At 35.0% G+C, this 1,123,029-nt stretch overlaps 8 protein-coding genes and 1 long non-coding RNA gene across 19 annotated transcripts; 6 read left to right on the top strand and 3 right to left on the bottom strand.

Moving 5' to 3' along the window:
• Positions 1 to 102,104: 102,104 nt before the first annotated feature.
• Positions 102,105 to 171,352, top strand: LOC149803236 (prolyl 4-hydroxylase subunit alpha-1-like). Its single transcript, XM_089952878.1, is given in 14 exon segments — positions 102,105 to 102,494; positions 102,496 to 102,612; positions 109,817 to 109,977; positions 114,377 to 114,538; positions 117,402 to 117,562; positions 125,001 to 125,052; positions 126,033 to 126,226; positions 127,685 to 127,858; positions 137,122 to 137,192; positions 141,647 to 141,746; positions 143,687 to 143,740; positions 158,626 to 158,691; positions 163,834 to 163,902; positions 164,711 to 171,352. Coding segments are annotated over 14 exon segments (1,578 nt in total). The 5' UTR covers positions 102,105 to 102,465; the 3' UTR covers positions 164,879 to 171,352.
• A 29,811-nt stretch (positions 171,353 to 201,163) lies between these two features.
• Positions 201,164 to 295,460, bottom strand: LOC149803235 (TBC1 domain family member 16-like). Its single transcript, XM_089952876.1, has 11 exons — positions 295,300 to 295,460; positions 244,501 to 244,804; positions 238,817 to 240,167; positions 238,313 to 238,485; positions 236,187 to 236,354; positions 234,785 to 234,933; positions 220,396 to 220,530; positions 218,544 to 218,730; positions 217,962 to 218,059; positions 215,891 to 216,119; positions 201,164 to 211,171 (listed from the first exon to the last, which is right to left on the bottom strand). Exons 2-11 carry the CDS (start codon positions 244,702 to 244,704, stop codon positions 210,974 to 210,976), a joined length of 2,892 nt encoding a protein of 963 aa, XP_089809002.1. The 5' UTR covers positions 244,705 to 244,804; positions 295,300 to 295,460; the 3' UTR covers positions 201,164 to 210,973.
• Positions 295,461 to 296,945: 1,485 nt separating this feature from the next.
• On the top strand, positions 296,946 to 368,722 carry LOC149803234 (coiled-coil domain-containing protein 40-like). 2 transcript variants are annotated; one of them, XM_089952875.1, is made up of 19 exons: positions 296,946 to 296,993; positions 298,842 to 298,921; positions 305,654 to 306,004; positions 312,944 to 313,251; positions 313,839 to 313,922; positions 318,581 to 318,800; positions 324,446 to 324,603; positions 325,557 to 325,697; positions 327,478 to 327,581; positions 336,322 to 336,565; positions 337,472 to 337,654; positions 338,743 to 338,988; positions 344,914 to 345,127; positions 347,617 to 347,786; positions 350,545 to 350,636; positions 356,346 to 356,534; positions 359,349 to 359,469; positions 365,642 to 365,800; positions 367,157 to 368,722. In XM_089952875.1, exons 1-19 carry the CDS (start codon positions 296,974 to 296,976, stop codon positions 367,409 to 367,411), a joined length of 3,339 nt encoding a protein of 1,112 aa, XP_089809001.1. In that variant the 5' UTR covers positions 296,946 to 296,973; the 3' UTR covers positions 367,412 to 368,722. The 2 variants fall into 2 exon arrangements, with proteins under 2 accessions (XP_089809001.1, XP_089809000.1); XM_089952874.1 differs by having other exon boundaries at positions 312,941 to 313,251.
• Positions 368,723 to 375,807: 7,085 nt separating this feature from the next.
• LOC149803233 (cyclin-F-like) lies at positions 375,808 to 404,530 on the top strand. Of its 2 annotated transcripts, none has more exons than XM_089952872.1 (15): positions 375,808 to 375,910; positions 379,215 to 379,390; positions 380,546 to 380,652; positions 381,237 to 381,304; positions 383,226 to 383,416; positions 384,047 to 384,205; positions 384,668 to 384,897; positions 385,452 to 385,616; positions 387,656 to 387,779; positions 388,199 to 388,379; positions 390,355 to 390,442; positions 395,143 to 395,242; positions 397,773 to 397,912; positions 398,323 to 398,465; positions 399,389 to 404,530. In XM_089952872.1, exons 1-15 carry the CDS (start codon positions 375,889 to 375,891, stop codon positions 399,880 to 399,882), a joined length of 2,388 nt encoding a protein of 795 aa, XP_089808998.1. In that variant the 5' UTR covers positions 375,808 to 375,888; the 3' UTR covers positions 399,883 to 404,530. The 2 variants fall into 2 exon arrangements, with proteins under 2 accessions (XP_089808998.1, XP_089808999.1); XM_089952873.1 differs by lacking the exon at positions 375,808 to 375,910 and adding an exon at positions 377,102 to 377,228.
• LOC149803232 (uncharacterized) lies at positions 398,572 to 435,773 on the bottom strand. The gene is made up of 3 exons (XR_016420162.1): positions 435,032 to 435,773; positions 399,454 to 399,799; positions 398,572 to 398,695 (listed from the first exon to the last, which is right to left on the bottom strand). It is a non-coding gene; the product is annotated as an uncharacterized LOC149803232 (long non-coding RNA).
• Positions 435,774 to 445,941: 10,168 nt separating this feature from the next.
• LOC149803231 (tubulin alpha-1A chain-like) lies at positions 445,942 to 456,388 on the top strand. The gene is made up of 3 exons (XM_089952871.1): positions 445,942 to 446,082; positions 453,104 to 453,326; positions 455,012 to 456,388. Exons 1-3 carry the CDS (start codon positions 446,080 to 446,082, stop codon positions 456,139 to 456,141), a joined length of 1,356 nt encoding a protein of 451 aa, XP_089808997.1. The 5' UTR covers positions 445,942 to 446,079; the 3' UTR covers positions 456,142 to 456,388.
• Positions 456,389 to 511,231: 54,843 nt separating this feature from the next.
• LOC149803230 (uncharacterized) lies at positions 511,232 to 936,341 on the top strand. Of its 8 annotated transcripts, XM_089952861.1 has the most exons (18): positions 511,232 to 511,249; positions 527,937 to 528,000; positions 614,471 to 614,514; positions 721,434 to 721,536; positions 832,917 to 834,971; positions 859,250 to 859,348; positions 859,980 to 860,084; positions 875,562 to 876,489; positions 878,220 to 878,353; positions 883,920 to 884,071; positions 887,364 to 887,466; positions 889,801 to 889,877; positions 892,689 to 892,901; positions 904,236 to 904,368; positions 913,168 to 915,310; positions 925,387 to 925,432; positions 933,086 to 933,125; positions 935,309 to 936,341. In XM_089952861.1, the coding sequence occupies exons 5-17, from the start codon at positions 832,946 to 832,948 to the stop codon at positions 933,098 to 933,100; spliced, it is 6,174 nt and encodes a 2,057-aa protein (XP_089808987.1). In that variant the 5' UTR covers positions 511,232 to 511,249; positions 527,937 to 528,000; positions 614,471 to 614,514; positions 721,434 to 721,536; positions 832,917 to 832,945; the 3' UTR covers positions 933,101 to 933,125; positions 935,309 to 936,341. The 8 variants fall into 8 exon arrangements, with proteins under 8 accessions (XP_089808987.1, XP_089808990.1, XP_089808986.1 ...); XM_089952864.1 differs by lacking the exons at positions 511,232 to 511,249; positions 527,937 to 528,000; positions 614,471 to 614,514 and adding an exon at positions 671,749 to 671,923 and having other exon boundaries at positions 913,171 to 915,310; XM_089952860.1 differs by lacking the exons at positions 511,232 to 511,249; positions 527,937 to 528,000; positions 614,471 to 614,514 and adding an exon at positions 671,749 to 671,923.
• Positions 936,342 to 937,933: 1,592 nt separating this feature from the next.
• Positions 937,934 to 951,109, bottom strand: LOC149803229 (ketimine reductase mu-crystallin-like). Of its 2 annotated transcripts, none has more exons than XM_089952868.1 (8): positions 950,908 to 951,109; positions 948,952 to 949,105; positions 946,369 to 946,431; positions 944,333 to 944,434; positions 943,566 to 943,743; positions 941,818 to 941,939; positions 940,504 to 940,588; positions 937,934 to 939,835 (listed from the first exon to the last, which is right to left on the bottom strand). In XM_089952868.1, the coding sequence occupies exons 1-8, from the start codon at positions 951,075 to 951,077 to the stop codon at positions 939,765 to 939,767; spliced, it is 945 nt and encodes a 314-aa protein (XP_089808994.1). In that variant the 5' UTR covers positions 951,078 to 951,109; the 3' UTR covers positions 937,934 to 939,764. The 2 variants fall into 2 exon arrangements, with proteins under 2 accessions (XP_089808994.1, XP_089808996.1); XM_089952870.1 differs by lacking the exon at positions 950,908 to 951,109 and adding an exon at positions 949,934 to 950,855.
• Positions 951,110 to 978,225: 27,116 nt separating this feature from the next.
• On the top strand, positions 978,226 to 1,079,432 carry LOC149803228 (nuclear pore complex protein Nup85-like). Its single transcript, XM_089952859.1, has 22 exons — positions 978,226 to 978,289; positions 984,557 to 984,656; positions 985,131 to 985,235; positions 990,120 to 990,180; positions 994,441 to 994,511; positions 998,419 to 998,532; positions 1,006,191 to 1,006,312; positions 1,014,429 to 1,014,554; positions 1,017,043 to 1,017,171; positions 1,023,750 to 1,023,881; positions 1,026,273 to 1,026,376; positions 1,029,645 to 1,029,728; positions 1,039,649 to 1,039,714; positions 1,041,478 to 1,041,528; positions 1,042,565 to 1,042,665; positions 1,046,985 to 1,047,070; positions 1,052,373 to 1,052,404; positions 1,052,916 to 1,053,016; positions 1,058,297 to 1,058,396; positions 1,068,999 to 1,069,050; positions 1,073,365 to 1,073,460; positions 1,078,784 to 1,079,432. The coding sequence occupies exons 1-22, from the start codon at positions 978,257 to 978,259 to the stop codon at positions 1,078,883 to 1,078,885; spliced, it is 1,968 nt and encodes a 655-aa protein (XP_089808985.1). The 5' UTR covers positions 978,226 to 978,256; the 3' UTR covers positions 1,078,886 to 1,079,432.
• The last annotated feature ends 43,597 nt before the right edge of the window (positions 1,079,433 to 1,123,029 follow it).

Below are 1,123,029 nucleotides of genomic sequence, written 5' to 3'. Positions count from 1 at the left end.
TTGAAACATGCACCGTGGGGAGAATGTTGGCACACCTCTATGCTACTTTGATGTAATGTGGCTGACATTTCTTTGGATATTGGACTTATGGAAAATTGCATATGATCTAAGCACACTGCTAACTAGCATTATTTTTCTTTAAATTATATGCAAAATACGAAACTGTAGAGCGTCACCTATGTCTACGATTGAATTCGCCACATGCTTACAGGTAGCAAACGAAGCAGGGAACCAGACTACACAATATTTCGATCATTCGTAATATCTCGGTTAATACTTGTTTCGTAAATAGCCGAAGTAGTCTGAACGGTAGGTATCGACGAAAACGTAATAAGGTCTCACTGGATAGTTTCGTATTTTGACACCTAGTTTTTAAGGTAGAAGGCATCAACCTAATTATTATAAGACTAATATTTATAAATATACAGAGAAGCTAAATCTGTAAAGTGGTTTAGATTTACTTTGAGTTAGGCTTAAAAATGGGTTGGCTTATTTGGTGACGTCTGTCACAGACTAGCATTGGATATCAAATGCGTAACTATACCTGCAAATGAACAGCCAACTTTGCTTACGTATTTACGTAAATCTGCTACAGAGGTAAGTATAAAAAATCGAGCTGGTTGAGGGGAGATGAAAAATATGCTAATTTTTTGTAGCACTAGTGAACTTTATTTATGCATAAGGCACATACTGATTCTTTTAGCTGCCTTGTCACAGGAAAATATTCAAAATAGCTCTTTGCTGTCAAAAATGAATGTAAAAAAGAGGGGTTGGTTCAGCATAAAAACCACCAGTTGTATAAGGAATTAACCCGATTGTCGCAGTCAAAATCTCACATGCTTGCTTTGTTAGTTTGTTTTTATTTGTAACTTCAGGTCATTGTCGGATAAAAATTCACCAGATAAGCTGTCCAGTGGACCTAAGTTCTGATATTTTTCAAAACCGATCACTTCTATTTCTATTTAGGTATTATGGGATTCAAAACGACCTAAAAGATTTACTTTACTTACCGGTTTGGTGGCGTGCTTAGGGATTCTACCATATACCTCAATATAATCGTCAGGTGGGCCATTGGTTGAGGCTAAAGGTAAAAGCTTCATCAGCAGCAGTCGCCATTCATTCATTCTATATTTTATATTCGGGATGTGCTATACTATTATAATGAGCTACTAAAGCAAATCAAAGCCTGTTGTTGAATTTAACCTGATAGAAATGTGAGTAAAATCATTGCCATCTTGGGGTGATGTTGCAAGATAAAATCGTATCTCGAGTACATCTGTCTCCGATAATTGCAGAGGAATAACACAATATACCTGCAGCAAAAAGTACAAAACAAACTGTATGTTTTCTGTGATAATGATTCCAGAAGAATGATCCATAGGCCTTTATCGAGGGATATCTAGAAGATCTTAAGAAACCTGACAAAATACATAAGGCTGTTGTTGGGAAGGAACCAGTACAGTACGCTATCATCAAGATTAACGATTAGTTGTTTTTATATGTTTCACCCAAGATTTATACCACGGTGTCCATAGGCAAGAGTATTAATACCATATCTGCAATACTTCCTATCATCAAAGTTACACAACCCAACTTTGTTAATAACATCAATTACTATCCAACGAAGATAGTCATCATTTCACTTTGGTTCACATGGCCTTTTAATGATGCTTCATAATCACCTATTGTCGTTCTCTTGCTATTATTTCGCCGATAAGATCCCTGGGCGATGGAGCAGTTTACCAAAACCGTGTTAACGTCCGGTATGTTTACAGATTTCTCACCGTCGTATGATATGGACGCCGATGCCAGTGATACATATTGCTGCTTATTAAAGCCCAGCAGGGATTCGATATTTGTGGCCATGCTGAAATTCAATAACATGTTTTTGTTTTTTAGCATTATCTTTGCTCGTAGCGTATTGTAGTTTGACTCAAGGAAGAAATTATCGGCAACACCACCCGCTGAGGTAATAAGAGATTTTATCGTGGTATTTAAGTTGGTAACGTTGTACGCACCATGATGAATACTTACGCTTATGACGTTTTATGTGGAAAAAATCATCAATTATGCCAAGCTTGACGTTAAACATGCTATGTCACATCGTGGCTGATATGAAACCAACCTAATACTGCTCTTTGGAGTCGAGTAATACCGGTGGAGTATTCGTCACAGTAAAGTTGGCGCTGTCATTTGTTGTCTGCGATGAGTCTAGCAGTAGCGTGATTTGCTTTATTGATACGTTTGGACAAATTTTAAATTAGGTCGCTGTGCAGTATCGAGTACTCATCGGAGGTTAACATGCCTTCGGATCGCAGTTTATCAAGTAGCTCCACTTTTTCGTTATCGATATCCAATCCGGTGTTTCAGCTTCTTTAAGTGATATTATCAGCAGTGGGCGAATCAACCATCCATTTGGTTGATATTAAGATCTTTAAACCACTGCCAGATGATCCTGTTGATCTTTTAGCGACATCATCATTAAATATTCTTAGTCCTTCTTCATAGCTCACGTGTTTTTCGTTCTTATCACGTAAAAATAACAACTTATCAAAATCAATTTTGTATTTACCTTTAGCTACTTGCATCCCCCTGATAAATGTTCGAGCTGTGTTATAAATAACTACGGTTATAAGCTCAATACGGATTTTTTCCTCAGTAACTTTTTATTTCAGCTTCAGTGCCTTCGATACCAGTTTTATCAAGTGCATCTAAAATGCTTTCTGCTGACTCTTTTGGTAACATACTGAAATCTAAACATGACATACCATTTTTTTAAAAATGTTCTGTATATTCTATAGATTTAATCGTACCCTTATACATTTTCAAATGCTTTTTTCAACTGCTTCTTTTCCAGTTAGTACCATAATCTCACCTGTATGTCGTTGTTGTTGTTTAAGTTGCTCAGCATTTCCTTCCTGTTTTGCTATTTGCTGGGTAATCTTTTCAGCTACCTGGCATTGTTTGTCCTCAATCGGACCTTTCAGGCCTTTTTCTTTTATTTTCCTAAATTCTTCCAGCGTCAGCTTATCGATAGGTTACTTTACAAGCACACTGCGGTAACAGATCTTGAGAATTTTGATGTAATTTCTTCAGTTTGTTGCAGCCCTAATCATCCCTCCTCAAATACATTTTTGTTTCTTTTTCTAGCTTCCATGAGCTATTTTTAGTATCTCACGCTGATATGACATTTTATTCATCATCATTACATAGTTTTTTATATCACACCTGAACATCTTGTCACGATCAGTAGCGAAGCGATGAAACATAACGAAATAATGATTCCCACCAGAAGTAGCTTGATGATAATAATCTGAAAACTTATATTTTGTGATATCGCCACCGTTCTCCTTGGCTATTTTCTTATATCAATATTATCAAGCTAGCAAATAGCATAAAACAACCTGTGTTGTGCCTAATAAAGAGATCGCTGTTATAATATCCTCGCGTTATAAAAATAGCGTTGCCGTGCTTGATTCTGGACAGTGAGAAATAGGATATTATTTTATCCATTTCCTTGTGTTCTAAAAGTATATCATCAAAAACGATAATCTTATGCTCGCTATCATCAAGCTTAGCAACTGGAATCACATCATCTGGCTGCCTTATGATAAAAATGTCATCATCTGCTCTAAGTTCATTCTTTAGTTTTTCATTATAATCTGAAATGAGCAAATTCTTATCCTGTTGTGGGTTAATCGTGTAAACTTAAATCGTGTCAAAGTTTAGCATATCGTACAGCAACATGTTCATTTGCAACTTTGTTTTGCCAGAGCCTGATCGCCCTACATTAAGGTAATGACAGTTTCGAAGTTTATTATACCGCTTTCATAAATTATTATTTTTGTTACGACATGCAATTTTATCAGTGCTACTATGACAATGAGCTTCCACACAAATTTGGAACACTAATCGGAGAGGGTAGAGTTTTAACATTACAAGCGTCAATTTATCAAATAACGTTAAGAAATCTGGCGACACAATGAATGGAAATCTTAATATGGACGGTAAGAAGACAATTAACCTGGAAACATCATATCCTCTAACAGACGGAAACTTATCACAGGCAACAAGCCCGCAGCAGCTAAATACTCTTAACACGATAAAAGTGAGTAAAATAGGTGATGATCTGTACGGTGACCTTAGACTTCATAATGGTAGTTGAATAACAGGGGTACCAACGAGCTTGCCACGGAATAATGTCTCAGATGCAGCTAGCTACAGCTAGGTTGAAACAAAACTAACAGAATAAGTCCCACAAGATGGTACAACGATGACAAGCTCTCAGTATGGGAGGTAAAGTAATTATAGTCAGGATTTACCCGGTGATCTTACATAGAATTGAGTACCTGCGTGATTACGCCATAAATAAGATTGGTGATACATTGCAAGGTGAGCTTAACATGAACAGCAACCGTGTATCAAACCTACCTCTTCCAGTTAACGACAATATATTTTCCAGGTTATAGTGCTGATCTAACGAAGAAGTCATATGTCGACTCCATTTCGGCTGGAACAAAACGTATCCGAAATAATGTTGGGGACATTCCTAACCTTGTTGATGCTACCAACAATCGTCTGGGTTTTGTTGCTACAGCATGGTCCATGTACCCAAATCAAGCCTTTTTGTGGAACAGCTGGGAAACCACCGCTGGAATGGAGCGGACAACTGCTGACAACAGCAATACAAATTTCTGGATTAAGATACAATGCCCATCTGCAATAGTGATTTGGAATTTCAGCTGCGAGGACGGTTAAATGGAATAGATAGATTGTACAACTGGAAATTGGAGGGATCAAACGATGGAACCGACTTTACAACGCTGTACACAGGAACAGTGGTCTACATCAGGTAAACCTTACAGATGTTTATCCTGTCAACAGCTAGCATATTAGTAAAGTATGATCAATTTAGGATCTACTGCATACAAGTACAAATTTGGTATGATTGACATCAACTCAACACTCACTGCCGTAGAGAGCATCGAATCAAAAAGATAGAAGAGTCACCAGAAGATGAGTGCAATGCGTTTTACAAGGAGATTGGTGATATCAGAGAGAATAACACGCGTATATATGTATATGAGTCAGATACAATTACTAAGGATAGGTAAAAAAAGATCAGGCTACAAAACAACAAAAGAAGCCGAAACCATACTGACTAATGTTAGATATGCAAATATCACGGATATCATAGATAAGAAACTATCCTTGCCCGTCAAGGACACAACCCTCTGCGCTGATGATGTGTTGTCATACTTTGGCACAGCGTATGCAGTCCTCGGGCATTATATGGCACTTAAGAAATTTCCGTTGAAAGAACTGCAAGAGTTATCGGATAAACCGGTGAAACAGAGAGTTACTACAGAAACCGCGTCAGTGATATTACAAATATACCGGCCCATTTTGATCCAGGTTGCGTTATGAGTACTCATTCGTGGAAACCGATTCAAGATGCAGCGATGTCTCACCGGAGGTCCTTGACAATTATTAAAAACTTTCTTGCAGATCCTAACAACAATGATCAGTGTTCTCGTTAACAATAATTGCTGCACAGTTCAATTTTAGTCTAAGCCCTAGCTTACAATGAGCAGATAAAAGAGTGTGATAGACTTCAACCACATCTCACTAAAAATACCAAGGAGGAAAAGAATGAGCTTATTGCCTGTTATATTTTCTATTTTATAAAGGCCTACTGCACTAAAAAAAAGCATGTCGTTACTAGGAGGAATCATAAAGTTTATAACATTCGGATAATCTTAACAACTGCTAGCGTTGCATCGGCACGCAGAGCAGCTTAATCAGTTGGGAACATATCTCCGAGTTGAAAATTACATATGGTTGACCGGATACATGAATTTCGGGTAAAGGATGGCATGCTTAGTGATTTACTACCAACCAGATTAATGAAGAATGAGAAATGAGAAAGAGTACATAAGAACACAAGAGGAAATAGCCTTTAATTTTGTGTGAAACGTGGTATGATTAATTGATAACAAGATAACGAATGAAAATAATGATCATAAGATAAGATCCTATATAATGGAAAACCTATGAGCTTTCTGATGTGGAATGAAAAGTACAGCACATACTTCAAGAACGGCAATAGGATAAAGCTGTCTGTGGAAACGATTGATCAGTCGGAGTATTTCAGCTTCCTGTCAGGATTGACAAATGTACTGTCAGAAAAGACCATGAATCTTTGCAATCTGATTGCTCAGGACAAGTACGCCAAGAATACTATTGACGGTGATCTTAAAAAGTGTTACATTAACAAAACAATTGTTTCTTATGGAAAATGTATCAGGGCTCTGGTGCCTGGCTGTTTAGTTGGTGGTAAGATCAAATTATACCTGTTTGAGATTCTTATGTTACGTATTTAGACTCCAATAAACAGTAACAAAAGAAAGAATGAAAAACAAAAAGCTTTGAAATAGTTAACAAATAATTTATTTACCTGGAAAAACACTGTACAAGTAAACAAATAAGAACTTAACGCTTTTGAGAGATCAAATCTAGAAATAATCCAAGATTAATCCACGAATAAAATTATAAAAGTCCCAGAAATGAAATGTTCTAATGAATTCAAGTTCGAGTTCCGACGAAAATTCCAAAATGGAAGGCGTTGACGTATACTGTAGTCAGTATAGTGCTGACGTGTTTACAGATATTTGTGAACAACAGAAAATAATATTCCAGTGTTTGAATTCCTAATAAAATTTAAAGAAATGTGTTTTTCCAATAATTCTGTATGAGCACTAAAATATTTCCGGAAAAAGAATTAAACTTTTAGAATCCAAATAATCTGAATACAAATTAAAATGTAACTCTAAAATGGTCACAATAAAACACTTTCCAGTGTCCAATGTAAAAGCCCAAAACTGACAAATATTTCTCTAAACATCACTATTAAATCTTACTGCTGCTCAATTTCGGAAAGCCTAGAATTGCGAAATAGAGGATGCTCACATCTTAAATCACATACGCCTAGTATGACCTTGATACAATCTAATCATTTTACTCCGAGAATAAAATAAAAAGATAAAGTTGTTTACTTGTCTCAGCGATTTCTAATCAAGGTCGGAAACTAAGTCAAAAAATAGAAAAAGTGTTTCTATTATTAGATGTTTATGAAAAGAGTCAGGTCATACGGAATTTTCTGAAAAATGCCAACTCAAGTAAACAAGATTACATTGCTTTGACATGTAATGAAATTAAAATAAAAAGATTTTAAAACTTACAAGCAATTAAATTAAATCAAATATGCATAACAAGATGATTGGAGGCATATCTCATAGCTAAAGCTGAAACAGCAATAATTGACTAACATGCTAGTACAATATAGTAGTAAATAAGGATGCGGTTTTTACCTCGCATTACAAAATTCGCTCACAACCGTATTAGCTGCGACAACCGTTTTCACATTAGGGCTGACTCCCCCTGGAAAACTATAATTAGCACAGAAATATTTTTAAAGAATGATGAAAGTCTTATTTGATCTAACGGGGGTTATAAAACGTTTAGTCGTTGCAGCAAATACGGTTGTGGTCGGATTTCATTATGTGGGGTAGAAACCCCCTACTTACTTACTACTAGCACACCCTTTTAATGAAAAGAGAAAATATTATTTTCATCAATTTGAAAATCAAAATTGTTGAACATGTAAAATGGACAGGAAAGAATTTGACTCTTATTACAAAGTGTACTTGTTGGCAAAGCTCGCGAAGTCTGCACCTTACTGATAGTACTGCAAAGTGTTAATTACGATGTGCTTATGGGATGTATCTTGAAGGGTTATTAGATGGCACCTGATGCATATAGTTAAAAGTTAAGGAACTGTAACACATAAAACTGGACAGACCCATGACTAACTTGCAAGCGAATTATTTGATAGGAAGTTTGCAGCCAAGAAGGTTGGTGAACACTACAATAAGCTCAGACAACCCATATTACTTGAAGAGTTCAATATTTGAGTTCACAGAGATGATAAAACCTACCTTGATGAGCAAAAAGTTCGAAACTTTAGAAAATGCTATTTTACAGCTGAGGAGTATTCCTTGACTCGCAAAGTTTCTTCTGTCAGTAACTCTTTCACTCAGCAGTTTTATGATTTAAAAAATCCCATCCCATTCTCACATGAGCACTTCCAAATCATCTTAATCTGGCACGTCATTTAGGAATCAAGATTTTAATAAGACTGGTCTGAAATTCTTATCACTTCTTACGTGCACCTGTTGCCAGAAGAAAAGATTTTTTTTTATTGTTACAGATTTTACAAAAAGCCACAGAATCAAAAAGGAGATATTCCAAACTATCTAATTTATAAGAGGTCAAGGTCGTGTATTGAAGGTAATACATTTGCTGGGTCAAACAATCAGCAGTCTGATTTTATTATGGATAATTATAAACCAATCATGTCGAAATGTTCTGTATCTCTTATAAGAGATTTTGTCGATCGAATACCTCTTAAAATTCTATGGGACACGGAAACTTCTCAGAATCTTTCATTATCGTATAATTTGCCCTTTTCTGAGAAGTCTTCTAATGAAAGTGTTTTTATTTTGGGAGTAGAGTGCGGTTTTGTTGATGTTCCTCTTCATGGTGTAAATTTGTCATCAGACTTAGTCTCAGGACATGTGTTAATTGTTGTTGTTGTAGGGTTTAACGCCATTTTTTCAGCACACGATAGGCTATACATGGCGGCCAGTATTGATGGTGGTGGAAGAACCCGGGAAAACCCCGGAAAGAACCACCGACCCATGAGAAGCTACTGGCAAGCTTTCTCACATGCCCACATTAGCCGAATCCGAGACTCGAACCGACATGTCTTAGTCGGAACACCGATGTCTTTATCCATTGAGGGTAACTAGTCAGTGACCTAGCTGGAGATGAAGCTGTAGTTATCCATTGTTAACTGACAAGCCCTGTTTAGCTCAGAAAGTCAATCCTATTGAAAATAAAAGTCCTCTTTTGTACCCAGCTATTGCAGTTACTAGAACTATGGCAAAAAGACCTCTTGAGAATAGTGTTGATCAATAAATTATTCCTTCAGTCTTATTAAAATCAAATCTCCACTGTCCTACGTGAAGGTCTGACATAGACCACTTAAGGGTCATGTTTACGTGATCAATGAATTAGCCAATGGAAATGCAGTTTAAAAAATCTAAGAGTGAATGAAATCGTTCTGCGGACACTGATGATGTTCAGCCACACTGCTCAGTCTCTCAAACGCGAAGACGTAAGATTTCATCTTATTGGCTGATAAAGTAAACGATTGTGGTGTATTAACATAGGTCATCAGAACATGATCCCTTTGCGGTTGCTATTACATCTTCACACAGTAGGGTGGAGATCTGATTTTAATCACATCGTTATTCCTTTATCTGACACGATTATTTATCTGACACGATTATTTATCCGACACGGCTATTTGTCATTCTTTAGTTGAGGTCACGTTTGCTCCTGGTGTTGATCAATCAAAAGGTGATCATCTTTTAACCATTCATTGTCTGAGTTCAAATCAGGGTGACAAACGACAATCACCCATTGTCGAACAGGAAGAAGATCCCAAAATAACCCATTTATTTCGTAGGACCATAAACGAAACGGAAGACACACAAGTACCTGTTTGTTGTTTCTTACAAAATAGAGTCCTCATGGGAAAAGAAGACCACCTGAAGTAGGTACCCGTATGTGAGGAGTGGTCATTGAATTATCAAATTGTTGTTCCCAAGTCGTATAGGCAGGAGTGTGTGTGATTATTATTTTAAACGTAGCTTTAACAATTTTTCAATCATATTGCTACGATGTCAGCATTGTGTCAGTTTATAGTGATGTCTAGCACTGGGACATCGTGCTGCAGACATGTAGCATGATGTCCCACCCAGTCACATTATTCTGACACCAGGCCGACCAGACCTAACACTAACATCTTAATGCTGAGCGTCTAGCGAGGCAGCTGTTAGTACCATTTTTGAAAGTCTTTGGTATGACTCGGCCGGGGTTCAAACCCACGACCTCCCGCTTCCGAGGCGGACGCTCTAACCACTATGCCACCGGAGCGGTCGTATAGGCAGGAAATTCCATGGTCATTTAGCGATCAGTAAGAATTATGACAATATCGTGAATCATTAATTGTCTAAATATTAAAAGTGATGTTTCTAAATAATGTAGATCTTGTCACACTTGTCACATGGTTGAAATAATGTTAGTGAAGCTGATGTTTTGATATGTTAATTAAGGTGAACATTAATAAATCCTCTGCATTGGACGGTATTGGTCCACGAATTCTTAAAATTGCTGCTCCAGTAATAACAAAGTCATTATAACATATATCATAAGCATAATGAGTGGTAATTTTTCAGAAACATTGAAATGTGCAAAGGTTACACCTATCTTTCAGAAAGGAGAAAAGGAGGATCCATGGAATATCAGACCAATATGAATTCTACCTGTATTGTCAAAATTGTTTGAAAAGTATGTAGCCATTCAGGTCTGTACATTGTTTTGAAACATGCTCTCTATTTCATAAAACACAATCAGGATTTAGAAAGTACCACTCGTGCCAAACAGAACTTACCAAATGAATTGATATTTGGCTGATGGAAATGAATAATGGACATATGACTGGGATTGTTTTCCTTGACTTCAAGAAAGCTTTAGATCTTATTCATCATGAAATTCTGCTGCAAGCGTTGAACTATTACAGGTTCGATAATCCCTCTTTAAACTGGTTTAGATCATACCTAAAGCAAAGGTCAATATTAGCTCTCAAACTCTTATTATTCATTCAGGGGTCCCGCAAGGCTCAGTTGTATGCCCTCTCCTCTTCCTTATATATATCAATGATTACCATTTAAAAAAGAACCCACAAATACAGATTTCTTTGCACACGATGCAACCTTGTTTAGATCTAGTTCTGATACTAAAGTTATGCAAATGAGAATAAAATCAGATCTTATTAGAGTCAAAAACGGGGCATAAAATCAGATCTTATTAGAGTCCAAAACGGGGCACAACAAATTAAACTTGTACTAGTTGAGGTAAAGGTAGAATTCCATGAGCCTTTCAGCAAAAAGCAATTTAAACAATTTTGGGGTATGGCTGGATATTATCGGAAATTTACTCCACTGTTTCCATAATTGCTGAATCCCTTACAGATTGAGCAAGAAAACAAAGTTTCATTGGTCTGAAAACGTCAGGACGCTTTTGGTAAGTTAGAGGCCATTCTTAAGGGTGCACCACTTCTTTCAGCTCCACATTTCAGTCATTCTTTTAAAATCTATTTTGGTGCAAGCGATGTTGTGTTGTGTGGAGTGTTAACTCATGAAGACAAAAATTGTGCAGATCATCCACAGTGCTATATTCATATATATAAAAAATTAAACAAGCACCAGAGAAATTATTACACAATCGAGAATGTATGTTCAGCTTTGATATTGGCTTGGTACGACTTTGAAATGTAGATTAGTTCAGCTCCTTCTGTGATTATTGTTTTTAGTGATCACAACCCTCTTACTTTCAAAAGCATGATGAAATACAAACATCAGAGATTAATATGGTTGATTTTGGTGTTGCAGGAATACAATATTGACATCAAGCACATCAAGGGAAAAGACAATTTAATAGCTGATGCACTCTGTAGCATTATTATATTGCTTCATGTATATTTTGTATCATTCATAGGACTTCATTACATGACATTTTTAATCATACGTATAGTACATTTGTCTAATATATAAAAGAAAGCTTTATTGTAAAAATCTTTTTTATCGGAGAGGTGTTACCAGTGACATTTATTCTGTAAGCAACATAATAAATGACTAATGTTTCCCAATGTATATTAATTAAATACTCAGATCAATATCAACTGTAAACATGTTTACTTCTGTTTGAGTTAAAGATGTAGTCTTGAATCTGGCATTAGAAGCTACCAGATAGTAAATTTCCCATTAAGCTGACTATTTCCAGAAAATGGTAATTGTGACCTAGGTCAAGTAGAGGGGTATATAAACTGGTTTACATTAGGATAATTTATGCATGTCTTAACATACAAAGCAGAACTAGTCTTATTTTTGTCTTCAGGTTTAATTTTTGGGTTGAATTATTTATTCAAATTATTATACACGGGAATTACAAAATGCTCAATAATATTCTTTAACTAAAACATTAATTTGGAATTATAGTGAGATCAGACAATAGCATTTCGGATAAAAAACTAATGTGATACTTCAAAAAACTTAACACATAACATTCCATGCCATTGGCACAATAGCACATTTGAGACTACATACATATCAACATATTAAGTATATCAGAATTTTGTTAAAATACCACTGGAATTCAATTGAAACTTTTTACATTTAGACTTGTGATGGATTTTTTTAAAAGACTATTTGGAATTTAATTCACAATAATGTAAGTTCTTTTTAAATTTTCACTTGGTATACTTGGGAAATCAATTATTTATCGAATTTTACAAAATTGTTTTTTGCTCTTTTCCTCTATTCAGTTTAAGACCATAGAGTCGTAACAAAGGGGATTCCGGTTCCGTCGTCACCTCCTTTGAGGTAATTACATGTTGGTCGGTTTTCTTTCCCCTTCCTCTCCTCTCTAGTTTCAAATATTTTTTAACCTTTTCCCTTATGTCTTAATTTTGGGGTTTTATTTAGAATTTTTGGAACCATCAATTTTAAAAAGATTTTTATATATTTTTGTATCTATTTGTAATTATGGTCAATCATGGAGTAATTCTGCTCCCTATAGAGCAATTTCCTACTTGCATAAGCATAGGGCAATTTCATCCCCTCTTGCTCTTGTAGCAAAACAGCACCAAGACCCGTATCGGACGCATCAGTCCGCTGCACAAAAGTGTTGTCCAATTCTGGCAACTTTAAGATTGGTGCACTTACCAGTTTCCGTTTTAAAGCGTTAAACCCTTTTTCCGGACACACCCCAGGAAACTTTATTCGGTTGCCCTTTCCTAGTCAAATGTGTTAATGGGCTGGCAATAGCCGCAAAATTGGGGGCAAATTCCTGTAAAACCCAATCAAACCTATGGAAAGATCTTACTTGTCTCTGCTTGCTCCTATTTTGTCTGGGTAAGGTTTCAACTGTCAAAGTCCACTTACAAGATGTCCCAAACATTCTAGGTTAAAATATCCTATACTACATTTGGTGGGCCTAGCTGTAAGATTTGCAGTGTGAAGTCTATCGAACAGATCCCTTTATACCATAACATGTTCATCCCAGGTATATGTATAAAGAAAGATATCATCTACAAAACTGTCGACGTTTTCAATACCGTTTAACAGTTTGCGCATGAGACGAACGCACGACGCACCGGCGTTGACTAAACCGAAAGGCATGACTTGAATTTGATAAAGACCTTTGGGAGTCGCGAATGCCGTTAACTCGCGGGCATTATCAGCGATTGGTATCTGCCAATAATCCTTGGTACGGTCTAACTTGGAAATGTATTTATGACCTGCCCACTTTGAAAATAAACTTCCCATGTGTGGCATTGGTTCTGCATCGAACATAGAGATTTTGTTCAGTTACCGGAAGTCAATGCAAAAACGGTTTGTCCCCTTCTTTCTTTCTGACCCACACAATGGGGGACGAGTACGGGGAACTGGAAGGTTCGACCACTTTCTGATCTAACATTTTCCCCACTTCTACATTAATTGTCTCCCGCGCATTAAAGGGCATTGGATATTCTTTAATCCTGATAGACTCTAATGTATTCCACTTGATCTCGTGTTGAATCGATCCAGTACGGCCTGATTTGTCCGTAAACACGTCTGGGTATTGGGACAAAACCTCCAAGATCTGTGTACGCTGACCCTCGGATAAATCCGGGCATACATTGATATGGTCTATACCTTCTTTCCCTACGTCAGTGGGGTATTCAAGTGACATTTCTGTTCTGGAGACTAATTCCGATTCGTCACACGACCAATCGTCTATCACCGCTATACATACTACGTTCAAGACCCCTTTATCACTTGTTCGACTAGGTCATTCTTCGTAATGTTTCTGCAAATTGGACCTACTTTCCATGTCAATGACAGAGTCAAATTCCTTCGAGACCTTCTGACAAACCTTGCACGAACGACAAAAATCGTGCTGCGTCACTGTTTACCTTGGGCCAATAACATTACCGTAATACTTTAGCCGTTGTTTTTTTCATACTCAAATGGCCTGCCGTACTCGACTCGTGCGCCACCTTGATTACATGCGACCTAAATTTTTGGGGACAACTAGCTTCACGAACTTCCTACCATCAGGCGTAGTATACTCTCTATACATGAAATCATTACGATGTAGAAATCTAGAGGACCCCCCGTTCTTATACTTACTTACGGTACCCGATAATGCTTTCTCCATGGTTGCCCGTGAAGACATGTCACGTTCTTGCACATTCAGAAATTCTTCGCGGGAGATATCAGTAATGGTTTCTGGTACTTTTAATTTGCGTAGCGGTTTGTTATCCTTCTTAACCCGAACTCTGGTTTGCACTGCTTGGATGATCTGGAATCGGAAGTCTGACATGTTTGGGAGTCTAGATCCCTGAACATTGCCAATCGTAAGTTGTAGATAGGATTGGCAATGCAAAACGCTTCCACGATTATGTCAAGAAAGGTGTTTCGATGTATATCCTTACGACAGGAACGGGGTCCATTTTTTGGTGCAGTAGCTACCAGTCACACTGGCCCATAAAGCCGTTAGTATTCCAGGTTGGTCAATCAAGCAATCAGCGCCCATCAGTCTCTGTCAGCAACACCCGATCACACGGTACTCGACCAGCAACACCGTTTATTTAGCTCTACGGCTGCTATGGTTCAGCTTCACAGCTGCTATGGTCGACTTCTATGGTTAGCTCTGCACCTGGCACCACGTCGACTCTGATCACTTCGATAACTCGGATCGCTCCGGTCACCACTCCGATCACTCTGGTAAGCTGAAAATACATCTGACACCGTGTACTATGCATCACACGGGCATATACGATAAAATTTAATGCAGCTTTATATTGCTCATATAAAGCCCTTGCTAAGTCACAAACCAGAATAGAAAATATTTGCATTACACTACGTAAACCGAAGCTACATAGCAAACATACAAAAATAAACGTAGTACAATAGTTATAACTTGTACACCTCTACAGCTGAAGACGTGCAAGGCCTTAAATTTTATCGGTTTGGTCCCTCTGAGACTTGCATAATAGGAGACCCCCTAGTGTCTAAAATTAAAGGTTTTTACGTGCTTATGTGTTATTGTATCAGTTTTAATAAATTTGGATTTTATTAAATTTTGTTCTAGCGTCTGTACACCTCCCTAACCAGTGATTAGATCATCTTGGTTCTTGGCTGGTCTTGTTTACAAAAGTGATCCGTGTCAGGGAAGAGTGTTGTCCGGTGTTTGCAATGTGTTTTGTGCTATATTGTATTGTATGTTAACCATTGTATTTTGTACGGACTGGCTGGTATAAATAAAATTTTATGAGTTATTTAATTATGCACGATTTGTTTTGTAGAAGCAATTTAATGTTAAGTAAAAGAAGGAAGTAAATGTAATTGTTGGTTGCAAAAGAGGAATAAGAAATATGTTGACGTACGAGTTCAAATTACGGTCGCTTAGTTACAAGTCATTCTAGTCTGGCAATTGGTAGCAAATCTGGTGAAATCATTTGGTAACTCTAAATGAGTAAGCCGAATATAAATTCAGAAATCTTTACAAATTACCAAGTTACTTTCTGCTGAAACCATTAGATCTGAAACAAGTATAATTATTAATGAGTGTAATAATACACAAGAAGCACTGGAATTGCTTAGCGCACGAGTTCAATCTAGGGTCGCTTAGTTAAAGCACGGGCCGCGGACACGCTATGTATCATCGAGCTAGTGGGCACTGGTCATGCCAATTCACTTGCTGCGGATTTATTGTCAATATAGCCGAAAAAGTATATGTAGGTATTAGTTCTGAAAATTCGAGTTATGGCAATTTATAGCAAATCTGGTGAAATCATGTAAATACATAAAAAGCATAATTGTGTGATATTTGTATGTTTGCAAATAGTTTAGAAGAGTTACAGTAGAATATAGAGAATAGTTTAGAGTTAAAGAATCGGTTAAACAGGTCTCTTCCTTCATTCCTTAGAAAGTATGAATTTCCCTTCCTGATGTAGACTATCTGTTCTTATGAAATATTCATTGTTCATTCATCAATATCCTTTTTCCTTCCAAGTTGTATACTTTGATATACATTCTATTGTATTGTTACCTTGGTCTCGAGTTCTATGCTCGACTTTTATACAGTCCTGTTACATAAACCTTTATTTGTATTTCACTGAGAATATATGAAACTTTATCCGTTGTCCTTATTCCGTTTCCGTTTCAGTATTGTAATATATAACATTCCATCCTCCTTCATTCCACGTCGACAGCATTACTCGTACTTGATTGAAATAGGGGCTATCCGTCTCGGCGAAAACCGGGGGATTTTCTCTTGTAGTTTTCCGTTTTGTGTTTTTATTTCCTCGTGTATCCATTGTCTGAATGATAGTCCATATTAATTCCGAGTCATGCAAAGCTTTAAATGGACCGCTCACTGACAAGACTTCCGTAATGTGAAGATTTAATCTTACAGTGAGACATTTATACACAGACGAAGTCGTCATACATTGTGCGCTGGAAGCATTCGGTTTATCTAACTGAAAGCACTTCGCACGTGCGGCATAGGATGAACCGAACTCACTATTTCGAAATATTGTACAATATACATAAATCAATCTCGGGTATCTTTGTACACAAAAAAAACGAAACCCGAGTACATGTATTTAATAAATTAAAGGATTTTTACAATTCCGTGACACCCCTGGCGATAAAAATAGGGGCTCGTATCGTTGCGTACAGGGCCGGCGCTACCATATAGGCAAACTAGGCAGCCGCCTAGGGCGCTGATTTCATGGGGCGCATTTTTAAATTTTTTTATTGTTTATAAATTTTGAAATTGATATTTTCCTGGGGGGGGGGGTACGCCAGAATCTAACTTTGCCTAGGGCGCCAGATAGTCTGGCCGGGTATGGCGACTGCCTTGGATGCTTACAATTTATATATCAGTCATACATACAGTGTAAAATAATATACTGAATGTATGACTGATAGTTAAATTGTAATCAACGATACGAGCCCCTGTTGCGACAATCAGGTTAGAACTTTTAAATCATTGAATGAAATGACTAAATTTTCTGCATTTTTTATTTCCTCGATGCCATTTGTTTTTAAAATCGATAGTGGGGTACAAACAAACGGGAGGATGTGCGATTACTGTAGCAATGACACGCCAACTAGTCATTGTGAAGTCACTTAATTTTGTTATCGCTTGCAATGTAAATACGCTGAGAAGTTTGTGATTGTCACGTAAACCAGTCAGACAACTAATACCACTTACCGTTTCTGCACATATCAGAGTTCCGTAACGCAGTGCAAAAGTCTGCGGATACCGAACCAGGTTGATGTTGTTCACAGTTCTGTTTCGCATCAATAATAATAATAATAGTAATAAATGTATATAAATTTAAGTGTTAGTACAATTAGTTGGGTGACATTCATTTTTATATTTGATAAAATACATTAGCTGGGGTGACCTATTTTCACCACAGCTCAGCTTCAAGCTACAACTTTTTAAATATTTGTAATGACTTTTCTACAACAAAAAAAAAAAGATACATATTTTTAACAGATTTTATGACTCTTTAAATTTATGCTAAGTGCCACAAGAATTAATTTGAAAATGAATGTAACCTTTGCATATCAACGAGGTGGTCTGGCTGTTGGTTGCATTTTTTATTAACCTATAAGATGTCATTCAGAATTGTGGGATTTGGTGAAACCCGGTTACATAGCAGTACTGTTTTAACGTTATCATAGGACATCATGCTCTGTTAATATAAACCCAACCCATATTTTTTGATGGACTTATTAGGCTAGACGCATGATCTTTACATAGAAGATATATTGTGCGTATGAATATAATCCTTAACAGCTTTGTCTTTGTTTAGACCAAATTAAATTGTGGTTATTAAAAGAGATTATCCAGATGAAGTTGTTAAACGCTCATCAAACAAAGCAAAATAAAATGTAGAAATAACGACATTTTTTAAAAAATCACATTTATATATTTACCTTCGCACTGTTGATGGCAAGTCATTAGTGACTTTACAAATATTGCAAATGGTTTCAGTGATTTTTTTTTTTGTATGGTGTTAAATAATAGTAAGTATTTTGATTCATCATTACCAGATTTCGAACTTATGTCAAATAAAACATTAATACAGATATCAAATATTACTTACAATTGTGTTAGAACGGAAATGATAAAGATGTCTGTTTAAAAAACAACTGATTTGGATTGTTTGTCGGTAAAACTCTTAAAAGATCACATTGCTAAAACACTGAGTTACATATATAAAATGTCCGTAGTTTTGTAGATGAAAGGAAACAATATATAGCTATCCCTATTTTAGGTCTAGAGACGAATCGTGTGTCAATAATTATAGACTTGTATCGGTTCTATTTCTAGAAGTATTCCAGAAAAGACATGTTCAATTTGATTGCCTCAGGTCAATCAGGCTTCCATCCAAATTATTCCTGCGAGACAGCACTCGTGGTTTGATTGATCACTGTTTAAAGAATATTGATGACGGAGAAATTAACTGGAATTTTATTCTTAGACCAGCGTAACGTGTTACAACACAAATTAGCTGTATATAGTGTTACAAAACTCGAATTGTGGTGGTTTTTATCTTATCTCAACAGTAGTTTACAAGCTCTGAGCTGAAGATGTAATGTTTATGGTTTAATGAAATTTTCACTAGAGTACCGCTGGGATCAATTCCTGAACATATCTTTGTGATATTATATACACTTGATTTTTTTAAACATTCATTAGTGTCTGTGTAAGCAGATGGTACATCTATTATGAGAATATTTTCTCATAGCCTTTAAGAAATGTCTTCACCCAGAGAGAGAGAGAGAGAGAGAGATGAGAGAGCGAGATCACGCTCCCTTAAACAAATGGGTATCACTCCTAACGGTGTAGATACCCCTACATCTTGGGGAAGGCTGAACGATAGGTATGGGTTCACAGTAAGAAAGACGAGTCTTTGGGTTCTGGCGAATCGAACAAACGTGCGCACAGCAGCATCTTGCTTTATACACGATTTAGGATGTATCCTCGAGACCAAAAATTGTCATACGTTTTACTGACTTTACATCGTAACTTCACCAGAACCCGAAAGCTCTATACCTTTTCCTACTGATTATTATATAGGTCTGTATGCGTCATTAAATAAAAATATACTGCAGCAGCTTCTTCCATGAACACGTGATACTTTTTTGATACACTCAACAGAAAAGAATTTGGTTTGCTCAATACAATTGCTATTGAGTTTAATTTTGTTCACTTACACTGTAAGAAATAATGCGTTACGCAATGGGAGGGATTTTACAATTCCCACAAAAAATGTACAATCTTTATTAAAATAATACAAATTTGTATTACAAGAATAAAAATAATGATTTTAATACAATGTACTGAAAAATTAAATAATCACACACCACTATATGCCAGTGATAAAGATGCAAGCATTGTTTAGAGCAAAGAAAATGGAGATTTACAATGTGGTATGAAATGGATGTTTGACAATAAACTTAGTCTACGTTTACAGAGGACATTATTACTGCTTATCTGCCCTGCACAAACGGCATCCAAATGCAGAAAATGTACTTTGAAGTAAATGGTGCAAAACTTTAAACTGTTAAACGTGCAAAACGTTGATGTATCCTTGTTGTTAATAGTTTATCCTGCTCTAACATTTTTAATTACGCCTTGTAAAATCATTTAACAACATAGGAATTTTAAAACTGATGAGAGGTTTCGTATCTGATCAGTTGATTATACGTTTACAGCACATTTGGGGGTTTTATCCCACAGTTTATCTAATGCTGTAATGTTGAGCCAAACCTGCAATTCTAATACTCGCAAAGACTAAACAGCTTTTAGAAAAGCTTGCAGTGTCAAATATAAAACATTTTAACATCTACATCGCCTATTTTTAACACTCTTAAGTGGATGCCAATTAGAATGTTATCATATCTTGAAAAACTAGTATTACTTTCAAGGTTTTAAACAATTAACTCTGGATGTTTCGAGTAAACCAAAAATTCAGACAGCGTATTTTTAGAAATCTTTTGTTTACGCCGATAATGGAACAGTTTGGAAGATGATTTTAATAAGCATCTATTGTTTCATCTTTTAAGAAAGTATTCTTTTGCAATTGTTGGATACTCTTGTCAAGCTTTTTGTTAGAAAGAATAATACCAAACTATATAGAATAAACACTTAATTATTTATTTTTGTACAAGGACAGACGAGTATGCAAATACTGAATTTCGACACAATTACATAGACCTACACAATTAAATTTTCATACCAGACTTATGTAAAACCAGATCATCACGGGATACAACGGTGGATACACTCCCGCGGGGAAAAGGTGTAAAGGAGCTTCATTGATAAGTGTACTGTCTCCAGCTCTGTATGGGTTAGATATATATTTTTAATGATTTGTGGCATTTAGAATTTAAAGCACTGAAGCATGGGACACGAGTTCCTTAAGGCGAGGCAGTGAATTTGGTGAAGGCAAGGTATTATTCCTCAGGTGCTGAATGTGGCGAATATCGTAAAGTGAAGGCGCAACACGAGTTCGTCTTCTAAGGCGAAGAGAGATCTTGAAATAGCGACTTAACGGTCCTGAAGAAATATGCTTATATATTGAAATAGAGTTTGCCCTGAATTTTCTAAACCGTTATGATCTCTCGCCTTCACTTAGATAGGGTAACCGAAGTGAAGTCATATCATCAAACAGGGTAGCATACCTAAAAAAAATCTGTATTGGAGGGGTGGGGTACAAACAAACAGGAGGGTAAGCGAATACAATAGCAGACGTCACCTCATGAATAATACGCCTGGAATTCTCCGTAATGACAAACAAACATCACATTTCAATAGAAACGAACAATTGCAACTTGACCAAGTAGATCTAACATTGAGACGTGGAATCCATGACCATATTCCCCTTATGAAGTCTTAAAGTGTGGGACTGCTGCAAGTGTGTGTGTGTGTGTGTGTGTGTGTGTGTATATATATATATATATATATATATATATATATATATATATATATATATATATATAGAGAGAGAGAGAGAGAGAGAGAGAGAGAGAGAGAATTATAAATATACACACCAGACAGAATGGAAAGTGCAAAGTGTTATGACTGGATTTTATAGGACAATACTTGATAATAGTAGACAGAATTAATGTTTAATACAATTAATACTATCATACAAGTTAGAAAGTGTGCACCCTCCGTTTTGTTTGTATCACCACACATACACACCCATTATATATGAAAACAAAAGCATTAATGATATAAAATGTGTACGAAACTTAGCTGTGTAATTCATCAATTTATAATTTCTAACCTGATTGTCTCCAGAAGGTCCCTAATATTCAACTTATTGGCGCTTCAATCCAAACGGAAACTCTCGAGGAAAACAAGCAGACAGAATGCTTATTGTCATTTTCTGGTTTCTAGAACAGTCCAATGTCTTGTTTTAATAATTCAAAACAAAACGAAAAAGGAGCAAGTCTTGTATACGTGTATACAAAGAGATGTAGCTCCAAAATGTTAGAAATTATTGAGATTATTAAAGACATCACATGTGTGCTTGAAAGCAGTCTCATCCATGCGAATATGGCAAACCTGTTTCTAAAGAAGCTTCCGTTTGATTCGAAACGCCAATAAGGTGAATGTTTGGGGTCCCCTAGTGACAACCAGATGGAAATAATAAACGGATAAACGAAATGACTATGTTTTGTGCATTTTATACATCCTTGATGCCTTTTGTTTTTCAAATCAGTAGGAGGTGCAAGCAAACTGAAGAGTCTGCGAATACTATAATTTTGTTGACTTTCGTCTGCTAAAAACGCGCGAGATGATAACAATGAAGCTCATTATTACGATTGGTTGAATTATAGTTGTTTATCAGCAGATATTATCATGTACGACTCCTTTAGTTGTGAGCTTTTGCGTCCTCAACAGCCGAGATTCCATCCCTGTTGCTATATTATACTTTGCCTGTTTTTCTTTTTTCTATATATACAGTGAAACTCCTCACACCGAACACACTTGAGACCCAATTCACCCCCCCCCCCGTTTTGAGAAGTTTCCGGTTTACTGAGGCTTTTGCAGATGTGAAAACAATCTCTCTTCACCCTTTTGTGACGAGAGAGAGAGAGAGAGAAAGAGAGAGAGAGAGAGAGAGTGCAGTTATGAAAGCAACAGTGTCTATGTGTACAAGTACACAAATTTAAGAAAGTTGTAAAAAAAATTAATACATGCATTTAATGAAGAATTAGCTGAACAATAAAAGATTCCTACAGAAAATTGTATCCTTTCACATGAATAAATTGTCATGTATATGTGATTTAACGTATATTTGATTTGATTTAATCGTTTGTTTGTTAGTGTTAAATTCTTTATTCGATTACATGCTATTGTAATGTAACTTTATTTACTGGATTTGACATTTTCCAGAAATTAAGTTTTCCGAAATTCAGTTTGACCTGACTGTTTTTCGTAAACACTAATAATATAAACTTTGTATCTAACGCTGACCTTGTTCCTGACCTTGATTCAGAATCAGTAAGATTTGAAGTAAACAATCTTAATATATATTTACTTATTTATTTATTTCCTAGAGTAAAAATAGTTAGTTTTAGTCAAGGCCGTACTGGAAGTAGGTTAGGTTAGGCATGTAATAAATGTTTCTATCTTGTTATAGAATCATGGCCATGTGACCCTTATACGGGAATCTGTTTTGCCTCTTAAATTAGTGTATAACTGATTTCTATAGACAAGTTTGGCAGTCGAGCTTTAAGCCATTGACACTTAAAGGTGTTTTGTTGTGACCAGTTTGAGTCGAATTTTTAATTTTTCTTCAAATTATTTGGATTTCAAGAGGCTGTTTTTCCCTGGAAATACTTGTGCTCTAAATTAAGTTTTGGACAAGGACAGTTATCGAAATTTACAAAGAATTAAAAAACTGGGATATTATTTTCTGTGATTCAAACAAGGAACTGTTGACACATCAGTACAATGCTGATCACAGCATACATCATCGCCTTCTTTTTTGGATTTCATCGGGATTCGAATTCAGTCTCATTTTTAGATTTGATTCGTAAAACAGTATGTTCATTTTCTCATTTTTACACTGTTTTATAGGGAAATAAATTATTTGTTAAATGTTACAAAGCTTGTTGTCTTAACTCTTTTCTCGTTGCGTTTTGTAGCAGCCTAAACGTAACAAAAAGCTGGGCGCTCGTCCTTGGGATATCTGAATTTTGGCGAAAATATTTCAGAACACTTTGTTTTTTAAATTGAAATTCCTCATGTATTTGAATTTTTTGTACATTCCAAGTATTATTTATACAATTTTGAAATATCTATTGAAATCAGCAAGTTTTTTTACAATGTCATAAAAAGTGAAAATCTTTTTTTCAAATTTTACACAGGAACAATTAGACCTTTTGAGATGAAAAGATGAATTGATTCAACTTGCCAGAAAAAAATGATCTTTCTGAGGCAAAAGTTTCCTTAACGAAGCGAGAAATAGAAAACATTTTTGTCCAGTATTTGGTGGAAAATAATGTTTTGGATAAAAGTGCTTTGGTTTCGATCAGTATGTCTGTATCATACTCAAAAGACAACAAAGGAATTAAAATTAAAATACAACTTGGAATTAGAGTTAGGGAAGTTGGAACTTCAGAAAAATAAAAAAGAAAGATAAATGCAGTTGCAATTGGAGAAAGAGAATGAATAAATGTTATTACAGAGAGAGGAGAAACAAATGCAGTTACATAAAGAACACATGCAAATGCAACTAGATAAGGAAGAGAGAAAGAAAGACAAATGCAGTTACAGAAAGAACAAATGAAGTTACGGGAGAGAGAGAAACAAATGCAGATTGAGAAAGATAAAGATGAAAAACAAATGCAATTAGATAAGGAAGAAAGAGAGACAGGCAGATGCAAATGCAAAGAGAGAAGGAAGAGAGGGAATATCAATTTAGAATAAAAGAAATAGAACTGGCAAGTGAAATGCACGTTCCCACTAGAGACAAATTCAAGTTTTGATGTCACTAAGAATATTAGGTTGGTACCCCCTTTTAGAGAAAAATATGTAGACAAATATTTTCCATATATTGAAAATGTAGCTGAAAATTTGAAATGGCCAAGGAAGCATTGGACTGTTATTACAGTGTGCATTTTTTGGCAAAGCCCGAGATATCTGTGCACCCCTGTCACAGAGTGCTGACTATGATTTGGTGAAGGAATGCATCTTAAAGTGTTATGAGTTAGTCCCTGAGGCTTTCAGCGAAAAATCAGAAACCATTAAAAAGAAGATGGACAAACTCATTTCGAATTTGCAAGAGAACAAAGAGCAATTATTTGATATATGGTGCTTAGCCAAAAATGTTGATCAATATTATGAAAGCCTTAGACAACTTGTATTAGTTGTAGAGTTCAAAAACTGAGTCCATACTGATATTAAAACGTATCTTGACGAGCATAAGGTCTAAACATTGGAAAATGCTGCTCGTGCTGCTGAGAGTATTCCTTAGCCCATAAATTTTCTTTTGTGAATAAGACTTCCACTTAGCAGTCTTCTGGCAGAAAAGTATTTTAGCCTAATACAAAATCTTCTAAATTTCAATCTGCCACAACCTTTAAAAATCAAGATGATGACAAGTTTGATCAAAGATCCTTGTCTCTTCCTACGTGTACATATTGCAAGAAGAATGACCACGTTATTTCTGATTGCTACAAATTGAAAAATAGGTATCAGAATCAAAACAGACCTATTCCAAATGATCTTACGACTAAGAGGTCATGGTCACGGTCATGTATCGGAAGCAATACATTTGTTAGGTCTATTAAACCCCAGTCTGATTTTATTATAGAGAATTATGAACCATTCATGTCGAAGGTTTCTATATCACTCTTGAGTGATTCGGCCGACCCCATTGCTATTAAAATTTTAAGGGACACGGGAGCTTCTCATAGTATTTTATTATCAGGTACTTTGCCTTTTTCTGAGAAGTCTTCTTTTAATGTGAATGTTCTTATTCGGGTAGTAGAGTGCGGCTTTGTTAATGTTCCTCTCCATTGTGTAAATTTGTCATCAGACTTAGTCTCAGTTTTTACCTGTTGATGGAATTCATTTATTAATAGGCAACAACCGCGCTGGAGATAAGGTTGTGGTTAATCCACTTGTAACTGACAAGCCTTGCTTGGATCAGAAAGTCGGTCCTATTGAGAAAAAGTCCCTGATTTATTCCCAGCTTGTGCAGTTACTAGAGCTATGGAAAAGACAGCTCTTGAAAATGATATTGATAAGGAAAGTATTCGTTTAGCTGGCCATGTATTGGACAGGCTTTTGACGAGGTCAAATTCACTCCTTGTTTGGACCAGTCAAAAGGTACTGATCACAGTTATCCTCTTTTAACTAATCAATCTTTTTATTCTAATCAGGGTGACAAAAGACAATCACTTGTCGTCGAACAGGAAAAAGATTCTGATATCTCCTGTTTGTTTCAAAGGGCCATTAGTGAAACTGAAGCCAATGATGTACCTGTCTGTTATTTCATTAAAAATGGAATTCTTATGAGAAAATGGAGACCTTCCGAGGTGCCCGCTGGTGACGAGTTGTCAGTGAACTATCAAAATGTAGTTCCAAAATCGTAGACAGGAAATTCTTAGTCTGGCCCATGAAACTCATTTGGCTGGTCATTTAAGGATTAATAAGACTATCACAAGATGTTGACTCACTTCTACTGGCCAAAAATCAAGTGATGTTTGTAAATATTGCAGATCTTGTCATATTTGTCAAATGGTAGGAAAACCCAATCAGAAGATACCTAAGGCTCATCTACAACCTATTCCTGTTTTTGACGAACCATTAGGAAAATGATGATATATTGTGCTGGTCATTTACCTTAGACCAAGTCAGGTAACCAGTACTTGTTGACTATGATGTGTGCGTCAACAAGGTTTCAGAGGCAATTCCTTTGAGGAATATTAAATCGAAAACAATGGTAAAAGCTTTAATATAGTATTTATTACTCAATTTGGCCTTCCCAAATCTGTCCAATCTGATCAAGGGTCAAAGTTTAGTTCTGGAGCTTTCCAGCTGATTATGCTTGAATTTGGCTTCAAGCAATTCAAGTCAAAAGTGAAATTATAGTTTGACAGATCTACAATGGAAAGAACTTTTGAGTCTGGTAATAGAGTTCTGTCTCCCTTGTTCATTCATCAAAATTTCCTTCAGATTAGTTATTACGGCCCTTACAGAGTTAAGAAGAAAATCAGTTACATTATAATAATAGTACTCCTCGGATGTAAATAAATTAAGGGAGGACCAGTAAGTTGAGAGAGATAGCCAGGTTCAACATGCAATTCATTTAGTTTTACCTGTCCCACTCAGTGAAGATTTAAGTGAAGGAATACCATCGGCCTCTTCTGATTTTGGAGTGACAAATCTTCGGAATTCAGAAATTATGAATGATCTGGACCAGAAACTTTCACATTTGCAACAACAAGATAGAAATGAACTTAAACAGTTATTATTTGAATATGAGCACTTATTTTATATGTTCCTACAAAAACAAACAAAATTTTCCATGACGTTAAAATTGTAAATTTCATACCTGCGAAGCAACACCCGTACAGGATGAACCCTCTCAAACAGGAATACTTGAAAAAAGAAAGTCAGTATTTGCTGGAGAATGATTACATAGATCCTGGTAAAAGTGACTGTTCACCAAGTATACTCGTTCTGAAACCAGATAAACTTTCCGTATGTGTACTGATACTAGGAAGGTGAACAGTGTGACTAAAACAGATTCATTTCATTACCGAGAATCGATGTCTGCATTAATAACATTGGAAATGCCAAGTATGTCACCAAATTTGACCTTCTGAAAGGATTCTGGCAAATCCCACTGACGGAATGAGCAACGTAAATTTCGGCATTCGTGACTCCAGATGGACTTATCAATATAAAGTAATGCCGTTTGGGATGAAAGATTCGCCAAGAACTTTTGAACATCTAATGAATACGATCACCTCTGGACTAGATAATTGTGATCATTATTACATCGATGATGTCATCATCTACAACAGCACCTGGAAAGAACCTTTAGCGACAATTCTGAAATCCTTTGACAGACTCACTGATGCAAATTTGACAATTAATTTATCCAAAAGTGAGTTCTGTCGTGTTAGTGTAACATTTCTAGGACATAGCGTGGGGCATGGACAAGCTAAACTTATAGATGCTAAGGTCAAGGCTATCTCTGAATTCCCTGTGCCTGTTGGTAAAAAGCAACTGATGCTATATTTTCAGGTATTTCTGGATACTATCGGACATTTTGTTCCAATTTCTCTATAATTGCTGAACCCCTCACAAATGTATTGAGCAATTACAACAAGTTTCTTTGGACTCAGAAATGTCAGGAGGCTTTTGATAAGTTAAAAGCCATACTTAAAAGCGCACCAGATCTTACCGATGGGATTTGAGCAGTATTGATTCAAAGAGACAAAAATGGTGATGATCATCCAGTGTTCTATTTTTCTAAGAAAATAAATAAGCTCCAAAGAAATTATTCAACAATTGAGAAGTAATGTTCGGCTTTGTTGTTGCCATTACAGCATTTTGAAGTTTACCATATATAGTTCAGCTCCTTCTTCGATTATTGTGTTTAATGATCACAACCCCATTACTTTCATCGGCAAGATGAAACCTAAAAATAAAAGACTACTAAGGTAGAATTTCTTGTTACAGGAATATGATATTAACATCAGGCACCTCAAGGGAAAAGATAATTTAATAGCAGATCATTTTCCCATGCGTAGAAATTTATTATTTCATATACACTTTGTATAATTCATAGGAGTTCTGCTTATGTTATTTTTTTTAAACCTCACATATAATTAATATATGGTAACAAGAAAGCTTTATTATATAAATCTTTCTTTTTCTTTACGGGGGAAGTGCTATGTATAAGTGATTTAAGTCTGATTTATTTGTTAGTATCAAAAACTTTTTTATTCCTTTACATGCTGTTGTAGTGTAATTTTATTTAATGGATTTGACATTTTCTATAAATTAATTTTCTAGAAATTCGGTTCAGTTTGACTTGTTTCTCGTAAACACTAATGATATAAACTTTGAAACTAATGCTGACCTAGTTTTTGACCTTGATTCAGAATCAGTAAGAGTTGAAGTAAGCAACTTTTAAAAAAAATTGTTTTATTCTTTCCGAGAGTAAATATTGGTTTTAGTTAAAGCCATACGTCATGTTAGGCATGTAAAAAGTTTATATCTTGTTCTATCAACATGATCATGTGACCCTCATACGAGAATCTGTTTTGCGTCTTAAATTAGTGTATAACTGATTTCTATAGAGAATTTGGGCAGTCGAGCTTTAAACCATTAACACTTAAAGGTGTTTTGTTGTGACCAGTTTGAATTTTATTTTTAATTTTTCTTCAAATTACTTGGATTCTAAGAGACTGTTTTTCCCTGGAAATACTTGTGCTCTAAATTAATTTTTGGACAAGGACAGTTATCGAAATTTACAAAGAATTCAAACACTGGGATATTATTTTCTGTGATTTAACAAAGAACTGTTGACACATCACTACGACGCTGACCGCATCATACGTCATCGCCTTCTATTTTGGTTTCATCGATATTCGAACTCAGTTTCATTAGGACATTTTATTACTAGGACTACTGTTTTTTAATTCTTGGATTATTCTTGGATTAATTTTGGATTTGATTCTTAAAACAGTAAGTTCTTTTCTCATTTTTACCTTGTTTTTCTAAGGAAATAAATTATTTGTCAAATGTTACAAAGTTTGTTGTCTTCACTATTTTCTTGTTGTGTTTTGTAACAGCCTAAACGCAACAAAATACAGTTGCTCCGCACAGTTGATGCAAATACTTCTCATTAGCCTGTTGTCAGCCTAGTCCGAGTTTCCTCTGACCCTTGCCACCCATCTTTTATGTTTTTTATATTTATGTTGGGGTGTAGGGTTAGAGTCCATTCCCTATCGAAAAGTTGGAATTCGCCGACACCATTTGGTGTCGGCATGGGGTAGCTGCTTACTAGCCGGACCCGCAAACTTGAAGGACCTTTCATCGAGATATATCTGAATGAAATCGATAGGAATATGAGTTTTTTTCTCCGAAATTGCGATCATAGTATTCGTTTTGTCTTTAATCCGCTGACAGACGAGATGAAAATACCTCGTTGCTGAAATTTGACCTGGATCTGGTTATTTGCATTCTTAGTCACGTGACTACACAACTGTCGCAACCTAGATATCAATGTCATCAGAGGCCTTACGGTCAAGTGATATCAACAATAAACCTTTTATAGTGTAGGAAAACAAATCGAACATATAAATGAAAGTCACGTAATATTATTTTTAAAAAAATGAAGACAATCAATAAACTTTTCAAAATATTTATTGTGAAAACAACGGCTGAAAATCTGTAAATGTTGCAGCAATTTGAAGAAAACCAGATTTACTACGCAGAGAGCACATGTCAATGTGGTAGTCACTTGACACCAACAAAAACATCGCTGACCACGTGTTAGGTACTTCTGGAAAATGGTTTTCTCCATCCTGCTGCGATACCGACAGGTTTCTGGTCGTTGTTCTCAGAATAAATATGTTGAGAATTAAGTGTGCATTATATTTATTTACAAACATTAAGTGACTTTATGTAATATGTATCAATTCTATGTACAACTTTGGAAATTTGTTTATTTCGATATCACGCGACTATATGACCTCTGATGTCACTGACATGTTGGTTGCGAGATTTGTATAGTCATATGACTTGGGATGCAAATGACCAGATCCAGGTCAAATTTCAGCAATGGCATACTATCGTCTCGTCTGTCAGCAGATTAAAGACATGATGAATGCTATGCTCACGATATTTGATAAAATAAATCATATTCCTATCGATTTCATGCTGGTATATCTCGATGAAAGGTCGTTTAAATTTGTTTGGCCGTCTAGTAAGCGGCTAGTCCCACAATGTAAGACATAGCACATATTGGTTTTGTTTTAGTGCTATGTCTTACTATCCAAATAACCGCCTTGTATAGCGTGTTCCGATGTCGTTGACTTTGGAACGAGTAGTCAAAGTTTCAGGAATATCTCATACATTTGGCAGCATATATCGACACTGTTCCACTGATTTGTGTGTAATTAATATTCTTACTGTGCTGTCTTTATCCTGGCGGAATGAAAATATGACACTTGCAAATGGATGCATTTTCATGTTCCCTTGACATATATTTGAATTTGTTGCAATGCGAAGGTAATTGAGGTATGCCGAAGTATGTTTAAGTAGGTTCATGTGGCAGATATCTTTATTGAACGAAACGAAACGTTGCTTTACAGTTCCAATAGGCATAATATCTTTTTATTCGTTTCGTTAAAGAATAATATTTCAACTTATCACGACTTCGGCGTTTCCGGCTTTTATCGCTTTCAGTCAACTGAAATGTAGGCCAACGAAACTTGAAAACAGGTCCATTTCTTTTGTGAGAATTTGAATTTATTAGAGAAAAGACACCAGTGTAAGTAAAGTCTGACTACAACATTATGACTTTATTTTGTAGAAAAGAGCGATTATTTTAGTTGCCAGTTGTGTGAAATATTCCTGAAAATTTGACTTTCGTTACGATGTTAGTCGGCATCAAAACACACTACACAGGGATGTTAGTTCGGCTGTAAGACCCTGACGCCCAAAACATAATATCAGTGTCCAGGTCTTACATGTATGACTAGTAAGCGGCTACCCCATGCTGACACCAAATGATGTCAGCGAATTCTAACTTTTCGATAGGGAATGGACTCTAAGTCTCTAACCCTTCACCCCAACATAAATATCAAAATATCAAAAATGGGGTGACAAGGGTCAGAAGAAACTCAGACTATTGTCAGCCCTAATCTGTGTCGTAGATCAGAAGACTACAGCAACTGTTAACTATAATTAATATATCTTTGTCTCGTAGATTAGACTACTGCATCACCTGTTAACCGTAATTAATATGTTCTAGCGTGTCAGTAATTTAGCTGCTAAAATATATTTCCAGGTTTCGATTTTACGGTGTAGTTTAAAGCAAAGTTTTAAATTAAGGAGAGAAAATCGTCCTGGTTTACAGGGAAAATTATATTAAAGAAAGAAAATTTAATTTCGGGACTATCTATCTATCTATCTATCTATATATATATATATATATATATATATATATATATATATATATATATATATATATATATATATAAATTATAAAATAAACAACACCAACACGTATATATATTGTTTAGAGACTATGGTGACATCTAGTTTGACCACTCGTATTTAGACAACAATATTCGTGAACCAGAACGATATTTCGGAGCCTGAGTCGAGTGATATTTCAGAGCTAGCCTATTGTTAAATGGTTACTTAACCAATCATAAATCAATGGATTGCAATCGATTAATTCGAAAATTTAAACAAATTTTACTAATACAAGGGAGATAAATATCTTGGTATGATGGGTCTACTTTTACGAGTTACTTCCTTTGTTAGTAATACTTCCTATATAACAATCTACTATAACTGGTCAAAGGTTATTTTTCTTCCAGGTATTTTCTTTGTTGTTGTTGTTGTTCTAGGGTTTAACGCCATTTTTCAGCACAAGATAGGCTATACATGGCGGCCAGTATAACTGGTGGAGGAAGAACCCTGGAAAACCCAGGGAAGAACCACCGACCCACGAGTAGCTACTGGCAGGCTTTCCCGTACCCACGCTAGCCGAGCCTTGGACTCGAACCCACGCAGACAGAGGTGAGATGGCAGTGATCCGGAACGGTGAGCGCTTTAGATCTCTTGGCCACTCAGGGCCCGGTATTTTCTTTCTTTAAAGATTTAACATGATTTCACTATGTTTGCATATTGAATTACTTTTAAAGGTCATAGACTATCTCCATAAGGGTTCCAGTGTTGATTAAATTCAATAGTGTAATTGAAGCGATGCGAAGACATCCAAGCCAAGAAAGCAAGACAACTGCAATTCAGTTTTGGTGAAGAAGGACGGTTAATCTTGTCCTGGGAGGAGGGGGGGGGGGGGAGGTCTATTAGGTACACTCAAAGTCTCGACACGGCAAACCACAGGGATTGGAAAATTTAACCTTCAAACGTTATATAGCCTTTTTACATCTCACAATATTGGTAGTTGAATATGTATTGAAATTGTATAACTTAAATCATAAAAGTTAAATATTCATTTTAAACTTCTTCCTAAAATAAATCAAAATAGTGAAAATATATATTGATTTTAGTTGATGATGGCATATCTACTCAAAAATATGGAAATGTATCTTGTAAAATTGATATTTAAATAAATCAACTATGAGAATCTGAATGCTTAATTAGCTTATTCCAAGAAATACAGAAAAGATTCAGGTTCCATTTAATATGATCAACAATAAATCTGGGTACCAAAATAAACTGTTTTGCGGTAAACCGCGGTATTTCCGAACGTACCACGATATACATAAATTATATTAGTTGCCAACAATTTAATTTTCCAGGATAGGGGCCTAGGAATTTAAAAAATGTCCTGCTCTCACATTAGTGAAAAGTTAGCTTGCTCTGATTCATAGCAAAATAACACTATGTTATACTCATTACAATATTTGTAGAAAACAAAGGAATTATCTTGAAATAACAGAGTATAAAATATCTCCGCTCGAAACAAAATCGCAGCCTCCGGGTGGGAGTACACAAATGTGTCTTGTGTATGTTCATTTCTGTATATGTTGTTTTCTAAATAATGTAACTAAAGTGGGAGGATTACGTTTACACTATAGCTGACCCCTGTAAAGCATACTGGCATTAGAGGGCTTGTTGATATAAATATAAGTATTGACATTGAAGCCTATTCTTTACCGGGTACGCCATTAATGCAATACAAAGGGAAACTTTGAATGGGATGTCAACATACGGTTAAAACGTTTATATGAGGAGGCCAGTAACACAGAAACAAGATCATATTTAGTGAACAAGAGAAGTTACGGAAAAGTCAAAAGGAAAACAACTACCTGACAATCTTTGGATGACTCTGTTTTACAACGTGTATGTACTTGACACATTCACATACACTAACAAAACACTTTAAAAAAAAACAAAACAAACCCATTTTTTATCCCTCTTTTAATCCGAAATTTATCCAAAAGTTGGATTTGGGCCACATATCTTGTACAACACCCCTTTCGGCCGTCGTGATGACGTATGTGACACGTGCCATACACGTGATTCAAGGTTAATAAATATAACTATTTGTAATAACCAATTTGCGAGAATACTACTATTTTGTAAAACAATTATCACTAAATTCGTAACAAGCGTACTCGGGAATTTACGTGCATTGCTGGCTGACGGGAAGTACAGGTGCAGTTTAGAGTACCGTGGTACGTATTCCACAGTTGTTGTGGGGTTTAACGCCATTTTTCAGCACACGATAGGCTATACATGGCGGACAGTGTTAATGGTGGAGGAAGAACCCGGGAAAACCTGGGAAAGAACCACCGACCCACGAGAAGCTACTGGCAAGCTTACTCACATACCCATATTGGCTGAATCTGAGACTCGAACCTGTGCAGACAGAGGTGAGATGGCAGTGATCCGTAACGGAGAGCGCTTTAGACCACTCGGCCACTCGCCCCCCCCCCCCCCCCGTATGCCACAGAAAAAAAATAACGCGATTAACCGACATACATCTAAAGAACAAGAAAATAATTCGGACATAATCAAGCGAAATTTAAACTGAATTGTCACTTCAGACTTTGTTTATTTAAAAGAAGTATAAATGATTATGAACTGCGGAGCGGTATTAATATAGACTGGCATCAATTATTCAGTGATACTGACCAGTATTTAAAGAATAGTATCATTCGAAAAGTTCCTCAGTTGGGTTCATTTAAGGAAGAGCTAGACTTGACGAACAGACTTAAGAAAAGACCAACTCAAAAAGAGAGAAAGGCGAGTGCAGCAACCCACTCAAAAACGAGAGAAAGCTGAATGCAGCAACCCACTTTAGAAAGGAAATAAAGCCGAGTGCAGCAACCTAATTTAAAGTGGTAAGGAAAGCCAAGAGCAGCAAGCCACTTTAAAAAAGAGAGGAATGCGCGCGCGTGAGACCACTCAAAAAGGAGAGGAAGTCGAATACAGAGACCTACTCAGAAAGGAGAGGAAGCTTCGCTCAGTGAGACGACAGCGCGGTGGATAGAAATTACATTAAACAAGTATGAGTAACCGAATCAAAGACAGAGAAAGTCAGAAACGTTGAGACGTTAGTCATATTTGCGCCAAGTGATGGTCTTAATAGCTATAAGGATGGAAGTTACTATACGTTGTAATCAAATACATTATCACAAACAAATAAACATAATAATAATAATAATAATAATAATAAGGACTTTGTATAGCGCCTAATCTTTAGAAGCTCTAAGCGCTTTACAACATTAGACAACACCTATAACTAAAAATAACATATAATGATATGACTAAAAAACATACACCATGAAATTAGAAAACATTTTAAAAAACATGCTGAGAATATTTAAGGTAGGAAACATTATTAGGTCTTTAAGTTTGTTCTTGCAGTCGAAATAAGTGAGTTTTGAGAGCCCTCTTGAATGTGATCAATGTGTTTTTGTGTCTAAGTTCAGTGGGCAATTCATTCCACGTTGCTGGGCCCTGGTATGCAAAAGAATGCTGTCCATATGACTTTGTTTTCATACTTGGAATAATGAGTATGCGATTGTCAGAAGAGGAGCGTAAGTATCTTGTTGGTGTGTACACATGGGTGAGGTCGGATAGGTATGTTGGACTAGAGTCCGACAGTGAAACGTAGCACAGAGAACAAATGTTGTGTTTGATTCTGGATCGAATGGATAGCCAGTATAGGGTACAGAGCAGCGGGGAGGTGTGCTCTGATCGTGGATCTCTAAGTATGATCCGAGCAGCTGTGTTTTGAACTTATTGAAGTTTCTGCAGCAGATATTGAGATGAACCAGACAGAATAGAGTTACAATAGTCCAGTCTTGAAAGTACTAATGAACACACAAGTGTTTTAGTGGCATCAGCTGAAAGATATTTGCGAATTGAGCTGATGCGTCTCAGCTCAAGATATGCAGCCTTGCATATGTTCATGACATGTTGGTGCAATGTGAGAGTACTGTCCAGAGTAACACCTAGGTTTCGTACTGATCGTGTGAATTTAATGTTGGTGTTGCTGATATTTATTGTTTGAGGTAAAGGATGTGAATGATTAAGTCTTTGTGTTGTGATCAGAATGGCCTCAGTTTTATCGTCATTCATCTGCAGCTTGTAACATGTCATCCATGATTTCACATCAGAAATGCACTTCTCTACACCTTGGATGGTAGCATCAACTTCAGTTGGGTGGCTAGATTTGTATATTTGGGTGTCATCAGCGTACAATTGGTAAGACACTGGATGATGATTTATGACACGTGAGGGCCAGTGAGTGTACAGAATGAAGACAACAGGTCCAAGAACAGACCCCTGTGGAACACCACAACATAGATCAACTGAGCTGGAGTGTATTCCATTTGCAGATACAATTTGTGTCCTGTTGACCAAGTAGGACTTGAACCACAGTAAGGCTGTATCATGAATGCCAAATACATGCTGGAGACGGTGAAGTAATATATCATGGTCTATTGTGTCAAATGCTGCAGACAAATCAAGGAGGGTGAGGACTGTAATCTTTCCGCTATCCAATGCAGAGAGAATGTCATTAATTACTTTTAGAAGAGTAGTTTCAGTACTGTGGCAAGGACGATATGCAGATTGTACATTGCTAAAAAGACTATTTGAATTTAGATGAGATACAAGCTGGGATAGAACAACCTTTTCTACGATTTTTGAAATTAATGGGAGATTAGGAACTGGGCGGTAGTTCTTTAAATCGTTATGGTCTAGTGTTGGTTTCTTCAGCAGAGGCTTTACAATGGCAGTTTTGAAAAATGATGGGAATTCATCTGATGAGAGAGAGGTATTAATAACACCTGTTAGTGAAGGCAATACTGGATCTAAGCACTCAAGGAGAAGTGATGTTGGAATTGAATCAAGTTCACATGACTTTGGTGCACTCTTCATCAGGATCGTACGTACGAATTCCATAGAAACAGGTTCAAATGCTGCTAATGGTTGCCACTCAAATTCTCATCCCAACTGTATGGTGACGATGAGTCAATTGAAATTGTGGTGTCAAGCTTATCTCTGATGGTTTGTACTTTGTCACGGAAGAAATCTGCAAACGTGTCCGGAAGGTCGACTGGAGAGAAGGTAGTTGGAAGTGGTGTAGATTTGTTCCTTGACATTAGTTTGTTAGTAATCTCGAAGAGCTCTTTGCAGCTGGAAATTTCCATGATCTCAATAGTACAGTGGGCTGATTTCGCTGCATGGACTATATTTGTGACATTCTTCTTAGCGGCTTCATAGAGTTGCTTATGAATAGTGAGTCTGTTGGAAAGCCAAAGCCTCTCAGCTTTACGGCGGTCTCTTTTAGCAGTGCGAAGCTGGTCCCTAACACTGCTATACCATAGAGAACACTTCTGAATTGATACTCTGCACTTGGTAGCTGGCGTATGTTTGTCAAGCATTGAACGCAGGCAGTTATCGAGTTGTTCTGCGGTAGGAGGTAAGCAACTTGTTAAGTTAGCTTGGATGTCGTGCATTAGTTTGGTTCTGTTTATCATACGGAGATTTCTCTTAGTAGCAGATAAAGGTGGAGGGTTAGGGACTGATACGTCGAGATGGCATATAATGCAGAGGTGATCTGATCCAAGGTCATGGGATACCAGGGAGGACCGTAGAATGTTATCATCAGGTCTATGAAGAATCCAATCTAAAATGTGACCATGTTTATGGGTGGGTTGGTTAACTGACTGTTTGAGGTTGAAAACATTAATGGAATCAATGAGTTTTGATGTATTTGGGTGTCCAGGACAGTCAAAGTGAAAGTTGAAATCTCCAAGAATAATCAGATTGCCACCTATCGAATTTCCATAGTCCAGGAGATTCGGAAACTGCTCCAAAACGAAAGAGTCAGCCAGCTTGTTTTTTTCTACTAGGAGGAGGGCGCTATAGGCAGAAAAAAAATGGACTGACCTTGCTCCAGTGTGAGTGTGGTTTGGACTAGTTCAAACGATGTGTGGTCGAAATTGAATGTTGTGGTGTGGTGTCGTTAAGACGTATTATCATGGAATTCTTTGTGATGACAGCAATTCCACCTCCGCGAGAATTACAGGGAATCGACTTGATGGAGTAACCAGTGGGTGTTAGATCCACACACTTGGGCTCATCGCCTGATGTTTTTAGCCATGTTTCTGTCAGGATAAAGACGTCAATATTCTGGTCGTTGATAAAATTAACTATTTCTGTGCGCTTTTCCGGTGGTCCTACTGAATGGGCATTGAATAATGCAATACGTAGATAGTTGACACAAAGGTTGACGAATTAATAGGGATTTAAATTAGGTTATCTAAATTAACTGTCGAACTTTTTTTTAAATTGTTGAGCCGAAATAAAGGAGATAACTAGAATTCTTCTTCCTGTTCTACGCCGGCCAGCTTTGAAACAACGTTTCTTTTTTCGCTTCTGTTTACATTTAGATAATGATGAATGTAGTCCCAGTTCGTTTAGTCTAGAGCACAATGTAGTGTGGAGAACCAAGGAGTGGTCATTTAAAGCAATTAATGAGGGTCCATCTGAGCATAAACGGGTTGACTGGCGAGTATCACGTGATGGCGGTTTGTTCAAAAACAGTGGAGCAAGACAGCTGAGAAAAAGTCTGATTGTTCTCATTTCCAAAACAACGAGATGAAGAAACATATACGAATTTAACAGCCAATACATAATGAACACAATAACGTAGATGAAAACAGGCAACAAGCAACAATATCATGAAAACGGTACTAAAAAACGGAACAGTTGCTTCAAGCCGGTTAAGCGATAGCGGCCATCTTGTTTCAGTCATGACTTGAAAACATATATGCATACTGTGATTGACTTTTTCTTTTGTCAAGTCCGGAAAACTTATCAGTATAGACAAGACTGTGATACAGTGCATACGATTATGCATATATAATGCTTGAAATAGAACAAAATACTCGGTTTAAAAATGTCAAAATGGTTAGCACTGTTGTGATTTAATAAAAGTAATATTGTGCCCTGTACGAAGCGCCTGTGCTGCAAATTGTAACAGTACTATGGATCAGTCAGATACATCCTGGACGTCAGAGATCCTTTGCCAAAGGCAAGGTGTTCTGAAGGAACAAATGCAAAGATCTAAGTACATCCCATTAGTGTTTTGAATGTATCTCCATTCAGTTAATAAATCTTACAGACCACACGTTCCCAAACGTAGTGATTACATTCAATTGATTATTGTCCGAGAGGATCGCCAAAAATAACCGAAAATTAACTGAGGTCACAGAATAGTAAGTCAGCTGCCTGTGCTGAAGAGGACAGAAGCCATCAATTTGACTAACATTTGTCACATTCGTGATAAAAATGATTTTTTAAAACTAGTTTCGAGATTTTGATCATTTAATTGAACTATAGTAAAACTTACATTTTAAATATCTAAATTTCATTCAGCTCTTCGTTGACAGTTTGTCAGACCATGGTTTACAACTGTTGACAGTTTGTCAGACCATGGTTCACAACTGTTTATCTTGAATCTGATACACGAAAGGAAGTAAAGATCACACTAAAAAACGATGAGGAAAATACCTATGTAACAGATCAAGGACTTTGTGGTTGAATGAGTACAAGGAAGATGATAAGGACATTCCTGATAAAAGAACTAGTGTGTAGATAACTTTCGATTCATGGGGATGTCTCTGGAGCAGAATCCGAAGAAATTAAAGGATGAAAATTCATCTAGACACCAAAACATTTTGGTGCGATGAAACCTACATTTCCTAAGAAAAAAAATGTATTTACGTGAATTATTCAATAGATTCAATGAAACATCTCTATCTTTTGTAGAAAAGTTTTACTCATCAGCAATAAATTAGATGTATATGGCGATTATTTACCAGTACATGATGTGACTGTTACCAATAAATTAGATGTATATGGCGATTATTTACCAGTACATGATGTGACTGTTACCAATAAATTAGATGTATATGGCGATTATTTACCAGTACATGATGTGACTGTTACCAATAAATTAGATGTATATGGCGATTATTTACCAGTACATGATGTGACTGTTACCAATAAATTAGATGTATATGGCGATTATTTACCAGTACATGATGTGACTGTTACCAATAAATTAGATGTATATGGCGATTATTTACCAGTACACGATGTGACTGTTACCAATAAATTAGATGTATATGGCGATTATTTACCAGCACATGATGTGACTGTTACCAATAAATTAGATGTATATGGCGATTATTTACCAGCACATGATGTGACTGTTACCAATAAATCAGATGTATATGGCGATTATTTACCAGTACATGATGTGACTGTTACACTTTAACTTGAACTCCCTCTGTGACATTCATGACAATTGTGAGGGAAAAGATACATGAATATTGTGTATCATCTTCAAAAAATGTAAGAATGTATGCGGACTTGGGTCACAGTTATTTTTCCTATATAATGTCTGCATTTGTTTCTCAGTACTGAACTTTCCACTGTTTCCAAATCACATTAAACCATTTCGTATCATAAAATACCTTCGAAGATGAATCTTGTCATACTTTGTCCGGTAATGAAATATAAATAAAATACCTTGCAATGGGTCACAGTTTTGAGCCAAGTACTCCTGAGAAACCAAAACTTAATTTGATATACCTTCGTTGACTATATAAAGTTTTAAAAGCAGTAAAAACTTAATTGTAATATGCCTGTTTAAAAATATATATAGATGTACACAGTAAAGAAACAATGATAAGTGCTAAATTGCACATGTATTGTGTCAAGTACCCTACCAGCTGTTAATATAAATAATTGTACCCTAAAATTTTCAATTTTCATTTTCATGAGACTACTACCATTATTTTAGAAAAAATGCAGTGTTGGATTATTCCTTAAGCACACTTTTAATGTACGTTGGGCCTCCACTCATGAACCGTATATGACCATTCCGATCTGCATGTACGAGTATTTAGATTTGAAATGATGACAGCAGTGGTATTTTCCCACCTTTTTAGCTTTCAGTATTGCTTTTTTTAGTTTCACATTTTGTAGGAGGGGAGTGGATCACCATAATATTTTCAGTACTTAAGACCCTGGAAGACCTTAACCCGGCACTGCAAACATTAATTGCGTTTCAGTGTTAATAACTACAAAATATGACAATTTCATAGGAAACTACAACTCTAGGGAAGCTCTACCTTACTGAAGAATTGTGCTGAAATCTCTTATGAAGACCTAAGCCAAGGCATTATATATTAGTGTGGTAATATGAATTAATATTAGTCATTTGTGGCAGGTACATTCTATATGTTACGTAACAATGTACTAAAAGTAAAAGATTACTACAAATAAATTAATTAATGATGGAAATAAAAATTTTGGATACTGCAAGTGACTACAATCAAATATTTCTATCACATTTCGACTATAAATAGATCCTATGTCATCAACTAAAGTTGAAATTCTGATCCCCAGAACTTGTAAACAAGGACGGACATTTGAATACATGCTGCATGTACCATGTGCAAACATAATTCAAATGATCTGTTTGAACATTTCTGGTGTCTTTTTAAGAGTGTCGGTTAGCAATTATTAAGTTGAAATTCTGATCCCCAAAACTTGTAAACAAGGACGGACATTTGAATACATGCAGCAGCAGAGAGGGTGAACAGACCATAGAATTCCGACAAAACAAATAAAACAAACAAATAAAAACATCTCGTAGAAAGGTCAAGATTTTACAAATGAACTTTTCCTTGAGATGTTTTATTTCTGTAATGGACGATTGTACTAATAAAACCTCAGTTCGAAATAGTAGCTGAAAAAATAAAGTACTCTACGTGTTTATTTATTCTTGTTTATTTTTTGACGACCAACGTTGGTAGGTACCCTCTCTGCTGCTATTAATTTACCACCATACCAAGTTTGATGAATATTTTTCAACTCGTTCTCGCTGTCCTTTCTCCTCATCTGTTTCATCTTCATCTGTTTCATCTTTATTTGTTCTATGTTTCAAGTAATATTCAAGTTCTGATGGTGGTTTTTCTATTTTTGGATTTATGTTCTTTCTTTTTCTGTAATAGTTCATCAAACTTCTGTATCGATCTCCACCGCAATTTTTGCAAATCTGATATAATCCTCTAACACCGTTGTTACAACCAACACAACTTCGTGGACCAGCATGAGGATTTTTCTTTATAAGATAACTATGTTTCTTGCAATATTCTCTACGGCACCTTTTGTTGCATTTATCTGTTGTTCCTTGACGCAGCCACGCACAGTTGTTCATTATTTTTTTAATTCAATTTAATTTTATCATCACCCCTGTTACCCAAATATTTTATCAAGACCCACACGATATCTTGTTCTTGGATCATGTAAATTTATTGTTATAAATCCATGCGGAGTAGCTTGCGCTCGTGAGAAGAAATTTTTGAATTTGATTATATCCATGTCACCACCACACCAAGTTTGATGAATATTTCGCAACGTGTGTGTGTCTACGCCATTAAACACAACTAAAATGTTGCAGTTGTCTCTGATCACCTTCGGAATTTGTGTATATCGTTGAGTAACATAGATCACATCTGTATTTTTGTGTCTACCTCGGGAAAATATTCTGGCTGGATTTGATTGTTTATCTAGCATCACATGGTCGTATACAACTAAATTATTAATAAATCCGTCTATGGAATCTACGGATGGTGCTTCATCAATATCGGTTATAAACTCTATAACATCATTATCCTCATCCAGTAATCGCGCGTTTTCATTGAAATCTTTAAGTACATCATAACATCGTTGATCATCAACGGATGGTGCTACTAAATACAACTTATCCCATTTCAACCATCTCATTATCAGATTAAGTAATAATTGCGTCTTACCCGATCCAGATGGTCCTATGATAATCATTCTGATGGAGTTCGGTAGCGCAGGATGATGCTTAACTGGCTCTCGTTGCCGAGTTGCTGAGAAATCAATTATATCCATATATATTATAATATGAATCTATATTGTTTACGCTGTAAAGTTAAAACTCCAACTACTGATTTAGCTACGGTTACAACAAAAAATAAAAAAATAGCGTACGGTGGAAAATGTTCTATATGCGGTAGAAAGAAATTTTCGTTTTTACCTAATAAACGCGGTGGTGATATTGCTAATTTGATGTCAAAGTTTCCAGGTGCTCCATGGGCTAAATACAGTGGGGAAAAACATCTACCAGGATATAATTATTGCGGTCCTGGTACTCGACTCGATATCAGGCTCGATAATCAAGATCAACCAAAACCAGGCGAGGAACCAATAAACGCTATTGATCGAGCTTGTCATGTTCATGATGTAGCTTATAAAAGTCAAAATCTACAAGATAGGCATATTGCAGATGTAAAATTAATTCATTCATTAAATTCTATAAAAAATAAAAATGTTAGAGAATCATTAGCTAATTGGTTAGTAAGATCCTCGATGAAAGGTAAATTAGCGCTTGGAGCTGGTAATTAATAATGAAATTAATTTATTATTCACCAAGAGGATACTGGAGAGGCAAAGCAGCAATTGGTAAACTCGCTGATGCAGCGGCGGTTAAACATTCTACTGCTAAAGCGTGGTTGTCCAGGCAGGCAATATGGCAAATTTATCTACCACGTCCTAAACAAATTCAGTACGCGTATTTCGATGTCAGTGTTCCTAATGAAGTTCATCAAGCTGATATTCTGTTTTTACCGCATGATACTGTACGTGGAAAAACGTACAAGTACGCGTTAACCGTAGTTGATGTTGCAAGTAGATACAAAGAAGCAGAGCCGCTATCAGCGAAAACATCATCTGAAGTAGCCGATGCGTTTGAACGAATTTATCAACGAGGACTCGGACCACAAGGTGGTCTGCGATGGCCGCAGCTACTACAGGTTGATCCTGGTAAGGAATTTCTTGGTCCAGTATCATCGCTGATGAAACAACATAATACCAAAATACGACGAGGTCATACTGCAATTCACCGTGATCAAGCAATTGCTGAGCGATTTAATCGAACACTTGCTGAGCGGTTATTTGGATATCAATACGCGAGGGAATTTATTCAGGATAAAAGATCTCGCGAATGGGTTGCAAGATTACCAGGCGTGATAGCTGCATTAAATAATGAGATCACACGAACAACCAACATGAAACCCATTAGCGCGGTCACAAAAAAAATATACCAACACAACGAAAAGATGTTGGAAAACAAAAAATATTAGGTGATGTCACAGTCAGATATTTATATGAGCCTGGTGAACTTGAAGGTGGTAAAGCGAGAGCAACTGATCCTATTTGGAGTGTTACCACACACAAAATATCTACCGTGACAAGATCCACTGGGAGAAACGTAGGCGTTTCCAGACCTGCAATCTACAGATTAGATTCGGCCGCTCCTCAACGTGGATTTACACGTGAACAACTACAAATAATTCCCGCGGATACACAACTACCACCGCGATCACTTAACTAGCACTCAAGGCGCTAGCGCCAAGGGTGCCTGCACTCAAGGCGCTAGCGCCTCTACGTCGATTACACTCAAGACAAGTCAACATGGTATTTTCTCGTGTATGACCGCGACTATTATCTTTTCTATCTACGGTAAATTGTCTTGAATCATTACTCGAATATCGCCATAACATTATACAATTACAACTGGCGCAATGATTATTCTGCTGCTGTTTTAATTCAATAATAAATTCAACATCAAGATCAAAGTCACGTTTATTTTTTTTATCAGATTGTTTGTATCCGATTAATTTTTTTCTTATTATATCATCATCGATGATGTTAAATTTATCAACGATTTCAGGAATTATGATTCTACGTAATTGAAATATATTTCTGACCCTCGATACCGCTAAATAAACTAAATTTGACCACTCGATGCGATCGTCTACAATCCAAACTCGTGTATCAGAAATAGTTAATCCCTGAGACGAGTGGATTGTCATAGCGTATCCCAACACCCATGGAGATTTGTCAGCGTGTATTGCACCTTCGACCACACTGATATCAACGGCGACAATATCATTTAATACGAGATTTTGATTCTCAGTCTGTCCTGGAATATCAACATTAATATTCTGTTTTCGTGTATCTGATGGTCTATAACACAGCGGTACGGGTAATTCTGAATATTTTTCTTTATGCAGCTGAAATAACTGTTGTTGTAAAGCGTCTCTGATTATTTTTCTACTTGCTACGATCAAATCGGTGGGTCTCCATAAATTCAAAAAATCACTCATTGAGGTCTCTGAGATCACTCCACGTATTATTTCACACTGAATTTTGTTTGATTGTAATCTGATTAATTTTTTAAACTCCCTCAAATTTGCATCAAGAGCTCTATGATCATCATCTATTTCTTCGTAATAATCAACGAAATTTTTTAACCAATCATGTGGAGATGGTCCAACAAAAGGCGGCGGTTGACCATGATCGCCACACATTATTATAGCGGTATTTTTCGTCAACAACCAATCAAGAAACGTTTTTAATGTATCCAATGACACCGTGCATATCTCATCCCAAATAATTATTTTAGGTACATATTTTTCTCCCATCCGTTCAGGAGTCCTTGTATCTCCGCGCCACCGAAAGAAACTATGATACGTACACGATTGTACTTGCCGCTGTTTCATCTCACGTGCAAGTCTATGTGTGGGTGTCAGCACGATTATATCTGAATTTCTAAAAACATTAATCGTTCGAGTTGTTTTGCCGCATCCACCAGGTCCATTGAGATATACTGTCTTATATCTGGTTATTGGATCACTCAACGATGGTGCTTTCGACATTTCTGATATTTTATTACCCCTACGATAAAAATCTCTCATTGGAACATCTGCTGATTCTGTATAATTGTGTAATAGTTCCTTTTTTATTCTCCACGAACCCCATCGTTCATCATTACTTGTAAATTTCATAACAGGTTCTAAATATTTACTTGAAATATAAAACGAATCTGTTGCGACTCTGACTGCGGTCTCAGGAAATCTATTAATCATCGATAATAAATTTATAGAAACATAAGCCAACATGGAAGATCTTAGATGAGTATATTGCGGGGATACGTCATTTATGTAACTAACGATCGTACCTAATTTTGTTCCCTCGGATAAATAAACATTTTCTCGATTTACAAATATATTTTTCGCCGTTGTGTCAGCGATTATAAAATCGTACTCGGCATCATCTAAAATTAATCGTGCGTGATGTCTTTTATAATCATATGCACCACCTTGAGTAAATTTACCTATAATTTTTCTACCGAGATCTTTTGCGGTTTTGAGTTTATTAGGAATATCATCTTCGGAAACATCAGGATATTTTTCCTTAAACTCGCTGATAACTTCAGAATCTGACATGGGCAACCAAACTTTGGTCTGTGCATGATATGATATAATTGCCTCACTGACCACCAACGATGTCAGTATCATACAATCTAGCATATATCGTAACAAAACTATAGGTGCCCAACGTTTTTCACAAAAATGTCTGCCAAACCAAACATAACAAATCTTGTGAAGATTTTCGTTAAACTCGAATGATTCAATACAGGCGAATCCAGTCAGATCAAAATCAGGTAATGGTCCATTAATTGCCACTCGCGTCATCTCGTTTGTTGGGTGACCAAATCTTTCAAAGTACGTAAAACAATCTCCGTATCCCAGAAAACTTCCTGGATAACATGCAACCATATCAACCGAAATAACATCATTGTAATTGTATTTGGTATTCCATAATCCGCCATGTCTATTCGACGCAACTTGCGCGTACGTCTTCGAGTAAATCAAATCGTGTTGGTTTCCATGAATTTCGTTCTCTGGCGAAATGAGCCGCAACAGATGGAACGGTAAAACAATTAGTTAGTAATTTGTCAGTATTTTCCGCGTGCTTGCACTGTAAAAACCTCGCGAGATTTTTCATCTCGTCATGGAGGGATTCTGTGCGATATATTTCACCGTTTGGTTTGACAAACTGATCAAATTCACCTTCTTCATTACTTTTAAATAACCATACCGATACAGGATCGGTTTTACTTATTTCGTTGATAAAATCAAACATATCTGCCCCAGAATTATCTGGGGAGTAAAATCTAACAGTTCGATCACGTGGAAATATTGTTACCGCGTTAGTCCATGCGTGCGCGTTATGATCGATAATATTTATTGGAGCTCCTTTCGATTTATATTTCGATTGGTACAGTACTTCTCCCGTTATTGTCGCCACAGTTATTGGAAATTTTAATATTTTTCCTAACTCAGCAACATCTTTTATTGTAGCACCGGTATCCTTAACTGAATCAGCCCACGAGTTTATTTTTGTACGTCTTAAATCAGTTAATCCATTTCCACGCATCGCGTTTGTAAAGTGTTCTATTACTCGTTCAGCTACACAATTTAACCTTGAAAATTTCATCGGCGCTAGTTTATCAACGTTGGGTTTTTTATTTATCTCATAGATTCCATAAATAACCGCTGTTACAGGATACGCTCGTTCATAATACGGTTTGTCAATACCCGTCAGTAGACCCGGTCTGGAATTTTTACTTAATATGATAGTTTTATTATTACCAAGGACAGGATCATATTTGTCACGGATAATCCAACTACCTGTTTCTGTTAATACAACAAATTTTACTCTGAAGAAATATTTTTGATTGCCCTCGTATTCAGCGATGTAGTTAATGATAGTTGCCGCTCGCTTGTCGTTCATTGTGGCGTCCGTGACTTTGTCGACACTGACTTTGTCAAGGCGTATAATCTTGAACGTTGACCATGTATGAGATGCACCATCCGTGTAAAATTATTTCTTGGCGTCGTGAATTTTCGAGATCAAACTTTTATTTTTCGGATCAACCAAATCTCGTACTGGCAAGTCAGAAGATAATCTGTCAAGGTTGAATTTATATTTAACAGGCCTAGTTTGGGATAATCTCTCAAACTCGTTCATATAATTAAAACAAATATTTAAATAAAGAAAATTATATATATATATATATATATATATATATATATATATATATATATATATATATATATATATATATATATATACAATGTCTCAATGCAGATGGTTGATGATCGGTTCGGTAAATCGATGCAACAAATCCTGTAGAAAGGAATTTTGTTGGATGCACTCACAAAACATACGACGAGGAAGTCTAGGACCAATACCATGTCTGCGGTGTGGTATTGCAGTGCGAGGAAAAACAGAATTATGTGGAAAGTGCGGCGGAAAACGGTTCAGAGAACTTAAAAGATATTATGACAAAAAAAATAATAGCGGTGAAAACGCTATAAAATCCGTGTGGGATTATATATCAAGATTTCAGACAAACAATGATTTAAACGAATAATATTATTATAATGGAGCAAAATATATTTGTCCCACATCCTGTCATAACAAACTATGAATCAAATATTAATGGTATCATCAGACACTGCAAGTTGAAGAGACAAGTTGGTTGTATTAATAATCATGGTTATCTAAGGTTTACTGCTGGGGGGGAGAAAAGATTATCTATGTCATAGATTTACGTATGAATGTCATAATGGGATGATCAATGACGGTCTTGTTATTGATCATATTGACGGGGATACTCAAAATAACTCCCTACACAACCTTCGTGTTGTCACTCGAAGCGTGAACTCTGCATGTGGTAATACAGGAAGATGTAAGACAATCGGAAAGAGGGCGGTAATTTCCACAAACATAGAAACTGGCGAAAAAATTATATTTCGTTCAATATCTTCTGCTGCGAAATATTTTGATATTCCCCACAATCAGTACAAAGAGTGGCAGAAAATATATATAAAACCACTTTCTCGAAAAAATATAAACAGAAAATTACCGTTCAGTATCAATAACTATCATCACCACATTGAATTATATCATTATTTGAGGGGGCCCAGTACTGTCTGATTGTATACTACTGAATTTTTGATTATAAAAAAGGGAGATTACTTCGTAATATATAGTTTTCTTCGTAGATTTTTGATTTTTTATGATCGTAATTAGTCAGTTTAACTAATTACATCGTAATTAATTACTCGTAAGTATTATTTATGGTTTTTAAATATTTCCCATCATACAACATTACGAGAGATCATGATAATGTTATTGATCCGCAAGGAAGCTGTGTAGGTACAGAACAGAAACCGTTGTCATGGTAATCGATCTGCAGGTGTGTTCATGCCACTGTTATTATTGATTCGCAGTCTGCTTAGGAAAACCGCTGTTTTATATTCAGAAACTGTTATTATTCAGAAACCGCTGTTTTATATTCAGAAACTGTTGTTATTCAGAAACTGTTGTTTTATATTCAGAAACTGTTATTATTCAGAAACTGTTATTATTCAGAAACTGTTGTTTTAGTGTAAATATTGGTTCCTTAGCTATATAGCTTAACTATATATTAACTTCCGAAACATATGTTCGTAACAAGGTTTGATAGCTCAATCAGTATGGTATTGGACTGTGACGCTCGCGGTCCAGGATCGAATCCCCATGGCTGACAATTTGTCGGTGGTGTGCGCATAATTGCGATTTTTATAATAGTGGGGGAACCGCAAAACCCCCCGCTCAGCAAAATTCAACCACAATATTGACTTGTGGTTGATACATATTTTCGTATCACCCACTGGATTAATTATTGTGGGTGGGATTTTTGCTGAGCGTACATGTTTGTACTGTCCTTAGTTAGGTTATATGTTTGTGCCGTCCAATGCATAATCTGAGCTCGCTAATACACTCGATAGGGGCTCTTCATTCATTGTATATAACCATTTCATTGTATATATGTTATGTGTATATCCTCTAAACTTGGTAGATTGCGGTGGCAAGCTACGAGTTTAATGAGGATTGTGCCGTCCTTAGTTAGTTATATGTTATGTGTATATCCTCTAAACTTGGTAGATTGCGGTGGCAAGCTACGAGTTTAATGAGGATTGTGCTGTCCTTAGTTAGTTATATGTTATGTGTATATCCTCTAAACTTGGTAGATTGCGGTGGCAAGCTACGAGTTTAATGAGGATTGTGCTGTCCTTGTGCCGTCCTTAGTTAGTTATATGTTATGTGTATATCCTCTAAACTTGGTAGATTGCGGTGGCAAGCTACGAGTTTAATGAGGATTGTGCCGTCCTCCCTCTTGGGCCTCTAGACCGTTGTTTGGCGGGTTAGGGGCTCTCGTAGAGGGAATATTTGCCTAATGAACTTGGTAGATTGCGGTGGCAAGCTACGAGTTCTTGGTTGTGCTGTCCTTGAAACATCCCGACGAACTCGCTAATACACTCGATAGGGGTTCTGGGATATTTTTTTTTATTTTAAAGATTTATATATTATATAATGAACCATGAAAATATCAATGATGTAATTGTTGCTATTAAAAAATTGAAAAAAGATGGAATTAATATATCTGATGAACTTAATCCTGAAAAAATAGTTTCTGACTTTGAGATTTTACAAGAACGTAAAACCCAGGGGACACACACACTATCATCTGAATACAGGCTCATGAAACGGATTCAGGCGGCAATGTTTCAGTCGCTAGCTACCGTAGAAGATGATCATGTGAAGGAGTTCGTTCCTCTCTCTGCCGCCGTAGAAAGAATTAAATCGTTATTATCCCACGAGTATGAGGCAAAGAAAACGATTAGTACTCGCATAAGACAATTAAGAAAAATTATGTCAGAGAGTAACTTCGTTACTGGTGAAACGATCCAGAGTAACTTCGTCCAAAGTAGTAATTCCGATGAAGATGACTGAGATCTTTGATCAGAAATATTATTCTGAATTTGATGGGTTAGTTGGTACTTAGAATCGAAGATTCTTATTTATGCAATTTATAACTCTGATTGGCTAGTTGGTACTTAGAATCGAAGATTCATATTTATTATTTATTTCTGAATTAATTTATTTATTTACTGAATTAATTTGTTTTTTTTTTACTGAAATTTAACAAAATTGTACAAATTTCTTAATTTTGACTACCATTTACCCCATCAAATTTACAAAATTGTACAAATTTCTTAATTTGAGTACCATTTACCCCATCAAAAACATAAAATTGTACAAATTTCTTAATTTTGACTACCATTTACCCCATCAAAAACATAAAATTGTACAAATTTCTTAATTTTACAAATTATTTATTTACTGAATTAATTTATTTATTTCTGAATTATTATTTATTTATTTCTGAATTAATTTATTTCTTTTTACTGAAATTTAACAAAATTGTACAAATTTCTTAATTTTGACTACCATTTACCCCATCAAAAACATAAAATTGTACAAATTTCTTAATTTGAGTACCATTTACCCCATCAAATTTACAAAATTGTACAAATTTCTTAATTTGAGTACCATTTACCCCATCAAAAACATAAAATTGTACAAATTTCTTAATTTTACAAATTATTTATTTCTGAATTATTATTTTATTTCTGAATTATTATTTATTTATAACTCTGATGGGTGAGTTGGTAAACCCTCCATTACATAAAGATCTACGATAAAGTCTTACGACTTTACATACAGATTTATTACAAGTTCTTCTTCACGTATGTCAATTAAGCGATTAAGGTGGTCTGTGAGTTTAAAATTGATTCGTGTTAACATATTATTGTGACACCGTAAATACACAGGATTAGTTGGTTCTTGCACGATTAAACTTCCAGGGGGAACTTGTGGTGTGAACGTGTACAGGATGTATCCTTGTTGAGCCTGATTTGATCTTCCGAGATCTATTTGATAGCTGCCATCGATTACGTCACAAACCAGATTGACCGCGACCGTCGGTGTTATATTAACGATCCCCGGAGATACGTGTCTTCCGCCGCCATGTGGATCATTATCATGTCTAAGAACAGCTGCTGGTGGAATTAATTTTCTCCATGCATCGAGTATTTTAAGAAAAAACTCATCAATGACATCATTGACAGATTTTCTTAACTCGGTTACACTATACCAAGGAAGTTTAAAATTCGGTAAATTCGCCTCTGGTATTCTAAAGAAGTCTAAAAATTGTTGCTTATATTTATTTGTATCACTGTCAACATGATCAATTATCGCCTGAATTAATCGCTGGTTAAAATATTCCATGTCATATGCGAGCTGATTTAATATCTCAATTTGTTTAATAATTTCGCCGCGTAAAGTTATATCAAAAAGATGTTCTTGGAAAAGTTGCTGTAGTCGATGTAGTTGTATTTTATGTTCTTGATCAATGAATTTGAAGTAATCATTGATATTATCTAGGTCATAGTCATGTATGTAACTGTTCCTCTTTGGAGATCTCGTTTACGGGTAAAAAACCAGATAATATTATCCTTACTGTGAAATTCAAATATACTACCCAATGTTGCGTTTTTTAGCTTAATTAAATTTTCCTCGTATAATGGTAAAACTTCGTGGTATGATTTATTGTCCGTGACATAATCAGACTTTTTCGGCTCTGGTGGTATCGGTGTTATCGGTGGTGATATTTCAGGCCATCCTAGCACGGATCTGATTGAAGATTGATAAATATCAACGGCATAATCAGGCGAGTTTATTTCAATCGTCGAGGACAGGGTGGGTTCATGAACATTAATTGATATTTTTGATTCTTTTCCTGTTATTGATTTTATTCTACGCGCAAATTCCTCACTGATCTCTTCAATCTCATAACTGCCAGTTGGTATTCCAACAACAACCCAGTCAGGTGTTCCATCGGGTTTGTTGTTGTTAGCAAATATAAGCGAATTATTTGCTGGTGTACCATTAAATGATTTTGATCTGATATTTGGCCAGCTGTAATATACTCGTAATTGTGCTAGTGCTATTTCTTTTACTGGAATTGCAGTGGGAAAATTAACACTAAATTCAGGATTAATTGAACTTACCGAGATCATCGTTATCTTTGGCGGAGTTGTGTTGGTCACGATCTGCTGGAGTAATTCTGTCATTATTGATACTTGTATCTTTAATACCGATACCTTCGTCGTATATTTCGGTTATCATTGAAAATTCGAAATCAGATATAATTCCATCACTGAGACTCGCTGATAACAACGAGGATAATTTCGGGTATGCTACCATCGCTGTATGTAATTTTATTTTGTAATCGGATAATTTTTCGTTCGTGCAAGTACATATTTTTTTTGTGATGATATTAAGCACACCTGCAATAGTTGTTGCTGCTGAAATACAAATAGTTACAGCTACTGGTGCCATCGTTGTCAACGCTGATAATATTACACCGGTTCCAGCAACAACAGCGGATACTGAATAAACAATCACATCAACGATAACCAATCGTCGTCGATATTTTTTTACTTTTACTGTATATTGATCAACTTGATCTTTTAGCGCCGCCTGCCATTCACGCGCTTGATTGTATCTGTATTGTGCACCATCCATATATATTTTTATGCAGTAACCAATTGAGGTGTTTCAGCTACAAATTCCAAACACCACCAGAAGGATGTTGCGGTTAATTTCTTATCAGCTGCTTCCAGAATAAATATTTCCTCGGTTCCGATATTTAATATAACAGATACAACCCCGGAAAACCTGTCGGTGGAATGACGCCATGGAAACGTTGTAAATATTTCAAATTTTGCAGCACTAAACACAGACAGCCTGTACACGCCAGTGACTGTTGCGGTATATTTGATGGTATTATTTTGTTTTGACCATGTTGCAAATCCCGATGATACCGTGCATACGATGTTTGTGATGTGCCCGGGAGTTATTCCATCTGGAATTTTAATCAAATTGGTTTTATTGATAATCTCAGGAATTCCCGCTACGATGTCTTGCTGTGTTTGTTTGATCGTGTCTAGGTCAGTTTTGATATCAGAAAGTTTCATGTTGATGACTGGAGGAGTGCCAAAGAACTTATCAATGGAATCATCGGTTTTTTGAAAATTTCTTCGAAGTCTTGTAAAACCGGTTACGTGAACATCATATTCGGCCCGCAGCGTGGATAGTTTTCCATCCACGTCGTCGACGTATAGTTTGTTTGCGACGTCGTTGTCAGATTTTGGAGCTGTTACAGCTACTATTTTGTTCCCGTTCATGCTAAGTTCACCTGTCATTGTGTCACCGGTGTTTCTCACGCGATTAGCAACACTTTTTGCAATTTCATCTCTGATGGTTTTAAGTGACATACTTGAATCTCTGATCCTACCACCGTCAGTAAACACGGGAATATTATCCGTAACTGCACCGAGTACTCGTCGAACTATATCATTCCATTTGATATTGCTGGTTTTTAGTTTACCATATCGATCTTGAAAAATAACAACTTCATCTGGGTCAACTCCAGCAAGGTTCATAATATCAGCAAGGTCATCTTTAGTCGCATACTTTGACAGATCAACGTCGGATTTTATTTTCTTACTAGTAGAAGATCTTCCGTAGATGTCAACCATTATAATAAGACCCGTTGTTTAAAACGCCTTACGCGCAACAGATCGGTTGCTTGTATAATCGTGCACGACTTTATGTGGCGGCCTGGATGATTTTGATATAGCGTCGAGTACATTAATTACTTCACGGCCGCATATTGGCGGATCTGTCATTGTTTGTGTGGGTAGCGTCGAATACCAAACTTTGGAACCTCTGGTTGTTGCATGAAGTGGTGCGACATACTTGATAAATTCAACAGGTGGAGCTAACCCGTACGAATCAAAATAAACAATTCCACGTGGATCAACCGCGTATGATACCCAATGAGTACCAGGTCCAGAACGTTCGTCAAGATTAATAATACCTGTTTCGAGTTTGCTTGGTTGTTTCGGTAATTGATCTCGCATAAAAACACCTCTAAAGGCAGATATTTTTAATTTTTTAGCAGCATCAAGTAAATCAAAATTTGATGTTGGAACGTCTAACGAAGTGACCCTGGAAGCCTTAGGCCTCTCCCCCAACGAGATCCTGGCAATCTTAGACCGCGTCCCTTTTTTTTGCTATATCGTCCACCAGTAACTTTTTCGAAAACTTTTTTACCCGCCGCTCCAGCAGCACCTAACGCAACTGCTTTTGCTACGGCTGGAGCAGCTGCAGCTATTAATGCCGGAATGGCCGCGAGAAATGGGAATATACCACCTGTTTTAACCATGTCTTTGATGGCGCTCGGGGAGAGATGGAATTGAACTCCAGTTTTTGATTCTAGGGCTTTATTGAAATGTTTAATCTGATTATTTGTCAACGATAATTTGTTTGGACCACCACTAATCTGATCTCGTTTTAGTGATATTTTAGTTCCGCATTTGTTGGCGGTTTTTGATTGAAGCTTTTTTACCTGACCGGGGGTCAGAGTAACATTAACATGACTATACGACATTTTTATATAAATAATATTTTTTTAAATAACACGATTAAATATTTTCCACCGGTGCATCAACAACTCTCATTCGACCACTACCACCTTCAAGTAACATGGCTTTGTCGCTAAGTATGACCGCGATCGCTCTGTAAAAGGCACCAGCACCTGGTGGGTTAGTAACATGAGCTCGAAAGTGTATATCAACAACAGATTGTTTGGATAAATCAAGATGTTCTAGTGAAAAATAATAAATCGGATATAGACCTGTAAAATCTAATTGTGATATTTGCAAACCGGTATCTATATTTTGATCACGTCCCATGAATGACATTAAACGATGATATGCGCGCGCTACATGATTTTGTGCATAATTTAGTTGTATATTTTCTGTTGGTTCTTGATGTCCATTTATCCGTAAGGAAACTTCATTAACTCCAAGGTTATCAAATATCATATGTGAACGTTCTTGATCATTTATCCGGTCAATATTTTGCAGTGCAATAAAAATATGTCGTGGTGCAGAAACACCCTGTTGTGATGCTATATGTCATGTAAATAAACCATTAATATTGCTTTGAGCAGCATCTGTGGTTACTGTTAACCATGATAGCAATGATTTACCGCCTTGATCCATAAAAGATAGTAATTTTTGTTCCTCAGTAATAGATGGAGTTATTACTGGCATCCACAATGAAAGTTTTGATATATTTACTTTACCATCAGCAACAACACCAACACCTCGCCAGATTGCATCATTATCATCACCTTTTCTTACGAGCACAATTGTGTGTTTAGCTCCAAAGATGACCTTTCTAACATTTCTGCAAAATCCAAAGATGTGAGATAATGGAATTGCACACGAAAAATTTCTATTATCTCCCGACAGCGTTGCTCTGCGTGTTGCAAATCCCAAGTTGTAATTCGTACTAACACTTTTTATAATATCAAAAGCAGCACCCGGTCTGTCTTCGTGTTCAAAATCAACCGGTTGTGGATTAGATGCAGTATTTTGTGGTGTCTGTAACTTAATATACTGAACATGATCAGCGTTGTCAGTAATATCCTTAGCAAACATCATTGTTGGACCAGCCGATCTTGTATCTCGCCAGACCAATTATTGTTGTGGCAACATCAACATCCTTCTGAACTGATTCAATATTTTTTCCATCAATCATGTATGTGGCGCTATCAAACAACGCCATAATCCCGTTGTTGACAAAACCAACACGTAAATTAGCAGCATATGGCGTATTAGCTACAACATTCGTTACAAGTCTACCTTCTACTTCAATAAACGCCTCAGCGGGCAAGAAATATCTACTTGTATCATGAACCTGTAATTCGATTCTCCCTCGCTGATTTGGTAGTCTTGCGTCATAAGAATAAAATTGATAATCACGTACCGACTCGTACTTAAGGACAGGTGCCTCCATATCAAATACTGGGTCTGATTCGCGCCTGAACATTTTTATTATAATTATCATTTTTCCAAATGATGATCATCGTCGACGAAGACCGCTTCCTGCTATTAAATTTGCTGTTATATTTTTTTCTGCTTCTTCAGATATCGCCGCTAATTTTTGATTTGCAGCTTGATTTATTATTTTACTTACGTCTGCGGGCATCACCTCAGTACTTGGTAATTTTACTAGTGGTTGTTGTTTTCGTCGCAATAATCGTGCTAGTCTTTCCTTGATCGCCGAGAACGCCTTACCAGCAACATTCACAATTGCACCAGGAGCTTTATCACGAACAATATCAATAGCCTTCATCGATAATTGTTTTGCAACAGGTGCTACTTTTGGAGCTATCCTCGTGAATAATCCCCGAATGACATCACCAAGTCCATTTCCGTAAATAACACTATAGATTGGTAATCGTGAGTTTACCGCTCTGACCTGTACAGGTTTGCGATGATTATCATGCACAATCATCTTATTTTATTTACCATTTATCTAATCGCGGTGACTAATCATCAACGAGCTCATCAATAAGTTCTCGGTAAACGCCGATATCCATGATACCACCTTGAAATAGTCGCCGACAAATATCAGCTGCTTCATTGGTTATTTCTGGTGAATTATTTCCGGCACGTTTTCCTCCTATGAGAACTTCTAACCGTGACACGTCATTGATGATATTATCAGGACATAAAGCAGATCCTGTTTTAGGTTCATCTTGAGGTGTTGGTTGCATTACCGGAGTAAGTACTTCAGTGGTGGCCGGGGGTGATCCAGGTGGTGAATCTGTCGGTGTAAATGTCATTTTCGGTGCAGAAATTTTACGTAAAGGTGAAGGAATTTTCTTCGAGGAGGGTGATTTAAGTGACTCTTTAGCCTTTTTAATTTCCGACTTCAACCTTTGCTGCGGCGAAGAAGATTGCTGTTGTTCTATTTGTTGCAGAGGTGGAGGAAGCTGATACTGGGAGGACTCTCCTTGTCCTAGTTGTTCCCGTCTCCCTCTAAGTCTATTTACTTCTTCATTAAGTCTTTCAAATTCTGAACCTCTAGCTTGTTTTTTATTGTAATATACGCGATATATCCATTTAATGAAATCATCATTATTTGTTTTTCCATAAAAGGGTTTTAAAAAATTAGATTTATCAGATATATTATCTAATATCATCTTAGGTAATTTCTCTCTTTCAGTTTTTCTAATTTCCTCAACAACTCCTTCGTTAAATCTTGCAATTAATTTTAAGCTCTCTCCTCCTGATTTGGATTTAGATGCAAGTTTTTTTCTCACATCGGCGACTTCAGTACGAAGTTCTCCAATACCTTCAAGTATTTCCTCACCAACAGGTGGAGGTTGAGCTGCAGCTATGTCAGTTGGAAGGTCTCGTAAAATCTTCTTTGCCTGTTTAGTTCTTCTTGCTATTTTTTCTGATACCGGAAGAAGATCCTCTTTGATGACTGTTGTAACTTTCTCAGTAGCTGCAGTGACGGGCTTAAACAGTTTTTTAGTGTCCTCTTCGTACTCAACTCGTGCTTCTTGCTGCGCTTGTAGATTTTTTCTAAATGAGTCTCTGACAGGAAGAAATTTTTTAATTGTTTCTAATCGTTCTCGAGCTGTTCTTGCAGTATGAGATTCTGGATGTATCATTTTATTATAACATAATAATTTAATTAATATCAGCAGAAGAGGAGCAGCAGAAGAGGTGTAAATTTAATTAAAAAGATATCATTAATATAATGAACAACTGTGCGTGGCTGCGTCAAGGAACAACAGATAAATGTAATAAAAAATGCCGTAGAGAATATTGCAAGAAACATAATTATCTTATAAAGAAAAACCCTCATGCTGGTCCACGAAGTTGTGTTGGTTGTAACAACGGTGTTAGAGGATTATATCAGATTTGCAAAAATTGCGGTGGAGATCGATACAGAAGTTTGATGAACTATTACAGAAAAAGAAAGAACATAAATCCAAAAATAGAAAAACCACCATCAGAACTTGAATATTACTTGAAACATAGAACAAATAAAGATGAAACAGATGAAGATGAAACAGATGAGGAGAAAGGACAACGAGAACGAGTTGAAACATATTCATCAAACTTGGTATGGTGGTAAATTAATAGCAGCAGAGAGGGTACCTACCAACGTTGGTCGTCAAAAAATAAACAAGAATAAATAAACACGTAGAGTACTTTATTTTTTCAGCTACTATTTCGAACTGAGGTTTTATTAGTACAATCGTCCATTACAGAAATAAAACATCTCAAGGAAAAGTTCATTTGTAAAATCTTGACCTTTCTACGAGATGTTTTTATTTGTTTGTTTTATTTGTTTTGTCGGAATTCTATGGTCTGTTCACCCTCTCTGCTGCTCATGCTGCATGTACCATGTGCAAACATAATTCAAATGATCTGTTTGAACATTTCTGGTGTCTTTTTAAGAGTGTCGGTTAGCAATTATTAAGTTAAATGGTTCATTGGAACTGATATCAGCTGATGCTACAATACCACACTATGTAAATGTAACAGATTAAAATACATTACCATACACGAGACTATTAAACAGATTAAAATACATTACCATACATGAGACTATTCCTGGTCTAAATACTATTTGGGGATTTTTTAAGTGCATACAGCCAGATATGTGCCTTACAATCAAATCTAGGTACAAATGAAATCATATACAATGTACTGAATATAAACCACTAATCTCAACCATTTTAAAATATCTGGACATTTGCTCATGTGAAATATGTAACCATATTAAGATCAGTTGTACCAAGTTTAATTTTAAAAAAAAAATCACTTTGAACAATTCAATCAATCAATTAAAGGATTTTAGTCGCCTACGCAACTAGTGCTTCGCGAAGGTCTAGATTTTTAGTTGATCGGAACTGTGGGAATGGAGCTACTACAGTCCCGGGACGCGAAACGCAACAGGAAAGCTGTACGCTCAGAAACGGCAAAGCGCGTAAGATCAAATCAAGTCCAGTTGTACTAGTGAACAGAAATCTGTTCTAATGGTGTGTAAGCCACTCGTATAATTTTTGTAATCTTTTGAGTTGTGTAATTTCATTACTATTTTTAATTAAAGTTGGAATTTGGTGTACATGGTATACTTTTGATTTTCCGAAATGTTGTCAGTCAGCTGGGTGATAGGCACCCTATACATGTTTGGGTCACACTGTGTTTACTTTCGGTTTTCACTTTTGATGGTGGTATACAAAGGATCGAGCTAGGGTTGTGGGGGTAGAGCTATTATCGAAAGAGGTCTTCAGTAGCCAAAGGAAGAACCTCATATAAATTGGCAATTTAAAAGTCGATGTCCGTTTTCTTCTTTACTCCTTCATTCTTTGTTACCCTCTTTTTTTCGTCTTCGTACTGTTGGTAGTGTTTGGCTGTTTTACTAAAGTTTGCTGTTCTGCTTCTACTCGACTTCCATTGCCTTAGATCTTGATGTTTGCGACTGGTCTTTTATCGCATGATTCTTTGTTTAACAGCTATATTGAATTTGGAAGGTATATTGTTCCCCTGAATCTGAGATGAGATGGCAGTGATCCGTAACGAAGAGCGCTTTAGACCACTCGGCTACTCGGGCCCCCAGAGAGAGAGAGAGAGAGATGTTACACATTAATTAAACAATGGTAAGTGCTATATTCCACATTTATTATATCAGGTACTAAGCCAGCTGTTAGTATAAATAACGGTGCCCTCAAATTTCCAATACAGAGGGGGACCAGCGCTGTTTTATAGCACAAATGCATTGGGATTCAATATTAATAATAAAAAAGTATGACAGTGTTATAGGAAAATAAAACTCCAGCGAGGCATCTTACTGAACAATGGTGCTAATCACCTAATCCGCGTGTTTGAGGCATTATATATTAGTGTTGTAATATGAACTAATCCTGGTGACTTATGACAGATGTACTTTATATGTCTGAATGAAACCTTGGTATCACCACGTGATCACTGGAGAGCTTCCAAATTAAGCCAACTCTTCCAACTTGTTCCAGATACTAGGCTAGAACTGAAAAGTTTTAACAGTTTTCATTTAGTCTTATATCTCAGTTATGTAAACGAAGCCAACATGAGCTTGATACGGAGATTTCCAAATGACATTAAAGTTGCAAGCACATAGGAAAAATATTCAACTTGACATAGTGACACTCAGAAATGTGAAATTAAAGCGAATATTCATCCCAAAAATATTAGGTTTCTAGAACTGTGTTTATCAGATTATGATCAGACAATTACAGTCTAAATAACTAATACGGTACACTAGATATCATCAAGTTTAGGGCAATGTTGAGATGGTGAGATTTGATCATTGGTGCAATAATTAGTACATACCTGTATACAAGTAAGTTACGTGACAATGTACTAAATTAAAAGATATTACCATAAATAAGCTTACTGACCTTACTCATAATGGGAATGACAGTTATGGATATTGCAAGTGAATATAATCAATTATTTGCGCCACACATCAGCTATTGGTGCCAGCATATTATAAATCAACTAAATGTGAAATTTTGAAACCCAATACTTGTCTGTGCAAATATAATTTAAATGATCTGTTTGAAGATTTCTAGTGCATTTTTAAGAGAGTCAGTAAGCAATTATTAAGCTAAATTGTTCATTGAATTGTAATATCAGCGGGTGCTACAATACCACACTCTGTCAAAGTAATCAGTTAAAATATATTACAATGCATACTAATATTCAAGATGGAAATACCATTTTGGGATATTTTAAGTGCATACAACCAGATATGTTTTCATTTTCATCCTCTCATAAGTACCATTTAACAATGTTTATCAACAATTACTGAAAGCCATACATGCATATATGTGTTACTCATGTAGTCATCCCGTCATAAACACAAATATTAACTGCTTCGACCCATAATAAATAATATAAATGACATAAAAGCACAAGATGTCTTGGTGTATTTTGAATAAAGGCCTCATTCTGATTTTGAAATATATTTTCTGACAGAATTTCACAAATATCCACCGATGAAAAATGCATATTGTACAGATATACATACATGTTTCTAATAATGAGTGTCATCTCCTACAGATACTATATATGTGCACTTTTGGAGAGAATTTTGTTTTAATTTGTCTAAAAATCTACTTAAATCTTTTTAAAAATTTAAGTTTTTGAATTGTTAATTTCGTCATTCTATTTGTATAGTCAATATATACAACATTTCAAACTATCACGTGTCTATAGTTAATACTAAACGTTTTATACCAATCTAAACTTCTGTCGTTATACCAATAACAGAACTCGGGTCACAATTATGTTTCCTATAGTCTCTACATTTGTTTCTCAGTACTGAACTTTCCAAAGTGTCCAAATCATAATAAATCATATCTCATTATCAGATATCTTCAATGATGAATTTACAGTGAAGTTCTGGTCATTGGTTATCTGGCAGTGTTTTGAAGAGGTTGAACTATAAATTATATTCACTACCAGATCAGCATCAATGCATCATTACTAAATGTGCACAATCACCGAAATACAGAGAGAACCACGCTATAATGCTCAGATTCTAAAGAATAAACAATTGCCTTTCAATGAATTCCTAAAATGCCTGACTCTGACTCCTGTATAAAAACCAAAATGAGAGAGAGAGAGAGAGAGAGAGAAATGCTCTAAAACAAATACACTGGGACTATATTGACACTGAACTGGAGTAATTATTGTGACCCAAAGTCCTGTCAGGCCAAATTATTTATGACCAATTTTAGTCACACTATTAAATTTGTGTGCCACACCTATTTCAACTTAACCAGCATATAGGGAAGTTAGGTGACAATGTACTTAATTCAAATATAGTACCATAAATAAGCTTATTCATGATGGCAATGGCACTTTTCGATATTACAAGTGAAGGCAATTAATTATGTGTCTCACACATCAACTATAAGTAGCAACATATCCTATCATGAACTAAATGTGAAATTGTGATGCCCAAAAACTTGTAAACAAGGATGGACATTTGCATATGTGGGACATGTACCATGTACGTTGATCGTCTGTGCAAACATAATTAAAATGATCTGTTTGAACATTTCTATTGCATATTTAAGAGTGTCGATTAGCAATTTTTACGTTGAATGGCTGGAATGTGATATCAGCTAATGCTATAATACTCTATCAAAACAATCAATTAAAATATATTACAATACATAAGAATATACATGATGGAAATAACATTTTGGGATAGTTTAAGTGCATACAGTTAGATATGTATCTACAGATCAACTATATCTAATAAAATCCTTTTATGATATACTGAATGAGAACTTCTGGTCCTATACATTCCAAAATATCTCGACATTTGCTAACGTGGGATATGTAACCATTTTAAGATCATTTGTACAAAGTTAAATTCAAATAATCCTTTTGAACATTTCAGATATGATTTCTAGAGTGTCTGTTAACAATTTTTATTAGTAATTAATAATTCATACGGTAAAATGGTTCAAAATGCAAGTTTGCTCTTCTCTCAAGTAAAATACCTTGGTTATATTTTCTCTAAAGAAGGCATAATTGTAGATCAGGAAAAGATTGAGGCAGTGTCAGAATTTCATCTGCCCATTTTAATTACTGTCACATGTCCGTCAATGCGTTTGCTAACTTTGCAGCTTCTACAAAAGCAGGCCAAATTTGTCTGAATTGAGAATGTAATAAATCTTTTAAAAAACTATTGAGTCTACTTTGACCACATACTCAATTTTATGTTACCCTGATTTCGAGAAAGAATGTATCCTGTACACAAACGCAAGTAGCATAGGTATTGGCTCAATTTTCGGACAGAAGGATGAAATAATAGAGAAAGGAATGTAGCTTATGTTGGAAGAGCCATAAGTAAAGCTGAAAAGAACTGGGGAATTACCGACCTGGAATGTCTAGCTTTGGTAGAGGATTAGTATTATGCTATTTCCATGTGTACCTTGTGTCGGAAGTTTGTGGTCTATAATGAGCATGCTGCAATTAAAACGATACAGTCAACCAAACCGAAGGCAGGTCTCTTGTTAATGTGGGCATTGTTTATACAGAGCTATGAAATACTCTACAGGCAAGTAAGACTCAATTCAAATGCAGATGGGTTATCACATAGGGAATATGCAAATCTATCCGGAAAAAATTAATTATGATCAGCTTCATGAATTGGTGGTCACAAACACTAGCATTAATGCCCAAGTTCAGGATGGTAATAATGTAAAATATGTATTTCCATGGCCTGCATCAGTACAAGTATGTGCGCGTCGGTTACTAAGACAAAATACACCTTTTCAACCATGGTCTAGACCAGAGGTGGGCAAAATTTCCAATGCAAGTGCCGCATGCACAAATTTACACCTTGTCACGGGCCGCATAGTTCATTAAGTAAAATAATTAATAATTTAAATAAAAAAGAAAAAAGGTTTTTCTAAATAACATCTAATTAATTTTCAGTTGTTAATATGTTGTTAATATTTGAAAACTTAAACTTCAAAAGAAGCACATTTATTTGATAAACAGAGTAACATAAACACAGTCAGTGCGAATGATGACTTGTTCCTAGGCCGCATGAAAACCCGTGGCGGGCCGCACGAAAGCCCTTGGCGGGCCGGCGGTGGGCCGTAATTTGCCCACCCCTGGTCTAGACCAATAAGGACTATATGACCATATATCTTATTGATCACGTTAGGGAAATGTTAGTCTTAAGTTAAAATAGTCTAAGGGATATGCAACTCTCTGATCATGAATTAAAAGGAATGATCGAGTACTTCGAAAATAAGGTATTGTGAGAATATAAGAAAAAGATTCACCTACTTTTAGTAGAGGCCAATGAGTACATAATTGGCTTCCTTTTCCATTTGTATTACCCAAGAGGAAAGGGACACAAAAGTGAAAGGATAGTGAAGCAATTAGCAGTAATGAAATCTTGTTATCATATCATGATTCTCCCACTGCAGGGTACCAGGGTATTGATAGAGCATAACATGCAATCCGGTTAAAATATTTTGGCCAAACACATGTAGGGATATTTTCAGTATTATGTTAAATCGTGCGAGACTTGTCAAAGACTAAAACGAGATATGTATCACAGAGATGCATCCTTAAAGCTTCTGTCGGTATAAGATGTATTTAGCCTCATTCATAAGGACATCTTTGGCACCCTACCAGAAAGTAACAATGGGGAAAGACTTATTTTACCAAATGTGGATGCATTCAGCAATTGGCCAGAGGTATTCCCTTTAAGAGAAAATGCGAAGCAGGAGAAATAGCAAGAAATGTTTATAACAAGTTTATTAGTCGGTGTGGAGCATATGACTCAATTCTTACCGACAGAGGTTAAAATTTCGTAACCCGCCTAATGAAGGAGTTGTGCAACCTTTCCAGATTTCAAAAATTCAAACAACTAGCTACCGGCCGGAGGGAAATGCATCTTGCGAGCGCATGAATGACAGCATAGCAACTATCATCGAGACTTTATTTAGTGAAAAACAGTCAATCTGGCCTTTTTTATGTTTGTGCGAGAATGTCGCATTCCCGTTGATAAAATATTAATATCCTCTTCGACCAAGGCAAATCAGCCTAATCACACTGGCTAAAATCTTTGAAAGTCATGAGTTCTATAGAGAAATGACATGGGAAAACATCCAGCAGGCTCAAGCTAAGTAGAAGCAATAACATGATAAAAAGTCCAAATCACCTCAGTTTCATTTGGGGCAGAGAGTTTGGTTACACTGTCTTAAAGTTACAGTAAACATGTCTTCCAAGTTGTGACATAAATTGGTTGGTCCAAATTATCTCACCCGGGTTCTGGATAATCATCAGTTTAAATTGAAGGATTGCAAGGCAAAACGTTTTTAATCCATGTCAACAGGCTTAAGGAATATATTTCTCCTGATATAATACCACTAATCCACCAAGCCAGTGGATAAACAGAGAAAGTGAATTTAATCCAGAGCTGATCTCTCCTAAAGATATGGAGACAGACTCTACTACCCATGCACAAGTTGCGGACAGCAGTCATGCTGAATCTCAAAGTGGGTCAGACAACCAGACAGTCTGGCAAACCGCTTACAAGGTTTCGTGTTGTAAACCTATAGATATTAAGTGTTACTGGCTTTAAATGGGAAGAAAAACGAATAACTTTTTGCGTACAGGAGAAGGATTTATCCCTTTATTGAATTAATGAGCTTTTGTTCAAATTCTTTAGAGAAAAGTAAAAAACAGAAGCATACATGATAATAAGTATAAAAAAAATGAAATAGCACCTAACTGCATGCAAGGGACGAGAAAATAAAACTAATAAAACAAATATTAATAACATAGAGTACCCACACTGTTCTCCAGTTGACTTTCTAAGCCAAGAGCCAAATATGTATCATAATTGTAAATCTTGGATACACCCATTAGGACCTTTGGTTTTTTAGTTTTATTCCATTACTAGATTGTTTTACATTTGAGTAGATCGGTTTTCACTCTTATATAATAATTTACAGTTATGCCTTCGAACATGCAGTGCTTGTCACAGACTGAATTAACTGAATTTGAAAACATTTCTGACCATCAAATAGGAAATGGATAAAGCAGTATTAAACCGCATAAAAGGACACGAGTACTAATTAAAAATGTTTATACACGTTCTGGGAAAGATTGTTCATTTTCATTAAATTCATGGTAGGATGGCCAAAGAAGATGTAATGGAAATGTAAAACAATCTCGTAATGGAATAAAACTAAATGGAACATAGTGATAATCTGAGAATTAAGAAAGTTTACAAAAATAAAGGTGTAATATGGAAGCAAATGTGACATATGAGTGTTCATGTGACTAGACAAGACAAGTTTGTTTTAAAAGGCCCATGTTATTTCTAATTGTCAAAATTTTAGGAATATTCATAACCATATTGTCTCTGTCATGTAAGGTCTACATTGCTTGCTTTATTGCGCACACTGGAATCTACAGTCATGTATTTGTATATGGTGTTAGTGCACACTGGAATCTAAAGTCATGTATTTGTATATGGTGTTAGTGCATACTGGAATCTACAGTCATGTATTTGTATATGGTGTTAGTGCACACTGGAATCTACAGTCATGTATTTGTATATGGTGTTAGTGCATACTGGAATCTACAGTCATGTATTTGTATATGGTGTTAGTGCACACTGGAATCTATAGTCATGTATTTGTATATGGTGTTAGTGCATACTGGCATCTACAGTCATGTATTTGTATATGGTGTTAGTGCACACTGGAATCTACAGTCATGTATTTGTATATGGTGTTAGTGCACACTGGAATCTACAGTCATGTATTTGTATATGGTGTTAGTGCACACTGGAATCTACAGTCATGTATTTGTATATGGTGTTAGTGCATACTGGCATCTACAGTCATGTATTTGTATATGGTGTTAGTGCACACTGGAATCTACAGTCAGGTATTTGTATATGGTGTTAGTGCACACTGGAATCTAAAGTCATGTATTTGTATATGGTGTTAGTGCACACTGGAATCTACAGTCATGTATTTGTATATGGTGTTAGTGCACACTGGAATCTACAGTCATGTATTTGTATATGGTGTTAGTGCATACTGGAATCTACAGTCATGTATTTGTATATGGTGTTAGTGCACACTGGAATCTACAGTCATGTATTTGTATATGGTGTTAGTGCACACTGGAATCTACAGTCATGTATTTGTATATGGTGTTAGTGCACACTGGAATCTACAGTCATGTATTTGTATATGGTGTTAGTGCACACTGGAATCTACAGTCATGTATTTGTATATGGTGTTAGTGCACACTGGAATCTACAGTCATGTATTTGTATATGATGCTAGTGCACACTGGAATCTACAGTCATGTATTTGTATATGGTGTTAGTGCACACTGGAATCTACAGCCATGCATGTGTATATGGTGCTAGTGCACACTGAAATATACAGTCATGCATGTGTATATGGTGTTATTCAACTAAACAGAGTAGAAAGAAAATATGGACACAATTTGTGATAGACAAAATTAAAGATGAACACAATTAACATAGTATTATTGCTGTATTGATGTTGTCTTGTCAACTTTCACCTTGTCGTTATTTTCATGGTGTTTGGCAAAGAAAATTAAATGTATAAGTTCAAATCGACAGGAAATAACATAACAACAGCAAGTTCTGTGATATTAGTGAATAGCCCAATGACAGCCAGTACGTGTGTTGTAATATAGTGTTTGTTAAAATCATACTGATAATGTCGGTACGGCATCAGAACAGGCCAATAAACACAATATAAGGTAAAATTAAAATAGATCATAGAAGTAATGTTCCAGCTAGCCACTACTGTAAATCGGGGAAGTCCCCATTTTGAAGGCGTGTTCCCAGTGTGTGGGTATTTATTCTTGCTCATGTTCTCTCTCTCTCTCTCTCTCTTTTTCTCTCTCTCTCTGAACTATTACTTATAACTTAGGACGCAAATAACTGAAACATGGACCGCTCCGGTGGTCTAAGTTGTTAGAGTGTCCGTATCGGGTGCGGGAGGTCGCATGTTCGAACCCCAGCCGAGTCATATCAAAGACATAAAATGGTACTAGCAACCGCCGAACTAAGGGACATAATGTCACGGACAAAGGGGACCCACATTAACCTGCAAAATGAAAAACATTGTCTGGTTTGAGAAGTTAGATATAACTGTTGTTCACTTTTGGTTCACTTTATTAAACTTGGACAATTCCGTAACCCTTACCAGCATCGAACGAAGACCGCATTGTGAGTATTCGTTCTCCAGCCAATTTATCAATTGTCAATTGTTACTTGAAACAGCAAGGTGACACCTTGTGGGTCCCATGTGTTTATATAGAACTACATGACTGAATGCATTAATAAGTTCATGTATCACAACATCTGTTGTGATTTTTCAGGTGTGCACGAATTTGCCCTATCAACAAAGTGTCTACACGGACAACAACCTATGTCATAAAGTCTGAACCGAGATATCATTCATGAAATCGCAAGCTTATTATTATTATTATTATTGCATCCTTCTGTCAAATATTTTATACAAACTTTGTCAAATTTGACATGAATATTAAATAGAGCTGAAATGAAATCCATATTTCCTATTCAAATATTTCTGGCATGTATTCGGATAAAACTCGAATATTCGTCATTTTATTTAAAAAAATATCAATCGTATCTTTCATATTTTCTTGTACTGGACCTGCACTAGTACTTTTCGAAAACATAAATTGAAGAGCTAGTTTTTATTTATTTATTTAGTTGTGTTGTATAATTTTGTATATTATTTATTATCATTGACACTTGTTGGTTAAAATCTCTCTCTCTCTCTCTCTCTCTCTCTCTCTCTCTCTCTCTCTCTCTATATATATATATATATATATATATATATATATATATATATATATATATATATATATAGTTTGGATAGTCGATGTGTTCTGAAATTTTTGTGACATATTCAGATTTAGGAAATGCTACAATGTATTGAAAACATTGTTGATTTTAAACATTTTTCCATTTTTTTTAAATATGAAAACCTTGTGGTATCTAAATGTTCTAATTTTATTGTTTTTAGTTGGGGGTTTTCCCAACCTATTAAAAACGATCATTTGTAATTGTTAAATATCTCCAGTAGATTAAAATGCCACTTTTTCTGACTAGGTTGCTAGAATGGTGCAAATATATCATGACACGAAACTTTACCAATAAACAGTATATACAACGGACAGGATATCGGCAAATAAAAGGACGGTATTGTTGAAGGTTAATAACATATTAATAAAGTCGCACTTGTGAAAGAAGAAAAAAATCTCAATGCCAACATTCTTGGTCTGGTTGGAATTAGGTTTTATCTATAAAACAAAAACAACAACAAACAAACAAAATAACACACCAAAAAAAAAAAAAAAATACAAACATAAGGATGACCGCATAAACAGGTGAGCGAATACTGACTAAGTGGTCATTACAAATAACAAAAATAAATACATTCCTTATGGTATGATAATATTCATAATTTTGTATTCAATAATTAATTTCAATCATTATATTTGTTATAAATTACAATAAACACGTTTATATTTATTTTGGACTGTGCAATTGCTTGCATTCACAGAAATAAAAATATGGACTAATACATTTCTTTCGTTTTGCTCCTTTATGTTATTGTTTTAAGGAAGTTTTTCGCTTTAGCATACCAAACTATATAATTTGTCCACTTTCCAATACCTGTATTTATTTGCTACTTCTTTCACGACTGCATATTTAGCACTGGCATTTCTCTTAACCGCCGCTCTGATTGTCCCTCCATTCATACGATTCATAAGATTTCTGAAAAGAAAGTTCCGTATTGTATTTGTAATGTTGTGTCTTGACGTTTCTTATAAACCCCAAACCTTGTTACCATCCATGATATAGTTGTCAGTTTTGTTAAGTGACTTCCTTATTAGTATTTATTTGCAAAACAAATTGACCAATTTCAGAGGGAACACAGAGGGCACATCAAAGTGTGTGTGTGTGTGTGTGTGTGTGTGTGTTGGGGTGGGTAGATAAAAGAAGCATATGAAATGTTGTTCCTCTTATGTTCATGAAACTCTTACTTTTGTTTTGGCAGACCTATTAAGCAACATTTGAGGTGACATATTTGTAACAGATACTTCACCACTGGTCCCAGCAACATTGTCTAAGGAGCCCAGTGGCAAGGAATCAAGGTAGTAAAAATTAGAACTTGCCAAAAAATAGGGGGTCATCACGTATCACGTCTTTATGGATCTCAAATCCAATGTCTTTGCCGGTACTGTGGGTATAAATGAGTTTATACTTCATAACACCGGGGTACAAAGGTCAACATAGAATGTCACACAGCCATATTAATAAAGGTATAAAATCTAAAAGGTTTCGATAAATCTTTTTGTTATAAAAGAAATCCCGTATGGGATGGATTTTAATGTCCTAAGATTGATGTTTGAACAGTAACTGAACATACATAAACCAAAAGTTCAGATCCAGTCTCGGAATAACATCATTCAATGTGTTTCCAATTTCTAAAGCAGGCATTTTCAAAATGGTTGTACTTCGTAGTGGCCTGATATTGGCTCTCCTCAAATTCAATACTTCAGTATAACTGTTCCCAATGGACTCTTACTTTTTTAGAGACAAGTGTACCGATGTATGTTTTAGTCAGCACTGTACCGATGTATGTCTAGCTATCACCACTGTACCGATGTATGTTCCGCAACGGAGCCAGCTTTGATGACACTGTTGCTAGAGGAACACTACAACTTCACTGACGGGCACCCACATTCATGGCAAACATTAGCTTTTGTCTTTTGTTTTGTTTTTCTTCTCCCCTAATTTCTTTTTGTGGTTTATCTATCGGGGATCAATCATATTGATGTGTACAAAGAACAATACAGGAAGGCCCTTTTTCTTAAACATTCTAAAGTATTTGTTTTTAAATTTGTAGGATACAAAAAAAAAAACAAAAAAAAAAAAACAAAAAAAAAACGTGCATCCATTTGAGAAAGAATTTTTCGTACATATTTTTAAAGTTTTATTAAATTTTTTTATAGCATATATCGCTGCTTGCATGCATAAAGAAAAGAAATGAATTCTATGTGGCAGGTGTTCGCGTCTCATCTCGAGTAGTTTTGGGCTATAATTTCTGTTTCACAGCTGTTGTGAGTGGATGGATGGATTGATGTTAGTGTCATTAGGAATGGGCGTCGTCTTTCGTCATATCTCAAATGAATGATTGTCAGAAACAGAAGTTGTTAGTGATGGAACGATTTGAACCCGCACCCTTTCGATCGCGAGTCCGGCAAGCTTACTATTGAGCCACTGGGACGTCTCCTAAGGTATTAGGGAAGAGTTTTTTATTATTAATAAAATCTGCGAATGGTGTATGTTTCGACGGTGGTAATAATATTATGTTACATGCAATCAGAAGTAGAAAAGTCCATGCATTGAGCTGCAACTACAATATCTTCTAGGTAAAAGGCTACCAGCAGGTGTAATCGACAAAGAAAACTCCAAGCTATTCACCCTATATGCAGCATACTTTGTTATACAGTGTGCAGCTATCTTTTGCAAATAAGTTACTGAAACTTGCAACTTATGCAGTTGGCGAACACTTTGTTGATTGATATACTGTAAGAATTTGTATTCTAATAATAAATTTTAAAAAAAATTAATACATTTTTTATTTATTGATTGTATTCGGATGAGTTATTGTTATATCATGCAATCTGCTATGGAAGGAAATAAAGATGACGATGATCCTGATAGGGAAGTAGATTTTGGAGTTTGTTGTATATATTAAGCTTGATTACTGTGATGCAAAATGAGTTAATCATTCTTACTGGCTTTATTCCTTCCAGGTATTGTTTGCAAAAGATCTGATACCAGCTGGGCACATTCAGTAATGCACACTAGCACAACCTCCTGTTGTCAAGCAGCAGTTTCAGACTTGGTAATGCCAGACGTATGGATGCAGTATAATGTAGTTTGAAGAATAAATAAATTCACAAACATTATGAAAATTGTTTTTAAATGTTAAACAGTTTAATTTACAGGAACCTTTGTGTGCATCGTATTTTTGATAGTATTAATTGTGGTGGTTACAAACTGGAACATAAAATGTCTGATATTTACCTTATGTGTAATTTTCATAAGATTATTTCTGTGATTCATTTGTAAAGCTGTCAGAAGCTGCTACAAGTGAAACTTCATTTGTCACAACACAGCTGTAACTACAAATGACTTTTTCTTTTAATTCTCCCCACCCTCGTAAAAGACCTATAACACGCATATACTTTTAATTCAAGCTCAAAAAGACACTAAGAATCATTAAAAACGTGGACGTGATATAATCCATGTTTTAAACTCTTTACAAAAAACCCCAACGTATTCACGGTTTTAACGTATACCAGTTAATTTTTAGTGTGGAAACTTTTACATTTCTCACCATTGATTAAACGCATCCATTTTCAACGAGTTTCCATTTCTCAACCGCCACGTGGATTTCGAAACATTAACGATGATAAGAGTGTAGGTTTTCTTTTCTGTCACTTGTATCTTACTTTTATTACATTGGTTTTTGTTCCCTCTCTCATGCCATTCGATCAGCTTTTACAAATAAACGCTACTTCTGTATCACTCGGAAAACAAATATTTCCAGAGAAGCTTAATATAATGTTTCATTACTAATGGCTGTTAAAGAAATACGTGGTTATTTTCTCACGAAAAATAATTTATTGTACAGAAATAGAAGAAAACGGATTTTGTCAATACAATCACATTTCATGTTCGGCGGTCTGCTACTGTTCCCCCCGCCCCCCCCCCCAAAAAAAAAAAATTGAAGAAACTTCGATTGTGTGTGTGTGTCTGAATTGTGTCCAATGCCATTTTTAGTAATAAAATGGTTTAAGTAAAGTACTTTCTGTTGTAACATGAAATCATTGAGAAATGAAGCTTAAAGTTGTCTGCTAAAATTAATATTACTCCTAACGATCGATGACAGCTGTTTTTAGATGTGGATGACAGCCTTGATGATGATACGAAAAGTATCCGAATTCGAACCAAATATAACATGACGTTTCCAGCTAAACAGCAGTGTGATTTTGCCTGCCTTTTACACTCAGAGGTGAAGTCATAAGAACAAACTTACGATGTTCACTTTAAATGTTGCCATTATGCATGCCAAGTCTTTGTCTTTTATTTCTATAGTATTGTCCAAATCAGGATGCAAGATTGAACGCAGTGACAATAGTAGTTCGCCATTGGATTAGCGTTATCATGATAATCTGCTACCTCGAGTAATGTTGTTTTTTTTGGTTAAATCAGGATAGTCCATACCTAGCTCGCGAAATATTCTGTGTTCAGCAAAACTGTCACTTATCCTGCGATTTTAAACAAAAATGTTCTGCTAGTTCATTAAGTTCATCATGAATTTTGTTTTATTCGATCTTGTTCTGGCTTTTTCCCGCCGTGAGATTTTGCTTTTATTGGGTCAGATCTGTTAATAGTTATTGAATTTTATTTGTTAATCCCATGCATTGTCTTTATCAACAGCGACTCAACTTCTAGACTCTGTTCCTCGCGATCGTTTGGATGTCAATATCTACTGATAATATGAAATTCTCGGGTAGCTGTTTTTAGATGTGGACCTCTCATACTTGCAACTGTAACAAAACTGTATTCGTTATCAGTTCAACCAAGTGATTCTAAAATTAAACTTTTAATTTTAGCAATTACACTTGCTCGTGCTTCATTTGCACTCTCTATGTCTAGTTGATCAATATTAACTACCACCAATATTTGTGTTTCAGGATTAAATACAACACTGTAAAACTCTTTTGAAACTCTGATCGACGGAGGATCAACAGACATTATAAACTGCATCTACACTAAATCGCAACGACCTCAGCTAATTCGTCGATCGCGTACAGCTGAAACATTGTCAAAATAGGGTAAGGACTTTCTGCGTTGACAACATATAACCGTGTTAGCATCAGCGTTAGTAAACTGTTGACTCATTGAGATATAAAGACCCGTTGCGCTGTACAGAGTTGTCCATGTGGTAATATCTGTCGATCTATCCAATTTCCATTTGTATATCCGGCTAACATTAGCATTTAATCGTCCTCATAAATTAAACCTCCAAATTGCAACAGCTGCAGGAGATTGTATTTTGATCCAAAAATGGTTGTTTCTCAATATGTGTCCACTCTGGACCTCCTGAAATAGCGCTGTTAAATGAACAACCAAAATTTGGATTATTTCCAGGATACTGTGTTAATGCTGTCTTTGCAAAACCTCAGCGATTATCTGTCTAATAAACAAGTTGTGGAAAATAACTGACTTTACTGCAAGCTCGTTTTGTGCTGCCAATAATACTATCAACATAAACTTTATTTACAAGATCAGATATAGCAACAGCAACGTATGTTGACGTTATTTTATTTGCTACCATTTCGATGGCTACTGTGATTGTATCTCCTGTTCGCTTAACGTATAGAGCATCAGCTGATATACCGGCAACAGCAACTGGATTATTTACATTATTTGCTGCCACGTCGACGTAAGATCTCTTTGTAAGATCAAATGGAGATACTGGAAAATATGTTGTTGTTATCTTGTTGGATCCCATATTTTGCTTATGTGTCGCCGGATTTCGCTACTCGTAGTGTGGTATAACCAGTGATCATATAATCAACGTAGTTCTTGTCTATCAGATCTGATGTTGTTGTTAGAAACGCAGTTGATGTTATCTTGTTGACGCCCATGTCAAGATTGCCTGTCATTGTGTCGTCTGATTTTATCACAAATTTTACGTTTGCTACCCAGCTATCGTTGGGCAGTGGAGTGTTATCGAGTTGTGTTTTCTATATCACTTTACCTCCCATATCTAACGAGCCTGGCATTGATCCTCCGACAAGATTTAAGTACGCTGTCAATGATCCTTTCAACTGATATTGCATCTGATTATCCGCTTGGAGGAATGTCTGTTGGCAGTCCTGTTATCTTACCACCGTTGATAAATGAAACAGTACCTAGTAAAAAAAAAATCAGTTTATTTATTTTTAAATTTGCTACCGTGTTAAGTCGGTTGATTCTCACCGCTTGAGAACGATTTTGATTAGATGGAGGCTAGGTTATTTCCAGGTCACATTGATGTCACCAGCCATTATCCCACCTGCGAGTGGAAGTTTATCAGATAATGTTGGTGTTAGCTGATTATAACTTACCGCCTGTGTGATATCAGCTTTGTTTGACGGATATGATGTGCTGATATTTGTTATCTTATTATTACTCATGTTGAAGCTGCCGGTCATTATGCCGCGGCAAGTGAAAGTTTTTCAGATACACCTGTGGTTAGTTGATTATTTGATTATAATTAACGGCTTTTGTGTTATTGACGTTGACAGGGGGATATGTTGTTTCTAGGTCTAACACTAGTTGTCCTGACATGATTAGGTTGCCGGTCATTATGTCACCGAATTTCTTTAGATAATTTGTTAGATCAACATATGTTGTAGTTACTGTTGTTCCACCAGATGAACTAAATTAGTGTAGTAACTCATATTTATTGTATGATGCTGATAACATTATCGGGATAAAACATTTGCATATATTATATGATGAGTATAATAAACTTTGACACATTACGAGTAATAAAAGATAAACACAACTACGAACTATCAGATTGTCATTACCTGATAGAAGGACGAAGTTGATCTGGCAAAACAAACTTGTTAGTAAATTTGTTAATCAACTAGAATCGGGTGTATATTTATACCATCAATCCTAAGCAGGACAATTATGAGTTGCTGAACAAGTACAACGAAAAATTATAAAATGAACTTGGTGCTGGCGAAGATAGATTTGTTATAAGAACACTTGAATATCTTGTTCCTGTTGCAGAACTGGACTCGGACGAACATAAGATTATCGTTTTTGATGATATTCCGTTGAGTAATGCTGAGATGGAAACGATCAAATCTTACTTTTCATTGTCGAGGAACAGAAAATGTAATGCGATTTATCTTGCCCAGGACTTTTATAACCTCGATCGTTTTATCACAAGGAATACCGGTTGTTTTATATTGTTGAACGGACTTGACAACATTGACGTGCAAAATATATCACGAGAACAATACGGTGACGTTTCCAGGGGCATATTTGTTTGTTTTTCTTATTCAATAAACTTGCCAGAGATACCAATCACATGTTTCGACCACGAATTGGCACGTTTTAGACTGTAAAGAAGTATAAAATTAATGTGTTATTCGCAATAACGGACAATTCGCAGATAAATCATTTAAAGAAATACGTGGCAACAAGAGCGTCGTTTAAGAAAAAAGTTGAACAAAAATGTGCTGGACAACAACAAAACCACAGAAGAAACTGCAAGACTCTTTAAGCCTATCACCGAATCTGTACTTGGAAAGCAACATGGCATCGACAAAATATCGACTGAAGATCTAGAAAAATTAAAAGAAAAAGGTCTGTGAGGTCTACTTGAAGAAGTACAAAAGAAAGTTGCTGCTGATGTTATTGCAAATCTGCTTCTGAAATGGAAAACGTAAGAAAGCAACAAAAATCATATGATGATAGTTCAAAAAAAGTAGGTTTATCCCAAACAAATTGAACTCGCAGAAAATGTATGAAAGCTCCAGAATGTAATGACTAGGGTATCGGAAAAAATTATTTTAAGGGTAAGACATACTGAAACAACTATCAGCAAGTTTATACCATAATTTCCAACAGACTACTCGGATTTTCTGAAGAAAAATAAAATTAATATGAACATGGCAAAAAAAGTTAATATTAAGCGAAGATAGATGATGCTATCTCAAAACTCAAATATTACATTGGTGAATTAGAAAAAATGTTATGATTTGACACGCGATGATGAAAAACTTAATTTTACCGAAAATGAAAAATTTGATGATAATGCTCTTTTTTAAAAAAAATCTTGCTGAAGTTCGCATAAAATGTATAATAGCAAATTATATCTATCGAACAATTGAAAAATATGAACCAGAAAGGGATAGACCGCAGAAAAATCTTTTGTTACAGTTTTAGCTTAAGTTTCAATTGAAAAATATTTTTTTAAAAAAGAAGAAAATAAAATATTTTCTACTCGTCTGATGCTTATCTAAAATATTTCTACCTCAATGTCAAACAACAAGGTGAACAAGATGAATTAGCTGATTCGGATGTTTCATTCAAATATTTGAAGGAGAAGGATAAAAGATCTTTAACTCTGCAGTTGATATTATTGATCGACTGAGGTTGCTAATCTCATCGAAGGAAGCTGGAAACACTCGCACAGAAACAGACAATGAAATAGTTGAAATACTTGATCATCTAAGATCGAATGGATCTTTAAAGACGAACGAGTATTATGTGTTGCACAGCGACTTCATTCGCTAATGCAAACCAGTTATTATGTTTTTATCTGCGACTGACAAATACAAATGTCGACGATGACGCTGCTAGTCGACTCACTTCAGACAACATAAAACAGCGCAAACTTTTCCGTTTTTATAATTCTGTTATTGAACTTGATCCTAGGTCCCCAAAGCAATGTGAGGTCGGATTAATATCGGTTACTTTCTGTCACTCTATGGAAAATGTTAAAATTATCGTCATTACGATTTTACGTTCGGGATAAAAACCAATGGCATCATCGACTGGAAATCTGATAAGATACCACAAGTCGCCAACAACGTCACATATATCAACAAAACAATAAAATATCTTATTACCGCAGCAGTATATCATCTGATAATTTCGAGATCATTCCGAATTACAACACGTTACGAGCAAGAATAACACTAAAAAACAAATCATTTATCGATCTTAGTAGCCAATACACAATTGGATCTTTACTCGGATTCAATAACTAACAAATTGTGACTTACTATCTTCATCAGGGTCGGCTAACTGACCGTGGTCAGTTAGCTAACCAAAAGCCAATTTTATCAGATAATTTGTATAACAAGATTAAACAAAGAAAACTTTATGACAGAAATATAGTATGTGTTGTTTTAAATTATAAATATCTTTTCAAAGATAACAGAAAATATACGTGGAATAGCTCACAATGTAGCACCAATAGCATTAGACGCCCCAAAACCTTTTGCAATAGAAGCCGCATCTGCAGCAGGAAGAGCTGTCGACAAACAATCGCTGATAAAATTAAAGGCCGACCGCAAAACGGTGTCACACCTATCGTTGGCAACAATGATGTAAAACATGTTATTTCTGAAATAGCACCATGATCAGAAACAGTACGTGCAATGATAACAACAACAAAATTGTTGTCTCCGGCCGGAGAAAATATTATTTGAAAGTTAATAACATGAGCTAGATCAAAATCTGATGTTGCTGCGTTTGAAGTGGTTGTAAAAAAATGATTTTGCCTGACGATTACAATAAAAATGTCTATAAATTATCTTGACCTTGCTGATAGATAACCGTACACGAATCTGCATCGGAGTTTGAGTACATTGAATATCTCGACGACAACTCTAATGAGCCATAAAGATGGGAATGAGAACATTTAATACTCGAGACGAAGATGTATTTTTGCTGCCGCAAAACGTCGTACTTGAAATTCAAGGTAGTATAAGAGCATCTGCTAATGTTGAAGTTGGCATCAATACACAAGTTCCACCGCAGAAGATATTTCAATGCACTTACCAGTTGCAAGTACTATTCTTAACGTGGTGTCGTTCAGCGATGATTACTCGAGGTCTGTTTCAACAAACATGATGTAGTTCAAAGATACTGGAAGTGGAAATGAGGTTTTATACTAATTTGTCTATTTTGGTTAACTTGCAGCTGGAGTTAATGATGGTGAAGGAGACTTTGAGTAAGAAATTTTCTTAGAGCAAACGCTGGTACATTTGAAATTACTGCACCAGCTGCAGGTGCAGACAGAGCTGCAATAAGAACTTCTCTTAGAAATTTTTGTAATATTCTTGAAATTACATCAGCTGCAGCTTATGCTGTTGGATCTACGATGTCAGTAGTGGCAAATCGTATTATAAATAACACCACCATCCAAATTCAACAAACAACGAAAGTTACGCTAAACGAAAAGCGTTTTCTAACAAAACAAGAAAATCACGATGATGCTACCGTTGAGCACAATATTTGGGTTTTGCGGTGACTATAACAAGGTGTTTCGTGGTATAAAATATACGCTTATACTTGACAGCGATGATCAAAGCGATTGTTTGATGAAAACTGCTGGTGGTGGTGGTGATCCAACTAATAATTTTCAGTTTGTGATTTCACGACTTGCGTTATGCATTCCACGAGTTATTGAATCCGTCTCAAAACTAATAGAACTTGAAACAATGTTAGCCGCTTACAACATAAGTCTTATCAGATAACTGTACCAAATTTTAAAATGATAACACTGAGTCATCAATATATAAGGTTTCAAAGACGGATCTGGAACGCGTTGGGTAGCTTAATATAACAACACCTACTTTGAATCGTTGGTCTTCCTCCGAGTGATGTTAGTAAACAATACATCTTAAAATATATTTAAAAAATAAACTATAACTCTAATCAGCTTCAGCCAGTTGGAACTTCAGCTTGTGGTTATTAATGCGTTGTGTTTATCTTGTAGATGTCTAGGTCTGATGGTGTACCAGGTAACCTTTTAAAGTTTAGTTTGTAATTTGACCAGTTTCCTAGTGCCAGCAATGATCCTCACGCTTCACAAGTATAAAAATTTCAACATATTGTCTCAAATGCGGAACTAAAATATATAACATCGATGAAACAACAGAAACAACCACTAATAACAGACAAATGCTGAAAAGAGTATGTGATATTTGTGGTAAGAGAAAGAATATGTTCCTTAAACAAGATAAATCCGGTGACACAATCACTGGTGGTTGTGCAGTGCAAACCCAGAGTGCTAGCACTCCGAGAATAACGTCCAATAATAAAGTTATCTTGGTAAGAGACTAAAATAATGTAATTGCGAATATGTGAACAAAGAAATGTGCCTTGACCAAATAAGATAGTTGCTTATTGCTAGCGTTGGAATCACAGAGCGGTGATCGGATCAGGATTGGATATACATAACATTCTTGGCAAATTACCAAACCCAAAGGGAGGTTAGACATAGCCAGGACATGACTAAGATTTGAATTCAGTACGACAGAGAATCTCTAAACAAATATGTCAACTGCTGTCTGACCAACAGTGATGTAGCAAATATCTTAACAATAAATGATTGATATTTAAACAAAATTCTAACGTTAAATCGGTTTAGAAAGCTGATTTATGAATGATATCAGCAACACATTCTATTGACTCTGAATGGATATTAAAATATTTTGAAGCTGATGAGATTGAAGGAAATAATATTTTTCCATATGTAACAGAGTTTGATGATGAATCAGGTCTGGCTGGATTTTTAAAATTAATACCACCCCCTCTGCCTCTACGAACGTTTTTCTGCTGTGATACAAGTTTCAAATTATGGAGTCGATTATCTATTTTTATGTTGTTGACATGATCTATAACTAAACCACTTGGGATTAATTCATGAAAACTTCAAACACGAACCTATGCGAATAATATAAAATTTGATTATTTTGTGTACCGCTAACCATGACCATCAAATAACCTGTATTACCAACACGACCAATAACTTTTTTGTTTTAATGTTCCTGGCAATACCTCCTCTGCCAGCCTCGTAAAGATCATACATCGGATGTGATTTAAACTCCTCTCTCAAAGACAAATTGGAAATATTGTTATCGGTTACCTGATCATTTTTATGATACACTTGCATTCTATCTGGAATGTTATCATTGAACAGTGTCCAGATAAATTCATGTAAAAACATGTCAGTGTACTTTGCATCATCGCTAGATTTTGCTTTAATCTTATAACCTTCTGGTGATATTGTACCGAACGAAGCTTTAGTGTCTAAGACTTATAATAACACCAAGTTCAATGCAAGCAAACAAGTTATATTTCGGATGACACCAGAATATTTCTTGACACCTTGCAAGAGAATCAACAGTAAGGGGGTCGCTGATATAAAGTTTCCATGATATATTGTACATTTTCAAATCTCTAATTGACAAATTTTCTATCGTACTATTAGAGAAATATAAAATACAATATTATATGATGTTGAAACTTTCAGATATAGCAACACGAAGTTTGTTCGTGACAAAATATAAGCCCAAAAAATTGCAACAGCATTTGCTGGATTTGACAACTACTTTATATTTGATAATCAACTTTTACTAACAAATTTCAGATCAACAAGTATATTTCATCTATTTCAACCAATAGTACACTCTTAAGTTGCCAAGGATAGCGGATTAAAAATTGTTGTGGAATTTCATCACCGTTTTTCAAAGATGATTATATCAGTGGATCGGCAATCTGATCAGATACAATCATCTCAACAGGAAACTCATATGTCGATCTACCAACTAAAATTGAAAACTTGAAATGTTGTATCAACGTCAAGAACAACGATAAGAAATGTTTCTAGTGGGCGTTATTATCAGCGCTGTTCCCGGTAGATAAGTACGCCGACAGAGTATCAAATTACATCTCTAATCCTAACAATTTAAACTTTTTTAGAATTTTATTTCCTGTTTCTGAGCATCAAATTCCAAAGTTTGAGAAACAAAACATTTTACTTTTACCATGTGGTACTAATGTCTTTGGAGTAGATAATGATACACAAAAGCTTTAGCTAAGATACATCAGCAATCGAGCCACATCAGATTCAACCAAACAACAATAAACTTGCTGTTCTATAAAAGTCACTAAGTGCGGATTAAAATTTTAACGGTTTAGTTGGTCGGCAGTATAACAAACACAAAGAAAAAAAATATTTTTGCGTCAGATGAAAGCATGGATGTAAGTCTCTGCTGGTATTATTAGATCGTCATCTAGAATGTTGTTCTAACGTACAACGAATATCTTTTCCAGGTAAAGATGAAAACATGTTGCAGTCCACGAATTTCAGACACAATATAATCGACTACGATTTCGAGTCAATTCTAGTTGCTGTGCAAGGAGCAGAAAGTAATCATGATAAACCCTCTATAAGAAAAGTAAAAGAACACGTTCCATGTGGGTCGCATATAAAGTTGTATGTGCTGTTGATAAACGTTTATCAAAACCCGTTAAACTTTATCGTGGTTCCAATCCTTGCTTTGTGGCTACTTAAAAATCTTATCGAAGTGGTTGGTGCGATCGTGATGTTGCTCGGCAGGATAACGAAAATGAAACCGCTTACAATTAAACAAGAAACAGAATTCGCTTCAGCAAAAATATGTCATATTTGCGAGCGCGCGTTTACGACTCAAGAAAGATTAAAATATCACTGTCACATTACAGGTAAGTATCGCGGTCCAGCTCATGACAAATGTAACCTTAAATATACCGGGCCAGATTTCGTTCCTGTTGTCGTAGACGCATTCTTCAACAAAGATATAATAAACCGCCTAAAAATCAATAACAAGGATAATATAAAATGCACCCCAAATAATACGGAAAGTATATGTCAGTGACACTTGGTAAGTTGAGATTTATTGATAGTTTACAGTGTATAGCGGCATCGTTAGACGAACTCGTGAAAGGATGTGGAAAGATTGATAGTTTGATCATTTCGGTGACAAAGCAAATTTACTTACAAGAAAAGGTATCTTTCTGTAGCAATATCTTGACGACTGGGATAGATTTAATGAAACAGGCTTGCCTGATTGGACAAGTTTTATTCCAGGTTAAATCTAGGAAGCTCAACAAATTCGGAATGAATTTGATTGTTAAACCTTCGGTGATTATCATGACTTATATCTTATCATAGATGTTTGTTATTCACGGATATATCTGAAAATTTCAGAGATGTCAGCCCTGATAACTACGGACTGGATCCGACATGGTACTATTCAGCACCGGGTTTAAGCTGGGACGCATTACCCAAGCACAGCAAAATAAAACTCGAGTTGCTGACAGTTCCTGACATGTTCAACTTTTTCGAACGTGGGATCAGAGGTGGTATTAGGTGTAATAAAAAATATGCAAAAGTTAATAATATTTACACGAGCGAATATGATACAACATTGCCATCGGTTTTCATAGTTTATCTTTCGCAAATAATATATATGATTATGCAATGTCTGAGCCGATGCCGTAGGGCGGATTTCATTGGATAAGTCCGGAGCAGTTTTTCAGAGAAACGGATAAAACTGAACCTGATGATAATAGTTACTTTGTTGAAATTGATCTTGAATATCCTGTTAAGCTAGATGACCGCTCATAACGATTATCCATTTAGTACCCCATCAATGTTGATCGATTATAATTTGCTATCAGAGCAACAACACAGCTATTCGTCTAGCGCTAGCACTAGTGGTAAATCTGTCGTTCGAAAACTAGTTCCTAATCGAAAATATCTTTTGCATTATAAAAATCTGACACAGGTACTTGATAATGGTTTGATACTAAGAAAAGTTCATCGCGTGATGAAGTTTAATCAGTCATGTTGGATAAAGATTATATAGACTCAAATACTGCTCGACGAACAGTTTGCAACAACAGAATATGAGAAAAAACTTCTTTTAGCTCATGAACAATTGTGTCTTCGGAAAGACCATGGAGAAAATTTAAAAGCGAATCAGTATAGAACTTGTTAATAACGCTGAACGTCGTAATAAACTTATAGCACCTAATAAGTTTGTTAGTGTAATTTTTTTAGTGAAGATCTTGTCGCGATACATTAGAGAGGAACAAACTTGAAGTTGAATAAACCAGTTTATGTTGGTATGGCAGTACTTGAAATATCAAAGATGTTAATGTACGACTTTCATTAAAATTTTGTTAAGGTTAAGTGGCCTGATGTGGAATTGTTGTTAACAGACACTGACTCGTTGATGTATGAAGTTGAGACGGGTGATATTTAAAGACATTTTTACGAACACCGGGATCTGTTTGATCTTTCAGATTACCCAGCAAAAGTTGATTTCACTGCGATGACAATAAAAAAGTAATATGAAAGTTCAAACATGAGGTTGCAATGAGAATAATAACGGAATTCATCGGTTTGCATAGTAAAATGTACTGTCTAAAATTATCAGTTAAACAGGTTAAGAAACGAGCTAAGGGAATAAAAAGAAATGTGGTAGGTAAAGTAATACGAAAGTTTAAAGATGAAGTTTAAATGAAAATTATAACGGAATTTATTGGATTAATAAGTAAAATGTATTGCTAAAAATTGTCTGATAATAGTTTCAAAACGAGACATGGGGATAAAAGAAATGTGATAGGTAAGGTAATAGAGTTTTAGTGGTCATGTTGAAATGATGGCAATAAAATCAAATTGTCACAAAAGTGAGACTGATATGATAATAAAATCTGGTTTTTGCAATTTCGATGACAAGAGATAATGTTCTGATGGCGTTAACACATTAGCGTTAGGATACAAAAAAATATGATGTTGATTTTACCAAGATAGATTTTATAGATTGGTTGCTACAGTAAATTTTATGTGCAATATCTTGTAAGAATCTCTAGCAATTTTGTTTGAAATATCATATAATATTCTCCAGCAATTTTGTGTGCAATATATAGTCTTATATAAGTGTTACTGGATCAAGCACAAATTTTTGACGACGGCGACGATTCAATAACTTGTCCTCGATGGGTAAACGATTATGAAATAAACTTTGTCTCAACAAAGTTTGTTTTCATACTTGTTTATACTAACTTGAGCTAACTTTGGGGGGGGGGGGGCATGGAGGGGGTATAAAAAAAAACATATGGTCGTCCAATACAAAATATGGTTTTTGGGCCAGACACCTCCTTTTACAAGACTACTCACGTCTGTAAGGAACTTAGAACATATAATACGCAGTCGAGTGAAAACGGTGATTTATGTATGCCAGCATGTTCAGACAGAGCATTTTAATGTCTTTTAAGTTGGTAAAGAACATCAGCACAAAGAGTGCTAGGTCGAGTAATTAACATGATTATGTATACCAACACGAGTGTTTTTTTTTTTATGTCCCCCTCGCCCCCCCCCCTTCTTTAGTTTGTAAGGAACTTTGGTACATAGAACACACGGCAGCGTGGAAGCTAATATTTATGTATACGAAACATTTTGACAGAGCATTTGAATGTTTTTAAGTTTATATGTAGCATTTGCACATATAGTACACGGTCGAGTGCAAATCCCTATTTATGTTTACCAAACGTTGTAACAGAGCATTTTAATGTTTTAGCAGCAGAGGGACTGGACAGACCAACTTATTTTGTAAAAATAACACTTATAAAAATAATAAAATAAAATAAACCCTTATTGTGATAAAATAACCCTTATTTTTAGTAAATAGACAATAGAGATGTCTATTTGCTGAATTACGGGGTTTATCTTATAAACTATAATTGTTTTTACTTGATTGAAAATTTATACGATGATGAAAAATCCGTGGTGGAGTCAACAGTCCCTCTGCTGCTCTACGAAATGAGTTTCCGAGCGCGTTAACGCGCCAAGAAAACATTTCCATGGGAATCTTCGATTCCTCAACCATACAGTGTATCAAGTCCGATACGGTATCTTGTTCTGGGATCGTGTAAATTTATTGTCACAAATCCATGCTGGTTTCTTTGAGCGCGACTAAAGAAATTCTTGAATTTATTTATGTCCATGTCGCCGCTGCACCAGGTTTGATGAATATTTCTCAGTGTGTGAACATCAACTCCATTAAACACCGCAAGAAGATTACAGTTATCCCTGATTACTTTTGGAATTTGTGTATAACGCTGCGTAACATAAATGACATCAGTGTTTTTATGACGACCCCGGGAAAATATTCTCGCAGGATTTTTTTGTTTATCCAACATGATATCATCGTACACTACTAGGTTATTTATTTCCCCGTCAAGGTCTTCCACAGACGGAGCTTCTTCAATATCAGTTATAAATTCAACAACATCCTCATCACGTAGCGCTTTTGCACTTTCATTAAAATCTTTTATAACATCATAGCATCGCTGATCATCTACAGATGGTGCTACCAAATACATCTTATCCCACTTCATCCATTTCATTATTAAGTTCAACAGCAGCTGTGTTTTACCCGATCCTGACGGTCCTATAATAATCATCCGGATCGAGTTTGGTAGCACTGAATTATGCTTGACTGGTTCTTTCTTTCGCGTCGCAGAAAAATCTGTAATTTCCATTTGTATATAAGGAATAATAATTATGGATCTATATTGTGTAAAGTGTAAGGCTCGAACCCCTACAAATGATCTAACAACTATTATAACAAAAAATAACAGGGAAGCGCTTTCTGGTACTTGCGCAAAATGTGGCACAAAAAAATTTAGATTTCAAAAAAAAAAAGCCTTGACAAACGCGGAGGTGACATCGCAGCCGCCCTCGGACGACTTCCAGGTACCCCTTGGAGTAAATATCCCGGAGAAAAACATCTCCCAGGATACAATTACTGTGGACCGGGTACTCGTTTAGATATCAGATTGGATGAACAATCTAAACCAAAACCTGGAGAGTATCCGATAAACGCTATCGACGCAGCGTGTCACATGCATGATATTGCTTATCGAAGTAAAGATCTGCAAGATAGACATATCGCGGATGTGAAATTAATTCATGCACTCGGCGCTATAAAAAATAAATCATTTAAGGAATCACTCGCTAATTGGTTAATAAGATCAGCGATGAAATCTAAATTAGTAATCGGGGCTGGATAATTAAATAAAAATGCAAGAGATTTATTATTCTCCAATCGGATACTGGAGAGGTAACTCAGCAATTAATAAACTCGCCAACGCGGCATCAGTAACACGCGAGGTTGCCAAAAATTGGTTGTCAAAACAAGCAGTGTGGCAAATTTACCTACCACCGCCGAAACAAATCAACTTTGCACATTTTGATGTTAGTGTGCCCAATGAAGTTCATCAGGCTGACATACTATTTCTACCTCATGATACTATCCGTGGCCGAACATACAAATACGCGCTAACAGTAGTTGATGTTGCTAGTAGATACAAGGAAGCAGAACCGTTAGCGACTAAAAAAGCGTCCGAAGTTGCCTCTGCGTTTTCGCGAATTTATCAACGAGGACTTGGACCACAAGGTGGTCTACGATGGCCACGATTATTACAAGTTGATCCTGGCAAGGAATTTCAGGGCGCGGTATCATCGTTGACAGCCCAGCATAACGTTACCGTGCGACGAGGACACACTGAAATTCATCGCGATCAGGCAATTGTTGAGCGATTTAATAGAACACTCGCTGAGAGATTATTTGGATACCAGTACGCGAGGGAATTCATTTACGATACGAGATCTCGTGAATGGGTTGCAAGACTGCCAAACGTGATCCGCGCACTAAATAATGAAATTACTAGATCAATCAATATGAAACCTGTAAATGCAATCACAAAAAAATATATACCGGGCGTCGCACGTGGACAACAGTTAGCGTCCCCGTTGCTGGGTAATGTCATCGTTAGGTATTTATATGAACCCGGTGAACTAGAAGGAGGAAAAAGAAGAGCAACTGATCCCACGTGGAGTATTACTACACATAAGATATCCAGCGTGACCAGATCAACTGGGAGAAACGCAATTTATAGATTAGATTCGACAGCTCCTCAGCGTGGATTCACACGCGAGCAACTTCAGGTAATCCCCGCGGATACGCAATTACCACCCCGATCACTAAAGTGATTCGCACTTAAATAACTGCAGCAGCACCTCTGCGTCGGTTACACTCAAGACAGGTCAACATTACATTTTTACGTGTGTGGCCACGATTACTGTCTATTCTATCTACGGTAAATTGTCTTGGGTCGTTTTTCGAATACTGCCATAATAATAAACAATTACAACTCGCGCAGTGATTATTCTGACGCTCACGTAGCGATAACACAAATTCAACATCCAGGTTAAACTCTCTATTATTTTTTTTGTCGCTTTGTCGGTAACTGTTTAATTTTTTTCCTATTTGATCTTTTTGTGTTAACGTGTTCGCGGCTGACTTCGTTGACGTATCTAATACAATCCTTCGCAACTGATCCATCCTTCTTACCCTGGACACGGCCAAGTAAACTAAATTTGACCATTCGATGCGGTCATCAACAATCCAAACAGTTGTATCAGAAATAGTTAATCCTTGTGCGGAATGAATCGTCATAGCATATCCTAATACCCACGGTGATTTACTCATCGCTAATGCATCTTCGACCGCATCGACGTTAACTGTTACTATATCATTCAATACTAAATTTTGTTTCTCTGCACGTCCTGGAATATTAACTTCGATATTTTGTAATCGTGTATCATCTGGTCTATAACATAACGGAACTTCCCACGTTGGAAATTTCTGCTGATGTAACTGAAATAGTCGCCGCTGAAGTGTATCCCTGACGGATTTTCTACTTGCGACAATTAAATCATCTGGTTTCCACGCTGTTAAGAAGTTACTGAATGAAGTCCTAGGAATTACCTTGCGCATTATTCCACATTGGATTTCATTGGTTTGCAGTCTAATCAACTTTTTAAATTTTTTTAATTTGTCATCAATTGCTCTGATGTCATCACACATTTCTTCGTAGTAGTTAACAAATCCTCGTAACCATTCATGAGGGGATTCGCCAACAAATGGTGGTGGTTGACCGTGATCGCCGCACATTACTATTGCGGTATTTTTCATTAACAGCCAATCAAGGAACGGTCGTAATATATCTAGTGACACAGTATCTATCTCATCCCAGATGATTTTCTCAGGAATATATTTCGTTCCCATTCGATCAGGTGTCCACGTACCACCACTGTATTTGAAAAAGCCGTGCCACGTAGATGCCTTTACACCGCGCTGTGTCATTTCTCTGGCAAGTCTGTGTGTTGGTGTTAGCACAATCATATCAACGCCGCGAAATAATTCGATTGCACGAGTTGTCTTACCACAGCCTCCTGGCCCATTCAGATAAACTGTTCTGTGTCTAGCAATTGGATCGCACATAGAAGGCAACAACGAAGGTAACAAAGATACGGGTAAAGATTTACGATATTCATCTTTGATTTCAACATCAGCTGATTCACAGTACTCGTGTAATTCTTCCTGCTTTACTCGCCAAGTTGCCCATGTATCCGATATTGGTAAATTTAACGCGATTAATTCTTCCTCGGTGATGTAAAACGAATCAGTCGCAACCCGTACCGCATTAGGAACTCTGTTAACCATCGACAATAAATTTATGGAAACATAAGCTAACATAGAAGATCTCAAATGGGTGTACTGGGATGAATCACCGTCGAGATAAGTAACAACCGTGCCTAATCGCGTTCCCGACATCTCTCCGCTCAGTATTATATCCTCGCGAGAACAGAACGTATCCTTCGCAGTAGTATCAGCGATAATGAATTTTAATTCTTCCTCGTCCATGATTAAGCGACTGTGATGTTGTTTATGATCAAACGCTCCTCCTTGAGTAAATTTACCTATTAATCTTCGGCCGAGATCTTTACAGTTGCGCTCATCGCGTTTCCACGCTATTGCTTGCACTTCTTCTTCGGATGCATCATCACATATTAATCGCGTTAAATCATCGGGAATCGGGCCGCGTTGTGGAGTTGGTAACCAAACCGAAGTTTGTTTCGCGTAGCAAATAATGGCTTCACTGACAATAACGGATATTAATATTTTTTTGTCAATCATAAACCGCAATAGCGGAAATGGTGCCCATTTCTTTTCAGAAAAATGTCTGCCAAACCAAACATAATTAATAGGATGTAACCGCGTTGCAAATTCGAATGATTCCACGCGAGCAAATCCCGTCAAGTCAAAATCAGGTAATGGTCCGTTAATAGCTACCCGTGTCATTAAATTTGTGGGGTGTCCAAACCGTGTAAAATATTCAGCGCATTCACCACCGCCAAGAAAACTTCCGGGATAACACGCAATCATATCCACTGATACCATCTCGTTGAAGTTAAACGGTTTATTCCACAAACCGCCGTGACCGTACTCAACGCAACTCAGCTGGATATCTTCACGAAACGAAGTCGGAGTTGGTTTCCAATTATTTTTTTGTCTTGCAGTGTGTGCGACAACACTTGGAACAGTAAAACAGCAAGTTAGCAATTTTTTGTCAGCGTCATCAGTTGGATATCTTTCCGCGAGCGCGCTCATCTCCGTGTGCAACTCCTCGGTTCTATATATTTCTCCGTTTGGTTTCACGAACTGGTCATAACTACCAATTTCAGAACTTTTAAATAACCACACAGACACGGGATCGGTTTTACTCATCTGATAAATACAATCGAACATATCTCCACAATAATACCTTACGACGCGATCTCGCGGAAATATTTTAACTGAGTCCGTCCATGCGTGGCTGTTATGGTCAATAATTGTTATCGAAACTCCACGGGAATTGTATTTACTTTTATATAATTGTTCACCGGTTAACGATAATACCGTTATAGGAAATTTTAATGATTTTTCCAACTCGGCAACGTCATTAATTGACGCACCTGTATCTTTGACTCGATTACCCCATTCGGTTATTTTTTTTTGTCTTATTGTTGTTAGACCATTTCCCCGAGCCGCGTTTTTAAAGTGTTCCGTTACTCGATCGGCCACACAATTTAATACTGTTGATGTTTTCATTGGGGGTAGTCTGTTTATATCTCCGGCCGTGACCGGATATATTCCGTAAACGACCCCTGACGCCGGGTAAGACCGAGCGTAATACAGTGTATCAATTCCTGTTAACATTCCCGGTCTAGAATTTCCGCTTAGTAAAACAGTTCTTCCTCGGGCGTCAAGTATAGGCTCCCTCTTGTCGCGAATAATCCATCTGGTTTCACCGTCATCAATAATTTTAGTGATAAATTTTATCTGTATGTGATACCGCGTTGCACCGAGACGTCCAATAATAATTCTCGCAATAACATCTGTCATAACGCCATCGTCAACAACACCATCAGAGATAGATCGGTGTGTTGACCAAACGTGAGATGCTCCTTCTTCACGAAACTCTCTCTTAGCTGTTCTAATTTTGTTATTTAACACTAGTTTTTTCGGTCGTCCGCGTACACGAATTAATTCGCGTAACCAATCGAAATCAAATACTCGTGTATTCATTTCTATATATTTAAGGCCAAATCAGCATCTAATTAAAAAATTATGGTAATTATATAATGCCTGAAAACTATTGTTCGTGGAGAGTACTGTCAACGAATCAAATCTGTAATCGAAAGTGTCGAGGAGAGTATTGTGCGAATCACAATCAGAGTATCAAAAGAGGATCCCCCGGGTGCGTATCTTGCATGATATGCGGGGTTGCAGTCAGAGGAAAAACCCAATTGTGTTTGAGTCACGGTGGCAGAAGTTTTCGAGAACTTGCAAGATACCACCTGCGGAAACACAATCGCGTACTCGGAGTACAAGAATACATAGCAAACAGACAAATCAATCATTTAGACAAGCAAATTACTTTTTTTATAGCATGGAATTCAGAAAACACCCCTTGTACGACAACTACGAATCCTCCGCTGATGGAACAATCAGACACTGCGCACGAGGCAAGCCAGTTGGACGAGCGGTGACTAACACCGGGTATTGTAGATTAACAGTCGGCAAAGACGGTAAATATAAATCTTATTGCTCCCACAGGTTTGTTGTTGAGTGTCATCACGGATTAATCCCCGCGGGAAAGGTTGTAGATCACATTAACGGAAATAAAACAGATAACCGTGTGACAAATTTGCGAATTGTTACTCCGCAGGAAAATAGTAAACCACCATTATCGCGAAACCCTCCTCGACCAGTAATCGCTGTTACCGACGACGACGAAATAGAATTTCCGTCAATGAGATCTGCGGCTAAATATTTTGATATACACCCCGCCTCCGTGCACAGAAATATTACCGGAGTAACAAAAACTGTTTACGTACCAAAATATCGCACACGAATAACTTTTCGTGAACCCGCTGAAGACTCCGATAATGACTTCGATGACAACTCCGAGTCGGAACACGAGTTCAACGAAGACTCAGAATAAGATTTTAACGATTATACCTCAGTGATATACACAATTTAAACAAAAAAAATACTAATATATAATGAATGATAAACTCGTTGATGAACTTTGCGTCGAACTTGATGCAGTTGCTAAACTTCACACAAATGAAATTTTCAACTCGGTTTGGCTGCGAGAACAGTACGATGATGTAGTAGATTCTCGCGTACAAGGATTTAAAACTCATAAAAACGAATACAGAATAATAAAAACACTTGATACTCAGTTGCGATCTGATATTATTATTGGTCGCGATTTAAAATTGTTTATCGCGGTCGCAAAAAAAATTAAATTTATTCTTGTGGAAATCGGAAAAGTATTCGAAAAGGAGAAGGCTGGAAAGGGTCTTTCCGTGCAACTTGATAAACTACTCGAAGAATTGTAAATTTATCCTGAGAAATTCTTTGACTGTCTTGAGAAACGCTAGCGTTTCCATAATTGTCGCCGTAATCGTTATCATAATTACCAAATAATTGTTATCGTAATCGCAATAACAATTTCTGAAATAAAAAAATCTGAGATAAAAATCGAAGATTTTCAAAAAATCTCAGATTTTCAACACTTTATTTTTTTTGCCTGTTTTTTTTTCTACTGGTTATTATTATTATGGTAAAAATTACTCTTACGGAAACACAAATACAAGAAATAAAACTCGCGCGGGAAATAACCCCGATTCGTGATATTGCACGGCAGTATCATATCGGATACGGTAGAATTTATGATATTTGGCGACAAGATGATCCTACCTCGGTACGAAATAAAATTTCATCAAAAGATCTTATAATTCGCCAACTACAACAGCGACTTGATGCGATTCCGAAAGACTTATCTGCGGACAATCAGAGATTGTCTCAGGACAATCAAAAACTTACCGTGGACAGTCAGAGACTGCATCAGGACAATCAAAAACTGACTGCGGAAATTCAAAAAATTTCTCAGGACAATCAAAGACTGTCTCAAGACAATCAAAAAATTTCTCAAGATATTCAAAAATTATTAAATCGATCAAAAGAAACCCTCGCGAAATGGGAAGCAGCAAAAAAAAAGATTACGGAAAAAAATCAGAAACTCGTTGCGAAAAATCAGAAATTACATCAAGACAATCAAAAAATTTCTCAGGACAATCAAAGACTGTCTCAAGACAATCAAAGATTATACCAAGAAATTCAAAGATTATCCAATAATCAAAAATTCGTAAGTAGTAAAACCGTTAACGAAATACTGTCTCGGGTGCGTTAACACGCTCGTCTTAAGACTTCCAAATCTATGATTCCCAGATCAAAGATTCTCGTGACAGTAAATCGTGTAATTGCGCCGACGTCAGACACGAGTGAGCGTAATTGAGAATCTGACACCGATCACACACAATACTAGTAATAAGCGATTTTGTTTTTAACTGCTGTAATTGACTTTCTGTCAGCAAAAAATCTTCATTACCGTGATTACCTATTCGAATATTAACGTAAGAACCAAAGGGAGATTCCCCCGGTTTAAAAGCCTGTCTGATTGCTTGTTCGAGAATCTCCTTATCGTAAATAAATACTCGCTTGTGATAATACATTATATATATTTTTTACTTGTTGATAATTGAAAATTATCAGTAATTGAAAATTATCAGTATTGAAAATTATCAGTATTGAAAATTATCATCGGAAACGTTTTCATTTACGATTTCACTAATAAGTGTACCGAGACTGTTTCACCGCGCAGGTCCAACAAATTTCCTCGTTGGTCAGCAAGTTTAAAATTTATCGTTGACAACCACTGATTATTACACCGCAGATAAACGGGATTAATTGGTTCTTGCACAATCAAAAAACCCGGTGGATCTTTTGGTGTAAACGTATACAAGATAAATCCTTGCGCGGCTGTGTTATCGTCGCTACTAGCGCTGTAGCTACCGTCAATGACGTCACATACAAGATTAACCGTGATCACATCTGTGATATTTACAATTCCCGGTGAGATGTGTCTGCCATCGGATGCTATACTGTTATCATCCTTGAGAATAACCGGCGGTGGTTTTATTTTCGCGTACGCGTCAAGAATATCTTTGAAAGATTTCTCGATGAGATCCTGGACTGATTTTCGTAGTTCGGGTGCGTTATATCCGGGAAACTTAAAATCTGAAATCTTATTAATGTCAATATTATACTTAAGTGCAAAATCTGCTTTGATGTTTTGTCTGAGACCACCATCGGAAACATCCTGGTAATCCAGTACAAGCTGAATTATTTTTTGATTTATAGTTTCTGTCGCGGATGCAAGTTTGTTTAGTTTTTCTACGGTTGCAATAATTTTATCACGAGAAATATTTTGCATTCCTCCAGATAGATCATAAATATAATCTCGAAAGTGTTCTCGTAGCAGTTCTATCTGTTGGTTATACACCTGCGTGATCGGAATAAATAATTCATTTTGTATATCATCCAACGGGTAATTGAATTTTTCATTAGCACGTAGAACTTCTATACTCCAAGTATTCTTTGGTATTAAGATACTTTTTCCAGCTAGTAATTGATCTGCAAGGAGTAAATAATAACTGTACTCGAGGTCGTGCAATTCTTGTTTATCAGTTTCGAAATCCTCCTTGGTAGGTGGTAGAACCGGTTTAATCTTGGGAGGTTTTTGTGGCCACCCTAGTACGGACCTAATAGAACTGTTATAAATATCAACAGAGTATCCCGGTGTTGAGATTTCGATTACCGTAGACAGTGTTGGTTCGTGAGCGGTCAGAGATATTTTGGATTCCTTACCGGTAATTCGTTTTATTTGGCGTTGTATCTCCGCGTTGATTTCCTCGATTTGATAACTTCCAGTTGGCAGTGTAATTTTATCCCATTCCGGAACATCATTAGGTTTGTTTTTCCACGAGAACACAAATGAATTATTCCGCGGCTGACCCGAAAATGATTCCGACCTGATATTGGGCCAGCTGTGATACACACTGAGTTTCGCCAACGCGATTTCATTTACGGCAATTGGAGTTCGAAAATTAATACTGAATTCTGGTTTCGTCGACGATACTGATATCATCGTTGTTTTTACCGGTGTTGTATTTGTAACTATTTGTTGAAGTAATTCCTGCGGTGTTGTCATTATTTATTTGTTTAGTTTTTAAATAATCATTGTATACATCTGACATTAGTTGGAATTCAGAATCTGATATTGACGCGGATTCGCACGATTGTGCGTTTAACGCTGATGATATCATCGATGATAATTTCTGATATGCGGTCGCGGCTGCATTTAATTTTATCACATACTCGTGTAATTTTGTGACCGCGCACGAGGATATTTTTTTTGCTATGATACTGAAAACTCCCCCCGCGGACGTTATTGTACAAATCGAAATTGTGACCGGGGCTGTCACCGGAGCAATCGTTGATAGTATTACTCCCGCGGATACAACAACAGCGGATACTGAATAAACCGCGATATCTAATACTGTTATGCGGCGTTTGTATTTTTTTACCTTGGAACTGGTATCATCGATGATAGTTTTTAACTCAGATTGCCACTCACGGACTTGATTATATCGATACAGCTGAGCATGAGAATCAAAGATTGGGCGCGTTAACGCACTAGCGGACATTATTATTTAAAATTGCTGGTAATTTTTAATTACCGATAATTTTTAATTACGAGGAGGCACTGCAGCGACGAATTCCAAACACCACCAGTAATTGACTGCGGCTAATCCTTGTGTGACAGGCTCTAGTGTAAAAATTTCTTCGGTTGTTTTGTTTATCACCACAGACGCAACTCGGGAAAAACTGTTAGTTAAATCATATTTGGTAGATATCTTAAATTCTACAGCAGAGATTATTGTCAGTCTGTATATTCCAGTAACTGTTGCAGTATGTGTAATAGTCTTGTTGGGTGGCCAAGTTGCGAATCCGGCCGCGACCGTGAATACAATGTTGGTGATATTCCCCGGAGTAACGTCCGCGGGGACCTTAATCAAATTGGTTTTGTCAACGATCTCAGGAATACCCGATATTATATTGTTTTGTTTTTGTTTAAGATCAACAATATCGGTTTTGATATCAGCGAGTTTTGCATCGACTGGAGGAACCCCAAAAAACTTATCCACGACCTCATCAGTTTTTTGAAAGTTTCTTTGGAGTCTTTTAAACGCGCCCACTTGAACATCATACTCTGCTCGTAACGTGGATAATTTAGTATCTATAGCGGTGTCGGCGCCATCCACGTATTGTTTGTTTGCTGCATCTTCGAGACCTTCCGGATCTCTTAGAACGGTTATTTTGTTGCCGCCGAGACTGAGTTCTCCGGTCATTACGTCACCGGCTTTTTTCACGCATTTATCAATACTGTCTTTGATGTCCATAATTGATATATTCGAGTCCTTGATGTGGCCGTTATCACTGAATACAACGAAGTTATCCTTGGACGCGCCAAGAACTTTGCGAATTATGTTACTGATTTTAATATTGCTTGTTCGCAGTTTTCCTTGCCGGTCCTGAAAAACAGCAACTTCATCTGGGTCAACTCCAGCTATATCCAAGAGATTATCAACTTCATCTCGGGTCGCATATTTTGAGAGATCAACATCTGTGCTTGATTTAATTCTTCGCGTGGAAGATCTTCCGTAAATATCAACCATTATTCTTGTTACCGTTTTTTAAATGCGTGAGAAATCTTTGATTTCCAGAGGTGTATTCGTGCACGACTCGATGAGGAGGTACTGCTGGGTTTCCCGAGATTGCATCAAGAACACTCAGAACCTCGTTTCCACAAATGGGTGGATCAATTAATGTTTGTGTTGGTAGCGTCGACTGCCATACTGGAATTGAAAATCCGGAAACATACCTGAGAAACTCAACTGGCGGTGCTAATCCGTACGAATCGAAATAGATAATTCCACGAGGATCGATCGCGTAAGCAACCCAGTGAGTTCCCGGACCGGTTTTGTTGTCGAGATTAATAATGCCAGTTTCTGGATTTCGCGGCCGCGTCGGTAATTGATCTCGCATAAATACACCTCTGAAATGTTTTATACGCAATTGCTTAACAGCATCAAGTAAATCAAAATTGCTCATTGGAAGTGTTTTTAAACCCGTTTTGGATACCATGATGCGGGAGTTCCCGGTAGTCTTAGTCCGCTTCCCTTTTTTTTCTTGTATCCGTTCCCCGTTGCCTTCTTTAGTGCCATTCCAGCTGCGGTTCCAACTGCACCTAATGCTGCAGCTTTTGCCGCTGCGCCAAGTAATCCTGGAATTGCAGCAGCGAGTATTGGAATGAGAGGAAATATTCCACCGGTTTTAGTCATATCTTTGATAGCTGCAACAGAAAAATCAAGTCTGACACCGGTTTTTGCTGCTAACGCCTTATTAAAACGTTTAAGCTGAGTGGCCGTCAGCGACAGTTTGTTTGGGCCGTTACCAAGTTGATCTCGTTTTAACGTTATTGATGTTCCACACTCACTTGCGTTCTTCGACTGCAATTTCTTCGTTTGACCGGAAGTCAAGGTGACATTAACATGACTGTATGACATTTATATTTCAGAGATTGATCTAATTGTTACATGTTTTGAGAAATGCTTGCATTTCCAAGGAATCATTACATGTTTTTGAAAAATATTACATATTTTCTACGGGAGCGTCGATGACTCTCATTCGTCCCCCAACACCTTCAAGCAGCATTGCCTTATCGGAGAGTATAACTGCGACAGCTCTAAAACCACCAATGGGAAACTCACCAACGTTAGCCCGGAAGTGTATATCAACGACAGATTGTTTGGTTAGATCGAGATGTTCCAGCGAAAAGTAGTAAATGGGATACAGTGCTGTAAAATCCAGTTGTGATATTTGCAGACCAGTGTCAACATTCTGATCGCGTCCCATAAATGACATCAGACGATGATACGCACGCGCTACCTGATTATTTGTGTAATCTATTAATATATCCTCGGATGGTTCTTGATGCCCGTTTATTCGCAGCGAAACCTCAGAGACATTAAGTTTATCAAATATCATGTGAGAACTCTCCTGACTATTTACTCGATTGCTAGCCTGAAGTGCTATAAAAATGTGTCGCGGCGCTGACACACCTTGCTGTGACGATATATGCCAAGTAAATTGTCCAACACCGGCACCTTGAATAGAATCTGTTGTTGTTGTCAACCAGGATATCAGTGATTTACCGCCTTGGTCCATGAAAGAGAGTAATCGTTGCTCTTCAGCGAGTGATGGAGACATTACTGGCATCCACAACGCGAGCTTTGATAATATTACTTTACCCTGGTTAGTAGCAGGAGCAACAGCGGCAGGAGCATCGACTCGCCAAACAGCGTCGTTATCATCACCCTTTCGCACAAATACAACTGTATGTTTGACTCCATAAATAACCTTTCTAACATTTCTGCAGAATCCAAAGATGTGAGACAGTGGAATTGCGCATGAGAATTGTCTATTTGCTCCCGATAACATTAATTTACGCGTAGCAAAACCAAGATTGTAATTAGGGTTGGGAAATGGTAAATCTTCAACGGTGTTAATAGCAACAGGAGGAACAGCACGGTTGGCTGGTTGTCTCAAAACGGTAGATCTATGGTCGGGATGATTAGAATTATCCTTAGCAAACATCATAGTCGGACCAGCCGATCTGGTGTAATCATCTGAGTATCGTGCTAATCCGACAATTGTTGTAGCAACGTCAACATTATCCTGAATCGTTTCAATTTCTTTCCCATCAATACTGTATGAGGCACTTCTGAATAGTGCCATGATGCCATTATTGACAAGACCAACTTGGAATTCATCTCCATATGGTGTATTAGTGTCAACATTTGTTACAATTTGCCCCGTGACTTCAAGAAATGCTTCAGCGGGCAAGAAATATCTACTTGTATCCTGAACTTGTAATTCAATTCGCCCTCGCTGATTGGGATTTCTTGCCTCGTAAGAATAATACTGATAATCACGCACGGATTCGTCTTTGAGTATTGGTGCTTCCATATCAAATGCTGGATCAGATACGCGTTTAAACATTTTATATAAAATTATTGTCTTCTAAAACGAAATCCACTTCCTGATATCAAACTTGTATTTATTTGTTCAGGCGCTTGGGCTACAAGCTCTGCAAGCTTTTGATTGGCGGCCTGATTTATTACCTTACTGATCCCCGCTGGCATAAGCGTAGTACTCGGTAGTTTCACCGGCGGTGATTTAACAGTTTTTGGTCTGCGAATTAATCGTATCAATCTGTCTTTGATTGATTGAAATGCCTTCGTGGCGAGATCACCAGCAGTGCCGAGAGCCTTATCTTTGACAACATCAATAGCTTTCATCGACAATTGTTTTGCAATTGGAATTGCTTTAGGGGCTATTCTTGAAAACAAACCAGTAATTGTATCACCGAGACCATCTCCGTAAGTTACTTTGTAGATAGGTAATCGCGAGTTCACTACGCGGATTGGTAACACGCTAGCGTGTCCGGGTTGAGAATTATGCACGATCATTTTATTTAATTATTGTTTCTCTAACTAAATTTACTAATCACTGTAGTAACCATCCGCGAGTTCATCAATAAGCCCCCGGTAAGTACTAATATCCATAATTTTGCTTTGAAATAATCTTTGACAGATATCTGCGGCTTCATTTATAATTTCCCGAGAGTTGTTTCCGGCACGTCTTCCTCCGATGAGAACTTCCAACCGTGACACATCATTGACGATATTGTCAGGACAGATGTGGTTGTTATATCCGCGACCGGTGTAACCTTTCCCCGTTTTCTTTCTCTCCTCCTCATCCTCCTTTTTTAATATTTGTCTTGTGTATGCATCGAATTCCTCAGAAAGAGCCTTTATCTTGGATTCTATCTCCCCAGTTTTTTCTTTTTTCCCCTGTCCCATATATTTGGCTTTCTTTATTACTAAACTGCTTATTCCTTTTCGTATTTTTCCTCGTTTTTCTTTAAGTGTTTCTATATCTAATTCATACGGAGAAGGAAGTGTCTCTCCTATCTCATACTCGACATCAACCGGATCAAACGACGGCAATATTACCGGGTCTGGTTTTGGATCTCGTTGGGGCCATTTTTTACCAGTCACATACTCAAGGTGCTTTTCATATTCTTCCCGTCTTTTTAGTTCTAGTTGTTGTTCCTCTTCCTCTTGTTCCCGTTTTCTTCTTTGGCTTTCTTTCTCGAGTACTTCCTTTATATCTTTGATACTTTGAGCTGTCAATTTTTGTTCATCAGTCACCTCTTTTATTTCTGATTTAACTTCCTTTCTTCTCTTATCCTTTTTTTCTAAATCTTTTAATCGTGCAGCCAATTTCTCCTTCCTGGCAACTAATTGGTCTAGTCTTTCTTCTACATTTTCCGATAATATCGGATCGGACAAATAAGCTGGAAGATAAATTGATTTATCCGCCTCCTCCTCCTCCTCTTCCTCTTCCAGTTTTGTTGGTGCTGCGGCGGCTTGTGGTTTAGCTATTTTTTTTGGCGCTATTTTTTTATGCCGTTTTGCCTGTCGCATTTGGATGGTAAATCGATCCGATCCTGACATATACTCTCGATAAAATACATCAGCAGTATTTATCCGTTCAAGGTTACGTTTTAGTTTATAAACCCCATCGAGAAATTGTTGTTTAGATATCTTTTGACTAGGATTTTTCATAACAGTTGCTCGATTATGATAAGCCCTAGCAGCTTCAGCGCCAAAATTAATTATTTCATCTCTGGTCGCGACTGAAAAATTTCTAATGTCATTCACAAACCATTCAACGAAATCCGTTTTATAATTAAATCCTTTGATCGGTTTCGGTTGATCCTGCTTAAGTCCTTCTATCGCCTGAAGAAGACTTTTCTGCGGCGCATCAGGATCAGGCTTTCCTATGATAGCTGTTGTAATCGCTTTGGTAGTTGCAGTGACCGGTTTAAATAATTCTTCCGCAGATTCTGCAAAAACTTCCCGAGATTCTTGTCGCTGCTGTAATTTTTGTCTGACGGAATCACGGACAGGAAGAAATTTTTTAATTGCTTCGAGACGTTCTCGAGCTAATCTAGTAGTGAATGCTTCTCCGATATTTGCCATTATTTATTTGTCCACGATTTAATTTCCTGGCGCGTTAACGTGCTCAACTTGAAAACTCTTTGAGTTTTCGAACTGAAAGTTCTTTTCCGCATTTGAATGCGAAGCATTCCCAGAGCAGCAGAGGGACTGTTGACTCCACCACGGATTTTTCATCATCGTATAAATTTTCAATCAAGTAAAAACAATTATAGTTTATAAGATAAACCCCGTAATTCAGCAAATAGACATCTCTATTGTCTATTTACTAAAAATAAGGGTTATTTTATCACAATAAGGGTTTATTTTATTTTATTATTTTTATAAGTGTTATTTTTACAAAATAAGTTGGTCTGTCCAGTCCCTCTGCTGCTGTTTTTATCAAGAACATTAGCACACGGTCGAGTGAAAACAATGATTTGCATATAAGAAGGGAGTATTTTGCCGATGCATTTTAATGGAATAGTTTGTGGTATGATATTAAGCAAGCACATAATGCTTCAGCTTTTACGAAATTATACCTCAACAGAGATTTGAATGAGCAATCCTAATTTTGTAACGAAATAACATTTACACGTGGTAGCCTTGTGTGTGTGGTGTTATTATTATTAATGTTCACACAAATTGTATAATATGTGCATACAAAAATCGTTTATTTCAATATCAAAAGTGTAACTTTGGAATAATATTTTTAAGAAATTGCCCTACCTTTTTGTTGGTGCTAATTTGTTAAATCTAACAAATACTGCCAAACGAATACATTATTGACTAAATGTATGTGGTTGTATCATTATTTTGTTTATTTAAAAATTAAGGCCATGATCTAAAAATGAAAGGATCTTCTTATCATATCTCTTTTATCTGTTAATTTCGTTGTGCTATCAATATCTCAAGAAAATATTCCGGTTTGTTAAACCATTACATTACCGCCCGAGTCCGAAGTTGGATTAGATCAAATTAACCAAAGTCTGGTACTCAGAACGACTTCACGAAACTTCTTTCCATTACCAATATAGATAAGCTTTGTGTAGATAGGCAGAGTACCAGACTAAATTAAGCACGGAACGAGGATAATTCAATGTGTTTGATTGGTTGAAATAATAACCAATGGAAACTATCGTTATATTAACTTTTACCTATTTATTTGTGAAGAGAATAAGCAAGCGTAGCAGAAGACTTCCAGTGTGCAAAGGAAACTTGATACTAGAATTTTCTCGGCTACAAGCAAAACATTAATGTGTGGGTAAAACGACATTTCCGGAGCAGAGCCCCCACGTATGCACTTTAAGCACGTAGCTTCAATTACCAAGTACTTTCTGAATGTACTGTGACACAGGCACAGCTCCTGCAGTGTTTAACTTCGGAAGATTTTAAAGTTCGATTTCTTTACCATCTTGCCCGTGCATTGGTTTTAATAATTACTAATATTTATCTTTCTCTCTCTCACTCACTTTAATAGTGAAAGAAAGAAAAATGTTTCTGACTTTCAGACATGTCATGTTATTATGTGCCTGCGTGGCATCGCAGGTTCTGGCCGAATTGTTCACATCCATGGCCCACATGCAGAAAGCTCTTGAGGCAGAGAGGGACATAGCATTGGAGATCCGACAACACATACGGGTACAAGAGGAGAAGTTAAAGAACTTAGAAAGGTACATTTTTCAACTCACTATTTCATTGATACGAAATATATGACGGCGTTGCAGTGATTAGTATAGAGATGGATCATCTGCTGTCTATCGTCATAATGGTCTTGTATGGTCATCTTTGGCAATTGTATTATGTATCGTCATTGCAGCTTCATTTGGTTCTTACATGTAGATTGTCTTATCTACTGTATTTTGGATTTCATAGTTTTATATATGAAACCACGTATTTTTAATACTGTTGTTGGCATTTGTAGAATTCATTTTTAACAAAGTCTATATGTACTGGCTTGTAAGTAGGGTCCAGCTGCAAAAAAAACAACCTCCATCATGATCTGCCATTGCATAATGTGTGCTAGCAGCTCACGGTTCACTTCTGTTTATTGTACTGACTACTTGTGACAAACTGCATAGGTCCTGATCAATGGTTCTGTGCTGTTTGCATAGTACAAGCTACATAGGTCATATATGCCCAACAATTTGATTAAAATCAGATCGCCGCTGTTATATATGAAGATCTGACAGTGACCGCTTAGGGGTCATCTTCTGGTAACCTATGTTATTACCATAATCGCTAATTGTATCAACCAGTCAGATGAAGTCTAATCTCTTTGTGTTTGGAGACAGAGCACTGTGGATGAAGAACATGAATTTGTACTGAACGGTTTTATTCATTTTCAGATTTTTAAAAGCTGCATTTTCATTGGCTAATTCAAAAGTCACCAGAACATCACCTATTCAATCCTGATTATTGATTCAATTTCTTAACTCTCACCAAGAAACTTCAGGACAAAATTTTTATATTGCTATGGAGTTTTACAGTGTAGGCTATGTATTAAAGCTGGGTCAAAATAAGAACACGTTGGGTGGAATCATTTCAATCAAGGGTAGTACAAATTTGTTCATCAGTGTGTCATCAGTGTGTGACATTCAGTCTGGATTGTACTGAATCACACCTTTAGATTCATTTCGTCCAAAAATATCTGGTTACTTTAACATTGATTTTGCCATGTGCATCTCTCAGGGCATCTAAATAATGACCTTCCATAGGAATATGGATTTATACAAATCCAAATGAAATGAATACTTGCAACTTACAGGTACATAGAATCAAATTCTAGAAAAGGACACCAATTACTGAAATAGTGTTGAATGCCTACATGACCCCAGTGACTTGTACTATAGTTGATCGAATGATGACAAGAATTTAGCTCTAATACTGCCTCTCCCTTTTGACTCGATTATTGTTTGTTTATGCATTATTGGATTGGACATTTTATATCAATGCACCGGTAATTACGTTTTTACTTTGCTTTGAAATTGTAAATACCAAACTCATTAAAATGTAATCCCAGTATGACAACACAGCAAAACAAACAATATAGTTCGATACTAATACCATAAAAGCCAAGTTGTAGTTTGTTTTGATGTAAGCGACCTTACACCATACTTGTCAACTTTCACAAAATTATGATGTTTATTCAGCTAAAACAAAAAACTAAAATTGATTGATGTTGATCTTAGTTGATCTATATGAGAATTTTATCCTTTATTATTACCATTCTTCATGAACATGTAAATTATGATGGTTATGTACCTTGTACAAATATCTTCCTTGGTTCCTTGTAGCTGAACACAAAACTAAAGAATGGCAAGGCAAAGTCATTAAGAACTATTGTTATAACATCACTGCCATTATTGTCACTGTTCTCAGTTGCAGAAGATTTTCATTCTTTTCTTTACAGTGCAAATTTTTTCACAGTAAATGAGCATAAGTATTCTTTTTATATTGGTGACACATCATTGTCAGTGTAATGTTCTCAGTTATTGCAATGAAAAAGGGTACTGTTATTGGGAGTCCATATTTCAATTTTTGCAATCCTTTAGGGTCAGTACTTGCCAGTTTATTAACTCCTGATTCATATCAAGAGGTATTTGCTTCCTAATTCTGCATCTACACAACACAGATAACATATATATTTTGGCATTTACAGGTGTTTGCCAGTATAATCTATAAAAAACTTGCCTTGGTATAATTCTTACATACACTTTATATGTTGAGAACATTTTTTTCTTGGTAGTGGTTGTTTTGATCCAAGTAATAAGCGGTATGAGCCTCACAAGCTGAAACACATGTATATTGTTAATGATTCATGAAATTAACCTCCAGTGTAACCAGATTATAATGGCTGCTTCATATGACATTCATAAAAGCCACATCCACCCACATAATTTAGGTTTAGGAAATTACTTGCCCAGACTTAATGGATTGCCTAAATAATATTTGTCCAGGAAGACAGTGTTGTTTAGATTTAAAAGAATAAACATACTAGTGTGTTAGTGATTAATCATCACTGATTCAGCATCATAAGCATCCAAGTATTTATTGTGTTACTTTAGTCTTGGGCTTAAATTTTTGATTGGGGGAAATGTCTTTCCCATAAAAGTCCAAAAGAATGAAATGTTCAGAACTGGTATTATACTGGTCAGCCAAGAATTGTAACATTGTCAAGATGGCAGTCCAGAACTCCTTTGAATAATTCTCACTAGTTCCAGAATAATATTATAGTCCAAGATATATGAGCACTTTCTGTTTTCACTAAACAGTCCAAACAAATGTTTTTCCTCTGCAGATGTCACTTTATTAGTGAACAGTACATGGGTGCATCACCTCATAGTACTTTTGTTTCACCTCCACACACTTCCTCAGTCTAATTATCTTGTTATTCTTGTTATTAAAAGTCATTTTGTATTCTTTTGTTGGTCATGCACTGAAAAATCACTCTTCCAACCTCATGTCAGCTATCAAATCATGTCACTCAGAAAATCTTTGATAATGGGATTCAACAAAAATCACTTGGAGCTCATTTGTAGGATGCGGCATGGTTTGGATGATGCACTCCTCTTGGAAGTCTGTCACGACAGCAGATTTATGTATGCATTAGTTGGGAGTATAGAGATAGTTTAATTACCCATATGCTGACAGGTGGTTTGGTAGTGTTCCACTGCTTTTTGATAACACCAGCCAAGTCAGACTCATGTATTTGGATGACTAGGCCATTTCCATAAAAACAATGTATTAACATAGTAACCCCAGGTGACGAGTTTACGTGGCAGGAGGTAGTAGCATACTGCTGAGCTCCATAGCGTCACGGTCATGTATGATACACTAAAATGGGTGGTATTATAGAAAGGTAGACAGATTTAGCTCTACAATAACACCAGATAATCTGGAAGTTCTAGTTGCACTACAAAATACAGGGGGAATAACCTCATTTTTGTGGAGCCGATTTTTTTCCACCCAAAATTTGCCTGTGGTTGGAATCTGATTTTGTGTCCAGATTTTAGAATTTTGGGTCTCAGATCTAAGATAGATGAACTTTTGCAAAAAGTAGGATAAGATGGGCAATTTAAATAAAGAGTGGTCTCAATACGAAAATTATGGGTCCTTTAAGCCCCCAAAAAATTCATCTTTTACCCTTCTGCTCATGCCCAAGCCAATAGGCAATGAAAAACGATGTTTCTAACACACCAAGGCATTATGTTATTGGAAAATCATCTGGAAGTTGATTTATTAGGATTATTTCAGAAAAGGCTTTCAAGATGTGTTTCCTACTCGAATATCAGGTGTTTGAAAACTTGCAACAAATGGAGGACATTGTCCCCTGAATGCCAAATTCTGGGTGCAGTGTTGTAATATTAATGTGCAAAATGTGGTTGCAGACCAGGGTCTGCATTTGTTCTACTGATTACTCCTTACAGATTGCATAAGACCTGGGCTTATATAGTTGGATCAATTTTTATTATGGGCATTTGTGGTATACAACATTTGCCCATTTCTGTACTTCAGATAAGATTAAAAACTTGAAAATCAGCTTTATTTGCCTCTTTTCATTCATCTGATTGGGATTTTCAGGTCAAATTTCATACAGCGCACAAGATTGAACACTGTCATAACCTGAACATATATATTGTAATGGCCTGTGTTACTAAAGATAGCTGTAAGAAGTTCTCTATCCTTGCATGATAAATGTCTGAGATGTAAGTCTTCACAGGACTGTCTGAGTCTAAACAAATAATCTTCTTAAGTTCATCAATTCTTAAGTTATAACACTGTGAGATGACTTTACCTCCATCTGGGCTTCATTTTATGGGAGCCAGCCATAAACTGGAGAAAATAGTAGTTAAGGAGGCCGTAAAAGGAGTGTTAAATTGATGTAAGCAATAACTTGGCTATTGATCCGCTCTCATCGACCAAACCTGCGTGAGGCAGAAGCAGAACTTGATGGAGTGTTCTATTATGGATGATGTCAATTATCTGTTTTAGGTTTTAGCATTCATTCCGTATAAAAGCTATGATTAACACTCAAAAGTAGACCTGATAAATAGTTGGTTAATAACAGTGACTGGTCTTTTTGGTTCAGACTTTAGCTGATAGTTATGCAAAAATGGATGAGAAATATGCATGGCCACTTTGCCTGATCTGATGATGAAGTGTTTTATGGTCTTCTCTAACTTGTATGCAATAACAGTACTTTTTTAAAATTTAGTTTCTTAATTATAAATCAATTGTCAAAATGTAACTTGATTGTCTGTCTTTACAATATCAATCTCTTACCCAGATATCTATAAAAAAAAAAAGCTATCCACCATCAAACAATATTTCATGAATGCTTGATATTTCAAGTTTCTATTCTTGGATAATTTATTAAAGCATTTTTTAAAAATTCTATTTTAAGCATGTTCTGATGGAGGCATTTCTAGATGATCTGCAGACTACACTTGTTTAATGTCAAAGTTCATGACAGAAATAATAAATAATTATAAATTGAGCTATTTTCTGCAAATGTCAACAAATAAAGAACAAAATGAAGACTTTTTCATAGAACACTGTAGCATAGGCCAATAGACCCATTTTGCGATATGCCATGTTGGAATAGTTGCCATTCCAAATTTTGCGAAATATTTAAGACCTGCCCTTCTCTAACTTTGTTTAGTTCATTGTCATGGCCATACTTAAATGCTTGAGAATTAAAGGTTGAATATAAATTGCTTTTCACAACACTCCCTGGATTGTTACTGTTTATTGCCTTCCCAACATTTAAAATGTTAGCTTTGTATGAGTTGTCTCAATATTTGAAATAATATTCAGCATATTTTATGCATACAGGTAATATATTTTTTTAAATGCACATATAAGGCAGGAATAAAATATTAATCTCCCAGCAGTGGTTGTCTCTTTTTGAAACTGAGAGATAATGTGAGATTATTTTCTAGTCTTGTTAAACTGGCCTAATAATAATAATAATAATGAGGACTTTATATAGTGCCTAATCTTTAGAAGCTCTAAGCACTTTAACATATAATGATATGATTACAAAAACAAACACCATGAAATTAGAAAACATTAAAAAACATGCTGAGAAAATTTAAGATAGGAAACATTATTAGGTCTTTAAGTTTGTTCTTGCAGTCGAAATAAGTGAGTTTTGAGAGCTGTCTTGAATGTGATCACTGTATCTTTGTGTCTAAGCTGGGCCCTGGTAATCAAAAGAACGCTGTCCATATGACTTTGTTTTCATAGTGGGAATAATGAGTATACGATTGTCAGAAGAGGAGTGTAAGTATCTTGCTGGTGTGTACACATGGGTGCGGTCAGATAGGTATGTTGGACTAGAGTCCGACAGTGAAATGTAGCACAGAGAACAAATTTTGTGTTTGATTCTGGATCGAATGGATAGCCAGTATAGGGTACAGAGCAGGGGGGAGGTGTGCTCTGAGCGTGGTACCTCAGTATGATCCAAGCAGCTGTTTTTTGAAGTTTCTGGAGCAGATATTGAGATGAACCAGGCAGAGTTGAATTACAAAAGTCCAGTCTTGAAAGTACTAATGAACACACAAGTGTTTTAGTGGCATCAGCTGAAAGATATTTGTGAATTGAGCTGATGCGTCTCAGCTCAAGATATGCAGCCTTGCACATGTTCATGACATGTTGGTGTAATGTGAGAGTACTGTCCAGAGTAACACCTAGGTTTCATACTGATTGTGTGAATTTAATGTTGGTGTTGCTGATATTTATTGTTTGAGGTAAAGGATGTGAATGATTAAGTCTTTGTGTTGTGATCAGAATGGCCTCAGTTTTATCATCATCATTCATCTGCAGCTTGTTACTTGTCATCCATGATTTCAGAAATGCACCTCTCTAGACCTTGTCCAGGCAATATAGGGATAACTGGCAACTGAACTATGTTTATCTATACTGAGTTTGTGTAAATTAGGCATACTTATTCTCTGATACTAAATAAGCACAATTTAAAAAAATTTGAAAGTATCATACCCATGAAAGGCATTTTCTACAGCCACATTCTTAGATAGTCATAGGCTTACATTGTATTTGTTTTCAAGTCCCACACATCTCGTTCATCGTCAAATAAGTGTTTTAATCGTCTAAAATCCCGACACAAAATCTGATTCCGACCACAGGTGAATTTTTGGGTGGGGAAAAATTGGGTCCAAAAAATGAGGTTTTTCCCTCTGTCTTTTGTAGTGCAACTAGAAATTCCAGATTATTTGGTATCATTGTAGAGCTACATCTGTCTACCTCCCTATAATACTACCCACTTTAGTGTATCATACATGACCTTGACTCTCCATAGCTCGGCAGTAGGTTACTACCTCCTGCCACATAAACTCGTTACCAGGGGTTAATGTTTTAATATATAAGGAATGCAGTTCTGTAACATATATATACGTAAGATAATTTTACTTGAACACTTAATAAACATTAAGTATATACTTGGCACATCAGAATGAACATTAATTGCTGTCCAGAATAACTTTGTGACTTGTTTTTAATTACAATAAGTTCCTTATGCTCCAAGAACATATAGAAAACTACCAAGAGCATATAGAAAACTAATGAAGCAGTATTTTTCTAAAAATTCTGGTGTTTATTAATTAATATATTTTTTTATCATTTGTTAACAAATAATTTGGTTTGTTGATGAGACATTTAACCAAATTTTATTTACCATTAACTGGTTTTCATTAGAATTTCATAAGAAAAGTTTTGATTGAGCAACCAACTACATTTAGTTGGGCAACCAGATTTTGCGTGTTTGAAAAGTGCTCCACTGCATGATGAAGTACAGTATGTTGTACTGATTTTTTTAGTTGTGAAGTCCAGAAGTCAATATTTTGTTCCTTACAGAATTGCCATTGAGATTGACCAACACAGTGCCAAGGTTTTAGAAAATCCAGAATATTACCTAGCCAACCCAGTGAATGCTTATCTGTTTGTCAAATATTTTACCTTGGACTGGGACAGAGATATAGATCCAATCCTCAAAAATAATACTGTTAACTCAGATGGTAAGTATATTACCTATATGATAATGAATAAGAATTCTTATTCCAAACTTGCATTGAGAACTGAAAATCATCATTGATGTAACATGCACAGTTTTATATTTGCAAAGAGAAACAAAAATTATAATTTTGAGATGGTTTTCCATATGAAGTAGATGAGAGCAATGTACAACCCTTGGTTTTGTCATTCATGCATATAAAAACATAATATGTAGAGCCTTGCTGTGTCTCGTTCTTTCTCTAGGTCTTAGACAGCAGTTTGGAGTGGATTTCATAGCACCTACCCCTGTTGGGATTTGGCTGAGTAGGATAACTTTGTACATGTACTTTATTTTAGTTTGGTTTATTGTTTTATGGTTGGTTTTTTACTGCTGAGGGAATTGTAGCAAAGTGCTTTGCCCATGGACACAAACAATAGCTAATCCAGGCAGATCTGATGGTGGGATTCAAACCTATACCTTATGGATTGCAAGATGTGCAAAACACTGATCATCAAATTTCCTGTACGTTATTTGTACATTCTTAGATAAGTTTTGCAGTTAGCTCATTTCTTTTACATGCTGTTAGATCTGGAATAATGAAATCTGGTGATGGGGATGTAGCTTGAGAAATATTATACCCTCATCACAATGTAGGTCACTCTGACCCATATTTTATGACTAATTGCTTTTGGTTAAAGTGTGTATCTTAATTATATTTCTCATACTATGACTGAAAGGAGAAAAATTAATTCTAAATCACAGGCCTGGCCCAGACTTTGTGGACGGCTTACATTTAAGGCATTTTTGAAGCCTATTGATTTTTGGATCAAAAGATAAAGGTCACTGACTAAAAAAATAAAAGAAGTTTCTGCAGAAGAATTTCAGTTATTGACAAGGTAACTTGAAGAAGATTTGTGGATTACTCTAATGTTGGGTTGAAAGATCAAGAGTCACTGTTTCAAAAAGTAGAAAAAACTATTTTGCAAAACAACTTTAGTTCAATATCATGTACATTGACCAGTTTGGAGGGCTTTACCTTAATGTATGGAACATGCCTGTTGAGTTTGGTGTCAAAAGTGCAAAGATCATGATTATTGCAAAAGAAAGAAAAAATGCAGAACCACCTTCTTCTATAACAAGTTTCTTAATGAAACTCAGTGGATTGCTTGTATTCAGGGTCATAAACAAAGACAGCTATATATTCTGAGATCTAAATGTCAGAGGTCATAACTGTTGTAATTGTAATAAGGAAACAATGGTTTATTCAGTTGTAGACTGCAAACTTTGACAAAAGGTCAAGGTCTTTTAGGCCCAGTGATCAGTAATTTCCGTCAACCATACCCTATTAGTTCATTGTTGATCAGATTCTTTTTTTTTCAGTTACTTTTGTCCTGGACAAGTGGTTTCTGAAAATTCACTTGTTCCACCTGCATTTTCACTTATCCCAAAATTTTGATCTCTTGCCTAAGTTCAGCAAGATGTATTTTAATCATTATATGTATTAAAAAAGAAAATAATGTACAACATATTAATTTTATATATACTATTTCTTGTTCCGATATGGTAGCATCAGTACTCCCATCTGCAAGAATGGAAATTTAAAAAAAAAAATTGGAATTCAGTTTCCTTAACTTTTTCTCTCATGACTGGATGAATTGACAGAACAAGGTCTTTTGCCCCAATTTTGTTATCATGAATAGCACCAGTTTTATAACCATTCTTCTACTGGAGTGCACACAGCATTCCCATATCTAAAAAACAAGCTTTTCTGTCTTGGAGTAGGATGTAGGCTGTGTTAAAGAGAGCTCCCAATTTATTTGTTTTTCATTACTTTCTCATTTTTTCTAAAATTGACTTTACTAGTGGAGTTGGGGCCCTGAGTGGCCGAGTGGTCTAAAGCGCTCTCCGTTACGGATCACTGCCATCTCATCTCTGTCTGTGTGGGTTCGAGTCTCGGATTCGACCAATGTGGGTATGTGAGAAAGCTTGCCAGTAGCTTCTCGAGGGTCGGTGGTTCTTTCCGGGGATTTCCCGGGTTCTTCCTCCACCATTAATACTGGCCGCCATGTATAGCCTATCATGTGCTGAGAAATGGCGTTAAACCCTACAACAACAGCAACTAGTGGAGTTATGCATCTTGCTTGATTAAATCCTGAATTTGTCAGTTCCCTGGATAAATACATTGGCTGTCAACCTGTGTCAATTTTGGATATTGTTTGAAAATAAATGTAAAACATCTTTCCTTCAGAGTTGATGAAATTCAAGCTTTGGATAAGTATTAAATCAGTATGGCTGAAAATTTTTGTTTTTTACTTTTGTCATATTTAACATTTTTTGTTGCCACAAAGTCTGGCTTATGTCTTTTTGGAGGAAACGTTAGTTTTATCTGTCCACTTTCATGTGCATTTAACTTCTGAATCTTCCTAATGATCTTTGTGAAGATACTTTTGTAAACTTGTTTTATCCAAATAGAATAGATCACCTCATTTGACAAATGCTTGTACCATTAAAGTGATTCTAATATACATTTTATTGTTTAATTGCAAACACAGACTGCTCTGTTAGCATTCTAGTTTGATTTCAAACGCAATATTTCATATACAAGTCGATCTTCTATTGTTGTGGGGTTTAAAGCCATTTTTCAGCACACGATAGGCTATACATGGCGGCCAGTATAATCAGTTAAAGATTCATGACGTTCATCTAATCAGTTCATAGAGGAAACCGACAAGTTGATGAAGTGCTTTTCATTAATTTCATTGCATTGACTCTCTGGATTGAAATCAAATGGTGATCCCTAATGAGTATCTGTTGAGTAAACACAATATAACAAGATCATTTTAAGCACTGCTAATTACTTATGCTGGATTTGTTGTTTGAAGTTTTTTCATTTGCTGATAGTTTGGTTATTTAGCCCAATATGCTGTCAAGCAGTAATAGTACTCACTCATGCAACAGTTATCATTGAACTTGCTGTAAAATCTCAGAGATTATGAATGAAAAAAATGGAGATACCTTCAAGCATTATGTAAACCCAGAGGCATTAATAGCCAAATAAAGGAATTGATAGTTTGCTCATGGCTATTGTTAAGCTTTCTTTATCGTGCCAAAAAATGCCATACCATCTGTTTGATATGCATGCATCCTCCCTTAGAGTGATTAAAAGTATGAAAATTATTTCTTGCCTTTCTTTAAAATAGGAAAAAAGCACTTGTCCCAGAATAGCACCTTGGAAAATTGTACTTGTCCAACTTAAAATGTATTTCCAGACATTGAGTGATGGGATTTGATCGGTCTTGTAGTGCCGAAATAAGACTGTAAAATCTTATCTTACTCCTCCTACATGGATGGTCATATCAGTATGGTGTTTTCACTAGAATTCTTATGATGTCAAGTTGAAATTGATGCAGATTTGATCCAATATGGCCACCATAGTGGCGATCTTGAAAATCCTACTGCTATTCCTCCTACATGGATGGTCACATCAACATAGTTTTCATTAAAATACTTCCCATGATATCTCAATCATTAGAAATCAAGCTGTGCTTTTCTGATGTTCAGTATGGTCACCGTGACAGCCATCTTGGAAATTTTGTTTTTGCGACTTCTCATGAACAGAAAGTCACATTGACAACAGGTTTGCACTAAAAGACTTATGATATCAAACTGGTTTAAAATAAATATGGTGCTGACCTGTCGTCCAATATGGTTGTCACACAACATCCAGCTTGAAATTCATTGTATTGCTACTCCTCCTGAATGGATGGCCATATCAGCTTGTGGTTTTCACTAAAAGACTTTTTATGATGTCTTTATAGTCCTCAGTTATAATGGTGACAACCTAATATCCAGTGTAGGGTGCCATCCATTTAGTACATGCGCAAAAATCTGTCAAAGCGTGGCCCCTCCCTGTACACATGCATCCTTTTTTACACCCCCACCTGCGTATGTATACTTGATACATTCCCTCTCCCAATTCTATAGAATGGCATATATCTAATCCATGCAGAAACGATCAAAGATTAATAATATTGATGTGTTTAATAAAACAGATAATCCACTGACGTTGAATGTCTGGCTGCATCAAAGAAATAGGCTGTGTAGCTTTCCTGTGGGAAGAATGAATACTTTCCGTATTTCCAGGTTCTTATTTTCTGTTTAAAAGCTGTGTACTCTGAGGTAACAGTGTTACACATTTGTTTTTTATGTGTCCTAAATTCTTAGATAGAGTTTCTTTTCTTATTTAGATTCAGTTTCCAATATCTTGCTTCATTGTTAAGTATGGATTTTGTTTTTACATGAATGTCGGAATAATAAAAACACAAGAGCACACCATATGAAATAAAATCTACTAAATTCTTCTATAACCCCTTGGCCATTTTTTAAGTTGATTACTAATAATTAAATTGCTATATTCACAGATTTAGCCAAAAAGATAGAACTGCATCGACAGGATTTACCTACATATGAAGATTTAACAGGAACAGTAAATGCGTTATTACGACTCCAAGATACATATAAATTAGACACCTCTTCTATTGCACGGGGAGATCTAGGTGGATCTTCATCCTCACAACTCTCAGGTAAGTTTAGCTGAGGATGCAATTGAACTCCACTTTGATTTTTTATTTCTTGTTTTCCAATACTCAAGAATCATCAAAATAAGATGCATTTACAAGAAGCTGTATAATTTTGTTTTCCTATAATTTCTTAGTCATTAGCTGAATGAGAAAAAATGATGAGTGAACTTTCTTGTTTTGTGAAAATATGAAAGCAGTGGATACTATGCAGATTAAAAGTTTGGCTAGTTTTTTGAAAAAGGTTGACTGGCTGGCTTATTTAATTGCTAAAAGGTAAGTAAATTAAAAAGATCAGTACATCTTTGTATCATGGAAATGCTAAGAGACAGTTAAAGAAAATAGCTGTGTAGTTCTGAATGGCATGGAATTGTAATATAATTCTGGAATGTCATGGACCTTAGCACTTTCAAGATGAATCAGAGTGATCTTGAGTTTTGTATCAGTAAATTAATTCTATCCTAGAAGGATCCATACATATATGGAGTGTGTGTATTCTAGGGTTACTATAAAATAGGTCACTGTGAACATTCCACTTTTTGTAGACTTAAAATTTATTGTACATAGCATAAAGATAATATAAACATTAGATTATCTGAAAAGGTTAAGAATTTCAAGATTTTCCATCCCATTTGATTTGTGACATTGTTTTACAACTCCAAAATACACGTTTATCAGTTCCACTTCATCTGTATCTTCACTTAGAAGCATGTATGCCGTTTTAATTTTGTCTGTTTTCCTTTGTACATATATTACAAATTAAAATTGGAAATTTGAATTACTTTACAGTAAGAACTTTATTGATACATTTTTTTCGCTGCTTATCAAGAGAGATGCAGTGATGTCCATTTTAAAAAAATGTATGTTTTAAGCATGAACAACATGCAAGTTGGGTTATGATAAAATTGTGTTGTATGCTAACTTCTTTACAACATGTTTTAATATTGTCATCTCAATTATTTTCTTTGCATTGTGTCAACACTGATAATTTTTTTTACAAGATTCATTTTTCAGTCTGTAAATTGTTATTCTCGAGTGTAACATTTGCATGGGAAAAAGTCAGAATTGTGGATACATTTTGTTTATGTGCTTGACATGTATATAGATTAGTATTCTGATAAATTAATTTGTCACATACAGTATAGAAATAGCTTGAATTTGCAAAACAATGAAACATTTTGCATGTTGCATTTTGATGTGTTTTGGTCAAGGAGTTTACCATTACAATTTAGACGGACTTATATGATAGATCATTTTTAATTGATAGTTCTTGTAACTGTATTTACTGACCATGACAATTGACTCTTGTGGAAATAAATTAGACCAATATCAGTTTGTCTGTATACTTCATTATACAGTTTGGAACCATTGTTCCAGCACAAAGAGCTTTTGCTGTTAATTTAACTCCAACATCTTGTAAACAAGTTAAGGAAAAAAAGACATACTTGATATGGTTTACTCTTTGGCAGATCTAGTAGCATCCTAACTAAACTAGATTATTGGAATTCCGGTTCACACTCAATAACTTTAGTTGCAGTCAGAAAGTGTGGTCTAGAGTCGAGGCAGGCTCTGGTAACTGATAATCCTATTTGTAAATTGTGTATCATGTGGTCATTTTTATTTATTGAAGACACAATTATTGGATCAGGTATTTCACATAGTGTTTACATCATAAATAAATTTTTAAGGCTGATTGACTTTGCAGACATATTTCACTGCTTCAATTTAACACAACACTAGTTATTCTGATATGCAATTGAAATAGGCATTTTTTGCTCTTCTGGTCAAGAGCTTGTGGGATGGTCTTTTGATTGTTACTGCTACTTTACATACACTACTTGGAGGATTGTCATGAAGCCATTCACAAACACATGATACACACAAACACACACATCAGACATGATGGTTTTATCAGCATGTTTTTTTTTTTTTTACTAAAATATTTTGGAAAAGGACCAGTTTGTCTTTAGTGAAAATTGTTCCTACCTGAATGGATGAGTATATCAGCATGAGGTTCTAACAGAAATAAAATGATCCAAATGAAAACAATGGTTAAAACCAGTCAAAACATTTTAGTGTGCAAATTCTTCAAAATTTAAATACAAGTCTGTTTTATCGTTCATTTTTAATAAATTTAAAATCATATTCGGTTGTTGGCATATGTTCATGAAAAGGAATTTAAAATCATTTTGCTATCAGAATGTACACTTCTTTAACAATTAAGTTCATTTTATTGCAGTAACAATAATGCCTCTGATTACAGTTACTTGTGACTATTGCGAAGATTAGTAATCAATTACAGATGATTACAATTACTTGTTACAGGTATATAATTAAGTGTAATATGAAAGTCTTTTTACTCTTGGGTACCGGTAATCACATCCCTACACAGTAGATATAAATTTATTGACATTCAAAGTAATTCTAAAAGACCAGTTTTCATTCCCTGAAGTTTATGTAAGTTTGAAATTGATTGGTTCTTCATCTTCAGATATACTTCTGAGGTTAATGGCATAAATTGAAGGTAATTTTCCCATAGGATACTTGTAAATTGAGGAAGTAAATGAGAAAATTATATCTTCAGGTTTTCAAGTAATGATTATTTATGAGTAATTTGTAAACAAAATAATGCATATAATACATAGTGAGCTGCACAAGAGTCACAGTACATAGTGTCATCATTAGTATAAAAACGAGCACAATTGGGGTGTTTGCAGTTTTCAGTTGGACTTGACTTGCAATCAAGTATGGACAGTTGCTTTATAATTTAGAAGCTGGCCTTGTGTTGGGTTTCATTACATGAATATTAATTATGTCATAATAACAAAGACCTATGTATGTGCATGTATGTGCATGTTGGATGTTTCAGCTGAGGACTGTTTTGAGTTGGGTAGAATGGCATACAATGAGGAGGATTATTATCACACACTTCTGTGGATGCAGGAAGCTCTGGTTAGAGTAAATGATACAGAGAGACAGCCAGTTAAAAGACAAGCAGTGCTGGACTATTTAGCCTTTTCTTCTTTTAAGGTACATGCCCCATGTTTGGTTGTAAGTGGTTAGCTGCAGCACAGCATAATGTATATATTGAAGAGCAACCATTCCTAGTAAATTGTATGCATATACAAATATCAGAAGTCAGTAGGTTTTCAAAAGCATAATGCAAAGATTAAAAAAGTTGGGCACTTTCCATGATTCAAAAGGAAAATGCAATCAATTGGATCATTCAAGAGTTTTATTGCATAGAAAAAACTGCTGGTGGCCTAGTGGTTAGAGCATCCACCTTGGGTGTGAGAGGTCAAGGGTTCGAACTCTGGCAGAGTCATACCAAAGACTTACAAAAATGGTACTAACAGTTGCCTCGCTCGATGCTTAGTACCATTTTTGTAAGTCTTTGGTATGACTCAGCCAGGGATCGAACCGATGACTTCCCGCATCCAAGGTGGATGTTTTAACCACTAGGCCACCAGAGCGGTAAGTATGGGGGAAAAAGGGGTAATTTGCTAAATGTTGGTGAATTGACAATAACTAAAGGTATGCAGATTAGATGCTTAAATCTTGAACAATATATTTCGAAGAAATTAGCACGAATTCTACAGTCATGCATTCCAGAAGCAGATAACAAAAACATTGCATGTCCTTCAGGATTAAAATATTTGCATACTCTCAAGTAGAAATTGTTGACAAAATTTGTTTTGTATAATGCAGGGAATCGGAAGTTGCATGATGGGTAGGACATTGTATCAGTTTTCATATTATCAGCTAGGTAATCTTCAGCTACATAGTTCCTTGTTTCTCTACAAACTAACTAGCTGCAGGCCTGGAGGGTAATGGAAATGATTTAGATATTTTGTTTGTTTTATAAGTAAGTTTCTGTTTGTGCTCTCATGCATATGCTGTTAAGTATTACTGTAAGTATCATAGACCTAGAGAGGCCATGACAGACATAAAAGAGACCATCAAATTGTGTTGCCTTGTTGGCTCTGGAATATTTCCATAAAGCTTAAGGATCTATTTTATCCATGCAGTAATTAATGAGATTTGAGCAGTAGCCACCTGCCAAGCAGAGTAATACAAGTGAGGTAGTGATTATGGACCCATTTTTTCCCCTTCATTTTAAAAAGATATTGCAAGTTTCAACATAAAATTATAACACCATTATAAATGAAAAGTAGGACCAACTCATTTGATCATTTCTTCGTACCCTTCCCATTCATAAGATAATGAGTATATGCAGATTGTTCTAGGACCACATTAATTTTTGATTGCCAAGCCCTGGTTTCACTAGCTCTTGACATTTTTTAACTCGGCTTTGAAATTTTGTATTGGCTAACATTACATGCTGTAACAGTGTTTATTGGGGCTTGTCTAATCTCATATTCAAGTGGAACTATTGTGCGGCTACTTCTGAAAAATGTGATTATGTTTTTTTGTTGAGTCCACCGTGGCAGAAGTGCATGATTTCAGTCACTTCACTGTCTGTGTGTGTACATCCATACCTCCATCTACACACAAAGGGCTGAAACAGGAGGGTGAAATCACTTTTCAGACTGGGAAGCAAACTTTTTTAATGCAAAATTGCTGTATGAGATTAACATTTTGATTTCTGATTTTGAGATGACCTTCAATGAATAATCTGATAATGTACTTCCTTCAATGTTTTGTTTTGATTTAGGTCCTTGAAGCACCTAGGTGTTGACTGAGTTTACTAGCATATAGCACATGTTGATCTAAGGCCCTCCTGTCACACAGAGACCTTCTGTTGACCATAACTGATCCTACAGCAGTGCTGATGGATGAACTCATCACACTGACTCCACCCAAATATATGTAATCATCATTCACTGTTTTGCATGGATGGATTAATGTACAAATGCAACCTGAAAACTGGAGATTTTTTTTTTTACCACTGACCTTAAATTTTTTTTCTTCAAAAGACTATGTGTTGTTAAAATGCAGGAATAGAGAGCTATGTGTATTGTGAGCTGAGGGTAACATAAAAGGCATACCATATATATATATATATATATATATATATATATATATATATATATATATATATATATATATATATATATATATAAAATCTTGATATCAACAATCAAAAAAGGTTCTGGAAGAAAATTCAAAAACATATTCACAAAAGAACACCAGGTGACCAAGGAAAGCAAAGCTGAGAACAATGAACCAAATTCATTAAAGGTCACTGGCCACATCTATTGTACAAACATGTGATATTGTTATAGTCTTTAAAAAAATGCATATGTTATGTATGCACACTATAAAATTGTTTAATTTGACTTAAGAATCCACGTTTTTTAATGAAATAATTATTTGGTAATCTCCGTAAACAATTGATAATTTCCACATGCCAAAAATGGATGTGGAGTACATTTATCCCTTCTACAGACCTGCCAGCTTTTATGAATTTGCCATAAGTCTTATGAAAATTACCTTTAAAATATGGACTTAATGGTGTACAAGCAAAAACTACTGAAAATTTGTTGCCGAAAAATCTGGATAATTGGTTCAGCCATGTTTGATTTGGATCCAGGCTTCTTAGAATTAGTGAAATTAGTCAGGGAACCAGACTAACTTTAAACTGCACCAGTTTGTTCATGCAAAGCATCTGCATGATCAAACTGTTGATTATTTAATTTTTAAAAATAGCATCCAGAAAGCGATGCACGTTTAAGATGAAAGGGAAAATAAGCTTATAGAAAAGTATTAAAAATTAAATCAACACAGAAGAGTAAAAAGGAGTATTCAGATTCTTGTGAATAGATGCTGGAAAAGACACAATTATGTTTATTGGACATCACATGCCAATTTGAGTATGTCTCATGTCAAATGGAAAAGAATTTCCAAGAAATGTCAAGTTGAGAGATATCAGCAAGCCATTGAGTTGCATAGAGTTTGGAACTAAAGTTTGTGCAACTGTACTAGTGGTAAATAAAGTCTTTGTGTATTTTACAAACTTTTCAGTTGAACATGATGTTTATTGTCAGTGCATTGAACTTTTAATTGTGTTTTCCAGCTTTACACCTTACTGAAAACTGGTCAATCTTATGGAAAAAAATCAACTGCCTTACTGAGATGGACTCATCAGGGTTGGCAGGTCTGCTTCTATTCAACCTTGCCATTTGCTTGTTTAATTTCCCCACGTAATTGTCTGTGTGATATGTCTTACGATCATGCTTTTGTTCAGCAAATATGATGCACTGTGTTTGTTGCATATGGATGTAACCAAAAGAGTGATGATGGGACAAAAGGTTTTTTTCTTTGTCCGAAAAACCTTGTTTACCAGGGGGAAAAAGTGTATTGAAGCTGTGGGATCGAATAGGGTGAGGGATGGGAAAATTATACCATTTGTGCCAACAGCAAATCCTGCTTTTGCATACAACATTTTGAGGTGATTAAATTGGTGTACAAATGAAATTGAATTTGTTAAAGATAACATTGCTACAATTTTCCCAGAGACTGTCAAATATAAGAAAAATAGTCCCTTCCATCAACTGAGGAGTTTGGACCTCCAAAATCCCATAGAATGCTCTATATGAGAAGAGGATAGAAAGATCATAAATAAAATATATCAAATAAAGATTACAGTCCAGTAATGTTACTACAGATGTGAAATATTAATGTTTAAAATAATCATAATACTTTTCAATGTGCATAGTGTAGACTTGGATCAAACTCTTTATTTAGTATTATTATAACCAATATGAACTCAAAAGGATTTTTTTAAAAAGAAATAAGGTATTACTCTGGGATGTTGCTCAATTATAGGTGTACAAGTCTGTGGAAATATATATATATATATATATATATATATATACACACACACACACCTTATTTACCATATATATCCAGATATGATAAAATAATTATTATTTACAATAAAGTCGATAAACAAAACATTTGAAAATAAAATGAAAGAAACTAACCTTGCATTGTTATCACAACTGGCAGCTAGCAGTAAACTCATTGCTTACACTTACCGACAGGATTTAAAATGCAAAGGTTGTTTTATTACAAAGCAAACCAACCCCATAAACTGGCTTTGGATTTTTTTAAGTGTGCAGATTTTTTTCAAATGAAGTAAGCCGACATAAGGAAGTCAACTTTGGTTCCTTTGGATTCTTTTAATTGTGCCAATTTCTTTTTTCTTTTTTCTTACACAGTTGGCCAACATAGGAGATCAGCATTGATTCCTTTTTACCTCTGTTAACAGGAATTTTGAAAATAAATTGAAACAATGGAACATTTTTGAAAGTGACACAATCTAGTGCATCATTCACACACATTGATATAAGGCTGAACAGTTAACTAGTTTTCAGTAGTTTCATCTAAAATGTTCCCTATCCATAGTTCATAGCGTTTTATTTTCCCAACAACAAGAAGCATGTACTTCGTCTTGTGGGGATAAATGTAATTCATTTCCAGTTGGCATCCTCTATACGTGGACAATTGTAGCTAAGGGGAAGTAACTGCATTGTATACTTCTATTTAGAGTAATTAAATTATTTCTTTAGTCTTGATAATTTTGTTTTTCTTTATTTGCGAGTATAACTACTTTTATCGTGTAATGCAAATCCGATGTAAACAAAATTTTTTAGAGTATGGCCAGTGACCTTTAACAAAAAATATAAGGAAAATCCTTAAACTTCTTTGCCAAAGTTCATATTGCTCTGTGTTGTTTCACCAGGTAGATACTGCTATAAATATCTGAATCTTTTTCAAAAGACAACGTTCGGTTCATTAAGTACTTGGATGAAAAAAAATGTCATTTACTTTCTTTTTTTTTCGAATTAGGGCAGATCATGAATGATAATTTTCACTTTTTGGACCATCTAGATAATTTCTATCTGTTGGCTACAGCAAATATTTGTCATGGTTTATACAGCCTTGAAAACTTAAGAGGTTGCCTTGAAAAGTTCTTGAATTAAAAAAAGTTTGGTAGTTTTGCTATTGATGTATTTTACAAAATAATAAGTAAAGTGGAATAAAATTTTCTAGTTTCTAGCTGGAGTAGTATAGTGCATATACATACACCTATTGTATATGCCTGCCATAAGGCAGAGTTAATATGTTGTAACATCTATCCATCTGTGTCACCATTTTGTTTCTGCAGAATAACTTTAGTTGTCCAGTCTATAGTTACCTGATCTACTGGATAGCTTGCAACTGATCTACTGGATAGCTTGCAACTGGGGTAAAGAAAGTCACTATCAGTTTTGGATTCCAATGCTCAGTTGTGATGGTCACTGTGACTATAAGAGTTTCCACACAGTAACTCAACCTTTCCACTGTCTTTAGTCACCAAACATTGTGGTTGTTTTGTACATAGGATAAGGAAGAAGCCTAGTGATTGTGTGGTCAAAAGTCAAGGTTACTGACTGGAAGAAGAAAATGTTTTCCAGACATTAACATTTGTTATACTTAACAGACCTGGACCAAACTATCTGAATGGTTTACACTTTTGGTAAAGAAGAAAACTAATCATTATGAGGTCGATGGTATAGGTCACTGACTGAAAGAAAAAATGTCATTTCTGTAGTTGAGGGCTATTAATGTGCTATGGTAGGTACTCTTTGTTGTCTATAATTTGAGTCATGAAGGTCAGTGTTGCATTCGTTGGGATTTTAAGCAGTGGTACAATACATTTGTAATATCATATACTTTCATACTAACCAGTTATAAAGGACATATATACTAACTTTTGGCCATAGCTTGCATGACATTTTGCAAATTGATGCATTTTTTATCACCCAGAACAGTATGGACAGTTGCCTTTGGTTACAGAGATATGCCACCAACCTCATGCGATCAAACCATAATTTTCATTTCTTATGGCAAGAAAGATCAAATGATTTCACATGGTTGGTGGTGGAAGTTGAAGTTGCTCTTGCTCTTAAAACTTTTCGATAAATTCTTGCAGGTGTTATTTGGGAAATAATTAACATCTTTACCATAAACCATAGGAAGGAAAAAGACCTTTTTGGAAGTCGGCCTTTTTTTTTGTTCTCAGTACTACCATGTTCTTTTATATGTAAGTGTATTAACATTTGGTATGCATCTACTAACATTTCCTTTGAATCATTTACCTTCCATAATATACTATAAGTCAAGTCAAACTGCAAACTGCACCAGTACATACGATGCTTGTTTGGTGGTTGCAGAAATTAGCTGGAGATAATTATGCCTTGATTCTGTGTTTAATTTTTGGAATTCTTAATCAAAGGCATAGTTATGCAATTTTGTTTTTGAAATCTAAACATGTTCCTTGTATGGAGAAAAAATAATTTGCTGGATCTAACCAATGCCTTTAGTGTACAGAATTTTGTAGTAATATATGTTTATGCATGAATGTGACTAACATTTGACACTATGTCATGTATATTTATGCATGGATGTGACAATCATTTGACACTGTGTCATATTTATAGACTGTATTTTTCATACACTGAGATATGACCAGACTAGGCTTTGTGTTTTTCCTGCAGCGGAGGAGTGTTTTGAGATTGGTCGTCAGTCATATAAAAATGAGGATTTCTACCATACTGTAATGTGGATGCAAGAAGCCCTTGACAGAAATTTTATAGAGACAAATGAAACTGTTTCCAGGTCACTCATACTGGATTATCTCACATTCTCCACTTACAAGGTATGTTGCATGAAATTTAACCCAAATCATACTGTTTTCATATTGGAATATCTAACAAATTCCACACACATGGCAGGCCATACAAAAACTGTGGGACATAGCACAATAGTCACAGGTTCCTTTTACTGGACTCTCATATTCACCATTGTTGGATAGTCTGTGAAAATTTATTTGAGATTATCCCATATTGAACTTTCATACTTCTATTCTACTTTCAGAGTATGCTGTTTAAAAAAAGAAGACTACTTCAGTGCTAGTATAGAGCATGAGTTAATATAGGGTATTGATACTGAATTTACTACTAGCCAGCAAGGCCACCCAATATTTAAAATATACTGGTCTAATGGAAAATTTATTAATCTGTGAACTACTGCTTTATTTGAGCCTAGCAACCAGAGCTTCACTGATGGAATGAAATTTCATAATACTTCATTTGTTTTACACACATCTAGGAAAGAACTATGTTTAAATGCTTTTAGTTCACAGGAGGTTTAAATTTATACTTTTGATCAGTATGATAAAAAATGGTTTGCTCTGGTCTGTCAGGGTCTATGACAAGACTAAGTTGAAAGTTACTACTAAGATAAAATCATGCTTTTCTAAGTTTAATTTTCATAAAAGTCATTAGTAAGGATATGTTAGGATCTCAAGTTTTAAACCGCATTTCTTTTCTACCATATTTTATTTCTTAATGATGACCTCATTTGTTTGGGATTTTTATAACTTGTATATGTTTGCTGAAGTCATAAGAATTTAAGTCAAATGAAACCATGGCAAGATCTAAGTGCCTCTCTGTTACAGCAAGGGAATATCCGCCATGCTCTGGTTCTCACTAAGGAGCTCCTGCTTCTGGGTAAGTTTCTTGTTTTGTTCTGTTCTCCAGTATACATGTTTTGTTCAGCTGTCCAGTATGCTTGTTTCATAGTTTTCCAGTACATGTTTTGTACAGTTCCCCAGTATACCTGTTTTGTTCAGCTGTCCAGTATGCTTGTTTTGTAGTTTTCCAGTACATGTTTTGTACAGTTATCCAGTATACCTGTTTTGTTCAGCTGTCCAGTATGCTTGTTTTGTAGTTTTCCAGTACATGTTTTGTACAGTTCTCCAGTATACATGTTTTGTTCAGCTGTCCAGTATGCTTGTTTCGTAGTTTTCCAGTACATGTTTTGTACAGTTCTCCAATATACATGTTTTGTTCAGCTGTCCAGTATGCTTGTTTCATAGTTTTCCAGTACATGTTTTGTACAGTTCTCCAGTATACATGTTTCAAACTCACTCCCTAAATTTGTATTGTCTCATCTACTAGTATTTATGGAGAGACATAGGTATCTTATTACTGGCAGCAACATCATTGTTATTTGCAATGGTAAGGTGCTGAGTTAAAGATTATTGAAAATTACATCTTTTGCATCAGATATTATATGTAATAGAAACTAGGGGGCAGTTTTACTAAATTTGTATCCTGGTATGCTTGCAGTTCCTGTTCTGCATGTGCAAGCAGAAAACTGTTGAAACAAGATCATTTACAGGCAAAATACTATACACTTTGGAGCGCTTATTCCCTCAAAAATAGTCATTTCATTTTCCAAGTCTGTAGCCTAGGAAATGTTTAGTGTTCAATTTGTAAAACAATTTCACTTGGCAGTTATTTATAGGGGCATGCATGAAATATTTTTAGTAAGAATATTTTGGAGCTTCAAACTAAAATAAATTTGCAGTCTTTAACAAAGACAAAATTACCCAATTTGTCTTGATTTGTATATTTTTTGGATTAGATATACAATAATACAAGTGGCATGGAGTGATACAGAGTTTCATTTATCTTTCTCTGTTCAGAGCCAGATCACAGCCGAGCACAGTCTAACAAACTTTACTATGAGAAAATACTGGCAGAAGAAGAGCAGAGCCCAGCTAACAGGCGTGGAGATGAGGGTGATATACCCATACAAAACAAGCGACATTTGGATGACTACAGGAATTCAGAGGAGTTTACTACATATGAGAAGCTCTGCAGGGGAGAGGAAACAAGTGTAAGTAAAAAAAAGCATCCAATTTTCCTAATGGAGGAAGGGGGTAGGTGGATGTGTGGAAGTATGATACATAACATTTGACTGATAGAGTAGTATCATACTTTGCAATTAGTCTTCTGTGGATCGCTCTGGTGGTCCAGTGTGTCCACCTCTGATATGGGAGGTCACTGGTTTGATGCCTGGCCGAGTCATACAAAAAACTTTAAAAAATTGTACTTACAGCTGCCTCGCTATGAGCTCAGTATTAAGAGGTCAGTGTTAGGACTGGTCAGCCTGGTGTCAGGATAATGTGACTAGGGGGGGACACCATGCTGCATGTCTGCAGCATGATACCCCAGTGCTAGACATCCTCATAAACTGCCACACCACAGACATCATGGCGATATGACTGAAAAATTGTTAAAGCTGCGTTAAAAAATCAAAATCACACAGACTTGTCTTCACTGAGCAAGAGTTGAATATTTAAGCTCAAAAACCAGTCCTTGATTTGATGAATCTTTAAAGAGCAGTAATTTGATAGGCAGCTTATAGTTAGTAACAGATAATTGAAAATTACACAGATCAGATTGTAATAACAAGAGTCCTGGACCCACATATAAAAAACCAACAGAAAGCAAACTTCTTTTTATATGCTTTCTGTAAAATGGAGCATATTATGTTCTGATGTTTTATTTACCTGCCAGTTACCAATTTCATTTATGCACAATAACTTGAGTTGTCCATCATCAGCAGTTACAAAACTTTGTGGATGGCTTGCACTTGGGGTAAGGAAGAAGCCTGTTGACTTTGAGATCAAGAGCTGTGGTGAAATTTGAATGAATTCTGCACAACATTATCAGTTTTGACTATGTACCTTCACCAAAGTTAGTGGATGACTTACTCATTGGGTAAGAAAGAAACCAATAGATACTGAAGTCAAATATCAAAGTCACTGTGAATTTAAGGGAAAATGGTCCTTGTTTAATAACTTTATCTCTGATAACGTACGTGACCACTGTTTATGTAGGGCATGCACTGAAGGTACGGAAGAGGCCTATTGACTTTGGTGTCAAAGTTCATGGTCATTGTGCCAGAAAGAAAAATGAGTTTTGCAGAATAACTTTTGTTCTAGAGTAATTTCCTTGACCAAATTTTGTGGATGGCTAGCTCTTGGAGTAATAAAGAAACATAAACTCTGTTTAATGGTCACAAGTCGTGGTCATGTTAAGTTTCTTAAGAATATAAATGTTTTATACACATTTAGTTCATGGTAAGTGCTTATTATTAAACACATGGCAGGTGTAATGCTGTGCATTCAGAGTATTCCTTTTTTCACAAAGAAAAGCTAATAGCTAACAGCTAAGAGAAAGATTAATGAAGTTTCTTAAATATCTGCTCAAAAATTGATGTAAATATTTATTGATAATGAGAAATAAAATACTTGGATGAAGACTGCATTGTCATTTTTCTTGTTGACAGAAATACATGTATCAACATAAGTTGTTATGTCGTTACCGTGACAACAAGAATCCCCTGTTAATTCTCCAGCCAGTTAAGGAAGAGGAAGTATATTTGGACCCATGGCTGGTCATCTACCATGATGTTATCAGTGACAGGGAATTAAATGTCATCAAACAACTTGCTGTGCCAAAGGTGGGTGTTAGATGATAAATGTGTGGATAGATTTTTTCTCAACACTAGATATCCTTTTTTTAAATAAAAAAAACTTTTAACCTGAATTTTCCTCTTTCTTTCATTTAGGTTCCATATATACAGTGTGATTCTGCTATTGCTTCGTTATAAAACAAATTAAGGTATAACACAATCATGGCATGGCTCCTGAAATTTCACATGTATTTGTCTTGTATACAAGAACATGTCTTTCATAAAAGTATAAAAATAATATGTGAAAAGTTTATTGCCTTTTTGGGGAAGTGATTGCTTATGAATTCTGATAGATGACTATTGTGGCATGGCTTCTGATAATTTTATGTGCATATACTGTTACATGTTTAGGCTGTTTCAAACAGTAACAAGAAAAGAGTGAAAACAACAAACTTTGTAAATTTTAACAAATAATTTTTTTCCCTCGAAAAACAAGTTAACAATGAGAAAAAGAACTTATGGTTTTACGAATAAAAATCCAAGAATAATCCAAGAATTAAAAGAATAGAGGTACTAGTAATAAAAAGTGCTAATGAAACTGAGTTCGAATTCTGATGAAATCCAAAATAGAAGCTTATGATGTATGCTGTGGTCAGTGTCATACTGATGTGTCAACAGTTCCTTGTTGAATCACAGAAAATAATATTCCAGTGTTTCAGTTCTGTGTAAATTTTGATAACTGTCCTTGTCCAGAAATTAATTTAGAGCACAAGTATTTCCAGGGAAAAATAATTTCTTGGAATCCAAATAATTAGAAAAATAAAATAATTAGCCCCAAAACTGGTCACAAGTTAAAACACTTTAACTTCTCAAGTGTTAAGGCACTAATGACTATTCTTTCTCAAAACATCAATAATAAATTGAGCTACAATGCAAAACAGATGCCAGGATGTGGGTCAATCCTCTGGCAAAATCTAATTGATACAGGTTTTATTTGCCATGTACTCCAAGTATGGTCTCAATTTCACTTTATGAATCTTGTTCTGAGAAAGAATATAATTTTAAAAAAAATAAAGTTGTTTATTTCAACTCTTACTGGTTCTGAATCCTGGTCAAGAACTAGGTCAGCGTTAGATACAATGTTTCTGTTATTAGTTATTTATAACTTAATTAAATTTCTGGACAATGTCAGATCCAGTAAATAAAATTACATTACAATAACATGGAATTTAAAAAAATTAAAATTAACAATCAATTCAGTTAAGTCAAATATACATAACAATATTTTTCTCGTACATGAAAATGGGTATTTTTCTCCTTAAAAGTAAGAAAAATAACGTAAAAAGTTTATTCAGGGATCACACTGGGCTTCATTTATGTAGCTAATTGCAATTTTTTCCAAATTGGCAACAAATATACCATCTGGCAAATTCTTTTTTGGTGATACTGTTGGCTGTTTATACTTGTATATACAGTCTTGGGCTTTGGCGTCAAGCAATTCGAAAGCACCATGAAAGGAAGCCCCAGACTTGATATAAAACACACTGGAAACTATTTATTGTTACATAAACAAGTTCTTTGGGGCCCCAAGTGGTCTAAAGCACTCACCGTTAGAGATCATTGCCATCTTACCTCTGTCTGCATGGGTTTGAATCACAGATTCAGCCAGTGTATGAATGTGAGAAAGCTTGTCTTTAGTTTCTCGTGGGTCATTGGTTCTTTCCAGGGTTTTCCTGGTTTCTTCCGCCAACATTGATACTGGCTGCCATGTATAGCCTATATTGTGCTGAAAAGGGGCATTAAATCCTACAACAACAGATTCTTTGTTGTTAACAGTGCAGGATTATGTCATAATTCGCTTATGTTGACAACTGTCCGGAATACTATGTGCTGTGAGATCTCCATATTTTTTTGTTGTCGACATTTCTGGTAACAGAGATAAACCAGACAAGGTACTATCTCATAATGGATCTTTTGGATGAAATAGTGTCCGACTGTCTGCTGCTTTTTAAGTAATTAATATGTTTATTTAGACTGACCTTTGAATTTGGATGGTCAGTAAAATTCCTCTTCCTTTCACTAGAGAATTAAATCTTCAGAACACCCATATTTCTGTAGTAATCCCTGTCAGAACACTTGTGTATCCATCGTCTGTTGATTATTGTTCTGATGCATGCTTGGATGGCAGCATCACTTATTACAAGAAATGTTCTTTTTAAAAAAATTTAAATCTACTTGTTGGTCTATCCAGTTGTCATACTACAATGGACCAATCATTGGAAGCAGGAAAAGTAACTGTTACAATCGATCAAAATGACTGTTAATTCCTTTTTTCTTCAAATGTACCCAGCATAAATAGTTTTGCTGAACTTCAAGGCAATTACCTTTGAAGCACTGATTGCTTTATATAAATACTAAGCAAATGTAAGGAAAAAAAACTTAGTTTGGTCTTCCAAAGCTGTCCTTTTAACAGTGACTTCAATAACATGCACTACTCATCAAAGAAAACCAAAAACAGTCTCAATAAAAATGAACCTTTCATCATAAAAGCAATATTATCTGATGGAGTGTGGCATTTTCCAAAGTGATTGGAACATGTTATTGTGCTATGAAAGTTTAATTTTTGCAGGGAAAAAGTTTATGCTTACAATTGTAACCAATGGCAAAATAAAATACAAATTAAATTTTCAGTCTTTTGAAACCATAGATATCTAGCCGTCAGGTTAATTTCTCTCTGAATAGCCTCTTTCCATGGGTAGCCTTGGCATGATGATAGCTGTCTCCAGCTGACCAAAGCCCAGGTCAATTTAAGCAAAACATATAGGCATGTGCTACTGGTGACAATATTATCCCCCTCCACCATTTTTTTTAGGCACATGCATCATTCTCTTCAATCTGACTTTGTTGGTAATAACACAGTTCAGTCTATAACACAGTTGGGTTCAGTGGATCCCAACCATATATATTATAGCAGGGTCACACTGTAATTGCTAATAAGTCAAGTTCAACTGCAAACAACATAGACCCTGACCTGCCTTTGCATAATGCACGTGGAAGTCAGGGTCTGTGTTGTTTGTTCAGATAATTACTTCATAGTTCCATTTATCTTGGTAAAATTATGTATCATCTGTTTAAAAAGGGGAAGATTTCAGAAATTGCAAAATATGTTAAGAGTCAGTTTTATTGAAGGAGTAAAGTGATGTAGCTTGAGGAAAGGAAAACTTTTAAAAATTCTGTAAAAGAAAAAGGGGAAAATGGATTTCTTATTTCAGAAGGTCTAATTATTGTTGTGAAGAAGAGGCACTGTTGGCATTAGGCAAAAAAATACACGTTTCTTATTGCTCTGTTTTTAAAATTAGAGTAGGTAGGTTTGTTTTTTTAATTTAAATATATATATATATATATATATATATATATATATATATATATATATATATATATGTATGTATGTATATGTATGTGTGTGTGTGTGCTTAAAAAAAACGCAAACCTACCTACACTAATTGTAAAACCAAAGCAATAGGAAACACATTTTTCGCTTAATACCAATAACGATTAGTATAAATAATGTACCAAGCAGGCAGCCAAAACCAGGGTTGGTCGGCTGACTGGAAACACAGTTTGTTTGCCTTACATAACCTTTGTTAATTTATTCAATGGATATTTCAGTTTTTTTAGCACCTAAGTACAAATTATCAAGTAATCCATCGAAACTTTACCCATAGCACATCCTGTTATGATGTACTCTTACCATTCTTATATAAGGCAGCTGTATAGAACATTACAAGTGAATTGATCTACAAAGTTTGTTTTCAAATATCACACAAGTGGCCTATTTTATTGATGGCATTTAAGTACCTATTATATTTCGAACTATTTTATTGAGAAGTACAGCTTTAGCAGTTAACAAAAATCCTTTCTGAAAAGGGTGGCATCTATATTAATACTGTTAGGCTAAAAAAGCGTTATTGATGTTCTACACCATTCTGCTTTTTACTTTCATCCCTACAATAGAATGCAATAGAAAAGCTTATAGGATGGCATGTCCTTCTTAATCAGAAGTCCATTCTTTAATTAGTACAAGTTTGTTATCAACAGTACTCTGAAACTAATATGATTGCCATGAAACAACACACTTCTTCATTCAAGGTCTAATTCATCCAAAATGAAAATGATGCTTATCAGAGATCTAACATGGCTGCCATGGCAGTCATCTTGTAAATCCTGTTATTTCTAACTTCTTCTGACTGGATGGTTATATCAACATTTGGTTTTTGCTAAATGACTGGTATCTAGTTTGTTAATGAATATGGTGACAATCTGATGTCTGTTATAGCCACCATGAATGCCACCTTGAAAATCTTGTTATTATTACATTTTCTGAAGAGAAAGATCTATTAATATGGAGTTTTTACCAGAAGTATTCTAATCATGTCTAACTTGTGATTGGTTAAAATGGCAGCCAGCTTAAAAATCTTGATATCACTACTCATTCTGAATTGACCTTATGCAAGATGATAGATCACTCAGCCTACCAAATCATGTGACATGATCACCTGTTAACCTCCGACAAACCTGCAGAATTTGGCAAAGAAATAGGCTTCAGTTTAAGTGATATGTTTTGTATTATTCCTAAAAATGTAAAATTACAAAGTTGCATTAATTATACTGCAGTAGACAATATTTACATTTGTAGTTCAAGTTTGTATATTAATAACCTAAGTGTTTTATTTCAGTAAATAATAAAAATCAGTTTTAAAGCTTTTTGAGAACTTTTTCTTGTAAAATGAAATTTGCTTCAAAAGATGCTAATGTATTTAGTATATAATCTTATCCGTATTAATTTTATCTCACTAATGTTTATGCTGCCTTGGAAGTAAATGAACTAAGAATTAATAACAAAGTCGGAAATAATTATTGTTTAGGACATAATAACTTTAAAGTTCTGCTGTGTTCATCAAGATATCAACAAATCATTGCAAAATGTGTAAATACTTTTCATAATCAATTCATTATTGCCACAAGCAGCTTGTCGGAGGAAAATGGCAGATGAAAGAAATGCCTGGAGGTGTGTCTAATTTATTCTTGCTGATTGATTAATTGATCAGCATGATTGACAAGTTGCGATAATTCATTTGGAGGTCATGTCACTGTTTCTCAGTTGATATCATATCAGCATGGGGTTTTCACTAATTATGTCCAGTTGAACCTAAATGAAATTGGGACTGTTCTGATGTCTGATATGATCACCCTGGAATCCATCTTGAAAATCTTACCACTAATCCTCCTAAGTGGAAAGTCTTGTTGAACTGTGGGTTTCACCAGAAGACTAATTACGGTATCTAGTTTGTCCTAAAGGAAAATGGTGCAGGTCTGATCATAAATACGGCCATCATGACAGTCATTTTGGAAATCTTGTCACTATTTCTCCTAAACGGAAGTCATATTCACATGTGGATTTTACCTGTAGACTTTTTATGGTGGTTAGTTGGTCTTGATTGAAAATGATGTCACACTGACATCAGTATGGCCACTATGGCAGCCATCTTGAAAATCTTGGTATCACTACTACTCTAGAATCGATGGTCAAATTTATATATGGTTTTCACCAAAAGGCATATGAGCATCAGTTGATGATTATTATAAGCCCATTCTTATTAATGATTTTAAATTTAATTGGATCAGCATCCCTTGTGTTCCATTTTCACTGTGTGCAATTACGTGAATGGGAAATTCCTGAATTCTCATTACTGAATAATGAAGCTTTATTTTAAAGAATGGTTTAATGAACAAATTTATGTTAAATAAAATATTAATAGTAAACACTAGCCAAAGCTGAAGCAGAATTGATTTTCTTTCCTCAGCTAAATAGGGCTACAGTACAGAATTCAAAGACAGGGGCTTTAGAATATGCTAATTATAGAATCAGCAAAAGGTAAGATTTGTGGGTATTTACACCGGAATTTGAATGCCTTGTTTTTACCATATGTATGTATGTTTTGTACCATTAGAAAGCCATGTTTTCACAAGGAAGAATGAACTACATTTTATTACATATGACCATGTCAACAGATTTCATAAATTTATCATCTCTCTCCCACGCCCCATCTCTATTTTGAAGGAAAGCAGTGTACATAGTTTCCTTAATTCTTCACAAATGTTACACATGTGGGCTTTTATTGCTAGCATTTAAGAACCTATTATATAATAAAATATTTTATGAGAAATGCGGCCCTAATGATTTAGAAGAAAAATCCTTCCTGAAAATTGTGCCATCAGATGTCCAATATAGCACTCATCATAAAAATCTTGATATCACTTCTGAATCTGAAGTTGTATTGCTACATTTCAGTGGATAATCATGTCAGCATGGGGTTTTACTAGAAGAATTATATAAGTCTAGTTGGACCTAAATAAAATGGGACCAATCTGATGTCCAATATGGCCACCATGGCATCCATTTTGAAAATCTTTTCACTCATCTGCCTAACTTGAAAGACATGTTGAAATGTGAGTTTCATTAGAAGACTAATTATGACGCCCTGGTTTGACCTGTATGAAATGGTGCTGATCTGACCACAGATATGGCCATCATGGCACTCATCTTGGAAGCCTTGTCACTACTGCTTCTAAATGGAAGTCATATTCACACGTGGATTTTATCAGTAGACTTCTTATGGTGTCATGTTGGTCCTGAATGAAAAGGATGCTTCTCTGACATCTGGTGTGGTCACCATGACAGCCATCTTGGTATTACTACTCCTCCACAATTGATGGTCAGTAAGATCGTGTTTTCACCTAAAGACATATGAGAATTATGATAAGCCTTTTGTTTTACTGATAATTTTAAATTTAATTGGATCAGTAACCCTTGTGTTCCATTTTGACTGGGTACAGTTACATGAATGGGGAATTCCTGAATTCACCATTATTGGATAAGGAGCCTTTATAATAAAGGATGGTTCAGTTGAACTCTTCTCAGAAACAAATTTATATTAAATAAAGTATGAACAGTAAACAATACCCAAAGCTGAACAAAATTGATTTTCTTTCCTCAGTTAAATAGGTCTAAAGCACAGAATTTAAAGACAGGGGCTTTTGAATACAGTAAATATAGAATCAGCAAAAGGTAAGATTTGTGGGTACAAGAGTGTGTAAATCAGAATTTGTAGAAAGCCATGTTTTCACAAGGAAGAATGAACTAAATTTTGTTTCATATGACTATGTCAGCAAGTTTTATACCTTTGTTATCTCTTCCCCACTCTCTTTGTGCCTTTTTGACTAAAAAAAAGTGAAAATAGTATCTGTCCTCTATCTATTGTACTTTAATTTTTGTTCTATAACTTTAAAGTCATTTGTCTTGAAGGAATGAAACTTGTATTGTTACACATCATCAATAAAAGTGTTCCATACTATATTGAGGCTCTATCATCAAGATCATGGTGCAGTATTTACGGTTTACTTCTCTTTTATGCCTCCCTCATGTATCAAAGTTTTATCTTCAGTGTCAATGTTATTGATATGTCCCCCCCATATCTGCATTTTTCCGCTATTGCCCTTTGAGACGGGAAGCTATGATGGCTCAGTGGTTAGCATGCAGGACTCATGACCAAAAGACTGAGTGCTTGAATCCTACCTGGGTCAGCAAATTAACTGGGCACTAAATAACCTACTTGTGTTGCTGTGCCATAAAGCAGCAAACCAAACCATAGCCCTTTTAGATAGGGCAATGAAACTTCGTTAATTTCTATATCTGACGAGCAACTATATAGAACTGTCTTAAAGGTGTCAGATTTCATTATTGTGAACATTTTGGACCTCACCATGGTAGGTGGGGACCTAAGCATAGCTGAATCTGCCTGTTGTGCCCAGTTTTTATTTATAGTGCATCAATAATCAGTGACCCTTTGTAGCATTGAAAATGTATCATCGGAATAAAAGCTGTTCTTTACACTATATGATCTTCACGATTCAAGTCAAACCACTTACATGACATTGTTTTGGGAATGTTTCTTCACTATTAATAGCAATCTTTTGTGATCTAGATCTGCATTTCAGTCTGGCACGTGAAATTGAAGAAGTTGAAGAGACATTGTTTGTTTGAACATATTCTATGACACACTGATGGAAAATGTACATGTATAGGTTTTGCCAACATACAAGTATTGAATATTTCAATCTTTGACCTTTACTGTCAGAGGGAGCTGTTAATTTGGAGCCATTTGGAATCAAACTAGAGACCATGCTAGGGTGAATCAAATAATTTCACAGAAAGTTGGCAAAATCTGACTCCAAAATCCACTGAAATTCACACTCTAAATGTTCTGAAACTTGGCTTCAAATGAAGTCCACTTTTTAAGAGTTGGAGTCCAACGCAATTTAATTTTCTCACTAAACATTACATGCAAGCTAGCATTATTTATTTGTTCTTTATTGTTATAGTCAACAGGCAACTTTATATGTAACCACAAAGTTCTGATATTTTTGTGCTAATTGCCAAAATACTGAAGAAGAAGTTATGCAAAGCATAAAGAAATTCAACAAATTTAAAACAGACTAGATAAATCCATAAAATTGCCCACCATATAGCAAATCTGTAAAGTGAAAAAATCAGCAAATTCTGGGGAATATAACATCAGGTTAATCCAAATACATTTTTTTGTGAAAAAGTTTTATGTGGTCTTGCCACCGAAAAAGCTTTCCTAAAATATAAAAATTGGAATGTAATGGATGGGATTATCATCAGGAGTTGTCTTGTTGGGATAAATGCTGTATAATAACCATACCAGACTTGATGAATCAGTGTGGATCTTCATTAAGACAGGTGTTAAGGAAAATCTTTATATTTATCTACCTGGGAAAACATGGCTTGAACATGTGAATATTCAGAAAACACTAATACATACAGTCAGATCTTTAATTTTGTATGTCACCTCTTATTTTCTTGTCATTTGGAAATGTAAAAGGTGACGTTTTAAAAATGACATTCAAAGTACAAATCTAACTTTCATGCGGATATAAGGAAAAAAGCAGTTGATTTAATAGTTATGATGGTTTTTGAGAATATTTGGAAACACTAATTCAAAAAGATAAAAAAATTTAAATTTAGACATGCAAGTGCTAGCTGCTTAGTATCACCAGTGCAAAGCCTTTGGAGTCAAGCCTTCCAGTTTGTTATTCTTTCGAGAGAGCTATTGATGCAAATTGTTTTCTTAATATTCACTATTACCTCAGTATTATTTATATATCCCCAGGTGTATTGTATAATGAGTATTTTTTTTTTCTATATGTCTTTTTCTCCTCCTGTACAGTTAGGGAGAGCTACAGTACATAATGTTGTGACTGGCAAGCTGGAAACAGCTAATTACAGGATTAGCAAAAGGTATTTTACCTTTACTTTCCATATACCAATCTTGGGTCTATTGTGGGATTTGTAGTAATTACTGGGAAAAAATTGCACTGAAATTAAATCTATCATTCTTCATTTAAATCCATCCTATATTCAGAAAATTCCTCCATTGTTCTCAAATAAAGGAGGGAGTGGAATTTCCACACCTAAATTTTCAGTTATAGAATAGACCTTGCACTGTGGGTCTAGAAAATGGAAAAATCACATCTCCCTGATGGTACTGGTAAAACAATGTGAAGTGAGCAACTTTCATGGAGATTGGATAGACATTTTCAACGTTTTATGAAAGATTAATATTAGTTGTAGTAGTAGTTGTATTAATAGCATCAGTAATAGTTTTGCTCTCACCCATTATAACACATTTCAGGGTATAGCATGGTTCTGCTGTGGACTCCATACCCAAAATTATACCTATATATAACATTATGGGATACGAGAAAACAAGGTGAAACTTAGTCTTAAATGTTCATTTTCCTTTCAAAACACCTTTAATTAATAAATGTTGATAGTACTAGGCTATACTATGGCTTAGTATCTTATACCTTTCGTTATACATACATGCCAACCAATATGCTTTTGGTGTAATCATTACACTTTTTTCACTAAAATATGCCTTTCATTTCATGTAAATGTATTCAGATTGTGCGCTTTCGGTATATCGCCCTCCAAAAAATTAATAATTTGTTTTCTCATTTTTATTAACATCCCATTAACTCCACAGACCGTATTTTAGAAACGACGGCTTCTGTGTAACTGCAACTTAAAAGGATGTTCATCTGTAGACTTGCATGCACTTTCCTAACAGTATTATGTTCTATTTATAGCAGCTGCCCTATTTCCAAGAAACATGCTGGTTCTACTTTCAAACTTTTGACCTTGGTTTCTATTTATAGCAGCTCTGTGGCTTAGTTAGGAGAGAACAGACTGGTTTTCTAACTTGTAATTTTTGCTAAGATTTTTGTTCAAATTCATATCTGGTACAGAACCAGTCTGTATGGATTTGGTGCTAAAGTCAAGTCAGATTTATTCAGTCAGTGTGTGTGTTCGAGCAAAAATGTTTTTCAAATAATTTCACAGATGGATTTGGAAAAGACGAAAAATCGATTAAAAAATGAATACATGAATTACACAATACAACATTCCATTCTAGGGCAGCTTCACGCCCCTTGAAGGCTGTGTGAAAAAGATTTTAATATTGGTCATGGTGGTAAACAAAGAAACCTTGAATTAGCAAGTTCTACTAACTACACTACTAAGGTAACTTCTTTTTTACAGCAGGACTAAAATTATGGACATGAATTTTATCAATGCAGAGGTGTTATGTACCGAGTTCTTAATAGAACACAGACTACCCCTAGCGGTAGAAGACTACATTGGTCTTTTGTTCAAACAGATGTTTTCTGATTCCAAAATTGCAGAAAATATGAATGTGCAAGAACAAAATAATCTAATATTGTTAGGTGTTTAGAAGAAGATACTTCACTTAAAATTGCAGAAGTCATGAAAATTGGGCCGTTTAGTATTGCAACAGACAGGAGTAGTGATTATGATGACAAAAAGTTGTACCCAGTCTGTGTAAGGGACTTTGGCAACGAAAAGGGCAAAGTCAGAGTGCTCTTCTTTCATTACCAGAATTAATGGCAGATTCCACTGGAGAAAACATTTTTTTATTTGCTTTGAAAAAATATAAGTTGGCAGAACTGAATGAGCTTTTCAGCTGATACTGCATCAGTGATGACTGGAATTCATAAAGGAGTTGCATTCTTTATTTTGAAAAATGTCTCCATCATTGTTCATATCAGGTTGTCTCTGTCATATGATGGACCATGCTGCAGGAAAGGCTGCTGAAAAATTAGAACTCCTGAAGTATCAAGTTGGCACTTTATCTGACAATGTACTTCATGCAGACAGAGTTGATTTTTTTCATCTTATTTCCCAGCTAAAAGACCCAATAACTGGAAGATACAGATTTCCTCTTCTTTGTCAGGTTATGAAAGGAATATTGGTTCTTGACTGTGAGAATGTTCAGTATTGTTAACAAAAATTAAACTGAATTCAGATCCATGCTCTGTAACCCAGCACTTAGTGCTCTACTGGTATGTAAAACATTCATAGTCTCAACTGGTACATAGTGTTTTGAAATGCAGTATGATAGTCTGTTGCTTTTTAAAGCGCAGTGTTATATACAAAAACTTCAAGCAGTAATTGATGTTACAAGTCCAGAGGGATAAATAAATCTTTTTGTACATATGCTCATGAAATTTTTATCATGTTATATGAGGATTACTCTTTTTCTGCTTGGATTACTCATTTTATCCACTTGGATTACACTTTTTCCTCACCAGAGGTTGGCATGTACGGTTACATACTGTGATTCTGGACATGTTGCAGTTCTTAATATAATTTGGGTCAGTATAAAACATAAATGGGGCAGGTGGTTATGGACCCTGATTACCATGTTATAATGTTGGAGACTGTAGTAGTTGTATACAGGTTTTGATCTTTCTATGATTAAGATATAAAAGAAACATTGATCTTTAGTTAAAGTTTCATCATAAATAAATAGGGAATATTCGCTTGAAATGAATGAATAACATATAATTTTCACTGAATGGGTGAAAGCTCAGTATTTTCGCTCATTTTTCACCCATGAGATGAAATGTATCTACTATTGACATAGGGCAAGCAAATTTTCTTATTTTGTGATCAGACCTATTGCCTAGCAATATTATAGATTCAAATAGCAGATTTCATACCATAACTCATGTAATAATATCAGTGGTTAACCGTTTATGTTCTGTTGTTTTACACCCAGAAAATATTAGTAGTAACATAATTTTCCTTCTTAATTTAAAGTAAAACAACACATCAGCAAAAAAGTGAAGAGAAAGGTATGTGTACATCATCAAGTTTGAATTTGGGTTGTCTGCATGCAAGGCAGCCATACTTACCACTAGATGACCCGAAACATCTAAAAATAGGTTAAAAATATACCAAATGATAAATTATTTATACACAACATTCACTTTAACTAGCCTGCAGCACATGTTTAACTTTTGCTGAAAGGTCATAAAGTCAAGCCCACAATTTAGAATGTAGAATTCTTCTTTCAAAATTTGTAAAGCGCTATTGATTTGACCTTTTCCTGATGCAACATGTTCTTCAGTTTAATCTCCTCTGACATTTTTTAGTCATATAACTTCCACGAGTCACATCGATAAAGCCCGTCTCAGTTTATATTTGGTTGTTTTTTATCAGTATAGACTGGTCTGCTACTTAAGTGTGTATCAAACTATAATGAATCTTGTTTCAAATTCAAGAAACCAGTATGTTTTCTTAGAAATGTGTCGTGTATAGTTACTATAAATAGAAAATAAGGAAACTGTTCACTGTTCATAGCCAGTGGTCGCACATGTAGAAGATATAAGATCAGTAGAGGCAGCTCTACAATGGATCAGTGTCACATGACACGAGCATCGGAACTATACTTGTTATTCTGTGTCTCGCTTGCTTCTGACTTCGCCAGATATAATCTTTGATCTGAACATGGAAACGTTTTTTATTTTACTTTTACATTAATTAAATGGGTGCACTATAGCCATTTTTTTACCCGGGTAATTATGAATGGGCGAGTACCATGGTACCCGTTGACATCTTTATTGGATATGGTTTTCTATTGGAAAGAAATTTAATTGACATCATGATGAAAGCAACTTATTTTTTTTGGGCAGTTCAAACTTTCAAGAGTTATTGACTGTTTTAAAACTTAAACTGTAATCCAAATTGTGCAGTAACAAAAATGAACAGTTGCATTATTAAATTGCTGTTAACATTTCCAGTATTATTATTTTCTTGTTGGTTTTCATTTTCCATTCAAAGAGCTTTTGTTAGATTATTGGCATTGTTGTAAACAAAAAAATTAAATTACCATTGCATTAGGAAAGGATTGATAATGGGATCACACATAAATTAATAAAAAGAGAACTTAAAGAATTATATCAACATTGGCTTGTCATGTTTTAAAATATTGTAGGATATATTTATGGAAATGAAGCTGAATATATTCTTATATGGATCTCTACAAGTTTCATTTAAATCTTGTTTTCTAAGCAACATTGGTGTGATCACATTGTTAGAATTGCAGTGGAACCTGTGAAGTCTTGGTAATGAAGTGGGACCAAAACTGTATGCCCAATTAACCAGTGACTCAGAATACCAGTAGTCATTGTGAAAACCTGATAGGCAGTCTAAGGTGGGCTGAATAATATGGTTTCCATTGTGGGAAAGGGATCCAGAAAACTTGGGGACGGTTTGAGACAGGTTCTAGTGTATTATATATTTTTAATTTAGTGACAATAGCCCTAGAATACAGAATGGCAATTCATAGATTTTATTGCTGTTTAATCTTGATGTTATATTATGTGCAGTGCCTGGCTGAGAAGTGAGGATCATCCTGTAATAGACAGATTCAACAAAAGAATACAGGCCATAACAGGTCTAGATGTGGAAACGGCTGAAGAGTTACAGGTATTACCATACACTCATTAGATGTGTCTGACTTTTATCATTCCCTCTTCTATAATACAGTGATTTCACCAGTCAGTAGAAAACACAAGAAAAGAAGAATTGGATGTCATGATTTGTCAGAACATAGTCACTATGGCACAGTATCCCTGCCTCATTGACAGAAATAGTTTGCATCATTTTGAAAGGACTAATCCACAGTATCATGTTCCTTGCAGCTCCGACTCTTGTAATATATCACAGCTGTAATACTGCTTTTATTACTGGGCCATCTAAACCGTAGTCCACAAGTCTCTGCAGATTACTTTATGACAACATTGACTGGATCCTTCTTTTGTTCCCCTGGCATGCATTAAACTCCAAATCAGGAATTATTGGTTTGGTTTTGTGTGGTTTACTGCCATTTTTCATCATCTGATAGGCTATACATGGTGGCTAATATATTTGGTGGAGGAAGACCACAGGAAGAATCATTGACACATGGAAAGTTACTGCTAAGCTTTCTCAAATAAACACATTGGTTGAGCTGAAACTTGAATTTGCACTGATAAAGAGATGTATGAGGAATCTGTGAAGGCAAGTGCCTTAGACCATTTGGCCAGGGACCCCAATCATCAGTGAAAAACAAAGAACCAAGCTTACATCATTGCGGCATTTGCTCGTGTTGCTTCCTTACATCGTTTAGCCTTGTGTTCCATATATGCCAGTAAAGAATCCTGGGAGACTTCAGCTACATTTTCCACAAAATATTCACAATCTGAAGAAAGTCCATAGTGGGATAAAGGTTGAAAAAATGCCTATTGGTTAATTTTTGGGAAATACCCACCCGACCCCCCAGTGCCTGGTTCAGGTTTCTCAAAGGTGGCTTAAACTTTAGTATGAGAAATATTATTTATGTTATGAGATTCTGCTTCATAATAGCTACTTTAAAAATAAATTGATTCATTTTATTGGGGGAAAAACTATGTTGAAGTTAATCTTCCAAGTGTATTTTCAGATGTGCTTGTGTAACTGTATGATCTGTAGGCCTTTTTACATTATTAGTAACAGAAGATTATGCATGAAATAGTTGCTTAAAACCTCCACATAGATTGGTGACTTTTGTTGAAACCTTTAGATGCAAAGTGAGTTTTTTGCCTTCAGTATGTTTTCAAGTAAAGTTCTGTGGCTTAAGGAACTATTTTGCCCTTTTTCCCTGGTATCATGACCCATGCCTGTCTAAAGATTTGTAATTTAAGATAGATTTCACTGTATTGAAATAAACATTGAAAATGAACAGTTTGCACAAATGTTACTATATTTGTCATATGATGGGGGGCATTTGTAATTGCCTTGTTTAAACTTTGTAGAGCACTATCTGTTAGTCATTCAATTTGAAAATCCAATGGACCAGCCTCAATCTATTATTATTACATGAATCATAATGTAATTACACCTAGGTTGCTGTGCTTGTCTGACTTGGATTCTGCATAATTCACTGAGGGTCTAGTTAGGGTTACTGTGTAATATATACAAATTGAAGTTGGTATAACTTCAGTATCATGCATCTAATAATTGTGAAATTTTCACTGGAAAAATTACATTCTAATAAAGCTATAAAATTTTCAACAGAAAATCTTTGTATAGAAACTGTTATAATAATAAGTAGGCATTGTCTGTCTCTGATCAAAATCTTTGTCAGGTTATTTTCCAGACCTGGTCTGAGGCTTGCCATGTTTAAGTATAGATTTAAAATGTGCTTTTCACAAATAATTAGTACTTTGAAGATTTTAAGTGAAATTTCTGGAAAAGCAAAATAATTTGATGTAATTGAAAAAAATGACCTATGAACAATGGCAAATTTTAAAAATTTATTTACTTAACACCTGACAACATTTTCTTCCATGAGATGCTTGCTCGAACTTTTGTCTGAATATTCATCTTTTATATTTACAATTTTGCAGATTGCAAATTATGGAATTGCAGGTCATTATGAACCACACTTTGATTTTGCAAGGGTCAGTATACCACTTTATTATTTAACAAGTTAGGATTATGTACATGTATTCTTAATTTGAGTAATATTTTGTTGTTGAGTTTAATTATAGTGGCGTGCACACAATTGTGCATGTGCCACTTTTTTCTGACTGCACTGCAGCCTGCTAGTTGTTCCTGGGGAAGGGAATGGTGCCACCTCCCCCAGGCTTTTATGGATTCAAGGAGTAATATTTGTGTTTGGAAGATATATAACTTTTACGGCTACTTAATCTTTCTTTTGTTTGAAAATAAAATTTTCCTTTAAATTCTTGATATTTGAAAAACTTAAGCATTCAGAATCATAGAAAACAATTTGTTACTTTTTTTAATCAAACTATAACTGAAACACAGACTGTTGCATTTTGAGTGTGGGCTCGCATTTTTTTGTCCATTGTTCCCTTAGTCCTGACTTTGTGTACCCTCCTGGGCACTCGTTTCTTGGCAGGAAAAAAACCCACAAAAATAAACAAAAACATGTCTGCAACTTTTCATTAGTGGATCTTCAATCATGTCTTTCTTGGTGCTAGCAATAGCCAACATTGTGAAAGGTGATAAAAACTGTAGCATGGCAATGACTATTTAGTTTAAGACAATGCATCTAGCAATTAAAACATTCAAGGTTTGTAATAGTTGGCTAAGTTGAAATCTAAAGTTTTGAATGTATTTTCAAGGCTAATGTCACACCAAAAGCAAAGAATTTATTTTGAAGATAAAAAATGACAAAGAGAATCACTTTTTGCCAACAGACAGTTTATCATTTAATTAACGATTTCTTACTTTGGAAAGAAAAGTTAATCAGAAAACATTGGTATTTAGTATAAAAAAACTGGTAAATAAGAAGTCTACATTCAGGTTAAATGGGAGTACGATCCAGAATAGAAAATTCCATGTTACAGCTCATTTCAGGTTCACCAGATATTTAAATATGTTAACGTTTTCATGAGTTAATTGAGCACCAGCTAAAATGTTTATTGCAATAGTCTTAAGTGTCCAAGTAAAATGTGACATTTCCTTGTAAACCACAAAAAGTTATGGTTGCAGAACTGTAAAAGCAAACTAGATTAACTCATTTTTGTTGCACCATTATTGTATTATATTCTATTCTTGTTCTAGTTAATCTAAAATGTCATGCCCCCTCCCCTCCAAACTTGGGAGGGGGGATCTGGAGTCACATCGTCCCATTCCTTTGGGATCCTATGTGCAACACTGGAATATGTATTTATGTGTGTGTGTGTGTGTGTGTATATATATATATATATATATATATATATATATATATATATATATATATATATATATATATATATATATATATATATATATAATTTACCCATTTTACAAACAATAATGATATGGCCTTTACCATATCCTACACACAAATCATGTATAGGAATTTTAAATTCATTCAAAACATCTACATGGTGGTCATTTTGGTTGTAGAAATACAAATATGCATTGATATTGTTGCAATTTAATTGTATCCACTGATTAATGGTAAATTTTGAGGTTTGTTACTTACTGGACCTAGATGTTCGGTACTAACTGCATGTCCTTCACATCACACCATTTTGATTCAGTGAGAATGACTAACTCTTGGTCACATTTTTGTCATTTTCATTAAGCCCTTGTTAGTGGAAGGTGAGATGTTGAAGTCACTTTTGCAGTATCATCGTCAGCTGATCAAGGTTTCGGTTAAGATCTTTGACTTACATGCATTTTCTAATCCCCTTGATAGATTCTGATCATACTTGACATTAATCATTACAAAGCTAAGACAGTTCATTCTATGACATGCTCGCTCACCTCTTTTATGTTGGGGTCATGGTCACAGTCTTAGAAAGTTTGTGTCAAGATTTTAGTTAAAGTATTTTCATTTGCTTATATTTACTAAACCTATTGATGGATTTAATTAATTGTTGTGATGAATCATTATGAGACCAAGACAATTCCTTCTGCACCATGTTCTCTCAGCCCTTAGTCCTTGTAATCAAAGGTCTTGTGTTTCATAGCAGTGCGGATACTTCCCTGAGCTTCTTGTTCTTTCGATAACATTTGTTGTTGTTGTTGTTTTAGGGTTTAACGCCATTTTTCAGCACAAGATAGGCTATACATGGCAGCCAGTATAACTGGTGGAGGAAGAACCTGGAAAACCCAGGGAAGAACCATCGACCCACAAGAAGCTACTGGCAGGCTTTCCCATGTACCCACGCTAGCTGAGCCCTGGACTCGAACCCACACTGACAGAGGTGAGGTGGCAGTGATCCGGAACGGTGAGCGCTTTAGACCACTCGGCCACTCGGGGCCCCCTGATAACATTTGTATTCATATAGAATTACATTTCAAATAATGTGTAGCAGCGTGTGAAACTCACCCATAGATCATACAAGCCCACTGGACATTGATTACAATACTTTTCATGTGTTAGTCAATACTGTTTTTCAATCTGGACATATACTTTACTGTGGCAGTCTACTCATTGCATAACTTCTAAAACTGCACCATAACTATTTTTGCCACATAGAAGAGTATTCACTGTTTAGTACATGGGTACCTTACAAGATTTACTCTAATGGCAGGTGATATACAATACAGTAGATGAGAGAAGCATCAATGTTGTTGTCAGTGGAGATGTTTTGTCTTGGAAGATATACGTTATTTACATAATTCTTCAGACTGCTCCAGTGGTCTAGTGGTTAGAGTGTCCACCTCGGAAGCGGGAGGTCATGGGTTAGAACCCCAGTCAAGTCATACCAAAGACTTACAAAAATGGTACATACAGCTGCCTTGCTTGATGCTCAGCATTATGAGGTTAGTGTTAGGACTGGTTGGCCTGGTGTCAGGATAATGGGACTGGGTGGGACATCATGCTACATGTCTGCAGCATGATGCCCCAGTGCTAGACATCACTATAAACTGCCACACTGCAGACATCACAGCAATATGACTGAAAAGTTGCTAAAGCTACGTTAAAAATCCTAATCACACAAACACACATATACACACATAATTCTTCATAATCTTTTCTGATTTAGTCATAATCAATTCCTTTGCTAATCTCTCCCCAAGCACTAGATTATTATATTAATAGCTATAAGAACAGTTTTGCAAGTGTTTGTCCTCATGTGTTACGGAATATTTGAAATAATAACAAGCAGAAGTCTCCTACAAAGCAACATTATCTCTTGTTTTTCTCAGTTATCGCTACCTATTCTTTACACAGTTACACACATGTATACATTTCCCAAAATCTCCCCCAAGCCTTACAGCTAGGGTATGGATTGAGATTACAAAACATGGTGAACATTTGTAGACCATCACCAATTGTATCGCAAAGTTGGAGGTCTCTCTTTTAAACATTGTAAAGGGGGTGGTGGTACATGACATCAATAATAAAATATCACCAGTGTTTGGATATTATTCCATTTATTCCCAATGACAGAATGATGAATCATTGGGGAGGGTTGGCATGAATATAATTAAGGTATATGTACCACTGACCTTCAAGACACGTCAAATGTTTTTACTGTTTTCAGTAATGCCAGCAATTTGGTCTTGTCCAGAAATGCATTATTTTCTGTTTGTTGTATTAATATTGGCCATGTAAATAGTCTTCTGAAGTCTCAGTTTTGATAAATGTGAATCTGTACTGTTTTCCAACCAATTGGTTTGTATTTTCATAGGGTTTTATTCATTACAAAACCTGCTCTGTACCAAATAATAACAATGTATTACTGATGTTCAGTTTCTTTTCAATTTTACATCAAAACATGTTGGCCAGTGGTAAATTGAATTGTGTTTATACAAAACCAGTCAAATGAGGAAAGCATTATTGAATAATTGTATCGCAAAGTTTTGATTGAAGACCTTTTCATTCAAATGGCATTTTCACACACAAAAGCAAACTATGAAAATTCTATAGGCTTTATTAAAGATAACAATTAACTCTGTTTAAATCATAATTGTATTGCAAGTACACCAAACAATAGTTATCAATACTTTATCAGACATAGCAAAGTTTCAAGGGTGGGATTTGATGATTCCACAGATGATGCTCTCTATTTAAGATTAAAAAATTGGTCTCTTTGACTTGCATATGAATGAAAAATTAACTCATTCAATTTGTACTTCTTCACATGGACCAAAACCTGAAAAATACAGTAGTCTGGCTTTACTCCAGTTGAGTTTCATTCAGTTATCATCTTCTCTTTAGCCTCAATCCAGCATTATTCATTCATGATTTTTCATATTTCTCTGCACACACAGAGACGAACTTTAAGTGACTATGAGAAGAAGTTTGGAAATAGGATTGCCACATTCCTTGTTTATGTAAGTGTCTATGCAGATTTTTTGCCACACTCAAAATGGTGAGAAATGACTTGCTGTGGAGCGGTGCATGATTTGTGATATCTAGTTTCAGGTTTACCCTCAAGATAATATGCAGTGACCATCTTTGTAGTCATACGTTATTTATTGTCATTTTTTATTTATGCGTATTGCTAGCTGAGCATATCATGTTGACACCCATCTGTCCATCAACCTGTCGATTGTTCTGACTTTTGGTTTCTATACAGTTATATTGCTGCTAGGTCACATACCTTTATCAGTTTCTACTTATAGCTTTGACATGGGTTACATAATAAACCTATTGATTTTGAGGTCAAAAGGTCAGAAGTCACAGTTGCTGTAACTAAGAGATAGAGTTGGTGTCTAGACATTAACTTTATTTCTAGCCCAAGGAACAATGCCAAACTTGTATACGAGTTGAATTTGAGTAAGAGGAAAGCAATATCAGTTTCTGGGTCAAAAGATGAAAGTTCAAGGTCACTGGTAACAAACCTCAGCCATGATTTGTTGATGGTTTGAAATTTTTTTGAGAAAGGAGTTAATTGATTTGAGGGTTAAAGTCAGAGAACAAAGTCACAATGACTCCTGGTAATGATGATTTATGCCCAATAACTTTGATCATAGATAGCTTGAGTTTGAGATTTAAATAATTTAAAATTTAAAAAAAAAACTGTTTTGGGTACAGAAGATTGGTGGTTCGTGCATAGTAAGTAGTGTTCCAAACTACATACCTTGGCAAAACTGGATTGCTTGCAGTTGAGGCAAAAACGAAGCAATCTGACTTTGAGTCAAAGGTCAATCATCAGTGCCACTGGTACAAATAAAGAGAAGATTGTATAAAATACATGTAACTTCATTTACACAGCACATAATGTACAACACTCTGAGATGTATTGCTTACATAGAAGAAAATAAACTACAGCTGTTGGGTTAGACCACTTAGAGGTGAAGGTCACAGTGATCCAAATAAAGACAAATGTCCAGAGTAGGATGTGCCCAACTATATAATATGACTATGTTGTGTACCACAATCATGCCCTGTGCCTCATGGTGAAGGTGACAGCAAGGGAGAATATAATTCTCTGAGTCACTTGACAAGGGAAAATGTAGATCAGACTGCAATATATATTTTGAACCAGTGTAGATATTTGAAGGAAGCTTTGCCCAATTATATCATGGCAAGTTGGTATGCTGTGTACCATAGCCACAGTCCCTGCCTCAAAGTGAGTCATGACAAGGGATTAAAAACTTTATAACCACTTAAGATATTTTACTTTTTTCCCCAGGTATATATCATGACTAGACAGTGTGTTGCATACTACAACCATTACCCACCCAGCCCCAATCAAGGTGAAGGTCAAGTATAGGGATATACGGTTAAATATCATGTACACCATCTACCTCAAGGTCAAGGTTATAGCAAGGGAAGCTATAATTGACATTTAAACTTATCTGGAGTATAACTTTTGATATATTGAAGATACTTTAATGCAACTTTTCCGAGATATATATGTGATAAATAGCTGATGTGTTGCCTACCACAACCATGCATCCTGCCTCAAGGTTTAAGGTCACAGCATGGGAAAATGCAATTTTGTGACTTGGATTCTTGTCTGCATTATAACTGTTTAACCACTGAAGGTATTTAATGGAACTCCACCCATTTATGTAACATGTGTAGCTGATGTGTTCCATATCCTAGCATGCTCTCTGCTTTAGGATCAAGGTTACAGAATATGTTACTCAGACTTGTATCCTTGACTGGAGTATAACCTTTGAACCAATGAAAATACTTTGATAAAATTTCAACCAGATATGTTTCATGACCAGACCATATTTATGCCTCTTGCTTCAAGGTCAAAATCTTGTCAGGAGAAATAGTTAATCTTTATTCATGTATGGGTTAAACATTAATGGAAATGGTCATGAGGTATGCATTTTATATGCTGTTTATGTGCTGCTGGTATCACACTAACAGTGTATTTAACACTAACTTTAAATAATGCAGTTTTGATAGCTTACCACAAATCCTTAATGATCCTTGGGTCAGAAACAGAAATTTGTTGTCTTCTTCTAAGACTGCATATTTATAACATTTAGTCAAATAATAGAGAAAAATGTCACTTTAACTTTAAAAAATGCATTTTTTAAAATATGACCCATGACCTCTTCTCATGAACCCTGGGGGCAGAGTAAAAAATAGTATTCATTTCCACTTATTATCATATGGGCAAGATAACTAGATAACTACCGAATTTGGTGAATCTATCATTTATTTCAGAGGAGACAGAATTATGGATGGACAGACAAACTGATAGATGTAGACAGAGAATATCATAATATCAATAGCACTAAAACAATGGGACAACAAGTCATATATTACCAAATAGATTACTTTGACATTATTATCATCTTATATGATGATTCTGCTTGGTTGTCTTTTAACATACCAAATAATTTGACTTCATTTAGAACATAATATTATCATAGGTCTTCATTTTGTATGTATGATTGTACTGGATGGTCACTGTTTTGTGGAAATGGAATCTTACTTTATAAACCCATACAACAATCTGAAATTTCAAAAAACATTTGTTATGGTCAAATAATGTTTCTGATACAATGGTCACATAATTAAGGGGTGGATTTTCTTGATTAACGAAATTGTTAGTAATGCTATTCAGTATTGACACCAATATCATAAAATATGAAGGAACATTTTGAAATTTCAGAAATGTTCATATTTAATGAAAATGGCAAAACTCATTGATCTTGTTTTCTGCTTTATTCACCTCTTATAATGAAGCATTCCAAGTCCAAATGAACATCATCCTGGGTAGATGTGAAAATCAGCTCAAGTAATTTATGTGCCAAAAAAAAAAATAAGCAGTAGGCTTTTATGAAAAAGAATTTTATATTTAGAGACAACTGTTGAATATGATCCTTTGATCAGATTTTCATATAAGAAGGAATTGCTTATTTGCATCGACATTCAAGTTAATACCAAGTCTTTTATTGCTGCTAATAATTATGAATGAAAATGAACCTCAAGAAGTCATGTTTTTTATATATAAAAATACAGGCCTTTAAAATACATTCCCATAAATATACTAAACTAATTATTCATGAGGTCCAATTTTGTTTTGGAAACACATTATACCTGATTACTGTTCAGATTGAAGAAGTGCATTGTGGTATGTAGTCATGTATAATTGACAGCTAACTATGAAAGCATAGAATGAGATATCAGATTAGATGAATTTATGTTATCAGACTGAGATGTAGTCTCAGATTAAGATTTTGCATAGACTTAGATGTTGCATCAGATACCTGCAGACCAGTCTATGCTGATCGCTTGCTTTCATTGGTAACATCTTCTGGTCCATAGTGAAATAATAAATAACATACCTGGATCAAAATTTTTCATATCAGATATTACATTTATCTACTGCATTGCATCTACTGAATTTCAGGGTTTCTAAATGTCAGATAATTTTAAAATAATTCCTATGGATCCTTCCCAGATGGTTCATCTGATTTATTCAAAATATATATGTTGCTTTTTGATTTTGGAAATGTGATATCTCTTCAAACTGAAAATAAATTGCATCCATTAACAGTAGGTTTACAGTCTGAAAGAACTTGTTGTTATTCATCCTCCTGAATCAGGTGTAAAGTTGATGTACACTTCCACAGTCAGATATTGAAGTCTTAGGAGAATGGATAAAACATAACCAATATGACCACTATGGTAGATATTTTTTATAAATTATTTGGTTTTATTAATTAGTATTATATTACCTGCTATTATTGCATTGCTGTCTCTTTTCCAGGAAGTAGTATATCTTGTCCAAGAACATTATTCCCTACTTGAATTAGTAAGTGAAAATCTAAAATGAAAAAAAAAACAAGACAAGCAGTCTAAGACCTTAGATAATTTAATCAGAGTATCTTGTTTTTCTTCAACTGCGTGCATTTGTACTGCTGTCTCTAGTATGTACACCACTCAGTTTAGGCTTTCTACAGTCAATTGTATCCTGTTTGCGTTGTTTGTTCATTTTCTTCCCAATCCTTGCTTAAATTTTGTGTACTTGTGCCATTTTTATTGATTTAGAGATTTTGAGTACATCATAAGCAAAGCAGCGCTTCTCTTGTTTCATCTGTCTAAAAGTATATGGTCTCAGGTTAAGAATTTAAGAATGTTTTTAAACCTTTTTATTTGGGGTGATTTCTGAGGGAGAGTTCTTGGGCATTTCATGACATAGGGAAGTCACCAGCCCCAAAATAGTGAGTTCCACCTTCACCAATGCAGGGGAAGTGCACTCATTGTCTAATGCATTAGATCAAATATCAGAGCAAGATCTTGTTTGTTGGAGTATTGTTTCCCAAGCAGAGACTATCCAGTAAAGTCTACATCATTGAACTGATCATTGTCTGGTAACTGGCTAGTGTGTCAGTTGACATTTAGTGATGATCCAGCACCAGGTACCAAAATATATTTCTAGTGACAGTTATAGATCGGTCTGTCACCAGGTACTGGGCACTTGACTTTGGACAGCAATCACTGCGTGATGTCTCAAGTGACATTTACCAAGTTTCTGTCACTTGGCATCAATTATCAGGCAACTGGTGGTGATCACTAGTCATTGGGTATGGTTCCTGGTGCAGATTTTCCATTTATGGTCTCGAGTCATGAAGCACAGAACACTGGTCTCTGAACATGGCCTGCTGGGCACTGAACACTAATCATCATATGATGGGCATGGGACATTGGTCTTTGAATCAAGTACTGAGTTCTAACCACCTTTCTAGAAGAAACGCTCAGATCTGCATCACCTTTTTATCTCTTTTATTTCAGTCCAAATGGGAACAGATTTATCGAGTCGTGAGAACCAGTCTGAGGGACTGCATTAAGTCAATACCCATCAAATATAAAATAATATTCTCTATTCAACCCCTTTGGAGCTTGTGGATTCTCACCACATGGTGGTAAGTCAACCATTTCTGTTATTTTTCCAGCCATGCCTCCATATTTGGCTTTGCCATGGCTTGGCAGCCTGTGTATGCCATAGATCTTCCCTGTCTTCTCTGGCCTTATTATTGAGGAATGGTGACTGCCACTCACCATCACCGGTACCAACAGGGAATTGCCAATCCCTTGCTCTAATGAGAGATGTTGTTCAAAGAGCTGGTCATGTCTCTCAGAAGCAGAGAAGGGAAGTCACCTTTTTTACTAGGAGAGAGATGAGGTGGAATAGTCCTACCTTGCCCTAGAAATGAAGACTGCATGTTGAACTAGCCATTTGTTGTGACAAGTTGCCAGAAGGCCCCATCAGTTGAGTTTGCCTTCTTCATTCCACCCACTGGGTTAGGCAGTGGAGGAGGAAGGTTTGCTGCCTACTTAACCAGATCTATGTCCCAAGCATGTAACCTCCTTTATACTCTCCATTTTGGAAAGGTTCTGTAGGCAAAACCCAGGTCAGACCAGCTTTTCCTTTCATTGATGGTAAGCGAGCTGACTCAGACATTGTGTACAGGCCTTGAAGGGGCCATACATCAGCAGTGGTGGTCTTGTCTGCTTTCCTACAGTTAGGCCCCTGGTGTCAGCCAATTGCTAGAGGGTCCATTCACACTCTTGGCCACTTAAGCCAACCACTTTGAATTTGGGTGTCCACCAGATGGGGATTTCGGCTGCAACCTGGACCCCTATCCATGTCAAGGCTTTCAAGATGTTGGAATTGAAGGCACAGATATAGTTGTCATAGTTTCACATGTCAAACTTATTTCAATGGCCTCCTTTGATCTGTTGAAGGAGGAATGATTATCTCTGATAGCCTTTCAGAGACTGTTAGACGATGTGGTTAAGACATTGCAGCATGCACTCTCGATGTCTTTGGTGACCCCTGCAGATCTACTTCACTGCATGGAGGATGCTTGTTGGAGAGATGTATGGTTCTGCAGGATTAATGCAAAAAATTACACCCCAGGAGGGCTGTGCCCTTGGAGACATCCAAGATTTTGCTGGATTACAGCAAATACCTATTATGGCATGCTCCAGTGGATGCAAAGACCTTATTTAGAGGGCTAATCCCTACAGTGACCTCCTGGAATTCAAGGGATTATCAACACTGGTCCCTGAGTGTGACACTGGGCCCAGCAAAACTGGTGAAGGAATGTCCTGATTTTGGAATGTCAATGGCTTCCACTTCTTAGCAGTTAAAATTTGGAAACAACCAAGCTTTAAATCAGTCCCAGTTTAAAACATGTTTATGCCTGTTATTCTCACAATGAGGTGGCAAGAGGGGACAGATCCCTGCCCTGGGTTTATACAAAGACTAGAAAAAATAAAGGGAATGGAGAGGTTTTTTCAGACCTAGAAAAGAAATAATGAAAGTAAAGATTTAGTCCTTGGGGTCTGAAAAAAGTATGGAATTTTTGGTTTCTGTGTTTTTGTTGTTGTTTTCGCTTGAACATGTTCATGTGTTGTGCTGATGTTTATTTTCATTGGGATGGATATTATGTCAGCTGCTGCATACCATATCAGAGTAGTTAATGAGACATGTGACTTGTAACCTACTCATGATAGATGGATAATATTTTAGATATTGCAGATATCATATGCATATTTAGTAATACAGAATTAAAATACACGTGCCAGATGGATCTGGACAAAATTGAAGACCATTCTGGAAAAGGTCTGGAATCTTTTTAACCATTAGCTGTATGAACCCTGCCTCAGGGAGAGCTAGTTGCTTCCAGGAGTTACACCCTTTCTTTTGAACTCCCCCTCTTCCCAATTTCCCAGTAGATGCAAGATTTAACCATTTTTTTTAGTCTTGGTTGGACCTCTTGGACATTGCTTATGTCCTCACGTAACAAGGGTTACTGGATTCACTTCTGTGAGCCCCCTTGTCTTTCTTTTTCACCAATGTAATCTGGTATTTCTGTGGCAAGAGGTGTACCCACTTGCAGTATTTTGCAGAAGAAAAAAAAACGGTTCCTTTTTTCTCACACAAATGCAGTAACCTTTTTATTATATGCTCATTTTGTTTAAGTTGTTGTTGTAGGGTTTAATGCCATTTTTCAGCACAAGATAGGCTATACATGGCGGCCAGTATAACTGGTGGAGGAAGAACTCTGGAAAACCCAGGGAAGAACCACCGACCCATGAGAAGCTACTGGCAGGCTTTCCCATGTACCCACACTAGCTGAGCCTGGGACTCGAACCCATGCAGACAGAGGTGAGATGGCAGTGATCCGGAACAGTGAGCGCTTTAGACCACTCTGTCACTCAGGGGCCCCTTGTTTAAATACCTAAGGCATAACAATAAAAGATGTTACAAGAAACAATGTAATTGAATTTATGCTTTAATCCAAAATAAATTCAAAACCATAGATTCATCAATACACAGTAACAGTATTCATGCACACATTGCTCCACCCAGTGACCTTTTAACTTCGTCACACTCTTCACCTGTTTAAAATTGAAATTTAGATACATGTTGTGATTGAATGCGCATGGATTTTGTTTCTGTGTTGATCCAACTCAATTCTGCTTTTCTTATTTTGAGGGGCTGGATTATTGGGTCAGTTCAGTGAAATAAGCTGAATAGATTTCAACTGGATATGTAGGCTTCTTGAAATTCTAGTACGGCTTCTGTGTATATTAGGTTTTGCAAGGTATGTATGTCAGATGTGAAGAAGTAGCCAGGAAAGCACAATTTGACCTGAGTATGCTTTTCTGTGTTATATGTTTTTAGACCGTAGAGAGCACTTCTCATAATCTTAACCATTTTGTTTGCAAAAGATATGAATATTCTCGTAAACAATTGTTTCAATGATCAGAGTGGTATTTTCAATTAGTGCATCTTGTTGACATTGCGAATATCATGTTTATTCATTTGTTTGAAAGTTTCATTTGTGACTCAGTGAACTCTTCCAATTGTTAACATTATTATCTATACTTTCAAATGGACGAAACAGCTGCTTTAGTTCATTCACAAACAAATCTAACCAACCAAAACCTAAAGCGTTGAGTAGACATGGTTTGTTTACAAAGTAGTTCCTAATACACTATACTATCTTTAGGCATATGTATTGTGCACGTGCTTGCAATTTGAAGGTGTTCAGTATCGTAAAATACTGCACAATTCAGGCAATGTAAAGTTAACAGAAACAAAATGAGCATGTAATAATGTCAGGTATTTCACTTGTACATATAGTCTAACTAATACTATATGCACAGTTTCCTTTTCCCTCCATCTTTTTTCTTCATTCTCAAAGTCAGTGAAGGAAGATATTCTGATTGTTGGAAGAAGACCATGATAGGGGAATGGAATCATGTTTTTTTTAATTCTAGACCTTGAATAATTAATTGGAGGAGGGAAAATGTCCTTGGACTCAGAATTAGTGCCAGGAAAAGATGTACCAGTGCAATAACAGCAGATAGGTATTGTGTTATTCAAATTAGTTTTACCCCTGCCTTCCACATACTCCCCACCACACAATAAACAAAACCCATCACATTTGATTTATTTTTGTATCAGGTAGCTTTACAGGATAGGACTTTGATTTTAAAAGAAAATTCTTTTATAAGAAAATTCTTTTATGAGGCATTACTAAAGACGGTTATGCCCTTGAAGGCATGGGAAAATTTACCAGGTTGCTTCTGTATGAGATGTTATATACAGATAGATTCTTTGTTTTCTGTCCATAATTTCTGAATTAACTTAAATTTTCACAAGGTTGTAGACCATATAGAAACAATTGCTTTTGTTCATTTTATTATTATCATATTAGCACTAATTTTATATTGATCAAAATGCATTGCACTTTACAGGTGAGTTTTGCCATACTTTTCATGCGAGGAAATGCACAACATGCAAAGTATATAATAATAAATATAAAATAGAAACTGATTACATGTAAAACATAACAATTGTATGGTTTTTATGGGATAATTTGTTGCCCATTATTTGTTGTGTCTCCTGCCACGGCCAAGTTGGTCCTAAGTAAAAATGGTGCTGCTCAGACATCCAGTATGGTCACATCAGTAGCCATTTTGAAGATCTTTTCACAGCTTTTCTCCTAAATAAATGGTCATTATCAGTATGGGCTTGCCCTAAAGGACTGCTTATAATGTCTGGTTGGCTGTAAATGAAACTAATGCTAATCTGACATCAAATATGGCCACCACAAGAGCTAGCTTGAAGAGTTTGTTATTGCTACTTCTAATGGCCTGGTCATGTTAATATTTTGATATCTCTAAAAGACTTTTGATATTTAATTGGTCCAAAAGGGAAATGCTGCTAATATGACATCAAATGTGGCCACCACAGGAGCCAGCTTGAAGAGCTTGTTATTGTTATTCTTTCATAATAGTGAGTCATATCAGCATGCAGCTTTTGCCAGAAACTCCTCAAGATGTCTTGTTGATTCTAAATTAAATTTTGCTGATCTGATATCCAGTATGGCAACCATGGTGGCCATCTTAAAAATCATGTATCACTACTCCTATTAAATGGAAAGATGTTTTGATAATGGGGTTTTCATCAGAAGAGTTTTGATGCCTTGTTAATTCTCAATTTTGTCTCTCACCTTTGAAGCATGGGCTATGTTGTCAGCATCACCTTTCTGATGGCATTGTTGTTGTTGTTGTAGGGTTTAACGCCATTTTTCTGCACATGATAGGCTATACATGGAGACCTGTATTAATGGTAGAGGAAGAACCCAGGGGAAACCCCCGGAAAGAATCACCGCCCCACAAGAAGCTACTGGCAAGCTTTCTCACATACCCACATTGGCTGAATCCGAGACTCGAACCCACACAGACAGAGGTGAGATGGCAGTGATCCATAACGGAGAGCGCTTTATACCACTCGGCCACTCGGGGCCCCGCATTATTATTGCTGTAGCCATCAACATTTAGCACCGTTTCTCTGACACTGTTGTATATAGTCATAAAATTTAATGAATTCATCTTGGAAGTGCTACACACCTGAGGCAAAATTAGATCATGAAGACTTTTTCATCCTTTTATAATTATATCATGGTTTTTTTGCATTTATTTCAGTTTCTCTGACACTGTTATATGTACGTGAAACTTCATGAGTGTGCACAGGCTAAAGTAGGTCACAGAGACCCACCTTTAATGCTCTATAAATAATGTTAACTTAAGATTTTGCATTTAGTTTAGTTCCTTAGATGCTCTTGTGAATATGTCATGAAATATGATAGATATGTTTTTATTTGAAATATTAATCACCCAAAAGAACTACAGTTACAGTCTGGGTGATTTTTTACCTTGCTCAAGTGACTATGCAAGGTATTTTGGATTATGTCATGGCAGTGCAGGAGATGCATAGAATTCTATGAAATTCTTGTTGGAAGCATGTACATGTTTCTGTAGAAAGTGATTAGCACTAAATATACACATATTTGAAGTGTTGTGAATTTCCATCACTGTTTGCATGCATAAATTGTTTTCTGATGCATATTATTTTGCCTCCTGTGATATATGTAGAAGGAAGAAAAAGATGCCTTTCGGGATCTGGGCACAGGGAACCGAATAGCAACCTGGCTAACCTATGTAAGTCTAGCAGTGCATGAACAGTAACCTTTTGCGTGTACCAGTCATCCTTATTTACTTCTCCACCTTTACATAACAGGAAATCTTTGAACCAAAGCTTGATGCTAGTCTCTGTTTAATTCCTTCATAATGTATGTCAGCTTGTGAAAAGTAGTGCTGCTTAGATTTAAACATTCAGCTTTACATAAAACTCTGATCAAGCTTTTCATACTGATTATTTGTAAATATAACATGATCACTGCATTAAATTTACCTTTTGAAATGTGCTGTCTATTTTGAAGCATAATGTTGAAATACTTAAATTTAAAAATATAAAAAATATAAAAATATTAAGTAAAGGCAGAAAATTTGAATTACATGTGTACTCAAGTAGAGAGGTTTCATGAAAGCAGGGCTTGGTTTTCTTAAGCTGGACTAGTCCTGCTACATATAGAAAAATATTTAACAATATTTAGGGTTCCATTGCTACCAAAAAATCAGGAAAAAGTTGTGAGAAAGAACAGGTTTGTACCCAGACGGGAGCAAACACTTTTATTTTGCAAACATTGATCAAAGTCCAAGGGAAAAGGGGAATTTTCAGTCGTAACTGAACTGATCATGAGTAAAAGTTGAGTTCTTACAAGAATTTGTAAAAGTTGCAGAACTCTGTCAGTTGAAATGTAGTTCTTGTAAGGATCATTCAGGTGCTTGTCTGAAGTATATTTATATAGTCAGTTGAAGTGGTTAGGTCAGATTGGTGAAGCGAACTGGTTATGCCTTGGTACGATCCATCTGAAGATCTTTTTTTGTAAATGGGAAGAAAACCACTCTGGTTTCATGCATAGCCAACACATGTACAATCTGTGGTCTCATTAACTGTGAAAAATGATTAAGCTTATGTTCCACAGTTTCCCATTTGATACAGTTCACAAAAATATATTGTAATAAATCCTTGCTTAGATGCAGATTCACACCTTGAAAACAAATCTCTGTATCTTATACCCATAATGACCTCAGTATCTAATGCATATCAATAATATATTTTGCCTACTTGTCAGCTCAGACGGAGGTCGCAGAGGAAACCAAATTTGCTTTTTACACAGGCACCCAATGCAAACTTGATACTAAATACTACATGAAAATATTAAGCTCAGAATGAAGATGGCAGGTTTACAATGCTTTTAGTGTCAAGCTTGTACCAGGTGCCAGTGTTATATTGTTATGGGTTTTTTTTTTGTTTTGTTTTTTATAAAGTAAAAATGCAAGCTATCAAGCTTGTGTCAGTGGCATTTTAGTAAGAATGTAAATAATGCAGTGATAAGTGTACTGCATTAAGTAAAGTGATTACAGGGATGAGTATCTGCCAATGTGTGAAGCTCGCCAAAATATCCTGCAAGCAATAAACCTGAAAATGATACTGGTCCTCCCCATAACCAACTGGTCCTACATTTTATGATACAGAACAAATTGTCATCAATGGCTCACTGGTAAATGCAGATAGACGTGAACATCAGCTCTTAGTAAGGTAGGTTTATCTGTGAAATGGAAAATAGAGAAAAACACACAATAAGATATTTATTTCATATATCAGTTTTATTAAATGTTATTAAATTCATCATAAAATGGTCAGTGTTTATTGACCAGGAGAATACTGCCAACTGCCCAGCTGTTCCAGAAGGTATAAATCTTCTCTAGTGGCTTGGTATTAGAATCTAATGTTGACATTAATGAATAGTCTGTATGCATCATAGTCAGAATGTGAATAAGGATCCTCATCCATTGGCATGTCATTAATGACAGCATCAGAACTTACTCAGCCTCAAAGATGATGCTATGGTATCCAGAGTGCAGTCATCTTTGAAATTAGGTCTGCAGAAAAATGAAAGCAGATAAAAGCATTATCATGGTCATAACATGCATCCTATTTCTATATTCTGTCTTTATTTGCTTTATTTGAGAGTAGCCTGTCTCACATGTCACTACTGGCTAGTAGAGACAGGATTAGATCTAACAAACTTGATGAATCCAAATATCTCCATGCTGATGTTAGATACCACATAGATGCAGAAGAGATTTTAACTGCAGTTGCAAGCATTTAATGTATGCAGATTATATGTGTTATTTCCCTTCTCAGCAGATATGATTGATATGCTCTGGGTTTGCAAGTGGTCATGAGAAACAATTTACTATTTATTTTCTATTATTTATTTTAATATGATACCAAATGTATATATTAAATTTACTTAATATACCAACTGATCAGACAGAATGGCTACTCATTTTTTGTGCCTGTCTGCTGTGAAATTAGCTGGCATCAGATTGGCAATATGGCAGCAATTTTTTTTGGGGGGGGGGGGGAATCTGCTGAACTCAACCAGGATGATTTTTTATTAAAAATCTCTCATGTGACCTACAGCAGTTGATCTTGCTTTAACAAATTCGTCCTTAATATACAAAGGTTTAATGATTTGAAAAGCTTACTGTCAAAATTTAAAAACAACCATTTCCTCAAAATAGAACTTTTCCAAATACCGACTTGAGCAGAGTGAAGATGACTTTTTTTCTAGAAATTGAAGTAAATTTATGTGAATTTTATTCATTATATTTATTGTGATATTACCAGTGGTTTAGTATAATCATATGTCTAAATCAGGTGTTATGAGAGAGTCTCAAAATAGAAACAGCTTTTGATTTTAAAAATGCATGTTTTCTAAGCATAAATGTTTTTAATTCTCTTCAGTAAGGGTCATAAGTGAACATTGACAAAATTAATTTCATCCAGGAAAAAATGGAGAAGACCTGGAAATCTGTGTTTCAGAAAGTGGGGGAACCCTGAAAATTTGAAAGGTCAATAATATCAGTTATGTTATTATTTCATCATCTGTAATGTTGAGCCAATTTGAATTCACCATTACTTTTGGAAGATGTGATTTCCTTGATGTTATTCAGGGCTGGAAAAATTCCAAAATCGTGTTCTTTCACAGAATCATTATTATCATGAAACTGCACACAAATCTGGATTTGTCTTGCATATTCAGTATAACATCCAGGACAAGTGATAAAATTACTTGCCCTGCAAAATTTCAAATTTGCCAGTCATTAGTTTTTTTGCTCTCTACTGGTCATAGACCCCCAAAAACTTGTGAGATGGTTTTTCATCAATCATTGTCCATCCTTTGGCACAAGTTTGTTATTGCTGCTCCTCCTAATTTACTTAGAGGGTTGCCATGAAACTTTCAACACACATTCATCCCATGGTCTAGTTGGTTCTAAATGAAAATGGTGTTGATTTAATCTCTAATATGGTCATCACTGTAGTCATCTTGAAATCTTGTTATTGACACTTCTCCTGAGTGGAAACTCATATTGACACAAGGTTTTTACCAAAGACTTTTTATGATGTGTAGTTGATCCTAAATGATAATGGTGACAATCTGATGTCTAACATGGCCACCACAGTGGTTGTCTTGAAATTCTTGTTATTGCTTCTCCTTCTGAATGAATGCTCATAATAACATGAGGTTTTGATTAAAAGACTTCTTATGATGTCTAGTTGGTGCTAAATAAAATTGGTGTTAATCTGATGTCCAATATGATGGCCTTTGCAGTCATCCTGAAAACTTAATCCTCCTTAATGGAAAGTCATATTGACCTAGGGTGTTCACCAGAAGACCTCTTATGATGTCTAGTTGGCCTTAAATGGAAATGGTTGTTGTTGGTAGTCATGATTTAGTGCCATTTTTCAGCACATGTTAGGCTGTACATGGCAGCCAGTATATACGGTAGAGTAAGAAGCCAGGAAAATCCCAACAAGAACCACTGACCCATGGGAAGCTACTTAGAAGCTTTCTGGGCTGAGCCCAAGACTCGAACCCACATGGATGGAAGTGAAATGGCAGTGAATGGTAAAGGCATGTGCTTTAGACCACTTGCCACCTGGGGCCCAAATGGATATGGTTCTAATTTTATATCTAATATGGCCACCATGGCAGTCATCATAAAATCTTCATGTTATTCCTTTAGAAGGGAAAGTCATGTCTACATGTGGTTGTCATCAGAAGACTTATAATTCCTTGTTTGTCATAAACTAAAAAGTGCAGATCTGACGTCCACTGAAGAGACTATTTTAAAAATCTTTCACTACTACTCTTAAATGGAAAGTCATTTTGACATGGGGTTTTCTTCTGAATAGTTCTTATGATGTTTAGTTTGACCTAAATGAAAATGATGCAAATTGACCCTTAATATGACTGCCCTGGAAGCCATCTTGAAAATATTATCAGTAATCTACCATGATGAATGGTTATGTCAACATAGGGTTTTCACAAGTAGATTTCCTATGATACCTAATTGGTCTGAAATGAAAATGGTACCAAATGTACATCTCCTAATGGTTGCCATGATGAAGATATTGTTGTTGCTACTCTCCCAGCTTGGTCCTAAATGAAAATTGACTGACACCCATTATGTCCAACACAGCATCAAATATGAAGAATGTCAGAGGTGGTTAAAAGACACAAAATAATTTTAACTTTAATTCTTAGAAATTCTTTTTTCTCTGTAGTCTTAGTCCCTTCTATGGGCACTTATTGATGGACTGCAATAAATCTTTGAAAATCCAATGAGAACAAAAAGTATCTATAGCAACAAGAAGATGAGTACTGCATATCAAAGAGGAACTGAACAAATTTTAAATAGGTTAAGAATGTAAACATTCTTGGAACATACTCTATTCTATAGGTAATAATGGTTGATAGTCATGTGATTATAACATTTCTTTCTTCCACTTCTTTTTTGCTAAAAGGGTTATTTACACAGGAATGTGGGTATGTTTAAATGGAGGTTCTTCTATCACAATTATTGCAGAAAGTTATTATGCTGCAGAATCAAGATGCATGCAAAATTGTCATGCCTGGACTAAATTTCAAGGCACTGTCTAATTACCATTAAAACAGTAGAAACTTTAACACTGAATATGTATTTGTCAACTGTGCCAAGCTTTGTCAATGATAACCTTTTTTATGATATTTATTAGAGTGAATGGCAATCATAACTCATACAGTATTCACATAGTAAGTGATGTTACTCAATACTGTTGTGTAATTTGTATTGTGTAGTATAAGACTAATCTTTCTTTTTGTGATCTCACCCATTTCCTTTCAGATGACCAATGTCGAGGCAGGAGGTGCAACAGTGTTTCCATATATAGGTGTAAAACTGTTTCCCATAAAGGTAACTGTTTTTCTTTTTATTTCCATGTTTCAGTCTTTATAATTATTTGGCACCATATATCCACTGTTGTGGTGAGGTGCTGTAAACGCTACAAAATATTCTTTCAAGCATGCCTTCCCATACATAGTCAACACAAATGTTTATGAACTGTGACCTTTGGCACAGTGTGCAAAATTTAAACTTTGCATCTTCTGTATCCAAAGGCAGTACAACATTATTCCCTGCATAATTTGTATGCTATACAGTATGTAAAATCTAAAATATGTTACAGAAATAAGTTGTGATGTTTGTGTCTTATTAAGCAGTTTTAATATTAACAAGATTATGAAGATTTGAAAATCACATTGGCAGTTCCTAATGATGAAAACAGCTACAGTCTTGAAGGACAAATGTGGTAACATTTTGCCTGCCACATCAAAAGCACTGTTATTGTGCAAACTGGAGGTTATGTTTGATCACCTTCATTTTCATTGTTAGAGGTATGCATTCCTGTGGTCACACATGACTTCATTTTTAGGCCAATTCTGACCCTGGTGGCTTAGAATAAAGTTAAATACATGTTATAAAAATATCAATCCATGACTTCATGGATAGTCACACATCAGACTTGTCTTGTTACATTTATAAATTTATTTTACATAAGTACAAACAATATTCTAAAGCTGCTGAGAATGTACTATCAGCTGTCAGTTTGTTGTGTTCAGCTGCATTCTGGTATCAAGGCCTTTTGTATTTGCTCAGTGAATGTTCATTTGATGTTCGTATATTGCATGGCATGCATGTAATTGTGACTTATTTATTCTTCAAGGGGGCAGCAGCCTTTTGGTACAACCTGTACCGCAGTGGGGAGGGTATATACAACACTCGCCATGCAGCTTGTCCAGTCCTTGTTGGGACAAAGTGGGTCTCAAACAAGTGGATACATGAGAGAGGACAGGAGTTTCGTCGACCTTGTGGATTAAATGCAGATGAATGATCTCATTCGTACACTCAGTTAATATTAAAGTGCCTCATTTTGTTTCAACTGGATGCATAAGAATTACAGACCTGGCAGAATGTTTCAGTCCGTACCAAAGTGTCATAATGTTTAATTATTCTAATCATGAAATTAAATTAATGATCATAAAAGTTTTATTACACGTTTTCTCCATTAGCACAAAGCCTTTAAATTCTTTCTACAAGCGTTGCAAAAGTTTTTGAAATAGAAGTACCCCCAAAATTTAGAATTATTGATAAAATCTCTTGCTTTACCACAATAGGGTCAAAGTATTATATTTTTTTCTCCACATTTAGCAACACAAGTTAAATGTTTATAAGTTAATAAGATTGAATAGACCTATAATCAAGCATTTAGGTTTTATTTGTGATTATCAAACTAGACCCTCTTTTTTGATGTGGTTTGGTCATCACTGGTAAAACAAGAAGAAAGGAAATGTATTGGCAAAAAGTCCATATTTATATGAGCTACACTAGAATCTAAACCATTTAAAGTTGTGTATGTCAGATGTAAGTGTTATTTTTAATCGGAAAAAAAAATATTTTTATGGTGATGGACAACTACTATGAATATGATGACAGTTGTAAATAGGTTACATAGATTCTTCCCTAGTTTGATACATGGTCACTCGCATCCATGTGCAGTAAACTTAAGATGAAAGGAAACGCAAGGGACCCCAAAATTTGTATTGTTACTTTTGAATTTTATTTTAAATTAAAAAAATGTATTATTAAAAAAACACTAGAATGGCCTTTGTGTTTTGTAATATCAATATTTTTTTAACATTCTCTTTTGTTACATAACAGTATTTCTTATATTTCTTGTGCATTCAGTTGTTTTATCTTATCACTGATATTAGTGTAGACTATGAATCTCCCACAGTTGTATGTCTTCTCAATTTTACACATTAAATTCCAAAAGATGGTATATTATTCCCTTTGCCATGATCTTGACCACTGTTGTATTCAGTCATACATCATTATGCCGGAATTGAAGATTTGTTAATCAAAATGTTGATTACACAATATTTTGACCAATTTTAGCAACATGTAAAATAAAGAAAAATAAATTTATTTTGAAGGTTTATATTTTTTTATTTTTACATAGATGCTATCTTAGCAAACATTTCCAGAAATACAATGCTAAAGTTCATACTCATTTGCAGATTTTCTTTGGTACTTCTGTGAAATGGCCAGTCAGATTCTTTTTTTCTTGTTAATTCAAAATTTTAATTTCTAGGTTAACTTGCTATCCCCTTGACCTCCATTTTTTTAAAGAACAAAAAAATACATCTTGTGAATAAAAGAAAATCATACTTTTCTTCTGAATTGACTCACTATTATTGTTACATTTAGGCAGCTTGACCTCTTTGGGAGTAATCCATCTCATCCAAAACCAGACTCAAAATAAAAATTATTGTGTATGAATGGCATCCATGTACTTTATTGCATTTCATAAAATAATTTTTATGACATCGTTTCAGATTATTTTCCTATTAATTGGCATTAACGTCAGTAGCGCTGGGATACTCCGTTTTAAACAAACATCCTTGTTTCTAAATCCTAAACTGTTACTTGAAAAGGACAGCTTAGATTTGGAGTTGTTTATATGTCAAATATTTAATTATGCATTGACCCCTGGTGTGAGGTGATTAGCTGTATTGTTACAATTAACTCCGGCCATGGAATAGCCAAGGACTATTTGTTATGAAAACTTGAGGAGATATTGTGAATGTATATATGTTTTAGAGAAAATGTTTAAACTAGTGTTACTTTTCATTATGTACTTGTAGGTTGTAGATTTTTTTTAATGCTTTTTTTTGTTGAGCCCACCTTTGTGGTAGTTCAGCATTGAGATTACTTTGGCATGTTTGTTTATATATGTCCATCCATATCCTAGATTAATCTTAGTGTTTAAATATTTTACTTTCCTTTTTTCTTTTCATTTCACCCTCGTCAGAGTTAAAATATAGCTTCAGTATTCAGTTATCTTAAGCTAAATAAATGCTATCATCATTGAAGCTCAACCTGCAAGTTAGGAGAAGCTTCATTTTGGAGGTCTTATATTAACTGTCTGCAAAATATATGCCTTCAATTTTTTCATAATGATTTTGATCATCTTCATTTTTGTGTAGCTATATAATAGTTTAATTGTATGTGTTCGTAAAGACCAAGATCTTTTAAATGAATGTTTATTCTCTGGACTGAATATTGTTACCTGCTACAGCCATTTACAATGAATGAAGTAAGAATAGATACCTTTGTGTTGATACAGAAAGGTATCCTTATTTCATTAGAGCTTACATGTTAACAAATAAAGTCATTCTGTTCTTCCAAGTCAGAATTACAAATGATTTATTGTTATAGAAAATCAAAAACCACATACAAGACAAACTGCAGCTAACTGTTTTGGCTAGAGTCACATTTAAAGAAAAATCTAGTCTACTGCTTAAAAAGGCAATGAATAGTTGTCAACCTATCATTTAAAATATTTTTATGAACTTTGTTCTGCAAAATCAGTTTGATTTTTGTATTTCATTTTGGGCACTGATCAGGTTATTTTTTATTGTGAAATGAATATTTTGCGGAAGTATGTTTTAGAAGCAAATTTGCATAAAGTCGTCATAAATTGTATCTGAAATGAACTTTGATTCTATGACCCACATATAAGTAAAAAAAATAGTTTGATATGTTTTGGCTCAAATTGGACACTCGAAACTCTTCATTTTTTCCCTCCAATATTTCTACTCCAGGACTAAGTGTATTATTTAGTTTATTGCTTGATTTCTTTGAAAGATATATGTGCAACAATCTTAAAATAGAAAATGGTCAGTATTCATTTTTTTATCATCTTCACCATGTTTTTAGTTAATTGCTTTACATATGCTTTGTGATAATTATTTTATTCAACTTAACACAATTCTTTGTTTTACAAAGATTAATTCAATTCAACTAAAATAATCTTTATCTTGGTAAAATGGTTATAAATAATGTAAAAATTGCTTCCATCAGTCCTTGTGGATCGGTATGAATTCAGTCCTTGTGGATCGGTATGAATTCAGTCCATGTGGATTGGTATGAATTCAGTCCATGTGGATCGGTATGAATTAAGTCCATGTGGATCGGTATGAATTAAGTCCTTCTGGATTGGTGTGAATTCAGTCCATGTGGATCAGTATGAATTCAGCCCTTGTGGATTGGTATGAATTCAGTCCCTGTGGATCTGTATGAATTCAGTCCTTGTGGATCGGTATGAATTCATTCCTTGTGGATTGGTATGAATTCAGTCCTTGTGGATCTGTATGAATTCAGTCAGATATTTACTAGTATTATTGTGTATGATAGGAAATTCCACCCTAGGGCCAGAATTTCATTTCTTACCTTGTGTCTGAGACAAAATTCTGATCCCAATGGTGAGATTTTCCTGTCCAATACTGATAAATAATGACGGATTATGTTTCTCACATTCCTGAATGAAACAAGAGAGTAAAAGTAAAAATGACATAGTGTGAATTCTGATGCAACTTTAAAACCCCATTGAACATTTCCTCACCATAAGGTAGAGTGTAAAATGTTAGGTTTACACGAAAAATTCCAGTGTAAACTTTAAATGATATTAAAAGCACTAGAGCAGCATATAATTTTTTTTATTTTTTATAAACTGTACGAGACTGGCACAGTAATGTATAGACAGCATCCAGATTTGTGTTCTGAGCATGCAAAATGTAACAAAAGGTGAACAGATAAAATATATGAAGTCCACTCATCCTTAGGAGTAAACACTTTTGAATAAAAACGATGGTTCAACTTTGATATAAAATTGATTATCCTTTCATAAATAATAAGATAAATTTAGAAAATAATTAATAAATCAACCACATTTTTAAAATTTAAACCAGATTGTAGAACATGTTCATTCAGCTAGGTCCACAAGTTCAAAATGTCCTGTTTGTGCATTACTTAGTTTTAGCCCACAGCAGGTTTTAGGATGTAAATGTATTGTAGTTGATGTTTATATTGATTATTGCAAATGAATGCTCAAACGATGATGGAAACCAAGAGTTTTTTTAACCAGTTTTTCTGCTTTATGGTTGATGTAAAGGATCACATGATGAAAGATATGAATATTCTACAGTGATCTTCTGTAGATAACCATATAAACATTGGAATGTGAGAAAATCTGACATCCTCCAATCTATGAAATCCAGCCTTTGAATGAGTCTGTTTTTATAAGTGTTTTATTAACATGCTTTAAATGTTATGTGCATTATTTTTGCACTGCTAGATTTTATGGTTTCATTAGCTTACCGAGTCATAAGACCAAGTGATCTTATGGTATGGTCCGTTTGTATATTGGCCATCATTCATCGTTGTCAATTCACAGTTGCAGTTTAAAACTTCTCATAAATTATTCTGCAAAATTTTAACCAAATTCAAAAGAAAGCATCCAGGCATGAAGTTCATATTGGTATTGTTACTGCAAAATAGGAAAATGTTTTCGTATCAACAACTGCCCAAGAAAATTTGACAGAAAGCATCTTGTCAAATAGTTCTTTCCGATTTGTTCAGATGATCCTGATCTGACATCGGATATGGCCACCAATACTAACAATTAATTACTACTTCAAAATTTTACCAGATTTGATTAAAAGCATCATGTCATGACTGAGATTACTTGAAGTAGGAATAAAAAAGACTTCTCTGTTACCACAGAACATAATTTGACAGCATAATGGGCTTTAAAATGTATACCAATGATGTTGATCAATATTAAATGTGGCTGCTGCTGTTTTAAAAATTGACAAAACTTTAAAGAACTGCTAAGCAGAAATTTACCAAATTTAAAAAGAAACGCTTTCAAATTTGGATGAATAATGACGGGTGGCTATCAGATAGAGCCACAGTTATGTATAACAAACTTGTCAAAACTATGCAACAAACTTTGACAGAATTTTACAGAAAGTATTCTGAATTGAATATGTTACTGGGAAATACAAAAAAAAAGACCATAAACACTAATTAGCAGGCTTTTATTACAAATGACAATTTTCTGCCATCTGTAATGGCAGCCATTTAAAATTTACACAACTTTATCTATAAAAAGAATTGGACCAACTTCAACATTGATTATGTAAATTAGTTGTTCTTTTTATATAGAGAAACTGATCCATTTTATAGTCTTGGAAACCAGTTAAAATCATGTCAAAAATAGTATTATCTTCTCCAGGCTCTTCTTGCCCTGCTACAGTCTTGATATGTGTATGAATTTAGATTTATAATCTAACATTATATCAACTGCTGAGGTGCCTATGATGCCTATCCAATATCAGACATGGCCAGTTACTATAAAGGGAAAAACCTTTAAATGACTCAACAGAATTTCACCAAATTTGATGGAATGTATCCTGGCTTATAGGGTTTTTTAAGTTTCATAAATAATACATCTGTAATCAAATATGGTTGCTGTTACTAACACAAGAAATACCTTTTACAACTTTTTCCCCCCAAAATCACCTAACACTTTGAAACAATTTGACAGAAAGTTTGTTTTGCTTGAACACATTTCTGATTAATACAGATAATGCTGTCCTGCCATCAAATATTGCTGCAATTACTAAAAGGAGTAAAACATTTTTTTAAATTCTCAAGAAAATACTGAGTAGAATTTGACCAACTTTGACATGAAGCATCCTGTCGTGGAACCTTTCAGTATTGGAAAAACTATACAGATATGCAGTCAGAATGAAGAGCACAAAACCAGAGAAACCATAAACAGTTTTGGTCATAATGCATGTAGTTAAAAGCATTGTATGAAATTTCAACTGAAAGCATCCTTTCCAGATTTTTAGGCCAGCTGCTTTTTTATTTGGCTTTTAAGCAGAGGTCAACTGGGTGAACCATCTCAGCTCCACCTGGGCTTCTTGTTCACAGATGTATCATTAGAAGTAGAAGTTTTACATGTAAGAAAAGTAGAGATTTTATACTGAATAATAGTTAGCTAGAAAAATATAAAAAATCAGATTTATGCTTCATCAAAAAAGTTACGCTAGTGGAAAGTGATTTTCATAATTTTAAATGATGGAGGTGATTGATTTAGGAAAATTTAAAGGTTTTCTGATCAAGTGAACAAGATATTAGGTCTAACTGTGATAACATTCAGTGATTTTTTTTATCCTTCATAATGAAATTGATTTATTGTCTTCCATCATATCACAATTTCTCCATTTTGTCAAGAGATGTAATCAAAATATAATAAAAAATACCACTCTTTATATGCTTTCTGGTAGCAAAATGCATATAGTGGCTTATTATAAGGAAATACAGTAACTGTATTGCTGTTCTATATTGTTCCTTAAGAACTAGATAAAATTTGCCTATGGTAAAATAAAAGATTGCAATTACCTAAATAAAATTTATGCCTACATATGTTTTTAATAATAAAACTGAAACTCTGGTATGGTGTTGTTTTTATAATTGGTTTAAGTAAACCTCCAGTCAATGATGTTTTTTGCCAACCCAGTTTCAGATGGGGTCTTGTGTTTAAATAGAATTAATCCACTATATAGGCATCTACTAATATGCATCATAATTGCATACCTCGTAAACACATATTTCTTCTGTTCAGGTTAAATAGGGCCCTAGATCAAGATGCAGTAGCCCTATTGTACTCATCTTTCACTCCAACTCTATGTGCATCTGTTCACAATTCTTTTAACCACCATAGTTTTGCATACCTCGCACATAATTGGATGTCAGTAAGTGAAATGTCTATTACTTGCATATATACCTTTTAAAGGTTTCATCTTTCAGCTCCAGTTAACAAAGTTATTGTCGTATTTCAATAAATATTGAATGTCACTGCAACAGCTCTTTACTACTGTTGTAGCTCAGGAATCATGCAGCATATTTTGATAAAATTTGGTTTGTTTAGTCAGCTTGACCTAGCTGTGCATTTTGTTGGTTATGTCTCCTTAGCTATATTTTGGATAGAATTATGGCCCTTGACAGTTAAATTCACATCTGATATTGTTTGTAATTTTATAGGGTTAGGATTTTAAAGAAAAACAATTTCCCTGGCTCTCCTCACTGGTTATACTGGCTATTTAAAAAAGACCTTGTATATCTTAGGTATAATGCAAAGAACCTTTAATTCCCTTTATTTTGGTGTATGATTGATGGGTGTACTATGGGTTATAGAGTATACAACTTGGCCTTACTTCAAATGTGCACCTTTCAAGAAAGTGCTAGCTCTACTTGGTCATTTTCACTTCCTGAACTTCAGAGGTCAATTGTATAAAAAAGAGACGATAACTTTTTTTACATTTTATATATTTGGTAATTCATTCATTGCACTTTCAGAAGCTGGTATTGTCTAGTCTGGCAAAATTCATTTTCCCTATTTTAATAGCTGCTATGTATAGTGTACTTTAGACTAATTCAAACTGATTTTTTAACACAAGGGAGCAGTCATTTTAGTTAGCAGTGTACTTAAATCATGTAAAATTTCCAAAAGTACAATATCCAAAAGAAATATCATCCACATTACATTAATGCAGCATTGAGATATGCCAACATTATCTCCACTGTGCATGTTTTAAATGCGAACTACTTCACCTTACATATGTCACTCTCTTAAAAGTACATATTATCTGGTGAGCGCCACCTTATGTTTTTCTCTTGACTTTTGTTTGTCACATTTTTATGCGTCCTCATTCTTGACCCGAGAAATCATTGTTGGTTGTCGCCCCCCCCCCCCCCCCACACACACACACAACCTGCTGCTGTGTGAAATGACAGTCATGGTTGTAAAACACCAGAGGGTTGGAGTAAAAAAAAGTAGCGGTCAGGTGACAGGTATCTCAACCAGAAATTTTATTGAAAACCCATGTGATATCGTGACCAAGGATTGTGTAAATTTATCTTGATGAATCCAAGAGGAATCACTTGCGCTTGTGAGAAGAAGTTTTTAAACTTGATCATATCCATGTCCCCTGAAAACCAAGTCTGGTGGAGGTTTCTTAGTGTGTGGATATCAACACCATCAAAGACAACCAGAAGATTGCAGTTATCTCTGATCACTTTAGGAATCTGAGTGTATCATTGTGTGACGTAAATCATGTTGGTGCTTATGTGCCTGCCTCAAGAAAATATTCGAGCTGGATTTGATTATTTGTCTAGCATAACATCATAGTATACTACAGGATTGTTGATTTTCCTGTTAAGATTATCTACCGTTGGCACAACGTTGATGTTGGTGATAAAATAAAAAATATCATTGCCGTCCTCATCCATCTGACCTTGCATATTTATTAAAATCTTTAAGCACTTCATACCATTGCTGATTCTTTAGAAAACCTTCAGGCTATTAAACCAAGTCAGAATTCTGCACGGGTAAATACTGGAAATAATAAGAATCATCCAAGACCAGTTAAATTGTTAAATCCACAGACAGGCGAAACAATATTTCCATCAATGAAGAGGCTGGAAACTATTTTCATATTTGCCATTGTTCGGTATGCTGTGTCACAGATACTATAACCAACTCAACATTCTCAAAGAAATATAAACAACAACAAAACTTTAAAATATTTCACTACCCTGGAAAACACTGAGTTTGACTTGTTAATCGAAGTGCCCAGAGGTGGGGGGTTTAAACTATTTTAGATTAAAGAGTACCAATCCAGTAATAACCTTGCTTTTATCTGTGTTACAAGAAATATTGATTGGCATTCAGATCTTTACACAGTCAGAATTCCTACCACTAAATTGCATGTTATAAGTGTCTAATGTATTTTCAAATGACATGTGTACCTTTACGTGGTCCTTGTCCTCTGACATAGTCAAGACTTTGACATAAAACACCCTTGTCTCCAGACAGGAGGGCAGGGTCTATGGATAATAATAGCCATGCTTATCATAATAGTTCATGCCCCTGGAATGTAATCCCAGGAATGATATTTTTGGATTTACAAGAAAATTCCAGGTTGTTTTTATTTTCAGTGGAAAATCAGTACCAGATTTCATAAAATGAACTCGAGTCCAGGGAATTGTGGGTTAGACCTGATGTTAACATCTGCCCTTAAAAAATGGCTTATTGTTAAAATCATAGAGCATTTCACCAACTAAATGCCACAGTGTGTGTGTTCATTTGCTCTTAACAATCAATGCCTGACAATACAGACCAAAACTGCAAATGGTGCTGAAGGTTTCTGATTCACATACTATTTTTGTATATTTAGATGACGTAGAATTTATAATTAAAAATGTACGTGGAATAATAGATATAAAAAAAGACATGAGCCATGTTAAAGGTTTAAGATTACATTTGATATAATGTGCCCTGTTAAACTTCATATTAATTTTGTGAACATATATCAATATAACTAATGGTGGTCGTATGGTTAGCGTGTTGGAATTTCACTATCGGCATGTGAAATATGAATTCGAAACCCGTGGCTGACAAATTTGTCGCTGGTTGGAAAAACTTTTTATTATAATGGGGGAGCTCACCTACGCGATCATTGGTAACTTGCTCTGGTACTACATGTTTTTACTACCTCGGGATTTGCCTTGGAGGTGGGTGAGTTAGAAATGTTTTCCTGTTGGTCATAGGTTAGGGGGTGGAAATTACTTGGACAGCCTTCTGAATTTCTAGAATTTTATTTCATATCTAGAAATTCACTAAGAGATGTGTCCATGAATGACCATTCGTACAGCCGCGTGGAAGAATTACTTTGAAAGCCTTCTGAATTTCTAGAATTTCGTTTCATATCTAGAAATTCACTAGGAGTTGTGTCCATGAATGACCATTCATAGAGCCACGCGGAAGAATTACTTGGAAAGCTTTCTGAATTTCTAGAATTTCATTTCGTATCTAGAAATTCACTAGGAGGTGTGTCCATAAATGAACATTCGACAGCCGCGTGGAAGAATTACTTGAAAAGGTTTCGGCATTGCTAGAATTTTGTTTCGTATCTAGAAATTTGCCGGGAGGTGTGTCCATGACCATGAAGGGAAAACACTATCCCGTCCCTTCATGGTAAAAATAGTAAGAGTAACGAGCACAACAATAGACAGTAATACATAGAATATCCTCATTGAAGGGTTCCCCATGGAATGGCAGAAATTGGCTAAAAGAAACTGGCTCAGCTCCTAGTGTATATTTTTGCGTCTCAAAACAACTATTATTAAATGTAGTGTGCTAACATATTAAAGAAATATTTTATTATATAACGATAATTTCTGTAATTGAAAACTTACATGGCTGGATTGCTAGCAATTCCGATGCTAGCATCTGACTTTCTGATCAACTTGATCCTGAAAAAATCCCAAATGATTTTGAAATGTTACAAGAACAAAAATCTGAAGGAAGATACACACTAGCAGCCGATTACAGGTTTATCAGTTTACTCCAGCAAGCAATCACTAGCTTGTGTATCATCAGATACACAAATTCAGCAATTTGTTCCACTCGGACAGGCTGGAGAAAATTAGATCAGAATTGTCTCAAGAATATAAAACTTGTGTCGGACCATGAAACAGTCTGACCACTAGCCATGGACTGTTGCAGCCTATGGAGAAAGAAAAAAAAACTATCTTCCTTGACATTAGTCATGGCTAAACACTTTTTTTTTATGAACACTTTTTTTAAACATTTTGATTGAGTCAAGAGGAGGTATATGGTGGACTAGCTCGGATCGTTTCAAGATCTCACATACAAACTTATTGTCAATTCCTCGTCCCTCAAATTAATAAGGTGTCCACGTTGGTCAGTAAGTCTGAAATATATCCGTGACAACAACGGATTATGACATCATAAATAAACATGATTAACAGGTACTGACACAATCAAATGTCCAGGTGGATTTCAGGAGTAAATGAGTAAACCTTGATCCCTGGGATGCAATCCCAGGCTGTGCCTGTTTGGATTTTTCAAGATCTTGATAGCTACTGTCGACTGCATCACAGACTAAATTTACAGATATTGCTGAAGTGATGTTGACAACACCTGGAGAGAAATGTCTGCCGCCATCACTTGGATCGTTGTTATGTTTGAGAATGCTTGGAGGAGGGGATATTTTTTTCCATGCCTCAACGATTTTGGGAAGATATTCATCAAAGATATCATTGAGGGTTTTGTGGATATCGTCAACGTTAAGCCATCGCATTTTAAAAGTTGGCAGATCTGCCTCTGTCATCATAAAATAAGCAAGAAAATTATCCTTGTATGTTTAATCTGGATAAAGTCGACTGGGGTCAGCTGTAAGGCCTATTCTTATTTCATGACCCTTATGAATTACAGTTTATATCACAGATTCATGAAATAATTCAATGTCAGATTTGACTTGGTTCAAATGTATCATTGTAATGATTTTATTTGTTTAAGATTATCATTTGAAATAATTGGTGTAATTCATGACGTACACGCTTATGTTCTTGTGTTATTTCTTTAGCTAGCCTATAATAGAACTTCCATCCTTAGTTTTTTGTTTTAGGATTTCTTCAGTGAAAATTACATCACAGAATTTCCATTCCATATAATTTTTACTATGAACATGGAAAGTTACGTCGTGTGGTACGTCCTTCTATGTCTTAAGATTTCTATATTCTGGATATTTTGTAAATGCGATTTTGTCTAATAAAATCAGATCGTTGAGGTTCTGGTGGTCCTTTATGAACCAGTGCTATCTGTGGCCAGCCCAAGACTGTTCTGATCGATGATACATATCAACGGCATAATCTGGCGTTGATATTTCTAACGTGGCTGATAACGTCTCGTGCACAGTTATTGCTATCTTGGATTCTTTTCCTGTCATAGAATTAATTATATGTTGAAATTCATCGTTATTTGTTCGATTTGATAACTGCCCATAGGTATGCTCACAGCATTCCAGTCTGGTGTTCCATCATACTGATTTTCATACATAAATACCAGTGAATTATTTGCTTGTAAACATTCCAAATAGCTTTATTCTCATATTTGGCCAGCTGTAAGATACTCACAATTGTGCCATTGCTATTTCTCTGGCTGGAATGGCAGTAGCAAAGCTAACGTCAAACCCAGGCTTGGTTGACGCTGCTGATACCATCGGGGTTGTTGATGGGGTCATATTAGCAACCATTTGTTCTAATAATTGCAGTGATCGATCAGTTTGCCACATTATTATTTACCCTCTGATTTAATTAAAGGAGCTTTAAATCCTTGACAGAGTCAAGGGGTTGGTTTCCAGTTGCTTCGTAGTAAATCTTAATCATTTCTACGAATTGCTGATCTGATATTATTCCATCGTTGAGCCCTGGTGATATCAGCGATGCTAATTTGGTGTGTGCTTGTGTTGCCGCTGATAGCCACGTTGTATATTCGTGTAATGTATCAGCTGCACATGTGGATAGCTTCTTTGTGATAATATTAAGAATACCAGCAACACCGGTTATAACGGCAACACCAATTCCTATTGCTGGTACTATTATATATGTGGATGACAATGTTCCGATTACACTGGACAACAAATTTTTACAAAAGTCATGTTACTGAAATAAAATTAGTCAATTCTTATCAATTTTTATGTGCTGAACACGAATATGACAGTCAAATTGCAAAATTGGCTCTAGTTTTTTTGTAATCTGCAAGAAATTAATGTTTACATAACGAAATGCATTCCAATAGTAAAAGGTCAACTGTAATAGCCTACCTATAAAAAATCAAGTCATTGACTACATCTTAGATTTCTTCGCCTGTCTCTTGTACAGCTGTTCGGGAGCATCTCTGAGGAGTGTCCAGCAGTAGTCAGCCAGCATTGTAGTGGACCATTTTCCCTGGTATCTTTGTTCCATTGTTGCGATATCTTGATGAAAACGTTCGCCGTGTTCATCACTAACAATACCACAGTTGCTAGGAAAGAAATCCAAATGGGAATGAAGGAAGTGAATCTTTAGAGACATATTGCAGCCAAGTTTCTTATACTTCATCAACATGTCTTCTACTAGTTCCTTATAGTTTTCTGCCCTAACATTTCCGAGGAAGTTTGTAGAAACTAGGCGAAAAGCATTCCATGCTTGTTTCGCGTCACCTTCCAGCAAGTTGTTGAACCGGTCATCTTTGAAAAGCTCTCGAATCTGAGGACCCACAAAAACTCCCTCTTTAATCTTTGCTTCGCTGAGTCGAGGGAATTTTTCATGCAGGTATCGGAATGCTGGCAAAGTCCGGTCAATGGCTTTCACGAAGTTCTTCATCAAACCTAGTTTGATGTGAAGGGGTGGTAGCAAGATTTTCTGAGCCTCAACCAGAGCTGGGTGTTGGATATTCTTCTCTCCAATGGCTACATTCTGCCTGTGAGTCCATTCCTTCCTCATGTAGTGCATTTCCCTTGCTCGGCTATCCCACTCGCATAAGAAACACATGTATTTTGTATATCCTTGCTGCAGTCCCATTAAAAGGGCAACTACCTTCAAATCACCACAGAGGTACCAGCTGTACTTGTTATACTCAATGGAATTCAGTAGCTGCCTTAAGTTATCGTATGTCTCTTTCATGTGGACAGCATACGCTACTGGAATAGATGGAAGAATGTTTCCATTGTGCAAAAGCACAGCCTTGAGACTCAGTTTCGAAGAGTCCACAAATAGTCTCCATTCTTGTGGGTCATGAGTGATTTTTAAAGCATTCATGAGGCCCTCAATATCGGAACAGAATATCAGATTACTTTCCTTTCTGAAGAAAGACTCCAATTGCTGGTGGAGCTTTCGATATGCAGTAATTGTGACATCTTCTTCTAGAAGATTCCATTGTTGGAGTCTTGATCCTAGCAATTCTGCCTTGTTCTTTGATAAGTCCAAATCACGAATCAGGTCATTTAGTTCTTCCTGTGTTATTCTGTGTGGGGTTGATGATGCACCACAGTGAAAATCTGGATCACTGCATGCTGATGGACCAGGAGAAGAACAGGTCGACTCACCTTTGTCTTCGTCAGATGAATCAAGAGAATATTCTGCTGGAGGTTCTGGAATAGGAAGTCCCTCACCATGTGGAACTGGTCTCAATGCAGACGGAATGTTTGGGTAGACTATTCTCGACTTCTTTCGCTTCGTTATTCCGCTGGAAAGAGGAGGAACCAAGCAGAAGTAACAGTCATTTAGGTGGTTGCTTGGCTCTCTCCACACCATTGGGACTGCAAACGGCATTGATGACCTTTTGCAATTCAACCACTGTGAAAGCTGTGTTGTACATGTAGCACAGCATATATGCGGAGCCCAAGGCTTGTCTTGGTCACCAACCTTGCATCCGAAGTAAAGATGATATGCCTTCTTCACTTGAGAATTGATACTTTTCTTCTGGTTGGCAAATGTCACTTCCCCACAAATATAGCAAAAATTGTCCGCAGTATTAACACACTTTCGAGGCATTACTGTTCTTTATTGTACGTAAATGGATAAAATAATAAGTTTTATGTAACAGTAGCTTGAACTGTCTCGCACAACGTCTAAAATATTTTAAATGCTGAACCTATCTGATTGGGCTTTATATAGTACACTGCTTACGTCAGCTTCAGCAGCCGCCTGGCATTAGTATAATAGGCCTACACATGTATAGTACACTGCTGACGTCAACTTACTTCAGCAGCCGCATGGCATTAGTATTGCATTGCATCAGAAAATGATGCAATCAACTGTGGATGATGTGAGCATGATGGTATTATGCAATGTTACATCATTATTCCGGATGTTGCTGCAGTCCTACTGGAGAAATTTACACAGTGAAACATAGAAAATGAGGTATATGAATATCTTCAAAACGAGAGCCAATACAAATTTTTCACGGTTATATTCGTGTTCGGCACACCAAAATACTACAGATTAGGGCCTTTTCAAGTCAGTAATGATTTCACTGTTGACCAGTGTTATAGCTACTGTTCAAACAACTACAGCGGATACAGCATATACAGTCATGTCAGTAATAACGATACGTCTATGGTATTTTTGTTGTTTTTGTGTGTGTTTTACTGTGTGCGCATCAATATTTTTCAGTTGGGTCTTCCACAAACATGCTTCCTTGTATCTTAAACGTTGAATGTCAATCGCAGGATCGGCGATCTTGCTCATTATGTAGAGTGCTAACACTCTAAGTAGGTGGTATTTTGGCGACTAATTTAAGACACCAAAAGTACAACACGACCAAGCTTTTTCTTCAGGTTCCATTATGAATGTTTCCTTGTCTTTTGGCTCCAATATCACTAACTTTGACCCAGAAGATCCGTTAACTGGACAACATCATGAAATTGTGGTAGATATTGTAAATGTTGTAATGCCAAGTACTGAGAACCTGTATATACCGTTAGCCTCAGCGGGATGTTTGATGGAGTTACTGAGTGATGTCCATAATGCTGATCCAGACGCTACTGTATATACAGTGTTTACTGGGGTTGTACGATGAACTATACCATTGATAATCTTTTTGATGTCAGAGAGCGTAATGCTGATGACTCTTGGCTTTCCAAAGAAATCATCAGAGATTCTATTTATATTTTTGCGAAAATCCAAAAACGTGTTTACATGACTAGCATGTTCAGATCTGAACGAGTTCAGTCCATCACTGATTGTAATTAACGAGTTCATCATTGGGAGGTTGCGGTCATCCACCTATTGCTTCATTATCTTCTATTTCCGGTTTTCTAAGACCAGTAATTGTATCGCTAGCCATACTGAGATCACCATTCGCTGTATCTCCAGTTCTCTTGACACGTCCGGCAGTCTCTCCCGTGATCTTTGACAATGATTCATCCAAGTTTTTTATTTTACCAGTTTTAGTAAACACCACTAAGTTATCTTCAGTCACACCTGGAACCCTCAAAATAATATCTGTCAGCAGGATATTGCTCGTCTTTAACTGCCCTTGCTGATCCTGAAAAACAACAATTTCATTTTGGTCCACAACAGCGAGACGCACAAGATTAGCGAGCTCATCCTTGATCTCATCAAGGGTTGCATATTTGGATGGATTGATGCTACCCTGGGCATTACCCCTAGGAGATCTACCGTAAATATCTACCATTATGTGTTACACTAAGACCTGTTTAAAACGACGGGCGATATACTCATGCATAACTTAATTTGGCGGATCCGCTGACAATGTCAGGGACCTTGACACAGCGTCTAGAATCGCTTGCAATTCTGGTCCACATATAGGTGGATCTGTTAATGTCTGTGTCGGTAATGTTGACTACCAGATTGGAGTGTTATGCATTCTGCTGCTGATATATTATAAAATTCTTTTGGTGGTGCCAGTCCATATGAATCAAAATAAACAAAGTTGCGTGGGTCAATTGTGTATGCAACCCGGTTTCATGGATATTTGGTTGATTTGGTAATTGATCACGCATAAAAACACCTCAACGTTTTTGTTGTTTAATTTCTTAGCAACATTAAATAGATCTAAATTGAACATTGGAAGCATTAATGAAGTGTTCCGGGTAGTGTCAGACCCTGATCATTCCATGTTGGAGTTCAGGGCAATCTTAGACCCGGCATCTTTTTTCGGAAGTCTTTAGTCCATGTCCTGTATCCTGTAGCTTTCTTTAATGCCATCCCAGTAGCAGTTCCAACAGCACCAAGTGCAGCTCCTTTTGCAACAGCCGGGGCTTCAGCGGCTATGAACGTAGGTATAGCTGCAAGAAGTGGAAATATACCACCAGTCTTTGCTGTGTCCTTAATGGCACCCGCAGAAAGATCAAGTCTAACACCGGTCTTTGATTTCTTGACGTATCGAAGTGCATGAGTTGACGTTCTGTCAGTGATAGTTTATTTGGGCCTTACAATGCTCAGATTGCTGTGGATTTCTGCGATATTTTTATTCCAGAAATCTTTTTCGATGCTGATTGTAGCTTTTTAATCTGACCAGGGCTCAGAGTAACATTGATGTGATATGACATTATAATATCATGGGCAATTGAATTACTGATCAGATTCAGTTACATGTTTTCTACTGGAGCATCAATGACTCATTCATCCACCAATGCCTTCTAGCAGTATTGCTTTATCTGAGAGTATAACTGTGATTGCTCTATAACCACCAGCTGGCAGTCGTTCCACACGAGCTCTGAAGTGTATGTCATCAACTGATTTTCTAAACAAATCTAGGTGTTCCAGCAAGACATAATATATCGGAGCGTTGTGAAATCCCGCTGAGATATCTGCCAACCAGAATCAACATTTTGATCATGCCTCATGAATGTTATCAACCGATGATTAGCACGTGCCACATGATTGTTATCAAAATTCAGTAACACTTCTTCAGACGGTTCTTCATGTCCATTTATCATCAAAGAAACTTCACTAACCCCAAGCTTGTCAAACATCGCTAGAGTTCACTCCTATGAATCTACTCAGATTTTTTGTTGCTGAGTTTAATTATAGTGGCGTGCGCACAATTGTGCATGTGACGCTTTTTTTTCTGACTGCACCGCAGCCTGTTAGTTGTTCCTGGGAAAGGGAATGGTGCCACCTCCCCCAGGCTTTTTTGGGTTCAAGGAACCCTGATAGTTTGGCCTCAATCTGTGGGTCCATAAAGGTCCCTTACAGTTGAATGGTTGGCTATCATTAATGGAAGGGAACGGTCCTGGTTGCTTTTCACATCGCTGGTTTCTTGTTGCATTTGCCTGGGTTTTTTTTTTTTTTTTCAAAATGTTCTAAAAAAAGGGGGGGGGGGGTTCTATGCTGTTTATAGAGGTTGTTAGTACAAATCATGTATGAAGAGAGATTTTCAAGGTTATTATGGTATTACTAGTCGAGATGTTTAGTGTGTGCTTCCTACGTTATGTTATTTACAAGTTTTTAGATATTGCCTATTTAAGTTATTTATTTATTAATGTTTTTAGAGACTGAATGTTATTTATAGTTTATTTAGCAAGAGACCGGAGTCCTAGCCGATTACACGGTTCGTTAAGGACATTTAGGACCGGAGTCCTAGCTGATTACTCGGTTCGTTAAGGACACCTAGGACATCCGATTTTGCGGTTTCCTTAGTTTTTTATATGTGCTTCGTAAGTGAATTATTTATTAATACTTGTATAAAATTGAATGATATGTTATGGGTTTTTATGTGGGGGCTTCTAAATTTATTTAGCTAGTTACTGGGTCTTTTGGTTTTGTGGGGATAGTAATTATATTTTGTTCCTAAGTCCTGCTGAATTTATTTATATTTTTATATGCTGATTGTTTATTTTTATTAGAGTCCATAAGTAACTCTGCATATGTGTGTGGTGATCCAATCTCTTTTTGGTTTTTGATAAATATTTTCCTAGCGGGTTGATATTTTGGGCATATATTTAATATGTGGTGTAGATCTTCGGTGGTGTGGCAGTTAAAGCAGTTAATGGTTGCTGGTTTGGGTCCTACAAACCTTCCAAAATTGCTTGCTAGTTTAGTTTTTCCAGTTATTATCCTGTTTATGGTTTTCTGTTCTAAATAGGTACCCTTAGGTAGCTGTATGTTCCTATCTATGTTCCTTTGGGTTTCATGGTGCTTTTTGCCTTTTGTGGAGGAGTTCCAAAAATCTTGCCATGTTTGGTCTATATATGTTTGTGCAAAGCTTATTGCTTCTGTAGAGCTATAGTTAAGCTTGATCGAGTTTTGATCTCCTAGTTTGGTTTTTGCAGCTTTGTCTGCTGTTTCGTTGCCAGAGATTCCAATGTGCGACGGTATCCACATGAGCTCGATTAATTGATGTGCTGTGGCGATATCGTCGATTAATTGGCATGCTCTGTCGAGGAATTGTTCCCTAGAGTGTGTATTGCGATTTTGGATCGATTTGATAACGCTTAGAGAATCGCTTATTATGACTGCTTTAGGTATTTGGTTATCTTTGATCCATTGTAGTGATTCAAGTATAGCCCAGAATTCAGTAGTGTAAATGGAGCAATAGTCAGGTAATCTGGATCCCATTTGTATATTGAATTCAGGGATGAATATTGCTGCTGCTGTTCTTGGTGGGTTGTTTGTTTTTGATCCATTGGTATATATTTTAACATAGTTCGGGTATTTTTGGTTGATTTCGTTTACCAATACAGGTTTTAGTAAGTTTTCTTGTCCTTCTTTATTGCCTAATTTGGTAGCTTCAATGTTAATCCTTGGTGGTTTTTATAACTATGGTGATTTGTTCTGGTCTGTATTGTTTGTTACCTGTTTTTTTAGTAGTGGTATCTTTTCTCTTAGTTCAAGGATTACTTTGCCACTTGGTGTGGTGGGTATGATTTTTGATTTGAAGACAACTTTACACTTGTTTATAGCTATTTTGGTGGGATGGTTGTCTGGGTGGGTATCTAATCGAATGGAGTATCGGAGGAGCAATTCTTGCCAACGTAATTGTAAGGGTAGTTCTCCTGTTAGTGTTTGTAGTTCTCCTAATGATGTTGAGGGGAGTGTTCCTGTGCATAATAGTAAGGCTTTTCTCTGGATAGTGTCAAGTTTTTGTGGTACAGGTTGCCTAGCCGAGTTATATGCTTGGCAATCTACTCAGATGTTATACTGAAGCGCTATGAATATGTCATGGTGCTGAAACTCTCTGCTGTGATGTTATCTGCCATGTAAATAACCCATCAGCATTATTTTGAATAATGTCTGTGGTAATCGTCAACCATGACAACGTAGACTTACCCGAGTCCACGAAAGAGATCAGCCATTGTTCTTCAGTCAGCAATGGAGTCACTGTTGGCATCCACAGTGAAAGTTTTGTTAGCATTACTTTACCTGCAGCTGCAGCATTATCTCGTGAGATTGCATCGTTTTCGGTGGCTTTTCGAGTAAGTACAACTTACTGTATGTTTAGCACCGAAGATAACTTTTCTCACGTTAGGACAGAATCCAAAGATATGTGATAGTGGAATTGCACATGCAAATTCTTCATCACCGCTTAGCTTCGATCGGTGTGCTGTGAATCCGTAGTTAAAATTTTCATTCATCAACGCGACCTCGGTTTCAGCAGCGTTCATTCTCACGTTACAACTATTGGGCTGATCATTGTTGTCCTTCGCAAACATCATAGATGGACCAGCAGACCGTGAATATCTTGCAAAGCTGAGTATCGTCATGGCAGCGTCAACGTTTTAAAGACATGATTCAATATTCTTTCCATCAACAATGTATGTGGCACAAAACCAACTCAATCACCAATTCCATAATATGTGTTGTCCGCTTTCAAGAGTCAACCTTCGATCTCAACAAATACCTCATCGGGCAAGAGTGTATCTTGAACTTGTAGTTCGATTCGTGAATGTGAGTCAGGTACACATGGATCATAAGAATAATATGTCAAATATGGGATCAAATACATGCTTGAACATTATTATATTTGCTATCATCTAACACGAAGACAACATCCTGCTATTAAGCTTGCAGTTATATATTTTTTCTCTCTCGGTAGCTTGTTGTTTTGTCCCTGACAATGTTAGGGGCACACCAGTTAATTCTTTAAACCGTTCATTTGCAGCTTGATTTATTATTTTGCTGACACTTGCTGGCATCGCTTCAGTGCTGGACAGCTTTACCGGCTGCGGATTTTGTCATATTAATTGTGCTAGTCTATCCTTGATTGCTGAGAATGCTCTATTAGCAACATCACCAATGGTAGTAATACCCTTATCATGAACAACATCAATAGCTTTCATTCCAAGTTGTTTTGCAATCGGGATCACCTTTGGAGCTACTGTCCTGAATAGACCTCGAACAACATCGCTAAACCCATCTCCGTAGATAACGTTATATGTTGGTAATCGTGAATCTATCACTCTGACCATTACAGGTCTACGTTGAACATTATGAATGATCATATTATTTACCTGTCACTGATCTAATTGCATACCCTCAATCACTCGATAATCATCAATGATTTCATCAATGAGTACAGATGAGCATCTATATATCCATGATACTGCCCTGTGAATAACTGCTGACAAATAGCAGTTGCCTCATTGATGATTTCTGGGGAATTATTACCAGCTCGTCTTCCACCGACTAGAATATCTAGTTTATCAAGATCAGCAAGGACATTATTGGGGCATGCTGTAATCAGACCACTTCATCGAGTGACAATACCACTTCCAGTGGCACCAGGGTCAGGATCTGTATCATACCATTTTTCTTTTTCTATTTCTATTAGACATTTCATTGCATCTCTTCTTGCTTCTGCTTCTTCATCTATGTGAGGTAATGGTTGTCTCCTTCATGGAGATCACTGCTTGCTTGGTGATATAACTGGCGTTCCAACACCTTTTTTCATTTCATAAACTTTATCAACAAAATCTTTTCAATCTTTTTCATATTTTCCACTTTTTAAAAAAATGTCCTTGTACTCACGAAATACCCTAGCAGCCCACTCACATTCTGGAGTGTTATGAAAATCTGGCTTTAGAAACTGATGCTACAGCTGATATCACAGTGCTGCAACTGCAACTGGATCACCCATAACCTGTATACTGCCTTGCTGAGTAAAATATCTAGTTTTTAATTCTGGTTTAGACAGATCCTCAACAATATTTTTTACATCCTGAGTTTCAACATGTGTTTTATCGGCAAAATCAATTGCCTCTTTAATTTGTTTTGGTAATGCTTCAATAACCTGCTGTTATGCAGTTGTAGGCTCAGCGATCTTTTTAGTTGGCCCAACAATTGGTTAAAAAAACTGTTCTGTACCTTCTGTAAATTCTACTTGAGACTCCTGATGACCTTGTAGTTATTGCTTGACATAATCACGGATGGGGAGATATTTCGTAATTACCTCTAGTTGCTGTTAAGTTAGTTAAGCTGTACGAAATTCCATCGTTAGTGCATGGTTTTTACCCCACCCCTGGTGTTTTACCCCTACCCTTGACTCTGTCAAGTCACACACAGCAGTAGGGAAAGGGCGGCGACGACCAACAATGATGTCTCATGTCATGAACGATGACGCATAAAAATTTGACACACAAAAGTCAAGAGGAAAATAACAAAATGCACTAACACAGTTAGAGGTCTCCGTTTATTGTTTCTGACCATGGTGCCATTTTCGTAAGAGTGGTTGATTTCAAAAATGGACTTCTAAAAGGACACCCACCCACCCGAAAATATGAACAATGTTATCAAGGGTAACTGTGTCATTGACTGAACTCGCAGACTGATGAATTAATGATGAGCTGCTTAATTTTACAAACCATATACATTATTAGAATTTTCCAATAACCTAAGATTTTAGAGGTATCAAAATAACTTGTCCAAAAGCATGGTTGGGTAAAGCTTACCAATCCTTGTCAACATTAGACAAGATCCTTGCCATTACCTGACACAGTATTAGCTCTGGCCAAGCAGGGTGACCTGAGGCATTTGCTGTTCAATACTTAATAAAACAAATCATAGCAACATCTTTTATTGGTAAGGTTAGAACATTAAGAAAAACATATTTTATGAGAATTGAGAATTTTATTTGATACCCTGCCATAAAATGTATATATATATATATATATATATATATATATATATATATATATATATATATATATATATATATATATATATATATATATATATATATATGACAGCAGTACAAATTAAATTAAAAAACAAAAAAAATTGGGCATAAAATAAATAACTATATCCTAGTAGGAAATGCTAGGTAAGAGACAATATGAAAATAAAAGCAACATGAAATATGCATAGGTTTAACATACTTGTGGTAAAAGATAAAAACACAGAGGCAAGAAGATAATAAGACATTATTACACAGAATTATCAAACAGAATTATACATTAAATAACTAAAAGGGACCAGAGCAACTAAAATGTGATAAAAACCTTTTATCACTTAAGGTATACATTAAAAATAAATCTCTTCAGATATTTTATACTCTGCAACATTTTTTAATTAGCAGTTTTAAATTGTGCTGGACCCCAAATATACATCCACTATTAACTTTATCTAGTATGGTGGGAAATGATACGAGACTTTAATGTAAATCAGTCCATTAAGTGTTAAGATCCAAGCAGTGCCTGACCCTCCACATTGAAGCAATATCTGTTGTACAAAATCTGTTATAAAATACTTAATGTAGCAAATTAACAGCATCGTAGCAGTAATGACAGTTTAAATGTATTCTATTGTGATTTTTTGTTTTTGAAAGTATATCAATGTAAGTATTTGGAAGACTAGATGAAAATATTGGAAAATTAATCTGGGGAAGACTATTGTACATTTTCCAAGTATAAATTGGAATGAAAAGAGAACATTTCAGAAACCCAATTGATATACATGTATTTAATTTGCAAACTGCTTTCAGTAGTTGTAGTTCAAAGTTCTTGTCTAAATACCTATTTGGTTACAGTTCTCAACTCTTGAAACTGTCTCTTTGTTGAATTAAGAGGCTGGTTAGCATCGATCTTTTTTTAATCATTTTTTGTTGAACACAGGAACATAGTGCAATGTGGATACTTTGTTTTCTATTCAACTACCGTACTCAGACACTGATAAGCTCTGACTACAGAACTATTTTTATTTAACATTTTTGTAAGCAAATTAAAAGTTTCTTCCACATACCTATTTGCTTCATCTTCTTTACGAGATATTGGTACATCATTTGCATAATAAGCAAAAATGGTTCTAGGACAGATCTTTGGGGAACACCTATTCAAAAAGTTGCCATTAATTGCAGCAAATTACTTTTTTTGAAAGATATTCACAAACCCACAGTAATTTGTTATCCATAATGCCAGGTTTTAGCTAAAGGCAAAATAGTGCAGAGTGTATGTAATTTTATGCATTGTAAAGATCATGAAATTTATTTAATGTGGCAAATTATAAGCTGAAATAATGCACAAAAACCTGGGTTTGTGGAAAATTTATCAGTTAATTGTTAAATAAATGAGAGAAAATGCTTTTTTGTGTGTGGGGGGGGGCCTGCTTTAATTGAAACTTACATGTCATGAAGTGATATGGAAATCTCACATGATCGCATAAAAGGCTACATCATCTTCATCTAGTGGTAGGGTTTAACACATAAAGGTTGCCTGCCTCGGTCATGTTCCAAAAAGAGATGTCGAAGAGTTGTCAGAGAAACCGAATGGAGCCTATCTTGGTGACCAGTTTTGTTTGATGGAGAGCATTGGTGGAGAACTCGGAAGTGTCATTTGACATTGGAATGCCAAAGGTGATGTTGGACAGGTAGGCCAATGTCTACTTAATAAAGTGTTTTCCATTTCTCACATCTTGTTGCTATGTTTGAAAGTACAGTTTTATTATTATTATCATTAGACAAGGATTTGATTAGGTTTGTAAGATTCCAAAATTCTACAATACATGATCAGCTAATCAACATTTCACTCTGTGATTGCATTGAGAAGAGCGGTATCTAACAGTGTGCTCAGTGCTCAGTTCATTGGCATCATTTGTATAACTGTAAATTACCTTCATGAGACCAATTCTTTAAATTATGTAAGAAAACCTGTATACATGCAGAGCTGTTCTCTCTATCTCTCTCTCTCTCTCTCTCACACACACACACACACACACACCTAGAGTAATAGGATAAGCACATTGCTTGCACAAAAGGTTCACAACCGGTTTATGCAAATGTGTAGAACAAACAATACGTTTGATGTTGAACTGTTCATTGGGTTTTCTAGATACTGTAAAATTGATTGTATAAATGTTTCATCTCTCATTTTTAGGATAGGCTAGATGCTAAGGTTTATTGTACATTTTTCAACTATTAGTAAATTCATTATAAAGCATTGAAATGGCAACAATTATGAAAGGATTTCCAGTCATGATAGGAATGAATGTTATAGTGTATAAAGGCTAGCAGGTTGCCATTGTTATGTTATTAGTTATCGTTTTGAGCTGCAATCAAGGTAGTTTTATTCATGTGAGAGAAATAAATCAGATTTGTTACCATAACGTACCCTTGCTAAAATTAAGTAAATTAAGTAAATCAGTTTTAAGTGTCAACTAATACAGAACAGAGAAATATATTTGATTTATAAATAATAAACAAATAAAAATTTATTACATTTTTTCGGTTACAAAGTTTAAAAAAAATGTAGCAACAGATGTACCCAAGTATACAGAATCAGTGGCCACTACATCAACATGTTTCACATGATCTCCTGCACCAGAGAGAAGACAAACTGAGTATCTAAAGTGTTGGCTATCGAGTGAGGAAGGTAATAATTATAATTTACTTGTAACTTTTTAATTTATTATTTTTGGTTAGTAGTAATTTAGATGACAGTGGGTAAGTATAATGATATAATGATATAAATTTTTAATAGCTTCTTACAATTCAGCAATCTATTGTAATCAACATAAATGAATGTCATTGTGAATCTTATGTTTTGATATCATGATATCATGAATGTTATGTCACTGTTCATATATGAATGTCATTGTGAATCTTGTTTTGATATCATGAATGTTGTCACTGTTCATATATGAATGTCATTGTGAATCTTATGTTTTGATATCATGAATGGTATATCACTGTTCATATATGAATGTCATTGTGAATCTTATGTTTTGATATCATAAATGGTACATCACTGTTCATATATGAATGTCATTGTGAATCTTATGTTTTGATATCATGAATGGTGTATCACTGTTCATATATGAATGTCATTGTGAATCTTATGTTTTGATATCATGAATGGTATATCACTGTTCATATATGAATGTCATTGTGAATCTTATGTTTTAATATCATGAATGGTAGGTATATCACTGTTCATATATGAATGTCATTGTGAATCTTATGTTTTGATATCATGAATGGTATATCACTGTTCATATATGAATGTCATTGTGAATCTTGTTTTGATATCATGAATGGTATATCACTGTTCATATATGAATGTCATTGTGAATCTTGTTTTGATATCATGAATGGTATATCACTGTTCATATATGAATGTCATTGTGAATCTTATGTTTTGATATCATGAATGGTGTATCACTTTTCATATATGAATGTCATTGTGAATCTTATGTTTTGATATCATGAATGGTATATCACTGTTCATATATGAATGTCATTGTGAATCTTATGTTTTGATATCATGAATGGTATATCACTGTTCATATATGAATGTCATTGTGAATCTTATGTTTTGATATCATGAATGGTGTATCACTGTTCATATATGAATGTCATTGTGAATCTTATGTTTTGATATCATGAATGGTATATCACTGTTCATATATGAATGTCATTGTGAATCTTATGTTTTGATATCATGAATGGTGTATCACTGTTCATATATGAATGTCATTGTGAATCTTGTTTTGATATCATGAATGGTATATCACTGTTCATATATGAATGTCATTGTGAATCTTATGTTTTGATATCATGAATGGTATATCACTGTTCATATATGAATGTCATTGTGAATCTTATGTTTTGATATCATAAATGGTATATCACTGTTCATATATGAATGTCATTGTGAATCTTATGTTTTGATATCATAAATGGTACATCACTGTTCAGATATGTTCTGTTCTCTGAATGAATAGGTGTTATTTTATGCACTTGTATTACTTAGGGTCCAGTATAAAATTGTACATTTTTAGCATTAACGACTAAGTCCTTAATTTTGTCACAGAAAGTAACATTAATAGGGCTGTAGGTTTGATATCCCACCCCATTCCTGGGTGAGCTGCCTTGAAGTCTCCTTGGGAAAGGCATTTGATGCCTTGAAGTCTCCTTGGGAAAGGAATTTAGCTTTTGATTTCCTCAGCATGATAGAGCCATTAGTGTTGAAAGCGTTGTTAAAATGCCAAGCAACTTATGGACAAGGAAATGAAAAAACAAACAAACCAGACTTGTCCTCAACAAATTTACTTGAAAATTTCTTAAGCCTGAGGTCATGGATTTGAGATTTTTATTTCAGTGGCCAGTTATTTCCATCTAAAAACGTTAACAGAATTAGTCTTGATCCTATTGAAAAATTTGGATGTTGATGTAGAGAGATAGCCAGAGATCAATAGTGAGAGATGAGTAAATAAACAGTGGAATTTAACTGTTAAAATGTATGTTTAAGTATGTTATATCATATATAATGCATTAAATGTTTGTTGAAACTTCATTTAATTATTGGGACCCACATCTAAGTTACATCATATATACTGCACTACATATTTGATGTTACTGTGTCACTGAAGAAGTTAATTATTGGGACCCACATCGCTATGTATCTGACCAGTTTAAATTGGACTAAAAAGTTTGGGAGCCTCTACAAGTGGGAAATTCTAATCTTGTGATGTATGCATTTGTTTTATGAACTGTAAAATTACCCAAATAGAACAAGGAGAGCTGTAGAAAAGAAGCAACTGACTCTTGTTGACCTATTTATGATCATATTTGGCAGCTATTACAGGCTACACTGTATTAATAAACTGAGCAAACAAATACTTTTATAGAGTGGCAATTATTCCTGTGATAAAGCCTTTGGAATTGGAAGATTATTTTTGTTTTTATGCTTGCTGTTCAAGCACTCATTACTTTATTTATCTGCCTTTTTTCAAAGCTACCAAAACAAAAGGAAAATGTGGTTTTGTTACAATAGTCCAAAGACATCACAAAACCATTTTTGGTTTTCATGCAAGACTACCAATAGCTATGAACAATTTTTGGTGAGATTTCTGTCCTTGTATTTTGAACAGAAAAATGTAAATGTTTGCAACTGTATAGTGACATAAATTTGTATATTAAAAACAAGTTACATTTCATAATCCTTATCTTCTGATTTCTATTAATATGTATCTTATCCATGTTTACACATCACCCAATCTTGTAGGTATGTAGTCTATGAGAAGTAATCTACTTGAAATGTCAGAGTAATGTGGAATATTGAAAGAACATTGCTCTAATATTGAATGAAAAGTCATTATGGGTTAGCATGTGGATATTTGTCACACAAGTTAACAAAATAACAATCTCTTTCAAACAAGTATCATCAAAACAAGAAAAGTGGCAGAAGGTCCCTCTTTCCTTGCAAGGACAATAACACATCACACATCAGGGAATTTATACAGAAAGGCCCTATCTCTCTACTTGGGGACCAGCTGGGTATGAGATGGATGAGAGAATGCAAGGAGGAGGATCCCAGGAGAATCAGTAGATATTTGGCACCTCAAAAACTGCCACCAACTTAAGTTTTTGTGAAAATCTTTTTGACATTAGCTACATACAATATGAAAATGTGTCTGCTACAAAAGGTTATACTTGACATAATATCCTGTAAATAACAGTAGCTGAAAACAATGTATAACAATGTATCTGCACTCACTGAAAACAACATTCTATATTGCGCATATCTGACCGTATTGCCTACATTATTTATAGGGCAGAAATAGACTAGTGTTTTAAAAATCTGAATGAAGTCATTATGGTATGATGCAATAAAGAGATAATATTAGGTAAAGTTACAATGAAGCAAAGAAATGTCACTTTTATTCATTGATATACAAATTCCTTAACACAAGGAAGTGTCAGTGCTCATGCAGACCTAGACAGGAAGAAGCCAGTGTACTGTCCAAGAGGAAGATGCCACTGTACTGTCCAAGAGGAAGAAGCCAGTGTATTGTCCAAGAGGAAGAAGCCAGTGTACTGTCCAAAAGCATCAGGACATTTGTCATGTATTTGCCAGGCACAACATGAGGGAATTACAGGTCTATGTTCAGACCCCAGCCTACTATGCTGCCACAGTATGACCTGCCTAAAGGAATCATGTCTATTAGCACTTATCAGATCAACCTCATCACCAAGGACTGGAATGTCCCATCTATACATACTGGCTATGGAAGGGCATCCCAATCCAGGATTAGAACTTGAAAATCCTGAATTATTATTCCAATTTTTGTATGATATTCCTAAAATGTAAAAGAATATAAATAAAAACAATAATAAAAATATGCACTTATTTATATTTTATTCATGTTATGTCACCAAATTCCACTTTAATTGTTATGTATATTTAATTTATATTTAAGTTGTGTTTGATTTGATTGGATTGTTTGTGGGTTTTGGAATCTTTTTATTTTCTTTACATGTAAACGTAATATAATTTTGTTTAGTAGAAATTCGATATTTTCCAGAAAATTCAGTTTGACCTGAATTTTTCCTTAGATACCCAATAATAGAAACACTTGTTTCTATTTTTGACTTAGTTCCTGTCCTTGATTGAGGGTCAAGTAAACAACTTTTTCTTGGAGTAAGATGATTGGTTCTTATCAAGAACATACAGGAGCTATGTGAATTTTACATGTAAACATGATCACATCATCCTCTATTTCATAATTAGGCATTTCCAAAATTGCAAAAATATTTAGTTTTAATAGTGATGTTTAGAGAGAGAGAGATCTTGGAGTCGGGGCTTTTAAACACTTGATATCAAGGTGTTTTTTTCTGTTGTGACCAGTATTGAAGATTTTTAGTTTTTGAGTTATATGTTAATTTTTCTTCAGATTATTTGGACTCTAGAAGATGAACTGATTTCTCTGGAAATATTATTTTATTCATACAGAATTCTTCAACAAGAACATTTCTTGAAAATTTTATTTGGATTTCCAAGACCGGAGGATTAATTATTATCTTTATACAAGGAACTGTAGATGTAAACACAGTACAGGCTACATCATACGTCATTGCCCTCCATCTTGGATTCTTCGTTGGGACTAGAACTTGGAATCATCAGAACATTTCAATATTAGGACTTCAAAAAATTTTATTCATGGATTATTCTTGTATTATTTTTGGATTTGATTCTGGAAACCATAAGTTTCCATATTTTTTCATTTTTACAGTATTTTTCCAGGGAAATAAATTATTTATTATAGTTTTCAAAGCTTGTTGTTTTCACTCTTTCTTGTGTTACTGTTTATTCGAACCTAAACACGTAACATAAGATCATATAAATATGGATCAATATGGGATTCAAATTGCACTAGGTTTTTATTTTGATATGAGCAACAAGAGAGAGCTCTATCACAACTGCAACGGATATTATGTATAGTTTATATTAGGATGGTTAACTCCAAGTACTGTTTTGTATTTTTATAATTTCAGATTGTAGGGGTCATTGAGTAGACAACATATTAAATAGCTAATTTTGCCCATGGGTATTTTTTTACTTTGGGATGAGGTAACTTAATTTGAGCAAACATGTTTTTGTGGTCTTTAGACCTTTCAAGGTGTCAAATTTAATTTTCTTGACGAGATTGATTAGATTTCAAATTATTTGAGTTGAGGTCATGTTTTTCCCCTTAGAAAATTTTGGCTCACCTAATATCTAATTAGTTGGGTGTTAAATGACCCGACCTTGTTGACAAGTGGAATGTTCTAGAAATGAATATTTGACCCTCATCCTCATTCTGAAATTGTGTCTTAGTCTTTTATATAAAGGTAGTGAATAACTGAAGTATTATTACTTCAGATACCTTAAATATCTGAAGTGGAGACAGTCATTTAGTTTTGTTGAATTATTGTGTCCAATTGAGAGAATTTATTTATTTCAATTATTCATTGGAATTGCAAGGTGCTCATAAACATTAGGACAAATTAAATATTTTGGAATTAATGTAAATTCATTTAAAGACATTTTGGATCAGATCATTATGATACATAAATTGTTAGCATATCAACATTATTCAAGGCTATTAGTACATCAGTACAATAGATTGGAATTCATTCAGAACACCAACGGAACGCATTTGGAATACTGTATACTTTGGAATTTTGATAGATCTTTTAGGACTATCTGGGATTTAATTCACAATACTGTAATTTATTTCTATATTTTCACTTTCCATTTAGACAAATAAATTATCTGCTGAATTTTACAAAACTTATTGGTTTTTGCTTAGTTTAAGACCATAGACTCAAACAATTGGATCAAATAGAAACCTCTGATTGCATATAAAGCTATTTCACAAGAATGAAGCTTATCATTCTATCACCATCAGCTAAGATTTGTTCAGCATAATACAGTACCTACATGGAAACCAGATAATGAAAATAACCTACTAGATTAGGATCAATTGTAAAAAAATAGTCCTTAACATCTGCATATGTATGTATGTATGTATGTATGTATGTATGTGTGTATGTATGTATGTATGTATGTCTGATTGGATGGCTGATAATTTCAAAATTTGTTTACAGTGGTTGTAAACAAAAAGCCAAATCATATGTCTCATTTGGTCTCTGTAAAAAGTCTTGAAAATTTTGATGTTAAATACTCTCTCTAGCATACTATAAATAACTCATTAAGAGACAGTACAAATTCCACACAAAAGCTAATATATTCATTACTGGCAGAAGTGATATACAACACAACTTTATAGGTCTGGGGGCCTTTCCCAACATTTTTCACACATAGTGTGCATGGTGCTAGTTGATGACCACAACACTGCCTTGGACCTGGCTCCAACATAAAAGACAAGGCTGTGGTGTAACTGCCAAATCTGTAGGAAAAAAGCATGCAGCCTGTCTTTCTCCACATTTTTTATGATCCGAAATTTGTTTTAGATATTAAACATACAAAATCCCTGTATTTATGTATGTGGTACAAGAAACCTTTAAAGTGAAAGTCACAATACCATGGAAACTTCAACATTTAAAAACATCATGTAATTACATCAGGTATCAATCTTTGCAACTCCACCTTGGAAATAGATGCCCCAGTGGTTGCAAATACTGTATTGTAAAATTAGCTAGAATAGTTGTGTTATTTGGTGTATAAATGTATGCAGTATTTGATTTTATCTTTACAAAAGGAAAGTTACACATTCATATGCAGCTGTTACATGTATGTAATATGCAGCTATGTAATGTAGCCCATATAAAGTTATTCAGTACCTTTGTGATACATGCTGTGTACATGAAAGCTATAAGCTTAGGCACTAACATGCTCAAGGAATACATACAAGTTCTTGAGAGAATCAAAGAAATTTCAAAATCTAACATTGCATGAAGTAACATTCTTAGCACAAAAATCATTTGCAGTAATCACCTGCTCAGAGGTGGAAAACTGAATGCCCATCAGCAAGGGAAATGAAAATTATTACCCAAACTGTTATATAAAATCTAAAGGAATTTTATTTTTCTTGTATGCATTCATGTTATTCTAAATTCTGGGTAAGTAAGACATTTTAGGATTCCTAAAGTCCTGATGTTTAGCAAGATATTACATATAGAGTATTATTTTTTTAAACATATTTTGGGGTTTTTAAATACTCAAGGCATGCATCAAGTTTAAAACAGAAAAGTGTAGTTATTTGCAAGACTTTGATAAATATATGAATTTTGCACAGGTGCAATTTTTGTTCCTGTTATTTTAATTGCAATCAGGCTCCTTAGCATGGTCTAATCGATAGACTTGAAAGTATGGTACGGCTTTATTTGTCATCATTTTGTCATCCAAAGTATGGTATGGCTTAATTTGTCATCATTTTGTCATCCAAAGTATGGTACGGCTTAATTTGTCATCATTTTGTCATCCAAAGTATGGTACGGCTTAATTTGTCATCATTTTGTCATCCAAAGTATGGTATGGCTTTATTTGTCATCATTTTGTCATCCAAAGTATGGTATGGCTTAATTTGTCATCATTTTGTCATCCAAAGTATGGTACGGCTTAATTTGTCATCATTTTGTCACAAAGTATGGTACGGCTTAATTTGTCATCATTTTGTCATCCAAAGTATGGTACAGCTTTATTTGTCATCATTTTGTCATCCAAAGTATGGTACAGATTAATTTGTCATCTTTTTGTCATCCAAACTATGGTATTTCTTTATTTGTCATCATTTTGTCATCCAAAGTATGGTATGGCTTAATTTGTCATCATTTTGTCATCCAAAGTATGGTATGGCTTAATTTGTCATCATTTTGTCATCCAAAGTATGGTACGGCTTTATTTGTCATCATTTTGTCATCCAAATTATGGTATGGCTTAATTTGTCATCATTTTGTCACCCAAAGTATGGTACGGCTTAATTTGTCATCATTTTGTCATCCAAAGTATGGTATGGCTTTATTTGTCACCATTTTGTCATCCAAAGTATGGTATAGCTTAATTTGTCATCATTTTGTCATCCAAAGTATGGTATGGCTTTATTTGTCACCATTTTGTCATCCAAAGTATGGTATGGCTTTATTTGTCATCATTTTGTCGTCCAAAGTATGTTGCGGCTTTATTTGTCATCATTTTGTCATCCAAAGTATGGTATGGCTTTATTTGTCATCATTTTGTCATCCAAAGTATGGTATGGCTTTATTTGTCACCATTTTGTCATCCAAAGTATGGTATGGCTTAATTTGTCATCATTTTGTCATCCAAAGTATGGTACGGCTTAATTTGTCATCATTTTGTCATCCAAAGTATGTTACGGCTTTATTTATCATCATTTTGTCATCCAAATTAAGGTATGGCTTAATTTGTCATCATTTTGTAACCCAAAGTATGGTACGGCTTAATTTGTCATCATTTTGTCATCCAAATTATGGTATGGCTTAATTTGTCATCATTTTGTCACCCAAAGTATGGTACGGCTTAATTTGTCATCATTTTGTCATCCAAAGTATGGTACGGCTTTATTTGTCATCATTTTGTCATCCAAAGTATGGTATGGCTTTAGTTGTCACCATTTTGTCATCCAAAGTATGGTATGGCTTTATTTGTCATCATTTTGTCATCCAAGGTATGGTATGGCTTTATTTGTCATTTTGTATTTTTTTTATACAAGTTATAAATTTTTAACTTAGATTGTAAAAAGATTAAGTTGACCTTAACTAAAATAAATATTTGTTTTTATGCCACTTGTGTAGAACACTTTTTACCTAAATGTGTCATATTTAGATGGTCACATGAATTAAAATTCCAGCACAAGCATTTATTTACATCATTGTATGTATTTTGATAAGTACAGTTGCCTGAATTGCTAAAGCAAAAGTTTTTTAAATACAGTGATCCCCAGCTGAAAATGAGACCATTTTTGCAGCTTATAAATGGGTAGCCTTTCATGATGAATACAAGAGATGATGGCATGTATTATATTTGGTGTCAGAAAAGCTTGCAATATAAATGAGGTGGCCTCTGTATTTTGTATGGTATAGGTGTGCATGGTCTTTATCAAATGATATGGGCAGGGAAGGTTTGAGTGTCCACCACAAGTAGATCAGTTTAAACATACACTTCCTAGTCAAATAGATAGTCCATTCAATGAATTATCCATTCACTACTGGTAATATGTGCAAAACACTACTGACATAAATATATTTGAATCTATGCACATTATCAAACACAAATATGGACAAATTCACTTACGTAGCTGAAGTGTCACTTTCTTTTAAAAAAAGGACTATCAGTGGATTTGCTGCAATACTTTACAAAGCACGTCAATAAATCATTCTATTACAACAAAAACTATTTAAATATAGCTATGAAAAGTAGTTCTAAATAAATTTCAATACTTCCTCTCAAGATAGAAAGTAAATAGGAAAGAGATCAGAAACAGAAGATTATTATACTCACCATTGTTGACATGTTGCATGGTTTGGTAACAGGGTTGTTTTCTACATCATCAGCTTTGGTGTACACAATATATGACATATAATTATGCAAATTTAGGTTACCTTCATTCTACCCAGAATCTACCAATCACTGCTGAGCGCGGTTTCAGGATGGAGACGGTAGAATCGTTACGTTACATACAAAGATATCCGAGTGCTAATATTTCATAATGAGAAACTCTGCATACTTCATATTAATCAAAAATTGCCTTTTAGACAGTATTTAATCAATTAATATACATAAATGTCACAAAACAAGCTATGCTATTGTGCCTTTAATGCAAAAGGATATAGTAATTAAAAGTGTACAAAGCTTTCTTTTGATCAAGGGCTACTATTCTCACGATCAAGCCATTCTTGAATTTGTTAAAAAAAACATTCATAACAAGTCCAGATTCAGCTGGATGTCCCTTCCTTTTAGGACTGAACTGGACTCCAGAGAATCAATTATTATCTGTGAAATATAGAGCTCTGAATGAACAATTCGCTCTAAACATTAATGTACTGTCAGAACAGATTTTGGGTGATTGTTATCTGCATATATTATCTTTCTTAAAAATAGCATGCATTTTTTTCCAGATGCCTGGAGTTTTACCAAATCTTATTGAGGTTAATTATCTATGAAATGTGCACAGAAATAACAGGTGGACATATTTTCAAGAGTTTAGATTGGTAGTTTTTCAATATGCTGCAAACATCATCTGAAGAGTCTTCTTGTTGTGAGATTTAACGCCATTTTTCAGCATATGATAGGCTATACATGGGGACCAGTATTAATGGTGGAGGAAGAACCTGGGAAAATCCCAGAAAGAGCCAAGGACCCACGAGAAGCTACTGGCAAGCTTTCTCACATACCCACATTGGCCGAATCTGAGAAGACTTGAACCCATGCAGACAGAGGTGAGATGGCAGTGATCCATAATGGAGAGCGCTTTAGACCACTTGGGGCCCCCCCTGAAGAGAGTCTGAAAGGTGAATTTATTATTGCAGTTGTTAAGAATTTCTACAACTAAATATGGAAATCTAATACATTTTGGAATATTCTTTAGCAAGATTTTCTCCAATTTTAATGTACTGAACAGACATCATGAATAGACATTGAATCCAAATATTATTTTATATAAAGAAAACCGATATGCTTTTTGGCAAAAGTTCTGTCATAAAAGACCACATTTGTTTGATATATCTTTACAATCAGTAATTGCTTAAGAATAGAGATGATTTTTGGTTTGATCAAGTTGCTGGTTTCATTTGGATTTTTTTATATTTCTGTTAACCTTTTTACAATACTGGTTTCTCTCTGAAACCCTAGACAATGTTGAATTAGGATATTATCTCCAGCTGCAAGGCAATATTAAATATCGTCATGTCATTTGAATCCTACAGATAATTTTATAAGGTCTGCGACAAGACTAACTTATAAAATTGTTAAGGTTCTTGTAGTAATAAAGGTATGGGAATATTCTGTGCATGTTACATAAAATAAAATTAATGAAATTATCTCAACACAAACAAGTGTCACACATTGTTTGCTTTTTTATAGTGTCAAAGTTACAAGGTGAGGTGAATGTGAAAGAATTCCTTTAAAGTACCAATAAACCTTTGCCAGCAACCACATCTTTAGCATATTATATATTCATTAGGAAGGGTATGAGTAAAACAAAATTAAGGCAAAAATGTAAGTATTGCACATTTAATCTCAGTGAAGGATATATGTATAGATATATATATAATAGTTAATTGAATCTTTGTAAGTAAAAGATGTTGTTATCAACTGCAAGAATGACTGATCAACAATGACCATCATAAGCATATAACATGAAGGACATTTTGTAAGCACTATCTGATTAATGAATAGACCATAAAGTGTAACATAAAATGAATGATGATTCACAACAGAAATCATCCAACAGACCATGAGGAATCTTTACAGATATTATACATCCTGAATACAAAGAAAACTAGTTACAATGTTTAGTTTTATAATAATTACAAATATTTGCCAAGCCTTTCTAACAAGCATTTTGACTGGTTAAACTTGCATTATATGATGCAGAAAACTAAAGGTTATTAGTTCAAAATATTAACAGAAACACACTCTGGCCTTTCTACCAAATGAGGGGGGAAAAACACCTTGGAAATACTACAGTAGCAGCCACTACATATATTTGTACCTTGTATACCAACTGAAATTATGTGCTATTACACATTATCATAGTGTTTATTATGGGTCACTCTAATAAGATGACTTAATCTTAACTTAAACATTTATAGTTTCATTTTATAAGCATGAATTCATCTGAAAACTTTCTCTAACTTGTGCAAATAACTTTTGACAGGTTTCTTTCTTGCCTAGCTTATCTCAGCATGTGACAGAGTTCTCATCTATTTAACAGAAATTTCCTTTCTTTTTGTGCTGTACCACTACAATATAGAATTTTGTAGAAAAGGTCCAAGGTGTTCCAGATGAGAATGGATCTACTTAGGTAGCGCTCTACAGTGTCATATTTTGCACTGGGTTAGACTTTTAAAGAGAAAGAATTTCTCTGGGTTTCCTCACTGGTTATACTGGCTACTTAAAAAAGATCTTCTATATCTTAGGTACTGTTCAAAGAACCTTTAATTCCCTTATTTTGGTGTATGACTGATGGGTGTAATATAGGTTATAGAGTATACAGCTTGGCCTTACTCCAGATATGCACCTCTCAAAAAAGTGCTAGCTCCACTTGGTCATTTTCACTTCCTGAACTTCAGAGGTAAATTGTACAAAAAAGAGCCAGCAACTTTTTTTTACATTTTATATATTTGGTAGTTCATTCATTGCACTTTCAGAAGCTGGTATTGTCTAGTCTGGCAAATTTCATTTTCCCTATTTTAATAGCTGCTAATGATAGTGTACTTGAGACTATTTCAAGCTGATTTTTTTAGCACAAGGGAGCAGTCATTTTAGTTAGCAGTGTGCTTAGATCATGTACAATTTCCAAAAGTACAATATCCAAAGAAATGTCAGCCACATTACATCAAAGCAGCAGAGAGGTATGCCAAAATTATCTCCACTGTGCATGTTTTAAATGCAAACAACTTCACCTTATATACATCACTCTCTCAAAAGTACATAATAACTAGTGAACGCCCCTTTATGTATTCATGTGCTGTTCTTGTGTGTCTTGACAATACTGTATTTGCAAACAATGGTTATAGCATAGTTATTTATTTCTTGAGATTCTTTTTATTTTTTATAACTAATTTAATCAATTTAATCCACATAAAATTTTCATAACTCAATGAATTATACAAAATATGAAGTTCAAATCTTAACTGTACCCAGACTAACAAAAAATACAGCTTTTATTTAAGATAGTCCACTTTGTAAAATTAATACTTATTGCAAAGTTTGAAATAACATGATCATTACAATATGATGTCACTGTTTACCATTCATTTTAGATTGCTTGGAGCCTTAGCTTTGACAAAATATGTGTTAGTTATATACTTCAACACAACCAGTCACAGTTAAACTAGAACGCATCCAAGAAGTGATGCACTGGTTTCACTACTGGAGTTACCTAAACACAGACAAATTTTGAAGTAGACATGATTATTGTCACTTAAACATGAAAACAAGGGCACCTGTAAAACTGGTACTCCCCATTATCAAACATGAGAGTTCTTGACCCAAAAATATGTTCTATACATATTCCAAGATCCATGTAACTTGTAAACTCCTTTCAATTTAGAAAATAAAATGGGAGAGGGAGGTATATCAATTTGCATGGTTGATTATAGTACATTTAAACATGATAACAAAATTCAACTAAATTATCAAAACATGGGTTGAATCAAAGAGCTGGACTATAGGTTGAATATCTGTCAAGACAACACTCCTTGAGTTTTAGTGTACAAAGTTAAAACTCAGAATAGCACATTAAGAACAGTATGATATTGGCATAATTGTATGATCTAAACATTTAGTTCTGGGCATTTAACTTGATTGTTCATACAGATTCTATGCTTTGCTAGTGTGGAAGCTGTACTTGACTTTCAAATGCAGCAATGTGTCCTGAATTCTTTCAGCAGCTTTTTACCTGTGCAGTCATTCATAAAAGCTGATACAAGTCAATACAAAGCCTAAGCTAAAACATATTAACCCTAGAAAATCCTTTATAACTTAATTTCCACCTTTTATGCTGCACAACCAAAGATATGTGTCTTGCATACAGATCAATATTATCACTGAGAATGAAACAAAAACAATTTTAACAGAGTAGTGTAAAACTGAATCAACATCTAGAAAATAATATCTTTAATTAGTATATCAAAATATCAGAGTATATAATTCAACAGCCATTTCAAAATCTCAGACAATGAAAAAAGCTGTACAACAATAATATGGAATGACTGGTAAATACATAAATTTAGACAAAAAAGGATGACAGCAACTGAAGCTGCAAAGATTATCATGAAATTAAAGTCTGAACACAAAAGTCTATGTGCAAACTACAGAGAGAATAAATCTGTATTATCTGTTTTACAACCACCTTAACAATATTAACAATTCATTACCATTATGTTTTTCTGTACCATATATATATATATATATATATATATATATATATATATATATATATATATAAAATATACATAGAACCTTGATCAGAGATTGCACTGGGCTTAGCCAATGTCGCAAATTGCCATTTTTTCTCTCCTTATTGGCGACAAAGTATACCATCTGGTGACAACATTTTTGGCTGTTAAAAAGTGTATATACAGTCTTGCACTTGGAGTTGAGAAATTCAAAGGCACCATGACAGGAAGCTGCAAACTTGGATATAAAATTGCACTGGACTCTGTTGTTACATAAACAAATCCTTTGTTCATATTGAAAAACTACCCTAATACGGCATTGTTATATCATAATCCGTTTATACTGATGTCTGGCCTTAGTACTCTGTACTGTAATATAACCCAAATAGTCATGCTACCTGACTAGCTACAATCGACCAAGTACAATTATTTGATTTGCTGCAGCAAAAACACACATTTGGTCCTTCGTGGCACCTTCAAAAACAGATGAACCTTCACCAAAGCAAGATGAAGAACTCAGATCAAGGAAAGTTGGCAACAAACTTAAATCCAAGCATTGTTTCATTTTCTTTTTAGTGATTGGAACATATTTATTGTACATGAAAGTTTCCTGTTTGCAACAAAAAAGTTCATGCTTAAATCATTATCAATGGCAGTTTAAAACCCCAATTAAAGTTCTAATATTTTCAAACAATAGATATCTGGTCATAGAGTTAAATGAAGGTGGGACATCTCGCAAGAATGTTTAACTTTTTAATTTGCTTTCATGTTTTCATTTCTCTATGAATAGCCTCATCCCATTGGTAGCCTCGGCATCAAGGTAGTTGTCTCTGGCTGATCAAAATCTTTGTTAATTTAAGTACATGTATGCGTAGCATATAGACAACTATACACCCACATGCTACTAGGATAATAAATATCAGAGTAAATTGTTTCGGGATATGTGTTTGTTGACAATGGGATACTGATTAAACGAGGACTACCATTTCTTATATATACATTTTAGTTCTGTTTTCTAATGGAATTTAACTGATGCATGAATTTTAAAATGTATGATCTAATACTTGAATACATGTATACTAGTTAATACATTGTGGAGTGTATTACAGAAATGTAAGTTGTCGATATACAAGTGAATTTCAATCTAGCTGTGTTTATTTTATCTAAATTTCCATTTTTTTCTCTGCGTAAATCCTAGTCACTGATGACCGCTCATCTCTTAAAAATTTCACTTGTATGCACAATTTCAATTTATTTATAGTCCCCCCTACTTATCTCAACATCTGCTTATGTTGACAACATTACCTTGCTCCAGAGGATGTTGAGATAAATAGATAGTGCTGTACTATGAAAATAGCACAAAAAAATTTAAAATTGGGAACAAAATATTAAGGTTGGCAATTTTTTTGGCGACAACTGTTTTAAAGCCAGTGCCATCCCTGCTTGATTCTGGTAAAATACTATAGCATGTTAATATCCTACCAACTAAATGCAATGTTACTTATCTAAACTAATATAAATACATTTTTTTTATAAAAAAAGCCTCCCCTTCCTTGCTTAAAAAAATGATTGCAGTATAGGATAAAACTTACAACATATGTAATTAGCTCATAAATTAACACTGTGATAAAATAACTACACAACACATAATAATTTAAAACTGTAAAATCTCTACACATAAGAAATTGATGCTGATACTGCATCACTGCATGGAGGTGATGGTCAAAGTGAGCAATTAATTCATTATCTTTTTAACATTGCCAATCATTTCCTCCATTCCCTTTTGGTAAATGGCATAAATGTTTTTTCTTTCAAGTAAACCACCTTGCTTGCATTATCTGCATTAACTATAATTATTATTTTCAACAATGAATGATAATTGCCAAAATTCAGACACAGTGCCTTCATTCTAAAATTAAATAAAATTAACAGATACACAAAACTGAACAAATAAGAGCAAACAGAATTAAAATTTACTTCAAAGAATATAGGAAAAAATTACTAGTATTACAAATTAACATACTTTCAACAGTTAAAAATTACTAACAGTTAATTGCCAAAAGTAATTTTTTACACAAGGAAGTTGAAGTACATCCTCTCATAATTTTCCTTTCCTTCTGCATCTGACTGCTTCAATAAATCATGAAATTATGATGATTAAGCAATATAAGTGTACCTAGCTGGACACAAGAGTGTACAACATGATCTACATGAGGTATTCAGGAGGCTGGTGATTTGGTATTTAAAATGATTTGCAAAATCACCATATCCCACTTCCCATGAAATTCATTCAGTTCCAACTAGATATCGTGCAAAGTCTACTTGGAAAAGCCCATGCTGATATGACTTATTTTTTAAAAGGGGTAGTGATAAAATTTCAGGATGGCTGCAATGGTGGTCAAAGCTAGACCTACAAGAAGTCTTCCTGTGAAAACTCTAGTTGATAGGACTTTCTATCCAGAAGGAATAGTCAAAACTAAGATTTTCAAGATGGCTGCCATGGCAGCCATACTGGATGTCAGTTAAGCACCATTTTCATGTAAGATTAGACATTATAGAAGTCTTTATTTAAAACACCGTGTTGGTATCACCATCCATTTTGTGGGAGCAGCATTAACAAGATATTCCACTTGGTCACCTTGGTGGCCATACTGGATGTCTGAGCAACACCATTTTTATTTAGGACCAACTGTACCTTGGGATGAATATGTGTGTGTAAAGTTTCATGTCAATCATACCAACAATATGTGATCGCAAATGCTAAATATGAGGCTTAAATGTAGGAAAATATATCTGAAATTTTAAAAATAATTATGATCATATTTGGTATGAATTATAGATTAATATTTCTGACTCATCATTCTCATTTATACATGCCAATTTGCCAATAATAAGAAAAAAATGACCGTTTCTCTAAATTAAAGGCATGATTTTACAATGAAGAATGATTACAATGATAAAATGACAAAGAATTGTTCTAACAAGAGTTGACTTTACAAAATTGTCAAATCCTCCAAACAGGGATGACAACTATCTGACAAATAAAAAAAAAAAAAAAAATCACGTGAAAATCAAATGCACACAGAAAACTGGAGATCCAAGAAATCTGATAGCTGATACCTATAAGTATTAAATTTAACTAGACAAAATGCATAATTAACGAGTACATCAACAGCATAATTACCAGATCCTGAATCCTTAAAACAGGAGGAATAAAAAGTGACTGAACACTTGGTTTGAACATTTTAATATCAAAGACATAGTTTTTGAAGTATAAACTATTATGATGAGCTAATAAGGAAACAAAACTCAACCTTGTTCTTCAACCTGAATTTTGCATTACTGCTAGCAGCAAGTAATGAGGCATGGCAGCCAGTATAACTGGTGGAGGAAGAATATGGGAAAACCCCAGTAACAACCACTGACCCACAGGAAGATACTGGCAAGCTTTATCACATACCCACATTGACTGCCCCCCATCCCCCCTCGACTTGAACACATGTGGACAGAGGTAAGATGGCAGTGATTGGCAAAGTCAAGCACTTTAAAAAATCCCAATTAAAAGCTTGTTCAAAAATATAAGTTACAGTTCACACAGTAGGTCTGTTTTAGTGAAGTTGCAATAATTATAGAAAATAAATTAATCACTGTATACCAGTAGCAAGCTAAGTTAACCAGGATTTACTTTAATTGCTATATATATTAGATGCCTCTCAAATAGGAATAATTAAACTAGATCTGAATTTAGACCATCCCTTACAACTTATTAAAATTAATTTATTACTGTTGACATATTATCATCAGTACAACATTTATATTATTTCCACATGGTAAGACTGATGCTGTAATGAACCATAAAGATGGTACATGTTCTAAAGGGGGAAAACAAAAACAATTATCTGAAAATGCTATACTGATGTTAAGCAATAATTTGAAAGGAAAGAAATGCAATTATTCTTTTTTTTAAATTCAGAGACAAGATATTTCATCTGAATAAAAACAACTGACTTTAATTAAGTGTTTATCTTTTGTTCTGATGGAGAGAACTAAGTGCAAGGTGCTGTTCACCAAAAACTTTTTGCACTCCTCAGCAACCTCTTTTCTTCAATTCTAGCTAGAACAATTAATAAGTTTAAAGTTTTCAGAGAGTTCTGTATTCTGAGATTCCACAAAAATTATACACAAAAAAAAAATACTGAAATGAATTTTTTTAAAAACTATTCTAAAAAATTAGGACTTGATGCTAACTTTTCAAAACTAACTGTCCAGCTGGGCAATTAGACAGTAAAATTCACTTATCCAAACGTAAAGGTTAACATACCTAAAGAAACTATCAATAAAATGTCCCTCTGAAGTGAAACCAAAGTTAAACTGCTTCATAAATGCTAATATTACTTCAGAAAGATTTTACCTTTTGACATTTAAAAATCTGAAAAACTGAATAAATAAACATAAAACATAGTTCTTCAGGCCACTTCCTCAATTAGACAAATGGGATACAAACATTACTTATCTATTCAAGGTTTAGTTGTTGCAGGAATTGGACAACTGTCAAAGTCCATGCCTGCTTAATTAGCATGGTATAGACCTGGAAGATACCATTCTTGATAACGACAAATACAAAATCCTTATCCAATTGCATGGTAACAAATGTTGACCAAAAATGTTGATGTAATAGCAGCTGAGAACCACAAAAAAAATCCCATAAATGTATTCACTGGGATTTACAAATCAACTTGCCAAACTTGTTTTGATGCATGTGGCAAAGTTTAACGTGTATGTGTGCAAATTGCTAAAAGTACAACTCAGATATTTCTTTGTCATGTGTGTTTGAAAATAAAAGACACTCATCTCAAATGACATCTACACAGAGCATATTGTTCAAAGTGTCATGTTACGAAAATGTAACACCCACAAGTGGCATTTACAATATGTTATTTACACGATTACAGGAGACTTGATACACACTGCTTGGCAAACAATTAAATGGACAAAAATAAGTGTTCTCAAATCATACTCAAAAGTCCGATTCTTAAATAGTTTGATGTTTGTCTCTGATTGAAGGTGTCATGATAATTGTTAAGTGTTCACAAATCCTTGAGATGCAAGTATAAATAAATAATCAGTCTTGATTTAATTTTCTCTTTCTCTTAAAAATGTAGATACTCCCAAAATCTTTTCTACCTATCCTTTTATCTGTCTGCTTTGCTCTTCCAACTATGTAGGCATTCTCTTTCTAATCAACATATCTATGCATATATTTATATATACATAATGGACAACTTTAAATATTAATATATGGTTTGAAGGTGCCGAGAGAGATGCAAGGAACAAAAGTTTCAATAAATACAATGTGCTTTCCCTACAAAATACCATATTTTATCTTATTATTTTACTGAGGTTGGGATATTATATTTAGGGGGGAAACTCAAATTTTCCAAGGGCAAGTTCTGTTTTTAAAGTCACCTAACCTTGGGCATGCTGACTTGAATAAAATATGTAAATCCCAGGTTCATGTAACAAGCTTGCCATACCACACTGCCTAGAATGACCTACACACAAAACTTAAAGGTGTGATGCACAGACAAACAAACATACATATGGATGGACAACATTACCGCTATGTGCCCTAATCACTATGTCATGACAGCATAAAAATATGATAAACTTTATTGCATAATAGAAAACTATCTGTATTACAATCTGCATGAAAGCATGTATTTTGTTTTCAAAACATATTTACAGTTATGAAGAGAACAAATTTTTTCCCCACTAGTTATGGTAACTGCATCTCTGGACTGCAACATAAATATGAAGCAACAATATTTTCATCAAAGATGAACAATTATCTATAAAATTTACATTATTCATTATAAATGCAGCATCATGTGTACACATCAGTCATCTTGGATGAAAGAGTAGTATTTGCACATACTGGTAATCTTGGCTGATAAAGTAACAGTTGTAAACATCAGTCAGCTTGGTTGATAGAGTGCGTGCGTGTGTGTGTGATATGGATTTTTAACATAGCTTTAACAATTTTTCAGTCATATTGCTACGATGTCTGCAGAGTGACAGTTTATAGTGATGTTTAGCACTGAGGCATCATGCCACAGACATGTAGCATGATGTCCCACCCAGTCACATTATCCTGACACCAGGCCAACCAGTCCTAGCACTAACCTCTTAATGCTGAACCCCAAGCAAGGCAGCTGTTAGTACCATTTTTATAAGTCTTTGGTATGACTCGGCTGGGGATCGAACCCATGACCTCCCGCATCTAAAGCAGACACTCTAACCACTAGGCCACCAGAGCAGTGGTTGATAGAATAACACTTGTACATATTAGTCATCTTGGCTGATAGAGTAACATTTGAACATATTAGTCATCTTGGATGCTAGAGTAACATTTGTACATATTAGTCATCTTGGTTGATATAGCAGCATTTGTTCATATTAGTCATTTTGGTTGATTAAAATTTGTAAATATTAGTAATCTCAGTTGATTAAAATTTGTACATATTAGTCATCTCAATAGATCAAGTAATTTTTTATATATATTAGTCACCTTGGTTGACTAACATTTGTATGTATCAGTTATCTTGGGTGACTGGGTAACAATTGTACATATTATTCATCTCAGTTGACTGAGTATACATTTGTAATATTATGGTGATTTCAATAATTTTAAAATGTCAAGATTTATCTATATAATACATGTATATAAAAACCATTCATTTATTTTACCATTTTCTACTCTACAGCCACCTTTGTAAGGAAATTCTCTTAAAACACTTGATGACGCATGTAATCTGCAAAATTTTGGCTTGATCATGAAACTTTTGTATGCTTTTAGTATTGTCCAGCAGATTTAAAATTCATATGGAACATGACATGAGTCACTTATCCTGCCACCCCACTGTTGATTGGTGAATCTGGGGTACTGTGATAGGGGCATACTCCATCAGGATGACCTCCAGTACACTCTACAGTTGGTACATGCCCTGAATCCCACATTCCCTGTCCACATAGTGAACATAGTCCATAAAGAGTGCATGGAATTCGAGATCTCCTTCGGTACTGATATAGTAGGCCTCGAGCCTGAAATAATACAGAATTAGATACATGCAAAGCAGCATATCTCCATTTGTTTTCTCAAATCTTAAAAACCACTAGAAAAGTTTTGAGTTATACCAATTTGCAATTTTTGCATTTTACTGAAATGGTATTCACTTTATAAAAGTCAACTCACACCAGATATGTACTAGTCATATTCAACAGAAATGACCAGCTTTCAAAAGTTAGTCATCAACTGTGAAAGAGTATCTCACTTGAACGCAGGACAGAAAATGCACATAGTAGGTTGAATGCGACACTATAAAACGTAAAGGTTAATCTCAACAATAACACTAAAGACTCCAAATGAAGGTAAAACTGTAGTCCAAAACTCTCAAGTTTTCTACTTCTCATGCAAATACCCTATGGTGCAGCACTCTCAATTTATATCCTCCTTGTACTATACTTTTTCTCCATATTAACATCCCAAATGCTGAAGCAGAAAAGTTTATCAAATATCAACTCTACACAACTTGCCTGACATGTATACAAAGTTTGGTTGAAACATCTTGAACATTTTGAGAGTTCTTGTCCAGAAATGAAAATATTTAAGGACATATAATTGAAACATCAAAGGTACATCCATTCAGATTCATAACCAAGAAAATATAAATAGCATTATAAGACAGTCTACATACTGTACCGTGCCAAAATGACTGACAGGAGAAAGAATAATTTGCTGATTTAATATACAGGAAATCTGTATGTACAAAATATTCATGGAACTAATGAATATGATAAGTTTTGCTGCAGAAGTGAAGGTATGAATGTGGATAGATACACAGACAAATGGATATAAACATAAAAAATACTAAAAATGAAAAATCGTAAATAGCAAAAGGCACATCTCTATCAGTTGTCTAATAAGTTTACCAAATTTCAAAGAGATATTATGAATGGCTCTGGAGTTATGCTCCAGAATAAATGTTTAAATAATGGATGAATGATGAACAAAGAACTGGTTGAAAATGTCAAAAATACTGAAATAAAATAATTATAAATAGCTATGGACTACTGATCTGTGTATCACATTTTGCAGATATATCTTAAATTGTTTTGGGGTTATACTCTAGAAAAAAGTGTGGATAATGATTGGATGGACAGTAACACGGACAAAAACAAAATATTGGAACTGAAAAATTCAAAATAACAGAAGTACACCTGGACCACTGGTCCAATATATGCCCCAGATTTCAAAATACACCCTGAAAGGTTTGTGTGAGTGTGATTTGGATTTTTAATGTAGCTTTAACAATTTTTCAGTCATATCACTAGTGTGGCAGTTTATAGTGATGTCTAGCACTGGGGCATCATGCCACAGACATGTAGCATGACGTCCCACCCAGTCACATTATACTGACACCAGGCCGACCAGTCCCAACACTAACCTCTTAATGCTGAGCGCCAAGAGAGGCAGCTGTTAGTACCATTTTTGTAAGTCTTTGGTATGACTCGGCCGGGGATCAAATCCACAACCTCCCGCATCCAAGGCAGACATTCTAACCACTAGGCCACCAGCGGTTCCCTGAAAGGTGTGAGTTATCCTACAAAAACCAATGTGATGATATTGACTGGCTGGCTGGACAGAAAAAGTTATAAAAACACACAAAATATTCATACTGAAGAATTGTAAATGCAAAAGGCACATCTGGACCAATAGTTTAATATGTGTGCAAACTTTTGTAGAAATACCTTCAACATTTTGACAGTTATGTTCCACAAATAAAAATGTTTACAGACAGACGGATACAGTGTGACCTATATCCCCCACCTGATAATGTATCATATAAAAGTGGTGAAGGGTGTGTGTCAAAAAATAAAGTATAAAAGTCAGGAAAACTTGTACAAGAATAATACAAATGTTTAAAGAGCATAAAAAGGCAATATCTTCATATAGATATAAGCAGTTAAATACAGATATAAACATACCTAACAAATTTAAGTTATTATTGAGTGCTGTTTTGCATAATTGTGATAATGCGGTTTGCACTCTAAAAGATTAATTCCCAAAAACATTTTTTAATATAACACAAAAGTCAAATAAATTATTTAACTAAATAAAATAACTAATAAACTAAAATTAACTAGTTAACTACTGTGAAAATCTAATCAATCATCAACATATGGATGGAAACAAGCCACTGAAAGTTGGTTGTTGCATAACTGTATTAAGAAAGTGCACAATGAAGTCCAAGTCCAAAAATATTTCAAACCTTACATAATTTTTTTTTTTACAAAAATCATTAAAAACTACGAAAATCTCATTTTGTTGTCCACATGTTTATAGTTAAATTTCACAGCTATGAATCATATGGTTGAGGCAAATATGTGTTTCCAGAGATATACAGGTATATTATTAGATGGATGGGCAAACAAGACCATCTCAAGCTGAACCCAATGCAATTAGTGGGTCATTACAACAACAGAAGAGGAGTCCCTCAAAAGGGCTTATGATTGCTGTCCAAAACGAATTTCCAGGATTTCAAGATCAGACCATTTCTTCCTTTTAAATGCCAAGTGCTGAAACCACCAGTGATATTCTTTAGTAATATGATTTTCAAATTATTTTCTGTGGCAGCAATATTGGATGTACAATCAGAACAATTTTCATCTGGAGCAAACCACACACAATTAGAAAACTTGAAAAACTCCATACCAATATGACCATCCATTCGAAAGAATTAGTGTCAAGATTTTCAATCTGTTCACTGTGGCAGTCATATTTGACATCAGATCAATTTTTATTAAAGACCAACTAAACACCTTAGCAAGATTTTCAAGTCTGCTATTTTAGTGGCCATAATGATATCATATTGGCACCATTTTAAAGTCTTTTATGAAGACCACATGTTGATATGACCATCCATTAAGACAGTTTCATGATATGATTTTCATTGGATGTCCAATCTGCAATGCTTTCATTTAGGACCAACTAGACATCCTAAGGAGTCTTCTGGTGAAAAAGCCATGCCGATATGATGACTTTCCACTGCGGTGGTCATATTGTAAGTCAGATCAGAACCATTTTCATTTCACAACAACCATCATAGGAAATTTTCTAATAATAAAACCCCAAATTAATAGGACTTTCTGAACAGGAACAGTAACAATATCAAGATTTTCAAGATGGCTGTCATGGTGTCCTTATTGTAAGTCAGATCAGAACCATTTTCATTTAGGACCAAAACAGACATCATGTCTTTTATCGCTTTGTGAAAACCATCCATTCAGGTGAAGTAACATTATGATCTTCAAGATGGTAGATGTGGTGGCTATATTGGATGTCCAGGTGGCACAATTTTCATTTAGGACCAATCAGACATTCGGAGTAGTGATAACAAGAATTTCAAGACAGATCCTGTGGAAACCATATACAAGTAGTACAGTAAATCCTGTTATGAGAGACCGCCTCTTCTGCCAACCAAAAGCGGTCTCTCAAGGCAGGTGGTCTCTCATAAGAGGTGTGTGAAAATGGACTGGTTTCCATTGTCAATAGTCAGCATTGTAGAAGACGAAAAAATACCCATACTCAGTGTACATGTATCATATCCTTTATTCATAAATCTTGTTAAATATTGCATGCATTCCTCTCAAAATAACTATATATAATAAAGATATACATTTTCAAACAATATGAATCAAATTTATATTTGAACATCACATGAATATGTTCTTTCTCCCAGTGTTAGAATTTTTCTTTTTAACATCTGGGGTTCTGCCAATGTTATTAGTGTTGACATTTGGGGAAATGTGGAATAAATATATATTATGTATCAATGAATGAAACCAAAAGACATAATTAACTCATCAAGAAACATTACATTTATTTTGAGATGAAGTAAAAATCATCAGCGTTTATAGCTTGATAAACAAAGGTTGCAACCATCTGCACCCAGGTAACAGATAGTGGCTTCGTGAAACACTGTAACAAAAGAAATTTAAAAAAAAAAAAAAAAAAGAGTCCAGAAATGATTCTCACTAGTATTTCAGACAAAAAGGTCATTCACCCACCCACCCCGGGCATTATGGATTAACTGGAAAGACAAATGATGTACTCAATCCTACAATGAAGCCCTTTCAAAAGATTTCTCACTCGGACATTAGGATTACTGGCGTTGTGTGGGTTTTCACAAAGAAAAAGAAAAAATACAAACCTCTAAATTGACTGTGCATGTCCATCATGATGAAAAAATGGTTAATCTTGCTGGCTATTCACATGACTTTGGCACTACAATGGCAGTTAGTGACATGTACTTTAGTCTGCTTTACTGCAGTTTACAAATGACACCATATGCTGGACTTGTAAATTTCACTAAACTGATAGCTAGCCAATTTTTTAAAATAAATACCTCATTAGAACAATATTTACTATTTATGCGGTTTTTGTTACAAAGGATTAAATGATGGTTAGTGGTGTTTATCTCGCTATATGGTTGTACAACTGCAGTGTAATTTAATGTGCACTTTGTCTGCATACTACATGTATCATGAACTCTCAGGTTTACAAAGGATTAAGTCAAGGTCAGTTGTGTTGATCTGGTTTTTTTTGGTGATGTGGTTGTTCACAGCAGTGTCAAAATGCAAATTTTGCCAAGACATTGCGGTTGCTGGTTGCATTCAGCAGGTGGTCGCTCATAACATAGCTTTTATATAATAAAAACGATTAGTGCATTACAACCATACTTCAACACTATGTGTATTTACCTTTCGTAGCACCTGCTTTCCATTCATGTGGCAGGCAAGACTGCTGAAATGCAAGAGAATCTCATCAGCTGCAAGTTTCTGATCCACCACATCATCACCATAAATGCTAACAATGGCCACACAGATGAAAAGGTGAAAATAGTCAGTCTGATAATGGGCCCAGCATGCTTCCCAGATCTGCAGAGCACCTGCCTCTGAAAACTCTCGCTTGAAGCAAAGTAAAATCCATCTGTAAAATAAACAACAATGATCAAATTAGGTTTGCTAACTTCATGAGGAAGCTTAATGCATAACAATTTTATCTACAAAATATATACAATGGAATAATGATCTATTATTTATAAATAATTTATACAGAGAGTCCTGAATTTTATTGCACTCATTAAATTCTTTATAACATTAACAAGTCAATAGTTACAGTACATAAACAGTGCAATACATAATATGCTGACCATAACATTTTGGTAAAACATTTCACTTATCATAGCTTTCTGACATAATAAAGTATACTACACAAATACAATTTAAATAAAATTTTCTTCACGTAATGATATAGCTGCCCTTGCCTGCTTTGAAAATAGTGACTTTATTTGTCAGTTTAGTACTGCTTATGGAAGGAGCATTATATGGCCTTGATTGAATGCATTGAAAATGGTGAATTTTTTTAGTCTGTTCTAGAAAAGGGGTACAGATAAATGTATCACTGGAAAACAAACATTCAATGTACAAGTGACAAAGAGACCTACAAAGACAGACATACTGAGTGGGAGGTTGACACACAAAAGAAAGAAAAGCTAACAAGTACAAAAGATATTTTGATGCCCATATGTGATGTTTGGATAAATTTACTTTCATCAATTTTGAACAAGAGTATCATCAATGGCATATTATATGTCTTTCCCATGTTTAATAGTTCTACATGCTGAAACCAGTACCAACCAATGCATCCCAGTGACTTGATTTGTTCATAATATTCAGTATTAACTAAATATAAAGTGCGGACAACCTCTATTTTCTTAACAGACCTACAACACATGTAACCTCTGCTCCTTAGACCCTAGAATCTAGGTTTCCTTCTCACCCTCAGTGCAAGTGTGGTTTAATCAAGGAACTTCTCTAAAACAAGTTATTCTGCAAAAAATCAATTTTTTTATAGATGCACAATGATCTTGACTTTTAACTTTTTGACGCCGAAATCAATAGGTCTCATCAATGCCTTATGTACAAGTGCTCCTCAAACTCTGGTCACGGTATGTGGCCTAGAACATAAGTTTTTATGTAAAAATACATTTTTCTCATTTAAGTTTAGTCTAGTGACCCTGACATTTCACCTTCTGACTCTGAAATTGACATGATTCTTTCTTATGCCAAGTGTAAGCCATCTACAAAGTCTGATCCAGGTCTATAATGTTATTGTTGGGAAACCATTTTCTTTCTTTCAATCAATGTGACTTTGACCTTTGACCTATTGACCCTCTAAATAATAGGTGTATTTCGTAGCTGAAGTGCAAGGCTGTAATGTAATGCAGAACTAATATTTTGTGGAAACTAATGTACTTTTCTCAGTCAGTGAGCTTGACAGTTGACCTTTTGACCCACCAAAATTAATCGTGTTCTCCCTTATCCCAGGTGAAAGCCATCCAAACCATGTGGTCCTGGTATGTGACAAAAAACTACGGCATTGTCACTGAAAATATTTTTCTTCTTTCAGTTACAGTGATCTTGACCTTGGACCATGTGACCCAAAAATCGATAGGATTCTTCCTTACCCCAAGTACAAGCCATCCACAACGTTTGGTAATTGTACATATGGTGAACTCATGTTATAGTGTGGAAACAAACTTGGTAACAGACATACAGATGAATGGACATCATAACATAATATGCTTTGCTTATGACAGGCATATGAAAACAAATGAGCTCAAGATTTTAATTTATAACATTATTGTCCTTTTAAGAAATCTATATATGTGTAATATTTGTTAATTCTTGATAAACTATATGCACAAAATCAAAATCAAGTTAATGTGAACCAAATGTTAAGGACTCCCATACAAATGAAATTTTTTACCTGTGAGCAAATAGAAGTTCCATTGCATCATCACCTAACTTCTTTAAATGGTCATAAAACTTTGGTTCCAACAGTCGCAACAGTTCTCTTAAATTGTTCTGAAAGAGGATCTGACTGTTAAAGCGATTTTTATACTGCAATTTTTCAAATGCTACACTAAGTAATATAACAGATCTGTAAATGTCTTTTGTAATTTAGCATCTAAAAAATCATCTGCTGTCAAAATTGACCATTCACCTTCAATTATACAGAAGGAGAGCATTATGAGTTTGCTAGACATCACAGAATCAAGTAACATGAATTAATCTGAAATAGAATACAGTTATGGATATAATTATTCTAGAGCTTTTTCCCTTTGGAGTTTTCTCCTTTCCTAAGACCCATACAAGTTCCAACTTCCTTATACCCAGAACATCCCACTCCACCTGCCCAAGATCCTACACATTTATAAACCTGTTCCAATTGTATCCTAGTTTCAAATCCTTGTCAGCAATATAGAAAGAATGTATACACTAAGGCAAGATCATATAGGTCCTCAAATGTTATGATACGGACAAGAGACTATGACTCCATTTAACCTACCAGCTGTTTATCCATATCAGTGTCTTTTGGTGAGCTGACAAAGATGGTTTTCTGCATTAGTCCTTCAAAACACCAGTAGGCGTCAACCTCATTCTGTATTTCTGCTAGAACAGGTGCTAGAAGATCTGACATGCCTTGTGTGTACCCAAACTTAGGATTGGCTACAGCATAATTCAGCAGTATGTTTCTGCAAAAAATCAATTACATGTTGTCTCTATTAGACAGTCAGCCATTAGAGTAAGGTTGTTTAAGAAAGGTGGCTGTTATTACAAAATTATATGAGCAGATAAATGGAAGGAGGGAATCATAAAGTGGTTTTGAATGGGAAGAATCAGTTAAAGAAATGTGACTGTTACAAGGACAATATTATGTCCAATCTGATTTCAGAAAGGATTTATCCCTGCATACATCTTGGGTCTTTAGGGCAAAATAAAAACTGAATTCAAAATGTTTATCCCCAATATCAAAATTAAGTTTTACTTTTGATTGATTGATTGATTGGATTTACGTCATGTGTGCCCAGAAGGGCATGTTTTACTGAAGTAAAATGCAGATAAACAAATATGATAATGCAAGAATGTGTCATTACTTACATAAACGCTAAAAGAAAATGACAAGAAAATATGCTAAAATCAGCTAATAACCCAAGGGTCATGCTACTAGGTGAAGTGGCCAACAAAGTTGCCTGAAAAATTTAAAACTTTGCCTCCTGTTAGAAGTGCAAAAACAACTTCACCATGTGATTTTTCAGCTGTACACTGAGCAACAAGTTTTAAATGCTGAATGTCTGCTGACCAAAGGAAAAGAAATGTAACTTGTATCTTTCTCAAAAATTTTTCTTCGGGATAGATTTAATTCACAGGCAAACATGTGAAGGTATCAAAGTATACCTGACACACTGCTACAAAAGGCTACTTTCATTTCTACTGTAATAACACTTTTCCAGTAAACAAAATGTCTCGAACATTACCTAATAATAAAAACTGCCTTGCTTTTGAATTTGACATATTGACACTTTCAATGTGACTGGAGTATGGTGTGTACAACTGAGGTAAGAAAAATCTAAACATCAATTCACGTGATATTTCTTCATCTAACCAATGCATTCCTCATAAAGCAAAAGACTGAGCAGTCACTGTGCCCAAGACCACATAATGCATGTAGAAACCATTGTTTAGTTAGGAAACACCTATCTTATGACCGCACAAGGCAGGTGACTGTTACATTGAGTAAAATTTCTCTGGAGGAAATTAGAATGGCCATTGTGAACAGGTAACTGCTGAGAAAATGTGACCATTGGAATCAGTTTGAGTGTACAACAAAAGTTTGGGATTTGACACAATTTTGACTACTTACTTAGAAAATAGTCAACTCAGTTTGTGCAGCTATTCCTAATTAAGCAAAGATATCTCTTGCCAAAAGATCTTGGTTAAACATCAGGCAAAAACATGTCTTGCTAAAGGAAAATTGTGAACCTATTTTTTATTAAACAAAGACATTTTGCTAAATAATTGTTTCAACACATTCTTTATTAAGCAAATGCATGTCTTGTTAAAGTTAAATTCTTAACCTATTGTTCATTAAGCAAAGACATGCACTGCAAAGGATTTTATGTGAACCTATGTGATCATCACATTTTTCGCTAGTTAGTTCACATATGTGCACAGATATTTCAATGTCTTAGCAATTCAGACAGCTGTTTGTCTTACTTTTTTTATTCAGATAATTGGGACGCTTACTGAGTTTATTTTGGTAATCAATTTTGCTGCAAGCTATTTGTAACAAGTATTAATATTCAGTGTTTCATAAATTGAGTATCTATGTAAAATTCTCATTTTCTAGCACTACCCACTTGAGGATCTCAATGTTGGGGTTGTTCTCTCCCTTGAAGTAGTGGTGACTTCGGTCTGTCCTGACAACATCTTTTTCGACGATACACTGGATGTTCCGCAAAAAAATGTCACGCTCTTCTTCAGTCATAGACTCTCTGAAATAAGTAATTATTTCATACTTCAAACTGACTTATGGCAAATTATTTGAAAAATACATATATGGTTTCATTTCAGAAAGTTTACAAATCTTAATGAGATGATCTCCTCAGAACATCCAGATGGAAGAGCTCAACAGTTGAGAGCATAAAGGTGCCATCTGCAGTTGTCATACTTCTGATTAAACTGCAAATGAATAATTGATTGTACAGGTGTTATGTATATTTAATTTAACTGTTTCTTTGTTTGCTTTCAAAACTGAGTTCATTTCTGCTTGACCTGATTGACTTTTTAAAACAATTTTTTTTTCATTTTATGTCAACAACAAATACATAGCTAAATTATTCTCTATGTTTATAAGCTTAATATCACAATTATTATTAACAGAAGAAGTAAATATGTTTATTTGGGGAGAAGTTTTGGACTTCTCTAAATGAACTTTACAGGTTATGGTTTTGATTTTGTAAACATCGGGATCATTCGAGAAGGTTTTTTTTTCTATTAGGTAATTTTTAAAAAACAGAAATTGCTAATTGTGACCTGAGGTCAAGTAGAGAACTACATAATCTTGTCATTGTGAGGACTTGGTCATTCATCCTTTAACCTCTATCACTTTTGAGAAGTATTAATGTTGTGACCAGTTGGGCTGAATTTTCTTTTCTTCAAATTATTGAATTCAAGTGATTATTTTCTCTGGAAATACAAAAGTCCTCTGATAAAATTCTTGGATAAAGACATTCACTGGAATTTATACTGAATTCAAACCTGGAATTATATTACTGTGATACAACAGAAGACCTGACACATCAACATTCTAATGGCTATAACAGACACGTCATCACCTTCAGTTCTGAGATTTCTACAGGACTTCTACTGAATTTTATTCAGGACTTTAAATTACTAGGAATTGTGTCTGTAATTCTTAGATTATTTTGGGATTTAATTTACAATACCGTAAGTTGTTTTTTCTCATTTTCACTTTGTATTCAAGGGAAATAAATTATTTGCTAATTTTAGAAAGCTTGTTGTCTTTCACTCTTTTTGGTTACTTCTTTCAAGAGCATAGACTCATAACAATATTAAGAGGGTAGCCTTGTTTTTCAGTTCTGCCCATGATATCAGCAGTAACTTGCTTTCATTTTGTACAACAAATCAAATTGCACCTTTATGAAGTAATATGAGATTTTTGCTTTAGAATTTCAAACATAAAAACAGCATGCTACTTATTTTAGTATCATTTAACTGTACATATGTGAACAGACAACTATCATATGAACATCATGTTTTAAAAGCAAAATACAGACATGGACATATTTATTTTCATCACCAAATGCTTACAAACCAAGTTATACAGACAATCATCCCTTTCATGATAATGGTGACTGTCTGATAACTTTAATGAAAAACGTTTGTTCACAAAGACACCCTTTAAATATTTAATATGTAAGTATCATATAGACTGTTAAATGTACATTCCTCTTTTTCAATGTCAGTGTCAATTTCGTTCACAATCTGGTAGAGATATTCTGCATACATTATTTGGTGCAGGATGACGTCTCAATGGGATCAAATCAGTAGTGCACACAGATAAAAGATCATTCTTCTTGGACTCCAATGCCATGTTTTCCACTGTATATATGAGGAAGACTTGGCTACAGGAAGGTCTTTCCCTCGATTCTGTTAACTACATTTGTATTACAATATGACCCTGCTATAATAAGGTGGTTGGGGTCCATCGAACCCAACCATGTTACACACCAAACCATTTCACAACCAACCAAGTCCATTTGCTGAAAATATTAGGCATTTATTTAAAATATAGTGGTGTGGGGTGTAATAAAAGTGGGTGCAAAAATGCATGCTTTTAAATAAATGAAGAAAAACTTGCCTGAAAAACAATGGCATATTGGTAACTTACATTTGTGTAGTACAATCCATAATGTATATAATAAATCCATGAATTCAACTACAGATCACATTATAAAATTCATGCATGACTCACATCCTGTTAGAACACACAAATAACACACACACACACACACACACACACACACATTGGTAGACCTTGTTTTGATCTCTATCCAACTGTCACTAAACAATCCACTACAACTATCGCAAATAGTAAATGGCTATAGTTGTTTAAATGCTACATATATATGTATTTAAACTGGCCTAGCTTTTGGTCAGCTGGAGATAGCTATCATCTTGCCGAGACTATTCAAGGGATGAGGCTGTACATGGGGAAATGAAAACATGTGAATAAATTAAAATGTTTAACAAACATCATTGCAAGTAACTTCAATTAACATGATGGCCAGATACCTTAGGTTTCAAAAGACAGGAAATTTCATTTGCGTTTTATGCTGCCATTGGTAGCAACTGAAAGCATATAACACTGGACAACAAATTTTTACAAAAGTCATGTTACTGAAATAAAATTAGTCAATTCTTATCAATTTTTATGTGCTGAACACGAATATGACAGTCAAATTGCAAAATTGGCTCTAGTTTTTTTGTAATCTGCAAGAAATTAATGTTTACATAACGAAATGCATTCCAATAGTAAAAGGTCAACTGTAATAGCCTACCTATAAAAAATCAAGTCATTGACTACATCTTAGATTTCTTCGCCTGTCTCTTGTACAGCTGTTCGGGAGCATCTCTGAGGAGTGTCCAGCAGTAGTCAGCCAGCATTGTAGTGGACCATTTTCCCTGGTATCTTTGTTCCATTGTTGCGATATCTTGATGAAAACGTTCGCCGTGTTCATCACTAACAATACCACAGTTGCTAGGAAAGAAATCCAAATGGGAATGAAGGAAGTGAATCTTTAGAGACATATTGCAGCCAAGTTTCTTATACTTCATCAACATGTCTTCTACTAGTTCCTTATAGTTTTCTGCCCTAACATTTCCGAGGAAGTTTGTAGAAACTAGGCGAAAAGCATTCCATGCTTGTTTCGCGTCACCTTCCAGCAAGTTGTTGAACCGGTCATCTTTGAAAAGCTCTCGAATCTGAGGACCCACAAAAACTCCCTCTTTAATCTTTGCTTCGCTGAGTCGAGGGAATTTTTCATGCAGGTATCGGAATGCTGGCAAAGTCCGGTCAATGGCTTTCACGAAGTTCTTCATCAAACCTAGTTTGATGTGAAGGGGTGGTAGCAAGATTTTCTGAGCCTCAACCAGAGCTGGGTGTTGGATATTCTTCTCTCCAATGGCTACATTCTGCCTGTGAGTCCATTCCTTCCTCATGTAGTGCATTTCCCTTGCTCGGCTATCCCACTCGCATAAGAAACACATGTATTTTGTATATCCTTGCTGCAGTCCCATTAAAAGGGCAACTACCTTCAAATCACCACAGAGGTGCCAGCTGTACTTGTTATACTCAATGGAATTCAGTAGCTGCCTTAAGTTATCGTATGTCTCTTTCATGTGGACAGCATACGCTACTGGAATAGATGGAAGAATGTTTCCATTGTGCAAAAGCACAGCCTTGAGACTCAGTTTCGAAGAGTCCACAAATAGTCTCCATTCTTGTGGGTCATGAGTGATTTTTAAAGCATTCATGAGGCCCTCAATATCGGAACAGAATATCAGATTACTTTCCTTTCTGAAGAAAGGCTCCAATTGCTGGTGGCGCTTTCGATATGCAGTAATTGTGACATCTTCTTCTAGAAGATTCCATTGTTGGAGTCTTGATCCTAGCAATTCTGCCTTGTTCTTTGATAAGTCCAAATCACGAATCAGGTCATTTAGTTCTTCCTGTGTTATTCTGTGTGGGGTTGATGATGCACCACAGTGAAAATCTGGATCACTGCATGCTGATGGACCAGGAGAAGAACAGGTCGACTCACCTTTGTCTTCGTCAGATGAATCAAGAGAATATTCTGCTGGAGGTTCTGGAATAGGAAGTCCCTCACCATGTGGAACTGGTCTCAATGCAGACGGAATGTTTGGGTAGACTATTCTCGACTTCTTTCGCTTCGTTATTCCGCCGGAAAGAGGAGGAACCAAGCAGAAGTAACAGTCATTTAGGTGGTTGCTTGGCTCTCTCCACACCATTGGGACTGCAAACGGCATTGATGACCTTTTGCAATTCAACCACTGTGAAAGCTGTGTTGTACATGTAGCACAGCATATATGCGGAGCCCAAGGCTTGTCTTGGTCACCAACCTTGCATCCGAAGTAAAGATGATATGCCTTCTTCACTTGAGAATTGATACTTTTCTTCTGGTTGGCAAATGTCACTTCCCCACAAATATAGCAAAAATTGTCCGCGGTATTAACACACTTTCGAGGCATTACTGTTCTTTATTGTACGTAAATGGATAAAATAATAAGTTTTATGTAACAGTAGCTTGAACTGTCTCGCACAACGTCTAAAATATTTTAAATGCTGAACCTATCTGATTGGGCTTTATATAGTACACTGCTTACGTCAGCTTCAGCAGCCGCCTGGCATTAGTATAATAGGCCTACACATGTATAGTACACTGCTGACGTCAACTTACTTCAGCAGCCGCATGGCATTAGTATTGCATTGCATCAGAAAATGATGCAATCAACTGTGGATGATGTGAGCATGATGGTATTATGCAATGTTACATCATTATTCCGGATGTTGCTGCAGTCCTACTGGAGAAATTTACACAGTGAAACATAGAAAATGAGGTATATGAATATCTTCAAAACGAGAGCCAATACAAATTTTTCACGGTTATATTCGTGTTCGGCACACCAAAATACTACAGATTAGGGCCTTTTCAAGTCAGTAATGATTTCACTGTTGACCAGTGTAATTTTTCCCTGCAAAAATGAAATTTTCATTACACAATAAATCTATTTCACTCACTTTAGAAAATGCAACAATCCACCAGAGCCCATTGCTTTTATTTAAATTTGGTGCTGATTTCCTTTGATGAAAGGTTTTTTGATGTTATTGAAGAATTTATTCATCTTTCTTTGATGAAGGGTGTATGTATTATTGAAGTTACCCCTAAAGGACAGCTTTGGAGGATCAAATGCAAATCAAATCTTACTGCAGCCGTAACATCAAATAATTGGAGAACATTGAGATTGAATTTTTTTCTCATTTGCTCAGTATTAATACAAACACTTGGTGCTTGAAAGGTAATCAGTTTTCTTTGAAGTTTCAACAAAACATTTAGAAAACAAATGGAATTAGCCATCATTTGGTCATTTGTAGCAGTTACTGTTCCTGACTTCAAAAGTCTGTCAATTGTAGCTAGTCCTGGTAGCATGACTATTGGAACAACAAACAAGTAGTTTTTTTGTTTTGGGGGGTGTGCATTTCTGGTAGCAGAGTGATGCTGCCTTCCATGCATGTGTCAGAAATTATTTTGAAAAAAGGACAACCGGTGTTCTATTCTGACAGAGATTCTACAGAAAATGTTAATGTTCTGAAGGATTTAATTCTATGAGTGTAAAAATTGAAATTTCACTTACCATTCACATACAAAAAAGTCAATCTAAATAAACATTAATTACTAGCAAGCACCTGATATTCCAACACTATCCAAAAGACCTATTATCAGATAGTGCCCCGTCTGGTTCATCTCTGCTACCAAAAATGTCAAAAATGTCAAAAATAAAAAGAAAACAACCAAGAAATCTCACAGCATAAAGTACTCGGGTCAGATGTCAGAATAAAGGATTATGATAAAATAATGCACTGTTAAGATGGTATGTCAACATGAACAAAGAATTTGTTTATCTAACAATAAATAAATTTCAATGCATTTTTTATCAAGTCTGCTGCTTCCTTTCATGGTGCCTCTAAATTTCAATACTCTGAACCCAAGTTTAAACGGCCAACAACGTCACCAAAACAAATCACCAGATGGTATATTTTGTTTCAGTAAGGAAAACAAATCGCAATTTGTGACATTCACAAAGCCAGTGTGATCCCTGAATAAACTTATTTATTTTTTGTACTCTGAGGAGGCAAAAATATTTTCTGTATGAGAAAATTACATGTACAGTGGTCTCCCTCTTATACAGCCACCTCTTCTGCATTAGGAAAGTGACTTTACAAGATGGGTGGTCTTTCCAGAGGGGGGACTAAAGTTTGTGTGAGAAGTATATGTAATGAATATAGTAAGAAAGCTAAATACCTCAAACATTTAATATCTTCATTTAAAAGCAACATTATTAAAAGGTTCTTCTTGTCTTAAGAATAGACTTATTTCAACCGATAATTATAGTTCCATATTCTTGATATGTGTGAAATTCAACAGGATATTGTTGTCATGCACACTGCAAAATCCTTCAAAAACATCATTTAAATCTTGGTATATACATAATAGTCTTTCCATATGCTTCATTTTCCTACTGCTGCTGAATATTCTTCTTATCTGTTATGACATTGTTTATTCAAGTCCTTTCAACATAAAATTGTTTGGCAAGTCCTCCACCCCACGTCATCATGTCAAACAACTTTTGCCTTTTTTTAAAAAGTAATAAATCTCCGTTCATGTGATGATATGTTAACAATATGTAATGATTTATTTCAATGTTGCTATGTACTGTGATTTAATTATGCAGCCAAAACATTTGAAGAGTGGACGAAATGTCTTCTTTATATATGAGGTGATACAGGTACTGTCACATAATTTTTTTTGGTCTTTGTCTGGTACCCTGTCTTGTTAAGATTATTTTCTCTGTGTGTTAATCCATAAAATCTATATTTAGCCTATGCTATCTAAGTTATGATCTTGACAATTAAGTCTGATTGTTGTCATCAAAGAGCAGAATTCGCCACTTGTGTGAAGCCCAAAACTCTGTCACAACATTGTTGAGCCCATTTCCTGTAAATGTTGGCTTTTATAGATAATGATATAATATTAATCTTAGTGTTACACGTACTTTAGCCATCACTTCTTTCAGTAATGGAAATTTGACATTGGAGACTGGTATCGGTAGAAATTATCTGATTACTCACCTTATCATGTGAATTAATTACAGGTGCTGGACATATTAAAAAATAAAATGTGGACACTTTTGAAGGAAAAAAATCTTCCATTTTTGTACTAATATGCTGGCCGCTGGTCACATTAGAGGGGTGGCCATTCTTAAGGGGTACTTTTGAACACAAACTCACCGGTACCAAGTGATTCTGGCCATAAAAAACAAATGGCTGCTGGTCAGAGGGATCATTTAAGAGGGGGACCACTGTATATGAAATTGCATGAGCCATGCCAAGATCATCTTGTATTAGAATTCACACATAATCTCTTCCCCAAAATGATAAAACTTTTTACATGTTACTTTTTTGTACTTTAAAAAAGAATTTTTTTTGTAGTTTATGAGAAAAATACAGGTATATGAAATTTTGGGAGCCATGCCCAAATCATGTTATAACAGCATGTGCATAGCAGAGTCACACTGTGCTTGGAAACACATCTCATCCATGACCTTATAAACTAAGATGCCACCGTAACTTTAAGCCAATTGGTTCTATTTCCATTTGTGCTGGTTTTCATATAATTAAGGCAATGCAAAATATGCACTCACTTAACCCTTAAGTCAAATGGTTCTGTTGTGACTCTGTGGTCAGTTCCTTTGTTGGTTGTTGTTGTTGAGTTTAATTATAGTGGTGTGCGCACAACTGTGCATGTGCCACTTTTTTCTGACTGCACCGCAGCCTGCTAGTTGTTCCTGGGGAAGGGGATGGTGCCACCTCCCCCAGGCTTTTATGGATTCAAGGAACCCTGATAGTTTGGCCTCAATCTGTGGGTCCATAAAGGTCCCTACAGTTGAATGGTTGGCTGTCATTAGTGGGAAGGAGAGCTCGGGAACAGTCCTGCTTGCTTTACATCGCTGGTTTCTTGTTGCATTTGCCTGGTGTTTCTTGCGATTTTTTTTTTTCTTCAATTTTTTATTTTTTTCATCTTCAAAATGTTCTAAAAAGGGGGGGGATGTTCTATGCTGTTTATAGAGGTTCTTAGTAGAAATCATGTATGAAGAGAGATTTTCAAGGTTATTATGGTATTACTAGTCAAAGTGTTTTGGGTGTGTTTCCTACGTTATGTTATTTATAAGTTTCTAGATATTACCTCTTTATGTTATTTATTAATTAATGTTTTTAGAGACTGAATGTTATTTTTACTTTATTTAGCAAGAGACCGGAGTCCTAGCCGATTACATGGTTCGTTAAGGACATCTAGGACTGGAATCCTAGCTGATTACTCGGTTCGTTAAGGACATCTAGGACATCCGATTTTGCGATTTCCTTAGTTTTTTATAGGTCCTTCGTAAGTGAATTATTTATTAATACTTTTATAAAATTGAATGATATGTTATGGGTTTTTATGTGGTGTCTTCTAAATTTATTTAGCTAGTTACTGGGTCTTTTGGTTTTGTGGGGATAGTAATTATATTTTGTTCCTAAGTCCTGCTGAGTCTATGAATTGATTTATATTTTTATATGCTGATTGTTTATTTTTATTAGAGTCCATAAGTAACTCTGGGTATGTGTGTGGTGATCCAATCTCTTTTTGGTTTTTGATAAATATTTTCCTAGCGGGTTGATATTTTGGGCATATGTTGAATACGTGTTGTAGATCTTCGGTGGTGTGGCAGTTAATGGTTGCTGGTTTGGGTCCTATAAACCTTCCAAAACCGCTTGCTAGTTTAGTTTTTCCAGTTATTATCCTGTTTATGGTTTTCTGTTCTAAATAGGTACCCTTAGGTAGCTGTATGTTCCTATCTATGTTCCTTTGGGTTTCATGGTGCTTTTTGCCTTTTGTGGAGGAGTTCCAAAAATCTTGCCATGTTTGGTCTATATATGTTTGTGCAAAGCTTATTGCTTCTGTAGAGCTATAGTTAAGCTTGATCGAGTTTTGATCTCCTAGTTTGGTTTTTGCAGCTTTGTCTGCTGTTTCGTTGCCAGAGATTCCAATGTGCGATGGTATCCACATGAGCTCGATTAATTGATGTGCTGTGGTGATATCGTCGATTAATTGGCAAGCTCTGTCGAGGAATTGTTCCCTAGAGTGTGTATTGCGATTATAATGACTGCTTTAGGTATTTGGCTGTCTTTGATCCATTGTAGTGATTCAAGTATAGCCCAGAATTCAGTGGTGTAAATGGAGCAATAGTCAGGTAATCTGGATCCTGTTTGTATATTGAATTCAGGGATGACTATTGCTGCTACTGTTCCTGGTGGGTTGTTTGTTTTTGATCCATCGGTATATATTTTAACATAGTCCGGGTATTTTTGGTTGATTTCGTTTACCAATACAGGTTTTAGTAAGTTTTCTTGTCCTTTTTTATTGCCTAATTTGGTAGCTTCAATGTTAATCCTTGGTGGTTTTTGTAACCATGGTGATTTGTTCTGGTCTGTATCGTTTGTTACCTGTTTTTTAGTAGAGCTATCTTTTCTCTTAGTTCAAGGATTACTTTGCCACTTGGTGTGATGAGTATGATTTTGGGTTTGAAGACAACTTTACACTTATTTATAGCTTTTTTGGTGGGATGGTTGTCTGGGTGGGTATCTAATCGAATGGAGGAGCAGTTCTTGCCTACGTAATTTTAAGGGTACTTCTCCTGTTAGTGTTTGTAGTTCTTCTAATGATGTTGAGGTGAGTGTTCCTGTGCATAATAGTAAGGCTTTTCTCTGGATAGTGTCAAGTTTTGTAGTACAGGTTGCTTAGCCGAGTTATATGCTTGGCAACCGTAATCGAGTTTTGATCTAATTAGGCTTTTATATATCGTGAGGAGGGTTTCCTGGTTGGATCCCCAGTCAGTCCCTGTGATGTTCCTGAGTAAATTGAGATCTTTGTTACAATTCTGGGTGAGTTGTTCAATGTGCTGTTTCCATGTGAGGTGGTTGTCGAAGAACATTCCTAGGAATTTTACTACTGTTACGTATTTGATTAATTGATTTTGTATATAGAAGTTTGGATAGACTAGGTTGTTATTTCGGGGGGTGAATATGATTGCCACAGTTTTTTCATGAGATATTTTGAAACCCCATTTGTCCACCCATCTCCCTATGTTGTCTAGGCTCTGCTGGATTTCTTTAACTACTGTGTTATTGGCAGGATTTCCATTCCTCCATATGCCACTATCATCTGCAAATTGTGACAAGTTTATTTTTACGGAGGCTGCATTGAGGTCAAGGTCGTTTACCATTAGGTTAAATAGTAAGGGACTTATTACACTGCCCTGTGGTGTTCCATTTTTAAGTGAAAATTCTTCCGAATGGGTGTTGCCTATTCTTGTGGTAATTTTCCGGCCTGTGAGGAAATCGCCGATCCAGTTGAACAAGCGTCCAGTTATTCCAAATTGGTTTCATTTGGCCATTAGTCCATTGGTCCATACTAGGTTGAATGCTTTTTCTAGGTCTAAAAAAACCGCTATGAGGTTGCGATCGGTTTTCCTATGTGCGTTAAAAGCGAGTTTGATGTCTGTTTCCAATCTGAGAAGTTGGTCAGTGGTGGACCGTTTGTTCCGAAAGCCACATTGATTTATGGAGAGTAGGTTATTGGTTTCTAGGTGGTGTTTTAACCTATATGCGATTATTGTCTCCATTATTTTGCAAATACTGTTTGTAAGGGAGATGGGTCGGTACAAATTTATGTTGTTGGGATCTTTACCTAACTTGGGGATTGGTATTACTATGGCCTGTTTCCATTTGGTGGGTAGTTGGCCTTTATCCCATATCCTTTGTTGGTTAAAATTTGGGACCCTTTCCAATTCAAAGTTGAATTAAACAAATTGTTTATCAATTCTAGCAATCACCATATATACTCAATTTATATGCTGGTTCCAACTGCAAACAACACAGACCCAGAATTGTCAATGCACAATGCAATGGCAGATTAGGTTCTATGTTGCTTGTTCTGCTAATTAGTCCTAACAAACTGCACAAACCAAGACCTTCTGGGATATTATGCAACAGCAGATCTGGGTCTGTGTAGTTTTCAACTGGATCTGACTTATACACAAGTAAATATGGTACATCATCTAAGTCTTATTCACAGGATAATTGAAAATTTTCTTTCTTCATAACTAATCACCAAAATCATTTCAGACTGTAACAATGTCAAAAGCACTGTGCTTTCATGGCTAAATATAGCATCCTGTTCCAGCAGAGTGAAGTTCTACATAATAGAACAAAGGAACCAATCTTATTTCATGTGGTGAAAACTTGCAGAAAACAAGTCACAAAAATGTTTACATTCTAATATCTGTAAATTCAAAATAATATAAAATGCACAAGTTAAAATATGAGCTACGTTAAACATAAATTTCCTGGCATAAACAGTGCAACCAACCTACCTAAAAAAATCAGTTTCTCTAAGTCAAAAGCTTATCTATATAATGCACATCACTGGTAAAGGGATGAATTCACAACCAGGAATGGGACAGGCACTGAGACATATTAAAATTGTACTTATTATTTTGAAACTGCAGTGTGTCTTTCATATCCGAGTGGGTCATCATCAATCTGTTGCATCACAACACAAGATTTAACCCTGTTTGAGTTTGTTTTTATTAATCCAAATAACTGAAGTTATCAACAAGATGACATTTTACTTTTCTTCATGAGTGTAGTTTCACATATATTACAGCAGGAAAGCTTTATACACCACTCCCTCGATAACTCGCACCCTGATAACTCGCAAACCCACTTATAATGCAGTGTCAGGCGTGGATCCCATTTTTTAAACCCAAAAATACCCCAAAAATGTATCACTATTTGTTGAACTTGAAGAAAATCGTGATCAAAACATGGCATGAAACTATGAAATATCAAATTTAAAAATAGTTCATAAATTTTTTTACTTTTTCTTTCCAAACGACATTCCTAGTACACCGCAATTAACGATATGTAAGGAAATATCTATCAATGAAAATGTCACTTATGCCGAGTGGAGGCAGTACTTCAATAAACAAATACAAATTAAATAATTTTATTATCAATTGAAATTTGTGTTCTAGTTCCATCTTTTAGTTCCTTTTAAATGTAATTGTCATAAATACAATGTGTCCTCTTGTAATTAAACATAAAATGCGTCAAGCTACTGTAACAGCTATGTCTGCAAGCATTTCACTGAGAATCTAATTACGTGCTGACTGTGTTTTGATAACTGAATTGCAGAAGTATTTGTTGTATTGTTGCACTGAATTAAAAGCTGGCCTCCTTTGTATTATCACGTTAATTATGTCTTTTGAGTATAAAAAAGTAGGTGGAATAAAAGAAAAGTTAAAGGTACAAAAATCTGGCTAACTTAAGATCTAGTGGCCTCAGTCGTATGTCGGGTGAACTCACTTCATTTGATCAATCAAACACTGTTATAAACATTATTGTGTATGTAACAGAAACTACCTTAAATTGACTGACTCTTTCATAATTGTGATCAAAGATAAAAGGCAGCCAAGCGAAATGAATACTTCGTAAAATATCGAGCTTGATTTCACAGATGCGGACCATAGTGGGCAGGCGAGGTTCAGAGAATTCTTGAACTGGCATTTAGAGATATCCTCAGGGATGATAAGAAATTTCATTATTACTTCCACTGAAATCATGACATTAACACTGTACTAATTGAACAATAAAAAATTGAGTTTCGACATAGACATGTCACAAAATAAATGTTGCGTGTTTTTGAAAAAAAAGGAATCTTGTTTGGTGGTGTATCAACAGTTAGTCTAGTTCCCAAATTATGGACTACCGATTTGGCAAAAGATACTATTAAACACCACTATGGGAACCAGACTCATCAAGAAAACAAAAAGGAGTGACTTAATACACAGATCTGTCGCGTACACGTGATGGTTGTTCAAACCAGTTGGAATGATCTTTCATATGTTGGATATTTTGAAAAAAAAATGTTATTTAAACAGAATAACAAACAACTTCATTAGAAAAAGCGCATTATTAAAAATTATTATCGACGTGATTGTAAAAAGAGGATTCAGTCATTAAACAGCCCAGTTCCCTAATGCCCCCCTCCCCCCAGTTTTCTCGACATCAAAGCAATTTTTTTCCTCAATTTTTGGAGATCCCTCGGTAATTCGTGCCTCACTTATAGTGCGATCTATGTTTGTGGAACCCGTTGTGCACGAGTTATCGAGTAAGAGGTGTATTTAATTCTTGGTACTGTCGCTGAACCAAAAATCTGGACACTAAGAAATAATTACTCTTATTTCTGTCTAGATAATTCATAAAATAATAAAAATCAAAACTTTTCCAAAAATATTTCCTCCAGAATATGAATATTTTTATTGTCATGATTGTGAATTTATAAACCAGTAAAAAATTAAAAAATTACCTTTGTATTTCATCTGTATGTTTATTTTCCAAATGAAAAGGTGACATTATGTCTAAAAATTACTATATTCTTTCATGATTCAACCATATGTCTGTTGCAACTTTATATCCAAGTTGTGAAAATCACAGGGGAAGAATAAGTAATAGTTAATGATCTCATGTCATGAAACAACACAAGTTAAAGTGATGTGATGTGATGTGATGTGATGTGATGTGATGTGATTTGGATTTTTAACGTAGCTTTAACAATTATCCAGTCATATCGCTATGATGTCTGCAATGTGGTAGTTTATAGTGATGTCTAGCACTGGGGCATCATGCCGCAGACATGTAGCATGATGTCCCACCCAGTCACATTATCCTGACACCGGGCCGACCAGTCCTAACACTAACCTCTTAATGGTGAACTCTGAATATAAACCATTATGGGAGTCAGTCATTTTTAGTTTTCTGGTGAATTCATTTTCAATGCCCAATGTATAGTACCAATAAAATTCAGTTTCACAACCATTCATGTCAAGACTGTATCAATGTGTGTGTGTGTGTGTGCGTGTGTGTGTGTATACACACACTGCCTATGTGCACATATGCCCCTACTGATACAGTGATTACTATGTGAATAAATCCTTCACTATACATATATTCACTACAGATCATACCTTTGATGCATGCATAACTGTACCTACATTCTTGAACTTCCAATTTAATATGTGGTAAGTAAAGACCTAGAAAACCAAAGGTGAATGTGACAAATAACCTTCTCACTGATATTCCTTCTACTGATTCAAAATAATGCATGGAGAAGCCTGTCCAATTACGAAATAATTCATTCCTAATGCTGAAAATAGACATGGAAAAAATCTCAACTTACCGGTAAGCTGAATTGTATACACTGCTTATTATATCTAAAGTGAAACATGAATACAAGTAGAAACTGTCAAAGAGTACAAAATTACCTTTTCTTTCTGATGTTTTGGTATTCTATGTACTTGTCATTTCTTATCTTTTCCCTCTCCTCAAAGGTAGAAGAGAAAGGATAGTAATGCAGAAGGAATGGCCAAGCCTCATGTCTTAGAGTTGGATCCAAACCACCAAAGAAAATGGCCTAAAACAAAAAAATTAATCAAACTAAGAGTTGCCTCCCTTGAACTGACTACAAGCCATCACACCCCTTCAACATCCCACTGTTACAGTACATTTATGGAATTTATGTCTTACACAAAACTAGGTGGTATGAAACACTATGCACCTCACTGCATCCAAATAAACTGCTTAAGTCTTATATGTCCCAAAAAATGGTGACACTGCCAAAATGTAAATGACTAAACAAATATAACTAAATAATCTACATATCCATACATAATGGGCTGCAAAAATAAAGTTTATTTGTGCAACTCAAGCATCTTATGAGTAATTCTACTGAGAAGGTTTTCATTAATACAAGCATTTTCTTGTTTCTGAAGAATATATATCGGGCACAGCAATTTACTGTCAAAATTAATGAAGAGGTTGAGGGCTATTCTAGTAGAACATACCTGAAACCCACAGAAATCATTTTTGATGTGGAGTACTCATCCAAAGATGTTATTTAGAATTTTCTTATTACCTGAATATGAACTCTGAAATTAATGTACCCTGGCATATGGTTTTAAAAAACTGCCTTCCCTGGGTACCATGTATGTTAAAATGGAACAGCCCTAACCATCAATTATGGAGAAATCTTCAGTAAGTAAACATGTCTTTCTTTTTGAAAAACAATAGGTGTAAGTTAAAATGCTGTAACTCTGGTAAAATTTATTCCCCATGAATTGCAGAAATGTACTGTAAAACTTAATGAAGAGTTAAGTGTCCAACTGTACTGAAGGAATTACCTCCCTTGACTCAGGCTCAATTTACTCTTATGTGTGATATAATTCCATTAGGAGCCAACCATCCATTACTATACAAGTGTATTGTTTTTGGCCAATTTAGTAGCAGTCTGATAAAAAAAATAAAAAAATCACCCCACCCCTTAATATTATGAACATTTTCTTGTTCTGCATATGAGATAGGTATGCAGTAAGTTCCAATACTGTTTAGGTATCACTGCATCCTGAATTTCCAAATTCACATCCTTAACCCTGCACTCCAAACCAAAATGAATGAAATTCCTACATTTACATTTATAAATATGCGTGTATACAAACCAACTGCAGTCATATTTCTAAATTTCAAGTCTCTATTTGCAGATGCAAAAATAAGACATCACAAACAGATGCATATAACTTAACACTTGTGCACATGATAGAATGCTCCCTGTTTCTCCCTCAAACAATGCTAAGTTAATAAGTGACAGGAATATTTCTTGTCAAGTCCCACCTTTCTGAGCTGAAAGTCATCCTCAACAACACCATCATCCATAAGGTGGTTTTTCCAAATATCCTCAGTCACCATTCTATAGACTCCCTCCTCTGGATGGCATTGGTCATCAGCCACTTCTGGCCTCACAATCATAAACTGCTTATAGCTCTTCTCTGAATCACTAAGCTGTTATAAGAAATATAACAGACTAATAAACAGGCCTACAAAGTTTATTTCTCACAATGAATGTTCATGAGGCAGAAATAAAAACTGACTCTTTGTTGAGCAAACAATGCAATTATAAATTCTTAGGTGCGTCAAGCATCACTCTGGAATCCAAATGACATTCAAAGAAATATAACTTCTCACTAACAATTAGTTATAATGAGCTAAAGAGAAATTAAAAGAGATGGACCACATGACTAGAGAAAAATAAAACAATCTGGACTATGTGAACTGAGCAAAATGAAGTGAGAAGAAAATGACTGCAAAAATCATCAAAAGTAGATAAGGATATGGTGGAAGCATGCCTCAACATGGGACATTTGTTTCAACAGTGTGCTGAATATATAGACAGCTTTTATGGGTATAAAACTGTATTCAGACATCCTGGTATGTAATTTGTAAGATGTATTGTTTTGCTATTTTTTTTTATATCAATTGTTCTTTTAAATGTATGAATCATCTATTTATAAATTTTCTGTTTAAATTCTGGTGTTGATAGTCTATTGCAATGGGAAGCACTCCATGTAGCTCCAACTTGTGATTCTCAATAATCAAATATCAGGGTAACTTCCCTTGAGTTCCTTAAAATATTTTGAAAGGAAAACGCTAATTACACTACACATGATTAAAGAATTATTTCTAACTGTATCAAATTAAATTAAGATGTACAGATATTGTTCATAATAGAGCCCCCAGTGGCTTAAAGAATGGTAACAAGATCAGCCAATCAAATGCAAGATCACCTCACCAATAAATATCTCCCTCATTACTGAACTCATTTATCTGTGACTATGGATATACAGTAGAACCTGTATTGAAAGACCACCTCTTCTGCCAAAAGTGTATTGTCTCTCAAGACAGGCGGTCCCTCATAACAGGTCATAATACTATAAAATCAATGAATCTATGCATTGAGAATAAGGTCTCTCAAGACAGGTGGTCTCACATAACAGTGATCTTTCAAGACAAGTTTCACCGTATAACCATATAATCCATGTTTGATCAAAATTGGATCAGAAATACTGACTCCACAGTAGCAACAAGCTCAATCAATCAGATGCAAGATTAACAGGTATGAATCTCACCCAATATTTTAATGGTAAAAGCATACATTATAAGTTTGATCAACATTGGTAAAAAAACATTGCCTCCAAGATTGGTGTGTGTGTGATTTAGATTTTTAATGCAGCTTTAACAATTTTTCTGTCATATCGCTATGATGTCTGCAGTGTGACAGTTTATAGTGATGTCTAGCACTGGGGCATCATGCCGCAGACATGTAGCATAATGTCCCACCCAGTCACATTATCCTGACACCAGGTCAACCAGTCCTAACACTGACCTCTTAATGCTGAGAGCCAAGAGAGGCAGCTGTTAGTGCCATTTTTGTAAGCCTTTAGTATGACTCGTCTGGGGTTCGAACCCATGACCTCCCGCATCCGAGGCAGATGCTGTAACCACTAGGCCACCGGAGCAGTCTCCTCCAGAATGGTAACAAGCAAATGAAGATGGACACATAATGGATTACTATTGACAAACAACAGATGATGGACAATGGATACAGATGCATAATCATAAACTCACTTTGCTTTATCATCAGCTAAAAATTAATATGTGACAGTAAAATCAGTATTACCATGTTCAAATCATCACATATCTCCTTTTTTATTTTTTCCTTTTTATGCCTTTTGAATTTTCCAATTTTATCTTATCTTTTTGCTCCAACAAATTTATGAAAATAAGAGAGGAAATAACCTTGCCTGTCCTTGGTATGTGTCTATCAGGCAGATAGCTGACTGATAAAGGATTATAAGGGGTTGTCATACAAATTAAACTCGCCAATGAAAACAAACGCTTTTGGCATGATGTGGAATAAATTCTAAATAAAACAAAGCTTTAAGCATTTGAAATGAGACTACCTTCTCTTGGGACTGTGCAAAGAGGCTCCAGTCCTCAAAGATCTCTGCCAATTTGTCCAACCCACCATGATGAAAGTGCAGAATTTTGTACTGGCTCTCACGGCTTGCTATAACAATCTGACCAGTGCATTTTTCTCTGTCACTGTAGAACAACCGCAATGATCTCATCTGACCTAAAATGACAATGAATTTCTCATTTCACTCTCCTGCTGTACATATATTTCATTACAATTATGGAAAATGATATCCAAAAATAATCACCAGGAAGAGCTGAAGTAATTAAGGTAAACAGTCAAAAATGTTAGTAAAAACAGTGAATTCATGATTCGACGATAATGGGTAAATTATATGAATGAATTATTAATAATACAAGTCCAACAACAAATAAGCTTAATGTTACAAAATTTGAAGAACGCTTTGGGACTAAATAGAAAGATCGAGATATAAAGATTACCTAACAATACCTCCTCTAACTTACCAACAAATTGTTAAAAGCTGACTTACCTAGATCAACAGAAAAGACACCACATACTTGCTCCTTGGCACTTTTTCGCTTACTCCCATTTTTCTTTGTCAAGGCATTTTCTGGAAATGTCAGGTCATGTGCAAGAGAGTCAGGGCTTGAGAGTGATTCAATTTCCGGTTCCCACAATGACAACTCTGGTGAGGATGAATATGGGCTTGGTGGCTCTGAGTCAGGACCAGATGTTGTTGTTGAAGATGAGGAATTCCTCTGCCTCATCACAGAAATGTCTGGAGTTGGCAGAGAGCCTGTGGTGTGAACCAAATCCAGATCAAGAGTCTGGGGAACCCGGGCCCCTACATGGGATCTGGATGTCCCCTCATTTTGTAAATGTTCTTCAGTAAGTCCATCACAGCTGCCATGAATAGTGCTACTGTCTCCCCTATCACTGCTATGTTCACTTTGAGAGCACACTTTCTCACGAATTTCATTCAGCATTTTGTTATAATGGTTTCTAGATGGACTAGGACAGGATGAATCTGAACTCAGACTGGCTGCTTCAGTATCTGTGGATTGTGAATTTGAACTGGAGCTACTACTGTCAAATTTATTTTCATTTTTGTTAATATTTCTTTCCTTGATATAATCTACCAAGTTCTGAGTATCCTCATGTTCCTCCGTGACAACACATAGATTATCACCCTCCATTTCTATACTAACAGAACAAGAACAGTCATTCCTCTCCTTGGTTTTAGAATGTAACTTATTCCTGCTTAACATTGCTGCCAATTTTTCCTCAGATGTTAAGCTATCACTTGCTGTTGATGAACTTGTATCATCTTCCAATGCAGCATCTGTGAGATTCTTTATTTCGGTATTAAGCTTGCTAAACTTCTCTGTGTAAAGGTAATTGACATGTAAACCCACAGACACATCTTTCTTACCCCCATGAACACACTTTTCATTATTTTGCACAAAATCCTCAGTGCTAATACCAGAATCCACCTGAGATTTTCCACCAGTACTCAATTTCCTCAGATTCTCCTCAAATGGTGCACCAACTTGACTTGCATCAAAAGAACCAGTTGAGATTTCAGAGTTAGTGCTGGTACTGTCAACACTGTGATTTTTCTTGCCAACTACTGCATTGTTTAAACAATACTGATCTGAGAATTCACTCCCTATGGAATAACTCGAATCAAGTGGTGACAATGTAGTGGAAGGAGTTGAGATATAACTATCAGACCTAGCATAGTCCTTCCTTGGAGTTCGATGTGGACTGCTGCGTGGAGTGACACCTCTGGATCTGTTGGGACTGTTTTCAATACTTTTTGGATTTTTCTTCAGAGTTGAGTTAGGAATCCATGTGAGAATTAGGGTTGGACCACTTGCCTGCAAAAATATATAAATTAGCATGTTTAGTATTTTACAGCATTTTGATACTCTGAAGGTTATATCACGCTGATGCAAAATAAAGTTGGTTGTCTTGACTAAGGACACAAAACTGTAGCCAATCTGGGCTTATTTGCCAGTGGGAACTGAACATGTATTCTTGTGGTCATAAGTCTAACACTTTTCACCACTGAGTCACAAAGAATATCTGTAAAAGAGTTATCCAGTCTCAGACAGAAAACCTTGTCATAAAACAAAATTAAATTCCAAACCAGAAAAAAACATCACAACCAGTCCACTTACATCATCTTCTTCCTTCTACTGCTTTAATATACACAGTATTCTGAACCTGTTAACTGGACATGTAGCCAGTATACAGCCAGTACGGATTGTAATTATAAGTATTTCCATTATAGCAAATGAGACAATCTGGCACCGCTGTATCAACAAAGTAACATTTTTTACATGCTGTTTAGACCATATTAAGCTGGACATCATCACACTAAGAACTGTGAAGAAAAAACCAACACAAATGCAGGACATAGTTTAATGAGCTGCACCACTCATCTTAATACATAGCGGCCAGTTTAAATGGTGGAGGAAGAACCAGGAAAATCCCAGAAAGAACCACTGACCCACAAAAAGCCACTGGCAACCTTTCTCACATACCAGCACTGGTCGAGACTCAAACCCATGCAGACAGAGGTGAGATGGCAGTGATCTATAATGGTGAGTGCTTAAGACCACTTGGCCACTCTGGGCGCCTTTTACATGTTCAAAATATCTATGTTGCTGAATAAGCTACACACCAAAATAATACAAACACATATACACCATGATACAGTATAATACAAACTGATACACACCATACAACATGCTGATACACACCATGATAATACACACTGGTACACACCATAATACACAATAATACACATTATGATAATACATACAAACACACACAATGATAATAACACACAAACACATATACACCATGATACAGTGTAATACAAACTGATACACACCATACAACATACTGATACACACCATGATAATACACACTAGTGCACACCATAATACACAATAATACACATTATGATAATATATACAAGCACACACAATGACAATATACACAAACACATATACACCATGATACAGTGTAAAACAAACTAATACACACCATACCACACACAGATACACACCATGATAATAGACACTGGTACACACCATAATACACATGATAATACATACAAACACACACAATGATAATACAAATACACACACACTAAATACATAAATGAATACACACTATCATAATACACAAACATACAAACAAAATGATAACATGTATATAAATGTATACACACAGAGATAATAAAGACACATTAAGATCATAATACATACAAACAAATACACATAATAATACACACAATCATATAAAGACCATGATAATATAGATGCTTGTACATCATAATAATGTACAAACACATACATGTCGTGATAACAAATACATGAAATAAATAACACCATGATAATACCGACTTATAATTATACATACAAATACATACATAAAATAAATAACACCATGATAATACAGACTTATAATTATACATACAAACACATACATGAAATAAATAACACCATGATAATATAGACTTATAATTATACATACAAACAACATACATGAAATAAATAACATCATGATAATACAGGCTTATAATTATACATTTAAACACATACATGAAATAAATAACACCATGATAATAAAGACTGATAATTATACATACAAACAAATACATGAAATAAATAACACCATGATAATACACTTACAATTATACATACAAATACATACATGAAATAAATAACATCATGATAATACAGGCTTATAATTATACATTTAAACACATACATGAAATAAATAACACCATGATAATACACTTATAATTATACATAAAAACTCATACATGAAATAAATAATACCATGATAATACACTTATAATTATACATACATACAACACATACCCACGCTAGCTGAGCCTTGGACTCGAACCCACACAGAGGTGAGATAACAGTGATCCAGAATGGTGAGCGCTTTAGACCACTCGGCCAATCAAGGCCCCAATACAGACTTATAATTATACATACAAATACATGAAATAAATAACACCATGATAATACAGACTTATAATTATATATACAAACACATACATGAAATAAATAACACCATGATAATACAGACTTATTGTTGTTGTTGTTGTAGGGTTTAATGCCATTTTTCAAAACACGTTAGGCTATACATGGCAGCCAGTATTAATGGTGGAGGAAGAACCCGGGAAAATCCCTGAAAGATCCACCGACCCACGAGAAGCTACTGGCATGCTTTCTCACATATCCACATTGGCTGAATCCGAGACTCGAACCCACGCAGACAGAGGTGAGATGGTAGTGATCCGTAACAGACAGCGCTTTAGACCACACGGCCACTGGAACCCCTATATACAGGCTTATAATTATACATACAAACACATACATGAAATAAATAACACCATGATAATACAGACTTATAATTATACATACAAATACATACATGAAATAAATAACACCATGATAATACAGACTTATAATTATACATAAAAACAATATACATGAAATAAATAACACCATGATAATACAGACTTATAATTATACATACAAATACATTAAATAAATAACATCATGATAAGACAGACTTATAATTATACATACAAACACATACATGAAATAAATAACACCATGATAATACACTTATAATTATACATACAAATACATACATGAAATAAATAACACCATGATAATACAGACTTATAATTATACATACAAACAACATACATGAAATAAATAACACCATGATAATACAGACTTATAATTATACATACAAATACATACATGAAATAAATAACACCATGATAAGACAGACTTATAATTATACATACAAACAACATACATGAAATAAATAACATCATGATAATACAGGCTTATAATTATATATTTAAACACATACATGAAATAAATAACACCATGATAATAAAGACTGATAATTATACATACAAACACATACATGTCGTGATAACAAATACATGAAATAAATAACACCATGATAATAAAGACTGATAATTATACATACAAACACATACATGAAATAAATAACACCATGATAATACACTTACAATTATACATACAAATACATACATGAAATAAATAACATCATGATAATACAGGCTTATAATTATACATTTAAACACATACATGAAATAAATAACACCATGATAATACACTTATAATTATACATACAAACTCATACATGAAATAAATAATACCATGATAATACACTTATAATTATACATACATACAACACATACCCACGCTAGCCGAGCCTTGGACTCGAACCCACACAGACAGAGGTGAGATAACAGTGATCCAGAATGGTGCGCGCTTTAGACCACTCGGCCAATCAATACAAATACATACATGAAATAAATAACAACATGATAATACACTTACAATTATACATACAAACACATACATGAAATAAATAACACCATAATACAGACTTAAAATTATATATACAAATACATACATGAAATAAATAACACCATGATAATACAGACTTATAATTATACATACAAATACATACATGAAATAAATAACACCATGATAATACAGACTTATAATTATACATACAAACACATACATGAAATAAATAACACCATAATAATACACTTATAATTATACATACAAACACATACATGAAATAAATAACACCATGATAATACAGGATTATAATTATACATACAAACACATACATGAAATAAATAACACCATGATAATACAGGCTTATAATTATACATAAAAACACATACATGAAATAAATAACACCATGATAATACAGACTTATAATTATACATACAAACAACATACATGAAATAAATAAGACAATGATAATACAGACTTATAATTATACATACAAACAAATACATGAAATAAATAACACCATGATAATACAGACTTATATATACAAACACATACACGAAATAAATAACAACATGATAATACAGGCTTATAATTATACATACAAACATACATAACATAATAATACACACAACTGCATACAAACCATGATAAGATACAAGTGCATACACACCATCAAAATAAAACACAAACATCATGATAATAAACATAAATACATACACACCATGAAAATACACACATACGTTGGCAGAATAATATATTTAGTTTGTTTTGAAAGAACAAGATGATGCGAAGTTAGAACTGCACAACTGCAAAGAGTTTAACTTACAGTGTCTGTATGTGATCGCAGCGTAAGGTAGCCTGGATGGTGCTCTGTGTCCAGTGACAGCGGGGCTGGGGGGTGAACACACACATTATTCTTGCAGTAGATAATTTCCCCCTCCAATGGTGGAGGCTTCAGGTTGTTCGTACCCAGGCCAAGTAGGCTTGTAGCCTTCTTAAATATATTACTGAATGCCATCAGGTTGTCCATCCCAGGTACACGGTTCAATAAAGCAGCCCTATGGGTCAAATCTTGTCTTTTCTACTTCTTCCTCATCTTCATTCAGGACACTCAAGTAATTCTGTTTCAGCTGTAGGTGGTATTTATGAAAAAGAAAAAAATATATTAAACCAGTGATAAACAATTTGTATAAGATGGGCATATTTATCTATAAAAGGTTTTTTTAAGGAATACAAAATGAATGTCCTTCAATAAATATTTTTATAATCCAATTCATAGTATAGTAGTATCAACTAAATGCAAGAACTAATGTAAATATTACAAGTGCTTTAAGAATAAAGGTCAACTCCAATCAGCATGACAGCATGTTATTAACATCAACACTAAGTTGTAATGTACTGCAGTGTGCAAATTATATTGTCAAGTTCAGACAACTGACCTGACTCCATATAAACACTTAATTAACAATTCTTGATGACTCCATACCTAAATCTCATCAAGAAGTTTATTTCCTGAAGTGTGACATAGTCCCATCAGTTATTGTTAATCTAATAAAGACAGAACACAAGGCTCCCCATTCTGAAACAAAACTCCCCCATCTTTCCCAGGTTATTTCCTGGGTGAAATTATTTTTTGCAAGGATCACTTATGGCCCTTACTGAACAGAATAAAAATACATTGTGGTTTAGGAAATTAGCATTGTTGAAATCAAAAGCTGTTTCTCTTTTGACTCTCCCATAACATCTAAATTCATATGACCATGTACCAAAATACAGGACATATCCACTAGAAACAAGTACATGTAGAACTACTGAAATTCATACAAATTTGCATGTAATATTACAGAATAAAAATGGTCACTTTACTTTTTACTGAAATTTGTTTGTCAAGATATGGTTGGAGTTGCACGGTCTAGCAGGAAATACTAAATAACTCTTTCCACTACTTAACTTCTAATAAAAAAGATTATGTTTATTTTGGTGGATTCTTTTACATGACATTCTATTTCATGTTTTGTGCAATGTGAAGGGAGTATAGTTTAACAGTGTTGGTGCTTGCTAAATATATTGCAAACACTTCTACTCTTTTAAAACAGAACAGAACTTTAATTTGATATGAAACTAATGGTGTCATGTAATCATAAGGTACCTTTATACTAGGAGCACCAGTAAGTAACAAACAAAATTATTACAATCCAGGATAAATTTATATTATATGAATAAACACACTATTTAAGAAAGCAATTCCTCTGGAAAACATGAAATATATAGAAGTTTGGTGAATACTTTAACAAACCATATAATATAAATTTTTTAATCTGCTTTAAAGGGGCATAGAAAAATAATAAAGTGCAATAAATTTACGAGTGATGAGGGATAGAAAATTAGAAGCCTTGAGACAATGTGCTAAAAATTCCCAAAACTACATGCTGATATTTTTGTCTTTCTGAATTAGAATTGATCAGACAATAATAATCTGTTTCAACCCTGGCTACTTACATGAATTTGTTTCATGATAAAAAAATTTCAAACTCTAGGAATAGTGGTTCCCAAAACTGTATGGTCAGAATGATCCCTAAGTATTTAGCAAGGTATGAAAGTAAAATTCACCACAAAGGTAAACTGAAGAAGATGAAGATTACTAATAAGAATAATGATTAACACAGTGTTCCCAGTGCAAACAACCAGGTAATATGCATAGATTTATCACAATACATTTTTGTTAACTCTCCCTATCAAAATGGAACTAGGAAAGAAAGCTTTATTATTCTTCTCTTACAACCACCACAATCACACATCACAGCCATATTAACACATTGCGAGGCCAGACTGGTCTACACAACTTCAAGATAAAAATAATCATTTAAAAAAATGTATACTAATATGGTGTGAACTAAGAGGTAAGGAGTCTATATGACCAATCTGATCAGCTAAGCACTTGGAATTGCTAAATAGATATGTTTAGGGCAAGCACTCAAATGATCTATAGAGCCAATGTATCTCAAGCGACTGAACAGTTCTGCAGCCTTCAAAATTTACAGTAAGAACTCAATAAATTCAGTACAATCAAGCCTATATGAAAAACTACCTCTTTTAAAAGACCACCTGCTGTAAGAGACCATCAAACTGAGTTCTATATTCAATACTTCAGATACTCAAAAACACTGTATTAAAGGACCACCTGTCATAAGAGACCACTATTTTTTCAAATAAATGATCTTTAAGGATAGGTTTCACTCTCTACCATCCCCATCCACCCACACCATCATGTACAAATATATATTCAAACTTAATATCCTGATGCATGCAAGTTCATCCTGCACTATTTGATGCCTGTTGATTGATAAACCTTAAAATTATAACTGTTATGGACTATGTAATAAATCTGTGGCAAATATTTTTCTGTCAAGTACTTAAGGGTTAAGTCCTGCTGAGAAACAGGAAATACAATTTTACTGAGATGGGGAGGGATTCCATCCCTTCTTCACTTGTTAAAAAAAGTTTTGTTTTCATTTTCTATTCCTCTCTGTACATTTCAAATTTTCTCAAAAAAGTTCTTTTTAAAAAAAAGTCCAGGTAATCCACATCCCTATAAATGGAGGGATCAAATGTAACAAGTTAAGATGACCTGACCTTTGATAGATTAAATGAAGCTGTTACAATGCTCAAAGTAATAAATAAACTGATGTCAGCTCGCATATCAATTAAGACTGTATGACTTGCAGCACAGCATGATCCTCCACTCAGAAAATATGGTACAAATACAGCAAGGGAAAAAAATATCGAAAATTAGAAACTACTTCAGAGCAACATGGTCAACAGTGATTAACTTCCCTCCTATTGATTTCATGTGAGTGATGATGATTTCCCAAATGTTCTTGAAATCAAATGTTGCTGACTGCCTCTTTTTATTATATTAGTGGGGCATAGTTACAATGGATGCAGGAGGCTATTTACTCGTAACAGATCTCATAACCAAGACATGGACTAACTTCCATCCAAACATCGACTTATCTATACCAACTATAACTGAGACTTCAACCACAACAAGGACTTTTCTTATTGTGGTATTGATTTTTCAAAATCCTATAGTGGTCTTTTATCTCTCAATCACTGCATATTGATATTTAAGTTACAGTACAAGACAGTTGTTGGGCTATTAGGTACAACAGATTTTATTGTCGTGTCTCAGTACCAGCCATTACAAGGAAGTAAAGTATGACGGGAAATTTCTGTTGTTCAAATTTCTAAAATTCATTAAGTTTAATTTGGCAATTTTGGGACCTGGTGGCACAAAATGTTTACTTTGTTAAATTTTCAGACAGTTAAATTTTCAATATGTTTAACTGACTTATAAAAGTCATTAAAACAAGAGTAACTCGAAAGGACTGATGCTCTACTGGGTAAAAAGAATTTCCCAGAATTGAAAAAAAGACCATTTCTTTTTCTTAATTGTCAAATGTTGAAACCATCTCTTGATATTCTTCAGCAATAACAAGATTTTAATTTGCTGCTGTGGCACACATACTGGATGTCAGCTTGTCACCATTTTCATATAGGACAAAGTGAAAATAATAAGTCTTCTGTGAAAACCCAATGCCATAATGATCATCTTTCATGCAGAGCAGTGACAACAAGAGTCCAAAGACAGTCATCATGGCAGCACAAATGGCACCATTTTCACTTAGGACCAACTAGATATCATAAGAAGTCCAATGGTGAAAACCCAATATTGATATACTATCCATTTTGGAAAGGAATAAACATGGCTATATAACGATAACAATGATTTTGATGATAACAATATCATCAAGATGGCTGCAGTGGTGGCCATACTAGACATGAGATCAGCACCATTTTTGACCAAGATGAGCTGGACATCGTAAGAAGTCTTCTGGAGAAAACTCCACATCAGATGGTGGCCATACTGACTGTCAGACTGGCATCATTTTTTTTTTTAGGACCACAAGAGATTATAAATGCTTTTTAGTGAAAACTCCATACTTAATATGATCATCCATTCAGAAAGAAGTGTTAAGATTTTCAAGATGATTGCAGTGGCAGCTATACTGGATATCAGATTAACACCATTTTCATAAAAGACTAACAAGACATCATCAGAAGTCTTGTAGTGAAAACCAAATGTTGATATGACCATCTATTTAGGAGTAGTGGTCATAATCATTTATAAGATGACCACTGTAGTGGCCATATTGGAAGTGAAATAACCACCATTTTTACTTAGGACCAACTAGATACCTTCGGAAGTCTTTTAGTGAAAACCCCATGCTGAAATGACCATCCATTTGGGAAGAATAGCAATAACAAGACTTTCAAGATGGCCATGTTGGTGGCCATAATATGCATCAGATCAGCACCATTTTCATTTAGGACCAACCTGATATCATAACAAGTTTTTCAGTGTAAACCCATGTTGATATCACCACCCATTCAGAAGTCACAATACCATGGTTTTCAAGGCAGCAATCTTGGTGGTCATTTTGGACATCAGATTGGCAATATTTTCATAAAAGGACCAACTAGCAAGATATTCATAATGGCCACTGTGGTGGCCATACTGGATGTGTCATCAACACCATTTTCATTCAGGATCAACTAAACTATCGAATGAATGTGTGTACGTGTCATGTAATATTTCAAGGCAACCCTCCAGTATTTTAGGAGTAGCAATAATAAACTTGAACTAATATACAGATGATGGACTGCTCATCAATTTAAGATGAACAGTCATGAGATTCATGCTGGCCATTAAGGCAGTCAGTTTGGATGTCCAAGCAACACCATTTTCAAAAAGGACCAACTTGACCATGGAATGAAAACGTGTAAAGTTTCACAGCAATCTACCAAGTAGTTTAAGAGGAGTAGAAATAACAAACTTGTGCTAACAGATGGACAGATGATGGACAACATACCATCCCATATTCACTTTTGGTCATTGACTAGAAGACCTAATAATAAAAACTCTCAGAAATTTCACAGTTTACAGCAATGGAAGTGTGCAATTTACACAGAAAATTATTCTGGACATCAAATACTGGCTCAACATGAAAGAATGGTTTTGATGGAAGTGGTCAATCACCTTTACAGAAAGTTAGACTAAACAATGTTAGACCAAAGCCAGTTAATGTGCACCTTTTCACTGACTTAAAGCAGAAAACTAATAAAAGTGAGCAAAGGACATACACAGTTGCACTACCAGTGCCTGAAAACTGATCTAAAGCAGAACTTACCCATGTGTGGCGGATGGACATGCATGAGTAACACTATAATTATGCCCTACCACTAACATAAATGCACCACAACATTCCCTGTTATATTTTATAGTCTAGTCATAAAGAAGCATTTACACAGCTTAAATTTCAATGTATATGCATATAATGTTGATATTACAGTATGCATTCTCAATGGAACATCTGCACTAATATTCTTCAGTTACTATATAATGCATATCATATATTACAGCATACAGACATAATGGAGCATTTACACTGCTAATCCTTCAGTATATCACCACATCTGAATGAACTGTGGTCATTACTACAAATGAATACAGTCAATTCTATTTCTATGCATTATGCTGTGATGCAGTGCACTTTCCAAATGTAAAATCTTAACCTAATTATATATATATATATATATATATATATATATATATATATATATATATATATATATATATATATATATCAGATAGATAGATAGATAGATAGATAGATGATTTTGCTGTCACTGTTTCACATGACACACATTCCAAGTTTTTCATACATTTTGGACCATACCAATTACATACTTATTCCATGCAGTGTAAGGTAGTGAGTATGTAAGTCAATGTTTTGTGGATATTTTTTGGCACTGTTGCACAATGTTAAACAACTAAACTTTTAGCATCATTCTCAGTCCACAAGAATCGTTCAAAAGTCAATTCATTTTGTAGCAATCTGGATTGGTTTGTAAAAAGACCAAGTTTTTAAAAAAGATGACCTTGTGTCAGAATTTTTTTCAACAAAACTAATTTTTACAGTTCTATGGAGCAGAATTACAATACATTTTTTCAACAAAACTAATTTTTACAGTTCTATGGAGCAGAATTACAATACATTTTTTTTCAACAAAACTAATTTTTACAGTTCTATGGAGCACAATTACAATACATTTTTTTCAACAAAACTAATTTTTACAGTTCTATGGAGCAGAATTACAATACATTTTTTCAACAAAACTAATTTTTACAGTTCTATGGAGCAGAATTACAATACATTTTTTCAACAAAACTAATTTTTACAGTTCTATGGAGCACAATTACAATACATTTTTTCAACAAAACTAATTTTTACAGTTCTATGGAGCACAATTACAATACATTTTTTTCAAATAAAACCTTAAAAAACTAAAATCATTTACTTAACCTCTACTTTAACATAATTTTGGTCCTGCCAAAATGCAGCTAGGTTGAATCTAAACTGTCTCCCAAATTCCTGTTATTTAGTTCTTATTAAATCAGCTCTACTGTTGGATGTATCCAGCACATCAGACATTAACACAACAACTGCAAAATAATTACCAGCATTTTAAAGGATGACAAACAACCTGATTCCTTTTTTATCAATGGTTCCATGGAATCCAGTGTTGATCCTGTTAACCATGTCATGATCTACTTCCACCGAATATGTATTGATGTCTGTAAGGAGTTTAACAGCACATCAGCACAATCCTGACTATACTGTGCCAAGTAAAAGCTACACAGTAAGAAGTATGCAAAAGTAGACAAGTGCTTACGTGGGCCTGATATCCATAGTAATTACTTCCGATGCTGTTGATTGCATAGATTATGAGCAGAACTGTTTCAATACTTCTGTATTTTGTCTACCTTCATTCATATTTGATGACATTTGCCCATATGAAAGGCCTTTATGCCAGTAAATTTTCTGTCAAAGTTGGTCAAATTTTGTCTTTTTTTTTTATCGATGAAGTGTTCAAGTAAATGCAACAATATTTGATCGCATATCAGCATTATAGTCAGGCTGTTCAGGTGAAAAAGCTGTTTCAAAGTTTTTTCTATTTTTAGTAATGGTTGCTATATTTTTGGTGGCAAATCAGTATCATTCGCATTGCCTTAAACATAAAATTCTGCAGTCATTATACTGATGCCATTTACAACTTTTTCTAATTTTGTTCATAATGGCATCTGTATTTGATGGCACATTGGAATCTTGTGTGTGCATGTGATTTGGATTTTTAACATAGCTTTAAAAAAATTCAGTCATATTGCTACAATGTCTGCAGTGTGACAGTTTATAGTTATGTCTAGCACTGGGGCATCATGCCACAGACATAAATAATAATGTCCCACCCAGTCACATTATCCTGAAACCAGACCTACCAGTCCTAACACTAACCTCTTAATGCTGAGCGCCAAGCGAGGCAGCTTTTAGTACCATTTTTGTAAGTCTTTGGCATGACTCGACTGGGGATCAAACCCACGATCTCCCGCATCCGAGGCAGATGCTCTAACCACTAGGCCACCAGAGCGGTCATTGGAATCTTTAATAAAACTGAAAACACGACATACCAGGATACTTCTATCAACTTTGCTTAAAATATGTTGAGCGGATTTTAGAATCTGTTGCAAGTTTTTTCAACTTCTAGCAGTGGCAACCATATTTACTTGCAAACTGGCTTCATTTTGCAGCATTTTGTACCAACAGTTCAAAGCCAATAATGCTAGGATGATTTCTATCAAATTTTTTCAAATTCTGTTTACCTGTTTTTGAGAAGTTGTTTGAAGGCTTTTCTATTTTTAGTACTGACAGCCATATTTTGATGGTGGATTGTCATCACTTTTTACAATGCCTAAAGCTCTTTATGCCAGATTTGGCTGAAATTTGTCCAGTGGTTTTTGACTTTAAAATAGCAATGTTGACAGACAATATATGATGAAGACCAACAACAGGCAATGCATTCTAGATACAGGGTCAAAATATAAGCTCACCTGACCTTAAAGCCAGATGAGGTGAAAGTTGCACAAATCTATAGGAAGATAAATTCTTAGAAATAAAAATAAATATATATTCATCTAAGATAAAAGATTAAAAGTTAAGATAATCTAGTCTTAAAATGTAAATTTTTTTAGTAAAATCCTTTAAAATGGGTCAAATTATATGCAAAAACTTAAACACAAATTTCAACTGAATCTTTACTATTTATGACACTATCACAATTTTTTAAATATAATAAATGTGCTTAAACTGAGTAAAATACATCTGCAAGCTTTATCTTTAGCATCTTCAATAAATCATGTCTTTATTCAGATATCTCCACCACCACTCTTTTAATTTAGGGGGAAATTTCTCATAATTTTGAGTTCTAGAACAGAAATTGGACTGTGACATCTATAGTAAAATAGTATAAAGGCCACAATGCATTCAAATCACATGAAAACTGAAATTTATTTGCCTTACTTTAACAGCACAACAATCATTTCTACAGACTTCTGAGAACCAAGGTGTTAATGTGTCAAAATTAATTTCTGGTAATCTGGCAGGCTACCAGGGAATGAACTTTGTAGCCAAGTTTACAGTCATTAGCCCAAAAGAACACTTCAATATGATTTTGTTGTTGTTGTTTTTGTTGGTTTTAATGGCCATTGGCTATATCATGCAAAGGAAATGGAAACTAAGCTGCAATGGCCCTGGAGGGTATCAAACCTGTGACCCTTGAATTACAAGTCCAATGCTCTACTAAGCTACTATGGCTCACTACCCTCCAATATGAAACTTTTAATTGAACAACTCCCTTTGTCCTTGTCATGAATCATCATTACATGGAATTTTTCTCCTCTATGAAATACTGTTGTGTCCTGATAAGACTAGGTCTGGACTTGGGATTCTTGAAGGTGCAAACCTAGTCATGCCATGCAACCATTTTGGAAAAAAAAATAACAACAATACTTTTAATTTAAAAAATGCCAGAAAACCCAAATGATTACCCAGTTTTAACTATAAAATCTGAAATGGATGTGCTGATAATGTCATATATTCAATTTTATTATGTGGATGAACATTTAGTGCAGAAGCACTTAGCCAAGTTTTAAGCAGATGGAACAGCATCAGTACATAAAAATGAACTCATGAGATCTAGTTGCATAGATATAAAACAAACCATTTACATAAACTACTGGCCCACTGGCTATCTGAAATCAATAGACTAGACCCAGCATTCTGGAAACTCCTGGACACCAGATCTGCCAGACCCCTGAAGCTCAGATTCTGGCATTATATGGTCTGTGGGTTGAAGAAATTAATTAGAAATCCTGCAAGCAATGAACCACCTAGCTAAATAACTGACTGAAGCCAAAGAAAAAGTGTCAAGCAAGAATGTTATTGCAATGCTTTTGAGACTACTTTATTAATTGGTATTGACTATAAGTTAAAAATATACCTCTTAACTTAAGTATACCTAACACGCATGCCACTCCAAAAAAGGCTGAACATAGAATCTTGTTGCATTCTGCTTGTCTCTATTCTACCAGGAAAATAATAAAAACAGAAATTCAATATTTATGTGCAAAAATGCTGAAGTAGGAAGAACAATGGCAAGCCCATGTCTGTCATCTTGCTTTAGTAAATGAATTATGGCTAAATATGGTGGCAACCCCCACCCTCCCCTGCCTCTCATCTTGTTACTGTTGAAGTTAGGGTAAACATTGCTTGGAACAATAATACCACATGACCATAAATAATATAAGTCACCAAAATGCCAGAGTAATTATCAAAAGTGATACATGTTCATGATTACCTCGTTATTAGCTCGTGTACAAGTATAGATTGAGATTTTGAAAGACATTTAATTATTTTGCTACCTTCTGACCATTTTAGTATGTACTTGTTAAAATACCTCAGCCTGTATTTGGTAATGTTTGAACTTGTGTTGTTTTTCAACACGAAATACGGTAATACATTTCCTGCAGTGGAAAACTTCTTTGGTGAAAATACTGAGCTGTCTAGCATAAATTATTGTTTCTTGTTCCACATTGCATGCTGTATTTTTTACTTGATACAGATTATTCAAGTTAATTTTGGAATTAATATTTTACTGGGCATCTGTAGCATAGTATCAAGAGAATTTTTTAAAAAAATCCTGAATATAACAGTTTTGAGGAAAAAGGCATCCATTTGTATACATCAGCACATGATTACATCCAGTTTATTTTCCAAATAACCCGTTTCCAGCATTAGGTATGTATTGTCCAGTTGAATCATGAAATGAATGGGAAGGATTGATAGCTATGACTAATTTGAAATATTCACTCTATGACGATCTAATTATCAGACTGTCGGTAATACAGAGCAAATAAATACTATTGATTTTGTTGTGGCAAATGAATACAGCAAGGCACTGCTTCCTTTGGGCTTAAGCTGAAGGTTGTTGAATAGTACACATACACACACACACACATCAGTCTCTTAGATAGATATAAATATTATGTTTATGATCAGATATACTGTAGGTATCAACCAGCCAGCAGTTATGTAGTCATCATAGTATGCTAAGATGCCATATTGAAGTTTTGAAAGTCATGTATGTACCTTGATCATACACCTAAGTAATTAGCATTCTGAACTTGGAAACATAATGGTGCAGGTTCAAATTCTGACACAACCAGGCTAGGTGGGATACCTTAGTGTCTCTGGGCATGAAAATTTACACTGATTGTGATGGCGTGATAAAACCTTTCATGTTTGATATGCCATTAAACACTAGACCAAATGTATGCTGTGTTCAGGCAAGATTGAGGTATCTTCTGAACCCTTGTTAACTTGTGGTAGTCCTGGAAAACAAAATTCTGAATGGACTTTATTTTGTCAGTGGCCACCATAGTGGCCATTCTGATAGTCAATTAGCATAATTTTAATTCTGGAACAAGTTGACACCATAAGAACTCTTCTGATGAAAATCCCATATCGAAATGATTGTAAACTTACAAGAAGCAATAAAGATGTTAAAAATGGCCACTCTGGTAACCATATTGCAAATTAGATCAGAAGCATTTTAATTCATGATCAACAGAACAGCTTATTAATTCTTCTGGTTAAACCCCAATGCTGATATTACCATCCATTCAGGAGAAGCAGCAATAACAAAATCAGAACTATACCAAGATTTTCAAGATGGCTGCTGTGGCAGCCATACTGGATATCAGATCAAAACTGTTTTTATTTACAACCAACTAGATGCCATAAAAAGACTTCTGGTGAACACCCATTGTCACTATTAATTTCTATTCAGGCGGATTAGTGATATGATTTAGATAATGATCGCTATTGCCAGCCATATTGAACTTCAAATTGGCACATGTTCATTTAGAACTAACTAGACATCATATGAAGTCTTTCAGTTAAAAGACTATGTTGATAAGACCATCCATTCAGGATCAGTAAGAATAACAAAATATTCAAGTTGGCCATATTGAATGTCTGAGCACTGCCATTTAGGACCAACTAGACCATAGGATGAATATGTGTAAAGTTTATGGCAATCCTCCATGTAGTTTAAAAGGAGTGATAACAAACTTTGGTAACAGATGGATTAATGGCAGACTTCAGACCATCCCATAAGCTCTCCTGGTTGATGACCAGAAGACCTAAAACTTCCAGTATTTGGTACCAAAGTTTGTACCTGATGATTTTAAGTTTGTATGATTTGCAAATAAAACAAGCACAGTAAGATACATGGCAAACAAAGTATACTTCACACAAAAATATCTAATCTTATTTATATAAATACATGCAATTTGACTTTCTTTCTGCGTCCTGGCTGCCGAACATGAGGTCATATGATCCAAACTCAAGGCAGCATCCCAAATTTTGTATTTTTAAGTTCAAACTTTTAAACTTGCTCGTCCCAATGTTTTTTAAATTCCAATCCTAGGATGATCAATCAATCTAGTTTCTTATATATTCTGGTCACATTCAATGAATGCGGCTATAAATGCAGGTCTACACTAAATTTGGTCACATTATATGGAGTACAAATCACAATGTAATGAAAGCTTTCTTTTAAATTTGACATTAGAGTCTAGACACCAAATTAAGCACAAACTTAGATTTTAAAGAATTCAGCAGGATGATTTGAACATGGTTAGGGCCTCATTAGTGGTCAGCGGCAATCAACTTCATCTTTATCAATGTTTATGGAGTTTCTCTGGTTAAATCCTGCCCACTGTAACCCAATTTACTTCAACAATTATTTGATCTTTTCATTAAAAAAACATGTTCCCCATCTACTTATTTTTTTAAAATTTTCTATAGAGCTTAAATTTTCAGCACTATTTTACCAGGTCTCCTAATTATTATTAGGACCTATGTGCATGCATGTTCAGGCCCGGCCCTAGGATGCGCAGAGCCCTAGGCAGCAAGTGATGAGTGGGGCCCCCAAGCAACAAAATTGCATTGCAGAGTCGATTTCCTGAAAGCGCAGGGCCCAAGGTGGTTGCCTTGTTCAACTTGCCCTAGGGCCAGGTCTGTGCATGTTACTAACACAAATGTCACATTTCTTATCTAAATGTTCACAGAAATTTATTCTGTGATGATCATATATTAGATGTTCTAAAAGCAGGCTATATACATTGTCACTTGACATTTTAGCAGCTATTTTTGTTGGTATTTCAATCTGATGCTGTTATACTGTACACATTTTATCTATAGCATACCTACAGCTATTGTTGATATGTTACTTAGACTACTGATGTTATATAAAGTTTCCTGTATCCTGTATTACTTGCCATGAACCCCCTGCATATATGTGACAACTGTTTAATCCTTTGTAATAGGGGTGAAACGATTCATCAATATATGTATGCATTGATACTTTTGCTGAAATGATACATATATTGATAAAAGATATGGAAAATCGATACAAAACGATACTTCTGTTAATTTATTTTAGTCTTCAGCAGTCATGAATAATTATTATTAGTTTTCCTTGTTATTCTTTAAATACAATTCATCTGAAACAACATTTGCAGCACTCATTTTAATCAGAAAAAACGAAAAAGACTTGAGAATACTCGCTTGCCATCTGCAAATTAAAAGTGACAGTTTGTAATGTCGCCTTCTTAGTAAGAGCAATGGTTAATTGGATTTGGCTGGCATCTAGGTGATGACCTCCCTCGACTTTATGGCCCAGAGTGAGTGGATAGATGGAACATCAACAGAGAACTGACGAAGACTAATGAGAAGAAATAATGCAATACGAGCCCCCTTAGAGAAGAAAAATAACAATTTAATCAATAACAATTAATAGCAGCAACTCCAATTCAACCTAAGTTATGTCAACAGAATTTAATAGCAGTGTTCAATTGGATTTATTTCATCATAATAATGAGTGGTGAAAAGAGCATAATGTCAATGCCTGATTGCATCACCTTCCTCTCTTGACCTGTGCACCACACGCCCATTTATTCTCTCTTGTCTTCCTATTCTGAATGCATCATCTCTTTCTGGACTTCATAGTCTTTTATTCTGAACACGTCATCTCTTTCCAGACTTCTTTCGTTAGACTGTCCCGTCTCTCGCAGAAAGCTGTTTCCTTAATGCTGTTCTCTTTCAGAAATTGAGCGTCCTAGCACTAAAACCTGTCTCTTCTTACAAGACAGCCATCTGATCCCCTTTTTTAATCAGGAAAGCACTATTCTTTTTTAGGCTTCGTTGGAGCCAAACTTCTCCTCTCTCAGGAATTTTCATACTAAAGAATTTTTGACCAAGGTCATCACTCTGAATTCACGTTACTTCCAAAGTGTATGCCTTAATTTACTCTGATCAATCATATGCAACGGTTCCTAAATTTTCCCCAAGATAATCATTTCTTTCATCAGATTTTGGACAGCCTAGAATTTCTGGGCTGCCTTGTATATCAACTTGCTTTTGAAAATGACTATTTGACATGGGTTCCTATCAAGCAGTTATGGTTGGTAACTCAAATGTTTACCGGTACTTTCTCAGGATAGCATTGCAATGCGCCAGCCAAATTTCAATAAGTCATAGATGCTGGCCTTTCAAGTTTAACACTGACATGGGGTGGGGGGGGAGAGAAGAAAGGGTGAAGTGACTCTTCACATAGATCACCTAAGATCAATATGAATCAATTTTAGTTTTGTGTTTTAGCTGAATAAACACCATAACTTTCCACACAATGGAAAGCTTGATGTTTTGGCGTCTCCTATGCTGATAGTCTGCAAATTTCTTTCATTCTGCGACAGCAGTACAGGCCAGTTAATCATTACAACCCTGAAACTGGCTTGTGATAAGAGGGAATTTTGAGACCAGTAACTACACCAGTACTTGTGTAATTGCCTTTCATTCCATAATATTAGCACGATTACCGTAGTTTTGTAAAATGGGGTGAAAGGCATGCCTATGAACTTTTCAAAAGGCAAGTAGGAAGACTGAATTTAAAAAAAAAACAGAGATTGGGAGGTTTTTTGTGCCATTTTTAAAGCCCAGTTTTCACTAAATACTGATCGATCTTCCTGGTCCAATATGCTTTAAATTTGCAAAAAGACTCACCGTTTCTACCTGTGACATGGGCTATTTTCCCACAGGACATGTGCTATTTTCATATTTTGGCCAGCTGTGGTCAAACTATGTAATAGCTAAATATTAGTCTGAAATAAAATAGCAAGAAAGCCAGCATGACTAATTAAAAGTTGATCCTTATCCCTGTAACTATTTTGTGAAAACGACTGACCCTCTGTCGTAATTCAAAGAAATCATGTTCTACACTATTGTGTTACGCCAGCACCAGCAGTTGATTGGCAAATAAAGGATTCCCAATTCTGTTGAACTAAAGGTACCAAAATAGCCAGCCTCATGGTACTGTCAGTGTGGCAACTATTTTCCCCTCTTTGTATATCCCCAAACCAAAATGCATCATTGCTGAAAGCTTGTGGCAAGCTTGCGATAAGCTAGTTTGATGTTTATAAGCTAACATGGATGCTTGCGCAAGCTTGTACAAGCAAGTGCAGGCTTAGGCAAGATAGCTGGATATAACCGCAAGCTTGCACAAGCTTGCGCAAGCTTGTACAAGCTTTCTTGTTTGCTTCAAAAATTAAAACTAGCTTGCACAAGCTTTCTTGTTTGTTTCATAAAGTAAAACTAGCTTGCGCAAGCCAGAAAGTAAAATTAGCTTGCGCAAGCTTGTTTTCTTCAGAAAGTAAAACTAGCTTGCGCAAGCTTTCTTGTATGTTTCAGAAAGTAAATTTAAGCTAGCTTGCAACAAGTTTCTTCATATATATATATATATATATATATATATATATATATATATATATATATATATATATATATATCCATTTCTTGTGAAAGTTTGAGACCATGTATCCAAGTAGCAGGCACCATCACTGTCACGCCCCTACGAAAACAAATTCATGACTTGATGAACAATCATGAAGTGTTCATGAAAGTTCCTCAACTAAGTTCATGAACTTCAAGAATTTTGATTAATCATGTACTTGAAGTTCATGAACACACTGATGAATTTTTATGAACTATTATAATATCTTTGAAGTTCCTGAAATGTCATGAACTAATGGCTCATGAACAATTCAAGTACTTTGATGCAATACCATGGTATTTCTTAAAAAAAATGTATATTAAATATCTTTATCATTATATTCATAAAATGTTCATGAAAATTTATCATACAAACTTCTCACAATATTAGTGAAATTTAAATAAAGGTGAATTTTTTCTTCTTTTTTTAAAATGATATACTGTATAAATGTTCATACAGATCTTTGATTCAATACTTGTGTACTTAACCTGAGTATTTCTGGATTAATATGGGAAAATTTTTCTGGCCAGCATCAACAAAATGTATTTGCTTTAAAAAGCTTTCAATGGCTTTGTCCTAATGTTTTTCTTTCTTCTCTCCATTAATGTTATAAACTGCATATTCTATTGACTTAGTCACTGGTTGCCAATTTGCAGTAAAAACCGAAATATATTAACAATGATTATCCTGATTGGATGACTATGAAAAAAGATGTGATATGATTGGTTAATATACACACGCGATTTCAACAGTTAAGCTTCCTCAGAAACCAAAGATCATGCAGATGGTTAGGCAAAAACCTCGAACAAAAACCGTGGACTCCATGGAATGGACAGATGAGAATATTTTCAATATCATTTTTTTTAAAGTACAAGTGCAGAGAAGCGATTTTGAAGAATATGAAGGAAATGATTTGGTGACAGCAAAATTAGGTGGAAAAGCGTACCAAGCCTGGATGACCAAAATTACGGTGAGTATCTTTTTCTTGATCATTCGTGATTATTTCAGTAGAAGTTATATGGATATTTTATTGGTTTATATATGTCATCATATTGTTTATAACCAAGCTAATGACACGATTCTGTTCAGACCTAATTTAAACTTGCTCATCGAAGTTTTGAAAATCACTAAACATTATCACCCCCACCCCCCAGTTCTCGATGCCAGACGTGGTACGATATCGATAGGAGTTGAGATGGTCGAGATCGTTTTCTTTTACATGACATCACTATTTCTATAATCTGATGTAATTTGGTAATTTTAAAAAAAAAACTAAAGAAAATAGTTAATGCAGGAAACTGTTCACAATAAAAGTGCAAATAACAACGTGATGAAACCGGAAGCAGCTATACGCAACATGCGGAGTCGGAGTGGATGCATTAGTGACATATTAAGGGCCTATACCACACAAGTCTGGCGTTTTATCAATAAAAAATGGCAAAAATATTTGAAAGCATGAAATAACCGTTATCTGTAATATATACGGTTATTTAGTGTAACGATGTTGTCAAAAAAAATTGTCATATTTTACTGAATAAAACATCCGTCTTCTGTGACTATACCTATGGCTAGACAGATTCAATTAATATAAAACAGTGACAAAATTCTGCAATAATATAAATGCTCAGTATTATGTGTAAGGGATTAAATCATTTTTGAGTTGGATCATATTATTCCAGTAAGTAAAGTGGGGTACAATGATAATGTGCTAAAAGCTAATAACAATGTTGATCAGAGATTATCTGTAATTAACTAACTTTACCTTTTTTTCAGACCAGACAGCAGAAAAGTAAAATTGTTAGAGGATGAAGTTTGTAGGTTAAGGAGGAAAATTTGAAAACTGGAGGATCCAAGATGGAAGAGACATTAAATTGTGACTGCTGCAACAATGTTAAAGATCCAAACAGTAATCGGATGGAACAGCTTAAGTTGCAGAAGGAGACATTCAGTAGTGACAATGGACAGGATTTGATTAAATTATAGACCCTGAACATCTTCACAAAAGAGTTATCAGACAGGTCAGTTTCTGGAAGAAGATTGGTCAGGAGAAACCCCAGCTGAAAGACAGCCCCATGACAATGAAATATGCTTCAACAGTTGATTGCAGGCAACTGCCCCAATATCTCTTGAACATTTTTCAAAGAAAAATTACAGAACATACAAAAAATGTTGCTAAGGGTAAAAAAAAAAGAATATCACTTGTCAGTTTAAATTTATCTGAAATCAAATACAGTTTTTAAGATAATATGTTGCATTTTATACTGTATTAACCCCATCCCCCATCTAAGGTTATTGTATGATTCAGGATGAAATAGGTATTTGTGACTTGTCAGGTAATTATATTTTGTTTTATAGGCACTGTTCATGAAGTCATGAATCATTGAGAAACTTTGTTCATCATAGTTCATGAATATGTTCATGCACTTGTTCATGAATGATGATGATCCAATTTGTGGACTGTTTTCAGTTCATGCACATTCTAGAATAATTCATCAACCTTCTGATGAACTTTCATGAATGGTTCTTGAACCAAATTCATGAACAGTTCATGCCAGTTCATTCATTATTCGTGATCATTTCATAGGGGCGTGACACTTGCAGCTAGGGGAACACATAAAGCTTCTGCAGCCTTGGGTAAGCTTGCAGTGAATGAATAAACTTGAACAATGGAATAAAACTTAATGTTTTGGCGGAACAGATTTGTTTTCCACTGCATTGCAACTATAAGATTACATTATTTAATCATTAAATATGCAGATTACTTCATTGGAATGAAGTAAAACTTTGCAATATATTATGATAATATGGTCCACCAGGAGCAGTTGAGTCTAAAATGCATTTTTGGACAGGGGCCTTCGGACTCCCAGACCCCCCCCTCACATTTTCAGGGTTTTTTTGGAAGGGGGGAAAACACAATCATGTCTGATTTTTGAAAGCCCAGATGCTTGTAGCAAGAAATCTCTGCAAGCTTGCAACAAGTTAGTAACAAGCTTGCACAAGCTTGTGTATACTTATTGTACTAGGTAAATAAATAACAAGCTTGCGCATGCTTGTACAAGCTTGCACATGCTTGTGCAAGCTTAAGCCTTCGCAAACTTGTGCATGCTTATGACACTTTTGTTAAATAAGCTTGCGCAAGCTTGCTGCAATGTTCCAAATACAAGCTTGCCGCAAGCTTTATAAATAAGCTTGTGGCAAGCTTGCTGCAAGCTTTAAAACAAGCTTGCAATTTTGGTTTGGGTCCAACCATATTCCTTTATTGTCAACTAGTAAAGCATTTAGTATTGTTTATTATAAAACATGTATTCTAAATTAGTTTTTTGAGGACACATTTGCTGCGTGGTATTTTCATTCATTCTTTTAACGATTGTAATTAACATTGGTATATATGGTATAAAAATGCCATGTGTTCACTCGTGTAAGTTTCTTTCATGGGAATGGCACTATAGCATATGGAGTTAAAGCATTTGTAGTGATCATTCTTGGGACTGAAATTAATTGTGGACGATTTTATTGTTGTGGTTTTTGATTTTTTGTTCTGGTTTATTTTTTATTTTTGTATTACTGTAGAAGTAAAAAAAAATCCATTAATTTACGTGAATAATGTTTAAACTTAACATTCTATTTAGTGAAGAAGCGAATTCTTTATAGTAAAGTAATTATTTCGTCACAACAAAAATTCACAGGTGATACAACAGAACATGTAGGACTTTTCTTGTTTAGAAGAAATGAAAATTGAAGACATAATGAAATAAATGGAAGTTCTCTGCAAAAATCGGAAGATATGAAATCGGGACGTAGGTGTGGAGCAACCCCAAAAATCGGGAGGTTTTTTCTCCCTCCCAACATGAAAGTTGACAAGTATGGTGTAAGGTCGCTTACATCAAAGCAAACTACAACTCAAGCCTTTACAGTATTAGCATCGAACCATATTGTTTGTTCATTGTATTGTCATACTGGGTTTACATTTAATGAGTTAGGTATTTACAATTTCAAAGCAAAGTAAAAACGTAATTACCGGTGCACTGATACAAAATGTCCAATGCAATAATGCATAAACAAACAATAATCGAGTCAAAAGGATAGGCAGTGTTACAGCAACTCACAATGGCTAAATTCTTGTCATCGTTTGATATTATACACAAATCTAAATTAGGCAGAAACAATATGAAAACAGAAAATTATAAATTACTTTTCAAACAAGTTCATACCATTTCTTTTTAATAACCATGCATGCAAACCTCGAGATAAGTATATATGTAATTTTTAAAAACTTTGCCTAAATAAATGCATTTAGAACTTACCTCATGCGTCTTGAGATGTCTCCGAGTTGTAGGTTAGCTTATATGCGAGTATATACAGTAAGTTTTGCTGGAATTTGCTTGCTTTGCAGGTGACTCACCCATTCCTGAATCACAGCTGCGTTACAATGTTTTGCCTAAAACAAATGTGTGTCATACTTTCCAACTAATTCTAACAACCAAAATAATCATATTTTGCATTTTATACATTGATCACAAACAAGCCATATATCTTACATAAAGATGACTTAACGATTCTCATTCACCCCAGCAAAAAGTAACAACTTTAGTTTTTGTCATCTCTTTTGATGTACACACTAACTTCAAACAAACTGAGGCTTGTTTCACTTGGGACATATAGTGTTATGTCAAGAAAGGTATCTCCCTATCTTTTAAAAATTATTTTTAATAAAGACTTACTGGAAATTGCATTTTTTTTTTATAGACACAACCATGCTAGTTAATGGGTGGTGGAGTCAGGACATTTTTTTGGCATGTATGGGTTCAAGTGGGTCTCATGGCTGACATGTTAATTGCACACATGTATGCTAAAGAAACAATTATTTCAATGTTACTCTAGTTTTCTATCTTCATCCATATTTGATAGTACATTATCATTTGTCCAATATAGAAAGACGTTTATGCCAGGACACTTTCTATCCATGTTGCTCAAATTTTATTGAGAAACTTTCTGAGAACAAATTAATGAAATGTCCTTCTATTCTTAGTAATGGCAGCTGCAAATAATGGGGAATTGGCATTGCATGCAAAAATGTTCAAGCCACTGCCACTGTGCTTTGTCAGATTTGGCCAAACTCTCAGTCCTTGTCAATTGGCATATGAGAAAAAGACATTTTCAAGTTGTTTTTTTCTTCCAGTAACATTGGCCATATTTAAAGTGGATTCACATCATTTGTAAAAATGTCAAAGTTCTTCCTGCCTGAATGCTTTTTATTACATTTGTCCAAGTTCCATCTGATGTTTCTTCCTCAAAGTGGCCAAATCTGATGAGGATTATGTTAAAATCATTTACACAGACTTGAAAACAATTTAAGCATGCATTTCAGTTATGGAACTTACTTCATGGGTATATACTGCACATTTAGCTTCATCACCACCTCTGCACAATCAAATTCAACCATGAATTAATCCTCCAAAAGGTGTGTTTACTATAGGTATTTTAGTTCCTTGATCAAAAGGCTCCACAAATGAGCCGAACCGCCTGCAGCAGATATGTGTGTGTGATTTGGATTCTTAATGTAACTTTAAAAAAATTTCAGTTGTATCACTATGACATCTTTCAGTTATATCACTATGTTGTCTGTAGTGTGATAGCTTATAGTGATGTCTAGCACTGGGGCATCATGATGCAGACATGTAACATGATGTCCCACTCAGTCACATTATCCATACAACAGGTCAACCAGTCCTAACACTAACTTTTTAATTCTGAGCACCTAGCGAGACAGCTGTTAGTACTATTTTTTATTATCTCTTTGGTATGAATCAGCCGGGGTTTGAACCCGCGACCTCCAGCATCTAACCACTAGGCCACCAGAGCGGTCCCTGCAGTGGGTAACCATCCTGGAAAACATATATTATAATCATATTATCTTCGACAATTAAAGACGCTTGGTTCAATTCCAGCATCAAGTGAGATTATTTTCGTATTCTTTTATCTCAGATGCTCTTCATCGTGTCATTACTGTACTAAATAACAAAGAAAACATATATAACAGAGACCACATATTCATTTGTTTATTAATTACCTGCTTAACCTGCAACAATCACATATCTGTATAACACATGTCTGTATAGTGACCATCATTAATAATTCAGAAGTGCAAATGGTGTGTGTGTGATTTAGATTTTTAATGAAGCTTTAACAATTTTTCAGTCATATCACTACGATGTCTGCAGTGTGACAGTTTCTAGTGATGTCTAGCACTGGGACATCATGCTGCAGACATGTAGCATGATGTCCCACCCAGTCACATTATCCAGGCACAAGGCCAACCAGTCCTAAAACTAACCTCTTAATGCTGAGCGCCAAGCGAGGCAGCTGTTAGTACTATTTTTTAAGTCTTTGGTATGATTCTGCTGGGGTTCAAACCTGCGACCTCCCACATCTGAGGTGGACGCTCTAACCACTAGGCCACCAGACCAGTTGAAGTGCAAATGGTAATGTATCAACCATGTGAAGGTCAGCAAATAAGTTCATTGATCTTAGGCACTATTGAACTTTTTAACTACCATTATGTCAAGTAGATTTCCTTATATGAATCATCCAGGTCACCATACAGGGGTTATACATGGTCCTAATCCATGCCTAGATCTTTGTTATTTGGTGCAAGAACTGTTGTGACAATATATATATACTGATGTTTCTGAACAATCATGGACATGACCTGGCTTTACTTCTAACTGATCAGCTGATTTAATTAGATTAAACAGATGATGTATTATAAGTAACTATTATTTCCTTTCTTGATGTACATGTATTATCAATGTCAATAGTCTATTGATGGTGTAGGTTTGCCCTAGCTACAGGTAAAGTAAGAGAAGAATACTATAAATATATTAGTAAAAGACATTGTGGAAGCATCTAAATGACCTGAACCACCCAAGAACAGTTGTTTCACCCCTAAACTTATGCAAAATGGTGACATAACAAAATCTCTTCAAGATATTGTTGAAATGTTCATAGTAACTGTCAAGGTAAATGCCTTACTTTAATTACTGGATCCACATCATTATAACCATTAATGAAAGTCTTAATTTCATATGTAAGTAAGTAACCATGTAAGTTAAAACCAACCTGTTAATGAACACAAAAATAGATTTAAAGCTATAAAAATTGGTTACTCTTGAGTCTGGACAATAATGAATTGACCAAGTCACACTGAACTCATCCATGACAGCATCAAATCCAAGGGTCATTTGTATGTCCAACAAAACAACCTGTCCTTTGCTTTGAATATTGAGCTACTACTCAGAACATATAAAAATTTTGATAAAATATTAAAAGACATTGCTGTTCAAAACCTTAGACTGCATACCATTGGTGGAATTACTTGTTTGGTGTTGATACAGCTATTATGTTGCTGATGGAGAACCTCCAGTTGTATAAACAGCTATCCAACAGAAGCCCTCAGTAAGAATTCATACTTTTATTAGGACTCTAAAACTGGTACAAAACATCTTTAAAAAAGGCAAAATAAAAATAAAAGAATTAATAAAACTATGGCTATTATTTGCTGTATGATTCGATAACTAATAGTTTATACCACAATAAACTAAAGAAAATAAACATTAAACTTAATTAGCATTAGTGAAGTTGAGAGTTTTTCATATGCTCTATCTGGCAGCTGTCCACAAATTCTTAAACTTGCTGCACCTGTATACCGGACTGCTATGGTATCACAGGTCTTAAAGTCTGCAAACTGCTAATAAGTAAATAAAAACAATTGACCTTCAAGATATTACATGTCTATTATTTGTTCTTTGTTGTATATTAAAATGCATTTAATTTACAGTTTATATCAGATGACTGCAGGAAATAATGGATAAACAGAAACCATGTAGATTACAGATTATGCAAAATGAGTTATTCTGATATCATCATAATACCAAAGAAAAACCATTTATAATGGCACATACTTGTCCTAATGTTGGGAACTTGATGTACATGTTACACAAAGTGTAAACCAATAAGAAAAATGGATGCTACTTCCATGGGATTTCACTCATTCTGCCACCTGTGCCATCCAAAAGAATCTTATAAGAGAAAAGTAAAGAAATTTATCTGTAACCACCTCCAATGGGGGGGGGGAGAGAGCATGAAAGTACATGTCGACCTCAGACTGTTTAAATAACTCCTGGTGTTCCAATGAAAAGTAATAAATCATGTGCAATAAAGTTTTAAAGTCAACACCAGTCGTTTGCCAAAACCACAAGAAAACAACACCTGTTGATACTTCACATTTTGAGTATTATTTGCTACCACAGATTCCATCTCTTGTCTTTTTGACAAATACAATAATCATGTGATATAACTTTTGCATAACATCTTAGTGTATATAAGTATATGCTGAAAAAATACAGAAAACTTCAAATACCACAAAAACATTGAACCTGTGATATTGTAGGAAGCTACCATGAACTTCAGCACAATGACTGGTATTAAACTTTCTGGATAGCTTGGAATATAACAAAAGAAAGAAGATGGATCAAGGGAACTAAAGACCACTATCCATTCTATCTATATTATCAAAATTATTTGAAAGGTAACTAAGAAGTTATAAGAATTTTTAAAAATTTACTATTTCATAAGGCACAATCAGGATTCAGAAAATGTCACTCGTTAAGACAGAACTCGCCAAATTAGCAAATCTTAGACCCCAAGAACTGGAGAATTGTTCTTATAAACTTTCAAGAAAGCCACTATCTAGTTAATCAAAGAATTCTGCTGCAAAAGTTGAATGGTTACAGGGTTTATAAGTTTTTGTAAAATGGTGCAGGTCATACAACTATTAATGGTCTCAAGATAACCATTTGCAATATTAGCTCACAAACTTTCACTATTCATTCTGGGGTCCCTCAAAGGCTCTATTTTAGGCCTAGTCTTCTCTCTTATTTAAACAAATAATCTTCACTTAAGTAATGAACACACAAATACAGGAACTCCTAATTTTATGAATGGTGTGTGCCTTGAAAGTCATTTGTTAAGCAAAAATTTATGAAATAAAACTGAATTTCCCATTCATTTACAGGCAATAATTAGAGATAATTATCCTGCGACAATTTAATATATATCTCTGGAAGGTAAATATAAAGCATACATTATTTATCATAATGAACAGGAAGGGGAGGCAAATTATGAACCATGACACTTTGTGTTAATTTATAGATGGCAAGAGAGTATTCTCAACAGACATTTTCATTTTTACTAATAAAAATGAGTGCCTGTTACTGCTGATGCTGTTTCAGAGGAATATTTTAATTTTAAAGAATAATAAGGAAAACTAATAATAGTTGTTCATGACTGGTGAAGACTAATATATCTTGCATATAGTTGGTATCATTTGTATCGATTTTCCATCTCTTGTATCAATATATGTATCGTTACAGCAAAAGTATTAGTTATATTGATGAATTGTTTCTCCCCTAGTAATAAATAAAGATAAAATGAGGGACATGAAAAAAATACATTTTGGAATCCAAAATTATTTCTAACAATAAATAATCATGAGAACATGTCAGAGACAAAAAGCTTTCATCTGTAGATGATAATCTGCAACAGGATGACCATTATCCATAATATTGGTATAGCAGTCTTCCAAACTGTCAGTAGAATCAAGAAATATTTACTGACAGAAACTTTAATTCTAGACTACAATAGGTATATTTTCAACAATGAATTAATGTTGAACTGTATGGGAAAACGGTGCCAAAGTCTCAACTTGAACTTCAGAAATGGGAAGCACATATTATTTTACATTGACTATTCAACAAAAGCACTATATGCTAAAACACCAAAATAATAAAAACAAAATAATAAATGAATGTTTTAAAAAACAAAGCAGTTCTTTTAGAAAAATGTATACATGGAGCTTTACCAGAATATCTTCTGGATTTCTTCAGATGTAAATCAACACTTTACTAGTTGCGATTAACATGGAAAAATTCAATGACCAAACGCAAGAACAGAGCAAAAAAGCTTCCAATACGCTGCTACAGACAGTTATGAACAATAAGCTTATGCTGTATGCAAAATCTTTTTGGAAAAATCGGTAATTAATATATGATGAAAATGTGTTAATAACATGTCATTTTGGGGCATGGGGAACTAATTATAATTATACAATACTTACCTATGGCTATTATTTAGCTTTCTTTTTCATGCCAAAAACAATGCACCATCCATTTGATGCGCATATATATACTCCCTTAGAGTAAAGAATTATCAGTGTAACAAAAGTCCTTGTGCAACTCGCTTTGTCCCTGCTAACTGTTATGTGCAAAACAAGCACAGCTGGCTAATCTTTTTCATAGACAGTTGCTCATCAGGACATCAGAGCAACGTGGGAGAAGGGCATTGGACAATAGCCACAGGTAAATACTGCATAATTAAAATTAGTTTTACTCCCAAAAAAATACATATTAATATCAGCAATACCTTACCCTGGCGATTGTTTAGCTGAATTTCTAAGTAAGGAGGGTTGGCTGATGCTCTGTTAAACTGATAAAAAAAAACTGATAATGAACAATACTCACCACTGGTATAGAGGTCCATGTCATGGAAAGTTGGTATCTTTTAGGGTCATATGTTGTACCGTAACAATGATACCCAGAGAAAATATCATGTGCTTTGTTGTGATAACAAGCAGAGGTAAAAGGAGGAAAAGGTAGCATGGGAATGCCAAAACACTGCCTTCATGATGTCCTCCAAGGAGGAGTGATTAACGTAGGCCCAGGAGGTAGCAATGGCTCAAACCTCATGGGCTTTAAATTCATACAGGGAACATCTCAATCAATAAAAGACTGGTATGCTCTTTTGATTGTGGTAACAATCCATCATGAAATAGTGGTGGCTGAAATGTCAGTGGAGCCCTTTAGAGGGAGGAAAATGTACTTCCTACCCTTTCCTTTGATGCCTTAAAAATAGAAACGGAGAGCCCTCATGGGACATGCAAATCCATTATCCCCTATGGAGGGGGATTACCACCATAATTCTATGCATACATTTTCTATTCTTCCTTGATGCATGCTTGCAAGTGCTACTTTCATAATTCTATCCTGTACATTGTATTCTTTATTGATGCAAGCTGTAAATGGCTACTTGCAAGTGCTTAGATCTTTCTGCGACATTGTATCTTGCAATTTGCCAACTACTGAACTGATTTCTGTAGTTTGTCGTATGGCAAATGCTATGTTAGTTATTAACTTGTAATGTTAGTTATTGCAAGTTTTAATATTCTATTCATAAACTTGCTATATCACAAGTTACATTGTTCCAACTGATGATTTTCTTCTGCATTGCACAGATTTTGCCTTTGCAACACCATAACTTCAAAATTTTCTGCTAGTCCACCATTTCAGAAGTTTGCATAAAATAATGCCTCATTATGACAACAGATGGTGCTATGACACATCAATTTCTTACAATACTACTCCCCTGACCCTAGCAACTAGAAGTTATACCGCTTAATGGCATTTTTGGGTGTCTTTTTAAAATATCATTCAAATTACATTGCTGCATTGCAGTCAAATGGTTTCCCAGAGTATTAACATTCAGAAGGGAAGTGGCCTGCAAGAAGCATACAACAAATGAAATGTATCAAATTGTATACAATTTGACGTATTTACACAATGTTATATTTCTGCTGACCCTTCCCACCCCATTTTTATTTGGACATTTTGTGAGTGTAATTTACAGCTACTGCATGGTGGCAGAATATGGCAGCTGCTTACAAGGTTTAAGATCCTAATTTTTTTATATATTCTCATTCACAATGTTATCAATTCTGTATATATATATATATATATATATATATATATATATATATATATATATATATATATATATATATATACACACACACACACACACACATACACACACACACACATAATTCTTATATATGTATGGAATGGGATGATTATGCAATAGCCAGCAAGTACTGTAACTAGTTGTTTGTAACAAGTATCTCGTATCTCCAATTTTGATTTAAATCCCCAAATTCCAATACAATAGCAAGAGGCAAATGACCTGAAACAAGGACATCACATGCATAGATATATGCAACAAAAATATGAACTTATTTATCATGTAAGAAAATAAATTCTAACAGTATGAAATATATTTTCTATATCTAAAAATAAAGAACATTTCCATACATTAATGAGATGCTTTTTTTCCACAAATATCAAACTGTAAACTAAATATTTGATTACTTAAAATCATACGCATCCATATATGTAGCAATAGTTATAGTACAGATAAGGTGATTGATTATAAGGTACTTCACTGATAAAACATCAGACTCCTTTGGTAGCAACGATAATTATTAAATATAAATACCGTTGCTACTGCTACCAGTAATTAACCAGCTAAATTTATTTTTATTATTACTACTACAATACAGTACATGTACCAAACTTGCTTAATATATTTGGATATGAAATTAATGTAGTAGTTAAAAAGATTAAAACAATTACGTGTCTTCTTCAGATGTGATTATTTTGTGTTAGAATAATACACAAACACACACCCTGCATAATTTTAATTTTAAAACAACTTTTAAAGTTTCTAACGCTACTCATTGCTCAGGCTGTTGTAGCATCCATCCCCCTGCATAATTAACATATTCATTTGTCTGATTTTATCATCATTTAATCATGTTTATAAGTTAATATTGTCATGACCAAAAATATCAGCACATTACAACTATGCAAAAAAGAAAAATAAATAAATAAATGAAAGGTTTATAGTCCTGTGTTTAACTTTTCATAGGAAATGTTAGAGAAAAATAAATATTGTATGTAAATTGGCAGTCATAAAAACAATATTGTTAGATGAATTAGTCTAAAAGAATAAAACATGAATAAAGACAATCTTTTCACACAATTTGGCTTTTGGATTGGACATACACTCATAACTGCAAATTCTGAGGAATTAAAACTGTAAATTCTGGATTGGCTAAAGCACATTTCCTTTTTTTTATACCATATACAATTGTAAATTATGCTTCAAAAATAGTCTGCTTATTTTCCTTAGTAACTGTTTCAAGAATTATAAACAGCCCAGCAACAAAAACAACAAAAAATACCATAATTGGATGTTACTCAGTATATACAATGTTCCAAAATGCTCACTTTTTGGAGAATTTTTTGTTTGTTGCTGGCAATAAAATAAGTTGTTTGAGCAAAAACCATATAAAGGATTATATTTTATTTGCTAATTTGTTATTTCTGAAGCTCTGACCTTCAACAAAACATATTTATGTACCTGAGATGAAAATGTTTAATTTGGCCAGTTATTCCAAATGCATGTGCCTTGGAACAATGGATAAGGTACATTTAATAATATCAATGACTTAATCACTCAGCAGATAGAGAGAAAGGGAGAGAGAGATAGATTCTTAAGTTTCTTCACCGAATAGTAGAAACCACTAGCCAATTTCTGACTGCAGATGTAAGACAGAAAGTAACAACTACTTTATAAGTAATACATTTAAATCTGTTAAAGGCCCCCAAGTACTATTCCGAGAAGCCACAAGTCTGGGTTTCAGAAACTGAAGCCACACAAATACTAGTTTGTTACTTTATGAAAAATGGGGTCATTATGAGAAAATGAGGACCACTTGAAGTACTTGCTTGTGATGAGTGGTCAGTGAGTAATCAAACTGTTGTTCCTAAGTCATACAATCAGGAAATTCATAATCTAGCCAATAAAATTCCGTAACCTGGTTACTTAGGTGTCATTAAGACTTCTCACAAGATCTTACTGGCCAAAAATTAAAAGTGATGTTTTTAAGTATCATATATTGCGTCACACTTGTAAAATGGTAGGAAATCACAATCAGAAGATACCCAAGGCACATCTGCAACCTATTCTTGCATTTGACTATTTGATGAACCATTTAGCAGAAAAATGGTAGACTGTCGGTTCCTTACCTAATACCAAATCAAGCAACCAATACTTGATGACCATAATGTGTGCATCTACAAGATTTCAATAGGCTACTCCTTTGAAGAATATTAAAACAAAAACTGTTCTAAAAGTTCTGGCAATGTTTTTTGACAAATGTTTGCCTCCCCAAATCTGTCCAATCTGATCAAAGGTTAAATTTTGTGACTGAATATTTCCAACAACTTGTGCATTAATTACACATCCAACAGTTTAACATTTATGTCTATCACCATGAAAGTCATGGGGCCACCACAAGGCTGTCCAAAACCACTCTCACCTACCCAAGATAAATGTATATTGAATCAAACCTAAAACAAAAGACGGTGATCAGTATAATTCTGTATTGTACAATTATCGAGTAAAATCAGGAGGTTTTTTTTACCCATGTTGGTAATTATCACCAAATGAAAGACCCCTTGACTATCCTAAAACAGCCAGAGACTGTCCCAAAACACCCTCAACTACCCACGATACATGTAGGCAATTAACACATTAACCCCTAGCGACGACTTTACGGGACAGGAGGTAGTAGCCTACTGCCGAGCTCTGTAGCGTCATGGTCATGCAAGATACACTAAAGTGGATGGTATTATAGAAAGGTAGACAGATGTAGCTCTATAATGATACCAAATAATCTGGAATATCTAGTTGCACTACAAAATACAGATAGAAAAACCTCATTTTTTGGACCTGACTTTTTTTTACCCAAAATTCGCCCGTAGTCGGAATCCGATTTTGTGTCCGGATTTTAGACTTTTTGGTCTCAGATCTAAGGCAAACCGGTATGAACTGCAAACAGACAGATGTGCCTTTGCAAAAAGTAGGATTAGATGGGCATTTGAAATAAAATACAAAAATAATGGCTCCGTTTAGCAAAAAAAAAGAAAAAGAAGTCCAACTATTACCCTTCTGCTATGTGCGAGTCAAATAGCCAACGAAAAATGATGTTTCTAACAAAACTAGGCAGTATGTTATTGAAAGATGACCGGGGATTTTGGTGTTTTCGAGTCTATTCAGAAATAGTTTTCAAAATGTGTTTCCTACTCGATTTTCAGGCAAAAATGACAAAAAGCTCCAGGGGTTAATGTGTTAAATAAAATCAAACCAAACAACAAAAAAAGTGATCAGTAAACTTCTACACTGTATAATTATCGAGTAAGATCAGTCAAGTTTTTACCCTTGTTGATACTTACTGAAGGAAAAACCCCAAGACTGTCCCAAAACACGTTCATCGACCCAGGATACATCTATGCTATTACAATAATGTAATAAAACATGCAGTTTTTGTTGCATTCTCTCTCTCTCTCTGTTTGATCATAGAAAGTTCTAACTAAACTACTTTTATATAACAAAGAGTGGCACACTTCATAACTCAGAATCATGCATCACTACATTAATATTTCAAAAATTCTTTTAAAGTTTAAAGAGCAGCTGAATAATTAGAACCTAAGGGTGCTATATTTACATTTTTAAAATTCTTGAACTAATTTATTATTTTTAGTTAGTTTGATAATGGTAAGAATTGCAATAAATAAAAGTAAAATCTCCTGTAACATTGTCTTTTGTCTCTAATTATTTCCACTTTTAGAAACACAAGTTTTAAAGGATGCAAAACAAACATAAAAAACCCACATTTAAAGGTTGAGATTCTGTACATTGACAATGCAAATTACATATTGCAAAACAATTTTACACTAAATCTAATACTTCTAATCATAAGTAAACATTTTTATCAAGAAACGAACATGATTTTCCACAATTTGATTATTTCAGCTTTTGCGACAAAAATATGTTCCAAAATGAAGATTATGACAAAAATAAGAAAACATCTAGAAATGCTTAATTTTTTAATATTATTTTAACTCTAAACTTTTTTAAGTGCTATTGATGTTGCTTTGAAATATATTATTTTCACCTGAGCTTATGTACAATAGTATCACAGGAAAAGATAGATGTCTGTGAGGTGCATCAAAATGGGTGACATACAGTATGTTCTTTACAGCCAGGGTTGTCTGATGAAAGCTCATAAAGAAGAATTGGAGTGACTATATCACTTTGATCCGTACTTTGCTAAAATAATTAATGTTTTTAAAGTAATGAGAGATATCACTAAGTAGATTTATTAAAAGGCTGAAGTAAATATTTAAGTGTGTCAAAACTGGGATTGAAGAAGATGGACCACCCTGCTGTAGTGTGTGCATTTTTGTTTTCATAATGTGCTATAAATCACTTACATCCTCGAGAAAGCACATAGTTTGGAGAACAATTAAAGCAGCATTGCTAACGTACACCTTAAAAAGGGACTGAAAGAGTTACAATGTTTATTCAACACGTAGATCTAGTAACTTCTTTAAATGCTGCTTGCCACACAAAATCAATGCTGTAAAGCAATCTAAATTCCCATGTGAAGCATTCATTACTTTTGGTAAAGGAAAAACATTAGAAATTCCGAGCGCAGTCTGTTATCATAATTCCATGCTAATACTCTATTATCCCATTATTACAACAGACACAAGTTAGGCAACTAAGATGATACTGAAAAAACTTATTTACACCGTTGCAAGGCGTAATCTGTATGAAAAAAGCAGTTGGAATGATGTGATTGTAACTAATTCAGTAACTGGCGAACTGTAAGATACAATGATGCAGAAGGAAAGTAGATCTAAGCACTTGCAAGCAGCCAATGACAGTCTGCATCAATGAAGAATAGAAAATTCACTGCTAGAATTATGAATGTAGCACTTGCAAACTCCCACATACATCAATGAAGAATACAACATGCATGGATTGAATTATGCAAGCAGTCATTTACAATAGTGCATTAAAAAAAACAGAAAATACATGCATAGAATTATGGCAGTATTACCCTCCATAATGCGCAGCACAGATTCAACTGAGACTGGGGATTTCTATTGGTAGTGGAACTAAGAAAGGTGATTGATTTTTGCCTAAAAATCCTGTTTGACAAAGGATAGAAACAGAATCATAATTCCCATTAAACTGGAGATAGCCAGTATCAACAGACAAGGCATGAATCTCACTTTGTCATCACGGTGAGGCGAGGGCAAGTAGAAACAGTCTTGAGAGTGAGGTCCTGAAAAGAAGCCTCACTCAATGGTTCATAGGGACTTTCGGTTAATAACCATAAAGTACAAGAAAGATTCCACTAGGCATAAGAGAGCACGAGACAGGTCACTGCAGCTCAAAATACTTCATAAGATCGACATGGTGTGAATTCAAACCAATTACCATACCTTGAGAGAATTTAAGTAAATAAGAAATGGCAGCTCTATATCCCTTGATAGTGGATACAGAGCATTTTTTCTTCTCAAAGCAAAACAAAAGGAAATCAGCTACAGAGGTTATAGAGGGGCAACTAGAATCAACACATTTCCTACTGCACAAATCACATAAGATTCTCCACCTGGCATCATAGAACTTGGATGTAGAAGTTCTCCTGGCCCGAATGATGCAACTGACAACTCAGCCCAAAAAGTTGTTCTGGTGGAGATTGCTTGAGATGAGCCAAGGAGAATTTGTGGGCTGTTGTGGAGAAGCTTCTCCAGTGTTGTGACACAAGATCCCTCCTGAGAGGAGGAGAGCTGGGTCGAGAGATCAACAGGTCTAGAAGATCACTGAACCACAAGCACTGCGCCACAGAGGGGCCATAAGAATGATCTGGGCAGTGGAAGTTTGGACTTTTTGCAGCACTTGATGAATTAGTCAGAAGGGTAGGAAGGAGTAAGCAAACAGCCAATGCGGTGGAGACTCAGAGCGCATCTAATGCCCAAGCTCCTTGATCCAGGACAAGAGAAATGTAAACTGGAGTCTGTTATTGAGCCTCTTTGCAAACAGATCCACTAGGGGCCTTCCCCACAGAAAGAATGGGGACTCTGTAACAGACTGGTGAAGAGATCATTCTGTGATGATGGCTCTGTTCCCTAGTTTCAATGTCTTTAACAGAAAGGCATGCCCATGCTCCACTTGAAAAACCCACCATGGCTGCACCAGCATCAAGTTGCGGAGGTTTTATGGGCCACTTTGGGGAATTGACCTGATACATGTAGCTGGCAGAAGAGACCAAGGGTCACAATGTTAAGTAGGAACACAGCCCACCCTTGATGTCAATTAATATTTTGGCCTGTCAAAAACCTCTCAGCAATTTCCTCAATTGTAGAAGAATGAGAAAGGGGGAGGTCTTGTCAAAAGACCATACCTGCTCTTCCACATCTAACAGAGACAAAAGATAGGGCATAAAACCAGGCATCACTGTTCTTCCTCCCTGTTGAACTCATCAGTCTACCACAATGGAGATAGCATCACCAATGACATTGAGCTGGTGAGTGTGAAGGAATCACCAAGTTCCTAACAGGTGAAGAGGGTATAGGAACACTCTGTGCAAAGTCCTGTACTGGAACACTGTGAGTAGGTCCTGAAGGAGTGGCAAGAGCTGGAGAGAAATGAGAATGTCTGTCAATCCTGGAAGAACTGATACCTCTAGTCTTCCAAATGGTTTCCACCCAGTGATGAGGTGATGGTGACACAAGAGCTGCAGCATCAGCTCTGTTAAGAGAGCAAGATCCAAAAGCAAAATGGGGCACACATAACCAAGGCCCTTGAGGTGGGGGGGCTCCACATCCCATAGCAATTCATAGGGATAACAGGAAAAGGAGGAATTCCAATCTGATCCCCTATCCTAATCTGATCCCGCTAGCTGGACTCAAAATGTTCAAAATGAGGTGGGAGAGGGTGGAGAGGGGCAAACTCGGTCCAAACCCTATACTCATGCCGTGAGGCCTTAGTGTGATGATCAAAGAATACAGGATCATCAACTGATGCATCACTAAGGAAGGTGGTGCTGATCCCTCCCAGTCGGAGGGTGCAGTACACTATCTTTAACAAGGTGGTGGTAGTGCATTTCCTCCTTGATGGGAGGCAGTGATGCACTATGAGAAGAACAGTGCATCTCCTCCAAGCAAGCACCAACACGCTATGGTATAGGCAGTGCATCTCCTCAATGGGAGACGGCAACATGCCCCAAGATGACAGGTGAATATCCTCCATAATGGGAGGCAGCAACACACTAAGAGGTGACTGGTGCATCTCCTCCACAATGGAAAACAACAACATGCCGTGGGATGAACAGTGCCATCTCCTCTGTGGAAGGCAGTGACATGCTGCTACATGGTCGCTGTAACTCCTTAACAATGGGAGGTAGCAACGTGCTGGGAGGGGAATACATGTCAGGAAACCCGTTATTTTCAGTAACAGAGAAGCCGGAAAAGTCTGATCAAGAAGGTTTTTCTTTTTTAGAATGAAGCTTCTTGTTTCACTGATGAGTGTAGCTGGAGTCTGCAAGATTCCAGCTTTCTGTAGACCACGATTTACAAAATGTACAACAATTTTTTCTTGTACATTTGGAACATATAATACTCTGGACGAGAGTCCCAGGAAGACTTCTTGTGGCCACACTTTCCCACAGACTGTGCTGACATTATTCCTTAATATAGTAAATAAATTAAAATATTTATAATGTCACATATAACTCACCTTGCTTGTATGTACTGTGTATCGAGTATACCCATGTGATCTCTATAGATGTAGTAAACAGTAGCATACATTTACTAGTCTTTTTCCGTGTAAGAAAGAGTTCTGAGAGGGATTTTTTAATACAATTTTACACATCCGATCACATGAACATCCTTGAGAAAGATGAACTAGCTGTGCTTGTTTTGCATTTAACATAACAAGGCCAAAGCGAGTTGCATGAGGAATTGTGTCATAACAACAGTTCTTTAATGTAGGATGTATGCACATCAAAACAGACTGCTTTTTTTTTCAGCGCAAAAAATAAAGCTAAACAACAGCCATGGGTAAACTACTGCTGATATTAAAAGCAATTATAACAGAATTTAGTATTTATTATACTAAATACATGTTACCTAAATAATAATAACAATGTACTCTTAACTTTTGTATAATAAACATTGTTACATTTTCTTTTTAAGAGGGCTTCCAGGAAGAACAGTTTGTGACTAAATGTAGTAGTAGTAATAATAGTAGTAATTTTTTAAATTATCGTAATGTTTCTTTAGTAACACCAAAGACTCAGAAACCATTCTGAACAATCACATCAAAAAAGTTTCCATGCTGAACACGACAAAATTTTAGTCATACAGACTCCTCCTCAGATGCAGTTGCAAGAAAGGTACCACTATGTGTTAGCTGCTACAACTGTACCATTAATGCAATAATAACAAAACAATACAAATCGTAATTGTCCAGTGATTCAACAAACATAGATTTTTGAAAAGTTTTTTAAATGTAATTTTTACGCAGCCCATATAATGCTAATCTACAATGTATATAAAGCAACCATATCTTCCCCATATCTAAAAAAAATTGACATATTCCTTTAACATAGGTTAAAAAAAGTTTTCCATGTTCAACATCACAAAATTTTAATCATACAGAGACTCCTATTCAGTGGAACAAGTGCTGAACTAGACATATTTTTAGAGACAAACCTGTAGTCTAGCTTAGACATAAATGTATCTGCAATAAAAAAGACTTCTCCTTTCACAGAAAATCATGTGTCATTTTAAAAGGCTTGAAAGTCAAACATGCCACGACTGTCAAAATAACAATAACTATGATACTTTGTAGATTCTGTAAGTAAAATGTGTATGAAAGAACATCAGATTATCTCAAACAGATCTTCGCATTTGTTTTTAAAAATACTTACTTATCAAGGCAGGGCAATGGAAGCAATTGGAAATAATAAGAAAACTATCACTTCTACCCTCATCTTAACTGAAAATTAAAATAATCTGCTAGCCTTAATAAATTCAGGTGGAACCTTTTTCTGAGGAGATGCCTGTAGTTGTCCAGAAAAACAAACATTACTAGAACTTTTATATAAAACAAAAAATAAAAATGTTATTGCTAACAGACAGGCAAAAACATTTGGACATAATTTAGTATTATCTAATTCCAGAAAAATTCCTGGCACCATGATTATAGCACATTAGTACATGTAAAAAAATTGGCAGCATGACAAATTACAACACTAATAAATAATAAAGTAGGGCAGACTAGTACTTAGCATGTACCTCATTAGAAGTCCATATTTGTTATAGGAGATTAACCTCCAGGCTAACTACCATCAATTTACACCATTACGTAATGATATCTGAATTCCAGATTAATAGTGCATCTACTACCTACCCCTTACAATGCTACACAATATTTTCTTGCCACATACTGCAAGATATGACAGAAACAAAGTTCCTTCCATTACAGTGAAACTGGAAAGTGTATCTTGGTATCAGAAGAACTAAAGTAACAAAAGTATAAAATGGAGTACACAAAATAATTTGCTTTTCACTGTTTGCCTTTCTAGATTTTACCATTTTTAAAAATTGTAGTGTTGAAATTTTTAATATACAGAAAATGACTTGACCATGATAGATAAAAATATATAACTAAAAACAGGAAAATAAAATGTGTTTTATCTTACCCAGTGATTCACAATAAATAGAAACATCTTCTTAACAGCTCGAGTAAATAATTAACTATTAATTAAATGTCATTATTTAACCATTATTTTCATGTTCTTAGGTCAATATCTCAAGCATACCTGTTTACATAACTTAGACAACATTTTATCCTAGCTTTATCTGAAGGCTTATTCAGATTCCAAGAAGTTTCAAATCAGCCATTTATATCAATGGAGGGTGTTTATTTTCTGTATATAACATTATTTGGCAGAAAGCATGTGTGTGCTGTTTTCTGATCAGTTTAAGTATCGCCTGATCTACAACGCATGTACACTGAAAAGCCAAATGGTACTTACACTTATAAGTGCCCATAATTAGGCTTGTCCTAGGTCAACCAAAGGTCAGCCCTTGGCTATTTCACAGATCTATGTGACATAACTGGTCTTAACTGCATGTTTTTAAAGGGCATAAATTGTCCTGCAAAACTATCAAAACATAAACATTTTTTCTCCCATGTTTTATTTAAAAAAATGTCAACAATTATACATATATCACTGATAAAATGGTCAAATACAAAACAAGATACAAAGGATATGGTGGAAAGTGTAAATTGTATAAAGTAAGTTAAGAGTATACATCAAAGGTCCATGAGTGAAAATGAGGGGACCCTGGTGGCTCAGTGATTGATCTAAGGTGCTCACCTTTAGAGCTCACTGATGTCTCAACTCTCAGTCCTGGCTCAGCTAACATGGGTTTATTAGAAAGTTTGCCAGCAGCTTCCCATGGGTCAGTGGTTCTTCCCATGGTTTTCCTAATTACTTCCTCCACCAAATATTCTAGCCACCATGTATAGCCTATCAAGAGCTGAAAATGGCGTTAAACCCATAAAAACCAAAAGCACTGAGTGAAAATGATTTCAATATTATTTTGCAAGATAACAGAAACCTAAAAGATGTTAAAAGCACAAAATTAAATACAATAAAAACACATGAGGTATATTCATAACATTGATAATACAGTACAGTATATACTGGTTTTTGTTTACAAGTTGGGTCTAACTACAAACAACACAGCCCCTGATCTACCATCCTTTGATACAGGGCCTTCCATTGCATTTAAATCTGAAGGGTGAGTTGCCAAAGGAGACAGAGGGTTTGGGCGACCTTTCACAATGGGGATACAGATATTTTTTAAAACGTAACCAGGTGTAAAGTAAAAGTAGCCAGGTAAATCACCCCATTCTCAGCTGATAAGGAAAGCCCTGTACAATGTGCCAGCAGATAATAGTCTGTTGTTGTTGTTGATGTTGTGGGGTTTAATGCCACTTCTCAGCATATGATAGGCTATATATGGCGGCCAGTATTAATGGTGGAGGAAGAACCCAGAAAAACACTGGGAAGAACCACCAACCCACGAGAAGCTACTGGCAAACCTTCTCACATAAGGTACCCACATTGGCCAAATCCTAGACTCGAACCCAAGCAGACAGAGGTGAGATGGCAGTGATCTGTAATGGAGAGCACTTAGACCACTCGGGGCCCCTGATAATGGTCTGTATTGTTTGCTCTACTGATTAATGCAAAAAAAAACTGCATGACTCACCAAGAATAACATAGAAAAAGGCCAAATTTTGAGATACTAATTTTTTAGGCCAAATTTTAAACAGTTTACACTTAGATCTAAGCTCACCAGTCCAAACTGAACACAGACCAATCAAACTTTGCAAATATATAAGTCTGAGATTTGGAGTGAAATACTTTCACTCCGGCCAGGCCCTGGCATGAAATTCATGGGTCCATTAGGCACATATGCTGGCAAAATAGCCAGCTGAAAATGTCTTTAATACACCTAATCATCTGGATAAACACATATCTCTCAGAAATAGATGCATTGTACATGGATGCAATTAGAAGTAACACCAAAAGTGAAAAATGCAGGAGGTCGTGGGTTCAAAACCCAGTTGAGTCATATCAAAGACTTACAAAAATGGTACTAACAGCTGCCTCGCTTGGTGCTCAGCATTAAGAGGTTAGTGTTAGGACTGGTCGGCCTGGTGTCAGGATAATGTGACTGGGTGGGACATCATGCTACATGTCTGCAGCATGATGCCCCAGTGCTATACATCACTATAAACTGCCACAATGCAGACATCATAGCAACATGACTGAAAAATTGTTAAAGCTACATTAAAAATCCTAAACACACACACACACACACACACACACACACACACACAAGAATCTCCAGGGGAAAACTCTCTTTCTGCTCATACAATACTCAGGATCAAACTCATTACATACTCTGAATAGCCTGACCTGCTATCCTAAATTTTGCAAGGAGTGTTTGTATGGCACATTATACACACTCAGTGTTAAACAGTCATCTAGGCAGATAACTGACGTTTATGTGCAGAACCACTTTCTTCTTTTGGTCAAAAAATTCAGTAGGCTTCTTCCTTATGCCAAATGTAAGCCATCTACAAACTTTGGCCCAGGTCTGTTATGTAAAACTAAATGTTATTTGTCAGATCTTGGCCTTTAAACTTTAAATTTTAAAAAAATCTATTACTTCTTTCATATCTCATGTGCAAGACATCAACAAAATTTAGTCCAGCTATGTGGAGTAGAACCAATGTAATTGTGCAGAAAGCATATTTATTCTTTCAGTCAGTGACCTTAATCTCGATTAGTGCTGAGGAATTTCAGCTGTTGTGCAGGAAACATTTTCCTTCTTTCAATTACAGTGACCTGGACCTTTTGAGCTTTTTGACCCCAAAATTTACCCCGTTTTACAAGCAGGCAAATCAAAATTTTTGGTAACTGCATATGGTGGATAGGTCAAGTTATTATATATAAAAATTGGTAACATACAGACAGATGTATAGATGTCACAACATGATATGCTCCAACTTGTGCCAGAAATAAAAACCTACATGGCTGAAGAATAAATATAGTACAGGCATGTCCAGCCATTGGGTCAGTCATTCACACTGTGCAACCCTTTTGAAAATATGCATTTTAATTAATGTGTATAATTAGTGATAAGGAACTGTTCTTGTTCATGTGGCCCATGACCCTAAGCATTTTTATATGTCTTGGCCCCCAGCCAAAAAAGGTTGGATGCCCCTGATCAAGCAGCTGTTACCCTAGAAATAAATTGATCTATCAGACTTACCTTGTGTTACTCCTTTCCAAATCCTATTTCACAGATCTTTGTGACATAGGGATAGTTTCAATATTATTATGATGTGGCAAGAATGATGATAAACAGAATTAACTATTACACAAATTTAAACCTGAACACAACAGAACCATTTGTTACCACATTTGTAGTTATCAAGAAGACAGCTGATCCTGAATCAATAGATGCCTCTGAAATCCACAATCCAAATAGACACATATTGGAGATTGATTACCAGTCCTAGATTTCATCTCAATTTGGACAATAGTTGCTTATTTTCACTGGACATTCATGTTAACGATAATGATCCCCTGCTACTGCTTGAAAGTTCCAGCTGTTGATTTTCTATATGGAATTTGAATACAGACAGAATGTATAGAGAAAATAAAACTGGAACCAAGACAGGTCATATGGTCAATGTATCCTATTGATCACATGCCCACACAGACACAACCAATGTGCCAAAAAAACAGTTGGATCTAGTGTAGAATAATACATCAGGGATGGGATAAATAGAGATGGTGAACTTGAGCCATCAGTAAAAACTCTTTCTATAATAATAATAATAATAATAATAATAATGCTTTATTTATAAAAGGTAATTCAATCAGTATAAAAGTATTCTCTCCTGAGGCCTTTTGCACAATCTATTTATGCATCATCTGACACAAGCTGAAAAATAATACTTATTAATTTTTAACATGTAGTCAAATCATTTTATTATTAAAAGCAATGTAAGACTTTGTTTGTTTTATATTTAAAAGCAAGCTCTTCTAGACAACTACTGAAAAACTAAGCTCTTCTCCAATTGCTGTATTTTAGGTTTTGGTAGCAAGAAAGTTTTAGATTCTGACTGTACATGACTAAACATATCTTAAAAATATGTGGTTTGCTTGTGGGGTGAAACTAATTTTTCAATTATGTAATATTTACCCATCACCACTGCAGTCTTTTCATGACAAAAAAAAACCTTCATATGCCTGACGTGAATGCATCCTCCAACAGAATGAGGGGGGGGGGGGGGCAACTGGGCACATTCCACATATGCATCTTGCATGTCCATTTGCAAAATGGCAATTTTTTTTCATAGATGCTGATTACACTGGACCATCAGAGCGAGGTGGGAAAAGGGCATTTTGCAATAATGACAGGTAAGTATTACAAAATTAAAATAAGTTCTACACCCCTAAACAAAAGGCATTTTAATTACAGTACATTTCTCATTGCTACTGTGTAGGTGAATTTGTCAGGTGGGTAAGCTGATGTGTTAAAACTGTTCAAAATGAGAAAAAAATGAATGCATTCACCATTTGGAAGAGATATCCACTTTACTGTACGCTGTTGATTCTCTGGGACACATAGGTGTGGCATAGCATACCTGCACTTTGATGTGCTAAATAATAAAGGTAGATAGAGAAGAAGGTAGTATGTGATCGCAAAATGCTGCCTTCATAGCATCCTCCAAGGAAGAATGATTTAAGCATGGATGATTAATGACTGGTACAATCTGACTGGTGATCTGTCGCCAAACATTAACCAGTGACCAGATGATAACCGGTCTGGTGACAGAACTGTCAGAACCCTGTCTCTGATTCATCACTTTGCATGGTACAATACAATGCTGCTTGTCTCTCTCATTGGAGGGTGTGACACATTCATTAGTATGCATGTGTGTGTATGTGATTTGGATTTTTAACGTAGCTTTAACAATTTTTCAGTCATATTGCTGCAATGTTTGCAGTGTGGCAGTTTATAGTGATGCCTAGCACTGGGGCATCATGCCGCAGACATGTAGCATGATGTCCTGCGCAGTCACATTATCCTGACACTAGGCCAACCAGTCTTAACACTAACCTCTTAATGCTGAGCGCCAAGTAAGGCAGCTGGTAGTACCATTTTTGTAAGTCTTTGGTATGACTTGGCCGTGGATCGAACCCACAACCTCCCACATCCAAGGCAGATGCTCTAACCACTAGGCCACCGGAGCGGTTCTTACTAGTATGTGATGGTTTCAGTGCTGCTACTCCCTCGCTGGAGGGCGCAACATGCTCTTCAGGATATAAGGGGTGCAGTGCCACTCCTCCATCACAATATGCAGGATATAGTACTGCTTCTCCAAACAACAGTAAGTAAATACACATCTCCCTCGATAACTTGCCCACAACGGGGTCCAAAAACATAGACCACACTATAAGCAGGGATGGAGACAGTCTCAAAAAACACCCTGAAAATTTTCCATGCATCTGCAAGTCATATGTAAACTCCAGAATTTCACAAGTAACTGAAAGCAGGCACAACACTTTCAAAATCATTAAAATATGTAAGAAAAGATTAACTAGTATTGCCATTTATTAACCTGAATACTCTTTCATTGTTCTGACAAGTCACTTATTAAGAATTGTTGATACCCTGTCTTTCAGCTTGTATCAAACTGTTTACTGAATGGCCTGGGGCAACTGCTGTGAGGTAAAAACAAGTGTTTCCTATTGCACTGGTTTTAAAATTAGGGTAGTGGGTTTTTTTTATATGTTATATATATTATAATGATTAGTATATATATATATATATATATATAATTTTTACCCCAGGTGAAATAGGTGCTAGGGTCGGCAACAAAAAACTGGGATGGTCATCTGACTGGAAACAATTTCTTTTGGCCTGAGGAGGTCACTGCCATTTTCAAAGATGCAAGGGACTGAAAAACAGCTGGAAGCAGTTTTTTAATCTGACCTGGTGTCAGAGTAACACAGACGTGATGATATGACATTATAATATCATGAATGATCTAATTACAGATTGGTTACGATCCAATTACACGTTTGTAAAACACATGTTCAGAAAACACATTTTCAACGGGCACATCAATCACTCTTATTCGTCCACTAACTCCTTCTAGCAACATTGTTGTGTCTTACAGTATAACAGCATTTGCTTTGTAACCAGGATCATCTGGGATATCATTTATAGTAGCTCGCAAATGTGTATCAATGACAGATTGCATGAACAAATCCTGATGTTCCAACAACAAAAAATAGTAGATTGGATTCAGCATTGAGAAATCATGCTGAGATATCTGCAAACCAGAATCAACTTTCGGATCAAGCCCTATAAATCTCATCAAACTATGATATGTCCATGCTACATTGTTTTGTTTGAAATTCAGTATTATGTCTTTGGATGGTTCCTGATGTCCATTTATCCTCAGCAAAATCGTAGACACAGCTAATCTATAAAACACCATCATATCTTTTTATTTTCTAATCTTGTGTTACCTTGAAACACAACAAATATATGAAATTCCCTGTTGAGATGCTATCTGCCATGCAAATGAATTTGCTATCCTTTTAACCAAGTTGGTGGTCATTGTCAGCCACAACAACACTGACTTGCCACCATTATCCATGAATGATATCAAGCTTCTTTGTGAGTGATAGAGTCATTGCTGGCATCCACAATGCAGGTTTTCTTAGCATTACATTGCCTGCAGCTGCAGCATTATCTCACCAATTTGCATCGTCGACACTGGACTTTCAGACTAACTCAACTGTATGTTTGGCTCAAAAGATAACTTTTCTAACATGTCTGCAGAATCCAAAGATATGCGACGTTATCATACAGATGAATCTACCTTGAGCATCAATTTTATATCATCAGTTAAATTCTGGATTGCCACCATGGACTACTGTGGCTATATTGGTGTTAGCAGCGCTGGCGAAGTTTCTTGGTCGTCTTATGTCATACTGTATATTGTTAGGGTGGTCATTAATATCTTTTGAAAACATCATTGATGGACCAACAGACCATGAATAAATATCAGAATATCGTGCAAGATCGAGTATCATCGTAGCAACATTGATGCCGTTGTAATATACTTCAATCTGTCTATTAATCATATACATAGCACTTTAAAATAACACCAAAATTAATGAACCCACGACCTCCAGCATCCAAGGCAGACACTCTAACCACTAGGCCACCAGAGTGGTAAGAATGTGCAGACAGAGATATTCAAAATAAATATCTTTACTTCTTAATTTCTTTTTCTTTCATCCTTATTTATTCAGTTTATCTTAACCTTGATATGGATACATGGGGTTACAGCATATGACTCGCAGGTCTAAAATGATTGATAAAAAAACTGAAAATTGCATTCTACTTTTATACTGTCTGTATTTAATTAGGCTCATTATTCTGCCCTTTCTGTATTTAATTTCGAAAAACCGCTGAAAGGGAGACTGACCATCATGCTCTCTAATTTTGTCCTTCCAACATGCACATCTGAGATGTATTAAACACTATTTTTGGGCTCAAAATCACTTACTGGTATCTCCATTTACAATTTCCCAGCTCCAATAATCCAATATACTTCTTAACTTTAAAAATTACTGTCATCATCACTATCACCAGCCAGTATTTGGCGAACCGTAAATGTCATGAACCATGCCAGGAATAAGACATTTCGGGTTTTCTAGGTGGCCCGTATTTTATACATGCATTTGTAAAACTTCCTTCATCGAGAGTTCAAACTATGCCATAACGCTTATCCAAGGGCACAATGTACCAATCAAATTTAGTTTAAGAACCATTTTTGTCATGCTTGAAGACTCCAGATGTGTAAACAGTTACCTACCCCAAAAACAGATGTCACGACAACAATGTTTAAATAAAAATGCTTTACTTCATCGAGTGCATCTTCATATGTGGGACTTTCAACTAATTTGCAAGAGTTCTCACACATCACAATTCTCCATGTGCGCAAATATTTGTTGTTGTTGTTGGGTTTAATGCCATTTTTCAGCACATGATAGGCTATATTTGGCAGCCGGTATTAATGGCAGAGGAAGAACCCGGGAAAACCCAGGAAAGAACCACTGAACCACAAGAAGCTACTGGCAAGCTTTCTCACATACCCATATTGGCTGAATCTGAGACTCGAACCGATGTGCAAATTTGTACATATTTTGTATGATTCATGCAATCACACACCCTGGCAGCATCTCTGTCTAAGTACTTTATATATCAATGACTTCAGAGCGAATTTTCTTTGTTGCTTTGCTAGTACTTCCTGTCCGTCACACAGGAATAAGCTACACTGATTGCTGATTGGTAGTTATTATTTAACCGTGACCAGAACAAGTAACCACCATTGAGATTTGAACATAATATATTTCACCATATGACACACCAGTAGTGTAGCTTTCAAATCAAACAAAGTAGACAAGATAAAATTCAATGTTGACACTTCGCGTAAAACTTGTTATTAAATGATGAGTAAAGTACTTCATTATGCATGTGAAACACGTCTGGAATGTATCCTTTATGCTGAACATGCTGCTGGGATAAGATAAATAGCATGGAATTGGGGATGGGGGCAGATTATGAACCATATCACTTTGACAGTGAACGAGTATTCTGAATAGTCTTTCTTGTTTTTGCAAATAAAAATGACAGCTTAGGACTTCAACTGTTGTTTCAGATGAATTATATATTTTAAAAAATAAGAAGACAAAAAATAATAATAGTAATAGTTATTCATAACTGCTGAAGCCTAAAATAACTTATTTACGATAAATAATGTTTGGTATTGACTCTCCTTCTCTTATATCAATATGTGTATCATTCCAACAAAAGAATCCATGCATCGATATATTGTTTCACTCCTTGTAAATTGCACATGAGCATCCTGGCCTTGTTGCAGCTGCTGTTTGACAGAATCATGGACCGGAAAATATTTCTTAATTGAATCAAGTTATTGTCGAGCTAATTTTGCTGAAGGAGATTCCATAGAAAGTGCAGAATCACTCATTATTATTATTATACAACAATGATTTAATTACAGATCACTAAGTCAGCAGAAATACAAAGGTTTACTATATTACAGTAACATATTTTTTGTTCACCACAACAAATTGCTGAAATTGCTGAAATTTCAATTATACTCAGTTTAGCCATGCCCATGTCACGTTTTTGACTGCGCTAAATATAAATGTGCACTATTAATAACACACAGGTTTTCCCACACCCGGTCACATATCTGACTGTGCTAAATATACCTATGCACTATTAATATCTCGCTGGGATTTACAAGTCAGATAAAAATCAATAATTGTATATACATGTATCACAATATACTCTATAGAAAAATCTGTGCCTGTAACATTAAAATAAATTACAAAATACCAGAATAATTGGTAAATAAATTATATGATCTAAATGCATGTATAGGTTTAATGTCTGTTTTTTTAATAGTATTGATATAGTTACATATTTAATTTCAGCTGTATATTTTTAAGAATCTGGTGGCCAAGTGGTTAAAATGAATCACCCAAAATGAGTCCAAAACACTGCAGACATATTGTCAGGATCAGCAAGAGATGCTTTATTATGGGGGGGGGGGGGGCATGCCCCAAGCACTCGAAAGTCCACTGGATAAAGGTATTGATTACCAATAACTTGTGCATATCCACTACCAGTTGTTGTTGTTGTAGGGTTTAATGCCATTTTTCAGCACACGATAGGCTATACATGGTGGCCAGTAATAATGGTGGAGGAAGAACCCAGGAAAGAACCACAGACCCACGAGAAGCTACTGGCAAGCTTTCTCACATACCCACATTGGTTGAATCCGAGACTCGAACCTACGCAGACAGAGGTGAGATAGTAGTGATCTGTAACGGAGAGCACTTTAGACCACTCGGTACCCCCTCCACCACCAGTAGAAACAGCTGGTGGTGCAGTTTCTGCACCCCACTGGTTTTGCGTGGGGGTGATGTGCAAAAATCAGTGCATATTCTGTTGACCATAGGGGCTCGCAAATTTATGGACAACCCTCTTGATTTCTAGTATTTCATTTCATATCTAGGAATTCACAGAGGAGTAAAACACCTCCCCCTCCCTTTATGATAAAAACAGTAGCGGTAAAGAGCCCAAAAATAGATAGAAATACATGAAAGATATAGCCAGAAGCACATGGAAAATCCAAAAGTTAACACAGACCTCATTGAAGGGTACCTGATGAAGGGACCCCATGAATGGATATAACTGGCACAAACATAAAGGCCACTGAGGGGTATCCCATAAATGGACCCCATGAACTGGTATAATTGGCAATAAATTGGCAAAGAACTAAACTGGCACAAACAAAAAGCTTAGCCAATTGTGTCTATTTTTGCTGCTTAAAATGATATAATAATTATTTTTTAAAACTTTTCGGCCAATATCCCCTGTATTTTGGATATATTTTTTAATATTATTTGCACATGTCTAGCCGCCTTTAGGTTGGTTGACCCCCCCCCTTCCATAAAACAGCATTTTTGTATCCTCTGATTCTGAAACAGAGCATTAACGGGGGTCTCCCTCCAAAAGTCAGCCGCATGGGGGGCTGACACCTGGACTTTGCATATTTTTTCACCCATGTCTGGCTGCCCTTAAGTTGGTTGACCCCCTGTGCTGCTTGAGAAATAGCGAGCATAATTTTTATTAAAAAAATGACATGAAAACACACACACATACATACACTACATGATATATTTTACTTGGCTTTCACTTCTCCCTGTTAAGCTCACTTCTTGATGTGTTGACCAAAAGGAGAAGTCACTTCTCCCTAAAATTCAAGTCTAGAATGACCCCTGAATTGTGCTAATTAAAGAGCAGTCTGTGTAAATTTAAATGATAAGGTGTACGTTATAATCATATTTTGCAGAAGTAGTTGTCAAATGAGGTGATCTTCTCCATAAAGAAGAAGCTGAGAAAGATAATTAACAATAACATGGAGAAATTAAGGCTGTCACAGAGTCTGAGGTAACTATTTCGCCAAACAGATATAAGCAAAACTCTGAGGCTATGTGTAAAGCATACTGACTATGTGATAATATCAAAATGATACAACCTGGAGTCAAAGAAATTTTCAGCCACACTGGCTTGATAATTATTCATGGCTTGAATTCACTGATTCTGAAGGACTCACAGTACTAATTCCACTCCAATGGTAAACATATGGAAACACTATCATATTCAAAATTCAATAACTTAAAATTTATGGGTGCTGATAAAGACACCTATAATTCTTCATGCACATCTAACCTTGGTGCAAGCTTATCTGTGGAGAACACCATATGACCCGCGGCAATTTGTTTACGTACATGTGCATGAAACACGTGTTATTGATTCTGCACCAAATGAATCAGGTGCTACTTTCAGCATTGAGTACTCCTGAGTCAAGCCTGTGAAAATGCTAAAATTGCATCAGTAGAAATTTGTCAATATTTTTTTTACATTACACATAGGATAAGCTCTCAAAAGATATTTTTCCTAAAATTTTAATTTTCATTATTAACCAATTATGGACCACCAAACCTGTAAATACTCTATTATTTCTTCACCCATTTCTAGACTGGTTCACAGTTCTTCTGTATAATTAGTACCGTGTGTCCTGAAAGGAAAGATGTTTTGCAGTTTCCTTTCAACCACGTTTGTGCATCAGAGACTCAATTGTTTTATAATCTGACCCGAATTTCCGACACCAAGGCATTTTTTTAATCAATCAGACCCCAGTTCTGAAACCAAGTCAAATTCTGTCTCAGTCTTGCACCCCATTGGGGAAACACTGAACTAAGTCTCAGGGCAGTTTTGGATGTCATAAAGTATATGTGCAACCAAGTACATGCAAAACACTAACCAGCATGTGCAGAAAACCCCTTAAGTTGGAGTTGCTGACACTCCAGTGAGAAATGCTATTTTAACACTAAATGAGAATGAAATGAAAATATAATTTTTTAAAAATGAGCAAAATAAATTGGACAATGCACTGGAGTTAAATATGATAAATATTTTCACTGCTGGGCCAATAACATTATAACCAAGAAATCTGAGCTATTTTGAGACACTTGTGTTGTTCAGTGGTGTGAATAGCCATTTCAAATATTAGCAAACTAAGTTCAGTGTGCGTTCTTCAATCTTTTATCAGTGTACTAATTTGCCTTGAATAAGGAAGGAAAATTATGTTACTGTACTGAATATACAGTACACCACTGGCTGACAGTATCGCAAAGGATACAGTTGGAAATCTGCTATCAATCTGTTATATATACTGCTAGCCAATTTGTATATAATACACCTATGATCTTGTATTTTTAAAATACTTTTATATTTCATATGCAGTCTTAAAATAAAGATATCTTATCTTATATTGCAGAAACAAAATACTCTTTATTTGGGTATTATATAACACTAACAAAATAAATTTTAAAACAATCAAAATTTGTATGCCACTATAAACAATGTTTTAAATAAAACATTAAGAAAAAATGTATCAATTTCTTTTATATCCATCAGTAGTAGACATGAGCATGTTAAAAAACGTACACCAAACTATGTTATGGGTGATATGTTTACATTGTAGGACCAATTCGGGTGTATACTATAGTCTACATAACCCTAGTCCTACAATGTAAGACAGCATGTGTTGGTTTTGTTTTAGTACTATGTCTTACTATCCAAATAACAGCCTTGCATAGCATCATTGACATCAGAATGAATAGTCAAAGTTTCAGGAACATCTCACACATTTGGCAGCATATACTGACACTCTTCCACACATTTATTGTAATTAATTTACTTACTGTGCTGTCTTTATCCCGGCGGAATGAAAATATGACACTAGCAAATGGATGCATTTTCATGTTCCGTTGACATACATTTGAATTTGTTGCAATGCGAAGGCATTCGAGGTATGCCGTAGTATGTTTAAGTAGGTCCATGTTAGGGATATGTTTCTTGAACAAAACGAAATGTTGCTTTACAGTTCCAATTGGCATAATATATTTTTATTCGTTTTGTTGCAGAATAATATTTCAACTTAACCTGATTTCTGCATTTTCCGCTTTCATCACTTTCCAGTCAATTGATATTTAGGCCAACGAAACTTGAAAACAGGTCCATATCTTTTGTGAGAATTTGAATTTATTAGAGAAAAGACATCAGAGTAAATAAAGTCTGACTGAAACATTATGACTTTACTTTGTAGAAAAGTGTCATTATTTGAGTTGCCAATTGTGTGAGATATTCCTGAATATTTGACTTTCGTTACTATGTTAGTCGACATGAAAATACACTCCACAGCGCTGTTAATTAGGCAGAAATACCCTTACCCCTAAAACATAAATATCAGCGTCAAGGTCTTACATGTAGGACTAACATAACCCCTGTAACTGCGTTAAGATTGATAAACAGTAACAGCAACATACCTTGCTCGTTTGATATTTATATTTTACGAAGACGAAGGCTTATGATTCATTATAAAAATTACAAAGAACATCTTTTTTATTTAAAAAAAAAGCAAAAATCATCAACCTATGGTTTGTATCGGCTCGTACATGATAGATTCAGCCTCGGAAATTGGTGATTGTGACTGTCAGCGGCGACGGACATCAGAATCAATAAAAGATCATAAAAGAGGTATTGCACAAAACATAATTTCACTGTCGTACACGGGCACATGTTTTTAGTACTCCACTTAAATTTAGAAAAATACTTTCAACAAATCTCTGAAAATTATCTATAAAAAGTAATAAAATCCATCAATAAAACATACACGTACTCACCAACCGTCAATGATGATTGCTATCTTGGATTGGTTCACTGTTGTTTCTTAGTAGATTGTGGTTCCTGACTAAGAAAGGCGCCAGCTGCCAAGTCATTTTATGCAGTTTTCGTCGTCCTTTATTTATTTCTATCTTTCTGGTATAACAATAAATTGTTTCATTGCGCCGTATAGATTATTGATGGAAAGTGCAAACATATAACTAAGAGTCAGATCAATTCTGGGTTGGTTGGTTGGTTGGTTGGTAGGAGGGTACCATGTTATATTGTAGGTTTTGAAACAATAACGTGGATAAAAGCAGGTTTGCAATCACCGCTTATTAGCACTTACAGATTATATTTAGATTCATTTTATACAAAAGTAACTTACTTTCATCAAGAAAAACTACATAAAATATTATTTCATCTCCATGTTATAAGGCATGGGTCTGGGGATGGAGGGGGTGTATGTGTAGTTAAACTTGATATGTAAAAACATTGAACCAGTCAATGAGTACCTTAACTTTTTAATGAATTATGGAATGATTCTAAATCATTTCCTTTCAATTCACTTTCCAAAATTACAAATAAATGTATTGTGTTATGTCTGTTCATGCCCCTGACTCCCCAGGCAGTGTTTATTAAATGAAGAAGGGTTACAAATTATTATATTTATAATTGTCATTATTTTTATTTCAAAAATGTTTTATAAGGAACACTTAGACAACTATTATATAAGAAATCTGCCATGTACATCGTTATGTTGATGAACATGTTTTTTGTTGTCGTTATATTAAATCTTGTATAGAAATAAGTAAATTCAATTTGATCCTAGACTTATCAGCAAAGCTTAATGTAGTAATTGTAGATGAAGAGTCAATCAAATTAATCAAAAATGGATTTGATATGAATTCAAAATACAATTGACAAAAAATGTCATTTCAAGTCATTCATATATATATATATATATATATATATATATATATATATATATATATATATATATATATATATATATATATATATATATATCACAAAATAAAAATAAAAGGCATGCTGATACAATGTTACAATGAGTATAATATAAATGAGAAAATATAAAATAGGTAAAACAAATAAAATATTTTTGCATTCTTGCTTTTATAACACTATGAAATATAATCCCATTTATAATGAGGATGACATATTTTCACTACTCAGCATGGTCTGTTTATTTTAGTCTCTTGCTATATGAATATATGAAAAGGAGGCAAGCATATTTTCATAGTTTAGTTTTTCTTTATTTTCAATCAATGAATTGACACTATTGTAAAGATTTTTATAGTATTTCATTTATTCAGGAGAGATAAGGGGAGACTGATTGAAAATACTAAAATATATTTAACATCCCACTGAAAACTTTTATTATTGAGAAAATTTATTGTTATCGATACTTACGTCTCCATCCCTCTTTCTAGCATTGTCTATCCTCATTTTAGAAACGTGACACTAGTTTTTGAAATGTATACTTTAACGAAAACGTAATGCAAAGTAGTTTATTTTTATCAAAATTTTCATCACAGACTCTCGTTCATTTGTTCCTGTTATGTATTATTGGGTCTTGCTTGGTTCGGGTTTCTGATAAAAATCTGCATCGGTATTTAGCAGGATACCCATCATTCCTTGCAATGTTATTTCCTGCCTAGCAACAACACATCATGGCGGATCAAGAGGACAGGTTGATTAAATTTTTGTTGCAAATGCGTTTTGAAACGTTAATATGCATTGCCAAAACGAGCAAACGTAGTTACATGCAAAAAATGGTTCCGATAAGATAATATATTTAATTTTAAAATTAATATAAGCACACTAGCTGTACACAACATGTAGATTCCCATTTGTTGATATCGAATACCGGTTTCTGCTGTGTTTTTTTTTTTTTGTCTTTTGTTGGGGATGGGTCTTTTTTGTTGTTTAAAGCGTTTATTACTTGTGTTTTTTATGTGTACTTGTGTATTGAATTTTTTTAATAAAAAATCATTAAATGATGAAGCTATATGGGTGTATGAGCCACGAAACAAGAATGTGATCTCATGATTAAATCAGATTTCAACAAGCATGATTGCTCACTGGTCAGCAGTAATATAGTACAAGTCACAAGGGTCATGTAGGCATTCAACACCGACAATTTAAGTAATGTGTGTCAATTTTTAGAATTTTATTCTACATACTTTTAAGTGGCAAGTATTTACTTGATTTGGATTCATATACATCCATATTCCGTTAGAAGGTCATTATTTAGACGCATCCGAGAGGTGCATACGGCGAAATTAATGTTAAAGTATGTAGATATTTATGGATGAAATGAATCTAAAGGAGTGATCCAGTACAGTCCAGATAGAATGTTATGTGCTGTGATATCATAATGAAAGCTAAGCATATTCATAAACAAATTTGTACAACCCTCAGTTGTGATGATTCCACTCGATGCGCTCTTATATTGACCCAAGTTTGGTACATGGTCACCATTGTAAAAGTAAATAGCAATAGATAATTTTGATCTGGAAGTTTCTTGGTGACAGTTAAGGTGCAGAGCATTCAATGATCAGGATTGAATAGACTTTGGTTAAAGAAAATTAGTGTTCAGCTTTAGCTGAACAATTTATATTTAATTTAAAATGAGTAAATATGCATACATAACCCATGTAACTTGTACCAGAAGAAATCTGGTTGCCCTGCAAAATATTTAGTTGTCCAACTAATAGCCTTCAAGGGAGTTCCAGTTTTATTACACAATAATCCAAAAGTTAGCATAGGAGTTATTGCAGATTATATGAAAATGAGTGCCAAAATATCAATTTTTCATTTGTTATTTTATGTGAAGTGCCAATCTTATTGATTTTACATAATGTCTTACTCATTGTAAACCACTAACATCTAAACCTGGCTGCCCAGCTAGGCTGTGACTTTGAGTAATTTGGTTGCCAAGCATTAATTTGAAGCTATCCTGAGCGAAGAAAGTTTGTTAACTCCTGAAATTAGTTTGGATTATTTTGCTTCTATTATATATCCATAATACAGTCAAGTTGTAATTACTGAAATCTTGGTAACTATACTGCATGGTAGAATAAATACAGAATATAAATAAATAGCAGGATCCAAAGGATTTTTATTCATTGAAATAAAGATTTTTTCAACACTGGTGTGTCTTCACTAGGAAATGGTGTAATTTGTCTTACTTATGATAATCCATGCACTTGAGTTGAAGTGAGTTGTTTTATTTTCTTCAAGTTTATGAAACTATATTTTCCATCCAAAAACTGGCAGTTTTACATTTTTTTGATATTCTTAAAATCTGTGGAAAGCTGCACAGATTTCATTGAAGTAAGACAGCTTTAGTGCAGAGATTCTGATATTTTTTGTATGTCCCATTATCTGTCATTATTTACTTGCACAATGCATTTTGCATGCCATTGAATATTGTTATCTATAGAACTAATTCCAACTTAGTATTATTAGTACTGTGTTATGCAAACAAAAAATGTATACTTTGATAGGAATGGACTTAACCTACTTTTTTATATAGACCATCATCTGTTCAGGAGGAGGAGGAGGAGGAGGAGACAGTCTCTAGACCCCCATCTAGGCCAATGTCATCAAGGTCAGGTATGTGAAATAACATTCATCAGTTGTGTATGAATAACATTCAGTGGTTGTATATGAAATAGCACTCATCATTTGTATCTGAAATAGCACATGATGTACGTAAAATAGCACTCGTCAGTTGTATATAAAATAGCACTCATCTGTTGTATATGAAATATCACTCATCATTTTTATCTGAAATAGCACTCAACAGTTGTATCTGAAATAGTACTCATCATGTGTATGCAAAATAGCTCTTATCAATTGTATGTGAAATAGCACTCAGCAGATTATGTGAAATAGCGCTCATCAGACGGATATGAAATAGCAATCATCATTTGTATCTGAAATAGCTTTTATCACTTGTATATGAAATAGTACTCTTCAGTTATACTTGAAATAGCACTCATCAACTGTATGTGAAATAGCACGTCTCTTCAGCTGTATGTGAAATAGCACTCCTCAGTTGTACATGAAATAGCACTCAGTGTTTTTTTTCAATGCTAATTTTTCCTCACCTGCATTAGAAGATAGTGAGACAGGTAACATTTCTCTGGCGTTTTATGTCAAGATATGATAATAACGTGATAAGATTTAGATATTTAGTGTTTATTACATTTTGTTCCTACTCTGTTTTTCTTATGATAATGATTGATAATCAGCCCTGTCCCACTTCTCCAGAATTTTGTCAAGTATTTACTAAATATATATTGGCCTATGTACTAAATATATATTTGCCTTATTATATTTGCCTGATGATGTCTATTCCACTGGTGTAGCCCTTATCAGCAGCAAAACTAGTACAAAAGCAATCCTAGAATGGGAACCAATCAGTGCCAGACATATGAGAGCAAAAGTTTACTCCCAGTACTGCAAACTCACTACTTTACAGTGTTGTGCCCCAACAAATGAGGCCGAGGAGGAAGATAAAGAGGACTGGTATAAACAGCTACAACTAGCATTTTCCAAAGTTCCACAGCTTGACCTGCTTTTGATAATGGGAGATATGAATGCCAAGGTAAGAACATACAATAAAAACAATGAGGAGGTGATGGGGCAACGTGACTATGGAGCTTCCAATGACAATGATGAAAGACTTGTGGACTTCTGCCTCAACAACAACTGCGTAATAGATGGCACTGTCCTCCCGCACTAAGACATCCACAGACTTGGAAATCATGCAACAGACACATTGTCAACAATAAAAAGTGGTGCAGATCTCTCCAAGATGTCAAGATACATTGCAGGGCAGATGTCAGCAGTGATCATTACCTTGCAATAACCAAGATAAAGCTGCAACTATGGGTGACACATACTGCACAGCAACAACATAAAGTGTTTCACATCAGCACACAGCTTTGCTCACCAGAGACAAAGAGAGATGTTACTGTTGAGCTTAGAAATCATTTTAATGCATTAGCCAGTGAAGATGGGGAAGACCATAGCACAGTTCAAAGTAAGATATGGTAATTATCAGAGACTTGGAAGAGAATAGATCAAAGTATAAAAGTCAAAGACAAACTGCTGAGTGCTAAATCATCAAGATTGATTAAACAAGCATAGAAAGATTATAAGCCAAAGGATAATGAAGTGAAAAGGAGCACTCTGAAGGATGAATAAACCTTTGTTGATGAATTGGAAAATGAGGCAGAACAAGCAGCAGCAAAGGGTGAACTGACCATGGTATACAAGATTACAAAACGGTTCTATGCACAAGGATCCAACCACTCCATATCAGTTATGGATAAACAGGGAAGGGTGATAATAACATAAAGGGAGCAGGCTGCGAGATGGGTCCATCACATTGAAGTACAAAACCAGCCAGAGCCTGATAAGCTAGCAGACCTACCAACATCAGATGACATTAGTGACATTGATATCAGCTCACCTACTCAAGCAGAGGTCAAAGCAGCCATCAAAGCTTAAAGCTAATATAACCACAGCTGCAAATGTGCTGACTGACCTCTCAGAAAGATATGGGAAAATGATCTCATCACACAGGACTGGTGTGAATGCCTCATTGTCAAGGTACAAAAAAAGGTGCTGAGGTAAGCTTCGAAAAAAGGTGACCTCAGCAATTGTGACAGCTGGCAAGGGATAACAATTCTTTTCATCCCCAGCAAAGTCTTTTGCAGAATTCTTCTCCAAAGAATTCCTTAGATGACAAACTCAGACAGGAACGAGCAGGTTCCGCAAAGGAAGAGGATGCATGGATCAGATATTGGCTCTTTGCAACATCATTGAACAGTGTCTAGAGTGCAAATTCCACCTTGTATCAACTTAATTGACTTTAGGAAGGCATTTGACAGTGTTCATCATGAGAGTCAATGGAAGATTCTTAGGGCCTGTGGAATACCGCCAAAGACAGTCAAACTCTTTCAGAAGTTTTATGAACACTTGAAATGCAATATTATCCTTAACAAGACTCATACCAAGTTGTTTAAATTGAAGTCTGGTGTTAGGCAAGGTTGCATCCTCTTTCCCATCTTTTCCTTGTCCTCATTGTCAAACAACATTTGACCATGCCAGAGGGATCAGGTGGACACTCTTCTCACACCTTGAAGATCTGGACTTTGCTGATGATCTGGCAGTCATTTCATCAAGGCACTCTCATCATCAAGAGAAATCTGATGGATTCAGCAAGTACACACTAAACAGACTGTACTGCATGTCAATACAAAGAAAACCCAAGGAATGTGCACAAACACCACAGCTACTCCTCCAATTACCATTGATGGAGAGATGCTTGAGTTTGCAGAGGACCTCACCTACCTGGGTAGCCTACTTTTCAATGACAATGGTGCCAAAAAGAGCCAGGTTAAAGAAAGCCATAGGTGTTATCAGAAGACCCGGCCCTTTAAGGTGATGAAAACAATTTAGTCTCAAGACAAAGATCATACTTTACAATGGCAGCATAAAATCAGGACAGTTGTTCGGCTCCATTGTGTTGGAGAATAGTGATGACAGAGATGAGCAAACTAAATTTATATCACAACAGCTGCTTTCTATAAAATCTGCAACATCTGTTTGCCAAACAAGATCTCCAGTGTGAACCTATACTAAAAAACGGGATGTAACAACATTTCCCAGGAGATCAAGACATGCAGGGTCAAATGGCTAGGGCACATAATGAGGATGCTCCAAGAACAGATACCCAAGGTAGCCCTAGGATGGACACCAGTTGTTGTTGTTCTAGGGTTTAAGGCCATTTTTCGGCACAAGATAGGCTATACATGGCGGCCAGTATAACTGGTGGAGGAAGAACCCTGGAAAACCCAGGGAAGAACCATCGACCCACAAGAAGCTACTGGCAGGCTTTCCCACGTACCCATGCTAGCTGAGTCTTGGACTCAAACCCACGCCGACAGAGGTGAGATGGCAGTGATCCGGAATGGTGAGAGCTTTAGACCACTCGGCCACTCAGGGCCCCTGGATGGACACCAGTTGGTAAGCATAAATGTGGACATCCAAAGATAACCTGGTGAAGGACAGTGATGACTGAGATGTGACTTTTTTGGGCTGATGCACAAGACATTGCTTAAAACTGACCTAGAGGTCATTAATAGTGAAAAAGTTACAAGATGGGTATATCATGTTTAACTTTGTTGTACCTATTTTTGGTAAAACTGAAACTGTTTTAACAGTTATTCTTGAAATATTTTCTCAAAGGGTTAAAAAGGCTCACCTTTTTCCATGTGGTTTCAGTTCATGATCTTGGCCATTGTGGGTATGTGAGAAAGTCTGCCAGTAGCTCCCCATGGGTTAATAGTTCTTGCTGAGTTTTCCCAGATTCTTTTTCCACCAGTTATACTGGCCGCCATGTACAGCCTATCATGTGCTGAAAAAATTGCATTCATCTCACAACAACAACAGAGTTATAGTTATCCACACATAATTAGTATGGTTTGGGTTTTTTTTCTTCTTCTCAAGTGCATCATTTTTTTCAAGGATACATGTGTCAGTCAAAGTATTAGGTTACATACTAACCTGGTCAGGATCTTTTAGTTTTTATAGTTTGTGTGTGTATGTGCATACCTGATTATGATTCAGAAGACTCGAGTTCAAGTCATGATTTTAGCAATAGATTTTAAATATTTGTATTACAATTTTGCATGTATATTTCATTGTCAATTTTTCACAAGTCCAAGAACATCTGTTGATGTACATATTTTGAAAGATTTTTGGGAATTGGCTTTAGCAATAGATAAGACACAGGCAATCAGACTGCATTACTTTGACCCATTTTACAATTTGTATGGTGCCTTTAATGATAATTATGCATTTAGAAATAAAGGATACATTTTCATTTTTCTCTGTTACTTTTTCTAGTCAGGTTATCCCCCTTTTCTATTTATTACACGAATAACTTAATTCATGATTTTAATGCATTTATAAGATTTATACTTGAAGGGAGAGATTTTAGACAGAGTTAAGTATTTTAAATTTAGAAATCAAAGCAAAATTGCACCTACTTCATATTGTATACAAATAGTGAGTTTATTTTACTTTTTACTTAACTGTGTCTTTTAATAGAATATGTTGTCATTCTGTCAACCCATTGATAATGTATTGGTTCTGTTTTAAGGTAAAGTTATGTTCTTATATAGATTTCAATACAACAATAACAAAATTTTGTTTAACCTTTGATCTGTTGAAAGAAATTAATAACACACTGGAAAAAAGATTGTTATATGTTTATTTTTATTTAGTGTGACTTTAATTACCGGTAGGCAGGTAATTGTACAGTTATTTGAAGAGAACATGGGTATCAGTCTAAAAGAAATTGTCACTATGCAATAAGAATGAGGCAGAGTGTAAAGTTGTTTACTAAGATGATTCATTTTAAAATAAAAATGATTTATTGTGTGACATGTACCTGTCAAAATTTCAAATATATTTGAATCTGTATCTTGGTGCCCATGTTACCTTTAATATATGTTTATTCCTGTAGTTGATTTGAAGCAGAAAAGCAATGAATTCTCTTTAATTTTTAAGAATTTGCACTTCAGCAAATTCAGTGTTATATTAAACAGCTCATAAAGACATGATCATTATATTATAATGCTATCGATAAGATGTCACATATTACTTAAGTATATCCAAATAATATTAACTTGTTGAGAGACAATAGAAATCAGATGACATGGTTCTGACTCCTTTTAAATAATGACAAAGAAAATTGGGGGCCTGAGTGGCCGAGTGGTCTAAAGCACCTACCATTATGGATCACTGTCATCTCACCTCTGTCTGCATGGGTTTGAGTCTCGGGCATGGCCATTGTGGGTACATGAGAAAGCTTGCCAGTAGTTTCTCATAGGTCAGTGGTTCTTTCTTGGGTTTTCCCTGGTTCTTCCTCCACCATTTATACTGGCTGCCATGTATAGCCTATCTTGTGCTGAAAGATTGTGTTAAACCCTACAACAACAACAACAACAACAACAACAACAAAGAACATTGCTAATACAATTTAAATAATCATAAGAAATGTCCCATGGAAACAAAATAATATGAGACCTCGTGAAATAATTTAAAATCGTTGACATGCCAAAAATTGGCCATGCAGGCTTTACATTGCAGAAAATGGAGGCAATTATATTATATTTAAATATTCACTCATAGTTTTCAGCTTATTTCAATAAAAACAACTTTTGGTTCTAAAATTGAGTAAATATCTACTTTCAAGAATATCAAAACTTTTGGATTCATAATTGACTTCAATTTTCAAATACTCATAGTCAGTACAGTGTATTCTGAAATTACAGTGAAACATTTTACAGGATCTATTATTCAAAAGATGTTACCAGGTAATGATAATAATAATAATAATAATAATAATAATAATACAGTAATAATAACAATAATAATAATAAAAATAAAAATACAGTAATAATAATAATAATTATTATTATTACAATAATATTACAGTATTAATAATAACAATAATAATAATAATAATGATCATAATAATACAGTAGTAATAATAATCATACAGTAATAATATATAAATAATAATAATAATAATAAACACTTTATAATAAACACTTTATTTTATGAGGTGACTCAATTAGCATAATATACTATGAGGTCCTCAGGATAAGTATAAAAAGCACAAAGTGTAAATGATATGCAACAACAGAGCATGTATTTCAACATTTATAGTGATAACTGCCCTTCACGATAAATGGTTATACAATTTTGTTTTAAATACTTGTAGATTTGTTATGGGTAGTTTATTCCATAAAATTGCACCAGAGGATTTGTTTTGGAAATGGTATTCTACACTGACCATTTGTAAGTGATCTCACTGTAGCTCCTTGGTGTTGTTTTTCTTACTTAAAATGAAACATACCATGCAGATCTTGGATGCAACATTCATTCTTTACTTTGAACATTAATAAGGACTTTTGGTAGCCTGCAGATAAAGACTGCAAGATTCATTCTTCACTTCAAACATTAATAAGGACTTGTGGTAGCCTATTCCTTATTTAAATTTCAGTCATTTCAGTTCCAAGAATAGAATTTTGGAAAGTACATCAAATGATAAATCTATGATGATTCTTCCTGCACATTGTGAAGTCTGTGGATTGTTTCAATATTGGTGTCAGTTGTTTTTCTCCAAATTTGTGTAGCAGTAGTCCAAAAGAGGAAAAGGAATCATGTTAACTTGCTCAAATAACCTTAACACTTAAAAAGTCTGCATTTAACTTTGCTAATATTGTTTGTAAAAATCTCTCATCACTTATCTTTGTACAGGATCAAAAGCTGGATCCAGACCAACATCAACCAGACCAGGATCCAAACAAGAGACTCAGGAGGACCTTGCTATTGATGGGAACCCTACATCACCAACTGGGAGTGCCAGAGGATCTGTGAAGGATGAAGGAAGTCATCCTGCATCAGCAAAGAGCTCTCGTCCAGGAACAGCTCAAGGTTCAAAACCAGGCTCTGCCATTGGCTCAAGACCAGGGTCAGTGACGGTGTCAAGGCCAGGATCTGGTGTCAAGTCCCCCAAGCAAGCAGTGTTTGAGGAACCTGGCTTCCCAGATGCTGAAAGACCAGAGTCTAGGAAGTCTTTGGGTTCAAGGCCACGGAGTGCAGCTAGAGGTAACTCTGACAATGATATTCAAATATAAATCTTTACCTCAACTTAGCTATGAAAGAATAAATATTGGACAAGACAGATATCCTGACCATAGCTTGAATTTTGTATAATTCATTTTTATGGCTAAGTGAGCTTATGTGATGGCTTGGCTCCATCCCTCAATGATTGCTTGTTACCACTCTGGAGGCTATATTTCTGATCTGATTTTGAAAATTGATTTTGCCTTTTTAAATTCAAGACCATGAAATGGATGAAAATCGATACCTTAGTTTTAAAGTCCTTAGAAAGGATTTTGGTTCCTTTACAATTATTTTTGACCATTTTGTTATCATACAGTTCCTAGGAATACTAGCATAATTGGTTAATTGAGGAAATTGCTATGTTGTGTTGCAAATCTCAGGTATAAGAATCTTCAAGAAATTTCCTGATTTCATGGATTTTTTATTCCAATTATTGACTGGAAAAATTCCAAGTTGAAATTTTTTGTTGTTTTCTCAGTTTATTGTGGTGTAAACTGTCAGTTGCCAGATTGCACAGCAAATAACACCTGAAGGACATTATGTAAGCTGTGTGAGTTGGCAACTGACAATTTATACCATGAAAAACTCAGAAAAAACAAAGTTAAGCTCTTATAATTCCATTTATTTATAATTTTATTTATTTTTATTGTTTTTTTAAAAAGATACTTCTTATCAGTTTTAGAGAATGTTTAAGTGTATGAATTCTTGTTGAGGTAGCTGCTATGTAGCTATTTAATACATTAACCCCTGGAGCTTTTTGTCATTTTTGCCTGAAAATCGAGTAGGAAACACATTTTGAAAGCTATTTCTGAATAGGCTTGAAAACACCAAATCCCCAGTCATCTTTCAATAGCATACTGCCTAGTTGTGTTAGAAACATCATTTTTCATTGACTATTTGACTCGCGCATGAGCAGAAGGGTAAAAGTTGGACTTCTTTTTTTTTTTTTTTTGCTAAATGGAGCCATTATATTTGTATGGAGACCACTCTTTATTCCAAATGCCCATCTTATCTTACTTTTTGCAAAGGCTCATCTGTCTGTTTGCAGTTCATACCAGTTTGCCTTAAATCTGAGACCAAAAAGTCTAAAATCCTGACACGAAATCGGATTCACGGGCGAATTTTGGGTTAAAAAAAGTCAGGTCCAAAAAATTAGGTTTTTCTCTCTGTATTTTGTAGTGCAACTAGATATTCCAGATTATTTGGTATCATTGTAGAGCTACATCTGTCTACCTTTCTATAATACCACCCACTTTAGTGTATCATGCATGACCATGATGCTACAGAGCTCGGTAGTAGGCTACTTCCTCCTGCCCCGTAAAGTTGTCACTAGGGGTTAATGTGTTAAAGAACAGGGGATGCTCCATCTGCAACATAATAGCTACGTCAGTATCAAACAAAAAATTCTACCAATGGCAGGTGATCTAAAATTTTGAACATTTCACATGATTTTAATCTTTTATCTAAATTGGCATATGTGGTCTGAGTAGAAGTTCAGTATTCAAAGCAAGGGATAAGCTATTTTGTTTGACATACGAATGACTCTTGGATTTGATGCTATCATGAGTTCATTGTGACTTGGTCGAATCGTTATTATCCAGCCACAAGAGTAACCAATTTCACGTCTTTAAATCTATTTTCCTGTTGATAAACAGTTTAAATCTATTTTCCTGTTGATAAACAGTTTGGGCTATCTACAGGGGCTACTTACAAATGAAATTAGGACTATCATTAAATGGTTATAGTGATGGGGGTCCAATGGTCAAATAGTGCAAGACATCTACACTCATAGGCACATTGGCGGATCTCCCACCTACCCCACATTATAACTATCAAGGTCGACATTGTAGGACTGTGAATCCAGTTGTTATAGTGTTAGTCTTTGAACCCCACTCCTCCCAATCTTATATCCATTTACCTATAGTTTTAAATTCATTTGTAACGAGCTGCAGTGAAAATGCTATAGCCCCAATGTTCTTGGCAAATGTTGAGTTTCCCAGCTTTTCTTTTTCAAATCTAGTCAAAGAATGAATTATTTATATTCAGAAAATCAGCTAAGATGAGTTATTTAATTCTGTCAAATCAGTTTATTCAATTTTCTAAATTAATTTTAAACCAACTATTTTTGTTTCCTTTTAAAGGCATGCAGTATGTATGCCTTCCAGTTTAGTGTTTACTTTTGTTGCTTTGCACATGACTCTATTTTTAGAAAGTTGTTCTCCATGCAGTTTATACAGAAATGAACGCAATTGGGTCTGATCACATCATTATATTCTGACAAATGGAAATCTTCTCTTCATTCATCAACTGATGCAACTGCAATTATTCAGACTTGGAGTATGGACTTGTGTCATCAAGATCTCAGATGAATTCAGTACTGAGAGTGAGATCCATGCATTTCAATGAGGCGATTTTGCATTTATTGCACATACTACCTACCACTGAAAATGTCATATTTCTTAATTGATTTTGAGTTAAATAATAAGAAAAATCCAACAACATATCTTGCATCTTTTTGGCTAATCTTGTTATCACTTTAAAATCCAGATTGGATCATATTGTCAACAAAAATGGGAATATCGGTTTATGTCATCATGATCTCAGATTGGTTTGATAATGAGTAAGATACATGCATTCTATTGTGGTGATCTTACATCTGATTGACTGAACTTATTCCCATTCAGATGGCTTTATTTCTGGACTGATTTTAAACTTAGAATACAAGTTCTTATCATCAAGATCTCAAACTAGTTTGATAATAGCTGATTCCCAAGCATATTAATGAGACATTGTTGCATCTGATTTACTAAGTTTGTTACCACTAAAGAGGCCATATTTCTAATCCAGTCTGAATCAAACTTGGAATATGGACTCATGTTATCATACAAACTTGAAAGTGAGTGAGATTTATACATATTAATGAGGCATCAGTTTGGTTGAGTGTTTTAGTGACTTTGTTTATGATCCAACTAACTGTAATTTGATCAAGTTGTTAAAGAGCCTTACATTATCCAACTGTTGGATAAGTTTGGTTATAAGCATAATCTACCCATATTTATGAAGTAATTTTGTATCTGATTGGCTGAACATATTACCCACCAAATAGACCAAATTTTGAATTATTTTTGCTAAGATTTTATGATTAAGCTTGTATCATCAAGGCCTTAGACAGATTCTATAAACTGTGAGATTGTCCCATATTAATTAGGAAATCTTGTATCTGATGATTTTAGCTTGTTACCTCATATAAAACTTTATCTCCCAAATGATTTCGATAAAACTTGATAAATAGGTTTATATCACCAAGATCTTGGATGAGTTTTATTTAATAAAACTCGAGCCATGCAAATTAATTGTACCATTGTCTTTTAAAATAAATATTTGTCAGATCTAGTAAAATAGGTAAAATCATTATTTTATAAAGGTTGGGATAATGTCTGCATAAGTCTATTTTCTTACAATACTACAGAAACTCACATAGCGAAATTCTGACGTTATGTTAGCAAGGTAAGCAATATGACTCACTTGGGCCACATGTTATGATAAGTCATTTAAAAATTATGTAATTTTTGTTTTTGCAGTGTGTTTATCAAATTTAGCAGTAAAAACCATCTTATAAAATCGATAATTCACTTTTAGGTCATATTGTGGAGTAAGCTGGAATACTTTCTGATAATTTGAACAAAAAATAGTAATTCTTTTTCTTGTTATTTGAGGGACTAATTGCAAGACAAAGTGAGTAGGGTTTTGTTTATCAGCAGCAGTGTCAGTTTAATGTTAATGTTATTTTGCAAGCCCATATCCCCGAAAATAACTCCAAAAATGCCCATGTCCCTAAAAATAACTCCAAAAATGCCCATATCCCTGAAAATAACTCCAAAAATGCCCATATCTCAGAAAATAACTCCAAAAATGCCCATATCCCTGAAAATAACTCCAAAAATGCCCACATCCCTGAAAATAACTCCAAAAATGGCCATATCTCAGAAAATAACTCCAAAAATGGCAAGACACTTCATTCTATGTAAACTTTGTTATTGATAAAAACTTTGAAATTTAGAATTTTCAAGATTCATTAAGGGATGTGTTACCATACATGCTGTGATAATCTAAAGCATACCTATCCATTTATTAAAACAAAGATCAAATGCTGAATAGGATAGATTCCAGATGACCTCGTACAACTTATTTGTGAGCATGCTTAGATCTTAAAACATAACTGATTTATGTTTCAAGTGCAAAGTATTAGCAATTTTGCCTGCAAATGCAAACAGTTGACATGCATACTTAGATGTAAATATGACATAAAATATGCATGATAAGTTTTTTGTACCCATGACATTATGTAATTTATAAGACCGCTCCGGTGGCCTAGTGGTTAGAGCGTCCACCTCAGATGTCTCGAGTCATACCAAAGACTTACAAAAATGGTACTAACAGCTGCCTTGCTTGGCGCTCAGCATTAAGTGGTTAGTGTTAGGACTGGTCGGCCTGGTGTCAGGATAATGTGACTGGGTGGGACATCATGCTACATGTCACTATAAACTGTCACACTGCAGACATCGTAGCTCAATGACTGAAAAATTGTTAAAGCTACATTAAAAATCCAAAACACACACACACATATAATTTATATACAATATAGCAATATAGTTTTGGGACCAGATAAAATAAATAAAATTTTTCCTGTGCTATGCCTTATGGCTAAATTTTTCACTGAGATATGTCCCAAAACCAACAGAAATCATTGACACACATGTTGCAATAATGTCAGTAAATAGCATACATATTTGGTAATAATTAAATGAAAGTGACCATGTACTGTTCTCACTTATTCCTGTGGGCTTTTTGTATTCTTCACAAGCAATTTATGTATAAAAGACAAATGTATCTACTATCCAAACTCCACATGAAACTGCTATGTAACTTATACATCCACCTGTATCACTTATTGCAGGCGAAAATATTAATGTTCTTTGTTAACGTGAATATAGATGAATAAATCATGTTTGTTGTCTTCAGAGGTTTGCATATGTTATCAAACTGAAAATTGGATCCAAAAACTCAAAATCAAAAGAAAGAGAAAAATATCAGTGGATTGCTTGGATGTGTCAGTAATTTGGGCATCATATGGTGTATGGTGCAAAATAACCAGATGTATATTATATCCAGGTTAACAATATTACAAATAAAAATCATCCTTATAGGCAAAACATTCACTGAGTGCAGATGACAATTTTGTTTGCAAGCATGGGTTACAAATGTATTTATGAAGACAGGTAATGCTGTGTATGTTTTTTAACCGGCATACATCAATGCCTTTTGTATCAATTATGATGACTAGTGGCAAACAACAGAAGTTTAGGTGGTGAATAAACACATCTGGCAAAGAGAGAGAGAGAGAGTAATAAACCCATTGTATTAAATGGAACTATCAAATACAAAGATTTTTGTATTACAAAAAAAAAAAACCCCACAGTAATCTGACTTTGGATTATTTTTAGGCTGCAGATTTTTTATATACAAAGTTGGCAAGGGACAGATATTCCAATATGCACAGCAATTTAAAAAATAAAATGAAATGGATAGAACAGTTAGAAATGAAAAATTATCACACATTGCTACAACAAAGCTTATGCTCACATTCATTGTTACTACATTTTCATTTTATTGTTTTTTTAAAGGTGATGTTTGTGTTCATTTTTCTACATGCAAATTCTGAATGATTTTATTTTCATAATCGATCCTCTTTATTAACAATTTTTACCAGTTAAGCATAGATATTATGATTTGGAAAAGGTGTCCAAACTTACAACTTGAAAAATGGGTTTGTCCCAAAACATACAGTGCATTATAAGAATACTTGAAAAGAAAGGGATAGTGTCCCAGTGTACATGTATATGGTAAATATAGTACATTCATTTTTATTATTATCCCCATACTTTATGGAGAAAAGGCAGAAATTATGTGATCTTATTCACTAATAAAGATACAGACTTCAAAATTTGGGATATAAATTGGAGCATGGTCTGTAAATGTGGAAATTGGTTTTAGAATTTTGATGCAGCCCCTGTGGGTAAATGACATTGAACATAAATTGAAAATAATTCCCAAATTGTGATACAAACTTGCATGAGAAATTGTATTGCATGCGATCACTGATGAAAGTATCAACAAGTACAAGATGATAGTTTAAATGAGATGCCAAAAGTATATGGGTCATAACTTATAAACTATTGAAATCCCCATGATATAGCTGCATGTACACTAAATAGGCATGAAAAGACAAAGTCAGAAATGCATTTAATATGGTGGACCATTGGTTCTATTCATATCCCCAGAATTTGATCCTATGGGCCCAGCTTTCAGGATTAGATTGAATAAAGACAGAGAGCATTTAGTTGTGTTTTGCAAACTCTGTAATTGTTATTATTATTATTATTATTGTTGTTGTTGTTGCTTTTGTCACAGTGTGCTATTATGATTATTTGTATTATAACTATTAGTCATATTACATTTCTTGTAAAGAGTTCATAGTATTCCCTTGCTTTAAAAACAAATGGATGGACAGCTTTAAAAATTATTTGCTGTAATGAGACATTTGTTTCAAGAGCATGCTGCATCTAGACATGTCTTTTATGGGAATATAACATGTACTTTGACACTCTGGATTGCACAATATCAGGGTGCTCAACAGAAAGTAACTGCTGTGGTACAGGCATGTCAAAACAACACTTTAAATTAGCTGCTTCAGGAAACAGAAATAGCTGGATAGGCATAATTCTTTCAATAAATAGTTTCCATGAAAAATAGGGCAACAATTATCATGTACCCTAATTGCCAAGATTCTAACATATTTATGTTGGTTTATTACCAACGAAATGTTTTCCGTTGCAAATGCAATCATTGTTATTTCAGCAGGATCAGCTGGGAATAGAGATGATGATGATGGTCTCCCAGAGCATGAAGAGGAGAAGGGGGAGGAGGAGGGAGAAGGGGCAGAGGAGCCCTTTGCAGCTCTTTCTGTTATGCCCAATATCAGTGACTTAATGGTGACTCAACAGCCTGGGATCCCTGCTGGTGGTGGTGGTGATGATGGGGATGGTGGTGAAGGAGGAGGAGACAGTGATGGAGGTAGTGGTGATGAGGAAGAGGAAGAGGGAGAAATGTCTGATGAGGAAGGTAGTGAGGCTGAGACAGGAGACATGGTTGTCTTGGATCCAGATCATGTATGTTTATATTCTGAAAAATGCATAGTTAGAGGTCCCCTGAATCGTTTTCTATTCACTTTACTGAAGTGATATCCTTAATATTTAGTGAATTCTTAGCCTTAATATTTGCTGAGACTTCAAGACATTAAATTTATGTCAGTTTAATGTCTTTTATGCATTCTAATAGATAAATTAGTTAGAATTATATTTTGAGAAACAGGACCGTCATGGTTAGAATTAAATTTTGAGAAATAGCACAAGCCTTGGTTAGAATTATATTTTGAAAAATATTGCAAGCCTTTTAAATCTGTCCAGAATAGTTGGGATATCATTATTTCTAAGTAATACTACATAAATAATAATAAAGCATTTAAAGTAAGCTTTGATTATTCATTTTTAAAATTAATATGCAGTATCAGATATTTGTTTACTTGGATTCAAGTCTGATTTTTGCCTCTTTGGAATAATATTCTAAAGTAATGTTATCATTATAGATGTGCTTTTGTTATTAATTGTTATTATACACCAAAACATCTTTAATTTAATTGTCACTATATTGTTTTTATATATAAAGGCACATTCATTCTGTCATTTCTCTATTTCAGCCATTGATGAAAAGATTCCAAACAGCACTCAAAGCTCATCTGACCAAGCAAGATGAGAAGTTTTCTCTGGAACTTCGGGAGATGGTATGTCATTCATAAAATAAATTAAACTTTACAGAAATCATGAATTAAAATGAATTTCTTCATTTAGCCTTTCATATCTTTAATTTTGAAATCTTATGTCAGTATTTAGTGTAATATTTGTTGAATATTGATAAAGCTACTATAAAATCTGGATATTTTATGTGTGTGCCATTTTTTTAAAATAACAAAGTTTATATATGCTGTTACTCATATCGACCTGACTTATACACAAGTATATTTGGTATTTAATCAATACTTATACCTGACTTATACACAATTATATATGGTATTAAATCAACACTTAGACCTGACTTATACACAAGTATATTTGGTATTTAATCAATACTTACACCTGACTTATACACAATTATATATGGTATTAAATCAATACTAATCACTAAATAAGGAATATAGTTAAATTATTTATTTTAAAATATGTCTTTCTCTTACACATATTTATGTACATTTTGGTATACAGTGCCAGATGGTTGGTGTGTGATTATTTTTCACATAAAGAGGATACTTTGTAACTTGGGAAACTTACATCAGTTTATCTGATTGCTCATTGTTTCAATCCTGTATTCATTCATACATAGGAATTTGTTTCTGTATTGTCTCTGAAAAAACAACCTTTTAATTTCTCATATATAATCAACAATAAAATTTATAATTAAATTTGTTCTCTAAAGTTTTTAGTTAAGTTATTTCTTACTAAAAGATGCAAATTGTGAGTACCTGATAATTAAGAAATAGCAATTTTTCCTTGACATGTTTATACATTAAACAGTGGTTAGGGCTGTTCCATTAAAACATAAATGGGATCAAGGAAAGGAACTTTTAAAGTAGGGTACTCACCCATAGATGCAATTTAGAATTTTCTTATTATTTTAATATGAATTCTGTGAACCAAATTACCCTAACATGTATTTTTTTAAAAAATGTATGTTTTTATGGAACAGAGAATAAATTCCAAATGTTATCTCTTTTTTGTGGGCTTTAAACAACATCAGTTTGTTGTTCTGATATAAAACTGGTCTTTGATCATTGAACTGTAGGTCACTAGTTGTCACTTTTAACTGAGATAGATTTTATCATGATATATAAGCTAGAGACCTGGTGAGCTGTTACCTTGAAGGTATTACTTATCTTAGTTATCTATCACATCTTAGACCTCAAGGCCATTTATTTGTACATCAGCTGACAACCATTGTCATCATCAGTGATCAAAAATATTTGAGAATAAAGTTTACATAAGTGATAATGAAGGATACATGTATATTCTTATACTTTATGATTACAATAAATATGAAGGAAGTTTAGTAATTCTTTCATGTATTACGACAATTTCATTGGTGGACAGGGTAATACCTTTAGTTACGAACAGGTAACTGAATATATATATATATATATATATATATATATATATATATATATATATATATATATATATATATATATATACCAAATTGATCTTTGCATACATGTGACAGAACCAGCACATCAGATCAGTGGATTAAAAAATTGTGATGATCAGTAGATTGGCTTCACATCACAGGAATTTCATATCACCATACAATATATGCATTTTAAGGGGGGGGGGCTGAAAATAAAACAAGTGCATTATTTGGCATAATATGTATTCTCTTCATTTTATAATACAACAACAAGTTTTTAACATGAATCAGATAATGGCGGAAACTTTTACAATAATAATTTATATGAGTCAGGGTATTTTCAGTAAATGAAAAAAGAAGTTTTTTATTTTTCATAAATTCACTGCAAAACATTTTGTATACAATTTGGTATTTTTTTTAGTTTTCTTCCAAAGTTCACTGCCTGGTTACCATTGGTGACATTCAGTTTCACACATAACAGGTTACCAGCAGTTTTCTGGTCCAGATTTCCCATTGAATCACTCTGTTATTTTTAAGACTGGAGAATGTCCTCTCTTTATCAGCATTGGAAAATGACAATGGCAGAACGAACTTTTAATCCAGTCTTGACTGAAGGTGCATGTTTTTAACAGAAAAAGCATTGCTCCCACTTATACCCTGATTTTCAAGCATTCTGGAACTTGTGGTTATATTTCATAGCTGGGTTTTTTTCAACATTGTGAGAAAGTGTACATTTTGGCATTTTCACATAAAATGACCATAAAAAAGATATGAGAAGCCTCAAAATATTCCACTCTAAATACTTTCATAAAGAAAGCAAAGACCAAAAGAATCAAAATACTTGTAAGTGTTTTTGCCAAAATCATATTTTGGTCAGTCTTTCCTTTTGCATCTCATCTCCACTAAAGGTCAGCCACTTTTTAATCACTAGATATAAGTATGATATATTAGATACTAGTATTATCTTTGATCACATTATTATATATGATACTTGAAGAAATATCCTACAGTACATTTGGCCTTGTACTTTCCCAGTTATAACAATAAGGTAATCAATTTACAGATTTTCAATGATAACATTTTGTGTTAGGGTTTTGTTTTAATTTTTTTCATTTGGTAATATTTTCAAAATGCTATGGTGGGTTTTCTTCTTGCTTGGGATGCTTTCTTAGAAGCTAAGTCAATTAATTTGGTGATATGCACACTTGCCCTGTTAACCTTTGGGTCAAGGTCACAGTATGAGAAAATTTGTATGAAGGTTTTGGTTACATTTTTCATTTGCAACAGTTTCCTAAACCCAGTGATTGATTACCTCATACCTGAAATGAATCATCATGAAGCTAGTTTATTATGTGACATGCACACTTACCACTTTCACTTTCATTCAAAGACATAGTCATAGAAAACCTTTGTTATGGTTTTCATTTCTTTAAATTTCCTCAACCCTTTGATGGATTAGTTTAATGCTTAGAATAAATCATTATTAAGCTATGACAATTCATTATGCAACACACACACACACACAGTTGCCTTTGTGATCTTGAGATAAATCATTATTAAGCTGTGACAATTCATTATGCAACACACACACACACACACAGTTGCCTCTGTGATCTTGGGATAAATCATTATTAAGCTATGACAATTCATTATTCAACACACACACAGTTGCCTCTGTCATCTTGGAATAAATCATTATTAAGCTATGACAATTCATTATTCAACACACACACAGTTGCCTCTGTCATCTTGGAATAAATCATTATTAAGCTATAACAATTCATTATGCAACACACACACACAGTTGCCTTTGTGATCTTGGGATAAATCATTATTAAGCTATGACAATTCATTATGCAACACACACACAGTTGCCTCTGTCATCTTGGAATAAATCATTATTAAGCTATAACAATTCATTATGCAACACACACACAGTTGCCTTTGTGATCTTGGGATAAATCATTATCAAGCTATGACAAATTCATTATTCAACACACACACAGTTGCCTCTGTGATCATGGGATAAATCATTATTAAGCTTTAACAATTCAGTATGCAACACACACACCCAGTTGCCTCTGTGATCTTGGGATAAATCATTATTAAGCTATGACAATTCATCATGCAACACACACACACAGTTGTTTTTGTGATCTTGGGATAAATCATTATTAAGCTATGACAATTTATTATGCAACACACACACACACACAGTTGCCTCTATGATCTTGGGATAAATCATTAGGCTCCTTTCTACAGTTTCTTGCTTTTCACAGGATTTGATTTTTACTGAAAAAGAATTTCCAAGGTTTTTGCTCACTGGTTTTCTTGGTGACTTAAACAAGACCCTGTATATCTTAGGTATTGTTAAAATAACTTTTAGTTCTTTTATATTTTTATGCATGATTGCTGGGAGTAATTTGGATTATAGAGTATACAGCTTGGACTTACTTCAGATGTGCACCCCTCAAAAGCCTGCTGGCAACACTTTGTCATTTTCACCTCATGGAATTCTGATATAAATTGGATAAAAACTAGCTTATAACCATTTTTTATTTTTTTGTTGTATTTGATAATTCATTTACTGCTCGTTCAAAAGTTAGTAGTGTCTACTCTGGCAAAATTTATTTTGCCTATTTTAATAACTAGTCAAGTTAGTTTACTTTGGTCTAGTTAGGTTCATTTCTCAAACACATGGGAGCAGCACATTGTTTCCCTAATACAACATATAATGAAATTTCAGTCACAGTACATGAAAATAGCATAGAGCTGTTGAAATATTCTCTGCATTATGCATGTTGCAAATGCATGTAGCTTCACCTATACTTTTCCTGCTTTCAAAATAAATTAATAACTATAGATTAGAACTTTACGGTTTTAATTAAAGGTTTTTTTGTTTTGCTCATATTTCTAAACCCCTTGATGGAAATTTCTTCATGTATTGGATGAATCATTATGAAGTAGAGACCATTCTGAGACATGCTTGCTTACCCTTTTGACCCTGGGTCAAGGGTGAACATTTTGTAGCAACACTTTGACCATGGGCTTAATATGCAAGTACTAGCCTTCTATTTATTGTCCATACTCACAGAAAATGTTCCTATTCAATAAGTGGTATTAATTTCTGCAAGATAAATTTTAAAGTGACACAATATGTAATCATCAATTGACCAAACCAAAAAATTCTATGATATAGAGCTTTTTAAGCTCAGATATATGAATTCAGTAGTTTTCTTTTATACATTACTCTTTTGATTCTAGGAGGAAGGGGTGAAGAACAGGAAGAAGGATCGTGAGGACCTAGGTGTAGAACTGTATGGAATTCAACAGGAGCTGGCACGGTACCAGATGAATCTAGAGAAACATCATGATGATTACGCCGAAGTCCAGCAGATTTATCAGCAAGAGGAACAGCAACTAGCTGATGTCAGGAGCATGTACAAAGAAACCCAATACACCATCAACCAGGAGAAGAAAAAAAGTATGGGACTATATTGAACACTTAAAGTATACGCATACATAGTGATTGCAGAAGAGAAACAAAATACAGGCAAAATATGGTTATCATTTTCTTTTCTTATTTGATATTTCATTTTCATATTTTTTGCTTATATCATCAACATTTTTGAGAAATTTACAAATGTTGCCATGGTTTTCCTCCACAGTTTACATGTATCTCATACACAGGTTTTCCCCACTCTATTGCAAGTTTACCTATAAATCTGCAACCTATTTCTTGGAAAATGCATGTGAGTAAAAATGTATCATAAATCAGAAACAGCTAAAATATTTTAGCTCTACCAGTTAAAGACCATTGTATGTCATCTGTCTGTTCAACAATTACTTGTTATCACTACATCTCCCAAACTAAGGAGAGGATTGTTTTGTCATCCTTATTCTTATTGAGGTCTAGTTGGGCCTAGTGAAAATTTCACCCAACCACTAGAGTAGCCATCTTGAAAATGTTGTATTGTTACTCCATGTGACCAGATGGACATATTGGCATGGGATTTTCACTTTAAATCTTCTTACAAATGAATATGTTGCTGGTCTGATATCCAGAATGGATGGTGGCCAGCTTGAAAGTTTTGTTATGGCTACTCCTCCTGAGTGGATGGCCATTTTGACATAGGGTTTTCACCAAAACACTTATTGCAGTCCATAGCAAGTTTTAACTGAAAATGGTGCCTATTTCTACATCCAACCAGTCTGTCAGGGAAGTCATCCTGAAAATCTTATTATCATCACTGTTCCTAAACTAATGTTGCTGTGGTGTTTTCACTAATTTGAATGAAAATGGTCAGATCTGACAATCAGCATGTTCTACTTGACCTTGGAATCATGTTAAAGGGCACTGTTTGCATTGGTCACTTCTTGTATCTTTGCATTTCTTTGGGCCTATAAGAACAATGACTTTGTACACGTGCAAATGAATTTGTTGACCAAACTTTTTATTTCAAGGCCAAAGGTCTGGACACTGATGGCTTGTGAGCATGTTAACACAAACAAGTATAAATGGATTTTTTACCAAAGTCAGTTTTTGTATATATCCAAAGAATGCCATGACTGGTGCCAGTACAATAACTTCATTTCTGTTCCAAACATATATTTATTATAGATTAAACAAATCTTAGCATCTGGGTATTTCTTGACAGTATCAGAGATGATTTTAATAATATCAGGTTCCAGATCAAAGACCATGATAAACATTTTTGTACTGCACTTGTTAGTTATCATGTAAACATGTTAGTTCAACATATAAGACAATAGTTTTGGTACCAAATTTGGTACATTGGAGTTTCTTTTTCAAAATATTACCATACCATATTATGTTTGGAGTACATCTACTACCTCCTAAACCCAGCCTTCCCAATCTAAAAAAGATGTTCTCTGTTTTTAGCAACAAAAGATTAAATAAGATGTTTTCTTACCCAGGTGGAAGTCAGAGAGTGGTCTTCCTATTGATATAGTGATTGGCACTAAATCGAATTAGTTGTAAGTTTCTAGCTTTTCTCTCGCCTGGTCTGAACTTAGTTATCAAGGTCTAGTACATATCTATCTATGTTGTCATCAGGTTAGTGATTAATAGAAGTTTCATCACCTCAGGGAAATATCAGAGTGCCAGTTAATCCTGATTACCTCCATTGATCATAGTTCAACAACCTCTTGAACCTAGAGATCAGAGATTCCAAGGAAGATCTTTCTTTCTTCTCACCAGCAGATACAGGTGTTCATCTTGAACCACAGATGTTGAACCTGCACATGTGGCTGATATCAAATAGTCCCTCAGAAAGAAACATTTGTCTGAACAACTGGTGGACAGATATGTTTGAGCAAGATGGTTCACAACTTTGAAAGCCTTTTGATGGAAATAGGAAGTTTACTCTGTTTTGTTAGCAGAAACACATTTGTCTCTTAAAATTCTCATAATACAAATAGATAACTTCCTCCTTTGATTCTTTGAGTGCAAGTTGTATGTTTCCAGCACTATCAAGTGCTGGCATTTTACAATCTTATATGTTTTGCCATAACAAAAGACAGGATATTGGCCAAAACAAAATCTCTCCATTTTGACTTCTCTCAACTGAAAGCTTTGACATTTCTTCTGAAATTACTCTATGCTACTTTCATGTACTGTGGAAGAAATTTCTTTTCATTTTGTACTTATGGAAACTGTACATGATCTAAGCACATAGCTAACTAAAATGATTGCTCCCTTGTGCTAAAGTATCAGCCTTAAATAGTCTAAAGTATACTATCTTTAGCAGTTATTAAAATAGACAGAATGAATTTTGCCATACCAGACTATACCAGCATCTGAAAGTACAGTGAATGAATTACCAGATATATAAAAATTATAAAAAAAGTTGTTGGCTTGTTTTTTTTCTACAATTTACCTCAGAAGACCAGGAAGTGAAAATGGCCAAGCAGAGCTAGCAGTTTTTTGAGAGGTGCACATCTGAATTAAGGCCAAGTTGTATATTCTATAACCCATATTACACACATCATTCATATACCAAAATAAAGAAAATTAAAGGTTCTTTGAATAATACCTAAGATATACAAAGTCCTTTTTAAATAGCAAGTATAACCAGTGAAGAATCCAGGGGAAGTTCTTTTTCTTTAAAAATTATAACCCTGTGCAAAATATAGAACTGTAGAGTGCCCCCTGATATGGTTGAATAAGGTGCTTTTTGAACTCTTGTCTGGTGCCCATATGGCTCACCTCTTATACACGACCTTCATCCCTATCACTTATGGTATAGCAGGAAGAATCAGGTACGTGCATGCCATATCAGTTTGTCTCATATTGTCCCCTGTTTTCATGGCAAATAAAAGGCTCCCACACATGGGGAATCAGACTTGTATTAAAATCACTGTTACCTTTTGGATTCTTGATCCAAAGGGTGTCTGCAGGACCCCATCATGGCTCAGAAGTGGTATTGAAGTGAACTCTGCCAATCAAAAAGGGAGATTGCATTTGATCTTACCACCTAAAAAAGGACAATATTTCTGCTCAAGCTGTCATCCTAGATATGATTTGTTATCAACTCTGCCAGCAAGGAACCATCCAAAGACCAGATGAATTTCTTATGCATATCAGTTTATGAAGTTAGGGCAGTTGCCACTAGCATAGCCTTGATATACCCAGCTGACTCATGCCATCCATGTCTTGAGAGATGCAACTTTCTCAAGCTTTTATACCTCAGATCTTAGACCCTGTGCAAACTCTAGCTTGTATCAGACATGACACTTGAAACTACTTCAGATACATTGGGAGACATGAAACAGGGACAACTCCAAGGTAAGAGGATGTAATATTCTTTGCCTCTTACCTATTTTCTTAATGTATTATGCTTGAACAACATATCTAAAGAATTTGGTTTGGTTTGATATTTATAGCACAGTGGCACAAGTAGCAATTTTAGTACTGAGGCAGATGAAATAAAATGCCTTGCCTGTACCATTTTAGTTGTGAGTCCAGCAGAAAATAATTTTTGGAGTAAATTGTGTACAGTAGTCCCCCTCAAGAATGGCTGACCAGCGGTCACCCGCTTTTTACAGCCAGAATCCCTTGGCACCAACCAGTTTGTATTCAAAAGTACCCCTCAAGAATGGCCATCCCTCTAATGTAACCAGTGGCCAGCATATTAGTACAAAAATGTAAAATGTTCCCCTCTCAAGCAGCCACGTTTTATTTCAAATCTGTCCAGAAGCAATAATTAATTCATATTGTGACGTAAGCCAAAGGTAAGTAATCAGATTATCTTTACCATCCATACATGTCTCCCAATGTCAGGTTTCCGTTACTGAAAGAAGTGTTGACTAAAGTACATACAACACTAAGATTAATATTATATCATTGGCTATAAAAGCCAACGTTTACAGGAAATGGGTTCAACAATGTTGTGATAGAGTTGTGGGCTTCACACATCTGTTGAGTTCTTCACTTTGATGATTACAACCAGACGTAATTGCCAAGATCATAACAGGGTCAGCATAAGCTAAAAATAGATTTTGTGCAATTGACACACACACTCAGAAATTAACCTTGAACAAAACAGGGTACCAGACAAAGACCAAAAATTCATGTGACAACACATTTATTGCTTCCCATACGAAGAAGGCATTTCATCCACTCTACAAAAGTTTTGTTTGCATAATTAAATCACATACAGTTTGCAACATTAGAATAAATCATTACCAGACATTAACATGTCATCACGTAAACAGAGGCATTATTTTAGAAGTAAGTCAGTTATTCTACTCGACGACATTGGGTGGGGTGGGGTGGAGACTTGCCAAACAATTTTATATAGAAAAGACTCAAATAAACAACGTCATAACCAATAAGGAGATTTTTCAGCAGCAGTGGGAAAATGGAGCAATGGAAAGAATTATATATGTAGCAAGATTTAAATGACATGTTTGAATAGTTTTGCAATGTGCATGACAACAATACCCGCTCGCATATCATGCTTACGCCAAGAATAAGAACTATTAATGTATATTCAGTTGAAATAAGTCTATTATGATAACAAGAAGAACCTTTTAATGAATATTTTACTTTTAAACAAAGATATTAATGAAGATATTAAATGCTTTGAAGTATGTAGCTTTCTTATTATGTACATTACATATGTTTCTCACAAAAAATGTAGTCCCCCTCTGGAAAGGCCACCATTCTTATAAGGCCACTTTCCCAGTGCAAAAGGGGTGGCCATATAAGAGGGGGACCACTGTACTTTGATAATTCTTACCAAAACATAATATGGGCACATATCCTAAAGCTCTCCCCACAGTTAGGTCCCAGAAAGAACATGTACATCTACTTCAATAGTAACTGTTTATTGATGGGATTTGACACCAGTCCCTTTTTCTAAAGGGAAACCACTCAGTTAACTTCTAGCAGTAGGCAAGAAGATGACCTTTGATGCTCTTGTTGCTGAAATAAGTTGAAAGATGTGATGAACATATTTTTTTTTGCCAGAGAGGGCTGCATTTACAAGGTACATGTAGTAGATGTTCTCCTAATGAGTTATGATTGGATAAGTATTATCACATAAACATACTTTACTCCCAAAAATCTGATTCTCAGTAATATCTGGGCTGATTTCATAACTCAGGAATGAAACAAAAAATAAAAGGAGAGTTGAAAGAAGCTTGTATTGGGAATTACTATAAGTTGTTTTCAGCTGGTGGAATATCAGTCCTTTAAGGGACTTTGTTATGTCTGTTCTATGCCCACCAACTCTACATACAAATCAAAACAATTTATTTTTATGAAAATAGGTAGCTGCATCAACTGTTCAGTTTAGACTGAAGAAAGAAATTATGCTTACAAAATTTTATTTGTTTATGTATGATATTCTAGATCCTATCTTATCTTCTGTAATAGTTACCTCTTTGGAACAGCCACCTCTCATATTCAACTAGGATCAACTCTTCCCTTCTGCAAACTTTCTTTGGTATATTTTCTCTCTTTACCAGTTGTCCACTTTCATGGTCAACCTGGCACTTTCCTGTGAAGATCATAATTTATTTTTAAGTGTGTAAGCAGTTCCATTATGCATCTGTCACATTTAGGAGAATTTTTTTAATAATTTTTTATTTTCTGTTCATCAGCTAGTGAATTACAGGCAGAAGTAGAAAACCTTTCCCTGCGACTCTTTTACATGCAAAATGCAAAGGAGGATGTTCGTTCTGATATCGCTATAATGAAAAGAGCTGCAGAAAAAGCTGAAGCTGAAGTAGCCAGGGCAGAAACTGAGAAACAGAGACAAGTATATGTTTTTTTTAGCAAATTGAACTATAAAACAGACAGACAATATCATATATATATTTTCATAATTTAAGATGATTTGCAACTTTCTTTTATTACCCAGCAGTACTTTGTGGTGTGTTATACATGTCTGTCAATGCCACATATTACATACATCACAGATATTCCTTTTGCTCAATAAAGTTAAGGACAAAAACCAAGTTTGTTATGGGGCTGTAGTACCAAGAACTAAAGCAAGCTCTGTTTTCACCTTTTCCATCAAAATTAAATAGAGTTATTGTCCCTGTTTGACTGAAAGCTTGCATCTTCAAGAACAAAATTTCTTTCTGCATGTCATTTTTGATGTGGCAGCTCTATCTTTTAACTCAAATTCATCAGAGGTATATATAGTGTTATCATAAGATTACAGACGTAAACATTTCTGTATTCACATAATAAATATATAGTGTATGCTAGCTTAGTAATTAAACCATAAAGAGGTTAATATTGAACATTCACAACAACATTTACAGTTGACAGCCTAGCAGGTCTCTACCCACTAGCCTTGTAGTAGGTGTGGCTGATAATGATGTAAATTGTGTTGGGTTTGATCCTTGGTAGTTGCTATTCTTTCTCAGATATAACTGATGACTTGCTCAGAATTAATATTTGATGCTATTTTGAATGCTTTAGGGTATTTTAACTGTTCAAGGAGTTATGGCTAGATAGTGGGAGATTCATGGCAAATCATAAGGTAAGGGGTGAGGAGGGGAACAGTTATTGACCTGTATTGCTAGTATGGTCTTTGTAATGAACTGGTATGTGTGCCTAGTTTTGGTGTGATAGGTACTAGGTTAGATCCTAGGCAGAAGCTATGTTACAGGTAAATGCTAGATGTGAGTCTGTATTCTTTCATCTCAGTCAGACCAGTCAATAATTTTCCTCTGTTTAACATTGTATATGTTGTCACACCAGGATCTGTTTGTGGATCGTCTGGTTGAACGGGTAGACAAACTTAAGGAAGAGATTGCCATGTATGAGGCTCAGATCACAGCACAGCTGGAGGAAACGAAAGCAGCCAAGGAGGCTCTCATGGAGGCACACATGGAAATAGAGGTAAGGAAATTAGTTTTCCGAATTCCTCTAAATTTATTTTTCTTAGGAGCATACAGTTCCAAATATATAGGTTATATTAGTTATTGTTGTAAAGATCTGAATATGACTTCTTTTTAGTGTACTGGAGATTTGTCCTTCCATCCATCTATTCATCCCACTTTTGTTTCTACACAATAATTCAGTAATTATTATCAGAGTTTGTGTGTTAGTCTCCTACAGCCTTGATTAGTAGAATTATAGCCCTTTATTGTCATTTGCACCCACTTTCATTTTTACACATTAATACCCTTACTTATCAAATTCAACCAAATTCAATTTACAGTTTGATCATGACGAGACATTGTCTGTTTGTCAGTATCTACATCTTTACTTAACTGAGTTATAGCCCTTTTTGTCAGATCCATTCACTTCTGTTTTTGCACAGTAAAACAGTTGCATCTATTATCATTTCCATATAATAACACCTTTGATTATTATTGGATTTTAGACAAATTGTATAGGTAGTTCAATACTTATGAGGCCTCAGATGAATTTAGTTGTCAGTGTTCTATATCGGCATGTAATGGAAATAGTGGCCCACATTGTTGGACAACCCAATTTCATATCTGCTGAACAATTCATTAATTTTAAATTGGATTTTAACCAATCTCAGTAAACAGCTTGATAGAGATATGACCTTGGCCACGTTTGATTATCAGCACTTGTTGTTATTATTAACAGAGTTATAACCAGTTTTTATAGGACCCACCCACTTTTATTTCCACACAATACTGTGCATTTAGGTTTTACATAAGTACCAATTCAGTAAAGACAATAAAGTCCCATCCCCAGTTCTCAAACATTAATACTGACAGAAATGTTTCTTTTTCATTAAGCCACGAAAATTGACACCTATGAAAATATATGATTTCACAGCACTTCCCTTATTACTGGATTTAAAAAAAATTGTGTATAAAGCTTGATATTGAGATAACTTATGTGGGATTTGATTACCAGCCTTCTAAATCATCATTTGGTGGAGTTTTGACCACTAAATGTCTGACCAACATATTCTTGTTTCAGAACAATAAATTTCTTGATCATGAGCTTATTGCAGTCAAATTTTGTGTATAGCTTGATGTTGAGACAAGTTACATGGGATTTCAATTTTCTGTATCATCAGCTAGTGGTGATTTGACCACTGAATGTTGGACAAATGTTTGTTTCAGTTTCACATTGATGAGACTTCACTGGGATTTGATTGTCAGTGTCTTATATAGTGTCTGCCTTTATAAATGTACCATATATACTCATTTGTAAGTTGCATCCAACTGCAAACTGAACAGACCCAGATATTCCATTGCATAATGTGTTGGCAGATATGGGTCTATGCAATTTGTTAGGAGTAACAAGTAGAGCAAAATATGTAGGTCTTGATCATTGGCTCATTATGTAACAGCATATTTTGTTTGCAATTGGACTCAACTTATAACTAAGTATATATGGTACATCACCATTCACAACTAGCCCTTTCTTCTTCAAAACTACACTCTCCTTCTTCCAACAAAAACTGGGGGCGTTGTTTCCTGGAATTGTCTTGTTAAACTGCACAATAAATGTATCAAGTGTACTTGTGAAAGTATGAAGAAATTGGTGTCAGTCTCCCAGTATATTCAGATCTCTACAGGTGAAGTATAAAATTAGCTTCCTCCCATAAAACTTAAAGTAACAGAAACTTCATTTGTATCATAGATGTATTGAACAGTCATCTAATACAGTAGATGTTGTTTCTGGTCCACAGGCCATCAGCCTAGAGAAGAAGCAGTTGTACCAGCAGTGGAACAGCAGTCTGATTGGGATGAGAAGGAGAGATGAAGCTCATTCAGCCATGATGGAGGCTCTCAGGTAAAAACATCTGAACAAAATGAAAACACATGCCCTTGCATTTTTTTGTCATGAACTATCTTAAATGAGATGTAGATATATATCAGTTGGAACAGACACAGGTGTGATGCTACAAAGACTTTATTTCTCAGAGTGACTCACACAAACAATCCATACAAACAATCCACAAAGCGGGTTCAAAACAGTGCATGCAAATATATGTTGGAGAAAGATGTACACATGATGTAGGTTGTATAGTCTATTTCAACAATGCAACATTTCCTTTGTTTTGACAAAATAAAAGAAACAGTTGTTTTATTTTGAAGAAAACCAAAAACATTCAAAGAAATCTAAATAATTATTTAGAAATAGTTATTTTCAATGATATAGATTTGACATGAAACAGTTTATCACATAATGACAATGCATACACAAGTAATGTCCAAAACATATTTAATGAGGTAATAGTATTGTTTATTTTCAGTGATATAGATTTGACATGAAACAGTTTATCACATAATGACAATGCATACACAAGTAATGTCCAAAACATATTTAAAGAGGTAATAGTATTGTTCATATGCAGCTTGAATAACCATTTTAAAAATGTATACCCTAAATAATCATCCTGCTTGTCATGTACTTGTCAGTTGTTATGAGTTTCTGCTGTTCCACATAAACTCCACTCCTGGGAATGTAAACATTTACACTCCAGTTGTTATGAGTCTCTGCTGTTCCACATAAATTCCACTCCTGGGAATGTAAACATTTACACTCCAGTTGTTATGAGTCTCTGCTGTTCCACATAAACTCCACTCCTGGGAATGTAAACATTTACACTCCAGTTGTTATGAGTCTCTGCTGTTCCACATAAACTCCACTCCTGGGAATGTAAACATTTACACTCCAGTTGTTATGAGCCTCTGCTGTTCCACATAAACTCCACTCCTGGGAATGTAAACATTTACACTCCAGTTTTCTTATCTATTACCATCAATATTACTTAGTCCATTCATCATTTACATAGAGCTTGTTAGGTTTCACCTCTCTTCCAGACCATGTTATGCATGGGGCACCTGACCTTAAAGTCTTAGCTCCTGATTCTGGGATAGTGTGATTGAAATAGGGTTGTCTAGGGAAACTGTTTGGAATGGAGTATTTTCATTCTGCTGTGCAGGGTCAGCCAATACATGAGCAGCAAATGGGGAGTCACATCTGACAGATTCTCCATGGTTTTATTAAGTAACCTTTGATTTCGGCAGTAAACACCACCAAGCTAGTTTGTACAGAATATGACCTACCATTGTGAACTCTTATAACTTTGGCAGGTTTCCATACTTTGCCAAATTAAACTCTCACAGAATCATTTACTGAAAGGGGTTTTAGTGATTTTACTGATTTGTCAAATCACTGTTTTTGTTTAGATTTTGACTCTGCATTTTCGTTTGAAACATAGTTGGATCAATCATCTGTGGTTTGAGAAATTTATTTGTAATGGGTATTATGGATTTTGTTCTTCTACCAAGTAACATTTGAGCTGGTGTATAGCTACAATCCACGGGCATATTTCTGTATTCTAATAAGGCTAACAAGGGTCCTGCTTACTGTCTCTCAATGCTTTGGTGATCAATTTTTTTAGCAATCAAGACTGCCTTTTCTGCCAAACCGTTAGACATTGCATGTAATGGACTTGATGTCCTATGTTTGAAACCCCATTCTTTTGCAAAGTTTGTGAATTCTTTCGATACTGTTTTGTGACATTTGTACTTTCATTTTCGTAATGATTGTGTTACTCTGTGCGTCAAGCAATGTCTCTCTAAAAAATCAACTATAATAATCTACAGACACAAAATAATTTTTTCCATCGAATGCAAGTAGGTCAGTACCAATTTTTGTATATGGCCTTTGTGGGATGTCATGTGGGATTAAAAGTTGTTGATGTTGTTGTAGGGTTTAATGCCATTTTTCAGCACATGATAGACTATACATGGCGGCCAATATTAATGGTGGAGGAAGAACCCGGGAAAACCCTGGAAAGAACCAACGACCCATGAGAAGCTACTGGCATGCTTTCTCACATACCCAGATTGGCTGAATCCGAGACTCGAACCCACGCTGACAGAAGTGAGACGGCAGTAATCTGTAACAGAGAGCGCTTTAGACCACTCTGCCACTCGGGGCCCCGGGATTAAAGGTTCCTTAGCATTGGAGCCATGGTGAGTGAGACATACCAAGCATTTTAGCACATGTTCTGTGATTTTTTTGGACATGCCTGGCCAAAAGGTGCTCTCTTTTATGCATTCTAATGTCTTGTTTACTCCCAGATGACCAGTGTGCACAGCTCATATCATCTCCTGCTGGAGACCTTTAGGTACAATTAACTTTTGACTTCTGAAAATTAAGTCATTGATAGCTCATCCCTGTAATTCCAGAATTCCAACACGTCTGGAATTTAGTCAGTGCATGAACTAGGCCATCCCTGATTTATAGTCTTTATCAAAGTTTGCTGGTCAGTTTTGATAACGCTCTTCAGAGATTCTAACCATTGATATGTAACAGACAAATGTTGTTTGATCATATGTACGTGAAGGTTGAGTCCTTCAATCAATCTTGGGTATGTTTCCGGAAGTGATTGTCTTGACAAATAATCACTAATGTCCAACTCTTTCCCTTGTATATGATGCATTACTTCAATATCATACTGCTGAAGTTACAAACTCATGCATTGAAGATGTGGAGGGGCTGTTCAAAGGGGCTTCCTTATGATCGACTCAATCGACTTTTGATCTGAGTGCACTCTAACTGGTCTTGCAATAACCAATTGATGAAAATATTTACAGCCAAATAGTATAGCCAGCATTTCCTTTTCTATCTGATCATACCCTATTTCAATCTGTGTTAGGTTTTTGGATGCAAATGCTTTGGGGTGACTGTCTTGCATAAGGCATGCCCCAGTCCCATTTTTGGAAGTGTTTACCTCAAGTGTTAAGGGCTTGATCAAGGCAGAGTAAACCAGCATACGGTGTCACATGATTATATCCTTGACCTCTTGAAATGCCTTCTTCTGAGGTTCATCCCAGAAAAATTCCATGTCTTTCTTCAAGAGAGTGCATAAAGGGCTTGTAGCCTCTGCTAAATTTGGTGCAAATTTAGAAAGATAGCTAACAATTCCTAATATATTTTCTAATTTGGACCTGACAAGCTTATTATATAGACAAAGAAAGATACTTCCATTGCACTTATTATGCATTTGTCTGGGTTGAGATGGACAGCATTTGAATGTGCACATTCAAGCACACATGTCAACATATCATCATGTTCCTTGTGAGTGCATCCCCATACCGATATATGGTCGACTATAGACATGACATTTGGTAAGCCCTCAAAGATTTCATCCATCTTCATTTGAAATATGCCTTGTGAACTTTTTATACAAAAAGGTTACCAGAGATATCAGTACCGTCCGAAAGGCGTACTGAATGTAGTTAGGTATGAAGATTCGTCTTCAAGTTTCACACTCCAGTAGTCATGTGTACAGTCTAACATAGATAGCATCTGTCAGTTTGGTTGTGACATCATCAGTTGTCAGCACAGGATAGTGGGGCCTAAGGATTGAATGGTTTAACACTTTCAGGTCCAAGCAAATACGCAATTTCAGTTTCTCTGTTATTACGAGGGAGTTACCAGTAACCCAATTGGCGGGTTCTGTAACCCTTTTAATAACAGCTCATTTATCTAAGCCAGACTTGTTATCAATAGCATAAGTCAGTTGGACTAATTGTAAGTCAATTGAAGTTTGAAGTTTATTGAGAGCTGTGGCCTAACTATCTAAAGTGTAAAAGTATATTTAAACAGTTTTGCCATCGTGAGTGCAGGAAAGCATTACCTTGCCCACTACTGAAATCAAATCAGCTGTGTACGATACAAGCTTACTGTCAGAAGAATTTAGGGGTCTTTAATACTGAGTGTTTTGTAGGATGCTAGTTGAAGAATGTTTACTTGTGACCCAGTATCCATTTTAAATTTCACTATTCGATATATTTTGCACAGTTTTGGATCTGCACACTTTTGCAAAATGATTAAGTTTGCCAAACTCTCTGCAAGCCACACCTCTTGCTAGATGCTGCGAGTTGTTCAACTGGTGATTCCTGTTTCCACAATTCCCACATGGTTTGTGTGTTGTGAACTGATTAGGCCTTGCACCTTTGTGAAGTTGGGTCAGATGGGTCTGCGATGACTTCAGTGATTGTTGCCAGTTATATCCCATTGGTTTGTTTCCAATGCATGTCTGCACTATGATTTTTCTTTGATTGACAGCGTCTACATCCTTGTTTGGCATGCCGTTTGAAATCTACATTAATTTCATTTGCTGCTGGCATTATTCAAAATTTTGAACAATCTGGATAGCTTAATCTAACAACATCTTGTCTCCTTCATTAATCAGTTTCTCTGAGGGATTCTCTGACTGACTGTTTGTCCCAAATAAAATTTAATCCATTATCATATCATTGGCATCCTGAAAGTTGCAGTCTCTGGCTTTGAGTCTTAGATGTGTGAAAAAAGAATCAGTAGATTCCACCCCATGTACTTTGGTATTGAAATGATACCATGCAAATATGGGGTTTGACTTTGGTTGTATATGCACTTTGAAACGGTCATAAAAAGTTCGGAACTTCTTTACTTCTTCATTCGAAATACCAGTCCACATTTAGAAGACGTCTCTCCCTTTCTCCACACCCACAACAAAAGATATGATGCCTTTTCAGCTTCTGTTTTTTCTTTAATTGGTCCATTAAAAATCAGCGTGATATGTAACTTAAACTTTTACCACTGTTTTACCAAGTTTGTAGCTTCCCATTCCATGACTGGTGGTGGAATACCACTTAAATGCATTGCTGATTCTTCAAATCACAAATAATGCAAACACTTCTACTTAATGCACAACTCCAAGTTAATGAACGAATCCAACTTAATGCACCAGCCCCATGTCTGACACCATGTTGTGTTTCTTGTCATGATCTATCTCAAGTGAGATGTAGATATATATAAATTGGAACAGACACAAGCGAGTTACTTCAAAGACTTTATTTCTTAGGGTGACTCATACAAACAATCCACAAAGCGGGTCAAAGACAGCACATGCATATATAACAGCCCTCTCTTAATTCTAGTGATAGTTTTATTCAAGAATAACATTTATAGAAAGTAACTTGGCAACAATTTAGAATTTATCATGATATGAGAATACCTTTCCTTCCGCTCACCCAAACATTATCATTGAACACTTTGGGTTTTTGTAAAGATAATACCATCTCTTATGTAATTGTCCAAAAAGAACCTCTTCCTTGAAACTCATGCGCAATGGAGTTTTCAAAAAATAGACTGTAGCATACTAAAGACTGCAAATAAAGGACCTCTCAGAAAACTTGAGAAAGGGATAGACATCAACAGTGTGACATGGAGAGATGGGGGGGGGGCACAGGTTAAGTGGTTGAATTATCGTTTAAAAACCGCATTGTGAATAATTGCCAATAAATATCTTTTTCTAATGAAGTTCTTCACTTTTCTATAAGAATGAGCTTTATTTTTCAACATAACCAATCACTGAAAGACCATTTATAACTTTACTCCAAGTGTTTTCAACACACATCATGTGTACCAGCAACAACATTGTGTATTATGTCACAACATTTTGTATGTTAATATGGATGCATTCTATTTTAGATTCAGAAGAAAACAAGATCCTTTATTTAAAAAAGAGTGACATTTTGTTAGATACAATGTTTTGACAATGTTATATTAAAAAAATATTGATGCTGTGATTTCTTGCAAGTTAAAGTGAAATTTCTTCTTTTCCTTGAGCAAACCTCTGAATACCAATTTAGGAATTTTAAGTTCATTATATACTTTGGAACTCTATTCTTCATAATGAACCCTATGCATGAAACTATGATTTTCATGCACCTTTTGCTTGGTTCCTTTGCTATCATAAATTACATTTGCTGCAAATGTTTCATTTTTACTTCCAGTTTTCTGTGCTTCATGTTTTTGTGACAATTAAGATTGAGGAAGGTTTTGAATAGTCACATTTGACTGAAACTAGTACATATCCCTACAGTCACATCCAAGGTGGACTTTGTCAGAAGCAAATTAAAATCTGAGATGTTCTGATTGCCAGAATTATAAGACCATTCCTAATAAGAACCACATTTTGGTCATTCTTATTCCTTTGATTAGATATCAGAAATTTTCATTGGAACAAGAACTTACTGAACTCTGGACTTGGTGTCATGTTGCAATGAAATTATGTCCTGTTTTTGGACAACAAGAACCACTTTAACAATTCTGGGGATATCGCAAATGTTTTGATGGTACCCATATTTATTTGCTCAAGCTGGAATCTAGAGATAAATAGGACTAATGTTAAGATTTTTGTTAATATAATGAATGTCATTATTTTTACATTTTTCATTGAACACAAATTCATCTCTTATGTTTCTCATATTATTACCATATTATGGGTTATTGTTAATGGTTAAACATTTTTATGTTTAGATTAGTTATTAATGTAAAATAATATTCGTACATGTTTATGTGTTTAATTATTTTGGGAAGACTGAATGTATAAAAAAATAGATAAAGTTAGTACTACAGACACATTAACCTTTACAATAAAATCTGTTCTGATGGTCACTTTTGCTCAACAGTCCACAGTTCACAGTGACCATTCTAATTTCCCCAGGAAAAATTCATATATAGCTGTCTTGCATGTAATGGTCACCTACCTTCAGTGGTCAGTAGCCATGTGTTTCCTAAGCAAACAATGTTTTTTCTCAGCCTTAAGCAGCCACTGGTACAAATTTACAGTGACCCCACAGTACATGTACACTAAATTTTTGCTTCATGAGGAAGGCTTTGTTTCAGTAACAGAATATTAGGTGAATTTATGTGGAAAACATTTCTTACCTGGTGTGTACCATACTCTAGTAACACTGACAGTGTAACTCAAAGCGTCATTATGTTACATCCAAAAGCAAGGCAGTTTTTATCATTAGGGTAGAGGTTTGAAAGAAATGATTGACTGGATGGTGGGAAAAGTAGTCAGATTATTGCAGTAGAAATGGAAGTCCCCTTTGTACTAGTGTAAAAGAAATGAAAGTCCCTTTTTGTGGGGGCCCCGAGTGGCCGAGTGATCTAAAGCACTCACCTTTCCGGATCACTGCTATCTCACCTCTGTCTGCGTGGGTTCGAGTCCAAGGCTCGGCTAGTGTGGGTACGTGGGAAAGCCTACCAGTAGCTTCTCATGGGTCAGTGGTTCTTCCCTGGGTTTTCCAGGGTTCTTTCTCCACCAGTTATACTGGCCGCCATATATAACATATCTTGTGCTGAAAAATGGCCTTAAATCCTACAAAAAACAACAACCCTTTTTGTGCTTGTATAAAAAAGAAATGGAAATCTCCTTCTGTGCTAGTGTGAGTAGAAATGGAAGTCCTCTTTTGTGCTAGTGTGAGTAGAAATGGAAGTCGTCTTTTGTGCAAGTGTGAGAGGCATAGTTTAATATCTTCATCTATTTGCCTCTGAATTAAGGTCATATCTGATAAAAAGAACTTTTGTCTTTAAGAAGACATTTAAGTTAATCTCATTTCATTAGAGTCAGGGATTATTCTGTATTTAAACTTATCTTAATGACATGTGAAGTTTCGATTCATGGGTTACAAAGAATGGTTATACAGATTCTTTTCGATTTCTATTGATTACAAGCTTATCTGTGTGGGTTGAACAAACTGGCTAATCCAGATATTGTTTTTTAAAGCATAAACATTTGTTTCCAAACCTCACTTATACAAGTTGGCTATCTGAAGAGTCAGTCTAATGTATTAGCTGTCCATCAGTAGTAAAATTGTTGTTTTGTCATGGTGCACAAAACAAACTGTCAGTGATTATTTGAAGTCAGTGATGATTTAATTTATAGGATGGATTAAAGTTATCAGGATAAACTAATCTTGTGCAGATCATGCATTTGGAGAAGAATAGCATATACAAATTCATCAATGCCATGGCTTTAAGATAAACTAATCTTGTGCAGATCATGCATTTGGAGAAGAATAGCATATACAAATTCATCAATGCCATGGCTTTAAGATCTATTGACCATGTATCCTATCCACTGCTCAGTACAATATTGTGTTCATGCCATGCACTTCAACTGGCAGGCATTCAAGCTGACAATGGACAGTAGAGAATATTCTTGTCTCCAGTCTCAGCCAATATCATAGATTAACGTGATGCTATTGTACTATTTTTCTGACTGAACATACTGATGTATCAGTCAAATGACATAATCTGATCACATGATTTACTCCACCTGATATTTTACCTTGGGTTAATTTATAAATAAAACTCAGTGCTTGGTCATTAAGAGTAATTCATTGTAGGCTAAAACGACAATTTTTGCTAAAGGCAGAAAATATTGGTGATTATCCCCACTAAAATAAGAACCACCCTATATCTGCAGTTGCTTAAATAAAAAAAATTAGAATTTTAAAACTCTCTTTTTGGACAGAATCTCTATATAGTTTATGTTCACAAAAATATCCCAGTATATAAAATGGTAAGTGCAAAACACCAGTTTATCCACTTTCAATCTATTTTCAGTAGAATAGTCCAAATGAGTCAAACATTTGAGAATTACAGATCATTCTTTTTGCAGGAAATAGATTGGTTTTTATAATCAGTTATCATATGTGCATGTTTTCTTTAGTCAACAGCAACAGAAGGTGCTGTCACTTGAGACAGAAATTGAGGGCTACAAGAAGTCCATTCAGAAGGAACAGGAACAGAATGAAAAGCTTACGTTGATTCTCAACAAAGCAGAACGAGACATTGAGACAATCAAGAAACAGCTAGCTCAGTGCCAGTCAAAACACGATGCTCAAAAGGCTGAGTATGCCACTTACACCCGAATGCTTCATGAGACAGAACAGGCACTTAACAGGGCCATGACAGTAAGTTTAGTCTGTGATGTAATTCCCATTGCATATTGCAATATAGTTTGCATGGCTGTTTGATACTGTGTATATCCATAAATGGCCATTGTATAATGGCATATTTCACTTACATCCTCCTCACTTATAAGTCCAACTGCAAACTGCACAGACCCAGACCTGCCATTGCATAATGCACCAGCAGATTTGGGTCTGTGCAGTTTATTGAGAGTAATTAGTAGAACAAACAACACAGACTGAGATCTGGCAATGCATTATGTGATGACAGATCAAGGTCTATGTTGTTTGCTATTGGACTCGTCTAATAAGTGAGTACATATGGTATCGGGGCCCCGAGTGGCCGAGTGGTCTAAAGCGTTCTCCGTTACGGATCACTGCCATCTCACCTCTGTCTGCGTCGGTTCGAGTCTCGGATTCAGCCAATGTGGGTATGTGAGAAAGCATGCCAGTAGTTTCTCGTAGGTCAGTGGTTCTTTCCGGGGTTTTCCCGGGTTCTTCCTCCACCATTAATACTGGCCGCCATATATAGCCTATCGTGTGCTGAAAAATGGCGTTAAACCCCAAAACAACAACAACAACAACAACATATGGTATCTTGAATCAGTATGCCTTCAGCTAAGGATATAAAGGTGATTGTTAATACTCACTGAAATCTGTAATGTCAAACATCTCTAACACTTATAGATAAACTATAGTTTATTACTGGCATCACCTGCTCAGACCTTTGTATGATGTTTCTTGATAAGCTTTTCTGTTTCTTTCCACCATTTGATATGCAGTACAAGGTTATTTTGGAACTAAGAAAGTTTGTATAGCCTATTTCATGAAAACATTGATTCCATATATATATTTGTGTCTGTATTCCAAGTGATAAGTCTAGTGATAACTTTTCCCCATGAATTTCAGGACAAGACTTTGCGTATGAATGAGCTAAATGCATTGCGTAAGCAGATCGAGCGTGAGTATCTGGAGAAAGTTCAATTGGAAGACGACATCATGGAGAAGATACGCAGTCAGCTGACGATGGACAAGGCTGCTCATTACACCAAGAAACTGACTGGCAAGAAGAGAGACCTTACAAAGAAACTGGTCTGTTATAACACTTACTTATAAATTAATCTTTATTTCTTTTTATGGGCTAACTTGATTGAGGGCCAAAATGATCCCATGAAAATTCAGTATCTCCATTCTTGCATTTAGTAGCATGTGTATTATGGTCACATAATATTTTTTGTAATCACCGCTCTTTAATAATATAGATAACTTAAATAATTTGTCAGGATTTTGTACATCACACTTTGTATTAAGTTTTTAATTTGTTAGTGGACTGATTACTTGAGTCAATAAATGTTATTACATGGTCTACCTAAATAATGCTTGAAGTTGCCCGATAGCAAAATCCATTTGTCTGCAAGCCCATTACATATCCATGATTTTAGAGCATACAGTACAATTTTGCAGATCTTACCACACTTAAAAGTAGATGATCTGATTGGATATTCAGATAATTTCAGATATTTTTCAATTTTGTACAAATTTGTAGCAGGATTAATACAAATCCATTTAAGGTGGACAGATTTAATTCAGCTGACTTTATGTACTCATATATATATATATATATATATATATATATATATATATATATATATATATATATATATATATATATATATATATATATATATATATATATATCATGATAAGACTTTTATGTCATAACAGTAATGCCTTTAACTTTAGAAACTATTTGAAGTAATCATAAGAATTTTGGTATGAATTCTTGTTTCTTGTATGCATACATAAATGACCTGCTTCGATTTTCATGTCATAATAGTGATGTTTTTAATTTTTTTATACATTTTTTAGAAACTTTTTGAAGTAGGCAAATTAAATTTGGCATGCATATTTGTAAGCATATATAAACAACTTGATAAGATTTTCATGCTATTTTATTCAATTTTGTCAACAATTTGAAGCTTTGTCAGCATTAGGTGCTTACAAGTCTTACAAACTACAAATTTTATTTTCTATATATTATCATAAACTTGTATCAGAAATATTTTTATAGAAAGAGTCAATGAAATAAGTTTCCACTGCCTTTCCCTTTTGTCAATCGAGATTAAAAATTACATCTCTTTACCTTTTAAAAAAACATTTTGAATTGTTAAATCTTTCAGGAAACCCAAATGGCTGAAGTGGAGAACCAGATTTCTCGTGACACACTGGAGATTTCCAATGTCAGGGCTCGCATTGAGAGACTGGAAAAAATTGTGGATCAGCTAAATGATGAAATTGCTTCCAGAAATGAGATCATTAGTAAGAGTGAAAATGAAATTGTGAAGAGAAATGCTGTCATTGAGAGGAAACAAAATATAATTGATCAGTACAACAAAAAACTGGAGTACATGATTAGCAAAGCCGGAGTAAGTTACTACTTGGTTGATTCATCTAATGTAGGGAATAATTTCTTTCAGATCTTTGCAGGTCTTTCACAAAAACAAAATGATCAGGTCTATGTTTATAGTTGAACTCAACTTGAAAGTGAGTATATATGATAGTTATATTTTCCTTTCTTCATATTTCCTTCATAATATGTTATTAAATGAAACTGGGAACCTTGAAACTGTGTCACCTTGGCATGGAACAATAACTTTATCTGCAGTCCTTGATATGAAATAATTAACAACTGCAAATAATAGTAATTTTTCAGCATCATTAAATATTTAAAATTTTAGCAAAGTAAACATGTTTGTATTAAAAATGATTTTTTATAATTTGCTTATTAATTATATGAATGTTGCATGAATATGTCACTAGTAATTGCAGTAAATTGTTGCAAAGGACAAGGTTGCATAAGGACTGATTTTGGTCCCCAAAGGACAAGGTTGGATAGCCAATTATTTATTTTGTAATAAAGTGGTCTAATTGAAAAATGAACAGTAATAATAAAATACAAATTCCCATGTATTTTGTTACCATGATCGTTTTAAATTGCATTCTTATTGAACTTTTTTGGTGTGACTAATAGAATCTATGTTGGGGTTTGCACCGAGACAAGGAAATTCCAGTCAAGGGGTTACATTATTTGTCTCCCATCGAGGTTTGCCGAGGGTGGAGACATATAATGTAACTCCGTGACTGGGATTTCCTTGTCTCAGTGCAAACCCCAACATAGATTCTTTTTCTCACCCAAAAATTTCCTTTACAGTAAAAAAGAACTCACTTGTACAATGTAGTACACTCACCAATGTTTACATGCAATGCATTAATACAGATATGTTAATGAGGACTGTGGCGTGACCATGTCATCCAAAGTATTCAGTTTTTATGCAAAAGCCAAATAAATAACAACATAAAACATTGCGTAGTATTATCATATTTTAAGATATGGATGTTATATGAAATTAACAATAAATAAATAATATTTATTACAAGAAAATGTTACATTTTCATCAGTTTCAGTTTAAAAAATTATATTGTAAATAATGAAACAATACTGGGCTTACACCTCTATTGTTATCATGAAAAGCTACATGTAGCATTAGTGTCCATGCTTGGTTTACTCACGGGTAGTTAGAGATCCTAGTCACTATTGTATATAACTCTCCTTCTCTTTAGAGGTGGTGAAACTGTTGTGACATACTTGTATTATAATTAATATTGATTATAAAATTACCACTCTGTATGAAAGACCCTCCAAATACAGACCCTAGCTGATAACCATGTGATAACCATGTGATGAAGTTCCAAATTCATGATTTCTTGGAAAATTTATATTTCCTGTCTCGAAAATATGTCAGTGTTGCTACTAGTAGTGGGAGGATTTGTTACAGGGAAATTTGTTTGTGGAATAACATGTGGATGGATAAATGATTCAAATGGCTGGTAAGTGCATTATTTGTCATCAAAGATTTCATGCACGTTTGATTCAACTGGGGTACAATGAGGATGTTTAACAAAATTAGAAGAAAGGATTCTTGACCTAACACATTTCTGGCTATTACTAAGTTTTCTGTAATTGTTGAGATAGTTGGGATTTTTGTGGACAGTAATGTGCATAGCCTGAGTGTCTGAAACATTGTTTTCTATTAGTTTCTGACATAGATATTTTTTCACGCTAGAGTTTGTAATGCATCTAGAAGCCAAATTGGGCAAGTTTACTTTCATACCCATTTTTTTCCTTAGCGAGTTAAGCTTTCAGGCACCAACTGGTGCACGTACAAACCATTGCTCATTTGGCCCAGGTGCATGCATGTTTGTTCATAAAACATTTGTAGATAGTTACCGGACATCTATCTGGAAATAGAGGGTTAGCGTACATCTTTGGTTCTTCATTTTTAATGTTTTTTTGTCCTCCCCAGTCCTCGTCTTCGTCTGTCTCTTGTTAAACTCTAAATATTCTAGTTTAAGTTCACAATCGCCCCTCCCTGTACCCCAGAGTGCAAAGTGTTATTAAACCATAAAGTGTTCAATAAACTTGATGGTGTGCTTGGACCCAAAAGCAAGTATTCATAGCTTTTTTATGTCATCATCAGTTACAGCATCAGCAGTTTTGGGTTTGTTTCCTTTTCCTTTTTTCTTCAAATCTTTCTGTTTACTTTTTAGGGCCTCTCTTTGCTTGATAAAATTCAGGGCCATAAACCAAGCTGCATTTGTTTCTGTTGCATCTCAAATATCATTCAAAACTTCCCATCATACCTATAATAAATAATAATTAATTATCAAAAGCCATATACCTAGGGTAACAAATCTCTCTCTCTCTTTCTTTTTAATCATTTGTCATCCATGTTGGGGAGGGCCTAAATTGCTTTATCAGTCAAGTTGTTTAATTTATAAGGTAATTTACCTATTAAAACTATAAATAAAATTCTTGTTTATTACATAATATTTTTTTGGTAATTAGTTATTCATTCTTGCACTCATTCAAAAATTCATTTATGTTTTGACAAATTGAATGTATATCAGTTGTGCTATGGATTATTGCTCATACATTATTCTTTAAATTCAATTGTGTGTTATCAGTCAATATGTAGACCCTTTTTTACCTGTCAATGTTGTCAGCTCATATTCATTTCCATCATTCTGATGAATTGAAAGGAAAAATCTTGATAGAATGCTGTTCAGGGCAGGTGCCAGCACTTGATGTAAAGGGCGCATCTCATTGTTTTTCTCAAAATATTCATCTAGTAGTTTTATGTGTCCCAATGTTTTGCATTTGGTATTCACATTTTCATGCTCTAAAACAAAATTTGTGACATATTGCTTGTCTGCTTCTGTAAATCTGCTCTCTTTGACCATTTCAGTATTTTTTATTTCCACTATTGATTTTGTTATTTTTTCCGATGAAGTTGGTTCAGTTTCAGAGACACATTTCAAAAAAAAGGAAAGATCCTTTGACTCATGCTTTGGTGAATTTTCTGAAATTACAAGTTAATGTTTAGCATAATTTGTGAAACTTCCATTGTTCAAAAAGCATACTGTATACATGGAATAGGTACCCAGTGGGTGGTAAATGGAATAGGTACCCAGTGGGTGGTAAATGGAATAGGCACCCAGTGGGTGGTAAACATTTACGATTTTTGCTCTCCTACCTTTAAGAGTCAAGATGTTTCCTGGCTTGTAGTCCATTTTCTTTTTGTCTTATCTTTATCATATTCTTTCTAATTCTTCTTTTTGTAAATTATTTTTTCTCTTTACTCCAAAAAATTATTTTGTTAAATGTCCCAAAGTGTTAGCATTTGTTTGATCGGAAAATAACTCCATCAAGCCAAGCATAAGACAACAATGGTTGCATCCCTTGATAAAATAGTCAATGATGCATCAACACCTTGACTGAGATGACTGGTCTGAGATGACTAGACTGAGATACCAAAAGTAAGGTTAGCAAAATTAGCAAAACAGCTAGATTTCTCTGTCGCATGGGTGAGAATATGAATTCACAGTCTTGAACACAGCCGTAATCAGAATATGACAGTAACATGAATGACAGTTATATGAAAGAAATGAAACCAGCACTAAATCAAGTGAACATACAATATTTGCTGACATTGTTTCTCATTTTTTTCTTCATTTGATGAATTATTTTAATATGCAACTTCAAAGTATCTTCCGCATTAGAGAAGATGTTTGACTAGATCTTGGCCTGCAGTAATCAATAAAATCAAGAAATAAAACTTATTGTAACTGTCCTTGAATAAATATTTATTAAAGAAAAGATCTTATATGGTACAGTACCTGAATTTATGTGCATTTTTATTGTAATGATATGCATTAATGGTAAGGAACATCATACTTCTATATGCTCTCTGTAAATGGCAATGTGCCAACCCATTTAGTAATGATGCTGGATTAGTATACAGGTAAAATGGCTGTGCAGTTTTCATATAAATAATTGAGTAGTGGTTCAAGGCCAACTTCAAGCTTTTTTGTACTTGTTTAGTGTGTATAAATAAGTATTTTTTCCCTTTAAACAATTCTTGCTTATTCATGTTACATTGTTTCTTTTTTATTTGTCTGTCTTTCTTATGTTATGTAAAATTTTTATGAATAACTGAAATCATTATTTAACCAGATGTTTGAATTAGGATTTGGAACTTAAAATTAACTCTGAAAGTATTAAATGTTAAAATACTGTGATTTCAACTGACTTGTTACATGATTAATGTGTTCTGTTTGCCTTATCAAGCTCATATTTTTTGTATTATTCCAGTGTTAGCTGAAGTTGATTTGTAAAGATTTCGTACACATGCCCATTCCTGTGTGGATGAGCATGTTGTACGTGTGTTAGAGAGAGAGAAAGAAGCAGTATGAATTGTTCTATTTGACAAAATCTGGTGGCAAAGCCATTTTTGGAGCCTATCCTTAAAATCTTAGCGTGTTCAATTGCTGGATTTTGAATATCGTATACATAGTCTTTTAAATTATTAAACTTAAAAGATACATTTATGTTGCATTGTATAGGGGTGTGCTTGCACAAACTGAAAGATTGTCAGAACCATGAAACATTGTAGACCATAGCTACTCCAACTTTTTAGATCAGATTGTAAATGAATCTATGAATTTTGAGCCTCAACTCTGATACAAAACTGTTTTTAGCTTGGAGTAAGCAGCATATTAAAAATGGTCCATGTCCCTGGACTTGTGTGTGCATATATGTGTATGCATGTTTGTGTACACACACACACATGTGGACAAATTCTTATTATGTATAAATTTCTGATTGATACACATGAAAAGCATTTGTGAAACTTTTTGCACCTGAAAGTTTGTTGATTTCCTTGTTTAATAAGTTAATCTAACATTATAAAAAGTTTTCATGGCTGTATTCATAATACGTCAGCCTTAATTTCAAATTATTGAACATAAAGTTAAGAAAATCATACAGATAAATGTATAGTTAGGGCACAGATTTCTTCAAAAACAAAATCTGGTGATGTTTCATGATTGTATTGACCACTGAATATACAATAACTCAATGAATATATACCCAATAATTTGTTTCAGTGAGATATTTTTTACTTCTAATTGGTTAACTCACAGCAATATATCAATGGTGGGGGGACCTGAACAATTACTTTTGTATTAATCTGTCATACAGTTCTACATATATAAGGAATAATTTTATGAAATCATTAATAAAATAAGATGAGCTTTTCCTAAGCCTAGTACATATACAAAACAGCTTGGGTCATTGATATTCTGAAGTTTTTATTCTTCACTGTCGCAACATATGGTTATTACATCTATGCATACTGTTTTGCATGGCATATTTGTGCAGGAAAATGAGTAAGAAATAAATAAATTGTCCTTTCGTGTGTGATTCTGGCATGCTTTTGAGAGCTAGTCAGTGGTAAAAGTAAACATACATGAAACATTTTAAATTAAAACAAAAATATATGTCAGAGGTAATTAACCATATTAATAGAAATATGCACATCATATAAACAATGTTGCAAAACCAAAATCATAAATTTATAGAGGTTAACATTGACTTGTATGCATATTATATGCAAATGCAGACTTTAAGATTTATCTTCTTTGGAAATAAACATGATTGGGCTTTGTTTGCCGTAATATTGTAAAACAAAAGTGGATTACACAGTAGAGTAGAAAGTGCTTGGATTTTTAATTGTTGATTTTCTTTTTAAAATATGGTACTGGATTTTTTTTTGCCATACATATTTAAGGAAGAGAGATAAACTGCTTTGTCAGTAAGTTTTGACTGGAACTGATTTGGGGCCAAAATCATCCCCTTTTCTACCTTGTCCTTGTCTTACTAAATTTGTGAAAATTATATTCTCAGGCTTATGAACAGTATCTGATTCATATGGTGGTTATCTCCTTTTCAGGGTGTCGAACTTGGCCCTCTGGAGATCCAGATCAACTCACTGCAAAAGTCCATTGATGCACAGTTGCAGGAGATTGGAGAGCTACAGCAGCTGTGGTTGAGACAGCAGAGTGAGCTTGTTCGACTCTCAAAGGAGAAGGAGGAACAGTCAAAGGATGTGCAGAGCCTTAAGAAACAGCTCACCATCCTATTGCAGAAAAAAGCCAGGATAGAGGGTGTGTTGACCTCTTTGCATCCTTTCTGATGCACCTAACCTTGCCCTTTTCAAAGTGTTTTAGAAAAATTTGAAGCAAAAGTAAATCATTTAATACATATGAAGGTGAATCGATTAATATATGTGTAAGTAAATTGATTAATATATATGAAAGTAATTCTATTATTAATATATATGAAAGTAATTCTATCATTAATATATATGAAAGTAATTCTATCATTAATATATATGAAAGTAATTCTATCATTAATATATATGAAAGTAATTCTATCATTAATATATATGAAAGTAAATACTTCACTAATATGTATGAAAGTAATTCTATCATTAACATATATGAAAGTAAATACTTCATTAATATGTATGAAAGTAAATGCTTCAATACTTCATTAATATATGTGAAAGTAAATCCATTAATATATATGAAAGTATATCCATTAATATATGTGAAATAAATTCATTAATATATATGAAAGTATATTCATTAATATATATGAAAGTAAATCCATTAATATATATGAAGTATATCCCTTAATATATATGAAATAAATTCATTAATATATATGAAATAAATTCATTAATATATATGATGTATATCCATTAATATATATGAAGTATATTCATTAATATATATGAAATATATTCATTAATATATATGAAGTATATCCATTAATATATATGAAGTATATCTATTAATATATATGAAATAAATTCATTAATATATATGAAAGTATATTCATTAATATATATGAAAGTAAATTCATTAATGTATATGAAAGTAAATTCATTAATGTATATGAAAGTGAATCCATCGTGAATATATATGAATGTAAATCCATTGATATATATGAAAGTGAATCCGTTATTAATATATATGAAAGTAAATACTTCATTAATATATATGAAAGTGAATCCATCATTAATATATATGAAAGTAAACACTTCATTAACTCATTCGGCCCCAGAGGATTTTGTCATTTTCACCAGAAATGTGAGTAGGAAAGACATTTTGGGAGCTATTTCTGAATACATCATAATACATCGGCGTTCAACAGATTTTCCATGAGACTTTTGCCTAGTTGTATTAGAAACATTGCTTTCCATTGGTTATTTTGCTTACGCATGAGCAGAAGGGTAAAAGTTAGATTTTATATTTTTTTAATATTTTGTTTTGCTTAATGAACCCATCATTTTCGTATGGAGACCGATCTTTATTCCAAATGCCCACCTTATCCTAGTTTTTGCAAAGGTTCACCTATCTGTGTGCAGTTCAGACCAGTCTGCCTTAGATCTGAGGCCAAAAGGTCTAAAATCCAGACACAAAAAAAAGCGGGTACAAAAAATGAGGTTTTTCCCTCTGTATTTTGTAGTGCAACTAGAACTTCCAGATTATTTGGTATCATTGTAGAGCTATATCTGTCAGCTTTTTTGTAATATCACCCACGTTGGTGTACCTTAAATGACCTTGATGCTTCAGAGCTGGGAATAGGGTACAACCTCATCACGCCTACTGGCAGGATTGGAGCCGAATGAGTTAATATATATGAAAGTATATCCATTAATATATATATAAAAGTAATTCCATTAATGTATGTATGAAAACAAATCCATTAATATATATGAAAGTGAATCCATCATTAATATATGAAAATAAATACTTCATTAATATATATGAATGTAAATCCATAAATGTATATAAAAGTTAATCCATGATTAATATATATGAAAGTAAATACTTTATTAATATATATGAAAGTAAATACTTCATTAATATATATGAAAGTAAATTCATTAATGTATATATGAAAGTAAATTCATTAATATATATGAAAGTAAATACTTCATTAATATATATGAATGTAAATCCATAAATGTATATAAAAGTTAATCCGTCATTAATATGTATGAAAGTAAATTGTTTAATATATATAAAAGTAAATCCATTACTTTTTTTGAAAGTAAATCATTAACAACTGCAGATACATAGATACAAAACATTTCAGTTTTAACATTTCTTGGAAATAGAGAATCTTAAACAATTGTACATTTTTACATGAAATTTATGAATTTCAACAATTTATAATATTACATAGCAAATTTTGAATGCAGTAAGTAACAGATTGTATTACAAGTTCACTATTCTGTTATCACATGGTGTTTAGTACTTTATATTACTCACTGGCATCACTATGTGACGCTATAGTGGTGAACACCTTTTATAACATAATGATGCTAATAAAGGGAAGCATTGTGTGATATATTTTTTGTAAAGTATTGTCAAAAATGTAATTCTTTGTGTCAGTAGTTCACATAGAATTTCATGTAAAATATTTCTTTGTTATGGATTTTACTGCTGTGAATAAGGACTCTTGACCAATTAGGAAGTGTCTGGCACTTATAGATAGGATCAATTAAAATAATGTAGACAATTAGGGATAAAATATTTTAGTTTTGAGTCTTTTCTTGGAGTAATTACTTTTCTGTTTTCAGGTGACATTGATGGTGAGAGACGGGAGACCTACGATATTGAGCGAACCATCAGAAATATGCAGAATGATATGATCAAACTAAATACCCTCCTGTACAAAGAGAGGGGAATGGAGGTTGGCCTTCAACAGGACAACATTCTCAAGGAAAATGAATTTGTCATCCGTCTTAAGGTAAATATGACAAAGATAAATGGTTACATAAATTGTTTCCTAGTTTTAATTAAAGAAATTTGTCTTTTAATGCACCATGGATTGGAATGAAATTCAACAGCTACCGTTGTCTATTCATACAGCAAATATAGTTGAAACAATAACTTATTTTCTCACAGAATTTTCTTAGCACTAACTTGAGCTTTTGTTGAAATCATGCTGTTCAGCATTGAAGTCTGTTAATTACTTCAAAATGTGACCAAAATGATGAAGAGTGTACAGAAACACAGTCAAGTAAAGTTCATTGCTATAACTTTCTGCATATGATTGTAGATTGTTGGCGAAATGTTTAGCCAGAATGCAAACTTTTAAACAACATTTTATAACCTCTAAACTAGATGAAATTCTGTTATTTATTGTGAATGCGCTATGTTTCATAGGGTCCCATTTTTAGTATATTTTATGGTCTCTACAAACAACAAATTTAAAGACTCACTGAAGAAAGGTCCATCAGTGAAAACAAAACAATGAAAGAACCCATCTCTCAATCCGTCAATTTCAGTACCAACCAAAAAGTTCTCATTTGCAAAACTACTGACAGTGATACACATGAAATAAATGAATTCACGGTATTTATGGTTCTTGTTCTTTGTACCAGACTTTCAGCAGAGACTGAGATAGGTGATAGGAAGATCATTGATTGATAGAAGTAATTTTGAACCCATTAGCAGAGTTCCTTTTGGGCTGCACCATTAACTCTTACTTTTTTATCTTTGATACAAGAAATTTGCCTCTATAGTGTCCACAGGGCACATAAAAAACCCAGAAAAAAGATAAAACATCATTATGGATGATCTTAGACTAACTGAATCAAACACATCCAAACTCACTAAGTGAACAGAGGAAACTCATTGCCAAAGAAGCATAAGATGATGATTTTCATTGGCTGACAGAAATGTCTTACTGATTTTGATTAGCTTGGGCACCAATCAAGAACATATTTTCAGTGAGCATTAATAGAAAATATAATAAGAGAAGTTGAAATCTTCAGCAAAGACATTGTTGCATTTATTTATGTAAAGTAATGTACATGGAGGAAAAACTGTAGACTTTAATGTTCAAAATACATTCTACAGTTGCATTCTTAGAATTAATACTGTCATTACTAGCATTTACAACATAAGCATCAAATTGTAACAGTATTGCTTAACAGTGTCATTACATGGTGTTCCACCAAATTGTAACAATACTGCTCAACAGTGTCATCCCAGGGTGTTCCACCAAACTGCAACAATACTACTCAACATGGTCATCTTAGGATGTTCAACCAAAATGTAACAATATTGCTCAACAGTGTCATCCTAGGGTTTTCCACCAAACTGTAACAGTACAGCTCAATAATGTCATCCCTGGGTGTTCCACCCAATTATATTAATACTGCTCAACATGGTCATCTTAGGATGTTCCACCAAGCTGTAACAATACTGCTCAGCAGTGTCATCCAAAGATGTTCCATTTAATTGTAACAATACTGCTCAACAGTGTCATCTGAGGGTGTTCCACCAAACTGTAACAGTACTGCTCAAAATGGTCATCTTGGGATGTCCCACCAAATTGTAGAAATACTGCTCAACATTGTCATCCTACGGTGTTCCACCAAACTGTAACAATACTGCTCAACATGATCATCTTTGGATGTTCCACTAAATGTAACAATACTGCTCAACACTGTCATCCCATGTTGTTCCACCAAACTGTAACAATACTGCTCAACATGGTCATCTTTGGATGTTCCACCAAACTGTAACAATACTGCTCAACATGATCATCTTTGGATGTTCCACCAAACTGTAACAATACTGCTCAACATGATCATCTTTGGATGTTCCACCAAACTGTAACAATACTGCTCAACATGATCATCTTTGGATGTTCCACCAAACTGTAACAATACTGCTCAACATGGTCATCTTAGAATGTTCAACTAAAATGTATTAACACTGCTCAACAGTGTCATCTAAATATGTTCCGCCAAACTGTAAAAATACTGCTCAACATGATCATCTTTGGATGTTCCACTAAATGTAACAATACTGCTCAACACTGTCATCCCATGTTGTTCCACCAAACTGTAACAATACTGCTCAACATGATCATCTTTGGTACCAGCTTTTTCAGTGATGTGTGTCATTTTTTAGAATTTTATTAGCCATACATTTAACTGATGATTATTCACTTTATTTCAATCTTAATGTATCCATAATCCGTGAAAGATCTTAAATTCATGAAATTTTTGGACGAGGTCAACCTAAAGGTGTGATCCAGTACAAAGCAGATTGAATATTGCTTACTGCTGTCACAGTGAAACCTGTGTATGTTGAAAAAATTCATGCTAACCTGTTATTTGTTATGATTAGACCTGACATTCTCTTGTGTTGACCCAGTTTAGCACCTGACCACCATTGTAATAGTCTGTAATGATCAGTAATTTTCATCTGACAGTTTTTTTTGACAACAATAAACTGCATAGCAATCAACAGTCATGATTGAATAGACTTCTGTTGAAATGTATTAATATTCAATTTTAAAACAACTATTAATATTTATTTTAAGGCCAGTAAATGTGCATACATGACCACAATCACATACACTCAAAAAGGCCTGTGCTATGTTTAAAATTTTTCATCTCCTTGCACATTTATTAATATATTCAACAAGTTATGATATACAGCTGATTTCAAACCACGGGTTTTGTAAGACTAATACTTTTTGTTTCTAGGATGCAGAGCTAGAATCTATTGAGACACAGGAGACATTGGATTCTCTGCGGGAAGAAAAAGAGCGTCTTCTGAACAGTCTCGTTGAAGCAGAGTAAGTGTCATTTTAACTATCAGCAGCAACCTGATCCAGGAATAAAACTTCAATTCAATTCAATTACTTTACGCCCAGTTTTCAGAAGAGTCTTATAAGATAAGTCAAATGATGTAGAAATTCAAAAAGTGACCTTAAGAATTCTTTGTTTTTGCATGCAGTAATTAAACTTTGCTTTCAACAGGAATTTATTTGGGAGTACAGGTATTTATGAGCATGGTACTGTCATATTATCCAGGCAGTGCTATCGTAACACAGTGTGACCCCATTATAACAAGATGGTTGGGGTCCATAAAATCTGACTGTGTTATATAGGTGGCGCTATACAGTTTCGCATTTTGCATAGGGTTAGGAATTTAAAGAAAAAGAATGTCCCCGGCTTTCCTCACTGGTTATACTGGCTATTTAAAAAAGACCTTGTATATCTTAGGTATAATGCAAAGAACCTTTAATTCCCTTTATTCTGGTGTATGATTGATGGGTGTACTATGGGTTATAGAGTATACAGCTTGGCCTTACTTCAAATGTGCACCTTTCAAAAAAGTGCTAGCTCTACTTGGTCATTTTCACTTCCTGAACTTTAGAGGTAAATTGTATAAAAAAGAGCCGATAACTTTTTTTACATTTTATATATTTGGTAATTCATTCATTGCACTTTCAGAAGCTGGTATTGTCTAGTCTGGCAAAATTCATTTTCCCTATTTTAATAGCTGCTATGTATAGTGTACTTTAGACTAATTCAGACTGATTTTTTAACACAAGGGAGCAGTCATTTTAGTTAACAATGTGCTTAAATCATGTAAAATTTCCAAAAGTACAATATCCAAAAGAAATATCATCCACATTACATTAATGTAGCATAGAGGTATGCAAACATTCTCTCCACTGTGCATGTTTTAAATGCGAACTACTTCACCTTACATACGTCACTCTCTCAAAAGTACATATTATCTGGTGAGCGCTACCATAAAGAAGATGTAGGTATTATTTTTTTATGATTTAATTATGTTTATATGGCTGAAACATTTAAGTCGCAAGCATCAAAACAATCCTTATGAATAATTCTCCTGCCTTTTTCCCCACAGAACAGTATTTATGAGTGTCAGAGTCTCTAACAAGTCCAGCCTACCCCCCCCCATGATAAAAGTGAGCTATTTTAAGAATGCACATTACATTTTGTAAACATAGCAACCAATGTTATGCTGAATGACAGGAACATGAAACTAGCCAGAATTATTTCTGAGATATCAACAATGAATTTTACAATTAGAAAAGGGAGGTAACTCATCAGCTTCATAAAGGTCAAAGGTCAAAGTGTAAAATATTTGCCTATTGTTTAATATGGAAGAAGCGAATGTACTTTCTCTTCATTTATTTTTTTATTTCATTGCAAATAAATGAAAAGAAACATTTTCACCATATATTTCTGTCACTTATTGCAACAGTTTTAAATTTAAGTTGACTCTATTCCTATATTCTAAGTCTTCTAATTTCCCCATAATAAAGGTCACTACTCACACAAACATACCTCATGGCAAATTATGTAAGCAAGAGAAAAATGATCATAATTAGCTTATTTTCATGCTTAAATGCAATATGAATGTACCATTTTATTCAGAACATCATACATAATTATATGAAAATAAAAAAAAATAATTGCAAACATTTTTTTATTTTCTTTAAGGTGGCGCTATACAGTTTCGCATTTTGCATAGGGTTAGGAATTTAAAGAAAAAGAATGTCCCCGGCTTTCCTCACTGGTTATACTGGCTATTTAAAAAAGACCTTGTATATCTTAGGTATAATGCAAAGAACCTTTAATTCCCTTTATTCTGGTGTATGATTGATGGGTGTACTATGGGTTATAGAGTATACAGCTTGGCCTTACTTCAAATGTGCACCTTTCAAAAAAGTGCTAGCTCTACTTGGTCATTTTCACTTCCTGAACTTTAGAGGTAAATTGTATAAAAAAGAGCCGATAACTTTTTTTACATTTTATATATTTGGTAATTCATTCATTGCACTTTCAGAAGCTGGTATTGTCTAGTCTGGCAAAATTCATTTTCCCTATTTTAATAGCTGCTATGTATAGTGTACTTTAGACTAATTCAGACTGATTTTTTAACACAAGGGAGCAGTCATTTTAGTTAACAATGTGCTTAAATCATGTAAAATTTCCAAAAGTACAATATCCAAAAGAAATATCATCCACATTACATTAATGTAGCATAGAGGTATGCAAACATTCTCTCCACTGTGCATGTTTTAAATGCGAACTACTTCACCTTACATACGTCACTCTCTCAAAAGTACATATTATCTGGTGAGCGCTACCATACCAAACTATGTGCTTCATTGGCACAGGTACCATCTTAAATCAATGCATATTAAATGAGAAATATGCCTGTAGTGAAAATAGATATTACATATAATATTTTATTTTATTCAGAGAGCCATGTATTGGTACATATACATGTATGCTGTTTATATATATATGTCTAATGTGTAGCATGATTAGAGTATCAACACTGTGTATTTGCCCATCTCATCACATCAGTGAATCCACAATAAATGTAATATCATCAAAAATCTGCACACAGATTTAAATATTCACTAATTGTCACAGGTCAATATTTGTCTGAATTCAGTGGTAAAATATTAGCACAACTATGTAACAAAATAAATCACATGTCACTTGATGTTCAGTACATCCCAATGTCAATATATGGTGTCCATATATATTTCATGCTGCTAAAATTTTCTCATCTGTGAATTATAATACTTGTTTTTTCTTTTAAACTGATTGCCTTTTGGCTGCTTTCTATTACTGTCATGTTTGCTTTTGTCAAAGTCAAATGAAGAATTTGAATACTGGACTTTTCATTCATCTCTTTAATGGTAAAAGCATTGTTTTCATGACCCATTACATATAATAAATGTCCACTGATTAACACTTTTATGACTATTTCTTTTAATGACTTCAGCAAAAAAATGTGTCAATCATCAGTGGGGTCAATTTTTATAGGGGATGGACAACATTATTCACTAGTCAGCTGATTGCATCTAACAACACTGCCAAGCAATGGCAGCATCAAACTGTAACAATACCACTCAACAGTGTCATCTCAGGGTGTTCCACTAAAATGTAACAATACTGCTCAACAGTGTCATCCCATGTTGTTCTACCAAACTGTAACAGTACTGCACAACATGGTCATCTTAGGATGTTCAATTAAAATGTGTTAATACTACTCAACAGTGTCATCCCATGTTGTTCTACCAAACTGTAACAGTACTGCACAACATGGTCATCTTAGGATGTTTAGTTAAAATGTGTTAATACTACTCAACAGTGTCATCTGGAAATGTTCCACCAAACTGTAAGAATACTGCACAACAGTACCATCCTTGACTTTGATGATTACAATGTACATAAATTAATCGATTTATAGATTCAGTTGAGAATGTTTTATCAACCACCACATTATTTGGTGCCTGGTTATGTAAGCAGTTTAAATAACAAACATATGTCCGATATTGTTTGAATAGCAATGCTACACAGAACGCATTGAAGACAAACACAAAAAACTAATGGCTTTATTGGATATTTAATAATAAGATGAATACTTTTGAGTTGATATCTTTCAACAATAATCAAAGTTCTCAAAAGGCCCAGCCACTGGTTTAGATACTTGTATTTCTGATGTTTGTTTTAGCACAAAACTTCAAGAAATTGATGAAATTTTAAAATTTCAGGAATGTTCCTTTCATATTCAAATTCATATGCAATCTCTTCCCCAAAATGGTAAACTTTTTACACATTATTTTTCATACTTTTTATGAGAAAACAATTTTTGTATATGAGGAAAATACAAATATATTAAATTTCAGGAGTTACATCACGATCATCTTGTATTCAAATTCATTAGATCTCTTCCTCAAAATTATAATATACTTTTTACATGTTATGTTATGTGATCAGGGGCCCTGAGTGGCCGAGTGGTCTAAAGCGCTCTTCGTTACAAACCACTGCCATCTCACCTCTGTCTGCGTGGGTTCGAGTCTAGGATTCGGCCTATGTGGGTATGTGAGAAAGAATGCCAGTAGCTTCACGTGGGTCAGTAGTTCTTCCCAGGGTTTTTCCGGGTTCTTCCTCCACCATTAATACTGGCCGCCATGCATAGCCTATCGTGTGCTGAAAAATGGCGTTAAACCCCACAACAACAACAACAACATGTTATCTTCTGTACTTTTAAGAACAAAAGAAAATATTTCTCATGTGCACAAAAATACATGTATAGGACATTTTAGGAGCCACATCACATCGTATATTTGAATTCATACATGATCTCTTTCCCAAAATGACAATAAACCTTTTATGTGTTATTTCTGTACTTTTAGGAAGAATTTTTTTTTCTTGTATGAGCAAAATACATTTATATGAATTTTTGGGAGCCATGCCATGTTATATGCGAATTTGTGTTACAATGGAGCATGCTATAGCAGGGTCACACTGTACTCCAGGCATTTAAAATGAGTGTGGTACTAATTGCATTATCCAGGCAGTGATATTTAATACTACAGATATCTAAAATGAGCATGGTAATATTGCAATATCCAGGCAGTGATATTGTAATGCTACAGGAATGTCATTAGTGTAATACTAGTATTCCATTCTATTTTAGACCAAACATTTTACTTTATTAGCTCACTTATAAGTCAGGTCCAACTGCAAACAACATAGACCCAGACCTGCCTTCTCATAATGTGCCATATACCTAGACCTGCCTTCTCATATTGTGCCATAGACCCAGATCTGCCTTCTCATAATGTGCCATATACCCAGACCTGCCTTCTCATATTGTGCCATAGACCCAGACCGGCCTTCTAATTATGTGCCATAGACCCAGACCTGCCTTCTCATAATGTGCCATAGAAACAGATCTGCCTTCTCATTATGTGCCATAGACTGCTATAAATGTTATTGTGTATGTAATATAACTCGTAGTACAAAATATAATTATTCCTGGTTCAAACTCATGGTGTAAATTATAATTAATTCTGGTACTATCTCATGGTATAAAATAAAATTATTTAAAGTTCAAAGTCAGGAAGCATCATGATGTTATAATGGTATCAAAGTTTCCGACAGTATATCATGCATTTTACTGATGCCAGTTTTGATTTTCAACCAGTCAGAAAGTGTGTGATATTTCCATATGTCTTAAAATACATTTTATCTGCATCTGGCAATATGCAATCTCAGAATTTTAAATAGAAGACTTCACTGTGTTCATAGGTAATTGGGGGATTTCTATGCCGGAAAACTTGTATGAACACATTTAGGCTACTGGTTTTGTGTTTAAAACCAGTTCTTGTAGAATTATAATGTTTTCTTTTTGTTAAGTGATCTACCACTTGATTCAACTCTTTAACCAAACATTTACTTTCAGTTATTGCTTGTATTATCTAAGTATGACACAAATTTTTTTTTTTAAAACATGTCAAAATCCTTATGATTTATTTTTTTCTAAATTCTTTTCAAGCAAAGTAATCCAATTTTCATTCACTGAACATGCACATCTTTACATTGTTTGAAACATTGAACAGTAACCAGTAAGTGTTGATTTCCAAGATTCTAGAAACCATCATTCAGTGTTCATCATTTATTCCTCTTAAAAAATCTTCTCATTTTTTCTGTGATTTCAGGCGCCAGATCATGCTGTGGGAGAAAAAGACTCAGTTGGCACGTGAAACTCGTGCAGCTGTGGACTCTGAGGTTGGACAAGGAGAGGTTAAAGCCATGAAGGCTGAAATCCACCGCATGCAGGTCCGCTATGCTCAGCTGATGAAACAGCAGGAGAAAATGATTCAGGAAATGGAAAAGGCAGTCACCAGGTATGATAAATACACAGAGTATAAACATTCTAAAGAGCAATCTGATGATATTGTCAAAAGGCTTAAAACTAACCTACAAGTAAATTGATAATCTGTAGTTTATGTTTTTATAATTGCAGAGCTATCCATCAGGTTTTAGCATACACTTGGCAAGAAAATACACAGTTACATACATGTACTAAACTGGACATATCTTCTTATGTAACCACAACCTGTACCAATGCTGTATGGTAGTGGCAGGAACAGCTATGTTGATGTGCAGGCTGGGATCCCATGTGACCTAGATATATAAGGATATGCCCTTCAGTTATGGAATACAGAGTATCAACTACTAATAATTTGGAAGTGACAGACTTAGATTTGTAGCATAATTAATCAAATTACTTAACATTGAGATTATAGCTGAGTGGACGGATATTACAAATATTTTCCTGTGATAAAGAAAATATTGGTTGGCTTCCTTACAAGTTAAAACAGGGAATAGTGTAAGACACTGGTCACCATCCAATTCAGACTAAAATAAACACTGATATCAGACATGTTATACCGCTATCCCAGGTGACAGGAATATATGCTAATGGTTGGCACTGTTGTAAAAATAGATAATTATCAATGAACTTTAATCAATGTCTTCTACATATGTGAAATCTTACCACTATCCTCCTAATATATAAACTCTGGAAATTGCCCTTTTGCATATATGAACTCTGACCACTGCCCTATATTTACATGAATTTGGACCACTGCCCTCTACATACATGCATACACTCTGTGTAAACTACAGTTAAAGATTTTAAATATTTTTTTAATGGATCCTTACCAGGACTTGCAGATGTCATAGAATGTTACCCATCTACTGTAATAAAAAAAATTTATTTTGACAGTTATTTATACTTTTCTTTAGTATGAATTTCAATAGAACTGTGTTTGCTACTAACTAAACATCTACAACATGAAATCTACAATTTGCAAGATAATAACTTCCAAATCTTTGACAACTTTTACAAAACTATGTTAACCTTTAAATTAACAATTACTGAAGTAATAAAATAGATTATTTGCAGCTTTTTGAAAAGAATTTCAACATTCTTGTTTGTACTAAAACTGAATGCATAGTGGTACACCTGTTGAATATACCCCCTGAGTAACATCACTGTCTTCTTTTTGTCAGAATCCCTATACACTGATTAGGTTGTGCTCAAAAGTACCAATCTAGGACAGCCACCCTTTTAATGCAGCCAGTAAGCAGCATACTGGTGTCAAAAATATCAAATTTATGCCTCACCAATGGACACATATTGGGGTTTACAGATAGAAATCTCACAACATTTTGTATTTCTAAATTCAACATGCTGACATTTATTTCTAACATTACAATAAACCAGCTAACTTTAATCTACACAAAAAGGTGAGTAATTTAATTATCATTGCTGCTGTGTTCCTCAAAAGTGAAGCTTTGTCACTTTGATAATTATTGGCCATTCTTACCACTGTAATGATCAAGATGACAAAAGCTAAAAGCTATAAAGCATAGTATTGTTTTGCTCAAGTCAGTGTGACGTCTAGTCACCATCAAGTAGAAATGGTATATTATTGTTAGCTATTATGGCTTCTCTCTATGAGATTATGAGATATATCTGAAAGGATACAGACTCAAACCATTTGATCACATAACAAGCTCAATTCCTTTGTAAATTCTGAGCATACTGTATTTTTCATAGCCAGGGAGACATGAGGATTTACTATAACAGCTACAGTTTATTTTGAAAGTCGTATGGTTGCCAGTAAAGGAATAAGTTGTTATAAAAAGTACAAAATGTTGTCAGTCATTCTTAGTTTATGAGGAAAGGTGAAAGCAATTGAAAAAGTGAGTCCCGTGATAATTGCAGAGAAATTTGATGTCAGAAAGATTCCAGTAAACATGGTCAGTATACATTCTGTTGCAGTAGGAAATTGGAATGGACAGAGATAGCTTCAAAATTGTAGCTTCATCATGGTCAGAGAATGATAATAAAAGTTACAATCAGATGTTTGTATGCTGATTTTATTGACATGGTTTTAATGTGGTTTGCATCATGATTGATGATTTTTCATAATTATTTTAAATAACATTAATATACATTTATCGCATTAATTCCATACCATACATATGAATTAACAAAATAATAAAAAAGTTGTATTGCCTTTCATATTTTGTGTGTAATTTATCTGTGTGATCCCCCTCTTGAAAAGTCAGTCCCCTTAAAGAACACTTCTTCACTGCAGAATGTGTGGCCTTGTAAGACAGGGACCACTATATATGTATATTCCTGTCACGTCTATTATATCTGGCTAGATTTTTGTCTGTAACACTAAGGAATAGTTTGCATCCAAGTAGACTAAACATATGCCATAGTTGTTGTAATACATGCACTGTGCACTTAAAAATTATTATTTGGGTCAATTTCTTAAGGGTACAACTCATCATGATAAGGTAAAATATGCACTCCAAAAATGTCAAATATTATGGTCCCATCATGTGTATGTGCCTTATTAAAAGTTAGAACAGTTTGGCTCTGTTGTCTTCAGGTTTGAAGTGCATTTTCTCTCCTAACATGGTTGCACAGAATAAAACATAGCACTGACTAAATGTTTAGATTGATTTTATTCTCAAACTTAAAGTGTAATGAACAGTCACGCTTGGTAGTAAGTTCCACAGGTTATAGGTAAGTTTTCGATCAATGGTGTTGGGTAGAGAGAGCTGCTATTAATTAAGGTATGTGTGGTATTTAAAAAAATTGTGATAGTCTCAAAACATTCTTTGTAACATTGCAGGAGAGATACAATCGTGACCCGTGGAGATGCCCAACAGAAGATGAACAAGAAAGTCCTGACAAAGGGAACTTTTGAGAGGCAGATGGCAGAAACAAGGAAAAAGATAAAACAAACCATCCAGGTTGGAAACGATAGTTTAAACAAAATGTTGGCACAGTATTCTTCATTGTGGACCACCCATGATGTAATGATGGATCTTTCTGAGCAATAGATTTTTTATGGGGGATAAAATGTTAAAGATATTTTTATATGATTTGGATGTAACCACTAAATTAGAAATTTATTTGAAACATACACTTATTTGGAATACTGTGCCAATTTAAAATCCTTTGTAATCTACTACAGCAGGAATATTTCTGCAAAGTTTTACTAAAATGTCTTTTTTTAGGTCACATGTCCAAAGACCAAGTGAGTTTATGATATGGTGTATCATGTGTCATGTATAATGTTTTCTTTTTCAACTTACGGTCAGTGTTTTTTTAAAAAAAGGTTTGTCTCAGCCTAGCACTTGACTAAAAGAAAACTAAGCTAGGGTAAATAAAATATAATATATTTACTTAACAAACATTGGAACCACTCTCCTCCACAATACAGACAATTGTGCCACTAATGTACACCACTCCCTTGATAAGTTGCACCCTGATAACTCACAAACCAGCTTATAACATGGGGTCAGACGTGGATCCCATATTTTGTAACCAGAAAATACCAAAAATAATGTATCCCTATTTTCATGAACTTGAAGAAAATTGTGATCAAAATTGGTAACTGAAATGTTGATATGTCACACGTTTTATGGTCGAAAATAGTAGATAGGACCTGGAAATTGTAATCAACATTTTAAAATTATCATTTGTTAATAAGAAGTTGTATAATTGGTTACATTTTCTTTCAAACAACATTCTTAGTACACCGTACTTAAAGATATTCAAGGAAATTTCTACCAATGAAAATGACACTGACACCCATTGTATACAGTACATTAATATCTTGTGTTTTAATTCTATCTTTTAGTTTCTTTCAAGGATAATCATCATAAATGCAGTGTGTATTTAAACATAAAATGTGTCAATCTACCGTAACAGCTTTGTCCAAAAGCATTTCTCTGAGAACCTAATTAAGTGCTGACCATGTTTTGATAACTGACTTGCAGAAGTATTTGTTGTATTGTTGCACTAAATTAAAAGCTGGCCTCCTTTGTATTATCACATTAATTATATCCTTTGAATCAAATAAAGGAGGTAGAAAAAAAAGAAAAGTTGAAATGCATATAAATCCTACACACTTAAATACTTAAAATATAGTGGACCCGGTCGTATGTTGGATGAACTTGCTTCAGTTGACCAATTGAACACTGTTATGAATGTTATTGTGTATGTAATCAAATTAAACTACCTTAAATTAACCAACTCATTCATAACTGTGATCAAAGATAGCAAGGCAACCAAGTGAAATGAATATTTTGTAAAATAAAAAAATTGGTTTCAGCAATACAGACCATTGTGGGCAAGAGAGTTTCAGAGAAATCCTGAAATGACACTTAGAGATATCCTCAAGGATGATAAGAAGTTTCACTATTACTTCCAATGAAATAATGACATCAATATTGATGAAATAAATGTTGCTAGTTTTTGAAGAAAAGGAATCTTGTTTGATGGTGTATCAACAGCTAGTCTAGTTCCCTGCTACTTTGACTCCTGAATACTATTACATACTCCTGACTTGGCAGAATACTATTACATACCATTTCAGGAAGCTGACTAATCAAAGAAACAAAAAGCAGTGACAGAATACACGTTTTTTGTGTACACGTGATATTTGTTGAAACCAACAGGAATGATCTTTCACATGTTGGACATTTTGAAAATAATGTTTTTTATACAGAATAATTAACAACTTCATTACAGAAAGCAAGTTATTAACAATTATTATCTCTGTGATTGCAAAACAAGGATTCAGCCATTAAACAGCCCAGTTCCCTACACCCCCCATGGTTTTCTCAAAGGTCTAAGTAGATTATTTTCAAGTTTTGGAGGTCCCTTGGTAACTCATGCCCTTGCTTATAGTGCAGTCTATGTTTTTGGACCCTCTTGTGCACAAGTTATCGAGGGAGATGTGTATATTGTTTACCTATCCATGGATACTAACATTTACCCAATACTGGAGAAAAGTATTCAGTGGTTTACAATGACTGTATTTTACACCACAATTTATAAATCACAAGACATCTTGTACTGGTGTATTTTAAGGGTAATGATTTCCCGTCTTTATTTTCCTACACATATAAGTTCTGTATCTGCTTTGGGACATTTACCCACAATTAGAATTAACGTTTGAAAGTTATGACGCTTTCATAGATGGGGATTAATGTCAATTTGGAATCTGTTCCAAAACTGGATTAATTGTAGTTATAATACTATTGCCATGAGTTCCTTACTCCAAATGCAGTAATACCTATAGCATTGACACAGCCAAGGTTTAGTATCTTTATTTTGTGACACCTGCTATTTTGGTGTTTAATGTTGGAAAAATCAGTCCTAGTCAGTCATTGCAGACATCTTTATACAAATATGGTAGCTAAGGGAAACTCAATCAACCAATGAAAATGCTTGGTGCATCATGCCTTGTAACATAATTCCATTACCTCCACACTGGAGAGTATGCTGCTGAAATTACATTGTGCATCAGAATGCAGTTGAATTTACATACAAGAATTAATAATGCAATCATGAAAGGTGTACCCTGATATTTAACAAAGTAGGCATCAATGTAACTAAATATTTAATATAGAAACATGTGTTCACCGTATTTCTAAATGTACCTGAAGCATGGCAAGATTTCATAGCATGACAACCTTTGATTATATAAGAGTCTTCATTCTTCACACCTAAACAGCACCTCATGAGGGAATAATGTATTTGCATGACTTTATATTAGCAAATATGAGGACATAAAATACAAACTACAGATTCATTACACATGCATAGTACAACATGCATCCATCAACATATGCTATTTTAAAAGCTTATCAAAAATCACTGAACAAACAGATATAGCACAAAACATTCTGGCATGAGGATTTTTTATACACTTAACAGAATTTTTTTGAACAGAATTTTACTAAATTTCATATAAAGTATCCTGGCAAAAATGACTTCAGTGTATTAAAGCTTTTAACTATGAAACATGATTACCATTACTACAAATTTAAAAAACATTAAACAAAAATAACTTCTGTTTAGAATATGACCAATATCAATTGAAAGCATTCTGGCATGAAAATCTTTCACATTTATACAAATGAATCTAATCCACAGTCAGATATTGCCACCAACATTAAACTAAAGAAACATATAAATGACATCTTCTCACAAATATGTTTAACAGAATCTGACCAAATTTGAGAATGAGCACATGAACATGGATGGTTTTCAGATTTGTCCACCACTATAGTAGAAACACATTAACATAAACTTCTTCCCCAAAATGCTGTTCAGAGTTTGACAATCTTCAACACAAAGTGTCTTGAAAAATCTTGACCTTTCAATATTGAACAAATGTTGTTGATATGCCATCAAATATGAATGAAGATAGAAAACTAGAGTAACCTTGACACAAATATTTTCATAGCATATTACATCAACAGCATTGGAAGAAATTTCAACAGAGAGCATCGTATTGATGCATTTTTCTTGGCCATCTGTTCTTGCATTTAACTGTTTGGCTTAGGCAGATACCAGTATGGTGAACAATTGTAGGTCGATGTGAGTCTCTTGTTAGTTTTATATTATAGCCACAGTGAATGTTTTACACTTTTATTGTAGTTGCATAATTTTTCAACTTAATATTTGTGAACATTTATTGAACATTTGCTGTCTATATATTCCCATGGCTGTAATAAAAGTCATTAAAATGAAAGACAAACCCTCATTAATTTGTCTTTTATTAGATAGATTCATGTGTAAGGTTTGAAATTCACAAACCAGTATTTGTGGATTAGTGTTTGGAGGTATCTATTTTGATAGAAACTTAATTTTAAATTAAAACACTTGAAAAAAAAACAATAATTGAAATAACTTAAATTGTCATCTTACTTTGACCTCAGTGTATCTGTGTGTATTATTTATTAAAGAAATTTATTACAAAAAAAACATTTTGAAAAGACTTGCCACACATTCTTTGGACCAAAAGCCATACCAACATATGACCACTAAGAGTGGGAGGGAACTTTTTTTAGTGTTATTTATATTGTCATGACAAGTTGTCAGAGTGTGCCATGACACTTTGATTGGTACAAGTTGTCAGAGTGTGTCATGACACTTTGATTGGTACAAATTACTGTCAGTTTTAGTTGCAATTTTCCTACCTCTGGGTAGAAGTACACTGTATTATGAATATCTGAAAGCTTGCAATAAATAACAACAATGGAGATTGTAATCTACAACAGGGAAGTGCTGTTCATTGACCTCAGGGCATGAAATGACTTGCATGGATTCCTATTTGAGTTTGGCAAGCAAGTATTAACCTGAGAAAGTGATCATGCAAAACCTGCATTGGGTCATAATTTTCAAATATAACAGATAAAATACAACAGTTTATGCTTCTCATATAAATACAGTTGATGTTCCTCACCCACAATTTTGTAGTTTTAACACATATATAAGGTACAGTCTTTAACCTATGTTTTCTGACAGCAAAAATGATTTATCTTTTTAAATGTTCAGAATCTTAGGGACAAAGAATTTCATTCCCAACAAACTGTCAAAACTTTTGGATGGGGTTGGTTAAGATCAACCTCTATTTTTATTTCTTTGGTTGACTGATTATTCAATGTGCTGGTCATGCGGATACAACAGAATAAAAATTATTCAAGTCTATATATCAGTTGATCTTGTCACCTTTAAATGCTGTTATTTCCAGATGAGAAAATAACTACACCGAAGCAGCAGTTTGCCAATGTCTGTGAAATCCAAGTTCAGCTGTCAGAACTACCATGCCTGATCATCTCATTTAGTATTAGTTCAGCTGTTTCAACTTAATAAATTGAAAGGAGATCATTAAAACCTTCATGAATAACGATCAAAAATATACCTTACTTAATTCAAATTTCCTCTTTAATACTTTTGTGTATGATAGACTATTAAATATGCTGCCATTTTCTTACAGATCAAACAATTATCAATCAGCATTTTGATTGTAATGAAGAAATATGCATTATATCAGTTATTGTAATTCAGAGGTCTCATTTTACAGTCTAAATCCTTGTTGTACTTGAAGGTAGACTGTAGTTTAAAAATATTAGATATTTTTCCTAACAAAATCATGCTAAATATTTAAAAAAGCATAAACGACATGTAGATATTTCACAACCAGATATAGGATTTGATGAAATTGTTGCTTGAAGCTATAGCTAATTGTTAACTGACTGTAATTTAAAGGATGTTATTGCACTCCCACTAAACTGTCTTTATCTGATGTTATTGCTGCTTAAGGCTTTTACATTACAGTCTAATTTCCTTTATTTGACTTGACTGGTTTCCTTCCAGTTTGTTAAATAAAGCAAGTGTCAAATAAACAAAACAGGACTTTCATGGTTGCCTTTGAGTAATTTCCTAAATGCCTTGAGATGTGTGCATATGGGTATATGAGGTATAGTCAGTGAAATAAGGAAACGTTTAAAGATAACATGGAGAATACAAAAGACCTTGTAAATGCTGTTATGAGAAAGAGAAAAATATTGGGAGATGGCAAACTGGTTTGTTTGTACTTGTATTGTATACACGTTAAAGAGAGAACAAAGACCAATTTTCAGACAACTAGAAAGAAAGAAAATATCAGTCATAGAAAGAAAATATCAGTTTTATATATCAGTGTTGACTGATAGAAATGGAAAGAGAAAGATAGTGATAGACAAGAGAAATGGTATACAAATCAGAAAGTCAGAACTGTTATTACTATCTGTTTAGCAGTCTGTCATAACCAGTCATTCCATCCTTGTAACAAAAGTCATCAATATCTTTGTGATTTGGGGGTGGGGGTGTTACAAACTAAAATTACTAATGGGACTCAAGCTATCAAGATTGTGGGAGAAAAAATGATCTCTTATCCACAAGAGAAACATCATGAAGCATATAGGAGGATTGTTTGATAAACTTTTTTTATAGAGTTTATGTTTTATTCACATGAAAGATGAGCTCACACTTCATTTGAGCTGCTGAGAATATTAACAAGTGGCTACAAATTGCTATATGAATTAATAAAAATTGAACTTTTTCATGCAATCCTGTTAAAAGGAGGCCAATGGATGTGACACAGAGATTCAGGAGCTGCGGCAGAATCAGCAGGAGCTGAGTCAACAACTTGAACAAAGACAGATCAATGTTCAGCATCTACAGTCATCCTCTGACACCCTTGACGGTGACATTGACAGGCTTGTGGAGATAAAACAGAAGGTGAGTGCTCCTCTCTGTGTTTGTGCTGCTTGGCTGCCATAGTCCTCCCTTGTTCTTAGTACATCCCACACAAGGCACACACTGCCTTGTCCTTAGTACATACACAAGGCACACACTGCCTTGTCCTTAGTACATACACAAGGCACACACTCCCTTGTCCTTAGTACATACACAAGGCACACACTCCCTTGTCCTTAGTACATACACAAGGCACACAACACTCATTTGACCTTAGTACATCCCACACAAGGCACACACTCTAAGCCTCACTTTCAATCAACAAGATAACATGATAATCCATTGCTTATCAACAATTGAGAAATTCATCTATCCTGTTGCTACCCAGAGAACTGTAACTGGACTGGCCCTGCTTCTGGAATGGCCTACTGCTTTCTTTTGATCTTGATATCTCTCTATCTTCAAACACATTAACATTCACACCAGTCCAACTCATCCCACCTAGATGCTGTCTCAAGGAGCTCTAATTTCTTTCAGAACTGCTGCTCACATTAGGAAAATCCACAGTGGGCAAAATTAACCCTTTTTCTGCTATCCTATTACTTCTTAATAGCAGTGGTTTGTCAATGGTTTCTTTCAGTCATCACATGCAGTTAGTGTACTGCATCATACATATGAAAAGTGTTCACCATATAGATGATTCAAGAGCCAATATCTTTCTAGTGGAGATAATATTACACCTATCCCTATGAGATAATTCCTCAGTCTCGGGATTGTCAAATATAATATTACTCTCACCTGGCATAGAGAATTCCCATAATTCATGACTCCATGGTCTTGAACTAAGTAACATGAAAGAGCACAAACTAACAAACTAAAATCCTCTGATCAGTTATTTGTTTTGAATAATTTATCATCATCTTAATTATTTTGTGGTCTTTTCTGGCACAGTTGGATTGTGTTTTATTAGGACAAGAGGAATCTAATACACTGTAGGTAGTTATTGATAGTAAATACACTATGTATTGTAGTATTTTTGGAAATAAAGGGAGTACAAGATTACCTGGATATTTTTTATGGGTTGATTTTGTTTTGAAGTTATTATCAATGTTTTGTGTTCATTGAATACAGAGTTGTTGAATATGCAGCCTTGATTAACTGATGTAAATCATTTGAAATCACTAGAACTGAGTAATGTTAATAAACTTTTCATATTGGTGATATAAATATCTTGTGAATGACTGATAGATAATGCATGTAATTTTTTTTTTAAACTCTCAACATAAACAAGAATAAATTTACGTGAATTTTTTTCATTGCTACATGTTCAGTAATTTCATGGTAACAGATTTTTTTATTTTAATGTTAGTTTTTTCCATTTCTTTACCTCCTATACAGAATTTGACAGACCTGTCATACAAGCAGCAAAAGATGAAATACTTCCAGCAGGTGCGTGATGGTAAATATGTTCGATTGTGTAAGTCATCGGCTTCTCTTGAAAATGAGTACCAGAAACAAGTGGACCGAATGCAGGCTTTAAGCACAATTGTGGACCGTCTCAACCAGGAGTTCTCTCATGCACAGCCTGCTCTGCGTCGAGCTACACTGCTGATCAGTACACGTGCACTGCCAAATGATGAAGAGCAGATGTAACTTTTCCCATACTGCCTTTACATGTTTAGTATCAATGTATAACATTCCTTAAAACATTTCTCAACAATTCAGTCAGTCCAGTTATTTTACACATTTTTTTCTGGCTTGATTTGCTCAGTTATGCCATGTCATCTTTAATTATATAACATTAGCATCAATTCCATTAGATGATATTTGTGAATTTCTCCAAAAATCAGTTCTTACAAAAAAATACACTATTGACTTAGAGAAATCAAAAGCATCATGATCGGTTTATATTGTCAATATGATTTACAACTTTTTCAGAGACATCCTGGTTTCTGTCATGTTTATAGGGACATTGATCTAGAAATACCTACCATACCTACCTTATATAAATAGTGTGATGAAAATGGCTGGTTTGGTGATTAGCTCAAATACTAGATATTTGCATGATAGCTATTGGTGGTTGTATAATGCTGTCAAGTCTGTTTATCAATGATAGTCAAGGGACATTTTTAAACAAATTTCATTACAGACAGGTGTCCGTTAAATTAAGAGCCATTAATTAAGTTTTACAGTTCATATAGCTGTAACTCGAAGTATTTACTCACACAAGTCATACATGTATCCTTGATTTTGTGCCAATGCCAAGACAAGTGAGTAAAGTATATGTTCACACAAGCCATGCATGTATCCTGGTGTGTATGTTCACACAAGCCATGCATGTATCAATGATTTGTGTTAGAGATTTTAACTATTTAAGAACATCAGAAGAAAAATACACTTTTTGTACCTTTGATATATTTGTTTCCACTACGCAAAGCAATGATATTCTCTATTCACTTTTCTAAATGTGTCCAAGCTTTGTTGCTGGATACTTTTTTTTTTACAAATACTAATATTATGTTTTGTCTTTGTCCCAATATTTACATCAGGATCCAGGTATTGAAAGGAAAGTTTAGAATTTACATTTGCAACTGTTTTAGTGTACCACTCACTTTGTAGAAGCATGCATCTTGATAAAAGAACAGAAAAACATCTGCCTTTAGAATGGCTTCTGTTGGTGTATATTGTAAGAATAGTTCCAAGATGTATGCACTTCGCTGTCTAATTTTGTTTAACATATTATTTCAAGCATCTCTTAAAATTCACAGTTGTAGCTGAGATGTAAATAATTTACTATAGTAATGGACTTTTATTTGTTCGCATGTTTATTGCTAAAAAAAATATATTTCTTCTAATTATCTGATATCTGTCATTTTGATTTTGAGCTTGTGTCATTTTCTTTTTCTTTTTACTTGAAAACAAACATGCTCCAGTTCGAAATAAAATGTATTGAATGCTGCCTCATACAGAGTAATGTAATGGCTAACACCCTTGTACTAGCATCCTCTAAATGCACAGACTTTCTTCTCATATGTCCTTTTGCCATTTCGAGTGTGAGAATCATGGTCCGTTTATATTTAGAATATTACTTAATAAAATCCACTCTAACCTCACTCATATACTTCAAGACACAATTATTACTTTAAATAAACACCCTCTTGGCTAAAAAAAAGATACCTACTGCATGCGAAATAGCATAACCTCGGAAGATCCTGATGCATACAATTTTTAGAGTTGGTAGTCATACATTTACATACGTTGAGTATGGCTTACTATGTGAAATAAATATTTTAATCCAATAGTGAAAAGAAGGGATATGTGTTTTGAAGAATAACATGTCTCCCACAAAAGTCATGTTGGTGATTGGTATCCTTATCAAGAAAGTAATTCCCTTGAGCTAAAGAAAGTGGGAACTTAGTGAATTGGTTTCAAAAGAAATATGATCTCCCATTTCAAGACACAGAAAGTGGTCATCAATAGAGTGGAACAAGCCGTACTCTGACTGTTGGGAGGAACTGACATCATACTGCTTATCAGTTGGGCACCGGCATTACCTATAGACAACACTGAGGCTGAAAAAAGAAGATCCATTAAACAAATTTAGGCTTGAGTACACATAAATAATATTAAAAAATCTGGCATAGGAATCTGGATTATTGATATACAAAGACACTCTAAATAAAGTCTTTAATATTATTATGACTATTATTATTATTATGTCTACTAGACGTTCAGAGAAAACATTAACTCAATCACTACTTGAATACCATCAACTGAATCTTTATACCTGAAAAAGAAAACTTATCTGAGATATAAGGATTAAGCTGATGGTAGTACAAGAAATAAATACTGGCCGAAGGTTGCAAGAATGCCTTCACTGCACTACCCACAGCAACATTCATTTTGAAAAGATTAGATGAAGCCAACCATGTCAGCTGGGCTACCACAGTAAATGACATGTTATTTCCTTTTGTTTTGGGTTATGATGGCTAAATTGAATTGTTGGATATGAAAAACAATTTTTGTCACTATTTTCACAAAGAATTGAGGATTCTGCAAAGCAATTTTATATTAACAATTCACACAAACATACACACAGACAGACATAAACGAGGGACATATAGATCATACATACCAATGTTGGTATCCAAAATGTTGGAAGGCAGAAAGCTATTAGATTTTGCTTACTCAGTTTATAATAGAAAATGTTTGGAATAACACATTTTGGCAAATAAAAATACAACTTGACAACATACAATATTTCCTTTACATCTTTTTGCTTTAAGTTATTGCACATTTAATATTTTTATCTGATAAGATTGTTTTCAGTCCAGAAACCATTTCTATCTTTCAAAAGAAGGCATGAATGAGAAAGCAAACAAACAAATGCTTCTTGAAAAAAAGACAATTCTTTCCAATTCAGAACACATTTAACAACTTTTTTTTAAATCCTGATCTATCGAAGATGCATAGATAGATTTCTAATGACAGTACAATTGACAGATCAACTGATAGACAATTGTTAAACTCAGTGTCCATACTTTCCAGTAGGTAGAGTACAAGCTATTCTTTTACTGAATCCTCATACCTAAAATAAAGTTATTTGAGGTCTGGCGATTTAGCTGCTAGTAGTACAAGACTGAGTAAACACTGGCAGCCAATCCTTTATAAGTCTAATATTGAGGATATTTTTTTATAAAAACAAGCAAACAAAAACACTAACTAAAACCTTTTTTCTACTTTTTCTGTCGATGTATGTTTTATACTATTTTATGAGACTGAAAGTATGTATCATCATACTACATATTACTCCATAATTAAAAGTAAAAAATCCACATACTGACAATGACTTCATATTGAAAATGGTCCATTCTCTCTCCCTTCCATCTTATATCACCTATTTCCCTTATATATCCCTGTCGATTATAACGCCAGATTATAATAACAAACTTAAAAGACGAGGTCACACTATAAAAGGGAGATTGATGTTTCTTTTCTTTCAATCTAAATTTGGCTTTCAACAAGAAAACATCTTATCAAGATCTGATGGACTGTCAGGCATCTAAAACTACCTGACACAGTGATTGACAGGTGAAGCTCAACACATTGACCAGTTATTGTTAGTATTCATTGGCTATAGAAAGAGTATAATTAGTCCACCATTTAACACATGATGTTGACCAGTAGGTATTTCTTATATCTCGCCTTATTTCAGTTAACCAAGTTTCACCTTATTGACCAATCGTAATTCATGTATAGAAAAGGCTACTTACTCCCCTATTATCAGCTTACTTAACTATTCTGACCCCTTCTAGCGACTGACCGAACTTTCTGCTTTTAGCAGTATGCTGACTTGGACGATAAATCAAACACTTGTCCATGATGATATTGATTGCTGGTTATGGGGCTCATATCACCTATTCATTAAAACATCCAAAAATTCTGTCTGCACAGATTGGTGTCCATTTTATACACTTACCGGTACTTCTGTGGAGCTACCTTTTGGAAAAGGGTTATTTTGGTGGCATGTACATTATATTTCTGCAGAAAGAATCGTATGTTTGGTGACTTGTAAATCCACGTCGAATAGCAAAAATCCTCTATCATGTAGCCATATTGAATTTTGTGCTAGATATGGCTGTTACCAATTACTAGTATGTGTCTAAAGTGTACACAGGTCTCTTCCAGAAAGATTTGCATACACCATAATACATAATTGCACATTTCAATGAACAGTTGACATCAGACCAACATATCTTTCATCAGTATCAACACAGATTTGGGGTTGGGGTTGGTTGATTTGTTGAACTATATTCTGACCCCCTAGCAATCAACCGAACTTTATTTTGAATTCATTTTAATCATTTCTCTGATAACTGAGGCAGGCGTAATCAGTATCAGCATGAGGGTGTGAGGCACCAGGGCAAAGTTCTTTTGTGGAGCCCCTAAAGTGCTATTGAGAACAGGTTTTATTTCAGTCCACACCACATTCCATTTTGTGAAGAAGTGTGTGTGTATTATATATATATATATATATATATATATATATATATATATATATATATATATATATATATACACACACACACAGAACACACATACACACTGGTAACCAATATATTGAAAAGATATATATATATATATATATATATATATATATATATATATATATATATATATATATATATATATATATATATATATACACACACACAGAACACACACACACACAATGGTAACCAATATATTGAAAAGCATGGAACTGTTACATTTTACTATCCCTATTCTTAATATTATTCTTGGGTAATCAATGATTCATTGATTCCCGAATTGGCTTAATTTTGCACGAGGATATGCATGTTACGCTGTAAACCCTTACATTGCCTGGGCATATTAGGCACTTTGAAAGCCTTTACTCTGAACAGTATACACGTCTGCCTAAACATTAAAATATAACAGTGCATTTATATGATAATTAATCTCTCCTTAACCCTATTAATTTCACATAAATAGCATATTTCCTTAGGACGGAAATATGCATAACCAAATTGCAGTAAGGCATCGTTAGCTGAAGAGTGTAATAGCTTATGTAATGTAGCTTACCACCGAACTGGCAACTGCTTGTCATTATATCGCCTTTTTAATGCTGTAATTTTGACTGAATTTCTGGATACGGCTTAAATTACGAAGTGCGGTAAACCGTCAATGTTTTTATACTTCCTTATTTATCAGTATCAGTATTCTGTGAATGTGGCATAACATATTACTCTAACATTTGCTCTGAATATGTCCGAGGATTGAAGACGACGAAGACGATGGCGACATCTAAAACTATACCAATAAGAGTCACAAGTTCAGTGTTCAAGAGATGAATGTGTTCACGAATATAAAAGAAGAAAAAAAAATGTTTTTGTTTTGTTTTGTTTTTAAATTGCTTTGCATCTTCAGATTCTGTCGTAATTTGAATGAAGTTCAAAAAGACTCAGCATTATGAATTAAATAAAATTCCACAATACCGAAAATTATAGATTAGTAGTGCCATTTTGACAATATGGGTATTTCAGACGGAATAAAGCGAAGTTACATTCATCATGGCTTCGAAAAAACTATTGCATACCAAGAAATAATAAATTTGCATAAAAAACCGCAAACGTTTCCAAATAATTGATCCTTCGGGTTTAAGATACCATGAAATTCTTCCTGTCTTATTAATGACAACTCCCAAAAGAGCTTACCGAAAACTTACACGTTCAGTACTAATTATTTGTTACGTTAATGTGTGAACTAACTTTTCTTTATTTATTTAGTATGCTTCCGTTTTTCAGACATATAGGAAAGAAACGACACATAATGAACTAAATGCACCGACTGTCTGATCGAAACAGTAGTAACCATCGTTCCCCAATTAAAGAAGATAATGAGACGTTATTCTTCTTAATATTATTATTATTATTATTATTATTATAGTTGTTCAGATTGTAACACGATTAATGGAAAGCTTATCATTGATGTGATTCAATATTTTTGTTTTTATTCGCCGCTTTCTATTGTACCTCAGACTCCAGTGTATGAAAAAGGCACGCGCGAGTAATCATGTCGATGAAAATCTAAATTAACTCTACCATGTGTTAATCCACAGACGCAAACCCTGAAGAAAGGCGTCCAGTTGTCTCAGATAATATCAGCAGTAAATAACTACTGACTGGATTGTTGCAGAGTGGCTTATGTTGGATAATGATAGTAATTAACACAAAGTAAATAGTTGTCGGACATTTGTATTGAACACCTACCGAGTGTTTCTGTCAAGTAAGCGTTAAGCGTGCAACAGTTAAACTTTAAAACGCATTCAAGAACTGATATTCATAAAATTATCCTTAATAATTAGTTTAATCTTTACTCGGTGACACCGGGATCCAACCATGACATTCCCCGTTTGAAGAGGAAGGAATTATATAAAACGAGTTGATAAAAGTCATGTAAAAGTTACTATTGTTCGTATGTTGCATTTATTTATCCCTCCGCTTTGTCAGTTACTGTAAAATATTGACAGCAGGACGTCAAACAGGAGGTGCAAGTATTTAAAAAAGAAAATTACATACATACATACATACATACTATTATGGATAACCGTATCCGTGCCCTGCTCGTTTATCCTGTGGTTATTTTTCTATAAACCTTTAATATTGTAGCCACTCAATTCCTCTGCTTACATGTACCAAATTTGATGATCGTTGATTAGTAACGTCTTTCTTCCGATTGATATTTAACATTTAACTCTCAAACAAATTAATTCAGAATTGCAGGAAAGATTTAACAAAATATACAGTATAACGAAAATTTTCGACTTGCTAATAGAGCACAGTAACAGTCTGATATAATTTGTGGATGTCATAAATTTGAATAAATCTACTGGCGACAATAAAGATAAACAGAACTAGTTAAAGTAAACAATGGAAATACTATAATTTTATCAAGACGATGATATCATCAGCCAAGCCAGTCGTCTGTAGTATTACACTCCTCTGCATACAAAGAGGTAGAAAGTGTCAACGTCGTTTTGTCGAGCTAATTAGATAATGATTGGAGTATTTGTGGTTGAAATGTTTGTTTTTCCGAGGGAAGATGACACATGCCAGACAACTAAGGCTGCCACGTGTGCCGTTATCAGTATCAAAAGCTTGTTTATTTCTCATTCCAATGTTTAATATTTTGACATTATGGTGTCCTGGTGATGATAAATAATTTGTTGCAATACTACTACTACTACTACTACTAATAATAATATGAAAGATATAGCATACAATTTAAGTGGTTGTCTATTCTAAGATCCAGCAGTTATCAGCAATCCTGATTTTCTTATGTGTTTGCTAGACGCTGGGATAAATAATACCGTGCATGTTAGTCTGTAGAATATTTAGAGTTCGTTTCCTTCTAAATATCATCACTTTTACCACCACTACCACCTTTGCAGCTGTCGTTGTCGTCATCATCATCAACATAGTAATGACTACAACAACAACGTTAATTTTTTTGACCCACCACGACGACCACAGTTTCATTTAAAATTAGTAATTTATTATCAGCAGCAACATCATTGCTACAAACACATATTATGTTTCACAAATTTGCCGTTCATAACGGAAAAAAATATATTGCTATGACCCCGCTACTTGACATCTTGATATGGTCATATCCGTCCGTTCCTCCATCAGTCCCAAGAAGCTTGTTATTAAATTGCACAAAAAACCACATCATAGTGAAATCAAATGTGAATAGTACATGGCCCTATTAGATTTACAGTCCTTTACAGCAGTTTTGTAACCTTTAAACCTTTTTGTAAATCTGTGGACTTTTAGTCCTTTTTATTGTAACTAAAACCTTGTGAGCACTATTACCCCCCCCCCAAAAAAACCTAATAAATAAATAATAAATAAATAAAAATAATTAAAAAAAACCTATACATAACTGAAATTGTAAGGGCACAATTTTACTAGATATGGATTACTGTTTTACAAGTGCAAATTTATAAACCACTTTTTAACTTATATTTCAACTATTACATAATATTTTTAGACATATTACATTTTTGAAGCTAATTTGAAATAATATGAAAATGAGCTGAATAGATTTTCATAAATTTGAGTAATTGGACACTTTTTTATTTAAACACTAGTTAGACATACTTTTCTGATAAAAAGTTTGTTAGCACTATCAGTAAACCATTTTAGGAATGCGTGTTTGCATACATGTGTAGATGCCCTAACTATATTTCCATGTAATCATACCAATATTTAGACTTTCTCGTCTGGGTGTCTGCAGCTTCACAAACATATCTATTTATATCATCATCATCATTATCATTTAATTTGATAAAATAAATTTTCTTCACCTTTTTCGTCATCGTTTATTATCAAATTATTAACCAATGAAAAAGCTGGGAATTTTAAAGTTTGAAAAACACAACTGTGAATTGTGGGAAGGCGTTTTCCCCTCGTTTGTAAACGACCATTCTAATGAACCAATCAGCATCGAGTTCATAACATCGTCTCGTTCAATACTAACACTTTCGTTTCTTCAGTCAAGCTTCCTGTAAAGGCATGTGCTATGTATGGTCTCCTTTATCATAATTAATGCAAGATAGAAATATGAAAGGTAAGATATTTAATATTTTATTTTCAAAATACAATTAGTATTATGTAAAAATAGCAAATTTTGCTCTAAATGCATAAATCGACTTGGCGGACTGACTCGCGAGGCTCCGATGGGTGAGACAACGACATTGTAAAAATGTAAGCAAGATCTTTATCAGCAGTCAATTAATGCAGTTCCCAGATGGTCACAATTACAACTTGTTTGATCTGAAATACATTTTATACAAAAGTACGGAGTAATGTAACGTAGAGAAATGTTAAAGTTTCCGAGTTTAAAAAGTCTGCTGTTTGCCCGCCTATTTTGTTGCGCCAATTATTTGAATCTTACCACCACCCCGAGCCCCTGTTAATTTATTTCATCACTTTTATATTGGTCTATTTACAAAGTTTTTTTTTCTTCTTCTTCTTCATAAGTGTTGTGCACATTGTATATCGCCAACACATACCAAAATTTCAATTTTATGTTTTGTTGAAAAATACAGTGTATGTCTTGAATGACCTTCTAACACAAAATTTGAGCTGTCATTTCACAGTATCCTTGATTTTACGAATTTATTACTCAGTATCAATATGAGATCAAGGAAATAAATTGAAGCATTATTGTTGAATACAATCTGTATAACACTGTTTTAAAATATTCAATGAGAATGATCGTTCATACAGATGTAGCGCCAACCATCTTGAACAACTTAATAAATGTATTATTGATAATATTTAGTATTTCTTTGTGCGTTTTCCACTAGATAATAACTGATATAATATCGTTTGAGACCTAACTTGACATTGGATACATGTTATTTGTATAATTCCTAAATTTTCTAAACTTTATTTCTGTTCACAATGTCATCGGCAGCCAACATTGTCTTAAACGACACGGTACCAGTACAAAACATTACATTGCTTTGGACTTTTGTCTAGCTAAAAAAATAGAACAGAAGAAAAGCGAAACGATATAGGGAATAGTGGGTAGACGCCTAACTTTGGGTGTGGTATATGTTATACCGTTATCTCATCGTGTTCATACATGTTAGCGGTTATAGGTGATTCCGTTTGGGCACGTCGGCAAATCATGCATTTTGATTGGCCTATATTTGGACAAGAATAAACTTGATCTGATTTGGACCAATCAAAAGTAGGGTATTCCCAATATCACTCTAAAATTAGTAACAACGGTGCGTTGCTACCGGCTTCTGTCGGGTCATGTACCCAAATATCAATGTTGAAATGCAGATAGATCTATATTTATGCTAAAGCTCGTATTCTGAAGCAGGTAGACTTGGTGCATCAGCATTCCGCTGAAATGGTACTTATAACAACAAGTAAGTGTAAATTATAATATTTTCTCATAAACTGACATAACTGCTAGTTTTAATATTTTTTTCAGGAACTCTACTTTTTTTTTAATACGTTAAAAATTATCAGGTCATACATCACGGGTGTGTTTATTTATAGTGATATGAACATATAAAAATAATTTAGGAAGACTTTTATTTCTGCTGATGTGATGATTAGATAACTTTTATTAAGAGTGTAAATGCTAGATAATGAGAAATTAGATAATGATGGTACAAAATTAGGTTTAACATTACTGATTTGAAAATTGAATATGGTAGCTTGCAGTCTCAATATTATTAGATATTAGGCCATTCTTATTTGATGACTTCATAACCTGCCACCCTTTTCTTGCTTCATAGAAAATATGGGTGAATTTTGAAATTTATTATAAAAATATGCTAAGTGCTCAAATGGTAAAACTTTAAATGAAAACAATCATATATGCAACTGTGCTTGATGTGTGCAAATTGTTTTCTTTTTTATTGATTTTGTTTGTATTTCCACCCCATTATACTTGTCCAAAGTCCATCCATCAGTCAAATTAAAAGCTTTGTGTTGACGTCAGTTTTTCTGGTAGTTATCTTTGAACAAATTTATAGCTTGAAAATAATTTGGTGCATTTTAATTAATAGACATTGTTTTCTTGTTGTTTTTTTTTTCCAGATGGGGTGTTGTGTGCTTTCACTGTAAATGAAAAAAAGTTTAATGAATGCAGAAAACCACATGTTAATGTTACTCCACCACTAATCTCTCCAGTTTACTAAATTTAGGTACTATGGGTTAAAGTGTCAATGTTGATTACAATATGTCAGATGCTGTTAAAGAAAATACCCAAATTTCTCCCATAGCTACCACATGCATTCTTAAATAGCTGTTTACTTTAAAGAACTTGAAAACAGTCTATTACAGTTCCAGCAAGGCATATGCACATTTCCTTGCCTCCAACTGGGTGTTTTCTAGCTTTTGATTTGTGTCCATCCTGTTTTATTTTTATTTTTTATTTATTATTTTGCCATCCCATCTTTTTGGGTACTGTTCCATTTCTAATGAATCACTATATTGATATTTGTTTCCATATTGATGAAAAGACGGTGAAGAATTAATACAAAATACAAAACAATATTTACCCTCTATAAGTTAAATCAGCCTTCAGCAATTGTTAGCAGTTGTTCGCCTTTTTTGTGTGGAAGAAAAGAAATGCAATATATATATATATATATATATATATATATATATATATATATATATATATATATATATATATATATATATTGTGTGTGTGTGTTTTATTATTTGAATTATGGTCTCTATTCCCAGTATTCTTATTTGTGTGATTTGGATTTTTAAAATAGCTTTAATTTCTCAGTCATATCGCTGTGATGTCTGCAGTGTGGCAGTTTATATATTGATGTCTAGCACTGGGGCATCATGCTGCAGACATGTAGCATAATGTCCCACCCAGTCACATTGACACCAGGCCAGCCAATCCTAACACTCAGTGTTTGAACCTGTGACCTCCTGCATCTAGGATTTATGTTCTATCCAATAGGCCACCAGAGTGGTCTTCATATTTGCACTTAACATTGGATTTAATCAATACTAAAATTTTCAAGTAGAAAAATTTCTGAGTTATTTTGGCCATATCACTTTAAAAGAGAATAATAGAAACTACATTGTAACAAATTTAACTGAGTAACCAGATCACGTTATTGTGAACATGCCTAATCAACTATCATTATTAAAGAGTTTTTTTTTTACTTTCTAAAAGTGCACAATAATGATGGTATTCCTGTTTTTGACTGGAATAAAAAGTATGCTTAATCAAGATTAAATAGTCCACTTGATAATAAGTAACAATCCTTTTTCAAAGCCATCACCTGTTTTTTTGGAAATGGCAGAGTAGTATTAAAGATTTCTATAGAAAAGTACTCATATTAAAGCAGGACTCATTGCCGTATCCTTGTTTTTAGTCCTGAAAGCTCTGAGCAGTTTCCAGCATCAGCGCAACACATTTATTCCTGTCCACAAACATCTGAGGCCACGTCCACAGCAGGAGACAACATTTACAATATGGAACCTACCAGAGGAAATTCTAGTCTACATTATGAAAGGGCTTCATATGCAAGATTTGCTCAGCATGAAGTTGGTGAGTACATCAGTTAGATTTGCAAAATGGTTGATATTATAGCCTAGCCTAGAAGAAGAGATTGAATTTATCTTGACTATGTACATCAGTTTCTATGTTCAGTTTCTTGACTATGTACATCAGTTTCTATGTTCACGTAATGCAGTTTTTGTGAAGAAATGCCAAAGACTGGTTTTCCAAAATTATTAAAGATCAGGATTAATTTTAGAACTTAAATTTGAGCAAGGTTGTGGCAGGGAGTGGGAATCATCACATAGCAAAATGTGTAGTGTTCCCATTATGTGGTTGAATATTGGGTTAATAAAAGAATGTTGCACACAAAAATAAGTTTACTGTAAAATATCTTGTGTTTATTCAGTATTGCTTACAAACTGTGAGCATTGAAACCTAAATAGATGTACACTACAGTAAAAGTAATGCAAGCATTCAACACTGACTATTTTGGTTTCATTTCTTATAATTTGATTCTTCATACTTTGAAAGGCAATTATTCACTTTATTTGGATCCTCATACATCCATATTCCTTTGGAATGTCGTTATTTAAATGCCTCAAGAAGTACATATGGCAAAATCAATGTTAAAGTACATGGAAATTTTTGGGTGTGATCCATTATTATCCAGATTGAATGTCACAGTGAAAAAATGCGTGTTGATAAACATATTTGTGCAACCCTATATTGTGATATTTAGATCTGACATACTCTTTTTTTTGGACCCAGTTTAGTACCTAGCCACCATAGCGATCAATAATTTTCATCTACATGTTTCTTGATGAAGAAAAGTGCAGAGCGTTCAAGACTGAATGCACATACATGACCTGAATAACTCTTACTATAACTTGAGTTAGAAATGAGCAAATTTTACAATACAGATTTGTTGGGTACAAAGTCAGGGTTTATGACCTACTTTCCTGGATCTATTTAACATTTACTAAAAGTAGTCAGTCTTGTCAAAGAAGCAAATTAAAATGCTGGCATAACAATTGTTTGGTCAAAAATAAATGTTTAATGTGCTATGTTTTTTATAGTAAATAATACTTGAGACATGGATGTTATTTGTTTGTGATAATTTATCATATGTTGTTATTATTGTAAATTTGGACTATTAAGCTGTATGAAAATAGAATGTTTTATGATTTTATCATTTTCTTACAGGTTCATTCATACTTCAATAGTCTTCTGAACAACAACACATCAGTTTGGACAAATGCAAGTTTCCAGAACTCGTGGCCATCTCAAGCAAATCTGGTCCATTTTGAGAAGTGAGTTTCAGTTTGTGTTTGATTGAAATCTGTTTCCATTTTGGAGAAGAAAAAATGATGTAAATGAGAAATTGCTAAGGTACTATAGAATTTCTGTAACAAGCCAACTTTTTACATCAAGATTATGAAGTATTAGAGAAAACTCATGTCAGCAATTGTTGTATTTCACTTAGATATTTCATAAATATTTTAAATGAAATTATTCCACCTATTAGGGATTTTGATTTTAAAAATGTTATAACAAATAGGTCAAGATGGGTGAAAAAGATAAAATGTAAGGTGGATAAAGTTGTAAGTTATAGCAACTATACATTTTAAACATCATTCACCTTGCTTGTTGAAGTATCTTTGGCCAAGATAAGTATACACTCAACATTTGGAAAAGATTTTCTTTTGTAAAGAAGTGGGCGGTGCTCAGAAAAAAATTCTGAATGCTGCTTGTATACAAGATATATTCGGTTATCAGTTGAAAAATTCAATTTTTTTTTATAGGTGAAACAGTTGTCAGTTTCACCTGACACTGGGAACACTAATTAGAGAGAACACTCAGGAGCAATTGTTTACATTTTGTTTCTTATTTTCAGAGCTGCCAATGCCGGGAACATTGAAGCATTAGTAAAATTAGCTCTTGCTTACCTCTACAATGAAGGATGTAAGTGGCCATTGTTGTGATTACTTATATTGACAAATCAGATTTGTATATGGAGACATTTCTGCAGTGATTAAGATTTTAATCTCAGTACCTCAAATTGCAGAGAAATAAAGTTGAAACTTGTGAGAATACTTGAATATGGAAATTACATATGGTTAATACATTTTTGTGCAGATCTAGTGTGTGTGTGTATCTATATATATATATATATCAGAGGTCTTGCTAGGATTTTAAAACTAGGAGTACAGGACTTACATTTTGGGAAAAATAGGAGTCCCACCAGCAAAAGTTGCAGTCCCCTACCAGAAGCATATTGGGCATACCTGAAGTGACTAAATTTCCAGATGGGAAGAACCAGTGGTTGCCATTGAGTTTAATTTTCTAACTTCTTTATACCACTGATATATAGCTCTTGTTTGAACATTAGAGTGAGACTGAATTATGTCAGGCCAACGACTAAGCTAGCCATCACACACGTTCTAATATTTGTGTAATGTTCCTTGCGAGCTATTAGTTTTAGCAACTTTATTACTCTTACAAATTTTATTACAACCTTCATCAGTTTGCTGCTTAACTCCAAATTACTTATCCAAATTTGCGAAGAGCATATTGTTTAGCTCTCAGCATGTCTTGATTAGGCCACATGCACTACTTATTTGGCTACACTTGGAAATGAACACAATAATGAAAGCTAAAGTTGTTCATTTGATGTACTCTTATACATGTGTACATCACTTTGTCTTTCTGCCTCTGAATTCAGCCTTTGTAAATATCAGCGCATTTTCCCACCACTCAGCAGCTATTGAAGTCTTTGAACTTGCACCAAGCTATTGCATTATGTTCTTCTGATGTACTTTTACAATGACACCATATACATCTGTTGTTTTTTTTTTCTTTTCTTCAGCTACTGAATTTTCTCATTGTAAATATCAGCACAGCTAATATGATCAATTGATCAACACATTTTCCCACCTACAAGTGTCTGAAGCAGGACTGGCAAGCCTTTGAATTTGCCGTCCAGCGATTGAGTGCATACAGAGGACTCCTACATTTATAATTTTCTGCATCCCTGATAAAACATTCGCATCCAAATATGTGTGATAACACGCTTCTGAGACCTCTGGTATATGTTTCATTGCAAGTTAAATATAGTCTCCCTGTCAAACCCACTAGAGTTTAAAGATGATTTGGAACAACTTGGGATTTTTACTTTTATATTACTTATGCCCTTTGATTGAGGGAAGTTGCATATGTGTAACTGCAAGTACTATATTTATGACCATTTCAAAACTGAGCACATTTTATACATTCCTTGGACGAAGTTTTCTTTAGTTCCTACATGCTATATGTTCAAGATCATTGACCTTTTTTTAACAAGTTGTCTATATACAGGACTTAGTTTTTTTGTCTGTCTTTTTTTGTAGTTGTTGGTAAGAATTGTGACAGTTGAAATGAAAACCTTATTGAGTAAATGGGTGGTAATTTTACCCATTTATAGAAATTGTGTCTGCGAAAGCAAAAGCTTTCAAATTTTGTAGGTATATTGTACAGGACAAACATTGCCATTGCAGAAAATTTAATGCACATTTCACTCAATACTGTTGAGTAAATTTGTAGTCTTGAAAATTGTGTGAATTTGATTTGAGGACTTCCATTTTCAAAATATTTCAGGCCATATACTGATATATAAATTTTCAGTTTGGACTTCCATTTTTAAACTCCAGTAAGTTATGTGTAATGATATTTTTTTTAAATTAGAAAAACTAGGGAATTTCTTTGATGTTTACTGTTATTTTGCTTGCAACAAGAAGGAAGAAACAGATTAGAAATGTAATTCAAAACCTTTCTTTTACCATATAAAAATGCAGACATAAATAACTATTATCTATCATTGTTGATATTTTCCATAAATATTTTATAGTACCAGGGGATCAGGAAGGACGTAAAGTGAACAGTAATGGAGAGAAGGCAGCAGAGATTTTCTGCCGAGTGGAGAACTTGACTAATGGCACTGATCCCTTCACTTGGTTATTTATCCGTCCACCTTGGTCAGTAAATGGGGCCTGCTGCAAGGAGTCCGTTTTCAGATACATGAAGGAATATTTACACACGGTATGCTAATAATTTGTTTATCACCTGTATTGACAAATGGCAAGACTAGACATATACATTTCCAGTGTTGGCTGTTGTATGTTGCTTTTAAAGTAGAAGTATAAATACATGATGAACCTAGGGCATGTTTTATGAAACCAGGAAATGGACAAAATGCTTAGTCAACAGATAATTTTATACAAAAACACAATCTTTTAGAGGTATTGATACGCTTATTAAATCATTTGTGACATAAAATGGTCTAAGGTTAGTGTGACTTACATTAACATGATTTTGTCAAAAATCTTCCACAGTACAAACATTTTGAGACAATTTGTCAGTTTTATAAACTTGTTAATTTTTTTGGGGACATTAAGAAACATTCCTACCATTGGTTTAATTTAAATATTAAGCAGTCAGTAGGTGCTGTTACATATGTCAGTCTACTGATAGAGATGATACCTATAAATATAATGTTAATGACCTTTTCAGTTTGATATTTTATTGGTTTTCCAAAATACCAAGCCGTGAAAGGTATATAGGACTTTGCTGATGCTCCTATTATTAACTGACAAAATATACTTTTCGCATGAAAGAGTTGTTTACATAATGCAAACAAATCAATGAATGCTAAACCGTTTCTGCTTATAGGAAGACAATAGAAACATTAAGGTGTGTGTAGCTAAGACTCTTCAACTCCTAAATGAGGAAGAGACAAGGGAAGAAACCTCTGCCTACCTCCAGAAAGCTGCTAGTCAGAATTCAGGGATTGCTGCATACATGTTGTGGAAACAAAATGTATCTTTAACTGTGAGTCGTAATATATTTTATTTACAGACTATATATAGAGAGAGTGAGAGGTGGAGGGCTTGTGTGACCTACATTTACAGACTATTTATATATGGTGGGGGAAAGGGAGAGGTGGAGGGCTTGTGTGACTTACATTACAGAATAAGTATTCAGATTTATTGTGGATGTCTGTACGTTGTTTCTGGATATAGAATTGTTTTCTACAAGTGTAATTTCCTTGGAGTGCAGGCTTTAAAATGTACCCTTATGGAGCTGGGTAAAACTGCGGGCTGTATGTTGCACATGTCTGCTTGACAATATGTACAATTTTTTTTCTTCAAAGAATTGTTTGGGGTGTTCACACTGGAAGAAATAAATTACTAGAGTTTTTTGTGCTCCCAAAACAGGTTCATCTCTCTCTTTATTTTTTGAGACATTTCACCAGAACTTTTAATTTGAATACAATATACATTGTCTTGCCAGGTGATGGACAAAGCCAGTGAACTGGAGTCTATACGTAAACTCAGGGTTATAGCCAATTTAGACTGTTTGGAAGCAAAGCTGGAGCTTTGTCATTATTATTCATTAGGAAAATATGGTGGGATATCAAAGAAAAAAGCTGCATCTTTCATTCAAGACTTCATCCATTCCATCCAACCCTTTAATACTCAAGAAAGCTTCAGGACATCACAAGAACTCACTGCATCCATGAGGTAAGTAATACGAAATATAACATACTTCCAAAGTGAATTCCTTAATCCTTAGTTTTTTCATTCCAATCGTTGTAAAGGAACAGAATTAACAAAACAGTTAATTTTATTTTGTGATACAGAGAAACTGATACTGATTTTATGCTTTTATTAAGGTGTTAAGTACTAAGACCTGGCATTTATTTTTCTTAAGCAAAAGAACAAGTTGTTGACAAAATTTATTCTGGTTTTATATTTCTATATATGGATTGTTGATTAAAGCAGTAACCACATTTATTTTTAATGTCACTCAAGAGAAATTCAGTAAATTAAATTGTACTGACTGACATCTCATTCAGACATTGTAGATTTTTATGTTCTAATTTCCAAAGTAATGACAGATTTAAAAAGAAGTTGATTGAATAAAATTAGATGTCTGATGGTAACAGAAAGATAATTTCAACAGCAGTTAATGATATTTTTTCTTTACAAACTTGCATTAAATGTTTTTGCTCTTTATAATTCTGAGAAATCATTTATTACTAAGTCCATATAACTTCCTTTTTTTTCTCCTCCAGGTATATATTAGTAGACTGGCTAGCCGAAGTGTGTGGTATGAAAGAGTTCTCCAGTCAGACATTGCATGTAGCTGTCAGCCTGATGGACAGATTTTTACGTGTTCACACAACTTCTAGGTCTAAGCTACAGCTTCTTGGAGTAGCGGCCATGGTATTGTGCTCAAGGTAAATAGGATTCATTTTAAGGTGGGGCTCTGGTTGGCCAAGTGCTCTACACCACTTTCCTTTATGATTGCTGCCAACTCACCTCTGTCTGTATGGTTTTGAGTCTTGGGCTCGGTCACTGTGGGGGCCCCGAGTGGCCGAGTGGTCTAAAGCGCTCTCCGTTACGGATCACTGCCGTCTCACCTCTGTCTGTGTAGGTTCGAGTCTCGGATTCAGCCAATATGGGTATGTGGGAAAGCTTGCCAGTAGCTTCACGAGGGTCGGTGGTTCTTTCCGGGGATTTCCCGGGTTCTTCCTCCACCATTAATACTGGCCGCCATGTATAGCCTATCTTGTGCTGAAAAATGGCGTTAAACCCTACAACAACAACACCAACATCGGTCACTGTGGGTAGGTGAGAAAGCTTGCCAGTAGCTTTCTGTGATTCTTTATGGGGTTTTTCCCCCACAGTTCTTCCTCCAACAGTTATACTAGCTGCCATTTATAGCCTTTCTAGCACTTAGAAATGGTGTTCAACCCAAAACAACATTAAAAGCAATTTTGCATTTTATGATATGTTGGTAACAACTGGTATATTTGCCACAGTAATATCTGTGAATATTGGATCGAGTTTCCTGTCTTGAAAATATTTTTATTATTTAGTTTTATTTCACCATCTTCAAGTTCTTCTCTAAATCCTTTTCTCTAACTAATACATGTTGCATTTCTCTTTAGCCCACTTGTGTATTGAACTCACTTTTATTTGGCTTCTCTTTAGCCCACTTGTGTATTGAACTCACTTTTATTTGGCTTCTCTTTAGCCCACTTGTGTATTGAACTCACTTTTATTTGGCTTCTCTTTAGCCCACTTGTGTATTGAACTCACTTTTATTTGGCTTCTCTTTGACCCAGAAAATTTAACATTTATTTTTAAAATCAAAGTGAAGCAAACTGTGCATTACTGATTTTTGTTTTACCATCCCAGCTTTTTATTTATAAAAAAAACAATTTAGGAATGTATTAGCTGAAGTATTGTTGAAACATAATCTTAAAACCAGGCCATTTAAAACATAATGGTTGTAAAAGTATCACATAGGGACTGAGTGACTTGATGTAAGTTTCAAAATTTGGCCTTGCCTCAGGTGTCATATTGTACATGCAAACTTTTAAAATGTCTAAAACTTTGGAAGATTGCTTGGTAACTGACAAAAGGAGGTGATGTGGCAAAACTCACACTGGATTGGAACAAGTCTGAAAGTGAAGAAGGATGATCTTTGCTCAGAACACTCAGTTAATTTGTCCATTTTCCTTGATAAGTCATGATAAGATGAACATCATGTGTCAGCCACAGGAAATGTCTAGACATTGAGTCACATGACCAAAATAACTATTTTCAATGAGTTAGGTTGCATCTGATTGGTTGCTCCATATTTATAGAACATTCGATTATCTACTGATTAGCCCGGTAATTCAAAATGTTAATAGGAGTTATTGTGATTCTGTGTGGATTTCCAAGTTGTCCAGCATTGGATTTGGTATTGAAATACTCTACAAATTTCTGAAAGGCAGCTGTCAATATATTGAGCCACCAAAACTGTCAAAAAATCTTTTAAATGTGCACTTATGTTACATATCAGAGTTGATGTCTTAGATTGTATTACTAACCCTGAATCACCAACAATCCAATAAAAGTCCAGGTGCCATTTTATCGGACTAGCTATGTAATATTTAATATTTTGCTTCCTCAAAGGAACTAAGACCTTTAAAACACCTATTAAAATACTGGCAAATTTTCATTTTCTCACATCTATGTGCATCATGCTTTGTCTTGGAAAAAGACACTAATAGTGAAATAATAAAACAAGTTAGGACATTTTGTTTAGCCCATTATGTGTATAGGTTTGTGATTGTCATAATGAGTGATTTGAAGACAAATATATTTGCTTGTAGTTTCATATGATGAGTTTACTATGCTAGTATTTACCAATTAAATTCCAGTATTTCAGGACTGCTGATTTTCCAATAGATTCCAGTAATTCATGACAACTATTGATTTTCAGATTCCTTGGGAGAGATATTATCACAATCCGAGAGGCTGCTTGGCTGACGGACAATACATATAAATATGAAGATGTGGTGCGAATGATGGGAGAAATAACAGCAACTCTCAGAGGGAACATCAGGGTAAGTCAGTCTTACTGTAAAGACACATTTCACTTCTGGAGGAATTCATGAATTCAACAGACGTTTGGATCTAAAATTGTATCTTTCAAAATATTAAGAGGTATATAGAGTCGAGCAAGAGATCAAATAAACATCTTAGTTCAATTGAGCCATGGAACTTTTTAGGCTTACATATATCCAATGATTGCTTGTTACTATTTAGAATTTCTCCTCGATCTTATTCAGTATTTATAATTGATGTAGTAGTTTGAATTGGGTATGATATGAAACATAGGTATAAAAATAAGATAAGATTTTTATTTGGAAGATTTGTATCGTCTTAAACATTTATATATATTTTCTGTCCCTTTGATTTAAATCAGATTAAAAATTGGCTGCAAATTTTGCCTTAGTTTGGCATTTTTCTTTATGTTTTCCAGGTGGCAAATATAGCTGACTTTGTAGAAATCTTTAACACAGTAGTGGGTCATGACAAAAGGACATATTACTTGACACATTACATTTGTGAGTTATCATTACTTCAAGCTGAGATGGGTCAATACAGCCCTGCTGAGATAGCTGCTAGTTCAGTCCTACTTGCACGATTACTTCTCAAAATGGGTAAGGGGTATTCTTGCTTTTTGTCAATATTCAAAAGTATTAAATTAACTGCAAGCCTAATTTAAAAGCAAAACGTGAAAGATTTTTTATGTTTTGTCTCACATAAATTCAGAATATTCACAAACTTAATGTTTTGTTCTGACTCGGCAGAAAGAAATAGTTGATATGGAAGAGGAATTTGTTGTATATATTTGTTACGAGTCTAGGCTCTTCCTAAACATAACAGGAAAAAAATAAAGATGACAAGCTTTGTAAAATTTAACAAATAATTTATTTTCCTAGAATATCAAGTGAAAAATGAGAGAGAAAAGAACTTATCGTTTTACAAATCAAATCCAAAAATAATCCAAGAATTAACAAATAGAAATCTTAGTAATAAAAAGTCCTAAATGAAACTGAGTTTGAGCCCCGCAGAAAATCCAATATGAAAGACATTGACATTAATAATGATCAGTGAAGTGCTGCAATGTCAACAGTCTCTTGTTGAATCACAGAAATATTATTCCAGTGTTTGAATTCTGTATAAATATTGCTAAATGTCCTTGCCCAAGAATTAAATTAGAGCTAGTATTTTCAGGGAAAAGAATCACTTGAATTTAAAATAATTAGCCCAAACTGTCACAACATAAAACATGACTTCTCAGTTGTTAAGGCACTAATAAAAAATTCTTTCTCAATACATCAGTAATAAGTCTTAGACGCAAAACAGATTCCCGGATGTGGGTCAGTCTTTTAGAAAATTTAGAAGTTTGTAACAATAAACACGTTTCATTTCATGTACTCTAGGTATGGCCTTGACCTAACTTAATAATTCTGCTCTGAGAAAGAATAATAAAAACTTTTTAAAAAAGTTGTTTACTAAAAATACCACTGGTTCTGAATCAAAGTCAGAAACTAGATACAGTGTTTCTCTTATTAGTTGTTTATGTCAAGAAAATAAAAAACCAGTCACAATTGTACTCTGTTCTAGACAGTATCATATCCAGTAAACAAAGTTACATTACAATAGCATGTAATAGAATTTTAAAAAAATAAAACTAACAAACAAACAAATTAAATCAAATATATATATATATATATATATATATATATATATATATATATATATATATATATATATATATATATATATATGAAATGAGTTCTTACCCTTGATTAGGAATTTTAAAAAAACATGAATGCATTTTTATATTACACACTTCATCTTTTACACTTTACATATGTAAAGAAAAGGACAGTATGTTGGCAGCAAACAAGAACAGAAGATCTCTGAATATTAAATTTTTTACATGTTCCATAGGAAATTTTAAAAACCTTCCCTTATATGAATTATTTACTGACAATAAATACTTAAGAAAAGAAAGAAATTCTTCAACCAGACAGTAATAGATTTAATTATTCATGATTTTAAAAACATCAAAAGAAATATTTTCTTCATTGTATCAATACACTGACACATTTTCATAACATGACCACAGGAGACCTATTTTAGTTGTTTAAATTTGTTTGGAGCACTTTTATACATTATATCAATGCACTGATCCACTTTCATGACATATTGTACAGGCCCTATATTGAGAGTACTCATATTGCTTAAAGAGTTCATATAAAATGATATAGAATTCTCAATTGCTTCTATGTTTGATCACTCCATGTTGAAAGTGTCTTCTGTAAGTCCCTAGTATGTTTTATTGGAACAATCCTGTATGCTTTTTAGCGAACATTTTTCTTTACTTAGCCAAGGACTGTGAAGTCTGTTTAATGATTTTTTTTTTTGTCATCTCAATTTCTGTGTCTGTTTTGAATATTACATTAATGAAATCTTAACTTTCATGGTTAAATTAAAATCAAGTGAATCAAGTAAAAATGTACTACATACCATGCTGGTAGTTTTTTAATTTACTGTTTGATAGCAACTTATTTTACATTTTTTTTATTCACAAGATTTTTGAGAGAAAACAAATTAATTTTCCAGAGTCTCCATGGCCTAGAGAAATCCAGGAAATCACAGGTTTCACAATAGAAGATCTCAGTCGGTGCTCCTTCCACATCCATGAAAAATGGTAAGCGGAGAGAATAACTCTTTTAAGTCTGTCTGAGGAAAAAGATAGTCATTGCTTTCTTATAAAGCAGCATAAAAAAGGAAGCATAAATGGCATATAAGGATGAATTTTTGCATTAGAATAGCAAGACAAAGAAACAATAATCATAGAAGGAGATATAGAGTTACTGAGAACAATGTATATCCCATGGCAACAACCTTCAAAAGAAACTTTTGAAGAAGGAAAAAATACTATTTGAAGAAAGGTTTAAAACAAAGAATTGTATGCAATCATTATTTTTTAAACATCTGTGTCCATGAGCTAATGTATCATTACTGGTGCAGAGGATTGGAGTTATATATTAATAGAGATGTCTGAATTTTGGGAAATTTCTACCAGGTACCTGTCAATCCTAACAATCTGTTACCCAGATACTCAATGAAAGGGAAATTGTATTAAATGTGAACCTAAACTGCTTTGTTGAAGTTTCACACTATGCAACCCCCAAGAGAGGTATAAGTGTAATTTATTAGCAAGGTAAGTGGCAAAAAAGCATAATCTGAGCAATCTATATATTACATGCCATAATTAGATAAAACTATGAAAAATTAATTATTTATTTTATATAATGTACATTTATTTTTGTTACTTACCTGGATCTGCAGTAAAAGAATTTTTTTTATCACAAATCAGCTGAATCCTATGTGGACCAGTAGTTAATACAAGAATATAGACACCAGAGAAATTGATAAATTATTTATGCATAATGCTCACTTTAACTAGTCTACAGGGGCCCCGAGTGGTCTAAAGCGCTCTTCGTTATGGATCTCTGTGTGGGTTCGAGTCTAGGATTTGGCCATTGTGGGTATGTGAGAAAGCTTTCCAGTAGCTTCTCGTGCGCTGGTGGTTCTTCCCAAGGTTTTCCTGGGTTCTTCCTCCACCATTAATACTGGCTGCCATCATAGCCTATCGTGTGCTGAAAAATGGCGTTAAACCCCACAACAACAACAAGTAGTCTACATGTCTACAGTAACTTTCATGAATAGTCCGCAAATGATGACTTGTAGTATCCTCGACCTGCCATGGTTCATCCCTTAATGACAGTCCAGTGCAACATGTTCTTAAGTTTAACATAATCCCTCTCCTCATTTTTCAGTCATATAACATCCATTAGTCACATTAATACAGCCTGTTTTTTAAATCATATCTGGCACCATTTAATTTCAGTTTAGACTGGTCCACTACTTATGTAATGTCAGAATAGAATGAATCAATGAAGCAATTCACATTCAAGAATCCCATGTTTTCCTCAAACTTGCATGTTAAATTAATGCAAAAATTACCATATTTACACACATGATTTCCCTTACATTTAAATATTTCAGTGAAAATTTTTTATTCTGTATAGTTGTCCATTTTTTTAATATTTTCCTAACATGGTATAAGAAATGTATGTTACAGTATTAAACCAAGTTTCTGTGTTGCTTTTGCCATGACAAAAATATGTCTTGGGTTTCCCACAGCAACAAAAAAAACGTCCAGTAAACAATAGGAGTGAAACATACACCTGCCACTTATCAAAATAATTCACTGTACACAGCCTGCAATACGGTACATATCGATAATCATGTGAACTTCATGATCTTTCCATCGTTGGAAGGTAGGTGGTGCCCTTTTATGTATGTTTGCATTCTGGTTGTATTTCCAGTATGTAGATTACAGATGGACATAAATTGATATGCAATTTTCATCTATGAGAAGATAATACAAATACTTTCAATCAGACTACCTGTTGGTTTTCAGTGAGTTTTATCCAGCGTTTTAGGACATTTAATGGTGGCTCCATTTAACTCACTTTAGCCACCAGGCCCTTTGTTTGCATTGCATGAATAATTTGAAAACACTTGTTACCAATTTCATATCTCACTTAAACTTATGAAGTTATCTTCAAAACAGAAGAAATAATGCAATTTCCTTGTAAAAAGAAAATTTCATCTAGAACAAATCCAGACATGGGAATGAGGTTGAATACCAACTGGTATTTGTATTACAGGTGTTTGTATTTAACTATTGACAACACCCAATCCTATTCCATATATTTTTTTTAAAACTTACACAAGGTGATAAACTTTAGCAGTTTGAAATCTGTCCCATAGCTGATTCTGTGCTAATTTTATTTATTCCATCGGTCTATTCGTTCACTGCATAAAAAAAGAAATTCCAAATTTGTTCCCCATATATAATTTTAGGAGGGAGACCTCCCCTTTGTCGAAGAGAAAAAGGGGGAATAGAAAAAAAGGGTGAGGAAGAAACAGCCAGAGTTCAATATTTACCAAAACTTCAATATCTGTGTCTATTTATTCCTGCTCCACTTTCTTAGAGCTCTGCTTAAATCAACAGCGTTAAAAGTTGTCACCTATACTTGTATAAGCATTAATCTGTTAATTATTTCTGAGCATGTTCTGTTATCTGTGTATGAATATTGTTATGTGCTTCCTTCTGAAGGGATATATATATATATATATATATATATATATATATATATATATATATATATATATATATATATATATAGAACTAGCTTTGTCAGCAAGAATATGTTTGGAAACTGACCTGTGTGACTGATGTGCAATTTTCCAATCTCACAAATATTATCTTTTGGTTATACATCAGCTCCAAAATAGTATTTTTCACTAACATAAACTTTCTTTAGTCTGTCGATGCCATAGTTTGCTTGTGCAAACAGAGGTATTGAAATAAATATCTTTACTTCCTAATTTCATTTTTTTATCCTTATTTATTCGGTTTGTCTTAACCCTGATATGGATATATGGGTTTGTAGCATATGATCCACAGGACCAAATTGATTAATTAAAAAGAAAATTGCATTATACTAATAATTTTTTTTTTTTATTTTAATTAGGCCCAGTATTCTACCCTTTCTACATTTAATTTTGAAATGCCACTGAAAGATTGACCATCATGCCATCTGTTTTGGTCCATCCAGCATGTACATCTGACTTGAATTTAACACCATTTTAAGCTCAAAATCACTCACTGGTATTTCCATTAACACTTTCCCAGCTCCAGTAATCTGATATACCTTATGACTTTAAACATTATTGTCATCATCATTATCATCAATCAGTATTTTCGAAATGAAATCATAATGAACCACACCAGAAATCAGAAATGTTGGGTTTTCTAGGTAGCAAGTATTTTAAGCACGCATTTGTAAAATTTCTTTCATGTAAGGTTCAAACTACACTGTAATGTTTATTCAGGGCACTGTGTGCCAGTCAAATTTAGTTACCATTCAGGTAATGCTTGAAGGTTCCAGATGTGTAAACAGTTGCCTACCCAAAAAACAAATGTTGCGACAAGAACAGTTACATAAAAGTTTTATACTTCGTAGAGCACATTTTCTTATGCAGGACTTTCAACTAATTTGCGGGAGTTGTTGTGTATCACTGTTTTCCAAGTGCGTGAATTTGTACAAATTTTGCATGATTCATGCATTCGCACACCTTGAAAGTATTTAAGTATTTTACATATCAATTAATGCAGAAGTCTCTCTGTTGCTTTGCCGATAATTCCTGTTTGTCATGCAGGGAATGAGCTACATTAATTTCTGATTGGTGATTATTGTTTAACCTTGACCAGAACAAGCAATAACAACAATGAGAATTCAGTGTAACACTTTTACAATAAAACATAAAAACTTTTGGTAAATGTGGTTAATAAATGATGAGGAAAGTATTTAATTATATATGTGAAACACGTTTGGAATGTATAGTATATGCTGAACATACTATTGGGTTAAAATAATTAGTAGATTATGAACCTTGTCACTTTGTGTTAATTTGAACAATGGTCTTTTTTAATTTTACTTATAAACGAGTGCCTGTGACTACAAATGCTGTTTCAGATGAACTTTAATTTTACAGAATAACAATGGCAAACTAATAATAATTAATCATGAATTCTGTAGACTAAAATAACTTGCAAACGGTAAGTATCATTTTGTTTTGATTCTTCGTCTTTTGTATCGATCTGTGTATCATTGCAACACAAGTATTGATGAATCGTTTCACCCCTAGTAAACAAGCTTGTGAACATCGGCCCTGACTCCAACAGCTAATGCTGGCTCCAGGGCCACAAACTTGAGACAAAAATGGCCTTTGTTAAACGTGACATTTATATTGTGCTTTATTTTATTTGAATTGTAGTATATATTAAATTTTTTTTTGTTGAATATTTCTTAATCAGTACTTACTGTCACTGCCAACAGAAAGTATTGACCTAGTTAATGTCATCAGGAACTCAAATAAGTGTGTTTAAGTCACAAGAAAAATGGTGCACGAACTATGGACAGGCACAAAGTTAGTATGGTCTAGCTTTTAATATCAGTATTGATTTTTTAAATAGGTCTCACAAGAAAGGAGAGAAGTGTTCTCCCTTGTATTGTATAATACAAGTATGACAAGCAACCATACAAGCTCCTGTGATGATGAATGAATGTGCACATGACATGAGCTTTGAACTGTAATTGTTATTCTGTGTCTCGATCTGAACTTGGAATACTTTTTTTTTAAAAGGTAACCAGTTATTCATTTTATTACCGAGGTTATTATTAATGAGCGGGTACTTGATTATCCAGGTACCTGTTGGCATCCTTATATATTAGGCATGTTATGTTTCAATGATAATTTACATTTCAGTTTTTTGGAGGGCTCAGTGGTGGACCATCGAGACATCACACTACAGGCTGTCAAACAGCGATTTGCAAATGAACAATTTTACAGAGTCAGTGAAATAGAGGTATGAACAATTCTTCCATGCTTGTATTGTACCCACAACAGTAAGATAGTTAGACTGGTAGTGAAACTTTATGTACTCAAAACCTAATATTAAAGTAAGAACTTTCACAGTAACCAGTCAGACACTTGTATTAGTGTAACTGACAATCATCAGTAAATCTGGATCTTGTGACCAGGTTTTGAATGTAACCAGAATAGTGAAATTCATCAATCACTGGTGTGTGCTTTGAAGGTGTAAAATATTCTGGAAGAACTTCTAATCTCATGATGCACAAGTGTCGCATCTCTCCATCCATGAATGTTAACCCAAGTTCCTCCTATGTTAAGTTCATCAGTTTTGTCCAAACTACTCTCAGAAAATTAGTTTGTGACTCAAATCTCGGGTCATTTAACCAGCAGTTAACTGTGTGTGAAGCCTGCCAATCATTAGAGATTAAGCCAAATCTAATTTCATTTGTTAAATTCAAGTGATATTTTTTCATTACTTATCTGTAAAGTTTCTTCTGATCATAAGCACAGTCATTCTCATTTCTGTTTTTCAAAAATAAGGAGAAACACCGTTGGTAGAACATAATGTTTTTTAATATCATAGTCTCAGCAAATCTTTGTGATGGTTATTATTTATACATGGTTTTCAAACTGTTAGTATTGGTAGCAACATATCATTACATATTGCTATACAATCATAAGGGGCCCTGAGTGGCCGAGTGGTCTAAAGTGTTCACTGCTATGGATCATTGCCATCTTGCCTTTGTCTGCATGGGTTCAAGTCTTGGGTTTGGCCAATGTGGGTACATGAGAAAGCTTGCCAGTAGCTTCCTGTTGGTTGGTGGTTTTTTCCAGGGTTTTCTTGGTTTCTTCCTCTGCCAGTTATAATGGCCATGAATAGCCATTCTTGTGCTGAAAAATGTCATTAAAACCCATAACAACAATAATACAATCACAATGGTGAAAACCCGCATTCTAACATGATAGTCAAGGTCCAACAAACCAACATGTTGTGTATTGCATCATGCAGTAGTGCAAGATGCAAGTCAACTGAAGAAAATGATGCGTGCATTTCCCATATGTTTCATGAATTAGTGAAGGGATAGGTATTCAAGAGGGTACAAAAGCTACATGCTTCAGTGGCACAATTATGATCTTAAATCAATGCAAATTAAATGCAAAATAGTGAAGACAGAGTGATTGGATATTTAATATTAATAGTTCTAGCAGAGAACCATCTGTTGATGCATGTAGACCAGAAATGGTGAAAATGTTGATCTTATTGCATTGATAACAGTGAATCCATAATAGTTCCTGTTGAAAATATGAATGTAAAAGCATCTTGTGTAAGTCATTTAATCACAGACCATGATTAAAAAGGAAATATAAATATATTTAATGTGTACATGTCTGGGTTATTGACAATTATATACAGCTTAGGCTTCTAGGATTTTCTCTGCTTGATTCTGCATGACTCTGAATAATGTAATTCCTCTGGCTACAGCATTAATAATTGTTATGAAACAGTCTGGGAGGTGGGTAATACAGTTCACTAGACAACTGATTACATGATTGTCTAACAGCATGGCTAAGCCTTGTGTATATGATGGCATCTTTGTTTTTTTATGTTGTTTTAAAGCACTGCCCAATAATTTCAATATAAACCTAAATCTGCAAGATTGACATTGATGATTAGCAATTACAAAATTATGCAAGTAAATCAACTGGTTTATAATTTTCAGTGAGGAACCATTTAGGACCTCTGCCTTGTTTGGTGTTTGGTTATGTATCTGGTTTACTAAGTAAACATCTTTGGCTTTATTGTTGATGGTTTAGCTATAATTAGATTAACAATTATCATCTTTTTAAAAAATGGCTGATTAATGTGCAGAGACTTTTAATACAGTTGAAATAAGCATTCACAAGTAGAAAATAGTGACAAAAAATTATTTTTCCTTAAAAACCAATCTTATGCTTATAGTGGCACTAAACCTGGAAGGGGGTGGGGGGGATCAAAATAGCTTTGTCACTATTGTATTGCATGTATGGATGATTTAATTAGATTTTCAAGCATTTATAGTAATGTTTCACATTGTGTTAAATTTTAAATTTGTGGACTTGGACTTCATAGTTTGTGGCCTACACTAAATCATCATAATTTTGCCATGTATATATGACCTGAAAAATATTACCTGATAATTTTATGTTAAAAATATATTTGTAATTTTTTTCTCTCCAATTTTATCATTTTTATGACATAATGAAACAATTTATTTACTAGTTTTTATCTGGATGTCAAAATTATTTAACTTATACTAGATATAGTTAAATATTTAATGTTTTAATTTTTTTTCTGTACATTATGGGATTTCTATTATAGTATTTTCCATTTCATTGATATTGTAGAATTTAATATAAACTAGCTTGGATTTCACCAATTGATTTCAAGTCTATGCTCAAACTTAAGTTTGTAATCCAGCAATCAGGTTGACTGAAATTTAAATTTGATTTAAAATTGACTAATCAAAAATTTTCCTTCACAGATTATAAGTTACAGACAATTATGCGGATTGCTTGGTGTAACAGAACATATTCTCCATGGCAGAGATGTCAGGGTCAAGTTCAGAAACCTCGATGAGCTGATTGTCTCCCCATCACGTAGTAGGCAGAGGAATAGCTCAAGGTGTTTATTCTACTATTCTATTGTACTTCTAGTGGTTGGTACAACATATGTTGCCCATTTGTTTTCCTCAAACTAAACATTTTTCATATCTTTTCAAATTGCATAGTTAATTAAAAAAAATGATTTGCTCACAGAATATTCAGCCTATATTAGGCGTCCAAAAAAATCGTCAACTCCTGAATTTTTGTTATAGCTGTCTTGCCATATTGCTTAGGAATTCGTGAACTAGTTATTTCTTTTTTTCCTCAAGATTAATAATGTTTCCATGTATTAAAACTTAAAAGCCATACTACTAGTTTTACTTTGGATAAAAATATTGAATATCTGATTGCAAGTATGATGATGTTTTTTGTATTATTTTGTTGAAGCCATTCATGTGATAAAAGTCTATTTTAAAAAAAATTCAACAGGTTGAAGGATGTGTCATGTGATTGTGATGAAACGGACACACCCACTTTAGAAAACTCTGTCAAGTTAAACCTGAACGAATCAGTGCTGTCCGGATATGATGGAGATAGGGAGGATACAGATGAGTCTTTTTGTGAAATAGAAGGTAAGTGGATATAAATATAAGATTGTTTTAAAAAACTGTAAACTTATGCATGAGTAAAGTGTCACATTGACATGCTGTAGAAAACAGAAAATTTGTGAGAAAAAGAGTTTAATTCAGTTTTGTTGCCATTAGAAATAATGTTTAATATCCCATGCTGTTGGTTGTACTGGGTAGTTGTTTTCCACATTGTCTAGCAAAATTTGATAACATTCCAGCCGCAACGTACCTTCCTGAAATTGATAAGTAGATAATTTAGCTTCTCATTCATAACATTTTTTTTTTAATCCCATTTTTAATGAGCATAATCACACACTAATTGGTTCAAATCTAAGCTAATTAAGTTACAAGTTAATAGTTATGTCTCTGAAGATAAATCTTGTACTTATTGATTTTAGGTAGTAAGGTTCATTTGAAGGTTGCAGTTTTTTAATACCTGTGTAATGTGACTACCCTATGTCACTGCATATGGGTTTGTTCCATGCTGGAACCATTATGGTTGGTATTGCATCATGTTTTTAATACAAGGGTCATGGGTTCAATACAGCCCAGGTCAGCTGCTACAGTGTATCTTTAGGAAGTGTATTTAGCTCAATTTCCTCAGTATGATATAGTCATTATTAAGAGTGCCATTAAAACCAACAAAAAGACATTTAAAAAAAGTTCCATATCTCCCACCTTCATACAATTGTCCAAATATCTAACAGGGTGGGAAAGGTCCGATGCTGTTGTTGGATGTGCTGACTACACATAAAAATATAACAAGAACTATTCCCCCCCCCCCATTACAATGATGTTCCCTGATTATGCCCTCTATTTTTTCTGTCAAATTCATTGGCTAGCCACCATGTCTGATGAATTGTTTATTTAACTTTTTTCAATGATTTTGAAAGTTAATTTCATGCACATTTTGTATGTCCTTTCAGATTCAGAAGATCCCAAGAAGGATGTTTTATCAGATGAAGGTATGGGTTCAGAGAGTGATACGTACTTTGCCAGTATTTTGTGTTCACATACAAGTCCTAAAATGATGACACTAAATATGTCATTTTCCTCAGCTTCACCACCCCTTGGACAATGTCTTTCATTTTCCAGTCATAACTTTATCTGTGATAACAATAGCTCTTCATCAGGCGTGTCTTCATCACCAACATTCCGAGGGTCCAACTCTGCATCCCCATCCCCATCTACCAGTGGAGCTGCTGTGTTCCCTCCCTTCAGTAATGTCAAGGTCATGTCAATGCGACTAAGGTCAGCGGCAAGCAGTCTCTCATCAAGTGACTCGGAATCTAGTTGTGGTGTTTCATGTTCAAAGAAAAGGCGTTCAGGATTAGAGTCTGCAAAACATATGACACTACGAGAATCAACAAGGAGGAAAAGCCGCAGATCCAGTGGTGCAAAGGCGTATATTTTTCAGTGATATGATACACTTTGTGATACACTCTGCATGTCTTTCCAGATGATTTTCAGCCATGGGAGCTTTTGTAAGGGCGTAAATCAATGCATATGTTGAAAACAATTTTATAATGAGAAATGTTCACAACAATAGTATTTACATTCTTTCGTTTTATGATAACAAATATCATAATAACAATAAGAATTTTTTTGGGCAAAATGAGTTTATTGCTTCTGTACATCAGTTTCAATGGATATTAGATCAAACAACCTTTTATGCAATGCTAAAGTTTGAAATGGGATGTTACAAAATTAATTGAAAAGGCTATTGAGAGTCTTAGAAGCTATTGTTATGAGAAATCTGAGAATGATGAATGACTGGAGTTGGGGAATTTTAAAATAGACCTGTCAAAAGTATTGAAGTTCAAATAGAGTTACAAGAACAGAAAATGTTTTTTTTTTATATATATATATACACACACAAACACATATTGTTGAGAATGGAAGAATTGGTTTATTAAAGGTAAACTGAAAGTGGTTAATGGGGTAGGGGGAATTTGTTTTCTGTTCTATATCCCTTGATAATTTCTGAATCATTTATTCATAAAACTTTTGTAGAAGTTTATTTGTATTCTGTTCTGGTGGTACAGCCTTATTTACATATTTTTTCTCCACAACCCCTTCACAGCTTTTTGTACTGAGTGCTGATATTGAAGAAGGAAGAGTTTGAGTACTATTGGGCTATTTTCGATTAATTTCTGATTTAGCACATCACATGACCTATTTTTAAGTTTTGGTTTGATCCTGTACATCATGTTTGTACGTAAATTTTCCAGTATATATCTTTCTAACAACAACTTCACCAATGCCAGTGAATTAGCTGTAGAGTGGCAACAGTGCCTGCTGGATACAGGTGTAATAACCATTGCCTGGTATAGAATCCTGGGGTCATGGAGTAATGCGTGCTGTCCTTAAAATAAATCCCAGTAGTTAGCCAATCAGAACTCAAGAATATATCATGTGATGTACTAAATTGTGTTATCAATGATTTCAATTTTAAAAAGTTATTTGTATATAGATAGAAAAAGCTTAAAAAAACTAGGTGTAAAGCAATTTCATAATATTTTTTTCTGCATAAATAATTGGCATCCTTGATGTCATGTACAACATTTTTAAATACCAGTAGAATACATAATTAAGGTTTTGAAACATCTCAAATCTGATTATTATTTTGACAGTGAACTGGTTCAGGATACAACTCTGGTCAAAATAATTCTTTCTGAATGTAAAAAATGGTCCTTTCTTACTTGAAACAGAGAATTTTGTTCCTCACATGTGGATATGTACATTAAAGTTTACAATAATTAAACCTATCATACAGACAAGACTAAAACTGGAACACACACACACACACACACACACACACACACATATATATATATATATATATATATATATATATATATATATATATATATATATATATATATATACACACACACACACACACACACACACATATGTACACACTCACAGAGATCTTATAAATATATACAATTTCCATGTCTTAAAATTACATTCCTGTTAAATACTGGAAGATGGATTACAGGGAATGTCTTCCACATTTTTTTAAAAATGTGTTTGTTAATCCAGATTTTTGTTCATTCCTGAGAAGCATAAGAGATCTGATTTAAGGGAATTTTACTAATGGTAAATCGCTTTAAGGAAAATTTATTGATACTATGAGGGTTGCAAAAATCTGTCATTCTCTTGCAAGTTTCTTATCAGGTTCAGACACAGACACATATTAAAAGTGAATGTATTCCTTTGTATTTTATCTGCTGCAGGGATTGTTCACATCTAAAGTGTTTTGTTTTCTCTTTCTTTGAATTCATTTATTTTTGTTTGTATCAATTTTCCTGGATTTCTAAAAGGAAAGATACTTTGGGGGTTCCTAAATCAAGGATTGAAGATGGGATCCTTTTGTTTCCAACGAATTACTATTGTGCATTTGGTCATTTAATCTGTGGTTTGTAGCGGTCATGACGGTCACGAAAATTGGTCCCAAAATGAGAATACAATATATTCACAGTATCTGGGCATTGTTAGCATTCCATGAGTTACACAAGCATTAATGACTAATATTCATTCCAGATATTAAGGGTTTCATAGCTGCACTTTAATTTTTGGGGAACACGTAAATTATTCTGGTGTTAAAAAAAGGTTGAGTGTACTCAGATTTGATAATGATTAAGTTGCACCTAAAGAGTCTCTTCTAGAATAGAAAAGTGGGTGCGGTTGTCGTCCCTTGCCTCATTTGTGGAAAAGGTGAATTTTTTAGATATGTAGTATTTACTGAAAAAGTAAATAAACTTGGGACTTGCAAATGTTATTTACACATATTATATTGACTTTTTGTAGTTTAAAAAAAAATAGAAATGAACACAAATATTTTTTTAAAAAGTATACAACGATATATCCTGTCAAAGTATGAATAGTTTTGTTGTATGTGCAAGGTATCAGTGTAGTCCGTTTTGAAATGAATGAAACTGAAAAACATCTTCACCTGATGTGCCAAAATTTAAATGTAATAACTGCTCAAGTTGATTTATTATTTATTTTATTCATTTAAGAATTTTCCATTCATAGTCATGGCTTTGGTAGTAAAATGTTCCATTGTGATTGGACATATATTTGATTATACTGTGATGTGTAGATGCTGGATTATGCATGTTACATGGGATAAATGTGTGGACGTACACATGCTTTCATGAAAAAGTACACTTGGTATTAAATTGTTACAAATTCAGAATGAATGTTATGAATTTTAGTTATTTTGCAACAATAAACTATGTGGTATGTTGCAACATGGCATGAAAAAAGTATTAATATTGTCTGATATTTGCTGAGAAACCTTGGTCCGGTGGCTGGTTTTTCACTGACAAATTTAGTTGGGAAGGGATATAATATTACCTTCTCATTTGATATATTTATTGTCCCTTTATATGTTCTAGACCTTCTTCATGAATACTTGGGAAAATTGGTATGTTGATGCATTTTAAGGAAAGTAACTCAATCTGCAAAGACTATGTCAATGTGACTTGATTTCCACCCTTTAGTGACTTTTTTTGTCTTCAGCTATCTGTTTATCACACCGTGAATATACTGCACCCTATTTCACCTTTACCCATGAAAACAGCAATATGGATGCATATCAAAGTGAGTAGTACTTAAATACCAAATCTTGGTTCTAACAAAATTTTAATCTTTTTAGTGACTTTTGTATTTTGAACTGTTCATTATGAGTTAATTTTTTTATAATTATTTTTATTTGGATTTTTTTCTTTCAAATTTTTTTCCCTACACTTATGAAAACTGGTATGTCGATACTTTAAATTTTGTTTGCACAAGAGCCACTTTCTATTCAGTGAAGCACTTTATAATCAACTAAAAGCAACAGTGTAGTGAATGTTCTATTATACAATTGATGAAGAGTTATGCACCTTGTCTGGGTATGCCTGTGAAGTAAGGCCATGATTTTGCAATCGGATTTTACAATGCATTAAATACAATGACTTATCAGTAATCCAGGTGATAATTTCCTTATCATTCCTCACCTGTAAAATGCATAAAATGTCCCATGTATTGTTTTGTTTTCTTCTCTTACAGTTATGTCAATTAAACTTATTTTTCCTATCTCAGCTTCCTCAGGTCATCTGTGAATCTCTTTTTATTTCTCCATGGGCATTTATTGTTTCTACTATTAAATGGGAGACTTTGTACATACAAAATATAATTTGTGTAAGCAGTAATTAGCTGAACATTATACAGCTTTATCATGTCATTTACAATGCTTTATCACAATATATCATTTCATTTGCCATCTGACAGATGAATAGAACCATCTGGTATACCATTCATTTGATGTGAAACTGGTAAATTTATTTTGTTGGCAGTTAATTTATAGTGATTTACATCTCCCCTCTATCCCAACCAATTTCAAAATGTATATTGTCTAGATTTAAGATAGGAAGAAACATTTTACCTTAGTAAAAACTGACATGTGTAGAGTTTTGTTATAAATCCTCCATCCTTTCCCTTTATGAATATATTTTCTTTTTATATACATCTGAGTTCCAATTTAATATTAAACTTGGATTTATTAGTGAAATTATATATTAATAAAACCCAGATGAAATTGATTGTTACATATTTTTTTAAATAACTTTTATGGTGGTTTTAAGGGTCTAGACGTTTTTACCTCTAACTCATCCCAACCCCTAATCTTTTGCTGAATATATGCATTATTAAAAGATAATGTGCAAATGTAATTACAGGTGTCAGATCATGGACCAAGTTACTACTCTAGCTAAATATTATGTGGGAAATTGGTGCTTTAAAATGGATGTATAACATTTGAATCTTGTATAGAACATGTGTATGATCAGTTTATAGAATTTGTAAAGATCAGTTTGCGTAAATGGAATGTATAAACTTGTCGTACAAGATTGCTAGTGCAGAATGGACTTTTATACTGTGTCAATTGTATGCAACACTCATGAAATTAAGTTTTATATACATTTAATGTATATAACTATATTGTCTATTATATACATAAAATATTGTTTACAATATTTTTGTAAAGACAGTAATAAATTTGTTATGAAAACAGACATGTATTTGTTTGGTTTTTCTCACTTCTTTCTTTTTTTACACTTTTGGCTCGTATAGATGTGCCTTATTGTTTGTACCTTATCTTACATGACTATGCAAGCTCTATATCTTGACATGGTCAACGTCAGTCAGTTTTCTTTTGGTCCTGTGACTATCATGTTATTTAGATTATTAAACCCGTTATGTTCAGATTACAGGGGTCAAGCTAGACTTGAATTTAAGGGAGAAGTGACTTCTCCTTTTGGACTGAACAAGGGATTAGTGGGATCAAAGTAAGACACATGCTATATATATATATATATATATATATATATATATATATACATACACGCACACACACGTTGTTTTCGTTCTCTTATTTGAATTATGCCTCCTATTTCCCAGTATGCATATTTACATATAACATTGGCTTTAAGCAATACTTTATTTTCAAGTAGAATATTTTCTCTGTTCTATCTACATTGTAAATACATTTGGTGCATGTTTATTCATATGCAGTGTATTTTGGCAATATGACTTAAAAAGAGAATAACAAGCTATATATTATTATGAATTTTAGCTGAGTAACTAGATTACAGTACTGTAATTGCAAAAATTAGTACAAATGCTTAATCAACTACCCTTAATAAAGAAGTTCTATTTGTACTTTCTGAAAGTTCACAATAAAATGGCAGTTGAAAAGATTTCTAAACTTGTTTGAACAAGCCCATTACCATTGTAAATGAGAGTAAATGCATTTATATTTCAGATCATGAATAATTTTTGTCTTATCATATGAAATTTTAATGGAATTTACAAATACAATATTTTAATGTGCACAGAGCTTTTAAATATTAAATGATGTACTAGGTCCTTATTATGATTATTATTATTATGTAATGAAAAATGAGCACAAATGAAAGAGCCTATACAAAATGACACTGCCATGAATGGAGTTGGTCATATCTGACCATCGTAAAATCTTGCAAGAACAATTTGTTGCCAACAAATCCTGCTCACACTTAGTAGCCTTTATTGTTGTTAAGCGCACCATGTATTCAGTAGCTGGTTTCAAAGAAGACAACACTTTTGATAGAAAACTATACATTTGACCAGTCTTTTGATAGAAGACTATACTTTTGATATAAGACTATACTTTTTATATAAGACCACACTTTTTATAGAAGACCACACTTAACAGAAGACTATACTTTTGATAGAAGACTATACTTTGATAGAAGAACATACTTTTTATAGAAGACCACACTTTTTATAGAAGACCACACTTAACAGAAGACTATACTTTTGATAGAAGACCATACTTTGATAGAAGAACATACTTTTTATATAAGACCATACTTTGATATAAGACTATACTTTTTATATAAGACCACACTTTTTATAGAAGACCACACTTAACTGAAGACTATACTTTTGATAGAAGACCATACTTTGATAGAAGAACATACTTTTGATGGAAGACTATACTTGTGATAGAAGACCATACTTTTGATACAAGCCCACACTTTTAACAGAAGACTATACTTTTGATAGAAGACCACATTTTTGATGGAAGACTATACTTTGATAGAAGACCACACCTCTGGTCAGAAAAATGCACTAGTATTTATGCAATTAGAAAATGCAACAAAAAGAGGTCATTGGCATGTTGCAGAGTAAGGGAAGTAATTCCTGCTTTCCTGTGCTTGTAGCTAGATTATAGAGAAGCTTTGTCAATATTTTTCATAGGCTACAATGTTTGAATTGGAAAATTCCCATTAATCACAGGCTACTTTAATGTCTGATTGGTAGAAAACAATTTGGGGGTGGGGAAAATAGAAGAAGAACCCAAAGGCCCTTTCCAGGGCCACTCATATGCCTCGAAAAGATTTGCTTTCTTGCCTACAATTTGTTTAGTCGGTCCTATAGTTGTTTATGTGATAGATTGATGTTCATCCATCTATGTTTGTATGTTGTATGTGTTTATATGTCTATGTCCCGCCAATCCCGTTCCTGCCAAGCGTTCTAGGTATTTTGTTCTGCTGTTTGGTCCAATTGAGGTCAGCCCCTTGCTACATTGTTACCAATCTTCAGTAACGTGACGTCACTTTACCTGTTCCATTCCTATTCAACCCAATTTTCCCTTGTCCGTAAACAGCCCCATATAAATCTTCTCTGTGAACCTGCCCATGGTGATCTGAAAAACCTTGTCCGTAATCGTGCCCATGGCGGGTCTGCAATGTATTTTCCCATTGTCCGTAATCGTGCCCAAGTGGGGTCTGCAATGTATTTTCCCAATGTCCGTAAAGTGCCCCACTATACTACTGGCGGTATTACCCCTCCATAGGAATTGAGGACGGTGCGAGTTCTCTTTTGTTTGATTGAAAGCAATTTATGGTATCTGTTAGTATTTCTTTGACTACTTGTTCGATTGGGGGTTCTAACTGGTTTTATTGTTTAACTTTATGTTGGTCATATCTGGTGGGGTAGGGGCGTTTGGGTGCATTCTTCCTGTTTTGGGGTTGTTACCACTTTATTCTTGGATTTATCTGTGTTTGACATTATTCCTAGTTTGGGTTTTGTTTATTTCACCTGTTTTGTCAAGTTTTTGGCTGCATAGTACGGTAAGTTTTTGGTGTTCATTATTTGGATGATATTTCCTTCCCTGATGGCATAGGGGCATTTGGGGGATTGTGGTATGTGCTCATCTCTGCAGTTGGTGCATTTAGGTATGGCCCTTCGGCATTGTCCCTTGTGGTTCCCCCGCACTGTTTGCATATTTTGTTAAATTTGCAATTGGTCGCATAGTGCCCCCCAATGCTGACAGTTGCTGCAGAACCTGGGTTTGTTTATATATGGTTCCAGGCGCTGGCGTATTCCGTATGGGCCTAATCGTACTATGCAAGGCAGTGGTTTTTTATTCTAAGACCGCTGTATTGGTCTCCTGCCCTTTGTAATTTTTAAGTTTGTATACCAAGTGGTCAGGCTGGAAAATACCTCGCTTTATATGGTTCAAGCGCGGACGCGATAGAAAACATCCCTACTATGTTTTGTTGGGTCGGAACGCTATGATAGTTGATTTTATGGTGAGGGATAGAGAGAAGTTAAGGAGCATGTATCTTGAAACAAACTGAAAACAAACAACAGACACAATTTTTTTCAAAACACAACATTTTCATTCAAATAACTAACAACCAATTATTAACTATAATTTTTTTCTTCAGACAAACAAACATTTTTCAAATAACAAATTACATTTGACAACGTTGTGAAGTGAAGCTAGACTTCCACTAATGGAAATCATTGGGCCATTGATGTACACTACGTTTCCTAGCTAAATAGAAAAGTAGCCATAATAGTCACAAAGCCATTGATCTACTTTGTCATTGTTCCTAGAAGAGTGACGATCAAAATAAGTCACTAAATCTTCTAAATAATATCCAAGACTGCGCTGATGAAGAAAATATACACAATATTGTCCACACACCATGGAATATGTGCCCTGTAATTTCACATTATTGAATCGTGTCGTCTGGGCATTTCTTCTCATAAAGTCGATGACGTCGTCTTCCAAAAGGTGGCAATCCATACGAATCAAAATACTTCACACATTCATCATGTGGAAATTAGACAGCTACCCAGTGGGTTCCCGGGAGATAACTGTCGCCCGTGTTGATGACATAAGCTTGATGATCTTGAGGTTTGCAATGAGAAAGTTCATCTTTAGCACACATGACAGGATTCCAAGAAGCAGTATATGAACTGTGGTTCAAAACATAATAAAGATCCCAGGTATCCATTTTGGCGGGTTTTTCTCTCTTTTTTTTTTCTTTTCTTACAGTTAATGATAAGTTATCAATTCAATCCAAACTTTCTGTTTGGAAATGTCTGACAATTAACCGTTTCTTCACTTCGTCTCTGCACTCTGAGCTAACAGAGCTTCGATGTGATTGATCTCTAGATCCATCAAAGGAGGAGAGGAATGATCAGACAAGTCTATATACCACTGATGCAACACGGCTTCTTCCGAGATGAGACTCCAAGCTTCGTCCAGATACTCGTCCAATTTTTCTTCTTGACTCAGCATCAGACATTTATCGTCTTGCATTTGACTGGGATGATCGTTTTGACATCCATATCAATCTTTCTTGATCAATTCCGTAATTGTTTCTGCCAGGTGTTTGGCAAAACAGGATACTAAATGTTGTTCTTGTTCTGGCCATCTGGACTTCATGACTATGTCCTCTTCGTCTTTGTCTTAGGGTTCTCTTTCGTGGAATCCTCACATTCCATTTCCATAGATTCTCCAACATTCAAAGAGGGATTGATGTCTTCCACAGCTTCTAAAAGTCTAGAATGACTTCTCTCAAACTGTTGATTTCAATGGTATTATCAAATTCAGCATACAGGATGACGTTCACCGTGTGGTCTGGAGGTGGGTGTGCAAACTGAAATTCCACACGAATTTGGCCGGATTTTATAGGGTGGAAATGGCCCTCGTCGCTGCCTTGGTCTGGAATAAAATTAAAAGCCCACAAAAGGTAGCCTCCTGCATAAACCTCGTACGAAATGCCTTGACTGGTGTTGGTTCCTAACACTCCGCTAGCTTCGTACAAGGACAAGTAATTTTTCTGCTCAAAGTTAGGTTCGAAAGGACTGGTACACAAGGTCTTGCCATCGTGACTGACTTCAAGTTTGCTCATACTGTAATTCTTAAACTGGAAAGGATTGGCAGTGACGGCTCCGTTGAAGGCTATATTGCTCATATACCAGTGATTAAATGTTTAGGTAATTGTCCTTGGAACAGATGATCTTCAATCATGGATCGCTGTCCAGCTGGAATGGTGAAAGTTTTCACTTCCACGCGTCAAATTGAATACTTGGCAGTCGTTCTGCTCAAAGTGTGACTGATGTAACACTTCCACGCGTCGTACGTAGAGTCTGGCTTCTTGGATGATGGTTTTGTATATGTCGGTATGAGCCATCAAATAGAAAACGCTCCTGCTGAGATGCAGTCTCAGGCGGATATCCACACCGTTCAGCAAATACTTGTCTTGCATTCACATGTCCAAATGTAAACGATCCATCAGTTCTAAAATACGTCCTTGCTTGATTTTCTGTCGTCAAGCGATATATCCCACATTGTGAGGGTCGCCATCTTCCGATGCGTTTACTGTGTCTTTAAACTTGTCCACTCCTGCAGTGTCAGGTTTCCATATCACGCAAGCATCCAGATGAGTGTTCTTGGCCTCTGTTCCATATGTCAAGAGATTTCCAGGTACGTTCGGTAAGGGTAAGTATCCATGCTGCTGCTGACAAGTTTGTTATTCAAATACAAATCTACTCCGCTAAAAAAGGAATGCATGGAATTGTTGATGGGAGCTACTCTATCATTCTCACAAGATTGGTGTTGTCTGCCTCTTTTTTCACATGGACTTTCAAGTACAAGTAACTGCTATTCAGATCGATGTAATCTTCAGGTTGTCCTCTTAAATTTCGTCACCTGATTCAGCTTCCGGTAGTCGACACAAAACCGATATGTGCCATCCTTCTTCTGCACTAGGACTACCGGAGAGCTGTACAGAGAGTCGGCGGGCTAGATTATTCCCAGGGCAATCATCTGCTCGATCTCCTCCCTTGCGACGTGTCGTTTTGCGTGGGGCAAGGGGTAAGGTTTTTGCTGGACTGGCTGGTCGTCCACCAGCCTTAACCCGAACTCGACAAGTGACGTTCTCCCGGGTATTTCCGTAAGCACATCGAAATACCCGGCCAGCAACATCTCTATCTCTTTCCGCTGTACCGTAGTCAACATGGGGTCGCACTCCACGTCCGAGGGGGTCTCATCCCTCGTTAACGGACAGCTCGGGACAGTATTCGCCCCTTCCGTGTCGCCTTCGGACTCCTCAGTGATGATCGTGGAGACGACAAAATCGCTGCCGGTCTCCCTTTCCCGGTATCGCTTAAGGAGATTGGCATGGTATAACTTCTCCTTAGTCGGTAGTCGTATCCGATAGGTTTGACCTCCGACTTTCCCGGTTATGACGTACGGTCCCCTCCAAGAAACTTGCAACTTGTTGTGTTCTTGGGGCAACAGCAACATCACCTTGTCACCTGCGTAATTCCGGCGTGGTTTCACGCGTATGTTGTAATACTTCGCTTGACGCGCCTTCGCTCGCTTGAGGTTCTCTTGTGCGAGTGAACAAATTTCATCTAGTTTGTTTCGCAAATCCATACGTACTGATAGACTCTTCGACAGCGTGATCGTCCGTCCACAGCTGTCTCAGTATGGATATTGGGAGAAAACCCTAAACTCGCTTGGGGTACTTCCCGATATGCGAAAAGCATTGCAGGAATGTACCGATCCCAATCTTTGCGGCGGCCTTCGCACAGCTTCTTGAGTGTGTTCTTTAATGTCCCGTTAAACCGTTCGACCAGTCCGTTACATTGGGGGTGATTCGGTGTAGTCATGAGATGTTTAATCAACATCAGTCGGTTTACCTCTGCCATCACGCGACTCATGAATTGTGTCCCTTGATCGGTCAGGATCTCGTCGGGTACTCCGACTCTTGACAAAATCCGAAACAGCGCTTTCGCGACGGTTTCCGAATCAATATTACGCAACGCGACGGCCACTGGATAGCGTGTAGCGTAATCTACGACCGTTAGAAGATACCGATTTCCGTGCGACGATGCGGGTTTTATCGGTCCGATTAAGTCCATCGCGACGCGTCGAAATGGTTCATCGATAAGGGGGGTACTCCCCGAGGGGACGGGTCGATGATCCGTTTTCGGTGCCATTCTTTGACACTTGTCACAGGAGAGACATAACCGCTTGACATTTCCTTGGACCCCCAGCCAGTAAAATTCTTTGATAAGACTGTCACGCGTCTTGGCAATTCCCATGTGTCCTCCCACTTTTAACACTTCGCCTCGCTTCTCTTTCGGCACGACGACTTGCTTAAAGTGTTCACTGCCTTTCCTGGCCTGGCGATACAAGACCCCCTTCTTGTACGCGAACTTCATCGCGCTATTCGGAGTTTCCTTCTCTGTTTCCTCTGCAGCGTATTTGTGCAACTGCGCCAGAGTTGCGTCTTCCTGCTGAGGTTCCCTCAATTCGGCCGGAAGTACGTTACTGACCGGTGTCGACGTAACTTCCATCGGAGTCGGTTTCATCTGTCGACTCCTGGACCTAGTTTCCACAACACTCACCGGCATCGGTGTGCAGGCTTCGGGGTCCGGTTGTGGCAACACATAATGCCATCCCAATATGACGTCATGTGACAGTCCAGCCAAGCACGCAGCTTCAATTTGCCCCTTCACGTACGGTGAAAAGAGTCACGCGTGCTGTTCACGTACTGGACTTCAATTACCTCCCCTGTGTAGTCCTCTGGCTTCACGTATTTCTTGTCGACAAGGGCTGGAACGCTACACCCAGTGTCGTACAAGATGGTGGCACCTTCTCCGTTGACAGTTGCGGACGCAAGCTTTGCTGGTTTACAGCTTGCCTCCGGCTTGCACTCCTTTCTAGCAACGGCATTCACCTGGGTCTGCCTGCCCTTGGGACAGTTCCTGGCAAAATACACCGGGCGCTTGGAGTTGAAACACGTCGGCGGCCCTCGCCGACCTGCAAGTCCGGTTTTCGTGGGTGAGGCCTGTCCAGGTCTATGGGTGGCATCCTTACCTGAGGATCCACTTCCGACCTTCTCGTCGCCCTGACAGTTACGGACAGCCAGCTCTCCCTCCCCCACACGGAACGACTCAGTGGGTCGGGATCGGTCCGCGCCCCCGGAACCTCCACTCTTCGAGTGTGCCCGTTCGTACCTCTCCGGCATGCTAGAGAAAGACTGTCAACTCGCGACGGTACGTACTCAGGACATGCTCCTTGAGTATGACCTCGCGTAGCCCGTCGTACGGTCGTTCGACGTCGGCCATCTTCATCCACTTCTCAAATAACCCTCGAACGCGGGTGTGGAATTGAGAGTGGGACTCCGTTGTCTTTTTCGTCGAGTCCCGAAAAAGTTTACGGTATGTTTCGGCAGTCAGCCGATAATGGCAAAGAAGAGCCTTCTTGAGCGCATCGTAGTCATCAGCCTCGTCGGTAGCTAAGTTGTGGTAAACTTTGCTAGAGGCACCTTGCAAAAAGGCTGAGACGTTGATCGTCCAATGTTGCGACGAAATTTTGTGAGCGGCCGCGAGTTTCTCAAATTGCACGAGAAAATCGTCAATGCACTCGTCTTTGTCACTGAATCGCGGCATACTTTTCTGCACCATTCGGTGGTCGATGAATGGTCGTACGCTTCCCCCAGGGATCGTACGGGAATTGTCCCTATCGTTAGCCTTTGCTTCTACCCTTACCTTTTCCATTTTGAGAGCGTGAGCGAGCTCTCGTTCTTTTGTGCCCGCTGATATCCTGGCCAGCTTCAGCTCTTTCTGGGTTTCTCTTTCGGCGGCTTTTCCAGCCTTCCATTCTTTTATTCGTTCTTCTATGAACGCCGCCAGGCGATCTCCCTCGTAGCCGAGATCTGCCGCGCCCATGGCACGGAATTCCTAAACCATCTGTCTTTCAGTAGCCATGTTATTATTATACTAATAATAAGTGATACATTGTCTCAGCTTACTAAACAATTGACAGATGTTAACGTTTCTAACCAAATACTTACCTGTCGACCCAACTAACTTCGCTCAGATATTTGCTCGATATATGCTTCACAATTACTGCAAGTAATCAAAATCTACCAAGCATGCAATTATCAAAATACAACAAACACAAGATGAAAAATCGAACAAATTCAAATACACAGGATAGAAAATATCTCACACTGTTCACTACTACTTCCTAACAAATAAACTTTAGATCGCAAAGATAACATTTATGTCTAATTCAGATCCCAGACGAAGCGCCCACTGTAAAGGGGTCTCGTAGACTACTTTAGGTTGGGGTGGGGTGCTCCCAGTATTCTCTTTAATTATTACTGGCTCGTTTTTGTTAGAAATTGAAGTAGTGATAGAGATGCAAAGCTCCGAGCCCCCAGTTAGCGATGCCGACAGTTAAATTATTGAATACACGAAAGGTGAAATTCAAATAAACAACAAATTTAATGTCATTCAATTACAGACAATCCTTCCTCAAATGAAATTCAATACTCAAAACCCTATCACTCGTCTTTCATTCGACCAAGTGACGGCCTATTTCATCATCTGACTTAGTTTGATAGATTTTCCTCCTGTCCTGAGTTTCTACTCATCTGTAGTATTTCTTGACTGGTACCCAGTACCCTTTCTGTCCAACAACCACGTCATTCACCCTTCCACTTCATCCACTTCCGTTCTCTCCTTTTCTTGTCTCCCAGAGACTCGGGACCAACTATACCAGGGTATTTCCCTTCTCTGTCTCCTACAGCTCCTCCGGCCCCTAAAAGCTTCCTTTCCGAAGCCCCTTTGTAATTCCCAGAATAACAATGTTTACCGCCAATTTCGAATGATGTCGGAGTAGCTTATAACTTCCTTATGTAATTCCCGCAAGATGGTTTAGCGACTACTGACGTTTAGTTTCAAGACACTAGATTTAAACTTGCGATTCCAATGGTGACCACGCCTTGCTCATTTCCGTGTGGATGTCGATTCACCCATGGTCTACATAATTAGAAGACATTGCTCCCTCCCCGACAGTCTGTCAATGGTGGATTTACGATCCCCACTTGATATTCCTTTGAGCCAACACCGGCAATTCATGCCAATTACCTGTGAATCGCACTCAGCAGAATAAGGCGCCAGTAACAAGTTCCTGTGGCCATGTTATATACAACTGGCCTCCCCCCGTCTTTTTGATGTCGGCTTACACTCGCAACATTTATAAAGCGAATAATTAACCTCAGGGTGTAGCATATACATGTTGCAATCTGGCTATTGTTCCTTACTTATAACGTGACAGAGTCTATTATTTTCTCAGACAACATAGCGACGCAGCTCATCCTATTCGGTAACTGCTGGATACTTCTGTAAATTACCATAAGTTTGAGAGTTGAGTTGTATCCCATTGTACAAATGTGCATAGAAATTACACCGCATGTTAAATCAATGTTGAAGGTTTGTAGTTGTAATTTTTTTCCTTTCGTTGATTCGACACTGTAAATATCGGAAGCAGACGACTTAGTATTTACTTTTCATATATATACTTGTGTAGTCGTGCATCCACCCTTCACTGAAAATGGACTTGTCCAGAAACTGGAAATGACTAAAGAACAGGGTCGTCTTTTACATTGAAAACTTCTGAAACGTATGAGGCGCAGTAGCGGACAAAAACTGGTCCAATGAGAACGCTGCAGTTTAAATTTTAATGTCATATGTCGAGAATTCCAATTTCACGTCTTGAATCGAATTGCGTATCCTTAGAGTTTCGTCGTCTAGGTCAAGATTTTAGAATTTATTTGCTGAATTGGGCAGCGGTGGTTCAAATTTCAATGTACTCTGTCTAGAATTCCAAGTTCACGTGTCGAATCTAACTGTTTGAGTTGAAAGTTCCATTTAATACGTCAAGTATTTAGATGTTAACTGTTGAATTACATAGCGTTGAGCAGCAGAGAGGGTGAACAGACCACTTAGGGGAATGGTCACCCTTGTGTTTGACCCAAAAAAAATAGTGACCCTTCATAGAGGTCAATTACCACGTCTACGATTATTGTTTGTCCCAAACAGAATTGTAGACGCCCCTCTCTGCTGCTATCAATATTGGGAATCATCATCTGAATCATGGGAATCTTCATCTGAATCATCTTCATCTGAATCTTCGGAATTTGTTCTATGTTTCAAGTAATATTCAAGTTCTGATGGTGGTTTTTCTATTTTTGGATTTATGTTCTTTCTTTTTCTGTAATAGTTCATCAAACTTCGATATCGATCTCCACCGCAATTTTTGCAAATCTGATATAATCCTCTAACACCGTTGTTACAACCAACACATCTTCGTGGACCAGCATGAGGGTTTTTCTTTATAAGATAATTATGTTTCTTGCAATATTCTCCACGGCACCTTTTGTTGCATTTATCTGTTGTTCCTTGACGCAGCCACGCACAGTTGTTCATTATATTAATGATATCTGTTTAATTAAATTTAATTTTATCATCACCCCTGTTACCCAAATATTTTATCAATACCCACACGATATCTTGTTCTTGGATCATGTAAATTTATTGTTATAAATCCATGCGGGGTAGCTTGCGCTCGTGAGAAGAAATTTTTGAATTTAATTATATCCATGTCACCACCACACCAAGTTTGATGAATATTTCGCAACGTGTGTGTGTCTACGCCATTAAACACAACTAAAATGTTGCAGTTGTCTCTGATCACTTTTGGTATTTGTGTATATCGTTGAGTAACATAGATCACGTCTGTATTTTTATGTCTACCTCGGGAAAATATTCTGGCTGGATTTGATTGTTTATCTAGCATCACATCGTCGTATACAACTAAATTATTAATAAATCCGTCTATGGAATCTACGGATGGTGCTTCATCAATATCGGTTATAAACTCTATAACATCATTATCTTCATCCAGTAATCACGCGTTTTCATTGAAATCTTTAAGTACATCATAACATCGTTGATCATCAACGGATGGTGCTACTAAATACAACTTATCCCATTTCAACCATCTCATTATCAGATTAAGTAATAATTGCGTCTTACCCGATCCAGATGGTCCTATGATAATCATTCTGATGGAGTTCGGTAGCGCAGGATGATGCTTAACAGGTTCTCGCTGCCGAGTTGCTGAGAAATCAATTATATCCATATATATTATAACATGAATTTATATTGTTTACGCTGTAGAGTTAAAACTCCAACTACTGATTTAGCCACGGTTACAACAAAAAATAAAAAAATAGCGTATGGTGGAAAATGTTCTGTATGCGGTAGAAAGAAATTTTCGTTTTTACCTAATAAGCGCGCTGGTGATATTGCTAATTTGATGTCAAAGTTTCCAGGTGCTCCATGGGCTAAATACAGCGGAGAAAAACATCTACCAGGATATAATTATTGCGGTCCTGGTACTCGACTCGATATCAGGCTCGATGATCAAGATCAACCAAAACCAGGCGAGGAACCAATAAACGCTATTGATCGAGCTTGTCATGCTCATGATGTAGCTTATAAAAGTCAAAATCTACAAGATAGGCATATTGCAGATGTAAAATTAATTAATTCATTAAATTCTATAAAAAATAAAAATATTAGAGAATCATTAGCTAATTGGTTAGTAAGATCCTCGATGAAAGGTAAATTAGCGATTGGGGCTGGTAATTAATAATGGAATCAATTTATTATTCACCGAGAGGATACTGGAGAGGCAAAGCAGCAATTGGTAAACTTGCTGATGCAGCATCGGTTAAACATTCTACTGCTAGCGCGTGGTTGTCCAGGCAGGCAATATGGCAAATTTATCTACCACGTCCTAAACAAATTCAGTACTCGTATTTCGATGTCAGTGTTCCTAATGAAGTTCATCAAGCTGATATTCTGTTTTTACCGCATGATACTGTGCGTGGAAAAACGTACAAATACGCGCTAACCGTAGTTGATGTTGCAAGTAGATATAAAGAAGCAGAGCCGCTGTCGGCGAAAACATCATCTGAAGTAGCCGATGCGTTTGAACGCATTTATCAACGAGGACTCGGACCACAAGGTGGTCTACGATGGCCACAGCTACTACAGGTTGATCCTGGCAAGGAATTTCTTGGTCCAGTATCATCGCTGATGAAACAACATAATACCAAAATACGACGAGGTCATACTGCAATTCACCGTGATCAAGCAATTGTTGAGCGATTTAATCGAACACTTGCTGAACGGTTATTTGGATATCAATACGCGAGGGAATTTATTCAGGATAAAAGATCTCGCGAATGGGTTGCAAGATTACCAATCGTGATAGCTGCATTAAATAATGAGATCACACGAACAACCAACATGAAACCCATTAGCGCGGTCACAAAAAAAAATATACCAACACAACGGAAAGATGCTGGAAAACAAAAAATATTAGGTGATGTCACAGTCAGATATTTATATGAGCCTGGTGAACTTGAAGGTGGTAGCGCGAGAGCAACTGATCCTATTTGGAGTGTTACCACACACAAAATATCTACCGTGACAAGATCCACTGGAAGAAATGTAGGCGTTTCCAGACCCGCAATCTACAGATTAGATTCGGCCGCTCCTCAACGTGGATTTACACGTGAACAACTACAAATAATTCCCGAGGATACACAACTACCGCCGCGATCACTTCGGTGATTTCGATCACTTAACTAGCACCCAAGGCGCTGGCGCCTCTACGTCGATTACACTCAAGACAGGTTAACATGGTATTTTCTCGTGTATGACCGCGACTATTATCTTTTCTATCTACGGTAAATTGTCTTGAATCATTACTCGAATATCGCCATAACATTATACAATTACAACTGGTGCAATGATTGTTCTGCTGCTGTTTTAACTCAATAATAAATTCAACATCAAGATCAAAGTCACGTTTATTTTTTTTGTCAGATTGTTTGTATCCGATTAATTTTTTTCTTATTATATCATCATCGATGATGTTAAATTTATCAACGATTTCAGGAATTATGATTCTACGTAATTGAGATATATTTCTGACCCTCGATACCGCTAAATAAACTAAATTTGACCACTCGATGCGATCGTCTACAATCCAGACTCGTGTATCAGAAATAGTTAATCCCTGAGACGAGTGGATTGTCATAGCGTATCCCAACACCCATGGAGATTTGTCAGCGTGTATTGCATCTTCGACCACACTGATATCAACGGCGACAATATCATTTAATACGAGATTCTGTTTCCTTGACTCTGTCAAGGGTCCTGGAATATCAACATTAATATTCTGTTTTCGTGTATCTGATGGTCTATAACATAACGGAACGGGTAATTCTGAATATTGTTCTTTATGTAGTTGAAATAACTGTTGTTGTAAAGCGTCTCTGATTATTTTTCTACTTGCTACGATCAAATCGTTGGGTCTCCATGAGTTCAAAAAATCGTTCATTGATGTCTCTGAGATCACTCCACGTATTATTTCACACTGAATTTTGTTTGATTGTAATCTGATTAATTTTTTAAACTCCTTCAAATTTGCATCAAGAGCTCTATGATCATCATCTATTTCTTCGTAATAATCAACGAAATTTTTTAACCAATCATGTGGAGATGGTCCAACAAAAGGCGGCGGTTGACCATGATCGCCACACATTATTATGGCGGTATTTTTCGTCAACAACCAATCAAGAAACATTTTTAATGTATCCAATGACACCGTGCATATCTCATCCCAAATAATTATTTTAGGTATATATTTTTCTCCCATTCGCTCAGGAGTCCATGTATCTCCGCGCCATCGGAAGAAACTATGATACGTACACGATTGTACTTGCCGCTGTTTCATCTCACGTGCAAGTCTATGTGTGGGTGTCAGCACGATCATATCTGAATTTCTAAAAACATTAATCGTTCGAGTTGTTTTGCCGCATCCACCAGGTCCATTGAGATATACTGTCTTATATCTAGTTATTGGATCACTCAACGATGGTGCCTTCGACATTTCTGATATTTTATTACCCTCACGATAAAAATCTCTCATTGGAACATCTGCTGATTCTGTATAATTGTGTAATAGTTCCTTTTGTATTCTCCACGAACCCCATCGTTCATCATTACTTGTAAATTTCATAACAGGTTCTAAATATTTACTTGAAATATAAAACGAATCTGTTGCGACTCTGACTGCGGTCTCAGGAAATCTATTAACCATCGATAATAAATTTATAGAAACATAAGCCAACATGGAAGATCTTAGATGAGTATATTGCGGGGAGACGTCATTTATGTAACTAACGATCGTACCTAATTTTGTTCCGTCGGATAAATAAACACTCTCTCGATTTACAAATGTATTTTTCGCTGTTGTATCAGCGATTATAAAATCGTACTCGGCATCATCTAAAATTAATCGTGCGTGATGTCTTTTATGATCATATGCACCACCTTGAGTAAATTTACCTATAATTTTTCTACCGAGATCTTTTGCGGTTTTGAGTTTATTAGGAATATCATCTTCGGAAATATCAGGATATTTTTCCTTAAACTCGCTAATAACTTCAGAATCTGACATGGGCAACCAAACTTTGGTCTGTGCATGATATGATATAATTGCCTCACTGACCACCAACGATGTCAGTATCATACAATCTAGCATATATCGTAACAAAACTATAGGTGCCCAACGTTTTTCACAAAAATGTCTGCCAAACCAAACATAACAAATCTTGTGAAGATTTTCGTTAAACTCGAACGACTCAATACAGGCGAATCCAGTCAGATCAAAATCAGGTTATGGTCCATTAATTGCCACTCGCGTCATCTCGTTTGTAGGGTGACCAAATCTTTCAAAGTACGTAGAACAATCTCCGTATCCCAGAAAACTTCCTGGATAACATGCAACCATATCAACCGAAATAACATCGTTGTAATTATATTTGGTATTCCATAATCCACCGTGTCCATATTCGACGCAACTTGCGCGTACGTCCTCGAGTAAATCAAATCGTGTTGGTTTCCATGAATTTCGTTCTCTAGCGAAATGAGCCGCAACAGATGGAACGGTAAAACAATTAGTTAGTAATTTGTCAGTATTTTCCGCGTGCTTGCACTGTAAAAACGTCGCAAGATTTTTCATCTCGTCATGGAGGGATTCTGTGCGATATATTTCACCGTTCGGTTTGACAAACTGATCAAATTCACCCTCCTCATTACTTTTAAATAACCATACCGATACAGGATCGGTTTTACTTATTTCGTTGATAAAATCAAACATACTATCTGTGTGATAAAATCTAACAGTTCGATCACGTGGAAATATTGTTATCGCGTTAGTCCATGCGTGCGCGTTATGATCGATAATATTTATTGGAGCTCCCTTCGATTTATATTTCGACTGATACAGTACTTCTCCCGTTATTGTCGCCACAGTTATTGGAAATTTTAATATTTTTCCTAACCCAGCAACATCTTTTATTGTAGCACCGGTATCCTTAACTGAATCAGCCCACGAGTTTATTTTTTCACGCCTTAAATCAGTTAATCCATTTCCACGCATCGCGTTTGTAAAGTGTTCTATTACTCGTTCAGCCACACAATTTAACCTTGAAAATTTCATCGGCGCTAGTTTATCAACGTTAGGTTTTTTATTTATCTCATAAATTCCATAAATAACCGCCGTTACAGGATACGCTCGTTCATAATACGGTTTGTCAATACCCGTCAGTAGACCCGGTCTGGAATTTTTACTTAATATGATAGTTTTATTATTACCAAGGATAGGATCATATTTGTCACGGATAATCCAACTATCTGTTTCTGTTAATACAATAAATTTTACTCTGAAGAAATATTTTTGATTGCCCTCGTATTCAGCGATGTAGTTAATGATAGTTGCCGCTCGCTTGTCATTCATTGTGGCGTCCGTGACAGCTTCCGTGACAAAGTCAGTGTTGCGTATAATCTTGAACGTTGACCATGTATGAGATGCACCATCCGTGTAAAATTCTTTCTTGGCGTCGTGAATTTTCGAGATCAAACTTTTATTTTTCGGATCAACCAGATCTCGCACTGGCAAGTCAGAAGATAATCTGTCAAGGTTGAATTTATACTTAACAGGCCTAGTTTGGGATAATCTCTCAAACTCGTTCATATAATTAAAACAAATATTTAAATAAAGAAAATTATATATATATATACAATGTCCCAATGCAGATGGTTGATGATCGGCTCAGTAAATCGATGCAACAAATCCTGTAGAAAGGAATTTTGTTGGATGCACTCACAAAACATACGACGAGGAAGTCTAGGACCAATACCATGTCTACGGTGTGGTATTGGAGTGCGAGGAAAGACAGAATTATGTGGGAAGTGCGGCGGGAAACGGTTCAGAGAGCTTAAAAGATATTATGACAAAAAAAATAATAGCGGTGAAAACGCTATAAAATCCGTGAGGGATTATATATCAAGATTTCAGACAAACAATGATTTAAACATATAATATTATTATAATGGAGCAAAATATATTTGTCCCACATCCTGTCATAACAAACTATGAATCAAATATTAATGGTATCATCAGACACTGCAAGTTGAAGAAACAAGTTGGTTATATTACTAATGCTGGTTATCTAATGTTCACATGCGGGGGGGAAAAGAAACATTATCTATGTCATAGATTTACGTACGAGTGTCACAAGGGTTTGATCAAAGACGGTCTTGTTATTGATCATATTGATGAAAATCCTCAAAACAATAATTTATCCAACCTTCGTATTGTCACGCAAGGCGTGAACTCTGCATGTGGTAATACAGGAAGATGTAAGACAATCGGAAAGAGGGCGGTAAATTCCACAAACACAGAAACTGGCAAAGAAAATATATTTCGTTCAATGCATTCAGCGGCGAAATATTTTGATATTCACCCGCAATCAGTACAAAGAGTGGCAGAAAATATATATAAAACAGCTTTATCGAAAAAATATAAACAGAAAATTATCTTTAAGTATCAATAACTATCATCACCACATTATTAACTATCATCACCACATTATTAACTATCATCACCACATTGAATTAATTTTTTTAATTTATGTCACAGTAGGTCCTCCATACACTACTGAATTTTTGATTATATAAGGGGAGATTACTTTGTAATATATAGTTTTCTTCGTAGATGGTTGGTTTTTTATGATCGTAATTAGTCAGTTTAACTAATTACATCGTAACTAATTACTCGTAGAAGTATTATTTATGTTTTTTAAATATTTCCCCATCATACAACATTACGAGAGATCATGATAATGTTATTGATCCGTAGGAAGCTGTGTGTGAAACAGAAACCGTTGCTCATTGTAATCGACCTGCAGTTGTGTGTTCATGCCACTGTTATTATTGATTTTCAGTCTGCTTAGGAAACCCGCTACAAATACAGAAACTGTTGTTATTGATTCTCAGTCTGCTTAGGAAACCTGCTGTTATGAATACAGAAACTATTATTCAGAAACTGTTATAAATACAGAAACTGTTATTATTCAGAAACCGCTACAAATACAGAAACTGTTATTATTCAGAAACCGCTACAAATACAGAAACTGTTATAAATACAGAAACTGTTATTATTCAGAAACCGCTGTTTAGTGTAAATATTGGTTCCTTAGCTATATAGCTAGCTATATAGCTAGCTATATATTAACTTCCGAAACATATGTTCGTAACAATGTTTGATAGCTCGATCAGTATGGTATTGGACTGTGACGCTCGCGGTCCAGGATCGAATCCCCATGGCTGACAATTTGTCGGTGGTGCGCATAATTGCGATTTTTATAATAGTGGGGGGAACCGCAAACCCCCCCCCCCGCTCAGCAAAATTCCCAACCACAATATTGACTTGTGGTTGATACATATTTTCGTATCACCCACTGGATTAATTATTGTGGGTGTGATTTTGCTGAGCGTACATGTTTGTACTGTCCTTAGTTAGTGCCGTTTCATTCATAATCTGAGCTCGCTAATACACTCGATAGGGGCTCTTCATTCATTGTATATAACCATTTCATTGTATATATCCATTCATTGTATATAACCATTTCATTGTATATATGTTATATGTATATCCTCTAAACTTGATAGATTGCGGTGGCAAGCTACGAGTTTAATGAGGACTGTGCTGTCCTTGTGCTGTCCTTAGTTAGTTATATGTATATCCTATAAATTTGGTAGATTGCGGTGGCAAGCTACGAGTTTATGCCGTCCTTAGTTATATGTTATATGTATATCCTATAAACTTGGTAGATTGCGGTGGCAAGCTACGAGTTTAATGAGGACTGTGCTGTCCTTGTGCCGTCCTTAGTTAGTTATATGTTATGTGTATATCCTATAAACTTGGTAGATTGCGGTGGCAAGCTACGAGTTTAATAAGGGTTGTGCTGTCCTCCCTCTTGGGCCTCTAGACCGTTGTTTGGCGGGTTAGGGGCTCTCGTAGAGGGAATATTTGCCTAATGAACTTGGTAGATTGCGGTGGCAAACTACGAGTTCTTGGTTGTGCTGTCCCTGAAACATCCCGACGAACTCGCTAATACACTCGATAGGTGTTCTAGGGATATTTTTTTTTTATTTTAAAGATTTATATATTATATAATGAACCATGAAAATATCAATGATGTAATTGTCGCTATTAAAAAATTGAAAAAAGATGGAATTAATATATCTGATGAACTTAATCCTGAAAAAATAGTTTCTGAATTTGAGATTTTACAAGAACGTAAAACCATGGGGACACACACACTATCATCTGAATACAGGCTCATGAAACGGATTCAATCGGCAATGTTTCAGTCGCTAGCTACCGTAGAAGATGATCATGTGAAGGAGTTCGTTCCTCTTTCTACCGCCGTAGAAAGAATTAAGTCGTTATTATCCCACGAGTATGAGGCAAAGAAAACGATTAGTACTCGCATAAGACTATTAAGAAAAATAATGTCAGATCGTGAAACGATCCAAGGTAACCTCGTTACTGGTGAAACGATCCAAGGTAACTTCGTTACTGGTGAAACGATCCAAAGTAACCTCGTTACTGGTGATAATGAAAATGAAAGTTTTGGTAACTGGGGTCCATGTCAACGCTGACCACGTGTATTGGTAGTCAAAATCAAGAAAGTTCTAACCTTGTCAAATTGTTCCTAATAAATTTTATTTATTATAAATTTTATTTATTATAAATTAATTTTATTTATTAATAATATTATTTTTACTGAGGATTTATTTTTTTTTACTAAAATCAAGAAAAATGCACGAATTACTTGATTCTGACGGGGTAGTTGGTAGTCAAAATCAAAGAAAAATGCACGAATTACTTGATTTCTGACGGGGTAGTTGGTAGTCAAAATCAGGAAAATTGAGCAATTTCGTTGTATTTTAGTAAAAAAAATAAAAATCTCAGTAAAAATAATATTATTAATAAATAAAATTAATTTATAATAAATAAAATTTATTAGGAACAATTTGACAAGGTTAGAACTTTCTTATTTCTGACGGGGTAGTTGGTAGTCAAAATCAAGTAATTCGTGCATTTTTATGTTTCTGAGGGGGTAGTTGGTAGTCAAAATCAAGTAGTTCGTGCATTTTTATGTTTCTGACGGGGTAGTTGGTAGTCAAAATCAAGTAATTTGTACAATTTCAGTAAAAATCAGGAAAATTAATAAATATTATTTTTTTTTGTGATAGAAATTTTAATTTTACTTTCATCGACTAGCTTTTTTAGTTGCCTGGGCCGATTAATTTGTACCAAACACAAATTTGTGCTAGTAATAATAAAATATTTTTTTATTTATTTTTTTAAGTTGATCGAATTTGATTCTGAAGATCTACAACAAAAGTCCTTAGACAGAAATCCTTACGACGGAAGTCCTTAGACAGAAATCCTTAAGACGGAAGTCTTTACGACAAAAGTCTTACGACAAAAGTCTTACGACTTTACATACAGATTTATTACAAGCTCTTCTTCACGTATGTCAATTAAGCGATTAAGGTGGTCTGTGAGCTTAAAATTGATTCGCGTTAACATATTATTGTGACACCGCAAATACACGGGATTAGTTGGTTCTTGCACGATTAAACTTCCAGGGGGAACTTGTGGTGTGAACGTGTACAGGATGTATCCTTGTTGAGCCTGATTTGATCTTCCGAGATCTATTTGATAGCTGCCATCGATTACGTCACAAACCAGATTGACCGCGACCGTCGGTGTTATATTAACGATCCGCGGGGATACGTGTCTTCCGCCGCCATGTGGATCATTATCATATCTGAGAACAACTGCTAATGGTGCTAGTTTTTTCCACGCATCGAGTATTTTAGGAAAGTTTTGGTTGATAATTCTGTCTATTTTATCCTTTTCATATTTTGGTAATATAAATACGAGATTAACCCCCCCTTCATACTCTTTTTCTCATATTGTATAATGATCAAGAAATGGTCTTCTAGGACGGGGGGAGGGAAGAGCATGTTTAGATGCTGCTTCAGAAAAAACATCATTAATATAATTAAGATCTGATCCTACTTGATTTAGATGCTGTATTGACTCAATAATTTGTTGTTTTATATCCTCAGAATAATGTTGCGATAACGATGAAAACAGATTTTGTATTTTGTCGATTGATTGCTGGATCTCAAAATTAATGGGATTAGTATACAGTCTAAAAACATTTATGTAGGTTATATCATCACTGAAATTATAAACCCAGTACGCATCACCGGCTCTATTCCATGGAAATTTTTCTCTATATTCAGGAACTGTCATAAATTTTCTTTCATCTGTGATAAAATCATTTAATTTCGGTTCTGGTGGTCCTTCATGCACCGGGGCAATTTCAGGCCATCCTAGCACGGATCTGATTGAAGATTTATAAATATCAACGGCATAATCAGGCGAGTTTATTTCAACCGTCGAGGACAACGTCGGCTCATGAACATTAATTGATATTTTTGATTCTTTTCCCGTTATTGATTTTATTCTACGCGCAAATTCCTCACTGATCTCTTCAATCTCGTAACTGCCAGTTGGTATTCCAACAACAACCCAGTCAGGTGTTCCATCGGGTTTGTTGTTGTTAGCAAATATAAGCGAATTATTTGCTGGTGTACCGTTAAATGATTTTGATCTGATATTTGGCCAGCTGTAATATACTCGTAATTGTGCTAGTGCTATTTCTTTTACTGGAATTGCAGTGGGAAAATTAACACTAAATTCAGGATTAATTGAACTTACCGAGATCATCGTTATCTTTGGCGGAGTTGTGTTGGTCACGATCTGCTGGAGTAATTCTGTCATTATTGATACTTGTATCTTTAATACCGATACCTTCGTCGTATATTTTGGTTATCATTGAAAATTCGAAATCAGATATAATTCCATCACTGAGACTCGCTGATAACAACGAGGATAATTTCGAGTATGCTACCGTCGCTGTATGTAATTTTATTTTGTAATCGGATAATTTTTCGTTTGTGCAAGTACATATTTTTTTTACGATGATATTAAGCACACCTGCAATAGTTGTTGCTGCTGAAATACAAATAGTTACAGCTACTGGTGCCATCGTTGTCAACGCTGATAATATGACACCGGTTCCAGCAACAACAGCGGATACTGAATAAACAATCACATCAACGATAACCAATCGTCGTCGATATTTTTTTACTTTTACTGTATATTGATCAACTTGATCTTTTAGCGCCGCCTGCCATTCACGCGCTTGATTGTATCTGTATTGTGCACCGTCCATATATATTTTTATACAGTAACCAATTGATGTGCTTCAGCTACAAATTCCAAACACCACCAGTAAGATGTTGCGGTTAATGTCCTATCAGCTGCTTCCAGAATAAATATTTCCTCGGCTCCGATATTTAATATAACAGATACAACCCCGGAAAACCTGTCGGTGGAATGACGCCATGGAAACGTTGTAAATATTTCAAATTTTGCAGCACTAAACACAGACAGCCTGTACACGCCAGTGCTTGTTGCGGTATATTTGATGGTATTATTTTGTTTTGACCATGTTGCAAATCCCGATGATACCGTGCATACGATGTTTGTGATATGCCCGGGAGTTATTTCAGCTGGAATTTTAATCAGATTGGTTTTATTGATAATCTCAGGAATTCCCGCTACGATGTCTAGTTGTGTTCGTTTGATCGTGTCTAGGTTACTTTTGATATCAACGAGTTTCATGTCAATGACGGAAGGAGTTCCAAAGAACTTATTTATGGCATCATCGGTTTTCTGAAAATTTCTTCGAAGCCTTGTAAAACCGGTTACGTGAACATCATACTCGGCCCGTAGCGTGGATAGTTTTCCATCCACGTCGTCGACGTATAGTTTGTTTGCGACGTCGTTGTCAGATTTTGGAGCTGTTACAGCTACTATTTTGTTCCCGTTCATGCTAAGTTCACCTGTCATTGTGTCACCGGTGTTTCTCACGCGATTAGCAACACTTTTTGCAATTTCATCTCTGATGGTTTTAAGTGACATACTTGAATCTCTGATTCTACCACCGTCAGTAAACACGGGAATATTATCTGCAACTGCACCGAGTACTCGCCGGACTATATCATTCCATTTGATATTGCTGATTTTTAGTTTACCATATCGATCTTGAAAAATAACAACTTCATCTGGGTCAACTCCAGCCAGGTTCATAATATCAGCGAGGTCATCCTTAGTCGCATACTTCGACAGATCAACGTCGGATTTTATTTTCTTACTAATAGAAGATCTTCCGTAAATGTCAACCATTATAATAAGACCCGTTGTTTAAAATGCTTTACGCGCAACAAATCGGTTGCTTGTATAATCGTGCACGACTTTATGTGGCGGCTTGGATGATTTTGATATAGCGTCGAGTACATTAATTACTTCACGGCCGCATATTGGCGGATCTGTCATTGTTTGTGTGGGTAGCGTTGAATACCAAACTTTGGAACCTCTAGTTGTTGCATGGAGTGGTGCGACATACTTGATAAATTCAACAGGTGGAGCTAACCCGTACGAATCAAAATAAACAATTCCACGCGGATCAACCGCGTATGATACCCAATGAGTACCAGGTCCAGAACGTTTGTCAAGATTAATAATACCTGTTTCTAGTTTGTTTGGTTGTTTCGGTAATTGATCTCGCATAAAAACACCTCTAAAGGCAGATATTTTTAATTTTTTAGCAGCATCAAGTAAATCAAAATTTGATGCTGGAACGTCTAACGAAATGATCCTGGAAGCCTTAGGCCTCTCCCCCAACGAGATCCCGGTAATCTTAGACCGCGTCCCTTTTTTTTGTATCCTCGCCCTGTTGCCTTCTTTAGTGCCATTTCAGCGGCTGTTCCAACAGCACCTAACGCGGCTGCTTTTGCTACGGCTGGAGCAGCTGCAGTTATTAATGCCGGAATGGCCGCAAGTAGTGGAAATATACCACCCGTTTTAACCATGTCTTTGATGGCGCTCGGGGAGAGATGGAATTGAACTCCAGTTTTTGATTCTAGGGCTTTATTGAAATGTTTAATCTGATTATTTGTCAACGATAATTTGTTTGGACCACCACTAATATGATCTCGTTTTAGTGATATTTTAGTTCCGCATTTGTTGGCGGTTTTTGATTGAAGCTTTTTTACCTGACCCGGGGTCAGAGTAACATTAACATGACTATACGACATTTTTATATAAAATATATTTTTCTAAATAACACGATTAAAGATTTTCCACCGGTGCATCAACGACCCTCATTCGACCACTACCACCTTCAAGTAACATGGCCTTGTCGCTAAGTATGACCGCGATCGCTCTGTAGAAGCCGGGAACAATTGGTGGACCAGCTATATCAGGAGGAGGGTTAGTAACATGAGCTCGAAAGTGTATATCAACAACAGATTGTTTGGATAAATCAAGATGTTCTAGTGAAAAATAATAAATCGGATATAGACCTGTAAAATCTAGTTGTGATATTTGCAACCCGGTATCTATATTTTGATCACGTCCCATGAATGACATTAAACGATGATATGCGCGCGCTACATGATTTTGAACAAAATTTAGTTGTATATCCTCGGCTGGTTCTTGATGTCCATTTATCCGTAAGGAAACTTCATTAACTCCAAGGTTGTCAAATATCATATGTGAACGTTCTTGATTATTCGTCCGAGCATTATCTTGTAGTGCAATAAAAATATGTCGTGGTGCAGAAACACCCTGTTGTGATGCTATATGCCATGTAAATAAACCATTAATATTGCTTTGAGCAGCATCTGTGGTTACTGTTAACCATGATAGCAATGATTTACCGCCTTGATCCATAAAAGATAGTAATTTTTGTTCCTCAGTAATAGATGGAGTCATTACTGGCATCCATAGTGAAAGTTTTGATATATTTACTTTACCCTCAGCAACACCAGCACCTCGCCAGATTGCATCATTATCATCACCTTTTCTTACGAGCACAATTGTGTGTTTAGCTCCAAAGATGACTTTTCTAACATTTCTGCAAAATCCAAAGATGTGTGATAATGGAATTGCACACGAAAAATTTCTATTATCTCCCGACAGAGCTGATCGGCGTGTTGCAAATCCTAGGTTGTAAGTCGCACTAACACTTTTTATAATATCAAAAGCAGCACCCGGCATGTCTTCGTGTTCAAAATCAACTGGTTGTGGATTAACTGCAGTATTTTGATCTGCTCGTAACTTAATATACTGAACATGATCAGCGTTGTTGGTAATATCCTTAGCAAACATCATTGTTGGACCAGCTGATCTTGTAAAGTCGTCAGAATATCTCGCCAGACCAATTATTGTTGTAGCAACGTCGACATCATTCTGAACTGATTCAATATTTTTTCCATCAATCATATATGTGGCGCCACTAAATAATGCCATGATCCCGTTGTTGACAAAACCAACACGCAAATTAGCAGCATATGGCGTATTAGCTACAACATTCGTTACAAGTCTACCTTCTACTTCAATAAACGCCTCAGCGGGCAAGAAATATCTACTTGTATCATGAACCTGTAATTCGATTCTCCCCCGCTGATTTGGTAGTCTTGCGTCATAGGAATAAAATTGATAATCACGTACTGACTCGTACTTAAGGACAGGTGCCTCCATATCAAATGCTGGGTCTGATTCGCGCCTGAACATTTTTATTATAGTTACCATTTTTCCAAATGATGATCATCGTCGACGAAGACCACTTCCTGCTATTAAATTTGCTGTTATATTTTTTTCTGCTTCTTCAGATATCGCCGCTAGTTTTTGATTTGCAGCTTGATTTATTATTTTACTAACATCTGCGGGCATCACCTCAGTACTTGCCAGTTTCACCGGTGATTGTTGTTTTCGTCGCAATAATCGTGCTAGTCTTTCCTTGATCGCCGAGAACGCCTTACCAGCAACATTGACAATTGCACCAGGAGCTTTATCACGAACAATATCAATAGCCTTCATCGATAATTGTTTTGCAACAGGTGCTACTTTGGGAGCTATCCTCGTGAATAATCCCCGAATGACATCACCAAGTCCATTTCCGTAAATAACACTATAGATTGGTAATCGTGAGTTTACCGCTCTAACCTGTGTGGGTTTACGATGATTATCATGCACAATCATCTTATTTTATTTACCATTTATCTAACAACTAGTCATCAACGAGCTCATCAATAAGTTCTCGGTAAACGCCGATATCCATGATACCACCTTGAAATAGTCGCCGACAAATATCAGCTGCTTCATTGGTTATTTCTGGTGAATTATTTCCAGCACGTTTTCCTCCTATGAGGACTTCTAACCGTGACACGTCATTGATGATATTATCAGGACATAAACCACGTCCTGTTTTAGGTTCATCTTGAGGTGTTTTAAATACTGGTGGTTGCATTACCGGAGTAAGTACTTCAGTGGTGGCCGGGGGTGAGTCACCTTCTCGAAATCCATGTGGTGAATCTGTCGGTGTAAATGTTACAACCGGTGCAGAAATTTTCTTCGAGGGGAGTAATTTAATTAGCTCTTTAGTCCTTTTAATTTCCGACTTCAACCTTTGCTGTGGCGAAGAAGATTGCTGTTGTTCTCTTTGTTGCAGAGGTGGAGGAAGCTGATACTGGTAGGACTCTCCTTGTTCTAGTTGTTCCCATCTCTCTCTATAAAGTCTTTTTACTTCTTCTTTAAGTCTTTCGTATTCTAGACCTCTAGCTTGTTTTTTGTTGTAATATACGCGATATATCCATTTAATGAAATTATCATCATTTGTTTTTTCATGACGGGGTTTTAAAATACTAGATTTATTAGATATATTATCTAATATCATCTCAGGTAATCTCTCTCTTTCAATATTTCTAATTTCCTCAACAACTCCTTCGTTAAATTTTGCAATTAATTCTACGTCTTATCCTGCTGGTTTGGATTTAGATGCAAGTTTTTTTCTCACATCGGCGACTTCAGTACGAAGTTCTCCAATACCTTCAAGTATTTCCTCACCAACAGGTGGAGGTTGAGCTGCAGCTATGTCAGTTGGAAGGTCTCGTAAAATCTTCTTTGTTTGTTTGGTTCTTCTTGCTATTTTTTCAGCCTGCGCCGCAGTTTGTTTTGATACCGGAAGAAGATCTTCTTTGATGACAGTTGTAACTTGTTCAGTAGCCGCAGTGACGGGCTTAAACAGTTTTTTAGTGTCTTCTTCAAACTCAACCTTTGCTTCTTGCTGCGCTTGCAGATTTTTTCTAAATGAGTCTCTGACAGGAAGAAATATTTTAATTGTTTCTAATCGTTCTCGTGCTGTTCTTGCAGTATGAGATTCTGGATGTACCATTTTTATTATAACATAATAATTTAATTAATATCAGCAGAGGAGGAATACAGAAGTTTGATGATATATTATAAACACAGAAAGAACATAAATCCAAAAATAGAAAAACCACCATCAGAACTTGAATATTACTTGAAACATAGAACAAATTCCGAAGATTCAGATGAAGATGAAATAGATGAAGATTCCCATGATTCAGATGATGATTCCCAATATTGATAGCAGCAGAGAGGGCTCGTCTACAATTCTTTTTGGGACAAACAATAATCGTAGACGTGGTAATTGACCTCTATGAGTGGTCACTATTTTTTTTGGTAAAACACAAGGGTGACCATTCCCCTAAGTGGTCTGTTCACCCTCTCTGCTGCTCGTTGGTTGAAACTTCGAAATCAAATGCTGATTTTTTAAGATTTATCTCAGCTGGTCCAATGAGAATGTTGCAGTTGAAATTTCTTTGTCGTATGTCGAGAAATGAAAGTGCACATGTGGAATCAAACTGTTTTTCCTTAAATTTTTTTGGGCTAAGTCGAGACTTTAGATTTATCTGTTGAATTGTACAGCGATGGTTGGAAGTTTTATTTAATATGTCAAGTACTTAGATTGCATCTGGCACAGCATCGATTGAAACTTCGATGTTCAATGTCGAGTTTTTAGATTTTAGTTGCTGAAGTGTACAGTGGTGATTTAAATTTTTACGTTGCATATCTTGAATCACATGCACTGTGCTGCAAGTTCCATTTCGTATGTCGAGGTTTTAGATTGTATCTGTTGAATTACACAGCGGTGGTTGGACTATTTAGTTTGCTTTGTCAGATTTGCTATTTTGATACAGTGAAATACTTGTTGGTCTTAATATATACATTACACGATGAGAATGTTTACTGTAAAAATTCAAAATAATATCGAGTGTTAAGATGTATCATTTGTGTATTCGATTATGAGGCCCCGTTATATTTTATGTCTTTACAGTCTGAAACCTTTCATTCATGGTTCGAGAATCACTAGTACTTCTTCGTTAGAGGTCGCTCTCGCTAAAACAATATGGATATGGAAGATTCCCATTAATTGATTTTGATGAGCGACAATACAATCAAATATCTGCTTAAATTAGTTATCTTACTGCTCTTTATTGAAGCAACTGTAACTAGTAAGCTGCAGCACAGGTGCTCAACGCGAGCTGGATGTTGAGAAGACGAAAAAAACCAACAATAAGCTGAAGGAAAAATTCATACAGAGTAACAAAAATACCTTAGATTACCCCCATGCCCCGTTCTGACATAGGACCCTCTCTATCATTCTATATAAGAGAGAAGGTACGTAACTTCAAAATACTTGGTTCCACCTATGACCCTCGATTTCCTTCTGCTATGTCCCTTTTTAAAGCCACACGACATCAAGCTCACGTCGAGCACCTTTGAGCTGCAGGACATTTTAAGTATATAGTGAATGATATTCTTATGTTTTGCTTTATTATACCTATCCAAAAATACGGACCTATTTGACCTCACTCGTGTATTTTGTATTAAAAAAAAGTTATGCAACATTCAATTTGTGCAAAGAAACTGTCCCTTGCACTCATAGATAGTTCCCGAATGACGTCATCGGCAGCCATATGCGTGGCATGCTGACATATTTACCGTTGACTTTATATGGTGTTTGGAAGTTGAAATAAACTGATTGAATCTGATGATACTGTTACAAAACATACATAAATAGAACGCAAATTAGGTTTTATGTTAGTATTGTGACACCCCGCATGTTATATATCGAAAAGACCAGAGTTCAAGAAATAAAAACGCTTTTTTATAAATAATAAAGGTGAGATAGAACACGCCTTTCAATATCGTATAGTGACTTTACATCACACAGTGTTTGTCACAGAAATATCAACTTCTGATAATATATAGCAGTCTTGGATGTCTAAATGCCAAAAGACAATACACCATATTATGGTGACATTAATTTTATTATTAAATTCATGTGTACATTAACAGCTAAATTTGTTAGATTGACTGTAACATAGTAGCGTGATCTCAATAATAACAAAAAATATTTTAGTACTAGTTTACTTGAGCCGTGTGGTGCGAGACAGAAGCGGCTTTATAAGGAATTATATAATAATTATAAGGCATTTAAATTCAATAGCAATCATGTAATAAACCTACTTAAAATTTCTCATAACAATTTGATTCAGTTTTGGGAATTTTAAAATGCCAAAGTTAATATCGGTTATTTAAAACTATATAATTGATGGTTTTAGAATACCTGGCCGAAATTCTTTTCTACTTACATGTTCATATTTTACCGCTCTGACCGCTATTTGCCAGTGCGCTGTCTGTACTTGTATATATAGACTCCTACTCACACCACATGACCTTAGTTAGCCAATCAATAGTTGTCCTTCTCGGGGCTAGCCATGGCGGTAACCAAGTCAACTGTTCAAACTGCATGAAAAATCCCTCTGAACACAAAATTTAAATAGAATTAAGTTGTCCTCTCAATGTCCGTGGTGTGCTTTTTTACTTTTAATCTTATCTGTATACTCATACCTATGATTACGTAGAAATGAACGAAACAGGTGAATTTCGATGCGAATCGGACAAGAGTCCAAAGTACTGATGATGCAATGAGTCGTAATACGATTAGAAATAATCCCTATCAAATGCATACTATATTGCACATCAAGGTAAAATAACAAGTTCTACATAACTTTGTTCGAAATTGTCAGTTTTGATGGTCGCATATAGGAGAAACTACAAGGATGCCCGTTGTCCAGGTAAAGTGGGCAGAATACCGTCTGCTCGTGACATTATTGGTAAGCATCTACAGGAATGTTTTGGCTATATTGGCATAAACAGGGAAAATAACCTGCAGATATCTAATTTTTAGCTAATTACATTTAGATGAATGAGTTTACAATATCAATATGGCTTGGCAGGCAGAAATGTGGAGGAGGAGTGTCACTCAAAAGAATACAAAATAAGTGGGTTTTTTAAATACAAATTATAGCTTCATTAACATTGATACATATTCGAATTCTATCCGAATACTAACCTTCAAACAAATATTGCGCATGCTTTAGAAGTTCAATTTCAACATGTGCTTGTAGCCTTTACCCAAAGAAACTCCTCACTTCGTCTTCAGCTGTGGTGGGTCCTGCGGCTCTACATCATGCAGACGACCGATCTAATCCGTAGATGCTTGACTCTACTGCCCTTCTGTCCTATTTAACAAGCTAGCAGCTGGACCCAATCCATACGTGCCGGATGCTGGATTCGTTAGAATGCCGCCGGGCGTACCCGCCTTGTCATTTTGTCAGCGTAATTGCAAGAATTTTAATGTCACTAAAAAAAAAAAAAAAAACAACAGAATTAAGTCATGCAGAACATTACAGCTGTTTGTCAAAATAAGAGTAACATGAATACTCTCAGCAGAGATATACTCGTATTTACGCGTTTTGTGATAAAAGAAACGAGCGACACGTCTCTTTGTTTAAAAATAATACGCGCCGTTTTACAAGAGCGACCTCTAGCGAGGAAATTCGTAGTAATTCACGACCTGTGAATGGTAATTTTCAAACTGTAAATGTATGAAAGGTAATGGCGCCTCACAACTAAAATCACGAACGATAAATCTTACTACTCGATATTATTTTGAATTGTTAAAGGGAGTATTCTTATCGTGAAATGTTTTTAACAGAAACATAACATTTCACTATACAAAAATGGCGTTTCTGACAAGCACAAAGAAAGGTCCAACCGTCGCTGTGTAATTCAACAGATGCGATCTAAAAACTCGACATACCAAATGGAACTTGCAGCACAATGAATGTGAATCACGTGTTAAATAGAAATTCTCGACATATGACTTTAACATTTGAACAACCGCTGCGTAATTCAATAGATACAATCTAAAATCTCAACATTGGACATCTAAATTTCAACCAACGCTGCGTAATTCAACAGATGAAATCTAAATACTCGACATATGAAATTGAACTTTCAACACGAACAGTTTAATTCATCATGTGAATTAAGAATTATCGACATATGACACTGAAATTTCAACTACTGCCGTGCAATTCAAACGACAGAATCTAAATCCTCGACAATGTAAATGGAACTATTAAGCATTACTGTGTAATTCAACAGATACGATCTAAAATCTCGATCTAGAAACTAAGCTGGAACTTTAAGGACAAGCAATTTGATTCAGCACGCGAAATTTGAATTCTCGACATATGACATTAACATTTCAACAACCGCTGTATAATTCAAAAGATATATTGGATATTGAAGTTTCAACAAACCGTTTGTAACTGAACAAATGAAATCTCAATACTCGCCATATCAAATGGAACTTTTAACACAAACAGTTTGATTCAACACGTGAATTAAGAATTCTCGACATATGACACTGAAATTTCAACCGCTGCTGTGTAATTCAAACAACACAATCTAAAACCTCGACCTGGAAATTGAAATAGATCTGTATGAACATGTACTTTTGATGCAACACGTAAAATTGGAATTCTCGACACATGATATTAAAATTTAAGCTGCAACGTTCTCATTGGACCACCGCTCCGGTGTCCTAGTGGTTAGAGCGTTCGCCTCGGATGCAGGAGGTCGCAGGTTCGAACTCCGGCCGAGTCATACCAAAGACTTATGAAAAACGAGACTAACAGCTACCTCGCTAGGCGCTCAGCATTAAGTGGTTAGTGTTAGGACTGGTCTGCCTGGTATCAGGATCATGTGACTGGATGGGACATCATGCTACATGTCTGCGGCATGATGCCCCAGTGCTAGACATCACTATAAACTGCCACACTGCAGACATCGTAGCGATATGACTGAAAATTGTTAAATCTACGTTAAAATTCCATAAAACACACACACACACACTCACATTGGACCAGCTTTTGTCCGCTATGGCGCCTCAGATGATATCAGTGCAAGGGCTATCCTGGTCATTAATCAGGTTTGAAATAATAAATTAGTGAATGAGCTAAGTTCTGTACATTTTTTTTTTAAAAGTCTCAGTTATGCTTTTGGTTTATTAAATGTGTAGGGGGTACAAACAAACGGGGAGGTATATTCAAACTATAATTTATGGTAATTAACGCTCGTGTTCTAAGTTCAACTGATATTTCACGGATCAGCAGATGGGCGAGACTATTGATTTCAGACAGACGCTGTTACCAGTCTCTAACCGAGCGAGCGAGTGAATTTTTAAATCCCACCACAATGTGAAATGACTAAACAGAATAAACACGAAGACAACTCGATATTACAGTGTGTGTGTGTGTGTGTGTGTGTGTGTGTGTGCATATTTTAAAAATGGATTAAGCGAATAAAATGATAGACATAACGAATTGTACGTATTGATTATGATATCATGTATTTGAACAATGAAAGAAAACACCAAATTGCGAGCACAGGTAAGCCTAATAACGAACTAGGTCAAAGTCATGAAAATATTATATTATAATAATATATCGGAGAGGAATATTACACCCACCGTCTTCACCCTTCATATTTTCATCAGTTTTAATCATTGCAACCTTGCATCTGCTGCGATTCCGAAAAGAATTGGACGAACGCAAACTCCCTTCTCCAAAGTCCCACAAAAATTCTTAATTGTTCCATGGAAAAAATATTTAAATTGCTAACAGAATATTCATGTTCGCAAATTTTGTCTATATTTTCAGGTAGGACCTTTTAAACGTACATTTTCAGGCAGTTTTCCTTCACTTGATGAAGTAATGACAATTTTCCTCCCATTGTACAATATATAAAGAAGTAATCTCCATGACATGTCTTAGAGCAATTGACTATATATATATATATATATATATATATATATATATATATATATTAGGCATACAACAACTCCATCGACGTAGCCTCGTTGCCTTTATGACGCCTTAGGACTCGCAAATTACAAGGCCTGACCTGGCGATCTCTCAAATCTACATGAGCAAGCTGTTAATATTTTCCGTAGATATTGCAAGTACCAATGTTATTACCTCCAGGTGTGCCTCAGGTGTGTCACTAAGGGGGTGAGGACCGTACCGGGTGACACCATCAAAGTGGGTGACACCAGAATGACTCATTAAAAAATGTTGGTATGGGCTGTTACGGAAGGAGGTCCAAAGGGGTGACACCCTGAGTTAGAGCACTGGGCCCTAGTGACGCCACTGATTATCCCTAACTTGCTTCGTCGACTAGATCAAGAAAGACTACGGTATCGTAGCTAAGATACGGTGTTATTCCATTGTGTTCCCATGGATTGTTTTTAACAGGATCTTTCTACTCTGGCTCTTGATTATGGTGGAAGACGTTTGATACAATTATTTTCACTAGTCTTGTTCAAATACCATTAAAACATTGTCCGCTATACATGTACAAAGAACGAATTTTTTAAAATGAATTTGATTGAGACACAAGTATTTTCGCCTGTGTGGATAAAAACTGTTTACTTTGTCAAAACTCGGGATGGAAAATAGGTGCAAAACTGAAATATGTATAAAATATATTTTAAAAAAAATCCACAAAAAGTGGAGAAATGAAAAGAGATGATCATATAAAACGCAGGAAAGTGAGCCGCGGTCAGAGAATAAAACAGACATACGGGTTGTATGGCAAACAGAAAAGCTGTTATAGTCAAGAGCATTCAAGTATACGGGTTGTATGGCAAACAGAAAAGCTGTTATAGTCAAGAGCATTCAAGTAAAAACAGTGACATCGATTTCTATACGAATATTTTCGTCGCCCCACCCTACGATACATGTGGTATCTCACGGATACGTATTTCCATTTTCAAATACATGTATATTATTGATCGCGAATGGTAAACCACGCGGAATTTGTTACCGGGAAGAACCAACCAACATACCACTAGTATGTTTGCCATGATGCATAATCAATAAAATATGTTATTGTGTCGAGTATAACGCCATTTGTCTGCACATGTCGGCCAGTGTATTTAGTGGATAAATAATCCGGGATAGCCGCGAGAAGCTACTGACAATCTTTTTTATATACCCGCGTAAGCCAAGCCTGAGACTTGAAACCAGGCGGCAAAAAGTTTTATTTCTTTGGATTATAGTCGTATATCACCTGTTGGCATGCACGACTTGTTAGTTTGCACTCGTTTGCGTGCTATTTAATTTGTGCGATTAGCCGCTTTTCGACGCCACCAGAGCAAGCCACAGAAAGCAAGGGCGCCCCGAATGTCCTCGTCCGTCTTGCCTTCTGCCCAATGCTCTGACCAGTCGCACAAGCAGCCTACTTAAGTTTTTATCAAATCTTTGTCCAGTTTCCTATTTTGGTTGGACCTCTCCCTAACTTAACGCCAAACATGTAAGCATCACACCCGAGTCGAATAGTCACTGAGTTGTGACCTACCTTTTGATACTTTTTAGTTTTCATGTCCTGTACGTACATGTGATTTCCGAGAGATTTGCCGAATCGGTTTGGCTTGCAGTAGCCGTGGAATGTTACGATCTCAATTTTTTTTTTTTTTTTTTTTTTTTTGACGCCGTGAGTATGTAAACAAAACCAATCAATGTCCTTCCCACCGTGAGTTTGTAAACAAAACCAATCAATGTCCTTCCAGGGCATACAAGTTGTAGTCTAAAGAGGGTCTTCTTGGGTCAGAATGAAAGCCCTATATGATGATTACGTCTTTGGGGGTGGGGGTGGGGGGTAGCAGTGTGGGTGCTCTGCTGTTTGTGAGTGATATATATGTACTGTGTTTGTATTCTGGTAGTATGCTACAAGATTTTTGTGGGTTTTTTGTGTCGGGGGGAGGAGTATTCAGGTTTGAGCGTTGGTTTTATATATTGGGGATGATAAATTATTTTCTGTGCCTTCGGGTTTGGGGCGGTTATTTTAAATGTTTTGGGTTGCAGTTGCTTTTCTGTTTTACTGCTTTTTCCAGTGTCCGCTTCTTTCCATGTTCCTTACAGTTCCATTGTTGTTTTCGTTTTCTTTCTCTTCCTTAGTACTTCATTTCCTTTGTTTCTCCTTCTGTTCCTGATCTTCCTTATCTCTGCTACTATTGCCTTATTCCCTTTGCCTACTCGATGTTGCCTTTTTTCTGATCTTCACCATTACCGCTTCTTCTTTTCCATACGAATTCTTTTTCTGCATTGCTGTTGTATTCTGCTTGTGTCCTGGTCTTTTCTTATCGCTGCTTTTACTCGCCCTGTTGGTCACTTGATCCTTTGTTTCGGTTGCCATACTACCACTTACCTGATTGATCATTTGTTTTTTCTAAACTTTCCGTATCTGGAGGATGATATCTCTGGTTATCCCTGGTCTTAGTTTAATACCTACTTTGAGCGGCAAGAGGTGAGATGTGCGAATGATATGTAAGGGCGAGTGCCTTAGACCACTAGACTGCCGGTGACCCCAATCAAATATCACGTCTGCATACATTACAAATGGAAAATAATAGAACTATGACCTTCATTTTCACTTAATCCAATTACATATTTGTAAATAATTGATTAATCGCTTTTTAATGAGAGCTACCATATAATTTTGAATCGGACAACCAGATGTCTGTACTGGGCAACCAAATTTTCAGTCTGGTTGACGGCTGTGCAGTAGTGTAAAAAAAAATCAATTCAAACTGAAATGATCGGTTCCAATCAATAATTAAAACTGATCGAGCGTCCATTTTAAATGGTTAGAAATGTTCTCTATAGCTTTAATAGAAAATCTTATTTATTTAATCGAGTTAATGTGATTATCGTGTCAAAAGCAAAAGTATTCAAAGACAAAAACTTCATTGGTTTTTCAGCGATTGTTGAAAATCATAACTGAATGTGTTTTGAACATTTTTATACCCCTGTATTGATATGTCGTAAAGTTGCGAACAAACTGAATATAATACTATTTCTTATATAATAACTTTAAGACAGAATGTTAAATGTAAAAAATAAACAGTAATTATGTAATTTAAGAAAATCGAGGCGTTGAAAGGTGTTATTTAGTGGGATCAGTTGCTCCAGACTCGTCAATACATTTTTCACGAGAGAACACTATTATATCCCACCTCAACTGAGTTCTCGTGCTTTTATTTTCACTACTACATGAAAACATCATCCATCACTTACTTATTTACATAAATAGATAGGGAATAGCTGAATAAAAATAGAACGACAGAAAGACGTATGAGGTAAGCAACAAACCCCAAACAATTTTAGGAAAGACCTTGCAGTTTCTGGAGTGGGGATGACACTATCTGGTTCGCACCTACCCCTACCCCTTTATATTCACATTTGCTGTTGACATTCAAGGATTCATACAGTCGGGTTGTTTCGTATACCATAACTGCCTCCATATTGGCCAAGAAGGATAAACATGCTTGAATTATTGCAATAATTCATAACTATTCAGTTTGAAAGCAACGATACTTTTCGCAGTCCAAAAACATCTGTCCATTAGTCGTATAGGGTTTCCACTGAAATTCCCCCCAAAAGGCATAAACTATTGAAGGAATTCCTATTATGTGCGGTTAACATGATGTATCGATCTAAGGCCGTTGTCGGGACATTGAATTAGAGGTCATCCATTTAGTATGTACGCAAGTCTGGCAAAGCTTGACCCTCCCCCTCCCTGTACACATGCATACTTTTTTACACACACACTCCTACGTACGTACCCTTGACGCATCCCCCACCCCACCCTAATTCTACTGAACTGCCTATATTTAATCCTTGCAGAAACGATCAAGGATTAATAAAATTAACGTGTTTAATAGAACAGATAGTCCACCGACGTTGAATGTCTGACTGCATCAAAGAAACAAGCTGCGTAACTTTAAAAACTTTGCCTAGTGTCCGCTAAAATTCAAACGCCAACTGAACCCAGTCGAACAGGTTACGTATTAAACAAATTATTTTCAAGGTTTCACCCCCAACCCCGTTTCTTGTGCGTACGTACATTATCAGTAGACCCTCCCCCCGCAAGCGTATGCCTTTGGGTTACCTCCTCCCCTCCACGCGTACGGACTGTCCCTTATTTAACGTTCTGTGAAGGCACCTATTATTTGATTTAAGGGATGGTGGTTGTACAATGTTGCACGGAATGGAATATTGATAGAAGATAAATAATTTGTTGCAATATTGGCTTTGTATCATAAATTTAGATTATTAAAACTCAATTCTGTATATTATGGCTTTTGACAATTCCGTCCATTTATACTTGACATATTTAAAAGTTCCGACAAATAATATACGTATGTTTTATGTCAAACTATGCCGAGAAGCCTCAAAGCTACAATCAACAAGTGGACGGTTGCTAAGTAACAAATACGCAAAGAAAAATATCGGTTAATCTATCTTCCATAATGAAACCACTCATTAAGATAAGAATCAAAGTGCCCTAAAATGAATCATATAATGTAATTGAATATCACTGGCGTTTACGAGCATTTGTATATTTTACAATACCGGTAAAATAAACGAAATAACCAAAATAATAAGTTGTACAAATAAAATCTCGATAAATTACATTTTCTAGGGTAGAGTGTCAACCACTCTTAACTTTTGCTACCGCTTCTTCTATTGCATGCATGTGCTTGTGGGTTTACGCGTGTTGCATGCAAACACATTGAGAGACTGGTTCACTGACTATTGACTTATTCATATCTTTATTTCCTGTGTACTAAGAAGAATACAATCAGTTATACAAATATACGAAGAAAGAGCAATCGAAATTTTAGTAGTAAATTGAGAAAAGAAAATATAAAATACTCTTGTTTTCAAAGCTGAATGAACGCTGCACAACCAGCATGGAACCGTAAAGTAATTATGAATAGTCATTTTATTATTCGTATTATTCTACACACTTAAGTTGCAAAAAGAGCTAAAAGATAAAGTTACGCAATCTCACATAAGCAAGCCCAGATCGTACATTTTAAGAAAATAAAAGGAGTAACAAAACACATTAAATACCAGCATCGTGCAGAGTCAAGCGGTTCTTTTATACCTGTTCAATTGAAAACAACAGCGTGATACACAGAAGATGGAAATACATAATTTTGATCATTAGAGATAAGAATTAGTAAATAACTGACCATGCCCACAAGAGTTTCGAGAAAATCAATACTGAACAGTAAAACTAAGTACATGCAAACTGCACACCGAATATATCAATACTACTGTTGCACGCAATGGAACTCACTACCAAGCAAATCAGACTTCTGCGTGAGACTCTTTTTGAAAGTCCATGTTTCTCTTATTTCCAATATCTAAAGACTTCAAAACAAAAGTAGTTGTCAACTGAACTGTTCTGAAACCCGCTGAAACTACAACTAATTATATCTAATCACACATCACAAAAATCTAATAATTTCATAACCGGCTTTTCTTGTCTCACGTTTGATCGATTCATCTGAAAGACTTTCCAAACGGAATATTAGCAATTCACGCCATATAATACATACATAACCCAGACTACTAATACAAAAGAAATTATTCCTATCTCAAATTTCGAAACACTTATACCAAAAATATCCATACCATCCCCTATGTTAAAAATTTTGCGAGGGTCCATTTTACGAAGCTAATCCATGCCATCATAAAGTCTCGTGAATACTGCACATTATGACGTCTGCTTCTAGAAATGGACTAATTACTCAAGTTCAGTCCCAATATCGACTCTTCATAATCAAACAAATAATCCCTTAAATCTAACAAAGATATAACTCAGATACAGATAGAACTAAGTTTATTTCAATATGACACTGAAGCCTATCGGGATCTGCTATAAGAAAACCTAGTGAAAGTTGTTCTAGGGTTTAACACCATTTTTCAGCACAAGATACGCTATACATGGCGGCCAGTATAATTGGTGGAGGAAGAACCCTGGAAAACCCCGGGAACAACCACCGACCCACGAGAAGCTACTGGCAGCTTTCCAACGTACCCACGTTAGTCGAGCCTGAGACTCGAACTCATGCAGACAGAGGTGGGATGGCAGTGATCCGTAACGGTGAGCACTTTAGACCACTCGGCCACTCGGTGGCCCTTCCTAGTGAAAGTAATGGCATGCTCAACTACAGAAATACAAACAGTTTGACTGAGAGTACAAACAGCTTCATATACAGATGAAAATAGTCCCAATAATGGCAACAATTCGACAAGACTCGGAAGATGCTGGAAATTTCTGACTGCTTTCCATATTTCACATAAAATCAAAACGCCATCAATCCATAACGTCTGAAATTTAGTAAATGAGATGTCTTCATTTAGTCTAGTTCAAAGCATTTTCTTTTGATGTACGGACTTCGACCGAAAATCGACCTCGAAGTATGAAGGAATCTGCAAACTCATTTAGTTAACATTGTAATCCATAAATGTCGGGAATAAAACCACTGTTTTTGATGGTTAAAAAGAGCGAAATAAAAATGCTTGTTAGCAATCTACACATGTAAAAAAAATAGTTTATACCGACGTAACCTGTAAAAGGTTAAACAGCTAATAAACTCGGCGCAAGGTCAGTTCGTAAATATCTACATATTCAGTGCATGTGTTTAACGCAAAAACGATGGCCTCTCTCTATATATATTCTGATGGTTGGGGTTACACCAGGTTCACAACCATGCACTGCACAGGTATTACAATAGTTTAAAATAAAAGCTTCCGTTTTGACGGGATTAAAACCATTCTCATTATCATGTGAAGTAAAAAAAAAGAGTACAAACAGGGCCTGCGCCAGGCCCGGCAAGACTATCTGGCGCCCTAGGCAAAGTTAGATTCTTGCCCCCCCCCCCCCAAATATCAATTTCAAAATTTATAAACAATATTTTTTTTTTAGATATGCGCCCCCTGAAATCAGCGCTCTAGGCGTCTGCCTAGTTTGCCTATATGGAAGCGCCGGCCCTGAGTACAAAAGAGAAGAATACAAATTTTAATGTTATTGAACTATGGATACGGAAATTTCGTACTTTCGTCTCGTGTGTTAGCGGATTAAACACATGACGAATGCTATGCTCACGATTTTTGAGAAAATAAATCATATTCCTATCGATTTCATGCAGGTATATCTCGACGAAAGGTCATTCAAGTTTGCTGTGCCAGTCAGTAAGAGGCTACTCTATGCCGACACCAAATGGAGTCGGCGAATTCCATTTTTACGATACGGAATGGACTCTGACCCTACACCCCAACATAAATGTCCAAATATAAAAAATGGGGTGATAAGGGTCAGAGGAAACTTCGGACTAGATTTCAATGTAACTGATTCGAACAAACAGATAACTTATTACAATAAGTGAATATATAAATTTGATCGGCATGTTACCCCGGGTAACAGAGTGGTGTAAAGCGCTCACCGTTCGAGTCTCAGGTTCAGCTAACGTGGGTACGTGAGAGAGCTTGCCTGTAGCTTCTTGTGGGTCGGAGGTTCTTCCCGGGGTTTTCCAGGGTTCTTACTCCACTTGTTATACTGGCCGCCATGTATAGCCTAACTTGTGCTGAAACATGGCGTTAAACCCTACAACAACAACAACTCCGAATGCGTAACAGACAGCATACAAACCTTTGAACCAGACTCGGTATTGTTAAACAATACACATTACACGAGTACATGTAAGCATTCTTGGTTGGCATGAATTTTAAAGTAGTTCCGTCTAACCTATCGTTACCAAACGTATTTAAAAAAAAGACTGAGCACATAGTGTATGAATCATCCATTCATAATTCAAACAGCGACTCGTTGTCTCGAACAACCAATGAGATTTAAACAATCTACGTACTTATCGAATCAAATAACCAACAGTATTATAAATGTATGAAAATCGCTGGCAGATTATATACATCAACAAACAGTATAGCTATTTACAAATTAAGCTAAAACATGTACATTTCGAGATATAAAAAATTGCATAGACGCAGGCGTATGTATACTATTTCTTAATCACCAGATAACCACGCCCCTTGGTGTAGTTGGCCGATAACGTCAGCTATAAAAGATGCGCCTCGCTACATAAGATTACTGCTGCTCACAAGACACTTCGACGTCGGTGTGAGACATTAGTTCGTATAATTTCGTTTACAATTCTTTCATCTGTAAAAACCAAGCAAAATGGTAAGTTTTTTATATTTATTCACATAATTTTACTTTCTTTATATTTAATTCGTGGTAATATCAGTAACTATATTTTGAAAAGCCTGTGAAATTTCTCATCACAAAAACGGGCTCACAGCGCGAAGCCGAAGATCCGCCATGATGCCTTGATGGCTCTTATGCTGATAGAAGAATGTAGTTTTGTTGGAGATTTATTTTATACCACAGGTAGTTTATTTAGTGTCTAGGCAATTGGGGTAAAGTGCCTTGTCTATAGGCACACTACGGTAGTCGAAATGGATGAACCGATTGTAGGATTCAAAGCCACGCCCTAATTAGTAATGGTCGCGAGTCATCCTCGTGTAATATACATTGCAATGACCTTAAAAGAAATAAAAAATATTCTGAAGATCAGCTTGTTTTTCTTGATTAAGTTACATGCAAGCATATGGCACACATTAATAAATGATCTTCCAGCAAGTGCTTGGCGCCAACTATTGCGCCATTATGAAAATTTATGAATGACTCGTAAGAAAAGTACAAAGTTGCTACAGTGTTGCAAGTTTTAAACCGTTTAGGTACACTTTGCAACAGGCAGGTCTAAGCATTTATATTTTTTGTGATGCAGTAAACTTGATAACAATTGGAATGGACACGGTCCAAGAATTTTTTAAAAAAGTATTGGACAACGTACTTATTACTCGTACATAGGCGTAAACGCACCTATTTGTTTGGGAGCGCAGACTTCCCGCCAGGTATGATGGGGCGCGAGTATGTGGATGATCTCCCATTACCCCCCCCCATGAATAAGTACAGGTTATATTCACATCATTCTTCATGGTGCAAGTGACACTTTAGGCACACATTTATTGCTGCATTGCCTAACAAAAAAATAAATTAAAAATATAAGAGGTCAAAAAGGTCCATAATTTTCGATAGCCATATTAAAACGAGGCATAAGAAGATTGTTCACTTACCACTTAACCTGACAATTAGGAAGTTTTGTGCACCTCGACCACAGATTTATACCCTTTTTTTCATGCAGTTCTGACACCTAATCTGAGTTTCCTGATTTTTGATGTGGACATTTGTTGGAATCTAGGGTCAAATTCATCGACTATGAAAACTATGAAATTCAATGACATTTGGTCAGTCATCCATATAGTATAAAATAATACAAGGGAGGACACTTCTCTTTTTTCTTGCACGACCTATTTTAGAATCATCGCTGATTATGATATTTCATTTCGCACCCACTTAATATGCAAAAACGCGCTGAATGGAATATTGCCTTCTCATTGGCCAACAGAAAATAAGTTTTAAGTAATTGCAAGACATCTTTTTCGTTTAACCAATGTCAGGACATTATACCATTCAGCAAGATTTCCCTGACATTAAGTGTGTGATCATGGCCATGTCGAGCAGTAGCATGGGATAATGGTCCGTCATTCCTTAAAGGTATGTTGGTAATACAAAGCCGAATACCTGAGCTAAACATAGGTACCACATTTATTTACGCGATGCATAAATGTAGCTTGAATTGTCAGTGTTGATTATTAAATTGGTCTTGCAAGATAGAGAATTTTCCTCCCTTGTATTATTTTATATTGTATGTATGACTGACAGTTAAATTGTAAGCAGTGATGTGAGCCTTTCTGAAAAGGCCAGCTGCTTACTAGACAGCCTATCAAACTTGAACAACATTTCATCAAGATATACCTGCATGAAATTGATACAAATATGCTTTAGTTTCTCAGAAATTGCAAGTGTAACATTCATTGTGTCTTGAACACACTGACAGACAAAACTATAACGTTTGAGATTTGACCTGGAACTCACCATTTGCATTCCTTGTCATATGAATACACAGATCATGCAGTCTACATGTCTGTAACAAAAGAGGTAAAATAATAACATGATAATAACAAAATTGACATGAACTAACATGAGCTGGATAAGAAAGTGCTTTAAGAAATATAACGACCTTTCTATCAGATTCTTTTTCACAAAAGAATTTAGCAATCCAAGTAGCATATGCTGCAGACCTACTCTTCTGCTTTCTAGATAATTAAAAAAATAATCTCAAACATTAAGCATGCCAAAAATCTTAAAATTATGTTATTGAAACCTGAAAAAAACTAAAAACCAAAGAGGAATTAATGTGGGGAAACGTGCATACATTATAAAGTACTATGTAGTACTTTATTTTAAAAAAATTAATGGTTGAAATTTGGGTATTGCTATATATATATATATACATACATATATATATATATATATATATATATATATATATATATATATATATATATTAAATTTGGAAAATGATAATTGGCAATTTGCTGAAATTTGTAAATTAATAAAATACTTCATCACACATATGCCCCTCAAGAAGTTGCTCAAGTTAATCTGTTTTGTACCTGAAATCTTTTTTTTTTTTTTTTGTGAAGCATTAATCATGTCTAAAAGCCCCTTTCAACAGTTTGCGACTGGTAGCAGTTCTGCATGAATGGAGTTGTCTAAAAATCCATAAGACACAACAGGGAGGGAAATATTAAATGTGAGGAAACTTAAACTATTATACAACAGCTGTTTTATTACAGCTAAACAATTTAAATTTTTAGTGCCTATATTTTAGGGGTGAACTGATTTATGAATATATTGATGCATTGATCAGGGATGGTCCTGGCTTTTAAAAGGCTGTCGCCAAAAAAATCGCCAACCTCAATATTTTGTCGCCAATTTTCAAAAAGTGTCGCCAGAACAAGTAGTGTACATTTTTTCAAGTGTTAATTTAGTCTATTAATGTAACAGGCAATGAAAATTGCAAAAGATGGGTTAGTTAACCCTTTACCTCATAGAGCATAGTGACAAAGTGCAGCTCGCTATACATAGAACACAGGTTACCTAGTCGACCACATACGCATAGCTTGCCTGTGAACTGTTAAGCAATGTAGTGTATGTTACGTTTAACAGCAATTTTAACCATTTTACATTTTTGGTACACATCTATTACATATAGAACAATTTAAGAGTCAAGTCTGATTGTTATAGCTGTGTAATTATTTATCACGGAAGAATTTGTGCTTTAAAATCTGGAGAGAATTTGTTCACCGTCATGTCAGTGAGGCCGTGTGACCAACCGTAGAGCTGCCATTTCTCATACTCGAAATTTACAAGTTTTTCATCTGTCTACATCACTAAGTCATCTAAATTTGATAATTTATAAAAACTAATTGCAGCCTATATCAATATCAGAGCCTTTACCTAGGTTATTGAATCTTTCATAGTTGTGATTCTAATCATGAAAACTTCGTAAGTACTGAATGAAATCCGCGACCGCCATTTTGGAGAGTGGAGATTACGACCCAGTTACTTTAAATAGCAGATATCGACCAGAACATAAACAGTGACCACGTGATCTGACGTAATTGTTATTCACAGAAATGAATGTAGTATCTAATAAGGGGTTTTCCCCGAAGGTGGTGCTACGAAAACCGGCTGAAAATGGCTGATGTTTACATCAGACGTCAAAAGGCACTTCTGTGGGACTTTTGTAGAAGCGTCGAAAGTCGCTTCAATGCGACTTTTGTAGAGGCGTCCAAAGACGGTTGTATGAGGTAAAGGGTTAATACACTAATTACAACAAGCATTAACAAAATGTTACAAAGTGTTACATGAAGATCCGTCGCGATTTTAGGGCTGCCAACTTGTTGAATGCAGTTTCAAAGTCTAATTTTTCACATCTGTACATGCTGATTCTCATTATATTCTCGAGAGATGAGATGCAGAGTTTATTTCTGATGCCAGTTTTTATGAGGTTCATCTTACTGAATCCATGTTCCATAGCTGCCAACTCTCACAAATTTGGTGTGAATTTCACGACTTTTTTCAGCGATTCATGGATTCACGTCGTAAGACAAAAATTCACGAATTTTCCGATCCCCATTTATTTTAAATCTTTAATAAAATAACCGATTTCCCGTTAAGCGTTAGTCGTGATATTTGCAGTTGCCGAAACGGTCCGGTACCACTGGTCACGATATTAGTAGATCTACAGCCAATTAGTACAGTGGGCCCGGTCGCAAGCATTTAGTCTATTTTAATCTATATGTATAAGAGTAGTTTTACAAGTGCTTTTCAGAGAAACTAGGGCCTAACCGGAAATTTGCTCCGCGCATGCATCAAAACACTGATTCAAGTTACTGTTCAGCATTGCATGTAAGATTTTGAAAATGTCTTCACCACCAAATAAAAAGAAATGTATTACTCAAAAAGTGAAGTTTAATTTGGAATATATCAAAAATTGGCCGTGCATTCTAACATTAAACATTGATATTCATTCATGCTTTTTGCGCTTAGTGTGCCATTGCAGAGACGATGTGAGGAAGAATGTCGGTTGCAAAAAATACGTAGAAGTTGGGAAAATTAAGAATTCGCAGATTTCAGCTCTGGAATATTTTAAACCATTGGCAGAAGACGCGCAGGCTACCAACGCTTAAGCATTATTTGTGAGTTTTCTTGTGTCGAACACAATTTACCTTTATCATCTGGAGACCATGCTAAACATTTGTTCTGACCTATGTTCCCGGACTCGAAAATCGCTTCCAAATTTTCCTGTGGAAGAACCAAAAATGCTGCAGCTCTTGTGCATTCCTCACAGCAACAGTGACAGCGAAAGAGTATTTTCTTTAGTGAGGAAAAAAAAAGACAGACTTTAGGGCCTCCTTAGCTGCAGAAAATATGTCAACAATTTTAGTCCCCAAGATCTACCAGCAGGCAAGAAGTCGGAACTGTTTAGAAAACAAATATACGATCAAGCAATTGAGGAAGTTCAAGTCTGCCACAGTATCATGTCTTGAGAAATAAATATTTCTGCATATATGTAGTGTTTTATTTTTATTTTGCGAACTTGATATAGTGTAGCATTGATGGTCGGATTGGATGGAGTTATTGTCGTGGTATTTTTCATGAATTTGTGTCCAAATTCACGACTTTTTATCCCTGTTTTCACTAATTGTGAGCCTGGAAGGTTGGCAGCTATGATGTTCAGTCTACAGTGCTGACAGCTGACACCAGTAGTCTCTCAGCAGGCCCCCATCCCAAGAATGATCACTGAATGCTGTATAAATTTTCTCGACAAGCAAAATGGGATCTCCATTCCCACGAATGAAACTTACACGAGTCAACACCTGGCAATATTGGACCGTATATATAACCATAAATTCACACCCAATTTAGGGATTCTTTCACTCCTGTATTTTGAGAAATAAATAATTATTATTAATTACACAAAACTGTTTTTTTTTTGCTATTTCTTGTTGTGGAGTTTAAGTCTCTGCAGCCGTAACGCGGATTGATGGCAAAAGGAAAAGATCAATGAGTAAAATGCTGCACTGGCGACAGATATAATTGTGACTGAGATTATTCCCATTTGCTTTGTATTTATACGCAGTAGTCGGTACTTCAAAGGTTATCAGTTTTCTATGAAGGTTCAGCAAAACTATTGTATTGGTATATGTAAAAAAACAAAAAAACAACAAAAAAAAAACAATAGAAGGATTAGCCATTCATTTAACTGGATCTGTTCTATTCATGTCTTCAGAAGTCGGTCAGTTGTAGGTATAGTTCGGTAGCATGATTGACTGTATCACAGCATACAGTACTCAGCCCAGATGTCAGCATAAGCAGATTATGATGTAACAATGCACTGTAAAGATGGGGTTGTCAATACGAACAAAGGATCGTTTGTGTAACAGATAGCTTCCAATGCATTGCTTAGTCAAGTTTGTGGCTTCCTTTCATTCTCCCTTTTAATTTATCCAGTCCAAATCCATGATTGTATGTACAAATTAAATAACCAAAAAGTCTGTCGCCAAAAAAATCGCCAGATGGGATATTTTTGTCGCCAATAAGGGAACAAAATCGCAATTGGCAAAGCCCAGGACGATCCCTGATTGATACATTTGCTGTACTGATACACTTGTGGAAAATTGACACAAAATGATACCTACTATATGCAAGTTATTTTAATCTATGGAAATCATCAATAATTAATAGTTGTTTGCCTTCTGTAAATTGAGAGCTCATTTGAAATGGCTGCTGCAGGCACAGGCACTCATTTTTTGTAAGGAAAATAAAAAAGACGATGCTAACTTGCCTTGAACTACAGAATTAAGTGATGTGGTTCATACTTGTTGCCCCACCCCCATGCCATGCTAATTCATTTATCCAAAGTTATTTCAGCCTAAACGAGACATCCCAAATGTGTTCCACAGCTAAAGCATAGTGGCCAACGCTCACGATTTTGGTGTGAATTTCACGACTTTCTTTCAGCGATTCAGATTCATGTCACATGGAGAAAAAAATTCCCCAATTCTCAATTATTTTAAATCTTTAATAAAATAACCAATTTCCCCGTTAAGTGCTAGTCGTGATATCAGCAGTTGCCAAAATGGTCCGGCACTGATAGTCATGATATTAGTGGAACTATAGCTGATTGGTACAGATGGCCCGGTAGCAGGCATTTGAGCGCAGTTTAATCCATATTTATAGGAGCAGTTTTACAGTTGCTTTTGAGAGAAACTGGGGCCTAACCAGAATTTTGCTCTGCGCATGCACCACAAACACTGATTTGAATTACCATTCAGCACTGCTTCTTATAAGTTTCCTCACCAACAAGGAAAAAAATGTATTGCACAAAAGGTGAAGTTTAGTTTGGAATTTACCAAAAAATGGCATGCATTCTGCCATCAAACACCTTTATACATCATGCTTTTTGCATGCAGTGTGCCACACATTTGGCAGAGATGTGAGGAAGCATATTGGTAGTAAAAAGCACAGAGGTTGGGAAAATTAAGAACTCTCAGCAGATTTCAGATCTGGACGGAAGACCTGCAAGCTACCAATGCTGAAGCATTTGAGTTTTCTTGTTGAACATAATCTACCATAGTTCTTAACGTGTTGGAGAATGAATGTATTCTGTATAAAATAGTATATGATAATTTATTAAAAATTTTGAACCAGTTACTCCACCTTTCAGCGTGAGTGCATCTCTATCCACGTTGGTCAAGCTGGAGTCCAGATGGGTAATGCTTGTTGGGAGTTGTACTGTCTGGAACATGGAATCCAGCCTGATGGCCAGATGCCCAGTGACAAGACGATTGGAGGTGGTGATGACTCCTTCAATACTTTCTTCAGCGAGACCGGTGCTGGCAAACATGTACCCAGGGCTGTTTTTGTTGACCTTGAGCCAACTGTAGTTGGTATGTTTCGTTTTCATTTAAAAATGGGATGAACATTTTAAAACAATTATACAAATTATCATAGCTTGTGTGTTGAAAATGATACTCATTTTCAACACACAAGCTATGATAATCATGTTCAAGTTGGGGAGGACTAACCATAAGCCAGTTGATTGTTTTCTTGTAACAATGTAACTCCCTTCAGGATTTGTGAATTTTTATTGTTTGCCTTTGTCCAAGTCCGAAGGCATGGTCTAAAGGTATTTAAATTTTCTGCATTGGACTGTCGTATTTAAGATAACCTGGGTCAGAATTCTAGAAGAGATTAGTAACTATCAAAATTTTGCATCCCTTGTGCATATTGGATTGCCATTTTGTAGGTCAAGCATCAATTAAACACAGACATGTCTGTTGCAAGTATAGTTTAAATGACCAGTTATGACCAAGTTGTTACCCATTATTCCATTAGTTTGGTATCTCTGTTCTTGTGACCAACATAGTCCAGGAACTATTTTACATGTTCTGAAAGAGTTTGTTTACATTCACATATTCATGTCTTTTATAAATTTTGGCTTGGCACCATATATATATATATATATATATACACACACACACACACACACACACACACACACACATACATACAGTAAAACCTGTTATGAGAGACATCACTAGTCTTAAACACTATCAATCAAATCTCGTAAACGATTCTCTCTTGCTATTTTAATAGACAGTGACCTTATTCACCACCGGCAATATGGATTATCTCTAAAGACAAACAATGTACATGACCACTACATCAACTTTGGCACTACAATGTCAATTAGTGACATGTACATTAGCCTGGTTTACAGACTAGCATCTATTTGTTTGTTTTTATCAGAACAATCGTTGCTAATCAAGCAGTTTTAACAATTGATAATATAGCTCCTTTGTGTCTGTTCTCATGATAAGGTTGTTGAAAAGGGTGCCAGATCCTACGATAAGGCTGGGAAGCAGGCTGAGTTCTGGAATAATTAATCTTGTTCCCTACTTTTTATGCTCATCCCCATACAAATAACAGAGAATGGTGCAGGGAGCATACGAAGCAAGGAAGCAGGCTAGGAAATACTCTACATGTATGGAAACTATAAAACACTATCGGCATAGCTAAAAAAAATGCAGACATCTGTATCCAGCCTATTTTTATAAACATTTTTAACAAATTTAGAACGGTATGAGCAGTAATTTTGACAGGGTTGGTAAAGTTTATCCTCACTTTTGTGACGAGGTTGTTCATAGTGTCGAAATGCATATTTTGCCAAGACATCACAGTCGCTGGTTGCATTATGGCCCCAGATAAGGTCAGAACTGGTACCTATGTTCATATTGGAGCATTTAGATAATCTATCCGTGCATCATGATTGTGGCAGGAAATGACAGGTGGTCGCTCATAGCAGGTCATTTATGCAGTTTTTACTCTGTGTGTGTGTGTAAATATATATACATACATACGTGCACACAGGAATGTTTCTGTCTGTTTAGGAATTGGGTTAGCATGCCATTTGGCCGTTTTGAGAAATCATGGCCCTTTAATGCCCTTTTCGACTATCAATTCCCATCAAAGTCTTTATGGCCCCAGTGAGCAGAGTCCTTCCCCATATACCTCTTGCCAATAATTTGTTTATTGATGCATTATTTTTAATGAAGACATGGTTGTTTTCCAGATGAGGTCAGAACTGGTACCTACAGACAGCTGTTCCACCCTGAGCAACTCATCACTGGTAAGGAAGATGCTGCCAACAACTATGCCCGTGGTCATTACACCATTGGTAAGGAAATAGTAGATCTTGTCCTGGACAGAATCAGAAAGCTGGCTGACCAATGCACTGGTTTGCAGGGTTTCCTCATCTTTCACAGTTTTGGGGGTGGTACTGGCTCTGGCTTCACCTCCTTGTTGATGGAACGTCTCAGTGTAGACTATGGCAAGAAATCCAAACTAGAGTTCGCTGTCTACCCGGCTCCCCAGATCTCTACGGCAGTTGTTGAGCCCTATAACTCCATTCTTACCACCCACACAACTCTGGAGCATTCTGACTGTGCCTTCATGGTTGACAATGAAGCCATCTATGATATTTGCAGAAGAAACTTGGACATTGAGAGACCAACATACACCAACTTGAACAGATTAATTGGTCAGATTGTCAGCTCTATCACTGCTTCTCTCCGCTTTGATGGTGCCCTGAATGTGGACTTGACTGAGTTCCAGACTAACTTGGTTCCTTACCCACGTATCCACTTTCCACTGGCTACATATGCCCCTGTCATCTCTGCCGAGAAGGCATACCATGAGCAGCTCTCGGTTGCAGAGATCACCAATGCTTGCTTTGAGCCAGCCAACCAGATGGTAAAATGTGACCCACGTCATGGCAAGTATATGGCCTGCTGCATGTTGTACAGAGGTGATGTAGTGCCAAAGGATGTCAATGCTGCAATTGCCACCATTAAGACCAAGAGAACCATCCAGTTTGTTGATTGGTGTCCAACTGGATTCAAAGTTGGAATCAACTACCAACCACCAACTGTTGTACCTGGTGGCGACTTGGCCAAAGTTCAACGTGCTGTGTGCATGTTGAGCAACACCACTGCCATTGCTGAGGCCTGGGCTCGTCTTGACCACAAGTTTGACTTGATGTATGCAAAGAGGGCCTTTGTACACTGGTACGTAGGAGAGGGTATGGAAGAGGGAGAGTTTTCTGAGGCTCGTGAAGACTTGGCTGCTTTGGAGAAGGACTACGAGGAGGTAGGCGTTGATTCTGTGGAGGGTGAAGGAGAGGAGGAGGGTGAAGAATATTGAAAAGTTGCTGGTACCCTTCCAGCTGAAAGAACCTTCAACTGGACCAGCAGTATTCAGCAGTGATTGTGCAATGAAAAGACTGCGCAGAACTTTAGGACTTTTGTGGCTTTTTTGTGTTCTGTCTCGTAACAATTTTTTAAACCATCAGTACTCTTACATCATTCCATGTGAACAAATTTACCTTTTTTTAAATTTTTTGAAATGTTGTTTGCAAAAGCAGGCAATTAAACATGGTACTTTTCATTAATTGCAATTTCTGTTGAAAGAAAAGATGAATAAAAAGTAAACTTGCAGCCTAGTTATCTTTATTGTTTGATATAATTTGTTTTATTTCCAAGTTGTACTCTTTGCTTTCTATAGTTTTTATTTTCTTTCCCTTTTGGGTCTAGGATAAATAACAATGAAAATTGCATTATTGGTTGTTGCCCTTTGTTATGCCCTTCTGTCATTCAATATGGATGCAACAGTGGCTTCATGACAGTATTATTAAATTGATGGTCATATCAGCATGGAATGAATACTTAAAGACTTTTGATGTCTGATAATGGCCACCTTGTAAATTGAACATGGAGTATAGCCACCACAGTTGTAGCTACTTCTTAATAGCTCATCATACTAACATGGAGTTTTCACTAAAAGAATACTTGTCTAGTTCTTCATAATTGAAAATTATGCTGACCTGGTATCAGATGTGGCCACCACAGCAGTTGTAATGAAGATCTTGTCTTCACTACTTCTGAACAGAAGTTACATCAGAGTGAGTTGTCACTGGAAGACAATGTCCAGCAGGAATTGAATATAAATTTGTCAGAACTGGGGGGTTTCATGTCATAGCTTGGTAATAAATGAATTTTGTGCTAATTGGACATCTAGCATCATCATCTTGTTACTCCTCCCAAGAAAGGTACTATTGATACGGGGTTTTCAACAGAAGTTTGTCCTGAATAGAAATGGTGCTGATCTGGCCCATTTTAAAAAATGGCTTCGTTGAGTGATAAGCATGAGTTTGCTGTATTCTGAGAGTCTCGGGTATGAACTAAGAGTCCCTCATTCAAAAGGACAGATCAGAAAATGAAAAGCAGATGCTTATTATTTTAATATCAAGCCTGAATTCTTGGCTATTTATAACATCACACTAAAAAGTATTTTAAGATTATACTTACATTTATAACTTTACATACCTAGAACACTAAAAACAAAAATTCCACAACAAAATGTGCAACAATTAGTTTAAATTCCAAGAATGATCACTTTGGAATGCAGTTTAGTTTTCTAAGTTCAATATTGTCTCTATTCTCACTATAGTAACTAACACAGATAACAGCTTGCATTGCACATGACCATATATAAAGGGGAATTGACATCATGATGTGAAGAAATGTCCCGAGCAGCATGTGCCAAAAGGAACTTGTTCAAAGAAAATGTTAATTTGTGTTACAGACCTACCAACCCTTATGATTTTGCTGCAAGTCTTGTGATAATGACCCTTAAAATATGAACTTGGGTAATGAAAGGAAAAACTACAAAAATGATTGTGGTAAAATCTGGATAATTGGCTCGTCTGTGTTTGATTTTGATCAGGGTTTCACATTACCTTTAGTGGAATCAGAACCAGACAATCTTCATATTAGTACCTCAGATGCTTTAAATTGCACATATTTTTCCTGAAGCATCTGCATTATGAAATTTTTGATTTCTAGAATTTTTATTTAAAAAATACTTTATATAGCTAACGATACACGTTAAAGATAGAAAAAAAACTCAAAAGTTTTAATCCGTACAGAAAAATAAAAAGTAATATTGAGGTTGTTTTGAATAAAAAAGGGGACACGATTCAGTTTATTGGATGTCAGTTATTGATTTGAGTCTGTCATGTGGCAGGAGATAAGACTGCCATCATGTGAAGTGAAGCAAACAATTTCAAAAACTGCATCAGGTTGAGAGATAGCAACAACCCATTGAGCTGCATAGGGTTTGTAACTGAGGATGCATGTGTAATTTAAAAACTTATAAGATGAACATGTTTACTGTTGATGCATCAGTTTGGAATATTGGGGCTTGTCATTGCTTAGAATTTAACTAGTTATCAGTAATACATGTGTATTAATTATATTGGTGCATGTATGACAGGTAAGTTGTAATCAACGATATGAGCCTCTGCTGTTTGGAACATAGAACTTTTTATTTTCAACTTGACAATATCAGTACATGATATTTTGTTACACCTTCTAGAAAACAAAAAACTTTGCCATCTTACTGGAATGATTTTATTAGGGTTGGCATGTCTGGTGTTAGATGCCACAAGAGTTGATCACATAGAATAAAGGTAGGATATAACATAATCTTGGAAACGAATCAATCTTGGTACATGTACAGTACTAAAAATCAGGTTGAGATAGCAGATCTTAATTGTTAAGATCAGTTCATGTGCGCGTTAAATACTGCTATTCAGATATCACCGACTGAATGGAACTTGCACCAATTTAGTTTTTTCCTTCCATTTGTTGCAACAAACGAAACAAAGTAGTCACTACCAGGCAAGGTGGGCAACTAAGTCCCCTAAAACCTAATCTTTGCCTTCTGTTTGGAAAGTGAAAAAGACCTAACCCTGTGATTTTTTAGAACATTGAATTATCCTCCTTTTTGAGATGGTCCCTTGCCTTGGCTAGGTTAGTTCCAGTGTTGTTTTAAGAGTACAACTGGTAACATGAATATTTTAACTGCCACGTGTACATAATTTTCATCATAATTATCTTGGAACCATAAGTGAGCTTGTCATGGGGAAATAATGGCAGACATCACTGTGTCTAGGGTAAAGCTTTATAGGCAACAAAGAAATTAGGATGAAAACTAATGATGTGAAAGACGTATTCATTTGGTCTCATTATGTGGTGCAGGGGTTTTTCAAACCTTTAGAAATCTTTTCAATTGTCATTTTATTGTGAACTTTCAGAAAGTCAAAAAAAAAACTTGATTAAGGGTAGTTGATTAAGCATTTGTACAAACTTAAAATTTGAATACTGTAATCTGGTCACTCGGTTAAAATTCATTACAATATTTAGCATCTGTTCTCTTTTTAAGTCATATAGACCAAAAATACACTGCATATGAATATGATAGTTTATAAACATGCACCAAATGTGTTTATAATATAGACAGAACTGGGAATGCATACTGGGAAATGGAGGGCAAAAATTCAAATAGGAGAATGAAAACATTTCATCGGAACTCTATATAGTAAAAATTATGGTGTGCATAATACTTGTATCAGATATTTTATAAATAATTATAATGTCTTGAGAATTAATTTAAAAATTATATTAGTTTATACTTTCACTTGATAAGTTATTCTGTAAATTAGAAATAAAAATATTCTTAACTAATTGTAAAAAGGGGAATTAATTTTAAAAAATGATTAATGAATGTCGTATAGTGGTTATGGAATTTAGACCTTTCGGATATACCATATTAAGACAGTGAATCCAGTAGGTTTCTATTAGCAGACATTCCATTTCAGAATCGGCTATAACATTAGGTTGAAAGGAGAAATCTTGCAAAGTATGGGAACTCTTGTTAAAATGTGTTTTTCACAGCAGTTTTAATGCATTACTGGCAATATCATAGAGGAAATAGGAGCAAAGTGCTTCTATTAAGGACACCAAGGCATAAAAACAAGTTGGCAAAGTCTCAGGGGACAAGCTAGACTTGAATTTTAGGAAAAAAGTAACTTCTTTGGACAGAACAGAGAGAATTGAGAGCTAAACAGGAAGTGGGAGAGTGCTTCATCAGATGAATTTAATATCAATGCTTACGTCATTAAATATATCCTGTTTCTAAGTGATCAAGGATATAAACAATATGACATAAACAAGATAACATCATCGCTTAAATTTTTAACCTAATTGTCTTAAACGAATAATTGACATTGAGATATGCATATACAACACTGATTAATGGTATTTTAATACATAATACAAAACTGGATCTTAAAATGCATACATCTCTTTTGATAACTATCTTCAAAATTTATGAATAAATGGAGAAAGTTTTTTCAATATTTTTTATTATGTGTAATGTACATTAATATATATATGCTGTTAAAGCAACAAAAATGTTTGTTCATTTCCATTACTATTTTCTACCTTAGGCTGTGTCTGTTTTTTGTTTCGATTTTTATCCATCCATATTTTTGAAGGTACCAGAAAGCAGGGTAAAAGAAACCCACAAGAAATTTAACACGAGTATTTCAAAGCCAATAAATATTCATTTTCAAAAGAAATTGTATATATAAAATCACTGACCCAAATACAAAAACAAAATGTAAAACCCCTTTTAAGAATACTAGGACATTTAGCATTGTGTTGGCACATCGAAACGAAAATAAATTGGTGTCCCTGATAAAAACAAAACAAAAAAAATGTAAACAATCTATTAAATTTACTTTGGCATATAACGGTGTCAGCATTCATAACAATACAATGGGCTTTTATTTGTCACCTAATGGTGGCATTCAAGTTAACTTCTTGACTCTTGTTCCTTATTGTTGACGAATATACCTTCAGCCTGGAAATAGAGCACAATGGATGAACATTTGCAACCGATTCTTCTCTTTACAAACCTCTTCATATTCGGGATAACCGCCACGTATAACAAATCATGAGAAAAGACTGTTGAACTGATGGGATATGATCAGGTCTACCATCTGAGTATAGGATGTGGATTAGCCAATTTAGGACCCCAGTTACTCCCAAAAGACTGAATCTCTGCAGCATTTCTGAATGGGGAAGATGGCTGAAAAAAATTGTTTCCTTGAGTGCCGTGCATACGAGACCACTGTAAAATGAATATATACTGCTATATATAAGGTCACCAATGAGTAGACTGGATGGAGTAATTTTACATCTAGTATCGGTATCAAGATCTGCTACCATTGGCGGACAGCCTGACTGAACAACTGTGCTATTCCCACGAGCAACCGATTCCATCGGAAATACTTGACACTCCAATAGGAATATTTGCTTTATTAATATATAAAAAAGTAGCACAGAATAATACTTAAGTCGAACAGCAAATTCTTTCATGTACTTCAAAACTACTGCTGCATTGTGACCATCAGGAGGAAAAGTATTGAGCCAATGAGTCTGAACTGTTTAACCTCCCAGTGGATTCTATTGCTGAATGAAAGGATATATTTCAAGGGGCAAACAGCCTATACCCATTCCTCTGAACTGTTACGACCAACTCGACCTTGTACCTGATTAATCGAGAACTGACACAGCTATGCTGCTATGACATTTTTCCATGTCTCTGTTGTCTGAACTGCTTGTTTATTGTGAAACTGATCTTTAGAAATCAGATTCCTAAAACTCGAGATTTTTTTTAAAAAAAAAGGTATACCTTCATTATTATGACGCATATTAAAAACCATATCAAGTGATATGTTTTCAAGCAAAATCTTGATTCTATCTTTAACATCCTCATATACTACATCCAGAGGCAGCGTTAGGAGTACGCGGGACCAAGGGCCGACCATGACTGCGCGGGGCCAGAGTATCGGTATCTCGATTGGTATGCTGCTGCAAACACTGATTATGTCTAGACTAGATCAACTTTCGCGATTTAGCGCCCGAATTTAGTTTTTCATTATTCATATTTAAAAAATCTTGTTTGTGGACAACGGTCTTTTTTATCGAAATAATAACATGATGACAATGCCTTTGGCCTAATAAACTGATTATTATTGTCACTTTTCAAATAACATGACACGAATTAAGAACAATAATTTGATTAATTGCAAGTGTACTCTGAACGTCAACGACATGGTTATAACTCGTTACATTAGGCAAACACAGCTGGCAATAAGTCAATATCAGACATGCCATGAAGAGCTGCTGACTAGGCTATATATCAATATATGACAGTCTTCCACACATAAACTCAGTTTCAGTGTTTTCAAAAGAGATGTTCTACATTATTACAGACTCCCGCGCAACCCTGCGAAAATTTGAAAAACAAATCCAAGTTATCGGACAGCCGTTGCCCGCTAGTGGCGTTGAGAAAATGGCTGTATCTGTCTGCATCTGTGCTGCCACCTGTTAATTGCGTTACGAAGTTTTCTTCGCAACTTTTCGTGCATTACGTACGGCTTGTATCAGCGTTTCCAATTTTCCGGAGAATATAGCTTGACAAACTCATAAGGACGACCTTAGACCTCAAGCGCGGGGCCCCTTCAAGAGCGGGGCATGGGACGGTCGCCCCACTTGCCACCTCCAAACGCCGTTCATGGCTATATCTTGTATACAAGAGGAAGAAGGTTGTAGCTTAGCAACTGATACCAACCCGATGTTAAAGTCTTTATGCACTGCACGAGTCTGATACTTTGGAATGTTTTTCTCGATTTCTTGAATGGCTTGGATAGTTTTTGTCATATCTATCGCACTACACTTCCAAACAATCAGAACTTGATATAGGCCCACCCGGGTGGAATGAATACAACTTGCAATGAAAATGATATGATAGTGATCCTTTCGGTCAAGTGCCAAATATTGTTCATTCAAACAAAAAACTAAAACTCTTGTCTTGAAGAAAAATATTTTTCAAGACCATTATAGTGATCAATAATATCACTCGTCCATACCCGACACTTTGAAAACTTTACATCTGTGTTTTTAAAATCAGAAAAACCTTGCATGGAAGAATGTATCTCAATCACATCTGATGGAGTATTCTGAAGGTGAGTGACATTTTTCAAGACTATTCAACAGGTCCTGCGTGGCTGTAGCAAATAAACTCTTTACAGCTTAAAAACCGACCTTTTGTCTTTTAACAGATGTACTTAATTTTTGTATTTGCCTGGGCTGTTAAACTTTTGTATAATGACTGACTTGTCATTGGGATTATCAAGAAATTTGTTTCTGAATAAATCGGGGATGGTCGCATACCATCGATCTCACAATAGAGGCTTGGTAGTTTATAAAATGTTGCTGTACTTATTGCATTAAATATTCATTTTCCAATCATATTTTCCTGGCCAGCCGCAAATCCTACTTTGTGGCTGATAAGTCAATAGGTCATTGCTCAGTAGCCAATCCTCCTACAGTTATTTGGGTCTGATCCTCTTTTGTTAGGATAACTAAGTTCCAAATTTTGGGGTCGATGAGATGTCAAATGCCTTCAACGGTTCTCAGATGGGTTTAATATTTTTTATGCGAGTTTATAAATGACCCGAATTTTCTTTACATCACTGTCAGTAAATTGAGACAATCCACAGTTTTCATCAATGACCTTAGATGATTCCTGAATAAAGCAAGAAATAATACACTTTCTGAATTCATTATTTTCCTCTTAAACTTATACACCCCCACCCCACCCCCCGAGGGACATCTGACATAATAGCATTGCATCGAGCGCTTGTGATTAACATGCATACATTCTAAAACAGATGGTGTGGCCCTCCTTCACTGGCAGGCAATTCTTGTTAATTGTCCTCTTGTAAAAACTAATACGAAGGAACTCCCAATTTCCAGATATCTTCCCAATTCAAGAGGTTTTGAGTAAAGTATTTCAAAGAACAGTTGTGATGAAACTACTGTGTCCGATTGGCAAGCGTTTGAAAAACCTTTTTAAACACCGAAGTACAAAATTGACATATACAAGTATCAAAATTCCGGAATATCCTGAAAGTGTGTGTGTGTGTGTGTGTGTGTGTGTGTGTGTGTGTGTCTTGTGGCAGATCACAGCAAAACCTACTCACATACAGATGTAAATCAGAAGTGGCCTTATATACCAGAAGAGTTTACGAGATCGCCTGTTGTCCATCATCTGTCCATCTTGCAACGTCCATCCGTCCATTAGCTTACGATTATCACTAGTGCAGGGAAGGATTGCCGTGAATCTTTATGTACACGTTTTATTCCAAGACCTAGCTGGTTCCAAATTAAAACAGATGCCCATGTACGTCCAATACAGACTCCAAGGTGGCCATCTCGAAAGTCTAGTCGCTACCTTTACTGAATGGATGATCATTTCAGCATGGGGATTTTGCTAAATAATAATAATAATAATGAGGACTTTGTATAGCGCCTAATCTTTAGAAGCTCTAAGCGCTTTACAACATTAGACAACACCTGTAAGATTAAAAACATATATTGATATGATTACAAAAACAAACACCATGAAATTAGAAAACATTAAACACGCTGAGAATATTTAAGGTAGGAAACATTATTAGGTCTTTAAGTTTGTTCTTGCAGTCGAAATAAGTGAGCTTTGAGAGTATGTGATGTCTGGTTGGTCATAAAGTAAGCTGATATGATGTAAGATACGGCAGCCATCTTGTCATCACTACTCTGTGGAAAGTCATAATGATGGGGTTTTTATCAGAAGACTTATTTTTAATATTCCCCATACACAAGTATCTATGGGATGGGTTGACATCCACGGACTACCTTGCAATTTGTTTTCCGGCATATAGCAGACATCGGAGATTCCCACTATGATGTCACAGCTAAGCGTTCGCAGAGCTCTGGTTGGTAGAACCACCATGGCGACTAAGGAATATGCTCTAATTACCAGCTTCAGCTAATTGCATATCCCATACTGATGCTGGGTATATGATCTATATCGTTATCGCTATCACTTTCCTACAGCATACATATGAGAGAGAGAGAGAGAGAGAGAGAGAGCAAACTATTTGATACATGTTAATTTTCATAAAACGAATTTGACTGCCATGAAAGTTTTATCTGAAAGATAGCATATAATAGCTATGGACAATTATCCGTTTCTCGTCGTCATCATCATCGTAAACCCATTATGCAGGATAAGGAGAAGGGGATGCAAGTTGTTGCCAGGTTTTATCATTGAACTGTTACATTTCTTTTTGCTTTATAAAAGATTATACGCATAAACAGATGGAGACAATTGTTTAATGTTGTTTTACTCGTTATATCAACAACAAAACGATATAACTTTTCGTGGAGGTGGAAACGTACTTGGTACAAAAATTAAGTGGGTGTATTGGTTTTGAAGTGCTTTAATTGTATGTCTTTGTATTGTTACGTGTTTAGGCTCTCAAACAGTAACAAGAAAAGAGTGAAAACAAGCTTTGTATAAACGTTATTTGTTCCTAGACAAACAAGGTAAAATGAGGAAAAGAACTTATGGTTTTAAGAATCAAATCCAAGAATAAAGAACTAGAAGTCCTAGTAATAAAATGCTATAATGAATTTGAGTTCGAGCCCGACGAAAATCCAAGATGGAAGGCGATGATGTAGACTATAGTATTGACGTGTCAAAAGTCTTTTGTTGTACCACAGACTATGATATTCCTGTGTTTGAATTCCGAATAAAATTCAATAAATATCTTTGTCCAAGAATTCTATATGAGCACTTAAATATTTCCAGGGATAACAATATCTTAGAATCCAAATAATTTAAAGAAAAATTAAAATATTAAATTTCAACTGGTTCACAACAGAAAAAACCACCTTGACGTCGAAGTGTTAAAAAGCCCAACTAAAAGTATTTCTCAATACATCACTATTATATATGACTACAGCTGGACCCCTAGCGTGAGCATGCCTAATACGTCACGGCGATATTCGCTATATATGACAACATAGTAAGAAATTTTATTCCACTTCCTATAAAATACCAGAAAAGATCAGAAACAAGTATTAGCGTCGGCGTAATGAGGGTAAATGGCGCCCAGGGCGACGGTGATGGCCCTAAGGGATTTTGGCGAAGAAGACCATGGGTGCCCTGTCTTTTTGGCGCCCCAAAACCTCTTCAGTAGCGCTCTGGGAAAGTGTACTCTTTGCCCTCCCCCCGTTAGATGCTACAGATTTTAAGATTTTACAGATTGTAAGAGTACAAGTATATAATACTGTCCTTACGAATTGGAAATTTTTTTTATATTAAACCTTAGCAACGCCATTTACTAACAAGAGTTTTTTTTGTGTTTTTGTTTATCAAATGTTACACGAAGAACTCACCAGAAACGGGAGGCAGACGTCAGTATACCAACTGGTACAGCTCGAAAGAATCCGTGGACTCCTTCAGTGATGGTACGGAATTGTGCGAGTTGTGACCATGTCTGGTCCTCACATTCGAGGCATTTTTCCTTACAACGTACTTAAAAAATCCTTACCCAATAGTTTCATAAAATTGTGCGCACCATGATAATACGTGTACTATAAATTTCATTAAACTTGCTTAATATGAGATGTACTGAAATATAAACAGGAGAATTCAAGACTAGATTCAGCTAATTTTTATAAATAGATCTATACAATATTTAAACCAATCGAAAGAAACTATAGCTGCTTTACCATTAAATTAATAAATCTGTGCAATTCAGTTTCAAAACATTCCAGATTTTGTTTTGGATAATCCATCTCACAAATGTATTTTAAGTTGTTAAACAAATGTAGAGATGGAGGTTTTCGTTCGTGGTGCATATTGTATACCACCATGTCAGCCATTTCTACGCAACGATACAACATTCCTGTAAACATTGGATCACGTGTTGGTTCTGGTAAAAAATCCAGTTTGTATCAAGAAAGTACGATCTTCCTTTAATTAAGAAGTTTATATATATATATATATATATATATATATATATATATATATATATATATATATATAAAGTGTTCACAAATATCCCACATTTCTTCCCTAAACGCAGATGAAAATGATTTCTATATGTCAACATTGAAGACCCACTCCACGACCTTTTGAACTTTTAACCCAGAAAATCATGTTTACTATATATATATATATATATATATATATATATATATATATATATATATATATATATCTTTTAGAATCATACAAATAAATACATTATATAGAAATGGAAATATATACCTTAAAAACGAAACTGCATTTTAATTCAGATTTCCAAGCAGTTGTCCCACACAAAAATCGTCTGCTAACCAAATGCCAACTTATTGCTAGAACGGGGATTCTCTAGAAATTCCCCGGCGTATAGTAGTTTCCAAATTCTTTGGTATTTTATCCCCATAAACGAGACGTTAGAAACTTATTGTATCCTATTAATTATTGTTTCTCTTCAACATATCAAGCTTAATTTTTAATAAAATGTTGAAGCTCACTAATTTTATTTTTTACATGATCTGTTAAGTTTGATTAACATCTCGACTCGACATTGTTTGGCAATGTTACGTTGAATTTTTTAAAACCAGATATAAACCCGACCTAGTTATTTAACTGAAATGCTGGCAGAAATCGACCAAAGTAATGTATTTAATTTATATAGCCCGATTAATAAACATATCTTTTCAAAGCTACGCGCAAAATAGGCCGACATATCGCTAGTCTTGAAAATACAGGAGTGTTTCCAAAATTATTATTTTGAACCGAATATGCCGACAATTGCCTCTTTTCAAATGGCTAGCATTGCAGTATTTAATTTTCGACAATCGGTCAAATTCGGTACGCATTTTGCTCCAATATTGGTGAAAGAACCGTAAGTGCGCAGAAATGCCAGACAGCACTGTTATGTTGTAACAGGGTAGACCTGAATAGACGCTTGGATCAAATGACAACACAACACAATGTGAAGATCAAAATAATCTCGTGCACTGTCACGTAATTAAAGTGAGATTCAAATAATCTCATGTAATGAAAGCGAGATTCTAATAATGTCATGAAATGAAAATAAGATTCAAATAATCTGTGATGAAAGCGAGATTCACATAATCTCATGTAATGAAAGCGAGATTCAATTAATCTCATGGACTGAAACTAAAATTCAAATAATCTCATGCAATCAAAATGACCAAAAATTACACTTAATTGAAACAACAAACAATCAATTGAAACAAAACATGACTCTGGTCATTTGTACAGCCGTATGATTCATAAGTATTTGTAAAAACTTGCACATATCCGCTGACAATCCACACAGTTCTCCAGAGTTCTTGGGTTGGCCCATACTTGTATCGGCCGCATACACCCTTCATGGATCCACCATGCGAACAAGTTTACAAATTAGCGGTTTCGTCTTCGTATAGCCTTGATGGTTACATCATCATACATATCCATATAGACACACAGATGGCCAGACAGAGCCTGATATACCCCCACACACATAGGCACCGACAGCACACAGTTCTCCTAAAATGGGTTGGCACACTTGTCTTGGCCACGCCCACCCTTCATGGATCCACCATGTGCACAGGCATACGTATAAGACATACGTACAGACAGGTACCGACAGGTACAGACAGATACAATAAAACCAAATTGGTCATAATAACAGGTACGAATTAAAATCTAAACGATACATGCTACTAAAATAAATACACGCTACTAAAATAAACCCCTCAAATAAATTTGTAACAATTTAAAAGTTCACAACGTTTCAAATCCGCGTAGTAGTAAAGGCACCACTTCATCATACGACATGAAAAACTGAATATGCTTCACAAATATGCTTGACAAACTCTAACGAGCAGTGTGTCAGTTTACAAACTTGCCTTAAATCTACAGGAGAATGAGAATTGGTCAGGGTAGAAAACCCGTGCATACAGTGCTTTTAGTGTGTTACACCGCAAGCGATCTACGCCAAGATACATGCTAGTTCAGTTGTTTACCTGAGGAATTTTTTTATCCACCTTACATAACGTACACAGGTAAGATAAAACTGATCAAATCGTCCTAAGGCGAAACCAAGTTATTTCTTGCCTTATTCTGTGACATATGTATCTTTCCGATATCAGCAATATAAAATTAATTACACTGTGTGCTTCTAACATGCCTTCCGTTATTCCTGTAAGTGAAAAGGTATGCAGGAAATTAGTGTTATTTCTAATCTACTGGCTGAAATCATTCCAAAACGTTCTCAGTGTTGCACAGTCCCAAAATAAGAAGTTTCATATTTATCCATACATAAATAATATTAATTATTATTTGCTATCCCAATTGTTTCTAGAAAAGTGTTTGTTGCAAGACCTCTATATGCAACAGTGCTAAACAAAAACAAAAACAAAAACAAAAAAAAAAACAATCCGATAGCCCGAGGGCCCCCTCTAATTTTAAATCGGGTTCGTCATGTATTCTAAGTGAGGTGCTTGTCGAAAATATTCTAATTTGCCTGAGGAAACTTCGATCGCGCTGATGAAATGTGTAAATGTATTTCAAGATGTTGACGCACCTGCTAATATAAATCAGATCACACTGTCCTACGTGAAATTGATAGCTGATATAAATCAAAATCAAGCATAACGTGTCATGCTAGACTAAAACACGATTTTGTACTTCCAAACCCCTTGACATGGTTGTGTTTCATAACAATTTTTTTGACTAATCTTCAAAAAAAAGGGGGGGGGGTTTCAGTATATGCCCGTTACATGTAACATGTTTAAACGGTAAGCAGCCATGACTGGATTTGATGTTAAAACAATCCCTTGGGCAGTTTAAATAGCGGCATTCAATGCAAGAAGATCAGGAATACACCATTTCATGCATCACTTAAATGGCAGACAATAGCTAGTACGAGGTGTTTGAAGGCTACAGTGGGTGAGTCCATGGTGCTAATTTGCATAAGTAGGATCAGGAAGTGGAGCAACCCATTATAGTTAAGCAAAGAGAAGCTAGTTGCAAGTACAAGAACAAACGTTATTACAAATCAGTGCCTTGAACGAGAATATTTAAGTCATATGTGATAAATTTTTGACAAGTTTGTGAACAGCAGCTTTTCAATGAAGTCGATATGGATGCATGTATAAATTTTAAAGCATGATCATTTCCGTTGTCGGATAGTACTAATATTAGTACCCTTACTCGTACCTCGTGGACAGGGTACTAACATGAGCATATACGTCTTAATGGAGCAAGCCGGGTGTGATTCACACCCGGCACTCTTTTAGCCTAATAATAACACTTTAAACATAGTCCTTGCATATAATCCAATAAATTGAGTAGTCCTCTTATTTAATACCGGAAGTATCGAAAATCATTGTAGAAATAGTTGTAAAATCTCGTTTACCTTTTTTAGCCGATATTTTCGTTTAGATCGTTCGCCATATTATTTCAAATAATGATTACTTCCGTTCTCAGCCTCGTTTGTTTTGTGCCATATAAGGACATTGACGCCATATTTGGAAATGTAAACAAATCGTAGTAAAAATTTGGTGCCGTTTGGTTCAGAAATTCTGCGCATTAAAAGTAAATTCGGTTTATGGACAACTTTGAAATTCCACCAAGAAGCGATTATTCGCACTTAATTGATAATAATATAGCGTAGAATATCCAAAATATGGTATGGCAAGCCTTACATAGAAAATAGGTCACGGCGAGAGTCTCGCGTTATCTGTCATGGCGGACAGGATACGGTTAGAGTAACCATGCCAATTTATTTTATCGTGTAAGGGCTTAATAAATTCAAAATAAGCCAAACTTCTTTCACAACATGATTATACTTATGTAGTTGATTTCTACACTGTTTGTTTTTCTGACTTTAGTGATGAATATTTTTGCTTCATTACATGATATGGGATCAGTTCGTAGCCTCAACCACAACAAATCAAGCTGAGGCTACGACATCGTAGCTATTGTCGGAAGTGTTACGTGTAATTCATTTTTGAAGCCAATGTAGGAAGCAATTAACTATCAGCAAAGCCAAACAAAACGGAGTTTTACTTTTTGAAGCACCCCAGGAGAAAATTATTGCAATAATTTTTGCTGGAACAAAATTTTAATGTTATGTAATCTAGTATGTTAAGGCAAAATGCCTTGTCAAATCCAATTGGTTTTGTAGAACAAGTTGCATTTTCAATTTAGTGCTTTGTTTCTAATATTTATGTGTTTTATCCAAATAACAATACAAATTCTACAACCTTTCATAGTTTTAAAGATAAGTAATGTCGATTTTGCAATTAAAGGTTTTCCTAAATTTCTGGTTGGGATTTGAGAGATAATCTATTTATATATGATTTCATGTAATTAAGGACTCTGCATATTGTAGGAAGTTAGTTCCAATATTATATCTTTCATTTACTTTTTGCTTTGAAAGTAATTGACCATTATTCTGGACAATATCGTTTATAACTAGTAAACCTTTTTCAAACCAATTTTTGCTAAAGAAATAAAGACATTCTGACCTTAATATTTTTATTATACATTAGGGCATCAGTAAGAATATCTTAAAAATTCTTTGGAATAAACTTTTTAGAGTATATGTTACAAGAAATAAAAACATTCTTCCAGAATATATTATCAACATCTTCTAGCTTACATTCTAAACAAGTACTATGTAGAAATGGGGGTTATGACCACTTTTTCAAGAGTGGTCACTCCAACGCAGAAATATGGGGATTCTGGACCTGGGGTGGTCCTTCAAGGGCATAGTATGGGGGTTATGGACCAGGTGTTCCAACGTAGGGTTTTGGGTCAATCAAGGGTGACGGATGGGGGTTCTGGCTTGTGGGTTTTGGCTCACTTTGCATTGTATTGTGTGTATTATATATTGAAGATTTATGTTCATTTGGTTCAGTAGTGTCCGTGCGCGAGCGTGTATTCCATCAATGGAGTATCGTTTATCATCGAATGGACATATACCTTTTTTCTTAATGAACATTATAGATATTTTGTGCTGTTGCAGCGGAAAGTTATCCTGGAGTAGTACTGGAGATAGTACTTTTGTTAATGAGAGTTGTAGACACGTTGTGCTGTTGCGAGTGGAGTAGTATTGGAGATCTCCATGTAGTGCTTGTGTGTAATGATGGTGTGTGACATTTGTGAGATGACGTTTTTATACACTTTTTTCATGATGGTGTCATCGTCGAGGGTGATGCAGTCCATTTTGTCTTGAAGTTCGATGAATACCGTGAGACTCATCTATGAACTTCACTAGCACTTTTCTATTGTCGTCGCAGTGGAATGGCCTGTCTTGTGGATAATCGAGGAGATCAAGGAGTTCCCGGTGTTGATACAGGTCTACGTAGACGTCGTCGGTGTGAATTTCGTACACGAGGGAGTCGGTATCGGTCATGAGTAGCTTGGCTTTGTAACCATATATGCGCTTGATGAAGTCGTAATGAAACTGGAGCATGATCATTTTGGAGAGATCGGGAACGGCTGCATCGACATATATGGGTTTGTCTAGCATGAGATTTGTTTTTCTGGATTCGATCGCGACGAGTTCTTAGTCAAAGATATTCATGCTTACAAAGGCATCGTTGGCCACATACTGATCTCGTCGTCGTTGGTTTTTGACAATTTCGATTTTCTTTCGGTGTCTGATGTTTTCCATGGTTTTTCCTCACACGCTATTGTTGATGAGTTTGAAGAAGTCTTTGTCGAATGTTGTGATGGCGTTGGCTCGTGGTGCTGTCTTGAAGTCCACGTAGGGTTTCATCCACCGTGCAGGCAAAAATTGAGAGCGCGATGCACTTTTTTAGAGCATGAGTGCATGTTGAACAGCTTGTTCGAGTAGACATGGTTTAATTTGTAGATGGTTTTGTTCGTGAGATTGGGGACCAGTTTTTTTTTTTGACCTTGGCGTCTCCGAGTCCGAAATTTTTTATGCTGTAGTTGCTCCCTAGAAAGCATCGAGCTGGTGACAAGAATTTGTTTGTGCGCAGAACGGATATGAGCGTCGTGGAGATGTGGTGATTATCCAAGATCGGCCTCGACGAAATATCCCCAGTTTTTGTGATATCCGGCCTGTCTTTCTTCGAGGAATTCTTGTCCGTTGATACACTGAAAATCTCACAAGGAAAGGGTTGTGACATTGCCGATCCCTAAAGATTATTTTGCGTCGAGGTCGAGGATGTACATGAGAGGTTTTGTCGGGTCGTAGTTTTACATGTATTTATTGTTGTCGACGGCGTGTATTTTGCTGCTGACGGAAATTCCGCCTCGTACAATCTGTTCAGTGAACGTAAACATGTCTGAATCGCTGAGGAATTCTAAGGTTATTTGAGGATGGCATCCCAGGAGAGTCTCGGCGAGGAGAAATACCAGAGCGGATCGAGTTGATAATGGCTCAAGCATGTTCGTCTGAAATTTTTGGACATGTCCGCATGAGGGAGTTCATCCTTTTTCAAGTACAGGTCGAATTCATTCCATATCTTGTTCGCGTATGAGTTTTCAGCATCGGTGATCCCTGATAGGTACAGGTGTAAATAAAAGGCGTCATGGGATGTCAGCGAGATTTCATCGAATCTTGACCACGCATCGATGTATTCGTACGGATAAATTCCTTTTTGTTTGAGCAAATCCGCCTTGGCATGAAAATCTGTTTGACGAGACCGTGTTTCGAGGTTGGGGAATGCATGACAGCTTTCAGCGAGTTCTTCTTGCGATATCGGCATGAACTGAGCGCTAGTGATGAAACGGAAAGGTCCAATTGAGATTGACATGTACTTTTCGAAATTGTCAGAGATACATTTTTTGAGTTCCAACCTCGGCGAGTTGCTTGATGCGTGGATGATTGAGTGCGGAATGATAAAATGTCCATCGTATCCTCATAGGTTATAAGGGATCACCGGCATGAAGTCTGGATCTTTGAAGCGTTGATTGCAATCAGAATGAACAGCTCTTCCATAACGTCCTGTCACATGACGATGGTATCTGACTTTTTTATCGTGCGGCTTAAAATACTCTTTGCAGATGTGGCATCGTTGCGATGACTTGTCTTTTACGCAGTTGATGTGGCGTGAGTGGTATCTTTGTGGCTGTATTTTTTCATAGGTCTGTGATGCATTTCCACTCAGATATGAGTTGTCTAAAGACCATCGAATGCAATCCTCGCCGCGCTGCTGGTGATACAGTGAAGACAACTTGTCATTGGCGGAGCATGTTTTGTATCTGATTGCGCATGAAACATGTTTTGGTCCACTTGGGTGAAAGAATGGTCAGTATGAGGAGAGGGTCCTTGTACTTTTTTGAGGATCGCTTCCGGGTATAAAACTGTAAAAAGTATACACGTATTTTCTGTAGCGGTGTTTTAACTCTAGTCTTCCATCGTGCGGAATCTGAACGGTCTGTAGTTCTTGGCTATATCCCGATGATGTATGATCGTGCAGTGTTTGCTGCTGAGGAAAGCATTGTAAGCAACGATAACAGAAATATCCATGAATTTTATGCTGCGTGTATTGGGAACGGCATAGTCGACTTAAGTCCTTGATATACACGAAATGGTGTTGGTAATAAAGTAAATTTGATGCTGTACTGTGAGGCCGTTTTGGAGACCAGCATGGGATATACCACGAACTGCTTATCATCAGCTTTATTTTCATCAAGTGGAGTCAAATACGTTGATGAGTCCACCATTGAGCGCTTCCAGATAGGTAACATCTTTGACCGCCGCCGCAAAGGTGATTCCTGTAGTCTCGATAGTATCAAAATGCGGTTCGTAGTTGGAGACAAGATCGACATGGTCTGCATCGTAACGTTTTGCGAAGAGGATTACCCACAGCAAACAATAGTCGTCGTTGTTTTTTACATGTAGGTACGCTTTCATAGCCGCGATCTTTTGGGAAAGGGTACGTGCTTATTCCTCAGATATGTGTAAATTCGGAAGTTTGATTTGATACAGAATTGACTCCGGCGAAGATCCATGCCGATCCTGACTCTTGATAATCTGCGATGTCGACGATGCTGCTAAATTCGTTACTGCGATAAACGATCAGCGATTTGGAATTCGTCCACGCGTCGATACTTGTTTGGTCCGTAGTTCACAGAAAATCAACGTTGAGAGCTTCTCCAAGTTTGATGGGCGTGTGTGTTCATAGTTCTGCATCCACAGTAGGATTTAGAATGCATTGCAGGAGTTCTTTATCAGCTCTTTGCTGAATAAAGTGTGGACGATTGTAGATGAATCCTTTGCTAGCGCCTCCGTACGCTTTTTCAGTGCGTCTGGGTGGTAGAAAGGACGTGGTGGACAACCTTGGTGTCTGCCGCTTGATGTTAGCGCGTTGCCATTGAACGGCTTGTGGATCGATTGTGGGTCGTTTTTTCTCAACGTCGGCTCGTCGTGATCGACGCATGATCTCATGCTGAAGTCGAAGAAGTTTGGAAGGTGTGGCTATTTTTCCAGTGAGCGTCATGTACTTGTCTCGCAGTTTCTTCATGTACTGCTGCGTGGAAATAATGTTTAGTCTCGCCAGCGCATTGTACTCGCGTACAAGCTTACGACGTGTAGCGCTTCCTGGAATCGCCTTTAGGGATCCCCTGACTCGTTCGATCAACTCAAGTAGAGACGCATTTGATCTTGGATACGGCAATTTTGCTGCTGGTGTTGTGTTCCAGAATACTTCCTCTTGCAGCGATCGTGCAATGTCTATGAGACGACAAGCAATATCATGTCGTAGGATAAAATATTTTCCTGGATCTGCCACTACTTCACGCGAAATTGTATACTCCATTGATACTAGAAAAGCGTTTATTCTATCCTTACACTGATATATATATATGGTCAATCAACTGTTTCTTTAATTGATTCTTATTTGTGCCTCTTGGAGACAATGTTTTAATCTCATGTTTCTTTAATTACTTGTTATAAAATGACTCTGCGTGCAGCTAACAGGTGTGCGTGGTTACTCAAATACAGCACGGGAGAAGCGCAACCAGTCATGCTTGAGAGAGTGCTGCTCGCAGCATAAAGCTCTCATCGCGAAGGACTTAAACCATACCTGGGTTGCCAAGAATTGTGTTCGGGGTCAGCTGCATGTGTATAAGCGCTGTGGTGTTCGAAACTTAAGACCGATTAAATATTACTACTAAAAATTGACAACCACCAACAAAATTAAAAAACACTCAGTGGTTTCGATGTGTTTTTAACAAAGATTAAGCATGACCCAACTGTGCGAGGAAACGAAGTGGAGAGTTCGTCAGAGTTTAGTCGTTACAAAGCTAACACGAATGGAGACGTAGCGTGCGCACTAAACTATCGCACGTGTTAAGATTCAGCATCACTGGATACTCTCTCGTTCATTTGTTTCCAGGTGGAATCAGTGCCACGATGTACCGTCATCGTTTTGTGTTTGTAGCTTATCGTGTAGTTCCCATTTGATACTCCGTTGTTTACGTAAACTGGGACAAAACTGATAATCAGCAAGACAACTTGGAGATAAGACCTGATGGATAGCAGAAAGAATCATAATTTATTTTGTGTGCAAAGTCTCGTGAGACATGCTACTGTTTTTCTAAAGAGTTTACAGAGATTTTATTGTTCATAAATCATCTTAATGAGTTCATTTCTATGCCTACAGAAGACGTAGTGCTTGACAATAAGATCTTAATCATCGACGATGCTGTGCGTGTCATTGTTGTAGAGCTTTTTTGTTGCACTGCTGTGGGCAGCAAAAAATCGTTTCCTATCCCGACTACTTTAGTGAGCACGATAGTCACTCTGATGTCGAAGTGGAGATCGAATGGGTTCAAGATAGCATCTTCGAGATCTTATTGATTTTCCACGATGGCATACGTGAGATATCGGGTGTGATAAACTCTGTTGATTTGGTTCTCTGCGTGGACGGTAATTAGGCTAACCCGGTCAGCCATGTTTTTTTTCTTCTATGTTTTAGTGCTAAGATAATTTTAAGATATTTTTAATGATTTTTTCACTTATGCATCTCATGCAGTGCTGCCTGATCAGATCCTCGTCATAATATATCTCTACAATGCTGTTTCGGGATAAATGCGTATGTTGTCGAGTGAGTAAGATTTGCTTGCTTGCTGATCCCTGTGTTTTCGTCAGCGTCCGCTCGATCGTCACAAGAACGTTATTTCGAAGCACCGATGGCTTCATAGAGCGCCTCAGGTTGAAGCAGGATCACGGCGTTGACAAAGACCTTGTCGTTATCGAGACGGGCAGTATATCCAGACATGGTTTATATCAAAGGATGACAATTTTAGACGCCATAATATTTTCGTCGCAATCTATTTCGAATAGGCTCATTGGAGTCACCCCCATCAAATCGACGATAAGGTCGTCGACGGTCCGAATTTCGCCAATTAGCATGGATATGTCAAAAGGAGCCCCAGGCAGATACGATCGGATCTTATGGAGTATTTTCTCATACGCCAACATGACATGCCTGGCACTATTTTATTTTGTTGGGCTTCCAGTCGAGGCTTGATGCGTTTCATGAATGCGTGTAAGGCCAGTCCGGCTCCCCACAAAATCGTCACCATGAGGTTGGCTAGCACCCCCTTGGAAATCACTCCTGCAGCAGTCAGCAACAAGATCACTCTAAGGACCCTCTTGTATCGCTTGTGTACGTGCTTGATCACGTAGGCTTTTCGGTATTAATAAAGATATACCATTCTAGCTCTCGACATTGTTCTACTAGCAAATTCTCGTCGATGTAATTGAAGTCAATGATGGATTTCATTTTTTATTCTCCTTTGTCCACTAAACTCTTGATGAGCGTCTCAAGCTGTGGCAGATACTGGTTTTTTAATTTATGTCCGTTTGATCAACTTTGATGGTTCTGTCACCGAACTTGTTTATAAGACCACGATTCATCGGCAACCAAAACTCCAGATCCTTTTTTATTTCGGTCATCTGATTGAATTTCACAAGATCATCTACGATGGCAGGAGTCGCTTGCAGATTCATGTGCTCAAAGTATTAATAAGACATAGCAACGTTGGATGTACGAAACGTTATAGTGTATTGATCGCCGCTGTTATATCTGTAAAGGTTATAAAGAACTTTAGCTATTTTTTCCAAAATTCTATTCACTTTTTTGTAAGCAAATATTTCTCGAGAATGACCTATCACATTGAGGATATATTCATATTTTCGTTCCTTTATTTTCTCAGGTACTTACTAAGAGGCCACAGAAGGATATGAAAAATGCCTTTTGACGATACATTGCCGTCCTTAAGAACATTGACTAGCCTACTCTCAAGCTCTTCTTGTTTAAAGCGTTCCAGGTAATTGTACGCGGCCACAGCCAAATTGGGATCCACATTTACATGGTTTCTGTATATGATCATGTAAAATAAGCTTCTATGGCTTTAAGGGGATCCAGTGGATTCCTCTAGTTATCATTGACACGGGATCCTCATTGTCATAAGCACCTTCACCAGATCGTTCGCTGAGCGATATCACGTCCATGATCGTGTCCACATCCTCGTACTCTAAGCCGGCGATAGCATCTCGGAGTTTTCGGTTGCCACGAAATCGTTTCCGTGAGACGATTTTGTCCGTGCATTTGTGATCATTTCGGTGCGCGTCATCCTCTTCCTTTCGACAAAACCGTTGTCGTTTCACGTATCCGGTTTTCACGATCGCGTCCGCAAGGCTCGGATGCAATCCGTGGATGATGTCGTGGACGATACCCTCGATGATTTGGCTACCGTATCCAATTCAATGTCGTTGAAAAATTTGAACACGGCAAAATACCTATTGATAGTGTCTCTGAGTTGTTCATGTCGCATCGCTTCCACGGAAATGTGAGACCATTTAAACTCATCGTGTTTATACCATTCGTTAGCATCCTTCAAAGATGTGTCACTCGCGTTCTCACCGCGTTGATGTCAGAGTAAATTCCCGTGATCTGCCTGAGCATGCGATTTTCGTTGGTGGCATACAACGATTCCTTATTGTAAGTATCATCGAACAGCAACTTGTACAACTCCGTAGCGACTCGGACAATTTCAACCATTATTTAAACTATACAGATAAGTTAGATTAACTCACAACGACCTATATAAGTTCATCGAGTGTAAAAAATCTAAAAATAACAGAGATCTGTATTGGGTGGTTCTGCCGTGAGCGAGATAAATTTAAACGTAGAATACTTCGTGTACGTGCTAGCGGACTTGATGTCAGTTTCGAGCGTAGTTACTCAAATAGGTGCAGTTTCATCGTAAGGCGAGTCCGCTGTCGTATCTGGCTTGATATTATATAATCTCCAGGTGAGAATTTGCTCTCATCCATTAGTGCGTCCGCGTCCCGGAAATTTACAGATCGACACTTCAACAGTTAAATCTATTTGTAACCAAAAAATAGAAGTGGCTCCAGCTGTCGCCCCCTCATTTCCTGTGGGCGTGTCTGCGGAGTGATGAGCAAAGGCATAACATGCCTTAAAAGTAGATGAAAATTCCGAACGATCTGAGATGACACCGCATAAGTTCCCAGCATTTCCAGTGAGCCATGGAATATGCCAAGTGGTGTTTCTGACACGACATGTGTCCGCATACATTTTTGTGGCTACCTTGTTAGCCACGGGTGGATAATCTGTCACTAACAACTTAGCTCCAGCCGCCATGGTGAGAGTTCCCGTGATTGTTCCTCCAGAGGTCGATAATTTAGTTTTCCAAACGAGTTTAGCTGAGAATACAAGATCACTTGAGTGTTATCGGTGATCGGACCTATGGCGGGAAGTCCGCATATTTTTTGTCTGTTCATTAACGTTGTTCTCTACAGACCAACTTCGGTATGGCTTCTCTCTCGATCCACAGACATCTACTTTCTGTTCAAAAGTAATAAGTCATCTTGTATCTGATATTTAAAACACCAGTGAATACAACCCGCCTTGTGTTCTAAGAAGAGGATCAAGAGAGCTACAAAACCTTCACCAGATCGCTTGCGACTTTATCTGACACGGGGAGCGTTCCAATAATTTGAGCATAACCTCGAGATCGGCCGACGTCCCGGGCTGAGAAGACCCATCACTGACAGAATAATTATTACTATGAGTTATATATAGGAAATGAACATCGTTAAGGTCTACAAAAAGACATCGAAGACACCACACCAGCATAATTTTTTGATGCACGATTACCATTACATGATCGTGGTTCCAACCGGTCGTGTTAAAACGAATCTCCTCATGAACATGCTGAAAAACACGTTGAAGTACGATCGCGTGACTATTTACACGCTCAGTCCTGACTAGGACATTTTATCATGATAAAGCTTCAGCTATTGCAAAATATTTAAGAGGAGAAAATGTACAGGCTGATTATGATTATTTCGATATCATAGCAACCAGAAGCATACTGAGTAAAGTAAACAATACTTACGGTCGAGTAATTAGAAGCCTCAAGGGTAAGTTAGAACCTGAGATGATTGACTTGACTGATAATTTAAACAAGATTTTTTATTGATAATGCTGAAGTTAGAGAAAAAGTTATAAAATATTTTTCAACTAAAATCACAGCAGCCTGCACAATAAACACAACAACAACAACAACAACCGGTAGGCATAACTGGCAAACTTAAATCATGGCTTACAAGACCAAAGGAAGAAGGTGAAACAGAAGGAAATGACGTATCTATACTATAAAAAATCCAGCCGAGATCGTCTCGTGGTTAAGATTCCTGATCGCCTATAAACAAGCGGAAAAATGTCGGCGTGGAAATTAATAACGAGATAGTGGATATCTTCAATCATCTTCTGGATAACAAACTTGTGATGTCAGATCAGTGTCAGATTCTGTACGAGGACCGGATGTAATGTGTTTTGTCATATGTGCTTAAATATTGAAAACTTTTGTTTTCCCACATGACTATCGACGATACCAAGTTGTTGTTCAATTCACGCTCGGTGACTTCAACGGTGAGTTGTAATCCTCCGCTAGAATTAGACCAGCAGGTGTAATCCTCCGCCGAAATATGAAACAGTATCTCTAACGTCACCGCCAGAAACAATCAATTTTCGTATTGGGTCTCAACTCCGCCACAGACGATCACGATCTCACCGGGCGGGCACAACATCGGCATCATTGCCACGAAAATCTCCAGGCTGACCACCGATAACGGATACTACACCGCGAGCATCAAAATCGAACCCAAATATTCCAAGCTGTGAACCAGAATCACGCTTTTGGGAGGTTACCATATGGGATTTGACAATGTCAACTTGATTGGATTTATTCTGGGTTTTAGCGCTGATACCATCTTAAACGGTAATGGAATGCATGAGGAAGACCTTCCTGTGAATATAACCGACGTGAACAGCCTTCTCATCAACTGCTCGATCGCTCAGGGATAATTGTTGTCGGTTGGCTCGGCCTCCAGCATGATTTATTTAACGGCGATTAACGTCCCACCGGGATCACTGATGTAGATTCGTCCTAATCCTTTCATTTATTATCCAATCCTAACACGTACATGATCTCGGAAATCACCAATTGGCTCACCGATTAGTCCGGAAAAGATGCACGTATTACCTGAACGTGAGACAGAAGGCATCTTGATGGAGTCTTAGCGAAAAGTCATTTTTCGGATAGAGTCATCATATAAACTATTCTCATATAAAATAGTAAATGTTAAAATGAGACGATCATAATTATAGCAACGTAAATTCGTTGGTGGATTTTCATCCACGCTGTTTTTCTCGGTGCGTACAGCTCTTCCCATGTTTTCAGCGAAAGCAGCTACGATTACCCTCAAAGAGGTGGCAGCGGAAGCCACTGGAGTAGCATCTTCCGTTGCAACGGCCGTTGGATAAAATATAACAAATCGTGGCGCAGGAAACATCGTTGCCCACAGAGTCACCTTTGCCCGCCTCAATATCACAGCTGCAAGCTCTGCCCGAAAGGACAGCGCTCAGCTGCAGGAAATGCATTTTCCCAAGCATTCCAAGCAGGCTCTTAAGAAAACGGCGACGGTTCTGAGCTGCATATCAGAAAGAATTTTACAGGATTTGGAGAGAACGGTCGGTGGGCAAAGTAGTCCATCTCTTGCTGCCATCATGTCCGGTTATGGATTAAGAAGCTTATGGTAATGATGTTATTTTATTATTACAACCTTAAAACATAGCTATGTCATGTATTCGAGGTTTACTTTGGCTAAACGATGACATTCCCGTCGATGACTCAACGACGTAATACGAGTATGTCGAATACCAGGACATGAACTTCACCAACCTAAACGTAAGCACACATCGAAAAATAAAGACCCGCGACGAAGATGTGTACTTGCTTCCCTATACAACTTTTCTGTAAGTCCGCGAAATAAATACAACCTACGACAGACGGAAACTATTCACCAGGCGCACAAGTCACGCTACAAAATAATGGGTGGTTGTTATTCAAGTCGACACAATATCAACTGAACAATCAGACCGTTGAAGAAATCAATGGCTACTTACTCCAGGCTTGCACGATTCTGAACCTGATCATGTTTAGCGATGACTACGTGCGAAAGTGCGCCACCAACATATGGTGGTTCAGAGACACAGCGATGGGAGATGCCGTGTGTACTGAATTTTCTGCAAACGCGGACATGCTTACAATGGCTGCTGTGGATACTGTAGATGCGGTAAACGGATGCGATTTCAGAGATAATTTTAGATTTGCTTGTAATACCGTTTACAACGTGGTATTTGCAACTCGACGCGCTCTCACAGATACCAAACATGAAATCTGCATGATACTTGCTCTCAGCAGCATCTTCGGTGTGTGCAGGTATATCCGAACGGTGTTTAGAGGTGTCAAACAAACACTGGTGTTGGATGGAGATTCTTCAGCAAAATACAACAATACATGCACAGAGCAGCTTCAGCGGCTGATGAGTAATTCAATATGATGTGGTTATCACTGTAGATGTCCAAAAATCACTCACTTGACGAGTCACATGCTCGAACTGGAATCGAAGTTGGCTAGAAATTTACTTTGAGCAACACCGCATTTACGTGCAACAGTTCTCCGCTGCTCAGTTGACCACGTCGTGGAGAGTCTCCACCAATCCAGGCAGCTAGCTTCCTAGACAAGTCTTCGTTGTGTTTCAGCTGGCAGCACAGCACAGAGATCAGGAAGGCAACAAGCACGTGTTGTTTAATCATCTTAATCTGTCTCGTACTCAGGTCAGAGTCAACACCTGTCAATATTCAGAAAGAGAACTCTAATATAACTTCATCGTCGAAACCAGATATTATTCTCGCGCGTACGTGATGTTGATGTAAGCCGTGCAAAGGTACCAGGACGCCGACTTGTATCCCATTTTCCACTTCGATGTCTCCAAACATTATGAGCGTCTCAAAGATCCCCCCGTCGACATCGAGATCCGGTGGATCATTAAGAATCCAGGCAGCGATCACGTGTTTTACGCATTGGTGACCTCAGACCGATTCATGACGATGGATGTACCCAATGGAAAAATGAACATCCTTGTGTAACCAATAATGTATAGAGAATGCCTCAACTGATCTATTGCCAACGCGCTGGTTGTCTTTTTATGACCATAGTGCCTAAGCTGTTTGCATCAGTTCTTGCTCCGCTGAGACTTTCAGCAGAGACTGAAACCATTATCAGAGCTACACAAAAAGCGATAATTGGCAGCGGTGTCTGAATACGTCAAAAACGTGCCATCGTGACATCTCCCATGGGTAATGCCAATCGTAGCATCCGCAAAAGACCCCCCCCCCCCAATATAATAGCATTTAATATAACATCATATAGTACATCCCAGTAGATTTAACGCTGTCACCTCAGCAGAAGAAAAGCATCGCTGTGCCAGCCGCATATAAAAGACCTGTATCTACTATGGCCCTAAGGACTGAAAATGTTATGGTGCCCCCCGCCCCCCTTACAAAGTGTGAAACTCAGAAGAAGAAAAAAGCTAAAAAAGGTGGGAAAATACTAGTGTTGGCATCATTCCAAATCAAAGTACTCTTTGATGCAAATCAAAATGGTCGTATATAATTCAATCCATTTTATCATCAACAATTAATTTGAATTTTTTTCTGGTGTCCCTGCTGGGCTGGTGCCCTTAGCGCGTGCATAGTTAGCTAAATGGGCAATCCGGCACTGGGAAAATATCGGATAGAGAACCTAAACTATATTTTACATATTTATACAACGATTCGTAGAAATTTTTGGAGTTAAGTAAAATGACTTTTTAAGTTCTTTCATTATATGCAAAAGACAAGTTAAAATTTCTTGACATCAGGCTGAAAAAGCGCCGGGTAGGAATCACACCCAACTGCTCTATTGATACATATAGGCAAGTATTAGTAACCCATCCACGTAATAGGGGTATTAATTAGTACTAACCGTATCTGACCCTCCGTACACACACACACACACACACACACACACACACACAAATTCTTTTGCTGTTCATTAATTGACACTTAATACATAGTTTAGTATGGAGCAACATCAGACTCAGCACGGGCTTTTAGTGGAGTAACTCAAAGGAGTGTTTTGGGTCCCACCCTCTTCATGCTGTTCATCAATGACCTACCTGCGAGTGTCAAATCCAACAAAAGACTTTTTGCAGAGGACTGTATAGTCTACCGGGAAATAAATGTCCCCAAGGATTTTGAGATCGTACAAGAAGTCTTGAACTGACTGGCCCTCTGGGGAAGGACTTGGGATATGTCATTCCTCCCAGACACTCTTAAGAGTCACAAACTAGCTACTGAGCAGGCACCAAAATATCTCGGAGTCGAATTGTGCTGAGACCTCTCTTTGAAAATGCACATAGACAATATAGTGAAAAAAGGGAACTATCACCTTGGTTTCCTGCGCCGCAACCTCCAGATCAAGAACGAGGAAGTAAAATGTTCAGCATATTTCACGTGTGTTCGACAAGACCCTGAGTACTGCTCAGCAGAGTGGAACCCACACAGTAAGGACCTAATACATAAGATAGAGATGGTTCAGAGAAGAGCTGCTAGAGTCACCACAAATAGATACCGTAATGTTTGCAATCTCAGTGCAATGTTGAACCATCCCCAGTGCAAATCAATTGAATCCAGGCGAACCAAGGCCCAGCTGACCATGCTGTATAAGATGGTAAACAATCTAGTAGACATACCAGCGGGCAAATACTTGACCCCAGCATATAGCAAAATTAGGGCAAACCACAGTAATAAGTTTCAGTGGAAGTCAGCATCAACAAATTGTGTCAATGTCAGCTTCTTCGCATGTACAAAAGGTACTTGGAACAAATTACCATCAATAATTGCAGAAGCTGCTGACTAGGTATCTCACAAGCAGGAGCTTTCCAAAATCACATTCTAATGAACTAATCAGCTACAAGTAAGACTTAGTGATTCTCAGGGCTATGCCGTCGCGGTTCATTACGGTAGCCGGATTGGTTTGAGTATGAAGGGACGAAAACGGACACTGACACTTTGATATTTCTGCCTTTCTATCATTACTCTTCTGACTGTCATATTGATACAGAGCAGCAGCGAGGGTGAACAGACACCTTGCTTTAAAGTCCATTTATGAAAAATAAAATTTCATACAAAAAAAAAATTAAAAATGCAAGCGTAATAACACAAAACAGAAACTTCTAACTCTAATTGGGTTAGCTCATTTTGTTACTTCATCTTTTTGTCGCTCGTGTTTTACAAATTTTAATGCGTGTTTTTGCTTAACGTCGGACTCTCATTTTTGGTCGCACCCTCCCTGCTGCTGTAATGTGTGAGTAATTAAATCATTAGTATATCAGTCTCTACACCAAAGATTTTATACGAGGATCATGAAAATGTATTGTTATAAATCCGTGTGGGGTAGCTTGTGCTTTAGAAAATAAGTTTTCGAACTTAATCATGTCCATATCACCTGAACACCAAGTCTGATGAATATTTCGCAGAGTATGTGTATCTACTCCATTAAACACACCTAAAATATTGCAGTTATCTATGATCACTTTAGGTATTTGTGTTTATCGCTGAGTAACATAAATCACGTCTGTGTTTTTATGCCTGCCTCGAGAAAATATCCGAGCTGGATTTGATTGCTTGTCCAGCATTACATCATCGTATACTACGAGATTTTTAATAAATCCATCGAGGTCATTTACAGCTGGTGCATCATCAATATAGGTGATAAAATTAATATTGTCATTGCCGTCCTCGTCCAACGATTTTGCATTTTTATTAAAATCTTGAAGCACATCGTAGCATCGGTGATCATCTACGGACGGTGCCACTAAATATGATCTATCCCACTTGAGCCATCTCATTATCAAATTATCAAATTAAGCAGTAATTGTGTTTTACCCGATCCGGAGTGGGAGTGATGGAATTGGGTAATGCCGAAATATGTTGTACAGGTTCTTGTTTTCGTGTTGCTGAAAGAGCAATGATATCCATGTTGTAGAAATATATTAAATAATAGGGATTTATATTGCGTTCGATGCAGAGCACCCACCTCCACAAGTGGATTAACAACAGTAATAAAAAAATAAAAGCGTGCACTTACAGGTAAATGTGTCAAATATGATACCAAAAAAAAAATAAAATTGCAAATTGATTTCGTCTCGTATGAAGACAGGTGGTGATATTGCTATTTCGTTGTTAAAATTACCAGGAACTCCATGGACTAAGTATCCAGGAGAAAAACATCTTCCTGGATTTAATTATTGTGGTCTTGGAACTCGACTTGATATTCGACTTGACGAGCGAGATCAACCAAGACCTGGGGAGTATCCAATAAATGCGATTGATCAAGCATGTCACGTTCATGATGCAGCGTATACAAATAAGGATTTACAACAACGACATATTGCAGATGTGAAGTTGATTCACTAGTTAAATTCTATAAAAGATAAATCTCTCAGAGAAAAACTTGTAAGCTTTCGAGTAAGATCTGCGATGAAAGGTAAACTAATACTAGGTAATTAATCAACAGATTATTACTAGGTAATTAATCAACAGATTATTATTATAATGGAATCGATTTATTATAGCCCAATGGGATATTGGAGGGGTAGAGCAGCGATTAGTAAACTTGCTGATGCAACAAATGTCACACGTTCTGTTGTTGCAAAATGGTTAGCACGACAGGCAATATGGCAAATTTACCTACCACTACCGAAAACAATTCAGCATGCACATTTTGATGTCAGCACTCCCACGATACTATTACAATTGGTAGACGTCAATCACGTACATACAAATACGCTTTGACTGTCGTTGACGTTGCAAGCAGATTTAAAGAAGCAGAACCCCTATCAACTAAAACAGCAGCTCACGTTGTATCTGCTTTTGAACGCATTTCTCAACGAGGACCCATGCGATGGCCACATTTGCTACATGTAGATCCTGGCAAAGAATTTATTGGTGCAGTATCATTTCTGATGAAAAGACATAACGTCAAAATCAGACGAGGACATATAGCAATTCATCGCGATCAGGAAATCGTTCAACTATTTAATCGAACACATGCTGAGAGATTGTTTGAATATCAATATGCAATATAAATAATACAGAAAGACATGAGATCTCGTGAATGGGTTGCAAGACTATCAAGTGTGATAGCTGCAGTGAATAATGAAATTTTACGTGCGATTTCTATGAAACCTACCAATGCGATCACAAAAAAGACACAAAAATATGCCAATAAAACGACATGACTTTTCAAGACAGCAAGTACTAGGTAATGTGACTCTAAGATATTTATATGAACCTGGTGAAAATGAAGGTGGAAAAAGAGCGACTGATCCTATTTGGAGTACCACGACAAATAATATTTCCAGCGTGGTAAGATCCACGAGTAGACCTCCAATCTACAGATTAGATTCAACTGCTACGTAGATTTCTACGTGAACAATTACAAGTAATTCCTGAAGGCACACAATTACCACCGCATTCACTTCTGCAAACTAGCGCCTTGACGTCCATTACCGTCAGCATCAAATTTTCGTGTGTGTGACCAAAATTACTATTAATCCTGTCTACTGTAAATTGTCTTGGATTATTATTTGAATAATGCTACAACATTACTGTGCTACAACTTGCACAATGATTATTTTGCTGCTGTTTCAGCGTCATGATAAATTCAATATTGAGATTAAAGTCACTTTTTGTCACACTGTTTATAACTAACTAATTGTTTTCTTTGTACATCATTATCAATAACATTATCGCTACTATCAGCAGCTTCTATAAAGTCTATAATAACCCTCCGCAGCTGAGTTATTCTTCTGACTCGAGACACTGCGAGATAAACTAAATTTGACCATTCGATACGACCATCAACAATCCAAATATTAATATCAAGAAATAGTTAATCCCTGAGATGAATGAATCGTTATAGCATATCATAGCGTCCATGGAGTTTTGTCCGTCGTTAGCGCGCTCTCAACACACTGACAGGAACTAAAATAATATCATTTAACACAATATATTGTTACTCTGACGATCCTGGTATATCAACTTCAATATTTTGTCGTCGCGTATCTGCTGGTCGGTAACATAATGGTACAGGCAGATTTGAATTTTTTTCTTTCTGTAACATAAATAATTGTTGTTGAAGTGTATCACAAATTATCTTTCTACTTGTAACTATCAAATCATCTGGTCTTCATAAATTCCAAAATTTGTTCATAGGAGTTTCTAAAATTATCTGACGCATTATTTCACACTGAATTTTATTTGGTTGTAGTCTGATTAATTACTTAAACTCTCTTAATTCTGGATCAAGTGTTCTATGATCATCATTTATTTCCTCATAATAATATACTAACTTTTGTAGCCATTTATGTGGAGACAATCCAACAAAAGATGGCGATTGACCATGATCTCAGCACATTATTACGGCAGTGCTTTTTTTTGTCAACAAACAATCAAGAAATATTTTTAACGTTTCTGATGAAACGGGACATATTTCATTCCAGATAATAACCTTTGGAACATATTTTTCACCCATTTGTTCAGGAGTCCATGTATCTCCCTTCCATCGAAAGAAGGTGTGATAAGTATGAGACTTAACTCCTAGTTCGTTCATTTCTACGGTGAATCTATGTGTAGGTGTTAAAACAACCATATCAACATAGTTTGAAGAACTCTGACGAAATAACTCAATCTCACGTGTTGTTTTACCAGAACTCCCGGTTCAGTAAGATATACAGTTTTATGTCTGGCGACCGGATCATATACCGATGGTGCTAATAATAATTTTGATATTTTATTATTTTTATAATAAATAATTTTGATTTCAACGTCGGCAGATTCAGAATAACTAGTATTTTTTTAAATTGTTTTATTCTCCATTCGTCCAATGATGCATAAGCGCCTATTTGTAATTGTTCTAACAATCCTGCATGTTTTTATTGATATAAAATGAATCTGTAGCGATTCTAAAAGCAAATTGAGAAAATCTGTTATCATCAATAATACATTTATCGAAACATACGCAAGCATTGACTCACCATCAATATAACTCATATTTGTACCTAATTTAGTTCCATTGGCAAGAAAACATTTTCTCGACTTATAAACACATTTCTCATCGTTGTATCAGCAATTATAAAATCTTGTTCAACATCATCTTTAATTAATCTTGTTAAATGTCGTTAATGATCATATGATCTCCTTGGGTAAATTTACCAATTATGATTCTACCAAGATCTTTTGCTATTTTATTCTCAGAGTCAGTAAAATCAGGATTTTCATCAGAATATTTCTTTTGTAGTGGTAACCAAACTTGTTTCTGCGGACGATATGATATAACTGCTTCATTTACAATCAACGATATAAGTATTTTTACATCAAGCATATACCGTAATAATACTGTTGGCGACAATATTTTTTCTGAAAAGTGTTTGTCAAACCAGACATAATAAATTGGATGAAGATTTTCAGCGTGCTTAAATGACTCGATACAAGCGAATCCAGTCAGGTCAAAATCTGATAATGATCCGTTTATCAATACTCTTTTCATCTCATGTGTTGGATATCCAAATCGCTCAAAATACTTAGAACACTCTCCCATACCAAGAAAACTTCCGGGATAACATGCAACCATATCAACCGAGATAGCATCCTTATAATCGTATCTAGTATTCCATAATCCACCGTGCCCGTATTCGACACAACTCGATATTATATCATCAAGAAAATCAAACCTCGTAGGCTTCCACGAATTTTCTCTTTAACAAAATGAGCCGCGACTGATGGAATCATAAAACAATTACTGAGCAACTTTTCATGATCGTTGGTATATTTCAGCGCAAGATTTTTCATTTCTTCGTGGAGAGATTCTGTTCGATAAATCTCACCGTTAGGTCTTACAAACTAATCAGACTTATTTTCTTAGATGCAGATACTTCCATTAGGTTTCATTAATTCGTTTTCTTCAGAACTGTGAAATAACCATACTGATACAGGATCATTCTTACTTATTTCGTTAATAAAATTAAATATATCACCGTTATAGAACCTAACAGTTCGATTTCGTGGAAATATTATTATAGCCAATGTCCATCCATGCTCATTATGATCAATGCTATTTATCGTAGTTCCTTTCGATTTTTATTTCGATTCGTACAAAATTTCTACTGTTAATGTTTTAATTGTTATTGGGAATTTTAATTTCTTTCCTAATTCAGCAACATCATGTATTGTAGCTCCTTTATCCTTGACTGACTCAGCCCATTTGTTTGGGTTTTTTTTTTACGTCGTAGATCCGTTAAACCATCTCCACGTATCGGTTTAGTAAAATGTTCCATTAGTCGCTCGGCTAAACAATTTATTTTCGAAAATTTCTTTAGTCTGAGATCACAAACGCTGGGTTTATCATTCAGCGGATATATTGCATAAATGACTGTGGTCACAGGATACGATCTTTCATAATACGGTTTGTCAATACCACTCAACATTCCTGGTTTGGAAATTTTATTTAACGTAACAATAATTCCAGTGTGAAGACTGACAGGGTCATGTTTGTCACGGATAATCCAAGTATCGTCTACTCCCAAAATAAATTTTACTCTGTAAAATATCTTTGATTATCTAGATAATTAATAATCGTCGGCGCTCGTTGGTCATTCATTGTAACATCAATAACACCTTTGTGGTTGTACATAATTCTGAATGTTGACCACACCTGAGATGCGCTATCTCTGCTAAATTCTTTCTTGGCGTCACGAATACATTTAATCAAAGTTTCTGTCGGATCAACCAGAACTCACGTCCGCAAGCCAAGGGTTCTTCTATCAAGATCGAATCTAGATTTAGAAGGTTCAATTACAGATAATCTCTCAAATTCTTCCATATTATAATTTAGGCAAATCTATATTTCAATTGATTCAAACAAAGAATACATGCAGGTTCCACAACAAGTCCTTGTAACAAAAATTGCTCAAACGAATTCTGTGGACTTCACTTTCAAAGTGTACGAAGAGGGAGTTTAGGACAAAAACCATGTTTGAAGGGTGGTGTTGGGGTTAGAGGTGAAATGCAGTTGTGTAGGCAATGTGGTGGTAAAAAATACAGAGAGCTGCAACGATATTATGATAAAAATAACAGCGACACAAATGACAAGGTCATACAAAATGCTGAAGATTATCTCGCCAGATTTTCAAATAATTACTTAGACAAAGAATATTATTATATAAAATGGAGCAAAACGAATTTGTAAAACATCCTATCATCAACAATTATGAGGAATACTCGGGATGGTATCATCAGGAACTGTCTGCTAAAAAGACCAGTCGGTTTTGTTAATTGTGCGGGATATCTCATATTTTGTGCTGGGGAAAACAATTATCATTGTCACAGATTTATCTGCGAGTGTTTTAACCGAGTAATCGAAGACGATCTTGTGATCAATCATATTGATTCAAATCCGAAAAATAACTATTTAATTAAATTACGAACTGTTACACAAAGTCAGAATAGCAAATTTGGAAATACTGTGAAATATAAAACAATTGCAAAAAGGATGGTTAAATCTGTAAACACAGATACTGGCGAAGAAATAATATGTTCAGTGACAAATGCAGCTGGTAAACATTTTGATATTTACCAGTGTTTGGTTCAACCTGCCGCAGATAAAATATAAAAATCAGCATTTTGGAACAAATATAAACAAAATAACATTTCAGTATTGTTAAGGGAGATAACTATGTCGAGCAAAGATCTCTTCAGTAGAGTAATCAAGCAGTTGCCATGCTTGTTGCTGCGAATAACTAACGCGAATTATTATTTTTGTGTCAGCATTTAGTAAATAATAGATGCAGTAATATTTGTGTGGCAATTAATATAACACATTCAAGAAAATGTTTTACTTGCATATTCACTCCCACGAATACACTTGCTGAATGGACCACGAAGAATTCTGGCCGCCTCTTATAGTCAACAGCGCTTGCGCATAATTTTTCAGAAAATCACTTGATTGAGTCATTGTGGAAACACTAGGTTTTGGAATTCAATTAGTTTCGAAATTCGGTAGGTTTTGGAATTCAATTAGATTTGCAATTCAATTAGTTCGGAAATTCTGTATGTTTTGGAATTCAATTAGTTTTGGAAACTGTCGTCATTCTGGAACATTCTGCGTAGGCGTTAATGACTATAAAAGGCGCACAGAATTTCTCGTGGTGTCAGTCTGGAAGTGCATGAGGCAGTGAACAGGTGAGTAAAACGTTCATTAATAATCTTTGTGTTTGTGCTTCTACTACATAATTGTATATCGTCTTCGTTAAAGAATATAATATAAATATATATTTATTATATAATGAACTATGAAAATAGCAATGCTATTATTTCTTCATTAAAAAATTAAGACATGGAGGTAGAAAAGTATGTGATGAATTAATTCCTGAGAAAATTATTTGTGATTTTGAATCATTACAACAACGAAAATTTGAAGATATATATACAATACAAGCAGAATAAAGGTTCATTAAGCTGATTCAACAAGCTATGTTCCAATCCTTGGCGACAGTCAAAGATAAAGAAGTTGGGAAATTCGTATCTCCCTCACACGCGATTGAAAAACCCAGATCAGAATTAGCTCACGAATACGAAACAAAAAAAGTGTGAGGCAGTTGAGAAAGATTATGTCTGATCGTGAAAATGAAAGTAGTGTCAGTGACCGTAGTGATTGTGAAAGTGAAAGTTATGATACAGAGCGTTTCAGCTTTGGTGTAAAGGATTGTGAAATGACATTCATATTTATTTTTGATAATAATACTTATTTTCATTCAAATTTATTTCTGATAATAATATTTATTTTCATTCAGTTTTGTTTCTGAATATAATATGTATTCTCATTTAGTCCTATAATTATTACTTTAAGTACCATCAAATTATAAAATCAGTCCTTTAAATCTATTACATAATCATGCAATTTTCTATTTGTACATGTGCATAATTTTTTGCGATGATATTAAGAAGACCAAATATTGTTGCAGCTGAAACACAAATTGTTACAATTGCTGGTGATGTTATTATTTATTGTTGATAACAATACACCTGTTCCAGCGATAACAGCAGACGCCGAATACACAATTATGTCAACAACTATTTTTAACTTTTAATTTATACCCAACTGTATTTTTTATTTTATTTTGCCATTCAAGTGCTTGATTGTACATCAATCGGGATGCACATTATATTTTAATTATTTAGTAATCAGTTGAGGTGTTTCAACGACAAACTCCATACACCACCACTAAGACGTTGCGGTTAATTTTTTATCAGATGATTCCAGCATAAATGTTTCTTCGTCTCCTTTATTTAACACAATATACACTGTTCCAGAAAGAAAAAAATATCGGTTGAATGACGCCAGGGATACGTGGTAAATATGCTAAATTTTGCACCACTGAACACGGACAGCCTATACTCACCAATGACTTCTGCGGTATGTTTTATAGTGTTATTTTGCTGTGACCATATTGATGATCCTGATGACACTGTATATACCACGTTGATGACCTGCTTGTGAGGAATATTAATCAGATTAAATCTTTTAACGATATCAGGAATTCCACTGATAACATCTAGGTTATTTTTTCTTTCTAATATTATTGATATTACTCTGCGCTATCGTGATTAGCTATGAAAATGGTTTAGGATCTCTGATAAAATCTAATCGTTTATTAATCGTTTCGATGTCTGATATAACTGTGTTAATTTGAGATAGTTTTACGTGAACAGTCAATGGATTTCCAAAGAAATCATCTGCGATTTTATTGAGTTTTTGAAAATTTCTATGTAGATTTGAAAACATGTTTACGTGAACGCCCTACTCAGATCGCAGCGTGGTTAATTTGGTATTTACTGTTTTATAGTTATTGTCTACTTATATTTTTGTTGTTGCGACATCTACATCAGATGTTGGATCTCTTAAAACAACTGTTTGATATATTTTAATATCTGATTGTACCGCCCTCAATAAATAATGGAATGTTATCCGTTGTAGCACCGACAACGCTACGAACTATGTCATTCCATTTAAAATTACTCGTCTTTAAAACACCGTATTTATCCAGAAAAAAATAACAACCTCATCCTGGTCAACTCCAGAGAGGTTTCATAATATCAGCCAGTTCATCTTTAGTCACGTAATTTGACAAATCAATATCATCATTTTTTCCTGTCTTTGATAAACGAAGATCTTCCGTAAATATATACCATTATATAATTAGTAATTATTTTAAAAAAATAAACTCGTGTACGCATGTACAACTTTATGAGGTGAATCGGATTATTTTGACACAGCGTCGAGTACAGCAATTACTTCAGGGCCACATATTGGCAGATCGGTTATTGTATGTGCTGGTAATGTTGAATACCAGACTGGAGTGTTTATTGTTTTTACTTAATTTATAAATTCTTTTGGTGGCGCTAATCCGTACGAATCAAAATAAACAATTCCACGTGGATCAATTGCGTGTGCCACCCAATGAGTACCAGGACCAGAACTTGCATCGAGATTAATGATACCGGTTTCAATATTTTTTGGTTGCTTTGGTAATTTATCACGCATAAAAACACCTCTGAATTTTTTTTTTATATTTAACTTTTTAACAGCATCAAGTAGATCAAACTTTGACATAGGAAGAATCAACGAAGTGTTTCTGGAAGTCTCAGACCTTTTCCGTACCAGTGAGGGTTCCTGACAATCTTAGACCCTTTCCCCTTTTTTTAGAAATCTGTATTCCTTTTCCTGTTGCTTTCTTAATACCATTCTAACAGCAGTTCCAACAGCACCAAGTGCAGCTGCTTTTACAACAGCTGGAGCTGGAGCGGCTATTAAAGCTGGAAAAAAGTGGAAATATACCGCCAGTCTTAATTGAATCTTTAATGGCGCTCGCAGAAATTTTAAATCTAACGCCTGTTTTTTATTCTTTCGCGTCATTGAAGTGCTTGAGTTGACGTTCTGACAATGATAGTTTATTTTGACCACCTGTGATCTGATCTTTTTTAGTGATATTTTTAGTCCACAGTTCCTTTTTGATACTGATTGTAGTTTTTTATTCTGACCAGGAGTCAGAGTGACACTAGCACGATGACATTATAAATATTATGAGCGATTTAATTACATGTTTTCTACTGGGGCACCAATAACTCTCATTCGTCGACCAAAAACCTTCAAATAACATTGTTTTATGGCTGAGTATAACAGCGATTGCTCTGTAATTAGCTATAGCTCCTCTTGTCACACGAGCTCGAAAATGTATCACAACGACATATTGTCTGATTAAATCCAGGTGTTCCAGCGAAAAGTAATAAATCGGATACAGTGTTGTACAATCTAGTTGTGATATTTGTAGACCGGAATCAACATTTTGATCACGTCCCATGAATGTCATTAAGCGATGATATACACGTGCAACCTGATTATGTTCAAAACTCAAAAATACCGCTCCGGTGGCCTAGTGGTTAGAGCGTCCGCCTCGGATGCGGTTCGATCCCCGGCCGAGTCATACCAAAGACTTACAAAAATGGTATTAACAGCTGCCTCGCTTGGCGCTCAGCATTACGAGGCTAGTGTTAGGACTGGTCGGCCTGGTGTCGGGGCAATGTGACTGGGTGGGACATCACGCTACATGTCTGCGACATGATGCCCCAGTGCTAGACATCACTATAAACTGACACACTGCAGACATCGTAGCGATATGACTGAAAAACTGTTAAAGCTACGTTAAAAATCCAAATCACACACACACACACACACACACACGCGCTTCAATCCTATATCTTGGGATGGTCCTTGATGTCCGTTTATCCTTAATGGAACTTCAGTAAATACCAAGTTTTTCAAATACCATTATACTGTGTGTTTGTAAATTTACTCGTGCAGCATCTTGGAAAGCAATAAATATATGTCTTGGTGCAGAACACCTTGCTGTGATGCTATTTCTGCAAAATCCAAAGATATGTGACAGTGGAATTGCACACGAAAATATTCTGCTTCCATCCTTTAGCATTGATCGACGTGCTGAGAAACCTAAGTTGAAATTTGGATTAGCACAATGAACCACCAGATTCACACCAGTGTCATTGGCTTCGGTGAAGTTTTTTGATCGTCTTACATTATACTGTATGTTTCTAGGGTGGTCAAAATTATCCTTCACAAACATCACTGACGGACCAGCCGATCTTGAAAACTCATCTGAATATCTTGCTAGACCCAATATCGTCGTGGCGACGTCGACGTCATTCTGAATTGATTCAATATTTCTTTCATCAATTATACGTAGCACTGTCGAACACCATAATGCCATTATTAACAAAACACCAATATCGACTCCATATTCAGTATTATCTGTCTTCAGAATTTCGCCTTCTACTTCAATAAATGTTGCAGTGGGTAAGAAATATCTACTTGTATCCTGAACTTGCAGTTAATACTATTGAAAAACGCGCACGGATTCTTTTTTTTTCTTTTTTGATAATTAGTGCGTCCATGTCGAATGGGGGATCAGACACACGTTTGAATATTTTATTATAATTGTTATCGTCTAACAGGAATACCAGTTCCTGCTATGAGATTAGCGGTTATATTTCTTTTTCTTTTTCTGATATTGGTACACCAGCCAACTCTGCTAATTTTTTATTTGCAGCTTGATTTATTATTTTACTAACATTTGCATGCATAACTTCAGTGCTGGGTAATTTAACTGGCTGTGGTTTTCTTCGTATTAATCGTGCTAGTCTATCCTTGATTGCTGAGAATGCTTTGCTAACACCATTACCAACAGCACCAATACCTTTATCACGAACAACGTCAATAGCTTTCATTCTCAGTTGTTTTGCAATCGGTATTGCTTTTGGGGCTATCCTTCTAAATAGACCCTGAACAACACCGCCGAGTCCATCTCCGTAGGTAGCTTTATACGTAGGCAATCGTGAATTTATCACATTGACCATTACAGGTCCACGCTGAGCATTATGTATAATCATTTAATTTTCTTATCACTGATCTAATTGTATACCCTCATCCTCTGTGATTATCATCAACGATTTCATCAATAAGAGACCGATATACATTAATGCCCATGATACCGCCAGTAAATAATCTTTGACAAATATCAGCTGCTTCATTAATAATTTCTGGAGAATTACTACCGGCTCGTTTTGATCCAATGAGGATTTCTATTCTTTCAACATCGGCAAGAAGGTTGCTAGGACATGGAGCAACAAGGCTACTCCCACCTGATATATGAACCGATACCACTTCCAACCGCTTTTTCTTCTTCAATACGAGGTGGGCTGAATGCCAAAGCTCCGATAAGGACATTCTTTTAGTCTCTTCTACTTGTTTTTCATATTTTACAAAACTTTCCTTATATTTTGATACTAATTTTCGATATATCACGGGACTTTAGAAATACAAAAGGAATCCATTTTTTTTTTTCTGAAACACAGGCGGTGTCTGGATCTAATAATTTATCGCGATCTGGATATTATGTTGCAGCAACGTTTACAGCATTTTCTTGAAGTTGTCTAAGACCTTCTTCGGTAAATCGGGTTGGTGGTTTTGGTCCTGGTTTCGGTTTGGTTTTGGCGTAACAAGGTCCCTTACATTACCGACCTCCTCATGGACTTTGCTAATACTCTCAATTACTTGTTGTATTTCTTCTTGTAATTGTGGCTGAGCAGCAGCTATTTAAGCTGGAAGTTCTTGCAGTCTTTTTTTGTGGTTTGTTTTTCTTTTTTTTTTAGGCTCTTGCCGTTCTTTTTTCCATTTGCTTTAGCAGTTTGCTCCAACGTGGGGAGATCTTTGGTAGCCTCTGTAACTCCTTCGGTAGCTTCGTAACCGGTTTAAATATTTGTTCTGCAAATTCCACTGAGACTCGTGACGAGCTTGTAAGTTTTGTCTAACAGAATCACGGAGTGGAATATGTTTCTTACTCGTCTCTAATCGCTCTCGAGCTAATCTAGCTGTGTGAGATTCCATTATTGATATAATAATGATTTAATTACTCACACATTACAGCAGCAGGGAGGGTGCGACCAAAAATGAGTGTCCGACGGTAAGCAAAAACACGCATTAAAATCTGAAAAACACGAACGACAAAGATGAAGTAACAAAATCAGCTAAGCCAATTAGACAAATTCTCGGTTTTTAGTTAGAGGCTTCGGTTTTGTGTTATTACGCTTGTATTTTTCATTTTTTTCGTATGTTATTTTATTTGTCAAAAAATGACTTTAAAGCAAGTGGTCTGTTCACCCTCCCAGCTGTTTACTCTCTATACATTATCTTGGACCACGCACCACTCGTTGCTTAATAGTCAAGTGTGACTGTGTCAGTGTATGATAGATAGATAGATAGATAGATAGATAGATTAGTGATAGTGGTGGTGGGAGAATCATTATCTTATATGTCTCGGGAATGGGATCAGTCGACAAAGAAATGGACTGTTATAATACTTGTTATGAATGTGTTAGAATGCGAAGTTGAATTTGCCTGATATAAGGGACGCAAATCGTGTAAGCATGCTGTTAAAATAACGACGTTTACTTCCCATACCAAACAAAAAACTTACACAACAGATGGCGGGAAGACTTGACATTTACGGCTGCGCATGCATAGCTTTTGGACAGTTACATGATGTGAGTTGTTGGTTACTTAGAAACGATGGTTACAGTTTTTCAGCTTGCCCTGTATAATCATTCAAGGGGCAAAAGCTTTTCCGTTGAACGCGATAGTTTAAAACACGACCTTGTGGTTAGCAATCATTGCAGAAAATCGAACACGTGCAGCTACAGATTCAGTAGATCAACAAGTTGATCTCCACTTTTTCTTCAGACATTTCTGGTCATGGAAATGTCATGAAGAAAAAAAAAGCGGCAATCAGCTTGTTGGTCTACCGATGCAGTAGTCCTGAGAAAATGTTCCTGTCTCGTAGTAGAACCGTTTTAAGTCCACATGTATATTTGGCTTTGATTGCAGAACGCTTTACTTGGGGTGCTGTGCGAACAACATATATAAAGTAGATAATTACCATGAATCTTGTGGTACGTCGAAGGCAACCACTGCGTTTGAATATCAATCATTTCACGTGTCATTCTTATGTTCATATAGATTTAGTAGTATTTTCCTTACTTTTCCATGGTTTGTTTAAATGGGACTTAAATCTATTTACATTTAGGTGGCCACTGGAATACAGGACACTCCTATTCACACAAAATAATTGGTTAAGGAAACAAAGGGCCAGACCAACTAAAACCAGACGAATGGCCCCCCTAATTCACATTCACTTGCTACATGCAATCATGTACACGCGATCGTTACATAGGTCCAGGTTGTGGGGAGGAAAACTGATTTTTTACGACCAGGATATTTTTCATTATTTTCCCCTACTAAAATGATGGATAGAATAATGTCTTTTGTCCAGGGAATCGATCACTTTTCCTCTTTAACGTCACACGTAATTGGAAGAAAACATGAAGGTATAAGATGTTATGACTTTGTTAAACTAAGTCACAGAAAGAAGCAAATCCAAAACGCTTTGTAAAACTTAATAAGTAATTTGATTATCAGTATTATAAAATGAATATTGAAGAAGAAGTTACAGTACTATGAAATAAATACAAAATAAGTCTAAAACAACTGAATGTTCTGAATGAATTCCAGATAATCCAGTGTACTGGTCTGCCAACAGTTCTGATATTTCACAATGGCATTGTCCAGAACTCCTCTGAATGAATTCACAGTAGTGCCAGAATAATGTTGTCATCCAATGAGTAATGCATAGTTCCAATGAATAATCTCAATCTCTCAAATTATATTAGATACAACATTAAACACAAATGCAGACAAATATTAACAAATGAACATATGAAATAAGAAACTGAAATAAGAATGAATTCCCCATTTCTCTCATTATATAGACTCTTAAAGTACTAAAATACAATTTTGTCATCTGGTTTACTATGTGACAGTCAGGAGCAAAAGTTACAAAGATATAGATAAAAGTAACGAAGATTTGTTTTCTTCAGATTTTTCCAATAAGCCGTCAGATATAGCCATCATTATCCTATAAACAGAAAAACCATAAAATGACAACTCAAACACTACTCAACAGATGACCAAATTTGACAGAAATCATTCTCATATAAATCTTTTTAAAATTATGCAGATCTCTCCTCAAATATGGCTGTCATTTAGTATTAAAAATAGAGAAATCTTTTTGTGACTTTTTCCAGCCAAAGAAAAAAAGAATTGGTACATCACTACAGCATAGGCCATCACAGGCACATCAACACTTCCACCATGGGATTTAGTTTAGAATACCACTAAAGTTTATTCAGAACTTTAATCATCAGAACTTGTGTTAGAAATTCTAAGATTATTTGGAATTTCATTTTCAATAATGTAAGTTCTTTTTAGGTTTTCCCTTTGTATTGTAAGGAAATAAATTATTTGTTGAAGTTTACAAAACTTGTTGGTGTTTGCTCTTTTCTGTTACTTAGTTTAAGACCATAAAGTCGTAATAAAGTAAAGAAGAAAAAAAAACAGAAGAAAAAAAACAGAACAAAAAAGTTAATTTTCATTTGTTTGTATTAAATTACAATTACGGGAAAAGTGATGACAAAACAGATTTTCTTGCATATACTTGTATTAGAAGAATTAAAATCTTTTTACCTTTTGACCTTTGACTGCTGTGAACCTCATCTGTTCATTCCTCTTCTAATCTGTAAAATGTAAAAGTGACATCTCGTGAACTATTATGGCAAGTTTCATGTTCCTGCTTTTTTGTATGCATAACATTGGCTGCTATGTTGAGAAAATGCAAGGCGCATTTTTAAAATAGATCAGTTTGCCTTGACGTGGACACTGCTGCTAATGAATACATGAGAATTATTAGAAATGACTGTTTAGATGATTGCAGCTCAAATGTTTCAGCTATACAACCAAAATTAAATAATACAAATAATAATAATAATACCTTTATGGTCTTTTTATTTGATATGCATGTTCATTTTAAATAGCCAAGATATGCATGGTCATTTTAAATAGCCAAGCATGGTCATTTTAAATAGCCAAGATATCCATTGAGGAGAACCTGAGTGATTCTTTTTCTTAAAAAATTAAACCCTGTGCAAATTGTAAAGCTGTACAGTGCAACCAATGTATGAAAATGCGCATAGCTTGATTAAACATTAGCAACAACCTTGTCAGCAATTTTTGTTCTATACTTGGTGGAGAATCAGAAGTGTATCTTGAATGGACACTATTTTTGGAAATTTTTGTGGTAAAAGAAAGTATTTGCATCAAGACCACATGCTCATGTTTGGTCTTGCATATAGAAAAGAATGGACAATTGTGTTTTGGGTTTGATACCACTTGGACTGGAAATAGATGCAAATTCAGCAAATCTATTTTTACATTTTGTTGAAGAGAAAAATGATATTAGTATGATCTTTTTATTACGATCAGCACTGCTTCTATTTGCAAGTACACAAGGTTATAGGACTGCTTCTATTAGCAAGTACACCAGGTTACAGGACTGCTTCTATTAGTAAGTACACCAGATTATAGGACTGCTTCTATTAGCAAGTACACCAGGTTACAGGACTGCTTCTATCAGCAAGTACACCAGGTTATAGGATTGCTTCTATTGGCAAGTACACCAGGTTATAGGACTGCTTCTATTAGCAAGTACACCAGATTATAGGACTGCTTCTATCAGCAAGTACACCAGGTTACAGGATTGCTTCTATTGGCAAGTACACCAGGTTATAGGACTGCTTCTATTAGCAAGTACACCAGGTTACAGGACTGCTTCTGTTAGCAAGTACACCAGGTTACAGGACTGCTTCTGTTGGCAAGTACACCAGATTATAGGACTGCTTCTATTAGCAAGTACACCAGGTTACAGGACTGCTTCTGTTAGCAAGTACACCAGGTTACAGGACTGCTTCTATTGGCAAGTACACCAGGTTATAGGACTGCTTCTATTAGCAAGTACACCAGGTTATAGGACTGCTTCTGTTAGCAAGTACACCAGGTTATAGGACTGCTTCTATTGGCAAGTACACCAGGTTACAGGACTGCTTCTATTGGCAAGTACACCAGGTTACAGGACTGCTTCTATTGGCAAGTACACCAGGTTACAGGACTGCTTCTATTGGCAAGTACACCAGGTTATAGGACTGCTTCTATTAGCAAGTACACCAGGTTATAGGACTGCTTCTATTAGTAAGTACACAAGGTTATAGGACTGCTTCTATTAGTAAGTACACAAGGTTATAGGACTGCTTCTATTAGCAAGTACACAAGGTTACAGGACTGCTTCTATTGGCAAGTACACCAGATTATAGGACTGCTTCTATTAGTAAGTACACAAGGTTATAGGACTGCTTCTATTAGCAAGTACACCAGGTTATAGGACTGCTTCTATTAGTAAGTACACCAGGTTATTTTACTGATTCATCTGGAATATAAGGTTTTATCATTCAGCCAAACACTTTTAAGAAATTTTCAGATTATGTGCATGAAGATGATGCAAACATTTTAGATCAGTTTGAGTCATATTTCCACACATGCAGTGATTCCTTGTTAAACAATGCATTTGCTGCTTTTCAGCTGAACTTACAAGGGCTTGCCCTTGCATGGTTTTACTCCCTTACTGCTGTGTCCAAACTGTTATGAACTACGTGGCCACACTTGTTACTTAAACAATATGGAACATCAACCCCAAATTTAATAGCATGCAAAACAGTTTTTGAAATCAGAATTACTTAGTTTCCAGATGACAAGGAGAAGCTCAGTGATGCCTGATGACAGTTGAAGGTGGCTTGATCACTTTATTAAAGGTCAAGATTAAAGATCAAGGTCACATACTGTCATTGCTAGAAGTCCTGAGCATGAAATTCTTCCAGCAGTGCCAAGGGAGATAATTGTTCTCATAATTTGAGTTCATTATTTGTTATTTTATCAGACTACAAATTCATTGATTACTGTCAGACTCTACAAGTTCATTGCTCACAATCAGAATCTCCAAGAAGTTCACAGATCACTCAGAATCTACCTTAAGTTCATTTATTGATCACTTTCAGAATGTACAACAAATTCATTGATCTCTCTCACTCAACAAATTCATTGATCACTTTCAGAATATTGAAGTTTAGTTTTTGTATATAGCCTTAATACACTTAGATTTATTTTCTTCACATTAGAATGAAACTATGTATTGTTTTAACTTCTGAGTATAGAGCAAGCTGTATGTTTATGCAAACACAATTTTTACATTTATAGTAAAATATTGTGTCATTAACATGGATGCAGTAAAGTTTTCAAATGTCACGATAAATGTGATTGCAGTCATCAAAACATGAGATTTCTGCTCAGCAGCACACTGTACACATGTATAAAAATGATAACGACTTGGAGTTTATTTTTTTCAATATTTTCACTTTGATACTGATCTAGCTTTCTTGTATAACTAACAAGATTTGTTTCTCAGCATATCTTTATTATATTTTGAATAATGTGTGATGGTAATTTGTGGCACAGTGATAAGTGATGTTGTTATACTTAGACACAATATAGTAACATCATTGATATTCAAACTTTCACATGATTGCCCAATTATTTTATGCATATTATAATTCTTTGATTGAGTTAAGTATTTTCATATGTGCATGTTAGCTGTGTATACAATGTGCTGTTGTTTTTAGTTGTACTTTGTCAAGTTTGACAGAATTATCTCCCTTTCTTTCATTGTTACAAAATGGCATTGAAATAGAGATTAATGACTGTCTTGTTGATGATGTGGAGATGTATTATGTACACTAGGATCCTATGGTGTTTTCATTATTTCTTGTAATCTCTTTTCAAAAAACATTTATTTTAAATATATTCTCTTCATATAAAAGCATTGATAGTGTTTTATGATATATGTATCTCATCCCAGTTATGATGATTGTATTTCACTGTATTTGAACTTGTGTAGGTTTCTTGTTATCTCCTGGCCAGAGATCTCCAAACCAGACATAATTATGTTGACATTTGGATTTTCATTCTCATGTCAATTTCCACTATTTACCTGTTTGTGTCACAGGTTTGTGTCATTGATATTTTTGTAAACATAATTATCTGCAATTCTGTATTTTTTCATAATTATAAGCTTAATGATTTCTTTATTTTTTTAAACTTTCCTCATGAGACATAAGTAAAACTGTGTTATCTATTTTGGAGCAGGAAGATGTTTTAATATTGAGTTTATGTGTCTCATTAAGAACTCATGGTACTAATTCAGTTCCCGTTGTATCTATCCAAACACCATGATATTAAAAATTCAGTAACTTGAAATTTCCGAGTGCTCATGATCAAACCTATATTTATCAGTATTGATCCATCCTGGATGACAGCTTCTGTGTAGAGAAAAGGATATGAGCTGCAGCAATTTCTGGACTTACATGTGTTTGAAACATATGCTTTCAATTCTACTCCAAAGAGTCGGGTGCTAATTTTAGTAATGAGTGTTCAAAACTCAAGACTATTAAAGGACTGAAATTCCATCAATAAAACAATGTCTCAATTTTTTCAGTTAAACTTGGATAAGCTCTCAAAGATTCGTTTTAATAAATTCTGTCTTTCATTATCAACCAATCCTGGCCAGTCAAAACCATATATACTCTGTTTTATGTTCACCCAATTCCAGACTGGTTGCCATTTTTCCAAAAAATTTGTACCATGTGTCTTTAATAAAGGGTTATAGGTTTAGGGGAGATAACTCAATTTCATGGTCATGATTCAACCATACTGAGTTGGTTCCCTTATATATATATATATATATATATATATATATATATATATATATATATATATATATATATATATATATATATATGATTTAATTATATCTGATTTAATATATATTTATTACAATTTATTTGATTGTCACTTTTAAATTTTTTTTAATTATTTTTTTTTATTACTTGCTATTGTGATGTAAATTTATTCACTAGAGATGATACTGATTTCAGAAAATAGTTTGACCTTGACTGTTCATTTTGTAAACAACCAGGTGTTGATCTAGATCCTGAGTTTGATTCAAAATTAGTAGCAACCATGTAAACAAGTTCTATTTTCATTTTAAAATGATTGGTTGTTGTCGAGGTCATGATAGGGCTACGTGTTTATGATGTAAACAATTTGTTTTATTTTTTATTTCTTTGAGTAAAATGATTGGTTTTCATCAGGGCCACACTGGGTGTACATGATCTTTAACAAGTACCTAATTTCTACGATGTTCTGGAACATGATCACGTGACCAACTTTTAGTGTTTTAGAAGACGATATAACCTTTATTTACTAGAATTATTCTCAGTAGAAGCTGGGTTTTTTCTTACACTAGAAGTTGTATGTTGTGCTGTTTGGAGTTATTTCAAATTACTTAGATTGGAGTTATTTTTATTTCAAATTACTTAGATTCAAAAGGACTAATTCTTTTTTCCTGGAAAATATATGTGGTCATGTGAAATTGTTGAACAAGGACAGTTTTTATAAAACTTTATTCCAATTTCCAAAACAGGAGTGATAATTCTTATTTCTACAATGAACTGTAGACTTCAACACAACAGATTACAGCATATGTCATTGTCTTCCATCTTGGATTCTTTGTCGGGACTTGAACTTGAAATCATTATAACATTTTGTTATTAGGACTTCAAAAATTTTATTCTTGGATTATTTTGGATTTGATTCTTAAAATCATAAGTTCATATTTTTTTTCATTTTTACAGAATTTTTCCAGGAAAACAAATTGTATATTTTTTCAAAGCTTGTTGTTTTCACTATTTCTTGTGTTATTCTTGTTTCGAGCCTAAACACGTGACTTAAGAAAACTGGTGTGTGTGTGTGTGTGTGTTAGGAAACTGGGCTGTTTTCTTACTGAATCCTAATTTTACAATCACGTCAATAATAATTTTTAATAACGCACTTTTTTAATGAAGTTGTTTGTTATTCTGTTTAAATAACATTTATTTCAAAATGTCCAACATGTGAATGATCATTCCAACTGCTTTCAACAAGGATCACGTGTACGTGACAAATCTGTGTGTTGTATTACTTTACTGCATTTTGACGAGTCTGGTTCCCGTAATGGTGTTAATAGTATCCTGCCAAAGCGGGAGTCCCCTATATAGCAGGGAACTAGACTAACTGTTGATACACCACCAAACAAGATTCCTTTTTTTCTTCGAAAACACCAGACATTTATTTTGTAAGACAATCTTCTACATCAAAACTCAGTTTTTGTATTGTTCAGTTAGCACAATATTGATGTCATGATTTCATTGGAAGTAATAATGAAACTTCTTATCACTACAAAATACAGAGGGAAAAACCTCATTTTTTGGACCTGTTTATTTTCACCCAAAATTTGCTCGTGGTCACAATCTGATTTTGTGTCTGGATTTTAGACTTTTTGGCCTCAGATCTAAGGCAGACAAGGTGAACTGTTCAAAAAGTAGGGTAAGGTGGGCATTTGGAATAAAGAGTGGTCTCGATACAAAATGATGGGTCCGTTGAGCAAAAAAAAAAAGAACTCCAACTTTTACCCTTCTGTTCATGCACGAGCAAAATAACCAGCGGAAAATGATGTTTCTTACACCACTAGACATTAGGCTAATGGAAAATCTGTTGGAAGTCGATGTATTAGGATGTATTCAGACATAGCTTTGAAAATGTGTTTTCTACTCGAATTTCAGGTGAAAATGACAAAAACCTCCAGGAGTTAATGAGTTAAAAAGTAGGATCCATGCCTGACCCCACGTTAAAAGTGGGATCACGAGTTATCAGGGCGCAAGTTATCAAGAGAGTGGTATATATATATGTGTGTGTGTGTGTGTGTGTGTGTGTGTGTTGCAGGGCACTGGAAGGAAAAATTACAACAAGAATTATGAAAAAAATAGAAAAAACAGAATATTTACTATTTATTGTATTAAACATTGTTTACACAATACACAAAAAAAGAGAAATGGAAACTGAAATATTTATTCTTCATCTATATAAATGATATATCCATCTGTTTGGTCTTACGAGTTGTAGCTGGCAATCTCCATTCCAAGATATTAGAAACTAGCATTGGTAAATTGTTTCAGCCCTACATTGTTACAAGATGCCAGTGATTCAGTGTTATAAACAACTATGCTAGATGAGATGAATTGAAAGTATCTCAGATAAGATGAATTGAAAGTATGTCTGATGAGATGAATCAAATGTATGTTAGATAATATGAAGTAGAAGTATGCCTGATGAGATGAATCAAATGTATGTTAGATAATATGAAGTAGAAGTATGCCTGATGAGACGAATCAAATGTATGTTAGATAATATGAAGTAGAAGTATGCCTGATGAGATGAATCAAATGTATGTTAGATAATATGAAGTAGAAGTATGCCTGGTGAGAACAGGATTATGTAAAATCAGTAGAATGTTGTGTCACTAAAAATGTAATTTGTATTTCATATACACCAAAATGTTTTAACTCTTTAGTTTCTGAAAGGTATATCTGTCCTGTCAGTGGGAAAGGTGTTTATTCCCTACTGAAATTTTTATCTTCCATTAACAGTTATGAATTTAACCAGTAGTCCAATAAACTGATAAGCAGGTCATATATACTGGCAGAATGGAAACGAATGTGGTCTTAATGTTGTCATCTTTGTCTTAAAAGTTGTAAATTTACATTTCCACATGAATCTATCTGAAATTTGGATATAAAAGAGAAAAGACAAAAAGGAATCTTAATGTATCATTTTCAGTAAGAAATAAAGACTACCCAAGTCAGTATCAAAAGGACAATGTGAGAAACAATCACCCTAATATTACCAGAGTCAATATCAAAAGAACTGTCATCAGAGGCTATTAATGAATATCAAAAGAGCTATGTGAGACAGAGTATGGCCAAAGTGATGTATGTTTCCAATATCTCATTAAGGTGCAAATTAGTCCAAGAAAACTGCCTGATTGTGATAAGCATAAGCGAGTAAATGCAGTGTTTCCTTCACTGGATTAGACTTTGTTATATGCTCATTTTTGTCCCTCTTAACTTTACATTGTCAGAAATGTGCAGTATTTTATGATACTGAACACCTTCATATTGCACGCATTGCATGATACATGTGCCTAAAAATAGTATAGTGTATTAGGAACTGCTTTGTAAACAAACCATGCACACTCATGTAGTCGACGCTTTAGGTTTTGGTTGATTACATTTATATGTGAATGAACTATAACATCTGTTTCATCCATTTGAAAGTATAGATGATAAAGTTAATGATATGGATGAGTTCACCTAGAAATGAAACTGAAACGAATGAATGTGATATTCGCAATGTCAACAGCAAACGTGAGGGATGCAGTAGTTGAAAATGCCATTCTCATCATTGAAACAGCTGTTTAGGAGAATAAGCATATCATTTCACAAATAGAATATAGAATGGTTAAGACTGAAGAGTACTTTCTAGGGTCTAAAAAAATATAGCATAGGAAAGCATACTGAGGCCAAGAGCATATCTATCAGAGACATACCATTTTACAAGTCTGTCAAAATACTGGGTTTGAGTAAAAAATACAACTGAAAGTTTTGGTAATAAATTAAGAGCATCAGAGCCAATAATCCAAGTTGATAAAAAAGTATTATTTCTGCCAATGGATTATCACACAACAGCATTTCAATTTTCTCCATGTTGCTGTTTTGATATAATGTTAGGCTAGTGATTGATGACATAGTGTATGATACGGGTCATAGATGGATTCCCTCCAACACAAAGATACAAGAGACAGTACATAAGCATGTTTTCTTTAGCTGGTAATAAGAATGGTAATAAATATACATACAATTATGCATCTTGAATTTCCTCAAATGGTACTTTCTTATTTTTTCAAATCTGACTTACAATTGTCCTGCAAAACATGATACACAAAGAAGCTGTACTGGAATTTCAAGAAGCCTACATATCCAGCTGAAATCTATTCACCTTATTTCACTGAACTGACCCAATAATCCAGCACCTCATAATAAGAAAAGCAGAATTGTGTTGGATCAACATAGAAACAAAATCCTAGTGGAATTTCATTCGCAATGTGACTCAGAATTTCAGTTTTAAACAGACCAAAATGACAATTCTTTTTTAAACTGGTGTAGAGCACGTGACTAAGTTAAAAGGTTGCTGGGTGGAGCTATGTGTACATGAATACTGTAAAATATGTATTGATGAATGTACAGTTGTGAATTTTTATTTTGAAATAAAGCATAAATTAAATTACATTGTTTTTTTGTAATGTCTTTTACTGTTAAGCCTTAGATAGTTAAACAAAATGTGCATATAATAAAAGGTTACTGCAGTATTTTGCAGAAAAACTCAGTCATATTTCCCCATACAAATGAAGTAACCTATACATATTTTGATTTTTGTCTATAGAAACTTGCATACAAAATGGGGGTAAAAAGTGATGACTTTAGATGCACATGTTATGTATATTCAATTTATATTGTGTGCGTGACTTTTGTTTGTGATTAAGGGTTATGGATATAGATTTTGTATCCCTGACTTTTGTCATGATTATGAGTGCTTACTTACCATGAGTTCACTGATTTGTGGAATTTTCCATGGAAATGATTAGTTTTCCATTATTTTGCAACATAGGTCAAGTGAAGTATATAAATAGAGGTTTGGTAAACAATGTTTTAAGATCAATCTTACAGTTGTATTCAGATATAATTTGCAAGGAATTATTTGTTAAAATTATTCATTGAAATTACAAAGTGCTTATTAACTTTTTTGGACTTAAATGCTGCTTTGGGATTATTGAAAACTCATTCAGAGAGATTCTGAATTTTATCTTTGTGGTACATAAAGACATTCAAGAGTATTGGTACATCAGGACATTCAAGGATATTAGAATCCAGTCAGAACATTCTGTACTTTCAGACTTGTGGGAGGATGTTTAGGATTATTTGGGATTTATTTCACAAAACTGTAAGTGTCTCTTAGATTTTCAATTTGTAACTTGGAGAAATAAATTATTTGTTGATTTTATTAAACTTGTCTGTTTTGCTTTTTCTGTTTAAGACCTAGACACATGATGACTATCTTCAATTTAGGTACATCAATCTAACTGTCATAGATATTATTTTGAATTGAACATCCTTGAAAATTCAAGAAAATTTAATAAAATTTATTAGTCTGTATTGGTTTTCATATCTTTTGAGATTGTCCTGCGACCTCAGAGGACAGTTGAGGTTAACTATGGTCATTGCAGTCAGTAAACTTGCTGGATCATTCTGATGCTTGCAGTACATCATCTTTATCAAAAAGCAGCTGACAAGATTGAATATACAGAGAGACATGGTGCATACCAGTGTGAGGAAAGCTGCATGTAGAAGCAATTATCTTGTGAGGCTTACCATGGGGAAGCTAAAATGTACTTGTAGGAGGTACTGGAAGGGGTATGTAAACAATTGTTCATGTAAAACTTAAGATTAAATTTTAAATTTGACACAACTTTGGAATGTTCATTAAATGTACATATTTTTAATCATGTTCCATACTCTTTAATTGATATTTATGAGAGTGGAATTTTGTGTTGCATAAATTCCAGTGTGAATACTTTTGTATGATGAAGGTGGTATCAGATGTCAATAGATGTTGCTGTGAAGCATTTGTTTTTCTGTGGAACATAGGTGTAATATATTTTCAGCATTCTTCAGTAACTGTTGTTAATGTTAATTACAAATCTCTTATTCTCTATCTCTTCCAAAGACTTTTTAATAGACATGGAAAATGCATCTTCACTGGTAAATAGATATACTGCTGAGAGGCAGATTTGAAAATACCACTCCTTGACTGCAAGAAAGATTACTTTTTATTTGTTGGATCATTAAAGAACAATGTTTTTACTGCGTGCATATAGACTTGAAGAGGATGGCCTGGGGATAAGGAAGGATTTAATTCACATTTTGTAAGTATTGTTTAAAGCTGCGTACAAATGGTGTAGAACTGAATATACATAAATAAAGTGGTCAATCTTGGAGGGCTATAAATTCAAGTGGTAAATTAGGACTTCAGCTGTTGTTTTTTTTTCTAATTTAAAATTCTGTACACAAGTAACTTGTTATTCTGTTTAGAAAGGAATGAGCAAGATATTAAGCTGTTTAAAGGTGAGATAGTTTTGCTCTACATTAGAAACTTCTAACTTTAAAAATAATTTTGTTGGACAGTACAAAGTTTATGCAGCGGTGTTAAACAGACTATGCTCACATCTTCAGAAATTCTTCACAAGAATGCGGCATGTTTAGCACATACTGTAGCTATTGTTGGCATTAAAAAATATTAAGATTGCATTCATTTGTAGATTAAACAATTTTTGTCTTGATAAATTAATATGCTGCACAGTCTATCCAAAAATAGGTCACTGTGAACCATCTTGCATGCTTCAGTGGTGATATTAACATCCATTTGTTTAGTCTGCTTTCTTGATTCCACTCGCACATAACATAAAGGTCCCTCTGTGTTGGCGGCCATGAATCTGACCTATACCAAGAAGAAACTTGATTTGGTTATATGCGTCCATTGGCTTGCTACAACAATAAAAATTGCAACTGCCACAGCAACCCCCAACTGTAGCCTAGGTCCAGTGGGGGTCAAAAATTCCTGTCAAATTTGTTTATTGAAATTGTGCCCCAGAATTAGGTTTTGCAGGGATTGGGGAGGGTGGTGAATTTTTGCTACTCCAAATTGTGATGTAACATAGTTTTCAGAAATAAATTAGTCTTTTTTTTTAAGCTCTGTATCTCTCACCCTTGTGACATTACTGTGCTTTCATGTGAGATCACTTTCCTTCTTATTAAAATTATCAAAAAACAAGAAATTTCCTAAGGATACATTTTGACCAGAAGGTGATGGTTGTTTATCAGTCCTTCAGTTGACTCTGCAACTTTGGTTTGCCTGACCAGCATCTGATTTAATGAAGAATGCACCCATTAAGATGTGGAGAGTTTGGTGATCAAGGTACATTGCAGACTGTATTGGCCATTAACTAGTCGCTGATGATATAGTACTCAGCCTCCAGTTTTAGAACTAGTATTCAAGAGAACTGTCTGATTTCCATTTCCTGTCTGATAGTATTGGCAAAGGGTAGCTGCAGTAAGGAATGTAAACTCTGCCCTTTCACCTGGCTTGGGTAGGCATTATATATCTGTTTTTATTAACACCAGCCAGTCAGATTAGGCTAGTAAGCCCAACCTGAGTGTTAATTAGAGTAACATCTAAATCACAATTCAGTCTGTTTTGCATTATCTTTAGCTAACAATGTAGGGATATAGTGAGTGTGAATTTTATTATTCATTCTGGAAGCTATATTTTTGTGCAGCCACAGCAGATATATTTTAAAATGCATCACATTTTTCGAGGTTTGAAGTTTATGCACTATGTGCTGGATAGTAAATGTTGATATTAAAATTGTTTATAGACTGAGAGAAAACTGTGTTTTATTCTGGTTGATATGATCAATTGCAACTTGTATGGAAATTTTAATTTGGATATTATATCAGTGCATAAGCCACTATATGTAATATATTAAAAATGGATGACTCTTTGGTTTAAGACAGTCATATGTGGACAGAGTACAAAAATGGCAATAGAAGCAAAGAAATTTACATAAGGAAATTATAAAGAGAATAAGTTGTTCATCCAGTGGTAAATTGAAAGTGATAACGGCTGAAGTTTCTGTAATTTTTTAACAACTCCATTACGAGTGAAGATATGCCAATTTTTGTGTTGTTGTGAAGATTCTGAAGAACTGAAGAAGAATTTTTTCAGCAAAGTTTAACTTTTTTTTTTTTTTAACACCGGAGTATATTCTAATGGTGAAAAAGTAAAATGGCATGGAAAAATGGTTTGGTATGTATTACGTAACAAAATATTTTACACTGTTGTACTAGAGAAGCTTGATCTTTGTAATTCACTGCCTGCTTCATAAGGAATTTTGACTATAAAGGATGAATGGGACCACAGTTTTGTTTAGACAGGTGCCCGTTATACACAGGTGATTATATTAAGCAACTTTCATAAAAGGGCTTGTTATAAATAGCATTTTTCCTTTTCGAGCATGTGTCCATTATATAGAGATTATTGCTTAGGAAGAAGCTATAGGAATCCATGTCAGTGGAACACTCAAGAATTGAATTGGACATATAATTTGCACAATACAGTAGAACCTGTCTTGAAAGACCACCTCTTCTGCCAAACAATAATGGTCTCTCAAGACAGTTGGTCTTTCATGACAGGTCATAACACTATATAATGCATATATCCATGCATCGAAAATGTGGTCTTTCAAAACAGGTGGTCTCCCATAGCGGTGGTCCTCAGGACCAAATTTGATTTTTAGTTTTTACAGGTTTTTGGTTGACAGATGATATCACCAGCATGAAAAAATATTTTTTAAAAAATGTTATAACTAGATCTACATATCATTGATGGTACTAATCTCATTCTTTGAGACAAACAAGGCCATTCAATTTGCAAACCAAAACAAAAGCTAATGTTTTTTGTGTGAGTTCATTATGTTCATGTGTGTGTGTGTATGAAATAGGAAAAGTGCTTACATGTTTTAAGAGAGAGAAAATGTAATTGTGGGAGCAACTCTGTGTGTCTGTGTTAATCCTGTAATGATAGTTTAGTATGCTTAACTGATCATTCTGATGTCTTGACATTGAGTGAAGACAAATGACAGCCAATGGTTAGTTACATATGTGGGTGTAATAATTTTTTTCCTTTGAAAATCAGTTGAATCAAATGGACTTTTAGAAAGAATACTTTTTTGTCTGCCTCTGCAAAGTATCAAAAGTGAGGGATCAGGCCTGGTTATTAAAACACAGATATTTAACTTTAAACAATATTATTTTATTGCTCAGTTTTACAAATCATTTGAAATGAATAGCTTTAGTAAGTAAATAAACATGATCTTTTTTAATTAGTTTATTTAATGGTATTTAGTTATTAACAAGTTACATGTACCTTAAAACCTGACCCTTCTTTAAGGTGCAAAGGATTCTTTATTTTCAGCTAACTACTGATTACTTGATTCAAGTTCTTGTGCTAGATTGTATTTCAACTGTTCTAAGACCAGAAGAGCTATGGGGTGGTCTTTCATCAATCATCCATCAGTCCCTTAGCACACATATGTTGTCATTAATTTTCCTAAACTACTTGGAGGACTGCCATGGAACTTTACATACACATTCATTCCAGGGCCTGTTTGGTCCTAAATGGACATAGTACACAATTAATTTTACTATATGTTCTCTACATTTGTTTCTCAGTACTGACCTTTCCACTGTGTGACAATCAATGCAAATCATATGTTAATCTAAAATACCTTCAAAGATGACTTCACGGTGAAGTTCTTGTCAAAGGTTGACCTGCTCTTTTTTTAGATTATTGACTGTCAACATAACAGCATGTAACCAGAACACGAATTTCACTTCCGGATCATCACCAAGGCCTTATTACTCACTGTGCACTGTCGCCAAAATACATACAGACAACAACACCCCGAGCTCATATTATCAAGAATAAACAGTTACCTTTAAATCCCTACCAAAAATGCATAAATAAAACTCTTCTATCACCACCAAAATGAGAGAGGAAAAAATGTTCTAAAAATAGACTAGAACTACATTCGTGGGTACTGAACTGGAAGTATTAATTGTGATGTAATTCCTGACAGGCTCCATGTTTTACGCCAATTTTAGTCAAACTTTTATATTTGCATGCTATACCTATTTCAACTTTATACATGAAGTCTTTTTGAATTTCCTTGCAAGGAAAACATGTGACACCTGTCAGAAAGTATGTAGTGCTGGTGTTCCACAGGGTGCAAGTTCTGGTCCAAGTGCTCTTGAGAAACCAAAACTAAATTTGCTATATCTTCCTTAATTATAGGAATTTTTCAATGCAGTAAAAACCTAATTGTGATACAAGATAAGCCCTGTCTGAAAATATGTTTGAAAATTACAAATGTTGATAAATTCAGTTTTAATGGCAAATTAAATAAACATTTAAATTTTAAAAACTAAATTTTATTGAAAACTTAAATTTTCATACAAGTTTTAAAACACAGTTTGACAAATTTTAGACAGAAAAGTTGACTAATGAATGATATTTAAAACAAATGGTAGTTTGGGTCTGTATAACTGATAACATTTTCCCCAGGGGTAGTGAAGCATCATAGCTCATAGTGATTTTGGCAGCAAACCGCAATATGCCTGTCCAGATGCATATAGGTGTACACACTAAAGAAACACTGACAGGTGCTATGTTCCACATTTATTGTGTCAGGTACTTAGGCAGTTGTTTCCATAACTAATAGCACATTCAGATTTAAAGTTCTAATGGGACCACTACCATGTTTTATAGCAAAAATGCATTCCATTTCAATGTCGATAACAACAAAAGGTGGCAATGGGATAGGAAAATAGTTTCTAGGGAGGTTCTACCTTACTGAAAAATGGTGCTGATCTCTCTCATGAAAACCTAAGCCATGTCTTTGAGGTGCCATATATCAGTGTGGTGATCTGAACTAATCTTGGTCACTTATGGCAGTACACTGCACATGCCCTTATGAAACCATGCTATTACCACCAGACTACTCAGGAGAGCTTCCAAGCTAATCCAACTCTAACACTTTGTTCCAGATACCAGGCTAGACCTGAAAAGATACAATATGTTTCACTTAATTCTAGAAAAAACAGTAAGATCTATGTAAATGAAGTTAAACTGTGTTAGATATGGTGATTTCAAATTAACATTAAGGTTGCAAGCATGGGGGAAAATATTAAACTTGACAGAGTGACACTCAGAAATGTGAAGCAATGGCCATGTATTAAAGTGTTAAATTCATCCTAAAAGTATATGAGGTTTCTAGAAGCACATTTAGCCATTTACAAGTTAAATAACTAATCAGGTAGACTATGTATCATAAAGTTTAAGGCAATGTTGGGACGGTGAGGTTTGATCATTGGTGTAAACATTATTACATACCAGTATACAGGAAAGTCAAGTGACAATGTACTAAATTAGAATGTGTTACTATAAGCATTCTTATTCATGAGGGAAATAACAATTTTGGATATTGCAAGTGAATACAGCCAAATGTGGTCATACAAATCAACTATAGGTACCAATAAATCGTATATCATCAGCTAAATGTGAAATTCTCATCCCCAAAACTTGTAAACAAGGATGGAAATTTGCATATGTGGGACATATACAATGTACTTGTTAAGATCAAATGTGCAAACATAATTCAAATTATCTATTTGAACATTTATATGGTATTTTGAAGAGTGTTGGTTACCAATTATTAAGCTCATTGATTGAATGGAATCAGATATCAGCTGATGTTTCAATACCGCACTCTGTCAAAGTACTAAATTGAAATATGTTACCATACATAGGCATATTCATGATGAAAATAACAGTTTGGGATATTTTCAGTGCACATAGCCATAAATGTGCTTTACAGGTTCACTATAGGTACAATGTCAGCCTATATGATGTACTGAATGTGAACTTTTGATCCCAAACATTCTAAAATGGATGGATATTTGTACATGTGGGATATGTAACCATGTACAAAGTTAAATTCAAATAATTTGTTTGAATGCTTCTTATGTAATCCTTAGAGTGTCAGTTAACAAATAGTATTAGTAATTAATAATGCATAAAGCAAGATGGATCATTAGAATTCCCATAACATCATATAGGCCACAATGCCGCACTACACCAATCAATATCTTAACCTAACTGAACAATAAAATGGAATGCATTTTGTATTCAACTTACATCATTTTGCTTTTTTCTTACATCCAAGGGTAAATATACCTGGGGGAAGCATATTTTATCCCTTTGACCTGTATTTCATTCTCAGACAGTTTAAAATGATTTAGTAGAGAACTTGAGTAGGTTCTAGTATAAAGTTTTCATCGCTGTCCTCTCACTAAATACCTTATAACTATGTTTATAAACAATTACTGAAGGCTATACAAGCAGATGTTTGTTACTCAGGAAGTGACCCCATCATAAACACATAAATTAACTGATTGGACCCCTAATAAATAGTCTGAATGGCCAATACAAATTATAATTTTGTCTTCATGTATTTTTAATGAAGGTCTCATTTTGACTACAAAGATATTTTCTCTGACAAAATGTGACAAAAATCCAACATTGGAGCTTTTATATGGTGTAGGAATACATACATGCTGATAACATTTAATATGATTCCCAAAAATATTATATATGTGCATTTTAGGGGTTTTTTAATTATTTTTTTTAATTTTTTTTTAATTTTATTAAAATTTTTAAAATAAAAATTAATTGTTTACTTTTAATTTCATTCTTATATTTTAAAAGTCAATATACATGACATATTAAAATTTCATGTGTCTATGTTTAATAATAAAGATTTTATACCAATTTAAACTTTGCTCCAATACTGCCCTGACAGGACATAGTACACAATTAATTTTACTATATGTTCTCTACATTTGTTTCTCAGTACTGACCTTTCCACTGTGTGACAATCAATGCAAATCATATGTTAATCTAAAATACCTTCAAAGATGACTTCACGGTGAAGTTCTTGTCAAAGGTTGACCTGCTCTTTTTTTAGATTATTGACTGTCAACATAACAGCATGTAACCAGAATACGAATTTCACTTCCGGATCATCACCAAGGCCTTATTACTCACTGTGCACTGTCGCCAAAATACATACAGACAACAACACCCCGAGCTCATATTATCAAGAATAAACAGTTACCTTTAAATCCCTACCAAAAATGCATAAATAAAACTCTTCTATCACCACCAAAATGAGAGAGGAAAAAATGTTCTAAAAATAGACTAGAACTACATTCGTGGGTACTGAACTGGAAGTATTAATTGTGATGTAATTCCAAATGAAGATGGTGCTGCCTGGACATCCAATATAACAACTACAGCAGCCATCTTGAAAATCTTGTTATTGCTACTCCTACATGGTTGGCCACATCATCATGGGGTTTTCGCTGAAAGACTTATTATGGTATCGAGTTAGTACTAGATAAAAATTTGCTGATTTGACATCCACCATGGTGGCCATGGCAACCATCTTGAAAAGTTTGTTATTGTAACTCTTCCTGAACAGACTCTCCTATTGATGTGGAGTTTTCACTCAAAGACTTCATATGATGTCCAGTTGTATTTAAATGAAACTGTACCAATCTGAAATTGAATGTGGCCACCACGCTGTTGCCATCTGGAAAATCTTGTTATTGCTACATTCCTAAATGAATGGTCATATCAACATAACAGTTTCACTAAAATATTTCTTATGTCTAGATTGCCCTAAATGAAAATGGTGCCAGTCTGTGGCCACCACAGTGGCCTTCTTGAATATCTTGCTATCACTTACTCCTTCTGAATAGAAAGTCATGTTGACATGTTTTCACCTGAAGACTACTTGTGATGTCTGATTAGTTCTAAATGAAAAAAGTGCCAGTTGTACATCCAATATGGCTACCATGACAGCTGTCTTGATAATGTTGTTGTCATTAATCATCCTGAATGGATGATGATTATAACATCAGGTTTTCACTAGAAGACTTCTAGTGACAGTTACTTTGACCAAATGAAAATTGTGCCATCATGATGTCCAATACGTACACCACTGCAGCTAATTTGAAAATCTTGTTGTCACTAAAGAATATATAGAGATGGTTTCAGTGCTCAGGAATTTAAATATGGTCTTATCTTGAATTTGTGGAAATTCTTTTCAGCCATCAGAGCATTATTCCCCTCCTTGAAATTTTGCTTGAGAATTTTTGTATTATTTATGTCAAATGAGTAATTGTGTTATTATCAGCAAACAAAATTTACAGTCTGAATTGATGCTTATAACCATGTTATTTTTGTAACAAGGAAGAAAGGTTCCAGGATACATTCCTGAGGTATCCCACAGGTTGCAGCATTGGATTCAGATGTTGTTTCATTTATTTTAATCATTTGAAGTCTGATAAGTATGAAAATCAGTCAATTAATTCGACCCTAATAGCAAGCACATAATTTATTGCACACAGTGGAATAATTCACTGTCTATGCATTTTTTGTATTAAGCACAATCATGCCATTGTGTAAACCTTTAGAAGTCAGTGTTTTGATGTAGTCTGTGAAATAAATTGAATGAATGAATCTGTTGAATGTGAATTCCTAAAACCAGAGTGATATTCATACAGTATATTGCTTGTACTACATATATTTCCAATTTGATGTAGACTGGTCTCTCAGACACTTTAGATATGATGCTAAGAATGTTTACTTGCCATCGGTTTTCTAATATTTATATATAGTGTTTCTTAAACAAGGGATTTACCTTTTGTACCTCCAGTCCATCAGGTGTAATGTTAGCAAGATTCACTGTATGAGTAGTACAAGTCTTCAGGATATAGGATACATCTTAATCTGGCATGTATATTCACTAATATCATACTATTACTTGGGACACAGACAACATCTTAATCTGGCACATATATTCACTAATATCATACTCCTGTATTACTTGCGACACAGACTACATCTGAATCAGGCACATGTATTAACTAATCCTGTATAATTACTTGGGACACAGGCTACATCCCTTATGAATCTAGCATGTTTATTAACTAATCCTGTAGTGATGGGAATTGGTCAGAATTTCACAATCAATAATAGGTTCCACTTAACGAATTGATAATTGATTATAATCGGTTAATAAGAGCAAATGTTTGTTTTTATCTGTTGTACAGTTATATCTTCATTCAAGAGTTCAAAATGTTAATAAATGTACATGAGTAATCTCTTTTAATGACAAGTATGCTTTAACCTGATAAAAATACACATTTTTCTATTGTGTTTTGTTATTTTTGTTATGCAGCTTTGTTAAATGAAAGGAACTCTTTATGGCTGATCAGTTTTATGTAACTGTTGCAATCCCCCAAACCCTTTCGTTAATACATGTGTCTATAATTTAAAACAGTGGTCAGCAACCTATTTTATCTTATGTGCCACTTTTTTCCAGATTGATTACAAAATGAATGAGCTCGTGCAATCAGTAAGAGAGTAACACTGTTAAATTTGAGATTTTTGGCTGCCCTTTATGTGCCACACAAAACCTCTTGACATGCCACCTTGTGGCATGCGTGTCATAGATTGCTGACCCCTGATTTAAAATATAGAAGAATGTGGTTTTCTTGTTTTTCATTATTTACAAATACTGTAACTGAAACAAATCATCAAAATTTGCTTAACTTTGTTAACTCAACAATTTAACAGCAATATGTGTTTCTAATTAGGAAAGTCTACACATAGGAAGAATGATATGGTTTTAGATTTGCAAGTTATGAAGAGAACCAGTAATTCAGATCGACTCAGATGGATTGGAATTATTTTATAGCTTAACCATTTACACAGGAGTTTTACTAATGTTTGTGTTTTGCATGTAACTAAAAGGGAGTTACACAATCGATTATCTTACTGGTTATCTCAGCCAACTGATGATCGATTATAATTGATAATCGGAACAATACTATTACTATTGTACTATTACTTGGGACACACTAGGCTACATCTAAATTTGGCACATATAATTAACTAATCCTGCATTTATACTTGGGATACAGGCTACATCTAAATCTGGCATGTATATTAACTGATTCTGTTCTAATACTTGGGACACATGCTACTTTTAAATCTGGCATGTATATTAACTATAGTGATGGGAATCGGTCAGAAATTCATAATCGATAATTGGTTCCACTTAACCAACTGATAATCGATTATAATCGGTTACTAAGAGCAAATCTTAATTTTTGTTTGTTATTCAGTTATATCTTTGATCAATAGTTCAAGATGTTAGTAAATGTACAGGAGTAATCTCTTTTAATGATATGTATACTTTAACCTGATAATAATATTACATTTTCGTCTATTGTGTTGTGTGTTATTTTTGTTCTACATCTTTGTTAAATGAACGCAATTTTGTATGGCTAATAAGTCATATGCAACTGAAATACTGCTAAAATCCCCCAAAATCCTTTCATTCATATGTGATGTGTCTATAATTTTAAGTGTAGAAGGACACGGTTTTCTTGTTTGTCACTGTTTACAAATACTTCAAATAATATTGCATTTAAAACTTAAACAAATCATCAAAATGTGTTTAAAGTTATTAATTCAACTATTTAACAACTTGATCATGTAATAATGGCTATATGCTCCTAATTATGAAATTTTGCACCTATGAAGTATCATATGGTTTTTTATTTGTAGTTGTGAAGGGAATTAATAAATTTCAGGTCAGCTTTAGTGGCTAGGGAGTTTTACTACCCTTTGTGCTTTGCATACAACAAAAAAGTAGTCTCCCTTTGCACATAATTGATTATGGAGTTTCACAATCGATTATCTTATTGGTTCGCTCAACCAACTGATGATCGATTATAATCGATAATCGGAACAACACTAATTAACTAATCCTATACTTTTACTTGGGACATTGGCTTTTTCTGAATATGGCATTTATATTAACTTCGTACTTAAATGAGAGAACACAACATGTTTACATAAATAATGTTCTGTCTGAACCTGAAACAATTAGATATGGAGTACCACAAGGCTCAATTCTAGGTCCACTACTATTCATTTTATTTATTAATGACCTACCACTTTTACTAAGAGACTCAATATCATCTACAGATCTCTATGCAGATGACACAACATTGTCAGACATCCAAAACACAAAGCATGAGCTCGAAATTTCTTTACAGAATGCACTAAACAAACTGGAAAACTGGTGCACATGTAATGGCATGGTGGTAAATACTGGTAAAACTAAAATATTACTTATCTCAACACGGCAAAGAAGGACAAATCTTGATAGTGATGAACTATGTCTGACATGGAAGGATACAAATCTGCAAATAGTCTGTCATGATAGGCTACTTGGTGTTCTGGTAGATAATAACCTATCATGGACTGAACATATCAAACATACCAGTAAAAAAGTCAATTCAAGTTTATGGCTTCTCAGTAGGATAAGACATTTTCTCCCTGAAAGGCACAGGAAACTATTTTATAACAGTTACATACAACCCTATTTGGACTACTGTAGTACAGTATGGGGTAATTCAAATGATAAAAACATAGCAAAGCTGGCACATCTTCAAAAAAGAGCATTTGGGCTAATATCAATCCAGAAAGAAAGCAAGGAAAGTTTAGCTGGTAGGTTAAAAATATTACCTATTAAAGACCGAATCTGTTTGAGAAAAGCCAAATTAATGTACAGGATATCTCAGAATAGTGCTCCTGAATATTTACAATCACTATTCCAGTATAGGCTACCTGGTAATTCTCCCCACCTGTGATCCATGTCTACCAAACAGTATAAAATTCCCAAACCAAATAAGGAGTTATTTAAAAAAAGTTTCCAATACTCTGGAACTCTGCTCTGGAATAGTATTCCAGCTGAGATTAGAAATGCCCACTCTATTTCCTTCTTCCAAACCCAATATATCCAGTGGCTTCAGAGATGCAGCTTAAATAAATGAATTCCTTTTTATGAGGGCCTCAAGGTAGATTAGTTTTTAGCTAATTGTGTTACCCTCTTTAAATAAGGTCATTATTATTATTACTAATCATGTACTATTGCTTGTGATACAGGCTACATCTTAATGTGGCATGTATATTAACTAATCCTGTTATCACTTGGGACACAGGTTGTAACCAAATCTGGCATGTATATTACCTAATCCTGTACTATTACTTATGACACAGGCTACATCAGAATCTGTTACATATATTACCTAATCCTGTACTATTACTTATGACACAGGCTACATCAGAATGTGTTACATATATTACCTAATCCTGTACTGTTACTTGGGACACATGCTACATCAGAATGTGTTACATATACTACCTAATCCTGTACTATTACTTATGACACAGGCTACATCAAAATCTGTTACATATATTACCTAATCCTGTACTATTACTTATGACACAGGCTACATCAGAATCTGTTATGTATATTACCTATTCCTGTACTGTTACTTGGGACACAGGCTACATCAGAATCTGTTACATATGTTACCTAATCCTGTACTATTCTTATGACACAGGCTACATCAGAATCTGTTACATATATTACCTAATCCTGTACTATTACTTATGACACAGGCTACATCAGAATCTGTTACATATATTACCTAATCCTGTACTGTTACTTGGGACACAGGCTACATCAGAATGTGTTACATATGTTACCTAATCCTGTACTGTTACTTGGGACACAGGCTACATCAGAATCTGTTATGTATATTACCTAATCCTGTACTATTACTTATGACACAGGCTACATCAGAATCTGTTACGTATATTATGTAATCCTGTACCATTACTTATGACACAGGCTACATCAGAATCTGTTACGTATATTACCTAATCCTGTAATATTACTTATGACACAGGCTGCATCAGAATCTGTTACATATATTACCTAATCCTGTACTGTTACTTGGGACACAGGCTACATCAGAATCTGTTACGTATATTACCTAATCCTGTACTGTTCCTTGGGACACAGGCTACATCAGAATCTGTTACGTATATTACCTAATCCTGTACTGTTTCTTGGGACACAGGCTACATCTAAATCTGGCATGTATATTACCTAGTCATGTATTATTACTTGGGACACAGGTTATATCCCTTATGCTTCCAGCACGTATGTTAACTAATCAGTAATTGATAATTTTGCTTTCAGTGAAACCTTCTTACATGAACTTTTTCATGATGATGAACTTGAAATTCCTAACTACAGTTTTTAAAGAAAAGACCAACATTTCTAAAAGGGTGGTGGACTTCTCATTTACATTAAGGATGTCATTTCTTTCAAACATCGATATGATCTTGAGGAAACTGGTATAGAAATAATCTGGCTTGAAATGAGTGATAATGTCCCAAAACCATTTGTATTAGGCTGTGTATATAGACAGTACTTAGTACACTATATTTCAAAATAAGCTTGAAACTCTTTCAACATCTACAGAAAGATTTGTATGATTTTGTTTAATTCAGCACTACTACATTTTACAACATTGTTATCATGTACACTTATAATGTTTTACATATGTTCACTACTACTATTTGTATGAATCCTGTAGGTACTCATCCTTGAAGCCTTGTACATATTTTATTGTAGCAGTAGAGCAATTGTCTAGTTTTTAATAGCATTTGTTGTCTAAAGACACCTCATCTTGTAAATATATATATATATATATATATATATATATATATATATATATATATATATATATATATATATATATATATATATTTGTTTGTACAAATGTAATTGTAGAAGGCCTCATGGAAGATTGGTCAGTTGACCAAATGAACTTTAAATAAAGTCATTATTATTATTATTATAATTATTATAATATAATCCTGTACTATTACTAGGGACCGCGGCTACACCCTTAATGAATCTGGCACCTATATTAACTATTTGTGTGCTTTTCTTGGGACACAGGCTACATCTTAATCTGGCATATATATTAACTTATCCTGTACTTTTGATTGGAACCCACTACATCCCTTATGAATCTAGCATATATATTAACTTATCCTGTACTTTTGATTGGGACACACTACATCCCTTATGAATCTAGCATATATATTAACTAATCCTGTACTTTACTTGGGACACAGGTTGCAACCTTTATGAATCTGGATTGTATATTAACTAATCATGTACTTTTCCTTGGTCTGAGATTGCTTAATTGCTTATAAATAAATGTTTCACTGACCAGTTCTATTTTAGAATGATTGCATGCAGATTCTTAAAATTTTCTGAATCTGTTAATTAAGTTGATGGGAAGCATTCATACTAGCATTGATAAAAGAGTAGCAACACATTAGTCAAGAAATTCGAGCTTAGTTTTGCTCCATAGCATGTATTGCCATCAGTATTCAGCACATTTTTATTAGTATTCAGGATAAGCTCTCTAAATCTCCCCTTGTAGTTGGTTCCTTAATTTCACAGTCATTTTTATGTAGTTCAAGTCATTTTTCTTTCAATATGTATACAATGATAGGCCCCTGTGCCTAATATTTTCTAACATTTCAGGAGACATCTAAGGTTCTGTCCTTTGTTTCAGTCTGAGGTCTATAAACAGACCAGTACTACCAAAGACTAAATGAAAATGCTCTTTAAAAGAAATGTTATTTGTATTTAAATTAACATTTTTCCAATTAACATCTGACAGTTTTCTTCTTTACTGTAAATGTTTAAAGACCTGATTTTCACAGTGTGGTGTTTCTTGATTTGACCTTACTTGGACAGTAGTTAAGAAAATGATCACTCAATCCTTCACGAATCATTCTTGAATGACAATCTTTTTGATGATTGCAAGACAAAATGTGGTCTTGCAGTGTTAAAGATGAACTAGTAAATGTGTCAATTGTAAAGATATTTTGATATTTATTGAATTAAATAAAAAATATTGAAATCACCTAAAACGTAAATGTCAGAATCAGATATAAGATTTGACAAGATTTTTTCAAAGTTGTCAAGAAAACCTTGATGACTTGGAGGTCTGTAACAAGTGGCAATCACTGTTGGTTTAGATTTGCATAAAGGCATATCTGTTCATATAACTTCTTCAGTTTATATCTATAGATTTTCCCTTGGGGAATAAGAAATGTAATCTGTAATATATGTACATATGATTCCACCATTTCTGTTTCTGTTGAGACTAATGACATGATCTGTCCATGGGAATGGAACTTATTTTAAACAAAATACCCAGGTCTAAGTAACCAAACCTGTAGCGTTGCATTTGTTACTTTGCTGATGGAGATTGATACAAGTTTTCCAAAAAATTGATTTACTCAGCTGATTTTCTACATACATGTATTTAACTAACCAAGACTGTCGTCATTTGTCTTCACTCTCATGTCTATACATTAGAATGACCAGCTGAGCATCAAACAGTCTTTACAGGCTGAATAAGGACAGAAATGTTCTCATAATTAATTACATTATGTCTCTAAATTTGTCACATATATATCCTGTTACACACACACACACACACACACACACACACCACTGCTTCAGATCATGTGAAAATAAAGGTTTTGGTTTTTAAAATTCTGAGTGATATCAATGATAATGTATTTGTACATCCGCTTGTATGTAAAACGATATATTTATTTCATATCTGGTATTCTCTGTAAACTGAAAAACTCTCAAAACTTGACATTAAATTTGGTCCCAGAAGTTTTCAGTTTTGTGCAGTTCCACTGCATATTAAAAACATTTGAAATCATTGACTTTGTGATCATGATTTCAAATAAATTATTGACATTTCTGCTGAAAATTGCTGTCTCTTTTGATGGACTGAAACTACTTTTTACCACTTGAATTTGTTTTGCCTTTTTAAAAATAAGTCAAATTAAGTACAGTAGAACTTCGATTATCTGTCAGGGTGTGGTACCGAGACTATGACAGATATGAGAATAGATGGATAAAAGAATATGTACATTAAAAGTATTATACAATAGGCTGGGTCATCAAATAATCATAATATCTACATATGTACATGTACCTGTTTTTAATATTTTGATGTACAATGCCCTGACGGTTAGCAGAGACTGACAGTTAATAGGGTGACGGATAATTGAAGTTCTACTGTAAGTCATTAATGTACACAAAATATGATATTACCTTTACTTATTCTTTTGCATCATTGTCACTGTTGTGAAAGGTTCGGTCCATTTTTTGAGCAGTTTTGTAAGATTGTGTTTGGACAAGTAGATCTTAAGGCCATGTCCTTTGCTTACATTCACACACCACAGAAAAACAATATTTTGACAGAGTAGGAAATGTTCACATTAATCTTCATACTTGATACTTACATTCTTACTTTCAGTGTTATTTTGACTTGATACTTACATTCTTACTTTCAGTGTTATTTTGACTTGATACTTACGTTCTTACTTTCAGTGTTATTTTGACTTGATACTTACCTTCTTACTTTCAGTGTTATTTTGACTTGATACTTACATTCTTACTTTCAGTGTTATTTTGACTTGATACATGTACTTACATTCTTACTTTCAGTGTTATTTTGACTTTGATACTTACATTCTTACTTTCAGTGTTATTTTGACTTGATACTTACATTCTTACTTTCAGTGTTATTTTGACTTGATACTTACATTTTTACTTTCAGTGTTATTTTGACTTGATACTTACGTTCTCACTTTCAGTGTTATTTTGACTTGATACTTACGTTCTCACTTTCAGTGTTATTTTGACTTGATACTTACGTTCTTACTTTCAGTGTTATTTTGACTTGATACTTACATTCTTACTTTCAGTGTTATTTTGACTTGATACTTACATTCTTACTTTCAGTGTTATTTTGACTTGATACTTGCATTCTTAGTTTCAGTGTTATTTTGACTTGATACTTACGTTCTTACTTTCAGTCTTATTTTGTCTTGATACTTACGTTCTTACTTTCAGTGTTATTTTGACATGATACTTACATTCTTACTTTCAGCATGTTCTTCATTGTCTTTGAAGATCCATTGTAAAAAACACTGCAGTACTGGGACAAGTGTAAGGTAAGTGATCATGTTTTTTTCTTCAAAATTTTGGTTTGTTAGTCAGACATGGAATTCTGAACAAAAATGTAAAGCAGTTTGTACGTGGTTTAGCTATTTTGAAAGGATCCATGCTTATTTTCCTTTTTTTTTCTCTATGTGTCTTACTGAATTGCACATTACAATCATCTTCCTGGTGTCCCCTGCCATTGCTGGCTGCAGTGAAACTTTATCTTCTTTGTTGATCTTGCTGCCTGCACCCTACTTTTTTGTTTTGTTGGCGCAGATACTTAAAATAATTATAAAAAACTTGGTGTAAAAAAGGCGTAAAGAGTGGTTAGTGTTTGGTGCTTTGCTGCCCCACATTAGAAAACACCAAGTGCTATCGTGGGTGGTATGGTTGGTGCTGTCATGGATGTACTTTTTTGGGCTCACATTGCCATGTATCAGTCCCTAACCCTCGACCTTTATCTGCTACTAAGAGAAACCTCCATATGATAAATAGGACCAAACTAATGTACAACATCCAAGCTCACCTAACAACTTGCTTACCTCCTACCACAGAACAACTCAATAACTGCCTGCGTTCATTGCTTGACAAACATGCTCCAGCTACCAAGTGCAGAGTATCAATTTAAATGTGTTCTTCATGGTATAGCAGTGTTAGGGACCAGCTTCGCACTGCTAAAAGAGACCGCCGTAAAGCTGAGAGGCTCTGGCTTTCCACCAGACTCACTATTCATAAGCAAATCTATGAAGTCGCTAAGAAGAATGTCACAAATATAGTCCATGCAGTGAAATCAGCCCACTACACTACTAAGATCATGGAAAGTTCCAGCTGCAAAGAGCTCTTCGAGATTACTAACAAGCTAATGTCAAGGAACAAATCAACACCACTTCCAACTACCTTCTCTCCAGTCATCCTTCCGGACACGTTTGCAAATTTCTTCCGTGACAAAGTACAAACCATTAGAGATAAGCTTGACACCACAATTTCAATTGACTCGTCGTCACCATACGGTTGGGATACAGAATTTGAGCGGCAACCATTAGCAGCATTTGAACCTGTCTCTATGGATTTTGTACGTACAATCCTGATGAAGAGTGCACCAAAGTTATGTGAACTTGATCCAATTCCAACAACACTGCTGCTTGAGTGCTTAGATCCAGTATTGCCTTCATTAACTGATGTTATTAATACCTCTCTCTCATCTGGTGAATTCCCATCATTTTTCAAAACTGCCATTGTAAAGCCTCTGCTGAAGAAAGCAACACTAGACCATAATGATTTAAAGAACTACCGCCCAGTTTCTAACCTCCCATTCATATAAAAAAATCTTAGAAATGGTTGTTTTATCCCAGCTTGTATCTCATCTAAATTCAAACAGTCTTTTTAGCAATGTACAATCTGCATATCGCCCTTGCCACAGTACTGAAACTACTCTTCTAAAAGTAATTAATGACATTCTCTCTGCGTTGGATAGCGGAAAGATTACAGTCCTCACCCTCCTTGATTTGTCTGCAGCATTTGACACAATAGACCATGATATATTACTTCACCATCTCCAGCATGTATTTGGCATTCATGATACAGCCTTACTGTGGTTCAAGTCCTACTTGGTCAACAGGACACAAATTGTATCTGCAAATGGAATACACTCCAGCCCAGTTGGTCTATGTTGTGGTGTTCCACAGGGGTCTGTTCTTGGACCTGTTCTCTTCATTCTGTACACTCAGTCACTCTCAAGTGTCATAGATCATCATCCAGTGTCTCACCAATTGTACACTGATGACACCCAAATATACAAATCTAGCCACACAACTGAAGTTGATGCTACCATCCAAGGTGTAGAGAGGTGCATTTCTGATGTGAAATCATGGATGACATGTAACAAGCTGCAGATGAATGATGATAAAACTGAGGCCATTCTGATCACAACACAAAGACTTTCTCATTCACATCCTTTACCTCAAACAATAAATATCAGCAACACCAACATTAAATTCACACAATCAGTATGAAACCTAGGTGTTACTCTGGACAGTACTCTCACATTGCACCAGCATGTCATGAACATATGCAAGGCTGCATATCTTGAGCTGAGATGCATCAGCTCAATTCACAAATATCTTTCAGTTGATGCCACTAAAACACTTGTGTGTTCATTAGTACTTTCAAGACTGGACTATTGTAACTCAATTCTGTTTGGTTCATCTCAATATCTGCTCCAGAAACTTCAAAAAGTTAAAAACACAGCTGCTCAGATCATACTTAGAGTACCACGACCATAGCACACCTCCCAGCTGCTCTGTACCTACACTGGCTATCCATTCGATCCAGAATCAAACACAACATTTGTTCTCTGTGCTACATTTCACTGTCAGACTCTAGTCAAACTTACCTATCCGACCTCACCCATGTGTACGCACCAGCAAGATACTTACATTCCTCTTCTGACTGTCGTAAACTCATTATTCCCACTATGAAAACAAAGTCATATGGACAGCATTCTTTTGCATACCAGGGCCCAGCAACATGGAATGAATTGCCCACTGAACTTAGACACAAAGACACAGTGATCCCATTCAAGAGTGCTCTCAGAACTCACTTATTTCGACTGCAAGAACAAACTTGCCTATTATTACATTTTTTTAATTACTACTTGCTTATTACATCACCACAATTATGAACATTTACATGACATTCTTATAAATTGCTGCAGTAAATTCATACTTATAGTCTTTTTGATACTAAAATATTGTTCAGTTATTATTACGTGTTTATAGAGTATAAGAATTTGCACAGTAAATATAGATTACAACTAAAATGACAGTGCTTACAGAGAAGTAGCACCATCATGGGTGTTTTCATTTACTTGGTGCCCTGTTGCTAGCAAAATGAAATTGCATTTTCATTTTGGTCATGGTCAGAATCTGTGCCTTCTATAATGCATATTTTCTTGTCCACGTGTCCAATTTTATTACAGCATGGAAATTAGGCTGCTAAATGTGTTAGACTGCATTAAATCGAAACTTAATGAATGCAAACACCTTCTAATTGGTGAGGTAAATTTTACATTAAAAAAGAGAGAGAGAGTAGTGTTAGCTGTTGCTGATGTGAGAGTGTGTGTGTGATTAGCATTTTTAACAAAGCTTTAACCATTTTTCAGTCATATTGCTATGATGTCTGCAGTGTAGCAGTTTATAGTGATGTCTAGCTCTGGGGCATCATGCCGCATACATGTAGCATAATGTCCCACCTAGTCACATTATCCTGACACCAGGCCGACTAGTCATAACACTAACCTCTTAATGCTGAGCACCTAGTGAGGCAGCTTTTAGTAACATGTGAGAGAGTATTGTTAGTTGTTGTTGATGTGAGAGAGTAGTGTTAGCTGTTGTTGATGTGAGAGAGTAGTGTTAGCTGTTGTTGATGTGAAAGAGGATTATTAGCTTTTGTTGATGTGAGAGAGTAGTGTTAGCTATTGTTGATGTGAGAGAGTAGTGTTAGCTGTTGTTGATGTGAGAGAGTAGTGTTAGCTGTTGTTGATGTGAGAGAGTAGTGTTAGCTGTTGTTGATGTGAGAGAGTAGTGTTAGCTGTTGTTGATGTGAGAGAGTAGTGTTAGCTGTTGTTGATGTGAGAGAGTAGTGTTAGCTGTTGTTGATGTGAGAGAGTAGTGTTAACTGTTGTTAATGTGAAAGAGGATTATTAGCTGTTGTTGATGTGAAAGAGGATTATTAGCTGTTGTTGATGTGAAAGAGGATTATTAACTGTTGTTGATGTGAGAGAGGATTATTAGCTGTTGTTGATGTGAGAGAGGATTATTAACTGTTGTTGATGTGAAAGGATTGTTAGCTGTTGTTGATGTGAAAGAGGATTATTAGCTGTTGTTGTTTGTGAAAGAGGATTATTAGCTGTTGTTGATGTGAGAGAGGATTATTAGCTGTTGTTGATGTGAGAGAGGATTATTAACTGTTGCTAATGGGAGGGAGGATTATTAGCTGTTGTTGATGTGAAAGAGGATTATTAACTGTTGTTGATGTGAGAGAGTAGTGTTAGTTGTTGTTGATATGAAAGAGGATTATTAGCTGTTGTTGATGTGAAAGAGGATCATTAACAGTTGTTGATGTGAGAGAGGATTATTAACTGTTGTTGATGTGAGAGAGGATTATTAACTGTCGTTGATGTAAGAGAGTAGTGTTAGTTGTTGTTGATATGAAAGAGGATTATTAGCTGTTGTTGATGTGAAAGAGGATTATTAACTGTTGTTGATGTGAGAGAGGTTTATTAGCTATTGTTGATGTGAAAGAGGATTGTTAGCTGTTGTTGATGTGAAAGAGGATTATTAACTGTTGTTGATGTGAGAGGATTATTAGCTGTTGTTGATGTGAGAGAGGATTATTAACTGTTGTTGTTTGTGAAAGAGGATTATTAGCTGTTGTTGATCTGAAAGAGGATTATTAGCTGTTGTTGATGTGAGAGAGGATTATTAGCTGTTGTTGTTTGTGAAAGAGGATTATTAGCTGTTGTTGATCTGAAAGAGGATTATTAGCTGTTGTTGATGTGAGAGAGGATTATTAACTGTTGTTGATGCAAGAAAGAACTATTAACTGTTGTTGATGTGAGAGAGTTGTGTTAGCTGTTGTTGATGTGAAAGAGGATTATTAGCTGTTGTTGATGTGAAAGAGGATTATTAACAGTTGTTGATGTGAGAGACTGATTATTAACTGTTGTTGATGTGAGAGAGGATTATTAACTGTTGTTGATGTGAGAGAGTAGTGTTAGCTGTTGTTGATATGAAAGAGGATTATTAGCTGTTGTTGATGTGAAAGAGGATTGTTAGCTGTTGTTGATGTGAAAGAGGATTATTAACTGTTGTTGATGTGAGAGAGGATTATTAGCTGTTGTTGATGTGAGAGAGGATTATTAACTGTTGAAGATGTGAAAGAGGATTATTAGCTGTTGTTGATGTGAGAGAGGATTATTAACTGTTGTTGATGTGAGAGAGTAGTGTTAGCTGTTGTTATGAAAGAGGATTATTAACTATTGTTGATGTGAGAAAGGATTATTAACTGTTGTTGATGTGAGAGAGGATTATTAACTGTTGCTAATGGGAGGGAAAACTATCAGCTATTGCTAATGGGGGTCATCAACTGTTTCTAATCAGAGAGGACTATAAACTGTTGCTAATCAGAGAGAGGACTATAAGCTGTTGCAAGTGGGGGAGAGGACTATTAGCTATTTATAATTGGAGACAGGACTATTCAGTATTGCTAATGGGAGAAAAAACTATAAGCTGTTACTAATGGGAGAGAGGACCGTCATCTGTTGCTAATGGGAAAGAAGATTTTATAGTAATTGCTAATTAGAAGACTATAAGCTGTTGCAAATGGGAGTGAGGACTTAGCTATTGGTCTGACGGTAGGATTCAAACCCACACACTTTGGCACATCAGCACAAGTAAGTTATTTAGTGCCAAGGCAGATGGAGTACAGTGGCTTGCCCAATGACAAACCACAGTAGCTGACCCAGGTTGGTCTGACGGTAGGATTCAAACCCACACACTTTGGGTTACAAGTCTGGCAAGCTAACCACTGAGTCAGTGCAGCACCCACTTGTGAGAACTGGTTCATCAAACTAAAATATAGGAAAAATACAGTGACTTTCAACTGAAATAACTCCCAAAATATTGCTTTGACTTTACTCAAATATTGCTTACACTTTACTCAAATATTGCTTACAGTTGAAGTAGCTTCTCTGTGAAATTCACAACTTTTGGTATGTTAGAAAATATTGGTATATGCCAGTGAGCATGGTGGGGGGATTATAGCAATTTTCTTAAAAAGATCCATGTGAAGGAATAAATGAGTGTGGATTCAGTGTGTTCTTTAAAGCACAAAAACCTCTCCATTGTGTGGAAGGTAGTGTGCATTCCTGCTATGTTTCTGTGCCAGGATCTTACAGACATCAATCCTTGTTCAGTATCTTTTAATTAAGAACAGATCTTGTTTTTAACCCATTAATATAGAGGTCATTTATTTCAATTAGGGCATGGGAATAGTGGGGAATCTCCATAAGCTTTACCTTTTAGTTTTTTAATTACCTGATGTTCTGTATACATGGCAAGAAAAGTGCAACTTACCTATGTAAATGATCACAAAAGTGCAATTCATCTATGTAAATGATAACAAAAGTGCAATTTATCCTGTAAGTGAATACCAAAATTACAATTTATACATGTAAATGATCACAGAAGTTTAATACATCTGTTTAAGTTATCACAAAAGTGAAATTTATCCATGTAAATGATAACAATAGTGCAATTATCTATGTAAATGATTGCAAAGATACAATTTATACATGTAAATGATCACAAAATTTCAATAGATCTGTGATCACAAAAGTGAAGTTATCTATGTAAATGATCGCAAAGATACAATTTATACATGTAAATGATCACAAAATTTAAATAGATCTGTGATCACAAAAGTGCAGTTATCTATGTAAATGATCACAACATGCAATTATCAGTATAAGTGATCACAAAAGTGCAGTTATCTATGTAAATGATCACAACATGCAATTATCAGTATAAGTGATCACAAAAGTGCAGTTATCTATGTAAATGATCACAACATGCAATTATCAGTATAAGTGATCACAAAAGTGCAATTTATCAATGTAAATAATCACAAAAGTTCAATGATTATTTATCTTGTGTACATCATTTGGTTGTGGTAATGTCTTGAATTTATATTGTGATGTGAACAAACATGCAAGCAATTAAACAAAAATTCAGTATATAATACAATTTTCACACATGGTTACAAGATTTTAAATTGAAGAACTCCATTTATTCAAATACATTTTTATTACAGTTAGTACATAACAAGGCAGATACAATTTATTTTGATCAATTATTTTAGTGACCTGTGCAAGCAGGAGAGTTAGGTATGCATTGGTAAATTTTGCTTCTTCCTACACTTTCATTCATCATATACTAATAGAGTCTGTTGTGGCATTACTCCCCCCCTCCTTTTCATTTGTCTAGCTTACTGTATTCACTCGTGTGTAGTGCAACCAAATGCAGACAGCATAGACCCAGATCTGATGTAACATAACTTATTGACGGATAAGGGTTTATGCTGTTTGTTCTACCATTTCAGGTGAGCAGAATCAGGATCTGCGATGTAATGTTCACAGTTCAGTGTATATTACGCATACATAGCTATGGTATGCCCTACCTGGTGGAAATTGTTCGTTTCATTGGGAAAGATAGTGTGGCTTGCTTTGTGATAGAAGGTCTTAGATATAAGCCCTACTGTGGTCATTATTGTTGAAGTTCTTGCTCTGTTGACCTATGATAGCAATAAATCAACATGATGATTCCAAATCATGATAACTTTTGGCCTGTAAAATATGGGTCCATCTTTCTGTGATGGCTGCTTCACAAAGGGGACCATATTTTGAAGGATTTTACATGTGTTACCTTTGTGGGTTTTTATACACTTGTTCTTGTAGTTTGCCTCTTGTACTTTATGTTTACATATTTTTGGAAGATGTTTATTTTCCTAAAGTTTTTGTGCAAGACTTCATATTTTACATTTTTTTAATGTTACCAGTAGCTAGCCACTATTGTGCTGAAGTGCCACAAAATGCTGCTATGTACATATCTACATATGTTGACCAACAGGCTTATTGATTTTTTTAATAGGACAACCAAACACTACTTCCTACACCCCAACCTCCAACTCTTTAGGGCAAGAAGAAGCCATTTGTCCTTGGCCTGTTGTTAACATTTTATGGAGTTGCCTGCTGTTAACATTTTATGGAGTTGGTTTTCTCTTATCAGAGGGAAACCAGCTTAAAAAACCAATACATTTGTACTTTTATAAACTGTAGCATCTGTGACATCTACTTTATAATACTTGTGTATTTTTTTCTAACAGTGTTGTATTATTATCCAAGCCTGGGTTCTATTGTATTTTACCTAGCTACTTCAAAAAGAAATTAGAAGGCTTTGGAGCACAGACCATACACTGGGGGGGGGGGGGGTCACCAGTTATGTACTTGCATCATATCAAAGGAAAGTTTTTCACAGTTACTTGCGTCCTGCCAAGGAAGTCTGGATAAGTTCTGGCCCTTGTTTTTTAGCTATCATTTGTATCAGGGAGACTTTAAAATCATGTTGCTTCAGCAGGAGAATTTGGATTTGGTCTGTCGCTTGAACTGTCTTTGCACAAATACTACTGGAGGTAGACAAATGAAATTTTGTAGGCATGTTTCTTTTGCATATATGCCATTTATTTTTGAACTGCTGTCTGCATAGACCCAAATTTGATGTCACTTAATGCACAGACAGAGCAGAGTCTGTGCAGTGTGTTAAATTAAGAATGGTAAGTAGATAAAAAAAAACATATCCCCTGTAGCTTTATGTAACAGCAGATCAAGGTGTATATTATTTACAGATTGCCTTTATTGGAATCAGAAGCCACAAAAGTGTTTTTCACATTTTAATCATTGGCATCAGCATTTGTCTGGATGTATGCAGCAGGTTAGAAGTTTATTTTTAAGGTTTTATTTATGGGTGACATAATGGAACTGTGCATTAGGATTTCACTGCTGTGTGTTCATTAGCAGATTCTTGGCCATGTTTGGTACTCATTACCCAATGTTACTAATTGTTTTTCTCACAATTTATTTGAATAAGTCTGAGATTAATGTTTATGTTTAAGGTTTGATCTTTGTAGACAGCTGGTTAAAACGTGTTTATTGTTTGTAGGAAGAAACTGACATTAAATTTCACATATGTGTGTTAAACAGCATGTACCTAACTTTTTAATATGCTTAATGATGTTAAGTACATTCTATCTGAAGCCATATTTGAATGGTAAAATAAAATAAATTGATTTTGAGATGCATTAGTGATCACAAGAGCTTATTCTGGTAGGATTTGCATGCCTTTGAAATATTTAATTGTACTTCTCTTACTTGATTTGATTCAAAATACATTTTTAACAGGATTAAACAATACAGGTCTCTCTTAATCAATATTTACAGCGCAACAAGCACTTCCCCAAGTTGCAGATCAAACGCTGCTTTGCTTGTATTAGGTTCCCACAGAAGTGCTTGTGGCTATTGATGTGATGGTCAATTGACTCTTTTCATGTTTTAATAAACTAGAAAATGCCATGATAATACTATTTACACTGAAAAAGAATTAAAAGATTAAAACATGAATTTCACCTGACTTAAGACCTATTTCATTGGTGTTTATTCTTTTCAATGTTGCCACCTGTTAGCGTTTACCAGAATTTTTCATTGATGGCTAATTCACCATATACATATATTATTATTTACAAAATGTCTGTTTTTAAAAAAATTAAAACGTAACATTTTCATGGTGTTGATTATAACATTTATTTCATTAACTGCCTCTTATGATGATAAACTGAGTGATGTCATGGTTACATTACCAGTTGTCAGTGTGATTTTCTTCACATTCTACACATGGGGACAAATTTTTCATATTTTCTTTGACTAACAAAATGCGATCCATGCCAGGCATTGCATTATAAATGGGTTCGCAAGTTATCAGGGAACGAGTTTTCAAGGAATGAGTTATCAAGGAAGCAGTGTAATACATAACACACACACACACACACACACATGCATCCAGAGGACACAAACCATTTTCTTTAATCCATAATAAAAATGAATCGAACATATAATGTTAACCTTATCTGTCTGGCTGTTTGCCCATCTCTTATTTATAGGGTCTTTATTCTTTAGTGTGTGGATCCAACATGGAGAGAACTAAATTGTCATGCCAAAAGTTGGTTGCCTTGAGCTACATTTCACACTTCAGTTACTTTTTTAGTTTTGACATCAATGACTAGTGTGTCATAAAACGTGGGGACTATACAGTCATGTGAATTTGTCTATTGTCCATTGTTATCCATATCATCACATCAAAAGTGTTCAAAGCAGAGGTTGCTCATAACAGGCTTTACTGCAACTTGTTCTGCTTTGTTACATTTATGTTGAAGCTGTTCTAAGCACTGCATTGCAAGGAAACAAATATGATTATGAAGTCTTGGTAGATTCTAGCTTCGACACTTAGATATATTTCAGAGGTTTTACGATAGTCCAAATAAAAATAACTACTAAACCTGAACATTCCCATAACTTTTTGTGTTCAGTCTTGAATCTGAATGATCACAGTTAGACAAATTACCAACATTGGCCATATAAGAAACTTGTACACTTTGAAAGACAAGGTAATCATCATTGCCTTTGCAGAAGCTGGGAGACTTCATTGTAGGAGAGTCTTGTTAGGCAGTAGAGAAGAAAGACAGGACATACAATGACTTTTGAGAGTGACATCATCATCAGAAGAATTTAAGGAATTGGAGGCAACACATTGAACTCCACCAACAAGGCAAACTTTAAAATTATCATTTTAAGGGCCAGTCATAAAATTAAGAAAGACATGATTTCAATATTGCTAAAAATATTTATCTTTTATTATATTTTCAAAAAAGTATAGGTTCAGTTTGGGTAGTGCATGACTGAGAGGAAAGACCAGTGAAACATTGGAGCACTGATGTATTATCACACAACAATACAAAGCAAAATTATCATGATTTTAACATGTATTATATCACATATGTGTTACATGGCAGAACAGTTTGTTGGTACCAAATTCTGGGTAAAAAATTATGGGTTTGCATTTTACACCGTTGTCTAATATCAAACTGAAATTGTCCATTTCCAAAGTTTAATGCAATTTTCCTGAATATATTCTGGTATATGATGGAACTTTTAATGCAAGCATGTGCTACAATATGGACTTTGATTTTTACTTAAATTGCTATGCTAATTGCAATGCTGATGATAAAAAGACAGCTGTCTCTGGTGATCTACCATTTCAGGTGACCCTCAGATTTCTGGCCTCTTGAAGTCTTAGAGTCAAGCTCCTTTTAACATGGAATTGTGGATCTGCCAAAGAGCACAACTATAAATGGTCCAGTTACTCAAGTTTTTCTTTTTTTTTCTTGACAAATTTACCATGTGATTACTTAAATTAGGAATAGATCAGCTTTAGGATAGACCTGAAATTAGACTGACAATTAAGTAGTTTAGTGTTGGGTATTATGCAAGCTAGATATTTCTAGATAGGGAACATGTGGTTTGTGTTTGTGCTTTACAATTGATGTGGTTGTGGCAGGTAATTCATCAGCTCATGATTAGGAAGGTATTAAGGTATCAGACAAGAGAGATAATTGGTTGTATGTCTTTACCCTCATCAACAGCCAGAGGTTAGTTGGTGATATCTGTATTCTTGTTGAAGTCGTCATCTGTAGCTCCCTTCCTTTCCCAGCAGTGTTTTTCTTTTAGTGATCTTTACCTTAATTTAATTTTGTTTCCCATTCTGATATAGACAGCATAAGAAAAGTACATTGTTAAAGTCCAGTTATCTGTTCTACTATTCCATGGTATAATGGAAGCAGACACGGACAGAATATCATATAGTACTGACCAAACTACAGTTTGAGTTCTGGACCCTATGTAGAGAGTAAGGCTCAGACATGAGTCCATAGATGCAGGTCTGGACCATGTGTAGAGAGTGAGATTTAGACATCAGTGAACATTTTGAATTCTGGACCCTATGCAAAGAGTGAGGCTTAGACATGAGTGCAGTTTGAGGTCTGGACCCTTATGCAGAGAGTGAGGCTTAGATGTGAGTTTACAGATTGAGGTCTTGACCCTATGCAGAGAGAGTGAGGCTTAGACATCAATGTAGTTTGAGGTCTGGTCCCTATGCAGAGAGTGATATTTAGACATGAGTGCACAGTTTGAGACCCACTCTGCCTTAAATGCAGTTTGAGGTCAGGACCCTAGGCAGAGACCAAGGCTTAGATACAAATTTATAGATTGAGGTCTGGACCCTATACAGAAATATGAGGCTTAGACATGAGTGCGCAGTTTGAGACTCACTCTCTGGCTTAAATGCACAGTTTGAGGTCTGGAGGCTATGAAGAGAGTGAGACTTAGAAATGAGTGCACATATTGAGGTCTGGACACATAATGCACAGAGTGGGGCTTAAACACAAGTGTACAGTTTGAGATGCACTCTGACTTATGCACAGATAGTTATCTGGGCTGCACAGACAAAGGTGCAGACTGAAGCTTAAGTTCAGATGTACAGACTGAGGCTTAGAATTGAATGCAAAAATTTGGACCTAGATTCAGATACTCTTTTCTACAGACAGCACTTATGTACCTTTTAGTGGGGTGCAATTTCAGAGGTGCATTTAAAATCAACATTGTGCCCTAAACAGCACAAAAACATATTCATTATATCCATGCATTTCTCTTTGTCTTTACTTTCAACTAATCCATGTTCCAGTTCAAAGAGATACTTAAGTTCCTTTTCCAATTCAAAGAGATACTTAAGTTCCTTTTCCAATTCAAAGAGATACTTAAGTTCCTTGCTTTACTACTATCATCTGTTTGATTCATTGATTCAGCTCATATTATTCTATACCACTAGGATGACACTTACATTGTCTGCGGGCCCAGAGTGGCCGAGTGGTCTAAAGCGCTCTCCGTTACGGATCACTGCCATCTCACCTCTGTCTGCGTGTGTTCGAGTCTAGGATTCGGCTAATGTGGGTATGTGAGAAAGCTTGCCAGTAGCTTCTCGTGGGTCAGTGGTTCTTCCCGGGGTTTTCCCTGGTTCTTCCTCCACCATTAATACTGGCCGCCATGCATAGCCTATCGTGTGCTGAAAAATGGCGTTAAACCCAACAACAACAACAACAACATTGTCTGCCATGGGCAGAATCTCAGATTTTGTATTATTTATGTTACTGAATAGTTCAGTTTTGATTTTGGTATTTTATGATACAGTTTCTGGTGGTGGTGGTTGGGTTAGTTTTAATGGCGTTTAACATAGTACTGGCTATGTCATGTTGAGAAAATGGAATATAAGTGTGTTCCCAAGGAAACACTGAGGCAGCTGACCAAGGCTGGCCTATGGTTACTGTACAGCAACACAAGTAGGTTATCTAGTCCTGTGGCATTTGGAGTTAAGAACACACTACAGTAGCCATCCTGGACTGATCCACTGATAGGATTTGAACCAGGACAGTTTCAGTTACAAGACCAGTGACTCTGCCTTTATTAGTTGACTCTTAAGAAAAGCAGGAAGTCACATTGTTCTACATCTCCAAGCCAGCAGGTGAATCAAACTTTTTAAGTCTTATCAAAAGTTATTTTGCCAGTCTTCAATTTTATATATATATATATATATATATATATATATATATATATATATATATATATATATATATATATATATATATATATATATATATATATTATTTTTGTTTCATGTTAACAAGATATTATCTCCATGAAACATGATAATAACTTGTTTGAAAGAGATATATGTTTATTTAAGTAAAATATTACTTCATTTAAATAACATATTTTTTAAACAAGATATTTCAATTAAAGAAGATAATAATTTTCTTGATATTATCGTACTTAAACAAGATAATATTTTGTTTAAACAAGTTTTAACACAGTATTTTGTGGCACTATCCAGCCACTGTAAATACATTAATTATTTAAGTAAAATATACTTACAGCTGATTTAATATAATGTGGAAATTACTGTGTTCCAAACAGGCACTTGAGAATTGAAAGCTATTTTAGAATAGCTCCATTTTTGGTTTGGTTCTTTGAAATTGTGACTATTTAATGATCATTGTTAGTTTTAGTTTTTTTTTTTTTCTTCATGTTTAGTTGGACCCACTTTTCACATTTTCCAGGTGAAAGATCATATAATGAAAAGTCCTGATGTTTGCAACTGCCAAATGTATTAGTTATCTGACTTGCAATTAAGAGCTGCTAAGGGATGTTTAGCTTAACTTTGGCTAAATTATTTATTATGCCATTGTCAGTGAACCACACTGAAATGGGCCATTTCATTTCAAACATACTGGATTTCAAAAGGTGGAATGAATTGAACCTATGTGAGATTGCTTGGAATTTGCTAATTAATAGGTTTTCTGTGCCAAGATGCAACAGGGAACATCAAGAATTCTGCATTCAGACACTGTGTTGATTCTAAGCAGCAATTTACTGGATGTTTATTCCAATAGGTTTTCTGCTTCTAAAGATGAATAGTGCCACAATTGTGGTTAGGGCAGATTGCTACCTTTTTGTTGGTCTGTCCACTGTTATGTCTCAACATCTGTCTGGCCATGTTAAGCAGCTTAATCAGTTTTTAGGTTCAGTGGTGAGGCAGTCATTTTTTGGTATCACATTTCTGTGGTTTTTTTTTTTTAGACCAATTCTTTCCATCACAATGCCAACACTGGTTTCCAAACTTATCTGAAAAATATTTCCAAACTTTGTCAAAAGTATTTTGGATTTTTTTATACAGAATTTTAGAATATTGAAACTGGGTGAAGAATAAGAAGCAATTAAAAAAAGTTTAGCACCTGCCAGAAAGAATTCATATCCTGTCAGTTAAAATCATTGTCACATGATCTGTTAACATAAAATGTACTAATTGCAGGTTATCTTTTTTTGTTTCATTTGAATAATGTAAAATCTTAAAATTTACTTAGTTGGTATACAGTGGCAGTTTGTTAGATGTTGGACTATCAGACTGAATACTCCAACACAAATATTTTTGGTTAAGCCTGAATGGCATCGGTCAACAGAGAAATATATTGGTCATATGGTCAAGATTGAATGATAAGTGGACAAGCCAGGGATCCATCAGTTCTTGGTTGTGCAGTCAAGATACATGTATTATCAATAAAATATTTGAAAAAGTTGAAAGATGTGGCCATTATTCTTGTTTTATTGCAAACTTTAAGATCTTGAAATTGACCACAGAGCGGTTTTATGTTAACAATAAATTCATAGCAAATGTTGCTGAAATAATGTATTTTAATAGCATTAATACTGTAAGGGTGCAGTCTAAGTTTCTGTGGGAAGGCAAGAAGTTCTTGACTCTGGGGGAGCAAAAGGTGTTCTCCTGTTTTAAATGGTTCCCAGAACAAGGGGTCTGGAAATCTGTGAGACCCGTATCCAGATAAAGACGGAGGGAATATCCTCTGATGATAGTGAGCAAGAGCTTGGAAAGGGAAAGAAAATAACTCTACACACACCTGACTGCACAGTGGGAAAGAAAATAACTCTACAGACACCTGACTGCACAGTGGGAAAGAAAATAACTCTACACACACCTGACTGCACAGTGGGAAAGAAAATAACTCTACACACACCTGACTGCACAGTGGGAAAGTAAATAACTCTACACACACCTGACTGCACAGTGGGAAAGTAAATAACTCTACACACACCTGACTGCACAGGGGGAAAGAAAGTGCAGTCCCCAACCAAGATTTGATGATCCGAGAGGCTGTAGAGAGACAGAGAAGGAAAGAGATGGAAACACTGACCAATCAACAGCAGTTCAGTCTTTCACTTGATGAAATTTGGTCTATCAGTAACAGAATGGCTAAATGTAATTCACATAATTTTTTAACACTATTTCTGAGAGAAAATGAATTATTCACATATCATTTTTATTGATGCAGTTGATTAAAAGGTCGTATTTTACATACAGGGGTTGATGTTATTAATCTATTCTATATCTCTGCTCAGTTCTCTGTTAAACCATCCCTTAATCTCATATTTATGTTATTAATTGCTTGATCCAGGTAATAATACTGTGGTTGATCATTTCCATGATAACGATACCCAGAATCCTTAAGGATTGGGGAAGATCACACATCATCTCAACTATTCCACCACCACCCCACCACAAATACAATGCATGATATTATTGCATTGTTATAACTTTTTTTGGTGCTAGTCCCCAGACTACGTGATTATTTCCTTCTCCAAATATTAGAATTAAAAAATCATGATCCCACTCTGATACCTTGGTTAACTTATGTCATTCAGAATGTTGTAATTCTGTTCCTTGTATTTTGTGCAGTTCTTAATGTCTCTTGGGTGCTTAACATTTTCATCATCTAAGTTGTCATTTGGTATTTCTGCTGTCAATCATATTCTTTTTTTGTGTTGTACTTCATATTTTCTCCTCAGGCCTTGAATTTGTTTTGTTTATATGCTCCCCCTTTCATTTTCATTTACTTTTGAGGGTTTTGAGTACCGTGCTAACCAAGTGGTGCTTTGTTTTTATCCCTTCTCTTAACAACTGCTGACACCAAAATTGGCTACCATTTTTCAAACAAGATTCTCATGTGAGATCTAACTCATGTGCATTTTAACATGCAGATTAGGTATAACTCATATGAGCAACAGAATTGAACAAACTCTGAAAATCACATGAGCAGGAATTGTTAAAATAAGAAGACTTTGCTCACATTAGCAAATCTGTAAATGTGAAAATCACACAAGCAGGAATTGTTAATATGCATTTTCTCACATGAGCAATAGGTTTGTGGGATTAAAGAAAATAAAAATAGACTAGCATGTGATTGTATTTGATAATTACATTTTTGACCAGAATCAAAAACGAAGAATTTCTGAATCATTCAAATCTAGTGAAGATGAACATATTTGCCTACAGTTATGAATGTTTTGTGAGGTTTCTCACATAAGAAAAAATACTAGTACAGTGTATATATATATATATATATATATATATATATATATATATATATATATATATATATATATATATATATATATATATATATACACCAGACAGAACTGATAATAGTAGGCAGAATTGAATTAATATTTTAATACAGATAATACTATCATACAGGTTACAGAATTTTTAATTCATACTATACAGATTCAAAACCAGGTCAATGGGTAAATGGCACCCATTGTCTTGCCTGCAAACATGAGCCATATTCCCTCATGACTTAGCACACATCACCAAAACATTATGTTACTCAGTTGGTGTTATATGCATTCATGTATAGCATACACACTTGCATGATGACCTAGTGTGCAGGCAAGATGATGGGTGCCATTTACCCACAGACTTGGGTTCGAAACTCCTTAGAGTACAAATTAAAAATTCTCTGACCTGTATAATAGTATTATTTGTATTGAAATATTAATTCTGCCTGTTATCAAGCATTCTTCTATAGGAATCCAGGGAAAGCACTTTTCGTTCTGCTTGGTGTATATTTATAATTCTCTATGATTAATTATATTTACCTTGATTTCTTTCATAGGAATCTGGAATGATTGCATAGATACGTGAGACTTAATTACTAGGCCATCATGCGAGTGTGTCTGCTACACATGAGTGCATATAACACTAATTGAGTAATATTATTTTAGTGATCATTTGGGTTAGTGAAAACATTTGAGCCATCAATTTCATTGTACATATGGACACTTTTTAGAAAACATGTTATACATACTGAAGCTTTTTTGGTATTAATCATACAGTTTCAGTGGAGACCTTTAAAATTTGCTAATAAATCAAAGAAAACAACATGGAAGGAAGGAATTACAAATTCATAATTGTTTGAAACAATATTTATCTTAATTGCTTGAAGCAGTAATTATCTAAGTTAAAAATTATTTTGTACACTTGTGCAGTATATCAGTAGTTTCTATCATAAAGTGTGATGAAATGAAACTTTTCAGTGGATTACCATGATAGGCTGATATTCTGTTCAATTTCTTTTGTAATAGTACTTTGTAATTGTACTTTGTAATAGCACTTTGTAATAGCACTTTGTAATAGTACTTTGTAATAGCACTTTGTAATAGCACTTTGTAATATGACTTTGTAATAGCACTTTTTATACAAATTATATTTCATCAGCTGTTAAATCGTCTTTTAAAATGAAACAAATTAAGGAGACTCAGCGGATGTATGATGTAGATCAGATCCAATTTATTATTATGGAATGATTCCTGAAATTCAGAAAGGCAATCTCTTCAATCTAAGGAATCTCTCACAGCGTTCTCTTCAGTATTTCAATATTTGGGAAACTCTTCACATCTTTATGGCTTTAGAAACTTTTTGCTTTACTTCCATGTAGAAATCCATTTGGTGGAGGATAGTGTCAGATGGTTATGTTGTCCCTTCTCATCTGTTAAAATCATACAATAGCAGTTGAAAAACAAGAATTTTAGCCATTTTAATTACACTGAACCACCTCTTCTAAACAAATCCTTTCAGAATAAAATCCTGCATCATCCCATGCTTCTTGCATGATTCAGGTACCATCCACTGAAACAGATTATAGCAACATGTACTATGTAAGGAGGAAATAAACTGTTTGACTATTTACCTGTTTGGAAAAAGGATTTTGTTTTTTTGTTCAATGTTCAGAAATCACTTAACAAGAATTAGAAACATCTTTAAGTGTTATTCATGACCATCCTTTAATGAGATCCTAAATTTAAGTTTTACCATCCATTTTGAAAGGGCAAGGACATTGTTAAATGATTGGTACTTTAGATCTTTAAACACAAAAACCAATGAAATTAATCCCTTGATACCTTAAGACTTTTGAAATAGAATGACTGTCATCTTCTTTGAAAATGAAAAACGTCAGATGTAATGACCTAAACAATTGCTGAATTTGATATGCATGAAGAAAAAATGTCCCCGCTAAGATAAAATGAAACGAGATTAACAAGCTTGCATATAATTGTATAATCTTTGTCAACTGATAACTGCAGTTTGGCAAGCACTGAGAACAGTAAATAAAAAGGATATGCGATGTTATCATCTCAATGATTATGTGAAGCAGGATTATGGTGTCATATCATTTGATGTATTTAGTAATAGATGTCGACTAAGAAGCTTTTTAAAAGCTTGGCATGAGTCAGCTGACTTTATATAATAAGGGTGCATGGAATTTCATAGTTTGGCCCCAGAAAGAAGCAAAACTCTTCTTATAAAACTCTGAATTTGGTTTAGGTAAATATCAATTGTTGTTTGAGATTGATCTTTGTTATTACATATGTACATTTTCAACAAATTTAAAAGTTAATTTAAGATAATCAGGAGTCGATAACTGTGTGAAATGGTCCCCAGGGGAGATTGTGGTGTGTTAGATATCAATAAGGTCATCCAAAGACTGGCAAGTGAATGGAAGTGTGATATTGTTTACAATTACATGAGTTTCCTGGATGAAGAGGGGCAAGTGATGCAACATTCATTTGGAAAAAGAGATAATATCCACCTGTCTACCAAAGGGGTGGAAAAACTGGCAGAAAATATAAATGCAGTCATTTATGTAGTCTGGTCTTACAGCCACATTACAAACTTCATCTGTCCCTATAAACCCAATGTAGGTCAAAACAGCACCAGACAATATGGTCAGCCATATCAGTACCGTCAATACACTTTGGGATGTAATTACTGTGGTGAGATCAAACATTCAGCACAGGAATGCAGGCACAGACAGCCAATACAATGCCATCAGTGTGGTAGCTTTGGACACAAAGCCAAAACTCACAGTAGATTTATAGAATAGGAAAAGGGCAACGAGGCCATCTCAACTCCACAGGAAGACTCTATTCAGCAGGAGGACCAATCTATCTATCAAGGACTGTCATATACACCAGGCATCCCTTGTCAAAACAGATTTGATCCTCTTGCTGATACATGTTCTGAATGTGGAAACTTACCAGCTAATTGTACAGATTCAAATATGACTGATAGTTCAGATTTATACAATGATTATAAAAGTAGAAAATGCAGTTGTAGAAAAACTAATTTGTTATACAGTAATGATAGTTGTAATGATGATCACTGTGAACATAGTTTTAATACTTTCAATGTCTCCTTGAGTGCCTCTAATAGCATTAATATTAATCTCATGAATTTAGGAGTTTCTAGCAAAGTTTTACACATAGGTCATTTAAATATTCAGGGTTTTCATGGAAAGATTGATCAAGTGAAGTTACTGCTAACCTCTCCAAATAATAATATCCATTTATTTGGGCTCTCGGAAACAATGTTAACAGAAAATCAGGGTGAAAATTTCTTGTATATCAATGACTATGACAAACCTTATAGAAAGGATAGGAAAACAGGTGGCGGTGGGCTCCTTGTGTATGTTAGAACCGATACTATTTGTAAAAGACGGGAAGACCTAGAAATACAGGAAATAGAATCCATTTGGCTACAGATCACTCCAGAAAAAACTAAGCCCTATTTAGTAGGTTTTGTGTACAGACCCCCATCATCACATACTGATTGGTGTGAATATTTGGAACTTCAAGTAGATAAAATTTCAAAAGAAGATAAAGAATTTTACATTCTAGGCAATATAAATAGAGACCTTCTCAATGATCAAATAAAAGTGAATTGGATGAATTTTATTGCTTATAAATTAAAATTCATTAGGTATGGAGAAACTAGTAAATGAACCCACCAGAATAACATCTACCTCTAAAACACTTATACCGGTAGATCATATTTATACCAATACAAAAAAAAATGTTTTGGAAGTAATGGTTCCAAAGATTGGTATAAGTGACCACTTTGCAATTTTTCTAACACGTAAAGTCAATGGCAAATCAACAAAAAATAATATCCATAAATCCATTACTTATAGATCCTTTCAAAACTTTGATACTGTTAAATTCCTAGAAGATCTGAAACAGATTCCATGGAATACAGTCCAAATCTTTGAAGATATTGATGATGTTTTAGATACTTGGACAGATATGTTCATCGGTATAGTGAACAAGCATGCCCCTTTAAAAACACACAGGATAAAGAAAGACCACCAGCCAGGCTGGATCTCCCTAGAAATTTTAGAAGCAATAAAGCAAAGAGACCAACTAAAATCAGTAGGAAATCAAACTGAATATAGAGTTTGGAGGAATAAAGTTAATAAAATGATACATCAAGCCAAACAAGCGCACTATAAAAAAGTGCTTGATGAAAACCAAAATAATCCCAAAACTATCTGGAAAGTGTTTACAGGGTTTGGTGCAGGCAAATGTAAGAGTAAAGCTGAAATTTTATCCCTCAATCATGAGGGCATTTACACTGATAATCCAACTGACATCTCAAATATTTTTAACAACTTTTTTGTTCAAATTGCTGAAAAACTTAAAGAACCCAGAACTTCATCTGATCATCTGGAACTCAACATTTTTGTGCTAAAAAACTACCAAACAATATAAAGTTTGAAATTCCTGAAATGAGTCCCGAATTTGTGTTGAAATATATTAAAAAAATGGATGATTGTAAAGCTGCAGGACTTGATATGATTGGATCAAGGCTACTAAAGGTAGCTGCACCTGCAATTGTAGAGAGTATAGCTTTCATTTGCAATGAAAGTATTAGGTCTAATAAATTTCCACAAACATGGAAAACTGCCAAGGTTATACCATTGCATAAAGCAGGAACAAAAGATGATGTAAATAACTACAGACCCATCTGTATCCTTCCTTGTCTCTCCAAATTACTAGAAAAACATGTACATGATTCTTTTCTCAACTATTTAAACACTTATGATCTTATTCATGATAATCAGTCTGGCTTTTGCCAGAATCACTCCTGTGAAACTGCACTTGTATCATTGATTGATAAATGGCTGAAAGCGTTAGATCAAGGAGAAACAGTAGGCACTATTATGGTTGATTTTTGTAAAGCTTTTGATCTTGTAGACCATGAAATTTTGCTTGAAAACTAAAAATCTATCAATGCAGTGAAAACTCCCAAAACTGGTTTACTTCTTACTTAACCGATAGAGTGCAAAAAGTATCTTTAAATGGTCAACTTCCTGAAAGTAAAAATATTAATTGTGGAGTACCACAAGTCTCTATCCTTGGGCCTCTGTTATTCATACTATTTATCAATGTATTACCTCTTAAAATTGGAACTTCAGTTTCTTCCATTGACCTTTATGCAGATGATACTACACTGTCTGAGATTGGTAAAACCAAAACAGTACTTGAAAATAACTTACAAGATGCTCTCAACAGACTTCAAGTATGGTGCAAGGAAAACAGTATGATCATAAATACAGAAAAAACGAAAGCCCTACTAGTTACAACACAACAAAAATGAACAAGGCTAGATAGCGACAAACTCCAGGTTCTATTTGACAATGTGAGCCTCAATATGACCTCTCAAGGTAGAATTCTTGGTGTATTCATGGATAACAATCTTACTTGGTCTATTCACATTAAACATATTTCAAAAAAGGTTAACTCTTATCTTTGGCTACTGAGGAAAATCAAAACATACATTCCTCTTCAGTATAGGGTCATCTTTTATAAAAGTTATATTCAGCCATATCTGGACTACTGTAATGTAATTTGGGGTAATACCTCTAATTCAAAAATAACAACACTTTTAAGACTCCAAAAGAGGGCTTGCCATTTAATTCTAGATCAAGGTACTGGTATAGACAATTTTCAGGATGCAATGAATAATATAAAGGTTTTAACAATTCATGAAAGAATATTTCTTAGAAAGGCCAAATTGATGTATAAAGTATCCAGAAAAGACATTCCTGTCTATCTAAGCAATATCTTTCACCAAAGAGATGCTGATAGCACTCCAAATTTAAGGTCCATAAGAAGAAAAAATTACATTATACCAAGGCCAAAGAAGGAATTGTTTAAAAAAAAGTTTTCAATATACTGGTCCACTGGTATGGAACAACATTCCCAGTGACATAAGCCAGGCTCCTAGCATTTCATCTTTTCACAATCAATGTCTTAAATGGATGAAATCTTTAGAAAATTTAACAGTTCTAGTACAAAAAATACCACCTGCTTTTCTGTAATTTTACATCATTTTCATAGCTGAATTTTTCAATGCAGGATTATATTTTATGTTTTATATATGTTTATGTTTTCACTGATGCCTGTGCATGTGTTCCAGGCTTGATACTTTGAATTTTAAAATTACTTTATTATTTAGTGTCAAGCCAGACTCTTCACATCATGTTGTATATACTGTATATATTGTACATAACAGATAGAAGGCCTCAAGGTAGATTAGTTCTGTAACTAATTGAGTTACCTTCTCTAAATAAAGTCTTTATTATTATTATTATTATTATTATTATTATTATTATTCATGTAGGGATTTATAGACTAGTAAACCCTTTTGAAACAGGGTTCTCTGCTGAAATGGACGCCACTTTAGGGTTTGATGGTGTATCTAAATCAGCATCAGCAATAACTCGTGCTCCTTTTTTTTGAAATTTCAGTAAACTTTTTTGATTTTTTTATCACTGTTACTCCAGACAGAACAACAATATTCTATGTGGCATGATATATGCATTGTAGAATATCTTTTTGACCATTTTGAGCGAGATAAGAGTTTATTCTGTTCAAGAGATAAAGCAATGAGTTAACTTTTTAATGATCATATCAGCTTGCATTTTCCAGTACAAGGTATTGTCTGTCATGATACCAAGCAGTTTTTCATTTTCAGAATATTGTATATCCATTCCTTTTATCATTACTTTCAAATAATTTTTCTCAGCTTTTGTTCAACTACCGGTACCTATGAGATGCAACACTAATCCCTAACCTGCACAATAGTTACATTCCACAGAGTGGTCGCAAAACTCAAAATTGCATATCTCAATTTTTTGCTTCACTGCCTTTAATTTTCATTGAAAAATATACAATTCAGTTAACTTCAGTACTATTCACTTAAACTGTTTACAAATCCAATTTTAATTTGCTTTATACAACAAATTAATTATTTAATGGTCTTCACTAAAAAATGTAAAATTTTTAAAAAATGCATATGAAGTCACATATATTGGTGGGGATACCTGTATTTCTGTGGTGGCACAGTATGCTTTTTCAAGGATTATACATATACATTTGCATGTCATCTGTGTTATCATATACACAGGATAAAATTTATTTAAAAAAAACACCATTGACATGTGTCTTTAAACTCACTTCTAGTTTTTAAACCACACTCAGAAATGAGATCAGGTGATGGAAAAAAAAGCTGAAACTGAAACATTGGCAGATATCTTCATTTTTATACTTTATATTAATGTATAACAAATTTTCAGTTTTTTTCTTGATCTAGTCAGCTGATATCAGCTAATTAGCTTCATTTGCTCATGTCTGCATTATTAAGGTTATTTTTTTAGAGGCAGACCCCACTTCTATCCTATCATGTTGATAAGAGTTATTTCCTTTATATTAAAAAACACCCCCAGCCAACAAGAATTAAAGAAACATTGAAGTGACCATTCCTTTTTTTATTATTTTGAAGTCATCTGAGCTTTTACTCTTGCTCAACAACCTATGATCATGGCTTTTGACTTGGCTGCATTTATCTTCATACCACTGTGCTCACACCAGTTTTTTATTTTTACCAAATCTCAATTTCATTTAGTGCTAGTCGGCCACACTGCAGATATCATTGCAACATGACTGAAATTTTTTTAAAGCTATGTTAAAAACCCAAATTACACACATATACACACCTTTACTTATTAATGACAATACATGTTACTTAGTGAACAGTTTCCTTGAACAGGTTAACTATCCACTGTACAAGTAAATAAGTAGACTGTGTGCTTTTTGAGGCCTCAGCTCTAGTGGCTAATCAAAATAATTACTGATGTATGGTTTATGCATCAAATAGTGGTTATCCTGGCTGTCACTCCAAGGTTAATCAAAGCTGATGACATTCCTCAGTAAAATTTGGCAGTTGACAAATATAATAACTTCTGAAGCAGGTTTTAAGTAGTGACTTAAAAAAGCTAAATCACCAGTCTCTGGTTTTTATCAACTCATTAGAGTGCTTCTATTTTGACATTGCAAAATAAAAATAATTTTTTGCTCTTTTATGTTGTGTCAGAAGGGGTCAACATTTTGTTGTCAATATCACTTTTATTTCCTGTATCCTAATTAATGTTTGCAGTGGCTACTGGAGTCTATAAAAGATCTTTAAGTGAGTTTTTCATAGAATTTTCGAAAATAACAAAAGCATACATTTTGGTGTTTAAAAGCATGGGAGAACTGTATAAAAAAATTCAGTCTTTCTCCTTCTGAATTAGCCATTTTTCTGTTAGAGAAGCAGTGACCAAGGGTAGATGGTACAGTATTATGGGAGATAGAAGAATATATCGGAACTGACCTGTGGGCCTGTTAGATGATGGTAGGTTATATTGTATATGGAGGGCAGTTGGGTAGCATCTCATCAAGAATGTTACAGTATTTGTAGATTTATCTGAATTCCTCTGACCTGGTATGCCATTATCAGCTCATAATAATGTACAAACTATAATGCCAGCTACCTTTTGTTTGGCAGGTAAAATTAACAGCTCTGTCAAAGCCAATTAGCTAAATAGTTCACACACCATTTAGACCCATGAGGCAACAGGTGGCATCATTGAAATAGACTCCACTTGTTTGTCACAAAGTCATCAGAACCTTATGTTTCTCATATCTCTCCATCTATCCATCCAGTTATCTGTACATCCATCCATTGACAATCTGGTTTCTGCAACACACTTTAATATTAATTTTTTGATTTTAACCAAATTTGGCATGCATCATTATGTTGATGTGATCTTGAAAGATTTCGATTTGCAGCATTTTTCCTCAACATTTTTTAATTACAGTTATGCAACCACCCCCTCCCACACTGCCTGTCCTTCAGATAATGAACTTTACCAAGGATTGTTGGATTTGAACCATACTGGGATGCAGCTTGATACATTTAGGTCATATAGTGCCATGTTAATTGCAGTAAATGTCTTGCCCAATAACACACCATAAGAGCTGAACTAGGCTGGTTTGATGGTAGGATTTGATCCAGCACCCATTCAGTTAGGAGTCTAACATGCCAACATTGCTGTTTGTGCTGGGGCTTGAGATGATTTTGACAATACAAATGTTTACACCCGGAGCTATTTTCCATTGACTCAAGTCTCAAAGAAGCAGGTTTCAAAGAAGCATGGGGATATTATGATGCAATCTGTATGTATGTAATGACCTTGAACTCATCCTACACTATTTACGTTAGACACATCAAACTTGCATCAGTGATAATCTTATTGGTGAATTCTATATAAGCTCTTTTGGGATTTTACAGGCATTATTCTAGGATGTGTGATTGTGGAATTGACCTTGATATCTAAAAATTGATACAATTTAATGTATTTCTTGCAGCCATTCTGAAAGTGCTACCTTTGTTACTTTGTTAGATCTCCCTATATTTGTAAGATAACCCTAACTTTTTTAAATGGAAGTTGGAATTTCACCCTTATCTTAGACACCAATGTTTAACTAGCCTGGGTGTGTGGGTGGGTAGGGAACATTTTAAATAACTCTAGAATTGTGTTTGAAATGTCAGGGAATTGGCATTTGTGATCTGTGACCCATTAAGTTTCAAACACAAGTTGCTCTGGGACCTCTGAATCTTGCCCCGCTTTTCAGGAATTTAGTCCCAGTGTCATAATATAGAAAACATTGAGATCCCCATCCTATAAACAGATATATACTTACTGGACATAAAAAGAAAGACAAATTTGAAGATTCATTTGATAATGATCTTTAGTCCATACTGTCAGGAATTATATACCCTGGATCATAAATCAGAAACCACTGAAATCCCTACCATTTAACCAATATATACCTTACCAGGCTGATTGATACGTGCAACTATCTTTGGCCCTAGTATCCATTCTTACCCTCTTATGGACACCCCCTCCCCATGGCCATAACTTCAGTCACTATCATATAACAATATACTTGCTTTCCTGACATGACAAGATAAATGCCAATAAACAATTTATATTTTGCCCTGTGCATAGTCCTTAGTCTCAGGGATCAGCCAAAGGCCCAAACATTGGAAATGAGTTGAGAAGGGGAAGTGTAGGAGTATGTGTTTTATAAACACATAATTCTACTTCTTTACTTTTTTATTTTTTGTTGGCTCTGTGTATGCCAATAGTCAAAATTTGATCCTTTTCTTGCCATAATATTATTGTGCATTTAATGAGGAAAGTTGTGATGCTTATCTTCTTTGTTTGCTATTATGTCTTTAATGCAGTTCCCATTCCTTTAGAAATCATGTAAAGGTTAGAAAACACTTTTCCTATCAGTAAGAAAAGGTAAATAAGGAGTGGTGAAGTGGGAGGTTAGAGAATTCATGTGGGAGAAGAAGGGATATAAATCAGAGATTGCAGCCAGTGTTATTATTCCTGGGAGGCTTGATCATCTTGTGTGAGTTTAGATGTAATTCACAGTTAGGGCTGCATTGTTTACCAAAACTTTCTAAATAAGTACACCATTTACAACATCCAGTTCCATATATCAAGGAATTTGTTATAGTATGTGTTCACTGTATGTAATTTCACAATTAAACATGACTTACCAAAGTCGCAGTTTGATTGGGATTATATGAACCTGTAAGTGCCTGAGGGATCACCTGAGATGGAATTGGTCACATGATGAGTCATTCTTTGCAGCATTATCAGATTGGAGGCCTCAGAGAACAAAAATAGGGTGGGATATGCATGAAGTTAATTAATTTGCATATGGGTGAGCATGTGATCCCTCGGGCACTTACAGCATCATAAAATCCCAATCAAACTGTGATTTTGGTAAGTCTTGTTAAATTGTAAAATTTTATTTCCCCTGTAAGTGCCTCAGGATCCCATGAGATTTCAGAGTTTATGCATCCAAGCACAACACTGAAAAAAAAATAAAGTAAAATATATATTTGGAATACTAGATAAAACATATATAAGCATCCGAGGTATAATCTAAATTGTTCATAGTATGGACTTCCAAAGCACAGCATTACTGAAATCTAAACTGTCAGATAAGGTTTATGATGGAACTTGTAGAAAGCGCAATCTTTACTCCACCCTACACTCTTACTTTGCTTTGTAAGATCCCTAATTCTGACAATAATTCTTATCAGAAAAAATAATAATATCATCAAGCCCAACAAGTCACTTGTTTTAAAGAAATAATGTATCTAGATGCAGAAGCACAGTGCCCACATCCCAGGTTAAACACACCATTACCTAGGTCTACATTACTACTCAATTTTTCTAAATTAGATATAGCAGATTTGGCAGTGTTGATGGAACTGTCACCTAAATCTGAATAAAAAAAGCTGGTAAGAAATCCAGGATAAAATTTACAGGTGGATGAAGGGATCAATATGTTTCCCAGTTGAAAAGTGCAACCATTCCCATCTGTTGAGCATCTGCAGTAATCTTGACTTTTGTGGACAGGTCATCTCCAGACAGGAGATCAGTTACGTTATTTAGGGGTGCACACAGAGATTGGTAACTGTAACGAAGATTGGGCTTGATCAGTTCTTCACTAGCAGGGAGGCTGGGAAGCCCAATTATTCAGGCAAAATAAGGCTTATACCGAGGGTTGAGGAGGGGGCTAAATCGACCAAGTATTCACACAAAATAAAGCTTATATCATGGGGTTGAGGAGTGGTTGAATAGACAAATTATTTGGGTAAAATAAGGCTTATAAACAAAATTGGCCACATAAAGCCACGGATGCTGAAGTGAGGCACAGCCATATCACTCTAATAATGCTTCAGGAAATTGTGAAAATTTTCTGCAACAAGTTGGTGTGGGTGGGTTAATAGACGTTTTTAAATAAGAATCTTCTCACTGGGGTAGTGCTGATAGGTGATGTAATTAAATCGTTTTATCAATAATAATTAATGATTCTTTGCTAACTATGGAATCTCATACATGCTCGACAATGGTTAGTGGCAATTAATAAATATCTCCCCTTCCAAGATTCTGTCAAGCAGCAACTACAACAATGTCAAGAAGCTCATGTGGAATTTACTGAAGGTGCTGAAGAATTGTTTAAAACGGTAACAAAAGCAACTTAAAGTCTTCTTCCATCGCAGGAACATACCGCTAAATCAACTGGGAAAATAGTAGAAAGAACCAAAGTGACTGAAAAGATTCTTCCAGAGACAACTCTGCTCAGCCACAATTATTAAAAGGTATAGATGAGGCTCGAGTTGAGATCGGTGATATAAAGGAGCATATTACATAAGAAATGGAAACAGAAGATCAACCACTAAAAGGTAAATTTGAAATTATGGATAAATTTACCGAGGAATGTATTGCAGCTATAAGGGATCGAAAACAATTACTTGATATTGCTGTGTGTGGGTGGGATGAAAAAGAAAAGTATATGAAAAAGTATATGACCCTGAATATGTTAAAGGTCTCAAAATTCGTGCAGATTGGTGCATATATGTGTATCATACTGCCTTCAATGTTCTGCAAGTCAGAAATAGCGATCAAAAATTAAAAATTTTAAGCCAGACAATAGATGAGCATATTGAATGAGTACAACAAGCAGATGAAGAAAATCATGAAGAAATGAAGCATCAACTTAAAAAAGCAAGATAAGCAACAAAAACAGAAGCCACTAGAAGTGGTCTTGCAACGTGCAGGTCAACAAATGCACCGGTGATCGATAAACTTTGTCCCAATAACGTCCTGACAGAAATTTTGATTGGTCAGGGTGATAAATTCCCAACTGCCATCATATAAAGTTATCTATGGAGATGGGATTGTCGATGTTGCTCATGGTCTATTCAGAACGATAGCCCCAAAAGCAATCTTGATTGCAAAGCAGTTGGGAATGAAAGCCATTGACATTGTTTGAGACAAGGCTATTGGCACTGCTGGTGATATTATATTATGATAGAGAGGGTTCTATTTCAGAACGGGTCATGGGGGTAATCTGAGGTATTTTTGTCATTCTGTATGCTTTTTTTCCTTCAGATTATTGATTTTTTTCCTCAACATCAATACGCAGACTGCCAGTGGTCTGACTGCAGCCAGTAAACTGCCCAGCACCAAAGTGATGCCAGCAATTGTCAGTAAAATAATAAATCAAGCTGCAAATGAACAGCTAAAGGAATGAACACAGTGGTGTACCACTCAGTGAAGAATCCTGGAATATCACTGCTAATCTAATAGCAGGGATTGTTTGGCCCATCGTCCTCACTGATCCTAATAATCGTTTGTTGGCCAATCATTTTAGACAACAAGAAATATAATAAAAATGTTCAATCATGTATCTGATCCCGCATTTGACATGGATGCACCAGTACTTAAAGATGAGACTGTGCATGATTATCAGTATTGTTCCTATGAAGCACAAGAACCAAACCAACGTGAATGAATCAAACTACACCACCAAGATACATCCAGGTATTTCCTGCCTGCTGAATCATTCATTGAAGCTCAGAGTAAACTTGTGAAAGATGACAATACTGCATATGCAGCAAATGAGTGATGCAGATTCGTCAACAATGGTGTTGTGGCATTATTTAACAGTGCCAAATATATCAGTGATGGTAGAGAATAGAAGCATGCCTCGATAACGTCGATGTTGCTACAATGATGCTCAGTCTTGCACGATACTCTGATGATTGTTCTTGGTCCACTGGTACATTGTAGATTATCCTGATGATAGGCAGTATCTCATGATACAATTAACACAGACCAGCTCAGTTGATCCACAACTAGCGGGAATGATAGCTTGACCCACTGCACCTTTGTGACACTACAGAGTACTAATCCAGATTTCAACCTGGGATTTGCAGTACGACGATCTCTGGTTAATGCCGGTGGTGTATTTTCATGTCTGATACCACATATCTTTGGATCATGCAGACATGTTAGAAAACTTATATTCATAGCCAGACACACATACATTAGCACTGGTCCAAAAGGCCATCGACAACGAAGCAATCTGGTGTGTCGTTGGAGGTAGTGCTGGTAAAGTGAACTTTTGAAACCTTCATCTTGGATGCCAATATTCTGGGAAACGATGGGTCTTCAGTGTCTGTGTATGAAGCACTAGACTGTGTCACTTCAAAAACTGACAATTTATTTTCGAATTCCCATGACTATCAGTAAACAGGAACCAAATTTGTCTTCCCTATGTCCGCTGACTTGGTATTTTTTTTTAAATCAGCTCACTTAAGAATCCAAAATCTTCTTCTGAGGTTGGCTTGTTTTGTAATAAAATAACCTTTGTATCTGATACACTGTAGGTAAGTTGAACCAATGATCTTATTGCATCTCTGCCAGATGCTGGGCCATCAATATTTATGCATGATGCACTATACTGTGATGGTTTAAAAACCGTTCCATTGTTTCAATTAATTTTCAAAATTCCCTTGAATACCGGTAAAAAGGGGAAAAGGGGAAAATAATGGCTTCCCTATTCGGCCAACTTTGTTTTAAAAAATTGGAACACTTAAAAGAATCCAAAGTTGGCTTCCAAGGTTTGCATGCTTTGTATTAAAATAACCTTTGTATGTGATATTCTATCCTTATGTTGAAAAAAAAGGAGTTTGTTGCTTGCCGCCAGTTATGTTTATTATTAATAATAATAATGAGGACTTTGTATAGTGCCTAATCTTTAGAAGCTCTAAGCACTTTACAACATTAGACATCACGTATAACATTAAAAAAAACATAATGATATTATTACAACAAATAAAAAACACCATGAAATTAAAAAACATAAACAACATGCTGAAAATATTTATGGTAGGGAACATTATTAGGTCTTTAAGTTTATTAATCACCTGGGCTTCTATTTGCTTGCCACATGTAATCATAATTGATACAAACAGGCATTGATGGGTGCAGGGTAAATAGTATATACAGCAATAACTTGCTTTAGTAATACTTTTTGTAACAAATGCTAGTGAAAAGATTGTCATTTGCATTTCAGTGAATGTATTATTTTCAAATAATGATTTAGATTTGCAAGTTACTGTCATATAGTTAATCAGGATATAATACGGTCTTGGTTATTTTGCACTTTATACAATGTCATATGTGAATGGCAGGTGCCTTGAGGCATTTGGGTGATATTTGTAATTTTGTTGGATCCAGTTTTCAGTCTGGTACAATATAGAAACTTTTGAGTACAACCAAACATGAGTTTTCCAATATTCACATCAATGAGCATTATGTTAGTTCCTTTCATTTTAATATAAAATAAACATTTTGTTTATCTATTTTACTGCAACCTGCAGTGAGGAAGGGTGCAAATTCAACTCAATTTTCTTTCATTTCTTACGTCTTGGGACATATGACTTTGGTGAAAACAAGTTTCACCATACGTTTTGGGACAGACAAAAAGATAATTATTTTATTGTGTCCCAATAAATAAGGTAGATATACATATATATTCACTCTGTATATAAACAGTAGGCTCTCTTGATTACTGACCTTCAACTTTATTTTTTAATTGTCTAGAGGCATATCTGCCTTTCTTTGAAAGTGCACTGGCTTGCATGTTATTTTTTTATTTTGATTGCTATTTCACATTCTTCAATTTTTGCACATTTCCTGCATCTGAACTTGCAAAATACAGTTTAGAAATTTATGCCAATGGATTCCCCCTTCCCCCTCCATTTTCTGTTTATGTTTTAAGGCCTCTGAGTTAAGCGATTGCGTCTGCAGGCCTGCCAAAACCTTTTGATCATAAATCCTGATATATTTTTTTTAAGTATCTGGCATTTATCTGGAGATTTGGTAAGCCTTAAATATGTAACACAAACGTAGAACTTCAAAGGCAATTACCCCTTTCTGGTAACTGTCTTGTCATTGTAACCCAGAGGTCTGCTTCCTTGGCAAATAAAAGACCCTAATGGCAGCATGATATGCTGATATATCAGTCATAACCTTTTTTTTTTTGTTTTGATTGTACATAATCAATAAATGGCTGATTGAGTATAGAGGACATCCAAAATCACCATCAAATACCCTTCTGGAGTGTTCATAAGATGAAGCAAATATGTTAATCCAGTCACATTTATTATCAAAAACTAGTGCTGAAACCTAAACTTGAAATCAAGAGGTTTTTAAAAATTACAAATCCAATTATCCTGAGATGGAACTAAAAAGCCAGATAATCCATATATTTGGTAGGCAAGCGTCTGATTATTGTAGCACAACTATGTTCCCTTTGTAGATGATCCATGCTATTTTACCCCCTTAAAATAAATGCAAAAATAGGCTTTTAAATATTTTTGTCAGGGATTTTTTTTAACTAATGGAATCAAACATTAATCCCCTCTATTGTTACATCAGATATCATCTTATCATAATTCAACAGAAACTGAGACTAATACAGTTCAGCTCTCAGCCTAACAGCTGATACACATGACCCTATTATTCTAAACTTAATGTTTTTAGTAGCACCTAGTCACATTCCTAATGAGACTGCGACATAACCTAGACATAATAAACCATACTGCACTCTGTTGTGGGCTATAAATAACTAACTTGACTATATCAGGTGGCAGATGTAAGATTCTTGGTTGAAAAGAATTTAAAACTTAATTACACAAATGAACTACATTAGCTGCTAACTAACAATCCATTGGCATACAATTTCCAGACATAGTAATATCAATTCCTAGTCTACATGATTCCTGTTACATATAAACAAGTAAAGTCAAACATTTCTCTCAAAATTTATATCAACATAATATTACATTCTTAGAATACATGAGTCTTATACCATTCAAAACAAATGAATGAAAACAGTTAGCTTTGGAACTCAAACAAACTTGAAGGGTGAATTTAAAATGAATAAATGCAACAAATTATTACAAACTTGTATTAGTGAATATTATTGTATGCGATTGGAATACATTCTGCCTTCTGAGACTTGCTCTTGTTATGAATGTATGCTCTTAAAATAAGTAACAAAAAGAGTGAAACACAACAAGCTTTGTAAAATTTAGCAAATATATTTATTTTCCCTAGAACACAAAGTGGATATGAGAAAAAGCAACTTGCGATATTGTGAATTAAATCCCAAAATAATCCAAGAATTACAAACACAAGCCCTAATTATTTAAGGTCTTGAATAAAATTCAGTAAATTCCAGAAAAAATCCCAAAACTGAAGTTGGTGAAATGTCTGTGGTAGCTGTTGAAGTGTTGATGTGTCAACAGTGTTTTGTTGAATCACAAATATAATTCCAGGTTTGAATATATTACAAATTCCAATGAATGTCTCTATGCAAGATTTTATCAAAGCACTTTTGTATATCCAGAGAAAATAATCACCTGAATGCAATAATTTGAAAGAAAATTCCAGCCCAAAACTACTGGTCACAATATATAATACGACTTGAAAGTGCTAGGTGTTAAAGCACGAATGACCAAGTCCTCAAAATAGCAAGATTATATAGTTCTCTACTTGACCTCAGGTCACAATTAGCATTTTCTAAGAAAAACATTACATGATGGAAAACAACCTCCTAGAATGATCCTGATGTTTACAAAACAATAACCTGGATTATGCATAATTCACTTGGGAAACTCCAACACTTTGACTCAAATAAACATATTTATTTCTTCTATTAATAATAATTTTGATATTAAGGTCATAAACATAGAGAATAATTTAGCTGTGTATTAGTTGTTGACACAGAATGAAACAAATTTTTAAAAAAATCAATCAGGTCAAACAGAAATTAACTCAGTTTTTGACAAGGTCAAGTCTAGCATACAATATTACATTACATTAGCATGTAATGAATAAAAAAAGTTATTTATATAAAGCTAACAAATAAACAAATAAATTAAATATACATAACACTCTCTTTTCAATGAAGCTGAATCTCTCTGTTCCATGTCCCTTAATCTCCAGACACCAGTTTCTCAGACAAGAAATACTTGTTATTTCCTGGAGTCAACTTCTTAGCTTCCCACAGTAACTTAGAGAGAAATTACTTAAAATATTGAATTTCATCTGGGAAATACAGAACCCTAATTTAACTTAGCCAATCCGGATTAACTTTATCCAAGGGCCACATTTAACATGCCTATAAAATTCTCTTTATTCCACCTTTATTAATAATTATTTTTGGAAAAACTCATTTTATGACACTTATTTCAAATGGCCCCAAATTGTCCCTGGATTGTCTCCACTTTGACATTCTCCCAGACTACTTAAACCCCAATTAACCTTGCCTCTCTGACCACTATCTCAATTAAAGATCAATCATGCCCCAGCAAAAGCAAAATCCCACCCCCATTGCAGGCTAGTGATTTTTTTATGGGCCTAACCCATATGTCAGTGTTAAATAGTATGTGTCATGCTGACCACAACAAGATTTCCTCAGTTATTGTGAAGTAATCATCTCAAAATTCATTCTATTACACTTACGTTCCTTCTGTTGGTACCTTGCATTTGTACCAATAAATCCAGAGACAGAAGGACACAAGTAAAAGATCAGCAACATGTGTGGGTCTTTCACCTATGCAGACCACATGGATTTTGTTCATAACAGAAGGACTGGTGGTGGAGAGGATGTGGCAACGAGGGTCCCTTTATGTGTATAAATATTGCACATGTAGGTCCTCTCACCTCCTCCTCAACTATCGAACCCTCCCATTATGATGTGAACCCCTGTGATGGACTCATTACATTAACTACAGTCACCCATATGATGTTTGAAAAATGGTTACTCAAAACAGATTATTTCAAATTATAGATTAATTACTTTGTTGCTTGATTTCATGTTGATGACAAACTATTCAGGTAGTGATGGTAAATATTGCCTTGTAAATGTTAAATTACTATTTTCATTGATCTGAGCATGCCATGCCTAAATATAGTGCTCAATAGCTATGCCATAACAGTTTTCATCACTAATTTTCTCTCTCTAAATGATGAAATGCAAGCTGATTTGAACTTAATCATTGGTAATGCTTATGATAATATATTTTTATAACTGTTGAGGTATGCAAGAAGTGTCAGGGTATCAGCTCTATATTAAGTGATGTTTTCTCAGTTGACCTTTCAAACAGCTTGTATTGCTGAATCAACCTGATTGGGATTACTAATCATAACAGGGATAATTAAAAAGACATGCTATATAATTTAGGTTCTCCCAACTGTTATGGTCTCCATATGTTCTGTGGTAAATACATATCTCCACTCTAATGAAGGGAAGCTCTGACCTATAGGCCATATGAGGTTATAACATGGCCCAGTGTGTGGCATGGAACAATATCATTTGCTCTTTTAACTCATTAACCCTTGGAGATTCTTTTCATTTTTGTCTGAAATGGAGGTTGGAAATGTATTTTGGGGGTTACTTATGAACACAACCAATATCTGCTTCCAAGAGATTTTGGTTTAGAGGAATGCCTAGATATATTAAAGACATTGTTTTGGATTGGCTATTTCCCTTGCACATGTATATAAAAGAAAACATTGGACTTCTTGGGTTATTTTGTCTATTGGACCCATTACTTTTGTGTCTTAGTTGAAATGACTGGCCACTGTTTACTCCAGATCCCAAACTTTTCCTACCTTTTGCAAAGGTTCACCTGTCTGTGTGCATTTTGGACCAAACTGTTTTACATCTCAGGCCAAACAATCTAAAATACAGATACAAACTCAGCTAGTAATTTTGTAACCTAAAAGAATCGAGTCTCAAAAACTTTTTTCTTTTGTCATATATAATGGGAGTAGAAAGTGTACATTATTTGTATCATTGTAAAGTGACATCTATCTATTTTTCTGTAATTCCACCCACCCAATGTTCCTTCTAAGCAAATGGTAGATGTGCATGCTATGTGCACTGCATTGTACAAGCATTATGGTGAATTGAGCAAAATGTTTCGATCTTCGTTGATTGCGATGCATGGGGATATCTGAACAGCTGCGTGTGTATGCAGCTTAGAGGGAACGTTGGACCCACCACTCACTTTGGTGTATCATAAATGATGTTAATGAGATAGAGCTAGCTCAGATGTAGAGTACAACCTCATGACACGTCAACATGGCACTTGGGGTTAATGAGTTAAAATTCTCAAAAATCATGAGGCTAGATTCAGTCAAATTTTACATGCAACTTCTGAGATTAAGGGCTTTAAAAAATGTTGTGTTTACAAATGATGCCAGTTATGCTATTATGCTATTAGACATCATTGCTAAAAGTAAAAAAGCATTTAAACATCTTCCCAAAAAACAAAGAAATGCAGGAAAGAATTTTATTAAATTTTGCAAAAAGCACCCTAGCACATAGGGCTTTAACATTTTATTTTACAAATGATGCCAATTGGCTGTCAAATATGTCAACTGTTACTTAAAAAGAAAAAAATACTTCATATGACTTGTCAAAATTTGCTGGAAAGAATTCAACCAGATTTGACCAAAATCATCCTGGTAGATATAACTTTTTAACAGAAAATACTGATCTGCCAACAAATATGGCCACCAATGCTAAAAATACAGAAATGTTTTATAGAACTTCTCAAAAACTGCTGAACAGAAGTTGACCAAATTTGAAAGAAAATACCCTGACTTAAAGGTTATATGGATAAAGATACAAAAAATACAGAAACCTTGAAATAATTGATTTTAAAATGAAGGCATTCAACAACATTGGAAGAAATTTCTGCATACACTGTACATGTAAATTGTCCTACTGACCCAGATTTCTTGGTCACCTGTTCTTACATTTGACTGTTATGTGAGTGTCAGCCTGTTCTTACATTTGACTGTTATGTGTATGTCAGGTGAGCAGTCATGTGCCATTTGAGTATCATGTTTTTATGCTGTCTGTTCCTCGTTCCCCTGTCCATCATCCATCTCCTTGTTTGTCACAGTTACAAGCATGATATCTCAAGACTACTGAGCAAAACAGATGAAAATAGAGATCTGCATGCCATAAATATTGGTAAGGTTCATGAGACTGGCCCTTGTTTTTCAATTTCTTATACATTTGTTTTGAACATGTGCAACATTTATGAAAAATAAAATTAAAATCTAAGATTTTTTTTATATTCAGGAACATTGGTTTGGTTTTGTGGCTTTGATGCCATTTTTAAGCACAGGATAGGCTATGCATGGCAGCTAGTATACCTGGAAGAACCCAAGAGGACTCTGGGAAAAACTACCATCCTATGGGAAGCTATTGGCAAGCTGAATATCCACATTGGCTGAGCTAGACTCGAACCGATGTGAATAGATGTAGATGTGAGTGATCTGCAAACACCAGTGCCTTAGACCATTTGACCATCTCAGGACCCCTGCATCAGGATTTAGTAGGCATAACCTGAATAGATTTTGAGTCATTTTAGCAATCTTGCAGTTAGGTTATTACCTTTACTGGTTAGAAGAGTTAACAGGATGGCCAGTTATCTGATATCTGTCTGTCACCTTTTGTCTGACCTTCATCATTTAGCACTTGTTATTACCATCTGTCTTAAATTTGGAGAACTGTCATGAATGTTTCCAACCAAATTCATCCTTGGGTCATGGTGCAGCCCAAACATGTAAACAATCATGTTATTGCTACTCCTGAACAGATGGTCATATCAATATGGGGTTCCACTAAAAGATGTCTGCTTGATCCAAATGAAAATGGTGCTGATCTGATTTTAAATATGGCCACCCATGACAGCCATCTTGAAAATCTTGTTTGCTATTTCTCTTTAAAAAAATAATCATATCAACATAGGGTAATCACATAAAGACCTCTTATGATGTCTTGTTGGCCTTAAATTAAAATGGTGCTGATCGGATCTTGAATATGGCCACACATTGCAGCCATCTTGACCTTAAATTAAAATGGTGCTGATATTACAGCCAATATGGCAGCTATCATTGTCATGTTGAAAATCTTATCACATTTGTCATGGATGCATGGTCATAATTGACATGAGGTTTTCACTAAAAAACTTCTTATAATGTCTAGTTGGCCCTAAGTGAAAATATGCCAGTATGACATCCATTATGACCACCTTGGTGGCCATCTTGAACTGATACTATTGCTACTTTTGAAGAAAAAGACATATTGAGAAAGGGTTTTCACTTGAAGGCTTATGGCTCTGGTTGGTATTACATAAGAATGATGTTGACCTGACAGTTAAAATATGTCCACCATATTGGAAATCACCAATAAATGTCTTATGATATCTATGTCATTGTAAATTAAAATGGTACTGATATTACATCAAATATGGCTGATACAATGGCTGTGTTGAAAATTCTTATCTCTATCCCCAGCTGATGGTCCTATAAATCTAAGGTTTTCACCAAAAGAGTTCTTACAATGATTAGTTATTTCTAAAATTGAAAATGGTGCAGATCTTAAATCAAATATGGCCACCATGAATTCCTTCTTGAAACTTCTTTTATTACTTATGAATATCAGAGATAGTTTGAATACTCAGCAATTAAAAAGAAGAATTTGTCTTGTCTTGGATCCCTGGAATACCATTTCAGCCAGTAGAAGGTCAGTCACTTTCAAGAGATCCTTGTTTTTGAATTATTTCAGATTTTGACTTTTGGAGAAAAACTTGTAAGCTCAATTGAGCATGGAGCACTTGGAGGTGGACAAATGAAATGCAGAAGACATTTGCATTGAGATATCAATGACTTGATTATGGTTTCCAGGTGTTTTAGCAGTTTTCCATCTTTATACACATTTATGAAATTTTATAAGAATGGTCTCTTTTTAAGTAAAAATAATAACATTGTAAGCAAGATACCCAAAATCTCATGAGCCAAATAAATACTTTTATTGGGTCCCAAGACCTGTTTAGGTGACTATGACATTATTTTTAAAAAATTATTTTTGTTGTATCAGTAGTAAGCAGAGGAACTGATTGGATTTTCAGACCATTTTACAAGTTGTTCAGTATTTTACTGATTTTGGAATTTTCTGAAGTATATGACAATAATTTAGGGTATGCAAGCTTTAACAGAGTCCCAAACATATATGGTAAATGCCTTCCCTGTAATCAAGGGAAACATGTTCTTAATTCATCTGACCTTAAGGTCATATGAACTTGTCATAGATAACCCAGCATCTGGTGTACAATGTTCATTGTCAACATTTGTTGTTTTACAAATATTCTTCTATCCTACAGATTAGCACAGACATGTACACTGATTCTTATATCCTACAGATTAGCACGTACATGTACACTGATTCTTATATCCTACAGATTAGCACAGACATGTACACTGATTCTTATATCCTACAGATTAGCACAGACATGTACACTGATTCTTATATCCTACAGATTAGCACGGACATGTACACTGATTCTTATATCCTACAGATTAGCACGTACATGTACACTGATTCTTATATCCTACAGATTAGCACATACATGTACACTGATTCTTATATCCTACAGATTAGCATGTACATGTACACTGATTCTTATATCCTACAGATTAGCACAGACATGTACACTGATTCTTATATCCTACAGATTAGCACGTACATGTACACTGATTCTTATATCCTACAGATTAGCACGTACATGTACACTGATTCTTATATCCTACAGATTAGCACATACATGTACACTGATTCTTATATCCTACAGATTAGCATGTACATGTACACTGATTCTTATATCCTACAGATTAGCACAGACATGTATACTGATTCTTATATCCTACAGATTAGCACAGACATGTATACTGATTCTTTTATCCTACAGATTAACACGTACATGTACACTGATTCTTATATCCTACAGATTAGCACGTACATGTACACTGATTCTTATATCCTACAGATTAGCATGTACATGTACACTGATTCTTATATCCTACAGATTAGCACAGACATGTACACTGATTCTTATATCCTACAGATTAGCACAGACATGTACACTGATTCTTATATCCTACAGATTAGCACAGACATGTACACTGATTCTTATATCCTACAAATTAGCACAGACATGTACGCTGATTAATTCTTGTATCCTTATTCAGTGTAGGGGATATGATCTGCCAGACACATACTGCATTTTGCATTGGAGTCTAGATGATCTGGACTTGAGACCATCTCATATATATTGATTATATATGGGGAACATCATTCGGGTGGGTTACTAATTGTCCAATGATTGCCAGCTAGCCCTGATGGTCTTGGCTTAAGACCACTTGATAACATGGTTATATTGGAGATTGTGGAATGTATTTGTATGTATATTATGCTTGTATGTTGTAGACCAAAGAAGGAATCCATTTCTTAATATGTGGATTCTAATCAATGCGACTTGTAAAAGGCAAGAAACATTTTAAAGTTTAATCACAGTGATTGTCACCAAAACATCTTTAACATACTGGCAGACACTATAAATGAACACGTAGTTTCTATTGGTGACATAGTGATAGACACTTTGAATGAACACTCATTCACTAGTTTTTATTGGTGATATAGTGATAGACACTTTTCAGTGAACACATTTTCACTGTAATTTCTATTGGTGACATAATGATAGACACTTATCAATGAACACTCATTCACTGTAGTTTATGTTGGTGACATAGTGATAGACACTTTTAAATGAACACTCATTCACTGCAGTTAGTTTATATTGGTGACATAGTGACAGACACTTTTAAATGAATGTTCATTCACTGTAGTTTCTATTGGCAATGTAGTGATAGACACTTTTCAATGAATATTCATTCACTGTAGTTTCTTTTGGTGACATAGTGATAGACATTATAAATGAACACTCATTTACTGTAGTTTCTATTGGTGATGTAGTGATAGACACTTTTCAATGAACACTCATTCACTGTAGTTTCTTTTGGTGACATAGTGATAGACACTATAAATGAACACTCATTCACTGCAGTTTCTTTTGGTGACATAGTGATAGACACTTTAAATGAACACTCATTCACTGTAGTTTCTTTTGGTGACATAGTGATAGACACTTTAAATGATAACTCATTCACTGTAGTTTATATTGGTGACATAGCAATAAATACTTTTAATTGAACACTTGTTCACTGTAACATTTCTGCTATGCTAAATGTAACCTCATCCAAAGTCATATTCATTTTGGTAATTTGGCAGAAAGAGTTGTACATGCACATAACACAACCTTAGCCAAAAATCCTATACATTACTTCATGAATCTTGATGTTTGTTTAGTTAGGTTGAATTGGGTACACATTTTTTTAAAACAAAGAAAAGGAAAACCACATTGGCAACATATCAAAGTGATGGATGGACAACAGAAATTTTTAATTGCTCTTGATAGTTCCCATATCAGGGAAAGGGTAATTGAATTATTCACTTGTGTATACACACAATCAACTGTGATGAACATAGACTCGGGTCTGTTACACATAATAAGTGGCAGATTTGGAGGTATGCTCTTAGTTTATGCATGATTACAAGAAAATAGTGACGGTTTGTTACCCATAATGTGCAGGAAGATTTGGGTAATTTGGGCCTACACTGTTAGTTAATCTACATATACTTGCAAGGAAATTAAATGCAGGTTTGTTATGCATAATGCACTAAGAGATCTGGGTCTGCAATGCTAGTTAATCTATGCATGATTGCAGGAGAAAAATGTTTATTTTTATGCATAATGCACTGAGAGATATAGGTCAACATTGTTGGTTAATCTATGCATGATTGCTGGAGAAAAATGTTTATTTTTATGCATAATGCACTGAGAGATTTAGGTCAACATTGTTGGTTAATCAATGCATGATTGCAGGAGAAAAATGTTTATTTTTATGCATAATGCACTGAGAGATTTAGGTCAACATTGTTGGTTAATCAATGCATGATTGCAGGAGAAAAATGTCTATTTTTATGCATAATGCACTGAGAGATTTAGGTCAACATTGTTGGTTAATCTATGCATGATTGCAGGAGAAAAATGTCTGTTTTTATGCATAATGCACTGAGAGATTTAGGTCAATATTGTTGGTTAATCAATGCATGATTGCAAGAGAACTGCATATCCTTATCATAAAGCACATTATACGAGGCAAATACTGTTCACAGTTGGTGTGCAGATATTCTATAGAAACAGTAACCAACTTTCTTTTTAACATTTACTATTTTACCATTAATAGACCTATAATAAAAACTTCTTTTTAACATTTACTATTTTACCATTACTAGACCTATAATAAAAACTTCTTTTTAGCATTTACTATTTTACCATTACCTGACCTATAATAAAAACTTCTTTTTAGCATTTACCATTTTACCATTGTCTGACCTATAATAAAAACTTCTTTTTAACATTTACTATTTTACCATTACTAGACCTATAATAAAAACTTCTTTTTAGCATTTACTATTTTACCATTACCTGACCTATAATAAAAACTTCTTTTTAGCATTTACTATTTTACCATTACCTGACCTATAATAAAAACTTCTTTTTAACATTTACTATTTTACCATTACTAGACCTATAATAAAAACTTCTTTTTAACATTTACTATTTTATCATTACTAGACCTATAATAAAAACTTCTTTTTAGCATTTACTATTTTACCATTACCTGACCTATAATAAAAACTTCTTTTTAACATTTACTATTTTACCATTAATAGACCTATAATAAAAACTTCTTTTTAACATTTACTATTTTACCATTACTAGACCTATAATAAAAACTTCTTTTTAACATTTACTATTTTATCATTACTAGACCTATAATAAAAACTTCTTTTTAACATTTACCATTTTACCATTACTAGACCTATAATAAAAACTTCTTTTTAGCATTTACTATTTTACCATTAATAGACCTATAATAAAAACTTCTTTTTAACATTTACTATTTTACCATTAATAGACCTATAATAAAAACTTCTTTTTAACATTTACTATTTTACCATTACTAGACCTATAATAAAAACTTCTTTTTAGCGTTTACCATTTTACCATTACTAGACCTATAATAAAAACTTCTTTTTAACATTTACTATTTTATCATTACCTGACCTATAATAAAAACTTCTTTTTAGCATTTACCATTTTACCATTGTCTGACCTATAATAAAAACTTCTTTTTAACATTTACTATTTTATCATTACTAGACCTATAATAAAAACTTCTTTTTAACATTTACTATTTTACCATTAATAGACCTATAATAAAAACTTCTTTTTAACATTTACTATTTTACCATTACTAGACCTATAATAAAAACTTCTTTTTAACATTTACTATTTTACCATTAATAGACCTATAATAAAAACTTCTTTTTAGCATTTACTATTTTACCATTAATAGACCTATAATAAAAACTTCTTTTTAGCATTTACTATTTTATCATTACTAGACCTATAATAAAAACTTCTTTTTAACATTTACCATTTTATCATTACTAGACCTATAATAAAAACTTCTTTTTAACATTTACTATTTTACCATTAATAGACCTATAATAAAAACTTCTTTTTAACATTTACTATTTTATCATTACTAGACCTATAATAAAAACTTCTTTTTAACATTTACCATTTTATCATTACTAGACCTATAATAAAAACTTCTTTTTAGCATTTACCATTTTACCATTGTCTGACCTATAATAAAAACTTCTTTTTAACATTTACTATTTTATCATTACTAGACCTATAATAAAAACTTCTTTTTAACATTTACTATTTTATCATTACTAGACCTATAATAAAAACTTCTTTTTAACATTTACTATTTTACCATTAATAGACCTATAATAAAAACTTCTTTTTAACATTTACCATTTTATCATTACTAGACCTATAATAAAAACTTCTTTTTAGCATTTACCATTTTACCATTGTCTGACCTATAATAAAAACTTCTTTTTAACATTTACTATTTTACCATTGTCTGACCTATAATAAAAACTTCTTTTTAACATTTACTATTTTATCATTACTAGACCTATAATAAAAACTTCTTTTTAGCATTTACCATTTTACCATTGTCTGACCTATAATAAAAACTTCTTTTTAACATTTACTATTTTATCATTACTAGACCTATAATAAAAACTTCTTTTTAACATTTACCATTTTATCATTACTAGACCTATAATAAAAACTTCTTTTTAACATTTACTATTTTATCATTACTAGACCTATAATAAAAACTTCTTTTTAACATTTACCATTTTACCATTACTAGACCTATAATAAAAACTTCTTTTTAACATTTACCATTTTACCATTACTAGACCTATAATAAAAACTTCTTTTTAGCATTTACCATTTTACCATTACTAGACCTATAATAAAAACTTCCAAGGAACAACTTCTCAATTCACCAAGCAGAATTTGACTAAATTTGAAAGAAAACATTCTGGCATGAAGGACTTTAAAGTTTCTACGAATGATAGTGATTTGCTATCAGATACTAATATCAGAAAAACCTTTAAACAACTTTTTTCAAAAATTGCTCATCAGACTAAATTAGCTGAAAATCGAAAGCATGCTGGTACATAGGGCTTTCAGTTTAGCATCCTGGTACATAGGGCTTTCAGTGTAGCAATTCCTAACACATATTAGGCTTTCAGTTCGAATAAATGATTCTAATATGCCATCAAATGTAGCTGCTAGTGTTATAAATAGAAAAACACTTAAATTACTTCACTAAAATTTTGCTCAACAGAACTTCCCCATATTTGACAGAAAGCATCCTACAGGCTAGTACTAATATTAGTACCCTTACTCGTACCTCGTGGACAAATCAAGTTGAGGCTACGACATCGTAGCTACCTACAGGCATGAAAATCTTTCAAATTTAAAGAAGTGATGCTGGTAAGCTGTCAAATATGATTGCTGGAAAATAAAGAGCAAATATTTCCATCACTAATTTTTAAAAATAGAATTTGACCAATTTTATTGGCATCATAATTTGAAGTCCTTTCATATTGATAAAGAATTGATGATTCCCATTTGCCAACTTCTTCAGATAAAAATGTACATTTGTTTGGCATCTCAGAAACTAAGTTGGCTGACAATTAAATCAATAATTTTCTCATTAATCATGGGTATGAAAAAGATGTTTGAAGAGACAGGGTAACAGGAGGTGGGTGATCCTAGCATATGTAAGAATTGTACAGTTGCTAAATGAAGAAATGACCATGACTCAGAAGTTGGTTCAATATGGATTCAGATCACCCCAGAAAAAATTAAGCCCCTGTTTAGTGCTTTTATGTATGGACATCTGTCTTAATATGCTGACAAGAACGAACATGAAGAGAAAGAATAGCAAATAGTAGTAGGGACCTATTAAAATAAAAAAAATTTTTTTTGGATTTTAGGATCTTGCAATTAGTTCATCAAAACATAAAAGTAACATCAAATTTGAAAAACTTTTTAAATGTATGCTAGCCAATACACAAGAAAATGTTTAAATTTTTTTTAATGTATGCTAACCAGTACACAAGAAAATGTTTCAATTTTTTTTAAATGTATGCTAACCAGTACACAAGAAAATGTTTCAATTTTTTTTAATGTATGCTAACCAGTACACAAGAAAATGTTTCAATTTTTTTTAATGTATGCTAACCAGTACACAAGAAAATGTTTCAATTTTTTTTAAATGTATGCTAACCAGTAAACAAGAAAATGTTTCAATTTTTTTTTAAAATGTATGCTAACCACTACACAAGAAAATGTTTCAATTTTTTTTAAATGTATGCTAACCAGTAAACAAGAAAATGTTTCAATTTTTTTTTAAATGTATGCTAACCACTACACAAGAAAATGTTTCAATTTTTTTTAATGTATGCTAACCAGTACACAAGAAAATGTTTCAATTTTTTTTAACGTATGCTAACCAGTACACAAGAAAATGTTTCAATTTTTTTTAAATGTATGCTAACCAGTAAACAAGAAAATGTTTCAATTTTTTTTTAAAATGTATGCTAACCAGTACACAAGAAAATGTTTCAATTTTTTTTAAATGTATGCTAACCAGTACACAAGAAAATGTTTCAATTTTTTTTAATGTATGCTAACCAGTACACAAGAAAATGTTTCAATTTTTTTTAATGTATGCTAACCAGTACACAAGAAAATGTTTCAATTTTTTTTAAATGTATGCTAACCAGTACACAAGAAAATATTTCAATTTTTTTTTAAATGTATGCTAACCACTACACAAGAAAATGTTTCAATTTTTTTTAAATGTATGCTAACCAGTACACAAGAAAATGTTTCAATTTTTTTTAATGTATGCTAACCAGTACACAAGAAAATGTTTCAATTTTTTTTAAATGTATGCTAACCAGTAAACAAGAAATGTTTCAATTTTTTTTAAATGTATGCTATCCAGTACACAAGAAAATGTTTCAATTTTTTTTTTCCAAAAATTTCCTGAAAGGCTGAAGTGATCCATAGGTGGTTTTTCACAATTGGAAGCTCAGCAACAGTGTAACAGAAAAAAATATTCAGTAAAGATAATTTATTAAATGATTTAGAGCAGGCATGTCAAACCTGTGGCCTTTGTGCTGCATTCGATCTAGTCCTTCACATTGTGCAACCCATGTCCATGTAGGCATTTATTTTGAAATATGCATTTTAATTAATATGCATAATTAGTGATTAGGAACTGTTCTTGATCTTGCCGCCCACGACCTTAAGCATTTGATCTGTTTTTGCCTCCAGGAAAAAATGTTGGACGGCCCTGAATTTGTTTAGAGCAGAACCCTGGAATAGTGTCCAAATTTGTTATGATACAAATGATGTGTTAAGCAATGCTTTAGATCTGTCTGTGAAAATTGTCATCAAGCATGCACCTATGAAGACACATTGATTGAAGTATGATCATTGACCTGTTTAGGTCATCACAGAAAAGACTGGACTAATTATAATCTGTTGACAATAAAGATGAATACAAAATATGGAGAAATAAAGTAAGCAGAATGATTAGATAAGCGAGGAAAAACCATCATCAAAGGTTCTTGTTGGTAAAACAGTCAGCTCCAAAACAATTGGGAAAATTGTTCAGGAATTTGGAGCAGGCCAGTGTCATCACTAATTAATGACTAAAAATATGTGACATCCAGGTGACACTGCAGGTATTTGTCATGAAACCTTTGCAAAATTTACATCTAAAATAAAAGAACATAAGTTGGACATTAGGATGTATGTGTGGCTTGGATTTTTAATATAGTTTTAACAATTTGTTAGTCATATTGCTACAATGTCTGGAGTGTAGCAGTTTATAGTTATGTCTAGCACTGGGGCATCATGCCGCAGACATGTAGTATGATGTCCCACCCAGTCACATTATCCTGACACCAGGCCAACCAGTCCTAACACTAACCTCTTAATTCTGAGTGCCTAGTGAGGCAGCTGTTAGTACCATTTTAAAAAGTCTTTGGTATGACTTCACTGGGGTTTGAACCTGGGACCTCCTGCATCCAAGGCAGATGCTCTAACCACAAGTCCACTGGAGCAGTCCTTGGACATTAGGGACTAAATTTGAAACTCCAGAAATGAATTTCAAGTTTAGTTTGAGTTGCTTAAAATGCATGGATGTTTCTAAATCTGCAGGATTTTATATGATATACCTATGACTTCTTAAGGCAGCTGCATCAGCTTATGTTGATGGTATTACCTTACTGTGTAATCACAGTTTGAGAACAAGTCAATTTCCCCAATCATGGAAAACTGCCTGAATAACACAGCAATGCAAAACAATAAAAAATGCGGATGTAAGCAACTGTAGATTAATATCAATTCTTCCATCTCTTTCCAAATTCTTTGAAAGCATGTACATGTTTCTTTTATAAGCTATCTCAACAAAACAATCTACTTAATGAGAATCAATCTGTCTTGTGCAATCATCATTCTTGTCAAACTGCCCTTATCTCTCTGAGCTGAAAGTCTTAGATGTAGGAATCATAGTAAGGACTGTAGTGGTTGATTTTCAAAAGGTTTTAGACCTAGTCAATCTGGAAACTCTTCAGACAAATTTAAAATACCCAAGTAGCGAAGATTTTCTTAAGTTCATATTCTACTTGAGCAATAGATCTCAACAGTAAAATTTAAATGAACACCCATCTGAAAATAAAACCAGAAATTTTGGAGTACAACAAGGTTCCACCTTAGGACACTTGTTATTTAGCTCAGAAAATAGGAGATGCCATCTCATCAGCTGACATGTATACTGATGACACAACTTTGATGCTCGAAGTAATCAAGCTAAACTTGAGAGAGAAAAAAACTTAAAATGTTCTCAGCAGACTTTAGATATGGTGCAACAAATGATCCTTGATACAGACAAAACAAATTTCATGCTGGTAACTAATGGAGAAAAGACCAAGGTTGCAAACTGAAATGCTGCATGTTGTCACTAATCTGAAAATAACTTGTTTTCAAAAAATTGTTGGCATATTTGTTGACAATAACTTGGAATGGTCTTATATGAATTATATTTCAATGAAAATAAACTGTTATTTCCAACTCCTGAAGAAAATAAGGCCTTCATTCAATAACAGTACAGAATTAGTTTGTGCAAAAGTTACATTTATGTACATCTTTACTGTTATATAATTTGGGGGAAGTACATAACGCTTGATGTAGATGAGAAAGAATTCAGGACTCCAGGAAAGGGCATTCAAAATTATTCTGATCAACAAATAGATAACATATTTGGAAAGGAATGCTTGCAATCAAATATAGCATCGACAATGCTTGAAAGAATATTCTTGAGAAAGGATGAAATGGTGTATATAAGGTGTTTGCAAAATCACATGCCCCCAATTTACCTGAACAACATTTTTCTAGCAAAGAGAATTTACTGCTACCCCAAATCCAAGATTATTAAAAGGTCACAATTTAAAAGCACTAAAGCCAAAAAGTTATCTTTTCAAAAATTGATTTCAGTTTTCAGGCATTCATGTTTGGAATAATAGCCATCATGATATTAAAATCAGCTGCAAACATCTCTTCCTTCCACAATAGGTGTATTAGATGGATAAAATCTAAATAATGTAGGCTACTTATTAAAGTATAACAATTTTGCAAGATTGGTCCCACATTTGTTGGCGGCTGATGAAATACAGACTCCGGTTGAAACCACCCAACAGCTAGCTGCAGTATATGAAAAGAATGACCAGAGATATCCAAATGAGATTGTCACAGATGATGAAATATGGATTTACTTTTTTGAACCTGACTCGAGAGAAAATGGAAAAGTTTATTACAGTATTAATATCAGAAAAAGCTGCCATTACTAAATATAGAAAAACATTTCAACAATTTTTTCTCCCAAAAATATCTGAACAGAATTTGAACAACTTTGAGAACATCCTGGCCTACAGACCTTTCAGTTTTTAACATGTGCTGATTGCCATCCAACATGGATGAAGGTAAAAAAAACACAAACAAGAGAAACCATGAAACATTTCTTTTCATAACATATGCAAGCAAGAGCATTAGAAAGCACTTCAAAAGAAAGCAACCAGTTGAATTTCAATTTATTAATTTTACATGCTCTGCAAAGACTTGATGCACATTAATTTACTGAATCAGGAGATGTTGCTATTTCAAATTTACAAATTAGGACCTTGATGGAAACTGCAGAGCAACTTGTTGAATACAGCCTGATATGCTGGTGAGATTACTCTGATGTCAGTCAATTAGGAACATTGTGCATACCAGTCATTGATAGTACCAATAAAACTTGCTTTTTGTCTGGCAGAATTGTGTAAATAGTGTGTATATTTCCATTAAGTATGCTTGACTATCTTTATCACCTGTGTTCATTAAAATTACTTGTGTTGATGTTTAACACAAACTTGGGTGTTAAAATCTTGACAGAATCACCCCAAAAAGGACAATTTATGCCTGTCTTATTCTTTGCACAAAAGACATGCTCACCTTTAGTAATATCTGAATACCAAATAAAGAATCATTTTTATGTTCATTATATATTTGATATATTTTGGACAGTGACAAATTAGGAGTCTTTAATCTTCAATACATGTACATGCCAACTTATGTTCACCTCAGCATTGCTGTGGTACCTATTCACACATAAAAAATATCAACTCGATTAACTTCCTAATGGAATGAAAATTAATGTTGATATTGTATCAACATTAATTTTAATTCCATTAGGAAGTTAATTGAGGGGATCTTTTTATGTGTGAATGGGTACCACAGGAATGCAGAGGAGAACATAAGTTGGCACAGTTGAATTGTATTCCAGTAATTGACCAGTAGCTTGAGTCTTGATTTCCATTATGAACAGGACAGGGATACCAGTATGTCACACAAATATAAGGTGTTAAGTACTTAGGTAACAGCTGTATTTTTCATCATTGACGATCTGTGTTTGAATATGCACCATGCCAGGTTAGGCTCAAGATTTCAAATAAAAGTTTTCAAAACAATCGTGCATGGAATAAATTTGAAAATTATCAATCAGTGACATCACACCGGGTGGAGCTTCAGTTGAGAAGTCCTTTCCTTAGGTGGTTCTGTGTTTGATATATGAAAAATAGTTATTTGGTTAAGTAATGGTTAATAATTCTTCAGTGTGCTCCATTTCCAATGATATTTTGAAGAATTAATGTGTCAGATTTATTGTTGAATAATAACATAGTAATGATGCATGCAATACTGAATATATTTAGCCTTCCCAAATATGCATCCAAAACAGCCTCCAAAGAGCCTCTCACTGTTGTTGATTTTGACTGATTATCATCCATGTAATTCCAATCTTGATACTGAAGATACACAATACCTTCAAGATTATAATTAATTTAGAATACTTATTAATTCCTTTTTTACGTAGAGATAAATTTAAGTAATTATGCTATTGTTTTGGCAGGGAATATTTTTTGATGCCCTCCATGTATCAGTGTCTGTCTGCCCATGCATCCATCTACCTTTACCACATCTCTTCAACTGCTTTGTGGAAATTCATGAAACTTTTATGTAGGTTTCCATGTGATGGCCATCTTTATTTTTTGGGTCTCAGTAACTTGGGTGGGGGATGCTGGTGGATGTCAAATTTACAATATTTCAGTTACAGTGACATTTTAAAAATATTTTTATCAAGATTGTGTACATGTAGTAGTCAGTGTGTGAGAACAAACAATATATCTCACAGATTGTGGGTTATGACCCATGGGTCAAGGTCAGGGGGAGATATTTAATAAAAGTGCATTTGCTATGGTGAGCCATGGGAGGAGCTCTAGTTTATCTTCACAGCTGATGATTTTTATTGCAGTACCATACATACTTGTGTATATGTCAAGTCCTTCTGTAAAATGCATAGACCTAGATTTGCCATTACATTAGGTGCTGGAAGATCTGGGTCTTTGCAGTTTGCTCAGAGTATTCAGTATAACTAAAGACAGTATGTTATTGAAGACCAGGGTCTTTGTTATTTGCAGGTGGATGTGATGTATATGCCAGTGTATGCATGGACTAAGTCCTGATTCTGGGATTTCTTGGTAACTAATATGCATGGACTAAAATCCTGATTCTGGGATTTGTTGGTAACTACATGTAATATGCATGGACTAAAATCATGATTCTGGGATTTCTTGGTAACTAATATGCATGGACTAAAATTATGATAGTGGGATTTGTTGGTAACTGATATGCATGGACTAAGATCCTGATTCTGGGATTTGTTGGTAACTGATATACGTGGACTACAATCCTGATTCTGGGATTTGTTGGTAACTAATATGCATGGACTAAAATCCTGATTCTGAGATTTGTTGGTAACTAATATGCATGGACTAAAATCCTGATTCTGGGATTTGTTGGTAACTGATATACATGGACTACAATCCTGATTCTGGGATTTGTTGGTAACTAATATGCATGGACTAAAATCCTGATTCTGAGATTTGTTGGTAACTAATATGCATGGACTAAAATCCTGATTCAGGGATTTGTTGGTAACTGATATACATGGACTACAATCATGATTCTGGGATTTGTTGGTAACTAATTGCATGGAAAATGTTAGAAAATTTTAGCTGGATATGACATGCTTAACTTCTACATGATATTCTAGGTCTAGGCAAAGAACAAATGATGACTCTTGCATTGGGAGGGGGAGTTGATTTTATTTATGTGACTTTTGGACAATTTGTAGCAAATGGGTAAACTTTTACCTTGCAAAGACGTTATGGGATAATATTATTGGATGATTATGGAATAATATTATCAGATGATTATAGAATAATATTATTAGATGATTATGGGATAATATTATTGGATGATTATGGAATAATATTATTGGATGATTATGGAATAATATTGGATAATTACAAAATCTGGAAAATTCAACTTTTCAGTTGTCAGTTACCTCAGATTTTCAAATTACTATCTTAAAGTACAAAATCATTTAAATGCTGGTATGTTCACAGGGAGGAAAGCAATTAATTGTGTTTAAGAAAGAGATAAATTATCAGAAGCACAAATTGGAAAAGTTACACAAACTTCAGTTTTTCAAACTTTATGAACTATAACCACTCCTAAAACTGTTATAGCTGTAACAGCTACAGCAGAAGATTGGCTCAGACTGAAGAATCTGGCATGTCAGACTGGAATGGAAGAACCACTGGACTGTGCACTACAAATATAGAGACAAAATGATTTTTGCAGACAAAGCACATGGAGCCAGATGTTTAAGTCAAGGGATCATCTTCTTAGAGTACTAACACAAGTCAAAAAACATTAATGAAAAGTCTAATTATATGCTATTTGAAGTCTGTATTTTGTTAATATAAGGAAGGAGTATTTCAGTTTATTCTAGAGCTCTCTCTCTCTTTCTCTCCTTTGTGTCCAGTTTCTTAAATTTAGAGTGTTGGTGGTGTAGTAAAGGGGGTGCGAGGGGGGCAGTTTGCCCCGAGAGACAGCCAGAAGGAGGGTGCCATCAGGAGAGTTGAAAAATCAGTCAAAGTTTTCAAACCAAATGAAAAATTGCCAAAGTAAAACTTATTTCCAGTTTGTTTTTGACAGCACTGTACTGTTTAAAAATCTACTTACAAACATAATATTTTTTCTTTTTGTTTAAATTTTAAAATTATTTATGGGAGTGCTAAAGGAAGGATCCATTCTGGATGCCAAATATTTTAGGTATGCCCTTACACAGTGTATTCAGTTTGCCATGAGTTGTGCTAGAGACATTGTTACCACAGAACTAAGCAGACCTGAAACAATTTATTTTTTAAATTCCCACTCATTCTTTAGGACAAATTAGCCTAACATCACTTCTTTAGCACAAATTAGCATAATGTCACTTCTTTAGGACAAATTAGCATAATGTCACTTCTTTAGGACAAATTAGCATAATGTCCCTTCTTTAGGACAAATTAGCATAATGTCACTTTTGTTTCTCATTTCTCTTCTTGAAAAGTTCCATGTTTTTACTGAGCCATTACTAGCTTGAGGATGAGCCGACATGTTATCTTTTGGTAACCCTGCTAAAGTAATGTCCACCTCTGCTCAGTATGCACAGAACTTGCAGAGTGGGGAGTGGCAGGTGTTCTTTGCTTCCTTAATACTACTGAGATTGTATGCAGTTTGGTCGAAATGGGGAGGGCTGAATATTTATTACTTTCTTAGTATCACTGTGATTGATAATGCAGTTTGGTCAAAGTGTGGAGGGCCTAATATTCATTACTTTCTTAGTACCACTGAGATTGTATGCAGTTAGGTCAAAGTGGTGAGGGCCGAATGTTCATTACTTTCTTAGTATCACTGAGATTGTATGCAGTTAGGTCAAAGTGGGGAGGGCTGAATATACATTACTTTCTTAGTATCACTGAGATTGTATGCACTTAGGTCAAAGTGGGGAGGGCTGAATGTTAATTACTTTCTTAGTATCACTGAGATTGTATGCAGTTAGGTCAAAGTGGGGAGGGCCGAATATACATTACTTTCTTAGTATCACTGTGTATGCAGTTTGGTCAAAGTGTGGAGGGCTGAATATTCATTACTTTCTTAGTATCACTGAGATTGTATGCACTTAAGTCAAAGTGGGGAGGGCTGAATTTTCATTACTTTTTTAGTATCACTGAGATTGCATGAAAATTATTTCAAGAGACTGAGTAACTTGTTGCACAAAGCAGTTCAACTACATTTGATTTTCATGGTTCAAACTTGTTGATCAAAACGCAACATGAATTGCTTTCTTGACTGAGATTTTCACTTCACCCACTGCTTTTTTGGGGATGGCACCCCCCTCAAACTTGGTTTTGAGTCTTACCCTTATTTCTCCCTACAAGAGTTTCACATTACATCTGAGATCCTTGGTTTCCGGAAGTGCCTTAAGTTTTTACACCTACTGGTAAGTGTGTATCACCTAGGGTCCTATGTAGGTTTAGTGACTTGCAGTTTCACAGCTGGGGCTCCTGTGGCAAACAGAGACCTTCTTATCATTTGTCTATAATTGGTTTCCATTTGAAACTGCTGAAAAATGTAATTACTGTACCAGCCTGGCCCATTACATGATCATCCACTGCATTGAATGGGTTGGTTTGTGAGGCAAGTTGACATTAGAAAACATTAATAATTTCAGTATAAAATAACAGACCTTAATTGTTTTATTCCAAAAGACAATGTCAGTTACATTAATTCTCAAAGACATTGTGTTGAAACATCCCAGGGGGAAGTGTGCAGATTTTTCTGATGGGTAAAACCCAATATAATTCCAAGCAGGCCTTGCTTTATTTCCTTCTTAGAATTAACAGTGTAGACAGGTTCCAGAATAATTGACATAATAAATAACTGAGTGACCTGCTTACAGGTGAGTAAATATTACAATCAAGATAGATACAGAAATCTTTATTTCAGACTGCATGGTCCATACCTCTAAATCGAAAAAATGTAAGTGAATTTGAAACAGAAAGGATCATAGATATCTTTTGTACAAATATACAAACATATACAATCACAGAATGTGTATGGACTGTGACAAACAAAATTGTGCAGGACTTTCAAAGAGCAATTTGTTTGTTCCATTTATTTATAATCTGAGAATTGAAATGAGTATAGGGTATAATAATTTGATTTTAAGATACGTTTCATACTACATGTATTAGGTATTATTGTTATCATAGAAAGTGCATACTTTTTCATTAATTCTTTAAAACTGAATACATCATAATCCGTTGTTTTCATGTGATGCACAAAACGTGTGCACTTCCAAATCCAGCATTTTGATTACCTAGCCATGCAAACCACCACTTAAAATCTGAATTATGAAGGCCTTCTCATTTGTGATTAAGGATATCACATTCAGTTGTGCATATCAACTGCACAAGACCCAATTTGCGATTTTTGTCCATTTTTTCTTCAAATAAAACATCGAAATTTCTATGATCTTTGTTATTAATTCATAAACAAATAGATTGATCAATAAACAGACACATAAAACAAATGGATACAAAAACAAGTAGAAATATGAAATGATTTTCAATTTACATGGGCTGAAATCAATTAAATGGCTATCGTTAAAGTTAAAAATCCAGTCGTTGATATATAATTTCATATTTCAAAAAGCATTTCAAGAATACTGAGTTTTGACATTCAACACAAAGTCATGTTCCATTAGGCACATGTCTCATTTTAATACATTAAAGATGAAACAATATGGCATACTACACATGTCTCATTTTAATACATTAAAGATGAAACAATATGGCATACTACACATGTCTCATTTTAATACATTAAAGATGAAACAATATGGCATACTACACATGTCTCATTTTAATACATTAAAGATGAAACAATATGGCATACTACACATGGTATGAAATTTTAATTCCATAACTGATTTTGTATCCCATAGATCATTGTCTGGAAATACTTGTTCAAGATGTCAATCTTGGAGAAATGGTACAAAATAATTGTTATAAACAAATCTCAATATTGTCTGTTTGTTGGAAATAATTGCATTTCTATTTGATAGTAATATGCATGATTGCAGTTTATTTTCACTATTCCATCTTTTGATATAAGCCACTGAACTTCAGCTTTATTTTGTCTTTCATGCTAAGGCGGCACTTAATTTCATGTATAACCTTTATATCATTTTGATGAAGTAAATATCCTTATCGATGATTAAATCAACATGATTTTTATCATGAATACACATGACGACTAATGTTGACAACAGTTTGTTAGGGAATCAAAATGGTGGCACAAGATGCATGCTTGTTGCATTGTGGGTTTTTGTGTACATGATCATGATGTCATTGAAAGCAAATTACCCATATTATCAAGAACAACCATCTTCAAAATTTTACTATCACTAAAATGTTATTGATATGAATTATTTGACAGAAGATTTCATGTGACATCTAGTTTGTCCTAAATGAAAATGGTTATGATATAATAACCATAGTGGCCATCTTGAAATTCTTGTTATCATTACTCATCCTGAATGAAAAGTAATATTGCTATTGGGTTTTCAGCAGAAGACATCTCATGTCTTGCTGGTATTAAATGAAAATGATGCAGTACAGACATCCATTGTGGCTACCACTCTGGCCATCTTTAAAATCTTGTTATCACTACTTCTCCAGAATGAATAATCATATCAGGATGGTGTTTTCACTGAAAAATAATTTATGATGTCAAGTTGGTTGTAAATAAAATGTGACGCTAATTTGACTTTGAATATTGCTGCCACAATGGCCATCTTAAAAACCATATCATGGATACTTGTTCTAGATGGCTGGTCACATTGATATTCTGGTTTCACAAGAGTCTTATTCTTTTGTCTAGTTGGTCCTAATGGAAATGGATCCAATCTATATCCCAAATGGCTACCATGGCAGCCATCTTTAAACATTTTTGTATTGTTCACCAAAATGGAAATCAATATCAGTATGGGGTTTCATCCATAAGACTTCTTATGATGTCTTGTCAGGCATTAATGATATATTTTTGTCCCTAAATGAAAATTGTACCAAGTGGACATCTATGACAGGTAATTTGAAAATTTTGTTATTGCTGAAGAATATATGCGATGGTTTCAACACTTAGCAGATAAAATAAAGAAATAGTCTTTCTTGAATTCCTAAAAGTTCTTTTTGACCAGCAGGTGTCAGTGCTTTAAAGAATTCTTGTTTCTGTGTTCCGCCTGAGCACCGATACTAGTCTTGCCATGTAGTCTGTTACCATTCACTAGTTTACCTGATGGAAGGAGAATGTATTATTCTGAGGGAAAAACCTCTAAACAGTCATATTACATATTGGTAACTTGAGACTTAATTCCATGGATTTGAGGTCCAAAAGTACATTGGGTAATATGTAACTGATGGACCACAGCAATCTGGTATCTGTGCAGTAACTTAAATTTGTTCATATATAATTAACCAAACTTTGAAGATGGGTTTCTGTATTAGATATAAGATGTAGTGTTTTGCCTTGGGGAGAATAATTTTGGAACATAGTGTCCCTGTAACCTATTTGCTTGGAGACATTGAACATGTTTGGGGGACATCAATAATTTACCCCCCAAAAAACTTACATCAGCATATCAGACTCATTCCTCAGACACTGAAGATTCTTCTTCTGAGTTATTGTTTCAGGAAGAGTATTCTCTCTGTAGAAACTTTCCCTATTTTCAGTGCCTCTGAACAATTGAAAAGCCAGGCAATTATTAAGGTTGAATTGAGAGATTGCATTCTTTCATATACCCCATGAGAAGAATATGTTGAATTAGCAATGCAGATTTTTGTCTTGGAAGAACATGCTAGATCAACCATATCTGAAACCTGTCATGGTTGTTGACCAATGTACCAAAGTACTTGTCAAGGTACATTAATGTTTTGCCATGCTTATTCTTGTAACATACAAGTCTGTTGTAAATTGAAATGCATAGATGCAATGAATGAATGTCAAAAACTTTCTCCAGACTGTACCAGTCAGGCAGTTCATTATTTGACTGTGTCATTTCTTGATTCCCCATGCAGTTGGGGGCAGTTAGGAGGTTTGTGGCTATATCACAATGTATCATATAAGTAGAGAGGTGAAAATTTTAGAATAATTCTACTGGGTACCCATTGATCTTAATGACTGATTACCTGGGTATCCAGTCAAAGGGAAATTGTATTAAATGTGTACGAACCAGAACTGCTTTGTTGTAGGTTGATAATGGCACGAATGGCATGCAAAAGTGTATTTTTTCAGTTGTTGAACTGTAAAAGTCCGAGTGCAGTTTGCAAATCAGATCTGTCTGAAGGGTTGTCTTGTCATCAGTGAGTCAGAAATATATTCTGGGAAAAAAATAAGCCCAACTATATCAATAAGAAGGGAGTAAAATTAACAACAAAGCTGTGTACTTGTTTATGGAATATGTCATAAATAAATTAGCAATTTGCAATTTGTCCTAATTAAATCACCAAAATCCAATATGCTTGACATCTTAAATCCATTTATATGATGAGTCCACAAATTCAGTTATAGGTCACATAACAGTATACATGTAAAAATAGTTGAGAATGAGCTGATTCACAGTATCCTGTAATGTGTTAATTTCATGTATAAAAACAATGAAGTTAAGTCCAAATATTTTCCACAGTATCCTGTAATGTGTTAATTTCATGTATAAAAACAATGAAAGTTAAGTCCAAATATTTTCCACAGTATCCTGTAATGTGTTAATTTCATGTATAAAAACAATGAAAGTTAAGTCCAAATATTTTCCACAGGGGGGGCCCCAAGTGGCCGAGTGGTCTAAAGTGCTCACCGTTCCGGATCACTGCCATCTCACCTCTGTCTGCGTAGGTTCGAGTCCAAGGCTCGGCTAGCGTGGGTACGTGGGAAAGCCTGCCATTAGCTTCTCGTGGGTCGGTAGTTCTTCCCTGGGTTTTCCAGGGTTCTTCCTCCACCAGTTATACTGGCCACCATGTATAGCCTATCTTGTGCTGAGAAATGGCGTTAAACCCTAAAACAACAACAACAACAATTTTCCACAGTGTCCTGTAATGTGTTAATTTCATGTATAAAAACAATGAAAGTTAAGTTCAGATATTTTCCACAGTATCCTGTAATGTGTTAATTTCATGTATTATAAAACAATGAAAGTTAAATCCAAATATTTTCCACAGTATCCTGTAATGTGTTAATTTCATGTAAAAAAACAATGAAAGTTAAGTTCAAATATTTTCCACAGTATCCTGTAATCTGTTAATTTTATGTATAAAAACAATGAAAGTTAAGTCCAAATATTTTCCACAGTATCCTGTAATGTGTTAATTTCATGTATAAAAACAACGAAAGTTAAGTCCAAATATTTTCCACAGTATCCTGTAATGTGTTAATTTCATGTATAAAAGCAAAGAAAGTTAAGTCCAAATATTTTCCACAGTATCCGGTAATGTGTTAACTTCATGTATAAAACAATGAAAGTTAAGTCCAAATATTTTCCACAATATCCTATAAATGTCAGTACCTAATTTGATCTGGTACACAATAATATATCCAATGTCTGAGAAAATCCTGAAATCCTCCATTTTCATCAAGTAAATCATTGTGGTCTAGTCATCAAAGATATTGTCTTACACCCTTTCCTTGGCCTCACTGTCATGTGTTGTGCTTATATAGAGACAGAACTTGGGTTCTGCAAGTAACACTTTGATCATACAGTTTGTGAAATCTATTAAAGGTTACAAATGAACACATGTCAGCTTTGTGGCAAGATGAAATAACCCCCTTCTGTATCACTTGCAGCTCAAAGGGTTGTCTTGTGGAAAATAAAGTCATAGATTCATAATAAGCAGAACTCTACTTGGCACTGAAAACAAAGTGCTGTCTTTACAAGCCAAAGGCTTATGGGGCCACATGCACTAGTAGAAAATTTAATTATAGTAAATGGGTACCCAATGGGTCATTTTATTTACCCGAGGTATTATCAATGGGCAGGAACCGAGTACCTGGGTACCAGTCGACAGCTCTACATATCAAAACCATTTGTACTATGGTATAAATTGAACACTTTATAATATTTGAACCCAGAGAAATTTAGCTTGGAATGAGGACAAAAAAACTAACAAGCAGATGAACATCAAAGCTGAAAATTGTGTGAGCCCAGAATGGTGCAACATGGATATTTTTAGGGATCATTGAATCAAATATCACTGTATTTCCAGTGCCATGCACTGAAGAAAACTGTTGGTTTAGAGATCTTGAGTTTGAAGGTCAAGGTCATCATGGTTCGAGGAATTGAAATGGTGAAGTTAAATATTTGTTGTTGTTGTTGTTGTTGTTGTGGGGTTTAACGCCATTTTTCAGCACGATAGGCTATACATGGCGGCCAGTATTAATGGTGGAGGAAGAACCCGGAAAACCCTGGAAAGAACCACCGACCCACGAGAAGCTACTGACAAGCTTTCTCACATGCCCACATTGGCTGAATCTTAGACTCGAACCGCCGCAGACAGAGGTGAGATGGCAGTGATCCGTAACGAAGAGCGCTTTAGACCACTCGGCCACTCGGGGCCCCTAAATATTTGTGAGTTCTCCTCTAAACCATGAAGATAAAATGGACAAAATGTTTATCAGTTGTTCTCAATGATAACTTTTCAGCACAGTGACACATCCTCTTAAAACCAATAACTCAGTAAACTAAAAGCCCCTTGAAACTGATATGATATATTGTTTTTATGTCTCAAATGTTTCCTTATTTCAGTCAGATTTAGCAAACCAAAACCCAATCCAAACCAAAATTGTGACTGGGTCCCAAGTGTTTTCATGTTTCATTTTAAAAAGACGGTTTCACTGTCCATTGGAAGAAATTAATACTTCTGCGCTGAACTTAAGGTCTCTTAGTTGAAGAAGTAATGTGAAATTTCTAATAAGTTTTAATTTTTGATGCACCTATCTTTTGATGGAGTGCATTATGCTTAGGACCCTATCTCTCCATCTGTTGCTCAGCTAAAGAAGAATCTAATTGATTTTAGGGTCTGTGGTCAATGTTACTGTGACCAATAATAATAAGAAGAAGAAAAATAGTTTTTACACAAAACTATTATCATCAACAAAATATTTTGGTGACTTGCATGTTAGGTAAGAAAGAAGCCTATTGAATTTTGGGTCAAGAGGTTAAAGGTCAAGATTACTTCAACTCAAATAAGAAAAATAGTTTTTGCATTATAGCTTTACTTCTAGACCAAAGTTTTAGAGGGGTTGCACTTAAGGTATGACATAGTCCTGTTGATTTGAGGGTTAAAATGTCAAAGGCCAGGGTCATTGTGGTCAGATAGAAATAGGAACAATTTTTGTTCCAGAGTAAATTCCTTGACCAGACTTTTGTTGTTGTTTTGTACTTAGGGTAATAAAAAGACCTATAGATTCTAGAGGTTAGAGGTCATGGTCAGTCTGATAAGAAAATAAAGGATTCTGCATTGCAAGTTCAGTTCAAAAACATACCTTTACCAACAGCCCATCTTATTGACACCAATTGGTAAATAATGGTAATCTCCAGAGTTAAGCATTCCCACCTAGTGCCTGGTTAGAAAACTATTAAACACTGGGCAGGCATATCCTGCTGTTTATGTTAGTCTTGTTTAATGTTTTTATTTTTGACAATCTTTGACATTTTGAGTGTAGTGAAGTGTACAAAAATATTACAATGTACATGTATTTTGAATAAAACTGATTCATTAGTCTAATTAAAAAAAAAGTAATGTAAGATGTCTGAAGACCATTCCATGAATCCAATAGCTTTTGACTCCATACCTAAACTTGTTAGAATTTTGTTTTCAATTACTGGCATGGTGTTGAGAATATAGTAGGGATCTGTATCTGTCTTAGGCACTTTTCTGTAACACAGTCTAGTAGAGGAAGAAACTTTTTATTGTCTGCTTATCAAAGCCAATATTTCCTCTAATAGCAGGCATGTATTGCTCACACTTCTGATACTTACTGCAACTGTTGAGAGATGAAGCAGATTCCAAATAGCAGACATGATATATATATATATACTTCTTAAGGAGAAATTTAAAGTAATATTTTCAGAATTGCTTATTGAAGGTGCTGCATAGAAGTTTGTATAATTTCAGTTTCATTCAATCTTTTCATTTTGTTGGATTTAACGTGAATAAAGAGGTAGGTGATATTAGTGGTCTTTATTTGCTATTGAGTTTTCAGTAATTCTACTCCATTTGTTTGTATTTTTAAGTGTCATAGTTGATCAAATCTTCCAGTTAAATCAGATGAAGTTTAAGCTCTTGGTAATGGACTTGTGATGTGTTCTGTTGTCTGTATTCCATCATCTATCTGTTGTCTGTCTTCCATCATCTATCTGTTGTCTGTCTTCCATCATCTGTCTGTTGTCTGTCTTCCATCATCTGTCTGTTGTCTGTCTTTTATCATCTATCTGTTGTCTGTCTTCCGCCATCTATTTGTTGTCTGTCTTCCATCATCTGTCTGTTGTCTGTCTTCCATCATCTGTCTGTTGTCTGTCTTCCATCATCTGTCTGTTGTCTGTCTTCCATCATCTGTCTGTTGTCTGTCTTCCATCATCTATCTGTTGTCTGTCTTCCATCATCTATCTGTTGTCTGTCTTCCATCATATATATGTTGTCTGTCTTCCATCATCTGTCTGTTGTCTGTCTTCCATCATCTGTCTGTTGTCTGTCTTCCATCATCTGTCTGTTGTCTGTCTCATCATCTATCTGTTGTCTGTCTTCCATCATCTATCTGTTGTCTGTCTTCCATCATCTGTCTGTTGTCTGTCTTCCATCATCTGTCTGTTGTCTGTCTCATCATCTATCTGTTGTCTGTCTTCCATCATCTGTCTGTTGTCTGTCTTCCATCATCTGTCTGTTGTCTGTCTTCCATCATCTGTCTGTTGTCTGTCTCATCATCTATCTGTTGTCTGTCTTCCATCATCTATCTGTTGTCTGTCTTCCATCATCTGTCTGTTGTCTGTCTTCCATCATCTGTCTGTTGTCTGTCTCATCATCTATCTGTTGTCTGTCTTCCATCATCTATCTGATGTCCATCCATATAGAAAAAGTTTGTTGTTTCTTCTTCTCATAGACAACTTAAAGGATTGCTATACAATTTGACATGCACATTCATCCCAAGGTCTTGATGGTCTTACATGAAGAAATGGTGTCACTTGAAAATCCAATTTGGCCATCACTGTGGTCATATTGAAATAGTTTTATCATTGTACCATCTGAATGGATGGTCATATTGACATGATATTTTCACCAAAAGACGTCTTATGGTCTGAAATGAAAACAGTATGGATCTGACATCAAGTATGGGCACCATGCAGGCAATCCTAAAAATTGTATTTTCACTATGATGTCTAGTTGGCCCTAAAGGAAATCGGTTATGATTAAATATTTAATATGGTAGCCAGCTTGAATATCTTTGTCAGAAGGTGGAGGGATGATGTGTGAGATCTTCCACTCCTTGTGGTGCTTTGGTTATTATTATCTAGGAGATGATTGACCACAATGTTATTGCCTGGATCAAGTAAACAATAAAATAAAAGATGAAATTAATGGATAGAAAACAAAGATCTGAGCAGAAATATAGGATTAAGCAGCTTGAGCCCCAAGATATAAAATATAACAAATCAGTGGCACAAACAAAATGAAATTGAACATGACATGTGAATAATTTACTTTCTCATAGAAATAGAGTTACAAAATTTATGCAAAATTCATATAGCCATTCTGTTATACTGACAGAAATAAGCGAGTGGCTGATCAAATTAAAATTGCTGGCATGTCAGCATCACCTGGTGCTTTTGGTCTTTTCCAAATCACTGTTACTATATTTCTTTTCCTTTTCTCTCTCTCTCTCTCTCTTGCTCTCTCAGGTTACCAACCATCTTGGTTGTAGGCTGTGATCTTCCACAGTGCAGTAAGTATGGAGCTAATTTTTTCCCTTGTGCTTTATTCAAGACTTGCACCTTTCTATGAAGTTGACTCTCCCATTATGTCCCTCACTTTCCAATATGTGTCCCTTAGACAATTTAATGAGAAAAGTACTTTTTACTAATTCTTGGAGCTAAATTTTGGCTTTCCTTAGAAACTTAGACTAATTTAGTGAAGGGAATTTCTTAAATGCCTGAATTCTGTCTGGGAACCACTCCTCATTTAGCTTAGCCAATTAGGATTACTGTCTCTAACTGCCAAAGTTTTATCACATCCATATAAGTCAGTATAATCCTCTCTAGTCCACCTTTATTAATAACTATTCTGGAAGATATTATTTTATGATGCCTATTTCAAATGTCCCAAGGTTTCCCAAATTTTTTATCTGGTTTGTCTTAACCCTGTCATTTCCTACACTTAACCCTACATTGACATATCTGTCAGTCTGTTATTGAACAGACTCTAATTAAAATTCAGTTCTTGCCCCAAACAGACCAGATCCTTACCATCAGTCAACAATTTTTTTGTAAACGCAGCCTTTACATCAGTCTTAATAGTTACGGTATGTGTCATGCTGACCATGTCAGAATACACTGTGAAATGATCTTGGCCTAATTTTCCACCATATACAGTCTTGTTGTTGCTACTCCTTCTGAATGGAAAATCATATTGACATAGAGTTTTCATTGGAAATTTTCATGAGATCTCTAGTTAATCTAAATGAAAATGGTCACCACAGGATCAGTATTAAAAATCTTGTTCTTGCTATTACTTCTGATTAGATCACCATATCAATTCACCATAAGACTTCCTGTGAAATCTGCTTTGTCTGTGATGAAACAGTGTCCCATAGACAACCAATATGGCCATCTTTCACCGTGATGAAACAGTGTCCCATAGACAACCAATATGGCCATCTTTCACTGTGATGAAACAGTGTTCCATAGACAACCAATATGGCCATCTTTCACCGTGATGAAACAATGTCCCATAGACAACCAATATGGCCATCTTTCACTACTCTCGTTATGGATAATATTTTCAGAGGCAGACCCAGATGTTTTTTAATGAAGGTGTTCGATTTTTAGAATTGGCTGATTTGGTTTACTTAATGTGGCCATTTTTTAAAAAACTTTTCAATGAAGAGTATAGTTTTTAATTCTAAAAATGGGTGGGAGATCCTCTGGCCACTCCCCCCCCCCCCAAAAAAAAACCCCAACAACTTCTGCTGCTGCTTTTAACTGTCAGTTTGTTTGGCACAGCTTGTGTCAAACTGTCACAGCATGTCTAGAAAGTTGAAGATACAAATTGATCTGGATTTAATATTCTATATTTTAATTAATACACCTTTTACAGAATTTGAAAGGCTTTACTTTTTATATTTATTTTACAGTACTTCATGTTTACATTTTTGGAAGGGTTTTTGCAATTATTTATATGTAGATTTTTAGAACTTAACATTTTGTCAACATTATATGGACATTAATGTGCCAGCATGCCATTTAAACCATATTGCATACAAACTGTTTCACATGTAGTAACACAGGTGTGATTTTCTGCAGAAACTGCAAAGCTAAACACACTACCTGTTAATTCAGACAGGTATCTTCCTGGCTAAACTTGCTTTTGATCTTGTTTATTTGTGCAAGTTCACCACCTTTATTTTTTTTTTTTTTATCAATCTCAGCTCTACCTGCTTCTGGAGTTTGGTGGTTTCCCACATACTCTGTATATTTTCAACCATTCCATCTGTTTGAAACAATGACATAATCTTTCTACAGTTTTCATTTGATCATTTAGATGTTTTTCATTATAGACAGACTGCTGTCTTGTTTACCCACTCCAGGAATTAGAACTTTTCCTCTCTCTTTGAAATGAACTATAAACCAACCAATCAGCATCCTCTATTGGTATTTTGGAGTGGAGAATCCAGATATTTATTTTCCAGTAATTTTGTCCCTTTTGGTTGCTTTCATTTGGTTGAGGTATGATTTAATTGTGTGCAGTTTGATTTAAAGTAATGGAAAGTTTGTGTGCTATGGGGTGATGAGTTGAAAAAAAAAGGCAGATGTAATAAACAAGTTGTAACATTTTTTGGACTACACTGAAGCAACAACAGTGATGCAGACATTGACAGTAGAGATGTATTTAGTAAGTACCTGTGACTGAGTACATGCTTTTATGGCAAGGATCCAGCAGGCTTGTTTTTGTGTTTAAACACACTCCTATGGAGCCAGCACTTCCTATCAGCTCTTCATCCTTCAACAAGTCTCATGTTTTACAATAAAAGCAGGCACAATACCTTTATGTCTGCATGTTTGCACAACATATTGCATTTTCATCTGGCATCAGCTGTGATTTTTGAAGGATGCACTCCTTTACAATAATGCCCTTCATTACAATGTGGTTCTTGTTGCAAGGCAGATACATTCATGGATCTCATTTCACAGAGCAGTAGTTATATTTATAATGTACTTGATCATACAGTGTTCTCACTATATTTATAATGTACTTGATCATACAGTGTTCTCACTATATGTATAATATACTTGATGATACAGTGTTCTCACTATATGTATAATATACTTGATCATAATGGTGTTCTCACTATATGTATAATATACTTGATCAGATGGTGGTCTCACTATATGTATAATGTGTTTGATTATAAAGTGTTCTCCCTATATGTATAATAGACTTGATCATATGGTCTTCCCACTGTATATATAATGTACTTGATCATAGCGTTCTCACTATATGTATAATAGACTTGATCATGTGGTGTTCTCACTATATGTATTATGTGTTTGATTATAAAGTGTTCTCACTACACGTATAATATACTTGATCATACCATGTTATCAAGGGGCCCCGAGTGGCCAAGTGGTCTAAAGCGCTGACAGTTACAGATCACTGCCATCTCACCTCTGTCTGTGTGAGTTCGAGCCTCAGGCTCTGCTAAAGTGGGTACGTGAGAAAGCCTGCCAATAGCTTCTCGTGGATCGGTGGATCTTCCTGGGGTTTTCCAGGGTTCTTCCTCCACCAATTATACTGGCTACCATGTATAGCCTATCTTGTGCTGAAAAATGGTGTTAAACCCTACAACAACAACAACAACAACAACCATGTTATCACTATATGTTTCATGTGTTTGATTATAAAGTGTTCTCACTATATGTATAATATACTTGATCATACAGTGTTCTCACTGTATGTATAATATACTTGATCATATGGTGTTCTCACTTTATGTATGATATACTTGATCAGTGTTCTCACTATATGTATAATGTACTTGATCATATGGTATTCTCACTATATGTATAATGTGTTTGATTATAAAGTGTTCTCACTATATCTATAATATACTTGATCATATGGTGTTCTCACTATATATATAATGTACCTGATCATATGATTTTCTCACTATATGTATAATATACTTGTTCATACAGTGTTCTCACTATATGTATAATGTACTTGATCATATGGTGTTCTCACTATATGTATCATGTGTTTTATTATAAAGTGTTCTTACTATATGTATAATATACTTGATCATACAGTGTTCTCACTATATGTATAATATACTTGTTCATACAGTGTTCTTACTATATGTATAATATACTTGATCATACGGTGTTCTCACTATATGTATCATGTGTTTGATTATAAAATATTCTCACTATATGTATAATATACTTGATCATACTGTGTTCTCAATATATGTATAATATACTTGATCATACAGTGTTCTCACTATATCTATAATATACTCGATCATACAGTGTTCTCACTATATGTATCATGTGTTTTATTATAAAGTGTTCTCACTATATGTATAATGTACATGATTATAAAGTGTTCTTATATGTATCTTGTACTTCATTATAAGGTGTTCTCACTATATGCATCTTGTACTTCATTATAAGGTGTTCTCACTACATGTATCTTGTACTTCATTATAAGGTGTTCTCACTGTATGTATCTTGTACTTCATCATGAGGTGTTCTCACTACATGTATCTTGTACTTCATCATGAGGTGTTCTCACTACATGCATCTTGTACTTCATTATAAAGTGGTCTCACTACACGTATCTTGTACTTCATCATGAGGTGTTCTCTCTACATGTATCTTGTACTTCATTATAAGGTGTTCTCACTATATGTATCTTGTACTTCATCATGAGGTGTTTGTGAAGTTCTATGTGACTCACTGTTATGCATTGGGGTGGGATGCTCCCAATATTTATTTGAATTACTGAGGAATTCCCACCCTGGCTCGTTTTTGTAGGAAGTAAAATTAGTGATAGAGAGAGGTAAAGCTCCGAGCCCCCAGTCAGCAATACCGACAATTAAATTATTAAGAACACAAAGGTGAAATCCAAAAGAATAACAATTTAATACAAATTAAACAATATTAAATTCTCAACCAATCTGCTTCCTCTCGACCATGTGACAACCTATTTCATCACGTGATTTTAGTGTGAGATGGCTTTCCCCTGTACTTGGTTTCTACTCATCTGTGTTTACTATGCCAATTGCTTTCCTCCTTCCGGCATTCTCTGATTCTTCCTGTCCTCTTCCCCTTTTGTCTTCTTTTCTCCTCCTCCTTTTCTTTCTCTCTTTCTCCTTCAACGAGGCTTGTTCCCCGCCTACTTCTATTCTCTATTTCTCCTTCAATGAAGCTTATTCTCCGCCTACTTCTATCCTCTATTTCTCCTTCAACAAAGCTTGTTCTCCGCCTACTTCTATCCTGTCTCTCTGAGACTCGGGACTTCACTGCTCTGTCCCCAAAAGCTTCCTTTACGAAAAACACAAGGACGTTAGCATTTGTGTTAGCCATCTCGCTCACACTAAATCAACAATCAATCAATCATCAGATCAAGGTTATCTACATCTTTGGTCACGCATTCGTGCACATCGAAAAACACACACGTTCTTATAGAAACAACGTTGCAATAAGAGCGGTATCCTACTTATCATACAGAAATCACTAAATTGCATCACATCAATATATATATATATATATATATATATATATATATATATATATATATATATATATATATATATATATATATATATATATATATATATATATATATATATATATATTCTTAATCTCATTATTCTCAACAATATCACAATAATCCAACGCATTTCTGTACTTTACACTCCCACAAGTGTACACAAATATTCAAATATCCATATTTAAAAATACACACTGCAGCCATTTTACAAGCTACCATTTAATTCACAATGGCAAAATCTAGAATATCACATGAATAAATATACTAGTTTACTACGAAGTAACTAAATAGCGAAATACAATATTAATTCTGATGAGCGAGCAATCTACATAATCATAGCTCATTTCTCAAGTACGCATGTAAATTAAACAATGCAAGGGTAATTCTACGTGCTAACGATTCTAGTAAGTAAATATACATACTGCACTTAATTACAATTACAATGCCGTAACATTCTGCAACAATTGAGCAAATAACTCACTGACCTTTACGAAGCTTTCTGTCCTTAGAATGTACTAAGATTTTCCCGCCAAATCACGAGTGGCTCCCTCGGAGTGAGTATATTCTGCTTTACCAGTACGACGGCTTACGAATCACTAATTCGTTATCAGTTCAAATGACTGTTAAGTTCTGGTTCGAATTGATGGCCCCACCCTTCCTCAGTTCTGATTGGATATCAATTCTACCCCCAGTCTGTGCATCTTAACAGATGAGCCTCAGGCCATCTGTCGAAGCGGCGAGATTTACAATAGTGTTGAGGGTCCTTTGTTCTTAGAACAAAGCTTCTAACATCTATATGCTAGTGTTAACACCTAACGGGGGGTTCTTGTACAAACAAAATCGCCACAACAGTGCAGGGTCGACATACTCATTGCGCTAATCCATTCCTTTGTTCCTAACTTACGTAATCGCGGGCAGGCAAACGTGACAGTGTTCTCACTACATGTATCTTGTACTTCATCATGAGGTGTTCTAAATAAATGCATCTTGTACTTCATTATAAAGTGTTCTCACTATGTGTATCTTGTACTTCATCATGAGGTGTTCTCACTACATGTATCTTGTACTTCATCATGAGGTGTTCTCACTACATGTATCTTGTACTTCATTATAAGGTGTTCTCACTATATGTATCTTGTACTTTGTCATGTGTGGTCCAGGTTGGGAGATATTGAAGGATATAGGTATGACATGGTCCAGGTTGGGATATGTTGAAGGATACAGGTATGACATGGTCCAGGTTGGGATATACTGAATGATACAGGTATGACATGGTCCAGGTTGGGAGATATTGAAGGATATAGGTATGACATGGTCCAGGTTGGGATATGTTGAAGGATATAGGTATGACATGGTCCAGGTTGGGATATGTTGAAGGATACAGGTATGACATGGTCCAGGTTGGGATATGCTGAAGGAGATAGGTATGACATGGTCCAGGTTGGGAGATATTGAAGGATATATGTGTGACATGGTCCAGGTTGGGATATGTTGAAGGATATAGGTATGACATGGTCCAGGTTGGGATATGTTGAAGGATATAGGTATGACATGGTCCAGGTTGGGATATGTTGAAGGATATAGGTATGACATGGTCCAGGTTGGGAGATCTTTATTGATTATTTACTGCTTTTTTATTGTTGTCTTTACATGAACTTGACAAGGTGAATTGTCACCCAATAAAGGATAGAAATAACAATAATATATACTGAGCAATAGCAAATTCAGCATTTCTGAAGCACTGATATACATAGGTCCTGAAATGTTTTTCTGGACATATCCAGCAGATTAAAGGTTTTGACAGGCACATGCATCTACTTTGACCAACCGGATGTCAGTCATATCTAAACAATCGTTATATGAAATTATTTTTTTTTGCTTTATTGTTTATTAACTTGTTTATTCATTAGACTATCAAATAGACCTTAACACAGAAAATTCAAAAGTCACCAAGTCTGGCTTACAGATTGTTTTCTTGTCAAACAATCAATAAATGTGATTCCGACAAAGTCAGTACTACAGTATACATCAGTTCCCCACATCACATTTCCTAATAGTGTGTTGCAGTTTTTCTTCATATTATGCTTTTAAAACAAAATATGTGAAACCTATGCCCAAATTTTGGAGCAAAGAACAACCGACATTTATTAGTATCCTTCAAATCTTTCTTGGAGACCCGATTGTAGAAAACTTCACCATTTGTTTTTACTGGAAGTGGCCATCAGTTAGGAGTTGCATATGTTTGAGGTAGTTAGTAAGTCTGCTCTTTGTCAGTTAATAATTACTTTTTATTATAAGAGCGGACTAAAATACTCTTTTTGGGTGAAATTCTAGAGCGAATTGTTTTGGACAAAATTTTTTTATTATAAATAATTAGTCCAAGAGAAATTCATGATTAGAACATTGCTCTGCCATTTCCATCAAGTCAAGAAATAACCTCGGATGTAGTTGTTGAAATGAAAATAAATTTGATGGGTTTGATAATTTGCCTCCGGTTTAGTGCACCACATGTGTTGCATTGTTCCAATTGTGACTTTATCTCCTTCCACCATTATACTGTACCGTGTAAACAAAAAGTAGTTTCAAATATTAATCTCAGTCGTGGCAAAGTACATATTTCATGACTGGATGGAAAAGGCTGAGGATGTTCCAGTTGAGGAGCAGTGTATCACATTCATATAATTTGAGGTGAATCCTATGGATTTTACCTCAGATTTATTCTGATAAATGCATTTGGACCACCTCAGCTATGTATGAAACAAGGATTGACTGAGAAGTTGCAAATACATTGAACTATCATTCATAACTTCTTGGTCAATATACATTACTGAAGTTGTCCAAATATATTGCAGTTACATTATTCTTGTGATGAAATTTCCAGTGAATTTTTTTTATGATTTTCTGTAAATTATTGTGCTAACATACCATCTGAAGAATATTTTTGTCTCATGGAAATTATGGTATCACTAAAGGAGAAATAGCAAAGGATGTCATGCTTGCAGTGAATCATGGATCGGGTATGCTAATATTCAAGCCACAGCACAACCAAAAAAATGACACATTGTACAGTGTAGTTAATAATTAGATTTATCAATCTTTTCTGTTTTGTTATGTTTCCTTTAAATGTTCTATAATAAATTTAAAAACTGTATGTCTGCCACATGTTTTGTTTTGAAAATATGTCCAGCAAAGCCATTAGAATTTCAGGTGATCTAACATATACACACAAAAACACACACACACACACACACACACACATATGCACACACACACACACACTTTACATTTTAATGAAGAGGGCAACTATGGTTGATCATTATTTCTTGAAAACATTATAATAGCTTTTGTTTTCTGTACAGCGGAGATAATGAAAGCAAGAAGAAATGTCTGTCCTTCTAGTCTCAGCTACTATAAATCAGATGAATTTTAATGTCAGAGCATGATTATTTTTTTCTATCAAGTGAGGAAACTGCATTCTAAGAATGGGAACTATTTTCTACAGCTCAGACTATGATAGCACTTTCATTTGATTTATTTATTTCCAGAATTTTTAATATGCAAACAAGGTAACATAGTTTTTACTAATGTGATGATGCCAGAATATTATGCCAAAATGTTATATTGTCCGTTGTACATTTTATTCAGTAAAAAGCAACAATTTTCAAAAGAACAAACCTCTGAAATGGATGGCTGGGCTCCCTTAATTACTGGATTCCAATTTAAATATACTACATTTTCTTAAGTTTATTCTCCTTTGGTTTCTGGATTTCTGCCAAAACAACATACACAATGTTTTCTTAAGAAACGTTCTTTCTGTTCATCAATACTTAAATTTCAAGTGTGGATATACTGCTTATAATATTGGTGAGTGGGGGGAGGGCACTTGCTTTGAAAATGTGTATTTGAAAGAAGCTTTGTCCAAATATGCAGTCATTTACAGTTTTGTTACAACCTTTATGTTTCATGTTTGAGGAAGGATAAATTACTGGTATTATGTGGATTCAGTTATGTTACCTCATAATCCAGACTGGCTTATCGAAGAAAATTGTGGATGTGCTGTTATGTCAAATCGAATGAGATTGCAAGTTTCAGAAAAATTATGGATGATGTTTATATTGAGCAAAATCATACTCTTTAAGAACAATAGATTTAAGACAGAATATTCCCAAAAAGTATATACATTACAGGGAAACCCAGCTATTGGGGTCAACTGAGTGCCATTTTAATTGGATTGTCTGCATATTATTGTTGGTGAGGCTGCATAATGGCAGACTTTCTGTTTTCAGTATTTGGTACTAATGTCTTTTTCTGTTGCATGCATTTTTCAGTGTTTGATGGAAAAGACTTTGCTATTACATGCAGTTCTATAATACATTTAGTATTATCAGAACAGACAATTGCAGCTGCTGTGTAATACTAAAAATAACTCCATTTTATCATTATTCATTCGAAGTAATTTATCACACATATGTGCTGAAACATGTATAAAAACTGCCTGCCCCCCTCCCATCCATACAAAATTGAAATTCTCTCTACCCACCCAAGAAAATGCCTGAATGTGATTTCCCCACACTTTGTGAAAATTTTGCCAAAATCACTGAATATGTATTTTCATTAAACAACACAGAAAACTTGTAATTCATTTACTCTAGGTTAGGCACTGGAGATCTGGTCAAATTAGGTTGTTGTAATGTCTGCTACCCTTATATCTGTATGAATTTTTCTTGCTTGTTCCTAATTTCAGTCAAACAAGAGTAACTAGACCATATGCAAATGTGAAATATAAAAAAACTCCCACTACAATCATACTACTGTTGTAGGATATAACAATTTTGCTTATTAATACTGCCATCATACTATAAATATTAATTTTTAAAAAACACATGCAGTGCTACAACACTATTTGGCCTTAATAATAATACAGTTCATTTTAAAAAACACATGCAGTGCTACAACACTATTTGGCCTTAACAATAATACAGTTCATTTTATAAAACACATGCAGCGCTACAACACTATTTGGCCTTAATAATAATACAGTTCATTTTATAAAACACATGCAGTACTACAACACTATTTGGCCTTAATAATAATACAGTTCATTTTATATAACACATGCAGTGCTACAACACTATTTGGCCTTAATAATAATACAGTTCATTTAAAAAAAAAACACATGCAGTGCTACAACACTATTTGGCCTTAATAATAATACAGTGCATAAAACACATGCAGCGCTACAACTCTAGTTGGTTTTAATGATACATTGTAATACAATTCATTTTATAAAGCACATTATAATGATCATGGATCTAATTTCATTAAGTGGCACTAACATGATGTGAATATGAGATAGTATTGTAATGGTATATGAGTAGTGATGTGGTACGGTCCCACTTCACTACTTCTATGAGATCTTTATGAGATGGTGTTTCTATGGCATATGAGATCTTTATGAGATTGTGTTGCTATGGTATATGAAGTCTTTATTAGATAGTATTGCAGGATGTTATGAAATGGTATTTCTATGGTATGAGAATTTTATGAGTTAGTGTTGCTATGGTATATGAGATGGTATTGCTATGGTATATGAGATCTTTATGAGATGGTATTACTATGGTACATGAGATGTATTGTTATTATATATGAGATCTTTTATGAGATGGTATTGCTGTGGTACATGAGATTGCTATGGTATATGAAATCTTTATTACATAGTGTGTATTGCAGATTGTTATGAAATGGTATTGCTATGGTATATAAGATCTTTTTTAGATGATATTGCTATGGTATATAAGATCTTTATGAGATGGTATCATTATGGTATATGAGATCTTTATCAAATGGTATTGCTATGGCATAAGAGATGATATCACTATAAGGTGGTATGCTTTACGGCTCCTATGGATAGTTATAAAGATTCATTATAATGATGGAGTACTGTGTCATGCAATTCATTATAATGATGGAGTACTGTCATGCAATTCATTATAATGAAGGCATACTGTGTCATGCAATTCATTATAATGAAGGTGTACTGTGTCATGCAATTCATTATGATGATGGAGTAATGTGTCATGCAATTCATTATGATGATGGAGTAATGTGTCATGCAATTCATTATAATGAAGGCGTACTGTGTCATGCAATTCATTATAATGATGGAGTACTGTGTCATGCAATTCATTATAATGAAGGCATACTGTGTCATGCAATTCATTATAATGAAGGCGTACTGTGTCATGCAATTCATTATGATGATGGAGTAATGTGTCATGCAATTCATTATAATGAAGGCGTACTGTGTCGTGCAATTCATTATAATGAAGGTGTACTGTGTCATGCAATTCATTATAATGAAGGCATACTGTGTCATGCAATTCATTATAATGAAGGCGTACTGTGTCATGCAATTCATTATGATGATGGAGTAATGTGTCATGCAATTCATTATAATGAAGGCGTACTGTGTCGTGCAATTCATTATGATGATGGAGTAATGTGTCATGCAGTTCATTATAATGAAGGCATACTGTGTCATGCAATTCATTATAATGATGGAGTACTGTGTCATGCAATTCATTATAATGAAGGCGTACTGTGTCGTGCAATTCATTATAATGAAGGCGTACTGTGTCATACAATTCATTATAATGATGGAGTACTGTGTTATGCAATTCATTATAATGAGGTAGTACTGTATGAACTGATTGTCAGTTTTTTACCTTTCTGAGATGTGCTGAAAACAGTACTTAACTCACTTGCAGATTGGTCATAAATTGCTGATCATGGATTTTGTATGTGATCTACTCTGTTCTTCAACCGGGACCCCAAGTGGCCGAGTGGTCTAGAATACTCACTGTTCCAGATCACTGCCATCTCACCTCTGTCTGCGTGGGTTCGAGTCCAAGGCTCGGCTAGCATGGATACGTGGGAAAGCCTGCCAGTAGCTTCTTGTGGGTCGGTGGTTCTTCCTTGGGTTTTCCAGGGTTCTTCCTCCACCAGTTATACTGGCCGCCATGTATAGCTTATCTTGTGCTGAAAAATGGCGTTAAACCCTAGAACAACAACAACAACAGTTCTTCAACCCATTAAGAGTAACATCTATTCTGATCATTTGCTGATGCTGAGAAACGTGTACCTACTGTGAAAGTGAGGAGACTGAGTCTGAAATGTGTCCAGACCAATTTGGCTGGTGAAATATGAGCTGTTGTAGAGGTAGTAACCTTGATTCTACCTTGATTACATGACACACTGTCAGGTGAAAAGTTATAGGTTGATTACAAGTATCTCTCACAGCTGGCTTTAAATATTACTGACTGCTTTATTCACCTATACAAACCCAGTTTGATAATGCTAATCACAGCAGGAAATGGCACCAGGTGCATTTAAAACTAATCTAAATTTTGTTTTTTTAACTCCCTCCATAGCTGTGTATTACTCATGTCAGTCCATTGTGTCCTGTCATATCCTGTCCTGTCACATAATGTTCTTTCTGTGACAAAAAATGGACCATTACTTTTGATTACTTTACATTCATGCATGTGTGATGTATGAACACATTTCTATTTCATATTCTGTAATTTTTATTACATCTTAATTAGATTGGGATATTCAGACAGTTAAGCACAAGTTATGGTATTTCTGTAAATACCTTCTATTTTTTTGTATTGTTGGGGTCTTACCTTTTGGCAGTATCTCATTTATTTGACTGGAAATGGTTCTCCTTCTAGCAATTTTTTTGGGGAGAGAAATGAGTGCATGTCTGTGCAGTGTACTGTAATGTAACAGAACATAGGACAGTTGCTTGTGTTACTAAAGTATACAAATTGTATGTTTTACATTCAAGCAAATAATGATATACATTGAAAGTCTATATAGCACAAGGTGTCAAAAGAAACAGCCTTTTTACTTCTGCAAAATCATAGCAAAAAATGAAGAATATTAATCCATGTAATTAATGTTTGACTTTTTAAAATGTATTGTCCTGCGTGGTACTAACATATATTACATTCTTCATTATTATGATTATGAATAGTAATAATAATAATAATAATAATATCCATCATTGTCATCATTGCAACCAAAAGCATCAGGAATATTTTTCTATGAATTTAATATTTTAAAGTGTCAATTCTGTTATCATTAGCACATGCATAATGACATACACACCTGTTATCATTAGCACATGCATAATAATATACACACCTGTTATCATTAGCACATGCATAATGGCATACACACCTGTTATCATTAGCACATACATAATGACATACACATCTGTTAGCTTTAGCACATCATGACATACATACCTGTTATCATTAGCACATGCATCATGACATACACACCTATCATTAGCACATGCATAATGACATACACACCTGTTATCATTAGCACATGCATAATGACATACACACCAGTTATCAATAGCACATACATAATGACATACACATCTGTTAGCTTTAGCACATCATGACATACATACCTGTTCTCATTAGCACATGCATCATGACATACACACCTGTTATCATTAGCACATCATAATGACATACACATCTGTTCTCATTAACACATACATAATGACATACACACCTGTTATCATTAGCACATACATAATGACATACACATCTGTTAGCTTTAGTACATCATGACATACATACCTGTTATCATTAGCACATGCATCATGACATACACACCTGTTATCATTAGCATATCATAATGACATACACATCTGTTATCATTATCACATAATGACATGCACACCTGTTATCATTAGCACATGCATAATGACATGCATACCTGTTATCATTAACACATAAATCATGATATACACACCTGTTATTATTAGCACATGCATAATGGCATGCACACCTGTTATCATTAGCACATGCATAATGACATACACACCTGTTCTCATTAGCACATGCATAATGACATACACACCTATTACCATTAGCACATGCATAATGACATACACACCTGTTACCATTAGCACATAATGACATGCACACCTGTTATCATTAGCACATGCATAATGACATACACACCTGTTATCATTAGCACATACATAAGACATACACACCTGTTACCATTAGCACATAATGACATGTACATCTGTTATCATTAGCACATGCATAATGACATACACATGTAACTAATGCCTAGTAAACAGAGAGATAGAAAGATCGATTTTCCCATGGTTTCAAGCAGATGATTTGTATGTAGAAAGAGGAAGTTGACACAAGTCATCAAAGTGCATGATAGTAAACATTCAAACAATCACCTAACAACAAACAAGAATAATACTTAGTTAGAAAGTGTCCAGTTCCAGACCACAGTCTGATTACTTTGACCCAGCTTAATTATTTTGTTTTCGTGTTTGCTTTTTTGTTTTGTTCAGGGATCTTTTATTTATTTGGATGGTTAATTTTGAGATATTTATGAAATCTAAAATCCACATTTTTACCTCTAATTATTTATACGTCTATGAGAATTTAATTTAATGTGCAAAAAGAAATTACAGGCAATGCAATTATCTCAGTTTGATACTACTGTACTTATCAACACTGAATGAAATACACTCTGTTCCCAGTTTAACTAAAATTCTCAACATTCTCCTCTGGTTGTTTTATATCACATTGTTGGAAATATGTTAGCTAATTTAAATTTTAATTTAGAGCTCTAGCACATGTCTGGTTAAGTCATCCCCCTGGAAAGAGGGAGAACTTGCTGTATCTTAAAGGGGGAGCTCAAAATCTCAATACTTTTGTATATGTGTGCATGCATTTACCTGTTCATCCTTTAATATTGGCAAGTCCAACCCATAACTTTGTAATGGTTGAAGATTTTCATTTAACTTTAGCTAAGCATATATAATGATTTTATTGTGTGTCAAGTACCATACATATGCCCCTTGCCTCAAAATTATGGTCATATCAAGGGGAAATGGAATTCTGGGACTTGCATCGTTGTCCAGAGTGTAACTCATGAACCACTTAATTTAATGAAGCTTTACTTTTTTATATCAGGTTATATTCAGTGTGTTGCATACCATAGCCATACATCATGTCTCAAGGTCAAGGTTATGGCAAGGCAGGGGAACTGTAATTCTGTGATGTGTATCCTTCTTTGGAATAAAACATTTGAATCACTTAAGATAATTCAATGGAACTTTAGCCAATACATCAATCCACTGCATTAGTACTGTATTGATCTCCTTATTAATCAATAAGAAAGGTGTGCTACATCATGTGGTATAACAACAACTGGGAATCAAGGTTGAACAAAGAGTTGGCTGTGATGGTTGGTACCATTAATAAGAAGGTATGCACATTGGTCCTAATTGGTTGGATTTTACAGAATCAGATTGTGTTTATACATCAAGCTAAAGCCAGTAAATCCCCAGTGCTTGGTAACAGAATGTTTAGGGTTTTTCATTTTTCAACCTCTGGAAAGTTTCTTAAGGAAAATATAATCTCATTCCTTACCTTTTTATTGAAGCTTTCATTACCTTTTATTGGCATGTAATTCCTGTAAGGATGTTAAATGGGAACAACTGTAAAAATGGAACTGATCAATGGATAATTTGGAGGTGAAAAAGATCATTTCCAGCTCAGGCATAATTAACGTTTTCATCCAGCATTATGTAGGAGTGGGTTGAGGGGGAGTACTTGATAAAGGGCTTGTGCTTTACATAGTGTAGGTTTAATCCATAATGTGAAGCTTTTTTAAATTTGTGAGTAAGGAAAATAATTCTGACATTTAGTGAATATTGAAACTTTTCACATTGTAGTTCTCAAATGTGAAAAAGAAAGAAAAATATTGAATTTTTCATCTGATGGAGAGTCATCAATTGGAGTTACAAAATGCACTCTAAAAGTTTGCACTTTTAAGGCATATCTCAAAAAGAAGCACAGTACTCCCTCAGTGAAATGTGCATATCATAACATAATTCTGGATTTAACATGGTACTAATATTGACCCCAATAAAGTGTTGCATCTTTTTTCTTTACAAAAAAATACCCATTATTTAGCAAATTTGGGATCATTCCTGCTATACCATGTTTCTGTATATAATGCTGTTCTCAGTATAGTGTGGTTCATTTCATTACAATGTTTTCACTATAATGTGGTTCAGTGCATAATGTAGTCAGTGGTTCTGGACACCAACTACTGTGCTATGACAAGGGTTTCAAGTATTTCTGAACAACTAATGTAGGGAGAAAATGCATAAAATAAATAAAGACATTGATTGACACTGTTGATTCATTGCTTTATGTGAATGAGTGAAATCTGTGCCAACAAATTGTTTCAGCTGTTTTTCAGTATCAGTTTTTTGTTAGACTAAATTGCAGGATTTCTTGTGTGTTGCATACAGACCACTTGAAAATAATTGAAAAGAAGGAATTCAAGTACAAGTAGATCTCTTGTTTATTTTTAAAGCTATGCTATAATTATTTAAATTTCACTAATTTGATCTCTGTTCTTCAATATTGCAAGGCACTTCATGTCTTTGTATTGATCGGGACCCCATGAGTTCAAGTCTCAGCATGGTCAATGTGAGTATGTGAGAAAGCTTTCCAGTAGCTTTCCATGGGTTAGTGGTTCTTCCTGGGGGGGGTTTCCAGGTTTTTCCTCCACCAGATATAGTCTATATTGTGCTGAAAAAATGGCTTTCAACCCACAACATTCTCAACTCAATCTTCATATTAATAATAATAAATTTATCATGTACAAAGTTTTCTTGCACAAGGAAATGCTTAACTAATTTACTCTTCTTCTCTGGACAGTATTATGAAATTATTAGAGAGGAATTCAAAATCATTGTATGTGACTAACATCTTGTGTCTGCAGTATCCAATCTGGAAATGTTGCAAGATGTATCTAAGGGTTGGTGATGTCTTACAGGTCATGTAGAGATATAATGTCTCCCATACCATATCCACACCTCTTGATGCAAGGTGAAAGTCACAGCAGTAATTTATACTTGTATCATTGTCAGAAGTATAACGTTTGAAAATATTTTAATGAAGCTTTGACCAGTAGTATGTCATGACTGAACAATATGTCACATACCACAGCTGTGCTCACCAATCTTCAAGGTCATGGCAAGGGATAATATAAATTAGCAATCTCAATCCATTTGTGGGTATAATTTTTGAACCAGTCAAGAAACATTAGTCTTTTTATATATCTTGATTTGAAAGCATTTTCCTTTGTTAGTCATACAGAATGCCTAAAGACAATGAAAAGGCAGTGGCCTGTTTACTTATCTGGACTGTTACTTTAAAACTCCTATAAATGTTTTCATGAAACTTTGTCCAGGTCCACATCTTGTCATACACTAGTCAAATTCCCAGGCTCAGAGATGAAAGGAAACCAGTTATGAAACAGGTGTTTCACATCCATTTTGTATTGCCTTTTGTTTGCACAGAGACTGCTTTTTTTTTCCTTTTCTGCTCAGTAACTTGTACCAGATTATGTCATTGAAGCTACATTATGTTATTATTTGTGTCAATACTATAAAATTCCAGTGTTTGCATTGTTTTTCACTTATTCAAAATATTTAATTGTAAATCACCCTGTTTTACAAGAACATCTTTGCTGAGAAACATATAATATTGCCTGCAAGGGAATTCATTAGCTTATTTTCCTAATAAAAAGATTTATAATGTATTCAATTTTCAACTCACTGGCTGTAAGGCAATGTGATATTATAATACTGCCCTGTGTCCATTGTGCATCAAGTGTCTTATATCTGTCAATATTTTTGCTTTTAAGTTTATTAACTGCTTCTAGAATGGTCTGTTGTACTCTTAAAAGATTGCCATGAAACTTTACACACACAGTTATCCCATGATCTAGTTCTAAATGAAAATACTGCAACAGTGGATATCTTGAAAATCTTGTTATTGCTACTCCTCCTGTATGGATGGCCATAACAACATGGGGATTTCACTAAAAGACTTCCTATGATGTCTAGTTTGTCCTAAATGAAAATGGTTTTGATCAGATATCCAATATGGCCACCATGACAGGTATCATGAAAATCTTGTTATCACCACTATTCCTGAAAGGATGGTCATATCAGTATGTTGTATTTCACTAAACAACTTCTTATGATATCGAGCTGCTCCTAAATAAAAATGGTGCTCATCAACATTCAATATGGCCATCATGACAGCCATCATAAAATTCTTGTTATAATAACTATACTTGAATAGAAAGTCATATTGATATAGGGTTTTCATGAGAAGACTTCTTATAGTGTCCAGTTGGTCTTGATTAAAAATGGAGCCAATCTGACACCCAGTATGGGTTATTGTTTGTTTTTGTTTTGGGTTCAGTACCATTTTTCAGAACAAAAAAGGCTATATATGGCAACCAGAATAACTACTGGATCAAAAGCAGAGAAAACCCAAGTAAGAACTACCAGTCTACCTGAAACTACTGGCAAGCTTCTCACATGCCCACACTGGCCAGACCTGAGACTCAGACCCATGTTGGATAGAGGAGGGATGGTAATGATTGGTAATGGCAAGCGCTTTAGACCACTCTGTGACCGGGGGCCTCAAATTCTTGTTATTGCTACTCCTCCTGAATGGAAAGTAATAATGTTTTAAAATATTATCTCTACTCCTGTCCATATTTATGACTGTATCAATATATAGTTTTCACCAATAGGTTTTAAATGAAACTGGTGCCAGTCATGCACCCAATATTGCTTCCAGAATGACTGTCTTAAAAATCTTATTGTCACTACTCCCCTGAATGGATGATCATTATGACATGGGGTGTTCACCAAAAATCTAGCAATGATGTCTTGTTGACCTAAATGAGAATGTGGCTAAGCTGACATGCAGTACATGTATCTGTATGACAGCAATTAGTTTGAAATTCTTCTTATTTTTGAAGAATATCAGAAATTGTTTGAACACTTTACAGTTAAAAGTTATAAATGGTCGTATGAATTCCTGGATATTCTTATGCCTACATTGGTATAGTTGAGACTTGAACTCATGTACAGAGTTGAGATATGTGATTGATCTTTAAAGGTGAGTGCCTTATACCACTCAGCTGTCTGGGTCTTCTCTGACATTGAGACTTTCAAATTTTGTACAAATGATATTAATTCATGATCAGATATGGATGCCATTACTAACGATAGAAAATTTTAAATCATTTTGTCCCAAGCACTGCTTATGAAAACCTGGTCATTATGTACAAGTTTATTTACTCTGCTCCCATTCTGCTGTTTCTGGACAATTATACTAGATTCATTTAGATACAGAAGGAAATTTATATGTCTTTATCTTTTATGTAAACATCCTTAAAAATATTTAGCACTTGTTGCAAAATTTTGCTGGGTTTACAGGCTTTTTTTCAGCATCAAATTGGCTTATTTTCAGCCCTTAATAAAGTAAAACCTAGCATGAGTGACTGCTGTTATTTATGACTAGATTCGGAATGCCTAAATCAGTTTTGATATGTAATGTCGTTATCTCTTTGGTCAAATCATTCTCTCTACAAACCATTATTTTGTGGACATAACAGTGTGTCATCTCTGAAGATTGGTTCTAGTTTAGAAATGACTGGTTATAGTCTTTGTATTCTCATATATTAATTCTTTGATACTACTGCCATGTAGCTATACTAAATTTGTATAGTTTGGTCCACCAGATAGCAAAAGCACTGCATAACATGATAGCAAAAGCACCACATAACATGAAGTTTTCTAAGCATTAAAGGCTCACATCAGACTGATTTTCTACTGAACTCAATAAGTTTTGAAAATGAATTAGAGTAATAAAGATAGACATGTAATATTTATGACTTCAAATTAAGAGAGTATTGGAAACTTCCCTGATATTATGATTAGGATCCAGGGCAAATATCATGTTTCAGATTGGTTTAATAACTAAATGGAGTAGATATGCAGTTTAGATATAGTATCTGAACTATACAAAATACTTTTAATGAAGTTTGCAGGTATTATTGCTAAGGCAGAACTTGAAATCTCTTCAGGATGATTTTATTTACCATTTTCTGAGATTTTACAGATTGATAAACTGCTGCTTACTGGTATCAGTTCATTGAAAATTGTAAACTAAGTATTTTGCATCAGCTCAGAGTTAATTATAGATACCCAAATTTTGAGTCAATTATCACTACCCAAATTTTGAGTCAATTATTAGTACCCAGTTTTTGTGTTTTAATGTCAAACCTGGGTGTGACTATACTTGTTCATTTTCAATTGACCTACCGGTAAATGACCACTTCAGTTGCCTAAGTGGTTAGAGCATCAGTCTCAAATGCAGGAGGTTGCCAGTTTGAACCTCAGCCAAGTCATACCAAAATTGGTAAAAATGGTACTAGCAGCTGCCTAACTAGGCACTCAGCATTAATAGGTGAATTTTTATGACATCACCAAATTTGAATATTCCTTGCATATTTAATCATTTGTGCATCAACATTGCACATAAATTACAAATTAGCAATTCCTTGACTATTTGTAAGAAATTTCCAAAACCCTTGGTAACATATTAACCCCTGGAGGTTTTTGACATTTTCGCCTAAAAATTGAGTAGGAAACACGTTTTGAAAGCTATTTCTGAATTGATCTGAAAACACCAAATCCCCAGTGATTTTTCAATAACATACTGCCTAGTTGTGTTAGAAACATTGTTTTTCATTGGCTATTTGACTATCGCATGAGCAGAAGGGTAAAAGTTGGAATTTTAATTTTTATTATTTTCGTAAATGGAGCCATTATTTTTGTATTGAGACCACTCTTTATTCCAAATGCCCATCTTATCCTACTTTCTACAAAGGCTCATCTGTTTGTTTGCAGTTCATACCGGTTTGCCTTAGATCTGAGACCAAAAAGTCTAAAATCTGGACACAAAATTGGATTCCAACCACGGGCGAATTTTGGGTAGAAAAAAGTTGGGTCCAAAAAATGAGGTTTTTTAATCTGTATTTTGTAGTGCAACTAGATATTCCAGATTATTTGGTATCATTGTAGAGCTACATCTGTCTACCCTTTCTATAATTCCACCCACTTTAGTGTATCATGCATGACCATGATGCTACAGAGCTCGGCAGTAGGCTACTACCTCCTGCCCCATTAAGTCGTTGCTAGGGGTTAATGTGTTAAGAGGTCAGAGTTAGGACTGGTCAGTCTGGTGTTAGGATAATGTGATTAGGTGGGACATGATGCTACACGTCTGCAGCATGATACCCCAGTGCTAGATATCACACACACTGCAGACACTGCAGACACTGCAGACATCATATCGATATGACTGAAAAATTGTTAAAGCTACATTAAGAATCCAAATCACCGACACATATTTGACCTACATGGCATGAGACCATAATGTGACTATAATTGTATGCAGATTTGTAGAAGAATCCTGCTTGTCCTTATGGATCAGCTATTCCTGTGGGTGAATGGGTGTGGCAGGGTGGGGTGGGATGAATAGATTTTAGGAACACTTTGTTAAGCAGAGAGAATCTAACTTGCTTTGATTGAAACATTCTACATTCATTTACCCTGACTTGTAAATTTATAGTGTATAGAGTGACACTGTACTTTTTTGTATTCAAGGCAAATTCAACTACATTAAAAATGATGTTGGAAAGGAACATCATGGTATTTTGTTAATATCATTAAAGAAAGATTCTTGTTTTTAAAACGTGTATTAGAAGATATTTTTCAATCTTAATAAAAATAATTTGTCTGTTGTTGAATTAATAAAGTTGTTTTGTATTTTCAGCAGATGCAGTAGAAGCAGAAAATATGAAGATTAACATGGTACTGGTAAGTACAAGGTAATTTTTAAAATGGTTATGGTGAGTACAGAGTAATTTTTAACATGGTGTTGGTGAGTACAGAGTAATTTTTTGACATGGTTTTGGTAAGTACAGTGTAATGGTAAGTGCAATGTACTCTTTCAGATCAACTATGCCTCCTTCAAAAACACATACCTAGTGGAGTCCAAAACTCATGCCTAGTGGAGTCTAATGCTCATGCCTAGTGGAGTCCAAAAATTCATGCCTAGTGGAGTCCAAAAACTCATGCCTAGTGGAGTCCAAAAACACATGCCTAGTGGAGTCCAAAACTCATGCCTAGTGGAGTCTAATGCTCATGTCTAGTGGAGTCCAAAAATTCATGCCTAGTGGAGTCCAAAAACTCATGACTAGTGGAGTCCAAAACTCATGCTTAGTGGAGTCCAAAAACTCATGACTAGTGGAGTCCAAAACTCATGCTTAGTGGAGTCCAAAAATTCATGCCTAGTGGAGTCCAAAAACTCATGACTAGTGGAGTCCAAAACTCATGCTTAGTGGAGTCCAAAACCTAAACTGCAGCATAAATGAGACTGTGAGTTACTGAGGAATCTCATAAAAATTAAGTAAGAGATGGATATCAACAATGAAAAGTGGGTATGGGGGCAGGTTGATTGTTTTAATATTTGCATAATAATTACTTTCAGACTAGTTGTAATTAAATAACTTTTTCTAATGAAATTCTTCACTTTTCTGTGGAAATTATTTTTCTGTTCAATATTTTCTCTGAAACATCATGTTAGACATTACTCCAAGTGGTTTCAACAATCATCACATGTCAAACCATTTGTTTTTAAATAACAAAAATTATATTAGTAAAACACTGATGCTGTTATTTCTTTGCAAGTGAAAATGAAATTTCTGCTCATCCTTCAGCAAATCTCTGACTGCCAATTAAGAAATTTGCACCAAGTATGCTTTACAGTTTGTTTCTTTAGTATCATTGTTCACATTTGTCAAGAAGTATGATAAACCACTAATTAATATTTGATACGTTAATTTTTTACATGTACTATAGTATTCTAAGCATTTGATTAGTCAGTTGAAATGAGTTGACTTATACTTACATGACTGCTAGCTCTTTTGCAGGTATGATTTTCATGCCTTTTATTTTTTTTATTAAATTTTACACCTTGATGTCCTACAGAGGACTGATTAAGGTGATAATACAATGCAGGTCAACTTATAATTGATTGTAACATAGAAACAACACTTTTGTAAGTCTGAGTTCAAAACACACTTTGTGCTTCATTAAGTTCACACATAAATGCATGCAGGAATCACCATGACAGTTGTAGGTCGATTGACAAGACAGCATATCACATTTATGATGATTACACTGAAACTGAATTGAAAGATAAAACTAAAACACAAATTTCACTTGACAAGGTTAAATAACTATTTATTTGTTCAGTAGTTATTGCTGACATTTTAATTTATCGATATTTGATCATGCATTGTTATTCAGAGTGTACTGGGAATGTTCCTTTTCTTAAAAGATGAGACAAAATATAGTATAGGACTTTTATAACAAGTTCTGAATTTTATCATTTTGAAACAAATTTCTGGCACTGACAACATTTTTGGATGATAAAATGAGTGATATGTCAAGGTTTAATTGACCAATTAAAACAGTGTGACCCCAACCAAAGTTGATGTGTGGTATTACCTACCCCTGATATGAATGCAGAAGTGACATTTCAGTTGAACAAAGAAGTCATTAACATAGAGATTATTGTAACAGGAGTTTGCAATGAGTTATGAAATAAACAGCAATCATTTGGAAATCGAAGCAGTTCAATTTTCAGTTAAAATTCAGTATGGTCATTGATAGTTCGAGAGAAAAAAATGAATAATGATAATTATTAGATAGAATTACAAAAATACTGTGAATTCAAATAAATAGCACGATCTTAGTTTAAGTTTTCTAATGTATAATCCACACTGAGAAAATAAATACATCAGATCTCTTTTTCATGCTTTACAAAAGGGAATAGCTTCGTTTTCTCACTTGATTTCCAGCTATTTCATTTTCTCTCAGTGATATCTCTAGCTCCTTTTTCATTGTTTAAAAGGATTTGCAATGATTTACTGATTTGTAATAAAACTGGGGAAAAAAACTGAATGTGCATTAAGGCTTTACTAGCAAAGCTGTTTATAATATTTCCCTTTTTGACAGTGAAATAAATAGGTAGGTCTTTGTTTTATGCATCATCATTTAAAAATGTAAAAAAGGAAAAATAGCCTTGTTTTTTTTTTTTATTGCCACAGTTCTTTGCTGTACAGCTTATACAAGAATGACATGACACAAAACTACAGAGCAGACTGAACCTTTGTTAAGGGAGGTTTTACAGTAATTAATTTTGAAAATTTGAACAATTCATTAATTTTAATAGTAAATTTCAGGAATTCCATTGGAGTAAATTTGACAGGAGAAATAGATTTTGTATCCATTCATAATGTTCTACAAAGAGCATGAGAAAATTACATCTTGAGGATTTTCACTACAGTGGACCTTAGTAAATACAATGTAATCTTTGTGTTGATAAGAAAGGGAGGAAACTTTCTGTTCTTGTGGAATGTTGGGCAGCAGTCGCTTCCCATGAATTAGACAAATGGCATCACAGATATTTGATTTTCCTTGCATAGTGAAATATGCAAAACAGGCTGGAATAAAAAATATGCTATATTTTCACATTTTCCTAATTCTTGTTTTTAATTGCATGTATATGACTATTAATCTGCACTGGATATATTTACATGGCACTGAACACTTCAAACCAGATGTACCAAGTTAGTTGTTCACCATCACTTTGTATTACTTGCAGCCTTTATTGCAGTGTCATAGACACACATATCATTAATACAATCTCAGTCAGGCATGACAAAAAGAACTCACTTCACAATGAGAAACCCTATGAAACTAAGCTTATCATGCACCAAGTATGCCTTACAGTTGGTTTCTTTAGTATCATTGTTCACATTTGTCAAGAAGTATGATAAACCACTAATTAATATTTGATACATTAATTTTTTACATGTACTATAGTATTCTAAGCATTTGAATAGTCAATTGAAATGAGTTGACTTATACTTACATGACTGCTAGCTCTTTTGCACGTATGATTTTCATGCCTTTTATTTTTTTTATTAAATTTTACACCTTGATGTCCTACAGAGGACTGATTAAGGTGATAATACAATGCAGGTCAACTTATAATTGATTGTAACATAGAAACAACACTTCTGCAAGTCTGAGTTCAAAACACAGTTTGTGCTTAATTAAGTTCACACATAAATGCATGCAGGAATCACCATGACAGTTGTAGGTCGATTGACAAGACAGCATATCACATTTATGATGATTACACTGAAACTGAATTGAAAGATAAAACTAAAACACAAATTTCACTTGACAAGGTTAAATTACTATTTATTTATTCAGTAGTTATTGCTGACATTTTAATTTATCGATATTTGATCATGCATTGTTATTCAGAGTGTACTGGGAATGTTCCTTTTCTTAAAAGATGAGACAAAATATAGTATAGGACTTTTATAACAAGTTCTGAATTTTATCATTTTGAAACAAATTTCTGGCACTGACAGCTTTTTTTTGATGATAAAATGAGTGTTATGTCAAGGTTTAATTGACCAATTAAAACTGTGTGACCCTCACCAAAGTTGATGTGCGGTATTACCCACCCCTGATATGAATGCAGAAGTGACATTTCAGTTGAACAAAGAAGTCACTAACATAGAGATTATTGTAACAGGAGTTTGCGATGAGTTATGAAATAAACAGTGATCGTTTGGAAATCGAAGCAGTTAAATTTTCAGTTACAATTCAGTATGGTCATTGATAGTTCGAGAGAAAAAAATGAATAATGATAATTATTAGATAGAATTACAAAAATACTGTGAATTCAAATAAATAGCACGATCTTAGTTTAAGTTTTCTAATGTATAATCCACACTGAGAAAATAAATACATCAGATCTCTTTTTCATGCTTTACAAAAGGGAATAACTTGGTTTTTCTCACTTGATTTCCAGCTCTTTCATTTTCTCAGTGATATCTCTAGCTCCTTATTTATTGTTTAAAAGTTTTTGCAATGATTTATTCATTTGTAATAAAATTGGGGGAAAAAATTGAATGTGCATTAAGGCTTTACTTGCAAAGCTCTTTATAATATTTCCCATTTTGACAGTGAAATAAATAGGTAGGTCTTTGTTTTATGCATCATCATTTAAAAATGTAAAAAAGGAAAAATAGCCTTGTTTTTTTTCTTTATTGCCACAGTTCTCTCGCTGTACAGCTTATACAAGAATGACATGACACAAAACTGCAGAGCAGACTGAACCTTTGTTAAGGGAGGTTATAAAGTATTTAATTTTGAAAATTTGAACAATTCATTAATTTTAATAGTAAATTTCAGGAATTCCAGTGGAGTAAATTTGACAGGAGAAATAGATTTTGTATCCATTCATAATGTTCTACATAATATATCATTCAATGTTATAAAAATAATAATAAATAATTCACTTACGAAACACCTATCAAAAACTAAGGAAACCGCAAAATCAGATGTCCTAGATGTCCTTAACGAACCGAGTAATCAGCTAGGACTCCGGTCCTAGATGTCCTTAATGAACCATGTAATCCGCTAGGACTCTGGTCTCTTGCTAAATAAAGTATAAATAACATTCAGTCTCTAAAAACATTAATAAATAAATAACTTAAAGAGGCAATATCAAAAAACTTATAAATAACATAATGTAGGAAGCACACCCTAAACACCTTGACTAGTAATACCATAATAACCTTGAAAATCTCTCTTCATACATGATTTCTACTAACAACCTCTATAAACAGCATAGACCCCCCCCCCTTTTTAGAACATTCTGAGAAAGAAAAAAAGAAAAATCGCAAGAAACACCAGGCAAATTCAACAAGAAACCAGCGATGTAAAGCAACCAGGACCATTCCCGAGCTCTCCTTCCCACTAATGACAGCCAACCATTCAACTGTAAGGGACCTTTATGGACCCACAGATTGAGGCCAAACTATCAGGGTTCCTTGAACCCATAAAAGCCGGGGGGAGGTGGCACCATTCCCTTCCCCAGGAACAACTAGCAGGCTGCGGTGCAGTCAGAGAAAAGTGGTACATGCACAATTGTGCGCACGCCACTATAATTAAACTCAACAACAACAACAAAATGTTCTACAAAAAGCATGAGAAAGTTACATCTTGAAGATTTTCACTACAGTGGACGTTAGTAAATACACTGTAATCTTTGTGTTGATAAGAAAGGGAGGAAACTTTCTGTTCTTATGGAATGGTAGGTAGCATTTGCTTCCCATGTATTAGAAAAATGGCATCACAGGATAACATTTGATTTTCCCTGCACAAGGAAGTATGCAAAACAGAGGCTGGAATAAAAAATATGCTATATTTCATATTTTCCTAATTCTTGTTTTTAATTGCATGTGTATGACTATTAATCTGCATTGGATATATTTACATGGCACTGAACACTTCAAACCAGATGTACCAAGTTAGTTGTTCACCATCACTTTGTATTACTTGCAGCCTTTATTGCAATGTCATAGCTACACATATCATTAATACAATCTCAGTCAGGCATGACATAATGAACTGTTTAGCAGTAAATTCATTCATGTTCTGTTTCATGGTAAATTCAATAGTGGACTTCTAGAAAACCTATAGTTTGGGTAGCTGACAATTAATAAATTCTGTTACATTTCTGACCTTAATACACAGTTGGCAGCTTAAATACCTCTTCTATCAATCTATTACATCATTTCCATCCAGACTCTTATTTATTATCAGCAATCCTTCTCTGAATCAAGAACCTTTTAATCCAGTGTCTGTTAAACTGTGTTGCCTAAGTGCAGAATATCCACAATGGAATTACACAATGCCTGGTTGTTCTTTCTCCACCATGGCCTGTAATGTCAGGAAATACTGTATATACCCGCTCATGAGTCCAACTGCAAACTGCACAGACCCAAATCTGTCATCGCATAATGTGCAGTCAGATCCGGGTCTGTGCAGTTTGCTACTACTAATCAGTAGAATAACAACGTTGACCCAAATCTGCAGGCACAATATGTCTTTGTTCGTTTGGAGTTTGACTTGATTTATAAATGAGTATATATGGTGATAAAATGTGGTGATGGATAGTTTGTTTTTTTGCAGATACTCCAGTGTTAATGGCTGCATTTTCATCAGCAATCAAAATGAAACCGAATGATGACTTTCTTCTTTGTTTTTCAACTTCTTTCAAAAACATTTTGTCATTAACCTTGATTGACTAGTCTGGGCCACTATTTTCTTATGACTTTAAAATTTGTAGGCTGCATATTAGTATTATTTCTAATAGAGGATCTTGTTGAGATTTCAATGAATTAGGTGCAGTCACTTTATGCAGTTCATGTATTTACTGCAATTGTGATGAATTATTTGTACTTTTTTGAAGATCTTAAAGAATAGGTATAACACAGTATAATACTAATGGATGTACTAACTCTTAAAAATGACTATTACAAGATTTTTAGTTAGTTCACTATTCTACTTTTTTATGTATTTAAACTTGTCTTAAGAAACAATTCCCCTTGTCTAACTATAAGTGGTCTGTCAGTACAGGTGTGAACACATTATTATCTGTACATGAAAAGTTTGGTATTCCTTGACAAGTTATCGCTTAAAACTGGTATTTCAGGTCAAATTTTATTGTAGTATCTCAGCACAGTTGTTTTTATGGGGTGGATATACCAATGACCATAAAAAATTGTGTGAATGTGTGTGTGTGATTTGGATTTTTAATGTAGCTTTTAACAATTTTTCAGTCATATCGCTACGATGTCTGCAGTATGGCAGTTTATAGTGATGTCCAGCACTGGGGCATCATGTCACAGTCATGTAGCATGATGTCTCACCCAGTCACATTATCCTGACACCAGGCTGACCTGTAACCTCTTAATGCGAGGCAGCTAAACTTTAGTACCATTTTTGTAAGTCTTTTATATGATTCGGCCAGGGATCGAACCCACGACCTCTCGCATCTGAGGCAGACACTTTAACCACTAGGCCACAGGAGTGGTCTAAAAAATTTTATCTCACTGTATGAGATAATGTCTTGTAGATCAGTCTCGTTCTAACATGTTTCCAAAAAATTATTTCTTTGTGTTTGCTTGTAATTATATGGTTATTTGTTGACTGAGACCCTGGGTGGCCAAGTGGTCTTAAGCACTTTCCTTTACCAGTCACTGCCATCTCACCTCTGTCCACATGGTAATGAGTCTTGGGCTTAACGAATGTGGATATGTGAGAATGGTTACCAGTAGCTTCCCATGGGTTGGTGGTTCTTACCAGGGTTGTCCTCGTTTCTTCCTCCACCAGCTATACTGGCTGCCATGTATAGTCTATCATGTGTTTAAAATGGTGTTAAACCCTGAAACAACAACAGCAACAATTGTTGGACTTGGAGTGCATAAAGTAGACCCCAAACAAATTATGACACTTAATGTATAGCAAGTTGTAGACTGAGTAATACTGAAATATTTTCTTTTTTAAAACCAGTTCTTATCTATCAACCTTTGCACAAGCTACAGTAAAAGTTGTGGTGCTGAAACTGCACCCACCTCCTTGGGTTACTAGACTTTAAATGCAGTTGTGTTACACTTCATTTAAATAACAGATTCAAAATCTGCAATAGTGATGACATATGCCTTGATAGATGGTTCTGAGATGGCTGCAAAATAGACAGCAATTTTAGATTGCAGGCGCTTGTATGTTTACATTAAATGAAGCAGGAGTAAATAGAAGACTAAAGTTGTGAGATTACCACCTACGCAAGTGCACACCTGGCTTCCAGAAGAGAGATGGCTTGGTTTGGGTTTGATGTTTAATGGCACAGCAACAAATGTAGATTATTTGCAGTTGGGGCAAATGAGTCAAGTGTCTTGCCCAAGGGAACACCTTGATAGTTGACCTGGACTGATAAAATTCAAACCTGCACCCTTTTGGTTGTGAGTTTGGCATGTTGGTTACTGAGCCATTATGGTTCTTATCTCCATTTGTTGCAGAAGGGTGGGTGCTTCAGGCATATTCTACATTTCGAAGCTGGCAGGAAGTTTAAAGATGGATGACATCCTGATTAACTTGATGATAGGAGAAAAGTATAACTGTCCAATTATTTTATGCCTCCCCACAATAGTGGTACAGCAACATTTATTGTTACCATTGTCTGTATGTCCATCACACCATGGTAAAGTTTTGTGATTAGGTCAGTTTTCATGCACAGTGTTGGTCCATCCTTGTTTTATGAACACATGTCTAGTTAGACATTGTTTATTGGTCAAGTCTGTTAAAGAAAATAAGGTAGGTAAATAACTAATGTAAATCAAAATTGGCGAACATTGGCTGTGATTTAACCATATTAAGAAGTCTCACTGACAATTCTTCATAGATATAGGCAAAAATAGATACATGCTTCAACCACACTAGGGTCCCAGGTGTGTGAGGGGGTAAATTTCTGTGATCTACGAAAAGCACATTAGTTTGGGCCAGAGAACAATTAATTAGATTTATGGAGACAGGTGCTTGTTAAATCACTATACTGCAATGATTTCTAATGTCTGGTTGGTGGAAGTGGTGATTCTTAACTGAGCTTTTGTTTATCTAGCAGCCGGACATACTGTTAGGGACAGGGCTAACTTTGATTTAATAGTGGAACTGTCAAACTTGAAAAATTCCAGAAACAGTTTTTCAAAACCCAGGGCAAGTTGACCGCAATTTTGGCACCTAGTTATAAAAGGCAGTAAATATATTTCATCCTGATTGGTTACACTAAATAGGGGCATGTTTCCCACACGAAATTTCCTAGCTGTAAATATTCCCCCCATCGAAAAATCTAATTAGTCTAAGCTTTGCTGCTAGAGTAAAGGTACATGGGACTCCAAGAGTGATTTTGGAAGAAATTCTCTCGTAAAACATTTGTCCAAGGGACCAGATGTCTGGAAGGTAGACATACACAATTTTGGCGGTAGAAGCGAGGAATGCTTGAAAGCACAAAGGTATATGTGTCAGTTTCATGGGATCCGTTGATACCAATATAATGGTTTGCTTTAATTATTTGATAATATATACAAGAATTTAGTTATTTAAATTTGTAGATCAATTCTCTTGATATGAGTATAACTGTGTTGAGTATATACATATATATATATATATATATATATATATATATATATATATATATATATATATATATATATATATATATATATATATATATATCTGAATTTGTACAATAATCTTCTTTATATAAAGTTGTTGAATTGTTTGAATTTGTTGTCTTGTTTTTATAGGAATTAGGTTTCTGAGAATTTCATATATTACTTTAGTTAATATGAGTTATGAGAATCCGTGTGAATTCAATGATCATAGATAATTTCACGTATGATAAAGACTTGAGTACATATTCACTGAAATAGCGTAGTTCAGCCATATAATGAATTTCATTCACTCATTTGTATAATTGAGACTAGAACAGAACTGTTATGTCTTGTGTATTAATGCGAAGTGATGAATTAGCCATTTGGAAGTACATTAATCTTATAAAACTAGGAATGTTTTGGTCTGCCATGTTTGGACCGACTAATAGTCTTTAGTATCTGTTTCAATACTGATAGTAAGATCTGATAACGAGAGGGGAGTAATGATCTATACCCAGTAGGATAACTGACAGAAAACGTAGGTTGTTCTCTGTTTGTTTTAAAAGGGGAATATAGCTCTTCAGACATATTCACAGACATATCCTCAGATGTACCTACGCACTGATGTAACCAAGTATCTGTGTATCTACATGCCTACATATTCACCTACCCATACAATGTTTGAGGGCTGAAGGGAGGTGAAACAGTAGGAAGGTTGAAGAGATAAAGGAAAAGGAAGGAAAAGAAAAGGTGAAAGGACAGAGAACAGCTACAGTGAAATTGGGTTGAACCAGTTACACAAGGCAACAGTTAACAGATTGGCTATTTTTATAAATATATTTGTGTTTTGAAATTCGGTGAAAGATTTATTCCAAAAAGAAGTGTATCTTCCAAATGTATTGTATTATCATCATTGTTTATATAATTGATTAAATGTTGATTTTTATGTACGGGGGCTTGAGTCCTTCTGTTCTATATATCTGCTCAGATCTCTATTTATTCTACCTATAAGTTTACTCGATCCAGGCAATAACACCAAGGGCGATCATCTCCTAGATAACGTGAACCAAATAAAGCAGACACCTGAAAGAAGGTACAATCCTTCAATGAACACACACCCTGTACAAAGAATAGGGCGTTACAAAGTGGGGGCACAACAACACCTTGTCACCAACCTCAAAGTGACATTCCTTCATACTTTTATTGCAGTATTTGGCTTGATGACCCCTTGCATCGCAGAGTTTCTCCTGAGCCAATTTAGAAACCTCTTCCAGTTTGTTGTGGAGATCAACAATATATTGGTATGTTGTCCGCACTTCCTTGGATGCTTGTTCATCCATCCATAATTGCTTTAACACAGCCATGGGTCCCCTGACTGTCCTTCCATAGACTAATTCAAAAGGCAAAAGACCCAAACTAGCCTGTGGCACCTCTCGATATGCAAAATGTATCTCAGGAAGGTATCAATCCCAATCCCTGGGTCAACCTTCACAGAGCTTCTTCAGAGCCTGTTTCACTGTTTCATTGAAACACTCCACCAAACCATTGCACTGCAGGTGATATGGGGTAGTCATCAGGTGTCTAATAGACAGTAATCTATTTATGTCTTCCATTACCTGGCTCACGAACTGTGTCCCCTGGTCAGTCAGTATCTCCTCAGGGACACCATTCTCGACCAAAGTCCTAACAAGGCCTCAGCCACCATGATTGAGTCAATGTTCTTCAAGGCCACAGCCTCTGTATACCAGGTGGTGTAATCTACTATTGTTAGTATATAATGATTACTGCTTTCTGCTGCTGGCTTTATCAGACCTACTAGGTCCATCACCACCCTTAAGAAAGGTTCGTCAACCAGTGGGGTGGTTCCCAGTGGCACTGGGCGATGGGAGGTCTTAGGTACCACCGGCTGACACTTGTTGCATGACAAACAAAACCTCTGAACATCCCTGTACACACCTGGCCAGTAGAACTCCCTCACCAACCTATCTCTGGTCTTTGCCACACCCATGTGGCTTCCAAGTAGACCCTTATGTGCCAGCCTAAGCACTTCTGCTTGCTTCGCTATGGGCACAACAACTTGTTTGAATATATCGGTCCCTTTCTTGGCATACCAATACAAAATACCGCATTTCATCGCGAACTTTACCTCGCTGTCTGGCAATTTCCATATGGACCCATCTTTTGCATACCTGCATACCTTGTTGAAAGATAAATCTTCCTCTTAAAGTTTCCTCAACTCACCAGGTAGCAAACTGTCTATGGGCAAAGTCATGGGTCATGGCGGTTTTGGCCCTGACCTTTGCTTCAAGATGGCAGAGTGCTCTAAAGTGCTTACTGCCATCTCATCTCTGTCTATGTGGGTTCGAATCTTGGCTCATACAATGTGGGTATGTGAGAAAGCTGCCAGCGTTTTCCAGTGGGTCAGTGATTCTTATTTGGGTTTTCCTAGGTTCTTCCTCTACCAATTGTACTTGCTGTCATGTATAGCCTATCTTGTGTTGAGGAATGGCAATACACCCAAAACAACAATGTCAATCAAGTTTTGTGCATGTTTTTTAATTACTTTTAAAAAACAAACATATTTCCTTGTCTTGCCTAATGCACTTAATATCCTATAGTCCTTAAGCATTGTTGAAGTTGAAAGCCACTTGTGTGCTTAATTGATGGTAATCTTCAAGTCAATCAGTGAACCTGTAGAAAACCACTATACTTAGAATACAGCTACTGTTATGTAATGTCATTCTGGATTTAAGAAAGGTCTGGAGGTCACTTTGGATTTTGTCTGCGGAAAGTGATTTCCATGGAAAATTATTTTTGGAAATCATAGATGAACATTTTGATAATCAGTTATTTGAATGTCCATAAATCTTTTGCTTCTGTAGAATTTCTTACACATACAAACTTGTGTTGATGGTTGTCATAGGGACAATTAAGTTGGTTATCTCCCTTGATCAAAGAAGGCTGTAGAGTGCAAATTTTGCTCATTGGTGAGCCAGGTGTAATTTTGTTAAGATGTCACGAGTGAATTGATGTTATAATTAGGTATTTCAGGTGGCCTACAAAGGTGATTGTTAGAGTTCGCTTGCAAAAAAATATGTTTTCCATCCATTTCAGTACTGCATTGATGTGTTTGATTTAAGATTTTTTTCTTGCATGCTTGTTATTAAAAATATTTTGCCAGTTCATTCAGGCCAAGTGTTGTATTACCAACATAATGTAATTTATCTCAAATGTATTTTTAATAAGAAATTAGTAACACTGTTTTTAGTGCTATTTTCAGTGTAACTTTCAATCATACATTGAACTTACACATACGGTAAGATAGTGAGGCATGTCAAATTTGGGATAAAAAATTCAAAGATAAGAGTCATCATGACTCAAAGAAAAATGGGTTGTTGATACTGAGTTTTGTCATTGAGTAATGGTTTGTGTTTAATATAAGTAACGAAACTTTAGTCAGAGGTTTAGGCCATCATTTGTCTGTTGAGAAAACAATGTTTTCTGCACAGTAAGTTTGATTCGTTGAGACTTTCTGGGAAATCGTATCTAGAGTCAAGCATGCCCTACTAGTGAATACGTAGAGGTCTGTTAATCAGACAGTTTTGGGGCGCTGTTTAACCAGGATCGTGCTGATGTGCCATTAAACCCTTTATATGTATGCATACATAAATATATACATTTGTACATACCCAGTTTCAGTACAAATTCTTAATAGATCTTCTTAAATTGGGAGTTGACATTATTTTATGATACTTCAGATAATATGGGGCCATCCATTTGGTATGTAGATATGGAGGGGGAGTTTTTTAAAAACCCAAATGCATACGCTTGCATGTGGGAGAGTCTACTGATAATGTACGTAGTACACACAGGAAATGTGAGGGGGCTCGATAATAATTTATCGAATATGTAACCTGTTCAACTGGGTTCAGTCGTCATTCAGCATCGGTGGACTATCTGTTTTATTAAACACATTAATATTATTAATCCTTGATAATTTCTGCACAGAGTAAATAGAGACCAGTCATGAGAATTGGGGGGGCATCAAGTGTACACATGCACATGCAGGTGGGGGGGGGTACGAAAAGTATGAATGTGTACAGGGAGAGGGGGAGGAGTCAAGCTTTGCCAGATTTTTGTGTACATACTAAATGGATGGCCCCTATCAGGATTTTGTCAGACGTAGAGATGGTGGAACTGATGCAAAATCATTCTTTGAAATGAAACAGGTGTAAGATCATTTTATTCTAAAATAAAGAGTAATTTATGTTAGATGAAATCATTAGAGATATAGCAAGACTTATTTTCTGGAGAATGATGAGATATTATGACTGTTTAAATCCTTGAGGCATACTGAATGTTAGGATGTCATGACTGTTTAAATCCTTGAGGCATACTGAATGTTAGGATGTCATGACTGTTTAAATCCTTGAGGCATACTGAATGTTAGGATGTCATGACTGTTTAAATCCTTGAGGCATACTGAATGTTAGGATGTCATGACTTTAAATCCTTGAGGCATACTAAATGTTAGGATATCATGACTTTAAATCCTTGAGGCATACTAAATGTTAGGATGTCATGACTGTATTTAATACATGAGGTATACTGATTGTTAGGATGTCATGACTGTACTATATAATCCTTGAGGCATATTGAATGTTAGGATATCATGACTGTATTTTAATACTTGAGGCATACTGAATGTTAGGATATTATGACTGTACTATATAATCCTTGAGGCATATTGAATGTTAGGATATCATGACTGTATTTTAATACTTGAGGCATACTGAATGTTAGGATATTATGACTGTACTATATAATCCTTGAGGCATATTGAATGTTAGGATATCATGACTGTATTTTAATATTTGAGGCATACTGACAGTTAGGATATCATGACTGTACTTTATAATCCTTGAGGCATACTGACAGTTAGGATATCATGACTGTACTTTATAATCCTTGAGGCATACTGAATGTTAGGATATCATGACTGTATTTTAATATTTGAGGCATACTGAATGTTAGGATATCATGACTGTATTTTAATATTTGAGGCATACTGACAGTTAGGATATCATGACTGTACTTTATAATCCTTGAGGCATACTGACAGTTAGGATATCATGACTGTACTTTATAATCCTTGAGGCATACTGAATGTTAGGATATCATGACTGTATTTTAATATTTGAGGCATACTGACAGTTAGGATATCATGACTGTACTTCACAATCCTTGAGGCATACTGAATGTTAGGATATCATGACTGTACTTTATAATCCTTGAGGCATACTGAATGTTAGGATATCATAACTGTATTTTAATATTTGAGGCATACTGACAGTTAGGATATCATGACTATATTTTAATCCCTGAGGCACAAGCTGAATATTCTCAGTAAAATAGGATATTCCTGTATTTTTTGTTAAATTTCACTACATCCCTCTTGCATTATTATGTAAATACTGTCCACACCTAAATGGCCTGGTCAGTTGCCAGTGACCTTGAAAACATGAAAGAGCTGAAAGCTTGAGAATAATTTAGGGACAACAGCACTTTTGGTTCTGGAAGGTCTGCTAGCTGTCAACATGCCAAATTATATACAGATTCCTTTTAAATAAGGATTCCATTCATTTTGTCTTCAGGGTTCACCTTTCAAAATGGGATTCCATTAAGTAATATTTTGTTATTACCATGATAGCTCTGCAATAAGAATATGCTGTCATTTGACAGCAGATTATTGGTGTGTGCTTGTCAAAGTGGTTTTAAAATTTCTTCACTTTTTCACCTCTTCTGAAAATCAGTAGCCATTCATAAATTTCATACAAAAATGATTCATTATCACTAGGGTATCATATATATTCATGTATATGTCAAGTTCAAATACATAACTGCATAGATACATACATAGATACATGCATACATACATACGTGCATACATACATACATACATACATACATGCATGCATGCATACATACATACATACATACATACATACATACATACATACATACATACATGCATGCATGCATGCATACATACATACATACATACATACTTACATACATACATATGTACATAAATATGTACATACATACATAAATACATACATACATACATAAATAGATGCATACATACATACATACATACACACACATACACACATAAAGACATACATACATACACACACATACATACATACACACACACATACATACATAAAGACATGCATACATACATAGATACATACATACACACACACATACATACATACATACATCCGTACATACATACATACATACACACATACATACATGCATATAGGCATACATACATACATACATACATACACACACATACATACATACATACATACATACATACATACATACATACATATGCATGCGTGCAGCTCAGAGATCTTTTTCTTTCTAGCATATAACCAAGCTTCAAACAGAATTGATCCAGAACAGCTGGTGCATTTTTCTATTATCTTAAAACAAAATCATTTGTAGAACAAACAGCATGGTCCACTTTGTACATTATGAGACAGTTGTTTAGATCTGCAGTATTTATAGTTGTGTTCTCAATGTGTGAATACACACACACACACACACATGCATATACATACATACACACATGCATACATGCATATAGGCATACATACATGCATACATATATACACACATACATACATACATACACACACACATGCATACATACATACAATACATACATACATACATACATACACACACATACATACATAAAGACATACATACATACATACACACACATACATACATACATACACACACACATACATACATAAAGACATGCATACATACATACATACACACACACACATACATACATACATACATACATACATACATACATACATACATACATACATACACACATACATACATGCATATAGGCATACATACATGCATACATATATATACACACACATACATAGATATGTACATACATACATACATACACACACACATACATACATACATACATACATACATACATACATACATACATACATACATAAGATACATGCATACATACATACATACATACATACATACATACATATATACATACATACATACATACATACATACATACATACATACATACATACATACATACATACATACATATATTAGAATCTAGAGAATAGGAAGTTGGAACTAGTATCATCCAAGGAAATTGTACATTACATCTGTTGGACAAGGTTCTACCAGTTGTAGTCTTGTCTGAGAATGTAGGTTTCTGGGGAACAATGTTGGTGGCTTTAGTACCAGCTTTTGCCTGGGGAATATTTATGGAGGCTTCTTTCCCTTTCCCAGATCTTAATATTTATTGTACTTAGTTACTATGAAGAATTAGTCAGCTATCTTTGTACTATTCTGCCTAAGTTTGCAAACCTGATGTATACACATGGAAACGCTTGCTCAAATCATTTCACCTGGAAATTCAGTGGTCTTGTCCATTAACCTTTTACATATATTCTGGACCAAGGTTTCTTCCTTATGACCTAGTTCATAATAACAAGTAGATTCATTTCCTTCATGCACTACTGTTTTATCAGTAACAGTTTCAGTTTGTAAAATGTTATCATTTGAATTGAAATGTACTACATTGTATAGAAGTTCCAGTGTTGTGAAATGATCAAGAATACAAAACAGTTCAGTGAATATTTTTTTGTGCTTATCGAAGGTTGGAATAAATTTTGTGATCTGTATTTTAATATTTGATCATGATAAGGTAAGAAGAAAGTTTTAAGAAAACCTCAACTGGTAGGCTTATGTACTACACACTTTATATTTTCCAATTTACTATGTCCAGCAATAATTTGTAAAGCGTAATCTTTTTCATCACTTAATACTTACATATTTCCAGACCACTCTAGTGGCATAGTGGTTAGAGCATCCACCTTGGATGCAGGAGGTCACATGTTTGAACCCCAACCAAGTCATACCAAAGACTTATAAAAATGGTATTAGCAGCTGCCTTGCTTGGTGCTCAGCATTAAGAGGTTAGTGTTAGGATTGGTCAGCCTGGTGTCAAGATAATGTGACTGGGTGGGACATCATGCTACATGTCTGCAGTATGATGCCCCAGTGCTAAACATCACTATAAGCTGCCTCACTGCAGACATCATAGTGATATGACTGAATTTTTTTTAAAGCTACGTTAAAAATCTAAAACACACACACACACACACACACTTAATTGTTTCCAAGGTGTACAAGTAAATTAAATGTTGCCTTTAAATAACATACAGAGTTTCCCATTATGCATATTGATAGAAAATTACCATATATATTCATTAAGACAAACTGCACACAAGATAGACCCTAATATACCATTGCATAATGCACTGGTAGATCAAGGTCTTTGTTTGTTCTCCCAATTATTCCTTACAAACTGCACAGACCCAAATATGCTGGTGTATTATGCAGTGGCATCTGTGGATCTGTACAGTTTGCAGTTGGACTTGTCTTATAAGTGAGTGTATATGGTAAGTCACTATACTGTGTTATGTGTTCAAGGAATTCGTTAGTGCAAGTGCGAGCGATATATAACAGGTATTAACCTATTTATCAATTGTATACGGACTTCACTATAAACCGTTGAACATGGATGACAACCTAGAAATAGATGAGCGTTACAGTGGTGATGAAAGGTCCGGTTTAGAAGAAGACTTAATAGCAACCCAGACCGAAAAAAATATATACCTTCAAATTGATTCGAAATTTGGAACTCTGGACAGAGATGAATTTAAAAAGAAGATGTGTTTGGAATTGGATGTACAGAGTTTAAAAAGATATAAGACTATCACTTCACGACCTGGCTAAATTGGAAAATGTCAATTACCCTGTGACGCGTATAGTTGAGAGAACAGTAAGATGTGATAGTGCTCCTCTAGAGGAGAGATTAGCTGAGGATATATTTATTCTATACCATTTCTTAACAGGAGATAACAACTTATCTGAAGTGAAAAGCCTTGCGTCGAGACAGAAGCCGAGCACGGGCACGATTGATAACAGTACATGCGTGAGTCAAGCATCTAAAAGAAAAGGATCTAACAAACAGTCTCAGCGATCTGAACCAAAACCAGAACAGGTGATAACGTTATCAGATCACAATTCAGTATCTTCACTATCAAATGATAAAAATGACAGTTCAATAACAACAGAGAACTTATACAAGATAATAGACCTAAAACATTTTATACAAAGCAGTATTCAACAAATGAAAGATGACATTAGAAATGAATTGAAAACTGAGCTTGACAAGATACGTAAAGAACTGCTCAGTAGAGATGTTAACTCGACTAGGTTACAATCAGAATTAGGAAGATGCAAAGAGGAAGAGAAGAAGTTATCACAAGACAACCTGGCCTTGAGAATCTCACTCAGGGAGAAGAATAACCAGCTGGAAACTATAAATGCTCACCAGCTGTTTCTACACCAATTGCTCGGTGATAAAGTATATAACAAGGCTAAAGAAAATGTAACTTCAAAATGTGAGGCAGAAACTCAGACATTACTAGCTGATATAGTGCATATGGGCAATCATTCAAATGAAACACAAACGGAAAAGAGGGCTAAAGCGATAAATGCTCTGGACTCTGATTATATCAAACGGCGGAAGCATTTATCGGATCAAACGGAATATACGGCCAAGTCAACTGACCCAAGGGAAGGAGTGGCGTCGACACTGTCCACCATACTCAATACCTCCAACGAAGAACCTACATTAGTTAAAGATAACGATGTACGTGATTATCTCCAAGATCAGAAATACTCGGCACGAGTACACACAAGGAACAACGATAGGGAGAGAAGGTCACCATTAGCAAACAATCCGGGCACCTCATTGAAGGACACTGATAAAGTAAACAAACCGATTGAAGTTATCACAACCAACAGAAACTACAGACCACATAAACGAATGAGGAACTCTTATGAACGTCGAGTTCTAATGTCAAGAATACCAGTTGATAGAACAAGAGAGGAGATGAGAACCTGTATTAAAAAACACGCTAAAATTAAAGGGGTAGAAGTAATTGACTCTCAGATATTAAAGCATTGGCGAGTAAAAGGAGGAAAGGACACTTTTACTGTTTTAATCACGGTAGATAAGTTAGACTTTGAGAAAGTTTTAGAGGAAGGTTTTTGGCCAAATTTTGTATGGGCAAGAGAATGGTATGAGGATTATGGTGATAAGGACACCCAGCAGTACTGGCGTAAATAAATAAAGGAGTAGTAAGTAAAATACATATATTATGGTAAATTGCTATATAGTCTTTGCAATACTTGTGTTGAAAATCTATTTTTCGTTAAGTCAACTAATGTCTAGTCATACATTTCGTTTGTTGACGTGGAACGTAAAAGGAGTCATGTACGGGTCACCTTACTTGTATTCTTTGCTAAATGAGGTAGATGTTGCTGTACTTACTGAGCATTGGCTTCTTCTGGAGCAGCTCAATTTCCTAGATAATTTACATCCAGATTTTAAATCATTCGCACGCTCTGACAAAAGACTAGTAGTAAATTTCGAAGAAAGGCTAAGGCATACGGGGTTCGGGGGAATAGCAATCCTTTATAGGAAATCACTCCACGTTAATCCCTTGTCGAGCGCTGGCAGTGACAGAGTTTTAGGGATAGAGGTAAAATGTAATGATAGACTTAAATATTTTATATTCGGGGCACTTTTGCCATCAACTAATTTTCCTATTGCAAGTTACTCCGAAACAATAGAAGAACTAAAAGATCAGTTTGATATTTTCTGCAAAGAAGGCATTCCCGTACTTGCCGGAGACTTCAATGGTCAGCTAAGTTCACTGTTTAGCTCCAAAGCAAACTGTTTAACATCAAACGCTAGAGGCACTATTCTGGAAAAGTTTCTGAGCGATAGACATTTAATATCTGTTAATAGTCAATCCATTTGTGAAGGGCCAGATTTTACTTTTTTCTCAACCGATGGCAAATCAAAATCTTTGATAGACCATATACTATTGCAAAAAAGTAAATTCGATTTAGTGGTTAAGGCAGAAATAATAGATGATCATCCTTTGAACATTTCAGATCATCTTCCTGTAAAAATAGAGTTGGTCACACCTTTAGTACATAAGGCAACAATGGCTGACGAACATATCATTCATTCCATAAATTGGAAGAAAGCCTCAGCAGAACAAATGAATAGATATAAGGAAGCAACACGCAATGAATTGTTAGCGCAAATGCATAAAGCAGAATTAGCGACGAATGTCGATATTGAAATTATTATTCAAGACACAGTAAAGATTTTACATGAAGCAGCATCTAGGTTTCTCCCCATAAAGAGGTTTTGCCCATACGCTAACCCCTATTGGAAATTATTAAACGTAAAAAAGTTTCACACGGAAATGCGGCTGAAACGCAGGGTATGGATTTCTAATGGTAGGCCAAGAGGTTGGGAATATATATCATATGCGAACTATAAGAAAGCGAAGAAATTGTTTGCAAAAGAATTATTGAAAGCTAAAGAAATATACGATAGAGAACAATTTAGTGAGCTTGAAAAGGCTGCAGAGCTCGATATTTCTACTTTCTATAAGTTTATACGGAATAAAAGAAATAAACGCGATTACATTCACGAAATCGAATCAAACGGAAAAATTGTACGCGATCACGACTCTATTAGAGAGTTATGGGCAAATCATTTCTCCAGTTTATCACTGCCTGACAATACTTATCTGTACGATGAAAATCATTACCAGATGGTCTTAGCAGAGGTCAGAAAACAAACTAAAGAAACCTATTCACACTTTGATGAACTTGTTGATAAAATCCCCACTAGAGACGAAATCAGTAGTGCAATTAGCTCTCTCAATAAAGATAAGGCATGTGGCCACGACGGTATTGTTGCTGAGCATTTACTGTTTGCGGACCCTCCAAGCAGTGTACAATTACTTGAAATTATATTCACAAAAGTGTACGAGGCCGAGAAGTACCCGTGCCACTTTAAACAAGGTTTGGTTATACCAATATTCAAAGGAGGGGGAAAGAACAAATTAGATATGAGTAATTACCGCGATATAACTATAATTCCAGTGCTTCAGAAAGTTCTAGAACAAATTATATATAGTAGACTACTTATATTTTCTAAACAGGTTTCTTTTCCAAATCCGTTGCAACAGGGTTTTAGAAATAATTGCAGTAGTATCACTGCAGCGTTCTGTATCAAAGAATCTATATGCTACTATTTGGATAAAAATACTCCTGTCTATGCTACATTTCTTGATAATGCTAAAGCCTTCAACACAGTTTGGCATAACGGGTTATTCTACAAGTTGTACAGACTTGGCATCAAAGGGAAGACCTGGCGCATCATTAAAGATTCGTTTGAGAGAGTAACAAGCTCTGTTTTATATGCGGGCAAGCTGTCCAAACGCTTCGATATTATGCAGGGTGTAGGACAGGGCCGTATCTTGTCTGCCTGGTTCTTTCTTGTAATGATAGATGATTTGATCACGGAATTAGATCACACTTTGCGAGGTCTAAATCTTGTTGATCTCCACCTGCCTTGTGTCTTATTAGCAGATGACACAACTGTAATGTCTAACTCGCGTCATTCAATGCAACAGCTGCTAGATACAATTTCCGACTATGCGAAAAGGTGGAGATTAAGATATAATGCAGATAAAAGTTGCACCATCTTGTTTACTAACAAAAGAACGACTGGTATACCTTCTTTTATGCTCGACAAATCTCCAATTCCGGCAGTCAAAAGTAAGAAGTATGCCGGCATACCTCTAAAATACAACTTAAAACCAAACGACGCGATAAAAGAAGCATGTGATAAAGGCAAACACTTGTTAAACTCTTTATATTTTATTGGTATCAGAGATGGAGGAATGAACCCTCTAACAAGTCTGAAGATTTGGAAAAGAATTATTCTACCCTCGGTCCTATATGGATGTGAACTATGGTCAGGTATCACAAACTCAAATATAGAAGAACTTGAGTTATGCCAGAGATATGCAGCTCGACGTATGCAAGCTTTCGATAAATATTCGCCTACGGAGGCAACAAGTAGTACCTTAGGACTCTGGTCAATGGAAGCATACATAGATAGGATGAAATTGCTCCTTTTCAACCGATTATGTAAGGGCGAATGGACTTTTATCTGGAAAAAGATTTTCATTATGCGCCTATGTCAGTATCTGAACAACCCGCTAAAACAGACGGGATTTATACCTGATATTGACAAAATAACTAAGAAATATGGTATGGGAAATGTTCTTTTAGACTATGCAGAAAGTATACAAACTGAAGAAAAACTCATCTGGAATCGACATATTACTGATATTATCCAAAACCATGAAGAAACTACCTGGAGAGCAAATATGGAACTAAGGGATGATTTAATTCACTTCAGAAACATTCATTTGGACTTAAAACCAAGTAATATATGGTTTCTTGGGCGTAAATATCCATCCATGTTATGGCCTCTCTCTGAAGTAATGAAACTATATATCATGCCTGTTGGTAAAGTTATGGTATGCAAACTCTGTGGAAAAGAGACTGACGACAGAGCGAAACATCTTATTTTAGGCTGCGAAATGCTGCTTGAGGAACGAAATGTTTTCTTTGAGAGAGTGATTGACTCTTTAGAAGTGAGAGACGGGGTTAACTTATTCAATCAAGAAGACGATATATGGTTGGAGACACTTCTTGGAAGCAGGGTTGACTGCATGTCGTCTATTGACGATGACGTATCAGATAGGCTCATGTTGGTGACCGCAAACAGCATAGCTTCATTCTACAATAAAATGTGTGCCCTACTATCAACTAACATGCCCTAACATGATATTAAAAGTAAGTAGTAAATTAACATTAAATATAAACAATTAAAGGCCAAAGTCTTCTTGTCAAATCCGCAAATTTTGTTGTCTGACAGCTGTTTGTGTGTGCGTTTATGTATTTGTTTATGTATTTGTTTATGTTTATTTCCAAGAGATTTCTATATGGTTTTCTGTATTTATATATCTCATTTTGTAAACGCATTAGTTGACGATGTATATATCATGCTTGCGTTCTCGTCTATGATGTGTCTCATAATTCTATGATATGTATAATATGTATCTTAGCAACCTGATATACTCTTTGTTGTAGAGGTTGCTAAGTCATTTAGACAGTCAGTCATAGATAAATGCATGCACGCACGCATACGCGCAAACAAGTATATATATGCATAAATACATGCGTCATATGAAGAAAAAAACTACATATAGAATTACACTGTTATAAGTTTTACATTTCATTTTCGTTGCTATCTCGGACTTAATGTTAAGCACATAACACTATAGACGTATTAACTTTTCGAAATATTATCATCATCAAGCACCTGTTAAAAGATCAGTGCCATGCTCCGCCAAATGATTGCAGATCTGCATAATTGCAGGTATTGAGATATTTCGTTTTGTCAATACGGTAGCTTACACAGTATTACAATTGTATTACTACTGTATCTTTGTCACTTTTCTGTTCTATTTTATGATCTTGTATTATTCTGAATTTGTTTAATCTGATGTAATCTCTTTTTAAAGAGGAAATAAAGTCAGTCAGTCAGTCAGTCAGTCAGTCAGTCATACATACATGCATGCATGCATGCATACATACATACATACATACATACATACTTACATACATACATATGTACATAAATATGTACATACATACATAAATACATACATACATAAATAGATGCATACATACATACATACATACACACACATACATACATAAAGACATACATACATACATACATACACACACATACATACATACACACACACATACATACATAAAGACATGCATACATACATAGATACATACATACACACACACATACATACATACATACATCCGTACATACATACATACATACACACATACATACATGCATATAGGCATACATACATACATACATACATACACACACATACATACATACATACATATGCATGCGTGCAGCTCAGAGATCTTTTTCTTTCTAGCATATAATCAAGCTTCAAACAGAATTGATCCAGAACAGCTGGTGCATTTTTCTATTATCTTAAAACAAAATCATTTGTAGAACAAACAGCATGGTCCACTTTGTACATTATGAGACAGTTGTTTAGATCTGCAGTATTTATAGTTGTGTTCTCAATGTGTGAATACACACACACACACACACATGCATATACATACATACACACATGCATACATGCATATAGGCATACATACATGCATACATATATACACACATACATACATACATACACACACACATGCATACATACATACAATACATACATACATACATACACACACATACATACATAAAGACATACATACATACATACACACACATACATACATACATACACACACACATACATACATAAAGACATGCATACATACATACATACACACACATACATACATACATACACACATACATACATGCATATAGGCATACATACATGCATACATATATATACACACACACATACATACATACATAGATATGTACATACATACATACATACACACACATACATACATACATACACACACACATACATACATACATACATACATACATACATACATACATACATACATACATGCATGCATGCATGCATGCATGCATGCATACATACATACATACATACACACATACATACATGCATATAGGCATACATACATGCATACATATATATACACACACACATACATACATACATAGATATGTACATACATACATACATACACACACATACATACATACATACACACACACATACATACATACATACATACATACATACATACATACATACATGCATGCATGCATGCATGCATGCATGCATGCATGCATACATACATACATACATACATACATACATACATACATACATACATACATACCATACATACATAAGATACATGCATACATACATACATACATACATACATACATACATACATACATACATACATACATACATACATACATGCATACATACATACATACATATATTAGAATCTAGAGAATAGGAAGTTGGAACTAGTATCATCCAAGGAAATTGTACATTACATCTGTTGGACAAGGTTCTACCAGTTGTAGTCTTGTCTGAGAATGTAGGTTTCTGGGGAACAATGTTGGTGGCTTTAGTACCAGCTTTTGCCTGGGGAATATTTATGGAGGCTTCTTTCCCTTTCCCAGATCTTAATATTTATTGTACTTAGTTACTATGAAGAATTAGTCAGCTATCTTTGTACTATTCTGCCTAAGTTTGCAAACCTGATGTATACACATGGAAACGCTTGCTCAAATCATTTCACCTGGAAATTCAGTGGTCTTGTCCATTAACCTTTTACATATATTCTGGACCAAGGTTTCTTCCTTATGACCTAGTTCATAATAACAAGTAGATTCATTTCCTTCATGCACTACTGTTTTATCAGTAACAGTTTCAGTTTGTAAAATGTTATCATTTGAATTGAAATGTACTACATTGTATAGAAGTTCCAGTGTTGTGAAATGATCAAGAATACAAAACAGTTCAGTGAATATTTTTTTGTGCTTATCGAAGGTTGGAATAAATTTTGTGATCTGTATTTTAATATTTGATCATGATAAGGTAAGAAGAAAGTTTTAAGAAAACCTCAACTGGTAGGCTTATGTACTACACACTTTATATTTTCCAATTTACTATGTCCAGCAATAATTTGTAAAGCGTAATCTTTTTCATCACTTAATACTTACATATTTCCAGACCACTCTAGTGGCATAGTGGTTAGAGCATCCACCTTGGATGCAGGAGGTCACATGTTTGAACCCCAACCAAGTCATACCAAAGACTTATAAAAATGGTATTAGCAGCTGCCTTGCTTGGTGCTCAGCATTAAGAGGTTAGTGTTAGGATTGGTCAGCCTGGTGTCAAGATAATGTGACTGGGTGGGACATCATGCTACATGTCTGCAGTATGATGCCCCAGTGCTAAACATCACTATAAGCTGCCTCACTGCAGACATCATAGTGATATGACTGAATTTTTTTTAAAGCTACGTTAAAAATCTAAAACACACACACACACACACACACACTTAATTGTTTCCAAGGTGTACAAGTAAATTAAATGTTGCCTTTAAATAACATACAGAGTTTCCCATTATGCATATTGATAGAAAATTACCATATATATTCATTAAGACAAACTGCACACAAGATAGACCCTAATATACCATTGCATAATGCACTGGTAGATCAAGGTCTTTGTTTGTTCTCCCAATTATTCCTTACAAACTGCACAGACCCAAATATGCTGGTGTATTATGCAGTGGCATCTGTGGATCTGTACAGTTTGCAGTTGGACTTGTCTTATAAGTGAGTGTATATGGTAAGTCACTATACTGTGTTATGTGTTCAAGGAATGAGTAGCAGATTTGTTGGTCATGGGAAAATCATTGGCAGTTACATGGTGGCATCAAGTTTTTTTTGGGGAAAGGGCAAAATTATCCAATATTTTGGTTCCAGGTAGGTGGTATAGTGTTATTGCCAGTGTTCAGTCTGCCCTTATGAATAATTATTGTAGCATTCTTAAATGGTTTTTAATTTAGTGATTTAAATGTTTTCTTGACATGGACTTACAATTTTTGCAATTTGCTCAGCAGGAACATACATATACTCCACTTTTTGTTGAAAAGGAGTGTCATTATATTGGGCATGTCTCTTCTTCCAGCCATAATTTGTTCTTTCTATTATTTAGTCTGTACCACAAGTTTCCACACAGTAACTCCCATAATTATTCTAGGATTTCACCTTAATTTGGTATAGATATTGATGAGATCTTGGGTGAGTTTGATTATTAGCATTTGTGTGTCATTCTTTAGCTCAGTGGTTTCCATCCTTTGTTTGGCCACCAACAGGACTTTCTGACCCTCCAGCTTGCACTGTGTTTTGAATATTTTCTTCTTATGACCTTATGCAACCCTGCTGAGGACCACCCATGACCCTGTTTGGTTATGACCTTATGCAACCCTGCTGAGGACCACCCATGACCCTGTTTGGTTATGACCTTATGCAACCCTGCTGAGGACCACCAATGACCCTGTTTGGTTATGACCTTAGGTTGGCAACCAATGGTTTAGCTGTTCTTGACACTGACTGTTGGACCCACTTACTATTTTTTCAAATTATTATTATTAAATTTCAAACAAATTTGCAAATGCTTCTTGATGTCAATGAGACCTTAGTCAAGTCTAATTGTCAGTGTGCTCTGCATCACCATTGAAGACCTCAATCAAGTCTAATTGTCAGTGTTCTGCATCACCATTGAGACCTCAGTCAAGTCTAATTGTCAGTGTTCTGCATCATTGTTCAGTCTAATTGTCAATGCTCTGCATCACCATTGAAGACCTCAGTCAAGTCTAATTGTCAGTGTTCTGCATCATTGTTCAGTCTAATTGTCAATGCTCTGCATCACCACTGAAGACCTCAGTCAAGTCTAATTGTCAGTGTTCTGCATCATCATTGAGGCTAATTGTCAATGCTCTGCATCATTATTGAGTCATTAGTTGAGTCTAATTATCATCGTTTGGCAACATTGTTGAGACCTTAGTTGAAGCTAATTGTCAGCATTCTGCATCATCTTTGAGACCTTAGTTATGTCAGATTGTCAGTGGTCTGTGTCATCATTGAGCCTAATTATCAGTGTTCTACATTATTGTTGAGACCTTGGTTGAATCTAATTGTCAGTGTTTGGCATCATTGTTGAGACCTTAGTCAAGTCAGATTGTCAGTGTTGAGTGCATCATCATTGAGTCTAATTATCAGTGTTCTGCATTATCATTGAGACCTTAGTTGAGTCTAATTGTCAGCATTCTGCATCATTGTTAAGACCTTTGTTAAGTCTAATTGTTCAGTGTTCTGCATCATCCTTGAGTCTAATTGTCTCTGTTCTGCATCACTGTTGAGTCTAATTGTCAGTGTTCTGCATTATCATTGAGACCTTAGTTGAGTCTAATTGTCAGCATTCTGCATCATTGTTAAGACCTTTGTTAAGTCTAATTGTTCAGTGTTCTGCATCATCATTGAGTCTAATTGTCAGTGTTCTGCATCATCATTGAGTCTAATTGTCTCTGTTCTGCATCACTGTTGAGTCTAATTGTCAGTGTTCTGCATTATCATTGAGACCTTAGTTGAGTCTAATTGTCAGCATTCTGCATCATTGCTAAGACCTTTGTTGAGTCTAATTGTTCAGTGTTCTGCATCATCATTGAGTCTAATTGTCAGTGTTCTGCATCATCCTTGAGTCTAATTGTCTCTGTTCTGCATCACTGTTGAGTCTAATTGTCAGTGTTCTGCATTATCATTGAGACCTTAGTTGAGTCTAATTGTCAGCATTCTGCATCATTGTTAAGACCTTTGTTAAGTCTAATTGTTCAGTGTTCTGCATCATCCTTGAGTCTAATTGTCTCTGTTCTGCATCACTGTTGAGTCTAATTGTCAGTGTTCTGCATTATCATTGAGACCTTAGTTGAGTCTAATTGTCAGCATTCTGCATCATTGTTAAGACCTTTGTTAAGTCTAATTGTTCAGTGTTCTGCATTATCCTTGAGTCTAATTGTCTCTGTTCTGCATCACTGTTGAGTCTAATTGTCAGTGTTCTGCATTATCATTGAGACCTTAGTTGAGTCTAATTGTCAGCATTCTGCATCATTGTTAAGACCTTTGTTAAGTCTAATTGTTCAGTGTTCTGCATCATCATTGAGTCTAATTGTCAGTGTTCTGCATCATCATTGAGTCTAATTGTCTCTGTTCTGCATCACTGTTGAGTCTAATTGTCAGTGTTCTGGATTATCATTGAGACCTTAGTTGAGTCTAATTGTCAGCATTCTGCATCATTGCTAAGACCTTTGTTGAGTCTAATTGTTCAGTGTTCTGCATCATCATTGAGTCTAATTGTCAGTGTTCTGCATCATCCTTGAGTCTAATTGTCTCTGTTCTGCATCACTGTTGAGTCTAATTGTCAGTGTTCTGCATTATCATTGAGACCTTAGTTGAGTCTAATTGTCAGCATTCTGCATCATTGTTAAGACCTTTGTTAAGTCTAATTGTTCAGTGTTCTGCATCATCATTGAGTCTAATTGTCAGTGTTCTGCATCATCATTGAGTCTAATTGTCAGTGTTCTGCATCATCATTGAGTCTAATTGTCAGTGTTCTGCATCATCATTGAGTCTAATTGTCAGTGTTCTGCATCATCCTTGAGTCTAATTGTCTCTGTTCTGCATCACTGTTGAGTCTAATTGTCAGTGTTCTGCATTATCATTGAGACCTTAGTTGAGTCTAATTGTCAGTATTCTGCATTATCATTGAGACCTTAGTTGAGTCTAATTGTCAATGTTCTGCATTATCATTGAGACCTTAGCTGAGTCTGATTGTCAGTATTCTGCATTATCATTGAGACCTTAGTTGAGTCTAATTGTCAGTATTCTGCATTATCATTGAGACCTTAGTTGAGTCTAATTGTCAGTGTTCTGCATTATCATTGAGACCTTAGTTGAGTCTAATTGTCAGTATTCTGCATTATCATTGAGACCTTAGTTGAGTCTAATTGTCAATGTTCTGCATTATCATTGAGACCTTAGCTGAGTCTAATTGTCAATGTTCTGCATTATCATTGAGACCTTAGCTGAGTCTGATTGCCAGTGTTCTGCATTATCATTGAGACCTTAGTTGAGTCTAATTGTCAGCATTTCTGCATCATATTTGACTGAGCAGTAGCCCCTGATTGTCAGACCTGCTTATTTTTGTTTCCATAGTAACTCCTATAATTGTTATTATTATGTGCTTGAATCAGAATTTGTGTGTAAGTAAATATTGAAAGACCTAGGTCGAGTTCAGCTGTTAGTATTCTACTTTATCATTTAGCAGTGTTATAGCCCCAAATTGTCCAATGCATCCACTTTGGCTTTCAAATAAATTTGGTATGCAGCTTGATTTTCATGAGGCCATCATAGTTTGTTTGACAGTATTCTGCATTACTTGGTTGAACGTTAGCCCTCAATTGTTAGATCAACCCACTTTCATTTCTGCACAGTAAATGCTTTAACTATTGCATGTCTGCATCTGGGTAGCAGTAAGGCTTATATTAGTAAACTTATTGACATCAAACTGAGAACTGGGGATATATAGTAATCTTTGTGTCTGTCTGTCCTTCCTTCCTTCCGTCCATCTGTCTGGCATTCATTAGTACAACTAGTCCCACAGCTTCTGATTTGATGAAACTTGAAAAGTATTATGATCATCACCTGACATTAAACCTAGACATTGCAAATATTGGATGCAGATCACACAGCTTTTACTGAAATAAACTATTCCAGAAACCAGAAATGGACAGTGAACAGTCTGTTGCTTCTTTTACATCTAAAGATTCCATCTGCTTTGAAACAACAATAATCTGACAGTGTTAGTGACTCCCTGGTGACAATCAGGTTAGAAATTATAAATCAGTGTATGAAATGACTTCATTTTGTGCATATTTTATATCCTTGATGCTTTTCATTTTTAGAATTGGGAGTCGGGTACAAACAAACAGGAGGTTATGTGATTACTGTGATCTGTACAGAATTTATTCATTGTAATTTGGCAACCCATTTGAGTTTACTTCTTTTATAATACTAATTATCTTTGCAGTGTGTAATTGTTGTGAACATTGGATGCTTTATTTCAGCATAGACTTTGTCTAAATCATACCAAAATTATATATTTTCAGACATTTTGTTTATTCTGAACTGTTTTTTTCTCTTGCCAAATGGTTAATGCTTTCATATTTCTTTCTTTAATTATTTTTTAATCTAATATTCTGGCTTAGATTGGCCATATTCCACCTAATATAGGCAGAGCAGTGGTTTTGTTTTTGGGGGTATATTCTCTATTTGTATTTTTTCTTTAATATTCTTACAAAACAAGAAGTATTTGGGTTTAACATTTAATTTGAGTTCTCACAAAATGCTTGGTATCTATGGTAACAGTTTTAAACTACAGCAGTAATATTAAGCTGTTGAAACTGATTTTATAACATATCTCCCAAGTACATAACCTTAGGTTGTGTTCAAATGGATGCCTATATTCAAAGTAAAAAGAAGAATGATAGAAAAAACAAAGACAAAAGCAATATAATCAGTCATATTTTACTTACCATATATACCTGCTTATAAGTTGAGTCAAACCGCAAACAACAGAGATCCTGATCTGCTGTAGCATAATACACTTCCACATCAAGGTCTATGTTCCTTGTTCTACTTATTACTCATGGCAAACTGCATAGATGCAGACCTCCTGGTGCATAAGGCAGTGGCAGATCTGGGTCTATGAAGTTTGCAGTTGGACTTGACTTATTAGTGAGTATATAAGGTAGGTAATGCATTATTTTGATCCAGACATGTGGAATGTACTCTGATGACTACCTGTGATTAATAAAACTCGACTACAAGATATTTTATATACTTGCTTATAAATTGAGTCAAACACCACAGCAAAGAAACTGATCTGCAATAGCATAATGCTCCTGCAGCTGAGGGTCTGTATTGTTTATTCTGCTGATTGCTCATAACAAATTGCACATTATGGCAATGGCAGAACTGGGTCTATGCGTGCGGTTTGCAGTTAGACTAATCTTATAATCAAGTATATGTAGATCAGGCCATTAAACAAGAAAAGAAATGTGACTAATAAACCCAACACACCTGAAATGTACCATTCCATAATGGTAATAATAAAAATAATAGTCAGTTTAAAGGGTGCTGGCAGATCTGGGTCTATGCAGTTTGTTAGGAGTAATCAACAGCACACACAACATAGAACCTGATCTGTCAGTGTGCTATGTTGCAGCAGATCAGGTTCTGTGTTGTTTTTACATTGGCCTTGATTTGTAAGCAAGTTTATGTTGTATATATGAAGAGTATCATATAAAATGTATTTCTTTAGTCTGTTCAGTATCGTTTGATTTTAATATGTGTCAGAGAATATAATCAGTAAATAATTCATTTTTATTTTTCTGAAACTGCTTCACCTTATTTAGGAATGGAGTGTTTTTGAGATATATAGAAATTCTATAGTTTTGAAGACTCAGTAGTTTTTGGTGATACGTACTCACTGAAATCATTAATAATAATTTATGCAGTAGATGCAGATCATAATGGTATTTTCAGCACATAGACTTATTTGAACGGTTGATCTTATCTGCCTCTGATGAAACTATTGTAATAATTCACATAAAGGCATGTTTTCATGTATATTATAAAATCATGTATATTATAAAAACATGTATATTATAAAATCATGTATATTATAAAATCATGTATATTATAAAAACATGTATATTATAAAATCATGTATATTATAAAATCTTGTATATTATAAAATCATTTATATTATAAAATCATGTTTATTATAAAAGCATGTATATTATAAAATCATGTATATTATAAAAACATGTATATTATAAATGCATGTATATTATAAAAAGAATCCTTGAACTAAAATATTAAAATTTTCAGATGACTTTGCATCGCTGACTCACATAGGATCTTGAACACATGTTTACAAACAGCAAAAACAGTTACATTGAATGGATGAGTGAAGATTGAACTTCACAGTTGTCTTAATTGTGTGAATAATCTGTGTGTGTGTGTGTGTGTGTGTGATTTTGATTTTTAATGGAGCTTTAAAAAAAATTCAGACATATTGCTATGCTGTCTGCATTGTGGCAGTTTAGTGATGTCTAGCACTGGGGCATCATGTGGCAGACGTGTAGCATCATGTCCCACCCTGTCACATTATCCTGGACACCAGGTCAACCAGTCCTAACACTAACCTCTTAATGCTGAGTACCAAGCATACAGTTGCCAATACCAATTTTATAAGTTTATGTTATGACTCTGTCGGGGCTTGAACATGAGACCTCCAAAATCCATGGCAGATCTTGAAGGCATCAAATGGTCAGGTTGTGCAGTAAAGGTTCAAGTAACTACTGTAGTGATGCCTACCAGTGAATTATGTGTTAGTGAAAATGTCTGTATCAAGGAATATTCTATGTTACTAACAAAGTATATTTGAATCCCATTTTTTTTACTGTTTCCTCCAGAGCCAGGCAGCTGTGTACTCCCCTACAGCAAACAGGTAGAGGGATCACCAAGGCGATGCGAGAGGTTTATCAGTGCATATATCCATGTAACAGTTTTTGACTCATAGATTTGTAAAGGTGGTTTATTTGAAGCATTTGGTTATTCTTTCTATTCCTTCAGTGAAGCTGCAATTTGCCAAAGTTGTTCTCACTAAAATAATTGTTTAAATTTCATACAATATGCAGCAGTAAAAAGCTCATGTAGAATGGTATAAAAGGGATTTATTTTACAGTATTGGTCCTCATGCTGTAAAATAGTCCTTTAATCAATAGACATTTCCATGAAATTCGTTGCAAATTCTCATGCAATAAAATAGTCCTTTAATCAATAGACATTTCCATGAAATTCGTTGCAAATTCTCATGCAATAAAATAGTCCTTTAATCAATAGACAATTCCATGAAATTCGTTGCAAATTCTCATGCATAAAATAGTCCTTTAATCAATAGACAATTCCATGAAATTCGTTGCAAATTCTCATGCTATAAAATAGTCCTTTAATCAATAGACAATTCCATGAAATTCGTTGCAAATTCTCATGCAATAAAATACAACCTTCAGCAAAACTATCAAAATGCTGGGAAAAATAAAAAATATTGTGGCTTTCAAGTCCTGATGCTGGTCCTGCTAAAACATGTTCTTATCAGTGTGGGTTCTGTTATTAGCAATCCATTGATTCCTCTCTTACTTCATTTTTTTTCTGCATCTTCTTTGTTCATTCCCATCACTCCAGCTTTCTCCTTCAGTGGGTATTTCATGGTCATTGTCAATTTCATCAGAGGAAAAATTAAAAAATTCCCCCATCAAAGTAAGTGATGTAATCTCTCCTCCCAGTGGATAAATCTTGTGTTTCTTTCATTTTATTTTCCTTCAAATAACTTCTCCTTTTTTGGCATGATTAAAATCAAAGTTTCTTTTTCTTCCCGCTGTCTAATATTTCCTCTGTATTAGAAATCTAATGTCTGATTGGTTCAGTTGCATGTGTGAATAGTAGGGACAAACAGGAAAATCAGTCATGTGTTTTGGTAATTTGTTGTATGGGATAAAGGTTTATGCAAATAAGACCACTCAGTCACAGGGAAAAGGAATAAATATAACTATCATACACAACCAGTATGTAAAAGGCACTTAACCCCAAAGGATACAACATAGCAGTTATCCCTGAGTATTCATTATTGTCAGATTTCACTACGAGTCTCCTTTCCATCTTGTTGACTCAGGATTTAAACTTTAATTATCTCTTTGGCTGGCATATACATCCAACTTTAGTATACACAGGATGCAAGCTATGCTGTTAAAATTACACAGCATGTTTACTTGTAAGTGCAACTCCATGTTGTGTGATAGTAAGTTGATAAAATTAGCATCATGCTGCAGATGTAACTTGTCTTGCCAAGAAACCTGATAATGGATGCAAAAAAACTAACGTGAGAATTTGTAAGAAAAAGTTCTCAGGAGTTGTGCAGATTTATCTCCCCTTATCAGCTACTTCTTGTCAAGTGACTTGTGAAATGATTACCCCATAGATGTTCTGTTGTAAGACCACCGGTTTTTGAACATGATAGAACATGACTGGCCAATGATTTTGAGGCCAGTCATTTTTAGTGCTCAAGTTTTAGATAGTGTAAATTGCAGTGCACAGAGTAGTTGAACAGTATTGTATCATTGCTACAGAATCCAGGTACAGTCTAGGCTGATGAAAGGATAGTGCAGGGTCAGGACAGGGGTACACAGGATCAATAGCTCTTGCATGTTAATTTCAGTCTGGGCAACTGGTTATCAGAACATGTGAAATAAAATAATTAAAGCTATTGATTTTGTAAAGATTTATCACACATGTTAGCATAAATTTAAATAAATAGATAAATTACAAAGATTTAAATATTCTATGGATTTACATTTTAAAAAAATGTTGTTTACTGGTTTACTGCTGTATAGATGTATATGGTATATAAGGTGCCGATAGGCTTTGATGTAAAAAGCAGCAAACTTGATCCATGTTGCACTAATGATACTTGCCAAAGTCTGCAATCAGAGAGATAATGTGTGAAATAATATCATAGGCCTACAATTCTACCACCTGCAAAAATCGTGTTTATGTGCGTTATCATACATCACTTGTGTGTGCAGAAATAATACCAGACTAAATGAGATTTTCCAATCATAGTAGCATATGGTGTATATTCCAATGCAATACCTGTATGCAAGGTTTGTAAAGTCTTTCATTCTCCCCAGTTGAACCATATGTTCATCAGCCATAGACCTGATCAATTTAATTTCCACTTGATGACTTTCATAGAACTCTTTGGATTTAAACCGAGTTTGTTTTAATACTAAGAAGGCTGTATTTTACTGTTTGACAATGAAGTATGCTTCTGCCTTACAAATTTTAATTTCTGTTGAATAAATCTGAAAGAACCGTATGGATTATATTCAGTCATTGTACAGATGCTCCATGTACAGGCTGTGGAATGAAGACCAGGCCCAAGATGGTGGTTTAGTGGTTAGCATCCTAACCAAAAGAGTGAGGTCAGATCCTACAAATGGTTGTTGTTGTTGTGGGGTTTAATGCCATTTTTCAGCACACGATAGACTATACATGGCAGCCAGTATTAATGGTGGAGGAAGACCCTGGAAAGAATAACTGACCCACGAGAAGCTATTGGCAAGCTTTCCCACATTGGCTGAATCCGAGACTTGAACCACCACAGACAGAGGTGAGATGGCAGTGATCCGAAACGAAGAGCGCTTTAGACCACTCGGCCACTCAGGGCCCCTCCTACAAATGGATCAGACCAGTTGTTGTGCCATGAAATACCAAACTAGTCCAAACCAATTAAATTTTTGACATGTCTCCAGATGAATAAATCTGAAAGAACCATCCATGTACAGGTTGTGGAATGAAGACCAGGTCCAAGATGGTGGTTTAGTGGTTAGCATCCTAACCAAAAGAGTGTGAGGTCAGATCCTACAAATGGATCAGACCAGTTGTTGTTGTGCCATGAAATACCAAACTAGTCCAAACCAATCCAATTACATTCTTGATGATATAAATGCCTGATAAACATTTTCATAACAGTCAGACTTTGAGAAGAAATATGAAACATGAAATTCAAACCTGACTTTTTTCTTCCTCATATTAATCATAATAGCAAAATTTGTTCAATCCATATGATTTTCAAAAGTTGCACAGAAAACCAAAATTCATGATGAAATGGCAAACATCTTCATTAAAAAGGGGAAATCATACTTGACTAATGACATGTCCATAATTTTCTGAAGGAGTTTTGAAAACTAGACTTAATTGACCTTGGTGTCAAGTCGAGGGTGATTTTTGATAGCATAAACAAGTATGAGTGGATTTGTATGAAATCCATTTCATGGGTGTATACCTTGAATAATGCCACTCAAATAATGTAGCTTCTCTTCAAAAAGATATTTAAGTATAGATTGGATCAAACTTAGCATGTGAGTATATATCTTGACATAATCTGAGAAAATTTCAGTAATCTTCTGTCCATGATATCAGGTTCAGGGTCAAAGGGCATGAAAAGGAATTCATGATTGCACTTAACAGGTATTTTGTGAAGTTACTAATTGAACTATATAAAGAAATATTCTTCTTACCAACTATGGGAGGGGCCCCAGTTGACTGATTGGGCTAGGGTATTCACCATTACAGATCATTGACATCTCACATCTGTCTGTGTAGGTTCATATCTCTTGCTCAGCCAATGTGGATATGTGAAAAAGCATGCCAGAAGCTTCTGGAATATGAATCCTCTGCCACAACTACCATGTACAATGTTTTTCACTATATGAAGTCACTGACAAAGGCACAAAACTTAACCAGGTGTAATGGATTAAGAGAAAGTCAGAAGGACAGATGGACAGTTTGGTCTGAAATTTAAAAAAAATATACTGGCAATTATTTTGAACATTATTAATGTTGTGTGTGTGTGTATGTATATATATATATATATATATATATATATATATATATATATATATATATATATATATATATATATATATATATATATATATATATATATATATTATATAGATATATGTTCGTTGAACTGAACTGTCATTTACATTCAAACTGGATCTTATGCAGGTGGTTGTAGTTAAATTTGTGTTATGAGTTTCATTTTTTATAGACCAATTCATAAATGTAAAGAGTCGTAAAATGACATGTGATTAAGGGTTCAAACATTTTGGCCATTAGAATACCATGGTGGTTTCCATAATCTCTTGAGCTCAGATTACAATCACAAGGAATGTAGCTCCAGCAGTTCGATATTCATACAGTTGGCCTAAATTCATCTTTGCAGCAAAATTATTCTCAGGAAGAGTAAAATGATTTGAGAATAAAATGTCAGCAATATTTGTTAACTTGGGACCAGCCATTTAATGGGGAGGAGGGCTTGGTTTTCTTTTGAGCTGGAATATTTTTTATAACCAAGGTCATATATTTTTTGATTAATTTAATCAATATAATAGGTTCTTTTTTCTATGAAACAGAGAAAGAATATATTTTCAAGCTATTTGAGGGTCAGAAATATTTTTTTTCCTGGCCCCCTCTCCATAAAATTTAAATGGTTGGTACCTTGCTGTGATGGCACTCAAAAGATTCGTATTTTGCATAGGGTTTTAGAATTTTAAAGAAAAATAATTTTCTTGGGTTATACTGGTTATACTGGCTATTTAAAAAAGACATTGTATATCTTAGGTATAGTTCAAAGAACCTTTAACTCCCTTTATTTTGGTGTATGATTGATGTTTGTAATATGGGTTATAGAGTATACAGCTTGGCCTTACTCCAGATATGCACCTTTAAAAAAACTACTAGCTCCACTTGGTCATTTTCACTGAACTTCCTGAACTTCAGAAGTAAATTGTAAAAAAAATAACCGATAACATTTATTTTACATTTTACATATTTGGTAATTCTTTCGCTGCACTTTCAGAAGCTGGTATTGGCTAGTCTGGCAAAATTTATTTTCCCTTTTAGAATAGCTAGTGTACTTTAGATTAATTTAGGCTGATTTTTTTAGTACAAGGGAGCAGTGATTTTAGTTAGCAGTGTGCTTAGATCATGTACAATTTCCACAAGTACAATATCCAAAGAAATGTCAGCCACATTATATCAAAGTAGTATAGAGGTGTGCCAACATTCTCTTCACTGTGCATGTTTCAAATACAAACAACTTCACCTTACATACATCACTCTCTCAAAAGTACATAATAACTGGTGAGCACCCCCTGTTGTAGTGCTTTTTTAAACTCATCTGTTGAACAGGTATATCAGGAGTAAGCCATTTTGGAATAGGTTGAATTCCTTTATTGGTTATCATCAAGGATAATAAATGTATTGCACCGTGTCTTATAAGGGTACTACCATATTTTTGGGCTTAATACTAAAAGTATCGTTTTGTGTGTCCCAACATTAAATGTTCACTCGAATGTGAATAATTTAGAATCAGTTGGATGCCATATTATAATGTTCACTGATTGGACAACAGCATAAATCCTGATGTTCTGGATTGTTAGGCAGATCTGACTGGGTTTATACTGTTTGTAATATACTCTGCTGCAAGACAGGCCCAACTACTTGAAGCAACATAGACCTCATATACCATTTTATATTGCACTGGCAGATCAGGATCAATGTTGCTTGTTCTACTGATTACTCCTAACAAACTGCATGAACATAGATCTGCCAGCGCATTATGAAACAGGAGATCAGGGTCTGAAGTTTGCAGTTAGATCCAATTTATAAGCAAGTATATATCTCAGATTACCACACCCATTTTTAACAGCTTTGATCCACAGAACTTACCTAGTGTTTGACAGTAGACTGGCTTAAATTGTGTGTGTGAGAGAGATTTAAATCCAAGGAAAGGTTTAGATTCTAACAATAGTAAACAATGTCCTTACATTCAAGATGTAGATCTCTCCTAATCCTGTTTCAAGGTCAGAGTTGTTTGAATGACCTTGTGCTTTGAAGAAATTGTGTCATATTTGAACTTTAGCATCAGCGTGTTCTTGGACAGGTGCTTCTGTCATTTTACTACAAGTATTCATTTTTAATATATCTGTTAGTTTTCACTGAACAGTTAAAAAGCTTCCAAGAGACAGCATCACAGATAAATAAATTTACACAAACAAAAATGTCTTAAGCACACAGTGTGCATAAAGCTTAAAATATAGTGTTATTATAGATTTTGCTTTATATTTTATAATCGACAGTTCATGCCTCATCTATCGATCTTTTAGAGATATCTCTTATGCATCATTTACTGGGTCTGGCATTGCTTCTAGCCAAAGAGCGCAAACCCTTATGGTAATTTGTTATATCGTGGGAATTTATATCTATATAAGAACAGAGTTATCTTTATAATAGGTGTTCTTAAGCAATCATGTGCAGATAACCTTTTGGACGAAATTCATTTAGCAGTTTATACACCAGAGGGATGTCATTGTACAGTCTCTCTTCTAGATATTTTAGCCGGACAGACAAGAATAATAAAAACAAACTATTGTTACTTTCCATACCCCTTTTTGGTCAGTGAACAGGGACACTGTTTCAAGATGGCTAAGTCCACCATGCAAGCTGCTGCCATCAGTACTGATATCTTACACTACATAGTACATTGACTAGTGCTACTTTTTCAGGTAAGGTACCTCAGGCTACAACAATCAAGAAAGCTAGTTGGTGCAAAGACTCTATCTTTCTAAAATATTATCGGGAACCTATCTCATCAGACTTGTCATTCAGTGAACAGGCTCTGCTTGGAAGCGTTTCTGTTATCAGACAGGCTATGGAAAACAAACTACCACAGTCAATTTTCTGATATTTTATGATGCACTTGGAGACAGTAAGCACAGTTATAATATCTGTCATATCTCCAGTTTTCTTTTGGCATCCTTGCTGTTGCTCCTTTATAATGGATAAGACTATAGTGCTATCAATACAGCAATATCTGCTAATAGCAAATATCTAGTTTTGTTTGATGGTCAGAATGTTTCACAACACCTATTGCTCACATGTTTCAAGAGATGAGTGTTTTATTTGAGATCAGATTTAGCCAGGAATGTAGTCGCATCATATTTATTATTATGCCCAGGTTAAAAGTATAATCTGAAAATGCTTAAAATGCTTCTATTGCTTCACCTCCTGGGCCCCAACTAGGGGTTCCATTCCTCAGACCCCATGTCTACTTGTATAATGCCCCCCATCCAACTGATATTCCTGGATTCAACCCTGATTTACTTGTATTTTTATATAATCTATTTTGTGGATGATGAGTTTCCTTAAGGAGGAAATAAAAGATGAAAAAGAAAATTCTGCCTCACATTAGTTCCTATAATGCACACAAGTAATTAAACTGGTTAGAGACAAATGCACACAAGTAATTGGGGGCCCAGAGTGGCCGAGTGGTCTAAAGCGTTCACCATTCCGGATCACTGCCATTTCATCTCTGTCTGCATGGGTTTGAGTCCAAGGCTTGGCTAGCATGGTTACATGGGAAAGCCTGCCAGTAGCTTCTCATGGGTTGGTGGTTCTTCCCTGGGTTTTTCAGGGTTCTTCCTCCACCAGTTACACTGGCTGCCATGTATAGCCTATCTTGTGCTGAAAAATGGCGTTAACCCCTAGAACAACAGCAACACAAGTAATTAAACTGGTTAGAGACAAATGCACACAAGTAATTAAACTGGTTGGAGACAAATGCACACAAGTAATTAAACTGGTTAGAGACAAATGCACACAAGTAATTAAACTGGATAGAGACAAATGCACACAAGCAATTAAACTGGTTAGAGACAAATGCACACAAGTAGTTAAACTGGATAGAGACAAATGCACACAAGTAATAAAACTGGTTAGAGCCAAATGCACACAAGTAATTAAACTGGTTAGAGACAAATGCACATAAGTAATTAAACTGGTTAGAGACAAAGCACACAAATTAAAATTTTATGTTAAAGAGTGTGTAGTGTGTGTATTCTCCCTATCCAGTAAGCAAATTCACTCAACCCCACCCCAATCCTACCAACTGTGGTACGTTCACCAAATATTTAAGTGATGAAATTTGACTGTAAAGTTACTGGATAGATGTTATCGTGACTCAGTCTCAAGGAGCACTGGAATAAAATAATAGAGAAGATATCAGTGACCTTCAGGATACAGCCTTGGTTGAGATACCAACAAATATGACAAGTGTAAAATGGTTCATTACTGTATCTCTAACCTCCTGCATGATTTAAAACAAGAACTTAATAAACCATAAGATATTGGCTTGTGGCTTTGACCTTAAGGATAGGACCCCAAATGTGGAATGAAAGTAAAATGTCTTCATGTGATTATATACATGTATACCACATTTAATCTATTTATAAAGCTCATGGGAAAAATGTGACTTAAGCCTAAAATAAAGACCTTGACTTGAAGATGTAAAAATGTACTAGATTTCCTCTCATGATCTCAGACTACTTGAAGATGTATAAATATACCAGATTTCTTCTCATAATCTCAGACTACTTGAAGATGTATAAATATACCAGATTTTCTCCCATGATCTCAGACTACTTGAAAGTTATTGAGTGGAAATTAAAGTGTGAAGGAAAATAATAAAACCTTGACCAGTGACCTTGCAAGAAACCTTAAAGACAGGAACCCCAGTGGGGTATGATATACCCCTTACAATAATGATGCATACATATACCATGTTTGATGCCTGAAAAGCTTTTAGGTGCAGAGTATAGACAAAATGCAACTGATGTCAGAGCAGACAAATTGACAGAGAGAAATATATAAATATTACATGTATGTCCATTGCTTTTCATTTAAAGTCAAGGGACAAAAATATGTGGTAACATAGAATAATCAATAATTGTGGTGTGAGACCTGCAATTTTGCTTGCATTGTATCTGATTTTAGTGGCACTCCACTGAGTCCTGGAGATCTCTGAGCTTTTTTAGAAGTAACTTTTGACATATATAGAGATAGTGAAAAATGCACCACATATGATAAAGTAAGCATTACATATAATGATAAAACTATTCAGCATGTAATGAAAAAATGATTGCATATAAGGCCAAAAGTACTGCATATGACTAAATACCACCTGTTACTATGAAACCACAGTGTATAATGTCAAACCACTGTATATGTCTGAACTACCACATATAACGACAACACCACTGCATAGATTAGCAAAAGCAACTTGCATAAAGATGCATCTACTGCTTATAAAATAATCACAACATATAAGTAAGTACCAAATATAAAGACAAAAGTACTGAATATAATAATGAAAAACCACATTAAACAGCCCAGGCATTCTATGCAAGATCACTGGGGTTCAAGGTAAACATGCTACATATGTGCTATCTAGGCCTGTAGTAGACAGGTGTGTAAATGAAGCCTAATTCTGTAGTTGTGAGTCATAAGCCATTAGGTGAGTAGGTGGATGTAGAGCATCATGGGGTCTGTGTCTGCTGCTGATATTTATCCCACATCATCACTCAGCTTCTGCAGCCTGATAAGAAAATGGCTTTACATTAGGTATTAAAATGGAAGTTGACTCTAGGTTCATTGACACAACTGTTTGCTTTGCAATGATGTTAATAGTTTTGGTCCACTGTTTAAATCATTATCATAATTTAAATAAGAACAAGATAGAAATCAGTATTTTTCTTGCAAACATTAGCAGATAGTTCAGCATTGGTATAATTTCTGGTAGTAACTGCATCAATATACCAAGGGCTTTGAGTGTCATACCTTTTATCTATTACCTTATCTCCTAAACCATCTAACAGAAATTCATAAAACTGTCGTTTAACTGTGTGTGTGTGATTTGGATTTTTAACGTAGCTTTTAACAATTTTTCAGTCATATTGCTACCATGTCTGCAGTGTGGCAGTTTATAGTGATGTCTAGCACTGGGGCATCATGCCGCAGACATGTGGCACAATGTCCCACCCAGTCACATTATCCTGACACCAGGCCAACCAGTCCTAACACTAACTCTTAATGCTGAGCGCCAAGCAAGGCAGCTGTTAGTACCATTTTTGTAAGTCTTTGGTATGACTTGGCCGGAGATCAAACCCACGACCTCCCGCATCCAAGGTGGATGCTCTAACCACTAGGCCACCAGAGCGGTTCATTTAACTGTGGCACTTGTTGTAACCATCTACAGGGTGTGTGGGGATGATATGGAGTTGGGATGCCACTCTTTACTTGTGCTCCTTTTGTTCCTTTGAGGAGGTAAATTTAAGTTTCAAATTTTTTTAAACTGAAGTGAAATTTTCAAATATTTTCTGACCAAGTTTCGTTTATCCAGTCATAGCAGGAAGACATCATATATGTGATGGATTTTGCATTATGTCTCCTGTGTCATTATGTGAGGTGGAATGAACAGCAAGACTGGATGGGATTTTGAATATGCAGTAAATGCTGTTTGGATTTTACAGTGATCACACACTGAAGTTGCTCAATTTGTCAATGTCAGCATTGTTAAGATTTTGTGAGAAAGTCATATGTGACATACATTTTTGAGTGTGTCACATGAAAGACCTTATAAAGACTTTTGACCTTGTAAATCACAAAATCCTGCTGGAAAAGCTCAGCATATATCAAGTTAACTATGAAAGCTTAACTTGGTTTCGATCCTGTCTTGAAGGCAGACAACAATACGTTTCTGTTTTAAATCAACTTTCACATAAGCAACTGATAAAGTCAAGTGTTCCACAAGGATCGGTTCTTGGACCATTACTTTTTCTGCTAAACATCAATGATGTACCATATCACACTGAAATATCCAGCACCAACATGTTCGCGGGTGTCACAACATTATATAACTGGATAAACTGGGCATGAAATCAGCACTAAATTAAATAACGATTTGGTAAAAATAATTAACTGGTGTGAACACAGTGGTATGAAGATAAATGCAGCCAAATCAAAAACCATGATCATACATAGTTGAGCAAGAGTAAAAGCTGAGAAAAATTATTTAAAAGTAATGATAAAAGTAATTGATGTACATCAGTCTGAAAATGAAAAACTACTTGGCCTCATGACAGACAATATATTGAAATTCAAGTTACAAAGGTCATTAAAAACGTTAACTCACTCCTTTATCTCTTGAACAGAATAAAATCTTATCTCCCTCAAGAACAGTGAAAGATATTCTACAATGCATATATCATGCCACACCTAGAATATTGTTGTTCTATCTGGGGTAATAGTGGTACAGAAAATTGGGAAAGATTACTGAAATTTCAAAAAAGAGCATCTAGAGTTATTCTTGATACTGATTTAGATACACCATCAACAAATCTTTTTAAAACCCTAAAGTGGCTTCCATTTCAGCAGACAACTCAGCTTCAAAAGGGTTTACCAGTCTATAAATCCTTACATGGTTTGGCTCCTGATTATCATAAATGTAATTTTTAATTTGTTAAAAATGTACACATGTATGAACTCAGATCCATCTCAAACAACAAATTATATTTACTTAAACCAAATTCAGAGTTTTATAAGAAGAGTTTTGCTTTTTCTGGAGCCAAACTATGGAATTCCATGCCACCTTATATAAAGTCAGCTGACACATGCCAAACTTTTAAAAAGCTTCTTAGTCAACATCTACAGAAACAATCATCTGTATGACTTTGTTTACTTCAGTATTACTACTTTTCACAAAATTGTTATCCTGTACTCAGCTATAATGTTTTACATATACTCACTACTGTTTGTATGAATCCTATATGTACTCATCCTTGAAGCCTTGTACATATTTTATTGGTAAAAACTAGTTGGTAAATAGTATGGTCATCAGCATATCAACAAAACACCTTGTTACCATACATTTTCAAGATGTGCATATCAACAAAACACCTTGTTACCATACATTTTCAAGATGTGCATATCAACAAAACACCTTGTTACCATACATTTTCAAGATGTGCATATCAACAAAACATCTTGTTACCATACATTTTCAAGAATTATCACTCTATATTACTTAATCAAAACAACTTTAATCTTCTACACATGTAGTGTGAATGCAACTAGTCTGTTTTCATTGGATTGATGTTTACTGTGTTAAATATTATAGTCATCAGCTAGAGATGTAAATTTTCACTTTGTTGTTTTTGTTAACTTTTTTATTGCCTTTTGTTTTGCAGATCACTGCATTGCATGACAGGATCCTGTGAGAACAAATAGTTTAACTCATCAAACCATGTTTTTATTTTTGAAAAGAGATGGGGTTAGAGAAAAACATATCTGATTCGGAGCAACTTTCATATCACCAGATGTGTACATGTGTAGATGATTAAGTTGTTGACAATTTGCCTCCTTTTTTTCTTATTGATTTTTGCCTGCTGGACCCCATTTTTCCCAGTCCCCAAAAAATTAATTTCACCTTATATTTTGTGAAGGTTTGTCTGTCTGTGTAATGTTTGGTCAGGTCTGCTTTCTGCTTTAAATTTAAGGAAAGGGAACAAAAACTCCAAGTCCTGAACTGCAGATTATTTATCTAAAAAATATCTAGTGTCAAAAAGTGAGTGTTTGGGTTGCATTTTTAAGGTGCTTCTACATGCATCTCTCTAAAGCCACACCTACGTTCTCTCTAATACCACCCATTCAGGTCTGTAATGAGTTGTGATGACATCAGAGACTTGGAACAAGTTGTACTACCTAATGATGCGAAATTATGGCTTTTGACCTTAATGAGTTGAGTGCATATTATGGATCACCAAGAAGCTTGCTATATATTATGGTCTTCATTTGAAGGTGTGCATGCTGAAAAATCACTTAGTATCTGTAATTTTTAGGTCTGCTGTTCATAAACAAGGAGAGCCTATGGGATGGCCTGTTGTCCATTGTTCTTCCAGTGTCTGTCCATCCACTGGCACAAGTTTGATACTTTAAAACTACATGTATTTGGAAGAACTTTACACACACATTAATCCCAAGGTCTAGTTGGTCCTGGGGCCCCGAGTGGCCGAGTGGTCTAAAGTGCTCTCCGTTACGGATCACTGCCATCTCACCTCTGTCTGCGTAGGTTCGAGTCTCGGATTTGGCCAATGTGGGTATGTGAGAAAGCTTGCCAGTAGCTTCTCAAGGGTCGGTGGTTCTTTCCGGGGATTTCCTGGGTTCTTCCTCCACCATTAATACTGGCCGCCATATATAGCCTGTCTTGGGCTGAAAAATGGCGTTAAAACATACAACAACAACAACTAGTTGGTCCTAAATGAAAATGGTGCCACTTGGACAGGCAATATGGTTGCCACAGAGAAAATCTTGTAGCTACTCCTGGATGGTTCGCAATATCAACTTAGAGTTTTCAGTAAAATAAATTTTTATAAGGTCTAGTTAATTTTTGAAAACAGTAATATTAGCCATCCATTTCGTCTGAACAGAAAGTCATATTGACATGGTGTTTTTACTAGCAGACTTCTTATGGAGTCTAGTTTATCCTAAATGAAAACGATAACAATCTGACATTCAACATGGTCACCATGGCTGCCATGTGGGAAATGTTCTGATCACCATGATTCCCACTTAAGAATCTTATTATAGCTACTCCTTCAGACTGGTTGGTCATATTGACATTGAATTTTCAATGAAACTACTTTGTATGATGTCTGGCTGGCACTTCATGAAATTGGTCTTGCTTCAAATATGGCCACCATGATGGCCCTCTTTAGAATCTGGTTATTGCTCAAGGATGTGCAACAGCTCATATGGTTTTCTCTACAGAGGAGCTTGCATCAAGGATGGTTTCCACAATCAACAGTTAAAGAGAAGAAAGGGTATGATGTTGGATTCCTGGAAATTCTTGTTGTAGTTCTGTCCTTTATGTCATGCAACCGGAGACCACCTAGGAACATTATACACTTTTTAGCTATTGTTCAAAGATATACATGTAAATAAACTGCTGTCCTCCCACAATTTTATTTAGAGTTATTGCCATTGTATAATGCAGCTGAATGCAGTGAATGATGCAACCATGCAAACATGGCTAATTTCATGGTTTGTGATGGATCACTGTGAAATTTCTGGACTCGTGGTACTAATTCATCTCCTGTAGTAAACCAATGGAAACAACATATTAAAACTTCAGTAACTTTAAATTTCTGAATGCTCATCAAACTTGTATTTATCAATATAGACCTATCCTTAATGCAAGATCATCTGTAGAGAAAACCATATGAGCTGCTGCATTTTTTTAGATCTACATGTGTTTGTTATGTGCTTTCAATCAAAACCAAGGAGTTCAGTGTTAATTTCAGTAATGAGTTTTTCTAATTCAAGTCTGTAAAAGGAATTGTCTCCATTTTTTTCAGTTGCAACTAGCATAAACTCTCAAAACATTTTATTTCAAAACATTTTGCTTTTATTGTCAATTAATTCTGCCCAGCAAAACTTATCTATAGTCTGTTTTATGCTCACCCATATCTAGAATGGTTCCCATTCTTCTATATCATTAGCACCATGAGTCCTTTCATAATTTTGCTAGAGTTATTGCCAACTTTAGATTGTAGTTGGGTGCTGGGTAAAACATAATCTTGTGAATGCAACTAGCCTAACAGTTTTCACTGTTGCATATTTAGATATCCTGATTACATTATTTTGTGACATTATAGTACCTTTTCACATTTTTGCACATTTCTGGACTTCAGATTCTTTGACTGCAGTGGGAGATGAATTTTGCAAACACAAGTGTCTTTTATTCTCTTTCAACTGAATTGCCTAATAGGAAACTTTTAGGACCAATGAAATGTATTTATTATATATACAATACATATAATTAGTCATAAAGATGACAAGTAAAACATATGGCATATTTCCCTTAATTATTTGGACTGAAATCAGTACTTTGTGAAAGGCTGAAATTTGTTAAATCTACATTTCTGATAAATTAGGAACACTTTATCAGTTTCAGCTGTTTTATCAGAGATAATGAAAAGTTTGTTAATGCAGCATGCCAGATGTTATGATCTTGCATACCTGTTGTATCTCAGGTCTTTGCTGGAATCTTCAGCATTTGATTTATATTTTCCATATCTTCCTCATTCCATCATTGGGATAAAAGATCTCCACCATATATTTTAATACAATCTTTGCAAGAATATTTTATTAATAAAAATTTAATTACTTAAATCCATTTGTAAATTTTGAAGGTTTTAAAATAGTTGGCTATATTGAGAACTTTTGTAAAGGTGTTTGTCATTGAATGTGAGAAATATGCCATCCAGATGCATTAGCTTGTCATAGAAGGTGAGAAATATGCCATCCTGATTTATTAGCTTGTCACTGAAGGTGAGAAATATGCCATCCTGATGCATTAGCTTGTCACTGAAGGTGAGAAATATGCTATCCTGATGCATTAGCTTGTCATTGAAGGTGAGAAATATCCTGACATATTAGCTTGTCATTGAAGGCAAGAAATATGCCATCCTGATGCATTAGATTATCATTGAAGATGAGAAATATGCCATCCTGATCCATTAGCTTATTGAAGGTGAGAAATATGCCATCCTGATGCATTAGCTTGTCATTAAAGATGAGAAATATGCCATTCTGGATCATTAGCTTGTCATTGAAGGTGAGAAATATGCCATCCTGACATATTAACTTGTCATTGAAGGTGAGAAATATGCCATTCTGATGCATTAGCTTGTCATTAAAGATGAGAAATATGCCATTCTGGTGCATTAGCTTGTCACTGAAGGTGAGAAATATGCCATCCTGACATATTAGCTTGTCATTGAAGGTGAGAAATATGCCATCCTGACATATTAACTTGTTACTGAAGGTGAGAAATATGCCATCATGATGTATTAGCTTGTAATTGAAGGTGAGAAATGTGCCATCCTGACACATTAGCTAGTCATTAAAGGTGAGAAATATGCCATCCTGACACATTAGCCAGTCATTAAAGGTGAATAATATGCCATCCTGATCCATTAGCTTGGCAATGAAGGTGAGAAATATGCCATCCTAATGCATTAGCTTGTCATTGAAGGTGACAAATATGCCATTCTGAAGCATCGGCTTGTTATTGAAGGTGAGAAATATTACATCCTAACACATTAGCTTGCATTGAAGGTGAAAAATATGCCATCTTGATGCATTAGCTTGTCATTGAAGGTGAGAAATATGCCATCTTAATGTATTAGCTTGCCATTAAAGATGAGAAATATGCCATCCTGATTCATCAGCTTGTCATTGAAGGTGAGAAATATTACATCCTGACATCTTAGCTTGTCATTGAAGGTGACAAATAATTGCCATCCTGACACATTAGTTTGTCATTGAAATGAGAAATATGCCATCCTGATGCATTAGCTTGTCATTGAAGGTGAGAAATATGCCATCCTGACATATTAGCTTGTCCATGAAGGCAAGAAATATGCCATCCTGATGCATTAGATTGGCATTGAAGATGCAAAATATGCCATCCTCATGCATTAATTTGTCATTGAAGGTGAGAAATATGCCATCCTCATGCATTAGCTTGTCACTGAAGGTGAGAAATATGCCATCCTGACATATTAGCTTGTCCATGAAGGCAAGAAATATGCCATCCTGATGCATTAGGTTGTCATTAAAGATGAGAAATATGCCATCCTGATGCATTAGCTTGTCATTGAAGGTGAGAAAGATGCCATCTTGATGCATTAAAAATTAATTAGTAATATTTTCATGGAGTATAGATCAGAATAATTTTATTATTTCCCCAGCATTTAAAATGTTGATTACTATTTATTAGCACATACTTGTATGAAAGACTAGTGTGGAATTGAGATGTACTGATTCATTGCCATGCATTGGCATCATGATGTTTTCTTAGGTGATATATTGCATTATTATCTGTATTGCCAAAATATCCCAAATACAGATTGTATTAATAATATCAAAATACATATTCTATTAATTAGAATATCCAAATATATACATATTTCATTAAGAATATCCCAATACATACTGCATTAAGAATATCCCAATACATATTCAATTAAGAATATCCTAACACATATTGCATTAAGAATATCCCAATACATACTGCATTAAGAATATCCCAATACATATTCAATTAAGAATATCCTAATACATATTGCATTAAGAATATCCCAATATATACTGCATTAAGAATATCCCAATACATATTCAATTAAGAATATCCTAACACATATTGCATTAAGAATATCCCAATACATACTGCATTAAGAATATCCCAATACATATTCAATTAAGAATATCCTAACACATATTGCATTAAGAATATCCCAATACATACTGCATTAAGAATATCCCAATACATACTGCATTAAGAATATCCCAATACATACATCATTAAGAATATCCCAATACATACTGCATTAAGAATATCCAAACACATATTGCATTAAGAATATCCCAATACATACTGCATTAGGAATATCCCAATACATATTCAATTAAGAATATCCTAACACATATTGCATTAAGAATATCCCAATACATACTGCATTAAGAATATCCCAATACATATTCAATTAAGAATATCCTAACACATATTGCATTAAGAATATCCCAATACATACTCCATTAAGAATATCCCAATACATACTGCATTAAGAATATCCCAAATACATATTCAATTAAGAATATCCCAACACATATTGTATTAAGAATATACCAATACATACATCATTAAGAATATCCCAATACATACTGCATTAAGAATATCCAAACACATATTGCATTAAGAATATCCCAATACATACTGCATTAAGAATATCCCAAATACATATTCAATTAAGAATATCCTAACACATATTGCATTAAGAATATCCCAATACATACTCCATTAAGAATATCCCAATACATAGTGCATTAAGAATATCCCAATACATATACTGCATTAAGAATATCCCAATACATACTGCATTAAGAAAACCATGATCATTGACAACAGCTCTATAAATGAACCTACCCAGTCATTACTTCAACATAAAAGTATGTATAACCAAATATTTATGGATTGAATCCCATTTGTAAATAGGAACATGCAAGCATCACCCCTTAGTCCTTTGTCCCATTTTGGAAAAAAATTTGTGAACAAATTTTCTTCAAAATAATTTTTATTAATTATGATGCTTTTGACAGTATCTTTGTCTCCAGTGGAGATAAGCCGAATTAATAAAAAATCATTCAAAAAGTTTTAAAATAGTAAACCTGAGAATTTTAAATTATTGAATAAAGAATTGAGGATTATTAATACAATTTGAGAACATCCTTAGTTTTTCTCATGAATTAAACAAAACCTTTGATATGGGTGACTTTAAGATTATTATTGTTATTATTGTTGCTGAATGCTTGATTACAATTTTATTGATGTGAATGCAGCAGTGAGAGGGGTGTTACAAATTTGTACTGAAGAAAAAATCAGGGATGTTTAGTGAAACTAGAGCCTGAAGGGGTATTAGAAGGAGCTGTATACTTAATCTTGCATGTGAAGAGATGCAATGGCTTGCTGCCATTAGACTATGCATTACTAAATTAAATAGAATTTGTGATGGTCAAGGTCAAAGGTCACAGTACTCTGTCAAATATTGAGCTTTGTCATTAGCAATCTTTAGAGATCTACTACATGTGTTGTCTCACATAACACAGACTTTTTGTCTCACATGTGACAAAGGAAAGACTTATTAGTTATAATATTCATCTGACTTGGATTTTACCAACAAAACTTTAGTCTGAACTTAAACTTAAGTCTTGAATCTAGATTTGATTGGCTTAAATTTAAGTTGGTCTTAAAACTGACCAATTGGATGTCATAAGTCTTGACTTAACTTTGAGCTATTGTTACATTCTTTAATTACAAGTAGCAACTGTCCATCAGGAAAGAAGCTCATGTGACACAAAAGATTCTAACAGGTCAGTGGGTCACAAAGTTAATGGTCAGGGCCACAAATTCATCTTGAGTAAAATACTAAAGGTTGGATTTTGATTTCTCATGATAGCTTTATTTCATTTGTTAAGCATCTTATTTCCAAAGAAAGGAAAGAATTACATGGTCATTGCTAGGTACCAGTAATTTTCAAAATAAAATTGGAAGTCAGCATTTAGAAAAGAGAAAACAGCTTTCATTCTGTTTGTTATGTACTTTGACTAAACTGGAGTTTCCCTGGGAGAACCCCATTGTTTGAAGATGAAATATTTTATGTTGTGGCTAAAATGTTAAATGTTAAAGGAGATAGAGAGTAATAGAAGTGTATCAGCTTGTAGATACATTGATCAGTGGTAAGAGGGTTTGTTTTTAGTGGTATCATATGTCTGTATAAATAGGAGATGCTGATACAGTTAGGCCCATGTTTACTCTGTGTTATTTATAGATAGCTTGTTTATTAAGGCTCACTGGACAATTAGATAGCTTGTTTATTAGGGGCCTACTGGACAAGGTGGGGAAGCCCTCAAACATTTTGTCCATCAGTCCATTCATCCATTAACTGGGTTTCTGCAAAATAACTTTACTGGGAATTATTAAAATTGTATAAAATTTTGTATGCAGCTTTAAATTTATCAGGTCTTGAAAAGGTTTTGACCTTTAGCATTCTGTGTGTTTAGTTACTCAAGTTGTAACCCTGCTTGCCTGCCTTCTTGGTTTGTGTTTGCAGAGCATTGCTTTACCAGGGATTATTGGAGCTAAAAACAAATGTGGGATATAGGTTTTTAGGGATGAGATCTTAAATGAGTATGATTGTAAGCATTCCATAATGTCATTGAGAGGAGTTATGCCCCCTGATTACCCAACCCCTAAATTGTGCTTCTAGTTTTTAATCAAATTCAGTATGAATGTCTACATTGATAAGACCACCAATGAGTTTTATTTCAAGTACATGGTTAATTGTTCATCTTAGAACGAGAATTTTAAAAAAGTACACCGAAAAAGTAAAAAATTGGGATGAGTGAGTTTAAAAGAAAGTTTGAACAATATACAAATAAAAAAAATGTAAACAAACTTTTATATGCCACCATGAGTTCCAAACTTTGCAACTTCTTGTTTGGCAGCTGGGACAACCAGACAAATTAAGTTGTTCATATATAAGATTGCATGTCATTTATAAGAGTTATTGACCATGATTGTCCATTGCCCCAGCTAGCTTTATGTAACCAAAGATTGTTGGATTGACCAAATTTGGCTTATAGTCAGACCTTTAATGAGTTAAATTTCTAATGTTTCACTAGGTTATTTGGAAATGTTATAGCTCCTGACTGCCTGTCTTACTAGTTTTTTAAAAATATCATTAAAGAAATTATTTTTTGACCACCTGGAATGACATTAAAGCCTCAGAATAGAAAACTTTATCATTATGTGCATAAATAATATGTCCATGTCCAATTCAATGTATGCATATATGACTTAAGTTATGTTGAAATATATGTACCTGTGCATTTATATATGTATCTCTTTCCCAGTATAGTCACACATATTCATTCATTTTAAATATTTATGAATGGGAGTGCAACAGTACCTGAGTATGTGTATGATTATTAATTTTTTCATTTTTTTTATACTTTTAACATAACCAATTACAAAAGTTGAGGACCACATGGCAATGGGTCAGTCATGACCAAATGTGTTATCCTCATTAAAGAAAGTTGTTTTTTCTTCTTCTTTTTCTTCTTCCTCTCCTTCTTCTTCTTCTTATTATTATTATTAAGTTTTGATGTCAGAGACAGAAGGGGTGAGACTAAATTGTCCTAGAAAAACTACGTGAGTGAGGTACAATTGTACATAATCATACTTGACAAAAAGATAAGTAATGACTTTATAGACCTACAGTCCTATATTTCCATGGATATCATGCCACATAAACATGTGCATAACTATTGCATTGTTTCCATTTCATTTCACAGCCATGTTGGAACAGCCTTAAGTCTTCTTCTCTTATAATATGGGTAACTTTCAGGGCTGCTGTCAATAAAATAATAAAATGGGAGTGCAGTATTGTCATGGTTTATCCTGATTTGAAAGGATCATGATTGATACTGATTGGAAATTTAGGAAGTGCCATTTTTTAACTTCAGGTGTGGAAATAAATTTAGGATGGATATCTTAGCAGTGACACAGGAATGATACAGTACTGATGAAAACTTAATCATCAGTATGGACTGCATGTTTGTTTACTGCTTACCAGACCCTGATATTTGCTATTTTAAGTTTCTTCTGGTAAACCACTGGGCAAATTAAGCCAAATTTGGCAGAGAACATCAATGGCTTTCATGATGTGCAAATGATACGGATCCAAGTAAAATATGGCAACAGTTACTAACAAGAAATGACCTTAAAATGCCTTCTTCTCAAAAACCTTTGAGGAGAACTTGACAAAAGTTAATGGAAAGCATCTTGAGGGTTTTCAAGTTTGTACAACTGATGTCAATTAACCATCAGATACCACTACTGTTAGAAAATATATCAAAACATGGCCTCTCCTCAAAGTCCACTAAGAATAATTTGACCAGATTTAACAGAAAGCATTCTGACATGAGGACCTTTCAAATTTAATACTTGAAACTATTCTGGCCTCAGTTATTGTTGTTATGGGGTTTAATATTACTTTTTAGCACAAGATAGGCTATAGATGGCAGCCAGTATAGTTGGTTGAGGAAGAACCCTGAAAAGAACCACCAACCCATGGGGAGCTACTGGCAAGCTTTCTCACATATTCACATTGGCTGAGCCTGAGACTCAGACCCACACAGACAGAGATGAGATGGCAGTGATCCATAATGGTGAGCAATTTAGACCATTCTGCCACTCAGGGGCCCTTTGGCCTAAGTTTGGATGCAGTTACAAAAAATAGAAAAACAAAACTTTCAATAACTTAGCAAAAAAACCATTGAACAGAATTTGACCTAATTTGACAGAAAGCATCCTGGCATTAAGGGCTTTCAGATTTATACAGACAATACTGATTACTACCAATTAAGGTTACCATTACTAAAATCAGACAAAAACTTGAAATCACTTCTTAAAAGTGCTCAACAAAATTTTAACACAGTTTGACAAAAATCCTACCATGAAGGCCTTTCAAATCTTTATAGATGATGCTAACTCATAAATAAATGTGGCCACTGTTACTAAATATAGAAAAGTCTTGAAATAACTTCTGCACAAGGACCAGTATTTACAGAATACATCTTGGCGTAAAGGCCATTCAAATGTATACACATGATGCTCATTTACCATCAAATATTACACTTGTAATTTAAAATATAAAACCTTTAAATGATTGTGTTTCCTTTTCAGAACAGAATTTGAACAAATCTGACAGCATCCTGGCATAAAAGGCTTTCAGGTTTGTGCAAAAAGATGCCATTTTGCTATCAAATAATGATGCTATTCCCAAAAAAGAAAATCTTTGAACAGCTTCTAAAAATATGCACTAGACACAATTGAACCAAATTTGAATGAAAGTGTTAAGATATAAGGGACTTTTATGTTTGAATAAGCGATGTTGATAAGCCATATGTATGCTGCTCCAGAAAAACCTGTAACAACTTAAAGACAGCTCAAGAAAATTTGATCAGATTTGACAGGAGTAATTAGCATGTATGGGGTTTAACGGCATGTCGACACAAGCATCCTATCTAGAATGTCCATTTCAGATTGATACCATTGATGCTGGTCTGCCATTAGATATGGCCACCATTACTAAAATTAGTTTGCAAAATAACATAGCAACTTTATTTTTAAAAATATTCAGCCAAGTTGGACCAAACTTTGACAGAATGCATCTGACACAATGGTCTTTTAGTACCAGATAAATGATGCTGATGTGTCATCTAATACAGTAATTATAGAAGCCTTGAAACAGTTGTTTTCATGACATATGCAATGAACACCACCTGAAGAAATTCCTCAGAGAGCATATTACTTAGTGCATTTGGCTGTTAGGCAGTTACAGGGAGGTGAGCAATCTCAGGTCCAGTTGGGACTCATGTTTTCATTCAAACTGGCATGGAATATTATAATCTAATAAATATTTACCTTTATTTAATAAAGTTGTTAATAATAATAATAATGATAATATTATTATTATTATTATTAGTAGTAGTAGTAGTAGTAGTATTTGATGATTACTATTATTATTATTATTTGTTGATGATTACCATTATTATTATTATTATTATTATTATTATTATTGACTTTCTTGAACAGCATGATAGAGCTGAGTCAATTTTCCCCATTTCACCCTCATGTTGCTGCTGCTGAAGTGTTGAGTTTCAGGCAGCATAACAACAAACTTCCCACACCTTCAGTACTACCATGATTATATTGTATGTCCCCATGTACATTTCACCCATTGCAAACAAAATTGGGGATGCTGGTGTTGAAGTTCTGTTTTAGTCAAGTTTTCTCTCACTTTGAAGAAATATTGTGGCTTTTTTTAAAAACTTGTAGTATTATAGAATGAGACTATGCTTTTGTTATGGTATAAGAATTGAAGAGTATACATGAAATTTAGCAAAAGTGTTACTACTTTACCTACCTAGTTATATATGAGGTGGGCTGTATTATGCTTTTCCAGCATCATACTCTGCCAAGCACCTCTCTGTACAGGCATACACAAACTTACAGCCAGGAGGTAGGCAGGCATAGCTTGTAGTTAAGTAGTAAGTAGTCTGGTTCACCATCTCTCTTCTTCATTTTGAGCTTGCTGCCAAGAAGATAGTTACAAGGCCCAGTCTTCAGTCCTCTACCCCACAATTTTACATTACAAGTGTGCACGGAAATTCAAGAACTCTTTTGTGATCTTTTGGTCAGCACCACCAGAGAGATTTTGTCGGCTTACTACATCTGAAGGTAGGACAGACTCTTCATACCTTTGAATTCGGTGCTGTAAAAGAAATATATGTATGTCAGGAAAATATAAGGGTCCTAGAAATTATAAAATGTATTGGTTTGTTTTTTTTCTAATGATAAAGTTACATTGATATAAAAAATTTAGGCAACTTCCATTATTTTAAATGATAAAGAAAATCTTTAATTCTCACTTTGTTTACTTGAAAAAAGCACTTGATTCAAATTTTACTTGATTGGTTTTCTTACATGCCATATTCTCGGGGTGGGGGATTTTTGAGACTTCAAAAAGTTTGCTTTGAGGTCCCAAGGGTGTGTGTGTGTCAAAAAAGTGATGTCATCCAGTTGAGAACAAGCTTTCTTCTCATATAAGCCTTTAAAAAATTATTGGAAATTAAAATCTGAATAAAATACAGTTAACTTGTCTGTTTTGTTTCAGAGCATTTAATACACTTAGAAAAAAAGATGTTGTTGGTGGACTAAGCATTGTAAAGTAACAAACCATACTCATGTGCAAACACTCACATAATCACAACCATACTGATATTACCAGTAAGTAAAAACATGCATCAAGTTCATGTCTTCAGAATCCATTGGATGGCAAAATACATGATTAATTGTATGCAGTGTTTGCTGCTTTTGATAGTTCAGAAGGGGTTTTTAGGGTAATGAAAGTGTCATTAGTGTTCATTTCTGCATTCACTAGAAACTGGATGGTACTTACAGTTGTCCAAACTTCCCTGCTAAATTTTCTGAGCAAACCCTGACCATAATGGAGTTGTTCATAATAACTGTAACATTGGCATTGTCAGAACTGTATATGTCGAGGCAGTTTGACCACGAAGTATGCTTGCCTCTGTAGAATAACAAATATATATCACATTTAGGAATGACCAATTCATTGGGGGAAGGAGAAGAACATCATAATTTCAAGTTTAATGGAGGTCTTACAGGTAATACAGCAGTAATAAATGCACCTGTCCAATATGGATGTTAATGCTTTATGATGACAAATCAGCTAAACAAACACAAGAAAATGTGCTGGTTATTGTCTTTCAATCAATCTAATAAAGAGAATGTTGAATATGCTACATATAGGTGGTGGCCCTATTGTGACGAATTTCATATACTTTTTATTGATATGATGTTTGCAGTAAGTACAAGAGCTTAAATGCCCCCATGCCCCCTTTTTGTTGTGCTTGACAAAGTAAAAGTCTGTCAACCTGGAGTTGTGAAATTAATTTATGCAGACAGCAGATTACTTTCAGAATCTACTCGTCAATCATGAATGCAGACACTTGAACACTATTCTGACAACTGAAATGTTTTGCATTTTATATATGGAGTAAAGATCTGACTTCAGAGAAATTTTGCCATTGATCACAAACTTTATTATTGTTGGTTTCAGCCATCATTCAGTGCAATGGTGTGTAATATTATTCAGCACATTTTTTTGTATGTACTTCAGATGAATTGGGTTCTACTTTGTTTACTTGACCTACGCAAATCAGGTGAATTGGGTTCTACTTTGTTTACTTGACCTATGCAAATTAGTTAAATGGACTCACCCACAGCAGAATTTGACACAATACATCCCCCTACCCCTACCAATTGTCAGCCAATTAAGTGATCTCTGAAAGGTGGTTGTTTATCTGGACACCTTAAGTTTTAATTGCCTTTTATCAGCTGCATGCTGAGTTTTGAGCTGGACTGGTCATACACATACCACAGATTACAGGCATATATCATGGTGGTCAAGAAAGATTATGATTTTTGTTGTGGAAAAACTTTGGGGTTAAAATATGTTGTTTTTTTTGTCTCCGAAATTACGTCTTTCATGTGACACATAGTGCTTTGGCAGGTATGTGTTTGATATCTAAATTTCAAATAACTAAAAAACAGCGCATATTTTTATGATACATTTAAAAAAGTTAAGAATATGAAAATGGAACATTTTATCGCAAAATAATGAAATATATGTTGTGGTAGGTCAGATGGCAGAGTATAAATTGAATTTGATTGGATGAGCTTGCTGCCATTCATGGGACTAAATTTGGATCTCACTGGCTCCAGCTTAATAAGCATAATTATCACCATGGTCTTAATGGATTCTATAATAAGTGAGAGATGCACATATCAATGAGGTGGTCTGCTTCTGATTGGCTGAACATGTTACCTATCTAGCGACAGTATTCGTAATCTGATTGTGATGAAACTTAGTAAATAGGTGTATATTATCAGAATCTTGGACTGTGAGTGATGTCTATGCATATTAATTATGCCGTTTTGTACAGAATAGCTTTTATACTAGAGTAAAATGGGTATAGTTGACATGTTATTAAAGCTGGCAGATGGTTTACTTAGGTTGTTCTTACAATGTTGCCTAAGCTTGCTTAGTCAAATATGGTGGTGGGGGGCCTGTGTGGCAGATTGGTCTAAAGCACATTTCTTTTAGTAATTACTGCCATCTCACCACTGTAGACATGGGTTTTCGAGTCTTGGGCTTTGCCAGTGTGGGTAAGTGAGAAAGTTGCTGGTAGCTTCCCGTGGGTCAGTGGTTCTTACCAGGTTTTCCCAGGTTCTACCTCCACCAGTTATACTGGCTGTAATGTATATCTTTCCATGAGAAATGGCATTAAATCCAAAACAACAGCAACAAAAGCAACAACCATTGTGTTGGTGCAGGTAATCCAATTTAGAAATTATGTACCAAGTAGAAAAATCATCAATTTGTTTAACCTTTCCTATAACAAAAAGAAAGAGGAATTAACACCAATCAACATGTTACCAGCAGGTTCACAAGCTCTCAGCATGCTAAAATGAAGGAGTGGTGTTCTTGGATTCATTAAACTTGATGAGGGATGCATTTTGATAAGTAATCCTACCATGTTGCAAAAAGATTTCTTTTTAACCTATATTTCATGCATCAGTAATTTTTATGAAATTCTTGAGTTTAAAGATTACTTGGTAGTTGCTGTTTATGTTAGAATCATATTTGTTAGTAATGTACACATACAACAAAAGATTATCTCTGTGACCTACAATTTACGCTTTATTAAAATAAGTATATGACTTTGTGATGCTGTATATTATAACCCTTTATTACCAGTGCAGTTGGAAGTATGAATAAAAAAGATTTTTTTTAGCTCTACAGGTCAGAGATCAGAAAAGCTTATGAGAAGGTCTGTCATCCAACTGTCTTTTAGCACAAGTTTATCACTGCATCTCTTAAACTACTTGGAGGATTGTGAAAAAACTTGAAACACACATTCATCCCATAGTCTAGTTGGTGCCACTTGAAACACACATTCATTCCGTAGTCTAGTTGGTGCCACTTGAACATCTAATATGGCAATAACAATGGCCGTAGTGAAAATTTTGTTGCTACTCCTCTTGAATGACATTTATAGCAACATGAGGGTTTTCCTGAAAGTCTTTTCATGATGTCAGGTTGGTTGTAAATGAAAATGGTGCCAACCTGATGTCCTTTATGCCCACCATAGTATCCATCTTGAAAATCTTATTATTGATATTTCTTCTAAAATGAAAGAAATTGTGACATGGGGTTTTCACAAGAAGTCTTCATATGATGTTTAGCAAGTCTTAAATGAGAGTTAGTGCTAATCTGACATCTAATATGGCTGCCACAATGGCCATCTTACAAATTTCATTTTTGCTACTCGGCCTGAATGGTTGGTCATATCAACATGTGGTTTTCACTAAAAAACTTCTTATGATATCTAGTTGGTCCTAAAGGAAATTGGTGATAATCTAACATCTGATATGGCCACTATGACAGACATTTTCAGAATCTTTTAATTATTACTTTTTTTTTAATTGAAAGTTATTTTCACATAAGGTTTTCATCAGAAGTCATCTTTTGATGTTTAGTTGGTCCTAAGTGATAATGGAAATGATGCCAATCAGACAGTCACAGCAACTAAGTTGATAATCTTGTTATAGCTAAAAGACATAAGATGGTTCCAGCACTCAACACTTAAAATGAAGAAATAGTCTTACCTTGAATTCCTGGGAATCCTTTTAAGCCAGTAGAACATCATTCCCTTTGAGGGACTTCTGTTAGTTCTACTGGTCATAGACCAGAAAAACGTACAGGACAGTCTGTTGTCTGTCATATGTTGAATATCCTGAATGGATGGTCTATCAGTATGGGGTTTACATTAAAATACTTCATACAATATCTAGTTGGTCTAAATGAAAATGACATTGATCTTATGCCCAATACTGACACCATGGCACTCCTGAATGGATGGTTATATTAAAAATGGGGCTTTCACTAAAAGGTATATCATGATGTCTAGCTAGTCCTAAATAAAAAAAGGTTTTGGTCTAACATGCAATATGTTGTTGCAACTCCACTTGACCAGAAAATCATATTGACATGGGGTTTTAACCAGCCAATATACTTCTTGTAATGCTTAGTTGGTCCTACTTGAATAATTGGGCCAGTGGTGCATCCAATATGGCTGCCATAATGAATGTCACAGTTTTTGCCATAAAATCCACCTGACTGAATGATCATTATGACAGGAGATTTCACCAAGTCCTAAATGAAAACAGTGCCAGTCATACATCCAATATACCTGCTACAATGACTGTCTTAAAAATCTTTTTTTTCCACTACTCCTTCTGATGTGAGGTTTTCACCAAAAGTGTTCTAAAGATGTCTACTTTGTTCTAAATGAAAATGGTGCCAAGCTGACCTCCAATATATGCATCATGGCATATAATTTTGAAAATCTTGTTATCACTGAAGAATATCTTAGTTTCAACATTTGACAGTTAAAAGGAATAAATGGTCTTATCTTGAATTCCTGGAAATTCTTTTTCCTCAGTAAAGTGTCAATTCCTTCATGGAACTCTTTTTTTAAAAATATTGTTTAACATTTGTTATGCCCTGTCACAGTATGTATGTTTGTACGTATGTATTGTAGCGATTTTTCCCTGCATCTTAAGTTGGCCATTTTGATAAGTATTGCCATATTGAGAATAAGATGGTCCAGATAGGATTAGACTCATCAGGTAACATGAAAGGTCACATGGTACTAGTTTATATAAAGGCCAGAGGTGAGCTGATTATTGATTCCTCACAGAAAAAAGACTAAAGAAGTGGTAAATCAAGAAGATGATCATGAGGAAATTATTGTAATAAATAAGCTAGAGGTGAAGTGCCAGAATAAGGCTATCCACAACTCTAGCAATATGAAAGACGATAAGGGGATGCTTTGTTTTTATCTTCTTCTCATAACCAAACACCAGGGCTCTAGAAAATTTATCAGGCACCGATACCAATCTCTGAGTAAAACAGAGTACGAACAGCTAGAGGCAAGGTTTGCTACCAAAGTTGTAAATATTTATATGTATGCATGTATATGGTTTAAAGGTAAGTTAGCACAGTACTAGCTATATACATGTAGTTCCTGATTAAATGTTAAACTTAAAATTTTTTTAAACATAAGTTAAAATGGACAGATGAAAAATGCACAAAGAACTTTATTTTAGAAAAGTACCCATCATTTTGTTTGTCATGAACAATTTAGTCTGAATTTATTTTTTGCATGATAATTAATGTTCACAGTGGCAAGTAGAGGTTAGCTTATGTGCGGGTAATTGTTATTTACACTCTGGTTAAAGCAAAAAAAACGAAAATTCAGAATTTAAACTGAACTGTAAATGATGTGCTTTGTCCTTGAGTAATAATGGTCTGAAATAGCACATTGTTTACATGGTTATGCAATACACAACTAGGAGCTGGGGTCCCAGTGGAATGAAGTGCTTGCTTTTAACAATTACTGCCATCTCACCTTTGTCTGCCTGGGATCAAGTATCTGGCTTGGCCAACGTGGGTATGTGAGAAAGCTAGAAAGCTTCCTGTGAGTCTTTGGTTCTTACTGGGGTTTTCCTGGATTCTTCCTCATAAATTGGGGACAGCTATGTTTATGAAGCAATGGTGTATTGTCTGTACTGTAGCAGGACCCAGGCTTGTTTGAATATTCTGCAGTAATCAGGGCTTTGTAGCAGTTAACAACACTGTTGTAAAATATTTACATAATTGGCATCAAACCAGGATTTGAATTTCAGACCTTATTGCATGAAGCCGTCTGACTTTCAATGTTGTATTTTTTTAAATGAAATTACGTACCATAAAAAGAAAGTGAAAGCATATTAAAAGATTAATTTACTTAAGATTTTTATCAGTAATCTTGCTTGACTTTTATACACAGCTGTGTAAATGAAAATATTTAACTACATAGAGAAAAGGTATTGTATTTAATGATCCAAGTTATAACCCTACAATGAAGAAGAGATGGTTGATATTTGTCTGCAATAAAACTTAAGAATTTTGTTGAAATGAATAATAAATTGCCAAAAGGCGGGGATTTAAAGAATTCTCTCTCTTTTTCTTTCTCTTTCTCTCTCTCTCTCTCTCTCTCTCTCTCTTTTATGTTGCAAACCCTGAGATGTTCAGAGACTTTTTCTTATTTTCTGATATAAAGGATGAAGAAACATCATCATTTATAGCTTGATTGCTTACATTTGTTTCATCTAAAATCACACGATGTTCAGGACTATAAGATAATCTTCATATCTAAAATCAGTATCTGCCTATCTCTCTTGCCTTTAATTCTTTCTCTCTATATGTTAAGTAAATCTTCTGTTAATATCAGAAAAATCTAATGTGGATCATTGTCAACATTAATATTTTTCTTCGTTAATGTCTCTTGGAAAGAAAGATATAATTCGGTCATACTGCAATTAACGAAAATTCTTTTTGACATCAGGATTGTATGTCAGTGTATTACTGCCACATGGAAAATATTTTAAAATAAAGAAAATATTTTGGTATTAAATGGAAGTAATAAGTCACCATAACAATGTTTTATGTAAACCTAGATTTATAAAAATTTTGAATGAAAATGCATGCAGTCATCTAATTGTCTGTCCTTAGCAATCTTGCACTCTCTTCTCTCCCTCTCATTCTCTCCCTTGTCTTCCCTTCTCTCCCTCACAGTTTCTCTGTCTTAAAGGAATTTGATGATATTATATTTTAGTTTACATGCTCAGGTTTGATCAGTTTCATTTCTAACTGTATTTTCACATTTTAACAATCAGGAATTAAATTCTGAAATTTTTGAGGATAAGAAAACTGCTTAAACAGCTGTCATACTTGAAAACATCTTTGATATTGTTTATTGATAAATCATCAGGTAAATGATAAGGTACTGAAGCAGAATGTTTTCACTTACAGCACAGAAACTTCCAAGTTAATGGTAATGTTAATATAATGGAAATAATTTTGGCATTAATTGTATTTATTTTATTTTAAAACATGCATGTCGAGTTGCAACAGTTGATTACTCCCATCTCCACTATGACTTGGTGGCATGACCCACTACGATGCATAGTGTATGACTTGGTGGCATAGTCCATTAGGATGAATAGTGTATGACTTGGTGGTGTGACCCACTATGATGCAAAATGTATGACTTGGTGGCATGGTCCACTAGGGTGCATAGTGTATGACTTGGTGGCATGATCTACTAGGATGCATAGTGTATGACTTGGTGGCATAGTCCATTAGGATGCATAGTGTATGACTTGGTGGCATAGTCCATTAGGATGAATAGTGTATGACTTGGTGGTGTGACCCACTACGATGCAAAATGTATGACTTGGTGGCATGGTCCACTAGGGTGCATAGTGTATGACTTGGTGGCATGATCTACTAGGATGCATAGTGTATGACTTTGTGGCATGGTCCACTAGGGTGCATAGTGTATGACTTGGTGGCATAATTTAATAGGATGCATCGTGTATGACTTTGTGGCATGATCCACTAGGATGCATAGTGTATGACTTTGTGGCATGATCTACTAGGATGCATAGTGTATGACTAGGTGGCATGATCTGCTAGGATGCATAGTGTATGACTAGGTGGCATGATCTACTAGGATGCATAGTATATGACTTGGTGGCATGGTCCACTAGGATGCATAGTGTATGACTTTGTGGTATGATTTACTAGGATGCATATTGTATGACTTGGTGGCATGATCTACTAGGATGCATAGTATATGACTTTGTGGCATGGTCCACTAGGATGCATAGTGTATGACTTGGTGGCATGATCTACTAGGATGCACAGTGTATGACTAGGTGGCATAATCTACTAGGATGCATAGTATATGACTTGGTGGCATGGTCCACTAGGATGCATAGTGTATGACTTTGTGGTATGATCTACTAGGATGCATAGTGTATGACTAGGTGGCATAATCTACTAGGATGCATAGTATATGGCTTGGTGGCATGGTCCACTAGGATGCATAGTGTATGACTTTGTGGTATGATCTACTAGGATGCATAGTGTATGACTTGGTGGCATGATCTACTAGGATGCATAGCGTATGGCTAGTGGCATAATCTACTAGGATGCATAGTATATGACTTGGTGGCATGTTCCACTAGGATGCATAGTGTATGACTTTGTGGTATGATCTACTAGGATGCACAGTGTATGACTAGGTGGCATGATCTACTAAGAAACATAGTATATGTCTTGGTGGCATGGTCCACTAGGATGCATAGTGTATGACTTGGTGGCATGATCTACTAGGATGCATAGCGTATGGCTAGTGGCATAATCTACTAGGATGCATAGTATATGACTTGGTGGCATGGTCCACTAGGATGCATAGTGTATGACTTTGTGGCATGATCTACTAGGATGCATAGTGGATGACTTGGTGGCATGATCTACTAGGATGCATAGTATATGGCTTGGTGGCGTGATCTACTAGAATGCATAGTGTATGACTTGGTGGCATGATCTACTAGGGTGCATAGTGTATGAGGCAATTCACCAAATTCAAATGAGTTTCCACGGTGACCATGTAGAGTTTCTCTTAGTCCTATCCATGCTATCTCTCCACCCCCACCACAAATTGTGGAAAAATGAAAAATCACATGATTGTTATCAGGTGAGTGAGATTAGGTCCACATGGGCCTCTTGTTGTTGAAGTTAGGTATGAATGACTTGAATAGTAGGAGCACCAGATCAAGCAGCATTGAAACTAATTTAGAACCTGCTACAGCATTGTAGTCAGCAGCATTCATGAGTAAATAAATCATTTCAGTTTCATTTTCTATATTATAAAAAGGATATACACAGTATATGTAATTAGTACACAGTACCAGCAGAACAGCTTTCTAGACCTGAGGCTGTATATTGTTGTGCAAGATTTATAAGTAGCTAGTTGTATCCAAAATCTAAACTTTCCAATTACATTGCAGAATTGACACCAGTCTGAATGCAAGAAGAAATGAATGTTGTTGCCAGATAATATAGTTTGCCCTTTCTGTGCAGGCTTCACATTACACAATTAAAAAGAGTGATTGCTGATAGGGCTAATTGCATTTGATTGTTACATTTAGATAGGGTGTATTTCTGTTCATATCTTCCCTGGACATGTACTACAGAGACATCTGTAACATTTCATGAATATCATTGCAGAATGTGGAGCAGCTTAGTTAAATCGTGGATTTATTACCTTGTAATCCAGGGAATCTTAAGCTCTGCATTTATTTCTTGGAAATAATGCTTTATAGATGGTGTGTGTGTTTGTGTGATTTGGATTTTTAATGTAGCTTTAACAATTTTTCAGTCATATCGCTATGATGTCTGCTGTGTGGCAGTTTACAGTGATGCCAAGCACTGGTGCATCATGCAGCAGACATGTAGCATGATGTCCCACCCAGTCACATTATCCTGACACCAGGCTGACCAGTCCTAACACTAACCTCTTAATGCTGAGTGCCAAGCGAAGCAGATTTTAGTACCATTTTTGTTAGTCTTTGGTATGACTCGTCCGGGAATCGAACCCATGACCTCCTGCATCCAGGGTGGATGCTCTACCCACAAGGCCACCAGAGCGGTGCTTGATGGATGGTAATTTTGCACAAACAGAATTCAGCATAAATAAAGTTTTTTTGCAAAAAAATTCAGATAGAAGTTCCAAATTCTGAATGTCCTTTCTGCAGTATTTCAGCAATTTAATCTTTGGTGGGAGGAGGGGCAGTCTTCTCTTTCATCTTTAGTTTTTTAACCAGATTACATTCATATAAATTCTCAACTGTCAAATCACAATCACAGAGGATTGATTGAAGGGTTATAGAATGAAAACAATGGGCTAAGATGTTCCTCATTGAATACATGTAGCTGAATCCAATGGATGATGATTACCATATGTACTCGCTTATAAGTCCAACTGCACATTGCATAGACCTAGATCTGCCATTACATAATGCACCTTCAGATATGGGTCTGTGCAGTTTGATAGGAGTAATCAGTAGAACAAACAACATAGACCCAGATCTGCAGTTGCGTTATGCAATGGCAAATCATGATCTTTGTTTTTTGCAGTTTGATTTTACTTATAGGCAAGTATTTATGGTACTTCATTTAGCTAATTGGTACCTTTGCTCATATAGTTAAATGTAATGGATGAAGAAGGCATTTGCATTTGATCTTTTGAACTTGTTAAATGGGCATATCACCTATTAGGGGTAATAGATTTATTGGTTTTTGTGGAGTTTAAAGTGATTTTTCAGCACATGGTGTCCATTATATTTGGTGGAGGAAGAATCACTGACCAATGGGTATCTAGCCTTCTCACATACCCATCTTAGTCAAGCCAAAACTCAAACTCTCTTAGAGGAGATTTGTGTGAGTAATCTGTAAAGGCAAGCACCTTAGGCTATGCAACCACCCATGACTCCAAGAGGGGTCATCGAGCTTTCCAAAAGGATTTATTGCTGTATCAGGTAATAATGGATATGGAATAATCTTTGGTCAGGGTATCACAATATTTTTAGCCACCTCTTTCCACCTCGGTTCTAGGCAACAGTTTAAGGTGGGTTTTTATAATATTTGCCCTCTGGGGAGGGGGGCAAAAGGGACTGTCTTGGTACCTCTACATTATTTGCGTTTTGCTCATGACCACATAAGTTAATTTGCACCATGTATGTATGGTGGTATACATAGAATCATGAAACTTGGTGAGCAAATGTCTAACATTCATCACAAAATAGGTCACCATGACCCATATTTCCTGCTTTATAGACTTTGGTTTACTTTTGTGTTCTAAATGCATTTCTTAAGTACTCTTCATACTACAATCATTAAATTAGGTGATTATATGTATCTATGTCAATAATACACATGTTCAACAGAAGGTCACTGTAACCTAATTCAGTTTTACCATCTTAAGTCTGTGCATTTGGCCTTTCTAGAATAATGAAACTTGATGAGGGGATGTATCTTGATGATGAAGGTAAAACAAAATGCATGATTTTGTTGACATCACAAAAGCTACACAAATTGGGGAACCCAGAACTATCTCTCGCAATACATAATCATCTGTTAAAAAATGTCAAACATGAAAAGCTTGTAGGTGTGTCCGTAGGTAATAATTTATTATGGAATGACCATATTGATAAGCTAATAGTAAAACACTGTCATCCAAAACTGCCCTGAGCTTGACAGGATTTATAAACTATAGAAACAGCAGCACACATAATTTTAGATGCATCTTTTTATTATCCCTCAAAAGCATTGTTTACTGAACTCAAATGTTTCACAATATATGACTGGATAGGTTTTCACAAGGCAGTTCTTTTACATAAATGTCTACATGGAACTGCACCTGAGAGTATCTTCAGGACTTATTCATGCCTTTTTCAACACAATACCAGTTGAGATCAATATCACAGTGAAACATTCTAGCACCAAAACCAAGAACAGAGCAATTTAAAAAAAAGAGTTTTCAATGCTCTGGTACAGTTCTGTGGAACAAGCTTCCACTGCATGTAAAATCTGCTGAAAATATTACAGTATTTAAGAAGAGATATCATGAACATGTATGTGTTTTTAATAGATAATGGAATTTAGTATTTTAATACTAAACATGTTTAAATAAACAGTAATTATTGCTATCTTCATATAATGTGCATTTGTATACTCTCCTTAAGAGGGCCTCAAGAGAGAATAGTCCTTTACTAATGAGTCACCCTCTCTATAAGTAAAGCATTATTATTATTAGCACTATATCCTTATTGGAAAAGTTGGTCAACTTAGCCCATACTTTATGCTTCAAAGACTTGGGTTAAAGTTTACATTTAACATTCATTCTTGAATTATCAAACTTATGATGTTATGTATCTCTGTTAGACCCACACCCTAACAATCAAAGAAGCAAACATTGACCTAGATTTAGTCTTTTATTGGCTTTAGTTAAATTTTTTAATTTGCTTAAGTTTTTTAATTTAACCATGTCTACTCAAGTTTTGTCATGCTATATATATATATTACTATCCTGTCTGGAATTTTGGAATTGGATGGTCTCTGTTATTAGTACTATACCCATGCAACCAGACAACATAGAGTCTTATCTGCTGGCTTATTATGTGATGACAGATCATTGTCTATGCACTTTGAAGTTAGATCCAACTTATAAGTGAATATATACAGTATGTTTTAGAAGAATGTACTGCATGCATTTTTCATGCTAGGCCTTGGCTGTGTCATGGCTAAATAAGGTCATTACTATTGCACCAGCTGCTTCTAAACGTTGTCATGCTGGTTATCACTTCAAGCCTGTGACATCAACTCAGTAAAATCATGCTGGTTATCACTTCAAGCCTGTGACATCAACTCAGTAAAATCTTGCTGGTTATCACTTCAAGCCTGTGACATCAACTCAGTAAAATCATGCTGGTTATCACTTCAAGCCTGTGACATCAACTCAGCAAAATCATGCTGGTTATCACTTCAAGCCTGTGACATCAACTCAGTAAAATCATGCTGGTTATCACTTCAAGCCTGTGACATCAACTCAGTAAAATCATGCTGGTTATCACTTCAAGCCTGTGACATCAACTCAGTAAAATCTTGCTGAATGATAATAGTATCTGAAGCCATGGACATAGCAAGATTATACAAAGCATAAGGGCCCACAGATTATTTTTTTACACTATAGATTAGGAAAGGGCTCATCAGTAAGATTACATACGGGCCCACATAGGGGCCCAAATAGGGACCCAAATATCCTAGCCATGGTAGTGTCTGAAGCAGAGTTCATAAACAGTGGTTTTAAAAAAATAACAGCAACAAATAATACATTTTAGGTTTTTATCAACATAATTAGTACCTCTGCTCTGATATAATAGAAAAGAATATATTTTGTGCCCTGTCACAGGGACCAACATTGTATGCCATGTCACAGGAAGTAGTATTTGATGCCCTGTCACAGTGGCCGGCATTTTGTGCCTCAACATCACTTTATTCTGACTTTTTTTCTTTCTTTCTGCAAGATAATTTATGTTTAACAGTGATTGCTGGAGGCTCCTTGAAGCTTTGTTGAGGCAAGCTTTGTGAATGTTGGTTTACAGTCAGCTATTGCAGGAAAGGTATGGGGGAGTTTTGAGACCATTCCAGCTGGGGCAGCCATCAGTTATATACATTCATAATTTAGAAGGAAAAAAAACACTTGGGCAACAAGGCAGCCCACTTCTAATTCCACGCATTGGCATGGTAATTATATGGGCATTATAGGCATCGCAGCAAATATGATTTGTTGGATTATAGTGGCGTGTGCATAATTGTGCATGTGCCACTATTAGCAAATATAAATTTGCTCCATTATTTAGAATGGGAAATCAGTCAAGTGTAGAGTGTATTAGTCATTGTAATATTTTCTGTGGAATTTTGAAGATATAATCCCTTCAAAACACTCTCAGCCCGTGACTTGTTAACTGTAGACTGGGAGGCTCATATAGCATTTATTACTTTCACAATGGTTAATAACTCTAAGCACTGCCAACGTTGAAGATCAGAAGGTTTTAAAAATTCCAGGCTGCTACAAACTGTGTCAGTTCTTCATCGGTATACATGTATGGCATTTGTCTGCACAATGGGAAATATTTTCCTTTGCCACAGTTCTCTAGGCAGCAGACATACAGTGTATTGTTGTTGTTGTTGTTGCTGTTGTAGGCTTAATGCCATTTTTTCAGCACATGACAGGATATACATGGTGACCAGAATAACCATTTATAAACCAGCAGACTTGAAGTGCACATAGCATTTCAGTTGACAACATGGTCAAGGGACATAAATATTTTTTTTTAACTGACATCAAGGGAAGCAAATCTGCATGTATCTTGCAATGGATTGCTATTTCTTTTGCACGATATTTACACTTTAACATGAGGTCATTTTTCATGAAAACATGTAATGAAACTACAAACACATACAATTCATTCAGTTTTTTTGTAATGGCTGATGCATGTGTAAAAATAGTTCAAATGGATAAAGTATAGTGTATACTGATTACTGCATATAGTAATGTGCTGGCAGATCTGGGTCTGTGCAGTTTGGAGTAACCAGTAGAACAAACAACATAGACCCTGTTCTGCAGGAGCATTATGATATGGCAGATCAGAATCTTTGTTGTTTCCAATTTGACTCGACTTACAAATGAGTATATCTGGTATATATGAAAGAACCATAATTTCAGTATTCAGAGATTCCTCTGTCAATGATTATATTTGGTTAGGAAGCTAATTAGGTTTTTAAACGATGACTAAGTATGTTTGCAAATAATGCAACAGTAAAAAACCAGCAAGTGTTTTTATTAATTGTTTGACCTTTTTTCTTGTAAGATTATGTTTCTTTGACTCTAGCTTGTTTAGGCTGTTTCATCAGATATCATGGTTTAAAAAGCTTTGGTCAAATTAAAATGCTGTAGAACCTGTTAGCCTAATATTTTGAATTATTTCTTTGGGTCCATGTTGGACTGAAATATTTGGGTGAAATTGCTTTTCTCTTCAGTCAGAATAGGACAAAGTTGATGAAAATAGGTGGTGTGATTGTAGAAAGTTCACAATTTAACATTTTAAAAATTTAAACATTTGTTTTATGTCAGATGATTATTATTAATAGTCTTCATAAAAAAATGTTTGAACTTTTATTTTTTTTTCTTCACATTTGTTTAGTCCTACAGTCATTGATGTATTGTCAACCCAGATATGTATAGGATTAAAAATATGCTACAGTGACAAATTGGAAATTGTTCCCATTAAAAAAGTCCTTGTTTCATACATTTGAGTAATTAAATATTCAGAAGAATTATTAGTCCTGTTTATAGTGGACTTTAATATGTTCACTCGATCATAATTTATTTCAGATTTATGACAAGTATTTCAAAGATCATTTATGATTTTCTGCAGGAATTATGTGTATAACAATATAATTTTTTATGATCATCAAATTAACACCAATATTGTTTTTAGAGCATAAAATGTAATTTTTTTGTTGTAAAACTAATTTAATTATGCAATACTTACCTGCCACTATTGCGTTGCTAACCAATTTTCTTGCCAAAAACTCATCAGCCTTTTTGATGTGAATACATCCTCCCACAGAGTGGAGAAAAAGTCAGAATGATCTTTTGTACTCCACTCTCTTTTTTTGCATACCACTCTTTGCCGTGTGGTTATATGCAGAAGGTAGATATTATTTGTCATATTTTCACAGATGACAATTATGTAAGACATCAGCAGGGTGAGAGGAGGACATTTGGCAATAGCTGCAGGTAAGTAATGCATAATTAAAGTTAGTTTACCCCCCTCCAAAAAAAAATACATTTTAAAAGCAGCGATTACTTATCCTGCCACTATTACATAGCTGAATTTGTCAGTTAGGTGGGTAGGCTGATGCTCTAGCCAAACTAATAAAAAACAGAAATTGAGTTGCAGTCACCATAGAGGGAGAGGTCCATCTATAGAAGGTTGATGCCTCTCTGAGCCCCATATTGTGTTATAACAATGGAACTCAGAGACAAACAAATATGAAATCTGTTGCAGTGCTATAACTCCCTTATGGGAGGGAGAAAGCTACTGTTGTGGTGATCAAGATCCCTAATGAGAGAGATTAACCTGCTGTCATAATGTTCTACCTACATAAGAGAAGGGTGCAAACCTGCCATTGTCATCTGCAACCTATCTAATGGGAGTGAGCAACCCACTAGAAATCAGAGACAGCTGTTTTCAGTAGACAAGGGGGAATCTCACTTTTTTATCTTGCAGAAGCTAGAGTGAGTAGGAACACTGTAGTGTGCAAGGTTTTGAAAGGAAGCTTCACTCAGTGGTAAGAAAGCAGGAGACGTGTCTCTGGAACCCAAAACCCTAGACAAGAGCATCAAGGTGACAGAAGCTTGATAGCCCTTGCAAGTGGTTACTGGACATCTTTTGGTCTTTAAAAGGAACAAAAAGGAAATCAGCAATAAAGTTAAGGGGGTAGAGAGGATCAACATGTTCCTACTGCACCAAATACAGAAGATTCTCCATCCGGCATCATAGACCTTGGAAGTAGAAGCTCTCTTGGCCTGAAAGATATAACTGGCAACTTTGCCAAAAAAGCCTTTTCTGGCAGAGAAAATGCTGGAGATGAACCAGGCCATAAGGTGGAGAATGTATTGGCTGTTTGGGAGGAGGGATCTCCAGTGTAGTGACAGAGATCCTTCCTGTGAAGTAGAGGCCTGGTTTGATCGATCAACAGTTCAAGGAGATTGATGGAACATGATTACTGGAGCCACAGTTGGGTGATGAGAATGATCTGAGCAGAGAAGTTCTGACTCATTGCAGAACTTGTGGTAACAGTCAGAAGAGTGGGAAGGCATATGCAAATAGGCAATCCCACTGAAAGCTGAATGTATCCACTGCTCGTGCTCTCTGAACCAGGACAGACATGTAAAACGGAAGTCTGTTGTTGAGCTTGGTCACAAACAGGTCCACTAGAGGTCTTCCCAAGAGACTATTCTGTGAGCAAGGTTCGGTCTGTTTTGGATAGACTGCCTGCTAATATGTTTATCATGCCCGTAATGTGGTGGTCTTGGATTTTGACATGCTCTGTTGCTGTCCAGGTGCAAAATGGTGTGCATCTCTTCCCTCAGTTCCACCAGATTTGACTGGGGAAAGAAAATGGGGTCATTGATAGTGGGGGTTGTTCCCGAAACTGGAGATGATAACCCTCGTTGACACTGGAGAGGACCCATCCACCATCCATAAGACCAAACCCATAACAGGCCTAGATGAGCACCTACTGTGAGGTGCATGAAGGGGGATGCATGACAGGAGATGGGTTAATTTGCTAGGGCTGTCTCCTCTCTTTTCTGCTGGTTGGAAAGGAAGGAGTGTCTGAGAACTTCCTCATGGATCTGCAGTAACATGAGTACTGTGGATCTGATGAGGAAGTGGTCTAGCAGGAGTTGGGCATTGGACTGGGGTTGTGCTTGAAAACAATTGCAGATGGCCCCTGAGTGCGATTGCCTGGTCTTGTTTCCTGGTTGATTGTGATGGACTGGGACTAAAGAGAAAGAACAATGTTGGTGATTCAGCAAGGCTAGAGAGTTGGCAACAGAGTGCATGTTGAGATATCTGGCCACAGCATCCTGCACACACAGTAATGCAGCTTCATTGAAAGAGGCCTCTGTCAGCATACTTAAGGAAGTAGCTGAGAATAGGTTGGCATGGAAATGTATGGTTACAAAGAACTGGTTTTCTGCTCCATGGCAGGGGCCCCGATTGGCCAAATGGTCTAAAGTACTCACCTTTATGGATCACTACCATCTCAGCTCTGTGTGGGTTCGAGTCTCAGATTCAGCCAATGTGGGTATGTGAGAAAGCTTACCAGCATCTTCTCGTGGGTCGGTGGTTCTTTCTGGGGTTTTCCTGGGTTCTTTCTCCACCATTTATTCTGGCTGCCTATTGTGTGCTGGAAAATGGTGTTAAACCCAACAACAACAACAACTGCTCATGGCATCAATTGTTTTGATGGGAAGGCACGCCCAGACTCCCATAGAAATACCCACTTTGGCTGCATTAGCATCCAAAAGAAGGAGGTTTGATAGGTCACATTGGGAAATTTACCCATTAGCTGGAAGAAGAAATAGGGTGTCTCAACATTGAGGGAGGAACAGACCATCCACTATGTTATTGACCTACATTGGCCTTGTGAATACCTCCATGATATTTCCTCAATCGTGTATGAATGTGGGAGAAGTAAGAGGTCCGGTTGAGCTGGTACCCCAGGAGATCTTGGAAAGGATCCTTATGGACTGCATGCCTGGTGGTTGAGGGCACAATTCCAGGTGTAACAGATGGTAAACCTCATTTTCCACATTGTCAAAGGGCCAGACCTCCTCTTCCTCATCCATCTTAGATGAAGCAGTGGACCTGAGAGAATTTGATATTGCCACAGCTTCTGTCTAGAACTCACTGGAGGTAACAAGGAGAGAGAAAGTGCATAGTCAGGGACGCTCTGAGTTGGAGACTGGCTGGGTATCACCATGTCCCTTGATGGAAGGGGTATAGGAACACTCTATGCCATAGTCCCTGGTTCATCATGAGTTACAGAGTGGAGATGAGAATGTCTGTCAACCTTAAATAATGTATCACCTTAAGCCTTCCAAAAGGAAGCCACCTGGGGATGAGGTAATGGTGGGACACAAGCCACAGCATCACTACAACTGTGAGTGAAAGGTTTACTAGCCCTTGGCCCCACATCCCATAAGGGTTCATAGGTATAAATAGGAACAGGGGGATACTGATGTGGTCCATGTCCCTGACCTGAGTCCTGTATATAGATTGTGAACCCTGCACAGGGTGGGGTGTTAAAAGGGGGGGTGAAAGGGGGAAGCTCAGTCCTTGTCCTCCCTAATGGTTGCAGTGCTTCACTTCCTTCAGGGGAGAATGCGACCCACTATCGTGGTGCTCAATCACCCAAATGGGAGGACATAATCCGCTATCATGGTGCTCTACCTCCCTAAAGGAAGGATGCAACCTGCTATTGTGGTGCTCTACCTCCCTAATGGGAGGGTGCAACCTGCTGTCACAGTGTCTACCTCTTAACAGGAGGGAGCAATCTGCAACCTGAGGTGTACATGCTGTTAGAGACATGAGAAATGTTCATTGTCTCTCTACATGAGGAAATCGATCGACTTCTCGATCATCTATACCTTCCTTTGGGAGGAGCTTCACCAGCCACCAGAGATGTTTGTCCCAGCACGTGAGACCTGTAGAGATTCTTTTTCTGAAAATTCTGAACAAAATAGGGAGGGAAGGTTTCTGGCCTTAATACAAGACCAAATTCACAAGAAGTGTAATGATTTTTCTGTGTGCACTAGCACTTATGCAATCTGTGTGAGTATCCCATAGGCCCTTTCAGTGGCCACACTGGCCCTCAGACTGTTCTGCCATTATCGTGTAACAAAGAAATAATGAAATCACTTGTTGGCTTTAAACTCACCTGGTTATATGCAGTGTCTTACCCTGTACACTGTGTATGCACTAAGAACACTGTATGATGTTGCTGCGAAACATGGCTGGTTATATACAGTGTCATACCATATGCACACCTGTGTATTCACTAAGAACACTGTTTACCTAAAGTAAACAACCCTGACCTTATGAAAAATTACCTGTAGTTTTTTCTGATTGAAAACAAGAAATTCAACCTGTGAATTTGTTTATTAAAGCAACATTCAAATAGATATGCAGTGTCAACATATAGCTTGGGCAAACAAAAAGGAAAATGTGAATTTGATGACACTGGAAACATGTCCGCAACATTAGGCAGTGCTAATGTTATTTTCCTTATAATAACACAAGGACTTACCCATACCACATTGTTTTATATATGCAAGGGAAATTATGTCCTCAATTTGAGACAGGGCCTGTACTGTTATTTTCCTTAGAATACAAGGACTTACCTATTCCACAGTGATTCTATATTTGTATGGAACATTAGGTAGCTTGAAACCCTAAAAAGAACTAAGTTCTAAAGGGGAAAGGCTATGATACAGTTTTCTTAGAAAATGGAACAGAGAGCTGCAACACAGAGACTTATTAATAATGCAAAAGAAGACAGCTGTTTGTGGTGTTTGTGTGCGATTTGGATTTTTAACATAGCTTTAACAATTTTTCAGTCATATCGATATGATGTCTGCACTGTGGCAGTTTATAGTGATGACTAGCACTGGGGCATCATGCTGCAGACATGTAGCATGATACCCCACCCAGTCACATTATCCTGACACAAGGCTGACCAGTCTTAACACTAACCTATTAATGCTGAGCGCCAAGCAAGGCAGCTGTTAGTAGCATTTTTGTAAGTCTTTGGTATGACTCAGCCAGGGATCGAACCCATGACCTCCTGCATCAAAGGTGGATGCTCTAACCACTAGGCCACCAGAGCGGTCACTGTTTGTAGTAAGTTGCTAAAGATGTAATTTTTCTGGCAAGAGTTTTGGCAAATGTCTACACATTATGGAGTCTGTGAAAAAGATGACAAATAATATCTACCATCTTCATATAACCATGTGACATAGAGTAGTGCACAGAATAAGAGTGGAGTGCAAAAGGTCATTCTGACTTTTTGTGTATTCTGTGGGAGGATGCATTCACATCAAACTGACAATGAGTTTTCAGCACGAAAATAGATTAGCTACTCAATAGTGGAAGGATAAGTATTTGTTGCTATTAAAACTTTTTCAACTTTCCATCTTTCGTGTTTGAAGGGAAATTAACAGTAAATTGATTTTAAAGTCTGATTATTAATGAAATGTATGAAACAAAATGAGGTTGGGGGGTAGGTGTGTCATCAGTGCACTCAGCAAAGTGAACTTCACTTTTTGGGCATGTTCCGGTGTAAAGAGAGACTCAGTGGCAGTTATTTTGCTGTATTGCCATCTAGCATTGACCCAGATTCCTTTCGGGTTTATATGATCTCTCACAACAAAATCTGGGTCTTTTTAAACTAAATTTATATAAAGTTGTTTAATTAACTACTTATGGATAAATAACATCTTTTACATAGGTAAAACCAGTGTAATTCAGAAACATTTATAGGAGATAAATACAAAAATACACAAGAAAATATTTCAAGAATTTCTTTTTCCCCAAATGGTTTATGTAATCATTTTGCAGTTGTTATGAAAAGAAATAATAACAATTTTGAGAAGAAATTGTTCATTAATCTCTTGCATACAGATCTTTTAAATGTGAATAATGACAAATATTGTGTTAACTAGCTTAGTGGGGGTGTTACAGTCAGGCTGTCAGACCAGTAAAACAAAGAAATTCATTACTAGACATGAATTGTGTGTTTTTAGGCTTGCAATAAATGGCTGATAGCAAGTTTACCTTTTATAACCAAACATTTAGATTTGTGACCATTTGTTGCAAAATTTGTTGCTCATTAAGTAGGTATAAAGTACATAAAGTAATGTTAAGTACCAGCTGTTCCTGTGTAATTTGGAAATAAGGAAATATTTACCACTTAGTGTATCATTTTTGGAAATTCTAGTACACATGGAATCTTTCCAATGAGTGTCAATGAAGAGTGGACATATGACTATAATTTAGTTATAAAATTTAGTTGGTTTTTTTTTTCATTTTGGCTTGTATGCTATAGTTAGATAAATACCTGCAGTTAACACAATCAGGCCTTAAGTTAGCTCAGCATTAGTCTAGAAAGGATCTCAAGGGAATTCTTTCTCTAAGTTCATGAAATCAATTATAAGCTAGGGTCAAACATCATTCAAGAAAGAGCATGTAGAACTAGCAGGTTTTATATGGAATTAAATGTGTAAAAGAAAAACTCACTTGTCTAACTCCAAGGCAGAGATAAGAATAGGTGCTACAATGTTACTATCCAAATATTTTTGATGATACTGATGATTGTTTTAAGCATATGGTCAGATCAATTCCTGGAAGTTGTCAATAAAAATTGCTTCTTTAAAGACACATGAGTGAAGTATGACCATCAAACTGACTCCATCACCATTCAAATTAGAGATACGCTTGAAATCTGTAGGTAATGAAGATTGATGAATACAAAATCCTGCGAAATAATTAGGCAAGCAAAGAGAAACCATGACCAAAAGAGTCCCAATAATAGGAAATATAACCGGAAACAATCTGGAACATTTTATGGAATTGGGCGCATGGAAGTGCAAAAATATAACATATAACATCACTAAATAATGATGGTACCATATATACTTGCTTATAACATGAGTCCAACTGCAAACTGCACAGACCCAGATCTGCCATTGCATATTGTGCCAGCAGATCTGGGTCTGTACAGTTTGTTAGGAGTAATCAGTAGAATAAACAACATAGACTCTGATCTGCAGGAGCATCATGTTTGTTGTTTGGATTTTGACTCCACTTATAAGCAAGTATATATGGTACCCATGTTCATAATCCAGATGCCCTTGCAAATATTTTCAGTGAATTCTTTGTAAACATTGCTTCTGAAGTTACAGAACATATGTTGGAGTTAAGTCATTCAAACTAAAATGTATTGTTGGACAAAACCTCCAAATGATGCTAAATTTGAAACTCAGAAATGAAACCAGAGTATGGTACATTTTGAATTCCTAAAAACATGGATGTTTCTAAATCTACAGGGCTTGAGATGATAGAGGGAAGACTTTTTAAGGCAGCTGCATCTGCTATTGCTGATAGTATTACCTTTCACTGTAGTCCCAGTTTGAGAACAAGTAAATTTCCACCAATATTGGAAGACTGCCAGAGTAACATCACCACAGAAAGATTGATCAAAAGAGAATGTAAACAATTATAGACCAGTATCAAATCTTCCATCTCTTTCCACATTACTAGGAAAAGCATGTACACAATTATTGTATGAACTATCTCAGCAATCAGTAATCTTCCTGATGAAAATCAATCTGGCTTCTGAAAAGATCATTTTTGTGTAAAACTGCACTTATCTTGATGATTGACAAGTGGCTGAAAGTATTAGATGCAGGAAAGTTAGTAGACAATGTAATCATTGATTTTCAAAAGAATTTTGGACTGGTTGATCATGAAATTCAGTTCAAAAATTTTAACGTCTGAAAACAATACTGTGAGTTGTGTAGTACCACAAGGTTCTATCTTGTGATCCTTCATATTTGTTCTATTCATAAATGACTTACCTTGAGAAAAGGAGATGCAATCTCGTCAACTGACCGATGGCACTGATTTGTCTGATGCTTCGAGTAATCAAGCTGAACTTGAGGTAAACCAATAAACTACTATCAACCAATTTAAAATATGATATAAAGAAGATGGTATGATCCTCAATACAGACAAAACAAAAATCTTGCTGATAACTACTTGCAGAAAAAAGCAAGATGCAAACTGACATCCTACACATTCTCACTGATATGAATAATCTGAAAATGATTTGTTTTTAAAAAATTTGTGGCATATTTGTAGACAATAACTTGCCATGGTCTCATCATATAAATTATATTTCAAGGATAATAAACCCTTATCTTAGAGCCCTTAAGAAGGTTGGGGCCTTCATTCATTACAGTACAGAGTTAATCTTTATAAAAATTACATTCAACCACATCTTGTCTAGTGTAAATTTTATGAGCATAGGGAACACCTCTTCTTGAAATATAAGAAAAATTTCCAGACTCCAGGAAAGGGCATGTAAAATAATTCTTCGTCATCAAACAAATAACATTCAGATTGCTGTGCCTACAACCAAAGTGTTACCTATGCCCCAATGAACATTACTGAGAAAGGACAAAGTGATGTGTAGGGTGTCTACAAAACCTGCCCCCTTTTACAGGAATAACATTTTTCAGTAAAGAGAATCTTAACTGGTACCCTGAATGAAACATCATAAAACATGACAATTTCAAAGTACCCAAGCCAGAAAAGGAGCTATTCAACAATAGCTTTCAATTTTTAGGTGAATAATTGTCATGATATTAAATCAGCTACAAGAATGTGTTCCTTCCACAACAGATGTATTAGATTGATGAAATTCTAATACCGGTAATATGGGGTATTTATTAATTGTAAGATCCACCACCCACCTCCTGCTTTTCATTTCTGCAGCACTGTAGCAGTTAATTTATTGCATATTTGTTTGTATGTGTGAGTATATTAATAATTTGTACATATGTACATAACAGTGGGCCTTAAGGTAGATAAGTTCTTACTTCTTAATTAATTGTACCATCCCTGAATGTAAAGTCTTTTATTCATTGTGTTGATATTATTATTATTATTATTATTATTATTATTATTATTATTATTATTATTATAGTATCTTTGAACTGCAGATGCTATGAATTGAACTATGGAGAGATATTATATATGGTCATTGTATGCATGTATTGCCAACAGTGGCCAGAATTTGCATGGTCAGCAACTGCCATATCTGACAATGCTTGATGCCAATTTTGACCAAATTAGTTTAAAATATGAACAGGTATCTTTATTCTGTTGTCATATGGGGACACAGAAGGATTAAAATCTTTAAACCAATTCAAGTTTGTCATGGATGATAAGATTTTTTTGGTACCTCACAGAACTATTCTTATTATTTTAATTATGTATTGACTGTAGTTACTGGTAGATAGGATTCAGGCATTGCCAATGTTAATAGAGCTATAAAATCTATCTTCATTTCTTTTTCTTATATTTATTGACACCATGAATACCAGCAAAGCTGTATTCAAAACACTATAAATTTAACTCATCAAAATATAATTGAATCATATTATGGATCCTTTAAAATTATTTTTTGGAGGATTCAGGCTTGAAGTCCTAATGCCACTGTTTATGGTATAGTTCACCATTCTACCTTACTAAAGTTTGAAAGGAAGGAGATTTGTTAAAAAATATCCGACATTAACCATTCTTTAAAATAATCAAGCTGTTAGGTTTAAATGACATTGAGATATTCAGTTTAGAATTAAGAGGTGCCACCTTTTAATTCAGTCACTGAAGTTATGGTGATGTTGTGCATTCCGCAAATTCTGCTAGTGACTAATAATAATAACATTCACACATGGCAAAAAATTAATTAGAGATGGAAGTAATAGATTTAGGCCTGCCTGTCTTAAGCAGATCCAAGAAGTTTGAAATTAAATAAGTTTGTACACATATCATAAATAGCATGTTAGGCTTTTTTCCTTCATTTTATATACAGTTTATATTTGGAACAAAATAATCTAGAAAAATATCGCTTTTTCTACTATAACCAACACAGCGTGGTGTTGGCTTCTTCTCTTTACAATGGTGACTTAGCAAATCTTGTGTTCCGGCTTTCAACTGAAACCAGTTGGCCCTCAGATATCCCTGATCAGCATCAGATTTATTCGTATGAAGGGCTGCGTTGTGATGAATCATCAATATTATTTAGTTTTAAAGGCACCCAACAGTGTTAAGATCCAGTATCTTTCAAGATTCAGCATTACTCAGGTAATTTAGCATATGCAACTTTTTTGCACATAATGGCAGCCTTGGGGCTTTACAATTAAACGAATGGACCGATGAATGTTACTTTCCATGTTAATCATCAAAATCAGTATGACCATAAACATTCCTTTAGTGCTGAAGATGGACAGTAAAGAAGGGCTGAAACTTGATTACCTATTTAGTAAAATGTCAGGACAGTCTCAAAGTTTCTCTTCAAAATGATTTGTTCACAGTTGGAATTGCACGGATCTGTGGCTAATGTGACTAAATTTGGAAAAATTGAATTGCAGGTCTCTGGATTTTGTCATATATGACTTTTTTACAACTATAAAATACCCAAATTGGACATTGTGAGTTTCTTGTAAGCAATATCTTGCCCATCACTATTGTGTAGCTATTACTTTTATGTGCCAAAAAACCTTGTCCATTTGATGTTAATCTATCCTCCTACAGAATGGAGAATCATCAGTAAGATTCTGTCCACCCATGCACCTCATAAGCCCATGTGCAGAACAGTCATCTTTTTCAAGGATGCCATGTTCATGGAGGTGTTGAATGTGTTACAAATATAGAAATATTTATACTTGTGCTAGTGCTACTCTGCATCACAGTTTTCATTGAACAAATATTACTGTGGTGTTACATGTATCAACTTTATATTCTGTTTACATGCCACAAATATTACTGTGGTGTTACATGTATCAACTTTATATTCTGTTTACATGCCACTTAAGAATTTGGTTATAGATAGTTCCCGAATGATGTCATCAGCTGCCATATTTGTGGTCAGTGGGCAGATTTACCTTTGAGTTTATATGGTGTTTGTAAGCTAAAATGTATTCATTGAATCTCAAGATACTTTTACGAAAATTACATATATAAACAGAACGTAAATCAAGCTTTCTGTTAGTATCTATATTTGTGATTTATAAATTGACTTTGCTTCAGTGTGCCTTGTTAAAAATGGTAAATTTTGGTGATTGCATATAGGAGAAACTGCCAGGTTGTCCATCATCCAGGTAAAATGGGAAGAATATTGTCTGCTAGTGACCTTATCGGTCTGTTGAATGGATGTTGAAGGATATCACACTTTATCCCACCTCTTAGTGGTTAGGGTACACTTAAATTCATTATCAGTTACATTGATTATAGGTAACTCTTTTGTGTTAAAGAAATATGGCAGCAATTTAATTAATTGTCTTAACACTAAATTCAGCATTTTTTCACATTCTAAACACTAAATTCAGCATTTTTTTTCACATTTTTATATTGATAATCATTTTTGAGATTTGTCACATTGTTATTGTTGTGTGTTTTTGAAATCACTATTTAATATAGTTTTAACAATTGATTGTTTTACATCAATATAACAAAAGACAGGTAAGTTCCAATTGTTTACCTTGTGCACTAGTGAGTTCATAAACAATAGATATCACACTCTTAGTTCTCCCTCCACATTCTGGGGATTCTGAAGAAGAATTTGTTAGCAGACAGTCTGTCCAGGTCAGGCAGGATAGTACTCAGTGAATGGTTACCTGACTGTTCTTTAACAATGTCCCTTTTTATGCTGTGGGGAAAGTGTCTAGTGGATTTTTTTGTGACATCTCAGACCCAACAACAGTCTTACTTTTTATGTCTCTCCAGTCCTGGACCAGAGGGAATAGGCAGTGGATGTGTATAGCTTATGGTAGGATTGTCTGTTTGCATACACCTTCCCACCATTTCAACTGCTGACACAATTCTATTAAATGAGTACATACCCCACTGTGGCCCCATCGATTGTGGTTTTTCAATCTTCTACACCTGCTGATAGATCAAACTATCTCCATATCCCAGAGAAGGGATCTTGCATTTCAACAGAGAGACTCTCTCCTAAACACAGCCCTTATATTGTCCTCCTTCATGCTTGGCTCATCTCAAACAACCCATTGATGGGAACAAGTTATATGGCTGGGTTACCAGTTGCATTTATTCAGGCCAGAAGAGATTCTGTGAACAAGGACATCTTGTATGCCAGCTGGAGAATCATCTACGATTGGTAAAGAAGGAACACATTTATCCTAGCTATCAGTGTGTTAGTCCCTTCAATGACTTTCTTTTATTTCTTTTTGAGAACAAAGGATATTAGTAATGACTATCAAGGGATATACAATTTCCATTTCCAACACTTAAATTCTCTCAGGGCATGACATTTGGTTTGGATTTGTACCTTACCAATCTCATTAAGTATTTTGAGTGGCAGAGTCAAGTCTACTGCTACCAAAACCCCCTATGAATCATTGAATGAGGCTGCCTTCTGGGACCTTTCACTTAAGGCTGTTTTCCTCACTTTGCCATGCACAAGAAGATTGAGCAAGCTCCATGCTTTGGCACTGGCTGTCTCCAGTTATTGGCAGTCATGATTCTGCTTCTTTTCTTTGCCAACCAGGATTTTTAGCTAACTCAGCTATGTCTAACTCAGCTATGTTGGTAGCTCCCCAGCCTCATTTGACTTTATGCTCGGGATGTTCATGATCAGCTGTTTTGCCTAGTCAGGGTACTTCATTCTGTCATATTGTTTCCAAGTGAAAGAAAAGGGTTGAAAGCTGTTTTGCCTAGTCAGGGCAATTCATTTTATCTCATTGTTTCCAAGGAAAAGAAATGGGCAGAAAGCTATTTGGTACTTCATTCCATCTCATTGCTTCCAAGGGAAAGAAAAGGGTCAAAAATATCTTCCTACTCTGAAGGGTTCCCTTGATATTTGGCTTCCACCATTTTGCAGTGGATTGTCACTACCACCAACAGCTTATCAGTCCCTTACTGATATAGGCCTTCTTTATGAAATCAAAAACCCTTGAGGTTGGAGCTGTTGCTGCCTCATGGTCCTTATGATATTCTTTGGAGAGCTTCAAGAAGGCAGCATTTTGTCAATTAAATACTACCATCTCCTCCTTCTACCTCTGGACAAGGTTTTTGGGCATGAAAAGGCAATAGCTACACAATAGTAACAGGCAATTATGGCATAATTAAAATTAGTTTTAGACCCTCAAAAAACACATTTCATATTAGATATTGTTGTTGTTGTAGGGTTTAATGCCATTTTTCAGCACACAATAGGCTATACATGGCATCCAGTATTGATGGTGGAGGAAGAACCCGGGAAAACCCCAGAAAGAACCACTGACCCACAAGAAGCTACTGGAAGTTTTCTCACATACCCACATTGGCTGAATCCGAGACTCAAACCCATGCAGACAGAGGTGAGATGGCAGTGATCTGTAACAGAGAGTGCTTTAGACCACTCGGCCACTCAGGGCCCCCTCATACTAGATAAATACTTCTAGTACCTGAAACCTATGCAGGATATTGTCATCATTTTATATTGCAGTTAATGTGAAATAGCCTTTACTCTTAAATCTCATGATGACATTTGTTCAAAAAGACTTTCTGCTTGCTACGTAGTGTCATTGTGCTGGAAGCACATAGATGATTCTTGGCTAGCAACTACAAACTTGTCAACCTCTACAATTTCATTGGTCCTGTTTCAAATCCATGTCAGCTAGCCCATGTACATCTTACTGACATGAAGATGACATCTGTATTACCTTCTTTTCAGAGATGGATAGTATCAGATTTTAGACATGTTGGTAATTCCATATCTAACAACTGCAAAACTTAAATAAAATTTGGAAATGGAGTTAGCTTTCTGCAGAAAGATGATCAGGTGTTGGTGGGGTGGGTGTGCAGGAGTGACTACAACTTCTGACAGAATGAATGCCAACAACAGTCCAAATTTCTTTGAGCTCTGGTTGATTTATAAGTTAAGGCCTTGTTGATTGATCCTGTAAGGCCCTACCAATTTTATATATTCATATTGTGTACAGTGTGTTTCTTTAACTTGATGTTTTGCACATTTATTTTTCAAGAGTCCCAGAATGATAGTGAATAGAAATGGTGATCGGAGCACTGTGACTACTACAAATTTCCATTATTTTGTGAGTTGGAATTTGAATTTCAGTTAGTTTAGCAGGTTTGAAGTTTTTCATGCAATAAGGAACATAGGGTTCAACTATGAGATACAGTAGTCATGGTCTCTCAAACTGATTTGGATTTGATTGCTTTGCAAGGGAAAGCCAAACCAGGCATGGGAAAAAGGAAGTGAAATGTAAGCAAAGCACCCCAGATTTTGAGGCATTTTGCAGTGAATTAATTATCAACCATACATGTGAACATCATGGCCAGGAGGATTTTCCTCCTGAGATGAGAGGTTTCTCCCATCCATCCTACCACTGACTGAAATCTCTTTTGTAAGCAAAATTATTATTAAAAAATATTTATTTTCACATAATCATTCACATCTTGTTTCCCATGTAACACATATATTTATGGTATTACTGCCAGTGATCATTTGATTGTGAACTGGCTTAAGCAAGGCAAGACAATTTAGTTGCTAATTTCTTTGATTCTGTCAGCAGGGTCAGGTTGGCTTCAGATTTTTTGCAAGATTAAAGACATTAATTGATTATGGTTGAATTATTAAAGAGTTCAATCAGCATTAAACAATATTAGTTTGACTCTCTTCACAGACTAGAGACTCTGATCAAAGTTGTTAAGATGGATTGTGTGCTGAACAATAATTCAGAGAGGATTAAAGATGTTAAATGATTATGGTTGGGTTACTAAAGAGCTCTAATGGCATAAAACAGAGTCTGTTTGACTTCGGTGTTTAAAGTTTGTTGAGATATCTTAGCATGCATTATCTCCCAATGATAAAACACCAAAGTCTAAGCAGCCAAAATAGCACACAAAATTCACTGATGGACGTAAATAGAAATCTTATTGGTTGGAATAAAGTTAAAAGGACATGAATATGCATTCTGCCCATCCCATAAAACTAATTTTAAAATCTTATAGTTGCAAGAATGACACTTTTGATGCAGTGACCCCATCTTATAAAAACCTATTTAATGTGACAAATACGCAGTCAAAAAAGCTGTGGTCACAAAATCTGTATTTACTGTGGATAAAGATATGCATGTATGTGCCAAGACACTGTTTCTGTTTGCCAAACAGCAATATAGCCAAATCTTATAATTACCTGTTTATGGTAGCAGATAATTTTTCAGATCTATTCAGATTGATGTTCCCTGAGTCAGAAATCACAAAAATTCTTATATACAATGACCCAGACTTTGGGATTAGAAAGTCAAAGACACATGCCACATGAAATATTTGCCATTCTCACTAAGGATCCTCCCTCAAAACTCCTGACCAAATTTTGCAAATCTCCCAATTTGTCCTGCACTGCTGACTTCTCTATTCTGTCATATGTATGATCAGCTAAGAAACATTTAATATAATAATAGAAACAAAAGATATGAATTCAAATCTTTGCTTGTATGGAAGAATTCTGTAATAACAATTTAGTTTAATTAAAGCTTTGTACTTTTTGATGTCTTGCACTTCATGATGCCATTAACTGGATGATGGCCATAAACAAGGGACAATATTACAATTTATCTTCTTGATACAAATGCAGATGGGTGCAGTTTTCAGTGTAGTTTCCCCAGACTGATATCCCATTCCACACATAACTGGTACCATGCAAGAAGGGAAAAATCTGAAAAATTCAGGTTATTTATACAAACCTTCAACCTTTCTCTTTTATTGTGCCAGCTGCTAAAGCTACTTAGGATGTGCTTTCCATCAGGTGGATAAAATCTAATGGCTTCCACAAAACTGTCAAAACTTGAGAACCTTCTCATCACAGTGTTGCACAATGCCTAATATGTAAGGAATAAAATGGCATCAGATAGCATGGAAACACTGCAACAGCTGACCTGGGTTGATCCAGGAGGGATTTGAACCTGGTTTGTGATTTTGGAACTCCCCATCGTGGTTAATGTAATAAATCTCCAAGAATTGTATTGATGCAGACAACATTTATGAGTTTGGTATTTTCCTTTAACTGAGTGTACAGGTTGGGGAGCAAGCTGTTTTCATAAAATAGAATTACAATTTTTGTTTTGTTTATTGCATCAGCATCACCTCAGGGTTTTTACTTGAAAAGCCACACACTTAATAATTTTAAAATAATGATTTGTTTTCTGTATTTATTTTCATCAATGTCAGTGGTATTTTCTTCCCAGAAAATCTTTCAACACTCCATAATTAGCGATTGGTTCAAAGTTACCTACTTTCCTCAGATCCATGCTTTGATTGGGTAGGCACATACCTTACCTAATTTTGTAACCTAGATTTTCTGCATAGGAGTTATAATAAATTATAACTAACAAGAAATTGTTCTTGTGTGATTGGGCATACGGCTTGAGCTCATGACTTTTGCATTAAATTAGAAGTGTAAGAAAAGTTTCAGATTTAATTGCTAAAAGTAGAATTCAGTATGATTCTGAGCCCATGCTTGCACCCTAAGGATTCCCAAAATATCCATCTTAACACTTAACATTCCAACTGATATGGTTAAAATATCATTTTTGTCTGGACTAACAAGGAGTAATTTATCATCAGGATAATTTATAATTTTGTTAGAAGGAAGAAATAAAACTTTTAGCTATAGATACAGAAAAGGTCTAATAAAATTAGATCATTCACATTCATGATAGACCAGCAGCTTGCCCATAAAATGGCTGTGTTACAGATTTTAGTAGTATCACATTGTTTATTTAAAAGACTGTACTGAGATCAATGAGTTTATTTCTTTAAGACTTAACATAGGACTTAGTGCCATTATACCCCATTACATTGCCAAGACCAGTGGGTTTGTTCACTAGGACTTAGTGCCATTATACCCCATTACATTGCTAAGACCAGTGGGTTTATTTCACTAGGATTTCTGAGGGCACCATTATACCCCATTACATTAAGACCAGTGAGTTTATTTCACTAGGACTTCTGAGGGCACTGTTATACCCCATTACATTAAGACCAGTGTGTTTTTTTCACAAGGTTTTCTGAGAGTTCCATTATACTCTATTACATTTCTAAGACCAGTAGGTTTAATTCATTAGGACTTCTGAGGGCACCGTTATACCCCATTATATTTTTAAGACCAGTGTGTTTTTTTCACAAGGTTTTCTGAGAGCTCCATTATACCCTATTACATTTCTAAGACCAGTAGGTTTAATTCATTAGGACTTCTGAGGGCACTGTTATGCCCCATTACATTGTTAAGACCAGTGTGTTTTTTTCACAAGGTTTTCTGAGAGTTCCATTATACTCTATTACATTTCTAAGACCAGTAGGTTTAATTCATTAGGACTTCTGAGGGCACCGTTATACCCCATTACATTGTTAAGACCAGTATGTTTTTTTCACAAGGTTTTCTGAGAGTTCCATTATACTCTATTACATTTCTAAGACCAGTAGGTTTAATTCATTAGGACTTCTGAGGGCACTGTTATACCCCATTACATTGTTAAGACCAGTGTGTTTTTTTCACAAGGTTTTCTGAGAGCTCCATTATACCCTATTACATTTCTAAGACCAGTAGGTTTAATTCATTAGGACTTCTGAGAGTACCATTATACCCAATTACATTGTTGAGACTAATGTTTTTATTTCACTAGGGCTTGTAAGAGCAACATTATACCACAAAATGTTAATTCATAATTTTAATTGGTTTAGTTCAGTAGGACTTCTGTGTGCTACATTATACCCAATTACACTGTTGAGGCCAAAAGGTTTATTTCACTGAGACTTCTGAAAGTGCCATTGTAGATATACATCATTAGTTTGCTGAAACAAAGTCAGGATGTTTATTTAACTAGGATATCTGAGAGCACCATTATACCCTATTATATTGCTGAGGCGAAAGGGTTTATTTTTCTAGGACTTCTGAAAACATCATTATATATGTACCTCATTATAATGCCAAGACAAATGACTTTATTACACAAGGAATGAGAACACCTTTATACCCTATGACATTACTGAGGCCAGTGTTCTTTTTTTTTTACTAAGATGTTTGAGAGCACTGTTGTGCCCAATTACATTGTTGAGACCCATGTCTTTATTTAACTTAGACTGCTCAGAGCACCATTATGTCCCATCACATTTCTGTGGCCAGGTTATTTATGTACTAAGACTTCTGGGAACACCATCAAACCTTGAAACATTGCAGGAACCAAGGGTCTGTTTCACTAAGGCTTCTGGGAACACCATCAAACCTTGCCACATTGCAGGGACCAAGGGTCTATTTCTCTAAGACTTCTGGGAACACCATCAAACCATGACACATTGCAGGGACCAAGGGTCTATTTCACTAAGACTTCTGGGAACACTATCAAACCTTGTCACATTGCACAGTGACCAAGGGTCTATTTCACTAAGACGTCTGGGAACACCATCATTCCTTGTCCCATTACAGGGACCAAGGGTTTATTTCACTAAAACTTCTGGGAACACCATCAAACCTTGTCACATTGCAGGGACCAAGGGTCCATTTCACTAAAACTTCTGGGTACACCATCAAACCTTGACACATTGCAGGGACCAAGGGTCTGTTTCACTAAAACTTCCAAGAGCACCATTATACCCCATTTCACTGCTGAGGGCAATGGGTTTATTTAACTAGGTCTTCCAAGAGTGCTAACAAGTTTATATCCCATTACATTACTGAAGCTAATGCATTGATTTCACTAGGACTTCTTAAAGCACCATTATACCTAATAACATTGCTGGGATCAGACATATTTATAAATCTAATTTTCATGTAGGTTAACAATAATTTGGAAAAGTATCAAGCCCTAACATTCTTCCTGCTTCTTAATGTGCTTGCCAAGGTAACTGTGCAAGTCTGCAGACATAGCATAGGTAATGGTATCTGCTTGTTACATGATCAAGGTGCATTGCAGGCAAGTCTTGAATGTTTTAGGGTCTGCTACAAATTGTGATGCAGAGAACCTATTTGTAAGCAAGCATAGATATCTTTAGGTAAATTTTGTGAAGTATCCTGATGAAAATGATCCATGGAATAGTGCCTAACTCACTCCATCAGAAGGCTGAAAATGTAAGGGGTGGGGATGGGGAACTTTCCAGCTGGCATGCTAGTTAGAGGTAGACTGAGTTAGCTGAGACTGTGGGAACTGTACCATACATATGCCAATGAAAGTAATTGGAACACTGTGAGAATATGATACTGTAATGCCATTATTTTGAAAATATGCCCTGCCAGTTTCCTGGATTCACAAGTGATAGAATAAATATCAAGAATGGAATAAGGTTTATTACAAGATTATAAGAAAAACTGGATTACCAACAATGATTTATCACTTGTGGTGTTAGGTATCAAGTAACATTATCAGCTGCCAGTATCAAGTAATGCATTCCATTCTTGATAGTTTTGAGAGAAAGGTAGCAGATACTGACATAATGGTATCACCATTTTTCCATGGTTAATGGGAGGAAGGGACTGATGTGTAGGTGCCATTAGGCATTAGTTTTGGTCCCTTACAGTGATTTCTCCAGGATTTTGATTTGGAGGGGGAATTCCCTTTTACATTTTCATAACAGGGATTTTTATGTTTAGGAGTATAGTTTTTATATGTGAGCAGTACACTTAATGGACCATTTATAGTATATTCAAAAAAATGTATGTGTGATAAATAAGTTTAAATTAAGAAGATAGATTCAACTTGCTGTTGTCTATCTTCAGTATTGATGGTATTGGTTATGTGTTATGACAGTGGCACTGTGCCATATGCGTTAGAACCACAGGTAACAATGGAGGCATCACTGCTAGATACCAAACACTGCAAGTCAATATAACAAAGTTTTTAATTAATTGTTCAATTGCAGAAAGTCACTTACCATATATACTTGCTTTTGAGTCCAACTGCAAACAAAATAGACCTTGATCTGCTGTCGCATAATGTGCTGGCAGATGCAGATCTATTTTGTTTGTTGTACTGATTACCCTCAACAAATTCCAACGACTCTGATTTGCCAGTGCATCATGCAGCAGATCTGGGTCTGGACAGTTTATAGCTGGGCTCAACTTATAAGTGAATATATGCAGTAGTAAGGGCTTGAAAATGTCTGGATCTAGAATGTAGTATTGAGCTTCATTAATATTAATAAATGTTCCAGATGTTTACACTCATGGAAAATTGGCTGTGCACAATTCAATTGCACTTGCCTTTTTCAAGTCGGATTCATTAAATTTAAGATGTAATTTGAGCAATTACAAAAAACACTTACCATGTACATCATATTAAAATTTGATTAAAAAGCAGGGAGAGAGTGGCTCCAATAAATGATCAAATTTAAAGAAACTACAATATTTATTAGACCAGAAAAAAATGATGATGTGATGTGATGTCATCAGGAAGCCTTTACATAAGAAAGTAACTTACATTCAGCATGTGCACTCATGATTCCTGTTCAGGTTTATACTAAGAAATTACTGAAATAGGATGAAGAAAAAACACATAAGAAAAATAGAAGATAATGTTGAAATTTTTTTAAAAACATTACGATATATACTGATCAACAATCACATATTAATGACCTGTACACTCAAAACAATGTTATGTTAGAAGCTTCGAACTGACATAAAGGATGTTGAATGCCAGTTGGTAATAGCTAAAACTGAGGATAAAGATGAAATATTGGCCATGCTGGGGTATAGAGACTGCAAAAGAATGAAGTGTCTTGTTGCCAAGAAGATTACATCAAATCTGCTCTGGAGGTAATCTGCTATATTGGGAAGGTATATCATTGGCCAAGGACTTAACTTTATTAAGTGTGTGAAGTGTGTGCCGGATTTATAAACCTATGCAAAACTGACAGGTTTTTGAGAGAGAAATTAAAATGTTTAATTTTTTTTGTTGAGATTCTTTTCAGTCATGTGGCAAGAATGTTTTTTTAATGTTTTTTTTGTGTGTGTTGCACCTGCTTTGGTGAAAGCTCGACATAGTGATGACTTGGGCATCCACGGTCTAAATTAATTAATCATAGGGTTTGGTTGTTATAAGCTCTTGCCAGTTTAAATAATAAGATGCAATAGCACTATAATTATTAGAGATTTCATACAATTTAGAAATAAACTAGAAACAAAATTTCAAATACATTGAGTCTTCAAATAATCCTTTATTATCTTTTTAACTAATTTTTGGGGGTCTTTTTCCTGAGGTGAATGTAATGTCTCAATGTTTGAAAGCTAGTCACTTCCTTTACTTGGTTTTTTATTCTTGTTTGTTGCGGGCATTTTTTATATAAGCAAAATAACTTATCAACATATTAGGATAAAAGAGAGGTCTGTCTGTGTGTGTTTTTTTTGTTTTGATTTTTAACATAGCTTTAAAAACATTTCAGTCATATAGCTTCAATGTCTGCAGTGTGACAGTCTATAGTGATGTCTAGCACTGGGGCATCATCCTGCAGACACATAGCATGATGTGCCACCCAGTCACATTATTCTGGCACCAGGCTGACCAGTCCTAACACTAACCTCTTAATGCTGAGCACCTAGTGAGGCAGCTGTTAGTACCATTTTTATAAGTCTTTGGCATCCTAGGCGGATGCTGTAATAATGCAGACATGAACAAATGAAGCTTAATTGGCTGATATCAGCTTATTTGGACAAGAACAAAAATGAAATTTTGCTTTACCTTAATATAGAATATAAAGATGAAGATATCAGCTGATGTTTAAGATTTCAGCTTTTTTCTCATCACCTGATTTTATTTCTTGGTGTGGTTTACTAATGTAAAAGTGAGTTTAAAGACACATGTGTACATGATGATTAGATGACATGCAAATGTATATGAATAATCCTTGAACTGAGTATACTGTGCTACCATAGATATACAGGTATCCTCCAACTCCAACTTATGCGATTTTGATTTACACAGATTTTGTGTTGATGAGATTTCATATGCATTTTTTAAAAATTCAATATACTTAGTGAAGGCTGCAAAATAATTAAATTGTTTGTCTAAAGCAAAAATAAACTTGGATTCGTAAATGGTTTAAATGAATATTATTGAAGTTAATTGAATTATATATTTTTCAATGAAAACTAAAGGCAGTGAAACCAACACTTTTCAGATATGTGATTTTGAGTTATGCAACCACTCTATGGAATGTAACTATTGTGTAAGTCCCCAATTAGTGCTGTATCATCCATTGCATGGTGTGAGACATTAATGCAGCCAAGTCAAAAACCTTGATCATAGATAGTTGAGCAAGAGTCAAAGTAATGATAAAAGTAATATACAACAGTCTGAAAATGAAAAATAGCTTGGCATCATGATAGACAATATCTTGTACTGGAAAATACAACCAAGGTCATTAAAAAGTTAACTCAATGCTTTATCTCCTGAACAGAATTAAATCTCATCTCCCTCAAGGACAGATAAAGCTATTCTCATGCCACACCTAGAATATTGTTATTTTATCTGCGTGATAGTGGTACAGAAAATCAGGAAAGATTACTGATAGTGGTACAGAAAATCAGGAAAGATTACTGAAATTTCAAAAGAGATAAGCTAGATTTATTCTTGGTGCTGATTTAGATACACTATCAACAAATCTTTTAAAACCCAAAATGGCTTAAATTTCTGCAGAGAACTCGGTTTCAAAATGGTTTACTAGTCTATAAATTCTTACATTGTTTGGCTCCTGATTATGTTAAATATAACTTTAAGTTTGTTGAAAATTTACATATATATGAACTAAGATCAATCTCAATCAACAAGTTATATTTGCCTAAACCAAATTCAGAGTTTTATAAGAAGAGGTTTGCTTTTTCTGGAACAAAACTATGGAATTCCATACCACCTTATTATATAAAGTCAGCTGACTCGTGCCAAGCTTTCAAGAAGCTTCTTCAAGTCAACATCTGAAGACATCTAAACAATCATTTGTATGATTTTGTTTAATTCAGTACTAGTACTTTTTACAACATTGTTATCATATACACACATAATGTTTTACACATGTTCACTACTACTGTTTGTATGAATCCTACATTAGGTACTCATCCTTAAAGCCTTGTGCATATTTCATTGTAGCAGTAGATCGTTGTCTAGTTTGTAATAGCATTTTTTGTCTAAAGACACCCCATCTTGTAAAACTTGTGCATTATATATATATATATATATATATATATATATATATATATATATATATATATATATATATATATATATATATATATATATATATATATATATATATATATATATATGTGTATAAAGAATACAAATCATATGGCGAATAAAAATCCTTTCAAGTACACTGGATCCAGCATTAGGGATCACATGTGTCAGGGATTGATTAATACTAGTAGATACTAGTTTTGCACAGTTCGTTGTCAGTTTATTGTATATGTATATATATATATATATATATATATATATATATATATATATATATATATATATATATATATATATATATATATATATATATATATATTTGTATAAATGTCATTGTGGAGGGCATCATGGAAGATTGGTATCATGGATAAACGAGCTTCTTCTTTAAATAAAGTAATTATTATTATTATTATTATTATTAATAATATTATTATTTTTCATGTATGTGCTCATAAATTGACTGCAACTGCAAATTGCACATATAGAGATCTGCCAATGTTATTTGCACTGGCTAATCTGGGTATATGCAGTTTGTTAGGCATAGTCAGTAGAACAAAATAAAAAATGATCCTGATATGCCAGCTTATTAAGTGATGGCAGATCTGGGTCTGCATTGTTTGTGTTTGGACTCTACTTGTTGTTGTTGTTGATATTATAGGGTTTAACGTCATTTTTTGGCACAAGATAGGCTATACACGGTGGCCAGTATAAATGGTGGAGGAAGAACCCGGGAAAACCCCGGAAAGAACCACCGGCCCATGAGGAGCTACTGGCAAGCTTTCTTACATACCCACATTGGCCGAGCCCGAGACTCGAACCCACACAGACAGGTGAGATGGCAGTGATCTGTAATGGTGAGAGCTTTAGACCACTCAGCCACTCAGGGCACAAACTCAACTTACAAGCAAGTATATGTGCTAGGTAATAGCACATTGTTATTAAAAGCGTTTATACATATTTTAGTTACAAATGATGTAACCTTGATATTTTAAGGGTGCATTTTTTAAGCTACAAGACCCATTGACTCAAAACAGTACCATATATACTCACTTATAAGGTGAGTCCAAATGCAAACTGCAGAGACCCAGATCTGCTGTTGCATAATACAATGGCAAATCTTGGTCTGTGCAGTTTGTTAGGAGTAATCAGTAGAGCAGACAATATCAACCCTGATCTTCAGACACATTGTGCTACAGCAGATCAAGATCTATGTTGTTTGCAGTTTGACTTGACTTATAAGTGAGTATACGTGGATTTATCAGATTTATCAAAATCATTACACATTTGAGTCAACTGAAATGTTTTGTATTACACACCAGCATCTCCTTTTTGTGATAGTTACATGAATGTGCAATGTACATCCGACTGTCTATGCCGTATAGCCTTTTTATATTTCTTGTAATCATTATATATAGTTTTGCTTTGTCTTGTTTTGTCTCACTTGTTTACTCTTAACTTTCATTTTTCTTGTATACTCTTTTGTTCATAATGATTCTGTTTGTTATGTTACCAGTACTTTGTTGTGAGGCTGAACAATTTACCTGTTTCTTTGTATACTGTATTCTAAGTCTACGATAAGTGCATATATATACATGCCTGCACAAGACTGACTTCTGCTTGTTTTGTATTTTTTACAAGCCAGCATGCTAATGTCTATTTACAAGAAGGCATACAGTACAGTGTGCCACTGACATTAGTGGGGTTTTGTTGTTGTTTTTTAATAGACATTTTCTGTTTTCTGCACAATAAAAACTATAATTCCTATCCTTTGACACATATTTTTTATATATAGTTAGTACATAAGAAGACCATATATTCATGAAATTCATTTTCATATTCTACAATATTTTACAGTTTTATCACATGCATATAGTTACAACATAAACTTTTAAAACAAAATTAATTCATATCTGAGCCATTATTTCATAACACAATTACTTGCCAGGGACTGGGGGATCACAAGAAAAGGAGGGATGTTTTTAATTTTCTAAAGGAAATAAAGTATCTAATTTATTTCCTGCAAGTACCTACAGTTCATTGTAACAAATGGGAAAATATTTTAAGAACTACTTGGAGATACAAACATTTACATAGTTCATATTTAACTAACTCAACAAATGTAATTTTATGCCATAATTGAGCAATAATTTCCAATTTAGCATCTATACTAACTTATAAGGCAAGTCCAGCCACAAACTGCACAGACCCAGATCTGCAGTCATATAATGCACTGACAGATCTGGGTGTGTTCAATTTGTTAGGAGTAGTCAGTAGAACAAAAGAAGATAGACCCTGATCAGCAGAGGATTCCTTATGCTACAGCACATCAGGATCTTTGTTGTTTGCAGTTTGACTTGACTTATAAGCAAGTATGTATGGTATCTTACATGAAATGAAGAAAGAATATATATGGGAAATAAATGTATTATTATTTACATAATCATTGATATAGATTGACACTTATAAATATCTATTCAGCAAACAGAGACAGCCCAGAAGTTTATTCTGAGATGAAATATGATATTTTAGATTTTAAAAATAATAATATTGGTAGAAACTTTAAATCAGTCATCTAGTCTCTGATTTCTTATAATTATGATAACATGAATAATCCAGTAAGAGAAGGTCTCATCTGTGAAAGTGTCACCTATCACAGCCATTTTCCTGGGATTGTCACATATCACAGGCATTTTCCTGGGATTGTCACATATCACAGGCATTTTCCTGAGATTGTCACATATCACAGGCATTTTTATGCAACGTTGCATGCTGAAACAATATCTCATTTTCCTGGGATTGTCATGATATCACAGATGTTTTTATATGATGTTATAAAGGATCAAAATCAAGTGCAATCACACCAACAACTTAGTTTTGTGAAAGAAAAATCTTATATTTGAACCAAAGCTGATGTTGTAATGAATTTACTTAGTAAAACAGTTTTATTTATAAATGACAGATATTATGAAGACAGGCATGTTTGGTCTATTTTTAAAATGTACATCTCAGAAAAAAAAAAACTTTGCATTCAGAATTTGTGAGTGGGAAAATTTTGATAACAAATGATCCTTATGCAAAGAGTTGATTGAATAATCTGATGTTCATAGAATCTGCTGGTGCTTGAAGAGAAAGAATGTTTTCATTATTCTTTACCTCATATTAATATGACAAACGATATTTTTGATGTTGGGTAAATTTTACCTTGATTAGATTACAAAGAGAATAAGAAGCATTTGTGCTTCTTATGTATGTATACATGTCCACATGTTTTTCCTTTTCTGTTTCTATTTATGTTGGCTTCTTCTGCTCTTTTTCTCCACCCTGTATGTTATTTTATAATTTGATCCCATACATGTTCTATATGGGTGTAATAAAAGTAATCTGTATTTATGACAAAGTATGTAAACTTACCAGGCTTGGAATCATTGTTTTCCTTGTAGCCAGAAGGACTGGTACCGTAGATTGAGAAATATACTAGTCCAGTCGAACTGTCACTAGTCCTTTCCAAAGAAAAATGTTTGACATATATTGGGATTTGAAAGGCATTGGACTATTGAAATTATGAAAATTACTAGTCCAGCATGAAATGTAATAACCTTCTGCTAGCAAACTAAATTTCAAGCCATGCTTTTAAGGTACATGATTAATTACCCAGTAACAGAAAGTGTACACTTATGTATCTCTCATCAAGTAGTAAGCACTGCAATAATAGCATGGTAATATATCTACTATATCTACTAGATCATTATGTTAAATCAAAAACTGTAACTTTCAAATAGTATATCCGTACATTATTTTAAAAAATTTGATAGTCCCACTATACCATGGTTCCGTATATTAGAATATTATCATTATATTGCTGTTTCATATATGTTACAGGTTTAGTACATAACACAGTTGATGTTAATTGACCCCAACTACTGCATTATAATGAGAGAAAGCTGTTAATTGATCATCCATCTTGCATGAGAACACAGCTCCATTTAGCATCATTATGATTCTGGAGCTAATAATAAAAAATTTAAACAAATAATCCAACTGAATTTTAAGTTGTATTTATTTAGTTTGATAAGTTTAGGATAGTTGCTGTTTAGTAATTTTTTTGTTAAGCCTGCCTCAGCTGAAGCTCAACAAAGCAATGAATTTGGCATCTCTGTGCATGTTGGTCCACACCCTAGATTAATATCAGTTTTAAGTTTGGAATTTCTTTTTATTTCAGTTCCATCTTATACCCCCCTTTATCAGATTAGCTATATAACTTCAGTATGCATTCATGTTTATCATCCTGGTTCATGGATCACGGTGATAGCACATTAAGCTTCAGGTTAACCTTGATGTTAACATTTTTTTTTGCCTCTGTAATGTGATCAGTCTCTCTACATCTTGATGTGTACAAGAGCAGTTAACCAAAATGTAGGTCACTTTGTTATACATTTCACAAATCCCTGATTTTGGTTGGGATTTATTTGTTGTTGTTTACCTTGATTTCTTATGTACTGTTTATTGGTTAGGAAGTTATGCAACTTATTTCATAGATGTGCATTGTTGGGTAAAATACCAAATCATGAAAAACAGGTCAGTTTCATGCTGTGTTGACTTCAGGTTTTGAATTTTGGTAAGTTTCTTGGGTACGTTTGGTCACAGAGTAATGGAAATTGTGAAAACTTCTGAAAATATGTTGCATTCACTAAGACAATAGTACCCAAGAAATAGGTGACTATGAACTATATTTCATTTCGAAGCTGGGTTAGGGGGAATGCTTGACACACAGGTCATGACCAGCTTCTTACTTAATCTAGAATTTAATATATTTTGTTGGATTTGTACATAGATTAAATTGATTCAGCAGTCCGAAAGAAAAATGAGGACAAGCATGCAGAATTTAACCTATTTTCAACATTTCATGACCTTTTTGCACCAATGTACCTTGGTTCTGACGTTAAAAATAAGATTGTTTGCATTTCTTTTGCTGATCCTTGTCAGACTGTATGTTGTAGCTTGTCATTCTTTTGCTGTGTTCTTGTCAAATTGTATGATATAGCTTTGCATTTTTTAGCTGTGTTCTTGTCAAGTTGTATCATGTAGTTTTGCATTATTTTGCTGCATCCTTGTCAAAGTGTATGATGTAGCTATGAATTATTTTGCTGTGTCCTTGTCAAAGTGTATGATGTAGCTATGAATGTTTTTACTGTGTCCTTGTCAAAGTGTATGATGTAGTGTATGATGTAGCTATGAATGTTTTTGCTGTGTCCTTGTCAAAGTGTATGATGTAGCTATGAATTATTTTGCTGTGTCCTTGTCAAAGTGTATGATGTAGCTATGAATGTTTTTACTGTGTCCTTGTCAAAGTGTATGATGTAGCTATGAATGTTTTTACTGTGTCCTTGTCAAAGTGTATGATGTAGCTATGAATGTTTTTACTGTGTCCTTGTCAAAGTGTATGATGTAGCTATGAATGTTTTTGCTGTGTCCTTGTCAAAGTGTATGATGTAGCTATGAATTATTTTGCTGTGTCCTTGTCAAAGTGTATGATGTAGCTATGAATTATTTTGCTGTGTCCTTGTCAAAGTGTATGATGTAGCTATGAATTAACAGACAACCATGAGTCATGAACAGGCATGTCCCCAATCAAGCTTCCCTATAAGAGACAACCATGAGTCATGATCAGACATATCCCCAGTGCAAGCTTCCCTATAAGAGACAACCATGAGTCATGAACAGACATATCCCCAATGCAAGCTTCCCTATAAGAGACAACCATGAGTCATGAACAGACATATCCCCAATGCAAGCTTCCCAATAAGAGACAACCATAAGTCATGAACAGACATAGCCCCAAGCTTCCCTATAAGAGACAACCATGAGTCATGAACAGACATATCCCCAGTGCAAGCTTCCCTATAAGAGACAACCATGAGTCATGATCAGACATATCCCCAGTGCAAGCTTCCCTATAAGAGACAACCATGAGTCATGAACAGACATATCCCCAATGCAAGCTTCCCTATAAGAGACAACCATGAGTCATGAACAGACATATCCCCAATGCAAGCTTCCCAATAAGAGACAACCATAAGTCATGAACAGACATAGCCCCAAGCTTCCCTATAAGAGACAACCATGAATCATGAACAGACATATCCCCAGTGCAAGCTTCCCTATAAGAGACAACTATGAGTCATGAACAGACATAGCCCCAATGCAAGCTTCCCTATAAGAGACAACCATGAGTCATGAACAGACATAGCCCCAAGCTTCCCTATAAGAGACAACCATGAGTCATGACATTGTCAGGATAAACTTAAAAGATTTTTTCACTAAACTTTTGCTTTCATGATCCACCAATTCAGGTTAACCAAACCCATATATCCTCTATTATATGTTCACCCATTTCTAGACTAGTTCCCATTCTTCCGTATCATTAGTACCCATGAGTCCTATATCCAACCTTGATTTACTTGACAGACCTAAGTATGGTAATATAATGCATTCCTAAGTGAAGAGGGGGCATAGTTCTGCTTGCAATGATGAATTTCAGGCAATATTTAATTACTTGAGCTTCATTTCAGAAAATGAGACAAAATATGTCAATGAATCTGTCTAAGCAAGAGTTACATTGTTTGCTATAAGCATTTATCTCACTACAGTTTAAAATTGGAATATATGATCAGCATTGTCATATTATACAAAACTGAGTAAAACATGAACCGTACCATCTATGTGTGCATGCATTACTTCAGAAAAGGAGATTGAAATGACAGAAATGACTTCAAATAAAATTCCTCCAGAACACATATAATTTAAAAACTAAAGTATGGTAGGCATAAACCAATAAAAATACAATTTATGAATGAGGGGTTACCAATATTAAGAATGGTGCTAGAGACTTAAGGGATCTTATCTTAAGCATTATGTTTCCAAGCACAACATGGAAATATCAAATTGGTGACCATAATTTCTCTGTAAATGGTACAAAACACCCCACCTTGCACAGTCATGGTACAAAACACCCCACTTGTACAGTCAGATCTATGGTACAAAACATCCCACCTTGCACAGTCATGGTACAAAACACACCACCTTGCACAGTCAGATCTATGGTACAAAACACCCCACCTTGCACAGTCATGGTACAAAACACCCCACCTTGCACAGTCATGGTACAAAACACCCCACCTTGCACAGTCATGGTACAAAACACCCCACCTTGCACAGTCATGGTACAAAACAACCCATCTTGCACAGTCATAGTACAAAATACCCCACCTTGCACAGTCAGATCTATGCCCTCCCTTTTTCATGGCAACAGTTGCCATATCTAAAAGTATGTTTAATATCACACTGAAAATCATTCTGGGGTAGACAAAAGGTATTCATTTTGTTTGTTGTCTGCAAATAAAATTAGAATTTTATATTAATAGGAAAGTTGAACTGTACATTCATACTTGGAGCCAATGCAAAGCTGTTATTGTCCTTGGGACTCATAGTACGAAATCAAATCAACTCCCATAATAAACCTATGGGTATATTGCAATATTAAAAAATCAACAACTTTAATTTCTAAATATATAGACATATCCTTTATGAAAACTTCTCTGTAGAGAAAACCATATGAGCCATGGCATTTTCTGCATGTGTTTGAAACATGTGTTTCCAATTTGACACTGAAGAATCTGGTGTTAATTTCAGTAATGAGTTGTCTAAGTTTAAGTGTGTAAAAGGACTGAAATTCCATCAATAAAACGTTGTTTCTTTTAATTGTTTGTTACAGCAAGGATAAACTCTCAAAAGGTCTTTTACTTTCATGATTCACCAATTCTAACCAGCCAAATCCATTTATATTCTGTTTTCTCTGCATCCATTTCTAGACTGGTTCCCATTCTTCGATATGAATATAACCTGAGTCCTTTACAGTGAGGGAACAAGAGGATTATTCTTGCCAATAGTGTAGTTGTCTTCCATTAACACCAGTTGTTACATGTATTCAGTAGGAAGCTTGTGCACTTCAAATTACAGACTTAATTCAGTAAATACTTACATTGTGAGTAAAGAGGGAGTTCAGTTTAATGCATTTTTAGTTAAATATATTATTACTGTTTGAGCTTATTTTCTTCTGATCCAAGTTTTATATGCAGCTTTTGCATATGGGCATGTTCTACTCAAACTAAAATACAACAACAAAATATCTGGCTGATTGGTTCAGTCCATGTTGATGTTTGTAAGTATCAAATTTACAATGTTATGCCACAAATACAGTATAGATTATAATGTACTACACCTTTACCGCTTGTTTCAATCATGTCTGATTAATGTTGACTTGTTTCAATCATGTCTGATTAATGTTGACTTGTTTGATATGCAGTATCTATGTGTAGTTTACCCTATAACATCAGAGTCGGCATTTGTAAAGAAAAACATGCTGTGGTTTGGATCTGATTCAGAACTCCCAAGACCCTTTGATACTAACTGTTATTTTACCTAAGTACAACTGTTACTGTAGTCAAATTTCCCTCTGTACTTACTGCACACACTGCACATGTCAACAGTGTTGTTTCTGTTGGTTTCCATCTATTGATGTCAGCAACAGAAATGGGGAAGGATGTTGTTATTGCAGCTCACAGTTTATATCTGTATCATTGTTTTTGGTACACTTTAGAATTTAGGGTGTTTTCATGATTTAAAACAATTGATATACTCTCTCATTATACTTGTGTTGTATTATAGCCCAGCTTCATTAAGTTGGTCAAGCAGGATCATAAACATTGTCTATCCATCATTCAGCAGTGTGCTTTCTGCAAGATTATTTTACTGGGAATTATCTGATTGTAATGTAAATTGATATGCAGTTTGGTATTGATGAGACCTTGAAATAATTTGATTTTCAGTCTTTTATTTCATCATTTGGAAGATTTAGGTCCTCTAATTTCCCCACTACCACCCCCGCCCCTTTGGTTTCTGCATCATACCATTACCGGGATTGTATAATTTTAACAAAATTGGTGTGCAGCTTTATAATGATGTGACTTGGAATGAGTCTGGTATCCATAATTCCACAGATTACCTGATCTTGGTTTCAGCAGCATGTTTACCAGGGTTTATTGGAATCAACTGGATTTGTCTTGTGGCTTTATACTCATGAGATTTTAAATGATTTGATTTTCATAATTCTACAACTTCATTTGCAGGAGTTATGACCCCTTATTGTCTATGTTTGTGACTTTGGTTTCTGCAATGTAACTTTACCAAGGATTGTTAGATTCCAGTAAAATGTAGCTTATAACTTTATACTGATGAGACCTTGAGTGAGTCTGAATTACTGATTTCCTGCATTTAACAACATCAATGTAAAGAGTTGTGTCCCCTGGTTTCCCATTTTGCTAACTTTGGATTCCCCATCATATTTTTTTATTTAGAATTGATGAATTTCAACCAAATTTAGAAAAGCATCTTTTTATTTATATGGCTTTGAATTGTATTTGATTTCTGCTGATCCACAACATCATTAAGAGGAATGTTGATCCCTAATCATCCATTCTCATGACTTTGTTTTGTACTGTATAAAACTGTACTGTACTGTATAAAACTGTACTATACTTTATAAAACTGTACTGTATAATACTGTACTGTACTGTATAAAACTGTACTGAACTGTATAAAACTAGTGTACTGTATAAAACTGTAAAGTACTGTATAAAACTGTACTGTATAAAATTGTACTGTATAAAACTTTGTCTAGGATTGTAGTGTGTCAACAGAGCTTAGCATGAAGCTTTTTAGTGGTGAAACCTTAAAAGATTTTGATTTACAGCAGTCCACAACTTCATCTAAAAATTGCTTTTCCACCTGAATTATATTTCTGCAACTTAGCTTTATAAGTGGTTGTTGGATTTCAACCAAATTTGACATGAAACTTTATATTGATAAATGTTCCATGACTTCATTTACAGGAGTTTTGAGTTTACTTGTCATCCTGGTTTGTGTTTCTGCAGTATAACTTTCCTATGGATTGTTGGATTTGAACAAATTTAGACTGCATCTTTAACTTTATTTGATTTCATGAATTTTACATCATTTACAGGAGGTGTTGGTTTCTACAGCATTACTTTATTGACGAGTGTTGAGTTTGATCAAATCAATGTTACACTGATCAGACTATGAATGAGTTAAATTTTTAGTATCCCATGTCATCATGCCCCTGAATGCCCATCATCTTGCTTTGCAACACTTTTTTTGAGCATGGTTGAGCACATAACAAGATTAGTTTCTGTCTATGATTTGTAGAGTACTGTAATCATGCTTCCAGTTTCTGTCTTTGATTTGGAGAGTACTGCAATCATGCTCCCAGTTTCTGTCTAAGACTTGGAGAGTACTATAATCATGCTCCCAGTTTCTGTCTAAGACTTGGAGAGTACTATAATCATGCTCCCAGTTTCTGTCTTGGACTTGGAGAGTACTATAATCATGCTCCCAGTTTCTGTCTAAGACTTGGAGAGTACTATAATCATGCTCCCAGTTTCTGTCTAAGACTTGGAGAGTACTATAATCATGCTCCCAGTTTCTGTCTAAGACTTGGAGAGTACTATAATCATGCTCCCAGTTTCTGTCTTGGACTTGGAGAGTACTGCAGTCATGCTCCCAGTTTCTGTCTTTGACTTGTTCTGCCTCCCAACTCCTATATTTTATATGGAACAAGGTTATTATTATATATATATATATATATATATATATATATATATATATATATATATATATATATATATATATATATATATATATATATATATATATATATATATATAATTAAGGTATATGTGTATTGGTGATACCTTTAAAGCCTAGAACCAGAGGTTTTAATGCAGCAAAGTGACAGTGTTTTAAAAAGAGTTGGAATTAACTAATTTTCATCAAAATCCTGATAAACTGTATTTTTTATCGTGTACTGCAGGTTGAGAAAATAGTTGACATGATAATTTCTCAAGTATTTGATATGAATATCCTTGTTTATGTTGCATATTATAATCTAGAATATATATTGCTACTTTCAGACTAAATTCTCTCTAGAAACAGTGTGATCCATTACAGGCTCTGGCTGAAAAGTGTTGGCCATTCCTGGCAGAAGCAACTTTCACAGCTCTACCAGTAAAAGTAGTGAGTATCCACTGAATACTTTGCATCCAAATAAACTAACATATACAATAGATACCATAATGTAAATACTCGTTTAAAAGTTGAGTCAAACTCCAAACGAGAAAGATCCCAATATGCCATAGCATAATGTGCCTGCAGATCAAAGTCTGTGTTGCTTGTTCTACTTATTACTCTTAAGAAACTGCACAGACCCAGATCCCTCAGTGCATTATGCTATGGCAGATCTGGGTCTGTTGAGTTTGCATTTGGACTCAATCTTATAAGTGAGTATATGCAGTATAGACTGCAAACTGCATAAATGCAAATTGTATAGACCATGATCTACCACTGCATATGGTTCTGGCAGGTCTGGGTCTGTGCATTTAGTTAGGAGTAATTGTATAGACCATGATCTACCACTGCATAAGGTTCTGGCAGGTCTGGGTCTGTGCATTTTGTTAGGAGTAATCAGCAGAACAAACAAAATAGCCTCTGAGCTGCCAGTACTTTGTGTGTTGGTCTTGATTTTTATGCAAGTATATAAGGAACCCAAAATTCAAACAAATATGGTTAGACCTTTGTTACGAGTACACTTCTATTTACCAGTGATCTGTCTTGCACAGTATTTTATTCAAAGCTTCTTAAAACTCACTGGCTGCAAAATATTTAGAGTTTTAATTGAGTATACAAATTACCCGTGCATAGTATGTAAAGTATTTTTTTATTTCAAGCCGATGGCACAAGATTTCGATGGCAGTATATTCTGCTTTTTACATATAGAACCTAGATTTTATGTACCGGTCTATCATACTGCTTTTTACACTGAGACCTAGATTTTATGTACCAGTCTATGATTTTATGTACCAGTCTATCATACTGCTTTTTACACTGAAAACCTAGATATTATGTACCAGTCTATCATACTGCTTTTACCGCTCCAATGGCCTAGTGGTTAGAGCATCCACCTTGGATGTGGGAGGTTGTGGGTTTGATCCCCAATCGAGTCATACCAAAGACTTACAAAAATGGTACTAATAGCTGTCTTGCTTGGCGCTCAGCATTAAGAGGTTAGTGTTAGGACTGGTCAGCCTGGTGTCAGAATAATGTGACTGGGTGGGACATCATGCTACATGTCTGCTGCAAGATGCCCCAGTGCTAGGCATCACTGTAAACTGCCACACTGCAGACATCGTAGCGATATGACTGAAAAATTGTTAAAGCTACGTTTTAAAATCCAAATCACACACACACACACATCATACTGCTTTTTAAACTGAAAACCTATATAGTATGTACCAGTCTATCATACTGCTTTTTACAATGAAAACATAGATTTTATGTACCAGTCTATCATACTGCTTTTTGCACTGAGAACATAGATATTATGTACCAGTCTATAGTACTGCTTTTTGCACTAAGAACCTAGATTTTATGTACCAGACTATCATACTGCTTTTTATACTGAAAACCTAGATAGTATGTACCAGTCTATCATACTGCATTTTACACTGATAACATAGATTTTATGTACCAGTCTGTCATGATAGTGCTTTTGTGCTTTTGTCCATGCATCCATGTAAGTCAGATTTATTTTTAAAATTTCTTCAATATTTTACAAGAAACAAGTCATTTGAGACTGTTAAAAGATGAACAGTGCTAATGATGATGAGGAGAAACTAAAGCATCAGATGTTAATGAGGAAAACTAATGTTTATTGCTATTGTTTTGACCAAAAATATTGTAGAAATTCAAGATTCAGGAATCAGGAATTAACACACCATTTGTTCTTAGTGAATCTTACTATGTATAGGGTATTTGGAGGCTCATATTAAGGCACAGCATAATTGTATAGAAGGTTGTTACCAGTATTAATGTATAAAAGATTGTTACCAGTATGATAGTATAAAAGGTTGTTACCAGTATTAATGTATAAAAGATTGTTACCAGTATGATGGTATAAAAGGTTGTTACCACAATTATTATATAAAAGATTGTTACCAGTATGACTGTATAGAAGGTTGTTACCAGTATTATTGTACAGTATGGAAGGTTGTTACCAGTATGATTGTATAAAAGGTTGTTACCAGTATGATTGTATAGAAGGTTGTTACCAGTATTATTGTACAGAAGGTTGTTACCAGTATTATTGTACAGTATGGAAGGTTGTGACCAGTATGACTGTATAGAAGGTTGTTACCAGTATGACTATATATAAGGTTGTTACCAGTATTAATGTATAAAAGATTGTTACCAGTATAATAGTATAAAAGGTTGTTACCAGTATGGTTGTATAGAAGGTTGTTACCAGTATTATTGTACAGAAGGTTGTTACCAGTATTATTGTACAGTATGGAAGGTTGTGACCAGTATGACTGTATAGAAGGTTGTTACCAGTATGACTATATATAAGGTTGTTACCAGTATTAATGTATAAAAGATTGTTACCAGTATAATAGTATAAAAGGTTGTTACCAGTATGGTTGTATAGAAGGTTGTTACCAGTATGATTGTATAGAAGGTTGTTACCAGTATGACTATATAGAAGGTTGTTACCAGTATGATAGTATAAAAGGTTGTTACCAGCATGATTGTATAGAAGGTTGTTACCAGTATGATTCTACAGTATGGAAGGTTGTTACCAGTATGATAGTATAAAAGGTTGTTACCAGTATGATTGTATAGAAGGTTGTTACCAGTATGATTCTACAGAAGGTTGTTACCAGTATGATTCTACAGTATGGAAGGTTGTTACCAGTATGATTGTATAAAAGGGTGTTACCATTATTATTGTACAGAAGGTTGTTACCAGTATTATTGTACAGTATGGAAGGTTGTGACCAGTATGATTGTATAGACTTTTGTTACCAGTATGACTGTATAGAAGGTTGTTACCAGTACGACTGTATAGAAGGTTGTTACCAGTATGATTCTACAGTATGGAAGGTTGTTGCCAGTATGATTGTATAAAAGGTTGTTACCAGTATGATTGTATAGAAGGTTGTTACCATTATTATTGTACAGTATGGAAGGTTGTGACCAGTATGATTGTATAGACTTTTGTTACCAGTATTAATGTATAGATGGTTGTTACCAGTATTAATGTATAAACGGTTGTTACCAGTATTATTGTATAAAAGATTGTTACCAGTATGATAGTATAAAAGGTTGTTACCAGAATTATTGTATAGAAGATTGTTACCACTATGATTGTATAGAAGGTTGTTACCAGTATGATTGTATAGAAGGTTGTTACCAGTATGACTATATAGAAGGTTGTTACCAGTATGATTGTACAGTATGGAAGGTTGTGACCAGTATGATTGTATAAAAGGTTGTTTCTAATAAGACTGTATAGAAGGTTGTTACCAGTGTGATTATATAGGTTGTTACCAGTATAATTATATAGGTTGTTACCAGTATGATTTTATAGGTTGTTACCAGTATGATTGCACAGTATGGGTTGTTACCAGGATGATTGTATAGGTTGTTACCAGTATGATTTTATAGGTTCTTGCCAGTATGATTGTATAGGTTATTACCAGTATGATTATAAAGAAGGTTGTTACCAGTATAATTGTATAGAAGGTTGTTACCAGTATGATTGTATAGGTTGTTACCAGTATGATTGTATCGAAGGTTGTTACCAGTATGATTGTATGAAAGGTTATTTCGAATATGATTGTATAAAAGGTTGTTACAAGTATGATTGTATAGGTTGTTGCCAGTATGACTGTAAAGAAGGTTGTTGCCAGTATAATTGTATAGGTGATTGCCAGTATGATTGTATAGAAGGTTGTTACCAGTATGATTGTATAGAAGATTGTTACCAGTATGATTGTATAGGTTGTTGCTAGTATGATTGTTTAGAAGGTTGGTACAAGTATGATTGTATAGAAGGCTGTTACCAGTATGATTGTATAAGTTATTGCCAGTATGATTGTATAGAAGGTTGTTACCAGTATGATTGTATAGGTTGTTGCCAGTATGATTGTATAGGTTGTTGCCAGTATGATTGTATTGGTTGTTGCCAGTATGATTGTATAGAAGGTTGTTACCAGTATGATTGTAATGAAGGTTGTTACCAGTATGATTGTATGTTGCCAGTATGATTGTATAGAAGGTTGTTGCCAGAATGATTGTATAGAAGGTTGTTACCAGTATGATTGTATAGAAGGTTGTTGCCAGTATTATTGTACAGAAGGTTGTTACCAGTATGATTATATCGGTTGTTGCCAGTATGAATGTATAGAAGGTTGTTACCAGTATGATTGTACAGAAGGTTGTTACCAGTATGATTGTATCGGTTGTTGCCAGTATGATTGTATAGAAGGTTGTTACCAGTATGATTGTGTGGAAGGTTGTTATCAGTATTATATTCAAAGTTTATTACCAGTATTATTGTATAGAGGTGGTGACCAGTATTATTGAATAGAAGGTTGTTACTAATATGAACGTATAGAAGGTTGTTACCAATATGATTACATAGATGGTTTGTACAGTGTTTTGGCTACTTAGAGGTTGAAAGGAAGACAGTATAACTGTGTCAAACATTTTTATTTTTACAGATATCTGAGAAAGTTTTTAGATTTTTTGTAAACTTTATAAGATATTTTGAATAATGTTAATACATTTATAATATATCTTTTAAAAGCATCAAAATGTCTCATAAATCTTATGCCTTAGTAAATAAATATGATATCTTCATTGAATTTGTTTTATCAGATATCTTATCCAGAAACTTCAAAAAGTTCAAAACACAGCTGCTCGGATCATACTTAAAGTACCACGATCAGAGCACACCTCCCTGCTGCGCTGTACCCTACACTGGCTATCCATTCGATCCAGAATCAAACACAAAATTTGTTCTCTGTGCTACGTTTCACTGTCGGACTCTAGTCCAATATACCTATCCGACCTCACCCATGTGTATACACCAGCAAGATACTTACGCTCCTCTTCTGACAAATGTATACTCATTATTCCCACTATGAAAACAAAGTCATATGGACAGCATTCTTTTGCATACCAGGGCCCAGCAACGTGGAATGAATTGCCCACTGAACATAGACACAAAGACACAGTGATCACATTCAAGAGGGCTCTCAAAACTCACTTATTTCGACTGCAAGAACAAACTTAAAGACCTAATAATGTTTCCTACCTTAAATATTCTCAGCATGTTTTTTTTTATGTTTTCTAATTTCATGGTGTTTGTTTTTGTAATCATATCATTATATGTTTTTTATGTTATAGGTGTTGTCTAATGTTGTAAAGCACTTAGAGCTTCTAAAGATTAGGTGCTATACAAAGTCCTCATTATTATTATTATTATTATTATGGATTTTTAAGATATAAAGTGTTCAACATAGTTTCTAAAATATCTTATATATAATATATCCTATATATTTATAACAAAACTATTATACCTCCCTGGGAGAAAAAAATCTTACTAGAAAATATGTCAAGGTTTATGTCATCAGACAAGTAAATAAAGTTACATTATAATAGCAAGTAATGGAATAAAAAAAATTAAAACTTACAAATAAACTATTTAATTAAATCAAATATAAATTAAATGAAATATACTTTACAGTATGGTACGATTAATTTAGCCTGATTATAATTCATTTAGTCTGAGTAAGATTCATTTAGTCTGAGTAAGATTTATTTTTAGTCTGAGTAAGATTCTTTTAGTCTGAGTAAGATTCATTTAGTCTAAGTAAGATTCATTTAGTCTGAGTAAGATTCTTTTAGTCTGAGTAAGATTCATTTAGTCTGAGTAAGATTCTTTGAGTCTGAGTAAGATTCATTTAGTCTGAGTAAGATTCTTTTAGTCTGAGTAAGATTCATTTAGACTGAGTAAAATTCATTTAGTTTGAGTATGGTAAGATTCATTTCTGAGTTCTCTAGCATTGAAATATCTGCATGTGTTTTCAATCTCATTGCGAAAAAGAGAGATTCACACTTTTCTATACTTCCAACAGTCATTTTAATAAACAGTATGGAGTTATTATTTTTTTTTATTAGCTTTAGAATTAATGCAAAAGTATACAAGATATCTTACAAAGTTTATAGCATATCTGGTAAAGTTAATAAGTTACAAGAAATTTAATTGAGATTATTTTAGTTTGTATGATACCATATGTGTTACCTTATCAAACTTATAAGATCTCTAAATTGAAATTATTCATCATATATTTAATTTATTTAACAAGATATTATAAACTTTATGAAATATCATTTTAAATTAAAAAAGTATATCAAATGAATGTTATATCTTACAAATAGCATTCCTCTTTGTGCCATTGACCCTTATTTATCATCTTTAGCACAAAAAAGTTCCCTCAATGGTGCCTGTCAAGTGCAGAAAAAAGACATAAGAAAATATAGATAAAAGATTGTTACGGTTGATTTTAGACTGACTGAATCAAGTGCACCACAAGATAGCTTACTGATTAGAGTGCCAAAGGAGTCTAAGACATTCAGTTTCATTGACTGATGGAGATATCTTACTGATTTGGATTGGGCACCAATCCCGAGCACAAGATGAATGGTCTTTGATAGAAAAATGTTAAGAAGATGACACTTTGAACAAAAGACTGCTAGATTTATTTCCAATTTATTATACAGGGAGGAAAATATGTTGACTGAAATATGTAAAAATATGTTCTAGATGGAAATGGTGTTTTGAGTATTTGAAATTCAAATCCTGGTATGCCAGAGGGGAGGCTGTTAATGCTAACACTAGCTCAGGTCAGGGATCAAATCATGTCTGTAATAATTATTCCAATTTCTAGCAATATATACTTAGAATCATTCATAACTGAGTCAGATTATTGCAATGTCTTCATTTGGACACAATTACTTTTTTTTGTGGACAAGAAAACTGTTACAGAAGTAAGATAAACATAGATAGTCTGACTTGACAATGATCCAACAATGATCCAAAGGATATAATGCTGGAAAGTAAATATTTAATGCAGAAATTAATAAATTCACAATGCAAATGCCAATAATAAGTATACATGTACATGTTTGAATTTTCATGAATGAACAAGAGACCAGTAAGGATATTTTTGACTCCACTATTTTTAGCTCTGCTGGTCATGGACCAGAAGAGTTTATGGGATGGCATGTTGTCTGTCTGTCTGTCTGTCTATCTGTCTGTTAGCACAAGTCTGTTATCCTTAGTAGTCCTAAACTACGTGCAGGATTGCCATGGAGCTTCACACACACACATGCATGTACACACACACACCCACACACCACCATCCCACACATACACACGGACATCCAATATGACCACACCAGAGGTTTTTTCCCTTGAATGGATGATCGTTATGAAAAGATATTTTTTTCCCCTGAATGGATGATCATTATGAGAAGAGATTTTTTCCCTTGAATGGATGATCATTATGAAAAGAGGGTTTTTTCCCCAGAATGGATGATCGTTATGAAAAGAGTTTTTTCCCCCTGAATGGATGATCTTTATGAAAAGAGTTTTTTTCCCCTGAATGGATGATCATTATGAAAAGAGTTTTTTTTCCCCTGAATGGATGATCATTATGAAAAGAGGTTTTCACCAAAAGACTTCTTATGATGTCCTAAATGAAAATGATGCCATTTTGAAACCCAATAAGTGCACCATGGCAGCTAATTTGAAAATCTTGTTATTGCTGAAGAATATCAGAGATGGTTTCAACACTCAACATTTACCATAAAAGGAAGAAACGGTTTCACTCATTAGAACATCGATCCCATCAAAGGACTCTTGTCCTAAATGATTCCACTTTTTGATATGGCAAGGGTAATTTGGCATCACATTCTCTATTTCTGGAATGAACACTGTACAGTATAAATGATAAAATATATTTAATCAAGTTGACTAGATACCTTATCTTATAGACTGTATAAGGTATCTTATAACTTGTATAAGACATCTCATAAACTTTATAATAGATCATATAAATTTTATTAGATATCTTATTAACATAATTAATTGATATATCTGATAAACTCTTTTACAAAATCCTGTGAAATTTTATAAGATATGTGTGAAATTTTCAGAGACATCTCATTAATTTTGTAAGATCTCGTAAAATTTACAAGACCTCTGATAATGTGCATTATATGTATTATAAAATATGTAATATATCTCATATATGAACAAAATATGGAAGATATATTAAGTTCATGAAATATTGTATCTAATTTTGATATTTTAATGTGTTTAATTTTCTAGCTTTTGGAATAAACAGTAATTTGGCTTGTCATAACTAACTGTCAGGTTATTTGGCTTTTTCAGTTTAAGATTTTGGTTAAGTAAGTAATAACACAAAAGAGGATGTTGATTACCATATATCCTCACATATAAGCCCATTTGCATATAAGCCACCACCCCCCCACTGAACAAGTATAAACACTAAAAAGTGCATGACCTGCGTATAAGCAGACCTACAACTTTGAGTCAAGATGCACAAGGTAAGTTCGAAATGCAGTTATTTAGGCAAAGTTATATTTTTTAAAAATTACATGTTTACTTATCTCGATGTTGGCGTGTATGATTATTAAAAAGAAATGTCATAAACTTGTTTGAAAAGCAATTTATTTAATTTTCTGTTTTCCTATTGTTTCTGCCTAATTTAGATTTGTGTATAATTTAATCAAACAATGACAAGAATTTAGCATTCGTGAGTTGCTGTAACACAACCTCTCCCTTTTGACTTGATTATTGTTTGTTTATGCATTACTGCATTGGACATTTTCTATCAGTGCACTGGTAATTACTTTTTTACTTTGCTTTGAAATTGTAAATACCTAACGCATTAAATGTAATCCCAGTATGACAACACAACAAACCAACAATACAGTTCAATGCTAATACTGTGAAAGCTGAATTGTAGTTTGCTTTGATGTAAGCGACCTTACACCATACCGGGAGGAAAAAAACTCCAGATTTTTGGGGTTGCTCCACGCCTACCTCCCAATTTCATAATATTTTCCGACTTTTGCAGAGAACTCCTGATTGTTACATTATGTCTTCAATTTTAATTTCTTCTGAGCAAGAAAAGTCCTACATGTTCTGTTGTATCACCTGTGAATTATTATTGTGATGAAATAATTACTATAATGAATTTGCTTCTTCTCTAAATAGAATGTTAAGTTTAAACATTATTCACATAAATTAATGATTTATTTACCTCTACAATAATGCAAAAATAAAAAATAAACCAGAATAAAAATAATAAAACACAACAATAAAATCATCCACAATTAATTTCAGTCCCAAGAATGATCACTATGAATGCTGTAACTCCATCTGCTATAGCGCCATTCTCACGAAAGAAACTTACATGAGTGCACACCTGGCATTTTTATACTGTATATACCAAAGTTAATTACCATCGTTAAATTAAAAGAAGGAATGAAAATACATACCATGCAGCAAATGTGTCATCAAAAAGCTAATTCATAATACATGTTTTATAATAAACAATACTAAATGCTTTATGAGTTGACAATAAGGGAATATGGTCGGATATACAAAGAGGCAAAAATAGTTGCCACATGTACGGTACGATGATGCTGGCTATTTTGGTACTTTGAGTTCAAGAAAACTGGGAATCCTTTATTTGCCAATCAATTGCTGGTACTTGCATAACAAACAATAGTGTAGAACATGGTTTCTTTGAATTACAGCGGAGGGACAATTGTTTTCACAAAACAGTTGCATGGATAAGGATTAACTTTTAATTAGTCACACTGGCTTTCTTGCTTGTTTATTTAAGACTAATCTTTAGTTATTGTGCAGTTTGACCACAGCTGACCAGAATCTGAAAATAGGGCATGCCCTGGGGAAAAATAGGGCATATCACAGGGAGAAATGGTGAGTCTTTTTTTGCAAATTTCACGCATATTGGACCAGGAAATTCTATCAATATTTAGTGAAAATAAAGCTTTAAAAACACCACAAAAAACTTCCCAATTTTAGGTCCCAGTCTCTATTTTTATATTCAGTCTCCTTACTTGGCTTTTGAAAAGTTCATAGGTATGCCTTTGACCCCGTTTTACAAAACTGTGGTAATCGTGCTAATATTATGGAATAAAAGGCAATTTACACATCAATGTACTTGTATAGTTACCAGTCAGAATTCCCTCTTATCACAAGCCAGTTTCAGGGTTTTAATGATTTACTGGCCTGTACTTTTGTTGCATAACGAAAAGAAATTTGCCAATTATCAACATAGGAGACACCGAAACATCAAGCTTTCCATTGTGTGGAAAGTTATGATGTTTATTCAGCTAAAACACAAAACTAAAATTGATTGATTTTGATCTTAGTTGATCGATAATGAGAATTGTAGCCTTTATTATTACCACTCTTCGTGAACATGTAAATTATGCTGGTTATGTGCTTTGTACAATTAAACATGCATACCTTTTTAAAAATATTACCTCAATTTGTAGGATCACTTATATCATTGAATGAGTAACTCATGAGCATGTGATTCAGTGGAAATGAAATAGCTATTAAGGACTATCTGAAATGTTATCTGGAAGAATGCAATAATATGTTTGGGAATAAGTAAGGATTTAAGTGATGCTGTGCACGCTTTGCACTGTGTAAGTACCGTACATTATAATTCAGCATGGTCTCCCTGGTAAACTCAACCGGGCCACGAATTATGAAGTCTGTATTTACTTTTATTTAACTTCATGTTGGAGAAATCAGAAACAAACTTTGCACTAGCAAAACATTAATAAAATCATAGTACTGTGTAACAGTTTAATAATTGTTGAGTCACTCTTGAGTTACTCTTTTTTACATGCCTATGTCTTAGGACACAGATAAAATTATTGTTTTGTGTCCCAAGATTTTCAGCCATTACATTAGTCAACAAAAATACATATAAACTGTCAAGTTTAGACATTGGCCCGTGGATAAGCCAACCACTATCTTCCAGGCCTTTATTTTTTCCTACATTATTCGTCTTATACATGAGTATATACAGTAAGCATTTACAATTTTGCAGATCACTTGCCAAGATCATGCTTGCAGGGAGATAACTCTCAACAGGCAGCATCAAGTATGATCATATTTTCACTATATATGGTATCACGGTACCAATTGTTTTTCCATATACCTCAATGCTAATGTTTTGTGAAATAAATATACTTTCTGTCCTACTTGGGCATGCATGTCACACGCTGTCATATAGAACAATGCTAGATTGTCAATTTGACAATGACATAACCAGGTACTCCATTGCATTTAAGAGAGATAACTCTACTGGAACTAGACAGGGGTAAGAGTTATCTAGTCACAACAAGCACATTTTCAGGCATGTGTACCATATTTTAAAAAAATCATAAAAAATACAAAATATGATCTAGATAGAAATTAACACAAACTCACATGTTGCCAAGAGGCTCAACTTTTTTTTAAGCCAAACAGAAAGTACAAGTCTTACATAATGCACCAATCACAGCTAGTTTTGTTCTTTAATTCTGAATACAATGTTCCATACACCTTAAGCTCCGCCCACCTGGACTTGCGCAATTGGTACCGTTATACCTATAGCAAACCTTAATTTTTCCAATAATCTGTGAAATAGTTCGGGACTGTATAAGTAACAAATATACTTAGTCTCATTTGTGAAAAACAATTTGATGAGGTACTAACCTATGTCTTATATGAATGTGTATAGAAATGTCATTGAGCTGTTTGAACTATTGTTTTCATACTTTTGCTTCACCATCAAAATCATCTTTTGAAATAAAATGAATTCTTTCAACTATGAGTTGTATCTTATTCATATCAGCAATTATTGAACTTCACATAGGTGATATGGGATAAATCACATTATATCATATTATGTAATAACTAGGTCAAAGGTCAATGTACCAAATAGTATGCACCTGTCCTACTTCAAAATGTACAATTCACCTAAAAGAAAGGAATTTATATTTGTTTGGTAGGTGCAGAACTTAACATCAGAGACAGGTGGACATGACCCAATCTTATTATAAAGTATAAGCTTTGACCACTTTACACTATCTACAAATACAAGAGGTTACTAACCACCAGTCCTCACACAAAGGTCCACCTACCCATCCTCTTTGTAACACAAATAGTAAGCTTTCCTCCTTTGTAATGTGAATAAAATTGTTTCAATAAGCCAGTCAGTCACCAAATATAGTAAATCGCAGCTTCTAAGTGGTTATGTTTGGATTGGGAGGTGAAATTAGGGGAATAAAATACAGAAAAATGCCAAATATAAACACTAAGTATAGCACATCAAATGGAGTTAAAAACAGGAGGAAAGTGTTTATCTAAAAGGGAGAGGTAGCTTATGATAAAGGAATTAAAGGTGGCAAAATCAGCAATGCGAAAAATGAGAAGTGAAAGTTTGATGACCTTACCTTGGACAAATATATGGGGCAGGGCCCAACAGGTCCAAGGACAGCCCAAAGGCAACTGTGCTATAACATCCCTTACAGGACCCAAATTTCAAGTGAAGTTGTGTTCATTTCCATCTAATATAAAAGGGTGAATAATTTAGATAATATAGATACATATAAAGTATATTTCTTCTACATAAGAATTTAATAATAATTGGCATAAGATAGAGAGAAACTTATCTCAGAGCCAAGCAGAACATACCTTATCAGTTTTTAAACTTGTAAACTTTACTGTGAGAAATTATCAAATTGCTTCTACTTACATTTGCATCAAGATTGAGGGCTAATATAATACTTCACAAATCTTCTCTTTATTTTCATAATCAGTCACTGAAAATGTGAGATTTTATTTCCTTGAAATGTTATGACTGGTGTAAGGGAGATAACTGAATGATACACATAAGGTGTGGTAACCTTGAATACATTATCCATGTAATATAGATGAGTTCATCAACAACCTGTATTAACTTCATTGCAATTAAATTATCTCAAAATACATTACTGACAAAGTGAGAACCTAACATTTAGACTCCTATGTTTAGTGGAGACCTCAAGAGTCATGTAATTTTAATTTCTAAGATGACGCAGCTCTTTCATATCACATAGTTCATATTTTCTACAATGCCGGCATGTAGAGTGCAGCCTTCCATAACCATGCAGATATCATCTCATGCCAATTTGGATTCTTGCGATGGGATGCAAAGTTTCAAGAACAGTGTGGATTTGAATGGAATGAATACGCACTGTGTGACTAAAATGGTTATCATTCTGTAATGTTGGACCAAACATGGAAATTCCACAGGAGCAGCTTGACAGAAAGAAATAGGATTAATTGAAAGTCAATAGTAGATTATAATTGGGCTTATACAAGTGCCAATGGGAAATGCCGACTTAAGGAAACTGTTCTTGTTTGTTGGTATTCACTGCTACTTCAACAAAAGGGAATGCAAGAGAACTGAACTAACTACATGAACAATTTCAAAGCAGGAGAGTGTAAAAAAAAAAAAGGGACAATTAGAGCAGGACAATTCAAATCAAAATGGGAAGGAATACCAAATCCTTAATAAATTACCTAAAAATTACTCATGCCAGAACATCCCACATGGTACAAGTGATCTATCTACAAGTGTACTTAGAATGTTCTCTATCCTGGTTTATGGCATGCCTTACAAGAACAAGATAGTTGTTTTTGTACACATGATTTTTCATCTTTTGCAGGTACAATAGCCAATATTTGGCCAAAATCAACTATATTATGTTTACATAACTTATTTTGTTGCATGCATTCCAATCTAGGAGGTAACAGCACATACATAAAGGCATCAGGTAACACAAGTCTATATCTATCATAGCTATAGTTATCAAAAGTCCCCATCCAAAGCCATCTTGTGCTATTTTCTAAAGATTTCATACATTTTATTCTTAAAGAACTTTCAATATTTGACCAAAAGTGTTCAGCATACATTTGTTTTCCTACATCAAACTAGTATAGTTCATAAATGCCGCCCACATGTATGCGTTTCTATGGAAACACTGTGAGGCTATTCTTTCCTTTAGGTATCACGGTACCAATTGTTTTTCCATATACCTCAATGCTAATGTTTTGTGAAATAAATATACTTTCTGTCCTACTTGGGCATGCATGTCACACGCTGTCATATAGAACAATGCTAGATTGTCAATTTGACAATGACATAACCAGGTACTCCATTGCATTTAAGAGAGATAACTCTACTGGAACTAGACAGGGGTAAGAGTTATCTAGTCACAACAAGCACATTTTCAGGCATGTGTACCATATTTTAAAAAAATCATAAAAAATACAAAATATGATCTAGATAGAAATTAACACAAACTCACATGTTGCCAAGAGGCTCAACTTTTTTTTAAGCCAAACAGAAAGTACAAGTCTTACATAATGCACCAATCACAGCTAGTTTTGTTCTTTAATTCTGAATACAATGTTCCATACACCTTAAGCTCCGCCCACCTGGACTTGCGCAATTGGTACCGTTATACCATATAAAAAAAATGTATCACAAAGAATGACAGCAATTGATAAACATCGAGCCTGCTCTCATATACTTGATGAAGTTAGTTGCATTGTATTTTCTAGAATGAACCTAAATGTTGGTAAACAAAAATTTTAGCCAATAATCTTATGATGTGCTCTATTTACATACATGTGTAAGTGCCTGACTTCCAGTCTGCATGAATAAGTACTGGGATAAGTGAGGTGTACATGTCTGGCTTATATATTCTCAAGATCACAAGGGTTAACGTGCATGCTTAGCTTTTCATGTCAAAATTAAGATAATGTAGTCAGAGCATGAGCCTGTTGGTTAAGCTAATGTAGTTTTAAGTAAGAAAACAGAACTGTTTCATGATTCAGTCTCCCCCTCCCCTGCCATAAAGTATGCTTGGCATTCTGCATTCCTTCTAATAACATAGTATGGTCATAGATTGAGTGTTTGGAATGAATTTAGTCTTGATAATGCACCTGTCTCATTATAAGACAACCTGTTTAATAATGTGTTACATTTTTTGGACTGATCCCTGTAACAGCAGTATAATGTAATCAGTGTATTAGATGATATTATATTTTGACAGTCATTTAAATTGAGGTCAGATAATGTTGAGCTGGTTGTAGATTCTGAGTAGAGTTCCAATTTTGTGTTCAAAACATTCTGTATGCAAGTTTTTGACCTAATTAATTATTTGAGTAGTACTGTCTGTAGTTGCTTAGAAGTTAGGTCCAACAGCAAACTGCACAGACCCAGATCTGTTATCTCATAATGCACCAACAGATATGGGTCTGTATTGTTTGTTTGGAGTATTCATTAAAACATTTGCATAGACCATTATTTGCTAGTGCATTTTATCATGGCATGTTATGGTCTATGTTATTTGCAATCACTTTTAAGCAAGTGTAGATGATAGTTTCAAGTGTTGGCTATGAAGATAAATAAATGTGATGCAGAGCTTGTACCTGGTAGTAAACAGGTAATGATTGATGGGGTGAAAGGCTTTAATATTTTATTTTTGGAACTCTTCAAGCATCTGTTTTTGTTTTAGTATAATCCTTTGGGAACAAAATAGTTTGGGAATGAATCAACTGACCTTATAAACTAGATTTCATATAGTTTCTGGCATCTACACCAAATGACCTCAGGAATCCATCAGTAATCCACATTCTTCCATTTTGTTTGATAGTAACAAAACAATTATCATCCACTAATAAACAGATGGGTTGGTAATGTGTGAGCAGAACATACCATAACTCAGGGATTCCCCAGATTCACCTCAAATACCTTAACTCAGGGATTCCCCAGATTCACCTCAAATACCTTAACTCAGGGATTCCCCAGATTCACCTCAAATACCTTAACTCAGGGATTCCCCAGATTCACCTCAAATACCTTAACTCAGGGATTCCCCAGATTCACATCAAGTGTCACAAACAATATCTGATTTGGCTATTATACATTTTAATCTCAAATTATTTCTCTACATTTGCAATTAATTTTTTTGTGCCTGAAATCTGAGGCCATTTTCCAGCTAGATTCTTCTGAAAACTTCACATTTGTCTTGCATTACACAGTGTAAATGTATATAGAACACATAGATTTTAAAAACAAATTATTGTACTTAAATTTGTCAAAACATAATTTTTTAGAATTTATTATTATTGTTATTAATATCATTATTATTATTATTATTATTATTATTATTACAGATTCTGTTTTATTCAAACCCAGGTTACTTGACTACACATGCTTTTTATCCACTTCCTATTTAACTACATGTACAAAAATCAGTCAGTAAGGTAGCCTTTGAGTAATTTTTAACTATAATTCTTTTTGAGATAGTTCTTTTCTTATTGAGATTATCTCGTTTAGTCCAAGAAACAGCCAGATAAAATTTAAAATGTTTAGTTCAACTTCTGAAAATTTTCACAACCTGAACAATTTTGACCATTTTTAATCCCAAAGTAATTAGATCTTCCTATGCCCTTGACATTCCACTTTTGAAGATTTTACCAATTGTTTGTTATGATGAAAGGCTATTATTGATGGATGACTACTATAGTACACTTGGCATGAGCTTATGGTGGTAATTTTATTTTATTTTTTAAACACTACAATTCAAGTTTGATAACGAACTTTGCAAACCTTCAGTTTTGGTATATACCAGTATACTAGCCACTCTAGGAGACCATATCCATAACTAAAATTAATTCCAGTGTGCAAAGTAATTTATACAAAGATTTTTTTATAGATTCTGGCATGAAATTGGAGACCCATTGGGAGATTAGTTTCTGACAGCAGTGTTCTCCCAGTATGTAGTATGACCAGTATCATATCATATCATGAATATTGTAGGGGGAACACCTGCTAGCTTATCTGTTCATCCAGCATGGATGTGATCCATCATTAATGTTTTTCTTGGAGATCATTGGAAAAATTATTGTGCTACTTCCAAGGCTAGCTTTTCAGTTGTTTTCTTGTTACTGTATATACTTATGTATAAGTTGAATAATTTAGTAAAAAATAAAAACCTGGAAGAAAGGGGGATCAGCTTATACATGGGCCAAGGTCTAAACTTGAACACAGTTTATTTGTTGACTACCATAATGACTGTAAGTCTTGGGACATAAATAATTATTTTTTTCATGTCCCAAGATTTATATGTATGTACAAAAGTACAACATTTTCGGTGTCCCAACACTTGTAGACACAAAAAATATCAAGACAAAATTTGCAAGATCGACACAGATCAGACAGCAGTGACCAGCTCTAATAACTGTGTCAATAAACTGTTATAAACTGCTTTGATTGTTTTTGTTATTATTTTGCATGTGCATAGTTTCAAATCTCTCCAACATGAAATTAAATAAGAGTAAATAAAGTCTGCATAATTCAGTGGCTGGTTCAAGTTTAAGTGGGAGACCATCTTGTACTATAGTGTACAGAACACACCATGCAAATCATTCTTAGCATCACTTAAATCTTCATTTATTCCCCAAAATATTACATGGAGAGTTTGCTTTATTCATTGTTTCTTCTACCAAATCATATTCTTCCAGATGACAGTTCAGCTAGATATGCATATATTTTTCATTTATGTTGATTGATGTGCACATGAGTTACTATTTTTCAATGATATAAGTGGTCCTACAAATTGAGGCAATTATATGTTTATGAAATGGTACACATTTAAATGTACTAGTCACATAACCAGCACATATTCACATAATTGTTACATGTTCATGAGAGAATGATTGTAATAAAGGCTAAAATTCTGAATATAGATGGATTATAATCATCATCAATCTATTTTAGTTTTGTGTTTTGGCTGAACAAATTCATAATTTTCCACACAATGGAAAGCTGTTTCTTTCAGCATCTCCTTTGTTTATTTTTGGTGGAATTGTCTTTTGCTTTCTGACAGCAATCCAGGCCAGTTAATCATCAAAACACTGAAATAGGCTTGGGTTAAAAAGGAATTTTGTAATGGCAGCTATATCAGTTATCTTTTGTAATTGCCTATTACTCCACAATATTAGCACGATTACCATAGCTCTGTAAACAGTGTTTAAAGCTGCTTACATCAAAGCAAACTATGACTCAGTTTTTACAGTTTTACAATAATTTTCAAAGCATTATTTCTGAAACTTCCTTATTGTATATTTGGTGATATTATTTAAGTTGAATTCAGTGATGCCTATGATTCAGATTCAAGGGATGTACTTTATTCAGCGCAAGTTTTAACCTTCATTGCACATGCAGTGGCACCATTATGTAAATATGCTCACTAGCATAAATACAGCATTTAACCAAACAGTATTGTTGTTTGTTGTTGTCATTGCTGGTATTACATTTTAATAAGTTAGGTATTTACACTTTCAAGGCAAAATAAAAATGTAATTACTGGTACATTAATACAAAATTCCAGTGCAATAATGCATAAACAAACAATAATTAACTAAAGTCAAAATGGAGAGGTTATTGTTACAGCAACCTGCCAATGCTTAATTCTTGTCACCATCCAATCAAATTATACACAAATATGAATTACTTGTCACCATCCAATAAAATTATACACAAATATGAATTAGGCAGAAGCAATAAGAAAACAGAAAAGTACATAAATTTTCTGAACTTTAAAGCAAATTTCATTAATGTATACATTTCTATGTAATAATTATACATGCCAACACAGAGAGGTATAAGCATAATTTTTGCTAATATCAGTCTGTGGAAATAAATGCATTTAGAACTTACTGCCTGCATCTTGTGGTGTTTTCTCAGACTTGTTCGGTTGGCATATGCATGGGTCATGCACTTTTTAATGTTTTTGCCCATTCAGTTGGAGGGTGTTTTGGCTTATACACAGACAGGTTTATATGCAAGTATATGAGGTGATAGGATATCTAGCTTATATGTTATGCTTATTACTATTCAAAATACTAATAAACATAATTATCATTGAAAAATACTTGCACTGGATTATTTACTGTCAACTATAATTGCTTTCTGTTGTCCTTTCAAGCATTTGCTGTTGATGAGACTGGAAGAAAAAGGAACCTGTATCTGTATTTGCCTTTATTTAGAGGATGATTTGCCATTTAATAATAATATTGGTAGCAGTAGAAGTAATAATATTACTATACTAGTAATTATTAGTATACTAGTAATGTTAGTAGCAGTAGAAGTAATAATATTACTATACTAGTAATTATTAGTATCCTAGTAATTTTAGTAGCAGTAGTAGTAGTAGTAATAATATTACTATACTAGTAATTATTAGTATACTAGTAATTTTAGTAGCAGTAGTAGTAATAATATTACTATACTAGTAATTATTAGTATACTAGTAATTTTATTAGCAGTAGTAGTGGTAGTAATAGTATTCATTTATTGTAAGAGGGTTACTCAGTTATAAAGAACTAATCTACACAGAGTCCCTCCATTGTTTAGTATTTACAAAAAATATATCTATATAAATGTCATGTTCACATCTAAACACTGCACAGACTTACACAATATACACATTTCACCTGTGTCTACACACACTCCCAAAATGATAATATGACAAGATACAAGGATAAGATATTCATGTGTATATGCCGATGATGCCTTTTTCATAGTGTATTTTTCTGCATGGGTATTAATATTAATTCACATAAACATGAGACTTGGGTAAGTCGAATACACATGAATATGAGGTTTACTGTAAGTACTGTATATCATAATATTTACCATGTTATGAATAGTAGCAGTACCAAATTTAGTTACGAAAGAAAAGAAGTCAGAGAAATTTTATTTTATGGATTTAAAATCAAGCCACTAATTGTTGTCTAAATAAGTGTTACCTGATGTTTTAAAAAATAATGGTCTTTTTTTTACCTCCAAACACTTAGGACCAAAACAATGACTTCCCAGCAAAAATCTATGAAAACTTGTGGCTTGGTTTTTTTTTGGATATTGGGTGTTCATGGGGCAAGAGTAATACTGTTTCTATTGCCCCACAACAGGAGACAGCTTGAATTTTGTTAGCAAGATTATGGGACAAAAACATTAGTGTAGACAAATGAAAGTTTACCAGCATATTTGTATAGATATCTACCAGTAGATTTTAAGGCCATCACAGCAAGTTTTCATTTTTTTTTCTCTTCACACATTTTTGAATTTTTGGAACAACCACATTTGCATGATTATGCTAAAATTAAGAAAAAAAAGCCCAGAAAAAAAACCCAGTGTAGTTAAATGAAATCTAATATGCTTATTTGGATTCATATGTTGTTGAACTGAATTTATTTGCTTAGTACTTCTTAAATATAAATGTTAAAAAAAATGTCAGGTAACTCTTGGGGACAGAATCAATGTTAACATAATTGAGAAAAACCTACTTAAATTAGACAAATTAAATTTGGTAGGTATGTTTATATGCATATCTAGATGACCTGATAAGATTTTTGTCATTTTAGCAATTATTCAGATTTTCCTTTCATTTTTTCATAGACCCATATCTGTTGCTGCATAATGTACAAGCAGCTCTAGGTCCATGAAGTGTTTTATGAGTAATCATTCAAGTAGCATAGACCCCAGTCTGCAGGCACATTATGCAAAGCAGATCATGGTGTGTGTTGCGTGCAGTTAGACCTAACAGTTAAGAGGTGTATATGGTATATTTGCTTTGTAGATATGGGGCCCCAAGTGGTCGAATGGTCTAAAGTGCTCTCCGCTACGAATCACTGCCATCTCACCTCTGTCTGCATGGGTTCAAGTCTCAGATTTGGCTAATGTTGGTATGTGAGAAAGCTTGCCAGTAGCTTCTCGTGGGTCGGTGGTTCTTTCCGGGGTTTTCCCGGGTTCTTCCTCCACCATTAATACTGGCCACCAAGTATAGCCTATCGTGCGTGTGATGAAAAATGGCGTTAAACCCTACAACAACAAAAACAACAACAACTTTGTAGATACAATAAAACAAAATCTTTTTTATATTGTGTGTCAATGCCATTGAAATGTGAGAGTTCTGTAGTAATCAGTTTTGCTGTCCCTCCATCCATCCATCTGTTTGTTCACACTTCTTGTAACTGCAAAAGCTGTTCAAACCTTGGACATAACTGCAGTGGTGTCACTCGGGTTGGTGTCACCCAGTGCGGTAGCTCATGGTATCTCCCCCATGGTCCTCCTTCCGTAACAGACCATACAGAATCCTTAGTAATGTCATTTTGGTGTCACCCCCTCTGATGGTGTCACCCGGTGCAGTCCGCACCCCCTGCATCCCCCTAGCGATGCCACTGCTGTGCCTGCTAGTCATGTATTTAACTATGATCGGTTATCTGCTTATGAAATCCGACTAGACCGAGCGGTGTGTGCTCTGTAAAATTTGCAATTTTTCATTTTGATGTCAATCCACTGCTGAGATATCACCCGGTGCGGTCCGCACCACCCTAGCGACGCCATTGCATAACTGGATGCTATTTGTTAGATGAATTTGTCTATTACACATGTATGTGCCTCTTAAAGGTTTCATCTTTTCAAGTCCATTTTGATGGAGTTATTGCCCTTTGTCCATCATAGCTCAAGAACCATTCAGGACACATGGTACTAATTGTATGGAAAAATGGGAACCAGCCTGGAAATGGGTGAACATAAAATAGAGTATATATGGGTTGGCTGGCCAAGATTGGTTTATAATGCAAATTATTTTGTAGGAAAAAGAATTTTTTGAGAGATTAACCGAGTTGTAACTAAAAAAAGAGACATTGTTTTCTTGGTGGAATTCTAGTCCTCTAACAGTCTTGAACTTGGAACACTCGTTACTGGAATTAGCACCTGACTCTTTGGTGCAGAATTGAAAGCACATGGTTAAAAAAAATGTATGTCCAGAAAATGCTGCAGCTTGTATCCTTTCCTCTACACAGAAGCTGACATCCAGGTTTGATCTATACTGATAAATATAGGTTTGATCATGAGCTTTCAGAAATTTGAAGTTACTCAAGTTTTAATATCTTGGTGTTTGCATAGATTTACTGTGGGAACTGAATTAGTACAGTCAGTCCAATAAGATGTATAGATGCAATTTGATGTAAATATTGTTTCTTATATCTAGATGTGCCTTTAATCAGTTTTGTTGCATCTACCTTATTTACTCTTATAAACTGAGTCCAGTTGCAAAAACATGGATCCTAATCTGCTTTATCATAATTCATCTGCAGATCATGGTCTATGTAGTTTATTCTACTTATTACTCCTAACAAACTGTACAGATCCAGATCGGCTGTTGCATTATGTGATGGCAGATATGGGTTTGTGCAGTTTGCAGCTGGACTCTTCTTATAAGCAAGTACATACAATACTCCATTTTGGACAGGGTTATGGCTCATTGACTCCATTTTGGACAGGGTTATGACTCTCATTGGCTCCATTTTTGACAGGGTTATGACTCATTGCTTGATTTCATATCATTACCTGGCATGATAGATGTGCTGATGAAACTCAGAAGGAGTTAGATTACATGCATTCCACATCATCATTTAGAGGAGTCATGGCCCAGAAATGCCCACCTTCTGGTAACTTTAATTTCCCAACACAAATTCCTCAGGTTCAGGTCTACTGAGCCATTTGTAGTGTATAAGGGCCCTATGTAGTCTACTTCAATTTTATATTGTCCTGTGTAGTTTATGGGGAGCCATTTGTAGTGTATAAGGGCCCTATGTAGTTTACTTCAATTTTATATTGTCCTGTGTAGTTTGTGGGGAGCCATTTGTAGTGTATAAGGGCCCTATGTAGTTTACTTCAAGATTATATAGTCCTGTATAGTTTATGGGGAGCCATTTGTAGTGTATAAGGGCCCTATGTAGTTTACTTCAATTCTATATAGTCCTGTGTAGTTTATGGGGAGCCATTTGTAGTGTATAAGGGCCCTATGTAGTTTACTTCAATTTTATATTGTCCTGTGTAGTTTATGGGGAGCCATTTGTAGTGTATAAGGGCCCTATGTAGTTTACTTCAAGATTATATAGTCCTGTATAGTTTATGGGGAGCCATTTGTAGTGTATAAGGGCCCTATGTAGTTTACTTCAATTCTATATAGTCCTGTGTAGTTTATGGGGAGCCATTTGTAGTGTATAAGGGCCCTATGTAGTTTACTTCAATTTTATATTGTCCTGTGTCGTTTATGGGGAGTCATTTGTAGTATATAAGGGCCCTATGTAGTTTACTTCAAGATTATATAGTCCTGTATAGTTTATGGGGAGCCATTTGTAGTGTATAAGGGCCCTATGTAGTTTACTTCAATTCTATGTAGTTCTGTGTAGTTTATGGGGAGCCATTTGTAGTATATAAGGGCCCTATGTAGTTTACTTCAAGATTATATAGTCCTGTATAGTCTATGGGGAGCCATTTGTAGTGTATAAGGGCCCTATGTAGTTTACTTCAATTCTATATAGTCCTGTGTAGTTTATGGGGAGCCATTTGTAGTGTATAAGGGCCCTATGTAGTTTACTTCAATTCTATATAGTCCTGTGTAGTTTATGGGGAGCCATTTGTAGTGTATAAGGGCCCTATGTAGTTTACTTCAATTCTATATAGTCCTGTGTAGTTTATGGGGAGCCATTTGTAGTGTATAAGGGCCCTATGTAATTTACTTCAAGTTTATAGAGCCCTGTGGGGAGTCGTTTGTAGTGTATAGGGCTCTTTGTGATGCATCCATTGCTGTAAATTCTGGTTACATTACAGTCTTGACTAGACAACTGAAAGGGTTGGTTGATAATTAGCAGTGTAAAATCAATTATGTTTGAGCATTGTGATATCATTGAAACACACATACACACTCTCTCTCTCTCTCTCTCTCTCTCTCTCTCTCTCTGTCTCTGTCTCTCTCTCTCTCTCTGTTTATCTTTAATGTTAATGAAAAATACAGAAAACTCTATCCTCAACATGAAGTAATTAACTTCATTGATTAAATTGGATTTGACAAACTATAAATGTTGAGCATATGTAAAGGCTAATGTTATGTGAAATTTGTAATCTAATAAACCAAAATTTGTTTTCTAGTTTTGATTTACCATATATATTAGATAAAGGGTACTATACATGTTATATACTCTTTTTGTGAGATATCTCTTTCTAGTCCGCCTCAGTGGAAGCTAGACAAATATTACCTTAACATTGTATGAACTTGCATCAAATTTTTTAGACTCTTTCAAGCTAATGAAAGGTCTTGAAAAAAGTTGGCTTTGTTAAGAACGTTTTTATGTAAATATTTTGATAAAAATAGTTAAATTACTGTATATACAACTATAAGTTAAATATCTCAATGCCATACTAAATTATGTTTCTGTTTCTTAATGCAAAACAATAACTAATCGTATTTAATACATCTGAATATAAGGCTAAAATTAAATTACCATCTATAACCATCAAAAAAAATTAAGGATGTCTGAAAAGTTATGATGTATGAACATTTGGGGCAAAGATGATAGTTTTGAAGTGACTAAGTATTCTGTTTTTGGTGATGTTTCAAGACTTGTCACTGATGTTTCAAGACTTGGAATGATGTTACTGGCCAAGTTGGCAAAGTTGGCTGATTTATGGGGAAATTTAGTGTTCTCTTGAAATGAAGTTATTGAAATTCTCTTAATTTTTAACACTTCAAATTACAACTTTTCATGACTGGACAGTTAAGCCATCAGTATGTAGGGTAATTTTACCAGAATGCCACCTATCTAAACCACTTGAATAACCCCATTTTTTTAAATTGTTCTAAATTATAACTCATGAAGTATTACATTTCTCGTGTTATGAAAATGGTCATGTAGTACACAGAATGGTTAACTTGTTTCAGTTATTCACATCATAATCTGTTGTGTATAAATTAGTGACACAGTCATATAGATGAATAGTATTGTTGTGTAGGAAACTGAAACAGCTGGTTTTAAACGGTTTACTGAAACAGTTCAGAACCTTTGCATAATAATAATTTAAATACAAATTTTTTGTAAATTCCTGATCCATGAGTCAGACCCAGTGGGGGTGGAAGCTTAGGTCAGATACTTCTGCACCAGACAGATAACACTATCAGAAATTACCTTTAAACCCAGGTTTCCTTACCATAGCAATGCTCCATCCAGATAGGAATAAAGGAGTGACTCCCTCCCTGCCCTCAGTGCCCTCACCTCTTCCTTAATTGCCCTTCTGGCCCCTCCCTCCTGCCCTTCAAGAATCCTTCTCTTTGCCTCTCTTAAGATCACAACATCACCTTAATTAAAGCTGCATTATTTGTAATTTATTTCACTTATTTTTCAGTTTATTTTAACCTAGTATTAATATAAAATTCTGGGAGTAATTGTTGCCAACAATTTGAATTTGAATGAAAATTTCCTGGTTCTATGTAGAAAAATAAATTCTTTGCTGTGGTTATTATACAAAATTAAAACATACATGTCAGTGAAACATACAATATGTACTACCAAAGGTATAAATAGATATATCTAGGTTACGGCAATGTTGTCAGGGATAACACATCGGACAGGAACCTATACAAATTGTTCCATCTACATAAAGAAGCGTGTTAACACCCCATTGATGATATTGAGAACATTCACTATGAAATGGAAAATATGAAAATTCAAACAGTTATCAAAAGAATCCTCCAGAATAAAAGAAGCTCACCTTGTACAACAGATTTCAAATAGTACAACTGGATTGTGTCTGCTGAAGTTATTTCATGTCAGATAACAAGGCAACACAAATAATTTGAGGTCTTTTTTAGTTAACCATTGTAGTGTTCCAGAACCAAATAAAGAGCTATTTAAAAAAAAAAGTTTTGCTTCTCATGTTTACTCATTACTCATTTGGAAGAGTATTTCAAACGGAAATAAAAGTTCACGAGTTAATTTTTTTCAGTATTATGGTTCAAAGTTACGACATACTGATTAGTAGTGACTTGTACCCCCATTACATAGCAACACTTCCATCTTCAGTGCTGCTGTCTCTCAAACTGGTATCAATAATGTTGTAAATAACTCAATATTAGTGTGGTCTTGTATATACTTCTCAAAATATTGTGGTCACATGCATATCTAATGAGTATGATTTTGTTTTTCTTATCATCACATAAAAAGACTAAATGAATTCTTGCTTTATATTTTAATATTAAATATATTTACAACTTTGCCCCGAAAAAATGCATGAGAGAAAGAGAGATTCATGAAATAAGTTGCATTCATATAAATATGTAATTAATAGAGGGTCACAGGATTATTTCCTCACAAAAAACAACTAGTTATATCACCCTCTATAAATAAAACTTATTATTATTATTATTATCATTATTATTATTATTATTATTATTGTACTTTTATCTGTTTCTACTTACAAAAGTTTAAAAATCTTAAGTTAACTCCACTGGCATCAAGCCAATTTTTATGACTTTGTTTTGAAAAGTTTGCCTGCCTTTAACTTTTGCTAAAAGTGACTGCCTTTTCATTACAATATTATTTCATTTTTAATCTGTTCATATTAAAGTGTGTTTGGTTTGGTTTTTTGATATTTTGTGGCACAGCAATACAAGTATGTAATTTGGTGTGAAAGCAGTTGGAAATAAAGTGCCTTGCTCAAAGAAGCACCACAATAGACAACCCAGGCTGATCCATTGGTAGGATTTGAACCTGCATCCTTTTGGTCATGAGTCCAGCACACTAACCACTAAGCCACCATGGCTTCTGCCTCCATCCTCATACAACCTGCAGGAGAGTGCATCAGGTCGATTGTTCAGTCGTGAAAGCTACAGTGGATATTACAGTGGATATACATATTGCTAAAGGTAATTGTTTTGTTGATTGATCACGGACATTTTAGTTATCTAATGACAATTCCTTACGAACAGAACATGATGTGTAATAATAACTTGTGACCACCATTTATGAAAGAGATGCTCTGTATAAATATAAAATGCAATGACTATGCAGCACCTATTGTTACATTTACAGTGCATAATTTTCACCATGTTGGTGTTGGTGTTGATAGGCATGTCTCAGCATCAAGTAGTCATGGATTTTATCACCCCACACATTGGTGTGGTGTTTTTTGAAAATTTTAAATTCCATGATTGACAGCAGCAACAACCCTAATTTCCCAGAGACCTACATAGCTGTTGGTAACAAAAAATAATATCATGATGAAATTGTTTGCAATCTTCTCTTTTTTAATAAAAAAGATCAAAATCAAATATTATCCCAATTTGTCGAAATGCAAGTTGTAGAACATTCAGTGTTGGAGATTAAAGTGCAAGTAATTACAGATTACCAGAAACCATTTTACTGTTCTGAGCATACAAAAACAAACATTAAAATGTTGTTTCTGTACCTCAAGACATTACTGTCAAGAAACTGAGATTAGACTACTAGTAAATTCTGTTTACTTCCTGGCAACAATTTAATTCTCCCAGCAGCCCTCAGGCCAGGTGATTGAGTGTTAAATCATTGTGGATATTAACACATGAAAATGGGCACTGCACTTGTTTTCTTTCTTTTTCCACAAGACTTTGTATACTTATGCACTATTACCCTCAGTGTTTGTATTTCTTGGATGAACAACCATATTATTGATGTTTGACTCGCACCATCATGAGGACATGCATATCTTGAAGTACAGCTGCAGGTTTTCAACTCTTTTTGATCTGGCATGTTCAGATTAATGTGACTTGTGTTTAAAATGGGAGGAAATATCTCTCCAAACCCCAACTACCACCATCTACTTCATTATTTTATATTTACAATGGTCATTTAGCAGCTTTTATGGCCCACTATGACAGTGATAGGAATATATACTGTTACCCATGTCAGTCCATGCATCCATCATATCTTGGTTAAGGTTTGCTTTTAGGCCATTTTTAGTAATTGGTTATTGTTGTTGTTGTTCTAGGGTTTAATGCCATTTTTCAGCACAAGATAGGCTATACATGACAGCCAGTATAACTGGTGGAGGAAGAACCCTGGAAAACCCAGGGAAGAACCACTGACCCACGAGAAGCTACTGGTAGGCTTTCCCACATACCCATGCTAGCCGAGCCTTGGACTCGGACCCACACAGACAGACGCGAGATGGCAGTGATCCGGAACGGTGAGCACTTTAGACCACTTGGCCTCTCGGGGCTTCATGGATTGATGGCGCTTCCATATTGTATGAACACAGTTACAGTCTTTTTTAAAAATGTAACTTTGGTCATTAAGGTATTTATCGCAACATATACTGGAATCCATAACTATAGGAGCAGACTATTTAACTTCAGGTTGTGGTGAGCCCAGGGTTGTCATTTGAACCAGGATACCTTTTTTTAATGCTGGATATTTATTTTTCTAGACTGTGCATGTATATAATGATATATTTGTTAAGCTATTTGGGTGCCAGACCTTTTTGTCACCAGAAAATCCCAGATCCCCACCCCCAAATAAATGCTCTACTTAAACAGGCATGTTAGAATCCTTTTTCTGGGAGAAAAAAAAATGGTTTACTTGGAACTTATCAACATCAAAGAGTAAAGTTCTCATAAATCGTTTATGAAATAAAACTCAAAAAAGAGAAATGCTTTTTTTACAGACTGTATTTATCATTGATATTAAATAGCAGTAGATATAACTACAGAGTGAGCCAGCTTGATATATGAACAAATGTTGACCAGTTAATTCCAGGTGTGACACTGAATATATGTAATAAGAAGCATACTACCTATTTTCAATGACTTACTTGGTGATACATGTTTAATAACAAATTGGTATTTTTTTCTAAAGAAAACAAAAGTGTTTTTTTTTTTAAAATTGTTAACTGTTATATCATACATAGTATTGCATATTACAGTACACACTCTTAGAAGGCTCTTCATTATAACATGATTCCTTTTACAAGGAGAGTATTACATATTACAGTACACACTCTTAGAAGGCTCTTCGTTAAAACATGATTCCTTTTACAAGGAGAGTATTACATATTACAGTACACACTCTTAGAAGGCTCTTCGTTATAACATGATTCCTTTTACAAGGAGAGTATAGTTATAGGTCCCGTTTCATTATGTGGCTGTAAATTATATTTATAATACACTCCATTATAAGCCAAAATGTAACTCTGGTGTGTACTTTATGTACAGGGCAATGTAACTACCATACGGATAGCACTGCCTGTACCAATCACTATAGGGCAATGTAACTACCATACAGAGAGTACTGTCTGTACTAGTCACTATAGGGCAATGTAACTACCATATAGAGAGTACTGTCTGTACTGGTCACTATAGGGCAATGTAACTACCATACAGAGAGTACTGTCTGTACAGGTCACTCATTGTAATGCAGTGTAACTACAGGGAGTACTGTCTGTACAGGTCACTATAAGGCAATGCAACTTCAGGGAGCACTGTGTGTACAGTTTACTACAAGGTAATGCAACTACAGGGAGTACTGTCTGTACAGGTCACTATAAGGCAATGCAACTACAGGAAATACTGCATGTACATGTCACAGGGATGAAAATTGTTACAAAAAACATTGTCCATTTGTCATGCAGTGTATATAGCTATTTATATTTTGCTAATTAATCTGCTACAAAAATCATTATACACTTTGTTCAAGGCCAGCTGATGATGATATGTAAGTGAATAGTGATGTAATAAATCTAACCACATCAGAAATACATGTATTATGGTCTTGGTTTCTAAGACATTGGGGACAAAGTGATATATATATATATATATATATATATATATATATATATATATATATATATATATATATATATATATATATATATATATATATATATTGGGTTCAAACTTGAACAACTTTTCCAAGAAGTCATTTCCATTTTATTATGCTATCACATTCACATGCAAGTTGCAGTGGTGGATACAAGAACACTGACTGGGTGGGGTATGACAGAGATGCACAGTATAATGAGCTCAGTAGTCATTACATGTATGTGTAGTTTATAGAGAGAGAGACAGAGAAAGAGCAGTCACAATAAGATGTTGTTGTTATGGGTTTAACACTATTTCTCAGCACATGATAGGCCATGCATGGCAGCCAGTATTTTTGTTGGTGGAAGAACCCAAGTAAACCAGAGAAAAGCACTGACCCATGGGAAGCTACTGGCAAGATTTCTCACATATCCCATTGTTCAAGTCTGATACTCAGATGCATGTGGCTAGAGGTGAGATGTCAGTGATCTATAAAGGTGAGCACCTTGGACCACTCAGGTCGCCAGGGCCTCAAAATAAGATGTAAACACTGACTGAACAACACAAAGTGGCTGTTGCTGCAACATTGGAAAATATGTAGAAAAAATTAAGAAATATCCATAATATTTATGAACAGCCATCTTTAATTACCTACCACAGTGGAAGAGCAAACATAAATACACTAATACGCAGTGCACCAGTTCAATTACCTCTTGTTCCAAAGTGGAAAATATACTGAAAATGCATCTTTATATTTTTAACTTGCCAAATAATTGGCACCATATAACCAGTATTATCTTGCTGATTTGCCATTAAACCTAATATCTGCACAGTTTACAATTCAAACTCCAAATATATACATCGCTTTTTTAGCATTGGAAAATTTAGACGTTTTGATTTCATCTACCACTTTGGAACAACAATAAAAGGAAATGCTGCCAAATGGACTGAGCCATAAGACATTAGCAAAATAAATGCCGTCTAATGGACTGAGCTATGAGACATTAGCAAAACAAATGCTGTCTAATGGACTGAGCCATAAGACATTAGCAGACCAAATGCTGTCTAATGGACTGAGCCATAAGATATTAGCAAACCAAATGCTGTCTAATGGACTGAGCTATAAAACATTAGCAAACCAAATGCTGTCTAATGGACTGAGCCATAAGACATTAGCAAACCAAATGCTATCTAATGGGCTGAGCTATAAAACATTAGCAAACCAAATGCTGTCTAATGGACTGAGCCATAAGACATTAGCAAACCAAATGCTGTCTAATGGGCTGAGCTATAAAACATTAGCAAACCAAATGCTGTCTAATGGGCTGAGCTATAAAACATTAGCAAACCAAATGCTGTCTAATGGGCTGAGCTATAAAACATTAGCAAACCAAATGCTGTCTAATGGACTGAGCCATAAGACATTAGCAAACCAAATGCTGTCTAATGGGCTGAGCTATAAAACATTAGCAAAATTGGTATGTTTAGATGTCACCTCTTAATTCTAAACATACACTTCCACTTCTTAGTGAAATAAACTGTTTAACTCATTAAAATAAATCTTTTTAAACAGGCAATTAGGGATTGGTTATTTACATGATTTAAAATCATTCTGATAAAATGTCTGGCAATAAAATATTTTAAAATGTTTCTTGCCATTCTTTCTTGTTACTTTTCTTGGAAAATTATGAATACATCAGTAGTCACACTCTGGCTATCAGGTAATGCATTAACAGGCATGCTGTCTGTGGCTGACAGATAATGCATGGACAGTCATACTGTCAGTTACTGTCAGATAATCAACAGTCACTCTATGTCATTCAGATAATCAACAGTCACAGTCTTTGTCTGTCAGATAATCAACAGTCACACTCTGTGTCAGATAATCAACAGTCACACTATGTCTGTCAGATAATCAACAGTCACACTGTGTGTCAGATAATCAACAGTCACACTGTGTGTCAGATAATCAACAGTCACACTGTGTGTCAGATAATCAACAGTCACACTATGTCTGTCAGATAATCAACAGTCACACTGTGTCTGTCAGATAATCAACAGTCACACACTGTCATTCAGATAATCAACAGTCACAGTCTTTGTCTGTCAGATAATCAATAGTCACCTGTCTGTGCCTGTCAGATAATCAATAGTCACACTATGTTATTCAGATAATCAACAGTCACAGTCTTTGTCAGATAATCAATAGTCACCTGTCTGTGCCCGTTTTGTGATAAATCTAATTTTACTCTCCATAAATTTCTCTGTTTTCATTGAATTCTTGTAGAGTGACCTTGTAAAATTTACAAGTTTTTCAAGTTGTACTGTAAATTTAGCCAATACAAATATTTATGTTTTGGAATATCAAAAAAGTAGTTGATTGCTTCATCATACTGCACACTTTTAATTAACTTGTTGCCTCCATGTTATCATTAAATGTACTCTATTCATTTGTATCTTTTCCAGAACATTGGAGTATGTTTGAAATCAACATATTAATACGTTTGTATCCTGGTACATTATTTTATAATACAACTAGATTGACCACACTTTTATCCAGTCCAGACTTTTAAACATTGTTCCTTGATACTGACTTTGTTACTTTCGTTTTAAATTCAATAAATATGGCTATCACAACTGAAGATTATTTAATAGAATATAATGCTGTTTTGTGCCTTTATTTATGCTGTCATACAATAATTAAAAAAATATTTCTGTGTTTTCCACAAACTGTTTATTTTATTTTAGTGTTCTTGTATCCCAGCATGAGTGGGTTTGAACATTGCTGCTTGAAAGATGACTTTTTATTAGCTTTGCTCATCAAAAGCCAGAAGAGCTAATGGGATGGCATGTTATCTGTTCTCTGTCCATCCATTAATCCATTATGACAAGTTTTGTCATCACTCTTTCTGCTAAACTACTCAAAGATTGCCAGGAAATACATGTTCGTCCCATGGTCCAGTTGGTTTTGAATGGAAATAGACATTTGGACATTCAAGATGGCTACCATGATGACCATCTTTGAAGTCTCCTCTTCCTGCATAGATGGTGATATTGACATGGGTCTTTCACTAGAAGACTTTTCTTACAGTAAAATGATACTGGATAGATGGTGATATTGACATGGGTCTTTCACTAGAAGACTTTTCTTACAGTAAAATAATACAGGATAGATGGTGATATTGACATGGGTCTTTCACTAGAAGACTTTTCTTACAGTAAAATAATACTGGAAAGATGGTGATATTGACATGGGTCTTTCACTAGAAGACTTTTCTTACAGTAAAATGATACTGGATAGATGGTGATATTGACATGGGTCTTTCACTAGAACACTTTTCTTACAGTAAAATAATACAGGATAGATGGTGATATTGACATGGGTCTTTCACTAGAAGACTTTTCTTACAGTAAAATAATACAGGATAGATGGTGATATTGACATGGGTCTTTCACTAGAAGACTTTTCTTACAGTAAAATGATACTGGATAGATGGTGATATTGACATGGGTCTTTCACTAGAACACTTTTCTTACAGTAAAATAATACAGGATAGATGGTGATATTGACATGGGTCTTTCACTAGAAGACTTTTCTTACAGTAAAATAATACAGGATAGATGGTGATATTGACATGGGTCTTTGACTAGAAGACTTTTCTTACAGTAAAATGATACTGGATAAATGGTGATATTGACATGGGTCTTTCACTAGAAGACTTTTCTTACAGTAAAATAATACAGGATAGATGGTGATATTGACATGGGTCTTTCACTAGAAGACTTTTCTTACAGTAAAATGATACTGGATAGATGGTGATATTGACATGGGTCTTTCACTAGAAGACTTTTCTTACAGTAAAATGATACTGGATAGATGGTGATATTGACATGGGTCTTTCACTAGAACACTTTCTTACAGTAAAATGATGCTGGAAAGATGGTGATATTGACATGGGTCTTTCACTAGAAGACTTTTCTTACAGTAAAATAATACTGGATAGATGGTGATATTGACATGGGTCTTTCACTAGAAGACTTTTCTTACAGTAAAATAATACAGGATAGATGGTGATATTGACATGGGTCTTTCACTAGAACACTTTCTTACAGTAAAATGATACTGGATAGATGGTGATATTGACATGGGTCTTTCACTAGAAGACTTTTCTTACAGTAAAATAATACAGGATAGATGGTGATATTGACATGGGTCTTTCACTAGAAGACTTTTCTTACAGTAAAATAATACAGGATAGATGGTGATATTGACATGGGTCTTTCACTAGAAGACTTTTCTTACAGTAAAATAGTACAGGATAGATGGTGATATTGACATGGGTCTTTCACTAGAAGACTTTTCTTACAGTAAAATGATACTGGAAAGATGGTGATATTGACATGGGTCTTTCACTAGAAGACTTTTCTTACAGTAAAATAATACAGGATAGATGGTGATATTGACATGGGTCTTTCACTAGAAGACTTTTCTTACAGTAAAATGATGCTGGAAATATGGTGATATTGACATGGGTCTTTCACTAGAAGACATTTCTTACAGTAAAATAATACAGGATAGATGGTGATATTGACATGGATCTTTCACTAGAACACTTTCTTACAGTAAAATGATACTGGATAGATGGTGATATTGACATGGGTCTTTCACTAGAACACTTTCTTACAGTAAAATGATGCTGGAAATATGGTGATATTGACATGGGTCTTTCACTAGAAGACTTTTCTTACAGTAAAATAATACAGGATAGATGGTGATATTGACATGGGTCTTTCACTAGAACACTTTCTTACAGTAAAATGATACTGGATAGATGGTGATATTGACATGGGTCTTTCACTAGAAGACTTTTCTTACAGTAAAATAATACAGGATAGATGGTGATATTGACCTGGGTCTTTCACTAGAAGACTTTTCTTACAGTAAAATGATACTGGATAGATGGTGATATTGACATGGGTCTTTCACTAGAAGACTTTTCTTACAGTAAAATAATACAGGATAGATGGTGATATTGACATGGGTCTTTCACTAGAACACTTTCTTACAGTAAAATGATACTGGATAGATGGTGATATTGACATGGGTCTTTGACTAGAAGACTTTTCTTACAGTAAAATAATACAGGATAGATGGTGATATTGACATGGGTCTTTCACTAGAAGACTTTTCTTACAGTAAAATGATGCTGGATAGATGGTGATATTGACATGGGTCTTTCACTAGAAGACTTTTCTTACAGTAAAATAATACAGGATAGATGGTGATATTGACATGGGTCTTTCACTAGAACACTTTCTTACAGTAAAATGATACTGGATAGATGGTGATATTGACATGGGTCTTTCACTAGAAGACTTTTCTTACAGTAAAATAATACAGGATAGATGGTGATATTGACATGGGTCTTTCACTAGAAGACTTTTCTTACAGTAAAATGATGCTGGATAGATGGTGATATTGACATGGGTCTTTCACTAGAAGACTTTTCTTACAGTAAAATAATACAGGATAGATGGTGATATTGACATGGGTCTTTCACTAGAAGACTTTTCTTACAGTAAAATGATGCTGGATAGATGGTGATATTGACATGGGTCTTTCACTAGAAGACTTTTCTTACAGTAAAATGATACCGGATAGATGGTGATATTGACATGGGTCTTTCACTAGAAGACTTTTCTTACAGTAAAATAATACTGGATATTTTATAGAACATTTTTATTTACCTAGAAAATGAAAACACCTTGTAACTGATGTTACATGTATATATTACAAACCTCCATCATACCTGTCAATATATATTTCTCTGTTTTAGGAAAATGTAAAACATTGCAAAAATATTTGCTTTCATACATATTAATATGTTTTATATGTAACATGTCAGAATCTATTTTTGTACAGAAACCTTTTACACAATACTTTGCCTTATTGAAGTAGCTCGAAATTGTTGACCTGGATCGACTTTCCTAATGTTTGCTGTCAGATCAGTCATAGTAGATTAAATGCACATTAATTTACTGTACATTTGTTGGAAAAGCAAAATCCATGATGTCAGTGGTGTCTGTGTCTGTATGTGCACATGTGTGTGTGTGTGTGTGTGTGTGTATTTGGTTGTCTTGTCAGCAGTTACATTTAGATTTTTAGTCATCAGAGCTTTCTGTCTTCATTTTTTGTAATCATGTTTGTTTGTAAAAGGTAATAATGTATATCATCTCTAACCCAGTTCTGAGTATTTCAACTTCAAAGGTCCTCAGATGTCAGGCACATTGGCTATCTTGCTGTCATATTATTGCCTAAGCACTTAAAAAAAATTATATGTGGAAATGGAGAAATGTGTGGACTACATTATGCTGTCTGTTCTGATATCTCCTTAACTGTAAGATTTTATGTGTATTGTAGAGATTATATTATGCGCTGCTTATTTTTTTTATGAGACATAAATCTTAGTGTTACCTAAGTAAACATTTTCTAGTTGTAGCATGTTCCTTTACCTTTGCAGTTTTTTGCTCTGCCACCTTAATTTTGCAATGATGGTCTTGTACAAGCATTAAGTAGGCCTGGTACAAAGCAGAGGGATTAATGGTTGATAGTTAAAATATCAGTTGAAATCTTTGCTAATCAGTTCATTCTCTTTGAAGATGCTACCACTTAAAGCTAAGTTGTTACCAATGATTCTTTGGGCTGAGGTCTTCACAAGCTTCATTCCTTGTGTAATTTTCCTCATTTGCTTGCTTTTTTTAGGCTGAAGTATTCTCAAGCCTCATTCCTTGCTTTTTTAGGTTGAGGTCTTCCTAGGCCTTATTCCTTGTGTCATTTTCCTCACTTACTTCCTTTCTAGGTTGAGTTCTTCCCAAGCCTCATTCCTTGTGTCATTTTCTTCATTTACTTGCAAGCCAGATGGATTGATTTTGTGCCATCTACCGGTCACTTGATCCCATTCACTAGCAAGAAATAAGAAGAATTATCCCATAGATATTTTTTGCTGCAATTTTCTCATCTGATGCTTGGTGTCTACCCATTATTTTGCCTTTAGTTGAAGTTTTATAGAATGATTACATGACAATGTTAACCACCCAGGAGCTAGGCTGCAAGATGGGCCTGATTAAAGAAAAGGTCTAAATATAGTCAGTTGATGTCTACACATTAGTATCCACATGTGTGTTTAATGTCTCTCTCCTTCATTTGGAGTGATTTTATCAAGTACAAAAACTGCCACAGAATTTCCGATTTGGTAACATTTTAAGAACACAATAGCAACATACTGTATCACAGTCATAAACCAGATGAGTTTATGGGATGGTATGTTGTCTATCATACACTGTCCGTCCATGAGCACAACTTGTTATCACTGCTCCTCCTAAACTATTTGGTGGATTAGCACAAAACTTTACATACACATTCATCCCATGGTCTAGTTGGTCCCAGATGAAAATGGTGCTTCCCTCACATTGAATATGGCCACCAAAGTAGTAATCTTAAAAGTCTTTTTGTCACTACTCTAGAAGAATGGACGGTCACATCAGCATAGGGTTTTCACTGACAGACTTCTTATAATAGTTGGTCCTAAATGAACATGGTCCAGATCTGATATCCAATATGGCCACCATAGCAGCCATTGTGAAAATCTTGTTTTAATAGCAGCAATTACTTATCCTGTTGCTATTGCTTAGCTAATCTATTTTCATGCTGAAAATACACTATCTGTATGATGTGAATACATCCTCCCAGAGTGGAGAAAAAGTCATTTTGACCTTTTGCATACCACTCTGTTGCATGGTCATGCACAGAAGGTAGATGCACCTAGATGTCATTCTTTTCATGGATGCCATCCTGTATAGATGTCTGAAGCCACGGAACTAAGAAATTATGCCTGTGGACAACTAATATACCAGAGTCTCTCTATCTCTCTTTACAGTGTTTAATAGTTCTCAGTGTTACTACTGTCTGTTTGTTCTTAAAACCATATTGTAGCTTTTTTTCCCACTTAGAACTTTGCTGGAATTCAGAAGCTACCTCATGTTCTTCCCATGGTAGTAGACACTTTTACTTTAAAAAAATGTCAACAAAACAGTTTGTGGGGCAGTGTGGCCACAAAAAGGTCTTGTGAGATACACATACAGACTGCATCAAGTGGTCCAGGTGCACTCGGGAAAAACATTGCACTATTTGTGATTTGTGGTCTTCTAGCACCTGGAATCTACTAGATTCCAGGTGTATGAAGGACAGAAGAACATTCCCTCTTCTTCATCTGATTTTTCTGGCTTCTCTTCAAGATCTCACATGTTAAGACAAACATCTTCAGCAGCTGCTGAAGCCCCTCCAGTAGAAGGAGTCTTGATTTTCGAGAAGCCTCTCAACTTCCCCTTGTAGGGAGATGATGGAAAGTTCTCGTGTCCCAGTAAGCAGGTTGCTCCTTCCTGTTGTGGAAATAGAGTACTTTGACCATGTGTTGTGCTCTTCTGTAGAGCACTGCAATAGCAAGTTGTGCCCTCCCATTGGGGAGGTAGAGTACTGTGATAGCGGGTTGTGCCCTTCCTCTAAAGGAGGTTGAGCACAATGATAGCAGGTTGCACACTCCCTTGAATGAGGTTGAGCAAAAAACTGTTGGTTGCAGCCCCTCTTTATGGAGACTGAGCACCACTTCAGTGGGTTGCTCCCTCCCATCAGGGAGGTTGAGCACCGCAGTACAAATTTTGCCTCTGGCAACATGTTGGCCCCTTCCATTAGGAGACAACACATCACACCCATGATGCACAGAGTGAAGATGAGGTCTTCTCCATCTGTCACTCATTAACCTCACCGTGCAGGATTTACAATCCATATACAGGACTGAGGCTAGGGATGGTGATCGCTTCAGTGTCCCCCCCCCCCAATTATACCTATGAACCCATTTGGGATGGGGGGCCTTCCTTTCAGAGACCTTGGTCCATTATGCCCCCATGGACTACTGGACCTTTCCATACCAGTCGAAGTGATACTGCAAGTAGTGTACCACCATCACCTTACCAAGTGGTTTCCATTTGGAAGGCTAAAGGTGTTACATCATCAAGGGTAGATAGATGTTCTCGTTTCTCCTCCGTGTCTCCTGATCAGGCAAGGGCCTTGACACATAGTGCTCCTATGCCCCCTCCATCAAGGGATATAGTGATACCCAGCCACTCTCCAACTCAGAGTGTCCTTGAGTATGAGGATGATGATGCTCTCTCCATCCTCATGGACTCCAACAAGTTTGAGACCGAAGCTGTGGCAATGACACCTTCTATCCCTCATCCCAGGTGGATGAGGAAGAAGAGGTAGTCTGGTTCTTTGATAAGGTAGTAAATGAGGTTTACCGTTTGTTTACTGTCCACCTTGTGCCCCAAATCATCTAGCACACAGTCCAAAGAGGTCCTTTCAAGCTTGGAAAAGATCTCTGGGATAACACTTCAATCAGACCTCTTACTTCTCCCACATTCATCTTCAATTGAGGAAATATCAGGCAGGTTTTCACAAGGCCAAAGTATTGATCAACAACATAGAGGGTGGTCTGTTCCTCCCTCTATGTTGACACCCCTAATCTCTTCTTCAAGCTACCAGGTAAATTCCCTGAAGTGGCCTATTAAACCTCCTCCTTTGGATGCTGATGTAGCCAAAGTGGTTATTTCTTTGGGATCCTGGGCACACCTTCACATCAAAACCATTTATGCTGTAGAACAGAAAACAGTTACTTGTGACTATAGCCTCACATGCTGACCTATCCTCAGCTACTTCCTTTAGTATGCAGAGAGAGGCCTCCTTGAATCCAGTCACATTACAACATGTGCTGGAGGCTGTGGACAAAACATCCCAACATGCGCTATCTGTTGCCATGGCATTATTGGCAGAATTTTTGCACAACTCATGTGACTCTGCATTAGACTTGGCGAAGGTCTTGCTTAACCACAGTAAAGTCCTTCTAAAGCTTGCTTCTCTAGAAAGCAAGACTCTTTTTGGTGGCCTCATTCCTACCATGGTGTCTCAAGACGTGCTTGATCACCAACATTGATCTTTTTCCTCCACTCCAGGTCCATCACAGTTGACCAGGAAATGAGGTCAGGCAAATATTCCTCAGGGACCATCTGCCAAATTTTTCAAGCAGGAGCAACCCCATTCCAATTCACAAATTCTTGCTAGACCACCTCCTCCCTCATCAGGTCCATGGCACCCAGGTTGCCACAGATCCAAGAGGAAGTTTTCTAACCAACCTTCCTTTCCTACCTTTCTGTTTCCATTCCATCTGAATGGATGATCATTATGACATGAGTTTTGACCAAAAGACTTCTAACAATGTTTGCTTTGTCCTGAATAAAAATTGTGCCAATCTGACATTTAATATATCCACCAAAGCAGCTAATTTGAAAATCTTATTATCGCTGAAGAATATGAAAGATGGATTAAACACTTGACAGTTTTAAAGGAAGAAAGAAAGAAATGGTCTTACCTTGAATTCCTGGAAATTCTTTTTGCCTAGTAGATCATCTGCCCCTTCAAGGGTACTCTTGTTTAATCGATATGGAATATGCATTGTTTCTTCAAGGAAACAATTTCAGGTGTACCTTGGAAAATCTGAAGTTATCAGGGAACAAAGCAATAATTGACATTTATTTGCAGCATCTTGCAAATCATATGGCAAGTTAATATTAACCATATATCACTGTTGAGCATCCTGATAATAATTCTATTATAAATTACAACATTTTGTTTTTTTTAATGAATAATGAATCAATTCCTCAATATATGTAACTGATGACAGAATGTTCATCATTAATCACATACTGATGTTATGCATTTCATAAACTATAAAAGGAAAAAATGTATTCCATAAATCAATTTAGGTGTAATCATATTGTTAAGAAGAAAGTACTAAAGTTCATGAATAATGTTCTGTTATAAAAAGGTTTTCATTTTATTGGTCAAATAGCAGATATTGATTGTTATGATGTCTGAAATATTGCACATGGAATCTTTATTAAAAATCAAACATTCCAGTTGGCAAATTATAAATTACTGGAGATTAATATTTTCATATAATTGACTAAGGAGTCATAAGATTTTATTTTTAGAGACAAAACATTCAAAGTATTCAGAATACCCTCATTATAGCTTTCTCAGGAAATATTTAATATTTTTGGTAAATGATATCATGGTAATTCATTTCTTTCAGAAAAATATTTGATAATTATGGTAAATTATCCAGGTTTTAAGACAAAGCAAGAGAGTTTTATGTTGAGTTGTGCTAGAATATAAATGGAGAGTAAATGTGTATCAGTTTTTGAGTTATACTCAGTGTTTTAGTTTTGTATTATAACTCATCATAAGGTTAAGTACTTTGTAAGGCCCATCAGTTATTACCAATTTCAATTCTTCACAATAACTTGAGGTGTCCATGATCTATAGTTTCCAAACTTTGTGGATTTATTGCATTTAATGTAGGGAAGAATGCTAATGATTTTAGGGTCAGAAGTCAGGTCACTACTAATGAAAGAAAAATGGCTCCACACAATGACCTCAGCTATCCACAATCTTTTATAGATGGTTTTCACTTGTGGTAAGGAAGAAGTGATAGGATATCAGTATTAAAAGCTGAAAGGTCAGGGTCACTGTGACTGAAAGAAAAATGGTTTCCACATGATCATTAGTTATACATCATATACATCAAACTTTGTGGATTGTTTGCACTTAAGATAAGGAAGAAACCTATCAATATTGGGATCAAAAGGTCAACAGTTATTGAAAGAAAAATGGTCTCTGCACAGAAACATTAGTTGTAAATCATAGACCTAGACTAAACATGGTGATGGTAAGAAAGAGGTCTATTGATTCTGGAGTTTGAAAACATCAAATGTCAAAGTTGCTATGACCGAACGAAAAAAATATGGTTTCTACACAAAAATTCTGTTATTGCCCACATACCTTCACCAAATTGTAAGGATGAGTCATACATGAGTTATACATGAAACCTATTGAGTTTGGGATCAAAAGGTCACAGGTCAAGAGCACTGTCTGAAGAAGAAAAAATGTTTTTTGCATAATAACTTCAGTTCTGGACAATGTACTGCGGTCATAGTTTGTTTAAAGGCTTGCACATAAAGGTATGGGAGAGGCTTATTGATGTTGGGATCAAAGGTCAGTGTCATCATGCCAGTATACATTTGATTTGAAAGAGGGAAACATGGATGATGCTGTCATTACAACATTCCAATGCACCATCTTTAGCCACTTACATCATAAAGCCTCCATTTTAGAACCATATTCAATTTTTAACTATACTGAAGCCTGTATATAAATAAATTCATTATTTTTAAGGTTTTGTTTCCACTCAAACTCGCAAGACCTTAAATTTAACATCCCATTAAAATCCCAAATCTTGCAGAAACATGTTATGCTCATGTAGTGTGGATAAAGTATTTGATACTATTGGCTGTATGGTCAAATTTGTATTAGAGGAAATCAAAATGCAGATAAAGTAGCTAAAGCTGTCCTTCACTGTCCCATTTCTGATTGGAAGATCCCATTACACTGACTTTAAATATAACATAAATCAGCGTGTTCCATATACTTGGCAAAATACAGCTTTTCTCCAGTATAATGTGATAGTCTGGGTCCATCACTACAGAGAATTCAAATCATGCTTGTCTACCAAAAGTAAGTACAATGAGGCAGTGTACATTATGCAATAACACTTGCTGGTCATCAGTGACACAGTAATAGATTAAAAATAGGTCTTGTTAAGTTGTGTATGGAACAATCAGAAAAGGTCAAAATTATTTTGAAAGTATTGTTTTGTCTGTTTTGTTTAAATTTTGAGTTCATTTAAGTTCCTTACAGAACAAAGCTGAACAGGTTAGATCCGTACTTCATATATTGAGGCTTCATAATGAGCCTTTTTTCAAAGGGTTTAATGTGTAATTCCACAAAACTGTTTTAAAGATGAAAATACCATTGTACACACATCCCATGATTGAAATAAGACAATTAACTATATTCTGCCACTTTCTGGTTGAAACCATACAGTACTTCCAGTACTTTGATATATAATCCTTGCAGCTACTTTTTTATGTTACCATATACACTTGCTTATAAGTAGAGTCTGACTGCAAACAACATAAACCTTGATCTACCATTGCATAATGTATCAGCATCTGAGGGTCTTTCTTCTACTGATCATGCCTAACAAATTACACAGACCTAGATCTGCTGGCACATTATGCGATGGCAAATCTGGGTCTTTGCATTTTGCAGTTGGATCAGTAGAAAAGTATATACAGTAGATAACTGTTGCATAGCCATATATAATGTAGAGAAATTTTGGTATGCATTAGAATGGGCTGATGTTGATTTTTCAGGGGAGTTATTTAAGGGACTGGCCTTGCACTAGCTGGAGTCTCTGACACTGACCATATATCTTCTCTGATTTTGTAGCTGACATTACCTATACATATACTAGGGTCAGAAATCATTTTCCTGTCTACATGATCCTAGGTGAACTTTACTTGTACATATAATGCCTGAACCTCCATCCAGGACATCAAGGTGATTCTGACTCACTGCCAGCTGATTATCAATGTGGAATACTGATAGTACATAGTTATGCTGTTACCAGGTTGAAAGTGGGTTGGGATGTGTATAGTCAAGGTTAAACTTGTCCAGAGTCTAGTGGTCACTCAAACCCATATATTAACCAAGTTTCAGTGATGTGAAAGAATACATTTCATTGCTGGTCATCCCTTGACAGAAGACAATAAAGCTAAACAGGGTTGATAATATTTAGCCAAACACTGGAACGATGAAGAGGAAAACAATTCAATGAAGCATCACTTGCTAAACAAGACATAAAATCTCTAAAATTTACAAAAAAAGAACAGATAATATTCATCTAAAGCAAGGAATGTGGAGATTAATATGCAGTCGATACAAAAAGTGAGACATTTAATCTTGCTGAAAGACTCTGCTTCATGACCATGATGAAACTCCTACAATAACCTTCATACTTGCCATAACATGGCAGATAAAAATACAAATTTGGACTCCATGTCATAATTAAAGTTATTAAGAAAGATATATGTAAGTAGAACATGTACATAGACATGAGTAAAGTAAGATATAAAGAGGTATAAAATTAAACAGAGAAAAGGATAGATAGATATGGGTTTGAACTAAAATGCTTGCAGTACATTTTTGTAAGACACTGTTGAAAAATATTACATAAAATAATGATGTTCTATATCAAGGGTGGGCAGAATATGGCCCACGGGTCAGATCGACCTGTGACCAGGCTTTATCTGTTAATTTACATCGTAAGGCATTGCTATAAACACCTTTCCCTTGATAATGCATTAGCATCAAGGTTCATAAACATCAACTTCAACACAGGCCGAATGCAAGATGGTGAGAGGGAGTCTCAAAATTTAGACAACAGTTCCTGAGGAGGAAAGGGGGATGAAGTGCTAGCAACTTTTGATGATACTCTCTATTGTCCTACACAGATATTTATACAATTTGATTAAATATAGGGATAATAGGTCTAAAGCCAATTAAAGTCAATAAATTGATGGCAGACTTTCAATATAGATAAAACTGATGTGCCATATATATGCATCAGTAAAGCTGGAGTTTTTCAGGTCAGAATACGGATTAGCCATTGTAAGCAAATACCGATGAACTTAAACTTCTAAGCTTGTATTATAGCTGCCATTGATATGTTTGCAATGGCCAATTTCTCAAGATGGTGATTTTAAATGCCACTTTGTCGATGGCACATGACTGTGACGGTACAGCCCAATATCATTTGTACTAAAAAAAGTTGTAAAATTGCATTTGCATGGTCCCAGAAAACAATACCCAGATTTTGTTTTTATATAAATGTACAGAAAAAGGAGAAAATACACATTTCTTCATTTTATTAGAATACAAATTTCTGTTTAGATATATCACTAAAATTTTGAGGAACAGTCTACAGATAATACAAAAGTAACAACCGCTCTGGTGGCATGTACAGTCATGTTGTCTGTTTTAATTACAATAAACATATAATTTTTAATTTGAATGTCCTGGTCATATATATATATATAAAGAATACAAATCGTATGGCAAATAACAATCCTTTCAAGTGGATCCAGCAATGGATCATGTGTGTCAGGGATTGATTAAGATCATTGCAATAAACTGACAACGAACAGTGTGAAACTAGTATTTAACATAGACAAGACAATCAAATAAAAAATAAAAAATGGTTATGTAGAAACAGCCGGGTAAAGATTTGCAAATATAACCATTTTTCTGTTTTATTTATTTGTTTGTCTTGTCTATGTTTTGTATTTGCCTTTGAAATAGACTTATTAAAGGGTCAAAAGTGCTCAAGCTAGTTAGATACTAGTTTCACACTCGTACATGCAAGATTCCGGGGAGTACTGATTAATGATATTTTCAGGTATATGAATTTGAACTTGTGCTGTCAGAATCCAGAACAATAAATTATTTGCTGCGTATAGAGTTATCTATGACCTTACTGCTGATTGATCCCAGGTACTTGTTAGCTTTCCAGATATAATGTACAAGAGATTTAATTCCATGCATTTGCTGACTGCAGACTCAAGTTTTTGTATAAGGTTTTGTTTATGGTCAGCATGAAAAAACTCTGCATTTAAGTTTCACTGTGCATACATCTGACCTTATTGTTGGGCTCATGTTAGTGGCAAGGGAGACAAATCAGGCACATTTCCACTACTCTGCTGGCATCATCAACAGTTTAAGTTTCTGTTAAAGTTTTTCTTTTGCATATATTTCCTCAACACCTTGATAGATTCTCATCATACTTGGCATAAATCATTGTGGTGCTGTTTCTGTGTCATGGTGCTCAACTTTTTGACCTGCTAGCACAAGTTTATTATCATCACTTTTCCTAAACCACTTGGAGGATTGCCATGAAACTTTACACACGTAGTCATCATATAGTCTAGTTGGTCCTGAGTAAAAATGATACCATTTGGACATCCAGTGTGGCCCCTATGACAGCAATGTTGAAAATCGTGTTACTACTCCCCTTAAATGGAATGGTCATTTCTGCAAGGGAAGGGGGTGTCACTAAAAGACTTTTGATGATGTCTTAAGTTGGTCCTAAGTGAAAATGGTGCCAATCTGATGATAAATATGGCTACAATGGCAGCCATTTACTCCTCCAGAATGGTTGTCATATTGACATGGGCTTTTCACAAGAAAATGTCTGTTGGTATTGCTTCTAAATTAAAATGGCATCAATCCACTGTCAAATATGGCTGCCACATTAGCCATTTTGAACATCTTGTTGTCGCTAATCTTCGTGATCATATCATCATGTGACTTGCATGAAAAGACTTCTTACAATGTCAAGTTGGTTCTAAATGAAAATGGTGCAATATGGCCACCACAGTTTGAAAATCCTTTTGCTTCTCCTCTTGAACAGAAAGTCATATTGACATGGGGTTTTCACCAGAAGATTTCTTACGGTGTCTTATTGGTCCTAAATGAAAATGGTGCCACTCACACATTGAATATAGTTGCCACTATGGCCATCTTGAGAATATGGTTCTGTTCCTCCGGAATGAAAGGACGTATTAACATGGGGTTTTCACTAAAAGACTATAACATGTAGATGGTCATAATTAATGAAAATGGCACTGCTTAGTGGCAATCTTGAAAATTGTGTTATCTGTACTTCTCATGATCATATCATCATGGAGTTTTCACTGAAAGACTATAACATGTAGATGGTCATAATTAATGAAAATGGCACTGCTTAGTGGCAATCTTGAAAATTGTGTTATCTGTACTTCTCATGATCATATCATCATGGGGTTTTCACTGAAAGACTTCATATGATCTAGTTGATCATAAATGAAAATGGTACAAATGTGACCTCTAATATGGCCATTACAATAACCACCTGGAATATCTTGTCGCACCCATTCAGAGATAGTTCATGTCAACATTGTGCTTTCACATGAAGACTTCTTATGAAGTCTGGTTGGTCCTAAATGAAAGTGAATGGAAATGGTGTGCATCTATCTTGGCAGACATGTTGAAAGTCATGTTATTGTTACTCCTATGAAATTGAAAGTCATATCATATGGTATTTGCACTGCAAGATTTCTTATATCTTTTAGGTCATAAATTAAAATGGTACTGATTTGAAATCTAATATAGCCATATATCTGTCTGTTCCCTGTTTTGTTTTCACCAATTAACTAATTCCACCAGCTACAGCTACCATATTTAGTGATTGGCTTCCACTTAGGTTAAGGAAGAAATGTTGATTTTGGTGAAAAGGTAAAAGGTTAAGGTCATATTGACTGAAAGAAGAACAATTCTTGGAACAATTGTTGCAACAATATAACATTAGTTCTTTATAACAGACTTGGGCCAAACTTTATGGCTTGCACAAAGGGTAAGGAAGAAGCCAATTTATTTTGGGATGAAAATGTCAGAGATCAAGATTATTGTGACTGTGAGAAAAAAAATTCAATTCTGTACAAAAAGCCTAATTTTACAATCATGTACCCCTACCGAAGTTTGAGGATATCTTACATGTGGATAAGAAAGAAGCTGATGGATTTTGGGGTCAAAAGGTCAAAAGTTAATGTTGCTATGACTGAAGGAATGAAAATGGTTTGCTCATTCTAAAACCACATACCTGGACCAAAGTCTGCATAGAGCTTGCACTTATGGTATGGAAGAGGCCTGTTCATTATGGGATGAAAAAAGGTCAAAAGTCAAGGTAATTGTTGCTCAAAAGAAAATGGGCTGTACAAATTAACTTTTGTTCTGGAACAGTGTACAGTCAGTGGAACAATAGGCCAATCATAACCACTATATCTGGAAAAAGTTTTTTTAATGGTTCCAGTGTCTGCAAATCAAAGATTTTGTTTATCTGTCATCTTTGTCCAATACTACACACCTAAATAATCCTCAATTAATTAACGTTTGAAATTGAAGCAAGACTCACACCCTCGTCTTTCACAGTTTTACTGAGAAAAGCCAACAAAAGAATATTTGCAAAGTTTGATTGATGCAGTTGATTTTCAAATACATGTAGAAAGAAACATTTAAAAATTGTGATTATGGTCTGCCTGTTGACCTATTATACATGCACATGAACTTACACTCCTGGTTTAATAATAATAATAATAATAATAATAATAATAATGACTTTATTTAAAGAATCTTATTTGGTCAACTGACCAATCTTCCATAGGGCATGCTACAATGATATTTGTATACACACACACACACACACACACACACACATAGGCCTTAATGGTTTTTTTTAAATTTTAAAATAAAACCAATCAGCATTTTATCATTTTGTATTCTGATTCAACGTGTATATCTTCATAAAGGAAAAATTAAAACATTGCTGTCTTGATGCTCAAGATGGGAAGAGAATACATTGTAAGAAAAGAAAGAGGACACAATCAAGTGACTAAATGACCCACCTGTGTTTGAAATTTGGCTGGCATTTAAAGATGTTTTAGTGATTTTGGTCAAAAATGATATTAGTTGATTTGTTAAAAGGGATTTTTATCCAAGTGACATTAGCTGAATTGTTGAAAAGTCAAGAAAACATGCAGCTTCATGTTACTTATTTCCATTATTTTTCTTTTAAATTAGAGAAGTTCCCAATTGCTTTCTTGTTAACAAAGTGTCATACACCACTGAACCAGAGCTTATGGGGTTTGGAACTAGCAGCTGTTAATGTCTCCCATTGCCTGATGTGTCTTGAAATAAATGCTTGATTTATGGTCATCAAAAATAATGCGGTGTCTCAATATTTTAAAGCACATGATACTTCTTCTGTAAGTAAAAATCTTATACAGTAGAACCTGTCTTGAAAGACCACCTCTTCTGCCAAAAAATATTGGTCTTTCAAGACAGGTGGTCTCTCATTACAGGTAATAACACTATATAATCAATAAATCCATGCATGGAGATCCTGGTCTCTCAGAACAGGTGGTCTCTCATAGGAGAGGTCTCTCAAGACAGGCTTTACTGTAATGAGAACCTTTTATAATGAAAAGTTTGTTACTTTGTTTTTAATAAATTAGCAGAGAATAATATTTTTCATGCATACAAAAAAAAGCTATGTAAAATTACACTATGCAGGGAAAAAAATTGGATTCTATTTTGAAAAAAACAGTTTTATAAACCTCACTCTCAGTTTAAAATGAAATTCATGAGTCCTAAAAGTTAAAATGGAAGCTCCAGAAGTAAGATGCAGGTGTCCCTATAATAAATCTGGACACTAGAAGTTAGCTATCTGTCACAGTAATTCAACCAGAAACATATCTCAGATCAGTGTATGTTACTGAGTTGTAGATTAAATGTCATGTTTTTTTTTCCTTTTTACAAAGATTTGATGGACAATTGATGGCTGTTGGGGTCATAAATGTGTTTAATGGTCACTTGTAATTTCTAGTTATTATTCCTTAAATAGCTCATGCATTAAGGTTAGATACAGTCATCACATTGTAGTTACCAGGTCATTTATATTTGGTACTAGTACTGTTTTTTTTAATATCATAATTCAATTAATAGTACAAACCCAGATTGCCAGTTGCATCATGGGAATGGAGCTCTAGCTCTGCAGAGACCACAATTCAATTTGACATCTAGTTTACATTTGTGGCAAAGTTGACACTGCATCTAATGACCCCATATGAATCTACCTATAGGATTATAACATAGGCAGAACAAAAATTGTCAGTAAATACCTGAAGGTGTATTTCAGGTTGACCACACAATGAAAACTAGCCATCAGTTTGGTCAGTCGACTTGTTCAAGATGATATTTTAATTTCAAACTTGTTCATTGCATGATCTTAACATGCAGATTTGTTCACCAGTTTCTCCTGTAGGGAACAACAGTCACAGAGTTTTGGATGGGATTGTTTGGCTGCAAACAGGAGTTGGCCCATCACAATGGATATAATGGGGAAAGCTCTACTTGCTGTTTATCAACAATTTATGGATTGTGTATTGGTATGTACTTACGAATAAGTAAAGAAACCTAAATAGTAAGTTTTTAATTATAACTTTTCAATTTAAATTTAATCCAAGATATTTGAAGTTCATAATTTGAAAGTGAAATTTTAACTTTGAAAGAAATCAAACAATGATTCACGTGATAATTTCTCATAAAATTTTTAATTGCATTTAAAATTATTTTTTGAAATTGTTATCTGAAATAAGCAACAACTTCTATTATGTTTAAACAGCAAGAAGTTAAATTGTGGATAGCCAGTTGTATACATGTGCACACAGTGACCATGTGAGGTATCTAGTGATACATTTCTAACACAGTGACCATGAGAGTATCCAGTTGTATACTTGCCCACACAGTTACCATGTGGGTATCCAGTTGTATACTTGCCCACACAGTTACCATGTGGGTATCCAGTTGTATACTTGCCCACACAGTTACCATGTGGGTATCCAATTGTATACTGCCCACACAGTTACCATGTGGGTATCCAGTTGTATACTTGCCCACACAGTTACCATGTGGGTATCCAGTTGTATACTTGCCCACACAGTTACCATGTGGGTATCCAATTGTACACTGCCCACACAGTTACCATGTGGGTTACTGAGCTGCATACTTTCCCATACAGTGACCGTGTACGTATCCAGTTGTATACTAGCCCACACAGTGACTATGTGGGTATCCAGTTGTATACTTGCCCACACAGTTACCATGTGGGTATCCAGTTGTATACTTGCCCACACAGTTACCATGTGGGTATCCAATTGTATACTGCCCACACAGTTACCATGTGGGTATCCAGTTGTATACTTGCCCACACAGTTACCATGTGGGTATCCAGTTGTATACTTGCCCACACAGTTACCATGTGGGTATCCAATTGTATACTGCCCACACAGTTACCATGTGGGTATCCAATTGTATACTGCCCACACAGTTACCATGTGGGTATCCAATTGTATACTGCCCACACAGTTACCATGTGGGTATCCAGTTGTATACTTGCCCACACAGTTACCATGTGGGTATCCAATTGTATACTGCCCACACAGTTACCATGTGGGTATCCAGTTGTATACTTGCCCACACAGTTACCATGTGGGTATCCAATTGTACACTGCCCACACAGTTACCATGTGGGTTACTGAGCTGCATACTTTCCCATACAGTGACCGTGTACGTATCCAGTTGTATACTAGCCCACACAGTGACTATGTGGATATCCTATGGTATATTTGCTCATAGTTAACATGTGGGTGTCCAGTTGTATACTTGGACATGGTGATCATGTTGGTATCCAGCTGTATATTTGCGCACACAGTGATCATGTGAATAGCCTCTGTCACACATCGGTCTGTATTATTAGATGTAATAGCCACACCTGAGTGAAATGTTTTGGTATGTAATGTTTCTTTCAGTCACCATTGTCTTCTCTCTATACTTGTGTTCCTTGCTCTCCAGTTACATAGGTAATCAACACTGGGGCCGACCTTGACAACATGGACATCCATCTATACTAATTGATGTTCCTTACTTTCCAGTTACACAGATAATAAACCTTGATCCCCACATTGGCATAATGGACATCCCTCATTACTGAGGTTCCTTACACTATAGTCACAAAGGTAATCGGCCTTGGTCTCCATTTTGACATCATGGACATTCCTCTGTCCTCACATTCCTTCCTTGACTGTTACACAGGTAATCACCATTGGTCCCCATCTTGACATAATGGACATCCGTCAGTATTGAGGTTCCTTGTTTTATAGTCACAGAGGTAATCAACACTGGGTCCTACCTTGATGTAATATTCATCCTTTTATCATATTTCTTGCTTGACAGTTACAAAGATAATCAACATTGGGCCCCACCTTGATATCATGGTCATCTGTCTATAATAGCATTTCTTGCTTGACAGCTACATGGTAATCAACCTTGGGATCAACCTTGACATCATGGTCACTTCTCTATACTGATGTTCTTTGCTTTACAGTCACACAGGTAATCAGTACTAGGCCCCTTCCTGATACAATGGACATCTCTCAATATTGACATTCCTTGCCTAACAGTTCCACCATGAATCCCTTCTTGACATTATGGACATCTCTCTATAATGAGGTTCCATGCTTAATAGTTACACAAGTAATCAACACTGTGCATGGACTTCACTTAGTACAAACGTGTTTTGCTTTAAAGTCACATAGCAATCAGCAATTGGCCCCACCTTGGTGTCATGGACATCCCTCTATACTGATTCCATGCTTTACAATCACAAAAGTAATTAACCTTTTGTCCCATCTTGACATCATGGACACCCCTCTGTAATGAGGTTCCTTGTTTCACAGTTATACAAGGTAATGAAAATTAGACCTAACGAGGACTTTTGTCTATGTATTTGAATTAATGTTTTATGTGCCTCTCTATTAACCATCAAAGGGGTGGGGAATTTGGAGCTAATTGGGAACAAAAGCGAAGATGAATCACTTAACCTTTCCTTTCTTAGAGAGTTTTCCTCAGATGAGTCAGTGATTTTGTTTCAGACCCCAGATTCATAGTTGATTACTTATTTTATTTTATTATTTTAGATTACCTAGCCATCAAATTAATTTTATTATTTTAAATTGTCCATCAGAAAAACACTTTAACAATTTTTAGAAGCATCATTTTCTGTTTAGAAATGTTTTCTTTTTATTATGGAGAAAATCTAGCTGTCCTAATAAATTTGCTTGATGGTTGACAGTTGAGTCATTCTAGTGTTGTTTATACCAAGAGTGCTTCAGTTCCAAGTCTAGCCTCAAGTTATGAGGTGGTATATTTCAGGTCATGTGATTTGAATATTTTGTGTTCATGTGTCAGTATGGAGTGTCACCATCACCATCTGTATGAAATACCTCTATAATTATTTGTCCATTTAGATATAGGTCTCGGTTACAATTGATATACTGGTCATGGATGCTGTTTTAAAGACAGGATTGGGTTTAAAAGGTGTAGTCAAGTCAATTATCATTTTCTCTCTAGCTGGCATAATGAACATTCCTCTGCAAGACCTGGACTACCCAGTTTCAAAGTCCTGTCTTGAACAGGAAAGGTCAATCATTTCAGTGCCTAGGTGACATTTACATGTTTATGATATTATCCTTCGGCTGCTTATCAATCATAAAACAGGATTGCTTTGAACTATTAAACTTTTTTTTTCAGCATGTGCATACTTTATCCTCAAATATGATAGATAATCATTATAAAGTTAACAGAAAGGCAAAACAGATAACCAATCCCAAATAGTTGGATATTAGTATTGTTATTCCTTGATAAATGTCTTAAAGGCAGAGCAGATAACCAGTCTAGAGGTCAGATAGCTGCATATTAGTATTATTTCTTTACAATGTCTTAGAGGCAAATCAGATAACCAGTCTAGAAGTCAGCTGCATATTAATATTAATATTGTGAGGTATTGTAGTTAGTTATCTTCCCAATAGGTGGAGACTGAAAAACCTAGTCCTGATAATTGGTTTCCCCTTGGATATTATCATTTGCCAGAACAATTTTTTTTTAAAATCATTGTATTATCCCTAAGAATGCATGATTCATAATATATATATGAATGAAAATATATAATGTCCTAGTTTATTTTGAGGTGAATAAAAAATATATACTATGTTAGCACTAGAAGACACTAAAATTGCAATTTGGTTTGTGTTTTTTTTAGTTAATAAAAATAGTATATCTTAATAATTTCTGACTCTTCTATTGGGGCCCCAAGTGGCCGAGTGGTCTAAAGCGCTTTCCGTTATGGATCACTGCCATCTCACCTCTGTCTGCGCCGGTTCAAGTCTCAGATTCAGCCAATATGGGTATGTGAGAAAGCTTGCCAGTAGCTTCTCGTGGGTCGGTGGTTCTTTCCGGGGTTTTCCCAGGTTCTTCCTCCACCATTAATACTGGCCGCCATGTATAGCCTATCATGTGCTGAAAAATGACATTAAACCACACAACAACAATAACAATGACTCTTCTATTCAAACTTTAGCCCCAGTCTAGTATGTATCTTTCTTATCCAATTTTTTTTTAGGGATACAGAAGTCCCAGATTCCTCATTATCCTCTCTGTTGGAGACTGGTCTGTATAACCTGCAGGGTGTTGTTGAAGGGCTTTAGAACCAAAATCAAATGAAATTTCAGTAAACGCACACATATATGGGCTCAGTATGAAATCAATACACCCATTTTAAAAATAAGAAGTCATGGTCTTCATAATAAAGATAATAATCGGATAATAATCGGATAGGATTACCAAAAATTATTTTCAAAAATCTCAGTTAAAGTCGTATCTCTTTTAACAATATCAAATTCAAAATTATTAAAAAAATCTCTGCACAAAGCAAACATCATTTTTTAAATTTAAAGTACTGTTGAAATTGGTTATTCTTGTGTCAGATTGTTTTAAATATTGTTTATCTCACCATATTTGAACTGGAAACACAAAATTTATTGGGATCTGAAGAAAAAAAATCACAAAATTAAATCAGACAACGTACAGCTATTATTTATTCGGCATATTTATTACATGAAAAAAATAACCTCTACAATAAAGCCATTCATGGCAGTTGGTATTTGTTGAATGCTTGTCTTTTTACACAAATTATATTTAAGCAAATCTTCATGGAATATGTAGTAAGTAACAAATATTAGAGATGAAGTAACTAAAAAAGTATTCTTTTTAAAAACTGAAAATTCATTGATATTAAAGCATATTTTAAGACTAAATTACCAACCCACTGAATATCATAGGATTCATCTTAACAAATTTTATAAAAATAATTATAGAAAAAAATAATAAAGATAATTATATGAAAATAATGTGTATTCCAATTTTGTTTGCAAATATCAGAATATGTGATTTTCAATTTTTGAGCAAAATTATGCTTAATATTTGCATTTTGATAATTAACTCCTTTTGCCTGGATAGCATAGCTCTTTGTTTTTTTTTTTTGTTTTTTGGGGGAGGTGGGGGTTCACTCCTCTCTAAAAGATGACAATGTTTATGATATATAAGACTGAGACATTTTTAAAGCAAGATGAAGATGTTACTGATTCTTTCTTTGTAAAGCAGGAAGTAAATGAAACTGTAAATAATGTTGGAATGCTTTGTTTTGTGTTGCAACCTATTGAATTAAAGGGACACTACTGTTATCCCTCATTACTTTAGAAGGTCTCAAAGGCAGATCAGATAATGAAATAGATGCACATTATTTTTATTATTATTATTATTATTACAAAAAATAATTTAAAAAACTTCATTTGAAGTATGTGATAAAAGCATAGTCAATTCACAATACTACTGCTGGTCACACAGTATTTTAGTAAATATGAAAAACAAAAAGAGCATACAGTTTATAAGAGAGAGAGAGAGAGAGAGAGAGAGAGAGAGATATGCACTGGGAGAACATCTTGATGAATTATAGGACAAAATATTTTGCCAATTTGTTCATTGTTAAAGACTCAGTTTTAAGTAATTGTTAGATATTATACATGCTGGTAGAGTAGTAGTGGCTTTTTGCCAGTAATACAAAGCACTAAGAATTATTTTTTAGATCATAATAATTAGGACATCCTTTAAGTCATATTTTTTAAAACAGATTTTTAATTTTCTTCATTGTTATTCATTTCCAACATAACTTTCAGTTTTAATATTTAATGGCTTGGATGAAACAACAAGTCATGTTATGTCTTTTTGCTGAATAATATTAACAATGAGTCTAAGATCAGAATCCGAAGTTGTTTTGAGATCATTTTATAAATATGATGCTTTTGGGACAGTAGCTGAAATCAATTTGTATTTGCCTTAAACTCATTAAAATGGTGGAACTTTAATGCCATTAAAAAATGGTAAAGCCTAAAAGATGTTGAAAGTAGTGAAATATTTACCAATTTTTGATAATAACCAATCTTCTCCAAATTCTGATCTTACAATAATGCAAGTTTTTAGCACCAGACACCAAGTTTGTATGGCTCCTGTCTGCGAACAACCAATTTTAATAGATGCACATTGTTATCAGTGTGAGGGAATGTTATGGTTGGGGTGGGGTGCTCCCAATATTTAATTAAACTATTATAGAAGTCCCACCCAGGCTTGATTTTGGTTGGAAGTTAGATTAGTGAAAGATAGATGTAAAGTTCCGAGCCCCCAGCTAGCAATGCTGATGGTTAGATGGTTAAATGTACAAAAAGCTTGAAGTTCAATGAATAACAATTTAATAACAATTCAATAATCAAATGATTCAAATTTCCAATTACACACCTTCTGCTTGATCCTTTAATAGCCTATTGCATCACTTGATTAGCAGTGTGAAATTGATTTCCACCTGTCCTTGTATTCTACTCATCTGTGGTATTCTTCTCTCTCCTATTTCTCACAATTCCTTCTCCTCTTTCTCCCCAACTTTCTTCAAATTCCTTTTCCTCCTCAACTTTTCTATACTCCTTCTCCTCCTCCTCTATTTTCTCTCCAGACTGCTTTTCTCCTCCTCCACCTTCTCCACTGACTAAACTTCCGTCAACATTGACTGTTTCAGCTAGACTCACTTCCATCTCCAACTCTTGAAGACTCAGGACTCGGTCGAATCCAAAGTTCTGTGTCCCCTAAAAAGCTTCATTTTTGAAGCTTTGTCTTTCCTTAGAATCTACCTAAGTTCGACCACCAAATTATGAGTGGCTCTCTCGGAGTAACCCTATTGCTTAGCAATCTTCCCAGGCAAAATTAACTTTGTTTATGAGTTATGATAGTTATAATTCAGCCTGTATTGTAATCACATGCCCTATCTCAATTCTGATTGGATATCACTGTAAACCAATCCAATTAAACTCAGCGGACAATGTCCCTCTCGCTCTTTGTCAACATGGGTTTGGATGAGAACATGCCTCATTCACCCCGTGGGCTTCCCTCTGATCCTTGGACTAAGCTGTAACACATAGGTGTGATACGGCAAGCCTTTGTCAAATGATGCGAAGGGTCGCCTTCGCCAACTTAAGTTTCTGGTCTATGTCGGGTCATGGTAACATTGCATAAGAGTTTAATACTAGCCTGCAGCAATCATCCGACATCAAACACATGTCCACAGTAATATTTACAAGACAGTAGATTATAGCTTATACATGACTTTATAGCTGGGGCTTAGCAAACGCCACCCAGTTTGTATTAGATGCATACTGTACCTATATAAGAACAGCCAGCTCTATTATATGCCCACTGTTACAACTATTAGACAGGTAATCCCTGTTATTGCTAAATATGAACAGACATTTGTATTATATGCACACTGTTACAACTATTAGACAGGTAATCCCTGTTATTGCTAAATATGAACAGACATTTGTATTATATGCACACTGTTACAACTATTAGACAGGTAATCCCTGTTATTGCTAAATATGAACAGACAGTTGTATTATATGCACACTATTACTATTATTGGACTGGGTAATCCAAGTTAATGGCCGTTCCCATCCATGAACTACATGTAGTTGTAATAGATGCACACAGTTGCAGTTATTAGACATGGTAATCCCAGTTATTGGCTGTTCCTATATATGAACAACCAATTTTATTAGAATGCATGCTATTGCTATTATTAGACTGGGTAATCCCAGTATTTGGACTGCTTCAGTGGCCTAATAGTTAGTGTGTCAGCTTCAGATGCAGGAGGTTGTGGATTTGAACCCCAGTTGAGTCATGCCAAAAGACGTATAAAAATGGTACTAAGAGCTGCCTCACTAGGCACTCTGCATTAAGAGGTTAGTGTTAGGACTGGTCAGCCTGGTGTCAGGATAATGTGACTGGGTGGGACATCATGCTACATGTCTGTGGCATGATGCCCCAGTGCTGGTCATCACTACAGACTGCCACACCACGGACATCGTAGCAATATCACTGAAATTTTTTTAAAGCTACTTTGAAAATCCAAGTCACACACACACACACACACACATTATCTATTTATATCTATAAACAACCAGTTGTATTAAATGCATATAAAAGTAATGATGACAAAGAACAAAATTTTAAGACTTGAAATTAAAATATTTAAAATCTATATACCCAAGTATTTAGTTACAATTCAGCTTAGGTAAGTTTGAACATTTGATTTTTCCTGTACTTTTAGCAGTCAGGGTGTATCAAAATGACACAACAGTACAGGTCAGGGTGTATCAAAATGACACAACAGTACATGTCAAGGTGTATCAAAATGACACAACAGTACATGTCAAGGTGTATCAAAATGACACAACAATACAGGTCAGGGTGTATCAAAATGACACAACAGTACAGGTCAGGGCATATCAAAATGACACAACAGTACAGGACAGGGTGTATCAAAATGACACAACAGTACATGTCAGGGTGTATCAAAATGACACAACAGTACAGGTCAGGGTGTATCAAAATGACACAACAGTACAGGTCAGGGTGTATCAAAATGACACAACAGTACAGGTCAGGGTGTATCAAAATGACACAACAGTACAGGTCAGGGTGTATCAAAATGACACAACAGTACATGTCAAGGTGTATCAAAATGACACAACAATACAGGTCAGGGTGTATCAAAATGACACAACAGTACAGGTCAGGGTGTATCAAAATGACACAACAGTACAGGGCAGTGTGTATCAAAATGACACAACAATACAGGTCAGGGTGTATCAAAATGACACAACAGTACAGGTCAGGGTATATCAAATTGACACAACAGTACAGGGCAGTGTGTATCAAAATGACACAACAGTACAGGGCAGGGTATATCAAAATGACACAACAGTACAGGACAGGGTGTATCAAAATGACACAACAGTACAGGGCAGGGGGTATAAAAATGACACAACAGTACAGGGCAGGGTGTATCAAAATGACACAACAATACAGGGCAGAGTGCATCAGACTATACTGTATAATTACAATATAAGCAGCAGTAACATTGTATCAGACTTTGCTATATAGGCAAGATATAAGAAACATTCAAGGTGTATTAAACAGACTATAGTGTATAAGTAAAATATTAGCAGTAGGTAATATTACAGAACACTGTCAGTGCTCTGTCTTAGGAGACAACACATAAAGGCCAGATATGACTGCCCTTTTTTCAGACTAATATAAAGGATCAGTCATGTCACAACAAATTAAGATGCGTTGCATCAGATGACAACAGTACATATAGCACTAAATTAATGAGGGTAACATGAAAGCTTGCTTATGTTTCTTAGTACACATAATAATGATAATAATCTTTGTTTTACAAAAGTAACCCAATTAGGTCCTCTTTTACAGATATTTTGTACTGGAGACATGAAAGACTGTAATTCCTAAATCATAAATACTTACATCACAGTGACATAATTCCTAAATCATAAATACCTGCATCACAGTGACATAATTCCTAAATCATAAATGCCTATATCACAATGACATAATTCCTAAATCATAAATATCTACATCATAGTGACATAATTCCTAAATCCTAAATACCCATATCACCATGACATAATTCCTAAAAAATCATAAATACCTACATCACAATGACATGATTCCTAAATCATAAATACCTACATCACAATGACATGATTCCTAAATCATAAATACCTACATCACAATGACATAATTCCTAAATGATAAATACCTACATCATAGTGACATAATTCCTAAATCATAAATACCTACATCACAATGACATAATTCCTAAAAATCATAAATACCTATATCACAATGACATAATTCCTAAATCATAAATACCTACATCACAATGACATAATTCCTAAAAATCATAAATACCTACATCATAGTGACATAATTCCTAAATCATAAATACCTACATCACAGTGACTTAATTCCTAAAAATCAAAATGCCTATATTACAATGATATAATTCCTAAATCATAAATACCTACATCACAATGACATAATTCCTAAAAATCATAAATACCTACATCACAGTGACATAATTCCTAAATCATAAATACCTACATCACAATGACATAATTCCTAAAAATCATATATATGGTACCTACGTCACAATGACATAATTCCTAAAAATCATATATATGGTACCTACATCACAATGACATAATTCCTAAAAATCATATATACAGTACCTACATCAGAATGACATAATTCCTAAAAATCATATATATGGTACCTACGTCACAATGACATAATTCCTAAAAATAATATATATGGTACCTACGTCACAATGACATAATTCCTAAAAATCATATATACAGTACCTATATCACAATGACATAATTCCTAAAAATCATATATATGGTACCTACGTCACAATGACATAATTCCTAAAAGTCATAAATACCTACGTCACAATGACATAATTCCTAAAAATCATATATACAGCACCTACATCACAATGACATAATTCCTAAAAGTCATAAATACCTACATCACAATGACATAATTCCTAAAAATCATAAATACCTACGTCACAATGACATAATTCCTAAAAATCATAAATACCTACGTCACAATGACATAATTCCTAAAAGTCATAAATACCTACATCACAATGACATAATTCCTAAAAGTCATAAATACCTACATCACAATGACATAATTCCTAAAAATCATATATATGGTACCTACGTCACAATGACATAATTCCTAAAAATCATATATACAGTACCTATATCACAATGACATAATTCCTAAAAATCATATATATGGTACCTACGTCACAATGACATAATTCCTAAAAATCATATATAGAGTACCTATGTTGCAATGACATAATTCCTAAAAATCATATATACAGTACCTATATCACAATGACATAATTCCTAAAAATCATATATACAGCACCTACATCACAATGACATAATTCCTAAAAGTCATAAATACCTACATCACAATGACATAATTCCTAAAAATCATAAATACCTATGTCACAATGACATAATTCCTAAAAATCATAAATACCTACGTCACAATGACATAATTCCTAAAAGTCATAAATACCTACATCACAATGACATAATTCCTAAAAGTCATAAATACCTACATCACAATGACATAATTCCTAAAAATCATAAATACCTACGTCACAATGACATAATTCCTAAAATTCATAAATACCTACATCACAATGACATAATTCCTAAAAATCATAAATACCTACATCACAATGACATAATTCCTAAAAGTCATAAATACCTACATCACAATGACATAATTCCTAAAAATCATAAATACCTATGTCACAATGACATAATTCCTAAAATTCATAAATACCTACATCACAATGACATAATTCCTAAAATTCATAAATACCTACGTCACAATGACATAATTCCTAAAATTCATAAATACCTATGTCACAATGACATAATTCCTAAAAATCATATATACAGCACCTACATCACAATGACATAATTCCTAAAAATCATATATATGGTACCTATATCACAATGACATAATTCCTAAAAATCATATATATGGTACCTACGTCACAATGACATAATTCCTAAAAATCATATATATGGTACCTACGTCACAATGACATAATTCCTAAAAATCATATATATGGTACCTACGTCACAATAACATAATTCCTAAATCATAAATACCTACATCACAATGACATAATTCCTAAAAATCATATCTACAGTACCTATATCACAAGACATAATTCCTAAAAATCATATATATGGTACCTACGTCACAATAACATAATTCCTAAATCATAAATACCTACATCACAATGACATAATTCCAAAAATCATATACAGTACCTATGGTATATCAGAATGACATAATTCCTAAAAATCATATATAGAGTACCTATGTTGCAATGACATAATTCTAAAAATCATATATACAGTACCTATATCACAATAACATAATTCCTAAAAATCATATATTCATTACCAACATCACAATGACATAATTCTTCAAAATTATAATACCTACATCACAATGACATAATTACCAAAACAATCATAAATACCTACACACAATGACATAATTACCAAAACAATCATAAATACCTACATCACAATGACATAATTACCAAAACAATCATAAATACCTTCATCACAATGACATAATTCTAAAAATCATAACTATATACATCACAATAACATAATTCCTAAAAATCATATATACAGTACCTATATCACAATGACATAATTCCTAAAAATCATATATTCATTACCTACATCACAATGACATAATTCTTCAAAATTATAATACCTACATCACAATGACATAATTACCAAAACAATCATAAATACCTACATCACAATGACATAATTCCTAAAAATCATAAATACATCACAATGACATAATTCCTAAAAATCATAAATACCTATATCACAATGACATAATTCCTAAAAATCATAAATACTTACATCACAATGACATAATTCCTAAAAGTCATAAATACCTACATCACAATGACATAATTCCTAAATCATAAATACCTACGTCACAATGACATAATTCCTAAAAATCATAAATACCTACGTCACAATGACATAATTGCTAAAATTCATGAATACCTATGTCACAATGACATAATTCCTAAAAATCATAAATACCTATGTCACAATGACATAATTCCGAATAATCATATATACAGCACCTACATCACAACATAATTCCTAAAAATTATATATACCTATATCACAATGACATCATTTCTAAAAATTATATATACTTACATCAAAATGACACAATTCCTAAAAATCATACATACCCATATCGCAATGACATAATTCCTAAATATCATATATCCTACTTCACAATGACTTAATTCCTAAAAATTATATATATACATGTATTCATTATAATGATATAATTCCTAAAAATCCTGAGCCTATATCACAGTAACATAATTCTTGAAATTATATATACCTACATCACAAATGACATAATTCTGAAAGAGAAATGAGAGAGCCTTGCATTATTTTGCCCATAAAATACATATGCTTTAAAAGAATGGGTGGGTGAATCTAACCATTGATGCCCAATATATATAAATTATTTGGGCTTATTTTGGTCATCACTGAGTCTGGCAGGAATATTGAATTGTTTGGCTGCTTACTCAGTTTGTAGATTACTTTTTATGTATCCTATCTCAGTGAGACAGGTGGAACCTGGTTGTCTTCTTTCCTGTCTGCTAGCTGTTTTTATAACAATTTATGTCAACTACTTCATTAAAGAGCATCTTTCTGTCGCATGCTCATTCATATGTGATTTGTAACCAATGTAGACCATGACAAATAAGATTTCTTTGCTCTCCTAGTCATGGATGAGAAAAACTTATGAGATAGTCTGTTTTCCATCATCTCTCATATCTGCTTTTCTACGGATAACTAGAAAATATGGTCTTTAAACTATAAACTGAGTTCACATTAGTAATAAAAAGACACATAGCAGTGACTTATCATAGGTGGTTTTGTCAACAGTTTTATTTAGATTTTTCTCCACCTAGTTTTTTATATATTATTTGTTCACATTTTCTTAATCCCTTGTTGGATTTTGTTATTACTTTGGATATATCATTGTTATTAAGCAACACACCATCACTCCTTTTGCCCTTGGTTCTGAATCAGATTTATTGAAGATCTGTGCAATGTTTTGCTTAAAACTTTTTCATTTGATAGCATTTCCTTATATTTCCTGAAACCCTTGATAGGATTTTGTTCATATTTGAGATGTCCCATTATAAAGCAAAAAGCACTGCATTCTTTTGTAAAACAGCTTTATCCTTTCTACTGTAAGGTCATGGTCTAAGTCAGAGAGGATCTGCATTTAAGTTTTATTTTAGCTCAACTGATCATAGACCAGAAGTCTAGGGATGGTCTGTTGTCTGATGTCCATCTCCTTCTGAAATATTTGGAGGATTGCCATGAAACTTTATACATACAATCATCCTGTGGTCTAGTTGGTCCTAGATGAAAATGCTGCTGGTCACAAATCATTATGGCCACCACATTGTCTATATTGAAAATCTTCTTGTTGCTATTCCTCCAGAATGGATGGTCATATTAACACAGGGTTTGCACTAAAAATCTTCTTATGAAGTTTAATTTGCTGCAGAACTATCATCCAGTATGACTGACATAACAGACCTCTTGAAAATCATGTTTGTGATGTCCATGGCAGCCATCTTGAAAATATTGCCACTGATAGTCCTGTATGGATGGACATATCAACATGGGGTTTTCACTAAACAACTTCTTATGAAGTCTGCTTGGTCATAAATGAAAATGGGGCTGATCTGAGGCTAATATGGCCACCATAGTGGCCATCTTGAAAATCTTCCTATCACACACAACTCCTACTACATATATCAATGGTCATATACAAATGGGGTTTTCATTAAAAGACTTCTTTTTATGTGTAGTTTGTCGTTAATACCAATTGGGCTGAGTCAATGTCCATTATGGCCACTATGGCAGCCATTTTGAAAATCTTATCACAACTGAACAGAAATTTATCATGATAAGGGGTTTTAACCAAAAGACTTATTATGACATCCAGTTTGCCATAATGGTCACATAATGGCCATTTTGAAATCTTGTCATTTGCTATTGTTCCAGAATGGATGGTCACATCAGTATGAGCTTTCCACTAAAAGACTTCTCTTAATGTTTTGTTGGTCCTAAGTGAAAATCATGCCTCTCTTAAATCCAATATGGCCACAATGGTAGCCATCTAAACAATATTTTTAGTGCTACTCTTCCTGAATGAAAAGCCATATTGACTTGGGGTTTTCACCCAAAACTTCTTATGATGTCTACTTGGTCTTAAATGTAAATGGTACTGATCTGGGGTCTAATATGCTTGCCACATTACCCAGCTTGAAAACCTTATTACTACTTCAATTAATGGTGATATTGTCATGGGGTTTTCACTAAAAGACTTCTTATAAAGTTTTGTTGGTCTTTAATTAAAATGGTGCTAATTAGACATCCCATATATGACCATCTTGAAAATCATGTTATCTCTACTCCCAAATGGATGGCTATATCAACATAGGGTTTCACCAATAGATGTTTTATAATACCTGGTATGAAAATGATACCAGTCCTACATTCTATATGGTTGCCATGACAAATGATCAAACAACTTATAAGGATCTCTACTTTGTCCTAAAGGAAAATGGCGCCAATCTGACATCCACTGTATCTATCATAGAAGCCAATTTGAAAATCTTATTACCACTGAAGTATATCAGGAACATCAAGGAACTTTTGCTTGTTTAATAATAATAATAATGAGGACTTTCTATAGCACCTAATCTTTAGAAGCTGTAAGCGCTTTACAACATTAGACAACACCTATAAGATAAAAAACATATAATAATATTATTACAAAAACAAACACCATGAAATTGGAAAAACATTAAAAAATAAAAAACATGCTGAAAATATTTCAGGTAGGAAACATTGTTAGGTCTTTAAGTTTGTTCTTGCAGTTGAAATAAGTGAGTTTTGAGAGCACTCTTGAATGTGATCACTGTGTCTTTCTGTCTAAGTTCAGTGGGCAATTCATTCCACGTTGCTGGACCCTGGTATGCAAAAGAACGCTGTCCATATGACTTTGTTTTCATAGTGGGAATAATGAGCATACAATTGTCAGAAGAGGAGCTTAAGTATCTTGCTGGTGTGTACACATGGGTGAGATCAGATAGGTATGTTGGACTAGAGTCCTTCAGTGAAACGTAGCACAGAGAACAAATTTTGTGTTTGATTCTGGATTGAATGGTTAGCCAGTGTAGGGTACAGAGCAGTGGGGAAGTGTGCTCTGATCGTGGTACTCTAAGTATGATCCGAGCAGCTGTGTTTTGAACTTTTTGAAGTTTCTGAAGTAGCTATTGAGATGAACCAGATAGAATTGAGTTACAATAGTCCAGTCTTGAAAGTGCTAATGAACACACAAGTGTTTTAGTGGCATCAGCTGAAAGATATTTGCGAATTGAGCTGATGCATCTCAGCTCAAGATATGCAGCCTTGCATATGTTCATGACATGTTGGTGCAATGTGAGAGTACTGTCCAGAGTAACACCTAGGTTTCATACTGTTTGTGTGAATTTAATGTTGGTGTTGCTGATATTTATTGTTTGAGGTAAAGGATGTGAATGAGAAAGTCTTTGTGTTGTGATCAGTATGGCCTCAGTTTTATCATCATTTATCTGCAGCTTGTTACAAGTCATCCATGACTTCACATCAGAAATGCACCTCTCTACACCTTGGATGGTAGCATCAGCTTCAGTTGGGTGGCTAGATTTATATATTTGGGTGTCATCAGCATACAGTTGGTGAGACACTGGATGACGATCTATGACACTTGAGAACGACTGAGTGTACAGAATGAAGACAACAGGTCCAAGAACAGACCCCTGTAGAACACCACAACATAGATCAACTGGGCTGGAGTGTATTCCATTTGCAGATATAATTTGTGTCCTGTTGACCAAGTAGGACTTGAACCACAGTAAGGCTGTATCATGAATGCCAAATACATGCTGGAGATGGTGAAGTAATATATCATGGTCTATTGTGTCAAATGCTGCAGACAAATCAAGGAGGGTGAGGACTGTAATCTTTCCAATATCCAATGCAGAGAGAATGTCATTAACTACTTTTAGAAGAGTAGTTTCAGTACTGTGGCAAGGGCGATGTGCAGATTGTACATTGCTAAAAAGACTGTTTGAATTTAGGTGAGATACAAGCTGGGATAGAACAACCTTTTCTAAGATTTTTGATATGAATGGGAGATTAGAAACTGGGCAGTAGTTCTTTAAATCATTATGGTCTAGTGTTGGTTTCTTCAGCAGAGGCTTTACAATGGCAGTTTTGAAAAATGATGGGAATTCCCTGGATGAGAGAGAGGTATTAATAATATCAGTTAGTGAAGGCAATACTGGATCTAAGCACTCAAGCAGCAGTGATGTTGGAATTGGACAAAGTTCACATGACTTTGGTGCAATCTTCATCAGGATTGTACGTACGAAATCCATAGAGACAGGTTCAAATGCTGCTAATGGTTGCTGCTCAAATTCTGTATCCCAACTGTATGGTGACGACGAGTCAAATGAAATTGTGGTGTCAAGCTTATCTCTAATGGTTTGTACTTTGTCACGAAGGAAATTTGCAAACATGTCCGCAAGGTCAACTGGAGAGAAGGTAGTTGGAAGTGGTGTAGATTTGTTCCTTGACATTAGCTTGTTAGTAATCTCAAAGAGCTCTTTGCAGCTGGAACTTTCCATGACCTTAGTGGTGTAGTGGGCTGATTATATTTTCTTAAACACTTGATGATTCTGTACATTAACCCAGAAAAGTACAGTAAAACCTGTTATGAGTGACTTCTGCTATGAGCGACCACATGTCATTTCCGACCACAGTCATAATGCACAGATTGATTTTATTATATAAATGCTGTCATGAGCAACCACCTGCTGAATGCGATAAGCGACCATGTTGTCTTGGCAAAATATGTATTTTGACACTGCTTTGAATGACGCATCACAAAACCTGGATAAACTATACTGACTTTTATCTTTTATTTAATCCCCGTAACAATGACTGGTTATACTGTTCTACGGGGGGGGGGGGGGAAGCCTGGCCATCAACATCTTCAATTATGTTGGTATGATTATAATGTTTTATATTTTCTACTGTAAACCAGACTAAAGTACATGTAGATTATTTCAGTACTTAGCCTGCTTGCTGTCCTTTTCACAGTTACCACCGATAAGTAATGAGTAGGACCCAGTATCCAGCTTCATGAGTGACCGTATAGTGAGAATGACCATATAGTGAGAACAGAGACAAACACCACTGACCTTTATGTAATCATTTGTAACAACAACCACTTGATTAATAATAATAATAATAATGAGGACTTTGTATAGTGCCTAATCTTTAGAAGCTCTAAGCGCTTTACAACATTAGATAACACCTATAAGATAAAAGACATATATAATGATATGATGATATGAAAAACAAACACCATGAAATTAGAAAACATAAAAAAACATGCTGAAAATATTTAAGGTAGGAAACATTATTAGGTCTTTAAGTTTGTTCTTGCAGTCAAAATAAGTGAGTTTTGAGAGCACTCTTGGATGGGATGGGATTAGTAAAGATTGTTCTGATCAAACACAATCATATAAAGAACAACAACAAAAATAAGAATGATTCTGGCTAATGGCAATGGATGCTTTAGTCCGTAAACCAGGCTAATGTATATGTCATGAATTGCCACTGTAGTGCTGAAATTAAGGTAGTGGTTGCACATATTGTTTGTCGTTAGAGAGTTAATTTGTATTGCCTGTGGGTGGGGGGTTAATAAGGTCTTTGTCTATTAAACCAGGAGAATTGTTTGCGGGATTTAATTAATAGTGTTAAAGGCTTGTGTTGTTTGTTTTTTTCCCTCGATGTTACAGTGATTGCATCTCAGTCACCAAGCTATTATCTATTCAAGCTGGTGCAACCGGGTTACACATTTTGTTTATAGAGTTAATCCCTGTATGTCTTCTTTGAATTAAGCTGTTAACTTTTGCCTCTGAGTAAATGATTCTGTTTTTCTGGATGAGATAACTGTTTCTTTTTATCTCATTGTTTAAATAAGCAATCCACATGTATAGATTTTTCATATTTTCCCAAAACGCCAGTCAAAACTGCCTTTGCAGTCGATGTTACAAATGAGAACTAATAATGTTAACACCTAGTACTTTAGTAACAATGGATGAACCTCCAGCTAAAATGAGACAAACTTTAAAACTGGAGAAAATAATTATTGTAATTCAGTGAAAAAGAGTAGACAACTCACAAAATAGCAGTTTAAGCTTTGTTGAAAAAAATTTCAGTTGTTATAAAGGAAATCGAGTAATTCAGAAACAATTTCATATGCTAATACATGTGATCTTCAAATGTAAATGTGATTTCATGTTTAATGATATAAGTATATCTATATTACAATAGAATTTTGTTTTCAGATGAATGCATACAATGTTTTAGCAAGAACTATTAATAAAGAATAGAATATATGTACAGTGATTGTGGTTATTTTTCCTTAAATTGTTCTGAAACTGGACATTGGAAACTAGTCTTTTTTTATAAACCTGCTATGAGAGACCAGCTGTCTTAAGACAGTGTCTTGCAATTGTTCACAACCCAACTGGAGTTCCGAAACCAGGAAAGAAAAGAAATCTTACTGGATACACCGCCTTAGAACATTGAAACCAAGCAGTTTAAACCAAGAAGACTAGAAAAAAACAGCCATGCACAAATAAAGTTATCTTTTGCAGCCGACACATTTTTTAAAAATAATTCTCTAAATTTGCTTAATAGCATATAATTAATACTATAACAATGAAATATCTGGGATATAATTTGTGATTACATAAATTTACATAAAACAACAGATGTCGTTATGGCTCATCGATTTTGAGGTGAATATAAATATTTTCTGGCATCTGCAACAAGTTGAAATAAACTAGTTGAAACAGAATGAATTTAAAGGTTTAATTCCTGTAGAAACAGCCATGTAAAGTTTTGCAAACACAATAGATTTTGTGTTTTATTTGTTTGTCTTGTCTATGTTTTGTATTTGCTTTTGAAAAAGACTCATTAAGAGTCGAAATCACTCAGACTAGTTAGATACTAGTTTTGCACTGTTCATTGTCAGTTTATTGTGCATATATATATATATATATATATATATATATATATATATATATATATATATATATATATATATATATATATATATATATGTATATATATATATATATATATATATATATATATATATATATATATATATATATATATATATATATATATATATATATATATATATATATATATAGTGTGGAATGACATTGGCTAGAGCAAGGTCCAAAGTCTAGCATGTACAGAATGTACAGTACATATTTCCTAAATATTAATAAACTCTATCATAACAAAAGCTAATATGTTGGATAGAATGAGGCATTCTTTTTCTACAAACCAGAGCAAGAACATTTTCTAATCTGTAAGGGGACCAAACATTTCTTGATAATAATCCTACCCCCCTCCTGAAACAACAGTTCAATAGTACACTTCACTCACTGGATAAATTCTTTCTCTCTTTCTTTCTCTCTCTCTCTCTCTCTCACTCTCTCTCTCTCTCTCTGTTCAAACATACACACATAATACATATACATAACAATCTTTTAAAGATATCTTACTTAAAGGTGTATATAGGATATCTTATAAAGTATAACAGAAATTGGAGTTCATACATAACTGTCTTTTATTTTCATCTGGTAGCTGGTAGAGTGTCAGTCACTTTGAAGTACTTGTGTCAAAATTTAATTATTAATTACCAACAAGCAGACTTAGTACCTCGAAAATATGTAGCACCTAATTGACGGGTACTTTCAGTATAGTCTGATTGTGAGGTTTTATATGATCAAGTCCCCAAACAAGTCTTGGATATATAACAGTTTGTTGTTGTTGTGTGTATCTTGTTTTGTAATTCATGTCTAGGTTACACATAATTTGTTGTGATGGTCTGAGCTGCTGAAATACTGCAGCACAATATAAATTTTGCTTATTAAAAAAAAGCATGCATTGATGGACTTATGAAATGTCTATAGTACAGACTCTGTGACATCATTCAATTATAGAGGGTAGTAGTTGTAGGGTTGAATGGCTCATAAGCACAATGCTGGCTATATGGTGATGCTTAAAAAGTCAAAGCTAAAAAATGTAAAGATAAAGAATCACAAAAACATACGGGAAGATAAATTTTCCAGTAAAAATCACACATTAAGTCCAAAATGACAAAGTTTTAAGGTTACAAAGTTAAAATTCTATATAGGTATACTCAATAAAGGATAGAGATAATACAGGAAAATTCATTTAAAGAAATAGTCAAACGTTAAACTGCATTATAAATTCCCACAAAAGTTTAATTATTGACAAGACCAGGAGATAAGCTTTCACACGTCTATGGTCATGCGCTTGTGGCTATAGAGTGTTTACACAATGGGAAAAACATAATCATGGAACAAATACATTGCATAATGAATGAAACCTAATTTCTAGTGTACAAAATGTAAAGTTGACAATTGGTAATTTCACAGCTTTGAGCTCATTTATTACACATGTCAGCGAATATGAGAATATTTTAGGATGTCAGGTTTTTGGCAACCTGTAATGCCTGCAAACATGAAACTTGGTGAGGGGATGCATGATGGACTTGATGGGCATTTCATGAAACTTGGTGAGGGGATGCATGATGGACTTGATGGGCATTTCATGAAACTTGGTGAGGGGATGCATGATGGACTTGATGGGCATTTCATGAAACTTGGTGAGGGGATGCTTGATGGACTTGATGGGCATTTCATGAAACTTGGTGAGGGGATGGATGATGGACTTGATGGGCATTTCACCTTTGTCAAAAAAATAGATATCTGTTTCACACTTCACCATTTTTGGTTCAGTTTTGTATTTTAGATTTATTTCTCTAACTCTTCTTAAATTATATAACTTGATTATACTCATCTCTGTTGGTACTACATGCTTACAATAAAAGGTCACTGCAATCTACATTTTTCATTTTATTGGCTTTGGTCAATTTTGTAAGTTTATCTCATGGTCACTTTTTTTTTGTTGCAACAAATATGTGTATGTGTATAATTAGAATCATCAAACTTGGTGAAGGAATGCATCTTGATGGGAATCATACCCTCATCACAAAAGTAGGTCCCTGTGATCCATATTGAAATATATCAGTGGGTGAAAAATGATATCATCACAATGGCAGTAGCACTAAACACTGGTGATATCACTTTTGAACTAATTACTTTTTCCATTGGGAAGTATGTCTACTCTTATGTGTATTATTTAGACCCATAGTTAGGCCTATTTCATTTTTCTTCTTCTTCTGCAACTTTTCTCTCTCCATCCATTCCTCTCTCTCTCTCCCTCCACCTCCACAGATGTGTCACCTGTATGTAGACCCTCTAGAATATGTCTATGCAATCAATGAGGTGCCTTAATAAATGCCTCAAAACAAGCTCCAAACAGCAAAAAGTATTACTTTTGTTAATTAGTTTTCAACATGAATCATGGAAACTGTCAGAGACCAAACTTACATGAGCTGTTTCTCTGTGTCACCCATACAGTATTGATACCCATTATACTCTACAACAAGTGGTACATATTTTAATTGTTGAAGAAAAAGCTTGTGATTAAATATTGTAACAAAAATTTGTAAGCAGGAATTTTATCTCAAATCACAATTGCATTTGAAAACAATGGATAAATCAGACACTGATTAGTGTTGATTGGAATCCGAAAGTTTGTGACAATTGAAAATTGGATACAACATGAATATTACCATGCTGGGCCACACAAAAATTTATGTTTGAATGTAGAAATAAACAAAATGAAGAATGAAAATCCTTACAAGTAAATTCACATTAATTAAAATCTTAAAGATCTGAAGTCTATTATATAGAACCACTCTGTTATGTGTCTTGATATCCCATCCCAACATTATCAATTTGTGCATGAAATTTCCTAACAAAACTTTAAATGTCTTCATTTTGGAGTAGATATATGGAAATAGTTTACTGATGAAGTGGAAACATGAATGGCTTTGCCATTGGGACAATACATGGTTCCCACCCATTGGGACAATACATGGTTCCCACCCATTGGGACAATACATGGTTCCCACCCATTGGGACAATACATGGTTCCCACCCATTGGGACAATACATGGTTCCCTGTAACATCACTCATTACATTTTTCTTTCAGTCTACTCAGAAAACAGATATCCTCTGTGTGTCTCTGTTAGTACCACACCTTCACAACAAAAGAAGCATGTATTTCACATTTTAATGGCTTATATTAAGGTTTTGCATTTACTCATGACCTCATTGGTATTTTGCATGCTCAATACATACTGTTATTCCTAACCTCATTAAGCTTGTTGGGAGATGATTACTATACACATATGATGAAAGTATATCATTGATTCATTCATACATCACTGACATTGATTAAATTTTGTACTTTAATTTCATACTAGAATTGATCGTATACCACACTTGTACAGTTAATGAAAAGTCAAAGTGACCTACATTAATTACTTGAAATGTTGTATTGAAAGGTAATTTATTGGGTGCTCTTCATGTTAAAAACCTTGATAACTGGATGCATTGTAGTGATGGTCATGGTAACATATATTGTATAATTTGATAACATAGGTTAAGGTTGATTACCTCATAAATTTTTCTGTGCTGGATACTTACTTACTAGCCTACTCAGAGGCCCCTTCTGACCAGTAAAGTTGGTAGCTGGAATAAATATATTTATTGTAAACCTTCCATATTAATGACTATACATTGTATATTGCAACAGGTCACCATCACATGTTAACTGTGTACTGAACATGGGAATGAGAATAGTAACTAAATAAATGTAATGCATGCTTGTTATGGGAGTTTTTTGTTGTAATGGCTAATCAAGGTTTGCATGAACTGTGCTTTTGATACTGGCTGTCACTCTAAGATTACCCATATCCTGCACCTTTCACTCCGTCAAACCAGGCTTCTAGGGGTGGACAATGATGATAGCTTCTATAGGAAGTTTTCAAGATCGGCAATGTAAAAAATGTTTCTCTGGTTTTGATCAACTCATTTTAGTAGCTCTACTTTGATGGCATTAAAAAAACTGTTCTTTTTTATTGGTTAATGTATTTTAAGCCATTGTGTTTGTGTGTGTGTGTGCGTATATGTATGTGAGATTTGGACTTTTAATGTATTTTAAGCCATTGTCAAAGTGTGTGTATATATATGTGTGTGTGTGAGAGAGAGATATGAATTTTTAACATATTTTAAGCCATTGTCTGTGTTTGTGTGTGTGTGTGTGTCACAGTGTATGTGTGTGTGTGTGTGAGACTTGGATTTTTAACATAGCTTTATAAGTTTTTCAGTCATATCGCTACAATGTCTGCAGTGTGGCAGTTTATGGTGATGTCCAGCACTGGGGCATCATGTCACAGACATGTAGCATGATGTCCCACCCAGTCACATTATCCTGACACCAGGCTGACCAGTGCTAACGCTAACCTCTTAATGCTGAGTACCAAGCGAGGCAGCTGTTAGTAACATTTTTATAAGTCTTTGATATGACTTGGCTGGGGTTTGAACCTGCAACCTCCCACATCTGAGGAGGATGCTATAACCGCTTAGGCCACCGGAGCAGTCACAGACAGCAAAGAAATTAATTTGATAAGAAGGAAGGCAGTCAGATTCATGATCATCCATTTTTTCAGAATTGGAGATATCTGCCTGGAGTTTTAAGGCTTTTAATATCTTTTATCAAGACTGTATGTGGGCCTGGTAAATAATACATGTATTGCCTTTTGACTCGGTAGTTTTTTTGTCACATCTTTACACTGCAGTTTTTATAGCTGTATATGCATACACATTGTAAGTAAATTGATATAATATATAGCTGTTTATACATACACATAGTGCCAGTGGAAGTATTACACACCACAGTATGTATAGCTGTATATATACATACACATAGTGCCTGTGGAAGTATTACACACCACAGTATATGTAGCTGTATATATACATACACATAGTGCCTGTGGAAGTATTACACACCACAGTATGTGTAGCTGTATATATACATACACATAGTGCCTGTGGAAGTATTACACACCACAGTATGTATAGCTGTATATATACATACACATAGTGCCTGTGGAAGTATTACACACCACAGTATGTATAGCTGTATATATATACATACACATAGTGCCTGTGGAAGTATTAGACACCACAGTATGTATAGCTGTATATATATACACATTTTGCCTGGCTTATTTGCATCTGCTATCTGCAAGTTGTAGAAAGCCACATAATCTGTGTACCTTCTGTAACTTATTCTGTGTTTTTTGTACAAGTTTTTTGTACAAGTAATTAAATTGATTTTCCAGTGAGCTTCTTCTTGCTATAGTAACAGTTTACTACCAATACATTGTACAAAATTCAGAGAAATCCACTTAAAATATGATTTGTCTTCTTTTTCAAAGAAATGCACCAGTGTTAATTTTCATGCTGTGTTAATATTCCTGTTTGCTACACAAATAAAGATAAAATACTTTGATAGTCTATCATACAGTTAAAAAATATTAGTTAATTTTTTCTTCAATTTTTCTTTTTAAAATTATTCGAAATCCCCAGTGCAAATCATTCCGATCATAATGTTTGGCCATATGTGTTCTCAAGGCTGCTTAGAAAGGTTGTTATATGAATAATTTCATGTTAATGGCTAAATACAGTTTGTAAAAGTATAGCATTTTATTTTATTTTTTTAAAATACTGCTACTTTTAGTGATAGTAATTTTGTTGTAAAATGCTGAGGAATTAAAACTAATCAGATGTAGCTGCTCTGTGGAGCTAAATGTTTAAGATAAACAGCTAGTATGTGAATAATAGAATGCTTTTTAAATTTTTTACGATGAAGTCAATTTAAAGTTTTATTTTCAGTAATTTACATAAATTTAATAGTTTCCTCATAAAACATCCCTATTCATCCCTACTTTTTTCCTATCTTTGTTTTTAAGTAGGTACTTTATTCCTTCTTTTTCACCATGGGTTGTTGGAAAGGCTGTTTGATTATTATGTGTAATTTCTAATTTTTCATTTAATGATGTTATCTTGGTTCTCAATTGGGTAATTAAATTAATTAGCTTCACAGCAATAGATGTGGGGGGAGGAGTGTTTGACTTTGACAAGTGACATCAGTGGCCTTAACTGACCCTTCAGCAAGCTAGTGATTGGCATGGCAATTAAACAATCACAGGGGAGCATGCTAAGTCCACATGGAATGTACATTGTAAAATAAACAATACCTGATGATTCACATTTTCCGCTGGTTAGTGTATGGAATTGTGTTAGAATGTGATAAAAGACAGCAGAATTGGAAATTTGGAATAATTAGGGTACCCATAACTCAGATTTTTCTTTTGGAGGTGTTTGAGAATACACTATATACTCACTGATAAGACCAGTCAATCTGCAAAATAACAAAGATCATGATCTGCTGTAGCACAATGTGTCTGCAGATCAGGGTCGATGTTGTTTGTTCTACTGATTATTCCTAACAAACTGCATAGACTCAGGTCTACCAGCATATTATGCAATGGAAGATCTGGGTCTGTGAAGTTTGCAGATGGGCTACACTTTTAAGTGAGTCAATATCGTAGTATCCAGATCCATGTAATTTTTTGGGGAAAGTGGTTTTAGATGGTATATTGACAGCCACAAATTGTGTTACAAGGACATGACCACAGACACTAATATTTCTGTTCATAATTATTTTGTTTGGTCATGTCTTCATATTTTACATTGAAATATAAGTTAGAAAAAATTAACTCAAAATGTTTTACTTTTTTGCATCAAAAATTTAGAAATCAGACTCCTTTTATTTTACATATCAGGCATTAAATGTCTGCAAAAAATTGTACTGTTGCAAAACAGTTACAGATATTCTTTTACATCTTGCTGAAAAGACACACACATATATAGACAAACACATGCATTCATGCTTGAAGATCCAAAAACATATGTCAAGGAATGATTGTTCTTGGCCTATTAACATATCCACAATGGTGATTTGTGTTCAAGTGAGTTTGCAAAAGCTGTATTTTGCTTGATAATGTGGACATTGTGGCAGGACTATATTTCAAATTAGAAAACAATGCATCAAAAGATTTGTTTCAATAGGGATGTTTTGAAAGTGGTACAAGTCCATGATAATATTACCAACAATTAATGTAATTTACACATATGTTGTATAGATTAAATGTTGATCAGTATTGCTCTGGTTTTTCTATCAGATAGGACCACTCCAGTGGCCTAGTGGTTAGAATGTCCACCTCGGATGTGGGAGGTCATGGGTTCGATCCCCAGCTGAGTCATACCAAAGACTTACAAAAATGGTACTCACAGCTGCCTCGCTTGGCGCTCAGCATTAAGAGGTTAGTGTTAGGACTGGTCAGCCTGGTGTCAGGATAATATGACTGGGTGGGACATCATGCTACATGTCTGCAGCATGATGCCCCAGTGCTAGGCATCACTATAATCTGCCACACTGCAGAGATCGTAGTGATATGACTGAAAAATTGTTAAAGCTACATGAAAAATCTAAATCACACACTGTAACGTTGCCCTCTTAGTAAGAGGGATGGTTAACTGGATTTGGCTGGCATTATCTAGAGGATGACCTACCTTGATATTATAGCCCGGCGGGAGTGAAAAAAGAACAGAATTTCAACAGAGAACTGAGCGAGAATACTGGGAAGAAATAAATCAATATGAGCCCCATTTGGCAAGAAAATAACAAATTTAATTAGAACAAATTAATAATGGCAATTCCAATTCAAGTTAGATTATGTCAGTAGAATTTAACAGGAGTGTCCAATTTGGATTTATTTCATCATCATAATGAGAAGTGAAAAGAGCGCAATGTCCACGATTGATGTGCATCACCTTCCTTCCTTTTGACTGTATATCAACATCTCCTAGTAGTTCATCCTTCCTAAGCTCTATGATTTGCCCCTTCATGGACTTCCGGGTCCTTTTATTCTGACTTCGTCCTTCTTTTCCTCGGACTTCTGTCTTCCGACTGTTCCATCTCTCTCCCAGAAAGCTGTTCCTTAAAGGACAAAGTTACCCCATAATTTCTGTATACCCCACTCTCTAGAGGTACATAAAATTCACTCACGTTACTCAGAGCATGTTGGCAATCCACACACTGCATAAATTCTGACTTAGTACGTTAGGACATTGACCTCGCTTCCAGCGGCAGGTCTTAAATTACTGTGTGAGTGTATATCGAATATTACCATATTCTTTTGCATGCTACTACATGTTCAATTACTATTGCATGAAATTCACAAATTGTAACTCACAGCAGTCATTAACCTACACGATTATTCAAACATTACAAAATCAGATATAATTAGATATCGTTAATTCATGATATTCTCTATTGTCCTAACAAACAAAGGAAGTTATTTCATATAACCCTATGAAATCCTACACATATGAATATTTGGATCGCATGCAGTCAATTCTACCAATGAACTAATAACTGTAAAATTAAAAGGTAAATTGCATAACAATTCTAGCATCAACAGTTTCCATGAAATTTAATAAAATAAATTGCATAACAACTCTATCATCAACACATTTCAGTGAATTTAATAAACAATACATAATATGGAAACCTAGTCATAGCAAACATATCTGCATAAAACAGACTATCAAATTATAGAATATTATGTGAAACTAAAATTGCGTACCTCATTGCCATTCTCTTTCAGAACTTGTGCATCCTAGCACTAAAACCTGTCTTTCTTTTTACAAGATGGCCACCTGGTTCCTTTCTTGTTTAACGAGGAAAGCACTATTCTCTTTAGGCTTCCCACGGTGTCAAGACTGTCTTCCTCTTTATTAGGTTTAGACAGCTCAGAATCTGTGAACAACAGTGTGTAACAAGTTCCTTTTGAAAAAATGATAAGTGGACATAGGTTCCTACCAAGTGGTTAGGGTTGGTAGCTCAAATGTTTACTTTCTAAGGACCATGTTAAGATACCACGATCAATTTCACTGAGTTGGAATGCTGTCCCTTTGAAGTTTACACTGACATGCGGGGAGATGAACGAAGAAAAGTCGAAGTGACCTTTCACAAAGACATTTCTGGCTTAAATGCAATAAAATTTGATTGCTCAATGCATTCAACTTTAAAGTTCACTGCAATTCAAAATTCAACACTTCACACACACACATACACACACACAGAGAATAAACATTCTCATAACTCATAGATGTCTAATTAAAATGGCAAACAAACTACATGTAGCTTATTGAATTAAATCTACAAGTTTATGTGTAATGCACATGACATGCATCTTTTATTTTGCTTGTAAAAAAAAGAGCTTTTAAACCCATCCTAGATACTGCTACATGCATCCCAAATGCAATGAATGATACTAAACTGTTAACAGTAAGTGAATTCAAATTTTGAGAAAGGCTAAACCTTTGCACAGAAGTTTCAAACAATATGGTCCAATTTCATCTCAAGGAATTATTTCATTGTAGAAAACAAGGCAACACTCCTAATTTAAGAAAAGTTTCAGCCAACTGTCTTTCCACTCCAAAACCAAATGAAGAACTCCTTTGGAAACATTTTCAGTATTTCAAGGCCACCCATTTCGGTGTTTGTGATTTGGAATTTTAATGTAGCTTTAATAATTTTTCAGTCATATCACTAAAATGTCTGCAGCGTGATAGTTTATAGTGATGTCTAGCACTGGGGCATCATACTGTAGTCATATAAGATGATGTCGCACCCAGTCACATTGTCCTGACACCAGGCCGACCAATCCTAACACTAGCCTCTTAATGCTGAGTGCCTAGTGAGGCAGCTGCTAGTACTATTTTTATGTGTTTTGTATGACTTGTCCAGGTTTCGAACGTGCGACCTCCACCATCTGAGGTGGACACTCTAACCACTAGGCCACCAGAGCAGTCCACCACTAATTTGGAACTGAATCCCAAAGGAAATTAGAGAACATACAAGTATCAATCATTTGATTATAATTTAATTCAGTGGCTGAAGAGTGAAATCTAAATGGTTAGACAAATATGTTACAGCTTAAAGTATAAACTCCAACCTTCCACTTTGTTGTCTCACAATATTTGTACTGGATCTATACAATATATCTAGTTATAGCATGTTTTTTTATATTAAAAAAATGTGTATAATTTGTTCATGTAAAAATGAAGCTTATTATCAATGGGTTTGTTTTTTAAAAAATTTTTTACTGTGTGTACTACTATTTACTATGCAGCTAATTTTGTAAACCTCATGAAGTAAAGTCATTATTATTATTAGCAATAGTAGTAGTGGTAGTTGTAGTAGTGATAATATTAGTAGTGGTAGTAGTACTAGTAGTAGTGGTAGTAGTAGTAGTATTGACATTGTGCTAAAAGTGAGCCAGATCTAATCACCAATACTTGCTTGTGAACCTTGTAAACCATTGAATTTACAAGATTATTGAGAACTGCCACTCATTTTATGTATGATACTTTACATGTATGATACTTCACGTGTATGATACTTCACATGTATGATGCTTTACATGTATGATACTTCACATGTATGATACTTCATATGTATGATACTTCACATGTATGATGCTTCACATGTATGATACTTCACATGTATGATACTTCATATGTATGATACTTCACATGTATGATGCTTCACATGTATGATGCTTCACATGTATGATGCTTCGCATGTATGATGCTTCACATGTATGATACTTCACATGTATGATACTTCACATAACTACTCATTTTGATCTGATTGATGCAGTGTCATGTCAGTTATGAAATCATTGCTTAGTGACTTTTGATGTAATGAGGCCTAGTGGAATGTATCAGTTATGAAATCAATGCCAAGTGGACTTTTGATGTAATGAGGCCTAGTGGAATGTATCAGTTATGAAATCAATGCCAAGTGGACTTTTGATGTAATGAGGCCTAGTAGAATGTATCAGTTATGAAATCAATGCCAAGTGGACTTTTGATGTAATGAGGCCTAGTGGAATGTATCAGTTATGAAATCAATGCCAAGTGGACTTTTGATGTAATGAGGCCTAGTGGAATGTATCAGTTATGAAATCAATGCCAAGTGGACTTTTGATGTAATGAGGCCTAGTAGAATGTATCAGTTATGAAATCAATGCCAAGTGGACTTTTGATGTAATGAGGCCTAGTGGAATGTATCAGGTATGAAATCAATGCCAAGTGGACTTTTGATGTAATGAGGCCTAGTAGAATGTATCAGTTATGAAATCAATGCCAAGTGGACTTTCGATGTAATGAGGCCTAGTGGAATGTATCAGTTATGAAATCAATGCCAAGTGGACTTTTGATGTAATGAGGCCTAGTAGAATGTATCAGTTATGAAATCAATGCCAAGTGGACTTTTGATGTAATGAGGCCTAGTGGAATGTATCAGTTATGAAATCAATGCCAAGTGGACTTTTGATGTAATGAGGCCTAGTAGAATGTATCAGTTATGAAATCAATGCCAAGTGGACTTTTGATGTAATGAGGCCTAGTAGAATGTATCAGTTATGAAATCAATGCCAAGTGGACTTTTGATGTAATGAGGCCTAGTGGAATGTATCAGTTATGAAATCAATGCCAAGTGGACTTTTGATGTAATGAGGCCTAGTGGAATGTATCAGTTATGAAATCAATGCCAAGTGGACTTTGGATGTAATGAGGCCTTGCAGGATGCCTGCTATATAAAGGACATTTATAGAAGGATTTTCATAGGGAATCCCAAAAGTGCCCATTGTGAACAGGTGTCTACATTATGGAGGTGTGCATTATGTTAGGTTATGCTTTAGTTCTTAGGGATTATGCATAATACATTAGTCACAGCTTAAACTGCTGTTGAATGCAATCAATGTTTCCAGATATGGAACATGCTCTTCATGGGGGTTAAAACAAAAGTGTAAGGAACAATGTATTTCTCTTCAGTATTTGGAACACAGAATAAACCCTGTTGAGACAGAATATATTTGTCCATGGAAATAGTTACAAAGTAATTTTCACAAGTTTATCTTGGTAGTTTCATAATCAGAATTATTTAGCTGAATATGCATGTGGCTTTCATTCACGCAGCAACCAATGCCAATCAAAATATATATTTCCACATCTCTGTTTGACTAATGAAATATACTGATTGTTAAAGATTCCTGATTCCCTTCTAATTTTATGTATGTCTAATTCATTCTAAATGAAAATATTGCTGAGCTGATGTCCAGTATGGTTGCCACTGCAGCCACCTTGAAAAATCTTATATTTAAGGTAGGAAACATTATCAGGTCTTTAAGTTTGTTCTTTAGGTGAGTTTTAAGAGTACTTGAATGAGATCACTGTGTCTTTGTGTCTAAGTTAAGTGGCCGATTCATTTCATGTTGCTGATCCCTGGTATGCAAAAGAACGTTGTCCAAATTACTTCATTTTCATAGTGGAAATAATGAGTATACGATTGTCAGAAGAGGAGCTTAAGTATCTTGCTGGTGCGTACACATGAATGAGGTTGGATAGGTATGTTGGACTGGCATCCTTTAGTGAAATGTAGCACAGAGAACAAATTTTGTGTTTGATTCTGGATCGAATGGATAGCCAGTGTAAGGTACTGAGCAGGAGGGAGGTGTGCTCTGATCATGGTACTCTAAGAATGATCTGAGCAGCTGTGTTTTGAACTTTTTGAAGTTTCTGGGGTAGATGTGAGATGAACCAGACAGTCTTGAAAGTACTAATGAATGCACAAGTGTTGTAGTGGCATCAACTGAAATACTCAGCACTATAATGGCCATGATTGTGCTGATGTGCTATTAAACCACTTACATACATACATATATACACATACTATTCTCAATTTCCTTTCCATGTTATTTATCTTTTATGTCCGCCATTGAGCAGAGTATGTTATGTTACATTATTTCTCAATCCATCTATTACCCATTTTGTTTCTGCACAAAAACTCGAGTTATCCTCCATTTACAAGTTACTAAACTTTGTGGATGGTTGCATTTGTGGTAAGGAAGAACCTCCTCGGTTTTGAGACAAAAATTTAAAGATCAAGGTCACTGTTACAGAAAGAAAATGGTTTTTGTACAATAACTGAAGTTATTCACCATCTAGATTTACCAGATTGTATGGATGGTTTGCACTTGGAGTAAGGAAGAATCTGTTCTGGGGGTGGGGGTGGGGCAGAGTTTAAAGGTCAAGGTCACTTTGTAAGGAGAAAAATGGTTTTTGCACAATAACTTGAATTGTCCACCATCTACTGTTACCAAACTATGAAGATCATTTACACTTGGAGTAAAAAAGAATCCTATCTATATTGGGGTAAAAAAGAATCCTATCTATATTGGGGTAAAAAAGAATCCTATCTATATTGGGGTAAAAAAGAATCCTATCTATATTGGGGTAAAAAAGAATCCTGTCTATATTGGGGTAAAAAAGAATCCTATCTATATTGGGGTAAAAAAGAATCCTATCTATATTGGGGTAAAAAAGAATCCTATCTATATTGGGGTAAAAAAGAATCCTATCTATATTGGGGTAAAAAAGAATCCTATCTATATTGGGGTCAGGAGCTCAATGGTCCAGGTCACAGTGATTGAAAGAAAAATAGTTTGATACAAAAGAAATATTAGTTCATCACCACATACCAGGACCAAACATTAGGATGGCTAACACTTATTGTAAGGAAACAGTTATTAATTTTTGGGTCAACAAGTTCAGGGTCAGATCAGAAAGAAGAAAAGTGGTTTTTCTGAACAAGAATTTATGTTGTTTACATAGAGAACTGTTAAATATGGGGTGGGTGTATATTGTGCTATTCACTGTCCTCTTGTTCAATGGACTGCTCCAGTGGCCTAAATGGTTAGAGCATCTTCATTGGATGTAGTTGGTCCCTGGTTCACTTCCTGCTGAGTTATACTAAAGACTTTTGAAAATGGTACTTACAGCTGCCTCGCTTGGCACTCAGCATTAAGTGGTTAGTGTTAAGACTTGGTTAGCCTGATGTCAGAATAATGTGACTGGGTGGGACAAGATGCTACTTGTCTGCGGCATGATGCCACAGTACTAGACATCACTATTAACTGTCCCACACTGCAGACATCATAGCAATATGACTGAATTTTTTTTAAAGCTATGTTAAAAATCCAGTTCACACACACTCACAATCTTGTTGCCTGATAAATGAATGTTTATTGAACATTTTGGGCTGATTCATGTTGGTCAGTCAAGTTGCTATGTCATACTTGTAGGCCCAAGGTTGTTCTATTTAGTTTGGCTGCATGACATATAATTAGTAAAGATTGACTGGTACACAAGAAACATCAAAGAATCACTCTCAAGCATTGAACAACAGACTGTGAATAATTGAGTTCTTTTCTTTTTTTATTTGTGTTTTGTTCTAATGATGGGCATATATCATCAGAATATAATATGACAAAAGAGTGTTTAGTGAACACTAGCTTTTGTTCTCCACTGATTTTTTTGTCACTGCAAAATAAAATAGTTGAAAGTATATTATGTTAATGCTGGCATTTGTTTCTACTGGTTGACCTATTTGTATGGAATTCTTTGAAGTACACTAATGCCTTTTGTATCATTTGGAAATGAATCAACACAGTTAGAGGAAATATCCTCGGTCAGAATATATACATCATATGCTTGCTTTGGTTTGCATGACAACAAATAAATTATTATTGCAGCCATACTATTTGTATAGGAGTTGCTCTGTTTCATTTGCATTTAAACTACCAACTATTGATAAAAGATCAACCATGAAAACACCACACTTTCTGCAACCACATGGTTTTCCTTCTTTTACAGACCAAACTATTATTAGCAAATTCTTATTAATGGAGACAAGAGACATGGTAACTTAGTGGTTAGCATGCTAGACTCATAATCAAAAGGGTGTGGGTTCAAATCCTACCATTGGATAAGTCCCGGTTGGCTAGCATGGTGTATACCTGAGCAAAGCATTTCACTCCATTGCGGGGCCCCAAGTGGTCTAAAGCGCTTTCCATTACGGATCACTGCCATCTCACCTCTGTCTGCATGGGTTCGAGTCTCAGATTCAGCCAGTGTCGGTATGTGAGAAAGCTTGCCAGTAGCTTCTCGTGGGTCGGTGGTCCTTTCTTGGGGTTTTCTGGGTTCTTCCTCCACCATTAATACTGGCCGCCATGCGTAGCCTATCATGTGCTGAAAAATGGCGTTAAACCCTACAACAACAACAACATCGTTCCATTGCATCAGCACTCAATAACTCATTTGAGTACCTCAGCACTAAATAACCCACTTGAGTTGAAGTGTCATGAACACCAAAACCAAATCAGTTGTAGGTGTCCATAAAAGCACATGTATTTATGGCATGTTGAGTCAACAAATGTATATATGGCAAATTATCTCACCACATGTATTTATGGCATATTGTCTCAATACATGTACTTATGGCATATTGTGTCTACAAATGTATTTATGGCATATTATCTCAGCACATGTATTTATGGCATATTGTCTCAGCATATTTATTTATGGCATGTTGTCTTAGCACATGTATTTATGGCATATTATCTCAACACATGTACATATGGTACATTGCATCAACAAATGTATTTATGGCATATTACCTCAGAACATATATTTATGGCATATTGTCTCAGCATGTGTATTTGTGGCATATTGTATCAGCATGTGTATTTATGGGATATTATCTCAGAACATCTATATTTTGGCATTTTGGCCGAGTACATGTAGATGGCTTCACAATATCAGTTGTACATTTTTCTTGGACATTTATCACTTTTCCTGCATTTTAGTAATGTTGTAAGTTGACCTTGAAACATGATGTATGGCTACATTTGTATGGTAATATGCTTCTGTATATGATATTGTTTGATGTCAACACTTGTAATTATCCTTGTACTGTGGAGTACAAAGGAACAGCAGTGCAACTTTAAATGTTCTGTGTGGTTAACTAATGTACATTCAGATGTAACAAGGTGCTGTATTTCCTGAACATGATCATGGTACCTCACCCTGGCTCATGGGGCTCACACAAGGGCACCAAGGTGTCCTTCTGTCTCAGTCAGCCTGCTCATTTCTTTGTAGACCAGCTAGGTTATGATTTCCTTTACTCATTAAATCATGTTTCAGCAAAGGTACCAGATTTTTTATGTATCTCAGGAGACATGTAGGAAGCCTGTTCTACCATATGGGCCCATATAATGGTAACCCTGGTTTCATTTGTTTACATGCTCATTCTTGTAACTCTGGGAATTATTAGTTTTAGTTTCCTGTTCTTATTGGATGAATGATGGTTCCAGTGTTTTTAGTATGCTGGACATCATTGTTTACAATGTTATTAGTGTGCTAGACATCATTGTTTACAGTGTCTTTAGTATGCTGGACATCATTGTTTACAGTGTTTTTAGTGTGCTGGACATCATTGTTTACAGTGTTTTTAGTATGCTGGACATCATTGTTTACAATGTTTTTAGTGTGCTGTACACCATTGTTTACAGTGTTTTTAGTATGCTGGACATCATTGTTTACAGTGTTTTTAGTATGCTGGACATCATTGTTTACAGTGTTTTTAGTATGCTGGACATCATTGTTTACAATGTTATTAGTATGCTGGACATCATTGTTTACAGTGTTTTTAGTATGCTGGACATCACTGTTTACAGTGTTTTTAGTATACTGGACATCATTGTTTACAGTGTTTTTAGTATGCTGGACATCACTGTTTACAGTGTTTTTAGTATGCTGGACATCACTGTTTACAGTGTTTTTAGTATGCTGGACATCACTGTTTACAGTGTTTTTAGTATGCTGGACATCACTGTTTACAGTGTTTTTAGTATGCTGGACATCATTGTTTACAGTGTTTTTAGTATGCTGGACATCCCTGTTTACAGTGTTTTTAGTATGCTGGACATCATTGTTTACAGTGTTTTTAGTATGCTGGACATCACTGTTTTCAGTGTTTTTAGTATGCTGGACATCATTGTTTACAGTGTTTTTAGTATGTTGGACATCATTGTTTACAGTGTTTTTAGTATGCTGGAGATCATTGTTTACAGAAATTTTAAATTATCTTTGTACTTTAAAAGGTTTTTATCAAAGGCACATTAGGCAACAAAAAACTGAGCTTTCCTCAGAAAATGACAATGCAAATAAGTTGTTAACCATACTGTAATACAGCTGTTGAAACTTTAAGAAACTTTAGGAGCAGTATCTTATATGTCAAAGACACAGAGACTTTAGGGATATGTTTTGTCATTCTTGTTCGTAATGCAGTAAAATATTTCTCATGCTGAATTCTTCGTGATTGCTGAGGCAGGGTGTGGGGGTGGTTGTGAAAGACATTTATCAAAAAGAAGGAAAAAATAATAACAAAACATGAATTTGTTTGATATCCATGTGTATATATATATATATATATATATATATATATATATATATATATATATATATATATATATATATATATATATATATATATATATATATATACTTGCCTATAAATTACATTCAGCTGAAATCCGCACAGACCCAGATATACTCTTACACAATGTGCTGGCATATTTGGGTCTGTGCATAGAACAATACAATGTAGAGCCTGATTAAGGATTCCATTATGCAATGGCAGATAAGGGTCTGTGTTGTTTGCAGTTGGACACAATTTAAACACAAGTGTATATGGTATTATTGAAGCTTCTTTATACCAAAGTCGCTTGGGACCAAATTCGATTTTGTTTGGACATTTTTAATCCAAAATTCACTAATCTTCCAGAAGAAAGGGGCAAGTCCTATATCCTAGGGGCATGACCCAGGTTATGTATTGGATATATGTCTGATTTTATCTCATGGCCTTCAAGCCAATCTTTAGTTATAGTGAGGGGATTTCAACAGTTTCCAATTTGTAACCCAGAGGCAAGTACCCTGACCCAAGAATGACCCAGTGTCTCTATTGGATATATATCTGACTCATGTCCTTAACCAGTTTGTTCTTTTTGCTTGCAATGCTACATGTTTATGTTTTATTTGGAAGGTTTTACCTTCATAAAGTTTCTTTTGCAATTTTTATTGTAGCATTTTTAGAATTAGAAATACAAAACACTATATAGCAAATATTGTGCTGACATGCTGTTAAACAATATACATTCAAACATACCAAGGAACTTGTAATTTTATTGTCTTTGGCCAATATTTTTATGTGTGTGATATTTTGATTTTTAATGTGGCTTTTTAACAATTTTTTAGTCATATCACTATGATGTCTGCAGTTTATAGTGACATCTAGCACTGGGACATCATGCTGCAGACATGTAGCATCTTGTCTGTCCCACTCACATTTTCCTGACACCAGGCCGACAAGTCCTAAAACTAACCTCTTAATGCATGAGCACCAAGTGAGGCAGATGCTAGTATCATGTTTATAAGTCTTTGGTATAACTCCGCCGGGGTTCGAACCCATGACCTCCCATATCCAAGCTAGATGCTCTAACCACTTAGGCCACAATCAGACTGTTTATTTATAAAAATGTAATTTTCCTTTCAAAAAACTATAATTAAGAATTTCACCAAACAACATTCCTCACTTTTAAAAGGAATTGTTAATTGACAACAAGCAGTCTTGCTGCCTTAAAATTACATAATGCTTAAATTATTTTCATTTCAGTCAAATCTGATGATAAAGGTTCGTTTGATTAGGTCTTCAGACAAGTCATGGAGGATGATAATAAAAGTTTGTTATCGTTGCTTGTATCTTGTTTGTTTGTTTTTAAATGAGAGCTACACTATATATACACACACACACACACACACACACACACACACACACACATATATATATATATATATATATATATATATATATATATATATATATATATATATATATATATATATATATATATATATATATATATATATATATATATATGTATATATATATGTATATATATATGTATATATATATATATATATATATATATATATATATATATATATATATATATATATATATATATATATATATATATATATATATATATAGTTTGTTTCAAATGTCATATGTGTTCTGACTTACTGCAACATGAAGTTGTTAAATAACAAGTAGCATAAGAGACTGATATATACTAAATGATACAAACAAGGGCAGGGATGGGGGTAATCATTCATTTGCAAGGTTTTGATTGGTACAGGAGATAAGCAGTCATATGTGTATCATTCTGTGCTTTAGGGCTGTAGATTGTTAAGCAATTGGGAGAATATAATGACCAAACATTTTATGTCCAATGTCTGATATATTAAGTTCACAAACATTAATTTGAGCTCATTGGTTGGTCATGTCTGGCAAATATGGGTATTTTAGAAACAATTTTAGAAACAATCTCAAACTTCACAAGTTCCAGTGTTTTCTCAAAACCGATCAATTATATCTTGGTATTATGGAATGGTGTCAGTCTGCATGCAAGATTTTCTTGCCTCCGAAATTTAAGAACTTGACAACATGTAAATCTATGCACCTCCAAAACTTAAGATTTGACAATGAACTTGCTCCAAAAAGACATGCAATGTTATGTTTTGCAAATACATGTGTTAATACATTTTTACAAGGAATTTTACTTAGTTTAAGTTATAATCAAGGCATATATTACAATGACCTTATTAAGTCATGAAAATAAACAAAGTATGTGAGTGGGGCCAAGTGTTTTGAATATTTTGTTACTCTTAACATACAGTTGTGTCCTTAGAGCTGTTTGTCATAGGGATAATTTCCAAAATTGGATAGTAAATCGCAAGATAGCAGAGTCGCTTATTTAGTGACTATGGCGCAGAGTGGGATTAATCCGTGATACACACATACCTTCAAACCTGTATTGTTATAGGATATTGTCCATAAACAGCCCACCCTGATGATATGTGCCAACATTTAGATATGGAATACATGTATTTAAGAAATTAGAACTTGATTTTGTTTTTAAAAACTCCACCTACAGTGGTGATATCAAGATTATAAAACCATTGTGCACATTCACAGACACCCACTCCATTATATCTCAATGTTCAAGTCTGTACCTGCTGCCATTCAGGAGGAGATATAATACATTCTTCACAGATGGTCATATAGAAGTATGTATGTAGAAGACAACATGTTGCCTGCTTATTTTTCCAAACCATCTGTATTAAATCTAGCCAGTGTAATGGGGAGGGGCTTTACACTTTATTCCATCATATGAAAAGATTGTATGTCCTAAAGCTGGAGTTTGAATGCCTGCAGTGAAGGCTTAAAGTTGTGACTTTATGCAAATAAAGTGAGATGCTTTGTATCAACACTCACTTTTCTTTATGTGAATTGTTTTTAGTTGTACAGTACAAAAAGTGAAAAAGTATAGAAGTGTGAACACATAAAGCTACATGTTAATGGTTTGATTTTCATTGGAGTATATACGGTAGCTATGTTTTGGATCTGTTGTAAGCATGAAAACTATTCCACAAGGTACATCAAGATAATGATAAACAAACATTTCCAGACCAGACTATTTCCTGAGTAGCCAGAGAAACAGTGCACATGGTTTTACTGGAGAACCTCTGTTCTTTCTATCATTCTTATTCCAGAAATCAAAATTTTTGTGGTAAGGCACTTAATTAGCTCCTTTCACCATTGATGCTATGGTTTTCATCAGTAGTGCACAAAAGGATAGGGTTTATTTACAAAGTTTATTCAGGAGAGTGATTTTTCATCTACATTTTCCTGATGGAGAAAAAACTATTACTTAATTTTATTTTTCAAAATAATTTTTATTTCATTCCTAAAAATGAAAATGTGTAAACTTCTAATAAGAACAAAGTTCTTGGTTCAAAAGTTAAATATAAAAATTATTTAATAATTTTATTTATGGATTGATACAGTGCATGAATAATTAGTGTTCAAAAACTACTGACAATATTAAACATTAGAAAATTTTAACATTGGATTTTATTTTTAGCACACCAGGTCATAGGGTCAGCTGAATTTATGTCACTGCATTGCATCTTTTGTGCATCATGCATCTGATGGCAATGGGTATTTTCAACTTTTCAAAAACCACGATTAGTATCCCTGAGGTGCAGTGTTTAGTCATTGATATTTTTATAGCGTTGCCTTTCAGCCAGACTTAGCAGGAAGGATGCTGGCATAATGACCTTTCAACTCCTTACAGATAATGCCTACCCAGATTCAACTGCTGTTACTAAAAATAGAAAATCTTTTAAATGACTTGATAAAAATTGCTTAACAACATTGACTAGATTTTGATAGAAAGCCACGGAGATCATTCAAGTTTATACATGTGTGTGTGATTTGGACTTTTAACATAGCTTGAACAATTTTTCAGTCATATTGATGTCTGCAGTGTGGCAGTTTATAGTGATGTCTAGCACTGGAGCATTTTGTTGTTGTTGTTGTAGGGTTTAACGCCATTTTTCAGCACATGATAGGCTATACATGGCGGCCAGTATTAATGGTGGAGAAAGAACCTGGGAAAACCCCGGAAAGAACCACCGACCCACAAGAAGCTACTGGCAAGCTTTCTCACATACCCACACTGGCCGAATGCGAGACTCAAACTCACGCAGACAGAGGTGAGATGGCAGTGATCCGTAACGGAGAGCGCTTTAGACCACTCGGCCACTCGGAGCCCCAGCACTGGAGCATCATGCTGCAGACATGTAGCATGATGTCCCACCCAGTTAATATATACACACAATACTGATCTGCCATCAGGTATTGCATCTGTTGCTAAAAATAGAAAAACTTTTAAATTACATTATAAACACTGTGCACCAGAAATTATACATTGTTTCATTGATCTAGATGTGCTTTTCACAGACTTTGTCTCCATTACTCCGTTTTTTAAAAGTTATGGACCTTGACATTTAATCTTGCATCTTCACATTGTATATTGCTTGTAAGTGCTCAAGAACCATTTATTATATTGTAATGCACTTTAAATTAAGTATTCTAAGACCTAGATATAATTTTGATGGATTTGTATATATCTATTCCATTTTGGACAGAGTTATGGCCCTTGTTATTGAATATAATATCTTTACATGGCATGTTGTTTGTATTGATGAGTCCTTAAAGGGACTGGATTTTAATCATACAGCATCATCATTTAGAGGGGTCTTAGCCCCTGAATGCTGATTTTTTTAAACTTTGGTTTCCCAACATAATTTCTTCTGTGGAGTCACAAATCTTAGTTCAACTGGGATCCCTTCGGTATGCATCTGCTAACACATTAACCCCTGGAGGTTTTTGTCATTTTTGCCTGAAAATTGAGTAGGAAACACATTTTGAAAGCTTTTTCTGAAAAGGTCCGAAAACACCAAATCCCCGGTGATCTTTCAATAACATACTGCATAGTTGTGTTAGAAACATCGTTTTTCATTGGCTATTTGACTCGCACATGAGCAGAAGGGTAAAAGTTGGAGTTCTTTTTTTATTTTATTTTTAATTTTTTGCTAAATGGAGCCATTATTTTTGTATCGAGACCACTCTTTATTCCAAATGCCCATCTTATCCTACTTTTTGCAAAGGCTCATCTGTCTGTTTGCAGTTGATACTGGTTTGCCTTAGATCTGAGACCAAAAAGTCTAAAATCCAGACACAAAATCGGATTCTGACCACAGGTGAATTTTGGGTAGAAAAAAGTCGGGTCCAAAAAATGAGGTTTTTTATTCTGTATTTTGTAGTGCAACTAAATATTCCAGATTATTTTGTATCATTGTAGAGCTACATCTGTCTACCTTTCTATAATACCATCCACTTTAGTGTATCATGCATGACCATGACGCTACAGAGCTTGGCAGTAGGCTACTACCTCCTGCCCTGATAAGTCGTTGTTAGGGGTTAATGTGTTAACTAATAGCCCAGGTCATGTAGTCTAGAGACCCATTCTGTATTATGGTCACCATTTATTAATGTTTTTACTGAGATCCACAACCTCATCTGCCTTATAAAAAGGACTGCATTATAATGAAGCAACTTGTTGTGAGGACAACTATATTTCTCTGATCAATATCAATATGGCTTGTTCATCATATATTTTATGGTCATTGTGACCTTGTTTTCAATCTTCAGAAGCTTTGATTTAAATTTTGTTCATGTATGGGTGTCTGGTAAGCAGCTAGGTCTATATGTGATCAAAACAAAAACTTGGCTCAATGCTTATGTTTTTCCTGTTCATGTTGGTCATAGCTATCCCATTATTCCATCCATGTATCCACACAAATTTCTATCTTCTCTTGTAACTTTTTTAGTTAGTAAAAACAGCTTATGTTCTATTAACAATATATGTTTTTTTTTTCAAATCAAGCTAGTGTTTCTTATATTTTTTTGATGTTACATCAAACATAATGAATCTTTACTTGAAGATGTGAACGATATTGTTCATTTATTGGTGATATATTCATGACATATTCTCACTCCCCACAAACTGCTGAACTATTATGTAGTATGTATCAATCACATTCAGATATATTGATGTTGTTTTCAAGTGGAACTATGGAGTAACTGGCATAAAATATACATGCCAGCTTCCCTTTGTTTACCCACTAACATATATCCGAAGGAGACCAAATTCAGTTGGTAACTGGTCAAAGACATTATTGCAAAAATATACCTGTGTTAAAGGATGACCCACCTTGATTTACTCAGACATGTTAAAAACACCAGAGACAAAATTATGCCATTCCATTCTCTGTATTGTAAATAAGGGTGCTAATGCATGACTAACAATGATTTGCCCTGATTTTGGTCTCATTGTTCTACAGGACATTTACCCTATTATAACTGAAAAAATACAAGGCATTAAAAGATTTAAGATTTTTATTTCACCTTTATGCTGTTCATATGGTAGATGTCATTTTGTAATTTTTATTCAAGTCTGTTAGTCACATTAGCCATTTTTAGTCAGTAATATACAGGTTGATTCAGGGAGGAAAATGTCTTTCTATTTTACAACAGTATACAGGCTTTCATCCGCCTATTCATTCCCCTTTCCCCCATAGCCCATGGGGGATTTTGGAAAGGTTAATACCAACAATGATGTACAAGTAAAATTATACATTGCAGCAATCGCCAACAGAAAATTTGTATTAAAGAAAGAATGAAACAAAGCTTCTTTCTAATCACTTCTCATACCACTACATGTATGTAGGTAGATGTATATATGAATCCTCAAATTCATTCATTTAGGTGGTAGTATATATAAGTCCTTATAGCCCTTCATATAGGTGGGGGTATATATGAATCCTCATATCCATTCATATAGGCAGTGGTAGGTACGAATCCTCATATCCATTCATTTAGGCAGGGGTATATCTGAATCCTCATATCCATTCCTATAGGCAGGGGTATATAGAAATCCTCATATCCATATATATCAGAAGGGGTATATAGGAATCCTCATATCAATTTTTATAGGCAGGGGTATATATGAATCCTCAAATCCATTCCTATAGGCAGGGTGTATAGATGAATCCTCATATCCCTTTTTATAGGTGAGGGTATATATGAATCCTAATATATATTTTCATTGATGCAGGGGTATAGATGAATCCTATCTCCCCAACAATTCATATAGCTGGGGTCTATATGAATCCTCATATCCATTCATATAGGACAGGGGTTCCCTACCCAAGGTCATGACCCAAATCTGTATCATGATTCTGGGGGGTCACATCACCAGGATTTTTTCTGAAGGTGGCAAAACTTGACAGAATGTGGAAACAGTGTAAAAGGCTCAGAAAAACTGTTCTTTAAGGTCACGGTGAAAAAAGATTGGTATCCACTGATATAGGCAGTGGTATATATGAATCCTTATATCCATTCAGCAGTTTTTCTGAATGTCACAGTCTTGTAAACCCAGCTAGTCTTGAAGTTTTGAATGATTGCCATGAAACTTGAAAAATAGTGTGGTCATCATCTGATGATAAATCACTTTGCTAGTACAGTTTTTATAAGAGTTATTGCCCTTTTTTACTTTCAAACGTTCATTAGGAATGAATCTTGAGAACACAAATTATCTGGCAGATTTTCGGGGGTGAACACGATTTTTCTTGCAGTTTTGAGGAATCACTGTGAAACTTGGTATGGACACAAATTGTCTTTGTTATATGGTGGTTTGGTTATTGTTTATTTAGAGGATGATTGACCAATGTTATTGTCCATATTGAATAAATAATAAATTAAAATATGAAATTAATGGATGGAATAAACAGAAATCAGAGCAGAGATATAAAATGAAGAATATGAGCCCCCATATGTAAAATATAACAATTTAATCAGTTATATAAACAAAATGAAATTGAACATAACACCTAGTGAATATCTCTGAAGCTTCTGTTTGGGTCATCAACCATAATTTGGTTTGTCTCCTCACCACAGTATGGATGTACATTTGGAGCTATTTCCATTGTGCTTTCAGAGACTCTGTCCTTTCTACATAGCAGAATCTCTCTCTACAATTAAGGTCCCATTTCCCTCAACTTCCAGACATCCATGTTATGGACAGTTTATAATGGGAAAATACTTGCTATTCCACCGGAGCATAAGAATTTTTTGCCTTCCTGCAGAAACTTTGACTAATTTCAGAAAGGAAAATACTTAAGACATTGAATTTCTTCTGGGAAACACACAATCCTTATTTAGCTTAGCCAGTCAGGATTAAATTTATCTAACCACCAAAAATTAACAAGTGTCCATCAAAGTTAGAATAATTATATATATTCCACCCTTATTAAATAAACAAGATTCCATGAAAATGTCTCTTTATGTCAGATGGTACAAAATTGTCTCTGGATTGTCTCCACTTTGTCATTTTTCCACTACTAAAACCCAAAAATACCTTGCCATGTCCATCTGTATGACTGCTATCCCAATTAAAACTCACTGTGAAGCTCATTATGTATTTTGGTCATCATTACAAAATATTGCATTATGACAAATCTTTGTGCTCCCATGATTTTGTATTTCTGTGAGTTACTGACCTTTTTTACTTACAGCTGTATGCACAGTATATGATGGAATTTTAAGAATGCAGTTTCCTGTGAAACTTAGTACCTAATCATCAACATTGAAGATATGCAAGTTGATCATTGATTATACTAACACTATTTTCAGAAGAGTGTTTTTTTTCTACTCTAGGCTTATTTCCATCATTGGGGTATGGGTGGGAAGGTTCACTATAGGCAGTGATATATCTGTCTATAAATTGCTCACTATTCCTGTAGGTACAAGATGTTACCTTATTGTATGTCATACTTTATTTTTGGCTTCCACAGCTGATTCAAGTTGCACCTAGGTCTTTTAAACTTGCTCTTGTTTTATGTGAAAAATAATCAAATTGGCACTTCACCAAAGAACTATTATTGCTTCCAAAATGTTTTTTTATACTTTTTTTATTATAGAAATGTTGTAACAAATTAAAGAATACCACAAGAATTCTCTGAGCAAGTCATGCACTTGCAGATAAAATGTATATTTTCAATAAGATTACTGCGGATTTAGGTCTGGTTGCATGTAATGGATAGAAGTGACTCATTTTTCATTGCACAGATATTATATAAGTCTGTATGTTCTGTTATGTTCAAGATATGCTGTGGATTTTAAAATACGTGAAAGGAGTTTAAAACTGGATATGTAATAAATTTAAAAATACAAATAAGAATGTGTTTTGTATATAAATTGGATTTAAGAGCAAACAACCAATTTGATGTCATGGGTCTATGTTGTTACCGTAACCTACTCAGGGCCTCGGGTGGCTGAGTGGTCTAAAACACTCACCTGTATTAATCACTGCTTTCTCACCTCTGTGTGGATTCAAGTCTCAGGCTCGGCCATTGTGGGTATGTGAGAAAGCTGCCAGTAGCTTCCCATGGTTCAGTGGTTCTTGCCAGGATTTTCCTCGTGGGTTCTTCATCCACCAGTTATCCTGACTGCCATGTATAGCCTTTGTGGTAAAGAAAGGTGTTAACCACAAAACAAAAACAACAATCAACCTACTGATATAGAGGCAAACTGGCTCAGTGGTTAGCTTGCTGGACTGATGAATGAAAGGGTGAAGGTTCAAATCTTACCATTGGATGAGCCTGGTCAGCTACCATAATGTGTCCTTGGGCAAGGCACTTTACTTCAATTACCTTGGCACTAAATAGCCTACTTGCATTGCTATGTTTTGAAACACCAAATCGACAAATCAACTTACTCAGAACAAAATATATATGCAGTTTTGTGTTTGTTTTCACCCATTTTAGATTTTTAAATGTTACCGTTAATAAAATCACATACCTGGTAATAATGATAATAATAATAATAACAACATCAAGAATAACAACAGCAACAACAATAGAAACAACAATAACAAAAATAATGATAATAATAATGGTGACTTTGCTTATAGAGGGTGTGGTGACATAGTTTCAGAACTAGTCTTCTTTGTGGCCCTAGCTAGTCTTCTTTGTGGCCCTAACTAGTCTTCCTTTTGTCCCTAACTGGTCTTGTTTGTGGCCCTAACTAGTCTTTGTGGCCCTAGCTAGTCTTCTTTGTGGCCTTAACTAGTCTTCTTTGTGGCCCTAGCTAGTCTTCTTTGTGGCCCTAGCTAGTCTTCCTTTTGTCCCTAACTGGTCTTCTTTGTGGCCCTAACTAGTCTTTGTGGCCCTAGCTAGTCTTCTTTGTGGCCTTAACTAGTCTTCTTTGTGGCCCTAGCTAGTCTTCCTTTTGTCCCTAACTAGTCTTGTTTGTGGCCCTATCTAGGGTCCTACAGAAATTACTTATCATTATTAGGGTCCTACAGAAGTTACTTATCATTATTAGGGTCCTACAGAAGTTATTATGGTCGTACAGAAGTTACTTATCATTATTAGGGTCCTACAGAAGTTACTTATCATTATTAGGGTCCTACAGAAGTTATTAGGGTGCTACAGAAGTTATTATGGTCCTACAGAAGTTACTTATCATTATTAGGGTCCTACAGATGTTACTTATCATTATTAGGGTCCTACAGAAGTTACTTATCATTATTAGGGTCCTACAGAAGTTACTTATCATTATTAGGGTCCTACAGATGTTACTTATCATTATTAGAGTCCTACAGAAGTTACTTATCATTATTAGGGTCCTACAGAAGTTACTTATCATTATTAGGGTCCTACAGAAGTTACTTATCATTATTAGGGTCCTACAGAAGTTACTTATCATTATTAGGGTCCTACAGAAGTTATTATGGTCCTACAGAAGTTACTTATCATTATTAGGGTCCTACAGAAGTTACTTATCATTATTAGGGTCCTACAGAAGTTACTTATAATTATTAGGGTCCTACAGATGTTACTTATCATTATTAGAGTCCTACAGAAGATACTTATCTTATTAGAGTCCTTCAGAAGTTACGTGTCTTTGTTAGGGTCCTTCAGAAGTTACGTGTCTTTGTTAGGGTCTTTCAGAAGTTATGTGTCTTTATTAGGGTCCTTCAGAAGTTACTTGTCTTCTTTAGGGTCCTACAGAAGTTACTTATCATTATTAGAGTCCTACAGAAATGACTATAACAGCTAGATTATTATTATAATTACAGTCCTAAAATGTATCTTCAGAAACTTTTAAATGTTAATCACTAGATAAAGGAGTATTAAAAAAGATAAAAGAATGAGCACTTTATCTGAATATATCACATGCCTATTGTGTTATTTATGTTAATATACTTATATTATAAATTTTGTATACATTAACACATTAGAATGCCTCATGACCTTAGTAATGATATCATGATATCATGTAAAGGAAACCGGAAAGATGCAATGACCATTGGGCATACAGATGAATGTCAAAGTAGTCTTACTACACTTTCTTGTGGCTTGATCAAATAAAATCAGGAATGACATCATGATGTCATGTAAAGGAAAGAGGAAAGGTGTAATGACCAAGTCATCCAAAATGTATCTTACGACACTGTATTGTGGTTGGATCAAATAAAATCAGGAATGACATTATGATGTCATGCAAAGGAAAGAGGAAAGGTGTAATGACTGAGTCATCAACATGTATTTCAAAGTACTGATAGTCTTACTACACTGTCCTGTGGTTTGATCAAACAAAAATCAGCAGTTTTGTCATTGGATAAATAGAATCTTACATTTATGATCTTTTCAAATGAATTTATGAAATGAGTGAAATAATTTGTATCTTTCCAAGCCAATTTTTTTTACTCATTTCATAAATTCATTTGAAATTGGCCATTTAAGATACTATTTTTTTTCAAATAAATAAAGCTGTATTTTGGAATTCTTTCATATTCCAGTCTTCAAAATATCTGTAAATTGTATGTTTGGATTGTAAGTACGATTTGTCAGCACATGTCTGCCAGTATGACATCTGATAGATAGAGGTAGTTTTTGTAAAAAAAATGAATTTATAGCTAGCTATTGATTGTGCTGGTAATTCACAAAGAACCAAAACAAAGGAAGCAATGATGTTATAAGGAACCTGCTATAAAATTTCCCAGCTGTAGCCAGGAAACATTCCAGTTAATTATGTCTCATAATAAACAATCAAACATGTGTAATTAGTGAGTTGTGGTGCTTTCTTGTGGTCTGTTGAAACCTGTTACTCAGGAGTTTAGACAGTGCAGTTTAGGTCCTGAATTATTGCAGCTTGATGCAGGCTTGATTATGCCTTCAAATGCTATTGATAATAACCAGGCACAAAGGAGTGTGTAGTCAAAAGGTCAGCTGTACTTGTTTTCTGTTAAAGGAGCATAAAAAGTTCTTTATTGCACCTTCACATTTCATGGGGTTGGGGTGACATGGCAATTGTGATTTACCCAATACCACCCCAAAAATGGTTTCTGCTTAATTTTTATTAAACTTGGTGAATGACACGGAAGAAACCAATTGTTCAAGAAATACTGGTATAAAGGTTAAAGGTTATGGCCACTGACTCGAAGAAGAAAAATGGATTCTGCATAATAACCCGAGTTCCAGGCTAAACTTTGCCAGACTTTGATGATTGCTTGTACTTGTAGCTAAAAAAATGCCAACACCTATTGATTTTGGGATTTAAAAGTCAAGGTCACAATGAGCCAGGAAAAAAAAAAAGATGGTTTCCTTTCATTAGGTTTAGTTTAGACTCTGTATCTTGATTGAATTTAATAATGACTTGCACAAAAAACAATGAAGACATCGTCCGATTTTGGGGTCCAAAATACAGATGTCATGGTCACTGCAACACAAAATAAACTTCATTTATACAATACCTAATGGTACCAGACTTTGATAATTGCTTTCTGATATGGAAGGGAAAGAAGCTGTAGATATTTGTTTGGACAGCTTAAAGGTCAAGATCACAATGATTCCAAGAAAGACGAGTGATTTTGCCATGATAATTGTTGCACAGTGCAGACTACCAGAAAACTGTACATTGAAGCAGTCTATGCAAATAAAAGGGAACAAACTAAAGCCAAGAAAAATAACCATTTTGAACAAACTAAAGCCAAGAAAAATAACCCTTCTGAACAAACTAAAGCCAAGAAAAATAACCCTTCTTAACAAACTAAAGCCAAGGAAAATAACCCTTCTGACAAACTAAAGCCAAGAAAAATAACCCTTCTGAACAAACTAAAGCCAAGAAAAATAACCTTTCTGAACAAACTAAAGCCAAGAAAAATAACCCTTCTGCACAAACTAAAGTCAAGAAAAATAGCCCTTCTGAGCAAACTAAAACCAAGAAAAATAACCCTTCTGAACAAACTAAAGCCAAGAAAAATAACCCTTCTGCACAAAGATAATGGCAGTTGGTAATAAGCATGTTACAACACAATACATGACCTCAGAATAAATTGAACACAAACTGAGTGAGGTATATGATTTAGTCAGGTCATTATTTAACATGTTCCATTATAAGTTTATTAAATGTGATGTGACAGTTAATTTTCTGCTCATACATTATTAGAAGTAAATTTTGAAGCCATAGCACAAGAACAAGTTTTTCACACCATAGCATTCAAAAGGAACTGAAGTCCATGCTATAAGGAACAATAAATGGAATATTTTCTAGTCATTCTTGTAACTTTTTGTATCTAACTCCATGCAAGTCCATGATCTTGCATCGATTCATAATCTAAATCCAGGCAAGTCCATAATCTTGTATTGATTAGAAACCTAAATCCAGGCCAATCCATAATCTTGCATTGATTAGGAATCTAAATCCAGGCCAGTCCATAATCTTGCATTGATTAGGAATCTAAATCCAGGCAAGTCTATAACCTTGCATTGATTAGGAATCTAAATCCAGGCCAATCCATAATCTTGCATTGATTAGGAATCTAAATCCAGGCAAGTCTATACTCTTGCATTGATTAGGAATCTAAATCTATGCAAGTCCATAATCTTGCATTGATTAGAAATCTTAATCCAGGCAAGTCTATAATCTTGCATTGATTAGGAATCTAAATCTAGTCAAGTCCATAATCTTGTATTGATTAGGAATCTAAATCCAGGCCAGTCCATAATCTTGTATTGATTAGGAATCTAAATCCAGGCCAGTCCATAATCTTGTATTGATTAGGAATCTAAATCCAGGCAAGTCCCTAATCTTGTATTGATTAGGAATCTAAATCTAGGCAAGTCCATAATCTTGTATTGATTAGGAATCTAAATCCAGGCAAGTCTATAATCTTGCATTGATTAGGAATCTAAATCTAGGCAAGTCCATAATCTTGTATTGATTAGGAATCTAAATCCAGGCCAGTCCATAATCTTGTATTGATTAGGAATCTAAATCCAGGCAAGTCCCTAATTTTGTATTGATTAGGAATCTAAATCCAGGCAAGTCCCAAATCTTGTATTGATTAGGAATCTAAATCCAGGCAAGTCTATAATCTTGCATTGATTAGGAATCTAAATCTAGGCAAGTCCATAATCTTGTATTGATTAGGAATCTAAATCCAGGCCAGTCCATAATCTTGTATTGATTAGGAATCTAAATCCAGGCCAGTCCCAAATGTTGTATTGATTAGGAATCTAATCTAGGCAAGTCCATAATCTTGTATTGATTTGTATGGCACAAATATTCTCATTACAAGGTCATTCAACTCCTTAGCATTGGTGCAAATAGTCTGTGTACAATGGGTTGCATACCATGCATACAGATATGCATTACCCAATCCCATAATAGTCTCTGTATACCCAATTCTATAATAGACAATTAATCAGCAAATTTTGCATCTTCAGCATAAAGGATAGTTACACCAAAGTGTGTTATTTGCATCATGGAGATAATTTTCTTTTATTTTGGCTATTCATATTTGTGGGCTATGCAAATAACAGGTATGCACTGGATATACTCAGCCAGGTGTTATGTACTTATATACCCAGGTAGGTATTATGCACTGGATACACCCAGCTAGGTGTTATTACTTATGCCCAGTAATGTGTTATGCACTGCATGTACCCATTCATTAGCGAAGGTAGTTTAATGCATCTTTCTGATATACCTGGAGAATTTTGTGCAGTCAGGGATTTACAGATTTCATTGAAGTCAGTTTCACTGGTGATAGCTATCTGGAAAATTAAACATACCCTTGGAAAATTTGAGTTTGCTCCAGATATATAATATCCAACATGAGTAAAACAATAAGAGAAATACATTGGTTCATTTTTATCCATTTATTTAACAGTTATCATGTAGTCATCTTCAAAATGGTGACACTCATCAAATTATTTGAGAACATGACTTTTGAGAATGATTTGAGAACACTCATGTTTTTCTCTTTGAATGTTTGCCAAGCAGTTTGTGACCAGTCTCATGTAATTATTATGTTAACAGCATACCATAAATGCTGCCTGTGGGTGCTGCATTCTCCCAATGTAAGTCACAGTAAGTCAGCTTTGAATAAGTTCCTCCTGGTTGTTAATCATTATGTATGAGTGCCTTTATTTCAAACATACTCCTGTCAAAGAAATTTCATGAGGCAATCAACACCTAATCACCACAAAATTGGCCACATGCATCAAAACAATCTTTAAAAAGCTGATTGTTTAAAGTCACCAATCTATCAACATATCTGGACTAACTTGACCAGAAAGTTGGCAAATCCCTGTTACCTACAAAATAATACACTTACAATGTAACTGCTAAGTTAAAATATAAATATTTATTCCATATTTGCCAAAACTTGCTTTCGGTAGTAGGTTTTCTTGTTATTACTACCTGTGAGAGAATGTGAAACTGTCCTTGTTGTTAGAGCATCCACCTTGGATGTTGGAGGTCGTGGGTTCAAACCCCACCTGAGTCATACCAAAGACTTATAAAAATGGTACTAGCAGCTGCCAAACAGCATTAAGAGGTTAGTGTTAGGACTGGTCAGTCTGGTGTCAAGATAATGTGACTGGGTGGGACATGATACTACATGTTTGGGTCATGATGTTCCAGTGCTAGACATCACTATAAACTGTCACACTGTAGGCAGTGTAGCAATATGACTGCAACATTTTTAAAGCTACATTAAAAATCCAAAACACAAACACACATATACTGTACAATAAATGAAAGAAACTGAAGCCACATATGCAGAAGAAGAATGCACTACATATAAACACTAAATATAGGCATTGATATATGTATTGTGGAGAGATTAAAGGGTGTAAAATTTGCAGAACATAAAGCGTTAGAAACTGAATGTGACCCCTTGTTGGTAAATTAGCTCTCAATAGAGTGAGGTACTGTATTTTACCCAGACCATGGACATTCAATAAAATTTCTTGTTTCTTGTATCCTTTCTCAAATTTGTGGATTTGTCCATGGGCTAGAGCCTTGCAAATTTGAGCTCATCTGAACTGAATTTGAGCTTGACGCAGGTTGAGCAAGTGGATTTATAAATCCCTGGCAATTCATGGAAAACCCCATATTTCATTTGTTACTGTTTTATATACCTGCTGTATATTCTAAGTTGTGTGTTATACACTCTATATACCCAGTTAGGTGTTGTGTACTGTATATTCCCAGTTAGGTGTTATGCACTACATATACTTGGGTGTTATGCATTGTATATACTCAGTTAGACACTATACACTGTATATACCCAATCAGACAGTATACACTGTATATACTCAGACACTATACACTGTATATACCCAATTAGACATTATACACTGTATATACTCAGTTAGACACTATACATTGTATATACCCAATTATACATCATTATAAATGGTATATACTCAGTTAGACACTACATTGTATATGCCCAATTAGACATTATATGCTGTATATGCTCAGTTAGACACTATACATTGTATATACCCAATTAGACATTATACACTGCATATACTCAGTTTGGGCTTTATACACTATATATACCAAGCTAGGTGTTACAAACTGTATTTTCCTAGGTTGGTGTTATATACCAGATATACCCAGGTATGTGTTATGCACTGGATATGTGCAGTTAGGTGGTATAGACAGTAAATGTATGTATCCAGTTTGTTGGTATAGACTGTAAATGTATATATCCAGTTAGGTGTACAGACTATACATGTATATATCCAGTTAGGTGTATAGACTGTAAGTGTATATATCCAGTTAAGTGGTATAGACTGTAAATGTATATATCCAGTTTGTTGGTATAGACTGTAAATGTATATATCCAGTTAGGTGTATAGACTGTAAATGTATATATCCAGTTAGGTGGTATAGACTGTAAATGTATATATCCAGTTAAGTGGTATAGACTGTAAATGTATATATCCAGTTTGTTGGTATAGACTGTAAATGTATATATCCAGTTAGGTGTATAGACTGTAAATGTATATATCCAGTTAAGTGGTATAGACTGTAAATGTATATATCCAGTTTGTTGGTATAGACTGTAAATGTATATATCCAGTTAGGTGTATAGACTGTAAATGTATATATCCAGTTAAGTGGTATAGACTGTAAATGTATATATCCAGTTAGGTGGTTTAGACTGTACATGTATATATCCAGTTAGGTGTATAGACTGTAAATGTATATATCCAGTTAGGTGGTTTAAACTGTACATGTATATATCCAGTTAGGTGTATAGACTGTAAATGTATATATCCAGTTAGGTGGTTTAAACTGTACATGTATATATCCAGTTAAGTGATATAGACTGTAAATGTATATATCCATTTAGGTGGTATAGACTGTAAATGTATACATCCAGTTAGGTGTATCGACTGTAAATGTATATATCCAGTTAGGTGGTATAGACTGTAAATGTATATATCCAGTTAAGTGGTATAGACTGTAAATGTATATATCCAGTTTGTTGGTATAGACTGTAAATGTATAAATCCAGTTAGGTGTATAGACTGTAAATGTATATATCCAGTTAAGTGGTATAGACTGTAAATGTATATATCCATTTAGGTGGTATAGATTGTACATGTATATATATCCAGTTAGGTGGTATAGATTGTACATGTATATATATCCAGTTAGGTGGTATAGACTGTACATGTATATATCCAGTTCAGTGGTATAGACTCTGTGTGTGTATATATATATATATATATATATATATATATATATATATATATATATATATATATATATATATATATATATATATATATATATATATATATATATATATATCCAGTTAGGGGGTATAGACTGTAAATGTATATATCCAGTTAGGTGGTTTAAACTGTACATGTATATATCCAGTTAGGTGTATAGACTGTAAATGTATATATCCAGTTAGGTGTATAGACTGTAAATGTATACATCCAGTTAGGTGGTTTAGACTGTACATGTATATATCCAGTTAAGTGGTATAGACTGTAAATGTATATATCCAGTTAGGTGGTTTAAACTGTACATGTATATATCCAGTTAAGTGATATAGACTGTAAATATATATATCCATTTAGGTGGTATAGACTGTAAATGTATATATCCAGTTAGGTGTATAGACTGTAAATGTATATCCAGTTAAGTGGTATAGACTGTAAATGTATATATCCATTTAGGTGGTATAGACTATAAATGTACATATCCAGTTAGGTGGTATAGACTGTAAATGTATATATCCAGTTAGGTGGTATGCACTGTACATGTATGCATACTGTCTCATTCCTGTTTATGACCTGAAACAATAAGTGTTAGCAACACCAACATTTAATTCATACAATCTGTACAAAACCTAGGTGTCACTTTCAACTGTACCCTGTCATTACACCAACATGTCATGAGCATATGCAAGGCAGTATACCTGGAACTGAGACATCAGTTCCATTCACAATTTCATTTCTGTTGTTGCCACTAAAATAGCAGTGTGTTCTTTAGTACTTTGTAGACTTGACTTCACTTTTGTCTGCTTCATTTCAGTATCTATTACAGAAACTTCAAAAGTTCAAAATATGGATGCTTGAATCATCCTTAGATTACCAAGAACTGAGCAATCTTCCCCATTACTTTGTACGATGTGTACACCACTTCTAGATACTTATGCTTCTCTTTCAATTATTATATTCTCATTATTCCAACTATCAAATGCATGTCCTACAGACAATGTTCTTTTTGCATATCAGTGCCCAGCTTTGTGGAATGAATTGCTTTTTGAACTTTTACAAAATTTGACTGTAGTCTCCTTCAACTTTGACAAAATCTGACTGTAGTCTCATTCAACTTGACAAAATCTGACTAGTCTCATTCAACTTGACAAAATCTGACTGTAGTCTCATTCAGCTTTGACAAAATCTGACTGTAGTCTCATTCAACTTTGACAAAATCTGACTAGTCTCATTCAACTTGACAAAATCTGACTGTAGTCTCATTCAACTTCGACAAAATCTGACTAGTCTCATTCAACTTGACAAAATCTGACTGTAGTCTCATTCAGCTTTGACAAAATCTGACTGTAGTCTCATTCAACTGGACAAAATCTGACTGTAGTCTCATTCAAGAGTGCTCTATAAACTCACCTGCAAGAAAACTTAAGACAACGATATTTCCTTACCTTGTATTATTTTCAGCATGTTTTTGTTTGTGATTTCATTGTTAATTTTTATAATCTTGTCTATATTGTCCTTGTGTGATAACTACTGCTGTCAAGTACTTAGAGCTTTTAAAGATAAAGAGATGTACTAAGTCATTATCATAATAATAATAATAATAATAATAATAATAACAACAACAATAATAATACAAATTAATAATAATAATAATAATTAGTAGTAGTATAGTAGTATGGCATGATATTTTTATAGCCACAGTGAAGGAACTACAGTGACTACAATCTTTTAGTCTCCATTAAGTTTGGATTTTGCATTTCCTTGAATTCATTAGCATTCACAGTGTTTCTAAGTAATCTAGGATTCAACTGTGTAATATCAAATCACTGTGCTGTGTCATAAAGTCAAAATCAACATTTAAAGCACCAAATGTTAATACATCCTTGGAAATGACATATGCAGCTTTTGACGGCTATAATGTTGTAGAGTAGAATTTGGAGTAAAGTAAAATTTCATGAACAGAGGGCCAGGCAGCTCAGTCATACAAGTTTATTTTACTCCCAATTTTGAAGATGTTCAGACCAATCAAAAGGTTGCATTTATACAGTTGGAGTTAATTTTCCACATTTTGAAGTAATTACTTTTTGCTCAAAATGTTGATTAAAGTTTGGATTTACAGAAAAAAAGATTCATAATACATTGTGGTAATATTGGTAGAGCTAGGATGTTATGCAATAATTAAGCTACAGTACCTGGGATGTGGTAACTCTTGGAGGACGTATACGATACACAGAATAGACTGGTTAGTTTTGAGATGGTCCCTTAGTGATAGGCATCAAAAAATGCTGCAGAGAATGACATGTTTTGGTATAGGTAAAAGCTGCATGTAGTAATATCTGTAGTTTAGAAGAGCTGGGACACTCAGCCAAGTTGGGGAAGGCTGTGGTGGTGTACAGCTATGTAGCACTATTTCTATTACATGTATCACTACTAGTACAACACTGATACACTCCCTATCATCGAGTGATGGGTAATGTACAATTTTATAAATTACTGCATCTTCCTTGTGGTTATGTATTTTCATAGATTCTTAATTTTGCCTGAAATTAATATTTCGCATTTAAGATAATTTAACTGTCAATCATCAGTATAATTGAAATTTATAGTTTTAAAACCACTGCATTTTTAAAAAAATAAATAAATAAATAAATTAAAAAAATATAGTTGTTATTAGTCAAGTTCAGTTATGTTTTTTTCAACAATTTAGCTAGTTTACTGAAACAATTTCAAGTAGAAAATTAATTGATGGTGGTGTATGTGTGTGTGTGTGTGTAAGTATAACTTGTGAATGAACGAATTTGACTCCTAAATAAACAGATGTTTTCAACAGTGTTACAACATAAATTCTAGTTTTCAACAGTGTTACAACATAAATTCTAGTTTTCAACAGTGTTATAATTTTCTCATGGGTATGGTTTATATATATCAAGGTTTGCTGTTTGAAGTTCACAACTTGATTATGATTAATTTGTTTAATTAAAATTTAGATCAGTTTTCATGGATGGAATAATGGTATATTTCTATAAATCACAAATAAAATGTTTTTCCTGAAATACTATTTTACCAAAATATAAGTTTCCTCAGTTTTTGAAAAAAAAATTGAGTTGAATTTTAATGAGGTTCTCATAACAAGTGGCAACATTCTAACATTTATTCATTGTCATCTCCTCCAGTCAGAGATTAAGTCTTCATCTGATATTGTCCATATCTTTTGTGCATTTTTATTGAACATTTATTCATGTACACGTAACCACTAATTTTGAATCAAATCTTATGGGTATAATCTGTCACCTAATCCATCAGTTGATACGCAAGCTGATTTGGGGGGGGGGGGGGTCAGGTTTTTTTGTTTGTTTTTGTGTTGCTTTTTTTTTTTTTTTACAAACTTAGCATATATACTTGCTTATAAGTTAAGTCCAGCTGCAAACTGCACAGACTCATATCTACCATCGCATAATTTCCCAGCCAATCTGGGTTTATACAGTTTGTGGAAAGTAATCAGTAGAACAAACAATGTAGACCCTTATCAGCTGATGCATTATGCAATGGAAGATCAAGATTTGTCATTTGCAGATGGACACAAGTGAGTATATATGGCAAGCAAAAGAATTATTTATTCTTCACAAGGCCATTACGGTGAACAAAAGCTACATCATATTTCTTGATCCTTTTTGTTACTGTTTGGATAGAGTTGAATTTAGTCTACACGGTATTCAGAAGTATCATGTTGAGTTCATTAGTAATTTAAATAGTAGGTTCTGTGAATGGCTATTATTTCCAGTGATTAGCTCAGTTGACCATTTGGTCAGATGAGGTTATGGTTTGGAGCAGTTTCTGTTGTCCATGACATATGTCTTTCTGTCAGTGAACATCACTGGCAGCCATGTGTTTGAACTATTTTGATCAAACTTTATATATACATGTGTGTGTATGTATGTATGTATGTGTGTGTGTGTGTGTGTATATATATATATATATATATATATATATATATATATATATATATATATATATATATATATATATATATATATATATATATATATGTATGTATGTATGCATGTATATATATATATATATATATATATATATATATATATATATATATATATATATATATATATATATATATATATAATTGGAGTCTTGTACAAGTTCTGTAATTAGATCAGCACATATTAATGAGGTGATCATGCACCTGATTGACTTTGTTACCTCTATGGAGTTCATAATTTTGTCTGATTTTGCTTAACTTTTAAATATATGCTTATTATCAGTAATGACTTTCATGCATATTAATGAGGTGACTTTGCATCCATCTTGCTAAGTTTTTCTTACCACTCTGAAGTCCTTATTTTTTATAAGATTTTGACCTACCTTGGAATATATTCTTATCTCATCAAAATTTTGGACAGGTTCAACACGAGTGTGATGTACACATGTTAATAATGTAATATTTCATCTGATTGTCTGATCTTGTTACCATCTTGAAAGCCATATTTCCTATGTGATTTAATCAAATGACGAACAAAATTGGGCTTAAATCATCAAGCTCTTGGATGTGAAAGATCTGTGCATATTAATGAGTTCGACTTGCATCTGATTGACTGGACTTGTTACCAATCTGTATGCCATGTTTCAGATTAGTTTTATCAAACATATATGGTTATGTGATCAAAATCTCACACGAATTCAGTGCTGAGAGAGATGAATGCATATTATTGAGGTGTTCGTGAATATGAATGACAGCTTTAAAGGTTGTTTTTTATCTGATTTAGAGTAAATTTTGTAAGCAAACTTAAATAATCATCATATCCAGTGAGTTTTGTCATGATCCACACATATTAATTAAATTCAGCACAGTTAGATAGTTTTCAAATGCAGTATAATCAGTTTGTTTTTCCTTCAAAATACCGTTTTTTTTTTTCTTGAAAGGAAAACAAGGAAAAATAATTCATGACACTTACTCTTGAGAAGCACAGGGTTGGATTACAAAGAATTCTTCTTGCAGAAATTATGTGAACCAGATAAAAAAATAAAATTTTAAAATACAAAATACATATGTTTAAGTAGAGCAATATATTAAATTAGTATTATAATACACTGTTGGGATCAAAAGGGGTGATTTTTAATTTATATGTAATTCTAGAAAACTTATGGAATAGATATATTGTTGGAGGAAATGCAGGTTGGCATAAACTATGTGAAGTGCTGTACTTAAGGATAATAATTCCTTTACAGAGTTATATATATTTTTTGCAATTGTATTTTTTCTAATTATGATTTTGCTCCAGCAGGAATACATTTCATGCATAATCAATATCTAAATGTATTCATTTATTTGCTGAGAATATATTTCTAAACTGTTGAAAGTATTGCCATGCTAATTTACAGGAAACATTGACATTTTTTCAATCAGGTGTATTGTGTACTGTGTTGTGGCATTTCATATACATGTATTCAGTGCCATTACCCTAATTTTTAAAACTTTTTTTAATATTCTTTGCTTTCAGTTAAAATATACCCCAATATGTTTTTCTCATGATCCACATATACATGAATTAACATAGCAAAGAGACCTGACCCCACCCCTCATGAAATCATAATTTCAATTGATGTGAAATCCTTGGTGGTCTGTAGACCCCTGAGTAATACTTTGTACAGACCCCTAAGTAATACTTTGTACAGACCCCTAAGTAATACTTTGTAAACTGTTGACCATTTATTAGAGTTTTCCAAAATCGAGCCCTAAAGTCTCAGATTAAGGACTTAAATGTTAAGAAATTCCTAAATAATTATACTATATGTTGCTTTATGGTGGTATGCAAATGTCTGGGTTGTCAGTAATTTCTGGAATATCTTGGAAAGAGGGATATGGAAGTTAGTTTTATTCAAGGTCTTTAGTGCATGTCAGTTAAGATATGTCTGGAACAGGTTAAGGATCAATTCCATACATGTATAAGTCCATATTTGATGATTTCCCTATTGCACTGACCTTAGAAAGTTTAGCAACGCCATGTACAATGAACACAAAATTGACAACTTGTCCTCATATTTACAAGGTAAGCCCCTTTGGGTTTGATCATGGGATAAATAACACAATATATTTTTAAGACCCAGCAAGTGACACAATTTCAATGGGATTTTTTTCAGCTTTAATTAGAAAAAGTGAAAATTGTTTCACTTTCACCGATTCAATATACCGGTATTTTGCCAACATTCATATGGAAGACCATAAAGAAGGAAAAATATTCTTGGTTTATGCTCAGATAACCCATCTTTCAAGTCTTAAAAAAATGCTGTTGAAATTTTTCAGTCCTCATGTTTATATTTTTTCTTTATAGATTGGTTGAGGTTGAGGTGCTGTCATTAGATGGCAGCAAAAAGACCTAAAGATGAGCACAAGGAACATGAGGCCAAGATTGAGAGAGAACTGCTTCCTGCTGTACAACTGGAAAAGAAAGAAATTCGCATGAAGATGAGCAACCCATTACTTCTACCATCACGAGATGTCATCACTCCCATCATTCATATAAGGCCTGAAAATGGATCTGGTGATGCTGACCAAATTGTGGGGACAGAGGCTGAGAGTCTGAAGGGGATGCAGAGAGAAACATCAGAGAGGACATCAGAGCCAACAGTAAAACTGAATGGACATCGAGAATCGTCTAGAAAACCATCCCCTAGACCTGACAGTAGGCCCATTTCTTCAGAAAGTGGAAAAAGCACACAGGAGGAAAACACTTTAGAAATTATGGAATTTTTTGAGAAAGGTGAAAAGACATTTCATCAGCATCTGCATGCCATGCAAAGACGACAGTCAAATAAAAAGATACGTTCACCAAGTCAAAGCCCAGTAAGACAAAGCATAGGCCTTGATCATTTGGACAACCTTGTGAGGTTAATGGAACAGTTATCATCATTAAGAGATGAAAATATGAAACTGAAGAAGAAATGTGCCTATCTTGAAAGCACCAAGACACTATTGCAAGTAAAGAGTTCTTTGGCTGAGGAAGGCCTTCATGATATATTTCCTCCAGAAACTTCAGAGCCCACTAAACTGCATTTTAAGTCTCACAGTGAGAAAATTGGCCACTCTAAAACATTTGAAGAAGTTAAAATACGACCAAGACTTCCTAGTGCGGAAGATGCAGAGTATATTGAATTCCTTGACTCAAGTTCAGACCAATCTCCAAAACGCCCTAAGAATTCATTGCACAAACGTAGTTTTTCAACAGGTTCATTGGAAATTCCATCAGATATACTAGAACAGTCTGAAGGTGATGATGAAAAGATGTCTAAATCTTATGAGAAAACTGTTAAAAGGTCCAGAACAAAAATTTCCAAATCCCCAGAAAGTAAAGGAAAATCCAAATTTTCTAAATGGGCCAAAGTGAAAAAAGTATTAACTGGGCAACAGCTTTCAGAAAATATCAGTTCTGGAATAAAATCCATCAAAGAATTGGGAAAAGGAAGTTATTTTAGATATGGTCCAGTGGCTTGCAGGGAATTAACAGTTCCAGTAGTGACAGAGAGCCGATCAGTGGATAGCGGTGTTGGAAGTGGTGTGGAAGCAGAGGTACAGGATGTGAGAAAATCCACATCTTCTGGAGAGCCACCTAGTCCAACTGGATTCACTGAAAGACACATTGATGTCCCAGATACAAAGTATGACCTCTTGAGCGCTGGAATCTGGATGGGCCCTCCAGAATGGATTGAAAAACAAGAAATGGAAGAAAAGCTCAAAAAGGAGCAGGAGGTAGCAAAGCAACATGAGAGAAAGGACAGTCAAGGATCAGACACAAGGGAGGATGAAAGTATGCAGTTCCATCTTTCTCAGTCAGAGACCATGCTCAATGAGAAGACAGATCAGTTGCTTATGATCCCCATTGTGCGGAGACAGTCTAGTCCATCACTTTTGGATGATGCCACAGGAGAGGAGGAAGAGGAAGAGGAAGAAGATGCACAGGAAGCTTCATTACACAGATCCTCAAGTTACAAAGAAAGGATCTTGGAGCAGAATGAGGTAATGAAGGAAGCTGACTCCTCTCCCAAGTTGGAAAAAGAGAAGAAGCTACACAGAACTCCTTGGGGCAGAGTGAAAGATATCATAACAACAAGAAGGGACAGTGTGAAGAAAAAATCAGGTAGAAAAATGGCAAAGGCAGACTTTGAAGGAGAGGAGATTAGTGAAAGAGGCTTTGAGGATGAGAGACAAGGAAGAGAGGATATTGAAGGTCCAGTGAGCCGGTCTACTCCAAAGACATCCCCTGTAGTTTTTCGCCATGCCAAACAGACAGGCAAAAGTCCCAGTCTTTCACCTCCAGATGCAAGGGAAAAACCTTCCCCATTCAGAGTGCCAATCTCTGGAGTAAATGTGGATGTTTCCACTCTTCTAGGTAAGTGTATTGATATGAAAACAAAATATCAGGACAACATTTCCAGTACAGTGGTATTCCTTTTACGAAGTCAATCATTTTGGAATTAAATGTAGCCATACAAAATTTCCTTTCACACTGGGGACCAAACAGTAACAAATCTTTACACTATGATAGAATTTAAAGTGGCCTTTGACCAGGGATAGCCATTGTTTACAGAGGGCCTTATAAGAAGAGAACTATGTATATACTTTTTAATACAACAGGTCAAAAATAGATTTCAACAATAATACTGTACAATTTCACTAAATTATGTACCAAAGATTTTGTTCTTTTAAGAAGATGGTCTAGATAAGAGGCTTGATCAGTATCAAAACAGTTTGATTGGAAGCAAACATGTGGCCAGCTTTTTGCAGAGGGAACTGAATTGTTGAGGAGTCAGTTTAGGGACATTTCAGTGTGCCAGTTTTGTGTAAATATGTGATATTAACACAAGTTTTCATGTAAGGCAATTTAATTTGTGAGTTGAAGAATTTTGAATCTTGATAAAATACAAGGCATTTCACGAACTTGATAAATATTAGGATTATAAACCTAATACAATGATTATCTCAACTGTGATATAACTTTCTTTTTCTAGGAGTGAAACATAGTTTCCTAAAAATTGGTTGTTATTTTTTATCTAACCTGCTTCACTCTTATCATCTACACAGCTTCACTCTTGGCATTGACACTGTTTTACTTTTGGCATTTACAGTGCTGTACTCTTCACATTTAACTGCTTTACTCTAGGTATTTACATGGCTTCACTCTTGGTTAGCTTCTCTTTTAGCATTTATGCTGCTTCACTCTTGGCATTTTGCACTGCTTTACTCTTGGCATTTACACTGCTTTGCACTTGGTATGCTTAACTCTTGGCATTTACATTGCTTCACTCTTGGCATTTACACTGCTTCACTCTTGGCATTTACACTGCTTTACTCCAGGCATGTACACAGCATTGCTCTTGGTATGCTTCAGTCTTGGCATTTGCATTGCTTCACTCTTGGCATTTACACTGCTTTGCTCTTGACATGCTTTACTCTTGGCATTTACACTGCTTTACTCCAGGCATTTACACTGCTTTACTCTTGGTGCTTATGCTTTTATGTTGCACTGATTTCCATCATATTACAACCTTTCCAGCAAGATCTGCTAAAAAAATTCTGATGGTTGTTTTTTGCATATCAGCTGAGAAAATATACTTGCTCATAAGTATAGTCCAACTGCAAATAATATAGACTTTGATCTGCCATTGCATAATGCACCAGAAAATCAGAGTCTGTGTTTTTGTTCTACTGATTACTCCTAACAGAATGCATAGACCCAGATTTGCTGGCATATAATGCAAAGGCAAAACTAGGTCTGTTCGGTTTTCAGTTGGATTCAACTTATAAGTAAGTATATACAGTCAGTATTTTCTCTTTGCTGATTTTTTGTCTTCAAGAGAAAGGACACAAAAGGTAGGGAAGTTGATCTCACATGTAAATAATTAATTGTTAAAACATGACAGTGTTTGACAAAACCTGAACAATTTCTGAAATTTTGTTCCCTCAGTGCAGTTATGTGCTGATTTTTGTCCCGTTTTTGCATCAGTGACTTACCTATAATAGCCTGCAGTGAACAGACACTTTCACCACTGATATTGTTTCTAAAACTGATTTAATCTGTGCACATGTAGCTCATTTAATTGAATGTTGGACTAATAATCCAAAGGTTGTGGGTTCAGTACCTGCCCAGTCCAAAACTGATCGTTTGCCTCATTGTGTCCTTGGGAAAGGCACTTAGTTCCCATTATGAATACTATGTTAAAAGTGCAATTAAAACAGAAAACAAACCCCCAAAAAGAGACTTAAAAGGACTTTTATTTAGAAGATAACAAGATTATTTATTGATACAAACTGTTAATAATACACTAGAGTATATGTGCAGACATGCAAATAATTTTGGATACTAGTTGTTCTGGTAAGTTATATAATATCACAATTTTTTGGTTGAAAATCATATTTGGATATTTATCAAATTCACTTGCAAGTAAGCACAGCTACTAGAAGTAATTACTTGCAAGCAAGAACAGTTATGAAGTAATTTCCTGCATGCAAGAACATTTACATTAAAGTAATTACCTACAAGAAAGAACAATTACTATAATATAATTATCTAAAAACAAGAACAGTTACGGTACTATGTCATTTCTTGCTTGTAAGAACAGTTACAATGAAGTAATTGCCTACAACCAAGAACAATTACTATAAAGTAATAAAGTAATTATCTAAAAACAAGAACAGTTACCAAGAAACAATTAACTGCATGCAGGAACAGTTACTATGAGTAATTACCTGCAAGAACAGTTACTGTGAAATAATTACCTACATTGTAGATGTTAACAAATTGAAAGGAATTTTTCTGCATTTGTCAGAATTAAATAAAACAATTTCTTGAACACAATGTAATGTTCCAAATTTCATTTATATACTTGACAAATATTGTTTTAGAATAAATTTTTTCACATGTAGGTGTCGCTTATTTGAGAATATGCATGGAGCAAGGTTAGAACTGGTTATAAATGTGTCTACCTGTATGTTTATACTTATTTGTACCATAATTCTGTTCATTCATTTGTTTAGTAAGTTAGTGTTTAGACTCTGCATTTATTTTTCCAAAATGTGGGAGATAGTATTTTCCATGTGAGTACTTGGGGGAAACTTTAGTTCTGGCAGAATACAGCAAACATGGGAGATTTAAAACATGAGTTTCATAGGAAATATTTATAGCATGTTCATTTAATATTTTAAGTATGTTGTTTGATTACTGAAGTTTTTAAGAATTTATATATTATTACAGTATTGCTACAACAAATAGAGTAGCCCATGCTAAGAGCTATAATCTTTAATGGAAAATGTTATATTAAATAAATTACAATTTCCATTATATAAAACTTTTAAAAACAGACTTTAACCTTGAATGGAAAATGTTATATTAAATAAATTACAATTTACATTATATAGAACTTTTAAAAACAGACTTTAACCTTGAATGGAAGATGTTATATTAAATAAATTACAATTTCCATTATATGAAACTTGTTAAAAACAGACTTTAACCTTGAATGGAAAATGTTATATTAAATAAATTACAATTTACATTATATAGAACTTTTAAAAACAGACTTTAACCTTGAATGGAAGATGTTATATTAAATAAATTACAATTTCCATTATATGAAACTTGTTAAAAACAGACTTTAACCTTGAATGGAAAATGTTATATTAAATAAATTACCATTTCCTTTATATAAAACTTTTTAGAAACAGACTTTAACCTTGAATGGAAAATGTTATATTAAATAAATTACCATTTCCATTATATAAAACTTTTTAGAAACAGACTTTAACCTTGAATGGAAAATGTTATATTAAATAAATTACAATTTCCATTATATAAAACTTTTTAAAAACAGACTTTAAAATAATTGTTGGTGATTATGTTTAATCAATTGCAATCAACAAAATAAGATTAGCTGATGTCATTTATACCTAACAAATGAAATAATATTTTCCACCATAGATTTTATGGTCATTACGGTCATTACTGAGTCCATATTGTTGAAGAGAGGAGTCATCCATGTGTATCAATATTTACAGTATTATCTTTGAATTCCAATTCAAACTGTTCTGAGTCTAGGACATGCCCCACCCCACCCCCATTCAAGCCTGCTAATATTGAATTTCATATCCTTTATGGGAATCTCCAGCACTATAAATTGATTAGATTATGATGAACTTGAAATCCAAATTATACACCTGACAGTATCAATGGTTAGAAAATCTTTGGAATCTCATTATACATCAGAATCTAATTATAAGTTGATGTTATTAGTACTGCAGCTTTGGGAATGTTTTGTGATCTGGCACTTAATTGATGGCTGTTGGCTTATTTAGAATTCCTTGACAGTGCTGCCTCCCTGGAGTGTAGCAGAGGATTAATGTCTTAAAATAGGTTAGTCTGAAATTGTATGCTTTAAGCCAGATTATTGGATTCCACAGACCTGCAGAAGATAATTTCATATATATGGTGGAGCTTAATTTACAGTACATCCTGGCATTGTGGAGCTTTATGTACATTATGTACTGGTATGGTGTAGCTTTATGCACAGTATGTACCAGTTTGGTGGAGCTTTATGTACAGTATATACTAGCATGGTGGAGCTTTATGTACAGTATGTGCCAGTATGGTGGAGCTTTATGCACAGTATGTACTAGTTTGGTGTAGCTTTATGCACAGTATGTACCAGTTTGGTGGAGTTTTATGTACAGTATGTGCTAGTATGGTGGAGCTTTATGTACAGTATGTACTAGTAATGGTGGAACTTTATGTACAGTATATACTGGCATGGTGGAGCTTTATGCACAGCATATACTAGTATTGTGGAGCTTTATGTACAGTATGTGCTAGTACAGTGGAGCTTTATGTACATTATGTACTAGTATGGTGGAACTTTATGTGCATTATGTACTAGTATTGTGGAGCTTTATGTACAGTATGTACTAGTATGATGGAGCTTTATGTACATTATGTATTAGTATGGTGGAGCTTTATGTACAGTATGTGCTAGTTTGGTGGAGCTTTACATATAGTATGTGCTAGTTTGGTGGAGCTTTACATACAGTATATACTAGTATGGTGGAGCTTTATGTGCAATATGTACTAGTATGGTGGAGATTTATGCACAGTATATATTAGTATGGTGGAGCTTTATGTACAGTACATTGTATATATTAGTATGGTGGAGCTTTATGTACAGTACATTGTATATATTAGTATGGTGGAGCTTTATATACAGTATATATTAATATAGTGGAGCTTTATGTACATTATATATTGGTATGGTGGAGCATTATGTACAGTATATATTGGATTGGTGGAGCATTATGTACAGTATATATTGGATTGGTGGAGCTTTATGTACAGTATATATATTGGATTGGTGGAGCTTTATGTACAGTATATATTGGATTGGTGGAGCTTTATTACAGTATATACTAGTATGGTGGAGCTTTATGTACAGTATACGTTAATATAGTTGAGTTTAATGTTGCATATTTCATACGTAAATACTGATACCATATCCTTGTCAGCATTAAAGATAGTTGATATTAAGGTTGTAGTCTCCATTCTTTAACACTTGAATGATAGCTTTTTTTGACCACCTTTATCTTTCCCAATATTTATGAAAACTCCTATTATTAGTCTATGAGGTTTTCTTTCCACCAGCCATGATGGTCTGTTGTTGATTCTGGAATTAATTTTTTCAATAAGGTTTGGTCAATTTTCACCACTGTGTGAGATCAAACCCAGGACATCATAATTACCTGTATTAGATAGATGCTCTAGTGTATAAACTTGAAGCTTAACATTTATTCTGGAATTAAAAAAAATAGACTTTTTTGGGTTCATTGATTGCAGAAGCTGCTTATGGTTTGTGCATTGGATATTCATTTTAAGAGAGTAACAAAGAATATGTTCACATATTATTTAAAATCACATTACTGTGAAAATTATACATGTATATATGAATGCATTCAGTAATAGTGAAAATTCCTTATTAGATGATAAAGTATCTGATAGTCAATGTTAAACATGATTATTACACATCAGTAATTTTAGCTTCAGTGATCAAAGACTAGTAAAGTTAGACCAGAAGAGCATTTGTGGTTCTGCATCCAACATCTGGCATAAGTGAACAGTTGTTTGTTATCACTACTCCACATAAACTACTTTGAGAAAATTCATGAAACTTAAACTAGTTTAACCCAGCAGTCTTTGCTGGTCTTGAATGAAACTGGTGACCCTCAGACATCCATATGGCTGCCACAGTGGCCATCTTGAAAATCTTGTTGCTGCAATTTCTGAACAGATTGTCACGTTGACAAATGGTTTTCACTGAGAGATTTTTTTTAATGATATATATGTTGTAGTCTTGAATGGAAATGGTGCTGAGTTGACTTCCATCTTCAGAATTTTGTTTTTTGCTACTCCCCCTGAATGGATGGTCATGTCAACATGGAATTGAAACTGAGATATTTCTTATGATGTCTATTTATTCTATATGAAAATTATGTCGATCAAAGATCCAACATTGACTATCTTCATATTGCTTCCTCTCCAAGATGGCTGGTCATATTGACATTGTGCTTTCACCAGAAGACTTCTTATGATGTGTAGTTGGTCCAGAATGGAAATGTTATGCATCTGACATCCAATATGGCCACCATGGCACCGATCTTGAAAATCTTGTTACTGTTACTCCTTGGGGAAAAAGTCATATCAGCATGATGACTCTTTATAACATCTTGTTTGTCCTAAATTAAAATGGTACTGATCTGAAATCTTATCTTGATGATCAATTTTGATCTGAGCTTGAAAATCTTTTTATTGCTACTCCTCTTAAATGGAAAATAAATTTAATTGTATTTTTTTTCAGAAGAGGTTTTATTATGTATCATTGGTTTTAAATAAAAATTATATTAATTGACCCTCACAGTATGGACACTATGGTGATCATCTTGAAAATATTATCTTGCCTCCTTCCAAAAGAATGGCTATATTAACATGGGGTTTTTGCCAATAGACTTCTTACAATGCCTAATTGGTTCTAAATGATAATGATGCCAACTTACAATCAGTATGGCTGCTGCAACAGCCATCATAAAAATTGTGCTACTCCTCCTGAATGAATGGTCATATTGACATGGGTTTTTTACCAATAAAAGACTTCTAATGATGTTCTTTAGGTTCCAAATTAAAGTACTGACAATCTGGCATACAATATATCCACCACAGCAGCTAAATTTTTAAATCTTTAAATATCTGATATAATTCCATGATTAAGTAGTTAAATGGAAAAAAATAGTCTTGTCTAGAATTCATGGAAATTCTTTGCACCCGTAAGGGTATCAGACCCTTTTAGGGATTCTTCTTAATATTATTAACTAAATTATAAATTTGTGGTTTCAGATATACTCATAAGCACATGCTTCATGTCACATATGACCTTCAGATAGTGTCATTTATCATTTGTAAATGTGGCAAATGTTTGCAAAGAGGTAGCCACTGTAAAAATTCCATTATATTTACTTCTTCAGGTTGGATGGTTTTACTAACACAATGTTTTTTAAATACTTGCATTATGTGGTTTTTTAAAAAAAATTATATGGTGCTAACCTTTAAAATAGCTGCCTTGACAGATGTCTTTACAGTCTTTTTATTGCCTGATAGATGGTCTTATAAACATAGGTTGTCACGAAATGAATATAGCAATATGTCATTGGTTGGTTTTGAAAATAGAATGGTGCTGATCAGACCATGTAAAAGAAATCTTATTACAACTACTCCACTTAAAATGTTGTTGATGTTGACAATTTTTGTGGTATGTAACTGCTTCTGAACAAAAACGATGCAGATCTCCAGACATGTCCATGCCTGTTTGAAGAAGTTTAAAAACCAGATCTATCTGACCTTGGAGTGAAGTTAAAGGTCAATGATAACATTTTATGTTCTTCAGAACATACTAAGACAGTGACTTATACCAATTTATAAGAAAACATTTTTGTTAACAACTTTAATGTGTTACATTTTCTCAAAAAATTTTATGATTTTTAATACTCAAGTGTTGTTAAAAATAAAAGGACAGAAGGAACAGACTTGTCCAGTATTGTGGATTATAGACAGTTGTTTTCTTCCATTAGTGCATCAGTCTCTTCAAGGTACTCTTGTTCTATTTTGCCCAAAAAGTTTTATTGTTAAGCCTAATGTAATCAGGAAAGTGAGACAGAGGTGTCACTTTCTGATGGCCTGTTGTCAATATACTAATTTATTAATTGTAACATGTTTAACTTTGAATAAACAGTAACTCAGAAAGAGTGAAAACAACAAGCTTTTTAAAATTTAACAAATAATTTATTTTTCTGAAAAAATTCTGATAAAAAAGGAGAAGAACTTATGGTTTCAAGAATCAAATCCAAAAATAATCTAAGAATAATCCACAAATTATTTTGTAAAAGTCCTAACAACAAATGTTCTAATGATTTCAAGTTCAAATCCTGATGGAAAATCCAAGGTGGATGACAATGATGTATGCTGTAGTCAGTACTGTGCTTATCTACATTTCCTTGTAGAAATACAAATAATGGCACTCCATTGTTGGAAATCCAAATTAAATTTGTAAGCAATGTCGTTCCAAAATTTCTGTGTGAGCATTCCTCAAAATATTTCCAGAGAAAAAAGAATTAATCCTTTTGAAATCCAACTGATCTGAAGAAATTTAGAACTATAAATCTGGCTACAGCAAAATAACTTGACATCAGTGTTAAAAGCCCAAAACTGAGAAATCTCTCACAAAGCATCTCTATTAAAACTAACAAATGTGCGTAATGGAAAAACTGGAATTGCAAAATCGAAAGTGGGGGGTCACATGATCGTGTTTATGTCACGTACACCAAAAATGACCCTGATGACAATCATTTTACTCCAAGAAATAAAAAAATAAAAAATTGTTGACATTTTAAATCATTTAGTCCCATCATGACCTTGGAAACAAACAATCATTTTAAAATAAAATAGAACTTGTTTACGAAAGTAGCTACAAGTTCTGAAACAAGGTCAGAATTTAGATCAACACCTGGTGTTTACAAATTAACAGTCAAGGTCAAAAAATTTTCTGGAAAAAATATCATCTCCAGTGAATAAATTTATATTATAATAACATATAATAGAATGCAATTTTTAAAACTGACAAATGATTAAATTAAAATAAATATGAATGAAATCAGATATACGCAACATAAGGCGTTGTTTAAATTTTATTTTGCATGTATTTCCATAAAATGGTTATGGATTCTGTTAATGCTTTTGGTGGATGTCCAATTAATTAGCAAAGACAATTCATTTTGTGACACATACTCATCCTTTTGAAAATGGCATCAGACAGAGATTTGCATCAAGATTCTGATTACCAGGTATGCTTTTGATGGCCCAAATGTTAGTCTTACCCCATCCTTTCCATACATACATTCATCCTGAAATTCTTTTTCATCTTTTATCTTGTTGTTCTTCATGTTTATGTTTATTTGGAAGGGTTTATCTTTCAGATGTCAACATAGATCATTTGAAAATGAAGGAATTTTTTTGTTTGGGACATTATAAGGGCTTCTGTCAACATATACATTCATATTTTATCATGATGTTGACATAAGCATGACAAATTTGGTGGTAACAATGGGTCAGAGACTTTGCATTTTCGTCAACATTGTAACTTGTCAACATGAGCGATGTTGATATAAGTGGGTCTCACTGTACACACACACATACACACACACACAATCTTGAAATTTAGTAGATACTATTGTTATGTACCAGCATATGCATATATTACTCTGTTGTCATGCTCTGCTGCATTATTTCAAAGTTAAGTCACTTTTCATGTTAAATGCAGTTACTCTGCATGATTATTCTTGTGTGTCACATTTTTCCACGGCTTTTGATGAATTGCCCAAAACTTATACACAAGGTAAAAATGCACATACTGTTCAGTTGCAATGTTCTGATGCATTTTACTGGAGTTACATTGGTACCCCTTTTTGTATACGTTATATATGATAAGTACTTTGCGGTTGCAATTAGTTCCACAGCTTTTGATTAATTGACCATAAATTTGGCAAACATTCTTCACCACATTTGAACATGTGCATGTGGTTTTGTCATCATGCTATGATATATTTGTTGTGGACTTGTGCTCCAGTTTAATTCACTGGTAGATATGGGTCTATGCAGTTTGTCAAGAGTAATGAGTAGAACAAACAACATATACCCTGATATACAGGCACATTATGCTAGATCAGGATCTTTGTTGTTTGCACTTTGACTCCAGTTTGGTGCTAATTCTATATACAGTATAAGAGAATTCTTGTATGGGTATCTTTTCTCAAAGACTTTCTGAAATTGTCCTGAAACTTGGCACACATCATTAACATCATGTGATGCATAGATGATTTATTTATAATTATGTCTACCATATATACTTTCCTATAAGTCAAGTACAACTGTAAACTGCACAGACCCAGATCTGCTGTCACATAATGTGCTGGCATATCTGGATCTATGCAGTTTTTTACGAGTAATCAGTAGAATAAACAACCCTGGTCTGAAGGTGCATTATACTGTGGCAGATCGGGATCTTTGTTGTTTGCAGTTTCACTCGACTTATAAGCCAATAAATACAGTATATATTTTTTAAAAATCTATTTAATATTCTTTTTCATGTTTGCACTGCCAATTTGCAAGTTATTGCTTTCTTCTGCCCACACCACTCATGTACTGTGGTATCTTTGTTGTAGTTGTTAATATTGATCCCTTCATGTATTCTGTTTATACTTGGATTTTATTAATATAAATCAATTCATTCTATGATGTACACATCTATAGTTTTCACTACCAGACCAAATTTGTCTTTGATTTGATCTTAACAATTTATTGAAAGAAACAATATCAATATAAGATTAAGTTTTCTCTTCTTGATCGATATGACAAACTTTGATTAAGTTTTCTCTTTTTGATCAAAATGACAAACTTTGATTAAGTTTTCTCTTTTTGATCAAAATGACAAACTTTGATTAAGTTTTCTCTTCTTGATCGATATGACAAACTTTGATTAAGTTTTCTCTTTTTGATTGAAATGACAAACTTTGATTAAGTGTTCTCTTCTTGATCGATATGACAAACTTTGGTTAAGTTATCTCTTTTTGATCGATATGACAAACTTTGATTAAGTTTTCTCTTCTTGATCGATATGACAAACTTTGATTAAGTTTTCTCTTCTTGATCGATATGACAGACTTTGATTAAGTTTTCTCTTCTTGATCGATATGACAAACTTTGATTAAGAGAGACAAGCTGAGGGTTCAAAATGATATTCAGTTTGACTTGTTTTAGAATTCCAATAATTTCTCTGCATTTACTATGTATTATTTAGTACATTATACATATATAATGAGTCTTTACAAATATACCTAAAGGCAGTTGACATCAGTTATATCAAAATTGAATGCTAATGCTATTAGTTGTGTTCTGGTCTGGTTTTCAAAGCCTTGAATATTTGTAGTGCATCACTTGATATAAAGGTGGCTCTAAATTGTTGTTGTTGTTTTGTTTTTAACTCCATTTTATGGTGCAACATAGGCTACACATGGTGGCCAGTATAACTGGAAGAACCCAGAAAACCTTGGTAAAAACCACTGGCACAAGGGAAGCTTAGCTGGCAAGCTTTCTCACATAGCACATTGGCAAAATAAAAGACTCATACCATACAAGTTCCGAATATTATGTTTTAAATTTTTTGTTTCTTTGAACCTGTCAATAAATTGAATGTCAATCAATAGACAAAAATAACATTATGTACAGTGATCTGCATTTGTACATGTAGCATACAAGACACCTGCAGATATATGATTGTGATGTAACAAGTAAATGACATTGATGTAAAAATGACAGAATATGAAAATAATGCTGCGGCTGAGCAAAGTGCATATTGTGAAATTTGAGCACTCTTAGGGCATTCATAGGGTACTCTTAGGGCACTCAGGGTACTCTTAGGGCACTCATAGGGTACACTTTGGGCACTCATAGGGTACTCTTAGGGCACTCATAGGGTACACTTAGGGCACTCATAGGGTACACTTAGATCACTCTTAGGGCACAGATAGGGTATGCTTAGGGCACTCATAGGGCATGCTTAGGGTATTCATAGGGTACTCTTAGGGCACTCATAGGGTATGCTTAGGGCACCCATAGGGTACTCTTAGGGCACTCATACCATAAACTGGCTGATATCAAGGCCAGATAGGATAAAGTTTATGGATGCTATTGTATGTCCTATTGTAAGATTTGAGGGCATGACATTGTTTTTAAGATGGTTGCAAATTATAGGAAACTGTCTCCCAATCTGGAAGACTGTTGTCTACAATTAGTGAGTAGGAAATGACTGTTTTGAAATGTGAAGTTAATGAAGATGCTTGATACACAGTTGAAGATATTTCTATTATCGTGAGCATTAATTTGATTGAGAATAAAAACAGAGATCATGAATCTTGTGAGTTATTGAGCTATCAAGACAGTTTTATACACATTATTTTTCAGTGGTCATCCAGGTTCTTGTGCTGTCTCAGCTATTTTCACTTGATGTTTATTATGCTTCCAAAATGTTGCCAAAAGTTGTGGAACACTAACAACCAACCATGTACACCAGTATCCAAAGTGTTGCCAAAAGTGGTGGAACACTTACAAACCAACCACATTCAACATTATCTAAAGTGTTGCCAACCATTGTGGAACAATACAAAACCAACTATGCATACCAGTAGCCAAACTGTCAAACTACTCCAACTACTTAGAAAAATTCTGTTATCAATGATTTGCTGAGGGGCAGATAATTTGGAAGCTGCCATGTGGTTGGCAGTGCAGTTTTTCACTGTATGAACAACATACCAAAAAGTCAGTACAAAGAGGCATTTAATAATTAGATAATCAGACTAAGAAACCACATAAGAGTACTTTGAGGGGATGCACTGAGATAATGTTAACTATTAAAGAAATAGACTAATCTTCAGAATGTTTTACATATCCATCATATATCAGTAGCATAGGAAATGTTGACACCTGGAATGTAAATGAAGTATTTGGGTATTAGGTTCTGTGATTGTTTTGTGTAAAACCTAAAGCTTCATGCACCCTTCTCCTCAGGTATATAATCATTAAAAAACAAATCTCATGTATACAGTTCACCTAACATAAATGCCAAGTCTACCAGATTGTCTAGTAGTATTTTGATTTTAGACACCCATCTTTAGATCTACCATTTTGCCAACAAAAACTCCTGGAAATAAAAAATCTGCCAAATATAAAAGACATCAGTCAAGCATATGTATTTCCATCTTAAACAACGTTCGGTGGATTTTTATGACTATTTTAATCCATCAGTCAAGTGCTTATAGACCTAACAAATAATAAAATCATGGCTTTTAACGCATGCTGATTCATTTACTGTATACACATAAGTTTTTGTTTTACTCATCAATAGTTCAATATTGAGTAATGTGCCATGCATAACAGCTTGCAGGCAACCTGATAGATATAAAACAGTCCTTGATGTAGTTGGAAATATTATAAGTAATTTTGGTACCATATTTAAATGTACCCTAACAGATTAGAAGGAAGATATTATATCAGAAAAAGAGAAATATGTTTGCAAGTTTTCAGTACTTGGTTAGAAGAATTTAAATGTGTGAAACATAGTGAAAAGGGAGAAAGCTTTGTTTGCAAACTTGCGACACACATTTAAACATTTCTAGTGGGGGAAAAATTGATCTTGAAAAGTATACAGCAGAAAACTTGGCATTTATGACTTAACAGCAACTGAGATCAGAATCATGTTATGATATTGGGAAATGTTACCAGCTTACTTAACAGCAACTGAGATCAGAATCATGTTATGATATTGGGAAATGTTACCAGTTTACTTAACAGCAACGGAGATCAGAATCATCTTATGATATTGGGAAATGTTACCAGTTTACTTAACAGCAACTGAGATCAGAATCATGTTATGATATTGGGAAATGTTACCAGTTTACTTAACAGCAACTGAGATCAGAATCATGTTATGATATTGGGAAATGTTACCAGCTTACTTAACAGCAACTGAGATCAGAATCATGTTATGATATTGGGAAATGTTACCAGCTTACTTAACAGCAATTGAGATCAGAATCATGTTATGATATTGGGAAATGTTACCAGTTTACATAACAGCAACTGAGATCAGAATCATGTTATGATATTGGGAAATGTTACCAGCTTACTTAACAGCACTGAGATCAGAATCATGTTATGATATTGGGAAATGTTACCAGCTTACTTAACAGCAACTGAGATCAGAATCATGTTATGATATTGGGAAATGTTACCAGCTAAATTAACAGCAACTGAGATCAGAATCATGTTATGATATTGGGAAATGTTACCAGTTTACTTAACAGCAACTGAGATCAGAATCGTGTTATGATATTGGGAAATGTTACCAGCTAACTTTTAATTCTAAGTTTCAAGTGGATATCCTAATTCTGAGACATTTTAGAATTATTTGATGGCCTTGTATATGGAACAGCCATGGCAGGAGTAGTTGTAGCAGTGGTAGCAATATTGAAACATTATTGATGATCATAATGAGATGGAGGTCATAATGGCAATGACAAATCACATACTTTTCCGCTATTTTTTAATACTATTACTCCAAAGAGACTCTGTTGAACCACTCTCACTGCCTGATATTCTTGTCTGCATCAGAAACATGCATTTTCACAATAATTCTTCAAAGCTTAAAATATTGTGCTGAAAAACTTTGTAGAAACACTGATCCATATGTGTAAGCCTACTAACCAATGCAAGGGGCCCCAGAGTGGCCGAGTGGTCTAAAGCGCTCTCCGTTACAGATCACTGCCATCTCACCTCTGTCTGCGTGGGTTCGAGTCTCGGATTTGGCCAGTGTGGATATGTGAGAAAGCTTGCCAGTAGCTTCTCTTGGGTCAGTGGTTCTTTCCAGGGTTTTTCCAGGTTCTTCCTCCCCTATTAATACTGGCCGCCATGTATAGCCTATCGTGTGCTGAAAAATGGTGTTAAACCCTACAACAACAACAACTAACCAATGCAAATTATTATTATCACAAATTACCACTTTATTTTTGTATATCACTGTTAAATATTTTACTAAAGGGTAAATAATACAGGTACACAAATGTTAATAATTTAAACCAGACATTGAAATTACTTATCTATGGTTTTAGATGCTGTAAAACCTTGATAACTCACACATTTGTCAGGCAAATACTATATGACTTGACAAGCTGATGGCCTGAATATTTTGTCAGAGTTTTTGTGTATTTAGAGCTTTCTGAGGCTGTAAATAAGACAGTGTGATACATCTAGACCAAGCAAGTCCTTCAAGTGATGTTTTTCAATCAGTTGATTGCTGCTTAAGGCATTAAAGGTTTGCCTATAGCCTACAAAATTTAAGACAGTTCAAAACTTGAAGGAAATATTTTGATCCACAACACTCTTAGCCATTGAAGTTTTCCTCTACCTAGTTTGTGGAAAATCCCTTTCCATAGATGTTAAATTGACAAATTGATTAGGAGAATAATGATGAGTGCAAGGCTTTAATGTATGGCAACAACACTCATTCCTCTGCTCCTCCCTGACCCAGACATCAATCACTTAAACCAATATGCCAAGAGTGCAGTGACTACTGCCTAGTCTAGATTGATTCATTTTATTATTGCCATCCATAAAACCTCATTCAAATAAACATTTGTATTGGCATTGTACAGTATACATACATTTTTATTGGCATTGTACAGTATACATACATTTGTATTGGCATTGTACAGTATACATACATTTGTATTGGCATTGTACAGCATACATACATTTTGGTTTTTAGCATGTTCATGCATTAGTAACAGATGTCTCCTTGCAGAGATTTCTCAGTTCTGAAGATGACCACAGTAAGACTTGAGTTCTGTTGACTACATTACTGTGTACTGAAGATGACTACGGTGTAACAGATCTATTGACAACATAGGTATTTAAGTGACTTCCATGATGTCCACCTACCTTGACAAAAAGCTCATTTCACACCATAGGTATTTAAGTGACATCCATGTTGTCCACCTACCTTGACATAAAGCTCATTTCACACCATAGGTATTTAAGTGACTTCCATGATGTCCACCTACCTTGACAAAAAGCTCATTTCACACAATAGGTTTTAAGTGACTTCTGTGATGTCCACCTATCTTGACATAAAGTCATTTCACACCATAGGTATTTAAGTGACTTCCATGATGTCTTTGATGTTAAGGAAATACTGGTGTGTAAACAATTTTTTAAATCTGAAAAACTGACATGTGAAATATATTGTTATCTATGGAGACAGTTAAGTGTTTTTTTTTTTTTAAACCAAGTATCTTCTAGGTAATGAAATGAAGACTGAGTGAATCAGTTTCTTTCAGTTGTACCCACTCAGATGACAGAGTGGTAGATACTGTTTTGACCTGCTGTAACAAGGGTCAGTGTGGAATAAATTTAATTGATGACCCTTCCTTGCAAAGATGGGTTTACAATGACATATTGTGATACAGGTAATCACTTATTCAGCTTTCATTTTCATAAAATTGACCACTTTTTAAGTAAGGATAATTAATGCTTGCAAAAATATAATTGGAACAATTTATTAGATAACAATACAAAATTGTATCTGTTGAAATTATCTGAAAAATAAGTTTCAATCTGATGACTATGAATGGATTGTGTGGATTAATTGGACCAGCGTATTTACTCACTTAAAAGTCTAGCCAGACTGCAAACAACAAAGATCTTGATATACTCTATCATAATGTGCCAGCAGATCAGGGTCTTTGTTGTTTGTTATATTAATTACTGCCAACAAATTGCAATGACCCAGATCTGACAGTACATTATGCGATGGTAGATCTGGGTCTGTACAGTTTGCAGTTGGACTCATAATCAGCTATACATTATGTTACATATGAGTTATTATACTCAAGGAAAAAGAGATTTTCATCTTGTATTTGAAGGCATGTAAATTGATTGGATCAAACCTGCTTGGAGCTAAGCTGCATCGGGCTTAAATATATTCTGCAACCATTGGAACCGTTTATTACTCCATGGAAATTTGATGACATTGATTATTAGGGATGTGTCAATCACAGACCAGAAGAAAGGATTATTTCTTTCAGAATCAAGAAATAGCTGTGAAAAACTGTAAGTGTTGTCCTTGCATGTTTTATGAGGGTGCTGCACTCTTCTTTCCTCCAGCAGTAATCTGGTACTCTGACCTCCTTTGGTAGTACCCTACCCTCATAATTGGCTACCCTGTCTGAAATCTTCAAAGGTTTTATACATGGCATACACTTAAATTCAGCATTTTGAGCATCAACTTTGAATCATTAAACTCTATTCTTCACTTAAATGGAAATATTATCATAAATGTACCAGCATGCAAATACCTGCTGTCATATTGAGGGCTTCATTAGAAGATAATTTGCCACAGGTAAAATGCCCTGACAAAGACCCAGTACCCTGCCTTGACACGCAACAAGCACCACACACTGCCTGGTAGTTAGGAATGTTCTTTCATTAATACTTAAGATTTTCTACCAAAGTCCCTGACCTTGTCACAAAATGTATACTTAGTAATGAGAAGAAATCTCACAGACCTTCTTCATACTTAAATCAACAGTCCTGGTAGTCTGTTTTTGGAAGATGGACAGAATATATTATCAGTGCTAAGTACAGTGCATCAGACATCATCAGATCACAACATATTCTGATAAAGTGTGCTTTCATATACTTAATAATAACAATTTTTTGTATGGGCCTCCTGTCATTTTAAACTGAGGTCACCCTGACAGATATCAGTGTTGTTTACTGGTCATAGAGAAAAAGATGGTCTGTTGTCCATCCATCTTTTAGCATGAGTTTAGTATCACTACTCTTCCTAATAAAACTTTACATAAACATTCATCCCATGATTTTGTTATTCCTAAATGAAATGGAGCTGCTCAGACATACAAATTAGGTGGTGCTCTGCAGTTTTGTTCTTTACATTGTGTTAGATTTGCAAAGAATACAAATTTCCCAGGTTTTCTTTACTGGTTTTACTAGCTATTTAAAATAGACCTTGTATATATAGGGTGATGCTCAAAGAACTTCTACTTGCATTTATTTTGGTGTTTGATTGATAGGTGTAATTTGGGTTATAGAGTATATAGCTTGGCCTTGCTCCAGATATGCACCAGTCAAGAAACTGCTAGCTCCACTTGGTCATTTTCACTTCCTGGACTTCAGAAGTGAATTGTTTAAAAAGAGAGCCAGTAAGTTTTGTTTCATTTAATAAATTTGGTTACTTATTCATTGCACTTTCAGAAGCTGATATTGTCCAGTTCGGCAAAATTCATTTTCCCAGTTTTAATAGCTGTAAAGATAGTGTACGTTAGACTAATTCAGCCTGAATTTTTTAGCACATTGGAGCAGTCATTTTGGTTAGCATTTGCTCTAAGCAGGTACAGTTTCAACAAGTTCAATATCAAAAGAAATTTCAGCCATAGTACACAAAAGTAACATTGATGTTTTCTCCATCCACTATGCATGTTGTAAATTCAAACCACTTCACCTTATGCCTGTCACTCTCTTAGAAGTTCATAATAATTTGAAAAGCTTCTTAATGCTGCTCCACAGACATGGATTGTAATATCAACATGGATTTTCACTCAGTTATAATGTTAAATTGATCCTGAATGAAAATGGTACAGATCTGATGTCCAATATGGTCACCACAGTGGACATCTTGAAAATTTTCTTACTCTTACTTCTCCTACATGGCTGGTCATATCATTATAGGGTTTACAGTAAGTTACTTCTGATGATATCAAGTTGATACTAAATGAAAATGGTACCAATCTGAAATCAAATAAGGCAGCATAAACAGCCATATTTTAAGTCTGTGAAAAATTGTCAGTGTTGTCCTTGCATGTTTTATGAGGGTGCTGCACTCTTCTTTCCTCAAGCAGTAATCGGGTACTCTGACCTCCTTTGGTAGCACCCTACCCTCTCCTTCTCCAACATTGATAGTCATATCAGTATGGGGTTTTCACTAAAGACTTATGTTGATGTCTAGCTGGTTCCCCCCAAAAAAAATGGTGCCGATCTGACATTCAGTATGGCTGCCATAGCAGCCATCTTTAAAATCTTATCAGATCTCTCCTTCAGCAAAAAGTCATTGACTTGTAGTTTTTACCAGACTCTTATTATTATTTCTTATTATGTCCAGTTGTTCTTAAATGCAAAAAGGTGCTGATCTGAAATTCAGTATAAGGTTGCTACTCCTCCTAAATGAAAAGTTCTACCTAGAAAATATCATTATCTCTACTAATCCCCAAATGGATAGCTATATGGGGTTTTCAGTAGCATGACTTCCTGTGATACCTAGTTGGTAGTAAATGAAAATGGTGCCAGTCATACATCCAATACATATCAATGACTGTCATAAAAATCATATTTCACTACTCACCCTGAATGGATGATCATTGTAATGGTGTTCACTTTGTTATAAATGAAATTTGTGCCATGCTGACATCCAATATTTGCATTCCAGTAGCAATCTGAAAATCTTATTAAAGCTGAAGACTATCAGAGATGGTTTCAATAAACAACATTTGAAAGAATAAGCGGTTTTCTCTTGAATTCCTGAAAATTCTTTTCACAGTACAGCATCAGTCCCATTGAGGGGCTCTTGTTTAGTACCACTTTGTCCCATGAAAAAACAGCTTCCATTGCCCAGCTTGTGTGAGGTTAACATTTTCTTCTCCATAAAAAAGGATCAATGGTTTCACCACTGATGGGATCAGAGGGGAGGGTTATTAGTTCTGCCTAAAATAAAAATTTCTTTTGATATATATGTATGTATGTATGTATGTATGTATGTATGTATGTATGTATGTATGTATGTATGTATGTATGTATGTATGTATGTCTGTATGTATATATGTATGTATGCATGAACTTACATACATATAAATTAGTGTTAACATCAGCACATTATGGTATTATGGTGCCAGTTGAATCTAAAGATCAAAACATGTAAAACTGAAGAATTGCATAAAAGCTTGAAGATAAATGCTTCCATATTAATATAGATATAAAGCACCACAATACAAAAAGGCAAAGGTATTTAATTTTAATATATAAAAAATAAAATATAAAAGTAAAAAATATAAAAAAGTTCTTAAAATGTTTTATAAAAAGTATATTCCATCAACAAAAATAGATTTTCTCAGGGATGATTTTATTGTGATAAAATTTGGCATAATTAAATACACCCTTTACACTGAGACTAGAAACAGGCATGTTTGGATTGGAAATCTGGATTGTTCCATCAGAAACAAGCATGTTTGGATTGGAAATCTGGATTGTTCCATCAGAAACAAGCATGTTTGGATTGGAAATCTGGATTGTTCCATCAGAAACAGGCATGTTTGGATTGGAAATCTGGATTGTTCCATCAGAAACCATCTTTCTTATCTAATAACACTTTGTACAAAAAAAAAAATCTAGTTCCTTAATTAAACAGTAGCAAACATATAGTTGTGCAGGATTTAGAAAATACATTTTTATATTTCTTGTCAATATGTCCTGATTTGAGGAAAGAATACTAAAGAACAGTTAAACATCTCAAAAGACATTTGAACATAAGATAATGTGTTTTCTATTTGACTTCCACTACCTGCTAATTATTGTTTCAGTCCAACACCAGAACTCCAAATTAGCAGTGTATTTGCACATTCTTCATAAAAAAAATAGATGCAGAATTTAATAAATTATGTTACACATGTTTAAAATTTAATTTTATTCATTTAGTCTAAAGTGTGTTTCTTCTGTTTCAATGTGTTTTTTATGGCACAGTTGATCAATATACACTATGCTATCATGACATAAATTCTTAACTCACTTGATATTCAATCAGGGTGATAATACTCCTTAAAGTACAATTATCTGAGTTACCAAGACACTTTCATTCATTTTCAAAGCATTTCAAGCCTACTGATGACTAAGATCCAGCTGTATGATAGTATTTTGCAACATACCCTTTGTAAATTGTTTTAATTTCACTCATGATAATGTTGTTATATATAGTATAATCTATAAAGAAAGACCACCAGTTTTGACCAAAAATCATGGTCTCTCGATACAGGTAATAATAATATATAATAAATAAATCCATGCATTGAGAAATTTGGTCTTTTAAGACAGGTGGTTTCACATCACACTTTTCTTTCAAGACAGGTTGTATTGTATCTATGTCTGAGAATTACAAATTTTGCCCTAAGCAAGAGAACTACATTTCCTTTGTTATGAATCATAATATTTCATTGTTAAAGATTTATATTGGTCATAGATATTAATTTGCAATAAAACCAAGATACTTGTATATACTTGCTTATCACTTGAGTCCAACTGCAAACAACATAGAATCTGATCTGCCATTGCTAATGTGCCAGCAGGTCAGGATTATGTTGTTTGTTTCACCGATTGCTGCAAACAAACTGCATAGACATAGATCTGCCTGTACATTATGTGATAACAGGTCTGGATTTGTGCAGTTTGCAGTCTGGCTCGACATGTAGTCAGTTATATACAATACTGGAATATAAGACTTCTACAGTGGAACTTGAAGCTTGGATGAATTTTTTTAAAAAAGGCACTTTGGAGCTTGCAGTGACAGAAACTCCAGAAATGACAAGCTGACATGTACATTATTTTTTCCATATCCAGCATAAGAGCATGGGAAAATGAAACTTTACATAGAATAATCTGGTTGAGCACAAATTCCTAGCTGGATAAATTGGACAACTGATTTAGTGATGTATGAACAATATTCATTTTTAGTAATATCTGCTATACATATTTTTATTTGCATTCCCTTACCATATCTTCATAAGTCATGCCCCTCTTTAGACATCTTGTCCTAACATCACATCCTGTAATATCCTGTCTCTCACAGATTTCATTTCCACTCTGTTGGCTTTGAAGGACTTCATGTATTGATGTCAAATATATTGTAAGGCATTTCATGAGTACTGTATTACTGGTAGGCCTTGCATTAAGTAGACATGGGTCAGATTTGATTTATTCAGTGTTTAACTTTGTTCATCAGTTTCTGCTCAAAACCTGACTTCATGGATTGAAACAAAATTTAGTAATGGTACAGGTCTTTGTATTAAGAAGTCCTAGGTTTGATTTGATTTGTATTTTTTTTTTAGGTAAATTATTTTTAGAGTTATGGTCTTTGACTTAGAATATTGTCTTTTAATTGCATCTTATTGGCATCCAAGATGTATAGATACATGTCAGGTTTTTTGCTGTACAGGCCATAGATGAGAAAAACTTATCTGATGGTCTGTTTTTCATCATCCATATGTTCGGTAGCACAAGATTTTGTATTGCTACTCCTCCTAAACTACTTGGAGGATTACCTTGAAACCTTATACACACATTCATCCCATGGTGTAGTTGTTCCTAAATAAAAATGGTGCTGTTCAGACATTTAGTATAGCCACAACAGTTGCCATTTTACAAATCTTGTCATTGCTCCCCATTCTAAATGGATGGTCATATTAGCATTGGGTTTTCACTAAAAGACTTATGATGTCTAGTTGGTCCTGAATGAAAAAGGTGCTGATATGATGTCCAGTATGGTCATCCCAGTGGCCATTCTGAATTTTTTGTTATTTCTGCTTCCCCTGACTGGATGATCAAATCAACATGGGTTTTTCACAAAATGACATCTTATGATGTCTAGTTGGTCTTAAATGAAAATGGTGCTGATATGATGTCCAGTATGGTCATCCCAATGTCCAGCCTGAATTTTTGTTATTTCTACTTCCCCTGACTGGATGATCATATCAACATGGGTTTTTCACAGAAAGACATCTTATGATGTCTAGTTGGTCTTAAATGAAAATGGTGCTGATATGATATCCAGTATGGTCACCCCAGTGGCCATCCTGAAAATTGTGTTATCACAACCGTAGTTGAACAGAAAGACACACTGATGTGGGGTTTTCATCAGAAGACTTCTTGTTATGTTCAGTTGGTCTTAAATGAAAATTGTGCTAACCTGACATCCTGTATGGCCACCCTAGCAGCCATCTTGAAAATTGTATTAATGTTACTCCTGAATGGAAAGTCATACAATGAAAATATTATCTCTGCTCATCTCCAAAAGGATGGGTACAGTATATAAACAAGTTTCTTATTGTCTCCCCTCCTACACTACTAGGAGAATAGCCTCATCAATAGACATCTTATGGTATATAGTTGGTCCTAACAGGAAATGATGCAAGTCATAAATCCTACATGGCTGCCAGGAAAACTTCCTTAAAATGTTTAGTTTCACTACTCCTGCTGAATAGATAATTATGACATGGGGTTTTCACTTTAAAAAAATGTATAATACTATGCACTTTGTCCTAATGGTGACAAGCTGACATTCAATATATTCTCCACAACAGCTAATTTGAAAGTTTTATTATTGATGAAGAATTCATAGATGGTTTCAACATTCAGCTGTTAAAAGGAAGTAATGGTATTATCTTTAATTTCTGGAAATTCTTTTCACCAAGTTCTTTGGAGTAGTCCTGTTAAATAATGAATTTTGTTATACTTTTTAAATTAATCAGCTGTTGCTTCAAAAATTCCCACTTGAGCAATAAAAATATTGGTTGAAGTGTGATGAATGCCTACAAAAGTGCTCTCTGCCAGATTAATCCTTATTAGCCATTTATATTCACAAAATACCATATACACTCACCTAAAATATTAGCCATTTATATTCACAAAATACCATATACACTCACCTAAAATATTAGCCATTTATATTCACAAAATACCATATACACTCACCTGAAATATTAGCCATTTATATTCACAAAATACCATATACACTCACCTAAAATATTAGCCATTTATATTCACAAAATACCATATACACTCACCTAAAATTTAAATTCAACTGTAAACTTCACAGATTTGGATCTGCCATTGCAAGATGTGCCAGCAGATTTAGATTTACTTAGTTTGTTAGGAGTAGTCAGTATAACAAACAACACTGATTTGCCAGTGCATTATACAATGACAAATGTCTATTTTGTTTGGGGTTGAACTTTACTTACAAGGAAGTATATACAGCAAAGGCCTTATTGTGCTAAATATTTTCTTTCAGAATCTAATATTTACTTCTAGTAGATGAACATATATGTAATAATGATTAATTAACAAATATGTAAAAGTGTCATGCAGCCAGGCAAACAATATATATGATATTTATTTCATTTCAGTTATATGTATACTTTGGATGATAAGCCTTTGATGAAAGGAAAATGTTCATGAAGTAAATATTTTTATTGTTCAGTTCATCAAAAACGATCCTGTAGTGCTGAAGTAGAAACAAAACCGGTCTGACTTGTTTTACAAAATTATTTGATAGGTGTTTTTTTGTTTTTTTGTTTTGTGGTTTGATTTATTTTTAAAGAATTGGTAAGGGCAGTAAGCATTTCTTTCTTTCATTTCAGGTGGAGTGTCTGATGAGTTCACCCGAAAGCTCCAGGAATGGGAGGAACTGAAAGGAAAAAGAACATTAGCAACAACAACAGCAGCAACAGCTGGAAAAGGTAAAACTTGCATCATACCTAATCAAGTTCTAAGACAGTTTCACCAACAAGAGTTGGTTTAGTATTATTCTTTTTACTGATTCCAATTTGAAATAATTGAGTTTTATGCTATGGCCCTATCCTCTATTTTCAATTGTTTAAGTACATGGCTCTTTGTCTCACCACTTTTTGGGGGAAAATGCCGGACATTGTGATCAGTATGTTATCAAGCAGCAGTGTCAGCATCATCTCATTGTTTTCATTTTGGGGTAAGCCAGTGTTAATACTTTTGTGCAACTCCATAATTTAGAAAAAGTCAAGACACTGCTTTCTGCAGTAACCTTCTTTAGGAAGCAAGTCCTCTGCACTGTTTTCTTTGATATGTGTAGTTAATAAGTAAACACTTCAGTGATGATACTTGAATATTTTTGTGCTGAACTCAGAACCTTGAGCATTATTTATTTATATATTTATTTAAAAATACACATTTTGTTTCAGGGATTGGGTAGATGGACAAGCTTTTAAATGCTCCTTCCTTTTCAAACTTTATGCTTACAGTTTTTGAGAAATGCACCTTGGATGATATTTTTGTGTAAAGGTTCCAGTTTTTGTAAAAATGATGTGGTTGTATATTGCGTGATGTGTATTCCAGATTCTTCAGACTATTCTGAAGGGTTCTCATTTGAGAGTGCAGGGGCTGTATCCCCAGAATTCATGAAGAAACTTGAGGAATGGGAGAAAGTCAAAGCACTGAAAGGTTCTGTATAGTGTAGAAAGAGCATGATCACTCTGTAGTAATTAGTGGGTCCATATCAGAAAGGCATGAACTCTAGCACCAGAGAAACATAGGTTTTTGATAAGTTTAACATTTAACATCTGAACTCTTTGAAAAAGTCAAATTTGCCATATTGCTAAAATCAGTAGAGAAACTAGATGAATGAAGCAAGTAAAAGTTCATGATGATCTATGATAGCTGTACCAATCTTATCTAGCATGATTATTATAGTAGTACCAATCTAGTCCAGCATGATAATCTATTCTAGTATTCAGCATACTGTAGAATCAGCATTGCAAAAAAGAGACATTTATGACATCATTTGCTGTGACAAGTTAAACTATGTCCAAATAGGTATTTGCACCTATTTTGCTTTAATAACTTTTATTTGTAATCTCACAGCAAAATGGCATATGACCAACTTTTGATTTTGACAATTATTGCCTTTTTATAAAGGTCCAATCTTTACAGAATAATGAATGTTGCTAATCAGACAAAATATTTTGAAATCAAATTTTGCAGAAAAATTTACCCAATTCCCACAATGTATTTCAACAAAGTCCAGAAATGTTTGAATATATTATGGTTGTGGCTATCCATCCATTAATATTTTCTTATGCAGCCCATAGCTTTGCAAATCATGAAGAAAATTTGATCAGACTGCATATGATGACTTGCTGATGTGTTGTGTAGCATGATCAAGTTCCCAAATCAAAGGTCAAGGTCACAATAAGAAAACAGAGCAAGACAGTGGCTTAAATCTATGTCCAGGCTGTAACGTTTGAGATGATGAGGATATTTTGATTCAAGTTTAACTAGGTACATGTATCTAGTTGTAATATATATTTCAGCTATAGTCAGGTACATATATCTAGTCATATTATATATGTAATAGCAATGTACAATCTGCATATCGCCCTTGCCACAGTACTGAAACTACTCTTCTAAAAGTAGTTAATGACATTCTCTCTGTGTTGGATAGCAGAAAGATTACAGTCCTCACCCTCCTTGATTGTCTGCAGCATTTGACACAAGAGACCATGATATATTACTTCACCGTCTCCAGCATGTATTTGGCATTCATGATACAGCCTTACTGTGGTTTAAGTCCTACTTGGTCAACAGGACACAAATTGTATCTGCAAATGGAATACACTCCAGCCCAGTTGATCTATGTTGTGGTGTTCCACAGGAGTCTGTTCTTTGACCTGTTCTCTTGATTCTGTACACTCATTTGCTCTCAAGTGTCATAGATCATCATCCCGTGTCTCACTAATTGTATGCTGATGACACCCAAATATACAAATCTAGCCACCCAACTGAAGTTGATGCTACCATCCAAGGTGTAGAAAGGTGCATTTCTGATGTGAAATCATGGATGACATGTAACAAGCTGCAGATGAATGATGATAAAACTGAGGCCATACTGATCACAACACAAAGACTTTCTCATTCACATCCCTTACCTCAAACAATAAATATCAGCAACACCAACATTAAATTCACACAATCAGTACGAAACCTAGGTGTTACTCTGGACAGTACTCTCACATTGCACCAACATGTCATGAACATATGCAAGGCTGCATATCTTGAGCTGAGATACATCAGCTCAATTTGCAAATATCTTTCAGTTGATGCCACTAAAATACTTGTGTGTTCATTAGTACTTTCAAGACTGGACTATTGTAACTCAATTCTGGCTGGTTCATCTCAATATCTGCTCCAGAAACTTCAAAAAGTTCAAAACACAGCTGCTCAGATCATACTTTCAGTTGATGCCACTAAAACACTTGTGTGTTCATTAGTACTTTCAAGACTGAACTATTGTAACTCAATTCTGTCTGGTTCATCTCAGTATCTGCTCCAGAAACTTCAAAAAGTTCAAAACACAGCTGCTCGGATCATACTTTCAGTTGATGCCACTGAAACACTTGTGTGTTCATTAGTACTTTCAAGACAACTATTGTAACTCAGTTCTGTCTGGTTCATCTCAATATCTGCTCCAGAAACTTCAAAAAGTTCAAAACACAGCTGCTCAGATCATACTTAGAGTACCACGATCAGAGCACACCTCCCTGCTGCTCTGAACACTGGCTATCCATTCAATCCAGAATCAAAAACAAAATTTGTTCTCTGTGCTACGTTTCACTGTCGGACTCTAGTCCAACATACCTATCCGACCTCACCCATGTGTACACACCAGCAAGATACTTATGCTCCTCTTCTGACAATCGTATTCTCATTATTCCCACTATGAAAACAAAGTCATATGGACAGCATTCTTTTGCATACCAGGGCCCAGCAATGTGGAATGAATTGCCCACTGAACTTAGACACAAAGACACAGTGATCCCATTCAAAAGTGCTCTCAAAACTCACTTATTTCGACTGCAAGAACAAACTTAAAGACCTAATAATGTTTCCTACCTTAAATATTCTCAGTATGTTTTTTAATGTTTTCTAATTTCATGGTGTTTGTTTTTTGTAATTATATCATTATATGTTTTTTATGTTTTAGGTGTTGTCTAATGTTGTAAAGCGCTTAGATGTTTTTAAAGATTAGGTGCTATACAAAGTTCTTATTATTATTATTATTATTATTATGAATAGATGTTGTGGTGTCAACCACCAGTCTCAACCCCTTGCCTCAAGGTCAAGGTTATGGTTCTTGTTTGGTACACGTTTCTTTCTAATGAGGATATTTTGAATGACATTAATTCACATAAGTGTCATGACTAAATGGTGTGCTGTATGCCATAGCCATGACCCATGCACCAAGGTCAAGGGCACAGTACAGGAAAATGTAAATCATAAACTTACATCCTTGTTGAGAATCTAAATATTGAACCACCAAAACTATTGTAAAGAGACTTGTCATTTCTATATTATGACTAGATGCAGTAGCACATATAACCATGTCCCTTGTCTCAGCCAAGGTCACCTATATATATATATCTCAGCCAAGGTCACCTCATATATGTGTTTGTATGTGTATGTGTTTTTGTCTGTGAAAAGCATCAACAACTTTTATCTATGTCAGGTATGTAATCAAAATATGCAGCTTCTGTAAACATCATATTGGAAATTTTACTCCAAAATATTTAGTTGTCCAAGATGTTTTATTCACAAAAGATATTTTCATGAACCTTGTCTCAATATTTATGTAGACTAGACTTTCAGGTTGCAAGCAATAGTATTTCTGTATTGACACTATTTTGTGCATTCAGTATAGTACGTTACAGTAAATGTCAAGGGTTCATGAGTAACATAGTTGAGTATTTGTTTGATCTTTGAATTATTTAAAGATTAACAATTAGTAGTTTGTACATTATAGTAAATGTCAAGGTTCATGAGTAAAGTATCTGAGTATTTGTTTGATCTTTGAATCATTTAAAGATTAGCAATTAGTTGTTTGTTCAGTTGCTTTTTTTTGCATAGTTACCATTCTGTTGTACCGTTTATCAAGATGGGCATATTATGTGCAACAAGTGGTTCTCTTGTTATCAACAGGCTTTAATGGAACACACTCAACAATCAAGGAATGGAGATATAACAAATCTGGCTGAGTCAGGATTCAAACCTATTCTATTACCTCAGACTTTTGCACCAAATTTTCAGTTCCTGGATTCAGTAATCTGTAAAATTCACTCTTGGGTAGTCATATTAATATGAGAATCTGTACATGTAGCTGTGGACTTTATGTAAAGTTAAGTTAAAAAGGTAAAATGATTTCTGGAAGTGGAATATCTAATTGATGGTTGTATTACAAACTGAAATATTAATTTTTATGTAAATCCTGATGGTTTACACTAGTTTACACTAATTTAATAAACTAAATGCATTAATGTGAATTAATCTTTATATAGAAAATAACTTATTAAGAATAAATGTTGGCCTTAACTTTCACATTTGTTTTAGTAAATAATGTTGATTCATAGGTTGGGGTATTTGAAACTCTTTATCAGCAGAACAAAGATGCCTGCATGAAAACATTCTGACTGTAGATTTCCATGGTATACTGTACCAAGAAAAACCATGGAAAACTCTAGCATGGAAAAGCATGAAGTATTTGGACTAATATTCCAGGCTCTGATGGAAAATCCTGGAATGTTGCATGGGAAATTCTGGAATATTGGCCTTGGCAAAACTTTAATATTTGACTGGAAGACCATGACAATTTTCATTTGGCTGAGACCCTGGCAGGATCTGCCTCCCATCTCTAAAAATCAAATACTATTAGGTGAAAAATTAGAATATTAACCATTTGAATTACATTCAGTGCTCAGAAGGTCTGAAAGTCCAATGCCTAGGGTGCCTGTCACCTGAGAAAACATCAGTTGTGCTGATGAAATGTTGAAATTTAATCTCAAGATGTTGGAAGACTGGTAAATTATTAATATTTATGCTCATGTATACCCTTTACTTCCTACCTCAGTTGAAAGCAGTATGTGATCTATGAATGAGGAACAGATTGTCCATGTTACTATAATTAGTGCTCACATGAATTTAATATAGATGTGATTGTAAAATACTGTTTTTGATATTTATGTGTCAGAAACCAACCAAAACCAGTCTAGTGGAGACAGAGAACTGTTTCAGCAATTGTTGCAGTGATGCATGGCTGCATAATGCCAGTAAGGCTAGCATGTATTCATGACAAGCTGTTAACTGATTATGTTGTTGTAATCTGATGAGTTTAGGTCAAATGCAGGGTCTTTTTGTTAGGTATTATAAAGGGGTCAAATGTGGTTGTATTGGCTTCTGAGTCTTTGATTAAAAAATTGGCTGACCTTGAGATAAAAAGGAAAGACCAACTAAAAATGATTTTGGCCAAAAACTTGCACAAGAATTCTGATTCTTTTATGGTCTTGTTGAATTGCTGTTCAAGATTTTTCAAGTTAAAGATTAATGAGTAATAATTCAGCTGTCCCTTTCTCATGCTTACACTAATGAAATGCTGTTTAAACAATTTAAGTGGCATCTATAAACAACTTCAAAAGTGTAAATGGAAACTGTATCTAAATAAAGACATGTGATTCCGATGCTAATGAACAAAAGCACTGTTGATCCGCCGAGCAAGACAGACGTTGTTAGAGCAATTGAACATTGGCTGACCTCAGGACCTGGAGAAAAACTTTGCTTTATGTGAAATTTTTCTAAATTCAGATAAACATATGAGTCAGTTTAATATGAGTGTTTAAGTTTTTTTCACATTTGAAGTGTAGCAATTGCAATGCTTTTCAAAAACATAATATGAAAAAGTGGCAATTTGGGACACATGGAAATTGAAGTCGAGGATAAACAAAGATTTTTGAGTTGAGGCTTGTTATATTTTTTGTTATATTTCCTGGGGAACTGTGTCTAAAACAAAAATTCTTTGAGCACAGTTACATTTAACCACATCTTCTAAACAAATCCTCTAAGATTCGAAAATCACTTCACAATTATCAGAAACATCTCTAAGTGTCATTCATGATAACCCTTTAAAGAAGTCCTAAATTTTAGCTTTACCATCCATTTTGCATGGTCTACATGTCAAACAATTTGGTACTTTATGCTATATCTGTAAACCAAACAAAAGCAATGAAAAGTTACTTATTTGATACCTTTGAATAGATGCAGTGACTGGTGAACAACTGCCAAATTTAATATATGAAAAGAAAAATGGAAATTAGATTAACAAGCTTGCATGCAATTTAGTTTCGTCTATCCATTGTTGATAACTGACAACAATGCATCAAGAAGTGTGGTTTGGCAGGTGCAGCCATAATTTATGATAATGATCTGCAAAGTTATCATCTCAGTGATTACAAGAAGCAAGATTACAAAATCTCATCTAATGTATCAAATTTAACGTGACAGCTGTGCAGCAACAGACATAGATATAGGCCTTATAGCCTCCAAACTAGTTCTGTAAACCAACAAAATGTAATACAGTCTTGATTTTACTCACCAACATCATAACTCCATAATTTTTAATTATTTCCGGACTTCTAGGATCAGTTGCCGCACATGTATTGGCACTGCTTGCAATAAAAATTCCAGAATTAACAAGCTAAATTGTGACAGTTCAAAATAAAATAATCAAGCTTTTTTTCTTCTTCAAAACGAGGTATCATCTTAGTTCAGTCTTCTAATTCTTTAAATATATTATGTGCAAATTTTGAGGTTTGTAAACCAGTTTCCAGAATTTTAAACAAGGGAAATAACTGCCATAAGATCTTGATATCGAACTAGGCCTCTGTTGTGGAAAATCACATTTTATCTTGCATTATTTTATTATTTGATTTCTTTTTAAAAAGCAAACCTAATTCTTTATAGAATGCTGACAGAATGGGATGGGTTTGTCTCAAAGAAAACAAAAACTATATACATTTTAAAGTACTTAGCATGAAAATAACTATTTTATTTTGCCAGCAGATAATAATAATAATAATAATAATAATAATAATCTTAATGATACTATTTCAAATTATTCACTACAACATTTAAAGTAATAATCACCAGGACAGGTATAATATGCATATCATAAGTATGGACTTTTTAAAATAATGATATCATTTTGCCCCCATTCTTTTGTAAAAATACTCAATATTTATGTATTGATATTGTATGGAAATGTATAATGCAGGAAATAAAATCATAGTAGTTCATTTATATTAAGTCTCTAAATATGTAGTTGATTATTATTATTTTTATTATTACTATTATTATTAAACATCTTGATTACCACCTTCAGAAATGTATAAATATGGTAATATTAAATACAACAAAATGGAATTATTGGAAATTAAACAAAAATAATCTTCATTAATTTAATTGAGGGCATTGTTAACATAGAGTTGTTTCTTGTACATTTGCTACTTGAAATTGTTCAATTTTTGTTATACCACTGTGTAAGATACATTGACTACACTGTGCAGATGGGGAGCATAAACATCATAATCTTATCTTTCAGTAATATTGTATTCTAAAAAAGTGTCTATTTGACATTAATCTTATGTCATGCCAGATATCCAACATTTGCACATGTGTCTATTTGACATTAATCTTATGTCATGCCAGATATCCAACATTTGCACATTACTCACAACATTTTACAAAGTGCACACATGAGCTTGTCAAATTTACCCTATTTGCATACATTGTTATAAGGCTGTCATGTGCAGCTTACGAGAATCTTACAAAAATTGTTGAGATTTTTCTGCATGCCTAACCCGTATCAATTGAGCAGGAGAAATAAAAAATAATACTAAGTGCCAATCATGAAAATTGACTAAGTTCATTTCCACTGTTCTCCATGCTGAAAAAAATTCTTTGTCCAAACTGTCCATAGTTTTCCATGCATGTCCAGCCTTTTCCATGGACTATGTCCAGGGTTTCCATGATAAATTCTGCAAAATATTTAATTTCCCCACTGTTTTCCATGTATTTCCATGGTATTCCATCCTTTTCCACAGTATACTATGGAAAAAGTACAGGCGAGAGGATACAAATTGTTCAGGAGTTTACAGATACATGGTTTAGAGAATACAAATTGTTAAGAAGTTTACAGATACATGATTTAAAGAATACAAATTGTTAAGGAGTTTACAGATACATGGTTTAGAGAATACAAATTGTTAAGGAGTTTACAGCTACATGGTTTAGAGAATACAAATTGTTAAGGAGTTTACAGATACATGATTTAAAGAATACAAATTGTAAGGAGTTTACAGATACATGATTTAGAGAAGACAAATTGTTAAGGAGTTTACAGATACATGATTTAAAGAATACAAATTGTAAGGAGTTTACAGATACATGATTTAGAGAATACAAATTGTTAAGGAGTTTACAGATACATGATTTAAAGAATACAAATTGTAAGGAGTTTACAGCTACATGATTTAGAGAATACAAATTGTTAAGGAGTTTACAGATACATGATTTAGAGAATACAAATTGTTCAGGAGTTTACAGATACATGATTTAAAGAATACAAATTGTAAGGAGTTTACAGCTACATGATTTAGAGAATACAAATTGTTAAGGAGTTTACAGATACATGATTTAAAGAATACAAATTGTAAGGAGTTTACAGATACATGATTTAGAGAATACAAATTGTTCAGGAGTTTACAGGTACATGGTTTAGAGAATACAAATTGTAAGGAGTTTACAGATACATGATTTAGAGAATACAAATTGTTAAGGAGTTTACAGATACATGATTTAGAGAATACAAATTGTTAAGGAGTTTACAGATACATGATTTAGAGAATACAAATTGTTAAGAAGTTTACAGATACATGATTTAGAGAATACAAATTGTTAAGGAGTTTACAGATACATGATTTAAAGAATACAAATTGTAAGGAGTTTACAGATACATGATTTAGAGAATACAAATTGTTAAGGAGTTTACAGATACATGATTTAAAGAATACAAATTGTAAGGAGTTTACAGATACATGATTTAGAGAATACAAATTGTTAAGGAGTTTACAGATACATGATTTAAAGAATACAAATTGTAAGGAGTTTACAGATACATGATTTAAAGAATACAAATTGTAAGGAGTTTACAGATACATGATTTAAAGAATACAAATTGTAAGGAGTTTACAGATACATGATTTAAAGAATACAAATTGTAAGGAGTTTACAGATACATGATTTAGAGAATACAAATTGTTAAGGAGTTTACAGATACATGATTTAAAGAATACAAATTGTAAGGAGTTTACAGATACATGATTTAAAGAATACAAATTGTAAGGAGTTTACAGATACATGATTTAGAGAATACAAATTGTTAAGGAGTTTACAGATACATGATTTAGAGAATACAAATTGTTAAGGAGTTTACAGATACATGATTTAAAGAATACAAATTGTAAGGAGTTTACAGATACATGGTTTAGAGGATACAAATTGTTCAGGAGTTTACAGATGCATGATTTAGAGAATACAAATTGTTAAGGAGTTTACAGATACATGATTTAAAGAATACAAATTGTTAAGGAGTTTACAGCTACATGGTTTAGAGAATACAAATTGTTAAGGAGTTTACAGATACATGATTTAAAGAATACAAATTGTTAAGGAGTTTACAGCTACATGGTTTAGAGAATACAAATTGTAAGGAGTTTACAGCTACATGGTTTAGAGAATACAAATTGTTAAGGAGTTTACAGCTACATGATTTAAAGAATACAAATTGTTAAGGAGTTTACAGCTACATGGTTTAGAGAATACAAATTGTTAAGGAGTTTACAGCTACATGGTTTAGAGAATACAAATTGTTAAGGAGTTTACAGATACATGATTTAAAGAATACAAATTGTTAAGGAGTTTACAGCTACATGGTTTAGAGAATACAAATTGTTAAGGAGTTTACAGATACATGATTTAGAGAATACAAATTGTTAAGGAGTTTACAGATACATGATTTAGAGAATACAAATTGTTAAGGAGTTTACAGATACATGATTTAGAGAATACAAATTGTTAAGGAGTTTACAGATACATGGTTTAGAGAATACAAATTGTAAGGAGTTTACAGCTACATGATTTAGAGAATACAAATTGTTAAGGAGTTTACAGATACATGATTTAGAGAATACAAATTGTTAAGGAGTTTACAGATACATGATTTAGAGAATACAAATTGTTAAGGAGTTTACAGATACATGATTTAGAGAATACAAATTGTTAAGGAGTTTACAGATACATGATTTAAAGAATACAAATTGTTAAGGAGTTTACAGATACATGATTTAGAGAATACAAATTGTTAAGGAGTTTACAGATACATGATTTAAAGAATACAAATTGTAAGGAGTTTACAGATACATGATTTAGAGAATACAAATTGTTAAGGAGTTTACAGATACATGATTTAAAGAATACAAATTGTAAGGAGTTTACAGATACATGATTTAAAGAATACAAATTGTAAGGAGTTTACAGATACATGATTTAAAGAATACAAATTGTTAAGGAGTTTACAGATACATGATTTAGAGAATACAAATTGTTAAGGAGTTTACAGATACATGATTTAAAGAATACAAATTGTAAGGAGTTTACAGATACATGATTTAAAGAATACAAATTGTAAGGAGTTTACAGATACATGATTTAGAGAATACAAATTGTTAAGGAGTTTACAGATACATGATTTAGAGAATACAAATTGTTAAGGAGTTTACAGATACATGATTTAAAGAATACAAATTGTAAGGAGTTTACAGATACATGATTTAGAGAATACAAATTGTTAAGGAGTTTACAGATACATGATTTAAAGAATACAAATTGTAAGGAGTTTACAGATACATGGTTTAGAGGATACAAATTGTTCAGGAGTTTACAGATACATGATTTAGAGAATACAAATTGTTAAGGAGTTTACAGATACATGATTTAAAGAATACAAATTGTTAAGGAGTTTACAGCTACATGGTTTAGAGAATACAAATTGTTAAGGAGTTTACAGCTACATGGTTTAGAGAATACAAATTGTTAAGGAGTTTACAGATACATGATTTAAAGAATACAAATTGTTAAGGAGTTTACAGCTACATGGTTTAGAGAATACAAATTGTTAAGGAGTTTACAGCTACATGGTTTAGAGAATACAAATTGTTAAGGAGTTTACAGATACATGATTTAAAGAATACAAATTGTTAAGGAGTTTACAGCTACATGGTTTAGAGAATACAAATTGTAAGGAGTTTACAGCTACATGGTTTAGAGAATACAAATTGTTAAGAAGTTTACAGCTACATGATTTAAAGAATACAAATTGTTAAGGAGTTTACAGCTACATGGTTTAGAGAATACAAATTGTTAAGGAGTTTACAGCTACATGGTTTAGAGAATACAAATTGTTAAGGAGTTTACAGATACATGATTTAAAGAATACAAATTGTTAAGGAGTTTACAGCTACATGGTTTAGAGAATACAAATTGTTAAGGAGTTTACAGCTACATGGTTTAGAGAATACAAATTGTTAAGGAGTTTACAGATACATGATTTAAAGAATACAAATTGTTAAGGAGTTTACAGCTACATGGTTTAGAGAATACAAATTGTTAAGGAGTTTACAGATACATGATTTAGAGAATACAAATTGTTAAGGAGTTTACAGATACATGATTTAGAGAATACAAATTGTTAAGGAGTTTACAGATACATGATTTAGAGAATACAAATTGTTAAGGAGTTTACAGATACATGGTTTAGAGAATACAAATTGTAAGGAGTTTACAGATACATGATTTAGAGAATACAAATTGTTAAGGAGTTTACAGATACATGATTTAAAGAATACAAATTGTTAAGGAGTTTACAGATACATGATTTAAAGAATACAAATTGTTAAGGAGTTTACAGCTACATGATTTAGAGAATACAAATTGTTAAGGAGTTTACAGATACATGATTTAAAGAATACAAATTGTTAAGGAGTTTACAGATACATGATTTAAAGAATACAAATTGTTAAGGAGTTTACAGATACATGATTTAGAGAATAGAAATTGTTAAGGAGTTTACAGATACATGATTTAAAGAATACAAATTGTTAAGGAGTTTACAGATACATGATTTAAAGAATACAAATTGTTAAGGAGTTTACAGATACATGATTTAGAGAATACAAATTGTTAAGGAATTTACAGATACATGATTTAGAGAATACAAATTGTTAAGGAGTTTACAGATACATGATTTAAAGAATACAAATTGTAAGGAGTTTACAGATACATGATTTAGAGAATACAAATTGTTAAGAAGTTTACAGATACATGATTTAGAGAATACAAATTGTTAAGAAGTTTACAGATACATGATTTAGAGAATACAAATTGTAAGGAGTTTACAGATACATGGTTTAGAGAATACAGATTGTTAAGAAGTTTACAGATACATGATTTAAAGAATACAAATTGTTAAGGAGTTTACAGCTACATGGTTTAGAGAATACAAATTGTTAAGGAGTTTACAGCTACATGGTTTAGAGAATACAAATTGTTAAGGAGTTTACAGATACATGATTTAGAGAATACAAATTGTTAAGGAGTTTACAGATACATGGTTTAGAGAATACAAATTGTTAAGGAGTTTACAGATACATGGTTTAGAGAATACAAATTGTTAAGGAGTTTACAGATACATGGTTTAGAGAATACAAATTGTTAAGGAGTTTACAGATACATGATCTAAAGAATACAAATTGTAAGGAGTTTACAGATACATGATTTAGAGAATACAAATTGTTAAGGAGTTTACAGATACATGATTTAAAGAATACAAATTGTTAAGGAGTTTACAGCTACATGATTTAGAGAATACAAATTGTTAAGGAGTTTACAGATACATGATTTAAAGAATACAAATTGTAAGGAGTTTACAGATACATGATTTAGAGAATACAAATTGTTAAGGAGTTTACAGATACATGATTTAAAGAATACAAATTGTTAAGGAGTTTACAGCTACATGATTTAGAGAATACAAATTGTTAAGGAGTTTACAGATACATGGTTTAGAGAATACAAATTGTAAGGAGTTTACAGATACATGATTTAGAGAATACAAATTGTTAAGGAGTTTACAGATACATGGTTTAGAGAATACAAATTGTTAAGGAGTTTACAGATACATGATTTAGAGAATACAAATTGTTAAGGAGTTTACAGATACATGATTTAGAGAATACAAATTGTAAGGAGTTTACAGATACATGATTTAGAGAATACAAATTGTTAAGGAGTTTACAGATACATGATTTAAAGAATACAAATTGTAAGGAGTTTACAGATACATGGTTTAGAGGATACAAATTGTTAAGGAGTTTACAGCTACATGGTTTAGAGAATACAAATTGTTAAGGAGTTTACAGATACATGATTTAAAGAATACAAATTGTTAAGGAGTTTACAGCTACATGGTTTAGAGAATACAAATTGTAAGGAGTTTACAGATACATGATTTAGAGAATACAAATCGTTAAGGAGTTTACAGATACATGATTTAGAGAATACAAATTGTTAAGGAGTTTACAGATACATGATTTAGAGAATACAAATTGTTAAGGAGTTTACAGATACATGATCTAAAGAATACAAATTGTTAAGGAGTTTACAGCTACATGGTTTAGAGAATACAAATTGTTAAGGAGTTTACAGATACATGATTTAAAGAATACAAATTGTTAAGGAGTTTACAGCTACATGGTTTAGAGAATACAAATTGTAAGGAGTTTACAGATACATGATTTAGAGAATACAAATTGTTAAGGAGTTTACAGCTACATGGTTTAGAGAATACAAATTGTTAAGGAGTTTACAGATACATGATTTAGAGAATACAAATTGTTAAGGAGTTTACAGATACATGATCTAAAGAATACAAATTGTAAGGAGTTTACAGATACATGATTTAGAGAATACAAATTGTTAAGGAGTTTACAGATACATGATCTAAAGAATACAAATTGTAAGGAGTTTACAGCTACATGGTTTAGAGAATACATGTACTTATGTTATAGCTGATACTCAGTACCATAAAAGTGTAACTTTTATAAATGCAGAATAGTGTATCAATTTAGGTTGTCATTGGTCTTTGTGGTTGGTTGTACAAAAAGATTAAATTGTCATATACTTGCACACAGAAATCTTAACATTTTAATGCTAAAATATAACAATTACAATAACAACAGCATGTAATGCAATAAATGAGAATTAAGTTGAAAGTGTGGTGTACTGTAAAGAGAGAAATCCACAACACATTAGTCTTGGCTAAAAAATACAGAATTTTCAAAAAGCAAAACAAACTATGAAGTCAGATTCACATAGAAACTGAATGTACTTGCAGACAGAATCTGTAAGAACAAATTAATGAAACAGAATCGTGGATATATTGAAACAAAACAATACTGAAGTGTTTCATAAACTTTCTTTCAGATAAATATGCTAATAATCAGAGCTATAAAATGATGCAAATTTCCCAAACACTAATCAAGTTTGATGGAATGTACTGGGTATTGTCACAATTAATCTTGATCATGGAGTGGGTTCAAGGACAGAAGTTCTTGCATTGATTTGATCAATAAATTATGTATGACTGCTTGCTGTCAAAAAGCTATACCATTATAACCATCCTATTAATGTAGACCCATACTGAAAAGTGCTGTTGAAACTACAATCAGATTCAACCCATCCTGTCATGATTCACATTGGGTAGAGACCTTTATAATCTGATGGAGTCTGCTGTTATGGACACTGGGGGATCATTGTCAGAAAGAGGTTTTCTATTGATTACTTGTTTACCATCTAAAAAGAAGGCAATTGATTATATTTGACATTAACCTTGTTTGGCAGCATTGTCTGATCTCTATTGGCTCAGCATCAAGTTCCAGTCACTAAACTTGATAGCAGGTTTTTATATGCTTTCCTTGAAATTATTGGTCAGACAAAGGAATTTGTTCACTTGTTAACTGAGATTCGACTGGTAAATTCCATCTACATGTTAACTGAGATTTGACTGGTACTATAATTACACTTTTCTGCACACTTTTCTTAAGAGGATAAAGAGAAATAAGATTCTAAAGCATCAATCTGAGCATTTTTTAAAAGAAGTAAATGGAAAAATATAAAACAAAATTAGAAGCCAGACTGGAGGTCAGGAAAAGATTTGTCTGCCAGAAAGTGTTTGATTGCATTTTTTAGTTAAGGAGAGCTGTTATATAGCAACATTCAGTCAGTTGACATTATTTGATGATTGCCAGTTGCTGGTTTTATTTGGATCTTGACCATTTTAGGACGAAATATAGTGGAAATAGTGAGAAGTTTGTGTATTCTAGAAGGAATTGAATTCAACTCCAACTGATTCATGATGTTCATATGTAAATGTATGTCATTGTCTTTTACTTCATGCTTTTTCTTGCAGTATGTATTCTTTAATCCTGAATGTAAAACTATATACTTTAGCACATAACTATGGTAGTCAAGTAAATCGGTCCCCAAAACCTCTATTGGTTTTTTGGGTCTTTTTTTTTTTGCAACAAAAGAAACCATCTAATAATTCATGTGGCATGATGATCTCTCATTTTTTCTTTCTCTGTGGTCGGTAGTGAAGATTCTGATAGATGAGGCCAACTGGGACATATTTTAGTAACTAATTAATACTAGCCTTTCTGTAAATTAGTTATATCTGTTGTTACAATGCTTAATCAGTATTTTATTGTTCAGATTGATATATATATACCATTCCTGTCAGTAGAGTAACCATCCAATAAAATTTAAATTCAGCCCTTGATGTTTCAGCACCTATTAGTTTCCCATAAAGCAACAGACATGAAAGTACATGAGATGAAAACTTTGATTTTAAATCTTGTGTTTTAAGTGTCATTTGTTGAAGATTGCACATTCAAAAAGGTAAGAATATTATTTTGGCAATTTCAGGCATGGGTTCTCCAGGCAAGAAGAGGAGGGATGGTCAAATGGAACAGGATGGAGAAAGTTCCTCTGAGGAATCAATGGATGAAATTACTACTCCACCAGACCAACGCAGCCAGTCCATCAGTGTTGAAGAGATGCAGAGGAAATTGACTGACAGCTTTAGCAGGAAAATGCAGGACTGGGAGCGTAGGAAGTACAGACGGGACACAGCTCAATCGCTTGAAACTAAAGAGAGTTCCTCCCATGTCTCCAGAGAACGGCAAAAGAGCAAGAAGTCAAAAGAGGAGAAGGAGAGAGAGAAATTGGAAAAGATGCGTGAGCGTGAGCTACAAAGAGTGGAACGGGAAGAGCACAAGCTTGAAAAAGAGAGAATACGTATTGAGAAGGAAAGACTGAAAGCCTTGGAACGTGAAGCCAAGATTGAGAAGATGAAGGGTCGGCTCAGCCAGCCTGACATGGAGAGCAAGTACAAGAATCCAATCCTCAGTCCTTTAACAGAATATAAAGTCACATCAGATTTTGCCAGGAAGCTTCATGAATGGGAGATGAGAAGGGGTCGTGCATTGTCCACAGCTATGTACATTGAAGCTCAGCAAAGAAGCCAGCAATTTGCGAAAGAGTATCGGAATGCAGCATCCATTTTGAAAATGGACAATGGTGCAGAGAAAGAAAGAAAAGTGGAACAGAGAGATGAACAGGAAAGAAAGACTAGTGATGAAAGTGATGATAATTTATTCATCCTAGATGAACCAGTCATAGATGTACCCACACCAGCTAAGGTCAGAGGACAAAAGCCACCACCTTTGACCCTAATTCCATGCATAGATTCCCCTGAGGAGGTTTCCCCAGCAACCAGGTGTTCAGATGACAGTTCTCTGGATGACACCACAATCAACACTGTGGAGAGTATGACACAGTCTAACATTTCTAGGTTGGTTATAAAGCATGTATTGTTTGCAATAAGCAGCGTCATTTATTAGATTTGCATAAACTATGTAATTGCTTTCATACGGTCTTGCATGTACCTTTGTTTTTTCTTAAATTTGGACAGGCAGCAGAATGTTTTTAATAGATGACCAAACATGGACAATATTCATACATAAACTACTGGATTTCCATATAAGAAAATATTTGGCGAAACAATAAAAATAAGTTGCAATTTATGTAGGCACCCAGGTTTTAAATAGAATGGTTTAATACCATTGTTATACCATTAAGCGACATTAATCTTCAACAAGTATGATCTTTAATCATAATGACAAAATAAGGTAACTTGAACTTGATATTTGCTATGAAAATAGTGTGCAAAAAATAGAAAAAAATAATCTTTCTTTTTATATGCCTTCCAGAAGGCAGAGCTTGTCATGTATTATGTCTGTCTGTCCATCTGTATGTTTCCTATTTTCTGCACATGAACTCAAAGATCTTTACTATTTACTGTTACAGAACATTACAAGTAGATTCAGGGAATGGAAGAAATTATCACTTTTAGGTTTGAATGTCAAAAGTCAAGGTCAAAGACTGAAAGAAGGACAGCTTTTCCCATACAGTAATTTGACTTGCATACCAGATACCTTGAACAAACTTTGGAAATGCCTAAATTCAAGGTCACAGACTGAAAGGACAGTTTTCCCATTCAATAATTTGACTTGCATATCAAATGCCTTGATCAAACTTTGGAAATGCCTAAATTCAAGGTCACAGACTGAAAGGACAGTTTTCCTATTCAATAATTTGACTTGCATTCTAAATACCTTGACCAAATTTTGGAAATGACTTGCATTTCCTGCTTTGACCAATCTTTGTGAATGGCCTTTATTTGAGACAAAGATGACATGTTTTCCTTTTGGAGGCCAGAAGGTGAAGGCCACATATACTGAATGGAGGAAAAAGTATTTCCACAGAAGTTAAGTTCAGTATCACATGCCTTGAGTTAATTTTGTAGATGGTTCATATTTAAGATAAGGAAGACCAATATTAATTTGGGAATTAAAAGATCAAAACTCAGAGTCAAAGGACTCCTAGAAGGAAAGTGGTTTTCACAGAGTACCTCATATCCAATGTCAAAAACCATAACCAAACAATTAGGATGAAATGCATTTGAGAAAAGAAAGGCACCTATCGATTTTGGGGTCAATAGGTTAAAGACCATGGTCACCAAGACTGAAAGAAGGTAAATGGCAAAATAACTTTTTACGGTGTCATTTACATTAACCAAATTATGTGGATTGGATTCATTTATGACAAGAAAGAGATATATTGTTAAAGTGGATCAAATCATTTACTGTTTCCTGTCAGAAAATGTAGTTAGCAATAATGACATAGTACATGTGTTAAACAGGTGAAATTTAGTATCCAGCCAGTGATAAAGGGTCTAATACTCAAGAAATATAATGATGCTACTTACCAGGTAATATTCCATTTTTGGTGATCTTTTTGAAACTTCAATGGCAGCTTTAATGATTTGCAGAAATTGTTTGAAGCTGACATTACAGAATATTTGTGATAAAAGTCCCTTTTAAAGATGACTTAAATAACCTCAAAATTTGATACCTTCAGTTGTAAAAATTTGTATTAAAGGACCAGCTGTCTTCAGAGACCACTTTTGAGGGTTTCTAAAGTTGCCTTGTTAAGACAGGCTCTATTATTTTTGTATTGAAGTCTTGAGAAGGCAAACTACAAGCTGTTGGAGGAACTGCGGCAACAAGAGTTAGAGTACATTGCCCTGCAGGAGGAGGTTAGAGATCTGAATGAGAAACTAAGCAAGTTCAGGGAGGAGCATGCCAAGAAGCTAGGTACATATTAGCAATTCCTTTTTAGCTTTTGCAGATTTTGTTAGTGTTTCTTATTAATTGAAGGTATCCTTCAATGTTTAAGTTGAAACTTAATTTATTTCACATGAATTGTAAAACAGGTTTTTACAACTAAACCAAAGCACTCTCAGGCATAACAAATGAGTCCAATGATGACCCCATTCCAGGTAGGTGAAAACATTTGGTTTAAATGGACCTAATCCACCTTCATGAATTCTGAATCATCACAATTTCTTAATAATTTCTAAAGAAAGATAGTAAAATAAAGGAGTTAAATCCTGTATTGTCTTTTGATGATGGTGTCTTCCAAGACATATTACCAGTGCTATTTCATAATTAAATTTATCATTTGCCATATTTACCTGATGCTTATTGACAAGTGTGTTCCACATCAACCATATTTATCTGGTGATAAATCCATGTTTGATGAGAAGTCTGTTCCACATTGACCATATTTATCTGGTGATAAATCCACGTTTGATGAGAAGTCTGTTCCACATCGACCATATTTATCTGGTGTTAAATCCATGTTTGATGAGAAGTCTGTTCCACATTGACCATATTTATCTGGTGATAAATCCATGTTTGATGAGAAGTCTGTTCCACATTGACCATATTTATCTGGTGATAAATCCATGTTTGATGAGAAGTCTGTTCCACATTGACCATATTTATCTGGTGATAAATCCATGTTTGATGAGAAGTCTGTTCCACATCGACCATATTTATCTGGTGTTAAATCCATGTTTGATGAGAAGTCTGTTCCACATTGACCATATTTATCTGGTGATAAATCCATGTTTGATGAGAAGTCTGTTCCACATTGACCATATTTACCTGAGGTTAATTCCATGCTTCATGATAAACCTGTTCTGCTTTTACAAGTCCATGTTTGAGGATGTGCTTTTTCCATGTTTACCATACGTATCTCATGATAAGTCCATGTTTCACATTTGTTATCAAAATTTGACGAATATTTACTAAGGTAGTGCAGATCTGGTCGGTACATGTACCATAGCATTTTGCCAATGAACCAGTATTTGTGGTATTTCTAAAAATTACTGTACTATTTATCTTAAGCCATATCTTGTTTCATTTTAAATTTTTGTCAGTTTCAGTATCTTTTGTTCTAACACAGCATGCATGCACCAATTTTTGAAAGATGTGTCTGCCGAGAAAATAGTTGAACTACACTTTATCTCCCACCCGGCAGGCGAGGAGCCTGAAATCTTGTGTAAGCTGATGCCAAAATGCAAAATCACTCTTCTGGCAATGCTTTTTAATGAAAACGCTCCAAGAAAGATATACATTTAGTAGATAATCTTGTCATTTGATGGAAATGTAATTCAGAGGTGAAGTTTGTGGATGGGACAATGAACTTAACTGCCCACATTTGCCAACATTATGTAATTCTATACTATTGGCATTTTCCATCATAATTATGCATATGAGCTATTTTTTTTGGGGGGGGGGGTAATAACACCATGTCTTACTAACATCAGCTGTTGAATCTATTCATAAATTAATGACTTGGACATGCTAGGCATGGTAGGGATACAATGCATTTTTTATAGTTGATGAAAAAACTAATGGTGACAGACAACATCCATATTAGACTGAAAGGGGTGATCTTCTGATTACAATGTAGATGCAATGGCATGTTCTTGCTTTCGTCACCTACTGGAGCTCCCAAAAATAGAAAACAAATGACAGTTTTTGCTCTTCTTGTACTACATGTGGCCAGAGTTGGGAAGATGCAAAATTGAAGATTATCCTTTATCATGTAGCTCAGACTCCTTCACATCTAAGCAGGTTTCATTGTTCACTTTAATAGATTTTAAAAAATTTAAAGTTAAAGGAAACTTTAACTTGCTGTTTACTATTTAGTACTTTTTCCCCCACCATCTTTCCCATTATATTTCAATATTTATCACAATATAATGTTCTGTATAGCAAGATATCATAATATGAAAATTCTGGTAACATCCACCAATACTGATATAAATACTCAGTGCCTCCTTTTTAACAAATTTATTAGTTTCGCTCCCTGGTTTTACAATGAGAGAAATACCATTAGGGAAATACTGTTAGGAGCTATAGGGGTAACTGCAGAATGAATCAACTGGTCAAATGAACAAGTTCATTAATACAGTACAAGGAATGACATCAATTATGACAAAGTTATTTATATCCTCATGGGGATTCTGGTGTGAGATGATTATTTGAGGAAATAAAGAACTTGGAGGATGGAGGTGGGTTACCACTGACCTTGGATGGGAACTACATAATGGGTGCATTTCAGTGCTGGGAGTCAAACTCAGTACCGTAGAGGTACAAAGTCAGTATATTGCCAACACTTTATCCAGGCATCTATGCATTATCCCAACATCCCTCTGTAATAGAAGGATGCACAGTCTAATCAATACAAGTACCAGTAGCTGAAACTTTGAAATGAATTGTGTGTGCATCAGTTTCAAAAACTCTTTTTTGGTACATATAGCTACTGATAGTCTGTAAATCACACAGCCCGTGTATGTGTGTGTGTGTGTGTGTGTGTGTGTGTGTGTGTGTGTGTGTGTGTGTGTGTGTGTGTGTGTCTAGGGTATGCAAACATTCTGTTTTTGTTATAAAATTTATGTTTCTTTGAACGTGTTGTTGTTTTTGTTGTGGGCCAAATACCATTTTTCAGCACATGATAGACTATATATGACAACCAGTTTATGGTGGAAAAACATGGGGAAAACCCAGGAAGGAACCACTGACCCTACAGGAAGCTTCTGGTACACTTTTTCACATACACACATTGGCTGAGCCTGAGACTTGAAGCTACTTGAACAGAGGCAAGATGGTAGTGATCAGTAAAAGTGAGTGCTTTAGACCACTTGGCCACATGAGTTCTTAGAGCACGTCAATAACATTAATGCCAGTCTGCAGACATAATAATGTTCTATAAACTGATCTTCAGCTGCACACGTGTGTGTGTGTGTGTGTGTGTGTGTGTGTGTGTGTGTGTGTGTGTGTGTGTGTGTGTGTGTGTGTGTGTGTGTGTGTGTGTGTGTGAGAGAGAGAGATTTGGATTTTTAACATAGCTTTAAAAAAATTTAAATAATATCGCAATGATATCTGCAGTGTGACAGTTTATAGTGACATCTAGCACTGGGGCATCATGCTGCAGACACGTAGCATAAAGTCCCACCCAGTCACATGATCCTGATACCAGGCTAACCATTCCTAACACTAACCTCTTAATGCTGAATGCCAAGCGAGGCAGACAGATGCAGATATATATGTGTAACAAGACACAAGTAAATGACAGTAATGTATAGATATCAGAGGAGAACAATCTTACAACTGTACAAAGAGTATCCTGTGAAAATTTGTGTCTGCTGTTGGTGAGCAGGAAGTGAATGGTGAAGGGGCCAATTGATGAAGATGTTTGATACACAGTGGAAGATATTTCTTTTATGACAGGCATTAATTCATCAGCTGTTTTTAAATATTGAAGAATTAGTTGAAGCTCAGAAGTGTTTGTTTCAGATAGGTCCTGTTGATGGCTGATAAAAATATGTTGTAGTAATAGAAAACTGTAATTGAAGTGGGATAATTAAGCTTACATTATTAGCAGCTGACATGCCATGAAAGACATTGTGCTGACATTTGAGAGAGAGAGCTTGTTGATGTAAATTGAAAAGTGTTGACACTGAAGCCTAAAGTTTACTTGCTACAACATTGAAATATTTTGCAGGGAAACTGTGAGTGGGATGCCAAGACCAAGGCAAGATTATTTTAAAACACAACCAATGAGAAAATATTTGAATGACTTAAAAGTTACATAAAATTAAAATAGAAAATAATACCTGTCTGGAAAATCTTTGGATGATTATCAGTCTTACAAAGGAATATGTATACATCGAACCTTAACATATGCTACTAAAAATGAATCTTTTGTACTGTTTTACATCCAAAACCTTTCCAAAAGTCCTGAATATCTTTTACATCACATTTGGCATACCTGACATGTGTCAAACATTAAAGGATCATAAATATAGTTATATTTGTAACATTGAAAATTAATTTGGGACAAATACAACTGTTTTGTAAGTATAAAATGAAAACAATAATTACTGGAATTTGTTTTCTTGTCATGTGTGAGTGTGTGTGTATGTATATATATATATATATATATATATATATATATATATATATATATATATATATATATATATATATATATATATATATATATATATATGCAGTAAACTCATTAATACTGAATCCCTCAGTATACCAGACTCCTCTAAAGACCAAGTTCCAACTTTTTTCTTCTTTAATGTCCTACTTTTTTCCCCCACAAACTGTAATCCCTCAGTTCCAAATACTGAAACAAATTTCCATACAAATTTTAAATTTTACACTTTAAAAAATCTCATATAACTGACACTCAGCTCAAAACTTTGAAATATATTTTAGCTCCTAAATTCATGACACATACTGGAACAGATTAATTACAGTTAGCAAGTACCATAGTTGGCTTCAAATATTACTTGACACACATGCCAACACATATTAGGGCTAACAGTAGGGAAATCTGAAGTCTTTGCACCATAAAAAGAAAGGTCATTTTTTTAAGGCAAATTATTAATTAAATGCTTGTAGGTAGAAAGATTATGTTTTATCTGCCTATTATGTAATTGCGATTGATGTTATTGATTTGTACACAAGGTCAATAGAACATTTTTTAAATTAAATATCAGGGCTTTCTTAACCAGGCATGTTGCCTTGCTTTTGATGCCTATTATCTAATTGCAATTGATGTTATTGATTTGTACACAAGGTCAAAAGAACATTTTTTAAATTAAATATCAGGGCTTTTTTAACCAGGCTTTTTGCCTTGCTTTTGATGCCTATTATCTAATTGCAATTGATGTTATTGATTTGTACACAAGATCAATAGATCATTTTTTAAATTAAATATCAGGGCTTTCTTAACCAGGCATGTTGCCTTGCTTTTGATGCCTTGCCATTGGAGAAAAGATAAAAAAGTATTATAAAAGTCAGATTCACTCAATTGGCTCTTGAACTGTGAACATTATGAATTACCGTATACATGTACAAAGCATTTAAACATTGTCGAGTATCGTTCATAATTCTAATGGAGATAAATTTATAAATGTATCTCATTCCCCAATGATTTTGTTGTGATGAGGGCTGTATTTCTCTGTGGAACAGCTGTATTTATTCATATGACAGGATATGATTTTTGGAAGGAACATATGCTGTTCAGCTATATTGTCATTAAATGCATGCTTTCTTAATTGTTTGCGCTCTTACACATACAGACACTGATATTCTCTCATAATTATATTCTCTCTCATCACATTAGCGTATATATATATATATATATATATATATATATATATATATATATATATATATATATATATATATATATATATATATATATATATATATGAATCTTTTGTAAAATGGTTTGAGTATTGAAATCTTCAACTAAGTCAGTAATAAATCTGTGATTTTCTTTGTTTAGAACGCTACAAATTGGAACTGCTGTCTGGCAAGTCAGGCCAAGTTTCTGTGGATACAAGACACATGACTACCACGCTTGGAGAGCTGGAACACAAGATTCTGGAATTGAAGAATTTTGGAGAGAAGTTAGCTATGTCGATGGAGAGTACTGCGGTAGATCTAAATTCTAAATATTGGATAGTATGAGTGTGTATAAGATAAAGGAAGTGTTATTATAAAGAGGTAAAATTATATGTTTTATGGTTTTGGATAGCTAGTACAAGAACCCATGCAATACAGCTTACTCAGAACTGCTAAGACTCCAAAGTGAATTTTATAAATAACAGAAGGAATTTCCATCGAATAGAACTGTCTTGAATTTACAAAAAAAAATACTCATTACAGTTAATAAATTTAGTCTTTGATTGTGCTATCTACAGCAGCAAGAACATAAAAAAATTTGTACAAAGTTTGTGAAGTTTGTTCTGTCAGTTTATATATATATATATATGGTGTAATTTTAAGATTTATATTTCTTCATTTCACTGTAGAAGATATATTTATAAAATATATGTTACTGTTTTATCATTTTTAGGTCTTTGTATTACTGTTTTATCTTTTCTAGGTAACTGCATTGCTGTTTTATAATTTCTAGTCACTGTGTTGTTGTTTTATCATTTCTAGGCCATTGTGTTGCTGTTTTATCATTTCTAGGTTACTGTGTTGCTGTTTTATCATTTCTAGGTCTCTGCTTTCCTTCAATCAAACAATTAAGACACCTTAAGAACAAATATGAATAAATTTGGACCTGAAATTGCATTTGTCTAAAACCAGTAACACTTTCAGACTATATACTACATTTTTGGAGAAAAGAGAAAATATTATTTTGTATATATCTGATTGCTAATAAATTGATCAAAATAGATTTGAATAGAAAGCATTTTCACAAAAGTATACAACATTTGAAGACATTAGTCAGTTTGATGTATCATAATAATACATAGACCTGTGTTTATCATATGACAGTATTAACTTAGGGTGGTTATAGTACAAAAATGTCTACATTGGTTTCAGTCTCAGAATTGGCCAATGTGGGCATGTGAGAAAGCTTGCCAGTAGCTTCTCATGGGTCAGTGGTTCATTCCAGGGTTTTCCAGGGTTCTTCCTCCACCATTTATACTGGCCACCATAGTCATCTTCGCTAGCAAAGGTTACGATGTGATAGAACCAATCTACACCTTGGCATATCAAGCAGATATTTCTGTGCTTCGTGAATGTGAATTTCATTGGATGTGGTGACAAGCCACTGCACCCAATCAAAATTAAGTTGTTCAAATTTGAACACTGTTCCTGCATGATCAAGATGAGGGGAGCACACAACTTGAACGAACCTATAAATTAGAAATTTTCCAGTGCCAGTCTGTGTTTGCACAAATACCTTTCACTCAGATACACATGGAATGGCTTCCCTCTAGTATATAGTCATACTTTCAATGTTAAACTTCCAAAGTATCATTTTTAGGTCATTTTTGGCAGATATACAATGCACTCCACTATATGTATTGGTTATTTGGCATTACATACTAAGGGAGGCAACTCATGAAATCTAATAGATGTTGCTGGGGCAAAGCATCAATATATCTGTTCAATCCACCAAGGTGTAGATAGGATTATCTTATCAGAATCTTGGCTACACAGATGAGCTATAGTAGAAATTGACAGTCTTGATCTTTCATGATGTTCTCTGTAGTAGAGAAATATCTTGCATGATGTTAGCCTTAGTAGATATAGCTCTTAGTAGAAATAGATCTTGCATGTTACTAGCTGTAGTACAAATAATTGATCTTGCATGAGGTTAGCCTTAGTTGAAATAGATCTTAGTAGGAATAGATCTTGCAAGAGGCTAGCTGTAGTACAAATAATTGATCTTGGATGAGGTTAGCCCTAGTTGAAATAGATCTTGCATGAGGTCAGCCTTAGTTGAAATAGATCTTGCATAAGGTTAGCCTTAGTTGAAATAGATCTTGCATAAGGTTAGCCTTGGTTGAAATAGATCTTGAATGAGATCAGCCTTAGTTGAAATAGATCTTGCATAAGGTTAGCCTTAGTTGAAATAGATCTTGCATGAGATTAGCCTTAGTAGAAATAGATCTTGGATGAGGTTAGGCTTAGTTGAAATATATCTTGGATAAGGTTAGCCTTAGTTGAAGTAGATCTTGCATAAGGTTAGCCTTAGCTGAAATAGATCTTGCATGAGGTTAACTTTAGTAGAAATAGATCTTGCATGAGGTTAGCCTCAGTTGAAGTAGATCTTGCATAAGGTTAGCCTTAGTTGAAATAGATCTTGCATAAGGTTAGCCTTAGTTGAAATAGATCTTGCATCATAGGTTAACTTTAGTAGAAATAGATCTTGCATGAGGTTAACTTTAGTAGAAATAGATCTTGCATGAGGTTAGCCTTAGTTGAAATAGATCTTGCAAGAGGCTAGCTGTAGTACAATAATTGATCTTGCATAAGGTTAGCCTTAGTTGAAATAGATCTTGCATATGGTTAGCCTTAGTTGAAATAGATCTTGCATGAGGTTAGCCTTAGTTGAAAAAGATCTTGCATGAGGTTAGCTTTAGTTGAAGTAGATCTTGCATGAGGTTAGCCTTAGTTGAAATAGATCTTGCATGAGATTAGCCTTAGTTGAAATAGATCTTGCATGAGGTTAGCCTTAGTTGAAAAAGATCTTGCATGAGGTTAGCCTTAGTTGAAATAGATCTTGCATGAGGTTAGCCTGAGTTGAAATAGATCTTGCATGAGATTAGCCTTAGTAGAAATAGATCTTGGATGAGGTTAACCTTAGTTGAAAAAGATCTTGCATGAGGTTAGCCTTAGTTGAAATAGATCTTGCATGAGGTTAGCCTTAGTTGAAGTAGATCTTGCATGAGGTTAGCCTTAGTTGAAATAGATCTTGCATGAGGTTAACTTTAGTAGAAATAGATCTTGCATGAGGTTAGCCTTAGTTGAAATAGATCTTGCATAAGGTTAGCCTTAGTTGAAATAGATTTTGCATGAGGTTAGCCTTAGTTGAAATAGATCTTGCATGAGATTAGCCTTAGTTGAAATAGATCTTGCATGAAGCTAGTTGTAGTACAAATGAAAGATCTTGCTGAAGTGTTCAGCATGTATGAAAATGCTGAAACCTTTTGAACTATAGCCCAGTATTTATGTCATACACTTTTTGCAGTGAGTGGCATATTGTATAATAAAAAAGTTTCATCAGTTTTATCACAAATGAAAATGAGTACGAGATTATATTTATCACTTCACTGAGAAGATTTTGATATTGCTAATTGGTGTTGATATTTGCTGTTACTAGGTGTTAAATGCAGCATAGATGATGTGATGTACACTTTTCATAATATTGTATCACTAGTATGCATGGACATTATAAAATCAATTATTTTGTCTTGTTTAACAGATCGGGAAGTTCCAGACTGTTGAGGGAGAGGAGAGCATCAATAACCGTCTGGTAGAATTGCTGGATCAGATGAGACTTATGCTGCATAAAGCCTCACTAACAGGTGCAACAAGTGGACCATGAAATGTTTTCTTGCATTAGTCAAAATATGTTGGGTAGCAATAATAATAAACATTATCAAAGAAGTTGCATAGGTAAACCTGTCTGTCTTGAAAGACTTGATTCTTAATGCACTGACAAATTTGTTATACATTGCTATGACCTTTAATGAGGGACCACCTGTCTTGAAAGACTTGATTTTTAATGCACTGACAAATTTGTTATACATTGTGATGGTCCACCTGTCAAAATAGGACAATGGCCTTTCATGATAGACAACCTGTCTTGAAAGACCATTTTTTTAATGGGTGTAGAAGGGGTAATCTCAAGACAGGTTTTATTAAATTAGCAGCAAAATAAACTGATGTGTTGCCATCAAGAACAACAATACAGCTGGTGACATTAAAGGATCACTCTGTCTTGCTAATATCTGAGTTTTAAAAAAGTATTAATTGTGGGTGTATGCAATTATATATTTTGTATACATGTTTTATATGACTTGCCAAAAGGCAGAGCTTGCTATGCTCAGCTTCCATAGGTCCATCTGTCCCATTTGATTTCTACACAATAACTTGAGTTTTTCACTGACCATCATTACCAAACTTTGGGATTAGCTTGCATTTGGGAAAAGGTTGAAACCTGTTGATTGTAGAGTCACAAGCTAGAGAGAATTTTAAGGAGAAGTCACTTCTCTCTCAAAAAACCAAGAGGAAGAAGTTCAATTTGGTGACATGGTTTGTGTCTAGAAATAATTTTCTGTTTAAAATATTGTTATTGCTACTTCTAATGAACAAAATGTGATATTGTCATAGGTTTTCACCAGAAGACTTCTTATGATGTCTAGATCCTAAATGATAATGATGTTTATTGATGTCCAATATGGCTGCCATAGTGGCCATCTTGAAGATTTTACTTTTGCTACTTCACAAATGGGAAGTCATTAAAATCGGGTTTTCATCAGAAACTTTCTTTTGATGACTGTTGAACATAAATGAAAATGCTGCTGATCTGAGGGACTTTATGGCCACCAGAGTTACTATCTTCAAACTTGGGGGTTTTCACTAAAAGACTTATTTAGCCGATGAAAATGGTGTCAATCTGATGTTCAGTATGGCCATCATAGTGGCCAGCTTGAAATCTTGTTATTAATATTGCATAACAGTTTTCACAAGCAGACTTCATATGATGTCTAGTTGGTGTTAAATGAAACTGGTTCATATGATGTGATATGGCTGCTACAGTAGTCATCTTGAAAATCTTGCTGTTGCTAATCCTCTTGAATGAAAAGTAATATTGGCATGGGGTTTTCACCAGATGACTTCTTGCAATGTATAGTTTGTGTAACATGAAAATGATTTTAATCTGATGTCCATTCATACGTTTAGTAGGCCTGACAGTGGTCATCTTGAAAATATTGTCATCACTCCTTCTCTTTAATAAATGGACATATCAGCATCAGGAGTTTCACTGATATCTGGTTGGTCATAATTGAAAATGGTGCCAATGCGACTTCTAATATAATCTTGTTATCACTGCTTTTTCTAGAGAGCTTATCATATGGACATTGTGTTTCTTCAAAAGACTTCTTATGATGTCTAGTTAGTACTAGATTGAAATGGTGCCAGTATGATGTCTAATATGGATACCATGGCATCCATCATGATAATCGTCATATCAAGATGGGGTTTACACCAGAAGATTTATTATGATGACTTTTTGGTCCTGTATGAAAATGGTACCAAGCTAACATCCACTTTCACCACCACATCAGCTAGATTGTATTATCTTGAATTCCTGGAAATTTCTTTTACGCCAGTTGAGTGTCATTTCTTTTAAAGGACTCTTGTTTATGTTATTTGGCAGTACAGTGTATATCAGTCTGCAAAGGTTACTTAAAACCTCTGTTGTCACCTTGTGTCTTAGCAGTACATTTTACTTTTAGTATTATGGCAACTGGAACTAAAGAGGTTTCCCATGCAAAAAACATAACAAAACAGAATTGTTCTGTTTCTTTCAGGATAATTTATTTCCACCCTGAAATACTTTTTAAGGTCCAGTTAAGGTATTTGTTGGAAGTAATGCATATAAGATTTTCAGTCATTTGAAAAGCAGATCACTTTAGTCCATACTTCATGCTTCACTGAGTAATTTTCAATTTGGCAAGGGTTTACATTCATGAATTATATCTTCATTTAATTTCAGTTATGTTTTTTTCCAATGTAGTAATGAGAGGTTTATTATATTTGTAGAAAAGTCTTCGTCTGTACATTGTAGAATCTGTATACAATATAGGGTGTGGTTTTTTGAATTAACATTGAATAGTTTTCATGCATTTTAGAGGAAGAGTCTAAAAAGTCATCTGCTCTACACAACTTTGAGAAACTTTACAGTCAAGCTATGCAGCTCCAAGTACAGGTAAAAAGTAGAACCTAGAAAGGTACAGGTAAAGTAGAACATAGAAAGAAGGCAGGTACCTTAGATTGCCCTTACAGTGAAACTTAACAAGCAGGTTATAAATCAAGTCTTCATACACCTTGAATTTGAAATTAAGTTTGGTTAAAGAGAATATCATTAAATTGTTAAATTATTTAAAACATTTATTATTTAAAAAATATCTATTATTATTATTATTTGTAGTATAAGACAAAATTAATGCCTACAGATATGAAAAGTAAAATAAACTTAATGTATATTATCACATAAGTTTTTATTTCAAAACCTGAATCTAATTTTAAAAATACTGTGAAAAATATCTCCCATTATTTTTTAATATTCATATTTTAACTTATTCTTCATATTGAATGTGTTCTTTTTGTTTTCTATGATAGCAATACTAGTGATAATGTCTAAATTACTTAGTTTTGACATCTTAAATGCCACTCAGATATCAAAACAATTTTCTTCAAGTATGATGCAATTAAATAATTTTGAGTTAGATTGTAATTCTGTCAGGTAATTACTTTCTGAAATTGGGAGTGAGGTACAGTTAGCAATGGCTCAGATCCTGACATTGGAATTTATTAGTTGTTAAAACCAGAAAGAAACTACTTAATTAAGTTGTTTACTCATGTGCTCTTCTTGTATGCTTTCAATATATTTCTGTTATTATTTCTCAAACATTCTTATTATTTTTTTTAAATATTTGCTAGTATAAGGCTTAAACTTCATATTTGACATGATTCATGAAGATTTATACATCATGTACACACTACAGCTGTACACATGAACAAACTTTGCTTTGCAGGTTAAAATCAAATACACACTACAGCTGTACACATGAACAAACTTCACTTGCAGGTTAAAACCAAGTACACATTACAGATATGAATATGATGAAACTGATTGGTGGGGGCAATTCATGTAGTGTACAATCAATTTTCAAGCTTCCTGACTGCATGAGTCGTGTGAAAATGAAGTCACTTTTGAATTATATACATTTTCATTCTTTATGTATTGGCTCATAAAGTGTAACCTTTGTTAGATGCAAGTTTTAAAAAAATAGTCTGTCTGTATTGAAAAATTGGTCAGTATCTTTAAAAATGCTTCTCACCATTTAATTATATCTAGTATAATTCTTGCAACAAATTTTATCCAGCCCACAAAATTGGGATGAGGAACATGCCTAGCAGTCACATTTTTGACAGTGTCAATGGTTTCTTAACCATTAAAGTGCCTTTCACAACATCAATTATACCACTGGTAAGGAACTGCTCCGTTGGCCTAGTGATTAGAGCATCCACCTCAGATGTGGGAGGTTGTGGGTTTGATCCCCGGCCGAGTCATACCACTGACTTACAAAAATGGTTCTAACAGCTGCCTCACTTGGCTCTCAGTATTAAGAGGTTAGTGTTAGGACTGGTAGGTCTGGTGTCGGGATAATATGATTGGGTGGGACATCATGCTACATGTCTGCAACATGATGCCCCAAAGCTAGATATTACTATAAACTGTTACACTGCAGACATCATAGCGATATGATTGAAAAATTGTTAAAGCTACATTAAAAATCCAAATCACAAACACACACACAAACACATGCACACACAAACACACACACCACTGGTAAGGGTCTCACACTGCTGTCATGACTTAAACCTTTTATCAGGTAAGCAACTGTTTACAGATCTAGCTACTTCAGCTTGACAGGAATGGTTGTGAAACTAGCTTTGATTGGCACATTGGATCCTGGAACAAGCATTCTGTCAAAGATTTAACCTTGTATTCATCAATGAACTTTTACAGATACACCTTGATGAGGAGCAGTACCTAGAAAATTCAATATGGCTGACTCTGAACATGGTTCATCTCCAGATGAGAATTTGATTTGGCAAATACTAGCTGATGATAGAGATGATGCCATTGGTTTTGAAGTATGTGAGATTTAGCTTGGAAAGCGTTACTGGAAATGCTAGTGAGTGTTTTTTAGCCAATAGTTATCTGTGTGATGTATATGCTGGATGGACCAAAACTGACAGCATGCCAGTCAAACTCCTGTTCAGTGGTATCTCAAAATGAAATGGAGAATATCAAGACTTTAGACCATTTAAAGCAAATTCTTTATGAGGATTTCTTGCATCTGATCATAAAGCAAATGAATCTTAATGCAATGTGGAGAATAAATGGGGCAGACTTGATTGACAACAACTGCATGAGAAAACATAAGCCTGTCCCACCTAAAGAATTGAAACACTATTTTTACGTTAGTTATAGCAGTGGGTTGGTGTATTTTTGTTTTGTTGTAGGGTTTAATGCCATTTTTCAACACAAAATAGGCTATACATGGTGGCCAGTAAAAATGGTGGAGGAAGAAGCCAGGAAAACCCCAGAAAGAACCACTGACCCATGACAAGCTACTGGCAAGTTTTCTCATGTACCCATATTTGCCGAGCCTGAGACTAAAACTCATGCAGACAGAGGTGAGATGGCAGTGATCTGTAACAGCGAGTGATTTAGACCATTTGGTGACTTCGGGCCCCAAGTTGGTGTATAAATCTGATTTCAGTTTTTACTGGGAAAACTTAATGTGATATCAACTGTATACTTCAAAAACAAAAAATTAGTTGGTAATATTCTACACAAGTAACACATGAACAGATAATTAACTTGACAGGTCTTTTTTGTATGTGGGTCAAGGTCACATGGTTTGAAGCAATGCTTTGATCAAGTACTTGACATACAAGTCCTGGTCTTGCATTGATTTTTAATGTTAATATTTTTCAACATCAGATGAACAACTTGAGACTGAGTCAGCTGGAACGCAATAAAGAGTTAATGACTTTGAAGCGCCACCTACTTCTACAAGAAGCAAGCAACCTCCTATTACAGTCAGATATCGCAAAACGTGAGGCAGAGCTTTTCCACTACAAAGAATATTCACGGAAAGGCACGCCTATTAAGCGATGGAACACATATAGTGGGGAGGAGGACAGACAGAGAATGGTTAGTTCATATGTTTTTATGATAACTTAGTTTACTATAATCATCTATTTTTTGTTTTGTTGTAGTGCTTAAAGTAGTCATTGGTTGTTTGTTCATTCTAGTTTTCCGCCTCAGTTGAAAATTCATGTTTCTGCCAGTGAAAACATTATTACTATTCCTCTCATGCAAAATGATAAGCGTTATGTGTATGCCAATTTAAACTTCATTTCTGTGTCAGTTTTACAAAAAAGTTAGATATTTGTATAAATATGTTATAGGTCCCATGTGTCAATATTTGATCTCGGTTCAGAGAACCTTCAGTAAATAAAGATTTTTAAATACTTAAATGTAAAAAAAATTCTCATCCCACTGTTTATAAAAAAAGTGATATGGAGATATTTATAAACTATTCACAAAATTATTGGCCTCTGTATCAATTCGATTTTCTTTGCAAATACCATATATAAACACTTATAAACTGTTTCCATGTGCAAACTGCATGGACCCAGATATGCCACTGTGCTATCAAAATCACTAGCATGTTTGCAGGTGACATGACATTATATAACATCTTTGTACTAAATCAAATCAGGATTTGGTTAAAGTAACTGGTGTGGTCTTGTGTCACTTGTTTAGACTCAAATAAAAAGTAACACAAAAAAGAGTGAAAAAAGCAAGCTTTAAAAAAATACAGTAATTTATTAACCTAGAAAAATTCTGTGAAAATGAAAAAATATGAACTTACAGTTTTATAGAATGAAGTCCAAAAATAATCCAAGAATAAAATTTTAGTAGTCCTAATAACAAAATGTTCTGCCGATTTCACGTTTGAATCCCAACGAAGAATCTGAGATGGAAGATGATGACGTATGCTGCAATCTGTAGTGTTGAAGTCTACAGTTCCTTGTAGAAACAAGAATTATCACTCTGGTTTCTGATAGCGGAATAAATTTTTATAGAAAACTGTCCTTGTTCCACAATATTACATGAGCACACGTATTTTCCAGAAAAATAATTTAATTAATCCTTTTGAATCCAAGTAATTTGAAATAACTCCAAACCAAGTAATTTGAAATAACTCCAAACAGCACAACATACAACTAACATTTTAACAGCCCAGTTCTGCTGAGATTAATTCTCCAAAACATGGGTTATATGGTCTTTCTAAAATGTAAACAAGTGGTCACGTGATCATCTTCTGGAACGTTATAGAAGCAAGTGCTTGTTACAGATCACATTTACCAAGTGTGACCCTGACAAAAACCAACCAATCATTTTAAAATAAAATAGAACTTGTTTATGATGGTTGCTATAAGTTTTGAAACAAGGTCAGGATTTAGATCAACACCTGGTGTTTATAAATTAAGTTACAGTCAAGGTCAAACTATTTTCTGAAAAAAAGTATCATCTCAATTAAATAAATTTACATTAAAATATCAAGTAATGAAAAATAAAAAATTTCAAACTGACAAACGATTAAATTGAAATAAATATGTATTAAATCAGATACATCAAATATACATAACAGTGGACACAAATGTAGCCAAATCAAGAGCCACAAACATAGGTAGTCAAGTCAGGGTAAAAGCTGACGAAGAAATGTAATGCTTAAAGAATTGGATCTAGAACAGTCTGAAAATAAAAAACTACTTGGTATAATGATTCATAAAACTGGAAAATCCAAGTTGTGAATGCAAACTCAATGCTTTATCTCTTATACAGAATAAAATCTGATCTCCCTCGAGAACAAAGAAAGACATTATACAATGCCTATATCATGAAGATCCATCTCAAATAACAATTTGTATTTATCTAGACCAAATTCAGAGTTTTTTATATGACGAGTTTTTCTTTTCTTGAGTAAAACTATAAATTCCATTCCACACTATATAAGGTCAGCTGACTCATCCCAAGGCTTTAAGAAGCTGCTCAGTCACAATCAACATTAACAATTTTTTGTATGATTTTATGTTACCATATTTCATGTATTTTTTTGTACTCTTAAATTTTTCATATACAATCCAGTTATCAAAATAATAATTATTTAAATGTATCATGATTTTTCTTACATATCACATTGTACTTTTCTAAAAAAATCCATTAGATTATTGAACATAAAATTTCAACTAAGAACATATAGGTCTGCAAAAAAGATCAAAAATAGCATATTGCCATTTTGTTTTTACAACAATTAATAATTGTTGGTGAGAAAATACAATAACTGATGCATAAGCAAGGTCAAGGGGGTCATTTGACCCCCCCAAAATCATACTGTGTGTGTGTGTATATATATATATATATATATATATATATATATATATATATATATATATATATTGGAGCAAGTTTCATCATGCAGCTGAAGCTGAAAATATGTCACAAGATTCTGTTCAAAATGCTTAATAAATATTAGCTTTAGTTTCAGACTGCTTACTATACTAACTCTCCTGGCCGTGACTGACCCCCCCTGCAATAAATCCTGCAGGCACCCATGTGCATATGCTCTCTTACTGTCATTACAATATCTACTGGTGTTTATTAACAAATGTTCAAAGGACTTCACAGACCATACCTTTCAGTATTATTGTTAATTAGTTCTCCTGATAAAGCCCGTCACCGTAACAAAACACCACGTGCATTTTAAAATGAGTTTGGAAGACCTTTGATGTTTTCAAATCAATTTAAAAAATTACATCACAGTACATTGTAAAGTGAAGACCACAGATCACTTGTCAACTAGTCTTTTTGTTTCATTATAGTCATACAAACAAAATATAAAAACTTTGTCATTTTCTATTGTAAATATGAAAGTCATTGACTTCGTTAAATTGATTCATATATATATACATATAGTGTCTTTTAAGTGGTTGTTCTGTTTTGACTTGGATATAATTAACATTTTATTGCAAATCTATTCTACGATATACCCCACTATTATCTTTATTGGCAAGTTCAAATAACAAGTAATGTGTATGATCGCTTGTCCTTATAACATCTGCTGTATGGACAATGGCTTCAATAACACATTGACAAATTTTCATTTCCCTAAAGAGAGCCTCATTTCTCTACTGGCAGCCTCGCTGATTTGACCTCATCTGTCGATTCTTGCCCTCAGTCAGCTTTCAACTGGAATAACCAAAATGCTAAGCATATTTAATTACCATGTAAATAACACTGCATAGCCATGTGGTTGTTGTGACAATGTACATCATAATTAAAACAAGAATGAATTGTTGATTTATTGGTGTTTATTGATAATGGAATATAGTAGGTTCCTAATACCTGAGAATTATCACAATCATCAAGTAACAGTCTTTTTTCTCTTTGCAAATACAAATAAAAACCATCCTGAATAAATATGGCCTTGTACACTGATAAAATTTTGTTTCAAGACCCTCTCTCCTCTCTCTAGGCCACCGATGCAGTACAATTAAAAAGTAAATACCAGGAATAGTATTTGTTATATACTGTAAACCTGACTATAGTACATGTCCCTCACTGCCATTGTAGTGCTAAATTCATATGAATACCCAGAGATTAACCATTCTTTCTTCAAAGGGAAAATGTCATAGACATACATAGTCAGTACAAATGTTTGTTTATTTTTGTGAAAACCTGCATAATGCCAAAAACATAAATATGAGAAGTTTTATTAAAGGGCTTCGATGTAGTGGTCAAGAACATCATTGGTCTTTGGAGTTGTGCCAGGAATGAATCTGGTCTTTGGAGTTGTGCCAGGAATGAATCTGGTCTTTGGAGTTGTGCCAGGAATGAATCTGGTCTTTGGAGTTGTGCCAGGAATGAATCTGGTCTTTGTTTTCAGCTGTAATGCTAATAAATAATAATTGGTTTCAGGATTTGATTGTCATCATAAAAGGGGTGTGTTGCTTTTATGTTACAATGATTAAAACACACGCACACCAAGACATCATTTGTTCACCTTAGAAGAGCAAATTAGTCCTTTGTTTATAGAGTTTATCCATTTATGTCGTCAGTGAATTAAGTCTTTGGCTGTTTGCTCTAAATAAATGTATTCTCTTTCTGGATGAGTTTATTCTGACATCTGATTTTATTCATTGGTAAATGTATATATTGAGCCAAAGCCTGAAAAAAATCTACTTTTTAATTGGACTGCTCCGGTGGCCTAGTGGTTAGAGCATCCGCCTCGGGAACGGGAGGTCGTGGGTTCGATCCCTGGCTGTGTCATACCAAAGACTTACAAAAATGGTACTAACAGCTGCCTCGCTAGGCACTCAGCATTAAGAGGTTAGTGTTAGGACTGGTCAACCTGGTGTCAGGATAATGTGACTGGGTGGGATATCATGCAACATGGTTGTGGCATGATGCCCCAGTGCTAGACATTACTATAAACTGCTACACTGCAGACATCGTAGTGATTGTGACTGAAAAATTGTTAAAGCTACATTAAAAATCCTAATCACACACACACACACACACATACTTTTTAATTGGTTGTGGCTACAAAGGATTAAATAAAGGTGAGTGGTTTCTGTCCCTGGTTTTGTAATACTGTTGCTCATAGCAGTACATTTAGTATAAACTGCACCTTGCCTTGGGACTCTCCAAAGCCATCATGTTTACAAAGTAATAGATTAAGGTCAGTTACAAAGTAATAGATTAAGGTCAGTTACAAAGTAATAGATTAAGGTCAGTTACAAAGTAATAGATTAAGGTCAGTTACAAAGTAATAGATTAAGGTCAGTTACAAAGTAATAGATTAAGGTCAGTTACAAAGTAATAGATTAAGGTCAGTTACAAAGTAATAGATTAAGGTCAGTTACAAAGTAATAGATTAAGGTCAGTTGTGTTTATAACAGCAGTGTAATCCATCTCAGCAAACTGAATTCTTACTTACCCAACCAACTGAATCAGTGGGATTTTAATTGGTTTAGGCTGCTGTAAATTAGCAACTAAATTGTCTTGCCATGCTTAAGTCAGTTTGCAGTGACATGATAACAGGCAGTTTGTCCATCAATATACTACAATGGAAGCAAGGTGTCAAAATGAATGGACTTATTTTGTTTTTAACAATAAGTTTGTGTATGCTGGAGATTTTAGTGAGTGAAGGGAGTAGCAGGAGACACCCCTCATCTTGGGAGAAAAGGAGAACCAACCATGTCCAGGAGGTTCATGTATTTTTAGAGGGATATTTGGTATTTGCTTGTAATCATAAAAATATACATGACTATACAATTTATGATAATCCCTTTGATCTTGTATTATATTACCATTATCTTCCAAACCATCAATATTCTCAAGACTTTGATTTTAATTACTGAAGGTTTTATACATAAACATTCATCAGCAGTGAAATGCAGCACAATTAAAATATTTCAAATATTTAAGATCATAGTATATTACAAAAGATAAATCAAGAGATAGCAAAAATAAAGGCAGTAGCAGATACTTAAGATTGATAAATAGTTATGCATTTATTATTACAGACTGCATTAGTTATGCATTTATTATTACAGAATGCATTAGTTATGCATTTATTATTACAGACTGCATTAGTTATGCATATATTATTACAAAGTGCATTAGTTATGCATTTATTATTACAGAATGCATTAGTTATGCATTTATTATTACAAAGTGCATTAGTTATGCATTTATTATTACAGAATGCATTAGTTATGCATATATTATTACAAAGTGCATTAGTTATGCATTTATTATTACAGAATGCATTAGTTATGCATTTATTATTACAAAGTGCATTAGTTATGCATTTATTATTACAGAATGCATTAGTTATGCATTTATTATTACAAAGTGCATTAGTTATGCATTTATTATTACAGAATGCATTAGTTATGCATATATTATTACAAAGTGCATTAGTTATGCATTTATTATTACAGAATGCATTAGTTATGCATTTATTATTACAAAGTGCATTAGTTATGCATTTATTATTACAGAATGCATTAGTTATGCATATATTATTACAGAATGCATTAGTTATGCATTTATTATTACAAAATGCATTAGTTATGCATTTATTATTACAGAATGCATTAGTTATGCATATATTATTACAGAATGCATTAGTTATGCATTTATTATTACAGAATACATTAGTTATGCATTTATTTTTACAGAATACATTAGTTATGCATTTATTATTACAAAATGCATTAGTTATGCATTTATTATTACAGAATGCATTAGTTATGCATATATTATTACAGAATGCATTAGTTATGCATTTATTATTACAGAATGCATTAGTTATGCATTTATTTTTACAGAATACATTAGTTATGCATTTATTTTTACAGAATGCATTAGTTATGCATTTATTATTACAAAATGCATTAGTTATTCATTTATTATTACAGAATGCATTAGTTATGCATATATTATTACAGAATGCATTAGTTATTCATTTATTATTACAGAATGCATTAGTTATGCATTTATTTTTACAGAATGCATTAGTTATGCCTTTATTATTACAAAGTGCATTAGTTATGCATTTATTATTACAGAATGCATTAGTTATGCATTTATTATTACAAAATGCATTAGTTATTCATTTATTATTACAGAATGCATTAGTTATGCATATATTATTACAGAATGCATTAGTTATTCATTTATTATTACAGAATGCATTAGTTATGCATTTATTTTTACAGAATGCATTAGTTATGCATTTATTATTACAGAATGCATTAGTTATGCATTTATTATTACAGAATGCATTAGTTATGCATTTATTATTACAGCATTTATTATTACAAAATGCATTAGTTATGCATTTATTTTTACAGAATGCATTAGTTATGCATTTATTATTACAAAATGCATTAGTTATGCATTTATTATTACAGAATGCATTAGTTATGCATTTATTATTACAGCATTTATTATTACAGAATGCATTAGTTATGCATTTATTATTACAAAATGACTTTATGCTTAGCTAACAATTCAGCATTGCAGTAATATTGTACCAACATTGTACTAATGTTGTGACAACATTATCATATAATGTTGTGGCAACATGATTTGGTGAACTGCTGGAATGTTGCTACAATGTTGTTCTTTAGCATCAAAAAATAACTTTCCTACATTATGTCAAATGTTCTGGTGGTCTAGTGGTTAGAGCGTCCCCCTTAGATGCAGGAGGTCATGGGTTCGATCCCCAGCCAAGTCATACCAAAGACTTACAAAAATGGTACTAACAGCTGCCCCACTTGGCACTCAGCATTAAGATGTTAGTGTTAGGACTGGTCATCCAGGTGTCAAGATAATGTGACTGTGTGGGACATCATGCTACATGTCTGGGACATGATGCCCCAGTGCTAGACATCACTGTAAACTGACACACTGCAGACAAGATTCATAGCAATATGACTGAAAAATTGTTAAAGCTACATTAAAAATCCAAATCACACACATACACACATTATGTCAACATTCAAAACCTGTATTGATTAGAGAAGAATGAAAGATGTTTGTGTTTGTGAAACCCATTTGGCCCACTGCTCTCAAGAAAGTCCAAAATTTCAATTAACCATTAGAAAAATGTCAACATTACTATCCAGCTAAAAGGAGCAGAGATAGCAGAGCTTTCAAGAAGGCTGCCATTGTCACTATATTTGATGTCAGATCTGAACCATTTTCATTAGGACGAACTAGACATCACCAGTCATTTGATGCCAGGTCTGAACCATTTTCATTAGGATGAACTAGACATCACCAGTCATTTGATGCCAGGTCTGAACCATTTTCATTAGGATGAACTAGACATCACCAGTCATTTGATTCCAGGTCTGAACCATTTTCATTAGGATGAACTAGACATCACCAGTCATTTGGTGTCAGATCTGAACCATTTTCATTAGGATGAACTAGACATCACCAGTCATTTGATGCCAGGTCTGAACCATTTTCATTAGGACGAACTAGACATCACCAGTCATTTGATGTCAGATCTGAACCATTTTCATTAGGATGAACTAGACATCACCAGTCATTTGATGCCAGGTCTGAACCATTTTCATTAGGACGAACTAGACATCACCAGTCATTTGATGCCAGGTCTGAACCATTTTCATTAGGACAAACTAGACATCACCAGTCACTTGATGCCAGGTCTGAACCATTTCATTAGGACAAACTAGACATCACCAATCATTTGATGCCAGGTCTGAACCATTTTCATTAGGACGAACTAGACATCACCAGTCATTTGATCATAACAGAAGAAATAGATTCAAGATGTCAGGGCACTCTACAAATTTGTGCACTTGAAAGGCAGTGATGCATGATAACTACTACACACATATATAAATGCACTCTGCACTGTACCTAATTTATATTGAACTGTTGAAATGAACTGAATAAGAATCTGAAAGATTAAATAATAAGGATACTTCAATAACACATTAAGCCCTAGTGACAACTTAACGGGGCAGGAGGTAGTAGCCTACTGCCGAGCTCTGTAGCATCATGGTCATGCATGATACACTAAAGTGGGTGGTATTATAGAAAGGTAGACAGATGTAGCTCTGCAGTGATGCCAAATAATCTGGAATATCTAGTTGCACTACAAAATACAGATAAAAAACCTCATTTTTTGGACCCGACTTTTTTCTACCCATGCAAAAATAATGGCTCCGTTTAGCAAAAAAAAAAAAAAGAACTCCAACTTTTACCCTTCTGCTCATGTGCGAGTCAAATATCCAATGAAAAATGATGTTTCTAGCACACTAGGCAGTTTGTTATTGAAACATAACTGGGGATTTGGTGTTTTTGAGTCTGTTCTTAAATAGCTTTCAAAATGTGTTTCCTACTCGATTTTCAAGCGAAAATGACAAAAAGCTCCAGGGGTTAATGTGTTAAGAAGAGACAAGTGGGTATGAAAAAAGCATACAGTTCTACTTATATTTTACCATCACTTTATTTTTATGTTGATTTTCCAGATTTTATTAAGAGTACAAATCAGAATCGGTATCCTCCTCAGCAAAAGTAGGTCTATGTCTTGTTCTACTTAAGCTCCTGCAGAATTTTTAAAAAATAATGCTTGAAGAAAGTCATGACATCTCAATACTGCTTATGTATGTAGAAGTCAAGTTAACTAGTGTAATGAAACTTTCTTTGCTGTTCTTAATATTATTAAGCAGGGTTACATATTAACATTTGCACACACTTGTCAATTCAAGCAAGGGGATGGTGAAATCAATTTGCACAAAGGTAGATTTTATTTGTCATGATAATTCACTTCAATGAAATTTCAAGTAGAAGAAGAAGATGATGAATGTAAATTGTAGTTTTCTGTACTAAAATGTTGGTAGACCATGGAGAAAGGATAAGTATACATTTTATTTGCAGTTTATAAATACATTAACTTTTGCAAATACAACACCCAAAAAGACAAAATCAAAATCAATATTTATTAAATAAATGTGTAAATTAAGGAACAGTACTTGTAAAATTGGTAATTTGTCAATTATTTTGTACATCAACTAACTTGCATGGTCAAACTGAAAAAATCCAATATATACTAGTAGTTCTTTTATTTTTCTTTAGTTTCTTCCCTTATAACTTTTAGATTATTGTAAAAAAATAAATTTAATAATTCTGGATCAGTTTAAGTCAACTTTAATGTCTCTCGTTACTTTCAACTTTCTGCTCCTCATTATCATTCTGCATCTTCAACTTTTTCTTTTTTATCAAAGAAGACCATGCACACAATAACCAATTCTGAATATAATTTTTTTTTTCACAAAGAAATAAAGGTATGGCTTGCACAAATAAAGCACAAATTTTTGCATATTTGGTTGAATATTTCATATTCTATAGAAATTTGTGTGTATCCCCCAATCACACATTTTGACCCTCACTCAACCTCACCTCCAACTAAAACTTTCTTCCCCGCCTAGATCATCCATGTTACTACTTAGCAAATAGACTGATAACATATGTAATTCATGCGTGCTGTGGTTATTACTTAGACTACATATTTGATAACATATGTAATTCATGCATGCTGTGGTATTACTCAGAGAAACCTCATGTATATAATTATCACTCAAACAATGCCAGTATTACATTTTTACAATCAACATCATCGTAATAATATAAAGAAATAATATAAAACTATATAGCCATTCATGTCTCTAGTTATCAAAATTTGATTACCTTTTAATGTGCATTTCCTATTTTACATCTATGCATATCAGCATGTATGCATCTGTGTAAACATAAACTTCTTTTAATTTCAGTTGTAATTTATTTAATTTTATTATACAGTGTATCAACAAAACTTATTTCATACAAGTCTAATAAAGGTCGATTGACCACATTTTCTTTGTTTGGAAATGGCACCACCACATGGCATTGTGTTAGCATTTGTGTGAATACATCAACATACATGATGAAAAATCAGGCAATGAAGGCTCTTTGTACCAAAAAGCAGTTACTTTCTGTGACTAAATATGCAAATTATAGATTAATTAATTAATTAATATACATACCTGGATAGTTGAAATTAGCGAATAATTCATCATCTCAACCACAAATGTTATCCTGCCAGTACAGGAATAGCTGCAGACTTTGGTTCTTATATTCATAAAAAATTTAAAAGTCAGTGATCACACATTACATGTATATCTGTAATCATAAAAGCTAATAAATGAAATATTTTCCCACAAAAATTGTAACTTTTAGTCAGTTATTTCTTTATCAGATAAATATATATTATTTTAAACTATGAAACTGATTGTTGCTCCTGATTGTATCAAGTTAAACACAACATTGGCACATATTATTTTTGTAAAAATGATACTACATGTATTTGTTGTAGTCATGCTATTATTATCAATGCACATACACACCATTTGTGCTCAAAACCAGAGGACTATTAAAATTATGTTCATGTGTAATGTTTTAGCAATGATAGAATCTTTTATCCCACGTAACCAAATCATAACTTACAGAAATGTTGTGTGTCAGCTGGGTGTCTTAGTTTCTTTTACAAACATATGCATTTACTTTTGCTATGAAAATACAGGACCTGTATTCATTTATTTTCACATATGCACTTGTCATCCTGATTTTGCACTATTTTATTTGCATATTTAATTTCATTGATTTAGTTGTACTCTGAATATGACCTCTCATTTTTGATTGCCTTAAACGAAGTATTTTGCTGATATGGTTCAAAGAACAAGAGGGTGGACATGAAATTCCTGGACAGACAAAACAGGAAGTTATAATCAGCACAGTTGTAGTGATCTTTGGGCCTAATAAGTGTCCCTGGAAGTTGGCTTGGAGCAAGTGGAATGAATGGTTCTTATGTAGAATCTGTTAATATTGCAGTTTCTAAGTCATATGGAGGGAGTGGAGAAAGGTGTTTCCTACCGCCAGGGAAGAACAAGGGACACCTGTGTTCCAGTATCATATATGGGGGACAGTGACTCAGATGAGGACATCTTCAAACCAGAGATACCAGGTATGTTTTAGTTGAACAAACATTGGTGGAACATCATAGACACCATGTGTTTTCTGTTACTTTTCATTTGTCAAAATAATTTTTGGGCAGGATGGAAAAGATATAAAATATACTTTGCTCAGTAGCAAACAAAATTACAAGAATGAAAAACAAAGTCTAGGCAACTAATTCCAAACATATGATATGAGCCTGCCCATAAGTAAGATAGCAAAGTTCACATGTACAGTATCAGCCTGCCCATAAGTAAGACAGCAAAGTTCACATGTACAGTATCAGCCTGCCCATAAGTAAGATAGCAAAGTTCACATGTACAGTATCAGCCTGCCCATAAGTAAGATAACAAAGTTCACATGTACAGTATCAGCCTGCCCATAAGTAAGATAACAAAGTTCACATGTACAGTATCAGCCTGCCCATAAGTAAGATAACAAAGTTCACATGTACAGTATCAGCCTGCCCATAAGTAAGATAACAAAGTTCACATGTACAGTATCAGCCTGCCCATAAGTAAGACAGCAAAGTTCACATGTACAGTATCAGCCTGCCCATAAGTAAGACAGCAAAGTTCACAAGTACAGTATCAGCCTGCCCATAAGACAGCAAAGTTCACATATAGGATATCAGCCTACCCATTAAATAATACAGCCAATGAATTTTGTATTTTTATTTGCACATTACTGAGTAAAACAGACATTACTTATCTGGTTTTGTCTGATTTGTTTCAGTTCAAACATTTACCATAAATGAAAATCTGCATAAATATTATATAAATAAAATGAAAATACAAATGATATGATAAATCCATATTTAATTTTATGAATAGTTAAAGCAGTACTTTAGTTTCTAGTAACTGAGGAACCATTTGATTAGAGATGATGCCCACTTGAATTCCACCTTAAACAATGTGAAATGTTGTAATTAACTCTCTACCTTCTGCAAGTACTAAGTGCTTTCCAAATGAAGCAAGCTAGGCTGCCTGCCATCTAGCAGCTGATTGTATTCTAAACTCCAGGGCATTATAAATGGCTACCTGAGTGAGAGCTACTTGAGTGAGTGCACATGCTGTCTATGTTTTCTATATCAATCTTGTCCCATGCAAACTATGTAATTTAATGAGAAATACAATTTTTAACACCAAAGTTTATTCTGGAATTTGCATTACAATAAAAATGACATGTAGTTCATGAAATGCCTTCATTTCTGCAACTGAAGTAGGTTACCACTTTGGATCAGACTTCTCACTATATTTTTTGGCATATCTATTCCTTTCAGGTACCAATCACTGGAATATTTCTTTGGGAAAAGATTGTAAAAATAAATCTCCTTTGCATTTTCAATGGTGTGAAATGTTGGCCGTCAATCTGTTATAAAATTGTCCACATGTACTGGCCCCATGTATTCTGACCATAACAAGGGTGCCATGTGTTTCATCCTCAGATTCAGATAAATCTTAAATGTCAGATGGCAGGTTTCATGACTGTAAATTAAAAACAAGAAAGATTGATTTAGGCTTGAAATAAATGAAAAAATACTTTTTATATTTATGTTTTTAATTATCTTGTAATATTTTGTTAACTGATATATTTTATCTACTGTAGGGCTTGAACTTCATTTCCTTGCATGAAAGCTTTACATTTTTTATGAAGTACAAAAGATGCATACCTTTTGAAGCACACAACGCTAACTCAGGACCTTTACTACTCACCTGCACACACTTAAATTCTGATATTCAAGCATTCTTAGACTTGCAGTATTTCTTAGCCAGTGGTTTCTTGGCATTGGGAGAAAGGACATGTTTCAGCATTAAGCATGCAATGGAACAAAACATGTAAGAGCATTATGCAATGGCAGATCAATGTTATTTTTGTTTGGAGTTGGACTTGACTTATGAGTGTATACAGTTAGTCATTATTTTCTTCATGATCAATCAAGTTGTTATTAGGAAGGATTTTGTTACCTTTTTCCACCATCTTGAACAAATTACAATAACATTTAAATATGTGACAAAAGAATCAAAATACTTACTCCGAGTTGAAATCATTTATTATTGTCAGTTTCCATCTTATCTCCCTCCATCAAAGGTCTGCTGACTTTCATCAAAGGATCAGAAGGCACTGTCACCACCTTTTATTCCTATATTACTTCTAACACCTTAAAAACACCCAGCATTTGGCTTTAAACTCCCAAATTCCAACAATAAGCTAATCAGTTAACAGCTTGCTCCGTTCACGTCAGTTGTTCTTGAACAGTTCTAATCCTTTTTTCTGCCATGCATCATTGCAATGGTCATTGTACAGGTGGAACATTTCTGGTTCCCAGTAGATTGGTTCTGGCTGGTTTCTCAAATTTGTTGATACAACATTTGAAAATAGTGTTTGGTTGGAATTTTTTTAATTTAAAAAAAAAAGTTCTTTTAAATTTTGAAAGAGATAGATTTTAAGTATAAAATGGTAATATGCAGTAAATGACTTTTAAAACAGTATTTTTTTTAGCCTTCTTCCTGTATAATCACAAGTGTGTAATTTGAACACATTACAGAAATTTCTTTATATATTTGTAAAATATACAAATGTGCTGTTTATCTGTACCTCTTTATGTATCAAAGTCTGCATTGAAAGCAATCACTTGTTTACTTTGATAGGTGTTTTGTCATGGTATATTGTATTATTCTGTGACATGATATTGTGTCAAAAAAATACAAAAATAAACTTTAAATCTTTTGTGATAACAAATGATATGTAATGATGTATTTGAAGTTACCATATATACTTGCCTATAAGTCAAGTTCAGTTGTAAACTGCACAGACCCAGATCTGCTGTCACATAATACAATAGCAGATCTGGGTCTCTGCAGTTTATTGGGAGTAATCAGTAGATTAAACTCATAGAACCTGATCTGCCAGTGCATTATGTGATAGCAGATCAATGTTTATATTGTTTAGAGTTGGACTTGATTTATAAGTGAGTGTTTACATTTTGTCTTTATTTTCGCTATCATCAATCAAGCTGTGATTAGAATGGACATAAGATCCTACTGGACTTAGAATAATTTGTGGCATCAAGCCACGTTGATAATATGCATGTTGTAATAGTTATCTTTTACTTTTAATCTAAAAGACATTTGCATTTCTTTTTTATCTTTAATGCTTCACTTTGGAACCCAAAAGCCTTGCCACCATTTTTGAGCCTTCTGAGTGAAATGAAAGGCAACCTGTAAGGTGGTGTTCTGAGGCTACATGTGTTCGTATTCCACTTGTTAGAAGTGATTGCTTTATAACATACCTGCCATGCGCACATGATTTTTGACTCCTAACCCCTCCCTTGACATGCTTTTGTTGAGAAAAGCATGATATTCATTAATGTTAACAAAAATAAATAAAAAAAGTTAAAAAATCAACAGAGAGAGAGAGAGACATATTTTAACCTCACTACATGTATGTATGGCATGTAGTCCGTACAAAAAAAGTAAACTGTCTGGCTGAGATGCCATGTAAAATTATCCTCAGAGCAGTTTATGTGGCTGATTTCAGAGGTAATTTAAAGGTATGGTAGTAAGAGATAAGCAACCACCATTTCACAGATTAGTTAATTCACTAAGAATAGCAGGGGTAATACTATGTTAAATCATTTGAAAACTGTGGGGTAATGCTATGTTAAATCCTTTAAAAACTGTTGTGGGAGTGAGCATTAGGCTAATTTACATTTGTAAAATAAACAAAGTGGAACAACCCAATTCATTTGAAGGGAGGTAAAATAAAGAGATGTGTGTTGAAGAACAAAAGTTACAGCACCTCATTTGTTTGAATGAGACTATTTAAGCCATCATTATTGAAGGAAAGTTTATAATCAGTGGTAATGTTTCTTACAACTTGGATTTTACTCCACTTGAAAAAAAACATGATTAATTTTGTAGTCAGAATAGTGTGGTTCATTTTTGAAGGCATGATGTAATTCATGGAAGAATAAGTCGCCTGCAAAGCAAGCTTATCTTAACAAAACTAAACTTCATTACTCCTGGACAAAGTTTGACTTTGTGAAGCACAGTAGCAAGGGGGAGCATTTTATTTTATGTACTCACAACAAACACCATCACACTCCCTCATAGCAATGCAGATGTAGAAGGATAATTTTCTCTACTGGGAAAAATTCAGCAAGATATTTGGGGAAGTTTGCACAGCAGTACAACCTAGTCTATACTGTGTGCAAAGATGAACACAAATGACACATGCATTACCTTCAGCTCCCCTACTGAATTAATGAGAGCAGCAAAAACTATCAAAGTAAGAAAGTATTATATTGCCTAACAGATTTTATAGACAGAGACTTGTTATATTTTTTTTATTTATTGTCTATGTGGTTGTAATTATGCGAGTGTAGGCATGTGCATCTGTGTGAGGTAATTTCAGACAATGCTAAGTCTATGAACTATTTTTTTTAGTTGTAAATGTATTAAATGCTTCAGAGGAAACTTCAATATTATTTTTTGGGATATCAAAATGTGAATTTCCAGTATTTTTTATAAGCTTATATGGAAAGATAACTTTTGTTCTCTTTTGGACAATTTTTTTTTTGTGGGCATATACACAGACCCTTCTTGGAGTCTCAAAATATTTTGTAATCCCCCTCAAGCACTGTCAGGGAATATGGCAGGTATGTTATAAAATCTGTACTTTGTTAAGATCCAGTTGCAGAATTCATTTTTTTTCAGTAGATTACCAAGACATATGGGTAATGACCTTCATCCATTGTCAATCATCCAACAGGTGTCATGCATTGTGTATCTGTCAAAATTGCATGTAAACCACTATAGTTCATGAGGTCAGTGTTTAGTGAATAGGCTTCAAAACTCATACATTTTTGTTGTTAATTTTAATTTGTACCAGTTGATTTCATTTGCGAAAATAGTTGTTTTTATGTTTCACTGTAGAATATTGAAATTTCTACTTGGTTCATTTTGACTTAGCATGGCCAGAAAAAAGATTACTTTCCATATTTAGTCAGTTCATTTTGTACTCTAAGTACTCTAAGTATTACAGTGTATGAATGATAATTGTCATACTGTTACTACAGTGTATGAAAGATAATTTTCATACTTGCTACATTATATGAAAGATCATTGTCATACTTTTACTGTGGTGTATGAAAGATCATTTTCATACTGTTAATTTTTTTGTATCTCGTAATTGACTAAAAATGAAAATACAGGATGAATAAAGTTGATACAGATATCAGTATAAAAATAATATTAATTCATTTTAAAAAAATAAAGTTAAAATTTGAATTATGTATTGAAAAACTATATTGCTTACTTCAAATTTGTTTAGAATGTTGTGCCATGGAAGGAGTATTACCTTTAACAACTCAACTCTAGTGAAATTTTGATGGTGCAAGTTACCTTTCCAGCATATTGTTTTTTCTTTAAATAATTGTGAGTCATTTGATCAGATCTCATGATAGGAACCTTCATTATAGGATTAAATAATCATGGTTGGGTATTAATCAGTGTGTAAATATGACATGTCCAATGGACTTTATGTTACCTTTGTGAGTGATTAGGTAACAATTTACACATCAGTAAATACCCAACCATGATCATTTAATCCTTATAATTCCAATTTACGTCATTTCTGTTACCGTATTGGCAGATTTCATCAACAAAGCATTCACTTTTATGTTGCTCAAAGTTTCCTTCCATTAGCTTCTTCACTGTGACAGAATACATGTCCCCATCTTTGTTTGCCTGGAGTCATATAGTAATATAGGGTAAAATGTCAAAGCAGGTCATTCCAGTGATATCAGAATCTTGTTATGGTCATTTTTTTAATTAAAAATAAAAAAAATTGTGTTTAAACTAGATTAATCCTTTTTTTTTTGAATATTATGTTTGTATATGGCATGTGTTGTCACAGCATTCATTGTTCTTGATTTCTTCACATTTCGATGTTTTAAAATCAAACTCATGTCCATCATTAGTGAGATCCCTTGCTCATCATATGACCCTGACCTTTAATAACAGTTGGTGGAGCATTTTATCAAAGTGAAATGCAATTATTTCTGAAGATTGGCTTGTAAAGCCTGCCATATGCTTTCTCTGGCAAAAGGGATGAGTGTTGGAGTGCAGTAAGGTCTGTGCAATTACATTGTTTTAACTTCTGATGGGTGAATTTAATTGAGGGGGTGTACATTTTGATCTAAAATCACAGGGGTGGGTGGGTGGAGTTTGTTGTTGTTATTGTTATTATTGTGTAGATAAAGCTTAACATTAAATGACATGGAAACGGAACCAAAGTAGTCTGCAGAATTTACCAATGTGTAAGATATTCCAGATCAGTATCACATGACCATTTATTTACGTCCAATCAGATTGTAGAAAACTCCGTCGATTGGAATTATTATGTTCAGAGTTAAAGCAAGTACATGTAACTGCTGTGCAGATGGAGACAAAAAGTTTATAAATGAGAAGAGAAAAAAGAATCTTAATTTTGAATTATGATGGTTTTAATTTCAAAGATAAGGCTTCTGGGCAGATGATGTGTCCAGTTTCCCACAGTTAGCAGGCTTTTGGGCAGAAGCCTTGTCAGATTTCCCATAATTAGCAGAATATTTTAAGGTACACTCTAGGACTGCAAAAACAATGCTAAGGCATGGACTTTAAAACCTGAACTTATGAGGAAAGTAAATACACTTTGTCTCCTGTGATACATTCAGGGCCTGTGTTGTAATTTATATGTCCCATGATGATAGAGGTATATAGTGTTAACTCTCAATCTATCATACCTTGGTTAAGGTTGACATTAAGGTCATGTCAGGTACTGTGGTGGGATGTCCATGTTCTGTAGAAATATATTTCTAGTTTTAAAAGGGAAAGGGGGGATTCTTACCATTGTAAAATTATTTGACCTATAGATGATTGCCTACATTTTGTGTGAGAAGGGATAATGGTATCAGAATTCCAATGGTTCTTGCTGGACAATTTTGTACTAGAAATTAACATTGCAACTATTTATTGGTGAAATTTAGAGTTAACACATTCAAAGGATGTATAAAAGGTAACAAATAAAAAAATATTGATATGCTTTATTATTCAGTATTCCATATACTGATATGTAATTGTGTTAGAATAATGTTTGCACTGAATTCAGTCACATGAGGATTACAATGGAATGATTACAAAAACATGCTTCTTCTTACCAATTTTTCAAGTGAATTATTTTGGTGAGTATACATGTACATGTACTTTAGCTATTTATTTACCAGATTTCTTTTACATGGATTTAACATGTAATACATAGTTCTCTGCAGTATTAAATGCTTATTATGCATTGACTGTGTTTGAAGTATTTCATGTTTAATATGCATCAGTTTTAAGTTGGTGACTGCATCAAGGAAGCCAAAAGCTTTGCACCCACTCCGATCCCTTTTGTACAGTGTTGATGACATTTTTGTCATTTAACTGACTTGTTTTGATACTGCATGATACATTACATAATATGATGGCTTTCCAGGGCCCCAAACCATTATGTTACAGCATGGTTTCCCTCTTCCAGCTTTATTATACAACAGACAAGTGTATTATATACAACAGACAATTGTAACACTAAAGTACATACAACAGACAAATGTAACACTATGGTATAGACAAAAGACATGTGTAACACTACAGAATTTACAATGGACAAGTTAACACTAAAGTATATACAACAGACAAGTGTACCAACAATAGTATATACAACCTGCAAGTGTGCCAACTATAGTATATACAACAGACAAGAGTACCAACTGCAGTATATGGTAGACATGTGTGCCAGCTGTAGTATACAATAGATAAGGGTAACAGCTGCAGTATACAATTGACAAGTGTACCAACTGCATTATACAATTGACAAGTGTACCAATTGCAGTATACAATTGACAAGTGTACCAACTGCATTATACAATTGACAAGTGTACCAACTGCAGTATACAATTGACAAGTGTACCAACTGCATTATACAATTGACAAGTGTACCAACTGCATTATACAATTGACAAGTGTACCAACTGCATTATACAATTGACAAGTGTACCAACTGCATTATACAATTGACAAGTGTACCAACTGCAGTATACAATTGACAAGTGTACCAACTGCAGTATACAATTGACAAGTGTACCAACTGCAGTATACATTTGACAAGTGTACCAACTGCATTATACAATTGACAAGTGTACCAACTGCATTATACAATTGACAAGTGTACCAACTGCATTATACAATTGACAAGTGTACCAACTGCAGTATACAATTGACAAGTGTACCAACTGCATTATGCAATTGACAAGTGTACCAACTGCAGTATACAATTGACAAGTGTACCAACTGCATTATACAATTGACAAGTGTACCAACTGCAGTATACAATTGACAAGTGTACCAACTGCATTTTACAATTGACAAGTGTACCAAGAGCATTATACAATTGACAAGTGTACCAACTGCAGTATACAATAGACAAGTCTACCAACTGCAATATACAATTGACAAGTGTACCAACTGCAGTATACAGAGGACTGGTTTACCAACTAAAGCTGGCTGGGGTCATAAAAAAGCAAACCTTTGTTATAACATTGCTAAAACAGTCAGAAGTGAGATGTGATTTGTCTCAGTAATTAGTGGATTAAAATCATATTGATAGGATTTATTTCAGTTGTATATACTTTCTAATAAACTTTTAGCTAAGGTTTGGCCTTAAGGGGATATATGAGTATGCTTTTTCATTTCATGAATCCTTGCTTATATTGGTTTCCTTTACTTTTAAGCAGCATCTGGTGATTTTGATAGAAGACAGTCAGATGTTGAAGAGGAGGGTCACAAAAGTGTTTATGAACAAACCACAGATGACAGTGCCTTTGTAAGAGACATTCCAGAGCCTAGCACATGTCACTCAGATGAACATTTGAAGAGTTTACAGCAACAAAAAGAAGCAACTCTTTTAAAACTTCCTGAGGTCCAGGAAATAGATCAAAGTTTTGAGGTAGTCTGCACAATTACTCTCCCAACTGCTTGTATATGCTTGCCAAAAGACATTTCTCATCATGAACTTAGACTGCCGAGGAGTCATAGGGAAAAGAGTCACTCTCCGCCAAGTGATAAGAAATTTTCAGACAGGACAATGCATCAAGAACAATTTAAAAAGGAAGAAAAAGTCTCTTTAAAAGAGAAATCAGTTGAAACAATACAAAAACAGAAAATAGAGAAAAAACAACAAAAGTCAACTAATTTCCAGGAACTACTCATTCCTGAATGGAAAAAGAAAACAGAGCGAGGTCAACTGCAAAGAATCCCAGCTATCTGTTCAGATGATGTGTTTGAACCCCGCTCCTCCTCTCTCACCCCAATACCGGTGAAATTACCTACCTTTGAGAAAAAAAGTGTTGCATATTCTCAGTCTAGAGGTATCAGCTGTGATTCCAATGAGTCTAGTGATGACACAATAAAGCGCCAATCACCAGCAGAAAGCCCAATATTGCAATTGAGATCTCGTGTTCTTAGTGCACCAGAATCATCCATGGCCCCTTGGTCCCCAGTGATTGCCTCCAAAGATAAAATAGAAACCTCCATCATGAATTTAGAACTGGATAGTACTGGGTCTCCCAAAGTTACTAGAAAACCACCTTTGCAACAGAGGCAAGGACGAAAACTGAACATATCTATCACACCATTACGCAGAATTGTGCCTGCTCAAGAGCTATGGGAGGAGAGTCAACGGTATCGTAGTGGTCATTCCATATATCTTTCTAGGATATTAAAGACATATCCACTTAGGACAGAAATTAGAAGTAGAAGTTTAGAGGAGAGAGACAAGGAAAACATTAAAGTAGGTTATGTAAAATCAATAGTTGAGCAGTTGTCAAGAGAGGGTACTCCTGAACAAAGGACTAGTAATTCCACACCAACTGCTAGCTCTTTAATAACCTTGCATAGGGCTGACTCTCCACGATCTCAATCAGAATTTGTTTCAACTATTGTGAGAAAACTTTCACAACCTGTTGGACCAATTCAAGCTAAGTATAGCACACCTCTTGCTGATTTAACAAATGGTGTTCAGGTTAAGAAAATTGCAGAGGTATTTACTTACGGAAGCTCAAGTGCTTTAGCAGACAGGACTTACTCAGATATGGAACATAGGCAGAGACAGTATTCCAATGCTGGTGCAATACCTAGAGATAGGCGATCATGTGACATTGCAAAATTTTATGATTCCTCTTCATCAGTCATGTCGTCATTCACGATCTCACAACTGAGTACAAAAACTGAGCCAGTGGTATCAAAAACAGATTCCAGTGTCAGTGAAACTGTCACCTTCTCATCTATGCCACTTCTATTGGAGGATGATGGTGGGACTGATGCACATCGGGTGCGTGCAATGACTACATCAGGTGCAACAATTCATGATCCATGCTACCATTCCTCTCGTCATGCATCGACAGAAATTCATATGTCGGTAGGAATACCACAAATACATTATAATTCTGATGAGATTACTCATATTCCAGGAGGGGATGAAAACATTCAGGCTTCATCCTCAGCATCTGTTGCTCATAAGCCTCCACATTCACCCAAACAGAAACATTCTCGATTTAAGGCACATATGCCCAAGAAAGGTGGTAAAACTAAGATGGGGACCATTGGGGCTTTGTGCAAACAGTCTATGACCTTTGACCTTGGTATTACATTGCAAGTTGGAGACACCACAGATGGAGACAGTGAACAATCAATCAGAGGCATAGTTAGGCAACAGACACAAAAATCAACAGACAGACATTCTAAAGATTCCTCAGCAGGTTCCCAATCGGAGGGGGAAATTATGCCAGTGACTGAAGAAATCAAGAAAAAATCTAAACATAAATTCATGGATTCCAGTTTCATTCAGAGGTCAAGGAGATTTTTTAAAGTTTCGAAGTGAGTATAGATTTTGAAATTGTTCTTTTTTACACATGTTTAGCATAGCAACTGGAGTTGCCTGCCCATGTCACCAACACATTAATGTCATTAGTTTACAGTCTCGATGATGATTCATTGCTGGTCCTCTTTCATTCAAGAAATTGTTTTTGAAGATCAAACTTTGTGGTTCTCACTTTCTAAACTGAATGTAGCCACAAAAACCTTGTTTTCACACTACTTAATACAAACATATAGTCACAAAACCTTGTTTTATTAGCAGTAAACACATTACTTGCTATTATTGCATTCCTGGTGCTGTTCCCAAGTCCAAGGACACTATTTCCTAAAATAAATGACAATGTGATCCTAGTTTGAAACCCAAGTCCACTTCCAACAATCAAAACATAGTCCATGTCTTCCTTGCACTTTTAGATGTCTCGTAGATGCTTAATATTTCATCAATCTTTTGGCATTTCTGTTATCAATAATATCCTTTATTGAGTTGTATTTGTTGATTTCTTCACAGTCCTTGCTTTAAATTTCATGTAGATGTGTCCATTTTAATTTAAGGGGCCACTGGTGGCAGAGTGGTGTAAAGCACTCACCCTTGACAATCACAGCCATCTCACCTATGTACACATGGGTTCAAGTCTTGGGCTCAGCCGATGTGAGTGCTGGTCCTTTTGGTTGCCATTAGCTCCCCATGGGTCAGTGGTTCTTACCGGGTTTTTTCTTGGTTCTTCCTCCACCAGTCATACTGGCTGCAATATATACCCTATCTTTGGCTGCAAAATGGCATCAATCCCAAAACAACAACAGTTTTCATTGATTTTGAGGGTTGTGAGTACAGTGAAACTCCCTGTAGTATGCTTTGTTACAGGATGGATTGAGATATAACATGATCATGGCATTGCTTCTGAAATTTCACATATTTTTTATACACAAAAAAATAAATATTTTTTTCAAATGACAAAAACTAAGGTGTTAAATGTTTATTATCTTTTGGGGGTCTTGTATGAATTCGAATATAACATGATTAAGATATTTTACAATAATTTCCCCAATTTCTTGATAAACAACAAGAGTTTGATTTCACAAGTTGGCAAGATGTTTTGTATTCTAGAAGAAAAGAGTATTATGATTGCATCTTTCTTTTTATGAATTAAGTTGTTAAACATTTCTATTCATTAATGTTCATTTCAGATGTGTCAGTAGTCAATTACTGCACTTTAATCTTAGTTTATTTTTTAAAGATGTCAGCTCATTAATGTTAATCCATGAACTGTAAAGCCATTAAGTCATCTTTGTGCTTGTTTTAAATGTATTATGTGTTCAATCATTGCTCAAACAATAGCTGATATGTTTGACCTTGAAACAATGTGGTGGTTGATGAAAGATTCTTACCTGAATTTATAAATCAATTAATATAAGCAATTTCTCATCATCAAAATCAATCTCACAGCTAAACATTGTTCAGATTAAAAGGGAAATGATTTATAAAAAACCCAAATAATATTAAAGCTGACAACTCAAGTACTTGGCTTGACGGTGGAGTTAGATAATTGCCAAGCAATCAGTTGATCAGTGAATAATGTCATCCATTCACTCTAAAAAATGACTGCCATTGTAGATTAACAATTATTCTTGCAATAGTCATTCAAACAAATGGATATTAAAGTGTTAATTAGTAAGTATTTACAATGGATAACAGTACATGAACCATAACCTTTCACTGTTAAAGAAAACTTTAAAGCCCTGGATAGGATTAAATCCGGTGTTAAACATCATTAGCTTGAGATTTAGGTGTTCATGAGTCAACCATCCAAAGATATAAGAACAGCTGAAAATCAATTAGTTTGCAAAAAACAATAAAGTATTCTGATTCGCAGCAGAGAAATAGAAATTCAAGCAGTATGAAATATATACAGACATCATTTATTGACTTTGCAAACATGGAGTTAGCCATGTCTCCTTTTCTGACTATGCCACCATGGATGGCTTGGCATGGCTTTATGGAACAGTGAATGGGGCACACTTTAGATCTTCTACACCTCCTCTGGTGTCTTTATCATGGAAAGGGAAGGGTAACCACCAGTCCATTTCCCCAGGAAGAGGGGATCAACAGACTTTGTACCATCTCCTACTATGAGTGGAGATAGGATAACCTCAGACAGAAAGTTCCAGGAGGAAGATCAAATGAAATAATCCTGCCTTGCCCTGAGATGAAATAGTCCTGCCTTGCCCTGAGAGTGCTGTGAAGATGAGATGAAATAGTCCTGCCTTGCCCTGAGAGTGCTGACAAGATGAAGAACTGAGCATGCATATGAATTCCCAGAATAAGCTAACATACAGTCACTATCATCACATGGGTTCACCTTCCATCCTCCAACCCACCAGATCAGGTTTCTTTAAATTGGAAAGGCTGTCCATTACACAACCTAAGTCAGACCTGCTGTTGCATCCTTGATGGTGAGGGAGCTGACTCACAAGTTATCTAAAGACCAAAAAGGGGCCAGACAGCTGTAAAGATGGTCTGGCCTCTTTCTACGTTTTGGCCCAGGGTCTGAATCAGTAGCTATAGGGTCCATTGACCTACTTGTCCTCTACTTTGGATTCAGTACCTTGCACATGGGAATTTCAACATGGACCTGGATCCACCTACCTGTTAAGGCTCTTGAGGCATTGGAACTGAAGTTACCATAGCAGTACATCCTGAACATTCTTTGGCTTCCTACTTCAGTCGGTTCAAGGAGGAATGTTTGACTCCAGCAGTCCTGCAGACTGGCCATGACATAGAGACATGCACTGCTAATGTGTATAGTGCTTTCTGCAGAGTTCCTTCATGGCCTTGGAAACATCTGAGATTTTTCCGGATCACAGGAAAAAACCTCTTTACACAGTGTCTTTTTGAAGGCAGAAATGATATTCAGAAGAAATGTCTGCATTCTGGAAGGTCCACAGCTCCCCTTCCTAAACAGTTTCAGCAGGGAAACAAAGTCAAAGTCAAAGTCTTTGTTTAAAAAAATCTTTTCACCAATAATTCTGGCAGCCAGACAAATCATAAAGCCATCCTACAGTCAGCATTAAAAAAAACAACAACAGACAACAATGTCCACTTGACAGATTGTCTTAGGCCATCTTCCTCCCACCAGGATGGAATTTTCAGCAATTCAATAATAATAGGACTCTATTACTGCTATTAAAATGTGGGTGGGTGAGGGCAATTCATTTTAATTATGAAATACTTGTCGCCTATTATTGTGCAATTCCCTCATCCCTCCCTGCTATGATGTCCTTCAGTCTCAGTCCAAGTCAAAGAATGAAGATATTCCAACTGTTGGAAGTGGACTAAGATTAGTTGGTTGGTTGATTATATTTTTACAGCACATCAGCATGATTATGCTATTTAGTGCCATACAAAAGATTATATGTAGGGGTTATTTAAAAGTGGAAAAATGTTTTGCATCAACTAGTAACATAAAACCAAAGAGTTTAATGTAAACCAACAAGATGGAAATGGTAAGACTAAGAGTAGATTTGGATAAAGATCTTTTTTAAATGCTTGATCTCCATCTACTAATTGGAGGGGGAACAATATCCTTTGACTGGGGGCTAGAAAAGATATAGCAAAGCAATATTAGCAGGTAATTATTACATAATAAAATTAGTTTTACCCTCCCCACTACGTTTTAATACAAGTTAATTAATTATGTTTTATGCTAGACAATGAATTACTGGATTTTCTGAGAAAAATAATCTTGATATTTCAGCAGAGTGAAAGAAAAATCATATTTTTTTCACTGGCCATCAGTAGACCTGGATAACATTACTGTATTACCATGAAATTCAAAGTTATTCTAAGAGGCTTATATAGTTGTGCTGTAAATATGGCTGCCTACTATTCAAGACAACTCAATTTCAAATCAAGAATGTGTAAATCTTTTTTTTTCCTTATGTGGTATTTTACTTCAAATTAGGAAGGAGAATTATGTTACTGTTAATATTTTTTGTGTAAATAATCACAAAATGGAGCAGAACATAAAAGGTAAACTACAAACATTGCTTGCAATCCAGTAAGAATTATGCTACTTCAGTATGTTTGCTAGCTAACACATTTGAGTATAAAATGAAAAGAAAATTTGCTACAAGTGAATAACAGACATATTTCATCATGTGTTATTCACGGACTTGTGTTATTCATCCACTTGTGTTATTCATCCACTTGTGTTATTCACCCACTTGTGTTATTCATCCACTTGTGTTATTCATCCACTTGTGTTATTCATCCACTTGTGTTATTCACCCACTTGTGTTATTCATCCACTTGTGTTATTCATCCACTTGTGTTCTTCACCCACTTGTGTTATTCATCCACTTGTGTTATTTATTAACTTGTGTTATTCACCCACTTGTATTATTTATCCACTTGTGTTATTCACCCACTTGTGTCTTGTGTTATTCACCCACTTGTGTTATTCACCCACTTGTGTCATTCACCCACTTGATGAAATATGTTCATTATTCAGTTTATTTCAAGCGACTATATGATGCACCAGATATATGTGTCACTTTTCCATTGATTTTGCATGTCATTGTTGGCCTATGTGTCAGCATTCAGTTTTAGGATTTAGTTCAGTTTTAATGACACTTTTGCATCATGAAATTTTAATAGTGTCGACTCATTCTGGAGGGTACTGCTCATCACAAGCAAGAGAATGTCACAGTGATCTACTTTTCACTCTTAAGTGACTTTGCTGGATATTTTTGGAATATGCATCAGTGGAGTAAGTGAGGCATTGCATTCTGCGAATTCACAATCCCCTTGCTTTTGATTTATTGGATCCAATTTCAATTTTTGTATTTCTGGTAGCAAGTACCTTGCCTAATGCATATTATGTAATGATCTGGATTTATAGAAGTATTGTCACACTTTATTTAACTGATTAAATCTTTGTTATCAGATCAGATTTTTTATATATAGTTTTTTAATTTCTATATAGTGATCCATAATGATCATTTGTCTGGGGAAAAAAAATATCAGTATTTCTATGCTATATCACATGATAGTGGCATTTCCAAATAAATAGTCTTGCTTAGTTTTGATATTCTAGGAGTTGGTTATTATTCAAGAAAAAAGTGATCTTAATGGTTATTTATGTATTGGATTTGTCAGAAAACTACTTACTATAGACAAATTTCAAATAAATAAGCTTTGATTTATTGGTACTAGAAGCTTTATTGATGCATTGTCATGCCAAAGGGAAGATGCAATAGATATTTCTGTAAGCATAATTAATTTTTCACAAGAAACTTTTTGCCAATTTAGATATGAAATGAGTATTTTAAGTGTGTCAACATATTTCCACCAATTTTCACACAATGCATGCTGTAATCTATTTTTAAAGGAGACATCAGCATTCTTACTTTTTATGGTACCTGTGTATAGTTCTTTAAAACTGAGGTTTGACTGAAATGGATAATTTAATATGAATGTTAATGAAAATTGAGATGACAGAATTCATCCTTCAGATGCAAGTTACTGGCATTTGTCCTGTCAAAAGTAATTGCATACATTTATAAATGTATACTGGCATATTTACTTTGGTATGACCATGTCACAGTCCTGAAAATACTGCTGATCTGGGGTAGCATAAAATGTCTAGCCAGACAAAATATTGTAAAATGTTGCCATTGATTTCTCCCACATCTAACTCATACAGATGAATGATAGCTCATTGAAAAGGAAACTTATGACACTTGGTATACTGAGAAGTTTCAATGTAAATTTGAATGCCACTAAGAAATCAAGGGCTACATGTGCAACTGCAATTTGTCAAGTTAAAAATCTCGTTTAGTATCATGTTTATCCAAGAAGCAATATACATGTATTAAAACTTTACATTTTCATGATTTTGTCCAATTTTAGTATCAAGCTTGCTACAGGTACCTGTGCTTCTTTAGTAAAACTGTAAAAGTGTAGTGAAGAAGTGTATCATGTTGAATAGTGTGAACAAGGATGAATAATTAGCATTGCAACTCACTTGTCCCAGGGATGAGTGCTTGTGTAATTTTGCAACTCACTCATCCCAGGGATAATTGTTTGTGTTTTTCCTAAGCCCTGGTAAAGATTTTTAGAAGGTGCAAAGGGAAAGAGGTCACTCCATTATCAGAATGAACATCTCCCATTAAAGTAGCTGGAAGTAAATGAAGTAAATCCCAAACTCACAACCTCTGATGATACCTATCTTTTTAGTATTAATTTAACTAAATTCTTCCTTCATTCTAGTCTATTTGATACTTACATTTTACTACTGTATTTGCTCGCTTACAAGTCAGTTCCAACTTCAAACAAAATGGACTCATTTGGTCATAAAATAATGAGGCAGTAAAGCAAGATTTATGCTTGTTTTGGTTCTTTTACTTATTAGTCCTAACAAGCTGAATAGACCCAGATCTGTTGCCATATAATGTAATGACAGATCTGGGTCTGTGCTGTTTGCAGCTGAATCCAACTTATATGCAAGTAGATACGGTATATTGGATTCAAGTAAGATTTTATCAACAGTTTTGTCTCTAGAAGAAATAGATAGAAACCAAATGCATCATATAAAGAGTATAAAGTCATGCATGGAGGTTGTTTTTTTGTGTATTATTTTAAACAATGTTTTTATTTAGTTGTACATTGATTTACATCTTCATACCCATTTGTATCATCTAGGAAACATTGTTATACATATTGGTCTTGGTTTTATTGACTGGGACAAACAACCAGCAAGTTACATAATAGAAATGTTTAAAGAGTCTTCTTGACATGTCATATTTAAATTCTGCACTTTTATCAATTTTTTATTCTTTAACCAAATGCCAGCTTATTTTTATGTTGCTTTTGATTTTGCTTTTTTGTATGGATATAGATAGACATTCATTCTTCATAAAACCTCAGCTTTCCATCATATTGTTGTAAAGTAAAATCACCAGAAGGTAGTGTTGTGATCATCATTGGAACTCAGTGTTGTGATCATCATTGGAACTCAGTGTTGTGATTATCACTGGAACTCATTGTTGTGATTATCACTGGAACTCATTGTTGTGATCATCACTGGAACTCAGTGTTGTGATCATCACTGGAGTTCAGTCTTTTGATCATCACTGAACTCAATGTTATGATCATCATTGGAACTCAGTGTTATGATTATCATTGGAACTCAGTGTTGTGATCATCACTGGAGTTCAGTCTTTTGATCATCACTGAACTCAATGTTATGATCATCATTGGAACTCATTGTTATGATTATCATTGGAACTCAGTGTTGTGATCATCACCTGAGTTCATTGTTTTGATCATCATTAGCGATTTGCATTTTTATCATCATTGGAGATTGACGTTTTGATTATCATTGGAGTTCAATGTTTTGATCATCATTGGAACTCCGTGTTGTGATCATCACCAGAGTTCATTGTTTTGATCATCATTGGAACTCAGTGTTGTGATCATCACCTGAGTTCATTGTTTTGATCATCATTAGAGATTTGCATTTATATCATCATTGAAGATTGGTGTTTTGATTATCATTGGAGTTCAATGTTTTGATCATGAATGGAGCATAGTGTTTTGATTATCATTAGAACTCAGTGTTGATTTTCTTGACAGAGACATCAATTGTCTTGGATTTTATTGACAGAGATATGTTTTCTTGGATTAATGTTATTTACTGGGACATTGTCTTGGATTGATTTTATTGACAGAGATATGTTTTCTTGGATTAATGTTATTTACTGGGACATTGTCTTGTATATATTTTATTGACAGAGATATATGTTTTCTTTGATTAATGTTATTGACTGGGGCATCAGTTGTCTTGGATTTTATTGACAGGGACATTAGTTGTCATGGATTAATTTTATTGATAGGGACATTGCATTTGAGTGATTTTATTGACTGGGACATCAGTTGTCTTTAATTGTATTGACTTATTGACATGGACATCATCAGTCTTCAAACATTTTATTTTACAGGGACATCAGTTGACTGGAATTGCTTTTATTGACAGGGACTTCAATAGTATTAGATTTTATTGACAGGGACGTTGTCTTGGATTACTTGTATTGACAGGGTTATCAATTGTCTTTATTTTTATTGACATGGACATCAGCAGTCTTGAAACAATTTACTTTACAGGGACATCAGTTGTCTTGGATTTTATTGACAGAGATATGTTTTCTTGAATTAATTTTATTGACAGTGACATTGTCTTGGATTGATTTTATTGACAGAGATATATGTTTTCTTGGATTAATGTTATTGACTGGGACATTGTCTTGGATTTTATTGGCAGGGACATCAATTGGATTAATTTTGTTGACATGGACATCAATTGTCTTAGATTAATTTTATTGACAGGGGACATCAATTATCTTGGATTTTATTGACAGGGACATCAATTGTCATGGATTGTATTGACAGGGACATTAATTGCATAAGATTTTATTGACAGAGGCATCAGTTGTCTTGTATTTTATTGACAGGTACTTCATTTGCCTTGGATTATAGTTCCTTCTTAAGGAATGATAAGGCTTGTCCCCAGTCCATGACTTTAAGTTCAGTCAAAAATGTTATTTTTATTAATTAAAAAAATTGGTACCCTTTTTAGGATAAGGTCAGGATGAAAACAACCATGTTGGTTGGTTTCAACAATATTTATTGGCTTGCAACAGCATCATGAGTTTCTGCAATATATTGTGGATGCCTGTCTCAAAGAGCTGCATGCAAAATTTCAAACCTTATTCATACTTCATGTTTAATAAATGCTGAAAATAATGGTCGCTATATATTTAGTGAATCTGTGCACAGAGAATCTGATCTCTCAAGACAGGCAGTCTTATACCAGTGGTCTTCAAAACAGGTTTTACTGTACTATGCAAAAGGAAACAACAAAATTCTTCCTCTTGTGCTTACAAATTCTTTAAATCAGTCATGCCAGTGCCAGGGTAATATTTGATTCACTTTTCTTTAGAGTCTTTGTTACAGTTACAGTGTTAGCATGTAATTTGATCCAAGGATTAGTGAAAAACTAGTCATATGCCAATCTTTCCATTTCTGACATCAATTCTGCACTCTTTCTGGATACAAATATGGTTAAATTTAATAATCATTCAAATAAAATCTTTAAATTTGCAATCTCTGCTAATTTTTTGCACATGAAGATCTGAGGATACAAAAGTTAGAATTTATCTTCAAGTCGTCTCTAGAGTTGATATCATTAGCCATCTCACGAGTTACCATATATACTTGCTTATTAGCTGATCTGCTCGCACAGTATGTGATGGCAGCTTAAGGTGTATATTGTTTGCAGTGGGACTCAACTTATAGGCAGGTATAAATAATATGATTATCCAATTAGGTATAAACTGAATGATCGGTAAGAACAATGTAGCTACAATATAGGTTGATATAAAGGGGTATTTATGTTTTTTTTAAACGATAGTGTAAACATAAAGGGAGACAACTGCTGTGGTTAGATATTGCTCTTGGTTGAATGTTTTACCTCCAGCCATGAAATATTTTACAAAATCTGTTTTGTTTCAAAGGCTCGCTTTTTGTAAAACCAGACTTTATATGGTAACTGCCCCTTTTGACAACTGACGAAATGGTCTTTTAGGGTAGATCCTCATAATTTGTGTCACATTATTGATTCATGCATTAAAAATTTGGTCTTGAATGACAGGCGGTCTTTGAAAATAGTGGTCTTTTGAAGTCAGGTTTCACAGAGTAATTATCATCTGTCATCTTTATCAAATGTTTGCATCTTTCTTGTTAAGAAAGTAACAAGTAATTTAGGGTCTTTATTTTCTAATCCAATTGTTGAAACTTTTTACTTTTTGTTATGCTTATTTGATCTTCCAATTATAACTTGTTTTGCATTTTTCTTTTTTCTTTTTTTATTTGGTTATTTGAACTTCTGTTTATTAGTTGTTCATTGTTAGCTAGCTGCTTTGTCCTGCTGCTGTATCATTCAAGCTTTTCTTGGCCCGCTTAAGCCGCTTGGGTTTACAGTAAATCATGAACTTATCATTTCACCTGTTTTCAAATGTAGGGAAGCTCGCTGTCCCTCACTGGAGTGTTGTGGGTCAGATCGGGAGGTAGGTAGCTGCGCCATTCACTATGATGAGTTACATACAATAGTTAGAACTTGATTGGATTTGTCAACATTCAGAACACTGCTGATAACACATGTAGACAATTTTTTCTGATGATGAGCCCTTTCCCAACTACAACATTTGGACAATGGTATTTTGGGCAGAATGGTGACAGGGATCTTATCTGTCATAAATAATTCTGTCCCATTTTACAACATTTCTGCATGGTTGCATGACTTTGAGAGATCCATGAGTTTCTAAAAGTTGGTTTTATCATTGACACTTTTTTGAATTTAGTCCAAAAATTCTATAATTTTGATTTTATCTTTAGGAATAAATAATGTTCAAACTTAATAAAATCACCTTTTATATTCAAGAGTTTTTGATATTTACATACTTTACAAAGTAATGAATAAAATTTGATAAAACTGGAAGGATCAAATAACACATAAATTGGTATCTGAAAAGTAGTATATAGAGTTGGTTCAGTTTCTTTGAAAAACAATCCTTTAAACATTTGGAAGTCATTGAAAACTTCTTGAAAAAAATCTCTAGTGCTGGATGATTCACTGGAGGTCCTCTTCGGTTTATCAATGGAGCAATACTTTATTACTTTTTTGGGCTCTTGTCACAGAGAAGATTTGAAAAAATTTCTAGTTGACAAGACACCCCAATGTATTGGCGGTAACTTACACAGCAAGTGGCATGTGGTCAGAACATTTTCCCAGAGACATATATAGTATATTTAAGTGTCATCTGTATCTATTGTTTTACTCAGGAGTTTGTGTTGTGTTTGTTGACATATCAAATCTTCATTTATACTCCTCTGCTTTGAAACTGCTTCACCTTAGATATCTTGTTAAAAGGCCCAGAGTGGTGTGCCATTCTTCCTGTCTGACTAATCATGGTCTTTCTATAGATATAGTAATATTGGTATATAATTAATATCTACATGTGGTTGCCATGTTAACATAACTAATATGTTATTGACATAAAAAGCACCCAAATCCTCCAAAAAAGCATCTATTAATAAAATACATTTTTTGCTCATCTTTGTATTTTATTGGTCTTTAAAATATGGCTATGCTGCTTACCAATACTGACAAGCATTACCTGGGTTTTGTGTTTTCTGAGGCCTATATATATATATATATGTTTTGTGTTTTCTAAGGCATATATATATATATATATATATATATATATATATATATATATATATATATATATATATATATTTATATTTGTGTGTGTGTGTACTATCATACAGGTTAGAGAAATTTTAAATCATACTCTGGATATTCGAACCCAGGTCCATTTCAGAATCATATAAAAGAAATCAAGGTATATAGGATTAACTATAGAGAATTATAAATATACACCAGATTCGAACCCAGGTCCACAGGTAAACAGCACCCACTGTTTGAATCTCTGTAGAGTATGAATTAAAAATTCTCTAACCTGTATGATAGTATTATTTGTATTAAATATTAATTCTGCCTACTATTATCAAGCATACTCCTATAGAATCCAGGGATAACACTTTTCGTTCTGTTTGGTGTATATTTATAATTCTTTCTCTAGTGATATATATATATATATATATATATATATATATATATATATATATATATATATATATATATATATACACACACACACACACACACACTTCACAAGCAAGATTTTCACATGACATGTAAACAAGTTTGAATTCACATATCATGTATACATCAAGTCTAAATTTACAAGAGACACATGAATTTCTAAGAAAGCTTAACACCAATACTATTGACTTCACCTACAAAAGATTTCATCACTTGAACTTAACCACTTCACAAGCAAGATTTTCACATGACATGTACACAAGTCTAAATTCACTTATCATGTATACATCAAGTCTAAATTTACAAGAGACACATGAATTTCTAAGAAAGCTTAACACCAATACTATTGACTTCACATACAAAAGATTTCATCGCTTAAACTTAACCACTTCACAAGCTAGATTTTCACATGACATGTACACAAGTCTAAATTCACATATCATGTATACATCAAGGCTAAATTTACAAGAGACACATGAATTTCTAATAAAGCTTAACACCAATCCAATCGACTTCACATACAAAAGATCACATCACTGGAACTTAACCACTTCACAAACAGATTCCATGAATTGATTTTCTCCCACATCTTGTTGCCAGTAAGGGTCCAATACTCACTGGCAATAACTCCACTAAACTGTAGGAACTTGATACTCAAGGTCTGCAAAAGTTTCGTCATTATAGACCTGCAAATACTGTCACATAATGTACCAGTAGATTTGGGTCTGTGCAGTTTGCTATGAGTAAACAATAGAACAAACAACATAGACCCTGATCTGCAGTTGCATTATGCTAAGGTAGATCAGAAACTATGTTGTTTGCAGCTTGACTTGACTCATAAGCAAGTACAGAGGGTACAGTTTTCTTGAATTCGTTGATAATTAAGGGAATTTGTATGTGAAAACAAAAGTTATGGGTCCAACAGTCAGAAGCCACAACTCTGCTAAATGATGATGCAGACTGAACAATAAAAAAATCAAACAATGACAATGCGTCATCATTGTAGATTTGCATACCAGACCAGATTAAAATCTAAAAGAGTTATTGTGTGGAATCGAAAGCCCCACAATCAAAGGACCAGAACTCCAGTAAAAGATGCTGCTCCATACAAAACAAAAACCTAAGCAACACCAACAATCAAATTCAGTCAAGGTTTCCATAATATCAAGCTGACTAAATTTCTTCAAATCCAGTAAGGGAATCAATGTGGGTCTTACAATCAGGCTTCATGACTCTGCTAAAGACAGGCTTCATAACTCTGCTAAAGTCAGGCTTTATAACTCTGCTAATGAAAGGCTTCATAACTCTGCTAAAGTCAGGCTTTATAACTCTGCTAAAGTCAGGCTTTATAACTCTGCTAAGTCAGGCCTTATATCTCTGCTAAAGTCAGGCCTTACAACTCTGCTAAAGTCAGGCCTTATAACTCTGCTCAAGTCAGGCCTTATAACTCTGCTGAAGTCAGGCCTTATAACTCTGCTAAAGTCAGGCTTCATAACTCTGCTAAAGTCAGGCCTTATAACTCTGCTAAATAACATAGAATACTGACAATCAAGCTCAGGCAGCAACTCTTTAGTATAAACTGTATACCAAATGTTGTTGAAATCCAATTAAAATGAATTTAGTTATTGTGCACAAATTTTTGGGTTGGTTTTATTTATATGTTTAGCTCATTGTTGACTATATCATGCAGAAGAAATGGGAGCTATGTGCCTTTCTAAAAGAAATACATAGGCAGCTGACCCAGGCAGGTCTGGGTTGGTAATTGAACTTGTGACCCATGGATTATGAGTCCAACACTCTATCACCTGAGCTACCTACCACATGCACAAATGAAAGTAAATGAGTCAGACACCCAGTCTATACTAAATACTGACATATAGTGCTGAAAACTTTTGCCAAGGTACTGTCAGTATCAACCTGTCTACTGACTTTGATTTAAATCCAGTTATAAATAAAGAAGTTGTTATGCAGGAATGAAAGAAGTGGGTGGGTCCATCATTCAGGGGCCATAGTTGCTAAATGATACTGTAGAATTGTTGACAATTTAACTTTGATGAAGCCCCATTAATATCAAGCATCCTATACAATTTTGTTGAAACCCAGTAATAATCAGTGTGTTATTGTGTGGAAACAAAAGTGGGTGGGTCTGATAAACAAGGGCTATAACTCTGCTAAATGATTACAGTTGTTGTTGTTGTTGCTCTTGTGGGGTTTAATGCCATTTTTCAGCACACGATAGGCTATACATGGCGGCCAGTATTAATGGTGGAGGAAGAACCCGGGAAAACCCTGGAAAGAACCACCGACCCACGAGAAGCTACTGGCAAGCTTTCTCACATACCCACATTGGCTGAATCTTAAACTCGAACTGCTGCAGACAGAGGTGAGATGGCAGTGATCTGTAACAAAGAGCGCTTTAGACCACTAGGCCACTCGGGGCCCAAATGATTACAGAGAATCCTGACAATCAAATTCAGCAAAGGTCTCACAAAAATCAAGCTGCATCCTACTTTTACTTTAAATCCAGTAATAGTGAAATTACATGTACTATACAGAGAAAAAAATGGGTACATCTAACAATCAGGGGCTATAATTCAGCAAAACAATGAAGAATACTAACCGTTTAACTTCACCAGGGTTTCATGAAAATCAAGCTACATACCAGATTTGCTTGAAATCCAATAATAATAATAATAAAAGTTGTTATTGTGTTGGAATATAAGTGAATGGATCTGACCACCAGCATTTATAACAATGTTAAATGATGATATAGAAGGTCTTACCCATATCAAACAGTATAAAAAATTTGGTCAAAGTCCATTATAATCAAGAGATTTACTGTGCAGAAAAAAAGGTGGGTTGGTCTCAAGTTGAGGTGCTATATCAATGCTAAATAATGATGTAGCAGATTCTTCTGTATCATGCTACATTCTAACTTTTTTTAAAAATCCAAAAATAATTAAGGTATTTATAATGTGGATGTAAAGTGGGTTTGTCACACAATCAGGGGCTATAATCATAGAGCATTCGATCAAAAATAAAAGTCTTATGAAAATCAAGCTACATACCAAATTTGGTTAAAATCTAATAATAAATAAGGGCATCTCTGTGCAGAAACTAAGGTGGGTGGGTCAGGCAATCAGGGGCTGTAACTCTGCTAATTAATGACACAAAATAATGGCAGTCGAACATTGCCAAGGACTTTTACTTATCAATCTGCATACCAAGATTGGTTACAATCTGACAATAAATTGGGGAGTTATTATGCAGACACTAAAGACTGACAGATTGATAGATGGAAAACTGACAAGCCCAATTCATCCCATTTTCTAATAAAAGCAGAAACAAAAATTTCAAACAGGTTTTATTTAACATGTATACATCATGTCTAAAATTCACATGACGTGCACATCAAGTCTAAATTTACAAGAGATACATGTATTTCTAAGAAAGTTTATCACCAACCCATATCGACTTCACATACAAAAGATTACATAACCCGATCTTAACCACTTAACAAGAAAAATTTTCACATGACATGTACACATCGTCTAAATTCACATGACATGTATACATCAAGTCTAAATTCATATCTGTAGAACTTGGACAGTGTAAGTTTAAAACCTTTGCAAAGAAATTCACCATATTTGAACACATTCATGTCAAGTGTATCAACATGAGTTCTTGTATCCATGTGTGTGATTTGGATTTTTAATGCAGCTCTAACAATTTTTCAGTCATATCACTACAATGTCTGCATTGTGGAAGTTTATAATGATGTCTAGCATTGGGGGCATCATGCTGCAGACATAGAGCATGATGCCCCACCCAGGCACATTATCCTGACACCAGGCTGACCAGTCCTAACATTAACCTCTTATTGCTGAGCGCCTAGAGAGGCAGCTGTTAGTACTATTTTTATAAGTCTATGGCATGATTCAGCTGGGGTTCGAACCCATTACCTCCTGCATCTGAGGCGGATACTTGAACTAGTAGGCCACCAGAGTGGTACAAGTTCTTGTAAGATATGGAGGGGAGGGGTTTGCATGTGAACTCAATTATCAATCATCAACTCAGGCATCAATTATGATGATTTTCCTCCTAAGAAAATCTGGGACTTTTTGAGTGAACATGGTTTTATATTGTTATAAAAATAGATTTCTTCACAAGTTACGGTGATTGTTCAATCAACTGTGGATGGGATGGGTCTCTGTTCTTTTGTATATAACTTAGCCTGAACATACAGGTATTGTTTAATCTTCATACATTCTACATTAATTACCTGGTGTTCATATGTTTATATGACAGTCTCATCCATTCAAGATGGACTTTGTGAAGTGAGTAAGCCAGTATTGTTAGGTAATATCCACTGTCCTCTTATTATTTTGACACAGCCAGATTTGATTACTTTTGCCAGTGGTGTAGCAAGCATTTTGATTGGTTGCTACACAATGTTGCCCGGATGGCGAGTATAAAAACCCTGTGCAATCTGATTTCATTGTATTCAGCTACACATTTCCATTTCTATCTTTACTTACAACTTCTGAAAACCCACCATGACTCAGAAAGCCCTTGTATTGAGGATACAAAATCCTGAGATGGTACAATAATTTGGAAATATTTTAAACACAGAGGTGTGTTTATCACCAGAGAAAGTCGAGATTGATACACTGAACCCTTAATGCGGTTGTTTATGCATCTTCAAAACTTCCTACTTTTTATACGATAGGTACTTTCAAAGTGTGCACACCTTCAAGATTACATATATCTCTCATAAGGCCAGAGCCAATACACCTTATGGCATAATACATACTGAATGACATTACACTATGTCAGGGTTGTGTATCTTCTGGGTAGCACCTTCACCAATTTAGTCTAGTACTTGCACCTTTGGAGGTTGTAATGTGTGCAGCTTATTCTACTGTATGATCATAGTTACCTGATTTGACTGTACCTTTGTCATGCATCTTTATCACCTTCTCTCTTCAGCCATAATATATGGTGTACTTTTGTATGGCAAGCTTTCAGTGCACCTTCAGTTGTGTATCTCCTGTTTTCACCTTCTACCATGAGCATCGCCAGTGTTTCAGTAGTGCACCATATACATTAGTCATGGTGCAGATTTTAAATGCATATTTCATTATTTGGAGAAAACACCTTCTATTTGAAATCATGTAATAAATATAACTTAATAAATAGACTTTAAATTCAAGGGTTAAAATCAATCCACTTAACAAATTATTAAATTATTCCTTTGCAATTTTCTTTATATCCACATTCTGTTATTTTGAGCAAATGATAACCACCATAATAAACTTATTTTTGTGTTCACAGTTTTTTTTGTGCCACTTCTCATATGACCAGAAGTAGGGGACCCACAAACATGTAACTGACATTTGAGTCTATTCAAAGTAGACCCTGACTGGCATGTTTTACAGTACACCAAATTTTGACCTTGTATATTAGGGATTTTATAGTTTTTACCTTTTATTTTGTATTTGACATACATTTTTCAGGAATTTAACATCTTTACTTTTTATTTTTTTATCTTGTAGTACTTCATGTTTGTATTTATTTGGAAGGGTTTATCTCCCTAAATTTTCTTTTGTGCATTTATTCATTTTCTTATTTCTAAACCTTTTATTTTAATTATATAGCCATTAATGTACTGAGGCTCCAAACAACTCACAATGTATGGCCTGCAGGCATATCCTTAAATTAAATGTGTATTTTTGCTTTCATTACACAGAAATTTCACAGTGCAGCCCTCCTATTTCCAATGAATGTCAATTTTGGACCATGTAAAGATTTGATTTCTGCACTCCTGCACTAATACATGCATACATACAAAAATATTGGTGCTCCCAAATGCAGTACTGATGTTTTGTCTTTGAGTTAGACACATTATATTTTTCCCTGGATTCTGCGGTTTTTGTTTTTTAAGTTTTTTAAATTTAAATTTTTTGAATTACTAGAGTAATGGTATAATTGTTAAAACTGTAATCTTATTTCTGTGCATGTGGAACTAACATTTTGACCTTATAAATTGTAGGTCGTAACTCTTTGACTAGTGTGGATGGTCTAGTTTCAAGGTATGTTCTGAGCCTTTCTGTTCGATTTTGCATTACTTTGTTTAAAAAAATTGTTTTGCACTGATAATACTTTTTCCCATTTATTTTTGAAACCTATTTATCTATTATAACATCGAGTCAGATTTCTACATAGATTTGCTTAAGTCTGTACTATTAATAGTTTTTTTGGAAGTAAATAATCATTTTGTAACTGTCATTAATCACCACAAATTAATAATTTCAGTCTTAGGTGGCATTAACTAGAGGATCCCTATAGTAATCACCTTTACCAACCATCTGTTTGTCCAACAGTATACATGTCTTGTAAGCACCAAAACTCTGGACCCTTTGTACATAACTGAATGATCTTTTTCAGGTGAATTGCCTATTGCATGTGGATGTGCCTTTTTAAGACACTGTTTAGTATAAACTTCATGTTGATAACATCATCCATTTTGAATCAATTTTAACAATATTTTCAAGATGGCCACTGTTGTGGCCATATTCGACTCGAGATCAACTCCATTTTTATTCTGGAACAAGAGTACATAAGTGATCTGGTGAAAACTCCATAGCAATGTTACTTTTCATTCAAAAGGATTAGCAAGAACAAGATGTTCAATATGGCCACTACAATGGCCGTATCAGATACTAGATATTAGATCAGCACTGTCTCGCTGAGTCTTGCCCATTGCCTCAAGTCTAGTTGATTCCAACTAACACTGCTCTTATCCAGTTCTTGAAGCCATATTTGACCCAGTTGTACACTGGCCTGAACTGATAAACCCATGACAAGATTCTATTTCGTTCAAGAGAAGTTGCAATAACAAGAGTTTCAAGATGGCTACTGTGGTGGCCATATTGGACATCAGGTTGACGATATTTTTATTTAGGACCAATTCGACATCTTTCAGTACCCCATACTGATATGATCCATTTAGGAGCAGTGATAAGATTACAACATGGCCACTCTTGCATTGATACTGAATATCAGGTTAGCACCATTTTCATTTCAATATGGGTATGTGAGAAAGCTGCACGTAGCTTCCCATGGGTAAGTGGTTCTCCTGGGATCTTCCTCAACCAGTTATACTGGCCGCCATGTATAGCCTTTCTTTCACAGAGAAATGGGTGTTAAACCCCAAAACAACAATAACTATTTTCATTTAGGACCATCTAGACATCACAGGAAGTCTTCTGGTGAAAATTTCTCATGTCAATAAGGGTCAAGAGAAGATTTTCAAAATGGTCACTCTGTCAGCCATATTAAATATCAGATTGGCACCATTTTCACTTAGGATCAGCTAAACACTTTAAGAAGTCTTTTAGTTAAAACCCATGTTGATATGACAAACCATCCAGGAGGAATAGCAATAACAAGATTTTCGAGACAGACACTGGCAGCCATATTGAATGTCCAAGTGGCACCATCTTTATTTATGACCAAGTAGACTATGGGATGAATATGCATGTAAAGTTTCATGGCAATTCCCCAAGCAGTTTAAGAAAAGTATTATAAAAATGTATTGCTAATGGACAAATGGATGGCAGACTAAGGCTCGATGATGGGCAACGTCCATTCCATGAGCTCTTCTTGTCTATGACCATTAGATTTAAAAGTGGCGAGACAGTTTTATTGATAGTTTAATATTTTACTCATGTTTGTCCATCCTGTCACATCCACCATAAATTTAATTTCTGCTGAATAACTGATTGAAATAAAATTTGGTACATAGCTTTACAATGGGAAGATTTAGATAAAGGATTTTCTGGCTAAATTGTATGGTTTTCGTATGACGTGGCTTATTGCAATTGAATTTCTGCTCACCAATCATTGAAGGACTTAATGGGTTAACTCCCAGTTTTGCATGAGGCTTTGCATTAAGAGTATTCAAGTCAATTTTGATTTTAATTCTCTTCTAGCAAATTTTTGCAGGGCTATTGGTCTTGTTTGCCTTAGAACTTTGTTGTGAGGCTTGAAATTAAGAAGACCTAGGACAATAATTTTGTGTTGCTTCTATTCTTAATCAACATCGTCAGCAGCAATACTGGTATCTGTATCATCATTATCATCGTAATCACAACAACAACAATCTTTAGCTTTTGGCTTTTTGATTATACAAACTATATTCAGCATGGTTACAATTCAGTAACACTTTTCTGGAGAGTTTCTTCAATACAATATTATCTGTTACTTTTTCTAGATGACGCCCAGTTGAAGTCAGTGTAAAACAGTGGACCAAATATGGCTTCTGGACAAGGACAAGAGCAGTGTGAGCTGGAGATAAAAGGTCCTATTGACTACAGTGGATAGAACCCACAACAAGACAGGTACTGGACCCCAAGATATGCTTGAGGGGAATGACAAGCACGGCTTCTTGAGTCAAGATCTAGTTAACTGTTAATGGGTCAGTTTTGTTAGATTATGGCAAGGAACCAAGAATCAACTAGGCTTGAGTCAATGAATGGGCAAGACTCAGCAAGGCATGTGAAAAATTCAATTCTCAAATATACCTGTTGCAGGAACAGGAACCAAAATTTATAGTCTGGTCAACTGGAATACTCGAACACTGATGTAAACTCTCATCATAATGAACATGAATCAGATTGTGGATGAATTGAAAACATTTGCTTCCAACCAAAGAGCCAGCCAGCTAGAACCGTTCTACATAAGAAGAAAAAATTGAAAACTCATCAAATTCAGTGGGAGATAACTCTAGATTAATGATTGAGAAACTCCTGTTGATGACAAGGAAAATAACAAATTTCAAAGAAAAGTGAATTTTGAAGATAATGATTTATGTTGATTATATCCAATGTTTATTTGTTCAAAACAGATTTTACTCAAAGTAATGTGTTTTGGTGTTTATTTTAGAAAACAAAAGTTATTTAATGCAGAAAATGCTAGCAAGTAAACTTACATTTTTGTGCACAGGTCTGATTAAATTATTAGCGTGTATGGAAATAAAAAATCTTCACTTTACGAGGTGTACTTCATGCTGGCAAAAATTACCAGTGTTATTGCAATATAAATACTAAACAATGGTGCTTATGTTTTATTTTACAGCTATTTGTGCTATTTACTTTTGAGATTGAAAACTACCAGTCCTTTCAGACCAAAGGATTTTTACCTTTCAGTCAGTTTTATGTATTCAGTTGCTAGTTAAGGTTTGACCTATCTGTATTGGTGCTATGTATTACTTACTGAATCTCACTCATATAAAAAATTGAAAATAATTCTTCAGACCTTTTCTTTTTACTGTATTCAGACCTTTTCTTTATACTGTATTCAGACCTTTTCTTTATGCTGTATTCAGACCTTTTCTTTATGCTGTATTCAGACCTTTTCTTTATGCTGTATTCACACCCACTTCATCAAACTTTAATTTGGGTGTCATATTGAGATGTAGAAGCATACAATAATTACCTTTTCAACGAGTTTGTCAGTTCCTCTCACCATCTGTCCATCTATTCACACTTCTTATAACCAGCCTATCACTTACAAATAAAACGGTATGTCATTTGGCAGGTAAATTGTTTAATACATGTAGAACTGCCTTTCAAAGGTGTTTACTTTACTTCTTTTGGGGAGTTGGTGACCACCATTGTGGGAGTTACTTCAGAAGTAATTCTACCTCAACCTCAAGTAATATTACCAAACCTCAAGTAATTTCCCAAACCTCAAGGGCTAAGGCAGAGATGTAAATTGAACAAAGCAGATTGGGAAACATCTTAGTCATGCTGCAAATAAAGTATGACAGCTGATTATTTCTATAATATAATGGATCCAATACTGTCATCTGCAAGATAGTTCCTTTTTCCTTTTTTCCATCATCTCCACTACAGTAAATAGTTCAGTAACCATTCAACATACTTTGATTGCAGTTGTGTGTACTCAAATCACTACATGTGCCATGTATGGGTTTTGCTTCAACTCCATTTTGGATGCAGTTATGATCCTTGGCAATTAATTTTATATTCTCACATGACCTGTTAATTGTGACTGGCATAGTTCATTCTGGCATTGTGGCTACATAATGATTTGACCTAGAGTGAGTCCAATTTCCAGCTTTTCAAAACACCATTTACAGGAGTTATAGCCCCTGTCTGTCGATCTTCTTGACTTTGGTTTCCACTGCATAACTTTATTTAACTATGTTGCATTTCAATTGAATTTGGCATGCAGCTTGATACTGGAGACCTTCAATGATTTTAATTTCACATGTTCCACATTATTATTTCAAAGAGTTACCCATTCTCCTAATGTTACTTTCTGCTTCATCACTTGGCTAAGGAATACAGTATATAATTTCAGCCTAAGTTATTGTGCACCTTTTTATTGATGAGACAATGAATTGCCACCATTCTTTGTCATCATTTTAAAGAGTTACTGCCCCCAACTCTCCCAAGTTTGGTTTTCCATAAGTTCTTTTAAGTTCCCACAAAGTAAACTGTGAAAAGCTGGTCCTTGTGATTCACCTCTCATTACTAATTCTAGTTAAAGCCTTTATATTAAGTATTATCAAATGAGTAATGTAAAATACACATCTTTATCTGATTGTGGGGGTCGTTAGTAAGATTTCTCTTAATGACAAATCTTGTAAATCTTAAAAATACTAACTCCCAGTAAATTTTAAAGAAAAGGTATTAGTAAAAAAGAAATGTACTGTATTACCATGTATAGAGAGAAAAACCTGCCATGTTCATGCAGAACAGAATATAGGGACAAGAGTAAGAGCACTCAATATTTCTTCCCACGTGGTCATTCCTCGGATCAAGTTTCTCATCATACATTTGTATTGCAAAAAGGATTAAAGAAATACTTTGACTGTACAATAAATATTTATTCATCAACAGTGTTTTAAAATCAAGATGGTTGTAATGAATTTACAAATATCAAAGAATTATTATTTATAAGTCTAGATTAAATACAAAAGCCTATGATTTGATTTTCATATTTATGTAGCTTTCATTTAAAATACTGAAAATACTCTGGGGAAAACAAGCAAAATATGGACTATGTCTACTCCTTTGTCTGTGTACAGTTTAGAAGTATTTATGCAGCACAGACTGTTACTGATAACAAAACTGAATTAATCTTACTATTGGAAATACTAATCAACAAATACCTGATATATCAAACACCTGAATACAACACCTGTACATGTATATCAATTAGGTCCAATTTATATGTACTATATTTACTTTTATGCAAGTAGGATCCAAGTGTAAAGTGCATAGACCAAGATATGGGTATATGCAGTTTATTAGGAACAATCAGTAGAACATCATGGACCCTGCTCTGCTTGTACATTATGTGACAGCAGATTAGATTCTATCAAGTTTGTTGTTGTAGGGTTTAACACCATTTTTCAGCACATTATAGGCTATACATGGTGGCCAGGATTAATGGTGGAGGAAGAACTCGGGGAAAACCTTGGAAAGAACCACCAACCCACGAGAAGCTACTGACAAGCTTTTTCACATACCCACATTGTCCGATTCTGAGACTCGAATCCATGCAGACAGAGGTGAGATGGCAGTGATCCGTAATGAAGAGCGCTTTAGACCACTCGGCCACTTGAGGCCCTATCAATTTTGTATTAGGACCCGATGTGTTAGCAAGTAAACAGTGAAAATTTACCTGTTCGTAAAGACCACCTGCTTATAAACATCACATCTAGATGGTGAGATAGATGCAGCAAGGTTAGTTGGCACAGCTTATGAAAAATCTGTGCAAATTATGTAGATGACTATGGTAGGTAAATGTCAGCGAACTATACACATCTGAAGAAGTTATGTCTTCAATGAAACACTGATTTAAGTCTTTTAAATGAAATAATAAACTAAAAAGCTGGAAGAGATAAAAATTATAAACTACCCCGTATATAAACAATTTATATACTTGCATACAAGTCTGGTCCAACTACAAACAACATGTACCCTGATCTGTTGTGAGATTATGCAATGGCTGATGTATGTGGGTCTATGGAGTCTGCAGATGGAACTAACTTGTGAGTTTATACAGTACATGATATTAAAACATTTTACAGCAACTGTCATAATCATTGTTTTGACAAAGATATATCTTTCAGCATTTCTGAAGAAAAATCCATGGGTGTAATGCTATGTTGGTGATAAATACAGCAACTTCCATGTGGTACTCCTTTGCAATTTTCAATGCATGGAAGATTAAAGACATTCAAATTAAACCCTAGTGCAAAGTGGATGTAGTCGGAAAAGAAGCCATTTTTATCAAACTTTGTAGCAAACACGATTCATTCTTAATGGATGACCATGACCACTTTTTTTCTCCCACAATCAGTGATATTTGCCACTGGAAAACAATATTTTAAAAACGTTCATGATAATCATCATACTATCATCATACTAGTCACTTTCTCACTCTCTCTCATTACACCTTTCCTTCGTAACACCTCTCTATCCTTACATACACAAAAAATCCATACACCCACCACCCCTCAACTCATGAAGAACACAACTTATATTTTGCTGTGTGAATTTTATTCAAATCATTAAACAAAAATTTGATAACTAATACCTTGAATATCAATATGTCTGACAACTGAAAGTAACAGTAATCTTGAGTGCATAAATTCCATCTATAATAAATACAGAATTCCAAGATAATGTTTCACTTCAACTTTTCTTTGTCTTGAATAAAAGGTCACACACCAACTTTGCAGATAAGACATCTTCAATTGCCATTCCTGAAACACATTGTAAAATGAATATTATAGTCCATGAGCTACTTGCAACCAGTTGTACACTGTATTATTTTAAAAGTTGAATAACATTATATGACATGATCTGATTGCAGCCAGTGGTATAATGTATTATTCAACAAGCTGAATAACATTATATGACACAATTGGATTACAGCCAGTTGTATACTGTATTATTATTCATTATGCTGAATAACATTAATTTAAATGATCTCATTGCAGCCAGTTGTATACTGATTTATTCACCAAGTTAAATAACACTATCTAACATGATCTAACTGCAGCCAGTGGTATAATGTAGTATTCAAAAAGTTGAATAACATTATATGACATGATCTGATTGCAGCCAGTGGTATAATGTATTATTCAACAAGCTGAATAACATTATTGTCCATCAGCTACTTTCCAGTAATGGATTATTTGTATTATTCAGTGAGATTGTGTAATTCAGTACTGAAATGAAGCTAGGATGCTTTACTTAATTGCAATGTAATTCATTAGTGTACTGAATAATTATGATGCCATCCCATGACACAAATTAAGGTGAACTGTATGTGTTTAAAAAAAAAAGATTATTCTAAAATTAAAACATTATTCATTAATTACCACACGTAAATATATTATTAAGAGATTTTATTTTTTTGTTTACTTACCAAGAGATTTAAATACTGTAGTTTTATCTCTGTTAGCATCCTTAGTTCCCATAATTACCTCTCCTAACTCTGCAAACACTTTAGCCTACAAAATTTAGAAAAGTCAAATAAATAATTAATGTAGTTAACGTATTGCTTAGTTGTAACAATCTTTCTCACCCCACCCCACCCCACAAAATGCATACAAACAATAGTTTTTACATTTCCCACCCATCTCTACAAAAAATATGCTATATTCTTCAAAACCACCTGACATTTCAAATGAGCAGCAATTTTCCATTTTCTGCTGAGCAGATGGACATTGTGTCTGGAGCATCCCGGATTCTAACTGGTTCTTTTTTTAAATCAAGGCAATTACAGTTATAGACATTTTGTACTGTGACCTTGTATAAGGGCCACCCCATCCTTCATCAGTGTAGTGCATTATTTCCATCTACCTGTATGAGAGGACACTCCCCTTATAATGCCACCTTTTAATGTACATGGAATGACCTTGCAAAAGGAGGACTTCTATAATAGAGATAAATTTCCCTGCTAGGGAGTGATTGAGACCAAATAGTCACCCTCAAAGTCTGTCATTTCACCTAAATACCCTCTTTGCCTTGTGATAATTTGATGCATTCCCCACCACCCTTTTCCTTTGATTCAATGCATTAATAAAGTAAGACATACTCTTTAATAAATTTTCCCTTCAAACAAAATGGTGCAAAAATATTTAGTTTTATGCTCAATTTTGGTGTTAATTTTGATGAACATAAATGCCAGAAATTATATTACGATCTACAGAATTCAAGTAAAATATTTACAGGATTCTTTTTCAGAAAAAAAAAGTAAATAATTTAACTTTCTGTACCCATATTGGATGTGAATTCAGATCCATTACCAAAAAATTATAATTTTTTACTTACTATTTAATACTACAGACATATGAAAAGGTGATAACATGAAATCTGTTGCTGATTTTCAAATGTAATCAATTTTTTAGGCTGCTCTAACTACCTTAAAAGACAGTGGTAAAACAATAAAAGAAGTTTACATTTTTAAAAGATTTAACAGCATTTCATCAGTACTTTAATAAATAGACATCAAAATATGCAAAAACGGACATATAATGTGACTACTTTGAACATCATAAATTCTGAATGCTGACACTCACTTCTCCCAATATTGGCCAACTTTGTCCTTTCTGGCTACAGGGAGAAGTCATTTTGCCCAAACATTACAGTCCAACAAAGATAATGATAGATGATTTACTAAAGGTATTTAGACTCCTGTTAAGTGGCAAGTGGGCAAATTCATGCTGTTCACAATTACCTCAGACAGTATAATGTCACCACTCTCCTTTTCAGCTCCTGCCCTACTGTCCACATACACTGTGGCAGACCTCATCAACTCGGGATCAATCTCATGCCAGTCTGGTCTGCATGCTCCTACAGCTGTAACATGAAGGCCACAAATACCATGTAGCTTAATATACAAGTCAGGTTGAACTGAAAACATAGACTGTGTGACATTTCAATCCCTCTTACATATATACCAATACTTTTGGTTTAAAAATTTTTACTGGAAATATTATAGTGTCATTTTATTTTTCCAAACAGATGCAACTGTACTAGTACAGTATCAATTTCAAAAGTTCATATAGATATACCTATATTAGTATAATATCCATGTCAGTGTTCAAATATATACAACTAGAATGATTCAAGATCCATTTCAAGATTCCAACAGATACAACTATGATGGTACAATATCCATTTCAAGGTTCAAATAGACACAATTATAATGGTAAAATATCCATTTCAAGATTCAGAAAAACTGATGTTTGCCTTGCACATCACAAGAGTATATTCTAGTAATAGCTGAAATGTAAACTTTAGCAAATGTTCACAAGATGATTTATCCTTAGAGATGACAAATTCTCCTTCTGAAAGTACCTTATGGTACAGTACTCTCAATTTGTTTTACTCATGCTAGTGCCTTATGTTCTAGCACCATCAATATAGACTACTACAGGGGTGGGCAAACTACGGCCCATGGGCCACATGTGGCCTGCCAAGGGTTTTCATGCTGCCTAGGAACAAGTCATCATTCGCACTGACTCTGTTTATGTTACTCTGTTTATCAAATAAATGTGTTTCTTTTGAAGTTTAAGTTTTCAAATATTAACAACATATTAACAACTGAAAATTAATTATGATGTTATTTAGAAAAACTTTTGTTTTTGCTATTTCAAATATTAATTATTTTACTTAATGAACTATGCGGCCCGCGACAAGGTGTAAATTTGTGTATGCGGCACTTGCACTGGAAAGTTTGCCTGCCTCTGGACTACTACATGTGCAACACATTTTTCTAAGGTTAGCACTCCTTTTTTCCTAAGGTAACATAAAATAAACGAATGTGAAAATTTAAGTTCAAGAAGGTGTCTCTAAGCAAATTGCTTGAAACTGTGCACCAAGTTTGGTTCAAAAGACCTTGGACAGTTTGAAAATTATGCTACAGCAACAAAAGTGTTTACAGACAGACAGACATACACTGTATATTGCAACATATAACTCCATTATTACAAGTTTTGGGATAAATGCAAATATAGTCAAAGAGAAAGATTCCAGCCAGAGAAAAATTTAAAAAAAAAATATATGTTATATAATTATAGGCAAACATTTACAAAAAGAGGAAAATTAATTTGCAGCAAATTTTTATATATATGTTACTTAATTAGACTTTGTTGTATATGAACACAATTTTTTTTTTTGTTTCTTTACCATCCTACTTTTCAAAAACTGCACAAAAGATTTTAAGTATGGAACATTTATTAGGCTTCTATGTCTTGGTAAGAGATTTTAACTGACTCCAAAAAATTATGTAAAACCAGACTGCACCTCCATCAAACAAAAAAATCAGACTGTGCCTCCATGTCAATCAAGATCAGACTGTGCCTCCTTTTTATCAACATGTCATTGGAATAATGCAACACATGGCTAGGTCACACAAGCATAAGGAGAAAAAAATAATTCTCACAGTTAAAGTGGTATACAAGAGTATGGAACTGAACTTGCCATTAATATGACATCCAGGTTTTACCCATGCTTTCTGTACAATTGGTTTGCTGGAAAATGTAACAGTAACAATGATGTCAGCATCTTTCACAGCTTCCTCTGCTGTGTTGCAGGCTGTTGCATTTATCTCCCCTGCCAAATGCTGGGCATTATTAAATGTCCTACTCCAGACAGTCACCTGGGATGGAGAAAAAAAATATTACAAACTTTCTTAAATGTAATGTAGTCTCATTGTGAGTCTGATTTAATTTTTCAAATTAGTTTCTTGTAGAGGAACCATATACTAAATAAGTGTAAAAACAATAAGTCTATAGATGACAGAATATATGCACAGATCGACACTAAAGAAGTAAACTGTTAAAGTCAGTTTAGATTTGACCTATCTTATTTCATCATCTTCATCTTGCATGAATCTTGCAGACAACCTTACAAGTTAGCAGATACATGACACCTGCAAGCATTAGATTTAATCACATTAAAAGGTAATTATTTCAATTGCTAATTATAATTTTATGTCTAAACCTTCCCTGGCTGTGTAGATTGGACTGTATCTATGATGGCCTTCATTCCATTAAGGGAAAGTCTTCTTGCCATGGAAACCAGGATGTGCTTTTGCCGTTAAGCCATTATATAATAGAAAGCTCAGGGAAACCGCACCCTTGCAGTTCACAGTCCATTAACTCTAGAATTATATTGCATGGCCTCCTTACTTGAGAAAAGGACTGCTTAGCCTTGCGGCGATGGGGGGGGGACAGTGTTTGACTTACTTGTTCAAACTTGTACAGGGCAGAGAGCGCCTTAAAGTGGGACCTTGCTTGAACACCCGACCCTAAAATGGCCAGTTTCCTGGGATTTGGTGCACAAAGATACTGAAAGAAGAAATTCAAAATACTAAAAATAAAAATAATTTTACTAATAAAATGACTGCATGACATCTTTCTAATTAAGGACAGAACAATATTGTTCATCTGGATGGTAATCCAAGCTCTAGAAGTGTGTCCCTGGGCTTGATTTCACCGATAGTTTAAAGTCTGAGTTGAGACTTATCTCAAATGCAAGTCATTTACAAAGTTTGGTCAAGGTAGCTGGTATACAAATTACTTCAGTCTCTGTGACCTTGACCTTTGACCTTTTGAGTCTGAAACAAATAGGTTTCTTCCTTACCCCAAATGCAAACTACTTGCAAAGTATGGTAATGGTAGATGACTGAAAACTCAAGATATTATGAGAAAACTAAACAGGATACAGGTCATCAATCTAGGGGCATGACTGGTATTGACAGAAGGTACGTATGTAATCATGTTAAATTTCAAACATAAAGTGAACAGGTAAAGTCATTTCCATATATATTCACTTATACGATGTGCCCTAAACTGCAAACACCCAGGTCTGCTGTCACATAATGTGCCAGCCAATCTGGGTCTGTGCAGTTTGTTAGGAGTAATCAGTAGAATAAACAACATAGACCCTGATCTGCAGGTGCATCATGCTATGGCAGATCAGGATCTTTCTTGTCTGCAGTTTGATTTGACTTATAAGTATATACAGTACATAAATATAAATGATAAACTTGAATTAAAATGTGTTTCTAATATAATTCGTGACCCTGTGACCCTGCCCCAGGTTGGAACCTGGGTCAGGTCTTGTACTGAAAGAAGAAGGTGCAACTCACTTATAGGCCGAATTCAAAAGCAAACAGCACAATAGACTCAGATCTGTTGTCACATGTGTTGCCAGGTCTGGGTCTATGTAGTTGTTGGGAGGAATCAGTAAAACAAACAACACAGAATGATCTGCCAGTGCATTATGCAATGCAAATCAAGGTCCATGTTGTCTGCAGTTGGACTTGAAAGAGTACATACAACATGTGATAATATAATATTCTAAACATAAAGGGAATCACTAAAGGGTTATGGAAATATAAGTGTTGACAAAAACTTTAATGAAAATTTGTCTCAATTATAATTTCTAACTGCTGGCCCCACCCAGGCCTGAGGTGGTCATGAGACAGGTGGAGTATGTGATGATATTCTAAATATGGAGTAGTGGGTAAGGTGTTATCGTGCTACAAGAGCTAAAAAATCTTGAATCAAAGCTGTCCTAAGACATAAGCTTACACACATACACATACCAACGGACAACCCAAATGCTTAAAGCCTCCATCTTGAGGCATTAAAATCACAGTACATTTTGCTGATATCACCACAGAGAAAAGTGTTTTCTACCCTTTATAACGTAATCAAATAATTCTGGTTACTGTATTGTCTTCAATGCCAACTCACAGACACATCAAATTCTGACTTAGCAAACTGAGGTACTTACCATTATACTTCAAGTTAATAAAAAAATTACACATCATAGAAAGTTATAGTCAGCACTTTTATTAACAGCATACATGGACTTTGTTAATCAAATACAATCAATTTACATTATTCTGAGTCAACGTCATGACATTAAAACATTTTAAATTAACATGTACATAAAACTAATTCAATTCTCTGATCTAAGCTGGGAATGGCATTTGAGCTGAACATACAAGTCTGTTATTACTAATTTACCAATTTATTGATTGATTGATTAATCAGCTGGCTGACTGAATAATCTACTCATTTGTAAACACTGTTTTATTGGTTAATTTAATTGTTGTGATTTTGTTTCTTTACTTCTAATAAGTACCAAACAGAATGCAATAGCTCTATCCTTTTTTTATACAAAAATCACATCAAGAATCAACGTAATTTATCTTTGTCTGTGAATACAATACCACCTATCAATGTGACATGGTAATGATTCTGTAAAGTACCTTGCTTGCTACGGCAGAGGCAGCAGCAGTTCTCATTGTAGTAATCACCTCTCCATCCATTATCTGCATAATAATAACAATAACAATAATAATAATAATAATAATAATAATAATAATAATAAAAACAGGCCTATAAGAACCTGAGATTGCTCATCTTATTAACACTAGTCTAAATAATACCTAATTTTGGATTACAAGAATTTGTGGCAGGTATTTTTCAGCTGGTTGTCATGGAAGCTAAACTGTTGCTTAAGAGGCTTCTAAAGCTTGGTCTTCATAAGCATAGCATACTTATAGCCTGACAAAGGTTTCTTAAAAGTCAATAAATTATTTTCCACCTGTAGAATTTTATGAGTCAAATGTTCTAGAAACATTCCTACAAAGTTCAATAAAAACTGGTCCAGTGGTTATGATTATTTTTTCTATCTGTTGCTATGGAAGCCACATGGGAAAGCATCCAAAATATATTTTGTAGAATAAGTATGTTCCAAAAAGCAATGGCACAACATCTGATACAAGTTTACCAAGTAGTTGGAACGACTTGTATTTTTGCTGGAGAAGTTAAAAATACATTTTCTGTCTTGTCTATGAAAGTTACACACTTGCTAGAGTAACCACCAAAAGTAGAAATTTGGAAGAAAATGTCAGAAGAAACATTCCCATTAAGTTTGATAAAAATCAGCTTAAACTGTATGGTAGTTTTGGAAATGTGAACAATACATTTCCCACTTGGGTACAAGGGATGCCACCAAAAACACAATTTTGGTAGAACTTGTTCAAAGAAACATTCCTCTAAATTTGATTAAAATTTATTCAAAAGTCTGAAACTGTCAAAAGGACACATATGATCCATAATGCACAACAGATACACAGTAACCAAGTGAGCTAATAATTACAATAATTACATAATCATAGTAGTAGTATGAATAAATAGATGATTATGATGATGATAATGATGAAGATGATGATGAATGATGATTATTAAAAACAGCATACTTTTGTATATAAAGCAAATACTGTTATGAGTGAATATCATTGTTAAGAAGTTTTAAATTTTGGGTTGCAGATTGACCAAATAATATTGCTAATTTATAATACAACTTCCATATGATATGGCTGATTTATAACCCTACAGTCAATACAACAACTAGTGATACTGATTATTCATAACCCTACAGTCAATACAAATTCCATGTGATACTGATAATTCATAACCCTACAGTCAATACAAATTCCATTGTGATACTGATAATTCATAACCCTACAGTCAATAAAAATTCCATGTGATACTGATAATTCATAGCCCTACAGTCAATACAACTTCCAATGTGTTACTGATAATTCATAACCCTACAGTCAATACAAATCCCATGTGATACTGATAATTCATAACCCTACAGTCAATAAAAATTCCATGTGATACTGATAATTCATAGCCCTACAGTCAATACAACTTCCAATGTGTTACTGATAATTCATAACCCTACAGTCAATACAAATTACGTGATACTGATAATTCATAACCCTACAGTAAATACAAATTCCATGTGATTCCGATAATTCATAACCCTACAGTCAATAAAAATTCCATGCGATACTGATAATTCCTAACCTTATAGTCAATATAAATTCCATGTGATACTGACAATTCATAGCCCTACAGTCAATAAAAATTCCATGTGATACTGATAATTCATAACCCTACAGTCAATACAGATTCCATGAGATACTGATTATTCATAACCCTACAGTCAGTACAACTTCCATGTGATACTGATAATTCATAACCCTACAGTCAATAAAAATTCCATGTGATACTGATAATTCATAGCCCTACAGTCAATACAACTTCCAATGTGTTACTGATAATTCATAACCCTACAGTCAATACAAATTCCATGTGATACCGATAATTCATAACCCGACAGTCAATAAAAATTCCATGCGATACTGATAATTCCTAACCTTATAGTCAATATAAATTCCATGTGATACTGACAATTCATAGCCCTACAGTCAATAAAAATTCCATGTGATACTGATAATTCATAACCCTACAGTCAATACAGATTCCATGAGATACTGATCATTCATAACCCTACAGTCAGTACAACTTCCATGTGATACTGATAATTCATAACCCTACAGTCAATAAAAATTCCATGTGATACTGATAATTCATAACCCTAGAGTCAGTACAACTTCCAATGTGATACTGATCATTCATAGCCCTTAAGTCAATAAAAATTCCATGTGATACTGATAATTCTTAACCTTACAGTCGATACAACTTCCAGTGTGATAGTGATAATTCATAACCCTACAGTCAATACAAATTCCATGTGATACTGATAATTCATAGCCCTACAGTCAATACAACTTCCATATACTGCTTCTAATTTACAACCTTACAGTCAATACAACTTCCATAAATATGACTATCCTGTAATATGATGTAATAAATTTGAACAAGTTATTACACACCTAACAGATTTAGTCAAATTATCTCACTGGTGCATTCATATGGATTTATTTTTTCATTTCTACAATTTTAATTCAGAATCACAAAAAAAATCAACTTACCACTTTTGGAATGCCTGTGTTCACAGAGAATACAACCACAATAGCATTATGGGTTGGTAGTCCATACTTCTCTTGGTTGTGTTGATAGAAAGTCACCAGCTTGGTAGCCAGCGCATCTTCATCCTCACACAGAGCTGGCATCAACCCTAGGAACCTTAAGGTTATATATATATATATATATATATATATATATATATATATATATATATATATATATATATATATATACACACACACACATATATACACACACACACACACATATATATATATATATATATATATATATATATATATATATATATATATATATATATGTATATATATATATATATATATATATATATATATATATATATATATATATATATATATATATATATATATATATATACACACACATTATTCTGTACAGACAATAGATGCATCCATTTCCAATGTTCCCATTTTTTTTTTCATCACAAAGAACCATTTGCTGCTAATTTCCCTAATGGCTGCTAACTTTTATGAAATAAAATATTTTTGGCTACAGCATTGTTTTACAATCTTCAATGATAGTTTTACCTAATCATGTCAAGTTTCTAGTGGCAACCTGTGTTTTGAGTATAATTTTTTAATGCCTGTATGTTTATTTCCCAGTTATTTCAAGTTACTACATTAATTATCATTTGTTCCAGGAAATTTAATATCTTAGTTTAAAACAATCCAAGGATTCAAACTATACTGATAAACAAATTTTATGAGGTAATTCTCTAATCCCAAACCCATCTAGGACATATGATAAATCTGGAAATATCAACATTTTTATAGCTTCAATCAAATTTGCAAAATTATATCAGGAAAAATAAATTGATCTGGTTCATAATTTGCTGATATAAAAATGTAACATGCGCATGGACAAAAGTTTATTGCAACTAAGAAGCTCATTACATATTTAGAAAGTTAAAATGTGCTGTATTCAGTCAAGTACCATTGTACTTACTGATAAGTCAAGTCCAACTGCAATCTGCATAGATCCAAATCCGCTCTTATTTGCTAACTGTCCTGCGTAAATTTAAAAGCCAAATATCAACTTTTTATATTCTCTTAGTATGTCTGCAAAAACATACGAAATAATGAGTGTTACACGTTTTTTTAAATATTAGTTCGCATGGTCCGAATCAGCCCGTCATCTGGTCCGAATCAGCTTGTAATTTGGGCCAAATAAGCCCGTCATTTGGGCTGAATCAGCTATGGTCCGAATAAGCCAGCATTCAATGTATTCATTTGTACTGTGAACAAGAGCCTTCTTAGTCTGTAAATGTTTCTTTTAGTTGCACTGTGATGAGCATCGTAAAGGCAATGTGCATATCAAGGGCTATAAATAGAGGCAGGGCATGCAGAGTTGCAGATGCTGAACATCTTGTCTAGATGCCCCACTTCTTAATACTGCATGACTCATTCTCTGCCTTGCAATGATTTGCTATAAACTTTGGCCCAAATAGGTTGTCTGACGTCCACTGCATGGACATCCAGGTTAACATTGAGTAATCAAAAGAAGCAAGTAAAATTAAAAATTAAATCTACATTCATCTTGTATTCTGGCAGTTTCTGTCATCATAAGAATCAACAAATAAAATCCTGAAAAAATAAAGAGTCATACAGAAACGCCAAAACGCAATATTACACGCTCATTACACAGGTGTCTGACGTTTTATCAATAAGGTACGGCATTTATATTACCAATAAGGTGATTTCATATCAGACATTTCGCCGTACTTTATTGATAAAACGTCAGACTCCTGTGCCCATTACCACACCAACGCATAGGTGCTCAACGCGAGCTTGATGCTGAGAAAAGGAAAGAAAAAAAACATTAATCTGAAGGGGTAAATATCATACAGAGTGACAAAAATACCTTTGATTACCCCCATGACCTGTGCAACAACGTTGCGAGTCGGATTAAATAATACACACCCGTCAGCTTTTTCGACTTTGACAACGGTCCTTACTGGTTGCACAACTTTTCCAGAAGAATATTTAACGAATGCATTTTCCATAACTTTTATCAATTCCTCATAATCAAGGACTTCTTTTATCTTGGCACCAGACAAGTATGGAATAGAAACCTCCGCCATTTTCAACATACAAACGGATCACATGACATTCATGTGACCAAAACGTATTATACATTTAAACAAAAGTTTATGAACCAGACAAAACAAAATGCCGTTTGGAGAAAAAGGTTGGCAATGTGTAAATCACATATAAGTCTTTGAAATAAATTTAATAATAAAGAATACTGTTAGATCAGGTAAAGTCTTTCGAGTTTTGCTGAGCTAAGATTAACTTAGCAATTAGTTAGCACACGATTCTGAAGGACTACCCCTTTTCCCCACCCCTTAAGAAATATTGTTATTCTATAAATATTTACTGATCAATACAAATTTTGAAAGAATTTATTTATCAATACAAATATTGATAGAAAACGATAGTAAGTGGCGGAAACTAATGTGGTCTACCCACATAAGAACGATCCTATTAATTTCCAAAACTGAGAGAAAGTTTGCCTTATGTCCGTATTCGAAATAGAGTTATCTATATAAGCCTTTTTCTTTCTTTCTTTCTTTCTTTCTTTCTTTCTTTCTTTTTTTCTTTCTTTCTAATTATCGATTATGGGTAAGAAATATCAACAACAAAATTAAAACTCACTACTCAAGCAAGACGGTCACCCCATCCTTGGAGAAATAACAACGAAGGTGGACTTGGGTTGATTTGAAAATCAATAAACAATCATACTGGGCTACCATAAAAAAAAAAAGAAATGCTGGCGCAAACATATTCAAATATGCAGGTCGACAAGTAAACACGCTGCTGCATATGCTCAGTCACCTTAAATCTTACATTTCAGAAAGTTGACAATAGATATACACATTCATTTACATCATGCAAAATATATTTTGTATTCATTATAAAGTTCAACGAATTACACATTTATTATTGTTGTTATTATTATCGTGGTTGTTGTTGTTATTGTTGTTGTTACTGTAAGCCGATAAATCAGAACCTTCAGCTGTAATAATATTGATTGGCGGTTTAAGGACTGATATCACATATTCAGTAAAACATGCAAAAATCTGCAGCCAGTTTTGACGGCACACATCCGTGTACATTTTATACACTTACCTGTATTTCTCGCGGATGTAGCAAATGCCCACTCGAGGAGTTTAAATCCCTTCTGCATGCAAAACACTCACATATCGCGATTAGTTGTCTGCGCGGAACACTATTTAATTGTTCGTCGGATGGGAGAGGGATCAGTTCGACACGTTACTGTGTTAACCGTATATTTCTTAACTGCTATGTCTGGACACAGGACGGAAGGAAAAATCTGACTGGAAACTTCAAGTGGAAGCGGAAATTTATTGAACCACCATAAATGTACATCAATCAGGTTCTGCCCAGTTATCTAATTTCGGACTGTTCCCTGGAACCAACTGTGTGTACGCCACATATTTTAGTTAGGGTCAAACAAACTAGTTAAAATTTGCCCTACTTTGTGCTATTTTAGAATTTGGTGCACACAGGGTACACAATGTTACCGAAATAACAATGAAACAATATCAGGTCTATGTGACCCATTAGCATTTTGTGGTCTTAATTATTCGAGATCAGGGGCCCCGAGTGGTTCAAAGCACACCACGTTGCAGATCACTGCCATCTCACCTGTCTGCGTGGGTTCGATCGAGTTTCGGGCTAAGCTAGTGTGGATACGTGAGGAAGCTTGCCAGTAGTTTCTCGTGGGTCGGTGGTTCTTTCCGGGGCTTTCCCGGGTTCTTCCTCCACCATTTATACTGACCGCCATGACTAGCCTATCTTGTGCATAAAAATGGCGTTAAACCCCACAAGAACAACAACAATATTCGAATAATCGTTTCGACCGGTGAGCTAACTCAACATATTTGCATATTACAACAGATATTATCGAAATGGGTTTTCAAGACAAAGTGAAAACCCTTAGGCATTTTAAGCAATTCTCTGAAGCCTTGAACAGGTTGAGGGGTAACCTCTTAAGGCGGAAACAAGAACGTCTTTAGGTGTTTGGGTGGCATAAATATGTCTCTAATCCGTCCCTTGGAGCTGTTTGGAGTGATCAGGTCACAAATCACAAGATCGTATATTGGCGGCCAAACATTAATAAGTTGGGTCGAATCCTGTGTGATTCTATGAGCTCCTTTAGAATCAACGTCCTAGGAGAACTGGGCACCCGCAATACTTTTACCCCAGTGCATTGATGTACCGCTGACTGGAAGAAGTTAGATTTAATTCTTCTGTAGAGTCGTCCCTTTTTCTTCAGTCTTTTGGAGGCTGCATTGACCGTCCGTAAGTCTTCTATGTGCTATTTGGCCACTTCTCGATCCTCTATTAGTTATTGGATTCCCTATTCCACAGCCTGATCAGTGTGGTGGCCCGCCACTAGTTGCCTTAGTGTGGGCAATGTCAGCTGCTTCTGTATTTGTACCTTCTTTACCGGCTGTTCTGTCTGCGTACCTCAATTCTTAGTCTCGGCCTGTGGTGTTGCTGATGCTAGTGGTTGTTGCTCGGCCTTTTGTTTTCTGTCTACCTCTTGGGCTTCGTTTTCTTTAATTCTTTTCCTCGCATCTACCATATTTTGGCTTGCCCTTTTGCTGAGTTGCACTCACTGTCGTTGGTACTGGAGGCCATGTTTTAGCTTCAGAATTTAAAGCTGGAGTTGGCATTGTTGTTCTTGGAACTGGAGGTCTTTTTGACTGGGTTCCACGGTAGGGGCGATTGTAGTACGTCCCCTGTTTTTTCTGCGGTCTTCCTCCCTGGCATGGTCTTCTTTGGGGCTGCTTCTCACGTTTGAATTCTCCCATTTAGTAGAATCGTAGTCTTTTATTTTGAACCCTTAGGCTCCACCGTGATACAATACTACGGCCTAAGCCGTTGGTTGCTTGCAGGGCATGCGCTGGTATCATCACTTCTATCTCTGGCTCTATTGATTGCTCGGTCTTGCTCTCTGCTGTGTTAGCCAAAGACTGCTGACAAAACTGACTGAATCGCTGATCATAAATTATAGTCGTATATAACCATAAGGCCTTCTGCAATTTGTTAATTCCAGCATAGCTGGATTTTTAGGTCATCACACGGGAGGGTATGAGATCCTCCTTCCGTGGGTGTTTACGAGTGCTCGGCTTGCTATTTAATTGAAAGGTGTGCACCGTGTGCAAGAATTAATTCCCCGAAGGGTGGAAGTTTAGCCCACCTAACTAGCTACATTTTCCAGGCACGCATGGATTGATCATTCGTGGATTAAAAACTTCATTAAAATTAATCGTCCCTTGTGAGAAGTGGCTAACCACCTGACGACACCCAGTGCAGAGTGCTAAGTGCATGGGTCTTGGGCTTTTCTTTGTGTATGTCTCACAATGCAGGAATAATTTATGTCTGTGCGAGGAAAACGACGAAAAGATCCGACAGGGGGCCCCAAGCGCGTGCTGAAATTTTTATGAAACGTAGCATTAGTCAGATCGTGACTAATTTTACCTACTTCGGGATTTCTCTAACAACGATTAATGTGTTAGCTAAACATTTAATTAAGGCAGTTCAGTAAGTTATTACGAATTTTCCTATTCATGTCATTTTAGAAACTCAGTGCACAAAGTATATTTAATTTTTCTCTTAAACTTAAAGAAAATAGCAGGTCTAAGTAGTTCATTGACAATATTTTTGGGTGCCAAGGTAGAGTATTTTAAACAGGCAGACAAATGGATCCCATTTGTGTATTAGATCAGTGTTACCAACATTGGTTTTCAAGCCAAAAATGAAAACATTAGGCAACTGATGAATTCTTTTATCCCTTAAAAGGGCTGTTTAACCTCCCCCGGGAGTAGTTAAGGGGGACACCATAGGGACAATGGGACTTATCATTAAAAACACCCCTGGGACGATATAGGGACTATGTAAATTTAACATGGGGAAAAATCGTGGGACGATATAGGGACAAGGGGAATTAACATGGGGAATAAATAGTGGGACGATATAGGGACAAGGGAAATTTAACATGGGAGAAAAAAGCAATTCTAGGGACAAGGGGAATTGAACATGGGAATAGAGTTTGGGCTTGTCTAGGGACAAGGGAAATTTAACATGGGAGAAAAAAGCAATTCTAGGGACAAGGGGAATTGAACATGGGGATAGAGTTTGGGCTTGTCTAGGGACAAGGGGAATTTAACATGGGAGAAAAAAAACTAGTTTAGGGACAAGGGGAATTTAACATGGGATTTTTTTTTTAAAAAAAATGAAATAAAAAAGGGGTTGGCAATTGAAAGTCAATCTCTTTTCGAGACCTATGAGTGGCCCTGAAAAGGGCCTTTGGGTTTATGATAATATGCCCTTAACATAAAGGGCATCTGCGGCATCTTCTTGTCCTCAAGCTGCGTCTTAGTGTAGGGCCATAAATCAGAGTCCTCTTGAGGCATCCTTGTCTTTCCACATAGACTCTTCGTATCCACAGACTGGTGTCTGACTTGTGGACAACTGTCCACTTGGATCGGACATACATTAGCATGTCCGTCCTAAACATCATTGAAGACACAAAGGTGGATGATTCGACTGTGGTCCACATCTTGAGGCGCCGAGAACAGGTGAATCACTGCAGTGAACTGCGCTTATTTATAGGTAGAGGAAGGATTGAAACGGATTGAGTTCATTGACCAATCCAAACACGCGTTACAAAATTCAGTCAGTCCGCATCCAATCCGAAGAGAACAGTCTGTGACGTCACGTGGTCTATATAGATTCGCTAGCGCCTGTGCGGTGTCAATCCATGCGACAGTGATTCAACATGACGGAAACTCAGAAAACGATTCATTGGGGTGCACCAGCAGTGGAGACCACCCAAGAGAACCCGGACTTACTTTCAGAAGAGGTGAATTGGGATTTTGTGGATTTTCTTACCTCGCAAGAATTTGTTCCGGAACCTTCGTCACCTTCATTACCACACGTAGAGAATTTTAGACAGAGACAGAAAGAAGAATTGGAGAAATTTATACAACGAAAAAAGGAAGCGGAACAAGCTTTTCTTTTACAGCAACAACAGCAAGAAGAGGTAAGAAGAAAACAACAACAACAACAACAACAACAACAACAACAAGCAGCAGCAAAAAAAAACAAGAGGGTGAAAATCAAACGGTCACGGTACTGTTAGACGTTTTAGCGGAGTTAAGAAGTCTGAAACAAATGTATCACACTTCTTTATCACGACCGAAGAGAATACGACCTTCCCGAACTAAACACGCCAACCATGTGACTAAGCCTACCGTACCACCCTTAGTAATTTCAACCCAATCATCATCATCAGAAGTAGGCCTCGGCCGTGGCAAAGGCTTAAGGCAGTTAAAGTTGATTGCTTCAACTCACCCCTACACCAAAAACCAAAGGCCCTTTTCAGGGCCACCCACTTCTCTCGAAAAGAGATACACTTTCAATTGCCAATAACTCAAAAAAGACACTTACCTTATATAATTAATGTATTCTTTTATCAATAGTTACAATCCAATTCACAATTCACAACAGAGCACTTTAAAAAGTTCATACACTTCTTCTGTCTCACTGTTTAGGCTCTCTGTTGTTTCAATTTCTTCACCGTCACAGTCTTTTCCTCCTCTTCCTCCTCACTTTCTTCCCTTCTTCTATTCTTCTCCTGTTTCTTTTTCTTTACCTGGCTGCTTTCTTCCTCTGAAGAATCCCTCTCTTCTGAAGAAGAATCCCTCTTTTCTTCTGACTCCTCTTGTTTCTTTTTTGGGCAATCTGGAGACCAATGTCCTTTTTCTTGACAACAATAACAGGTATCTTGACTTTTGTCTTTTCTAGCCCCTTTTTTTCTTTTTTGACGGTCTGGACACTCTGAAGACCAATGCCATTTCTTCTGACAGATATAGCAAGTATCTTGACTTTTATCTCGAAAGGAAGGAGAGTAGTCCTTCGGCTGGTCTGAAGAGAATTTTCTAATGACCCCTCGCAAAGCTCTGATGAAACGTTCCATCTGGGTAGTCTCTTCCATCGTTGTGCTCGGTTTGAGAATGAAATGAATAGTGAAAGGACAAGACACACACCCTTTCATATACGCTGGTCTGCCATGACTATAAATTAGTCTATGGTGTTTAAACTTTAGTCATTTGACGTTTTGCACTCGAGATGAAACGATCCAATTCATTTGAGAAGAAAGAAGAAGAAAGTAAGAGGCAGAAACGTGATCTATCGCCTCGTACCAGAGCTGAAGTCTTGGCACAAATTCATGCCAGTGATTTTGAAGAGGACATGAGTGAACCAGAATCCAAACCCTCTAAACAAAGTTCGCCACCCTTAGTCAACCCTGAAAAATACTATTCCATTCGAGAGACCGAAAAGCGCTCCTCTAGAAAATTTAGAACCACGGCTTACAAATACACGGTGAAGTTTAAAGATTTCAAGGCTGAAGTACCGTTAGAGAAAGCAGAAGGGTTCATCACCGGATTGTGGGATTCTTTGCTCACCACACTCAAGCGACAATGTCAACCCAAAGAAGACGATCGCTTGAGACTCTTCATACAACACGACGGTTTGAAATCCCCTGTTTGGATCGAGCTTAGCACCCCTGCAGAACTGACCGCTTCCAAAGTCATGGACAAAATTCAACACGTACAACAATTCAATGACCAGTTTGACATCACCGATGGAAAAGCCACACTGGACATGACCCACGTCTCTCCTCCTCAAGGGACTGGACGCAGAAAGATGTTATTGGTGAACGAGCTTCGTAGCATTAAGCGTAGCCTCGTCCAAATTTACAACCCTCAAGACCAGATGTGTTTAGCCAGGGCTATCGTGGTGGGACGAACCTATGCCAACAAAAACGACACGGTAGAATGGAAAAGAGCCTGGGAGAATATTCGAAAATCGGACCGAGCCAAACAACGAAGTGAAGCAGAATTCCTGTTGCAACAAGCCGGACTGTCCAAAGACACACCCTATGGCATTCCTGAGATGCAAAAATTGCAAGATGTCCTAGCTCCACGATACACCTTGAAAGTGTACCCTCAAGAAATGCGCGGGCCTCTGTTGTTTCGAGGGAAAGACTTTAAGGATGGAAAATACATTCATGTCTATTATCACGATGACCATTTCGATACCATTACCAGTATCACCGGATTCCTGGGATACAAATATTACTGTGAGAAATGGGACCATGGTTATAATAATCGAGAGCAACACAAACATTGCGGATTGAAATGCTCAGGATGTTTGGCCTCTCAACCCTGTCTGAGCGAAGGACCAGTGCATTGTTCAACTTGTCTGCGCACGTTTGTCAGCCCTGCCTGTTACCAACAACATCTGAAGACGCAAGGTTCACAGCAGAAATGTGCTTGTCAACTGCTGAGATTGTGCCCTACGTGTGGACAAGGCATACGTTCCAATAATGCCAAGGCACACGTATGTTCAGGAAAGAAAAAATGTCACATTTGTCACCACATCGTGGACTTGGAACACCAATGCTACGTGCAAAAATACCAACCCCAACCAGAGAAAGAGGATGGTCACAAGAAGAAGAAGAAAAGCAATTTCATCTTTTTCGATTTCGAATGCATGCAAGAGACTGGTATTCACATTCCTAATTTCTGCGTGGCTCATCGAGCGTGCGAGAAGTGCATTCAAGAACCTATCTTCAGTCATTGCCCTCACTGCAGCAAGATTCCTGGAGGACGTGAAAAAATCTTTCGGGGACCGAACACGCTAGCCGATTTCACTCGATGGGTCTTAGACCCCATCGACAAGACGTGGAGCCAAAAGGACATCGAACGTTACGGAGATTGTCATCGTCATGCCACGGTGATGGCTCACAATTTCTCCGGATACGATGGACAGTTTCTTTTGAGGTACTATACGGAACATGGCACCGAACGTCCTAAAGTGACTTTGAACGGAGCCAAAATCATTTTCATGCAAGTGGGACAAGTACAGTTTAAAGATTCGATGAGCTATTTGGCCATGCCTTTGAGTCGAATGCCTAAAACGTTTGGAATGACAGAAATGGCTAAAGGGTACTTTCCACACTTTTTCAATACGGAAGCCAATCAACACGCCGTTCTACCCCATTTACCTGAGGCTCACTATTACGACCCCGACAACATGCGTACCGAACAACGACAAGCTTTCTACGCTTGGTACCAGGCTCACGCTTCCGACCCTTTCGACTTTCAGGAAGAAATGCTTAAGTATTGTCGTTCCGACGTGGACATTTTACGGCGTTGCTGTGGAAAATTTCGAGAACTGTTCATGGAACACGGAGGGGTCGATCCTTTGAAAGAAGCTTGCACCATTGCCAAAGCGTATTCCTTAGTGTATCGACAACGATTCATGCCTGAAAACACCGTGGCTGTCATCAGTCCTCAAACGACCAACTATGTCAAACGTCAATACTCGGTCAAAGCCCTACGCTGGTTACATTACTTGTGCGACAAGGAAGACAAATGGATTCAGCATGTCCGCAACGGAGGAGGCGAAAAGACCATCGGAACGCATTCAGTCGATGGCTGGGACTTAGAAAACCCCAAGATCGTGTACGAGTTTAACGGTTGCTTATTTCACGGATGTCCCGTCTGTTACCCTGATCGTGACACTAAAAATCAGTTTTTACAACGAACCATGGAAGACTTGTACCAGGCCACTTGTCAGCGACGCCTAAAGTTAGAACAGGAAGGATACCAAGTGGTGGAAATGTGGGAACACGAGTACGATCACCGTTTGAAAACCGATCTCGAGTTTAAACGCCTTGTGGAAAGTTACCAGTTCATGGACCCACTGAACCCGAGGGATAGTTTGTACGGAGGAAGAACCAATGCCACCTGTTTGCTGTACCAAGCCGACGAAGAGAAAGGAGAAGAAATGAAATACTTGGACGTGTGTTCGCTGTATCCCTACGTGTGCAAATATTGTCGCTTTCCTGTAGGGCACCCACAATTGTTGACGGAACACATCGACCTGAAAAGCATTCGACAATACGAAGGTCTGATCAAGTGTAAAGTTTTGCCTCCCACGGACTTGTACCATCCCGTGTTACCTCACCATTGCCAAGGCAAACTGATGTTTCCTTTGTGCCGTACTTGTGCCGAAACGTGCAACCAAGATCAGCCTTGTCAGCACACCCAGGAAGAACGGGCTTTGACGGGAACCTGGGTCAGCGTAGAATTGTTCAAAGCTCTGGACATGGGATACCAACTGTTAGAAGTGTACGAAATTTGCCACTTTCCCAAGACACAACAATACCACAAGGGTGACCTCACTCAGAAAGGCATTTTCGCCGACTACGTGGATGCCTTTTTGAAACTGAAGCAAGAAGCCAGCGGCTATCCTTCCTGGTGTCACACTCCCGAAGACCAAATCAAATTCAAAGAGAAATACTATGAACAAGAAGGCATCTCTTTAGACCACATCGAGAAAAACGAAGGCAGGCGATCGTTTGCCAAAGTGATGTTAAATTGCTTGTGGGGTAAAATGGCACAACGACCATGTTTACCCAAGACGGAATATTTGACAGAACCTTCCCGCTACTTCCAGATAATTCACGACAAAACCAAATACATGAAACACGTGGACGTCGTTCGCGAGGATTTGATCTTGGTCAATTACGAAGAAGATCTGGACTTTGTACAAGACGACCCTTTTGGAAATGTCATCATTGCGGCTTACGTCACAGCCCATGCTCGCTTAAAATTGTACGAAGCTTTAGAACTGTTAGAAGAACGCGTCCTGTACTTTGACACGGACAGTTGCATTTACATCCATCACCCGAGTCAACAGCACCCTGACATCGAAGGAGACCGTTTAGGACCCTGGACAGACGAGCATCCCGACGACAAGATTCTAAGTTTCGTCAGTGGTGGTCCTAATAATTACGGCTACGAATACCGGGACAAAGAAGGAGAAGTGCACACGCAGTGCAAAGTGAAAGGATTGAATTATCGTACCAGTCGTGTGGTGAACTTTGGGGTATTGAAAGAAGCCTTGCAATCTGGAGAGGATGCAAACATTAAAGTGACCACCTACCAGCCCCACAAGATTGTACGTTTACCCACTCACCACATCGTCAGTCGACGCTTGGAAAAAGTCTATCAAATCGTGTACCAGAAGCGAGTGAGACTTCCCAATCATTTCACCTTACCGTATGGACACGTCGGTATTGGTCTGTATATAAAAAGGAACCCTAGGCAAGATCGATAGTTCATTGTGACTACCAAGACCAAGCGAACAAGATGAATACTTTCAGAGAAACACAAAACAAGTTTAGAAAGGCACAATTCAAGTGTGGGGCTTCTGAAGTGGAATGCGATTGTGAGCCTTGCGATGGGTACGATGCTGTACGTTGTGACCTTAGCGATGCCGTAAAGTATCATGGGAACTTTGTTCTCACTACCCCTATCATGGAAAGTGATGCTGTGCGTGTCAAACCTAAGGGATGCGAAAGCGATGCCGCTCGTCCTCTTGGACATTTTACTGGGTTTCGTTTTAAAGGTAGATGTTCACCTTCACGTCTACCCCCCTACGCATGTCATCCAGCCCTGAGCAAACTCCTGTCCATGTCACCCAACCCTCATCGAAACGAACCTGTGAAAGACGAATATTCGTTTCCTGTGCGTTTGTCGGAATACTGCGACTTTGAAAATCGTATCAATCGTTCAAAGGAAAATGGCCTAAGTATCTGGGAGGCCCGGCCCCCGAAGAATTAGCCAGAGCCGGATTTTTCTACTTGGGCGAAGGAGATAAAGTCAAGTGCTTCAGTTGCGGTGTGTCACTTCACCACTGGGAACCGCGAGATTCGGTCTACGTAGAACATGCTCGATGGTCACCGAATTGTCATTACTTACCCTTAGTGGGACCGAGACATTAAAGTAACTTACCATGTCGTTGACGAAGAAGAAACCAGTTTGGTTAGGAGTCAAATGTTGGACATCACCGAGACCAGTATTTAAACTTCATTTCAAAAACGATATTGAATCATTACCTAAAGAACTACAAGAGAAGATTTACAAGGAACTTTGGCAGGGACTTGCCAGAGTGTAATCTCAATGGGTCACTGCAGAACTTTTGTGCCGAGAAATTCACAAGAGGAAAGTGAAAAAGGTGAACTATTGTGTTAGATTTCTCTGGGTCAAGATTGCATTAATCCTATTATATCGCTTTCGACCGTTTACATCAAAAGATTTCAGTGACATTCTTGGACGTTACCCTGAATGGCAGTGGTCAGAAATTACTCACTATGTGGATTACTTTTGCTCTAGGAGAAGATTGTGAATTGTACGGACTGACCTATTCATGGATACTTTACAAGAGAACATTCGTGCTTTGCCTGTGGAGTTGAGAGAACGCATTTACCGAGAGCTGGTCAAACGTAAAGAACAGTTGCATCCGTTACGTCACCAGATCTTTAACCACTGGTACCTGAATGGTATAAGAGGACTGATTCGTCAGAAATTGTTTCAGTGGTCAGACCTTGTTGAACACTTTCAGTTAGTGAATGAACTAAACGTTCGTAATTTTGGTTACTTCGAGATTCACCTACTGCAACGTATTGAGGAAGACGAGTTAAAGGATTACCAACATATTTTACGTGGAATCTGCTTAGCGGAAGACGAAACATCTAGACAAACTCTGACATTTCGGTTACAGTATGCAAGATTTAGATTCCCTACTGAAGAACGAAGATGTCTAGTTAGAAATTACCTTTATTGCTTTCGAAACAAAGAGACTATAAAATCAGGCTGCCATGCCACGGATTATGTCACATGTTATTTAACAGATTCCGTGGAAGGAACTCAATGACCATATTCAAACCGTGGATCATTACCATCGATTATTACAAGAACTGTCTCCATTCAATTTGGGTCGACAAGTGGTGTGTGTCTTAGTGACTTGTTTCTGGGATTTCGTTTACCAGCCGATTCTTTGTGGACTCTTTACGAACAGTACTTACCACCCCAACGGCCTTAAATGGTCACGAAAGACTCCTTTTGCTCGAAGCCTTGCGTTTTCATCTGGATACTTCTAGGCCTCTACGGGAAAAAAAGATTCGTCAACTTTTAGCTACCCAAGACGTGTATGACGATGTGTGTGTAGCTTGTGACTTACACCCCCACTGGACAGATGTCCGTGCCTGGAAAGAATGGGATTTTGAGGCTTGGACCCAAGAAGTGGCCCAGTATGCACGAGAGTTGTTCAAGGAAAAAAGTTACTTTTCAACCAGTGTTAGTGACGGTGCCAGAAGAACCCGTCGCCCAGGACAGGACTGTCGTGGACAGGCCTGAAAGACCCTTTCGGGAGGACACTTGTGTGACCTTACCCTCTATTGAACTGGTCAGAACATTACCCAAAACATGTTGTACAGACACTTGTGTTTATTCCACGTTGATGGTCATCATGTGCCTTTTATCCTTGTACTTAAGCCTTTGGCTTTTATGTATTTTTGTCTTTCGTATTCATGTTTAAAACATTCAATAAACGTGTTCTGAAAAAAAGTATATAAACTCTTGTCTTGTTTGTTTTCGTGTCACAAGTGACATTCCTAACACTATGGCTACCTCTGTTGTCTCTCCTCCCTCTTCCTCCACTGTCAAAGTCGTCGACGAACACTTAGATCGTGCCAGTTGGGAGGCTTTGTATCTTCGCCATCCCTTTAACATGCTCTAGCGGTTCAGGCAAAACCGAATTCGTCAAACGCTTGATCGAACATAAACATCATTTGATCGATCGACCACCTCAACGCATCGTGTGGTGTTACAAAGAGTGGCAATCGGCGTACAGCCTCTTGCGAGAAAGTCAAGGCGATTCCATCGTGTTTGTGGAAGGCATTCCTAAAGAAGACGACGGCATCGTCTCTGACTCCCGTCAAACCCATTTGGTCATTTTCGACGACATGTTAGGAGAAGACGAAGAAGAAATTAAACTTTGGTTCACACGCAAAGGGCATGATCGTAATGCCAGTGTCGTTTACATCACTCAAAATTTGTTTCAACAAAGTAAAGCCCATCGCACCATCAGTCTCAATGCGCATTGCGTGGTCTTGTTTAAAAGCCCTCGAGATAAATCGCAAGTGCAAGTCTTAGCCAAACAGTTAGGGACGCCTTGGCTGACTCAGGCGTACGACGATGCCACTCAAACTCCACACGCCTATTTACTCGTCGATTTGAAACCTACGACCCCCGATGATTTGCGATTTCGTACCCACTTGTTTCACCACTGGTGCCAAGACGGAGGGCCTGTCCTGTACACGTCTCCGTCCTCGACTTTACTTCATTCCACAAAAAAAAATCTATAAAAACCTCAGACCCTTTTCGTCTGTCTCACACACATTTTGAACATGACGTCCCTTCAGTCGCATCTTCCCGTCAAATTGATTCGTCCTTGTATGGCATCAGTCGAGAAAGAAATCCACAAACACGAGCTCGTGTCTTAGAAGCTAGTCTCAAAGAAGTCTTTTTTACGATGGTTCACGGTGACGGCACGTCAATTACTCCATGGGATCATTCAGATTCCTCATCAAACCAAACGCTATTTTAATCGAAACAAAGTCGCTTTGACCCAACTGGCCGATCCCCGCATCGACACTCAAACCAAAAAACAAATCATTTTGAAACCTGGAGGGAGTGGTACTCTAGGAGGGGTCATCATTCGCTCTCTCTTAAGATGGGATCCTAATGCCCCCAAACTTCTCCCCAAGAAAAAAGTCAAACGAAGCTCCAAGAAGAAGAAAAAGACCAGGTCCCCAAGGAGAACTTCTCCAGTGGCGGGACCCTCCTCTTACCAGACACAACCCCGGATAAAGAAAAGAAGCCCCCAGAAAAAGAAACAGAGAAAAAGTCCCCAGAAAAGGAAAGTCCACAAAAAACTAGTCGCAAGAGAGGCACATCGGCCAGGACGCAACCTTACACTCGCAAACCACTACCTGCCACGGCGGTGACTGCGTCTTCGGCAGCCTCACGTTCATCCACTTCTCCGTTGATGACACCAAGAACTGAAGAGTACTTGGAGACGTTGATCACACCACGAACTTCTCCGATGATGACCCCAAGAACTTCCCCAGTGGCAGGACCCTCCAATTTAGTGGCAGTGGCTGCTGCTCACAAAGTACCTTCTCCCAAAATCAAAGTCCAAGAACGATCGGGCATGTTACAAAGTTTACTGGATTTGTCCAAGCAAGAACTGGCTCGATTTAGTCCGTTGCGTACCCCTGCACGACGTGTCATGCCTGTCCTCAAATTGATACGACGTAAAGACAATCAGTGGCGACGCGTTCCAGTATAAAAAAGGTCTGTGACCAAGTCGGGGTATCAGTGTTTTTGGTGCTGAAGACTCAAGGATGTCACCCTCCAGAAAACATCCCTCTTCTAAACAACCCCAAGGAAAGAAAAGGAAAGGACTGCCTCCTCGTTTAATCAAACATGGGAACATGTTATCTGTCCTGTCAAAAGCTTCTCCACCTCTATGAAAAAAACTCATTCAATCAGCCTCCAAAGAGGTCACCGATACCGTGTGCGAATGTTGTTTGAACGTCTTGAAAGGCACGATCCCTTTGTCCAAACACCAGAAACAATGCTTAGGCAAACATCGTCACGTTCTTCGCCAAATGGTTCAAAAGAAAATTCCCATTCGTCAAAAGAAGAAGATGTTGCTCCAACGTGGAGGTATTTAACCCCTCTTGTTAGGCCCCTTACTGAAAGGAGTCTTGGGAACCATGTTGGGAGGACTGGTGGGAGCAAGATAAAAAGGCCCTCTGAAGTCCCAAGATTTCAGAATCGACCCCTGACAACCCCATGGAAGGACGAAAACTAGCTTTAGTGCCTTACAAACGATGGATGGAATACCATCGTTGGCAAGAACAACGCACCCCACATTTACCTCCCAATCCCAATTTGAACGAGATGTCCCAGTTACAACACGAATTGCAGTCCTTGATGGATCGCCAAGATTTGTCCGAAACAGAAAAATCGCAAAAGTACGGTCAACTCTTGCAACGACTGCAACTCTTTCACCAGAAAGCTTTAGACGAAACAGCTTTACCCACTCTGAAAGATTTTAAGACCTTGATGAAAAGTCCAGCACCATCATCACTTCCACCACCACCACCACTACTACCATCCCCAGGGGCCACCAGAGATGCTACTCCACGAAGACCTGAGGACGAAGAGATGCGAGAAGTGTTTCAAACACCGTCAGCAGCTCCCATTTCGAGTAAGATTGCAGCATCCTTGTTGACCCCGTCCCCCACACCCCAACGAGAAGAACTGAAAGCTTGGGTTAAAAAGATGATGTCCACTCCTCCCTCGACAGAAGTGAAAAAGAAAGAAGGGAAACCAGAAATGAAAAAAGAAAAGAAGACCAAAGCCATTCCATTGCCACCTCCACTACCACTACCTTCGACTTCTACTCCCGTAGCCCATCGGACACGTAAATCCGTTTCCAAACCACCTTTTCGTCCCACCCAAAGTAGCATCACCGAAGAGTGGGTGACTTATTAACACACAAAAAAAAAATGGAGAAGGTGTTAGCCAGCATTTGCTACGATCCCTCGCATCCTGCAGGTTACGCAGGAGTTCAAAAATTGTATCGTGCTGACAAAATTCGACTGAAAAGTCTCCGTTTACCTCAAGTGCAACGATGGTTACAAGAACAAGCTAACTACACTTTACACAAACCCATTCGACGCAAATTTTCCAGAAGTCGCACCCGAGTGGAAGGCATCGATCATCAATGGCAAGCCGATTTAGCCGATGTCTCTCATTTGGCCAGCTACAATCGCGGCTACAAATATTTGTTTTGTGTCATCGACGTCTTTTCCAAATTTGCCTGGGTCGTGCCCTTGACTTCCAAATCGAGCAGCGAGTTAGTGCGAGCCCTGCAACGGGTGTTGAAACAAAGCGGTCGTCACCCTCTTCGATGGCAAACGGACAAAGGCACCGAATTTCTGAACCAAGCTTTCCAAAAAGAATTAAAGAAGCGTGACATTCATTTTTTTACCACCGAGAATCCCGAAACCAAAGCCAGCATCGTGGAACGTTTTCAACGCACTTTGAAAGAACGCATGTGGAAATATTTTACGCATCACCACACTCTGAAGTACATCGACATCTTACCGCACCTGGTGCAAGCGTACAACCAATCTTACCATCAAAGCATCGGACGTGCCCCGCAAGAAGTGACTCCCGAGAACGAAGTGCTGGTGTTTGAGCGCCTGTTTGGTACGTCCCCGACGAGGGCTGTCCCCAAGAAAAGTGGAATGTTGGTCGTAGGAGATTGGGTGCGCATTGGCAAAACCAAACGCACTTTCGACAAAGGTTACTTACCTAACTGGACGACCGAATTGTTTCGTGTCACTGGACGAGTGCATGGCCGTCATCCTGCCGTCTATAAATTGGAAGACATGAACGGAGAAGTGCTCAAAGGAACGTTTTATTTGCCCGAGTTACAACGTGTCACCAGAAAAGAAGACGACGTGTACGACATCGAAAGCATTCTCGAACGCAGAACCCGTAAAGTGGGCAAACGACGTGTCAAAGAAGTCAAAGTACGTTGGAAAGGATATCCACCCAGTTTTGATTCTTGGATCGACGCTTCGCAAGTCATTGACTATAAAAAGAAGTGACCATCATGCCCTTTCACGCAGACGCAGCGACGTCGACCACTCCTTCACCCAGTTCTTCTCTGCAAGATTTACAAAAACAACCTTTGTGGGTGTGGTGTGGAGAACGTGTGCCTAAAACGCAAATCGTCTTTTTCTGCCAAATCTTCGTGGTGTATTGTGTCATCGGGGCAGCCATTGCCAATTTGAGTTTGCAACAAGGAGACAAACAATTGTGGACCATTTTATTGAGCAGTTGCATCGGTTACCTGCTTCCCAATCCCTCCCTAAAATTATCCTCGAACGGGAACCACGGGAACCTTGTGTCCAGTGCCAGTGCCAGTGCCAGTCACCACTCCAACCACAACCACAACCAGAACCCCATTTTGAGCGGAGACACGCCTCTGACGTCCAGTAACCCCTCGGACAGCCACAGAACTCTGGAATTATGAGTCACCAAAACCAATTTTACTTAACCTTACCCAGTGACAGTTCCAAAGAGGTGTTTCCCAAGAACACGTTGTGCTGTTACACGGCCAAATTACCTCAGGCCATCCCATTAGATCACGAAGCCCATTGGGAAGTGGCTTTAGTAGAAATCATTCACCCGACCCAAGTCCTTAATGTCCTTCCCAATCAAAACTTTTTTGATGTGGAAGTTTATGACGAACAATTGCAACAGTACTTGGATACCCATAGCAAATATGACAAGAAAACCCCTGGCACAAAAAATCAGAAGTGCACCACATATCACTTGTTCGTTCCCCCAGACTATTATTTTAGTGGTCAACATTTGGTGAGCACCATTACCTCCAGGTTTAATTTCGTGTTTCTGAAAGCTTTGGAAAGTGTCCAAAAAAGTGTCACTATGGAATACCACAAAGCAGCTCGTCGCTTCTTGATGAAATTTGACGGGAGTAAAATCGTGTCCATTTTATTTTGTCCTGAATTGTTTGACATGTTGGGCGGAGACATGGACATGAGAATGGCCATGCTCAAGAAAAACGAATTGCCAATCATTTACGACAACGAGTCTTTTAGCAAGTTATTTCGTGCCCCGGTAGAACTGAACCAAGGACTGAATTTGATGTTTGTGTACTCCGATGTGGTGGAGTACAACGTGGTGGGACACACCTCCATACCGTTACTGCGTGTCATTCCTTTCAAAGTGGATTCTGCCACGATCGCTGACGAGGAATGTGGAAACACTTATCACGTCCACCGCGAATTTGTATATCCTCACTATTTGCCTGTCAGTAAGTCTTATTTGGACACGGTCAACATTGCTATAAAAGGAGATCTGGGACAAAATATTCCATTCACCAAAGGAAAAGTCACGGTGAAACTCCATTTTCGAAAACGGTTCTCTCACGACTCGTAAGTCATGTATCCAGTGTATCGAGGGGTTGCTCGACAGCGAGGACACGGTTTAGGAGATATGTTGAAATCGGCCTTTCGTTCGGTGGCTCCGGTGTTGAAACCGATGGTGACACGAGGATTGCACGCCTTGAAAGATGCGGCACTGACACAAGGCAAAGAATTTCTCCAAAATGTCATCATCGACAAACAAAACCCCAAAGAAGCCTTCATGAGGGCAGGCAAAAATGTCTTGCTGCAAACGGGTAAAGACCTTCTGAGCCGACGAGAAACACCTATAAATGCCCTGCACGCTACCGATTCAGGCATTCAGCAAGGACAAGGCAGAAAGAGACGACGAAGAAAACACCCTTTCACCAGACTTCACACTTCTGAAGCTAGAAAGACAAAGAAAAGAAGAACCGTCAGAGACTTAGACGTTTTCTATTATTAAAGTATTGAGACACAGAAAAATGATGCACCGAGAGTCTTGCGCTTGTTCCAAGTCGGAACTGGATCTGTTTGCCATGCCACCCACCATGATGACCATGCAAGAATCCCAGTGGGTGGAATTTCACCCCGTCTCCTCTTTGACAGCCTCAGCTCCCATCGAGTTTGAAATCAAAGGACAGCCCGAAGATTACATCGATCTGAATAGCAGTTACTTGTACCCGAAAGTCAAAGTTGTCTATGAGGACAATTCGCCCCTAGATGGCGATGAGGTAATAGCTCCCGTCAACAATTTTATGCATTCCTTGTTCAGTGGAGTGGACTTGTACTTGAATAACAAAATAGTCAGTAGCAGCATGGATACTTACCCATATCGTGCCTACCTGGAAAATCTCTTGACGTACGGAATAGACGCAAGAACACTCATCTCAGTGCCTGTGTGGTATGGGAAGCTGACGATGCAGGCCAGTTTGAAGATTTCGAAATTAATACAAAGAATCCACACAATGCGGGATTTGTAGAACGAAGAGACAAAATCAAAGACGGACACAGTTTAGAACTGATGGATCGTTTGCATTTGGACATGTGGTTGCAAGAGAAATATTTGCTGAACGGGGTGAATGTTCGCCTGAGACTGAATCGTAGTAGTGCCGCTTTCCATTTGATAGGTACTACTGCTTGAAAAACTGTCATCGAGGAAGCCAGGCTCTACGTACGACGCGTGGAAGTGTTACCTAAAGTGGGTAACGACATCAGTCAGACGTTGAGCAGAACGACCGCCAAGTATCTCATACGACGCGTGGAAGTGAAAACCTTCACCATTCCTACGGGGCTGAGATCCATCTATGCAGCCTTCAACGGAGCTTTGGCTAAAAATCCTTTCCACTTTCAACACTTTGACGTGTCCAAGATCGAAGTCAGTCGCGATGGCAAGACCTTGTGTACCCGACCTTTCGAACCTATCTTTGACAAGAAGAATTACTTGAGGTCGTGCTTGTCCCTGGGCTATTCCTTAGAACATTTAGTGACTCATTTTGATCCTCGTTCTTCTTCAAGAAACGATGTGAAAGTAGATCGATGGTTTTGTGACCATTATGCTTATCTTTTGTCTCAAGCTAGGAAACGTAATGTCCATCAATGGCCTAATGACTTCCAACAGTGGAAATCACAATTTCATTCACAACGTTGTCAGCCCTGTCCAAAATAATGTGTAAATTGATAAAAAAATGTTTGTGATTTGAAAAAAATGTTTGATGTTATATTGTTGGATTATTGTTAAAAATGTTAGAGTTGTTGGTTAGTGTTAAGTGATTTTGAATAAAAAAATGTTGTGTTTTGAAAAAAATGCCTTTGTCTTTTGTTTGGCTATAAGAATGTTGATTCATGCTCTTTGACTTCTCTCTATCTCTCTCATGACACTCATTGATCGTTCCGGATTGAAAACCGTAGAGGGATGTTTTCCTTCACGTCCGCGCTTTGACTTTAAGAACCGGGGCAGTTTCCAGTCTAACCATCCATTGTCGACTCATCCTCCTACGAAGATGTGCTCCAAACTAGCTAAGCTAAACGAAGCCTACGTGAATTTGCATAGGGTCAGACAGTCTGATACCGAAGCCAGAAGAGACAGAGAATGTGAGAATGCTAAAAGTCACTGAAGACCTGATAGAAGAGCTCTTCAGAGAAGAAGTAAACAGGGAGAAAGAAGAATGGACAGAGAAGTACAGACTTCAGAGACAGCAGCAACAGCAACAACAACAACAGCAGCAGCAGCAGCAGCAGCAACCTGGACCTGACAGAGGCTTTGTCGATTGTCGTATCGACACCAAAGAGTTCTTCTTCTCTTTCCGAAGAAGCAGACCTATCGTCAGAAAATCTATCCTCAGAGGACGTCGCATTCTTAGAAACTAAAAGATTGCCATAGCAAACAAAAAAACAGCCCTTTTCAGGGCTACCCAATACTCTAGAAAAGAAATAACAATCGATTTGCCAAAGTGTGTAGGTAGAGTAGTGTGAATATAAACACTGACTCTTTTCTATAGTGTGAGGGTATGTGTTTGTGTATAGGATTGTGTGTTTGTAAGTGCTCACGTACGTTTGTGTAGATAGTAGATTAAGATCATGTTTTTTTGCTGTTTGAGGTGTGGGGAGAGTAGATTTGGGGTTTGATTGGATTGCTTTGCGTATTTGAATAGTATATTATTTGTTTAATAAATTTTTTAGAATAGTGATGGGCAGTATAAAAAGTGAGTGAGTGTTTCTTTTAGGTCCGCGCATTGTTTGGTCATGATCTAGGTAAGATCAATTTTGTTTTAGGGGATGTTTTCCATCACGTCCGCGCTTTTAGTATAAATTGCAACTCGCTTGGCAGTCTAGCTACCCTGTTCATTCGTTAACAAGACAATGAATACCAGAATAAGCAAACTTCTTGAACTCCAGATACATCTGGAATATGTCAGGCGCCTGTTAAATGAACTGGCAGCGGAGGCCATAGTAGAAGAGGGAAGAATAATGAAGGAAGAGGAGGAGAGAAGACAGAGGGAAGAGGAGGAAAAGAAAATAGGAGAGAGGATGGCTTACAAGATACCAGAGACAGAGGATTGGGGTGCTGAAGCCAATCATCCTCCCTCTGCGCTCTCAAGAAAAAAGTAAAAGGAGACTGGGGAAGAAGATGTGTGTGTGGTGCCAGGCCTGGAAGGTGCCATCATTAACCAGGTGTCACTGGAGTTCAAAAACAAACAGCCCTTTTCAGGGCTACCCCAATCTCTAGAAAAGATATAGTAATCTATTTGCCAATGTGTGTATGTAGAGTAGTGTGAATATAAACACTGACTCTTTTTTTCCTAGTGTGAGGATATGTGTTTGTGTTTGTGTGTTTGTGTTTGTAAGCGCTCACGTAGGTTTGTGTGAATAGTAGATTATGGGTTTGTTTATTGTTTCTTAGCGTATGTTGAGAGTATAGTTTGGGTTTTGTAACCGCTCACGTACGATTGTGTGGATAGTAGATTATGGATTTGGTTTTAATGATTTGTGTGTGTAAATAGTAGATTTGGGGTTTGTTTATTGCTGGTTCACGTATGTGGATAGTAGATCATATGAAATGAGAAAAGTAGGGGATGTTTTCCTTCACGTCCGCGCGTTGTTTGCTCATGATCTAGGTAAGATCAATTTTGTTTTAGGGGATGTTTTCCATCACGTCCGCGCTTTCACTATAAGAACCCGCAGTATTCGTCGTTGAAACCATTCTACAGAGAATAAAAAAGAAGATGGAAGTGTCCCAACTGTTTAATGATTTAAGGCATGTTTATTTTTGGATGGTAGATGGTGAATATGGAGCTGAAAGGATTGAAAGAGATTGGAGGTTAAGAACCAGTGTGCACTACGTGAACGAACTAAAATTAGCGAGGGAGATGATAGAAGGATTAATTGAAGAAGAAGTGAAGAGATTGAGAGGGCTAATAAATTCCAATTATGTCAGAGTGGGAACATTAAAAGAGGCCCTGGAGAAGGTAGAAGAAGTAAGAAGGTTTTTGGAAGAGATAGAAAAAAGGTCAGAGTGGCCCTTTGTCAAAAGGAGTGTTGAAAGATTGAAAAAAGGGGAAGAAAAGATGAGACAGGTGATAGATGAAGAAGTGGAGAAAATAAAGGACAGGTGGGCAAAAGATAGAAAAGAAGAAGAAAATAGAAAGAAAAAGGAAGAACTAGAGAAACTGAACGCTAACTGGATAAAAGTCCAACAGAAGTTCCTAGCCATGGGTCACCCGGACTGGATATCGGAAAGTGAAAAGAAGAAGAAAGGAATGATGGAAAAAATAAGGGGATGGATAAAGAAGTTGAGGGGTTAGAAGAAGAAGAAACCCAAAGGCCCTTTTCAGGGCCACTCATAGGTCTCGAAAAGAGATTGACTTTCAATTACCAACCCCTTTTTAATTTCATTTTTTTAAAAAAAAATCCCATGTTAAATTCCCCTTGTCCCTAAAGTAGTTTTTTTTTCTCCCATGTTAAATTCCCCTTGTCCCTAGACAAGCCCAAACTCTATTCCCATGTTCAATTCCCCTTGTCCCTAGAATTGCTTTTTTCTCCCATGTTAAATTTCCCTTGTCCCTAGACAAGCCCAAACTCTATTCCCATGTTCAATTCCCCTTGTCCCTAGAATTGCTTTTTTCTCCCATGTTAAATTTCCCTTGTCCCTATATCGTCCCACTATTTATTCCCCATGTTAATTCCCCTTGTCCCTATATCGTCCCACGATTTTTCCCCATGTTAAATTTACATAGTCCCTATATCGTCCCAGGGGTGTTTTTAATGATAAGTCCCATTGTCCCTATGGTGTCCCCCTTAACTACTCCCGGGGATTCTCTTTCTTCTTTACAAATTGAGAAGGCACCTTGTAGACGCTTCTGTCAAACTGTTTCAGAGGGCCTGGATCAGTTAATTCAATTACTATTCATTGACTGAGTGATGATGGAAAGGCAATGGCTGGGGTTGATAGTGCGTGTTGATCTATTAGTAAGCTGCCTATTAAATCTGCAAAGGTTTCCGGGCACTAGATATCCCCCTTTTTTTTCTCCGTATTAGTTACCGCTTTCTTGATCCGTTGTTTTGTTGACCTGGTTTTACTTCTTATAGATTATCCCTTTTGCTGTCTATCATGGTATCGAAATCTTCTATGAAGGTTGTAGCTGAAGCTGGATGTCAGCTTAGTTCTCAGAGTCCTAACTCTTGTGACTGCTGTCAGGCAAATTGGCTTGTCTCATTAAAAAAAAATCAGAGTGACTAATTTCCACCGCCAACAGGGATATGCTACTTGTTAAGGTCAGGGCTTTTTACACTCTGTCACCTGTTGTTTACTGTCCGGCTCCTGGACAACCAGCTTTTCCCGTTTAGCTTTTTCCTTTTGCCTGTCCCCTTGCTGTTTAGCTCGCGATTTCGGATGATGTGTTGTTATCGTTGTTATTGGCGGTACATGTTGTTGTTAAGCTCTATGCTGTCCTTGGGATGCCTTGGGTGGGATGCTATCTAACTGGGTATGCGTAGATTGTTCCCTTTATTGCTCCACTCACCCTCTCCTTTGTCATGGGATGGGAACCCCTTATTCCGCGTGTTTTTCTTTGAGCAGATTTCTCACAAATAAGTAGAAGAACCGTCTTCGTTTCTTGAGTCCTCAGACTCCAACCTGATGTAAGTGTAAGACATAAGTGTTTGATCATGTTCATTGCTAGTGTCATTTTCTTCTATTTCAGTAGCTTCTATGCACGCTGAAAACTCTGACAAGACTGGTGAATACTCCTCTTTAATGCTTCCAACGTGAAGGAATGGATCTTCCAGCCAACCTTGATGGTTACTGAAGAGAGAAAACAGATTAAGTAACAATTACAAAAGGCAAAATCACCCAGACTGGAAGACACGATATTCCAATAGTACTCTAATATGGACACCGAGGTGAATAACAGAGCAAGAAATAACAACCGGTACTACAGTGAACAGAAATATAACAAGCAACAGAGAGACAGGACATAAACCCTCTCTACAAAATTACAACGAAACGTTAAAGAGACTACAGGACAGGTCAGAATGTACCGCCGAAGCGTGCAGATAGCGAAATCTTCTCCGACGGAAGGAAGAAAATAGCGAGATGAAAGGAACGCTTACAAAATGTAATGAACATACCAGACCCACCTGTCACAGCCTTAATCCCAGACGGTGAAGAGAACCTCGACATCAGCACGGAGGACATCACCGGGACCGACAAACCCAACATATCATTAGAAGAAAAAACCACAGGAGCAATGAGAGAGTTAACAAAGCGCCAGGAGAGTGGAAAACTGGAACCTTGGTGACTTTTTGTAACAACTGGATAGGCATTGTTCTGCTATCTTTCACTAGCAGAGTATTCAGAAAAATAATTCTTAAGAGGCTCACCATTGCAGCTGACGATAATATTAGAAAGCAGCAAGCTGATTTCAGTGTAAATCCTCCAAAATGATTTAACCAAAATTTCTTCATGTATACCTCGTCTTGATTATGAGTCAAACATATTCACACAATTAGGTTTGACTACTACATGAAACTCTATATAATTTTATGTATTTAATTTGTTTTGTGTGTGTGTGTGATCTTTGTTCATAACTGAGGGTAGGACCGTGTGACTGTCTGACTAATGTATTTTTTTAAAACAACATATCACATGGTGTGGCGTTTGGTAGGGTTGGGGAGGGGTGCTTCCAATATACTAGGAAGTGAAATTAGTGATAGAGAGAGGTAAGGATCCGAGCCCCCAGTCTGCAATGCCGACAGTTAAATTATTGAGAACACAAAAGGTGAAATTCAAAAGAATAACAATTTAATATAATTCAATATTCAAATGATAATAATTTCCCAATCACTCTTCTTTCTCTCGACCAAGTGATAGCCTATTGCATCCTTTGATTTATAGTGTGAGATCGCTTTTCCACCTGTCCTTGTTTTCTATTCATCTGTATCTCTCATATCCCGCCAATTTCTTCCCTCCTAACTCCTTCACCTATTTTGCTCCTTCTCCAATTCCTCCTCCTCGACTCCTTTTCATCCCCCTCCTTGACTCTGCTTTCCGACTAGCCCTCGATTCACAATCGACTTCTCCACTAGTCTCTATTCCGTCTCACTCCTAGAGACTCGGGACTAAACCACACCGGAAGTCTGTCCCCTAAAAGCTTCATGTGAAAACACAAGGACATTAGCATATTTCCTTTACCATCTCGTCTCACACTAAACCAACAATCACTCATCAGATAAAGGCTATTACATTTTTGGGTCACGCATTCGTGCACATCAAAATACCCATACGCTCTTGTATGGTAAACAATGTCGTAATAAAAGCACGGTATCAACTGCGGATTATACAGACATCAATAAATTGCGTCACATCAGTATATATATTCTTAATCTCATTATACTGAACAATATCACATCGATCAGACGCATTTCTGTACATTACATTCCCATTAGTGTACACAAATATTCAAATATCCATAATAACTAATTTTACACACTGCAACCATTTTCCAAAGTTACAATTCAATTCAGCAGTTGCAAAATGTAGAATATCACACAAATAAATGCGTTAGTTTACTACGAAGTAACCAATTAGCGAATTACAATATTAATTATAACCACGAGCTAGCAATCTACATAATTCTTTACATAATCATAGCTCATTTCTCAAATACGCATGTAAATTAAACACTACAAAGGTAATTCTACGTACTAACGATTCTAGTAATGAAGTATACATACTGCACACAATTACAATTACAATGCCGTAATAGTCTGCAACAATCGAGCAAACATCTCACTGACCTTTTCGGAGCTTTGTCTTTCCTTAGAATTTCCTATGTTTTCCCGCCAATTTACGAGTGGCTTTCCCGAAGTTATTGCTTTAACTTTCCAGCACGATGTTTCACAATTACTGAAGTTTCTAGTCTAAATTACTCAATTAAATCCGGATTGAAATGGTGACCACACCTTCCCTCAGTTCCGATTGGATATCGATTCTACCATGTTCTATTCAACTTAGCAGACAATGCTCCGGCCGTCTATCAACATGGTGAGATTTACGACACCAATAAGGGTCATTTGTTCTTGAACAAAGCTTTCAACGTCCACATATGATTTTTGACACCCACCAAAGCTGGCTCTTGTAACATTTACGAATAGGACCAGTACATCCGCGGAGTCTAACATATATACACGGCTTCTAAACAATTCCGGGGGAAGGCAACGTGACACATGGTTAATTTTTGTCTATGACTGTAGGTTCTATTTTAAGACTATTATTATGTGAAGGTAAACATGTTTACTTTGACTTGAGTTCAGGACCTTGGGTTTCCTCTGGGAATTCCTGGTCAACTTGATGTTTTAGTAATAGACCTAGTCTTTTTTTTTTTACAATTTACATGATCTACAAATTAACTTTTTACCCTTATCCTGGTCCTCTTATTGTGTCTTAGGTTTTTATATGCGTGAAAAGCAGCACCACTCGAGGCAAGATCAACGCGTGGAGTTCCCAGTTATATATCCTAGTTAAACGGTCTCCACGGCTTACTCTTACCTTGGGGTAATGTTACTTTCCACGCATGCATCTGCGATTTAAAAATGTGTCAGTAACCGATGGATACAAAGTTGTTCTTTTCTGACAGGGATTAATACAAAAAAGTGAGTGTCTGAAGGATTTGATGAAATGGGTCAAACGAAGCGGGGTTTTACTTACCACCCGCATACAAAGGTCAGTCGAAATAAATTAATTACTAGCAAGCGGCCAATAGTCAGAGCTGATGGGATGATGAGCGCTTCATTCCAAATTGTGTCAGGCACGGTTTGTCTCCGCTACCAGTATTAAGGTAAAAAAAAAAAAAAAAAAAAAAAAAAGGAAACAAGAAAGAAAAAAAAAAAGCCGAGATTTACTTGCTGATCTACCATTTCATCGGCAATGAAAGTGTTGACAACATCTTACCTTTAACATTAAATAATCTAATGTTTGCATGAAGTTTGAAATAAAATAGCATTAAAGATTTTGAAAACTTAAGAAAAATTGTAAAGTTTATCATGATTCCGTTCTTTGCTTACTTTTACGTAATGAGTCGTTTTGGGATAATTAAATGTCCATTTTCCCATTAGAGGCAATAGGATTGAAACATGGAAATCATTACAGTATCTCGATTACGTCATTAATTTCAAAGGTATATATTTACAAGAATTTTTTTTAAAAAATTCTCCTTCCGATTTCGTGAAAAATAATTCCATTACGCTCTGGCGTATGATATTTTCTTAGTAGTAGCAAAGGGTCACTCTTCAAAGTGGAGTTAATCCAATATGGCTGAGCGGGAAAGAGATCTACACATTCTGGTAGGTTTTCATTGTTTAATTTAAAAACACACATACTTATACGTCCAGGCGTCATTTTTTTTAAAACCGCTATAAGATCTCGCATAAATATATATCCGAATGGGCTATTATTTTAATTGCAAATTCAGGACATGGTTACTACACTACTGTTCGTGTAGCCGGGAACTCTGTTATTGCGGTACTTATGTTGTTATCGGTACATATCAAGATCGTTTTGTTATTGCTGCTTACTTTGAATATGCAAAGTTTATATGGCTATTCTTATACAAATCTTTGTCAATCGAAGCCCCTAAATGTAAAATAAAACAGCACATGGTGGCTGACCCAGATTAACGTACCATTAAGGGAACAACTATATATTATCGCGGTAATGATTAAATCGAACACAAATGTAATTAAAGTTGCATCCATGAATAACAACATTACAAATTAAATACAAATATTATTTAACTTGATCTTAATTTTAAATGCAATTTGGACAAAGAAATATAAATATACAAAAAATTATAATATTATTTTTGAAATATTACTAATGTAAAGAAAGTTTAACTGTTATTGTTTTCCTATTTATTTACGATATGTATGATCATAAGCAACATTTTGTCGATTTTAGTCCATATTAGTTACCATGGAATGAAATTTTAAAAGCTTAACCTTGTCAGGACATGTACATTGCCATCAGTATATGACCTATAAATCATCAAACCTCAGATGCTACACTGAATTTATTTCATAATCAATGCCAGTGCAGGTATAGTAAGTTTGACAGGAGTTTTGTATATGGTGATCAACAGAATTGTATGCACCTTACAAAAAAAGTGATGTTCATTGTTTTTCAGTGTAATTTTAAATGTTGACATTTAATAGGAAATTGTGCTGTAACATATTTTTGTCCTTACTGGCTACAGCTTTACATCTTTGAACAACCGCTAGATGGTGGGTCTCCAAAATCAATCAGAAATCCACATATCATCAACTGTCCTAACTTCATGCCAGTTTTATTTTATTCATATCCTGTGTTTCTCGCGATCTCATGTGCTTTTCTTGAGATCCGGGGTCAGTACATTTGCTTGACAGTGACAGTAAGTGCTGATAAAGAAATATTTATGAAAATAAAATATAAATACCTGCTACAATACCTGAAACTTGAAGTAAATCACAATGGAATGTCAAATTTCAGGGGTCTCTCCAGGTCCATTACTTTCGAATGCTGTTATCAATGATATCTTCTATATTATTACCTATGGCTCTTTATATAAGCATGCAGATGAATATACCTTGTCTTTCTCACTGGATTTTGAGATTAATTAACAATATTTAAGCAGAATCCAACATTCCCATTGACTGGCTATCAAAATGCAAACCAAAAATTCACTAGTCCCACACCTTTCTCTTCACTAGTCCCACCTTACTTTTCACTGGTCCCAAAATGGTAATCACTTGCCGAGATTTGATGAGACGTATGTACTTAATCCATAGGGAAAAAAATAAAAAAATATACAACATAATTATTTCTTAAAAGAATTTAATTTTTCAAAAACATTGGTTGGTATACATTTTGGCCTCTTCAGGTTCATGTATATATGTTTTAGCTGATGGGTTTGAAAATATGTCCATGTATATTTTTCTGCCACTTGCACCAGCAGTTGATAGCTGTGTCTGGGTTAAAGTCATCAAGCTTTGGTACATTTGCAGAAATGTTCATTAGCATTTGTAAACTCTTTTGGTTTAAGGAATTCCTTAAAGACGTCTTGATTAAGTTCATTGAACTAAATCCTCGTTCACACTCAGAAATAGCTACCACACACTCAGTATCCATGTTATGTTTTATCCCTCCATTTTCAAACAAATTTACCTTTGCCGAATTGCCGTTATTACCTTCCTTGCGAAATAATTTAGAAACCTCATTTTATCCATAGAGTAACTATCAGCTTGCTTGACAGCTACTTCTAAAGTGATCATAACATCAATTTTCTCTTTTAAATACGAACTGAAACAGCTCATTAATTAGCGTAATTATTTCACTTCAAGCACAATATCACACATGGACGTTAATCATCTGTATAATCAATTATAAATTAAAGAATCATTACTGTCATTTAATCATTTCATAAAGGAGACCAACACTGATGTCGGTAAAGTACCTTTCATTAATTTAATTACACTGACTCGCTGGATTAAAATCATAGTGAGCCGCTCGTTATGATCTAGATTGAGTATACTCATTGCAACAAAACCACTGACGACACTACTAATTGATCATACTGGCTTTCTTTTGTTTGATATGTTTTGATTTGCCGATAATTTGGTCGCTTAGCCCAATATGCAGTCAAGCGGTAACAGGATGTAAATGTATACGTGAAGAGGGGTAGAATCAAGTATTCAGTACGCCCAGAGGGCATGATTGGCCAAATAAAAGCAGATATAGTCATTAAAGCACGAAAATAAGGACTAGCCCAACTTTTTTTAAAAAGCACTCGTCCCAGACTAGCGACTTGGAAAATTTTACTTGTCCGACTTAAAAAATGACTAGTCCGGGACGTCGGGCTATGGGATTTGCTCAGCCCTGACTTGCTTTGCTTAAAAAGACATCCAACATGAAGCCTGTACTAAACATAAGCTGTGCTGTCATGAATTGTGAAGAAACTGTTAAACAACTAGGAATTGACATTGACTATCAACTGCAATTCAGTTCACATGTAAACAAGGTAAGACACCTTCAGTGCAACTATCAGTCTGAAAATTATTTTTCAGAAGGTAGACTCAGCAGTGGACAACCTTACTTACGTTTATCCTTTCCAGTGTCATTTTCTGCCCCAATGCCTGGCATTTCTGCACTGCTCTGGTGGCCTAGTGGTTAGAGTGTCTGTTTCGAATGTATGAGGTCATGGGTTCAGTCCCCAGTCGTGTCATACCAACGACTTACAAAAATGGTACTAACAGCTGCCTCGCTTAGCACTCAGCATTAAGAGGTTAGTGTTAGGACTGGTCAGGATAATGTGACTGGGTAGGACATCATGCTACATGTCTGTGGCATGATGTCCCAGTGCTAGACATCACTATAAACTGCCACACTGCAAACATCATAGCGATATGACTGAAAAATTGTTAAAGCTATGTTAAAAATCCAAATCACACACACACTGGCATTTCTGCATTGAAATCAACACTACTGAATGTAATCTTATGGTGTATGATTTCTCCCTTGATATGTGTTTTTGGAGTCATTATTTTACTGCCTAAATAACATCACTGTGTAGTATGATCCAGGGTTGACTAAGATCAGAACAAGAAGTTAAATTTTCAGGAATACCATGCTTACTTGGCAGCCCATATTGTAGTCCTACAATGTAAGACATTGACCCTGATATTTATGTTTTGGGGTCAAGGCCTCGCTGCTGAAATAATGGTGCTGTATAGTGTGTTCCGATGTCGATTAACATCAGAGTGGTAATTCAAATTTTTAGGAATATCTCACACACTTGGCAATCCATATAGACACATTTCTGCAAATTGAAGTCATAATGTTTCAGTCAGACTTTACTTTGATGTCCTTTAAAAAAAAAATTCTCACAAGCAGTGGACATTTTTTCAGGTTACGTTGGCCTCCCATTTCAGTTGTCTGGAATGTAACCAGGATTAAAAACTAACCTTTTTAAGTAGGAAGACCTGATAGAAGGTCCTTTCCACTTAATGAAAAAAAATTATGTAACCAAACCTACACAATAAAACAAAACACACAAAGTTGTTATTTATTACAGTTTACATTAAATTCATCACCAGTTTATATGCTTAGTTTTGTAATACTGACAAATCTTGAGTATGGTATTTATCATCATTATCATCTTAGTCACCCTCATCACTGACACACCATTTGTTCCCATTGCAACAGTCTTTTTCATCCATTCACACCCATATCTCTCTGACATAAGGCTCATTATGGCATGTGATGGTTATGCTGTCTGCTTTGTGTACATTTTTTATACCAGTAAAATGAATGCAAAATTGAATTAAAAAGATTAAATAAGCTAGAACGGATCAAAAGTGAAATTAGTGGTTTGAGGGTTTACAATAAATAAATGGTATGAATATAAATTTAAATTGCTAGTACATGTATATAAATGTAATGGATTTAAATTTCTGGTTTATTGGTTTAAATTCAATAATATAAAATGAAAGTTACTTACATTTATATTACGCTCGAAAGATGAATGAACATATACAATTTCTGCCTCTTTGGAAGACATATTAGTAGCGCCATCACTAATTAGACTGGAGGAAATTATATGGTCCTGTTCTGACTTACCAGTATTGGTAATAGCTCTGATAAATTTCTAACAATATTTGTGATTTTAAAACAAGTATTCAGTCATTAAACAGACCAGTACCCACCCATCCCTCATCAAATTTCTCAGTGCCCAGTGAGGATCACTGACATTATTTCATATTGTTAAGGGGGGGTTCCTCAGTAACTCATTCCCTTGCTTATAGTGCCGTCTATATTTTTGGACCCTGTTATGTGCAATTTATTCAAAGAGGTGCATGGCACATGAAAAAAACTAGGCCAAAAAAGGAGGTAGTTATCATTTTAACTAAGATGGCAAACAGTCCACTAGAAAATGTAAAATAAAGAATGTAAACAATATTTTAAATCTGTTTCAACAATGATATACAGCAGTTATGATATTAAATAAGAGAACTATTTCATTCTTTTCAGTATGTGTTAAAAAAAAACATGTTGAAGATTTGTAGGCTGATCATACTTGGCTGTTGCATTGATACATATAGGCCCATATTAATACCTCATCCATGAAGTAGGATTGCTAATACATGTAGTAGTACTTGAACACCATAGTGATAGTAGGATTACTTATAGTAGTACTAGGACACCACAGTGATAGTAGGATTACTTATAGTAGTACTAGGACAACACAGTGATAGTAGGATTACTTATAGTAGTACTAGGACAACACAGTGATAGACAAGGACACTGCAGTCTTGGGGATCCTATTCAGTATTCATGAAGTACTGAAATAGCAATTCCAGTACAAGGAATATATTCCCTGAAATGGTCAGTTTTACATAGTTATTGTTCTGTCTCCATATCTTACTAACATTCTTCATTAAAGATTGTTATGAAATATATATGAAATAAAGTCAATAAATTATCCTTCTAAATTTGTATTTGTTAGTGTTGTTTATTTAGATTTACACCTTATCACAGGTTGAAAAGTAAATAACAGGTAATTCATGTTTACCATACAAAATCACCAAGTTCAGTGACTCGTGCATAATATTATTGTTCTTCACATACCATCTTAATTCCCTAAATTTTGATCTTTAATTTGATATATTAATGACTATATGAAAGAAGCATGCCTGCCTTTGCTTCAAATGTAAGAAACATTTTGGTTTTTCAACTAGAATTGAATATTTAATGGTATTTTTAAAAAATGTTTCTAACCAGTAGTTTAACATCATATCAGTCAGTAAATATTTGCAATATAGTTGTGTCTTATGACTTGCAAATAAAACCATTTAAATTGATCTGTAGCATTTATTCATATATTTGTCTTCATAACTGTTTGAAATTGCAGTTAAAATTAGACGTTTTCTCATTCAATTCTAATTTTAAAAAATTTACTTTTTGCAGCACATGTAAACAATTCAGTTACATATGTTATAATGATTATAAATTGTGAATTACAATAATTGTATAGGATAAATTTGCTAGTTTATTGTTCCTTTTTATAAAAAAAAACTAAGGTTAAAAATAACTTAAAATGAGCAATGCTCAGAAAGTCCTATAGCTGAATGCCCTCTCATTTCAGATTGAGCCCCTCCTTGCCTGTCAGGCTTGTTGAAACCAATATAATATGCCTGAAAAAACAGATCACACTGATGAAATACGGAAATTTATTTTCAAGATGTTGAATGACTAGTAAATTATTAATATTTATACTTAAACATATTTTATAATTTTGTTGAATAGTGCAAATAAAACAATCATGATAAGATAACAGTGTAAATAAAAATAATAACTGTGGTACTATTCAGTGCCTTGTATTTATTTAAAATCTAATTTTGAAAAGTAAACCTCTTTACAAAGGCTAGTTTTGTTTGCATTTTCCCATGGGTGGCTGCTTTTGACAGGTTTTACTTCATTTTATTTAGCTGACGCTGCCTTACAGCACACAAAAAAAATCGCTTTTTTTAATACCTGAAAGAATCATACAGTAATTAGAATATTTGTTATGCTCTTTGCAGAGGTTGCCTGGAACAGCAGGTTGCTATGGCTTACAGGCCACCTGGGGACTGGGGAACCAGCTGTATGTGTTCCCAGGACGAAATCCTTTGCTACAGGAGGGTAAGTCTTTGTTAGAATAAAGCAAATTTCAAGCTTTTTCATAAAAATCATTAGAAAGATCATGTCATTTTCCCACAAAACTACATTCTGTCAGTGTATTTTGCATGTAAATCATTTAGAAGGAGATAATTTTTTTATTTTGTTGCCTTATAATTGAAAGAAAAGTGAATAGTATCTTTTCTAACTGAGTGTTACATTTAAACTAGAGATTTTCAGCTGTGTTTCTACAAAGAAAAAGGCTTAATTGTAATAAAGGGCATACCAAAGTGTAAAATGAAGACAGAAATGGATATAGAACTTTAAATATTAATTGAAACTAATGTCTGGAGATCTCAGATCACATGTCATCATAAATACATTATGCAGGCAAGTATAAAGTTCTGATAATTATGATACAAACTTTATACATTCTTTATACACTTTATACATTTTTTTAATGCTCAGTTTAAATATTTGATGTTGTGTTTATTCTAGGTGGAGTGCAAGCTCATGACCCAGAGGCCACTGAAATATCTGAAGTGCGCTGGGACACAGACATGCATGGCAAATTTATACGGAGACTTGTCAATCAATCACACAGTAAAAATCCACATTATTATTCTATCATGGTCAGTAATGTAGACTAAAGGGAAAAAACACATTTTGTGGTGCAAAGTCAGATACTGGGGTATTATAATCAGCAAAGCCATGAGCAGAACATATTTCATATAGAGGAATCACATTAATGTTAGGAAAATATACTCACAACCTCTTGAATCCAGTCCTCCTGATTGTCTTTCCTACATACATATATGATGTTGACAGAGCAAAGAAAGATTTATCCATTACAACTGGATGTTTACCATTTTAAACTTTTGCTTTGGTATAATCAATATTGCCTCAAATGGCCTCTTGATATTAAAAAAAAATCAGTATTGTACCCATCCATGTTGAAAGTCAGTATAGTATTGCCTATGAATGTATTGCAACATGTTGGAATCATTATTATTTTTACTTTTGATCAATATTATTATGAATTTGTCTGGTTTTGTTTCTCTGACATTTTGCTCCAACATGGTATCACATTTGCTTGTTGGTGGCTTTTTATTCATGCACACTGTCTATATGTTTTGCTTGTTTAGTAACAAGTATTTTGCATTTTTTTGTATTTAAATTCCAGTCAGACTATACAAATTTTAAACGGCTGTCTTGCTTGGAGCAAGCTAACAGGAATTTTGAACTTGCCATGGGGTAATTTGTGCTGTCCCCACAATATGACAAATATTTATCAAAACTAAAATATAAAGAAAATACATTAAAATAATGTGTATAATGTTTTAAGGAAATATAACTTTCATCTTCATGTTATTTTTGTTTGCACCATGAAATAATAGGTAAGTAATGAAAGTTATCAAAAGATATATGTAAATCGTACATGTAGATAGACATTTAGATGAGGAAAGTAAGGAGTAATTAGAATGAATATATAGTTAAAAAAGCAAATACAGACATGCATGTATAAAAATAAATAATTGGATAGATATGTATTTGGTCTTCAGAAATGGCTATGTTTTTAAGAGAGGGTGATGTAAACTTCTTAACCAGAATATTTAAACTACCATGAACAGAACTTCATTAACTTGATTTTAATTATATTGTAATACATAGTAACAGTTTTCATTTTCTATGTTTTGACTTTTTCATTTGATCATGCCTATTTTAACATAATGTTTAGACAGAAGAGAAGGTAAAACCATGTCCCTCACTGAAATAATCTAGTATCAGACAACTCCCTCTTTATCCTTTTCTTATGGTAGTTTTATGTACATTCACTAAAACACTGGAAACTTTAGAACAAAATGCTTGGTCACTAGTAACTGTAGCCTTGCATGCCAACCTCTTTTTGGAAGCCCCATTCAGCCTGCTGAAGGAGGAGTCTCTGTCACCACCTGCCCTTTATTGTTTGCTGTTTGTTGCATTTGTTATCCTTGTCCATTGCTTTATCAGTGGAGCTTCTCCACCTCCACAGGTATGTTGTTCTGGAAGCATCCAAGGTCTTACTGGAACACAGTAAAGACCTCCTGATGGTTGCTGTCCTGGAGGCATAGACTCTTTTCAGAGGACTCATTCTCAATGTGGCTTTTCAGGATTTGAGAGACCAGCAAAATCAGTTCCTCACATCCACTCCTGGACCATTGAAACCTGTGTAGAAGTGAAATCATCCTGACCAGCTGCAGAGTTAGTCTGCAGAGTTCTTCAAAGCTGTGCAGTCCCAGTCAAAACAACATCCACATTTTAAAGATTTTTCTAGGCAGTCAGGCCTGAAAAGAGACCTCTGCTGAGGCAGAGGGAGGAACAAAAAAGGGCAACAGTAGAAAACCCTAGGGACTAAACCTCTTTTCAGAAGCTTGTTCCAGTATAACAGATGATGGTTGCACCCTTTCCTTCATTAAAAGTGGATATTGGCTTCAGTTTGGGGATCATCTTTAGTAAGGTCCTTCATATATGCTTACTCCACTTGAATTTAGTGCAGTTAAAGGAAGAGGTACATTCCCTTCTCTTGAAAGGTGCAGTAGAGTGGGAATCTTAAAAGATGGAGTCCCCCCCCCCCATTAGGAATGCCATAAGACCAGGCAAAGTGCAGCTCCATTGATCTTCGTGATGCATACCTTCACATCTGTATCTTTCTCATTGGAAGTACCTCTGGTTTTGCTTGGAAGGGGAGGTCTTCCAGTTTTATGATCTGTTGTTTCGCCTTTTCTCTGCACCCTATGCATTTACATGGGAGTAGATGTGGCCCACTTAAGGTCACTGGATATCCCAATCCTCCAATATTTCAATGAATGGTTGATCCACAATGGCCAGCTAGAGTCCCCCAGACTAGATATGTCTCATTGATCTATAATGACCAGGGTGGAGTATACTCTGTCTCAAAATTTTGTCTGCATAGGCATGAATTTCCTCATAGATGGAGGATTGGATTCAACAATATCTTGTCCCTGTTGGAGGTGTTGAGAGCCAAGACCACATTGTCATTTTGTCTTTTTCTTCTCTGCAGTTGAGTTTGAACTCAGCAACAGTCCTGGCTCCCAAGAAAGGAGAAGATAGTCCCCAAAGGATGGTCTCAGCACTAATCCATAGCAGATTCCCTTTCCAGATGTTGGGGTGTACCATTGGTTGACATATCTAGACTAGTTTCTGTCTGGAGTCCTGATATATGCCCCTGAACCCCACTCTTATATGTTTGCAGACACATCAGATTCAGGGTGTGGTACTCATCTGGAGCATGAGGGACAGATTCCTCAGGGTTCATGGTCCAATGATGAATCTGTCTTCTGCATCAACAATTTGGAAATGAAGGCAATGTTCTTATCCATTCAAGGGTGTGTCTACAAATAAGAGGTCACTACATTGTGGTCCTTTGATGACAGCACAAGAATAATATTGTGATGGTGAGACTGTCAAGGTAGGGGAAGACAGTCCCCAATGAATGGTCTCAGTGCCAATCTATTGCAGAATTTCTTTTGTGACTTGGGGGATACCATTATTGGACTTGTTTGTGAAAGGCTAAGTAACAAGCCCCCCCCCGCCCCCTTACATTTCCCCAGTCACTGACAGTAGGAACAGGGCAGTGGATGCTTTCAGCCCAAAGTGGGATACATGTTCCCTCCCTTCAGAATGAAACCACAGGAAATTCACATAGTCAGGATCTCCACTGCTCAGTTTATTTTCATATTGGTAGCCCTTCTGTGGCCCCAACACTCATGGTTCATTGATCTTTCAGACAAGATGGTGGACCATCTGAGGACATTATTTTCATATTGGTAGCCCTTCTGTGGCCCCAACACTCATGGTTCATTGATCTTTCAGACAAGATGGTGGACCATCTGAGGACATTACATAAGAAGAGAGACATCTTATTGCAGTGCAGTTTCTTTCCTGCACAACAGCCTGCAGATTCTATGCCTTCACACTTGGCTTATCTCAAGTGACCTCACCATGGGGATAAGCAAAGTCACCAAGTGCATCATTCAGTCCAGGAAACAATCTATATCTATTATGTCTATGATGCCAAGTGAAGATTCTTTTGTGATTGGTGCAGTAAGAAATGTGTTGATCCTCTTTGAGCACAGTGGCAGATTTTCTTCTCTTCCATTTTAAAGAGAACCGATGAGTCACTTTCTCTCATTTATCAACCAGGTCTTTTAAGCAAAAAAATGGGCTTCTAACAGTTTCCTAACTGAGGTCCCAGTTTTAGTCATATCTGTGCTACTGATGGTCATGATAGACTTTATGTCCAGTTATGGCTTCATGCCTTTATTTTTGTCAGCTTCTAAAGTGAGGAGAAAGGGTAGGAAGTGTCCTTTCTTCCCTCTTTAAGGGGCCTAGATGTTAGAGCATCTGCCTCGGATGCGGGTGGTCGTGGGTTTGATCCCCAGTCAAGTCATACGAAAGACTTACAAAATGATACTAACAGCTGCCTCGCTTGGTGCTCACAATAAGAGGTTAGTGTTAGGACGGGTTGGCCTTGTGTCAGGATAATGTGACTGGGTGGGACATGCGACATGATGCCCCAGTGCTAGGCATCACTATAAAACTGCCACACTGCAGACATCATATGACTGAAAAGTTTTTAAAGCTACATTAAAAATCCAAATCACACACACACATACACACACCCTCTTAAGGGTTCAGCTGATACATAAGCTTTAAGAAGTTAAAGGTAGATAGGTATCAAGAGAGGGACCTAATTAATGCCCATGAGGTTTGAACAATTGCTACCTCATGGGACTATCTAACACATTTGTTTTGGAGGCTGTGATGAAAGTCACATTTGATCGCACAAAACCTGCTCTATTTGCCTTTCTTTGTTGGCGTCATTGGGTCTGATTCTAATAGTTCAAAATGTTGCACATTTGGATACCATCCAGCAGTAGTTACCTATTCTACAGTGAGGCTAAGTATTCCTGTTTTTCTTTTGCCACTTTTGGGATAATCAGCCTCCAACCAAACTGAAAAATTTAGCTGTGCAGAAGCAACAGGTTATGTATTACTGATATTAAAATTCAGTTTATGGGGGGGTTGTAAAATAAATTTTAGCTGTTGCTATTGCCAGATTCCTTTCTCCTAGTTCACATTTCCCAGGGTGGCTGAGTTGTCCAGTAGCACTTGCATTTACAGATCTCACCTCAGTTTGCATGCCTTTCTTGGCTCAACTAGCATGCTTGTCATGTGCTGCAAACTGTTTGCTCCTTGGCCTGCACCGATAACTCACTAGTTTAGGCTATGTCCTGAAAAAGAACAAAGGATAGTGCATATGGGGAAGATAACTATGGGGTGAATGAGGGGCATTCTTGACTTCTTGAACTTTCAGTCACTGTGTGGGAGGATTGATTCTCATCAAATGGTCATAGTAGCAGTAGCAATAGGTACGTACTATGTGATTCAAATTAGTTTTATCCCACCACAAAATCCACATTTCAGACATTTTCATGATGCTACAGAGCCAAGCAGCTGAAGCTTCAAGTGCAACCCTCAAACAACAGTAAGTATACACATCTTTTAACGTTTAATATTTGCTTCATTCATACTAGACTGAACACTTCTGTCTGAACAACACTTAATATTTCAGAAAGTATATCAAAGAAGAAGTTTTTCCTTTTTTTGTGTATACCATTGGAATTTCATCTGACTGCATGTTCAATTTGTGACAGTGAAGATTCTAAGTGATATATGCATACATCTGTATACATTCAATTTGATCTCGATTTTCTTCAGTTATGTTAATTTGCTTGTCAACATACCATCAACCACTCCGGTGGCCTAGTGGTTAGAGTGTCTGCCTTGGATGCTGGAGGTCATGGGTTTGATCCCCAGTCCCCAGCCAAGTCATACCAAAGAAAAATGAAATGGTGTGATTATCTTTTATTTGCTGATCTCAAACTAGATTAAATAAGTGTGTAGACTCGCTGCAATTTTCATCATTAGGGCTAAGGCTGAGGTACTTATATTCTGTGCAGTTAGAACTAGCTGGTCTCATTCCTGTTACAATTAAGATCTCAAAGAAATTACTATAATGCATTTTCCATTAGCAGGTTAGGTGATCATTTTATGAGTTGTACCATTATGTAGGATTTGACAGTTATGAAAGAGTCGGTTAATTTAAGGTAGTTTCTGTTACATAATAACGTTTATTACAGTGTTTGATTGATCAAATGAAGTGAGTTCATACGACCGAGGCCGCTAGATTTTAAGTTAGTCCGATTTTTGTACCTTTTATCTTTTCTTTTATATCACCTCCTTTTATTTATTAAAAAGACTTTTTTAACGTGATAATATAAAGGAGGCCAGCTTTTAATTCAGTGCAACAATACAACAAATACTTCTGCAACTCGGTTTTCAAAACACGGTCGGTACTTAATTAGGTTCTCAGAGAAAAGCGCGCGGACATGGCTGTTATGGTAGATTGACACATTTTACATTTAATTAGAAGAGGACACATTGCACTTATCAGGGATGGTCCTGGCTTTTATAAAAGCTGTCGCCAAAAAAATCGCCAACCTCAATATTTTGTCGCCAATTTTCAAAAAGTGTCGCCAGAACAAGTAGTGTGCATTTTTTCAAGTGTTAATTTAGTCTATTAATGTAACAGGCAATGAAAATTACAAAAGATGGGTTAGTTAATACTCTAATTACAACAAGCATTAACAAAGTGTTACATGAAGATCCGTCGCGATTTTAGGGCTGCCCACTTGTTGAATGCAGTTTCAAAGTCTAATTTTTCACATCTGTACATGGTGATTCTCATTAAATTCTCGAGAGATGAGATGCAGAGTTTATTTCTGATGTCAGTTTTTATGAGGTTCATCTTACTGAATCCACGTTCACAGTCTACAGTGCTGATAGGTGACACCAGTAGCCTCTCAGCAGCCTCCCCCCCCCCCTTATGGCTAGCTTCACAAAGATTGTAGTGAATTGCTTCCTAAATCCCAAGAATGATCACTGAATGCTGTATAAATTTTCTCGGCAAGCAAAATAGGATCTCCATTCCCACGAATGAAACTTACATGAGTCAACACCTGGCAATATTGGACTGTACATATAAGCATAAATTCACACCCAATTTAGGGATTCTTTCACTCCTGTATTTTGAGAAATAAATAATTATTATTAATTATGCAAAACTTTTTTTTTTGTTGCTATTTCTTGTTGTGGAGTTTAAGTCTCTGCAGCGGTAACACGGATTGATGGCAAAAGGAAAAGATCAATGAGTAAAATGTTGTACTGGCGACAGATATAATTGTGATTGAGATTTTTTCCATTTGCTTTGTATTTATACACAGTAGTCGATACTTCAGAGGTTATCAGTTTTCTATGAAGGTTCAGCAAAACTATTGTATTGGTATATGTAAAAAAAAAACAAACAGAAGGATTAGCCATTCAATTAATTGTATCTGTTCTATTCGCGTCTTCAGAAGTCGGTCAGTTGTAGGTATAGTTCGGTAGCATGATTGACTGTATCACAGCATACAGTACTCAGCCCAGATGTCAGCATAAGCAGATTATGATGTAACAGTGCACTGTAAAGTTGGGGGTTGTCAATACGAAGAAAGGATCATTTGTGTAACAGATTGATTCCAATGCATTGCTTAGTCAAGTTTGTGGCTTCCAAAAATCCAGTCCAAATCCATGATTGTATGTACAAATTAAATAACCAAAAAGTCTGTCGCCAAAAAAATCACCAGATGGGATATTTTTGTCGCCAATAAGGAAAAAAATCGCAATTTGCGACATTGGCGAAGCCCAGGACGATCCCTGACTTATGATGATTACACTTAAAAGGAACTAAAAGATGGAACTAGAACACAAATTTCAATTGATAAAAAAATGATTTAACTTGTATTTATTTATTAAAGTACTGTCACCACTTGGCGTAAGTGACATTTCCATTGATTAAAATTTCCTTACATGTCGTTAACTGCAGTGTACTAGGAATGTCGTTTTGAAAGAAAATGTAAAAAATTGTATGATGTATTTTTTAATTTGATATTTCATAATGTTGATTGAAATTTCCAGGTCCTTTCTACCGTTTTCAACGATAAAATGAGTGATACATCAAAGTTTCCATTACCAATTTTGATCGCGATTTTCTTCAAGTTCAAAGAAATAGGGATACATTTTTGGGGTATTTTCAGTTTGAAAAAATGGGATCCACGCCTGACACTGCGTTATAAGCGGGTTCGCAAGTTCTCGAGGGAGTGGTATATCCGGAAAGAAACTGTCACAGTAGCCAGTTAAACAGTACAGTCAACTCCGCTTATGGACATAGCCTCGGGACCAGACCCAAGCTATGCACATAAACAGCGTATGCATTTAAAATGGAATTCATGTATATTTACAATGAAAAATGCGACCATACTTTTGCTATGCAGTTAAGCGATATGCATTTAAGTGGAACCGACTGTATATCAAGATACTGACACACAGTGGGTTAAACTGAGTATATCACAAAAGAAACTGACAATGACTGGAGAACATGTCTGAGTTTGAATGGTTGTGTTGAAATTGTTTCTGGTGTATTTTTTTATATTATTTTTCATTCTTTTCCTGAAGAGAACTGTTTCATCAGCATGATAAATTTCATAAATATTGTATGTCAGTACATAAATGACATTTCTGTAGAAACGTCCTAACCTTTGGTATATATTGTAAGTAACTCCTGTAAGTAGCTTTATTTGGAAAGTAGTAGTCTCTGTCATCTGCCTACAGTTTTGACAGTGTCTGTCTTTTCATCTGTACCTGCATTTTGGTCATTGGTTAGCAACCATTGGTAGTTCTTTGAAGATCTCTTTTAGACATGTAGGGATTCAATAATGTGCTAGCGTCTCTTGACAGTTTTTGTCCTTTGTTTAGGGCAATTAGGTTTTATATGGTTATTAGAGGGATACTGGATAAATATGTAAATAGTTATCATTCTAAGCATTTCACTCCTTGTGTGTGTTTGACTCTTTGTATATTGTTTAGTGTCCCCTTAGGAGAATATTACTTTATGTTGCTACGTAGGGAAACTTTATTATTTTTCCTCTGCCGTTTTCCAGAAGCTTTCTTTTTATATAAGATCTTTGTTTTTGGTTTGCATTCCCATTTTGTTTCTTTTGAATTTCTTTGGAATCCAGTGAGTGCCAAAACCAAGGTCATTGGTTGTGTTAGTGTTGTTTAATATGCAGTAATATTATTTAATTTTGACTAGAGTAGTTTCCTGTTCAACCAGAAATTTATTAGGGGCAAATAGATTTTAGAGCCGTTTACCTGGGAACAACAATGTATTAAACAAATAATAAGTATAATGTTAATCACACTGACAATACTGATTTTATACTGCTAATTGTTGATGTATTTAATCATACTAATTATTTTTTTCATTCAGTAGCCTACAGAATATACAGTGAGCCATGATAGCTTAGGTGGTAAGGTGTCAGACTCATAACCCAAGGGTTGTGGGTTTGATACTTGCCCAGACCAGAATGGGTTGGCTTTCTCTGTGTCCTTGGGAAAGTCGTTTAGCTTCCATTTCCTCTGCATGATAAAGCCTCCCCCCCCCCATTTAGCTTCCATTTCCTCTGCACGATAAAGCACCCCCCCCCCCAGCTGTTATTCACCCCCATCTACAGTAGTTCAGTTTCTTTAATGATAAATTCCAAGGGCATCACATAGTACATAATTATATCTCTTTTCACAAAACCACGTTTATGCTCAACACTATGATTAAAGTTATGATAAGACTTTTATTTAATTTGTCCAACAGGTTGGTGAAGTGCAGCAAGCAGTACAGATCAGTCATGAAGGCATGTAGCATGGAGCTTCATGAGGCATCAGGTTTGCACCTATTGTCTATTTTATGAAAGTTATAGTGCTTAGAATGATTATCATGATATGGAGTTATAGTAGGTTGAATGATAAGTAAGTTATTGTGTTATGCAGGGCTTTCCTTATCAGCCAGGAGCTGGATGATTTACCTGGACATCTTTAGTAGTGAATTTTTGTCTTGAAATATATTCAAAATATGTTACACAAATCTTTCTTTTTATTTATTTTGTATCATTAAAACTTTTTATGCCATATATAGCTGTAAATTTGATTAGTTGTTCCAATACTTCCTGGTCAATATAACATACAATCATGGATGTAAATTCTGCAGTTCTAGATCAGTGCATAACATTTTCAGAACTGTTTGAAATGAATAAACTTGATTGGTTGGTAATTTTTTTGTAGTGTACAATCTATATCAGACTATCTTGCATCTGATACCTTTATGCTAAAGTAATTGTTGTAATGCTGTTCAACAAGTGATTCTACTCTAATGTTAGGTTTGACAGTATTGACTTTCATTTACAAAACATTAAGTAGTGGTGTTGTTTTTCTTTGTCTTCAGAATGTCAATATGCAATTTGTAAATTCAGGTCTGATGTCTTTATTATCAGGCCATTGTTGTAATGAAATCTTTAGCCTATAAAAACAGAGACAAAAGGTAGAATTGATATTACTGGGAGTACTTAGAATTGATGGTACTGGGAATATTTAGATACTGATGATACTGGGAGTACTTAGACTTGATGGCGCTGTGAATACTTTTAATTGATATTACTGGGAGTACTTAGAATTGATGGTACTGGGAGTACTTAGAATTGATGGAACTGTTAATACATGTAATTGATGGTACTGGGAGTACTTAGAACTGATGGCACTGTGAACACTCAGAATTGATGGTACTGTGAATACTTAGAATTTATTTTACTGGGAATACTTAGAAATGTATGGTACTGGGAGTACTTAGAAATTGATGATACTGAAAGTACTTAGAAATGTATGGTACTGGGAGTACTTAGAAATTGATGATACTAGGAGTACTAAGAAATTAATGATGCTGGGAGTACTTTGAACTGATGGCATGGTGAATACTTTTAATTGATGCTACTGGGAGTACTTGAGTTCATTGTGAGCACTTTAGTAGGAAAAGAAAGGGAATGTAGAGCATGGAATTACTAATTAGAGTTTAGAGAAGTGATCACTGAAAGATTATAGATAATAAGTTTTTAATAATTGCTTCAAAGATTTATTTTTCCAAAATAGTCACTAAATAATAATAGGAATTAGAATGACCGCTTCATCCACAGTGCTTCAATAACAGTGAACATGGTCACATTTATAACTAAAAATCAGCCTTGGCTAGGGATGGATATTGGCAGGTCACTTTTGATATTACACCTATCAGAATTCACAGCGTCCGATATTTATTTATTGATGAATTACATATATTGATATTGAAGCATGATTGCATGTAACGTTTTGAGTTTGCTTTGAGGCATTTGACACTGAAATGTTCCATTTACCAAGAATATGGGAACCCTACTACACTGAAATGTTCCATTTACCAAGAATATGGGAACCCTACTACACTGAAATGTTCCATTTACCAAGAATATGGGAACCCTACTACACTGAAATGTTCCATTTACCAAGAATATGGGAACCCTACTACACTGAAATGTTCCATTTACCAAAGATATGGGAACCCTACTACACTGAAGTGTTCCATTTATCAAGGATATAGGCACACTAGCTGCACCATAAATTGTGCAGACAGATGCAAAATTGAACTTAGATATATAGATCTACATAGTCTATTTTGCCTACTTTTGGTTGTGTGTGATTAATTGATTTATATAGAAAACAGCTGTTACTAATTTCTTCCATTTATTGAACATATTCATTACTGTCGGAAATAAAAATTCATAGTTTGATATGGTTATTGTATCAAAATGTAATATTGATCGATACTATTTTATCGCTAAAATAGGATTTAGCATTTGCATTTGAAAAAATATCATCTGGTTGTCATCTGTTGACTTCAAGAATCTATATGCATCAAATAGAAAATGACATCAAATAGAAAATGACATCAAATTTTTAAAATCAAAACTATATTCCATTTCTTATGCTGGTAGCATATGTTATTGATTTAACAGCATATGTTATTGATTTAACAGCATATGCTATTGATTTAACAGCATATGTTATTGATTTAACAGCATATGCTATTGATTTAACAGCATATGCTATTGATTTAACAGCATATGCTATTGATTTAACAGCATATGCTATTGATTTAACAGCATATGTTATTGATTTAACAGCATATGCTATTGATTTAACAACATATGCTATTGATTTAACAGCATATGTTATTGATTTAACAGCATATGTTATTGATTTAACAGCATATGCTATTGATTTAACAGCATATGCTATTGATTTAACAGCATATGTTATTGATTTAACAGCATATGTTATTGATTTAACAGCATAATTCATGAAAAGTGAGACTGCATGCTTCTATATTACGTGTCTAATTTTATGCATGAGAAGTCTTACGTATACTGTTAAAAATTGCCTTCATTTCTTATTCACTTGACAACCTTTACTTTTTCTTGTCCTGATTATCTGTAATTCGCCTGAACTGAAACTGTTACTTTTGTCATCTTGACTACCATTAATTTGCCTGAACTATTCCCCATTCAGTTAATTTCTGCTTTCATTATCAAAGGCAACCAGTTCATTAGAGCTTGGCAATGTAAAATTTTTAAATGGCCACTTAAATTTTAAAATAGGTTACCCTATGGCTACTAAAGTTTGAAAGGTACTTGGTATACTGACATGCTGTCAGTTGCATATTTCAAGATGCCATATATACCATACATTTTAGTTTTAGGTGAGAGGTCTATTTTGTTTCCCTTAGATCTGCTGTCATGCCATCACCATTCCATATAACATAACATGACCATGTCATAGATCTAAACCTGTACAGGTCTATGTACATTTTATTCTAATGATTTAACAAAGACTTGGTATACCTGGATCATATGATAGACTGTGTTGGTTATCGGAGATACCAGCCTTGGCAACTTTATGCCTCCTCCATAGACCAGGTTCCACACTAATGGGTGATTTAGGTAAACTGGTTGCCCAAGGGTCAATTTTTATGTCTAATCATGCCCAAAAAATGGATGTCATTTAGCTTTGCCTTTAAATTTGTGCCCGTTTCAGTAGAGAGCATTAATAATCAGTGTAAATTGTTGACTTTTCTGTTAGTGTTTCCTTCAAAGACAAAAGGTAGAATGTTAGAGAAAGAACTATTATGCCCTGTAGTCAGTTTTGGTGCTATTTGCTATATATTGAAATCAAACATCATCCTTGAAAAAACAAGTGAACAATTCAGTTTTGTTGGTCAGTAAGAAATTATAACTTTGTGAACATTTCATCTAATATTTCAGTTAAACATGTGTAACTGTGGCAACTGTTGTCAGTGTTTAACTGTCCTTTTTTTGAGGTTGTCATTTAATACAATAACTGTTACTCAACAGCTATGGTGATGGAAAATAAAAATGTTTTTATAGTATTTCATCAGTATTTCCATTTTTGAAAATACGTAAAAGAGAAGTTTATGTTCACTGTTTTGAATGTTATCAATTTTGAACTTTCTGCACTCACTTTGTCAAATTTGCCAACTTAACCCAATTTTCCATGGACAGAGAAGTCATTGCACCCAGATATGTTTTTTACTTTCACTGTTTGTACATTTGTGTATATATCTCCGTACATGTGTATGTGTGTGTGTTTGTAATAAAAATTAAATACATAGATTGATTGATACCAAAATACCTGTCAAATCATTATAGACAGTTTTGTATAAGAAATTATTTGCTGATTTCTTTTTGTTTTGTAGTGAACACTGCTGATGAAATGGATGCAGAAAATTTTCAGGATCAGCTCAAAATTTTTGAAATGCAGGAACTGATATGGAGTCTGTGTGAAATCCTCTTTATTGATGCAGCTCCAGGTAAAGTGGATATCATATATACTACACATTTATTTTTTTAATAACATTCTTTGTGGCATCAGGAATCTTGAATGAATTTAATCTATCATGATACAATCAGAGTGGTATTGTGTAGATGATGTCATAATTGCTGTGACAGTGGTAGTGTGTATCATAATTGCTTTGACAGTGGTATCATGTATCATAACTGCTATGACAGTGGTTTCATGTATCATAATTGCTTTGACAGTGGTATCATGTATCATGACTGCTATGACAGTGGTTTCATGTATCATAACTGCAATGACAGTGGTATCATGTATCATAACTGTTGTGACAATGGTATTGTGTATCATAATTGCCATGAAAATGGTATTGTGTATCATAATTGCTATGACAGTGGTATTGTGTATTATAATTGCTATGACAATGCTGTTGTGTATTATAACTGCTGACAGTGGTATTGTGTATCATAATTGCCATGACAATGCTATTGTGTAATATAATTGCTATGACAGTGGTATTGTGTATTATAATTGCTATGACAATGATATTTTGTATTATAATTGCTATGACAGTGGTATTGTGCTACATAATTCATAAGTGCCCAGCTATTAAGATCAAGATTCTATTTATTTGCAAATACAGTAGTCCCCCTTTTATAAGGCCACCTCTAATACAGCAGGGAAGTGGCCTTATAATGTGGGTGGCCTTTCTAGAGGGGGATGACAAATGCGAATAGTAAATACATATGAAGAAAGTCACAAGTACATTTAATTTTAAATATTTAATATTTTCATTAAAAAATCACATGCATGATGCGAAATAAATGTAAAACAAACTGTGTCATCATTTTCAAAAGAATGCTATGAATAACCATTGATATAGTTTTAAAACTGTCTTTATAATTATGTTACAGATCACATCATCTGTCACTTTGTTGGTAACAGTCTAAAAAACACACCAGTCTCGTCACATTAAAAATATCCTTGCTGTCATATCCCCTGCATATATTGTTTAGTCTTTTGTTCCAGTCTTCGACAACTTCATTATTAACATCAGCTGATTCTCCACTAAGGACAGAACACTTAATATTGTGTCGCACTTGAAATCTATGCAACCATCCGTTACTTGCGGTAAAGTCGTCATATCCCAATTCAACTGACAAAATTGTTGCTTTTTCTTGTCATTCAAAGCAGGATACAAATGTCTCCTGGCTCAAACAATCTTCCTTTCTCCGTCCATTTCACCTTCCCACTTCTGCAGAATTGTTTCATTATCGTTCACGATATTGTTTATCTGAGTCTTCCCGACATTGTTTTTCTGCGAGTATCCTCGACGATCCCCCACCCCACCCCAGTAAGTTGAATTACTTTCACTTTCTCATCTAAACTGATAATTTTTCTTTTCCTGGATGACATGTTGATCTTTTTCAGTAAGTTATTCATATTGCCAACTACAATACTGATAAAACAATTTTGTATGCATCTAAACAAATTGCCGTGTTTTTAAAGGAAGTGATCTTGTCACGTGATTCGTTAGTCGCTGTCTGGTACCCTATTGTTTTTATACATTTCTTTACACTAAGTGAGAGAAGCCAAAACGGCTTCAATATGTACCATTAACATCATGCATATTTGACCTCGCGACCGTTAGGATTCGTAATTTTGACAATTATTATCATTAGTAATAGCCACTGATTATCAAAATGAACAAGCTCAACATATTACTAAGGGAAGCCATAAAGGCTATCAAACCATTTTCCTGCTGACTTGGGTTTTGTACATCGATACTGCCACTTCTCCACTGTTACTACTGTTAAATAATTGTTATCTTAACAATTATCAGTGACTAAACCGGAATCTTATGATAACACAGCAGTAAGGCTAATTGGATTGCATGTACATACCCTTTTGTATGGATTAAAATTTGAGTCTTTCTTGGTTTTTATGGAATAAATTTGGCTTCTCATGAGGCGTAAATGATATAATATTAACCTTAGTGGTAAATGTACTTTACTCAACACTTCTTTCAGTAACGAAAACCTGACATCGGGGAAACAGGAATCGGATTACTTAACAACACGTTATGAATAAAATACTGGTTCTGGATGCATATTCAAATAAAATGCGGCTGCTTGTGAGGGGTAAATTTTATATTATTGCACTAATATGCTGGCCGCTGGTTGCGTTAGCCGGGTGGCCTTTCGCGAGGGGTACTTTTGAACACAAACTCGTCGGTGCCAACGGATTCTGGCCGTAAGGGGCGGGTGGCTGCTGGTCAGGGGGGCCATTCAAGAGGGGGACTATTGTATTTTTTAAGGTTTTAGAGTGCCAAAGTGACCTTGAGTAGACTGGGTTAATTGTATAGCTTCTTCTTCAAAGGCTACAAACCACTACTATGTTAGGATCTCAGCTTGTTTGGTTCTGTCCTAGCTGTTACACAGTACAAACTGTGACATGTAGAAAGGATGATAGGAACCAGTCATTGTGTCAACAGGTAACCAGCATATTGTTAATTTCAATGAGAAGTCTTTTCCAACATTAATCTTGACTTTGCTTATCATAGGCAGCAAAGTCAGAGGGTATTCCAATTACAGATTACATATGAAGAGTTCTTTCACTTTTACCATTTTTTCACATGCAGGGAAAGTTGATTTTTTTAGCTCTTGTATGATTTTTTTATTGCAAAGAAAATGATTTTTGTAACCCAATTGATTAAAATATTTGGTTTGCCCAGATGTTTTTCTTTCATCCACTGTACATTCCTTGCTATTGTTTATTATCTGTTTGAAGTCCACTGTACATTCCTTGCTATTGTTTATTATCTGTTTGAAGTTTCTGCTTCTTACAGATGTCTCTTAATTCAGGGTTAGAAAGTGTTTGAATTTTGATAGTAGTTGACATTGACCCTGAAATTGACTCAGTGATAAACAGAATTTGAAATATGGAAATTGTGCAAGGTTTGTCAGATTTTTTTTTTTAAACTGCAAAATATTTGCTTCCCACACAGATTATAAATATCATAAATTAGGTTCTACAGTCTTTTAAATATCTGCAGTAATAACATTTAAGGATTTATAATACGTACATATCATGCGGATTTATTTTCTTTGGGTTGTCAATTTTTTTTAATTTTTAAAAAATAGTTACTTTTAAGCAGTTGATTAAAGTTGAAATATGGATTATCTCATCACTGAAACTTGTACTGGTAATAAAAAAAAACCTTATAAATTTATAAATTTGCAAAATAAAGTGCATAGGTAATATTGTTACAGGGTTCTTAAATTACTAGGAAATTGGGGAAAAGGAGAAAGAATAGGTTTGTTTTATGCCAGAAAAAGCCCTTGAATCTTGCAAATATGATCAAAAGTAAGAGAAAAACCAGGAATTTTAGGCTGCCACTTTATCACAAAAAGACCATAATTAAGTCATCACTGAACAGATTGGGAGTTAAATTTATTGAGTTTTTACAACAGTGTTTTGGGGATTGCAGATTGTTCAGCTACAGTTGCCATATGGATCATTTGGGTGCATGCCCAAAACGTATTTTTAAGGGGTGCTCTACAGTCTCGTATTTTGCATGGGGTTAAAATTTTAAAGAAAAAGAATTTCACTGGCTTTCCTCACTGGTTATACTGGCTATTTAAAAAAGACCTTGTATATCTTAGGTATAGATCAAAGAACCTTTAATTCCCTTTATTTTGGTGTATGATTGATGGGTGTAGTATGGGTTAATGAGAATACAGCTTGGCGTTACTCCAGATGTGCACCTTTCAGAAAAGTGCTAGCTCCACTTGGTCATTTTCACTTACTGAACTACAGAGGTAAATTGTATTAAAAAAAGAGCCAATAATGTTTTTTTTACATTTTATATATTTGGAAATTCATTCATTGTACTTTCAGAAGCTGGTATTGTCTAGTTTGGCAAAATTCATTTTCCTATTTTAATAGGTGCTAAAGATTGTGTATTTTAGACTAATTCAGGCTCATTTTTGTAGCATAAGGGAGCAGTCATTTTAGTTAGCAGTGTGCTTAGATCATGTATGATTTCCGTAAGTACAATATCCGAAGAAATTTCATCCACATTACATCAAAGTAGCTATGAGGTATGTCAAAATTTTCTTCAATGTGCATGTTTCAAATGAAAACAACTTCACCTTACATACGTCACTCTTTCAAAAGTACAGAATAACTGGTGAGCGCCCCCATAGTTAATCCAAGTGCATGGGTGATGGTAGTTGTCAACTCATTACCTCTTAGTCCACACCTGATCAGTATCTTTTTGGTTTATGCAGAAGTTCAGTCTAGCGTCACAGTGTGTCAAAACAGCTGTGACATGTGACTGTAGTAATTGTAAGGGGAAAAAAGTTGATATTTCTGTGTTCCCCTTTTGATATGGAAATTTAGCAAAATTATATTGTGATAAATCTTGGCTTATTACTTGTTAGTTTGCAATGGTAACACATTGTCATCTGTAGTAATCATTGCCTCCTCAAACTTAAAGTTTTGTTGAATTTTACTATCAGACCTTGTTAAATATTCCAATGATGATTCCAACAAAATGTTGAGGACTCCATACCTAGAATTGGGAATTTTTATCATGAAATAGGTATTTTGGAGTATTTTAAAAATTAGTCTCATGTTTCAAACTGCAATATCCCACATTTTGTTGCTATTATTTTGAGGATGCTGCTTAATTGCAGAAGAAGAAAAAATGTTATTAAGGTTTGTGTTAATGTAATCCAAATAAGGTTTTAAATTTTGTTTTTCTTTTGTAGAGAATTTGCCCTTTTAAATAGCAGAATTGGTTAAAGTTGCTGTTTATCGTCATGTTCTTGGCATAAAAATAGTTTTTTTAATAACAAGTCTATAATAAAAAATAAATTTATCTGTATTCAGCCAGCATATAAACCTTGGTTGCATTATAATACTTTTTTGTTACTTAGGTGTAACTGGAATAAAAGTGCCGTATGATGATATCAAATGAATGTTCTGAGTTTTAATGGATGGGAATTTTTTCAGCATATTTACCAAGCATACACAAGTCAACAAACTAGAATAATGAACACTGTAAAAAAAACTTTTTCTTTTACCATGCATAAATCATGAAACAATGTCATAAAAAAATCACGATTTGATTCATTAAAGTAAAGTACTTAATGAACTTCCACAGAAGACTTTTTAGTATTCTAAAATATGATGCAATATGTTGTAGATATTAGTTTGTTAGATGCAGTGTCTTTCATTATATAGTACTTAATGATCATATATCCTTTGACTGTCATTTTGCTTACAACTGAAAGGGTTGCTGCCATGCTCTGGATAATTCATGATCATTAGTAATTTGCCATATTCCAAGCATAAATATCTTCAGAGTTCAGAAATATCACTTTGTCTTTATCAGCAACTAATGTTGATTATGTGACCTATAATGGTCACATGATATGAGGAGACTGGTGTAGATGGGTGGTAATTCAAACCCCTTGTCCTTGTTTAGTGTTGGCCTCTCGTGTCATATTTTGATCACCTCCTTCACCTTCCTTTTCCATGTGTTGTCCTCTGATGTGATGACCTTGGTCTGATTATGGATGATGGAATGCCCCATATTGCTATGATGTTCATGTATGACCGATGACTCCCTACTGATGTGTTCCTTAATCTGGTTTCTAACACTGCCTTTTTCCCCCGATGTAATCCTTCTCACAATCATTACATTTGATATAATAAACAACACGTTTTTTCCAAAGGCAGTGTAATATTGCCAAAATATTTTGAGCTCTGAAAATTTTGCTCTGAGTATGGTAAATTACTAATGATCATCACCTTGCTTTTTGTTCTGTGTAAAACTTGGGTGGAAGAGGGATATAGACTCACTCTGTTCTAATTTTCAGTTTGACAAGAAGTCCAATGCTATTGCTACTTTTTCTTTATATTGAGTTTCTTGTTAAGGAATAAGAATTTATTATTATTATTGTTATTGTTATTATTATTATTATTGTTATTGTTATTATTATTATTATAGAATTCCAAACTTTAAATGGAATAATCAGATTTAAACATTCTTCTCCAACATTTTGAAAAGAATGAAGACATTAGCTGTAATCACCAACCACAAATTTGGATCATTGGCAATGTAAAACATACAAACTGTTGTTTTTTACTATTGATTTGAAATACAATACACTGTATATACTATTACGTGATTGAATTATTTGCCATTAAAGTCAGTACAATCAAAATATATATTTTTCTTCCCTTAAGGTATTTAGATTGGTGACATTTGGAATAAATTACCTTGCCCTATGACTTTCAGAAAGGTGCATTTGGCACTTTTGACATACCAAGCCTGTAGAGCATGTCCTCAACAACAAAAACCAGGCATGTTCTGCATCCCCAAGTCTGCATGGGATGTCAGGCCTGTTGTACATCCCCAGTCCAGCAAGGGGTTTCAGTCCTATTCTACATCCCTAAGCCTGTAGTGTTAGACTTTTCTACATCCCTGTCCCTGCAAGGGGTGTCAGGCCTATTCTACATACTGGTCCTTCAGGGTGTGTTTGGCCTATTTTTCCTCCCCAAGCCTGCAGTGAGTGTTGGACCTATTCTTCTTCCCCAAGCCTGCAGTGAGTGTTGGGCCTATTCTTCATCCCCATGCCTGCATTGAGTGTTGGGCCTCTTCTTAGTTCCCAAGCCTGCAGTGAGTGTTGGGTGTATTCTTTATCCCCCAAGTCTGGAGCAGGTGCATTTTGCTTATATTTCTTGGGAGTTATTGTCCCTGATGGTTTTAATAGAGGTATTGTTGATGTAAAACATTGTGCAAAATCAAGCTTCCACGTTATTCAGAGTTCAAGAAATTGATGACCTTTCTTGATAATGAATTTTCTCCATCACTTAAGAACTTTCAGTATTTTGAAAGATATGAATTGATATTTTCTGCTATGTTAAAAATTAAAGAAAGAATATTTTTGATAAAACTCTTAGAATGCAACTTTGCATTTCATTTGATATTTTAAGAGTATCAGTCTGAAATTCAGATGCATGATGGAAAATACTTTTATGTGGAAATAAAAAGCAGCTTAGTACTGATGATTGATCAGGATGTTACGTAGTAATTACCCATCATGCTGTAAAATTTTTATATGACCTCTTATGGCAATTTAAATAGAATTAAACCTTCTTAACCTGTAACTATATGTTTGTCCCACCAGCTGTAACTTTAGGAGGGTTTTCCCTGGTTCTTCCTCCACCATTTATACTGGCTGCCATGTATAGCCTGTCTTATGCTGAAAAATGGCATTAAACCCTATAGCAACAATGACAACAACTTTGTGGAGATTTTAATTTAACTGGCTTATTTTTATATTGTACTAGTGTGATGTGTATTGATGAATCCCATGGTTTTAGGGCAAGCATTGGCAACCTGCTTGAACCTTTCTAAAGAGTCTGGCATATTGAAAGTGGCATGCCAGACCTTTTGGAAAGGCATGAGATAGGTTGCTGATACCTATTTTAAGGCATACATTTATTTTAGAGATTTGTGTTCATTTAACTAAGCCTTTCTCTTTATCCTGATAGTGAATATATCATACACTACACATGCACTAAATTGTTAAGACTAGGTTTGCTTTATTTAAGTCATTAATCTTTTTGCTTAACCATGACTTCTTGTGTTATTTTCAGGTGGAAGAATTTTGATACCACTTTTAGAATGGCTACGCCGGCATTTTTCATATGGAGATCAAATTTTCAGGGATATCCTTCAGAAGGAGAAACCTGAGGAACATCATGAATATTGGGAATGTGTAAGAAATCTCAGTATGGATACATTGGTAGTAAAATATCATAGAATGTCAATGGATTTGAGAATAAATCATTTGAAAGATTATTTGCATGTTTATGTGAACCAGTCATTTGCAATGGCAGATGTCAGCTCATGCAGTGGTCTATACCTAAAGTTACCATAATGTCAAAAACAGGTACGTCAGCAATAATAATTGCAATAGGAAAGAAAAGCTACCCACAAATGTATGATGCCTTTTTGTAGGGCTGTGCAGTTTAAACAATTAATCAGTGTATTATGGTATGGATCCTATCGGTACGAGTACTGCTGTACTTTGACATTGAATTGGTTTTTGCAGTATTTGTAAAATGCTTTACAAACTAAAATTTATGTTTTGGCCTTAATGTGCTTCATTTTAAAAAAATTTCCTCTTTCAATCACTGTTGTTACAAAACTCAACTTATTTGTGAAAGATGATTCTGCCAAGAGAATGGTTAACTACACTTTATATCCCACCAGGTGGATGTGGAACCTGAAGTCTTGTTCAAGTTGGTGCCAAATAAAAGGACAAAAAAATCACACATCTGGTAGCATTTCTCTTTTGAATACGCTCCCCAATCATATTACATTAGGAACATCAGCCTGCCACCTCACGAATCCAGCTCTACTAAGACAAAAATGTAATATCCTGTCTATTTTAGATAGACAAAGGTCAATAACTCTTGCCCTTTGCCTCCCCTTGATATCACCAGGTGTCGCCAGTTTTTAGCTTTGCTGCTGTACAGACCACACATTGTGCAATTTATCCTGTTTTTGTGTTTCTATGGGGCCATAAAATTTTCATTTTGGATTTATAGTGCAGATTTATCGACCTACTGCAGGTTTTATGCATTATTTTACAGTTTCTGCCAATTTTTGAGTGATTTGTCACTTGTCAGGTTGTCTTCTCAAGTTGTTTCAGGAGGAATGTTTACTATACACATGAAATGTATGTTCACAGTGATCAAGGAAGACAACCTATGGTTCATTGTTGGCGATACCAACTCATTGGGGAGTATTCCCCAATTTTAGGCAACCCACTAGGTGTGAGTCCCACATGCATGTTCGAGCATGGCCTTTGAGCCGCTAAGTCCAGGCGCATGGGGTTCATGCCGGATCTGTTGGATTCAACTCTTAATAGTGCAATACCATTACTGGCCATCCAACAGTCACTGGCCATCCCGACGTCGCCAACTATCCAGCCAACACCGGCAGTCCAGGCGTCTCAACATGGGGACCTTTTCGTTGAAATGGTCCTGCCAAGTAGTTCAGACAGGGATCTTAGTGATAGATCTGTCCATTTAGCCATGCTGTCAGCATTTTATCATTACTATACTGGGGATTTCTTTGAGAAATCTGTCTGTGATTTTGGACCATCTTATATACCACCAGCATCTGGGCTGACCACATCACGTTCACACTGGATCCATTGGATCTAATGCATATTAAAACTGCACCATTGCCAGCCATCCAGCCTTACAAACATGGAGACCTTTTTGTCAAATCGTTCCAGCCAACTATGATTTATGGGGATCTTAGTGACAGATCCTTGCATCCAATCGTACTATTGGCGACATGCCCTTTCTATGACAGAGATTTCATTGAGAAATCTGTCTGTCCAGCCAGGCCCTTGGAGTTGCTAGTACCAGTGATAGCTCGACTGTCCTCTACACTGCCAGATTCCAGGCTGACTATTCACTGGGTAAACTAGCCAGCATTGCTGGTTGTGCCGGACTTCCATATGTTCACTGCATGTCCACAAGGGAGAGCTAGTGACATTTTACTGGGGATAAAATTGAGTCTTCATTCCATCAGGTATGTCCTCTCTAGCACTGCAAGTAGACCCAGTTAGGCCTTGACGCATAGTGCATGTGATGGAACTCCTTTAAATCCACCATCCTTCTCATCTTACTCAGATCCGACCATAGTACGGATTGAAGTTATCTTTCAAACTGCCAGCAAGGACAATTTATTTTTTTCGGTGTTTGCTACTTCAGAATGCCACCACACTTACTGCTGCTCTAAAGTATTGGTAGATCTCGTTGAGGAGAAAGAAACAGACTTATGGCAACAGACACCTTCAGAACCGATCTCCCTGCACTTGACAAAAATGTAGTAGCTATTCATACGTATGCTTGTCTGTTTTTCATTGTGGACAAATATGCTGGTTTGGGATGTCATTGCAGACACCTGGTAATAACAGTGCTTGGGAAGCGATGGTTAGGATTGCTAGGGTCAATGAGCAGGATGGCTCAGCATAATATGGTCAAGCCTTTGTTGACGGGTTTAACCAATCTGCTGTTGATAAGATGTGTCGCATATGTACGAACCACATTGCTCCTACCTTATCAATCCTTCCGGGTGACCCTGTTCAGGTCACCATTGCTTTGGAGGGAAAATAGAGGAAATTGAAGGCAAGCAGCTCAGGAACTGCACCTCCACCTTGCCACTCAACCCACACAGGCATTTAGAACCACTCAGTCCCCGTCAGTGTGAAGGAATGTTAATCGGCCTCAAGACAGGGATCTCCTCAGTCACACATGTACCAACATTGATCCCTAGAATGCAATCATACAGGCGCAGTAAGAAACCAATTTTTGAGCTCACTGGACTTCCCTATCCCCCCGAAGTGGGGGTGGGTAGTCAGATCCAGGTCTATTGGAAGGGCTTCCTGTTTCATTCAGTAACAGATGCCTTTCTACAACAGGAGATATGGTCGATCATATAAAAAAAATGCAATGGCCACAATCCGCAGCATTTTACTCCAGGCTGTTTCTTTTTCGGAAAGCAAACAGCAGGTTGAGGCCCACCATTGACTGGAGTCACCTCACCCAATTCAAAATGGAGACAGTGAGGTCAATCTGCCTCTCCATCAAATGGTGCAAGTATGCTATCAGTCTTGAGCTGACAGATGCATATTTTCACATCTCTATCCACCCTGTCTCCTACAATCTTCTCCATTTTGCTTGTTGTGACACCATCTGTCAATTCCATTTTCATCCCTTTGGCCTCAACATCAGCCCCTGGGCTTTCACTCAGATTATGGATTATGTCATCTCCCTGTTCCAATCGATGGCATCGTACATGGACAACGTCCTCCAGTAAAACATGGTAAGTTCTACCCTACTCCAAAACAGGAACAATCTTCTTTCTCTTCTGGCTCATCTTGGCTTTTTAGTGAACCTCCGACCAATCCAGTACATTGTCTGGGTATGGAGTTCTTAACCAACTGGAATATGGTGTGGCTTCCTCATTTTCACATCAACAGAATCATAGAACTGGTCAAGTCTGTTTCCAACAAAACATGGATTTTAGCAAGACACTTCTTGCAACTCCTCAGTTCATTGAATGTATTGGCAGACCGGATCCCTCTCGGCCACCTTTTTATGTGCCCCTTACAGATGTCATTGTTGACTCAGTCGTGCCGCTTTTCAGGTTTTCAGGTCCCCTTGATCAAACCATCCAGATCATGCACAAGGTTCAATCCTTCTTGCATATGTGCCGCACCCCAGGTTGGCTGACCAGAAGAATTCCACTGGAGAAGCCCCAAATGGAAATAATGGTATGTACAGAAGCCAGTGTATATGGTTGGGGCGCCCTCCTGTTGCCAGATTTTACTAATGTCGGCAGCATGTGGGATCCATTAGAGCAGCCTCTGAACATCTACCTCCTAGAAATGAAAGCCTTTGTCAACACCTTTTAATTCTGGGAAGATTGACTCTCAGGCAAAACAGCCCTCATTATGTCTGACAACTCAGTAGTGGTGGCCTATCTCCTCAAACAGGGGCACCGCTCCAGTGGCCTAGTGGTTAGAGTGTCTGCCTCAGATGCGGGAGGTCGTGGGTTCATTCCCGGCCAAGTCATACCAAAGACTTACAGAAATGGTACTAACAGCTGCCTCGCTTGGAACTCAGCATTAAGAGGTTAGTGTTAGGACTGGTCGGCCTGGTGTCAGGATAATGTGACTGGGTGGGACATCATGCTTCATGTTAGCGGCATGATGCCGCAGTGCTAGACATCACTATAAACTGTCACACTGCAGACATCATAGCAATATGACTGAAAAATTGTTAAAGCTACGTTAAAAATCCAAATCTCTCACACACACACACACACACACTCAAACAGGGGCACCAAATCACCCAACCCAGTCCTTCACATGGAATGATCTCTCGACCCATCAGTTTTCTCCTGAATCTGCGCCACCTGATGATCGATCTTTTTTGCAACAAGGTGGAAAATTTGCACATCTGTGATTTTCCAGTTCCAGACCAAAAAGCTTGTGCTGTGGATATGCTGTCAATCAGTTGGGAGGGGTTGTGGGCCTTTGCCTACTCCCCCCCCCAATCCTGATGCCAAGAATAATCCAGAAGTTACGGGGTCAGAATTGCAAGATGATTCTGATTGCCCCTCTCAGGTGGGACAAGTCCTGGGCCACCGACCTACTCTATCTACCCAGAAGATCCTGGCCAACCTGAATCTACTTATTCAACCACAGTCAAGGGTGTTCCACCTTTGCCCAGACCATCTTCAACACACTTGGCTTTTATCAGGACAGTGTTGCAAGACAAACAATTCAAACCTTCGATTGTGGAGAGAATCTCAAGAGCAAGAAGGCCCTCCATTCTTAAGGCTAACGAGGGGAAGTGGCATGTGCTTAGGGACTAGTGCTAGGTCCATCACATTGTCCCTTTGCATGTGTCATTCCCTCAGTTTGGCAACTTTTTTTCTCTGGCTCTTTGAGGAGAAACAGTTGGCCCCGATCACTATCAAAGGCTATTGATCAATGATATTGGACACATTCCAACATCATGGCAGATATGACATCGGGGTATGATAAAGACCTTTCTGATCTTTTAGCCAGTTTTGATCTCCAGTGACCAAAATCCATAACATTGTTTCCCAAATGGAACTTGTCCTGTGTTCTAATGTGGCTCAACTCAAGTAAGTTCAAGCCCCTAACCCATGCTTCACTAAAAGATCTGGTCATTAATGTTTCAGCAGGCAGTATTTACTCCAGTCTTTTTGTAATGCCCAGAACCCGTAGAAATCTCTGGCTGGTCATTGACCTCAGCTGGCTCAACAAATACATTGCCACACTGAAGTTCAAAATTAAAATGGCAAAATCAGCCAGGTTTTCAATTAAAAGGGACGAATTTGCAGTCAGTCTAGACCTGACTAACACATATTTTCGAACCCCTGTTCACCTAGCTTCCTTTGGTTTGCCTACCAAGGAAGAATACATCAATTTCATGCACTTCCATTCAGTATCAGTCCTTGGGCTTTGACTCGTTGAGTCAACTTCATTAGCCATGGCTGAGCCATATCTTTACAGCATCCTCCAAAAACATGTGGTAAGTTCAATTTTTTTTTAAATGTTTGGAATGATTCTCAGTCCCTCTTAGGTCTTGTAGGCTTTTTAGTGAACTGGGAAGAGTAGGATCTCAACCAATCCCAGCATTTTGTCCACCTGGGCATGGAATTTTTTTTCAGCATCAATCTTGTCTTTCTCCCACATGTATGCTTGTTGTGGACTATTAAATTCATAGAGTGGATTTCCAACAGAGAGTGGGCTAAAGCAGGAGACTTTTTGTTTAGCAATTCCTCCCTCAGTTTGCTCAAAGTGGCTTCTTTACTGCCTTTTCATGCAGTCTTTAATGATGGCCTTGCTTGTCCTATGGAGCCCTTTTTCCTGTCAGCTCAATCGACAAGTTATAATCATGACCCAAGTAGTAGTATTCCTGCATCATTGGCACAGCAAAAATTGAAAAATGGCAGAAATCCCTCTGGAAAAGTCCAAACAGAAAGTTACAGTATGTCTAGTTGGCAATTCTTATGACTAAGGAACCCACATGATGCCATGCTTCTCATCAAATTGCTGGAAAGGCTGTTGTCAACACTATTCATTTCAGGAAGGTTTAACTTGTTTAGAAACTTACCCTTATCGTGTTGGACAACTCAGTGGTTATGATCTAGATTGTGGGAGAGAAGAAAATCATCCAGCCTGTGCATTCTGGTTTGGAAGTTTCTGCACTTGTGCTTCCGGCTAAATATAACCTTCTGGTCAGACTTATTCCCAGTAGACTCAGTGGCCTGATTGACTAACTGTTAAGGAGAAGCCAGATCCTTCATACTGATTGGTCCATTCATCAGTCAGCCTTTTGTTGGCTGAGGTGGCATTCAATGATAGACATTTTTGCAACAAGGTGGAATCATAAAGTGCTCACCTTTGTGCCTCAGGAGCCAATCATGAAGCTTGGGTTGTGCAGGGAATGCAGTAAGTTGGGAGGGATTTTGGGTCTGTGCCATGCACATGGAGAAAAGTTGTGGGGCATGACATTGCTTTCTTCCGGTGAAGGCCAGGTGAGAGGATATAATCCCGCTAGACCAAGCATCACGACTGAAATGGGCAATAGTCTCAAAAGATCAGATATGCCTCGTGACAATTTCAGCTCATTGAGATTAGAGTGATCTCTGCTGGTTCATATTTGACGGTAACATTTCAATCCAAGACACAAGAAAAACTGTTGACTAGAATGCCCAATAAATCTTCTCATCTCTATGATCTAGCTTTACAGAGACAAGAATTGAATCTGGTGGGTCCATTGGCTTCAGCCCAGATGACCACCAGGCCCAGCTTCAACACAGCTTCCTCACTGACATGGATTTAGCACTTTTAGTACATTTATCTTGGAATTTCTATCAGTAAGTATTCATTATTTTCTTCTTATTCATGTATGGTCATCATGGGTTACATGACTGTCAGTTGTACTGCTCTCTTATTAGGAAAGGTCCAGCCATTCTTCTCTCAGAGGGTGCCAGTAGTAGAGGTAGGATGCTCAGCATTTTCTCCTACGATTACCTACTCTCATACCTAATGGTAATCTTACTAGGGAATGTATTCAAAGGAAAAAGCAAATTGTTTAATACATTATATTTCTTTCAGAATACCTACCAATCATATTACTGTAAAAACCTCCCTTGCCCCTGTAGATGCAAGCATTTCTAACTGGCGTGTCACTCCACTCAAGACTGGTTTATATCTGGTTGATTGGTAGCCAGCTAGTGATGTTAAGGGGAGGTAATGGATAAGAGTTTCCTCCCTTTGTCTATATGGCATATGGACGAAAACAATTATTTTTCATTTCGGGAGGGCTACATTCTAGAGTTGGTGGAGATTTTTTGCTGATATTGTGATTGGGTAAGGTTCTCTGAGGAGCATAGTTTACAACAAAAATTTGCTTTTTGAAAGTAATTCTCCAAAAAATCAACATCATTTCATCCTTTACTATGCTCAAGATTAGCTGCCAATGCAGGTGTTTTTCTTTGATAATTAGTTGTATAAGCTATTGTTCTAGTAATCAATACAATGTACCAGAATAATATCAGCTATCAATGTATTAATGAATCAGTGACATAGAAAAGCAAGGCTTGGCAAGACTACAACAAATTTTTTTATAGTCTACAAAAAAATGATGATAGATTGGATCCATGTTGCCATTGCACTGTACACACTATGATGTATGCTTGTTCTTGCCACTTACTGGGACAACCCAAGCAACTCCCTGCTGTGGCTAATACTTTTTTGTCCGAATACACCATAAATCTTTGTACACCCAAATAATTTCATAAAATGTAATTATTCTAATTATGGATATGATGCCTGGTAGAGGTCATTATATTGGAAAATACTCAGATATATGGTTTTTACAGTTTATTTACAAATTTGAATTTTGGTTTTTAGTTAAAAAAATAGAAGAAAAAACCCCTGCCACTATTGTCTCATCTCATGCATATTTTCGTCACCAAGACAGCTATTGCCAGAGTTGAGAAGATGTGTCTTGGACTAATCGGAGATTTTAAAGAAAATTATATCACGCTGATACCTTGGAGATGACTGTTGATATATGTGATATGATAAATATGTTACATCACACCGATACATTGGAGATGGTTTTTGATATGTGTTATGACAAATATGTTACATCACACTGATACACTGGAAACAGCTGTTAATATATGACAAAGATGTTACAACATATTGATATGAGGACTAAACATGTTATTCCACAGTTTAAGCTTTCTATTCTTTATTGCAGATATACCGGCTGATTCTCCAGGGTGAGGTGGAAAAGGTAAAGAGCATGCTGGCACGACACCATGCCAGACAGACAGAGAGCTTCCAGAGCATGGAAGAATTATTAAGGAAGATGCCATTATGCTCGGTTAGTGTTTCCTACTATCTCCATTTTTACTATGATCCTAAATAGGCTTCATGAGCGAAAAATGCCATTGATCAGGCATTGAACAGATTGTACTTTGTTGTTATAATGGCATGATGCGGATTCAGTTTTGTAACTAAAACTGTAGAGGCCCTTAAAAAAAGCTATGTTTTTGATAAGGGAACAATGTAACATGAAAGGTATGATGCATGGTGAATTGTGAATTTGATGTTTGGCACAATTTTTTTAGACTTTATCATGTATCCTTCAATAGTGTTTCCTAGATATTATCCTGATGATGACCTATCCAAATGATGGTATTTATATCTTCATTTCCATTGTATAGAATAAATGTTTAATTAAAGAGATTCAGGATATCCTTGATGTGACTAATATCGGTCTAATTGTGACTTGATTAGAGGATTCGGGGGCTTCTATAAATGATATCAGAGTGTATACAGCAGGTGTCATATTATAAAAAGCACCATAGGCCATACTGAACTTATTGCTAACAACACATTTTACAATAGCAGGGACATATTTGCCATCAACAGTTTTGTTTTTGATCACATGTTAGTGGGAAAGCAAGACATAGCATAACCTTTTTGTGGCATCACCAACAGTTGTGGTTTTGGTTAAAGTTTTATATTGGCATATATTTCCTAAACCCCTTGATAGATTTTCATCATATTTGCTATCAATCAACTCAAAGTTAAGAAAATTCATTCCAATACATGCTTTACCTTGGGTCAAGGTCACCATCATAAAAAAATTGAACTGAAGTTTTGATGAAATTTGTTTTATTTGATGGATTGGTTCATGCTTGTGTTGATCATTATGAAATTAAGACCATTCTATAACATGCTCAGTCATCCTTTGACCTTGGGGGAAAGGTCACAGTCATTACAAAAATTATTTGTTAATACTTTGGTTTAAGTTTTTACATGCCTGCCATAAGGCAGAGTTCATCATGTTCTGAAGTTTGCCTTGCCTTGTGTCAGTTCTTTATGTCATTTCTGCACAATAGCACAAGTTCCTCACCACCTGCCATTATCAGACTTTGTAAGTATCTTGCATTTGAGGCAGGGATGAAACCTATTCATTTTTGATTCACAAAATCATGGTCATGGTCACAGGGACTGTAAGAAAGAAAACGTTCCACACAATAACTTGATTTGTACTCCAGGTAGTGTGACCAATGTTTGTAAATACTTTGCCTTTGAGATAAGATAGACACCTATTTTTTTCTCCAATGGTCAGATTATTCCAGAATTGAACCATAATCACCAACATGGACCAGATTTATTTTTCATGCAACAAATATTAAAATTAAAAATGGGCGCTAAGATGATATATTATTATACAAGTTTGTCTACACATTTGCAGATGGTTTAATTTGTTGTTGAAAAGGTATAGTGACACAAGTTGTAAACTGTCAGACACCATTTCATTGCTTGGAGAATGTCATTTGAAATATCTTTGAATAACACTTCTTTTCATTAAGTATGTTTAAGCAGGTTTTATATTAGTAAATTTAGTACACTTATTACACTCAGGTCAGTAATCATCTTGATAAATGTGCTAAAATGAAATCTAATGTTTTTGGGACAAAGTTGCCTAATAACTGCCATTGCTATTTTATTGTAATGGGACAAAATGCAGTAGTTGGTTACTTTGTAATTTTTGGACAAAATGACCGTTATACAGACGTCCTGTTGTCGATGACTTGCATTTAAGACAAGGAAGACACATGTTTATTGTGGATTCAAAGGGTCAGGTAGCTGACTTGTGAAAAAGGGGTTTACACAAAAAGTATAATCCCACTATTTACCACATGGCGAGCATACAATGTACTTCGTTTCATTTGTTTACTTTTCCTAAATTCATTGATGGATTTTGTTCATACTTTGAGTTGCAGAAACTTGTGAAGGTCACAAGGTGAATGACTGAATATGAGTCACTTCAAGTTGGATTTATCCACATTTCAAATTAGGAAATCACCAACAGTAAATAATGGTGGTGTTGAAAAGAAGAAAGATGGTTATGGGTCATCATTTGCAGTAAAAATCACAAAATAAAATGCTGGTGTTCATTTTTTTAAAATTTATCTGCTATAATCACTTATTTGAACAAATCAGTGTGTTACGATGTGTAGGTACATTTAACATAATATTGATGTCTAAAAATAGATAATAGAAAATAGATAAATACATTTACAAGATCGTTTATTAAAGTTTAGATACCTGCCACAATATCTTCAGGAGTTGTTAGTATCCAGGGCCCACTGATTCCGGACCAGTGGATCTGGGGCCTTATTTTCAGTCTTGCATGTGCTGAACTTACTGTGCTACTTATAGAATGAACAAATCCTACTTTTTTTTAGCTTTGGAGTACAAGGAATCCTTTTTTGTAAGATTGAATTAGGGACATATAACATGAGATATTTTCAGGTGAGTTCACTAAAATGAATATTATTTTGTTTACCTTACAGCAGTCAAATTACCGAGGCAGCTCTTTGTCTGAGTTTGAGATGAAATGGAGGCACTGGAGGGAAGACTGTGAGAGGAGGTTGGAGGAAGGAGACTTTGCCACCAATAAACATCTAGAAACTGTTGCAAGGGTGATTCTCATTAAATAACATTTATTAACTAATATTATTTTTTCTACACATGCCACAAGGCATAGAATATTATGGTATGATATCCATCTGTTCATCTGTTTTCAGTTTTATTCTTTACTTCTCTACCATCAGTAGTTAGTATTTTTCAGAGCTGGATATTGAAATTTGTGTGTTCACAGAGTTTTCATGTGAAAATTGCTTTAAAGAAATGTTCATGTATATTTTTTATGTTCAGAATAACAGTATTCTTCTGCATGTAAACTTTTGTACTTTTACCTACTAACATAGTAACATAATAATGAACATTTAGAAAATAATTATGTAGAAATGTTTAAGTAAATGAATGTCAAAATCATAACTGTTTTTGATGTATTAACATAACATGGTGTTAGTACAAAGAATTACCTATAAATTACCTATACATTGTTTTGGAGTACTGCAATCATTGTAAAAGCAAAGGTCTTTTAAAAGCAATTATGTTTCATATTTTTCCTCCAGCACTCTGAAGTAATGCGTTTTTTTTTTTCTCCTTCAAATATGTTCCCCGATCACATTAACATTAGGGATATTAGCCTGCTACCTCTCGAATCCAGCCCTACTAAAAGACGAACATTCGTCTTTTCTGTCTATCTCATATAGACCAAAGGGCAGTAACTCTTGCCCCTTACCTCCCCTTGCCACCGCCAGGTGTCACTAGCTTTTAAGCTTCGCTTGTACTGATAACACGTACATTATACCTCCAAACAATCCAAGCCATCTTAGCGTTAAATTGGACCATCCGAAGTTAAATTTGGATTTATTGCGTTGGACACTCATTCTTCTACAGGTTATATACATTATTTTAACAATTTTTTTCAAAATTAAGTGACTTTGTCACCCTTACGGATTTCGTCTACTGAAGACCATGTTACACACGCTATAGCTGAACTCGTGTTGTCAATTAAGAGTTAACGTGACATTGACTAATTTCGCTTACTCTGTTAGTAACGGTTGTGGTATTAGCGAATTAATAACATGCTGAATTGCTAATTTGTGCTTTGTTTTCTTTTCTTGTGTCGTTTCAGTAGAAATGTCAACCAAATGCATGAAATGCAAAAAGTTCAAAGCAAAAGAAGACAACCATGACTCTTGTATTTTATGTACCAAGTGTACATCATCTATACCATGCAGCGTGTGTAATACTTGGATAGAGCAAATGTGGGCTGATATAGTCCAGAAGGCAGAAAAAGGGAGTGGAGGACGTTGGGGTCCCCCCTCCACCTAAAGTTCGTCGTTTGCAACCGTCAGCCACAGTAACATCAGCGGCAATGGAGGAAAATAATGTTGACAGGGTACAACAGTCCACCTTTGAACAGATGCGTCGTTTGGTCCAGGAAACGACGACACAGCTATTGACATCAGGCCAGATATTACCCTTATTTCCCTCGCTCGCTTCCATGGCTTTTTCTGACTCTTTGGGGGAATGTTCCCCCAATTTTAGGCTGCCCAGTGGGCGTAAGTCCCCCCGCATGTCCGAGCATGGCTTTCGGGCCTGTAAGTCAGGACGCATGGGGTTTTTACCGGATCCATTGGATCCATTTCATTATACAACCTCTACGTCATCGGCCGTCCAGCTGTACCAGCATGGGGACCCTATTGCTAAAACGGTCCGACCAGATATGATTTACGGGGATCTTAGTGATAAATCCGTCCATCAAGCTGTACCGTCGGCAACATACCAATACTATGGCGGAGATTTTAGTGAGAAATCTGTCTGTCCAGCCAGGCCATTGGAGCAGCCGGTACCGGTGATAGCAGGACCGTTGCCAACATTCAGGCCGACCACAAGCCAGACAAACCAGCCGGCAGGGCCATCCGTCCATATGTTCACGGCTTATCCACAAGGGAGAGTTAGTGACAGTGTCAAGGATGACGGAATCGCGTCATCTATGGCACCTGGTATGCTCTATCCAGAGATGCAAGCTATTCCAGAACACGACTCTGCACACAGTGAGGGTGACGAAACTCCTGCAAATCAGCCGTACACAGATCCAACCATGGAACGGACTGAGTTTGGCTTCAAGGCGGCAGTGGAAGAAATTTATAGGGTGTTGGCAACTTCAGAATGCCCTCCACTTCCTACCGCCACTCAAGACTACAAAGTTAAGGCGTCTGTAGATCTTGACGGGGAGGAAGAGACGCCGTCCTTCCAGCTCCTTCCCCAGTCAGCAAAAATTAAGGAGCTCAGTGATCGTCTATCAGGACGAATAGGTGATCCGGGGAATGCTAAGGCATTCTTTTCAGAAAGCCAAGTACCAGCGACGTTCTAGTGTCGCTTGTACAAAACTCATTTAGATGCCTTCAGTACAGATCTTCCGGCCCTGGACCAAAAAAAAAAAATATGGCAGCAGTTCACATGTCCACTCCACGGTTTTACAAAGTGGACAAAAATGTGTTCCATGCCACGTCAAAGCTAGTCCGGAACGTAGTCGCTTAGCCATTTTCCGACTCCCAGAAAAATCCGACAGTGACCACGCCTGGGAAGCGACGGCCTGGATTGCTAGAGTTATTAACAGGGCAGCTCACCATTCCATGGCTAATGCGTTGACTGCTTCTGCCAACTTAGACCTGATACGACGTGACGCATGTCTGTGGTCCACATCGCTCAAGCCCCATCATACTATGGCTTTATGGATGACTTAGTTTGGGTCGCCTTTACTCTTTGGAGGAAAAAAAAGAAATTGAAGAAGTTCGGAAGCAGGCAGTTCAGGAACTGCCCCTCCAACTCGCCGCCCAACCATCACAGGCATTTAGAAAAAATCAGCCCCTGCCACAGCGGAGGGATGATTGGCGGACCAGGGACAAGGGATCCTTACAATCAAATGTGCAGTATAGATCCCAACCCAATGCCAGGAGACAACAGTCTAATCAAGCTAGGAGGCAACCATACAGAGGCAGTAAGAAACAAAGTTTCTCCGTCTTCAAACCTCCTAACTCTAAAAGTTGACATACCCTCCCCACCACCCATGGACAGCCTACCTGTGGGCGGCCACCTCCTGCAATTTCAGGACCACTGGACCACCTTTTTTCCTCAGAACGATTGGGTGATCCAGGTCATTTCAGAGGGGCTTCGGATTTCATTTATCCAACCCCCTCCCCTGTCCTCCTCTCCCCTCTTCACGGACGTACCGTCCGATCGGGAGAAGGATACCTTTCTACAACAGGAGATACGGTCGCTCATAGTAAAACCTGCGGTGGAGATTGTGAGAAGAAGAAAAAACGCAATCGCCAGGTTTTTATTCCAGGCTGTTTCTTATCCAGAAGGCAAATGGCAAGTTGAGGCTGATCATTGACCTGAGTCGCCTCAACCAATACATTTTACCATCGAAATTCAAGATGGAAACGGCGAGATCAATCAGTCTTTCCATTCGGCGGGACGAGTATGCCATCAGTCTAGATATGACCGACACATATTTTCATGTCCCTATCCACCCCGCGTCACGGAAATTTCTCCGATTCGCTTACCGCAACGCGGTTTATCAGTTCCAGGTCCTACCCTTTGGCCTCAACATCAACCCTTGGGCTTTTACCAGGGTTATTGATTGCGTCGTCACCCTGTTCAGCTCGACTTCATCTACAGGGAAGGCAGTGTACTTGGATGACATCCTCCAGAAACATATGGTAAGTTCTATTCTGCTCAAAGGCAGAAATGATCTTTTAGCACTTTTAGATCATCTAGGCTTTCTCGTGAACTGGAAAAAGTCCAATCTCCGTCCATCCCAGCGTTTTGTCCATCTGGGTATGGAGTTTCTCACCGATCTGAATCTGGTACGGCTTCCTCGCGATTGCATAATTCGGATCATCGAACTCGTCGAGTCCGTTTCCAACAGGACGTGGATTTCAGTGAGAGAATTCTTGCAACTCCTCGGATTATTCACTGCGGCGGCAGACTTGATCACTCTTGGCTGTCTTTGTATGCGTCCCTTACAAATGACGTTACTGGCACAATGGTTCCCCTTTTCAAGTCCCCTCAATCAAACAATAAAGATCATGCCCGAGATACGATCATTCTTGCATCAGTGGCACAAACCCGGTTGGCTGTCCACGGGGATTCCTCTGGAGATGCTCCAAGCGGAGATAACGGTATGTACCGACGCCAGTACCTACGGTTGGGGTGCCCATCTGTTGCCGGACTTCGCTACAGTCAGCGGCACGTGGGAGCCAGGGGAGAGGCCTTTCCACATCAGCCTTTTAGAAATGAGGGCTGTCATCAATGCCTTTCATTTCTGGAAGGATCAACTCTCAGGAAAAACTGTCCTCATTATGTCAGACAACTCTGTGGTGGTGACTTACCTCCTCAAACAAGGGGGCACCAAATCACTGACCTGTGCATTCTGATCTGGCAGTTTCAGTGTTGGTGCGACAACCTCCACATCAACGTACAAATCAGACACATTCCCAGCAGACTCAATGTCTTGGCCGACACTCTATCCAGGAAAGGTCAAGTCATTCACACGGAATGGTCACTCCATCAATCAGTCTTTCTTTGGATTTGCACACTTTGGGGGCGTCCGATGATCGATCTTTTTGCGACAAGGTGGAATCGCAAGTTGCCCACCTTCGTCTCTCCGGTTCCAGACCAAGAGGCTTGGGCCGTGGACGCTCTGTCAATCAGCTGGGAGGGGTTGTGGACTTTCGCCTACCCTCCCACGGTTTTGGTACCAAAAATAATCTAGAGGTTAAAGGGTCAGAACTGTTGGATGATTCTGATTGCCCCTCTCAGATGGAACAAGTCCTGGGTCACCGATCTACTCGATCTAGCGATAGATCTACCCAGGAAGATTCCAACCAGCCCAAATCTTCTCAAACAACCGCGGTCACGGTTGTTCCACCCCTGCCCAGACCATCTTCTTCTTCACGCTTGGCTCTTGTCCAGACAGCCTTGCGAGACAAACAGTTTAAACCTTCGATTGTGGAGAGAATCTCAAGAACAAGAAGGCCCTTCACTCTGAAGGCTTACGAGGGAAAGTGGCATGTTTTCAGGGACTGGTGCCATATCAATAACATCGTCCCTTTGAGTGTCTCAATCCCTCAACTGGCCGACTTTTTTCTCTGGCTTTTCGAGGAGAAACAGTTGGCCCCAATTACTATCAAAGGCTACCGCTCCATGATATCAGACACATTCCACCTTCATGGTAGATGTGATATTGGGCATAACAAAGATCTATCAGATCTTTTAGCCAATTTTGATTTCAATCGACCAAAATCCCTCACCCTGTTTCCAAAATGGAATCTGTCCTGGGTTTTAACATGGCTCAATTCAGACAAATTTGAACCTTTAGCCCACACTTCGTTAAACTACTATCATACAAAACATGTTTCTTGATAGCCTTAGCTTCAACATGCAGGGTGAGCGAGTTATATGCCCTTTCCAGTGACCCGAACTTTCTTCAGTTCAGATCAGATGGTTCGGTGGTCCTCTTGACGCAACCAGGCTTTGTAGCCAAAAATAGGTTACCATCCATTGGCAATCAAAGAATCATCATTCGCTCGCTTTCTTCCATAGATAAATCAAGAGCAACAGCCATACAAGATCCTGTTTGTGCACTCAAGCACTATTTAAAATGCACAGAGGCGTGTTGGGACACATGTAAGCACCTCTTTCTTCCGGTCAAAGCTGGTAAATGGGATATCACCCCTCAAGCCCTTGCTTCATGTCTCAAGTGGGTTATACGCTCAGCGTACTCTGATTACAGCTCATGAGATTAGAGCAATCTCGGCGAGCCTTGCATTCAAACGCAATGTTTAAATCCGAGATATAATAGAAGCTGTTGGCTGGCATGCAGAGTCAACCTTCTCCAGTTTTTATCTCAGAGATTTGGCTTCGCAGAGGCAAACCTTGAATCTGGTAGGTCCAGTGTCGGCAGCCCAGATGACCACCAGACCCATTTAAAACAATCAGCACAGCCTATCAGCTTCGCCAGTGAAATTTCGTAGGTAAGAAGATTTCAATAACTATCTTCTTAACCGTATATAGGGGTCACATATCACGGGACCCTAGGCTGTGTTGCTGATGAAATCAGGAAAACGGGTTATCGTTCAAATTGGGAATCCAGCCATCATTCCCTAGAAGGTACCCAGGGTGGAGGTAGGATGCTCAGCATTCCCTCCTCCTATTACCTATTCTCCTAACATTAATGTGATCGGGGAACGTATTTGAAGGAGAAAGCAAATTTTTAGTAAATTATGTTTCTCCGAGAATACTTACCCGATCACATTACTTAAAAACCCTCCCAACCACCCCACTATGCAAGCATCCTTGTATAATATATATCGCTCAGCTTAAAAAACTAGTGACACCTGGCGGTGGCAAGGGGAGGTAAGGGGCAAGAGTTATTGCCCTTTGGTCTATATGAGATAGACTGAAAAGACAAATTTTCGTCTTTTAGTAGGACTGGATTCGAGAGGTAGCAGGCTTATATCCCTAACGTTAATGTGATAGGGTAAGTATTCTCCGAGAAACATAATTTACTAAAAACTTGCTTTCTTTATAAGTTTGGCACTGAATTTTAAGATGATATAACTTTTATTTTTCCCAGATCCTGTGTGGGGACAATGCTGTGTTTTCACACCTGAAGGATCTCTGTCAGACTTGGTACCACATGCTCATTTCCAAACTTCTGTATCAGAATCCAACTGTCAAGGCAGATGACCTTCAATATTACACACAGGTGAGTGAAACCAAGCCCCATGTAAAGCAACCATTCCTGTGACCATCCAGAGATAGTCTTTTTGTATGGGTGATATACAAAATAAGTGTAATTTAATCAGCATACATGACTGTTCTGATAAGCAAAATATATTATTAGGGGGCCAAACAAGCCTATATATAATGTAGAAGCTGATCAGTTATGCCTTATCTGCAAGTGTTCATTGTATTAAATAATACAAAGTTTAGATTATTTTTGATAGGCATTATTTTCATGAATTATTGAAGGTTTTGTAATGCAAATATAAAAATATGTGGATATGTAATCATACAATATGTTCTCATTAGATATGTGAAACAGTCCCTAACAAAATTATTTTTTCATCAGCGTAACAGTTTGACTTATTATCTTACTCTTGTATGTAATGAAAGAACACACAAATGTTCTTTATAGACAGGTGTTCACAGACCTGCTAACTCTTACGATTTTGCTGTAAGTCTTACGAAAATTACCCTTAAAATACAGACTTATGGCATGCTATCAAAAACTATGGAAAAATGATGATTGCTGAAAAACCCAGATAATTGGTTATCCGTGTTTTATTTGGATCCAGGTTTCATCTTAGAATTGGTGAAATTAGTCGGGGTACCAGACTAGCTTTACAGCAGAACCCCAGACACTTTAAACTGCACCTATTTGTTGATGATAAGTGTCTGCATGATCAAACTGTTGATTATAGAATTCTTTAAAATGGCGTCCAGAAAGAGATGCATGTTTAAGACGAAAGGGAAAATAAGCTTCTAGAAAAGTGTTAATAATCAACACAGAAGAATAATTCAGATTCTTGTGAATAAAAGCTGGAAGTACACAATTACGTTTATTGGACATCACATGCCAATTTGAGTATGTCTCTTGGAAAGAGATATGATTGCCATTGTCATGTGCAGTGGAAAAGAATTTCCAAGAATTATGTCAAGTTGAGAGATAGCAACAAGCCGTTAAGCTGCATTGAGTTTGTGCAACTGTACTAGTGTTAAATAAAGTCTGCACGTACTTTACAAACGTTTCAATTGAACATAGTGTTTATCGACGATGCGTCAAACTTTTAATTTTGTTTTCCAGCTTTACAATAGCAGTTATTGATATTTTGTTACACCTTACTGAAAACTGGTCAATCTTATGGAAAAAAAATCAACTGCCTTACTGAGACAGACTCGTCAAGGTTGGCATTTCTGTGTTTAGTATATAGAGGTTATTAAAAAGTGATTATACATATAAGAGAATTGATGTCCTTATGACAAGTTTCCTGTATATAGAGGTTGCAAAATTATTATAAATATGAGATAAAGAATCCATAAATGATAACCTTTGTAACAAGTGTCTTGTATATGGAAGTGTGATCAAAGAAAAGTTTCAGTATCTCATTTTTATTTAAACAAATGCAAGAAAATCAATATGCATAATTTTAGTTTTGCTGATATAAAATGTGGTAACTTCATGTATTATGTATGTAAATACTGTATCCTTTTGAAAGGAATACTAAGTAAAGCATTTATTTATTCAAGTTCAGTTGAAATTGTATGGCTGAAAAATTTTTAGCATGAAAGTGCATGCATGCATGAAAGTTTGAAATAGCCTGTTTTAAGAATAGTTTAAGGAGTTTGATACTCATGTAAATTTAGGTTTTCTGTCAAAATTTTAAGAACTTTTTTAAAGGATTCTAAACCTGCTTTTTGACCCATGATTCTCATGGGATGAAGAATATTAGTGTTATTTTTGCTACAAAGAAGAGGGGCCTGGGTGCCCAATTGGTCTAAGGCATCCATGTTTACAGATTACTAAGGCATCCACATTTGCAGATCACAAAGGCATCCACATTTACAGATCACTAAGGCATTCACATTTACAGACCACAAAGGCATCCACATTTACAGATCAGTAAGGTATTCACCTTTACAGATCACTAAGGCATCCACATTTACAGATCACTAAGGCATCCACATTTATGGATCACTAAGGCATCCACATTTACAGATCGCTAAGGCATCCACATTTACAGATCACGAAGGCATTCACATTTACAGATTATCATGTGCTGAAATTTGTGTTAAACCCCACAAAATCACTTGCTTCTGAAGTTTCAACTGTAACACCTAAAGCATGAAAACAATTTTATCTTAAATTGCATGGGTAAACATTTAGCATGGAAGCAATTGATGCAGCCTATTAAATGGAGTTGTGTTACGCAAAATGAACTTACAGAATTGAGTACTATAGATGATGATAAACAGGTACAGACTGACAATTAATTGTTTAAACTTTTGAAGTTTGGATTGTGTGTTCGTTTTGGATTTTAAACATTGTAATTATAACAAAGGGTGGAAATTTTAAAATAATCTTCTGTGCGTACAGGATTGCTTAGATGAATTCCGCAGCGATGTAATGTTGGGAGACTTGGACAACATTCTGATTGCAGTGTTTGAATTTGACAGTCATCAGGTGCTGAAAGAATGCAGGTTGGTAGAAATCTTAATTATTTAGCAGATTTCACATCATTGTAAATGAATATTATCATAGATGTGCACAGTTAAACTTGTCAATATCAGGCACCTATGGGAAAAGGCAAAACTGACTATTGTATACAGATGACTTAAGTACACAGGGTTACTGTTCAAAATTGATTTTGAACAAATACCATACACTGAATAGCACTATCATTCTTATTATATAATAGATTATCAAGATTGGTTTATGTGCATTATTGAACAAAATTGTAAAATATATGTTTGTACATCTTGTTCTCTCCCAGATTTGTTTAGACAAGGTTACTATATCCTGCCTATTTTAATCCATCCAATAAATTAAATCATCACCGACTTAAAATAATCACTGATCTTAGATGGTTTTGTGTGTCATGACAAAACACTAATATCACAACTGACTGACATCTTACATATGATTGTAAAACATAGTGCTTGATTGTAGCGGGGCCCTGAGTGGCCGAGTGGTCTAAAGCGCTCACCGTTCTGGATCACTGCCATCTCACCTCTGTCTGCGTATGTTTGAGTCCAAGGCTCGGCTAGCGTGGGTACGTGGGAGAGCCTGCCAGTAGCTTCTCGTGGGTCGGTGGTTCTTTCCTGGGTTTTCCAGGGTTCTTCCTCCACCAGTTATACTGGCTGCCATATATGGCCTATCTTGTGCTGAAAATGGCGTTAAACCCCAGAACAACAACAACAAAGCTTGATTGTAGCTGTTCTAAAATGATATCTGGATTTACCAGTTACAGACAGGTCAAAATTTTGAATGACCCAAGACCCTAATGGAAGGGATGTAACTCGTACCTTTTGTTGAAGGTGATTTTTTTTACATCAAAGATGTCTTTAATTAACAGTCAAATAAATGTTTCTGCTGTGATAAAATGACTAAATTTCACTCCATCCAGCAAACAGATTACTTTGACCATCTTCTGTGAGGATAAACACTGTCCTACCTTCAAACTCCACACATTAACACCATCAAGTTTGACTAGAGTATGATTAAAATCAAACAAAATAAGGAATGTTTACACAGCAATTCACATGATATTCTTTTATCTAAACAATACCTTGTACATCAAAGAAAAGTTGAATTTGCATACTTAGAGTGGTCACTGTTGATACACTCCAGAGTCCACTTAAGGCAGGGAGAAACCACTATTGGTTGGGAAACATCTGACTACTGACTGAAGAAGGCAGGTGACCATTACACACAGGACATTTGTATTGGAAACTTCCTGGGATGATATTAGAATGACCATTGTGACCTGGTGACTGTTTACAACAAGGTTAACTGTACTTATTTTTATTTGGTCAATTGTCTTTGAAGTATAGGTTTTCATTGGTTTAATTCATTTTCTGATAAAAAAAATTTCTTTATATCTTTTTCAGATACATTACCCAATCATAATACATTAGGAAAGCATCCAGTACCTTGTAAATACAGCCATCTCAAGCACACAAAAAATGTTAACCATGTCTTTTGGCTTATTGTAGTTTGCTCATATGGAAGTGTGGCAAGAGTTCTCTCCACTTGGCTAGAGGGTTGATTCCAGATCCCATAAGTTGTCAGTTACTACTTATGCCTGGCCATGATGCTTTCTTAAGAGACCTTGCAGATAACTCCATTTTGTCCCTTTTCACCAGTTTTAGTGATCCTAAGGAGTTTTCTACTCTCAAAAAAGTATAATATATTTCCTACTGAATTTTTCTATGTTGTTATTGTAGGTGAATTTTTGGCACTTTTATTGTCTGTTTCATTGTACAATAAGCTAATCAATGCCATCTCAATTGCCTGTTCTAAGGTCAATAGTACTTAACATTTCATCTCACTACTCAGCCTTTTTGCAAAGTTATATCAAGTAAATGATAACTGTAATTAGAGCAAGTAAATGATATCTGTTCTCGGTGATGATTGATGGGACTGTTGATTGATTGAACTTTACACCAGTCCCTTAATCCAAATGGTGAGCACTCTCATCTGACTTGTATCTTGCCAAGCAAATGGCTTACTGGCACTTTTATTGCTAAAACATGTCAAAACACATGGTTAACATCCTTTTTAGCTGGGGTGGGGCTGGATTTGCAAGGTAGTGAATATTCTCATTAATGGATTATGATTAGGTAAGTATTTTTGAATAAACATAACTTACTCCAAAAATTAGTTTTAATTCCCCCCAGAAGGTATAAATATATCAGCTTCCCCAATAACTGCACACGTAAATAGTGATTTGTATATACGGTACTTGTAAAGTTGTAAATGGACAACCGTGGTAGTGATTGTAATAAATTGTACATACAATCAAACTGTGAGGCATGATCAGTTTATGCATTTGAATATGTTTTGACAGCCTCTCATTAGAAAGAAAGTACCAAACATGTTTTTATATATTTTGGCATAACATGTATGGTGTGTTTAAGACATAAAATGCTGCCAGGATGTGGTTTATGGGGTCTCAGAAATCCTGCAAATCATATTGGACCCCCTTTCTTCTTCAAACACATTACCCAATCATACTACGTTAGGAGAACTACCACTACCTTGCAAAGCCAGCCCTCTCAGATGCAACTTTTAGCTAAAGAGAGCTAAAGGTTATTTGGGGAGGAGGGTCCCTTTTGAAGCCGTGCCCCAACAGGTGGAGTCTTCACCAGTCAGGTTGCCTAGAAGCTATCTCGGTACCTAAGGTATCTCTGGGACAGGGATGTACCTCCCTCCACCTCTTACCTATTCTCCTAAGATATTATGATTGGGTAACATATTTGAAGAAGAAACCACTTTTTCCTAGTAAAATATGTTTCTTTGAAAATATTTACCCAATCATAATAAACATACACCCTTTCAGCCTCCCTGCATTTACATCCATATGGAGCATGCCCTCCGCTCCATTAATAGCTGGGATATTCTTAGACTGTGCTGCCAAGTTTTATATGTAAAGGGAGATCACTCTGCCCGAAGGCTAAATAGGTGGGCAAACAACTTTTAGCTCCTTTTAGCTAAAAGTAATATCTGGGAGGGCTGGATTTTCGAGGTACTGGCAGTTCTCCTAAGTTGTTATGATTGTGTAAGGATTTTCGAAGAAACATATTTTACTATGAAAGATTGGTTTATTCTTTTAGGAACCATGACCCTACACAGCCCTGATCATACACTCCATGTGTGTGAAATAGTACAAGTTTAATTGTAAAATGGAATATCTTAACAATTCAACAGGGAATGTTGGTATTAATTTATTTTATCCATTATTTTTAGTGGTTTCTTCAGAAGTTTCTGGTTTGTTGCCCACCTGACAGATCTGTTGCACCATGGGGGATGTCTGAAATCTCACAGATTAGTGTAATTTACTTACGTCTATTTATCTTCTCTGTCCTTGTGTCTTTCTGTCTCCTCTCACTTTGTATGTATGCATGTGTGTGTGCACAGTAAATCTCATATCCTGGGTCGATATTTAGAGGCCCAAACCTTATATATATATATAATGTGGTTTGTCAAGAATTGTTCAGTGTATTAAATAAGTGCAAAGTTTAGATTATTTTTGATAGTCATTATTGTCATTAACTACTCAAGGTTTTGTAATGCAAATATAATAAGTGGAAATGTAGTCATAAAATATGTCCCAATTATAGATGTGAAACAAACCCTAACAAAATTATTTTTTCAGCAGCATAGCAGTTTTACTTATTATCTTACTCTTGTATGCAGTGAAACTTGTAAATAAAGGAAACCTGAAGGAACACATGAGTATGTCCTTTATTCACAGGTGTTCTGCATATAGAGGTATAAAAGTGATCATAAATATAAGAGAAGGGAACCTTATTTGACATCTGTTATACAAGTATAATGTATATAGAAGTCACAGAATAATCATAAATATAAGAGATGGGATCCATAAATGATGTCTTTTATGACAAGTGTCCAGTATATGGATGTGTCATCTAAGGAAGGTTTCACTGTCAGTATCCTTTTATATTTAAACAAATGCAAGAAAATTGATATGCATACTTTTAGTCTTGCTCTTATGAAATGTGGTAATTTCATGTATTGTGTATTTAAAACCATCAAATTTTGTTCTGATGATACCATCAGATATTGCAACCATTATTAAAAATATAAACTTTAAGATAACCTATAAAAACTGCCGAAGAAAATTAAACCTTGTTAGACAGAAAGCATCCTGACATGAGGGGCCCTCAGTTTTGTACAGATGATGCTGATGTGCCATCAAATATTGCTACCATAACCTAAAACTAGAAAACCCTTCAAACGACATCTTCTCACAACTTGTTAATAGAATTTGACCAAATTTTTCAAAGAGGATTTTGATATGAAGGGCTTTCAAATGTTGTACTACTGGTGCTGATCTGCTGTTGAATATTTCTGCCATTACTAGAAATAGAAAAACATTTAAGTAACTTCTAAAACACAGAGTAGAATAGGACTAAATTCGACAGAAAGCACTCTGGCATGAAATGTTTTTAGTTTTATACAAATATACCATTATAGAGTAACCGTTAAATGGCTTTTAGTTTTATACAAAGATACCATTATAGAGAAACTTTTAAATGGCTTTTAGTTTTATACAAATATACCATTATAGAGAAATCTTTAAATGGCTTTTAGTTTTATACAAATATACCATTGTAGAGAAACCTTTTAAATGGCTTTTAGTTTTATACAAATATACCATTATAGAGAAATCTTTAAATGGCTTTTAGTTTTATACAAATATATCATGATAGAGAAACCTTTAAATGGCTTTTAGTTGTATAGAAATATAAAAAAGGTCTTTTAGTTTTATACAAATATACCATTTTAGAGAAACCTTTAAATGGCTTTTAGTTTTATACAAACATACCAATATAGAGAAACCTTTAAATGGCTTTTAGTTTTATACAAATATACCATTATAGAGAAACCTTTAAATGGCTTTTAGTTCTATACAAATATACCATTATAGAGGAACCTTTAAATGGCTTTTAGTTTTATACAAATATACCATTATAGAGAAATCTTTAAATGGCTTTTAGTTTTATACAAATATACCATTGTAGAGAAACCTTTTAAATGGCTTTTAGTTTTATACAAATATACCATTATAGAGAAATCTTTAAATGGCTTTTAGTTTTATACAAATATACCATGATAGAGAAACCTTTAAATGGCTTTTAGTTGTATAGAAATATAAAAAAGGTCTTTTAGTTTTATACAAATATACCATTTTAGAGAAACCTTTAAATGGCTTTTAGTTTTATACAAACATACCAATATAGAGAAACCTTTAAATGGCTTTTAGTTTTATACAAATATACCATTATAGAGAAACCTTTAAATGGCTTTTAGTTCTATACAAATATGCCATTATAGAGAAACCTTTAAATGGCTTTTAGTTTTATACAAATATGCCATTATAGAGAAACCTTTAAATGGCCTTTAGTTTTATACAAATATGCCAATATAGAGAAATCTTTAAATGGCCATACAATTGTAGAGAAACCTTTAAATGGCTTTTAGTTTTATTCAAAGATACCATTATAGAGAAACCTTTAAATGGCTTTTAGTTTTATACAAATATGCCATTATAGAGAAACCTTTAAATTGCTTTTAGATTTATACAAATATACCATTGTAGAGAAACCTTTAAATGGCTTTTAGTTTTATACAAACATACCAATATAGAGAAATCTTTAAATGGCTTTTAGTTTTATACAAACATACCAATATAGAGAAATCTTTAAATGGCCATACCATTGTAGAGAAACCTTTAAATGGCTCTTAGTTTTATACAACGATACCATTGTAGAGAAATCTTTAAATGGCTTTTAGTTTTGAACAAATATAAAAAATGGCTTTTAGTTTTATACAAAGATACCATTATAGAGAAACTTTTAAATGGATTTTAGTTTTATACAAATATACCAATATAGAGAAATCTTTAAATGGCCATACCATTGTAGAGAAACCTTTAAATGGCTCTTAGTTTTATAAAAAGATACCATTGTAGAGAAATCTTTAAATGGCTTTTAGTTTTATACAAATATAAAAAAACGGCTTTTAGTTTTATACAAAGATACTATTATAGAGAAACTTTTAAATGGCTTTTAGTTTTATACAAATATACCATTATAGAGAAATCTTTAAATGGCTTTTAGTTTTATACAAATATACCATTGTAGAGAAACCTTTTAAATGGCTTTTAGTTTTATACAAATATACCATTATAGAGAAACCTTTAAATGGCTTTTAGTTTTATACAAACATACCAATATAGAGAAATCTTTAAATGGCTTTTAGTTTTATACAAATATACCATGATAGAGAAACCTTTAAATGGCTTTTAGTTGTATAGAAATATAAAAAAGGTCTTTTAGTTTTATACAAATATACCATTTTAGAGAAACCTTTAAATGGCTTTTAGTTTTATACAAACATACCATTATAGAGAAACTTTTAAATGGCTTTTAGTTTTATACAAATATGCCATTATAGAGAAACCTTTAAATGGCCTTTAGTTTTATACAAATATGCCAATATAGAGAAATCTTTAAATGGCCATACAATTGTAGAGAAACCTTTAAATGGCTTTTAGTTTTATTCAAAGATACCATTATAGAGAAACCTTTAAATGGCTTTTAGTTTTATACAAATATGCCATTATAGAGAAACCTTTAAATTGCTTTTAGATTTATACAAATATACCATTGTAGAGAAACCTTTAAATGGCTTTTAGTTTTATACAAACATACCAATATAGAGAAATCTTTAAATGGCTTTTAGTTTTATACAAACATACCAATATAGAGAAATCTTTAAATGGCCATACCATTGTAGAGAAACCTTTAAATGGCTCTTAGTTTTATACAACGATACCATTGTAGAGAAATCTTTAAATGGCTTTTAGTTTTATACAAATATAAAAAATGGCTTTTAGTTTTATACAAAGATACCATTATAGAGAAACTTTTAAATGGATTTTAGTTTTATACAAATATACCAATATAGAGAAATCTTTAAATGGCCATACCATTGTAGAGAAACCTTTAAATGGCTCTTAGTTTTATAAAAAGATACCATTGTAGAGAAATCTTTAAATGGCTTTTAGTTTTATACAAATATAAAAAAACGGCTTTTAGTTTTATACAAAGATACTATTATAGAGAAACTTTTAAATGGCTTTTAGTTTTATACAAATATACCATTATAGAGAAATCTTTAAATGGCTTTTAGTTTTATACAAATATACCATTGTAGAGAAACCTTTTAAATGGCTTTTAGTTTTATACAAATATACCATTATAGAGAAACCTTTAAATGGCTTTTAGTTTTATACAAACATACCAATATAGAGAAATCTTTAAATGGCTTTTAGTTTTATACAAATATACCATGATAGAGAAACCTTTAAATGGCTTTTAGTTGTATAGAAATATAAAAAAGGTCTTTTAGTTTTATACAAATATACCATTTTAGAGAAACCTTTAAATGGCTTTTAGTTTGATACAAACATACCATTATAGAGAAACCTTTAAATGGCTTTTAGTTTTATACAAATATACCATTATAGAGAAACCTTTAAGTGGCTTTTAGTTCTATACAAATATGCCATTATAGAGAAACCTTTAAATGGCCTTTAGTTTTATACAAATATGCCATTATAGAGAAACCTTTAAATGGCTTTTAGTTTTATACAAATATGCCAATATAGAGAAATCTTTAAATGGCCATACAATTGTAGAGAAACCTTTAAATGGCTTTTAGTTTTATTCAAAGATACCATTATAGAGAAACCTTTAAATGGCTTTTAGTTTTATACAAATATGCCATTATAGAGAAACCTTTAAATTGCTTTTAGATTTATACAAATATACCATTGTAGAGAAACCTTTAAATGGCTTTTAGTTTTATACAAACATACCAATATAGAGAAATCTTTAAATGGCCATACCATTGTAGAGAAACCTTTAAATGGCTCTTAGTTTTATAAAAAGATACCATTGTAGAGAAATCTTTAAATGGCTTTTAGTTTTATACAAATATAAAAAAACGGCTTTTAGTTTTATACAAAGATACTATTATAGAGAAACTTTTAAATGGCTTTTAGTTTTATACAAATATACCAATATAGAGAAATCTTTAAATGGCCATACCATTGTAGAGAAACCTTTAAATGGCCCTTAGTTTTATAAAAAGATGCCATTGTAGAGAAATCTTTAAATGGCTTTTAGTTTTATACAAATATAAAAAAATGGCTTTTAGTTTTATACAAATATACCATTGTAGAGAAATCTTTAAATGGCTTTTAGTTTTATATAAACATACCATTATAGAGAAACTTTTAAATGGCTTTTAGTTTTATACAAATATAAAAAATGGCTTTTAGTTTTATACAAATATACCATTGTAGAGAAATCTTTAAATGGCTTTTTAGTTTTATATAAACATACCATTATAGAGAAACTTTTAAATGGCTTTTAGTTTTATACAAATATAAAAAATGGCTTTTAGTTTTATACAAATATACCATTGTAGAGAAACCTTTAAATGGCTTTTAGTTTTATATAAACATACCATTATACAGAAACCTTTAAATGGCTTTTAGTTTTATACAAATATAAAAATGGCTTTTAGTTTTATACAAATATACCATTATAGAGAAACTTTTAAATGGCTTTTAGTTTTATACAAAGATACCATTATAGAGAAATCTTTAAATGGCTTTTAGTTTTATACAAATATAAAAAAATGGCTTTTAGTTTTATACAAATATACCATTGTAGAGAAATCTTTAAATGGCTTTTAGTTTTATATAAACATACCATTATAGAGAAACTTTTAAATGGCTTTTAGTTTTATACAAATATAAAAAATGGCTTTTAGTTTTATACAAATATACCATTGTAGAGAAATCTTTAAATGGCTTTTTAGTTTTATATAAACATACCATTATAGAGAAACTTTTAAATGGCTTTTAGTTTTATACAAATATAAAAAATGGCTTTTAGTTTTATACAAATATACCATTGTAGAGAAACCTTTAAATGGCTTTTAGTTTTATATAAACATACCATTATACAGAAACCTTTAAATGGCTTTTAGTTTTATACAAAGATACCATTATAGAGAAACCTTTAAATGGCTTTTAGTTTTATACAAATATACCGTTGTAGAGAAACCTTTAAAGGGCTTTAAGTTTTATATAAACATACCGTTATAGAGAAATCTTTAAATGGCTTTTAGTTTTATACAAATATACCAACATAGAGAAATCTTTAAATGGCTTTTATTTTTATACCAATATAAAAAGAGTCTTTTAGTTTTATACAAATATACCATTATAGAGAAATCTTTAAATGGCCATTCCATTGTAGAGAAACGTTTAAATGGCTTTAAGTTTTATATAAACATACCATTATAGAGAAATCTTTAAATGGCTTTTAGTTTTGTACAAATATACCAATATAGAGAAATCTTTAAATGGCTTTTAGTTTTATACAAATATAAAAATGGCTTTTAGTTTTATACAAATATACCATTATAGAGAAACTTTTAAATGGCTTTTAGTTTTATACAAATATACCAATATAGAGAAATCTTTAAATTGCCATACCACTGTAGAGAAACCTTTAAATGGCTTTTAGTTTTATACAAATATAAAAAATGGCTTTTAGTTTTGTACAAAGATACCATTGTAGAGAAACCTTTAAATGGCTTTTAGTTTTATACAAATATACCATTGTAGTTTTATATAAACATACATAGCTGCCAACCATCACAAATTTGATGTGAATTTCACGACTTTTTCAGCGTTTCATGGATTCATGCCGCAAGCCAAAAATTCACGAATTCTCCAATCCTCAATTATTTTAAATCTTTAATAAAATAACCGATTTCCCATTAAGCGCTTGTCGTGATATTCGCAGTTGCCGAAACGGTCCGGTACTGCTGGTCACGATATTAGTAGATCTACAGCCGATTAGTACAGTTGGCCCAGTAGCAAGCATTTTAGCCTATTTTAATCTATATGTATAAGAGTAGTTTTACAAATGCTTTTGAGAGAAACTGGGGCCTAACCGGAATTTTGCTCTGTGCATGCGTCACCAACACTGAGTTACCATTAAGCATCGCATGTAAGATCTTGGAAATGTCTACACCACCAAGGAAAAAGAAATGTATTACTCAAAAAGTGAAGTTTAATTTGGAATATATCAAAAATTGGCCGTGCATTCTGCCATTGAACATTGATATTCATCATGCTTTTTGCACTCAGTGTGCCATCGCAGAGACGATGTGAGGAAGCACGTCAGTTGCAAAAAACATGTAGAAGTTGGGAAAATTAAGAATTTGCAGATTTCAGCTCTGGAATATTTTAAGCCATTGGCGGAAGACCTGCAGGCTACCAGCGCTGAAGCATTATTTGTGAGTTTTCTTGTCGAACACAGTCTACCTTTATCAGCTGGATACCATGCTAAACATTTGTTCTGACAAATGTTCCCGGACTCGAAAATCATTTCCAAATTTTCCTGTGGAACAACCAAAAGTGCTGCAGCTCCTGTGCATTCCTCACAGCAGCAGTGACACCGAAAGAGTATTTTCTCTAGTGATGAAAAATTAGACTTTAGGGCCTCCTTAGCTGCAGACAGTTTGTCAGCAATTTGAGGAAGTCAAAGTCTGCCACAGTATCATGTCTTGATAAATAAATATTTCTGCATATATGTAGTGTTTTAATTTTATATTGCGAACTTGATATAGTGTAGTATTGACAGTCGGAGTGGATGGAGTTATTGTCATGGTATTTTTCACTAATTCATGTCCAAATTCATGACTTTTTATCCTTATTTTCACTAATTGTGGGCCTGGAAGGTTGGCAGCTATGAACTTACCATTATACAGAAACCTTTAAATGGCTTTTAGTTTTATACTAATATTAAAAAATGGCTTTTAGTTTTATACAAAGATACCAATAGAGAGAAATCTTTAAATGGCTTTTAGTTTTATACAAATATGCCAATATAGAGAAACCTTTAAATGGCCATACCATTGTAGAGAAACCTTTAAATAGCTTTTAGTTTTATACAAAGATACCATTGTAGAGAAATCTTTAAATGGCTTTTAGTTTTATACAAACATACCAATACAGATAAATCTTTAAATGGCCATACCATTGTAGAGAAACCTTTAAATGGCTCTTAGTTTCATACAAAGATACCATTGTAGAGAAATCTTTAAATGGCTTTTAGTTTTATACAAATATAAAAAATGGCTTTTAGTTTTATACAAATATAAAAAATGGCTTTTAGTTTTATACAAAGATACTATTATAGAGAAACTTTTAAATGGCTTTTAGTTTTATACAAATATAAAAAATGGCTTTTAGTTTTATACAAAGATACCAGTATAGAGAAATCTTTAAATGGCTTTTAGTTTTATACAAATACAAAAAATGGCTTTTAGTTTTATACAAATATACCATTATAGGGAAACCTTTAAATGGCTTTTAGTTTTATACAAATGTACCAATATAGAGAAATCTTTAAATGGCTTTTAGTTTTATACAAATATAAAAAATGTCTTCTAGTTTTATACAAATATACCATTATAGGGAAACCTTTAAATGGCTTTTAGTTTTATACAAAGATACCATTGTAGAGAAACCTTTAAATGGCTTTTAGTTTTATACAAATATAAAAAATGGCATTTAGTTTTATACAAACATACCAATATAGAGAAATCTTTAAATCGCCATACCATTGTAGAGAAACCTTTAAATGACTTTTAGTTTTATACAAATATAAAAAAATGGCTTTTAGTTTTATACAAATATACCAATGTAGAGAAATCTTTAAATGGCTTTTAGTTTTATACAAACATACCATTATAGAGAAACCTTTAAATGGCTTTTAGTTTTAAACAAATATTAAAAACGGCTTTTAGTTTTATACAAATATACCATGATAGAGAAACCTTTAAATGACTTTTAGTTTTATACAGACATAAAAAAATGGCTTTTAGTTTTATACAAATATACCATTATCGAGAAACCTTTAAATGGATTTTAGTTTTTTACAAATATACCATTATAGAGAAACCTTTAAATGGCTTTTAGTTTAATACAAATATAAAAAATGGCTTTTAGTTTTTATACAAATACACCATTGTAGAGAAACCTTTAAATGGCTTTTAGTTTATACAAATACACCATTATAGAGAAACATTTAAATGGCTTTTAGTTTTATACAAACATACCAATATAGAGAAATCTTTAAATGGCTTTTAGTGTTATACAAATATACCATTGTAGAGAAACCTTTAAATGCCTTTTTCTCAAAAACTGCTTAACAGAATTTGACTAAGTGACAGATGGCATCATTGTATGATGGGGTATGAATTTTGTTCAATGACAGATGGCATTATTGTATGATGGGGTATGAATTTTGTTCAAATGACAGATGGCCTTATTGTATGATGGAGTATGAATTTTGTTCAAATGATGACAGATGGCATTATTGTATGATGGGGTATGAATTTTGTTCAAATGACAGACATTATTGTATAATGGGGTATGAATTTTGTTCAGATGACAGATGGCATTATTATAGGATGGGGTATGAATTTTGTTCAAATGACAGATGGCATTATTGTATGATGGGGTATGAATTTTGTTGCCAGTTTCCAAACTTCTTTTCCAAAACTGCTCAGTAGAATTTGACTGAATTTACGAGCATTCAAAAAGAAGTTACTGTGAATAAAAGAAAGCAATTATTGAGGATTAAATGTTTACATAGTGTGAAACAAGTCATGAAAATTATTTTTTACATTAGATTCCATAAAATGTATGGAACACTTAAATTTCCTTTCAGTCCAGTCAGTATTTTGTTCATTTTTCATGTAGCAACTAGATCATATTTCTACATTTGCAACATATTTTGTGATTGTAAAATACTGTTAAAATATTTACATTTTTGTTAATTAGTTCAAGTTATTATTGAAATGCTTTATAAAGCTTTACAAGTGATGCCTGTTCATGCCTGTGATCTGACTATGCCATTGTTTTGAAAGTTTTTTTTTTGTACATGATGTACATATGTATATTCTTGTTGTATTTTGTCTGCATTCAAGTGAATTTGCAGTTTAAAATATCTAAGACCAATAGTAAATTTGGTTCCTTTCATCAGGTAGCAAAGAAGTCTCCTTCCTTCTGGTTTAATATTGCCATTTAAAGTCAGTATTTGCATATATAATTATATTTTTGTCATTTACAGATTTGGTTCGGACTTAAGAGAATACTTGTTACTTGATTATGCAGTTAGCCTTATGTCACATAAAAGGTGAGATATCTATGTTACTTGATTATGCAGTTAGCCTTATGTCACATAAATGGTAATATATCTATGTGTTACTTAATCATACAGCTAGCCTTGTGTGACATGAAAGTAAGATATCTGTGTGTTACTTAATTATGCAACTAGCCATATGTCACATAAAAGGTAAGATATCAGTGTGTTACTTAATTATGCAGCAAGCCTTGTCACATAAAAGGTAATATATCTATGTGTTACTTAATCATACAGCTAGCCTTGTGTGACATGAAAGTAAGAGATCTGTGTGTTACTTAATTATGCAACCAGCCATATGTCACATAAAAGGTAAGACATCAGTGTGTTACTTAATTATGCAGCAAGCCATGTCACATAAAAGGTAATATATCTATGTGTTACTTAATCATACAGATAGCCTTGTGTGACATGAAAGTAAGATATCTGTGTGTTACTTAATTATGCAACTAGCCATATGTCACATGAAAGGTAAGATATTAGTGTGTTACTTAATTATGCAGCAAGCCATGTCACATAAAAGGTAATATATCTATGTGTTACTTAATCATACAGCTAGCCTTGTGTGACATGAAAGTAAGATATCTGTGTGTTACTTAATTATGCAACTAGCCATGTCACATAAAAGGTAAGATATCAGTGTGTTACTTAATTATGCAGCAAGCCATGTCATAAAAGGTAAGATATCAGTGTGTTACTTAATTATGCAGCAAGCCATGTCACATAAAAGGTAATATATCTGTGTTACTTAATTATGCAGCTAGCCTTGTGTGACATGAAAAGTAAGATATATGTGTGTTACTTAATTATGCAACTATCCATATGTCACATAAAAGGTAAGATATCAGTGTCATTTAATTATGCAACTAGCCATATGTCACATAAAAGGTAAGATATCGGTGTGTTACTTGATCATGCAGCTAGCCATATGTCACATAAAAGGTAAGATATCATTGTGTTACTTGATCATGCAGCTAGTCATATGTCACATAAAAGGTAAGATACCTATGGAATTCCTTATTTGTTTTAAATGACTGCATTCTTTTTATTGTAATGAGTTTAATGTATATTCTTCATTTGGTTTTCAGTTTTATTGGTTAGATGATTGATCTGTATTTTCTTTTTTTTTCCACTCACTTTTTCATGTTGAAACTATATTAATTGTATTTAATCCTGCTTTTAATACCGTTTATAAAATTTGCGATCTATTAATCAGTATCTTTTTATCAACATTTTTTATAGTGACTGTCTCTATTCAAGTTTTCTGCTGCTAAATTTTCTGTTGCATGTAATGACATCAGATTTGAGGCTAATTTTGATACAGCTATATAAAATTAACAGCTTTGATTAAACTGATAAAATATATACGGGTATTTGCAAGACATTCATGTCATAGGTCAACATTGTAGATAAGTAGATTGTTTTATTAAGATTTATACTGTAGGCATGAAAACAAGTTATTACATGTATAATTCAGAAAACATTTCATTGGTCTAGTTATCACACAGAAAATACTAGAAATATGTGTTGATTGAGCCAGGTTATTAGGCAGTTAATACAGGATAATGGTGCTCATTGGTCCAAGTTATTACATAATTACTACAGGAAAATTGTTTATTGGTCGACTTAACATGCATTCAGTCGTCTAATTATCCATCAGCATAGTATATAGCTAATCACACATACTCAATATTTCATGTAATTGTTAATATTTTAATGCTGAATGTACCAGTGCTTCTCTTTTTATTTGATCATAGCCTCTGGCAAGTTGGTGTTGACTACTTGGATCATTGTCCTTTGTTTGGCAGGTAAGAAGATGTTTAGATTTCCATCTACTTTCAACAATATCTTTTTTGATATTTTAGTAATATGTATTAGTATACCTCTTAAAATCACGCTTTGCTCTAGCTAATATCTCCTGAACCCTTTGAGATGTCTTCAGGCAAGCATTTGTATCATATAAGAAATGGAGTATGTTTAATTTTGTCTTCTCAGCATTTTAAGAATTATCTCCATTTTTGTTAAGCCCACACTAGTGGGAGCAAAACATCTGTCACTTTACCACAGATTTTATTATGTAGGTTTTGGTTACATTTCTGGAAAATCTGTTATCACTATTTCTGGATAGTTGGTCATATTGACATTGTGCTTTCATGAAACGACTTATGATGTCTGGTTAAAAATAATTTGTCTCAATCCAGTATTGAATATGGCCACTATTGCATCTATCTTGAAAATTGTGTATCATTACTAATGAAAATGGAAAGTCAAATCAACATGTTGTATCTACCAGAAGACCTCTTATGGTACCTTGTTGGTCCTAAAGAAAATGGTTCCAGTGTGACCTCCTGTTTGTCCACCATAGCAAGCTAATTTGAAAATATTGTTATTGCTGAAGAATATCAAAGATAGTTTCAACATTCCATAGTTAAATTGAAGAAATGTTCTTATCTTGAATTCCTGGAAATTCTTTTCAACCAGTAGATCATCAGTCCCCTTGGAATTGTGTTTTTTATGAAGTTGTTGAATAAGGTTTTCACTTTTGGTCTTTAGCTGTGGATAAATTTATTAAGTAAGTGTTATCAGAGCTAACTTTACAAAATATGTACAGGATAAATTAGTGTTACCTTTTAGTTACTTTGCTATAAAAATGTTGGAAATTTTAGTGCTGAAATAATTCTTTCATTGACTTCTTTGACATAATTGCATAAATTATTGCTGTCCATACAAATCTGGAAGAAGGTGCCACTATCATTTCATGTTTCTTCAAGATTTTCAGCTAGGTGTATCCTAACCTTTACTCCCATTTATAACTTGAATTTTTTATTTATTTCTTACTTTTAGGAGTTATCTAGAACAGTACATAGAACACATGTCCTATGAGTCAGAAAAGAAAGCGGTAAAGCTGTTGCACATTTGTGAGCAGAGAAATATGTCATCTCAAGGTGAGTCAGAACTCATACACATTAGTGAGTAGAGAAGCATGTCAACTCAAGGTGAGTGAGGACTTGTACAGTTGAGAGCAGAGAAACATGACAAATTAGGTTCAGTGAGAACATACTCATTTGTGAGCAGAGAAACATGACAAATCAGGGTGAGTGAGAACTTGTACACATTTGTGAGCTGAGAAACATGTCAACTCAAATTGAGTGAGAAGTTGTAGACACTTGTGAGCACAGAAGCATGACAAATTAGGGTCATTGAGAACTTGTACGCATTAGTGAGCAGAGAAACATGGCAAATCAGGGTGAGTGACAACTTGTACACATTTGTGAGCAGAGAAACATGTAAGCTTATGGTGAGAACTTGTACACATTTATGAGCACAGAAACATGACAAATGAGGGTGAGTGAGAACTTGTACACATTTGTGAGCTGAGAAACATGTCAGCTCAAGGTGAGAAGTTGTACACATTTGTGAGCACAGAAACATGACAAATTAGGGTCATTGAGGACTTGTACACATTTGTGAGCAGAGAAACATGGCAAATCAGGGTGAGTGACAACTTGTACACATTTGTGAGCAGAGAAACATGTAAGCTTATGGTGAGAACTTGTACACATTTGTGGGCACAGAAACATGACAAATGAGGGTGAGTGAGAACTTAAAAATATTTGTGAGCTGAGAAACATGAAAATTAGAGTGAGTGAGAACTTGTACACATTTGTGAGCAGAGAAACATGTCAACTCAAAGTGAATGAGAATGTGTTGCACATTTGTGAGAAGAAAAGCATGTAAAATCAAGATGAGTGAGAATTTGCTACACATTTGTTGGCAGAGAAATATTACAGATCAAGACCTGCCAGTTTTACAATTTGATGGTAAGTCTTATGAAAATGACCTTTAAAATATGGACTTAGGGAATGAGAGCAAAAATTACAGAAATTTGATTGTTGCATAAAATTTGGATACTGGCAGCTTGTCCATGTTTGATAGTAGAGTTGGTCAGGGAAGCAGATTAACATTACAGGAGTATCTCAGATGCTTTAAACTGCACATATTTTGTCATGCAAAACATCTGCATGATCAAGCTGTTGCTTATAGAATGTAAAAATAATTGAAATCCAGCAAGTGTAACATGTTCTAGGAAAATAATTCTCTTAATAGTGCTAACAATATAGATGAATAAAAAGGAATATTCAGATCTTGGAGGAAAAAGCAGGAAGGACAACTATTACATTTATTGGATATGTGTTGATAATAGTAAGTCTTGTGGCAGGATATAGACTGCAGTCATGTGAAATCAAAAATAAAATCCAAGAATTACCTTATTTTGAGAGATAGCATGAAGTACATTGAGCTCCATAGGGTTTGGAACTGCAGTAAGTGAAACTTTGCTGGAGGTAATTAAGGTCTAAGTGTACTTTACAAACTTTTTAGTTGAACATAATGCTACACCTTACTGAATACTGGTCTAACTTAACAAAAAATCTACTACTTTACTGAGACAGTTCTGAATTTGTCAGCAGAGAAACATGACAAAACCAAGGTGAATTTAGAAACTGCTGCACATTTGTCAGCAGAGACACAAGAGAAATCAAGGTGAGAGGAAAAGTTTCTGTACATATGTAAGCAAAGGAACAAGAGAAATCAAGGTGAGAAAGAAGCTGCTGTACTTATGTGAGCAGAAAAATATAACCAATCAAGGTGCGAGAGAAGCTGCTGTATATATGTGAGTAGAGGAACCTGACAGATCAAGGTGAGAGAGAAGTTGCTGTACATATGTGAGTAGAGAAACCTGACAGATCAAGGTGAGAGAGAAGTTGCTGTATATATGTGAGTAGAGAAACCTGACAGATCAAGGTGAGAGAGAAGTTGCTGTATATATGTGAGTAGAGGAACCTGACAGATCAAGGTGAGAGAGAAGTTGCTGTACATATGTGAGTAGAGGAACCTGACAGATCAAGGTGAGAGAGAAGTTGCTGTATATATGTGAGTAGAGGAACCTGACAGATCAAGGTGAGAGAGAAGTTGCTGTACATATGTGAGTAGAGGAACCTGACAGATCAAGGTGAGAGAGAAGTTGCTGTATATATGTGAGTAGAGGAACCTGACAGATCAAGGTGAGAGAGAAGCTGCTGTATATATGTGAGTAGAGGAACCTGACAGATCAAGGTGAGAGAGAAGTTGCTGTATATATGTGAGTAGAGGAACCTGACAGATCAAGGTGAGAGAGAAGTTGCTGTATATATGTGAGTAGAGGAACCTGACAGATCAAGGTGAGAGAGAAGTTGCTGTACATATGTGAGTAGAGGAACCTGACAGATCAAGGTGAGAGAGAAGTTGCTGTATATATGTGAGTAGAGGAACCTGACAGATCAAGGTGAGAGAGAAGCTGCTGTATATATGTGAGCAGAAAAATATAACCAATCATTGTGAAATTGGAGTTTTGTCACCTGCATAATGTCGCAGAAAACATGACAAGTTAATATTATATTACTGTCATTATTTCCTCACACCATTCCTAGATAGAAAATTTTTGTGAGTGCATATATAGTATTCTGGAACATTATTTTCCAAAGGTCATTTACGACTGCTGTGATGACCACTGATGATGATGAAGATGAACCATCATGTTATTATTTTTACTATCATCATTATTATTGTTATTTTTGAAGATAAGCTGAACACTTGTATGTTGGTCATAAATCGATGTGATTAAAATGGGGATGTTTAATGAATAAGGATTACCAGACTTAAAGTAGTGTACTACACACAGTTACTATATGGTTTCTACATTATATATTCTATGCTGTACACATTGGTAGCCATAATCTCACATAAAATCAGCATTGTTATATCTAGATTGCTAGATTATGAAATTACTGTGATAAATTCCATAGTTCATTTGTTTTAATGAAAATATAACATTAAATGTATGTACAGTATACTGTTATGTATATTTAATTGACATTGTTTGTTTGCTATTATTTTTTATTTATTTTTTATTATTTCAGTACATGCTGAAGTAATGTAACATTGTATGTTGGACTTGACCTGGTCCAAAACATAGTTCATTTCAGATTGACCCAAATTTACTTTTTTTATTTTATTCTGTTTAAACAACTAATACATAGCTAAATTATTTTCTTTGTTTAATGGGTTTGAAATCAGAATTATTATTAATAGAAGTAAATATGTTTATTTGGGTCTAGGTTTTGGAATTTCCTTAGTGTATTTGACTATTTTGTAAATGTCAGGATTAATCTAAGTTTTTTCCATCAGGTACATCAAGTAATAGTTTTTTTATAGAAAATGTTAATTGTGACATGAGGTCAGTAGAGGACTATATAGTCTTGTAACTGAGAGGATGTTTCAGTTGTGCTTTAAGATCAAGCACTTTGAAGTTTTATTATATGTTGTGTCCAGTTGGGCTGAATTTTACTTCTTTAATTTATTGAATTCAGATGATTATTATCTCTGGAAATACAAAAGTGCTCTAAGAAAATTCTTGGATAGAGACATTCACTGGAATTTATAATGCATTCAAACCTGGAATTATATTACTGTGATTCAACAAAAGACTGTTTACACATCAACACTCTATAAGCTACCACAGACACATTCCTTCAGTTTTTAATTCGCAATACCGTAAATTCTTTTTTTCTCATTTTCACTTTGTATTCAAGGGAAATAAATTATTTGTTTGAATTTTACAAAGCTTATTGCCTCTGTGCTGGCAGATCTGGGTCTGTGCTGTTTGTTGGAGCTACAAGTAGAACAACAACATAGACCCTGATCTGCTGGCACATTGTGCAACTGCAGATCAGGGTCTGTATTATTTGCAGTTGGACTTGACTCATAAGTGAGTATATCGGTAGTAGAATTTCGTCAGAAGTCCTTTCTCTGATGTCATTGTATCATGTGACTGGGTGGCTCATTAATGTTTTTCAAGTGGATTGAGCAAAGATGCTTTTTTCACATTTATTGTGGATTCTGGTGCCAGACGGCATGGGAGAGGTTTGTAAATACATATTTGCATTAGATGTAGACAAATACACATACATTTTAAAATATCAATAGAAACCCTTAACTATGGTTCAATATTAGTAAATGCCTAAAGTTTGTACCCTGATATGCCAGGATTCCAGGTGTCTCACTTGCCTCATATCAAAAGACACTTCATAGGCAAGGCAACTGTCTTCATCAGAACATGATAATTCTTCCAACTAAATCAGATGGCCCTGTGTAAGCTGTCTCTGACTCCTGTCTTTTAAAATATCCATCTTAAATTAAGAATGATGAACTTAACTGTACATTTCAGTGAAGAGTATCTGCAAGGTGATGGGAATGAGGCTGTTACATAATGACAGATTGGGTGCTGCTCTTACATGGTTCCTCAAGTCAAAGGTTAGTTTTGTACCTTCTCAGTCATTCAGCTTCATTATTCTGACTTTTTTCATAATCATCTCCACACTTTTAGAAGAAAGTATGGGTTCAGGTGATATTACCGGTGTGTGTGTGTGTGTGTGTGTCGAATAGTATTCACTACACTATTTAGGTTCTGCCCATAGGGTCATGTAATATTGCCTGTGTACATGTGTACCTAATTTCATGCAACACATCCTACAGTGTTTAGGTTCTGCCCATAGGATCATGTAATACTGCCTGTGTGTATGTGTACCTAATTTCATGCAACACATCCTACAGTGTTTAGGTTCTGCCCATAGGATCATGTAATATTGCCTGTGTGCATGTGTACCTAATTTCATGCAACTCATCCTACAGTGTTTAGGTTCTGCCCATAGGATCATGTATTATTGCCTGTGTGCATGTGTACCTAATTTCATGCAACTCATCCTACAGTGTTTAGGTTCTGCCCATAGGATCATGTAATATTGCCTGTGTGCATGTGTACCCAATTTCATGCAACTCATCCTACAGTGTTTAGGTTCTGCCCATAGGATCATGTAATATTGCCTGTGTGCAAGTGTACCTAATTTCATGCAACTCATCCTACAGTTTTTAGGTTCTGCCCATAGGATCATGTAATATTGCCTGTGTGCATGTGTACCTAATTTCATGCAACTCATCTTACAGTGTTTAGGTCCTGCCCATAGGATCATGTAATATTGCCTGTGTGCATGTGTACCTAATTTCATGCAACTCATCCTACAGTGTTTAGGTTCTGCCCATAGGATCATGTAATATTGTCTGTGTGCAAGTGTACCTAATTTCATGCAACTCATCCTACAGTGTTTAGGTTCTGCCCATAGGATCATGTATTATTGCCTGTGTGCATGTGTACCTAATTTCATGCAACACATCCTGCAGTGTTTAGGTTCTGCCCATAGGATCATGTAATATTGTCTGTGTGCTTATGTACCTAATTTCATGCAACACATCCTACAGTGTTTAGGTTCTGCCCATAGGATCATGTAATATTGTCTGTGTGCATATGTGCCTAATTTCATGCAACACATCCTATAGTGTTTAGGTTCTGCCCATAGGATCATGTAATATTTCCTGTGTGTATGTGTGTGTACCTAATTTCATGCAGCTCATCCTAGTGTTTAGGTTCTGCCCCTAGGATCATGTAATATTGCCTGTGTGCATGTGTGTATACCTAATTTCATGCAACTCATCCTAGTGTTTAGGTTCTGCTCTAGGTTTTCGGGTTACCACTCTTACAGTACAGCCAAATGCTGTCAGAAGAATACAGCATGTGAAATGACTGCAACTGTGTGCTTACAGAATAAGTTTGAGTAGCACAAATCACCCCAACTTTGCATGTTATTTAAATATCACTATTTTCTTTATGTCCACTATTGAAATTTTAAAATATAAAAATACTCAGAAAGTTACCAGCATATTGTTGAAGTTCAGGAAGTGAAATGGCCATGCAGGACTAGCAAGTTTCCAAGAGAAGCTGATCAGGAAGTGAAATGGCTATGCAGGACTAGCAAGTTTCCAAGAGAAGCTGATCAGGTTTAAATATGAGCTTTGTACTCCCAAACCCAGGTCAACCCATGTCATTACACTTGTCTTAAAGATATACACATTCCTTTCTCTGTCAAATACATGGCATCAGGGTGGAACATCAAGCTGCAAACCTATGTCTCCCCAATCCCAGATCTGAATGCATGTACTCATAGTACCCTTTCAGTCGATTGGGAGGGAATCTGGGACTATGTCTTCTCCACAGCAGTTCTGATTCAGAAGTTAATCCAGAGAATGAGGGGTGCAGATTGCATAAATAATCCTGATTTACCCTCTATGATGGGACAAGTTATGGGTCACTGATATGTTTTGACAACAGACATGCACAGAAAAATTATAGCAATCCCGAAGCTTCTCAAACAGCAGCAGTTGCTAATCATTCACCCATGTCCTGAGAAATGCCTGCTACACGTGGCTTGTCTAGCAGGCCTTATGTAGGAAAACTTCACTTGTGGAGAGTATCTTACCACCTAGATGGCCCATCACTTTAAAATTATGGAAATGGTACATACTAATGTCATACAAATGATGTCACACCACTGTTAGCTTCCATTCACAAGCTGGCTAACTTCTTTCTTTTTCTTTGAAAGTAAGAAGCTATCACTGATAACTGTTTAGGGATATTTCTCCATAATTTCTGACACGTCATGGGCATCTTGACACTAGACACATCAAACATCTCTCAGATTTGCTAGCCAACTTTGATCTATCCTGACCTCACTCGCTAACCCTATTTCCAAATTGGAATCTATTATGGGTCTTGACATGGCTCAACTCTGTTAAGTTTGAACCTCTGTCCATTGTCCTGCTGAAGCAATTATCATACAAGACTTGCTTCCTGGTAGCCATGACTTCAGCCTCAAGACTAGTGAGCTGCATGCTGTCTCCCTGGATCCAAACTGCCGTCAGTTTTGTTCCAATAGTTGTTTTACTGACACAACTGGGTTTCATATCTAAGGACAGGCTTCCATCTACTGTCAACCAGAAATAATTTTACATTCCCTCTGGTTGATAAATACTTAAAGAGAGGCAAGGTTAGAGGACCAAGTAGATGCTCTCACACAAAGTTCACCCAGTCCAGACACCAGAGGCTTTTTCTCCCACAAAAACCAGGGAAACAGAACATAACCCCACAATCACTATTGTCCTGGCTATAAAGAGAGTCGTCCAGTCAGCATACTCTGAGCAGGTACATCTGATGAGGGCCCATGCAATATGAGCTCTTTGAGCTTTACTTTTCAATGAAATGTCTCAGTTAAAGAGAATGGAATCAGTAAGTTGACATGCACAGTACACTTTTTCCTCTTTCTATTTGCATGACATTGCTTCACAAACATGGAGTTGAATCTAGTTGGTCCAGTTGTTGCTGCCCAGATAGTTACCAGACTATGGCACTCCTGACACAACTGCATTCTTGGATTAGATCTAAATTCACCCAAGAAAAACCCTCCATCATAATTATTTATTGAGTGCCATAGTCCACAGGATTGTTCCTTGCACATGTAAATATGCTTATATTCAGTTGTGTCAACTGTCATTAGAAGAATTTTAGCCTTAAAAGTAGAAAGTGCTTTTGTCCCTGCTTTTAGGTAAATGTTGGATACTCAACATTTCCTCCTCTTACCTATTTACGTAATATTAATGTGATTGGGTAATGTGTTTGACGGAGAAAGGAAATTTTATGGCGAGTTAAGTTTCTCAGAAAATACTTACCCAAGCTCATTACTATAAATCCCTCCAAACCCTCCCTGCATTGTGCACACCGTGTGTCTGAGAAATAGCTCAGGTTAACACTGACGATATTTGGTATAGGGAGTGCCGTCTAGCGGGTAAGGGGAGGTAATCTGTAAGAGTTGCTTCCCTTTGTCTACATAACATATTGATGTGTTGCTTTAAGTCTGTGTGGAGGGGCCCCAAGTGGTCTAAAGCGCTCTCCTTTACGGATCACTGCCATCTCACCTCTGTCTGCATGGGTTCAAGTCTTGGATTCGGCCAATGTGGGTATGTGAGAAAGCTTGCCAGTAGCTTCTCGTGGGTCGGTGGTTCTTTCTGGGATTTTCCCGGGTTCTTCCTCCACCATTAATACTGGCTGCCATGTATAGCCTATCGTGTGCTGAAAAATGGCGTTAAACCCGACAACAATAACAAAAATCTGTGTGGGATGGATTCTAGAGTTAGCTGAAGTAACTCTTAATATTGATGTGGTATGGTAAGTATTTTCAGAGAAACATAATTTAATATAAAATTTCCTTTTCTTTAATTAGGATTACCAGAGGAAAAAGACGGGAATACTTTCTCTTTAATATTTATCATGTGCCAAAGTTTAAACCACCAGAGCAGAACCATAGAAAGAGACATTATATTTCAGGATGATATAATGGGTTGGTTTGTACAATCCATGGATGTTATTTAAAATGAAATGGAAAGAATATTGCCTAGTTTCAAGAGGCTACTTATTTCATTTTTTACAGTGTACATGGATGAACACCTTTTTCAATCTTTTTATAGACTTTAAAATTGAAATTGGAATAATTTTGTTTGTCTATTCAAGACTAGTTGTGTCTGTATTATCTTCTTGAAATAGAGTTAGCAGTAGTAATGGTGTATGGATGCCCATGATTTGGATTGGGGAGGGGGCACTTTAGGATGAATATAATAATGCACAAAATGTGTTGTAATTTCATGACTTCTGTGGACAGAGGTATTAAAAGTACACCAGTTTTGTAACTTAGAACAAATGTCCAAATTGTGCTTCACTTGACTCCCTGGGGCATAATGTCTGGGTGGGGATGTTGCCCCAGGGTTTAATTTTTAAATTTGTTAAAATTTTTACCTTTTAACTGTTCATACATGTATGTGAAATGTAATATGATATGGAACTGGATATCGGATTATGTCATCAAGATGTTAGAGAATTTTGATGACAAGTAAGATGCATGCCTATTAATGAGGTGATCTTGCATAAGACTAGTTACCTCTCTATTTATGATAAGATTTTGATCAGATCTCTAAAAAAAATTGCCTTTAAAACATCTGGATGTTGGATCAGTTTTGCTTATGAGCAAGATTAACTCATATTTATGTGTCAATTGTTTATCAGATTGGCTGAGCTGGATACCACTCAGGGAATATACCAATCCAAATTAACACTGCTGCTAAAACAACACCTACAGTATGGTGCAGACACAAAGATATATCATAGTTTTGTCACTATCCCTCTGTCACTTCTTTAGCCCTTCACACCTTTTCAGCTCTACAGCTGGAGATATTGCACTGTAAAGTGGACCACTTACTGACAAGACTTTCCATAAGGTGAAGTTTGAATGCACCATGAGCCTACAGGTACGCTAGCTATGTTGCAATGTGTGGCCTGTGCGCTCAAGGTAAAATTGGTTTTCCCGTTGTAAGCACTTCACTCATGCAGCATGCAATGAACTGAACTTGCTACTTCAAAATAATGTATGATATAGATAAACCACTCTCAGGTAACATTGTACACAGAAACCAAACCCGATTACATTCTGTTCCAAATATTCCTCTACAATAAATATACACAATTCCATGAAAACAACAGTGATAGTAGTGACTGAGATATGATATTTGTGATTATTAATAATATTTTTACTTCATTATGTTGATTTCAGTGTCCTCATATACTAGGTTAAAACAGTTCAAAGGAATTACAGAACTTTTTTTATTGTTATCATTGCAGGATGTAGCCTTTGCCACTCTAGTTGCTGAAAAGTGAGTTTGAGCATTTAAATGAATTATTACATAATTTAACAATATATTTCTGTTTTATATTTTTGAAGATGGCAACTATTTTATATCTGTATGATAGGGATGGGAGTGGTAAATTTTTTGCTTTAAAAGAGATGATTTCATAACCTTTTGTTGGATAAAGTAAGTGCAGATTGTGTAGAAAAACATGGAAGCAATCTGCGACTATGAAAATTGTTGTTTATAATATGTGATCTAGACAGCTCAGACTTTTTTTGTTCTTGTTTTTTAAATTGGTTGTTTGAATTTACATTCATTTATTTGAAAAATCATTAACATCGTGGCTTATCTACAGATAATTTCAATTTACATTGAGATCTAATATAGTATTTATTACAGAGAATTGGCAAGTATTTTATCCACTAATTTGTTAATTGTCTAAATGTAAGTTATATTCCAAGAATCAGAGAAAATAACTTGTCAGGTCTTGAGATTCTATATTTTCTTGAGAAGGAGTACTACTCTTTTTTTTCAGATTTTTGACACAGTACAGTGATAAAGGGAAATTTGATAATCTTGATCTTATTGACAACCTAGGCTCATCCATGCTTCTCAGCAACAGGTTGACATTTCTTGGTAAGAAAGAAACACTGTGTAAGGACTTGTAAAAAATATTCAAGGCTACTATCTTAGCAGGACAGTTACCTATATTCCATTTGCCCAGACAAAATTGTTACTTGCCCAGATTTTGAACTTAAATTTAAAACAGAAAACAAAAAAAATAATTAGTATCTTTGTGGGGTTATTTTAAATAGATTCAACTTCACTGAGAGATAATACATCGAATCAAACATTTTCCTAGTTTTAACTGTCAGTTAATTTATATTCAGAACTTTGCTAGAGGACATAATGTTCAATTTCATCTTGTTTGGTTCATGATGTTGCTCCTGGTCCAGGCAGTTTTATGGCCATGGATATGTCTATTTCCTGATTCTAGCCATCTATTCATAACTGGAATTGGATTAGAATCTACCACTGAGTTCCCAGTGGTTGTTATTCTGACCCAAATTGTCACACTCTTTTGACATAAAAATGATTTAACTCTGATTATATGGTGTTCATGGCTCTAAAGGCTTTTTTTTTACATGCAGCAGGTGCAGAGTTGATGCAATTCCTAATTCCTAATTCAGCACTAGGTCTTGACAAGTTTCTGATTTATTCTTCAGCATTGCAGTGAAATGCTTTGTTTTATTTTGCTGCTGTTAATCTTGAAATTTGTCAGATGAATTAACCACCTCATCTTGCAATATTGACCCATAAAGATTCCCAAGATTTTCTGTCCCCATACTTTCAAAACTCATAAGTCTTGGTAGACCAACACATGTAGTGAAATTATCTACATGCAAGTAAATTATGAACCTGTTGTGCAAACATGGTTCAGTGTTTTCTGTTAGTTTTCCCTTCTAGGTCTTTTGAAACACCACCATCTTTCGACTTTGAACATCTTGTACTATTCTGATTGAGTGGCTGTCCAGGAGTTACACATCTATATGTCTGGTCCTCACATTCAAAAAAAAGAATTTCATATTCTTGAATGAAATTGTTGAAATCTTTTAGACAAAGCAGTCTACAGTCTAGAATGCCTCTGAAATCAAACAAAAATGCCAAGAAATCCAACCTTAAATATATGAGAGTCATTGACGTTTTTATTTTATTTCTGACAGCAAACTAGCAGCTCTAGATGCAGTTTCCTCTCAGCAAGTGTCTATGTGAGCCAAATGTCAAAGTCTTGACTCTAGTCGACTTTAGATTCCTCTAGGATCCTAATTGGCTAAACAACCATCTTGTTTGCCGCAGACCACCAAAATGCCTCAACTCCATATCCAAAATATCTGCTATTTCTTTTAAATTTTGTTCTCTGCTTGGAACAGTAATATAATTTGAAAGCCCTCTGTGATATTTTTTAATCTGGACATGTTTGTAGGATATCATTTAATACATAGTCGGTTCTAAAAGAAAATGGATCAGCTTAAACAGCTTATTATCAATACTCAAACTGATTATAGTCATATCAGCATAGATCTTTCCATAAAAGACTTTTTGTGACATTTACTTGGTTCTGAATGAAAATGATCCCTATCTGATGTTAAGAGCCACCACAGCAGCTATACTGCAACTCTTCCAAAATTGAATGTCAAATCAGCAAGGGATTTTCACAAGAAGACTGTCATATCTAGTTGGTCTTGAATAAAAACGGTGCCTGTCTCACCTCAACTGCCACAATGAACATATTTGATAATCTTTTCACTAATTCTCCTGACTGGATGGTCATATCAAAACATTCTTTTACTTTTATCAGAAGAAGATTTACCATATATACTTGCTTATAAGTGAAGTCCAACTGCAAACACTATATACATTGATCTGCCATTGCATAATGCACTGGCAGATCTGGGTCTGTGCAGTTTGCAGTTTGACTCAATTTATATATGGTATAAAATACTTTTTGAATATCCATACTATCAAAGCCATCACATGCAGATTAAATTTGCTGCTGAATAGGATGCATACATGCCAGCCATTATGCTTTTTTGTAATCATTTCACTTTTTCTTCACTAAATTATGCCTTGGGCTCTACTGGTGTGCAAAACATAGTCTTAGCTGGTACAAAGTGTTTTGAAATGCAACATGAGAGTATGTTGCTTTTTAGAGCTAAAAGTGCTACATATGAAAACTTGAAGCAGTAATTGATGTTAAAAGACATGAGGGGTAAATAAATCATTTTGTACATATTTTCATTGAATTTTATTATGTTATATGGGGATTTAGTCTTTTTCTGCTTGGATTACTCTTTTTGTCCACTTGGATTACACTTTTTCCTTGCCAGAGGTTGGCATGTATGAAATTTAAAATAAAAAAATTTAAAACAAAATCCTGATATTTTTGTATGCATCTAATTGAGCCAGTTTTACCCATCACTTGAAGTGCATAGTAGATTATATATAAAATTCTAAAATTGTCATCTAGTAAATCATTGTGGTCTATATTAGTCATCATAAATATGACATGACTGCCTTACCTTGACTCACTGTCACATGCGGATGCTTATTAGTTATGACCCTCGACTGACCTTGAACTTTGTAAGTAACACTTTGATCATACAGTTTGTGAAACTTATTAATGGTTGCAACTGAACACATGTTACTTGTTTGACAAGAACAAATAATGACCTTTTGCTATTTGCCACTGAATTATACTTGCAGTGCAATCAAAGAGTTGTCATGTGGGAAAACAATCTATGGAACTATGATCAATTATTTACTAGAAGAGTCACACCTCTGCTTGGCACTGAAAAAGTACACATATTTGAAGCTGAGTCAGAAAGGATTCAACTTGAAAACTAAATGAGTGCTGCCTTAACCAGCACTGGCAGAAAACTTGTATGCGGCAAATGGGTACCCTATGGCTCTTTCATTACTCGTTTAATTATGAATAGGCAGCTGCCAAAGTTGCCGTTGACAGCTTTACTAATTGCCTACAATATGTAGATGAACTTTCTAATGATTTCATATGTTCAGATTCAGTTTTTATGGAGGAAATTACTTTTTTTAAAATCATTTTTAAATCTCCACTACAACAGATCTTTGTAACTAGCCTAGCTTAGGAACCAATCAAAATACTCTGATACAATTCGGTGTGATCATTATCTGACAGACCTAGCTTTTCCTTTTATGTATTTTGTTCTCAACTCTAATTTGGATTGTTATGACCCTTGACAGTTAACTTTCTATCTTCACATTGAATGTTGCTTGTAACTTGGGGGAACCATTCATCTTTTTGAGATGCAGGTTTTGGTTTGAACATTGTCTCATAGACTTGCATGCGTTAAGTCACATTTAGAAGAATTATTACCTGATTTACTTGTCCTGCTGATTTTGGTTTCCAGAAGATGACTTGACCAGAATTTTTGGATTTGAGCTCAAGATTTGAGATTGATGAGTCCTTGAATAAATTAGTTTTCCAGAATGTCACATTATCTTTTGCAGGAGTTATGGTCCTTGATTATTAGTTGTCCTCACTTTGTTTTCTCCAGTATAACTTTACTAAGCTTTGTTGGATTTGAACCAGATTTGACATGCAGTATTACCTTTTTAAGCTTTTATGTTGATTATACCTTGAGTGTGTTTGATTTCCAATGTTCCGCTACATGATTTACACAAGTTATAACCTCTGATTTTATGCCTTGCTGACTGATTTACACAACATGACTCGATTAAGCTGTAGTCCAATTAATCCAGCATTGTAAATACTTGTAATGGTTCAGTCAAAGGCATTCTGTTATCCAATAATCTGGCATAGTAAATATTGTTCTTGTAATGGTCCAGTCCAAATCATTCTGTAATCCAATAATCCGGCATAGTGAATATTGTTCTTGTAATGGTCCAGTCAAAATGATTCTGTAATCCAATAATCCGGCATAGTAAATATTGTTCTTGTAATGGTCCAGTCAAAGGCATTCTGTAATCCAATAATCCAGCATAGTAAATATTGTTCTTGTAATGGTCCAGTCAAAGGCATTCTGTAATCCAGTATTCCAACATGGTAAATACTTGTAATGGTCCAGTCAAAGGCATTCTTAGTCCAATAATCCAGCATAGTAAATACTTGTAATGGTCCAGTCAAAGGCATTATGTAGTCCAATAATCTAGCATAGTAAATACTTGTGACACTCCAATCAAAGGCACTCTGTAATCCAATAATCCAGCATAGTAAATACTTGTAATGGTACAGTCAAAGGCATTATGTAGTCCAATTAATCCAGCATAGTAAATACTTGTAATGGTCCAGTCAGAGGCATTATGTAGTCCAATTAATCCAGCATAGTAAATACTTGTAATGGTACAGTCAAAGGCATTCTGTAATCAAATAATCCAGCATAGTAAATACTTGTAATGGTACAGTCAAAGGCATTCTGTAATCCAATAATCCAGCATAGTAAATACTTGTAATGGTACAGTCAAAGGCATTCTGTAATCCGATAATCCAGCATATTAAATACTTGTAATGGTCCAGTCAAAGACATTTTGTAGTCCAAGCCTGTGTAATTAACTGTTGATCAGTTATCAATGGTGATTTAACAGGTGATAAAGCTTAATCACACACAGGCACAGGTTTGAATAGAATCCATGTTGGTTGAGTTTACCTTGATCTTGTTCTCAAGATGTAAAATCACCATCCATCTTAATCATCTTATCATTCCAGCATGCTTATTAACACGTCAAATGTCTACATGATCTTTACAATCAAAAGTATGATATCAGACCCGTATAATCCAGATACTTCCATTCACAGTTTATTTTTTTATCAAAATTTGATCATCTGGATGGCTGATTATCCAGGTGAAGTATGTGTCCCCATTGGGTTTGGATAATTGATGTTTTATATATTAGCAGGTTTCAGTATATGGTACTGTTTACAAACGTTCTCGGGTAGTTCCATACCTGTTGCAGTGTACATCCCAAGTATAATGAGGTCAATACCAGAGTATGACTTTTAGTGAAATGATTACTTTATCAAGTATAAAACATATATATTATCAACAGCTGTAACACAAGCCAAGTAAGCAACAGCTTTATCACAAGCCAGGTAAGCACACTTAAGCCTTTCAATTTTATTGAATTTGTTATGTTTATATTTGTCGCATGTGTTAAACCTTTGGCATAAAGCAGAATCAAACAATCCAGGGGTTAGAAATTGAGAGTTCGTGCTGTTGTTGTATATAATCTAAGATTTTTTCCTTATGGACCTCATGTTTGTCAGTAACCAGTGTTTCAAAGCCTAATTCATCCTATTATTGTTCATTGTGAGAATGGCCAAAAACTAAATTGATTCAGAGAAAACTTACGTTGTTGCAGGTAAATATCGAGAGTTTCACAAGCTGTATGAGGAGAGGGAGTACCATGCTGCTGGACATCTCTTATTCTCCCTTCTCACCTCCAGACTAGCACCCAGGGAGTAAGTTTACAGCATATTGATTCTTATCTTGTAATGGTTATGGGGATATTTGCTTAAAAACAACTATACACAGAAACAAAAAAATGACCATAAAAATCAGGTTCCGTAGCAGGCCTTGAAAAGCCTTGAAAGATGAATTTGTCCCTCAAGGCCTTGAAAACACCCTGAAAATTCAAAATTTTGTGTGGCTACCTTGAAAACCTTGATTTTCATGAATTGATAAATATTTTTCGTTTTACAGATTTCAGTAAAAGAGAAAACTATATATATATTTCAAAAAATTAACCCAGTATCTTGCTACGTTTGTTCTAGATCGGAAATTTCCACAATATGCCACTGCGCAGTTGTATGTTTTTACTTACAATTGTTTGATGCCCAGATGTAGTTGCAGTTTAAATTTGGATCATTTGTACGCTTCAAAATGCCTGGCTGCTGATCTCAACTTCATTGGTTAGGCAAAGAAAAATATACATTTTGGATAATGCTATCTTTCTCAGACAGCTTTGCAAAATGCAAATTATGTCAGAAAGATGTTGATTTGCATGCTATGGGAGAGAGTGCTTTACGATCTCATGCAGTTGGGATAAAACACCAAGCTCATGTAATGGCTGCTAATATGGGACAACAAGAAGCCATCAGCATGAAATCATTTTTGACAAAAGAGGTATGGCTGAGTTTTAAAATTGAAAACTGCATATCTTATTTATGAAAATAGTTTGAACTGTTTCAGTTTTTGGACTGAACGGAAATAGACTATAATTGTAATGAACAAGATAAATCTAAAAATATGGAAACCATCTAAGCTGAGAGAAATGTTAATATATCTGGTATGAAATAGTTTAATATACCCATACACAGTTTAACATAAAAAACAAGACAAATATCTTTGTTTTTTTTGGTTTGTTTTTTATTGGGGTGGGTGGAGGTTTAAATAATGATGCCACTTCACAGGCCCACATTAATTTAATTTAATTTTTGTAATGAATGTGATATTCATAGGTGAGTTTCAGATGGGTTTATTGCAGTGGTTTCATTTCAAAATTTTAAAACCGTTATCAGGATCTCATTTTCATTGTTGGAATTATTGAAAAAAGGTTCTGTAAAGTATTCTCCCCCCAAAAAAAAAAACACTATTAGCAAGAGCTTTAATATTAAAATTTTTAAACTTGTTTCAAAACAAAACACCATTTTCTGAGCCTGAAATTCAGAACACGCACTTAACATCTTCAACCCCTTTTCCAATGGTCTTGCCAAATTTTGTTTCAAAGGAGGAAACATTAAAGGCAGAAATAATATGGACTCTGCACACCATCAACTTGCATAATAGTTTTTCCTCAAATTCTGGAATCAATCAGACATTCCAGCGTATATTTCCTGACAGCAAGATTGCAAATCATTTTGTGCTTTCAGAAAGGAAAACAAGCTATATTGCTGCTTTTGTGTTAGAACCTTACTTCACATAATTGTTGGAAGAAAAAATGAAGCCAGATGATTTTGTCATTCTTTTCGATGAAAGTATGAATAAATCACTTCAGAAGAAACAAATGGATTTTCACATTTGTCATTGGGACTAGGACATGGTAACAACACGATTTTTTACATCTAGATTCCTTGGTCATGCCTCTGCGACTGATATAATGAAAGCATTTGATGATTCCACACAAAAGCTAAACATAAGGAACATGATTCAGATCTCTGTGGATGGGCCTAATGTCAATTGGTCTTTTCCTGAAAAAGTCGACCTTTTGTTGGAAACCAACCACAGTATCCAGTTGTTGAATGCAGGAAGCTTTGGACTTCACAAAGTCCATGGGGCTTGTAAGGCTTCCATGGATACTACAGACTGGAAACTGGATATAATTTTGAAAGCATTTTGCATATTGTTTCATGATCTGCTGCAAGAAGAGATGATTTTGTTAAACTGACAGGTATGTCAACCTTTCCTTTGGAGTTTTGTAAACATAGATGGCTAGAAAATGTGAAAGTTGCACAGAGATTTCTGGATTTGCTTGAACCTGTTAAAAGATGCAGATAGTGTGATGATAGGATTTGTATCTATCTGATCCAAGCACAGAATCAGTTTGAATTGTAAAGGAAGCCATCAGAGATATCTTTCTCCCAGTCAAGCTTGCATTTTTTATTTCACTATCAAAGCAAGTGGAACCTTTCTTGACAGAATATCAAACAGACCAACCAATGCTTCCCTTTGGTCATAAAGATTTGAATGCAGTTGCATTCAGCCTCTTGAAATGATACTGCAAGCCAGAAAAAGTGGAAGCTATCAAGTCAACAAAGGATGTGTTGGCATTTGTAGTGACTGATTCAGAAGCAGAGGCTAAACTGAAAAGTCTTCTCACTGTGCTCGTCAACAAGAGAAGATATGACATCGCAAATTGTGATTCTGTCCTCAGAGAATTTTCTTCATTCGTTGATCAAGCTGTCAGCAGTGGGTTCCTGAGTTCATTTTCTAGGAAAACAGATAGACTTGATAAATTCCTTTATGACCGATTTGTATGTCAAAAAGAATATATTCATCTGTGGCCAGTTGTTAAAATATTTCTTCCCTTGTCGCATGGACAGACTACTGTTGAAAGGGTTTTTTCCATCAATAAAGAGTGTGAAGATGTAAATTTGAAAGAAAGGACTCAAATTGCATGAAGAATAATTGTTGACAGTGTAAGAAATTCTGGTGGAATACACAAGATTGATATAACACCAGAATTGCTTATAAATGCAAGCATTGCGTAAAGTAGGTATAACCCTTTACCTCATGCAAGCGCCTTTGGATGTCTCTACTCCATTCGCATGGAAGCGCCTTTTGACGCCTCTACTCCATTCGCATGGAAGTGCCTTTTGATGCCTGCTGTAAACATCTGCCATTTTTAGCGGGTTTTTTTAGTGCCACCTTCGGGGAAAAACCCCTATTAGATACCTCATTCATCACTGTGAATGACCATTACATCAATTACGTGGTCGCTATTTATGCTCTGGCCGAAATCTGCTATTTAAAGTAACTGGGTCTTATTCTCCACTCTCCAAAATGGAGGTCGTGGATTTCGTTCAGTACTTATGGAGTTTTCATGATTAGAATCACAACTATGAAAGCTTCAATAATTTAGGTAAAGGCTCTGATATTGGTGTAGGTAGCAATTTGTTTTTATAAATTATCAAATTCAGATGACTTAGTGATGTAGATGCAGACAAAGAACTTGTAAATTTCGCGTATGAGAAAAGGCAGGTATGGTTAGTTACGTGGCTTCACTGAATTGACAGTGAACAAGATCTGTCAAGATTTTAAAGCACATAAAAAATTCTTACATGAAAAATAATTACACAGCTATAACGATCGGACTTTACTCTCAAATTTTTCCATACATAATAGATGTGTACCAGAAATGTAAAATGATTAAAATTGCTGTTAAACATAACATACACTACACTGCATAACAGTTAACAGGCAGGCCTATGTGTATGGAGTTGAATAGGTAACAGGTGTTCTATTTATAGCGCACTGCACTGGGTAACTTTGCTTCATGTGTATCCGAGGGCTAAAAAGCCTCGCACTCTATGAGGTAAAGGGATAACATGTAGTTAGACGAGCAGAGAAAAAACCATGAGCAAGAGAGGACAGAAAAGAAAAGCACTGGATGAGGAACTAGCAGAATTAAAGAGAAGAAAGGCATATACTGAAAAAGATATTCAGGAAATGACAGCTGATGATGATGATTATGCCTTGAAAGCAGAGACACACAGAAAAAGTTTATTCATCACAACATCAAATAGTTTGAGGAAAAGTGTGAAGGACAAAATCACTGAACCTGGAGCGCTTGAAAAACAGGTTATTTTTAAATAGTGTAGTTTAGACATTGTAAAATAAACATTGTTCAGTGACTGTACGGATGTAGGATGTGTAGTATAATGGGAATACTATCAGTGATCATACTCTTGACTGACTTTTAAAAAAATAAATTTGCAAGAAATATTTCTCATTTTTCTTTTCTCTATCCTTTACAATTAATGTGATAATGTAACTTGAAAACCATGAATTTCAACCTTGAAAAACCCTTGAAATTTCTGAAATAAATTTGCTACTAACCCTGATACATACACCCTAACCAACCATATACAGGCACTCTAAACAACCATGTACAGACATCCTCAACAGCCATATACAGACAACCCACACAACCTTATACACTCAAACCAACCATATACAGATACCCTAAACAACCATATACACTCTAAACAACCATATACAGCCACTCTAAACATCTATATACAGCCACTCTAAACAACCATATACAGCCACTCTAAACATCTATATACAGCCACTCTAAACAACCATATACAGCCACTCTAAACAACCATATACAGCCGCTCTAAACAACCATATACAGCCACTCTAAACACCTATATACAGCCACTCTAAACAACCATATACAGACTCCCTAAACAACCATATACAGCCACTCTAAACAACCATATACAGACTCCCTAAACAACCATATACAGCCACTCTAAACAACCATATACAGACTCCCTAAACAACCATATACAGCCACTCTAAACAACCATATACAGACTCCCTAAACAACCATATACAGCCACTCTAAACAACCATATACAGCCACTCTAAACAACCATATACAGGCACTCTAAACAGCCACATACAGCAAGCCTAAACAACCATATAAAGATGCTCTAAGCATCCATTTACAGACACTCAAACCAACCATATACAGACATCTTAAACAACCATATACAGGCACTCTAAACAACCATATATAGACACCTTGAACAGTCATACGGATAGCCATAACAAATGTATACAGACATCCTAAACAATTATAAACAGTCACCCAGAACAACCATATACAAATACCCTAAACATGTACACTCTAAACCAGGGGTCTCAAACTTGAATTAAAATGGTGTTGCTAGGAAAATAAATCTTAAAAATCTTATGATCACCACTCCTTCTGGATAGATGGTCACATCAACAAAGGGTTTTCACCAGAGGACTTCTTATGATATCTGCTTGGTCCTAAATAGAAATTGTGCTGCTCAGATATCTAATATGGCTTCCATGGCAGTCATCTTCAAGTTCTTATTGTCTCTACTACTTCTGAACAAAGAGAAATAATGATGGGCAGTTTTCACCAGAAGACTTCTTATGATGGCTTGTTGGTCCAAAATGAAAATGGTGCCAATCTGACCTCCATTATAACTGCCCTGATGGCCATCAAGAAAATCTTACTATCACTACTGTTACTGGATTGTCCAATTGACAATGACTTTTCAATAGAGGACTTCTTTTGATGTCCAGATGGTTCTAAATGAAAATGGAGCCAATCTGACATCACAATATGACTACCACAGCAACCATCTTGAAAATCTTTTTATTGCTATTCTTCCTGTACACAGTCATATTTACGTGGGGTTTACACCTAAAGACTTCTCATGATGGCTGGCTGATTCTGAAGGAAAATGGTATAAATCAGACCTCTAGTGTGGCAGCCATCTTAAAAATCCTGTTATTGGTGCTAATCCTGGATGGAGGATGACCTTGACAAGAGTTCTTTAGCTGCTCCTAATTGCAAATGGTGCTGATCTCACATACAGTATGGTCATAATAGTGACCATCTTGAAAATCTTGTTATTGCTACTCCTTCCAAATGTATGGTCATATCAACACAGGGTTTTCCCCAAAAGACTTTCTATATATTTATTTAGTTCTAACTTAAAATGTTGCTGATCTGACCACCACTATGGCAACCTTCTTGAAAATCTTGCATTTGCTACTTGTTAAGTATGACTGGTCACATTGACATGTGGTTTTCAACAAAAGACTTCTTATGATGTCTAGCTGGTCTTAAATGAAATGGTGCTGGTCTGACCTCCAATATGACCATTATGATAGCCAATATGACTGTTATGATGGCCAATATGACTTATGATGTTCAATATGACCGTTACGATGGTCCATCTTAAAAATCTTGTTATTGCTACTCCTGAATGGGGTGGTCATAGTGACATAGGGTTTTCACCAAAGGACATTGTATAATGTCTGGTTGGTCTTAACACATTAACCGCTGGAGGTTTTCATCTTTTTCGCCTGAAATTCGAGTAGGAAACACATTTTAAAAGCTATTTCTTAATAGATCCGAAAACACCAAATATCAGGTGATCTTTCAATAACATACTGCCTAGTTGTATTAGAAACATCGTTTTTCCTTGGCTATTTGGCTTGTGCATGAGCAGAAGGGTAAAAGTTAGTTTTTTGGGTTTTTTTTGCTAAATGGAGCCATTATTTTTGTATCGAGACCGCTCTTTATTCCAAATGCCCATCTTATCCTACTTTTTGCAAAGGTTCTTATGTCTGTTTGCAGTTCATACAGGTTTGCCTTAGATCTGAGACCAAAAAGTCTAAAATCTGGACACAAAATCGAAATCCGACCATGCTCTAAATTTGGGTAGAAAAAAATTGGGTCCAAAATATGAGGTTTCCCCTCTGTATTTTGTAGTGCAACTAGAAATTCCAGATTATTTGGTATCATTGTAGAGCTACGTCTGTCTACCTTTCTGTAATACCACCCACTTTAGTGTATCATGCATGACCATGATGCTACAGAGCTCGGCAGTAGGCTACTACCTCCTACCACGTTAACTTGTCACTAGGGGTTAATGTGTTAAATGAAAATGGTGCTAATCTGACATCCCGTCTAGAACTTAGTGTTAATGCTACTCCTCATGAATGGATGGTCATATCAACATGGGGTTTTCACAAGAAGACTTATCATTGAATGTTGGTCTTAACTGAAAATGATGTTGATCGGGTCTCCAAAGTGCCATCATGGTGGCCAGCTTACTACTACTCAACAAAGGATGATCACATCAACATGGAATTTTCAACAAAAGACTTCTTAATGATGTCTTGTCCTAAATGAAAATGGTGCCAGTCTGAACTCAGTATGGCAGACATCTTGAAAATCTTGTTATTGCTTCTTCTTCTAAACAGACAATCATAACGACATAGTTTTAACCAGAAGCTTTATTATCATGTCTAGTTGCCTAAATGACATTGTTGGCAATATGTCATCCAATATGGCCACCATGTTGGTGATCTTGAAAATCTTATTGCAGATACTCTTTCTGATTGGCCAGTCATATCCAGCATACTTGTAATGAAATCTTGTTGGGCCCTAAATTAATTTTGCTGATCTTACGTCCAGTACGGCCACTAAGACGATCATCTTCAAAATCACTTTTCCACCTGAATGGATGGTTATACTGACGTGGGGTTTTCACCAAAAGACTTTTCATGATGTCTACTAGTTCACAAATGAAAATAGTGATGTCTGTCTAGCAGTATGGCTGCCATGGTTACCATCTTGAAAATGTTGCTGTTGCTCAAGAATATCACAAGTGATTTTAACACTCAGAAGTAAAAAAGGAAAAAATGGTGTTATCTGTTATTCCTGGAATTTCTTTTTGGCCAGTTGAGCATCTGTCTCTTTTTTGTTTTGATAGATTTACTTTCAATGCCACTTAAAATTCTGATTTATAAGGCATCTTGTCTACAGTTTCAGAAATGAAACAGGCATGTTGAGAAGGCATATATTATAATCAGTAATGTTACTCAAGTTGAAATTTCAGTCTTCTTTAATTATTGAAATCTGGTTTAATGATCTATTTATTAGTATTTTATGTTGATCTTTAGACTTCACACTAAGACTGCTCCGGTAGCCTAGTGGTTAGAGCGTCCACCTTGGAAGCGGGAGGTCGTAGGTTCGAACCCTGGCTGAGTCATACAAAAGACTTACACAAAATGGTACTAACAGCTGCCTTGCTAGGCACTCAGCATTAAGAGGTTAGTGTTAGGACTGGTCGGCCTGGTGTCAGGATAACGTGATTGGGTGGGATGTGATGCTACATGTTTGCAGCATGATGCCCCGGTACTAGACATCACTATAAACTGCCACACTGCAGACATCGTAGCAATCTGACTGAAAAATTGTTAAAGCTACGTTAAAAAATCCTAATCACACACACACACAGACTTCACACTAGCAATATGTTCTGTTTGTTTGTTCAGGTGGTTGCACACCATTATTTTTTCAATTAGTGATTTTGGATGTGTACTTTGCTTATTTTATTCATTTTTATTATATTATATTTTGCTGGTTTCACTACATTGGTCCTGTCTTAAACGTCCCTTTGATCAACAGCCACTTGCTTCATATGGCCTGAATCCCATGGCACTGATGCATTTTTGTTCAAAAGTAACCCATCAAGGATTGCCATCCCTATAATGCAACCAGTGGCTTGCATATTAGAGCAAACACTATCAAATTGACCCCTTCGAAGGAGCCAAATAATGACTGTTTACTGAAATCTCAGCAATATTTCTTGATTTCTGAACTTAACACACTGATATTTGTTCCAGCATGCTGATAAAGTAACTTGAATCCAAATAAGAGGTAGGTAGTCGGATTACCCTTACTGCTCTGTGTTCCATAGGTGTCGGGTTTTGTCACTTTTTTGTTTACTGGCTCTTATTACACATGATAATTATCAAGATGACTATAGTTAACTGCTGCGAAAATTGATGTCAGAAAGATAATTAATGTACATTCATCTGCAGTGAGTTTTAAAATGGAATCAACCGGGATTGTTACTGTTTGTGTTTATTGACAGGATGGTTTGCGCCAGGATTGATTAGTATTCATCATTTTTACAGTTTTTTTAGTTTCTTCACATTAAGCCCATAATCTGAAAACATTCCTGTGCTTTGAAAATGAAAATATTAAATATTTAAAAATCACTTAAGCCATTGAAACTTTATATGTAATTTATTACTCACATCTGTGTGATTCCCCCTCTAGAAAGGCCACCTCTCTTATAAGGCCACTTTGCATAGCCTGATACGAGGAAACAAATGTATATTCGTTGTAATCAATACTTTGGTTAAGTATTGCAAATGTTTGTTTTTTATCATTAATACCCTAGAAGATAGGTAAGGTATTGTTCCATTTAAAAAATAATAAAGCAATAAAAAGCTGTGTTTATCAATTTTATTATGATCTTTTTAATCCCGCATCATACAGTTTTGAGCATATTCAAAAAAAGAAGAAAGCTGCATAAGAATAGTGGAAGAGTACATTTGTCTATTGTAGACTTGCATGTACTTTCCTTGTTTTCTTTTCATATCAGCTGTATATGACACATTTTAAAGAAAACAGATGCGGTTTTTCCAATTAGGTTAATTATATTTTGATAATATATTTAGGTAGTGGACCACTGTATACTTAAAACAAAATGGTGCCAAATGTTGAACGAAACAGGCTTTATCATGGGACTTGGAGTCTGTATACATGTGCTAGACTAGGAAAGAGATTGGATCATAACTTTGGGTAGTTGGGATATCCATTTCCAGGGAAGTAATTCCTTCCCAATTATGTTGCCATGGATTTCAGGGCATTGACCTAACAGCAGGATTGATGCTGTTGGTTGTGGCCCATCATTGTCTACAATAGAGGGAGGCTGGTCTTCTTCCCCCAGCTGATTGAGCAAGGTATAGTAAATGTTGTTGTCCCTTTACTGAGCCTTTCACTAGGGACAGTCCCGTTTCACAGCCTGAGGAGTTCTGGGAAAAGCCTTCCATCTCCAGGCCACCTGCGTCAAAGATAAATGGGGTCACAAAATCCCGTCTCCCAGGAGTGAGAGATGGACATGTCAGTTTTAGTAGACTCTAATGAGTTCAGTGCAGACCAGGCAAAGATGGGGCCTTCTCCTTCTTCTGTGTTCACTGCCATCTCCTACCTGCAGACTTAAGTGGCAGAGGAAGAGGAGATCTGGTCTTTTGACAAGGTAGTAAATGAACTTGATCATCTTTTGCCCCAGCATTTGTGTCTCAAGCGATCAGGCTTAGAGAACAGGAAAATTATCTCCAGTTTGAGAGGTGATTGTGTTTGGAACCTTTCAGCCAGATCTTTTACTTTACAGGTTAACCCCAGTGTAAAGGTTTTATTACTGGAAAATCTCTAGCTGGAGGTATAATGTGTTTATGCAATGTTCAGTATGTTTCTTGCATAATTCTCGAGCACCCCAATTAAAAGTTGGACACAGTGACATTTTTAATTAAATTAATGATTTAGTTTCTTAATGGTTAATTACAATGTTAAGGCTTTGCCCTTTGGTAAATCTTGAAGTGTAGGCACCAATCAAGGCAAAGTAGGTCACATAAACTGGGAATAACTTTGCTATATACAGGTAATTTCTAACATCAAAGCTTGCATACATACAAGCTTGGTTATTTCTCTGCCAGCTCATGGTTAGACTTATAATTCTGTAAGATTTTACCTTAGATAGGTATATCTTTATGTTCAAGGTATTATTGCTTTGTTTGGAATTTATATATCAGACACAAAATAATACAGTTCAACTCTCAGTGTCATGCCTTGTCTTGTATCTTAAGATTAGGAGGAATTGTGGCTAATTTACAGATAAATTAACTTTTGTAGATTCTTTTGTTCCTCTTTTGTTTGCCTTGTATTCACAGCATGTACATTTCAGTAATATAGATGTGTTAATTGTCAACAGATTCTGGATAACTCTCCTGAAGGATGCACTAGGATTATTACAGTTGCGTGAGGTAAGTGAGATGCTTTAGGATTATTACAGTTGTGTGAGGCAAGTGTGAGATGCTTTAGGATTATTACACTTGTGTGAGGCATGTGTGAGATGCTTTAGGATTATTACAGTTGTGTGAGGCAAGTGTGAGATGCTTTAGGATTATTACAATTGTGTGAGGCAAGTGTGAGATGCTTTAGGATTATTACAGTTGTGTGAGATGCTTTAGGATTATTACAGTTGTGTGAGGTAAGTGAGATGCTTTGGGATTATTACAGTTGTGTGAGGTAAGTGTGAGATGCTTTAGGATTATTACAGTTGTGTGAGGCAAGTGTGATATGCTTTAGGATTATTACGGTTGTGTGAGGCAAGTGTGAGATGCTTTAGGATTATTACAGTTGTGTGAGGCAAGTGTGAGATGCTTTAGGATTATTACAGTTGTGTGAGGCAAGTGTGAGATGCTTTAGGATTATTACAGTTGTGTGAGGCAAGTGTGAGAAGCTCTAGGTTTATTGCAATTGCATGAGGTAAGTGGGAAATGGCAGTTTTGGGGCTGATATTTTGTATAATCCACAGCAGCAGTTTGCAAGTTTTGATAGTTGGTCACCATAATTGAAGCACCTCTAAACAACATACCATTTCTACTTGGGTATTAAGTCCATCCACAAACTGCACAGACCCAGATCTGCCATCACATAGCGCACTGATAGATCTGGGTCTATACAGCTGTTAAAAGGAATCATTGAACAAGCAACATTGACATTGATATGCCAGTGTATTATGTGATGACAGAAATTTAAGGAAATATCTGAATTTATACCACAGGTCCTTCATTTGTGTCATTGGTTTCTAATTTGGAAACTCCTATGTGAAGGATTGCACTTATAGGGTATATTGACAGAACATTCCTGAAGCCTTCGTTGACATACATGGTAAGCAAAGACACCCCTGTCATTGTGGCTGAATTTGCTGATTGAAAATCTGTCCCACATTGTGAACATGGTTAAGACTTGATAACTCTAGGATCAGAGATGATTATGGGTTTTGTAAATTGCATCATTCTTTTAAAAAAAAATTATTGGATAATTTCAGAAGAGACTAATTAGATTAATAAAATCAAAGCAAATTCTCCACTTTGATATGAAAAGAGATTTATTCATAACAAAAGGTGGCATGTCAAGTGTAATTTGAAGAAAAAAAATTCTTATGTTATTTATCTAAATGGTAATTGGGCCAGGAAACATATGATTATTGAAAACATCACAGTAAACATATTAAGTACTTACAGGACATATATTTATCATAATGGCTACACATTCATGCATGCTTGTTAATTTGCAAATACATTATACCTTTTTGCCAGAAAATGTTTAGTTACAATCCACACTAAAATTCTGATGTCATGTGTCAAAAAGAAGACAGTGGGTTAATATAGAATCTCAAATCAATTGTAACATTGATGCCCATTGCTATTTCTGTTGTAATTTCGCCTAAAGGTTACTGATCTGTTCTTGTCACCAAAACTTTACATGATAAAAAAAAGATATGTATATCCGCTGACCATGTAATTAATATCTCATCAGTATGGTCAATTCTTAAATTTTGCCACTCAATTCTGTAACCATTTTAAACACTGACAAATTAAAATATTGGCCAGCAGTCATCCACTAAAATCCAATCATATAGTGTCTAAAACTGATACACTGACCTGTGGTCATCCACCAAAATCCAGTCATGAAGTGTCTAAAACTGATATACTGATCTGTGGTCATCCACCAAAATCAAATCATATGGTGTCTAAAACTGATATATTGACCTGTGGTCATCCACCAAAATCCAGTCATATAGTGTGTAAAACTGATATACTGACCTGTGGTCATCCACCAAAATCCAGTCATGTAGTGTCTAAAACATATATTGACCAGTGATACTCCACCAAAATCCATTTGTGTGGTGTCTAAATAGGGTAGCAAAAGTATCATCTTCTAAAGCTTATAAAAGCTGATACTCTTGTTATTGTGGTGGTTATTATTTGTATTGTGACTATTAATAGTACTACTACTACTACTATTATTATTATTATTGGGTGTCTGCGATACAAACTCTTTGCAGCTTTTGACCAATTGGGCTTTCTTTTTTCCAGACATCCTCAACTAAGTGTACATCTGTTACTTAACACAAGTGTGTAACTTGTCACCCACTTGTGTACATCTGTTACTTAACACAAGTGTGTAACTTGTCACCCACCTGTGTACATCTGTTACTTAACACAAGTGTGTAACTTGTCACCCACCTGTGTACATCTGTTACTTAACACAAGTGTGTAACTTGTCACCCACCTGTGTACATCTGTTACTTAACACGAGTGTGTAACTTGTCACCCACCTTTTTGTGAATAGCCAGGAACATCATTGCATTTGTCTGTTCTTCACATTTTTGTTTCTGTTCATAAATTTCAAGCCATTTGTGATTAAGGAATAAATTTTAACATTCTTGTACCTCATCATTGAAAGGTGTGTAATCATGCCACAGTGTGGGTCATATCTTCAAGGTCATAATTTCCATCACACTTCTGTTCCAATTTATATCTTTTAATTTGAGATTTAGGGATGAAATTGTGTTGTTAAACATCATCATTAGATGTTGTGTCACATATAACATTGGGGGTCCTATCCTCAAGGTCAAGGTCACAGATCAGTATTTTAAGGTTTTCATCACTGTTTCCTTTCTACTCCTTAACTTGAGAGCCATGTTAGATTAGGAGATGCACCTTGTTATATCATTATTTGATCATTAGCTTGTATGTTGCATACCACACTGGCAACCCTATCTTCAAGGTTAATGGCATGGTGTAATTTGTCGATTTTCCATAAATCTTCTCTTTTCTTATAATTTTAGAGCCATGTGAGATGAGCATTGAAACTTGGTATAACTATATATCTTTACTAGAAGTGTTTCCATCTTCAAGGTCAGGTTCACATGACAATATTTTAGGTTTTGGTCACATATTCCCTTCTGTATTCTAACTTATAAGCTGTTTAAGATAAATAGATAATATTCAGTAATCTCTCAAGTCAGCCATACAATGAACTATTAAACACAGGGTGGGCATATAATGTGCCATTCATGGTGCTCTTGTTCTTGCATACTGTAAATAAGTATGTATATGGACCTTATTTGAATCAAGACATGAAAACTGTTTCTTTATATTACTGGAGATTGGGTGATTGTGGGAGCATCATTATTAAGAAATATGCTTGTAAAATAATGACATTCCAGATGACACTAATATACAGTGAAATCTTGCGGAAACATAATGTTTGGGTTTGTCAGTATGCCATCATGTTATGTAATGTATTATGCTATGGCCAGACAGGTCAGTCAACATGATGCTTGGGTTTGTCAGTATGCCATGTTATGTAATGTATTATGCTATGGCCAGACAGGTCAGTCAACATGATGTTTGGGTTTGTCAGTATGCCATCATGTTATGTAGTGTATTATGCTATGGCCAGACAGTTTAGTCAACATGATGCTTGGGTTTGTCAGTATGCCATGTTATGTAATGTATTATGCCATGGCCAGACAGGTCAGTCAACATGATGTTTGGGTTTGTCAGTATGCCATCATATTATGTAATGTATTATGCTATGGCCAGACAGTTTAGTCAACATGATGTTTGGATTTGTCAGTATGCCATCATGTTATGTAGTGTATTATGCAATGGCCAGACAGGTCAGTCAACTAAAAAAATTCTCTGTGTATTTCTTAGCTGTACAAGATGGGAAGGGGGGGGGGAGAATTAGAACATTCAGTCAGGAATGATGTTGGTGATAAACTACAGCCTTCATTGACATAGTTATCAGCTTTAATACTTAAAGCATTGACTTTATATTCAGTATTTAAGTTTTTGACTGAAAACCATGCATTGGTACATGTATAAGAAAACTTAACAGTGTATATAGAGTATGTGTACATGTCAACTTATCTCATTGTAGCCATAAAAGTAATTCCATAATGTGTACAAAGAAACATAATTTAAAGAATTTCTCTTCCAGATTCCATTTTTGAATACAAATACTGAATTTCTTGCTGATATAACACTAACTTATGAAACACTATTTTTAGAAACATTCATATTTACTGGACTTATCTGAATGGACTGGTCTTTGACCAACCCAAAAATACCTACATCAGTGCCATATCTATATGATAATGAAATATGTCATAGCAAAGTTTCGCTATAATGGCATATCCATCAGTGATAGTTTTGTCCTATTCCTTTGACCATCCTTAAATAGCATGATTACACACATGTATTCATGATTCCTTGCAGCTGGTATATGGCAGCAAGCAGACTTGTGAAATGATGCACTGTTTGGAGGAACTTACGAAAGATACCAAGCACTTAGAGGCAGGGAAACAAACAACTGTAAGTCACCGACAGCTTCCTTCTTCATTTAGTTGCAGGTGTCAAGCTAGACTTGAATTTTAGGGAGAAGTGACTTCTTTTGAACAGAGTAGTGAAGTGGATGCTGAATATATATATATATATATATATATATATATATATATATATATATATATATATATATATATTGAAGTGGGTGCTGAATATATATATATATATATATATATATATATATATATATATATATATATATATATATATATATATATATATCTTCTATTTCTCAGTATCCATTTAACACTGGGTTTAAGCAATACTTTAAATGATGTAAGTTGAAAAATCAGTACAGTATTTTGTTATATGTTTATTTGAAAGTGTATGTTTGGCTGGAGATACATACAATGTATTTTGGTCATGTGACTTTTAAAGGAGTACATTGTAATTAATTTTAGCTAATAGGAGTAATGAGATTATAATCAGACAGATGCTCCGTAAACTACCACTTAAGTAATTGATAAAATGGCAAAAAGATTTCTAAATTATATTAAAACAACCCTCTGTAACATATCCATTGAGCAAAGGCATAAGTAACTTCATACCATACTGTTCATCCTAATTGCATTGTTGCCAGTTAAATATGAATCTATTCGTAGACAACACACTGAAGCATTAATATTAATATTTGACCAAACTGGACCCTTCTTTGCACCCAAATTTACACAACCAAGAATATGTATGTCTTCATGCATAATATGTGAGTGCATCTATTTTTAGAAGGATGGATTTTTTTAATATAACCACTCACTTTCTAGTTTCTTTACAACAAACCATGGATAGTATTGCAAATGTATGGTTTTATTATTTGCCTACGTACTTGCAATAACATTGTACATTGGTTAACTAGTATTTGCTTTTTCTACTTGTTTGATATTTTCACAATAACTGATGTCAGAAAACAACCTAGACCTTACAGAGTTGCAGCGTGTTTTGAATTCCACAACATGTCATTGTTCTATACATTTCTGACCTACATTATTACATTATTATTCTGAATCTTCTATCACATAATATTTAGACTTTGCTTTCTATGAATTGTATATTGCCTTTATCTGTTTGCTGAGTTATTTATGAAAACAGAGAGTCTAATGAAGTAGCATTTCCTAGACACAGTGATGCCAGCCATTATACACCTCTCTCTTGATAACTCGCACGCAACGGGGTCCACAAACATAGACCGCACCATAAGCAAGGGCGTGAGTTACAGAGGGACGTCCAAAAATTGACAAAAATTTGCTTTTACATAAAGAAAACGGAGGGGGGGCACTAGGGAACTGGGCTGTTTAATGACTGAATCCTCATTTTACAATCACTTTGATAATAATTTTTAATAATGCACTTTTTCTAATGAAGTTGTTCATTATTCTGTTTAAATAACATTTTATTTTCAAAATGTCCAACAAGTGAAAGATCGTTCTAACTGGTTTCAGCAACCATCATGTGTATGCAAAAATCTGTGTATTATGTCACTGCTTTTTGTTTTCTTGATGTTTCCTATTGTGGTGTTTAATATTATCCTGCCAGATCACGAGTCTACAGAGCAGGGTACGAGACTAACTGTTGATATACCACCAAACAAGATTCCTTTTTTTTCTCAAAAACATGTGACATTTATTTCTTGAGACATTTTTCTATGTCAAAACTCAATTTTTATATTGTTCAGTTAGTATAATATTGATGTCGTGATTTCATTGGAAGTAATAATGAAACTTCTTACCATCCTTGAGGATATCTCTAAGTGCCAGTTCATTAATTCTCTGAAACTTGCCCACAGTGGTCCATATCTGTGAAATCAAGTTCTTTATTTTACGAAGTATTCATTTCACTTGGCTGCCTTGCTATATTTGATCGCAATTATGAAAGAGTCAGTTAATTTAAGGTAGTTTATGTTACATACACAATAACATTTATAACAGTGTCTGATTGATCAAATGAAGTGAGTTCACTGGGGCCGCTCAAATGAAGTGAGTTCACCGGGGCCGCTAGATTTTAAGTTTGTAGGATTTTCGTGCCTTTTAACTTTTCTTCTATTCCACCTCCTATGTTTGATTCAAAAGACATAATTAACATGATAATACAAAGGAGGTCAGCTTTTAATTTGGTGCAGCAATACAACAAATATTTCCATAAGTCAGTTATCAAAACAGTCGGCACTTAATTAGGTTCTCAGAAAAATGTTCGCAGACATAGCTGTTGCAATTGATCGACACATTTTACATTTAATTACGGGGGCCCCGAGTGGCCGAGTGGTCTAAAGCGCTCACCGTTCCGGATCACTGCCATCTCACCTCTGTCTGCGTATGTTCGAGTCCAAGGCTCGGCTAGCGTGGGTACGTGGGAAAGCCTGCCAGTAGCTTCTCGTGGGTCGGTGGTTCTTTCCTGGGTTTTCCAGGGTTCTTCCTCCACCAGTTATACTGGCCGCCATATATGGCCTATCTTGTGCTGAAAAATGGCGTTAAACCCTACAACAACAACAACAACTACATTTAATTACAAGCGGAGACATTGCATTTATGATGATTACACTTAAAAGGAACTAAAAGATAGAACTAGAACACAAATTTAAATTGATAAAAAGTTATTTAATTTGTATTTATTTATTAAAGTACTGCCTCCACTCAATGTGACATTTTCATTTATCAAAATTTCTTTACATATCATTAATTGCGGTGTACTAGGAATATCGTTTAGAAAGAAAATGTAACAAATTCTATGGCCTATTTTTAAATTTGATATTTCACAATGTTGATTAAAATTTCCAGGTCTATCTACCATTTTTGACGATAAAATGAGCAATATATCAACGTTTCTTTCACCAATTTTGATTGCAGTTTTCTTCAAGTTCAACAAATAGGGGTCATTTTTGGGGTATTTTCTGGTTTTAAAAATGGGATCCACATCTGACCCCACGTTATAAGTGGGTTCATGAGTTATAAAGGTGCAAGTTATCGAGGGAGTGGTGTAGATATGTTAACTGATTGTTTCAAACTGATTTTATAAGGAAAATAATGCAAACATATCAGTTAAAATCTTCATTTCATAAATTTAAATTAGAAAGTGTTCTTCACCAATTACATTCTTAAAACAAAAAATGCTATTTACATTTTAATGTTTAAGTATCAAAACAGAAATTGGTATGTCATCAAATGGCAGTTCTAAATTTGCCAATATCATGCAGTGATAACTTGCGTGGGAAAGGGTTAATGGTCAGTCAGCTATTAAAACACATGCCTCTTCAATGTTAGGAATTTCATTCTTGTGAGAAATATTTTAAGGACTTGATGGATTAAAGCAGCATTTGGTACCAAAATTTTTTACTACCAAAAGACTTAAGAGAGTTTGAATTTTTGCATTTGGATTGTCCATTCACATGCATTATGGGCATCTTGATCAAGTACTATGTGTCCATTTGACTGTCCTGGGGAACTTATAACATGGGCATCTTGATCAAGTACTATGTGTCCATTTGACTGTCCTGGGGAACTTATAACATGGGCATCAAAATCAAGTACTATGTGTCCATTTGACTGTCCAGGGGAACTTATAACATGGGCATCAAAATCAAGTACTATGTGTCCATTTGACTGTCCTGGGGAACTTATAACATGGCATCTTGATCAAGTACTATGTGTCCATTTGACTGCCCTGTGGAACTTATAACATGGGCATCTTGATCAAGTACTCTGTGTCCATTTGACTGTCCTGTGGAACTTATAACATGGGCATCTTGATCAAGTACTATGTGTCCATTTGACTGTCCTGTGGAACTTATAACATGGGCATCTTGATCAAGTACTATGTGTCCATTTGACTGTCCTGTGGAACTTATAACATGGGCATCTTGGTCAAGTACTTTGTGTCCATTTAACTGTCCTGTTGAACTTATAACATGTACTTGTGATACCTAGCTGGTCCTAACTGAAAATGGTGCATCTCGGACATGCCATATTTAAAATATTGTTATTCTTACTCCTCCTAAGTAAAAGGTCATATTGACATAGGATTTTTACCATAAGACTCTTCATGGTGTCTTGTTGGACCAAAATGAAAATGGTACCATTCAAACATCCAATATGGCCTCCATTGCAGTCATCATGACAAGCCTATTATTGTTAGCCCTTCAGAATAAATGGTCAAATCGACAAGGTTTTTAAAAAAAATCATTAATAGGTCTTTTATGATGTCTGGTTGGTCATAATTCAAAATGATGCTGATGTGACATCATGACAGACATCTTGAAATTATTATCACTTCTGGCTGGATTTTCATTTTGACATAGTGTTTTCACCAAAACACTTCTAATGATGTCTAGATTTTCATTTTGACATAGTGTTTTCACCAAAACACTTCTAATGCTGTCTAGGTGGTCCTAAAAGAAAATGTTGCTAATCTGAGATCAAATATAGACCATGGCAGCCATCTTGGAAGTCTTGTGACTATTTCCAGTAATGGAAATTCATATCAATATCAACATGGGTTTTCACCAGAAGATGTCTGGGCCCTGGATATCAGAGTGGGCTAAGGATGGTATGTGAGAAAGGTTACCAGTAACTTCTTGTGAGTCAGTGGCAATTCCCAGGCTTTTCCCAGCTTCTGCTATGAAATATACTGGCTGCCATGTATAGCCTATCATGTGCTGAAAACTAGCATTAAATGCAAAACAACTAACCAACCAGAAGACTTCTTATGATGGCTTTAAATGAAAATGGTGCCAAACTGACATCCAGTATGGCTATTAAGTTGTTCCTAAATGAAAATGGTGATAGTCTTACATCCAATATGGCTGTTATAATGGTTTGTACATCTTATTTTTCACTTTTTCTCCTAAATGGATATTGACATGAGGGCTTCACCAAAAGATCTCTAATGATCTCTAATTGGTCTTACATGAAATGATGCTGATTGCATTTAATTTGGTCATCATAGTAACCAGTTTTAAAAATCTTCTTATCGCTCAAGAATATCAGAGATGGTTTCAAAGCAACAGGCATGTTAGGGTGGGGAGGATCTTGGATTCCTGGAAACATCAGTCCCTTTGAGAGACTCTTGTTCTAAGATGATCTCTGATATATTCTACTTAAGAAGAAAATCTGTCTATTGATTCTTTTGTATGGAATCCTATATTATCTTCAGAAGAATGAATCCCTGTTGGTTTTATTATTCATATGTTTTATGCAAGCAAATTTGTTATTGAACTGATAGTAAACTTATCAGGAAAATCTCTTGTGAAATGCTTGATGTCAAGAAAGATAGTACATATTCCTTTAACCTTTTTTATTGGTTGCAGGATTTATCAGAACTTCAAGAGAACATAAGCCTCCTGCAGGTTGCTTTGACCAAGAATTTAGCCAAGGCTATAGTCACAGAAGGAACTGTACACCCATCTTAGCCAGGGGAACAAGCAATACAAATCTGAACTGTGAACTGCTGGGCTAATCATGTTAAATCAAATATTTGTAAGATCATGACAGTGTACTAATCTTAGATACTTCACCATCACCAGAGAAAAAGATGAAGAAGATTATTTAGGGTTCTGTATATATTAGGGTGAAAGAGGGAGAGAGATAAGAGTTTTAAGAGGCCTTGAAATCAATAAATATTAATAATTGATGATTTTTCATACCTGAGTAGCAAAGTTAAAGTATTTACTGTCTAGTTATGTGTTATCTTAAAAAGTAAATAGAGGTTTTAAAACAACACATTACCAAATAATCAGTAATCAGACAGGATATATGAAAGAGATGAAATTTATGTTATGCTATGAAAGACACATTCCAGTGTAAACATGTGAATGCACATGGTATGCAGAATCCTTTGAAGTTTCCTCTACAATTTGCATTCAAGGTGTGCATCATTTTAAAAAACTTTTTACAAACTTTGTCTATTATAGATATGTCCATGAATTAGTTCTTGAAATAAAAGTATTGTTGGTATGATCGGTATGTTATATTTTTTATTTATGCTCTGATTGCTGTATTTCAGCTGTTTAAGGGTAAAGTGACTGAGTTATCTACTTCCTATGCCAGATGTTATGACTCCTTCTAAATGTCATTCACAATTTCACTTTCACATTTACAGATCAGATATGGAGGTGTTTAAGCTTATATTTTAATCTTCGTGATTTTATATATATATATCTGTGTGTGTATGTGTTGCTGCTATAAAGTCCATTGCGTGACTTGTAAATTATTTATTGTAAAGGTAATAACCTGATGAAAGGTGGGCCAGGTATTATATTATCCTGATACCTGTGCAGAAGTGACACATCTGTGGAATAATACATTTGTTAAAATAGTGAAATGGATGAAAATGAAATGATTGATGCCACAGCATGTAGACTATCCAAATGCTATTTAGATCCTAATAATACATTTGTTAAAATAGTGAAATGGACGAAAATGAAATGATTGATGCCACAGCATGTAGACTATCCAAATGCTATTTAGATCTTAATGGTCAAAAGAAGGGGGAAAAAAATACAGGTAAGCAAATTTAACTGCATCATTGGAAAGAATTTATGACAATACCACATAAATACAATCTTCACATTTATAGAGCGTATTTTATAACATTTTTTAGTTTACAAAGAGAAATTAAGTTCAGCAGATAAACATTTTGTCAGAACTTTACACAAAAATTCATTCAGGCTAAATGGCTGTAATGGGAGAAAACAAAAGAACAATATTACTCCAACATAAGACCTTTTCATTCAATCTTTGGCTGTGTTCTGCTTGATATCTGCATATTGTGTATCTCTTCCCAGTTATTACTTAAAACAAGATTAAAAACTGAAGAATGTGACTTTGATTTTCATTTTTTTTAATCCTACGGGATGGGTACAGTATTCTTTTTCATTTGTTTTCTTTTTTTTCATTTTCTGTGATATCTTAAAACAAGTCAGGTTTCAGTTGTAATCAGAATTTGTGTCTTATTTTGTATTTGGTAGTTACAAGGATTTGTAATATTTTGATCAAATAAGTTTTAAATGAAATTGTTATGATTTTATGGTCTTAAACTAAGTAATAGAAAAGAGCGAAAACCAACAAGTTTAGCAACATTAAACAAATAATTTATATCCCCAGAATAGAGTTATAATTTTAAAAAGAATTTACATTATTGTGAATTGTGAATGAAATTCAAAAAGCCCCAAAAGTTCTTTCACATGTCCGAAAGTGTGGAGTATTCTGAATGAATTCCAGTCATGTCCCAAATGAACTCCAGTCTTGAAAGTGTTGATATACCGAAAGCCTGGAATAGTCTTGATGTGCTACAAGTTTTGATGTCTCACAATGATACGATTCCAAAATGTCTCTAAAAGAATTTATAATAATCACAAAATAGTGATGTAGTCCAAATGTATTATTAAACACTTTGCAATTCCAGTGAATAATTTAAATAAATAAATCCTCCTAAGGTAAAAAATGAACACAGCCAAAAGGCTGAATCCACTTTGGATTTTAAGGTAGGAATGATTAATTCTGTTTATCACTACCATTACATTAAAAATTAAGACAATAACAGCACCAGGATTTTCCCATTAAATTCTTTTCCAGAACATTCCAAGTTGTAAATAAGGTCCGGTCTCTTACTGTATAATTAGTAAAGAACATGTAAATATCAGGTAGACCAGGGTTTTTTGTGATGGGAATACCAATGTCCTAAACTAAGATCCAACTAAACATGTTTACCTACAAATCTTAATATATAATCTACAATCATAGACAAAAATTAGTTATGTTATATGTTATTTAAGAATAAAGACATTAGACAGGTAGGACAGAACTCCCACCATCAGTTATTGACAATGATCAATCACACAATACAAACTGAATATACATAAGAAAATTAGTAATGTTAAATTTACAATATTTGAAACCTCATTATCCCTTTTTTGATTGGCTCATGCTTTATGTACCTTTTTTTACTCAAAAGTTAAAAGGGGGGGTGGAGATCACTTCTTCCATTCTTGCTCACAATTTTTTTAGCGTATGCAAGAACTGTTATTTTTTGTCAACATAACCATTTAATCAGTTCACTAATATAGTAAAGGATGATCAGTGTTTTCCACAATAATATAACATTTTTGCAGTAAACAGTGCCTTAGTCAAGTGAGGTAAGTCAGTTACAGTTTTTAGACAAGGATACTTTACATTAATTGCAGCACTAAAATTTCAGCCTGTACCTGAAATGCAGGATTTACACATTGGTCTGCAAAAGTCATGAAAAATATAGATTTCCTTATGTTTGACCTTTGAACTCCAATATGAGTTTTTTAAAGAGTGGTGTGTTTAATTTGTCATCATTGTCAGTGCCCTTAAAGGAGCGTGGCAGTGGTTGAGATTTATGTTATTGAGATGACGTATCTGTACATTTACATTTTACACATAATGAAGAGACACAGTGTTCACTTATTGTGTAATTATTTCCACATTTTTCTCTCCATAAAAAACAAACGTGGTTATATCAGACAAGACATTTTTTGTTCTAATGCCCAACAATATTACTGGCAACATTTTCTTTACAAGTTGGTGCAAACAATTTTACAGTCATAAATAATATCCATTTTGGCTAACATTTGAGGAAATGAATGACAAAACTGATCATAAGATCAGATATCTGAATTTTTAATGCATATATCAAGGTTATGTGTATGCAAGCTATTATTCCAAAGCCGTCATACATCACAGAGATGCTTAAAACTAATCCTATATAAAGTTCTTTGCCAGATGACCTAATTCACCTGATTTTCTAAATGCTGCAAAAGAATATACATTTCTTAATGAAGAAAAAGGTATAAACTTTACATATATCTATTAAAAGGAAAGGTATAAACTTTACATATATCTACTAAATAGAAAGGTATAAACTTTACATATATCTATTAAATAGAAAGATATAAACTTTACATATATCTATTAAATAGAAAGGTATAAACTTTACATATATCTATTAAATAGAAAGGTATAAACACGCACATGTATTAAAAAGAAAGGTATGGACTTAAATATATGTTAAAAAGAAAGGAGAGATCATTTTAGTATTAGAGATAAATGGAAAATGGGTTCTTATTTCAAATGAAATTTATAAAATGGATGGAATGACTTGTACCATTTGAGAACCTGTGTGAGCAGCATATTGAAATCATCCTGCAAGTAAAATGAAATGACCTTTAAAATGGGGACAAATATAAGATTCTTTATATCATATTAAGAAACATGATTTGATTCAAATACATCTTTTACAAATTGCACTGAATTGATGTAAGCAAAATTTTAATTGCTTTTTAGCTTACATTAACACTTGCCATATTTGACCTAATGTGCACACATGCCTTCACATCTGAACCCCTCCCCCATTTTTCATAAGTCAAACTGACATAAAGCAATCCATTATTAACATGTGTCTTCATTCCAGCATGACTAGTGAAAGGAGAGCAGCTGCTGAAATATGTTCATGATTTTGTGGAACTTAACCACCATGTATTTTTGGTGTTTTCTCACCAGATGAATGTTTAGTGTCTTGTTACCATTCAAGAAGAATGCATGTTTGATATCTTGTTACCACTTAACTTGACCACTGTGTATGTTTGATGCCTTGTTACCACTTAACTTGACCACTGTGCATGTTTGATGCCTTGTTACCACTTAACTTGACCACTGTGCATGTTTGATATCTTGTTACCACTTAACTTGACCACTGTGCATGTTTGATGCCTTGTTACCACTTAACTTGACCACTGTGCATGTTTGATGCCTTGTTACCACTTAACTTGACCACTGTGTATGTTTGATATCTTGTTACCACTTAACTTGACCACTGTGTATGTTTGATGCCTTATTACCACTTAACCATTGGGCATCTGTAATGTCTTGTTACCACTTAATTTACATCCATGAATGTTTGTTGTCTTGTTACCACTTAAGCACTGTGCTTGTTTGGTGTCTTGTTACCACTTAAACACTGTGCATGTTTGGTGTCTTGTTACCACTTAAACACTGTGCATGTTTGATGTTTCCACTTAACTACCATGCATGTTTGATATCTTGTTACCACTTAACAACCATGCATATATGATATCCTGTTACCACTTATTTACTGTGTATGTTTGATGTCTTGTTACTGCTTTACCATCAGGCATGTTTGGTGTCTTCTTACCACTTTACTGTGAGGCATGTTTGAGGTAATGTTACCACTTAAACATTGAGCATGTTTGGTGTTTTGTTACCACTTAAGCATGAGGCATGTTTGTTGTATTGTTACCACATTAGCATGAGGCATGTATGTTATATTGTTACCACATTATCATGAGGCATGTATGTTATATTGTTACCACTTAACTGCATAATTGAAGTCTCAGAAATGGAGCTTTCATATGCTTAATGTGGCACTAAAATACTGGAAGACAGAATGCACTCCAAAGTGAAGAGTTTCAAGTGCAAATTCTTGATGACATCATTGTTTTGCACTTATTATGATAAGATTTCACCTCTTGAAGTTCGTGGATAGAAGCAGACAGTTTGCATGTTGCATCATATTATACTTTATTGTGTCATCACTGCATGATGACTTGATTGTGTCATCACCAAGATTGTCATTATAAACATTATTTCACAATCGGAAACAGGTCAAAACAACATGTCAATAAAGTCAAGTGATTAAACTGCCTTATCAGCTGATTTTCACTACTTTTAAAGCTGTTTTTCTGCTGAACACCGATATGAAACTAAAACAATAATTTGTAGATTTGTTCTGTGTATTTTCAGAGTTGGTGCTCTTACATGTGAAATTCAACCATGTCATCCATTGTCCTTTTTGTAATAAAATATTCACTGTTTGAAAAGTTAGTTACTTTACATTGTTTTTGAGCAAAAGAAATTAACGCGGATGAAATAGTAAAAAAGTTCTTACCACACGTCAGAAAAATAATGGTTTGTCAGATTTCTTGGAGAAATCATCAAAAGTGTTTACCAAAATATTTCTGCAACCTGTCATGTAAAATAAAACAGAATAGTTGCAGAAATGCACAGTAATATTTTAATATCATCTGATTAAAACAAATACATAGTATATACCAGGCATTTTAATATCATCTGATTAAAACAAATACATAGTATATACCAGGCATTTTCAGCCTATTCTGCAACCTAGTTTTATCTGCTTATTTACGTCATAGGGTGTGACTTTAAAAATTGCTTATCCTGTGTGTGCTCTGAAAGAAGTTGCTCACGTCTGGTATATACCATCTCTACTTTTGTACTCTCAGTGCTTACAAAACAGTTGTGAAATTATGTGTGTGTGTGCATGCATGTGTATGTAAGTGTGAGAGATAACACATTTCTCAACAATGATGCAGGGAAACCCGATGGAAGCCTGGCTAAGCACTGTAACGCTTCAAAATTGTCCGTAATTTTTAATCCTTGTATAGTAGATCAGAAAAGGGAAATGGCATGTGCTGAAAAAGCGACAAAAAACATTTTTTTTTAAAGAAGGGGAACAATTTTAGTTCTTGCAAAATCCGTGCAAAAATATCTCGTATTGAATGACTATCTGATAAGAGTTAGGGAAACCAATTTGTATATAAGAGATCATGAATAAAAATAAGATTTCACAAGATGTTACCAGGAGAAACCTACTATAAGTTATTTTTTATTATTTTGAATCCATGCATATGTAACAAAGAAGTTGACAAATATATAAAAACAGTTTTTAGATCAATTTTAGATAAATCGTAAATGTTAACCAAATAATGTAGACCCTGATCTCCCAGTGCCAATGAATAAAATTTACACTTTTAGAGAGAGGGAGCAAGAGAGAATTGTCCAAAGACATTGCCCACTTTATTATTTTCTAGATAATATAGTAACATTAATGCAGCATCTTAAGAAATTAATATTCTGCAAGATTCCAGGATTATCCAAAAAATTTAGTAATGTAAAGAATATAACCTTCTGTAAACCAATCAAATTTTTGCAGGCACAAAATGTTGACTCGTCATGCAAAATACCAAAATTCTTTGAATTTTAGTTGTGTCAATTCCATTACATGCAAACAATATGCATGTGACTGATTAAAAATATTAGTTGAGGTACGCTGAATTTAAGGTATTTGCAATAACTGAATGATATGAATAATTAAATCATCAAATGTTGTCAAGTTAACAGCTGCATGTTTGCTTAATTTACAAAAATGAACATAAGTGTTTTAATAATCCACTACATCAGAGATAGAAATATTCAATGAAATATAGACTCACTCACCTTGTCTCTGCTTGCACTTTTTTCCCGTGGGCCTCTCACTGAGCTAGCTATGTAAACACAATGGTCAGTTCTGTGATCTTTTTCATGCATGTATTGTAAATGAACATTATGGGCAAATTGAATTGGTGTTATGTATTGTAAATGAACATTACAGACAAAATGATTTGGTGCTATGTATTGTAAATGAACATTACAGGCAAAATGAATCGGTGTTATGTATTGCAAGTAATAGAAGATTGAAATACTTTAGTGAATCTAGAATGATTGTTAACGTAGCAATCAATCAAAACGTATAATGTGTGTGTCATTCATGGATAGAAGGTATTTAAGCTCAGTGTTGGGACATTTAAAAAACAAACCATCAACAGTTGGTGTTATAAATTCCAGACACATATAGTAGATTATAGTAGATACTATTTGACAGTTCATGTGCAGTATGTTTTTATTACATCAACCCACTCTTGTAGGGTTACAGCAGTGATAAAACAAAAACTATAAATTTCTACAACACTTGACCAATTTACATCCAGCAATATAACAACACTAAAATAAAAAGTATTTGCTGGCATAGTTTGTAAGTGTTCGCAAATATATACATACACTGTATTTACTGCTGTAGACATACTAAGTGAAATATTACTTAAATAAATGATGATAAAATGCTATAATTGTGGCACTGAAAAATCACCAATTCAAATTTCAAGGAATAGTTTGTACCTTCATCATTATCTCTTGATGAGAGTCTCCTTAAGGGAGATCTGTACACCAGGTCTGCATAACTGTACACCTGGTCTGCATAACTGTGCTGAAAATCAATGGACATAATTCCGTATCTATGTGAATTAATATGGCATTCCATGCCTGTCTTGTATAGGATGACAATCATTGTTGCAGTGCCTTGAGCAGACACATTAAATATTGTCTGCTAGTGCACTTATAAAGCTTGTACCATTTAAGGGAGTCTGCTTTATCTAGGCATCTAGCTGTGGATTACAGATTTAATGGTCAATGGTTTCAATCTCAAATGAGATAAACAATCTTGATTAGTGTGGACAACATGAGAATAAAGCAGTGATGTAATACAGTATTTAATATTATAACATGCTTTTGACTTGTGAGCTAAATCACATTACACACAAACACATGATAAAATCATACACGTTTTTGACTTGTGAGCTACATCACATTACACAAACACACATGACAAAATCATGTTTTTGACTTGTGAGCTACATCACATTACACAAACACACATGATAAAATCATACGTTTTTGACTTGTGAGTGACATCACATTACACAGAAACACATGATAAAATCATACGTTTTTGACTTGTGAGCTACATCACATTACACAGAAACAGTCATGTAATACACATGATAAAATCATGTTTTTGACTTGTGAGTTACATCAAAAGTACACAAAAACATTGGTAATCACATTAAATTCATGAAATGTATTTGATCATATTCCACATCTCAGTACACAGAAACTATTATATAATACACATTTTTACTTGCATGCTACATTACAGTAAACAGTAAGTGATGTAATACACAGACTTATTAAATAATAATAATAATGAGGACTTTGTATTGCGCCTAATCTTTAGAAGCTCTAAGCACTTTACAACATTAGACAACACCTATAAGATAAAAAACATATACTGATATGATTACAAAAACAAACGCCATGAAATTAGAAAACATAAAAAAACATGCTGAGAATATTTAAGGAAGGGAACATTATTAGGTCTTTCAGTTTTTTCTTGCAGTCGAAATAAGTGAGTTTTGAGAGCACTCTTGAATGGGATCACTGTGTCTTTGTGTCTAAGTTCAGTAGGCAATTCATTCCACGTTGCTGGGCCCTGGTATGCAAAAGAACGCTGTTCATATGACTTTGTTTTCGTAGTGGGAATAATGAGTATACGATTGTCAGAAGAGGAGCGTAAGTATCTTGCTGGTGTGTACACATGGGTGAGGTCGGATAGGTATGTTGGACTAGAGTCCGTCAGTGAAACATAGCACAGAGAACAAATTTTGTGTTTGATTCTGGATCGAATGGATAGCCAGTGTAGGGTACAGAGCAGCGGGGAGGTGTGCTCTGATCATGGTACTCTAAGTATGATCTGAGCAGCTGTGTTTTTAACTTTTTGAAGTTTCTGGAGCAGATATTGAGATGAACCAGACAGAATTGAGTTACAATAGTCCAGTCTTGAAAGTACTAATGAACACACAAGTGTTTTAGTGGCATCAACTGAAAGATATTTGCGAATGGAGCTGATGCGTCTCGCCACAAGATATGCAGCCTTGCATATGTTCATGACATGTTGGTGCAATGTGAGAGTACTGTCCAGAGTAACACCTAGATTTCATACTGATTGTGTGAATTTAATGTTGGTGTTGCTGATATTTATTGTTTGAGGTATAGGATGTGAATGACAAAGTCTGTGTTGTGATCAGAATGGCCTCAGTTTTATCATCATTCATCTGCAGCTTGTTACATGTCATCCATGATTTCACATCAGAAATGCACTTCTCTACACCTTGGATGGTAGCATCAACTTCAGTTGGGTGGCTAGATTTGTATATTTGGGTGTCACCATTGTACAATTGGTGAGACACTGGATGATGATCTATGACACTTGAGAGCAGCCGAGTGTATACAATGAAGAAAACAGGTCCAAGAACAGATCCCTGTGGAACACCACAACATAGATCAACTGGGCTGGAGTGTATCCCAGTTGCAGACACAATATGTGTCCTGTTGACCAAGTAGGACTTGAACCACATTAAGTCTGTATCATGAATGCCAAATACATGCTGGAGACGGTGAAGTATTATATCATGGTCTCTTGTGTCAAATGCTGCAGACAAATCAAGGTGGGTGAGGACTGTAATCTTTCCGCTATCCAAAGCAGAGGGAATGTCATTAACTACTTTTAGAAGAGTAGTTTCAGTACTGTGGCAAGGGCGATATGCAGATTGTACATTGCTAACAAGACTGAATTCAGATGAGATACAAGCTGGGATATAACAACCTTTTCTATGATTTTTTTTATATGAATGGGAGATTAGAAACTGGGCGGTAGTTCTTTAAATCGTTATGGTCTAGTGTTGGTTTCTTCAGCAGAGGCTTTACAATGGCAGTAGTTCTTTAAATCGTTATGGTCTAGTGTTGGTTTCTTCAGCAGAGGCTTTACAATGGCAGTTTTGAAAAATGATGGGAATTCCCCGGATGAGAGAGCGGTATTAATAACATCAGTTAGTGAAGGCAATACTGGATCTAAGCACTCAAGCAGCAGTGTTGTTGGAATTGGATCAAGTTCACATGACTTTGGTGCACTCTTCTTCACGATTGTACGTACAAAATCCAAAGAGACAGGTTCAAATGCTGCCAATGGTTGCCGCTCAAATTCTGTGTCCCAACTGTATGGTGACGACGAGTCAATTGAAATTGTGGTGTCAAGCTTATCTCTAATGGTTTGTACTTTGTCACGGAAGAAATTTTCAAACATGTCCGGAAGGTCAACTGGAGAGAAGGTAGTTGGAAGTGGTGTAGATTTGTTCCTTGACATTAGCTTGTTAGTAATCTGGAAGAGCTCTTTGCAGCTGGAACTTTCCATGATCTTAACAGTGTAGTGAGCTGATTTCGCTGCATGGTAAAATTAATTTAGTCCACATAAAATTGTTATACAAAACATGCAAAATATATAGAAATAATTTTGATAATTAACATGAGTGATATTATGAAAATATTTTTCACTTTGCTCTATAGATGATAGCACCATGACCAAAAAATATGATCTGCCATTTTATCACTTGTTTGATCTACTGGTAACTATAGCTACCTGTCGTGCAAGAGTACCAGCTTCGAATCCCACATGCTTTATTTTCTTCTGTGTTTCTTGTTTATGGGAGGGGGGTATTTTGGCCTTGATTTGAGAAAGAAAATTCTTTTTCTACTGATATTCTCCATATCAATATACACAAACACATTAAACCAAATAGATGATATAAGGGCTACCCTAAGAAACCTGGTATTAAAATCTGTTATACATAGGGTTAACATATGGGAACCATGGCTAGCGAAGATGGAATTAGTCATGGTATACTATAATTGCTATTAAGTCTTGCACTCTAATCACTAACAACACACCCTTTTGGTCCCAAGTCTTGCACGCTAATCACTAACAACACATTCTTTTGGTCCCAAGTCTTGCATGCTAATCACTAACCACACACCCTTTTGGTCCCAAGTCTTACACGCTAATCACTAACCACACACTCTTTTGGTCCCAAGTCTTGCATGCTAATCACTAACCACACACCCTTTTGGTCCCAAGTCTTGCACGCTAATCACTAACCACACACTCTTTTGGTCCCAAGTCTTGCATGCTAATCACTAACCACACACCCTTTTGGTCCCAAGTCTTACACGCTAATCACTAACCACACACTGTTTTGGTCCCAAGCTTTACACGCTAATCACTAACAACACACCGTTTTGGTCCTAAGTCTTGTACGCTAATCACTAAATCACTCTGTTTTTACCGTAAATTTACACAAAAGTAAGAACATTTTAAAAGAAGAACCATGACGTCATGGTTATGATGTTCAGACAAATAGGAGTAGCAATTTAACATAGTGAGAAGTGCCATGCAAGTCACACATTTAACACGGGGTGAAATTAAAGGTACACCGTAGATCCTTTCCCTGAACTAAATATGAATAACAGATACATATCAGCACTGAACATAACTATTGTATGCGATAATGTGATAATATAATGCCTAATGATGCAATGCTATAACACTATTTGTTCATGTGATTCGATACTGCATATATGTTGGAATGAAATTGTTGCACAGAGCATGTATGTGCAACTTGATTAGTATTATATGCTCATTTTTGTCTCCGTTAACTTACCATTGTCATAATGGTGCAGTATTTTACAATACTGAACACCATATTGCACGCACGTTGGCGACGTGTGCCGAATGATAGTATAGAGTATTAGGAACTACTTTGTAAACAAACCATGTACACTCATGTAGTGGACGCTTTAAGGTTTGTGGTTGATTAAATTTGTTTGTGAATGACCCAAAGAAGCTGTTTCGTCCATTTTAAAGTATAGATGATAAAGTTAACGATGTTGACAAGTTGACTGAGTCAGAAACAAAACTTTTAACAAGCAAACGAGTAAACGTGATACTCGCATGGTCAACAACAAATGTGAGAGACACAATAACTGAAAATACTGTTCTGATCACTGAAACAGTTATTTAGGAGAATATTTATATATTTTCACAAATACAATGGTTAAGAGTATGACGAGTGTTCTCTAGGACCAAAATAGCATAGAAATCTCATTGAGGTCAAGGGCTATGACATATTTATTAGAAACGTACTGTTTTACAAGTTTATCAAAATACTAGATTCGAGAAAAATGCAAAAGAAGGTTTTGGCAGGAAACTAAAAGTAACAGAGCCAATAATCCAAGAAAAACAAGTATTATTTCTGCTGGGTAAATGGAGTATCATACAACAGCTGCTTGTCAATTTTCCCAGTGTAACTATTTTAATACAATGTTTGGCTAGCGACAGAAGACGTACTGTATGATACAGGTCATAGTTGGGGTCCCTTCAACAGTGAGATGCAAGTGACAGGCCATAAGCATGTTTTATTTAGCTGGTAATAAGAACGGAAATAAATTTACTTACATTTATGCAAATGTATTAACATTGAAACAACATCCATGCACATTCATTCACAATATGACTCTAAATTTCAATTTTAAGTATTCCAATATGACAATTATCCTTGAAACTGATGTAGAGCGCACAGCTAAGTTAAAAGGTCGCTGGGCAGAGCTATGTGCGCAATAATACTGTTATTGTATATTCATGAATCTACGGTTGTGAATTTATTTTGGAATAAAGCATAAATTCAATGACTCTTTCTTGTAATGTCTTTTATTTTTTGGCATATGTAGTTAAACAAAATGAGCATATAATAAAACGGCTACTGCATTTGTTGGGGAAAATATGAATAGTTTTTTGTTTGGAAAAATACTGTACTCCGTAAGGTTGTGCAGTATTTTCTGAAAAACTCATTCATATTTAGCCACAAATACAATTCCACTATTTATAAAGGATATGAAAATAAGGTATCAACATCAAATTTTTCATAGATAAATATAACTAAGAACAAATCAACAGGTATAACTAGCAAATGGTCTATTATGCAAAAGGCATTAGTGTAAAACAAAAATGGAAATAAACAAAGCTACTGACAGGGGACTTCTCTTCGATCAATATATCAATAGTCAAAAGTTATTTTTGAATGCACTTTCCACCTCAAGATTTTAAACCATCTACATTGATCAAAAGTTATGGATGGCTTACATTTGAGTGAAAGAATAACATCAATTTGGAATCAAAGGTCAAAGCTCAAGGTCACTGTGATTGAAAGAAGAACGTTTCCACACAACAACTAGAGATCTTCACTATCTAAAGTTACCAAACTTGTACTTGATGTAAGGAGGAGGCCTGTCGATTTGGAACGAAAAGGTCAAAGGTCAGTGACAATATGACTGAAAGAAGGCAACTTTGTTCCTCGACCCTGTACCTTGACCAAACGTTTGATGTGACCTAAACGCTGGGTAAAAAGAAACTTGCTTATTTCTAGGTAAAAAGGTCAAAGATCAGTTCAATCGGAATGAAGTGCGGTGGGTGGGGTGTCCATAACAATTTTAGTTCTATATCACGTAGCCTGACTAAAATATGTGGACGGCTTGTTTTTACATGATGTCAAGGTCGGCTTAAGAGGGGAATTACAGAGGTTGCTGTTAATACAATTACGTGTTATAATGAACCTTATATAGGTCAAAACCGTCTAACACTTAGCCTTATATAGCTATAATAATTATGCACATAAAAAGAGCAGTTTACGAACTGATTTCAGGGTGTATTTGAAGACGTATAATTGCCCTGGCCACCCCATCCCACCCACCCCCAAAGCGTTAATCCGGCCCTGCAAGTGGTGTTTTTTTTTCTATAGAAATTAAACCGTCTTAATGTGTTTCTTTGTTGATCCACAAAATGTTGTCCCTTTTTTTTTCTTTATTAATTTCTTTGTACAATACGTAAAACAAATCTTTAAAAAGTGATAAATCTTATTAGTCTTAATTTGTTATTTTCCGTTCAATAAATTCAAGGTTTTGCTAAATTCCATAATGTTGCAACAAATTAACAAACTTTTCAAGAATAAAACCAACTTTTGTTAAAGCCCCAATGCCGCCGTTACGTGCATGAAGTCATATTTACCAAATCATCTGAATAATACTGAATTTTGAAAGATATTCGTAATAAGCATAGTCGTGTTCCATTCGAACCAGATAATATCGACATTTCGTCACATTATGAGACATGTATTTTCTCTCTCGAACTGAGAAACCTGGTCATTTTTCACATGTGCACAAATTAATCTGATTCTGATAGGCAACATCAGTGGGTTAACCATTTTAATTTGAAAGCTGGAAAACAAGATTCGATGACGTCACTGTTGTAAAGATAAGAAACCAACACTACTAAGACAGATTATCTTCAGTCCAATTTCACCCTTCAAAGTATTCCATCACACTAGATGATCACTATTATTCATCTGAGTTTGATTTGTATCCAATGCACGCTTTCCTTCTCAGATTCGCTTTAAAAAAGGGGGGGGGGGCTGGTCACTCTTCATTCCCACTCAAATAATTTGTGCGCCACGTGCGAAAGGAATTTGTCAAATGTATTACATCACTACTTTTGGAGCACTCCTGAAAAAAGAACGGAATTAGAAGCGACTTCGTTGACTGACTTAAAAGGTGACACCTCTTAATTCTAAATTGAATATCTGAACATAGTTTAAACCTAACACCTTGATTATTTCAAAGAACGGTTTATGGCAGATAGCTTTTTCAACAAATCATTTCCTTCCTTCCAAACTTAGATTGGAAGAATAGTGAAATGTATGATAAACGACAGCATTGGGGCTTTAAGGTTAGCTATAGTATTGGTCGGCGGGCCGTATGTATTGGCACGTGTAAGGTGTGATATACATCACCAAGTCACTCGACTGTTTATATCATATTTGTGACAAAGCACAACCGAGCCATCACTGCATATCGATGTCATGATATTATCAGTGCTATATGAAAAAAGATTATAATGACTTTTTCTCTTCGATCTTTTTCTAAAATGCTAAAAAAGAGGCAAGCAATGCTTTAACTGACGAATCCCCAAACGTTGCTTACCTTCCACTAGCTGTCGTTTATTCACTTTTCCAATGAACTACTACCCAGTCTCATTGCAGGTTATGTAATTTGTTATATAACTGATAACAACGCCAGGGATGCTTAGCGTGTCTGACAATAAGGCAACGCGATTCACTAATGGTGTAACACCTTGGACACTCATCCGCAACTTCGAGGTCAATCAGACGGATCATACCACGGTATAATTTTGTTTCAGAGAAATAGTCATGGTGGTCCGAATGGTTGGCTAATGTTACTCTGTCATATCCAAAGTCAGCTGGCGGTGGACTGATTATTGCCATAAATGATGTATATTCCAAATAGGATCCAGATGTAGAATTAAATTGCTTGGAATTATATAGATCTAAATTTATGGCAAAGAAAAAGCTTATCTATTTGGATGACAAACCTAGTGGTTAGAGCGTCCGCCTCGGATGCGGGAGGTTGTGGGTTCGATCCCCGGCCGAAGACTTACAAAAATGGTACTAACAGCTACCTAGCTTGGCGCTCAGCATTACGAGGTTAGTGTTAGGACTGGTCGGCCTGGTATCAGGATAATGTGAACGTGTGGGACATCATGCTACATCTCTGTGACATGATGCCCCAGTGCTAGCAGTGGCGTCACTTGGGTTGGTGTCACCCAGTGCTGTAGCTCATGGTGTCACCCCCATGGTCCTCCTTCCGCAACAGACCATACAGAATCCTTAGTAATGTCATTTTGGTGTCACCCCCTCTGATGGTGTCACCCGGTGCAGTCCGCACCCCCCGCATCCCCCTAGCGACGCCACTGCTGTGCCTGCTAGTCATGTATTTAACTATGATCGGTTATCCGCTTATGAAATCCGACTAGACCGAGCAGTGTGTGCTCTGTTAAAATTTGCAATTTTTCATTTTGGTGTCACCCCTCTGTGATGGTGTCACCCGGTGCGGTCCGCACCACCCGCACCCCCCTAGCGACGCCACTGAGTGCTAGACATCACTATAAACACTGCCACATGACTAAAAACTTGTTAAAGCTACGTTAAAAATCCAAATCACACACACACACATTTGGATTACATTGATGTCACCCAATGCATCATTTACACAATGTAGGCATACTCATCTTGAAGATATCATAAATATCAAAGAGGACTTGATTCTAATTGGTACGTTTAGTCGAAGACATTAATAAATAAAGAAACAAAGCTAGACTGCGTTGAATTCAACAGTTTTCAGAGCGGAAAAATACCTTTCTAAAGAGTTTAACAAGAACAACATGTTGGTATAATGTGATAATCTCTCTTTATTTAGAACCGTTCCGGTGGCCTAGTGGTCAGATGGTCTGCTACGGATGCGGGAGGTGGCGGGTTCGATCCCGAGTCATACCAAAGACTTATAAAAATGGTACTAACAGCTGCCTCGCTAGGCGCTCAGCATTAAGAGGTTGGTGTTAGGTCTGGTCGGTCTGGTGTCAAGACAACGTGACTGGGTGGGACATGTTGCTACATGTTTGTGGCATGATGCCCCAGTGCTAGGCATCACTATAAACTGTCACACTGCAGACATCGTAGCGATATGACTGAATTTTTTAAAAAGCTATGTTAAGAATCCAAATCACACAGACACACGCACATCCTTTATTAAGAAGTTTAGACTATATAACATGCGATTAAAATTAATCTGTACTAAAGAATAACATTAAATAGATTACATGTGTGAATTTGCTCAAAACTTTCATTTAACATTTAGTAGTATTTTTAAATTAAACCACATAAATAAATGGAAAATCTACAGTGGATGTTGCCGATGAAATCCAACTGCGTCAGAGACTATGTGTACCAGAAGTGCGAAACATGGACTTACTGTGTGCGGTAACAATAAACTGTAAACTGTTACAAATGAAACGGAGATAAACTAACAGATGACTGGATAAACGGAGATAAACTAACAGATGACTGGATAAACGGAGATAAACTAACAGATGACTGGATAAACGGAGATAAACTAACAGATGACTGGATAAACGGAGATAAACTAACATGACTGGATAAACGAATTATAAAATGTCACAGATGTAAATAGTATATAAAATCAATGAGACTAGAATGATATTACACTAGGAAAATGAAAATATTAGAGAGAACAATCAGGAAAGAATTATATATATGTCTCAAATATATTAAATATATAGGTTCTGTGTATTTGTAGAATAAGCGCCAATTTCACTTTAATTTTGAAGCTTAAATAATGGACTCCAGGATGAGGAAAGTAATGAGTGTGCAACACCTGTGTCTAGTGATGATAGATTCAAATCAACCATGAATGACATAAATGGGAAAAACAAATTTAACGTCGTACATTTATGTAACAATTTTAACATTCCGCAAATTACGATTGGAGATACATCAAAGGGAAGAATTTAAACGTCAACGGTATTATCTGAAGTCAGATAAAACTTCACATGATTTTGAAAATAATGATCATGTAACACATTGGGCAGAAAGAAATTAATGGATTAGTTGGTGGCACTGGAAGGCTAAATCAACATTCAGCTATTTTGATGAGCAAATTGATGTATCTGAGTGAACAGGTTGGGTTTATTTCTTTCTGCAAGATAGCATTCGAATAATATATGAAGGTATTGTAAAACTAAATCAAAGTATCCCATGAAACGGGAATATTTTGGTGCACAACGTTCAAAACTTAAACAGAACTAATTTACACAATCTTCGCAGCATTCGACCCTGTTAAACAGTTAATGGATATATTAATTTTAGGACAGTACGGATACGACATTATAGCAATGTCCCAGGCGGATATAAAAATTTATTAGTGAAACTGAACTATATTGTTATCGGTGACAGTATCTTTCTATTACCGAGAGACATGGTTATAAACATTTGTAGCAAATCTTGAACAATACACCCTTTTATTATTTAAGTAATTATATTCCAAATTATTGTCCACTACTCCAAAATAACATTGAACTATAACTTCTAAATGATATTTTAAACGAAGCCAACTTGCAAATTTCTATGTAAATGAAGTGGTTGGCGAAACTGAAAACAAGGTTAGAGTAGAACATGACAAGGTTACAATAAAAAGCCAGACCATCCAAGTAGAGTTAAACTTGGCAGACAATGTGGAGATCTTAATATAATTCTAACAAGCCAAAGCTATAAGAAAAGAAAAAAACAAGAGTATAAAACAGATGCAAATAGATTAAAATGCAGTCAGAAAGAAAATAAGCAATACGGAAAGAAAAGACGATGGACAGCTGAAATAAAATTAGGAGGGGAATAAATTGAATGAGAAAGATTTATAAAAGGTTGGAGAGAAACCTAATTTTATAATAGTTAATTGAAAAGGAAACAAATTGAAAATAAAAATCATTAACGGTCAGAGACTGTGCCTTCGACACCACACTTAGCCGTTTAATGCATTCCTTTAAAAAAAAGTTTATCTTGAGCAAACCTTTCTCTCCAGACGAACAGCGTAGCACCGTATAGCATAATGGACAGCTATATCAGAATCGACGGTTTACTCCAGAAACAAAGTTATTTTATCGATTAAGTTGACAAAAGAAATGGTAATCTTTCGCTATCATAACAGAAAATAGATTTTGTTCTTCACTACCACAACACTCTGTTTGAAACACAAACTCAAAAGTTCAAATAACAAAATAATGGCTACTCTACGTATATCACCAACTACAATGTTAAATATCTATCATTCACGAGCCGGTGTAAGGTGAAGTTGTTTGCATTGACAACATGCGCAATGGAGAGAATATTGACATACCTCTATGTTACTTTCATGTATTGTGACTGCAATTTCTTTGGATGTTGTACTTATTCATGATCTAATAAGCTAACCAAAACGGCTGCTCCCGTGTGCTCGAAAATTCAGCCTGAATTAGTCGAAAGTAACTATCTTTAGCAGATATTAAAACAAGATAATCGAATTTTGCCAGACTAGGCAATGCCAGCATCTGAAAGTGCAATGAATAAATTACCAAATATATTAAAAGTCAGTAAAAGTCATCTGCATTATATCTGAAGTCTAGAAAGTTAAAATGAATAAGTGGAGATAGCAGGTATTTTTTAAAAAACGATGAACATCTTAAGTAAGGCTAAGCTGTATACTCTCTGACCCAAATTACACCTATCAATCATACACCAAAAACAAAGGGAACAATAAGTTCTTTTAACAATACCAGGTATGCAAGGTATTTTTTAAAAGCCAGTATAATCACTGAGGAAAACCTCGGATATTGTTTTTCTTTAAAAATCTAACCTATGGAAAATACGAAATTGTAGAATGCCATCGTACTCATTAAACGTTAAAAAAAACCCAACTCGAAACACACAGTATTGTTCGTTCGAAACACCTTACCATGTGACAGCGCACGTGCAGAGCAGGTACATAATCTTTAGTTTGCAACAGAAAAACTTACATACTGTAAGTGTCTAGAAGAGATCACATTTTAAGAATTGGATTTAAATAGAAATCAAGGTTCTAAGGCATAATGTAAAATATAAGATAAAATGATATTTAAAAAAGCAGGCAGAATTATGAACATTTCTTACTCTAAAATAGAATTAACTTTCGTTAATTAAATAGCGCAGCATCTACGGAACCGAAGGCAGCGGCAATCCGCATGAGTAATTATTAGAGGAGCAAGAATTAACTGACTCAGATTTATTGGAAGCAGCATGCTCTTAAAATTTATGGGAGCCATTTACAGCTGCAAAAGAAGAGATAATAAGTGCATGAAATAATTACAGACATGATTTAGAGATTCAGCATTTAATTAACCTTGATTATATATATATATATATATATATATATATATATATATATATATATATATATATATATATATATATATATATATATATATATATATATATATATAAACCATGCCGCACCTAATTATCCCGATTCATTTTCACAGACATCAAAGCAAAAACTGAAAAACAGACACAACCTGATCTTAATATTTTTTAACAACTTTTTGATGGATGGATAAAATACGAGTATATATTCATTGTACATATGATACTTGTTAGTTTGCATGCTGCTTGTAAATTTTGGAGTAATCGTGCCTTTTTCGTTCAATAAACGGCAATGTACTGTAAATAACGCAAAAAGTTTATATCGCGGTCCAAGATATTTTTGTACCCCATACTCCAAGCAATATTAGATCTGAACTAAGTGTTTAGATAGCGATTCCAAAGCGACCGAATATCTTGACTGTACCTGGCAGTTTTCTTTTGATCTCATTACATGCATAGGTAAAGAACATTGTAGCAATACTGTGGTAAACAGTTTAGACCCAAATTCACCAGTGAGGCGCAATTAGACGCATAAAAATGGAAGAAAAAATGATATAGAAACAACTTTATTCGCCTATTTTACAAAGAAATATCTGAAATTTAAACTGTAAAAATTTCAACAACACCAATTGACCCATATTTTGTTTATGTTTACTCACACATATGGTCTCAAAACCTTAATTCTCCATCAAAATACATACGTTACAAGAGATTTTCTCGTATTTGAAAATTTTTTTATTATGATTTACAAATAAAATTATACGGGGAAAATGGTTGAAAATTTTTGTAATTAGGTATTTTGCGATAATTTAACATAAATGTAATTCAAAACATTATTGCGTTTTGCTATTATGAGTTATGAAAAAAGACAGATAAATGTGAGTAAAGTAAAATGCATTTTTACCAAAATTTCTCGTATCTTAAATTTCATTTAAATTGATAATAATGAATATTCAAAACATCAAAAAACATTTTAAGTTGTCAAATTAATACCATTCTAACCATAACAATTTTTGATTCAAAATATAATCACGAAAGTTTAAAATGTGTATGCCTTTCCAGTCACTCCAAAAATATAACGTATGTATCAGATACACACGACAAGAGACTGTTCATTAAATTTATAATTGTTTTCACTCCGTTTTCTTGGTTCCCTTTTGGTCATGAAAATATGGCATGAAATTATTACAAATATGTTTAACTCTCTCTTTTTGGAGGAACACCGGACCTTTAGCCGTCTGGCGTTCCCTGTAGGCCTTTTGTATTTCTTTTCTTGTTTTGGCCATTCTAAAATAAACAAGTGTTATGTCTATTTGATTTAATTTATATTTGCTTTAATTGCATTGTCATTAAGTTTTAAAAACAAATGTATTACATGTTAAAGTAATATAATTTTGTTTACTGAATTTGGCATTTTCCAGAAATTAGTGCGACCCGAATGCTTTGTCGTAAATACCTAAAGCTGACCTATTCCCCGACCTTGATTCAGAAACCAGTCCGTCAAGTAAAGAACTTTTTATTTGTATCTTATTCTTGGAGTAAAATGATTGGTTTTTGTCAAGGTCGTACTGGGACTACGTGACTTTAGATGTAAACAGCCTTTATTTTGAAATTCTGGTTTTACCGGAATTGGGCAGTAGTCATGTTTAATGCCGATGTTTATAGAGAATTTAGTCAGTTTGGGCTTGAAAACACTTGATGTTAAGGTGTTCGTTTTGTTGTGACCAGTTTAGAGTTAAATTTAATTTGCATTCAAATTATTTGGATTCTAAAAGATTAATTCGTTTTCCAGGAAATATTTTAGTGCTAATACAGAATTCTTGGACAAAGTCATTTCACTGTATTTTATTCGGAATTCAAACACCGGAATATTATTGTCTGTGGAATAACAAAGAACTATAGTATACGTCATCACCTTCCATTTAGGATTTTCGTTGGGACTTGAACTCAAATTTTTTAGAACATTATATTATTAGGACTTCTAATTTTTAATTCTTGGATTATCCTTGTATTATTTTTGGATTTGATTCTTAAAACCCTAAGTTCCATTTTTTCCTTTGTACTTTGTTTTTTTTTTTTTCCAAGGAAATAAATTATTTGTTAAATTTGACAAAACTTGTTGTCTTCACTTTTCTTTTCTAGTTATTGTTTATTAGAGACTAAACACGTAATATAAGACAAGAACGAGTCAGTGCAAACCTAAAGTCCCCTCCCACCCCCACCTCCCCACCCCCGTTTCACCGGTAGGGGACTAATGCCGTACGTATAGATAATACGTTACGAAATTATCATGTGAAGTATTGAGTATAGCTGAAATTAATTAATTTTTTTATATAAATATTTATATTCATTGTTTGTTTCTAATTTACCTTTGCAATGAATTTTTCCTAGTTTGTTTATAATTTACATTCGCACTAAAAGATTTGTTCTTTTTTATGCTAGTCCTTCAACTATTAGTTACCGAATATACTCATGTCATTTATAGTCACTTTTAAAACTTTTTAAAAATGTATCCAATATTGTGTTTTTAAGAATAACTGTATAGTAGAGTAAACTGAAGATCTAAATTGTACTCATATTTTACACTGATAATCATTTTTGTTCTGGATTAAGTCTTAATACATACATTACGCTCTGTAACGTATGTATCAGTACTTTATACACAGTGATTACATCGCCTGTAAACAAAGGGGTCACTATATTTTAATGTATGATATCTTCTCTTTCTTTTTTTATACTGATTCCTGTCCAATAAAAACGTAAGTGTCAATCAAAAGTTTTAATTGGAATCGCTTACATATAGATGGGCTTTATTTAATACATAGAGTATAACACAACTTTACTGGCTTGTCCTCGTTGTACTTGGTGTTTTTTTTTATATACTGAGAATTGAAACATAGCGGCATGACACCTTTCAGCATGCAAAGTTGGCCGGCTATCATCACGTGTTTCGTTGTTTAGTATAGCTTTGTCACGTATGTATCGGTAAGGTACGTATTTTTAAGCATTATTTATGCTAAAATTTGTCAAAATATTACATGATATATTTAGCAAGATTTTATTTTCAGACATATATGAAACATGATTACATTTTCGAAGGGTTTATTCAATCCTTTGTTTTTGATTTCATATTATTTGGAACAAGTAACGTAAGCATCCCATGTTTTATAACCAATGAACATCACAACATATGACACGTACAAATTTGTATCCATCAACAATAATCATTTATTTGGTTGGTTTTTTATATATAATAAAACGTACAAATGAATTTGAGCGCCTTTTATACTCCCCAAAACCCTTATTTTACACAAAAAAAATGTCGTGCGTAAATAAGGATTACGTATGTATCATGACCTTAGCGACCTACATTCTGAAATCTCGTGAATGAATGTTCAGGGTATACTTATTCAAAATTTGCTTTTAGATTTCTCAAAGAGTATACACGATTGATCATAGACTTTTTAATTCAATCTTCAGTTTTATTTTTCATCTTTAACTGACAGAATTGGCTCGTAATTAGAATAGCGACAATAACGTAGGTATTGATATACACCATTTAGGTTGCGATATTTTCAGATCCAAGCTTTATTTATTGCTTACATTGATTTTTGTGGAATGATAGACTGATATTGATATAGAAAAAAGGTATGCATTAAGGAAAGAAACGTATATAATGAGTTAACCTGTCAGCGACATTGATTTGTGCCTCATTAGTGAATTTGGGTCATAGGAAGGATGTGAATCACATCACCAATTTTTGTAATCTTTTTAAGTCTAATGACTGCACCATTTTTTTATGACATGCAGAGATTTGTGGTTAGCTTTTCGGCTAATAAAAGAAGGTATTATTAAAGACAATTTGAGACCGTTTCGGTCAGGGGCCGGAAATTGCACTAAACACTGATACTGAATGCACTCAGTTTGCGGTGTGTGTGTGTGTGTGATTTGGATTTTTAACGTAGCTTTAACAAATTTCCAGTTATATCACTACCATGTCTGCAGTGTGGCAGTTTATAGTGATGTCTAGTACTGGGGAATCATGCCGCAGACATGTATCATGATGTCCCACCGAGTCACGTTATCCTGACACCAGGCCGACCAGTCCTAACACTAACCTCTTAATGATGAGCGCGCCTAGCGAGGCAGCTGTTAGTACCATTTTTATAAGTCTTTGGTATGGTTCGGCCTGGGTTCGAACCCACGACCTCCCGCATCCTCGAGGGACGCTCTACCCACTTCGGCCACCGGAGCGGTGTGGTATGGTGTGGTGTGGTATGGTGTGGTGAGGTGTGTGTGTGTGTGTGTGTGTGTGATTAGGATTTTTAACGTACCTTTAACAAGCGGTGTGTGGTAAAAGCTAAGAATACTATTAGACTTCCATATACTAACAAAGTTAAGCATATCCAATAAACTTCCAAATACAAAAAAGTTAAGAATACCAATAGACTTCCATATACTAACAAAGTTAAGAAAACCAATAAATATATTTCTTTGTATGATGGCCTCATGGTAGATTAGTTCTTCACTTAACTGTATCGCCCTCTTTAAAGAAAGTTAATAATAATAATAATAATAATAATAATAATAATAATAACCACAACATAATAATAATATTAATAAAATAATAATAATAATAATAATAATAATAATAATAATAATAATAATGTTGTTGTAGGGTTTAACGCCATTTTTCAGCACAAGATAGGCTATACATGGCGGCCAGTATAAATGGTGGAGGAAGAACCCGGAAAACCCCCAGAAAGAACCACCAACCCACGAGAAGCTACTGGCAAGCTTTCTCACATAACCACATTAGCCGAATCCGAGACTCAAACTCACGCAGACAGAGGTGAGATGGCAGTGATCCGTAACTCTGCCACTCGGGACCCCCAATAATAATAATAATAATAATAATGACAACAACAACAACAACATGATAATAATAATAATAATAATGATAATAAACGTACAGTATTAGACATGCATTCCTGTGAGATCAATGCCTATATATGTGCAGTATTAGATATGCAATCCTGTGAGATCAATACCTATATATGTGTAGTATTAGATATGCATTCCTGTGAGATCAATACCTATATATGTGCAGTATTAGATATGCATTCCTGTGAGATCAATACCTATATATGTGCAGTAATAGATATGCAATCCTGTCAAACAGCTATTATGTATGTGCGCTTGTCCAACTTTGGTATTTAAAATGTCAAATAGACGCTTGTCCAACTTTGGTATTTAAAATGTCAAATAGACGCTCATTGACACTAACCATTTCGCCTCTGTTAAATTTATTTAGACTTTGGTAAATACTTCGATATTCAGTTTGTTCACTTTCGAGTATGGTTTGCTTCTTAAATCTGATCGTTAAGTCTAATTGAGCTTTCACACCATCAAATATTGTCGATTTAAAAAAAAAAACAACTAATTATCATCTTCAAGTATGGCTGGATGTCAATAAGAATCGGACAAATCTTATTGTTACTGTCGCATAATCGGTACTCATTTATATTTTTATAATAGACTTTCTGAGTCCTTTTCTTTTTATTCTTCCTAAATTATGTCCATTTTACTTTAATAATTATATTTTACTTTAATAATTATAATTTACTTTAATAATTATATTTTACTTTAATAATTATATTTTACTTTCAGTTTTTCAAGCACTTTAATCCTTCTCAACCATGAGAATGAGCAACACAGTTATAAAAGTGTTGCTTAATCGATAACAGTAAAAGGGCTAGACATAGATTAAATTAACGTAGGCTTGAAGTCTATACAATAATTTGCGAAATAGGGTCTATTTGATGAAAAAGATAATAATAAAAATTGGTACTTTAAAATTTTTAATGTATATTTCTGAAATAAAATCTCACGTAACTTCACTGTTAATGATTCTGCATTGTTAAACGATGCAATGAATGTTTATTATTAATCGTAAAGCATACAGAATGTGACAAGAATGAATGCGTTATGCCAATACATTGTACTTTGTCAGATTTTCTATCACGAATGCCACTTCAAAATTCATAGAGATAGGGTCAATTTTCTTCTCTCCAATTTCTTTTTCACATAACCTGCTAGCGTATGCCTATGATAGGTGTCATTAGAAGTCAGTAATTTAAATGCTTGATTATACTTCGAAACCAGCTGCTTAGCAGAGGGACAAAATTTTGGGAAGTAAAATTATTGCCCGACACCCACTGGCTGTCAGCTATTATTATTATTATTAGTAGTAGTAGTAGTAGTAGTAGTATTTGCTGACATGGAAAACAGTTAAAAGGGAATTTCACATTTTGAGAAAAGTCCAGCTCTTTATCCCCACTTTGAACCTTAGGGGATGAGGATGTGTGCATTTTCTGAAGGGACTTCATGGAATAAATGGAATCACATAGCAGGTCATACTAGTTTGGATACTACTGTGTCATTTGTTCATGTTGTACAGTATTTTTAATAAAAGTGTAAAACAAACATTCAAATCTAAACCTTAAGCAATACAATTTAAAAAATGATTTATAAGATCTTGCATACATTTATTTATTCGTGTTAACACTGGAGATGGGGGGGGGGCTATACCTAATTTGGAGAAATTACTACCCAACCCCAATTATTATTTCTGAAGACAATAACGTATACTTCCACCAAACAAATTACTTTAAGTTTGCACTTCATGAAACGCGGTATGGCGGCTGCACAATAAATGACAGTTTGTTAGACCTACCTGCAAACATAAAGATTGTTATAATATAGCTGAATGTATGGTGTCTAGGAATGCAAATATTTGGTAAATGCGTACAAACACTAATGTGTCTCTTGCAATTAGAGCCTTCAAAGTACGAGCTTTCAAAGGACAAGCCTTGTAAACGCCTACAATTTGTCAGATTATGGAAAGACATTAACTTTCCAACGCTGCAAGGGCAGAAAACACATCAGAATAAACGGGTAAATGCGAGGAACATGCAAAGCTATCAATATTTGAACTCATTCACGTCATTGTGCAGTAACATTGGTGTTTTTCATCATGTCTAGGCTAATTAATATTGATCGATCTTTTATGACCAAATCAAGTAATATTCGTTGTGAACATTTTCCAGGGTTTAAAATTTTTCGTTGTGCTGATTATTCTGTTATTGTACAATTTCAGCAAGTTTACAGTAGATATATTTTTTTTTCCATCGTGAAAAAAAATTGGTGACAGTATTTCATCCATGACCAGATCTTTCAGTACTTCCTTTGCTGCACCCTATCTTCTTTACTTACATACTTTGTTACTTATTTAGGCCAACTTACCCAAATATCTCGCCCTCTGCTATGATATTTATTTAGGCTTACCTACCCAAGTACCTCGCCCTCTGACATGCTACTTATTTATGTCTACTTCACTATGTATCTCGCCCTCTGCTATGATATTTATTTTTGCCTACTTACCCAAGTATCTCGTCCTCTTGTGTAATACTTATTTAGGCCAACTTACCCAAATATCTCGCCCTCTGCTATGATATTTATTTTTGCCTACTTACCCAAGTATCTCGTCCTCTTGTGTAATACTTATTTAGGCCAACTTACCCAAATATCTCGCCCTCTGCTATGATATTTATTTTTGCCTACTTACCCAAGTATCTCGTCCTCTTGTGTAATACTTATTTAGGCCAACTTACCCAAATATCTCGCCCTCTGCTATGATATTTATTTTTGCCTACTTACCCAAGTATCTCGTCCTCTTGTGTAATACTTATTTAGGCCAACCTACCCAAATTTCTCGCCTACTGCTATAAAACTCTTGCCCGGTGCTTAGAACAATGTATACAATTCAGGCATCAATTCGGGCGGTATACATCTTTAAAATATGTAAAGTAGAAATTATAAAGGAACATAAATGTTTCAAAACTTATATGTCACGTGACCATGAGCGGCCATTTGCAATGAACCTGCAAAGATAAGTGTTTTGTTATTGCATCATTTTCACTAAAAATAAATCTACTTCTTATATAGAAAAAAAGTTTATAATGTCCTGAAGTATTATTTATAATTGTTGAGTAATTAATTACCTAACTTTAATGCCTACAATGAGCTAGAACAAGTATACTATTTGACACTTTCACATCATGTTAAGTGTGTATGTTTTAGATTTTAACGTAGCTTTAACACTTTTTCAGTCATATCGCTACGATATATGCAGTGTGGCAGTTTATAATGATGTCTAGCACTGGGGCATCATGCAACAGACATATAGCATGATGTCCCACCCAGTCACATTATGCTGACACGAGGCCGACCAGTCCTAACACTAACCTCTTAATGCTGAGTCCCAAGCGAGGCATCACGTTAGGAAATATTAGGAGAATGTACTAGCAATGTATATCACAATAGCACTTAAATGTATGCATTTTCGTATTTAACATTGTATAACGTTTATTTCACAACATCTTTGTTTTAAGTCATTGACATACTGTCTACAATGACGCATCACTATAGAAACCCATCATAATATAAATGCGTGCAAAGCAGTACCCTAGAGGTTTATGACTGATTGCAACCGTTACAGACATATTCACTGCATTGTCTGATTGGATGGAGCCAGGTTTCTCCACTTCAAAGGAGACCATACCTTGTTGAAATGAGTTCATTAATAACCATTACATTTTAATTGCAGCCACGACGGTATGTATTATTGGCTGTGACATGAAGTGGAGATGTATCTGACGCCCAGTCAGATGATACAGATATGAGATAATAAGAACTGCTGGTGGTATGGCCCAGGGGTACTGCCGCTTTGTTCCTCCCTCTCATCTTCACCAGACCCACCACACCACACTGTCCTACTCACCTACAAAACCCCACATTAACATGAAATCGTACATCTCCTACACAAAGACCAACTCTCTCCAAAATGTTCACATGGAGTTGGTAATATTAACGAGATACAGGTAACAAGATATGTGGCACCTGCTTGGTTAAAGCACGTTAAAGATGGGCGTTTGACTTTTTGAAAGTTTTGTTAATATGCTTTAATTTTTTGTGCAATTTATTTTAAGAATTAGCAACGAGTGATATTAATAATGTAACATTCTAACATGGATAAAATAGATGATGATCAGATTAAATTCCAATGCTTAATAATTATGCAACATATACCAAACATGTTTTCTCCGTTATTGTATAACGTGCTGGACTTTTAACAATTAGTGTTACTCATTTTGTACAATACCTTTGCACAAAATCTACCTTATAATCTACAACACTGATGTTTTTAGATATAAAAAAAATCAGAGTTGATCTATTAAAAGATGCTATGAAATGAGAGGTGAGTGGACCCCATTAATGAAAATATCGACCTCTGACACAAGGAAAATTTAGCGATAAGGGTCTGAATAATTAAAGAAAATTGTGAAAACTCATATAATGAATTTGTTCAGTTCTTTTTCTCTACACATCAGAGCAAGAATTTTTTTCAATGTAATTAGGGTCCAGAAATGTTATTTGTTTTAAAATTCAATCCCCTACCAAGCAACTCCATCTTGACAATTATAACTGATTTGGCAAATATCGATCTTATCGAGCACTGTAAAACTCGCCTGCTACCTACTTAAGCATCACCTATTATTTACTTGAATATTTCTTTTTGCATTCGAATGCTAGATGAAGTGGCTTGTTGTTCATACTAATATAGAAATATATCTCCTTTGAAAAAAGAGAATTCTCCTGAAAATGGTGTTGACCAAAGCATATGTCGAAGACAAACAAGTTTCGCACAGTTTCCAGTAAACATCCTGAACCTTTACCTTGACACCAAATGTCACATGTTAATATCGATAGTCCCTGTACATATTTAATAAACCTAGTTCACATATAGAATTCTAAACTCAGTCTCCTTGAATATTCCAAAATTTAATAACGTGTTTAAAATAATTGTGATAAAGCTCAATTAGCTTTCACGTGTTCTCTGAATATTTCTACTGAGTAGAAAACTGGACCTTCTAAAGTTGGAAGGCTAACAGCGCTGCTCGCTGAAACGTCATTTTGTACCACAATAGAGATGACTGAAACGTCATTTTGTGCCACAATAGAGATCAATGAAAGCATTATTTAAGCAAGGTTATACAATTTCTTGGGCTCTCAATTTTTAGATGACCTAAGTTTCAGGCTTGGAATGCACATCAGTGTCAAGTCCACTGTTTGCAGACATACGCTGCAATGTTTAACCTCCAAAGTAGGGTTGACCCATTTCATTAGCAATATAAAGCACACACAATGTCGCTCATTCACCTTTAGTCAGATAGAAATCACAGTGTTCCATTGAACAAATGCTTTTAACACACTGAAGTTAAATAGTTCACAGAGAATGGCGAAGGTATCCGCTTCACTTACCTATTTCTTGTCTGGACGAGAGTGTCAACAAGCTACAATAGTACGAATAAAAGCAAAAATATGAACATTGCCTTACGTATTGTAATCCCTGAGACATATTTTGGTACGTGAACTATGACCACATTGTCTTTTATAAAGAAGTCTAGACGGAAGGTTGCAATGAAATTTACATATATAACTTATACACAACATATGTATGCATCGTCTCCTCCATGGATAGCACTTGGTGTACATTTTGTATTCTCCCTCTCTCATGAAAAGTAGCAATTTGGGGGGGGGGTATGTGGGGAGCTTTCTTGAACCGTCTTAGTTAATTATAATCATGATTTATATTCCAATTATATTGCTTCATCGTTCCATTTAAGCTATGAGCTCGAAAAATTAGCATATTGATAATATTCGTGTCCTCCGAATATTCTGTTCCTACGCTTAAAATTATGAAAGATCGCCTTTTTTTAAAAAAGTCATTCGCATGATGAAAATAAACCCCAATACTATATTGCTTTAAGAACAAACGTCCTTAAAGTTACAGATAGATCAAACCAGAATTAACAAGCTACACAGTAACAGAATAACATTATGAGAATAAAATCAGAGATTACTAGATAATCCATTATATTTTCTCAAACTTTCAGCTATGTCTACGATAAATCCATTATATTTGCTGTAAAATTCATCTCTGTCAACGATAAAACCATTATATTTTCTGTAAAATTCATCTCTGTCAATGATCAACATTTTTGGACGCTTGCATTTTAAGTACTATCATCATTTCTTGTGACAAGTTAGTTAAAGATCAGAAATAATTTAAAATAAACAAAAGAATCACAAACAAGCAAGCTATTACGTTACAGTTAGACCAGGTTCTTTTAATGTTTCCATGGTCGTAGTGTCTTTTGAAGAACACGTGGATGAGTCTTATTGGAATCTTTGGGTAAGAAAGGCAGAATTACTTCTATTAGGTGAACATGATGTTTTACAGTCCATTTAATATAATGATGAGTGAGTAATCATACTGACAACAATAAAATAAAATCCGCTGCTCGGATTCTCTGTCAAATTGATGAGATAAAGGCGAAACAAGACTCCAATCTGAGGTAATCCAGCATCGAGTGAACTAATTGCCTGGTAGTGATTAGCAAATTATCCCATGATTTGCCAGAGGAATCCTAACCTTTCAAAATCCAATAAAGCTCACAAGAAACATCGATTATCTTTTCATCTGGGACAAAATAAAATGACTAACAATACTTATCTATTACTTGGCGGATTCTCTTCGTACCAGTGAGAGAAAAAAAATAATTGTGTCGTTTTAACGTTACAGCGCAAGTGCGAGCAATTCCAAATCTGCTTCGTTTCTCTCGGTAGGGAACGGGTTTCCCATCTAATAACACGGATGTAAAACAATTTGTGACTTTGAAGAGATTTATCTGGATAAAATTTCATCATGATGGCATGATCGCATCACATATTCAGAAAACAGCTGACACAAACCCCTCATAAAGCCTAATAAATCTAATTGAATTGCTCGTGCACATGCGCCAATATGTTCCACTTTTTTTCTTCAATTACCGCATATTCTATATTTTTCATAACAGAAGTTTGCAAATGCCATAGAATTTGACCTTTGGATTCTGTCTGGCTGACTCCTAATTCTGGTAAAAGAGAAGACAATCCGTTGCGGTTAACAACAGACTTGTTTGTAACCGAAAATTGTTGTTTTTCCAGTGCAAGAGAAAATACATTGGAGAACACAACCTTCATCGCTAGCTGTGCATTTCATCCTCCGTACTAGATAGCTAATGGCAGAGCTAGACCAATAATGAATTTCAAATAGCTGAACTTCTGGCGTGGTCTGTGCCCGCGTAAAACGAAATAACAAAAAAGTTATTTGCCAGTTATATTCAAAGCGTAAGCTCTCCAATCTGCAATATAGAAGTGATCGGTGTACTGAGAGCAAATATTGCAATAGTTTATGATCTGATTTATTTAAACCTCTGACTACATCTATATATATATATATATATATATATATATATATATATATATATATATATATATATATATATATATATATATATAATAGTTTTTAAAATCATTCTCATGAAAATCAATAAGGCTGGCAAGTTATAAGCAACTAATGTTACTCACATACAGAGAGTACTTTGTACAAGGAAAATAATTTATAAAATATTTAGCTACTTATTGAGATTAAAATACAAACACATAATAAACAGGCAGAAAGAGAAAACCAATCTTCATATAAGAAGCCATTACAGTAACTACTTCAGTTAGTGGTATAATAGGCAGAATTCTACACCAAAGGATGGGGCATCGCGTTCAAGGAAATAGTTTGCGTGTATAATTGAGTATCACCTTAGTACGTAAAGCATGGATGGAGCTGGTCTTGTGCAAAGTTATGTATTGGGAGTCTCTTGCTTAATGGCAAAAAAAACAAGCAAAAGGCCAAACGAGTTAACATCGGTGTGCAAATGGAGCAGCCCAGATCAAACACAAGGCGTCGGGAAGGTGCTGGTCCCTTGTATGACTTGCATTAAGGACAAATTAATTTATATCAGAAAAATATACGCAAAAGAAAGAAAAAAATGGCTTCCCTTTGTGAGTGGTAAATAGTCACTTTTCTGTGTACTACCCACTTGATCATTTGCGAAAATTTATGGCAAATAGATCTTTTTTTTGCACACATTAAAAGTTTAAGCATTATAAATATTGTAACAATCCAGTGGTTTTACTTGACCGAGCGATGCAAACCCTGGCGTCGTCCGCTAGAAGATATGTTTCCCTTAATTCCAAAGACTTCCATACAACTTCTGTTGTAAATTAGAGAGCCCAACGTGTCCATTCTATAAAAAAGTTTACTCTAACCAATACGAGACCACGGATCTCACAACTTTCCAATTGTCTATCAACCGCACATCTGCATGGTTTCTCTTCATTAACTTTCCGTACCGTCAGCATTTCTCGCCGTAAAACTATACAACTCCCCTTAACACAGGGAACTATATTTGCTACGCTATTTTAGGCCAGTCAGATCATTGCTTTAGGCCACATTGCACTTGTCATATATATATATATATATATATATATATATATATATATATATATATATATATATATATATATATATATATATATATATATATATAAAATTGCATTTTTAATGAACTAGAAAAAGAATCAGGCCACAAAAAGCTATAGTTATAGTATGGACAGCTAGATTGATTTTTGACACGAAAATTGACCAGTTGTCAAATTTAGAAATTATCGTCATCGATTGTTTGTCCATATGCCGTTTATTGCAGTTTTGAAAGTATCACCATACCATACACTTCGTGCACCAGGTACTCACATCAAAATTGTAATCAAACCGGTACATCCGGGACAGTGCAAACAGTTAAGTACATGCCATCAAGTTCTTGTAAGTCAGTCAAGTAAATTCGCACATGTTACAGATCAGTAGTTACAGAGAAACTGGTTATATGAGGGTCTTTTACTACTGTTTGGATGGTATTGTGAGATTGGCCCACACCGAATTGAAATATGTAAAATCCATTATATTCATTAATAAAGACGAGAAACAATTTAACTTAACAAGTACATTGCATATCCATGAGAGCAAAATATGAAAAGACAAAGTTAGAATAATCACTTAACAGGCAGTTATAGAGTCCATAGACATAGATACTACATTTTAAATTTTAGATACATTCCAGTTCTCATTTATAATCTAGCATGATATGCTAGTCACCAAAACACTTCAAAATACTCATCCGTATGATGAGATAAATATCGTACCAACAAAGATGAAAAATAAATTTCATTCAATAAATATTTCCATATTTGATAGATTTATAAAGGATTAAATTTAGACTTGTATATAGCATAAACTCATGGGGCAGTCATTAAAACATGTTCCTAAACCTTAAATGGTGACAAATTTGTTGTGACATGTTGCTAAATGATAACAGTTTTGTTGTGACAAACATGGTTGTGGGGGACATGTACGTTTTGTAAGAAAGGCTTTTACCTATATCAACACATGGTCGGTTTTGAATGATTCAGTGAAATATTTATATTGTCAATATGAAAGTCTTTATTTTTTAAGTCTGAGCGAGTCTAACATATCCGAGGATAATTACCAATATGTATAAGATGTGATGTGATACTTAACATTGAACAAGCTATGCGACCTTCACGATTATTAAGTTCAACAAGATTAAACAAGTGCACTATTATTGCATTGCACCAGGTTTAGGCTGTGTAACTTCAACTTTAGAGAGACTATGATATATTTATTATGATTGCTATTTTAATTATAACCCCCATACCTACGCCACGGTGTATAATGAATATTATGTTGATGATGATGGATAGATACAATATGATGATGACTTCGAAAGGTCAAAGTCAAGGTCACATATTGTAGATTTTGATACAGACAACTGCTTTGGAGGGGCAATGAGTCAATACATGCCCGTTATTAATATCAGATGAAATAAATAATAAACAAACTAGACTGTTAAAGAAAAACGTTTTAAATATCCCCAAAGTTAACAACACACGGTTGACTTTAGAGGAAGACTAAGAGATACCAAAATATCAACACGATCATTTTAATCACTACCTCCATTTTTAATAGAAGCTTGTACCAAACATAACAAGCCTATCACCTTTTCAAAAGAAATTGTTAAATAATTGCAACGATACAACACTGCACAAATGAAAAATAAAACCAAACTTGTCATTCACCACAGAAACATAACGCTCTACTTATAATTGAGATTGACAGTGCAAAAACACGCAGAATAGTCTTGCTTGAACAGTAATCAATACACAATGGTCTCGATACAAGATACTAATGATTTCAAAAGGTAATTCTTTTAAGTCTTGAGTAAATTAATGTTTGGAAAACCTGAAAATTTAACGGAAAGAACAGCAGAGAAAATATGTCCAGATGAAATAAATTCTTCAAGTGTCAAAAAGATACACCACTTACCAGGAAGACAAGATGAACGTAACCAAATTTATATATGGTGGATATACAGTGTTATATATATTCAAATGGTTGATGTACGAACTCTACTACAGCAAGCTAAAAAGCAAATACATTTATAAGGCGAGACTACACACGACTGACACAAATGTATACCTATCTCGAAAGACTGTGTTTGACAGCCTTAAGCGAACAAAACCGTTCCTGGACTTTTCAAGGATTAATTAAACTGCAAATCGGTGAGATAATTTTGTGACTTATATCACGATCACTTTTCATTGCATATTTTGTTGCACAGAAACTCTGGACAGACGATAACGACGTGATCGAAACAAACAAATAAATTCTTCAGGCATCATTTTCTTTTCTGTTGATTTCCAATCAAAAGTGAATACATTTTTGCACATTGGCTAATTTACGACGACTACCATGTAGTCCTTAATGCTTTTCATGTCAAGCTAGGTACAGTAAGTATAATAATTTTTGACACGTGTTTTGCTCATTTCTGTGTCTGTTTGTTGCTTTCTGAAGAAATGGTGGTTTCAGTAAACTGTTGCCTCGGTTAAAAACTTTGGGGAAATAATGTTTGGCGGACCTTCTATAAGAACCGAAATATTTTCTATTGCTGAGTTTAAAACTTCTCTGGATCACTTTCTCCAGTCTTTCTGCATTCATCAAAGCACCCTTCAAGCTCATTCTGGCAGAATATGAAATATGTTTGTTAAAAGTGTATTGACCTCTATGGTTCACTTTGTTAAGTCTGAAATCCTGAGGAAGAGCATGCGGTTTTGGTGGACAATATTTTGAAGGCAAGTGGTATTCTAAGCTTTTCTCGATACATTATAACATGTACAGTTGTGTGTTTCCTGTCTATGATTTCAACTTCTTCAATTTTTCATTCATGATGCCTTGCTCAATTACTCATGTCCTAACCAATGCAAATAATTATAATTTTGTTTAATGTTATAAACCTATAGTAGTCATTTAACTTGAAAAGATTAAAGCTTTCATTTGATACGGGGATGTCATTCACTAGTATTCTTCATAAATGGCTTACCTCTGAATTATTAGCGTATCCTTTCATTTTTTAATAAAGAAATACAAAGAATGTACCATGTGCAATCACGGTATTTTTACTTAGCTTTGGCATCCAAACGTGCAAAGTTTGCTCTTGTTTATTGCTTTTGGTTGAGCGTTTTGTATATTACATCTATAGTGTTGCTTGACCTTTGCCTGTGATTGAGGGTAGAGTCTTGACCTACCTGATTATTGTCATGGCTGAGGGTTGTGTCTGCCTTATTTTTGTCATGACCTTTACTTGAATTTAAGTTTTAAAAAACTGACCTTGTTTACGAATTTAATGTAATTTTCCAATTATATGATCCACATCAAGGGCATTCTTTTGCATCATAGGTCTGGTGACTCTATATAATGAAGATTAGGTAAGCAATTATTCATTCTGTTTAGTATCAGTGTTTGGAATCTATGAGCAGAATTTTTTTTTTTAGTTGCGTTCAGATGTAATTTGAGAAGAATCGTTTATTATTCATTGAAATTGCCAAGTTCTCATTGACTTTTGGACTAAAATGCTACTTTTGGATTATTATGAATTCATTAAAAGATATTTTATATTACATCATTGTGAAAATCAAGGCTATCAATACGTTCATAACTATTTGTTCATCAAAACCTTCAAGATTATCGGAATTTATTCGGAACGTTCTATACTTTTGGACTTGTGATATAACATGAAGGATTATTTGGGATTCAATTCACAATACTCAAAGTTCCTCAAACCTTTCACTTTATATTCCTGCGAAATAAATTGTTTGTTGAGTTTTGCAAAATTTGTTAGTTTCGCTTCTTTCTTTTACTTAGTTTTTAAGGTCACAGAGTTGTAACAGTGAGCTTACACAGTAATGTGTTTGAGGTATTTATCTCTATGTGGTGTCTTCAGCTGCTTGCTAGAACGCATGTATTTACCGTACGTCGACATCCCCGATAATTATCACCCCATAAAACCTACAAAATATCAAAGCCTTACAAAGAAATCAGTAAGCAACATACATTTTGACACTCACCACAATTGGATTGAATATGCATTACAAGTTAAGTTGTCCATTTCAAGATTAGTAAAAATGATTCATTCAGGTTGACTTTAGTTTTCAACTGAATGATAATTTAAACCATGTCTATCGTCATCACTTTGAATGCAGAAAAACATGTTTTAGACGTTGTATTTATTACACTTATTAGTAATATGGTGGCTAACCACAATCAAAACATTTTAATCTCTTAGTATTTTTTCTTGTATTGACTTTCAGTAGGAAATTTATGAGGGTTTTGTTTTGTTTCAAAAACCTACAAACTGTATCCGATTCTGCAGATGCTAGTATTGTTCTTTGGTTACTGAAATCCATTAACTAAATAAGTTAAATTATAACCAGTATGTCGGCAGCTCTTCCAGACAAACATAACCAGATATTAAAATACCTACATTACTAAAATTATTTACATGCGTCCATTTCATGCATTGTATATCATCTTGTATTTTTTATGCCTCTTCATTGATAATTAGTCAGGAATGACGTACGACTTTTTAAAAAGCTGTTTAAAAAAGCATATGAAGTCTGACACTGTGGAGGATACAACATGTTCGTATATTTATTTCTGGCGGTGATGGCTAAATTGATAAAGTGAGAAAGTGTAAGATATGATGACATTCACAGTGATCACGATATTCCAGTCTCACCGTCTGACCTCTCTTGACCTGATCAGCAAATGAATATATTCCAATGGTCAACACGAAACATATGTTAGCTAGTGTCAATACATAAGAAAATGGCATATAGCGATTTAACAAAAGATACCCCCACCTACACACTCCGCCTTCCAAAAGATCGATTGAGCCCATCATTGAAGAGATATTGAACAATTTTGTTTAATCTATTTTGTATTTATTGTATAAAACTCCTATAATGGCAACCAGTGCACGAATTTGGTAAAAGTAGACATATATCAACAAGAAAGGAAACGGTACACGTTTTCATTATCAATTGTTTTTCTCAACATTTGCTTCCGCATTACCTCTTGCTGTCTTACTGGCATCTACACACTTAAGCGTTATCAAGCACGGCACAGACAAGAATCACAAATATCCAGTTAAATAGTTATTTCCCACGAATGTCATGTAGTCTGCTGTCAATTCGTTTTGTAAAATATCACAAACTGTCTATTGAATAAAGTTTGTTAAATAATGATTTCACAGCGTAAATTACAACATCTGAAATTGAATAGGACATTGTTGCAGTCTGTGCCTTAAGAAAAATATTTTGTCCGTCTTTCTGACTCGTTTATTATACATGTTTTTCTACTTGTTTTCTATCAAACCTTTACCGGGTTTCTTTTGTATATTCGATTACCTGTTGCTGTGTTCAATTCCTATTTGTATTGTTCAATTACAGGTACTGTTCCGGGTACTGCTACCTGATAAATCGTTATGTTTCTTTGACAAATCGTGTGGCGTCATTTTATGTGAATCCCAAAACAATTTAAATAAAAAACATGACTTATCAAATTTATTCTCATTTTAAATGACTAAAAAAAATGGTTCAAGGTGGTGAAATATGTTGAACTGAAATAATGTGAAAATACTGAGTTGAACTCTGGACGGTAGATGATCGACTTCAAAAAAGAATTGATGATCGTGTACATTTTTCTTTGGTCTTAACAATTAAAACATAGTAAAATATTGATATAACTGTACAAAGTTTGGAAAAAAATGCAGTCACATTTAGGAAACTATCGACAAATCGTGCTTACAAGTTTGTCCCAGATTTTGAAAACAAACAAAAAATGTAATAGGAATGCAGATAATACTACGTAGTAGAATAACACCATTGATGGGTATGATTCTTACCAACCGAGGGGAATGATTCTTACCAACCGAGGGGAATGATTCTTACCAACCGAGGGGAATGACTCTTACCAACCGAGGGGAGGAAAAATGGAGAAAACTGGAACTTTTGATTTCTTTTCAACCATAACACAAGATGATTTATTTATTATGAAGACAGTGTGCGAATAAAGTTGCAGCTAATAACCATGAAAGTTTTCTTGTGTTTATAAACAGCCAGAATATTATCATTGTCTTGAGTACAGTTCTTAGCATGATAATCTCACACAAGGTCAGGGTATATATTAGCACCATACTAATACCACTTTAGCCGAATGAAAATTGTACAAGATTTATTACTTTGGGATTCAGCTGCAGTAGCTTTTCGACTTGTAATTTGATACATGTAAAATCTGCGAGGAGAAAACTTGCTTGACTTACAGTTCAACTACAACATAGTACTTATTTTAATTAAATTGAGATAAATGGCATTAAGTTGGGTGCCAAGCCATTGAGAACAACAATCACAATGACTAAAGGAAAATAATGTTTTGTATAGTGTGCTAGATTAATCATGTATTCAGTTGAATTGAATTTAACCAAGTTAGTAAGGATAACGCTGACAATGACTGGTATATATGAACTTCTTATGAAAATGTTGGAATTATATTTAGGAAGTGTTAGGTTAAGTTGTGATCAAATTTTACATTGAGTATGTCAAATCGGTGAAGATAATGTTCACAATGACTTCAACATTCGATTTCCTATGAGCATTATTAGACCTATAGTTTAAAACAATGGACGATCTATTTGCAGCATAATGAAAATTCAGAGTTATCGAATTTAAAACAAATTAGATCTATGACAACATAGAAGAGCAATATAACGATGCGTTTAACTTCAAAATATTGAATACAGAACTTAATAAATTAAATAAAAGTATTGACCAGTGATGACAAACACACTTCAACAATATAACCGAGTACTTATAACAAATGATATAACAATATGTCGTTTGCTTATAAAATAGAACTCATATAATTTAGAAGCGAGGAAAGTATGGAAAATTCCTTAAATAAAAATTGTTTTGTGCATAAATAAACTTCAAAAAAAAAAATACTGTCTAAAATATTGCCTAAATTTCCAACACTTTTGACAGAAAATTAATAAACTAAACAAAATTAAATTAATTTAAATTGCCCCCCCCCCATCACAATAATTGTGAAGTGACTAGTTTGAAGCTGTTGAATCAGCAGCCGAAAAGCACCCCACAACGCTTTATAAACTTCTGACGAGACCCACAAAAGCCACAGAACCCACAAAACCCTCCTCAAAGACCACAAAATCCACAAAGTATGTTAGAATCTTTTAACGAACACTATCAAGTATGGCACCAGTACAATTTTCAATTGTCAAGGATTATATAAAGAAACTACCAACTTGATATTTTACACATCACTACCTTAAACATATATTGCAAAAATACATTGAATTGGTTTTTTGCAGCACATGCCGTGTTTACCGCTGTCGCTCATAGTAGCTGCGTGATAGGCTGCTTTTCTAACAATACTGGACAAAATTATTTCGTTTCTTTCTGAACATGTTGTATTACTTCATATAGCATTAGATGGTATGTAACTCGCAATTTTGGTCAAAGATCTAAAAGGAGCAGTTATAAGAGTTTAATGTTTGTTAAACTATTCCAACTAAGTAAACCACAGCAGCTCCAATAACCATTTACATCGAAGTAAACAACCATTTGCTGATTTTATGGTCGATGTTTTAGGTGGTAAATAACCATGTTTGTTTCTGAACGTCAGAGAATGTTATGGAGCGAATAATCCTGACAGCAAGACTACCGTCATCAAAGTCCTTCGTCTCAGCAGTCTTGACAGTATGACCATCATCATCATACTCTTTCTTCTCAACGGTCTTGACAGTATGACCATCATCATCATACTCTTTCTTCTCAGCAGTCTTGACAGTATGACCATCATCATCATACTCTTTCTTCTCAGCAGTCTTGACAGTATGACCATCATCATCATACTCTTTCTTCTCAACAGTCGGGACAGTATGACTATCATCATCACAGTCTTTCTTCTCAGCAGTCGGGACAGTATGACTATCATCATCATATACTTTCTTCTCAATAGTCGGGACAGTATGACCATCATCGTCATAGTCTTTCTTCTCAACAATCGGGACAGTATGGTTATTATCACCATAGTCTTTCTTCTCAGCAGTCGGGACAGTATGACCCCCATCATCAGTCTTTCTTCTCAACAGTTGGGACAGTATGACTATCATCATCATAGTCTTTCTTCTCAACAGTCGGGACAGTATGGCTATTATCATCATAGTCTTTCTTCTCGACAGTCAGGACAGTATGACTATCATCATCATAGTCTTTCTTCTCGACAGTCAGGACAGTATGACTATCATCATCATAGTCTTTCTTCTCAACAGTTGGGACAGTATGGCTATTATCATCATAGTCTTTCTTCTCAACAGTTGGGACAGTATGACTATCATCATCATAGTCTTTCTTCTCAACAGTCGGGACAGTATGACTATCATCATCATAGTCTTTCTTCTCAATAGTCGGGACAGTATGACTATCATCATCATAGTCTTTCTTCTCAACAGTCAGGACAGTATGACTATTATCATCATAGTGTTTCTTCACAACATAATTCTTATTCATTTTGCTTTCATGTTTGTCTTCTACAGTTTATTGTCTTACTGTTACAGGTTGTTTATTAGCCATTGAAATACCTCATTACTAACCTCGGCTTAAACGAGCAACTAAATATCTATAAATCCTTGTTGTATCTAACGTAACCACCCAGTTTCATTACCATGCAACTAGATATCTATAAATCATTGTTGTATCTAACATAACCACCCAGTTTCATTACCATGCAACTATATATATATAAATCCTTATTGTATCTAACGTAACCACATAGTTTTATTACCATGCAACTAGATATCCATAAATCCTTGTTGTATCTAACTTAACTATCCAGTTTCATTACCATGAAACTATATATCTATAAATCCTTGTTGTATCTAACTTAACTATCCAATTTCATTACCATGCAAGTAAATAACACAACGGTACCCTCGCATCCCACTATATAATCTACATTCACTTTTGAATCTGCTATGTTAATTTGGTATTTGACCATAATTTTCTCATCTGCATCATAATATTTGTTTCCGAAAATTATAAGCTCGTTAGATTTTTAACACTGTCTGATAGTGTCAAAACTGGGTAGCATATGTCCAGTTTTGAACCTTGGTGCCCAATATGCAGATTGCATATGATCTAATTCTTTGATTTAACCTTAAAACGCGACCTCTTTCAGAACATTACTAACTTGCAGAAAGAAAAATGTCCGACCCGTTTTCGCTTCTTTGTATATCATTGAATTCATTTAATCTGGCAATGTTCCCCAGCAGTCAACAAATACCTGTCTATTGGCTGTGTTTATATTATAATGGGCTAACACATCAGTAGATGTAGCTTCCATCATAACCTTGATGTACAGTTTTATGTTCTTTTCGGTCGTTATCTATCATGTATTTATTGTTTTAATTAAGGCATCACCAGTTCTGCCGTGGTGGAGTTTTGAAACTGTTGCATATTAAATTAATTTGCATCAATGTTGTAGTTATCCCATTTAGAGGAGTCACCATCTGATAAGGGTGCTGTAAGAAGATAACCGGGTCGGATTTCGGATTTATAGCAGAACACTTTCGATGGTGATACAAATACAATGTTTGATGATGCATGACTTGAATGAGAAAAGAGTTATGATTAATACGTGCGTGTATAAGATCCAAATATTGGACAAATTAACATAATCAACACAACTTAAGAATGCAACAAATGAAAATACAAGTAAACGACCTTACACAGTACAAGGACAAGGAGGAATGATTCTCAGTAATTTCAAACGACGAAAAGAATGATTAGTTTTACTCAAATAGTAAAAAATGTGGTACTTTACTCGTATAGTAAAATATAGTCACTCAAATAGTGCAAAATGAGGTATATTACTCAAATAGTAAAATGATGAAAACAAAGGGACTGATGTACAAAATGTCAGCGCCCACCAATCGGTCAGCAACGCCCGATCAACTGCTACTCGACAAGCAACACTGTTTACTGAGATATACGGCTGCTATGGTTCAGTTTTACAGCTGATATGGTCAACTTCTATGGTGAACTCTACAGGTGGTACCACGTCGACTCCGATCAGCTGAAAATACATCTAACATCGAGTGCTATGCATGACACGGACATATACGATAAAACGTAATGATGTTATATAAGGTAAGGTATACAGATTACATTATCGGCACAATAATTACAAAACAATACACAGGTGTAGAAGTGAACCTACCCGTGCCAATAAGAATCCTACGGTACTAAACGTTTCTTAAAAATGCAACTTTATATTGCTAATATAAATCCCTTGCTAAGTCACAAACAAGAATAGAAAATATTTGCATTATACTACGTAAGCCAAAGCTACATACAAAATATACAAAAATAAATGTTCTAGTAAAATAGTTATAACTTATACACAAGAAATTAACAAATAACCCACGTACCTCAACAGCTTAAAATGTGCAAGTCTTTAAAGGAGACCGCTCACTGACAAGACGTTCCGGAATGTGAAGATTTCGTCTTACGGTGAGACACTTATACACAGACTAAGCCGCCATACTCCGTCTGTTTCTTGGAAGTACTCAGTTTTTCCCATCGAAAGTACGTCGCATGTGCGGCATAGGATGAACCGAACTCACTGTTTCGAAATATTGTACTATATTCATAAATAAACCTCGGGTATC

The sequence above is a fragment of the Sinohyriopsis cumingii genome, chromosome 3 (assembly GCF_028554795.1).
Source record: "Sinohyriopsis cumingii isolate HCF-2022 chromosome 3, ASM2855479v2, whole genome shotgun sequence".
NCBI classification, from domain to species: Eukaryota; Metazoa; Mollusca; class Bivalvia; order Unionida; family Unionidae; genus Sinohyriopsis; species Sinohyriopsis cumingii.
The sequence above is the reverse complement of the archived record's forward strand: the minus strand, read 5'-3'. Positions and strand labels throughout refer to the sequence as shown.

What these genes read in the sequence shown, in the direction of transcription:
- LOC149803234 (XM_089952874.1), top strand. Translation starts at nt 296,974, where the DNA reads ATGGCGGATCAAGAGGACAG. An exon ending in AGGCACACATGGAAATAGAG is followed by an intron (nt 325,698 to 327,477) that starts GTAAGGAAATTA and finishes TCTGGTCCACAG; the next exon opens with GCCATCAGCCTAGAGAAGAA. An exon ending in GCCATGATGGAGGCTCTCAG is followed by an intron (nt 327,582 to 336,321) that starts GTAAAAACATCT and finishes TGTTTTCTTTAG; the next exon opens with TCAACAGCAACAGAAGGTGC.
- LOC149803235 (XM_089952876.1), bottom strand. Translation starts at nt 244,704, where the DNA reads ATGGACAACCTGATGGCATTCAGTAATATATTTAAGAAGGCTACAAGC. An exon ending in TGTCTTTTCTGTTGATCTAG is followed by an intron (nt 238,486 to 238,816) that starts GTAAGTCAGCTT and finishes TTGTCATTTTAG; the next exon opens with GTCAGATGAGATCATTGCGG. An exon ending in CAAAACATCAGAAAGAAAAG is followed by an intron (nt 220,531 to 234,784) that starts GTAATTTTGTAC and finishes TACTTATTTCAG; the next exon opens with AGAGTCTATGACTGAAGAAG.
- LOC149803229 (XM_089952868.1), bottom strand. Translation starts at nt 951,077, where the DNA reads ATGTTGAAAATGGCGGAGGTTTCTATTCCATACTTGTCTGGTGCCAAG. An exon ending in AAAGTCGAAAAAGCTGACGG is followed by an intron (nt 949,106 to 950,907) that starts GTGTGTATTATT and finishes TATAACCTTAAG; the next exon opens with GTTCCTAGGGTTGATGCCAG. An exon ending in CCTCTGCCGTAGCAAGCAAG is followed by an intron (nt 944,435 to 946,368) that starts GTACTTTACAGA and finishes TTCTTCTTTCAG; the next exon opens with TATCTTTGTGCACCAAATCC.
- LOC149803228 (XM_089952859.1), top strand. Translation starts at nt 978,257, where the DNA reads ATGGCTGAGCGGGAAAGAGATCTACACATTCTG. An exon ending in AAATCCTTTGCTACAGGAGG is followed by an intron (nt 984,657 to 985,130) that starts GTAAGTCTTTGT and finishes TGTTTATTCTAG; the next exon opens with GTGGAGTGCAAGCTCATGAC. An exon ending in GGAAGATGCCATTATGCTCG is followed by an intron (nt 1,014,555 to 1,017,042) that starts GTTAGTGTTTCC and finishes TTTACCTTACAG; the next exon opens with CAGTCAAATTACCGAGGCAG.
- LOC149803231 (XM_089952871.1), top strand. An exon ending in CCTTGAGCCAACTGTAGTTG is followed by an intron (nt 453,327 to 455,011) that starts GTATGTTTCGTT and finishes GTTGTTTTCCAG; the next exon opens with ATGAGGTCAGAACTGGTACC.
- LOC149803230 (XM_089952861.1), top strand. Translation starts at nt 832,946, where the DNA reads ATGGCAGCAAAAAGACCTAAAGATGAGCACAAGGAACATGAGGCCAAG. An exon ending in GAAAGTCAAAGCACTGAAAG is followed by an intron (nt 860,085 to 875,561) that starts GTTCTGTATAGT and finishes TGGCAATTTCAG; the next exon opens with GCATGGGTTCTCCAGGCAAG. An exon ending in GGAGCATGCCAAGAAGCTAG is followed by an intron (nt 878,354 to 883,919) that starts GTACATATTAGC and finishes TTCTTTGTTTAG; the next exon opens with AACGCTACAAATTGGAACTG.
- LOC149803233 (XM_089952872.1), top strand. Translation starts at nt 375,889, where the DNA reads ATGCAAGATAGAAATATGAAAG. An exon ending in GCAAGATAGAAATATGAAAG is followed by an intron (nt 375,911 to 379,214) that starts GTAAGATATTTA and finishes CCTTGTTTTTAG; the next exon opens with TCCTGAAAGCTCTGAGCAGT. An exon ending in TTCCACATCCATGAAAAATG is followed by an intron (nt 390,443 to 395,142) that starts GTAAGCGGAGAG and finishes TTTACATTTCAG; the next exon opens with TTTTTTGGAGGGCTCAGTGG.